The sequence below is a fragment of the Mesoplodon mirus genome (assembly GCF_964341445.2).
Source record: "Mesoplodon mirus genome assembly, chromosome: 11".
NCBI classification, from domain to species: Eukaryota; Metazoa; Chordata; class Mammalia; order Artiodactyla; family Ziphiidae; genus Mesoplodon; species Mesoplodon mirus.
In genome coordinates this window covers 107,200,886-108,354,318 of record NC_138987.1, presented here as the reverse complement: position 1 = coordinate 108,354,318, position 1,153,433 = coordinate 107,200,886, and positions in this window count along the sequence as shown.

The window sequence follows — 1,153,433 nt, the reverse complement described above, 5'->3', positions numbered from 1 at the left end:
ATATTTCCACGGAGAAGGGCAATCACAGATTCATTAAACAAACTTATGGTTCACCAATGGAAAGGTGTGAGGATTGGTTTCATTACGATATCGGGGTTAACAGACATATACAAACACAGGTGACATATATAATCACCAAAGACCTACAGAATACCAAGAGAGGACTACTCAACATTCTGTCATAACGTACATGGGAAAAGGATCCCAAGAAGAACAGTCATCTGTATATGTGTAAAAGAACCACATCTTCCACACCTACAACAAGCCAAACATTGTAATCAAACTTGCTGTAATAAAAAATAAAAAAATTAAATTAAAAACACGAACAAGAAGTAGTGAGACAAACGTGAGGGGCTTTCTCCTGGCACATTCCATTCTAAACTCCAATCTAGAACACCACTTCCACTGAGGCTCTCTTGCCCTAGTAACCAGATTTGGTAAGGGTGAACTGCTGCCACCTTGTGGCCGTTTCACACAACAGCAGCTTTAATCCCAGCGCTAATGGTCAGTTGATATTCAAAATCATTGCAGGCCTGTAAATGACACCTGCCCTGAAAACAAATCCTGGGGTCACATATCGACCAAAAATTTCAAAGGACGTCCATATTTCAAAACGACCGTTTCAAAAGGCATATTTTACGCACATTAGTGTTCTGCTTCTTTTCCTTTCTTTCCTTTTTTGTTAAAAAACACGGGAATGGAAAAAGGCATCCCTCAGAATGGGCGAAAATCGTTGCAGACGAATCAATGGACAGAGGTTTAATCTCCAATATATATAAACAGCTCATGCAGCTTAATATTAAGAAAACAAACAACCCAAAAAAATGGGCAGAAGATCTAAAGAGACGTTTCTTCAAAGGAGACACAGAGATGGCCAAGACGCACATGAAAAGCTGCTCAACAGCACTAATTATTAGAGAAATGCAAATCAAAACTACAATGAGGTATCACCTCACACCTGTTAGAATCGGCATCATCAGAAAATCTACAAACAACCAATTCTGGGGAGGGTGTGGACAAAAGGAGCCCTCTTCCACTATTGGTGGGAATGTAAATTGATACAGTCACTATGGAGAACAGTATGGAGTTTCCTTAAAAAAACTAGAAATAGAATTACCATCTGATCCAGCAATCCCACTTCTGGGCATATACCCAGAGAAAACCGTATTTCAAAAAGGCACATTCACCACAATGTTCGTTGCAGCACTATTTACAATAGCCAGGTAATGGAAGCAACCTAAATGCCCACAGACAGATGAATGGATAAAGATGTGGTACATATATAAAATGGAATATTACTCGGCCATTAAAAGGAATGAAACTGGGTCATTTGTAGAGACATCGATGGATCGAGAGACTGTCATACAGAATGAAGTAAGTCAGAAAGAGGAAAACAAATATTGTATATTAATGCATATATGTGGAGCCTAAAAATGGTACAGATGAACTGGTTTGCAGGGAAGAAATAGAGACACAGAGGTAGAGAACAAACGTATGGACACCAAGTGTGGGAAGCCATGGGGTGGTGGTGGTGGGATGAGTTGGGAGTTTGGGATTGACCTGTATACATGTATATGCATAAAATACATAACTAATAATAACGTGCTGTATAAAAAAATAAATAAAATTTCAAACTTTTAAAAAATAAAATTTAAAAATAAAACAGAAAAAAGTTCTTCCCGTCACACAGATGTATTTATAGGAATGAATTATTTCCATGCTTATATCTATAAATACATAAAAGAGGAATAACATCTAACTTGAAACATAAAAGAAACAAAAAGTGAACCCACGAGTTATACAGAGGAAAACCCTATCACGGCACTTGCTCCAGTGGTAAACAATTCTGAAATTGGTCAGAGGTGGGGAACCATCTCCCATACAGCCAGCAACCCAACCCCCACGCAAGGAGCGTCCTCATTGCAAAGCTGGGGGACCGTGCCGAGGCATCTGTGAGTAAACGTGAGCTGAGCCCCAGGCCAGCTGCTGCTGAACTGTTCCCACCCTTTCCAGGTAAAACACCTGAATATGTACAAGGGCTTGAAAGCCTAGAGGAAGGACCGTGGAGCCACACCAGCGACAGCACGCAGGCCAACTTGGTGCCTGCAGGCCAGCCAGCGTGGTCCTGGACCCTGGCGCTCTTCCAGAAGCTTTCCATTGCCCTGCCTGAGATACCACTCCTGTCCCGGCCCCCACTGCTTTTTTCCTTCCTCACCTCTGTCCGGAGAGAAATTCCAGCGGAAGGTATGGGTGACACATCCTCTTCTTTACAGGCGGCAGCCTGGCAACTCCTGCAGAAAGGCCAGCAGAACCCCACTCACACCGGACCACCCACAAAGCTGTGGCCCCTCACTCCCTCCCACCAGCACAGCCCCGAGACTGCTGACGGGGCAGAGAATATGGAGTCAGGCACAGCTTCAGGGGCTATTGCTGCCTGGAGCTCTGTTTATATTGACCTCAACGAGGCACACCTGGGGAGGGCGGGCCGGCAGGGTAAGGCTGCCCAGGTCAGCTAATCCACAACCCTCAGGGAATCACATTGTTGAAAATGGACCCCGCTAAGTCAGAAGAGAAGCCAAGGGAAAAAAGGACACAATGCCATTTGCAGCACCGTAGATGAGTCTAGAAGTAATCACGTGACTTGTAGTAAGTCAGAAAGTGAAAGACACATATCATATCATATCACTTAGAGGTGTTACCTAAAAATGGATACCAGGGCAGATATTTCCACGGAGAAGGGCAATCACAGATTCATTAAACAAACTTATGGTTCACCAATGGAAAGGTGTGAGGATTGGTTTCATTACGATATCGGGGTTAACAGACATATACAAACACAGGTGACATATATAATCACCAAAGACCTACAGAATACCAAGAGAGGACTACTCAACATTCTGTCATAACGTACATGGGAAAAGGATCCCAAGAAGAACAGTCATCTGTATATGTGTAAAAGAACCACATCTTCCACACCTACAACAAGCCAAACATTGTAATCAAACTTGCTGTAACAAAAAATAAAAAATTAAAATAAAAACACAAACAAGAAGTAGTGAGACAAACGTGAGGGGCTTTCTCCTGGCACATTCCATTCTAAACTCCAATCTAGAACACCACATCCACTGAGGCTCTCTTGCCCTAGTAACCAGATTTGGTAAGGGTGAACTGCTGCCACCTTGTGGCCGTTTCACACAACTGCAGCTTTAATCCCAACGCTAATGGTCAGTTGATATTCAAAATCATTGCAGGCCTGTAAATGACACCTGCCCTGAAAACAAATCCTGGGGTCACATATCGACCAAAAATTTCAAAGGACGTCCATATTTCAAAACGACCGTTTCAAAAGGCATATTTTACGCACATTAGTGTTCTGCTTCTTTTCCTTTCTTTCCTTTTTTGTTAAAAAACACGGGAATGGAAAAAGGCATCCCTCAGAATGGGCGAAAATCATTGCAGACGAATCAATGGACAGAGGTTTAATCTCCAATATATATAAACAGCTCATGCAGCTTAATATTAAAAAAACAAACAACCCAAAAAAATGGGCAGAAGATCTAAAGAGACGTTTCTTCAAAGGAGACACAGAGATGGCCAAGACGCACATGAAAAGCTGCTCAACAGCACTAATTATTAGAGAAATGCAAATCAAAACTACAATGAGGTATCACCTCACACCTTTTAGAATCGGCATCATCAGAAAATCTACAAACAACCAATTCTGGGGAGGGTGTGGACAAAAGGAGCCCTCTTCCACTATTGGTGGGAATGTAAATTGATACAGTCACTATGGAGAACAGTATGGAGTTTCCTTAAAAATACTAGAAATAGAATTACCATCTGATCCAGCAATCCCACTTCTGGGCATATACCCAGAGAAAACCGTATTTCAAAAAGGCACATTCACCACAATGTTCGTTGCAGCACTATTTACAATAGCCAGGTAATGGAAGCAACCTAAATGCCCACAGACAGATGAATGGATAAAGATGTGGTACATATATAAAATGGAATATTACTCGGCCATAAAAAGGAATGAAACTGGGTCATTTGTAGAGACATCGATGCATCGAGAGACTGTCATACAGAATGAAGTAAGTCAGAAAGAGGAAAACAAATATTGTATATTAATGCATATATGTGGAGCCTAAAAATGGTACAGATGAACTGGTTTGCAGGGAAGAAATAGAGACACAGAGGTAGAGAACAAACGTATGGACACCAAGTGTGGGAAGCCATGGGGTGGTGGTGGTGGGATGAGTTGGGAGTTTGGGATTGACCTGTATACATGTATATGCATAAAATACATAACTAATAATAACGTGCTGTATAAAAAAATAAATAAAATTTCAAAATTTTAAAAAATAAAATTTAAAAATAAAACAGAAAAAAGTTCTTCCCGTCACACAGATGTATTTATAGGAATGAATTATTTCCATGCTTATATCTATAAATACATAAAAGAGGAATAACATCTAACTTGAAACATAAAAGAAAAAAAAAGTGAACCCACGAGTTATACAGAGGAAAACCCTATCACGGCACTTGCTCCAGTGGTAAACAATTCTGAAATTGGTCAGAGGTGGGGAACCATCTCCCATACAGCCAGCAACCCAACCCCCACGCAAGGAGCGTCCTCATTGCAAAGCTGGGGGACCGTGCCGAGGCATCTGTGAGTAAACGTGAGCTGAGCCCCAGGCCAGCTGCTGCTGAACTGTTCCCACCCTTTCCAGGTAAAACACCTGAATATGTACAAGGGCTTGAAAGCCTAGAGGAAGGACCGTGGAGCCACACCAGCGACAGCACGCAGGCCAACTTGGTGCCTGCAGGCCAGCCAGCGTGGTCCTGGACCCTGGCGCTCTTCCAGAAGCTTTCCATTGCCCTGCCTGAGATACCCCTCCTGTCCCGGCCCCCACTGCTTTTTTCCTTCCTCACCTCTGTCCGGAGAGAAATTCCAGCGGAAGGTATGGGTGACACATCCTCTTCTTTACAGGCGGCAGCCTGGCAACTCCTGCAGAAAGGCCAGCAGAACCCCACTCACACCGGGCCACCCACAAAGCTGTGGCCCCTCACTCCCTCCTCCCACCAGCACAGCCCCGAGACTGCTGACGGGGCAGAGAATATGGAGTCAGGCACAGCTTCAGGGGCTATTGCTGCCTGGAGCTCTGTTTATATTGACCTCAACGAGGCACACCTGGGGAGGGCGGGCCGGCAGGGTAAGGCTGCCCAGGTCAGCTAATCCACAACCCTCAGGGAATCACATTGTTGAAAATGGACCCCGCTAAGGCAGAAGAGAAGCCAAGGGAAAAAAGGACACAATGCCATTTGCAGCACCGTAGATGAGTCTAGAAGTAATCACGTGACTTGTAGTAAGTCAGAAAGTGAAAGACACATATCATATCATATCACTTATAGGTGTTACCTAAAAATGGATACCAGGGCAGATATTTCCACGGAGAAGGGCAATCACAGATTCATTAAACAAACTTATGGTTCACCAATGGAAAGGTGTGAGGATTGGTTTCATTACGATATCGGGGTTAACAGACATATACAAACACAGGTGACATATACAATCACCAAAGAAAAACAGAATACCAAGAGAGGACTACTCAACATTCTGTCATAACGTACATGGGAAAAGGATCCCAAGAAGAACAGTCATCTGTATATGTGTAAAAGAACCACATCTTCCAAACCTACAACAAGCCAAATATTGTAATCAAACTTGCTGTAATAAAAAATAAAAAAATTAACTTAAAAACACGAACAAGAAGTAGTGAGACAAACGTGAGGGGCTTTCTCCTGGCACATTCCATTCTAAACTCCAATCTAAAACACCACTTCCACTGAGGCTCTCTTGCCCTAGTAACCAGATTTGGTAAGGGTGAACTGCTGCCACCTTGTGGCCGTTTTACACAACAGCAGCTTTAATCCCAACGCTAATGGTCAGTTGATATTCAAAATCATTGCAGGCCTGTAAATGACACCTGCCCTGAAAACAAATCCTGGGGTCACATATCGACCAAAAATTTCAAAGGACGTCCATATTTCAAAACGACCGTTTCAAAAGGCATATTTTACGCACATTAGTGTTCTGCTTCTTTTCCTTTCTTTCCTTTTTTGTTAAAAAACACGGGAATGGAAAAAGGCATCCCTCAGAATGGGCGAAAATCGTTGCAGACGAATCAATGGACAGAGGTTTAATCTCCAATATATATAAACAGCTCATGCAGCTTAATATTAAGAAAACAAACAACCCCAAAAAATGGGCAGAAGATCTAAAGTGACGTTTCTTCAAAGGAGACACAGAGATGGCCAAGACGCACATGAAAAGCTGCTCAACAGCACTAATTATTAGAGAAATGCAAATCAAAACTACAATGAGGTATCACCTCACACCTGTTAGAATCGGCATCATCAGAAAATCTACAAACAACCAATTCTGGGGAGGGTGTGGACAAAAGGAGCCCTCTTCCACTATTGGTGGGAATGTAAATTGATAGAGTCACTATGGAGAACAGTATGGAGTTTCCTTAAAAAAACTAGAAATAGAATTACCATCTGATCCAGCAATCCCACTTCTGGGCATATACCCAGAGAAAACCGTATTTCAAAAAGGCACATTCACCACAATGTTCGTTGCAGCACTATTTACAATAGCCAGGTAATGGAAGCAACCTAAATGCCCACAGGCAGATGAATGGATAAAGATGTGGTACATATATAAAATGGAATATTACTCGGCCATAAAAAGGAATGAAACTGGGTCATTTGTAGAGACATCGATGCATCGAGAGACTGTCATACAGAATGAAGTAAGTCAGAAAGAGGAAAACAAATATTGTATATTAATGCATATATGTGGAGCCTAAAAATGGTACAGATGAACTGGTTTGCAGGGAAGAAATAGAGACACAGAGGTAGAGAACAAACGTATGGACACCAAGTGTGGGAAGCCATGGGGTGGTGGTGGTGGGATGAGTTGGGAGTTTGGGATTGACCTGTATACATGTATATGCATAAAATACATAACTAATAATAACGTGCTGTATAAAAAAATAAATAAAATTTCAAACTTTTAAAAAATAAAATTTAAAAATAAAACAGAAAAAAGTTCTTCCCGTCACACAGATGTATTTATAGGAATGAATTATTTCCATGCTTATATCTATAAATACATAAAAGAGGAATAACATCTAACTTGAAACATAAAAGAAACAAAAAGTGAACCCACGAGTTATACAGAGGAAAACCCTATCACGGCACTTGCTCCAGTGGTAAACAATTCTGAAATTGGTCAGAGGTGGGGAACCATCTCCCATACAGCCAGCAACCCAACCCCCACGCAAGGAGCGTCCTCATTGCAAAGCTGGGGGACCGTGCCGAGGCATCTGTGAGTAAACGTGAGCTGAGCCCCAGGCCAGCTGCTGCTGAACTGTTCCCACCCTTTCCAGGTAAAACACCTGAATATGTACAAGGGCTTGAAAGCCTAGAGGAAGGACCGTGGAGCCACACCAGCGACAGCACGCAGGCCAACTTGGTGCCTGCAGGCCAGCCAGCGTGGTCCTGGACCCTGGCGCTCTTCCAGAAGCTTTCCATTGCCCTGCCTGAGATACCCCTCCTGTCCCGGCCCCCACTGCTTTTTTCCTTCCTCACCTCTGTCCGGAGAGAAATTCCAGCGGAAGGTATGGGTGACACATCCTCTTCTTTACAGGCGGCAGCCTGGCAACTCCTGCAGAAAGGCCAGCAGAACCCCACTCACACCGGGCCACCCACAAAGCTGTGGCCCCTCACTCCCTCCCACCAGCACAGCCCCGAGACTGCTGACGGGGCAGAGAATATGGAGTCAGGCACAGCTTCAGGGGCTATTGCTGCCTGGAGCTCTGTTTATATTGACCTCAACGAGGCACACCTGGGGAGGGCGGGCCGGCAGGGTAAGGCTGCCCAGGTCAGCTAATCCACAACCCTCAGGGAATCACATTGTTGAAAATGGACCCCGCTAAGGCAGAAGAGAAGCCAAGGGAAAAAAGGACACAATGCCATTTGCAGCACCGTAGATGAGTCTAGAAGTAATCACGTGACTTGTAGTAAGTCAGAAAGTGAAAGACACATATCATATCATATCACTTAGAGGTGTTACCTAAAAATGGATACCAGGGCAGATATTTCCACGGAGAAGGGCAATCACAGATTCATTAAACAAACTTATGGTTCACCAATGGAAAGGTGTGAGGATTGGTTTCATTACGATATCGGGGTTAACAGACATATACAAACACAGGTGACATATATAATCACCAAAGACCTACAGAATACCAAGAGAGGACTACTCAACATTCTGTCATAACGTACATGGGAAAAGGATCCCAAGAAGAACAGTCATCTGTATATGTGTAAAAGAACCACATCTTCCACACCTACAACAAGCCAAAGATTGTAATCAAACTTGCTGTAATAAAAAATAAAAAAAATTAAATTAAAAACACGAACAAGAAGTAGTGAGACAAACGTGAGGGGCTTTCTCCTGGCACATTCCATTCTAAACTCCAATCTAGAACACCACTTCCACTGAGGCTCTCTTGCCCTAGTAACCAGATTTGGTAAGGGTGAACTGCTGCCACCTTGTGGCCGTTTCACACAACAGCAGCTTTAATCCCAACGCTAATGGTCAGTTGATATTCAAAATCATTGCAGGCCTGTAAATGACACCTGCCCTGAAAACAAATCCTGGGGTCACATATCGACCAAAAATTTCAAAGGACGTCCATATTTCAAAACGACCGTTTCAAAAGGCATATTTTACGCACATTAGTGTTCTGCTTCTTTTCCTTTCTTTCCTTTTTTGTTAAAAAACACGGGAATGGAAAAAGGCATCCCTCAGAATGGGCGAAAATCGTTGCAGACGAATCAATGGACAGAGGTTTAATCTCCAATATATATAAACAGCTCATGCAGCTTAATATTAAAAAAACAAACAACCCAAAAAAAATGGGCAGAAGATCTAAAGAGACGTTTCTTCAAAGGAGACACAGAGATGGCCAAGACGCACATGAAAAGCTGCTCAACAGCACTAATTATTAGAGAAATGCAAATCAAAACTACAATGAGGTATCACCTCACACCTTTTAGACTCGGCATCATCAGAAAATCTACAAACAACCAATTCTGGGGAGGGTGTGGACAAAAGGAGCCCTCTTCCACTATTGGTGGGAATGTAAATTGATACAGTCACTATGGAGAACAGTATGGAGTTTCCTTAAAAATACTAGAAATAGAATTACCATCTGATCCAGCAATCCCACTTCTGGGCATATACCCAGAGAAAACCGTATTTCAAAAAGGCACATTCACCACAATGTTCATTGCAGCACTATTTACAATAGCCAGGTAATGGAAGCAACCTAAATGCCCACAGACAGATGAATGGATAAAGATGTGGTACATATATAAAATGGAATATGACTCGGCCATAAAAAGGAATGAAACTGGGTCATTTGTAGAGACATCGATGGATCGAGAGACTGTCATACAGAATGAAGTAAGTCAGAAAGAGGAAAACAAATATTGTATATTAATGCATATATGTGGAGCCTAAAAATGGTACAGATGAACTGGTTTGCAGGGAAGAAATAGAGACACAGAGGTAGAGAACAAACGTATGGACACCAAGTGTGGGAAGCCATGGGGTGGTGGTGGTGGGATGAGTTGGGAGTTTGGGATTGACCTGTATACATGTATATGCATAAAATACATAACTAATAATAACGTGCTGTATAAAAAAATAAATAAAATTTCAAAATTTTAAAAAATAAAATTTAAAAATAAAACAGAAAAAAGTTCTTCCCGTCACACAGATGTATTTATAGGAATGAATTATTTCCATGCTTATATCTATAAATACATAAAAGAGGAATAACATCTAACTTGAAACATAAAAGAAAAAAAAAGTGAACCCACGAGTTATACAGAGGAAAACCCTATCACGGCACTTGCTCCAGTGGTAAACAATTCTGAAATTGGTCAGAGGTGGGGAACCATCTCCCATACAGCCAGCAACCCAACCCCCACGCAAGGAGCGTCCTCATTGCAAAGCTGGGGGACCGTGCCGAGGCATCTGTGAGTAAACGTGAGCTGAGCCCCAGGCCAGCTGCTGCTGAACTGTTCCCACCCTTTCCAGGTAAAACACCTGAATATGTACAAGGGCTTGAAAGCCTAGAGGAAGGACCGTGGAGCCACACCAGCGACAGCACGCAGGCCAACTTGGTGCCTGCAGGCCAGCCAGCGTGGTCCTGGACCCTGGCGCTCTTCCAGAAGCTTTCCATTGCCCTGCCTGAGATACCCCTCCTGTCCCGGCCCCCACTGCTTTTTTCTTTCCTCACCTCTGTCCGGAGAGAAATTCCAGCGGAAGGTATGGGTGACACATCCTCTTCTTTACAGGCGGCAGCCTGGCAACTCCTGCAGAAAGGCCAGCAGAACCCCACTCACACCGGGCCACCCACAAAGCTGTGGCCCCTCACTCCCTCCCACCAGCACAGCCCCGAGACTGCTGACGGGGCAGAGAATATGGAGTCAGGCACAGCTTCAGGGGCTATTGCTGCCTGGAGCTCTGTTTATATTGACCTCAACGAGGCACACCTGGGGAGGGCGGGCCGGCAGGGTAAGGCTGCCCAGGTCAGCTAATCCACAACCCTCAGGGAATCACATTGTTGAAAATGGACCCCGCTAAGGCAGAAGAGAAGCCAAGGGAAAAAAGGACACAATGCCATTTGCAGCACCGTAGATGAGTCTAGAAGTAATCACGTGACTTGTAGTAAGTCAGAAAGTGAAAGACACATACCATATCATATCACTTATAGGTGTTACCTAAAAATGGATACCAGGGCAGATATTTCCACGGAGAAGGGCAATCACAGATTCATTAAACAAACTTATGGTTCACCAATGGAAAGGTGTGAGGATTGGTTTCATTACGATATCGGGGTTAACAGACATATACAAACACAGGTGACATATATAATCACCAAAGACCTACAGAATACCAAGAGAGGACTACTCAACATTCTGTCATAACGTACATGGGAAAAGGATCCCAAGAAGAACAGTCATCTGTATATGTGTAAAAGAACCACATCTTCCACACCTACAACAAGCCAAACATTGTAATCAAACTTGCTGTAATAAAAAATAAAAAAATTAAATTAAAAACACGAACAAGAAGTAGTGAGACAAACGTGAGGGGCTTTCTCCTGGCACATTCCATTCTAAACTCCAATCTAGAACACCACTTCCACTGAGGCTCTCTTGCCCTAGTAACCAGATTTGGTAAGGGTGAACTGCTGCCACCTTGTGGCCGTTTCACACAACAGCAGCTTTAATCCCAACGCTAATGGTCAGTTGATATTCAAAATCATTGCAGGCCTGTAAATGACACCTGCCCTGAAAACAAATCCTGGGGTCACATATCGACCAAAATATTCAAAGGACCTCCATATTTCAAAACGACCGTTTCAAAAGGCATATTTTACGCACATTAGTGTTCTGCTTCTTTTCCTTTCTTTCCTTTTTTGTTAAAAAACACGGGAATGGAAAAAGGCATCCCTCAGAATGGGCGAAAATCGTTGCAGACGAATCAATGGACAGAGGTTTAATCTCCAATATATATAAACAGCTCATGCAGCTTAATATTAAAAAAACAAACAACCCAAAAAAATGGGCAGAAGATCTAAAGAGACGTTTCTTCAAAGGAGACACAGAGATGGCCAAGACGCACATGAAAAGCTGCTCAACAGCACTAATTATTAGAGAAATGCAAATCAAAACTACAATGAGGTATCACCTCACACCTGTTAGAATCGGCATCTTCAGAAAATCTACAAACAACAAATTCTGGGGAGGGTGTGGACAAAAGGAGCCCTCTTCCACTATTGGTGGGAATGTAAATTGATACAGTCACTATGGAGAACAGTATGGAGTTTCCTTAAAAAAACTAGAAATAGAATTACCATCTGATCCAGCAATCCCACTTCTGGGCATATACCCAGAGAAAACCGTATTTCAAAAAGGCACATTCACCACAATGTTCGTTGCAACACTATTTACAATAGCCAGGTAATGGAAGCAACCTAAATGCCCACAGACAGATGAATGGATAAAGATGTGGTACATATATAAAATGGAATATGACTCGGCCATAAAAAGGAATGAAACTGGGTCATCTGTAGAGACATCGATGGATCGAGAGACTGTCATACAGAATGAAGTAAGTCAGAAAGAGGAAAACAAATATTGTATATTAATGCATATATGTGGAGCCTAAAAATGGTACAGATGAACTGGTTTGCAGGGAAGAAATAGAGACACAGAGGTAGAGAACAAACGTATGGACACCAAGTGTGGGAAGCCATGGGGTGGTGGTGGTGGGATGAGTTGGGAGTTTGGGATTGACCTGTATACATGTATATGCATAAAATACATTACTAATAATAATGTGCTGTATAAAAAAATAAATAAAATTTCAAAATTTTAAAAAATTAAATTTAAAAATAAAACAGAAAAAAGTTCTTCCCGTCACACAGATGTATTTATAGGAATGAATTATTTCCATGCTTATATCTATAAATACATAAAAGAGGAATAACATCTAACTTGAAGCATAAAAAAAACAAAAAGTGAACCCACGAGTTATACAGAGGAAAACCCTATCACGGCACTTGCTCCAGTGGTAAACAATTCTGAAATTGGTCAGAGGTGGGGAACCATCTCCCATACAGCCAGCAACCCAACCCCCACGCAAGGAGCGTCCTCATTGCAAAGCTGGGGGACCGTGCCGAGGCATCTGTGAGTAAACGTGAGCTGAGCCCCAGGCCAGCTGCTGCTGAACTGTTCCCACCCTTTCCAGGTAAAACACCTGAATATGTACAAGGGCTTGAAAGCCTAGAGGAAGGACCGTGGAGCCACACCAGCGACAGCACGCAGGCCAACTTGGTGCCTGCAGGCCAGCCAGCGTGGTCCTGGACCCTGGCGCTCTTCCAGAAGCTTTCCATTGCCCTGCCTGACATACCCCTCCTGTCCCGGCCCCCACTGCTTTTTTCCTTCCTCACCTCTGTCCGGAGAGAAATTCCAGCGGAAGGTATGGGTGACACATCCTCTTCTTTACAGGCGGCAGCCTGGCAACTCCTGCAGAAAGGCCAGCAGAACCCCACTCACACCGGGCCACCCACAAAGCTGTGGCCCCTCACTCCCTCCCACCAGCACAGCCCCGAGACTGCTGACGGGGCAGAGAATATGGAGTCAGGCACAGCTTCAGGGGCTATTGCTGCCTGGAGCTCTGTTTATATTGACCTCAACGAGGCACACCTGGGGAGGGCGGGCCGGCAGGGTAAGGCTGCCCAGGTCAGCTAATCCACAACCCTCAGGGAATCACATTGTTGAAAATGGACCCCGCTAAGGCAGAAGAGAAGCCAAGGGAAAAAAGGACACAATGCCATTTGCAGCACCGTAGATGAGTCTAGAAGTAATCACGTGACTTGTAGTAAGTCAGAAAGTGAAAGACACATATCATATCATATCACTTAGAGGTGTTACCTAAAAATGGATACCAGGGCAGATATTTCCACGGAGAAGGGCAATCACAGATTCATTAAACAAACTTATGGTTCACCAATGGAAAGGTGTGAGGATTGGTTTCATTACGATATCGGGGTTAACAGACATATACAAACACAGGTGACATATATAATCACCAAAGACCTACAGAATACCAAGAGAGGACTACTCAACATTCTGTCATAACGTACATGGGAAAAGGATCCCAAGAAGAACAGTCATCTGTATATGTGTAAAAGAACCACATCTTCCACACCTACAACAAGCCAAAGATTGTAATCAAACTTGCTGTAATAAAAAATAAAAAAAATTAAATTAAAAACACGAACAAGAAGTAGTGAGACAAACGTGAGGGGCTTTCTCCTGGCACATTCCATTCTAAACTCCAATCTAGAACACCACTTCCACTGAGGCTCTCTTGCCCTAGTAACCAGATTTGGTAAGGGTGAACTGCTGCCACCTTGTGGCCGTTTCACACAACAGCAGCTTTAATCCCAACGCTAATGGTCAGTTGATATTCAAAATCATTGCAGGCCTGTAAATGACACCTGCCCTGAAAACAAATCCTGGGGTCACATATCGACCAAAAATTTCAAAGGACGTCCATATTTCAAAACGACCGTTTCAAAAGGCATATTTTACGCACATTAGTGTTCTGCTTCTTTTCCTTTCTTTCCTTTTTTGTTAAAAAACACGGGAATGGAAAAAGGCATCCCTCAGAATGGGCGAAAATCGTTGCAGACGAATCAATGGACAGAGGTTTAATCTCCAATATATATAAACAGCTCATGCAGCTTAATATTAAAAAAACAAACAACCCAAAAAAAATGGGCAGAAGATCTAAAGAGACGTTTCTTCAAAGGAGACACAGAGATGGCCAAGACGCACATGAAAAGCTGCTCAACAGCACTAATTATTAGAGAAATGCAAATCAAAACTACAATGAGGTATCACCTCACACCTTTTAGACTCGGCATCATCAGAAAATCTACAAACAACCAATTCTGGGGAGGGTGTGGACAAAAGGAGCCCTCTTCCACTATTGGTGGGAATGTAAATTGATACAGTCACTATGGAGAACAGTATGGAGTTTCCTTAAAAATACTAGAAATAGAATTACCATCTGATCCAGCAATCCCACTTCTGGGCATATACCCAGAGAAAACCGTATTTCAAAAAGGCACATTCACCACAATGTTCATTGCAGCACTATTTACAATAGCCAGGTAATGGAAGCAACCTAAATGCCCACAGACAGATGAATGGATAAAGATGTGGTACATATATAAAATGGAATATGACTCGGCCATAAAAAGGAATGAAACTGGGTCATTTGTAGAGACATCGATGGATCGAGAGACTGTCATACAGAATGAAGTAAGTCAGAAAGAGGAAAACAAATATTGTATATTAATGCATATATGTGGAGCCTAAAAATGGTACAGATGAACTGGTTTGCAGGGAAGAAATAGAGACACAGAGGTAGAGAACAAACGTATGGACACCAAGTGTGGGAAGCCATGGGGTGGTGGTGGTGGGATGAGTTGGGAGTTTGGGATTGACCTGTATACATGTATATGCATAAAATACATAACTAATAATAACGTGCTGTATAAAAAAATAAATAAAATTTCAAAATTTTAAAAAATAAAATTTAAAAATAAAACAGAAAAAAGTTCTTCCCGTCACACAGATGTATTTATAGGAATGAATTATTTCCATGCTTATATCTATAAATACATAAAAGAGGAATAACATCTAACTTGAAACATAAAAGAAAAAAAAAGTGAACCCACGAGTTATACAGAGGAAAACCCTATCACGGCACTTGCTCCAGTGGTAAACAATTCTGAAATTGGTCAGAGGTGGGGAACCATCTCCCATACAGCCAGCAACCCAACCCCCACGCAAGGAGCGTCCTCATTGCAAAGCTGGGGGACCGTGCCGAGGCATCTGTGAGTAAACGTGAGCTGAGCCCCAGGCCAGCTGCTGCTGAACTGTTCCCACCCTTTCCAGGTAAAACACCTGAATATGTACAAGGGCTTGAAAGCCTAGAGGAAGGACCGTGGAGCCACACCAGCGACAGCACGCAGGCCAACTTGGTGCCTGCAGGCCAGCCAGCGTGGTCCTGGACCCTGGCGCTCTTCCAGAAGCTTTCCATTGCCCTGCCTGAGATACCCCTCCTGTCCCGGCCCCCACTGCTTTTTTCTTTCCTCACCTCTGTCCGGAGAGAAATTCCAGCGGAAGGTATGGGTGACACATCCTCTTCTTTACAGGCGGCAGCCTGGCAACTCCTGCAGAAAGGCCAGCAGAACCCCACTCACACCGGGCCACCCACAAAGCTGTGGCCCCTCACTCCCTCCCACCAGCACAGCCCCGAGACTGCTGACGGGGCAGAGAATATGGAGTCAGGCACAGCTTCAGGGGCTATTGCTGCCTGGAGCTCTGTTTATATTGACCTCAACGAGGCACACCTGGGGAGGGCGGGCCGGCAGGGTAAGGCTGCCCAGGTCAGCTAATCCACAACCCTCAGGGAATCACATTGTTGAAAATGGACCCCGCTAAGGCAGAAGAGAAGCCAAGGGAAAAAAGGACACAATGCCATTTGCAGCACCGTAGATGAGTCTAGAAGTAATCACGTGACTTGTAGTAAGTCAGAAAGTGAAAGACACATACCATATCATATCACTTATAGGTGTTACCTAAAAATGGATACCAGGGCAGATATTTCCACGGAGAAGGGCAATCACAGATTCATTAAACAAACTTATGGTTCACCAATGGAAAGGTGTGAGGATTGGTTTCATTACGATATCGGGGTTAACAGACATATACAAACACAGGTGACATATATAATCACCAAAGACCTACAGAATACCAAGAGAGGACTACTCAACATTCTGTCATAACGTACATGGGAAAAGGATCCCAAGAAGAACAGTCATCTGTATATGTGTAAAAGAACCACATCTTCCACACCTACAACAAGCCAAACATTGTAATCAAACTTGCTGTAATAAAAAATAAAAAAATTAAATTAAAAACACGAACAAGAAGTAGTGAGACAAACGTGAGGGGCTTTCTCCTGGCACATTCCATTCTAAACTCCAATCTAGAACACCACTTCCACTGAGGCTCTCTTGCCCTAGTAACCAGATTTGGTAAGGGTGAACTGCTGCCACCTTGTGGCCGTTTCACACAACAGCAGCTTTAATCCCAACGCTAATGGTCAGTTGATATTCAAAATCATTGCAGGCCTGTAAATGACACCTGCCCTGAAAACAAATCCTGGGGTCACATATCGACCAAAATATTCAAAGGACCTCCATATTTCAAAACGACCGTTTCAAAAGGCATATTTTACGCACATTAGTGTTCTGCTTCTTTTCCTTTCTTTCCTTTTTTGTTAAAAAACACGGGAATGGAAAAAGGCATCCCTCAGAATGGGCGAAAATCGTTGCAGACGAATCAATGGACAGAGGTTTAATCTCCAATATATATAAACAGCTCATGCAGCTTAATATTAAAAAAACAAACAACCCAAAAAAATGGGCAGAAGATCTAAAGAGACGTTTCTTCAAAGGAGACACAGAGATGGCCAAGACGCACATGAAAAGCTGCTCAACAGCACTAATTATTAGAGAAATGCAAATCAAAACTACAATGAGGTATCACCTCACACCTGTTAGAATCGGCATCTTCAGAAAATCTACAAACAACAAATTCTGGGGAGGGTGTGGACAAAAGGAGCCCTCTTCCACTATTGGTGGGAATGTAAATTGATACAGTCACTATGGAGAACAGTATGGAGTTTCCTTAAAAAAACTAGAAATAGAATTACCATCTGATCCAGCAATCCCACTTCTGGGCATATACCCAGAGAAAACCGTATTTCAAAAAGGCACATTCACCACAATGTTCGTTGCAACACTATTTACAATAGCCAGGTAATGGAAGCAACCTAAATGCCCACAGACAGATGAATGGATAAAGATGTGGTACATATATAAAATGGAATATGACTCGGCCATAAAAAGGAATGAAACTGGGTCATCTGTAGAGACATCGATGGATCGAGAGACTGTCATACAGAATGAAGTAAGTCAGAAAGAGGAAAACAAATATTGTATATTAATGCATATATGTGGAGCCTAAAAATGGTACAGATGAACTGGTTTGCAGGGAAGAAATAGAGACACAGAGGTAGAGAACAAACGTATGGACACCAAGTGTGGGAAGCCATGGGGTGGTGGTGGTGGGATGAGTTGGGAGTTTGGGATTGACCTGTATACATGTATATGCATAAAATACATAACTAATAATAATGTGCTGTATAAAAAAATAAATAAAATTTCAAAATTTTAAAAAATTAAATTTAAAAATAAAACAGAAAAAAGTTCTTCCCGTCACACAGATGTATTTATAGGAATGAATTATTTCCATGCTTATATCTATAAATACATAAAAGAGGAATAACATCTAACTTGAAGCATAAAAAAAACAAAAAGTGAACCCACGAGTTATACAGAGGAAAACCCTATCACGGCACTTGCTCCAGTGGTAAACAATTCTGAAATTGGTCAGAGGTGGGGAACCATCTCCCATACAGCCAGCAACCCAACCCCCACGCAAGGAGCGTCCTCATTGCAAAGCTGGGGGACCGTGCCGAGGCATCTGTGAGTAAACGTGAGCTGAGCCCCAGGCCAGCTGCTGCTGAACTGTTCCCACCCTTTCCAGGTAAAACACCTGAATATGTACAAGGGCTTGAAAGCCTAGAGGAAGGACCGTGGAGCCACACCAGCGACAGCACGCAGGCCAACTTGGTGCCTGCAGGCCAGCCAGCGTGGTCCTGGACCCTGGCGCTCTTCCAGAAGCTTTCCATTGCCCTGCCTGAGATACCCCTCCTGTCCCGGCCCCCACTGCTTTTTTCCTTCCTCACCTCTGTCCGGAGAGAAATTCCAGCGGAAGGTATGGGTGACACATCCTCTTCTTTACAGGCGGCAGCCTGGCAACTCCTGCAGAAAGGCCAGCAGAACCCCACTCACACCGGGCCACCCACAAAGCTGTGGCCCCTCACTCCCTCCCACCAGCACAGCCCCGAGACTGCTGACGGGGCAGAGAATATGGAGTCAGGCACAGCTTCAGGGGCTATTGCTGCCTGGAGCTCTGTTTATATTGACCTCAACGAGGCACACCTGGGGAGGGCGGGCCGGCAGGGTAAGGCTGCCCAGGTCAGCTAATCCACAACCCTCAGGGAATCACATTGTTGAAAATGGACCCCGCTAAGGCAGAAGAGAAGCCAAGGGAAAAAAGGACACAATGCCATTTGCAGCACCGTAGATGAGTCTAGAAGTAATCACGTGACTTGTAGTAAGTCAGAAAGTGAAAGACACATATCATATCATATCACTTAGAGGTGTTACCTAAAAATGGATACCAGGGCAGATATTTCCACGGAGAAGGGCAATCACAGATTCATTAAACAAACTTATGGTTCACCAATGGAAAGGTGTGAGGATTGGTTTCATTATGATATCGGGGTTAACAGACATATACAAACACAGGTGACATATATAATCACCAAAGACCTACAGAATACCAAGAGAGGACTACTCAACATTCTGTCATAACGTACATGGGAAAAGGATCCCAAGAAGAACAGTCATCTGTATATGTGTAAAAGAACCACATCTTCCACACCTACAACAAGCCAAACATTGTAATCAAACTTGCTGTAATAAAAAATAAAAAAATTAAATTAAAAACACGAACAAGAAGTAGTGAGACAAACGTGAGGGGCTTTCTCCTGGTACATCCCATTCTAAACTCCAATCTAGAACACCACTTCCACTGAGGCTCTCTTGCCCTAGTAACCAGATTTGGTAAGGGTGAACTGCTGCCACCTTGTGGCCGTTTCACACAACAGCAGCTTTAATCCCACCGCTAATGGTCAGTTGATATTCAAAATCATTGCAGGCCTTTAAATGACACCTGCCCTGAAAACAAATCCTGGGGTCACATATCGACCAAAATATTCAAAGGACCTCCATATTTCAAAACGACCGTTTCAAAAGGCATATTTTACGCACATTAGTGTTCTGCTTCTTTTCCTTTCTTTCCTTTTTTGTTAAAAAACACGGGAATGGAAAAAGGCATCCCTCAGAATGGGCGAAAATCGTTGCAGACGAATCAATGGACAGAGGTTTAATCTCCAATATATATAAACAGCTCATGCAGCTTAATATTAAAAAAACAAACAACCCAAAAAAAAATGGGCAGAAGATCTAAAGAGACGTTTCTTCAAAGGAGACACAGAGATGGCCAAGACGCACATGAAAAGCTGCTCAACAGCACTAATTATTAGAGAAATGCAAATCAAAACTACAATGAGGTATCACCTCACACCTGCTAGAATCGGCATCTTCAGAAAATCTACAAACAACAAATTCTGGGGAGGGTGTGGACAAAAGGAGCCCTCTTCCACTATTGGTGGGAATGTAAATTGATACAGTCACCATGGAGAACAGTATGGAGTTTCCTTAAAAAAACTAGAAATAGAATTACCATCTGATCCAGCAATCCCACTTCTGGGCATATACCCAGAGAAAACCGTATTTCAAAAAGGCACATTCACCACAATGTTCGTTGCAGCACTCTTTACAATAGCCAGGTAATGGAAGCAAACTAAATGCCCACAGACAGATGAATGGATAAAGATGTGGTACATATATGAAATGGAATATTACTCGGCCATAAAAAGGAATGAAACTGGGTCATTTGTAGAGACATCGATGGATCGAGAGACTGTCATACAGAATGAAGTAAGTCAGAAAGAGGAAAACAAATATTGTATATTAATGCATATATGTGGAGCCTAAAAATGGTACAGATGAACTGGTTTGCAGGGAAGAAATAGAGACACAGAGGTAGAGAACAAACGTATGGACACCAAGTGTGGGAAGCCATGGGGTGGTGGTGGTGGGATGAGTTGGGAGTTTGGGATTGACCTGTATACATGTATATGCATAAAATACATAACTAATAATAACGTGCTGTATAAAAAAATAAATAAAATTTCAAAATTTTAAAAAATAAAATTTAAAAATAAAACAGAAAAAAGTTCTTCCCGTCACACAGATGTATTTATAGGAATGAATTATTTCCATGCTTATATCTATAAATACATAAAAGAGGAATAACATCTAACTTGAAACATAAAAGAAAAAAAAAGTGAACCCACGAGTTATACAGAGGAAAACCCTATCACGGCACTTGCTCCAGTGGTAAACAATTCTGAAATTGGTCAGAGGTGGGGAACCATCTCCCATACAGCCAGCAACCCAACCCCCACGCAAGGAGCGTCCTCATTGCAAAGCTGGGGGACCGTGCCGAGGCATCTGTGAGTAAACGTGAGCTGAGCCCCAGGCCAGCTGCTGCTGAACTCTTCCCACCCTTTCCAGGTAAAACACCTGAATAGGTACAAGGGCTTGAAAGCCTAGAGGAAGGACCGTGGAGCCACACCAGCGACAGCACGCAGGCCAACTTGGTGCCTGCAGGCCAGCCAGCGTGGTCCTGGACCCTGGCTCTCTTCGAGAAGCTTTCCATTGCCCTGCCTGAGATACCCCTCCTGTCCCGGCACCCACTGCTTTTTTCCTTCCTCACCTCTGTCCGGAGAGAAATTCCAGCGGAAGGTATGGGTGACACATCCTCTTCTTTACAGGCGGCAGCCTGGCAACTCCTGCAGAAAGGCCAGCAGAACCCCACTCACACCGGGCCACCCACAAAGCTGTGGCCCCTCACTCCCTCCCACCAGCACAGCCCCGAGACTGCTGACGGGGCAGAGAATATGGAGTCAGGCACAGCTTCAGGGGCTATTGCTGCCTGGAGCTCTGTTTATATTGACCTCAACGAGGCACACCTGGGGAGGGCGGGCCGGCAGGGTAAGGCTGCCCAGGTCAGCTAATCCACAACCCTCAGGGAATCACATTGTTGAAAATGGACCCCGCTAAGGCAGAAGAGCAGCCAAGGGAAAAAAGGACACAATGCCATTTGCAGCACCGTAGATGAGTCTAGAAGTAATCACGTGACTTGTAGTAAGTCAGAAAGTGAAAGACACATATCATATCATATCACTTAGAGGTGTTACCTAAAAATGGATACCAGGGCAGATATTTCCACGGAGAAGGGCAATCACAGATTCATTAAACAAACTTATGGTTCACCAATGGAAAGGTGTGAGGATTGGTTTCATTACGATATCGGGGTTAACAGACATATACAAACACAGGTGACATATATAATCACCAAAGACCTACAGAATACCAAGAGAGGACTACTCAACATTCTGTCATAACGTACATGGGAAAAGGATCCCAAGAAGAACAGTCATCTGTATATGTGTAAAAGAACCACATCTTCCACACCTACAACAAGCCAAACATTGTAATCAAACTTGCTGTAATAAAAAATAAAAAAATTAAATTAAAAACACGAACAAGAAGTAGTTAGACAAACGTGAGGGGCTTTCTCCTGGCACATTCCATTCTAAACTCCAATCTAGAACACCACTTCCACTGAGGCTCTCTTGCCCTAGTAACCAGATTTGGTAAGGGTGAACTGCTGCCACCTTGTGGCCGTTTCACACAACAGCAGCTTTAATCCCAACGCTAATGGTCAGTTGATATTCAAAATCATTGCAGGCCTGTAAATGACACCTGCCCTGAAAACAAATCCTGGGGTCACATATCGACCAAAAAATTCAAAGGACGTCCATATTTCAAAACGACCGTTTCAAAAGGCATATTTTACGCACATTAGTGTTCTGCTTCTTTTCCTTTCTTTCCTTTTTTGTTAAAAAACACGGGAATGGAAAAAGGCATCCCTCAGAATGGGCGAAAATCGTTGCAGACGAATCAATGGACAGAGGTTTAATCTCCAATATATATAAACAGCTCATGCAGCTTAATATTAAAAAAACAAACAACCCAAAAAAATGGGCAGAAGATCTAAAGAGACGTTTCTTCAAAGGAGACACAGAGATGGCCAAGACGCACATGAAAAGCTGCTCAACAGCACTAATTATTAGAGAAATGCAAATCAAAACTACAATGAGGTATCACCTCACACCTGTTAGAATCGGCATCATCAGAAAATCTACAAACAACCAATTCTGGGGAGGTTGTGGACAAAAGGAGCCCTCTTCCACTATTGGTGGGAATGTAAATTGATACAGTCACTATGGAGAACAGTATGGAGTTTCCTTAAAAAAACTAGAAATATAATTACCATCTGATCCAGCAATCCCACTTCTGGGCATATACCCAGAGAAAACCGTATTTCAAAAAGGCACATTCACCACAATGTTCGTTGCAGCACTATTTACAATAGCCAGGTAATGGAAGCAACCTAAATGCCCACAGACAGATGAATGGATAAAGATGTGGTACATATATAAAATGGAATATGACTCGGCCATAAAAAGGAATGAAACTGGGTCATCTGTAGAGACATCGATGGATCGAGAGACTGTCATACAGAATGAAGTAAGTCAGAAAGAGGAAAACAAATATTGTATATTAATGCATATATGTGGAGCCTAAAAATGGTACAGATGAACTGGTTTGCAGGGAAGAAATAGAGACACAGAGGTAGAGAACAAACGTATGGACACCAAGTGTGGGAAGCCATGGGGTGGTGGTGGTGGGATGAGTTGGGAGTTTGGGATTGACCTGTATACATGTATATGCATAAAATACATAACTAATAATAATGTGCTGTATAAAAAAAATAAATAAAATTTCAAAATTTTAAAAAATTAAATTTAAAAATAAAACAGAAAAAAGTTCTTCCCGTCACACAGATGTATTTATAGGAATGAATTATTTCCATGCTTATATCTATAAATACATAAAAGAGGAATAACATCTAACTTGAAACATAAAAAAAACAAAAAGTGAACCCACGAGTTATACAGAGGAAAACCCTATCACGGCACTTGCTCCAGTGGTAAACAATTCTGAAATTGGTCAGAGGTGGGGAACCATCTCCCATACAGCCAGCAACCCAACCCCCACGCAAGGAGCGTCCTCATTGCAAAGCTGGGGGACCGTGCCGAGGCATCTGTGAGTAAACGTGAGCTGAGCCCCAGGCCAGCTGCTGCTGAACTGTTCCCACCCTTTCCAGGTAAAACACCTGAATAGGTACAAGGGCTTGAAAGCCTAGAGGAAGGACCGTGGAGCCACACCAGCGACAGCACGCAGGCCAACTTGGTGCCTGCAGGCCAGCCAGCGTGGTCCTGGACCCTGGCGCTCTTCCAGAAGCTTTCCATTGCCCTGCCTGACATACCCCTCCTGTCCCGGCCCCCACTGCTTTTTTCCTTCCTCACCTCTGTCCGGAGAGAAATTCCAGCGGAAGGTATGGGTGACACATCCTCTTCTTTACAGGCGGCAGCCTGGCAACTCCTGCAGAAAGGCCAGCAGAACCCCACTCACACCGGGCCACCCACAAAGCTGTGGCCCCTCACTCCCTCCCACCAGCACAGCCCCGAGACTGCTGACGGGGCAGAGAATATGGAGTCAGGCACAGCTTCAGGGGCTATTGCTGCCTGGAGCTCTGTTTATATTGACCTCAACGAGGCACACCTGGGGAGGGCGGGCCGGCAGGGTAAGGCTGCCCAGGTCAGCTAATCCACAACCCTCAGGGAATCACATTGTTGAAAATGGACCCCGCTAAGGCAGAAGAGAAGCCAAGGGAAAAAAGGACACAATGCCATTTGCAGCACCGTAGATGAGTCTAGAAGTAATCACGTGACTTGTAGTAAGTCAGAAAGTGAAAGACACATATCATATCATATCACTTAGAGGTGTTACCTAAAAATGGATACCAGGGCAGATATTTCCACGGAGAAGGGCAATCACAGATTCATTAAACAAACTTATGGTTCACCAATGGAAAGGTGTGAGTATTGGTTTCATTACGATATCGGGGTTAACAGACATATACAAACACAGGTGACATATATAATCACCAAAGACCTACAGAATACCAAGAGAGGACTACTCAACATTCTGTCATAACGTACATGGGAAAAGGATCCCAAGAAGAACAGTCATCTGTATATGTGTAAAAGAACCACATCTTCCACACCTGCAACAAGCCAAACATTGTAATCAAACTTGCTGTAATAAAAAATAAAAACTTAAATTAAAAACACGAACAAGAAGTAGTGAGACAAACGTGAGGGGCTTTCTCCTGGTACATCCCATTCTAAACTCCAATCTAGAACACCACTTCCACTGAGGCTCTCTTGCCCTAGTAAACAGATTTGGTAAGGGTGAACTGCTGCCACCTTGTGGCCGTTTCACACAACAGCAGCTTTAATCCCAACGCTAATGGTCAGTTGATATTCAAAATCATTGCAGGCCTTTAAATGACACCTGCCCTGAAAACAAATCCTGGGGTCACATATCGACCAAAATATTCAAAGGACCTCCATATTTCAAAACGACCGTTTCAAAAGGCATATTTTACGCACATTAGTGTTCTGCTTCTTTTCCTTTCTTTCCTTTTTTGTTAAAAAACACGGGAATGGAAAAAGGCATCCCTCAGAATGGGCGAAAATCGTTGCAGACGAATCAATGGACAGAGGTTTAATCTCCAATATATATAAACAGCTCAAGCAGCTTAATATTAAAAAAACAAACAACCCAAAAAAAATGGGCAGAAGATCTAAAGAGACGTTTCTTCAAAGGAGACACAGAGATGGCCAAGACGCACATGAAAAGCTGCTCAACAGCACTAATTATTAGAGAAATGCAAATCAAAACTACAATGAGGTATCACCTCACACCTGCTAGAATCGGCATCTTCAGAAAATCTACAAACAACAAATTCTGGGGAGGGTGTGGACAAAAGGAGCCCTCTTCCACTATTGGTGGGAATGTAAATTGATACAGTCACCATGGAGAACAGTATGGAGTTTCCTTAAAAAAACTAGAAATAGAATTACCATCTGATCCAGCAATCCCACTTCTGGGCATATACCCAGAGAAAACCGTATTTCAAAAAGGCACATTCACCACAATGTTCGTTGCAGCACTCTTTACAATAGCCAGGTAATGGAAGCAACCTAAATGCCCACAGACAGATGAATGGATAAAGATGTGGTACATATATAAAATGGAATATTACTCGGCCATAAAAAGGAATGAAACTGGGTCATTTGTAGAGACATCGATGGATCGAGAGACTGTCATACAGAATGAAGTAAGTCAGAAAGAGGAAAACAAATATTGTATATTAATGCATATATGTGGAGCCTAAAAATGGTACAGATGAACTGGTTTGCAGGGAAGAAATAGAGACACAGAGGTAGAGAACAAACGTATGGACACCAAGTGTGGGAAGCCATGGGGTGGTGGTGGTGGGATGAGTTGGGAGTTTGGGATTGACCTGTATACATGTATATGCATAAAATACATAACTAATAATAACGTGCTGTATAAAAAATAAATAAAATTTCAAAATTTTAAAAAATAAAATTTAAAAATAAAACAGAAAAAAGTTCTTCCCGTCACACAGATGTATTTATAGGAATGAATTATTTCCATGCTTATATCTATAAATACATAAAAGAGGAATAACATCTAACTTGAAACATAAAAGAAAAAAAAAGTGAACCCACGAGTTATACAGAGGAAAACCCTATCACGGCACTTGCTCCAGTGGTAAACAATTCTGAAATTGGTCAGAGGTGGGGAACCATCTCCCATACAGCCAGCAACCCAACCCCCACGCAAGGAGCGTCCTCATTGCAAAGCTGGGGGACCGTGCCGAGGCATCTGTGAGTAAACGTGAGCTGAGCCCCAGGCCAGCTGCTGCTGAACTGTTCCCACCCTTTCCAGGTAAAACACCTGAATAGGTACAAGGGCTTGAAAGCCTAGAGGAAGGACCGTGGAGCCACACCAGCGACAGCACGCAGGCCAACTTGGTGCCTGCAGGCCAGCCAGCGTGGTCCTGGACCCTGGCTCTCTTCGAGAAGCTTTCCATTGCCCTGCCTGAGATACCCCTCCTGTCCCGGCCCCCACTGCTTTTTTCCTTCCTCACCTCTGTCCGGAGAGAAATTCCAGCGGAAGGTATGGGTGACACATCCTCTTCTTTACAGGCGGCAGCCTGGCAACTCCTGCAGAAAGGCCAGCAGAACCCCACTCACACCGGGCCACCCACAAAGCTGTGGCCCCTCACTCCCTCCCACCAGCACAGCCCCGAGACTGCTGACGGGGCAGAGAATATGGAGTCAGGCACAGCTTCAGGGGCTATTGCTGCCTGGAGCTCTGTTTATATTGACCTCAACGAGGCACACCTGGGGAGGGCGGGCCGGCAGGGTAAGGCTGCCCAGGTCAGCTAATCCACAACCCTCAGGGAATCACATTGTTTAAAATGGACCCCGCTAAGGCAGAAGAGAAGCCAAGGGAAAAAAGGACACAATGCCATTTGCAGCACCGTAGATGAGTCTAGAAGTAATCACGGGACTTGTAGTAAGTCAGAAAGTGAAAGACACATATCATATCATATCACTTAGAGGTGTTACCTAAAAATGGATACCAGGGCAGATATTTCCACGGAGAAGGGCAATCACAGATTCATTAAACAAACTTATGGTTCACCAATGGAAAGGTGTGAGGATTGGTTTCATTATGATATCGGGGTTAACAGACATATACAAACACAGGTGACATATATAATCACCAAAGACCTACAGAATACCAAGAGAGGACTACTCAACATTCTGTCATAACGTACATGGGAAAAGGATCGCAAGAAGAACAGTCATCTGTATATGTGTAAAAGAACCACATCTTCCACACCTACAACAAGCCAAACATTGTAATCAAACTTGCTGTAATAAAAAATAAAAAAATTAAATTAAAAACACGAACAAGAAGTAGTGAGACAAACGTGAGGGGCTTTCTCCTGGTACATTCCATTCTAAACTCCAATCTAGAACACCACTTCCACTGAGGCTCTCTTGCCCTAGTAACCAGATTTGGTAAGGGTGAACTGCTGCCACCTTGTGGCCGTTTCACACAACAGCAGCTTTAATCCCAACGCTAATGGTCAGTTGATATTCAAAATCATTGCAGGCCTGTAAATGACACCTGCCCTGAAAACAAATCCTGGGGTCACATATCGACCAAAATATTCAAAGGACGTCCATATTTCAAAACGACCGTTTCAAAAGGCATATTTTACGCACATTAGTGTTCTGCTTCTTTTCCTTTCTTTCCTTTTTTGTTAAAAAACACGGGAATGGAAAAAGGCATCCCTCAGAATGGGCGAAAATCGTTGCAGACGAATCAATGGACAGAGGTTTAATCTCCAATATATATAAACAGCTCATGCAGCTTAATATTAAAAAAACAAACAACCCAAAAAAAATGGGCAGAAGATCTAAAGAGACGTTTCTTCAAAGGAGACACAGAGATGGCCAAGACGCACATGGAAAGCTGCTCAACAGCACTAATTATTAGAGAAATGCAAATCAAAACTACAATGAGGTATCACCTCACACCTGCTAGAATCGGCATCTTCAGAAAATCTACAAACAACAAATTCTGGGGAGGGTGTGGACAAAAGGAGCCCTCTTCCACTATTGGTGGGAATGTAAATTGATACAGTCACCATGGAGAACAGTATGGAGTTTCCTTAAAAAAACTAGAAATATAATTACCATCTGATCCAGCAATCCCACTTCTGGGCATATACCCAGAGAAAACCGTATTTCAAAAAGGCACATTCACCACAATGTTCGTTGCAGCACTCTTTACAATAGCCAGGTAATGGAAGCAACCTAAATGCCCACAGACAGATGAATGGATAAAGATGTGGTATATATATAAAATGGAATATTACTCGGCCATAAAAAGGAATGAAACTGGGTCATTTGTAGAGACATCGATGGATCGAGAGACTGTCATACAGAATGAAGTAAGTCAGAAAGAGGAAAACAAATATTGTATATTAATGCATATATGTGTAGCCTAAAAATGGTACATATGAACTGGTTTGCAGGGAAGAAATAGAGACACAGAGGTAGAGAACAAACGTATGGACACCAAGTGTGGGAAGCCATGGGGTGGTGGTGGTGGGATGAGTTGGGAGTTTGGGATTGACCTGTATACATGTATATGCATAAAATACATAACTAATAATAACGTGCTGTATAAAAAAATAAATAAAATTTCAAAATTTTAAAAAATAAAATTTAAAAATAAAACAGAAAAAAGTTCTTCCCGTCACACAGATGTATTTATAGGAATGAATTATTTCCATGCTTATATCTATAAATACATAAAAGAGGAATAACATCTAACTTGAAACATAAAAGAAAAAAAAAGTGAACCCACGAGTTATACAGAGGAAAACCCTATCACGGCACTTGCTCCAGTGGTAAACAATTCTGAAATTGGTCAGAGGTGGGGAACCATCTCCCATACAGCCAGCAACCCAACCCCCACGCAAGGAGCGTCCTCATTGCAAAGCTGGGGGACCGTGCCGAGGCATCTGTGAGTAAACGTGAGCTGAGCCCCAGGCCAGCTGCTGCTGAACTGTTCCCACCCTTCCCAGGTAAAACACCTGAATAGGTACAAGGGCTTGAAAGCCTAGAGGAAGGACCGTGGAGCCACACCAGCGACAGCACGCAGGCCAACTTGGTGCCTGCAGGCCAGCCAGCGTGGTCCTGGACCCTGGCGCTCTTCCAGAAGCTTTCCATTGCCCTGCCTGAGATACCCCTCCTGTCCCGGCCCCCACTGCTTTTTTCCTTCCTCACCTCTGTCCGGAGAGAAATTCCAGCGGAAGGTATGGGTGACACATCCTCTTCTTTACAGGCGGCAGCCTGGCAACTCCTGCAGAAAGGCCAGCAGAACCCCACTCACACCGGGCCACCCACAAAGCTGTGGCCCCTCACTCCCTCCCACCAGCACAGCCCCGAGACTGCTGACGGGGCAGAGAATATGGAGTCAGGCACAGCTTCAGGGGCTATTGCTGCCTGGAGCTCTGTTTATATTGACCTCAACGAGGCACACCTGGGGAGGGCGGGCCGGCAGGGTAAGGCTGCCCAGGTCAGCTAATCCACAACCCTCAGGGAATCACATTGTTGAAAATGGACCCCGCTAAGGCAGAAGAGAAGCCAAGGGAAAAAAGGACACAATGCCATTTGCAGCACCGTAGATGAGTCTAGAAGTAATCACGGGACTTGTAGTAAGTCAGAAAGTGAAAGACACATATCATATCATATCACTTAGAGGTGTTACCTAAAAATGGATACCAGGGCAGATATTTCCACGGAGAAGGGCAATCACAGATTCATTAAACAAACTTATGGTTCACCAATGGAAAGGTGTGAGGATTGGTTTCATTACGATATCGGGGTTAACAGACATATACAAACACAGGTGACATATATAATCACCAAAGACCTACAGAATACCAAGAGAGGACTACTCAACATTCTGTCATAACGTACATGGGAAAAGGATCCCAAGAAGAACAGTCATCTGTATATGTGTAAAAGAACCACATCTTCCACACCTACAACAAGCCAAACATTGTAATCAAACTTGCTGTAATAAAAAATAAAAAAAATTAAATTAAAAACACGAACAAGAAGTAGTGAGACAAACGTGAGGGGCTTTCTCCTGGTACATTCCATTCTAAACTCCAATCTAGAACACCACTTCCACTGAGGCTCTCTTGCCCTAGTAACCAGATTTGGTAAGGGTGAACTGCTGCCACCTTGTGGCCGTTTCACACAACAGCAGCTTTAATCCCAACGCTAATGGTCAGTTGATATTCAAAATCATTGCAGGCCTGTAAATGACACCTGCCCTGAAAACAAATCCTGGGGTCACATATCGACCAAAATATTCAAAGGACGTCCATATTTCAAAACGACCGTTTCAAAAGGCATATTTTACGCACATTAGTGTTCTGCTTCTTTTCCTTTCTTTCCTTTTTTGTTAAAAAACACGGGAATGGAAAAAGGCATCCCTCAGAATGGGCGAAAACCATTGCAGACGAATCAATGGACAGAGGTTTAATCTCCAATATATATAAACAGCTCATGCAGCTTAATATTAAAAAAACAAACAACCCCAAAAAAATGGGCAGAAGATCTAAAGAGACGTTTCTTCAAAGGAGACACAGAGATGGCCAAGACGCACATGAAAAGCTGCTCAACAGCACTAATTATTAGAGAAATGCAAATCAAAACTACAATGAGGTATCACCTCACACCTGTTAGAATCGGCATCTTCAGAAAATCTACAAACAACAAATTCTGGGGAGGGTGTGGACAAAAGGAGCCCTCTTCCACTATTGGTGGGAATGTAAATTGATACAGTCACTATGGAGAACAGTATGGAGTTTCCTTAAAAAAACTAGAAATAGAATTACCATCTGATCCAGCAATCCCACTTCTGGGCATATACCCAGAGAAAACCGTATTTCAAAAAGGCACATTCACCACAATGTTCGTTGCAGCACTATTTACAATAGCCAGGTAATGGAAGCAACCTAAATGCCCACAGACAGATGAATGGATAAAGATGTGGTACATATATAAAATGGAATATGACTCGGCCATAAAAAGGAATGAAACTGGGTCATCTGTAGAGACATCGATGGATCGAGAGACTGTCATACAGAATGAAGTAAGTCAGAAAGAGGAAAACAAATATTGTATATTAATGCATATATGTGGAGCCTAAAAATGGTACAGATGAACTGGTTTGCAGGGAAGAAATAGAGACACAGAGGTAGAGAACAAACGTATGGACACCAAGTGTGGGAAGCCATGGGGTGGTGGTGGTGGGATGAGTTGGGAGTTTGGGATTGACCTGTATACATGTATATGCATAAAATACATAACTAATAATAACGTGCTGTATAAAAAAATAAATAAAATTTCAAAATTTTAAAAAATAAAATTTAGGGCCTCCCTGGTGGCGCAGTGGTTGAGAGTCCGCCTGCCGATGCAGGGGAGACGGGTTCGTGCCCCGGTCTGGGAGGATCCCATATGCCGCGGAGCGGCTGGGCCCGTGAGCCATGGCCGCTGGGCCTGCGCATCCGGAGCCTGTGCTCCGCAACGGGAGAGGCCACAACAGTGAGAGGCCCGCATACCGCAAAAAGAAAAAAAAAATAAAAAAAAAAAATAAAAAAATAAAATTTAAAAATAAAACAGAAAAAATTCTTCCCGTCACACAGATGTATTTATAGGAATGAATTATTTCCATGCTTATATCTATAAATACATAAAAGAGGAATAACATATAACTTGAAACATAAAAGAAAAAAAAAGTGAACCCACGACTTATACAGAGGAAAACCCTATCACGGCACTTGCTCCAGTGGTAAACAATTCTGAAATTGGTCAGAGGTGGGGAACCATCTCCCATACAGCCAGCAACCCAACCCCCACGCAAGGAGCGTCCTCATTGCAAAGCTGGGGGACCGTGCCGAGGCATCTGTGAGTAAACGTGAGCTGAGCCCCAGGCCAGCTGCTGCTGAACTGTTCCCACCCTTTCCAGGTAAAACACCTGAATATGTACAAGGGCTTGAAAGCCTAGAGGAAGGACCGTGGAGCCACACCAGCGACAGCACGCAGGCCAACTTGGTGCCTGCAGGCCAGCCAGCGTGGTCCTGGACCCTGGCGCTCTTCCAGAAGCTTTCCATTGCCCTGCCTGAGATACCCCTCCTGTCCCGGCCCCCACTGCTTTTTTCCTTCCTCACCTCTGTCCGGAGAGAAATTCCAGCGGAAGGTATGGGTGACACATCCTCTTCTTTACAGGCGGCAGCCTGGCAACTCCTGCAGAAAGGCCAGCAGAACCCCACTCACACCGGGCCACCCACAAAGCTGTGGCCCCTCACTCCCTCCCACCAGCACAGCCCCGAGACTGCTGACGGGGCAGAGAATATGGAGTCAGGCACAGCTTCAGGGGCTATTGCTGCCTGGAGCTCTGTTTATATTGACCTCAACGAGGCACACCTGGGGAGGGCGGGCCGGCAGGGTAAGGCTGCCCAGGTCAGCTAATCCACAACCCTCAGGGAATCACATTGTTGAAAATGGACCCCGCTAAGGCAGAAGAGAAGCCAAGGGAAAAAAGGACACAATGCCATTTGCAGCACCGTAGATGAGTCTAGAAGTAATCACGTGACTTGTAGTAAGTCAGAAAGTGAAAGACACATATCATATCATATCACTTATAGGTGTTACCTAAAAATGGATACCAGGGCAGATATTTCCACGGAGAAGGGCAATCACAGATTCATTAAACAAACTTATGGTTCACCAATGGAAAGGTGTGAGGATTGGTTTCATTACGATATCGGGGTTAACAGACATATACAAACACAGGTGACATATATAATCACCAAAGACCTACAGAATACCAAGAGAGGACTACTCAACATTCTGTCATAACGTACATGGGAAAAGGATCCCAAGAAGAACAGTCATCTGTATATGTGTAAAAGAACCACATCTTCCACACCTACAACAAGCCAAACATTGTAATCAAACTTGCTGTAATAAAAAATAAAAAAAATTAAATTAAAAACACGAACAAGAAGTAGTGAGACAAACGTGAGGGGCTTTCTCCTGGCACATTCCATTCTAAACTCCAATCTAGAACACCACTTCCACTGAGGCTCTCTTGCCCTAGTAACCAGATTTGGTAAGGGTGAACTGCTGCCACCTTGTGGCCGTTTCACACAACAGCAGCTTTAATCCCAACGCTAATGGTCAGTTGATATTCAAAATCATTGCAGGCCTGTAAATGACACCTGCCCTGAAAACAAATCCTGGGGTCACATATCGACCAAAAAATTCAAAGGACGTCCATATTTCAAAACGACCGTTTCAAAAGGCATATTTTACGCACATTAGTGTTCTGCTTCTTTTCCTTTCTTTCCTTTTTTGTTAAAAAACACGGGAATGGAAAAAGGCATCCCTCAGAATGGACAAAAATCGTTGCAGACGAATCAATGGACAGAGGTTTAATCTCCAATATATATAAACAGCTCATGCAGCTTAATATTAAAAAAACAAACAACCCAAAAAAAATGGGCAGAAGATCTAAAGAGACGTTTCTTCAAAGGAGACACAGAGATGGCCAAGACGCACATGAAAAGCTGCTCAACAGCACTAATTATTAGAGAAATGCAAATCAAAACTACAATGAGGTATCACCTCACACCTGTTAGAATCGGCATCATCAGAAAATCTACAAACAACAAATTCTGGGGAGGGTGTGGACAAAAGGAGCCCTCTTCCACTATTGGTGGGAATGTAAATTGATACAGTCACTATGGAGAACAGTATGGAGTTTCCTTAAAAAAACTAGAAATAGAATTACCATCTGATCCAGCAATCCCACTTCTGGGCATATACCCAGAGAAAACCGTATTTCAAAAAGGCACATTCACCACAATGTTCGTTGCAGCACTATTTACAATAGCCAGGTAATGGAAGCAACCTAAATGCCCACAGACAGATGAATGGATAAAGATGTGGTACATATATAAAATGGAATATTACTCGGCCATAAAATGGAATGAAACTGGGTCATTTGTAGAGACATTGATGGATCGAGAGACTGTCATACAGAATGAAGTAAGTCAGAAAGAGGAAAACAAGTATTGTATATTAATGCATATATGTGGAGCCTAAAAATGGTACAGATGAACTGGTTTGCAGGGAAGAAATAGAGACACAGAGGTAGAGAACAAACGTATGGACACCAAGTGTGGGAAGCCATGGGGTGGTGGTGGTGGGATGAGTTGGGAGTTTGGGATTGACCTGTATACACGTATATGCATAAAATACATAACTAATAATAACGTGCTGTATAAAAAAATAAATAAAATTTCAAAATTTTAAAAAATAAAATTTAAAAATAAAACAGAAAAAAGTTCTTCCCGTCACACAGATGTATTTATAGGAATGAATTATTTCCATGCTTATATCTATAAATACATAAAAGAGGAATAACATCTAACTTGAAACATAAAAGAAAAAAAAAGTGAACCCATGAGTTATACAGAGGAAAACCCTATCACGGCACTTGCTCCAGTGGTAAACAATTCTGAAATTGGTCAGAGGTGGGGAACCATCTCCCATACAGCCAGCAACCCAACCCCCACGCAAGGAGCGTCCTCATTGCAAAGCTGGGGGACCGTGCCGAGGCATCTGTGAGTAAACGTGAGCTGAGCCCCAGGCCAGCTGCTGCTGAACTGTTCCCACCCTTTCCAGGTAAAACACCTGAATATGTACAAGGGCTTGAAAGCCTAGAGGAAGGACCGTGGAGCCACACCAGCGACAGCACGCAGGCCAACTTGGTGCCTGCAGGCCAGCCAGCGTGGTCCTGGACCCTGGCGCTCTTCCAGAAGCTTTCCATTGCCCTGCCTGAGATACCCCTCCTGTCCCGGACCCCACTGCTTTTTTCCTTCCTCACCTCTGTCCGGAGAGAAATTCCAGCGGAAGGTATGGGTGACACATCCTCTTCTTTACAGGCGGCAGCCTGGCAACTCCTGCAGAAAGGCCAGCAGTACCCCACTCACAACGGGCCACCCACAAAGCTGTGGCCCCTCACTCCCTCCTCCCACCAGCACAGCCCCGAGACTGCTGACGGGGCAGAGAATATGGAGTCAGGCACAGCTTCAGGGGCTATTGCTGCCTGGAGCTCTGTTTATATTGACCTCAACGAGGCACACCTGGGGAGGGCGGGCCGGCAGGGTAAGGCTGCCCAGGTCAGCTAATCCACAACCCTCAGGGAATCACATTGTTGAAAATGGACCCCGCTAAGGCAGAAGAGAAGCCAAGGGAAAAAAGGACACAATGCCATTTGCAGCACCGTAGATGAGTCTAGAAGTAATCACGTGACTTGTAGTAAGTCAGAAAGTGAAAGACACATATCATATCATATCACTTATAGGTGTTACCTAAAAATGGATACCAGGGCAGATATTTCCACGGAGAAGGGCAATCACAGATTCATTAAACAAACTTATGGTTCACCAATGGAAAGGTGTGAGGATTGGTTTCATTACGATATCGGGGTTAACAGACATATACAAACACAGGTGACATATATAATCACCAAAGACCTACAGAATACCAAGAGAGGACTACTCAACATTCTGTCATAACGTACATGGGAAAAGGATCCCAAGAAGAACAGTCATCTGTATATGTGTAAAAGAACCACATCTTCCACACCTACAACAAGCCAAACATTGTAATCAAACTTGCTGTAATAAAAAATAAAAAAAATTAAATTAAAAACACGAACAAGAAGTAGTGAGACAAACGTGAGGGGCTTTCTCCTGGCACATTCCATTCTAAACTCCAATCTAGAACACCACTTCCACTGAGGCTCTCTTGCCCTAGTAACCAGATTTGGTAAGGGTGAACTGCTGCCACCTTGTGGCCGTTTCACACAACAGCAGCTTTAATCCCAACGCTAATGGTCAGTTGATATTCAAAATCATTGCAGGCCTGTAAATGACACCTGCCCTGAAAACAAATCCTGGGGTCACATATCGACCAAAATATTCAAAGGACGTCCATATTTCAAAACGACCGTTTCAAAAGGCATATTTTACGCACATTAGTGTTCTGCTTCTTTTCCTTTCTTTCCTTTTTTGTTAAAAAACACGGGAATGGAAAAAGGCATCCCTCAGAATGGGCGAAAATCGTTGCAGACGAATCAATGGACAGAGGTTTAATCTCCAATATATATAAACAGCTCATGCAGCTTAATATTAAAAAAACAAACAACCCCAAAAAAATGGGCAGAAGATCTAAAGAGACGTTTCTTCAAAGGAGACACAGAGATGGCCAAGATGCACATGAAAAGCTGCTCAACAGCACTAATTATTAGAGAAATGCAAATCAAAACTACAATGAGGTATCACCTCACACCTGTTAGAATCGGCATCATCAGAAAATCTACAAACAACCAATTCTGGGGAGGGTGTGGACAAAAGGAGCCCTCTTCCACTATTGGTGGGAATGTAAATTGATACAGTCCCTATGGAGAACAGTATGGAGTTTCCTTAAAAAAATTAGAAATAGAATTACCATCTGATCCAGCAATCCCACTTCTGGGCATATACCCAGAGAAAACCGTATTTCAAAAAGGCACATTCACCACAATGTTCGTTGCAGCACTATTTACAATAGCCAGGTAATGGAAGCAACCTAAATGCCCACAGACAGATGAATGGATAAAGATGTGGTACATATATAAAATGGAATGTGACTCGGCCATAAAAAGGAATGAAACTGGGTCATTTGTAGAGACATCGATGGATCGAGAGACTGTCATACAGAATGAAGTAAGTCAGAAAGAGGAAAACAAATATTGTATATTAATGCATATATGTGGAGCCTAAAAATGGTACAGATGAACTGGTTTGCAGGGAAGAAATAGAGACACAGAGGTAGAGAACAAACGTATGGACACCAAGTGTGGGAAGCCATGGGGTGGTGGTGGTGGGATGAGTTGGGAGTTTGGGATTGACCTGTATACATGTATATGCATAAAATACATAACTAAAAATAACGTGCTGTATAAAAAAAATAAATAAAATTTCAAAATTTTAAAAAATAAAATTTAAAAATAAAACAGAAAAAAGTTCTTCCCGTCACACAGATGTATTTATAGGAATGAATTATTTCCATGCTTATATCTATAAATATATAAAAGAGGAATAACATCTAACTTGAAACATAAAAGAAAAAAAAAGTGAACCCACGAGTTATACAGAGGAAAACCCTATCACGGCACTTGCTCCAGTGGTAAACAATTCTGAAATTGGTCAGAGGTGGCGAACCATCTCCCATACAGCCAGCAACCCAATCCCCACGCAAGGAGCGTCCTCATTGCAAAGCTGGGGGACCGTGCCGAGGCATCTGTGAGTAAACGTGAGCTGAGCCCCAGGCCAGCTGCTGCTGAACTGTTCCCACCCTTTCCAGGTAAAACACCTGAATAGGTACAAGGTCTTGAAAGCCTAGAGGAAGGACCGTGGAGCCACACCAGCGACAGCACGCAGGCCAACTTGGTGCCTGCAGGCCAGCCAGCGTGGTCCTGGACCCTGGCGCTCTTCCAGAAGCTTTCCATTGCCCTGCCTGAGATACCCCTCCTGTCCCGGCCCCCACTGCTTTTTTCCTTCCTCACCTCTGTCCGGAGAGAAATTCCAGCGGAAGGTATGGGTGACACATCCTCTTCTTTACAGGCGGCAGCCTGGCAACTCCTGCAGAAAGGCCAGCAGAACCCCACTCACACCGGGCCACCCACAAAGCTGTGGCCCCTCACTCCCTCCCACCAGCACAGCCCCGAGACTGCTGACGGGGCAGAGAATATGGAGTCAGGCACAGCTTCATGGGCTATTGCTGCCTGGAGCTCTGTTTATATTGACCTCAACGAGGCACACCTGGGGAGGGCGGGCCGGCAGGGTAAGGCTGCCCAGGTCAGCTAATCCACAACCCTCAGGGAATCACATTGTTGAAAATGGACCCCGCTAAGGCAGAAGAGAAGCCAAGGGAAAAAAGGACACAATGCCATTTGCAGCACCGTAGATGAGTCTAGAAGTAATCACGTGACTTGTAGTAAGTCAGAAAGTGAAAGACACATATCATATCATATCACTTATAGGTGTTACCTAAAAATGGATACCAGGGCAGATATTTCCACGGAGAAGGGCAATCACAGATTCATTAAACAAACTTATGGTTCACCAATGGAAAGGTGTGAGGATTGGTTTCATTACGATATCGGGGTTAACAGACATATACAAACACAGGTGACATATATAATCACCAAAGACCTACAGAATACCAAGAGAGGACTACTCAACATTCTGTCATAACGTACATGGGAAAAGGATCCCAAGAAGAACAGTCATCTGTATATGTGTAAAAGAACCACATCTTCCACACCTACAACAAGCCAAACATTGTAATCAAAATGCTGTAATAAAAAATAAAAAACTTAAATTAAAAACACGAACAAGAAGTAATGAGACAAACGTGAGGGGCTTTCTCCTGGCACATTCCATTCTAAACTCCAATCTAGAACACCACTTCCACTGAGGCTCTCTTGCCCTAGTAACCAGATTTGGTAAGGGTGAACTGCTGCCACCTTGTGGCCGTTTCACACAACAGCAGCTTTAATCCCAACGCTAATGGTCAGTTGATATTCAAAATCATTGCAGGCCTGTAAATGACACCTGCCCTGAAAACAAATCCTGGGGTCACATATCGACCAAATATTTCAAAGGACGTCCATATTTCAAAACCACCGTTTCAAAAGGCATATTTTACGCACATTAGTGTTCTGCTTCTTTTCCTTTCTTTCCTTTTTTGTTAAAAAACACGGGAATGGAAAAAGGCATCCCTCAGAATGGGCGAAAATCGTTGCAGACGAATCAATGGACAGAGGTTTAATCTCCAATATATATAAACAGCTCATGCAGCTTAATATTAAAAAAAAAACAAACAACCCAAAAAAATGGGCAGAGGATCTAAAGAGACGTTTCTTCAAAGGAGACACAGAGATGGCCAAGACGCACATGAAAAGCTGCTCAACAGCACTAATTATTAGAGAAATGCAAATCAAAACTACAATGAGGTATCACCTCACACCTGTTAGAATCGGCATCATCAGAAAATCTACAAACAACCAATTCTGGGGAGGGTGTGGACAAAAGGAACCCTCTTCCACTATTGGTGGGAATGTAAATTGATACAGTCCCTATGGAGAACAGTATGGAGTTTCCTTAAAAAAACTAGAAATAGAATTACCATCTGATCCAGCAATCCCACTTCTGGGCATATACCCAGAGAAAACCGTATTTCAAAAAGGCACATTCACCACAATGTTCGTTGCAGCACTATTTACAATAGCCAGGTAATGGAAGCAACCTAAATGCCCACAGACAGATGAATGGATAAAGATGTGGTACATATATAAAATGGAATATTACTCGGCCATAAAAAGGAATGAAACTGGGTCATTTGTAGAGACATCGATGGATCGAGAGACTGTCATACAGAATGAAGTAAGTCAGAAAGAGGAAAACAAATATTGTATATTAATGCATATATGTGGAGCCTAAAAATGGTACAGATGAACTGGTTTGCAGGGAAGAAATAGAGACACAGAGGTAGAGAACAAACGTATGGACACCAAGTGTGGGAAGCCATGGGGTGGTGGTGGGGGGAAGAGTTGGGAATTTGGGATTGACCTGTATACATGTATATGCATAAAATACATAACTAATAATAACGTGCTGTATAAAAAAATAAATAAAATTTCAAAATTTTAAAAAATAAAATTTAGGGCCTCCCTGGTGGCGCAGTGGTTGAGAGTCCGCCTGCCGATGCAGGGGATACGGGTTCGTGCCCCGGTCTGGGAGGATCCCATATGCCGCGGAGCGGCTGGGCCCGTGAGCCATGGCCGCTGGGCCTGCGCATCCGGAGCCTGTGCTCCGCAACGGGAGAGGCCACAACAGTGAGAGGCCCGCATACCGCAAAAAGAAAAAAAAAATAAAAAAAAAAAATAAAAAAATAAAATTTAAAAATAAAACAGAAAAAATTCTTCCCGTCACACAGATGTATTTATAGGAATGAATTATTTCCATGCTTATATCTATAAATACATAAAAGAGGAATAACATCTAACTTGAAACATAAAAGAAACAAAAAGTGAACCCACGAGTTATACAGCGGAAAACCCTATCACGGCACTTGCTCCAGTGGTAAACAATTCTGAAATTGGTCAGAGGTGGGGAACCATCTCCCATACAGCCAGCAACCCAACCCCCACGCAAGGAGCGTCCTCATTGCAAAGCTGGGGGACCGTGCCGAGGCATCTGTGAGTAAACGTGAGCTGAGCCCCAGGCCAGCTGCTGCTGAACTGTTCCCACCCTTTCCAGGTAAAACACCTGAATATGTACAAGGGCTTGAAAGCCTAGAGGAAGGACCGTGGAGCCACACCAGCGACAGCACGCAGGCCAACTTGGTGCCTGCAGGCCAGCCAGCGTGGTCCTGGACCCTGGCGCTCTTCCAGAAGCTTTCCATTGCCCTGCCTGAGATACCCCTCCTGTCCCGGCCCCCACTGCTTTTTTCCTTCCTCACCTCTGTCCGGAGAGAAATTCCAGCGGAAGGTATGGGTGACACATCCTCTTCTTTACAGGCGGCAGCCTGGCAACTCCTGCAGAAAGGCCAGCAGAACCCCACTCACACCGGGCCACCCACAAAGCTGTGGCCCCTCACTCCCTCCCACCAGCACAGCCCCGAGACTGCTGACGGGGCAGAGAATATGGAGTCAGGCACATCTTCAGGGGCTATTGCTGCCTGGAGCTCTGTTTATATTGACCTCAACGAGGCACACCTGGGGAGGGCGGGCCGGCAGGGTAAGGCTGCCCAGGTCAGCTAATCCACAACCCTCAGGGAATCACATTGTTGAAAATGGACCCCGCTAAGGCAGAAGAGAAGCCAAGGGAAAAAAGGACACAATGCCATTTGCAGCACCGTAGATGAGTCTAGAAGTAATCACGTGACTTGTAGTAAGTCAGAAAGTGAAAGACACATATCATATCATATCACTTATAGGTGTTACCTAAAAATGGATACCAGGGCAGATATTTCCACGGAGAAGGGCAATCACAGATTCATTAAACAAACTTATGGTTCACCAATGGAAAGGTGTGAGGATTGGTTTCATTACGATATCGGGGTTAACAGACATATACAAACACAGGTGACATATATAATCACCAAAGACCTACAGAATACCAAGAGAGGACTACTCAACATTCTGTCATAACGTACATGGGAAAAGGATCCCAAGAAGAACAGTCATCTGTATATGTGTAAAAGAACCACATCTTCCACACCTACAACAAGCCAAACATTGTAATCAAACTTGCTGTAATAAAAAATAAAAAAAATTAAATTAAAAACACGAACAAGAAGTAGTGAGACAAACGTGAGGGGCTTTCTCCTGGCACATTCCATTCTAAACTCCAATCTAGAACACCACTTCCACTGAGGCTCTCTTGCCCTAGTAACCAGATTTGGTAAGGGTGAACTGCTGCCACCTTGTGGCCGTTTCACACAACAGCAGCTTTAATCCCAACGCTAATGGTCAGTTGATATTCAAAATCATTGCAGGCCTGTAAATGACACCTGCCCTGAAAACAAATCCTGGGGTCACATATCGACCAAAAAATTCAAAGGACGTCCATATTTCAAAACGACCGTTTCAAAAGGCATATTTTACGCACATTAGTGTTCTGCTTCTTTTCCTTTCTTTCCTTTTTTGTTAAAAAACACGGGAATGGAAAAAGGCATCCCTCAGAATGGACGAAAATCGTTGCAGACGAATCAATGGACAGAGGTTTAATCTCCAATATATATAAACAGCTCATGCAGCTTAATATTAAAAAAACAAACAACCCAAAAAAAATGGGCAGAAGATCTAAAGAGACGTTTCTTCAAAGGAGACACAGAGATGGCCAAGACGCACATGAAAAGCTGCTCAACAGCACTAATTATTAGAGAAATGCAAATCAAAACTACAATGAGGTATCACCTCACACCTGTTAGAATCGGCATCATCAGAAAATCTACAAACAACAAATTCTGGGGAGGGTGTGGACAAAAGGAGCCCTCTTCCACTATTGGTGGGAATGTAAATTGATACAGTCACTATGGAGAACAGTATGGAGTTTCCTTAAAAAAACTAGAAATAGAATTACCATCTGATCCAGCAATCCCACTTCTGGGCATATACCCAGAGAAAACCGTATTTCAAAAAGGCACATTCACCACAATGTTCGTTGCAGCACTATTTACAATAGCCAGGTAATGGAAGCAACCTAAATGCCCACAGACAGATGAATGGATAAAGATGTGGTACATATATAAAATGGAATATTACTCGGCCATAAAATGGAATGAAACTGGGTCATTTGTAGAGACATTGATGGATCGAGAGACTGTCATACAGAATGAAGTAAGTCAGAAAGAGGAAAACAAGTATTGTATATTAATGCATATATGTGGAGCCTAAAAATGGTACAGATGAACTGGTTTGCAGGGAAGAAATAGAGACACAGAGGTAGAGAACAAACGTATGGACACCAAGTGTGGGAAGCCATGGGGTGGTGGTGGTGGGATGAGTTGGGAGTTTGGGATTGACCTGTATACATGTATATGCATAAAATACATAACTAATAATAACGTGCTGTATAAAAAAATAAATAAAATTTCAAAATTTTAAAAAATAAAATTTAAAAATAAAACAGAAAAAAGTTCTTCCCGTCACACAGATGTATTTATAGGAATGAATTATTTCCATGCTTATATCTATAAATACATAAAAGAGGAATAACATCTAACTTGAAATATAAAAGAAAAAAAAAGTGAACCCATGAGTTATACAGAGGAAAACCCTATCACGGCACTTGCTCCAGTGGTAAACAATTCTGAAATTGGTCAGAGGTGGCGAACCATCTCCCATACAGCCAGCAACCCAACCCCCACGCAAGGAGTGTCCTCATTGCAAAGCTGGGGGACCGTGCCGAGGCATCTGTGAGTAAACGTGAGCTGAGCCCCAGGCCAGCTGCTGCTGAACTGTTCCCACCCTTTCCAGGTAAAACACCTGAATATGTACAAGGTCTTGAAAGCCTAGAGGAAGGACCGTGGAGCCACACCAGCGACAGCACGCAGGCCAACTTGGTGCCTGCAGGCCAGCCAGCGTGGTCCTGGACCCTGGCGCTCTTCCAGAAGCTTTCCATTGCCCTGCCTGAGATACCCCTCCTGTCCCGGCCCCCACTGCTTTTTTCCTTCGTCACCTCTGTCCGGAGAGAAATTCCAGCGGAAGGTATGGGTGACACATCCTCTTCTTTACAGGCGGCAGCCTGGCAACTCCTGCAGAAAGGCCAGCAGTACCCCACTCACAACGGGCCACCCACAAAGCTGTGGCCCCTCACTCCCTCCTCCCACCAGCACAGCCCCGAGACTGCTGACGGGGCAGAGAATATGGAGTCAGGCACAGCTTCAGGGGCTATTGCTGCCTGGAGCTCTGTTTATATTGACCTCAACGAGGCACACCTGGGGAGGGCGGGCCGGCAGGGTAAGGCTGCCCAGGTCAGCTAATCCACAACCCTCAGGGAATCACATTGTTGAAAATGGACCCCGCTAAGGCAGAAGAGAAGCCAAGGGAAAAAAGGACACAATGCCATTTGCAGCACCGTAGATGAGTCTAGAAGTAATCACGTGACTTGTAGTAAGTCAGAAAGTGAAAGACACATATCATATCATATCACTTATAGGTGTTACCTAAAAATGGATACCAGGGCAGATATTTCCACGGAGAAGGGCAATCACAGATTCATTAAACAAACTTATGGTTCACCAATGGAAAGGTGTGAGGATTGGTTTCATTACGATATCGGGGTTAACAGACATATACAAACACAGGTGACATATATAATCACCAAAGACCTACAGAATACCAAGAGAGGACTACTCAACATTCTGTCATAACGTACATGGGAAAAGGATCCCAAGAAGAACAGTCATCTGTATATGTGTAAAAGAACCACATCTTCCACACCTACAACAAGCCAAACATTGTAATCAAACTTGCTGTAATAAAAAATAAAAAAAATTAAATTAAAAACACGAACAAGAAGTAGTGAGACAAACGTGAGGGGCTTTCTCCTGGCACATTCCATTCTAAACTCCAATCTAGAACACCACTTCCACTGAGGCTCTCTTGCCCTAGTAACCAGATTTGGTAAGGGTGAACTGCTGCCACCTTGTGGCCGTTTCACACAACAGCAGCTTTAATCCCAACGCTAATGGTCAGTTGATATTCAAAATCATTGCAGGCCTGTAAATGACACCTGCCCTGAAAACAAATCCTGGGGTCACATATCGACCAAAATATTCAAAGGACGTCCATATTTCAAAACGACCGTTTCAAAAGGCATATTTTACGCACATTAGTGTTCTGCTTCTTTTCCTTTCTTTCCTTTTTTGTTAAAAAACACGGGAATGGAAAAAGGCATCCCTCAGAATGGGCGAAAATCGTTGCAGACGAATCAATGGACAGAGGTTTAATCTCCAATATATATAAACAGCTCATGCAGCTTAATATTAAAAAAACAAACAACCCAAAAAAAATGGGCAGAAGATCTAAAGAGACGTTTCTTCAAAGGAGACACAGAGATGGCCAAGATGCACATGAAAAGCTGCTCAACAGCACTAATTATTAGAGAAATGCAAATCAAAACTACAATGAGGTATCACCTCACACCTGTTAGAATCGGCATCATCAGAAAATCTACAAACAACCAATTCTGGGGAGGGTGTGGACAAAAGGAGCCCTCTTCCACTATTGGTGGGAATGTAAATTGATACAGTCCCTATGGAGAACAGTATGGAGTTTCCTTAAAAAAATTAGAAATAGAATTACCATCTGATCCAGCAATCCCACTTCTGGGCATATACCCAGAGAAAACCGTATTTCAAAAAGGCACATTCACCACAATGTTCGTTGCAGCACTATTTACAATAGCCAGGTAATGGAAGCAACCTAAATGCCCACAGACAGATGAATGGATAAAGATGGGGTACATATATAAAATGGAATGTGACTCGGCCATAAAAAGGAATGAAACTGGGTCATTTGTAGAGACATCGATGGATCGAGAGACTGTCATACAGAATGAAGTAAGTCAGAAAGAGGAAAACAAATATTGTATATTAATGCATATATGTGGAGCCTAAAAATGGTACAGATGAACTGGTTTGCAGGGAAGAAATAGAGACACAGAGGTAGAGAACAAACGTATGGACACCAAGTGTGGGAAGCCATGGGGTGGTGGTGGTGGGATGAGTTGGGAGTTTGGGATTGACCTGTATACATGTATATGCATAAAATACATAACTAATAATAACGTGCTGTATAAAAAAAAATAAATAAAATTTCAAAATTTTAAAAAATAAAATTTAAAAATAAAACAGAAAAAAGTTCTTCCCGTCACACAGATGTATTTATAGGAATGAATTATTTCCATGCTTATATCTATAAATATATAAAAGAGGAATAACATCTAACTTGAAACATAAAAGAAAAAAAAAGTGAACCCACGAGTTATACAGAGGAAAACCCTATCACGGCACTTGCTCCAGTGGTAAACAATTCTGAAATTGGTCAGAGGTGGCGAACCATCTCCCATACAGCCAGCAACCCAATCCCCACGCAAGGAGCGTCCTCATTGCAAAGCTGGGGGACCGTGCCGAGGCATCTGTGAGTAAACGTGAGCTGAGCCCCAGGCCAGCTGCTGCTGAACTGTTCCCACCCTTTCCAGGTAAAACACCTGAATAGGTACAAGGTCTTGAAAGCCTAGAGGAAGGACCGTGGAGCCACACCAGCGACAGCACGCAGGCCAACTTGGTGCCTGCAGGCCAGCCAGCGTGGTCCTGGACCCTGGCGCTCTTCCAGAAGCTTTCCATTGCCCTGCCTGAGATACCCCTCCTGTCCCGGCCCCCACTGCTTTTTTCCTTCCTCACCTCTGTCCGGAGAGAAATTCCAGCGGAAGGTATGGGTGACACATCCTCTTCTTTACAGGCGGCAGCCTGGCAACTCCTGCAGAAAGGCCAGCAGAACCCCACTCACACCGGGCCACCCACAAAGCTGTGGCCCCTCACTCCCTCCCACCAGCACAGCCCCGAGACTGCTGACGGGGCAGAGAATATGGAGTCAGGCACAGCTTCATGGGCTATTGCTGCCTGGAGCTCTGTTTATATTGACCTCAACGAGGCACACCTGGGGAGGGCGGGCCGGCAGGGTAAGGCTGCCCAGGTCAGCTAATCCACAACCCTCAGGGAATCACATTGTTGAAAATGGACCCCGCTAAGGCAGAAGAGAAGCCAAGGGAAAAAAGGACACAATGCCATTTGCAGCACCGTAGATGAGTCTAGAAATAATCACGTGACTTGTAGTAAGTCAGAAAGTGAAAGACACATATCATATCATATCACTTATAGGTGTTACCTAAAAATGGATACCAGGGCAGATATTTCCACGGAGAAGGGCAATCACAGATTCATTAAACAAACTTATGGTTCACCAATGGAAAGGTGTGAGGATTGGTTTCATTACGATATCGGGGTTAACAGACATATACAAACACAGGTGACATATATAATCACCAAAGACCTACAGAATACCAAGAGAGGACTACTCAACATTCTGTCATAACGTACATGGGAAAAGGATCCCAAGAAGAACAGTCATCTGTATATGTGTAAAAGAACCACATCTTCCACACCTACAACAAGCCAAACATTGTAATCAAAATGCTGTAATAAAAAATAAAAAACTTAAATTAAAAACACGAACAAGAAGTAATGAGACAAACGTGAGGGGCTTTCTCCTGGCACATTCCATTCTAAACTCCAATCTAGAACACCACTTCCACTGAGGCTCTCTTGCCCTAGTAACCAGATTTGGTAAGGGTGAACTGCTGCCACCTTGTGGCCGTTTCACACAACAGCAGCTTTAATCCCAACGCTAATGGTCAGTTGATATTCAAAATCATTGCAGGCCTGTAAATGACACCTGCCCTGAAAACAAATCCTGGGGTCACATATCGACCAAATATTTCAAAGGACGTCCATATTTCAAAACCACCGTTTCAAAAGGCATATTTTACGCACATTAGTGTTCTGCTTCTTTTCCTTTCTTTCCTTTTTTGTTAAAAAACACGGGAATGGAAAAAGGCATCCCTCAGAATGGGTGAAAATCGTTGCAGACGAATCAATGGACAGAGGTTTAATCTCCAATATATATAAACAGCTCATGCAGCTTAATATTAAAAAAAAAACAAACAACCCAAAAAAATGGGCAGAGGATCTAAAGAGACGTTTCTTCAAAGGAGACACAGAGATGGCCAAGACGCACATGAAAAGCTGCTCAACAGCACTAATTATTAGAGAAATGCAAATCAAAACTACAATGAGGTATCACCTCACACCTGTTAGAATCGGCATCATCAGAAAATCTACAAACAACCAATTCTGGGGAGGGTGTGGACAAAAGGAACCCTCTTCCACTATTGGTGGGAATGTAAATTGATACAGTCCCTATGGAGAACAGTATGGAGTTTCCTTAAAAAAACTAGAAATAGAATTACCATCTGATCCAGCAATCCCACTTCTGGGCATATACCCAGAGAAAACCGTATTTCAAAAAGGCACATTCACCACAATGTTCGTTGCAGCACTATTTACAATAGCCAGGTAATGGAAGCAACCTAAATGCCCACAGACAGATGAATGGATAAAGATGTGGTACATATATAAAATGGAATATTACTCGGCCATAAAAAGGAATGAAACTGGGTCATTTGTAGAGACATCGATGGATCGAGAGACTGTCATACAGAATGAAGTAAGTCAGAAAGAGGAAAACAAATATTGTATATTAATGCATATATGTGGAGCCTAAAAATGGTACAGATGAACTGGTTTGCAGGGAAGAAATAGAGACACAGAGGTAGAGAACAAACGTATGGACACCAAGTGTGGGAAGCCATGGGGTGGTGGTGGGGGGAAGAGTTGGGAATTTGGGATTGACCTGTATACATGTATATGCATAAAATACATAACTAATAATAACGTGCTGTATAAAAAAATAAATAAAATTTCAAAATTTTAAAAAATAAAATTTAAAAATAAAACAGAAAAAATTTCTTCCCGTCACACAGATGTATTTATAGGAATGAATTATTTCCATGCTTATATCTATAAACACATAAAAGAGGAATAACATCTAACTTGAAACATAAAAGAAACAAAAAGTTTACCCTCGAGTTATACAGAGGAAAACCCTATCACGGCACTTGCTCCAGTGGTAAACAATTCTGAAATTGGTCAGAGGTGGGGAACCATCTCCCATACAGCCAGCAACCCAACCCCCACGCAAGGAGCGTCCTCATTGCAAAGCTGGGGGACCGTGCCGAGGCATCTGTGAGTAAACGTGAGCTGAGCCCCAGGCCAGCTGCTGCTGAACTGTTCCCACCCTTTCCAGGTAAAACATCTGAATATGTACAAGGGCTTGAAAGCCTAGAGGAAGGACCGTGGAGCCACACCAGCGACAGCACGCAGGCCAACTTGGTGCCTGCAGGCCAGCCAGCGTGGTCCTGGACCCTGGCGCTCTTCCAGAAGCTTTCCATTGCCCTGCCTGAGATACCCCTCCTGTCCCGGCCCCCACTGCTTTTTTCCTTCCTCACCTCTGTCCGGAGAGAAATTCCAGCGGAAGGTATGGGTGACACATCCTCTTCTTTACAGGCGGCAGCCTGGCAACTCCTGCAGAAAGGCCAGCAGAACCCCACTCACACCGGGCCACCCACAAAGCTGTGGCCCCTCACTCCCTCCCACCAGCACAGCCCCGAGACTGCTGACGGGGCAGAGAATATGGAGTCAGGCACAGCTTCATGGGCTATTGCTGCCTGGAGCTCTGTTTATATTGACCTCAACGAGGCACACCTGGGGAGGGCGGGCCGGCAGGGTAAGGCTGCCCAGGTCAGCTAATCCACAACCCTCAGGGAATCACATTGTTGAAAATGGACCCTGCTAAGGCAGAAGAGAAGCCAAGGGAAAAAAGGACACAATGCCATTTGCAGCACCGTAGATGAGTCTAGAAGTAATCACGTGACTTGTAGTAAGTCAGAAAGTGAAAGACACATATCATATCATATCACTTATAGGTGTTACCTAAAAATGGATACCAGGGCAGATATTTCCATGGAGAAGGGCAATCACAGATTCATTAAACAAACTTATGGTTCACCAATGGAAAGGTGTGAGGATTGGTTTCATTACGATATCGGGGTTAACAGACATATACAAACACAGGTGACATATATAATCACCAAAGACCTACAGAATACCAAGAGAGGACTACTCAACATTCTGTCATAACGTACATGGGAAAAGGATCCCAAGAAGAACAGTCATCTGTATATGTGTAAAAGAACCACATCTTCCACACCTACAACAAGCCAAACATTGTAATCAAACTTGCTGTAATAAAAAATAAAAAAATTAAATTAAAAACACGAACAAGAAGTAGTGAGACAAACGTGAGGGGCTTTCTCCTGGCACATTCCATTCTAAACTCCAATCTAGAACACCACTTCCACTGAGGCTCTCTTGCCCTAGTAACCAGATTTGGTAAGGGTGAACTGCTGCCACCTTGTGGCCGTTACACACAACAGCAGCTTTAATCCCAGCGCTAATGGTCAGTTGATATTCAAAATCATTGCAGGCCTGTAAATGACACCTGCCCTGAAAACAAATCCTGGGGTCACATATCGACCAAAAATTTCAAAGGACGTCCATATTTCAAAACGACCGTTTCAAAAGGCATATTTTACGCACATTAGTGTTCTGCTTCTTTTCCTTTCTTTCCTTTTTTGTTAAAAAACACGGGAATGGAAAAAGGCATCCCTCAGAATGGGCGAAAATCGTTGCAGACGAATCAATGGACAGAGGTTTAATCTCCAATATATAAAAACAGCTCATGCAGCTTAATATTAAAAAAAACAAACAACCCAAAAAAAATGGGCAGAAGATCTAAAGAGATGTTTCTTCAAAGGAGACACAGAGATGGCCAAGACGCACATGAAAAGCTGCTCAACAGCACTAATTATTAGAGAAATGCAAATCAAATCTACAATGAGGTATCACCTCACACCTGTTAGAATCGGCATCATCAGAAAATCTACAAACAACCAATTCTGGGGAGGGTGTGGACAAAAGGAACCCTCTTCCACTATTGGTGGGAATGTAAATTGATACAGTCCCTATGGAGAACAGTATGGAGTTTCCTTAAAAAAACTAGAAATAGAATTACCATCTGATCCAGCAATCCCACTTCTGGGCATATACCCAGAGAAAACCGTATTTCAAAAAGGCACATTCACCACAATGTTCGTTGCAGCACTATTTACAATAGCCAGGTAATGGAAGCAACCTAAATGCCCACAGACAGATGAATGGATAAAGATGTGGTACATATATAAAATGGAATATGACTCGGCCATAAAAAGGAATGAAACTGGGTCATCTGTAGAGACATCGATGGATCGAGAGACTGTCATACAGAATGAAGTAAGTCAGAAAGAGGAAAACAAATATTGTATATTAATGCATATATGTGGAGCCTAAAAATGGTACAGATGAACTGGTTTGCAGGGAAGAAATAGAGACACAGAGGTAGAGAACAAACGTATGGACACCAAGTGTGGGAAGCCATGGGGTGGTGGTGGTGGGATGAGTTGGGAGTTTGGGATTGACCTGTATACATGTATATGCATAAAATACATAACTAATAATAACGTGCTGTATAAAAAAATAAATAAAATTTCAAAATTTTAAAAAATAAAATTTAAAAATAAAACAGAAAAAAGTTCTTCCCGTCACACAGATGTATTTATAGGAATGAATTATTTCCATGCTTATATCTATAAATACATAAAAGAGGAATAACATCTAACTTGAAACATAAAAGAAACAAAAAGTGAACCCACGAGTTATACAGAGGAAAACCCTATCACGGCACTTGCTCCAGTGGTAAACAATTCTGAAATTGGTCAGAGGTGGGGAACCATCTCCCATACAGCCAGCAACCCAACCCCCACGCAAGGAGCGTCCTCATTGCAAAGCTGGGGGACCGTGCCGAGGCATCTGTGAGTAAACGTGAGCTGAGCCCCAGGCCAGCTGCTGCTGAACTGTTCCCACCCTTTCCAGGTAAAACACCTGAATATGTACAAGGGCTTGAAAGCCTAGAGGAAGGACCGTGGAGCCACTCCAGCGACAGCACGCAGGCCAACTTGGTGCCTGCAGGCCAGCCAGCGTGGTCCTGGACCCTGGCGCTCTTCCAGAAGCTTTCCATTGCCCTGCCTGAGATACCCCTCCTGTCCCGGCCCCCACTGCTTTTTTCCTTCCTCACCTCTGTCCGGAGAGAAATTCCAGCGGAAGGTATGGGTGACACATCCTCTTCTTTACAGGCGGTAGCCTGGCAACTCCTGCAGAAAGGCCAGCAGAACCCCACTCACACCGGGCCACCCACAAAGCTGTGGCCCCTCCCTCCCTCCCACCAGCACAGCCCCGAGACTGCTGACGGGGCAGAGAATATGGAGTCAGGCACAGCTTCAGGGGCTATTGCTGCCTGGAGCTCTGTTTATATTGACCTCAACGAGGCACACCTGGGGAGGGCGGGCCGGCAGGGTAAGGCTGCCCAGGTCAGCTAATCCACAACCCTCAGGGAATCACATTGTTGAAAATGGACCCCGCTAAGGCAGAAGAGAAGCCAAGGGAAAAAAGGACACAATGCCATTTGCAGCACCGTAGATGAGTCTAGAAGTAATCACGTGACTTGTAGTAAGTCAGAAAGTGAAAGACACATATCATATCATATCACTTATAGGTGTTACCTAAAAATGGATACCAGGGCAGATATTTCCACGGAGAAGGGCAATCACAGATTCATTAAACAAACTTATGGTTCACCAATGGAAAGGTGAGAGGATTGGTTTCTTTACAATATCGGGGTTAACAGACATATACAAACAAAGGTGACATATATAATCACCAAAGACCTACAGAATACCAAGAGAGGACTACTCAACATTCTGTCATAACGTACATGGGAAAAGGATCCCAAGAAGAACAGTCATCTGTATATGTGTAAAAGAACCACATCTTCCACACCTACAACAAGCCAAACATTGTAATCAAACTTGCTGTAATAAAAAATAAAAACTTAAATTAAAAACACGAACAAGAAGTAGTGAGACAAACGTGAGGGGCTTTCTCCTGGCACATTCCATTCTAAATTCCAATCTAGAACACCACTTCCACTGAGGCTCTCTTGCCCTAGTAACCAGATTTGGTAAGGGTGAACTGCTGCCACCTTGTGGCCGTTTCACACAACAGCAGCTTTAATCCCAACGCTAATGGTCAGTTGATATTCAAAATCATTGCAGGCCTGTAAATGACACCTGCCCTGAAAACAAATCCTGGGGTCACATATCGACCAAAAATTTCAAAGGACGTCCATATTTCAAAACGACCGTTTCAAAAGGCATATTTTACGCACATTAGTGTTCTGCTTCTTTTCCTTTCTTTCCTTTTTTGTTAAAAAACACGGGAATGGAAAAAGGCATCCCTGAGAATGGGCGAAAATCATTGCAGACGAATCAATGGACAGAGGCTTAATCTCCAATATATATAAACAGCTCATGCAGCTTAATATTAAAAAAACAAACAACCCCAAAAAATGGGCAGAAGATCTAAAGAGACGTTTCTTCAAAGGAGACACAGAGATGGCCAAGACGCACATGAAAAGCTGCTCAACAGCACTAATTATTAGAGAAATGCAAATCAAAACTACAATGAGGTATCACCTCACACCTGTTAGAATCGGCATCATCAGAAAATCTACAAACAACCAATTCTGGGGAGGGTGTGGACAAAAGGAGCCCTCTTCCACTATTGGTGGGAATGTAAATTGATAGAGTCACTATGGAGAACAGTATGGAGTTTCCTTAAAAAAATTAGAAATAGAATTACCATCTGATCCAGCAATCCCACTTCTGGGCATATACCCAGAGAAAACCGTATTTCAAAAAGGCACATTCACCACAATGTTCGTTGCAGCACTATTTACAATAGCCAGGTAATGGAAGCAACCTAAATGCCCACAGACAGATGAATGGATAAAGATGTGGTACATATATAAAATGGAATATGACTCGGCCATAAAAAGGAATGAAACTGGGTCATCTGTAGAGACATCGATGGATCGAGAGACTGTCATACAGAATGAAGTAAGTCAGAAAGAGGAAAACAAATATTGTATATTAATGCATATATGTGGAGCCTAAAAATGGTACAGATGAACTGGTTTGCAGGGAAGAAATAGAGACACAGAGGTAGAGAACAAACGTATGGACACCAAGTGTGGGAAGCCATGGGGTGGTGGTGGTGGGATGAGTTGGGAGTTTGGGATTGACCTGTATACATGTATATGCATAAAATACATAACTAATAATAACGTGCTGTATAAAAAAATAAATAAAATTTCAAAATTTTAAAAAATAAAATTTAAAAATAAAACAGAAAAAAGTTCTTCCCGTCACACAGATGTATTTATAGGAATGAATTATTTCCATGCTTATATCTATAAATACATAAAAGAGGAATAACATCTAACTTGAAACATAAAAGAAACAAAAAGTGAACCCACGAGTTATACAGAGGAAAACCCTATCACGGCACTTGCTCCAGTGGTAAACAATTCTGAAATTGGTCAGAGGTGGGGAACCATCTCCCATACAGCCAGCAACCCAACCCCCACGCAAGGAGCGTCCTCATTGCAAAGCTGGGGGACCGTGCCGAGGCATCTGTGAGTAAACGTGAGCTGAGCCCCAGGCCAGCTGCTGCTGAACTGTTCCCACCCTTTCCAGGTAAAACACCTGAATATGTACAAGGGCTTGAAAGCCTAGAGGAAGGACCGTGGAGCCACTCCAGCGACAGCACGCAGGCCAACTTGGTGCCTGCAGGCCAGCCAGCGTGTTCCTGGACCCTGGCGCTCTTCCAGAAGCTTTCCATTGCCCTGCCTGAGATACCTCTCCTGTCCCGGCCCCCACTGCTTTTTTCCTTCCTCACCTCTGTCCGGAGAGAAATTCCAGCGGAAGGTATGGGTGACACATCCTCTTCTTTACAGGCGGTAGCCTGGCAACTCCTGCAGAAAGGCCAGCAGAACCCCACTCACACCGGGCCACCCACAAAGCTGTGGCCCCTCACTCCCTCCCACCAGCACAGCCCCGAGACTGCTGACGGGGCAGAGAATATGGAGTCAGGCACAGCTTCAGGGGCTATTGCTGCCTGGAGCTCTGTTTATATTGACCTCAACGAGGCACACCTGGGGAGGGCGGGCCGGCAGGGTAAGGCTGCCCAGGTCAGCTAATCCACAACCCTCAGGGAATCACATTGTTGAAAATGGACCCCGCTAAGGCAGAAGAGAAGCCAAGGGAAAAAAGGACACAATGCCATTTGCAGCACCGTAGATGAGTCTAGAAGTAATCACGTGACTTGTAGTAAGTCAGAAAGTGAAAGACACATATCATATCATATCACTTAGAGGTGTTACCTAAAAATGGATACCAGGGCAGATATTTCCACGGAGAAGGGCAATCACAGATTCATTAAACAAACTTATGGTTCACCAATGGAAAGTTGAGAGGATTGGTTTCTTTACGATATCGGGGTTAACAGACATATACAAACAAAGGTGACATATATAATCACCAAAGACCTACAGAATACCAAGAGAGGACTACTCAACATTCTGTCATAACGTACATGGGAAAAGGATCCCAAGAAGAACAGTCATCTGTATATGTGTAAAAGAGCCACATCTTCCACACCTACAACAAGCCAAACATTGTAATCAAACTTGCTGTAATAAAAAATAAAAACTTAAATTAAAAACACGAACAAGAAGTAGTGAGACAAACGTGAGGGGCTTTCTCCTGGCACATTCCATTCTAAATTCCAATCTAGAACACCACTTCCACTGAGGCTCTCTTGCCCTAGTAACCAGATTTGGTAAGGGCGAACTGCTGCCACCTTGTGGCCGTTTCACACAACAGCAGCTTTAATCCCAACGCTAATGGTCAGTTGATATTCAAAATCATTGCAGGCCTGTAAATGACACCTGCCCTGAAAACAAATCCTGGGGTCACATATCGACCAAAAATTTCAAAGGACGTCCATATTTCAAAACGACCGTTTCAAAAGGCATATTTTACGCACATTAGTGTTCTGCTTCTTTTCCTTTCTTTCCTTTTTTGTTAAAAAACACGGGAATGGAAAAAGGCATCCCTGAGAATTGGCGAAAATCATTGCAGACGAATCAATGGACAGAGGTTTAATCTCCAATATATATAAACAGCTCATGCAGCTTAATATTAAAAAAACAAACAACCCCAAAAAAATGGGCAGAAGATCTAAAGAGACGTTTCTTCAAAGGAGACACAGAGATGGCCAAGACGCACATGAAAAGCTGCTCAACAGCACTAATTATTAGAGAAATGCAAATCAAAACTACAATGAGGTATCACCTCACACCTGTTAGAATCGGCATCATCAGAAAATCTACAAACAACCAATTCTGGGGAGGGTGTGGACAAAAGGAGCCCCCTTCCACTATTGGTGGGAATGTAAATTGATAGAGTCACTATGGAGAACAGTATGGAGTTTCCTTAAAAAAATTAGAAATAGAATTACCATCTGATCCAGCAATCCCACTTCTGGGCATATACCCAGAGAAAACCGTATTTCAAAAAGGCACATTCACCACAATGTTCGTTGCAGCACTATTTACAATAGCCAGGTAATGGAAGCAACCTAAATGCCCACAGACAGATGAATGGATAAAGATGTGGTACATATATAAAATGGAATATGACTCGGCCATAAAAAGGAATGAAACTGGGTCATCTGTAGAGACATCGATGGATCGAGAGACTGTCATACAGAATGAAGTAAGTCAGAAAGAGGAAAACAAATATTGTATATTAATGCATATATGTGCAGCCTAAAAATGGTACAGATGAACTGGTTTGCAGGGAAGAAATAGAGACACAGAGGTAGAGAACAAACGTATGGACACCAAGTGTGGGAAGCCATGGGGTGGTGGTGGTGGGATGAGTTGGGAGTTTGGGATTGACCTGTATACATGTATATGCATAAAATACATAACTAATAATAACGTGCTGTATAAAAAAATAAATAAAATTTCAAAATTTTAAAAAATAAAATTTAAAAATAAACTGAAAAAAGTTCTTCCCGTCACACAGATGTATTTATAGGAATGAATTATTTCCATGCTTATATCTATAAATACATAAAAGAGGAATAACATCTAACTTGAAACATAAAAAAAACAAAAAGTGAACCCACGAGTTATACAGAGGAAAACCCTATCACGGCACTTGCTCCAGTGGTAAACAATTCTGAAATTGGTCAGAGGTGGGGAACCATCTCCCATACAGCCAGCAACCCAACCCCCACGCAAGGAGCGTCCTCATTGCAAAGCTGGGGGACCGTGCCGAGGCATCTGTGAGTAAACGTGAGCTGAGCCCCAGGCCAGCTGCTGCTGAACTCTTCCCACCCTTTCCAGGTAAAACACCTGAATATGTACAAGGGCTTGAAAGCCTAGAGGAAGGGCCTTGGAGCCACTCCAGCGACAGCACGCAGGCCAACTTGGTGCCTGCAGGCCAGCCAGCGTGGTCCTGGACCCTGGCGCTCTTCCAGAAGCTTTCCATTGCCCTGCCTGAGATACCCCTCCTGTCCCGGCCCCCACTGCTTTTTTCCTTCCTCACCTCTGTCCGGAGAGAAATTCCAGCGGAAGGTATGGGTGACACATCCTCTTCTTTACAGGCGGCAGCCTGGCAACTCCTGCAGAAAGGCCAGCAGAACCCCACTCACACCGGGCCACCCACAAAGCTGTGGCCCCTCACTCCCTCCCACCAGCACAGCCCCGAGACTGCTGACGGGGCAGAGAATATGGAGTCAGGCACAGCTTCAGGGGCTATTGCTGCCTGGAGCTCTGTTTATATTGACCTCAACGAGGCACACCTGGGGAGGGCGGGCCGGCAGGGTAAGGCTGCCCAGGTCAGCTAATCCACAACCCTCAGGGAATCACATTGTTGAAAATGGACCCCGCTAAGGCAGAAGAGAAGCCAAGGGAAAAAAGGACACAATGCCATTTGCAGCACCGTAGATGAGTCTAGAAGTAATCACGTGACTTGTAGTAAGTCAGAAAGTGAAAGACACATATCATATCATATCACTTATAGGTGTTACCTAAAAATGGATACCAGGGCAGATATTTCCACGGAGAAGGGCAATCACAGATTCATTAAACAAACTTATGGTTCACAAATGGAAAGGTGAGAGGATTGGTTTCTTTACGATATCGGGGTTAACAGACATATACAAACAAAGGTGACATATATAATCACCAAAGACCTACAGAATACCAAGAGAGGACTACTCAACATTCTGTCATAACGTACATGGGAAAAGGATCCCAAGAAGAACAGTCATCTGTATATGTGTAAAAGAACCACATCTTCCACACCTACAACAAGCCAAACATTGTAATCAAACTTGCTGTAATAAAAAATAAAAAATTAAATTAAAAACACGAACAAGAAGTAGTGAGACAAACGTGAGGGGCTTTCTCCTGGTACATTCCATTCTAAACTCCAATCTAGAACACCACTTCCACTGAGGCTCTCTTGCCCTTGTAACCAGATTTGGTAAGGGTGAACTGCTGCCACCTTGTGGACGTTTCACACAACAGTAGCTTTAATCCCAACGCTAATGGTCAGTTCATATTCAAAATCATTGCAGGCCTGTAAATGACACCTGCCCTGAAAACAAATCCTGGGGTCACATATCGACCAAAAATTTCAAAGGACGTCCATATTTCAAAACGACCGTTTCAAAAGGCATATTTTACGCACATTAGTGTTCTGCTTCTTTTCCTTTCTTTCCTTTTTTGTTAAAAAACACGGGAATGAAAAAAGGCATCCCTCAGGATGGGTGAAAATCGTTGCAGACGAATCAATGGACAGAGGTTTAATCTCCAATATATATAAACAGCTCATGCAGCTTAATATTAAAAAAACAAACAACCCCAAAAAAATGGGCAGAAGATCTAAAGAGACGTTTCTTCAAAGGAGACACTGAGATGGCCAAGACGCACATGAAAAGCTGCTCAACAGCACTAATTATTAGAGAAATGCAAATCAAAACTACAATGAGGTATCACCTCACACCTGTTAGAATCGCCATCATCAGAAAATCTACAAACAACCAATTCTGGGGAGGGTGTGGACAAAAGGAGCCCTCTTCCACTATTGGTGGGAATGTAAATTGATACAGTCACTATGGAGAACAGTATGGAGTTTCCTTAAAAAAACTAGAAATAGAATTACCATCTGATCCAGCAATCCCACTTCTGGGCATATACCCAGAGAAAACCGTATTTCAAAAAGGCACATTCACCACAATGTTCGTTGCAGCACTATTTACAATAGCCAGGTAATGGAAGCAACCTAAATGCCCACAGACAGATGAATGGATAAAGATGTGGTACATATATAAAATGGAATATGACTCGGCCATAAAAAGGAATGAAACTGGGTCATTTGTAGAGACATCGATGGATCGAGAGACTGTCATACAGAATGAAGTAAGTCAGAAAGAGGAAAACAAATATTGTATATTAATGCATATATGTGGAGCCTAAAAATGGTACAGATGAACTGGTTTGCAGGGAAGAAATAGAGACACAGAGGTAGAGAACAAACGTATGGACACCAAGTGTGGGAAGCCATGGGGTGGTGGTGGTGGGATGAGTTGGGAGATTGGGATTGACCTGTATACATGTATATGCATAAAATACATAACTAATAATAACGTGCTGTATAAAAACATAAATAAAATTAAATTTCAAAATTTTAAAAAATAAAATTTAAAAATAAAACAGAAAAAAATTCTTCCCGTCACACAGATGTATTTATAGGAATGAATTATTTCCATGCTTATATTTATAAATACATAAAAGAGGAATAAAATCTAACTTGAACCAAAAAAGAAAAAAAAATTGAACCCACGAGTTATACAGAGGAAAACCCTATCACGGCACTTGCTCCAGCGGTTAACAATTCTGAAATTGGTCAGAGGTGGGGAACCATCTCCCATACAGCCAGCCACCCACCCCCCACACAAGGAGCGTCCTCATTGAAAAGCTGCGGGACCGTGCCGAGGCATCTGTGAGTAAACGTGAGCTGAGCCCCAGGCCAGCTGCTTCTGATCTGTTCCCACCCTTTCCAGGTAAAACACCTGAATATGTACAAGGGCTTGAAAGCCTAGAGGAAGGACCGTGGAGCCACACCAGCGACAGCACGCAGGCCAACTTGGTGCCTGCAGGCCAGCCAGCGTGGTCCTGGACACGGGTGCTCTTCCAGAAGCTTTCCATTGCCCTGCCTGAGATACCCCTCCTGTCCCGGACCCCACTGCTTTTTTCCTTCCTCACCTCTGTCCGGAGAGAAATTCCAGCGGAAGGTATGGGTGACACATCCTCTTCTTTACAGGCGGCAGCCTGGCAACTCCTGCAGAAAGGCCAGCAGAACCCCACTCACACCGGGCCACCCACAAAGCTGTGGCCCCTCACTCCCTCCCACCAGCACAGCCCCGAGACTGCTGACGGGGCAGAGAATATGGAGTCAGGCACAGCTTCAGGGGCTATTGCTGCCTGGAGCTCTGTTTATATTGATCTCAACGAGGCACACCTGGGGAGGGCTGGCCGGCAGTGTAAGGCTGCCCAGGTCAGCTAATCCACAACCCTCAGGGAATCACATTGTTGAAAATGGACCCTGCTAAGGCAGAAGAGAAGCCAAGGGAAAAAAGGACACAATGCCATTTGCAGCACCGTAGATGAGTCTAGAAGTAATTACGTGACTTGTAGTAAGTCAGAAAGTGAAAGACACATATCATATCATATCACTTATAGGTGTTACCTAAAAATGGATACCAGGGCAGATATTTCCACGGAGAAGGGCAATCACAGATTCATTAAACAAACTTATGGTTCACCAATGGTAAGGTGTGAGGATAGGTTTCATTACGATATCGGGGTTAACAGACATATACAAACACAGGTGACATATATACTCACCAAAGACCTACAGAATACCAAGAGAGGACTACTCAACATTCTGTCATAACGTACATGGGAAAAGGATCCCAAGAAGAACAGTCATCTGTATATGTGTAAAAGAACCACATCTTCCACACATACAACAAGCCAAACATTGTAATCAAACTTGCTGTAATAAAAAATAAAAACTTAAATTAAAAACACGAACAAGAAGTAGTGAGACAAACGTGAGGGGCTTTCTCCTGGTACATTCCATTCTAAACTCCAATCTAGAACACCACTTCCACTGAGGCTCTCTTGCCCTAGTAACCAGATTTGGTAAGGGTGAACTGCTGCCACCTTGTGGCCGTTTCACACAACAGCAGCTTTAATCCCAACGCTAATGGTCAGTTGATATTCAAAATCATTGCAGGCCTGTAAATGACACCTGCCCTGAAAACAAATCCTGGGGTCACATATCGACCAAAAATTTCAAAGGACGTCCATATTTCAAAACGACCGTTTCAAAAGGCATATTTTACGCACATTAGTGTTCTGCTTCTTTTCCTTTCTTTCCTTTTTTGTTAAAAAAAACGGAAATGAAAAAAGGCATCCCTCAGGATGGGTGAAAATCGTTGCAAACGAATCAATGGACACAGGTTTAATCTCCAATATATATAAACAGCTCATGCAGCTTAATATTAAAAAAACAAACAACCCCAAAAAAATGGGCAGAAGATCTAAAGAGACGTTTCTTCAAAGGAGACACTGAGATGGCCAAGACGCACATGAAAAGCTGCTCAACAGCACTAATTATTAGAGAAATGCAAATCAAAACTACAATGAGGTATCACCTCACACCTGTTAGAATCGCCATCATCAGAAAATCTACAAACAACCAATTCTGGGGAGGGTGTGGACAAAAGGAGCCCTCTTCCACTATTGGTGGGAATGTAAATTGATACAGTCACTATGGAGAACAGTATGGAGTTTCCTTAAAAAAACTAGAAATAGAATTACCATCTGATCCAGCAATCCCACTTCTGGGCATATACCCAGAGAAAACCGTATTTCAAAAAGGCACATTCACCACAATGTTCGTTGCAGCACTATTTACAATAGCCAGGTAATGGAAGCAACCTAAATGCCCACAGACAGATGAATGGATAAAGATGTGGTACATATATAAAATGGAATATGACTCGGCCATAAAAAGGAATGAAACTGGGTCATTTGTAGAGACATCGATGGATCGAGAGACTGTCATACAGAATGAAGTAAGTCAGAAAGAGGAAAACAAATATTGTATATTAATGCATATATGTGGAGCCTAAAAATGGTACAGATGAACTGGTTTGCAGGGAAGAAATAGAGACACAGAGGTAGAGAACAAACGTATGGACACCAAGTGTGGGAAGCCATGGGGTGGTGGTGGTGGGATGAGTTGGGAGTTTGGGATTGACCTGTATACATGTATATGCATAAAATACATAACTAATAATAACGTGCTGTATAAAAAAATAAATAAAATTTCAAAATATTAAAAAATAAAATTTAAAAATAAAACAGAAAAAAGTTCTTCCCGTCACACCGATGTATTTATAGGAATGAATTATTTCCATGCTTATATCTATAAATACATAAAAGAGGAATAACATCTAACTTGAAACATAAAAGAAACAAAATGTGAACCCACGAGTTATACAGAGGAAAACCCTATCACGGCACTTGCTCCAGTGGTAAACAATTCTGAAATTGGTCAGAGGTGGGGAACCATCTCCCATACAGCCAGCAACCCAACCCCCACGCAAGGAGCGTCCTCATTGCAAAGCTGGGGGACCGTGCCGAGGCATCTGTGAGTAAACGTGAGCTGAGCCCCAGGCCAGCTGCTGCTGAACTGTTCCCACCGTTTCCAGGTAAAACACCTGAATATGTACAAGGGCTTGAAAGCCTAGAGGAAGGACCGTGGAGCCACACCAGCGACAGCACGCAGGCCAACTTGGTGCCTGCAGGCCAGCCAGCGTGTTCCTGGACCCTGGCGCTCTTCCAGAAGCTTTCCATTGCCCTGCCTGAGATACCCCACCTGTCCCGGAACCCACTGCTTTTTTCCTTCCTCACCTCTGTCCGGAGAGAAATTCCAGCGGAAGGTATGGGTGACACATCCTCTTCTTTACAGGCGGCAGTCTGGCAACTCCTGCAGAAAGGCCAGCAGAACCCCACTCACACCGGGACACCCACAAAGCTGTGGCCCCTCACTCCCTCCCACCAGCACAGCCCCGAGACTGCTGACGGGGCAGAGAATATGGAGTCAGGCACAGCTTCAGGGGCTATTGCTGCCTGGAGCTCTGTTTATATTGACCTCAACGAGGCACACCTGGGGAGGGCGGGCCGGCAGGGTAAGGCTGCCCAGGTCAGCTAATCCACAACCCTCAGGGAATCACATTGTTGAAAATGGACCCCGCTAAGGCAGAAGAGAAGCCAAGGGAAAAAAGGACACAATGCCATTTGCAGCACCGTAGATGAGTCTAGAAGTAATCACGTGACTTGTAGTAAGTCAGAAAGTGAAAGACACATATCATATCATATCACTTATAGGTGTTACCTAAAAATGGATACCAGGGCAGATATTTCCACGGAGAAGGGCAATCACAGATTCATTAAACAAACTTATGGTTCACCAATGGAAAGGTGTGAGGATTGGTTTCATTACGATATCGGGGTTAACAGACATATACAAACACAGGTGACATATATAATCACCAAAGACCTACAGAATACCAAGAGAGGACTACTCAACATTCTGTCATAACGTACATGGGAAAAGGATCCCAAGAAGAACAGTCATCTGTATATGTGTAAAAGAACCACATCTTCCACACCTACAACAAGCCAAACATTGTAATCAAACTTGCTGTAATAAAAAATAAAAACTTAAATTAAAAACACGAACAAGAAGTAGTGAGACAAACGTGAGGGGCTTTCTCCTGGTACATTCCATTCTAAACTCCAATCTAGAACACCACTTCCACTGAGGCTCTCTTGCCCTAGTAACCAGATTTGGTAAGGGTGAACTGCTGCCACCTTGTGGCCGTTTCACACAACAGCAGCTTTAATCCCAATGCTAATGGTCAGTTGATATTCAAAATCATTGCAGGCCTGTAAATGACACCTGCCCTGAAAACAAATCCTGGGGTCACATATCGACCAAAAATTTCAAAGGACGTCCATATTTCAAAACGACCGTTTCAAAAGGCATATTTTACGCACATTAGTGTTCTGCTTCTTTTCCTTTCTTTCCTTTTTTGTTAAAAAACACGGGAATGGAAAAAGGCATCCCTCAGAATGGGCGAAAATCGTTGCAGACGAATCAATGGACAGAGGTTTAATCTCCAATATATATAAACAGCTCATGCAGCTTAATATTAAAAAAACAAACAACCCAAAAAAAATGGGCAGAAGATCTAAAGAGACGTTTCTTCAAAGGAGACACAGAGATGGCCAAGACGCACATGAAAAGCTGCTCAACAGCACTAATTATTAGAGAAATGCAAATCAAATCTACAATGAGGTATCACCTCACACCTGTTAGAATCGGCATCATCAGAAAATCTACAAACAACCAATTCTGGGGAGGGTGTGGACAAAAGGAACCCTCTTCCACTATTGGTGGGAATGTAAATAGATACAGTCCCTATGGAGAACAGTATGGAGTTTCCTTAAAAAAACTAGAAATAGAATTACCATCTGATCCAGCAATCCCACTTCTGGGCATATACCCAGAGAAAACCGTATTTCAAAAAGGCACATTCACCACAATGTTCGTTGCAGCACTATTTACAATAGCCAGGTAATGGAAGCAACCTAAATGCCCACAGACAGATGAATGGATAAAGATGTGGTACATATATAAAATGGAATATGACTCGGCCATAAAAAGGTATGAAACTGGGTCATCTGTAGAGACATCGATGGATCGAGAGACTGTCATACAGAATGAAGTAAGTCAGAAAGAGGAAAACAAATATTGTATATTAATGCATATATGTGGAGCCTAAAAATGGTACAGATGAACTGGTTTGCAGGGAAGAAATAGAGACACAGAGGTAGAGAACAAACGTATGGACACCAAGTGTGGGAAGCCATGGGGTGGTGGTGGTGGGATGAGTTGGGAGTTTGGGATTGACCTGTATACATGTATATGCATAAAATACATATCTAATAATAACGTGCTGTATAAAAAAATAAATAAAATTTCAAAATTTTAAAAAATAAAATTTAAAAATAAAACAGAAAAAAGTTCTTCCCGTCACACAGATGTATTTATAGGAATGAATTATTTCCATGCTTATATCTATAAATACATAAAAGAGGAATAACATCTAACTTGAAACATAAAAGAAACAAAAAGTGAACCCACGAGTTATACAGAGGAAAACCCTATCACGGCACTTGCTCCAGTGGTAAACAATTCTGAAATTGGTCAGAGGTGGGGAACCATCTCCCATACAGCCAGCAACCCAACCCCCACGCAAGGAGCGTCCTCATTGCAAAGCTGGGGGACCGTGCCGAGGCATCTGTGAGTAAACGTGAGCTGAGCCCCAGGCCAGCTGCTGCTGAACTGTTCCCACCCTTTCCAGGTAAAACACCTGAATATGTACAAGGGCTTGAAAGCCTAGAGGAAGGACCGTGGAGCCACTCCAGCGACAGCACGCAGGCCAACTTGGTGCCTGCAGGCCAGCCAGCGTGGTCCTGGACCCTGGCGCTCTTCCAGAAGCTTTCCATTGCCCTGCCTGAGATACCCCTCCTGTCCCGGCCCCCACTGCTTTTTTCCTTCCTCACCTCTGTCCGGAGAGAAATTCCAGCGGAAGGTATCGGTGACACATCCTCTTCTTTACAGGCGGTAGCCTGGCAACTCCTGCAGAAAGGCCAGCAGAACCCCACTCACACCGGGCCACCCACAAAGCTGTGGCCCCTCCCTCCCTCCCACCAGCACAGCCCCGAGACTGCTGACGGGGCAGAGAATATGGAGTCAGGCACAGCTTCAGGGGCTATTGCTGCCTGGAGCTCTGTTTATATTGACCTCAACGAGGCACACCTGGGGAGGGCGGGCCGGCAGGGTAAGGCTGCCCAGGTCAGCTAATCCACAACCCTCAGGGAATCACATTGTTGAAAATGGACCCCGCTAAGGCAGAAGAGAAGCCAAGGGAAAAAAGGACACAATGCCATTTGCAGCACCGTAGATGAGTCTAGAAGTAATCACGTGACTTGTAGTAAGTCAGAAAGTGAAAGACACATATCATATCATATCACTTATAGGTGTTACCTAAAAATGGATACCAGGGCAGATATTTCCACGGAGAAGGGCAATCACAGATTCATTAAACAAACTTATGGTTCACCAATGGAAAGGTGAGAGGATTGGTTTCTTTACAATATCGGGGTTAACAGACATATACAAACAAAGGTGACATATATAATCACCAAAGACCTACAGAATACCAAGAGAGGACTACTCAACATTCTGTCATAACGTACATGGGAAAAGGATCCCAAGAAGAACAGTCATCTGTATATGTGTAAAAGAACCACATCTTCCACACCTACAACAAGCCAAACATTGTAATCAAACTTGCTGTAATAAAAAATAAAAACTTAAATTAAAAACACGAACAAGAAGTAGTGAGACAAACGTGAGGGGCTTTCTCCTGGCACATTCCATTCTAAATTCCAATCTAGAACACCACTTCCACTGAGGCTCTCTTGCCCTAGTAACCAGATTTGGTAAGGGTGAACTGCTGCCACCTTGTGGCCGTTTCACACAACAGCAGCTTTAATCCCAACGCTAATGGTCAGTTGATATTCAAAATCATTGCAGGCCTGTAAATGACACCTGCCCTGAAAACAAATCCTGGGGTCACATATCGACCAAAAATTTCAAAGGACGTCCATATTTCAAAACGACCGTTTCAAAAGGCATATTTTACGCACATTAGTGTTCTGCTTCTTTTCCTTTCTTTCCTTTTTTGTTAAAAAACACGGGAATGGAAAAAGGCATCCCTGAGAATGGGCGAAAATCATTGCAGACGAATCAATGGACAGAGGCTTAATCTCCAATATATATAAACAGCTCATGCAGCTTAATATTAAAAAAACAAACAACCCCAAAAAATGGGCAGAAGATCTAAAGAGACGTTTCTTCAAAGGAGACACAGAGATGGCCAAGACGCACATGAAAAGCTGCTCAACAGCACTAATTATTAGAGAAATGCAAATCAAAACTACAATGAGGTATCACCTCACACCTGTTAGAATCGGCATCATCAGAAAATCTACAAACAACCAATTCTGGGGAGGGTGTGGACAAAAGGAGCCCTCTTCCACTATTGGTGGGAATGTAAATTGATAGAGTCACTATGGAGAACAGTATGGAGTTTCCTTAAAAAAATTAGAAATAGAATTACCATCTGATCCAGCAATCCCACTTCTGGGCATATACCCAGAGAAAACCGTATTTCAAAAAGGCACATTCACCACAATGTTCGTTGCAGCACTATTTACAATAGCCAGGTAATGGAAGCAACCTAAATGCCCACAGACAGATGAATGGATAAAGATGTGGTACATATATAAAATGGAATATGACTCGGCCATAAAAAGGAATGAAACTGGGTCATCTGTAGAGACATCGATGGATCGAGAGACTGTCATACAGAATGAAGTAAGTCAGAAAGAGGAAAACAAATATTGTATATTAATGCATATATGTGGAGCCTAAAAATGGTACAGATGAACTGGTTTGCAGGGAAGAAATAGAGACACAGAGGTAGAGAACAAACGTATGGACACCAAGTGTGGGAAGCCATGGGGTGGTGGTGGTGGGATGAGTTGGGAGTTTGGGATTGACCTGTATACATGTATATGCATAAAATACATAACTAATAATAACGTGCTGTATAAAAAAATAAATAAAATTTCAAAATTTTAAAAAATAAAATTTAAAAATAAAACAGAAAAAAGTTCTTCCCGTCACACAGATGTATTTATAGGAATGAATTATTTCCATGCTTATATCTATAAATACATAAAAGAGGAATAACATCTAACTTGAAACATAAAAGAAACAAAAAGTGAACCCACGAGTTATACAGAGGAAAACCCTATCACGGCACTTGCTCCAGTGGTAAACAATTCTGAAATTGGTCAGAGGTGGGGAACCATCTCCCATACAGCCAGCAACCCAACCCCCACGCAAGGAGCGTCCTCATTGCAAAGCTGGGGGACTGTGCCGAGGCATCTGTGAGTAAACGTGAGCTGAGCCCCAGGCCAGCTGCTGCTGAACTGTTCCCACCCTTTCCAGGTAAAACACCTGAATATGTACAAGGGCTTGAAAGCCTAGAGGAAGGACCGTGGAGCCACTCCAGCGACAGCACGCAGGCCAACTTGGTGCCTGCAGGCCAGCCAGCGTGGTCCTGGACCCTGGCGCTCTTCCAGAAGCTTTCCATTGCCCTGCCTGAGATACCTCTCCTGTCCCGGCCCCCACTGCTTTTTTCCTTCCTCACCTCTGTCCGGAGAGAAATTCCAGCGGAAGGTATGGGTGACACATCCTCTTCTTTACAGGCGGTAGCCTGGCAACTCCTGCAGAAAGGCCAGCAGAACCCCACTCACACCGGGCCACCCACAAAGCTGTGGCCCCTCACTCCCTCCCACCAGCACAGCCCCGAGACTGCTGACGGGGCAGAGAATATGGAGTCAGGCACAGCTTCAGGGGCTATTGCTGCCTGGAGCTCTGTTTATATTGACCTCAACGAGGCACACCTGGGGAGGGCGGGCCGGCAGGGTAAGGCTGCCCAGGTCAGCTAATCCACAACCCTCAGGGAATCACATTGTTGAAAATGGACCCCGCTAAGGCAGAAGAGAAGCCAAGGGAAAAAAGGACACAATGCCATTTGCAGCACCGTAGATGAGTCTAGAAGTAATCACGTGACTTGTAGTAAGTCAGAAAGTGAAAGACACATATCATATCATATCACTTAGAGGTGTTACCTAAAAATGGATACCAGGGCAGATATTTCCATGGAGAAGGGCAATCACAGATTCATTAAACAAACTTATGGTTCACCAATGGAAAGGTGAGAGGATTGGTTTCTTTACGATATCGGGGTTAACAGACATATACAAACACAGGTGACATATATAATCACCAAAGACCTACAGAATACCAAGAGAGGACTACTCAACATTCTGTCATAACGTACATGGGAAAAGGATCCCAAGAAGAACAGTCATCTGTATATGTGTAAAAGAGCCACATCTTCCACACCTATAACAAGCCAAACATTGTAATCAAACTTGCTGTAATAAAAAATAAAAACTTAAATTTAAAACACGAACAAGAAGTAGTGAGACAAACGTGAGGGGCTTTCTCCTGGCACATTCCATTCCAAATTCCAATCTAGAACACCACTTCCACTGAGGCTCTCTTGCCCTAGTAACCAGATTTGGTAAGGGCGAACTGCTGCCACCTTGTGGCCGTTTCACACAACAGCAGCTTTAATCCCAACGCTAATGGTCAGTTGATATTCAAAATCATTGCAGGCCTGTAAATGACACCTGCCCTGAAAACAAATCCTGGGGTCACATATCGACCAAAAATTTCAAAGGACGTCCATATTTCAAAACGACCGTTTCAAAAGGCATATTTTACGCACATTAGTGTTCTGCTTCTTTTCCTTTCTTTCCTTTTTTGTTAAAAAACACGGGAATGGAAAAAGGCATCCCTGAGAATTGGCGAAAATCATTGCAGACGAATCAATGGACAGAGGTTTAATCTCCAATATATATAAACAGCTCATGCAGCTTAATATTAAAAAAACAAACAACCCCAAAAAAATGGGCAGAAGATCTAAAGAGACGTTTCTTCAAAGGAGACACAGAGATGGCCAAGACGCACATGAAAAGCTGCTCAACAGCACTAATTATTAGAGAAATGCAAATCAAAACTACAATGAGGTATCACCTCACACCTGTTAGAATCGGCATCATCAGAAAATCTACAAACAACCAATTCTGGGGAGGGTGTGGACAAAAGGAGCCCTCTTCCACTATTGGTGGGAATGTAAATTGATAGAGTCACTATGGAGAACAGTATGGAGTTTCCTTAAAAAAATTAGAAATAGAATTACCATCTGATCCAGCAATCCCACTTCTGGGCATATACCCAGAGAAAACCGTATTTCAAAAAGGCACATTCACCACAATGTTCGTTGCAGCACTATTTACAATAGCCAGGTAATGGAAGCAACCTAAATGCCCACAGACAGATGAATGGATAAAGATGTGGTACATATATAAAATGGAATATGACTCGGCCATAAAAAGGAATGAAACTGGGTCATCTGTAGAGACATCGATGGATCGAGAGACTGTCATACAGAATGAAGTAAGTCAGAAAGAGGAAAACAAATATTGTATATTAATGCATATATGTGGAGCCTAAAAATGGTACAGATGAACTGGTTTGCAGGGAAGAAATAGAGACACAGAGGTAGAGAACAAACGTATGGACACCAAGTGTGGGAAGCCATGGGGTGGTGGTGGTGGGATGAGTTGGGAGTTTGGGATTGACCTGTATACATGTATATGCATAAAATACATAACTAATAATAACGTGCTGTATAAAAAAATAAATAAAATTTCAAAATTTTAAAAAATAAAATTTAAAAATAAAACAGAAAAAAGTTCTTCCCGTCACACAGATGTATTTATAGGAATGAATTATTTCCATGCTTATATCTATAAATACATAAAAGAGGAATAACATCTAACTTGAAACATAAAAGAAACAAAAAGTGAACCCACGAGTTATACAGAGGAAAACCCTATCACGGCACTTGCTCCAGTGGTAAACAATTCTGAAATTGGTCAGAGGTGGGGAACCATCTCCCATACAGCCAGCAACCCAACCCCCACGCAAGGAGCGTCCTCATTGCAAAGCTGGGGGACCGTGCCGAGGCATCTGTGAGTAAACGTGAGCTGAGCCCCAGGCCAGCTGCTGCTGAACTGTTCCCACCCTTTCCAGGTAAAACACCTGAATATGTACAAGGGCTTGAAAGCCTAGAGGAAGGACCGTGGAGCCACACCAGCGACAGCACGCAGGCCAACTTGGTGCCTGCAGGCCAGCCAGCGTGGTCCTGGACCCTGGCGCTCTTCCAGAAGCTTTCCATTGCCCTGCCTGAGATACCCCTCCTGTCCCGGACCCCACTGCTTTTTTCCTTCCTCACCTCTGTCCGGAGAGAAATTCCAGCGGAAGGTATGGGTGACACATCCTCTTCTTTACAGGCGGCAGCCTGGCAACTCCTGCAGAAAGGCCAGCAGAACCCCACTCACACCGGGCCACCCACAAAGCTGTGGCCCCTCACTCCCTCCCACCAGCACAGCCCCGAGACTGCTGACGGGGCAGAGAATATGGAGTCAGGCACAGCTTCAGGGGCTATTGCTGCCTGGAGCTCTGTTTATATTGACCTCAACGAGGCACACCTGGGGAGGGCGGGCCGGCAGGGTAAGGCTGCCCAGGTCAGCTAATCCACAACCCTCAGGGAATCACATTGTTGAAAATGGACCCCGCTAAGGCAGAAGAGAAGCCAAGGGAAAAAAGGACACAATGCCATTTGCAGCACCGTAGATGAGTCTAGAAGTAATCACGTGACTTGTAGTAAGTCAGAAAGTGAAAGACACATATCATATCATATCACTTAGAGGTGTTACCTAAAAATGGATACCAGGGCAGATATTTCCACGGAGAAGGGCAATCACAGATTCATTAAACAAACTTATGGTTCACCAATGGAAAGGTGTGAGGATTGGTTTCATTACGATATCGGGGTTAACAGACATATACAAACACAGGTGACATATATAATCACCAAAGACCTACAGAATACCAAGAGAGGACTACTCAACATTCTGTCATAACGTACATGGGAAAAGGATCCCAAGAAGAACAGTCATCTGCATATGTGTAAAAGAACCACATCTTCCACACCTACAACAAGCCAAACATTGTAATCAAACTTGCTGTAATAAAAAATAAAAAAATTAAATTAAAAACACGAACAAGAAGTAGTGAGACAAACGTGAGGGGCTTTCTCCTGGCACATTCCATTCTAAACTCCAATCTAGAACACCACTTCCACTGAGGCTCTCTTGCCCTAGTAACCAGATTTGGTAAGGGTGAACTGCTGCCACCTTGTGGCCGTTTCACACAACAGCAGCTTTAATCCCAGCGCTAATGGTCAGTTGATATTCAAAATCATTGCAGGCCTGTAAATGACACCTGCCCTGAAAACAAATCCTGGGGTCACATATCGACCAAAAATTTCAAAGGACGTCCATATTTCAAAACGACCGTTTCAAAAGGCATATTTTACGCACATTAGTGTTCTGCTTCTTTTCCTTTCTTTCCTTTTTTGTTAAAAAACACGGGAATGAAAAAAGGCATCCCTCAGGATGGGTGAAAATCGTTGCAGACGAATCAATGGACAGAGGTTTAATCTCCAATATATATAAACAGCTCATGCAGCTTAATATTAAAAAAACAAACAACCCCAAAAAAATGGGCAGAAGATCTAAAGAGACGTTTCTTCAAAGGAGACACTGAGATGGCCAAGACGCACATGAAAAGCTGCTCAACAGCACTAATTATTAGAGAAATGCAAATCAAAACTACAATGAGGTATCACCTCACACCTGTTAGAATCGGCATCATCAGAAAATCTACAAACAACCAATTCTGGGGAGGGTGTGGACAAAAGGAGCCCTCTTCCACTATTGGTGGGAATGTAAATTGATACAGTCACTATGGAGAACAGTATGGAGTTTCCTTAAAAAAACTAGAAATAGAATTACCATCTGATCCAGCAATCCCACTTCTGGGCATATACCCAGAGAAAACCGTATTTCAAAAAGGCACATTCACCACAATGTTCGTTGCAGCACTATTTACAATAGCCAGGTAATGGAAGCAACCTAAATGCCCACAGACAGATGAATGGATAAAGATGTGGTACATATATAAAATGGAATATGACTCGGCCATAAAAAGGAATGAAACTGGGTCATTTGTAGAGACATCGATGGATCGAGAGACTGTCATACAGAATGAAGTAAGTCAGAAAGAGGAAAACAAATATTGTATATTAATGCATATATGTGGAGCCTAAAAATGGTACAGATGAACTGGTTTGCAGGGAAGAAATAGAGACACAGAGGTAGAGAACAAACGTATGGACACCAAGTGTGGGAAGCCATGGGGTGGTGGTGGTGGGATGAGTTGGGAGATTGGGATTGACCTGTATACATGTATATGCATAAAATACATAACTAATAATAACGTGCTGTATAAAAACATAAATAAAATTAAATTTCAAAATTTTAAAAAATAAAATTTAAAAATAAAACAGAAAAAAATTCTTCCCGTCACACAGATGTATTTATAGGAATGAATTATTTCCATGCTTATATTTATAAATACATAAAAGAGGAATAAAATCTAACTTGAACCAAAAAAGAAAAAAAAATTGAACCCACGAGTTATACAGAGGAAAACCCTATCACGGCACTTGCTCCAGCGGTTAACAATTCTGAAATTGGTCAGAGGTGGGGAACCATCTCCCATACAGCCAGCCACCCACCCCCCACACAAGGAGCGTCCTCATTGAAAAGCTGCGGGACCGTGCCGAGGCATCTGTGAGTAAACGTGAGCTGAGCCCCAGGCCAGCTGCTTCTGATCTGTTCCCACCCTTTCCAGGTAAAACACCTGAATAGGTACAAGGGCTTGAAAGCCTAGAGGAAGGACCGTGGAGCCACTCCAGCGACAGCACGCAGGCCAACTTGGTGCCTGCAGGCCAGCCAGCGTGGTCCTGGACCCTGGCGCTCTTCCAGAAGCTTTCCATTGCCCTGCCTGAGATACCCCTCCTGTCCCGGACCCCACTGCTTTTTTCCTTCCTCACCTCTGCCGGAGAGAAATTCCAGCGGAAGTATGGGTGACACATCCTCTTCTTTACAGTTGGCAGCCTGGCAACTCCTGCAGAAAGTCCAGCAGAGTCCCACTCACACCGGGCCACTCACAAAGCTGTGGCCCCTCACACCCTCCCACCAGCACAGCCCCGAGACTGCTGACGGGGCAGAGAATATGGAGTCAGGCACAGCTTCAGGGGCTATTGCTGCCTGGAGCTCTGTTTATATTGACCTCAACGAGGCACACCTGGGGAGGGCGGGCCGGCAGGTTAAGGGTGTCCAGGTCAGCTAATCCACAACCCTCAGGGAATCATATTGTTGAAAATGGACCTCACTAAGGCAGAATAGAAGCCAAGGGAAAAAAGGACAAAATGTCATTTGCAGCCCCGTAGATGAGTCTAGAAGTAATCACGTGACATGTAGTAAGTCAGAAAGTGAAAGACACATATCATATCATATCACTTAGAGGTGTTACCTAAAAATGGATACCAGGGCAGATATTTCCACGGAGAAGGGCAATCACAGATTCATTAAACAAACTTATGGTTCACCAATGGAAAGGTGTGAGGATTGGTTTCATTACGATATCGGGGTTAACAGACATATACAAACACAGGTGACATATATACTCACCAAAGACCTACAGAATACCAAGAGAGGACTACTCAACATTCTGTCATAACGTACATGGGAAAAGGATCCAAGGAAGAACAGACATCTGTATATGTGTAAAAGAACCACATCTTCCACACCTACAACAAGCCAAACATTGTAATCAAACTTGCTGTAATAAAAAATAAAAACTTAAATTAAAAACACGAACAAGAAGTAGTGAGACAAACGTGAGGGGCTTTCTCCTGGTACATTCCATTCTAAACTCCAATCTAGAACACCACTTCCACTGAGGCTCTCTTGCCCTAGTAACCAGATTTGGTAAGGGTGAACTGCTGCCACCTTGTGGCCGTTTCACACAACAGCAGCTTTAATCCCAACGCTAATGGTCAGTTGATATTCAAAATCATTGCAGGCCTGTAAATGACACCTGCCCTGAAAACAAATCCTGGGGTCACATATCGACCAAAAATTTCAAAGGACGTCCATATTTCAAAACGACCGTTTCAAAAGGCATATTTTACGCACATTAGTGTTCTGCTTCTTTTCCTTTCTTTCCTTTTTTGTTAAAAAAAACGGAAATGAAAAAAGGCATCCCTCAGGATGGGTGAAAATCGTTACAAACGAATCAATGGACACAGGTTTAATCTCCAATATATATAAACAGCTCATGCAGCTTAATATTAAAAAAACAAACAACCCCAAAAAAATGGGCAGAAGATCTAAAGAGACGTTTCTTCAAAGGAGACACTGAGATGGCCAAGACGCACATGAAAAGCTGCTCAACAGCACTAATTATTAGAGAAATGCAAATCAAAACTACAATGAGGTATCACCTCACACCTGTTAGAATCGCCATCATCAGAAAATCTACAAACAACCAATTCTGGGGAGGGTGTGGACAAAAGGAGCCCTCTTCCACTATTGGTGGGAATGTAAATTGATACAGTCACTATGGAGAACAGTATGGAGTTTCCTTAAAAAAACTAGAAATAGAATTACCATCTGATCCAGCAATCCCACTTCTGGGCATATACCCAGAGAAAACCGTATTTCAAAAAGGCACATTCACCACAATGTTCGTTGCAGCACTATTTACAATAGCCAGGTAATGGAAGCAACCTAAATGCCCACAGACAGATGAATGGATAAAGATGTGGTACATATATAAAATGGAATATGACTCGGCCATAAAAAGGAATGAAACTGGGTCATTTGTAGAGACATCGATGGATCGAGAGACTGTCATACAGAATGAAGTAAGTCAGAAAGAGGAAAACAAATATTGTATATTAATGCATATATGTGGAGCCTAAAAATGGTACAGATGAACTGGTTTGCAGGGAAGAAATAGAGACACAGAGGTAGAGAACAAACGTATGGACACCAAGTGTGGGAAGCCATGGGGTGGTGGTGGTGGGATGAGTTGGGAGTTTGGGATTGACCTGTATACATGTAGATGCATAAAATACATAACTAATAATAACGTGCTGTATAAAAAAATAAATAAAATTTCAAAATTTTAAAAAATAAAATTTAAAAATAAAACAGAAAAAAGTTCTTCCCGTCACACCGATGTATTTATAGGAATGAATTATTTCCATGCTTATATCTATAAATACATAAAAGAGGAATAACATCTAACTTGAAACATAAAAGAAACAAAATGTGAACCCACGAGTTATACAGAGGAAAACCCTATCACGGCACTTGCTCCAGTGGTAAACAATTCTGAAATTGGTCAGAGGTGGGGAACCATCTCCCATACAGCCAGCAACCCAACCCCCACGCAAGGAGCATCCTCATTGCAAAGCTGGGGGACCGTGCCGAGGCATCTGTGAGTAAACGTGAGCTGAGCCCCAGGCCAGCTGCTGCTGAACTGTTCCCACCGTTTCCAGGTAAAACACCTGAATATGTACAAGGGCTTGAAAGCCTAGAGGAAGGACCGTGGAGCCACACCAGCGACAGCACGCAGGCCAACTTGGTGCCTGCAGGCCAGCCAGCGTGTTCCTGGTCCCTGGCGCTCTTCCAGAAGCTTTCCATTGCCCTGCCTGAGATACCCCACCTGTCCCGGACCCCACTGCTTTTTTCCTTCCTCACCTCTGTCCGGAGAGAAATTCCAGCGGAAGGTATGGGTGACACATCCTCTTCTTTACAGGCGGCAGTCTGGCAACTCCTGCAGAAAGGCCAGCCGAACCCCACTCACACCGGGACACCCACAAAGCTGTGGCCCCTCACTCCCTCCCACCAGCACAGCCCCGAGACTGCTGACGGGGCAGAGAATATGGAGTCAGGCACAGCTTCAGGGGCTATTGCTGCCTGGAGCTCTGTTTATATTGACCTCAACGAGGCACACCTGGGGAGGGCGGGCCGGCAGGGTAAGGCTGCCCAGGTCAGCTAATCCACAACCCTCAGGGAATCACATTGTTGAAAATGGACCCCGCTAAGGCAGAAGAGAAGCCAAGGGAAAAAAGGACACAATGCCATTTGCAGCACCGTAGATGAGTCTAGAAGTAATCACGTGACTTGTAGTAAGTCAGAAAGTGAAAGACACATATCATATCATATCACTTATAGGTGTTACCTAAAAATGGATACCAGGGCAGATATTTCCACGGAGAAGGGCAATCACAGATTCATTAAACAAACTTATGGTTCACCAATGGAAAGGTGTGAGGATTGGTTTCATTACGATATCGGGGTTAACAGACATATACAAACACAGGTGACATATATAATCACCAAAGACCTACAGAATACCAAGAGAGGACTACTCAACATTCTGTCATAACGTACATGGGAAAAGGATCCCAAGAAGAACAGTCATCTGTATATGTGTAAAAGAACCACATCTTCCACACCTACAACAAGCCAAACATTGTAATCAAACTTGCTGTAATAAAAAATAAAAACTTAAATTAAAAACACGAACAAGAAGTAGTGAGACAAACGTGAGGGGCTTTCTCCTGGTACATTCCATTCTAAACTCCAATCTAGAACACCACTTCCACTGAGGCTCTCTTGCCCTAGTAACCAGATTTGGTAAGGGTGAACTGCTGCCACCTTGTGGCCGTTTCACACAACAGCAGCTTTAATCCCAACGCTAATGGTCAGTTGATATTCAAAATCATTGCAGGCCTGTAAATGACACCTGCCCTGAAAACAAATCCTGGGGTCACATATCGACCAAAAATTTCAAAGGACGTCCATATTTCAAAACGACCGTTTCAAAAGGCATATTTTACGCACATTAGTGTTCTGCTTCTTTTCCTTTCTTTCCTTTTTTGTTAAAAAACACGGGAATGGAAAAAGGCATCCCTCAGAATGGGCGAAAATCGTTGCAGACGAATCAATGGACAGAGGTTTAATCTCCAATATATAAAAACAGCTCATGCAGCTTAATATTAAAAAAACAAACAACCCAAAAAAAATGGGCAGAAGATCTAAAGAGACGTTTCTTCAAAGGAGACACAGAGATGGCCAAGACGCACATGAAAAGCTGCTCAACAGCACTAATTATTAGAGAAATGCAAATCAAAACTACAATGAGGTATCACCTCACACCTGTTAGAATCGGCATCATCAGAAAATCTACAAACAACCAATTCTGGGGAGGGTGTGGACAAAAGGAGCCCTCTTCCACTATTGGTGGGAATGTAAATTGATACAGTCACTATGGAGAACAGTATGGAGTTTCCTTAAAAAAACTAGAAATAGAATTACCATCTGATCCAGCAATCCCACTTCTGGGCATATACCCAGAGAAAACCGTAATTCCAAAAGGCACATTCACCACAATGTTCGTTGCAGCACTATTTACAATAGCCAGGTAATGGAAGCAACCTAAATGCCCACAGACAGATGAATGGATAAAGATGTGGTACATATATGGGGCTTCCCTGGTGGCGCAGTGGTTGAGAGTCCGCCTGCCGATGCAGGGGACACGGGTTCGTGCCCCGGTCCGGGAAGATCCCACATGCCGCGGAGCAGCTGGGCCCGTGAGCCATGGCCACTGAGCCTGCGCATCCGGAGCCTGTGCTCCGCAGTGTGAGAGGCCACAGCAGTGAGAAGCACGCGAACCAAAAAAAAAAAAAAAAAAAATATGTGGTACATATATAAAATGGAATATTACTCGGCCATAAAAAGGAATGAAACTGGGTCATCTGTAGAGACATCGATGGATCGAGAGACTGTCATACAGAATGAAGTAAGTCAGAAAGAGGAAAACAAATATTGTATATTAATGCATATATGTGGAGCCTAAAAATGGTACAGATGAACTGGTTTGCAGGGAAGAAATAGAGACACAGAGGTAGAGAACAAACGTATGGACACCAAGTGTGGGAAGCCATGGGGTGGTGGTGGTGGGATGAGTTGGGAGATTTGGATTGACCTGTATACATGTATATGCATAAAATACATAACTAATAATAACGTGCTGTATAAAAAAATAAATAAAATTTCAAAATTTTAAAAAATAAAATTTAAAAATAAAACAGAAAAAAGTTCTTCCCGTCACACAGATGTATTTATAGGAATGAATTATTTCCATGCTTATATCTATAAATACATAAAAGAGGAATAACATCTAACTTGAAACATAAAAGAAACAAAAAGTGAACCCACGAGTTATACAGAGGAAAACCCTATCACGGCACTTGCTCCAGTGGTAAACAATTCTGAAATTGGTCAGAGGTGGGGAACCATCTCCCATACAGCCAGCAACCCAACCCCCACGCAAGGAGCGTCCTCATTGCAAAGCTGGGGGACCGTGCCGAGGCATCTGTGAGTAAACGTGAGCTGAGCCCCAGGCCAGCTGCTGCTGAACTGTTCCCACCCTTTCCAGGTAAAACACCTGAATAGGTACAAGGGCTTGAAAGCCTAGAGGAAGGACCGTGGAGCCACACCAGCGACAGCACGCAGGCCAACTTGGTGCCTGCAGGCCAGCCAGCGTGGTCCTGGACCCTGGCGCTCTTCCAGAAGCTTTCCATTGCCCTGCCTGAGATACCCCTCCTGTCCCGGACCCCACTGCTTTTTTCCTTCCTCACCTCTGCCGGAGAGAAATTCCAGCGGAAGTATGGGTGACACATCCTCTTCTTTACAGTTGGCAGCCTGGCAACTCCTGCAGAAAGTCCAGCAGAGTCCCACTCACACCGGGCCACTCACAAAGCTGTGGCCCCTCACACCCTCCCACCAGCACAGCCCCGAGACTGCTGACGGGGCAGAGAATATGGAGTCAGGCACAGCTTCAGGGGCTATTGCTGCCTGGAGCTCTGTTTATATTGACCTCAACGAGGCACACCTGGGGAGGGCGGGCCGGCAGGTTAAGGGTGTCCAGGTCAGCTAATCCACAACCCTCAGGGAATCATATTGTTGAAAATGGACCTCACTAAGGCAGAATAGAAGCCAAGGGAAAAAAGGACAAAATGTCATTTGCAGCCCCCTAGATGAGTCTAGAAGTAATCACGTGACATGTAGTAAGTCAGAAAGTGAAAGACACATATCATATCATATCACTTAGAGGTGTTACCTAAAAATGGATACCAGGGCAGATATTTCCACGGAGAAGGGCAATCACAGATTCATTAAACAAACTTATGGTTCACCAATGGAAAGGTGTGAGGATTGGTTTCATTACGATATCGGGGTTAACAGACATATACAAACACAGGTGACATATATAATCACCAAAGACCTACAGAATACCAAGAGAGGACTACTCAACATTCTGTCATAACGTACATGGGAAAAGGATCCAAGGAAGAACAGACATCTGTATATGTGTAAAAGAACCACATCTTCCACACCTACAACAAGCCAAACATTGTAATCAAACTTGCTGTAATAAAAAATAAAAAATTAAATTTAAAACACGAACAAGAAGTAGTGAGACAAACGTGAGGGGCTTTCTCCTGGCACATTCCATTCTAAATTCCAATCTAGAACACCACTTCCACTGAGGCTCTCTTGCCCTAGTAACCAGATTTGGTAAGGGTGAACTGCTGCCACCTTGTGGCCGTTTCACACAACAGCAGCTTTAATCCCAGCGCTAATGGTCAGGTGATATTCAAAATCATTGCAGGCCTGTAAATGACACCTGCCCTGAAAACAAATCCTGGGGTCACATATCGACCAACAAATTCAAAGGACGTCCATATTTCAAAACGACCGTTTCAAAAGGCATATTTTACGCACATTAGTGTTCTGCTTCTTTTCCTTTCTTTCCTTTTTTGTTAGAAAAAACGGGAATGGAAAAAGGCATTCCTCAGAATGGGCGAAAATCGTTGCAAACGAATCAATGGACAGAGGTTTAATCTCCAATATATATAAACAGCTCATGCAGCCTAATATTAAAAAAACAAACAACCCAATACAAAAATGGGCAGAAGATCTAAAGAGACGTTTCTTCAAAGAAGACACAGAGATGGCCAAGACGCACATGAAAAGCTGTTCAACAGCACTAATTATTAGAGAAATGCAAATCAAAACTACAATGAGGTATCACCTCACACCTGTTAGAATCGGCATCATCAGAAAATCTACAAACAACCAATTCTGGGGAGGGTGTGGACAAAAGGAGCCCTCTTCCAATACTGGTGGGAATGTAAATTGATAGAGTCACTATGGAGAACAGTATGGAGTTTCCTTAAAAAAACTAGAAATAGAATTACCATCTGATCCAGCAATCCCACTTCTGGGCATATACCCAGAGAAAACCGTATTTCCAAAAGGCACATTCACCACAATGTTCGTTGCAGCACTATTTACAATAGCCAGGTAATGGAAGCAACCTAAATGCCCACAGACAGATGAATGGATAAAGATGTGGTACATATATAAAATGAAATATTACTCGGCCATAAACAGGAATGAAACTGGGTCATTTGTAGAGACATCGATGGATCGAGAGACTGTCATACAGAATGAAGTAAGTCAGAAAGAGGAAACCAAATACTGTATATTAATGCATATATGTGGAACCTAAAAAATGGTACAGATGAACTGGTTTGCAGGGAAGAAATAGAGACACAGAGGTAGAGAACAAACGTATGGACACCAAGTGTGGGAAGCCATGGGTTGGTGGTGGTGGGATGAGTTGGGAGATTGGGATTGACCTGTATACATGTATATGCATAAAATACATAACTAATAATAACGTGCTGTATAAAAAAAATAAAATTGAATTTCAAAATTTTAAAAAATAAAATTTAAAAATAAAAGAGAAAAAAGTTCTTCCCGTCACACAGATGTATTTATAGGAATGAATTATTTCCATGCTTATATCTATAAATACATAAAAGAGGAATAACATCTAACTTGAAACATAAAAGAAAAAAAAAGTGAACCCACGAGTTATACAGAGGAAAACCCTATCACGGCACTTGCTCCAGTGGTAAACAATTCTGAAATTGGTCAGAGGTGGGGAAAAATCTCCCATACAGCCAGCAACCCAACCCCCACGCAAGGAGCGTCCTCATTGCAAAGCTGGGGGACCATGCCGAGGCATCTGTGAGTAAACGTGAGCTGAGCCCCAGGCCAGCTGCTGCTGAACTGTTCCCACCCTTCCCAGGTAAAACACCTGAATTTGTACAAGGGCTTGAAAGCCTAGAGGAAGGGCCGTCGAGCCACACCAGGGACAGCACGCAGGCCAACTTGGTGCCTGCAGGCCAGTCAGGGTGGTCTTGACCCCGGGCGCTCTTCCAGAAGCTTTCCATTGCCCTGCCTGAGATACCCCTCCTCTCCCGGCCCCCACTGCTTTTTTCCTTCCTCACCTCTGTCCGGAGAGAAATTCCAGCGGAAGGTATGGGTGACACATCCTCTTCTTTACAGGTGGCAGCCTGGAAACTCCTGCAGAAAGGCCAGCAGAGCCCCACTCACACCAGGCCACCCACAAAGCTGTGGCCCCTCACTCCCTCCCACCTGCACAGACCCGAGACTGCTGACGGGGCAGAGAATATGTAGTCAGGCACAGCTTCATGGGCTATTGCTGCCTGGAGCGCTGTTTATATTGACCTCAGCGAGGCACGCCAGGGGAGGGCGGGCCGGCAGGGTAAGGCTGCCCAGGTCAGCTAATCCACAACCCTCAGGGAATCACATAGTTGAAAATGGACCTCACTAAGGCAGAATAGAAGCCAAGGAAAAAAAGGACACAATGCCATTTGCAGCACCGTAAATGAGTCTAGAAGTAATCACGTGACTTGTAGTAAGTCAGAAAGTGAAAGACACATATCATATCATATCACTTATAGGTGTTACCTAAAAATGGATACCAGGGCAGATATTTCCACGGAGAAGGGCAATCACAGATTCATTAAACAAACTTATGGTTCACCAATGGAAAGGTGTGAAGATTGGTTTCATTACGATATCAGGGTTAACAGACATATACAAACACAGGTGACATATATAATCACCAAAGACCTACAGAATACCAAGACAGGACTACTCAACATTCTGTCATAACGTACATGGGAAAAGGATCCCAGGAAGAACAGACATCTGTATATGTGTAAAACAACCACATCTTCCACACCTACAACAAGCCAAACATTGTAATCATACTTGCTGTAATAAAAAATACAAAAAATTAAATTAAAAACACGAACAAGAAGTAGTGAGACAAACTTGAGGGGCTTTCTCCTGGCACATTCCATTCTAAATTCCAATCTAGAACACCACTTCCACTGAGGCTCTCTTGCCCTAGTAACCAGATTTGGTAAGGGAGAACTGCTGCCACCTTGTGGCCGTTTCACACAACAGCAGCTTTAATCCCAACGCTAATGGTCAGGTGATATTCAAAATCATTGCAGGCCTGTAAATGACACCTGCCCTGAAAACAAATCCTGGGGTCACATATCGACCAAAAAATTCAAAGGACGTCCATATTTCAAAACGACCGTTTCAAAAGGCATATTTTACGCACATTAGTGTTCTGCTTCTTTTCCTTTCTTTCCTTTTTTGTTAAAAAACACGGGAATGGCAAAAGGCATCCCTCAGAATGGGCGAAACTCGGTGCAAACGAATCAATGGACAGAGGTTTAATCTCCAATATATATAAACAGCTCATGCAGCTTAATATTAAAAAAAACAAACAACCCAATACAAAAATGGGCAGAAGATCTAAAGAGACGTTTCTTCAAAGAAGACACAGAGATGGCCAAGACGCACATGAAAAGCTGCTCAACAGCACTAATTATTAGAGAAATGCAAATCAAAACTACAATGAGGTATCACCTCACACCTGTTAGAATCGGCATCATCAGAAAATCTACAAACAACCAATTCTGGGGAGGGTGTGGACAAAAGGAGCCCTCTTCCACTATTGGTGGGAATGTAAATTGATACAGTCCCTATGGAGAACAGTATGGAGTTTCCTTAAAAAAATTAGAAATAGAATTACCATCTGATCCAGCAATCCCACTTCTGGTCATATACCCAGAGAAAACCGTATTTCAAAAAGGCACATTCACCACAATGTTCGTTGCAGCACTATTTACAATAGCCAGGTAATGGAAGCAACCTAAATGCCCACAGACAGATGAATGGATAAAGATGTGGTACATATATAAAATGAAATATTACTCGGCCATAAATAGGAATGAAACTGGGTCATTTGTAGAGACATCGATGGATCGAGCGACTGTCATACAGAATGAAGTAAGTCAGAAAGAGGAAAACAAATATTGTATATTAATGCATATATGTGGAACCTAAAAAATGGTACAGATGAACTGGTTTGCAGGGAAGAAATAGAGACACAGAGGTAGAGAACAAACGTATGGACACCAAGTGTGGGAAGCCATGGGGTGGTGGTGGTGGGATGAGTTGGGAGATTGGGATTGACCTGTATACATGTATGTACATAAAATACATAACTAATAATAACGTGCTGTATAAAAAAATATAATTGAATTTCAAAATTTTAAAAAATAAAATTTAAAAATAAAAGAGAAAAAAGTTCTTCCCGTCACACAAATGTATTTATAGGAGTGAATTATTTCCATCTTTATATCTATAAATATATAAAAGAGGAATAAAATCTAACTTGAACCATAAAAGAAAAAAACACCTCAACCCATGAGTTATACAGAGGAAGACCCTATCAGCGCACTTGCTCCAGCGGTAAACAATTCTGAAATTGGTCAGAGGTGGGAAACCATCTCCCATACAGCCAGCAACCCACGCCCCACTCAAGGAGCGTCCTCATTGCAAAGCTGGGGGACCGTGCCGAGGCATCTGTGAGTAAACGTGAGCTGAGCCCAAGCCCAGCTGCTGCTGAACTGTTCCCACCCTTCCCAGGTAAAACACCTGAATATGTACAAGGGCTTGAAAGCCTAGAGGAAGGGCCGTCGAGCCACACCAGGGACAGCACGCAGGCCAACTTGGTGCCTGCAGGCCAGCCAGGGTGGTCTTGGCCCCGGGCGCTCTTCCAAAAGCTTTCCATTGCCCTGCCTGAGATACACCTCCTGTCCCGGCCCCCACTGCTTTTTTCCTTCCTCACCTCTGTCCGGAGAGAAATTCCAGCGGAAGGTATGGGTGACACATCCTCTTTTTTACAGGCGGCAGCCTGGCAACTCCTGCAGAAAGGCCAGCAGAGCCCCACTCACACCAGGCCACCCACAAAGCTGTGGACCCTCACTCCCTCCCACCAGCACAGCCACGAGACTGCTGACGGGGCAGAGAATATGGAGTCTGGCACAGCTTCAGGGGCTATTGCTGCCTGGAGCGCTGTTTATATTGACCTCAACGAGTCACACCTGGGGAGGGCGGGCCGGCAGGATAAGGCTGCCCAGTTCAGCTAATCCACAACCCTCAGGGAATCACATTGTTGAAAATGGACCCCGCTAAGGCAGAATAGAAGCCAAGGAAAAAAAGGACACAATGCCATTTGCAGCACCGTAAATGAGTCTAGAAGTAATCACGTGACTTGTAGTAAGTCAGAAAGTGAAAGACACATATCATATCATATCACATATAGGTGTTACCTAAAAATGGATACCAGGGCAGATATTTCCACGGAGAAGGGCAATCACAGATTCATTAAATAAACTTATGGTTCACCAATGGATAGGTGTGAGGATTGGTTTCATTACGATATCGGGGTTAACAGACATATACAAACACAAGTGACATATATAATCACCAAAGACCTACAGAATACCAAGACAGGACTACTCAACATTCTGTCATAACGTACATTGGAAATGGATACGAGGAAGAACAGACATCTGTATATGTGTAAAAGAACCACATCTTCCACACCTACAACAAGCCAAACATTGTAATCAAACTTGCTCTAATAAAAAATAAAAACATTAAATTAAAAACACGAACAAGAAGTAGTGAGACAAACTTGAGGGGCTTTCTCCTGGCACATTCCATTCTAAATTCCAATCTAGAACACCACTTCCACTGAGGCTCTCTTGCCCTAGTAACCAGATTTGGTAAGGGAGAACTGCTGCCACCTTGTGGCCGTTTCACACAACAGCAGCTTTAATCCCAGCGCTAATGGTCAGTTGATATTCAAAATCATTGCAGGCCTGTAAATGACACCTGCCCTGAAAACAAATCCTGGGGTCACATATCGACCAAAAAATTCAAAGGACGTCCATATTTCAAAAGGACCGTTTCAAAAGGCATATTTTATGCACATTAGTGTTCTGCTTCTTTTCCGTTCTTTCCTTTTTTGTTAAAAAAAACGGGAATGGAAAAAGGCATCCCTCAGAATGGGCGAAAATCGGTGCAAACGAATCAATGGACAGAGGTTTAATCTCCAATATATATAAACAGCTCATGCAGCTTAATATTAAAAAAAACAAACAACCCAATACAAAAATGGGCAGAAGATCTAAAGAGACGTTTCTTCAAAGAAGACACAGAGATGGCCAAGATGCACATGAAAAGCTGCTCAACAGCACTAATTATTAGAGAAATGCAAATCAAAACTACAATGAGGTATCACCTCACACCTGTTAGAATCGGCATCATCAGAAAATCTACAAACAACAAATCCTGTGGAGGGTGTGGACAAAAGTAGCCCTCTTCCACTATGGGTGGGAATGTAAATTGATACAGTCACTATGGAGAACAGTATGGAGTTTCCTTAAAAAAACTATAAATAGAATTACCCTCTGATCCAGCAATCCCACTTCTGGGCATATACCCAGAGAAAACGGTAAATCAAAAAGGCACATTCACCACAATGTTCGTTGCAGCACTATTTACAATAGCCAGGTAATGGAAGCAAACTAAATGCCCACAGACAGATGAATGGATAAAGATGTGGTACATATATAAAATGGAATATTACTCGGCCATAAAAAGGAATGAAACTGGGTCATTTGTAGAGACATCGATGGATCGAGAGACTGTCATACAGAATGAAGTAAGTCAGAAAGAGGAAAACAAATATTGTATATTAATGCATATATGTGGAGCCTAAAAAATGGTATAGATGAACTGGTTTGCAGGGAAGAAATAGAGACACAGAGGTAGAGAACAAACGTATGGACACCAAGTGTGGGAAGCCATGGGGTGGTGGTGGTGGGATGAGTTGGGAGTTTGGGATTGACCTGTATACATGTATATGCATAAAATACATAACTAATATTAACGTGATGTATAAAAAAATAAATAAAATTTCAAAATTTAAAAAAATAAAATTTAAAAATAAAACAGAAAAAAGTTCTTCCCGTCACACAGATGTATTTATAGGAATGAATTATTTCCATGCTTATATCTATAAATATATAAAAGAGGAATAAAATCTAACTTGAACCATAAAAGAAAAAGAAAACCTGAACCCACGAGTTATACAGAGGAAAATCCTATCAGGGCACTTGCTCCAGCGGTAAACAATTCTGAAATTGGTCAGAGGTGGGAAACCATCTCCCATACAGCCAGCAACCCACCCCCCACACAAGGAGCATCCTCATTGCAAAGCTGGGGGACCGTGCCGAGGCATCTGTGAGTAAATGTGAGCTGAGCCCCAGGCCAGCTGCTGCTGAACTCTTCCCACCCTTCCCATGTAAAACACCTGAATATGTACAAGGGCTTGAAAGCCTACAGGAAGGGCCGTCGAGCCACACCAGTGACAACACGCAGGCCAACTTGGTGCCTGCAGTCCAGCCAGGTTGGTCTTGGCCCCGGGCGCTCTTCCGGAAGCTTTCCATTGCCCTGTCTGAGATACGCCTCCTGTCCCGTCCCCCACTGCTTTTTTCCTTCCTCACCTCTGTCCGGAGAGAAATTCCAGCAGAAGGTATGGGTGACACATTCTCTTCTTTACAGGTGGCAGCCTGGAAACTCCTGCAGAAAGGCCAGCAGAGTCCCACTCACAGCGGGCCACCCACAAAGCTGTGGCCCCTCACTCCCTCCCACCAGCACAGCCCCGAGACTGCTGACGGGGCAGAGAATATGGAGTCAGGCACAGCTTCAGGGGCTATTGCTGCCTGGAGCGCTGTTTATATTGACCTCAACGAGGCACACCTGGGGAGGGCGGGCCGGCAGTGTAAGGCTGCCCAGGTCAGCTAATCCACAACCCTCAGGGAATCACATTGTTGAAAATGGACCCCGCTAAGGCAGAAGAGAAGCCAAGGGAAAAAAGGACACAATGCCATTTGCAGCACCGTAGATGAGTCTAGAAGTAATCACGTGACTTGTAGTAAGTCAGAAAGTGAAAGACACATATCATATCATATCACTTATAGGTGTTACCTAAAAATGGATACCAGGGCAGATATTTCCACGGAGAAGGGCAATCACAGATTCATTAAACAAACTTATGGTTCACCAATGGAAAGGTGTGAGGATTGGTTTCATTACGATATCGGGGTTAACAGACATATACAAACACAGGTGACATATATAATCACCAAAGACCTACAGAATACCAAGAGAGGACTACTCAACATTCTGTCATAACGTACATGGGAAAAGGATCCCAGGAAGAACAGACATCTGTATATGTGTAAAAGAACCACATCTTCCACACCTACAACAAGCCAAACATTGTAATCAAACTTGCTGTAATAAAAAATAAAAAAAATTAAATTAAAAACACGAACAATATGTAGTGAGACAAACTTGAGGGGCATTCTCCTGGCACATTCCATTCTAAATTCCAATCTAGAACACCATTTCCACTGAGGCTCTCTTGCCCTAGTAACCAGATATGGTAAGGGTGAACTGCTGCCACCTTGTGGCCGTTTCACACAACAGCAGCTTTAATCCCAGCGCTAATGGTCAGTTGATATTCAAAATCATTGCAGGCCTGTAAATGACACCTGCCCTGAAAACAAATCCTGGGGTCACATATCGACCAAAAAATTCAAAGGACGTCCATATTTCAAAACGACCGTTTCAAAAGGCATATTTTACGCACATTAGTGTTCTGCTTCTTTTCCTTTCTTTCCTTTTTTGTTAGAAAAAACAGGAATGGAAAAAGGCATCACTCAGAATGGGCAAAAATCGTTGCAACCGAAACAATGGACAGAGGTTTAATCTCCAATATATATAAACAGCTCATGCAGCTTAATATTAAAAAAACAAACAACCCAATACAAAAATGGGCAGAAGATCTAAAGAGACGTTTCTTCAAAGAAGACACAGAGATGGCCAAGACGCACATGAAAAGCTGCTCAACATCACTAATTGTTAGAGAAATGCAAATCAAAACTACAATAAGGTATGACGTCACACCCATTAGAGTCGGCATCATCAGAAAATCTACAAACAAAAATTCTGAGGAGGGTGTGGACAAAAGGAACCCTCTTCCACTATTGGTGGGAATGTAAATTGATACAGTCACTATGGAGAACAGTATGGAGGTTCCTTTAAAAAACTAAAAAGAGGAGTACCATCTGATCCAGCAATCCCACTTCTGAGCATATACCCAGAGAAAACCATAAATCAAAGAGACACATTCACCCCAATATTCATTGCAGCACTATTTACAATAGCCAGGTAATGGAAGCAACCTAAATGCCCACAAACAGAAGAACGGATAAAGATGTGGTACATATATAAAATGGAGTATTACTCAACCATATAAAGGAATGAAACTGGGTCATTTGTAGAGAACTCGATGGATCTAGAGACTGTCATACAGAGTGGAGTAAGTCAGAAACAGAAAAACAAATATTGTATATTAATGCCTATATTTGGTACCTAGAAAAGTGGTACAGATGAACTTGTTTGCAGGGCAGAAATAGAGACACAGAGGTAGAGAACAAACGTATGGACACAAAGAGGGGGAAGCCATGGGGTGGTGGTGGTGGTGGGATGAGTTGGGAGATTGGGATTGACCTGTATACATGTAAATGCATAAAATACATAACTAATAATAACCTGCTGTATAAGAAAATAAAATTAAATTTCAAAATTTTTAAAAATAAAACAGAAAAAAGTTCTTCCATTCACACAGATGTATTTATATGAATGACTTATTTCCATGCTTATATCTATAAATACATAAAAGAGGAATAAAATTTAACTTGAAACAATGGAGAAAAAAAAAACCTGAACCCAACAGTTATACAGAGGAAAACCCTATCAAGGCACTTACTCCAGCGGTAAACAATTCTGAAATTGGTCAGATGTGGAGAATCATCTCCCATACAGCCAGCAGCCCAACCCCACGCAAGGAAGTTCCTCATTGCCAAGCTGCGGGACCGTGCCGAGGCGTCTGTGAGTAAATGTGAGCTGAGCCCCAGGCCAGCTGCTGCTGAACTGTTCCCACCCTTCCCAGGTAAAACACCTGAATATGTACAAGGGCTTGAAAGCCTAGAGGAAGGGCAGTGGAGCCACACCAGCGACAGCACACAGGCCCACTTGGTGCCTGCAGGCCAGCCAGGATGGTCCTGGCCACGGGCGCTCTTGTGGAAGCTTTCCATTTTCCTGCCTGAGATACCACTCCTATCCCGGCCCCCACTCCTTTTTTTCCTTCCTCACCTCAGCCCAGAGAGAAATTTCAGCAGACATTATGGGTGACGCATCCTCTTCTTTACAGGTGACAGCCTGGCAACTCCTAAGCCTTGCCGTTCCCTAACACCAACGCTAGCCTGGAACGGAAACCCTCCACCAGCCCTAAACCTTACCCTATGCCGTAACCTACTCCTGGCCCGTACGCTGGCACAGACCCGTGCGTCAGCACGTAGCCTGACCCTCCCTCGTTTCCGTACCCTCACCTGTGCCCTAAGCCTTGCCGTTCCCTAACCCTAAACCTAGCCCGAAACGGAAACCCACCACCAGCCCTACACCATACCCTACTCCGTAGCCTACTCCTGGCCCGTACGCTGGCACTGACCCGTGCGTCAGCATGTAGCCTGACCCTCCCACGTTTCCGTACCCTCACCTGTGCCCTAAGCCTTGCCGTTCCCTAACCCTAACCCTAGTCCGGAACGGAAACCCACCACGAACCCTACAGCTTACCCTACGCCGTAGCCTACTCCTGGCCTGTACACTGGCACTGACCCGTGTGTCAGCACGTAGCCTGACCCTCCCACGTTTCCATACCCTCACCTGTGCCCTAAGCCTTGACGTTCCCTAACCCTAAGCCTAGCCCGGAACAGAAACCCACCACCAGCCCTAGACATTACCCTCCGGCGTAGCCTACTCCTGGCCTGTATGCTGGCACTGACCCGTGCGTCAGCACGTAGCCTGACCCTCCCACGTTTCCGTACCCTCACCTGAGCACTAAGCCTTGCCGTTCGGTAACCCTAACCCTAGCCCGGAATGGAAAACCACCACCAGCCCTACACGTAACCCCCAAGCCGTAGCCTACGCCTGGCCGGTACTCGGCACTGACACGTGCGTCAGCAAGTAGCCTGACCCTACCACGTTTCAGGACCCTCAACTGTGCCCTAAGCCTGGCCGTTCCTAACACTAACCCTAGCCCAGAACGGAAAACCACCACCAGCTCTACACCTTACCCACAAGCCGTAGCCTACTCCTGGCCCGTATGCTGACACTGACCCGTGTGTCAGCACGTAGCCTGACCCTCCCACGTTTCCGTACCCTCACCTGTCCCCTAATCCTTGCCGTTCCCTAACCCTAACCCTAGCCGGAACGGAAAACCACCACCAGCCCTACACCTCACCATATGTCGTAGCCTACACCTGGCCCGTACGCGGGCACTGACCCGTGTGTCAGCACGTAGCCTGACCCTTCCACGTTTCCGTACCCTCACCTGTGCCGTAAGACTTGCCGTTCCCTAACCCTAACCCTAGCCCCGAACGGAAACCCACCACCAGCTCTAAATCTTACCCACAAGCCGTAGCCTACTCCTGGTCCGTACACTGGCACTGACCCGTGCGTCAGCACGTAGCCTGACCCTCCCACGTTTCCATACCCTCACATGTGCCCTAAGCTTTGCCGTTCCCTAACCCTAAACGTAGCCCGGAACGGAAACCAACAACCAGCCCTACACCTGACCCTACGCCGTAACCTACTCCTGGCCCGTACGCTGGCACTGACCCGTGCGTCAGTACGTAGACTGACCCTCCCATGTTTCCGTACCCTCACCTGTGCCCTAAGCCTTGACGTTCCCTAACCCTAACCCTAGCCCTGAATGGAAACCCACCACCAGCCCTACACCTTAACCTACGCCGTAGCCTACTCCTGGACTGTACGGTGGCACTGAACCTTGCGTCAGCATGTAGCCTGACCCTCCCACGTTTCCGTACCCTCACCTGTGCCCTAAGTCTTTCCGTTCCGTAACCCTAACCCTAGCCCGGAACGGAAACCGACCACCAGCCCTAAACATTACACTATGACGTAGCCTACACCTGGCCCATACGAGGGCACTGACATGTGCTTCAGCACGTAGCCTGACCCTCCCATGTTACCGAACCGTCACCTCTGCCCTAAGCCTTGCCGTTCCCTAACTCTAACCCTAGCCCGGAACGGAAACCCACCACCAGACCTAAACCTTACCCACAAGCCGTAGCCTACTCCTGGCCCGTACGCTGGCACTGACCCATGCGTCAGCATGTAGCCTGACCCTCCAACGTTTCCGTACCCTCACCTGTGCCCTAAGCCTTGCCGTTCCTGAACCCTAACCCTAGGCCCCAACGGAAACCCACCAGCATCCCTACAGCTTACCCCCAAGCCGTAGCCTACTCCTGGTCCATACGCTGGCACTGACATGTGCGTCAGCACGTAGCCTGACCTTCCCACATTATCGTAATGTCACCTGTGCCCTAAGCCTTGCCGTTCTTTAACCCTAACACTAGTACGGAAGGGAAAAACACCACCAGCCCTACACCTAACCCCCAAGCCGTAGCCTACTCCTGGCCGGTACGCTGGCACTGGCCCGTGCGTCAGCACGTAGCCTGACCCTCCCACGTTTCCGTACCCTCACCTGTGCCCTAAGACTTGACGTTCCCTAACCCTAACCCTAGCCCGAACAGAAACCCACCACCAGCCCTAGACATTACCCTCTGGCGTAGCCTACTCCTGGCCTGTATGCTGGCACTGACCCATGCATCAGCATGAAATCTGACCACCCCACGTTTCCGTACCCACACCGGGGCCCGAAGCCTTGCCGTTCCCTAACACTAACCCTAGCCCGGAACGGAAACACACCACCAGTCCTACACCTTACCCTACGCCGTAGCCTACTCCTGGCCGGAACGCTGGCACTGACCCATGCGTCAGCACGTAGCCTGACACTACCACGTTTCCGTACCCTCACCTGTGCCCTAAGTCTTGCCGTTCCCTAACCCTAAACCTAGCCCGGAAAGGAAACCCACCACCAGCCCTACAACTAATCCCCAAGCCGTAGCCTACTCTTGGCCGGTACGCTGGCACTGACACGTGCGTCAGCACGTAGCCTGACCCTCCCACGTTTCCGTAACCTCACCTGTGCCCTAAGCCTTGCCGTGCCCTAACGCTAACCCTAGCCTAGAACGGAAACACACCACCAGCCCTACAGCTTACCCCCAAGCAATAGCCTACTCCCGGACGGTACGCTGGCACTGACACATGCATCAGCACGTAGCCTGACCCTCCCACGTTTCCGTACACTCACCTGTGCCCTGAGCTTGCAGTTCCCTAACCCTAACCACAGCCCGGAACGGAAACCCACCACCAGCCTGAAACCTTTCCCTACGCCGTAGCTTACTTCTGGCCCGTACGCTGGCACTGACCCGTGCGTCAGCATGTAGTCTGACCCCCACACGTTTGCGTACCCTCACCTGGGCCCTAAGCCTTGCCGTTCCCTAAACCTAACCCTAGCCCGGAACGGAAACCCACCACGAACCCTACACCTTACCCTACGCCGTAGCCTACTCCTGGCCCGAATTCTGGCACTGACCCGTGCGTCAGCACGTAGCCTGACCCTACCACGTTTCCGTACCCTCACCTGTGCCCTAAGTCTTGCCGTTCCCTAACACTAACCCTAGCCTGGAACGGAAACCCACCACCAGCCCTACACCTTACCCTATGCCGTAGCCTACTCCTGGCCCGTACGCTGGCACTGACACATGCGTCAGCACGTAGCCTGACCTTCCCACATTTCCGTACCCTCACCTGTGCCCTAAGCCTTGCCGTTCCCTTACCCTAACCCTAGTACGGAACGGAAACCCACCACCAGCCCTACACCTAACCTCCAAGCCATAGCCTACTCATGGCCCGTACGCTGGCACTGACCAGTGTGTCAGCACGTAGCCTGACCCTCCCACGTTTCCGTACCCTCACCAGCGCCCTAAGACTTGCCGTTCCCTAACCATAACCCTAGCCCGGAACGGAAACCCACCACCAGCCCTACACTATACCCTACGCCGTAGCCTACTCCTGGCCCGTACGCTGGCACTGACCCGTGCGTCAGAACGTTGTCTGACCCTCCCACGTTTCCGTACCCTCACATGTGCCCTAAGCCTTGCCGTTCCCTAACCCTAACCCTAGCCCCCAACGGAAACCCACCACCAGCCCTACACCTTACCCCCAAGCCGTAGCCTACTCCTGGCCCGTATTCTGGCACTGACACGTGCGTCAGCACGTAGCCTGACCCTCCCACGTTTCGGTACCATCACCTGTGCCCTAAGACTTGACGTTCCCTAACCCTAATCCTAGCCCGGAACAGAAACCCACCACCAGCCCTAGACATTACCCTCCGGCGTAGCCTACTGCTGGCCTGTATGCTGGAACTGACCCGTGCATCAGCACGTAGCCTGACCCTCCCACGTTTCTGTAACCTCACCTGAGCACTAAGCCTTGCCGTTCGGTAACCCTAACCCTAGCCCGGAATGGAAAACCACCACCAGCCCTACACCTTAAACCCAAGCCGTAGCCTACTCCTGGCCCGTACTCGGCACTGACACGTGCGTCAGCAAGTAGCCTGACCCTCCCACGTTTCAGGGCCCTCAACTGTGCCCTAAGCCTGGCCGTTCCTAACACTAACCCTAGCCCAGAATGGAAACCCACCACCAGCTCTACACCTTACCCACAAGCCGTAGCCTACTCCTGGCCCGTATGCTGACACTGACCCGTGCGTCAGCACGTAGCCTGACCCTCCCACGTTTCCGTACCCTCACCTGTCCCCTAAGCCTTGCCGTTCCCTAACCCTAACACTAGCCGGAACGGAAAACCACCACCAGCCCTACACCTCACCATATGTCGTAGCCTACACCTGGCCCGTACGCGGGCACTGACCCGTGCGTCAGCACGTAGCCTGACCCTCCCACGTTTCCGTACCCTCACCTGTGCCGTAAGCCTTGCCATTCCCTAACCCTAACCCTAGCCCCGAACGGAAACCCACCACCAGCTCTAAAACTTACCCACAAGCCGTAGCCTACTCCTGGCCCGTACAATGGCACTGACCCGTGCGTCAGCACGTAGCCTGACCCTCCCACGTTTCCGTACCCTCACATGTGCCCTAAGCTTTGCCGTTCCCTAACCCTAAACGTAGCCCGGAACGGAAACCCACAACCAGCCCTACACCTTACCCTACGCCGTAACCTACTCCTGGCCCGTATGCTGGCACTGACCCGTGCGTCCGTACGTAGCCTGACCCTCCCATGTTTCCGTACCCTCACCTGTGCCCTAAGCCTTGACGTTCCCTAACCCTAACCCTAGCCCTGAACGGAAGCCCACCACCAGCCCTACACCTTAACCTACGCCGTAGCCTACTCCTGGCCTGTACGGTGGCACTGAACCTTGCGTCAGCATGTAGCCTGACCCTCCCACGTTTCCGTACCCTCACCTGTGCCGTAAGACTTGCCGTTCCCTAACCCTAAACGTAGCCCGGAACGGAAACCCACAACCAGCCCTACACCTTACCCTACGCCGTAACCTACTCCTGGCCCGTAAGCTGGCACTGACCCGTGCGTCCGTACGTAGCCTGACCCTCCCATGTTTCCGTACCCTCACCTGTGCCCTAAGCCTTGACGTTCCCTAACCCTAACCCTAGCCCTGAATGGAAGCCCACCACCAGCCCTACACCTTAACCTACGCCGTAGCCTACTCCTGGCCTGTACGGTGGCACTGAACCTTGCGTCAGCATGTAGCCTGACCCTCCCACGTTTCCGTACCCTCACCTGTGCCGTAAGACTTGCCGTTCCCTAACTCTAACCCTAGCCCGGAACGGAAACCCACCACCAGCCCTAAACCTTACCCACAAGCCGTAGCCTACTCCTGGCCCGTACGCTGGCACTGACCCATGCGTCAGCATGTAGCCTGACCCTCCAACGTTTCCGTACCCTCACTTGTGCCCTAAGCCTTGCCGTTCCCTAACCCTAACCCTAGCCCCCAATGGAAACCCACCACCAGCCCTACACCTTACCCCCAAGCCGTAGCCTACTCCTGGTCCATACGCTGGCACTGACATGTGCCTCAGTACGTAGCCTGAACTTCCCACATTATCGTAACGTTACCTGTGCCCTAAGCCTTGCCGTTCTTTAACCCTAACACTGGTACGGAAGGGAAACACACCACAAGCCCTACACCTAACCCCCAAGCCATAGCCTACTCCTCGCCCGTACGCTGGCACTGACCCATGCGTCAGCATGAAGCCTGACCCTCCCACGTTTCCGTACCATCCCCTGTGCCCTAAGCCTTGCTGTTCCCTAACACTAACCCTAGCCTGGAACGGAAAACAACCACCAGCCCTACAACTAACCCCCAAGCCGTAGCCTACTCCTGGCCGGTACGCTGGCACTGGCCTGTGCGTCAGCACGTAGCCTGTCCCTCCCACGTTTCCGTACCCTCACCCGTGCCCTAAGCCTTGACGTTCCCTAACCCTAACCCTAGCCCGGAACAGAAACCACCACCAGCCTTAGACATTACCCTCCGGCGTAGCCTACTCCTGGCCTGTATGCTGGCACTGACCCGTGCGTCAGCGTGTAATCTGACCACCCCACGTTTCCGTACCCACACCGGGGCCCGAAGCCCTGCCGTTCCCTAACACTAACCCTAGCCCGGAACGGAAACCCACCACCAGTCCTACACCTTACCCTACGCCGTAGCCTACTCCTGGCCCGAACGCTGGCACTGACCCATGCGTCAGCACGTAGCCTGTCCCTACAACGTTTCCGTACCCTCACCTGTGCCCTAAGTCTTGCCGTTCCCTAACCCTAAACCAAGCCCGGAAAGGAAACCCACCAGCAGCCCTATACCTTACCCTACGCCGTAGCCTACTCCTGGCCCGTACGCTGGCACTGACACGTGCGTCAGCACGTAGCCTGTCCTTCTCACATTTCTGTACCCTCACCTGTGCCCTAAGCCTTGCCGTTCCCTAACCCTAACCCTAGCCCGGAACGGAAACCCACCAACAGCCCTACAACTAACCCCCAAGCCGTAGCCTACTCTTGGCCGGTACGCTGGCACTGACACGTGCGTCAGCACGTAGCCTGACCCTCCCACGTTTCCGTAACCTCACCTGTGCCCTAAGCCTTACGTACCCTAACGCTAACCCTAGCCCAGAACGGAAACACACCACCAGCCCTACAGCTTACCCCCAAGCCATAGCCTACTCCTGGCCGGTACGCTGGCACTGACACGTGCATCAGCACGTAGCCTGACCCTCCCACGTTTCCGTACCCTCACCTGTGCCCTAAGCCTTGCAGTTCCCTAACCCTAGCCCGGAACGGAAACCCACCACCAGCCTGAAACCTTTCCCTACGCCGTAGCCTACTTCTGGCCCGTACGCTGGCACTGACCCGTGCGTCAGCATGTAGTCTGACCCCCACACTTTTCCGTACCCTCACCTGGGCCCTAAGCCTTGCCGTTCCCTAACTCTAACCCTAGCCCAGAACGGAAACCCACCACCAGCCCTACACCTTACCCTACGCCGTAGCCTACTCCTGGCCCGAACGCTGGCACTGACTCGTGTGTCAGCACGTAGCCTGACCCTACCACGTTCCCGTACCCTCACCTGTGCCCTAAGTCTTGCCGTTCCCTAACCCTAACCCTAGCCTGGAACGGAAACCCACCACCAGCCCTACACCTAACCTCCACGCCATAGCCTACTCATGGCCCATACGCTGGCACTGACCCGTGCGTCAGCATGTAGCCTCACCCTCCCACGTTTCCGTACCCTCACCTGTGCCCTAAGCCTTGCCGTTCCCTAACCCTAACCCTAGCCCGGAAAGGAAACCCACCACCAGCCCTACACCTAACCCCCAAGCCGTAGCCTACTCCTGGCCGGTACGCTGGCACTGACCCGTGGGTCAGCACGTAGCCTGACCCTCCCACGTTTCCGTAACCCTCACCAGTGCCCTAAGCCTTGCCGTTCCGTAACCCTAACCCTAGCCCGGAACGGAAACGGACCACCAGCCCTATATCTTACCCCCAAGCCGTAGACTACTCCTGGCCCATACGCTGGCACTGACCCGTGGGTCAGCAAGTAGCCTGACCCTCCCACGTTTCCGTACCCTCACCTGTGCCCTAAGCCTTGCCCTTCCCTAACCCTAACCCTAGCCCAGATCAGAAACCCACAACCTGCCCTAAACCTTACCCAACGCCGTAGACTACTCCTGGCCCGTACGCTGGCACTGACCCAGGCGTCAGCACGTAGCCTGATGCTCACACGTTTCCATACCCTCACCTGTGCCCTAAGCCTTGCCGTTCCGTAACCCTAAACCTAGTCCAGAACGGAAAACCAACACCCGTCCTAAACCTTACCCTACGCCGTAGATTACTCCTGGCCCATATGGTGACACTGACCCGTGCGTTAGCACCTAGCCTGACCCTCCCAGGTTTCCATAGCCTCACCTGTGCCCTAAGCTTTGCCGTTCCTTAACCCTAACCCTAGCCCGGAACGGAAACCCACCACCAGCCCTAAACCTTTCCCTACGCCGTAGCCTACTCCTGGCCCATACGCTGGCACTGACCCGTGCGTCAGCATGTAGACAGACACCCCCAAGTTTCCATACCCTCACCTGGGCCCTAAACCTTGCTGTTCCCTAACCCTAACCCTAGCCCGGAACGGAAACCCACCAGCAGCCCTACAACTAACACCCAAGCCATAGACTAGTCCTGGCCCGTACGCTGGCACTGACCCATGCGGCAGCACGTAGCCTGACCCTCCCACGTTTCCGTACCCTCACCTGTGCCCTAAACCTTGCCGTTGCCTAACCCTAACCCTAGCCCGAAACGGAAACCCACCACCAGCCCTACACCTTACCCCCAAGCCGTAGCCTACTCCTGGTCCGTACACTGGCACTGACCCGTGCGTCAGCATGTAGCCTGACCCTCCCACCTTTCCGTACCCTCACCTGTGCCCTAAGCCTTGCCTTTCCCTAACCCTAACCCTAGCCCGGAACGGAAACCCACCACCAGCCCTAGACCATTCCCTACGCCGTAGCCTACTCCTGGCCCGTACGCTGGCACTGACCCTTGCGTCAGCACGTAGCCTGACCCTCCCACGTTTCCGTACCCTCACCTGTGCCCTATGCCTTGCCGTTCCCTAAACCTAACCCTAGCACAGAACGGAAACCCACTTCCAGCCCTACACCTTACCCTATGCCGTAGTCTACACCTGGCCCGTACGTTGGCATTAACCCGTGCGTCAGCACGTAGCCTGACTGGCCCACGTTTCCGTACCCTCACCTGTGCCCTAAGCCTTGCCGTTTCCTTACCCTAACCCTAGCCCGGAACGGAAACCCACCACCAGCCCTAAACCTTACCCCCAAGCTTTAGCCTACTCCTGGCCCGTATGCTGGCACTGACCCGTGCGTCAGCACGTAGCCTGACCCTCCCACGTTTCCGTATCCTCACCTGTGCCCTATGCCTTGCCGTTCCCTAATCCTAACCCTAGCACAGAACGGAAACCCACCTCCAGCCCTATACCTTACCCTATGCTGTAGCCTACTGCTGGCCCGTATGCTGGCACTGACCCATGCGTAAACACGTAGCCTGACCCTCCCACGTTCCTGTACCCTCACCTGTGCCCTAAGCCTTGACGTTCCCTAACCCTAACCCTAGCCCAGAACGGAAACCCACCACCAGCCCTAGACATTACCCTATGGCGTTGACTACTCCTGGCCTGTACGCTGACACTGACACGTGCGTCAGCACGTAGCCTGACCCTCCCACGTTTCCGTACCCTCACCTGTGCCCTAAGCTTTGCCGTTCCCTAACCCTAACCCTAGACCGGAACGGAAACCCACCACCAGCCCTAAACCTTTCCCTACGCCGTTGCCTAATCCTGGCCCGTATGCTGGCACTGACCCGTGCGTCAGCATGTAGACTGACCCACCCACGTTTCCATACCCTCACCTGGGCCCTAAACCTTGCCGTTCCCTAACCCTAACCCTAGACCTGCAGGGAAACCCACCAGCAGCCCTACACCTTACCCTACGCCGTAGCCTACTCCTGGCCCGTACGCTGGCACTGACCCATGCATCAGCACGTAGCCTGACCCTCACACGTTTCCGTACCCTCACCTGTGCCCTAAGCGTTGCCGTTCCCTAACCCTAACCCTAGTCCGGAACGGAAACCCACCACCAGCCCTACAGCTTACCACCTAGCCATAGCCTACTCCTGGCCCGTACGCTGGCACTGATCCGTGTGTCAGCATGTAGCCTGAACCTCCCACGTTTCCGTACCCTCACCTGTGCCCTAAGCCTTGCCGTTCCCTAACTCTAACACTAGCCCGGAACGGAAACCCACCAACAGCCCTACACCTAACCCCCAAGCTGTAGCCTACTCCTGGCTGGTACGCTGGCACTGACCCATGCATCGACACATAGCCTGACCCTCCCACGTTTCTGTACCCTCACCTGTGCCCTAAGCCTTGCCGTTCCCTAACCCTAATCCTAGCCAGAAACGGAAACCCACCACCAGCCCTACAACTAACCCCCAAGCCGTAGGCTACTCCTGGACATTACGCTGGCACTGACCTGTGCGTCAGCACGTAGCCTGACCCTCCCACGTTTGCGGACCCTCACCTGTGCCCTAAGCCTTGCCATTCCCTAACCCTATCCCTAGCCCGGAACGGAAACCCAACACCAGCCCTACACCTTTCCCTACGCCGTAGCCTATACCTGGCCCATACGCAGGCATTGATCCTTTCATCAGCACGTAGCCTGACCCTCCCATGTTTCCGTACCCTCACCTGTGCCCTAAGCCTTGCCGTTCCCTAACCCTAACCCCAGCCCGGAACGGAAACCCACCACCAGCCCTACAACTTACCCCCAAGCCGTAGCCTACTCCTGGTCCATACGCTGGCACTGACCTGTGCGTCAGCACGTAGCCTGAAATTCCCACATTACCGTAACCTCACCTGTGCCTTAAGCCTTGCCGTTCCCTAACTCTAACCCTAGTACGGAAAGGAAACACACCACCAGCCCTACACCTAACCCCCAAGCCATAGCCTACTCCTGGCCCGTACGCTGGCACTGACCCGTGCGTCAGCACGTAGCCTGACCCTCCCACATTTCCGTACCCTCACCTGTGCCCTAAGCCTTGCTGTTCCCTAACACTAACCCTAGCCTGGAATGGAAACACACCACCAACCCTACACCTAACCACCAAGCCGTAGCCTACTCCTGGCCGGTACGCTGGCACTGACACGTGCATCAGCATGTAGCCTGACCCTCCCACGTTTCCGTAACCTCACCTGTGCCCTATGCTTTGCCATTCCCTAACCCTAACTGTAGCCCGAAAGCGAAACAGCCCTACACCTTACCCTACGCCGTAGCCTACTCCTTGCCGGTACGCTGGCACTGACACGTGCATCAGCATGTACCCTGACCCTCCCACGTTTCCGTACCCTCACCTGTGCCCTAAGCCTTGCCGTTCCCTAACCCTAACCCAAGCCGGAACGGAATCCCACCACCAGCCCTACACCTTACCGTATGCCGTAGCCTATTCCTGGCCCATACGCTGGCACTGACACGTGCGTCAGCATGTAGCCTGACCCTCCCACGTTTCCGTACCCTCACCTGTGCCCTAAGCCTTGCCGTTCCCTAACCCTAACACTACCCCGGAACGGAAACCCACCAAAAGCCCTACACCTTACCATACGCCATAGCCTACTCGTGGCCCGTACGCTGGCACTGACCCGTGAGTCAGCACGTAGCCTGACCCTCCCACGTTTCCGTAACCTCACCTGTGCACTAAGCCTTGCCGTTCCTTCACCCTAACCCTAGCCAGGAACGGAAACCCACCAGCAGCCCTACACCTTACGCTACGCCGTAGCCTACTCCTGGCTCGTACGCTGGCACTGACCCATGCGTCAGCACGTAGCCTGGCCCTCACACATTTCCGTACCCTCACCTGTGCCCTAAGCGTTGCCGTTCCCTAACGCTAACCCTAGTCCGGAACGGAAACCCACCACCAGCCCTACAGCTTACCACCAAGCCATAGCCTATTCCTGGCCCGTACGCTGGCACTGACCCGTATGTCAGCATGTAGCCTGAACCTCCCACGTTTCCGTACCCTCACCTGTGCCTTAAGCCTTGCCGTTCCCAAACCCTAACCCTAGTCCGGAACGGAAACCCACCACCAGCCCTACACCTAACCCCCAAGCAGTAGCCTACTCCTGGCTGGTACGCTGGCACTGACACGTGCATCGACACATAGCCTGACCCTCCCCCGTTTCCGTACCCTCACCTGTGCCCTAAGCCTTGCCGTTCCCTAACCCTAACCCTGGCCCACAACGGAAACCCACCACCAGCCCTACACCTTACCCTACGCCGTCGCCTACTCCTGGCCCGTACACTGGCACTGACATGTGCGTCAGCACGTAGCCTGACCTTACCACATTTCCATACTCTCACCTGTGCCCTAAGGCTTGCCGTTCCCTAACCCTAACCCTAGTACGGAACGGAAACCCACCACCACCCCTAAACCTAACGCCCAAACCATAGCCTACTCCTGGCCCGTATGCTGGCAATGACCCGTGCGTCAGCATGTAGCCTGACCTTACCACATTTCCATACTCTCACCTGTGCCCTATGCCTTGCCGTTCCCTAACCCTAAGCCTAGCACAGAACGGAAACCCACCTCCAGCCCTACACTTTACCCTATGCCGTAGCCTACACCTGGCCCGTACGTGGGCACTGAACCGTGTGTCAGCATGTAGCCTAACCCTCCCACGTTTCTGTACACTCACCTCTGCCCTAAGCCTTGCCGTTCCCTAACCCTAACCCTAGCCTGGAACGGAAACTCACCACCAGCCCTAAACATTACCCACAAGCCGTAGCCTACACCTGGCCCGTATGCTGGCACTGACCCGTGCGTCAACACGTAGCCTGACCCTCCCACGTTTACGTACACTCACCTGTGCCCTAAGCCTTGCCGTTCCCTAACCCTAACCCTAACCCGGAACGGAAACCCACCACCAGCCCTATACCTTACCCTACGTTGTAGCCTACTGCTGGCCCATACGCCGGCACTGACACATGCGTATGCACGTAGCCTGACGCTCCCACGTTTCCGTTCCCTCACCTGTGCCCTAAGCCTTGCCGTTCCCTCACCCTAACCCTAGCCCGGAACGGAAACCCACCACCAGCCCTAGACCATACCCTATGGCGTAGCCTACTCCTGGCCTGTACGCTGACACTGAAACGTGCGTCAGCATGTAGCCTGACCCTCCCACTTTTCCGTACCCTCACCAGTGCCCTAAGCCTTGCCGTTCCCTAACCCTAACCCTAGCCATGAATGGAAACCCACCACCAGCCCTACAACTTACCCCCAAGCCTTAGGCTACTCCTGGACCTTACGCTGGCACTGACCCGTGCGTCAGCACGTAGCCTGACTCTCCCACGTTTGCGGACCCTCACCTGCGCCCTAAGCCTTGCCATTCCCTAACTGTAACCCTAGCCCGGAACGGAAACCCACCACCAGCCCTCCACCATTCCCTACGCCGTAGCCTATTCCTGGCCCATACGCAGGCACTGACCCTTTCATCAGCACGTAGCCTGACCCTCCCACGTTTCCGTACCCTCACCTGTGCCCTAAGCCTTGCCGTTCCCTAACCCTAACCCTAGCCCGGAACGGAAACACAACACCAGCCCTACAACTTACCACCAAGCCTTAGCCTACTCCTGGTCCATACGCTGGCACTGACCTGTGCGTCAGCACTTAGCCTGAACTTCTCACATTACCGTACCCTCACCTGTGCCCTAAGCCTTGCCGTTCCCTAACCCTAACCCTAGTACGGAATGGAAACACACCACAAGCCCTACACCTAACCCCCAAGCCATAGTCTAATCCTTGCCCGTACGCTGACAATGACCCGTGCGTCAGCACGTAGCCTGACCCTCCCACGTTTCCGTACCCTCACCTGTGCCCTAAGCATTGCTGTTCCCTAACACTAACCCTAACCTTGAACGGAAACTCACCACCAGCCCTACACCTAACCACCAAGCCGTAGCCTACTCCTGGCCCGTACGGTGGCACTGAACCGTGCGTCATCACGTAGCCTGACCCTCCCAAGTTTCCGTAAACTCACCTGTGCCCTAAGCTTTGCCGTTCCCTAACCCTAACTGTAGCCCGGAACGGAAACCCACCACCAGCCCTACACCTTACCCTACGCCGTAGCCTACTCCTGGCCCGTACGCTGGCACTGATCCGTGCGTCATCACGTAGCCTGACCCTCCCAAGTTTCCGTACCCTCACCTGTGCCCTATGCCTTGCCGTTCCCTAACACTAACCCTAGCACAGAACGGAAACCCACCTCCAGCCCTACACTTTACCCTATGCCGTAGCCTACACCTGGCCCGTACGTGGGCACTGACCCGTGCGTCAGCACGTAGCCTGACCCTCCCACGTTTCTGTACCCTCACCTGTGCCCTAAGCCTTGCCGTTCCCTAACCCTTACCATAGTACGGAACGGAAACCCACCACCAGCCCTACACCTAACGCCCAAGCCATAGCCTACTCCTGGCCCGTACGCTGGCACTGACCCGTGCGTCAACACGTAGCCTGACCCTCCCACGTTTCCGTACCATCACCTGTGCCCTAAGCCTTGCCGTTCCCTCACCCTAACCCTAGCCAGGAACGGAAACCCACCAGAAGCCCTATACCTTACCATATGCCATAGCCTACTCCTGGCCCGTACGCTGGCACTGACCCGTGAGTCAGCACGTAGCCTGACCCTCCCACGTTTCCGTACCCTCACCTGTGCCCTAAGCCTTGCCGTTCCCTCACCCTAACCCTAGCCAGGAACGGAAACCCACCACCAGCCCTACACCTTACCCTACGCCGTAGCCTACACCTGGGCCGCACATTGGCACTGACCCGTGCGTCAGCACGTAGCCTGACCTGCCCACGTTTCCGTACCCTCACCTGTGCCCTAAGCCTTGCCGTTCCCTTACCCTAACCGTAGCCCGGAACGGAAACCCACCACCAGCCCTACAACTTACCCCCAAGCTGTAGCCTACTCCTGGCCCGTATGCTGGCACTGACCGGTGCGTCAGCACGTAGCCTGACCCTCCCACGTTTCCGTACCTTCACCTGTGCCCTATGCCTTGCCGTTCCCTAACCCTAACCCTAGCACAGAACGGAAACCCACCTCCAGCCCTATACCTTACCCTACGTTGTAGCCTACTGCTGGCCCGTACGCCGGCACTGAAACGTGAGTCAGCATGTAGCCTGACCCTCCCACGTTTACGTACACTCACCTGTGCCCTAAGCCTTGCCGTTCCCTAACCCTAACCCTAACCCGGAACGGAAACCCACCACCAGCCCTATACCTTACCCTACGTTGTAGCCTACTGCTGGCCCGTACGCCGGCACTGAAACGTGAGTCAGCATGTAGCCTGACCCTCCCACTTTTCCGTACCCTCACCTGTGCCCTAAGCCTTGCCGTTCCCTCACCCTAACCCTAGCCCGGAACGGAAACCCACCACCAGCCCTAGACCATACCCTATGGCGTAGCCTACTCCTGGCCTGTACGCTGACACTGAAACGTGAGTCAGCATGTAGCCTGACCCTCCCACTTTTCCGTACCCTCACCTGTGCCCTAAGCCTTGCCGTTCCCTAACCCTAACCCTAGCCATGAATGGAAACCCACCACCAGCCCTACAACTTACCCCCAAGCCTTAGGCTACTCCTGGACCTTACGCTGGCACTGACCCGTGCGTCAGCACGTAGCCTGACCCTCCCACGTTTGCGGACCCTCACCTGCGCCCTAAGCCTTGCCATTCCCTAACTGTAACCCTAGCCCGGAACGGAAACCCACCACCAGCCCTCCACCATTCCCTACGCCGTAGCCTATTCCTGGCCCATACGCAGGCACTGACCCTTTCATCAGCACGTAGCCTGACCCTCCCACGTTTCCGTACCCTCACCTGTGCCCTAAGCCTTGCCGTTCCCTAACCCTAACCCTAGCCTGGAACGGAAACACAACACCAGCCCTACACCTTACCACCAAGCCTTAGCCTACTCCTGGTCCATACGCTGGCACTGACCTGTGCGTCAGCACTTAGCCTGAACTTCTCACATTACCGTACCCTCACCTGTGCCCTAAGCCTTGCCGTTCCCTAACCCTAACCCTAGTACGGAATGGAAACACACCACAAGCCCTACACCTAACCCCCAAGCCATAGTCTAATCCTTGCCCATACGCTGACACTGACCCGTGCGTCAGCACGTAGCCTGACCCTCCCACGTTTCCGTGCCCTCACCTGTGCCCTAAGCATTGCTGTTCCCTAACACTAACCCTAACCTTGAACGGAAACTCACCACCAGCCCTACACCTAACCACCAAGCCGTAGCCTACTCCTGGCCCGTACGCTGGCACTGAACCGTGCGTCATCACGTAGCCTGACCCTCCCAAGTTTCCGTAAACTCACCTGTGCCCTAAGCTTGGCCGTTCCCTAACCCTAACTGTAGCCCGGAACGGAAACCCACCACCAGCCCTACACCTTACCCTACGCCGTAGCCTACTCCTGGCCCGTACGCTGGCACTGACCCGTGCGTCCGCACGTAGCCTGACCCTCCCACGTTTCCGTATCCTCACCTGTGCCCTAAGCCTTGCCGTTCCCTAACCCTAACCCTAGCCCGGAACGGAAACCCACCTCCAGCCCTACACTTTACCCTATGCCGTAGCCTACACCTGGCCCGTACGTGGGCACTGACCCGTGCGTCAGCACGTAGCCTGACCCTCCCACGTTTCCGTACCCTCACCTGTGCCCTAAGCCTTGCCGTTCCCTAACCCTTACCATAGTACGGAACGGAAACCCACCACCAGCCCTACACCTAACGCCCAAGCCATAGCCTACTCCTGGCCCGTACGCTGGCACTGACCCGTGCGTCAACACGTAGCCTGACCCTCCCACGTTTCCGTACCATCACCTGTGCCCTAAGCCTTGCCGTTCCCTCACCCTAACCCTAGCCAGGAACGGAAACCCACCAGAAGCCCTATACCTTACCATATGCCATAGCCTACTCCTGGCCCGTACGCTGGCACTGACCCGTGAGTCAGCACGTAGCCTGACCCTCCCACGTTTCCGTACCCTCACCTGTGCCCTAAGCCTTGCCGTTCCCTCACCCTAACCCTAGCCAGGAACGGAAACCCACCACCAGCCCTACACCTTACCCTACGCCGTAGCGTACACCTGGGCCGCACATTGGCACTGACCCGTGCGTCAGCACGTAGCCTGACCTGCCCACGTTTCCGTACCCTCACCTGTGCCCTAAGCCTTGCCGTTCCCTTACCCTAACCGTAGCCCGGAACGGAAACCCACCACCAGCCCTACAACTTACCCCCAATCTGTAGCCTACTCCTGGCCCGTATGCTGGCACTGACCGGTGCGTCAGCACGTAGCCTGACCCTCCCACGTTTCCGTACCTTCACCTGTGCCCTATGCCTTGCCATTCCCTAACCCTAACCCTAGCACAGAACGGAAACCCACCTCCAGCCCTACACTTTACCCTATGCCGTAGCCTACACCTGGCCCGTACGTGGGCACTGACCCGTGTGTCAGCATGTAGCCTAACCCTCCCACGTTTCCGTACCCTCACCTCTGCCCTAAGCCTTGCCGTTCCCTAACCCTAACCCTAGCCCGGAACGGAAACTCACCACCAGCCCTAAACATTACCCACAAGCCTTAGCCTACACCTGGCCCATATGCTGGCACTGACCCGTGCGTCAACACGTAGCCTGACCCTCCCACGTTTACGTACACTCACCTGTGCCCTAAGCCTTGCCGTTCCCTAACCCTAACCCTAACCCAGAACGGAAACCCACCACCAGCCCTATACCTTACCCTACGTTGTAGCCTACTGCTGGCCCGTACGCCGGCACTGACACATGCGTATGCACGTAGCCTGACGCTCCCACGTTTCCGTTCCCTCACCTGTGCCCTAAGCCTTGCCGTTCCCTCACCCTAACCCTAGCCCGGAACGGAAACCCACCACCAGCCCTAGACCATACCCTATGGCGTAGCCTACTCCTGGCCTGTACGCTGACACTGAAACGTGCGTCAGCATGTAGCCTGACCCTCCCACTTTTCCGTACCCTCACCTGTGCCCTAAGCCTTGCCGTTCCCTAACCCTAACCCTAGCCATGAATGGAAACCCACCACCAGCCCTACAACTTACCCCCAAGCCTTAGGCTACTCCTGGACCTTACGCTGGCACTAACCCGTGCGTCAGCACGTAGCCTGACCCTCCCACGTTTGCGGACCCTCACCTGCGCCCTAAGCCTTGCCATTCCCTAACTGTAAACCTAGCCCGGAACGGAAACCCACCACCAGCCCTCCACCATTCCCTACGCCGTAGCCTATTCCTGGCCCATACGCAGGCACTGACCCTTTCATCAGCCCGTAGCCTGACCCTCCCACGTTTCCGTACCCTCACCTGTGCCCTAAGCCTTGCCGTTCCCTAACCCTAACCCTAGCCCGTAACGGAAACACAACACCAGCCCTACAACTTACCACCAAGCCTTAGCCTACTCCTGGTCCATACGCTGGCACTGACCTGTGCGTCAGCACTTAGCCTGAACTTCTCACATTACCGTACCCTCACCTGTGCCCTAAGCGTTGCCGTTCCCTAACCCTAAACCTAGTACAGAATGGAAACACACCACAAGCCCTACACCTAACCCCCAAGCCATAGTCTAATCCTTGCCCGTACGCTGACACTGACCCGTGCGTCAGCACGTAGCCTGACCCTCCCACGTTTCCGTACCCTCACCTGTGCCCTAAGCATTGCTGTTCCCTAACACTAACCCTAACCTTGAACGGAAACTCACCACCAGCCCTACAACTAACCACCAAGCCGAAGCCTACTCCTGGCCCGTACGCTGGCACTGAACCGTGCGTCATCACGTAGCCTGACCCTCCCAAGTTTCCGTAAACTCACCTGTGCCCTAAGCTTTGCCGTTCCCTAACCCTAACTGTAGCCCGGAACGGAAACCCACCACCAGCCCTACACCTTACCCTACGCCGTAGCCTACTCCTGGCCCGTACGCTGGCACTGACCCGTGCGTCATCACGTAGCCTGACCCTCCCAAGTTTCCGTACCCTCACCTGTGCCCTATGCCTTGCCGTTCCCTAACACTAACCCTAGCACAGAACGGAAACCCACCTCCAGCCCTACACTTTACCCTATGCCGTAGCCTACACCTGGCCCGTACGTGGGCACTGACCCGTGCGTCAGCACGTAGCCTGACCCTCCCACGTTTCCGTACCCTCACCTGTGCCCTAAGCCTTGCCGTTCCCTAACCCTTACCATAGTACGGAACGGAAACCCACCACCAGCCCTACACCTAACGCCCAAGCCATAGCCTACTCCTGGCCCGTACGCTGGCACTGACCCGTGCGTCAACACGTAGCCTGACCCTCCCACGTTTCCGTACCATCACCTGTGCCCTAAGCCTTGCCGTTCCCTCACCCTAACCCTAGCCAGGAACGGAAACCCACCAGAAGCCCTATACCTTACCATATGCCATAGCCTACTCCTGGCCCGTACGCTGGCACTGACCCGTGAGTCAGCACGTAGCCTGACCCTCCCACGTTTCCGTACCCTCACCTGTGCCCTAAGCCTTGCCGTTCCCTCACCCTAACCCTAGCCAGGAACGGAAACCCACCACCAGCCCTACACCTTACCCTACGCCGTAGCCTACACCTGGGCCGCACATTGGCACTGACCCGTGCGTCAGCACGTAGCCTGACCTGCCCACGTTTCCGTACCCTCACCTGTGCCCTAAGCCTTGCCGTTCCCTTACCCTAACCGTAGCCCGGAACGGAAACCCACCACCAGCCCTACAACTTACCCCCAAGCTGTAGCCTACTCCTGGCCCGTATGCTGGCACTGACCGGTGCGTCAGCACGTAGCCTGACCCTCCCACGTTTCCGTACCTTCACCTGTGCCCTATGCCTTGCCGTTCCCTAAACCTAACCCTAGCACAGAACGGAAACCCACCTCCAGCCCTACACTTTACCCTATGCCGTAGCCTACACCTGGCCCGTACGTGGGCACTGACCCGTGTGTCAGCATGTAGCCTAACCCTCCCACGTTTCCGTACCCTCACCTCTGCCCTAAGCCTTGCCGTTCCCTAACCCTAACCCTAGCCCGGAACGGAAACTCACCACCAGCCCTAAACATTACCCACAAGCCGTAGCCTACACCTGGCCCGTATGCTGGCACTGACCCGTGCGTCAACACGTAGCCTGACCGTCCCACGGTTACGTACACTCACCTGTGCCCTAAGCCTTGCCGTTCCCTAACCCTAACCCTAACCCGGAACGGAAACCCACCACCAGCCCTATACCTTACCCTACGTTGTAGCCTACTGCTGGCCCGTACGCCGGCACTGACACATGTGTATGCCCGTAGCCTGACGCTCCCACGTTTCCGTTCCCTCACCTGTGCCCTAAGCCTTGCCGTTACCTCACCCTAACCCTAGTACGGAATGGAAACACACCACAAGCCCTACACCTAACCCCCAAGCCATAGTCTAATCCTTGCCCGTACGCTGACACTGACCCGTGCGTCAGCACGTAGCCTGACCCTCCCACGTTTCCGTACCCTCACCTGTGCCCTAAGCATTGCTGTTCCCTAACACTAACCCTAACCTTGAACGGAAACTCACCACCAGCCCTACACCTAACCACCAAGCCTTAGCCTACTCCTGGCCCGTACGCTGGCACTGAACCGTGCGTCATCACGTAGCCTGACCCTCCCAAGTTTCCGTAAACTCACCTGTGCCCTAAGCTTGGCCGTTCCCTAACCCTAACTGTAGCCCGGAACGGAAACCCACCACCAGCCCTACACCTTACCCTACGCCGTAGCCTACTCCTGGCCCGTACGCTGGCACTGACCCGTGCGTCTGCACGTAGCCTGACCCTCCCACGTTTCCGTATCCTCACCTGTGCCCTAAGCCTTGCCGTTCCCTAACCCTAACCCTAGCCCGGAACGGAAACCCACCGCGAGCCCTAGACCTAACCCTACGCCGTAGCCTATTCCTGGCCTGTACGCTGGCACTGACCCATGCGTCAGCAGGTAGCCTGACGCTCCCACGTTTCCGTGCCCTCACTGTGCCCTAAGCCTTGCCGTTCCGTAACCCTAACCCTAGCCCGGAATGGAAACCCACCAGCTGCCCTACACCTTACCCTATGCCGTAGCCTACTCCTGGCCCGTACGCTGGCACTGACCCGTGCGTCAACACGTAGCCTGACCCTCCCACGTTTCCGTACCCTCACCTGTGCCCTAAGCCTTGCCATTCCCTAACCCTAAACCTAGCCCGGAACGGAAACCCACCAGCAGCCTTAACCTTGCCCTAAGCCGTAGCCTACTCCTGGCCCATACGCTGGCACTGACCCGTGCGTCAGCATCTAGACTGACCCCCCCACGTTTCCGTACCCTCACCTGTGGCCTAAACCTTGCCGTTCCCTAACCCTAACCCTATCCCGGAACGGAAACCCACCACCAGCCCTACACCTTACCCTACGCCGTAGCCTACTCCTGGCCCGAACGCTGGCACTGACCCATGCGTCAGCATGTAGCCTGACCCTCTCACTTTTCCGTACCCTCACCTGTGCCCTAAGCCTTGCCGTTCCCTAACCCTAACCCTAGCCCGGAACGGAAACCCACCACCAGCCCTACACCATACGCTACACCGTAGCCTACTCCTGGCCCGTACGCTGGCACTGACCCGTGCGTCAGCATGTAGCCTGACCCTCTCACGTTTCCGTACCCTCACCTGTGCCCTAAGCCTTGCCGTTCCCTAACCCTAACCCCAGCCCGGAACGGAAACCCACCACCTGCCCTACACCTTTCACTACGCCGTAGCCTATTCCTGGATCGTACGCAGGCACTGACCCTTTCATTGGCACGTAGCCTGACCCTCCCACGTTTCCGTACCCTCACCTGTGCCCTAAGCATTGCCGTTCACTAACCCTAACCCTAGCCCGGAACGGAAACCCACCACCACCCCTACAACTTACCCCCAAGCCGTAGCCTACTCCTGGCCGGAACGCTGGCACTGACACGTGCGTCAGCATGTAGCCTGACCCTCACACGTTTCCGGACCCTCACCTGTACCCTAAGCCTTGCCGTTCCCTATCCCTAACCTTAGCCCGGAACAGAAACCCACCAACAGCCCTACACTATACCCTACGCCGTAGCCTACTCCTGGCCCGTACGCTGGCACTGACCCTGGAGTCAGCACGTAGACTGACCCTCACACGTTTCCGTACCCTCACCTGTGCCCTAACCCTTGCCGTTCCCTCACCCTAACCCTAGCCAAGAACGGAAACCCACCAGCAGCCCTAAACCTTACCCTACACCGTAGCCTACTCCTGACCTGTACGCTGGCACTGACCCGTGCGTCAGCACGTAGCCTGACCCTCCCACGTTTCCGTACCCTCACCTGTGCCCTAAGCCTTGCTGTTCCCTAACACTAACCCTAACCTGGAACGGAAACCCACCACCAGCCCTACACCTTACCCCCAAAATGCAGCCTACTCCTGGTCCATACGCTGGCACTGACCCGTGTGTCAGAACATATCCTGACCCTGCCACATTGCCGTACCCTCACCTGTGCCCTAAACCTTGCCGTTCCCTAACCCTAACCCTAGCCCTGAATGGAAACCCACCAGCAGCCCTGCAGCTAAACCCCAAGCCGTAGCCTACTCCTGGCCGGTACGCTTGCACTGACACGTGCGTCAGCACGTAGCCTGACCCTCCCACGTTTCCGTACCCTCACCTGTGCCCTAAGACTTGCAGTTCCCTAACCCTAACCCTAGCCCGGAACGGAAGCTCACCACCAGCCCTAAACTTTACCCCCAATCTGAAGCTTACTGCTGGCCCTTACGCGGGCACTGACACGTGCGTGAGCCTGAACCTCCCACGTTTCCGTACCCTCACCTGTGCCCTACGCTTTGCCATTCCCTAACCCTAACTGTAGGCCGAATGGGAAACAGCACTACACATTACCCTACGCCGTAGCCTACTCCTGGCCGGTACGCTGGCACTGACACGTGCATCAGCATGAAGCCTGACCTTCCCACGTTTCTGTACCCTCACCTGTGCCCTAAGCCTTGCCGTTCCCTAACCATAACGCAAGCCGGAACAGAATCCCACCACCAGCCCTACACATTACCGTATGCTGTAGCCTATTCCTGGCCCGTACGCTGGCACTGACACCTGCTTCAGCATGTAGCCTGAACCTCACAATTTTCCGTACCCTCACCTGTGCCCTAGGACTTGAAGTTCCCTAACCCTAACACTAGCCCGGAACGGAAACCCACCACAAGCCCTACACCTTACCATACGCCATAGCCTACTCCTGGACCGTACGCTGGCACTGACCCGTGAGTCAGCACGTAGCCTGACCCTCCCACGTTTCCGTACCCTCACCTGTGCCTTAAGCCTTGCCATTCCCTCGCCCTAACCCTAGCCAGGAACGGAAACCCACCAGCAGCCCTAAACCTTACCCTACGCCGTAGCCTACTCCTGGCCCGTACGCTGGCACTGACCCGTGCGTCAGCACGTAGCCTGACCCTCACACATTTCCGTACCCTCAACTGTTCCCTAAGCGTTGCCGTTCCCTAACCCTAGCCCTAGTCCGGAACGGAAACCCACCACCAGCCCTACAGCTTACCACCAAGCCATAGCCTATTCCTGGCCCATACGCTGGCACTGACACGTGTGTCAGCATGTAGCCTGAACCTCGAACGATTCCGTACCCTCACCTGTGCCCTAAGCCTTGCCGATCCCTAACCCTAACCCTAGCCCCGAACGGAAACCCAACACCAACCCTACACCTAACCCCTAAGCCGTAGCCTACTCCTGGTCCATACGCTGGCACTGACCTGTGCGTCAGCACGTAGCCTGAACTTCCCACATTACCGTACCCTCACCTGTGCCCTAAGCCTTGCCGTTCCCTAACCCTAACCCTAGTACGGAACGGAAACACACCACAAGCCCTACACCTAACCCCCAAGCCATAGCCTAATGCTGGCCCGTACGCTGGCACTAACCCGTGTGTCAGCACGTAGCCTGCCCCTCCCACGTTTCCGTACCCTCACCTGTGCCCTAAGCCTTGCTGTTCCCTAACACTAAACCTAGCCTGGAACGGAAACCCACCACCAGCCCTACACCTAACCACCAAGCCGTAGCCTACACCTGGCCCGTACGCTGGCACTGACCCGTGCGTCAGCACGTAGCCTGACCCTCCCACTTTTCTGTACCCTTACCTGAGCCGTAAGACTTGCCGTTCCCTAACCCTAACCCTAGACCGGAACGGAAACCCAGCACGAGCCCTACACCTTACCATATGCCGTAGCCTACTCCTGGCCGGTACGCTGCCACTGACCCATGCATCAGCACGTAGCCTGACCCTCCCCCTTTTCCGTACCCTCACCTGTGCCCTAAGCCTTGCCGTTCCCTAACCCTAACCCTAGCCATGAACGGAAACCCACCACCAGCCCTACAACTTACCCCCAAGCCGTAGGCTACTCCTAGACCTTACGCTGGCACTGACCCGTGCGTCAGCACGTAGCCTGACCCTCCCACGTTTGCGGACCCTCACCTGTGCCCTAAGCCTTGCAATTCCCTAACCCTAACCCTAGCCCGGAACGGAAACCCACCACCAGCCCTACACATTTCCCTACGCCGTAGCCTATTCCTGGCCCAAACGCAGGCACTGACCCTTTCATCAGCACGTAGCCTGACCCTCCCACGTTTCCGTACCCTCACCTGTGCCCTAAGCCTTGCCGTTCCCTAACCCTAACCCTAGCCCGGAACGGAAACCCAACACCAGCCCTACAACTTACCCCCAAGCCGTAGCCTACTCCGGGTCCATATGCTGGCACTGACCTGTGCGTCAGCACGTAGCCTGAACTTCCCACATTACCGTACCCTCACCTGTGCCCTAAGCCTTGCCGTTCCCTAACCCTAACCCTAGTACTGAACGGAAACACACCACAAGCCCTACACCTAAACCCCAAGCCATAGCCTAATGCTGGCCCGTACGCTGGCACTGACACGTGCATCAGCACATAGCCTGCCCCTCCCACGTTTCCGTACCCTCACCTGTGCCCTAAGCCTTGCTGTTCACTAACACTAAACCTAGCCTGGAACGGAAACCCACCACCAGCCCTACACGTAACCACCAAGCCGTAGACTACTCCTGGCCCGTACGCTGGCACTGACCCGTGCGTCAGCACGTAGCCTGACCCTCCCACGTTTCCGTATCCTCACCTGTGCCCTAAGCCTTGCCGTTCCCTAACCCTAACCCTAGCCCGGAACGGAAACCCACCGCGAGCCCTAGACCTTACCCTACGCCGTAGCCTATTGCTGGCCTGTACGCTGGCACTGACCCATGCGTCAGCAGGTAGCCTGACACTCCCACGTTTCTGTACCCTCACCTGTGCCCTAAGCCTTGCCGTTCCGTAACCCTAACCCTAGCCCGGAACGGAAATCCACCACCAGCCATACACCTTACCCTACGCCGTAGCCTACTCCTGTCCCGTACGCTGGCACTGACCAGTGCGTCAGCACGTAGCCTGACCTTCCCACATTTCCGTACCCTCACCTGTTCCCTAAGCCTTGCTGTTCCCTAACCCTATCCCTAGTACGGAACGGAAAACCTCCACCAGCCCTACACCTAACGCCCAAGCCATAGCCTACTCCTGGCCCGTATGCTGGCACTGACCCGTGTGGCAGCACGTAGCCTGACCCTCCCACGTTTCCGTACACTCACCTGTGCCCTAAGCCTTACCGTTCCCTAACACTAACCCTAGCCCGGAATGGAAACCCACCATCAGCCAGCCCTACACCTAACCCCGAAGCCTTAGCCTACTCCTGGCTGGTATGCTGGCACTGACACGTGCGTCAGCACGTAGCCTGACCCTCACAGTTTTCCTTACCCTTACCTGTGCCCTAAGCCTTGCCGTTCCCTAACACTAACCCTAGCCCAGAACAGAAACCCACCACCAGCCCTAAACTCTACCCTATGCCGTAGCCTACTCCTGGCCCGAACGCTGGTACTGACCCGTGCGTCAGCACGTAGCCTGACCCTCCCACGTTTCTGTACCCTCACCTGTGCCCTAAGCCTTGCTGTTCCCTAACCATAACCCTATCCTGGAACGGAAACCCACCACCAGCCCTAAACCTTACCCACAAGCCGTAGCCTACACCTGGCCCGTACACTGGCACTGACGCGTGCGTCAGCACGTAGCCTGACCCTCCCACTTTTCTGTACCCTTACCTGAGCCCTAAGACTTGCCGTTCCCTAACCCTAACCCTAGACCGGAACGGAATTCCAGCAGCAGCCCTACACCTTACCATATGCCGTAGCCTACTCCTGGCCGGTACGCTGCCACTGACCCGTGCATCCGCATGTAGCCTGACCCTCCCCCGTTTCCGTACCCTCACCTGTGCCCTAAGCCTTGCCGTTCCCTAACCCTAACCCTAGCCATGAACGGAAACCCACCACCAGCCCTACAACTTACGCCCAAGCCGTAGGCTACTCCTGGACCTTACGCTGGCACTGACCCGTGCGTCAGCACGTAGCCTGACCCTCCCACGTTTGCGGACCCTCACCTGTGCCCTAAGCCTTGCCATTCCCTAACCCTAACACTAACCCTGAACGGAAACCCACCACCAGCCCTACACCTTTCCCTACGCCGTAGCCTATTCCTGGCCCATACGCAGGCACTGACCCTTTCATCAGCACGTAGCCTGACCCTCCCACGTTTCCGTACCCTCACCTGTGCCCTAAGCCTTGCCGTTCCCTAACCCTAACCCTAGCCCGGAACGGAAAGCCAACACCAGCCCTACACCTTACCCCCAAGCCGTAGCCTACTCTTGGTCCATACGCTGGCACTGACCTGTGCGTCAGCACGTAGCCTGAACTTCCCACATTACCGTACCCTCACCTGTGCCCTAAGCCTTGCCGTTCCCTAACCCTAACCCTAGTACGGAACGGAAACACACCACAAGCCCTACACCTAACCCCAAGCCATAGCCTAATGCCGGCCCGTACGCTGGCACCGACCCGTGCGTCATCACGTAGCCTGCCCCTCCCACGTTTTCGTACCCTCACCTGTGCCCTAAGCCCTGCTGTTCCCTAGCACTAAACCTAGCCTGGAACGGAAACACACCATCAGACCTACACCTAACCACCAAGCCGTAGCCTACTCCTGGCGAGTTCGCTGGCACTGAACCGTGCGTCAGCACGTAGCCTGACACTCCCACGTTTCCGTACCCTCACCTGTGCCCTAAGCCTTGCCGTTCCCTAACCCTAACCCTAGCCCGGAACGGAAAACCACCACCAGCCCTACACCTTACCCCCAAGCCGTAGCCTACTCCTGGCCCGTACGCTGGCACAGACCCGTGCGTCAGCACGGAGCCTGACACTCCCACGTTTGCGGAGCCTCACCTGTGCCCTAAGCCTTGCCGTTCCCTAACACTAACCCTAGACCGGAACGGAAACCCACCACCAGCCCTACACTTTTCCCTACGCCGTAGCCTATTCCTGGCTCATACGCAGGCACTGAACCTTTCATCAGCAAGTAGCCTGACCCTCCCACGTTTCCGTACCCTCACCTGTGCCCTAAGACTTGCCGTTCACTAACCCTAACCCTAGCCCGGAACGGAAACCCACCACCAGCCCTACACCTTACTCTATGCCGTAGCCTACACCTGGCCCGTACGCGGGCTCTGACCTGTGCTTCAGCACGTAGCCTGACCTTCCCACTTTTCCGTACCATCACCTGTGCCCTAAGCCTTGCCGTTCCCTCACCCTCACCCTAGCCAGGAACAGAAAACCATCAGCAGCCCTACACCTTACCCTACGCCGTAGCCTACTCCTGGCACGAACGCTGGTACTGACACGTGCCTCAGCACGTAGCCTGACACTCACACGTTTCCGTACCCTCACCTGTGCCCTAAGCCTTGCCGTTCCCTAACCCTAACCCTAGTCCGGAACGGAAACCCACCACCAGCCCTACAGCTTACCCCCAAGCCATAGCCTATTCCTGGCCCGTACGCTGGCACTGACCCGTGCGTCAGCATGTAGCCTGACCCTCCCACGTTTCCGTACCCTCACCTGTGCCCTAAGATTTGCCGTTCCCTAACCCTAACCCTAGCAGGGAACGGAAACCCACCACCAGCCCTATACCAAACCCCCAAGCCGTAGCTTACTCCTGGCCAGTACGCTGGCACTGACACGTGCATCATCACGTAGCCTGACGCTCCCACGTTTCCGTACCCTCACCTGTGCCCTAAGCCTTGCCGTTCCCTAAACCTAACTGTAGCCCGGAACGGAAACCCACCACCAGCCCTAAACCTTACCCCCAAGCCGTAGCCTACTCCTGGCCCGTACGCTGGCACAGACCCGAGCGTCAGCACGAAGCCTGACCCTCCCACGTTTGTGGACCCTCACCTGTGCCCTAAGCCTTGTCGTTCTCTAACCCTAAGCCTAGCCCGGAACGGAAACCCACCACCAGCCCTACAACTTACCCCAAAGCCGTAGCCTATTCCTGGACCTTATGCTGGCACTGACCCGTGCGTCAGCACGTAGCCTGACCCTCCCACGTTTCCGGACCACCACCTGTGCCCTAAGCCTTGCCATTCCCTAACCCTAACCCTAGCCCGGAACAGAAACCCACCACCAGCCCTACACCTTTCCCTACGCCGTAGCCTATTCCTGGCCCGTACGCAGGCACTGACACTTTCATCAGCACGTAGCCTGACCCTCCCACGTTTCCGTACCCTCACCTGTGCCCTAAGCCTTGCCGTTCCCTAACCCTAACCCTAGCCCGGAACGGAAACCCACCACCAGCCCTAAACCTTACCCCCAAGCCGTAGCCTACTCCTGGTCCATACGCTGGCAATGACGTGTGCGTCAGCACGTAGCCTGAACTTCCCACATTACCGTACCCTCACCTGTGCCGTAAGCCTTGCCGTTCCCTATCCCTAACCCTAGTACGGAATGGAAACACACCACAAGCCCTACACCTAACCCCCAAGCCATAGCCTACTCCTGGCCCGTACGCTGGCACTAACCCGTGCGTCAGCACATAGCCTGACCCTCCCACGTTTCCGTACCCTCACCTGTGCCCTAAGACTTGCTGTTCCCTAACACTAACCCTAGCCCGGAACGGAAACACACCATCAGCCCTACACCTAAACTCCAAGCCGTAGCCTACTCCTGGCTGGTACGCTGGCAATGATAGGTGCGACAGCACGTAACCTGACCTTCCCTCGTTTCCGTACCCTCACCTGTGCCCTAAGCCTTGCCGTTCCCTAACCCTAACCCTAGCCCGGAACGGAAACCCACCACTAGCCCTAAACCTTTCCCTACGCCGTAGCCTACACCTGGCCTGTACGCTGGCACTGACCCATGCGTCAGCACGTAGTCTGACCCTCCCACGTTTCCGTACCCTCACCTGGGCCCTAAGCTTTGCCGTTTCCTAACCCTAACCCTGGCCCATGAACGGAAACCCACCACCAGCCCTACACCTTACCCTACGCCGTAGCCTACTCCTGGCCCGTACGCTGGCACTGACACGTGCGTCAGCACGTAGCCTAACCCTCTCACGTTTCCGTACCCTCACCTGTGCTGTAAGCCTTGCCGTTCCCTAACCCTAACCCTAGCCCGGAACGGAAACCCACCACCAGCCCTACACATTTCCCTACGCCTTATCCTATTCCTGGCCCATACGCAGGCACTGACCCTTTCATCAGCATGTAGCCAGACCCTCCCACGTTTCCGTACCCTCATCTGTGCCCTAAGCCTTGCCGGTCCGTAACCCTAACCCTAGCCCGGGGCAGAAACCCACCACCAGCCCTAAACCTTACCCACAAGCCGTAGCCTACTCCTGGTCCGTACGCTGGCACTGACACGTGCGTCAGCACGTAGCCTGACCCTCCCACGTTTCCGTACCATCACATGTGCCCTAAGCCTTGTCGTTCCCTCACCCTCACCCTAGCCAGGAACAGAAACCCATCAGCAGCCCTACACATTACCCTACGCCGTAGCCTACTCCTGGCACGTACGCTGGCACTGACACGTGCGTCACCACGTAGCCTGACCCTCACCCGTTTCCGTACCCTCACCTGTGCCCTAAGCCTTGCCGTTCCCTAACCCTAACCCTAGTACGGAGCGGAAACCCACCACCAGCCCTACAGCATACCCCCAAGCCATAGCCTATTCCTGGCCCATACGCTGGCACTGACCCGTGCGTCAGCATGTAGCCTGACTCTCCCACGTTTCCGTACCCTCACATGTGCCCTAAGCCTTTCCGTTCCCTAACCCTAACCATAGCCCGGAACGGAAACCCACCATCAGCCCTACACCTAACCCCCAAGCCGTAGCCTACTCCTGGCCAGTACGCTGGCACTGACACGTGCATCATCACGTACCCTGAGCCTCCCACGTTTCCGTACCCTCACCTGGGCCCTAAGCCTTGCCGTTCCCTAACCCTAACCCTAGCCCGGAACGGAAACCCACCACCAGCCCTACAACTTACCCCCAAGCCGTAGCCTACTCCTGGCCCGTACGTTGGCACTGACCCGTGCGTCAGCACGTAGCCTGACCCTCCCACGTTTGCGGACCCTCACCTGTGCCCTAAGCCTTGCCGTTCCCTAACCCTAACCCTAGCCCGGAACGGAAACCCACCACAAGCCCTACACCTTTCCCTACGCCGTAGCCTATTCCTGGCTCGTACGCAGGCACTGACCCTTTTAACAGCACGTAGCCTGACCCTCCCACGTTTCCGTACCCTCACCTGTGCCCTAAGCCTTGCCGTTCCCTAACCCTAACCCTAGCCTGGAACGGAAACCCACCACCTGCCCTACACCTTACCCCAAAGCCGTAGCCTACTCCTGGCCGGTACGCTGGCACTGACACGTGCGTCAGCACGTAGCTTGACCTTCACACGTTTCCGTACCCTCACCTGTGCCCTAAGCCTTGCCGTTCCCTAACACTAACCTTAGCCCGGAACAGAAACCCACCACAAGCCCTACACTCTACCCTACGCCATAGCCTATACCTGGCCCGTACGCTGGCACTGACCCGTGCATCAGCACGTAGCCTGACCCTCCCACGTTTCCGTACCCTCACCTGTGCCCTAAGCTTTGACGTTCCCTAACCCTAACCCTAGCCCGGAACGGAAAACCACCACCAGCCCTACACCTTACTCTATGCCGTAGACTACACCTGGCCCGTACGCGGGCACTGACCTGTGCTTCAGCACGTAGCCTGACCCTCACATGTTACTGTACCCTCACCTGTGCCCTAAGCCTTGCCGTTCCCTAACCCTAACACGAGCCCGGCACGGAATCCCACCACCAGCCCTACACCTTATCGTATGCCGTAGCCTTGTCCTGGCCCATACGCTGGCACTGACCCGTGCGTCAGCATGTAGCCTGACCCTCCCACGTTTCCGTACCCTCACCTGTGCCCTAAGCCTTGCCGTTCCGTAACGCTAACCCTAGCCCGGAACGGAAACCCACCACAATCCCTACACCTTACCATACGCCGTAGCCTACTCCTGGCCCGTACGCTGGCACTGACCCGTGAGTCAGCACGTAGACTGACCCTCCCACGTTTCCGTACCTTCACCTCTGCCCTAAGACTTGCCGTTCCCTCACCCTAACCCTAGCCATGAACGGAAACCCACCAGCAGCCCTAAACCTTACCCTACACCATAGCCTACTCCTGGCCTGTACGCTGGCACTGACCCGTGCGTCAGCACATAGCCTGACCCTCACACGTTTCCGTACCCTCACCTGTGCCCTAAGCCTTGTCGTTCCCTAACCCTAACCCTAGCCCGGAACGGAAATCCACCACTAGCCCTACACCTTATCGTATGCCGTAGCCTAGTCCTGGCCCGTACGCTGGCACTGACCCGTGCGTCAGCATGTAGCCTGACCCTCCCACGTTTCCGTAACCTCACCTGTGCCCTAAGCCTTGCCGTTCCCTAACCCTAACCCTAGCCCGGAACAGAAACCCACCACCAGCCCTACACCTTACCCTATGCCGTAGCCTACACCTGGCCCGTTCGCGGGCACTGACATGTGTTTCAGCACGTAGCCTGACCCTCCCATGTTACCGTACCCTCACCTGTGCCCTAAGCCTTGCCGTTCCCTAAACCTAACCTTAGCCCGGAACGGAAACCGACCACCAGCCCTAAAACTTACCCACAAGCCGTAGCCTACTCGTGAGCCGTACGCTGGCACTGACCCGTGCGTCAGCACGTAGCCTGACTCTCCCACGTTTCCGTACCATCACCTGTGCCCTAAGCCTTGCCGTTCCCTCACCCTCACCCTAGCCAGGAACAGAAACCCATCAACAGCCCTACACATTACCCTACGCCGTAGCCTCCTCCTGGCACGTACGCTGGCACTGACACGTGCGTCAGCACGTAGCCTGACCCTCACCCGTTTCCGTACCCTCACCTGTGCCCTAAGCCTTCCCGTTCCCTAACCCTAACCCTAGTACGGAGCGGAAACACACCACCAGCCCTACAGCTTACCCCCAAGCCATAGCCTATTCCTGGCACGTACGCTGGCACTGACCCGTGCGTCAGCATGTAGCCTGACCCTCCCACGTTTCCGTACCATCACCTGTGCCCTAAGCCTTGCCGTTCCCTAACCCTAACCCTAGCCCGGAACGGAAACCCACCACCAGCCCTACACCTAACCCCCAAGCCGTAGCATACTCCTGGCCAGTACGCTGGCACTGACCCGTGCATCATCACGTAGCCTGACCCTCCCACGTTTCCGTACCCTCACCTGTGCCCTAAGCCTTGCCGTTCCCTAACCCTAACCGTAGCCCGGAACGGAAACCCACCACCAGCCCTACACCTTACCCCCAAGCCGTAGCCTACTCCTGGCCCGTACGCTGGCACAGACCCGTGCGTCAGCACGAAGCCTGTCACTCCCACGTTTGCGGACACTCACCTGTGCCCTAAGACTTGCCGTTCCCTAACCCTAACCCTAGCCCGGAACCGAAACCCACCACCAGCCCTACACCTTTCCCTACACCGTAGCCTATTCCTGGCTCATACGCAGGCACTGACCCTTTCATCAGCAAGTGGACTGACCCTCCCACGTTTCCGTACCCTCACCTGTGCCCTAAGCCTTGCCGTTCACTAACCCTAACCCTAGCCGGGAACGGAAACCCACCACCAGCCCTAAACCTTACTCTATGCCGTAGCCTACACCTGGCCCGTACGCGGGCACTGACCTGTGCTTCAGCACGTAGCCTGACCCTCCCATGTTACCGTATGCTCACCTGTGCCCTATGCCTTGCCGTTCCCTAACCCTAACCCTAGCCCGGCACGGAATCTCACCACCAGCTCTACACCTTATCGTATGCCGTAGCCTAGTCCTGGCCCGTACGCTGACACTGACACGTGTGTCAGCATGTAGCCTGACCGTCCCACGTTTCCGTAACCTCACCTGTGCCCTAAGCCTTGCCGTTCCCTAACCCTAACCCTAGCCCGGAACAGAAACCCACCACCAGCCCTACACCTTAACCCAAGCCGTAGCCTATTCCTGGCCCGTACGCAGGCACTGACCCTTTCATCAGCACGTAGCCTGACCCTCCCACGTTTCCGTACCCTCATCTGTGCCCTAAGCCTTGCCGTTCCCTAACCCTAGCCCGGAACGGAAACCCACCCCCAGCCCTACACGTTAACCTACGCCGTAGACTACTCCTGGCCTGTACAGTGGCACTGATCCTTGCGTCATCATGTAGCCTGAACCTCCCACGTTTCCGTACCCTCTCCTGTGCCCTAAGCCTTGCCGTTCTGTAAACCTAACCCTAGCTCAGAACGGAAACCCACCACCAGCCCTACACCATACGCTACACCGTAGCCTACTCCTGGCCCGTACGCTGGCACTGACCCGTGCGTCAGCATGTAGCCTGACCCTCTCACGTTTCCGTACCCTCACATGTGCCCTAAGCCTTGAAGTACCCTATCCCTAACCCTAGCCCGGAACACAAACCCACCACCAGCCCTACACCTTTCCCTACGCCGTAGCCTACTCCTGGCCCGTACGCTGGCACTGAAACGTGCGTCATCACGTAGCCTGACCCTCCCACTTTTCCGTACCCTCACCTGTGCCCTAAGCCTTGCCGTTCCCTTACCCTAACCCTAGCCCGGAACGGAAACCCACCACCCGCACTAAACCTTACCCTATGCCGTAGCCTACTCCTTGCCCGTACCCTGGCACTGACCCGTGCTTCAGCACGTAGCCATACCCTCCCACGTTTCCGTACCCTCACATGTGCCCTAAGCCTTGCCGTTCCCTAACCCTAACCCTAGCCCGGAACGGAAAGCCACCACCAACCCTAAAACTTACCCACAAGCCGAAGCCTACTCCTGGCCCGTACGCTGGCACTGACCCGTGCGTCAGCAAGTAGCCTGACCCTCCCACGTTTCTCTACCATCACCTGTGCCCTAAGCCTTGCCGTTCCCTCACCCTCACCCTAGCCATGAACAGAAACCCACCAGCAGCCCTACACCTTACCCTACGCCGTAGCCTACTCCTGGCACGTACGCTGGCACTGACACGTGCGTCAGCATGTAGCCTGAACCTCACACGTTTCCATACCCTCACCTTTGCCCTAAGCCTTGCCATTCCCTAACCCTAACCCTAGTCCGGAACGGAAACACAACACCAGCCCTACAGCTTACCCCCAAGCCATAGCCTATTCCTGGCCCATACGCTGGCACTGACCCGTGCGTCAGCATGTAGCCTGACTCTCCCACGTTTCCGTACCCTCACCTGTGCCCTAAGCCTTTCCGTTCCCTAACCCTAAACATAGCCCGGAACGGAAACCCACCATCAGCCCTACACCTAACCCCCAAGCCGTAGCCTACTCCTGGCCAGTACGCTGGCACTGACACGTGCATCATCACGTACCCTGAGCCTCCCACGTTTCCGTACCCTCACCTGGGCCCTAAGCCTTGCCGTTCCCTAAGCCTAACCCTAGCCCGGAACGGAAACCCACCAGCAGCCCTACAACTTACCCCCAAGCCGTAGCCTACTCCTGGCCCGTACGTTGGCACTGACCCGTGCGTCAGCACGTAGCCTGACCCTCCCACGTTTGCGGACCCTCACCTGTGCCCTAAGCCTTGCCGTTCCCTAACCCTAACCCTAGCCCGGAACGGAAACCCACCACAAGCCCTACACCTTTCCCTACACCGTAGCCTATTCCTGGCTCGTACGCAGGCACTGACCCTTTTAACAGCACGTAGCCTGACCCACCCACGTTTCCGTACCCTCACCTGTGCCCTAAGCCTTGCCGTTCCCTAACCCTAACCCTAACCCGGAACGGAAACCCACCACCTGCCCTACACCTTACCCCAAAGCCGTAGCCTACTCCTGGCCGGTACGCTGGCACTGACACGTGCGTCAGCACGTAACCTGACCCTCACACGTTTCCGTACCCTCACCTGTGCCCTAAGCCTTGCCGTTCCCTAACACTAACCTTAGCCCGGAACAGAAACCCACCACAAGCCCTACACTCTACCCTACGCCATAGCCTATTCCTGGCCCGTACGCTGGCACTGACCCGTGCGTCAGCACGTAGCCTGACCCTCCCACGTTTCCGTACCCTCACCTGTGCCCTAAGCTTTGACGTTCCCTAACCCTAACCCTAGCCCGGAACGGAAAACCACCACCAGCCCTACACCTTACTCTATGCCGTAGACTACACCTGGCCCGTACACGGGCACTGACCTGTGCTTCCGCACGTAGCCTGACCCTCCTATGTTACCGTACCCTCACCTGTGCCCTAAGCCTTGCCGTTCCCTAACCCTAACCCGAGCCCGGCACGGAATCCCACCAACAGCCCTACACCTTATCGTATGCCGTAGCCTTGTCCTGGCCCGTACGCTGGCACTGACCCGTGCGTCAGCATGTAGCCTGACCCTCCCACGTTTCCGCACCCTCACCTGTGCCCTAAGCCTTGCCGTTCCCTAACCCTAACCCTAGCCCGGAACAGAAACCCACAACCAGCCCTATACCTTTCCCTATGCCGTAGCCTATTCCTGGCCCGTACACAGGCACTGACCCTTTCATCAGCACGTAGCCTGACCCTCCCACGTTTCCGTACCCTCAGCTGTGCCCTACGCCTTGCCGTTCCCTAACCCTATCCCTAGCACGGAACGGAAACACACCACCAGCCCTACAACTTACCCCCAAGCCGTAGCCTACCCCTGGCCTGTACGGTGGCACTGACCCTTGCGTCAGCATGTAGCCTGACCCTCCCACGTTTCCGTACCCTCACCTGTGCCCTAAGCCTTGCCGTTCCATAACCCTAACCCAAGCCCGGAACGGAAACCCACCACCAGCCCTACACCATACCCCCAAGCCGTAGCCTACACCTGGCCCGTTCGGTGGCACTAACCCCAGCATCAGCAAGTTGCCTGAACCTCCCACGTTTCTGTACCCTCACCCGTGCCCTAAGCCTTGCCATTCCGTAACCCTAACCCTAGCCCGGAACGGATACCCACCACCAGCCCTACAACTTACCCCCAATCCGTAGACTACTCCTGGCCCATATGCTGGCACGGACCCGTGCGTCAGCACGTAGCGTGACCCTCGCACGTTTCCGTACCCTCACCTGTGCCCTAAGCCTTGCCGTTCCCTAACCCTAACCCTAGCCCGGAACGGAAACCCACCACCAGCCCTACACCTTACCCTATGCTGTAGCCTACACCTGGCCCATATGCGGGCATTGACGCGTGCTTCAGCACGTAGCCTGAACCTACCACGTTTCCGTACACTCACCTGTGCCCTAAGCCTTGCCGTTCTCTAACCCTAAACCTAGCCCGAAACGGAAAGACACCACCACCCCTAAAACTTAGCCACAAGCCTTAGCCTACTCCTGGCCCGTACGCTGGCACTGACCCGTGCGCCATCACGTAGCCTGACCCTCCCACTTTTCCGTACCCTCACCTGTGCCCTAAGCCTTGCCGTTCCCTTACCCTAACCCTAGCCCGGAACGGAAACCCACCACCCGCACTAAACCTTACCCTATGCCGTAGCCTACTCCTTGCCCGTACCCTGGCACTGACCCGTGCTTCAGCACGTAGCCATACCCTCCCACGTTTCCGTACCCTCACATGTGCCCTAAGCCTTGCCGTTCCCTAACCCTAACCCTAGCCCGGAACGGAAAGCCACCACCAACCCTAAAACTTACCCACAAGCCGAAGCCTACTCCTGGCCCGTACGCTGGCACTGACCCGTGCGTCAGCACGTAGCCTGACCCTCCCACGTTTCTCTACCATCACCTGTGCCCTAAGCCTTGCCGTTCCCTCACCCTCACCCTAGCCATGAACAGAAACCCACCAGCAGCCCTACACCTTACCCTATGCCGTAGCCTACTCCTGGCACGTACGCTGGCACTGACACGTGCGTCAGCATGTAGCCTGAACCTCACACGTTTCCATACCCTCACCTTTGCCCTAAGCCTTGCCATTCCCTAACCCTAACCCTAGTCCGGAACGGAAACACAACACCAGCCCTACAGCTTACCCCCAAGCCATAGCCTATTCCTGGCCCATACGCTGGCACTGACCCATGCGTCAGCATGTAGCCTGACACTCCCACGTTTCCGTACCCTCACCTGTGCCCTAAGCCTTTCCGTTCCCTAACCCTAACCCTAGCCCGGAACGGAAACCCACCACCAGCCCTACACCTAACCCCCAAGCCGTAGCCTACTCCTGGCCAGTACGCTGGCACTGACACGTGCATCATCACGTACCCTGAGCCTCCCACGTTTCCGTAACCTCACCTGGGCCCTAAGCCTTGCCGTTCCCTAACCCTAACCCTAGCCCGGAACGGAAACCCACCACCAGCCCTACAACTTACCCCCAAGCCATAGCCTATTCCTGGCCCGTACGTTGGCACTGACCCGTGCGTCAGCACGTAGCCTGACCCTCCCACGTTTGCGGACCCTCACCTGTGCCCTAAGCCTTGCCGTTCCCTAACCCTAACCCTAGCCCGGAACGGAAACCCACCACAAGCCCTACACCTTTCCCTACGCCGTAGCCTATTCCTGGCTCGTACGCAGGCACTGACCCTTTTAACAGCACGTAGCCTGACCCTCCCACGTTTCCGTACCCTCACCTGTGCCCTAAGCCTTGCCGTTCCCTAACCCTAACCCTAGCCTGGAACGGAAACCCACCACCTGCCCTACACCTTACCCCAAAGCCGTAGCCTACTCCTGGCCGGTACGCTGGCACTGACACGTGCGTCAGCACGTAGCCTGACCTTCACACGTTTCCGTACCCTCACCTGTGCCCTAAGCCTTGCCGTTCCCTAACACTAACCTTAGCCCGGAACAGAAACCCACCACAAGCCCTACACTCTACCCTACGCCATAGCCTATACCTGGCCCGTACGCTGGCACTGACCCGTGCGTCAGCACGTAGCCTGACCCTCCCACGTTTCCGTACCCTCACCTGTGCCCTAAGCTTTGACGTTCCCTAACCCTAACCCTAGCCCGGAACGGAAAACCACCACCAGCCCTACACCTTACTCTATGCCGTAGACTACACCTGGCCCGTACGCGGGCACTGACCTGTGCTTCAGCACGTAGCCTGACCCTCACATGTTACTGTACCCTCACCTGTGCCCTAAGCCTTGCCGTTCCCTAACCCTAACACGAGCCCGGCACGGAATCCCACCACCAGCCCTACACCTTACCGTATGCCGTAGCCTTGTCCTGGCCCATACGCTGGCACTGACCGTGCGTCAGCATGTAGCCTGACCCTCCCACGTTTCCGTACCCTCACCTGTGCCCTAAGCCTTGCCGTTCCGTAACGCTAACCCTAGCCCGGAACGGAAACCCACCACAATCCCTACACCTTACCATACGCCGTAGCCTACTCCTGGCCCGTACGCTGGCACTGACCCGTGAGTCAGCACGTAGACTGACCCTCCCACGTTTCCGTACCTTCACCTCTGCCCTAAGACTTGCCGTTCCCTCACCCTAACCCTAGACATGAACGGAAACCCACCAGCAGCCCTAAACCTTACCCTACACCATAGCCTACTCCTGGCCTGTACGCTGGCACTGACCTGTGCGTCAGCACATAGCCTGACCCTCACACGTTTCCGTACCCTCACCTGTGCCCTAAGCCTTGTCGTTCCCTAAGCCTAACCCTAGTCCGGAACGGAAACCCACCACCAGCCCTACAGCTTACCCCCAATCCATAGCCTATTCCTGGCCCGTACGATGGCACTGACCGGTGCTTCAGCATGTAGCCTGTCCCTCCCACGTTTCCGTACCCTCACCTGTGCCCTAAGCCTTGCCGTTCCCTAACCCTAACCCTAGCCCGGAACGGAAATCCACCACTAGCCCTACACCTTATCGTATGCCGTAGCCTAGTCCTGGCCCGTACGCTGGCACTGACCCGTGCGTCAGCATGTAGCCTGACCCTCCCACGTTTCCGTAACCTCACCTGTGCCCTAAGCCTTGCCGTTCCCTAACCCTAACCCTAGCCCGGAACAGAAACCCACCACCAGCCCTACACCTTACCCTATGCCGTAGCCTACACCTGGCCCGTTCGCGGGCACTGACCTGTGTTTCAGCACGTAGCCTGACCCTCCCATGTTACCGTGACCTCACCTGTGCCCTAAGCCTTGCCGTTCCCTAAGCCTAACCTTAGCCCGGAACGGAAACCGACCACCAGCCCTAAAACTTACCCACAAGCCGTAGCCTACTCCTGGCCCGTACGCTGGCACTGACCCATGCGTCAGCACGTAGCCTGACTCTCCCACGTTTCCGTACCATCACCTGTGCCCTAAGCCTTGCCGTTCCCTCACCCTCACCCTAGCCAGGAACAGAAACCCATCAACAGCCCTACACCTTACCCTACGCCGTAGCCTACTCCTGGCATGTACGCTGGCACTGACATGTGCGTCAGCACGTAGCCTGACCATCACACGTTTCCGTACCCTCACGTGTGCCCTAAGCCTTGCCGTTCCCTAACCCTAACCCTAGTCCGGAACTGAAACCCACCACCAGCCCTACAGCTTACCCCCAAGCCATAGGCTATTCCTGGCCCATACGCTGGCACTGACCCTTGCGTCAGCATGCAGCCTGACCCTCCCACGTTTCCGTACCCTCACCTGTGCCCTCAGCTTTGCCGTTCCCTAACCCTATCCCTGGCCCGGAACGGAAATCCACCACCAGCCCTAAACCTATCCCCCAAGCCGTAGCTTACTCCTGGCCATTACGCTGGCACTGACCCGTGCATCATCACGTAGCCTGACCCTCCCACGTTTCCGTACCCTCACCTGTGCCCTAAGCCTTGCCGTTCCCTAACCCTAACCGTAGCCCGGAACGGAAACCCACCACCAGCCCTACACGTTACCCCCAAGCCTTAGCCTACTCCTGGCCCGTACGCTGGCACAGACCCGTGCGTCAGCACGAAGCCTGACCCTCCCACGTTGGTGGACCCTCACCTGTGCCCTAAGCCTTGCCGTTCCCTAACCCTAACCCTAACCCGGAACGGAAACCCACCACCAGCCCTACACCTTTCCCTATGCCGTAACCTATTCTTGGATCATACGCAGGCACTGACCCTTTCATCAGCAAGTAGACTGACCCTCCCACGTTTCCGTACCCTCACCTGTGCCCTAAGCCTTGCCGTTCCCTAACCCTAACCCTTGCCCGGAACGGAAACCCACCAGCAGCCCTACACCTTTCCCTATGCCGTAACCTATTCTTGGATCATACGCAGGCACTGACCCTTTCATCAGCAAGTAGACTGACCCTCCCACGTTTCCGTACCCTCACCTGTGCCCTAAGCCTTGCCGTTCCCTAACCCTAACCCTAGCCCGGCACGGAATCCCACCACCAGCACTACACCTTATCGTATGCCGTAGCCTAGTCCTGGCCCGTACGCTGGCACTGACCCGTGTGTCATCATGTAGCCTGACCCTCCCACGTTTCCATAACCTCACCTGGGCCCTAAGCCTTGCCGTTCCCTTACCCTAACCCTAGCCCGAAACGGAAACCCACCACCAGCCCTACACCTTAACCTCCGCCGTAGCCTACTCCTGGCCTGTACGTTGGCACTGACCCTTGCGTCAGCATGTAGCCTGACCCTCCCACGTTTCCGTACCCTCATCTGTGCCCTAAACCTTGCCGTTCCGTAACCCTAACCCTAGCCTGGAAAGGAAACCCACCACCAGCCCTACAACTTACCCCCAAGCCGTAGCCTACTCCTGGCCCGTTCGGTGGCACAAACCCTAGCATCAGCAAGTAGCCTGACCCTCCCAAGTTTCCGTACCCTCACCTGTGCCCTAAGCCTTGCCGTTTCCTAAACTTAACCCTAGCCCGGAACGAAAACCCACCACCAGCCCTACACCTTACCCTATGCCGTAGCCTACACCTGGCCCGTACACGGGCACTGACCTGTGCTTCACCACGTAGCCTGACCCTCCCATGTTACCGTACCCTCACCTGTGCCCTAAGCCTTGCCGTTCCCTAACCCTAACCCTAGCCCTGAACTGAATCCCACCACCAGCCCTAAAACTTACCCTCAAGCCGTAGCCTACTCCTGGCCCGTACGCTGGCACTGACCCGTGCGTCAGCACGTAGCCTGACCCTCCCACGTTGCTGTACCATCACCTGTGCCCTAAGCCTTGCCGTTCCCTCACCCTCACCCTAGCCATGAACAGAAACCCACCAGCAGCCCTACACCTTTCCGTATGCCGTAGCCTATTCCTGGCTCGTACGCAGGCACTGACCCTTTCATCAGCACGTAGCCTGACCCTCCCACGTTGACGTACTCTCACCTGTGCCCTAAGCCTTGCCGTTCACTAACCCTAACCCTAGCCCGGAACGGAAACCCACCTCCAGCCCTACACCTTACCCCCAAGCCGTAGCCTACTCCTGGCCGGTACGCTGGCACTGACACGTGCGTCAGCACGTAGCCTGACCCTCACACGTTTCCGTACCCTCACCTGCGCCCTAAGCCTAGCCGTTCCCTAACCTTAACCCTAGCCCGGAACAGAAACCCACCAACAGCCCTACACCTTACCAACACGCCGTAGCCTACTCCTGGCCCATATGCTGGCACTGACCCGTGCGTCAGCACGTAGCCTGACCCTCCCACGTTTCCGTAACCTTACATGTGCCCTAAGCCTTGCCATTCCCTATCCCTAACCCTAGCCCGGAACGGAAACCCACCACCAGCCCTAAACCTTACTCTATGCCGTAGACTACACCTGGCCCGTACGGGGGCACTGACCTGTGCTTCAGCACGTAGCCTGACCCTCCCATGTTACTGTACCCTCACCTGTGCCCTAAGCCTTGCCGTTCCCTATCCCTAACACGAGCCCAGCACGGAATCCCACCACCAGCCCTACACCTTATCGTATGCCGTAGCCTACTCCTGGCCCGTACGCTGGCACTGACCCGTGCGTCAGCATGTAGCCTGACCCTCCCACGTTTCCGTACCCTCACCTGTGCCCTAAGCCTTGCAGTTCCCTAACACTTACCCTAGCCCGGAACGGAAACCCACCACAATCCCTACACCTTACCATACGCCGTAGCCTACTCCTGGCCCGTACGCTGACACTGACCCGTGAGTCAGCACGTAGACTGACCCTCTCACGTTTCTGTACCCTCACCTGTGCCCTAAGCCTTGTCGTTTCCTCACCCTAACCCTAGCCAAGAACGGAAACCCACCAGCAGCCCTAAACCTTACCCTACACCATAGCCTACTCCTGGCCCATACCCTGGCACTGACCCGTGCGTCAGCACGTAGCCTGACCCTCAAACGTTTTCGTACCCTCACCTGTGCCTTAAGCCTTGTCGTAACCTAACCCTAACCCTAGTCCGGAACGGAAACCCACCACCAGCCCTACAGCTTACCCCCAATCCATAGCCTATTCCTGGTCCGTACGCTGGCACTCACCCGTGCTTCAGCATGTAGCCTGACCCTCCCACGTTTCCGTACCCTCACCTGTGCCCTAAGCCTTGCCGTTCCCTAACCCTAACCCTAGCCCGGAACGGAAACCCACCACCAGCCCTACACCTAACCCCCAAGCCGTAGCCTACTCCTGGCCGGTACGCTGGCACTGACCCGTGCATCAGCACGTAGCCTGACCCTCCCACGTTTCCGTACCCTCACCTGTGCCCTAAGCCTTGCCGTTCCCTATCCCTAACCCTAGCCCAGAACGGAAACCCACCACCAGCCCAATAACTTACCCCAAAGCCGTAGCCTATTCCTGGACCTTATGCTGTCATTGACCCGTGCGTCAGCACGTAGCCTGACCCTCCCACGTTTGCGGACCCTCACCTGTGCCCTAAGCCTTGCCATTCCCTAACCCTAACCCTAGCCCAGAACGGAAACCCACCACCAGCCCTACACCTAACCACCAAGCCGTAGCCTACTCCTGGCCCGTACGCTGGCACTGACATCTGCGTCAGCACGTAGCCTGACCTTCCCACGTTACCGTAACGTCACCTGTGCCCTAAGCCTTGCCGTTCCCTAACCCTAACCCTAGTACGGGACGGAAACACACCACAAGCCCTACACCTAACCACCAAGCCATAGCATACTCCTGGCCCATACACTGGCACTGAACCGTGCGTCAGCACGTAGCCTGACCCTCCCACGTTTCCGTACCCTCACCTCTGCCCTAAGCCTTGCCGTTCCCTAACCCTAACCCTCGCCCGGAACGGAAACCCACCACAAGGCCTACAACTTATACGCAAGCCGTAGCCTACTCCTGGCCCATACGCTGGCACTGACCCGCGCGTCAGCAAGTAGCCTGACCATCCCACGTTTCCGTACCCTCACCTGTGCCCTAAGCCTTGCCGTTCCCTAACCCTAACCCTAGCCCGTAACGGAAACCCACCACCATCCATACACATTACTCTACGCCGTAGCCTACTCCTGGCCCGTGACTGGCACTGACCTGTGCGTCAGCACGTAGCCTGAACTTTCCACATTTCCGTACCCTCACCTCTGCCCTAAGCCTTGCCGTTCCCTAACCCTAAACCTAGTAAGGAAGGGAAACGCACAACCAGCCCTACACCTAACCCCCAAGCCGTAGCCTACTCCTGGCCGGTACGCTGGCACTGACCCGTGCGTCAGCACGTAGCCTGACCCTCCCACGTTTCCGAACCCTCACTTGTGCCCTAAGCCTTGCCATTCCCTAACCTTAACCCTAGCCCGGAACGGAAACCCACCACCAGCCCTAAACTTTACCGTATGCCGTAGCCTACTCCTGGTCCGTACGCTGGCACTGACCCGTGCGTCAGCACTTATCCTGACCCTCCCACGTTTCTGTACCCTCACCTGTGCCCTAAGCCATGCCGTTCCCTAACCCTAACCCTAGCCCGGAACAGAAACCCATCATCAGCCCTACAAATTACACACAAGCTGTAGCCTACTCCTGGTGCATACGCTGGCACTGACCCGTGCATCAGCACGTAGCCTGACCCTCCCCAGTTTCCGTACCGTCACGTGTGCCATAAGCCTTGCCGTTCCCTAACCCTAACCCTAGACCCGAACGGAAACCCACCACCAGCCCTACACCTTACCCCAAAGCCGTAGCCTACTCCTGGTCCATACGCTGGCACTGACCCGTGCGTCAGCACGTAGCCTGACCCTCCCACGTTTCCATACCCTCACCTGTGCCCTAAGCCTTGCCGTTCCCTAACCCTAACACTAGCATGGAACGGAAAACCACCACCAGCCCCACACCTTACCCTACGCCGTAGCCTACTCCTGGCCCGTACACTGGCACTGACCCGTGAATCAGCACGTAGCCTGACCCACCCACGTTTCCGTTCCCTCACCTGTGCCTTAAGCATTGCAGTTCCCTCAACCTAACCCTAGCCCGAACGGAAACCCACAACCAGCCCTAAGCATTACCCTATGCCGTAGCCTGATCCTGGCCCGTACGCTGGCACTGACCTGTGCGTCAGCACGTAGCCTGACCTTCCCACATTTCCGTACTCTCACCTGTGCCGTAATCCTTGCCATTCCCTAACACTAACCCTAGCCCGGAACCGAAACCCATCACCATCCCTACAACTTACACGCAAGCTGTAGCCTACTCCTGGCCCGTACGCTGGCACTGACCCGTGCGTCAGCACGTAGCCTGACCCTCCCACGTTTCCGTACCCTCACGTGGGCCCTAAGTCTTGTGGTTCCATAACCCTTACCCTAGACCGGAACGGAAACCCACCATCAGCCCTACACCTTACCCCCAAGCCGTAGCCTACACCTGGTCCGTACGCTGGCACTGACCCGTGCGTCAGCACGTAGCCTGACCCTCCCACGTTTCCGTACCCTCACCTGTGCCCTAAGCCTTGCCGTTCCCTAACCCTATCCCTAGCCCTGAAAGGAAAACCACCACAAGCCCTACACCTTACCCTACGCCATAGCCTACTCCTGGCCCGTACGCTGGCACTGACCCATGAATCAGCACGTAGCCTGACCCTCCCACGTTTCCGTTCCCTCACCTGTGCCCTAAGCCTTGCAGTTCCCTCACCCTAACCCTAGCCCGAACGGAAACCCACCACCAGCCATTCACCTTACCCTACGCCGTAGCCTACTCCTGGCCCGTTACTGGCACGGACCTGTATGTCAGCACCTAGCCTGACATTTCCATATTTCCGTACACTCACCTGTGCCCTAAGCCTTGCCGTTAACTAACCCTAAACCTAGTACGGAATGGAAACACACCACCAGCCCTACACCTAAATTTCCCAAGCCATAGCCTACTCCTGCCCCGTACGCTGGCACTGACACGAGCGTCAGCATGTAGCATAACCCTCCCACGCTTCCGTACACTCACCTCTGCCCTAAGAATTGCCGTTCCCTAACCCTAACCCTAGCCCGGAACGGAAACCCAACACCAGCCCTACACCTTACCCTACACCGTAGCCTAATCCTGGCCCGTACGCTGGCACTGACCCGTGAGTCAGCACGTAACCTGACCATCCCATGTTTCCGTACCCTCACCTGTGCCCTAAGCCTAGCCGTTCCCTCACCCTAACCCAAGCCAGGAACGGAAACCCACCACCAGCCCTACACCTTACCCTACGCCGTAGCCTACTCCTGGCCCGTACGCTGGCACTGAACCATGCGTCAGCACGTAGCCTGACCCTCCCACGTTTCCGTACCCTCACCAGTGCCCTAAGCCTTGCAGTTCCCTCACCCTAACCCTAGCCCGTAACGGAAACCCACCACCAGCCCTACATCTAACCCTATGCCGTAGCCTACTCCTGGCCCGTACGCTGGCACTGACCTGTGCGTCAGCACGAAGCCTGACCTTCCCACATTTCCGTACCCTCACCTGTGCCCTAAGCCTTGACGTTCCCTAACACTAACCCTAACCCGGAACGGAAACCAACCACCAGCCCTAAAACTTACCTCCAAGCCGTAGCCTATTCCTGGCCCGTACGCTGGCACTGACCCGTGCGTCAGCACGTAGCCTGATCCTCCCACGTTTCCTTACCCTCACCTATGCCCTAAGCCTTGCCATTCCCTAACCCTAACCCTAGCCCGGAACGGAAACCCACCACCAGCCCTACAACTTACCCCCAAGCTGAAGCCTAATCCTGGCCCATATGCTGGCAATGACCCGTGCGTCAGCATGTAGCCTGACCCTCCCACGTTTCGGTACCCTCACCTGTGCCCTAAGCCTTGCGGTTCCCTAACCCTAATCCCATCCCGGAATGGAAACCCACCACAAGCCCTATACCTTACCCTACGCCGCAGCCTACTCCTGGCCCGTACGCGGGCACTGACCCGTGCGTCAGCATGTAGCCGGACCCTCACACGTTTCCGTACCCTCACCTGTGCCCTAAGCCTTGCCGTTCCCTAACCCTAACCCTAGTCCAGAACGGAAACCCACCACCAGCCCTACAGCTTACCCCCAAGACATAGCCTACTCCTGGCCCATACGCTGGCACTGACCGGTGTGTCAGCATATAGCCTGACGAGGCACACCAGGGGAGGGCGGGCCGGCAGGGTAAGGCTGCCCAGGTCAGATAATCCACAACCCTCAGGGAATCACATTGGGGAAAATGGACCTCGCTAAGGCAGAAGAGATGCCAAGGGAAAAAAGGACACGGTGCCATTTGCAGCACCGTAGATGAGTCTAGAAGTAATCACGTGACTTGTAGTAAGTCAGAAAGTGAAAGACACATATCATATCATATCACTTATAGGTGTTACCTAAAAATGGATACCAGGGCAGATATTTCCACGGAGAAGGGCAATCACAGATTCATTAAACAAACTTATGGTTCACCAATGGAAAGGTGTGAGGATTGGTTTCATTACGATATCGGGGTTAAGAGACATATACAAACACAGGTGACATATATAATCACCAAAGACCTACAGAATACCAAGAGTGGACTACTCAACATTCTGTCATAACGTACATGGGAAAAGGATCCCAGGAAGAACAGACATCTGTATATGTGTAAAAGAACCACATCTTCCACACCTACAACAAGCCAAACATTGTAACCAAACTTGCTGTAATAAAAAATAAAAAAAAATAAATTAAAAACACGAACAAGAAGTAGTGAGACAAACTTGAGGGGATTTCTCCTTGCACATTCCATTCTAAATTGCAATCTAGTACACCACTTCCACTGAGGCTCTCTTGCACTAGTAACCAGATTTGGTAAGGGAGAACTGCTGCCACCTTGTGGCCGTTTCACACAACAGCAGCTTTAATCCCAGCACTAATGGTCAGTTGATATTCAAAATCATTGCAGGCCTGTAAATGACACCTGCCCTGAAAACAAATCCTGGGGTCACATATCGACCAAAAAATTCAAAGGACGTCCATATTTCAAAACGACCATTTCAAAAGGCATATTTTACGCACAGTAGTGTTCTGCTTCTTTTCCTTTCTTTCCTTTTTTGTTAAAAAAAACGGGAATGGAAAAAGGCATCCCTCAGAATGGGCGAAAATCGTTGCAAACGAATCAATGGACAGAGGTTTAATCTCCAATATATATAAACAGCTCATGCAGCTTAATATTAAAAAAACAAACAACCCAATACAAAAATGGGCAGAAGATCTAAAGAGACGTTTCTTCAAAGGAGACACAGAGATGGCCAAGACGCACATGAAAAGCTGCTCAACAGCACTAATTATTAGAGAAATGCAAATCAAAACTACAATGAGGTATCACCTCACACCTGTTAGAATCGGCATTATCAGAAAATCTACAAACAACCAATTCTGGGGAGGGTGTGGACAAAAGGAGCCCTCTTCCACTATTGGTGGGAATGTAAATTGATACAGGCACTATGGAGAACAGTATGGAGTTTCCTTAAAAAAACTAGAAATAGAATTACCATCTGATCCAGCAATCCCACTTCTGGGCATATACCCAGAGAAAACCGTATTTCCAAAAGGCACATTCACCACAATGTTCGTTGCAGCACTATTTACAATAGCCAGGTAATGGAAGCAACCTAAATGCCCACAGACAGATGAATGGATAAAGATGTGGTACATATATAAAATGGAATATGACTCGGCTATAAAAAGGAATGAAACTGGGTCATTTGTAGAGACATCGATGGATCGAGAGACTGTCATACAGAATGAAGTAAGTCAGAAAGAGGAAAACAAATATTGTATATTAATGCATATATGTGGAGCCTAAAAATGGTACAGATGAACTGGTTTGGAGGGAAGAAATAGAGACACAGAGGTAGAGAACAAACGTATGGACACCAAGTGTGGGAAGCCATGGGATGGTGGTGGTGGGATGAGTTGGGAGTTTGGGATTGACCTGTATACATGTATATACATAAAATACATAACTAATAATAACGTGCTGTATAAAAAAAATAAATAAAATTAAATTTCAAAATTTTAAAAAATAAAATTTAAAAATAAAACAGAAAAATGTTCTTCCCGTCACACAGATGTATTTATAGGAATGAATTATTTCCATGCTTATATTTATAAATACATAAAAGGGGAATAAAATCTAACTTGAACCATAAAAGAAAAAAAAAAACCTGAACCCAGGAGTTATACAGAGGAAAACCCTATCAGGGCACTTGCTCCAGTGGTAAACAATTCTGAAATTGGTCAGAGGTGGGGAACCATCTCCCATACAGCCAGCAACCCACCCCCCACGCAAGGAGCGTCCTCATTGCAAAGCTGGGGGACCGTGCCGAGGCATCTGTGAGTAAACGTGAGCTGAGCGCCAGGCCAGCTGCTGCTGAACTGTTCCCACCCTTTCCAGGTAAAACACCTGAATATGTACAAGGGCTTGAAAGCCTAGAGGAAGGACCGTGGAGCCACACCAGCGACAGCATGCAGGCCAACTTGGTGCCTGCAGGCCAGCCAGCGTGGTCCTGGACCCTGGCGCTCTTCCAGAAGCTTTCCATTGCCCTGCCTGAGATACCCCTCCTGTCCCGGCCCCCACTGCTTTTTTCCTTCCTCACCTCTGTCCGGAGAGAAATTCCAGCGGAAGGTATGGGTGACACATCCTCTTCTTTACAGGCGGCAGCCTGGCAACTCCTGCAGAAAGGCCAGCAGAACCCCACTCACACCGGGCCACCCACAAAGCTGTGGCCCCTCACTCCCTCCCACCAGCACAGCCCCGAGACTGCTGACGGGGCAGAGAATATGGAGTCAGGCACAGCTTCAGGGGCTATTGCTGCCTGGAGCTCTGTTTATATTGACCTCAACGAGGCACACCTGGGGAGGGCGGGCCGGCAGGGTAAGGCTGCCCAGGTCAGATAATCCACAACCCTCAGGGAATCACATTGTTGAAAATGGACCCCGCTAAGGCAGAAGAGAAGCCAAGGGAAAAAAGGACACAATGCCATTTGCAGCACCGTAGATGAGTCTAGAAGTAATCACGTGACTTGTAGTAAGTCAGAAAGTGAAAGACACATATCATATCATATCACTTATAGGTGTTACCTAAAAATGGATACCAGGGCAGATATTTCCACGGAGAAGGGCAATCACAGATTCATTAAACAAACTTATGGTTCACCAATGGAAAGGTGTGAGGATTGGTTTCATTACGATATCGGGGTTAACAGACATATACAAACACAGGTGACATATATAATCACCAAAGACCTACAGAATACCAAGAGAGGACTACTCAACATTCTGTCATAACGTACATGGGAAAAGGATCCCAAGAAGAACAGTCATCTGTATATGTGTAAAAGAACCACATCTTCCACACCTACAACAAGCCAAACATTGTAATCAAACTTGCTGTAATAAAAAATAAAAACTTAAATTAAAAACACGAACAAGAAGTAGTGAGACAAACGTGAGGGGCTTTCTCCTGGTACATTCCATTCTAAACTCCAATCTAGAACACCACTTCCACTGAGGCTCTCTTGCCCTAGTAACCAGATTTGGTAAGGGTGAACTGCTGCCACCTTGTGGCCGTTTCACACAACAGCAGCTTTAATCCCAACGCTAATGGTCAGTTGATATTCAAAATCATTGCAGGCCTGTAAATGACACCTGCCCTGAAAACAAATCCTGGGGTCACATATCGACCAAAAAATTCAAAGGACGTCCATATTTCAAAACGACCGTTTCAAAAGGCATATTTTACGCACATTAGTGTTCTGCTTCTTTTCCTTTCTTTCCTTTTTTGTTAAAAAAAACGGGAATGGAAAAAGGCCTCCCTCAGAATGGGTGAAAATCTTGGCAAACGAATCAATGGACAGAGGTTTAATCTCCAATATATATAAACAGCTCATGCAGCTTAATATTAAAAAAAACAAACAACCCCCCAAAAAATGGGCAGAAGATCTAAAGAGACGTTTCTTCAAAGGAGACACAGAGATGGCCAAGACGCACATGAAAAGCTGCTCAACAGCACTAATTATTAGAGAAATGCAAATCAAAACTACAATGAGGTATCACCTCACACCTGTTAGAATCGGCATCATCAGAAAATCTACAAACAACCAATTCTGGGGAGGGTGTGGACAAAAGGAGCCCTCTTCCACTATTGGTGGGAATGTAAATTGATACAGGCACTATGGAGAACAGTATGGAGTTTCCTTAAAAAAACTAGAAATAGAATTACCATCTGATCCAGCAATCCCACTTCTGGGCATATACCCAGAGAAAACCGTATTTCCAAAAGGCACATTCACCACAATGTTCGTTGCAGCACTATTTACAATAGCCAGGTAATGGAAGCAACCTAAATGCCCACAGACAGATGAATGGATAAAGATGTGGTACATATATAAAATGGAATATGACTCGGCTATAAAAAGGAATGAAACTGGGTCATTTGTAGAGACATCGATGGATCGAGAGACTGTCATACAGAATGAAGTAAGTCAGAAAGAGGAAAACAAATATTGTATATTAATGCATATATGTGGAGCCTAAAAATGGTACAGATGAACTGGTTTGCAGGGAAGAAATAGAGACACAGAGGTAGAGAACAAACGTATGGACACCAAGTGTGGGAAGCCATGGGGTGGTGGTGGTGGGATGAGTTGGGAGTTTGGGATTGACCTGTATACATGTATATGCATAAAATACATAACTAATAATAACGTGCTGTATAAAAAAATAAATAAAATTTCAAAATTTTAAAAAATAAAATTTAAAAATAAAACAGAAAATAGTTTTTCCCGTCACAGAGATGTATTTATAGTAATGAATTATTTCCATGCTTATATCTATAAATACATAAAAGAGGAATAACATCTAACTTGAAACATAAAAGAAAAAAAAAGTGAACCCACGAGTTATACAGAGGAAAACCCTATCACGGCACTTGATCCAGTGGTAAACTATTCTGAAATTGGTCAGAGGTGGGGAACCATCTCCCATACAGCCAGCAACCCAACCCCCACGCAAGGAGCGTCCTCATTGCAAAGCTGGGGGACCGTGCCGAGGCATCTGTGAGTAAACGTGAGCTGAGCCCCAGGCCAGCTGCTGCTGAACTGTTCCCACCCTTTCCAGGTAAAACACCTGAATATGTACAAGGGCTTGAAAGCCTAGAGGAAGGACCGTGGAGCCACACCAGCGACAGCATGCAGGCCAACTTGGTGCCTGCAGGCCAGCCAGCGTGGTCCTGGACCCTGGCGCTCTTCCAGAAGCTTTCCATTGCCCTGCCTGAGATACCCCTCCTGTCCCGGCCCCCACTGCTTTTTTCCTTCCTCACCTCTGTCCGGAGAGAAATTCCAGCGGAAGGTATGGGTGACACATCCTCTTCTTTACAGGCGGCAGCCTGGCAACTCCTGCAGAAAGGCCAGCAGAACCCCACTCACACCGGGCCACCCACAAAGCTGTGGCCCCTCACTCCCTCCCACCAGCACAGCCCCGAGACTGCTGACGGGGCAGAGAATATGGAGTCAGGCACAGCTTCAGGGGCTATTGCTGCCTGGAGCTCTGTTTATATTGACCTCAACGAGGCACACCTGGGGAGGGCGGGCCGGCAGGGTAAGGCTGCCCAGGTCAGATAATCCACAACCCTCAGGGAATCACATTGTTGAAAATGGACCCCCTAAGGCAGAAGAGAAGCCAAGGGAAGAAAGGACACAATGCCATTTGCAGCACCGTAGATGAGTCTAGAAGTAATCACGTGACTTGTAGTAAGTCAGAAAGTGAAAGACACATATCATATCATATCACTTATAGGTGTTACCTAAAAATGGATACCAGGGCAGATATTTCCACGGAGAAGGGCAATCACAGATTCATTAAACAAACTTATGGTTCACCAATGGAAAGGTGTGAGGATTGGTTTCATTACGATATCGGGGTTAACAGACATATACAAACACAGGTGACATATATAATCACCAAAGACCTACAGAATACCAAGAGAGGACTACTCAACATTCTGTCATAACGTACATGGGAAAAGGATCCCAAGAAGAACAGTCATCTGTATATGTGTAAAAGAACCACATCTTCCACACCTACAACAAGCCAAACATTGTAATCAAACTTGCTGTAATAAAAAATAAAAACTTAAATTAAAAACACGAACAAGAAGTAGTGAGACAAACGTGAGGGGCTTTCTCCTGGTACATTCCATTCTAAACTCCAATCTAGAACACCACTTCCACTGAGGCTCTCTTGCCCTAGTAACCAGATTTGGTAAGGGTGAACTGCTGCCACCTTGTGGCCGTTTCACACAACAGCAGCTTTAATCCCAACGCTAATGGTCAGTTGATATTCAAAATCATTGCAGGCCTGTAAATGACACCTGCCCTGAAAACAAATCCTGGGGTCACATATCGACCAAAAAATTCAAAGGACGTCCATATTTCAAAACGACCGTTTCAAAAGGCATATTTTACGCACATTAGTGTTCTGCTTCTTTTCCTTTCTTTCCTTTTTTGTTAAAAAAAAACGGGAATGGAAAAAGGCCTCCCTCAGAATGGGTGAAAATCTTGGCAAACGAATCAATGGACAGAGGTTTAATCTCCAATATATATAAACAGCTCATGCAGCTTAATATTAAAAAAAACAAACAACCCCCCAAAAAATGGGCAGAAGATCTAAAGAGACGTTTCTTCAAAGGAGACACAGAGATGGCCAAGACGCACATGAAAAGCTGCTCAACAGCACTAATTATTAGAGAAATGCAAATCAAAACTACAATGAGGTATCACCTCACACCTGTTAGAATCGGCATCATCAGAAAATCTACAAACAACCAATTCTGGGGAGGGTGTGGACAAAAGGAGCCCTCTTCCACTATTGGTGGGAATGTAAATTGATACAGGCACTATGGAGAACAGTATGGAGTTTCCTTAAAAAAACTAGAAATAGAATTACCATCTGATCCAGCAATCCCACTTCTGGGCATATACCCAGAGAAAACCGTATTTCCAAAAGGCACATTCACCACAATGTTCGTTGCAGCACTATTTACAATAGCCAGGTAATGGAAGCAACCTAAATGCCCACAGACAGATGAATGGATAAAGATGTGGTACATATATAAAATGGAATATGACTCGGCTATAAAAAGGAATGAAACTGGGTCATTTGTAGAGACATCGATGGATCGAGAGACTGTCATACAGAATGAAGTAAGTCAGAAAGAGGAAAACAAATATTGTATATTAATGCATATATGTGGAGCCTAAAAATGGTACAGATGAACTGGTTTGCAGGGAAGAAATAGAGACACAGAGGTAGAGAACAAACGTATGGACACCAAGTGTGGGAAGCCATGGGGTGGTGGTGGTGGGATGAGTTGGGAGTTTGGGATTGACCTGTATACATGTATATGCATAAAATACATAACTAATAATAACGTGCTGTATAAAAAAATAAATAAAATTTCAAAATTTTAAAAAATAAAATTTAAAAATAAAACAGAAAATAGTTTTTCCCGTCACAGAGATGTATTTATAGTAATGAATTATTTCCATGCTTATATCTATAAATACATAAAAGAGGAATAACATCTAACTTGAAACATAAAAGAAAAAAAAAGTGAACCCACGAGTTATACAGAGGAAAACCCTATCACGGCACTTGATCCAGTGGTAAACTATTCTGAAATTGGTCAGAGGTGGGGAACCATCTCCCATACAGCCAGCAACCCAACCCCCACGCAAGGAGCGTCCTCATTGCAAAGCTGGGGGACCGTGCCGAGGCATCTGTGAGTAAACGTGAGCTGAGCCCCAGGCCAGCTGCTGCTGAACTGTTCCCACCCTTTCCAGGTAAAACACCTGAATATGTACAAGGGCTTGAAAGCCTAGAGGAAGGACCGTGGAGCCACACCAGCGACAGCATGCAGGCCAACTTGGTGCCTGCAGGCCAGCCAGCGTGGTCCTGGACCCTGGCGCTCTTCCAGAAGCTTTCCATTGCCCTGCCTGAGATACCCCTCCTGTCCCGGACCCCACTGCGTTTTTCCTTCCTCACCTCTGTCCGGAGAGAAATTCCAGCGGAAGGTATGGGTGACACATCCTCTTCTTTACAGGCGGCAGCCTGGCAACTCCTGCAGAAAGGCCAGCAGAACCCCACTCACACCGGGCCACCCACAAAGCTGTGGCCCCTCACTCCCTCCCACCAGCACAGCCCCGAGACTGCTGACGGGGCCGAGAATATGGAGTCAGGCACAGCTTCAGGGGCTATTGCTGCCTGGAGCTCTGTTTATATTGACCTCAACGAGGCACACCTGGGGAGGGCGGGCCGGCAGGGTAAGGCTGCCCAGGTCAGCTAATCCACAACCCTCAGGGAATCACATTGTTGAAAATGGACCCCCTAAGGCAGAAGAGAAGCCAAGGGAAAAAAGGACACAATGCCATTTGCAGCACCGTAGATGAGTCTAGAAGTAATCACGTGACTTGTAGTAAGTCAGAAAGTGAAAGACACATATCATATCATATCACTTATAGGTGTTACCTAAAAATGGATACCAGGGCAGATATTTCCACGGAGAAGGGCAATCACAGATTCATTAAACAAACTTATGGTTCACCAATGGAAAGGTGTGAGGATTGGTTTCATTACGATATCGGGGTTAACAGACATATACAAACACAGGTGACATATATAATCACCAAAGACCTACAGAATACCAAGAGAGGACTACTCAACATTCTGTCATAACGTACATGGGAAAAGGATCCCAAGAAGAACAGTCATCTGTATATGTGTAAAAGAACCACATCTTCCACACCTACAACAAGCCAAACATTGTAATCAAACTTGCTGTAATAAAAAATAAAAACTTAAATTAAAAACACGAACAAGAAGTAGTGAGACAAACGTGAGGGGCTTTCTCCTGGTACATTCCATTCTAAACTCCAATCTAGAACACCACTTCCACTGAGGCTCTCTTGCCCTAGTAACCAGATTTGGTAAGGGTGAACTGCTGCCACCTTGTGGCCGTTTCACACAACAGCAGCTTTAATCCCAACGCTAATGGTCAGTTGATATTCAAAATCATTGCAGGCCTGTAAATGACACCTGCCCTGAAAACAAATCCTGGGGTCACATATCGACCAAAAATTTCAAAGGACGTCCATATTTCAAAACGACCGTTTCAAAAGGCATATTTTACGCACATTAGTGTTCTGCTTCTTTTCCTTTCTTTCCTTTTTTGTTAAAAAAAACGGGAATGGAAAAAGGCCTCCCTCAGAATGGGTGAAAATCTTGGCAAACGAATCAATGGACAGAGGTTTAATCTCCAATATATATAAACAGCTCATGCAGCTTAATATTAAAAAAAACAAACAACCCCCCAAAAAATGGGCAGAAGATCTAAAGAGACGTTTCTTCAAAGGAGACACAGAGATGGCCAAGACGCACATGAAAAGCTGCTCAACAGCACTAATTATTAGAGAAATGCAAATCAAAACTACAATGAGGTATCACCTCACACCTGTTAGAATCGGCATCATCAGAAAATCTACAAACAACCAATTCTGGGGAGGGTGTGGACAAAAGGAGCCCTCTTCCACTATTGGTGGGAATGTAAATTGATACAGGCACTATGGAGAACAGTATGGAGTTTCCTTAAAAAAACTAGAAATAGAATTACCATCTGATCCAGCAATCCCACTTCTGGGCATATACCCAGAGAAAACCGTATTTCCAAAAGGCACATTCACCACAATGTTCGTTGCAGCACTATTTACAATAGCCAGGTAATGGAAGCAACCTAAATGCCCACAGACAGATGAATGGATAAAGATGTGGTACATATATAAAATGGAATATGACTCGGCTATAAAAAGGAATGAAACTGGGTCATTTGTAGAGACATCGATGGATCGAGAGACTGTCATACAGAATGAAGTAAGTCAGAAAGAGGAAAACAAATATTGTATATTAATGCATATATGTGGAGCCTAAAAATGGTACAGATGAACTGGTTTGCAGGGAAGAAATAGAGACACAGAGGTAGAGAACAAACGTATGGACACCAAGTGTGGGAAGCCATGGGGTGGTGGTGGTGGGATGAGTTGGGAGTTTGGGATTGACCTGTATACATGTATATGCATAAAATACATAACTAATAATAACGTGCTGTATAAAAAAATAAATAAAATTTCAAAATTTTAAAAAATAAAATTTAAAAATAAAACAGAAAATAGTTTTTCCCGTCACAGAGATGTATTTATAGTAATGAATTATTTCCATGCTTATATCTATAAATACATAAAAGAGGAATAACATCTAACTTGAAACATAAAAGAAAAAAAAAGTGAACCCACGAGTTATACAGAGGAAAACCCTATCACGGCACTTGATCCAGTGGTAAACTATTCTGAAATTGGTCAGAGGTGGGGAACCATCTCCCATACAGCCAGCAACCCAACCCCCACGCAAGGAGCGTCCTCATTGCAAAGCTGGGGGACCGTGCCGAGGCATCTGTGAGTAAACGTGAGCTGAGCCCCAGGCCAGCTGCTGCTGAACTGTTCCCACCCTTTCCAGGTAAAACACCTGAATATGTACAAGGGCTTGAAAGCCTAGAGGAAGGACCGTGGAGCCACACCAGCGACAGCATGCAGGCCAACTTGGTGCCTGCAGGCCAGCCAGCGTGGTCCTGGACCCTGGCGCTCTTCCAGAAGCTTTCCATTGCCCTGCCTGAGATACCCCTCCTGTCCCGGACCCCACTGCGTTTTTCCTTCCTCACCTCTGTCCGGAGAGAAATTCCAGCGGAAGGTATGGGTGACACATCCTCTTCTTTACAGGCGGCAGCCTGGCAACTCCTGCAGAAAGGCCAGCAGAACCCCACTCACACCGGGCCACCCACAAAGCTGTGGCCCCTCACTCCCTCCCACCAGCACAGCCCCGAGACTGCTGACGGGGCCGAGAATATGGAGTCAGGCACAGCTTCAGGGGCTATTGCTGCCTGGAGCTCTGTTTATATTGACCTCAACGAGGCACACCTGGGGAGGGCGGGCCGGCAGGGTAAGGCTGCCCAGGTCAGCTAATCCACAACCCTCAGGGAATCACATTGTTGAAAATGGACCCCCTAAGGCAGAAGAGAAGCCAAGGGAAAAAAGGACACAATGCCATTTGCAGCACCGTAGATGAGTCTAGAAGTAATCACGTGACTTGTAGTAAGTCAGAAAGTGAAAGACACATATCATATCATATCACTTATAGGTGTTACCTAAAAATGGATACCAGGGCAGATATTTCCACGGAGAAGGGCAATCACAGATTCATTAAACAAACTTATGGTTCACCAATGGAAAGGTGTGAGGATTGGTTTCATTACGATATCGGGGTTAACAGACATATACAAACACAGGTGACATATATAATCACCAAAGACCTACAGAATACCAAGAGAGGACTACTCAACATTCTGTCATAACGTACATGGGAAAAGGATCCCAAGAAGAACAGTCATCTGTATATGTGTAAAAGAACCACATCTTCCACACCTACAAGCCAAACATTGTAATCAAACTTGCTGTAATAAAAAATAAATACTTAAATTAAAAACACGAACAAGAAGTAGTGAGACAAACGTGAGGGGCTTTCTCCTGGTACATTCCATTCTAAACTCCAATCTAGAACACCACTTCCACTGAGGCTCTCTTGCCCTAGTAACCAGATTTGGTAAGGGTGAACTGCTGCCACCTTGTGGCCGTTTCACACAACAGCAGCTTTAATCCCAACGCTAATGGTCAGTTGATATTCAAAATCATTGCAGGCCTGTAAATGACACCTGCCCTGAAAACAAATCCTGGGGTCACATATCGACCAAAAAATTCAAAGGACGTCCATATTTCAAAACGACCGTTTCAAAAGGCATATTTTACGCACATTAGTGTTCTGCTTCTTTTCCTTTCTTTCCTTTTTTGTTAAAAAAAACGGGAATGGAAAAAGGCCTCCCTCAGAATGGGTGAAAATCTTGGCAAACGAATCAATGGACAGAGGTTTAATCTCCAATATATATAAACAGCTCATGCAGCTTAATATTAAAAAAAACAAACAACCCCCCAAAAAATGGGCAGAAGATCTAAAGAGACGTTTCTTCAAAGGAGACACAGAGATGGCCAAGACGCACATGAAAAGCTGCTCAACAGCACTAATTATTAGAGAAATGCAAATCAAAACTACAATGAGGTATCACCTCACACCTGTTAGAATCGGCATCATCAGAAAATCTACAAACAACCAATTCTGGGGAGGGTGTGGACAAAAGGAGCCCTCTTCCACTATTGGTGGGAATGTAAATTGATACAGGCACTATGGAGAACAGTATGGAGTTTCCTTAAAAAAACTAGAAATAGAATTACCATCTGATCCAGCAATCCCACTTCTGGGCATATACCCAGAGAAAACCGTATTTCCAAAAGGCACATTCACCACAATGTTCGTTGCAGCACTATTTACAATAGCCAGGTAATGGAAGCAACCTAAATGCCCACAGACAGATGAATGGATAAAGATGTGGTACATATATAAAATGGAATATGACTCGGCTATAAAAAGGAATGAAACTGGGTCATTTGTAGAGACATCGATGGATCGAGAGACTGTCATACAGAATGAAGTAAGTCAGAAAGAGGAAAACAAATATTGTATATTAATGCATATATGTGGAGCCTAAAAATGGTACAGATGAACTGGTTTGCAGGGAAGAAATAGAGACACAGAGGTAGAGAACAAACGTATGGACACCAAGTGTGGGAAGCCATGGGGTGGTGGTGGTGGGATGAGTTGGGAGTTTGGGATTGACCTGTATACATGTATATGCATAAAATACATAACTAATAATAACGTGCTGTATAAAAAAATAAATAAAATTTCAAAATTTTAAAAAATAAAATTTAAAAATAAAACAGAAAATAGTTTTTCCCGTCACAGAGATGTATTTATAGTAATGAATTATTTCCATGCTTATATCTATAAATACATAAAAGAGGAATAACATCTAACTTGAAACATAAAAGAAAAAAAAAGTGAACCCACGAGTTATACAGAGGAAAACCCTATCACGGCACTTGATCCAGCGGTAAACTATTCTGAAATTGGTCAGAGGTGGGGAACCATCTCCCATACAGCCAGCAACCCAACCCCCACGCAAGGAGCGTCCTCATTGCAAAGCTGGGGGACCGTGCCGAGGCATCTGTGAGTAAACGTGAGCTGAGCCCCAGGCCAGCTGCTGCTGAACTGTTCCCACCCTTTCCAGGTAAAACACCTGAATATGTACAAGGGCTTGAAAGCCTAGAGGAAGGACCGTGGAGCCACACCAGCGACAGCATGCAGGCCAACTTGGTGCCTGCAGGCCAGCCAGCGTGGTCCTGGACCCTGGCGCTCTTCCAGAAGCTTTCCATTGCCCTGCCTGAGATACCCCTCCTGTCCCGGACCCCACTGCGTTTTTCCTTCCTCACCTCTGTCCGGAGAGAAATTCCAGCGGAAGGTATGGGTGACACATCCTCTTCTTTACAGGCGGCAGCCTGGCAACTCCTGCAGAAAGGCCAGCAGAACCCCACTCACACCGGGCCACCCACAAAGCTGTGGCCCCTCACTCCCTCCCACCAGCACAGCCCCGAGACTGCTGACGGGGCCGAGAATATGGAGTCAGGCACAGCTTCAGGGGCTATTGCTGCCTGGAGCTCTGTTTATATTGACCTCAACGAGGCACACCTGGGGAGGGCGGGCCGGCAGGGTAAGGCTGCCCAGGTCAGCTAATCCACAACCCTCAGGGAATCACATTGTTGAAAATGGACCCCCTAAGGCAGAAGAGAAGCCAAGGGAAAAAAGGACACAATGCCATTTGCAGCACCGTAGATGAGTCTAGAAGTAATCACGTGACTTGTAGTAAGTCAGAAAGTGAAAGACACATATCATATCATATCACTTATAGGTGTTACCTAAAAATGGATACCAGGGCAGATATTTCCACGGAGAAGGGCAATCACAGATTCATTAAACAAACTTATGGTTCACCAATGGAAAGGTGTGAGGATTGGTTTCATTACGATATCGGGGTTAACAGACATATACAAACACAGGTGACATATATAATCACCAAAGACCTACAGAATACCAAGAGAGGACTACTCAACATTCTGTCATAACGTACATGGGAAAAGGATCCCAAGAAGAACAGTCATCTGTATATGTGTAAAAGAACCACATCTTCCACACCTACAACAAGCCAAACATTGTAATCAAACTTGCTGTAATAAAAAATAAAAACTTAAATTAAAAACACGAACAAGAAGTAGTGAGACAAACGTGAGGGGCTTTCTCCTGGTACATTCCATTCTAAACTCCAATCTAGAACACCACTTCCACTGAGGCTCTCTTGCCCTAGTAACCAGATTTGGTAAGGGTGAACTGCTGCCACCTTGTGGCCGTTTCACACAACAGCAGCTTTAATCCCAACGCTAATGGTCAGTTGATATTCAAAATCATTGCAGGCCTGTAAATGACACCTGCCCTGAAAACAAATCCTGGGGTCACATATCGACCAAAAAATTCAAAGGACGTCCATATTTCAAAACGACCGTTTCAAAAGGCATATTTTACGCACAATAGTGTTCTGCTTCTTTTCCTTTCTTTCCTTTTTTGTTAAAAAATACGGGAATGGAAAAAGGCCTCCCTCAGAATGGGTGAAAATCTTGGCAAACGAATCAATGGACAGAGGTTTAATCTCCAATATATATAAACAGCTCATGCAGCTTAATATTAAAAAAAACAAACAACCCCCCAAAAAATGGGCAGAAGATCTAAAGAGACGTTTCTTCAAAGGAGACACAGAGATGGCCAAGACGCACATGAAAAGCTGCTCAACAGCACTAATTATTAGAGAAATGCAAATCAAAACTACAATGAGGTATCACCTCACACCTGTTAGAATCGGCATCATCAGAAAATCTACAAACAACCAATTCTGGGGAGGGTGTGGACAAAAGGAGCCCTCTTCCACTATTGGTGGGAATGTAAATTGATACAGGCACTATGGAGAACAGTATGGAGTTTCCTTAAAAAAACTAGAAATAGAATTACCATCTGATCCAGCAATCCCACTTCTGGGCATATACCCAGAGAAAACCGTATTTCCAAAAGGCACATTCACCACAATGTTCGTTGCAGCACTATTTACAATAGCCAGGTAATGGAAGCAACCTAAATGCCCACAGACAGATGAATGGATAAAGATGTGGTACATATATAAAATGGAATATGACTCGGCTATAAAAAGGAATGAAACTGGGTCATTTGTAGAGACATCGATGGATCGAGAGACTGTCATACAGAATGAAGTAAGTCAGAAAGAGGAAAACAAATATTGTATATTAATGCATATATGTGGAGCCTAAAAATGGTACAGATGAACTGGTTTGCAGGGAAGAAATAGAGACACAGAGGTAGAGAACAAACGTATGGACACCAAGTGTGGGAAGCCATGGGGTGGTGGTGGTGGGATGAGTTGGGAGTTTGGGATTGACCTGTATACATGTATATGCATAAAATACATAACTAATAATAACGTGCTGTATAAAAAAATAAATAAAATTTCAAAATTTTAAAAAATAAAATTTAAAAATAAAACAGAAAATAGTTTTTCCCGTCACAGAGATGTATTTACAGTAATGAATTATTTCCATGCTTATATCTATAAATACATAAAAGAGGAATAACATCTAACTTGAAACATAAAAGAAAAAAAAAGTGAACCCACGAGTTATACAGAGGAAAACCCTATCACGGCACTTGATCCAGTGGTAAACTATTCTGAAATTGGTCAGAGGTGGGGAACCATCTCCCATACAGCCAGCAACCCAACCCCCACGCAAGGAGCGTCCTCATTGCAAAGCTGGGGGACCGTGCCGAGGCATCTGTGAGTAAACGTGAGCTGAGCCCCAGGCCAGCTGCTGCTGAACTGTTCCCACCCTTTCCAGGTAAAACACCTGAATATGTACAAGGGCTTGAAAGCCTAGAGGAAGGACCGTGGAGCCACACCAGCGACAGCATGCAGGCCAACTTGGTGCCTGCAGGCCAGCCAGCGTGGTCCTGGACCCTGGCGCTCTTCCAGAAGCTTTCCATTGCCCTGCCTGAGATACCCCTCCTGTCCCGGACCCCACTGCGTTTTTCCTTCCTCACCTCTGTCCGGAGAGAAATTCCAGCGGAAGGTATGGGTGACACATCCTCTTCTTTACAGGCGGCAGCCTGGCAACTCCTGCAGAAAGGCCAGCAGAACCCCACTCACACCGGGCCACCCACAAAGCTGTGGCCCCTCACTCCCTCCCACCAGCACAGCCCCGAGACTGCTGACGGGGCCGAGAATATGGAGTCAGGCACAGCTTCAGGGGCTATTGCTGCCTGGAGCTCTGTTTATATTGACCTCAACGAGGCACACCTGGGGAGGGCGGGCCGGCAGGGTAAGGCTGCCCAGGTCAGCTAATCCACAACCCTCAGGGAATCACATTGTTGAAAATGGACCCCCTAAGGCAGAAGAGAAGCCAAGGGAAAAAAGGACACAATGCCATTTGCAGCACCGTAGATGAGTCTAGAAGTAATCACGTGACTTGTAGTAAGTCAGAAAGTGAAAGACACATATCATATCATATCACTTATAGGTGTTACCTAAAAATGGATACCAGGGCAGATATTTCCACGGAGAAGGGCAATCACAGATTCATTAAACAAACTTATGGTTCACCAATGGAAAGGTGTGAGGATTGGTTTCATTACGATATCGGGGTTAACAGACATATACAAACACAGGTGACATATATAATCACCAAAGACCTACAGAATACCAAGAGAGGACTACTCAACATTCTGTCATAACGTACATGGGAAAAGGATCCCAAGAAGAACAGTCATCTGTATATGTGTAAAAGAACCACATCTTCCACACCTACAACAAGCCAAACATTGTAATCAAACTTGCTGTAATAAAAAATAAAAACTTAAATTAAAAACACGAACAAGAAGTAGTGAGACAAACGTGAGGGGCTTTCTCCTGGTACATTCCATTCTAAACTCCAATCTAGAACACCACTTCCACTGAGGCTCTCTTGCCCTAGTAACCAGATTTGGTAAGGGTGAACTGCTGCCACCTTGTGGCCGTTTCACACAACAGCAGCTTTAATCCCAACGCTAATGGTCAGTTGATATTCAAAATCATTGCAGGCCTGTAAATGACACCTGCCCTGAAAACAAATCCTGGGGTCACATATCGACCAAAAATTTCAAAGGACGTCCATATTTCAAAACGACCGTTTCAAAAGGCATATTTTACGCACATTAGTGTTCTGCTTCTTTTCCTTTCTTTCCTTTTTTGTTAAAAAACACGGGAATGGAAAAAGGCATCCCTCAGAATGGGCGAAAATCGTTGCAGACGAATCAATGGACAGAGGTTTAATCTCCAATATATATAAACAGCTCATGCAGCTTAATATTAATAAAACAAACAACCCAAAAAAAATGGGCAGAAGATCTAAAGAGACGTTTCTTCAAAGGAGACACAGAGATGGCCAAGACGCACATGAAAAGCTGCTCAACAGCACTAATTATTAGAGAAATGCAAATCAAAACTACAATGAGGTATCACCTCACACCTGTTAGAATCGGCATCATCAGAAAATCTACAAACAACCAATTCTGGGGAGGGTGTGGACAAAAGGAGCCCTCTTCCACTATTGGTGGGAATGTAAATTGATACAGTCCCTATGGAGAACAGTATGGAGTTTCCTTAAAAAAACTAGAAATAGAATTACCATCTGATCCAGCAATCCCACTTCTGGGCATATACCCAGAGAAAACCGTATTTCAAAAAGGCACATTCACCACAATGTTCGTTGCAGCACTATTTACAATAGCCAGGTAATGGAAGCAACCTAAATGCCCACAGACAGATGAATGGATAAAGATGTGGTACCTATATTAAAATGGAATATTACTAGGCCATAAAAAGGAATGAAACTGGGTCATTTGTAGAGACATCGATGGATCGAGAGACTGTCATACAGAATGAAGTAAGTCAGAAAGAGGAAAACAAATATTGTATATTAATGCATATATGTGGAGCCTAAAAACGGTACAGATGAACTGGTTTGCAAGGAAGAAATAGAGACACAGAGGTAGAGAACAAACGTATGGACACCAAGTGTGGGAAGCCATGGGGTGGTGGTGGTGGGATGAGTTGGGAGTTTGGGATTGACCTGTATACATGTATATGCATAAAATACATAACTAATAATAACGTGCTGTATAAAAGCATAAATAAAATTAAATTTCAAAATTTTAAAAAATAAAATTTACAAATAAACCTGAAAAAATTCTTCCCGTCACACAGATGTATTTACAGAAATGAATTATTTCCATGCTTATATTTATAAATACATAAAATTGGGATAAAATCTAACTTGAACCATAAAAGAAAAAAAAAGTGAACCCACGAGTTATACAGAGGAAAACCCTATCACGGCACTTGCTCCAGCAGTAAACAATTCTGAAATTGGTCAGAGGTGGGGAACCATCTCCCATACAGCCAGCAACCCACGCCCCACGCAAGGAGCGTCCCCATTGCAAAGCTGGGGGACCGTGCCGAGGCATCTGTGAGTAAACGTGAGCTGAGCCCCAGGCCAGCTGCTGCTGAACTGTTCCCACCCTTTCCAGGTAAAACACCTGAATATGTACAAGGGCTTGAAAGCCTAGAGGAAGGACCGTGGAGCCACACCAGCGACAGCACGCAGGCCAACTTGGTGCCTGCAGGCCAGCCAGCGTGGTCCTGGCCCTGGGCGCACTTCCAGAAGCTTTCCATTGCCCTGCCTGAGATTCCCCGGCTGTCCCTGCCCCCACTGCTTTTTTCCTTCCTCACCTCTGTCCGGAGAGAAATTCCAGCGGAAGGTATGGGTGACACATCCTCTTCTTTACAGGCGGCAGCCTGGCAACTCCTACAGAAAGGCCAGCAGAACTCCACTCACAACGGGCCACCCACAAAGCTGTGGCCCCTCACTCCCTCCCACCAGCACAGCCCCGAACCTGCTGACGGGGCAGAGAATATGGAGTCAGGCACAGCTTCAGGGGCTGTTGCTGCCTGGAGCGCTGTTTATATTGACGTCAACAAGGCACACCTGGGGAGGGTGGACCGGCAGGGTAAGGCTGCCCAGGTCAGCTAATCCACAACCCTCAGGGAATCACATTGTTGAAAATGGACCCCCTAAGGCAGAAGAGAAGCCAAGGGAAAAAAGGACACAATGCCATTTGCAGCACCGTAGATGAGTCTAGAAATAATCACGTGACTTGTAGTAAGTCAGAAAGTGAAAGACACATATCATATCATATCACTTATAGGTGTTACCTAAAAATGGATACCAGGGCAGATATTTCCACGGAGAAGGGCAATCACAGATTCATTAAACAAACTTATGGTTCACCAATGGAAAGGTGTGAGGATTGGTTTCATTACGATATCGGGGTTAACAGACATATACAAACACAGGTGACATATATAATCACCAAAGACCTACAGAATACCAAGAGAGGACTACTCAACATTCTGTCATAACGTACATGGGAAAAGGATCCCAAGAAGAACAGTCATCTGTATATGTGTAAAAGAACCACATCTTCCACACCTACAACAAGCCAAACATTGTAATCAAACTTGCTGTAATAAAAAATAAAAACTTAAATTAAAAACACGAACAAGAAGTAGTGAGACAAACGTGAGGGGCTTTCTCCTGGTACATTCCATTCTAAACTCCAATCTAGAACACCACTTCCACTGAGGCTCTCTTGCCCTAGTAACCAGATTTGGTAAGGGTGAACTGCTGCCACCTTGTGGCCGTTTCACACAACAGCAGCTTTAATCCCAACGCTAATGGTCAGTTGATATTCAAAATCATTGCAGGCCTGTAAATGACACCTGCCCTGAAAACAAATCCTGGGGTCACATATCGACCAAAAATTTCAAAGGACGTCCATATTTCAAAACGACCGTTTCAAAAGGCATATTTTACGCACATTAGTGTTCTGCTTCTTTTCCTTTCTTTCCTTTTTTGTTAAAAAACACGGGAATGGAAAAAGGCATCCCTCAGAATGGGCGAAAATCGTTGCAGACGAATCAATGGACAGAGGTTTAATCTCCAATATATATAAACAGCTCATGCAGCTTAATATTAATAAAACAAACAACCCAAAAAAAATGGGCAGAAGATCTAAAGAGACGTTTCTTCAAAGGAGACACAGAGATGGCCAAGACGCACATGAAAAGCTGCTCAACAGCACTAATTATTAGAGAAATGCAAATCAAAACTACAATGAGGTATCACCTCACACCTGTTAGAATCGGCATCATCAGAAAATCTACAAACAACCAATTCTGGGGAGGGTGTGGACAAAAGGAGCCCTCTTCCACTATTGGTGGGAATGTAAATTGATACAGTCCCTATGGAGAACAGTATGGAGTTTCCTTAAAAAAACTAGAAATAGAATTACCATCTGATCCAGCAATCCCACTTCTGGGCATATACCCAGAGAAAACCGTATTTCAAAAAGGCACATTCACCACAATGTTCGTTGCAGCACTATTTACAATAGCCAGGTAATGGAAGCAACCTAAATGCCCACAGACAGATGAATGGATAAAGATGTGGTACCTATATAAAATGGAATATTACTAGGCCATAAAAAGGAATGAAACTGGGTCATTTGTAGAGACATCGATGGATCGAGAGACTGTCATACAGAATGAAGTAAGTCAGAAAGAGGAAAACAAATATTGTATATTAATGCATATATGTGGAGCCTAAAAACGGTACAGATGAACTGGTTTGCAAGGAAGAAATAGAGACACAGAGGTAGAGAACAAACGTATGGACACCAAGTGTGGGAAGCCATGGGGTGGTGGTGGTGGGATGAGTTGGGAGTTTGGGATTGACCTGTATACATGTATATGCATAAAATACATAACTAATAATAACGTGCTGTATAAAAGCATAAATAAAATTAAATTTCAAAATTTTAAAAAATAAAATTTACAAATAAACCTGAAAAAATTCTTCCCGTCACACAGATGTATTTACAGAAATGAATTATTTCCATGCTTATATTTATAAATACATAAAATTGGGATAAAATCTAACTTGAACCATAAAAGAAAAAAAAAAGTGAACCCACGAGTTATACAGAGGAAAACCCTATCACGGCACTTGCTCCAGCAGTAAACAATTCTGAAATTGGTCAGAGGTGGGGAACCATCTCCCATACAGCCAGCAACCCACACCCCACGCAAGGAGCGTCCCCATTGCAAAGCTGGGGGACCGTGCCGAGGCATCTGTGAGTAAACGTGAGCTGAGCCCCAGGCCAGCTGCTGCTGAACTGTTCCCACCCTTTCCAGGTAAAACACCTGAATATGTACAAGGGCTTGAAAGCCTAGAGGAAGGACCGTGGAGCCACACCAGCGACAGCACGCAGGCCAACTTGGTGCCTGCAGGCCAGCCAGCGTGGTCCTGGCCCTGGGCGCACTTCCAGAAGCTTTCCATTGCCCTGCCTGAGATTCCCCGGCTGTCCCTGCCCCCACTGCTTTTTTCCTTCCTCACCTCTGTCCGGAGAGAAATTCCAGCGGAAGGTATGGGTGACACATCCTCTTCTTTACAGGCGGCAGCCTGGCAACTCCTACAGAAAGGCCAGCAGAACTCCACTCACAACGGGCCACCCACAAAGCTGTGGCCCCTCACTCCCTCCCACCAGCACAGCCCCGAACCTGCTGACGGGGCAGAGAATATGGAGTCAGGCACAGCTTCAGGGGCTGTTGCTGCCTGGAGCGCTGTTTATATTGACGTCAACAAGGCACACCTGGGGAGGGTGGACCGGCAGGGTAAGGCTGCCCAGGTCAGCTAATCCACAACCCTCAGGGAATCACATTGTTGAAAATGGAGCCCTCTAAGGCAGAAGAGAAGCCAAGGAAAAAAAGGACACAATGCCATTTGCAGCACCGTAGATGAGTCTAGAAGTAATCACGTGACTTGTAGTAAGTCAGAAAGTGAAAGACACATATCATATCATATCACTTATAGGTGTTACCTAAAAATGGATACCAGGGCAGATATTTCCACGGAGAAGGGCAATCACAGATTCATTAAACAAACTTATGGTTCACCAATTGAAAGGTGTGAGGATTGGTTTCATTACGATATCGGGGTTAACAGACATATACAAACACAGGTGACATATATAATCACCAAAGACCTACAGAATACCAAGAGAGGACTACTCAACATTTTGTCATAACGTACATGGGAAAAGGATCCCAGGAAGAACAGTCATCTGTATATGTGTAAAAGAACCACATCTTCCACACCTACAACAAGCCAAACATTGTAATCAAACTTGCTGTAATAAAAAATAAAAAAAATTAAATTAAAAACACGAACAAGATGTAGTGAGACAAACGTGAGGGGCTTTCTCCTGGCACATTCCATTCTAAATTCCAATCTAGAACACCACTTCCACTGAGGCTCTCTTGCCCTAGTAACCAGATTTGGTAAGGGTGAACTGCTGCCACCTTGTGGCCGTTTCACACAACAGCAGCTTTAATCCTAGTGCTAATATTCAGTTGATATTCAAAATCATTGCAGGCCTGTAAATGACACCTGCCCTGAAAATAAATCCTGGTGTCACATATCCACCAAAAAATTCAAAGGATGTCCATATTTCAAAACGACCGTTTCAAAAGTCATATTTTACGCACATCGGTGTTCTGCTTCTTTTCCTTTCTTTCCTTTTTTGTTAAAAAACACGGGAATGGAAAAAGGCATTCCTCAGAATGGGCGAAAATCATTGCAGACGAATCAATGGACAGAGGTTTAATCTCCAATATATATAAACAGCACATGCAGCTTAATATTAAAAAAACAAACAAGCCAATACAAAAATGGGCAGAAGATCTAAAGAGACGTTTCTTCAAAGAAGACACAGAGATGGCCAAGACACACATGAAAAGCTGCTCAACAGCACTAATTATTAGAGAAATGCAAATCAAAACTACAATGAGGTATCACCTCACACCTGTTAGAATCGGCATCATCAGGAAATCTACAAACAACCAATTCTGGGGAGGGTGTGGACAAAAGGAGCCCTCTTCCACTATTGGTGGGAATGTAAATTGATACAGTCACTATGGAAAACAGTATGGAGTTTCCTTAAAAAAAACTAGAAATAGAATTACCATCTGATCCAGCAATCCCACTTCTGGGCATATACCCAGAGAAAACCATAAATCAAAAAGGCACATTCACCACAATGTTCATTGCAGCACTATTTACAATAGCCAGGTAATGGAAGCAACCTAAATGCCCACAGACAGATGAATGGATAAAGATGTGGTACATATATAAAATGGAATATTACTCGGCCATAAAGAGGAATGAAACTGGGTCCTTTGTAGAGACATCGATGGATCTAGTGACTGTCATACAGAATGAAGTAAGTCAGAAAGAGAAAAACAAATATCGTATATTAATGCATATATGTGGAACCTAAAAAATGGTACAGATGAAATGATTTGCAGGGAAGAAATAGAGACACAGAGTTAGAGAACAAACGTATGGACACCAAGTGTGGGAAGCCATGGGGTGGTGGTGGTGGGATGAGTTGGGAGATTGGAATTGACCTGTATATATATATATGCATAAAATACATAACTAATAATAACCTGCTGTATAAAAAAATAAATAAAATTAAATTTAAAAATTTTAAAAAAATAAAATTAATAATAAAACAGAAAACAGTTCTTTCCTTCACAAAGATGTATTTATAGGAATGAATTATTTCCATGCTTATATCTATAAATACATAAAAGAGGAATAAAATCTAACTTGAACCATAAAAAGAAAAAAAACCCTGAACCCACCAGTTATACACAGGAAATCCCTATCAGGGCACTTGCTCCAGTGGTAAACAATTCTGAAATTGGTCAGAGGTGGGGAACCATCTCCCATACAGCCAGCAACCCACCCCCCACGCAAGGAGCGTCCTCATTGCAAAGCTGAGGGACCGTGTCGAGGCATCTGTAAGTAAACGTGAGCTGAGCCCCAGGCCAGCTGCTGCTGAACTGTTCCCACCCTTTCCATGTAAAACACCTGAATATGTACAAGGGCTTGAAAGCCTAGAGGAAGGTCCGTGGAGCCACACCAGCGAGAGCACGCAGGCCGACTTGGTGCCTGTAGGCCAGCCAGGGTGGTCCTGGCCCCGAGCGCTCTTCCAGAAGCTTTCCATTGCCCTGCCTGTGATACCCCTCCTGTCCCGGACCCCACTGCTTTTTTCCTTCCTCACCTCTGTCCGGAGAGAAATTCTAGCGGAAGGTATGGGTGACACATCCTCTTCTTTACAGGCGGCAGCATGGCAACTCCTGCAGAAAGGCCAGCAGAACCCCACTCACACAGGGCCACCCACAAAGCTGTGGCCCCTCACTCCCTCCCACCAGCAGAGCCCCGAGACTGCTGACGGGGCAGAGAATATGGAGGCAGGCACAGCTTCAGTGGCTATTGCTGCCTGGAGCGCTGTTTATATTGACCTCAACGAGGCACACCTGGGGAGGGCGGACCGGCAGGGTAAGGCTGCCCACGTCAGCTAATCCACAACCCTCAGTGAATCACATTGTTGAAAATGGACCCCGCTAAGGCAGAAGAGAAGCCAAGGGAAAAAAGGACACAATGCCATTTGCAGCACCGTAGATGAGTCTAGAAGTAATCACGTGACTTGTAGTAAGTCAGAAAGTGAAAGACACATATCATATCATATCACTTATAGGTGTTACCTAAAAATGGATACCAGGGCATATATTTCCACGGAGAAGGGCAATCACAGATTCATTAAACAAACTTATGGTTCACCAATGGAAAGGTGTGAGGATTGGTTTTATTACGATATCGGGGTTAACAGACATATACAAACACAGGTGACATATATAATCACCAAAGACCTACAGAATACCAAGAGAGGACTACTCAACATTCTGTCATAACGTACATGGGAAAAGTATCCCAGGAAGAAGAGTCATCTGTATATGTGTAAAAGAACCACATCTTCCACACCTACAACAAGCCAAACATTGTAATCAAACTTGCTGTAATAAAAAATAAAAAATTTAATTAAAAACACGAACAAGAAGTAGTGAGACAAACGTGAGGGGCTTTCTCCTGGCACATTCCATTCTAAACTCCAATCTAGAACACCACTTCCACTGAAGCTCTCTTGCCCTAGTAACCAGATTTGGTAAGGGTGAACTGCTGCCACCTTGTGGCCGTTTCACACAACAGCAGCTTTAATCCCAACGCTAATGGTCAGTTGATATTCAAAATCATTGCAGGCCTGTAAATGACCTGCCCTGAAAACAAATCCTGGTGTCACATATCGACCAAAAAATTCAAAGGACGTCCATATTTCAAAACGACCGTTTCAAAAGGCATATTTTACGCACATTAGTGTTCTGCTTCTTTTCCTTTCTTTCCTTTTTTGTTAAAAAACACGGGAATGGAAAAAGGCATCCCTCAGAATGGGCGAAAATTGTTGCAGACGAATCAATGGACAGAGGTTTAATCTCCAATATATATAAACAGCTCATGCAGCTTAATATTAAAAAACAAACAACCCAAAAAAATATGGGCAGAAGATCTAAAGAGACGTTTTTTCAAAGGAGACAGAGAGATGGCCAAGACGCACATGAAAAGCTGCTCAACAGCACTAATTATTAGAGAAATGCAAATCAAAACTACAATGAGGTATCACCTCACACCTGTTAGAATCGGCATCATCAGAAAATCTACAAACAACCAATTCGGGGGAGGGTGTGGACAAAAGGAGCCCTCTTCCACTATTGGTGGGAATGTAAATTGATACAGTCACTATGGAGAACAGTATGGAGTTTCCTTAAAAAAACTAGAAATAGAATTACCATCTGATCCAGCAGTCCCACTTCTGGTCATATACCCAGAGAAAACCGTATTTCAAAAAGGCACATTCACCACAATGTTCGTTGCAGCACTATTTAAAATAGCCAGGTAATGGAAGCAACCTAAATGCCAACAGACAGATGAATGGATAAAGATGTGGTACTTATATAAAGTGGAATATTACTCGGCCATAAAAAGGAATGAAACTGGGTCATTTGTAGAGACATCGATGGATTTGTGACTGTCATACAGAATGAAGTAAGTCAGAAAGAGGAAAACAAATATTGTATATTAATGCATATATGTGTTACCTAAAAAATGGTACAGATGAACTGATTTGCAGGGAAGAAATAGAGACACAGAGGTAGAGAATAAACGTATGGACACCTAGTTTGGGAAGCCATGGGATGATGGTGGTGGGATGAGTTGGGACATTGGGATTGACCTGTATACATGTATATGCATAAAATACATAACTAATAATAACCTGCTGTATAAAAAAATAAATAAAATTAAATTTCAAAATTTTAAAAAATATAATTTAAAAATAAAACAGAAAAAATTTCTTCCCTTCACACAGATGTATTTATAGGAATGAATTATTTCCATGCTTATATTTATAAATACATAAAAGAGGAATAAAATCTAACTTGAACCATAAAAAAAAAAATCCTGAACCCACGAGTTATACAGAGGAAAACCCTATCAGGGCACTTGCTCCAGTGGTAAACAATTCTGAAATTGGTCAGAGGTGGGGAATCATCTCCCATACAGCCAGCAACCCACCCCCCACGCAAGGAGCGTCCTCGTTGCAAAGCTGGGGGCCCGTGCCTTGGCATCTGTGAGTAAACGTGAGCTGAGCCCCAGGCCAGATGCTGCTGAACTGTTCCCACCCATTCCAGGTAAAACACCTGAATATGTACAAGGGCTTGAAAGCCTAGAGGAAGGACCGTGGAGCCACACCAGCGACAGCACGCAGGCCAACTTGGTGCCTGCAGGCCAGCCAGCGGGATCCTGGACCCTGGCGCTCTTCCAGAAGCTTTCCATTGCCCTGCCTGAGATACCCCTCCTGTCCCGGCCTCCACTGCTTTTTTCCTTCCTCACCTCTGTCCGGAGAGAAATTCCAGCGGAAGGTATGGGTGACACATCCTCTTCTTTACAGGCGGCAGCCTGGCAACTCCTGCAGAAAGGCCAGCAGAACCCCACTCACACCGGGCCACCCACAAAGCTGTGGCCCCTCACTCCCTCCCACCAGCACAGCCCCGAGACTGCTGACGGGGCAGAGAATATGGAGTCAGGCACAGCTTCAGGGGCTATTGCTGCCTGGAGCTCTGTTTATATTGACCTCAATGAGGCACACCTGGGGAGGGCGGGCCGGCAGGGTAAGGCTGCCCAGGTCAGCTAATCCACAACCCTCAGGGAATCACATTGTTGAAAATGGACCCCGCTAAGGCAGAAGAGAAGCCAAGGGAAAAAAGGAAACAATGCCATTTGCAGCACCGTAGATGAGTCTAGAAGTAATCACGTGACTTGTAGTAAGTCAGAAAGTGAAAGACACATATCCTATCATATCACTTATAGGTGTTACCGAAAAATGGATACCAGGGCAGATATTTCCACGGAGAAGGGCAATCACAGATTCATTAAACAAACTTATGGTTCACCAATGGAAAGGTGTGAGGATTGGTTTCATTACGATATCGGGGTTAACAGACATATACAAACACAGGTGACATATATAATCACCAAAGACCTACAGAATACCAAGAGAGGACTACTCAACATTCTGTCATAACGTACATGGGAAAAGGATCCCAAGAAGAACAGTCATCTGTATATGTGTAAAAGAACCAAATCTTCCACACCTACAACAAGCCAAACATTGTAATCAAACTTGCTGTAATAAAAAATAAAAACTTAAATTAAAAACACGAACAAGAAGTAGTGAGACAAACGTGAGGGGCTTTCTCCTGGTACATTCCATTCTAAAATCCAATCTAGAACACCACTCCCACTGAGGCTCTCTTGCCCTAGTAACCAGATTTGGTAAGGGTGAACTGCTGCCACCTTGTGGCCGTTTCACACAACAGCAGCTTTAATCCCAACGCTAATGGTCAGTTGATATTCAAAATCATTGCAGGCCTGTAAATGACACCTGCCCTGAAAACAAATCCTGGGGTCACATATCGACCAAAAAATTCAAAGGACGTCCATATTTCAAAACGACAGTTTCAAAAGGCATATTTTACGCACATTAGTGTTCTGCTTCTTTTCCTTTCTTTCCTTTTTTGTTAAAAAACACGGGAATGGAAAAAGGCATCTCTCAGAATGGGCAAATATCGTTGCAGACGAATCAATGGACAGAGGTTTAATCTCCAATATATATAAACAGCTCATGCAGCTTAATATTAAAAAACAAACAACCCCAAAAAAATGGGCAGAAGATCTAAAGAGACGTTTATTCAAAGGAGACACAGAGATGGCCAAGACGCACATGAAAAGCTGCTCAACAGCACTAATTATTAGAGAAATGCAAATCAAAACTACAATGAGGTATCACCTCACACCTGTTAGAAACGACATCATCAGAAAATCTACAAACAACCAATTCTGGGGAGGGTGTGGACAAAAGGAGCCCTCTTCCACTATTGGTGGGAATGTAAATTGATACAGTCACTATGGAGAACAGTATGGAGTTTCCTTAAAAAAACAAGAAATAGAATTACCATCTGATCCAGCAATCCCACTTCTGGGCATATACCCAGAGAAAACCGTATTTCAAAAAGGCACATTCACCACAATGTTCGTTGCAGCACTATTTACAATAGCCAGGTAATGGAAGCAACCTAAATGCCCACAGACAGATGAATGGATAAAGATGTGGTACATATATAAAATGGAATACGACTCGGCCATAAAAAGGAATGAAACTGGGTCATTTGTAGAGACATCGATGGATCGAGAGACTGTCATACAGAATGAAGTAAGTCAGAAAGAGGAAAACAAATATTGTATATTAATGCATATATGTGGAGCCTAAAAATGGAACAGATGAACTGGTTTGCAGGGAAGAAATAGAGACACAGAGGTAGAGAACAAACGTATGGACACCAAGTGTGGGAAGCCATGGGGTGGTGGTGGTGGGATGAGTTGGGAGTTTGGGATTGACCTGTATACATGTATATGCATAAAATACATAACTAATAATAACGTGCTGTATAAAAAAATAAATAAAATTTCAAAATTTTAAAAAATAAAATTTAAAAATAAAACAGAAAAAAGTACTTCCCGTCACACAGATGTATTTATAGGAATGAATTATTTCCATGCTTATATCTATAAATACATAAAAGAGGAATAACATCTAACTTGAAACATAAAAGAAACAAAAAGTGAACCCACGAGTTATACAGAGGAAAACCCTATCACGGCACTTGCTCCAGTGGTAAACAATTCAGAAATTGGTCAGAGGTGGGGAACCATCTCCGATACAGCCAGCAACCCAACCCCCACGCAAGGAGCGTCCTCATTGCAAAGCTGGGGGACCGTGCCGAGGCATCTGTGAGTAAACGTGAGCTGAGCCCCAGGCCAGCTGCTGCTGAACTGTTCCCACCCTTTCCAGGTAAAACACCTGAATATGTACAAGGGCTTGAAAGCCTAGAGGAAGGACCGTGGAGCCACACCAGCGACAGCACGCAGGCCAACTTGGTGCCTGCAGGCCAGCCAGGGTGGTCCTGGCCCCGGGCGCTCTTCCAGAAGCTTTCCATTGCCCTGCCTGAGATACCCCTCCTGTCCCGGCCCCCATTGCTTTTTTCCTTCCTCACCTCTGTCCGTAGAGAAATTCCAGCGGAAGGTATGGGTGACACAACCTCTTCTTTACAGGCGGCAGCCTGGCAACTCCTGCAGAAAGGCCAGCAGAACCCCACTCACACCGGGCCACCCACAAAGCTGTGGCCCCTCACTCCCACCAGCACAGCCCCGATACTGCTGACGGGGCAGAGAATATGGAGTCAGGCACAGCTGCAGGGTCTATTGCATCCTGGAGCTCTGTTTATATTGACCTCAACGAGGCACACCTGGGGAGGGCGGGCCGGCAGGGTAAGGCTGCCCAGGTCAGCTAATCCACAACCCTCAGGGAATCACATTGTTGAAAATTGAGCCCGCTAAGGCAGAAGAGAAGCCAAGGGAAAAAAAGGACACAATGCCATTTGCAGCACCGTAGATGAGTCTAGAAGTAATCACGTGACTTGTAGTAAGTCAGAAAGTGAAAGACACATATCATATCATATCACTTATAGGTGTTACCTAAAAATGGATACCAGGGCAGATATTTCCACGGAGAAGGGCAATCACAGATTCATTAAACAAACTTATGGTTCACCAATGGAAAGGTGTGAGGATTGGTTTCATTACGATATCGGGGTTAACAGACATATACAAACACAGGTGACATATATAATCACCAAAGACCTACAGAATACCAAGAGAGGACTACTCAACATTCTGTCATAACGTGCATGGGAAAAGGATCCCAGGAAGAACAGTCATCTGTATATGTGTAAAAGAACCACATCTTCCACACCTACAACAAGCCAAACATTGTAATCAAACATGCTGTAATAAAAAATAAAAAAAAAATAAATTAAAAACACGAACAAGATGTAGTGAGACAAACGTGAGGGGCTTTCTCCTGGCACATTCCATTCTAAATTCCAATCTAGAACACCACTTCCACTGAGGCTCTCTTGCCCTAGTAACCAGATTTGGTAAGGGTGAACTGCTGCCACCTTGTGGCCGTTTCACACAACAGCAGCTTTAATCCCAGTGCTAATGTTCAGTTGATATTCAAAATCATTGCAGGCCTGTAAATGACACCTGCCCTGAAAATAAATCCTGGTGTCACATATCCACCAAAAAATTCAAAGGATGTCCATATTTCAAAACCACCGTTTCAAAAGGCATATTTTACGCACATTGGTGTTCTGCTTCTTTTCCTTTCTTTCCTTTTTTGTTAAAAAACACGGGAATGGAAAAAGGCATCCCTCAGAATGGGCGAAAATCGTTGCAGACGAATCAATGGACAGAGGTTTAATCTCCAATATATATAAACAGCACATGCAGCTTAATATTAAAAAAAACAAACAATCCAATACAAAAATGGGCAGAAGATCTAAACAGACGTTTCTTCAAAGAAGACACAGAAATGCCCAAGACGCACATGAAAAGCTGCTCAACAGCACTAATTATTAGAGAAATGCAAATCAAAACTACAATGAGGTATCACCTCACACCTGTTAGAATCGGCATCATCAGGAAATCTACAAACAACCAATTCTGGGGAGGGTGTGGACAAAAGGAGCCCTCTTCCACTATTGGTGAGAATGTAAATTGATACAGTCACTATGGAAAACAGTATGGAGTTTCCTTAAAAAAAACTAGAAATAGAATTACCATCTGATCCAGCAATCCCACTTCTGGGCATATACCCAGAGAAAACCATAAATCAAAAAGGCACATTCACCACAATGTTCATTGCAGCACTATTTACAATAGCCAGGTAATGGAAGCAACCTAAATGCCCACAGACAGATGAATGGATAAAGACGTGGTACATATATAAAATGGAATATTACTTGGCCATAAAGGGGAATGAAACTGGGTCCTTTGTAGAGACATCGATGGATCTAGTGACTGTCATAGAGAATGAATTAAGTCTGAAAGAGGAAAACAAATATTGTATATTAATGCATATATGTGGAACCTAAAAAATGGTACAGATGAACTGATGTGCATGGAAGAAATAGAGACACAGCGGTAGAGAACAAACGTATGGACACCAAGTTTGGGAAGCTATGGGGTGACGGTGGTGGGATGAGTTGGGAGATGGGGATTGACCTGTATACATGTATATGCATAAAATACATAACTAATAATAACCTGCTGTATAAAAAAATAAATAAAATTAAATTTCAAAATCTTAAAAAATAAAATTTAAAAATAAAACAGAAGAATGTTCTTCCCTTCACACAGATGTATTTATAAGAATGAATTATTTACATGCTTATATCTATAAATACATAAAAGAGGAATAAAATCTAACTTGAACCATAAAAGAAAAAAAAAAAAACCCTGAACCCACGATTTATACAGAGGAAAACCCTATCAGGGCACTTGCTCCAGCGGTCAACAATTCTGAAATTGGTCAGAGGTTGGGAATCATCTCCCATACAGCCAGCAACCCACCCCCCACGCAAGGAGCGTCCTCATTGCAAAGCTGGGGGACCGTGCCGAGGCATCTGTGAGTAAACGTGAGCTGAGCCCCAGGCCAGTTGCTGCTGAACTGTTCCCACCCTTCCCAGGTAAAACACCTGAATATGTACAAGGGCTTGAAAGCCTAGAGGAAGGGCCGTGGAGCCACACCAGCGACAGCACGCAGGCCAACTTGGTGCCTGCAGGCCAGACAGGGTGGTCCTGGCCCCGGGCGATCTTCAGGAAGCTTTCCATTACCCTGCCTGAGATACCACTCCTGTCCCGGCCCCCACTGCTTTTTTCCTTCCTCACCTCTGTCCGGAGAGAAATTCCAGCGGAAGGTATGGGTGACACATCCTCTTCTTTACAGGTGGCAGCCTGGAAACACCTGCAGAAAGTCCAGCAGAACCCCCCTCACACTGGGCCACCAACAAAGCTGTGGCCCCTCACTCCCTCCCACCAGCACAGCCCCGAGACTGCTGATGGGGCAGAGAATATGGAGTCAGGCACAGCTTCAGGGGCTATTGCTGCCTGGAGCACTGTTTTTCTTGAACTCAACCAGGCAAACCTGGGGAGGGCCAGCTTGCAGCGTAAGGCTGCCCAGGTCAGCTAATCCACAACCCTCAGGGAATCACATTGTTGAAAATGGACCTTGCTAAGGCAGAAGAGAAGCCAAGGGAAAAAAGGACACAATGCCATTTGCAGCACCGTAGATGAGTCTAGAAGTAATCACGTGACTTGTAGTAAGTCAGAAAGTGAAAGACACATATCATATCATATCACTTATAGGTGTTACCTAAAAATGGATACCAGGGCAGATATTTCCACGGAGAAGGGCAATCACAGATTCATTAAACAAACTTATGGTTCACCAATGGAAAGGTGTGAGGATTGGTTTCATTACGATATCGGGGTTAACAGACATATACAAACACAGGTGACATATATAATCACCAAAGACCTACAGAATACCAAGAGAGGACTACTCAACATTCTGTCATAACGTACATGGGAAAAGGATCCCAGGAAGAACAGTCATCTGTATATATGTAAAAGAACCACATCTTCCACACCTACAGCAAGCCAAACATTGTAATCAAACTTGCTGTAATAAAAAATAAAAAATTAAATTAAAAACACGAACAAGAAGTAGTGAGACAAACGTGAGGGGCTTTCTCCTGGCACATTCCATTCTAAACTCCAATCTAGAACACCACTTCCACTGAGGCTCTCTTGCCCTAGTAACCAGATTTGGTAAGGGTGAACTGCTGCCACCTTGTGGCCGTTTCACACAACAGCAGCTTTAATCCCAACGCTAATGGTCAGTTAATATTCAAAATCATTGCAGGCCTGTAAATGACACCTGCCCTGAAAACAAATCCTGGGGTCACATATCGACCAAAAAATTCAAAGGACGTCCATATTTCAAAACGACCGTTTCAAAAGGCATATTTTACGCACATTAGTGTTCTGCTTCTTTTCCTTTCTTTCCTTTTTTGTTAAAAAACACGGGAATGGAAAAAGGCATCCCTCAGAATGGGCGAAAATCGTTGCAAACGAATCAATGGACACAGGTTTAATCTCCAATATATATAAACAGCACATGCAGCTTAATATTACTAAGACAAACAACGCAATACAAAAATGGGCAGAAGATCTAAATAGACGTTTCTTCAAATAAGACACAGAGATGGCCAAGACGCACATGAAAAGCTGCTCAACATCACTAATTGTTAGAGAAATGCAAATCAAAACTACAATAAGGTATGACGTCACACCCATTAGAGTCGGCATCATCAGAAAATCTACAAACAAAAATTCTGGGGAGGGTGTGGACAAAAGGAACCCTCTTCCACTATTGGTGGGAATGTAAATTGATACAGTCACTATGGAGAACAGTATGGAGGTTCCTTTAAAAAACTAAAAAGAGGAGTACCATCTGATCCAGCAATCCCACTTCTGAGCATATACCCAGAGAAAACCATAAATCAAAGAGACACATTCACCACAATGTTCATTGCAGCACTATTTACAATAGCCAGGTAATGGAAGCAACCTAAATGCCCACAGACAGAAGAACGGATAAAGATGTGGTACATATATAAAATGGAGTATTACTCAACCATATAAAGGAATGAAACTGGGTCATTTGTAGAGAACTCGATGGATCTAGAGACTGTCATACAGAGTGGAGTAAGTCAGAAACAGAAAAACAAATATTGTATATTAATGCCTATATTTGGTACCTAGAAAAGTGGTACAGATGAACTTGTTTGCAGGGCAGAAATAGAGACACACAGGTAGAGAACAAACGTATGGACACAAAGAGGGGGAAGCCATGGGGTGGTGGTGGTGGTGGGATGAGTTGGGAGATTGGGATTGACCTGTATACATGTAAATGCATAAAATACATAACTAATAATAACCTGCTGTATAAGAAAATAAATTTAAATTTCAAAATTTTTAAAAATGAAACAGAAAAATGTTCTTCCATTCACACAGATGTATTTATATGAATGACTTATTTCCATGCTTATATCTATAAATACATAAAAGAGGAATAAAATTTAACTTGAAACAATGGAGAAAAAAAAAAACCTGAACCCAACAGTTATACAGAGGAAAACCCTATCAAGGCACTTACTCCAGAGGTAAACAATTCTGAAATTGGTCAGATGTGGAGAATCATCTCCCATACAGCCAGCAGCCCCACCCCACGCGAGGAGGGTCCTCATTGCAAAGCTGCGGGACCGTGCCGAGGCGTCTGTGAGTAAACGTGAGCTGAGCCCCAGGCCAGCTGCTGCTGAACTGTTCCCACCCTTCCCAGGTAAAACACCTGAATATGTACAAGGGCTTGAAAGCCTAGAGGAAGGGCAGTGGAGCCACAGCAGCGACAGCACACAGGCCCACTTGGTGCCTGCAGGCCAGCCAGGATGGTCCTGGCCACAGGCGCTCTTCTTGAAGCTTTCCATTTTCCTGCCTGAGATACCCCTCCTGTCCCGGCCCACACTCATTTTTTTCCTTCCTCACCTCAGCCCGGAGAGAAATTTCAGCAGACGTTATGGGTGACGCATCCTCTTCCTTACAGGTGGCAGCCTGGTAACTGCTAAGCCTTGCCTTTCCCTAACCCTAACCCTAGCCCGGAACAGAAACCCACCACCAGCCCTATACCTTTCCCTATGCCGTAGCCTATTCCTGGCCCGTACGCAGGCACTGAACCTTTCATCAGCACGTATCCTGACCCTGCCATTTTGCCGTACCCTCACCTGTGCCCTAAGCCTTGCCGTTCCCTAACCCTAACCCTAGCCTGGAACGGAAACACACCACAAGCCCTACACCTTACCCCCAAGCCGTAGCCTACTCCTGGTCCATACGCGGGCTCTGATTTGTGCGTCAGCACGTAGCCTGACCTTCCCATATTACCGTAACGTCACCTGTGCCCTAAGCCTTTCCGTTCCCTAACCCTAACCCTAGTACGGAATGGAAACACACCACAAGCCCTACAACTAACCCCCAAGCCATATCCTATTCCTGGCCCGTACGCTGGAACTGACCCGTGCGTCAGCACGTAGCCTGACCCTCCCAAGTTTCCGTACCCTCACCTGTGCCCTAAGCCTTGCTGTTCCCTAACACTAACCCTAGCCCGGAACGGAGACCCACCACCAGCCCTACACCTAACCCCCAACCTGTGGACTACTCCTGGCCGGTCCGCTGCCACTGACCCGTGCGTCAGCACGTAGCCTGACCCTGCCACGTTTCCGTACCCTCACCTGTGCCCAAACACTTGCCGTTCCCTAACCCTAACCCTAGCCTGGAACGGAAAACCACCACCAGCCCTAGACCTTACCCTACGACATAGCCTACTCCTGGCCTGTACGCTGGCACTGGCCCATCCGTCAGCACGTACCCTGACGCTCCCACGTTTCCGTACCATCACCTGTGCCCTAAGACTTGCCGTTCCCTAACCCTAACCCCAGCCCGGAACGGAAACCCACCACCAGCCCTACACCTAACCCCGAAGACGTAGCCTACTCCTGGCCGGTACGCTGGCACTGACCCGTGTGTCAGCACGTAACCTGACCCTCGCACATTTCTGTACCCTCACCTGTGCCCTAAGCCTTGCCGTTCCCTAACCCTAACCCTAGCCCCTAACGGAAACCCACCACCAGCCCTACACCTTACCCTACGCCGTAGCCTACTCCTGGCCTGTACGCTGGCACTGACCCATGCGTCAGCACGTAGCGAGACACTCCCACTTTTCCGTACCCTCACCTGAGGACTAAGCCTTGCCGTTCCGTAACCCTAACCCTAGCCCGGAACGGAAACCCACCACCAGACCTACACTTTACCCTACGCCGCAGCCTACTCCTGGCCCGTACGCTGGCACTGACCCGTGCGTCAGCACGTTGTCTAACCCTCCCACGTTTCCGTACCCTCACCTATGCCCTAAGCCTTGCCGTTCCCTAACCCTAGCCCTAGCCACCAACGGAAACGCACGACCAGCCCTACAACTTACCCCCAAGCCGTAGCCTACTCCTGGCCCGTATTGTGGCACTGACACGTGCGTCAGCACGTAGCGTGACCCTCCCACGTTTCCGTATCCTCACCTGTGCCCTAAGCCTTGCCTTTCACTAACCCTAACCATAGCCCGGAACGGAAACCCACCACAAACCCTACAACTAACACCCAAGCCATAGCTTAATCCTGGCCTGTACGCTGGCACTGACCCATGCGTCAGCACGTAGCCTGACCCTCCCACGTTTCCGTAACCTCACCTGTGCCCTAAGCCTTTCCGTTCCCTATCCCTAACCCTAGCCCAGAAAGGAAACCCACCACCAGCCATACACCTTTCTCTACGACGTAGCCTACTCCTGGCCCGTACGCTAACATTGACACGTGCATTAGCACGTAGCCTGAACCTCCAACTTTTATGTACCCTCACCTGTGCCCTAACTCTTGCCGTTCCCTAACCCTAAACATAGCCCGGAACGGAAACCCACCACCAGCCCTACACCTTACCCTACGCCGTAGCCTACTCCTGGCCCGTACGCTGGCACTGACACGTGCGTCAGCACGTAGCCTTACCTTCTCACATTTCCGTACCCTCACCTGTGCCCTAAGCCTTGCCGTTCCCTAACCCTAACCCTAGCCCGGAACGGAAACCCACCACCAGCCCTACAACTATCCCCCAAGCCGTAGCCTACTCCTGGCCGGTACACTGGCACTGACCCGTGCGTCAGCACGTAGCCTGACCCTCCCACGTTTCTGTAACGTCACCTGTGCCCTAAGCCTTGCCGTACCCTAACGCTAACCGTAGCCCGGAACGGAAACACTCCACCAGCCCTACAGCTTACCCCCAAGCCATAGCCTATTCCTGGCCAGTACGCTGGCACTGACACGTGCATCAGCATGTAGCCTGACCCTCCCACGTTTCCGTACCCTCACCTGTGTCCTAAGATTTGCCGTTCCCTAACCCTAACCGTAGCCTGGAACGGAAACCCACCACCAGCCCTACACCTTAACCTACACCGTAGCCTACTCCTGGCCCATACGCTAGCACTGACCCGTGCGTCAGCACGTAGTCTGACCCTCCCACGTTTCCGTACCCTCACCTGTGCCCTAAGCCTTGCCGTTCCCTAACCCTAACCCTAGCCCGGAACGGAAACCCACCACCAGCTCTAAACCTTTCCCTACTGGGTAGCCTACGCCTCGCCCGTACGCTCGCACTGACCCATGCGTCAGCATGTAGTTTAACACTCCCACGTTTCCATACCATCACCTGGGCCCTAAGCATTGCCGTTCCCTAACACTAACCCTATCCCGAAACGGAAACCCACCACCAGCCCTACACCTTACCCTACGCCGTAGCCTACTCCTGGCCCGAACTCTGGCACTGACCCGTGCGTCAGCACGTAGCCTGACCCTCCCACTTTTCCATACCCTCTGCTAAGCCCTAAGCCTTGGCCTTCCCTAACTCTAACCCAAGCCCGGAACGGAATCCCACCACCAGCCCTACACCTTAACGTATGCCGTAGCCTATTCCTGGCCCGTACGCTGGCACTGACCCGTGCGTCAGCACGTAGCCTGACCCTCCCACGTTTCCGTACCCTCACCTGTGCCCTAAGCCTTGCCGTTCCCTAACCCTAACCCTAGCCCGGAACGGAAACCCACCACAAGCCCTACACCTTACCCTATGTCGTAGCCTACTCCTGGCCCGAACGCTGGCACTGACCCGTGCATCAGCACGTAGCCTGAACTTCCCACATTTCTGTACCTACACCTGTGCCGTAAGCATTGCTGTTCCCTAACCCTAACCCTAGTACGGAACGGAAAACCACCACCAGCCGTACAACTAACCTCCAAGCCATAGCCTACTTATGAACCATACGCTGGCACTGACCCGTGCGTCAGCACGTACCCTGACCCTCCCACGTTTCCGTACCATCACCTTTGCCCTAAGCCTTGCCGTTCCCTAACCCTAACCCTAGCCCAGTACAGAAACCCACCACCAGCCCTACACCTAAACCCCAAGCCGTAGCCTACTCCTGGCCGGTACGCTTGCACTGGCCCATGCGTCAGCACGTAGCCTGACCCTCCCACGTTTCTGTATCCTCACCTGTGCCCTAAGCCTTGCCGTTCCTTAACACTAACCCTAGCCCTGAACGGAAAACCACCAGCAGCCCTACACTTTACCCTACGCCGTAGCCTACTCCTGGCCTGTACGCTGGCACTGACCCGTGCGTCAGCAAGTAGCCTGACCCTCCCACTTTTCCGTACCCTCACCTGTGCCCTAAGCCTTGCCGTTCCCTTACCCTAACCCTAGCCCAGAACGGAAACCCACCACCAGCCCTACACCTTACCCGCAAGACGTAGCCTACTCCTGGCCCGTACGCTGGCACAGACCCGTGCGTCAGCACGTAGCCTGACCCTCCCACGTTTCCGTACCATCACCAGTGCCCTAAGCCTTGCCGTTCCCTAACCCTAACCCTAGCCCGGAACGGAAACACACCACCAGCCCTACAACTTACCACCACGCCGTAGCCTACTCCTGGCCCATATGCTGGCACTGGCCCATGCGTCAGCACGTACCCTGACCCTCCCACGTTTCCGTAACGTCACCTGTGCCCTAAGCCTTGCCGTTCCCTAACCCTAACCCTAGCCCGGAATGAAAACCCACCACCAGCCCTACACCTTACCCTATGCCGTAGCCTACACCTGGCCCATACGTGGGTAATCACCTGTGCTTCACCACGTAGCCTAACCCTCCAATGTTACCGTACCCTCACCTGTGCCCTAAGCCTTGCCGTTCCCTCACCCTAACCCTAGCCAGGAACAGAAACCCACCAGCAGCCCTACACCTAACCCTACGTCATAGCCTACTCCTGGCCCGTACGCTGGCACTGACCCGTGCGTCAGCACGTAGCCTGACCCTCCCACGTTTCCGTACCCTCACCTGTGCCCTAAGACTTTCCGTTCCCTAACCCTAAACCTAGCCTGGAACGGAAACCCACAACCAGCCCTACACCTTACCCCCAAGCCGTAGCCAACTCCTGGCCCGTACGCTGGAACTGACCCGTGCGTCAGCACGTAGCCTGACCCTCCCACCTTTGCGGAACCTCACCTGAGCCCTAAGCCTTGCCGTTCCCTAACCCTAACCCTAGCCCTGAACGGAAACCCAACACCAGCCCTACACCTTTCCATACACCGTAGCCTATTCCTGTATCGTACGCAGGCACTGACCCTTTCATCACCACGTAGCCAGACACTCCCACGTTTCCGTAACCTCACCTGTGCCCTAAGCCTTGCCGTTCACTAACCCTAACCCTAGCCCAGAACAGAAAACCACCACCAGCCCTACAACTTACCCACATGCCGTAGCCTACTCCTGGTCCATACGCTGGCACTGACCCGTGCGTCAGAACGTATCCTGACCCTGCCACGTTGCCGTACCCTCACCTGTGCCCTAAGCCTTGCCGTTCCCTAACCCTAACCCTAGCTCTGAACGGAAAAGCACCACAAGCCCAACACCTTACCCCCAAGCCGTAGCCTACTCCTGGTCCATACGCTGGCACTGACCTGTACGTCAGCACGTAGCTTGACCTTCCAACATTACCATACCCTCACCTGTGCCCTAAGCCTTGCCGTTCCCTAACACTAACCCTAGCCTGGAACGGAAACCCACCACCAGCCCTACACCTAACCAACAAGTCGTAGCCTACTCCTGGTTGGTACACTGGCACTGACCTGTGGGTCCTCACGTAGCCTGAACCTCCCACGATTCCGTACCCTCACCAGTGCCCTAAGCTTTGCCTTTCCCTAATCCTAACCGTAGCCCGGAACAGAAACCCACCACCAGCACTAAACCTTAAACTACGCCGTAGCCTACTCCTGGCCCATCTGCTGGCACTGACCCGTGCGTCAGCACGTAGCCTGACCCTCCCACGTTTCCGTACCCTCACCTGTGCCCTAAGCCTTGACGTTCCCTAACCCTAAACCTAGCCCGGAACAGAAACCCACCACCAGCCCTAAACCTTTCCCTACTGGGTAGACTACTCCTCGCCCGTACGCTCGCACTGACCCGTGCGTAAGCATGTAGCCTGACCCTCCCAAGTTTCCGTACCCTCACCTGTGCCCTAAGCCTTGCAGTTCCCTAACCCTAACCCTAGCGCGGAACGGAAACCCACCAACAGCCCTACACCTAACCCCCAAGCCGTAGCCTACTCCTAGCCGGTACGCTGGCACTGACCCATGCATCACCACATAGCCTGACCCTCCCACGTTTCTGTACCCTCACCTGTGCCCTAAGCCTTGCCGTTCCCTTACCCTAATCTTAGCCAGGAACGGAAACCCACCACCAGCCCTACACCTTACCCCCAAGCCGTAGCCTACTCCTGGTCCATACGCTGGCACTGACCTGTGCGTCAGCACGTAGCCTGAACTTCCCACATTACCGTAACCTCACCTGTGCCCTAAGCCTTGCCGTTCCCTAACTCTAACCCTAGTACGGAACGGAAACACACCACCAGCCCTACAACTAACCCCCAAGCCATAGCCTACTCCTGGCCCGTACGCTGGCACTGACCTGTGCGTCAGCACGTAGCCTGACCATCCCACATTTCCGTACCCTCACCTGTGCCCTAAGCCTTGCTGTTCCCTAACACTAACCCTAGCCTGGAACGGAAACACACCACCAAGCCTACACCTAACCACCAAGCCGTAGCCTACTCCTCGCCGGTACGCTGGCACTGACACGTGCATCAGCATGTAGCCTGAACCTCCCTCGTTTCCGTAACCTCACCTGTGCCCTACGCTTTGCCATTCCCTAACCCTAACTGTAGCCCGAAAGGGAAACAGCCCTACACATTACCCTACGCCGTAGTCTACTCCTGGCCGGTACGCTGGCACTGACACATGCATCAGCATGAAGCCTGACCCTCCCACGTTTCCATACCCTCACCTGTGCCATAAGCCTTGCCGTTCACTAACCATAACCCAAGACGGAACGGAATCCCACCACCAGCCCTACACATTACCGTATGCCGTAGCATATTCCTGGCCCGTACGCTGGCACTGACACGTGCGTCAGCATGTAGCCTGACCCTCACAGGTTTCCCTACCCTCACCTGTGCCCTAAGCCTTGCCGTTCCCTAACCCTAACACTAGCCCGGAACGAAAACCCACCACAAGCCCTACACCTCACCATACGCCATAGCCTACTCCTGGCCCGTACGCTGGCACTGACACGTGAGTCAGCACGTAGCCTGACCCTCCCACGTTTCCGTACCCTCACCTGTGCCCTAAGCCTTGCCGTTCCCTCACCCTAACCCTAGCCAGGAACGGAAACCCACCAGCAGCCCTAAACTTTACCCTACGCCGTAGCCTACTCCTGGCCCGTACGATGGCACTGACCCATGCGTCAGCACGTAGCCTGACCCTCACACGTTTCCGTACCCTCACCTGTGCCCTAAGCGTTGCCGTTCCCTAACCCTAACCCTAGTCCGGAACGAAAACCCACCACCAGCCCTACAACTTACCCCCAAGCCGTAGGCTACTCCTGGACCTAACGCTGGCACTGACCCGTGCGTCAGCACGTAGCATGACCCTCCCACGTTTGCGGACCCACACCTGTGCCCTAAGCCTTGCCATTCCCTAACCCTATCCCTAACCCTAGCCCGGAACGGAAACCCACCACCAGCCCTACACCTTTCCCTACACAGTAGCCTATTCCTGGCCCATACGCAGGCACTGACCCTTTCATCAGCACGTAGCCTGACCCTCCCACGTTTCCGTACCCTCACCTGTGCCCTAAGCCTTGCCGTTCCCTAACCCTAACCCTAGCCCGGAATGGAAACCCAACACCAGCCCTAAACCTTACCCCCAAGCCATAGCCTACTCCTGATCCATACGCTGGCACTGACCTGTGCGTCAGCACGTAGCCTGAACTTCCCACATTACCGTACCCTCACCTGTGCCCTAAGCCTTGCCGTTCCCTAACCCTAACCCTAGTACGGAACCGAAACACACCACAAGCCCTACACCTAACCCCCAAGCCATAGCCTAATGCTGGCCCGTACGCTGGCACTGACCCGTGCGTCAGCACATAGCCTGCCCCTCCCACGTTTCCGTACCCTCACCTGTGCCCTAAGCCTTGCTGTTCCCTAACACTAACCCTAGCCTGGAACGGAAACCCACCACCAGCCCTACACCTAACCAACAAGCCGTAGCCTACTCCTGGTTGGTACGCTCGCACTGACCTGTGGATCATCACGTAGCCTGAACCTCCCACGATTCCGTACCCTCACCAGTGCCCTAAGCTTTGCCTTTCCCTAATCCTAACCGTAGCCCGGAACAGAAACCCACCACCAGCCCTACACCTTAACCTACGCCGTAGCCTACTCCTGGCCCATCTGCTGGCACTGACCCGTGCGTCAGCACGTAGCCTGACCCTCCCACGTTTCCGTACCCTCACCTGTGCCCTAAGCCTTGACGTTCCCTAACCCTAAACCTAGCCCGGAACCGAAACCCACCACCAGCCCTAAACCTTTCCCTACTGGGTAGCCTACTCCTCGCCCGTACGCTCGCACTGACCCGTGCGTAAGCATGTAGCCTGACCCTCCCACGTTTCCGTACCCTCACCTGTGCCCTAAGCCTTGCAATTCCCTAACCCTAACCCTAGCGCGGAACGGAAACCCACCACCAGCCCTAAACCTAACCCCCAAGCCGTAGCCTACTCCTAGCCGGTACGCTGGCACTGACCCATGCATCACCACATAGCCTGACCCTCCCACGTTTCTGTACCCTCACCTGTGCCCTAAGCCTTGCCGTTCCCTTACCCTAATCTTAGCCATGAACGGAAACCCACCACCAGCCCTACACCTTACCCCCAAGCCGTAGCATACTCCTGGTCCATACGCTGGCACTGACCTGTGCGTCAGCACGTAGCCTGAACTTCCCACATTACCGTAACCTCACCTGTGCCCTAAGCCTTGCCGTTCCCTAACTCTAACCCTAGTACGGAACGGAAACACACCACCAGCCCTACAACTAACCCCCAAGCCATAGCCTACTCCTGGCCCGTACGCTGGCACTGACCTGTGCGTCAGCACGTAGCCTGACCATCCCACATTTCCGTACCCTCACCTGTGCCCTAAGCCTTGCTGTTCCCTAACACTAACCCTAGCCTGGAACGGAAACACACCACCAAGCCTACACCTAACCACCAAGCCGTAGCCTACTCCTCGCCGGTACGCTGGCACTGACACGTGCATCAGCATGTAGCCTGAACCTCCCTCGTTTCCGTAACCTCACCTGTGCCCTACGCTTTGCCATTCCCTAACCCTAACTGTAGCCCGAAAGGGAAACAGCCCTACACATTACCCTACGCCGTAGTCTACTCCTGGCCGGTACGCTGGCACTGACACGGGCATCAGCATGAAGCCTGACCCTCCCACGTTTCCGTACCCTCACCTGTGCCCTAAGCCTTGCCGTTCATTAACCATAACCCAAGCCGGAACGGAATCCCACCACCAGCCCTACACATTACCGTATGCCGTAGCATATTCCTGGCCCGTACGCTGGCACTGACACGTGCGTCAGCATGTAGCCTGACCCTCACAGGTTTCCCTACCCTCACCTGTGCCCTAAGCCTTGCCGTTCCCTAACCCTAACACTAGCCCGGAACGAAAACCCACCACAAGCCCTACACCTCACCATACGCCATAGCCTACTCCTGGCCCGTACGCTGGCACTGACACGTGAGTCAGCACGTAGCCTGACCCTCCCACGTTTCCGTACCCTCACCTGTGCCCTAAGCCTTGCCGTTCCCTCACCCTAACCCTAGCCAGGAACGGAAACCCACCAGCAGCCCTAAACTTTACCCTACGCCGTAGCCTACTCCTGGCCCGTACGATGGCACTGACCCATGCGTCAGCACGTAGCCTGACCCTCACACGTTTCCGTACCCTCACCTGTGCCCTAAGCATTGCCGTTCCCTAACCCTAACCCTAGTCCAGAACGAAAACCCACCACCAGCCCTACACATTACCCCCAAGCCGTAGGCTACTCCTGGACCTAACGCTGGCACTGACCCGTGCGTCAGCACGTAGCCTGACCCTCCCACGTTTGCGGACCCACACCTGTGCCCTAAGCCTTGCCATTCCCTAACCCTAACCCTAACCCTAGCCCGGAACGGAAACCCACCACCAGCCCTACACATTTCCCTACGCCGTAGCCTATTCCTGGCCCATACGCAGGCACTGACCCTTTCATCAGCACGTAGCCTGACCCTCCCACGTTTCCGTACCCTCACCTGTGCCCTAAGCCTTGCCGTTCCCTAACCCTAACCCTAGCCCGGAATGGAAACCCAACACCAGCCCTAAACCTTACCCCCAAGCCATAGCCTACTCCTGATCCATACGCTGGCACTGACCTGTGCGTCAGCACGTAGCCTGAACTTCCCACATTACCGTACCCTCACCTGTGCCCTAAGCCTTGCCGTTCCCTAACCCTAACCCTAGTACGGAACCGAAACACACCACAAGCCCTACACCTAACCCCCAATACATAGCCTAATGCTGGCCCGTACGCCGGCACTGACCCGTGCGTCAGCACGTAGCCTGCCCCTCCCACGTTTCCGTACCCTCACCTGTGCCCTAAGCCTTGCTGTTCCCTAACACTAACCCTAGCCTGGAACGGAAACCCACCACCAGCCCTACATCTAACCACAAAGCCGTAGCCTACTCCTGGCCCGTACGCTGGCACTGACCCGTGCGTCAGCACGTAGCCTGACCCTCCCACGTTTCCGTATCCTCACCTGTGCCCTAAGCCTTGCCGTTCCCTATCCCTAACCCTAGCCCGGAACGGAAACCCACCGCGAGCCCTAGACCTTACCCTACGACGTAGCCTATTGCTGGCCTGTACGCTGGCACTGACCCATGCGTCAGCAGGTAGCCTGACACTCCCACGTTTCTGTACCCTCACCTGTGCCCTAAGCCTTGCCGTTCCGTAACCCTAACCCTAGCCTGTAAGGGAAACCCACCACCAGCCCTACACCTTACCCTACGCCGTAGCCTACTCCTGGCCCGAACGCTGGCACTGACCCATGCGTCAGCACGTAGCCTGACCCTCCCACGTTTCCGTACCCTCACCTGTTCCCTAAGCCTTGCCGATCCGTAACCCTAACCCTAGCCCGAAACGGAAACCCACCACCAGCCCTATACCTTACCCTACGCCGTAGCCTATTCCTGTCCCGTACGCTGGCACTGACCCGTGCGTCAGCACGTAGCCTGACCTTCCCACATTTCCGTACCCTCACCTTTTCCCTAAGCCTTGCTGTTCCCTAACCCTATCCCTAGTACGGAACGGAAACCCTCCACGAGCCCTACACCTAACGCCCAAGCCATAGCCTATTCCTGGCCCATACGCTGGCACTGACCCGTGCGGCAGCATGTAGCCTGACCCTCCCACGTTTCCATACCCTCACCTGTGCCCTAAGCCTTACCGTTCCCTAACCCTAACCCTAGCCCGGAATGGAAACCCACCAACAGCCCTACACCTAACCCCGAAGCCTTAGCCTACTCCTGGCTGGTATGCTGGCACTGACACGTGCGTGAGCACGTAGCCTGACCCTCACACTTTTCCTTACCCTCACCTGTGCCCTAAGCCTTGCCGTTCCCTAACACTAACCCTAGCCCAGAACAGAAACCCACCACCAGCCCTACACCTTACCACCACGCCGTAGCCTGCTCCTGGCCCATATGCTGGCACTCAGCCGTGTGTCAGCACGTAGCCTGACCCTCCCACTATTCCGTAACCTCACCTGTGCCCTAAGCCTTGCCATTACCTAATCCTAATCCTAGCCCGGAACGGAAACCCACCCCCAGCCCTACACCTTACCCTATGCCGTAGCCTACACCTGGACCGTACGCGGGCACTGACCTGTGCTTCAGCATGTAGCCTGACCCTCCCATGTTCCCGTACCCTCACCTGTGCCCTAAGGCTTGTCGTTCCCTAACTCTAACCCTAGCCCGAAACGGAAACCCACCACCATCCCTAATCTTAACCCACAAGCCGTGGCTTACTCCTGGCCCATACGCTGGCACTGACCGTGTGTCAGCACGTAGCCTGACCCTCCCACGTTTCCGTACCCTCACCTGTGCCCTAAGCCTTTCTCTTCCCTAACCCTAACCCTAGCCCGGAACGGAAACCCACCACCAGCCCTAAACCTTACCCACAAGCCGTAGCCTACACCTGGCCCGTACACTGGCACTGACCCGTGCGTCAGCACGTAGCCTGACCCTCCCACTTTCCTGTACTCTTACCTGAGCCCTAAGACTTGCCGTTCCCTAACCCTAACCCTAGACCGGAAAGGAATCCCACCACCAGCCCTGCACCTTACCATAAGCCGTAGCCTACTCCTGGCCGGTACGCTGCCACTGAGCCGTGCATCAGCACGTAGCCTGACCCTCCCACGTTTCTGTACCCTCAGCTGTGCCCTAAGCCTTGCCGTTCCCTAACCCTAACCCTAGCCTGGAACGGAAACCCACCACCAGCCCTACAACTTACCCCCAAGCCGTAGCCTACTCCTGGCCCGTACGCTGGCACTGACCCGTGCGTCAGCACGTAGCCTGACCCTCCCACGTTTCCGTACCCTCACCTGTGCCCTAAGCCTTGCTGTTCCCTAACACTAACCCTAGCCTGGAATGGAAACCCACCACCAGCTCTACACCTAACCACCATACCGTAGCCTACTCCTGGCCGGTACGCTGGCACAGACACGTGCGTCATCACGTAGCCTGAACCTCCCTCGTTTCCGTACCCTCACGTGTGCCCTAAGCTTTGCCGTTCCCTAACCCTAACTGTAGCCCGGAATGGAAACCCACCAACAGCCCTACACCTTACCCCCAACTGTAGCCTACTCCTGGTCCATACGCTGGCACTGACCCGTGCGTCAGAACGTATCCTGAACCTGCCACGTTGCTGTACCCTCACCTGTGCCCTAAACCTTGCCATTCCCTAATCCTATCCCTAGCCCGGAACGGAAACCCACCACAAGCCCTACACCTTACCCCCAAGCCATAGCCTACTCGTGGTCCAAACGCTGGCACTGACCTGTGCGTCAGCATGTAGCCTGACCTTCCCACGTTACCATTACGTCACCTGTGCCCTAAGCCTTGCCGTTCCCTAACCCTAACCCTAGTACGGGACAGAAACACACCACAAGCCCTACACCTAACCCACAAGCCATAGCCTACTCCTGGCCCGTACGCTGGCACTGACCAATGTGTCAGCACGTAGCCTGACCCTCCCACGTTTCCGTACCCTCACCTATGCCCTAAGCCTTGCTCTTCCCTAACACTAACCCTAGCCCGGAACGGAAACCCACCACCAGCCCTACACTAACCCCCAAGCCGTAGCCTATTCCTGGCCGGTACGATGGCACTGACGTGTGCGTCAGCACGTAGCCTGACCCTCCCACGTTTCCGTACCCTCACCTGGGCCCTAAGCCTTGCCTTTCCCTAACCCTAACCCTAGCCCGGAACGGAAACCCACCACCAGCCGTAGACCTTAACCTATACCGTAGCCTACTCCTGGCCTGTACGCTGGCACTGACCCATGCGTCAGCACGTAGCCTGACGCTCCCATGTTTCCGTACCCTCACCTGTGCCCTAAGCCTTGCCGTTCCGTAACCCTAACCCTAGCCCGGAACGGAAACCCACCACCAGCCCTACACATTACCGTACGCCGTAGCCTACTCCTGGACCATACGCGGACACTGACCCGTGCGACAGCACGTAGCCTGACCCTCCCACGTTTCCGTAACCCTCACCAGTGCCCTAAGCCTTGCCGTTCCGTAACCCTAACCCTAGCCCGGCATGGAAACGGACCACCAGCCCTACACCTTACCCCCAAGCCGTAGCCTACTCCTGGCCCATACGCTGGCACTGACCCGTGGGTCAGCAAGTAGCCTGACCCTGCCACGTTTCCGTACGCTCACCTGTGCCCTATGCCTTGCCGTTCCCTAACCCTAACCCTAGCACAGAACGGAAACCCACCTCCAGCCCTATACCTTACCCTGCGCTGTAGCCTACTGCTGGCCCGTATGCTGGCACTGACCCATGCGTAAGCACGTAGCCTGACCCTCCCACGTTTCCGTACCCTCACCTGTGCCCTAAGCCTTGACATTCCCTAACCATAACCCTAGCCCTGAACGGAAAACCACCACCAGCCCTAGACCTTACCCTACGGCGTAGCCTACTCCTGGCCTGTACGCTGACACTGACACGTGCGTCAGCACGTAGCCTGACTCTCCCACGTTTCCGTACCCTCACCTGTGCCCTAAGCTTTGTCGTTCCCTAACCCTAACCCTAGCCCGGAACGGAAACCCACCACCAGCCCTAAACCTTTCCCTACGCCGTAGCCTACTCCTGGCCCGTATGCTGGCACTGACCCTTTGCGTCAGCATGTAGACTGACACCCCACGTTTCCATACCCTCACCTGGGCCCTAAACTTGCCGTTCCCTAACACTAACCCTAGCCTGGAATGGAAACCCACCACCAGCCCTAAAACTTACCCCCATGCCATAGCCTACTCCTGGCCCGTACACAGGCACTGACCCGTGCATCAGCACATAGCCTGACCCTCCCACTTTTCCATACCTTCTGCTAAGCCCTAAGCCTTGGCCTTCCCTAACTCTAACCCAAGCCCGGAACGGAATCCCACCACCAGCCCTACACCATAATGTATGCCGTAGCCTCTTCCTGGCCCGTACGCTGGCACTGACCCGTGCGTCAGCACGTAGCCTGACCCTCCCACGTTTCCGTACCCTCCCCTGTGCCCTAAGCCTTGCCGTTCCCTAACCCTAACCCTAGTCCGGAACGGAAACCCAACACCAGCCCTAAACCTTTCCCTACGCCGTAGCCTACTCCTGGCCCGTACGCTGGCACTGACCCGTGCGTCAGCATGTAGTCTGACCCCCACACGTTTCCTTACCCTCACCTGGGCCCTAAGCCTTTCCGTTCCCTAACACTAACCCTAGCCCGGAACGGAAACCCACCACAAGCCCTACACCTTACCCTATGCCGTAGCCTACTCCTGGCCCGAACGCTGGCACTGACCTGTGCGTCAGCACGTAGCCTGAACTTCCCACATTTCCGTACCTTCACCTGTGCCGTAAGCCTTGCTGTTCCCTAACCCTAACCCTAGTACGGAACGGAAAACCACCACCAGCCCTACACCTAACCTCCAAGCCATAGCCTACTTATGGCCCGTACGCTGGCACTGACCCGTGCGTCTGCACGTAGCCTGACCCTCCCACGTTTCCGTACCATCACCTTTGCCCTAAGCCTTGCCGTTCTCTAACCCTAACCCTAGCCCGGTACAGAAACCCACCACCAGCCCTACACCTAAACCCCAAGCCGTAGCCTACTCCTGGCCGGTACGATTGCACTGACCCGTGCGTCAGCACGTAGCCTGACCCTCCCACGTTTCTGTATCCTCACCTGTGCCCTAAGCCTTGCCGTTCCCTAACCCTAACCCTAGCCCTGAACGGAAAACCACCACCAGCCCTACACTTTACCCTACGCCGTAGCCTATTCCTGTCCCGTACGCTGGCACTGACCCGTGCGTCAGCACGTAGCCTGACCTTCCCACATTTCCGTACCCTCACCTTTTCCCTAAGCCTTGCTGTTCCCTAACCCTATCCCTAGTACGGAACGGAAACCCTCCACGAGCCCTACACCTAACGCCCAAGCCATAGCCTATTCCTGGCCCATACGCTGGCACTGACCCGTGCGGCAGCATGTAGCCTGACCCTCCCACGTTTCCATACCCTCACCTGTGCCCTAAGCCTTACCGTTCCCTAACCCTAACCCTAGCCCGGAATGGAAACCCACCATCAGCCCTACACCTAACCCCGAAGCCTTAGCCTACTCCTGGCTGGTATGCTGGCACTGACACGTGCGTCAGCACGTAGCCTGACCCTCACACTTTTCCTTACCCTCACCTGTGCCCTAAGCCTTGCCGTTCCCTAACACTAACCCTAGCCCAGAACAGAAACCCACCACCAGCCCTACACCTTACCACCACGCCGTAGCCTGCTCCTGGCCCATATGCTGGCACTCAGCCGTGTGTCAGCACGTAGCCTGACCCTCCCACTATTCCGTAACCTCACCTGTGCCCTAAGCCTTGCCGTTACCTAATCCTAATCCTAGCCCGGAACGGAAACCCACCCCCAGCCCTACACCTTACCCTATGCCGTAGCCTACACCTGGACCGTACGCGGGCACTGACCTGTGCTTCAGCATGTAGCCTGACCCTCCCATGTTCCCGTACCCTCACCTGTGCCCTAAGGCTTGTCGTTCCCTAACTCTAACCCTAGCCCGAAACGGAAACCCACCACCATCCCTAATCTTAACCCACAAGCCGTGGCTTACTCCTGGCCCATACGCTGGCACTGACCGTGCGTCGGCACGTAGCCTGACCCTCCCACGTTTCCGTACCCTCACCTGTGCCCTAAGCCTTTCTCTTCCCTAACCCTAACCCTAGCCCGGAACGGAAACCCACCACCAGCACTAAACCTTACCCACAAGCCGTAGCCTACACCTGGCCCGTACACTGGCACTGACCCGTGCGTCAGCACGTAGCCTGACCCTCCCACTTTCCTGTACTCTTACCTGAGCCCTAAGACTTGCCGTTCCCTAACCCTAACCCTAGACCGGAAAGGAATCCCACCACCAGCCCTGCACCTTACCATATGCCGTAGCCTACTCCTGGCCGGTACGCTGCCACTGAGCCGTGCATCAGCACGTAGCCTGACCCTCCCACGTTTCTGTACCCTCAGCTGTGCCCTAAGCCTTGCCGTTCCCTAACCCTAACCCTAGCCTGGAACGGAAACCCACCACCAGCCCTACAACTTACCCCCAAGCCGTAGCCTACTCCTGGCCCGTACGCTGGCACTGACCCGTGCGTCAGCACGTAGCCTGACCCTCCCACGTTTCCGTACCCTCACCTGTGCCCTAAGCCTTGCTGTTCCCTAACACTAACCCTAGCCTGGAATGGAAACCCACCACCAGCTCTACACCTAACCACCATACCGTAGCCTACTCCTGGCCGGTACGCTGGCACAGACACGTGCGTCATCACGTAGCCTGAACCTCCCTCGTTTCCGTACCCTCACGTGTGCCCTAAGCTTTGCCGTTCCCTAACCCTAACTGTAGCCCGGAATGGAAACCCACCAACAGCCCTACACCTTACCCCCAACTGTAGCCTACTCCTGGTCCATACGCTGGCACTGACCCGTGCGTCAGAACGTATCCTGAACCTGCCACGTTGCTGTACCCTCACCTGTGCCCTAAACCTTGCCATTCCCTAATCCTATCCCTAGCCCGGAACGGAAACCCACCACAAGCCCTACACCTTACCCCCAAGCCATAGCCTACTCGTGGTCCATACGCTGGCACTGACCTGTGCGTCAGCATGTAGCCTGACCTTCCCACGTTACCATTACGTCACCTGTGCCCTAAGCCTTGCCGTTCCCTAACCCTAACCCTAGTACGGGACAGAAACACACCACAAGCCCTACACCTAACCCACAAGCCATAGCCTACTCCTGGCCCGTACGCTGGCACTGACCAATGTGTCAGCACGTAGCCTGACCCTCCCACGTTTCCGTACCCTCACCTATGCCCTAAGCCTTGCTCTTCCCTAACACTAACCCTAGCCCGGAACGGAAACCCACCACCAGCCCTACACTAACCCCCAAGCCGTAGCCTATTCCTGGCCGGTACGATGGCACTGACGTGTGCGTCAGCACGTAGCCTGACCCTCCCACGTTTCCGTACCCTCACCTGGGCCCTAAGCCTTGCCTTTCCCTAACCCTAACCCTAGCCCGGAACGGAAACCCACCACCAGCCGTAGACCTTAACCTATACCGTAGCCTACTCCTGGCCTGTACGCTGGCACTGACCCATGCGTCAGCACGTAGCCTGACGCTCCCATGTTTCCGTACCCTCACCTGTGCCCTAAGCCTTGCCGTTCTGTAACCCTAACCCTAGCCCGGAACGGAAACCCACCACCAGCCCTACACATTACCGTACGCCGTAGCCTACTCCTGGACCATACGCGGACACTGACCCGTGCGACAGCACGTAGCCTGACCCTCCCACGTTTCCGTAACCCTCACCAGTGCCCTAAGCCTTGCCGTTCCGTAACCCTAACCCTAGCCCGGCATGGAAACGGACCACCAGCCCTACACCTTACCCCCAAGCCGTAGCCTACTCCTGGCCCATACGCTGGCACTGACCCGTGGGTCAGCAAGTAGCCTGACCCTGCCACGTTTCCGTACGCTCACCTGTGCCCTATGCCTTGCCGTTCCCTAACCCTAACCCTAGCACAGAACGGAAACCCACCTCCAGCCCTATACCTTACCCTGCGCTGTAGCCTACTGCTGGCCCGTATGCTGGCACTGACCCATGCGTAAGCACGTAGCCTGACCCTCCCACGTTTCCGTACCCTCACCTGTGCCCTAAGCCTTGACATTCCCTAACCATAACCCTAGCCCTGAACGGAAAACCACCACCAGCCCTAGACCTTACCCTACGGCGTAGCCTACTCCTGGCCTGTACGCTGACACTGACACGTGCGTCAGCACGTAGCCTGACTCTCCCACGTTTCCGTACCCTCACCTGTGCCCTAAGCTTTGTCGTTCCCTAACCCTAAGCCTAGCCCGGAACGGAAACCCACCACCAGACCTACAACTTACCCCAAAGCCGTAGCCTATTCCTGGACCTTATGCTGGCACTGACCCGTGCGTCAGCACGTAGCCTGACCCTCCCACGTTTGCGGACCATCACCTGTGCCCTAAGCCTTGCCATTCCCTAACACTAACCCTAGCCCGGAACAGAAACCCACCACCAGCCCTACACCTTTCCCTACGCCGTAGCCTATTCCTGGCCCGTACGCAGGCACTGACCCTTTCATCAGCACGTAGCCTGACCCTCCCACGTTTCCGTACCATCACCTGTGCCCTAAGCCTTGCCGTTCCCTAACCCTAACCCTAGCCCGGAACGGAAACCCACCACCAGCCCTAAACCTTACCCCCAAGCCGTAGCCTACTCCTGGTCCATACGCTGGCAATGACCTGTGCGTCACCACGTAGCCTGAACTTCCCACATTACCGTACCCTCACCTGTGCCCTAAGCCTTGCCGTTCCCTAACCCTAACCCTAGTACGGAAAGGAAACACACCAAAAGCCCTACACCTAACCCCCAAGCCGTAGCCTACTCCTGGCCCGTACGCTGACACTGACCCGTGCGTCAGCACTTAGCCTGACCCTCCCACGTTTCTGTACCCTCACCTGTGCCCTAAGACTTGCTGTTCCCTAACACTAACCCTAGCCTGGAACGGAAACACACCATCAGACCTACACCTAACCACCAAGCCGTAGCCTACTCCTGGCCGGTACGCTGGCACTGACCCGTGCGTCAGCACGTAGCCTGACCCTCCCACGTTTCCGTACCCTCACCTGTGCCATAAGCCTTGCCGTTCCCTAACCCTAACTCTAGCCCGGAACGGAAACCCACCACTAGCCCTAAAACTTTCCCTACGCCTTAGCCTACACCTTGCCGGTACGCTGGCACTGACCCATGCGTCAGCACGTAGTCTGACCCTCCCACGTTTCCGTACCCTCACCTGGGCCCTAAGCCTTGCCGTTTCCTAACCCTAACCCTAGCCCATGAATGGAAACCCACCACCAGCCCTACACCTTACCCTACGCCGTAGCCTACTCCTGGCCCGTACGCTGGCACTGAACTGTGTGTCAGCACGTAGCCTAACCCTCTCACGTTTCCGTACCCTCACCTGTGCTGTAAGCCTTGCCGTTCCCTAACCCTAACCCTAGCCCGGAACGGAAACCCACCACCAGCCCTAAACCTTTCCCTATGCCGTAACCTATTCCTGGCCCGTACGCAGGCACTGACACTTTCATCAGCACGTAGCCAGACCCTCCCACGTTTCCGTACCCTCATCTCTGCCCTAAGCCTTGCCGGTCCGTAACCCTAACCCTAGCCCGGAACGGAAACCCACCACCAGCCCTACACCTAACCTCCAACCCGTAGCTTACTCCTGGCCAGTACGCTGGCACTGACCCGTGCATCATCACGTAGCCTGACCCTCCCACGTTTCCGTACCCTCACCTGTGCCCTAAGCCTTGCCGTTCCCTAACCCTAACCGTAGCCCGGAACGGAAACCCACCACCAGCCCTACAGCTTACCCCTAAGCCGTAGCCTACTCCTGGCCCGTACGCTGGCACAGACCCGTGCGTGAGCACGAAGCCTGACCCTCCCACGTTTGCGGACACTCTCCTGTGCCCTAAGCCTTGCCGTTCCCTAACCCTAACCCTAGCCCGGAACCGAAACCCACCACCAGCCCTACACCTTTCCCTACGCCGTAGCCTATTCCTGGCTCATACGCAGGCACTGACCCTTTCATCAGCAATTAGACTGACCCTCCCACGTTTCCGTACCCTCACCTGTGCCCTAAGCCTTGCCGTTCACTAACCCTAACCCTAGCCCGGAACGGAAACCCACCACCTGCCCTACACATTACTCTATGCCGTAGCCTACACCTGGCCCGTACGCGGGCACTGACCTGTGCTTCAGCACGTAGCCTGACCCTCCCATGTTACCGTACGCTCACCTGTGCCCTAAGCCTTGTCGTTCCCTAACCCTAACCCTAGCCCGGCACGGAATCTCACCACCAGCTCTACACCTTATCGTATGCCGTAGCCTAGTCCTGGCCCGTACGCTGGCACTGACCCGTGTGTCAGCATGTAGCCTGACCCTCCCACGTTTCCGTAACCTCACCTGTGCCCTAAGCCTTGCCGTTCCCTAACCCTAACCCTAGCCCGGAACAGAAAACCACCACCAGCCCTACACCTTACCCCAAGCCGTAGCCTATTCCTGGCCCGTACGCAGGCACTGACCCTTTCATCAGCACGTAGCCTGACCCTCCCACATTTCCGTACCCTCATCTGTGCCCTAAGCCTTACCGTTCCCTAACCCTAACCCTAGCCCGGAACGGAAACCCACCACCAGCCCTACACCATAACCTACGCCGTAGCCTACTCCTGGCCTGTACGGTGGCACTGATCCTTGCGTCAGCATGTAGCCTGAACCTCCCACGTTTCCGTACCCTCACCTGTGCCCTAAGCCTTGCCGTTCTGTAACCCTAACCCTAGCGCGGAACGGAAACCCACCATCAGCCCTACACCTAACCCCCAAGCCGTAGCTTACTACTGGCCAGTACGCTGGCACTGACACGTGCATCTTCACGTAGCCTGACGCTCCCACGTTGCCGTACCCTCACCTGTGCCCTAAGCCTTGCCATTCTATAAACCTAACCGTAGCCCGGAACGGAAACCCACCACCAGCCCTACACCTTAGCCCCAAGCCGTATCCTACTTCTGGCCCGTACGCTGGCACAGACCCGTGCATCAGCACGAAGCCTGACCCTCCCACGTTTGTGGACCCTCACCTGTGCCCTAAGCCTTGCCGTTCCCTAACCCTATCCCTAGCCCAGTACGGAAACCCACCACCAGCCCTACAACTTACCCCAAAGCCGTAGCCTATTCCTGGACCTTATGCTGGCACTGACCCTTGCATCAGCACGTAGCCTGACCCTCCCACGTTTGCGGACCATCACCTGTGCCCTAAGCCTTGCCGTACCCTAACCCTAAACCTAGTCCTGAACGGAAACCGACCACCAGCTCTACACCTTACCCCCAAGCCGTAGCCTATTCCTGGTCCATACGCTGGCAATGACATGTGCGTCAGCACGTAGCCTGACCTTCCCACATTACCGTAACGTCACCTGTGCCCTAAGCCTTGCCGTTCCTTAACCCTAACACTAGTACGGAAGGGAAACACACCACAAGCCCTACACCTAACCCCCAAGCCATAGCCTACTCCTGGCCAGTACGCTGGCACTGACCCATGCGTCAGCATGTAGCCTGACCCTCCCACGTTTCCGTACCCTCCCCTGTGCCCTAAGCCTTGCTGTTCCCTAACACTAACCCTAGCCTGGAAGGGAAACCCACCACCAGCCCTACACCTAACCCCCAAGCCGTAGCCTACTCCTGGCCGGTACGCTGGCACTGGCCCGTGCGTCAGCACGTAGCCTGACCCTCCCACGTTTCCGTACCCTCACCTGTGCCCTAAGCCTTGCTGTTCCCTAACACTAACCGTAGCCTGGAACAGAAAACCACCACCAGCCCTACACCTTACCCTACACCGTAGCCTACTCCTGGCACGTACGCTGACACTGACCCGTGCGTCAGCACGTAGCCTGACCCTCCCACGTTTCTGTACCCTCACCTGTGCCCTAAGCCTTGCCGTACCCTAACCCTAACCCTAGCCAGGAACGGAAACCCACAAGAAGCCCTAAACCTTACCATACGCCGTAGCCCACTCCTGGCCCGTACGATGGCACTGACCCGTGAGGCAGCCCGTAGCCTGACTCTCCCATGTTTCCGTACCCTCACCTGTGCCCTAAGCCTTGCCGTTCCCTCACCATAACCCTAGCCAGGAACGGAAATCCACCAGCAGCCCTACACCTTACCCTACGCCGCAGCCTACTCCTGGCCCGTACGCTGGCTCTGACACGTGCGTCAGCACGTAGCCTGACCCTCACACATTTCAGTACCCTCACATGTGTCCTAAGCCTTACCGTTCCCTAACCCTAAACCTAGTCCGGAACAGAAACCCACCACCAGCCCTACACATAACCCCCAAGCCGTATCCTACTACTAGCCGGTACGCTGGCACTGACCCATGCATCAGCACATAGCCTGACCCTCCCACGTTTCTGTACCCTCACCTGTGCCCTAAGCCTTGCCGTTCCCTAACCCTAATCCTAGCCAGGAACGGAAACCCACCACCAGCCCTACAACTTACCCCCAAGCCGTAGGCTACTCCTGGACCTTACGCTGGCACTGACCAGTGCGTCAGCACGTAGCCTGACCCTCCCACGTTTGCGGACCCTCACCTGTGCCCTAAGCCTTGCCATTCCCTAACCCTAACCCTAGCCCGGAACGGAAACCCACCACCAGCCCTACAACTTTCCCTACGACGTAGCCTATTCCTGGCCCCTACACAGGCACTGACACTTTCATCAGCACGTAGCCAGACACACCCACGTTTCCGTACCCTCACCTGTGCCCTAAGCCTTGCCGTTCCCTAACCCTAACCCTAGCCTGGAACGGAAACCCACCACCAGCCCTACATCTTACCCCCAAGCCGTAGCATACTCCTGGCCCATACGCTGGCACTGACCTGTGCGTCAGCATGTAGCCTGAACTTCCCACATTACCGTAACCTCACCTGTGCCCTAAGCCTTGCCGTTCCCTAACCCTAAACCTAGTACGGAACGGAAACACACCACCAGCCCTACACCTAACCCCCAAGACATAGCCTACTCCTGGCCCGAACGCTGGCACTGACCCGTGCGTCAGCATGTAGCCTGACCCTCCCACGTTACCATACCCTCACCTGTGCCCTAAGCCTTGCCGTTCCCTAACCCTAACCCTAGCCCGGAACGGAAACCCACCACCAGCCCTACAGGTTACCCCCAAGCCGTAGCCTACTCCTGGCCCGTATGCTGGCACTGAAACGTGCGTCAACACATAGCCTGACCCTCCCACTTTTCTGTAACCTCACCTGTGCCCTAAGCCTTGCCTTTCCCTAACCCTAACCCTAGTCCGGAACGGAAACCCACCATGAACCCTACAGCTTACCCTACGCCGTAGCCTATTCCTGGCCTGTACACTGGCACTGACCCGTGTGTCAGCACGTAGCCTGACCCTCCCACGTTTCCGTACCCTCACCTGTGCCCTAAGCCTTGCCGTTTCCTAACCCTAACCCTAGCCCAGAACAGAAACCCACCACCAGCCCCAAAACTTACCCAAAAGCCGTAGCCTACTCCTGGCCCATACGGTGGCAATGACCCGTGCATCAGCACGAAGCCTGACCCTCCCACGTTTCCGTACCCTCACCTGTGCCATAAGCCTTGCCGTTCCCTAACTCTAACCCTAGTACGGAACGGAAACACACCACCAGCCCTACAACTAACCCCCAAGCCATAGCCTACTCCTGGCCCGTACGCTGGCACTGACCTGTGCGTCAGCACGTAGCCTGACCATCCCACATTTCCGTACCCTCACCTGTGCCCTAAGCCTTGCTGTTCCCTAACACTAACCCTAGCCTGGAACGGAAACACACCACCAAGCCTACACCTAACCACCAAGCCGTAGCCTACTCCTCGCCGGTACGCTGGCACTGACACGTGCATCAGCATGTAGCCTGAACCTCCCTCGTTTCCGTAACCTCACCTGTGCCCTACGCTTTGCCATTCCCTAACCCTAACTGTAGCCCGAAAGGGAAACAGCCCTACACATTACCCTACGCCGTAGTCTACTCCTGGCCGGTACGCTGGCACTGATACATGCATCAGCATGAAGCCTGACCCTCCCACGTTTCCATACCCTCACCTGTGCCATAAGCCTTGCCGTTCACTAACCATAACCCAAGACGGAACGGAATCCCACCACCAGCCCTACACATTACCGTATGCCGTAGCATATTCCTGGCCCGTACGCTGGCACTGACACGTGCGTCAGCATGTAGCCTGACCCTCACAGGTTTCCGTACCCTCACCTGTGCCCTAAGCCTTGCCGTTCCCTAACCCTAACACTAGCCCGGATCGAAAACCCACCACAAGCCCTACACCTCACCATACGCCATAGCCTACTCCTGGCCCGTACGCTGGCACTGACACGTGAGTCAGCACGTAGCCTGACCCTCCCACGTTTCCGTACCCTCACCTGTGCCCTAAGCCTTGCCGTTCCCTCACCCTAACCCTAGCGAGGAACGGAAACCCACCAGCAGCCCTAAACTTTACCCTACGCCGTAGCCTACTCCTGGCCCGTACGATGGCACTGACCCATGCGTCAGCACGTAGCCTGACCCTCACACGTTTCCGTACCCTCACCTGTGCCCTAAGCGTTGCCGTTCCCTAACCCTAACCCTAGTCCGGAACGAAAACCCACCACCAGCCCTACACCTTACCCCCAAGCCGTAGGCTACTCCTGGACCTAACGCTGGCACTGACCCGTGCGTCAGCACGTAGCATGACCCTCCCACGTTTGCGGACCCACACCTGTGCCCTAAGCCTTGCCATTCCCTAACCCTAACCCTAACCCTAGCCCGGAACGGAAACCCACCACCAGCCCTACACCTTTCCCTACACCGTAGCCTATTCCTGGCCCATACGCAGGCACTGACCCTTTCATCAGCACGTAGCCTGACCCTCCCACGTTTCCGTACCCTCACCTGTGCCCTAAGCCTTGCCGTTCCCTAACCCTAACCCTAGCCCGGAATGGAAACCCAACACCAGCCCTAAACCTTACCCCCAAGCCATAGCCTACTCCTGATCCATACGCTGGCACTGACCTGTGCGTCAGCACGTAGCCTGAACCTCCCACATTACCGTACCCTCACCTGTGCCCTAAGCCTTGCCGTTCCCTAACCCTAACCCTAGTACGGAACCGAAACACACCACAAGCCCTACACCTAACCCCCAAGCCATAGCCTAATGCTGGCCCGTACGCTGGCACTGACCCGTGCGTCAGCACATAGCCTGCCCCTCCCACGTTTCCGTACCCTCACCTGTGCCCTAAGCCTTGCTGTTCCCTAACACTAACCCTAGCCTGGAACGGAAACCCACCACCAGCCCTACACCTAACCAACAAGCCGTAGCCTACTCCTGGTTGGTACGCTCGCACTGACCTGTGGATCATCACGTAGCCTGAACCTCCCACGATTCCGTACCCTCACCAGTGCCCTAAGCTTTGCCTTTCCCTAATCCTAACCGTAGCCCGGAACAGAAACCCACCACCAGCCCTACACCTTAACCTACGCCGTAGCCTACTCCTGGCCCATCTGCTGGCACTGACCCGTGCGTCAGCACGTAGCCTGACCCTCCCACGTTTCCGTACCCTCACCTGTGCCCTAAGCCTTGACGTTCCCTAACCCTAAACCTAGCCCGGAACCGAAACCCACCACCAGCCCTAAACCTTTCCCTACTGGGTAGCCTACTCCTCGCCCGTACGCTCGCACTGACCCGTGCGTAAGCATGTAGCCTGACCCTCCCACGTTTCCGTACCCTCACCTGTGCCCTAAGCCTTGCAATTCCCTAACCCTAACCCTAGCGCGGAACGGAAACCCACCACCAGCCCTACACCTAACCCCCAAGCCGTAGCCTACTCCTAGCCGGTACGCTGGCACTGACCCATGCATCACCACATAGCCTGACCCTCCCACGTTTCTGTACCCTCACCTGTGCCCTAAGCCTTGCCGTTCCCTTACCCTAATCTTAGCCAGGAACGGAAACCCACCACCAGCCCTACACCTTACCCCCAAGCCGTAGCATACTCCTGGTCCATACGCTGGCACTGACCTGTGCGTCAGCACGTAGCCTGAACTTCCCACATTACCGTAACCTCACCTGTGCCCTAAGCCTTGCCGTTCCCTAACTCTAACCCTAGTACGGAACGGAAACACACCACCAGCCCTACAACTAACCCCCAAGCCATAGCCTACTCCTGGCCCGTACGCTGGCACTGACCTGTGCGTCAGCACGTAGCCTGACCATCCCACATTTCCGTACCCTCACCTGTGCCCTAAGCCTTGCTGTTCCCTAACACTAACCCTAGCCTGGAACGGAAACACACCACCAAGCCTACACCTAACCACCAAGCCGTAGCCTACTCCTCGCCGGTACGCTGGCACTGACACGTGCATCAGCATGTAGCCTGAACCTCCCTCGTTTCCGTAACCTCACCTGTGCCCTACGCTTTGCCATTCCCTAACCCTAACTGTAGCCCGAAAGGGAAACAGCCCTACACATTACCCTACGCCGTAGTCTACTCCTGGCCGGTACGCTGGCACTGACACGGGCATCAGCATGAAGCCTGACCCTCCCACGTTTCCGTACCCTCACCTGTGCCCTAAGCCTTGCCGTTCATTAACCATAACCCAAGCCGGAACGGAATCCCACCACCAGCCCTACACATTACCGTATGCCGTAGCATATTCCTGGCCCGTACACTGGCACTGACAGGTGCGTCAGCATGTAGCCTGACCCTCACAGGTTTCCCTACCCTCACCTGTGCCCTAAGCCTTGCCGTTCCCTAACCCTAACACTAGCCCGGAACGAAAACCCACCACAAGCCCTACACCTCACCATACGCCATAGCCTACTCCTGGCCCGTACGCTGGCACTGACACGTGAGTCAGCACGTAGCCTGACCCTCCCACGTTTCCGTACCCTCACCTGTGCCCTAAGCCTTGCCGTTCCCTCACCCTAACCCTAGCCAGGAACGGAAACCCACCAGCAGCCCTAAACTTTACCCTACGCCGTAGCCTACTCCTGGCCCGTACGATGGCACTGACCCATGCGTCAGCACGTAGCCTGACCCTCACACGTTTCCGTACCCTCACCTGTGCCCTAAGCATTGCCGTTCCCTAACCCTAACCCTAGTCCAGAACGAAAACCCACCACCAGCCCTACACCTTACCCCCAAGCCGTAGGCTACTCCTGGACCTAACGCTGGCACTGACCCGTGCGTCAGCACGTAGCCTGACCCTCCCACGTTTGCGGACCCACACCTGTGCCCTAAGCCTTGCCATTCCCCAACCCTAACCCTAACCCTAGCCAGGAACGGAAACCCACCACCAGCCCTACACCTTTCCCTACGCCGTAGCCTATTCCTGGCCCATACGCAGGCACTGACCCTTTCATCAGCACGTAGCCTGACCCTCCCACGTTTCCGTACCCTCACCTGTGCCCTAAGCCTTGCCGTTCATTAACCATAACCCAAGCCGGAACGGAATCCCACCACCAGCCCTACACATTACCGTATGCCGTAGCATATTCCTGGCCCGTACGCTGGCACTGACAGGTGCGTCAGCATGTAGCCTGACCCTCACAGGTTTCCCTACCCTCACCTGTGCCCTAAGCCTTGCCGTTCCCTAACCCTAACACTAGCCCGGAACGAAAACCCACCACAAGCCCTACACCTCACCATACGCCATAGCCTACTCCTGGCCCGTACGCTGGCACTGACACGTGAGTCAGCACGTAGCCTGACCCTCCCACGTTTCTGTACCCTCACCTGTGCCCTAAGCCTTGCCGTTCCCTCACCCTAACCCTAGCCAGGAACGGAAACCCACCAGCAGCCCTAAACTTTACCCTACGCCGTAGCCTACTCCTGGCCCGTACGATGGCACTGACCCATGCGTCAGCACGTAGCCTGACCCTCACACGTTTCCGTACCCTCACCTGTGCCCTAAGCATTGCCGTTCCCTAACCCTAACCCTAGTCCAGAACGAAAACCCACCACCAGCCCTACACCTTTCCCTACGCCGTAGCCTATTCCTGGCCCGTACGCAGGCACTGACCCTTTCATCAGCACGTAGCCTGACCCTCCCACGTTTCCGTACCCACACCTGTGCCCTAAGCCTTGCCGTTCCCTAACCCTAACCCTAGCCCGGAATGGAAACCCAACACCAGCCCTAAACCTTACCCCCAAGCCATAGCCTACTCCTGATCCATACGCTGGCACTGACCTGTGCGTCAGCACGTAGCCTGAACTTCCCACATTACCGTACCCTCACCTGTGCCCAAAGCCTTGCCGTTCCCTAACCCTAACCCTAGTACGGAACCGAAACACACCACAAGCCCTACACCTAACCCCCAATACATAGCCTAATGCTGGCCCGTACGCCGGCACTGACCCGTGCGTCAGCACGTAGCCTGCCCCTCCCACGTTTCCGTACCCTCACCTGTGCCCTAAGCCTTGCTGTTCCCTAACACTAACCCTAGCCTGGAACGGAAACCCACCACCAGCCCTACATCTAACCACAAAGCCGTAGCCTACTCCTGGCCCGTACGCTGGCACTGACCCGTGCGTCAGCACGTAGCCTGACCCTCCCACGTTTCCGTATCCTCACCTGTGCCCTAAGCCTTGCCGTTCCCTATCCCTAACCCTAGCCCGGAACGGAAACCCACCGCGAGCCCTAGACCTTACCCTACGACGTAGCCTATTGCTGGCCTGTACGCTGGCACTGACCCATGCGTCAGCAGGTAGCCTGACACTCCCACGTTTCTGTACCCTCACCTGTGCCCTAAGCCTTGCCGTTCCGTAACCCTAACCCTAGCCTGTAAGGGAAACCCACCACCAGCCCTACACCTTACCCTACGCCGTAGCCTACTCCTGGCCCGAACGCTGGCACTGACCCATGCGTCAGCACGTAGCCTGACCCTCCCACGTTTCCGTACCCTCACCTGTTCCCTAAGCCTTGCCGTTCCGTAACCCTAACCCTAGCCCGAAACGGAAACCCACCACCAGCCCTATACCTTACCCTACGCCGTAGCCTATTCCTGTCCCGTACGCGGGCACTGACCCGTGCGTCAGCACGTAGCCTGACCTTCCCACATTTCCGTACCCTCACCTTTTCCCTAAGCCTTGCTGTTCCCTAACCCTATCCCTAGTACGGAACGGAAACCCTCCACGAGCCCTACACCTAACGCCCAAGCCATAGCCTATTCCTGGCCCATACGCTGGCACTGACCCGTGTGGCAGCATGTAGCCTGACCCTCCCACGTTTCCATACCCTCACCTGTGCCCTAAGCCTTACCGTTCCCTAACCCTAACCCTAGCCCGGAATGGAAACCCACCATCAGCCCTACACCTAACCCCGAAGCCTTAGCCTACTCCTGGCTGGTATGCTGGCACTGACACGTGCGTCAGCACGTAGCCTGACCCTCACACTTTTCCTTACCCTCACCTGTGCCCTAAGCCTTGCCGTTCCCTAACACTAACCCTAGCCCAGAACAGAAACCCACCACCAGCCCTACACCTTACCACCACGCCGTAGCCTGCTCCTGGCCCATATGCTGGCACTCAGCCGTGTGTCAGCACGTAGCCTGACCCTCCCACTATTCCGTAACCTCACCTGTGCCCTAAGCCTTGCCGTTACCTAATCCTAATCCTAGCCCGGAACGGAAACCCACCCCCAGCCCTACACCTTACCCTATGCCGTAGCCTACACCTGGACCGTACGCGGGCACTGACCTGTGCTTCAGCATGTAGCCTGACCCTCCCATGTTCCCGTACCCTCACCTGTGCCCTAAGGCTTGTCGTTCCCTAACTCTAACCCTAGCCCGAAACGGAAACCCACCACCATCCCTAATCTTAACCCACAAGCCGTGGCTTACTCCTGGCCCATACGCTGGCACTGACCGTGCGTCAGCACGTAGCCTGACCCTCCCACGTTTCCGTACCCTCACCTGTGCCCTAAGCCTTTCTCTTCCCTAACCCTAACCCTAGCCCGGAACGGAAACCCACCACCAGACCTAAACCTTACCCACAAGCCGTAGCCTACACCTGGCCCGTACACTGGCACTGACCCGTGCGTCAGCACGTAGCCTGACCCTCCCACTTTCCTGTACTCTTACCTGAGCCCTAAGACTTGCCGTTCCCTAACCCTAACCCTAGACCGGAAAGGAATCCCACCACCAGCCCTGCACCTTACCATATGCCGTAGCCTACTCCTGGCCAGTACGCTGCCACTGAGCCGTGCATCAGCACGTAGCCTGACCCTCCCACGTTTCTGTACCCTCAGCTGTGCCCTAAGCCTTGCCGTTCCCTAACCCTAACCCTAGCCTGGAACGGAAACCCACCACCAGCCCTACAACTTACCCCCAAGCCGTAGCCTACTCCTGGCCCGTACGCTGGCACTGACCCGTGCGTCAGCACGTAGCCTGACCCTCCCACGTTTCCGTACCCTCACCTGTGCCCTAAGCCTTGCTGTTCCCTAACACTAACCCTAGCCTGGAATGGAAACCCACCACCAGCTCTACACCTAACCACCATACCGTAGCCTACTCCTGGCCGGTACGCTGGCACAGACACGTGCGTCATCACGTAGCCTGAACCTCCCTCGTTTCCGTACCCTCACGTGTGCCCTAAGCTTTGCCGTTCCCTAACCCTAACTGTAGCCCGGAATGGAAACCCACCAACAGCCCTACACCTTACCCCCAACTGTAGCCTACTCCTGGTCCATACGCTGGCACTGACCCGTGCGTCAGAACGTATCCTGAACCTGCCACGTTGCTGTACCCTCACCTGTGCCCTAAACCTTGCCATTCCCTAATCCTATCCCTAGCCCGGAACGGAAACCCACCACAAGCCCTACACCTTACCCCCAAGCCATAGCCTACTCGTGGTCCATACGCTGGCACTGACCTGTGCGTCAGCATGTAGCCTGACCTTCCCACGTTACCATTACGTCACCTGTGCCCTAAGCCTTGCCGTTCCCTAACCCTAACCCTAGTACGGGACAGAAACACACCACAAGCCCTACACCTAACCCACAAGCCATAGCCTACTCCTGGCCCGTACGCTGGCACTGACCAATGTGTCAGCACGTAGCCTGACCCTCCCACGTTTCCGTACCCTCACCTATGCCCTAAGCCTTGCTCTTCCCTAACACTAACCCTAGCCCGGAACGGAAACCCACCACCAGCCCTACACTAACCCCCAAGCCGTAGCCTATTCCTGGCCGGTACGATGGCACTGACGTGTGCGTCAGCACGTAGCCTGACCCTCCCACGTTTCCGTACCCTCACCTGGGCCCTAAGCCTTGCCTTTCCCTAACCCTAACCCTAGCCCGGAACGGAAACCCACCACCAGCCGTAGACCTTAACCTATACCGTAGCCTACTCCTGGCCTGTACGCTGGCACTGACCCATGCGTCAGCACGTAGCCTGACGCTCCCATGTTTCCGTACCCTCACCTGTGCCCTAAGCCTTGCCGTTCCGTAACCCTAACCCTAGCCCGGAACGGAAACCCACCACCAGCCCTACACATTACCGTACGCCGTAGCCTACTCCTGGACCATACGCGGACACTGACCCGTGCGACAGCACGTAGCCTGACCCTCCCACGTTTCCGTAACCCTCACCAGTGCCCTAAGCCTTGCCGTTCCGTAACCCTAACCCTAGCCCGGCATGGAAACGGACCACCAGCCCTACACCTTACCCCCAAGCCGTAGCCTACTCCTGGCCCATACGCTGGCACTGACCCGTGGGTCAGCAAGTAGCCTGACCCTGCCACGTTTCCGTATGCTCACCTGTGCCCTATGCCTTGCCGTTCCCTAACCCTAACCCTAGCACAGAACGGAAACCCACCTCCAGCCCTATACCTTACCCTGCGCTGTAGCCTACTGCTGGCCCGTATGCTGGCACTGACCCATGCGTAAGCACGTAGCCTGACCCTCCCACGTTTCCGTACCCTCACCTGTGCCCTAAGCCTTGACATTCCCTAACCATAACCCTAGCCCTGAACGGAAAACCACCACCAGCCCTAGACCTTACCCTACGGCGTAGCCTACTCCTGGCCTGTACGCTGACACTGACACGTGCGTCAGCACGTAGCCTGACTCTCCCACGTTTCCGTACCCTCACCTGTGCCCTAAGCTTTGTCGTTCCCTAACCCTAACCCTAGCCCGGAACGGAAACCCACCACCAGCCCTAAACCTTTCCCTACGCCGTAGCCTACTCCTGGCCCGTATGCTGGCACTGACCCTTTGCGTCAGCATGTAGACTGACACCCCACGTTTCCATACCCTCACCTGGGCCCTAAACCTTGCCGTTCCCTAACACTAACCCTAGCCTGGAATGGAAACCCACCACCAGCCCTAAAACTTACCCCCATGCCATAGCCTACTCCTGGCCCGTACACAGGCACTGACCCGTGCATCAGCACATAGCCTGACCCTCCCACTTTTCCGTACCTTCTGCTAAGCCCTAAGCCTTGGCCTTCCCTAACTCTAACCCAAGCCCGGAACGGAATCCCACCACCAGCCCTACACCATAATGTATGCCGTAGCCTATTCCTGGCCCGTACGCTGGCACTGACCCGTGCGTCAGCACGTAGCCTGACCCTCCCACGTTTCCGTACCCTCCCCTGTGCCCTAAGCCTTGCCGTTCCCTAACCCTAACCCTAGTCCGGAACGGAAACCCAACACCAGCCCTAAACCTTTCCCTACGCCGTAGCCTACTCCTGGCCCGTACGCTGGCACTGACCCGTGCGTCAGCATGTAGTCTGACCCCCACATGTTTCCGTACCCTCACCTGGGCCCTAAGCCTTTCCGTTCCCTAACACTAACCCTAGCCCGGAACGGAAACCCACCACAAGCCCTACACCTTACCCTATGCCGTAGCCTACTCCTGGCCCGAACGCTGGCACTGACCTGTGCGTCAGCACGTAGCCTGAACTTCCCACATTTCCGTACCTTCACCTGTGCCGTAAGCCTTGCTGTTCCCTAACCCTAACCCTAGTACGGAAAGGAAAACCACCACCAGCCCTACACCTAACCTCCAAGCCATAGCCTACTTATGGCCCGTACGCTGGCACTGACCCGTGCGTCTGCACGTAGCCTGACCCTCCCACGTTTCCGTACCATCACCTTTGCCCTAAGCCTTGCCGTTCTCTAACCCTAACCCTAGCCCGGTACAGAAACCCACCACCAGCCCTACACCTAAACCCCAAGCCGTAGCCTACTCCTGGCCGGTACGATTGCACTGACCCGTGCGTCAGCACGTAGCCTGACCCTCCCACGTTTCTGTATCCTCACCTGTGCCCTAAGCCTTGCCGTTCCCTAACCCTAACCCTAGCCCTGAACGGAAAACCACCACCAGCCCTACACTTTACCCTACGCCGTAGCCTATTCCTGGCCCATACGCTGGCACTGACCCGTGCGTCAGCATGTAGCCTGACCCTCCCACTTTTCCGTACCCTCACCTGTGCCCTAAGCCTTGCCATTCCCTAACCCTAACCCTAGCCCAGAACGGAAACCCACCACCAGCCCTATACCTTACCCCCAAGCAGTAGCCTACTCCTGGCCCGTATGCTGGCTCTGACACATGGGTCAGCACGTAGCCTGACCCTCCCACGTTTCCGTACCCTCACCTGTGCCCTAAGCCTTTCCGTTCCATAACCCTAACCCTAGCCCGGAACGGAAACCCACCACCAGCCCTACACCTTACCCTACGCCGTAGCCTACTCCTGGCCCGTACGCTGGCACAGACCCGTGCGTCAGCACGAAGCCTGACCCTCCCAAGTTTGTGGACCCTCACCTGTGCCCTAAGCCTTGCCGTTCCCTAACCCTAAGCCTAGCCCGGAACGGAAACCCACCACCAGCCCTACAACTTACCCCAAAGCCGTAGCCTATTCCTGGACCTTATGCTGGCACTGACCCGTGCGTCAGCACGTAGCCTGACCCTCCCACGTTTGCGGACCATCACCTGTGCCCTAAGCCTTGCCATTCCCTAACACTAACCCTAGCCCGGAACGGAAACCCACCACCAGCCCTACACCTTTCCCTACGCCGTAGCCTATTCCTGGCCCGTACGCAGGCACTGACCCTTTCATCAGCACGTAGCCTGACCCTCCCACGTTTCCGTACCATCACCTGTGCCCTAAGCCTTGCCGTTCCCTAAACCTAACCCTAGCCCGGAACGGAAACCCACCACCAGCCCTAAACCTTACCCCCAAGCCGTAGCCTACTCCTGGTCCATACGCTGGCAATGACCTGTGCGTCACCACGTAGCCTGAACTTCCCACATTACCGTACCCTCACCTGTGCCCTAAGCCTTGCCGTTCCGTAACCCTAACCCTAGTACGGAAAGGAAACACACCAAAAGCCCTACACCTAACCCCCAAGCCGTAGCCTACTCCTGGCCCGTACGCTGGCACTGACCCGTGCGTCAGCACGTAGCCTGACCCTCCCACGTTTCCGTACCCTCACCTGTGCCATAAGCCTTGCCGTTCCCTAACCCTAACCCTAGCCCGGAACGGAAACCCACCACTAGCCCTAAAACTTTCCCTACGCCGTAGCCTACACCTTGCCGGTACGCTGGCACTGACCCATGCGTCAGCACGTAGTCTGACCCTCCCACGTTTCCGTACCCTCACCTGGGCCCTAAGCCTTGCCGTTTCCTAACCCTAACCCTAGCCCATGAATGGAAACCCACCACCAGCCCTACACCTTACCCTACGCCGTAGCCTACTCCTGGCCCGTACGCTGGCACTGAACTGTGTGTCAGCACGTAGCCTAACCCTCTCACGTTTCCGTACCCTCACCTGTGCTGTAAGCCTTGCCGTTCCCTAACCCTAACCCTAGCCCGGAACGGAAACCCACCACCAGCCCTAAACCTTTCCCTATGCCGTAACCTATTCCTGGCCCGTACGCAGGCACTGACACTTTCATCAGCACGTAGCCAGACCCTCCCACGTTTCCGTACCCTCATCTCTGCCCTAAGCCTTGCCGGTCCGTAACCCTAACCCTAGCCCGGAACGAAAACCCACCACCAGCCCTACACCTAACCTCCAACCCGTAGCTTACTCCTGGCCAGTACGCTGGCACTGACCCGTGCATCATCACGTAGCCTGACCCTCCCACGTTTCCGTACCCTCACCTGTGCCCTAAGCCTTGCCGTTCCCTAACCCTAACCGTAGCCCGGAACGGAAACCCACCACCAGCCCTACAGCTTACCCCTAAGCCGTAGCCTACTCCTGGCCCGTACGCTGGCACAGACCCGTGCGTGAGCACGAAGCCTGACCCTCCCACGTTTGCGGACACTCTCCTGTGCCCTAAGCCTTGCCGTTCCCTAACCCTAACCCTAGCCCGGAACCGAAAACCACCACCAGCCCTACACCTTTCCCTACGCCGTAGCCTATTCCTGGCTCATACGCAGGCACTGACCCTTTCATCAGCAATTAGACTGACCCTCCCACGTTTCCGTACCCTCACCTGTGCCCTAAGCCTTGCCGTTCACTAACCCTAACCCTAGCCCGGAACGGAAACCCACCACCTGCCCTACACATTACTCTATGCCGTAGCCTACACCTGGCCCGTACGCGGGCACTGACCTGTGCTTCAGCACGTAGCCTGACCCTCCCATGTTACCGTACGCTCACCTGTGCCCTAAGCCTTGTCGTTCCCTAACCCTAACCCTAGCCCGGCACGGAATCTCACCACCAGCTCTACACCTTATCGTATGCCGTAGCCTAGTCCTGGCCCGTACGCTGGCACTGACCCGTGTGTCAGCATGTAGCCTGACCCTCCCACGTTTCCGTAACCTCACCTGTGCCCTAAGCCTTGCCGTTCCCTAACCCTAACCCTAGCCCGGAACAGAAAACCACCACCAGCCCTACACCTTACCCCAAGCCGTAGCCTATTCCTGGCCCGTACGCAGGCACTGACCCTTTCATCAGCACGTAGCCTGACCCTCCCACGTTTCCGTACCCTCATCTGTGCCCTAAGCCTTACCGTTCCCTAACCCTAACCCTAGCCCGGAACGGAAACCCACCACCAGCCCTACACCATAACCTACGCCGTAGCCTTCTCCTGGCCTGTACGGTGGCACTGATCCTTGCGTCAGCATGTAGCCTGAACCTCCCACGTTTCCGTACCCTCACCTGTGCCCTAAGCCTTGCCGTTCTGTAACCCTAACCCTAGCGCGGAACGGAAACCCACCATCAGCCCTACACCTAACCCCCAAGCCGTAGCTTACTACTGGCCAGTACGCTGGCACTGACACGTGCATCTTCACGTAGCCTGACGCTCCCACGTTGCCGTACCCTCACCTGTGCCCTAAGCCTTGCCATTCCATAAACCTAACCGTAGCCCGGAACGGAAACCCACCACCAGCCCTACACCTTAGCCCCAAGCCGTATCCTACTTCTGGCCCGTACGCTGGCACAGACCCGTGCATCAGCACGAAGCCTGACCCTCCCACGTTTGTGGAACCTCACCTGTGCCCTAAGCCTTGCCGTTCCCTAACCCTATCCCTAGCCCAGTACGGAAACCCACCACCAGCCCTACAACTTACCCCAAAGCCGTAGCCTATTCCTGGACCTTATGCTGGCACTGACCCTTGCATCAGCACGTAGCCTGACCCTCCCACGTTTGCGGACCATCACCTGTGCCCTAAGCCTTGCCGTACCCTAACCCTAAACCTAGTCCAGAACGGAAACAGACCACCAGCTCTACACCTTACCCCCAAGCCGTAGCCTATTCCTGGTCCATACGCTGGCAATGACATGTGCGTCAGCACGTAGCCTGACCTTCCCACATTACCGTAACGTCACCTGTGCCCTAAGCCTTGCCGTTCCTTAACCCTAACACTAGTACGGAAGGGAAACACACCACAAGCCCTACACCTAACCCCCAAGCCATAGCCTACTCCTGGCCAGTACGCTGGCACTGACCCATGCGTCAGCATGTAGCCTGACCCTCCCACGTTTCCATACCCTCCCCTGTGCCCTAAGCCTTGCTGTTCCCTAACACTAACCCTAGCCTGGAAGGGAAACCCACCACCAGCCCTACACCTAACCCCCAAGCCGTAGCCTACTCCTGGCCGGTACGCTGGCACTGGCCCGTGCGTCAGCACGTAGCCTGACCCTCCCACGTTTCCGTACCCTCACCTGTGCCCTAAGCCTTGCTGTTCCCTAACACTAACCGTAGCCTGGAACAGAAAACCACCACCAGCCCTACACCTTACCCTACACCGTAGCCTACTCCTGGCACGTACGCTGACACTGACCCGTGCGTCAGCACGTAGCCTGACCCTCCCACGTTTCTGTACCCTCACCTGTGCCCTAAGCCTTGCCGTACCCTAACCCTAACCCTAGCCAGGAACGGAAACCCACAAGAAGCCCTAAACCTTACCATACGCCGTAGCCCACTCCTGGCCCGTACGATGGCACTGACCCGTGAGGCAGCCCGTAGCCTGACTCTCCCATGTTTCCGTACCCTCACCTGTGCCCTAAGCCTTGCCGTTCCCTCACCATAACCCTAGCCAGGAACGGAAATCCACCAGCAGCCCTACACCTTACCCTACGCCGCAGCCTACTCCTGGCCCGTACGCTGGCTCTGACACGTGCGTCAGCACGTAGCCTGACCCTCACACATTTCAGTACCCTCACATGTGTCCTAAGCCTTACCGTTCCCTAACCCTAAACCTAGTCCGGAACAGAAACCCACCACCAGCCCTACACATAACCCCCAAGCCGTATCCTACTACTAGCCGGTACGCTGGCACTGACCCATGCATCAGCACATAGCCTGACCCTCCCACGTTTCTGTACCCTCACCTGTGCCCTAAGCCTTGCCGTTCCCTAACCCTAATCCTAGCCAGGAACGGAAACCCACCACCAGCCCTACAACTTACCCCCAAGTCGTAGGCTACTCCTGGACCTTACGCTGGCACTGACCAGTGCGTCAGCACGTAGCCTGACCCTCCCACGTTTGCGGACCCTCACCTGTGCCCTAAGCCTTGCCATTCCCTAACCCTAACCCTAGCCCGGAACGGAAACCCACCACCAGCCCTACAACTTTCCCTACGACGTAGCCTATTCCTGGCCCCTACACAGGCACTGACACTTTCATCAGCACGTAGCCAGACACTCCCACGTTTCCGTACCCTCACCTGTGCCCTAAGCCTTGCCGTTCCCTAACCCTAACCCTAGCCTGGAACGGAAACCCACCACCAGCCCTACATCTTACCCCCAAGCCGTAGCCTACTCCTGGCCCATACGCTGGCACTGACCTGTGCGTCAGCATGTAGCCTGAACTTCCCACATTACCGTAACCTCACCTGTGCCCTAAGCCTTGCCGTTCCCTAACCCTAAACCTAGTACGGAACGGAAACACACCACCAGCCCTACACCTAACCCCCAAGACATAGCTTACTCCTGGCCCGTACGCTGGCACTGACCCATGCGTCAGCATGTAGCCTGACCCTCCCACGTTTCCATACCCTCCCCTGTGCCCTAAGCCTTGCTGTTCCCTAACACTAACCCTAGCCTGGAAGGGAAACCCACCACCAGCCCTACACCTTTCCCTAAGCCGTAGCCTATTCCTGGCTCATACGCAGGCACTGACCCTTTCATCAGCACGTAGCCTGACCTTCCCACGTTTCCGTAACCTCACCTGTGCCCTAAGCCTTGCCGTTCCCTCACCCTCACCCTAGCCAGGAACAGAAACCCATCAGCAGCCCTACACATTACCCTACGCTGTAGCCTACTCCTGGCACGTACGCTGGCACTGACTCGTGCGTCAGCACGTAGCCTGATCCTCACACGTTTCCGTACCCTCACCTGTGCCCTAAGCCTTGCCGTTCCCTAACCCTAACCCTAGCCCGAAACTTAAACCCACCACCAGCCCTACACCTTACCCTATGCTGTAGCCTACACTTGGCCCGTATGCGGGCACTGACACGTGCGTCAGCACGTAGCCTGACCCTCCCACGTTTCCGTACCCTCACCTGTGCCCTAAGCCTTGCTGTTCCCTAACCCTAACCCTAGCCCGGAACGCAAACCCACCACCAGCCCTACACTTTTCCCTATGCCGTAGCCTACTTCTGGCCCGTACGCTGGCACTGAACCGTGCGTCATCACGTAGCCTGATCCTCACACGTTTCCGTACCCTCACCTGTGCCCTAAGCCTTGCCGTTCCCTAACCCTAACCATAGCCCGAAACTTAAACCCACCACCAGCCCTACACCTTACCCTATGCTGTAGCCTACACCTGGCCCGTATGCGGGCACTGACACGTGCGTCAGCACGTAGCCTGACCCTCCCACTTTTCTGTACCCTCACCTGTGCCCTAAGCCTTGCCGTTCCCTTACCCTAGCCCTAGCCTAGAACGGAAACCCACCACCAGCCCTACTCCTTAGCCTATGCCGTAGCCTACTCCTTGCCTGTACCCTGGCACTGACCCGTGCGTCAGCACGTAGCCTGACCCTCCCACATTTCCGTACCCTCACCTGTGCCCTAAGGCTTGCCGTTCACTAACCCTAACCCTAGTCCCGAACGGAAACCCACCACCAGCCCTACATCTTAATCCCAAGCCGTAGACTACTCCTGGCCCGTACGCTGGCACAGACCCGTGCGTCAGCACGAAGCCTGACCCTCCCACGTTTGCGGACCCTCACCTGTGCCCTAAGCCTTGCCGTTCCCTAACACTAACCCTAGACTTGAACGGAAACCCACCACCAGCCCTACACCTTTCCCTACGCCGTAGCATATTCCTGGCTCATACGCAGGCACTGACCCTTTCATCAGCAAGTAGCCTGACCCTCCCACGTTTCCGTACCCTCACCTGTGCCCTAAGCCTTGCCGTTCACTAACCCTAACCCTAGCCCGGAACGGAAACCCACCACCAGACCTACACCTTACTCTATGCCGTAGACTACAACTGGCCCGTACGCAGGCACTGACCTGTGCTTCAGCACGTAGCCTGAACCTCCAATGTTACCGTACGCTCACCTGTGCCCTAAGCCTTGCCTTTCCCTAACCCTAACCGTAGCCCGGAACGGAATCCCACCACCAGCCCTACACCTTATCGTATGCCGTAGCCTAGTCCTGGCCCGTACGCTGGCACTGACCCGTGCGTCAGCATGTAGCCTGACCCTCCCACGTTTCCGTAACCTCACCTGTGCCCTAAGCCTTGCCATTCCCTAACCCTAACCCTACCCCGGAACGGAAACCCACCACTAGCCCTAAACCGTTCCCTACGCCGTAGCCTACACCTGGCCCGTACGCTGGCACTGAACCATGCGTCAGCACGTAGTCTAACCCTCCCACGTTTCCGTACTCTCACCTGGGCCCTAAGCCTTGCCGTTTCCTAACCCTAACCCTAGCCCATGAACGGAAACACACCACCAGCCAAACACCTTACCCTACGCCGTAGCATACTCCTGGCCCGTACGCTGGCACTGACCCGTGCGTCAGCACGTAGCCTAACCCTCTCACGTTTCCGTACCCTCACCTGTGCTGTAAGCCTTGCCATTCCCTAACCCTTACCCTAGCCCGGAACGGAAACCCACCACCAGCCCTACACCTTACCCTACGCCGTAGCCTACTCCTGGCCCGAATGCTGGCACTGACCCGTGCGTCAGCACGTAGCCAGACCCTCCCACGTTTCCGTACCCTCACCTGTGCCCTAAGCCTTGCCGTTCCCTAACCCTAACCCTAGCCCTGAACGGAAACCCACCACCAGCCCTACACCTTACCCCCAAGCCGTAGCCTACTCCTGGCCGGTACGCTGGCACTGACCCGTGCGTCATCACGTAGCCTGACCCTCCCACATTTCCGTACCCTCACCTGTGCCCTAAGCTTTGCCGTTCCCTAACCCTAACTGTAGCCCTGAACGGAAACCCACCACCAGCCCTACAACTTACCCCCAAGCCGTAGCCTACTCCTGGTCCATACGCTGGCACTGACCCGTGCTTCAGAACGTATCCTGACCCTGTCACGTTGCCGTACCCTCACATGTGCCCTAAACCTTGCCGTTCCCTAACCCTAACCCTAGTGCGGAACGGAAACCCACCACAAGCCCTACACCTTACCCCCAAGCCGTAGCCTACACGTGGTCCATACACTGGCACTGACCTGTGCGTCAGCACGTAGCCTGACCTTCCCACGTTACCGTAACGTCACCTGTGCCCTAAGCCTTGCCCTTCCCTAACCCTAACCCTAGTACGGGACGGAAACACACCACAAGCCCTACACCTAACCCACAAACCATAGCATACTCCTGGCCCGTACGCTGGCACTGAACCGTGCGTCAGCACGTAGCCTGACCCTCCCAGGTGTCCGTACCCTCACCTATGCCCTAAGACTTCCTGTTCCATAACACTAACCCTAGCCCGGAACGGAAACCCACCACCAGCCCTACACCTTTCTCTATGCCGTAGCCTATTCCTGGCTCATACGCAGGCACTGACACTTTCATCAGCAAGTAGCCTGACCCGCCCACGTTTCCGTACCCTCACCTGTGCCCTAAGCCTTGCCGTTCCCTAACCCTAACCCTAGCCCGGAACAGAAACCCACCACCAGCCCTATACCTTTCCCTACGCCGTAGCCTATTCCTGGCCCGTACGCAGGCACTGACCCTTTCATCAGCACGTAGCCTGACCCTCCCACGTTTCCGTACCCTCACCTGTGCCCTAAGCCTTGCCGTTCCCTAACCCTAACCCTAGCCCGGAACGGAAACCCACCACCAGCCCTAAACCTTACCCCCAAGCCGTAGCCTACTCCTGGTCCATACGCTGGCACTGACCTTTGCGTCAGCACATAGCCTGAACTTCCCACATTACCGTACCCTCACCTGTGCTGTAAGCCTTGCCGTTCCTAACCCTAACCCTAGTACTGAACGGAAACATACCATAAGCCCTACACCTAACCCCCAAGCCGTAGCCTACTCCTGGCCTGTATGCTGGCACTGACCCGTGCGTCAGCACGTAGCCTGACACTCCCACGTTTCTGTACCCTCACATGTGCCCTAAGACTTGCTGTTCCCTAACACTAACCCGAGCCTGGAACGGAAACACACCATCAGACCTACACCTAACCACCAAGCCGTAGCCTACTCCTGGCTGGTACGCTGGCACTGACCCGTGTGTCAACACGTAGCCTGACCCTCCCACGTGTTCGTACCCTCACCTGTGCCCTAAGCCTTGCCATTCCCTAACCCTAACCCTACCCCGGAACGGAAACCCACCACTAGCCCTAAACCGTTCCCTACGCCGTAGCCTACACCTGGCCCGTACGCTGGCACTGAACCATGCGTCAGCACGTAGTCTGACCCTCCCACGTTTCCGTACTCTCACCTGGGCCCTAAGCCTTGCCGTTTCCTAACCCTAACCCTAGCCCATGAACGGAAACACACCACCAGCCAAACACCTTACCCTACGCCGTAGCATACTCCTGGCCCGTACGCTGGCACTGACCCGTGCGTCAGCACGTAGCCTAACCCTCTCACGTTTCCGTACCCTCACCTGTGCTGTAAGCCTTGCCATTCCCTAACCCTTACCCTAGGCCGGAACGGAAACCCACCACCAGCCCTACACCTTACCCTACGCCGTAGCCTACTCCTGGCCCGAATGTTGCCACTGACCAGTGCGTCAGCACGTAGCCAGACCCTCCCACGTTTCCGTACCCTCACCTGTGCCCTAAGCCTTGCCGTTCCCTAACCCTAACCCTAGCCCTGAACGGAAACCCACCACCAGCCCTACACCTTACCCCCAAGCCGTAGCCTACTCCTGGCCGGTACGCTGGCACTGACCCGTGCGTCATCACGTAGCCTGACCCTCCCACATTTCCGTACCCTCACCTGTGCCCTAAGCTTTGCCGTTCCCTAACCCTAACTGTAGCCCTGAACGGAAACCCACCACCAGCCCTACAACTTACCCCCAAGCCGTAGCCTACTCCTGGTCCATACGCTGGCACTGACCCGTGCTTCAGAACGTATCCTGACCCTGCCACGTTGCCGTACCCTCACATGTGCCCTAAACCTTGCCGTTCCCTAACCCTAACCCTAGTGCGGAACGGAAACCCACCACAAGCCCTACACCTTACCCCCAAGCCGTAGCCTACACGTGGTCCATACGCTGGCACTGACCTGTGCGTCAGCACGTAGCCTGACCTTCCCACGTTACCGTAACGTCACCTGTGCCCTAAGCCTTGCCCTTCCCTAACCCTAACCCTAGTACGGGACGGAAACACACCACAAGCCCTACACCTAACCCACAAACCATAGCATACTCCTGGCCCGTACGCTGGCACTGAACCGTGCGTCAGCACGTAGCCTGACCCTCCCAGGTGTCCGTACCCTCACCTATGCCCTAAGCCTTCCTGTTCAATAACACTAACCCTAGCCCGGAACGGAAACCCACCACCAGCCCTACACCTTTCTCTATGCCGTAGCCTATTCCTGGCTCATACGCAGGCACTGACACTTTCATCAGCAAGTAGCCTGACCCGCCCACGTTTCCGTACCCTCACCTGTGCCCTAAGCCTTGCCGTTCACTAACCCTAACCCTAGCCTGGAACGGAAACCCACCACCAGCCCTACACCTTACTCTATTCCGTAGCCTACACCTGGCCCGTACGCGGGCACTGACCTGTGCTTCAGCACGTAGCCTGATCCTCCCATTTTACCGTACGCTCACCTGTGCCCTAAGCCTTGTCGTTCCCTAACCCTAACCCTAGCCCGGCACGGAATCTCACCATCAGCTCTACACCATATCGTATGCCGTAGCCTAGTCCTGGCCCGTACGCAGGCACTGAACCGTGTGTCAGCATGTAGCCTGACCCTCCCACGTTTCCGTACCCTCATCTGTGCCCTAAGCCTTGCCGTTCCCTAACCCTAACCCTAGCCCGGAACGGAAACCCACCACCAGCCCTACACCTTAACCTACGCCGTAGCCTACTCCTGGACTGTACGGTGGCACTGCCCCTTGCGTCATCATGTAGCCTGACGCTCCCACGTTTCCGTACCCTCACCTCTGCCCTAAGCCTTGCCGTTCTGTAACCCTAACCCTAGCCCGGAACGGAAAACCACCACCAGCCCTACACCTTACCCCCAAGCCGTAGCCTACTCCTGGCACGTTCGGTGGCAGTAACCCCAGCATCAGCAAGTAGCCTGACCCTCCCACGTTTCTGTACCCTCACCCGTGCCCTAAGCCTTGCCGTTCCGTAACCCTAACCCTAGCCCGGAACGGAAACACACCACCAGCCCTACACCTTACCCCCAAGCCGTAGCGTACTCCTGGCCCATATGCTGACACTGACCCGTGCGTCAGCACGTAGCGTGACCCTCCCACGTTTCCGTACCCTCACCTGTGCCCTAAGCCTTGACGTTCCCTAATCCTAACCCTAGCCCGGAACGGAAACCCACCACCAGCCCTACACCATACGCTACACCGTAGCCTACTCCTGGCTCGTACGCTGGCACTGACCCGTGCGTCAGCATGTAGCCTGACCCTCTCACGTTTCCATACCCTCACATGTGCCCTAAGCCTTGACGTTCCCTATCCCTAACCCTAGCTCGGAACACAAACCCACCACCAGCCCTACACCTTTCCCTACGCCGTAGCATACTCCTGGCCCGTACGCTGGCACTGACCCGTGCGTCATCACGTAGCCTGACCCTCCCACTTTTCCGTACCCTCACCTGTGCCCTAAGCCTTGCCGTTCCCTTACCCTAACCCTAGCCCGGAACGGAAACACACCACCCACCCTACACCTTTCCCTACGCCGTAGCCTACTCCTGGCCGGTACGCTGGCACTGACCCGTGCGTCATCACGTAGCCTGACCCTCCCACATTTCCGTACCCTCACCTGTGCCCTAAGCTTTGCCGTTCCCTAACCCTAACTGTAGCCCTGAACGGAAACCCACCACCAGCCCTACAACTTACCCCCAAGCCGTAGCCTACTCCTGGTCCATACGCTGGCACTGACCCGTGCTTCAGAACGTATCCTGACCCTGCCACGTTGCCGTACCCTCACATGTGCCCTAAACCTTGCCGTTCCCTAACCCTAACCCTAGTGCGGAACGGAAACCCACCACAAGCCCTACACCTTACCCCCAAGCCGTAGCCTACATGTGGTCCATACGCTGGCACTGACCTGTGCGTCAGCACGTAGCCTGACCTTCCCACGTTACCGTAACGTCACCTGTGCCCTAAGCCTTGCCCTTCCCTAACCCTAACCCTAGTACGGGACGGAAACACACCACAAGCCCTACACCTAACCCACAAACCATAGCATACTCCTGGCCCGTACGCTGGCACTGAACCATGCGTCAGCACGTAGCCTGACCCTCCCATGTGTCCGTACCCTCACCTATGCCCTAAGCCTTCCTGTTCCATAACACTAACCCTAGCCCGGAACGGAAACCCACCACCAGCCCTACACCTTTCTCTATGCCGTAGCCTATTCCTGGCTCATACGCAGGCACTGACACTTTCATCAGCAAGTAGCCTGACCCGCCCACGTTTCCGTACCCTCACCTGTGCCCTAAGCCTTGCCGTTCACTAACCCTAACCCTAGCCTGGAACGGAAACCCACCACCAGCCCTACACCTTACTCTATTCCGTAGCCTACACCTGGCCCGTACGCGGGCACTGACCTGTGTTTCAGCACGTAGCCTGATCCTCCCATTTTACCGTACGCTCACCTGTGCCCTAAGCCTTGTCGTTCCCTAACCCTAACCCTAGCCCGGCACGGAATCTCACCATCAGCTCTACACCATATCGTATGCCGTAGCCTAGTCCTGGCCCGTACGCAGGCACTGACCCGTGTGTCAGCATGTAGCCTGACCCTCCCACGTTTCCGTACCCTCATCTGTGCCCTAAGCCTTGCCGTTCCCTAACCCTAACCCTAGCCCGGAACGGAAACCCACCACCAGCCCTACACCTTAACCTACGCCGTAGCCTACTCCTGGACTGTACGGTGGCACTGCCCCTTGCGTCATCATGTAGCCTGACGCTCCCACGTTTCCGTACCCTCACCTCTGCCCTAAGCCTTGCCGTTCTGTAACCCTAACCCTAGCCCGGAACGGAAAACCACCACCAGCCCTACACCTTACCCCCAAGCCGTAGCCTACTCCTGGCACGTTCGGTGGCAGTAACCCCAGCATCAGCAAGTAGCCTGACCCTCCCACGTTTCTGTACCCTCACCCGTGCCCTAAGCCTTGCCGTTCTGTAACCCTAACCCTAGCCCGGAACGGAAACCCACCACCAGCCCTACACCTTACCCCCAAGCCGTAGCGTACTCCTGGCCCATATGCTGGCACTGACCCGTGCGTCAGCACGTAGCGTGACCCTCCCACGTTTCCGTACCCTCACCTGTGCCCTAAGCCTTGCCGTTCCCTAATCCTAACCCTACCCTGGAACGGAAACCCACCACCAGCCCTAAACCATACGCTACACCGTAGCCTACTCCTGGCTCGTACGCTGGCACTGACCCGTGCGTCAGCATGTAGCCTGACCCTCTCACGTTTCCATACCCTCACATGTGCCCTAAGCCTTGACGTTCCCTATCCCTAACCCTAGCCCGGAACGCAAACCCACCACCAGCCCTACACCTTTCCCTACGCCGTAGCATACTCCTGGCCCGTACGCTGGCACTGACCCGTGCGTCATCACGTAGCCTGACCCTCCCACTTTTCCGTAACCTCACCTGTGCCCTAAGCCTTGCCGTTCCCTTACCCTAACCCTAGCCCGGAGCGGAAACCCACCACCCACCCTACACCTTACCCTACGCCGTAGCCTACTCCTTGCCCGTACCCTGGCATTGACCCGTGCTTCAGCACGTAGCCATACACTCCCACGTTTCCGTACCCTCACCTGTGCCCTAAGCCTTGCCGTTCCCTAACCCTAACCCTAGCCCTGAACGGAAACCCACCACCAGCCCTACACCTTACCCCCAAGCCGTAGCCTTCTCCTGGCCGGTACGCTGGCACTGACCCGTGCGTCATCACGTAGCCTGACCCTCCCACATTTCCGTACCCTCACCTGTGCCCTAAGCTTTGCCGTTCCCTAACCCTAACTGTAGCCCGGAACGGAAACCCACCACCAGCCCTACAACTTACCCCCAAGCCGTAGCCTACTCCTGGTCCATACGCTGGCACTGACCCGTGCGTCAGAACGTATCCTGACCCTGCCACGTTGCCGTACCCTCACATGTGCCCTAAACCTTGCCGTTCCCTAACCCTAACCCTAGTGCGGAACGGAAACCCACCACAAGCCCTACACCTTACCCCCAAGCCGTAGCCTACACGTGGTCCATACGCTGGCACTGACCTGTGCGTCAGCACGTAGCCTGACCTTCCCACGTTACCGTAACGTCACCTGTGCCCTAAGCCTTGCCCTTCCCTAACCCTAACCCTAGTACGGGACGGAAACACACCACAAGCCCTACACCTAACCCACAAACCATAGCATACTCCTGGCCCGTACGCTGGCACTGAACCGTGCGTCAGCACGTAGCCTGACCCTCCCAGGTTTCCGTACCCTCACCTATGCCCTAAGCCTTCCTGTTCCATAACACTAACCCTAGCCCGGAACGGAAACCCACCACCAGCCCTACACCTAACCCCCAAGCCGTAGCCTACTCCTGGCCGGTTCGCTGGCACTGACCTGTGCGTCAGCACGTAGCCTGACCTTCCCACGTTACCGTAACGTCACCTGTGCCCTAAGCCTTGCCCTTCCCTAACCCTAACCCTAGTACGGGACGGAAACACACCACAAGCCCTTCACCTAACCCACAAACCATAGCATATTCCTGGCCCGTACGCTGGCACTGAACCGTGCGTCAGCACGTAGCCTGACCCTCCCATGTGTCCGTACCCTCACCTATGCCCTAAGCCTTCCTGTTCCATAACACTAACCCTAGCCCGGAACGGAAACCCACCACCAGCCCTACACCTTTCTCTATGCCGTAGCCTATTCCTGGCTCATACGCAGGCACTGACACTTTCATCAGCAAGTAGCCTGACCCGCCCACGTTTCCGTACCCTCACCTGTGCCCTAAGCCTTGCCGTTCACTAACCCTAACCCTAGCCTGGAACGGAAACCCACCACCAGCCCTACACCTTACTCTATTCCGTAGCCTACACCTGGCCCGTACGCGGGCACTGACCTGTGTTTCAGCACGTAGCCTGATCCTCCCATTTTACCGTACGCTCACCTGTGCCCTAAGCCTTGTCGTTCCCTAACCCTAACCCTAGCCCGGCACGGAATCTCACCATCAGCTCTACACCATATCGTATGCCGTAGCCTAGTCCTGGCCCGTACGCAGGCACTGAACCGTGTGTCAGCATGTAGCCTGACCCTCCCACGTTTCCGTACCCTCATCTGTGCCCTAAGCCTTGCCGTTCCCTAACCCTAACCCTAGCCCGGAACGGAAACCCACCACCAGCCCTACACCTTAACCTACGCCGTAGCCTACTCCTGGACTGTACGGTGGCACTGCCCCTTGCGTCATCATGTAGCCTGACGCTCCCACGTTTCCGTACCCTCACCTCTGCCCTAAGCCTTGCCGTTCTGTAACCCTAACCCTAGCCCGGAACGGAAAACCACCACCAGCCCTACACCTTACCCCCAAGCCGTAGCCTACTCCTGGCACGTTCGGTGGCAGTAACCCCAGCATCAGCAAGTAGCCTGACCCTCCCACGTTTCTGTACCCTCACCCGTGCCCTAAGCCTTGCCGTTCCGTAACCCTAACCCTAGCCCGGAACGGAAACCCACCACCAGCCCTACACCTTACCCCCAAGCCGTAGCGTACTCCTGGCCCATATGCTGGCACTGACCCGTGCGTCAGCACGTAGCGTGACCCTCCCACTTTTCCGTACCCTCACCTGTGCCCTAAGCCTTGCCGTTCCCTAATCCTAACCCTACCCCGGAACGGAAACCCACCACCAGCCCTAAACCATACGCTACACCGTAGCCTACTCCTGGCTCGTACGCTGGCACTGACCCGTGCGTCAGCATGTAGCCTGACCCTCTCACGTTTCCATACCCTCACATGTGCCCTAAGCCTTGACGTTCCCTATCCCTAACCCTAGCCCGGAACGCAAACCCACCACCAGCCCTACACCTTTCCCTACGCCGTAGCATACTCCTGGCCCGTACGCTGGCACTGACCCGTGCGTCATCACGTAGCCTGACCCTCCCACTTTTCCGTAACCTCACCTGTGCCCTAAGCCTTGCCGTTCCCTTACCCTAACCCTAGCCCGGAGCGGAAACCCACCACCCACCCTACACCTTACCCTACGCCGTAGCCTACTCCTTGCCCGTACCCTGGCATTGACCCGTGCTTCAGCACGTAGCCATACACTCCCACGTTTCCGTACCCTCACCTGTGCCCTAAGCCTTGCCGTTCCCTAACCCTAACCCTAGCCCTGAACGGAAACCCACCACCAGCCCTACACCTTACCCCCAAGCCGTAGCCTACTCCTGGCCGGTACGCTGGCACTGACCCGTGCGTCATCACGTAGCCTGACCCTCCCACATTTCCGTACCCTCACCTGTGCCCTAAGCTTTGCCGTTCCCTAACCCTAACTGTAGCCCGGAACGGAAACCCACCACCAGCCCTACAACTTACCCCCAAGCCGTAGCCTACTCCTGGTCCATACGCTGGCACTGACCCGTGCGTCAGAACGTATCCTGACCCTGCCACGTTGCCGTACCCTCACATGTGCCCTAAACCTTGCCGTTCCCTAACCCTAACCCTAGTGCGGAACGGAAACCCACCACAAGCCCTACACCTTACCCCCAAGCCGTAGCCTACACGTGGTCCATACGCTGGCACTGACCTGTGCGTCAGCACGTAGCCTGACCTTCCCACGTTACCGTAACGTCACCTGTGCCCTAAGCCTTGCCCTTCCCTAACCCTAACCCTAGTACGGGACGGAAACACACCACAAGCCCTACACCTAACCCACAAACCATAGCATACTCCTGGCCCGTACGCTGGCACTGAACCGTGCGTCAGCACGTAGCCTGACCCTCCCAGGTTTCCGTACCCTCACCTATGCCCTAAGCCTTCCTGTTCCATAACACTAACCCTAGCCCGGAACGGAAACCCACCACCAGCCCTACACCTAACCCCCAAGCCGTAGCCTACTCCTGGCCGGTTCGCTGGCACTGACCTGTGCGTCAGCACGTAGCCTGACCCTCCCACGTTTCCGTACCCTCACCTGGGCCCTAAGCCTTGCCTTTCCCTAACCCTAACCCAAGCCCGGAACGGAAACGCACTACCAGACCTACACCTTGCCCTACGCCATAGCCTACTCCTGGCACGTACGTTGGCAGTGACACGTGCGTCAGCACATAGCCTGACCCTCACACGTTTCCGTACCCTCACCTGTGCCCTAAGCCTTGCCGTTCCCTAACCCTAACCCTAGTCCGGAATGGAAACACACCACCAGCCCTACAGCTTACCCCCAAGCCATAGCCTATTCCTGGCCCGTACGCTGGCACTGACCCGTGCGTCAGCATGTAGCCTGACCCTCCCACGTTTCCGTGCCCTCACCTGTGCCCTAAGCCTTGCCGTTCCCTAACCCTAACCCTAGCCCTGAACGGAAACCCACCACCAGCCCAACAACTAACCCCCAAGCCGTAGCTTACTCCTGGCCAGTACGCTGGCACTGACCCGTGCATCATCACGTAGCCTGACCCTCCCACGTTTCTGTACCCTCACCTGTGCCCTAAGCCTTGCCGTTCCCTAACCCTAACCCTAGCCCGGAACGGAAACCCACCACCAGCCCTTAACCTTACCCCCAAGCCGTAGCCTACTCCTGGCCCGTACGCTGGCACAGACCCGTGCGTCAGCACGAAGCCTGACCCTCCCACGTTTGCGGACCCTCACCTGTGCCCTAAGCCTTGCCGTTCCCTAACACTAACCCTAGACCGGAACGGAAACCCACCACCAGCCCTACACCTTTCTCTACGCCGTAGCCTATTCCTGGCTCATACGCAGGCACTGACACTTTCATCAGCAAGTAGCCTGACCCGCCCACGTTTCCGTACCCTCACCTGTGCCCTAAGCCTTGCCGTTCACTAACCCTAACCCTAGCCCGGAACGGAAACCCACCACCAGCCCTACACCTTACTCTATTCCGTAGCCTACACCTGGCCCGTACGCGGGCACTGACCTGTGCTTCAGCACGTAGCCTGACCCTCCCATTTTACCGTACGCTCACCTGTGCCCTAAGCCTTGTCATTCCCTAACCCTAACCCTAGCCCAGCACGGAATCTCACCATCAGCTATACACCATATCGTATGCCGTAGCCTAGTCCTGGCCCGTACGCAGGCACTGACCCGTGTGTCAGCATGTAGCCTGACCCTCCCACGTTTCCGTACCCTCATCTGTGCCCTAAGCCTTGCCGTTCCCTAACCCTAACCCTAGCCCGGAACGGAAACCCACCACCAGCCCTACACCTTAACCTACGCCGTAGCCTACTCCTGGACTGTACGGTGGCAGTGCCCCTTGCGTCATCATGTAGCCTGACGCTCCCACGTTTCCGTACCCTCACCTCTGCCCTAAGCCTTGCCGTTCTGTAACCCTAACCCTAGCCCGGAACGGAAACCCACCACCAGCCCTACACCTTACACCCAAGCCGTAGCCTACTCATGGCACGTTCGGTGGCAGTAACCCTAGCATCAGCAAGTAGCCTGACCCTCCCACGTTTCTGTACCCTCACCCGTGCCCTAAGCCTTGCCGTTCCGTAACCCTAACCCTAGCCCGGAACGGAAACCCACCACCAGCCCTACACCTTACCCCCAAGCCGTAGCGTACTCCTGGCCCATATGCTGGCACTGACCCGTGCGTCAGCACGTAGCGTGACCCTCCCACGTTTCCGTACCCTCACCTGTGCCCTAAGCCTTGCCGTTCCCTAACCCTAACCCTAGCCTGGAACGGAAACCCACCACTAGCCCTACACCTTACCCTATGCTGTAGCCTACACATGGCCCGTACGTGGGCACTGACCCGTGCGTCAGCACGTAGCCTGACCCTCCCACGTTTCTGTACCCTCACCTGTGCCCTAAGACTTGCCGTTCCCTAACCCGAACCTTAGCCCGGAACCGAAAGCCACCACCAGCCCTAAAACTTAGCCACAAGCCGTAGCCTACTCCTGGCCCGTACGCTGGCACTGACCCGTGCGTCAGCACGTAGCCTGACCCTCCCACTTTTCCGTACCCTCACCTGTGCCCTAAGCCTTGCCGTTCCCTAATCTTAACCCTAGCCCGGAAAGGAAACCCACCACCAGCCCTACACCATACGCTACACCGTAGCCTACTCCTGGCTCGTATGCTGGCACTGACCCGTGCGTCAGCATGTAGCCTGACCCTCTCACGTTTCCATACCCTCACATGTGCCCTAAGCCTTGACGTTCCCTATCCCTAACCCTAGCCCGGAACGCAAACCCACCACCAGCCCTACACCTTTCCCTACGCCGTAGCATACTCCTGGCCCGTACGCTGGCACTGACCCGTGCGTCATCACGTAGCCTGACCCTCCCACTTTTCCGTACCCTCACCTGTGCCCTAAGCCTTGCCGTTCCCTTACCCTAACCCTAGCCTGGAACGGAAACCAACCACCCGCCCCTAACCTTACCCTATGCCGTAGCTTACTCCTTGCCCGTACCCTGGCATTGACCCGTGCTTCAGCACGTAGCCATACACTCCCACGTTTCCGTACCCTCACATGTGCCCTAAGCCTTGCCATTCCCTAACCGTAACCGTAGCCCGGAACGAAAACCCACCACCAGCCCTAAACCTTTCCCTAGTGGGTAGCCTACTCCTCGCCCGTACGCTCGCACTGACCCGTGCGTCAACATGTATTTTGACCCTCCCACGTTTCCGTACCCTCACGTGGGCCCTCAGCCTTGCCATTCCCTAACACTAACCTTAGCCCGGAAGGGAAACCCACCACCAGCCCTACACCTTACCCTATGCCGTAGCCTACACCTGGCCCATACGCGGGCACTGACCTGTGCTTCAGCACGTAGCCTGGCCATCCCACGTTTGCGGACCCTCACCTGTGCCCTAAGACTTGCCGTTCCCTAACCCTAACCCTAGCCCGGAACGGAAACCCACCACCAGCCCTACACATTTCCCTACGCCGTAGCCTATTCCTGGCTCGTACGCAGGCACTGAAACTTTCATCAGCACTTAGCCTGACCCTCCCACGTTTCTATACCCTCACCTGTGCCCTAAGCCTTGCCGTTCCCTAACCCTAACCCTAGCCCGGAACGTAAAACCACCACCAGCCCTACAACTTACCCCCAAGCCGTAGCCTACTCCTGGCCGGTACGCTGGCACTGACACGTGCGTCAGCACGTAGCCTGACCCTCACACGTTTCCGTACCCTCACCTGTGCCCTAAGCCTTGCCGTTTCCTAACCCTAACCCTAGCCCGGAACGGACACCCACCATCAGCCCTACACTTTACCCTACGCCGTAGCCTACTCCTGGCCCGTACGCTGGCACTGACCCGTGTGTCAGCACGTAGCGTGACCTTCCCACGTTTCCTTACCCTCTCCTTAGCACTAAGCCTTGCCTTGCCGTAACCCTAACCCTAGCCCGGAACGGAAACCCACCACCAGCCCTACACCTTACCCCCAAGCCGTAGCCTACTCCTGGGCCGTACGTTGGCACTGACCCGTGCGTCAGCACGTAGCCTGACTGGCCCACTTTTCCGTACCCTCACCTGTGCCCTAAGCCTTGCCGTTCCCTTACCCTAGGCCTAGCCCGGAACGGAAACCCACCACCAGCCCTAAACCTTACCCCCAAGCTGTAGCCTACTCCTGGCCCGTATGCTGGCACTGACCCGTGCGTCAGCATGTAGCCTGAACCTCCCACGTTTCCGTACCCTCACCTGTGCTCTATGCCTTGCCGTTCCCTAACCCTAACCCTAGCACAGAACGGATACCCACCTCCAGCCCTATACCTTACCCTACGCTGTAGCCTACTGCTGGCCCGTATGCTGGCACTGACCCATGCGTAAGCACGTAGCCTGACCCTCCCACGTTTCCGTACCCTCACCTGTGCCCTAAGCCTTGACGTTCCCTAACCCTAACCCTAGCCCAGAACGGAAACCCACCACCAGCCCTAGACCTTACCCTATGGCGTATCCTACTCCTGGCCTGTACGCTGACACTGACACGTGCGTCAGCACGTAGCCGGACCCTCCCACGTTTCCGTACCCTCACCTGTGCCCTAAGCTTTGCCGTTCCCTAACCCTAACCCTAGCACAGAACGGATACCCACCTCCAGCCCTATACCTTACCCTACGCTGTAGCCTACTGCTGGCCCGTATGCTGGCACTGACCCATGCGTAAGCACGTAGCCTGACCCTCCCACGTTTCCGTACCATCACCTGTGCCCTAAGCCTTGACGTTCCCTAACCCTAACCCTAGCCCGGAACGGAAACCCACCACCAGCCCTAAACCTTTCCCTACGCCGTAGCCTACTCCTGGCCCGTACACTGGCACTGACCAGTGCGTCAGCATGTACACTGACCCACCCACGTTTCCATACCCTCACCTGGGCCCTAAACTTTGCCGTTCCCTAACCCTAACCCTAGCCCGGCAGGGAAACCCACCACCAGCCCTACACCTTACCCAACGCCGTAGCCTACTCCTGGCCCATACGCTGGCACTGACCCGTGCGTCAGCACGTAGCCTGACCCTACCACTTTTTTGTACCCTCACCTGTTCCCTAAGCCTTGCCGTTCCCTAACCCTAACCCTAGCCCGGAATGGAAACCCACCACCGGCCCTAAAACTTACCCCCATGCCATAGCCTACTCCGGGCCCGTACACAGGCACTGACCCGTGCGTCAGCACGTAGCCTGACCCTCCCACTTTTCCGTACCCTCAGCTAAGCCCTAAGCCTTGGCATTCACTAACTCTAACCCAAGCACGGAACGGAATCCCACCACAAGCCCTACACCTTAACGTATGCCGTAGCCTATTCCTGGCCCCTACGCAGGCACTGACACTTTCATCAGCACGTAGCCTGACCCTCCCAAGTTTCCGTACCCTCACCTGTGCCCTAAGCCTTGCCGTTCCCTAACCCTAACCCTAGCCTGGAACGGAAACCCACCACCAGCCCTACAGCTTACCCCCAAGCCGTAGCCTACTCCTGGCCCATACGCTGGCACTGACCTGTGCGTCAGCATGTAGCCTGAACTTCCCACATTACCGTAAACTCACCTGTGCCCTAAGCCTTGCCGTTCCCTAACCCTAAACCTAGTACGGAACGGAAACACACCACCAGCCCTACACCTAACCCCCAAGACATAGCCTACTCCTGGCCCGTACGCTGGCACTGACCCGTGCGTCAGCATGTAGCCTGACCCTCCCACGTTACCATACCCTCACCTGTGCCCTAAGCCTTGCCGTTCCCTAACCCTAACCCTAGCCCGGAACGGAAACCCACCACCAGCCCTACAGGTTACCCCCAAGCCGTAGCCTACTCCTGGCCCGTATGCTGGCACTGAAACGTGCGTCACCACATAGCCTGACCCTCCCACTTTTCTGTAACCTCACCTGTGCCCTAAGCCTTGCCTTTCCCTAACACTAACCCTAGTCCGGAACGGAAACCCACCACGAACCCTACAGCTTACCCTACGCCGTAGCCTACTCCTGGCCTGTACACTGGCACTGACCCGTGTGTCAGCACGTAGCCTGACCCTCCCACGTTTCCGTACCCTCACCTGTGCCCTAAGCCTTGCCGTTTCCTAACCCTAACCCTAGCCCAGAACAGAAATCCACCACCAGCCCCAAAACTTACCCAAAAGCCGTAGCCTACTCCTGGCCCATACGCTGGCAATGACCCGTGCATCAGCACGAAGCCTGACCCTCCCACGTTTCCGTACCCTCACCTGTGCCATAAGCCTTGCCGTTCCCTAATCCTAACCCTAGCCTAGAACAGAAACCCACCACCAGCCCTACACCTTACCTTACACCGTAGCCTACTCCTGGCCCGTACGCTGGCACTGACATGTGCGTCAGCACGTAGCCACACCCTCCCACGTTTCCGTACCCTCACCTGTGCCCTAAGCCTTGCCGTTCCCTAACCCTAACCGTGGTCCACAATGAAAACCCACCACCAGCCCTACACCTTACCCTACGCCGTAGCCTACTCCTGGCCCGTACGCTGGCACTGACACAAGCATCAGTACGTAGCCTGACCCTCCCACGTTTCCGTACCCTCACCTGTGCCCTAAGCCTTGCCGTTCCCTAACCCTAACCGTGGTCCACAATGAAAACCCACCACCAGCCCTACACCTTACCCTACGCCGTAGCCTACTCCTGGCCCGTACGCTGGCACTGACACAAGCATCAGTACGTAGCCTGACCCTCCCACGTTTCCGTACCCTCACCTGAGCACTAAGCCTTGCCGTTCCGTAACCCTAACCCTAGCCCTGAATGGAAACCCACCACCAGCCCTACACCTTAACCCCAAGCCGTAGCCTACTCCTGGCCCGTACTCTGGCACTGACACGTGCGTCAGCAAGTAGCCTGACACTCCCACGTTTCAGGACCCTCAACTGTGCCCTAAGCCTGGCCGTTCCTAACACTAACCCTAGCCCAGAATGGAAACCCACCACCAGCCCTATACCTTAACCCCAAGCCCTAGACTACTCCTGGCCCGTACTCTGGCACTGACACGTGCGTCAGCAAGTAGCCTGACCCTCCCACGTTTCAGGACCCTCAACTGTGCCCTAAGCCTGACCGTTCCTAACACTAACCCTAGCCCAGAACGGAAACCGACCACCAGCTCTACAACTTACCCCCAAGCCGTAGCCTATTCCTGGTCCATAGGCTGGCAATGACATGTGCGTCAGCACATAGCCTGACCTTCCCACATTACCGTAACGTCACCTGTGCCCTAAGCCTTGCCGTTCCTTAACCCTAACACTAGTACGGAAGGGAAACACACCACCAGCCCTACACCTAACCCCCAAGCCATAGCCTACTCCTGGCCCGTACGCTGGCACTGACCCGTGCATCAGCACGTAGCCTGACCCTCCCAACTTTCCGTACCCTCACCTGTGCCCTAAGCCTTGCCGTTCCCTAACCCTAACCCTAGCCCGGAACAGAAACCCACCACGAGCCCTAAAACTTACCCGCAAGCCGTAGCCTACTCCTGGCCCGTACGCTGGAACTGACCTGTGCGTCAGCACGTAGCCTGACCCTCCAATGTTTGCGGAACCTCACCTGTGCCCTAATCCTTGCCGTACCCTAACCCTAACCCTAGCCCTGAACGGAAACACACCACCAGCCCTACACCTTTCCCTAAGCCGTAGCCTATTCCTGGCTCATACGCAGGCACTGACCCTTTCATCAGCACGTAGCCTGACCTTCCCACGTTTCTGTAACCTCACCTGTGCCCTAAGCCTTGCCGTTCACTAACCCTAACCCTAGCCCAGAACGGAAACCCACCACCAGCCCTAAACCTTACCCCCAAGCCGTAGCCTACTCCTGGTCCATACGCTGGCACTGACCCGTGCCTCAGAACGTATCCTGACACTGCCACGTTGCCGTACCCTCACCTGGGCCCTAAGCCATGCCGTTCCCTAACCCTAAACCTAGCACAGAACGGAAACCCACCACCTGCCCTACACCTTACCCAACGCCGTAGCCTACTCCTGGCCCGTACGCTGGCAATGACACGTGCGTCTGCACGTAGCCTGACCCTCCCACGTTTCCGTACCCTCACCTGTGCCCTAAGCCTTGACGTTTCCTAACCCTAACCCTAGCCCGTAACGGAAACCCACCACCAGCCCTACACCTTACCCTACGGCGTAGCCTACTCCTGGCCTGTACGCTGGCACTGACCCGTGCGTCAGCACGTAGCCTCACCCTCCCACGTTTCCGTAACTCTCACCAGTGCCCTAAGCCTTGCCGTTCCGTAACCCTAACCCTAGCCCGGAACGGAAATGGACCACCAGCCGTACAACTTACCCCCAAGCCGTAGACTACTCCTGGCCCATACGCTGGCACTGACACGTGGGTCAGCAAGTAGCCTGACCCTCCCACGTTTCCGTACCCTCACCTGTGCCCTAAGCCTTGCCGTTCCCTAACCCTAACCCTAGCCCAGAACGGAAACCCACAACCTTCCCTACACCTTACCGAACGCTGTAGCCTACTCCTGTCCCGTACGCTGGCACTGACCCAGGCGTCAGCACGTAGCCTGATGCTCACACGTTTCCGTACCCTCACCTGTGCCCTAAGCCTTGCCGTTCCGTAACCCTAACCCTAGCCCGGAACGGAAAACCAACACCCGTCCTACACCTTACCCTACGCCGTAGATTACTCCTGACCCATATGGTGACACTGACCCATGCGTTAGCACGTAGCCTGACCCTCCCACGTTTCCGTACCCTCACCTGTGCCCTAAGCTTTGCCGTTCCCTAACCCTAACCCTAGCCCGGAACGGAAACCCACCACCTGCCCTAAACCTTTCCCTACGCCATAGCCTACTCCTGGCCCGTACGCTGGCACTGACCCGTGCGTCAGCACGTAGCCTGACCCTACGACGTTTCTGTACCCTCACCTGTGCCCTAAGCCTTGCCGTTCCCTAACCCTAACCCTAGACCGGAATGGAAACACTCCACCAGCCCTAAAACTTACCCCCATGCCATAGCCTACTCCTGGCCTGTACACAGGCACTGAACCGTGCGTCAGCACGTAGCCTGACCCTCCCAGGTGTCCGTACCCTCACCTATGCCCTAAGCCTTCCTGTTCAATAACACTAACCCTAGCCCGGAACGGAAACCCACCACCAGCCCTACACCTTTCTCTATGCCGTAGCCTATTCCTGGCTCATACGCAGGCACTGACACTTTCATCAGCAAGTAGCCTGACCCGCCCACGTTTCCGTACCCTCACCTGTGCCCTAAGCCTTGCCGTTCACTAACCCTAACCCTAGCCTGGAACGGAAACCCACCACCAGCCCTACACCTTACTCTATTCCGTAGCCTACACCTGGCCCGTACGCGGGCACTGACCTGTGCTTCAGCACGTAGCCTGATCCTCCCATTTTACCGTACGCTCACCTGTGCCCTAAGCCTTGTCGTTCCCTAACCCTAACCCTAGCCCGGCACGGAATCTCACCATCAGCTCTACACCATATCGTATGCCGTAGCCTAGTCCTGGCCCGTACGCAGGCACTGAACCGTGTGTCAGCATGTAGCCTGACCCTCCCACGTTTCCGTACCCTCATCTGTGCCCTAAGCCTTGCCGTTCCCTAACCCTAACCCTAGCCCGGAACGGAAACCCACCACCAGCCCTACACCTTAACCTACGCCGTAGCCTACTCCTGGACTGTACGGTGGCACTGCCCCTTGCGTCATCATGTAGCCTGACGCTCCCACGTTTCCGTACCCTCACCTCTGCCCTAAGCCTTGCCGTTCTGTAACCCTAACCCTAGCCCGGAACGGAAAACCACCACCAGCCCTACACCTTACCCCCAAGCCGTAGCCTACTCCTGGCACGTTCGGTGGCAGTAACCCCAGCATCAGCAAGTAGCCTGACCCTCCCACGTTTCTGTACCCTCACCCGTGCCCTAAGCCTTGCCGTTCCGTAACCCTAACCCTAGCCCGGAACGGAAACACACCACCAGCCCTACACCTTACCCCCAAGCCGTAGCGTACTCCTGGCCCATATGCTGGCACTGACCCGTGCGTCAGCACGTAGCGTGACCCTCCCACGTTTCCGTACCCTCACCTGTGCCCTAAGCCTTGACGTTCCCTAATCCTAACCCTAGCCCGGAACGGAAACCCACCACCAGCCCTACACCATACGCTACACCGTAGCCTACTCCTGGCTCGTACGCTGGCACTGACCCGTGCGTCAGCATGTAGCCTGACCCTCTCACGTTTCCATACCCTCACATGTGCCCTAAGCCTTGACGTTCCCTATCCCTAACCCTAGCTCGGAACACAAACCCACCACCAGCCCTACACCTTTCCCTACGCCGTAGCATACTCCTGGCCCGTACGCTGGCACTGACCCGTGCGTCATCACGTAGCCTGACCCTCCCACTTTTCCGTACCCTCACCTGTGCCCTAAGCCTTGCCGTTCCCTTACCCTAACCCTAGCCCGGAACGGAAACCCACCACCCACCCTACACCTTTCCCTACGCCGTAGCCTACTCCTGGCCGGTACGCTGGCACTGACCCGTGCGTCATCACGTAGCCTGACCCTCCCACATTTCCGTACCCTCACCTGTGCCCTAAGCTTTGCCGTTCCCTAACCCTAACTGTAGCCCTGAACGGAAACCCACCACCAGCCCTACAACTTACCCCCAAGCCGTAGCCTACTCCTGGTCCATACGCTGGCACTGACCCGTGCTTCAGAACGTATCCTGACCCTGCCACGTTGCCGTACCCTCACATGTGCCCTAAACCTTGCCGTTCCCTAACCCTAACCCTAGTGCGGAACGGAAACCCACCACAAGCCCTACACCTTACCCCCAAGCCGTAGCCTACATGTGGTCCATACGCTGGCACTGACCTGTGCGTCAGCACGTAGCCTGACCTTCCCACGTTACCGTAACGTCACCTGTGCCCTAAGCCTTGCCCTTCCCTAACCCTAACCCTAGTACGGGACGGAAACACACCACAAGCCCTACACCTAACCCACAAACCATAGCATACTCCTGGCCCGTACGCTGGCACTGAACCGTGCGTCAGCACGTAGCCTGACCCTCCCATGTGTCCGTACCCTCACCTATGCCCTAAGCCTTCCTGTTCCATAACACTAACCCTAGCCCGGAACGGAAACCCACCACCAGCCCTACACATTTCTCTATGCCGTAGCCTATTCCTGGCTCATACGCAGGCACTGACACTTTCATCAGCAAGTAGCCTGACCCGCCCACGTTTCCGTACCCTCACCTGTGCCCTAAGCCTTGCCGTTCACTAACCCTAACCCTAGCCTGGAACGGAAACCCACCACCAGCCCTACACCTTACTCTATTCCGTAGCCTACACCTGGCCCGTACGCGGGCACTGACCTGTGTTTCAGCACGTAGCCTGATCCTCCCATTTTACCGTACGCTCACCTGTGCCCTAAGCCTTGTCGTTCCCTAACCCTAACCCTAGCCCGGCACGGAATCTCACCATCAGCTCTACACCATATCGTATGCCGTAGCCTAGTCCTGGCCCGTACGCAGGCACTGACCCGTGTGTCAGCATGTAGCCTGACCCTCCCACGTTTCCGTACCCTCATCTGTGCCCTAAGCCTTGCCGTTCCCTAACCCTAACCCTAGCCCGGAACGCAAACCCACCACCAGCCCTACACCTTTCCCTACGCCGTAGCATACTCCTGGCCCGTACGCTGGCACTGACCCGTGCGTCATCACGTAGCCTGACCCTCCCACTTTTCCGTAACCTCACCTGTGCCCTAAGCCTTGCCGTTCCCTTACCCTAACCCTAGCCCGGAGCGGAAACCCACCACCCACCCTACACCTTACCCTACGCCGTAGCCTACTCCTTGCCCGTACCCTGGCATTGACCCGTGCTTCAGCACGTAGCCATACACTCCCACGTTTCCGTACCCTCACCTGTGCCCTAAGCCTTGCCGTTCCCTAACCCTAACCCTAGCCCTGAACGGAAACCCACCACCAGCCCTACACCTTACCCCCAAGCCGTAGCCTTCTCCTGGCCGGTACGCTGGCACTGACCCGTGCGTCATCACGTAGCCTGACCCTCCCACATTTCCGTACCCTCACCTGTGCCCTAAGCTTTGCCGTTCCCTAACCCTAACTGTAGCCCGGAACGGAAACCCACCACCAGCCCTACAACTTACCCCCAAGCCGTAGCCTACTCCTGGTCCATACGCTGGCACTGACCCGTGCGTCAGAACGTATCCTGACCCTGCCACGTTGCCGTACCCTCACATGTGCCCTAAACCTTGCCGTTCCCTAACCCTAACCCTAGTGCGGAACGGAAACCCACCACAAGCCCTACACCTTACCCCCAAGCCGTAGCCTACACGTGGTCCATACGCTGGCACTGACCTGTGCGTCAGCACGTAGCCTGACCTTCCCACGTTACCGTAACGTCACCTGTGCCCTAAGCCTTGCCCTTCCCTAACCCTAACCCTAGTACGGGACGGAAACACACCACAAGCCCTACACCTAACCCACAAACCATAGCATACTCCTGGCCCGTACGCTGGCACTGAACCGTGCGTCAGCACGTAGCCTGACCCTCCCAGGTTTCCGTACCCTCACCTATGCCCTAAGCCTTCCTGTTCCATAACACTAACCCTAGCCCGGAACGGAAACCCACCACCAGCCCTACACCTAACCCCCAAGCCGTAGCCTACTCCTGGCCGGTTCGCTGGCACTGACCTGTGCGTCAGCACGTAGCCTGACCTTCCCACGTTACCGTAACGTCACCTGTGCCCTAAGCCTTGCCCTTCCCTAACCCTAACCCTAGTACGGGACGGAAACACACCACAAGCCCTTCACCTAACCCACAAACCATAGCATATTCCTGGCCCGTACGCTGGCACTGAACCGTGCGTCAGCACGTAGCCTGACCCTCCCATGTGTCCGTACCCTCACCTATGCCCTAAGCCTTCCTGTTCCATAACACTAACCCTAGCCCGGAACGGAAACCCACCACCAGCCCTACACCTTTCTCTATGCCGTAGCCTATTCCTGGCTCATACGCAGGCACTGACACTTTCATCAGCAAGTAGCCTGACCCGCCCACGTTTCCGTACCCTCACCTGTGCCCTAAGCCTTGCCGTTCACTAACCCTAACCCTAGCCTGGAACGGAAACCCACCACCAGCCCTACACCTTACTCTATTCCGTAGCCTACACCTGGCCCGTACGCGGGCACTGACCTGTGTTTCAGCACGTAGCCTGATCCTCCCATTTTACCGTACGCTCACCTGTGCCCTAAGCCTTGTCGTTCCCTAACCCTAACCCTAGCCCGGCACGGAATCTCACCATCAGCTCTACACCATATCGTATGCCGTAGCCTAGTCCTGGCCCGTACGCAGGCACTGAACCGTGTGTCAGCATGTAGCCTGACCCTCCCACGTTTCCGTACCCTCATCTGTGCCCTAAGCCTTGCCGTTCCCTAACCCTAACCCTAGCCCGGAACGGAAACCCACCACCAGCCCTACACCTTAACCTACGCCGTAGCCTACTCCTGGACTGTACGGTGGCACTGCCCCTTGCGTCATCATGTAGCCTGACGCTCCCACGTTTCCGTACCCTCACCTCTGCCCTAAGCCTTGCCGTTCTGTAACCCTAACCCTAGCCCGGAACGGAAAACCACCACCAGCCCTACACCTTACCCCCAAGCCATAGCCTACTCCTGGCACGTTCGGTGGCAGTAACCCCAGCATCAGCAAGTAGCCTGACCCTCCCACGTTTCTGTACCCTCACCCGTGCCCTAAGCCTTGCCGTTCCGTAACCCTAACCCTAGCCCGGAACGGAAACCCACCACCAGCCCTACACCTTACCCCCAAGCCGTAGCGTACTCCTGGCCCATATGCTGGCACTGACCCGTGCGTCAGCACGTAGCTTGACCCTCCCACGTTTCCGTACCCTCACCTGTGCCCTAAGCCTTGCCGTTCCCTAATCCTAACCCTACCCCGGAACGGAAACCCACCACCAGCCCTAAACCATACGCTACACCGTAGCCTACTCCTGGCTCGTACGCTGGCACTGACCCGTGCGTCAGCATGTAGCCTGACCCTCTCACGTTTCCATACCCTCACATGTGCCCTAAGCCTTGACGTTCCCTATCCCTAACCCTAGCCCGGAACGCAAACCCACCACCAGCCCTACACCTTTCCCTACGCCGTAGCATACTCCTGGCCCGTACGCTGGCACTGACCCGTGCGTCATCACGTAGCCTGACCCTCCCACTTTTCCGTAACCTCACCTGTGCCCTAAGCCTTGCCGTTCCCTTACCCTAACCCTAGCCCGGAGCGGAAACCCACCACCCACCCTACACCTTACCCTACGCCGTAGCCTACTCCTTGCCCGTACCCTGGCATTGACCCGTGCTTCAGCACGTAGCCATACACTCCCACGTTTCCGTACCCTCACCTGTGCCCTAAGCCTTGCCGTTCCCTAACCCTAACCCTAGCCCTGAACGGAAACCCACCACCAGCCCTACACCTTACCCCCAAGCCGTAGCCTACTCCTGGCCGGTACGCTGGCACTGACCCGTGCGTCATCACGTAGCCTGACCCTCCCACATTTCCGTACCCTCACCTGTGCCCTAAGCTTTGCCGTTCCCTAACCCTAACTGTAGCCCGGAACGGAAACCCACCACCAGCCCTACAACTTACCCCCAAGCCGTAGCCTACTCCTGGTCCATACGCTGGCACTGACCCGTGCGTCAGAACGTATCCTGACCCTGCCACGTTGCCGTACCCTCACATGTGCCCTAAACCTTGCCGTTCCCTAACCCTAACCCTAGTGCGGAACGGAAACCCACCACAAGCCCTACACCTTACCCCCAAGCCGTAGCCTACACGTGGTCCATACGCTGGCACTGACCTGTGCGTCAGCACGTAGCCTGACCTTCCCACGTTACCGTAACGTCACCTGTGCCCTAAGCCTTGCCCTTCCCTAACCCTAACCCTAGTACGGGACGGAAACACACCACAAGCCCTACACCTAACCCACAAACCATAGCATACTCCTGGCCCGTACGCTGGCACTGAACCGTGCGTCAGCACGTAGCCTGACCCTCCCAGGTTTCCGTACCCTCACCTATGCCCTAAGCCTTCCTGTTCCATAACACTAACCCTAGCCCGGAACGGAAACCCACCACCAGCCCTACACCTAACCCCCAAGCCGTAGCCTACTCCTGGCCGGTTCGCTGGCACTGACCTGTGCGTCAGCACGTAGCCTGACCCTCCCACGTTTCCGTACCCTCACCTGGGCCCTAAGCCTTGCCTTTCCCTAACCCTAACCCAAGCCCGGAACGGAAACGCACTACCAGACCTACACCTTGCCCTACGCCATAGCCTACTCCTGGCACGTACGTTGGCAGTGACACGTGCGTCAGCACATAGCCTGACCCTCACACGTTTCCGTACCCTCACCTGTGCCCTAAGCCTTGCCGTTCCCTAACCCTAACCCTAGTCCGGAATGGAAACACACCACCAGCCCTACAGCTTACCCCCAAGCCATAGCCTATTCCTGGCCCGTACGCTGGCACTGACCCGTGCGTCAGCATGTAGCCTGACCCTCCCACGTTTCCGTGCCCTCACCTGTGCCCTAAGCCTTGCCGTTCCCTAACCCTAACCCTAGCCCTGAACGGAAACCCACCACCAGCCCAACAACTAACCCCCAAGCCGTAGCTTACTCCTGGCCAGTACGCTGGCACTGACCCGTGCATCATCACGTAGCCTGACCCTCCCACGTTTCTGTACCCTCACCTGTGCCCTAAGCCTTGCCGTTCCCTAACCCTAACCCTAGCCCGGAACGGAAACCCACCACCAGCCCTTAACCTTACCCCCAAGCCGTAGCCTACTCCTGGCCCGTACGCTGGCACAGACCCGTGCGTCAGCACGAAGCCTGACCCTCCCACGTTTGCGGACCCTCACCTGTGCCCTAAGCCTTGCCGTTCCCTAACACTAACCCTAGACCGGAACGGAAACCCACCACCAGCCCTACACCTTTCTCTACGCCGTAGCCTATTCCTGGCTCATACGCAGGCACTGACACTTTCATCAGCAAGTAGCCTGACCCGCCCACGTTTCCGTACCCTCACCTGTGCCCTAAGCCTTGCCGTTCACTAACCCTAACCCTAGCCCGGAACGGAAACCCACCACCAGCCCTACACCTTACTCTATTCCGTAGCCTACACCTGGCCCGTACGCGGGCACTGACCTGTGCTTCAGCACGTAGCCTGACCCTCCCATTTTACCGTACGCTCACCTGTGCCCTAAGCCTTGTCATTCCCTAACCCTAACCCTAGCCCAGCACGGAATCTCACCATCAGCTATACACCATATCGTATGCCGTAGCCTAGTCCTGGCCCGTACGCAGGCACTGACCCGTGTGTCAGCATGTAGCCTGACCCTCCCACGTTTCCGTACCCTCATCTGTGCCCTAAGCCTTGCCGTTCCCTAACCCTAACCCTAGCCCGGAACGGAAACCCACCACCAGCCCTACACCTTAACCTACGCCGTAGCCTACTCCTGGACTGTACGGTGGCAGTGCCCCTTGCGTCATCATGTAGCCTGACGCTCCCACGTTTCCGTACCCTCACCTCTGCCCTAAGCCTTGCCGTTCTGTAACCCTAACCCTAGCCCGGAACGGAAACCCACCACCAGCCCTACACCTTACACCCAAGCCGTAGCCTACTCCTGGCACGTTCGGTGGCAGTAACCCTAGCATCAGCAAGTAGCCTGACCCTCCCACGTTTCTGTACCCTCACCCGTGCCCTAAGCCTTGCCGTTCCGTAACCCTAACCCTAGCCCGGAACGGAAACCCACCACCAGCCCTACACCTTACCCCCAAGCCGTAGCGTACTCCTGGCCCATATGCTGGCACTGACCCGTGCGTCAGCACGTAGCGTGACCCTCCCACGTTTCCGTACCCTCACCTGTGCCCTAAGCCTTGCCGTTCCCTAACCCTAACCCTAGCCTGGAACGGAAACCCACCACTAGCCCTACACCTTACCCTATGCTGTAGCCTACACATGGCCCGTACGTGGGCACTGACCCGTGCGTCAGCACGTAGCCTGACCCTCCCACGTTTCTGTACCCTCACCTGTGCCCTAAGACTTGCCGTTCCCTAACCCGAACCTTAGCCCGGAACCGAAAGCCACCACCAGCCCTAAAACTTAGCCACAAGCCGTAGCCTACTCCTGGCCCGTACGCTGGCACTGACCCGTGCGTCAGCACGTAGCCTGACCCTCCCACTTTTCCGTACCCTCACCTGTGCCCTAAGCCTTGCCGTTCCCTAATCTTAACCCTAGCCCGGAAAGGAAACCCACCACCAGCCCTACACCATACGCTACACCGTAGCCTACTCCTGGCTCGTATGCTGGCACTGACCCGTGCGTCAGCATGTAGCCTGACCCTCTCACGTTTCCATACCCTCACATGTGCCCTAAGCCTTGACGTTCCCTATCCCTAACCCTAGCCCGGAACGCAAACCCACCACCAGCCCTACACCTTTCCCTACGCCGTAGCATACTCCTGGCCCGTACGCTGGCACTGACCCGTGCGTCATCACGTAGCCTGACCCTCCCACTTTTCCGTACCCTCACCTGTGCCCTAAGCCTTGCCGTTCCCTTACCCTAACCCTAGCCTGGAACGGAAACCAACCACCCGCCCCTAACCTTACCCTATGCCGTAGCTTACTCCTTGCCCGTACCCTGGCATTGACCCGTGCTTCAGCACGTAGCCATACACTCCCACGTTTCCGTACCCTCACATGTGCCCTAAGCCTTGCCATTCCCTAACCGTAACCGTAGCCCGGAACGAAAACCCACCACCAGCCCTAAACCTTTCCCTAGTGGGTAGCCTACTCCTCGCCCGTACGCTCGCACTGACCCGTGCGTCAACATGTATTTTGACCCTCCCACGTTTCCGTACCCTCACGTGGGCCCTCAGCCTTGCCATTCCCTAACACTAACCTTAGCCCGGAAGGGAAACCCACCACCAGCCCTACACCTTACCCTATGCCGTAGCCTACACCTGGCCCATACGCGGGCACTGACCTGTGCTTCAGCACGTAGCCTGGCCATCCCACGTTTGCGGACCCTCACCTGTGCCCTAAGACTTGCCGTTCCCTAACCCTAACCCTAGCCCGGAACGGAAACCCACCACCAGCCCTACACATTTCCCTACGCCGTAGCCTATTCCTGGCTCGTACGCAGGCACTGAAACTTTCATCAGCACTTAGCCTGACCCTCCCACGTTTCTATACCCTCACCTGTGCCCTAAGCCTTGCCGTTCCCTAACCCTAACCCTAGCCCGGAACGTAAAACCACCACCAGCCCTACAACTTACCCCCAAGCCGTAGCCTACTCCTGGCCGGTACGCTGGCACTGACACGTGCGTCAGCACGTAGCCTGACCCTCACACGTTTCCGTACCCTCACCTGTGCCCTAAGCCTTGCCGTTTCCTAACCCTAACCCTAGCCCGGAACGGACACCCACCATCAGCCCTACACTTTACCCTACGCCGTAGCCTACTCCTGGCCCGTACGCTGGCACTGACCCGTGTGTCAGCACGTAGCGTGACCTTCCCACGTTTCCTTACCCTCTCCTTAGCACTAAGCCTTGCCTTGCCGTAACCCTAACCCTAGCCCGGAAAGGAAACCCACCACCAGCCGTACACCTTTCCCTACGCCGTAGCCTACTCCTGGCCCGTACACTGGCACTGACCAGTGCGTCAGCATGTACACTGACCCACCCACGTTTCCATACCCTCACCTGGGCCCTAAACTTTGCCGTTCCCTAACCCTAACCCTAGCCCGGCAGGGAAACCCACCACCAGCCCTACACCTTACCCAACGCCGTAGCCTACTCCTGGCCCATACGCTGGCACTGACCCGTGCGTCAGCACGTAGCCTGACCCTACCACTTTTTTGTACCCTCACCTGTTCCCTAAGCCTTGCCGTTCCCTAACCCTAACCCTAGCCCGGAATGGAAACCCACCACCGGCCCTAAAACTTACCCCCATGCCATAGCCTACTCCGGGCCCGTACACAGGCACTGACCCGTGCGTCAGCACGTAGCCTGACCCTCCCACTTTTCCGTACCCTCAGCTAAGCCCTAAGCCTTGGCATTCACTAACTCTAACCCAAGCACGGAACGGAATCCCACCACAAGCCCTACACCTTAACGTATGCCGTAGCCTATTCCTGGCCCCTACGCAGGCACTGACACTTTCATCAGCACGTAGCCTGACCCTCCCAAGTTTCCGTACCCTCACCTGTGCCCTAAGCCTTGCCGTTCCCTAACCCTAACCCTAGCCTGGAACGGAAACCCACCACCAGCCCTACAGCTTACCCCCAAGCCGTAGCCTACTCCTGGCCCATACGCTGGCACTGACCTGTGCGTCAGCATGTAGCCTGAACTTCCCACATTACCGTAAACTCACCTGTGCCCTAAGCCTTGCCGTTCCCTAACCCTAAACCTAGTACGGAACGGAAACACACCACCAGCCCTACACCTAACCCCCAAGACATAGCCTACTCCTGGCCCGTACGCTGGCACTGACCCGTGCGTCAGCATGTAGCCTGACCCTCCCACGTTACCATACCCTCACCTGTGCCCTAAGCCTTGCCGTTCCCTAACCCTAACCCTAGCCCGGAACGGAAACCCACCACCAGCCCTACAGGTTACCCCCAAGCCGTAGCCTACTCCTGGCCCGTATGCTGGCACTGAAACGTGCGTCACCACATAGCCTGACCCTCCCACTTTTCTGTAACCTCACCTGTGCCCTAAGCCTTGCCTTTCCCTAACACTAACCCTAGTCCGGAACGGAAACCCACCACGAACCCTACAGCTTACCCTACGCCGTAGCCTACTCCTGGCCTGTACACTGGCACTGACCCGTGTGTCAGCACGTAGCCTGACCCTCCCACGTTTCCGTACCCTCACCTGTGCCCTAAGCCTTGCCGTTTCCTAACCCTAACCCTAGCCCAGAACAGAAATCCACCACCAGCCCCAAAACTTACCCAAAAGCCGTAGCCTACTCCTGGCCCATACGCTGGCAATGACCCGTGCATCAGCACGAAGCCTGACCCTCCCACGTTTCCGTACCCTCACCTGTGCCATAAGCCTTGCCGTTCCCTAATCCTAACCCTAGCCTAGAACAGAAACCCACCACCAGCCCTACACCTTACCTTACACCGTAGCCTACTCCTGGCCCGTACGCTGGCACTGACATGTGCGTCAGCACGTAGCCACACCCTCCCACGTTTCCGTACCCTCACCTGTGCCCTAAGCCTTGCCGTTCCCTAACCCTAACCGTGGTCCACAATGAAAACCCACCACCAGCCCTACACCTTACCCTACGCCGTAGCCTACTCCTGGCCCGTACGCTGGCACTGACACAAGCATCAGTACGTAGCCTGACCCTCCCACGTTTCCGTACCCTCACCTGTGCCCTAAGCCTTGCCGTTCCCTAACCCTAACCGTGGTCCACAATGAAAACCCACCACCAGCCCTACACCTTACCCTACGCCGTAGCCTACTCCTGGCCCGTACGCTGGCACTGACACAAGCATCAGTACGTAGCCTGACCCTCCCACGTTTCCGTACCCTCACCTGAGCACTAAGCCTTGCCGTTCCGTAACCCTAACCCTAGCCCTGAATGGAAACCCACCACCAGCCCTACACCTTAACCCCAAGCCGTAGCCTACTCCTGGCCCGTACTCTGGCACTGACACGTGCGTCAGCAAGTAGCCTGACACTCCCACGTTTCAGGACCCTCAACTGTGCCCTAAGCCTGGCCGTTCCTAACACTAACCCTAGCCCAGAATGGAAACCCACCACCAGCCCTATACCTTAACCCCAAGCCCTAGACTACTCCTGGCCCGTACTCTGGCACTGACACGTGCGTCAGCAAGTAGCCTGACCCTCCCACGTTTCAGGACCCTCAACTGTGCCCTAAGCCTGACCGTTCCTAACACTAACCCTAGCCCAGAACGGAAACCGACCACCAGCTCTACAACTTACCCCCAAGCCGTAGCCTATTCCTGGTCCATAGGCTGGCAATGACATGTGCGTCAGCACATAGCCTGACCTTCCCACATTACCGTAACGTCACCTGTGCCCTAAGCCTTGCCGTTCCTTAACCCTAACACTAGTACGGAAGGGAAACACACCACCAGCCCTACACCTAACCCCCAAGCCATAGCCTACTCCTGGCCCGTACGCTGGCACTGACCCGTGCATCAGCACGTAGCCTGACCCTCCCAACTTTCCGTACCCTCACCTGTGCCCTAAGCCTTGCCGTTCCCTAACCCTAACCCTAGCCCGGAACAGAAACCCACCACGAGCCCTAAAACTTACCCGCAAGCCGTAGCCTACTCCTGGCCCGTACGCTGGAACTGACCTGTGCGTCAGCACGTAGCCTGACCCTCCAATGTTTGCGGAACCTCACCTGTGCCCTAATCCTTGCCGTACCCTAACCCTAACCCTAGCCCTGAACGGAAACACACCACCAGCCCTACACCTTTCCCTAAGCCGTAGCCTATTCCTGGCTCATACGCAGGCACTGACCCTTTCATCAGCACGTAGCCTGACCTTCCCACGTTTCTGTAACCTCACCTGTGCCCTAAGCCTTGCCGTTCACTAACCCTAACCCTAGCCCAGAACGGAAACCCACCACCAGCCCTAAACCTTACCCCCAAGCCGTAGCCTACTCCTGGTCCATACGCTGGCACTGACCCGTGCCTCAGAACGTATCCTGACACTGCCACGTTGCCGTACCCTCACCTGGGCCCTAAGCCATGCCGTTCCCTAACCCTAAACCTAGCACAGAACGGAAACCCACCACCTGCCCTACACCTTACCCAACGCCGTAGCCTACTCCTGGCCCGTACGCTGGCAATGACACGTGCGTCTGCACGTAGCCTGACCCTCCCACGTTTCCATACCCTCACCTGTGCCCTAAGCCTTGCCGTTCCCTAACCCTAACCGTAGCCCGGAACGAAAACCCACCACCAGCCCTACACCTTACCTTACACCGTAGCCTACTCCTGGCCCGTATGCTGGCACTGACCCGTGCATCAGTACGTAGCCTGACCCTCCCACGTTTCCGTACCCTCACCTGTGCCCTAAGCCTTGACGTTTCCTAACCCTAACCCTAGCCCGTAACGGAAACCCACCACCAGCCCTACACCTTACCCTACGGCGTAGCCTACTCCTGGCCTGTACGCTGGCACTGACCCGTGCGTCAGCACGTAGCCTCACCCTCCCACGTTTCCGTAACTCTCACCAGTGCCCTAAGCCTTGCCGTTCCGTAACCCTAACCCTAGCCCGGAACGGAAATGGACCACCAGCCGTACAACTTACCCCCAAGCCGTAGACTACTCCTGGCCCATACGCTGGCACTGACACGTGGGTCAGCAAGTAGCCTGACCCTCCCACGTTTCCGTACCCTCACCTGTGCCCTAAGCCTTGCCGTTCCCTAACCCTAACCCTAGCCCAGAACGGAAACCCACAACCTTCCCTACACCTTACCGAACGCTGTAGCCTACTCCTGTCCCGTACGCTGGCACTGACCCAGGCGTCAGCACGTAGCCTGATGCTCACACGTTTCCGTACCCTCACCTGTGCCCTAAGCCTTGCCGTTCCGTAACCCTAACCCTAGCCCGGAACGGAAAACCAACACCCGTCCTACACCTTACCCTACGCCGTAGATTACTCCTGACCCATATGGTGACACTGACCCATGCGTTAGCACGTAGCCTGACCCTCCCACGTTTCCGTACCCTCACCTGTGCCCTAAGCTTTGCCGTTCCCTAACCCTAACCCTAGCCCGGAACGGAAACCCACCACCTGCCCTAAACCTTTCCCTACGCCGTAGCCTACTCCTGGCCCGTACGCTGGCACTGACCCGTGCGTCAGCACGTAGCCTGACCCTACGACGTTTCTGTACCCTCACCTGTGCCCTAAGCCTTGCCGTTCCCTAACCCTAACCCTAGACCGGAATGGAAACACTCCACCAGCCCTAAAACTTACCCCCATGCCATAGCCTACTCCTGGCCCGTACACAGGCACTGACCCGTGCGTCAGCACGTAGCCTGACCCTCCCACTTATCCGTACCCTCAGCTAAGCTCTAAGCCTTGGCATTCCCTAACTCTAACCGAAGCCCTGAACGGAATCCCACCACCAGCCCTACACCTTAACGTATGCCGTAGCCTATTCCTGGCCCGTACGGTGGCACTGACACGTGCGTCAGCACGTAGCCTGACCCTCCCACGTTTCCGTACCATCACCTGTGCCCTAAGCCTTGCCGTTCCCTAACCCTAACCCTAGCCAGGAACGGAAACCCACCAGAAGCCCTACACCTTACCATACGCCGTAGCCCACTCCTGGCCCGTACGGTGGCACTGACCCGTAAGTCAGCACGTAGCCTGACCCTCCCACGTTTCCGTACCCTCACCTGTGCCCTAAGCCTTGCCGTTCCCTCACCATAACCCTAGACAGGAACGGAAATACACCAGCAGCCCTACACCTTACCCTACGCCGTAGCCTACACCTGGCCCGTACGCTGGCACTGACCCGTGCGTCAGCACGTAGCCTGACCCTCACACATTTCCGTACCCTCACCTGTGCCCTAAGCCTTACCGTTCCCTTACCCTAATCCTAGCCAGGAACGGAAACCCACCACCAGCCCTACAACTTACCCCAAGCCGTAGGCTACTCCTGGACCTTACGCTGGCACTGACCTGTGCGTCAGCACGTAGCCTGACCCTCCCACGTTTCTGTACCTTCACCTGTGCCCTAAGCCTTGCCGTTCCCTTACCCTAATCCTAGCCAGGAACGGAAAACCACCACCAGCCCTACAACTTACTCCATGCCGTAGGCTACTCCTGGACCTTACGCTGGAACTGACCCTTTCATCAGCACGTAGCCTGACCCTCCCACGTTTGCGGACCCTCACCTGTGCCCTAAGCCTTGCCATTCCCTAACCCTAACCCTAGCCCGGAACGGAAACCCACCACCAGCCCTACAACTTTCCCTACGACGTAGCCTATTCCTGGCCCCTACGCAGGCACTGACCCTTTCATCAGCACGTAGCCTGACCCTCCCACGTTTCCGTACCCTCACCTGTGCCCTAAGCCTTGCCGTTCCCTAACCCTAAACCTAGCCCGGAATGGAAACCCACCACCAGCCCTACACCTTACCCCAAAGCCGTAGACTACTCCTGGTCCATACGCTGGCACTGACCTGTGCGTCAGCACGTAGCCTGAACTTCCCACATTACCGTAACCTCACCTGTGCCCTAAGCCTTGCCGTTCCCTAACCCTAACCCTAGTACGGAACGGAAACACACCACCAGCCCTACACCTAACCCCCAAGACATAGCCTACTCCTGGCCCGTACGCTGGCACTGACCCGTGCGTCAGCACGTAGCCTGACCCTCCCACATTTCCGTACCCTCACCTGTGCCCTAAGCCTTGCTGTTCCCTAACACTAAACCTAGCCTGGAACGGAAACACACCACCAACCCTACACCTAACCACCAAGCCGTAGCCTACTCCTGGCCGGTACGCTGGCACTGACATGTGCATCAGCATGTAGCCTGACCCTCCCACGTTTCCGTAACCTCACCTGTGCCCTACACTTTGCCATTCCCTAACCCTAACTGTAGACCGAAAGGGAAACAGCCCTACACCTTACCCTACGCAATAGCCTACTCCTGGCCGGTACGCTGGCACTGACACGTGCATCAGCATGTAGCCTGACCCTCCCACGTTTCCGTACCCTCACCTGTGCCCTAAGCCTTGCCGTTCCCTCACCCTAACCCTAGCCAGGAACGGAAACCCACCAGCAGCCCTACACCTTACCCTACGCCGTAGCCTACTCCTGGCCAGTACGCTGGCACTGACCCATGCGTCAGCACGTAGCCTGTCCCTCACACGTTTCCGTACCCTCACCTGTGCCCTAAGCATTTCCGTTCCCTAACCCTAACCCTAGTCCGGAACGGAAACCCACCACCAGCCCTACAGCTTACCACCAAGCCATAGCCTACTCCTGACCCGTACGCTGGCACTGACCCGTGCGTCAGCACGTAGCCTGACCCTCCCACTTTTCCGTACCCTCTGCTAAGCCCTAAGCCTTGGCTTTCCCTAACTCTAACCCAAGCCCGGAACGGAATCCCACCACCAGCCCTAAACCTTAATGTATGCCATAGCCTATTCCTGGCCCGTACGCTGGCACTGACCCGTGCGTCAGCACGTAGCCTGACCCTCCCACGTTTCCGTACCCTCACCTGTGCCTTAAGCCTTGCCGTTCCCTAACCCTAACCCTAGCCCGGAACGGAAACCCACCACCAGCCCTAAACCTTTCCCTACGCCGTAGCCTACTCCTGGCCCGTACGCTGGCACTGACCCGTAAGTCAGCATGTAGTCTGACCCCCACACGTTTCCGTACCCTCACCTGGGCCCTAAGCCTTGCCGTTCCCTAACCCTAACCCTAGTACTGAACGGAAACACACCATAAGCCCTACACCTAACCCCCAAGCCGTAGCCTACTCCTGGCCCGTATGCTGGCACTGACACGTGCGTCAGCACGTAGCCTGACACTCCCACGTTTCCGTACCCTCACATGTGCCCTAAGACTTGCTGTTCCCTAACACTAACCCGAGCCTGGAACGGAAACACACCATCAGACCTACACCTAACCACCAAGCCGTAGCCTACTCCTGGCTGGTACGCTGGCACTGACCCGTGTGTCAGCACGTAGCCTGAACCTCCCACGTGTTCGTACCCTCACCTGTGCCCTAAGCCTTGCCGTTCCCTAACCCTAACCCTACCCCGGAACGGAAACCCACCACTAGCCCTAAACCGTTCCCTACGCCGTAGCCTACACCTGGCCCGTACGCTGGCACTGAACCATGCGTCAGCACGTAGTCTGACCCTCCCACGTTTCCGTACCCTCACCTGGGCCCTAAGCCTTGCCGTTTCCTAACCCTAACCCTAGCCCATGAACGGAAACACACCACCAGCCAAACACCTTACCCTACGCCGTAGCATACTCCTGGCCCGTACGCTGGCACTGACACGTGCGTCAGCACGTAGCCTAACCCTCTCACGTTTCCGTACCCTCACCTGTGCTGTAAGCCTTGCCGTTCCCTAACCCTTACCCTAGCCCGGAACGGAAACCCACCACCAGACCTACACCTTACCCTACGCCGTAGCCTACTCCTGGCCCGAATGCTGGCACTGACCCGTGCGTCAGCACGTAGCCAGACCCTCCCACGTTTCCGTACCCTCACCTGTGCCCTAAGCTTTGCCGTTCCCTAACCCTAACTGTAGCCCGGAACGGAATCCCACCACCAGCCCTACAACTTACCCCCAAGCCGTAGCCTACTCCTGGTCCATACGCTGGCACTGACCCGTGCGTCAGAACGTATCCTGACCCTGCCACGTTGCCGTACCCTCACATGTGCCCTAAACCTTGCCGTTCCCTAACCCTAACCCTAGTGCCGAACGGAAACCCACCACAAGCCCTACAACTTACCCCCAAGCCGTAGCCTACACGTGGTCCATACGATGGCACTGACCTCTGCGTCAGCACGTAGCCTGACCTTCCCACGTTACCGTAACGTCACCTGTGCCCTAAGCCTTGCCCTTCCCTAACCCTAACCCTAGTACGGGACGGAAACACACCACAAGCCCTACACCTAACCCACAAACCATAGCATACTCCTGGCCCGTACGCTGGCACTGAACCGTGCGTCAGCACGTAGCCTGACCCTCCCAGGTTTCCGTACTCTCACCTATGCCCTAAGCCTTCCTGTTCCATAACACTAACCCTAGCCTGGAACGGAAACCCACCACCAGCCCTACACCTAACCCCCAAGCCGTAGCCTACTCCTGGCCGGTTCGCTGGCACTGACCCGTGCGTCAGCACGTAGCCTGACCCTCCCACGTTTCCGTACCCTCACCTGGGCCCTAAGCCTTGCCTTTCCCTAACCCTAACCCAAGCCCGGAACGGAAACGCACTACCAGCCCTACACCTTGCCCTACACCATAGCCTACTCCTGGCACGTACGTTGGCACTGACACGTGCGTCAGCACATAGCCTGACCCTCACACGTTTCCGTACCCTCACCTGTGCCCTAAGCCTTGCCGTTCCCTAACCCTAACCCTAGTCCGGAATGGAAACACACCACCAGCCCTACAGCTTACCCCCAAGCCATAGCCTATTCCTGGCCCGTACGCTGGCACTGACGCGTGCGTCAGCATGTAGCCTGACCCTCCCACGTTTCCGTACCCTCATTTATGCCCTAAGCCTTCCTGTTCCATAACACTAACCCTAGCCCTGAACGGAAACCCACCACCATCCCTACACCTAACCACCAAGCCGTAGCCTACTCCTGGCCGGTTCGCTGGCACTGACCCGTGCGTCAGCACGTAGCCTGACCCTCCCACGTTTCCGTACCCTCACCTGGGCCCTAAGCCTTGCCTTTCCCTAACCCTAACCCAAGCCCGGAACGGAAACTCACTACCAGCCCTACACCTTGCCCTACGCCATAGCCTACTCCTGGCACGTACGTTGGCACTGACACGTGCGTCAGCACATAGCCTGACCCTCCCAGGTTTCCGTACTCTCACCTATGCCCTAAGCCTTCCTGTTCCATAACACTAACCCTAGCCTGGAACGGAAACCCACCACCAGCCCTACACCTAACCCCCAAGCCGTAGCCTACTCCTGGCCGGTTCGCTGGCACTGACACGTGCGTCAGCACGTAGCCTGACCCTCCCACGTTTCCGTACCCTCACCTGGGCCCTAAGCCTTGCCTTTCCCTAACCCTAACCCAAGCCCGGAACGGAAACGCACTACCAGCCCTACACCTTGCCCTACGCCATAGCCTACTCCTGGCACGTACGTTGGCACTGACACGTGCGTCAGCACATAGCCTGACCCTCACACGTTTCCGTACCCTCACCTGTGCCCTAAGCCTTGCCGTTCCCTAACCCTAACCCTAGTCCGGAATGGAAACACACCTCCAGCCCTACAGCTTACCCCCAAGCCATAGCCTATTCCTGGCCCGTACGCTGGCACTGACGCGTGCGTCAGCATGTAGCCTGACCCTCCCACGTTTCCGTACCCTCACTTATGCCCTAAGCCTTCCTGTTCCATAACACTAACCCTAGCCCTGAACGGAAACCCACCACCATCCCTACACCTAACCACCAAGCCGTAGCCTACTACTGGCCGGTTCGCTGGCACTGACCCGTGCGTCAGCACGTAGCCTGACCCTCCCACGTTTCCGTACCCTCACCTGTGCCCTAAGACTTGCCGTTCCCTAACCCTAACCCTAGCCCGGAACGGAAAGCCACCACCAGCCCTAAAACTTAGCCACAAGCCGTAGCCTACTCCTGGCCCGTACGCTGGCACTGACCCATGCGTCAGCACGTAGCCAGACCCCCTCACGTTTCCGTACCCTCACCTGTGCCCTAAGCTTTGCCGTTCCCTACCCCTAACTGTAGCCCGGAACGGAATCCCACCGCCAGCCCTACAACTTACCCCCAAGCCGTAGCCTACTCCTGGTCCATACGCTGGCACTGACCCGTGCGTCAGAACGTATCCTGACCCTGCCACGTTGCCGTACCCTCACATGTGCCCTAAACCTTGCCGTTCCCTAACCCTAACCATAGTGCGGAACGGAAACCCACCACAAGCCCTACAACTTACCCCCAAGCCGTAGCCTACACGTGGTCCATACGATGGCACTGACCTGTGCGTCAGCACGTAGCCTGACCTTCCCACGTTACCGTAACGTCACCTGTGCCCTAAGCCTTGCCCTTCCCTAACCCTAACCCTAGTACGGGACGGAAACACACCACAAGCCCTACACCTAACCCACAAACCATAGCATACTCCTGGCCCGTACGCTGGCACTGAACCGTGCGTCTGCACGTAGCCTGACCCTCCCAGGTTTCCGTACCCTCACCTATGCCCTAAGCCTTCCTGTTCCATAACACTAACCCTAGCCTGGAACGGAAACACACCACCAGCCCTACACCTAACCCCCAAGCCGTAGCCTACTCCTGGCCGGTTCGCTGGCACTGACCCGTGCGTCAGCACGTAGCCTGACCCTCCCACGTTTCCGTACCCTCACCTGGGCCCTAAGCCTTGCCTTTCCCTAACCATAACCCAAGCCCGGAACGGAAACGCACTACCAGCCCTACACCTTGCCCTACGCCATAGCCTACTCCTGGCACGTACGTTGGCACTGACACGTGCCTCAGCACATAGCCTAACCCTCACACGTTTCCGTACCCTCACCTGTGCCCTAAGCCTTGCCGTTCCCTAACCCTAACCCTAGTCCGGAATGGAAACACACCACCAGCCCTACAGCTTACGCCCAAACCATAGCCTATTCCTGGCCCGTACGTTGGCACTGACTCGTGCGTCAGCATGTAGCCTGACCCTCCCACGTTTCCGTACCCTCACCTATGCCCTAAGCCTTCCTGTTCCATAACACTAACCCTAGCCCTGAACGGAAAACCACCACCATCCCTACACCTAACCCCCACGCCGTAGCCTACTCCTGGCCGGTTCGCTGGCACTGACCCGTGCGTCAGCACGTAGCCTGACCCTCCCACATTTCCGTACCCTCACCTGGGCCCTAAGCCTTGCCTTTCCCTAACCCTAACCCAAGCCCGGAACGGAAACGCACTACCAGCCCTACACCTTGCCCTACGCCATAGCCTACTCCTGGCACGTACGTTGGCACTGACACGTGCGTCAGCACATAACCTCACCCTCACACGTTTCTGTACCCTCACCTGTGCCCTAAGCCTTGCCGTTCCCTAACCCTAACCCTAGTCCGGAATGGAAACACACCACCAGCCCTACAGCTTACCCACAAGCCATAGCCTAATCCTGGCCCGTACGCTGGCACAGACCCATGCGTCAGCACGAAGCCTGACCCTCCCACGTTTGCGGACCCTCACCTGTGCCCTAAGCCTTGCCGTTCCCTAACACTAACCCTAGACCGGAACGGAAACCCACCACCAACCCTACACCTTTCTCTACGCCGTAGCCTATTCCTGGCTCATACGCAGGCACTGACACTTTCATCAGCAAGTAGCTTGACACGCCCACGTTTCCGTACCCTCACCTGTGCCCTAAGCCTTGCCGTTCACTAACCCTAACCCTAGCCCGGAACGGAAACCCACCACCAGCCATACACCTTACTCTATTCCGTAGCCTACACCTGGCCCGTACGCGGGCACTGACATGTGCTTCAGCACGTAGCCTGACCCTCGCATTTTACCGTACGCTCACCTGTGCCCTAAGCCTTGTCGTTCCCTAACCCTAACCCTAGCCCGCCACGGAATCTCACCACCAGCTCTACACCATATCGTATGCCGTAGCCTAGTCCTGGCCCATACGCTGGCACTGACCCGTGTGTCAGCATGTAGCCTGACCCTCCCACGTTTCCGTGCCCTCTCCTTAGCACTAAGCCTTGCCGTTCCCTAACCCTAACCCTAGCCCGGAACAGAAACCCACCACCAGCCCTACACCTTACCCCAAGCCGTAGCCTATTCCTGGCCCGTACGCAGGCACTGACCCTTTCATCAGCACGTAGCCTGACCCTCCCACGTTTCCGTACCCTCATCTGTGCCCTAAGCCTTGCCGTTCCTTAACCCTAACCCTAGCCCGGAACGGAAACCCACCACCAGCCCTACACCTTAACCTACGCCGTAGCCTACTCCTGGACTGTACGGTGGCACTGCCCCTTGCGTCATCATGTAGCCTGACCCTCCCACGTTTCCGTACCCTCACCTCTGCCCTAAGCCTTGCCGTTCTGTAACCCTAACCCTAGCCCGGAACGGAAACCCACCACCAGCCCTACACCTTACCCCCAAGCCGTAGCCTACTCCTGGCACGTTCGGTGGCAGTAACCCTAGCATCAGCAAGTAGCCTGACCCTCCCACGTTTCTGTACCCTCACCCGTGCCCTAAGCCTTGCCGTTCCGTAACCCTAACCCTAGCCCGGAACGGAAACCCACCACCAGCCCTACAGCTTACCCCCAAGCCATAGCGTACTCCTGGCCCGTACGCTGGCACTGACCCGTGCGTCAGCACGTAGCGTGACTCTCACACGTTTCCGTACCCTCACCTGTGCCCTAAGCCTTGCCGTTCCCTAACCCTAACCCTAGCCCGGAACGGAAACCCACCACTAGCCCTACACCTTACCCTATGCTGTAGCCTACACATGGCCCGTACGCGGGCACTGACCCGTGCGTCAGCACGTAGCCTGACCCTCCCACGTTTCCGTACCCTCACCTGTGCCCTAAGCCTTGCCGTTCCCTAACCCTAACCCTAGCCCGGAACGGAAAGCCACCAGCAGCCCTAAAACTTAGCCACAAGCCGTAGCCTACTCCTGGCCCGTACGCTGGCACTGACCCGTGCGTCAGCACATAGCCTGACCCTCCCACTTTTCCGTACCCTCACCTGTGCCCTAAGCTTTGCCGTTCCCTAAGCCTAACCCTAGCCCGGAACGGAAACCCACCACCAGCCCTACACCATACGCTACACCGTAGCCTACTCCTGGCTCGTACGCTGGCACTGACCCGTGCGTCAGCATGTAGCCTGACCGTCTTACGTTTCCATACCCTCACATGTGCCCTAAGCCTTGACGTTCCCAATCCCTAACCCTAGCCCGGAACGCAAACCCACCACCAGCCCTACACCTTTCCCTACGCCGTAGCATACTCCTGGCCCGTATGCTGGCACTGACTCGTGCGTCATCATGTAGCCTGACCCTCCCACTTTTCCGTACCCTCACCCTTGCCCTAAGCCTTGCCGTTCCCTTACCCTAACCCTAGCCCGGAACGGAAACCCACCACCCGCCCTACACCTTACCCTATGCCGTAGCCTACTCCTTGCCCGTACCCTGGCACTGACCCGTGCTTCAGCACGTAGCCATACACTCCCACGTTTCCGTACCCTCACATGTGCCCTAAGCCTTGCCATTCCCTAACCGTTACCGTAGCCCGGAACGAAAACCTACCACCAGCCCTAAACCTTACACTACGCCGTAGCCTACTCCTGGCCCGTACGCTGGCACTGACCCGTGCGTCAGCACGTAGCCTGACCCTCCCACGTTTCCGTACCCTCACCTGTGCCCTAAGCCTTGCTGTTCCCTAACCCTAACCCTAACTCGGAACGGAAACCCACCACCATCCCTAAACCTTTCCCTAGTGGGTAGCCTACTCCTCGCCCGTACGCTCGCACTGACCCGTGCGTCAACATGTAGTTTGACCCTCCCACGTTTCCGTACCCTCACGTGGGCCCTCAGCCTTGCCATTCCCTAACACTAACCTTAGCCCGGAAGGGAAACCCACCACCAGCCCTACACATAACCCTATGCCGTAGCCTACACCTGGCGCATACGCGGGCACTGACCTGTGCTTCAGCACGTAGCCTGGCCATCCCACGTTTGCGGACGCTCACCTGTGCCCTAAGACTTGCCGTTCCCGAACCCTAACCCTAGCCCGGAACGGAAACCCACCTCTAGCCCTACACCTTACCCTATGCTGTAGCCTACACATGGCCCGTACGCGGGCACTGACCCGTGCGTCAGCACGTAGCCTGACCCTCCCACGTTTCCGTACCCTCACCTGTGCCCTAAGACTTGCCGTTCCCTAACCCTAACCCTAGCCCGGAACGGAAAGCCACCACCAGCCCTAAAACTTAGCCACAAGCCGTAGCCTACTCCTGGCCCGTACGCTGGCACTGACCCGTGCGTCAGCACGTAGCCAGACCCCCCCACGTTTCCGTACCCTCACCTGTGCCCTAAGCTTTGCCGTTCCCTACCCCTAACTGTAGCCCGGAACGGAATCCCACCACCAGCCCTACAACTTACCCCCAAGCCGTAGCCTACTCCTGGTCCATACGCTGGCACTGACCCGTGCGTCAGAACGTATCCTGACCCTGCCACGTTGCCGTACCCTCACATGTGCCCTAAACCTTGCCGTTCCCTAACCCTAACCCTAGTGCGGAACGGAAACCCACCACAAGCCCTACAACTTACCCCCAAGCCGTAGCCTACACGTGGTCCATACGATGGCACTGACCTGTGCGTCAGCACGTAGCCTGACCTTCCCACGTTACCGTAACGTCACCTGTGCCCTAAGCCTTGCCCTTCCCTAACCCTAACCCTAGTACGGGACGGAAACACACCACAAGCCCTACACCTAACCCACAAACCATAGCATACTCCTGGCCCGTACGCTGGCACTGAACCGTGCGTCTGCACGTAGCCTGACCCTCCCAGGTTTCCGTACCCTCACCTATGCCCTAAGCCTTCCTGTTCCATAACACTAACCCTAGCCTGGAACGGAAACACACCACCAGCCCTACACCTAACCCCCAAGCCGTAGCCTACTCCTGGCCGGTTCGCTGGCACTGGCCCGTGCGTCAGCACGTAGCCTGACCCTCCCACGTTTCCGTACCCTCACCTGGGCCCTAAGCCTTGCCTTTCCCTAACCATAACCCAAGCCCGGAACGGAAACGCACTACCAGCCTTACACCTTGCCCTACGCCATAGCCTACTCCTGGCACGTACGTTGGCACTGACACGTGCGTCAGCACATAGCCTAACCCTCACACGTTTCCGTACCCTCACCTGTGCCCTAAGCCTTGCCGTTCCCTAACCCTAACCCTAGTCCGGAATGGAAACACACCACCAGCCCTACAGCTTACCCACAAGCCATAGCCTAATCCTGGCCCGTACGCTGGCACAGACCCATGCGTCAGCACGAAGCCTGACCCTCCCACGTTTGCGGACCCTCACCTGTGCCCTAAGCCTTGCCGTTCCCTAACACTAACCCTAGACCGGAACGGAAACCCACCACCAACCCTACACCTTTCTCTACGCCGTAGCCTATTCCTGGCTCATACGCAGGCACTGACACTTTCATCAGCAAGTAGCTTGACACGCCCACGTTTCCGTACCCTCACCTGTGCCCTAAGCCTTGCCGTTCACTAACCCTAACCCTAGCCCGGAACGGAAACCCACCACCAGCCATACACCTTACTCTATTCCGTAGCCTACACCTGGCCCGTACGCGGGCACTGACATGTGCTTCAGCACGTAGCCTGACCCTCGCATTTTACCGTACGCTCACCTGTGCCCTAAGCCTTGTCGTTCCCTAACCCTAACCCTAGCCCGCCACGGAATCTCACCACCAGCTCTACACCATATCGTATGCCGTAGCCTAGTCCTGGCCCATACGCTGGCACTGACCCGTGTGTCAGCATGTAGCCTGACCCTCCCACGTTTCCGTACCCTCTCCTTAGCACTAAGCCTTGCCGTTCCCTAACCCTAACCCTAGCCCGGAAGAGAAACCCACCACCAGCCCTACACCTTACCCCAAGCCGTAGCCTATTCCTGGCCCGTACACAGGCACTGACCCTTTCATCAGCACGTAGCCTGACCCTCCCATTTTACCGTACGCTCACCTGTGCCCTAAGCCTTGTCGTTCCCTAACCCTAACCCTAGCCCGGCACGGAATCTCACCATCAGCTCTACACCATATCGTATGCCGTAGCCTAGTCCTGGCCCGTACGCAGGCACTGACCCGTGTGTCAGCATGTAGCCTGACCCTCCCACGTTTCCGTACCCTCATCTGTGCCCTAAGCCTTGCCGTTCCCTAACCCTAACCCTAGCCCGGAACGGAAACCCACCACCAGCCCTACACCTTAACCTACGCCGTAGCCTACTCCTGGACTGTACGGTGGCACTGCCCCTTGCGTCATCATGTAGCCTGACGCTCCCACGTTTCCGTACCCTCACCTCTGCCCTAAGCCTTGCCGTTCTGGAACCCTAACCCTAGCCCGGAACGGAAACCCACCACCAGCCCTACAACTTACCCCCAAGCCGTAGCCTACTCCTGGCACGTTCGGTGGCAGTAACCCTAGCATCAGCAAGTAGCCTGACCCTCCCACGTTTCTGTACCCTCACCCGTGCCCTAAGCCTTGCCGTTCCATAACCCTAACCCTAGCCCGGAACGGAAACCCACCACCAGCCCTACACCTTACCCCCAAGCCGTAGCGTACTCCTGGCCCATATGCTGGCACTGACCCTTTCATCAGCACGTAGCGTGACCCTCCCACGTTTCCGTACCCTCACCTGTGCCCTAAGCCTTGCCGTTCCCTAACCCTAACCCTAGCCCGGAAGGGAAACCCACCACCATCCCTACACCTTACCCTATGCTGTAGCATACACATGGCCCGTACGCGGGCACTGACCCGTGCGTCAGCACGTAGCCTGACCCTCCCTCGTTTCTGTACCCTCACCTGTGCCCTAAGCCTTGCCGTTCCCTAACCCTAACCCTAGACCGGAACCGAAAGTCACCACCAGCCCTCAAACTTAGCCACAAGCCGTAGCCTACTCCTGGCCCGTACGCTGGCACTGACCCGTGCGTCAGCACGTAGCCTGACCCTCCCACGTTTCCGTACCATCACATTTGCCCTAAGCCTTGCCGTTCCCTAACCCTAACCCTAGCCCGGTACAGAAACCCACCACCAGCCCTACACCTAACCCCCAAGCCGTAGCCTACTCCTGGCCGGTACGATTGCACTGACCCGTGCGTCAGCACATAGCCTGACCCTCCCACGTTTCTGTATCCTCACCTGTGCCCTAAGCCTTGCCGTTCCCTAACCCTAACCCAAGCCCTGAACGGAAAACCACCACTAGCCCTACACTTTACCCTACGCCGTAGCCTACTCCTGGCCCGTACGCTGGCACTGACCCGTGCGTCAGCAAATAGCCTGACCCTCCCACTCTTCCGTACCCTCACCTGTGCCCTAAGCCTTGCCGTTCCCTAACCCTAACCCTAGCCCTGTACAGAAACCCACCACCAGCCCTACACCTAAAGCCCAAGCCGTAGCCTACTCCTGGCCGGTACGATTGCACTGACCCGTGCGTCAGCACGTAGCCTGACCCTCCCACGTTTCTATATCCTCACCTGTGCACTAAGCCTTGCCGTTCCCTAACCCTAACCCTAGCCCTGAACGGAAAACCACCACTAGCCCTACACTTTACCCTACGCCGTAGCCTACTCCTGGCTCGTACGCTGGCACTGACCCGTGCGTCAGCAAGTAGCCTGACCCTCCCACGTTTCTGTATCCTCACCTGTGCCCTAAGCCTTGCCGTTCCCTAACCCTAACCCTAGCCCTGAAGGGAAAACCACCACCAGCCCTACACTTTACCCTACGCCGTAGCCTACTCCTGGCCCGTACGCTGGCTCTGACACATGCGTCAGCACGTAGCCTGACCCTCCCACGTTTCCGTACCCTCACCTGTGCCCTAAGCCTTGCCGTTCCCTAACCCTAACCCTAGCCCGGAACGGAAACCCACCACCAGCCCTACACCTTTCCCTACGCCGTAGCCTACTCCTGGCCCATACGCTGGCACTGACCCGTGCGTCAGCACGTAGCCTAAACCTCCCACGTTTCCGTACCCTCACCTGTGCCCTAAGCCTTGCCGTTCCCTAACCAAAACCCTAACCCGAAAGGGAAAACCACCACCATCCCTAAACCGTTCCCTACTGGGTAGCCTACTCCTCGCCCGTACGCTCGCACTGACCTGTGCGTCAGCATGTAGTTTGACCCTCCCACGTTTCCGTACCCTCACCTGGGCCCTAAGTCTTGCCATTCCCTAACACTAACCTTAGTCCAGAAAGGAAACCCACCACCAGCCCTACACCTTACCCTATGCCGTAGCCTTCACCTGGCCCATAGGCAGGCACTGACCTTTGCTTCAGCACGTAGCCTGACCCTCCCACATTTGCGGACCCTCACCTGTGCCCTAAGACTTGTCGTTCCCTAACACTAACCCTAGCCCGGAACGGAAACCCACCACCAGCCCTACACCTTTCCCTACGCCGTAGCCTATTCCTGGCTCGTACGCAGGCACTGACACTTTCATCAGCACGTAGCCTGACGCTCCCACGTTTCTGTACCCTCACCTGTGCCCTAAGCCTTGCCGTTCACTAACCCAAAACCTAGCCCGGAACGGAAACCCACCACCAGCCCTACACCTTACCCCCAAGCCGTAGCCTAATCCTGGCCGGTACGCTGGCACTGACACGTGCGTCAGCACGTAGCCTGACCCTCACACGTTTCCGTACCCTCACCTGTGCCCTAAGCCTTGCCGTTTCCTAACCCTAACCCTAGCCCGGAACGGAAACCCACCACCAGCCCTAGACCTTACCCTATGGCGTAGCCTACTCCTGGCCTGTACGCTGACACAGACACATGCGTCAGCACGTAACCGGACCCTACCACTTTTTTGTACCCTTACCTGAGCCCTAAGCCTTGCCGTTCCCTAACCCTAAACCTAGCCCGGAATGGAATCCCACCACCAGCCCTACACCTTACCATATACCGTAGCCTACTCCTGCCCGGTACGGTGCCACTGAGCTGTGCATCAGCACGTAGCCTGACCCTCCCACGTTTCCGTACCCTCAGCTGTGCCCTACGCCTTGCCGTTCCCTAACCCTATCCCTAGCCCGGAACGGAAACACACCACCAGCCCTACAACTTACCCCTAAGCCGTAGCCTACTCCTGGCCTGTACGGTGGCACTGACCCTTGCGTCAGCATGTAGCCTGACCCTCCCACGTTTCCGTACCCTCACCTGTGCCCTAAGCCTTGCCGTTCCGTAACCCTAACTCGAGCCCTGAACGGAAACCCACCACCAGCCCTACACCTTACCCCCAAGCCGTAGCCTACACCTGGCCCGTTCGGTGGCACTAACCCGAGCATCAGCAAGTAGCATGACCTCCCACGTTTCCGTACCCTCACCTGTGCCCTAAGCCTTGCCATTCCGTAACCCTAACCCTAGCCCGGAACGGATACCCACCACCAGCCCTACAACTTACCCCCAAGCCGTAACCTACTCCTGGCCCATATGCTGGCACTGACCCGTGCGTCAGCACGTAGCGTGACCCTCCCACGTTTCCGTACCCTCACCTGTGCCCTAAGCCTTGCCGTTCCCTAACCCTAACCCTAGCCCGGAACGTAAACCCACCACCAGCCCTACACATTACCCTATGCTGTAGCCTACACCTGGCCCATATGCGGGCACTGACACGTGCGTCAGCACGTAGCCTGACCCTCCCACGTTTCCGTACCCTCACCTGTGCCCTAAGCCTTGCCGTTCCCTAACCCTAACCCTAGCCCGGAACGCAAACCCAGCACCAGCCCTACACATTTCCCTATGCCGTAGCCTACTCCTGACCCGTACGCTGGCACTGAACCGTGCGTCATCACGTAGCCTGACCCTCCCACTTTTCTGTACCCTCACCTGTGCTCTAAGCCTTGCCGTTCCCTTACCCTAACCCAAGCATGGAACGGAAACCCACCACCAGCCTTACTTCTTAGCCTATGCCGTAGCCTACTCCTTGCCTGTACCCTGGCACTGACCCGTGCGTCAGCACGTAGCCTGACCCTCCCACGTTTCCGTACCCTCACCTGTGCCCTAAGCCTTGCCGTTCCCTAACCCTAACCCTAGCCCGGAACGGAAACCCACCACCAGCCCTAAACCTTACCCCCAAGCCGTAGCCTACTCCTGGTCCATACGCTGGCACTGACCTTTGTGTCAGCACGTAGCCAGAACTTCCCACATTACCGTACCCTCACCTGTGCCGTAAGCCTTGCCGTTCCCTAACCCTAACCCTAGTACTGAACAGAAACACACCATAAGCCCTACACCTAACCCCCAAGCCGTAGCCTACTCCTGGCCCGTATGCTGGCACTGACCCGTGCGTCAGCACGTAGCCTGACACTCCCACGTTTCCGTACCCTCACATGTGCCCTAAGACTTGCTGTTCCCTAACACTAACCCGAGCCTGGAACGGAAACACACCATCAGACCTACACCTAACCACCAAGCCGTAGCCTACTGCTGGCTGGTACGCTGGCACTGACCCATGTGTCAGCACGTAGCCTGACCCTCCCACGTTTCCGTACCCTCACCTGTGCCCTAAGCCTTGCCGTTCCCTAACCCTAACCCTAACTCGGAACGGAAACCCACCACCATCCCTAAACCTTTCCCTAGTGGGTAGCCTACTCCTCGCCCGTACGCTCGCACTGACCCGTGCGTCAACATGTAGTTTGACCCTCCCACGTTTCCGTACCCTCACGTGGGCCCTCAGCCTTGCCATTCCCTAACACTAACCTTAGCCCGGAAGGGAAACCCACCACCAGCCCTACACCTTACCCTATGCCGTAGCCTACACCTGGCCCATACGCGGGCACTGACCTGTGCTTCAGCACGTAGCCTGGCCATCCCACGTTTGCGGACCCTCACCTGTGCCCTAAGACTTGCCGTTCCCTAACCCTAACCCTAGCCCGGAACGGAAACCCACCACCAGCCCTACACATTTCCCTACGCCGTAGCCTATTCCTGGCTCGTACGCAGGCACTGACACTTTCATCAGCACTTAGCCTGACCCTCCCAAGTTTCTGTACCCTCACCTGTGCCCTAAGCCTTGCCGTTCACTAACCCTAACCCTAGACCGGAACGGAAAACCACCACGAGCCCTACAACTTACCCCCAAGCCGTAGCCTACTCCTGGCCGGTACGCTGGCACTGACACGTGCGTCAGCACATAGCCTGACCCTCACACGTTTCCGTACCCTCACCTGTGCCCTAAGCCTTGCCGTTTCCTAACCCTAACCCTAGATCCGAACGTACACCCACCATCAGCCCTACACTTTACCCTACGCCGTAGCCTATTCCTGGCCCGTACGCTGGCACTGACCCGTGTGTCAGCACGTAGCGTGACCCTCCCACGTTTCCGTACCCTCTCCTTTGCACTAAGCCTTGCCTTTCCGTAACCCTAACCGTAGCCCGGAACGGAAACCCACCACCAGCCCTACACCTTACCCCCAAGCCTTAGCCTACTCCTGGCCCGTACGGTGGCACTGCCCCTTGCGTCATCATGTAGCCTGACCCTCCCACGTTTCCGTACCATCTCCTGTGCCCTAAGCCTTGCCGTTCCCTCACCCTCACCCTAGCCAGGAACAGAAAACCATCAGCAGCCCTACACATTACCCTACGCTGTAGCCTACTCCTGGCACGTACGCTGGCACTGACTCGTGCGTCAGCACGTAGCCTGATCCTCACACGTTTCCGTACCCTCACCTGTGCCCTAAGCCTTACCGTTCCCTAACCCTAACCCTAGCCCGGAACTGAAACCCACCACCAGCCATACAGCTTACCCCCAAGCCATAGCCTATTCCTGGCCCGTACGATGGCACTGACACATGCGTCAGCATGTAGCCTGACCCTCCCACGTTTCCGTACCCTAACCTGTGCCCTAAGCCTTGCCGTTCCCTAACCCTAACCCTAGCCCGGAACGTAAACCCACCACCAGCCCTACACCTTACCCTATGCTGTAGCCTACACCTGGCCCGTATGCGGGCACTGACACGTGCGTCAGCACGTAGCCTGACCCTCCCACGTTTCCGTACCCTCACCTGTGCCCTAAGCCTTGCCATTCCCTAACCCTAACCCTAGCCCGGAACGCAAACCCACCACCAGCCCTACACTTTTCCCTATGCCATAGCCTACTCCGGGCCCGTACGCTGGCACAGACCCGTGCGTCAGCACGAAGCCTGACCCTCCCACGTTTGCGGACCCTCACCTGTGCCCTAAGCCTTGCCGTTCCCTAACCCTAACCCTAGTCCGGAATGGAAACACACCACCAGCCCTACAGCTTACCCCCAAGCCATAGCCTATTCCTGGCCCGTACGCTGGCACTGACCCGTGCGTCAGCATGTAGCCTGACCCTCCCACGTTTCCGTGCCCTCACCTGTGCCCTAAGCCTTGCGGTTCCCTAACCCTAACCCTAGCCCTGAACGGAAACCCACCACCAGCCCAACAACTAACCCCCAAGCCGTAGCTTACTCCTGGCCCGTACGCTGGCACAGACCCGTGCGTCAGCACGAAGCCTGACCCTCCCATGTTTGCGGACCCTCACCTGTGCCCTAAGCCTTGCCGTTCCCTAACACTAACCCTAGACCGGAACGGAAACCCACCACCAGCCCTACACCTTTCTCTACGCCGTAGCCTATTCCTGGCTCATACGCAGGCACTGACACTTTCATCAGCAAGTAGCCTGACCCGCCCACGTTTCTGTACCCTCACCTGTGCCCTAAGCCTTGCCGTTCACTAACCCTAACCCTAGCCCGGAACGGAAACCCACCACCAGCCCTACACCTTACTCTATTCCGTAGCCTACACCTGGCCCGTACGCGGGCACTGACCTGTGCTTCAGCACGTAGCCTGATCCTCCCATTTTACCGTACGCTCACCTGTGCCCTAAGCCTTGTCGTTCCCTAACCCTAACCCTAGCCCGGCACGGAATCTCACCATCAGCTCTACACCATATCGTATGCCGTAGCCTAGTCCTGGCCCGTACGCAGGCACTGACCCGTGTGTCAGCATGTAGCCTGACCCTCCCACGTTTCCGTACCCTCATCTGTGCCCTAAGCCTTGCCGTTCCCTAACCCTAACCCTAGCCCGGAACAGAAACCCACCACCAGCCCTACACCTTACCCCAAGCCGTAGCCTATTCCTGGCCCGTACGCAGGCACTGACCCTTTCATCAGCACGTAGCCTGACCCTCCCACGTTTCCGTACCCTCATCTGTGCCCTAAGCCTTGCCGTTCCCTAACCCTAACCCTAGCCCGGAACGGAAACCCACCACCAGCCCTACACCTTAACCTACGCCGTAGCCTACTCCTGGACTGTACGGTGGCACTGCCCCTTGCGTCATCATGTAGCCTGACCCTCCCACGTTTCCGTACCCTCACCTCTGCCCTAAGCCTTGCCGTTCTGTAACCCTAACCCTAGCCCGGAACGGAAACCCACCACCAGCCCTACACCTTACCCCCAAGCCGTAGCCTACTCCTGGCACGTTCGGTGGCAGTAACCCTAGCATCAGCAAGTAGCCTGACCCTCCCACGTTTCTGTACCCTCACCCGTGCCCTAAGCCTTGCCGTTCCGTAACCCTAACCCTAGCCCGGAACGGAAACCCACCACCAGCCCTACACCTTACCCCCAAGCCGTAGCGTACTCCTGGCCCATATTCTGGCACTGACCCGTGCGTCAGCACGTAGCGTGACTCTCCCACGTTTCCGTACCCTCACCTGTGCCCTAAGCCTTGCCGTTCCCTAAACCTAACCCTAGCCCGGAACGGAAACCCACCACTAGCCCTACACCTTACCCTATGCTGTAGCCTACACATGGCCCGTACGCGGGCACTGACCCGTGCGTCAGCACGTAGCCTGACCCTCCCACGTTTCCGTACCCTCACTTGGGCCCTCAGCCTTGCCATTCCCTAACACTAACCTTAGCCCGGATGGGAAACCCACCACCAGCCCTACACCTTACCCTATGCCGTAGCCTACACCTGGCCCATACGCGGGCACTGACCTGTGCTTCAGCACGTAGCCTGGCCATCCCACGTTTGCGGACCCTCACCTGTGCCCTAAGACTTGCCGTTCCCTAACCCTAACCCTAGCCCGGAACGGAAACCCACCACCAGCCCTACACATTTCCCTACGCCGTAGCCTATTCCTGGCTCGTACGCAGGCACTGACACTTTCATCAGCACTTAGCCTGACCCTCCCACGTTTCTGTACCCTCACCTGTGCCCTAAGCCTTGCCGTTCACTAACCCTAACCCTAGACCGGAACGGAAAACCACCACCAGCCCTACAACTTACCCCCAAGCCGTAGCCTACTCCTGGCCGGTACGCTGGCACTGACACGTGCGTCAGCACGTAGCCTGACCCTCACACGTTTCCGTACCCTCACCTGTGCCCTAAGCCTTGCCGTTTCCTAACCCTAACCCTAGATCCGAACGTACACCCACCATCAGCCCTACACTTTACCCTACGCCGTAGCCTACTCCTGGCCCGTACGCTGGCACTGACCCGTGTGTCAGCACGTAGCGTGACCCTCCCACGTTTCCGTACCCTCTCCTTTGCACTAAGCCTTGCCTTTCCGTAACCCTAACCGTAGCCCGGAACGGAAACCCACCACCAGCCCTACACCTTACCCCCAAGCCGTAGCCTACTCCTGGCCCGTACGCTGGCACTGACCCGTGCGTCAGCACGTAGCCTGACCCTCCCACGTTTCCGTACCATCACCTGTGCCCTAAGCCTTGCCGTTCCCTCACCCTCACCCTAGCCAGGAACAGAAAACCATCAGCAGCCCTACACATTACCCTACGCTGTAGCCTACTCCTGGCACGTACGCTGGCACTGACTCGTGCGTCAGCACGTAGCCTGATCCTCACACGTTTCCGTACCCTCACCTGTGCCCTAAGCCTTACCGTTCCCTAACCCTAACCCTAGCCCGGAACTGAAACCCACCACCAGCCATACAGCTTACCCCAAAGCCATAGCCTATTCCTGGCCCGTACGATGGCACTGACACATGCGTCAGCATGTAGCCTGACCCTCCCACGTTTCCGTACCCTAACCTGTGCCCTAAGCCTTGCCGTTCCCTAACCCTAACCCTAGCCCGGAACGTAAACCCACCACCAGCCCTACACCTTACCCTATGCTGTAGCCTACACCTGGCCCGTATGCGGGCACTGACACGTGCGTCAGCACGTAGCCTGACCCTCCCACGTTTCCGTACCCTCAGCTGTGCCCTAAGCCTTGCCGTTCCCTAACCCTAACCCTAGCCCGGAACGCAAACCCACCACCAGCCCTACACTTTTCCCTATGCCGTAGCCTACTCCGGGCCCGTACGCTGGCACAGACCCGTGCGTCAGCACGAAGCCTGACCCTCCCACGTTTGCGGACCCTCACCTGTGCCCTAAGCCTTGCCGTTCCCTAACCCTAACCCTAGTCCGGAATGGAAACACACCACCAGCCCTACAGCTTACCCCCAAGCCATAGCCTATTCCTGGCCCGTACGCTGGCACTGACCAGTGCGTCAGCATGTAGCCTGACCCTCCCACGTTTCCGTGCCCTCACCTGTGCCCTAAGCCTTGCGGTTCCCTAACCCTAACCCTAGCCCTGAACGGAAACCCACCACCAGCCCAACAACTAACCCCCAAGCCGTAGCTTACTCCTGGCCCGTACGCTGGCACAGACCCGTGCGTCAGCACGAAGCCTGACCCTCCCATGTTTGCGGACCCTCACCTGTGCCCTAAGCCTTGCCGTTCCCTAACACTAACCCTAGACCGGAACGGAAACCCACCACCAGCCCTACACCTTTCTCTACGCCGTAGCCTATTCCTGGCTCATACGCAGGCACTGACACTTTCATCAGCAAGTAGCCTGACCCGCCCACGTTTCTGTACCCTCACCTGTGCCCTAAGCCTTGCCGTTCACTAACCCTAACCCTAGCCCGGAACGGAAACCCACCACCAGCCCTACACCTTACTCTATTCCGTAGCCTACACCTGGCCCGTACGCGGGCACTGACCTGTGCTTCAGCACGTAGCCTGATCCTCCCATTTTACCGTACGCTCACCTGTGCCCTAAGCCTTGTCGTTCCCTAACCCTAACCCTAGCCCGGCACGGAATCTCACCATCAGCTCTACACCATATCGTATGCCGTAGCCTAGTCCTGGCCCGTACGCAGGCACTGACCCGTGTGTCAGCATGTAGCCTGACCCTCCCACGTTTCCGTACCCTCATCTGTGCCCTAAGCCTTGCCGTTCCCTAACCCTAACCCTAGCCCGGAACAGAAACCCACCACCAGCCCTACACCTTACCCCAAGCCGTAGCCTATTCCTGGCCCGTACGCAGGCACTGACCCTTTCATCAGCACGTAGCCTGACCCTCCCACGTTTCCGTACCCTCATCTGTGCCCTAAGCCTTGCCGTTCCCTAACCCTAACCCTAGCCCGGAACGGAAACCCACCACCAGCCCTACACCTTAACCTACGCCGTAGCCTACTCCTGGACTGTACGGTGGCACTGCCCCTTGCGTCATCATGTAGCCTGACCCTCCCACGTTTCCGTACCCTCACCTCTGCCCTAAGCCTTGCCGTTCTGTAACCCTAACCCTAGCCCGGAACGGAAACCCACCACCAGCCCTACACCTTACCCCCAAGCCGTAGCCTACTCCTGGCACGTTCGGTGGCAGTAACCCTAGCATCAGCAAGTAGCCTGACCCTCCCACGTTTCTGTACCCTCACCCGTGCCCTAAGCCTTGCCGTTCCGTAACCCTAACCCTAGCCCGGAACGGAAACCCACCACCAGCCCTACACCTTACCCCCAAGCCGTAGCGTACTCCTGGCCCATATTCTGGCACTGACCCGTGCGTCAGCACGTAGCGTGACTCTCCCACGTTTCCGTACCCTCACCTGTGCCCTAAGCCTTGCCGTTCCCTAAACCTAACCCTAGCCCGGAACGGAAACCCACCACTAGCCCTACACCTTACCATATGCTGTAGCCTACACATGGCCCGTACGCGGGCACTGACCCGTGCGTCAGCACGTAGCCTGACCCTCCCACGTTTCCGTACCCTCACTTGGGCCCTCAGCCTTGCCATTCCCTAACACTAACCTTAGCCCGGAAGGGAAACCCACCACCAGCCCTACACCTTACCCTATGCCGTAGCCTACACCTGGCCCATACGCGGGCACTGACCTGTGCTTCAGCACGTAGCCTGGCCATCCCACGTTTGCGGACCCTCACCTGTGCCCTAAGACTTGCCGTTCCCTAACCCTAACCCTAGCCCGGAACGGAAACCCACCACCAGCCCTACACATTTCCCTACGCCGTAGCCTATTCCTGGCTCGTACGCAGGCACTGACACTTTCATCAGCACTTAGCCTGACCCTCCCACGTTTCTGTATCGTCACATGTGCCCTAAGCCTTGCCGTTCCCTAACCCTAACCCTAGCCCTGAACGGAAAACCACCACCAGCCCTACACATTACCCTACGCCGTAGCCTACTCCTGGCCCGTACGCTGGCACTGACCCGTGTGTCAGCACGTAGCGTGACCTTCCCACGTTTCCGTACCCTCTCCTTAGCACTACGCCTTGCCTTTCCGTAACCCTAACCCTAGCCCGGAACGGAAACCCACAACCAGCCCTACACCTTACTCACAAGCCGTAGCCTACTCCTGCCCCGTACGTCGGCACTGACCCGTGCATCAGCACGTAGCCTGACCGGCCCACGTTTCCGTACCCTCACCTGTGCCCTAAGCCTTGCCGTTCCCTTACCCTAGGCCTAGCCCGGAACGGAAACCCACCACCAGCCCTAAACCTTTCCGTACGCTGTAGCCTACTCCTGGCCCGTACACTGGCACTGACCCGTGCGTCAGCATGTACACTGACCCACCCACGTTTCCGTACCCTCACCTGTGCCCTAAGCCTTGCCGTTCCCTTACCCTAACCCTAACTCGGAACGGAAACCCACCACCATCCCTAAACCTTTCCCTAGTGGGTAGCCTACTCCTCGCCCGTACGCTCGCACTGACCCGTGCGTCAACAAGTAGTTTGACCCTCCCACGTTTCCGTACCCTCATGTGGGCCCTCAGACTTGCCATTCCCTAACACTAACCTTAGCCCGGAAGGGAAACCCACCACCAGCCCTACACCTTACCCTATGCCGTAGCCTACACCTGGCCCATACGCGGGCACTGACCTGTGCTTCAGCACGTAGCCTGGCCATCCCACGTTTGCGGACCCTCACCTGTGCCCTAAGACTTGCCGTTCCCTAACCCTAACCCTAGCCCGGAACGGAAACCCACCACCAGCCCTACACATTTCCCTACGCCGTAGCCTATTCCTGGCTCGTACGCAGGCACTGACACTTTCATCAGCACTTAGCCCGACCCTCCCACGTTTCTGTATCGTCACATGTGCCCTAAGCCTTGCCGTTCCCTAACCCTAACCCTAGCCCTGAACGGAAAACCACCACCAGCCCTACACATTACCCTACGCCGTAGCCTACTCCTGGCCCGTACGCTGGCACTGACCCGTGTGTCAGCACGTAGCGTGACCTTCCCACGTTTCCGTACCCTCTCCTTAGCACTACGCCTTGCCTTTCCGTAACCCTAACCCTAGCCCGGAACGGAAACCCACAACCAGCCCTACACCTTACCCACAAGCCGTAGCCTACTCCTGCCCCGTATGTCGGCACTGACCCGTGCGTCAGCACGTAGCCTGACCGGCCCACGTTTCCGTACCCTCACCTGTGCCCTAAGCCTTGCCGTTCCCTTACCCTAGGCCTAGCCCGGAACGGAAACCCACCACCAGCCCTAAACCTTTCCGTACGCCGTAGCCTACTCCTGGCCCGTACACTGGCACTGACCCGTGCGTCAGCATGTACACTGACCCACCCACGTTTCCGTACCCTCACCTGTGCCCTAAGCCTTGCCGTTCCCTTACCCTAACCGTAGCCCGGAACGGAAACCCTCCACCAGCCCTACAACTTACCCCCAAGATGTAGCCTACTCCTGGCCCGTATGCTGGCACTGACCCATGCGTCAGCACGTAGCCTGACCCTCCCACGTTTCCGTACCCTCACCTGTGCCCTATGCCTTGCCGTTCCCTAACCCTAACCCTAGCACAGAACGGAAAACTACCACCAGCCCTACACTTTACCCTATGCCGTAGCCTACACCTGGCCCGTACGTGGGCACTGACCCATGTGTCAGCATGTAGCCTAACCCTCCCACGTTTCCGTACCCTCACCTCTGCCCTAAGCCTTGCCGTTCCCTAACCCTAACCCTAGCACGGAACGGAAACCCACCACCAGCCCTAAACATTACCCACAAGCCGTAGCCTACACCTGGCCCGTATGCTGGCACTGACCCGTGTGTCAGCACGTAGCCTGACCATCCCACGTTTATGTACACTCACCTGTGCCCTAAGCCTTGCCATTCCCTAACCCTAACCCGGAACGGAAACCCACCACCAGCCCTATACCTTACCCTACACTGTAGCCTACTGCTGGCCCATACGCTGGCACTGAATCATGCGTAAGCACGTATCCTGATGCTCCCACGTTTCCGTTCCCTCACCTGTGCACTAAGCCTTGACGTTCCCTAACCCTAACCCTAGCCCGGAACGGAAACCCACCACCAGCCCTAGACCTTACCCTACGGCGTATCCTATTCCTGGCCTGTACGCTGACACTGACACGTGCGTCAGCACGTAGCCTGACCCTCCCACGTTTCCGTACCCTCACCTGTGCCCTAAGCTTTGCCGTTCCCTAACCCTAACCCTAGCCCGGAACGGAAACCCACCACCAGCCCTAAACCTTTCCCTACGCCGTAGCCTACTCCTGGCCCGTACGCTGGCACTGATCCGTGTGTCAGCATGTAGCCTGAACCTGCCACGTTTCCATACCCTCACCTGTGCCCTAAGCCTTGCCGTTCACTAACCCTAACCCTAGCCCGGAACGGAAACCCACCACCAGCCCTACACCTAACCCCCAAGCCGTAGCCTACTCCTGGCCGGTACGCTGTCACTGACCCGTGCATCGACACATAGCCTGACCCTCCCCCGTTTCCGTACCCTCACCTGTGCGCTAAGCCTTGCCATTCCCTAACCCTAACCCTAGCCATGAACGGAAACCCACCACCAGCCCTAGAACTTACCCCCAAGCCTTAGGCTACTCCTGGACCTTACGCTGGCACTGACCCGTGCGTCAGCACGTAGCCTGACCCTCCCACGTTTGCGGACCCTCACCTGTGCCCTAAGCCTTGCCGTTCCCTAACCCTAATCCTAGTACGGAACGGAAACACACCACAAGCCCTACACCTAACCCCCAAGCCATAGCCTAATCCTGGCCGGTACGATGGCACTGACCCGTGTGTCAGCACGTAGCCTGACCCTCCCACGTTTCCGTACCCTCACCTGTGCCCTAAGCCTTGCCGTTCCCTAACCCTAACCCTAGCCCAGAACGGAAACCCACCACCAGCCCTACACCTTACGCTACGCCGTAGCCTACTCCTGGCCCGTACGCTGGCACTGACCCGTGCCTCAGCACGTAGCCTGACCTTCCCACATTTCCGTACCCTCACCTGTTCCGTAAGATTTGCTGTTCCCTAACACTAACCCTAGTACGGAACGGAAACCCACCACCAGCCCTACAACTAACGCCCAAGCCATAGCCTACTCCTGGCCCGTACGCTGGCACTGACCCGTGTGGCAGCACGTACCCTGACCCTCCCACGTTTCCGTACCATCACATGTGCCCTAAGCCTTGACGTTCCCTAACCCTAACACTAGCCCGGAACAGAAACCCACCACCAGCCCTACAACTTACCACCACGCCGTAGCCTACTCCTGGCCCATATGCTGGCACTGACCCGTGCGTCACCACGTAGACTGACCCTCTCACGTTTCCGTAACCTCACCTGTGCCCTAAGCCTTGCCGTTCCCTAACCTTAACCCTAGCCCGGAACGGAAACCCACCACCAGCCCTACACCTTACCCTATGCCGTAGCCTACACCTGGCCCGTTCGCGGGCACTGACCTGTGCTTCAGCACGTAGCCTGACCCTCCCATGTTACCGTACCCTCACCTGTGCCCTAAGCCTTGCCGTTCCCTAAACCTAACCTTAGCCCGGAACAGAAACCCACCACCAGCCCTAGACTATACCCTACGCCGTAGCCTATTCCTGGCCCGTACTCTGGCACTGACGCGTGCGTCAGCATGTAGCCTGATCCTCCCACGTTTCCGTACCCTCACCTGTGCCCTAAGCCTTGACGTTCCCTAACCCTAACCCTAGCCCGGAACGGAAACCCACCACAATCCCTACACCTTACCATACGCCGTAGCCTACTCCTGGCCCGTACGCTGGCACTGACCCGTGAGTCAGCACGTAGACTGACCCTCCCACGTTTCTGTACCCTCACCTGTGCCCTAAGCCTTGCCGTTCCCTCACCCTAACCCTAGCCAAGAACGGAAACCCACCAGCAGCCCTAAACCTTACCCTACACCGTAGCCTACTCCTGGCCCGTACGCTGGCACTGACCCGTGCGTCATCACGTAGCCTGACCCTCCCACGTTTCCGTACCCTCACCTGTGCCGTAAGACTTTCTGTTCCCTAACACTAACCCTAGCCTGGAACGGAAACACACCATCAGCCCTAAACCTAACCACCAAGACGTAGCCTAATCCTGGCCGGTACGCTGGCACTGACCCGTGCCTCAGCACGTAGCCTGACACTCCCAAGTTTCCGTACCCTCACCTGGGCCCTAATCCTTGCCGTTTCCTAACCCTAACCCTAGCCCATGAACGGAAACCGACCACCAGCCCTACACCTTACCCTACGCCGTAGCCTACTCCTGGCCCGTATGCTGGCACTGACCCGTGCGTCAGCATGTAGCCAGACCCTCCCACGTTTCCGTACCCTCACCTGTGCCCTAAGCCTTGCCGTTCCCTAACCCTAAGCCTAGCCCGGAAGGGAAACCCACCACCAGCCCTAAACCTTACCCCAAGCCGTAGCCTACTCCTGGCCCGTACGCTGGCACTGACCCGTGCGTCAGCAAGTAGCCTGACCCTCCCACGTTTCCGTACCCTCACCTGTGCCCTAAGACTTGCTGTTCCCTAACACTAACCCTAGCCTGGAACGGAAAACCACCACCAGCCCTACACCTAACCGCCAAGCCGTAGCCTACTCCTGGCCGGTATGCTGGCACTGACCCGTGCATCATCACGTAGCCTGACCCTCCCTCGTTTCCGTACCCTCACCTGTGCCCTAAGCTTTGCCGTTCCCTAACCCTAACTGTAGCCCTGAACGGAAACCCAACACCAGCCCTACAACTTACCCCCAAGCCGTAGCCTACTCCTGGTCCATACGCTGGCACTGACCCGTGCTTCAGAATGTATCCTGACCCTGCCACGTTCCCGTACCCTCACATGTGCCCTAAACATTGCCGTTCCCTAACCGTAACACTAGCCCGGAACGGAAAGCCACCACAAGCCCTACACCTTACCCCCAAGCCGTAGCCTACTCGTGGTCCATACGCTGGCACTGACCTCTGCGTCAGCACGTAGCCTGACCTTCCTACGTTACCGTAACGTCACCTGTGCCCTAAGCCTTGCCGTTCCCTAACCGTAACCCTAGTACGGGACAGAAACACACCACAAGCCCTAAACATTACCCCCAAGCTGAAGCCTACTGCTGGCCCGTACGCTGGCACTGACACGTGCGTCAGCATGTAGCCTGAACCTCCCACGTTTCCGTACCATCACCTGGGGCCTAAGCCTTGCAGTTCCCTAACCCTAACCCTAGCCCGGAACGGAAAACCACGACCAGCCCTAAACCATACCCTACGCCATACCCTACTCCTGGCCCATACGCTGGCACTGACCCGTGAATCAGCACGTAGCCTGACCCTCCCATGTTACCTTACCCTCACCAGTGTCCTAAGCCTTGCAGTTCCCTCACCCTAACCCTAGCCCGGAACGGAAACCCACCACCAGCCCTATATCTAACCCTATGCCGTAGCCACTCCTGTCCCGTACGCAGGCACTGACCTGTGCGTCAGCACGAAGCCTGACCTTCCCACATTTCCGCACCCTCATCTGTGCCCTAAGCCTTGACGTTCCCTAACACTAACCCTAACCCGGAACGGAAACCCACCAACAGCCCTACAACTTACCCCCAAGCCGTAGCCTATTCCTGTCCCGTACGCTGGCACTGACCCGTGCGTCAGCACATAGCCTGACCCTCCCACGTTTCCGTACCCTCACCTGTGCCCTAAGCCTTGCGGTTCCCTAACTCTAACCCTAGCCCGGAACGGAAACCCACCACCAGCCCTACACCTTACCGTACACCGTAGCCTACTCCGGGCCCGTACGCTGGCACTGATGCGTGCGTCACCACGTAGCAATGAAACTCCCACGTTTCCGTACCCTCAAGTGTGCCCTAAGCCTTGCGGTTCCCTAACCCTAACCCTAGCCCAGAACAGAAACCCATCACCAGCCTAAAACTTACCCACAACCTATAGCCTACTCCTGGCCCGTACGCTGGCACTGACCCGTGCGTCAGCACGGAGCCTGACCTTCCCACGTTTCCGTATCCTCACGTGGGCCCTAAGCCTTGCCGTTCCCTAACCCTAACCCTAGACCGGAACGAAAACCAACCACCAGCCCTACAACTTACCCCCAAGCCTTAGCCTACTCCTTGCCCGTACGCTGGCACTGACCCATGCGTCAGGACGTAGCCTGACCCTCCCACGTTTCCGTACCATCACCTGTGCCCTAAGCCTTGTCGTTCCCTAACCCTAACCCTAGCCCTGAATGGAAACACACCACCAGCCCTATACCTAACCCCCAAGCCGTAGCCTACTCCTGGCCCGTACGCGGGCACTGACCTGTGCTTCAGCACATAGCCTGACACTCCCATGTTACTCTACCCTCACTTGTGCCCTAAGCCTTGCCGTTCCCTTATCCTAACCCTAGCCCCGAACGGAAACCCACCACCAGCCCTTAACTCTACCCTACGCTGTAGCCAACTCCTGGCCCGTACGCTGGCACTGAGCCGTGCGTCAGCACTTAGCCTGACCCTCCCAAGTTTCCGTACCATCACCTGTGCCCTAAGCCTTGCCGTTCCTTAACCCTAACCCTAGCCCATCACAGAAACCCACCACCAGCCCTACACCTTACACTACGCTGTAGCCTAATCCTGGCCCATACGCTGGCACTGACCCGTGCGTCAGCACGTAGCCGGACCCTCACTCGTTTCCGTACCCTCACCAGTGCCCTAAGCCTTGCCGTTCCCTAACCCTAAACCTAGTCCGGAACGGAAACACACCACCAGCCCTACAGCTTACCCCCAAGCCATAGCCTACTCGTGACCCATACGCTGGCACTGACCGGTGTGTCAGCATATAGCCTGACGAGGCACACCAGTGGAGGCCGGGCCGGCAGGGTAAGGCTACCCATGTCAGCTAATCCACAACCCTCAGGAAATCACATTGGTGAAAATGGACCTCGCTAAGGCAGAAGAGAAGCCAAGGGAAAAAAGGACACGGTGCGATTTGCAGCACCGTAGATGAGTCTAGAAATAATCACGTGAATTGTAGTAAGTCAGAAAGTGAAAGACACATATCATATCATATCACTTATAGGTGTTACCTGAAAAAGGATACCAGGGCAGATATTTCCACGGAGAAGGGCAATCACAGATTCATTAAACAAACTTATGGTTCACCAATGGAAAGGTGTGAGGATTGGTTTCATTACGATATTGGCGTTAACACACATATACAAACACAGGTGACATATATAATCACCAAAGACCTACAGAATACCAAGAGAGGACGACTCAACATTCTGTCATAACGTACATGGGAAAAGGATCCCAGGAAGAACAGACATCTGTATATGTGTAAAAGAACCACATCTTCCACACCTACAACAAGCCAAACATTGTAATCAAACTTCCTGTAATAAAAAATAAAAAATTAAATTAAAAACACAAACAAGAAGTAGTGAGACAAACTTGAGGGGCTTTCTCCTGGCACATTCCATTCTAAATTCCAATCTAGAACACCACTTCCACTGAGGCTCTCTTGCCCTAGTAACCAGATTTGGTAAGGGAGAACTGCTGCCACCTTGTGGCCGTTTCACACAACAGCAGCTTTAATCCCAGTGCTAATGGTCAGTTGATATTCAGAATCATTGCAGTCCTGTAAATGACACCTGCCCTGAAAACAAATCCTGGGGTCACATATCGACCAAAAAATTCAAAGGACGTCCATATTTCAAAACGACCATTTCAAAAGGCATATTTTACGCACATTAGTGTTCTGCTTCTTTTCCTTTCTTTCCATTTTTTGTTAAAAAACACGGGAATGGAAAAAGGCATCCCTCAGAATGGGCGAAAATCGTTGCAAACGAATCAATGGACAGAGGTTTAATCTCCAATATATATAAACAGCTCATGCAGCTTAATATTAAAAAAACAAACAACCCAATACAAAAATGGGCAGAAGATCTAAAGAGACGTTTCTTCAAAGGAGACACAGAGATGGCCAAGACGCACATGAAAAGCTGCTCAACAGCACTAATTATTAGAGAAATGCAAATCAAAACTACAATGAGGTATCACCTCACACCTGTTAGAATCGGCATCATCAGAAAATCTACAAACAACCAATTCTGGGGAGGGTGTGGACAAAAGGAGCCCTCTTCCACTATTGGTGGGAATGTAAATTGATACAGTCACTATGGAGAACAGTATGGAGTTTCCTTAAAAAAACTAGAAATAGAATTACCATCTGATCCAGCAATCCCACTTCTGGGCATATACCCAGAGAAAACCTTATTTCAAAAAGGCACATTCACCACAATGTTCGTTGCAGCACTATTTACAATAGCCAGGTAATGGAAGCAACCTAAATGCCCACAGACAGATGAATGGATAAAGATGTGGTACATATATAAAATGGAATATTACTCGGCCATAAAAAGTAATGAAACTGGGTCATTTGTAGAGACATCGATGGATCGAGAGACTGTCATACAGAATGAAGTAAGTCAGAAAGAGGAAAACAAATATTGTTTATAAATGCATATATGTGGAGCCTAAAAAATGGTACAGATGAACTGGTTTGCAGGGAAGAAATAGAGACACAGAGGTAGAGAACAAACGTATGGACAACAAGTGTGGGAAGCCATGGGGTGGTGGTGGTAGGATGAGTTGGGAGATTGGGATTGACCTGAATACATATATATGCATAAAATACATAACTAAAAATAACGTGCTGTATAAAAAAAATAAATAAAATTATATTTCAAAATTTAAAAAAAATAGAATTTAACAATAAAACAGAAAAAAGTTCTTCCGGTCACACAAATGTATTTATAGGAATGAATTATTTCCATGCTTATATCTATAAATACATAAAAGAGGAATAAAATCTAACTTGAACCATAAAAGAAAAAAAAACCTGAACCCACGAGTTATACAGAGGAAAACCCTATCAGGGCACAATTGCTCCAGCGGTAAACAATTCTGAAATTGGTCAGAGGTGGGGAACCATCTCCCATACAGTCAGCAACCCACCCCCCACGCAAGGAGCGTCCTCATTGCAAAGCTGGGGGACCGTGCCGAGGCATCTGTGAGTAAACGTGAGCTGAGCCCCAGGCCAGCTGCTGCTGAACTCTTCCCAACCTTTCCAGGTAAAACACCTGAATATGTACAAGGGCTTGAAAGCCTAGAGGAAGGACCGTGGAGCCACACCAGTGACAGCACGCAGGCCAAATTGGTGCCTGCAGGCCAGCCAGGGTGGTCCTGGACCCGGGCGCTCCTCCAGAAGCTTTCCATTGCCCTGCCTGTGATACCCCTCCTGTCCCGGCCCCCACTGCTTTTTTCCTTCCTCATCTCTGTCCGGAGAGAAATTCCAGCGGAAGGTATGGGTGACACATCCTCTTCTTTACAGGCGGCAGCCTGGCAACTCCTGCAGAAAGGCCAGCAGAACCCCACTCACACCGGGCCACCCACAAAGCTGTGGCACTTCTCTCCCTCCCACCAGCACAGCCCCGAGACTGCTGATGGGGCAGAGAATATGGAGTCAGGCACAGCTTCAGGGGCTATTGCTGCCTGGAGCTCTGTTTATATTGACCTCAACGAGGCACACCTGGGGAGGGCGGGCCGGCAGGGTAAGGCTGCCCAGGTCAGCTAATCCACAACCCTCAGGGAATCACATTGTTGAAAATGGACCTCGCTAAGGCAGAAGAGGAGCCAAGGGAAAAAAGGACACAATGCCATTTGCAGCCCCGTAGATGAGTCTAGAAGTAATCACGTGACTTGTAGTAAGTCAGAAAGTGAAAGACACATATCATATCATATCACTTATAGGTGTTACCTAAAAATGGATAGCAGGGCAGATATTTCCACGGAGAAGGGCAATCACAGATTCATTAAACAAACTTATGGTTCACCAATGGAAAGGTGTGAGGATTGGTTTCATTACGATATCGGGGTTAACAGACATATACAAACACAGGTGACATATATAATCACCAAAGACCTACAGAATACCAAGAGAGGACTACTTAACTCTGTCATAACGTACATGGGAAAAGGATCCCAGGAAGAACAGACATCTGTATATGTGTAAAAGAACCACATCTTCCACACCTACAACAAGCCAAACATTGTAATCAAACTTGCTGTAATAAAAAATATAAAAAATTAAATTAAAAACACGAACAAGAAGTAGTGAGACAAACTTGAGGGGCTTTCTCCTGGCACATTCCATTCTAAATTCCAATCTAGAACACCACTTCCACTGAGGCTCTCTTGCCCTAGTAACCAGATTTGGTAAGGGAGAACTGCTGCCACCTTGTGGCCGTTTCACACAACAGCAGCTTTAATCCCAGTGCTAATGGTCAGTTGATATTCAAAATCATTGCAGGCCTGTAAATGACACCTGCCCTGAAAACAAATCCTGGGGTCACATATCGACCAAAAAATTCAAAGGACGTCCATATTTCAAAACGACCGTTTCAAAAGGCATATTTTACGCACATTAGTGTTCTGCTTCTTTTCCTTTCTTTCCTTTTTTTGTTAAAAAACACGGGAATGGAAAAAGGCATCCCTCAGAATGGGCGAAAATCGTTGCAAACGAATCAATGGACAGAGGTTTAATCTCCAATATATATAAACAGCTCATGCAGCTTAATATTAAAAAAACAAACAACCCAATACAAAAATGGGCAGAAGATCTAAAGAGACGTTTCTTCAAAGGAGACACAGAGATGGCCAAGACGCACATGAAAAGCTGCTCAACAGCACTAATTATTAGAGAAATGCAAATCAAAACTACAATGAGGTTTCACCTCACACCTGTTAGAATCGGCATCATCAGGAAATCTACAAACAACCAATTCTGGGGAGGGTGTGGACAAAAGGAGCCCTCTTCCACTATTGGTGGGAATGTAACTTGATACAGTCACTATGGAGAACAGTATGGAGTTTCCTTAAAAATACTAGAAATAGAATTACCATCTGATCCAGCAATCCCACTTCTGGGCATATACCCAGAGAAAACCGTAAATCAAAAACGCACATTCACCACAATGTTCATTGCAGCACTATTTACAATAGCCAGGTAATGGAAGCAACCTAAATGCCCACAGACAGATGAATGGATAAAGATGTGGTACATATATAAAATGGAATATTACTCGGCCATAAAAAGGAATGAAACTGGGTCATTTATAGAGACATCGATGGATCGAGAGACTGTCATACAGAATGAAGTAAGTCAGAAAGCAGAAAACAAATATTGTATATTAATGCATATATGTGGAACCTAAAAAAATGGTACAGATGAACTCGTTTGCAGGGAAGAAATAGAGACACAGAGGTAGAGAACAAACGTATGGACACCAAGTGTGGGAAACCATGGGGTGGTGGTGGTGGGATGAGTTGGGAGATTTGGATTGACCTGTATACATATATATGCATAAAATACATAACTAATAAAAACTTGCTGTATAAAAACATAAATAAAATTATATTACAAAATGTAAAAAAAATAGAATTTAACAATAAAACAGAAAAAATTTCTTCTGTCACACAGATGTATTTATAGGAATGAATTATTACAATGCTTATATCTATAAATACATAAAAGAGGAATATAATCTAACTGGAACCATAAAAGAAAAAAAAAAACCTGAACCCACGAGTTATACAGAGGAAAACCCTATCAGGGCACAATTGCTCCAGCGGTAAACAATTCTGAAATTGGTCAGAGGTGGGGAACCATCTCCCATACAGCCAGCAACCCACCCCCCACGCAAGGAGCGTCCTCATTGCAAAGCTGGGGGACCGTGCCGAGGCATCTGTGAGTAAACGTGAGCTGAGCCCCAGGCCAGCTGCTGCTGAACTGTTCCCAACCTTTCCAGGTAAAACACCTGAATATGTACAAGGTCTTGAAAGCCTAGAGGAAGGACCGTGGAGCCACACCAGCGACAGCACGCAGGCCAACTTGGTGCCTCCAGGCCAGCCAGGGTGGTCCTGGCCCCGGGCGCTCCTCCAGAAGCTTTCCATTGCCCTGCCTGAGATACCCCTCCTGTCCTGGCCCCCAATGCTTTTTTTCTTCCTCATCTCTGACCGGAGAGAAATTCCAGCGGAAGGTATGGGTGACACATCCTCTTCTTTAGAGGCGGCAGCCTGGCAACTCCTGCAGAAAGGCCAGCAGAACCCCACTCACACCGGGCCACTCACAAAGCTGTGGCACCTCTCTCCCTCCCACCAGCACAGCCCCGAGACTGCTGACGGGGCAGAGAATATGGAGTCAGGCACAGCTTCAGGGGCTATTGCTGCCTGGAGCTCTGTTTATATTGACCTCAACGAGGCACACCTGGGGAGGGCGGGCCGGCAGGGTAAGGCTGCCCAGGTCAGCTAATCCACAACCCTCAGGGAATCACATTGTTGAAAGTGGACCTCGCTAAGGCAGAAGAGGAGCCAAGGAAAAAAAGGACACAATGCCATTTGCAGCCCCGTAGATGAGTCTAGAAGTAATCACGTGACTTGTAGTAAGTCAGAAAGTGAAAGACACATATCATATCATATCACTTATAGGTGTTACCTAAAAATGGATAGCAGGGCAGATTTTTCCACGGAGAAGGGCAATCACAGATTCATTAAACAAACTTATGGTTCACCAATGGAAAGGTGTGAGGATTGGTTTCATTACGATATCGGCGTTAACACACATATACAAACACAGGTGACATATATAATCACCAAAGACCTACAGAATACCAAGAGAGGACTACTCAACTCTGTCATAACGTACATGGGAAAAGGATCCCAGGAAGAACAGACATCTGTATATGTGTAAAAGAACCACATCTTCCACACCTACAACAAGCCAAACATTGTAATCAAACTTGCTGTAATAAAAAATATAAAAAATTAAATTAAAAACACGAACAAGAAGTAGTGAGACAAACTTGAGGGGCTTTCTCCTGGCACATTCCATTCTAAATTCCAATCTAGAACACCACTTCCACTGAGGCTCTCTTGCCCTAGTAACCAGATTTGGTAAGGGTGAACTGCTGCCACCTTGTGGCCGTTTCACACAACAGCAGCTTTAATCACAGTGCTAGTTGATATTCAAAATCATTGCAGGCCTGTAAATGACACCTGCCCTGAAAACAAATCCTGGGGTCACATATCGACCAAAAAATTCAAAGGACGTCCATATTTCAAAACGACCGTTTCAAAAGGCATATTTTACGCACATTAGTGTTCTGCTTCTTTTCCTTTCTTTCCTTTTTTGTTAAAAAAAACGGGAATGGAAAAAGGCATCCCTCAGAATGGGCGAAAATCGTTGCAAACGAATCAATGGACAGAGGTTTAATCTCCAATATATATAAACAGCTCATGCAGCTTAATATTAAAAAACAAACAACCCAATACAAAAATGGGCAGAAGATCTAAAGAGACGTTTCTTCAAAGGAGACACAGATATGGCCAAGACGCACATGAAAAGCTGCTCAACAGCACTAATTATTAGAGAAATACAAATCAAAACTACAATGAGGTATCACCTCACACCTGTTAGAATCAGCATCATCAGAAAATCTACAAACAACCAATTCTGGGGAGGGTGTGGACAAAAGCAGCCCTCTTCCACAATTGGTGGGAATGTAAATTGATACAGTCACTATGGAGAACAGTGTGGAGTTTCCTTAAAAAAACTAGAAATAGAATTACCATCTGATCCAGCAATCCCACTTCTGGGCATATACCCAGAGAAAACCGTATTTCAAAAAGGCACATTCACCACAATGTTCGTTGCAGCACTATTTACAATTGCCAGGTAATGGAAGCAACCTAAATGCCCACAGACAGATGAATGGATAAAGATGTGGTACATATATAAAATGGAATATTACTCGGCCATAAAAAGGAATGAAACTGAGTCATTTGTAGAGACATCGATGGATCGAGAGACTGTCATACAGAATGAAGTAAGTCAGAAAGCGGAAAACAAATATTGTATATTAATGCATAAATGTGGAACCTAAAAAAATGGTACAGATGAACTGTTTTTCAGGGAAGAAATAGAGACACAGAGGTAGAGAACAAACGTATGGACACCAAGTGTGGGAAACCATGGGGTGGTGGTGGTGGGATGAGTTGGGAGATTGGGATTGACCTGTATACATGTATATGCATAAAATACATAACTAATAAAAACCTGCTGTATAAAAACATAAATAAAATTATCTTTCAAATTTAAAAAAAAATAGAATTTAACAATAAAACAGAAAAAAGATCTTCTGTCACACAGATGTATTTATAGGAATGAATTATTTCAATGCTTATATCTATAAATACATAAAAGAGGAATAAAATATAACTTGAACCATAAAAGAAAAAAAAAACCTGAACTCACGAGTTTTGCAGAGGAAAACCCTATCTGGGCACTTGCTCCAGCGGTAAACAATTCTGAAATTGGTCAGAGGTGGGGAACCATCTCCCATACAGCCAGCAACCCACCCCCCATGCAAGGAGCGTCCTCATTGCAAAGCTGGGGGACCGTGCCGAGGCATCTGTGAGTAAACGTGAGCTGAGCCCCAGGCCAGCTGCTGCTGAACTGTTCCCAACCTTTCCAGGTAAAACACCTGAATATGTACAAGGGCTTGAAAGCCTACAGGAAGGACTGTGGAGCCAAACCAGTGACAGCACGCAGGGCAACTTGGTGCCTGCAGGCCAGCCAGTGTGGTCCTGGACCCTGGCGCTCTTCCAGAAGCTTTCCATTGCCCTGCCTGAGATACCCCTCCTGTCCCGGCCCCCACTGCATTTTTCCTTCCTCACCTCTGTCCGGAGAGAAATTCCAGCGGAAGGTATGGGTGACACATCCTCTTCTTTACAGGCGGCAGCCTGGCATCTCCTGCAGAAAGGCCAGCAGAACCCCACTCACACCGGGCCACCCACAAAGCTGTGGCCCCTCACTCCCTCCCACCAGCACAGCCCCGAGACTGCTCACGAGGCAGAGAATATGGAGTCAGGCACAGCTTCAGGGGCTATTGCTGCCTGGAGCTCTGTTTATATTGACCTCAACGAGGCACACCTGGGGAGGGCGGGCCGGCAGGGTAAGGCTGCCCAGGTCAGCTAATCCACAACCCTCAGGGAATCACATTGTTGAAAATGGACCCCGCTAAGGCAGAAGAGAAGCCAAGGGAAAAAAGGACACAATGCCATTTGCAGCCCCGTAGATGAGTCTAGAAGTAATCACGTGACTTGTAGTAAGTCAGAAAGTGAAAGACACATATCATATCATATCACTTATAGGTGTTACCTAAAAATGGATAGCAGGGCAGATATTTCCACGGAGAAGGGCAATGACAGATTCATTAAACAAACTTATGGTTCACCAATGGAAAGGTGTGAGGATTGGTTTCATTACGATATCGGGGTTAACAGACATATACAAACACAGGTGACATATATAATCACCAAAGACCTACAGAATACCAAGAGAGGAGTACTCAACATTCTGTTATAACGTACATGGGAAAAGGATCCCAGGAAGAACAGACATCTGTATATGTGTAAAAGAACCACATCTTCCACACATACAACAGGCCAAACATTGTAATCAAACTTGCTGTAATAAAAAATAAAAAAAAACTTAAATTAAAAACACGAACAAGAAGTAGTGAGACAAACGTGAGGGGCTTTCTCCTGGCACATTCCATTCTAAACTCCAATCTAGAACACCACTTCCACTGAGGCTGTCTTGCCCTAGTAACCAGATTTGGTAAGGGTGAACTGCTGCCACCTTGTGGCCGTTTCACACAACAGCAGCTTTAATCCCAGCGCTAATGGTCAGTTGATATTCAAAATCATTGCAGGCCTGTAAATGACACCTGCCCTGAAAACAAATCCTGGGGTCACATATCGACCAAAAAATTCAAAGGACGTCCATATTTCAAAACGACCGTTTCAAAAGGCATATTTTACGCACATTAGTGTTCTGCTTCTTTTCCTTTGTTTCCTTTTTTGTTAAAAAACACGGGAATGGAAAAAGGCATCCCTCAGAATGGGCGAAAATCGTTGCAGACGAATCAATGGACAGAGGTTTAATCTCCAATATATATAAACAGATCATGCAGCTTAATATTAAAAAAACAAACAATCCAAAAAAATGGGCAGAAGATCTAAAGAGACGTTTCTTCAAAGGAGACACAGAGATGGCCAAGACGCACAGGAAAAGCTGCTCAACAGCACTAATTATTAGAGAAATGCAAATCAAAACTACAATGAGGTATCACCTCACACCGGTTAGAATCGGCATCATCAGAAAATCTACAAACAACCAATTCTGGGGAGGTTGTGGACAAAATGGGCCCTCTTCCACTATTGGTGGGAATGTAAATTGATACAGTCACTATGGAGAACAGTATGGAGTTTCCTTAAAAAAATTAGAAATAGAATTACCATCTGATCCAGCAATCGCACTTCTGGGCATATACCCAGAGAAAACCGAATTTCAAAAAGGCACATTCACCACAATGTTCGTTGCAGCACTATTTACAATAGCCAGGTAATGGAAGCAACCTAAATGCCCACAGACGGATGAATGGATAAAGATGTGGTACATATATAAAATGGAATATTACTCGGCCATAAAAAGGAATGAAACTGGGTCATTTGTAGAGACATCGATGGATCGAGAGACTGTCATACAGAATGAAGTAAGTCAGAAAGAGGAAAACAAATATTGTATATTAATGCATATATGTGGAGCCTAAAAATGGTACAGATGAACTGGTTTGCAGGGAAGAAATAGAGACATAGAGGTAGAGAACAAACGTATGGACACCAAGTGTGGGAAGACATAGGGTGGTGGTGGTGTGATGAGTTGGGAGTTTGGGATTGACCTGTATACATGTATATGCATAAAATACATAACTAATAATAACGTGCTGTATAAAAAAAATAAATAAAATTAAATTTCAAAATTTTAAAAAATAAAATTTAAAAATAAAACAGAAAAAAGTTCTTCCCGTCACACAGATGTATTTATAGGAATGAATTATTTCCATGCTTATATCTATAAATACATAAAAGAGGAATAAAATCTAACTTGAACGATAAAAGAAGAAAAAAGTGAACCCACGAGTTATACAGAGGAAAACCCTATCACGGCACTTGCTCCAGCGGTAAACAATTCTGAAATTGGTCAGAGGTGGGGAACCCTCTCCCATACAGCCAGCAACCCACCCCCCACGCAAGGAGCGTCCTCATTGCAAAGCTGGGGGACCGTGCCGAGGCCTCTGTGAGTAAACGTGAGTTGAGCCCCAGGCCAGCTGCTGCTGAACTGTCCCCACCCTTTCCAGGTAAAACACCTGAATATGTACAAGGGCTTGAAACCCAAGAGGAAGGACTGTGGAGCCACACCAGCGACAGCACGCAGGCCAACTTGGTGCCTGCAAGCCAGCCATGGTGGTCCTGGACCCTGGCGCTCTTTCAGAAGCTTTCCATTGCCCTTCCTGAGATACCCCTCCTGTCCCGGCCCCTACTGCTTTTTTCCTTCCTCACCTCTGTCCGGAGAGAAATTCCAGCGGAAGGTATGGGTGACACATCCTCTTCTTTACAGGTGGCAGCCTGCCAACTCCTGCAGAAAGGCCAGCAGGACCCCACTCACACCGGGCCACCCACAAAGCTGTGGCCCCTCACTCCCTCCCACCAGCACAGCCCCGAGGCTGCTGATGGGGCAGAGAATATGGAGTCAGGCAAAGCTTCAGGGGCTATTGCTGCCTGGAGCTCTGTTTATATTGACCTCAACGAGGCACACCTGGGGAGGGCGTGGCGGCAGGGTAAGGCTGCCCAGGTCAGCTAATCCACAACCCTCAGGGAATCACATTGTTGAAAATGGACCCCGCTAAGGCAGAAGAGATGCCAAGAAAAAAAGGACACAATGCCATTTGCCGCACCGTAGATGAGTCTAAAAGTAATCACGTGACTTGTAGTAAGTCAGAAAGTTAAAGACACATATCATATCATATCACTTATAGGTGTTACCTAAAAATGGATACCAGGGCAGATATTTCCACGGAGAAGGGAAATCACAGATTCATTAAACAAACTTATGGTTCACCAATGGAAAGCTGTGAGGATTGATTTCATTACGATATCGGGGTTAACAGACATATACAAACACAGGTGACATATATAATCACCAAAGACTTACAGAATACCAAGAGAGGACTACTCAACATTCTGTCATAACGGACATGGGAAAAGGATCCCAGGAAGATCAGTCATCTGTATATGTGTAAAAGAACCACATCTTCCACACCTACAAGAAGCCAAACATTGTAATCAAACTTGCTGTAATAAAAAATAAAAAAATTAAATTAAAAACACGAACAAGAAGTAGTGAGACAAACGTGAGGGGCTTTCTCCTGGCACATTCCATTCTAAACTCCAATCTAGAACACCACTTCCACTGAGGCTCTCTTGCCCTAGTAACCAGATTTGGTAAGGGTGAACTGCTTCTACCTTGTGGCCGTTTCACACAACAGCAGCTTTAATCCCAACGCTAATGGTCAGTTGATATTCAAAATCATTGCAGGCCTGTAAATGACACCTGCCCTGAAAACAAATCCTGGGGTCACATATCGACCAAAAAATTCAAAGGACGTCCATATTTCAAAACGACCGTTTCAAAAGGCATATTTTACGCACATTAGTGTTCTGCTTCTTTTCCTTTCTTTCCTTTTTTGTTAAAAAACACGGGAATGGAAAAAGGCATCCCTCAGAATGGGCGAAAATCGTTGCAGACGAATCAATGGACAGAGGTTTAATCTCCTATATATATAAACAGCTCATGCAGCTTAATATTAAAAAAACAAACAACCCAAAAAAATGGGCAGAAGATCTAAAGAGACGTTTCTTCAAAGGAGACACAGAGATGGCCAAGACGCACATGAAAAGCTGCTCAACAGCACTAATTATTAGAGAAATGCAAATCAAAACTACAATGAGGTATCACCTCACACCTGTTAGAATCGGCATCATCAGAAAATCTACAAACAACCAATTCTGGGGAGGGTGTGGACAAAAGGAGCCCTCTTCCACTATTGGTGGGAATGTAAATTGATACAGTCACTATGGAGAACAGTATGGAGTTTCCTTAAAAAAATTAGAAATAGAATTACCATCTGATCCAGCAATCCCACTTCTGGGCATATACCCAGAGAAAACCGTATTTCAAAAAGGCACATTCACCACAATGTTCGTTGCAGCACTATTTACAATAGCCAGGTAATGGAAGCAACCTAAATGCCCACAGACAGATGAATGGATAAAGATGTGGTACATATATAAAATGGAATATGACTCGGCCATAAAAAGGAATGAAACTGGGTCATTTGTAGAGACATCGATGGATCGAGAGACTGTCATACAGAATGAAGTAAGTCAGAAAGAGGAAAACAAATATTGTATATTAATGCATATATGTGGAGCCTAAAAATGGTACAGATGAACTCGTTTGCAGGGAAGAAATAGAGACACAGAGGTAGAGAACAAACGTATGGACACCAAGTGTGGGAAGCCATGGGGTGGTGGTGGTGGGATGAGTTGGGAGTTTGGGATTGACCTGTATACATGTATATGCATAAAATACATAACTAATAAAAACCTGCTGTATAAAAACATACATAAAATTATTTTTCAAATTTAAAAAAAAATAGAATTTAACAATAAAACAGAAAAAAGTTCTTCCCGTCACACAGATGTATTTATAGGAATGAATTATTTCAATGCTTATATCTATAAATTCATAAAAGAGGAATAAAATATAACTTGAACCATAAAAGAAAAAAAAAACCTGAACTCACGAGTTTTACAGAGGAAAACCCTATCTGGGCACTTGCTCCAGCGGTAAACAATTCTGAAATTGGTCAGAGGTGGGGAACCATCTCCCATACAGCCAGCAACCCACCCCCCACGCAAGGAGTGTCCTCATTGCAAAGCTGGGGGATCGTGCCGAAGCATCTGTGAGTAAACATGAGCTGAGCCCCAGGCCAGCTGCTGCTGAACTGTTCCCACCATTCCCAGGTAAAACACCTGAATAAGTACAAGGGCTTGAAAGCCTAGAGGAAGGGCCGTGGAGCCACACCAGCGACAGCACGCAGGCCAACTTGGTGCCTGCAGGCCAGCCAGGGTGGTCCTGGCCCCGGGATCTCTTCCAGAAGCTTTCCATTGCCCTGCCTGAGATACCCCTCCTGTCCCGGCCCCCACTGCTTTTTTCCTTCCTCACCTCTGTCCGGAGAGAAATTCCAGCGGAAGGTATGGGTGACACAACCTCTTCTTTAAAGGCGGCAGCCTGGCAACTCCTGCAGAAAGGCCAGCAGAGCCCCACTCACACCGGGCCACCCACAACGCTGTGGCCCCTCACTCCCTCCCACCAGCACAGCCCCGAGACTGCTGACGGGGCAGAGAATATGGAGTCAGGCACAGCTTCAGGGGCTATTGCTGCCTGGAGCTCTGTTTATATTGACCTCAACGAGGCACACCTGGGGAGGGCGGGCCGGCAGGGTAAGGCTGCCCAGGTCAGCTAATCCACAACCCACAGGGAATCACATTGTTGAAAATGGACCTCGCTAAGGCAGAAGAGAAGCCAAGGGAAAAAAGGACACAATGCCATTTGCAGCACCGTACATGAGTCTAGAAGTAATCACGTGACTTGTAGTAAGTGAGAAATTGAAAGACACATATGATATCATATCACTTATAGGTGTTACCTAAAAATGTATATCAGGGCAGATATTTCCACGGAGAAGGGCAATCACAGATTCATTAAACAAACTTATGGTTCACCAATGGAAAGGTGTGAGGATTGGTTCCAATACGATATCGGGGTTAACACACATATACAAACATAGGTGACATATATAATCACCAAAGACCTACAGAATACCAAGAGAGGACTACTCAACTCTGTCATAACGTACATGGGAAAAGGATCCCAGGAAGAACAGTCATCTGTATATGTGTAAAAGAACCACATCTTCCACACCTACAACAAGCCAAACATTGTAATCAAACTTGCTGTAATAAAAAATATAAAAAATTAAATTAAAAACATGAACAAGAAGTAGTGAGACACATTTGAGGGGCTTTCTCCTGGCACATTCCATTCTAAATTCCAATCTAGAACACCACTTCCACTGAGGCTCTCTTGCCCTAGTAACCAGATTTGGTAAGGGAGAACTGCTGCCACCTTGTGGCCGTTTCACACAACAGCAGCTTTAATCCCAGTGCTAATGGTCAGTTGATATTCAAAATCATTGCAGGCCTGTAAATGACACCTGCCCTGAAAACAAATCCTGGGGTCACATATCGACCAAAAAATTCAAAGGACGTCCATATTTCAAAACGACCGTTTCAAAAGGCATATTTTACGCACATTAGTGTTCTGCTTCTTTTCCTTTCTTTCCTTTTTTTGTTAAAAAACACGGGAATGGAAAAAGGCATCCCTCAGAATGGGCGAAAATCGTTGCAGACGAATCAATGGACAGAGGTTTAATCTCCAATATATATAAACAGCTCATGCAGCTTAATATTAAAAAAACAAACAACCCAATACAAAAATGGGCAGAAGATCTAAAGAGACGTTTCTTCAAAGGAGACACAGAGATGGCTAAGACACACATGAAAAGCTGCTCAACATCACTAATTATTAGAGAAATGCAAATCAAAACTACAATGAGGTTTCACCTCACACCTGTAAGAATCGGCATCATCAGAAAATCTACAAACAACCAATTCTGGGGAGGGTGTGGACAAAAGGAGCCCTCTTCCACTATTGGTGGGAATGTAAATTGATACAGTCACTATGGAGAACAGTATGGAGTATCCTTAAAAAAACTAGAAATACAATTACCATCTGATCCAGCAATCCCACTTCTGGGCATATACCCAGAGAAAACCGTAAATCAAAAAGGCACATTCACCACAATGTTCATTGCAGCACTATTTACAATAGCCAGGTAATGGAAGCATCCTAAATGCCCACAGATAGATGAATGGATAAAGATGTGGTACATATATGAAATGGAATATTACTCGGCCATAAAAAGGAATGAAACTGGGTCATTTGTAGAGACATCGATGGATCGAGAGACTGTCATACAGAATGAAGTAAGTCAGAAAGAGGAAAACAAATATTGTATATTAATGCATATATGTGGAGCCTAAAAATGGTACAGATGAACTGGTTTGCAGGGAAGAAATAGAGACACAGAGGTAGAGAACACACGTAAGGACACCAAGTGTGGGAAGCCATGGGGTGGTGGTGGTGGGATGAGTTGCGAGTTTGGGATTGAACTGTGTACATGTATATGCATAAAATACATAACTAATAATAATGTGCTGTATAAAAAAATAAATAAAATTAAATTTCAAAATTTTAAAAAATAAAATTTAAAAATAAAACAGAAAAAAGTTCTTCCCGTCACACAGATGTATTTATAGGAATGAATTATTTCCATGCTTATATCTATAAATACATAAAAGAGGAATAAAATCTAACTTGAACCATAAAAGAAAAAAAAAAGTGAACCCACGAATTACACAGAGGAAAACCCTATCACAGCACTTGCTCAAGCGGTAAACAATTCTGAAATTGGTCAGAGGTTGGGAACCATCTCCCATACAGCCAGCAACTGACCCCCACGCAAGGAGCATCCTCAATGCAAAGCTGGGGGACCGTGCTGAGGCATCTGTGAGTAAACGTGAGCTGAGCCCCAGGCCAGCTGCTGCTGAACTGTTCCCACCCTTTCCAGGTAAAACACCTGAATATGTACAAGGGCTTGAAAGCCTAGAGGAAGGACCGTGGAGCCACACAAGTGACAGCACGCAGTCCAACTTGGTGCCTGCAGGCCAGCCAGTGTGGTCCTGACGCCGGGCGCTCTTCCAGAAGCTTTCCATTTCCCTGCCTGAGATACCCCTCCTGTCCCGGCCCCCACTGCTTTTTTCCTTCCTCACCTCGGTCCGGAGAGAAATTCCAGCGGAAGGTATGGGTGACACAACCTCTTCTTTACAGGCGGCAGCCTGGCAACTCCTGCAGAAAGGCCAGCAGAACCCCACTCACACCGGGCCACCCACAAAGCTGTGGCCCCTCACTCCCTCCCACCAGCACAGCCCCGAGACTGCTGACTGGGCAGAGAATATGGAGTCAGGCACAGCTTCAGGGGCTATTGCTGCCTGGAGCGCTCTTTATATTGACCTCAACGAGGCACACCTGGGGAGGGCGGGCCGGCAGGGTAAGGCTGCCCAGGTCAGCTAATCCACAATCCTCAAGGAATCACATTGTTGAAAATGGACCTCGCTAAGGCAGAAGAGAAGCCAAGGGAAAAAAGGACACAATGCCATTTGCAGCACCATAGATGAATCTAGAAGTAATCTCGTGACTTGTAGTAAGTCAGAAAGTGAAAGACACATATCATATCATATCCGTTATAGGTGTTACCTAAAAATGGATACCAGGGCAGATATTTCCACGGAGAAGGGCAATCACAGATTCATTAAACAAACTTATGGTTCACCAATGGAAAGGTGTGAGGATTGGTTTCATTACGATATCGGGGTTAACAGACATATACAAACACAGGTGACATATATAATCACCAAAGACCTACAGAATACCAAGAGAGGACTACTCAACATTCTGTCATAACGTACATCGGAAAAGGATCCCAGGAAGAACAGACATCTGTATATGTGTAAAAGAACCACATCTTCCACACCTACAACAAGCCAAACACTGTAATCAAACTTGCTGTAATAAAAAATAAAAAATTAAATTAAAAACACGAACAAGAAGTAGTGAGACAAACGTGAGGGGCTTTCTCCTGGCACATTCCATTCTAAACTCCAATCTAGAACACCACTTCCACTGAGGCTCTCTTGCCCTAGTAACCAGATTTGGTAAGGGTGAACTGCTGCAACCTTGTGGCCGTTTCACGCAACAGCAGCTTTAATCCCAACGCTAATGGTCAGTTGATATTCAAAATCATTGCAGGCCTGTAAATGACACCTGCCCTGAAAACAAATCCTGGGGTCACATATCGACCAAAATATTCAAAGGACGTCCATATTTGAAAACGACCGTTTCAAAAGGCATATTTTACGCACATTAGTTTTCTGCTTTTTTTCCTTTCTTTCCTTTTTTTGTTAAAAAAAGCGGGAATGGAAAAAAGCATCCCTCAGAATGGGCGAAAATCATTGCAGACGAATCAATGGACAGAGGTTTAATCTCCAATATATATAAACAGCTCATGCAGCTTAATATTAAAAAAACAAACAACCCAAAAATATGGGCAGAAGATCTAAAGAGACGTTTCTTCAAAGGAGACACAGAGATGGCTAAGACGCACATGAAAAGCTGCTCAACAGCACTAATTATTAGAGAAATACAAATCAAAACTACAATGAGGTTTCACCTCACACCTGTAAGAATCGGCATCATCAGAAAATCTACAAACAACCAATTCTGGGGAGGGTGTGGACAAAAGGAGCCCTCTTCCACTATTGGTGGGAATGTAAATTGATACAGTGACTATGGAGTACATTATGGAGTTTCCTTAAAAAAACTAGAAATAGAATTACCATCTGATCCAGCAATCCCACTTCTGGGCATATACCCAGAGAAAACCGTATTTCAAAAAGGCACATTCACCACAATGTTCATTGCAGCACTATTTACAATAGCCAGGTAATGGAAGCATCCTAAATGCCCACAGATAGATGAATGGATAAAGATGTGGTACATATATGAAATGGAATATTACTCGGCCATAAAAAGGAATGAAATTGGGTCATTTGTAGAGACATCGATGGATCGAGAGACTGTCATACAGAATGAAGTAAGTCAGAAAGAGGAAAACAAATATTGTATATTAATGCATATATGAGGAGCCTAAAAATGATACAGATGAACTGGTTTGCAGGGAAGAAATAGAGACACAGATGTAGAGAACACACGTAAGGACACCAAGTGTGGGAAGCCATGGGGTGGTGGTGGTGGGATGAGTTGCGAGTTTGGGATTGAACTGTGTTCATGTATATGCATAAAATACATAACTAATAATAATGTGCTGTATACAAAAATAAATAAAATTAAATTTCAAAATTTTAAAAAATAAAATTTAAAAATAAAACAGAAAAAAGTTCTTCCCGTCACACAGATGTATTTATAGGAATGAATTATTTCCATGCTTATATCTATAAATACATAAAAGAGGAATAAAATCTAACTTGAACCATAAAAGAAAAAAAAACCTGAACCCACGAGTTATACAGAGGAAAACACTATCAGGGCACTTGCTCCAGTGGTAAACAATTATGAAATTGGTCAGAGGTGGGGAAGCATCTCCCATACAGCCATCAACCCACCCCCCACGCAAGAGCGACCTCATTGCAAAGCTTGGGGACCATGCCGAGGCATCTGTGAGTAAACGTGAGCTGAGCCCCTGGCCAGCTGCTGCTGAACTGTTCCCACCCTTCCCAGGTAAAACACCTGAATATGTACAAGGGCTTGAAAGCCTAGAGGAAGGACCGTGGAGCCACACCAGCGACAGCACGCAGGCCAACTTGGTGCCTGCAGGCCAGCCAGGGTGGTCTTGGCCCCGGGCGCTCTTCCAGAAGCTTTCCATTTCCCTGCCTGAGATACCCCTCCTGTCCCGGCCCCCACTGCTTTTTTCCTTCCTCACATCTGTCCGGAGAGAAATTCCAGCGGAACGTATGGGTGACACATCCTCTTCTTTACAGGTGGCAGCCTGGCAACTCCTGCAGAAAGGCCAGAAGAACCCCACTCACACCGGGCCACCGACAAAGCTGTGGCCCCTCACTCCCTCCCACCAGCACAGCCCCGAGACTGCTGACGGGGCAGAGGATATGGAGGCAGGCACAGCTTCAGGGGCTATTGCTGCCTGGAGCGCTGTTTATATTGACCTCAACGAGGCACACCTGGGGAGGGCGGGCCGGCAGGGTAAGGCTGCCCAGGTCAGCTAATCCACAACCCTCAGGGAATCACATTGTTGAAAATGGACCACGCTAAGGCAAAAGAGAAGCCAAGGGAAAAAAGGACACAATGCCATTTGCAGCACCGTAGATGAGTCTAGAAGTAATCACGTGACTTGTAGTAAGTCAGAAAATGCAAGACACATATCATATCATATCAGTTATAGGTGTTACATAAAAATGGATACCAGGGCAGATATTTCCAAGGAGAAGGGCAATCACAGATTCATTAAACAGACTTATGGTTCACCAATGGAAAGGTGTGAGGATTGGTTTCATTACGATATCGGGGTTAACAGACATATACAAACACAGGTGACATATATAATCACCAAAGACCTACAGAATACCAAGAGAGGACTACTCAATATTCTGTCATAACATACATGGGAAAAGGATCCCAGGAAGAACAGACATCTGTATATGTGTAAAAGAACCACATCTTCCACACCTACAACAAGCCAAACATTGTAATCAAAATTGCTGTAATAAAAAATAAGAAATTAAATTAAAAACACGAACAAGAAGTAGTGAGACAAACGTGAGGGGCTTTCTCCTGGCACATTCCATTCTAAACTCCAATCTAGAACACCACTTCCACTGAGGCTCTCTTGCCCTAGTAACCAGATTTGGTAAGGGTGAACTGCTGCCACCTTGTGGCCGTTTCACACAACAGCAGCTTTAATCCCAACGCTAATGGTCAGTTGATATTCAAAATCATTGCAGGCCTGTAAATGACACCTGCCCTGAAAACAAATCCTGGGGTCACATATCGACCAAAAAATTCAAAGGACGTCCATATGTCAAAACGACCGTTTCAAAAGGCATATTTTACGCACATTAGTGTTCTGCTTCTTTTCCTTTCTTTCCTTTTTTGTTAAAAAACACGGGAATGGAAAAAGGCATCCCACAGAATGGGCGAAAATCGTTGCAGACGAATCAATGGACAGAGGTTTAATCTCCAATATATATAAACAGCTCATGCAGCTTAATATTAAAAAAACAAACAACCCAAAGAAAATGGGCAGAAGATCTAAAGAGACGTTTCTTCAAAGGAGACACAGAGATGGCCAAGACGCACATGAAAAGCTGCTCAACAGCAATAATTATTAGAGAAATGCAAATCAAAACTACAATGAGGTATCACCTCACACCTGTTAGAATCGGCATCATCAGAAAATCTACAAACAACCAATTCTGGGGAGGGTGTGGACAAAAGGAGCCCTCTTCCACTATTGGTGGGAATGTAAATTGATACAGTCACTATGGAGAACAGTATGGAGTTTCCTTAAAAAAACTAGAAATAGAATTACCATCTGATCCAGCAATCCTACTTCTGGGCATATACCCAGAAAAACCGTAAATCAAAAAGGCACATTCACCACAATGTTCGTTGCAAAACTATTTACATTAGCCAAGTAATGGAAGCAACCAATATGCCCACAGACAGATGAATGGATAAAGATGTGGTACATATATAAAATGGAATATTACTCGGCCATAAAAAGGAATGAAACTGAGTCATTTGTAGAGACATCGATGGATGGAGAGACTGTTATACAGAATGAAGTAAGTCAGAAAGAGGAAAACAAATATTGTATATTAATGCATATAAGTGGAGCCTAAAAAATGGTACAGATGAACTGGTTTGCAGGGAAGAAATAGAGACACAGAGGTAGAGAACAAACGTATGGACACCAAGTGTGGGAAGCCATGGGGTGGTGTTGGTGGAATGAGATGGGAGATTGGGATTGACCTATATACATGTATATGCATAAAATACATAACTAATAATAACGTGCTCTTTAAAAATATAAATAAAATTAAATTTCAAAATTTTAAAAAATAAAATTTAAAAATAAAACAGAAAAAAGTTCTTCCCTTCACACAGATGTATTTATAGGAATGAATTATTTCCATGCTTATATCTATAAATACATAAAAGAGTAATAAAATCTAACTTGAACGATAAAAAAAAAAAAAGTGAACCCACGAGTTATACAGAGGAAAACCCTATCATGGCACTTGCTCCAGCGGTAAACAATTCTGAAATTGGTCAGAGGTGGGGAACCATCTCCCATACAGCCAGCAACCCCCCCTCCATGCAAGGAGCGTCCTCATTGCAAAGCTGAGGGACCGTGCCGAGGCATCTGTGAGTAAACGTGAGCTGAGCCCCAGGCCAGCTGCTGCTGAACTGTCCCCACCCTTTCCAGGTAAAACACCTGAATATGTACAAGGGCTTGAAAGCCTAGAGGAAGGACGGTGGAGCCACACCAGCGACAGCACGCAGGCCAACTTGGTGCCTGCAGGCCAGCCAGCGTGGTCCTGGCCCCGGGCGCTCTTCCAGAAGCTTTCCATTGCCCTGCCTGAGATACACCTCCTGTCCCGGCCCCCACTGCTTTTTTCCTTCCTCACCTCTGTCCGGAGAGAAATTCCAGCGGAAGGTATGGGTGACACCACCTCTTCTTTACAGGCGGCAGCCTGGCAACTCCTGCAGAAAGGCCAGCAGAACCCCACTCACACCGGGCCACCCACAAAGCTGTGGCCCCTCAATCCCTCCCACCAGCACAGCCCCGAGACTGCTGACGGGGCAGAGAATATGGAGTCAGGCACAGCTTCAGGGGCTATTGCTGCCTGCAGCGCTGTTTATATTGACCTCAAAGAGGCACACGTGTGGAGGGCCGGCCAGCAGGGTAAGGCTGCCCAGGTCAGCTAATCCACAACCCTCAGGGAATCACATTGTTGAAAATGGACCCCGCTAAGGCAGAAGAGAAGCCAATGGAAAAAAGGACACAATGCCATTTGCAGCACCGTAGATGAGTCTAGAAGTAATCACGTGACTTGTAGTAAGTCAGAAAGTGAAAGACACATATCATATCATATCAGTTATAGGTGTTACCTAAAAATGGATACCAGGGCAGATATTTCCACGGAGAAGGGCAATCACAGATTCAGTAAACAAACTTATGGTTCACCAATGGAAAGGTGTGAGGATTGGTTTCATTACGATATCGGGGTTAACAGACATATACAAACACAGGTGACATATATAATCACCAAAGACCTACAGAATACCAAGAGAGGACTACTCAACATTCTGTCATAACGTACATGGGAAAAGGATCCCAGGAAGAACAGACATGTGTATATGTGTAAAAGAACCACATCTTCCACACCTACAACAAGCCAAACATTGTAATCAAACTTGCTGTAATAAAAAATAAAAACTTAAATTAAAAACACGAAAAAGAAGTAGTGAGACAAACGTGAGGGGCTTTCTCCTGGCACATTCCATTCTAAACTCCAATCTAGAACACCACTTCCACTTAGGCTCTCTTGCCCTAGTAACCAGATTTGGTAAGGGTGAACTGCTGCCACCTTGTGTCCGTTTCACACAACAGCAGCTTTAATCCCAACGCTAATGGTCAGTTGATATTCAAAATCATTGCAGGCCTGTAAATGACACCTGCCCTGAAAATAAATCCTGGGGTCACATATCGACCAAAAAATTCAAAGGACGTCCATATGTCAAAACGACCGTTTCAAAAGGCATATTTTAGGCACATTAGTGTTCTGCTTCTTTTCCTTTCTTTCCTTTTTTGTTAAAAAAAAACGGGAATGGAAAAAAGCATCCCTCAGAATGGGCGAAAATCGTTGCAGACGAATCAATGGACAGAGGTTTAATCTCCAATATATATAAACAGCTAATGCAGCTTAATATTAAAAAAACAAACAACCCCAAAAAAATGGGCAGAAGATCTAAAGAGACGTTTCTTCAAAGGAGACTCAGAGATGGCCAAGACGCACATGAAAAGCTGCTCAACAGCACTAATTATTAGAGAAATGCAAATCAAAACTACAATGAGGTTTCACCTCACACCTGTAAGAATCGGCATCATCAGAAAATCTACAAACAACCAATTCTGGGGAGGGTGTGGACAAAAGGAGCCCTCTTCCATTGTTGGTGGGAATGTAAATTGATACAGGCACTATGGAGAACAGTATGGAGTTTCCTTAAAAAAACTAGAAATAGAATTACGATCTGATCCAGCAATCCCATTTCTGGGCATATACCCAGAGAAAACCGTATTTCAAAAAGGCACATTCACCACAATGTTCGTTGCAGCACTATTTACAATAGCCAGGTAATGGAAGCAAACTAAATGCCCACAGACAGATGAATGGATAAAGATGTGGTACATATATAAAATGGAATATTACTCGGCCATAAAAAGGAATGAAACTGGGTCATTTGTAGAGACATCGATGGATCGAGAGATTGTCATACAGAATGAAGTAAGTCAGAAAGAGGAAAACAAATATTGTATATTAATGCATATATGTGGAGCCTAAAAATGGTACAGATGGACTAGTTTGCAGGGAAGAAATAGAGACACAGAGGTAGAGAACACAGGTATGGACACCAAGTGTGGGAAGCCATGGGGTGGTGGTGGTGGGATGAGTTGGGAGTTTGGGATTGACCTGTATACATGTATATGCATAATATATATAACTAATAATAACGTGCTGTATAAAAAAATAAATAAAATTAAATTTCAAAATTTTAAAAAATAAAATTTAAAAATAAAACAGAAAAAATTTCTTCCCGTCACACAGATGTATTTATAGGAATGAATTATTTCCATGCTTATATCTATAAATACATAAAAGAGGAATAAAATCTAACTTGAACCATAAAAGAAAAAAAAAGTGAACCCACGAGTTACACAGAGGAAAACCCTATCACGGCACTTGCTCTGGCGGTAAACAATTCTGAAATTGGTCAGAGGTTGGGAACCATCTCCCATACAGCCAGCAACTGACCCCCACGCAAGGAGCATCCTCAATGCAAAGCTGGGGGACCGTGCCGAGGCATCTGTGAGTAAACGTGAGCTGAGCCCCAGGCCAGCTGCTGCTGAACTGTTCCCACCCTTTCCAGGTAAAACACCTGAATATGTACAAGGGCTTGAAAGCCTAGGGGAAGGACCGTGGAGCCACACCAGTGACAGCACACAGTGCAACTTGGTGCCTGCAGGCCAGCCAGGGTGGTCCTGGCCCCGGGCACTCTTCCAGAAGCTTTCCATTGCCCTGCCTGAGATACCCATCCTGTCCCGGCCCCCACTGCTTTTTTCCTTCCTCACCTCTGTCCGGAGAGAAATTCCAGCGGAATGTATGGATGACACAACCTCTTCTTTACAGGCGGCAGCCTGGCAACTCCTGCAGAAAGGCCAGCAGAACCCCACTCACACCGGGCCACCCACAAAGCTGTGGCCCCTCACTCCCTCCCACCAGCACAGCCCCGAGACTGCTGACGGGGCAGAGAATATGGAGTCAGGCACAGCTTCAGGGGCTATTGCTGCCTGGAGCGCTCTTTAAATTGACCTCAACGAGGCACACCTGGGGAGGGCGGGCCGGCAGGGTAAGGCTGCCCAGGTCAGCTAATCCACAACCCTCAAGGAATCACATTGTTGAAAATGGACCTCGCTAAGGCAGAAGAGAAGCCAAGGGAAAAAAGGACACAATGCCATTTGCAGCACCGTAGATGAGTCTAGAAGTAATCACGTGACTTGTAGTAAGTCAGAAAGTGAAAGACACATATCATATCATATCACTTATAGGTGTTACCTAAAAATGGATACCAGGGCAGATATTTCCACGGAGAAGGGCAATCACAGATTCATTAAACAAACTTATGGTTCACCAATGGAAAGGTGTGAGGATTGGTTTCATTACGATATCGGGGTTAACAGACATATACAAACACAGGTGACATATATAATCACCAAAGACCTACAGAATACCAAGAGAGGACTACTCAACATTCTGTCATAACGTACATGGGAAAAGGATCCCAGGAAGAACAGACATGTGTATATGTGTAAAAGAACCACATCTTCCACACCTACAACAAGCCAAACATTGTAATCAAACTTGCTGTAATAAAAAATAAAAAATTAAATTAAAAACACGAACAAGAAGTAGTGAGACAAACGTGAGGGGCTTTCTCCTGGCACATTCCATTCTAAACTCCAATCTAGAACACCACTTCCACTGAGGCTCTCTTGCCCTAGTAACCAGATTTGGTAAGGGTGAACTGCTGCCACCTTGTGGCCGTTTCACACAACAGCATCTTTAATCCCAACGCTAATGGTCAGTTGATATTCAAAATCATTGCAGGCCTGTAAATGACACCTGCCCTGAAAACAAATCCTGGGGTCACATATTGACCAAAATATTCAAAGGACGTCCATATTTCAAAACGACCGTTTCAAAAGGCATATTTTACGCACATTAGTGTTCTGCTTCTTTTCCTTTCTTTCCTTTTTTTGTTAAAAAAAGCGGGAATGGAAAAAAGCATCCCTCAGAATGGGCGAAAATCGTTGCAGAAGAATCAATGGACAGAGGTTTAATCTCCAATATATATAAACAGCTCATGCAGCTTAATATTAAAAAAAACAAACAACCCAAAAAAAATGGGCAGAAGATCTAAAGAGACGTTTCTTCAAAGGAGACACAGAGATGGCTAAGACACACATGAAAAGCTGCTCAACATCACTAATTATTAGAGAAATGCAAATCAAAACTACAATGAGGTTTCACCTCACACCTGTAAGAATCGGCATCATCAGAAAATCTACAAACAACCAATTCTGGGGAGGGTGTGGACAAAAGGAGCCCTCTTCCACTATTGGTGGGAATGTAAATTGATACAGTCACTATGGAGAACAGTATGGAGTATCCTTAAAAAAACTAGAAATACAATTACCATCTGATCCAGCAATCCCACTTCTGGGCATATACCCAGAGAAAACCGTAAATCAAAAAGGCACATTCACCACAATGTTCATTGCAGCACTATTTACAATAGCCAGGTAATGGAAGCATCCTAAATGCCCACAGATAGATGAATGGATAAAGATGTGGTACATATATGAAATGGAATATTACTCGGCCATAAAAAGGAATGAAACTGGGTCATTTGTAGAGACATCGATGGATCGAGAGACTGTCATACAGAATGAAGTAAGTCAGAAAGAGGAAAACAAATATTGTATATTAATGCATATATGTGGAGCCTAAAAATGGTACAGATGAACTGGTTTGCAGGGAAGAAATAGAGACACAGAGGTAGAGAACACACGTAAGGACACCAAGTGTGGGAAGCCATGGGGTGGTGGTGGTGGGATGAGTTGCGAGTTTGGGATTGAACTGTGTACATGTATATGCATAAAATACATAACTAATAATAATGTGCTGTATAAAAAAATAAATAAAATTAAATTTCAAAATTTTAAAAAATAAAATTTAAAAATAAAACAGAAAAAAGTTCTTCCCGTCACACAGATGTATTTATAGGAATGAATTATTTCCATGCTTATATCTATAAATACATAAAAGAGGAATAAAATCTAACTTGAACCATAAAAGAAAAAAAAAAGTGAACCCACGAATTACACAGAGGAAAACCCTATCACAGCACTTGCTCAAGCGGTAAACAATTCTGAAATTGGTCAGAGGTTGGGAACCATCTCCCATACAGCCAGCAACTGACCCCCACGCAAGGAGCATCCTCAATGCAAAGCTGGGGGACCGTGCTGAGGCATCTGTGAGTAAACGTGAGCTGAGCCCCAGGCCAGCTGCTGCTGAACTGTTCCCACCCTTTCCAGGTAAAACACCTGAATATGTACAAGGGCTTGAAAGCCTAGAGGAAGGACCGTGGAGCCACACAAGTGACAGCACGCAGTCCAACTTGGTGCCTGCAGGCCAGCCAGTGTGGTCCTGACGCCGGGCGCTCTTCCAGAAGCTTTCCATTTCCCTGCCTGAGATACCCCTCCTGTCCCGGCCCCCACTGCTTTTTTCCTTCCTCACCTCGGTCCGGAGAGAAATTCCAGCGGAAGGTATGGGTGACACAACCTCTTCTTTACAGGCGGCAGCCTGGCAACTCCTGCAGAAAGGCCAGCAGAACCCCACTCACACCGGGCCACCCACAAAGCTGTGGCCCCTCACTCCCTCCCACCAGCACAGCCCCGAGACTGCTGACTGGGCAGAGAATATGGAGTCAGGCACAGCTTCAGGGGCTATTGCTGCCTGGAGCGCTCTTTATATTGACCTCAACGAGGCACACCTGGGGAGGGCGGGCCGGCAGGGTAAGGCTGCCCAGGTCAGCTAATCCACAATCCTCAAGGAATCACATTGTTGAAAATGGACCTCGCTAAGGCAGAAGAGAAGCCAAGGGAAAAAAGGACACAATGCCATTTGCAGCACCATAGATGAATCTAGAAGTAATCTCGTGACTTGTAGTAAGTCAGAAAGTGAAAGACACATATCATATCATATCCGTTATAGGTGTTACCTAAAAATGGATACCAGGGCAGATATTTCCACGGAGAAGGGCAATCACAGATTCATTAAACAAACTTATGGTTCACCAATGGAAAGGTGTGAGGATTGGTTTCATTACGATATCGGGGTTAACAGACATATACAAACACAGGTGACATATATAATCACCAAAGACCTACAGAATACCAAGAGAGGACTACTCAACATTCTGTCATAACGTACATCGGAAAAGGATCCCAGGAAGAACAGACATCTGTATATGTGTAAAAGAACCACATCTTCCACACCTACAACAAGCCAAACACTGTAATCAAACTTGCTGTAATAAAAAATAAAAAATTAAATTAAAAACACGAACAAGAAGTAGTGAGACAAACGTGAGGGGCTTTCTCCTGGCACATTCCATTCTAAACTCCAATCTAGAACACCACTTCCACTGAGGCTCTCTTGCCCTAGTAACCAGATTTGGTAAGGGTGAACTGCTGCAACCTTGTGGCCGTTTCACGCAACAGCAGCTTTAATCCCAACGCTAATGGTCAGTTGATATTCAAAATCATTGCAGGCCTGTAAATGACACCTGCCCTGAAAACAAATCCTGGGGTCACATATCGACCAAAATATTCAAAGGACGTCCATATTTGAAAACGACCGTTTCAAAAGGCATATTTTACGCACATTAGTTTTCTGCTTTTTTTCCTTTCTTTCCTTTTTTTGTTAAAAAAAGCGGGAATGGAAAAAAGCATCCCTCAGAATGGGCGAAAATCATTGCAGACGAATCAATGGACAGAGGTTTAATCTCCAATATATATAAACAGCTCATGCAGCTTAATATTAAAAAAACAAACAACCCAAAAATATGGGCAGAAGATCTAAAGAGACGTTTCTTCAAAGGAGACACAGAGATGGCTAAGACGCACATGAAAAGCTGCTCAACAGCACTAATTATTAGAGAAATACAAATCAAAACTACAATGAGGTTTCACCTCACACCTGTAAGAATCGGCATCATCAGAAAATCTACAAACAACCAATTCTGGGGAGGGTGTGGACAAAAGGAGCCCTCTTCCACTATTGGTGGGAATGTAAATTGATACAGTGACTATGGAGTACATTATGGAGTTTCCTTAAAAAAACTAGAAATAGAATTACCATCTGATCCAGCAATCCCACTTCTGGGCATATACCCAGAGAAAACCGTATTTCAAAAAGGCACATTCACCACAATGTTCATTGCAGCACTATTTACAATAGCCAGGTAATGGAAGCATCCTAAATGCCCACAGATAGATGAATGGATAAAGATGTGGTACATATATGAAATGGAATATTACTCGGCCATAAAAAGGAATGAAATTGGGTCATTTGTAGAGACATCGATGGATCGAGAGACTGTCATACAGAATGAAGTAAGTCAGAAAGAGGAAAACAAATATTGTATATTAATGCATATATGAGGAGCCTAAAAATGATACAGATGAACTGGTTTGCAGGGAAGAAATAGAGACACAGATGTAGAGAACACACGTAAGGACACCAAGTGTGGGAAGCCATGGGGTGGTGGTGGTGGGATGAGTTGCGAGTTTGGGATTGAACTGTGTTCATGTATATGCATAAAATACATAACTAATAATAATGTGCTGTATACAAAAATAAATAAAATTAAATTTCAAAATTTTAAAAAATAAAATTTAAAAATAAAACAGAAAAAAGTTCTTCCCGTCACACAGATGTATTTATAGGAATGAATTATTTCCATGCTTATATCTATAAATACATAAAAGAGGAATAAAATCTAACTTGAACCATAAAAGAAAAAAAAACCTGAACCCACGAGTTATACAGAGGAAAACACTATCAGGGCACTTGCTCCAGTGGTAAACAATTATGAAATTGGTCAGAGGTGGGGAAGCATCTCCCATACAGCCATCAACCCACCCCCCACGCAAGAGCGACCTCATTGCAAAGCTTGGGGACCATGCCGAGGCATCTGTGAGTAAACGTGAGCTGAGCCCCTGGCCAGCTGCTGCTGAACTGTTCCCACCCTTCCCAGGTAAAACACCTGAATATGTACAAGGGCTTGAAAGCCTAGAGGAAGGACCGTGGAGCCACACCAGCGACAGCACGCAGGCCAACTTGGTGCCTGCAGGCCAGCCAGGGTGGTCTTGGCCCCGGGCGCTCTTCCAGAAGCTTTCCATTTCCCTGCCTGAGATACCCCTCCTGTCCCGGCCCCCACTGCTTTTTTCCTTCCTCACATCTGTCCGGAGAGAAATTCCAGCGGAACGTATGGGTGACACATCCTCTTCTTTACAGGTGGCAGCCTGGCAACTCCTGCAGAAAGGCCAGAAGAACCCCACTCACACCGGGCCACCGACAAAGCTGTGGCCCCTCACTCCCTCCCACCAGCACAGCCCCGAGACTGCTGACGGGGCAGAGGATATGGAGGCAGGCACAGCTTCAGGGGCTATTGCTGCCTGGAGCGCTGTTTATATTGACCTCAACGAGGCACACCTGGGGAGGGCGGGCCGGCAGGGTAAGGCTGCCCAGGTCAGCTAATCCACAACCCTCAGGGAATCACATTGTTGAAAATGGACCACGCTAAGGCAAAAGAGAAGCCAAGGGAAAAAAGGACACAATGCCATTTGCAGCACCGTAGATGAGTCTAGAAGTAATCACGTGACTTGTAGTAAGTCAGAAAATGCAAGACACATATCATATCATATCAGTTATAGGTGTTACATAAAAATGGATACCAGGGCAGATATTTCCAAGGAGAAGGGCAATCACAGATTCATTAAACAGACTTATGGTTCACCAATGGAAAGGTGTGAGGATTGGTTTCATTACGATATCGGGGTTAACAGACATATACAAACACAGGTGACATATATAATCACCAAAGACCTACAGAATACCAAGAGAGGACTACTCAATATTCTGTCATAACATACATGGGAAAAGGATCCCAGGAAGAACAGACATCTGTATATGTGTAAAAGAACCACATCTTCCACACCTACAACAAGCCAAACATTGTAATCAAAATTGCTGTAATAAAAAATAAGAAATTAAATTAAAAACACGAACAAGAAGTAGTGAGACAAACGTGAGGGGCTTTCTCCTGGCACATTCCATTCTAAACTCCAATCTAGAACACCACTTCCACTGAGGCTCTCTTGCCCTAGTAACCAGATTTGGTAAGGGTGAACTGCTGCCACCTTGTGGCCGTTTCACACAACAGCAGCTTTAATCCCAACGCTAATGGTCAGTTGATATTCAAAATCATTGCAGGCCTGTAAATGACACCTGCCCTGAAAACAAATCCTGGGGTCACATATCGACCAAAAAATTCAAAGGACGTCCATATGTCAAAACGACCGTTTCAAAAGGCATATTTTAGGCACATTAGTGTTCTGCTTCTTTTCCTTTCTTTCCTTTTTTGTTAAAAAACACGGGAATGGAAAAAGGCATCCCTCAGAATGGGCGAAAATCATTGCAGACGAATCAATGGACAGAGGTTTAATCTCCAATATATATAAACAGCTCATGCAGCTTAATATTAAAAAAACAAACAACCCAAAAAAATGGGCAGAAGATCTAAAGAGACGTTTCTTCAAAGGAGACACAGAGCTGGCCAAGACGCACATGAAAAGCTGCTCAACAGCACTAATTATCAGAGAAATGCAAATCAAAACTACAATGAGATTTCACCTCACACCTGTTAGAATCGGCATCATCAGAAAATCTACAAACAACCAATTCTGGGGAGGGTGTGGACAAAAGGAGCCCTCTTCCACTATTGGTGGGAATGTAAATTGATACAGTCACTATGGAGAACAGTATGGAGTTTTCTTAAAAAAACTAGAAATAGAATTACCATCTGATCCAGCAATCCCACTTCTGGGCATATACCCAGAGAAAACCGTATTTCAAAAAGGCACATTCACCACAATGTTCGTTGCAGCACTATTTACAATAGCCAGGTAATGGAAGCAATCCAAATGCCCACAGACAGATGAATGGATAAAGATGTGGTACATATATGAAATGGAATATTACTCGGCCATAAAAAGGAATGAAACTGGGTCATTTATAGAGACATTGATGGATCGAGAGACTGTCATACAGAATGAAGTAAGTCAGAAAGAGGAAAACATATATTGTATATTAATGCATATATGTGGAGCCTAAAAATGATACAGATGAACTGGTTTGCAGGGAAGAAATAGAGACACAGAGGTAGAGAACAAACGTATGGACACCAAGTGTGGGAAGCCATGGGGTGGTGGTGGTGGGATGAGTTGGGAGTTTGGGATTGACCTGTATACATGTATATACATAAAATATATAACTAATAATAACGTGCTGTATAAAAAAAATAAATAAAATTAAATTTCAAAATTTTAAAAAATAAAATTTAAAAATAAAACAGAAAAAAGTTCTTCCCGTCACACAGATGTATTTATAGGAATGAATTATTTCCATGCTTATATCTATAAATACATAAAAGAGGAATAAAATCTAACTTGAACCATAAAAGAAAAAAAAATGTGAACCCACGAATTACACAGAGGAAAACCCTATCACAGCACTTGCTCAAGCGGTAAACAATTCTGAAATTGGTCAGAGGTTGGGAACCATCTCCCATACAGCCAGCAACTGACCCCCACGCAAGGAGCATCCTCAATGCAAAGCTGGGGGACCGTGCTGAGGCATCTGTGAGTAAACGTGAGCTGAGCCCCAGGCCAGCTGCTGCTGAACTGTTCCCACCCTTTCCAGGTAAAACACCTGAATATGTACAAGGGCTTGAAAGCCTAGAGGAAGGACCGTGGAGCAACACAAGTGACAGCACGCAGTCCAACTTGGTGCCTGCAGGCCAGCCAGGGTGGTCCTGACGCCGGGCGCTCTTCCAGAAGCTTTCCATTTCCCTGCCTGAGATACCCCTCCTGTCCCGGCCCCCACTGCTTTTTTCCTTCCTCACCTCGGTCCGGAGAGAAATTCCAGCGGAAGGTATGGGTGACACAACCTCTTCTTTACAGGCGGCAGCCTTGCAACTCCTGCAGAAAGGCCAGCAGAACCCCACTCACACCGGGCCACCCACAATGCTGTGGCCCCTCACTCCCTCCCACCAGCACAGCCCCGAGACTGTTGACTGGGCAGAGAATATGGAGTCAGGCACAGCTTCAGGGGCTATTGCTGCCTGGAGCGCTCTTTATATTGACCTCAACGAGGCACACCTGGGGAGGGCGGGCCGGCAGGGTAAGGCTGCCCAGGTCAGCTAATCCACAATCCTCAAGGAATCACATTGTTGAAAATGGACCTCGCTAAGGCAGAAGAGAAGCCAAGGGAAAAAAGGACACAATGCCATTTGCAGCACCGTAGATGAATCTACAAGTAATCACGTGACTTGTAGTAAGTCAGAAAGTGAAAGACACATATCATATCATATCAGTTATAGGTGTTACCTAAAAATGGATACCAGGGCAGATATTTCCACGGAGAAGGGCAATCACAGATTCATTAAACAAACTTATGGTTCACCAATGGAAAGGTGTGAGGATTGGTTTCATTACGATATCGGGGTTAACAGACATATACAAACACAGGTGACATATATAATCACGAAAGACCTACAGAATACCAAGAGAGGACTACTCAACATTCTGTCATAACGTACATCGGAAAAGGATCCCAGGAAGAACAGACATCTGTATATGTGTAAAAGAACCACATCTTCCACACCTACAACAAGCCAAACACTGTAATCAAACTTGCTGTAATAAAAAATAAAAAATTAAATTAAAAACACGAACAAGAAGTAGTGAGACAAACGTGAGGGGCTTTCTCCTGGCACATTCCATTCTAAACTCCAATCTAGAACACCACTTCCACTGAGGCTCTCTTGCCCTAGTAACCAGATTTGGTAAGGGTGAACTGCTGCAACCTTGTGGCCGTTTCACGCAACAGCATCTTTAATCCCAACGCTAATGGTCAGTTGATATTCAAAATCATTGCAGGCCTGTAAATGACACCTGCCCTGAAAACAAATCCTGGGGTCACATATCGACCAAAATATTCAAAGGACGTCCATATTTGAAAACGACCGTTTCAAAAGGCATATTTTACGCACATTAGTTTTCTGCTTTTTTTCCTTTCTTTCCTTTTTTTGTTAAAAAAAGCGGGAATGGAAAAAAGCATCCCTCAGAATGGGCGAAAATCATTGCAGACGAATCAATGGACAGAGGTTTAATCTCCAATATATATAAACAGCTCATGCAGCTTAATATTAAAAAAAACAAACAACCCAAAAATATGGGCAGAAGATCTAAAGAGACGTTTCTTCAAAGGAGACACAGAGATGGCTAAGACGCACATGAAAAGCTGCTCAACAGCACTAATTATTAGAGAAATACAAATCAAAACTACAATGAGGTTTCACCTCACACCTGTAAGAATCGGCATCATCAGAAAATCTACAAACAACCAATTCTGGGGAGGGTGTGGACAAAAGGAGCCCTCTTCCACTATTGGTGGGAATGTAAATTGATACAGTGACTATGGAGTACATTATGGAGTTTCCTTAAAAAAACTAGAAATAGAATTACCATCTGATCCAGCAATCCCACTTCTGGGCATATACCCAGAGAAAACCGTAAATCAAAAAGGCACATTCACCACAATGTTCATTGCAGCACTATTTACAATAGCCAGGTAAAGGAAGCATCCTAAATGCCCACAGATAGAAGAATGGATAAAGATGTGGTACATATATGAAATGGAATATTACTCGGCCATAAAAAGGAATGAAACTGGGTCATTTGTAGAGACATCGATGGATCGAGAGACTGTCATACAGAATGAAGTAAGTCAGAAAGAGGAAAACAAATATTGTATATTAATGCATATATGTGGAGCCTAAAAATGGTACAGATGAACTGGTTTGCAGGGAAGAAATAGAGACACAGATGTAGAGAACACACGTAAGGACACCAAGTGTGGGAAGCCATGGGGTGGTGGTGGTGGGATGAGTTGTGAGTTTGGGATTGAACTGTGTACATGTATATGCATAAAATACATAACTAATAATAATGTGCTGTATAAAAAAATAAATAAAATTAAATTTCAAAATTTTAAAAAATAAAATTTAAAAATAAAACAGAAAAAAGTTCTTCCCGTCACACAGATGTATTTATAGGAATGAATTATTTCCATGCTTATATCTATAAATACATAAAAGAGGAATAAAATCTAACTTGAACCATAAAAGAAAAAAAAAAGTGAACCCACGAATTACACAGAGGAAAACCCTATCACAGCACTTGCTCAAGCGGTAAACAATTCTGAAATTGGTCAGAGGTTGGGAACCATCTCCCATACAGCCAGCAACTGACCCCCACGCAAGGAGCATCCTCAATGCAAAGCTGGGGGACCGTGCTGAGGCATCTGTGAGTAAACGTGAGCTGAGCCCCAGGCCAGCTGCTGCTGAACTGTTCCCACCCTTTCCAGGTAAAACACCTGAATATGTACAAGGGCTTGAAAGCCTAGAGGAAGGACCGTGGAGCCACACCAGCGACAGCACGCAGGCTAACTTGGTGCCTGCAGGCCAGCCAGCGTGGTCCTGGACCCTGGCGCTCTTCCAGAAGCTTTCCATTGCCCTGCCTGAGATACCCCTCCTGTCCCGGACCACACTGTTTTTTCCTTCCTCATCTCTGTCCGGAGAGAAATTCCAGCGGAAGGTATGGGTGACACATCTTCTTCTTTACAGGCGGCAGCCTGGCAACTCCTGCAGAAAGGCCAGCAGAACCCCACTCACACCGGGCCACCCACAAAGCTGTGGCCCCTCACTCCCTCCCACCAGCACAGCCCCGAGACTGCTGACGGGGCAGAGAATATGGAGTCAGGCAAAGCTTCAGGGGCTATTGCTGCCTGGAGCTCTGTTTATATTGACCTCAAAGAGGCACACCTGGGGCCGGCGGGCCGGCAGGGTAAGGCTGCCCAGGTCAGCTAATCCACAACCCTCAGGGAATCACATTGTTGAAAATGGACCCCGCTAAGGCAGAAGAGAAGCCAAGGAAGAAAAGGACACAATGCCATTTGCAGCACCGTAGATGAGTCTAGAAGTAATCACGTGACTTGTAGTAAGTCAGAAAGTGAAAGACACATATCATATCATATCACTTATAGGTGTTACCTAAAAATGGATACCAGGGCAGATATTTCCACGGAGAAGGGCAATCACAGATTCATTAAACAAACTTATGGTTCACCAATGGAAAGGTGTGAGGATTGGTTTCATTACGATATCAGGGTTAACAGACATATACAAACACAGGTGACATATATAATCACCAAAGACCTACAGAATACCAAGAGAGGACGACTCAACATTCTGTCATAACGTACATGGGAAAAGGATCCCAGGAAGAACAGTCATCTGTATATGTGTAAAAGAACCACATCTTCCACACCTACAACAAGCCAAACTTTGTAATCAAACTTGCTGTAATAAAAAATAAAAAATTAAATTAAAAACACGAACAAGAAGTAGTGAGACAAACGTGAGGGGCTTTCTCCTGGCACATTCCATTCTAAACTCCAATCTAGAACACCACTTCCACTGAGGCTCTCTTGCCCTAGTAACCAGATTTGGTAAGGGTGAACTGCTGCCACCTTGTGGCCGTTTCACACAACAGCAGCTTTAATCCCAACGCTAATGGTCAGTTGATATTCAAAATCATTGCAGGCCTGTAAATGACACCTGCCCTGAAAACAAATCCTGGGGTCACATATCGACCAAAAAATTCAAAGGACGTCCATATTTCAAAACGACCGTTTCAAAAGGCATATTTTACGCACATTAGTGTTCTGCTTCTTTTCCTTTCTTTCCTTTTTTGTTAAAAAACACGGGAATGGAAAAAGGCATCCCACAGAATGGGCGAAAATCGTTGCAGACGAATCAATGGACAGAGGTTTAATCTCCAATATATATAAACAGCTCATGCAGCTTAATATTAAAAAAACAAACAACCCAAAAAAAAATGGGCAGAAGATCTAAAGAGACGTTTCTTCAAAGGAGACACAGAGATGGCCAAGACGCACATGAAAAGCTGCTCAACAGCACTAATTATTAGAGAAATGCAAATCAAAACTACAATGAGGTATCACCTCACACCTGTTAGAATCGGCATCATCAGAAAATCTACAAACAACAAATTCTGGGGAGGGTGTGGACAAAAGGAGCCCTCTTCCACTATTGGTGGGAATGTAAATTGATACAGTCACTATGGAGAACAGTATGGAGTTTCCTTAAAAAAACTAAAAATAGAATTACCATCTGATCCAGCAATCCCACTTCTGGGCATATACCCAGAGAAAACCGCATTTCAAAAAGGCACATTCACCACAATGTTCGTTGCAGCACTATTTACAATAGCCAGGTAATGGAAGCAACCTAAATGCCCACAGACAGATGAATGGATAAAGATGTGGTACATATATAAAATGGAATATTACTCGGCCATAAAACGGAATGAAACTGGGTCATTTGTAGAGACATCGATGGATCGAGAGACTGTCATACAGAATGAAGTAAGTCAGAAAGAGGAAAACAAATATTGTATATTAACGCATATATGTGGAGCCTAAAAATGGTACAGATGAACTGGTTTGCAGGGAAGAAATAGAGACACAGAGGTAGAGAACAAACGTATTGACACCAAGTGTGGGAAGCCATGGGGTGGTGGTGGTGGGATGAGTTGGGAGATTGGGATTGACCTGTATACATGTATATGCATAAAATACATAACTAATAATAACGTGCTGTATAAAAAAATAAATAAAATTAAATTTCAAAATTTTAAAGAATAAAATTTAAAAATAAAACAGAAAAAAGTTCTTCCCGTCACACAGATGTATTTATAGGAATGAATTATTTCCATGTTTATATCTATAAATACATAAAAGAGGAATAAAATCTAACGTGAACCATAAAAGAAAAAAAAAACCTGAACCCACGAGTTATACAGAGGAAAACACTATCAGGGCACTTGCTCCAGTGGTAAAAAATTCTGAAATTGGTCAGAGGTGGGGAACCATCTCCCATACAGCCAGCAACCCACCCCCCACACAAGGAGCGTCCTCATTGCAAAGCTGGGGGACCGTGCCGAGGCATCTGTGAGTAAACGTGAGCTGAGCCCCAGGCCAGCTGCTGCTGAACTGTTCCCACCCTTTCCAGGTAAAACACCTGAATATGTACAAGGGCTTGAAAGCCTAGAGGAAGGACAGTGGAGTCACACCAGCGACAGCACGCAGGCCAACTTGGTGCCTGCAGGCCAGCCAGGGTGGTCCTGGCCCCGGTCGCTCTTCCGGAAGCTTTCTATTGCCCTGCCTGAGATACCCCTCCTGTCCCGGCCCCCACTGCTTTTTTCCTTCCTCACCTCTGTCCGGGGAGAAATTCCAGCGGAAGGTATGGGTGACACATCCTCTTCTTTACAGGCGGCAGCCTGGCAACTCCTGCAGAAAGGCCAGCAGAACCCCACTCACACCGGGCCACCCACAAAGCTGTGGCCCCTCACTCCCTCCCACCAGCACAGTCCCGAGACTGCTGACGGGGCAGAGAATATGGAGTCAGGCACAGCTTCATGGGCTATTGCTGCCTGGAGCTCTGTTTATATTGACCTCAACGAGGCACACCTGGGGAGGGCGGGCCGGCAGGGTAAGGCTGCCCAGGTCAGCTAATCCACAACCCTCAGGGAATCACATTGTTGAAAATGGACCCCGCTAAGGCAGAAGAGAAGCCAAGGAAAAAAAGGACACAATGCCATTTGCAGCACCGTAGATGAGTCTAGAAGTAATCACGTGACTTGTAGTAAGTCAGAAAGTGAAAGACACATATATCATATCATATCACTTATAGGTGTTACCTAAAAATGGATACCAGGGCAGATATTTCCACGGAGAAGGGCAATCACAGATTCATTAAACAAACTTATGGTTCACCAATGGAAATGTGTGAGGATTGGTTTCATTACGATATCGGGGTTAACAGACATATACAAACACAGGTGACATATATAATCACCAAAGACCTACAGAATACCAAGAGAGGACGACTCAACATTCTGTCATAACGTACATGGGAAAAGGATCCCAGGAAGAACAGTCATCTGTATATGTGTAAAAGAACCACATCTTCCACACCTACAACAAGCCAAACTTTGTAATCAAACTTTCTGTAATAAAAAATAAAAAATTAAATTAAAAACACAAACAAGAAGTAGTGAGACAAACGTGAGGGGCTTTCTCCTGGCACATTCCATTCTAAACTCCAATCTAGAACACCACTTCCACTGAGGCTCTCTTGCCCTAGTAACCAGATTTGGTAAGGGTGAACTGCTGCCACCTTGTGGCCGTTTCACACAACAGCAGCTTTAATCCCAACGCTAATGGTCAGTTGATATTCAAAATCATTGCAGGCCTGTAAATGACACCTGCCCTGAAAACAAATCCTGGGGTCACATATCGACCAAAAAATTCAAAGGACGTCCATATTTCAAAACGACCGTTTCAAAAGGCATATTTTACGCACATTAGTGTTCTGCTTCTTTTCCTTTCTTTCCTTTTTTGTTAAAAAACACGGGAATGGAAAAAGGCATCCCACAGAATGGGCGAAAATCGTTGCAGACGAATCAATGGACAGAGGTTTAATCTCCAATATATATAAACAGCTCATGCAGCTTAATATTAAAAAAACAAACAACCCAAAAAAAATGGGCAGAAGATCTAAAGAGACGTTTCTTCAAAGGAGACACAGAGATGGCCAAGACGCACATGAAAAGCTGCTCAACAGCACTAATTATTAGAGAAATGCAAATCAAAACTACAATGAGGTATCACCTCACACCTGTTAGAATCGGCATCATCAGAAAATCTACAAACAACCAATTCTGGGGAGGGTGTGGACAAAAGGAGCCCTCTTCCACTATTGGTGGGAATGTAAATTGATACAGTCACTATGGAGAACAGTATGGAGTTTCCTTAAAAAAATTAGAAATAGAATTACCATCTGATCCAGCAATCCCACTTCTGGGCATATACCCAGAGAAAACCGCATTTCAAAAAGGCACATTCACCACAATGTTCGTTGCAGCACTATTTACAATAGCCAGGTAATGGAAGCAAATTAAATGCCCACAGACAGATGAATGGATAAAGATGTGGTACATATATAAAATGGAATATTACTCGGCCATAAAAAGGAATGAAACTGGGTCATTTGTAGAGACATCGATGGATCGAGAGACTGTCATACAGAATGAAGTAAGTCAGAAAGAGGAAAAGAAATATTGTATATTAACGCATATATGTGGAGCCTAAAAATGGTACAGATGAATTGGTTTGCAGGGAAGAAATAGAGACACGGAGGTAGAGAACAAACGTATGGACACCAAGTGTGGGAAGCCATGGGGTGGTGGTGGTGGGATGAGTTGGGAGATTGGGATTGACCTGTATATATGTATATGCATAAAATACATAAATAATAAGAACGTGCTGTATAAAAAAATTAAATAAATTAACTTTCAAAATTTTAAAGAATAAAATTTAAAAATAAAACAGAAAAATGTTCTTCCCGTCACACAGATGTATTTATAGGAATGAATTATTTCCATGCTTATATCAATAAATACATAAAAGAGGAATAAAATCTAACTTGAACCATAAAAGAAAAAAAAAACCTGAACCCACGAGTTATACAGAGGAAAACACTATCAGGGCACTTGCTCCAGTGGTAAAAAATTCTGAAATTGGTCAGAGGTGGGGAACCATCACCCATACAGCCAGCAACCCACCCCCCACGCAAGGAGCATCCTCATTGCAAAGCTGGGGGACCGTGCCGAGGCATCTGTGAGTAAACGTGAGCTGAGCCCCAGGCCAGCTGCTGCTGAACTGTTCCCACCCTTTCCAGGTAAAACACCTGAATATGTACAAGGGCTTGAAAGCCTAGAGGAAGGACCGTGGAGCCACACCAGCGACAGCACGCAGGCCAACTTGGTGCCTGCAGGCCAGCCAGGGTGGTCCTGGCCCCGGTCGCTCTTCCGGAAGCTTTCCATTGCCCTGCCTGAGATACCCCTCCTGTCCCGGCCCCCACTGCTTTTTTCCTTCCTCACCTCTGTCTGGAGAGAAATTCCAGCGGAAGGTATGGGTGACACATCCTCTTCTTTACAGGCGGCAGCCTGGCAACTCCTGCAGAAAGGCCAGCAGAACCCCACTCACACCGGGCCACCCACAAAGCTGTGGCCCCTCACTCCCTCCCACCAGCACAGCCCCGAGACTGCTGACGGGGCAGAGAATATGGAGTCAGGCACATCTTCAGGGGCTATTGCTGCCTGGAGCTCTGTTTATATTGACCTCAACGAGGCACACCTGGGGAGGGCGGGCCGGCAGGGTAAGGCTGCCCAGGTCAGCTAATTCACAACCCTCAGGGAATCACATTGTTGAAAATGGACCCCGCTAAGGCAGAAGAGAAGCCAAGGAAAAAAAGGACACAATGCCATTTGCAGCACCGTAGATGAGTCTAGAAGTAATCACGTGACTTGTAGTAAGTCAGAAAGTGAAAGACACATATCATATCATATCACTTATAGGTGTTACCTAAAAATGGATACCAGGGCAGATATTGCCACGGAGAAGGGCAATCACAGATTCATTAAACAAACTTATGGTTCACCAATGGAAATGTGTGAGGATTGGTTTCATTACGATATCGGGGTTAACAGACATATACAAACACAGGTGACATATATAATCACCAAAGACCTACAGAATACCAAGAGAGGACGACTCAACATTCTGTCATAACGTACATGGGAAAAGGATCCCAGGAAGAACAGTCATCTGTATATGTGTAAAAGAACCACATCTTCCACACCTACAACAAGCCAAACTTTGTAATCAAACTTGCGGTAATAAAAAATAAAAAATTAAATTAAAAACGCGAACAAGAAGTAATGAGACAAACGTGAGGGGCTTTCTCCTGGCACATTCCATTCTAAACTCCAATCTAGAACACCACTTCCACTGAGGCTCTCTTGCCCTAGTAACCAGATTTGGTAAGGGTGAACTGCTGCCACCTTGTGGCCGTTTCACACAACAGCAGCTTTAATCCCAACGCTAATGGTCAGTTGATATTCAAAATCATTGCAGGCCTGTAAATGACACCTGCCCTGAAAACAAATCCTGGGGTCACATATCGACCAAAAAATTCAAAGGACGTCCATATTTCAAAACGACCGTTTCAAAAGGCATATTTTACGCACATTAGTGTTCTGCTTCTTTTCCTTTCTTTCCTTTTTTGTTAAAAAACACGGGAATGGAAAAAGGCATCCCTCAGAATGGGCGAAAATAGTTGCAGACGAATCAAAGGACAGAGGTTTAATCTCCAATATATATAAACAACACATGCAGCTTAATATTAAAAAAACAAACAACCCAATACAAAAATGGGCAGAAGATCTAAAGAAACGTTTCTTCAAAGAAGACACAGAGATGGCCAAGATGCACATGAAAAGCTGCTCAACAGCACTAATTATTAGAGAAATGCAAATCAAAACTCCAATGAGGTATCACCTCACACCTGTTAGAATCGGCATCATCAGAATATCTACAAACAACCAATTCTGGGGAGGGTGTGGACAAAAGGAGCCCTCTTCCACTATTGGTGGGAATGTAAATTGATACAGTCACTATGGAGAACAGTATGGAGTTTCCTTAAAAAAACTAGAAATAGAATTACCATCTCATCCAGCAATCCCACTTCTGGGCATATACCCAGAGAAAACCGTATTACAAAAAGGCACATTCACCACAATGTAGGCTGCAGCACTATTTACAATAGCCAGGTAATGGAAGCAACCTAAATGCCCACAGACAGATGAATGGATAAAGATATGGTACATATATGAAATGGAATATTACTCGGCCATAAAATGGAATGAAACTGGGTCATTTGTAGAGACATCGATGGATCGAGAGACTGTCATACAGAATGAAGTAAGTCAGAAAGAGGAAAACAAATATTGTATATTAATGCATATATGTGGAACGTAAAAAAATGGTACAGATGAACTGGTTTGCAGGGAAGAAATAGAGACACAGAGGTAGAGAACAAACGTATGGACACCAAGTGTGGGAAGCCATGGGGTGGTGGTGGTGGGATGAGTTGGGAGATTGGGATAGACCTGTATACATGTATATGCATAAAATACATAACTAATAATAACGTGCTGTATAAAAACATAAATAAAATTAAATTTCAAAATTTTAAAAATAAAATTTAAAAATAAAACAGAAAAAATTCTTCCCGTCACACAGATGTATTTATAGGAATGAATTATTTCCATGCTTATATTTATAAATACATAAAAGAGGAATAAAATCTAACTTGAACCATAAAAGAAAAAAAAAGTGAACCCACGAGTTATACAGAGGAAAACCCTATCACGGCACTTGCTCCAGCGGTAAACAATTCTGAAATTGGTCAGAGGTGGGGAACCATCTCCCATACAGCCAGCAACCCACCCCCTACGCAAGGAGCGTCCTCATTGCAAAGCTGGGGGACCGTGCTGAGGCATCTGTGAGTAAACGTGAGCTGAGCCCCAGGCCAGCTGCTGCTGAACTGTTCCCACCCTTTCCAGGTAAAACACCTGAATATGTACAAGGGCTTGAAAGCCTAGAGGAAGGACCGTGGAGCCACACCAGCGACAGCACGCAGGCCAACTTGGTGCCTGCAGGCCAGCCAGGGTGGTCCTTGCCCCGGTCGCTCTTCCGGAAGCTTTCAATTGCCCTGCCTGAGATACCCCTCCTGTCCCGGCCCCCACTGCTTTTTTCCTTCCTCACCTCTGTCCGGGGAGAAATTCCAGCGGAAGGTATGGGTGACACATCCTCTTCTTTACAGGCGGCAGCCTGGCAACTCCTGCAGAATGGCCAGCAGAACCCCACTCACACCGGGCCACCCACAAAGCTGTGGCCCCTCACTCCCTCCCACCAGCACAGCCCCGAGACTGCTGACGGGGCAGAGAATATGGAGTCAGGCAAAGCTTCAGGGGCTATTGCTGCCTGGAGCTCTGTTTATATTGACCTCAACGAGGCACACCTGGGGAGGGCGGGCCGGCCGGGTAAGGCTGCCCAGGTCAGCTAATTCACAACCCTCAGGGAATCACATTGTTGAAAATGGACCCCGCTAAGGCAGAAGAGAAGCCAAGGAAAAAAAGGACACAATGCCATTTGCAGCACCGTAGATGAGTCTAGAAGTAATCACGTGACTTGTAGTAAGTCAGAAAGTGAAAGACACATATCATATCATATCACTTATAGGTGTTACCTAAAAATGGATACCAGGGCAGATATTGCCACGGAGAAGGGCAATCACAGATTCATTAAACAAACTTATGGTTCACCAATGGAAAGGTGTGAGGATTGGTTTCATTACGATATCGGGGTTAACAGACATATACAAACACAGGTGACATATATAATCACCAAAGACCTACAGAATACCAAGAGAGGACGACTCAACATTCTGTCATAACGTACATGGGAAAAGGATCCCAGGAAGAACAGTCATCTGTATATGTGTAAAAGAACCACATCTTCCACACCTACAACAAGCCAAACTTTGTAATCAAACTTGCGGTAATAAAAAATAAAAAATTAAATTAAAAACGCGAACAAGAAGTAATGAGACAAACGTGAGGGGCTTTCTCCTGGCACATTCCATTCTAAACTCCAATCTAGAACACCACTTCCACTGAGGCTCTCTTGCCCTAGTAACCAGATTTGGTAAGGGTGAACTGCTGCCACCTTGTGGCCGTTTCACACAACAGCAGCTTTAATCCCAACGCTAATGGTCAGTTGATATTCAAAATCATTGCAGGCCTGTAAATGACACCTGCCCTGAAAACAAATCCTGGGGTCACATATCGACCAAAAAATTCAAAGGACGTCCATATTTCAAAACGACCGTTTCAAAAGGCATATTTTACGCACATTAGTGTTCTGCTTCTTTTCCTTTCTTTCCTTTTTTGTTAAAAAACACGGGAATGGAAAAAGGCATCCCTCAGAATGGGCGAAAATAGTTGCAGACGAATCAAAGGACAGAGGTTTAATCTCCAATATATATAAACAACACATGCAGCTTAATATTAAAAAAACAAACAACCCAATACAAAAATGGGCAGAAGATCTAAAGAAACGTTTCTTCAAAGAAGACACAGAGATGGCCAAGATGCACATGAAAAGCTGCTCAACAGCACTAATTATTAGAGAAATGCAAATCAAAACTCCAATGAGGTATCACCTCACACCTGTTAGAATCGGCATCATCAGAATATCTACAAACAACCAATTCTGGGGAGGGTGTGGACAAAAGGAGCCCTCTTCCACTATTGGTGGGAATGTAAATTGATACAGTCACTATGGAGAACAGTATGGAGTTTCCTTAAAAAAACTAGAAATAGAATTACCATCTCATCCAGCAATCCCACTTCTGGGCATATACCCAGAGAAAACCGTATTACAAAAAGGCACATTCACCACAATGTAGGCTGCAGCACTATTTACAATAGCCAGGTAATGGAAGCAACCTAAATGCCCACAGACAGATGAATGGATAAAGATGTGGTACATATATGAAATGGAATATTACTCGGCCATAAAATGGAATGAAACTGGGTCATTTGTAGAGACATCGATGGATCGAGAGACTGTCATACAGAATGAAGTAAGTCAGAAAGAGGAAAACAAATATTGTATATTAATGCATATATGTGGAACGTAAAAAAATGGTACAGATGAACTGGTTTGCAGGGAAGAAATAGAGACACAGAGGTAGAGAACAAACGTATGGACACCAAGTGTGGGAAGCCATGGGGTGGTGGTGGTGGGATGAGTTGGGAGATTGGGATAGACCTGTATACATGTATATGCATAAAATACATAACTAATAATAACGTGCTGTATAAAAACATAAATAAAATTAAATTTCAAAATTTTAAAAATAAAATTTAAAAATAAAACAGAAAAAATTCTTCCCGTCACACAGATGTATTTATAGGAATGAATTATTTCCATGCTTATATTTATAAATACATAAAAGAGGAATAAAATCTAACTTGAACCATAAAAGAAAAAAAAAGTGAACCCACGAGTTATACAGAGGAAAACCCTATCACGGCACTTGCTCCAGCGGTAAACAATTCTGAAATTGGTCAGAGGTGGGGAACCATCTCCCATACAGCCAGCAACCCACCCCCTACGCAAGGAGCGTCCTCATTGCAAAGCTGGGGGACCGTGCTGAGGCATCTGTGAGTAAACGTGAGCTGAGCCCCAGGCCAGCTGCTGCTGAACTGTTCCCACCCTTTCCAGGTAAAACACCTGAATATGTACAAGGGCTTGAAAGCCTAGAGGAAGGACCGTGGAGCCACACCAGCGACAGCACGCAGGCCAACTTGGTGCCTGCAGGCCAGCCAGGGTGGTCCTTGCCCCGGTCGCTCTTCCGGAAGCTTTCAATTGCCCTGCCTGAGATACCCCTCCTGTCCCGGCCCCCACTGCTTTTTTCCTTCCTCACCTCTGTCCGGGGAGAAATTCCAGCGGAAGGTATGGGTGACACATCCTCTTCTTTACAGGCGGCAGCCTGGCAACTCCTGCAGAATGGCCAGCAGAACCCCACTCACACCGGGCCACCCACAAAGCTGTGGCCCCTCACTCCCTCCCACCAGCACAGCCCCGAGACTGCTGACGGGGCAGAGAATATGGAGTCAGGCAAAGCTTCAGGGGCTATTGCTGCCTGGAGCTCTGTTTATATTGACCTCAACGAGGCACACCTGGGGAGGGCGGGCCGGCAGGGTAAGGCTGCCCAGGTCAGCTAATTCACAACCCTCAGGGAATCACATTGTTGAAAATGGACCCCGCTAAGGCAGAAGAGAAGCCAAGGAAAAAAAGGACACAATGCCATTTGCAGCACCGTAGATGAGTCTAGAAGTAATCACGTGACTTGTAGTAAGTCAGAAAGTGAAAGACACATATCATATCATATCACTTATAGGTGTTACCTAAAAATGGATACCAGGGCAGATATTGCCACGGAGAAGGGCAATCACAGATTCATTAAACAAACTTATGGTTCACCAATGGAAAGGTGTGAGGATTGGTTTCATTACGATATCGGGGTTAACAGACATATACAAACACAGGTGACATATATAATCACCAAAGACCTACAGAATACCAAGAGAGGACGACTCAACATTCTGTCATAACGTACATGGGAAAAGGATCCCAGGAAGGACAGTCATCTGTATATGTGTAAAAGAACCACATCTTCCACACCTACAACAAGCCAAACTTTGTAATCAAACTTTCTGTAATAAAAAATAAAAAATTAAATTAAAAACACGGAGAAGAAGTAGTGAGACAAACGTGAGGGGCTTTCTCCTGGCACATTCCATTCTAAACTCCAATCTAGAACACCACTTCCACTGAGGCTCTCTTGCCCTAGTAACCAGATTTGGTAAGGGTGAACTGCTGCCACCTTGTGGCCGTTTCACACAACAGCAGCTTTAATCCCAACGCTAATGGTCAGTTGATATTCAAAATCATTGCAGGCCTGTAAATGACACCTGCCCTGAAAACAAATCCTGGGGTCTCATATTGACCAAAAAATTCAAAGGACGTCCATATTTCAAAACGACCGTTTCAAAAGGCATATTTTACGCACATTAGTGTTCTGCTTCTTTTCCTTTCTTTCCTTTTTTGTTAAAAAGCACGGGAATGGAAAAAGGCATCCCTCAGAATGGGCGAAAATCGTTGCAGACGAATCAAAGGACAGAGGTTTAATCTCCAATATATATAAACAACTCATGCAGCTTAATATTAAAAAAACAAACAACCCAATACAAAAATGGGCAGAAGATCTAAAGAGACGTTTCTTCAAAGGAGACACAGAGATGGCCAAGACGCACATGAAAAGCTGCTCAACAGCACTAATTATTAGAGAAATGCAAATCAAAACCACAATGAGGTATCACCTCACACATGTTAGAATAGGCATCATCAGAATATCTACAAACAACCAATTCTGGGGAGGGTGTGGACAAAAGGAGCCCTCTTCCACTATTGGTGGGAATGTAAATTGATACAGTCATTATGGAGAACAGTATGGAGTTTCCTTAAAAAAACTAGAAATAGAATTACCATCTGATCCAGCAATCCCACTTCTGGGCATATACACAGAGAAAACCGTAAATCAAAAATGCACATTCACCACAATGTTCATTGCAGCACTATTTACAATAGCCAGGTAATGGAAGCAACCTAAATGCCCACAGACAGATGAATGAATAAAGATGTGGTACATATATGAAATGGAATATTACTCGGCCATAAAAAGGAATGAAACTGGGTCATTTGTAGAGACATCGATGGATCGAGAGACTGTCATACAGAATGAAGTAAGTCAGAAAGAGGAAAACAAATATTGTATATTAATGCATATATGGGGAGCCTAAAAATGGTACAGATGAACTGGTTTGCAGGGAAGAAATAGAGACACAGAGGTAGAGAACAAACGTATGGACACCAAGTGTGGGAAGCCATGGGGTGGTGGTGGTGGGATGAGTTGGTAGATTGGGATTGACCTGTATACATGTATATGCATAAAATACATAAATAATAATAACGTGCTGTATAAAAAAATAAATAAATTAAATTTCAAAATTTTAAAGAATAAAATTTAAAAATAAAACAGAAAAATGTTCTTCCCGTCACACAGATGTATTTATAGGAATGAATTATTTCCATGCTTATATCAATAAATACATAAAAGAGGAATAAAATCTAACTTGAATCATAAAAGAAAAAGAAAACCTGAACCCACGAGTTATACAGAGGAAAACACTATCAGGGCACTTGCTCCAGTGGTGAAAAATTCTGAAATTGGTCAGAGGTGGGGAACCATCACCCATACAGCCAGCAACCCACCCCCCACACAAGGAGCGTCCTCATTGCAAAGCTGGGGGACCGTGCCGAGGCATCTGTGAGTAAACGTGAGCTGAGCCCCAGGCCAGCTGCTGCTGAACTGTTCCCACCCTTTCCAGGTAAAACACCTGAATATGTACAAGGGCTTGAAAGCCTAGAGGAAGGACCGTGGAGCCACACCAGCGACAGCACGCAGGCCAACTTGGTGCCTGCAGGCCAGCCAGGGTGGTCCTGGTCCCGGGCGCTCTTCCAGAAGCTTTGCATTGCCCTGCCTGAGATACCCCTCCTGTCCCGGCCCCCACTGCATTTTTCCTTCCTCACCTCTGTCTGGAGAGAAATTCCAGCGGAAGGTATGGGTGACACATCCTCTTCTTTACAGGCGGCAGCCTGGCAACTCCTGCAGAAAGGCCAGCAGAACCCCACTCACACCGGGCCACCCACAAAGCTGTGGCCCCTCACTCCCTCCCACCAGCACAGCCCCGAGACTGCTGACGGGGCAGAGAATATGGAGTCAGGCACAGCTTCAGGGGCTATTGCTGCCTGGAGCTCTGTTTATATTGACCTCAACGAGGCACACCTGGGGAGGGCGTGGCGGCAGGGTAAGGCTGCCCAGGTCAGCTAATCCACAACCCTCAGGGAATCACATTGTTGAAAATGGACCCCGCTAAGGCAGAAGAGAAGCCAAGGAAAAAAAGGACACAATGCCATTTGCAGCACCGTAGATGAGTCTAGAAGTAATCACGTGACTTGTAGTAAGTCAGAAAGTGAAAGACACATATCATATCATATCACTTATAGGTGTTACCTAAAAATGGATACCAGGGCAGATATTTCCACGGAGAAGGGCAATCACAGATTCATTAAACAAACTTATGGTTCACCAATGGAAAGGTGTGAGGATTGGTTTCATTACGATATCGGGGTTAACAGACATATACAAACACAGGTGACATATATAATCACCAAAGACCTACAGAATACCAAGAGAGGACGACTCAACATTCTGTCATAACGTACATGGGAAAAGGATCCCAGGAAGAACAGTCATCTGTATATGTGTAAAAGAACCACATCTTCCACACCTACAACAAGCCAAACTTTGTAATCAAACTTTCTGTAATAAAAAATAAAAAATTAAATTAAAAACACGAACAAGAAGTAGTGAGACAAACGTGAGGGGCTTTCTCCTGGCACATTCCATTCTAAACTCCAATCTAGAACACCACTTCCACTGAGGCTCTCTTGCCCTAGTAACCAGATTTGGTAAGGGTGAACTGCTGCCACCTTGTGGCCGTTTCACACAACAGCAGCTTTAATCCCAACGCTAATGGTCAGTTGATATTCAAAATCATTGCAGGCCTGTAAATGACACCTGCCCTGAAAACAAATCCTGGGGTCTCATATCGACCAAAAAATTCAAAGGACGTCGATATTTCAAAACGACCGTTTCAAAAGGCATATTTTACGCACATTAGTGTTCTGCTTCTTTTCCTTTCTTTCCTTTTTTGTTAAAAAACACGGGAATGGAAAAAGGCATCCCACAGAATGGGCGAAAATCGTTGCAGACGAATCAATGGACAGAGGTTTAATCTCCAATATATATAAACAGCTCATGCAGCTTAATATTAAAAAAACAAACAACCCAAAAAAATGGGCAGAAGATCTAAAGAGACGTTTCTTCAAAGGAGACACAGAGATGGCCAAGACGCACATGAAAAGCTGCTCAACAGCACTAATTATTAGAGAAATGCAAATCAAAACTACAATGAGGTATCACCTCACACCTGTTAGAATCGGCATCATCAGAAAATCTACAAACAACCAATTCTGGGGAGGGTGTGGACAAAAGGAGCCCTCTTCCACTATTGGTGGGAATGTAAATTGATACAGTCACTATGGAGAACAGTATGGAGTTTCCGTAAAAAAATTAGAAATAGAATTACCATCTGATCCAACAATACCACTTCTGGGCATATACCCAGAGAAAACCGCATTTCAAAAAGGCACATTCACCACAATGTTCGTTGCAGCACTATTTACAATAGCCAGGTAATGGAAGCAAACTAAATGCCCACAGACAGATGAATGGATAAAGATGTGGTACATATATAAAATGGAATATTACTCGGCCATAAAAAGGAATGAAACTGGGTCATTTGTAGAGACATCGATGGATCGAGAGACTGTCATACAGAATGAAGTAAGTCAGAAAGAGGAAAAGAAATATTGTATATTAACGCATATATGTGGAGCCTAAAAATGGTACAGATGAATTGGTTTGCAGGGAAGAAATAGAGACACGGAGGTAGAGAACAAACGTATGGACACCAAGTGTGGGAAGCCATGGGGTGGTGGTGGTGGGATGAGTTGGGAGATTGGGATTGACCTGTATATATGTATATGCATAAAATACATAAATAATAAGAACGTGCTGTATAAAAAAATTAAATAAATTAAATTTCAAAATTTTAAAGAATAAAATTTAAAAATAAAACAGAAAAATGTTCTTCCCGTCACACAGATGTATTTATAGGAATGAATTATTTCCATGCTTATATCAATAAATACATAAAAGAGGAATAAAATCTAACTTGAACCATAAAAGAAAAAAAAAACCTGAACCCACGAGTTATACAGAGGAAAACACTATCAGGGCACTTGCTCCAGTGGTAAAAAATTCTGAAATTGGTCAGAGGTGGGGAACCATCACCCATACAGCCAGCAACCCACCCCCCACGCAAGGAGCATCCTCATTGCAAAGCTGGGGGACCGTGCCGAGGCATCTGTGAGTAAACGTGAGCTGAGCCCCAGGCCAGCTGCTGCTGAACTGTTCCCACCCTTTCCAGGTAAAACACCTGAATATGTACAAGGGCTTGAAAGCCTAGAGGAAGGACCGTGGAGCCACACCAGCGACAGCACGCAGGCCAACTTGGTGCCTGCAGGCCAGCCAGGGTGGTCCTGGCCCCGGTCGCTCTTCCGGAAGCTTTCCATTGCCCTGCCTGAGATACCCCTCCTGTCCCGGCCCCCACTGCTTTTTTCCTTCCTCACCTCTGTCTGGAGAGAAATTCCAGCGGAAGGTATGGGTGACACATCCTCTTCTTTACAGGCGGCAGCCTGGCAACTCCTGCAGAAAGGCCAGCAGAACCCCACTCACACCGGGCCACCCACAAAGCTGTGGCCCCTCACTCCCTCCCACCAGCACAGCCCCGAGACTGCTGACGGGGCAGAGAATATGGAGTCAGGCACATCTTCAGGGGCTATTGCTGCCTGGAGCTCTGTTTATATTGACCTCAACGAGGCACACCTGGGGAGGGCGGGCCGGCAGGGTAAGGCTGCCCAGGTCAGCTAATTCACAACCCTCAGGGAATCACATTGTTGAAAATGGACCCCGCTAAGGCAGAAGAGAAGCCAAGGAAAAAAAGGACACAATGCCATTTGCAGCACCGTAGATGAGTCTAGAAGTAATCACGTGACTTGTAGTAAGTCAGAAAGTGAAAGACACATATCATATCATATCACTTATAGGTGTTACCTAAAAATGGATACCAGGGCAGATATTGCCACGGAGAAGGGCAATCACAGATTCATTAAACAAACTTATGGTTCACCAATGGAAATGTGTGAGGATTGGTTTCATTATGATATCGGGGTTAACAGACATATACAAAAACAGGTGACATATATAATCACCAAAGACCTACAGAATACCAAGAGAGGACGACTCAACATTCTGTCATAACGTACATGGGAAAAGGATCCCAGGAAGAACAGTCATCTGTATATGTGTAAAAGAACCACATCTTCCACACCTACAACAAGCCAAACTTTGTAATCAAACTTGCGGTAATAAAAAATAAAAAATTAAATTAAAAACGCGAACAAGAAGTAATGAGACAAACGTGAGGGGCTTTCTCCTGGCACATTCCATTCTAAACTCCAATCTAGAACACCACTTCCACTGAGGCTCTCTTGCCCTAGTAACCAGATTTGGTAAGGGTGAACTGCTGCCACCTTGTGGCCGTTTCACACAACAGCAGCTTTAATCCCAACGCTAATGGTCAGTTGATATTCAAAATCATTGCAGGCCTGTAAATGACACCTGCCCTGAAAACAAATCCTGGGGTCACATATCGACCAAAAAATTCAAAGGACGTCCATATTTCAAAACGACCGTTTCAAAAGGCATATTTTACGCACATTAGTGTTCTGCTTCTTTTCCTTTCTTTCCTTTTTTGTTAAAAAACACGGGAATGGAAAAAGGCATCCCTCAGAATGGGCGAAAATAGTTGCAGACGAATCAAAGGACAGAGGTTTAATCTCCAATATATATAAACAACACATGCAGCTTAATATTAAAAAAACAAACAACCCAATACAAAAATGGGCAGAAGATCTAAAGAAACGTTTCTTCAAAGAAGACACAGAGATGGCCAAGATGCACATGAAAAGCTGCTCAACAGCACTAATTATTAGAGAAATGCAAATCAAAACTCCAATGAGGTATCACCTCACACCTGTTAGAATCGGCATCATCAGAATATCTACAAACAACCAATTCTGGGGAGGGTGTGGACAAAAGGAGCCCTCTTCCACTATTGGTGGGAATGTAAATTGATACAGTCACTATGGAGAACAGTATGGAGTTTCCTTAAAAAAACTAGAAATAGAATTACCATCTCATCCAGCAATCCCACTTCTGGGCATATACCCAGAGAAAACCGTATTACAAAAAGGCACATTCACCACAATGTAGGCTGCAGCACTATTTACAATAGCCAGGTAATGGAAGCAACCTAAATGCCCACAGACAGATGAATGGATAAAGATGTGGTACATATATGAAATGGAATATTACTCGGCCATAAAATGGAATGAAACTGGGTCATTTGTAGAGACATCGATGGATCGAGAGACTGTCATACAGAATGAAGTAAGTCAGAAAGAGGAAAACAAATATTGTATATTAATGCATATATGTGGAACGTAAAAAAATGGTACAGATGAACTGGTTTGCAGGGAAGAAATAGAGACACAGAGGTAGAGAACAAACGTATGGACACCAAGTGTGGGAAGCCATGGGGTGGTGGTGGTGGGATGAGTTGGGAGATTGGGATAGACCTGTATACATGTATATGCATAAAATACATAACTAATAATAACGTGCTGTATAAAAACATAAATAAAATTAAATTTCAAAATTTTAAAAATAAAATTTAAAAATAAAACAGAAAAAATTCTTCCCGTCACACAGATGTATTTATAGGAATGAATTATTTCCATGCTTATATCAATAAATACATAAAAGAGGAATAAAATCTAACTTGAACCATAAAAGAAAAAAAAAACCTGAACCCACGAGTTATACAGAGGAAAACACTATCAGGGCACTTGCTCCAGTGGTGAAAAATTCTGAAATTGGTCAGAGGTGGGGAACCATCACCTATACAGCCAGCAACCCACCCCCCACACAAGGAGCGTCCTCATTGCAAAGCTGGGGGACCGTGCCGAGGCATCTGTGAGTAAACGTGAGCTGAGCCCCAGGCCAGCTGCTGCTGAACTGTTCCCACCCTTTCCAGGTAAAACACCTGAATATGTACAAGGGCTTGAAAGCCTAGAGGAAGGACCGTGGAGCCACACCAGCGACAGCACGCAGGCCAACTTGGTGCCTGCAGGCCAGCCAGGGTGGTCCTGGTCCCGGGCGCTCTTCCAGAAGCTTTGCATTGCCCTGCCTGAGATACCCCTCCTGTCCCGGCCCCCACTGCTTTTTTCCTTCCTCACCTCTGTCTGGAGAGAAATTCCAGCGGAAGGTATGGGTGACACATCCTCTTCTTTACAGGCGGCAGCCTGGCAACTCCTGCAGAAAGGCCAGCAGAACCCCACTCAGACCGGGCCACCCACAAAGCTGTGGCCCCTCACTCCCTCCCACCAGCACAGCCCCGAGACTGCTGACGGGGCAGAGAATATGGAGTCAGGCACAGCTTCAGGGGCTATTGCTGCCTGGAGCTCTGTTTATATTGACCTCAACGAGGCACACCTGGGGAGGGCGTGGCGGCAGGGTAAGGCTGCCCAGGTCAGCTAATCCACAACCCTCAGGGAATCACATTGTTGAAAATGGACCCCGCTAAGGCAGAAGAGAAGCCAAGGAAAAAAAGGACACAATGCCATTTGCAGCACCGTAGATGAGTCTAGAAGTAATCACGTGACTTGTAGTAAGTCAGAAAGTGAAAGACACATATCATATCGTATCACTTATAGGTGTTACCTAAAAATGGATACCAGGGCAGATATTTCCACGGAGAAGGGCAATCACAGATTCATTAAACAAACTTATGGTTCACCAATGGAAAGGTGTGAGGATTGGTTTCATTACGATATCGGGGTTAACAGACATATAAAAACACAGGTGACATATATAATCACCAAAGACCTACAGAATACCAAGAGAGGACGACTCAACATTCTGTCATAACGTACATGGGAAAAGGATCCCAGGAAGAACAGTCATCTGTATATGTGTAAAAGAACCACATCTTCCACACCTACAACAAGCCAAACTTTGTAATCAAACTTTCTGTAATAAAAAATAAAAAATTAAATTAAAAACACGAACAAGAAGTAGTGAGACAAACGTGAGGGGCTTTCTCCTGGCACATTCCATTCTAAACTCCAATCTAGAACACCACTTCCACTGAGGCTCTCTTGCCCTAGTAACCAGATTTGGTAAGGGTGAACTGCTGCCACCTTGTGGCCGTTTCACACAACAGCAGCTTTAATCCCAACGCTAATGGTCAGTTGATATTCAAAATCATTGCAGGCCTGTAAATGACACCTGCCCTGAAAACAAATCCTGGGGTCTCATATCAACCAAAAAATTCAAAGGACGTCCATATTTCAAAACGACCGTTTCAAAAGGCATATTTTACGCACATTAGTGTTCTGCTTCTTTTCCTTTCTTTCCTTTTTTGTTAAAAAACACGGGAATGGAAAAAGGCATCCCACAGAATGGGCGAAAATCGTTGCAGACGAATCAATGGACAGAGGTTTAATCTCCAATATATATAAACAGCTCATGCAGCTTAATATTAAAAAAACAAACAACCCAAAAAAAATGGGCAGAAGATCTAAAGAGACGTTTCTTCAAAGGAGACACAGAGATGGCCAAGACGCACATGAAAAGCTGCTCAACAGCACTAATTATTAGAGAAATGCAAATCAAAACTACAATGAGGTATCACCTCACACCTGTTAGAATCGGCATCATCAGAAAATCTACAAACAACCAATTCTGGGGAGGGTGTGGACAAAAGGAGCCCTCTTCCACTATTGGTGGGAATGTAAATTGATACAGTCACTATGGAGAACAGTATGGAGTTTCCGTAAAAAAATTAGAAATAGAATTACCATCTGATCCAGCAATACCACTTCTGGGCATATACCCAGAGAAAACCGCATTTCAAAAAGGCACATTCACCACAATGTTCGTTGCAGCACTATTTACAATAGCCAGGTAATGGAAGCAAACTAAATGCCCACAGACAGATGAATGGATAAAGATGTGGTACATATATAAAATGGAATATTACTCGGCCATATAAAGGAATGAAACTGGGTCATTTGTAGAGACATCGATGGATCGAGAGACTGTCATACAGAATGAAGTAAGTCAGAAAGAGGAAAACAAATATTGTCTATTAATGCATATATGTGGAACGTAAAAAAATGGTACAGATGAACTGGTTTGCAGGGAAGAAATAGAGACACAGAGGTAGAGAACAAACGTATGGACACCAAGTGTGGGAAGCCATGGGGTGGTGGTGGTGGGATGAGTTGGGAGATTGGGATTGACCTGTATACATGTATATGCATAAAATACATAACTAATAATAACGTGCTGTATAAAAACATAAATAAAATTAAATTTCAAAATTTTAAAAAATAAAATTTAAAAATAAAACAGAAAAACGTTCTTCCCGTCACACAGATGTATTTATAGGAATGAATTATTTCCATGCTTATATCTATAAATACATAAAAGAGGAATAAAATCTAACTTGAACCATAAAAGAAAAAAAAAGTGAACCCACGAGTTATACAGAGGAAACGCTATCACGGCACTTGCTCCAGTGGTAAACAATTCTGAAATTGGTCAGAGGTGGGGAACCATCTCCCATACAGCCAGCAACCCACCCCCCACGCAAGGAGCGTCCTCATTGCAAAGCTGGGGGACCGTGCCGAGGCATCTGTGAGTAAACGTGAGCTGAGCCCCAGGCCAGCTGCTGCTGAACTGTTCCAACCCTTTCCAGGTAAAACACCTGAATATGTACAAGGGCTTGAAAGCCTAGAGGAAGGACCGTGGAGCCACACCAGCGACAGCACGCAGGCCAACTTGGTGCCTGCAGGCCAGCCAGGGTGGTCCTGGCCCCGGGCGCTCTTCCAGAAGCTTTCCATTGCCCTGCCTGAGATACCCCTCCTGTCCCGGCCCCCACTGCTTTTTTCCTTCCTCACCTCTGTCTGGAGAATAATTCCAGCGGAAGGTATGGGTGACACATCCTCTTCTTTACAGGTGGCAGCCTGGCAACTCCTGCAGAATGGCCAGCAGAACCCCACTCACACCGGGCCACCCACAAAGCTGTGGCCCCTCACTCCCTCCCACCAGCACAGCCCCGAGACTGCTGACGGGGCAGACAATATGGAGTCAGGCACAGCTTCAGGGGCTATTGCTGCCTGGAGCTCTGTTTATATTGACCTCAACGAGGCACACCTGGGGAGGGCGGGCCGGCAGGGTAAGGCTGCCCAGGTCAGCTAATCCACAACCCTCAGGGAATCACATTGTTGAAAATGGACCCCGCTAAGGCAGAAGAGAAGCCAAGGAAAAAAAGGACACAATGCCATTTGCAGCACCGTAGATGAGTCTAGAAGTAATCACGTGACTTGTAGTAAGTCAGAAAGTGAAAGACACATATCATATCATATCACTTATAGGTGTTACCTAAAAATGGATACCAGGGCAGATATTTCCACGGAGAAGGGCAATCACAGATTCATTAAACAAACTTATGGTTCACCAATGGAAAGGTGTGAGGATTGGTTTCATTACGATATCGGGGTTAACAGACATATACAAACACAGGTGACATATATAATCACCAAAGACCTACAGAATACCAAGAGAGGACGACTCAACATTCTGTCATAACGTACATGGGAAAAGGATCCCAGGAAGAACAGTCATCTGTATATGTGTAAAAGAACCACATCTTCCACACCTACAACAAGCCAAACTTTGTAATCAAACTTGCTGTAATAAAAAATAAAAAAAATTAAATTAAAAACACGAACAAGAAGTAGTGAGACAAACGTGAGGGGCTTTCTCCTGGCACATTCCATTCTAAACTCCAATCTAGAACACCACTTCCACTGAGGCTCTCTTGCCCTAGTAACCAGATTTGGTAAGGGTGAACTGCTGCCACCTTGTGGCCGTTTCACACAACAGCAGCTTTAATCCCAACGCTAATGGTCAGTTGATATTCAAAATCATTGCAGGCCTGTAAATGACACCTGCCCTGAAAACAAATCCTGGGGTCTCATATCGACCAAAAAATTCAAAGGACGACCATATTTCAAAACGACCGTTTCTAAAGGCATATTTTACGCACATTAGTGTTCTGCTTCTTTTCCTTTCTTTCCTTTTTTGTTAAAAAACACGGGAATGGAAAAAGGCATCCCACAGAATGGGCGAAAATCGTTGCAGACGAATCAATGGACAGAGGTTTAATCTCCAATATATATAAACAGCTCATGCAGCTTAATATTAAAACAACAAACAACCCAAAAAAAATGGGCAGAAGATCTAAAGAGACGTTTCTTCAAAGGAGACACAGAGATGGCCAAGACGCACATGAAAAGCTGCTCAACAGCACTAATTATTAGAGAAATGCAAATCAAAACTACAATGAGGTATCACCTCACACCTGTTAGAATCGGCATCATCAGAAAATCTACAAACAACCAATTCTGGGGAGGGTGTGGACAAAAGGAGCCCTCTTCCACTATTGGTGGGAATGTAAATTGATACAGTCACTATGGAGAACAGTATGGAGTTTCCTTAAAAAAATTAGAAATAGAATTACCATCTGATCCAGCAATCCCACTTCTGGGCATATACCCAGAGAAAACCGCATTTCAAAAAGGCACATTCACCACAATGTTCGTTGCAGCACTATTTACAATAGCCAGGTAATGGAAGCAAACTAAATGCCCACAGACAGATGAATGGATAAAGATGTGGTACATATATAAAATGGAATATTACTCGGCCATAAAAAGGAATGAAACTGGGTCATTTGTAGAGACATCGATGGATCGAGAGACTGTCATACAGAATGAAGTAAGTCAGAAAGAGGAAAACAAATATTGTATATTAATGCATATATGTGGAGCCTAAAAATGGTACAGATGAACTGGTTTGCAGGGAAGAAATAGAGACACAGAGGTAGAGAACAAACGTATGGACACCAAGTGTGGGAAGCCATGGTGTGGTGGTGGTGGGATGAGTTGGGAGATTGGGATTGACCTGTATACATGTATATGCATAAAATACATAAATAATAATAACGTGCTGTATAAAAAAATAAATAAATTAAATTTCAAAATTTTAAAGAATAAAATTTAAAAATAAAACAGAAAAATGTTCTTCCCGTCACACAGATGTATTTATAGGAATGAATTATTTCCATGCTTATATCAATAAATACATAAAAGAGGAATAAAATCTAACTTGAACCATAAAAGAAAAAAAAACCTGAACCCACGAGTTATACAGAGGAAAACACAATCAGGGCACTTGCTCCAGTGGTGAAAAATTCTGAAATTGGTCAGAGGTGGGGAACCATCACCCATACAGCCAGCAACCCACCCCCCACACAAGGAGCATCCTCATTGCAAAGCTGGGGGACCGTGCCGAGGCATCTGTGAGTAAACGTGAGCTGAGCCCCAGGCCAGCTGCTGCTGAACTGTTCCCACCCTTTCCAGGTAAAACACCTGAATATGTACAAGGGCTTGAAAGCCTAGAGGAAGGACCGTGGAGCCACACCAGCGACAGCACGCAGGCCAACTTGGTGCCTGCAGGCCAGCCAGGGTGGTCCTGGCCCCGGGCGCTCTTCCAGAAGCTTTCCATTGCCCTGCCTGAGATACCCCTCCTGTCCCGGCCCCCACTGCTTTTTTCCTTCCTCACCTCTGTCTGGAGAATAATTCCAGCGGAAGGTATGGGTGACACATCCTCTTCTTTACAGGTGGCAGCCTGGCAACTCCTGCAGAATGGCCAGCAGAACCCCACTCACACCGGGCCACCCACAAAGCTGTGGCCCCTCACTCCCTCCCACCAGCACAGCCCCGAGACTGCTGACGGGGCAGACAATATGGAGTCAGGCACAGCTTCAGGGGCTATTGCTGCCTGGAGCTCTGTTTATATTGACCTCAACGAGGCACACCTGGGGAGTGCGGGCCGGCAGGTTAAGGCTGCCCAGGTCAGCTAATCCACAACCCTCAGGGAATCACATTGTTGAAAATGGACCCCGCTAAGGCAGAAGAGAAGCCAAGGAAAAAAAGGACACAATGCCATTTGCAGCACCGTAGATGAGTCTAGAAGTAATCACGTGACTTGTAGTAAGTCAGAAAGTGAAAGACACATATCATATCATATCACTTATAGGTGTTACCTAAAAATGGATACCAGGGCAGATATTTCCACGGAGAAGGGCAATCACAGATTCATTAAACAAACTTATGGTTCACCAATGGAAAGGTGTGAGGATTGGTTTCATTACGATATCGGGGTTAACAGACATATACAAACACAGGTGACATATATAATCACCAAAGACCTACAGAATACCAAGAGAGGACGACTCAACATTCTGTCATAACGTACATGGGAAAAGGATCCCAGGAAGAACAGTCATCTGTATATGTGTAAAAGAACCACATCTTCCACACCTACAACAAGCCAAACTTTGTAATCAAACTTTCTGTAATAAAAAATAAAAAAATTAAATTAAAAACACGAACAAGAAGTAGTGAGACAAACGTGAGGGGCTTTCTCCTGGCACATTCCATTCTAAACTCCAATCTAGAACACCACTTCCACTGAGGCTCTCTTGCCCTAGTAACCAGATTTGGTAAGGGTGAACTGCTGCCACCTTGTGGCCGTTTCACACAACAGCAGCTTTAATCCCAGCGCTAATGGTCAGTTGATATTCAAAATCATTGCAGGCCTGTAAATGACACCTGCCCTGAAAACAAATCCTGGGGTCACATATCGACCAAAAAATTCAAAGGACGTCCATATTTCAAAACGACCGTTTCAAAAGGCATATTTTACACACATTAGTGTTCTGCTTCTTTTCCTTTCTTTCCTTTTTTGTTAAAAAACACGGGAATGGAAAAAGGCATCCCACAGAATGGGCGAAAATCGTTGCAGACGAATCAATGGACAGAGGTTTAATCTCCAATATATATAAACAGCTCATGCAGCTTAATATTAAAAAAACAAACAACCCAAAAAAAATGGGCAGAAGATCTAAAGAGACGTTTCTTCAAAGGAGACACAGAGATGGCCAAGACGCACATGAAAAGCTGCTCAACAGCACTAATTATTAGAGAAATGCAAATCAAAACTACAATGAGGTATCACCTCACACCTGTTAGAATCGGCATCATCAGAAAATCTACAAACAACCAATTCTGGGGAGGGTGTGGACAAAAGGAGCCCTCTTCCACTATTGGTGGGAATGTAAATTGATACAGTCACTATGGAGAACAGTATGGAGTTTCCTTAAAAAAATTAGAAATAGAATTACCATCTGATCCAGCAATCCCACTTCTGGGCATATACCCAGAGAAAACCGCATTTCAAAAAGGCACATTCACCACAATGTTCGTTGCAGCACTATTTACAATAGCCAGGTAATGGAAGCAAACTAAATGCCCACAGACAGATGAATGGATAAAGATGTGGTACATATATAAAATGGAATATTACTCGGCCATAAAAAGGAATGAAACTGGGTCATTTGTAGAGACATCGATGGATCGAGAGACTGTCATACAGAATGAAGTAAGTCAGAAAGAGGAAAACAAATATTGTATATTAATGCTTATATGTGGAGCCTAAAAATGGTACAGATGAACTGGTTTGCAGGGAAGAAATAGAGACACAGAGGTAGAGAACAAACGTATGGACACCAAGTGTGGGAAGCCATGGGGTGGTGGTGGTGGGATGAGTTGGGAGATTGGGATTGACCTGTATACATGTATATGCATAAAATACATAAATAATAATAACGTGCTGTATAAAAAAATAAATAAATTAAATTTCAAAATTTTAAAGAATAAAATTTAAAAATAAAACAGAAAAATGTTCTTCCCGTCACACAGATGTTTTATAGGAATGAATTATTTCCATGCTTATATCAATAAATACATAAAAGAGGAATAAAATCTAACTTGAACCATAAAAGAAAAAAAAAACCTGAACCCACGAGTTATACAGAGGAAAACACTATCAGGGTACTTGCTCCAGTGGTAAAAAATTCTGAAATTGGTCAGAGGTGGGGAACCATCACCCATACAGCCAGCAACCCACCCCCCACGCAAGGAGCATCCTCATTGCAAAGCTGGGGGACCGTGCCGAGGCATCTGTGAGTAAACGTGAGCTGAGCCCCAGGCCAGCTGCTGCTGAACTGTTCCCACCCTTTCCAGGTAAAACACCTGAATATGTACAAGGGCTTGAAAGCCTAGAGGAAGGACCGTGGAGCCACACCAGCGACAGCACGCAGGCCAACTTGGTGCCTGCAGGCCAGCCAGGGTGGTCCTGGCCCCGGTCGCTCTTCCGGAAGCTTTCCATTGCCCTGCCTGAGATACCCCTCCTGTCCCGGCCCCCACTGCTTTTTTCCTTCCTCACCTCTGTCTGGAGAGAAATTCCAGCGGAAGGTATGGGTGACACATCCTCTTCTTTACAGGCGGCAGCCTGGCAACTCCTGCAGAAAGGCCAGCAGAACCCCACTCACACCGGGCCACCCACAAAGCTGTGGCCCCTCACTCCCTCCCACCAGCACAGCCCCGAGACTGCTGACGGAGCAGAGAATATGGAGTCAGGCACAGCTTCAGGGGCTATTGCTGCCTGGAGCTCTGTTTATATTGACCTCAACGAGGCACACCTGGGGAGGGCGGGCCGGCAGGGTAAGGCTGCCCAGGTCAGCTAATCCACAACCCTCAGGGAATCACATTGTTGAAAATGGACCCCGCTAAGGCAGAAGAGAAGCCAAGGGAAAAAAGGACACAATGCCATTTGCAGCACCGTAGATGAGTCTAGAAGTAATCACGTGACTTGTAGTAAGTCAGAAAGTGAAAGACACATATCATATCATATCACTTATAGGTGTTACCTAAAAATGGATACCAGGGCAGATATTTCCACGGAGAAGGGCAATCACAGATTCATTAAACAAACTTATGGTTCACCAATGGAAAGGTGTGAGGATTGGTTTCATTACGATATTGGGGTTAACAGACATATACAAACACAGGTGACATATATAATCACCAAAGACCTACAGAATACCAAGAGAGGACGACTCAACATTCTGTCATAACGTACATGGGAAAAGGATCCCAGGAAGAACAGTCATCTGTATATGTGTAAAAGAACCACATCTTCCACACCTACAACAAGCCAAACATTGTAATCAAACTTGCTGTAATAAAAAATAAAAAATTAAATTAAAAACACGAACAAGAAGTAGTGAGACAAACGTGAGGGGCTTTCTCCTGGCACATTCCATTCTAAACTCCAATCTAGAACACCACTTCCACTGAGGCTCTCTTGCCCTAGTAACCAGATTTGGTAAGGGTGAACTGCTGCCACCTTGTGGCCGTTTCACACAACAGCAGCTTTAATCCCAACGCTAATGGTCAGTTGATATTCAAAATCATTGCAGGCCTGTAAATGACACCTGCCCTGAAAACAAATCCTGGGGTCTCATATCGACCAAAAAATTCAAAGGACGTCCATATTTCAAAACGACCGTTTCAAAAGGCATATTTTACGCACATTAGTGTTCTGCTTCTTTTCCTTTCTTTCCTTTTTTGTTAAAAAACACGGGAATGGAAAAAGGCATCCCACAGAATGGGCGAAAATCGTTGCAGACGAATCAATGGACAGAGGTTTAATCTCCAATATATATAAACAGCTCATGCAGCTTAATATTAAAAAAAAAACAACCCAAAAAAAATGGGCAGAATATCTAAAGAGACGTTTCTTCAAAGGAGACACAGAGATGGCCAAGACGCACATGAAAAGCTGCTCAACAGCACTAATTATTAGAGAAATGCAAATCAAAACTACAATGAGGTATCACCTCACACCTGTTAGAATCGGCATCATCAGAAAATCTACAAACAACCAATTCTGGGGAGGGTGTGGACAAAAGGAGCCCTCTTCCACTATTGGTGGGAATGTAAATTGATACAGTCACTATGGAGAACAGTATGGAGTTTCCTTAAAAAAATTAGAAATAGAATTACCATCTGATCCAGCAATACCACTTCTGGGCATATACCCAGAGAAAACCGCATTTCAAAAAGGCACATTCACCACAATGTTCGTTGCAGCACTATTTACAATAGCCAGGTAATGGAAGCAAACTAAATGCCCACAGACAGATGAATGGATAAAGATGTGGTACATATATAAAATGGAATATTACTCGGCCATAAAAAGGAATGAAACTGGGTCATTTGTAGAGACATCGATGGATCGAGAGACTGTCATACAGAATGAAGTAAGTCAGAAAGAGGAAAACAAATATTGTATATTAATGCATATATGTGGAGCCTAAAAATGGTACAGATAAACTGGTTTGTAGGGAAGAAATAGAGACACAGAGGTAGAGAACAAACGTATGGACACCAAGTGTGGGAAGCCATGGTGTGGTGGTGGTGGGATGAGTTGGGAGATTGGGATTGACCTGTATACATGTATATGCATAAAATACATAAATAATAATAACGTGCTGTATAAAAAATAAATAAATTAAATTTCAAAATTTTAAAGAATAAAATTTAAAAATAAAACAGAAAAATGTTCTTCCCGTCACACAGATGTATTTATAGGAATGAATTATTTCCATGCTTATATCAATAAATACATAAAAGAGGAATAAAATCTAACTTGAACCATAAAAGAAAAAAAAAACCTGAACCCACGAGTTATACAGAGGAAAACACTATCAGGGCACTTGCTCCAGTGGTGAAAAATTCTGAAATTGGTCAGAGGTGGGGAACCATCACCCATACAGCCAGCAACCCACCCCCCACACAAGGAGCATCCTCATTGCAAAGCTGGGGGACCGTGCCAAGGCATCTGTGAGTAAACGTGAGCTGAGCCCCAGGCCAGCTGCTGCTGAACTGTTCCCACCCTTTCCAGGTAAAACACCTGAATATGTACAAGGGCTTGAAAGCCTAGAGGAAGGACCGTGGAGCCACACCAGCGACAGCACGCAGGCCAACTTGGTGCCTGCAGGCCAGCCAGGGTGGTCCTGGCCCCGGGCGCTCTTCTGGAAGCTTTCCATTGCCCTGCCTGAGATACCCCTCCTGTCCCGGCCCCCACTGCTTTTTTCCTTCCTCACCTCTGTCTGGAGAGAAATTCCAGCGGAAGGTATGGGTGACACATCCTCTTCTTTACAGGCGGCAGCCTGGCAACTCCTGCAGAAAGGCCAGCAGAACCCCACTCACACCGGGCCACCCACAAAGCTGTGGCCCCTCACTCCCTCCCACCAGCACAGCCCCGAGACTGCTGACGGGGCAGAGAATATGGAGTCAGGCACAGCTTCAGGGGCTATTGCTGCCTGGAGCTCTGTTTATATTGACCTCAACGAGGCACACCTGGGGAGGGCGGGCCGGCAGGGTAAGGCTGCCCAGGTCAGCTAATCCACAACCCTCAGGGAATCACATTGTTGAAAATGGACCTCGCTAAGGCAGAAGAGAAGCCAAGGAAGAAAAGGACACAATGCCATTTGCAGCACCGTAGATGAGTCTAGAAGTAATCACGTGACTTGTAGTAAGTCAGAAAGTGAAAGACACATATCATATCATATCACTTATAGGTGTTACCTAAAAATGGATACCAGGGCAGATATTTCCACGGAGAAGGGCAATCACAGATTCATTAAACAAACTTATGGTTCACCAATGGAAAGGTGTGAGGATTGGTTTCATTACGATATCGGGGTTAACAGACATATACAAACACAGGTGACATATATAATCACCAAAGACCTACAGAATACCAAGAGAGGACGACTCAACATTCTGTCATAACGTACATGGGAAAAGGATCCCAGGAAGAACAGTCATCTGTATATGTGTAAAAGAACCACATCTTCCACACCTACAACAAGCCAAACTTTGTAATCAAACTTTCTGTAATAAAAAATAAAAAATTAAATTAAAAACACGAACAAGAAGTAGTGAGACAAACGTGAGGGGCTTTCTCCTGGCACATTCCATTCTAAACTCCAATCTAGAACACCACTTCCACTGAGGCTCTCTTGCCCTAGTAACCAGATTTGGTAAGGGTGAACTGCTGCCACCTTGTGGCCGTTTCACACAACAGCAGCTTTAATCCCAACGCTAATGGTCAGTTGATATTCAAAATCATTGCAGGCCTGTAAATGACACCTGCCCTGAAAACAAATCCTGGGGTCACATATCGACCAAAAATTTCAAAGGACGTCCATATTTCAAAACGACCGTTTCAAAAGGCATATTTTACGCACATTAGTGTTCTGCTTCTTTTCCTTTCTTTCCTTTTTTGTTAAAAAACACGGGAATGGAAAAAGGCATCCCTCAGAATGGGCGAAAATAGTTGCAGACGAATCAAAGGACAGAGGTTTAATCTCCAATATATATAAACAACACATGCAGCTTAATATTAAAAAAACAAACAACCCAATACAAAAATGGGCAGAAGATCTAAAGAGACGTTTCTTCAAAGAAGACACAGAGATGGCCAAGACGCACATGAAAATCTGCTCAACAGCACTAATTATTAGAGAAATGCAAATCAAAACCACAATGAGGTATCACCTCACACCTGTTAGAATCGGCATCATCAGAATATCTACAAACAACCAATTCTGGGGAGGGTGTGGACAAAAGGAGCCCTCTTCCACTATTGGTGGGAATGTAAATTGATACAGTCACTATGGAGAACAGTATGGAGTTTCCTTAAAAAAACTAGAAATAGAATTACCATCTGATCCAGCAATCCCACTTCTGGGCATATACCCAGAGAAAACCGTATTTCAAAAAGGCACATTCACCACAATGTAGGCTGCAGCACTATTTACAATAGCCAGTTAATGGAAGCAACCTAAATGCCCACAGACAGATGAATGGATAAAGATGTGGTACATATATGAAATGGAATATTACTCGGCCATAAAAAGGAATGAAACTGGGTCATTTGTAGAGACATCGATGGATCGAGAGACTGTCATACAGAATGAAGTAAGTCAGAAAGAGGAAAACAAATATTGTATATTAATGCATATATGTGGAACGTAAAAAAATGGTACAGATGAACTGGTTTGCAGGGAAGAAATAGAGACACAGAGGTAGAGAACAACCGTATGGACACCAAGTGGGGGAAGCCATGGGGTGGTGGTGGTGGGATGAGTTGGGAGATTGGGATTGACCTGTATACATGTATATGCATAAAATACATAACTAATAAAAACGTGCTGTATAAAAACATAAATAAAATTAAATTTCAAAATTTTAAAAAATAAAATTTAAAAATAAAACAGAAAAAATTCTTCCCGTCACACAGATGTATTTATAGGAATGAATTATTTCCATGCTTATATTTATAAATACATAAAAGAGGAATAAAATCTAACTTGAACCATAAAAGAAAAAAAAGTGAACCCACGAGTTATACAGAGGAAACGCTATCACGGCACTTGCTCCAGTGGTAAACAATTCTGAAATTGGTCAGAGGTGGGGAACCATCTCCCATACAGCCAACAACCCACCCCCCACGCAAGGAGCGTCCTCATTGCAAAGCTGGGGGACCGTGCCGAGGCATCTGTGAGTAAACGTGAGCTGAGCCCCAGGCCAGCTGCTGCTGAACTGTTCCAACCCTTTCCAGGTAAAACACCTGAATATGTACAAGGGCTTGAAAGCCTAGAGGAAGGACCGTGGAGCCACACCAGCGACAGCACGCAGGCCAACTTGGTGCCTGCAGGCCAGCCATGGTGGTCCTGGCACCGGGCGCTCTTCCAGAAGATTTCCATTGCGCTGCCTGAGATACCCCTCCTGTCCCGGCCCCCACTGCTTTTTTCCTTCCTCACCTCTGTCTGGAGAGAAATTCCAGCGGAAGGTATGGGTGACACATCCTCTTCTTTACAGGCGGCAGCCTGGCAACTCCTGCAGAAAGTCCAGCAGAATCCCACTCACACCGGGCCACCCACAAAGCTGTGGCCCCTCACTCCCTCCCACCAGCACAGCCCCGAGACTGCTGACGGGGCAGAGAATATGGAGTCAGGCACAGCTTCAGGGGCTATTGCTGCCTGGAGCTCTGTTTATATTGACCTCAACGAGGCACACCTGGGGAGGGCGTGGCGGCAGGGTAAGGCTGCCCAAGTTAGCTAATCCACAACCCTCAGGGAATCACATTGTTGAAAATGGACCCCGCTACGGCAGAAGAGAAGCCAAGGAAAAAAAGGACACAATGCCATTTGCAGCACCGTAGATGAGTCTAGAAGTAATCACGTGACTTGTAGTAAGTCAGAAAGTGAAAGACACATATCATATCATATCACTTATAGGTGTTACCTAAAAATGGATACCAGGGCAGATATTTCCACGGAGAAGGGCAATCACAGATTCATTAAACAAACTTATGGTTCACCAATGGAAAGGTGTGAGGATTGGTTTCATTACGATATCGGGGTTAACAGACATATACAAACACAGGTGACATATATAATCACCAAAGACCTACAGAATACCAAGAGAGGACGACTCAACATTCTGTCATAACGTACATGGGAAAAGGATCCCAGGAAGAACAGTCATCTGTATATGTGTAAAAGAACCACATCTTCCACACCTACAACAAGCCAAACTTTGTAATCAAACTTTCTGTAATAAAAAATAAAAAAATTAAATTAAAAACACGAACAAGAAGTAGTGAGACAAACGTGAGGGGCTTTCTCCTGGCACATTCCATTCTAAACTCCAATCTAGAACACCACTTCCACTGAGGCTCTCTTGCCCTAGTAACCAGATTTGGTAAGGGTGAACTGCTGCCACCTTGTGGCCGTTTCACACAACAGCAGTTTTAATCCCAAAGCTAATGGTCAGTTGATATTCAAAATCATTGCAGGCCTGTAAATGACACCTGCCATGAAAACAAATCCTGGCGTCACATATCGACCAAAAAATTCAAAGGACGTCCATATTTCAAAACGACCGTTTCAAAAGGCATATTTTACGCACATTAGTGTTCTGCTTCTTTTCCTTTCTTTCCTTTTTTGTTAAAAAACACGGGAATGGAAAAAGGCATCCCACAGAATGGGCGAAAATCGTTGCAAACGAATCAATGGACAGAGGTTTAATCTCCAATATATATAAACAGCTCATGCAGCTTAATATTAAAAGAACAAACAACCCAATACAAAAATGGGCAGAAGATCTAAAGAGAGGTTTCTTCAAAGGAGACACAGAGATGGCCAAGACGCACATGAAAAGCTGCTCAACAGCACTAATTATTAGAGAAATGCAAGTCAAAACTACAATGAGGTGTCACCTCACACCTGTTAGAATCGGCATCATCAGAAAATCTACAAACAACCAATTCTGGGGAGGGTGTGGACAAAAGGAGCCCTCTTCCACTATTGGTGGGAATGTAAATTGATACAGTCACTATGGAGAACAGTATGGAGTTTCCTTAAAAAAATTAGAAATAGAATTACCATCTGATCCAGCAATCCCACTTATGGGCATATACCCAGAGAAAACCGCATTTCAAAAAGGCACATTCACCACAATGTTCGTTGCAGCACTATTTACAATAGCCAGGTAATGGAAGCAAACTAAATGCCCACAGACAGATGAATGGATAAAGATGTGGTACATATATAAAATGGAATATTACTCGGCCATTAAAAGGAATGAAACTGGGTCATTTGTAGAGACATCGATGGATCGAGAGACTGTCATACAGAATGAAGTAAGTCAGAAAGAGGAAAACAAATATTGTATATTAATGCATATATGTGGAGCCTAAAAATGGTACAGATGAACTGGTTTGCAGGGAAGAAATAGAGACACAGAGGTAGAGAACAAACGTATGGACACCAAGTGTGGGAAGCCATGGGGTGGTGGTGGTGGGATGAGTTGGGAGTTTGGGATTGACCTGTATACATGCATATGCATAAAATACATAAATAATAATAACGTGCTGTATAAAAAAATAAATAAATTAAATTTCAAAATTTTAACGAATAAAATTTAAAAATAAAACAGAAAAACGTTCTTCCCGTCACACAGATGTATTTATAGGAATGAATTATTTCCATGCTTATATCAATAAATACATAAAAGAGGAATAAAATCTAACTTGAACCATAAAAGAAAAAAAAAACCTGAACCCACGAGTTATACAGAGGAAAACACTATCAGGGCACTTGCTCCAGTGGTAAAAAATTCTGAAATTGGTCAGAGGTGGGGAACCATCACCCATACAGCCAGCAACCCACCCCCCACGCAAGGAGCATCCTCATTGCAAAGCTGGGGGCCCGTGCCGAGGCATCTGTGAGTAAACGTGAGCTGAGCCCCAGGCCAGCTGCTGCTGAACTGTTCCCACCCTTTCCAGGTAAAACACCTGAATATGTACAAGGGCTTGAAAGCCTAGAGGAAGGACCGTGGAGCCACACCAGCGACAGCACGCAGGCCAACTTGGTGCCTGCAGGCCAGCCAGGGTGGTCCTTGCCCCGGTCGCTCTTCCGGAAGCTTTCCATTGCCCTGCCTGAGATACCCCTCCTGTCCCGGCCCCCACTGCTTTTTTCCTTCCTCACCTCTGTCCGGGGAGAAATTCCAGCGGAAGGTATGGGTGACACATCCTCTTCTTTACAGGCGGCAGCCTGGCAACTCCTGCAGAAAGGCCAGCAGAACCCCACTCACACCGGGCCACCCACAAAGCTGTGGCCCCTCACTCCCTCTCACCAGCACAGTCCCGAGACTGCTGACGGGGCAGAGAATATGGAGTCAGGCACAGCTTCAGGGGCTATTGCTGCCTGGAGCTCTGTTTATATTGACCTCAACGAGGCACACCTGGGGAGGGCGTGGCGGCAGGGTAAGGCTGCCCAGGTCAGCTAATCCAGAACCCTCAGGGAATCACATTGTTGAAAATGGACCCCGCTACGGCAGAAGAGAAGCCAAGGAAAAAAAGGACACAATGCCATTTGCAGCACCGTAGATGAGTCTAGAAGTAATCACGTGACTTGTAGTAAGTCAGAAAGTGAAAGACACATATCATATCATATCACTTATAGGTGTTACCTAAAAATGGATACCAGGGCAGATATTTCCACGGAGAAGGGCAATCACAGATTCATTAAACAAACTTATGGTTCACCAATGGAAAGGTGTGAGGATTGGTTTCATTACGATATCGGGGTTAACAGACATATACAAACACAGGTGACATATATAATCACCAAAGACCTACAGAATACCAAGAGAGGACGACTCAACATTCTGTCATAACGTACATGGGAAAAGGATCCCAGGAAGAACAGTCATCTGTATATGTGTAAAAGAACCACATCTTCCACACCTACAGCAAGCCAAACTTTGTAATCAAACTTGCTGTAATAAAAAATAAAAAATTAAATTAAAAACACGAACAAGAAGTAGTGAGACAAACGTGAGGGGCTTTCTCCTGGCACATTCCATTCTAAACTCCAATCTAGAACACCACTTCCACTGAGGCTCTCTTGCCCTAGTAACCAGATTTGGTAAGGGTGAACTGCTGCCACCTTGTGGCCGTTTCACACAACAGCAGCTTTAATCCCAACGCTAATGGTCAGTTGATATTCAAAATCATTGCAGGCCTGTAAATGACACCTGCCCTGAAAACAAATCCTGGGGTCACATATCGACCAAAAAATTCAAAGGACGTCCATATTTCAAAACGACCGTTTCAAAAGGCATATTTTACGCACATTAGTGTTCTGCTTCTTTTCCTTTCTTTCCTTTTTTGTTAAAAAACACGGGAATGGAAAAAGGCATCCCACAGAATGGGCGAAAATCGTTGCAGACGAATCAATGGACAGAGGTTTAATCTCCAATATATATAAACAGCTCATGCAGCATAATATTAAAAAAACAAACAACCCCAAAAAAATGGGCAGAAGATCTAAAGAGACGTTTCTTCAAAGGAGACACAGAGATGGCCAAGACGCACATGAAAAGCTGCTCAACAGCACTAATTATTAGAGAAATGCAAATCAAAACTACAATGAGGTATCACCTCACACCTGTTAGAATCGGCATCATCAGAAAATCTACAAACAACCAATTCTGGGGAGGGTGTGGACAAAAGGAGCCCTCTTCCACTATTGGTGGGAATGTAAATTGATACAGTCACTATGGAGAACAGTATGGAGTTTCCTTAAAAAAATTAGAAATAGAATTACCATCTGATCCAGCAATCCCACTTCTGGGCATATACCCAGAGAAAACCGCATTTCAAAAAGGCACATTCACCACAATTTTCGTTGCAGCACTATTTACAATAGCCAGGTAATGGAAGCAAACTAAATGCCCACAGACAGATGAATGGATAAAGATGTGGTACATATATAAAATGGAATATTACTCGGCCATTAAAAGGAATGAAACTGGGTCATTTGTAGAGACATCGATGGATCGAGAGACTGTCATACAGAATGAAGTAAGTCAGAAAGAGGAAAACAAATATTGTATATTAATGCATATATGTGGAGCCTAAAAATGGTACAGATGAACTGGTTTGCAGGGAAGAAATAGAGACACAGAGGTAGAGAACAAACGTATGGACACCAAGTGTGGGAAGCCATGGGGTGGTGGTGGTGGGATGAGTTGGGAGATTGGGATTGACCTGTATACATGTATATGCATAAAATACATAAATAATAATAACGTGCTGTATAAAAAAATAAATAAATTAACTTTCAAAATTTTAAAGAATAAAATTTAAAAATAAAACAGAAAAATGTTCTTCCCGTCACACAGATGTATTTATAGGAATGAATTATTTCCATGCTTATATCAATAAATACATAAAAGAGGAATAAAATCTAACTTGAACCATAAAAGAAAAAAAAAACCTGAACCCACGAGTTATACACAGGAAAACACTATCAGGGCACTTGCTCCAGTGGTAAAAAATTCTGAAATTGGTCAGAGGTGGGGAACCATCACCCATACAGCCAGCAACCCACCCCCCACGCAAGGAGCATCCTCATTGCAAAGCTGGGGGACCGTGCCGAGGCATCTGTGAGTAAACGTGAGCTGAGCCCCAGGCCAGCTGCTGCTGAACTGTTCCAACCCTTTCCAGGTAAAACACCTGAATATGTACAAGGGCTTGAAAGCCTAGAGGAAGGACCGTGGAGCCACACCAGCGACAGCACGCAGGCCAACTTGGTGCCTGCAGGCCAGCCAGGGTGGTCCTGGCCCCGGTCGCTCTTCCGGAAGCTTTCCATTGCCCTGCCTGAGATACCCCTCCTGTCCCGGCCCCCACTGCTTTTTTCCTTCCTCACCTCTGTCCGGGGAGAAATTCCAGCGGAAGGTATGGGTGACACATCCTCTTCTTTACAGGCGGCAGCCTGGCAACTCCTCAGAAAGGCCAGCAGAACCCCACTCACACCGGGCCACCCACAAAGCTGTGGCCCCTCACTCCCTCCCACCAGCACAGCCCCGAGACTGCTGACGGGGTAGAGAATATGGAGTCAGGCACAGCTTCAGGGGCTATTGCTGCCTGGAGCTCTGTTTATATTGACCTCAACGAGGCACACCTGGGGAGGGCTGGCCGGCAGGGTAAGGCTGCCCAGGTCAGCTAATCCACAACCCTCAGGGAATCACATTGTTGAAAATGGACCCCGCTAAGGCAGAAGAGAAGCCAAGGAAAAAAAGGACACAATGCCATTTGCAGCACCGTAGATGAGTCTAGAAGTAATCACGTGACTTGTAGTAAGTCAGAAAGTGAAAGACACATATCATATCATATCACTTATAGGTGTTACCTAAAAATGGATACCAGGGCAGATATTTCCACGGAGAAGGGCAATCACAGATTCATTAAACAAACTTATGGTTCACCAATGGAAAGGTGTGAGGATTGGTTTCATTACGATATCGGGGTTAACAGACATATACAAACACAGGTGACATATATAATCACCAAAGACCTACAGAATACCAAGAGAGGACGACTCAACATTCTGTCATAACGTACATGGGAAAACGATCCCAGGAAGAACAGTCATCTGTATATGTGTAAAAGAACCACATCTTCCACACCTACAACAAGCCAAACTTTGTAATCAAACTTGCTGTAATAAAAAATAAAAAAATTAAATTAAAAACACGAACAAGAAGTAGTGAGACAAACGTGAGGGGCTTTCTCCTGGCACATTCCATTCTAAACTCCAATCTAGAACACCACTTCCACTGAGGCTCTCTTGCCCTAGTAACCAGATTTGGTAAGGGTGAACTGCTGCCACCTTGTGGCCGTTTCACACAACAGCAGCTTTAATCCCAACGCTAATGGTCAGTTGATATTCAAAATCATTGCAGGCCTGTAAATGACACCTGCCCTGAAAACAAATCCTGGGGTCACATATCGACCAAAAAATTCAAAGGACGTCCATATTTCAAAACGACCGTTTCAAAAGGCATATTTTACGCACATTAGTGTTCTGCTTCTTTTCCTTTCTTTCCTTTTTTGTTAAAAAACACGGGAATGGAAAAAGGCATCCCACAGAATGGGCGAAAATAGTTGCAGACGAATCAAAGGACAGAGGTTTAATCTCCAATATATATAAACAACACATACAGCTTAATATTAAAAAAACAAACAACCCAATACAAAAATGGGCAGAAGAACTAAAGAGACGTTTCTTCAAAGAAGACACAGAGATGGCCAAGACGCACATGAAAAGCTGCTCAACAGCACTAATTATTAGAGAAATGCAAATCAAAACAACAATGAGGTATCACCTCACACCTGTTAGAATCGGCATCATCAGAATATCTACAAACAACCAATTCTGGGGAGGGTGTGGACAAAAGGAGCCCTCTTCCACTATTGGTGGGAATGTAAATTGATACAGTCACTATGGAGAACAGTATGGAGTTTCCTTAAAAAAACTAGAAATAGAATTACCATCTGATCCAGCAATCCCACTTCTGGGCATATACCCAGAGAAAACCGTATTTCAAAAAGGCACATTCACCACAATGTAGGCTGCAGCTCTATTTACAATAGCCAGGTAATGGAAGCAACCTAAATGCCCACAGACAGATGAATGATTAAAGATGTGGTACATATATGAAATGGAATATTACTCGGCCATAAAAAGGAATGAAACTGGGTCATTTGTAGAGACATCGATGGATCGAGAGACTGTCATACAGAATGAAGTAAGTCAGAAAGAGGAAAACAAATATTGTATATTAATGCATATATGTGGAACGTAAAAAAATGGTACAGATGAACTGGTTTGCAGGGAAGAAATAGAGACACAGAGGTAGAGAACAAACGTATGGACACCAAGTGTGGGAAGCCATGGGGTGGTGGTGGTGCGATGAGTTGGGAGATTGGGATAGACCTGTATACATGTATATGCATAAAATACATAACTAATAATAACGTGCTGTATAAAAAAATAAATAAATTAAATTTCAAAATTTTAAAAAATAAAATTTAAAAATAAAACAGAAAAAATTCTTCCCGTCACACAGATGTATTTATAGGAATGAATTATTTCCATGCTTATATTTATAAATACATAAAAGAGGAATAAAATCTAACTTGAACCATAAAAGAAAAAAAAGTGAACCCACGAGTTATACAGAGGAAACGCTATCACGGCACTTGCTCCAGTGGTAAACAATTCTGAAATTGGTCAGAGGTGGGGAACCATCTCCCATACAGCCAGCAACCCACCCCCCACGCAAGGAGCATCCTCATTGCAAAGCTGGGGGACCGTGCCGAGGCATCTGTGAGTAAACGTGAGCTGAGCCCCAGGCCAGCTGCTGCTGAACTGTTCCAACCCTTTCCAGGTAAAACACCTGAATATGTACAAGGGCTTGAAAGCCTAGAGGAAGGACCGTGGAGCCACACCAGCGACAGCACGCAGGCCAACTTGGTGCCTGCAGGCCAGCCAGGGTGGTCCTGGCCCCGGGCGCTCTTCCAGAAGCTTTCCATTGCCCTGCCTGAGATACCCCTCCTGTCCCGGCCCCCACTGCTTTTTTCCTTCCTCACCTCTGTCTGGAGAATAATTCCAGCGGAAGGTATGGGTGACACATCCTCTTCTTTACAGGCGGCAGCCTGGCAACTCCTGCAGAAAGGCCAGCAGAACCCCACTCACACCGGGCCACCCACAAAGCTGTGGCCCCTCACTCCCTCCCACCAGCACAGTTCTGAGACTGCTGACGGGGCAGAGAATATGGAGTCAGGAACAGCTTCAGGGGCTATTGCTGCCTGGAGCTCTGTTTATATTGACCTCAACAAGGCACACCTGGGGAGGGCGTGGCGGCAGGGTAAGGCTGCCCAGGTCAGCTAATCCACAACCCTCAGGGAATCACATTGTTGAAAATGGACCCCACTAAGGCAGAAGAGAAGCCAAGGAAAAAAAGGACACAATGCCATTTGCAGCACCGTAGATGAGTCTAGAAGTAATCACGTGACTTGTAGTAAGTCAGAAAGTGAAAGACACATATCATATCATATCACTTATAGGTGTTACCTAAAAATGGATACCAGGGCAGATATTTCCACGGAGAAGGGCAATCACAGATTCATTAAACAAACTTATGGTTCACCAATGGAAAGGTGTGAGGATTGGTTTCATTACGATATCGGGGTTAACAGACATATACAAACACAGGTGACATATATAATCACCAAAGACCTACAGAATACCAAGAGAGGACGACTCAACATTCTGTCATAACGTACATGGGAAAACGATCCCAGGAAGAACAGTCATCTGTATATGTGTAAAAGAACCACATCTTCCACACCTACAACAAGCCAAACTTTGTAATCAAACTTTCTGTAATAAAAAATAAAAAATTAAATTAAAAACACGAACAAGAAGTAGTGAGACAAACGTGAGGGGCTTTCTCCTGGCACATTCCATTCTAAACTCCAATCTAGAACACCACTTCCACTGAGGCTCTCTTGCCCTAGTAACCAGATTTGGTAAGGGTGAACTGCTGCCACCTTGTGGCCGTTTCACACAACAGCAGCTTTAATCCCAATGCTAATGGTCAGTTGATATTCAAAATCATTGCAGGCCTGTAAATGACACCTGCCCTGAAAACAAATCCTGGGGTCACATATCGACCAAAAAATTCAAAGGACGTCCATATTTCAAAACGACCGTTTCAAAAGGCATATTTTACGCACATTAGTGTTCTGCTTCTTTTCCTTTCTTTCCTTTTTTGTTAAAAAACACGGGAATGGAAAAAGGCATCCCACAGAATGGGCGAAAATCGTTGCAGACGAATCAATGGACAGAGGTTTAATCTCCAATATATATAAACAGCTCATGCAGCTTAATATTAAAAAAACAAACAACCCCAAAAAAATGGGCAGAAGATCTAAAGAGAGGTTTCTTCAAAGGAGACACAGAGATGGCCAAGACGCACATGAAAAGCTGCTCAACAGCACGAATTATTAGAGAAATGCAAATCAAAACTACAATGAGGTATCACCTCACACCTGTTAGAATCGGCATCATCAGAAAATCTACAAACAACCAATTCTGCGGAGGGTGTGGACAAAAGGAGCCCTCTTCCACTATTGGGGGGAATGTAAATTGATACAGTCACTATGGAGAACAGTATGGAGTTTCCTTAAAAAAATTAGAAATAGAATTACCATCTGATCCAGCAATCCCACTTCTGGGCATATACCCAGAGAAAACCGCATTTCAAAAAGGCACATTCACCACAATGTTCGTTGCAGCACTATTTACAATAGCCAGGTAATGGAAGCCACCTAAATGCCCACAGACAGATGAATGGATAAAGATGTGGTACATATATAAAATGGAATATTACTCGGCCATAAAAAGGAATGAAACTGGGTCATTTGTAGAGACATCGATGGATCGAGAGACTGTCATACAGAATGAAGTAAGTGAGAAAGAGGAAAACAAATATTTTATATTAATGCATATATGTGGAGCCTAAAAATGGTACAGATGAACTTGTTTGCAGGGAAGAAATAGAGACACAGGGGTAGAGAACAAACGTATGGACACCAAGTGTGGGAAGCCATGGGGTGGTGGTGGTGGGATGAGTTGGGAGATTGGGATAGACCTGTATACATGTATATGCATAAAATACATATCTAATAATAACGTGCTGTATAAAAACATAAATAAAATTAAATTTCAAAATTTTAAAAAATAAAATTTAAAAATAAAACAGAAAAAATTCTTCCCGTCACACAGATGTATTTATAGGAATGAATTATTTCCATGCTTATATTTATAAATACATAAAAGAGGAATAAAATCTAACTTGAACCATAAAAGAAAAAAAAAGTGAACCCACGAGTTATACAGAGGAAACGCTATCACGGCACTTGCTCCAGCGGTAAACAATTCTGAAATTGGTCAGAGGTGGGGAACCATCTCCCATACAGCCAGCAACCCACCCCCCACGCAAGGAGCGTCCTCATTGCAAAGCTGGGGGACCGTGCCGAGGCATCTGTGAGTAAACGTGAGCTGAGCCCCAGGCCAGCTGCTGCTGAACTGTTCCCACCCTTTCCAGGTAAAACACCTGAATATGTACAAGGGCTTGAAAGCCTAGAGGAAGGACGGTGGAGCCACACCAGCGACAGCACGCAGGCCAACTTGGTGCCTGCAGGCCAGCCAGGGTGGTCCTGGCCCCGGGCGCTCTTCCAGAAGCTTTCCATTGCCCTGCCTGAGATACCCCTCCTGTCCCGGCCCCCACTGCTTTTTTCCTTCCTCACCTATGTCTGGAGAGAAATTCCAGCGGAAGGTATGGGTGACACATCCTCTTCTTTACAGGCGGCAGCCTGGCAACTCCTGCAGAAAGGCCAGCAGAACCCCACTCACAGCGGGCCACCCACAAAGCTGTGGCCCCTCACTCCCTCCCACCAGCACAGTTCTGAGACTGCTGACGGGGCAGAGAATATGGGGTCAGGAACAGCTTCAGGGGCTATTGCTGCCTGGAGCTCTGTTTATATTGACCTCAACAAGGCACACCTGGGGAAGGCGTGGCGGCAGGGTAAGGCTGCCCAGGTCAGCTAATCCACAACCCTCAGGGAATCACATTGTTGAAAATGGACCCCACTAAGGCAGAAGAGAAGCCAAGGAAAAAAAGGACACAATGCCATTTGCAGCACCGTAGATGAGTCTAGAAGTAATCACGTGACTTGTAGTAAGTCAGAAAGTGAAAGACACATATCATATCATATCACTTATAGGTGTTACCTAAAAATGGATACCAGGGCAGATATTTCCACGGAGAAGGGCAATCACAGATTCATTAAACAAACTTATGGTTCACCAATGGAAAGGTGTGAGGATTGGTTTCATTACGATATCGGGGTTAACAGACATATACAAACACAGGTGACATATATAATCACCAAAGACCTACAGAATACCAAGAGAGGACGACTCAACATTCTGTCATAACGTACATGGGAAAACGATCCCAGGAAGAACAGTCATCTGTATATGTGTAAAAGAACCACATCTTCCACACCTACAACAAGCCAAACTTTGTAATCAAACTTGCTGTAATAAAAAATAAAAAAATTAAATTAAAAACACGAACAAGAAGTAGTGAGACAAACGTGAGGGGCTTTCTCCTGGCACATTCCATTCTAAACTCCAATCTAGAACACCACTTCCACTGAGGCTCTCTTGCCCTAGTAACCAGATTTGGTAAGGGTGAACTGCTGCCACCTTGTGGCCGTTTCACACAACAGCAGCTTTAATCCCAACGCTAATGGTCAGTTGATATTCAAAATCATTGCAGGCCTGTAAATGACACCTGCCCTGAAAACAAATCCTGGGGTCACATATCGACCAAAAAATTCAAAGGACGTCCATATTTCAAAACGACCGTTTCAAAAGGCATATTTTACGCACATTAGTGTTCTGCTTCTTTTCCTTTCTTTCCTTTTTTGTTAAAAAACACGGGAATGGAAAAAGGCATCCCACAGAATGGGCGAAAATCGTTGCAGACGAATCAATGGACAGAGGTTTAATCTCCAATATATATAAACAGCTCATGCAGCTTAATATTAAAAAAACAAACAACCCCAAAAAAATGGGCAGAAGATCTAAAAAGACGTTTCTTCAAAGGAGACACAGAGATGGCCAAGACGCACATGAAAAGCTGCTCAACAGCACTAATTATTAGAGAAATGCAAATCAAAACTACAATGAGGTATCACCTCACACCTGTTAGAATCGGCATCATCAGAAAATCTACAAACAACCAATTCTGGGGAGGGTGTGGACAAAAGGAGCCCTCTTCCACTATTGGTGGGAATGTAAATTGATACAGTCACTATGGAGAACAGTATGGAGTTTCCTTAAAAAAATTAGAAATAGAATTACCATCTGATCCAGCAATCCCACTTCTGGGCATATACCCAGAGAAAACCGCATTTCAAAAAGGCACATTCACCACAATGTTCGTTGCAGCACTATTTACAATAGCCAGGTAATGGAAGCAAACTAAATGCCCACAGACAGATGAATGGATAAAGATGTGGTACATATATAAAATGGAATATTACTCGGCCATAAAAAGGAATGAAACTGGGTCATTTGTAGAGACATCGATGGATCGAGAGACTGTCATACAGAATGAAGTAAGTGAGAAAGAGGAAAACAAATATTTTATATTAATGCATATATGTGGAGCCTAAAAATGGTACAGATGAACTGGTTTGCAGGGAAGAAATAGAGACATAGGGGTAGAGAACAAACGTATGGACACCAAGTGTGGGAAGCCATGGGGTGGTGGTGGTGGGATGAGTTGGGAGATTGGGATAGACCTGTATACATGTATATGCATAAAATACATAACTAATAATAACGTGCTGTATAAAAACATAAATAAAATTAAATTTCAAAATTTTAAAAAATAAAATTTAAAAATAAAACAGAAAAAATTCTTCCCGTCACACAGATGTATTTATAGGAATGAATTATTTCCATGCTTATATTTATAAATACATAAAAGAGGAATAAAATCTAACTTGAACCATAAAAGAAAAAAAAAGTGAACCCACGAGTTATACAGAGGAAACGCTATCACGGCACTTGCTCCAGCGGTAAACAATTCTGAAATTGGTCAGAGGTGGGGAACCATCTCCCATACAGCCAGCAACCCACCCCCTACGCAAGGAGCGTCCTCATTGCAAAGCTGGGGGACAGTGCTGAGGCATCTGTGAGTAAACGTGAGCTGAGCCCCAGGCCAGCTGCTGCTGAACTGTTCCCACCCTTTCCAGGTAAAACACCTGAATATGTACAAGGGCTTGAAAGCCTAGAGGAAGGACCGTGGGGCCACACCAGGGACAGCACGCAGGCCAACTTGGTGCCTGCAGGCCAGCCAGGGTGGTCCTGGCCCCGGTCGCTCTTCCGGAAGCTTTCAATTGCCCCTGCCTGAGATACCCCTCCTGTCCCGGCCCCCACTGCTTTTTTCCTTCCTCACCTCTGTCCGGGGAGAAATTCCAGCGGAAGGTATGGGTGACACATCCTCTTCTTTACAGGCGGCAGCCTGGCAACTCCTGCAGAATGGCCAGCAGAACCCCACTCACACCGGGCCACCCACAAAGCTGTGGCCCCTCACTCCCTCCCACCAGCACAGCCCCGAGACTGCTGACGGGGCAGAGAATATGGAGTCAGGCACAGCTTCAGGGGCTATTGCTGCCTGGAGCTCTGTTTATATTGACCTCAACGAGGCACACCTGGGGATTGCGGGCCGGCAGGGTAAGGCTGCCCAGGTCAGCTAATCCACAACCCTCAGGGAATCACATTGTTGAAAATGGACCCCGCTAAGGCAGAAAAGAAGCCAAGGGAAAAAAGGACACAATGCCATTTGCAGCACCGTAGATGAGTCTAGAAGTAATCACGTGACTTGTAGTAAGTCAGAAAGTGAAAGACACATATCATATCATATCACTTATAGGTGTTACCTAAAAATGGATACCAGGGCAGATATTTCCACGGAGAAGGGCAATCACAGATTCATTAAACAAACTTATGGTTCACCAATGGAAAGGTGTGAGGATTGGTTTCATTACGATATCGGGGTTAACAGACATATACAAACACAGGTGACATATATAATCACCAAAGACCTACAGAATACCAAGAGAGGACGACTCAACATTCTGTCATAACGTACATGGGAAAAGGATCCAAGGAAGAACAGTCATCTGTATATGTGTAAAAGAACCACATCTTCCACACCTACAACAAGCCAAACTTTGTAATCAAACTTGCTGTAATAAAAAATAAAAAATTAAATTAAAAACACGAACAAGAAGTAGTGAGACAAACGTGAGGGGCTTTCTCCTGGCACATTCCATTCTAAACTCCAATCTAGAACACCACTTCCACTGAGGCTCTCTTGCCCTAGTAACCAGATTTGGTAAGGGTGAACTGCTGCCACCTTGTGGCCGTTTCACACAACAGCAGCTTTAATCCCAACGCTAATGGTCAGTTGATATTCAAAATCATTGCAGGCCTGTAAATGACACCTGCCCTGAAAACAAATCCTGGGGTCTCATATCGACCAAAAAATTCAAAGGACGTCCATATTTCAAAACGACCATTTCAAAAGGCATATTTTACGCACATTAGTGTTCTGCTTCTTTTCCTTTCTTTCCTTTTTTGTTAAAAAACACGGGAATGGAAAAAGGCATCCCTCAGAATGGGCGAAAATCGTTGCAGACGAATCAAAGGACAGAGGTTTAATCTCCAATATATATAAACAACACATTCAGCTTAATATTAAAAAAACAAACAACCCAATACAAAAATGGGCAGAAGATCTAAAGAGACGTTTTTTCAAAGAAGACACAGAGATGGCCAAGACGCACATGAAAAGCTGCTCAACAGCACTAATTATTAGAGAAATGCAAATCAAAACCACAATGAGGTATCACCTCACACCTGTTAGAATAGGCATCATCAGAATATCTACAAACAACCAATTCTGGGGAGGGTGTGGACAAAAGGAGCCCTCTTCCACTATTGGTGGGAATGTAAATTGATACAGTCACTATGGAGAACAGTATGGAGTTTCCTTAAAAAAACTAGAAATAGAATTACCATCTGATCCAGCAATCCCACTTCTGGGCATATACCCAGAGAAAACCGTAAATCAAAAAGGCACATTCACCACAATGTTCATTGCAGCACTATTTACAATAGCCAGGTAATGGAAGCAACCTAAATGCCCACAGACAGATGAATGAATAAAGATGTGGTACATATATGAAATGGAATATTACTCGGCCATAAAAAGGAATGAAACTGGGTCATTTGTAGAGACATCGATGGATCGAGAGACTGTCATACAGAATGAAGTAAGTCAGAAAGAGGAAAACAAATATTGTATATTAATGCATATATGAGGAACGTAAAAAAATCGTACAGATGAACAGGTTTGCAGGGAAGAAATAGAGACACAGAGGTAGAGAACAAACGTATGGACACCAAGTGTGGGAAGCCATGGCGTGGTGGTGGTGGGATGAGTTGGGAGATTGGGATTGACCTGTATACATGTATATGCATAAAATACATAACTAATAATAACGTGCTGTATAAAAACATAAATAAAATTAAATTTCAAAATTTTAAAAAATAAAATTTAAAAATAAAACAGAAAAAATTCTTCCAGTCACACAGATGTATTTATAGGAATGAATTATTTCCATGCTTATATTTATAAATACATAAAAGAGGAATAAAATCTAACTTGAACCATAAAAGAAAAAAAAAGTGAACCCACGAGTTATACAGAGGAAACGCTATCACGGCACTTGCTCCAGCGGTAAACAATTCTGAAATTGGTCAGAGGTGGGGAACCATCTCCCATACAGCTAGCAACCCAACCCCACGCAAGGATCGTCCTCATTGCAAAGCTGGGGGACCGTGCCGAGGCATCTGTGAGTAAACGTGAGCTGAGCCCCAGGCCAGCTGCTGCTGAACTGTTCCAACCCTTTCCAGGTAAAACACCTGAATATGTACAAGGGCTTGAAAGCCTAGAGGAAGGACCGTGGAGCCACACCAGCGACAGCACGCAGGCCAACTTGGTGCCTGCAGGCCAGCCAGGGTGGTCCTGGCCCCGGGCGCTCTTCCAGAAGCTTTCCATTGCCCTGCCTGAGATACCCCTCCTGTCCCGGCCCCCACTGCTTTTTTCCTTCCTCACCTCTGTCCGGGGAGAAATTCCAGCGGAAGGTATGGGTGACACATCCTCTTCTTTACAGGCGGAAGCCTGGCAACTCCTGCAGAAAGGCCAGCAGAACCCCACTCACACCGGGCCACCCACAAAGCTGTGGCCCCTCACTCCCTCCCACCAGCACAGCCCCGAGACTGCTGACGGGGCAGAGAATATGGAGTCAGGCACAGCTTCAGGGGCTATTGCTGCCTGGAGCTCTGTTTATATTGACCTCAACGAGGCACACCTGGGGAGGGCGGGCCGGCAGGGTAAGGCTGCCCAGGTCAGCTAATCCACAACCCTCAGGGAATCACATTGTTGAAAATGGACCCCGCTAAGGCAGAAGAGAAGCCAAGGAAAAAAAGGACACAATGCCATTTGCAGCACCGTAGATGAGTCTAGAAGTAATCACGTGACTTGTAGTAAGTCAGAAAGTGAAAGACACATATCATATCATATCACTTATAGGTGTTACCTAAAAATGGATACCAGGGCAGATATTTCCACGGAGAAGGGCAATCACAGATTCATTAAACAAACTTATGGTTCACCAATGGAAAGGTGTGAGGATTGGTTTCATTACGATATCAGGGTTAACAGACATATACAAACACAGGTGACATATATAATCACCAAAGACCTACAGAATACCAAGAGAGGACGACTCAACATTCTGTCATAACGTACATGGGAAAAGGATCCCAGGAAGAACAGTCATCTGTATATGTGTAAAAGAACCACATCTTCCACACCTACAACAAGCCAAACTTTGTAATCAAACTTTCTGTAATAAAAAATAAAAAAATTAAATTAAAAACACGAACAAGAAGTAGTGAGACAAACGTGAGGGGCTTTCTCCTGGCACATTCCATTCTAAACTCCAATCTAGAACACCACTTCCACTGAGGCTCTCTTGCCCTAGTAACCAGATTTGGTAAGGGTGAACTGCTGCCACCTTTTGGCCGTTTCACACAACAGCAGCTTTAATCCCAACGCTAATGGTCAGTTGATATTCAAAATCATTGCAGGCCTGTAAATGACACCTGCCCTGAAAACAAATCCTGGGGTCACATATCGACCAAAAAATTCAAAGGACGTCCATATTTCAAAACGACCGTTTCAAAAGGCATATTTTACGCACATTAGTGTTCTGCTTCTTTTCCTTTCTTTCCTTTTTTGTTAAAAAACACGGGAATGGAAAAAGGCATCCCACAGAAAGGGCGAAAATCGTTGCAGATGAATCAATGGACAGAGGTTTAATCTCCAATATATATAAACAGCTCATGCAGCTTAATATTAAAAAACAAACAACCCCCAAAAAATGGGCAGAAGATCTAAAGAGACGTTTGTTCAAAGGAGACACAGAGATGGCCAAGACGCACATGAAAAGCTGCTCAACAGCACTAATTATTAGAGAAATGCAAATCAAAACTACAATGAGGTATCACCTCACACCTGTTAGAATCGGCATCATCAGAAAATCTACAAACAACCAATTCTGGGGAGGGTGTGGACAAAAGGAGCCCTCTTCCACTATTGGTGGGAATGTAAATTGATACAGTCACTATGGAGAACAGTATGGAGTTTCCTTAAAAAAATTAGAAATAGAATTACCATCCGATCCAGCAATCCCACTTCTGGCCATATACCCAGAGAAAACCGTAAATCAAAAAGGCACATTCACCACAATGTTCGTTGCAGCACTCTTTACAATAGCCAGGTAATGGAAGCCACCTAAATGCCCACAGACAGATGAATGGATAAAGATGTGGTACATATATAAAATGGAATATTACTCGGCCATAAAAAGGAATGAAACTGGGTCATTTGTAGAGATATCGATGGATCGAGAGACTGTCATACAGAATGAAGTAAGTCAGAAAGAGGAAAACAAATATTGTATATTAATGCATATATGTGGAGCCTAAAAATGGTACAGATGAACTGGTTTGCAGGGAAGAAATAGAGACACAGAGGTAGAGAACAAACGTATGGACACCAAGTGTGGGAAGCCATGGGGTGGTGGTGGTGGGATGAGTTGGGAGATTGGGATTGACCTGTATATATGTATATGCATAAAATACATAAATAATAAGAACGTGCTGTATAAAAAAATTAAATAAATTAAATTTCAAAATTTTAAAAAATAAAATTTAAAAATAAAACAGAAAAAAGTTCTTCCCGTCACACAGATGTATTTATAGGAATGAATTATTTCCATGCTTATATCTATAAATACATAAAAGAGGAATAAAATCTAACTTGAACCATAAAAGAAAAAAAAAAACCTGAACCCACGAGTTATACAGAGGAAAACCCAATCAGGGCATTTGCTCCAGTGGTAAACAATTCTGAAATTGGTCAGAGGTGGGGAACCATCTCCCATACAGCCAGCAACCCACCCCCCACACAAGGAGCGTCCTCATTGCAAAGCTGGGGGACCGTGCCGAGGCATCTGTGAGTAAACGTGAGCTGAGCCCCAGGCCAGCTGCTGCTGAACTGTTCCCACCCTTTCCAGGTAAAACACCTGAATATGTACAAGGGCTTGAAAGCCTAGAGGAAGGACCGTGGAGCCACACCAGCGACAGCACGCAGGCCAACTTGGTGCCTGCAGGCCAGCCAGGGTGGTCCTGGCCCCGGTCGCTCTTCCGGAAGCTTTCCTTTGCCCTGCCTGAGATACCCCTCCTGTCCCGGCCCCCACTGCTTTTTGCCTTCCTCACCTCTGTCTGGAGAGAAATTCCAGCGGAAGGTATGGGTGACACATCCTCTTCTTTACAGGCGGCAGCCTGGCAACTCCTGCGGAAAGGCCAGCAGAACCCCACTCACAGCGGGCCACCCACAAAGCTGTGGCCCCTCACTCCCTCCCACCAGCACAGCCCCGAGACTGCTGACGGGGCAGAGAATATGGAGTCAGGCACAGCTTCAGGGGCTATTGCTGCCTGGAGCTCTGTTTATATTGACCTCAACGAGGCACACCTGGGGAGGGCGGGCCGGCAGGGTAAGGCTGCCCAGGTCAGCTAATCCACAACCCTCAGGGAATCACATTGTTGAAAATGGACCCCGCTAAGGCAGAAGAGAAGCCAAGGAAGAAAAGGACACAATGCCATTTGCAGCACCGTAGATGAGTCTAGAAGTAATCACGTGACTTGTAGTAAGTCAGAAAGTGAAAGACACATATCATATCATATCACTTATAGGTGTTACCTAAAAATGGATACCAGGGCAGATATTTCCACGGAGAAGGGCAATCACAGATTCATTAAACAAACTTATGGTTCACCAATGGAAAGGTGTGAGGATTGGTTTCATTACGATATCGGGGTTAACAGACATATACAAACACAGGTGACATATATAATCACCAAAGACCTACAGAATACCAAGAGAGGACGACTCAACATTCTGTCATAACGTACATGGGAAAAGGATCCCAGGAAGAACAGTCATCTGTATATGTGTAAAAGAACCACATCTTCCACACCTACAACAAGCCAAACTTTGTAATCAAACTTGCTGTAATAAAAAATTAAAAATTAAATTAAAAACACGAACAAGAAGTAGTGAGACAAACGTGAGGGGCTTTCTCCTGGCACATTCCATTCTAAACTCCAATCTAGAACACCACTTCCACTGAGGCTCTCTTGCCCTAGTAACCAGATTTGGTAAGGGTGAACTGCTGCCACCTTGTGGCCGTTTCACACAACAGCAGCTTTAATCCCAACGCTAATGGTCAGTTGATATTCAAAATCATTGCAGGCCTGTAAATGACACCTGCCCTGACAACAAATCCTGGGGTCACATATCGACCAAAAAATTCAAAGGACGTCCATATTTCAAAACGACCGTTTCAAAAGGCATATTTTACGCACATTAGTGTTCTGCTTCTTTTCCTTTCTTTCCTTTTTTGTTAAAAAACACGGGAATGGAAAAAGGCATCCCTCAGAATGGGCGAAAATAGTTGCAGACGAATCAAAGGACAGAGGTTTAATCTCCAATATATATAAACAACACATGCAGCTTAATATTAAAAAAACAAACAACCCAATACAAAAATGGGCAGAAGATCTGAAGAGACGTTTCTTCAAAGAAGACACAGAGATGGCCAAGACGCACATGAAAAGCTGCTCAACAGCACTAATTATTAGAGAAATGCAAATCAAAACCACAATGAGGTATCACCTCACACCTGTTAGAATCGGCATCATCAGAATATCTACAAACAACCAATTCTGGGGAGGGTGTGGACAAAAGGAGCCCTCTTCCACTATTGGTGGGAATGTAAATTGATACAGTCACTATGGAGAACAGTATGGAGTTTCCTTAAAAAAACTAGAAATAGAATTACCATCTGATCCAGCAATCCCACTTCTGGGCATATACCCAGAAAAAACCGTATTTCAAAAAGGCACATTCACCACAATGTAGGCTGCAGCACTATTTACAATAGCCAGGTAATGGAAGCACCTAAATGCCCACAGACAGATGAATGGATAAAGAGGTGATACATATATGAAATGGAATATTACTCGGCCATAAAAAGGAATGAAACTGGGTCATTTGTAGAGACATCGATGGATCGAGAGACTGTCATACAGAACGAAGTAAGTCAGAAAGAGGAAAACAAATATTGTATATTAATGCATATATGTGGAGCCTAAAAATGGTACAGATGAACTGGTTTGCAGGGAAGAAATAGAGACACAGAGGTAGAGAACAAACGTATGGACACCAAGTGTGGGAAGCCATGGGGTGGTGGTGGTGGTGGGATGAGTTGGGAGTTTGGGATTGACCTGTATACATGTATATGCATAAAATACATAACCAATAATAACGTGCTGTATAAAAAAAATAAATAAAATTAAATTTCAAAATTTTAAAAAATAAAATTTAAAAATAAAACAGAAAAAAGTTCTTCCCGTCACACAGATGTATTTATAGGAATGAATTATTACCATGCTTATATCTATAAATACATAAAAGAGGAATAAAATCTAACTTTAACCATAAAAGAAAAAAAAACCTGAACCCACGAGTTATACAGAGGAAAACCCTATCAGGGCACTTGCTCCAGTGGTAAACAATTCTAAAATTGGTCAGAGGTGGGGAACCATCTCCCATACAGCCAGCAACCCACCCACCACGCAAGGAGCGTCCTCATTGCAAAGCTGGGGGACCGTGCTGAGGCATCTGTGAGTAAACGTCAGCTGAGCCCCAGGCCAGCTGCTGCTGAACTGTTCCCACCCATTCCAGGTAAAACACCTGAATATGTACAAGGGCTTGAAAGCCTAGAGGAAGGACCGTGGAGCCACACCAGCGACAGCACGCAGGACAACTTGGTGCCTGCAGGCCAGCCAGGGTGGTCCTGGCCCCGGGCGCTCTTCCAGAAGCTTTCCATTGCCCTGCCTGAGATACCCCTCCTGTCCCGGCCCCCACTGCTTTTTTCCCTCCTCACCTCTGTCCGGAGAGAAATTCCAGCAGAAAGTATGGGTGACACATCCTCTTCTTTACAGGCGGCAGCCTGACAACTCCAGCAGAAAGGCCAGCAGAACCCCACTCACACCGAGCCACCCACAATGCTGTGGCCCCATATTCCCTCCCACCAGCACAGCCCCGAGACTGCTGACGGGGCAGAGAATATGGAGTCAGGCACAGCTTCAGGGGCTATTGCTGCCTGGAGCTCTGTTTATATTGACCTCAACGAGGCACACCTGGGGAGGGCGGGCCGGCAGGGTAAGGCTGCCCAGGTCAGCTAATCCACAACCCTCAGGGAATCACATTGTTGAAAATGGACCCCGCTAAGGCAGAAGAGAAGCCAAGGAAGAAAAGGACACAATGCCATTTGCAGCACCGTAGATGAGTCTAGAAGTAATCACGTGACTTGTAGTAAGTCAGAAAGTGAAAGACACATATCATATCATATCACTTAGAGGTGTTACCTAAAAATGGATACCAGGGCAGATATTTCCACGGAGAAGGGCAATCACAGATTCATTAAACAAACTTATGGTTCACCAATGGAAACGTGTGAGGATTGGTTTCATTACGATATCGGGGTTAACAGACATATACAAACACAGGTGACATATATAATCACCAAAGACCTACAGAATACCAAGAGAGGACGACTCAACATTCTGTCATAACGTACATGGGAAAAGGATCCCAGGAAGAACAGTCATCTGTATATGTGTAAAAGAACCACATCTTCCACACCTACAACAAGCCAAACTTTGTAATCAAACTTGCTGTAATAAGAAATAAAAAATTAAATTAAAAACACGAAGAAGAAGTAGTGAGACAAACGTGAGGGTCTTTCTCCTGGCTCATTCCATTCTAAACTCCAATCTAGAACACCACTTCCACTGAGGCTCTCTTGCCCTAGTAACCAGATTTGGTAAGGGTGAACTGCTGCCACCTTGTGGCCGTTTCACACAACAGCAGCTTTAATCCCAACGCTAATGGTCAGTTGATATTCAAAATCATTGCAGGCCTGTAAATGACACCTGCCCTGAAAACAAATCCTGGGGTCACATATCGACCAAAAAATTCAAAGGACGTCCATATTTCAAAACGACCGTTTCAAAAGGCATATTTTATGCACATTAGTGTTCTGCTTCTTTTCCTTTCTTTCCTTTTTTGTTAAAAAACACGGGAATGGAAAAAGGCATCCCTCAGAATGGGCGAAAATCGTTGCAAACGAATCAATGGACAGAGGTTTAATCTCCAATATATATAAACAGCTCATGCAGCTTAATATTAAAAAAACAAACAACCCAATACAAAAATGGGCAGAAGATCTAAAGAGACGTTTCTTCAAAGGAGACACAGAGATGGCCAAGACGCACATGAAAAGCTGCTCAACAGCACTAATTATTAGAGAAATGCAAATCAAAACTACAATGAGGTATCACCTCACACCTGTTAGAATCGGCATCATCAGAAAATGTACAAACCACAAATTCTGGGGAGGGTGTGGACAAAAGGAGCCCTCTTCCACTATTGGTGGGAATGTAAATTGATACAGTCACTATGGAGAACAGTATGGAGTTTCCTTAAAAAACTAGAAATAGAATTACCATCTGATCCAGCAATCCCACTTCTGGGCATATACCCAGAGAAAACCGTAAATCAAAAAGGCACATTCGGGCCTCCCTGGTGGCGCAGTGGTTGAGAGTCCGCCTGCCGATGGAGGGGATACGGGTTCGTGCCCCGGTCTGGGAGGATCCCATATGCCGCGGAGCGGCTGGGCCCGTGAGCCATGGCCACTAAGCCTGTGCGTCCGGAGCCTGTGCTCCGCAACGGGAGAGGCCACAACAGTGAGAGGCCCGCGTACAGAAAAAAAAAAAAAAAAAAAAAAGGCACATTCACCACAATGTTCGTTGCAGCACTATTTACAATAGCCAGGTAATGGAAGCCACCTAAATGCCCACAGACAGATGAATGGATAAAGATGTGGTACATATATAAAATGGAATATTACTCGGCCATAAAAAGGAATGAAACTGGGTCATTTGTAGAGACATCGATGGATCGAGAGACTGTCATACAGAATGAAGTAAGTCAGAAAGAGGAAAACAAATGTTGTATATTAATGCATATATGTGGAGCCTAAAAAATGGTACAGATGAACTGGTTTGCAGGGAAGAAATAGAGACACAGAGGTAGAGAACAAACGTATGGACACCAAGTGTGGGAAGCCATGGGGTGGTGGTGGTGGGATGAGTTGGGAGATTGGGATTGATCTGTATACATGTATATGCATAAAATACATAACTAATAATAACGTGCTGTATAAAAAAATAAATAAAATTAAATTTCAAAATTTAAAAAAATAAAATATAAAAATAAAACAGAAAAAAGTTCTTCCCTTCACACAGATGTATTTATAGGAATGAATTATTACAATGCTTATATCTATAAATACATAAAAGAGGAATAAAATCTAACTTGAATTATAAAAGAAAAAAAAACCTGAACCCACGAGTTATACAGAGGAAAACCCTATCAGGGCACTTGCTCCAGCGGTAAACAATTCTGAAATTGGTCAGAGGTGGGGAACCATCTCCCATACAGCCAGCAACCCACCCCCCATGCAAGGAGCGTCCTCATTGCAAAGCTGGGGGACCGTGCCGAGGCATCTGTGAGTAAACGTGAGCTGAGCCCCAGGCCAGCTGCTGTTGAACTGTTCCCAACCTTCCCAGATAAAACACCTGAATATGTACAAGGGCTTGAAAGCCTAGAGGAAGGGCCGTGGAGCCACACCAGCGAAAGCACGCAGGCCAACTTGGTGCCTGCAGGCCAGCCAGTGTGGTCCTGGCCCCGGGCGCTCTTCCGGAAGCTTTCCATTGCACTGCCTCAGATACCCCTCTTGTCCCGGCCCCCACTGCTTCTTTCCTTCCTCACCTCTGTACGGAGAGAAATTCCAGCGGAAGGTATGGGTGACACATCCGCTTCTTTACAGGTGACAGCCTGACAACACCTGCAGAAAGCCCAGCAGAGCCCCACTCACAGCGGGCCACCCACAAAGCTGTGGCCCCTCACTCCCTCCCACCAGCACAGCCCCGAGACTGCTGACGGGGCAGAGAATATGGAGTCAGGCACAGCTTCAGGGGCTATTGCTGCCTGGAGCGCTGTTTATATTGATCTCAACGAGGCACACCTGGGGAGGGCGGGCCGGCAGGGTAAGGCTGCCCAGGTCAGCTAATCCACAACCCTCAGGGAATCACATTGTTGAAAATGGACCTCGCTAAGGCAGAATAGAAGCCAAGGGAAAAAAGGACACAATGCCATTTGCAGCACCGTAGATGAGTCTAGAAGTAATCACGTGACTTGTAGTAAGTCAGAAAGTGAAAGACACATATCATATCATATCACTTATAGGTGTTACCTAAAAATGGATACCAGGGCAGATATTGCCACGGAGAAGGGCAATCACAGATTCATTAAACAAACTTGTGGTTCACCAATGGAAAGGTGTGAGGATTGGTTTCATTACGATATCTGGGTTAACAGACATATACAAACACAGGTGACATATATAATCACCAAAGACCTACAGAATACCAAGAGAGGACTACTCAACATTCTGTCATAACGTACATGGGAAAAGGATCCCAGGAAGAACAGACACCTGTATATGTGTAAAAGAACCACATCTTCCACACCTACAACAAGCCAAACATTGTAATCAAACTTGCTGTAATAAAAAATTAAAAAATTTAAATTAAAAACACGAAGAAGAAGTAGTGAGACAAACTTGAGGGGCTTTCTCCTGGCACATTCCATTCTAAATTCCAATCTAGAACACCACTTCCATTGAGGCTCTGTTGCCCTAGTCACGAGATTTGGTAAGGGAGAACTGCTGCCACCTTGTGGCCGTTTCACACAACAGCAGCTTTAATCCCAGCGCTAATGGTCAGTTGATATTCAAAATCATTGCAGGCCTGTAAATGACACCTGCCCTGAAAACAAATCCTGGGGTCACATATCGACCAAAAAATTCAAAGGACGTCCATATTTCAAAACGACCGTTTCAAAAGGCATATTTTACGCACATTAGTGTTCTGCTTCTTTTCCTTTCTTTCCTTTTTTGTTAAAAAAAACGGGAATGGAAAAAGGCATCCCTCAGAATGGGCGAAAATCGTTGCAAACGAATCAATGGACAGAGGTTTAATCTCCAATATATATAAACAGCTCATGCAGCTTAATATTAAAAAAACAAACAACCCAATACAAAAATGGGCAGAAGATCTAAAGAGACGTTTCTTCAAAGGAGACACAGAGATGGCCAAGACGCACATGAAAATCTGCTCAACAGCAATAATTATTAGAGAAATGCAAATCAAAACAACAATGAAGTATCCCCTCACACCTGTTAGAATCGGCATCATCAGAAAATGTACAAACCACAAATTCTGGGGAGGGTGTGGACAAAAGGAGCCCTCTTCCAGTATTGGTGGGAATGTAAATTGATATAGTCACTATGGAGAACAGTATGGAGTTTCCTTAAAAATCTAGAAATAGAATTACCATCTGATCCAGCAATCCCACTTCTGGGAATATACCCAGAGAAAACCGTAAATCAAAAAGGCACATTCGGGCCTCCCTGGTGGCGCAGTGGTTGAGAGTCCGCCTGCCGATGGAGGGGATACGGGTTCATGCCCCGGTCTGGGAGGATCCCATATGCCGCGGAGCGGCTGGGCCCGTGAGCCATGGCCACTAAGCCTGTGCGTCCGGGGCCTGTGCTCCACAACGGGAGAGGCCACAACAGTGAGAGGCCCGCGTACAGAAAAAAAAAAAAAAAAAAAATAAAGGCACATTCACCACAATGTTCGTTGCAGCACTATTTACAATAGCCAGGTAATGGAAGCCACCTAAATGCCCACAGACAGATGAATGGATAAAGATGTGGTACATATATAAAATGGAATATTACTCGGCCATAAAAAGGAATGAAACTGGGTCATTTGTAGAGACATCGATGGATCGAGAGACTGTCATACAGAATGAAGTAAGTCAGAAAGAGGAAAACAAATGTTGTATATTAATGCATATATGTGGAGCCTAAAAAATGGTACAGATGAACTGGTTTGCAGGGAAGAAATAGAGACACAGAGGTAGAGAACAATCGTATGGACACCAAGTGTGGGAAGCCATGGGGTGGTGGTGGTGGGATGAGTTGGGAGATTGGGATTGACCTGTATACATGTATATGCATAAAATACATAACTAATAATAACGTGCTGTATAAAAAAATAAATAAAATTAAATTTCAAAATTTAAAAAAATAAAATTTAAAAATAAAACAGAAAAAAGTTCTTCCCTTCACACAGATGTATTTATAGGAATGAATTATTACAATGCTTATATCTATAAATACATAAAAGAGGAATAAAATCTAACTTGAACCATAAAAGAAAAAAAAACCTGAACCCACGAGTTATACAGAGGAAAACCCTATCAGGGCACTTGCTCCAGCGGTAAACAATTCTGAAATTGGTCAGAGGTGGGGAACCATCTCCCATACAGCCAGCAACCCACCCCCCACGCAAGGAGCGTCCTCATTGCAAAGCTGGGGGACCGTGCCGAGGCATCTGTGAGTAAACGTGAGCTGAGCCCCAGGCCAGCTGCTGTTGAACTGTTCCCAACCTTCCCAGATAAAACACCTGAATATGTACAAGGGCTTGAAAGCCTAGAGGAAGGGCCGTGGAGCCACACCAGCGAAAGCACGCAGGCCAACTTGGTGCCTGCAGGCCAGCCAGTGTGGTCCTGGCCCCGGGCGCTCTTCCGGAAGCTTTCCATTGCACTGCCTGAGATACCCCTCTTGTCCCGGCCCCCACTGCTTCTTTCCTTCCTCACCTCTGTACGGAGAGAAATTCCCGCGGAAGGTATGGGTGACACATCCGCTCCTTTACAGGTGGCAGCCTGACAACAACTGCAGAAAGCCCAGCAGAGCCCCACTCACAGCGGGCCACCCACAAAGCTGTGGCCCCTCCCTCCCTCCCACCAGCACAGCCCCGAGACTGCTGACGGGGCAGAGAATATGGAGTCAGGCACAGCTTCAGGGGCTATTGCTGCCTGGAGCGCTGTTTATATTGATCTCAACGAGGCACACCTGGGGAGGGCGGGCCGGCAGGGTAAGGCTGCCCAGGTCAGCTAATCCACAACCCTCAGGGAATCACATTGTTGAAAATGGACCTCGCTAAGGCAGAATAGAAGCCAAGGGAAAAAAGGACACAATGACATTTGCAGCATCGTAGATGAGTCTAGAAGTAATCACGTGACTTGTAGTAAGTCAGAAAGTGAAAGACACATATCATATCATATCACTTATAGGTGTTACCTAAAAATGGATACCAGGGCAGATATTGCCACGGAGAAGGGCAATCACAGATTCATTAAACAAACTTGTGGTTCGCCAGTGGAAAGGTGTGAGGATTGGTTTCATTACGATATCGGGGTTAACAGACATATACAAACACAGGTGACATATATAATCACCAAAGACCTACAGAATACCAAGAGAGGACTACTCAACATTCTGTCATAACGTACATGGGAAAAGGATCCCAGGAAGAACAGACATCTGTATATGTGTAAAAGAACCACATCTTCCACACCTACAACAAGCCAAACTTTGTAATCAAACTTGCTGTAATAAAAAATTAAAAAAATTAAATTAAAAACACGAAGAAGAAGTAGTGAGACAAACTTGAGTGGCTTTCTCCTGGCACATTCCATTCTAAATTCCAATCTAGAACACCACTTTCATTGAGGTTCTGTTGCCCTAGTCACGAGATTTGGTAAGGGAGAACTGCTGCCACCTTGTGGCCGTTTCACACAACAGCAGCTTTAATCCCAGCGCTAATGGTCAGTTGATATTCAAAATCATTGCAGGCCTGTAAATGACACCTGCCCTGAAAACAAATCCTGGGGTCACATATAGACCAAAAAATTCAAAGGACGTCCATATTTCAAAACGACCGTTTCAAAAGGCATATTTTACGCACATTAGTGTTCTGCTTCTTTTCCTTTCTTTCCTTTTTTGTTAAAAAACACGGGAATGGAAAAAGGCATCCCTCAGAATGGGCGAAAATAGTTGCAGACGAATCAAAGGACAGAGGTTTAATCTCCAATATATATAAACAACACATGCAGCTTAATATTAAAAAAACAAACAACCCAATACAAAAATGGGCAGAAGATCTAAAGAGACGTTTCTTCAAAGAAGACACAGAGATGGCCAAGACGCACATGAAAAGCTGCTCAACAGCACTAATTATTAGAGAAATGCAAATCAAAACCACAATGAGGTATCACCTCACACCTGTTAGAATCGGCATCATCAGAATATCTACAAACAACCAATTCTGGGGAGGGTGTGGACAAAAGGAGCCCTCTTCCACTATTGGTGGGAATGTAAATTGATACAGTCATTATGGAGAACAGTATGGAGTTTCCTTAAAAAAACTAAAAATAGAATTACCATCTGATCCAGCAATCCCACTTCTGGGCATATACCCAGAAAAAACCGTATTTCAAAAAGGCACATTCACCACAATGTAGGCTGCAGCACTATTTACAATAGCCAGGTAATGGAAGCACCTAAATGCCCACAGACAGATGAATGGATAAAGAGGTGATACATATATGAAATGGAATATTACTCGGCCATAAAAAGGAATGAAACTGGGTCATTTGTAGAGACATCGATGGATCGAGAGACTGTCATACAGAACGAAGTAAGTCAGAAAGAGGAAAACAAATATTGTATATTAATGCATATATGTGGAGCCTAAAAATGGTACAGATGAACTGGTTTGCAGGGAAGAAATAGAGACACAGAGGTAGAGAACAAACGTATGGACACCAAGTGTGGGAAGCCATGGGGTGGTGGTGGTGGTGGGGTGAGTTGGGAGTTTGGGATTGACCTGTATACATGTATATGCATAAAATACATAACCAATAATAACGTGCTGTATAAAAAAAATAAATAAAATTAAATTTCAAAATTTAAAAAAATAAAATTTAAAAATAAAACAGAAAAAAGTTCTTCCCGTCACACAGATGTATTTATAGGAATGAATTATTACCATGCTTATATCTATAAATACATAAAAGAGGAATAAAATCTAACTTTAACCATAAAAGAAAAAAAAACCTGAACCCACGAGTTATACAGAGGAAAACCCTATCAGGGCACTTGCTCCAGTGGTAAACAATTCTAAAATTGGTCAGAGGTGGGGAACCATCTCCCATACAGCCAGCAACCCACCCACCACGCAAGGAGCGTCCTCATTGCAAAGCTGGGGGACCGTGCTGAGGCATCTGTGAGTAAACGTCAGCTGAGCCCCAGGCCAGCTGCTGCTGAACTGTTCCCACCCATTCCAGGTAAAACACCTGAATATGTACAAGGGCTTGAAAGCCTAGAGGAAGGACCGTGGAGCCACACCAGCGACAGCACGCAGGACAACTTGGTGCCTGCAGGCCAGCCAGGGTGGTCCTGGCCCCGGGCGCTCTTCCAGAAGCTTTCCATTGCCCTGCCTGAGATACCCCTCCTGTCCCGGCCCCCACTGCTTTTTTCCTTCCTCACCTCTGTCCGGAGAGAAATTCCAGCAGAAAGTATGGGTGACACATCCTCTTCTTTACAGGCGGCAGCCTGACAACTCCAGCAGAAAGGCCAGCAGAACCCCACTCACACCGAGCCACCCACAATGCTGTGGCCCCACATTCCCTCCCACCAGCACAGCCCCGAGACTGCTGACGGGGCAGAGAATATGGAGTCAGGCACAGCTTCAGGGGCTATTGCTGCCTGGAGCTCTGTTTATATTGACCTCAACGAGGCACACCTGGGGAGGGCGGGCCGGCAGGGTAAGGCTGCCCAGGTCAGCTAATCCACAACCCTCAGGGAATCACATTGTTGAAAATGGACCCCGCTAAGGCAGAAGAGAAGCCAAGGAAGAAAAGGACACAATGCCATTTGCAGCACCGTAGATGAGTCTAGAAGTAATCACGTGACTTGTAGTAAGTCAGAAAGTGAAAGACACATATCATATCATATCACTTATAGGTGTTACCTAAAAATGGATACCAGGGCAGATATTTCCACGGAGAAGGGCAATCACAGATTCATTAAACAAACTTATGGTTCACCAATGGAAAGGTGTGATGATTGGTTTCATTACGATATCGGGGTTAACAGACATATACAAACACAGGTGACATATATAATCACCAAAGACCTACAGAATACCAAGAGAGGACGACTCAACATTCTGTCATAACGTACATGGGAAAAGGATCCCAGGAAGAACAGTCATCTGTATATGTGTAAAAGAACCACATCTTCCACACCTACAACAAGCCAAACTTTGTAATCAAACTTGCTGTAATAAGAAATAAAAAATTAAATTAAAAACACGAAGAAGAAGTAGTGAGACAAACGTGAGGGTCTTTCTCCTGGCACATTCCATTCTAAACTCCAATCTAGAACACCACTTCCACTGAGGCTCTCTTGCCCTAGTAACCAGATTTGGTAAGGGTGAACTGCTGCCACCTTGTGGCCGTTTCACACAACAGCAGCTTTAATCCCAACGCTAATGGTCAGTTGATATTCAAAATCATTGCAGGCCTGTAAATGACACCTGCCCTGAAAACAAATCCTGGGGTCACATATCGACCAAAAAATTCAAAGGACGTCCATATTTCAAAACGACCGTTTCAAAAGGCATATTTTATGCACATTAGTGTTCTGCTTCTTTTCCTTTCTTTCCTTTTTTGTTAAAAAACACGGGAATGGAAAAAGGCATCCCTCAGAATGGGCGAAAATCATTGCAAACGAATCAATGGACAGAGGTTTAATCTCCAATATATATAAACAGCTCATGCAGCTTAATATTAAAAAAACAAACAACCCAATACAAAAATGGGCAGAAGATCTAAAGAGACGTTTCTTCAAAGGAGACACAGAGATGGCCAAGACGCACATGAAAATCTGCTCAACAGCACTAATTATTAGAGAAATGCAAATCAAAACAACAATGAAGTATCCCCTCACACCTGTTAGAATCGGCATCATCAGAAAATGTACAAACCACAAATTCTGGGGAGGGTGTGGACAAAAGGAGCCCTCTTCCACTATTGGTGGGAATGTAAATTGATACAGTCACTATGGAGAACAGTATGGAGTTTCCTTAAAAAACTAGAAATAGAATTACCATCTGATCCAGCAATCCCACTTCTGGGCATATACCCAGAGAAAACCGTAAATCAAAAAGGCACATTCGGGCCTCCCTGGTGGCGCAGTGGTTGAGAGTCCGCCTGCCGATGGAGGGGATACGGGTTCGTGCCCCGGTCTGGGAGGATCCCATATGCCGCGGAGCGGCTGGGCCCGTGAGCCATGGCCACTAAGCCTGTGCGTCCGGAGCCTGTGCTCCGCAACGGGAGAGGCCACAACAGTGAGAGGCCCGCGTACAGAAAAAAAAAAAAAAAAAAAAAAAAAGGCACATTCACCACAATGTTCGTTGCAGCACTATTTACAATAGCCAGGTAATGGAAGCCACCTAAATGCCCACAGACAGATGAATGGATAAAGATGTGGTACATATATAAAATGGAATATTACTCGGCCATAAAAAGGAATGAAACTGGGTCATTTGTAGAGACATCGATGGATCGAGAGACTGTCATACAGAATGAAGTAAGTCAGAAAGAGGAAAACAAATGTTGTATATTAATGCATATATGTGGAGCCTAAAAAATGGTACAGATGAACTGGTTTGCAGGGAAGAAATAGAGACACAGAGGAAGAGAACAAACGTATGGACACCAAGTGTGGGAAGCCATGGGGTGGTGGTGGTGGGATGAGTTGGGAGATTGGGATTGACCTGTATACATGTATATGCATAAAATACATAACTAATAATAACGTTCTGTATAAAAAAATAAATAAAATTAAATTTCAAAATTTAAAAAAATAAAATTTAAAAATAAAACAGAAAAAAGTTCTTCCCTTCACACAGATGTATTTATAGGAATGAATTATTACAATGCTTATATCTATAAATACATAAAAGAGGAATAAAATCTAACTTGAACTATAAAAGAAAAAAAAACCTGAACCCACGAGTTATACAGAGGAAAACCCTATCAGGGCACTTGCTCCAGCGGTAAACAATTCTGAAATTGGTCAGAGGTGGGGAACCATCTCCCATACAGCCAGCAACCCACCCCCCATGCAAGGAGCGTCCTCATTGCAAAGCTGGGGGACCGTGCCGAGGCATCTGTGAGTAAACGTGAGCTGAGCCCCAGGCCAGCTGCTGTTGAACTGTTCCCAACCTTCCCAGATAAAACACCTGAATATGTACAAGGGCTTGAAAGCCTAGAGGAAGGGCCGTGGAGCCACACCAGCGAAAGCACGCAGGCCAACTTGGTGCCTGCAGGCCAGCCAGTGTGGTCCTGGCCCCGGGCGCTCTTCCGGAAGCTTTCCATTGCACTGCCTCAGATACCCCTCTTGTCCCGGCCCCCACTGCTTCTTTCCTTCCTCACCTCTGTACGGAGAGAAATTCCAGCGGAAGGTATGGGTGACACATCCGCTTCTTTACAGGTGACAGCCTGACAACACCTGCAGAAAGCCCAGCAGAGCCCCACTCACAGCGGGCCACCCACAAAGCTGTGTCCCCTCACTCCCTCCCACCAGCACAGCCCCGAGACTGCTGACGGGGCAGAGAATATGGAGTCAGGCACAGCTTCAGGGGCTATTGCTGCCTGGAGCGCTGTTTATATTGATCTCAACGAGGCACACCTGGGGAGGGCGGGCCGGCAGGGTAAGGCTGCCCAGGTCAGCTAATCCACAACCCTCAGGGAATCACATTGTTGAAAATGGACCTCGCTAAGGCAGAATAGAAGCCAAGGGAAAAAAGGACACAATGCCATTTGCAGCACCGTAGATGAGTCTAGAAGTAATCACGTGACTTGTAGTAAGTCAGAAAGTGAAAGACACATATCATATCATATCACTTATAGGTGTTACCTAAAAATGGATACCAGGGCAGATATTGCCACGGAGAAGGGCAATCACAGATTCATTAAACAAACTTGTGGTTCACCAATGGAAAGGTGTGAGGATTGGTTTCATTACGATATCTGGGTTAACAGACATATACAAACACAGGTGACATATATAATCACCAAAGACCTACAGAATACCGAGAGGACTACTCAACATTCTGTCATAACGTACATGGGAAAAGGATCCCAGGAAGAACAGACACCTGTATATGTGTAAAAGAACCACATCTTCCACACCTACAACAAGCCAAACATTGTAATCAAACTTGCTGTAATAAAAAATTAAAAAATTTAAATTAAAAACACGAAGAAGAAGTAGTGAGACAAACTTGAGGGGCTTTCTCCTGGCACATTCCATTCTAAATTCCTATCTAGAACACCACTTCCATTGAGGCTCTGTTGCCCTAGTCACGAGATTTGGTAAGGGAGAACTGCTGCCACCTTGTTGCCGTTTCACACAACAGCAGCTTTAATCCCAGCGCTAATGGTCAGTTGATATTCAAAATCATTGCAGGCCTGTAAATGACACCTGCCCTGAAAACAAATCCTGGGGTCACATATCAACCAAAAAATTCAAAGGCCGTCCATATTTCAAAACGACCGTTTCAAAAGGCATATTTTACGCACATTAGTGTTCTGCTTCTTTTCCTTTCTTTCCTTTTTTGTTAAAAAAAACGGGAATGGAAAAAGGCATCCCTCAGAATGGGCGAAAATCGTTGCAAACGAATCAATGGACAGAGGTTTAATCTCCAATATATATAAACAGCTCATGCAGCTTAATATTAAAAAAACAAACAACCCAATACAAAAATGGGCAGAAGATCTAAAGAGACGTTTCTTCAAAGGAGACACAGAGATGGCCAAGACGCACATGAAAAGCTGCTCAACAGCACTAATTATTAGAGAAATGCAAATCAAAACAACAATGAAGTATCCCCTCACACCTGTTAGAATCGGCATCATCAGAAAATGTACAAACCACAAATTCTGGGGAGGGTGTGGACAAAAGGAGCCCTCTTCCACTATTGGTGGGAATGTAAATTGATACAGTCACTATGGAGAACAGTATGGAGTTTCCTTAAAAAACTAGAAATAGAATTACCATCTGATCCAGCAATCCCACTTCTGGGCATATACCCAGAGAAAACCGTAAATCAAAAAGGCACATTCGGGCCTCCCTGGTGGCGCAGTGGTTGAGAGTCCGCCTGCCGATGGAGGGGATACGGGTTCGTGCCCCGGTCTGGGAGGATCCCATATGCCGCGGAGCGGCTGGGCCCGTTAGCCATGGCCACTAAGCCTGTGCGTCCGGAGCCTGTGCTCCACAACGGGAGAGGCCACAACAGTGAGAGGGCCGCGTACAGAAAAAAAAAAAATAAATAAAGGCACATTCACCACAATGTTCGTTGCAGCACTATTTACAATAGCCAGGTAATGGAAGCCACCTAAATGCCCACAGACAGATGAATGGATAAAGATGTGGTACATATATAAAATGGAATATTACTCGGCCATAAAAAGGAATGAAACTGGGTCATTTGTAGAGACATCGATGGATCGAGAGACTGTCATACAGAATGAAGTAAGTCAGAAAGAGGAAAACAAATGTTGTATATTAATGCATATATGTGGAGCCTAAAAAATGGTACAGATGAACTGGTTTGCAGGGAAGAAATAGAGACACAGAGGTAGAGAACAATCGTATGGACACCAAGTGTGGGAAGCCATGGGGTGGTGGTGGTGGGATGAGTTGGGAGATTGGGATTGACCTGTATACATGTATATGCATAAAATACATAACTAATAATAACGTGCTGTATAAAAAAATAAATAAAATTAAATTTCAAAATTTAAAAAAATAAAATTTAAAAATAAAACAGAAAAAAGTTCTTCCCTTCACACAGATGTATTTATAGGAATGAATTATTACAATGCTTATATCTATAAATACATAAAAGAGGAATAAAATCTAACTTGAACCATAAAAGAAAAAAAAACCTGAACCCACGAGTTATACAGAGGAAAACCCTATCAGGGCACTTGCTCCAGCGGTAAACAATTCTGAAATTGGTCAGAGGTGGGGAACCATCTCCCATACAGCCAGCAACCCACCCCCCACGCAAGGAGCGTCCTCATTGCAAAGCTGGGGGACCGTGCCGAGGCATCTGTGAGTAAACGTGAGCTGAGCCCCAGGCCAGCTGCTGTTGAACTGTTCCCAACCTTCCCAAATAAAACACCTGAATATGTACAAGGGCTTGAAAGCCTAGAGGAAGGGCCGTGGAGCCACACCAGTGAAAGCACGCAGGCCAACTTGGTGCCTGCAGGCCAGCCAGTGTGGTCCTGGCCCCGGGCGCTCTTCCAGAAGCTTTCCATTGCACTGCCTGAGATACCCCTCTTGTCCCGGCCCCCACTGCTTCTTTCCTTCCTCACCTCTGTACGGAGAGAAATTCCAGCGGAAGGTATGGGTGACACATCCGCTTCTTTACAGGTGACAGCCTGACAACAACTGCAGAAAGCCCAGCAGAGCCCCACTCACAGCGGGCCACCCACAAAGCTGTGGCCCCTCACTCCCTCCCACCAGCACAGCCCCGAGACTGCTGACGGGGCAGAGAATATGGAGTCAGGCACAGCTTCAGGGGCTATTGCTGCCTGGAGCGCTGTTTATATTGATCTCAACGAGGCACACCTGGGGAGGGCGGGCCGGCAGGGTAAGGCTGCCCAGGTCAGCTAATCCACAACCCTCAGGGAATCACATTGTTGAAAATGGACCTCGCTAAGGCAGAATAGAAGCCAAGGGAAAAAAGGACACAATGCCATTTGCAGCATCGTAGATGAGTCTAGAAGTAATCACGTGACTTGTAGTAAGTCAGAAAGTGAAAGACACATATCATATCATATCACTTATAGGTGTTACCTAAAAATGGATACCAGGGCAGATATTGCCACGGAGAAGGGCAATCACAGATTCATTAAACAAACTTGTGGTTCGCCAATGGAAAGGTGTGAGGATTGGTTTCATTACGATATCGGGGTTAACAGACATATACAAACACAGGTGACATATATAATCACCAAAGACCTACAGAATACCAAGAGAGGACTACTCAACATTCTGTCATAACGTACATGGGAAAAGGATCCCAGGAAGAACAGACATCTGTATATGTGTAAAAGAACCACATCTTCCACACCTACAACAAGCCAAACATTGTAATCAAACTTGCTGTAATAAAAAATTAAAAAAATTAAATTAAAAACACGAAGAAGAAGTAGTGAGACAAACTTGAGTGGCTTTCTCCTGGCACATTCCATTCTAAATTCCAATCTAGAACACCACTTCCATTGAGGCTCTGTTGCCCTAGTCACGAGATTTGGTAAGGGAGAACTGCTGCCACCTTGTGGCCGTTTCACACAACAGCAGCTTTAATCCCAGCGCTAATGGTCAGTTGATATTCAAAATCATTGCAGGCCTGTAAATGACACCTGCCCTGAAAACAAATCCTGGGGTCACATATAGACCAAAAAATTCAAAGGACGTCCATATTTCAAAACGACCGTTTCAAAAGGCATATTTTACGCACATTAGTGTTCTGCTTCTTTTCCTTTCTTTCCTTTTTTGTTAAAAAAAACGGGAATGGAAAAAGGCATCCCTCAGAATGGGCGAAAATCGTTGCAAACGAATAAATGGACAGAGGTTTAATTTCCAATATATATAAACAGCTCATGCAGCTTAATATTAAAAAAACAAACAACCCAATACAAAAATGGGCAGAAGATCTAAAGAGACGTTTCTTCAAAGGAGACACAGAGATGGCCAAGACGCACATGAAAAGCTGCTCAACAGCCCTAATTATTAGAGAAATGCAAATCAAAGCAACAATGAGGTATCCCCTCACACCTGTTAGAATCGGCATCTTCAGAAAATCTACAAACAACAAATTCTGGGGAGGGCGTGGACAAAAGGAGCCCTCTTCCACTATTGGTGGGAATGTAAATTGATACAGTCACTATGGAGAACAGTATGGAGTTTCCTTAAAAAACTAGAAATAGAATTACCATCTGATCCAGCAATCCCACTTCTGGGCATATACCCAGAGAAAACCGTAAATCAAAAAGGCACATTCGGGCCTCCCTGGTGGCGCACTGGTTGAGAGTCCGCCTGCCGATGGACGGATACGGGTTCGTGCCCCGGTCTGGGAGGATCCCATATGCCGCGGAGCGGCTGGGCCCGTGAGACATGGCCGCTAAGCCTGTGCGTCCAGAGCCTGTGCTCCGCAACGGGAGAGGCCACAACAGTGAGAGGCCCGCGTACAGCAAAAAAAAAAAAAAAAAAAAAGGCACATTCACCACAATGTTCGTTGCAGCACTATTTACAATAGCCAGGTAATGGAAGCCACCTAAATGCCCACAGACAGATGAATGGATAAAGATGTGGTACATATATAAAATGGAATATTACTCGGCCATAAAAAGGAATGAAACTGGGTCATTTGTAGAGACATCGATGGATCGAGAGACTGTCATACAGAATGAAGTAAGTCAGAAAGAGGAAAACAAATGTTGTATAGTAATGCATATATGTGGAGCCTAAAAAATGGTACAGATGAACTGGTTTGCAGGGAAGAAATAGAGACACAGAGGTAGAGAACAAACGTATGGACACCAAGTGTGGGTAGCCATGGGGTGGTGGTGGTGGGATGAGTTGGGAGATTGGGATTGACCTGTATACATGTATATGCATAAAATACATAACTAATAATAACGTGCTGTATAAAAAAATAAATTAAATTTGAAAATTTAAAAAAATAAAATTTAAAAATAAAACAGAAAAAAGTTATTCCCGTCACACAGATGTATTTATAGGAATGAATTATTTCCATGCTTATATCTATAAATACATAAAAGAGGAATAAAATCTAACTTGAACCATAAAAGAAAAAAAAAACCTGAACCCACGAGTTATACAGAGGAAAACCCTATCAGGGCACTTGCTCCAGCGGTAAACAATTCTGAAATTGGTCAGAGGTGGGGAACCATCTCCCATACAGCCAGCAACCCACCCCCCACGCAAGGAGCGTCCTCATTGCAAAGCTGGGGGACCGTGCCGAGGCATCTGTGAGTAAACGTGAGCTGAGCCCCAGGCCAGCTGCTGCTGAACTGTTCCCACCCTTCCCAGGTAAAACACCTGAATATGTACAAGGGCTTGAAAGCCTAGAGGAAGGGCCATGGAGCCACACCAGCAAAAGCACGCAGGCCAACTTCGTGCCTGCAGGCCAGCCAGGGTGGTCCTGGCCCCGGGCGCTCTTCCGGAAGCTTTCCAAAGCCCTGCCCGTGATACCCCTCCTGTCCCGGCCCCCACTGCTTTTTTCCTTCCCCACCTCTGTCCGGAGAGAAATTCCAGCGGAAGGTATGGGTGACACATCCTCTTCTTTACAGGTGGCAGCCTGAACACTCCTGCAGAATGGCCAGCAGAGTCCCACTCACAGCGGGCCACCCACAAAGCTGTGGCCCCTCACTCCCTCCCACCTGCACAGCCCCGAGACTGCTGACGGGGCAGAGAATATGGAGTCAGGCACAGCTTCACGGGCTATTGCTGCCTGGAGCGCTGTTTATATTGATCTCAACGAGGCACACCTGGGGAGGGCGGGCCGGCAGGGTAAGGCTGCCCAGGTCAGCTAATCCACAACCCTCAGGGAATCACATTGTTGAAAATGGACCTCGCTAAGGCAGAATAGAAGCCAAGGGAAAAAAGGACACAATGCCATTTGCAGCATCGTAGATAAGTCTAGAAGTAATCACGTGACTTGTAGTAAGTCAGAAAGTGAAAGACACATATCATATCATATCACTTATAGGTGTTACCTAAAAATGGATACCAGGGCAGATATTGCCACGGAGAAGGGCAATCACAGATTCATTAAACAAACTTGTGGTTCGCCAATGGAAAGGTGTGAGGATTGGTTTCATTACGATATCGGGGTTAACAGACATATACAAACACAGGTGACATATATAATCACCAAAGACCTACAGAATACCAAGAGAGGACTACTCAACATTCTGTCATAACGTACATGGGAAAAGGATCCCAGGAAGAACAGACATCTGTATATGTGTAAAAGAACCACATCTTCCACACCTACAACAAGCCAAACATTGTAATCAAACTTGCTGTAATAAAAAATTAAAAAAATTAAATTAAAAAACGAAGAAGAAGTAGTGAGACAAACTTGAGTGGCTTTCTCCTGGCACATTCCATTCTAAATTCCAATCTAGAACACCACTTCCATTGAGGCTCTGTTGCCCTAGTCACGAGATTTGGTAAGGGAGAACTGCTGCCACCTTGTTGCCGTTTCACACAACAGCAGCTTTAATCCCAGCGCTAATGGTCAGTTGATATTCAAAATCATTGCAGGCCTGTAAATGACACCTGCCCTGAAAACAAATCCTGGGGTCACATATAGACCAAAAAATTCAAAGGACGTCCATATTTCAAAACGACCGTTTCAAAAGGCATATTTTACGCACATTAGTGTTCTGCTTCTTTTCCTTTCTTTCCTTTTTTGTTAAAAAAAACGGGAATGGAAAAAGGCATCCCTCAGAATGGGCGAAAATCGTTGCAAACGAATAAATGGACAGAGGTTTAATTTCCAATATATATAAACAGCTCATGCAGCTTAATATTAAAAAAACAAACAACCCAATACAAAAATGGGCAGAAGATCTAAAGAGACGTTTCTTCAAAGGAGACACAGAGATGGCCAAGACGCACATGAAAAGCTGCTCAACAGCCCTAATTATTAGAGAAATGCAAATCAAAGCAACAATGAGGTATCCCCTCACACCTGTTAGAATCGGCATCTTCAGAAAATCTACAAACAACAAATTCTGGGGAGGGCGTGGACAAAAGGAGCCCTCTTCCACTATTGGTGGGAATGTAAATTGATACAGTCACTATGGAGAACAGTATGGAGTTTCCTTAAAAAACTAGAAATAGAATTACCATCTGATCCAGCAATCCCACTTCTGGGCATATACCCAGAGAAAACCGTAAATCAAAAAGGCACATTCGGGCCTCCCTGGGGGCGCAGTGGTTGAGAGTCCGCCTGCCGATGGAGGGGATACGGGTTCGTGCCCCAGTCTGGGAGGATCCCATATGCCGCGGAGCGGCTGTGCCCGTGAGCCATGGCCGCTAAGCCTGTGCGTCCGGAGCCTGTGCTCCGCAACGGGAGAGGCCACAACAGTGAGAGGCCCGCGTACAGCAGAAAAAAAAAAAAAAGGCACATTCACCACAATGTTCGTTGCAGCACTATTTACAATAGCCAGGTAATGGAAGCCACCTAAATGCCCACAGACAGATGAATGGATAAAGATGTGGTACATATATAAAATGGAATATTACTCGGCCATAAAAAGGAATGAAACTGGGTCATTTGTAGAGACATCGATGGATCGAGAGACTGTCATACAGAATGAAGTAAGTCAGAAAGAGGAAAACAAATGTTGTATAGTAATGCATATATGTGGAGCCTAAAAAATGGTACAGATGAACTGGTTTGCAGGGAAGAAATAGAGACACAGAGGTAGAGAACAAACGTATGGACACCAAGTGTGGGAAGCCATGGGGTGGTGGTGGTGGGATGAGTTGGGAGATTGGGATTGACCTGTATACATGTATATGCATAAAATACATAACTAATAATAACGTGCTGTATAAAAAAATAAATAAAATTAAATTTCAAAATTTAAAAAAATAAACTTTAAAAATAAAACAGAAAAAAGTTCTTCCCTTCACACAGATGTATTTATAGGAATGAATTATTTCCATGCTTATATCTATAAATACATAAAAGAGGAATAAAATCTAACTTGAACCATAAAAGAAAAAAAACCTGAACCCACGAGTTATACAGAGGAAAACCCTACCAGGGCACTTGCTCCAGCGGTAAACAATTCTGAAATTGGTCAGAGGTGGGGAACCATCTCCCATACAGCCAGCAACCCACCCCCCACGCAAGGAGCGTCCTCATTGCAAAGCTGTGGGACCGTGCCGAGACATCTGTGAGTAAACGTGAGCTGAGCCCCAGGCCAGCTGCTGCTGAACTGTTCCCACCCTTCCCAGGTAAAACACCTGAATATGTACAAGGGCTTGAAAGCCTAGAGGAAGGGCCGTGGAGCCACACCAGCGAAAGCACGCAGGCCAACTTGGTGCCTGCAGGCCAGCCAGGGTGGTCCTGACCCCGGGCGCTCTTCCGGAAGCTTTCCAAAGCCCTGCCTGTGATACCCCTCCTGTCCCGGCCCCCACTGCTTTTTTCCTTCCCCACCTCTGTCCGGAGAGAAATTCCAGCGGAAGGTATGGGTGACACATCCTCTTCTTTACAGGTGGCAGCCTGACAACACCTGCAGAATGGCCAGCAGAGCCCCACTCACAGCGGGCCACCCACAAAGCTGTGGCCCCTCACTCCCTCCCACCAGCACAGCCCCGAGACTGCTGACGGGGCAGAGAATATGGAGTCAGGCACAGCTTCAGGGGCTATTGCTGCCTGGAGCGCTGTTTATATTGACCTCAACGAGGCACACCTGGGGAGGGCGGGCCGGCAGGGTAAGGCTGCCCAGGTCAGCTAATCCACAACCCTCAGGGAATCACATTGTTGAAAATGGACCTCGCTAAGGCAGAATAGAAGCCAAGGGAAAAGAGGACACAATGCCATTTGCAGCACCATAGATGAGTCTAGAAGTAATCACGTGACTTGTAGTAAGTCAGAAAGTGAAAGACACATATCATATCATATCACTTATTGGTGTTACCTAAAAATGGATACCAGGGCAGATATTGCCACGGAGAAGGGCAATCACAGATTCATTAAACAAACTTGTGGTTCACCAATGGAAAGGTGTGAGGATTGGTTTCATTACGATATCGGGGTTAACAGACATATACAAACACAGGTGACATATATAATCACCAAAGACCTACAGAATACCAAGAGAGGACTACTCAACATTCTGTAATAACGTACATGGGAAAAGGATCCCAGGAAGAACAGACATCTGTATATGTGTAAAAGAACCACATCTTCCACACCTACAACAAGCCAAACATTGTAATCAAACTTGCTGTAATAAAAAATTAAAAAAAATTAAATTAAAAACACGAAGAAGAAGTAGTGAGACAAACTTGAGGGGCTTTCTCCTGGCACATTCCATTCTAAATTCCAATCTAGAACACCACTTCCATTGAGGCTCTGTTGCCCTAGTCATGAGATTTGGTAAGGGAGAACTGCTGCCAACTTGTGGCCGTTTCACACAACAGCAGCTTTAATCCCAGCACTAATGGTCAGTTGATATTCAAAATCATTGCAGGCCTGTAAATGACACCTGCCCTGAAAACAAATCCTGGGGTCACATATCGACCAAAAAATTTAAAGGACGTCCATATTTCAAAACGACCGTTTCAAAAGGCATATTTTACGCACATTAGTGTTCTGCTTCTTTTTCTTTCTTTCCTTTTTTGTTAAAAAAAACGGGAATGGAAAAAGGCATCCCTCAGAATGGGCGAAAATCGTTGCAAACGAATCAATGGACAGAGGTTTAATCTCCAATATATATAAACAGCTCATGCAGCTTAATATTAAAAAAACAAACAACCCAATACAAAAATGGGCAGAAGATCTAAAGAGACGTTTCTTCAAAGGAGACACAGAGATGGCCAAGACGCACATGAAAAGCTGCTCAACAGCACTAATTATTAGAGAAATGCAAATCAAAACTACAATGAGGTGTCACCTCACACCTGTTAGAATCGGCATCATCAGAAAATCTACAAACAACCAATTCTGGGGAGGGTGTGGACAAAAGGAGCCCTCTTCCACTATTGGTGGGAATGTAAATTGATACAGTCACTATGGAGAACAGTATGGAGTTTCCTTAAAAAAACTAGAAATAGAATTACCATCTGATCCAGCAATCCCACTTCTGGGCATATACCCAGAGAAAACCGTAAATCAAAAAGGCACATTCACCACAATGTTCGTTGCAGCACTCTTTACAATAGCCAGGTAATGGAAGCCACCTAAATGCCCACAGACAGATGAATGAATAAAGATGTGGTACATATATAAAATGGAATATTACTCGGCCATAAAAAGGACTGAAACTGGGTCATTTGTAGAGACATCGATGGATCGAGAGACTGTCATACACAATGAAGTAAGTCAGAAAGAGGAAAACAAATGTCGTATATTAATGCATATATGTGGAGCCTAAAAAATGGTACAGATGAACTGGTTTGCAGGGAAGAAATAGAGACACAGAGGTAGAGAACAAACGTATGGACACCAAGTGTGGGAAGCCATGGGGTGGTGGTGGTGGGATGAGTTGGGAGATTGGGATTGACCTGTATACATGTATATGCATAAAATACATAACTAATAATAACGTGCTGTATAAAAAAAATAAAAATTAAATTTCAACATTTTAAAAAATAAAATTTAAAAATAAAACAGAAAAACGTTCTTCCCGTCACACAGATGTATTTATAGGAATGAATTATTTCCATGCTTATATCTATAAATACATAAAAGAGGAATAAAATCTAACTTGAACCATAAAAGAAAAAAAAACCTGAACCCACGAGTTATATTGAGGAAAACCCTATCAGGGCACTTGCTCCAGCGGTAAACAATTCTGAAATTGGTCAGAGGTGGGGAACCATCTCCCATACAGCCAGCAACCCACCACCCACGCAAGGAGCGTCCTCATTGCAAAGCTGGGGGACCGTGCCGAGGCATCTGTGAGTAAACGTGAGCTGAGCCCCAGGCCAGCTGCTGCTGAACTGTTCCCTCCCTTCCCAGGTAAAACACCTGAATATGTACAAGGGTTTGAAAGCCTAGAGGAAGGGCCGTGGAGCCACACCAGCGAAAGCACGCAGGCCAACTTGGTGCCTGCAGGCCAGCCAGGGTGGTCCTGGCCCCGGGCGCTCTTCCGGAAGCTTTCCATTGCCCTACCTGAGATACCCCTCCTGTCCCGGCCCCCACTGCTTTTTGCCTTCCTCACCTCTGTCCGGAGAGAAATTCCAGCGGAAGGTATGGGTGACACATCCTCTTCTTTACAGGTGGCAGCCTGACAACTCCTGCAGAATGGCCAGCAGAGCCCCACTCACAGCGGGCCACCCACAAATCTGTGGCCCCTCACTCCCTCCCACCAGCACAGCCCCGAGACTGTTGACGGGGCAGAGAATATGGAGTCAGGCACAGCTTCAGGGGCTATTGCTGCCTGGAGCGCTGTTTATATTGACCTCAACGAGGCACACCTGGGGAGGGCGGGCCGGCAGGGTAAGGCTGCCCAGGTCAGCTAATCCACAACCCTCAGGGAATCACATTGTTGAAAATGGACCTCGCTAAGGCAGAATAGAAGCCAAGGGAAAAAAGGACACGATGCCATTTGCAGCACCGTAGATGAGTCTAGAAGTAATCACGTGACTTGTAGTAAGTCAGAAAGTGAAAGACACACATCATATCATATCACTTATAGGTGTTACCTAAAAATGGATACCAGGGCAGATATTGCCACGGAGAAGGGCAATCACAGATTCATTAAACAAACTTATGGTTCACCAATGGAAAGGTGTGAGGATTGGTTTCATTACGATATCGGGGTTAACAGACATATACAAACACAGGTGACATATATAATCACCAAAGACCTACAGAATACCAAGAGAGGACTACTCAACATTCTGTCATAACGTACATGGGAAAAGGATCCCAGGAAGAACAGACATCTGTATATGTGTAAAAGAACCACATCTTCCACACCTACAACAAGCCAAACATTGTAATCAAACTTGCTGTAATAAAAAATAAAAAAAATTAAATTAAAAACACGAAGAAGAAGTAGTGAGACAAACTTGAGGGGCTTTCTCCTGGCACATTCCATTCTAAATTCCAATCTAGAACACCACTTCCATTGAGGCTCTGTTGCCCTAGTCACCAGATTTGGTAAGGGAGAACTGCTGCCACCTTGTGGCCGTTTCACACAACAGCAGCTTTAATCCCAGCGCTAATGGTCAGTTGATATTCAAAATCATTGCAGGCCTGTAAATGACACCTGTCCTGAAAACAAATCCTGGGGTCACATATCGACCAAAAAATTCAAAGGACGTCCATATTTCAAAACGACCGTTTCAAAAGGCATATTTTACGCACATTAGTGTTCTGCTTCTTTCCCTTTCTTTCCTTTTTTGTTAAAAAACAACAGGAATGGAAAAAGGCATCCCTCAGAATGGGCGAAAATCGTTGCAAACGAATCAATGGACAGAGGTTTAATCTCCAATATATATAAACAGCTCATGCAGCTTAATATTAAAAAAACAAACAACCCAATACAAAAATGGGCAGAAGATCTAAAGAGACGTTTCTTCAAAGGAGACACAGAGATGGCCAAGACGCACATGAAAAGCTGCTCAACAGCACTAATTATTAGAGAAATGCAAATCAAATCTACAATGAGGTGTCACCTCACACCTGTTAGAATCGGCATCATCAGAAAATGTACAAAAAACAAATTCTGGGGAGAGTGTGGACAAAAGGAGCCCTCTTCCACTATTGGTGGGAATGTAAATTGATACAGTCACTATGGAGAACAGTATAGAGTTTCCTTAAAAAAACTAGAAATAGAATTACCATCTGATCCAGCAATCCCACTTCTGGGCATATACCCAGAGAAAACCGTAAATAAAAAAGGCACATTCACCACAATGTTCGTTGCAGCACTCTTTACAATAGCCAGGTAATGGAAGCCACCTAAATGTCCACAGACTGATGAATGGATAAAGATGTGGTATATATATAAAATGGAACATTACTCGGCCATAAAAAGGAATGAAACTGGGTCATTTGTAGGGACATCGATGGATCGAGAGACTGTCATACAGAATGAAGTAAGTCAGAAAGAGGAAAACAAATGTCGTATATTAATGCATATATGTGGAGCCTAAAAAATGGTACAAATGAACTTGTTTGTAGGGAAGAAATAGAGACACAGAGGTAGAGAACAAACGTATGGACACCAAGTGTGGGAAGCCATGGGGTGGTGGTGGTGGGATGAGTTGGGAGATTGGGATTGACCTGTATACATGTATATGCATAAAATACATAACTAATAATAACGTGCTGTATAAAAAAAATAAAAATTAAATTTCAAAATTTTAAAAAATAAAATTTAAAAATAAAACAGAAAAACGTTCTTCCCGTCACACAGATGTATTTATAGGAATGAATTATTTCCATGCTTATATCTATAAATACATAAAAGAGGAATAAAATCTAACTTGAACCATAAAAGAAAAAAAAACCTGAACCCACGAGTTATATTGAGGAAAACCCTATCAGGGCACTTGCTCCAGCGGTAAACAATTCTGAAATTGGTCAGAGGTGGGGAACCATCTCCCATACAGCCAGCAACCCACCACCCACGCAAGGAGCGTCCTCATTGCAAAGCTGGGGGACCGTGCCGAGGCATCTGTGAGTAAACGTGAGCTGAGCCCCAGGCCAGCTGCTGCTGAACTGTTCCCTCCCTTCCCAGGTAAAACACCTGAATATGTACAAGGGTTTGAAAGCCTAGAGGAAGGGCCGTGGAGCCACACCAGCAAAAGCACGCAGGCCAACTTGGTGCCTGCAGGCCAGCCAGGGTGGTCCTGGCCCCGGGCGCTCTTCCGGAAGCTTTCCATTGCCCTACCTGAGATACCCCTCCTGTCCCGGCCCCCACTGCTTTTTGCCTTCCTCACCTCTGTCCGGAGAGAAATTCCAGCGGAAGGTATGGGTGACACATCCTCTTCTTTACAGGTGGCAGCCTGACAACTCCTGCAGAATGGCCAGCAGAGCCCCACTCACAGCGGGCCACCCACAAATCTGTGGCCCCTCACTCCCTCCCACCAGCACAGCCCCGAGACTGTTGACGGGGCAGAGAATATGGAGTCAGGCACAGCTTCAGGGGCTATTGCTGCCTGGAGCGCTGTTTATATTGACCTCAACGAGGCACACCTGGGGAGGGCGGGCCGGCAGGGTAAGGCTGCCCAGGTCAGCTAATCCACAACCCTCAGGGAATCACATTGTTGAAAATGGACCTCGCTAAGGCAGAATAGAAGCCAAGGGAAAAAAGGACACAATGCCATTTGCAGCACCGTAGATGAGTCTAGAAGTAATCACGTGACTTGTAGTAAGTCAGAAAGTGAAAGACACACATCATATCATATCACTTATAGGTGTTACCTAAAAATGGATACCAGGGCAGATATTGCCACGGAGAAGGGCAATCACAGATTCATTAAACAAACTTATGGTTCACCAATGGAAAGGTGTGAGGATTGGTTTCATTACGATATCGGGGTTAACAGACATATACAAACACAGGTGACATATATAATCACCAAAGACCTACAGAATACCAAGAGAGGACTACTCAACATTCTGTCATAACGTACATGGGAAAAGGATCCCAGGAAGAACAGACATCTGTATATGTGTAAAAGAACCACATCTTCCACACCTACAACAAGCCAAACATTGTAATCAAACTTGCTGTAATAAAAAATAAAAAAAATTAAATTAAAAACACGAAGAAGAAGTAGTGAGACAAACTTGAGGGGCTTTCTCCTGGCACATTCCATTCTAAATTCCAATCTAGAACACCACTTCCATTGAGGCTCTGTTGCCCTAGTCACCAGATTTGGTAAGGGAGAACTGCTGCCACCTTGTGGCCGTTTCACACAACAGCAGCTTTAATCCCAGCGCTAATGGTCAGTTGATATTCAAAATCATTGCAGGCCTGTAAATGACACCTGTCCTGAAAACAAATCCTGGGGTCACATATCGACCAAAAAATTCAAAGGACGTCCATATTTCAAAACGACCGTTTCAAAAGGCATATTTTACGCACATTAGTGTTCTGCTTCTTTTCCTTTCTTTCCTTTTTTGTTAGAAAAAACGGGAATGGAAAAAGGCATCCCTCAGAATGGGCGAAAATCGTTGCAAACGAATCAATGGACAGAGGTTTAATCTCCAATATATATAAACAGCTCATGCAGCTTAATATTAAAAGAACAAACAACCCAATACAAAAATGGGCAGAAGATCTAAAGAGAGGTTTCTTCAAAGGAGACACAGAGATGGCCAAGAGGCACATGAAAAGCTGCTCAACAGCCCTAATTATTAGAGAAATGCAAATCAAAACAACAATGAGGTATCCCCTCACACCTGTTAGAATCGGCATCATCAGAAAATCTACAAACAACAAATTCTGGGGAGGGCGTGGACAAAAGGAGCCCTCTTCCACTATTGGTGGGAATGTAAATTGATACAGTCACTATGGAGAACAGTATGGAGTTTCCTTAAAAAACTAGAAATAGAATTACCATCTGATCCAGCAATCCCACTTCTGGGCATATACCCAGAGAAAACCGTAAATCAAAAAGGCACATTCGGGCCTCCCTGGGGGCGCAGTGGTTGAGAGTCCGCCTGCCGATGGAGGGGATACGGGTTCGTGCCCCAGTCTGGGAGGATCCCATATGCCGCGGAGCGGCTGGGCCCGTGAGCCATGGCCGCTAAGCCTGTGCGTCCGGAGCCTGTGCTCCGCAACGGGAGAGGCCACAACAGTGAGAGGCCCGCGTACAGCAGAAAAAAAAAAAAAAGGCACATTCACCACAATGTTCGTTGCAGCACTATTTACAATAGCCAGGTAATGGAAGCCACCTAAATGCCCACAGACATATGAATGGATAAAGATGTGGTACATATATAAAATGGAATATTACTCGGCCATAAAAAGGAATGAAACTGGGTCATTTGTAGAGACATCGATGGATCGAGAGACTGTCATACAGAATGAAGTAAGTCAGAAAGAGGAAAACAAATGTTGTATAGTAATGCATATATGTGGAGCCTAAAAAATGGTACAGATGAACTGGTTTGCAGGGAAGAAATAGAGACACAGAGGTAGAGAACAAACGTATGGACACCAAGTGTGGGAAGCCATGGGGTGGTGGTGGTGGGATGAGTTGGGAGATTGGGATTGACCTGTATACATGTATATGCATAAAATACATAACTAATAATAACGTGCTGTATAAAAAAATAAATAAAATTAAATTTCAAAATTTAAAAAAATAAACTTTAAAAATAAAACAGAAAAAAGTTCTTCCCTTCACACAGATGTATTTATAGGAATGAATTATTTCCATGCTTATATCTATAAATACATAAAAGAGGAATAAAATCTAACTTGAACCATAAAAGAAAAAAAACCTGAACCCACGAGTTATACAGAGGAAAACCCTACCAGGGCACTTGCTCCAGCGGTAAACAATTCTGAAATTGGTCAGAGGTGGGGAACCATCTCCCATACAGCCAGCAACCCACCCCCCACGAAAGGAGCGTCCTCATTGCAAAGCTGTGGGACCGTGCCGAGACATCTGTGAGTAAACGTGAGCTGAGCCCCAGGCCAGCTGCTGCTGAACTGTTCCCACCCTTCCCAGGTAAAACACCTGAATATGTACAAGGGCTTGAAAGCCTAGAGGAAGGGCCGTGGAGCCACACCAGCGAAAGCACGCAGGCCAACTTGGTGCCTGCAGGCCAGCCAGGGTGGTCCTGACCCCGGGCGCTCTTCCGGAAGCTTTCCAAAGCCCTGCCTGTGATACCCCTCCTGTCCCGGCCCCCACTGCTTTTTTCCTTCCCCACCTCTGTCCGGAGAGAAATTCCAGCGGAAGGTATGGGTGACACATCCTCTTCTTTACAGGTGGCAGCCTGACAACACCTGCAGAATGGCCAGCAGAGCCCCACTCACAGCGGGCCACCCACAAAGCTGTGGCCCCTCACTCCCTCCCACCAGCACAGCCCCGAGACTGCTGACGGGGCAGAGAATATGGAGTCAGGCACAGCTTCAGGGGCTATTGCTGCCTGGAGCGCTGTTTATATTGACCTCAACGAGGCACACCTGGGGAGGGCGGGCCGGCAGGGTAAGGCTGCCCAGGTCAGCTAATCCACAACCCTCAGGGAATCACATTGTTGAAAATGGACCTCGCTAAGGCAGAATAGAAGCCAAGGGAAAAGAGGACACAATGCCATTTGCAGCACCGTAGATGAGTCTAGAAGTAATCACGTGACTTGTAGTAAGTCAGAAAGTGAAAGACACATATCATATCATATCACTTATTGGTGTTACCTAAAAATGGATACCAGGGCAGATATTGCCACGGAGAAGGGCAATCACAGATTCATTAAACAAACTTGTGGTTCACCAATGGAAAGGTGTGAGGATTGGTTTCATTACGATATCGGTGTTAACAGACATATACAAACACAGGTGACATATATAATCACCAAAGACCTACAGAATACCAAGAGAGGACTACTCAACATTCTGTCATAACGTACATGGGAAAAGGATCCCAGGAAGAACAGACATCTGTATATGTGTAAAAGAACCACATCTTCCACACCTACAACAAGCCAAACATTGTAATCAAACTTGCTGTAATAAAAAATTAAAAAAAAATAAATTAAAAACACGAAGAAGAAGTAGTGAGACAAACTTGAGGGGCTTTCTCCTGGCACATTCCATTCTAAATTCCAATCTAGAACACCACTTCCATTGAGGCTCTGTTGCCCTAGTCATGAGATTTGGTAAGGGAGAACTGCTGCCAACTTGTGGCCGTTTCACACAACAGCAGCTTTAATCCCAGCACTAATGGTCAGTTGATATTCAAAATCATTGCAGGCCTGTAAATGACACCTGCCCTGAAAACAAATCCTTGGGTCACATATCGACCAAAAAATTTAAAGGACGTCCATATTTCAAAACGACCGTTTCAAAAGGCATATTTTACGCACATTAGTGTTCTGCTTCTTTTTCTTTCTTTCCTTTTTTGTTAAAAAAAACGGGAATGGAAAAAGGCATCCCTCAGAATGGGCGAAAATCGTTGCAAACGAATCAATGGACAGAGGTTTAATCTCCAATATATATAAACAGCTCATGCAGCTTAATATTAAAAAAACAAACAACCCAATACAAAAATGGGCAGAAGATCTAAAGAGACGTTTCTTCAAAGGAGACACAGAGATGGCCAAGACGCACATGAAAAGCTGCTCAACAGCACTAATTATTAGAGAAATGCAAATCAAAACTACAATGAGGTATCCCCTCACACCTGTTAGAATCGGCATCATCAGAAAATCTACAAACAACCAATTCTGGGGAGGGTGTGGACAAAAGGAGCCCTCTTCCACTATTGGTGGGAATGTAAATTGATACAGTCACTATGGAGAACAGTATGGAGTTTCCTTAAAAAAACTAGAAATAGAATTACCATCTGATCCAGCAATCCCACTTCTGGGCATATACCCAGAGAAAACCGTAAATCAAAAAGGCACATTCACCACAATGTTCGTTGCAGCACTCTTTACAATAGCCAGGTAATGGAAGCCACCTAAATGCCCACAGACAGATGAATGAATAAAGATGTGGTACATATATAAAATGGAATATTACTCGGCCATAAAAAGGACTGAAACTGGGTCATTTGTAGAGACATCGATGGATCGAGAGACTGTCATACAGAATGAAGTAAGTAAGAAAGAGGAAAACAAATGTCGTATATTAATGCATATATGTGGAGCCTAAAAAATGGTACAGATGAACTGGTTTGCAGGGAAGAAATAGAGACACAGAGGTAGAGAACAAACGTATGGACACCAAGTGTGGGAAGCCATGGGGTGGTGGTGGTGGGATGAGTTGGGAGATTGGGATTGACCTGTATACATGTATATGCATAAAATACATAACTAATAATAACGTGCTGTATAAAAAAAATAAAAATTAAATTTCAAAATTTTAAAAAATAAAATTTAAAAATAAAACAGAAAAACGTTCTTCCCGTCACACAGATGTATTTATAGGAATGAATTATTTCCATGCTTATATCTATAAATACATAAAAGAGGAATAAAATCTAACTTGAACCATAAAAGAAAAAAAAACCTGAACCCACGAGTTATATTGAGGAAAACCCTATCAGGGCACTTGCTCCAGCGGTAAACAATTCTGAAATTGGTCAGAGGTGGGGAACCATCTCCCATACAGCCAGCAACCCACCACCCACGCAAGGAGCGTCCTCATTGCAAAGCTGGGGGACCGTGCCGAGGCATCTGTGAGTAAACGTGAGCTGAGCCCCAGGCCAGCTGCTGCTGAACTGTTCCCTCCCTTCCCAGGTAAAACACCTGAATATGTACAAGGGTTTGAAAGCCTAGAGGAAGGGCCGTGGAGCCACACCAGCGAAAGCACGCAGGCCAACTTGGTGCCTGCAGGCCAGCCAGGGTGGTCCTGGCCCCGGGCGCTCTTCCGGAAGCTTTCCATTGCCCTACCTGAGATACCCCTCCTGTCCCGGCCCCCACTGCTTTTTGCCTTCCTCACCTCTGTCCGGAGAGAAATTCCAGCGGAAGGTATGGGTGACACATCCTCTTCTTTACAGGTGGCAGCCTGACAACTCCTGCAGAATGGCCAGCAGAGCCCCACTCACAGCGGGCCACCCACAAATCTGTGGCCCCTCACTCCCTCCCACCAGCACAGCCCCGAGACTGTTGACGGGGCAGAGAATATGGAGTCAGGCACAGCTTCAGGGGCTATTGCTGCCTGGAGCGCTGTTTATATTGACCTCAACGAGGCACACCTGGGGAGGGCGGGCCGGCAGGGTAAGGCTGCCCAGGTCAGCTAATCCACAACCCTCAGGGAATCACATTGTTGAAAATGGACCTCGCTAAGGCAGAATAGAAGCCAAGGGAAAAAAGGACACAATGCCATTTGCAGCACCGTAGATGAGTCTAGAAGTAATCACGTGACTTGTAGTAAGTCAGAAAGTGAAAGACACACATCATATCATATCACTTATAGGTGTTACCTAAAAATGGATACCAGGGCAGATATTGCCACGGAGAAGGGCAATCACAGATTCATTAAACAAACTTATGGTTCACCAATGGAAAGGTGTGAGGATTGGTTTCATTACGATATCGGGGTTAACAGACATATACAAACACAGGTGACATATATAATCACCAAAGACCTACAGAATACCAAGAGAGGACTACTCAACATTCTGTCATAACGTACATGGGAAAAGGATCCCAGGAAGAACAGACATCTGTATATGTGTAAAAGAACCACATCTTCCACACCTACAACAAGCCAAACATTGTAATCAAACTTGCTGTAATAAAAAATAATAAAAATTAAATTAAAAACACGAAGAAGAAGTAGTGAGACAAACTTGAGGGGCTTTCTCCTGGCACATTCCATTCTAAATTCCAATCTAGAACACCACTTCCATTGAGGCTCTGTTGCCCTAGTCACCAGATTTGGTAAGGGAGAACTGCTGCCACCTTGTGGCCGTTTCACACAACAGCAGCTTTAATCCCAGCGCTAATGGTCAGTTGATATTCAAAATCATTGCAGGCCTGTAAATGACACCTGTCCTGAAAACAAATCCTGGGGTCACATATCGACCAAAAAATTCAAAGGACGTCCATATTTCAAAACGACCGTTTCAAAAGGCATATTTTACGCACATTAGTGTTCTGCTTCTTTCCCTTTCTTTCCTTTTTTGTTAAAAAACAACGGGAATGGAAAAAGGCATCCCTCAGAATGGGCGAAAATCGTTGCAAACGAATCAATGGACAGAGGTTTAATCTCCAATATATATAAACAGCTCATGCAGCTTAATATTAAAAAAACAAACAACCCAATACAAAAATGGGCAGAAGATCTAAAGAGACGTTTCTTCAAAGGAGACACAGAGATGGCCAAGACGCACATGAAAAGCTGCTCAACAGCACTAATTATTAGAGAAATGCAAATCAAATCTACAATGAGGTGTCACCTCACACCTGTTAGAATCGGCATCATCAGAAAATGTACAAAAAACAAATTCTGGGGAGAGTGTGGACAAAAGGAGCCCTCTTCCACTATTGGTGGGAATGTAAATTGATACAGTCACTATGGAGAACAGTATAGAGTTTCCTTAAAAAAACTAGAAATAGAATTACCATCTGATCCAGCAATCCCACTTCTGGGCATATACCCAGAGAAAACCGTAAATAAAAAAGGCACATTCACCACAATGTTCGTTGCAGCACTCTTTACAATAGCCAGGTAATGGAAGCCACCTAAATGTCCACAGACTGATGAATGGATAAAGATGTGGTATATATATAAAATGGAACATTACTCGGCCATAAAAAGGAATGAAACTGGGTCATTTGTAGGGACATCGATGGATCGAGAGACTGTCATACAGAATGAAGTAAGTCAGAAAGAGGAAAACAAATGTCGTATATTAATGCATATATGTGGAGCCTAAAAAATGGTACAAATGAACTTGTTTGTAGGGAAGAAATAGAGACACAGAGGTAGAGAACAAACGTATGGACACCAAGTGTGGGAAGCCATGGGGTGGTGGTGGTGGGATGAGTTGGGAGATTGGGATTGACCTGTATACATGTATATGCATAAAATACATAACTAATAATAACGTGCTGTATAAAAAAAATAAAAATTAAATTTCAAAATTTTAAAAAATAAAATTTAAAAATAAAACAGAAAAACGTTCTTCCCGTCACACAGATGTATTTATAGGAATGAATTATTTCCATGCTTATATCTATAAATACATAAAAGAGGAATAAAATCTAACTTGAACCATAAAAGAAAAAAAAACCTGAACCCACGAGTTATATTGAGGAAAACCCTATCAGGGCACTTGCTCCAGCGGTAAACAATTCTGAAATTGGTCAGAGGTGGGGAACCATCTCCCATACAGCCAGCAACCCACCACCCACGCAAGGAGCGTCCTCATTGCAAAGCTGGGGGACCGTGCCGAGGCATCTGTGAGTAAACATGAGCTGAGCCCCAGGCCAGCTGCTGCTGAACTGTTCCCTCCCTTCCCAGGTAAAACACCTGAATATGTACAAGGGTTTGAAAGCCTAGAGGAAGGGCCGTGGAGCCACACCAGCGAAAGCACGCAGGCCAACTTGGTGCCTGCAGGCCAGCCAGGGTGGTCCTGGCCCCGGGCGCTCTTCCGGAAGCTTTCCATTGCCCTACCTGAGATACCCCTCCTGTCCCGGCCCCCACTGCTTTTTGCCTTCCTCACCTCTGTCCGGAGAGAAATTCCAGCGGAAGGTATGGGTGACACATCCTCTTCTTTACAGGTGGCAGCCTGACAACTCCTGCAGAATGGCCAGCAGAGCCCCACTCACAGCGGGCCACCCACAAATCTGTGGCCCCTCACTCCCTCCCACCAGCACAGCCCCGAGACTGTTGACGGGGCAGAGAATATGGAGTCAGGCACAGCTTCAGGGGCTATTGCTGCCTGGAGCGCTGTTTATATTGACCTCAACGAGGCACACCTGGGGAGGGCGGGCCGGCAGGGTAAGGCTGCCCAGGTCAGCTAATCCACAACCCTCAGGGAATCACATTGTTGAAAATGGACCTCGCTAAGGCAGAATAGAAGCCAAGGGAAAAAAGGACACAATGCCATTTGCAGCACCGTAGATGAGTCTAGAAGTAATCACGTGACTTGTAGTAAGTCAGAAAGTGAAAGACACACATCATATCATATCACTTATAGGTGTTACCTAAAAATGGATACCAGGGCAGATATTGCCACGGAGAAGGGCAATCACAGATTCATTAAACAAACTTATGGTTCACCAATGGAAAGGTGTGAGGATTGGTTTCATTACGATATCGGGGTTAACAGACATATACAAACACAGGTGACATATATAATCACCAAAGACCTACAGAATACCAAGAGAGGACTACTCAACATTCTGTCATAACGTACATGGGAAAAGGATCCCAGGAAGAACAGACATCTGTATATGTGTAAAAGAACCACATCTTCCACACCTACAACAAGCCAAACATTGTAATCAAACTTGCTGTAATAAAAAATAAAAAAAATTAAATTAAAAACACGAAGAAGAAGTAGTGAGACAAACTTGAGGGGCTTTCTCCTGGCACATTCCATTCTAAATTCCAATCTAGAACACCACTTCCATTGAGGCTCTGTTGCCCTAGTCACCAGATTTGGTAAGGGAGAACTGCTGCCACCTTGTGGCCGTTTCACACAACAGCAGCTTTAATCCCAGCGCTAATGGTCAGTTGATATTCAAAATCATTGCAGGCCTGTAAATGACACCTGTCCTGAAAACAAATCCTGGGGTCACATATCGACCAAAAAATTCAAAGGACGTCCATATTTCAAAACGACCGTTTCAAAAGGCATATTTTACGCACATTAGTGTTCTGCTTCTTTTCCTTTCTTTCCTTTTTTGTTAGAAAAAACGGGAATGGAAAAAGGCATCCCTCAGAATGGGCGAAAATCGTTGCAAACGAATCAATGGACAGAGGTTTAATCTCCAATATATATAAACAGCTCATGCAGCTTAATATTAAAAGAACAAACAACCCAATACAAAAATGGGCAGAAGATCTAAAGAGAGGTTTCTTCAAAGGAGACACAGAGATGGCCAAGACGCACATGAAAAGCTGCTCAACAGCACTAATTATTAGAGAAATGCAAGTCAAAACAACAATGAGGTGTCACCTCACACCTGTTAGAATCGGCATCATCAGAAAATCTACAAACAACCAATTCTGGGGAGGGTGTGGACAAAAGGAGCCCTCTTCCACTATTGGTGGGAATGTAAATTGATACAGTCACTATGGAGAACAGTATGGAGTTTCCTTAGAAAAACTAGAAATAGAATTACCATCTGATCCAGCAATCCCACTTCTGGGCATATACCCAGAGAAAACCGTAAATCAAAAAGGCACATTCACCACAATGTTCGTTGCAGCACTCTTTACAAGAGCCAGGTAATGGAAGCCACCTAAATGCCCACAGACAGATGAATGGATAAAGATGTGGTACATATATAAAATGGAATATTACTCGGCCATAAAAAGGAATGAAACTGGGTCATTTGTAGAGACATCGATGGATCGAGAGACTGTCATACAGAATGAAGTAAGTCAGAAAGAGGAAAACAAATATTGTATATTAATGCATATATGTGGAGCCTAAAAAATGGTACAGATGAACTGGTTTGCAGCAAAGAAATATAGACACAGAGGTAGAGAACAAACGTATGGACACCAAGTGTGGGAAGCCATGGGGTGGTGGTGGTGGGATGAGTTGGGAGATTGGGATTGACCTGTATACATGTATATGCATAAAATACATAACTAATAATAACGTGCTGTATAAAAAAAATAAAAATTAAATTTCAAAATTTTAAAAAATAAAATTTAAAAATAAAACAGAAAAACGTTCTTCCCGTCACACAGATGTATTTATAGGAATGAATTATTTCCATGCTTATATCTATAAATACATAAAAGAGGAATAAAATCTAACTTGAAACATAAAAGAAAAAAAAAAAAAACCTTAACCCACGAGTTATACAGAGGAAAACCCTATCAGGGCACTTGCTCCAGCGGTAAACAATTCTGAAATTGGTCAGAGGTGGGGAACCATCTCCCATACCGCCAGCAACCCACCCCACACGCAAGGAGCCTCCTCATTGCAAAGCTGAGGGACCGTGCCGAGGCATCTATGAGTAAACGTGAGCTGAGCCCCAGGCCAGCTGCTGCTGAACTGTTCCCACCCTTCCCAGGTAAAACACCTGAATATGTACAAGGTCTTTAAAGCCTAGAGGAAGGGCCGTGGAGCCACACCAGTGTAAGCACGCAGGCCAACTTGGTGCCTGCAGGCCAGCCAGGGTGGTCCTGGCCCCGGGCGCTCTTCCGGAAGCTTTCCATTGCCCTACCTGAGATACCCCTCCTGTCCCGGCCCCCACTGCTTTTTGCCTTCCTCACCTCTGTCCGGAGAGAAATTCCAGCGGAAGGTATGGGTGACACATCCTCTTCTTTACAGGTGGCAGCCTGACAACACCTGCAGAAAGCCCAGCAGAGCCCCACTCACAGCGGGCCACCCACAAAGCTGTGGCCCCTCACTCCCTCCCACCAGCACAGCCCCGAGACTGCTGACGGGGCAGAGAATATGGAGTCAGGCACAGCTTCAGGGGCTATTGCTGCCTGGAGCGCTGTTTATATTGACCTCAACGAGGCACACCTGGGGAGGGCGGGCCGGCAGGGTAAGGCTGCCCAGGTCAGCTAATCCACAACCCTCAGGGAATCACATTGTTGAAAATGGACCTCGCTAAGGCAGAATAGAAGCCAAGGGAAAAAAGGACACAATGCCATTTGCAGCACCGTAGATGAGTCTAGAAGTAATCACGTGACTTGTAGTAAGTCAGAAAGTGAAAGACACATATCATATCATATCACTTATAGGTGTTACCTAAAAATGGATACCAGGGCAGATATTGCCACGGAGAAGGGCAATCACAGATTCATTAAACAAACTTATGGTTCACCAATGGAAAGGTGTGAGGATTGGTTTCATTACGATAACGGGGTTAACAGACATATACAAACACAGGTGACATATATAATCACCAAAGACCTACAGAATACCAAGAGAGGACTACTCAACATTCTGTCATAACGTACATGGGAAAAGGATCCCAGGAAGAACAGACATCTGTATATGTGTAAAAGAACCACATCTTCCACACCTACAACAAGCCAAACATTGTAATCAAACTTGCTGTAATAAAAAATAAAAAAAATAAATTAAAAACACGAAGAAGTAGTGAGACAAACTTGAGGGGCTTTCTCCTGGCACATTCCATTCTAAATTCCAATCTAGAACACCACTTCCATTGAGGCTCTGTTGCCCTAGTCACCAGATTTGGTAAGGGAGAACGGCTGCCACCTTGTGGCCGTTTCACACAACAGCAGCTTTAATCCCAGCGCTAATGGTCAGTTGATATTCAAAATCATTGCAGGCCTGTAAATGACACCTGCCCTGAAAACAAATCCTGGGGTCACATATCGACCAAAAAATTCAAAGGACGTCCATATTTCAAAACGACCGTTTCAAAAGGCATATTTTACGCACATTAGTGTTCTGCTTCTTTTCCTTTCTTTCCTTTTTTGTTAGAAAAAACGGGAATGGAAAAAGGCATCCCTCAGAATGGGCGAAAATCGTTGCAAACGAATCAATGGACAGAGGTTTAATCTCCAATATATATAAACAGCTCATGCAGCTTAATATTAAAAAAACAAACAACCCAATACAAAAATGGGCAGAAGATCTAAAGAGACGTTTCTTCAAAGGAGACACAGAGATGGCCAAGACGCACATGAAAAGCTGCTCAACAGCACTAATTATTAGAGAAATGCAAGTCAAAACTACAATGAGGTGTCACCTCACACCTGTTAGAATCGGCATCATCAGAAAATCTACAAACAACCAATTCTGGGGAGGGTGTGGACAAAAGGAGCCCTCTTCCACTATTGGTGGGAATGTAAATTGATACAGTCACTATGGAGAACAGTATGGAGTTTCCTTAAAAAAACTAGAAATAGAATTACCATCTGATCCAGCAATCCCACTTCTGGGCATATACCCAGAGAAAACCGTAAATCAAAAAGGCACATTCACCACAATGTTCGTTGCAGCACTCTTTACAATAGCCAGGTAATGGAAGCCACCTAAATGCCCACAGACAGATGAATGGATAAAGATGTGGTACATATATAAAATGGAATATTACTCGGCCATAAAAAGGAATGAAACTGGGTCATTTGTAGAGACATCGATGGATCGAGAGACTGTCATAAAGAATGAAGTAAGTCAGAAAGAGGAAAACAAATATTGTATATTAATGCATATATGTGGAGCCTAAAAAATGGTACAGATGAACTGCTTTGCAAGGAAGAAATAGAGACACAGAGGTAGAGAACAAACGTATGGACACCAAGTGTGGGAAGCCATGGGGTGGTGTTGGTGGGATGAGTTGGGTGATTGGGATTGACCTGTATACATGTATATGCATAAAATACATAACTAATAATAACGTGCTGTATAAAAAAAATAAAAATTAAATTTCAAAATTTTAAAAAATAAAATTTAAAAATAAAACAGAAAAACGTTCTTCCCGTCACACAGATGTATTTATAGGAATGAATTATTTCCATGCTTATATCTATAAATACATAAAAGAGGAATAAAATCTAACTTGAAACATAAAAGAAAAATAAAAAACTTTAACCCACAAGATATACAGATGAAAACCCTATCAGGGCACTTGCTCCAGCAGTAAACAATTCTGAAATTGGTCAGAGGTGGGGAACCATCTCCCATACCGCCAGCAACCCACCCCCCACGCAAGGAGCGTCCTCATTGCAAAGCTGGGGGACCGTGCCGAGGCATCTATGAGTAAACGTGAGCTGAGCCCCAGGCCAGCTGCTGCTGAACTGTTCCCACCCTTCCCAGGTAAAACACCTGAATATGTACAAGGTCTTGAAAGCCTAGAGGAAGGGCCGTGGAGCCAAAGCAGTGAAAGCACGCAGGCCAACTTGGTGCCTGCATGTCAGCCAGGGTGGTCCTGGCCCCGGGCGCTATTCTGGAAGCTTTCCATTGCCCTACCTGAGATACCCCTCCTGTCCCGGCCCCCACTGCTTTTTGCCTTCCTCACCTCTGTCCGGAGAGAAATTCCAGCGGAAGGTATGGGTGACACATCCTCTTCTTTACAGGTGGCAGCCTGACAACTCCTGCAGAATGGCCAGCAGAGCCCCACTCACAGCGGGCCACCCACAAATCTGTGGCCCCTCACTCCCTCCCACCAGCACAGCCCCGAGACTGCTGACAGGGCAGAGAATATGGAGTCAGGCACAGCTTCAGGGGCTATTGCTGCCTGGAGCGCTGTTTATATTGACCTCAACGAGGCACACCTGGGGAGGGCGGGCCGGCAGGGTAAGGCTGCCCAGGTCAGCTAATCCACAACCCTCAGGGAATCACATTGTTGAAAATGGACCTCGCTAAGGCAGAAGAGATGCCAAGGGAAAAAAGGACACAATGCCATTGGCAGCACCGTAGATGAGTCTAGAAGTAATCACGTGACTTGTAGTAAGTCAGAAAGTGAAAGACACATATCATATCATATCACTTATAGGTGTTACCTAAAAATGGATACCAGGGCAGATATTGCCACGGAGAAGGGCAATCACAGATTCATTAAACAAACTTATGGTTCACCAATGGAAAGGTGTGAGGATTGGTTTCATTACAATATCGGGGTTAACAGACATATACAAACACAGGTGACATATATAATCACCAAAGACCTACAGAATACCAAGAGAGGACTACTCAACATTCTGTCATAACGTACATGGGAAAAGGATCCCAGGAAGAACAGACATCTGTATATGTGTAAAAGAACCACATCTTCCACACCTACAACAAGCCAAACATTGTAATCAAACTTGCTGTAATAAAAAATAAAAAAAATTAAATTAAAAACACGAAGAAGAATTAGTGAGACAAACTTGAGGGGCTTTCTCCTGGCACATTCCATTCTAAATTCCAATCTAGAACACCACTTCCATTGAGGCTCTGTTGCCCTAGTCACCAGATTTGGTAAGGGAGAACTGCTGCCACCCTGTGGCCGTTTCACACAACAGCAGCTTTAATCCCAGCGCTAATGGTCAGTTGATATTCAAAATCATTGCAGGCCTGTAAATGACACCTGTCCTGAAAACAAATCCTGGGGTCACATATCGACCAAAAAATTCAAAGGACGTCCATATTTCAAAACGACCGTTTCAAAAGGCATATTTTACGCACATTAGTGTTCTGCTTCTTTTCCTTTCTTTCCTTTTTTGTTAGAAAAAACGGGAATGGAAAAAGGCATCCCTCAGAATGGGCGAAAATCGTTGCAAACGAATCAATGGATAGAGGTTTAATCTCCAATATATATAAACAGCTCATGCAGCTTAATATTAAAAGAACAAACAACCCAATACAAAAATGGGCAGAAGATCTAAAGAGAGGTTTCTTCAAAGGAGACACAGAGATGGCCAAGACGCACATGAAAAGCTGCTCAACAGCACTAATTATTAGAGAAATGCAAGTCAAAACTACAATGAGGTGTCACCTCACACCTGTTAGAATCGGCATCATCAGAAAATCTACAAACAACCAATTCTGGGGAGGGTGTGGACAAAAGGAGCCCTCTTCCACTATTGGTGGGAATGTAAATTGATACAGTCACTATGGAGAACAGTATGGAGTTTCCTTAAAAAAACTAGAAATAGAATTACCATCTGATCCAGCAATCCCACTTCTGGGCATATACCCAGAGAAAACCGTAAATCAAAAAGGCACATTCACCACAATGTTCGTTGCAGCACTCTTTACAATAGCCAGGTAATGGAAGCCACCTAAATGTCCACAGACTGATGAATGGATAAAGATGTGGTATATATATAAAATGGAACATTACTCGGCCATAAAAAGGAATGAAACTGGGTCATTTGTAGGGACATCGATGGATCGAGAGACTGTCATACAGAATGAAGTAAGTCAGAAAGAGGAAAACAAATGTCGTATATTAATGCATATATGTGGAGCCTAAAAAATGGTACAAATGAACTTGTTTGTAGGGAAGAAATAGAGACACAGAGGTAGAGAACAAACGTATGGACACCAAGTGTGGGAAGCCATGGGGTGGTGGTGGTGGGATGAGTTGGGAGATTGGGATTGACCTGTATACATGTATATGCATAAAATACATAACTAATAATAACGTGCTGTATAAAAAAAATAAAAATTAAATTTCAAAATTTTAAAAAATAAAATTTAAAAATAAAACAGAAAAACGTTCTTCCCGTCACACAGATGTATTTATAGGAATGAATTATTTCCATGCTTATATCTATAAATACATAAAAGAGGAATAAAATCTAACTTGAACCATAAAAGAAAAAAAAACCTGAACCCACGAGTTATATTGAGGAAAACCCTATCAGGGCACTTGCTCCAGCGGTAAACAATTCTGAAATTGGTCAGAGGTGGGGAACCATCTCCCATACAGCCAGCAACCCACCACCCACGCAAGGAGCGTCCTCATTGCAAAGCTGGGGGACCGTGCCGAGGCATCTGTGAGTAAACGTGAGCTGAGCCCCAGGCCAGCTGCTGCTGAACTGTTCCCTCCCTTCCCAGGTAAAACACCTGAATATGTACAAGGGTTTGAAAGCCTAGAGGAAGGGCCGTGGAGCCACACCAGCGAAAGCACGCAGGCCAACTTGGTGCCTGCAGGCCAGCCAGGGTGGTCCTGGCCCCGGGCGCTCTTCCGGAAGCTTTCCATTGCCCTACCTGAGATACCCCTCCTGTCCCGGCCCCCACTGCTTTTTGCCTTCCTCACCTCTGTCCGGAGAGAAATTCCAGCGGAAGGTATGGGTGACACATCCTCTTCTTTACAGGTGGCAGCCTGACAACTCCTGCAGAATGGCCAGCAGAGCCCCACTCACAGCGGGCCACCCACAAATCTGTGGCCCCTCACTCCCTCCCACCAGCACAGCCCCGAGACTGTTGACGGGGCAGAGAATATGGAGTCAGGCACAGCTTCAGGGGCTATTGCTGCCTGGAGCGCTGTTTATATTGACCTCAACGAGGCACACCTGGGGAGGGCGGGCCGGCAGGGTAAGGCTGCCCAGGTCAGCTAATCCACAACCCTCAGGGAATCACATTGTTGAAAATGGACCTCGCTAAGGCAGAATAGAAGCCAAGGGAAAAAAGGACACAATGCCATTTGCAGCACCGTAGATGAGTCTAGAAGTAATCACGTGACTTGTAGTAAGTCAGAAAGTGAAAGACACACATCATATCATATCACTTATAGGTGTTACCTAAAAATGGATACCAGGGCAGATATTGCCACGGAGAAGGGCAATCACAGATTCATTAAACAAACTTATGGTTCACCAATGGAAAGGTGTGAGGATTGGTTTCATTACGATATCGGGGTTAACAGACATATACAAACACAGGTGACATATATAATCACCAAAGACCTACAGAATACCAAGAGAGGACTACTCAACATTCTGTCATAACGTACATGGGAAAAGGATCCCAGGAAGAACAGACATCTGTATATGTGTAAAAGAACCACATCTTCCACACCTACAACAAGCCAAACATTGTAATCAAACTTGCTGTAATAAAAAATAAAAAAAATTAAATTAAAAACACGAAGAAGAAGTAGTGAGACAAACTTGAGGGGCTTTCTCCTGGCACATTCCATTCTAAATTCCAATCTAGAACACCACTTCCATTGAGGCTCTGTTGCCCTAGTCACCAGATTTGGTAAGGGAGAACTGCTGCCACCTTGTGGCCGTTTCACACAACAGCAGCTTTAATCCCAGCGCTAATGGTCAGTTGATATTCAAAATCATTGCAGGCCTGTAAATGACACCTGTCCTGAAAACAAATCCTGGGGTCACATATCGACCAAAAAATTCAAAGGACGTCCATATTTCAAAACGACCGTTTCAAAAGGCATATTTTACGCACATTAGTGTTCTGCTTCTTTTCCTTTCTTTCCTTTTTTGTTAGAAAAAACGGGAATGGAAAAAGGCATCCCTCAGAATGGGCGAAAATCGTTGCAAACGAATCAATGGACAGAGGTTTAATCTCCAATATATATAAACAGCTCATGCAGCTTAATATTAAAAAAACAAACAACCCAATACAAAAATGGGCAGAAGATCTAAAGAGACGTTTCTTCAAAGGAGACACAGAGATGGCCAAGACGCACGTGAAAAGCTGCTCAACAGCACTAATTATTAGAGAAATGCAAGTCAAAACTACAATGAGGTGTCACCTCACACCTGTTAGAATCGGCATCATCAGAAAATCTACAAACAACCAATTCTGGGGAGGGTGTGGACAAAAGGAGCCCTCTTCCACTATTGGTGGGAATGTAAATTGATACAGTCACTATGGAGAACAGTATGGAGTTTCCTTAAAAAAACTAGAAATAGAATTACCATCTGATCCAGCAATCCCACTTCTGGGCATATACCCAGAGAAAACCGTAAATCAAAAAGGCACATTCACCACAATGTTCGTTGCAGCACTCTTTACAATAGCCAGGTAATGGAAGCCACCTAAATGCCCACAGACAGATGAATGGATAAAGATGTGGTACATATATAAAATGGAATATTACTCGGCCATAAAAAGGAATGAAACTGGGTCATTTGTAGAGACATCGATGGATCGAGAGACTGTCATAAAGAATGAAGTAAGTCAGAAAGAGGAAAACAAATATTGTATATTAATGCATATATGTGGAGCCTAAAAAATGGTACAGATGAACTGCTTTGCAAGGAAGAAATAGAGACACAGAGGTAGAGAACAAACGTATGGACACCAAGTGTGGGAAGCCATGGGCTGGTGGTGGTGGGATGAGTTGGGTGATTGGGATTGACCTGTATACATGTATATGCATAAAATACATAACTAATAATAACGTGCTGTATAAAAAAAATAAAAATTAAATTTCAAAATTTTAAAAAATAAAATTTAAAAATAAAACAGAAAAACGTTCTTCCCGTCACACAGATGTATTTATAGGAATGAATTATTTCCATGCTTATATCTATAAATACATAAAAGAGGAATAAAATCTAACTTGAAACATAAAAGAAAAAAAAAAAACCTTAACCCACGAGTTATACAGAGGAAAACCCTATCAGGGCACTTGCTCCAGCGGTAAACAATTCTGAAATTGGTCAGAGGTGGGGAACCATCTCCCATACCGCCAGCAACCCACCCCACACGCAAGGAGCCTCCTCATTGCAAAGCTGAGGGACCGTGCCGAGGCATCTATGAGTAAACGTGAGCTGAGCCCCAGGCCAGCTGCTGCTGAACTGTTCCCACCCTTCCCAGGTAAAACACCTGAATAGGTACAAGGTCTTTAAAGCCTAGAGGAAGGGCCGTGGAGCCACACCAGTGTAAGCACGCAGGCCAACTTGGTGCCTGAAGGCCAGCCAGGGTGGTCCTGGCCCCGGGCGCTCTTCCGGAAGCTTTCCATGGCCCTACCTGAGATACCCCTCCTGTCCCGGCCCCCACTGCTTTTTGCCTTCCTCACCTCTGTCCGGAGAGAAATTCCAGCGGAAGGTATGGGTGACACATCCTCTTCTTTACAGGTGGCAGCCTGACAACACCTGCAGAAAGCCCAGCAGAGCCCCACTCACAGCGGGCCACCCACAAATCTGTGGCCCCTCACTCCCTCCCACCAGCACAGCCCCGAGACTGCTGACGGGGCAGAGAATATGGAGTCAGGCACAGCTTCAGGGGCTATTGCTGCCTGGAGCGCTGTTTATATTGACCTCAACGAGGCACACCTGGGGAGGGCGGGCCGGCAGGGTAAGGCTGCCCAGGTCAGCTAATCCACAACCCTCAGGGAATCACATTGTTGAAAATGGACCTCGCTAAGGCAGAATAGAAGCCAAGGGAAAAAAGGACACAATGCCATTTGCAGCACCGTAGATGAGTCTAGAAGTAATCACGTGACTTGTAGTAAGTCAGAAAGTGAAAGACACATATCATATCATATCACTTATAGGTGTTACCTAAAAATGGATACCAGGGCAGATATTGCCACGGAGAAGGGCAATCACAGATTCATTAAACAAACTTATGGTTCACCAATGGAAAGGTGTGAGGATTGGTTTCATTACGATAACGGGGTTAACAGACATATACAAACACAGGTGACATATATAATCACCAAAGACCTACAGAATACCAAGAGAGGACTACTCAACATTCTGTCATAACGTACATGGGAAAAGGATCCCAGGAAGAACAGACATCTGTATATGTGTAAAAGAACCACATCTTCCACACCTACAACAAGCCAAACATTGTAATCAAACTTGCTGTAATAAAAAATAAAAAAAATAAATTAAAAACACGAAGAAGTAGTGAGACAAACTTGAGGGGCTTTCTCCTGGCACATTCCATTCTAAATTCCAATCTAGAACACCACTTCCATTGAGGCTCTGTTGCCCTAGTCACCAGATTTGGTAAGGGAGAACGGCTGCCACCTTGTGGCCGTTTCACACAACAGCAGCTTTAATCCCAGCGCTAATGGTCAGTTGATATTCAAAATCATTGCAGGCCTGTAAATGACACCTGCCCTGAAAACAAATCCTGGGGTCACATATCGACCAAAAAATTCAAAGGACGTCCATATTTCAAAACGACCGTTTCAAAAGGCATATTTTACGCACATTAGTGTTCTGCTTCTTTTCCTTTCTTTCCTTTTTTGTTAGAAAAAACGGGAATGGAAAAAGGCATCCCTCAGAATGGGCGAAAATCGTTGCAAACGAATCAATGGACAGAGGTTTAATCTCCAATATATATAAACAGCTCATGCAGCTTAATATTAAAAAAACAAACAACCCAATACAAAAATGGGCAGAAGATCTAAAGAGACGTTTCTTCAAAGGAGACACAGAGATGGCCAAGACGCACATGAAAAGCTGCTCAACAGCACTAATTATTAGAGAAATGCAAGTCAAAACTACAATGAGGTGTCACCTCACACCTGTTAGAATCGGCATCATCAGAAAATCTACAAACAACCAATTCTGGGGAGGGTGTGGACAAAAGGAGCCCTCTTCCACTATTGGTGGGAATGTAAATTGATACAGTCACTATGGAGAACAGTATGGAGTTTCCTTAAAAAAACTAGAAATAGAATTACCATCTGATCCAGCAATCCCACTTCTGGGCATATACCCAGAGAAAACCGTAAATCAAAAAGGCACATTCACCACAATGTTCGTTGCAGCACTCTTTACAATAGCCAGGTAATGGAAGCCACCTAAATGCCCACAGACAGATGAATGGATAAAGATGTGGTACATATATAAAATGGAATATTACTCGGCCATAAAAAGGAATGAAACTGGGTCATTTGTAGAGACATCGATGGATCGAGAGACTGTCATAAAGAATGAAGTAAGTCAGAAAGAGGAAAACAAATATTGTATATTAATGCATATATGTGGAGCCTAAAAAATGGTACAGATGAACTGCTTTGCAAGGAAGAAATAGAGACACAGAGGTAGAGAACAAACGTATGGACACCAAGTGTGGGAAGCCATGGGGTGGTGGTGGTGGGATGAGTTGGGTGATTGGGATTGACCTGTATACATGTATATGCATAAAATACATAACTAATAATAACGTGCTGTATAAAAAAAATAAAAATTAAATTTCAAAATTTTAAAAAATAAAATTTAAAAATAAAACAGAAAAACGTTCTTCCCGTCACACAGATGTATTTATAGGAATGAATTATTTCCATGCTTATATCTATAAATACATAAAAGAGGAATAAAATCTAACTTGAAACATAAAAGAAAAATAAAAAACTTTAACCCACAAGTTATACAGATGAAAACCCTATCAGGGCACTTGCTCCAGCAGTAAACAATTCTGAAATTGGTCAGAGGTGGGGAACCATCTCCCATACCGCCAGCAACCCACCCCCCACGCAAGGAGCGTCCTCATTGCAAAGCTGGGGGACCGTGCCGAGGCATCTATGAGTAAACGTGAGCTGAGCCCCAGGCCAGCTGCTGCTGAACTGTTCCCACCCTTCCCAGGTAAAACACCTGAATATGTACAAGGTCTTGAAAGCCTAGAGGAAGGGCCGTGGAGCCAAAGCAGTGAAAGCACGCAGGCCAACTTGGTGCCTGCATGTCAGCCAGGGTGGTCCTGGCCCCGGGCGCTATTCTGGAAGCTTTCCATTGCCCTACCTGAGATACCCCTCCTGTCCCGGCCCCCACTGCTTTTTGCCTTCCTCACCTCTGTCCGGAGAGAAATTCCAGCGGAAGGTATGGGTGACACATCCTCTTCTTTACAGGTGGCAGCCTGACAACTCCTGCAGAATGGCCAGCAGAGCCCCACTCACAGCGGGCCACCCACAAATCTGTGGCCCCTCACTCCCTCCCACCAGCACAGCCCCGAGACTGCTGACAGGGCAGAGAATATGGAGTCAGGCACAGCTTCAGGGGCTATTGCTGCCTGGAGCGCTGTTTATATTGACCTCAACGAGGCACACCTGGGGAGGGCGGGCCGGCAGGGTAAGGCTGCCCAGGTCAGCTAATCCACAACCCTCAGGGAATCACATTGTGGAAAATGGACCTCGCTAAGGCAGAAGAGATGCCAAGGGAAAAAAGGACACAATGCCATTTGCAGCACCGTAGATGAGTCTAGAAGTAATCACGTGACTTGTAGTAAGTCAGAAAGTGAAAGACACATATCATATCATATCACTTATAGGTGTTACCTAAAAATGGATACCAGGGCAGATATTGCCACGGAGAAGGGCAATCACAGATTCATTAAACAAACTTATGGTTCACCAATGGAAAGGTGTGAGGATTGGTTTCATTACAATATCGGGGTTAACAGACATATACAAACACAGGTGACATATATAATCACCAAAGACCTACAGAATACCAAGAGAGGACTACTCAACATTCTGTCATAACGTACATGGGAAAAGGATCCCAGGAAGAACAGACATCTGTATATGTGTAAAAGAACCACATCTTCCACACCTACAACAAGCCAAACATTGTAATCAAACTTGCTGTAATAAAAAATAAAAAAAATTAAATTAAAAACACGAAGAAGAATTAGTGAGACAAACTTGAGGGGCTTTCTCCTGGCACATTCCATTCTAAATTCCAATCTAGAACACCACTTCCATTGAGGCTCTGTTGCCCTAGTCACCAGATTTGGTAAGGGAGAACTGCTGCCACCCTGTGGCCGTTTCACACAACAGCAGCTTTAATCCCAGCGCTAATGGTCAGTTGATATTCAAAATCATTGCAGGCCTGTAAATGACACCTGTCCTGAAAACAAATCCTGGGGTCACATATCGACCAAAAAATTCAAAGGACGTCCATATTTCAAAACGACCGTTTCAAAAGGCATATTTTACGCACATTAGTGTTCTGCTTCTTTTCCTTTCTTTCCATTTTTGTTAGAAAAAACGGGAATGGAAAAAGGCATCCCTCAGAATGGGCGAAAATCGTTGCAAACGAATCAATGGATAGAGGTTTAATCTCCAATATATATAAACAGCTCATGCAGCTTAATATTAAAAGAACAAACAACCCAATACAAAAATGGGCAGAAGATCTAAAGAGAGGTTTCTTCAAAGGAGACACAGAGATGGCCAAGACGCACATGAAAAGCTGCTCAACAGCACTAATTATTAGAGAAATGCAAGTCAAAACTACAATGAGGTGTCACCTCACACCTGTTAGAATCGGCATCATCAGAAAATCTACAAACAACCAATTCTGGGGAGGGTGTGGACAAAAGGAGCCCTCTTCCACTATTGGTGGGAATGTAAATTGATACAGTCACTATGGAGAACAGTATGGAGTTTCCTTAAAAAAACTAGAAATAGAATTACCATCTGATCCAGCAATCCCACTTCTGGGCATATACCCAGAGAAAACCGTAAATCAAAAAGGCACATTCACCACAATGTTCGTTGCAGCACTCTTTACAATAGCCAGGTAATGGAAGCCACCTAAATGCCCACAGACAGATGAATGGATAAAGATGTGGTACATATATAAAATGGAATATTACTCGGCCATAAAAAGGAATGAAACTGGGTCATTTGTAGAGACATCGATGGATCGAGAGACTGTCATAAAGAATGAAGTAAGTCAGAAAGAGGAAAACAAATATTGTATATTAATGCATATATGTGGAGCCTAAAAAATGGTACAGATGAACTGCTTTGCAAGGAAGAAATAGAGACACAGAGGTAGAGAACAAACGTATGGACACCAAGTGTGGGAAGCCATGGGGTGGTGGTGGTGGGATGAGTTGGGTGATTGGGATTGACCTGTATACATGTATATGCATAAAATACATAACTAATAATAACGTGCTGTATAAAAAAAATAAAAATTAAATTTCAAAATTTTAAAAAATAAAATTTAAAAATAAAACAGAAAAACGTTCTTCCCGTCACACAGATGTATTTATAGGAATGAATTATTTCCATGCTTATATCTATAAATACATAAAAGAGGAATAAAATCTAACTTGAAACATAAAAGAAAAAAAAAAAACCTTAACCCACGAGTTATACAGAGGAAAACCCTATCAGGGCACTTGCTCCAGCGGTAAACAATTCTGAAATTGGTCAGAGGTGGGGAACCATCTCCCATACCGCCAGCAACCCACCCCACACGCAAGGAGCCTCCTCATTGCAAAGCTGAGGGACCGTGCCGAGGCATCTATGAGTAAACGTGAGCTGAGCCCCAGGCCAGCTGCTGCTGAACTGTTCCCACCCTTCCCAGGTAAAACACCTGAATATGTACAAGGTCTTTAAAGCCTAGAGGAAGGGCCGTGGAGCCACACCAGTGTAAGCACGCAGGCCAACTTGGTGCCTGAAGGCCAGCCAGGGTGGTCCTGGCCCCGGGCGCTCTTCCGGAAGCTTTCCATGGCCCTACCTGAGATACCCCTCCTGTCCCGGCCCCCACTGCTTTTTGCCTTCCTCACCTCTGTCCGGAGAGAAATTCCAGCGGAAGGTATGGGTGACACATCCTCTTCTTTACAGGTGGCAGCCTGACAACACCTGCAGAAAGCCCAGCAGAGCCCCACTCACAGCGGGCCACCCACAAAGCTGTGGCCCCTCACTCCCTCCCACCAGCACAGCCCCGAGACTGCTGACGGGGCAGAGAATATGGAGTCAGGCACAGCTTCAGGGGCTATTGCTGCCTGGAGCGCTGTTTATATTGACCTCAACGAGGCACACCTGGGGAGGGCGGGCCGGCAGGGTAAGGCTGCCCAGGTCAGCTAATCCACAACCCTCAGGGAATCACATTGTTGAAAATGGACCTCGCTAAGGCAGAATAGAAGCCAAGGGAAAAAAGGACACAATGCCATTTGCAGCACCGTAGATGAGTCTAGAAGTAATCACGTGACTTGTAGTAAGTCAGAAAGTGAAAGACACATATCATATCATATCACTTATAGGTGTTACCTAAAAATGGATACCAGGGCAGATATTGCCACGGAGAAGGGCAATCACAGATTCATTAAACAAACTTATGGTTCACCAATGGAAAGGTGTGAGGATTGGTTTCATTACGATAACGGGGTTAACAGACATATACAAACACAGGTGACATATATAATCACCAAAGACCTACAGAATACCAAGAGAGGACTACTCAACATTCTGTCATAACGTACATGGGAAAAGGATCCCAGGAAGAACAGACATCTGTATATGTGTAAAAGAACCACATCTTCCACACCTACAACAAGCCAAACATTGTAATCAAACTTGCTGTAATAAAAAATAAAAAAAATAAATTAAAAACACGAAGAAGTAGTGAGACAAACTTGAGGGGCTTTCTCCTGGCACATTCCATTCTAAATTCCAATCTAGAACACCACTTCCATTGAGGCTCTGTTGCCCTAGTCACCAGATTTGGTAAGGGAGAACGGCTGCCACCTTGTGGCCGTTTCACACAACAGCAGCTTTAATCCCAGCGCTAATGGTCAGTTGATATTCAAAATCATTGCAGGCCTGTAAATGACACCTGCCCTGAAAACAAATCCTGGGGTCACATATCGACCAAAAAATTCAAAGGACGTCCATATTTCAAAACGACCGTTTCAAAAGGCATATTTTACGCACATTAGTGTTCTGCTTCTTTTCCTTTCTTTCCTTTTTTGTTAGAAAAAACGGGAATGGAAAAAGGCATCCCTCAGAATGGGCGAAAATCGTTGCAAACGAATCAATGGACAGAGGTTTAATCTCCAATATATATAAACAGCTCATGCAGCTTAATATTAAAAAAACAAACAACCCAATACAAAAATGGGCAGAAGATCTAAAGAGACGTTTCTTCAAAGGAGACACAGAGATGGCCAAGACGCACATGAAAAGCTGCTCAACAGCACTAATTATTAGAGAAATGCAAGTCAAAACTACAATGAGGTGTCACCTCACACCTGTTAGAATCGGCATCATCAGAAAATCTACAAACAACCAATTCTGGGGAGGGTGTGGACAAAAGGAGCCCTCTTCCACTATTGGTGGGAATGTAAATTGATACAGTCACTATGGAGAACAGTATGGAGTTTCCTTAAAAAAACTAGAAATAGAATTACCATCTGATCCAGCAATCCCACTTCTGGGCATATACCCAGAGAAAACCGTAAATCAAAAAGGCACATTCACCACAATGTTCGTTGCAGCACTCTTTACAATAGCCAGGTAATGGAAGCCACCTAAATGCCCACAGACAGATGAATGGATAAAGATGTGGTACATATATAAAATGGAATATTACTCGGCCATAAAAAGGAATGAAACTGGGTCATTTGTAGAGACATCGATGGATCGAGAGACTGTCATAAAGAATGAAGTAAGTCAGAAAGAGGAAAACAAATATTGTATATTAATGCATATATGTGGAGCCTAAAAAATGGTACAGATGAACTGCTTTGCAAGGAAGAAATAGAGACACAGAGGTAGAGAACAAACGTATGGACACCAAGTGTGGGAAGCCATGGGGTGGTGGTGGTGGGATGAGTTGGGTGATTGGGATTGACCTGTATACATGTATATGCATAAAATACATAACTAATAATAACGTGCTGTATAAAAAAAATAAAAATTAAATTTCAAAATTTTAAAAAATAAAATTTAAAAATAAAACAGAAAAACGTTCTTCCCGTCACACAGATGTATTTATAGGAATGAATTATTTCCATGCTTATATCTATAAATACATAAAAGAGGAATAAAATCTAACTTGAAACATAAAAGAAAAATAAAAAACTTTAACCCACAAGTTATACAGATGAAAACCCTATCAGGGCACTTGCTCCAGCAGTAAACAATTCTGAAATTGGTCAGAGGTGGGGAACCATCTCCCATACCGCCAGCAACCCACCCCCCACGCAAGGAGCGTCCTCATTGCAAAGCTGGGGGACCGTGCCGAGGCATCTATGAGTAAACGTGAGCTGAGCCCCAGGCCAGCTGCTGCTGAACTGTTCCCACCCTTCCCAGGTAAAACACCTGAATATGTACAAGGTCTTGAAAGCCTAGAGGAAGGGCCGTGGAGCCAAAGCAGTGAAAGCACGCAGGCCAACTTGGTGCCTGCATGTCAGCCAGGGTGGTCCTGGCCCCGGGCGCTATTCTGGAAGCTTTCCATTGCCCTACCTGAGATACCCCTCCTGTCCCGGCCCCCACTGCTTTTTGCCTTCCTCACCTCTGTCCGGAGAGAAATTCCAGCGGAAGGTATGGGTGACACATCCTCTTCTTTACAGGTGGCAGCCTGACAACTCCTGCAGAATGGCCAGCAGAGCCCCACTCACAGCGGGCCACCCACAAATCTGTGGCCCCTCACTCCCTCCCACCAGCACAGCCCCGAGACTGCTGACAGGGCAGAGAATATGGAGTCAGGCACAGCTTCAGGGGCTATTGCTGCCTGGAGCGCTGTTTATATTGACCTCAACGAGGCACACCTGGGGAGGGCGGGCCGGCAGGGTAAGGCTGCCCAGGTCAGCTAATCCACAACCCTCAGGGAATCACATTGTTGAAAATGGACCTCGCTAAGGCAGAAGAGATGCCAAGGGAAAAAAGGACACAATGCCATTTGCAGCACCGTAGATGAGTCTAGAAGTAATCACGTGACTTGTAGTAAGTCAGAAAGTGAAAGACACATATCATATCATATCACTTATAGGTGTTACCTAAAAATGGATACCAGGGCAGATATTGCCACGGAGAAGGGCAATCACAGATTCATTAAACAAACTTATGGTTCACCAATGGAAAGGTGTGAGGATTGGTTTCATTACAATATCGGGGTTAACAGACATATACAAACACAGGTGACATATATAATCACCAAAGACCTACAGAATACCAAGAGAGGACTACTCAACATTCTGTCATAACGTACATGGGAAAAGGATCCCAGGAAGAACAGACATCTGTATATGTGTAAAAGAACCACATCTTCCACACCTACAACAAGCCAAACATTGTAATCAAACTTGCTGTAATAAAAAATAAAAAAAATTAAATTAAAAACACGAAGAAGAATTAGTGAGACAAACTTGAGGGGCTTTCTCCTGGCACATTCCATTCTAAATTCCAATCTAGAACACCACTTCCATTGAGGCTCTGTTGCCCTAGTCACCAGATTTGGTAAGGGAGAACTGCTGCCACCCTGTGGCCGTTTCACACAACAGCAGCTTTAATCCCAGCGCTAATGGTCAGTTGATATTCAAAATCATTGCAGGCCTGTAAATGACACCTGTCCTGAAAACAAATCCTGGGGTCACATATCGACCAAAAAATTCAAAGGACGTCCATATTTCAAAACGACCGTTTCAAAAGGCATATTTTACGCACATTAGTGTTCTGCTTCTTTTCCTTTCTTTCCATTTTTGTTAGAAAAAACGGGAATGGAAAAAGGCATCCCTCAGAATGGGCGAAAATCGTTGCAAACGAATCAATGGATAGAGGTTTAATCTCCAATATATATAAACAGCTCATGCAGCTTAATATTAAAAGAACAAACAACCCAATACAAAAATGGGCAGAAGATCTAAAGAGAGGTTTCTTCAAAGGAGACACAGAGATGGCCAAGACGCACATGAAAAGCTGCTCAACAGCACTAATTATTAGAGAAATGCAAGTCAAAACTACAATGAGGTGTCACCTCACACCTGTTAGAATCGGCATCATCAGAAAATCTACAAACAACCAATTCTGGGGAGGGTGTGGACAAAAGGAGCCCTCTTCCACTATTGGTGGGAATGTAAATTGATACAGTCACTATGGAGAACAGTATGGAGTTTCCTTAAAATAACTAGAAATAGAATTACCATCTGATCCAGCAATCCCACTTCTGGGCATATACCCAGAGAAAACCGTAAATCAAAAAGGCACATTCACCACAATGTTCGTTGCAGCACTCTTTACAAGAGCCAGGTAACGGAAGCCACCTAAATGCCCACAGACAGATGAATGGATAAAGATGTGGTACATATATAAAATGGAATATTACTCGGCCATAAAAAGGAATGAAACTGGGTCATTTGTAGAGACATCGATGGATCGAGAGACTGTCATACAGAATGAAGTAAGTCAGAAAGAGGAAAACAAATATTGTATATTAATGCATATATGTGGAGCCTAAAAAATGGTACAGATGAACTGGTTTGCAGCGAAGAAATAGAGACACAGAGGTAGAGAACAAACGTATGGACACCAAGTGTGGGAAGCCATGGGGTGGTGGTGGTGGGATGAGTTGGGAGATTGGGATTGACCTGTATACATGTATATGCATAAAATACATAACTAATAATAACGTGATGTATAAAAAAATAAAAATTAAATTTCAAAATTTTAAAAAATAAAATTTAAAAATAAAACAGAAAAACGTTCTTCCCGTCACACAGATGTATTTATAGGAATGAATTATTTCCATGCTTATATCTATAAATACATAAAAGAGGAATAAAATCTAACTTGAAACATAAAAGAAAAAAAAAAACCTTAACCCACGAGTTATACAGAGGAAAACCCTATCAGGGCACTTGCTCCAGCGGTAAACAATTCTGAAATTGGTCAGAGGTGGGGAACCATCTCCCATACCGCCAGCAACCCACCCCACACGCAAGGAGCATCCTCATTGCAAAGCTGAGGGACCCTGCCGAGGCATCTATGAGTAAACGTGAGCTGAGCCCCAGGCCAGCTGCTGCTGAACTGTTCCCACCCTTCCCAGGTAAAACACCTGAATATGTACAAGGTCTTGAAAGCCTAGAGGAAGGGCCGTGGAGCCACACCAGTGAAAGCACGCAGGCCAACTTGGTGCCTGCAGGCCAGCCAGGGTGGTCCTGGCCCCGGGCGCTCTTCCGGAAGCTTTCCATTGCCCTACCTGAGATACCCCTCCTGTCCCGGCCCCCACTGCTTTTTGCCTTCCTCACCTCTGTCCGGAGAGAAATTCCAGCGGAAGGTATGGGTGACACATCCTCTTCTTTACAGGTGGCAGCCTGACAACACCTGCAGAAAGCCCAGCAGAGCCCCACTCACAGCGGGCCACCCACAAATCTGTGGCCCCTCACTCCCTCCCACCAGCACAGCCCCGAGACTGCTGACGGGGCAGAGAATATGGAGTCAGGCACAGCTTCAGGGGCTATTGTTGCCTGGAGCGCTGTTTATATTGACCTCAACGAGGCACACCTGGGGAGGGCGGGCCGGCAGGGTAAGGCTGCCCAGGTCAGCTAATCCACAACCCTCAGCGAATCACATTGTTGAAAATGGACCTCGCTAAGGCAGAATAGAAGCCAAGGGAAAAAAGGACACAATGCCATTTGCAGCACTGTAGATGAGTCTAGAAGTAATCACGTGACTTGTAGTAAGTCAGAAAGTGAAAGACACATATCATATCATATCACTTATAGGTGTTACCTAAAAATGGATACCAGGGCAGATATTGCCACGGAGAAGGGCAATCACAGATTCATTAAACAAACTTATGGTTCACCAATGGAAAGGTGTGAGGATTGGTTTCATTACGATAACGGGGTTAACAGACATATACAAACACAGGTGACATATATAATCACCAAAGACCTACAGAATACCAAGAGAGGACTACTCAACATTCTGTCATAACGTACATGGGAAAAGGATCCCAGGAAGAACAGACATCTGTATATGTGTAAAAGAACCACATCTTCCACACCTACAACAAGCCAAACATTGTAATCAAACTTGCTGTAATAAAAAATAAAAAAATTAAATTAAAAACACGAAGAAGTAGTGAGACAAACTTGAGGGGCTTTCTCCTGGCACATTCCATTCTAAATTCCAATCTAGAACACCACTTCCATTGAGGCTCTGTTGCCCTAGTCACCAGATTTGGTAAGGGAGAACGGCTGCCACCTTGTGGCCGTTTCACACAACAGCAGCTTTAATCCCAGCGCTAATGGTCAGTTGATATTCAAAATCATTGCAGGCCTGTAAATGACACCTGCCCTGAAAACAAATCCTGGGGTCACATATCGACCAAAAAATTCAAAGGACGTCCATATTTCAAAACGACCGTTTCAAAAGGCATATTTTACGCACATTAGTGTTCTGCTTCTTTTCCTTTCTTTCCTTTTTTGTTAGAAAAAACGGGAATGGAAAAAGGCATCCCTCAGAATGGGCGAAAATCGTTGCAAACGAATCAATGGACAGAGGTTTAATCTCCAATATATATAAACAGCTCATGCAGCTTAATATTAAAAGAACAAACAACCCAATACAAAAATGGGCAGAAGATCTAAAGAGAGGTTTCTTCAAAGGAGACACAGAGATGGCCAAGACGCACATGAAAAGCTGCTCAACAGCACTAATTATTAGAGAAATGCAAGTCAAAACTACAATGAGGTGTCACCTCACACCTGTTAGAATCGGCATCATCAGAAAATCTACAAACAACCAATTCTGGGGAGGGTGTGGACAAAAGGAGCCCTCTTCCACTATTGGTGGGAATGTAAATTGATACAGTCACTATGGAGAACAGTATGGAGTTTCCTTAAAAAAACTAGAAATAGAATTACCATCTGATCCAGCAATCCCACTTCTGGGCATATACCCAGAGAAAACCGTAAATCAAAAAGGCACATTCACCACAATGTTCGTTGCAGCACTCTTTACAAGAGCCAGGTAATGGAAGCCACCTAAATGCCCACAGACAGATGAATGGATAAAGATGTGGTACATATATAAAATGGAATATTACTCGGCCATAAAAAGGAATGAAACTGGGTCATTTGTAGAGACATCGATGGATCGAGAGACTGTCATACAGAATGAAGTAAGTCAGAAAGAGGAAAACAAATATTGTATATTAATGCATATATGTGGAGCCTAAAAAATGGTACAGATGAACTGCTTTGCAAGGAAGAAATAGAGACACAGAGGTAGAGAACAAACGTATGGACACCAAGTGTGGGAAGCCATGGGGTGGTGGTGGTGGGATGAGTTGGGAGATTGGGATTGACCTGTATACATGTATATGCATAAAATACATAACTAATAATAACGTGCTGTATAAAAAAATAAATAAAATTTCAAAATTTTAAAAAATAAAATTTAAAAATAAAACAGAAAAACGTTCTTCCCGTCACACAGATGTATTTATAGGAATGAATTATTTCCATGCTTATATCTATAAATACATAAAAGAGGAATAAAATCTAACTTGAAACATAAAAGAAAAATAAAAAACCTTAACCCACGAGTTATACAGATGAAAACCCTATCAGGGCACTTGCTCCAGCAGTAAACAATTCTGAAATTGGTCAGAGGTGGGGAACCATCTCCCATACCGCCAGCAACCCACCCCCCACGCAAGGAGCGTCCTCATTGCAAAGCTGGGGGACCGTGCCGAGGCATCTATGAGTAAACGTGAGCTGAGCCCCAGGCCAGCTGCTGCTGAACTGTTCCCACCCTTCCCAGGTAAAACACCTGAATATGTACAAGGTCTTGAAAGCCTAGAGGAAGGGCCGTGGAGCCACAGCAGTGAAAGCACGCAGGCCAACTTGGTGCCTGCATGTCAGCAAGGGTGGTCCTGGCCCCGGGCGCTCTTCTGGAAGCTTTCCATTGCCCTACCTGAGATACCCCTCCTGTCCCGGCCCCCACTGCTTTTTGCCTTCCTCACCTCTGTCCGGAGAGAAATTCCAGCGGAAGGTATGGGTGACACATCCTCTTCTTTACAGGTGGCAGCCTGACAACACCTGCAGAAAGCCCAGCAGAGCCCCACTCACAGCGGGCCACCCACAAATCTGTGGCCCCTCACTCCCTCCCACCAGCACAGCCCCGAGACTGCTGACGGGGCAGAGAATATGGAGTCAGGCACAGCTTCAGGGGCTATTGCTGCCTGGAGCGCTGTTTATATTGACCTCAACGAGGCACACCTGGGGAGGGCGGGCCGGCAGGGTAAGGCTGCCCAGGTCAGCTAATCCACAACCCTCAGGGAATCACATTGTTGAAAATGGACCTCGCTAAGGCAGAAGAGATGCCAAGGGAAAAAAGGACACAATGCCATTTGCAGCACCGTAGATGAGTCTAGAAGTAATCACGTGACTTGTAGTAAGTCAGAAAGTGAAAGACACATATCATATCATATCACTTATAGGTGTTACCTAAAAATGGATACCAGGGCAGATATTGCCATGGAGAAGGGCAATCACAGATTCATTAAACAAACTTATGGTTCACCAATGGAAAGGTGTGAGGATTGGTTTCATTACGATAACGGGGTTAACAGACATATACAAAAACAGGTGACATATATAATCACCAAAGACCTACAGAATACCAAGAGAGGACTACTCAACATTCTGTCATAACGTACATGGGAAAAGGATCCCAGGAAGAACAGACATCTGTATATGTGTAAAAGAACCACATCTTCCACACCTACAACAAGCCAAACATTGTAATCAAACTTGCTGTAATAAAAAATAAAAAAAATTAAATTAAAAACACGAAGAAGAAGTAGTGAGACAAACTTGAGGGGCTTTCTCCTGGCACATTCCATTCTAAATTCCAATCTAGAACACCACTTCCATTGAGGCTCTGTTGCCCTAGTCACCAGATTTGGTAAGGGAGAACTGCTGCCACCTTGTGGCCGTTTCACACAACAGCAGCTTTAATCCCAGCGCTAATGGTCAGTTGATATTCAAAATCATTGCAGGCCTGTAAATGACACCTGTCCTGAAAACAAATCCTGGGGTCACATATCGACCAAAAAATTCAAAGGACGTCCATATTTCAAAACGACCGTTTCAAAAGGCATATTTTACGCACATTAGTGTTCTGCTTCTTTTCCTTTCTTTCCTTTTTTGTTAGAAAAAACGGGAATGGAAAAAGGCATCCCCCAGAATGGGCGAAAATCGTTGCAAACGAATCAATGGACAGAGGTTTAATCTCCAATATATATAAACAGCTCATGCAGCTTAATATTAAAAGAACAAACAACCCAATACAAAAATGGGCAGAAGATCTAAAGAGAGGTTTCTTCAAAGGAGACACAGAGATGGCCAAGACGCACATGAAAAGCTGCTCAACAGCACTAATTATTAGAGAAATGCAAGTCAAAACTACAATGAGGTGTCACCTCACACCTGTTAGAATCGGCATCATCAGAAAATCTACAAACAACCAATTCTGGGGAGGGTGTGGACAAAAGGAGCCCTCTTCCACTATTGGTGGGAATGTAAATTGATACAGTCACTATGGAGAACAGTATGGAGTTTCCTTAAAAAAACTAGAAATAGAATTACCATCTGATCCAGCAATCCCACTTCTGGGCATATACCCAGAGAAAACCGTAAATCAAAAAGGCACATTCACCACAATGTTCGTTGCAGCACTCTTTACAAGAGCCAGGTAATGGAAGCCACCTAAATGCCCACAGACAGATGAATGGATAAAGATGTGGTACATATATAAAATGGAATATTACTCGGCCATAAAAAGGAATGAAACTGGGTCATTTGTAGAGACATCGATGGATCGAGAGACTGTCATACAGAATGAAGTAAGTCAGAAAGAGGAAAACAAATATTGTATATTAATGCATATATGTGGAGCCTAAAAAATGGTACAGATGAACTGCTTTGCAAGGAAGAAATAGAGACACAGAGGTAGAGAACAAACGTATGGACACCAAGTGTGGGAAGCCATGGGGTGGTGGTGGTGGGATGAGTTGGGAGATTGGGATTGACCTGTATACATGTATATGCATAAAATACATAACTAATAATAACGTGCTGTATAAAAAAAATAAAAATTAAATTTCAAAATTTTAAAAAATAAAATTTAAAAATAAAACAGAAAAACGTTCTTCCCGTCACACAGATGTATTTATAGGAATGAATTATTTCCATGCTTATATCTATAAATACATAAAAGAGGAATAAAATCTAACTTGAAACATAAAAGAAAAATAAAAAACCTTAACCCACGAGTTATACAGAGGAAAACCCTATCAGGGCACTTGCTCCAGCAGTAAACAATTCTGAAATTGGTCAGAGGTGGGGAACCATCTCCCATACCGCCAGCAACCCACCCCCCACGCAAGGAGCGTCCTCATTGCAAAGCTGGGGGACCGTGCCGAGGCATCTATGAGTAAACGTGAGCTGAGCCCCAGGCCAGCTGCTGCTGAACTGTTCCCACCCTTCCCAGGTAAAACACCTGAATATGTACAAGGTCTTGAAAGCCTAGAGGAAGGGCCGTGGAGCCACAGCAGTGAAAGCACGCAGGCCAACTTGGTGCCTGCATGTCAGCAAGGGTGGTCCTGGCCCCGGGCACTCTTCTGGAAGCTTTCCATTGCCCTACCTGAGATACCCCTCCTGTCCCGGCCCCCACTGCTTTTTGCCTTCCTCACCTCTGTCCGGAGAGAAATTCCAGCGGAAGGTATGGGTGACACATCCTCTTCTTTACAGGTGGCAGCCTGACAACACCTGCAGAAAGCCCAGCAGAGCCCCACTCACAGCGGGCCACCCACAAATCTGTGGCCCCTCACTCCCTCCCACCAGCACAGCCCCGAGACTGCTGACGGGGCAGAGAATATGGAGTCAGGCACAGCTTCAGGGGCTATTGCTGCCTGGAGCGCTGTTTATATTGACCTCAACGAGGCACACCTGGGGAGGGCGGGCCGGCAGGGTAAGGCTGCCCAGGTCAGCTAATCCACAACCCTCAGGGAATCACATTGTTCAAAATGGACCTCGCTAAGGCAGAATAGAAGCCAAGGGAAAAAAGGACACAATGCCATTTGCAGCACCGTAGATGAGTCTAGAAGTAATCACGTGACTTGTAGTAAGTCAGAAAGTGAAAGACACATATCATATCATATCACTTATAGGTGTTACCTAAAAATGGATACCAGGGCAGATATTGCCATGGAGAAGGGCAATCACAGATTCATTAAACAAACTTATGGTTCACCAATGGAAAGGTGTGAGGATTGGTTTCATTACGATAACGGGGTTAACAGACATATACAAAAACAGGTGACATATATAATCACCAAAGACCTATAGAATACCAAGAGAGGACTACTCAACATTCTGTCATAACGTACATGGGAAAAGGATCCCAGGAAGAACAGACATCTGTATATGTGTAAAAGAACCACATCTTCCACACCTACAACAAGCCAAACATTGTAATCAAACTTGCTGTAATAAAAAATAAAAAAAATTAAATTAAAAACACGAAGAAGAAGTAGTGAGACAAACTTGAGGGGCTTTCTCCTGGCACATTCCATTCTAAATTCCAATCTAGAACACCACTTCCATTGAGGCTCTGTTGCCCTAGTCACCAGATTTGGTAAGGGAGAACTGCTGCCACCTTGTGGCCGTTTCACACAACAGCAGCTTTAATCCCAGCGCTAATGGTCAGTTGATATTCAAAATCATTGCAGGCCTGTAAATGACACCTGTCCTGAAAACAAATCCTGGGGTCACATATCGACCAAAAAATTCAAAGGACGTCCATATTTCAAAACGACCGTTTCAAAAGGCATATTTTACGCACATTAGTGTTCTGCTTCTTTTCCTTTCTTTCCTTTTTTGTTAGAAAAAACGGGAATGGAAAAAGGCATCCCTCAGAATGGGCGAAAATCGTTGCAAACGAATCAATGGACAGAGGTTTAATCTCCAATATATATAAACAGCTCATGCAGCTTAATATTAAAAGAACAAACAACCCAATACAAAAATGGGCAGAAGATCTAAAGAGACATTTCTTCAAAGGAGACACAGAGATGGCCAAGACGCACATGAAAAGCTGCTCAACAGCACTAATTATTAGAGAAATGCAAGTCAAAACTACAATGAGGTATCACCTCACACCTGTTAGAATCGGCATCATCAGAAAATCTATAAACAACCAATTCTGGGGTTGGTGTGGACAAAAGGAGCCCTCTTCCACTATTGGTGGGAATGTAAATTGATACAGTCACTATGGAGAACAGTATGGAGTTTCCTTAAAAAAACTAGAAATAGAATCATCGTCTGATCCAGCAATCCCAATTCTGAGCATATAACCAGAGAAAACCGTAAATCAAAAAGGCACATTCACCACAATGTTCGTTGCAGCACTCTTTACAATAGCCAGGTAATGGAAGCCACCTAAATGCCCAGAGACAGATGAATGGATAAAGATGTGGTACATATATAAAATGGCATATTACTCGGCCATAAAAAGGAATGAAACTGGGTCATTTGTAGAGACATCGATGGATCGAGAGACTGTCATACAGAATGAAGTAAGTCAGAAAGAGGAAAACAAATGTTGTATATTAATGCATATATGTGGAGCCTAAAAAATGGTACAGATGAACTGCTTTGCAGGGAAGAAATAGAGACACAGAGGTAGAGAACAAACGTATGGACACCAAGTGTGGGAAGCCATGGGGTGGTGGTGGTGGGATGAGTTGGGAGATTGGGATTGACCTGTATACATGTATATGCATAAAATACATAACTAATAATAACGTGCTGTATAAAAATATTAAATAAAAATTAAATTTCAAAATTTTAAAAAATAAAATTTAAAAATAAAACAGAAAAACGTTCTTCCCATCACACAGATGTATTTATAGGAATGAATTATTTCCATGCTTATATCTATAAATACATAAAAGAGGAATAAAATCTAACTTGAACCATAAAAAAAAAAAAAACCTAAACCCACGAGTTATACAGAGGAAAACCCTATCAGGGCACTTGCTCCAGCGGTAAACAATTCTGAAATTGGTCAGAGGTGGGGAACCACCTCCCATACCGCCAGCAAACCACCCCCCACGCAAGGAGCGTCCTCATTGCAAAGCTGGGGGACCGTGCCGAGGCATCTGTGAGTAAACGTGAGCTGAGCCCCAGGCCAGCTGCTGCTGAACTGTTCCCACCCTTCCCAGGTAAAACACCTGAATATGTACAAGGTCTTGAAAGCCTAGAGGAAGGGCCGTGGAGCCACACCAGCGAAAGCACGCAGGCCAACTTGGTGCCTGCAGGCCAGCCAGGGTGGTCCTGGCCCCGGGCGCTCTTCCGGAAGCTTTCCATTGCCCTACCTGAGATACCCCTCCTGTCCCGGCCCCCACTGCTTTTTGCCTTCCTCACCTCTGTCCGGAGAGAAATTCCAGCGGAAGGTATGGGTGACACATCCTCTTCTTTACAGGTGGCAGCCTGACAACACCTGCAGAAAGCCCAGCAGAGCCCCACTCACAGCGGGCCACCCACAAATCTGTGGCCCCTCACTCCCTCCCACCAGCACAGCCCCGAGACTGCTGACGGGGCAGAGAATATGGAGTCAGGCACAGCTTCAGGGGCTATTGTTGCCTGGAGCGCTGTTTATATTGACCTCAACGAGGCACACCTGGGGAGGGCGGGCCGGCAGGGTAAGGCTGCCCAGGTCAGCTAATCCACAACCCTCAGCGAATCACATTGTTGAAAATGGACCTCGCTAAGGCAGAATAGAAGCCAAGGGAAAAAAGGACACAATGCCATTTGCAGCACCGTAGATGAGTCTACAAGTAATCACGTGACTTGTAGTAAGTCAGAAAGTGAAAGACACATATCATATCATATCACTTATAGGTGTTACCTAAAAATGGATACCAGGGCAGATATTGCCACGGAGAAGGGCAATCACAGATTCATTAAACAAACTTATGGTTCACCAATGGAAAGGTGTGAGGATTGGTTTCATTACGATAACGGGGTTAACAGACATATACAAACACAGGTGACATATATAATCACCAAAGACCTACAGAATACCAAGAGAGGACTACTCAACATTCTGTCATAACGTACATGGGAAAAGGATCCCAGGAAGAACAGACATCTGTATATGTGTAAAAGAACCACATCTTCCACACCTACAACAAGCCAAACATTGTAATCAAACTTGCTGTAATAAAAAATAAAAAAATTAAATTAAAAACACGAAGAAGTAGTGAGACAAACTTGAGGGGCTTTCTCCTGGCACATTCCATTCTAAATTCCAATCTAGAACACCACTTCCATTGAGGCTCTGTTGCCCTAGTCACCAGATTTGGTAAGGGAGAACGGCTGCCACCTTGTGGCCGTTTCACACAACAGCAGCTTTAATCCCAGCGCTAATGGTCAGTTGATATTCAAAATCATTGCAGGCCTGTAAATGACACCTGCCCTGAAAACAAATCCTGGGGTCACATATCGACCAAAAAATTCAAAGGACGTCCATATTTCAAAACGACCGTTTCAAAAGGCATATTTTACGCACATTAGTGTTCTGCTTCTTTTCCTTTCTTTCCTTTTTTGTTAGAAAAAACGGGAATGGAAAAAGGCATCCCTCAGAATGGGCGAAAATCGTTGCAAACGAATCAATGGACAGAGGTTTAATCTCCAATATATATAAACAGCTCATGCAGCTTAATATTAAAAGAACAAACAACCCAATACAAAAATGGGCAGAAGATCTAAAGAGAGGTTTCTTCAAAGGAGACACAGAGATGGCCAAGACGCACATGAAAAGCTGCTCAACAGCACTAATTATTAGAGAAATGCAAGTCAAAACTACAATGAGGTGTCACCTCACACCTGTTAGAATCGGCATCATCAGAAAATCTACAAACAACCAATTCTGGGGAGGGTGTGGACAAAAGGAGCCCTCTTCCACTATTGGTGGGAATGTAAATTGATACAGTCACTATGGAGAACAGTATGGAGTTTCCTTAAAAAAACTAGAAATAGAATTACCATCTGATCCAGCAATCCCACTTCTGGGCATATACCCAGAGAAAACCGTAAATCAAAAAGGCACATTCACCACAATGTTCGTTGCAGCACTCTTTACAAGAGCCAGGTAATGGAAGCCACCTAAATGCCCACAGACAGATGAATGGATAAAGATGTGGTACATATATAAAATGGAATATTACTCGGCCATAAAAAGGAATGAAACTGGGTCATTTGTAGAGACATCGATGGATCGAGAGACTGTCATACAGAATGAAGTAAGTCAGAAAGAGGAAAACAAATATTGTATATTAATGCATATATGTGGAGCCTAAAAAATGGTACAGATGAACTGCTTTGCAAGGAAGAAATAGAGACACAGAGGTAGAGAACAAACGTATGGACACCAAGTGTGGGAAGCCATGGGGTGGTGGTGGTGGGATGAGTTGGGAGATTGGGATTGACCTGTATACATGTATATGCATAAAATACATAACTAATAATAACGTGCTGTATAAAAAAATAAATAAAATTTCAAAATTTTAAAAAATAAAATTTAAAAATAAAACAGAAAAACGTTCTTCCCGTCACACAGATGTATTTATAGGAATGAATTATTTCCATGCTTATATCTATAAATACATAAAAGAGGAATAAAATCTAACTTGAAACATAAAAGAAAAATAAAAAACCTTAACCCACGAGTTATACAGATGAAAACCCTATCAGGGCACTTGCTCCAGCAGTAAACAATTCTGAAATTGGTCAGAGGTGGGGAACCATCTCCCATACCGCCAGCAACCCACCCCCCACGCAAGGAGCGTCCTCATTGCAAAGCTGGGGGACCGTGCCGAGGCATCTATGAGTAAACGTGAGCTGAGCCCCAGGCCAGCTGCTGCTGAACTGTTCCCACCCTTCCCAGGTAAAACACCTGAATATGTACAAGGTCTTGAAAGCCTAGAGGAAGGGCCGTGGAGCCACAGCAGTGAAAGCACGCAGGCCAACTTGGTGCCTGCATGTCAGCAAGGGTGGTCCTGGCCCCGGGCGCTCTTCTGGAAGCTTTCCATTGCCCTACCTGAGATACCCCTCCTGTCCCGGCCCCCACTGCTTTTTGCCTTCCTCACCTCTGTCCGGAGAGAAATTCCAGCGGAAGGTATGGGTGACACATCCTCTTCTTTACAGGTGGCAGCCTGACAACACCTGCAGAAAGCCCAGCAGAGCCCCACTCACAGCGGGCCACCCACAAATCTGTGGCCCCTCACTCCCTCCCACCAGCACAGCCCCGAGACTGCTGACGGGGCAGAGAATATGGAGTCAGGCACAGCTTCAGGGGCTATTGCTGCCTGGAGCGCTGTTTATATTGACCTCAACGAGGCACACCTGGGGAGGGCCGGCCGGCAGGGTAAGGCTGCCCAGGTCAGCTAATCCACAACCCTCAGGGAATCACATTGTTGAAAATGGACCTCGCTAAGGCAGAAGAGATGCCAAGGGAAAAAAGGACACAATGCCATTTGCAGCACCGTAGATGAGTCTAGAAGTAATCACGTGACTTGTAGTAAGTCAGAAAGTGAAAGACACATATCATATCATATCACTTATAGGTGTTACCTAAAAATGGATACCAGGGCAGATATTGCCATGGAGAAGGGCAATCACAGATTCATTAAACAAACTTATGGTTCACCAATGGAAAGGTGTGAGGATTGGTTTCATTACGATAACGGGGTTAACAGACATATACAAAAACAGGTGACATATATAATCACCAAAGACCTACAGAATACCAAGAGAGGACTACTCAACATTCTGTCATAACGTACATGGGAAAAGGATCCCAGGAAGAACAGACATCTGTATATGTGTAAAAGAACCACATCTTCCACACCTACAACAAGCCAAACATTGTAATCAAACTTGCTGTAATAAAAAATAAAAAAAATTAAATTAAAAACACGAAGAAGAAGTAGTGAGACAAACTTGAGGGGCTTTCTCCTGGCACATTCCATTCTAAATTCCAATCTAGAACACCACTTCCATTGAGGCTCTGTTGCCCTAGTCACCAGATTTGGTAAGGGAGAACTGCTGCCACCTTGTGGCCGTTTCACACAACAGCAGCTTTAATCCCAGCGCTAATGGTCAGTTGATATTCAAAATCATTGCAGGCCTGTAAATGACACCTGTCCTGAAAACAAATCCTGGGGTCACATATCGACCAAAAAATTCAAAGGACGTCCATATTTCAAAACGACCGTTTCAAAAGGCATATTTTACGCACATTAGTGTTCTGCTTCTTTTCCTTTCTTTCCTTTTTTGTTAGAAAAAACAGGAATGGAAAAAGGCATCCCCCAGAATGGGCGAAAATCGTTGCAAACGAATCAATGGACAGAGGTTTAATCTCCAATATATATAAACAGCTCATGCAGCTTAATATTAAAAGAACAAACAACCCAATACAAAAATGGGCAGAAGATCTAAAGAGAGGTTTCTTCAAAGGGGACACAGAGATGGCCAAGACGCACATGAAAAGCTGCTCAACAGCACTAATTATTAGAGAAATGCAAGTCAAAACTACAATGAGGTGTCACCTCACACCTGTTAGAATCGGCATCATCAGAAAATCTACAAACAACCAATTCTGGGGAGGGTGTGGACAAAAGGAGCCCTCTTCCACTATTGGTGGGAATGTAAATTGATACAGTCACTATGGAGAACAGTATGGAGTTTCCTTAAAAAAACTAGAAATAGAATTACCATCTGATCCAGCAATCCCACTTCTGGGCATATACCCAGAGAAAACCGTAAATCAAAAAGGCACATTCACCACAATGTTCGTTGCAGCACTCTTTACAAGAGCCAGGTAATGGAAGCCACCTAAATGCCCACAGACAGATGAATGGATAAAGATGTGGTACATATATAAAATGGAATATTACTCGGCCATAAAAAGGAATGAAACTGGGTCATTTGTAGAGACATCGATGGATCGAGAGACTGTCATACAGAATGAAGTAAGTCAGAAAGAGGAAAACAAATATTGTATATTAATGCATATATGTGGAGCCTAAAAAATGGTACAGATGAACTGCTTTGCAAGGAAGAAATAGAGACACAGAGGTAGAGAACAAACGTATGGACACCAAGTGTGGGAAGCCATGGGGTGGTGGTGGTGGGATGAGTTGGGAGATTGGGATTGACCTGTATACATGTATATGCATAAAATACATAACTAATAATAACGTGCTGTATAAAAAAAATAAAAATTAAATTTCAAAATTTTAAAAAATAAAATTTAAAAATAAAACAGAAAAACGTTCTTCCCGTCACACAGATGTATTTATAGGAATGAATTATTTCCATGCTTATATCTATAAATACATAAAAGAGGAATAAAATCTAACTTGAAACATAAAAGAAAAATAAAAAACCTTAACCCACGAGTTATACAGAGGAAAACCCTATCAGGGCACTTGCTCCAGCAGTAAACAATTCTGAAATTGGTCAGAGGTGGGGAACCATCTCCCATACCGCCAGCAACCCACCCCCCACGCAAGGAGCGTCCTCATTGCAAAGCTGGGGGACCGTGCCGAGGCATCTATGAGTAAACGTGAGCTGAGCCCCAGGCCAGCTGCTGCTGAACTGTTCCCACCCTTCCCAGGTAAAACACCTGAATATGTACAAGGTCTTGAAAGCCTAGAGGAAGGGCCGTGGAGCCACAGCAGTGAAAGCACGCAGGCCAACTTGGTGCCTGCATGTCAGCAAGGGTGGTCCTGGCCCCGGGCACTCTTCTGGAAGCTTTCCATTGCCCTACCTGAGATACCCCTCCTGTCCCGGCCCCCACTGCTTTTTGCCTTCCTCACCTCTGTCCGGAGAGAAATTCCAGCGGAAGGTATGGGTGACACATCCTCTTCTTTACAGGTGGCAGCCTGACAACACCTGCAGAAAGCCCAGCAGAGCCCCACTCACAGCGGGCCACCCACAAATCTGTGGCCCCTCACTCCCTCCCACCAGCACAGCCCCGAGACTGCTGACGGGGCAGAGAATATGGAGTCAGGCACAGCTTCAGGGGCTATTGCTGCCTGGAGCGCTGTTTATATTGACCTCAACGAGGCACACCTGGGGAGGGCCGGCCGGCAGGGTAAGGCTGCCCAGGTCAGCTAATCCACAACCCTCAGGGAATCACATTGTTGAAAATGGACCTCGCTAAGGCAGAATAGAAGCCAAGGGAAAAAAGGACACAATGCCATTTGCAGCACCGTAGATGAGTCTAGAAGTAATCACGTGACTTGTAGTAAGTCAGAAAGTGAAAGACACATATCATATCATATCACTTATAGGTGTTACCTAAAAATGGATACCAGGGCAGATATTGCCATGGAGAAGGGCAATCACAGATTCATTAAACAAACTTATGGTTCATCAATGGAAAGGTGTGAGGATTGGTTTCATTACGATAACGGGGTTAACAGACATATACAAAAACAGGTGACATATATAATCACCAAAGACCTATAGAATACCAAGAGAGGACTACTCAACATTCTGTCATAACGTACATGGGAAAAGGATCCCAGGAAGAACAGACATCTGTATATGTGTAAAAGAACCACATCTTCCACACCTACAACAAGCCAAACATTGTAATCAAACTTGCTGTAATAAAAAATAAAAAAAATTAAATTAAAAACACGAAGAAGAAGTAGTGAGACAAACTTGAGGGGCTTTCTCCTGGCACATTCCATTCTAAATTCCAATCTAGAACACCACTTCCATTGAGGCTCTGTTGCCCTAGTCACCAGATTTGGTAAGGGAGAACTGCTGCCACCTTGTGGCCGTTTCACACAACAGCAGCTTTAATCCCAGCGCTAATGGTCAGTTGATATTCAAAATCATTGCAGGCCTGTAAATGACACCTGTCCTGAAAACAAATCCTGGGGTCACATATCGACCAAAAAATTCAAAGGACGTCCATATTTCAAAACGACCGTTTCAAAAGGCATATTTTACGCACATTAGTGTTCTGCTTCTTTTCCTTTCTTTCCTTTTTTGTTAGAAAAAACGGGAATGGAAAAAGGCATCCCTCAGAATGGGCGAAAATCGTTGCAAACGAATCAATGGACAGAGGTTTAATCTCCAATATATATAAACAGCTCATGCAGCTTAATATTAAAAGAACAAACAACCCAATACAAAAATGGGCAGAAGATCTAAAGAGACATTTCTTCAAAGGAGACACAGAGATGGCCAAGACGCACATGAAAAGCTGCTCAACAGCACTAATTATTAGAGAAATGCAAGTCAAAACTACAATGAGGTATCACCTCACACCTGTTAGAATCGGCATCATCAGAAAATCTATAAACAACCAATTCTGGGGTTGGTGTGGACAAAAGGAGCCCTCTTCCACTATTGGTGGGAATGTAAATTGATACAGTCACTATGGAGAACAGTATGGAGTTTCCTTAAAAAAACTAGAAATAGAATCATCGTCTGATCCAGCAATCCCAATTCTGGGCATATAACCAGAGAAAACCGTAAATCAAAAAGGCACATTCACCACAATGTTCGTTGCAGCACTCTTTACAATAGCCAGGTAATGGAAGCCACCTAAATGCCCAGAGACAGATGAATGGATAAAGATGTGGTACATATATAAAATGGCATATTACTCGGCCATAAAAAGGAATGAAACTGGGTCATTTGTAGAGACATCGATGGATCGAGAGACTGTCATACAGAATGAAGTAAGTCAGAAAGAGGAAAACAAATGTTGTATATTAATGCATATATGTGGAGCCTAAAAAATGGTACAGATGAACTGCTTTGCAGGGAAGAAATAGAGACACAGAGGTAGAGAACAAACGTATGGACACCAAGTGTGGGAAGCCATGGGGTGGTGGTGGTGGGATGAGTTGGGAGATTGGGATTGACCTGTATACATGTATATGCATAAAATACATAACTAATAATAACGTGCTGTATAAAAATATTAAATAAAAATTAAATTTCAAAATTTTAAAAAATAAAATTTAAAAATAAAACAGAAAAACGTTCTTCCCGTCACACAGATGTATTTATAGGAATGAATTATTTCCATGCTTATATCTATAAATACATAAAAGAGGAATAAAATCTAACTTGAACCATAAAAAAAAAAAAACCTAAACCCACGAGTTATACAGAGGAAAACCCTATCAGGGCACTTGCTCCAGCGGTAAACAATTCTGAAATTGGTCAGAGGTGGGGAACCACCTCCCATACCGCCAGCAAACCACCCCCCACGCAAGGAGCGTCCTCATTGCAAAGCTGGGGGACCGTGCCGAGGCATCTGTGAGTAAACGTGAGCTGAGCCCCAGGCCAGCTGCTGCTGAACTGTTCCCACCCTTCCCAGGTAAAACACCTGAATATGTACAAGGTCTTGAAATCCTAGAGGAAGGGCCGTGGAGCCACACCAGTGAAAGCACGCAGGCCAACTTGGTGCCTGCAGGCCAGCCAGGGTGGTCCTGGCCCCGGGCGCTCTTCCGGAAGCTTTCCATTGCCCTACCTGAGATACCCCTCCTGTCCAGGCCCCCACTGCTTTTTGCCTTCCTCACCTCTGTCCGGAGAGAAATTCCAGCGGAAGGTATGGGTGACACATCCTCTTCTTTACAGGTGGCAGCCTGACAACTCCTGCAGAATGGCCAGCAGAGCCCCACTCACAGCGGGCCACCCACAAAGCTGTGGCCCCTCACTCCCTCCCACAAGCACAGCCCCGAGACTGCTGACGGGGCAGAGAATATGGAGTCAGGCACAGCTTCAGGGGCTATTGCTGCCTGGAGCACTGTTTATATTGACCTCAACGAGGCACACCTGGGGAGGGCGGGCCGGAAGGGTAAGGCTGCCCAGGTCAGCTAATCCACAACCCTCAGGGAATCACATTGTTGAAAATGGACCTCGCTAAGGCAGAATAGAAGCCAAGGGAAAAAAGGACACAATGCCATTTGCAGCACCGTAGATGAGTCCAGAAGTAATCACGTGACTTGTAGTTAGTCAGAAAGTGAAAGACACATATCATATCATATCACTTATAGGAGTTACCTAAAAATGGATACCAGGGCAGATATTGCCACGGAGAAGGGCAATCACAGATTCATTAAACAAACTTATGGTTCACCAATGGAAAGGTGTGAGGATTGGTTTCATTACGATATCGGGGTTAAGAGACATATACAAACACAGGTGACATATATAATCACCAAAGACCTACAGAATACCAAGAGAGGACTACTCAACATTCTGTCATAACGTACATGGGAAAAGGATCCCAGGAAGAACAGACATCTGTATATGTGTAAAAGAACCACATCTTCCACACCTACAACAAGCCAAACATTGTAATCAAACTTGCTGTAATAAAAAATAAAAAAAAATTAAATTAAAAACACGAAGAAGAAATAGTGAGACAAACTTGAGGGGCTTTCTCCTGGCACATTCCATTCTAAATTCCAATCTAGAACACCACTTCCATTGAGGCTCTGTTGCCCTAGTCACCAGATTTGGTAAGGGAGAACTGCTGCCACCTTGTGGCCGTTTCACACAACAGCAGCTTTAATCCCAGCGCTAATGGTCAGTTGATATTCAAAATCATTGCAGGCCTGTAAATGACACCTGCCCTGAAAACAAATCCTGGGGTCACATATCGACCAAAAAATTCAAAGGACGTCCATATTTCAAAACGACCGTTTCAAAAGGCATATTTTACGCACATTAGTGTTCTGCTTCTTTTCCTTTCTTTCCTTTTTTGTTAGAAAAAACGGGAATGGAAAAAGGCATCCCTCAGAATGGGCGAAAATCGTTGCAAACGAATCAATGGACAGAGGTTTAATCTCCAATATATATAAACAGCTCATGCAGCTTAATATTAAAAGAACAAACAACCCAATACAAAAATGGGCAGAAGATCTAAAGAGAGGTTTCTTCAAAGGAGACACAGAGATGGCCAAGACGCACATGAAAAGCTGCTCAACAGCACTAATTATTAGAGAAATGCAAGTCAAAACTACAATGAGGTGTCACCTCACACCTGTTAGAATCGGCATCATCAGAAAATCTACAAACAACCAATTCTGGGGAGGGTGTGGACAAAAGGAGCCCTCTTCCACTATTGGTGGGAATGTAAATTGATACAGTCACTATGGAGAACAGTATGGAGTTTCCTTTAAAAAACTAGAAATAGAATTACCATCTGATCCAGCAATCCCACATCTGGGCATATACCCAGAGAAAACCGTAAATCAAAAAGGCACATTCACCACAATGTTCGTTGCAGCACTCTTTACAAGAGCCAGGTAATGGAAGCCACCTAAATGCCCACAGACAGATGAATGGATAAAGATGTGGTACATATATAAAATGGAATATTACTCGGCCATAAAAAGGAATGAAACTGGGTCATTTGTAGAGACATCGATGGATCGAGAGACTGTCATACAGAATGAAGTAAGTCAGAAAGAGGAAAACAAATATTGTATATTAATGCATATATGTGGAGCCTAAAAAATGGTACAGATGAACTGGTTTGCAGGGAAGAAATAGAGACACAGAGGTAGAGAACAAACGTATGGACACCAAGTGTGGGAAGCCATGGGGTGGTGGTGGTGGGATGAGTTGGGAGATTGGGATTGACCTGTATACATGTATATGCATAAAATACATAACTAATAATAACGTGCTGTATAAAAAAAATAAAAATTAAATTTCAAAATTTTAAAAAATAAAATTTAAAAATAAAACAGAAAAACGTTCTTCCCGTCACACAGATGTATTTATAGGAATGAATTATTTCCATGCTTATATCTATAAATACATAAAAGAGGAATAAAATCTAACTTGAAACATAAAAGAAAAAAAAAAAAACCTTAACCCACGAGTTATACAGAGGAAAACACTATCAGGGCACTTGCTCCAGCGGTAAACAATTCTGAAATTGGTCAGAGGTGGGGAACCATCTCCCATACCGCCAGCAACCCACCCCCCACGCAAGGAGCGTCCTCATTACAAAGCTGAGGGACCGTGCCGAGGCATCTATGAGTAAACGTGAGCTGAGCCCCAGGCCAGCTGCTGCTGAACTGTTCCCACCCTTCCCAGGTAAAACACCTGAATATGTACAAGGTCTTGAAAGCCTAGAGGAAGGGCCGTGGAGCCACACCAGCGAAAGCACGCAGGCCAACTTGGTGCCTGCAGGCCAGCCAGGGTGGTCCTGGCCCCGGGCGCTCTTCCGGAAGCTTTCCATTGCCCTACCTGAGATACCCCTCCTGTCCAGGCCCCCACTGCTTTTTGCCTTCCTCACCTCTGTCCGGAGAGAAATTCCAGCGGAAGGTATGGGTGACACATCCTCTTCTTTACAGGTGGCAGCCTGACAACTCCTGCAGAATGGCCAGCACAGCCCCACTCACAGCGGGCAACCCACAAATCTGTGGCCCCTCACTCCCTCCCACCAGCACAGCCCCGAGACTGCTGACGGGGCAGAGAATATGGAGTCAGGCACAGCTTCAGGGGCTATTGCTGCCTGGAGCGCTGTTTATATTGACCTCAACGAGGCACACCTGGGGAGGGCGGGCCGGCAGGGTAAGGCTGCCCAGGTCAGCTAATCCACAACCCTCAGGGAATCACATTGTTGAAAATGGACCTCGCTAAGGCAGAATAGAAGCCAAGGGAAAAAAGGACACAATGCCATTTGCAGCACCATAGATGAGTCTAGAAGTAATCACGTGACTTGTAGTAAGTCAGAAAGTGAAAGACACATATCATATCATATCACTTATAGGTGTTACCTAAAAATGGATACCAGGGCAGATATTGCCACGGAGAAGGGCAATCACAGATTCATTAAACAAACTTATGGTTCACCAATGGAAAGGTGTGAGGATTGGTTTCATTACGATAACGGGGTTAACAGACATATACAAACACAGGTGACATATATAATCACCAAAGACCTACAGAATACCAAGAGAGGACTACTCAACATTCTGTCATAAGGTACATGGGAAAAGGATCCCAGGAAGAACAGACATCTGTATATGTGTAAAAGAACCACATCTTCCACACCTACAACAAGCCAAACATTGTAATCAAACTTGCTGTAATAAAAAATAAAAAAATTAAATTAAAAACACGAAGAAGTAGTGAGACAAACTTGAGGGGCTTTCTCCTGGCACATTCCATTCTAAATTCCAATCTAGAACACCACTTCCATTGAGGCTCTGTTGCCCTAGTCACCAGATTTGGTAAGGGAGAACGGCTGCCACCTTGTGGCCGTTTCACACAACAGCAGCTTTAATCCCAGCGCTAATGGTCAGTTGATATTCAAAATCATTGCAGGCCTGTAAATGACACCTGCCCTGAAAACAAATCCTGGGGTCACATATCGACCAAAAAATTCAAAGGACGTCCATATTTCAAAACGACCGTTTCAAAAGGCATATTTTACACACATTAGTGTTCTGCTTCTTTTCCTTTCTTTCCTTTTTTGTTAGAAAAAACGGGAATGGAAAAAGGCATCCCTCAGAATGGGCGAAAATCGTTGCAAACGAATCAATGGACAGAGGTTTAATCTCCAATATATATAAACAGCTCATGCAGCTTAATATTAAAAGAACAAACAACCCAATACAAAAATGGGCAGAAGATCTAAAGAGAGGTTTCTTCAAAGGAGACACAGAGATGGCCAAGACGCACATGAAAAGCTGCTCAACAGCACTAATTATTAGAGAAATGCAAATCAAAACTACAATGAGGTGTCACCTCACACCTGTTAGAATCGGCATCATCAGAAAATCTACAAACAACCAATTCTGGGGAGGGTGTGGACAAAAGGAGCCCTCTTCCACTATTGGTGGGAATGTAAATTGATACAGTCACTATGGAGAACAGTATGGAGTTTCCTTAAAAAAACTAGAAATAGAATTACCATCTGATCCAGCAATCCCACTTCTGGGCATATACCCAGAGAAAACCGTAAATCAAAAAGGCACATTCACCACAATGTTCGTTGCAGCACTCTTTACAAGAGCCAGGTAATGGAAGCCACCTAAATGCCCACAGACAGATGAATGGATAAAGATGTGGTACATATATAAAATGGAATATTTCTCGGCCATAAAAAGGAATGAAACTGGGTCATTTGTAGAGACATCGATGGATCGAGAGACTGTCATACAGAATGAAGTAAGTCAGAAAGAGGAAAACAAATATTGTATATTAATGCATATATGTGGAGCCTAAAAAATGGTACAGATGAACTGCTTTGCAAGGAAGAAATAGAGACACAGAGGTAGAGAACAAACGTATGGACACCAAGTGTGGGAAGCCATGGGGTGGTGGTGGTGGGATGAGTTGGGAGATTGGGATTGACCTGTATACATGTATATGCATAAAATACATAACTAATAATAACGTGCTGTATAAAAAAAATAAAAATTAAATTTCAAAATTTTAAAAAATAAAATTTAAAAATAAAACAGAAAAACATTCTTCCCGTCACACAGATGTATTTATAGGAATGAATTATTTCCATGCTTATATCTATAAATACATAAAAGAGGAATAAAATCTAACTTGAAACATAAATGAAAAATAAAAAACCTTAACCCACGAGTTATACAGAGGAAAACCCTATCAGGGCACTTGCTCCAGCAGTAAACAATTCTGAAATTGGTCAGAGGTGGGGAACCATCTCCCATACCGCCAGCAACCCACCCCCCACGCAAGGAGCGTCCTCATTGCAAAGCTGGGGGACCGTGCCGAGGCATCTATGAGTAAACGTGAGCTGAGCCCCAGGCCAGCTGCTGCTGAACTGTTCCCACCCTTCCCAGGTAAAACACCTGAATATGTACAAGGTTTTGAAAGCCTAGAGGAAGGGCCGTGGAGCCACACCAGTGAAAGCACGCAGGCCAACTTGGTGCCTGCAGGCCAGCCAGCGTGGTCCTGGCTCCGGGCGCTCTTCTGGAAGCTTTCCATTGCCCTACCTGAGATACCCCTCCTGTCCAGGCCCCCACTGCTTTTTGCCTTCCTCACCTCTGTCCGGAGAGAAATTCCAGCGGAAGGTATGGGTGACACATCCTCTTCTTTACAGGTGGCAGCCTGACAACTCCTGCAGAATGGCCAGCAGAGCCCCACTCACAGCGGGCCACCCACAAAGCTGTGGCCCCTCACTCCCTCCCACCAGCACAGCCCCGAGACTGCTGACGGGGCAGAGAATATGGAGTCAGGCACAGCTTCAGGGGCTATTGCTGCCTGGAGCGCTGTTTATATTGACCTCAAAGAGGCACACCTGGGGAGGGCGGGCCGGCAGGGTAAGGCTGCCCAGGTCAGCTAATCCACAACCCTCAGGGAATCACATTGTTGAAAATGGACCTCGCTAAGGCAGAATAGAAGCCAAGGGAAAAAAGGACACAATGCCATTTGCAGCACCGTAGATGAGTCTAGAAGTAATCACGTGACTTGTAGTAAGTCAGAAAGTGAAAGACACATATCATATCATATCACTTATAGGTGTTACCTAAAAATGGATACCAGGGCAGATATTTCCACGGAGAAGGGCAATCACAGATTCATTAAACAAACTTATGGTTCACCAATGGAAAGGTGTGAGGATTGGTTTCATTACGATATCGGGGTTAACAGACATATACAAACACAGGTGACATATATAATCACCAAAGACCTACAGAATACCAAGAGAGGACTACTCAACATTCTGTCATAACGTACATGGGAAAAGGATCCCAGGAAGAACAGACATCTGTATATGTGTAAAAGAACCACATCTTCCACACCTACAACAAGCCAAACATTTTAATCAAACTTGCTGTAATAAAAAATAAAAAAATTAAATTAAAAACACGAAGAAGTAGTGAGACAAACTTGAGGGGCTTTCTCCTGGCACATTCCATTCTAAATTCCAATCTAGAACACCACTTCCATTGAGGCTCTGTTGCCCTAGTCACCAGATTTGGTAAGGGAGAACGGCTGCCACCTTGTGGCCGTTTCACACAACAGCAGCTTTAATCCCAGCACTAATGGTCAGTTGATATTCAAAATCATTGCAGGCCTGTAAATGACACCTGTCCTGAAAACAAATCCTGGGGTCACATATCGACCAAAAAATTCAAAGGACGTCCATATTTCAAAACGACCGTTTCAAAAGGCATATTTTACGCACATTAGTGTTCTGCTTCTTTTCCTTTCTTTCCTTTTTTGTTAGAAAAAACGGGAATGGAAAAAGGCATCCCTCAGAATGGGCGAAAATCGTTGCAAACGAATCAATGGACAGAGGTTTTATCTCCAATATATATAAACAGCTCATGCAGCTTAATATTAAAAGAACAAACAACCCAATACAAAAATGGGCAGAAGATCTAAAGAGACATTTCTTCAAAGGAGACACAGAGATGGCCAAGACGCACAAGAAAAGCTGCTCAACAGCACTAGTTATTAGAGAAATGCAAATCAAAACTTCAATGAGGTATCACCTCACACCTGTTAGAATCGGCATCATCAGAAAATCTACAAACAACCAATTCTGGGGAGGGTGTGGACAAAAGGAGCCCTCTTCCACTATTGGTGGGAATGTAAATTGATACAGTCACTATGGAGATCAGTATGGAGTTTCCTTAAAAAAACTAGAAATAGAATTACCATCTGATCCAGCAATCCCACTTCTGGGCATATACCCAGAGAAAACCGTAAATCAAAAAGGCACATTCACCACAATGTTCGTTGCAGCACTCTTTACAATAGCCAGGTAATGGAAGCCACCTAAATGCCCACAGACAGATGAAGGGATAAAGATGTGGTACATATATAAAATGGAATATTACTCGGCCATAAAAAGGAATGAAACTGGGTCATTTGTAGAGACATCGATGGATCGAGAGACTGTCATACAGAATGAAGTAAGTCAGAAAGAGGAAAACAAATATTGTATATTAATGCATATATGTGGAGCCTAAAAAATGGTACAGATGAACTGGTTTGCAGGGAAGAAATAGAGACACAGAGGTAGAGAACAAACGTATGGACACCAAGTGTGGGAAGCCATGGGGTGGTGGTGGTGGGATGAGTTGGGAGATTGGGATTGACCTGTATACATGTATATGCATAAAATACATAACTAATAATAACGTGCTGTATAAAAAAATAAAAATTAAATTTCAAAATTTTAAAAAATAAAATTTAAAAATAAAACAGGAAAACGTTTTCCCGTCACACAGATGTATTTATAGGAATGAATTATTTCCATGCTTATATCTATAAATACATAAAAGAGGAATAAAATCTAACTTGAAACATAAAAGAAAAAAAAAAAACCTTAACACACGAGTTATACAGAGGAAAACCCTATCAGGGCACTTGCTCCAGCAGTAAACAATTCTGAAATTGGTCAGAGGTGGGGAACCATCTCCCATACCGCCAGCAACCCACCCCCCACGCAAGGAGCGTCCTCATTGCAAAGCTGAGGGACCGTGCCGAGGCATCTATGAGTAAACGTGAGCTGAGCCCCAGGCCAGCTGCTGCTGAACTGTTCCCACCCTTCCCAGGTAAAACACCTGAATATGTACAAGGTCTTGAAAGCCTAGAGGAAGGGCCGTGGAGCCACACCAGCGAAAGCACGCAGGCCAACTTGGTGCCTGCAGGCCAGCCAGGGTGGTCCTGGCCCCGGGCGCTCTTCCGGAAGCTTTCCATTGCCCTACCTGAGATACCCCTCCTGTCCCGGCCCCCACTGCTTTTTGCCTTCCTCACCTCTGTCCGGAGAGAAATTCCAGCGGAAGGTATAGGTGACACATCCTCTTCTTTACAGGTGGCAGCCTGACAACTCCTGCAGAATGGCCTGCAGAGCCCCACTCACAGCGGGCAACCCACAAATCTGTGGCCCCTCACTCCCTCCCACCAGCACAGCCCCGAGACTGCTGACGGGGCAGAGAATATGGAGTCAGGCACAGCTTCAGGGGCTATTGCTGCCTGGAGCGCTGTTTATATTGACCTCAACGAGGCACACCTGGGGAGGGCGGGCCGGCAGGGTAAGGCTGCCCAGGTCAGCTAATCCACAACCCTCAGGGAATCACATTGTTGAAAATGGACCTCGCTAAGGCAGAATAGAAGCCAAGGGAAAAAAGGACACAATGCCATTTGCAGCACCGTAGATGAGTCTAGAAGTAATCACGTGACTTGTAGTAAGTCAGAAAGTGAAAGACACATATCATATCATATCACTTATAGGTGTTACCTAAAAATGGATACCAGGGCAGATATTGCCACGGAGAAGGGCAATCACAGATTCATTAAACAAACTTATGGTTCACCAATGGAAAGGTGTGAGGATTGGTTTCATTACGATATCGGGGTTAAGAGACATATACAAACACAGGTGACATATATAATCACCAAAGACCTACAGAATACCAAGAGAGGACTACTCAACATTCTGTCATAACGTACATGGGAAAAGGATCCCAGGAAGAACAGACATCTGTATATGTGTAAAAGTACCACATCTTCCACACCTACAACAAGCCAAACATTGTAATCAAACTTGCTGTAATAAAAAATAAAAAAAATTAAATTAAAAACACGAAGAAGAAGTAGTGAGACAAACTTGAGGGGCTTTCTCCTGGCACATTCCATTCTAAATTCCAATCTAGAACACCACTTCCATTGAGGCTCTGTTGCCCTAGTCACCAGATTTGGTAAGGGAGAACTGCTGCCACCTTGTGGCCGTTTCACACAACAGCAGCTTTAATCCCAGCGCTAATGGTCAGTTGATATTCAAAATCATTGCAGGCCTGTAAATGACACCTGCCCTGAAAACAAATCCTGGGGTCACATATCGACCAAAAAATTCAAAGGACGTCCATATTTCAAAACGACCGTTTCAAAAGGCATATTTTACCCTCATTAGTGTTCTGCTTCTTTTCCTTTCTTTCCTTTTTTGTTAAAAAAAACGGGAATGGAAAATGGCATCCCTCAGAATGGGCGAAAATCGTTGCAAACGAATCAATGGACAGAGGTTTAATCTCCAATATATATAAACAGCTCATGCAGCTTAATATTAAAAGAACAAACAACCCAATACAAAAATGGGCAGAAGATCTAAAGAGAGGTTTCTTCAAAGGAGACACAGAGATGGCCAAGACGCACATGAAAAGCTGCTCAACAGCACTAATTATTAGAGAAATGCAAATCAAAACTACAATGAGGTGTCACCTCACACCTGTTAGAATCGGCATCATCAGAAAATCTACAAACAACCAATTCTGTGGAGGGTGTGGACAAAAGGAGCCCTCTTCCACTATTGGTGGGAATGTAAATTGATACAGTCACTATGGAGAACAGTATGGAGTTTCCTTAAAAAAACTAGAATTAGAATTACCATCTGATCCAGCAATCCCACTTCTGGGCATATACCCAGAGAAAACCGTAAATCAAAAAGGCACATTCACCACAATGTTCATTGCAGCACTCTTTACAATAGCCAGGTAATGGAAGCCACCTAAATGCCCACAGACAGATGAATGGATAAAGATGTGGTACATATATAAAATGGAATATTACTCGGCCATAAAAAGGAATGAAACTGGGTCATTTGTAGAGACATCGATGGATCGAGAGACTGTCATACAGAATGAAGTAAGTCAGAAAGAGGAAAACAAATATTGTATATTAATGCATATATGTGGAGCCTAAAAAATGGTACAGATGAACTGGTTTGCAGGGAAGAAATAGAGACACAGAGGTAGAGAACAAACGTATGGACACCAAGTGTGGGAAGCCATGGGGTGGTGGTGGTGGGATGAGTTGGGAGATTGGGATTGACCTGTATACATGTATATGCATAAAATACATAACTAATAATAACGTGCTGTATAAAAAAACTAAAAAATTAAATTTCAAAATTTTAAAAAATAAAATTTAAAAATAAAACAGAAAAACGTTCTTCCCGTCACACAGATGTATTTATAGGAATGAATTATTTCCATGCTTATATCTATAAATACATAAAAGAGGAATAAAATCTAACTTGAAACATAAAAGAAAAAAAAAAAACCTTAACCCACGAGTTATACAGAGGAAAACCCTATCAGGGCACTTGCTCCAGCGGTAAACAATTCTGAAATTGGTCAGAGGTGGGGAACCATCTCCCATACCGCCAGCAACCCACCCCCCACGCAAGGAGCGTCCTCATTGCAAAGCTGGGGGACCGTGCCGAGGCATCTATGAGTAAACGTGAGCTGAGCCCCAGGCCAGCTGCTGCTGAACTGTTCCCACCCTTCCCAGGTAAAACACCTGAATATGTACAAGGGCTTGAAAGCCTAGAGGAAGGGCTGTGGAGCCACACCAGTGAAAGCACGCATGCCAACTTGGTGCCTGCAGGCCAGCCAGGGTGGTCCTGGCCCCGGGCGCTCTTCCGGAAGCTTTCCATTGCCCTACCTGAGATACCCCTCCTGTCCCGTCCCCCACTGCTTTTTGCCTTCCTCACCTCTGTCCGGAGAGAAATTCCAGCGGAAGGTATGGGTGACAAATCCTCTTCTTTACAGGTGGCAGCCTGACAACTCCTGCAGAATGGCCAGCAGAGCCCCACTCACAGCGGGCCACCCACAAATCTGTTGCCCCTCACTCCCTCCCACCAGCACAGCCCCGAGACTGCTGACAGGGCAGAGAATATGGAGTCAGGCACAGCTTCAGGGGCTATTGCTGCCTGGAGCGCTGTTTATATTGACCTCAACGAGGCACAACTGGGGAGGGCGGGCCGGCAGGGTAAGGCCGCCCAGGTCAGCTAATCCACAACCCTCAGGGAATCACATTGTTGAAAATGGACCTCGCTAAGGCAGAATAGAAGCCAAGGGAAAAAAGGACACAATGCCATTTGCAGCACCGTAGATGAGTCTAGAAGTAATCACGTGACTTGTAGTAAGTCAGAAAGTGAAAGACACATATCATATCATATCACTTATAGGTGTTACCTAAAAATGGATACCAGGGCAGATATTGCCACGGAGAAGGGCAATCACAGATTCATTAAACAAACTTATGGTTCACCAATGGAAAGGTGTGAGGATTGGTTTCATTACGATATCGGGGTTAACAGACATATACAAACACAGGTGACATATATAATCACCAAAGACCTACAGAATACCAACAGAGGACTACTCAACATTCTGTCATAACGTACATGGGAAAAGGATCCCAGGAAGAACAGACATCTGTATATGTGTAAAAGAACCACATCTTCCACACCTACAACAAGCCAAACATTGTAATCAAACTTGCTGTAATAAAAAATAAAAAAAAAATTAAATTAAAAACACGAAGAAGAATTAGTGAGACAAACTTGAGGGGCTTTCTCCTGGCACATTCCATTCTAAATTCCAATCTAGAACACCACTTCCATTGAGGCTCTGTTGCCCTAGTCACCAGATTTGGTAAGGGAGAACTGCTGCCACCTTGTGGCCGTTTCACACAACAGCAGCTTTAATCCCAGCGCTAATGGTCAGTTGATATTCAAAATCATTGCAGGCCTGTAAATGACACCTGCCCTGAAAACAAATCCTGGGGTCACATATCGACCAAAAAATTCAAAGGACGTCCATATTTCAAAACGACCGTTTCAAAAGGCATATTTTACGCACATTAGTGTTCTGCTTCTTTTCCTTTCTTTCCTTTTTTGTTAAAAAAAACGGGAATGGAAAAAGGCATCCCTCAGAATGGGCGAAAGTCGTTGCAAACGAATCAATGGACAGAGGATTAATCTCCAATATATATAAACAGCTCATGCAGCTTAATATTAAAAAAACAAACAACCCAATACAAAAATGGGCAGAAGATCTAAAGAGAGGTTTATTCAAAGGAGACACAGAGATGGCCAAGACGCACATGAAAAGCTGCTCAACAGCACTAATTATTAGAGAAATGCAAATCAAAACTACAATGAGGTATCACCTCACACCTGTTAGAATCGGCATCATCAGAAAATCTACAAACAACCAATTCTGGGGAGGGTGTGGACAAAAGGAGCCCTCTTCCACTATTGGTGGGAATGTAAATTGATACAGTCACTATGGAGAACAGTATGGAGTTTCCTTAAAAAAACTAGAAATAGAATCACCATCTGATCCAGCAATCCCACTTCTGGGCATATACCCAGAGAAAACCGTAAATCAAAAAGGCACATTCACCACAATGTTCGTTGCAGCACTCTTTACAATAGCCATGTAATGGAAGCCAACTAAATGCCCACAGACAGATGAATGGATAAAGATGTGGTATATATATAAAATGGAATATTACTCGGCCATAAAATGGAATGAAACTGGGTCATTTGTAGAGACATCGATGGATCGAGAGACTGTCATACAGAATGAAGTAAGTCAGAAAGAGAAAAACAAATGTTGTATATTAATGCATATATGTGGAGCCTAAAAAATGGTACAGATGAACTGCTTTGCAGGGAAGAAATAGAGACACAGAGGTAGAGAACAAACGTATGGACACCAAGTGTGGGAAGCCATGGGGTGTTGGTGGTGGGATGAGTTGGGAGATTGGGATTGACCTGTATACATGTTTATGCATAAAATACATAACTAATAATAACGTGCTGTATAAAAAAAATAAAAATTAAATTTCAAAATTTTAAAAAAAAAATTTAATAATAAAACAGACAAACGTTCTTCCCGTCACACAGATGTATTTATAGGAATGAATTATTTCCATGCTTATATCTATAAATACATAAAAGAGGAATAAAATCTAACTTGAAACATAAAAGAAAAAAAAAAAACCTTAACCCACGAGTTATACAGAGGAAAACCCTATCAGGGCACTTGCTCCAGCGGTAAACAATTCTGAAATTGGTCAGAGGTGGGGAACCATCTCCCATACCGCCAGCAACCCACCCCCCATGCAAGGAGCGTCCTCATTGCAAAGCTGGGGGACCGTGCCGAGGCATCTATGAGTAAACGTGAGCTGAGCCCCAGGCCAGCTGCTGCTGAACTGTTCCCACCCTTCCCAGGTAAAACACCTGAATATGTACAAGGGCTTGAAAGCCTAGAGGAAGGGCCGTGGAGCCACACCAGCGAAAGCACGCAGGCCAACTTGGTGCCTGCAGGCCAGCAAGGGTGGTCCTGGCCCCGGGCGCTCTTCCGGAAGCTTTCCATTGCCCTACCTGAGATACCCCTCCTGTCCCGGCCCCCACTGCTTTTTGCCTTCCTCACCTCTGTCCGGAGAGAAATTCCAGCGGAAGGTATGGGTGACACATCCTCTTCTTTACAGGTGGCAGCCTGACAACTCCTGCAGAATGGCCAGCAGAGCCCCACTCACAGCGGGCCACCCACAAAGCTGTGGCCCCTCACTCCCTCCCACCAGCACAGCCCCGAGACTGCTGACGGGGCAGAGAATATGGAGGCAGGCACAGCTTCAGGGGCTATTGCTGCCTGGAGCGCTGTTTATATTGACCTCAACGAGGCACACCTGGGGAGGGCGGGCCGGCAGGGTAAGGCTGCCCAGGTCAGCTAATCCACAACCCTCAGGGAATCACATTGTTGAAAATGGACCTCGCTAAGGCAGAATAGAAGCCAAGGGAAAAAAGGACACAATGCCATTTGCAGCACCGTAGATGAGTCTAGAAGTAATCACGTGACTTGTAGTAAGTCAGAAAGTGAAACACACATATCATATCATATCACTTATAGGTGTTACCTAAAAATGGATACCAGGGCAGATATTTCCACGGAGAAGGGCAATCACAGATTCATTAAACAAACTTATGGTTCACCAATGGAAAGGTGTGAGGATTGGTTTCATTACGATATCGGGGTTAAGAGACATATACAAACACAGGTGACATATATAATCACCAAAGACCTACAGAATACCAAGAGAGGACTACTCAACATTCTGTCATAACGTACATGGGGAAAGGATCCCAGGAAGAACAGACATCTGTATATGTGTAAAAGAACCACATCTTCCACACCTACAACAAGCCAAACATTGTAATCAAACTTGCTGTAATAAAAAATAAAAAATTAAATTAAAAACACGAAGAAGAAGTAGTGAGACAAACTTGAGGGGCTTTCTCCTGGCACATTCCATTCTAAATTCCTATCTAGAACACCACTTCCATTGAGGCTCTGTTGCCCTAGTCACCAGATTTGGTAAGGGAGAACTGCTGCCACCTTGTGGCCGTTTCACACAACAGCAGCTTTAATCCCAGCGCTAATGGTCAGTTGATATTCAAAATCATTGCAGGCCTGTAAATGACACCTGCCCTGAAAACAAATCCTGGGGTCACATATCGACCAAAAAATTCAAAGGACGTCCATATTTCAAAACGACCGTTTCAAAAGGCATATTTTACGCACATTAGTGTTCTGCTTCTTTTCCTTTCTTTCCTTTTTTGTTAAAAAAAAGGGAATGGAAAAAGGCATCCCTCAGAATGGGCGAAAGTCGTTGCAAACAAATCAATGGACAGAGGTTTAATCTCCAATATATATAAACAGCTCATGCAGCTTAATATTAAAAAAACAAACAACCCAATACAAAAATGGGCAGAAGTTCTAAAGAGACGTTTCTTCAAAGGAGACACAGAGATGGCCAAGACACACATGAAAAGCTGCTCAACAGCACTAATTATTAGAGAAATGCAAATCAAAACTACAATGAGGTATCACCTCACACCTGTTAGAATCGGCATCATCAGAAAATCTACAAACAACCAATTCTGGGGAGGGTGTGGACAAAAGGAGCCCTCTTCCACTATTGGTGGGAATGTAAATTGATACAGTCACTATGGAGAACAGTATGGAGTTTCCTTAAAAAAACTAGAAATAGAATCACCATCTGATCCAGCAATCCCACTTCTGGGCATATACCCAGAGAAAACCGTAAATCAAAAAGGCACATTCACCACAATGTTCGTTGCAGCACTATTTACAATAGCCAGGTAATGGAAGCCACCTAAATGCCCACAGACAGATGAATGGATAAAGATGTGGTACATATATAAAATGGAATATTACTCGGCCATAAAAAGGAATGAAACTGGGTCATTTGTAGAGACATCGATGGATCGAGAGACTGTCATACAGAATGAAGTAAGTCAGAAAGAGGAAAACAAATGTTGTATATTAATGCATATATGTGGAGCCTAAAAAATGGTACAGAAGAACTGGTTTGCAGGGAAGAAATAGAGACACAGAGGTAGAGAACAAACGTATGGACACCAAGTGTGGGAAGCCATGGGATGGTGGTGGTGGGATGAGTTGGGAGATTGGGATTGACATGTATACATATATATGCATAAAATACATAAATAATAATAACGTGCTGTTTAAAAAAAATAAAAATTAAATTTCAAAATTTTAAAAAATAAAATTTAAAAATAAAACAGAAAAACGTTCTTCCCGTCAAACAGATGTATTTATAGGAATGAATTATTTCCATGCTTATATCTATAAATACATAAAAGAGGAATAAAATCTAACTTGAAACATAAAAGAAAAAAAAAAAAACCTTAACCCACGAGTTATACAGAGGAAAACCCTATCAGGGCACTTGCTCCAGCGGTAAACAATTCTGAAATTGGTCAGAGGTGGGGAACCATCTCCCATACCGCCAGCAACCCACCCCCTACACAAGGAGCATCCTCATTGCAAAGCAGGGGGACCGTGCTGAGGCATCTATGAGTAAACGTGAGCTGAGCCCCAGGCCAGCTGCTGCTGAACTGTTCCCACCCTTCCCAGGTAAAACACCTGAATATGTACAAGGTCTTGAAAGCCTAGAGGAAGGGCCGTGGAGCCACACCAGCGAAAGCACGCAGGCCAACTTGGTGCGTGCAGGCCAGCCAGGGTGGTCCTGGCCCCGGGCGCTCTTCCGGAAGCTTTCCATTGCCCTACCTGAGATACCCCTCCTGTCCCGGCCCCACTGCTTTTTGCCTTCCTCACCTCTGTCCGGAGAGAAATTCCAGCGGAAGGTATGGGTGACACATCCTCTTCTTTACAGGTGGCAGCCTGACAACTCCTGCAGAATGGCCAGCAGAGCCCCACTCACAGCGGGCAACCCACAAATCTGTGGCCCCTCACTCCCTCCCACCAGCACAGCCCCGAGACTGCTGACGGGGCAGAGAATATGGAGTCAGGCACAGCTTCAGGGGCTATTGCTGCCTGGAGCGCTGTTTATATTGACCTCAACGAGGCACACCTGGGGAGGGCGGGCCGGCAGGGTAAGGCTGCCCAGGTCAGCTAATCCACAACCCTCAGGGAATCACATTGTTGAAAATGGACCTCGCTAAGGCAGAATAGAAGCCAAGGGAAAAAAGGACACAATGCCATTTGCAGCACCATAGATGAGTCTAGAAGTAATCACGTGACTTGTAGTAAGTCAGAAAGTGAAAGACACATATCATATCATATCACTTATAGGTGTTACCTAAAAATGGATACCAGGGCAGATATTGCCACGGAGAAGGGCAATCACAGATTCATTAAACAAACTTATGGTTCACCAATGGAAAGGTGTGAGGATTGGTTTCATTACGATATCGGGGTTAAGAGACATATACAAACACAGGTGACATATATAATCACCAAAGACCTACAGAATACCAAGAGAGGACTACTCAACATTCTGTCATAACGTACATGGGAAAAGGATCCCAGGAAGAACAGACATCTGTATATGTGTAAAAGAACCACATCTTCCACACCTACAACAAGCCAAACATTGTAATCAAACTTGCTGTAATAAAAAATAAAAAAAATTAAATTAAAAACACGAAGAAGAAGTAGTGAGACAAACTTGAGGGGCTTTCTCCTGGCACATTCCATTCTAAATTCCAATCTAGAACACCACTTCCATTGAGGCTCTGTTGCCCTAGTCACCAGATTTGGTAAGGGAGAACTGCTGCCACCTTGTGGCCGTTTCACACAACAGCAGCTTTAATCCCAGCGCTAATGGTCAGTTGATATTCAAAATCATTGCAGGCCTGTAAATGACACCTGCCCTGAAAACAAATCCTGGGGTCACATATCGACCAAAAAATTCAAAGGACGTCCATATTTCAAAACGACCGTTTCAAAAGCCATATTTTACCCTCATTAGTGTTCTGCTTCTTTTCCTTTCTTTCCTTTTTTGTTAAAAAAAACGGGAATGGAAAATGGCATCCCTCAGAATGGGCGAAAGTCGTTGCAAACGAATCAATGGACAGAGGTTTAATCTCCAATATATATAAACACCTCATGCAGCTTAATATTAAAAGAACAAACAACCCAATACAAAAATGGGCAGAAGATCTAAAGAGAGGTTTCTTCAAAGGAGACACAGAGATGGCCAAGACGCACATGAAAAGCTGCTCAACAGCACTAATTATTAGAGAAATGCAAATCAAAACTACAATGAGGTGTCACCTCACACCTGTTAGAATCGGCATCATCAGAAAATCTACAAACAACCAATTCTGTGGAGGGTGTGGACAAAAGGAGCCCTCTTCCACTATTGGTGGGAATGTAAATTGATACAGTCACTATGGAGAACAGTATGGAGTTTCCTTAAAAAAACTAGAATTAGAATTACCATCTGATCCAGCAATCCCACTTCTGGGCATATACCCAGAGAAAACCGTAAATCAAAAAGGCACATTCACCACAATGTTCATTGCAGCACTCTTTACAATAGCCACGTAATGGAAGCCACCTAAATGCCCACAGACAGATGAATGGATAAAGATGTGGTACATATATAAAATGGAATATTACTCGGCCATAGAAAGGAATGAAACTGGGTCATTTGTAGAGACATCGATGGATCGAGAGACTGTCATACAGAATGAAGTAAGTCAGAAAGAGGAAAACAAATGTTGTATATTAATGCATATATGTGGAGCCTAAAAAATGGTACAGATGAACTGGTTTGCAGGGAAGAAATAGAGACACAGAGGTAGAGAACAAACGTATGGACACCAAGTGTGGGAAGCCATGGGGTGGTGGAGGTGGGATGAGTTGGGAGATTGGGATTGACCTGTATACATGTTTATGCATAAAATACATAACTAATAATAACGTGCTGTATAAAAAAAAATAAATAAAATTTAAATTTCAAAATTTAAAAAAATAAAATTTAGAAATAAAACAGAAAAACGTTCTTCCCGTCACACAGATGGATTTATAGGAATGAATTATTTCCATGCTTATATCTATAAATACATAAAAGAGGAATAAAATCTAACGTGAAACATAAAAGAAAAAAAAAACCTGAACCCACGAGTTATACAGAGGAAAACCCTATCAGGGCACTTGCTCCAGCGGTAAACAATTCTGAAATTGGTCAGAGGTGGGGAACCATCTCCCATACAGGCAGCAACCCACGCCCCACGCAAGGAGCGTCCTCATTGCAAAGCTGGGGGACCGTGCCAAGGCATCTGTGAGTAAACGTGAGCTGAGCCCCTGGCCAGCTGCTGCTGAACTGTTCCCACCCTTCCCAGGTAAAACACCTGAATATGTACAAGGGCTTGAAAGCCTAGAGGAAGGGCCGTGGAGCCACACCAGCGAAAGCACGCAGGTCAACTTCGTGCCTGCCGGCCAGCCAGGATGGTCCTGGCCCCGGGCGCTCTTCCGGAAGCTTTCCATTGCCCTACCTGAGATACCCCTCCTGTCCCGGCCCCCACTGCTTTTTGCCTTCCTCACCTCTGTCCGGAGAGAAATTCCAGCGGAAGGTATGGGTGACACATCCTCTTCTTTACAGGTGGCAGCCTGACAACTCCTGCAGAATGGCCAGCAGAGCCCCACTCACAGAGGGCAAACCACAAATCTGTGGCCCCTCACTCCCTCCCACCAGCACAGCCCCGAGACTGCTGACGGGGCAGAGAATATGGAGTCAGGCACAGCTTCATGGGCTATTGCTGCCTGGAGCGCTGTTTATATTGACCTCAACGAGGGACACCTGGGGAGGGAGGGCCGGCAGGGTAAGGCTGCCCAGGTCAGCTAATGCACAACCCTCAGGGAATCACATTGTTGAAAATGGACCTCGCTAAGGCAGAATAGAAGCCAAGTGAAAAAAGGACACAATGCCATTTGCAGCACCGTAGATGAGTCTAGAATAATCACGTGACTTGTAGTAAGTCAGAAAGTGAAACACACATATCATATCATATCACTTATAGGTGTTACCTAAAAATGGATACCAGGGCAGATATTGCCACGGAGAAGGGCAATCACAGATTCATTAAACAAACTTATGGTTCACCAATGGAAAGGTGTGAGGATTGGTTTCATTACGATAACGGGGTTAAGAGACATATACAAACACAGGTGACATATATAATCACCAAAGACCTACAGAATACCAAGAGAGGACTACTCAACATTCTGTCATAACGTACATGGGAAAAGGATCCCAGGAAGAACAGACATCTGTATATGTGTAAAAGAACCACATCTTCCACACCTACAACAAGCCAAACATTGTAATCAAACTTGCTGTAATAAAAAATAAAAAAATTAAATTAAAAACACGAAGAAGTAGTGAGACAAACATGAGGGGCTTTCTCCTGGCACATTCCATTCTAAATTCCAATCTAGAACACCACTTCCATTGAGGCTCTGTTGCCCTAGTCACCAGATTTGGTAAGGGAGAACGGCTGCCACCTTGTGGCCGTTTCACACAACAGCAGCTTTAATCCCAGCGCTAATGGTCAGTTGATATTCAAAATCATTGCAGGCCTGTAAATGACACCTGCCCTGAAAACAAATCCTGGGGTCACATATCGACCAAAAAATTCAAAGGACGTCCATATTCCAAAACGACCGTTTCAAAAGGCATATTTTACGCACATTAGTGTTCTGCTTCTTTTCCTTTCTTTCCTTTTTTGTTAGAAAAAACGGGAATGGAAAAAGGCATCCCTCAGAATGGGCGAAAATCATTGCAAACGAATCAATGGACAGAGGTTTAATCTCCAATATATATAAACAGCTCATGCAGCTTAATATTAAAAGAACAAACAACCCAATACAAAAATGGGCAGAAGATCTAAAGAGAGGTTTCTTCAAAGGAGACACAGAGATGGCCAAGACGCACATGAAAAGCTGCTCAACAGCACTAATTATTAGAGAAATGCAAATCAAAACTACAATGAGGTGTCACCTCACACCTGTTAGAATCGGCATCATCAGAAAATCTACAAACAACCAATTCTGGGGAGGGTGTGGACAAAAGGAGCCCTCTTCCACTATTGGTGGGAATGTAAATTGATACAGTCACTATGGAGAACAGTATGGAGTTTCCTTAAAAAACTAGAAATAGAATCACCATCTGATCCAGCAATCCCACTTCTGGGCATATACCCAGAGAAAACCGTAAATCAAAAAGGCACATTCACCACAATGTTCGTTGCAGCACTCTTTACAATAGCCAGGTAATGGAAGCCACCTAAATGCCCACAGACAGATGAATGGATAAAGATGTGGTACATATATAAAATGGAATATTACTCGGCCATAAAAAGGAATGAAACTGGGTCATTTGTAGAGACATCGATGGATCGAGAGACTGTCATACAGAATGAAGTAAGTCAGAAAGAGGAAAACAAATGTTGTATATTAATGCATATATGTGGAGCCTAAAAAATGGTACAGATGAACTGCTTTGCAGGGAAGAAATAGAGACACAGAGGTAGAGAACAAACGTATGGAAACCAAGTGTGGGAAGCCATGGGGTGGTGGTGGTGGGATGAGTTGGGAGATTGGGATTGACCTGTATACATGTATATGCATAAAATACATAACTAATAATAACGTGCTGTATAAAAAAATTAAGTAAAAATTAAATTTCAAAATTTTAAAAAATAAAATTTAAAAATAAAACAGAAAAACGTTCTTCCCGTCACACAGATGTATTTATAGGAATGAATTATTTCCATGCTTATATCTATAAATACATAAAAGAGGAATAAAATCTAACTTGAAACATAAAAGAAAAAAAAAACCTGAACCCACGAGTTATACAGAGGAAAACCCTATCAGGGCACTTGCTCCAGCGGTAAACAATTCTGAAATTGGTCAGAGGTGGGGAACCATCTCCCATACAGGCAGCAACCCACGCCCCACGCAAGGAGCGTCCTCATTGCAAAGCTGGGGGACCGTGCCAAGGCATCTGTGAGTAAACGTGAGCTGAGCCCCTGGCCAGCTGCTGCTGAACTGTTCCCACCCTTCCCAGGTAAAACACCTGAATATGTACAAGGGCTTGAAAGCCTAGAGGAAGGGCCGTGGAGCCACACCAGCGAAAGCACGCAGGTCAACTTCGTGCCTGCCGGCCAGCCAGGATGGTCCTGGCCCCGGGCGCTCTTCCGGAAGCTTTCCATTGCCCTACCTGAGATACCCCTCCTGTCCCGGCCCCCACTGCTTTTTGCCTTCCTCACCTCTGTCCGGAGAGAAATTCCAGCGGAAGGTATGGGTGACACATCCTCTTCTTTACAGGTGGCAGCCTGACAACTCCTGCAGAATGGCCAGCAGAGCCCCACTCACAGAGGGCAAACCACAAATCTGTGGCCCCTCACTCCCTCCCACCAGCACAGCCCCGAGACTGCTGACGGGGCAGAGAATATGGAGTCAGGCACAGCTTCATGGGCTATTGCTGCCTGGAGCGCTGTTTATATTGACCTCAACGAGGGACACCTGGGGAGGGAGGGCCGGCAGGGTAAGGCTGCCCAGGTCAGCTAATGCACAACCCTCAGGGAATCACATTGTTGAAAATGGACCTCGCTAAGGCAGAATAGAAGCCAAGTGAAAAAAGGACACAATGCCATTTGCAGCACCGTAGATGAGTCTAGAATAATCACGTGACTTGTAGTAAGTCAGAAAGTGAAACACACATATCATATCATATCACTTATAGGTGTTACCTAAAAATGGATACCAGGGCAGATATTGCCACGGAGAAGGGCAATCACAGATTCATTAAACAAACTTATGGTTCACCAATGGAAAGGTGTGAGGATTGGTTTCATTACGATAACGGGGTTAACAGACATATACAAACACAGGTGACATATATAATCACCAAAGACCTACAGAATACCAAGAGAGGACTACTCAACATTCTGTCATAACGTACATGGGAAAAGGATCCCAGGAAGAACAGACATCTGTATATGTGTAAAAGAACCACATCTTCCACACCTACAACAAGCCAAACATTGTAATCAAACTTGCTGTAATAAAAAATAAAAAAATTAAATTAAAAACACGAAGAAGTAGTGAGACAAACATGAGGGGCTTTCTCCTGGCACATTCCATTCTAAATTCCAATCTAGAACACCACTTCCATTGAGGCTCTGTTGCCCTAGTCACCAGATTTGGTAAGGGAGAACGGCTGCCACCTTGTGGCCGTTTCACACAACAGCAGCTTTAATCCCAGCGCTAATGGTCAGTTGATATTCAAAATCATTGCAGGCCTGTAAATGACACCTGCCCTGAAAACAAATCCTGGGGTCACATATTGACCAAAAAATTCAAAGGACGTCCATATTCCAAAACGACCGTTTCAAAAGGCATATTTTACGCACATTAGTGTTCTGCTTCTTTTCCTTTCTTTCCTTTTTTGTTAGAAAAAACGGGAATGGAAAAAGGCATCCCTCAGAATGGGCGAAAATCGTTGCAAACGAATCAATGGACAGAGGTTTAATCTCCAATATATATAAACAGCTCATGCAGCTTAATATTAAAAGAACAAACAACCCAATACAAAAATGGGCAGAAGATCTAAAGAGAGGTTTCTTCAAAGGAGACACAGAGATGGCCAAGACGCACATGAAAAGCTGCTCAACAGCACTAATTATTAGAGAAATGCAAATCAAAACTACAATGAGGTGTCACCTCACACCTGTTAGAATCGGCATCATCAGAAAATCTACAAACAACCAATTCTGGGGAGGGTGTGGACAAAAGGAGCCCTCTTTCACTATTGGTGGGAATGTAAATTGATACAGTCACTATGGAGAACAGTATGGAGTTTCCTTAAAAAACTAGAAACAGAATCACCATCTGATCCAGCAATCCCACTTCTGGGCATATACCCAGAGAAAACCGTAAATCAAAAAGGCACATTCACCACAATGTTCGTTGCAGCACTCTTTACAATAGCCAGGTAATGGAAGCCACCTAAATGCCCACAGACAGATGAATGGATAAAGATGTGGTACATATATAAAATGGAATATTACTCGGCCATAAAAAGGAATGAAACTGGGTCATTTGTAGAGACATCGATGGATCGAGAGACTGTCATACAGAATGAAGTAAGTCAGAAAGAGGAAAACAAATGTTGTATATTAATGCATATATGTGGAGCCTAAAAAATGGTACAGATGAACTGCTTTGCAGGGAAGAAATAGAGACACAGAGGTAGAGAACAAACGTATGGAAACCAAGTGTGGGAAGCCATGGGGTGGTGGTGGTGGGATGAGTTGGGAGATTGGGATTGACCTGTATACATGTATATGCATAAAATACATAACTAATAATAACGTGCTGTATAAAAAAATTAAGTAAAAATTAAATTTCAAAATTTTAAAAAATAAAATTTAAAAATAAAACAGAAAAACGTTCTTCCCGTCACACAGATGTATTTATAGGAATGAATTATTTCCATGCTTATATCTATAAATACATAAAAGAGGAATAAAATCTAACTTGAAACATAAAAGAAAAAAAAAACCTGAACCCACGAGTTATACAGAGGAAAACCCTATCAGGGCACTTGCTCCAGCGGTAAACAATTCTGAAATTGGTCAGAGGTGGGGAACCATCTCCCATACAGCCAGCAACCCACCCCCCACGCAAGGAGCGTCCTCATTGCAAAGCTGGGGGACCGTGCCGTGGCATCTGTGAGTAAACGTGAGCTGAGCCCTAGGCCAGCTGCTGCTGAACTGTTCCCACCCTTCCCAGGTAAAACACCTGAATATGTACAAGGGCTTGAAAGCCTAGAGGAAGGGCCGTGGAGCCACAACAGTGAAAGCACGCAGGCCAACTTGGTGCCTGCAGGCCAGCCAGGGTGGTCCTGGCCCCGGGCGCTCTTCCGGAAGCTTTCCATTGCCCTACCTGAGATACCCCTCCTGTCCCGGCCCCCACTGCTTTTTGCCTTCCTCACCTCTGTCCGGAGAGAAATTCCAGCGGAAGGTATGGGTGACACATCCTCTTCTTTACAGGTGGCAGCCTGACAACACCTGCAGAAAGCCCAGCAGAGCCCCACTCACAGCGGGCCACCCACAAAGCTGTGGCCCCTCACTCCCTCCCACCAGCACAGCCCCGAGACTGCTGACGGGGCAGAGAATATGGAGTCAGGCACAGCTTCAGGGGCTATTGCTGCCTGGAGCGCTGTTTATATTGACCTCAACGAGGCACACCTGGGGAGGGCGGGCCGGCAGGGTAAGGCTGCCCAGGTCAGCTAATCCACAACCCTCAGGGAATCACATTGTTGAAAATGGACCTCGCTAAGGCAGAATAGAAGCCAAGGGAAAAAAGGACACAATGCCATTTGCAGCACCGTAGATGAGTCCAGAAGTAATAACGTGACTTGTAGTTAGTCAGAAAGTGAAAGACACATATCATATCATATCACTTATAGGAGTTACCTAAAAATGGATACCAGGGCAGATATTGCCACGGAGAAGGGCAATCACAGATTCATTAAACAAACTTATGGTTCACCAATGGAAAGGTGTGAGGATTGGTTTCATTACGATATCGGGGTTAAGAGACATATACAAACACAGGTGACATATATAATCACCAAAGACCTACAGAATACCAAGAGAGAACTACTCAACATTCTGTCATAACGTACATGGGAAAAGGATCCCAGGAAGAACAGACATCTGTATATGTGTAAAAGAACCACATCTTCCACACCTACAACAAGCCAAACATTGTAATCAAACTTGCTGTAATAAAAAATAAAAAAAATTAAATTAAAAACACGAAGAAGAAGTAGTGAGACAAACTTGAGGGGCTTTCTCCTGGCACATTCCATTCTAAATTCCAATCTAGAACACCACTTCCATTGAGGCTCTGTTGCCCTAGTCACCAGATTTGGTAAGGGAGAACGGCTGCCACCTTGTGGCCGTTTCACACAACAGCAGCTTTAATCCCAGCGCTAATGGTCAGTTGATATTCAAAATCATTGCAGGCCTGTAAATGACACCTGCCCTGAAAACAAATCCTGGGGTCACATATCGACCAAAAAATTCAAAGGACGTCCATATTTCAAAACGACCGTTTCAAAAGGCATATTTTACGCACATTAGTGTTCTGCTTCTTTTCCTTTCTTTCCTTTTTTGTTAGAAAAAACGGGAATGGAAAAAGGCATCCCTCAGAATGGGCGAAAATCGTTGCAAACGAATCAATGGACAGAGGTTTAATCTCCAATATATATAAACAGCTCATGCAGCTTAATATTAGAAGAACAAACAACCCAATACAAAAATGGGCAGAAGATCTAAAGAGAGGTTTCTTCAAAGGAGACACAGAGATGGCCAAGACGCACATGAAAAGCTGCTCAACAGCACTAATTATTAGAGAAATGCAAATCAAAACTACAATGAGGTGTCACCTCACACCTGTTAGAATCGGCATCATCAGAAAATCTACAAACAACCAATTCTGGGGAGGGTGTGGACAAAAGGAGCCCTCTTCCACTATTGATGGGAATGTAAATTGATACAGTCACTATGGAGAACAGTATGGAGTTTCCTTAAAAAAAACTAGAAATAGAATTACCATCTGATCCAGCAATCCCACTTCTGGGCATATACCCAGAGAAAACCGTAAATCAAAAAGGCACATTCACCACAATGTTCGTTGCAGCACTCTTTACAATAGCCAGGTAATGGAAGCCACCTAAATGCCCACAGACAGATGAATGGATAAAGATGTGGTACATATATAAAATGGAATATTACTCGGCCATGAAAAGGAATGAAACTGGGTCATTTGTAGAGACATCGATGGATCGAGAGACTGTCATACAGAATGAAGTAAGTCAGAAAGAGGAAAACAAATATTGTATATTAATGCATATATGTGGAGCCTAAAAAGTGGTACAGATGAACTGGTTTGCAGGGAAGAAATAGAGACACAGAGGTAGAGAACAAACGTATGGACACCAAGTGTGGGAAGCCATGGGGTGGTGGTGGTGGGATGAGTTGGGAGATTGAGATTGACCTGTATACATGTATATGCATAAAATACATAACTAATAATAACGTGCTGTATAAAAAAAATAAAAATTAAATTTCAAAATTTTAAAAAATAAAATTTAAAAATAAAACAGAAAAACGTTCTTCCCGTCACACAGATGTATTTATAGGAATGAATTATTTTCATGCTTATATCTATAAATACATAAAAGAGGAATAAAATCTAACTTGAAACATAAAAGAAAAAAAAAAACCTTAACCCACGAGTTATACAGAGGAAAACCCTATCAGGGCACTTGCTCCAGCGGTAAACAATTCTGAAATTGGTCAGAGGTGGGGAACCATCTCCCATACCGCCAGCAACCCACCCCCCACGCAAGGAGCATCCTCATTGCAAAGCTGGGGGACCGTGCCGAGGCATCTATGAGTAAACGTGAGCTGAGCCCCAGGCCAGCTGCTGCTGAACTGTTCCCACCCTTCCCAGGTAAAACACCTGAATATGTACAAGGGCTTGAAAGCCTAGAGGAAGGGCCGAGGAGCCACACCAGCGAAAGCACGCAGGCCAACTTGGTGCCTGCAGGCCAGCCAGGGTGGTCCTGGCCCCGGGCGCTCTTCCGGAAGCTTTCCATTGCCCTACCTGGGATACCCCTCCTGTCCTGGCCCCCACTGCTTTTTGCCTTCCTCACCTCTGTCCGGAGAGAAATTCCAGCGGAAGGTATGGGTGACACATCCTCTTCTTTACAGATGGCAGCCTGACAACTCCTGCAGAATGGCCTGCAGAGCCCCACTCACAGCGGGCAACCCACAAATCTGTGGCCCCTCACTCCCTCCCACCAGCACAGCCCCGAGACTGCTGACGGGGCAGAGAATATGGAGTCAGGCACAGCTTCAGGGGCTATTGCTGCCTGGAGCGCTGTTTATATTGACCTCAACGAGGCACACCTGGGGAGGGCGGGCCGGCAGGGTAAGGCTGCCCAGGTCAGCTAATCCACAACCCTCAGGGAATCACATTGTTGAAAATGGACCTCGCTAAGGCAGAATAGAAGCCAAGGGAAAAAAGGACACAATGCCATTTGCAGCACCGTAGATGAGTCTAGAAGTAATCACGTGACTTGTAGTAAGTCAGAAAGTGAAAGACACATATCATATCATATCACTTATAGGTGTTACCTAAAAATGGATACCAGGGCAGATATTGCCACGGAGAAGGGCAATCACAGATTCATTAAACAAACTTATGGTTCACCAATGGAAAGGTGTGAGGATTGGTTTCATTACGATATCGGGGTTAACAGACATATACAAACACAGGTGACATATATAATCACCAAAGACCTACAGAATACCAAGAGAGGACTACTCAACATTCTGTCATAAGGTACATGGGAAAAGGATCCCAGGAAGAACAGACATCTGTATATGTGTAAAAGAACCACATCTTCCACACCTACAACAAGCCAAACATTGTAATCAAACTTGCTGTAATAAAAAATAAAAAAATTAAATTAAAAACACGAAGAAGTAGTGAGACAAACTTGAGGGGCTTTCTCCTGGCACATTCCATTCTAAATTCCAATCTAGAACACCACTTCCATTGAGGCTCTGTTGCCCTAGTCACCAGATTTGGTAAGGGAGAACTGCTGCCACCTTGTGGCCGTTTCACACAACAGCAGCTTTAATCCCAGCGCTAATGGTCAGTTGATATTCAAAATCATTGCAGGCCTGTAAATGACACCTGCCCTGAAAACAAATCCTGGGGTCACATATCGACCAAAAAATTCAAAGGACGTCCATATTTCAAAACGACCGTTTCAAAAGGCATATTTTACGCACATTAGTGTTCTGCTTCTTTTCCTTTCTTTCCTTTTTTGTTAGAAAAAACGGGAATGGATAAAGGCATCCCTCAGAATGGGCGAAAATCGTTGCAAACGAATCAATGGACAGAGGTTTAATCTCCAATATATATAAACAGCTCATGCAGCTTAATATTAAAAGAACAAACAACCCAATACAAAAATGGGCAGAAGATCTAAAGAGAGGTTTCTTCAAAGGAGACACAGAGATGGCCAAGACGCACATGAAAAGCTGCTCAACAGCACTAATTATTAGAGAAATGCAAATCAAAACTACAATGAGGTGTCACCTCACACCTGTTAGAATCGGCATCATCAGAAAATCTACAAACAACCAATTCTGGGGAGGGTGTGGACAAAAGGAGCCCTCTTCCACTATTGGTGGGAATGTAAATTGATACAGTCACTATGGAGAACAGTATGGAGTTTCCTTAAAAAAACTAGAAATAGAATTACCATCTGATCCAGCAATCCCACTTCTGGGCATATACCCAGAGAAAACCATAAATCAAAAAGGCACATTCACCACAATGTTCGTTGCAGCACTCTTTACAAGAGCCAGGTAATGGAAGCCACCTAAATGCCCACAGACAGATGAATGGATAAAGATGTGGTACATATATAAAATGGAATATTACTCGGCCATAAAAAGGAATGAAACTGGGTCATTTGTAGAGACATCGATGGATCGAGAGACTGTCATACAGAATGAAGTAAGTCAGAAAGAGGAAAACAAATATTGTATATTAATGCATATATGTGGAGCCTAAAAAATGGTACAGATGAACTGCTTTGCAAGGAAGAAATAGAGACACAGAGGTAGAGAACAAACGTATGGACACCAAGTGTGGGAAGCCATGGGGTGGTGGTGGTGGGATGATTTGGGAGATTGGGATTGACCTGTATACATGTATATGCATAAAATACATAACTAATAATAACGTGCTGTATAAAAAAAATAAAAATTAAATTTCAAAATTTTAAAAAATAAAATTTAAAAATAAAACAGAAAAACGTTCTTCCCGTCACACAGATGTATTTATAGGAATGAATTATTTCCATGCTTATATCTATAAATACATAAAAGAGGAATAAAATCTAACTTGAAACATAAAAGAAAAATAAAAAACCTTAACCCACGAGTTATACAGAGGAAAACCCTATCAGGGCACTTGCTCCAGCAGTAAACAATTCTGAAATTGGTCAGAGGTGGGGAACCATCTCCCATACCGCCAGCAGCCCACCCCCCACGCAAGGAGCGTCCTCATTGCAAAGCTGGGGGACCGTGCCGAGGCATCTATGAGTAAACGTGAGCTGAGCCCCAGGCCAGCTGCTGCTGAACTGTTCCCACCCTTCCCAGGTAAAACACCTGAATATGTACAAGGTCTTGAAAGCCTAGAGGAAGGGCCGTGGAGTCACACCAGCGAAAGCACGCAGGCCAACTTGGTGCCTGCAGGCCAGCCAGGGTGGTCCTGGCTCCGGGCGCTCTTCTGGAAGCTTTCCATTGCCCTACCTGAGATACCCCTCCTGTCCCGGCCCCCACTGCTTTTTGCCTTCCTCACCTCTGTCCGGAGAGAAATTCCAGCGGAAGGTATGGGTGACACATCCTCTTCTTTACAGGTGGCAGCCTGACAACTCCTGCAGAATGGCCAGCAGAGCCCCACTCACAGCGGGCCACCCACAAAGCTGTGGCCCCTCACTCCCTCCCACCAGCACAGCCCCGAGACTGCTGACGGGGCAGAGAATATGGAGTCAGGCACAGCTTCAGGGGCTATTGCTGCCTGGAGCGCTGTTTATATTGACCTCAACGAGGCACACCTGGGGAGGGCGGGCCGGCAGGGTAAGGCTGCCCAGGTCAGCTAATCCACAACCCTCAGGGAATCACATTGTTGAAAATGGACCTCGCTAAGGCAGAATAGAAGCCAAGGGAAAAAAGGACACAATGCCATTTGCAGCACCGTAGATGAGTCTAGAAGTAATCACGTGACTTGTAGTAAGTCAGAAAGTGAAAGACACATATCATATCATATCACTTATAGGTGTTACCTAAAAATGGATACCAGGGCAGATATTGCCACGGAGAAGGGCAATCACAGATTCATTAAACAAACTTATGGTTCACCAATGGAAAGGTGTGAGGATTGGTTTCATTATGATATCGGGGTTAACAGACATATACAAACACAGGTGACATATATAATCACCAAAGACCTACAGAATACCAAGAGAGGACTACTCAACATTCTGTCATAACGTACATGGGAAAAGGATCCCAGGAAGAACAGACATCTGTATATGTGTAAAAGAACCACATCTTCCACACCTACAACAAGCCAAACATTGTAATCAAACTTGCTGTAATAAAAAATAAAAAAAAATTAAATTAAAAACACGAAGAAGTAGTAGTGAGACAAACTTGAGGGGCTTTCTCCTGGCACATTCCATTCTAAATTCCAATCTAGAACACCACTTCCATTGAGGCTCTGTTGCCCTAGTCACCAGATTTGGTAAGGGAGAACTGCTGCCACCTTGTGGCCGTTTCACACAACAGCAGCTTTAATCCCAGCGCTAATGGTCAGTTGATATTCAAAATCATTGCAGGCCTGTAAATGACACCTGCCCTGAAAACAAATCCTGGGGTCACATATCGACCAAAAAATTCAAAGGACGTCCATATTTCAAAACGACCGTTTCAAAAGGCATATTTTACGCACATTAGTGTTCTGCTTCTTTTCCTTTCTTTCCTTTTTTGTTAGAAAAAACGGGAATGGATAAAGGCATCCCTCAGAATGGGCGAAAATCGTTGCAAACGAATCAATGGACAGAGGTTTAATCTCCAATATATATAAACAGCTCATGCAGCTTAATATTAAAAGAACAAATAACCCAATACAAAAATGGGCAGAAGATCTAAAGAGAGGTTTCTTCAAAGGAGACACAGAGATGGCCAAGACGCACATGAAAAGCTGCTCAACAGCACTAATTATTAGAGAAATGCAAATCAAAACTACAATGAGGTGTCACCTCACACCTGTTAGAATCGGCATCATCAGAAAATCTACAAACAACCAATTCTGTGGAGGGTGTGGACAAAAGGAGCCCTCTTCCACTATTGGTGGGAATGTAAATTGATACAGTCACTATGGAGAACAGTATGGAGTTTCCTTAAAAAAACTAGAATTAGAATTACCATCTGATCCAGCAATCCCACTTCTGGGCATATACCCAGAGAAAACCGTAAATCAAAAAGGCACATTCACCACAATGTTCATTGCAGCACTCTTTACAATAGCCACGTAATGGAAGCCACCTAAATGCCCACAGACAGATGAATGGATAAAGATGTGGTACATATATAAAATGGAATATTACTCGGCCATAAAAAGGAATGAAACTGGGTCATTTGTAGAGACATCGATGGATCGAGAGACTGTCATACAGAATGAAGTAAGTCAGAAAGAGGAAAACAAATATTGTATATTAATGCATATATGTGGAGCCTAAAAAATGGTACAGATGAACTGGTTTGCAGGGAAGAAATAGAGACACAGAGGTAGAGAACAAACGTATGGACACCAAGTGTGGGAAGCCATGGGGTGGTGGTGGTGGGATGAGTTGGGAGATTGGGATTGACCTGTATACATGTATATGCATAAAATACATAACTAATAATAACGTGCTGTATAAAAAAACTAAAAAATTAAATTTCAAAATTTTAAAAAATAAAATTTAAAAATAAAACAGAAAAACGTTCTTCCCGTCACACAGATGTATTTATAGGAATGAATTATTTCCATGCTTATATCTATAAATACATAAAAGAGGAATAAAATCTAACTTGAAACATAAAAGAAAAAAAAAAAACCTTAACCCACGAGTTATACAGAGGAAAACCCTATCAGGGCACTTGCTCCAGCGGTAAACAATTCTGAAATTGGTCAGAGGTGGGGAACCATCTCCCATACCGCCAGCAACCCACCCCCCACGCAAGGAGCGTCCTCATTGCAAAGCTGGGGGACCGTGCCGAGGCATCTATGAGTAAACGTGAGCTGAGCCCCAGGCCAGCTGCTGCTGAACTGTTCCCACCCTTCCCAGGTAAAACACCTGAATATGTACAAGGTCTTGAAAGCCTAGAGGAAGGGCCGTGGAGTCACACCAGCGAAAGCACGCAGGCCAACTTGGTGCCTGCAGGCCAGCCAGGGTGGTCCTGGCTCCGGGCGCTCTTCTGGAAGCTTTCCATTGCCCTACCTGAGATACCCCTCCTGTCCCGGCCCCCACTGCTTTTTGCCTTCCTCACCTCTGTCCGGAGAGAAATTCCAGCGGAAGGTATGGGTGACACATCCTCTTCTTTACAGGTGGCAGCCTGACAACTCCTGCAGAATGGCCAGCAGAGCCCCACTCACAGCGGGCCACCCACAAAGCTGTGGCCCCTCACTCCCTCCCACCAGCACAGCCCCGAGACTGCTGACGGGGCAGAGAATATGGAGTCAGGCACAGCTTCAGGGGCTATTGCTGCCTGGAGCGCTGTTTATATTGACCTCAACGAGGCACACCTGGGGAGGGCGGGCCGGCAGGGTAAGGCTGCCCAGGTCAGCTAATCCACAACCCTCAGGGAATCACATTGTTGAAAATGGACCTCGCTAAGGCAGAATAGAAGCCAAGGGAAAAAAGGACACAATGCCATTTGCAGCACCGTAGATGAGTCTAGAAGTAATCACGTGACTTGTAGTAAGTCAGAAAGTGAAAGACACATATCATATCATATCACTTATAGGTGTTACCTAAAAATGGATACCAGGGCAGATATTGCCACGGAGAAGGGCAATCACAGATTCATTAAACAAACTTATGGTTCACCAATGGAAAGGTGTGAGGATTGGTTTCATTACGATATCGGGGTTAAGAGACATATACAAACACAGGTGACATATATAATCACCAAAGACCTACAGAATACCAAGAGAGGACTACTCAACATTCTGTCATAACGTACATGGGAAAAGGATCCCAGGAAGAACAGACATCTGTATATGTGTAAAAGTACCACATCTTCCACACCTACAACAAGCCAAACATTGTAATCAAACTTGCTGTAATAAAAAATAAAAAAAATTAAATTAAAAACACGAAGAAGAAGTAGTGAGACAAACTTGAGGGGCTTTCTCCTGGCACATTCCATTCTAAATTCCAATCTAGAACACCACTTCCATTGAGGCTCTGTTGCCCTAGTCACCAGATTTGGTAAGGGAGAACTGCTGCCACCTTGTGGCCGTTTCACACAACAGCAGCTTTAATCCCAGCGCTAATGGTCAGTTGATATTCAAAATCATTGCAGGCCTGTAAATGACACCTGCCCTGAAAACAAATCCTGGGGTCACATATCGACCAAAAAATTCAAAGGACGTCCATATTTCAAAACGACCATTTCAAAAGGCATATTTTACCCTCATTAGTGTTCTGCTTCTTTTCCTTTCTTTCCTTTTTTGTTAAAAAAAACGGGAATGGAAAATGGCATCCCTCAGAATGGGCGAAAGTCGTTGCAAACGAATCAATGGACAGAGGTTTAATCTCCAATATATATAAACAGCTCATGCAGCTTAATATTAAAAGAACAAACAACCCAATACAAAAATGGGCAGAAGATCTAAAGAGAGGTTTCTTCAAAGGAGACACAGAGATGGCCAAGACGCACATGAAAAGCTGCTCAACAGCACTAATTATTAGAGAAATGCAAATCAAAACTACAATGAGGTGTCACCTCACACCTGTTAGAATCGGCATCATCAGAAAATCTACAAACAACCAATTCTGTGGAGGGTGTGGACAAAAGGAGCCCTCTTCCACTATTGGTGGGAATGTAAATTGATACAGTCACTATGGAGAACAGTATGGAGTTTCCTTAAAAAAACTAGAATTAGAATTACCATCTGATCCAGCAATCCCACTTCTGGGCATATACCCAGAGAAAACCGTAAATCAAAAAGGCACATTCACCACAATGTTCATTGCAGCACTCTTTACAATAGCCACGTAATGGAAGCCACCTAAATGCCCACAGACAGATGAATGGATAAAGATGTGGTACATATATAAAATGGAATATTACTCGGCCATAAAAAGGAATGAAACTGGGTCATTTGTAGAGACATCGATGGATCGAGAGACTGTCATACAGAATGAAGTAAGTCAGAAAGAGGAAAACAAATATTGTATATTAATGCATATATGTGGAGCCTAAAAAATGGTACAGATGAACTGGTTTGCAGGGAAGAAATAGAGACACAGAGGTAGAGAACAAACGTATGGACACCAAGTGTGGGAAGCCATGGGGTGGTGGTGGTGGGATGAGTTGGGAGATTGGGATTGACCTGTATACATGTATATGCATAAAATACATAACTAATAATAACGTGCTGTATAAAAAAACTAAAAAATTAAATTTCAAAATTTTAAAAAATAAAATTTAAAAATAAAACAGAAAAACGTTCTTCCCGTCACACAGATGTATTTATAGGAATGAATTATTTCCATGCTTATATCTATAAATACATAAAAGAGGAATAAAATCTAACTTGAAACATAAAAGAAAAAAAAAAAAACCTTAACCCACAAGTTATACAGAGGAAAACCCTATCAGGGCACTTGCTCCAGCGGTAAACAATTCTGAAATTGGTCAGAGGTGGGGAACCATCTCCCATACCGCCAGCAACCCACCCCCCACGCAAGGAGCGTCCTCATTGCAAAGCTGGGGGACCGTGCCGAGGCATCTATGAGTAAACGTGAGCTGAGCCCCAGGCCAGCTGCTGCTGAACTGTTCCCACCCTTCCCAGGTAAAACACCTGAATATGTACAAGGTCTTGAAAGCCTAGAGGAAGGGCTGTGGAGCCACACCAGTGAAAGCACGCATGCCAACTTGGTGCCTGCAGGCCAGCCAGGGTGGTCCTGGCCCCGGGCGCTCTTCCGGAAGCTTTCCATTGCCCTACCTGTGATACCCCTCCTGTCTCGTCCCCGACTGCTTTTTGCCTTCCTCACCTCTGTCCGGAGAGAAATTCCAGCGGAAGGTATGGGTGACACATCCTCTTCTTTACAGGTGGCAGCCTGACAACTCGTGCAGAATGGCCAGCAGAGCCCCACTCACAGCGGGCCACCCACAAATCTGTTGCCCCTCACTCCCTCCCACCAGCACAGCCCCGAGACTGCTGACGGGGCAGAGAATATGGAGTCAGGCACAGCTTCAGGGGCTATTGCTGCCTGGAGCGCTGTTTATATTGACCTCAACGAGGCACACCTGGGGAGGGCGGGCCGGCAGGGTAAGGCTGCCCAGGTCAGCTAATCCACAACCCTCAGGGAATCACATTGTTGAAAATGGACCTCGCTATGGCAGAATAGAAGCCAAGGGAAAAAAGGACACAATGCCATTTGCAGCACCGTAGATGAGTCTAGAAGTAATCACGTGACTTGTAGTAAGTCAGAAAGTGAAAGACACATATCATATCATATCACTTATAGGTGTTACCTAAAAATGGATACCAGGGCAGATATTGCCACGGAGAAGGGCAATCACAGATTCATTAAACAAACTTATGGTTCACCAATGGAAAGGTGTGAGGATTGGTTTCATTACGATATCGGGGTTAACAGACATATACAAACACAGGTGACATATATAATCACCAAAGACCTACAGAATACCAACAGAGGACTACTCAACATTCTGTCATAACGTACATGGGAAAAGGATCCCAGGAAGAACAGACATCTGTATATGTGTAAAAGAACCACATCTTCCACACCTACAACAAGCCAAACATTGTAATCAAACTTGCTGTAATAAAAAATAAAAAAAAAAATAAATTAAAAACACGAAGAAGAATTAGTGAGACAAACTTGAGGGGCTTTCTCCTGGCACATTCCATTCTAAATTCCAATCTAGAACACCACTTCCATTGAGGCTCTGTTGCCCTAGTCACCAGATTTGGTAAGGGAGAACTGCTGCCACCTTGTGGCCGTTTCACACAACAGCAGCTTTAATCCCAGCGCTAATGGTCAGTTGATATTCAAAATCATTGCAGGCCTGTAAATGACACCTGCCCTGAAAACAAATCCTGGGGTCACATATCGACCAAAAAATTCAAAGGACGTCCATATTTCAAAACGACCGTTTCAAAAGGCATATTTTACGCACATTAGTGTTCTGCTTCTTTTCCTTTCTTTCCTTTTTTGTTAAAAAAACGGGAATGGAAAAAGGCATTCCTCAGAATGGGCGAAAGTCGTTGCAAACGAATCAATGGACAGAGGTTTAATCTCCAATATATATAAACAGCTCATGCAGCTTAATATTAAAAAAACAAACAACCCAATACAAAAATGGGCAGAAGATCTAAAGAGAGGTTTCTTCAAAGGAGACACAGAGATGGCCAAGACGCACATGAAAAGCTGCTCAACAGCACTAATTATTAGAGAAATGCAAATCAAAACTACAATGAGGTATCACCTCACACCTGTTAGAATCGGCATCATCAGAAAATCTACAAACAACCAATTCTGGGGAGGGTGTGGACAAAAGGAGCCCTCTTCCACTATTGGTGGGAATGTAAATTGATACAGTCACTATGGAGAACAGTATGGAGTTTCCTTAAAAAAACTAGAAATAGAATCACCATCTGATCCAGCAATCCCACTTCTGGGCATATACCCAGAGAAAACCGTAAATCAAAAAGGCACATTCACCACAATGTTCGTTGCAGCACTCTTTACAATAGCTATGTAATTGAAGCCAACTAAATGCCCACAGACAGATGAATGGATAAAGATGTGGTATATATATAAAATGGAATATTACTCGGCCATAAAATGGAATGAAACTGGGTCATTTGTAGAGACATCGATGGATCGAGAGACTGTCATACAGAATGAAGTAAGTCAGAAAGAGGAAAACAAATGTTGTATATTAATGCATATATGTGGAGCCTAAAAAATGGTACAGATGAACTGGTTTGCAGGAAAGAAATAGAGACACAGAGGTAGAGAACAAACGTATGGACACCAAGTGTGGGAAGCCATGGGGTGGTGGAGGTGGGATGAGTTGGGAGATTGGGATTGACCTGTATACATGTTTATGCATAAAATACATAACTAATAATAACGTGCTGTATAAAAAAAAATAAATAAAATTTAAATTTCAAAATTTAAAAAAATAAAATTTAGAAATAAAACAGAAAAACGTTCTTCCCGTCACACAGATGGATTTATAGGAATGAATTATTTCCATGCTTATATCTATAAATACATAAAAGAGGAATAAAATCTAACGTGAAACATAAAAGAAAAAAAAAACCTGAACCCACGAGTTATACAGAGGAAAACCCTATCAGGGCACTTGCTCCAGCGGTAAACAATTCTGAAATTGGTCAGAGGTGGGGAACCATCTCCCATACAGGCAGCAACCCACGCCCCACGCAAGGAGCGTCCTCATTGCAAAGCTGGGGGACCGTGCCAAGGCATCTGTGAGTAAACGTGAGCTGAGCCCCTGGCCAGCTGCTGCTGAACTGTTCCCACCCTTCCCAGGTAAAACACCTGAATATGTACAAGGGCTTGAAAGCCTAGAGGAAGGGCCGTGGAGCCACACCAGCGAAAGCACGCAGGTCAACTTCGTGCCTGCCGGCCAGCCAGGGTGGTCCTGGCCCCGGGCTCTCTTCCGGAAGCTTTCCATTGCCCTACCTGAGATACCCCTCCTGTCCCGGCCCCCACTGCTTTTTGCCTTCCTCACCTCTGTCCGGAGAGAAATTCCAGCGGAAGGTATGGGTGACACATCCTCTTCTTTACAGGTGGCAGCCTGACAACTCCTGCAGAATGGCCAGCAGAGCCCCACTCACAGAGGGCAACCCACAAATCTGTGGCCCCTCACTCCCTCCCACCAGCACAGCCCCGAGACTGCTGACGGGGCAGAGAATATGGAGTCAGGCACAGCTTCAGGGGCTATTGCTGCCTGGAGCGCTGTTTATATTGACCTCAACGAGGGACACCTGGGGAGGGAGGGCCGGCAGGGTAAGGCTGCCCAGGTCAGCTAATGCACAACCCTCAGGGAATCACATTGTTGAAAATGGACCTCGCTAAGGCAGAATAGAAGCCAAGTGAAAAAAGGACACAATGCCATTTGCAGCACCGTAGATGAGTCTAGAATAATCACGTGACTTGTAGTAAGTCAGAAAGTGAAACACACATATCATATCATATCACTTATAGGTGTTACCTAAAAATGGATACCAGGGCAGATATTGCCACGGAGAAGGGCAATCACAGATTCATTAAACAAACTTATGGTTCACCAAAGGAAAAGTGTGAGGATTGGTTTCATTACGATATCGGGGTTAAGAGACATATACAAACACAGGTGACATATATAATCACCAAAGACCTACAGAATACCAAGAGAGGACTACTCAACATTCTGTCATAACGTACATGGGGAAAGGATCCCAGGAAGAACAGACATCTGTATATGTGTAAAAGAACCGCATCTTCCACACCTACAACAAGCCAAACATTGTAATCAAACTTGCTGTAATAAAAAATAAAAAAAAATTAAATTAAAAACACGAAGAAGAAGTAGTGAGACAAACTTGAGTGGCTTTCTCCTGGCACATTCCATTCTAAATTCCAATCTAGAACACCACTTCCATTGAGGCTCTGTTGCCCTAGTCACCAGATTTGGTAAGGGAGATCTGCTGCCACCTTGTGGCCGTTTCACACAACAGCAGCTTTAATCCCAGCGCTAATGGTCAGTTGATATTCAAAATCATTGCAGGCCTGTAAATGACACCTGCCCTGAAAACAAATCCTGGGGTCACATATCGACCAAAAAATTCAAAGGACGTCCATATTTCAAAACGACCGTTTCAAAAGGCATATTTTACGCACATTAGTGTTCTGCTTCTTTTCCTTTCTTTCCTTTTTTGTTAGAAAAAACGGGAATGGAAAAAGGCATCCCTCAGAATGGGCGAAAATCGTTGCAAACGAATCAATGGACAGAGGTTTAATCTCCAATATATATAAACAGCTCATGCAGCTTAATATTAAAAGAACAAACAACCCAATACAAAAATGGGCAGAAGATCTAAAGAGAGGTTTCTTCAAAGGAGACACAGAGATGGCCAAGACGCACATGAAAAGCTGCTCAACAGCACTAATTATTAGAGAAATGCAAATCAAAACTACAATGAGGTGTCACCTCACACCTGTTAGAATCGGCATCATCAGAAAATCTACAAACAACCAATTCTGGGGAGGGTGTGGACAAAAGGAGCCCTCTTCCACTATTGGTGGGAATGTAAATTGATACAGTCACTATGGAGAACAGTATGGAGTTTCCTTAAAAAAACTAGAAATAGAATTACCATCTGATCCAGCAATCCCACTTCTGGGCATATACCCAGAGAAAACCGTAAATCAAAAAGGCACATTCACCACAATGTTCGTTGCAGCACTCTTTACAATAGCCAGGTAATGGAAGCCACCTAAATGCCCACAGACAGATGAATGGATAAAGATGTGGTACATATATAAAATGGAATATTACTCGGCCATAAAAAGGAATGAAACTGGGTCATTTGTAGAGACATCGATGGATCGAGAGACTGTCATACAGAATGAAGTAAGTCAGAAAGAGGAAAACAAATGTTGTATATTAATGCATATATGTGGAGCCTAAAAAATGGTACAGATGAACTGGTTTGCAGGGAAGAAATAGAGACACAGAGGTAGAGAACAAACGTATGGACACCAAGTGTGGGAAGCCATGGGATGGTGGTGGTGGGATGAGTTGGGAGATTGGGATTGACATGTATACATATATATGCATAAAATACATAACTAATAATAACGTGCTGTATAAAAAATAAATAAAATAAAATTTCAAAATTTAAAATAATAAAATTTTAAAATAAAACTAAAAAAAGTTATTCCCGTCACATAGATGTATTTATAGGAATGAATTATTTCCATGCTTATATCTATAAATACATAAAAGAGGAATAAAATCTAACTTGAACCATAAAAGAAAAAAAAACCCTGAATCCACGAGTTATACAGAGGAAAACCCTATCAGGGCACTTGCTCCAGCGGTAAACAATTCTGAAATTGGTCAGAAGTGGGGAACCATCTCCCATACAGCCAGCAACCCACCCCCCACGCAAGGAGCGTCCTCATTGCAAAGCTGGGGGACCGTGCCGAGGCATCTGTGAGTAAACGTGAGCTGAGCCCCAGGCCAGCTGCTGCTGAACTGTTCCCACCCTTCCCAGGTAAAACACCTGAATATGTACAAGGGCTTGAAAGCCTAGAGGAAGGGCCGTGGAGCCACACCAGCGAAAGCACGCAGGCCAACTTGGTGCCTGCAGGCCAGCCAGGGTGGTCCTGGACCCGGGCGCTTTTCCGGAAGCTTTCCATTGCCCTGCCTGAGATACCCCTCCTGTCCCGGCCCCCACTGCTTTTTGCCTTCCTCACCTCTGTCCGGAGAGAAATTCCAGCGGAAGGTATGGGTGACACATCCTCTTCTTTACAGGTGGCAGCCTGGCAACTCCTGCAGAATGGCCAGCAGAGCCCCACTCACAGCGGGCCACCCACAAAGCTGTGGCCCCTCACTCCCTCCCACCAGCACAGCCCCGAGACTGCTGACGGGGCAGAGAATATGGAGTCAGGCACAGCTTCAGGGGCTATTGCTGCCTGGAGCGCTGTTTATATTGACCTCAACGAGGCACACCTGGGGAGGGCGGGCCGGCAGGGTAAGGCTGCCCAGGTCAGCTAATCCACAACCCTCAGGGAATCACATTGTTGAAAATGGACCTCGCTAAGGCAGAATAGAAGCCAAGGGAAAAAAGGACACAATGCCATTTGCAGCACCGTAGATGCGTCTAGAAGTAATCACGTGACTTGTAGTAAGTCAGAAAGTGAAAGACACATATCATATCATATCACGTATAGGTGTTACCTAAAAATGGATACCAGGGCAGATATTGCCACGGAGAAGGGCAATCACAGATTCATTAAACAAACTTATGGTTCACCAATGGAAAGGTGTGAGGATTGGTTTCATTACGATATCGGGGTTAACAGACATATACAAACACAGGTGACATATATAATCACCAAAGACCTACAGAATACCAAGAGAGGACTACTCAACATTCTGTCATAACGTACATGGGAAAAGGATCCCAGGAAGAACAGACATCTGTATATGTGTAAAAGAACCACATCTTCCACACCTACAACAAGCCAAACATTGTAATCAAACTTGCTGTAATAAAAAATAAAAAAAAAATTAAATTAAAAACACGAAGAAGAAGTAGTGAGACAAACTTGAGTGGCTTTCTCCTGGCACATTCCATTAAAAATTCCAATCTACAACACCACTTCCATTGAGGCTCTGTTGCCCTAGTCACCAGATTTGGTAAGGGAGATCTGTTGCCACCTTGTGGCCGTTTCACACAACAGCAGCTTTAATCCCAGCGCTAATGGTCAGTTGATATTCAAAATCATTGCAGGCCTGTAAATGACACCTGCCCTGAAAACAAATCCTGGGGTCACATATCGACCAAAATATTCAAAGGACGTCCATATTTCAAAACGACCGTTTCAAAAGGCATATTTTATGCACATTAGTGTTCTGCTTCTTTTCCTTTCTTTCCTTTTTTGTTAAAAAAAAACAGGAATGGAAAAAGGCATCCCTCAGAATGGGCGAAAGTCATTGCAAACGAATCAATGGACAGAGGTTTAATCTCCAATATATATAAACAGCTCATGCAGCTTAATATTAAAAAAACAAACAACCCAATACAAAAATGGGCAGAAGATATAAAGAGACGTTTCTTCAAAGGAGACACAGAGATGGCCAAGACGCACATGAAAAGCTGCTCAACAGCACTAATTATTAGAGAAATGCAAATCAAAACTACAATGAGGTATCACCTCACACCTGTTAGAATCGGCATCATCAGAAAATCTACAAACAACCAATTCTGGGGAGGGTGTGGACAAAAGGAGCCCTCTTCCACTATTGGTGGGAATGTAAATTGATACAGTCACTATGGAGAACAGTATGGAGTTTCCTTAAAAAATTAGAAATAGAATTACCATCTGATCCAGCAATCCCACTTCTGGGCATATACCCAGAGAAAACCGTAAATCAAAAAGGCACATTCACCACAATGTTCGTTGCAGCACTCTTTACAATAGCCAGGTAATGGAAGCCACCTAAATGCCCACAGACAGATGAATGGATAAAGATGTGGTACATATATAAAATGGAATATTACTCGGCCATAAAAAGGAATGAAACTGGGTCATTTGGAGAGACATCGATGGATCGAGAGACTGTCATACAGAATGAAGTAAGTCAGAAAGAGGAAAAAAATATTGTATATTAATGCATATATGTGGAGCCTAAAAAATGGTACAGATGAACTGGTTTGCAGGGAAGAAATAGAGACACAGAGGTAGAGAACAAACGTATGGACACCAAGTGTGGGAAGCCATGGGGTGGTGGTGGTGGAATGAGTTGGGAGATTGGGATTGACCTGTATACATGTATATCCATAAAATACATAACTAATAATAACGTGCTGTATAAAAAAAATAAAAATTAAATTTCAAAATTTTAAAAAATAATATTTAAAAATAAAACAGAAAAACGTTCTTCCCGTCACACAGATGTATTTATAGGAATGAATTATTTCCATGCTTATATGTATAAATACATAAAAGAGGAATAAAATCTAACTTGAAACATAAGAGAAAAAAAAAAAAACCTTAACCCACGAGTTATACAGAGGAAAACCCTATCAGGGCACTTGCTCCAGCGGTAAACAATTCTGAAATTGGTCTGAGGTGGGGAACCATCTCCCATACCGCCAGCAACCCACCCCCCATGCAAGGAGCGTCCTCATTGCAAAGCTGGCGGACGGTGCTGAGGCATCTATGAGTAAACGTGAGCTGAGCCCCAGGCCAGCTGCTGCTGAACTGTTCCCACCCTTCCCAGGTAAAACACCTGAATATGTACAAGGGCTTGAAAGCCTAGAGGAAGGGCCGTGGAGCCACACCAGCGAAAGCACGCAGGCCAACTTGGTGCCTGCAGGCCAGCCAGGGTGGTCCTGGACCTGGGCGCTCTTCTGGAAGCTTTCCATTGCCCTGCCTGAGATACCCCTCCTATCCCGGCCCCCACTGCTTTTTGCCTTCCTCACCTCTGTCCAGAGAAATTCCAGCGGAAGGTATGGGTGACACATCCTCTTCTTTACAGGTGGCAGCCTGACAACTCCTGCAGAATGGCCAGCAGAGCCCCACTCACAGCGGGCCACCCACAAAGCTGTGGCCCCTCACTCCCTCCCACCAGCACAGCCCCGAGACTGCTGACGGGGCAGAGAATATGGAGTCAGGCACAGCTTCAGGGGCTATTGCTGCCTGGAGCGCTGTTTATATTGACCTCAACGAGGCACACCTGGGGAGGGCGGGCCGGCAAGGTAAGGCTGCCCAGGTCAGCTAATCCACAACCCTCAGGGAATCACATTGTTGAAAATGGACCTCGCTAAGGCAGAATAGAAGCCAAGGGAATAAAGGACACAATGCCATTTGCAGCACCGTAGATGAGTCTAGAAGTAATCACGTGACTTGTAGTAAGTCAGAAAGTGAAAGACACATATCATATCATATCACGTATAGGTGTTACCTAAAAATGGATACCAGGGCAGATATTGCCACGGAGAAGGGCAATCACAGATTCATTAAACAAACTTATGGTTCACCAATGGAAAGGTGTGAGGATTGGTTTCATTACGATATCGGGGTTAACAGACATATACAAACACAGGTGACATATATAATCACCAAAGACCTACAGAATACCAAGAGAGGACTACTCAACATTCTGTCATAACGTACATGGGAAAAGGATCCCAGGAAGAACAGACATCTGTATATGTGTAAAAGAACCACATCTTCCACACCTACAACAAGCCAAACATTGTAATCAAACTTGCTGTAATAAAAAATAAAAAAAAAATTAAATTAAAAACACGAAGAAGAAGTAGTGAGACAAACTTGAGTGGCTTTCTCCTGGCACATTCCATTAAAAATTCCAATCTACAACACCACTTCCATTGAGGCTCTGTTGCCCTAGTCACCAGATTTGGTAAGGGAGATCTGTTGCCACCTTGTGGCCGTTTCACACAACAGCAGCTTTAATCCCAGCGCTAATGGTCAGTTGATATTCAAAATCATTGCAGGCCTGTAAATGACACCTGCCCTGAAAACAAATCCTGGGGTCACATATCGACCAAAATATTCAAAGGACGTCCATATTTCAAAACGACCGTTTCAAAAGGCATATTTTATGCACATTAGTGTTCTGCTTCTTTTCCTTTCTTTCCTTTTTTGTTAAAAAAAAACAGGAATGGAAAAAGGCATCCCTCAGAATGGGCGAAAGTCGTTGCAAACGAATCAATGGACAGAGGTTTAATCTCCAATATATATAAACAGCTCATGCAGCTTAATATTAAAAAAACAAACAACCCAATACAAAAATGGGCAGAAGATATAAAGAGACGTTTCTTCAAAGGAGACACAGAGATGGCCAAGACACACATGAAAAGCTGCTCAACAGCACTAATTATTAGAGAAATGCAAATCAAAACTACAATGAGGTATCACCTCACACCTGTTAGGATCGGCATCATCAGGAAATCTACAAACAACCAATTCTGGGGAGGGTGTGGACAAAAGGAGCCCTCTTCCACTATTGGTGGGAATGTAAATTGATACAGTCACTATGGAGAACAGTATGGAGTTTCCTTAAAAAATTAGAAATAGAATTACCATCTGATCCAGCAATCCCACTTCTGGGCATATACCCAGAGAAAACCGTAAATCAAAAAGGCACATTCACCACAATGTTCGTTGCAGCACTCTTTACAATAGCCAGGTAATGGAAGCCACCTAAATGCCCACAGACAGATGAATGGATAAAGATGTGGTACATATATAAAATGGAATATTACTCGGCCATAAAAAGGAATGAAACTGGGTCATTTGTAGAGACATCGATGGATCGAGAGACTGTCATACAGAATGAAGTAAGTCAGAAAGAGGAAAAAAATATTGTATATTAATGCATATATGTGGAGCCTAAAAAATGGTACAGATGAACTGGTTTGCAGGGAAGAAATAGAGACACAGAGGTAGAGAACAAACGTATGGACACCAAGTGTGGGAAGCCATGGGGTGGTGGAGGTGGGATGAGTTGGGAGATTGGGATTGACCTGTATACATGTTTATGCATAAAATACATAACTAATAATAACGTGCTGTATAAAAAAAAATAAATAAAATTTAAATTTCAAAATTTAAAAAAATAAAATTTAGAAATAAAACAGAAAAACGTTCTTCCCGTCACACAGATGGATTTATAGGAATGAATTATTTCCATGCTTATATCTATAAATACATAAAAGAGGAATAAAATCTAACGTGAAACATAAAAGAAAAAAAAAACCTGAACCCACGAGTTATACAGAGGAAAACCCTATCAGGGCACTTGCTCCAGCGGTAAACAATTCTGAAATTGGTCAGAGGTGGGGAACCATCTCCCATACAGGCAGCAACCCACGCCCCACGCAAGGAGCGTCCTCATTGCAAAGCTGGGGGACCGTGCCGAGTCATCTGTGAGTAAACGTGAGCTGAGCCCCTGGCCAGCTGCTGCTGAACTGTTCCCACCCTTCCCAGGTAAAACACCTGAATATGTACAAGGGCTTGAAAGCCTAGAGGAAGGGCCGTGGAGCCACACCAGCGAAAGCACGCAGGTCAACTTCGTGCCTGCCGGCCAGCCAGGGTGGTCCTGGCCCCGGGCGCTCTTCCGGAAGCTTTCCATTGCCCTACCTGAGATACCCCTCCTGTCCCGGCCCCCACTGCTTTTTGCCTTCCTCACCTCTGTCCGGAGAGAAATTCCAGCGGAAGGTATGGGTGACACATCCTCTTCTTTACAGGTGGCAGCCTGACAACTCCTGCAGAATGGCCAGCAGAGCCCCACTCACAGAGGGCAACCCACAAATCTGTGGCCCCTCACTCCCTCCCACCAGCACAGCCCCGAGACTGCTGACGGGGCAGAGAATATGGAGTCAGGCACAGCTTCAGGGGCTATTGCTGCCTGGAGCGCTGTTTATATTGACCTCAACGAGGGACACCTGGGGAGGGAGGGCCGGCAGGGTAAGGCTGCCCACGTCAGCTAATGCACAACCCTCAGGGAATCACATTGTTGAAAGTGGACCTCGCTAAGGCAGAATAGAAGCCAAGTGAAAAAAGGACACAATGCCATTTGCAGCACCGTAGATGAGTCTAGAATAATCACGTGACTTGTAGTAAGTCAGAAAGTGAAACACACATATCATATCATATCACTTATAGGTGTTACCTAAAAATGGATACCAGGGCAGATATTGCCACGGAGAAGGGCAATCACAGATTCATTAAACAAACTTATGGTTCACCAAAGGAAAGGTGTGAGGATTGGTTTCATTACGATATCGGGGTTAAGAGACATATACAAACACAGGTGACATATATAATCACCAAAGACCTACAGAATACCAAGAGAGGACTACTCAACATTCTGTCATAACGTACATGGGGAAAGGATCCCAGGAAGAACAGACATCTGTATATGTGTAAAAGAACCGCATCTTCCACACCTACAACAAGCCAAACATTGTAATCAAACTTGCTGTAATAAAAAATAATAAAAAATTAAATTAAAAACACGAAGAAGAAGTAGTGAGACAAACTTGAGTGGCTTTCTCCTGGCACATTCCATTAAAAATTCCAATCTACAACACCACTTCCATTGAGGCTCTGTTGCCCTAGTCACCAGATTTGGTAAGGGAGATCTGTTGCCACCTTGTGGCCGTTTCACACAACAGCAGCTTTAATCCCAGCGCTAATGGTCAGTTGATATTCAAAATCATTGCAGGCCTGTAAATGACACCTGCCCTGAAAACAAATCCTGGGGTCACATATCGACCAAAATATTCAAAGGACGTCCATATTTCAAAACGACCGTTTCAAAAGGCATATTTTATGCACATTAGTGTTCTGCTTCTTTTCCTTTCTTTCCTTTTTTGTTAAAAAAAAACAGGAATGGAAAAAGGCATCCCTCAGAATGGGCGAAAGTCATTGCAAACGAATCAATGGACAGAGGTTTAATCTCCAATATATATAAACAGCTCATGCAGCTTAATATTAAAAAAACAAACAACCCAATACAAAAATGGGCAGAAGATATAAAGAGACGTTTCTTCAAAGGAGACACAGAGATGGCCAAGACGCACATGAAAAGCTGCTCAACAGCACTAATTATTAGAGAAATGCAAATCAAAACTACAATGAGGTATCACCTCACACCTGTTAGAATCGGCATCATCAGAAAATCTACAAACAACCAATTCTGGGGAGGGTGTGGACAAAAGGAGCCCTCTTCCACTATTGGTGGGAATGTAAATTGATACAGTCACTATGGAGAACAGTATGGAGTTTCCTTAAAAAATTAGAAATAGAATTACCATCTGATCCAGCAATCCCACTTCTGGGCATATACCCAGAGAAAACCGTAAATCAAAAAGGCACATTCACCACAATGTTCGTTGCAGCACTCTTTACAATAGCCAGGTAATGGAAGCCACCTAAATGCCCACAGACAGATGAATGGATAAAGATGTGGTACATATATAAAATGGAATATTACTCGGCCATAAAAAGGAATGAAACTGGGTCATTTGGAGAGACATCGATGGATCGAGAGACTGTCATACAGAATGAAGTAAGTCAGAAAGAGGAAAAAAATATTGTATATTAATGCATATATGTGGAGCCTAAAAAATGGTACAGATGAACTGGTTTGCAGGGAAGAAATAGAGACACAGAGGTAGAGAACAAACGTATGGACACCAAGTGTGGGAAGCCATGGGGTGGTGGTGGTGGAATGAGTTGGGAGATTGGGATTGACCTGTATACATGTATATCCATAAAATACATAACTAATAATAACGTGCTGTATAAAAAAAATAAAAATTAAATTTCAAAATTTTAAAAAATAATATTTAAAAATAAAACAGAAAAACGTTCTTCCCGTCACACAGATGTATTTATAGGAATGAATTATTTCCATGCTTATATGTATAAATACATAAAAGAGGAATAAAATCTAACTTGAAACATAAGAGAAAAAAAAAAAAACCTTAACCCACGAGTTATACAGAGGAAAACACTATCAGGGCACTTGCTCCAGCGGTAAACAATTCTGAAATTGGTCTGAGGTGGGGAACCATCTCCCATACCGCCAGCAACCCACCCCCCATGCAAGGAGCGTCCTCATTGCAAAGCTGGCGGACGGTGCTGAGGCATCTATGAGTAAACGTGAGCTGAGCCCCAGGCCAGCTGCTGCTGAACTGTTCCCACCCTTCCCAGGTAAAACACCTGAATATGTACAAGGGCTTGAAAGCCTAGAGGAAGGGCCGTGGAGCCACACCAGCGAAAGCACGCAGGCCAACTTGGTGCCTGCAGGCCAGCCAGGGTGGTCCTGGACCTGGGCGCTCTTCTGGAAGCTTTCCATTGCCCTGCCTGAGATACCCCTCCTATCCCGGCCCCCACTGCTTTTTGCCTTCCTCACCTCTGTCCAGAGAAATTCCAGCGGAAGGTATGGGTGACACATCCTCTTCTTTACAGGTGGCAGCCTGACAACTCCTGCAGAATGGCCAGCAGAGCCCCACTCACAGCGGGCCACCCACAAAGCTGTGGCCCCTCACTCCCTCCCACCAGCACAGCCCCGAGACTGCTGACGGGGCAGAGAATATGGAGTCAGGCACAGCTTCAGGGGCTATTGCTGCCTGGAGCGCTGTTTATATTGACCTCAACGAGGCACACCTGGGGAGGGCGGGCCGGCAAGGTAAGGCTGCCCAGGTCAGCTAATCCACAACCCTCAGGGAATCACATTGTTGAAAATGGACCTCGCTAAGGCAGAATAGAAGCCAAGGGAATAAAGGACACAATGCCATTTGCAGCACCGTAGATGAGTCTAGAAGTAATCACGTGACTTGTAGTAAGTCAGAAAGTGAAAGACACATATCATATCATATCACGTATAGGTGTTACCTAAAAATGGATACCAGGGCAGATATTGCCACGGAGAAGGGCAATCACAGATTCATTAAACAAACTTATGGTTCACCAATGGAAAGGTGTGAGGATTGGTTTCATTACGATATCGGGGTTAACAGACATATACAAACACAGGTGACATATATAATCACCAAAGACCTACAGAATACCAAGAGAGGACTACTCAACATTCTGTCATAACGTACATGGGAAAAGGATCCCAGGAAGAACAGACATCTGTATATGTGTAAAAGAACCACATCTTCCACACCTACAACAAGCCAAACATTGTAATCAAACTTGCTGTAATAAAAAATAAAAAAAAAATTAAATTAAAAACACGAAGAAGAAGTAGTGAGACAAACTTGAGTGGCTTTCTCCTGGCACATTCCATTAAAAATTCCAATCTACAACACCACTTCCATTGAGGCTCTGTTGCCCTAGTCACCAGATTTGGTAAGGGAGATCTGTTGCCACCTTGTGGCCGTTTCACACAACAGCAGCTTTAATCCCAGCGCTAATGGTCAGTTGATATTCAAAATCATTGCAGGCCTGTAAATGACACCTGCCCTGAAAACAAATCCTGGGGTCACATATCGACCAAAATATTCAAAGGACGTCCATATTTCAAAACGACCGTTTCAAAAGGCATATTTTATGCACATTAGTGTTCTGCTTCTTTTCCTTTCTTTCCTTTTTTGTTAAAAAAAAACAGGAATGGAAAAAGGCATCCCTCAGAATGGGCGAAAGTCGTTGCAAACGAATCAATGGACAGAGGTTTAATCTCCAATATATATAAACAGCTCATGCAGCTTAATATTAAAAAAACAAACAACCCAATACAAAAATGGGCAGAAGATATAAAGAGACGTTTCTTCAAAGGAGACACAGAGATGGCCAAGACACACATGAAAAGCTGCTCAACAGCACTAATTATTAGAGAAATGCAAATCAAAACTACAATGAGGTATCACCTCACACCTGTTAGAATCGGCATCATCAGAAAATCTACAAACAACCAATTCTGGGGAGGGTGTGGACAAAAGGAGCCCTCTTCCACTATTGGTGGGAATGTAAATTGATACAGTCACTATGGAGAACAGTATGGAGTTTCCTTAAAAAATTAGAAATAGAATTACCATCTGATCCAGCAATCCCACTTCTGGGCATATACCCAGAGAAAACCGTAAATCAAAAAGGCACATTCACCACAATGTTCGTTGCAGCACTCTTTACAATAGCCAGGTAATGGAAGCCACCTAAATGCCCACAGACAGATGAATGGATAAAGATGTGGTACATATATAAAATGGAATATTACTCGGCCATAAAAAGGAATGAAACTGGGTCATTTGTAGAGACATCGATGGATCGAGAGACTGTCATACAGAATGAAGTAAGTCAGAAAGAGGAAAAAAATATTGTATATTAATGCATATATGTGGAGCCTAAAAAATGGTACAGATGAACTGGTTTGCAGGGAAGAAATAGAGACACAGAGGTAGAGAACAAACGTATGGACACCAAGTGTGGGAAGCCATGGGGTGGTGGAGGTGGGATGAGTTGGGAGATTGGGATTGACCTGTATACATGTTTATGCATAAAATACATAACTAATAATAACGTGCTGTATAAAAAAAAATAAATAAAATTTAAATTTCAAAATTTAAAAAAATAAAATTTAGAAATAAAACAGAAAAACGTTCTTCCCGTCACACAGATGGATTTATAGGAATGAATTATTTCCATGCTTATATCTATAAATACATAAAAGAGGAATAAAATCTAACGTGAAACATAAAAGAAAAAAAAAACCTGAACCCACGAGTTATACAGAGGAAAACCCTATCAGGGCACTTGCTCCAGCGGTAAACAATTCTGAAATTGGTCAGAGGTGGGGAACCATCTCCCATACAGGCAGCAACCCACGCCCCACGCAAGGAGCGTCCTCATTGCAAAGCTGGGGGACCGTGCCGAGTCATCTGTGAGTAAACGTGAGCTGAGCCCCTGGCCAGCTGCTGCTGAACTGTTCCCACCCTTCCCAGGTAAAACACCTGAATATGTACAAGGGCTTGAAAGCCTAGAGGAAGGGCCGTGGAGCCACACCAGCGAAAGCACGCAGGTCAACTTCGTGCCTGCCGGCCAGCCAGGGTGGTCCTGGCCCCGGGCGCTCTTCCGGAAGCTTTCCATTGCCCTACCTGAGATACCCCTCCTGTCCCGGCCCCCACTGCTTTTTGCCTTCCTCACCTCTGTCCGGAGAGAAATTCCAGCGGAAGGTATGGGTGACACATCCTCTTCTTTACAGGTGGCAGCCTGACAACTCCTGCAGAATGGCCAGCAGAGCCCCACTCACAGAGGGCAACCCACAAATCTGTGGCCCCTCACTCCCTCCCACCAGCACAGCCCCGAGACTGCTGACGGGGCAGAGAATATGGAGTCAGGCACAGCTTCAGGGGCTATTGCTGCCTGGAGCGCTGTTTATATTGACCTCAACGAGGGACACCTGGGGAGGGAGGGCCGGCAGGGTAAGGCTGCCCACGTCAGCTAATGCACAACCCTCAGGGAATCACATTGTTGAAAGTGGACCTCGCTAAGGCAGAATAGAAGCCAAGTGAAAAAAGGACACAATGCCATTTGCAGCACCGTAGATGAGTCTAGAATAATCACGTGACTTGTAGTAAGTCAGAAAGTGAAACACACATATCATATCATATCACTTATAGGTGTTACCTAAAAATGGATACCAGGGCAGATATTGCCACGGAGAAGGGCAATCACAGATTCATTAAACAAACTTATGGTTCACCAAAGGAAAGGTGTGAGGATTGGTTTCATTACGATATCGGGGTTAAGAGACATATACAAACACAGGTGACATATATAATCACCAAAGACCTACAGAATACCAAGAGAGGACTACTCAACATTCTGTCATAACGTACATGGGGAAAGGATCCCAGGAAGAACAGACATCTGTATATGTGTAAAAGAACCGCATCTTCCACACCTACAACAAGCCAAACATTGTAATCAAACTTGCTGTAATAAAAAATAAAAAAAAATTAAATTAAAAACACGAAGAAGAAGTAGTGAGACAAACTTGAGTGGCTTTCTCCTGGCACATTCCATTCTAAATTCCAATCTAGAACACCACTTCCATTGAGGCTCTGTTGCCCTAGTCACCAGATTTGGTAAGGGAGATCTGCTGCCACCTTGTGGCCGTTTCACACAACAGCAGCTTTAATCCCAGCGCTAATGGTCAGTTGATATTCAAAATCATTGCAGGCCTGTAAATGACACCTGCCCTGAAAACAAATCCTGGGTTCACATATCGACCAAAAAATTCAAAGGACGTCCATATTTCAAAACGACCGTTTCAAAAGGCATATTTTACGCACATTAGTGTTCTGCTTCTTTTCCTTTCTTTCCTTTTTTGTTAGAAAAAACGGGAATGGAAAAAGGCATCCCTCAGAATGGGCGAAAGTCGTTGCAAACGAATCAATGGACAGAGGTTTAATCTCCAATATATATAAACAGCTCATGCAGCTTAATATTAAAAGAACAAACAACCCAATACAAAAATGGGCAGAAGATCTAAAGAGAGGTTTCTTCAAAGGAGACACAGAGATGGCCAAGATGCACATGAAAAGCTGCTCAACAGCACTAATTATTAGAGAAATGCAAATCAAAACTACAATGAGGTGTCACCTCACACCTGTTAGAATCGGCATCATCAGAAAATCTACAAACAACCAATTCTGGGGAGGGTGTGGACAAAAGGAGCCCTCTTCCACTATTGGTGGGAATGTAAATTGATACAGTCACTATGGAGAACAGTATGGAGTTTCCTTAAAAAAACTAGAAATAGAATTACCATCTGATCCAGCAATCCCACTTCTGGGCATATACCCAGAGAAAACCGTAAATCAAAAAGGCACATTCACCACAATGTTCGTTGCAGCACTCTTTACAATAGCCAGGTAATGGAAGCCACCTAAATGCCCACAGACAGATGAATGGATAAAGATGTGGTACATATATAAAATGGAATATTACTCGGCCATAAAAAGGAATGAAACTGGGTCATTTGTAGAGACATCGATGGATCGAGAGACTGTCATACAGAATGAAGTAAGTCAGAAAGAGGAAAACAAATGTTGTATATTAATGCATATATGTGGAGCCTAAAAAATGGTACAGATGAACTGGTTTGCAGGGAAGAAATAGAGACACAGAGGTAGAGAACAAACGTATGGACACCAAGTGTGGGAAGCCATGGGGTGGTGGTGGTGGGATGAGTTGGGAGATTGGGATTGACATGTATACATATATATGCATAAAATACATAACTAATAATAACGTGCTGTATAAAAAATAAATAAAATAAAATTTCAAAATTTAAAATAATAAAATTTTAAAATAAAACTAAAAAAAGTTATTCCCGTCACATAGATGTATTTATAGGAATGAATTATTTCCATGCTTATATCTATAAATACATAAAAGAGGAATAAAATCTAACTTGAACCATAAAAGAAAAAAAAAACCTGAACCCACGAGTTATACAGAGGAAAACCCTATCAGGGCACTTGCTCCAGCGGTAAACAATTCTGAAATTGGTCAGAGGTGGGGAACCATCTCCCATACAGCCAGCAACCCACCCCCCACGCAAGGAGCGTCCTCATTGCAAAGCTGGGGGACCGTGCCGAGGCATCTGTGAGTAAACGTGAGCTGAGCCCCAGGCCAGCTGCTGCTGAACTGTTCCCACCCTTCCCAGGTAAAACACCTGAATATGTACAAGGGCTTGAAAGCCTAGAGGAAGGGCCGTGGAGCCACACCAGCGAAAGCACGCAGGCCAACTTGGTGCCTGCAGGCCAGCCAGGGTGGTCCTGGACCCGGGCGCTTTTCCGGAAGCTTTCCATTGCCCTGCCTGAGATACCCCTCCTGTCCCGGCCCCCAATGCTTTTTGCCTTCCTCACCTCTGTCCGGAGAGAAATTCCAGCGGAAGGTATGGGTGACACATCCTCTTCTTTACAGGTGGCAGCCTGGCAACTCCTGCAGAATGGCCAGCAGAGCCCCACTCACAGCGGGCCACCCACAAAGCTGTGGCCCCTCACTCCCTCCCACCAGCACAGCCCCGAGACTGCTGACGGGGCAGAGAATATGGAGTCAGGCACAGCTTCAGTGGCTATTGCTGCCTGGAGCACTGTTTATATTGACCTCAACGAGGCACACCTGGGGAGGGCGGGCCGGCAGGGTAAGGCTGCCCAGGTCAGCTAATCCACAACCCTCAGGGAATCACATTGTTGAAAATGGACCTCGCTAAGGCAGAATAGAAGCCAAGGGAAAAAAGGACACAATGCCATTTGCAGCACCGTAGATGAGTCTAGAAGTAATCACGTGACTTGTAGTAAGTCAGAAAGTGAAAGACACATATCATATCATATCACGTATAGGTGTTACCTAAAAATGGATACCAGGGCAGATATTGCCACGGAGAAGGGCAATCACAGATTCATTAAACAAACTTATGGTTCACCAATGGAAAGGTGTGAGGATTGGTTTCATTACGATATCGGGGTTAACAGACATATACAAACACAGGTGACATATATAATCACCAAAGACCTACAGACTACCAAGAGAGGACTACTCAACATTCTGTCATAACGTACATGGGAAAAGGATCCCAGGAAGAACAGACATCTGTATATGTGTAAAAGAACCACATCTTCCACACCTACAACAAGCCAAACATTGTAATCAAACTTGCTGTAATAAAAAATAAAAAAAAAATTAAATTAAAAACACGAAGAAGAAGTAGTGAGACAAACTTGAGTGGCTTTCTCCTGGCACATTCCATTAAAAATTCCAATCTACAACACCACTTCCATTGAGGCTCTGTTGCCCTAGTCACCAGATTTGGTAAGGGAGATCTGTTGCCACCTTGTGGCCGTTTCACACAACAGCAGCTTTAATCCCAGCGCTAATGGTCAGTTGATATTCAAAATCATTGCAGGCCTGTAAATGACACCTGCCCTGAAAACAAATCCTGGGGTCACATATCGACCAAAATATTCAAAGGACGTCCATATTTCAAAACGACCGTTTCAAAAGGCATATTTTATGCACATTAGTGTTCTGCTTCTTTTCCTTTCTTTCCTTTTTTGTTAAAAAAAACAGGAATGGAAAAAGGCATCCCTCAGAATGGGCGAAAGTCGTTGCAAACGAATCAATGGACAGAGGTTTAATCTCCAATATATATAAACAGCTCATGCAGCTTAATATTAAAAAAACAAACAACCCAATACAAAAATGGGCAGAAGATATAAAGAGACGTTTCTTCAAAGGAGACACAGAGATGGCCAAGACGCACATGAAAAGCTGCTCAACAGCACTAAATATTAGAGAAATGCAAATCAAAACTACAATGAGGTATCACCTCACACCTGTTAGAATCGGCATCATCAGAAAATCTACAAACAACCAATTCTGGGGAGGGTTTGGACAAAAGGAGCCCTCTTCCACTATTGGTGGGAATGTAAATTGATACAGTCACTATGGAGAACAGTATGGAGTTTCCTTAAAAAATTAGAAATAGAATTACCATCTGATCCAGCAATCCCACTTCTGGGCATATACCCAGAGAAAACCGTAAATCAAAAAGGCACATTCACCACAATGTTCGTTGCAGCACTCTTTACAATAGCCAGGTAATGGAAGCCACCTAAATGCCCACAGACAGATGAATGGATAAAGATGTGGTACATATATAAAATGGAATATTACTCGGCCATAAAAAGGAATGAAACTGGGTCATTTGGAGAGACATCGATGGATCGAGAGACTGTCATACAGAATGAAGTAAGTCAGAAAGAGGAAAAAAATATTGTATATTAATGCATATATGTGGAGCCTAAAAAATGGTACAGATGAACTGGTTTGCAGGGAAGAAATAGAGACACAGAGGTAGAGAACAAACGTATGGACACCAAGTGTGGGAAGCCATGGGGTGGTGGTGGTGGAATGAGTTGGGAGATTGGGATTGACCTGTATACATGTATATCCATAAAATACATAACTAATAATAACGTGCTGTATAAAAAAAATAAAAATTAAATTTCAAAATTTTAAAAAATAAAATTTAAAAATAAAACAGAAAAACGTTCTTCCCGTCACACAGATGTATTTATAGGAATGAATTATTTCCATGCTTATATCTATAAATACATAAAAGAGGAATAAAATCTAACTTGAAACATAAGAGAAAAAAAAAAAACCTTAACCCACGAGTTATACAGAGGAAAACCCTATCAGGGCACTTGCTCCAGCGGTAAACAATTCTGAAATTGGTCTGAGGTGGGGAACCATCTCCCATACCGCCAGCAACCCACCCCCCACGCAAGGAGCGTCCTCATTGCAAAGCTGGCGGACGGTGCTGAGGCATCTATGAGTAAACGTGAGCTGAGCCCCAGGCCAGCTGCTGCTGAACTGTTCCCACCCTTCCCAGGTAAAACACCTGAATATGTACAAGGGCTTGAAAGCCTAGAGGAAGGGCCGTGGAGCCACACCAGCGAAAGCACGCAGGCCAACTTGGTGCCTGCAGGCCAGCCAGGGTGGTCCTGGACCCGGGCGCTCTTCTGGAAGCTTTCCATTGCCCTGCCTGAGATACCCATCCTGTCCCGGACCCACTGCTTTTTGCCTTCCTCACCTCTGTCCAGAGAAATTCCAGCGGAAGGTATGGGTGACACATCCTCTTCTTTACAGGTGGCAGCCTGACAACTCCTGCAGAATGGCCAGCAGAGCCCCACTCACAGCGGGCCACCCACAAAGCTGTGGCCCCTCACTCCCTCCCACCAGCACAGCCCCGAGACTGCTGACGGGGCAGAGAATATGGAGTCAGGCACAGCTTCAGGGGCTATTGCTGCCTGGAGCGCTGTTTATATTGACCTCAACGAGGCACACCTGGGGAGGGCGGGCCGGCAGGGTAAGGCTGCCCAGGTCAGCTAATCCACAACCCTCAGGGAATCACATTGTTGAAAATGGACCTCGCTAAGGCAGAATAGAAGCCAAGGGAAAAAAGGACACAATGCCATTTGCAGCACCGTAGATGCGTCTAGAAGTAATCACGTGACTTGTAGTAAGTCAGAAAGTGAAAGACACATATCATATCATATCACGTATAGGTGTTACCTAAAAATGGATACCAGGGCAGATATTGCCACGGAGAAGGGCAATCACAGATTCATTAAACAAACTTATGGTTCACCAATGGAAAGGTGTGAGGATTGGTTTCATTACGATATCGGGGTTAACAGACATATACAAACACAGGTGACATATATAATCACCAAAGACCTACAGAATACCAAGAGAGGACTACTCAACATTCTGTCATAACGTACATGGGAAAAGGATCCCAGGAAGAACAGACATCTGTATATGTGTAAAAGAACCACATCTTCCACACCTACAACAAGCCAAACATTGTAATCAAACTTGCTGTAATAAAAAATAAAAAAATAAATTAAAAACACGAAGAAGAAGTAGTGAGACAAACTTGAGGGGCTTTCTCCTGGCACATTCCATTCTAAATTCCAATTTAGAACACCACTTCCATTGAGGTTCTGTTGCCCTAGTCAACAGATTTGGTAAGGGAGATCTGTTGCCACCTTGTGGCTGTTTCACACAACAGCAGCTTTAATCCCAGCGCTAATGGTCAGTTGATATTCAAAATCATTGCAGGCCTGTAAATGACTCCTGCCCTGAAAACAAATCCTGGGGTCACATAGCGACCAAAAAATTCAAAGGACGTCCATATTTCAAAACGACCGTTTCAAAAGGCATATTTTACTCACATTAGTGTTCTGCTTCTTTTCCTTTCTTTCCTTTTTTGTTAAAAAAAAAACGGGAATGGAAAAAGGCATCCCTCAGAATGGGCGAAAGTCGTTGCAAACGAATCAATGGACAGAGGTTTAATCTCCAATATATATAAACAGCTCATGCAGCTTAATATTAAAAAAACAAACAACCCAATACAAAAATGGGCAGAAGATCTAAAGAGACGTTTCTTCAAAGGAGACACAGAGATGTCCAAGACGCACATGAAAAGCTGCTCAACAGCACTAATTATTAGAGAAATGCAAATCAAAACTACAATGAGGTATCACCTCACACCTGTTAGAATCGGCATCATCAGAAAATCTACAAACAACCAATTCTGGGGAGGGTGTGGACAAAAGGAGCCCTCTTCCACTACTGGTGGGAATGTAAATTGATACACTCACTATGGAGAACAGTATGGAGTTTCCTTAAAAATTTAGAAATAGAATTACCATCTGATCCAGCAATCCCACTTCTGGGCATATACCCAGAGAAAACCGTAAATCAAAAAGGCACATTCACCACAATGTTCGTTGCAGCACTCTTTACAATAGCCAGGTAATGGAAGCCACCTAAATGCCCACAGACAGATGAATGGATAAAGATGTGGTACATATATAAAATGGAATATTACTCGGCCATAAAAAGGAATGAAACTGGGTCATTTGTAGAGACATCGATGGATCGAGAGACTGTCATACAGAATGAAGTAAGTCAGAAAGAGGAAAACAAATATTGTATATTAATGCATATATGTGGAGCCTAAAAAATGGTACAGATGTACTGGTTTGCAGGGAAGAAATAGAGACACAGAGGTAGAGAACAAACGTATGGACACCAAGTGTGGGAAGCCATGGGATGGTGGTGGTGGGATGAGTTGGGAGATTGGGATTGACATGTATACATATATATGCATAAAATACATAACTAATAAAAACGTGCTGTATAAAAAAATAAATAAAATTAAATTTCAAAATTTAAAATAATAAAATTTTAAAATAAAACTAAAAAAAGTTATTCCCGTCACATAGATGTATTTATAGGAATGAATTATTTCCATGCTTATATCTATAAATACATAAAAGAGGAATAAAATCTAACTTGAACCATAAAAGAAAAAAAAAACCTGAACCCACGAGTTATACAGAGGAAAACCCTATCAGGGCACTTGCTCCAGCGGTAAACAATTCTGAAATTGGTCAGTGGTGGGGAACCATCTCCCATACAGCCAGCAACCCACCCCCCACGCAAGGAGCGTCCTCATTGCAAAGCTGGGGGACCGTGCCGAGGCATCTGTGAGTAAACGTGAGCTGAGCCCCAGGCCAGCTGCTGCTGAACTGTTCCCACCCTTCCCAGGTAAAACACCTGAATATGTACAAGGGCTTGAAAGCCTAGAGGAAGGGCCGTGGAGCCACACCAGCGAAAGCACGCAGGCCAACTTGGTGCCTGCAGGCCAGCCAGGTTGGTCCTGGACCCGGGCGCTCTTCTGGAAGCTTTCCATTGCCCTGCCTGAGATACCCCTCCTGTCCCGGCCCCCACTGCTTTTTGCCTTCCTCACCTCTGTCCGGAGAGAAATTCCAGCGGAAGGTATGGGTGACACATCCTCTTCTTTACAGGTGGCAGCCTGACAACTCCTGCAGAATGGCCAGCAGAGCCCCACTCACAGCGGGCCACCCACAAAGCTGTGGCCCCTCACTCCCTCCCACCAGCACAGCCCCGAGACTGCTGACGGGGCAGAGAATATGGAGTCAGGCACAGCTTCAGGGTCTATTGCTGCCTGGAGCGCTGTTTATATTGACCTCAACGAGGCACACCTGGGGAGGGCGGGCCGGCAAGGTAAGGCTGCCCAGGTCAGCTAATCCACAACCCTCAGGGAATCACATTGTTGAAAATGGACCTCGCTAAGGCAGAATAGAAGCCAAGGGAAAAAAGGACACAATGCCATTTGCAGCACCGTAGATGAGTCTAGAAGTAATCACGTGACTTGTAGTAAGTCAGAAAGTGAAAGACACATATCATATCATATCACTTATAGGTGTTACCTAAAAATGGATACCAGGGCAGATATTGCCACGGAGAAGGGCAATCACAGATTCATTAAACAAACTTATGGTTCACCAATGGAAAGGTGTGAGGATTGGTTTCATTACGATATCGGGGTTAAGAGACATATACAAACACAGGTGACATATATAATCACCAAAGACCTACAGAATACCAAGAGAGGACTACTCAACATTCTGTCATAACGTACATGGGAAAAGGATCCCAGGAAGAACAGACATCTGTATATGTGTAAAAGAACCGCATCTTCCACACCTACAACAAGCCAAACATTGTAATCAAACTTGCTGTAATAAAAAATAAAAAAAAATTAAATTAAAAACACGAAGAAGAAGTAGTGAGACAAACTTGAGTGGCTTTCTCCTGGCACATTCCATTCTAAATTCCAATCTAGAACACCACTTCCATTGAGGCTCTGTTGCCCTAGTCACCAGATTTGGTAAGGGAGATCTGCTGCCACCTTGTGGCCGTTTCACACAACAGCAGCTTTAATCCCAGCGCTAATGGTCAGTTGATATTCAAAATCATTGCAGGCCTGTAAATGACACCTGCCCTGAAAACAAATCCTGGGTTCACATATCGACCAAAAAATTCAAAGGACGTCCATATTTCAAAACGACCGTTTCAAAAGGCATATTTTACGCACATTAGTGTTCTGCTTCTTTTCCTTTCTTTCCTTTTTTGTTAGAAAAAACGGGAATGGAAAAAGGCATCCCTCAGAATGGGCGAAAGTCGTTGCAAACGAATCAATGGACAGAGGTTTAATCTCCAATATATATAAACAGCTCATGCAGCTTAATATTAAAAGAACAAACAACCCAATACAAAAATGGGCAGAAGATCTAAAGAGAGGTTTCTTCAAAGGAGACACAGAGATGGCCAAGATGCACATGAAAAGCTGCTCAACAGCACTAATTATTAGAGAAATGCAAATCAAAACTACAATGAGGTGTCACCTCACACCTGTTAGAATCGGCATCATCAGAAAATCTACAAACAACCAATTCTGGGGAGGGTGTGGACAAAAGGAGCCCTCTTCCACTATTGGTGGGAATGTAAATTGATACAGTCACTATGGAGAACAGTATGGAGTTTCCTTAAAAAAACTAGAAATAGAATTACCATCTGATCCAGCAATCCCACTTCTGGGCATATACCCAGAGAAAACCGTAAATCAAAAAGGCACATTCACCACAATGTTCGTTGCAGCACTCTTTACAATAGCCAGGTAATGGAAGCCACCTAAATGCCCACAGACAGATGAATGGATAAAGATGTGGTACATATATAAAATGGAATATTACTCGGCCATAAAAAGGAATGAAACTGGGTCATTTGTAGAGACATCGATGGATCGAGAGACTGTCATACAGAATGAAGTAAGTCAGAAAGAGGAAAACAAATGTTGTATATTAATGCATATATGTGGAGCCTAAAAAATGGTACAGATGAACTGGTTTGCAGGGAAGAAATAGAGACACAGAGGTAGAGAACAAACGTATGGACACCAAGTGTGGGAAGCCATGGGGTGGTGGTGGTGGGATGAGTTGGGAGATTGGGATTGACATGTATACATATATATGCATAAAATACATAACTAATAATAACGTGCTGTATAAAAAATAAATAAAATAAAATTTCAAAATTTAAAATAATAAAATTTTAAAATAAAACTAAAAAAAGTTATTCCCGTCACATAGATGTATTTATAGGAATGAATTATTTCCATGCTTATATCTATAAATACATAAAAGAGGAATAAAATCTAACTTGAACCATAAAAGAAAAAAAAAACCTGAACCCACGAGTTATACAGAGGAAAACCCTATCAGGGCACTTGCTCCAGCGGTAAACAATTCTGAAATTGGTCAGAGGTGGGGAACCATCTCCCATACAGCCAGCAACCCACCCCCCACGCAAGGAGCGTCCTCATTGCAAAGCTGGGGGACCGTGCCGAGGCATCTGTGAGTAAACGTGAGCTGAGCCCCAGGCCAGCTGCTGCTGAACTGTTCCCACCCTTCCCAGGTAAAACACCTGAATATGTACAAGGGCTTGAAAGCCTAGAGGAAGGGCCGTGGAGCCACACCAGCGAAAGCACGCAGGCCAACTTGGTGCCTGCAGGCCAGCCAGGGTGGTCCTGGACCCGGGCGCTTTTCCGGAAGCTTTCCATTGCCCTGCCTGAGATACCCCTCCTGTCCCGGCCCCCAATGCTTTTTGCCTTCCTCACCTCTGTCCGGAGAGAAATTCCAGCGGAAGGTATGGGTGACACATCCTCTTCTTTACAGGTGGCAGCCTGGCAACTCCTGCAGAATGGCCAGCAGAGCCCCACTCACAGCGGGCCACCCACAAAGCTGTGGCCCCTCACTCCCTCCCACCAGCACAGCCCCGAGACTGCTGACGGGGCAGAGAATATGGAGTCAGGCACAGCTTCAGTGGCTATTGCTGCCTGGAGCACTGTTTATATTGACCTCAACGAGGCACACCTGGGGAGGGCGGGCCGGCAGGGTAAGGCTGCCCAGGTCAGCTAATCCACAACCCTCAGGGAATCACATTGTTGAAAATGGACCTCGCTAAGGCAGAATAGAAGCCAAGGGAAAAAAGGACACAATGCCATTTGCAGCACCGTAGATGAGTCTAGAAGTAATCACGTGACTTGTAGTAAGTCAGAAAGTGAAAGACACATATCATATCATATCACGTATAGGTGTTACCTAAAAATGGATACCAGGGCAGATATTGCCACGGAGAAGGGCAATCACAGATTCATTAAACAAACTTATGGTTCACCAATGGAAAGGTGTGAGGATTGGTTTCATTACGATATCGGGGTTAACAGACATATACAAACACAGGTGACATATATAATCACCAAAGACCTACAGACTACCAAGAGAGGACTACTCAACATTCTGTCATAACGTACATGGGAAAAGGATCCCAGGAAGAACAGACATCTGTATATGTGTAAAAGAACCACATCTTCCACACCTACAACAAGCCAAACATTGTAATCAAACTTGCTGTAATAAAAAATAAAAAAAAAATTAAATTAAAAACACGAAGAAGAAGTAGTGAGACAAACTTGAGTGGCTTTCTCCTGGCACATTCCATTAAAAATTCCAATCTACAACACCACTTCCATTGAGGCTCTGTTGCCCTAGTCACCAGATTTGGTAAGGGAGATCTGTTGCCACCTTGTGGCCGTTTCACACAACAGCAGCTTTAATCCCAGCGCTAATGGTCAGTTGATATTCAAAATCATTGCAGGCCTGTAAATGACACCTGCCCTGAAAACAAATCCTGGGGTCACATATCGACCAAAATATTCAAAGGACGTCCATATTTCAAAACGACCGTTTCAAAAGGCATATTTTATGCACATTAGTGTTCTGCTTCTTTTCCTTTCTTTCCTTTTTTGTTAAAAAAAACAGGAATGGAAAAAGGCATCCCTCAGAATGGGCGAAAGTCGTTGCAAACGAATCAATGGACAGAGGTTTAATCTCCAATATATATAAACAGCTCATGCAGCTTAATATTAAAAAAACAAACAACCCAATACAAAAATGGGCAGAAGATATAAAGAGACGTTTCTTCAAAGGAGACACAGAGATGGCCAAGACGCACATGAAAAGCTGCTCAACAGCACTAAATATTAGAGAAATGCAAATCAAAACTACAATGAGGTATCACCTCACACCTGTTAGAATCGGCATCATCAGAAAATCTACAAACAACCAATTCTGGGGAGGGTGTGGACAAAAGGAGCCCTCTTCCACTATTGGTGGGAATGTAAATTGATACAGTCACTATGGAGAACAGTATGGAGTTTCCTTAAAAAATTAGAAATAGAATTACCATCTGATCCAGCAATCCCACTTCTGGGCATATACCCAGAGAAAACCGTAAATCAAAAAGGCACATTCACCACAATGTTCGTTGCAGCACTCTTTACAATAGCCAGGTAATGGAAGCCACCTAAATGCCCACAGACAGATGAATGGATAAAGATGTGGTACATATATAAAATGGAATATTACTCGGCCATAAAAAGGAATGAAACTGGGTCATTTGGAGAGACATCGATGGATCGAGAGACTGTCATACAGAATGAAGTAAGTCAGAAAGAGGAAAAAAATATTGTATATTAATGCATATATGTGGAGCCTAAAAAATGGTACAGATGAACTGGTTTGCAGGGAAGAAATAGAGACACAGAGGTAGAGAACAAACGTATGGACACCAAGTGTGGGAAGCCATGGGGTGGTGGTGGTGGAATGAGTTGGGAGATTGGGATTGACCTGTATACATGTATATCCATAAAATACATAACTAATAATAACGTGCTGTATAAAAAAAATAAAAATTAAATTTCAAAATTTTAAAAAATAAAATTTAAAAATAAAACAGAAAAACGTTCTTCCCGTCACACAGATGTATTTATAGGAATGAATTATTTCCATGCTTATATCTATAAATACATAAAAGAGGAATAAAATCTAACTTGAAACATAAGAGAAAAAAAAAAAACCTTAACCCACGAGTTATACAGAGGAAAACCCTATCAGGGCACTTGCTCCAGCGGTAAACAATTCTGAAATTGGTCTGAGGTGGGGAACCATCTCCCATACCGCCAGCAACCCACCCCCCACGCAAGGAGCGTCCTCATTGCAAAGCTGGCGGACGGTGCTGAGGCATCTATGAGTAAACGTGAGCTGAGCCCCAGGCCAGCTGCTGCTGAACTGTTCCCACCCTTCCCAGGTAAAACACCTGAATATGTACAAGGGCTTGAAAGCCTAGAGGAAGGGCCGTGGAGCCACACCAGCGAAAGCACGCAGGCCAACTTGGTGCCTGCAGGCCAGCCAGGGTGGTCCTGGACCCGGGCGCTCTTCTGGAAGCTTTCCATTGCCCTGCCTGAGATACCCCTCCTGTCCCGGACCCACTGCTTTTTGCCTTCCTCACCTCTGTCCAGAGAAATTCCAGCGGAAGGTATGGGTGACACATCCTCTTCTTTACAGGTGGCAGCCTGACAACTCCTGCAGAATGGCCAGCAGAGCCCCACTCACAGCGGGCCACCCACAAAGCTGTGGCCCCTCACTCCCTCCCACCAGCACAGCCCCGAGACTGCTGACGGGGCAGAGAATATGGAGTCAGGCACAGCTTCAGGGGCTATTGCTGCCTGGAGCGCTGTTTATATTGACCTCAACGAGGCACACCTGGGGAGGGCGGGCCGGCAGGGTAAGGCTGCCCAGGTCAGCTAATCCACAACCCTCAGGGAATCACATTGTTGAAAATGGACCTCGCTAAGGCAGAATAGAAGCCAAGGGAAAAAAGGACACAATGCCATTTGCAGCACCGTAGATGCGTCTAGAAGTAATCACGTGACTTGTAGTAAGTCAGAAAGTGAAAGACACATATCATATCATATCACGTATAGGTGTTACCTAAAAATGGATACCAGGGCAGATATTGCCACGGAGAAGGGCAATCACAGATTCATTAAACAAACTTATGGTTCACCAATGGAAAGGTGTGAGGATTGGTTTCATTACGATATCGGGGTTAACAGACATATACAAACACAGGTGACATATATAATCACCAAAGACCTACAGAATACCAAGAGAGGACTACTCAACATTCTGTCATAACGTACATGGGAAAAGGATCCCAGGAAGAACAGACATCTGTATATGTGTAAAAGAACCACATCTTCCACACCTACAACAAGCCAAACATTGTAATCAAACTTGCTGTAATAAAAAATAAAAAAATAAATTAAAAACACGAAGAAGAAGTAGTGAGACAAACTTGAGGGGCTTTCTCCTGGCACATTCCATTCTAAATTCCAATTTAGAACACCACTTCCATTGAGGTTCTGTTGCCCTAGTCAACAGATTTGGTAAGGGAGATCTGTTGCCACCTTGTGGCCGTTTCACACAACAGCAGCTTTAATCCCAGCGCTAATGGTCAGTTGATATTCAAAATCATTGCAGGCCTGTAAATGACTCCTGCCCTGAAAACAAATCCTGGGGTCACATAGCGACCAAAAAATTCAAAGGACGTCCATATTTCAAAACGACCGTTTCAAAAGGCATATTTTACTCACATTAGTGTTCTGCTTCTTTTCCTTTCTTTCCTTTTTTGTTAAAAAAAAAACGGGAATGGAAAAAGGCATCCCTCAGAATGGGCGAAAGTCGTTGCAAACGAATCAATGGACAGAGGTTTAATCTCCAATATATATAAACAGATCATGCAGCTTAATATTAAAAAAACAAACAACCCAATACAAAAATGGGCAGAAGATCTAAAGAGACGTTTCTTCAAAGGAGACACAGAGATGTCCAAGACGCACATGAAAAGCTGCTCAACAGCACTAATTATTAGAGAAATGCAAATCAAAACTACAATGAGGTATCACCTCACACCTGTTAGAATCGGCATCATCAGAAAATCTACAAACAACCAATTCTGGGGAGGGTGTGGACAAAAGGAGCCCTCTTCCACTACTGGTGGGAATGTAAATTGATACACTCACTATGGAGAACAGTATGGAGTTTCCTTAAAAATTTAGAAATAGAATTACCATCTGATCCAGCAATCCCACTTCTGGGCATATACCCAGAGAAAACCGTAAATCAAAAAGGCACATTCACCACAATGTTCGTTGCAGCACTCTTTACAATAGCCAGGTAATGGAAGCCACCTAAATGCCCACAGACAGATGAATGGATAAAGATGTGGTACATATATAAAATGGAATATTACTCGGCCATAAAAAGGAATGAAACTGGGTCATTTGTAGAGACATCGATGGATCGAGAGACTGTCATACAGAATGAAGTAAGTCAGAAAGAGGAAAACAAATATTGTATATTAATGCATATATGTGGAGCCTAAAAAATGGTACAGATGTACTGGTTTGCAGGGAAGAAATAGAGACACAGAGGTAGAGAACAAACGTATGGACACCAAGTGTGGGAAGCCATGGGATGGTGGTGGTGGGATGAGTTGGGAGATTGGGATTGACATGTATACATATATATGCATAAAATACATAACTAATAAAAACGTGCTGTATAAAAAAATAAATAAAATTAAATTTCAAAATTTAAAATAATAAAATTTTAAAATAAAACTAAAAAAAGTTATTCCCGTCACATAGATGTATTTATAGGAATGAATTATTTCCATGCTTATATCTATAAATACATAAAAGAGGAATAAAATCTAACTTGAACCATAAAAGAAAAAAAAAACCTGAACCCACGAGTTATACAGAGGAAAACCCTATCAGGGCACTTGCTCCAGCGGTAAACAATTCTGAAATTGGTCAGTGGTGGGGAACCATCTCCCATACAGCCAGCAACCCACCCCCCACGCAAGGAGCGTCCTCATTGCAAAGCTGGGGGACCGTGCCGAGGCATCTGTGAGTAAACGTGAGCTGAGCCCCAGGCCAGCTGCTGCTGAACTGTTCCCACCCTTCCCAGGTAAAACACCTGAATATGTACAAGGGCTTGAAAGCCTAGAGGAAGGGCCGTGGAGCCACACCAGCGAAAGCACGCAGGCCAACTTGGTGCCTGCAGGCCAGCCAGGTTGGTCCTGGACCCGGGCGCTCTTCTGGAAGCTTTCCATTGCCCTGCCTGAGATACCCCTCCTGTCCCGGCCCCCACTGCTTTTTGCCTTCCTCACCTCTGTCCGGAGAGAAATTCCAGCGGAAGGTATGGGTGACACATCCTCTTCTTTACAGGTGGCAGCCTGACAACTCCTGCAGAATGGCCAGCAGAGCCCCACTCACAGCGGGCCACCCACAAAGCTGTGGCCCCTCACTCCCTCCCACCAGCACAGCCCCGAGACTGCTGACGGGGCAGAGAATATGGAGTCAGGCACAGCTTCAGGGTCTATTGCTGCCTGGAGCGCTGTTTATATTGACCTCAACGAGGCACACCTGGGGAGGGCGGGCCGGCAAGGTAAGGCTGCCCAGGTCAGCTAATCCACAACCCTCAGGGAATCACATTGTTGAAAATGGACCTCGCTAAGGCAGAATAGAAGCCAAGGGAAAAAAGGACACAATGCCATTTGCAGCACCGTAGATGAGTCTAGAAGTAATCACGTGACTTGTAGTAAGTCAGAAAGTGAAAGACACATATCATATCATATCACTTATAGGTGTTACCTAAAAATGGATACCAGGGCAGATATTGCCACGGAGAAGGGCAATCACAGATTCATTAAACAAACTTATGGTTCACCAATGGAAAGGTGTGAGGATTGGTTTCATTACAATATCAGGGTTAACAGACATATACAAACACAGGTGACATATATAATCACCAAAGACCTACAGAATACCAAGAGAGGACTACTCAACATTCTGTCATAATGTACATGGTAAAAGGATCCCAGGAAGAACAGACGTCTGTATATGTGTAAAAGAACCACATCTTCCACACCTACAACAAGCCAAACATTGTAATCAAACTTGTTGTAATAAAAAATAAAAAAATAAATTAAAAACACGAAGAAGAAGTAGTGAGACAAACTTGAGGGGCTTTCTCCTGGCACATTCCATTCTAAATTCCAATCTAGAACACCACTTCCATTGAGGTTCTGTTGCCCTAGTCACCAGATTTGGTAAGGGAGAACTGCTGCCACCTTGTGGCCCTTTCACACAACAGCAGCTTTAATCCCAGCGCTAATGGTCAGTTGATATTCAAAATCATTGCAGGCCTGTAAATGACACCTGCCCTGAAAACAAATCCTGGGGTCACATATCGACCAAAAAATTCAAAGGACGTCCATATTTCAAAACGACCGTTTCAAAAGGCATATTTTACGCACATTAGTGTTCTGCTTCTTTTCCTTTCTTTCCTTTTTTGTTAAAAAAAACGGGAATGGAAAAAGGCATCCCTCAGAATGGGCGAAAATCGTTGCAAACGAATCAATGGACAGAGGTTTAATCTCCAATATATATAAACAGCTCATGCAGCTTAATATTAAAAGAACAAACAACCCAATACAAAAATGGGCAGAAGATCTAAAGAGAGGTTTCTTCAAAGGAGACACAGAGATGGCCAAGACGCACATGAAAAGCTGCTCAACAGCACTAATTATTAGAGAAATGCAAATCAAAACTACAATGAGGTGTCACCTCACACCTGTTAGAATCGGCATCATCAGGAAATCTACAAACAACTAATTCTGGGGAGGGTGTGGACAAAAGGAGCCCTCTTCCACTATTGGTGGGAATGTAAATTGATACAGTCACTATGGAGAACAGTATGGAGTTTCCTTAAAAATACAAGAAATAGAATCACCATCTGATCCAGCAATCCCACTTCTGGGCATATACCCAGAGAAAACCGTAAATCAAAAAGGCACATTCACCACAATGTTCGTTGCAGCACTCTTTACAATAGCCAGGTAATGGAAGCCAACTAAATGCCCACAGACAGATGAATGGATAAAGATGTGGTACATATATAAAATGGAATATTACTCGGCCATAAAAAGGAATGAAACTGGGTCATTTGTAGAGACATCGATGGATCGAGACACTGTCATACAGAATGAAGTAAGTCAGAAAGAGGAAAACAAATGTTGTATATTAATGCATATATGTGGAGCCTAAAAAATGGTACAGATGAACTGGTTTGCAGGGAAGAAATAGAGACACAGAGGTAGAGAACAAACGTATGGACACCAAGTGTGGGAAGCCATGGGGTGGTGTTGGTGGGATGAGTTGGGAGATTGGGATTGACCTGTATATATGTATATGCATAAAATACATAACTAATAAAAACGTGCTGTATAAAAAAATAAAAATTAAATTTCAAAATTTTAAAAAATAAAATTTAAAAATAAAACAGAAAAACGTTCTTCCCGTCACACAGATGTATTTATAGGAATGAATTATTTCCATGCTTATATCTATAAATACATAAAAGAGGAATAAAATCTAACTTGAAACATAAGAGAAAAAAAAAAACCTTAACCCACGAGTTATACAGAGGAAAACCCTATCAGGGCACTTGCTCCAGCGGTAAACAATTCTGAAATTGGTCAGAGGTGGGGAACCATCTCCCATACCGCCAGCAACCCACCCCCCACGCAAGGAGCGTCCTCATTGCAAAGCTGGGGGACCATGCCGAGGCATCTATGAGTAAACGTGAGCTGAGCCCCAGGCCAGCTGCTGCTGAACTGTTCCCACCCTTCCCAGGTAAAACACCTGAATATGTACAAGGGCTTGAAAGCCTAGAGGAAGGGCCGTGGAGCCACACCAGCGAAAGCACGCAGGCCAACTTGGTGCCTGCAGGCCAGCCAGGGTGGTCCTGGACCCGGGCGCTCTTCTGGAAGCTTTCCATTGCCCTGCCTGAGATACCCCTCCTGTCCCGGCCCCCACTGCTTTTTGCCTTCCTCACCTCTGTCCGGAGAGAAATTCCAGCGGAAGGTATGTGTGACACATCCTCTTCTTTACAGGTGGCAGCCTGACAACTCCTGCAGAATGGCCAGCAGAGTCCCACTCACAGCGGGCCACCCACAAAGCTGTGGCCCCTCACTCCCTCCCACCAGCACAGCCCCGAGACTGCTGACGGGGCAGAGAATATGGAGTCAGGCACAGCTTCAGGGGCTATTGCTGCCTGGAGCGCTGTTTATATTGACCTCAACGAGGCACACCTGGGGAGGGCGGGCTGGCAGGGTAAGGCTGCCCAGGTCAGCTAATCCACAACCCTCAGGGAATCACATTGTTGAAAATGGACCTCGCTAAGGCAGAATAGAAGCCAAGGGAAAAAAGGACACAATGCCATTTGCAGCACCGTAGATGAGTCTAGAAGTAATCACGTGACTTGTAGTAAGTCAGAAAGTGAAAGACACATATCATATCATATCACTTATAGGTGTTACCTAAAAATGGATACCAGGGCAGATATTGCCACGGAGAAGGGCAATCACAGATTCATTAAACAAACTTATGGTTCACCAATGGAAAGGTGTGAGGATTGGTTTCATTACGATATCGGGGTTAACAGACATATACAAACACAGGTGACATATATAATCACCAAAGACCTACAGAATACCAAGAGAGGACTACTCAACATTCTGTCATAATGTACATGGGAAAAGGATCCCAGGAAGAACAGACGTCTGTATATGTGTAAAAGAACCACATCTTCCACACCTACAACAAGCCAAACATTGTAATCAAACTTGCTGTAATAAAAAATAAAAAAATAAATTAAAAACACGAAGAAGAAGTAGTGAGACAAACTTGAGGGGCTTTCTCCTGGCACATTCCATTCTAAATTCCAATCTAGAACACCACTTCCATTGAGGTTCTGTTGCCCTAGTCACCAGATTTGGTAAGGGAGAACTGCTGCCACCTTGTGGCCGTTTCACACAACAGCAGCTTTAATCCCAGCGCTAATGGTCAGTTGATATTCAAAATCATTGCAGGCCTGTAAATGACACCTGCCCTGAAAACAAATCCTGGGGTCACATATCGACCAAAAAATTCAAAGGACGTCCATATTTCAAAACGACCGTTTCAAAAGGCATATTTTACGCACATTAGTGTTCTGCTTCTTTTCCTTTCTTTCCTTTTTTGTTAAAAAAAACGGGAATGGAAAAAGGCATCCCTCAGAATGGGCGAAAATCGTTGCAAACGAATCAATGGACAGAGGTTTAATCTCCAATATATATAAACAGCTCATGCAGCTTAATATTAAACAAACAAACAACCCAATACAAAAATGGGCAGAAGATCTAAAGAGACGTTTCTTCAAAGGAGACACAGAGATGGCCAAGACGCACATGAAAAGCTGCTCAACAGCACTAATTATTAGAGAAATGCAAATCAAAACTACAATGAGGTATCACCTCACACCTGTTAGAATCGGCATCATCAGAAAATCTACAAACAACCAATTCTGGGGAGGGTGTGGACAAAAGGAGCCCTCTTCCACTATTGGTGGGAATGTAAATTGATACAGTCACTATGGAGAACAGTATGGAGCTTCCTTAAAAAAACTAGAAATAGAATTACCATCTGATCCAGCAATCCCACTTCTGGGCATATACCCAGAGAAAACCGTAAATCAAAAAGGCACATTCACCACAATGTTCGTTGCAGCACTCTTTACAATAGCCAGGTAATGGAAGCCACCTAAATGCCCACAGACAGATGAATGGATAAAGATGTGGTACATATATAAAATGGAATATTACTCGGCCATAAAAAGGAATGAAACTGGGTCATTTGGAGAGACATCGATGGATCGAGAGACTGTCATACAGAATGAAGTAAGTCAGAAAGAGGAAAACAAATGTTGTATATTAATGCATATATGTGGAGCCTAAAAAATGGTACAGATGTACTGGTGTGCAGGGAAGAAATAGAGACACAGAGGTAGAGAACAAACGTATGGACACCAAGTGTGGGAAGCCATGGGATGGTGGTGGTGGGATGAGTTGTGAGATTGGGATTGACATGTATACATATATATGCATAAAATACATAACTAATAATAACGTGCTGTATAAAAAATAAATAAAATTAAATTTCAAAATTTAAAATAATAAAATTTTAAAATAAAACTAAAAAAAGTTATTCCCGTCACATAGATGTATTTATAGGAATGAATTATTTCCATGCTTATATCTATAAATACATAAAAGAGGAATAAAATCTAACTTGAACCATAAAAGAAAAAAAAAACCTGAACCCACGAGTTATACAGAGGAAAACCCTATCAGGGCACTTGCTCCAGTGGTAAACAATTCTGAAATTGGTCAGAGGTGGGGAACCATCTCCCATACAGCCAGCAACCCACCCCCCACGCAAGGAGCGTCCTCATTGCAAAGCTGGGGGACCGTGCCGAGGCATCTGTGAGTAAACGTGAGCTGAGCCCCAGGCCAGCTGCTGCTGAACTGTTCCCACCCTTCCCAGGTAAAACACCTGAATATGTACAAGGGCTTGAAAGCCTAGAGGAAGGGCCGTGGAGCCACACCAGCGAAAGCACGCAGGCCAACTTGGTGCCTGCAGGCCAGCCAGGGTGGTCCTGGCCCCGGGCGCTCTTCCGGAAGCTTTCCATTGCCCTACCTGAGATACCCCTCTTGTCCCGGCCCCCACTGCTTCTTTCTTTCCTCACCTCTGTCCGGAGAGAAAATCCAGCGGAAGGTATGGGTGACACATCCTCTTCTTTACAGGTGGCAGCCTGACAACTCCTGCAGAATGGCCAGCAGAGCCCCACTCACAGCGGGCCACCCACAAAGCTGTGGCCCCTCACTCCCTCCCACCAGCACAGCCCCGAGACTGCTGACGGGGCAGAGAATATGGAGTCAGGCACAGCTTCAGGGGCTATTGCTGCCTGGAGCGCTGTTTATATTGACCTCAACGAGGCACACCTGGGGAGGGCGGGCCGGCAGGGTAAGGCTGCCCAGGTCAGCTAATCCACAACCCTCAGGGAATCACATTGTTGAAAATGGACCTCGCTAAGGCAGAATAGAAGCCAAGGGAAAAAAGGACACAATGCCATTTGCAGCACCGTAGATGAGTCTAGAAGTAATCACGTGACTTGTAGTAAGTCAGAAAGTGAAAGACACATATCATATCATATCACTTATAGGTGTTACCTAAAAATGGATACCAGGGCAGATATTGCCACGGAGAAGGGCAATCACAGATTCATTAAACAAACTTGTGGTTCACCAATGGAAAGGTGTGAGGATTGGTTTCATTACGATATCGGGGTTAACAGACCTATACAAACACAGGTGACATATATAATCACCAAAGACCTACAGAATACCAAGAGAGGACTACTCAACATTCTGTCATAACGTACATGGGAAAAGGATCCCAGGAAGAACAGACATCTGTATATGTGTAAAAGAACCACATCTTCCACACCTACAACAAGCCAAACATTGTAATCAAACTTGCTGTAATAAAAAATAAAAAAATAAATTAAAAACACGAAGAAGAAGTAGTGAGACAAACTTGAGGGGCTTTCTCCTGGCACATTCCATTCTAAATTCCAATTTAGAACACCACTTCCATTGAGGTTCTGTTGCCCTAGTCAACAGATTTGGTAAGGGAGATCTGTTGCCACCTTGTGGCCGTTTCACACAACAGCAGCTTTAATCCCAGCGCTAATGGTCAGTTGATATTCAAAATCATTGCAGGCCTGTAAATGACACCTGCCCTGAAAACAAATCCTGGGGTCACATAGCGACCAAAAAATTCAAAGGACGTCCATATTTCAAAACGACCGTTTCAAAAGGCATATTTTACTCACATTAGTGTTCTGCTTCTTTTCCTTTCTTTCCTTTTTTGTTAAAAAAAAACGGGAATGGAAAAAGGCATCCCTCAGAATGGGCGAAAGTCGTTGCAAACGAATCAATGGACAGAGGTTTAATCTCCAATATATATAAACAGCTCATGCAGCTTAATATTAAAAAAACAAACAACCCAATACAAAAATGGGCAGAAGATCTAAAGAGACGTTTCTTCAAAGGAGACACAGAGATGGCCAAGACGCACATGAAAAGCTGCTCAACAGCACTAATTATTAGAGAAATGCAAATCAAAACTACAATGAGGTATCACCTCACACCTGTTAGAATCGGCATCATCAGAAAATCTACAAACAACCAATTCTGGGGAGGGTGTGGACAAAAGGAGCCCTCTTCCACTACTGGTGGGAATGTAAATTGATACACTCACTATGGAGAACAGTATGGAGTTTCCTTAAAAATTTAGAAATAGAATTACCATCTGATCCAGCAATCCCACTTCTGGGCATATACCCAGAGAAAACCGTAAATCAAAAAGGCACATTCACCACAATGTTCGTTGCAGCACTCTTTACAATAGCCAGGTAATGGAAGCCACCTAAATGCCCACAGACAGATGAATGGATAAAGATGTGGTACATATATATAATGGAATATTACTCGGCCATAAAAAGGAATGAAACTGGGTCATTTGGAGAGACATCGATGGATCGAGAGACTGTCATACAGAATGAAGTAAGTCAGAAAGAGGAAAACAAATATTGTATATTAATGCATATATGTGGAGCCTAAAAAATGGTACAGATGTACTGGTTTGCAGGGAAGAAATAGAGACACAGAGGTAGAGAACAAACGTATGGACACCAAGTGTGGGAAGCCATGGGATGGTGGTGGTGGGATGAGTTGGGAGATTGGGATTGACATGTATACATATATATGCATAAAATACATAACTAATAAAAACGTGCTGTATAAAAAAATAAATAAAATTAAATTTCAAAATTTAAAATAATAAAATTTTAAAATAAAACTAAAAAAAGTTATTCCCGTCACATAGATGTATTTATAGGAATGAATTATTTCCATGCTTATATCTATAAATACATAAAAGAGGAATAAAATCTAACTTGAACCATAAAAGAAAAAAAAAACCTGAACCCACGAGTTATACAGAGGAAAACCCTATCAGGGCACTTGCTCCAGCGGTAAACAATTCTGAAATTGGTCAGTGGTGGGGAACCATCTCCCATACAGCCAGCAACCCACCCCCCACGCAAGGAGCGTCCTCATTGCAAAGCTGGGGGACCGTGCCGAGGCATCTGTGAGTAAACGTGAGCTGAGCCCCAGGCCAGCTGCTGCTGAACTGTTCCCACCCTTCCCAGGTAAAACACCTGAATATGTACAAGGGCTTGAAAGCCTAGAGGAAGGGCCGTGGAGCCACACCAGCGAAAGCACGCAGGCCAACTTGGTGCCTGCAGGCCAGCCAGGGTGGTCCTGGACCCGGGCGCTCTTCTGGAAGCTTTCCATTGCCCTGCCTGAGATACCCCTCCTGTCCCGGCCCCCACTGCTTTTTGCCTTCCTCACCTCTGTCCGGAGAGAAATTCCAGCGGAAGGTATGGGTGACACATCCTCTTCTTTACAGGTGGCAGCCTGACAACTCCTGCAGAATGGCCAGCAGAGCCCCACTCACAGCGGGCCACCCACAAAGCTGTGGCCCCTCACTCCCTCCCACCAGCACAGCCCCGAGACTGCTGACGGGGCAGAGAATATGGAGTCAGGCACAGCTTCAGGGTCTATTGCTGCCTGGAGCGCTGTTTATATTGACCTCAACGAGGCACACCTGGGGAGGGCGGGCCGGCAAGGTAAGGCTGCCCAGGTCAGCTAATCCACAACCCTCAGGGAATCACATTGTTGAAAATGGACCTCGCTAACGCAGAATAGAAGCCAAGGGAAAAAAGGACACAATGCCATTTGCAGCACCGTAGATGAGTCTAGAAGTAATCACGTGACTTGTAGTAAGTCAGAAAGTGAAAGACACATATCATATCATATCACTTATAGGTGTTACCTAAAAATGGATACCAGGGCAGATATTGCCACGGAGAAGGGCAATCACAGATTCATTAAACAAACTTATGGTTCACCAATGGAAAGGTGTGAGGATTGGTTTCATTACAATATCGGGGTTAACAGACATATACAAACACAGGTGACATATATAATCACCAAAGACCTACAGAATACCAAGAGAGGACTACTCAACATTCTGTCATAATGTACATGGTAAAAGGATCCCAGGAAGAACAGACGTCTGTATATGTGTAAAAGAACCACATCTTCCACACCTACAACAAGCCAAACATTGTAATCAAACTTGTTGTAATAAAAAATAAAAAAATAAATTAAAAACACGAAGAAGAAGTAGTGAGACAAACTTGAGGGGCTTTCTCCTGGCACATTCCATTCTAAATTCCAATCTAGAACACCACTTCCATTGAGGTTCTGTTGCCCTAGTCACCAGATTTGGTAAGGGAGAACTGCTGCCACCTTGTGGCCCTTTCACACAACAGCAGCTTTAATCCCAGCGCTAATGGTCAGTTGATATTCAAAATCATTGCAGGCCTGTAAATGACACCTGCCCTGAAAACAAATCCTGGGGTCACATATCGACCAAAAAATTCAAAGGACGTCCATATTTCAAAACGACCGTTTCAAAAGGCATATTTTACGCACATTAGTGTTCTGCTTCTTTTCCTTTCTTTCCTTTTTTGTTAAAAAAAACGGGAATGGAAAAAGGCATCCCTCAGAATGGGCGAAAATCGTTGCAAACGAATCAATGGACAGAGGTTTAATCTCCAATATATATAAACAGCTCATGCAGCTTAATATTAAAAGAACAAACAACCCAATACAAAAATGGGCAGAAGATCTAAAGAGAGGTTTCTTCAAAGGAGACACAGAGATGGCCAAGACGCACATGAAAAGCTGCTCAACAGCACTAATTATTAGAGAAATGCAAATCAAAACTACAATGAGGTGTCACCTCACACCTGTTAGAATCGGCATCATCAGGAAATCTACAAACAACTAATTCTGGGGAGGGTGTGGACAAAAGGAGCCCTCTTCCACTATTGGTGGGAATGTAAATTGATACAGTCACTATGGAGAACAGTATGGAGTTTCCTTAAAAATACAAGAAATAGAATCACCATCTGATCCAGCAATCCCACTTCTGGGCATATACCCAGAGAAAACCGTAAATCAAAAAGGCACATTCACCACAATGTTCGTTGCAGCACTCTTTACAATAGCCAGGTAATGGAAGCCAACTAAATGCCCACAGACAGATGAATGGATAAAGATGTGGTACATATATAAAATGGAATATTACTCGGCCATAAAAAGGAATGAAACTGGGTCATTTGTAGAGACATCGATGGATCGAGACACTGTCATACAGAATGAAGTAAGTCAGAAAGAGGAAAACAAATGTTGTATATTAATGCATATATGTGGAGCCTAAAAAATGGTACAGATGAACTGGTTTGCAGGGAAGAAATAGAGACACAGAGGTAGAGAACAAACGTATGGACACCAAGTGTGGGAAGCCATGGGGTGGTGTTGGTGGGATGAGTTGGGAGATTGGGATTGACCTGTATATATGTATATGCATAAAATACATAACTAATAAAAACGTGCTGTATAAAAAAAATAAAAATTAAATTTCAAAATTTTAAAAAATAAAATTTAAAAATAAAACAGAAAAACGTTCTTCCCGTCACACAGATGTATTTATAGGTATGAATTATTTCCATGCTTATATCTATAAATACATAAAAGAGGAATAAAATCTAACTTGAAACATAAGAGAAAAAAAAAAACCTTAACCCACGAGTTATACAGAGGAAAACCCTATCAGGGCACTTGCTCCAGCGGTAAACAATTCTGAAATTGGTCAGAGGTGGGGAACCATCTCCCATACCGCCAGCAACCCACCCCCCACGCAAGGAGCGTCCTCATTGCAAAGCTGGGGGACCGTGCCGAGGCATCTATGAGTAAACGTGAGCTGAGCCCCAGGCCAGCTGCTGCTGAACTGTTCCCACCCTTCCCAGGTAAAACACCTGAATATGTACAAGGGCTTGAAAGCCTAGAGGAAGGGCCATGGAGCCACACCAGCGAAAGCACGCAGGCCAACTTGGTGCCTGCAGGCCAGCCAGGGTGGTCCTGGACCCGGGCGCTCTTCTGGAAGCTTTCCATTGCCCTACCTGAGATACCCCTCCTGTCCCGGCCCCCACTGCTTTTTGCCTTCCTCACCTCTGTCCGGAGAGAAATTCCAGCGGAAGGTATGGGTGACACATCCTCTTCTTTACAGGTGGCAGCCTGACAACTCCTGCAGAATGGCCAGCAGAGCCCCACTCACAGCGGGCCACCCACAAAGCTGTGGCCCCTCACTCCCTCCCACCAGCACAGCCCCGAGACTGCTGACGGGGCAGAGAATATGGAGTCAGGCACAGCTTCAGGGGCTATTGCTGCCTGGAGCGCTGTTTATATTGACCTCAACGAGGCACACCTGGGGAGGGCGGGCTGGCAGGGTAAGGCTGCCCAGGTCAGCTAATCCACAACCCTCAGGGAATCACATTGTTGAAAATGGACCTCGCTAAGGCAGAATAGAAGCCAAGGGAAAAAAGGACACAATGCCATTTGCAGCACCGTAGATGAGTCTAGAAGTAATCACGTGACTTGTAGTAAGTCAGAAAGTGAAAGACACATATCATATCATATCACTTATAGGTGTTACCTAAAAATGGATACCAGGGCAGATATTGCCACGGAGAAGGGCAATCACAGATTCATTAAACAAACTTATGGTTCACCAATGGAAAGGTGTGAGGATTGGTTTCATTACGATATCGGGGTTAACAGACATATACAAACACAGGTGACATATATAATCACCAAAGACCTACAGAATACCAAGAGAGGACTACTCAACATTCTGTCATAACGTACATGGGAAAAGGATCCCAGGAAGAACAGACGTCTGTATATGTGTAAAAGAACCACATCTTCCACACCTACAACAAGCCAAACATTGTAATCAAACTTGCTGTAATAAAAAATAAAAAATTAAATTAAAAACACGAAGAAGAAGTAGTGAGACAAACTTGAGGGGCTTTCTCCTGGCACATTCCATTCTAAATTCCAATCTAGAACACCACTTCCATTGAGGTTCTGTTGCCCTAGTCACCAGATTTGGTAAGGGAGAACTGCTGCCACCTTGTGGCCGTTTCACACAACAGCAGCTTTAATCCCAGCGCTAATGGTCAGTTGATATTCAAAATCATTGCAGGCCTGTAAATGACACCTGCCCTGAAAACAAATCCTGGGGTCACATATCGACCAAAAAATTCAAAGGACGTCCATATTTCAAAACGACCGTTTCAAAAGGCATATTTTACGCACATTAGTGTTCTGCTTCTTTTCCTTTCTTTCCTTTTTTGTTAAAAAAAACGGGAATGGAAAAAGGCATCCCTCAGAATGGGCGAAAATCGTTGCAAACGAATCAATGGACAGAGGTTTAATCTCCAATATATATAAACAGCTCATGCAGCTTAATATTAAACAAACAAACAACCCAATACAAAAATGGGCAGAAGATCTAAAGAGACGTTTCTTCAAAGGAGACACAGAGATGGCCAAGACGCACATGAAAAGCTGCTCAACAGCACTAATTATTAGAGAAATGCAAATCAAAACTACAATGAGGTATCACCTCACACCTGTTAGAATCGGCATCATCAGAAAATCTACAAACAACAAATTCTGGGGAGGGTGTGGACAAAAGGAGCCCTCTTCCACTATTGGTGGGAATGTAAATTGATACAGTCACTATGGAGAACAGTATGGAGCTTCCTTAAAAAAACTAGAAATAGAATTACCATCTGATCCAGCAATCCCACTTCTGGGCATATACCCAGAGAAAACCGTAAATCAAAAAGGCACATTCACCACAATGTTCGTTGCAGCACTCTTTACAATAGCCAGGTAATGGAAGCCACCTAAATGCCCACAGACAGATGAATGGATAAAGATGTGGTACATATATATAATGGAATATTACTCGGCCATAAAAAGGAATGAAACTGGGTCATTTGGAGAGACATCGATGGATCGAGAGACTGTCATACAGAATGAAGTAAGTCAGAAAGAGGAAAACAAATATTGTATATTAATGCATATATGTGGAGCCTAAAAAATGGTACAGATGTACTGGTGTGCAGGGAAGAAATAGAGACACAGAGGTAGAGAACAAACGTATGGACACCAAGTGTGGGAAGCCATGGGATGGTGGTGGTGGGATGAGTTGGGAGATTGGGATTGACATGTATACATATATATGCATAAAATACATAACTAATAATAACGTGCTGTATAAAAAATAAATAAAATTAAATTTCAAAATTTAAAATAATAAAATTTTAAAATAAAACTAAAAAAAGTTATTCCCGTCACATAGATGTATGTATAGGAATGAATTATTTCCATGCTTATATCTATAAATACATAAAAGAGGAATAAAATCTAACTTGAACCATAAAAGAAAAAAAAAACCTGAACCCACGAGTTATACAGAGGAAAACCCTATCAGGGCACTTGCTCCAGCGCTAAACAATTCTGAAATTGGTCAGAGGTGGGGAACCATCTCCCATACAGCCATCAACCCACCCCCCACGCAAGGAGCGTCCTCATTGCAAAGCTGGGGGACCGTGCCGAGGCATCTGTGAGTAAACGTGAGCTGAGCCCCAGGCCAGCTGCTGCTGAACTGTTCCCACCCTTCCCAGGTAAAACACCTGAATATGTACAAGGGCTTGAAAGCCTAGAGGAAGGGCCGTGGAGCCACACCAGCGAAAGCACGCAGGCCAACTTGGTGCCTGCAGGCCAGCCAGGGTGGTCCTGGCCCCGGGCGCTCTTCCGGAAGCTTTCCATTGCCCTACCTGAGATACCCCTCTTGTCCCGGCCCCCACTGCTTCTTTCTTTCCTCACCTCTGTCCGGAGAGAAAATCCAGCGGTAGGTATGGGTGACACATCCTCTTCTTTACAGGTGGCAGCCTGACAACTCCTGCAGAATGGCCAGCAGAGCCCCACTCACAGCGGGCCACCCACAAAGCTGTGGCCCCTCACTCCCTCCCACCAGCACAGCCCCGAGACTGCTGACGGGGCAGAGAATATGGAGTCAGGCACAGCTTCAGGGGCTATTGCTGCCTGGAGCGCTGTTTATATTGACCTCAACGAGGCACACCTGGGGAGGGCGGGCCGGCAGGGTAAGGCTGCCCAGGTCAGCTAATCCACAACCCTCAGGGAATCACATTGTTGAAAATGGACCTCGCTAAGGCAGAATAGAAGCCAAGGGAAAAAAGGACACAATGCCATTTGCAGCACCGTAGATGAGTCTAGAAGTAATCACGTGACTTGTAGTAAGTCAGAAAGTGAAAGACACATATCATATCATATCACTTATAGGTGTTACCTAAAAATGGATACCAGGGCAGATATTGCCACGGAGAAGGGCAATCACAGATTCATTAAAAAAACTTGTGGTTCACCAATGGAAAGGTGTGAGGATTGGTTTCATTACGATATCGGGGTTAACAGACATATACAAACACAGGTGACATATATAATCACCAAAGACCTACAGAATACCAAGAGAGGACTACTCAACATTCTGTCATAACGTACATGGGAAAAGGATCCCAGGAAGAACAGACATCTGTATATGTGTAAAAGAACCACATCTTCCACACCTACAACAAGCCAAACATTGTAATCAAACTTGCTGTAATAAAAAAATAAAAAATTAAATTAAAAACACGAAGAAGAAGTAGTGAGACAAACTTGAGTGCCTTTCTCCTGGCACATTCCATTCTAAATTCCAATCTAGAACACCACTTCCATTGAGGCTCTGTTGCCCTAGTCACCAGATTTGGTAAGGGAGATCTGTTGCCACCTTGTGGCCGTTTCACACAACAGCAGCTTTAATCCCAGCGCTAATGGTCAGTTGATATTCAAAATCATTGCACGCCTGTAAATGACACCTGCCCTGAAAACAAATCCTGGGGTCACATATCGACCAAAAAATTCAAAGGACGTCCATATTTCAAAACGACCGTTTCAAAAGGCATATTTTACGCACATTAGTGTTCTGCTTCTTTTCCTTTCTTTCCATTTTTGTTAAAAAAAAAAACGGGAATGGAAAAAGGCATCCCTCAGAATGGGCGAAAATCGTTGCAAACGAATCAATGGACAGAGGTTTAATCTCCAATATATATAAACAGCTCATGCAGCTTAATATTAAAAAAACAAACAACCCAATACAAAAATGGGCAGAAGATCTAAAGAGACGTTTCTTCAAAGGAGACACAGAGATGGCCAAGACGCACATGAAAAGCTGCTCAACAGCACTAATTATTAGAGAAATGCAAATCAAAACTACAATGAGGTATCACCTCACACCTGTTAGAATCGGCATCATCAGAAAATCTACAAACAACCAATTCTGGGGAGGGTGTGGACAAAAGGAGCCCTCTTCCACTATTGGTGGGAATGTAAATTGATACAGTCACTATGGAGAACAGTATGGAGTTTCCTTAAAAATACTAGAAATAGAATCACCATCTGATCCAGCAATCCCACTTCTGGGCATATACCCAGAGAAAACCGTAAATCGAAAAGGCACATTCACCACAATGTTCGTTGCAGCACTCTTTACAATAGCCAGGTAATGGAAGCCACCTAAATGCCCACAGACAGATGAATGGATAAAGATGTGGTACATATATAAAATGGAATATGACTCGGCCATAAAAAGGAATGAAACTGGGTCATTTGTAGAGACATCGATGGATCGAGAGACTGTCATACAGAATGAAGTAAGTCAGAAAGAGGAAAACAAATGGTGTATATTAATGCATATAAGTGGAGCCTAAAAAATGGTACAGATGTACTGGTTTGCAGGGAAGAAATAGAGACACAGAGGTAGAGAACAAACGTATGGACACCAAGTGTGGGAAGCCATGGGATGGTGGTGGTGGGATGAGTTGGGAGATTGGGATTGACATGTATACATATATATGCATAAAATACATAACTAATAATAACGTGCTGTATAAAAAAATAAATAAAATAAAATTTCAAAATTTAAATTAATAAAATTTTAAAATAAAACTAAAAAAAGGTATTCCTGTCACATAGATGTATTTATAGGAATGAATTATTTCCATGCTTATATGTATAAATACATAAAAGAGGAATAAAATCTAACTTGAACCATAAAAGAAAAAAAAAACCCTGAACCCACGAGTTATACAGAGGAAAACCCTATCAGGGCACTTGCTCCAGCGGTAAACAATTCTGAAATTGGTCAGAGGTGGGGAACCATCTCCCATACAGCCAGCAACCCACCCCCCCACGCAAGGAGCGGCCTCATTGCAAAGCTGGGGGACCGTGCCGAGGCATCTGTGAGTAAACGTGAGCTGAGCCCCAGGCCAGCTGCTGCTGAACTGTTCCCACCCTTCCCAGGTAAAACACCTGAATATGTACAAGGGCTTGAAAGCCTAGAGGAAGGGCCGTGGAGCCACACCAGCGAAAGCACGCAGGCCAACTTGGTGCCTGCAGGCCAGCCAGGGTGGTCCTGGACCCGGGCGCTCTTCCGGAAGCTTTCCATTGCCCTGCCTGAGATACCCCTCCTGTCCCGGCCCCCACTGCTTTTTGCCTTCCTCACCTCTGTCCGGAGAGAAATTCCAGCGGAAGGTATGTGTGACATCCTCTTCTTTACAGGTGGCAGCCTGGCAACTCCTGCAGAATGGCCAGCAGAGCCCCACTCACAGCGGGCCACCCACAAAGCTGTGGCCCCTCACTCCCTCCCACCAGCACAGCCCCGAGACTGCTGACGGGGCAGAGAATATGGAGTCAGGCACAGCTTCAGGGGCTATTGCTGCCTGGAGCGCTGTTTATATTGACCTCAACGAGGCACACCTGGGGAGGGCGGGCCGGCAGGGTAAGGCTGCCCAGGTCAGCTAATCCACAACCCTCAGGGAATCACATTGTTGAAAATGGACCTCGCTAAGGCAGAATAGAAGCCAAGGGAATAAAGGACACAATGCCATTTGCAGCACCGTAGATGAGTCTAGAAGTAATCACGTGACTTGTAGTAAGTCAGAAAGTGAAAGACACATATCATATCATATCACGTATAGGTGTTACCTAAAAATGGATACCAGGGCAGATATTGCCACGGAGAAGGGCAATCACAGATTCATTAAACAAACTTATGGTTCACCAATGGAAAGGTGTGAGGATTGGTTTCATTACGATATCGGGGTTAACAGACATATACAAACACAGGTGACATATATAATCACCAAAGACCTACAGAATACCAAGAGAGGACTACTCAACATTCTGTCATAACGTACATGGGAAAAGGATCCCAGGAAGAACAGACATCTGTATATGTGTAAAAGAACCACATCTTCCACACCTACAACAAGCCAAACATTGTAATCAAACTTGCTGTAATAAAAAATAAAAAAAAATTAAATTAAAAACACGAAGAAGAAGTAGTGAGACAAACTTGAGGGGCTTTCTCCTGGCACATTCCATTAAAAATTCCAATCTAGAACACCACTTCCATTGAGGCTCTGTTGCCCTAGTCACCAGATTTGGTAAGGGAGATCTGTTGCCACCTTGTGGCCGTTTCACACAACAGCAGCTTTAATCCCAGCGCTAATGGTCAGTTGATATTCAAAATCATTGCAGGCCTGTAAATGACACCTGCCCTGAAAACAAATCCTGGGGTCACATATCGACCAAAAAATTCAAAGGACGTCCATATTTCAAAACGACCGTTTCAAAAGGCATATTTTACGCACATTAGTGTTCTGCTTCTTTTCCTTTCTTTCCTTTTTTGTTAAAAAAAAACGGGAATGGAAAAAGGCATCCCTCAGAATGGGCGAAAGTCGTTGCAAACGAATCAATGGACAGAGGTTTAATCTCCAATATATATAAACAGCTCATGCAGCTTAATATTAAAAAAACAAACAACCCAATACAAAAATGGGCAGAAGATCTAAAGAGACATTTCTTCAAAGGAGACACAGAGATGGCCAAGACGCACATGAAAAGCTGCTCAACAGCACTAATTATTAGAGAAATGCAAATCAAAACTACAATGAGGTATCACCTCACACCTGTTAGAATCGGCATCATCAGAAAATCTACAAACAACCAATTCTGGGGAGGGTGTGGACAAAAGGAGCCCTCTTCCACTATTGGTGGGAATGTAAATTGATAGAGTCACTATGGAGAACAGTATGGAGTTTCCTTAAAAAATTAGAAATAGAATTACCATCTGATCCAGCAATCCCACTTCTGGGCATATACCCAGAGAAAACCGTATTTCAAAAAGGCACATTCACCACAATGTTCGTTGCAGCACTCTTTACAATAGCCAGGTAATGGAAGCCACCTAAATGCCCACAGACAGATGAATGGATAAAGATGTGGTACATATATAAAATGGAATATTACTCGGCCATAAAAAGGAATGAAACTGGGTCATTTGGAGAGACATCGATGGATCGAGAGACTGTCATACAGAATGAAGTAAGTCAGAAAGAGGAAAACAAATATTGTATATTAATGCATATATGTGGAGCCTAAAAAATGGTACAGATGAACTGGTTTGCAGGGAAGAAATAGAGACACAGAGGTAGAGAACAAACGTATGGACACCAAGTGTGGGAAGCCATGGGGTGGTGGTGGTGGGATGAGTTGGGAGATTGGGATTGACCTGTATACATGTATATGCATAAAATACATAACAAATAAAAACGTGCTGTATAAAAAAAATAAAAATTAAATTTCAAAATTTTAAAAAATAAAATTTAAAAATAAAACAGAAAAACGTTCTTCCCGTCACACAGATGTATTTATAGGAATGAATTATTTCCATGCTTATATCTATAAATACATAAAAGAGGAATAAAATCTAACTTGAAACATAAGAGAAAAAAAAAAACCTTAACCCACGAGTTATACAGAGGAAAACCCTATCAGGGCACTTGCTCCAGCGGTAAAAAATTCTGAAATTGGTCAGAGGTGGGGAACCATCTCCCATACCGCCAGCAACCCACCCGCCACGCAAGGAGCGTCCTCATTGCAAAGCTGGCGGACGGTGCCCAGGCATCTATGAGTAAACGTGAGCTGAGCCCCAGGCCAGCTGCTGCTGAACTGTTCCCACCCTTCCCAGGTAAAACACCTGAATATGTACAAGGGCTTGAAAGCCTAGAGGAAGGGCCGTGGAGCCACACCAGCGAAAGCACGCAGGCCAACTTGGTGCCTGCAGGCCAGCCAGGGTGGTCCTGGACCCGGGCGCTCTTCTGGAAGCTTTCCATTGCCCTGCCTGAGATACCCCTCCTGTCCCGGCCCCCACTGCTTTTTGCCTTCCTCATCTCTGTCCGGAGAGAAATTCCAGCGGAAGGTATGGGTGACACATCCTCTTCTTTACAGGTGGCAGCCTGACAACTCCTGCAGAATGGCCAGCAGAGCCCCACTCACAGCTGGCCACCCACAAAGCTGTGGCCCCTCATTCCCTCCCACCAGCACAGCCCCGAGACTGCTGACGGGGCAGAGAATATGGAGTCAGGCACAGCTTCAGGGGCTATTGCTGCCTGGAGCGCTGTTTATATTGACCTCAACGAGGCACACCTGGCGAGGGCGGGCCGGCAGGGTAAGGCTGCCCAGGTCAGCTAATCCACAACCCTCAGGGAATCACATTGTTGAAAATGGACCTCGCTAAGGCAGAATAGAAGCCAAGGGAAAAAAGGACACAATGCCATGTGCAGCACCGTAGATGAGTCTAGAAGTAATCACGTGACTTGTAGTAAGTCAGAAAGTGAAAGACACATATCATATCATATCACGTATAGGTGTTACCTAAAAATGGATACCAGGGCAGATATTGCCACGGAGAAGGGCAATCACAGATTCATTAAACAAACTTATGGTTCACCAATGGAAAGGTGTGAGGATTGGTTTCATTACGATATCAGGGTTAACAGACATATACAAACACAGGTGACATATATAATCACCAAAGACCTACAGAATACCAAGAGAGGACTACTCAACATTCTGTCATAACGTACATGGGAAAAGGATCCCAGGAAGAACAGACATCTGTATATGTGTAAAAGAACCACATCTTCCACACCTACAACAAGCCAAACATTGTAATCAAACTTGCTGTAATAAAAAAATAAAAAATTAAATTAAAAACACGAAGAAGTAGTAGTGAGACACACTTGAGTGGCTTTCTCCTGGCACATTCCATTCTAAATTCCAATCTAGAACACCACTTCCATTGAGGCTCTGTTGCCCTAGTCACCAGATTTGGTAAGGGAGAACTGCTGCCACCTTGTGGCCGTTTCACACAACAGCAGCTTTAATCCCAGCGCTAATGGTCAGTTGATATTCAAAATCATTGCAGGCCTGTAAATGACACCTGCCCTGAAAACAAATCCTGGGGTCACATATCGACCAAAAAATTCAAAGGACGTCCATATTTCAAAACGACCGTTTCAAAAGGCATATTTTACGCACATTAGTGTTCTGCTTCTTTTCCTTTCTTTCCTTTTTTGTTAAAAAAAACGGGAATGGAAAAAGGCATCCCTCAGAATGGGCGAAAATCGTTGCAAACGAATCAATGGACAGAGGTTTAATCTCCAATATATATAAACAGATCATGCAGCTTAATATTAAAAAAACAAACAACCCAATACAAAAATGGGCAGAAGATCTAAAGAGACGTTTCTTCAAAGGAGACACAGAGATGGCCAAGACGCACATGAAAAGCTGCTCAACAGCACTAATTATTAGAGAAATGCAAATCAAAACTACAATGAGGTGTCACCTCACACCTGTTAGAATCGGCATCATCAGAAAATCTACAAACAACCAATTCTGGGGAGGGTGTGGACAAAAGGAGCCCTCTTCCACTATTGGTGGGAATGTAAATTGATACAGTCACTATGGAGAACAGTATGGAGTTTCCTTAAAAAAACTAGAAATAGAATTACCATCTGATCCAGCAATCCCACTTCTGGGCATATACCCAGAGAAAACCGTAAATCAAAAAGGCACATTCACCACAATGTTCACTGCAGCACTATTTACAATAGCCAGGTAATGGAAGCAACCTAAATGCCCACAGACAGATGAATGGATAAAGATGTGGTACATATATGAAATGGAATATTACTCGGCCATAAAAAGGAATGAAACTGGGTCATTTGGAGAGACATCGATGGATCGAGAGACTGTCATACAGAATGAAGTAAGTCAGAAAGAGGAAAACAAATGTTGTATATTAATGCATATATGTGGAGCCTAAAAAATGGTACAGATGTACTGGTTTGCAGGGAAGAAATAGAGACACAGAGGTAGAGAACAAACGTATGGACACCAAGTGTGGGAAGCCATGGGATGGTGGTGGTGGGATGAGTTGGGAGATTGGGATTGACATGTATACATGTATATGCATAAAATACATAACTAATAATAACGTGCTGTATAAAAAAAATAAATAAAATTAAATTTCAAAATTTAAAAAAATAAAATTTAAAAATAAAACAGAAAAATGTTCTTCCCGTCACATAGATGTATTTATAGGAATGAATTATTTCCATGCTTATATCTATAAATACATAAAAGAGGAATAAAATCTAACTTGAACCATAAAAGAAAAAAAAAACCTGAACCCACGAGTTATACAGAGGAAAACACTATCAGGGCACTTGCTCCAGCGGTAAACAATTCTGAAATTGGTCAGAGGTGGGGAACCATCTCCCATACAGCCAGCAACCCACCCCCCACGCAAGGAGCGTCCTCATTGCAAAGCTGGGGGACCGTGCCGAGTCATCTGTGAGTAAACGTGAGCTGAGCCCCAGGCCAGCTGCTGCTGAACTGTTCCCACCCTTCCCAGGTAAAACACCTGAATATGTACAAGGGCTTGAAAGCCTAGAGGAAGGGCCGTGGAGCCACACCAGCGAAAGCACGCAGGCCAACTTGGTGCCTGCAGGCCAGCCAGGGTGGTCCTGGACCCGGGCGCTCTTCCGGAAGCTTTCCATTGCCCTGCCTGAGATACCCCTCCTGTCCCGGCCCCCACTGCTTTTTGCCTTCCTCACCTCTGTCCGGAGAGAAATTCCAGCAGAAGGTATGGGTGACACATCCTCTTCTTTACAGGTGGCAGCCTGACAACTCCTGCAGAATGGCCAGCAGAGCCCCACTCACAGCGGGCCACCCACAAAGCTGTGGCCCCTCACTCCCTCCCACCAGCACAGCCCCGAGACTGCTGACGGGGCAGAGAATATGGAGTCAGGCACAGCTTCAGGGGCTAATGCTGCCTGGAGCGCTGTTTATATTGACCTCAACGAGGCACACCTGGGGAGGGCGGGCCGGCAAGGTAAGGCTGCCCAGGTTAGCTAATCCACAACCCTCAGGGAATCACATTGTTGAAAATGGACCTCGCTAAGGCAGAATAGAAGCCAAGGGAAAAAAGGACACAATGCCATTTGCAGCACCGTAGATGAGTCTAGAAGTAATCACGTGACTTGTAGTAAGTCAGAAAGTGAAAGACACATATCATATCATATCACTTATAGGTGTTACCTAAAAATGGATACCAGGGCAGATATTGCCACGGAGAAGGGCAATCACAGATTCATTAAACAAACTTATGGTTCACCAATGGAAATGTGTGAGGATTGGTTTCATTACGATATCGGGGTTAAGAGACATATACAAACACAGGTGACATATATAATCACCAAAGACCTACAGAATACCAAGAGAGGACTACTCAACATTCTGTCATAACGTACATGGGAAAAGGATCCCAGGAAGAACAGACGTCTGTATATGTGTAAAAGAACCACATCTTCCACACCTACAACAAGCCAAACATTGTAATCAAACTTGCTGTAATAAAAAATAAAAAAATAAATTAAAAACACGAAGAAGTAGTGAGACAAACTTGAGGGGCTTTCTCCTGGCACATTCCATTCTAAATTCCAATCTAGAAGACCACTTCCATTGAGGTTCTGTTGCCCTATTCACCAGATTTGGTAAGGGAGAACTGCTGCCACCTTGTGGCCGTTTCACACAACAGCAGCTTTAATCCCAGCGCTAATGGTCAGTTGATATTCAAAATCATTGCAGGCCTGTAAATGACACCTGCCCTGAAATTAAATCCTGGGGTCACATATCGACCAAAAAATTCAAAGGACGTCCATATTTCAAAACGACCGTTTCAAAAGGCATATTTTACGCACATTAGTGTTCTGCTTCTTTTCCTTTCTTTCCTTTTTTGTTAAAAAAAACGGGAATGGAAAAAGGCATCCCTCAGAATGGGCGAAAATCGTTGCAAACGAATCAATGGACAGAGGTTTAATCTCCAATATATATAAACAGCTCATGCAGCTTAATATTAAAAAAACAAACAACCCAATACAAAAATGGGCAGAAGATCTAAAGAGACGTTTCTTCAAAGGAGACACAGAGATGGCCAAGACGCACATGAAAAGCTGCTCAACAGCACTAATTATTAGAGAAATGCAAATCAAAACTACAATGAGGTATCACCTCACACCTGTTAGAATCGGCATCATCAGAAAATCTACAAACAACAAATTCTGGGGAGGGTGTGGACAAAAGGAGCCCTCTTCCACTATTGGTGGGAATGTAAATTGATACAGTCACTATGGAGAACAGTATGGAGTTTCCTTAAAAAACTAGAAATAGAATTACCATCTGATCCAGCAATCCCACTTCTGGGCATATACCCAGAGAAAACCGTAAATCAAAAAGGCACATTCGGGCCTCCCTGGTGGCGCAGTGGTTGAGAGTCCGCCTGCCGATGGAGGGGATACGGGTTCGTGCCCCGGTCTGGGAGGATCCCATATGCCGCGGAGCGGCTGGGCCCGTGAGCCATGGCCGCTAAGCCTGTGCTTCTGGAGCCTGTGCTCCGCAACGGGAGAGGCCACAACAGTGAGAGGCCCGCGTACAGCAAAAAAAAAAAAAAAAAAAAAAAAAAGGCAAATTCACCACAATGTTCGTTGCAGCAGTCTTTACAATAGCCAGGTAATGGAAGCCACCTAAATGCCCACAGACAGATGAATGGATAAAGATGTGGTACATATATAAAATGGAATATTACTCGGCCATAAAAAGGAATGAAACTGGGTCATTTGTAGAGACATCGATGGATCGAGAGACTGTCATACAGAATGAAGTAAGTCAGAAAGAGGAAAACAAATGTTGTATAGTAATGCATATATGTGGAGCCTAAAAAATGGTACAGATGAACTGGTTTGCAGGGAAGAAATAGAGACACAGAGGTAGAGAACAAACGTATGGACACCAAGTGTGGGCAGCCATGGGGTGGTGGTGGTGGGATGAGTTGGGAGATTGGGATTGACCTGTATACATGTATATGCATAAAATACATATCTAATAATAACATGCTGTATAAGAAAATAAATAAAATTAAATTTCAAAATTTAAAAAAATAAAATTTAAAAATAAAACAGAAAAAATTTCTTCCTGTCACACAGATGTATTTATAGGAATGAATTATTTCCATGCTTATATCTATAAATACATAAAAGAGGAATAAAATCTAACTTGAACCATAAAAGAAAAAAAAACCTGAACCCACGAGTTATACAGAGGAAAACCCTATCAGGGCACTTGCTCCAGCGGTAAACAATTCTGAAATTGGTCAGAGGTGGGGAACCATCTCCCATACAGCCAGCAACCCACCCCCCACGCAAGGAGCGTCCTCATTGCAAAGCTGGGGGACCGTGCCGAGGCATCTGTGAGTAAACGTGAGCTGAGCCCCAGGCCAGCTGCTGTTGAACTGTTCGCAACCTTCCCAGGTAAAACACCTGAATATGTACAAGGGCTTGAAAGCCTAGAGGAAGGGCCGTGGAGCAACACCAGCAAAAGCACGCAGGCCAACTTGGTGCCTGCAGGCCAGCCAGGGTGGTCCTGGCACCGGGCGCTCTTCCGGAAGCTTTCCATTGCCCTGCCTGAGATACCCCTCTTGTCCCGGCCCCCACTGCTTCTTTATTTCCTCACCTCTGTCCGGAGAGAAATTCCAGCGGAAGGTATGGGTGACACATCCTCTTCTTTACAGGTGGCAGCCTGACAACACCTGCAGAAAGCCCAGCAGAGCCCCACTCACAGCGGGCCACCCACAAAGCTGTGGCCCCTCACTCCCTCCCACCAGCACAGCCCCGAGACTGCTGACGGGGCAGAGAATATGGAGTCAGGGACAGCTTCAGGGGCTATTGCTGCCTGGAGCGCTGTTTATATTGACCTCAACGAGGCACACCTGGGGAGGGCGGGCCGGCAGGGTAAGGCTGCCCAGGTCAGCTAATCCACAACCCTCAGGGAATCACATTGTTGAAAATGGACCTCGCTAAGGCAGAATAGAAGCCAAGGGAAAAAAGGACACAATGCCATTTGCAGCACCGTAGATGAGTCTAGAAGTAATCACGTGACTTGTAGTAAGTCAGAAAGTGAAAGACACATATCATATCATATCACTTATAGGTGTTACCTAAAAATGGATACCAGGGCAGATATTGCCACGGAGAAGGGCAATCACAGATACATTAAACAAACTTGTGGTTCACCAATGGAAAGGTGTGAGGATTGGTTTCATTACGATATCGGGGTTAACAGACATATACAAACACAGGTGACATATATAATCACCAAAGACCTACAGAATACCAAGAGAGGACTACTCAACATTCTGTCATAACGTACATGGGAAAAGGATCCCAGGAAGAACAGACATCTGTATATGTGTAAAACAACCACATCTTCCACACCTACAACATGCCAAACATTGTAATCAAACTTGCTGTAATAAAAAAATAAAAAATTAAATTAAAAACACGAAGAAGTAGTAGTGAGACACACTTGAGTGGCTTTCTCCTGGCACATTCCATTCTAAATTCCAATCTAGAACACCACTTCCATTGAGGCTCTGTTGCCCTAGTCACCAGATTTGGTAAGGGAGAACTGCTGCCACCTTGTGGCCGTTTCACACAACAGCAGCTTTAATCCCAGCGCTAATGGTCAGTTGATATTCAAAATCATTGCAGTCCTGTAAATGACACCTGCCCTGAAAACAAATCCTGGGGTCACATATCGACCAAAAAATTCAAAGGACGTCCATATTTCAAAACGACCGTTTCAAAAGGCATATTTTACGCACATTAGTGTTCTGCTTCTTTTCCTTTCTTTCCTTTTTTGTTAAAAAAAACGGGAATGGAAAAAGGCATCCCTCAGAATGGGCGAAAATCGTTGCAAACGAATCAATGGACAGAGGTTTAATCTCCAATATATATAAACAGCTCATGCAGCTTAATATTAAAAAAACAAACAACCCAATACAAAAATGGGCAGAAGATCTAAAGAGACGTTTCTTCAAAGGAGACACAGAGATGGCCAAGACGCACATGAAAAGCTGCTCAACAGCACTAATTATTAGAGAAATGCAAATCAAAACTACAATGAGGTATCACCTCACACCTGTTAGAATCGGCATCATCAGAAAATCTACAAACGACAAATTTTGGGGAGGGCATGGACAAAAGGAGCCCTCTTCCACTATTGGTGGGAATGTAAATTGATACAGTCACTATGGAGAACAGTATGGAGTTTCTTTAAAAAAACTAGAAATAGAATTACCATCTGATCCAGCAATCCCACTTCTGGGCATATACCCAGAGAAAACCGTAAATCAAAAAGGCACATTCACCACAATGTTCGTTGCAGCACTCTTTACAATAGCCAGGTAATGGAAGCCACCTAAATGCCCACAGACAGATGAATGGATAAAGATGTGGTACATATATAAAATGGAATATTACTCGGCCATAAAAAGGAATGAAACTGGGTCATTTGTAGAGACATTGATGGATCGAGAGACTGTCATACAGAATGAAGTAAGTCAGAAAGAGGAAAACAAATGTTGTATATTAATGCATATATGTGGAGCCTAAAAAATGGTACCGATGAACTGGTTTGCAGGGAAGAAATAGAGACACAGAGGTAGAGAACAAACGTATGGACACCAAGTGTGGGAAGCCATGGGGTGGTGGTGGTGGGATGAGTTGGGAGATTGGGATTGACCTGTATACATGTATATGCATAAAACACATAACTAATAATAACGTGCTGTATAAAAAAATAAATAAAATTAAATTTCAAAATTTAAAAAAATAAAATTTAGAAAAAAAACAGAAAAAAGTTCTTCCCGTCACACAGATGTATTTATAGGAATGAATTATTTCCATGCTTATATCTATAAATACATAAAAGAGGAATAAAATCTAACTTGAACCATAAAAAAAAAAAAAACCTGAACCCACGAGGTATACAGAGGAAAACCCTATCAGGGCACTTGCTCCAGCGGTAAACAATTCTGAAATTGGTCAGAGGTGGGGAACCATCTCCCATACAGCCAGCAACCCACCCCCCACGCAAGGAGCGTCCTCATTGCAAAGCTGGGGGACCGTGCCGAGGCATCTGTGAGTACACGTGAGCTGAGCCCCAGGCCAGCTGCTGCTGAACTGTTCCCAACCTTCCCAGGTAAAACACCTGAATATGTACAAGGGCTTGAAAGCCTAGAGGAAGGGCCGTTGAGCCACACCAGCGAAAGCACGCAGGCCAACTTGGTGCCTGCAGGCCAGCCAGGGTGGTCCTGGCCCCAGGCGCTCTTCCGGAAGCTTTCCATTGCCCTGCCTGTGATACCCCTCTTGTCCCGGCCCCAACTGCTTCTTTCTTTCCTCACCTCTGTCCGGAGAGAAATTCCAGCGGAAGGTATGGGTGACACATCCTCTTCTTTACAGGTGGCAGCCTGACAACTCCTGCAGAATGGCCAGCAGAGCCCCACTCACAGCGGGCCACCCACAAATCTGTGGCCCCTCACTCCCTCCCACCAGCACAGCCCCGAGACTGCTGACGGGGCAGAGAATATGGAGTCAGGCACAGCTTCAGGGGCTATTGCTGCCTGGAGCGCTGTTTATATTGATCTCAACGAGGCACACCTGGGGAGGGCGGGCCGGCAGGGTAAGGCTGCCCTGGTCAGCTAATCCACAACCCTCAGGGAATCACATTGTTGAAAATGGACCTCGCTAAGGCAGAATAGAAGCCAAGGGAAAAAAGGACACAATGCCATTTGCAGCACCGTAGATGAGTCTAGAAGTAATCACGTGACTTGTAGTAAGTCAGAAAGTGAAAGACACATATCATATCATATCACTTATAGGTGTTACCTAAAAATGGATACCAGGGCAGATATTGCCACGGAGAAGGGCAATCACAGATTCATTAAACAAACTTGTGGTTCATCAATGGAAAGGTGTGAGGATTGGTTTCATTACGATATCGGGGTTAACAGACATATACAAACACAGGTGACATATATAATCACCAAAGACCTACAGAATACCAAGAGAGGACTACTCAACATTCTGTCATAACGTACATGGGAAAAGGATCCCAGGAAGAACAGACATCTGTATATGTGTAAAAGAACCACATCTTCCACACCTACAACAAGCCAAACATTGTAATCAAACTTGCTGTAATAAAAAAATAAAAAATTAAATTAAAAACACGAAGAAGTAGTAGTGAGACACACTTGAGTGGCTTTCTCCTGGCACATTCCATTCTAAATTCCAATCTAGAACACCACTTCCATTGAGGCTCTGTTGCCCTAGTCACCAGATTTGGTAAGGGAGAACTGCTGCCACCTTGTGGCCGTTTCACACAACAGCAGCTTTAATCCCAGCGCTAATGGTCAGTTGATATTCAAAATCATTGCAGGCCTGTAAATGACACCTGCCCTGAAAACAAATCCTGGGGTCACATATCGACCAAAAAATTCAAAGGACGTCCATATTTCAAAACGACCGTTTCAAAAGGCATATTTTACGCACATTAGTGTTCTGCTTCTTTTCCTTTCTTTCCTTTTTTGTTAAAAAAAAACGGGAATGGAAAAAGGCATCCCTCAGAATGGGCGAAAATCGTTGCAAACGAATCAATGGACAGAGGTTTAATCTCCAATATATATAAACAGATCATGCAGCTTAATATTAAAAAAACAAACAACCCAATACAAAAATGGGCAGAAGATCTAAAGAGACGTTTCTTCAAAGGAGACACAGAGATGGCCAAGACGCACATGAAAAGCTGCTCAACAGCACTAATTATTAGAGAAATGCAAATCAAAACTACAATGAGGTGTCACCTCACACCTGTTAGAATCGGCATCATCAGAAAATCTACAAACAACCAATTCTGGGGAGGGTGTGGACAAAAGGAGCCCTCTTCCACTATTGGTGGGAATGTAAATTGATACAGTCACTATGGAGAACAGTATGGAGTTTCCTTAAAAAAACTAGAAATAGAATTACCATCTGATCCAGCAATCCCACTTCTGGGCATATACCCAGAGAAAACCGTAAATCAAAAAGGCACATTCACCACAATGTTCACTGCAGCACTATTTACAATAGCCAGGTAATGGAAGCAACCTAAATGCCCACAGACAGATGAATGGATAAAGATGTGGTACATATATGAAATGGAATATTACTCGGCCATAAAAAGGAATGAAACTGGGTCATTTGTAGAGATATCGATGGATCGAGAGACAGTCATACAGAATGAAGTAAGTCAGAAAGAGGAAAACAAATATTGTATATTAATGCATATATGTGGAACCTAAAAAAATGGTACAGATGAACTGGTTTGCAGGGAAGAAATAGAGACACAGAGGTAGAGAACAAATGTATGGACACCAAGTGTGGGAAGCCATGGGGTGGTGGTGGTGGGATGAGGTGGGAGATTGGGATTGACCTGTATACATGTATATGCATAAAATACATAACTAATAATAACGTGCTGTATAAAAACATAAATAAAATTATATTTCAAAATTTTAAAAAATAAAATTTAAAAATAAAACAGAAAAAACTTCTTCCCGTCACACAGATGTATTTATAGGAATGAATTATTTCAATGCTTATATTTATAAATACATAAAAGAGGAATAAAATCTAACTTGAACCATAAAAGAAAAAAAAAGTGAATCCACGAGTTATACAGAGGAAAACCCTATCACGGCACTTGCTCCAGCGGTAAACAATTCTGAAATTGGTCAGAGGTGGGGAACCATCTCCCATACAGCAAGGAACCCACCCCCCACGCAAGGAGCGTCCTCATTGCAAAGGTGGGGGACCGTGCCGAGGCATCTGTGAGTAAACGTGAGCTGAGCCCCAGGCCAGCTGCTGCTGAACTGTTCCCACCCTTTCCAGGTAAAACACCTGAATATGTACAAGGGCTTGAAAGCCTAGAGGAAGGACCGTGGAGCCACACCAGCGACAGCACGCAGGCCAACTTGGTGCCTGCAGGCCAGCCAGGGTGGTCCTCGCACCGGGCTCTCTTCCAGAAGCTTTCAATTGCCCTGCCTGAGATACCCCTCCTGTCCCGGCCCCCACTGCTTTTTTCCTTCCTCACCTCTGACCAGAGAGAAATTCCAGCAGAAGGTATGGGTGACACATCCTCTTCTTTACAGGCGGCAGCCTGGCAAATCCTGCAGAAAGGCCAGCAGAACCCCACTCACACCGGGCCACCCACAAAGCTGTGGCCCCTCACTCCCTCCCACCAGCACAGCCCCGAGACTGCTGACGGGGCAGAGAATATGGAGTCAGGCACAGCTTCAGGGGCTATTTTTGCCTGGAGCTCTGTTTATATTGACCTCAACTAGGCACACCTGGGGAGGGCGGGTCGGCAGGGTAATGCTGCCCAGGTCAGCTAATCCACAACCCTCAGGGAATCACATTGTTGAAAATAGACCCCGCTAAGGCAGAAGAGAAGCCAAGGGAAAAAAGGACACAATGCCATTTGCAGCACCGTAGATGAGTCTAGAAGTAATCACGTGACTTGTAGTAAGTCAGAAAGTGAAAGACACATATCATATCATATCACTTATAGGTGTTACCTAAAAATGGATACCAGGGCAGATATTTCCACGGAGAAGGGCAATCACAGATTCATTAAACAAACTTATGGTTCACCAATGGAAAAGTGTGAGGATTGGTTTCATTACGATATCGGGATTAACAGACATATACAAACACAGGTGACATATATAATCACCAAAGACCTACAGAATACCAAGAGAGGACTACTCAACATTCTGTCATAACGTACATGGGAAAAGGATCCCAGGAAGAACAGTCATCTGTATATGTGTAAAAGAACCACATCTTCCACACCTACAACAAGCCAAATATTGTAATCAAACTTGCTGTAATAAAAAATAAAAAAAATTAAATTAAAAACATGAACAAGAAGTAGTGAGACAAACGTGAGGGGCTTTCTCATGGCACATTCCATTCTAAACTCCAATCTAGAACACCACTTTCACTGAGGCTCTCTTGCCCTAGTAACCAGATTTGGTAAGGGTGAAATGCTGCCACCTTGTGGCCGTTTCACACAACAGCAGCTTTATTCCCAACGCTAATGGTCAGTTGATATTCAAAATCATTGCAGGCCTGTAAATGACACCTGCCCTGAAAACAAATCCTGGGGTAACATATCGACCAAAAAATTCAAAGGACGTCCATATTTCAAAACGACCGTTTCAAAAGGCATATTTTACGCACATTAGTGTTCTGCTTCTTTTCATTTATTTCCTTTTTTGTTAAAAAAAACACGAAAGGAAAAAGGCATCCCTCAGAATGGGCGAAAATCGTTGCAGACGAATCAATGGACAGAGGTTTAATCTCCAATATATATAAACAGCTCATGCAGCTTAATATTAAAAAAAACAAACAACCCAAAAAAAATGGGCAGGAGATCTAAAGAGACGTTTCTTCAAAGGAGACACAGAGATGGCCAAGACGCACATGAAAACCTGCTCAACAGCACTAATTATTGCAGAAATGCAAATCAAAACTACAATGAGGTATCACCTCACACCTGTTAGAATCGGCATCATCAGAAAATCTACAAACAACCAAGTCTGGGGAGGGTGTGGACAAAAGGAGCCCTCTTCCACTATTGGTGGGAATGTAAATTGATACAGTCACTATGGAGAACACTATGGAGTATCCTGAAAAAACCTAGAAAAAGAATTACCATCTGATCCAGCAATCCCACTTCTGGGCATATACCCAGAGAAAACCGTATTTCAAAAAGGCACTTTCACCACAATGTTCGTTGCAACACTATTTACAATAGCCAGGTAATGGAAGCAACCTAAATGCCCACAGACAGATGAATGGATAAAGATGTGGTACATATATAAAATGGAATATTACTCGGCCATAAAAAGGAAAGAAACTGGGTCATTTGTAGAGACATCGATGGATCGAGAGACTGTCATACAGAATGAAGTAAGTCAGAAAGAGGAAAACAAATATTGTATAATAATGCATATATGTGGAGCCTAAAAATGGTACAGATGAACTGGTTTGCAGGGAAGAAATAGAGACAGAGGTAGAGAACAAACGTATGGACACCAAGTGTGGGAAGCCATGGGGTGGTGGTGGTGGGATGAGTTGGGAGTTTGGGATTGACCTGTATACATGTATATGCATAAAATACATAACTAATAATAACGTGCTGTATAAAAAAATAAATAAAATTAAATTTCAAAATTTTAAAAAATAAAATTTAAAAATAAAACAGAAAAATGTTCTTCCCGTCACACAGATGTATTTATAGGAATGAATTATTTCCATGCTTATATCTATAAATACATAAAAGGGGAATAAAATCTAACTTGAACCAAAAAAGAAAAAAAAATCCTGTACCCACGAGTTATACAGAGGAAAACCCTATGAGGGCACTTGCTAGAGTGGTAAAAAATTCTGAAATTGGTCAGAGGTGGGGACCCATCTCCCATACAGCCAGCAACCCACCCCCCACGCAAGGAGCGTCCTCATTGCAAAGCTGGGGGACCGTGCCGAGGCATCTGTGAGTAAACGTGAGCTGTGCCCCAGGCCAGCTACTGCTGAACTGTTACCACCCTTTCCAGGTAAAACACCTGAATATGTACAAGGGCTTGAAAGCCTAGAGGAAGGACCGTGGAGCCACACCAGCGACAGCACGCAGGCCAACTTGGTGCCTGCAGGCAAGCCACGGTGGTCCTGGAACCTGGCGCTCTTCCAGAGGCTTTCCATTGCCGTGCCTCAGATACCCCTCCTGTCCCGGCCCCCACTGCTTTTTTCCTTCCTCACCTCTGTCCGGAGAGAAATTCCAGCGGAAGGTATGGGTGACACAACCTCTTCTTTACAGGCGGCACATGGCAACTCCTGCAGAAAGGCCAGCAGAACCCCACTCACACCGGGCCACCCAAAAAGCTGTGGCCCCGCACTCCCTCCCACCAGCACAGCCCCGAGACTGCTGACGGAGCAGAGAATATGGAGTCAGGCACAGCTTCAGGGGCTATTGCTGCCTGGAGCGCTGTTTATATTGACCTCAATGAGGCACACCTGGGGAGGGCGGGCTGGCAGTGTAAGGCTGCCCAGGTCAGCTAATCCACAACCCTCAGGGAATCACATTGTTGAAAATGGACCCCGCTAAGGCAGAAGAGAAGCCAAGGAAAAAAATGACACAATGCCATTTGCAGCACCGTAGATGATTCTAGAAGTAATCACGTGACTTGTAGTAAGTCAGAAAGTGAAAGACACATATCATATCATATCACTTATAGGTGTTACCTAAAAATGGATACCAGGGCAGATATTTCCACGGAGAAGGGCAATCACAGATTCATTAAACAAACTTATGGTTCACCAATGGAAAGGGGTGAGGATTTGTTTCATTACGATATCGGGTTTAACAGACATATACAAACACAGGTGACATATATAATCACCAAAGACCTACAGAATACAAAGAGAGGACGACTCAACATTCTGTCATAACGTACATGGGAAAAGGATCCCAGGAAGAACAGTCATCTGTATATGTGTAAAAGAACCACATCTTCCACACCTACAACAAGCCAAACATTGTAATCAAACTTGCTGTAATAAAAAATAAAAAAATAAATTAAAAACACGAAGAAGATGTAGTGAGACAAACTTGAGGGGCTTTCTCCTGGCATATTCCATTCTAAATTCCAATCTAGAACATCACTTCCACTGAGGCTCTCTTGCCCTAGTATCCAGATTTGGTAAGGGAGAACTGCTGCCACCTTGTGGCCGTTTCACACAACAGCAGCTTTAATCCCAGCACTAATTGTCAGTTGATATTCAAAATCATTGCAGGCCTGTAAATGACACCTGCCCTGAAAACAAATCCTGGGGTCACATATCGACCAAAAAATTCAAAGGACGTCCATATTTCAAAAGGACCGTTTCAAAAGGCATATTTTACGCACATTAGTGTTCTGCTTCTTTTCCTTTCTTTCCTTTTTTGTTAAAAAAAACGGGAATGGAAAAAGGCATCCCTCAGAATGGGCGAAAATCGTTGCAAACGAATCAATGGACACAGGTTTAATCTCCAATATATATAAACAGCTCATGCAGCTTAATATTAAAAAACAAACAACCCAATACAAAAATGGGCAGAAGATCTAAAGAGACGTTTCTTCAAAGTAGAGACAGAGATGGCCAAGACGCACATGAAAAGCTGCTCAACAGCACTAATTATTAGAGAAATGCAAATCAAAACTACAATGAGGTATCACCTCACACCTGTTAGAATCGGCATCATCAGAAAATCTACAAACAAGAAATTCTGGGGAGGGTGTGGACAAAAGGAGCCCTCTTCCACTATTGGTGGGAATGTAAATTGATACAGTCACTATGGAGAACAGTATGGAGTTTCCTTATAAAAACTAGAAATAGAATTACCATCTGATCCCGCAATCCCACTTCTGGGTATATACCCAGAGAAAACCGTAAATCTAAACGGCATATTCACCACAATGTTCATTGCAGCACTATTTACAATAGCCAGGTAATGGAAGCCACCTAAATGCCCACAGACAGATGAATGGATAAAGATGTGGTACATATATAAAATGGAATATTACTCGGCCATAAAAAGGAATGAAACTGGGTCATTTGTAGAGACATCGATGGATCAAGAGACTGTCATACAGAATGAAGTAAGTCAGAAAGAGGAAAACAAATATTGTATATTAATGCATATATGTGGAGCCTACAAAATGGTACAGATGAACTGGTTTGCAGGGAAGAAATAGAGACACAGAGGTAGAGAACAAACGTATGGACACCAAGTGTGGGAAACCATGGGGTGGTGTTGGTGGGATGAGTTGAGAGTTTGGGATTGACCTGAATACATATATATGCATAAAGTACATAACTAATAATAACGTGCTGTATAAAAAAATAAATAAAATTAAATTTCAAAATTTTAAAAAATAAAATTTAAAAATAAAACAGAAAAAAGTTCTTCCCGTCACACAGATGTATTTATAGGAATGAATTATTTCCATGCTTATATCTATAAATACATAAAAGAGGAATAAAATCTAACTTGAACCATAAAAGAAAATAAAACTGAACCCACGAGTTATACAGAGGAAAACCCTATCAGCGCACTTGCTCTAGCGGTAAACAATTCTGAAATTGGTCAGAGGTGGGGAACCATCTCCCACACAGCCATCAATCCACCCCCCACGCAAGAAGCGACCTCATTGCAAAGCTTGGGGACCGTGCCGTGGCATCTGTGAGTAAACGTGAGCTGAGCCCCAGGCCAGCTGCTGCTGAACTGTTCCCACCCTTTTCAGGTAAAACACCTGAATATGTACAAGGGCTTGAAAGCCTAGTGGAAGGACCGTGCAGCCACACCAGCGACAGCACGCAGGACAACTTGGTGCCTGCTGGACAGCCAGGGTGGTCCTGTACCCAGGCGCTCTTCCAGAAGCTTTCCATTTCCCTGCCTGAGATACCCCTCCTGTGCCGGCCCCCACTGCTTTTTTCCTTCCTCACCTCTGTCCGGAGAGAAATTCCAGCGGAAGGTATGGTTGACACAACCTATTCTTTACAGGCGGCAGCCTGGCAACACCTGCAGAAAGGCCAGCAGAACCCCACTCACACCGGGCCACCAACAAAGCTGTGGCCCCTCACTCCCTCCCACCAGCACAGCCCCGAGACTGCTGACGGGGCAGAGAATATGGAGTCAGGCACAGCTTCAGGGGCTATTGCTGCCTGGAGCGCTGTTTATATTGACCTCAACGAGGCACACCTGGGGAGGGCGGGCCGGGAGGGTAAGGCTGCCCAGGTCAGCTAATCCACAACCCTCAGGGAATCACATTGTTGAAAATGGACCCTGCTAAGGCAGAACAGAAGCCAAGGGAAAAAAGGACACAATGTCATTTGCAGCACCGTAGATGAGTCTAGAAGTAATCACGTGACTTGTAGTAAGTCAGAAAGTGGAAGACACATATCATATCATATCACTTATAGGTGTTACCTAAAAATGGATACCAGGGAAGATATTTCCACGGAGAAGGGCAATCACAGATTCATTAAACAAACTTATGGTTCACCAATGGAAAGGTGTGAGGATTGGTTTCATTACGATATCGGGGTTAACAGACATATACAAACACAGGTGACATATATAATCACCAAAGACCTACAGAATACCAAGAGAGGACTACTCAACATTCTGTCATAACGTACATGGGAAAAGGATCCCAGGAAGAACAGTCATCTGTATATGTGTAAAAGAACCACATCTTCCACACCTACAAGAAGCCAAACATTGTAATCAAACTTGCTGTAATAAAAAATAAAAAAATTAAATTAAAAACACGAACAAGAAGTAGTGAGACAAACGTGAGGGGCTTTCTCCTGGGACATTCCATTCTAAACTCCAATCTAGAACACCACTTCCACTGAGGCTCTCTTGCCCTAGTAACCAGATTTGGTAAGGGAGAACTGCTGCCACCTTGTGGCCGTTTCACACAACAGCAGCTTTAATCCCAGCGCTAATGGTCAGTTGATATTCAAAATCATTGCAGGCCTGTAAATGACACCTGCCCTGAAAACAAATCCTGGGGTCACATATCAACCAAAAAATTCAAAGGACGTCCATATTTCAAAACGACCGTTTCAAAAGGCATATTTTACGCACATTAGTGTTCTGCTTCTTTTCCTTTCTTTCCTTTTTTGTTAAAAAACCCGGGAATGGAAAAAGGCATCCCTCAGAATGGGCGAAAATCGTTGCAGACGAATCAATGGACAAAGGTTTAATCTCCAATATATATAAACAGCTCATGCAGCTTAATATTAAAAAAACAAACAACCCAAAAAAATGGGCAGAAGATCTAAAGAGACGTTTCTTCAAAGGAGAGACAGAGATGGCCATGACGCACATGAAAAGCTGCTCAACAGCACTAATTATTAGAGAAATGCAAATCAAAACTACAATGAGGTATCACCTCACTCCTGTTAGAATCGGCATCATAAGAAAATCTACAAACAACCAATTCTGGGGAGGGTGTGAACAAAAGGAGCCCTCTTCCACTATTGGTGGGAATGTAAATTGATACAGTCACTATGGAGAACAGTATGGAGTTTCCTTAAAAAAATTAGAAATAGAATTACCATCTGATCCAGCAATCGCACTTCTGGGCATATACCCAGAGAGAACCGTGTTTCAAAAAGGCACATTCACCACAACGTTCGTTGCAGCACTATTTACAATAGCCAGGTAATGGAAGCAACCTAAATGCCCACAGACAGATGAGTGGATAAAGATGTGGTACATATATAAAATGGAATATTACTCGGCCATAAAAAGGAATGAAACTGGGTCATGTGTAGAGACATCGATGGATCGAGAGACTGTCATACAGAATGAAGTAAGTCAGAAAGAGGAAAACAAATATTGTATATTAATGCATATATGTGGAGCCTAAAAATGGTACAGATGAACTGGTTTGCAGGGAAGAAATAGAGACATAGAGGTAGAGAACAAACATATGGACACCAAGTGTCGGAAGCCATGGGGTGGTGGTGGTGGGATGAGTTGGGAGTTTGGGATTGACCTGTATACATGTATATGCATAAAATACATAACTAATAATAACGTGCTGTATAAAAAAATAAATAAAATTAAATTTCAAAATTTTAAAAAATAAAATTTAAAAACAGAAAAAAGTTCTTCCCGTCACACAGATGTATTTATAGGAATGAATTATTTCCATGCTTATATCTATAAATACATAAAAGAGGAATAAAATCTAACTTGAACGATAAAAGAAGAAAAAAGTGAACCCACGAGTTATACAGAGGAAAACCCTCTCACGGCACTTGCTCCAGCGGTAAACAATTCTGAAATTGGACGGAGGTGGGGAACCCTCTCACATACAGCCAGCAACCCACCCCCCACACAAGGAGCGTCTTCATTGCAAAGCTGGGGGACCGTGCCAAGGCATCTGTGAGTAAACGTGAGTTGAGCCCCAGGCCAGCTGCTGCAGAACTGTCCCCACCCTTTCCAGGTAAAACACCTGAATATGTACAAGGGCTTGAAACCCTAGAGGAAGGACTGTGGAGCCACACAAGCGACAGCACGCAGGACAACGTGGTGCCTGCAGGACAGCCAGGGTGGTCCTGGACCCTGGCGCTCTTCCAGAAGCTTTCCATTGCCCTGCCTGAGATACCCCTCATGTCCCGGCCCCACTGCTTTTTTCCTTCCTCACCTCTGTCCGGAGAGAAATTCCAGCGGAAGGTATGGGTGACACATCCTCTTCTTTACAGGTGGCAGCCTGGCAACTCCTGCAGAAAGGCCAGCAGAACCCCACTCACACCGGGCCACCCACAAAGCTGTGGCCCCTCACTCCTTCCCACCAGCACAGCCCCGAGGCTGCTGACGGGGCAGAGAATATGGAGTCATGCACAGCTTCAGGGGCTATTGCTGCCTGGAGCGCTGTTTATATTGACCTCAATGAGGCACACCTGGGGAGGGCGGGCCGGCAGGTTAAGGCTGCCCAGGTCAGCTAATCCACAACCCTCATGGAATCACATTGTTGAAAATGGACCCCGCTAAGGCAGAAGAGAAGCCAAGGGAAAAAAGGACACAATGCCATTTGCAGCACCGTAGATGAGTCCAGAAGTAATCACGTGACTTGTAGTAAGTCAGAAAGTGGAAGACATATATCATATCATATCACTTATAGGTGTTACCTAAAAATGGATACCAGGGCAGATATTTCCACGGAGAAGGGCAATCACAGATTCATTAAACAAACTTATGGTTCACCAATGGAAAGGTGTGAGGATTGGTTTCATTACGATATCGGGGTTAACAGACATATACAAACACAGGTGACATATATAATCACCAAAGACCTACAGAATACCAAGAGAGGACTACTCAACATTCTGTCATAACGTACATGGGAAAAGGATCCCAGGAAGAACAGACATCTGTATATGTGTAAAAGAACCACATCTTCCACACCTACAAGAAGCCAAACATTGTAATCAAACTTGCTGTAATAAAAAATAAAAAAATTAAATTAAAAACACGAACAAGAAGTAGTGAGACAAACGTGAGGGGCTTTCTCCTGGGACATTCCATTCTAAACTCCAATCTAGAACACCACTTCCACTGAGGCTATCTTGCCCTAGTAACCAGGTTTGGTAAGGGTGAACTGCTGCCACCTTGTGGCCGTTTCACACAACAGCAGCTTTAATCCCAACGCTAATGGTCAGTTGATATTCAAAATCATTGCAGGCCTGTAAATGACACCTGCCCTGAAAACAAATCCTGGGGTCACATATCGACCAAAATATTCAAAGGACGTCCATATTTCAAAACGACCGTTTCCAAAGGCATATTTTAGGCACATTAATGTTCTGCTTCTTTTCCTTTCTTTCCTTTTTTGTTAAAAAAACGGGAATGGAAAAAAGCATCCCTCAGAATGGGCGAAAATCGTTGCAGACGAATCAATGGACAGAGGTTTAATCTCCAATATATATAAACAGCTCATGCAGCTTAATATTAAAAAAACAAACAACCCAAAAAAAATGGGCAGAAGATCTAAAGAGACGTTTCTTCAAAGGAGACACAGAGATGGCCAAGACGCACATGAAAAGCTGCTCAACAGCACTAATTATTAGAGAAATGCAAATCAAAACTACAATGAGGTTTCACCTCACACCTGTTAGAATCGGCATCATCAGAAAATCTACAAACAACCAATTCTGGGGAGGGTGTGGACAAAAGGAGCCCTCTTCCACTATTGGTGGGAATGTAAATTGATACAGTCACTATGGAGAACAGTATGGAGTTTCCTTAAAAAAGCTAGAAATAGAATTACCATCTGATCCAGCAATCCCACTTCTGGGCATATACCCAGAGAAAACCGTATTTCAAAAAGGCACATTCACCACAATGTTCGTTGCAGCACTATTTACAATAGCCAGGTAATGGAAGCCACCTAAATGCCCACAGACAGATGAGTGGATAAAATTGTGGTACATATATAAAATGGAATATTACTCGGCCATAAAAAGGAATGAAACTGGGTCATTTGTAGAGACATCGATGGATCGAGAGACTGTCATACAGAATGAAGTAAGTCAGAAAGAGGAAAACAAATATTGTATATTAATGCATATATGTGGAGCCTAAAAATGGTACAGATGAACTGGTTTGCAGGGAAGAAATAGAGACACAGAGGTAGAGAACAAACGTATGGACACCAAGTGTGGGAAGCCATGGGGTGGTGGTGGTGGAATGAGTTGGGAGATTGGGATTGACCTGTATACATGTATATGCATAAAATACATAACTAATAATAACGTGGTGTATAAAAAATAAATAAAATTAAATTTCAAAATTTTAAAAAATAAAATTTAATAATAAAACAGAAAAAAGTTCTTCCCGTCACACAGATGTATTTATAAGAGTGAATTATTTCCATGCTTATATCTATAAATACATAAAAGAGGAATAAAATCTAACTTGAACCATAAAAGAAAAAAAAACCCTGAACCCACGAGTTATACAGAGGAAAACCCTATCAGGGCACTTGCTCCAGTGGTAAACAATTCTGAAATTGGTCAGAGGTGGGGAACCATCTCCCATACAGCCATCAACCCACCCCCCACGCAAGGAGCGTCCTCATTGCAAAGCTGGGGGACCATGCTGAGGCATCTGTGAGTAAACGTGAGCTGAGCCCCAGGCCAGCTACTGCTGAACTGTTCCCACCCTTTCCAGGTAAAACACCTAAATATATACAAGGGCTTGAAAGCCTAGAGGAAGGACCGTGGAGCCACACCAGCGACAGCACGCAGGCCAACTTGGTGCCTGCAGGGCAGCCAGGGTGGTCCTGGCTTCGGAAGCTCTTCCAGAAGCTTTCCATTGCCCTGCCTGAGATACCCCTCATGTCCCGGCCCCCACTGCTTTTTTCCTTCCTCACCTCTGTCCGAAGAGAAATTCCAGCGGAAAGTATGGGTGACACAACCTCTTCTTTACAGGCGGCAGCCTGGCAAATCCTGCAGAAAGGCCAGCAGAACCCCACTCACACCGGGCAACCCACAAAGCTGTGGCCCCTCACTCCCTCCCACCAGCACAGCCCCGAGACTGCTGACGGGGCAGAGAATATGGATGCAGGCACAGCTTCAGGGGCTATTGCTGCCTGGAGCGCTGTTTATATTGACCTCAACGAGGCACACCTGGGGAGGGCGGGCCGGCAGGTTAAGGCTGCCCAGGTCAGCTAATCCACAACCCTCATGGAATCACATTGTTGAAAATGGACCCCGCTAAGGCAGAAGAGAAGCCAAGAGAAAAAAGGACACAATGCCATTTGCAGCACCGTAGATGAGTCCAGAAGTAATCACGTGACTTGTAGTAAGTCAGAAAGTGGAAGACACATATCATATCATATCACTTATAGGTGTTACCTAAAAATGGATACCAGGGCAGATATTTCCACGGAGAAGGGCAATCACAGATTCATTAAACAAACTTATGGTTCACCAATGGAAAGGTGTGAGGATTGGTTTCATTACGATATCGGGGTTAACAGACATATACAAACACAGGTGACATATATAATCACCAAAGACCTACAGAATACCAAGAGAGGACGACTCAACATTCTGTCATAACGTACATGGGAAAAGGATCCCAGGAAGAACAGACATCTGTATATGTGTAAAAGAACCACATCTTCCACACCTACAACAAGCCAAACATTGTAATCAAACTTGCTGTAATAAAAAATAAAAAACTAAATTAAAAACACGAACAAGAAGTAGTGAGACAAACGTGAGGGGCTTTCTCCTGGGACATTCCATTCTAAACTCCAATCTAGAACACCACTTCCACTGAGGCTCTCTTGCCCTAGTAACCAGGTTTGGTAAGGGTGAACTGCTGCCACCTTGTGGCCGTTTCACACAACAGCAGCTTTAATCCCAACGCTAATGGTCAGTTGATATTCAAAATCATTGCAGGCCTGTAAATGACACCTGCCCTGAAAACAAATCCTGGGGTCACATATCGACCAAAATATTCAAAGGACGTCCATATTTCAAAACGACCGTTTCAAAAGGCATATTTTAGGCACATTAGTGTTCTGCTTCTTTTCCTTTCTTTCCTTTTTTGTTAAAAAAAACGGGAATGGAAAAAAGCATCCCTCAGAATGGGCGAAAATCGTTGCAGACGAATCAATGGACAGAGGTTTAATCTCCAATATATATAAACAGCTCATGCAGCTTAATATTAAAAAAACAAACAACCCCCCAAAAATGGGCAGAAGATCTAAAGAGACGTTTCTTCAAAGGAGACACAGAGATGGCCAAGACGCACATGAAAAGCTGCTCAACAGCACTAATTATTAGAGAAATGCAAATCAAAACTACAATGAGGTTTCACCTCACACCTGTTAGAATCGGCATCATCAGAACATCTACAAACAACCAATTCTGGGGAGGGTGTGGACAAAAGGAGCCCTCTTCCACTATTGGTGGGAATGTAAATTGATACAGTCACTATGGAGAACAGTATGGAGTTTCCTTAAAAAAGCTAGAAATAGAATTACCATCTGATCCAGCAATCCCACTTCTGGGCATATACCCAGAGAAAACCGTATTTCAAAAAGGCACATTCACCACAATGTTCGTTGCAGCACTATTTACAATAGCCAGGTAATGGAAGCAACCTAAATGCCCACAGACAGATGAGTGGATAAAGATGTGGTACATATATAAAATGGAATATTACTCGGCCATAAAAAGGAATGAAACTGGGTCATTTGTAGAGACATCGATGGATCGAGAGACTGTCATACAGAATGAAGTAAGTCAGAAAGAGGAAAACAAATATTGTATATTAATGCATATATGTGGAGCCTAAAAATGGTACAGATGAACTGGTTTGCAGGGAAGAAATAGAGACACAGAGGTAGAGAACAAACGTATGGACACCAAGTGTGGGAAGCCATGGGGTGGTGGTGGTGGAATGAGTTGGGAGATTGGGATTGACCTGTATACATGTATATGCATAAAATACATAACTAATAATAACGTGGTGTATAAAAAAAATAAATAAAATTAAATTTCAAAATTAAAAAAAAAAATTTAATAATAAAACAGAAAAAAGTTCTTCCCGTCACACAGATGTATTTATAGGAGTGAACTATTTCCATGCTTATATCTATAAATACATAAAAGAGGAATAAAATCTAACTTGAACCATAAAAGAAAAAAAAACCCTGAACCCACGAGTTATACAGAGGAAAACCCTATCAGGGCACTTGCTCCAGTGGTAAACAATTCTGAAATTGGTCAGAGGTGGGGAACCATCTCCCATACAGCCATCAACCCACCCCCCACGCAAGGAGCGTCCTCATTGCAAAGCTGGGGGACCGTGCCGAGGCATCTGTGAGTAAACGTGAGCTGAGCCCCAGGCCAGCTACTGCTGAACTGTTCCCACCCTTTCCAGGTAAAACACCTAAATATATACAAGGGCTTGAAAGCCTAGAGGAAGGACCGTGGAGCCACACCAGTGACAGCACGCAGGCCAACTTGGTGCCTGCAGGGCAGCCAGGGTGGTCTTGGCCCCGGAAGCTCTTCCAGAAGCTTTCCATTGCCCTGCCTGAGATACCCCTCATGTCCCGGGCCCCACTGCTTTTTTCCTTCCTCACCGCTGTCTGAAGAGAAATTCCAGCGGAAAGTATGGGTGACACAACCTCTTTTTTACAGGCGGCAGCCTGGCAACTCCTGCAGAAAGGCCAGCAGAACCCCACTCACACCGGGCCACCCACAAAGCTGTGGCCCCTCACTCCCTCCCACCAGCACAGCCCCGAGACTGCTGACGGGGCAGAGAATATGGATGCAGGCACAGCTTCAGGGGCTATTGCTGCCTGGAGCGCTGTTTATATTGACCTCAATGAGGCACACCTGGGGAGGGCGGGCCGGCAGGTTAAGGCTGCCCAGGTCAGCTAATCCACAACCCTCATGGAATCACATTGTTGAAAATGGACCCCGCTAAGGCAGAAGAGAAGCCAAGGGAAAAAAGGACACAATGCCATTTGCAGCACCGTAGATGAGTCCAGAAGTAATCACGTGACTTGTAGTAAGTCAGAAAGTGGAAGACATATATCATATCATATCACTTATAGGTGTTACCTAAAAATGGATACCAGGGCAGATATTTCCACGGAGAAGGGCAATCACAGATTCATTAAACAAACTTATGGTTCACCAATGGAAAGGTGTGAGGATTGGTTTCATTACGATATCGGGGTTAACAGACATATACAAACACAGGTGACATATATAATCACCAAAGACCTACAGAATACCAAGAGAGGACTACTCAACATTCTGTCATAACGTACATGGGAAAAGGATCCCAGGAAGAACAGACATCTGTATATGTGTAAAAGAACCACATCTTCCACACCTACAAGAAGCCAAACATTGTAATCAAACTTGCTGTAATAAAAAATAAAAAAATTAAATTAAAAACACGAACAAGAAGTAGTGAGACAAACGTGAGGGGCTTTCTCCTGGGACATTCCATTCTAAACTCCAATCTAGAACACCACTTCCACTGAGGCTATCTTGCCCTAGTAACCAGGTTTGGTAAGGGTGAACTGCTGCCACCTTGTGGCCGTTTCACACAACAGCAGCTTTAATCCCAACGCTAATGGTCAGTTGATATTCAAAATCATTGCAGGCCTGTAAATGACACCTGCCCTGAAAACAAATCCTGGGGTCACATATCGACCAAAATATTCAAAGGACGTCCATATTTCAAAACGACCGTTTCCAAAGGCATATTTTAGGCACATTAATGTTCTGCTTCTTTTCCTTTCTTTCCTTTTTTGTTAAAAAAACGGGAATGGAAAAAAGCATCCCTCAGAATGGGCGAAAATCGTTGCAGACGAATCAATGGACAGAGGTTTAATCTCCAATATATATAAACAGCTCATGCAGCTTAATATTAAAAAAACAAACAACCCAAAAAAAATGGGCAGAAGATCTAAAGAGACGTTTCTTCAAAGGAGACACAGAGATGGCCAAGACGCACATGAAAAGCTGCTCAACAGCACTAATTATTAGAGAAATGCAAATCAAAACTACAATGAGGTTTCACCTCACACCTGTTAGAATCGGCATCATCAGAAAATCTACAAACAACCAATTCTGGGGAGGGTGTGGACAAAAGGAGCCCTCTTCCACTATTGGTGGGAATGTAAATTGATACAGTCACTATGGAGAACAGTATGGAGTTTCCTTAAAAAAGCTAGAAATAGAATTACCATCTGATCCAGCAATCCCACTTCTGGGCATATACCCAGAGAAAACCGTATTTCAAAAAGGCACATTCACCACAATGTTCGTTGCAGCACTGTTTACAATAGCCAGGTAATGGAAGCAACCTAAATGCCCACAGACAGATGAGTGGATAAAGATGTGGTACATATATAAAATGGAATATTACTCGGCCATAAAAAGGAATGAAACTGGGTCATTTGTAGAGACATCGATGGATCGAGAGACTGTCATACAGAATGAAGTAAGTCAGAAAGAGGAAAACAAATATTGTATATTAATGCATATATGTGGAGCCTAAAAATGGTACAGATGAACTGATTTGCAGGGAAGAAATAGAGACACAGAGGTAGAGAACAAACGTATGGACACCAAGTGTGGGAAGCCATGGGGTGGTGGTGGTGGAATGAGTTGGGAGATTGGGATTGACCTGTATACATGTATATGCATAAAATACATAACTAATAATAACGTGGTGTATAAAAAAATAAATAAAATTAAATTTCAAAATTTTAAAAAATAAAATTTAAAAATAAAACAGAAAAAAGTTCTTCCCGTCACACAGATGTATTTATAGGAGTGAATTATTTCCATGCTTATATCTATAAATACATAAAAGAGGAATAAAATCTAACTTGAACCATAAAAGAAAAATAAACACTGAACCCACGAGTTATACAGAGGAAAACCCTATCAGGGCACTTGCTCCAGTGGTAAACAATTCTGAAATTGGTCAGAGGTGGGGAACCATCTCCCATACAGCCATCAACCCACCCCCCACGCAAGGAGCGTCCTCATTGCAAAGCTGGGGGACCATGCCGAGGCATCTGTGAGTAAACGTGAGCTGAGCCCCAGGCCAGCTACTGCTGAACTGTTCCCACCCTTTCCAGGTAAAACACCTAAATATATACAAGGGCTTGAAAGCCTAGAGGAAGGACCGTGGAGCCACACCAGCGACAGCACGCAGGCCAACTTGGTGCCTGCAGGGCAGCCAGGGTGGTCCTGGCTTCGGAAGCTCTTCCAGAAGCTTTCCATTGCCCTGCCTGAGATACCCCTCATGTCCCGGCCCCCACTGCTTTTTTCCTTCCTCACCTCTGTCCGAAGAGAAATTCCAGCGGAAAGTATGGGTGACACAACCTCTTCTTTACAGGCGGCAGCCTGGCAACTCCTGCAGAAAGGCCAGCAGAACCCCACTCACACCGGGCCAACCACAAAGCTGTGGCCCCTCACTCCCTCCCACCAGCACAGCCCCGAGACTGCTGACGGGGCAGAGAATATGGAGTCAGGCACAGCTTCAGGGGCTATTGCTGCCTGGAGTGCTGTTTATATTGACCTCAACGAGGCACACCTGGGGAGGGCGGGCCGGCAGGTTAAGGCTGCCCAGGTCAGCTAATCCACAACCCTCATGGAATCACATTGTTGAAAATGGACCCCGCTAAGGCAGAAGAGAAGCCAAGGGAAAAAAGGACACAATGCCATTTGCAGCACCGTAGATGAGTCCAGAAGTAATCACGTGACTTGTAGTAAGTCAGAAAGTGGAAGACACATATCATATCATATCACTTATAGGTGTTACCTAAAAATGGATACCAGGGAAGATATTTCCACGGAGAAGGGCAATCACAGATTCATTAAACAAACTTATGGTTCACCAATGGAAAGGTGTGAGGATTGGTTTCATTACGATATCGGGGTTAACAGACATATACAAACACAGGTGACATATATAATCACCAAAGACCTACAGAATACCAAGAGAGGACTAATCAACATTCTGTCATCACGTACATGGGAAAAGGATCCCAGGAAGAACAGACATCTGTATATGTGTAAAAGAACCACATCTTCCACACCTACAAGAAGCCAAACATTGTAATCAAACTTGCTGTAATAAAAAATAAAAAATTAAATTAAAAACACGAACAAGAAGTAGTGAGACAAACGTGAGGGGCTTTCTCCTGGGACATTCCATTCTAAACTCCAATCTAGAACACCACTTCCACTGAGGCTCTCTTGCCCTAGTAACCAGGTTTGGTAAGGGTGAACTGCTGCCACCTTGTGGCCGTTTCACACAACAGCAGCTTTAATCCCAACGCTAATGGTCAGTTGATATTCAAAATCATTGCAGGCCTGTAAATGACACCTGCCCTGAAAACAAATCCTGGGGTCACATATCGACCAAAATATTCAAAGGACGTCCATATTTCAAAACGACCGTTTAAAAAGGCATATTTTAGGCACATTAGTGTTCTGCTTCTTTTCCTTTCTTTCCTTTTTTGTTAAAAAAAAACGGGAATGGAAAAAAGCATCCCTCAGAATGGGTGAAAATCGTTGCAGACGAATCAATGGACAGAGATTTTATCTCCAATATATATAAACAGCTCATGCAGCTTAATATTAAAAAAACAAACAACCCAAAAAAAATGGGCAGAAGATCTAAAGAGACGTTTCTTCAAAGGAGACACAGAGATGGCCAAGACGCACATGAAAAGCTGCTCAACAGCACTAATTATTAGAGAAATGCAAATCAAAACTACAATGAGGTTTCACCTCACACCTGTTAGAATCGGCATCATCAGAAAATCTACAAACAACCAATTCTGGGGAGGGTGTGGACAAAAGGAGCCCTCTTCCACTATTGGTGGGAATGTAAATTGATACAGTCACTATGGAGAACAGTATGGAGTTTCCTTAAAAAAGCTAGAAATAGAATTACCATCTGATCCAGCAATCCCACTTCTGGGCATATACCCAGAGAAAACCGTATTTCAAAAAGGCACATTCACCACAATGTTCGTTGCAGCACTATTTACAATAGCCAGGTAATGGAAGCCACCTAAATGCCCACAGACAGATGAGTGGATAAAATTGTGGTACATATATAAAATGGAATATTACTCGGCCATAAAAAGGAATGAAACTGGGTCATTTGTAGAGACATCGATGGATCGAGAGACTGTCATACAGAATGAAGTAAGTCAGAAAGAGGAAAACAAATATTGTATATTAATGCATATATGTGGAGCCTAAAAATGGTACAGATGAACTGGTTTGCAGGGAAGAAATAGAGACACAGAGGTAGAGAACAAACGTATGGACACCAAGTGTGGGAAGCCATGGGGTGGTGGTGGTGGAATGAGTTGGGAGATTGGGATTGACCTGTATACATGTATATGCATAAAATACATAACTAATAATAACGTGGTGTATAAAAAATAAATAAAATTAAATTTCAAAATTTTAAAAAATAAAATTTAATAATAAAACAGAAAAAAGTTCTTCCCGTCACACAGATGTATTTATAAGAGTGAATTATTTCCATGCTTATATCTATAAATACATAAAAGAGGAATAAAATCTAACTTGAACCATAAAAGAAAAAAAAACCCTGAACCCACGAGTTATACAGAGGAAAACCCTATCAGGGCACTTGCTCCAGTGGTAAACAATTCTGAAATTGGTCAGAGGTGGGGAACCATCTCCCATACAGCCATCAACCCACCCCCCACGCAAGGAGCGTCCTCATTGCAAAGCTGGGGGACCATGCTGAGGCATCTGTGAGTAAATGTGAGCTGAGCCCCAGGCCAGCTACTGCTGAACTGTTCCCACCCTTTCCAGGTAAAACACCTAAATATATACAAGGGCTTGAAAGCCTAGAGGAAGGACCGTGGAGCCACACCAGCGACAGCACGCAGGCCAACTTGGTGCCTGCAGGGCAGCCAGGGTGGTCCTGGCTTCGGAAGCTCTTCCAGAAGCTTTCCATTGCCCTGCCTGAGATACCCCTCATGTCCCGGCCCCCACTGCTTTTTTCCTTCCTCACCTCTGTCCGAAGAGAAATTCCAGCGGAAAGTATGGGTGACACAACCTCTTCTTTACAGGCGGCAGCCTGGCAAATCCTGCAGAAAGGCCAGCAGAACCCCACTCACACCGGGCCACCCACAAAGCTGTGGCCCCTCACTCCCTCCCACCAGCACAGCCCCGAGACTGCTGACGGGGCAGAGAATATGGATGCAGGCACAGCTTCAGGGGCTATTGCTGCCTGGAGCGCTGTTTATATTGACCTCAACGAGGCACACCTGGGGAGGGCGGGTCGGCAGGTTAAGGCTGCCCAGGTCAGCTAATCCACAACCCTCATGGAATCACATTGTTGAAAATGGACCCCGCTAAGGCAGAAGAGAAGCCAAGAGAAAAAAGGACACAATGCCATTTGCAGCACCGTAGATGAGTCCAGAAGTAATCACGTGACTTGTAGTAAGTCAGAAAGTGAAAGACACATATCATATCATATCACTTATAGGTGTTACCTAAAAATGGATACCAGGGCAGATATTTCCACGGAGAAGGGCAATCACAGATTCATTAAACAAACTTATGGTTCACCAATGGAAAGGTGTGAGGATTGGTTTCATTACGATATCGGGGTTAACAGACATATACAAACACAGGTGACATATATAATCACCAAAGACCTACAGAATACCAAGAGAGGACGACTCAACATTCTGTCATAACGTACATGGGAAAAGGATCCCAGGAAGAACAGACATCTGTATATGTGTAAAAGAACCACATCTTCCACACCTACAACAAGCCAAACATTGTAATCAAACTTGCTGTAATAAAAAATAAAAAACTAAATTAAAAACACGAACAAGAAGTAGTGAGACAAACGTGAGGGGCTTTCTCCTGGGACATTCCATTCTAAACTCCAATCTAGAACACCACTTCCACTGAGGCTCTCTTGCCCTAGTAACCAGGTTTGGTAAGGGTGAACTGCTGCCACCTTGTGGCCGTTTCACACAACAGCAGCTTTAATCCCAACGCTAATGGTCAGTTGATATTCAAAATCATTGCAGGCCTGTAAATGACACCTGCCCTGAAAACAAATCCTGGGGTCACATATCGACCAAAATATTCAAAGGACGTCCATATTTCAAAACGACCGTTTCAAAAGGCATATTTTAGGCACATTAGTGTTCTGCTTCTTTTCCTTTCTTTCCTTTTTTGTTAAAAAAAACGGGAATGGAAAAAAGCATCCCTCAGAATGGGCGAAAATCGTTGCAGACGAATCAATGGACAGAGGTTTAATCTCCAATATATATAAACAGCTCATGCAGCTTAATATTAAAAAAACAAACAACCCCCCAAAAATGGGCAGAAGATCTAAAGAGACGTTTCTTCAAAGGAGACACAGAGATGGCCAAGACGCACATGAAAAGCTGCTCAACAGCACTAATTATTAGAGAAATGCAAATCAAAACTACAATGAGGTTTCACCTCACACCTGTTAGAATCGGCATCATCAGAACATCTACAAACAACCAATTCTGGGGAGGGTGTGGACAAAAGGAGCCCTCTTCCACTATTGGTGGGAATGTAAATTGATACAGTCACTATGGAGAACAGTATGGAGTTTCCTTAAAAAAGCTAGAAATAGAATTACCATCTGATCCAGCAATCCCACTTCTGGGCATATACCCAGAGAAAACCGTATTTCAAAAAGGCACATTCACCACAATGTTCGTTGCAGCACTATTTACAATAGCCAGGTAATGGAAGCAACCTAAATGCCCACAGACAGATGAGTGGATAAAGATGTGGTACATATATAAAATGGAATATTACTCGGCCATAAAAAGGAATGAAACTGGGTCATTTGTAGAGACATCGATGGATCGAGAGACTGTCATACAGAATGAAGTAAGTCAGAAAGAGGAAAACAAATATTGTATATTAATGCATATATGTGGAGCCTAAAAATGGTACAGATGAACTGGTTTGCAGGGAAGAAATAGAGACACAGAGGTAGAGAACAAACGTATGGACACCAAGTGTGGGAAGCCATGGGGTGGTGGTGGTGGAATGAGTTGGGAGATTGGGATTGACCTGTATACATGTATATGCATAAAATACATAACTAATAATAACGTGGTGTATAAAAAAAATAAATAAAATTAAATTTCAAAATTAAAAAAAAAAAATTTAATAATAAAACAGAAAAAAGTTCTTCCCGTCACACAGATGTATTTATAGGAGTGAACTATTTCCATGCTTATATCTATAAATACATAAAAGAGGAATAAAATCTAACTTGAACCATAAAAGAAAAAAAAACCCTGAACCCACGAGTTATACAGAGGAAAACCCTATCAGGGCACTTGCTCCAGTGGTAAACAATTCTGAAATTGGTCAGAGGTGGGGAACCATCTCCCATACAGCCATCAACCCACCCCCCACGCAAGGAGCGTCCTCATTGCAAAGCTGGGGGACCGTGCCGAGGCATCTGTGAGTAAACGTGAGCTGAGCCCCAGGCCAGCTACTGCTGAACTGTTCCCACCCTTTCCAGGTAAAACACCTAAATATATACAAGGGCTTGAAAGCCTAGAGGAAGGACCGTGGAGCCACACCAGTGACAGCACGCAGGCCAACTTGGTGCCTGCAGGGCAGCCAGGGTGGTCTTGGCCCCGGAAGCTCTTCCAGAAGCTTTCCATTGCCCTGCCTGAGATACCCCTCATGTCCCGGGCCCCACTGCTTTTTTCCTTCCTCACCGCTGTCTGAAGAGAAATTCCAGCGGAAAGTATGGGTGACACAACCTCTTTTTTACAGGCGGCAGCCTGGCAACTCCTGCAGAAAGGCCAGCAGAACCCCACTCACACCGGGCCACCCACAAAGCTGTGGCCCCTCACTCCCTCCCACCAGCACAGCCCCGAGACTGCTGACGGGGCAGAGAATATGGATGCAGGCACAGCTTCAGGGGCTATTGCTGCCTGGAGCGCTGTTTATATTGACCTCAATGAGGCACACCTGGGGAGGGCGGGCCGGCAGGTTAAGGCTGCCCAGGTCAGCTAATCCACAACCCTCATGGAATCACATTGTTGAAAATGGACCCCGCTAAGGCAGAAGAGAAGCCAAGGGAAAAAAGGACACAATGCCATTTGCAGCACCGTAGATGAGTCCAGAAGTAATCACGTGACTTGTAGTAAGTCAGAAAGTGGAAGACATATATCATATCATATCACTTATAGGTGTTACCTAAAAATGGATACCAGGGCAGATATTTCCACGGAGAAGGGCAATCACAGATTCATTAAACAAACTTATGGTTCACCAATGGAAAGGTGTGAGGATTGGTTTCATTACGATATCGGGGTTAACAGACATATACAAACACAGGTGACATATATAATCACCAAAGACCTACAGAATACCAAGAGAGGACTACTCAACATTCTGTCATAACGTACATGGGAAAAGGATCCCAGGAAGAACAGACATCTGTATATGTGTAAAAGAACCACATCTTCCACACCTACAAGAAGCCAAACATTGTAATCAAACTTGCTGTAATAAAAAATAAAAAAATTAAATTAAAAACACGAACAAGAAGTAGTGAGACAAACGTGAGGGGCTTTCTCCTGGGACATTCCATTCTAAACTCCAATCTAGAACACCACTTCCACTGAGGCTATCTTGCCCTAGTAACCAGGTTTGGTAAGGGTGAACTGCTGCCACCTTGTGGCCGTTTCACACAACAGCAGCTTTAATCCCAACGCTAATGGTCAGTTGATATTCAAAATCATTGCAGGCCTGTAAATGACACCTGCCCTGAAAACAAATCCTGGGGTCACATATCGACCAAAATATTCAAAGGACGTCCATATTTCAAAACGACCGTTTCCAAAGGCATATTTTAGGCACATTAATGTTCTGCTTCTTTTCCTTTCTTTCCTTTTTTGTTAAAAAAACGGGAATGGAAAAAAGCATCCCTCAGAATGGGCGAAAATCGTTGCAGACGAATCAATGGACAGAGGTTTAATCTCCAATATATATAAACAGCTCATGCAGCTTAATATTAAAAAAACAAACAACCCAAAAAAAATGGGCAGAAGATCTAAAGAGACGTTTCTTCAAAGGAGACACAGAGATGGCCAAGACGCACATGAAAAGCTGCTCAACAGCACTAATTATTAGAGAAATGCAAATCAAAACTACAATGAGGTTTCACCTCACACCTGTTAGAATCGGCATCATCAGAAAATCTACAAACAACCAATTCTGGGGAGGGTGTGGACAAAAGGAGCCCTCTTCCACTATTGGTGGGAATGTAAATTGATACAGTCACTATGGAGAACAGTATGGAGTTTCCTTAAAAAAGCTAGAAATAGAATTACCATCTGATCCAGCAATCCCACTTCAGGGCATATACCCAGAGAAAACCGTATTTCAAAAAGGCACATTCACCACAATGTTCGTTGCAGCACTGTTTACAATAGCCAGGTAATGGAAGCAACCTAAATGCCCACAGACAGATGAGTGGATAAAGATGTGGTACATATATAAAATGGAATATTACTCGGCCATAAAAAGGAATGAAACTGGGTCATTTGTAGAGACATCGATGGATCGAGAGACTGTCATACAGAATGAAGTAAGTCAGAAAGAGGAAAACAAATATTGTATATTAATGCATATATGTGGAGCCTAAAAATGGTACAGATGAACTGATTTGCAGGGAAGAAATAGAGACACAGAGGTAGAGAACAAACGTATGGACACCAAGTGTGGGAAGCCATGGGGTGGTGGTGGTGGAATGAGTTGGGAGATTGGGATTGACCTGTATACATGTATATGCATAAAATACATAACTAATAATAACGTGGTGTATAAAAAAATAAATAAAATTAAATTTCAAAATTTTAAAAAATAAAATTTAAAAATAAAACAGAAAAAAGTTCTTCCCGTCACACAGATGTATTTATAGGAGTGAATTATTTCCATGCTTATATCTATAAATACATAAAAGAGGAATAAAATCTAACTTGAACCATAAAAGAAAAATAAACACTGAACCCACGAGTTATACAGAGGAAAACCCTATCAGGGCACTTGCTCCAGTGGTAAACAATTCTGAAATTGGTCAGAGGTGGGGAACCATCTCCCATACAGCCATCAACCCACCCCCCACGCAAGGAGCGTCCTCATTGCAAAGCTGGGGGACCATGCCGAGGCATCTGTGAGTAAACGTGAGCTGAGCCCCAGGCCAGCTACTGCTGAACTGTTCCCACCCTTTCCAGGTAAAACACCTAAATATATACAAGGGCTTGAAAGCCTAGAGGAAGGACCGTGGAGCCACACCAGCGACAGCACGCAGGCCAACTTGGTGCCTGCAGGGCAGCCAGGGTGGTCCTGGCTTCGGAAGCTCTTCCAGAAGCTTTCCATTGCCCTGCCTGAGATACCCCTCATGTCCCGGCCCCCACTGCTTTTTTCCTTCCTCACCTCTGTCCGAAGAGAAATTCCAGCGGAAAGTATGGGTGACACAACCTCTTCTTTACAGGCGGCAGCCTGGCAACTCCTGCAGAAAGGCCAGCAGAACCCCACTCACACCGGGCCAACCACAAAGCTGTGGCCCCTCACTCCCTCCCACCAGCACAGCCCCGAGACTGCTGACGGGGCAGAGAATATGGAGTCAGGCACAGCTTCAGGGGCTATTGCTGCCTGGAGCGCTGTTTATATTGACCTCAACGAGGCACACCTGGGGAGGGCGGGCCGGCAGGTTAAGGCTGCCCAGGTCAGCTAATCCACAACCCTCATGGAATCACATTGTTGAAAATGGACCCCGCTAAGGCAGAAGAGAAGCCAAGGGAAAAAAGGACACAATGCCATTTGCAGCACCGTAGATGAGTCCAGAAGTAATCACGTGACTTGTAGTAAGTCAGAAAGTGGAAGACACATATCATATCATATCACTTATAGGTGTTACCTAAAAATGGATACCAGGGAAGATATTTCCACGGAGAAGGGCAATCACAGATTCATTAAACAAACTTATGGTTCACCAATGGAAAGGTGTGAGGATTGGTTTCATTACGATATCAGGGTTAACAGACATATACAAACACAGGTGACATATATAATCACCAAAGACCTACAGAATACCAAGAGAGGACTAATCAACATTCTGTCATCACGTACATGGGAAAAGGATCCCAGGAAGAACAGACATCTGTATATGTGTAAAAGAACCACATCTTCCACACCTACAAGAAGCCAAACATTGTAATCAAACTTGCTGTAATAAAAAATAAAAAATTAAATTAAAAACACGAACAAGAAGTAGTGAGACAAACGTGAGGGGCTTTCTCCTGGGACATTCCATTCTAAACTCCAATCTAGAACACCACTTCCACTGAGGCTCTCTTGCCCTAGTAACCAGGTTTGGTAAGGGTGAACTGCTGCCACCTTGTGGCCGTTTCACACAACAGCAGCTTTAATCCCAACGCTAATGGTCAGTTGATATTCAAAATCATTGCAGGCCTGTAAATGACACCTGCCCTGAAAACAAATCCTGGGGTCACATATCGACCAAAATATTCAAAGGACGTCCATATTTCAAAACGACCGTTTAAAAAGGCATATTTTAGGCACATTAGTGTTCTGCTTCTTTTCCTTTCTTTCCTTTTTTGTTAAAAAAAAACGGGAATGGAAAAAAGCATCCCTCAGAATGGGTGAAAATCGTTGCAGACGAATCAATGGACAGAGATTTTATCTCCAATATATATAAACAGCTCATGCAGCTTAATATTAAAAAAACAAACAACCCAAAAAAAATGGGCAGAAGATCTAAAGAGACGTTTCTTCAAAGGAGACACAGAGATGGCCAAGACGCACATGAAAAGCTGCTCAACAGCACTAATTATTAGAGAAATGCAAATCAAAACTACAATGAGGTTTCACCTCACACCTGTTAGAATCGGCATCATCAGAAAATCTACAAACAACCAATTCTGGGGAGGGTGTGGACAAAAGGAGCCCTCTTCCACTATTGGTGGGAATGTAAATTGATACAGTCACTATGGAGAACAGTATGGAGTTTCCTTAAAAAAGCTAGAAATAGAATTACCATCTGATCCAGCAATCCCACTTCTGGGCATATACCCAGAGAAAACCGTATTTCAAAAAGGCACATTCACCACAATGTTCGTTGCAGCACTATTTACAATAGCCAGGTAATGGAAGCAACCTAAATGCCCACAGACAGATGAGTGGATAAAGATGTGGTACATATATAAAACGGAATATTACTCGGCCATAAAAAGGAATGAAACTGGGTCATTTGTAGAGACATCGATGGATCGAGAGACTGTCATACAGAATGAAGTAAGTCAGAAAGAGGAAAACAAATATTGTATATTAATGCATATATGTGGAGCCTAAAAATGGTACAGATGAACTGGTTTGCAGGGAAGAAATAGAGACACAGAGGTAGAGAACAAACGTATGGACACCAAGTGTGGGAAGCCATGGGGTGGTGGTGGTGGAATGAGTTGGGAGATTGGGATTGACCTGTATACATGTATATGCATAAAATACATAACTAATAATAACGTGGTGTATAAAAAAAATAAATAAAATTAAATTTCAAAATTTTAAAAAATAAAATTTAATAATAAAACAGAAAAAAGTTCTTCCCGTCACACAGATGTATTTATAGGAGTGAATTATTTCCATGCTTATATCTATAAATACATAAAAGAGGAATAAAATCTAACTTGAACCATAAAAGAAAAAAAAACCCTGAACCCACGAGTTATACAGAGGAAAACCCTATCAGGGCACTTGCTCCAGTGGTAAACAATTCTGAAATTGGTCAGAGGTGGGGAACCATCTCCCATACAGCCATCAACCCACCCCCCACGCAAGGAGCGTCCTCATTGCAAAACTGGGGAACCGTGCCGAGGCATCTGTGAGTAAACGTGAGCTGAGCCCCAGGCCAGCTACTGCTGAACTATTCCCACCCTTTCCAGGTAAAACACCTGAATATGTACAAGGGCTTGAAAGCCTAGAGGAAGGACCGTGGAGCCACACCAGCGACAGCACGCTGGCCAACTTGGTGCCTGCAGGCCAGCCAGGGTGGTCCTGGCCCCGGTCGCTCTTCCGGAAGCTTTCCATTGCCCTGCCTGAGATACCCCTCCTGTCCCGGCCCCCACTGCTTTTTTCCTTCCTCACCTCTGTCTGGAGAGAAATTCCAGCGGAAGGTATGGGTGACACATCCTCTTCTTTACAGGCGGCAGCCTGGCAACTCCTGCAGAAAGGCCAGCAGAACCCCACTCACACCGGGCCACCCACAAAGCTGTGGCCCCTCACTCCCTCCCACCAGCACAGCCCCGAGACTGCTGACGGGGCAGAGAATATGGATGCAGGCACAGCTTCAGGGGCTATTGCTGCCTGGAGCGCTGTTTATATTGACCTCAACGAGGCACACCTGGGGAGGGCGGGCCGGCAGGTTAAGGCTGCCCAGGTCAGCTAATCCACAACCCTCAGGGAATCACATTGTTGAAAATGGACCCCGCTAAGGCAGAAGAGAAGCCAAGGGAAAAAAGGACACAATGCCATTTGCAGCACCGTAGATGAGTCTAGAAGTAATCACGTGACTTGTAGTAAGTCAGAAAGTGAAAGACACATATCATATCATATCACTTATAGGTGTTACCTAAAAATGGATACCAGGGCAGATATTGCCACGGAGAAGGGCAATCACAGATTCATTAAACAAACTTATGGTTCACCAATGGAAAGGTGTGAGGATTGGTTTCATTATGATATCGGGGTTAACAGACATATACAAACACAGGTGACATATATAATCACCAAAGACCTACAGAATACCAAGAGAGGACTACTCAACATTCTGTCATAACGTACATGGGAAAAGGATCCCAGGAAGAACAGACATGTGTATATGTGTAAAAGAACCACATCTTCCACACCTACAACAAGCCAAACATTGTAATCAAACTTGCTGTAATAAAAAATAAAAAAATTAAATTAAAAACACGAACAAGAAGTAGTGAGACAAACGTGAGGGGCTTTCTCCTGGCACATTCCATTCTAAACTCCAATCTAGAACACCACTTCCACTGAGGCTCTCTTGCCCTAGTAACCAGATTTGGTAAGGGTGAACTGCTGCCACTTTGTGTCCGTTTCACACAACAGCAGATTAAACCCAATGCTAATGGTCAGTTGATATTCAAAATCATTGCAGGCCTGTAAATGACACGTGCCCTGAAAACAAATCCTGGGGTCACATATCGACCAAAAAATTCAAAGGACGTCCATATTTCAAAACGACCGTTTCAAAAGGCATATTTTACGCACATTAGTGTTCTGCTTCTTTTCCTTTCTTTCCTTTTTTGTTAAAAATCACGGGAATGGAAAAAGGCATCCCTCAGAATGGGCGAAAATCGTTGCAGACGAATCAATGGACAGAGGTTTAATCTCTAATATATATAAACAGCTCATGCAGCTTAATATTAAAAAAAACAAACAACCCAAAAAAATGGGCAGAAGATCTAAAGAGACGTTTCTTCCAAGGAGACACAGAGATGGCCAAGACGCACATGAAAAGCTGCTCAACAGCACTAATTATTAGAGAAATGCAAATCAAAACTACAATGAGATGTCACCTCACACCTGTTAGAATCGGCATCATCAGAAAATCTACAAACAACCAATTCTGGGGAGGTTGTGGACAAAAGGAGCCCTCTTCCACTATTGGTGGGAATGTAAATTGATACAGTCACTATGGAGAACAGTATGGAGTTTCCTTAAAAAAATGAGAAATAGAATTACCATCTGATCCAGCAATCCCACTTCTGGGCATATATCCAGAGAAAACCGCATTTCAAAAAGGCACATTCACCACAATATTCGTTGCAGCACTATTTACAATAGCCAGGTAATGGAAGCAAACTAAATGCCCACAGACAGATGAATGGATAAAGATGTGGTACATATATAAAATGGAATATTACTCGGCCATAAAAAGGAATGAAACTGGGTCATTTGTAGAGACATCGATGGATCGAGAGACTGTCATACAGAATGAAGTAAGTCAGAAAGAGGAAAACAAATATTGTATATTAATGCATATATGTGGAGCCTAAAAATGGTACAGATGAACTGGTTTGCAGGGAAGAAATAGAGACACAGAGGTAGAGAACAAACGTATGGACACCAAGTGTGGGAAGACATGGGGTGGTGGTGGTGGGATGAGTTGGGAGATTGGGATTGACCTGTATACATGTATATGCATAAAATACATAAATAATAATAACGTGCTGTATAAAAAAATAAATAAATTAAATTTCAAAATTTTAAAGAATAAAATTTAAAAATAAAACAGAAAAATGTTCTTCCCGTCACACAGATGTATTTATAGGAATGAATTATTTCCATGCTTATATCAATAAATACATAAAAGAGGAATAAAATCTAACTTGAAACATAAAAGAAAAAAAAAACCTGAACCCACGAGTTATACAGAGGAAAACACTATCAGGGCACTTGCTCCAGTGGTAAAAAATTCTGAAATTGGTCAGAGGTGGGGAACCATCACCCATACAGCCAGCAACCCACCCCCCACGCAAGGAGCATCCTCATTGCAAAGCTGGGGGACCGTGCCGAGGCATCTGTGAGTAAACGTGAGCTGAGCCCCAGGCCAGCTGCTGCTGAACTGTTCCCACCCTTTCCAGGTAAAACACCTGAATATGTACAAGGGCTTGAAAGCCTAGAGGAAGGACCGTGGAGCCACACCAGCGACAGCACGCAGGCCAACTTGGTGCCTGCAGGCCAGCCAGGGTGGTCCTTGCCCCGGTCGCTCTTCCGGAAGCTTTCAATTGCCCTGCCTGAGATACCCCTCCTGTCCCGGCTCCCACTGCATTTTTGCTTCCTCACCTCTGTCAGGGGAGAAATTCCAGCGGAAGGTATGGGTGACACATCCTCTTCTTTACAGGCGGCAGCCTGGCAACTCCTGCAGAATGGCCAGCAGAACCCCACTCACACCGGGCCACCCACAAAGCTGTGGCCCCTCACTCCCTCCCACCAGCACAGCCCCGAGACTGCTGACGGGGCAGAGAATATGGAGTCAGGCACAGCTTCAGGGGCTATTGCTGCCTGGAGCTCTGTTTATATTGACCTCAACGAGGCACACATGGGGAGGGCGGGCCCGGCAGGGTAAGGCTGCCCAGGTCAGCTAATCCACAACCCTCAGGGAATCACATTGTTGAAAATGGACCCCGCTAAGGCAGAAGAGAAGCCAAGGAAAAAAGGACACAATGCCATTTGCAGCACCGTAGATGAGTCTAGAAGTAATCACGTGACTTGTAGTAAGTCAGAAAGTGAAAGACACATATCATATCATATCACTTATAGGTGTTACCTAAAAATGGATACCAGGGCAGATATTTCCACGGAGAAGGGCAATCACAGATTCATTAAACAAACTTATGGTTCACCAATGGAAAGGTGTGAGGATTGGTTTCATTGCGATATCGGGGTTAACAGACATATACAAACACAGGTGACATATATAATCACCAAAGACCTACAGAATACCAAGAGAAGACGACTCAACATTCTGTCATAACGTACATGGGAAAAGGATCCCAGGAAGAACAGTCATCTGTATATGTGTAAAAGAACCACATCTTCCACACCTACAACAAGCCAAACTTTGTAATCAAACTTGCTGTAATAAAAAATAAAAAATTAAATTAAAAACACGAACAAGAAGTAGTGAGACAAACGTGTGGGGATTTCTCCTGGCACATTCCATTCTAAACTCCAATCTAGAACACCACTTCCACTGAGGCTCTCTTGCCCTAGTAACCAGATTTGGTAAGGGTGAACTGCTGCCACCTTGTGGCCGTTTCACACAACAGCAGCTTTAATCCCAACGCTAATGGTCAGTTGATATTCAAAATCATTGCAGGCCTGTAAATGACACCTGCCCTGAAAACAAATCCTGGGGTCACATATCGACCAAAAAATTCAAAGGACGTCCATATTTCAAAACGACCGTTTCAAAAGGCATATTTTACGCACATTAGTGTTCTGCTTCTTTTCCTTTCTTTCCTTTTTTGTTAAAAAACACGGGAATGGAAAAAGGCATCCCTCAGAATGGGCGAAAATCGTTGCAGACGAATCAAAGGACAGAGGTTTAATCTCCAATATATATAAACAACTCATGCAGCTTAATATTAAAAAAACAAACAACCCAATACAAAAATGGGCAGAAGATCTAAAGAGACGTTTCTTCAAAGAAGACACAGCGATGGCCAAGACGCACATGAAAAGCTGCTCAACAGCACTAATTATTAGAGAAATGCAAATCAAAACCACAATGAGGTATCACCTCACACCTGTTAGAATAGGCATCATCAGAATATGTACAAACAACCAATTCTGGGGAGGGTGTGGACAAAAGGAGCCCTCTTCCACTATTGGTGGGAATGTAAATTGATACAGTCACTATGGAGAACAGTATGGAGTTTCCTTAAAAAAACTAGAAATAGAATTACCATCTGATCCAGCAATCCCACTTCTGGGCATATACCCAGAGAAAACCGTAAATCAAAAAGGCACATTCACCACAATGTTCATTGCAGCACTATTTACAATAGCCAGGTAATGGAAGCAACCTAAATGCCCACAGACAGATGAATGAATAAAGATGTGGTACATATATGAAATGGAATATTACTCGGCCATAAAAAGGAATGAAACTGGGTCATTTGTAGAGACATCGATGGATTGAGAGACTGTCATACAGAATGAAGTAAGTCAGAAAGAGGAAAAGAAATATTGTATATTAATGCATATATGTGGAACGTAAAAAAATGGTACAGATGAACTGGTTTGCAGGGAAGAAATAGAGACACAGAGGTAGAGAACAAACGTATGGACACCAAGTGTGGGAAGCCATGGGGTGGTGGTGGTGGGATGAGTTGGGAGATTGGGATTGACCTGTATACATGTATATGCATAAAATACATAACTAATAATAACGTGCTGTATAAAAACATAAATAAAATTAAATTTCAAAATTTTAAAAAATAAAATTTAAAAATAAAACAGAAAAAATTCTTCCCGTCACACAGATGTATTTATAGGAATGAATTATTTCCATGCTTATATTTATAAATACATAAAAGAGGAATAAAATCTAACTTGAACCATAAAAGAAAAAAAAAGTGAACCCACGAGTTATACAGAGGAAACGCTATCACGGCACTTGCTCCAGCGGTAAACAATTCTGAAATTGGTCAGAGGTGGGGAACCATCTCCCATACAGCCAGCAACCCACCCCCCATGCAAGGAGCGTCCTCATTGCAAAGCTGGGGGACCGTGCCGAGGCATCTGTGAGTAAACGTGAGCTGAGCGCCAGGCCAGCTGCTGCTGAACTGTTCCAACCCTTTCCAGGTAAAACACCTGAATATGTACAAGGGCTTGAAAGCCTAGAGGAAGGACCGTGGAGCCACACCAGCAACAGCACGCAGGCCAACTTGGTGCCTGCAGGCCAGCCAGCGTGGTCCTGGCCCCGGGCGCTCTTCAAGAAGCTTTCCATTGCCCTGCCTGAGATACCCCTCATGTCCCGGGCCCCACTGCTTTTTTCCTTCCTCACCGCTGTCTGAAGAGAAATTCCAGCGGAAAGTATGGGTGACACAACCTCTTTTTTACAGGCGGCAGCCTGGCAACTCCTGCAGAAAGGCCAGCAGAACCCCACTCACACCGGGCCACCCACAAAGCTGTGGCCCCTCACTCCCTCCCACCAGCACAGCCCCGAGACTGCTGACGGGGCAGAGAATATGGATGCAGGCACAGCTTCAGGGGCTATTGCTGCCTGGAGCGCTGTTTATATTGACCTCAATGAGGCACACCTGGGGAGGGCGGGCCGGCAGGTTAAGGCTGCCCAGGTCAGCTAATCCACAACCCTCATGGAATCACATTGTTGAAAATGGACCCCGCTAAGGCAGAAGAGAAGCCAAGGGAAAAAAGGACACAATGCCATTTGCAGCACCGTAGATGAGTCCAGAAGTAATCACGTGACTTGTAGTAAGTCAGAAAGTGGAAGACATATATCATATCATATCACTTATAGGTGTTACCTAAAAATGGATACCAGGGCAGATATTTCCACGGAGAAGGGCAATCACAGATTCATTAAACAAACTTATGGTTCACCAATGGAAAGGTGTGAGGATTGGTTTCATTACGATATCGGGGTTAACAGACATATACAAACACAGGTGACATATATAATCACCAAAGACCTACAGAATACCAAGAGAGGACTACTCAACATTCTGTCATAACGTACATGGGAAAAGGATCCCAGGAAGAACAGACATCTGTATATGTGTAAAAGAACCACATCTTCCACACCTACAAGAAGCCAAACATTGTAATCAAACTTGCTGTAATAAAAAATAAAAAAATTAAATTAAAAACACGAACAAGAAGTAGTGAGACAAACGTGAGGGGCTTTCTCCTGGGACATTCCATTCTAAACTCCAATCTAGAACACCACTTCCACTGAGGCTATCTTGCCCTAGTAACCAGGTTTGGTAAGGGTGAACTGCTGCCACCTTGTGGCCGTTTCACACAACAGCAGCTTTAATCCCAACGCTAATGGTCAGTTGATATTCAAAATCATTGCAGGCCTGTAAATGACACCTGCCCTGAAAACAAATCCTGGGGTCACATATCGACCAAAATATTCAAAGGACGTCCATATTTCAAAACGACCGTTTCCAAAGGCATATTTTAGGCACATTAATGTTCTGCTTCTTTTCCTTTCTTTCCTTTTTTGTTAAAAAAACGGGAATGGAAAAAAGCATCCCTCAGAATGGGCGAAAATCGTTGCAGACGAATCAATGGACAGAGGTTTAATCTCCAATATATATAAACAGCTCATGCAGCTTAATATTAAAAAAACAAACAACCCAAAAAAAATGGGCAGAAGATCTAAAGAGACGTTTCTTCAAAGGAGACACAGAGATGGCCAAGACGCACATGAAAAGCTGCTCAACAGCACTAATTATTAGAGAAATGCAAATCAAAACTACAATGAGGTTTCACCTCACACCTGTTAGAATCGGCATCATCAGAAAATCTACAAACAACCAATTCTGGGGAGGGTGTGGACAAAAGGAGCCCTCTTCCACTATTGGTGGGAATGTAAATTGATACAGTCACTATGGAGAACAGTATGGAGTTTCCTTAAAAAAGCTAGAAATAGAATTACCATCTGATCCAGCAATCCCACTTCTGGGCATATACCCAGAGAAAACCGTATTTCAAAAAGGCACATTCACCACAATGTTCGTTGCAGCACTGTTTACAATAGCCAGGTAATGGAAGCAACCTAAATGCCCACAGACAGATGAGTGGATAAAGATGTGGTACATATATAAAATGGAATATTACTCGGCCATAAAAAGGAATGAAACTGGGTCATTTGTAGAGACATCGATGGATCGAGAGACTGTCATACAGAATGAAGTAAGTCAGAAAGAGGAAAACAAATATTGTATATTAATGCATATATGTGGAGCCTAAAAATGGTACAGATGAACTGATTTGCAGGGAAGAAATAGAGACACAGAGGTAGAGAACAAACGTATGGACACCAAGTGTGGGAAGCCATGGGGTGGTGGTGGTGGAATGAGTTGGGAGATTGGGATTGACCTGTATACATGTATATGCATAAAATACATAACTAATAATAACGTGGTGTATAAAAAAATAAATAAAATTAAATTTCAAAATTTTAAAAAATAAAATTTAAAAATAAAACAGAAAAAAGTTCTTCCCGTCACACAGATGTATTTATAGGAGTGAATTATTTCCATGCTTATATCTATAAATACATAAAAGAGGAATAAAATCTAACTTGAACCATAAAAGAAAAATAAACACTGAACCCACGAGTTATACAGAGGAAAACCCTATCAGGGCACTTGCTCCAGTGGTAAACAATTCTGAAATTGGTCAGAGGTGGGGAACCATCTCCCATACAGCCATCAACCCACCCCCCACGCAAGGAGCGTCCTCATTGCAAAGCTGGGGGACCATGCCGAGGCATCTGTGAGTAAACGTGAGCTGAGCCCCAGGCCAGCTACTGCTGAACTGTTCCCACCCTTTCCAGGTAAAACACCTAAATATATACAAGGGCTTGAAAGCCTAGAGGAAGGACCGTGGAGCCACACCAGCGACAGCACGCAGGCCAACTTGGTGCCTGCAGGGCAGCCAGGGTGGTCCTGGCTTCGGAAGCTCTTCCAGAAGCTTTCCATTGCCCTGCCTGAGATACCCCTCATGTCCCGGCCCCCACTGCTTTTTTCCTTCCTCACCTCTGTCCGAAGAGAAATTCCAGCGGAAAGTATGGGTGACACAACCTCTTCTTTACAGGCGGCAGCCTGGCAACTCCTGCAGAAAGGCCAGCAGAACCCCACTCACACCGGGCCAACCACAAAGCTGTGGCCCCTCACTCCCTCCCACCAGCACAGCCCCGAGACTGCTGACGGGGCAGAGAATATGGAGTCAGGCACAGCTTCAGGGGCTATTGCTGCCTGGAGTGCTGTTTATATTGACCTCAACGAGGCACACCTGGGGAGGGCGGGCCGGCAGGTTAAGGCTGCCCAGGTCAGCTAATCCACAACCCTCATGGAATCACATTGTTGAAAATGGACCCCGCTAAGGCAGAAGAGAAGCCAAGGGAAAAAAGGACACAATGCCATTTGCAGCACCGTAGATGAGTCCAGAAGTAATCACGTGACTTGTAGTAAGTCAGAAAGTGGAAGACACATATCATATCATATCACTTATAGGTGTTACCTAAAAATGGATACCAGGGAAGATATTTCCACGGAGAAGGGCAATCACAGATTCATTAAACAAACTTATGGTTCACCAATGGAAAGGTGTGAGGATTGGTTTCATTACGATATCGGGGTTAACAGACATATACAAACACAGGTGACATATATAATCACCAAAGACCTACAGAATACCAAGAGAGGACTAATCAACATTCTGTCATCACGTACATGGGAAAAGGATCCCAGGAAGAACAGACATCTGTATATGTGTAAAAGAACCACATCTTCCACACCTACAAGAAGCCAAACATTGTAATCAAACTTGCTGTAATAAAAAATAAAAAATTAAATTAAAAACACGAACAAGAAGTAGTGAGACAAACGTGAGGGGCTTTCTCCTGGGACATTCCATTCTAAACTCCAATCTAGAACACCACTTCCACTGAGGCTCTCTTGCCCTAGTAACCAGGTTTGGTAAGGGTGAACTGCTGCCACCTTGTGGCCGTTTCACACAACAGCAGCTTTAATCCCAACGCTAATGGTCAGTTGATATTCAAAATCATTGCAGGCCTGTAAATGACACCTGCCCTGAAAACAAATCCTGGGGTCACATATCGACCAAAATATTCAAAGGACGTCCATATTTCAAAACGACCGTTTAAAAAGGCATATTTTAGGCACATTAGTGTTCTGCTTCTTTTCCTTTCTTTCCTTTTTTGTTAAAAAAAAACGGGAATGGAAAAAAGCATCCCTCAGAATGGGTGAAAATCGTTGCAGACGAATCAATGGACAGAGATTTTATCTCCAATATATATAAACAGCTCATGCAGCTTAATATTAAAAAAACAAACAACCCAAAAAAAATGGGCAGAAGATCTAAAGAGACGTTTCTTCAAAGGAGACACAGAGATGGCCAAGACGCACATGAAAAGCTGCTCAACAGCACTAATTATTAGAGAAATGCAAATCAAAACTACAATGAGGTTTCACCTCACACCTGTTAGAATCGGCATCATCAGAAAATCTACAAACAACCAATTCTGGGGAGGGTGTGGACAAAAGGAGCCCTCTTCCACTATTGGTGGGAATGTAAATTGATACAGTCACTATGGAGAACAGTATGGAGTTTCCTTAAAAAAGCTAGAAATAGAATTACCATCTGATCCAGCAATCCCACTTCTGGGCATATACCCAGAGAAAACCGTATTTCAAAAAGGCACATTCACCACAATGTTCGTTGCAGCACTATTTACAATAGCCAGGTAATGGAAGCAACCTAAATGCCCACAGACAGATGAGTGGATAAAGATGTGGTACATATATAAAACGGAATATTACTCGGCCATAAAAAGGAATGAAACTGGGTCATTTGTAGAGACATCGATGGATCGAGAGACTGTCATACAGAATGAAGTAAGTCAGAAAGAGGAAAACAAATATTGTATATTAATGCATATATGTGGAGCCTAAAAATGGTACAGATGAACTGGTTTGCAGGGAAGAAATAGAGACACAGAGGTAGAGAACAAACGTATGGACACCAAGTGTGGGAAGCCATGGGGTGGTGGTGGTGGAATGAGTTGGGAGATTGGGATTGACCTGTATACATGTATATGCATAAAATACATAACTAATAATAACGTGGTGTATAAAAAAAATAAATAAAATTAAATTTCAAAATTTTAAAAAATAAAATTTAATAATAAAACAGAAAAAAGTTCTTCCCGTCACACAGATGTATTTATAGGAGTGAATTATTTCCATGCTTATATCTATAAATACATAAAAGAGGAATAAAATCTAACTTGAACCATAAAAGAAAAAAAAACCCTGAACCCACGAGTTATACAGAGGAAAACCCTATCAGGGCACTTGCTCCAGTGGTAAACAATTCTGAAATTGGTCAGAGGTGGGGAACCATCTCCCATACAGCCATCAACCCACCCCCCACGCAAGGAGCGTCCTCATTGCAAAACTGGGGAACCGTGCCGAGGCATCTGTGAGTAAACGTGAGCTGAGCCCCAGGCCAGCTACTGCTGAACTATTCCCACCCTTTCCAGGTAAAACACCTGAATATGTACAAGGGCTTGAAAGCCTAGAGGAAGGACCGTGGAGCCACACCAGCGACAGCACGCTGGCCAACTTGGTGCCTGCAGGCCAGCCAGGGTGGTCCTGGCCCCGGTCGCTCTTCCGGAAGCTTTCCATTGCCCTGCCTGAGATACCCCTCCTGTCCCGGCCCCCACTGCTTTTTTCCTTCCTCACCTCTGTCTGGAGAGAAATTCCAGCGGAAGGTATGGGTGACACATCCTCTTCTTTACAGGCGGCAGCCTGGCAACTCCTGCAGAAAGGCCAGCAGAACCCCACTCACACCGGGCCACCCACAAAGCTGTGGCCCCTCACTCCCTCCCACCAGCACAGCCCCGAGACTGCTGACGGGGCAGAGAATATGGATGCAGGCACAGCTTCAGGGGCTATTGCTGCCTGGAGCGCTGTTTATATTGACCTCAACGAGGCACACCTGGGGAGGGCGGGCCGGCAGGTTAAGGCTGCCCAGGTCAGCTAATCCACAACCCTCAGGGAATCACATTGTTGAAAATGGACCCCGCTAAGGCAGAAGAGAAGCCAAGGGAAAAAAGGACACAATGCCATTTGCAGCACCGTAGATGAGTCTAGAAGTAATCACGTGACTTGTAGTAAGTCAGAAAGTGAAAGACACATATCATATCATATCACTTATAGGTGTTACCTAAAAATGGATACCAGGGCAGATATTGCCACGGAGAAGGGCAATCACAGATTCATTAAACAAACTTATGGTTCACCAATGGAAAGGTGTGAGGATTGGTTTCATTATGATATCGGGGTTAACAGACATATACAAACACAGGTGACATATATAATCACCAAAGACCTACAGAATACCAAGAGAGGACTACTCAACATTCTGTCATAACGTACATGGGAAAAGGATCCCAGGAAGAACAGACATGTGTATATGTGTAAAAGAACCACATCTTCCACACCTACAACAAGCCAAACATTGTAATCAAACTTGCTGTAATAAAAAATAAAAAAATTAAATTAAAAACACGAACAAGAAGTAGTGAGACAAACGTGAGGGGCTTTCTCCTGGCACATTCCATTCTAAACTCCAATCTAGAACACCACTTCCACTGAGGCTCTCTTGCCCTAGTAACCAGATTTGGTAAGGGTGAACTGCTGCCACCTTGTGTCCGTTTCACACAACAGCAGATTAAACCCAATGCTAATGGTCAGTTGATATTCAAAATCATTGCAGGCCTGTAAATGACACGTGCCCTGAAAACAAATCCTGGGGTCACATATCGACCAAAAAATTCAAAGGACGTCCATATTTCAAAACGACCGTTTCAAAAGGCATATTTTACGCACATTAGTGTTCTGCTTCTTTTCCTTTCTTTCCTTTTTTGTTAAAAATCACGGGAATGGAAAAAGGCATCCCTCAGAATGGGCGAAAATCGTTGCAGACGAATCAATGGACAGAGGTTTAATCTCTAATATATATAAACAGCTCATGCAGCTTAATATTAAAAAAAACAAACAACCCAAAAAAATGGGCAGAAGATCTAAAGAGACGTTTCTTCCAAGGAGACACAGAGATGGCCAAGACGCACATGAAAAGCTGCTCAACAGCACTAATTATTAGAGAAATGCAAATCAAAACTACAATGAGATGTCACCTCACACCTGTTAGAATCGGCATCATCAGAAAATCTACAAACAACCAATTCTGGGGAGGTTGTGGACAAAAGGAGCCCTCTTCCACTATTGGTGGGAATGTAAATTGATACAGTCACTATGGAGAACAGTATGGAGTTTCCTTAAAAAAATGAGAAATAGAATTACCATCTGATCCAGCAATCCCACTTCTGGGCATATATCCAGAGAAAACCGCATTTCAAAAAGGCACATTCACCACAATATTCGTTGCAGCACTATTTACAATAGCCAGGTAATGGAAGCAAACTAAATGCCCACAGACAGATGAATGGATAAAGATGTGGTACATATATAAAATGGAATATTACTCGGCCATAAAAAGGAATGAAACTGGGTCATTTGTAGAGACATCGATGGATCGAGAGACTGTCATACAGAATGAAGTAAGTCAGAAAGAGGAAAACAAATATTGTATATTAATGCATATATGTGGAGCCTAAAAATGGTACAGATGAACTGGTTTGCAGGGAAGAAATAGAGACACAGAGGTAGAGAACAAACGTATGGACACCAAGTGTGGGAAGACATGGGGTGGTGGTGGTGGGATGAGTTGGGAGATTGGGATTGACCTGTATACATGTATATGCATAAAATACATAAATAATAATAACGTGCTGTATAAAAAAATAAATAAATTAAATTTCAAAATTTTAAAGAATAAAATTTAAAAATAAAACAGAAAAATGTTCTTCCCGTCACACAGATGTATTTATAGGAATGAATTATTTCCATGCTTATATCAATAAATACATAAAAGAGGAATAAAATCTAACTTGAAACATAAAAGAAAAAAAAAACCTGAACCCACGAGTTATACAGAGGAAAACACTATCAGGGCACTTGCTCCAGTGGTAAAAAATTCTGAAATTGGTCAGAGGTGGGGAACCATCACCCATACAGCCAGCAACCCACCCCCCACGCAAGGAGCATCCTCATTGCAAAGCTGGGGGACCGTGCCGAGGCATCTGTGAGTAAACGTGAGCTGAGCCCCAGGCCAGCTGCTGCTGAACTGTTCCCACCCTTTCCAGGTAAAACACCTGAATATGTACAAGGGCTTGAAAGCCTAGAGGAAGGACCGTGGAGCCACACCAGCGACAGCACGCAGGCCAACTTGGTGCCTGCAGGCCAGCCAGGGTGGTCCTTGCCCCGGTCGCTCTTCCGGAAGCTTTCAATTGCCCTGCCTGAGATACCCCTCCTGTCCCGGCTCCCACTGCATTTTTGCTTCCTCACCTCTGTCAGGGGAGAAATTCCAGCGGAAGGTATGGGTGACACATCCTCTTCTTTACAGGCGGCAGCCTGGCAACTCCTGCAGAATGGCCAGCAGAACCCCACTCACACCGGGCCACCCACAAAGCTGTGGCCCCTCACTCCCTCCCACCAGCACAGCCCCGAGACTGCTGACGGGGCAGAGAATATGGAGTCAGGCACAGCTTCAGGGGCTATTGCTGCCTGGAGCTCTGTTTATATTGACCTCAACGAGGCACACATGGGGAGGGCGGGCCCGGCAGGGTAAGGCTGCCCAGGTCAGCTAATCCACAACCCTCAGGGAATCACATTGTTGAAAATGGACCCCGCTAAGGCAGAAGAGAAGCCAAGGAAAAAAGGACACAATGCCATTTGCAGCACCGTAGATGAGTCTAGAAGTAATCACGTGACTTGTAGTAAGTCAGAAAGTGAAAGACACATATCATATCATATCACTTATAGGTGTTACCTAAAAATGGATACCAGGGCAGATATTTCCACGGAGAAGGGCAATCACAGATTCATTAAACAAACTTATGGTTCACCAATGGAAAGGTGTGAGGATTGGTTTCATTGCGATATCGGGGTTAACAGACATATACAAACACAGGTGACATATATAATCACCAAAGACCTACAGAATACCAAGAGAAGACGACTCAACATTCTGTCATAACGTACATGGGAAAAGGATCCCAGGAAGAACAGTCATCTGTATATGTGTAAAAGAACCACATCTTCCACACCTACAACAAGCCAAACTTTGTAATCAAACTTGCTGTAATAAAAAATAAAAAATTAAATTAAAAACACGAACAAGAAGTAGTGAGACAAACGTGAGGGGATTTCTCCTGGCACATTCCATTCTAAACTCCAATCTAGAACACCACTTCCACTGAGGCTCTCTTGCCCTAGTAACCAGATTTGGTAAGGGTGAACTGCTGCCACCTTGTGGCCGTTTCACACAACAGCAGCTTTAATCCCAACGCTAATGGTCAGTTGATATTCAAAATCATTGCAGGCCTGTAAATGACACCTGCCCTGAAAACAAATCCTGGGGTCACATATCGACCAAAAAATTCAAAGGACGTCCATATTTCAAAACGACCGTTTCAAAAGGCATATTTTACGCACATTAGTGTTCTGCTTCTTTTCCTTTCTTTCCTTTTTTGTTAAAAAACACGGGAATGGAAAAAGGCATCCCTCAGAATGGGCGAAAATCGTTGCAGACGAATCAAAGGACAGAGGTTTAATCTCCAATATATATAAACAACTCATGCAGCTTAATATTAAAAAAACAAACAACCCAATACAAAAATGGGCAGAAGATCTAAAGAGACGTTTCTTCAAAGAAGACACAGCGATGGCCAAGACGCACATGAAAAGCTGCTCAACAGCACTAATTATTAGAGAAATGCAAATCAAAACCACAATGAGGTATCACCTCACACCTGTTAGAATAGGCATCATCAGAATATGTACAAACAACCAATTCTGGGGAGGGTGTGGACAAAAGGAGCCCTCTTCCACTATTGGTGGGAATGTAAATTGATACAGTCACTATGGAGAACAGTATGGAGTTTCCTTAAAAAAACTAGAAATAGAATTACCATCTGATCCAGCAATCCCACTTCTGGGCATATACCCAGAGAAAACCGTAAATCAAAAAGGCACATTCACCACAATGTTCATTGCAGCACTATTTACAATAGCCAGGTAATGGAAGCAACCTAAATGCCCACAGACAGATGAATGAATAAAGATGTGGTACATATATGAAATGGAATATTACTCGGCCATAAAAAGGAATGAAACTGGGTCATTTGTAGAGACATCGATGGATTGAGAGACTGTCATACAGAATGAAGTAAGTCAGAAAGAGGAAAAGAAATATTGTATATTAATGCATATATGTGGAACGTAAAAAAATGGTACAGATGAACTGGTTTGCAGGGAAGAAATAGAGACACAGAGGTAGAGAACAAACGTATGGACACCAAGTGTGGGAAGCCATGGGGTGGTGGTGGTGGGATGAGTTGGGAGATTGGGATTGACCTGTATACATGTATATGCATAAAATACATAACTAATAATAACGTGCTGTATAAAAACATAAATAAAATTAAATTTCAAAATTTTAAAAAATAAAATTTAAAAATAAAACAGAAAAAATTCTTCCCGTCACACAGATGTATTTATAGGAATGAATTATTTCCATGCTTATATTTATAAATACATAAAAGAGGAATAAAATCTAACTTGAACCATAAAAGAAAAAAAAAGTGAACCCACGAGTTATACAGAGGAAACGCTATCACGGCACTTGCTCCAGCGGTAAACAATTCTGAAATTGGTCAGAGGTGGGGAACCATCTCCCATACAGCCAGCAACCCACCCCCCATGCAAGGAGCGTCCTCATTGCAAAGCTGGGGGACCGTGCCGAGGCATCTGTGAGTAAACGTGAGCTGAGCCCCAGGCCAGCTGCTGCTGAACTGTTCCAACCCTTTCCAGGTAAAACACCTGAATATGTACAAGGGCTTGAAAGCCTAGAGGAAGGACCGTGGAGCCACACCAGCAACAGCACGCAGGCCAACTTGGTGCCTGCAGGCCAGCCAGCGTGGTCCTGGCCCCGGGCGCTCTTCAAGAAGCTTTCCATTGCCCTGCCTGAGATACCCCTCCTGTCCCGGCCCCCACTGCTTTTTACCTTCCTCACCTCTGTCTGGGAGAAATTCCAGCGGAAGGTATGGGTGACACATCCTCTTCTTTACAGGCAGCAGCTTGGCAACTCCTGCAGAAAGGCCAGCAGAACCCCACTCACAGCGGGCCACCCACAAAGCTGTGGCCCCTCACTCCCTCCCACCAGCACAGCCCCGAGACTGCTGACGGGGCAGAGAATATGGAGTCAGGCACAGCTTCAGGGGCTATTGCTGCCTGGAGCTCTGTTTATATTGACCTCAACGAGGCACACCTGGGGAGGGCGTGGCGGCAGGGTAAGGCTGCCCAGGTCAGCTAATCCACAACCCTCAGGGAATCACATTGTTGAAAATGGACCCCGCTAAGGCAGAAGAGAAGCCAAGGAAAAAAAGGACACAATGCCATTTGCAGCACCGTAGATGAGTCTAGAAGTAATCACGTGACTTGTAGTAAGTCAGAAAGTGAAAGACACATATCATATCATATCACTTATAGGTGTTACCTAAAAATGGATACCAGGGCAGATATTGCCACGGAGAAGGGCAATCACAGATTCATTAAACAAACTTATGGTTCACCAATGGAAAGGTGTGAGGATTGGTTTCATTACGATATCGGGGTTAACAGACATATACAAACACAGGTGACATATATAATCACCAAAGACCTACAGAATACCAAGAGAGGATGACTCAACATTCTGTCATAACGTACATGGGAAAAGGATCCCAGGAAGAACAGTCATCTGTATATGTGTAAAAGAACCACATCTTCCACACCTACAACAAGCCAAACTTTGTAATCAAACTTGCTGTAATAAAAAATAAAAAATTAAATTAAAAACACGAACAAGAAGTAGTGAGACAAACGTGAGGGGCTTTCTCCTGGCACATTCCATTCTAAACTCCAATCTAGAACACCACTTCCACTGAGGCTCTCTTGCCCTAGTAACCAGATTTGGTAAGGGTGAACTGCTGCCACCTTGTGGCCGTTTCACACAACAGCAGCTTTAATCCCAACGCTAATGGTCAGTTGATATTCAAAATCATTGCAGGCCTGTAAATGACACCTGCACTGAAAACAAATCCTGGGGTCACATATCGACCAAAAAATTCAAAGGACATCCATATTTCAAAACGACCGTTTCAAAAGGCATATTTTACGCACATTAGTGTTCTGCTTCTTTTCCTTTCTTTCCTTTTTTGTTAAAAAACACGGGAATGGAAAAAGGCATCCCACAGAATGGGCGAAAATCGTTGCAGACGAATCAATGGACAGAGGTTTAATCTCCAATATATATAAACAGCTCATGCAGCTTAATATTAAAAAAACAAACAACCCAAAAAAAATGGGCAGAAGATCTAAAGAGACGTTTCTTCAAAGGAGACACAGAGATGGCCAAGACGCACATGAAAAGCTGCTCAACAGCACTAATTATTAGAGAAATGCAAATCAAAACTACAATGAGGTATCACCTCACACCTGTTAGAATCGGCATCATCAGAAAATCTGCAAACAACCAATTCTGGGGAGGGTGTGTACAAAAGGAGCCCTCTTCCACTATTGGTGGGAATGTAAATTGATACAGTCACTATGGAGAACAGTATGGAGTTTCCTTAAAAAAACTAGAAATAGAATTACCATCTGATCCAGCATTCCCACTTCTGGGCATATACCCAGAGAAAACCGCATTTCAAAAAGGCACATTCACCACAATGTTCGTTGCAGCACTATTTACAATAGCCAGGTAATGGAAGCAAACTAAATGCCCACAGACAGATGAATGGATAAAGATGTGGTACATATATAAAATGGAATATTACTCGGCCATAAAAAGGAATGAAACTGGGTCATTTGTAGAGACATCAATGGATCGAGAGACTGTCATACAGAATGAAGTAAGTCAGAAAGAGGAAAACAAATATTGTATATTAATGCATATATGTGGAGCCTAAAAATGGTACAGATGAACTGGTTTGCAGGGAAGAAATAGAGACACAGAGGTAGAGAACAAACGTATGGACACCAAGTGTGGGAAGCCATGGGGTGGTGGTGGTGGGATGAGTTGGGAGATTGGGATTGACCTGTATACATGTATATGCATAAAATACATAAATAATAATAACGTGCTGTATAAAAAAATAAATAAATTAAATTTCAAAATTTTAAAGAATAAAATTTAAAAATAAAACAGAAAAATGTTCTTCCCGTCACACAGATGTATTTATAGGAATGAATTATTTCCATGCTTATATCAATAAATACATAAAAGAGGAATAAAATCTAACTTGAACCATAAAAGAAAAAAAAAACCTGAACCCACGAGTTATACAGAGGAAAACACTATCAGGGCACTTGCTCCAGTGGTAAAAAATTCTGAAATTGGTCAGAGGTGGGGAACCATCACCCATACAGCCAGCAACCCACCCCCCACGCAAGGAGCATCCTCATTGCAAAGCTGGGGGACCGTGCCGAGGCATCTGTGAGTAAACGTGAGCTGAGCCCCAGGCCAGCTGCTGCTGAACTGTTCCCACCCTTTCCAGGTAAAACACCTGAATATGTACAAGGGCTTGAAAGCCTAGAGGAAGGACCGTGGAGCCACACCAGCGACAGCACACAGGCCAACTTGGTGCCTGCAGGCCAGCCAGGGTTGTCCTGGCCCCGGTCGCTCTTCCGGAAGCTTTCCATTGCCCTGCCTGAGATACCCCTCCTGTCCCGGCCCCCACTGCTTTTTTCCTTCCTCACCTCTGTCTGGAGAGAAATTCCAGCGGAAGGTATGGGTGACACATCCTCTTCTTTACAGGCGGCAGCCTGGCAACTCCTGCAGAAAGGCCAGCAGAACCCCACTCACACCGGGCCACCCACAAAGCTGTGGCCCCTCACTCCCTCCCACCAGCACAGCCCCGAGACTGCTGACGGGGCAGAGAATATGGAGTCAGGCACAGCTTCAGGGGCTATTGCTGCCTGGAGCTCTGTTTATATTGACCTCAACGAGGCACACCTGGGGAGGGCGGGCCGGCAGGGTAAGGCTGCCCAGGTCAGCTAATCCACAACCCTCAGGGAATCACATTGTTGAAAATGGACCCCGCTAAGGCAGAAGAGAAGCCAAGGAAAAAAAGGACACAATGCCATTTGCAGCACCGTAGATGAGTCTAGAAGTAATCACGTGACTTGTAGTAAGTCAGAAAGTGAAAGACACATATCATATCATATCACTTATAGGTGTTACCTAAAAATGGATACCAGGGCAGATATTTCCACGGAGAAGGGCAATCACAGATTCATTAAACAAACTTATGGTTCACCAATGGAAAGGTGTGAGGATTGGTTTCATTACGATATCGGGGTTAACAGACATATACAAACACAGGTGACATATATAATCACCAAAGACCTACAGAATACCAAGAGAGGACGACTCAACATTCTGTCATAACGTACATGGGAAAAGGATCCCAGGAAGAACAGTCATCTGTATATGTGTTAAAGAACCACATCTTCCACACCTACAACAAGCCAAACTTTGTAATCAAACTTGCTGTAATAAAAAATAAAAAATTAAATTAAAAACACGAACAAGAAGTAGTGAGACAAACGTGAGGGGCTTTCTCCTGGCACATTCCATTCTAAACTCCAATCTAGAACACCACTTCCACTGAGGCTCTCTTGCCCTAGTAACCAGATTTGGTAAGGGTGAACTGCTGCCACCTTGTGGCCGTTTCACACAACAGCAGCTTTAATCCCAACGCTAATGGTCAGTTGATATTCAAAATCATTGCAGGCCTGTAAATGACACCTGCCCTGAAAACAAATCCTGGGGTCACATATCGACCAAAAAATTCAAAGGACGTCCATATTTCAAAACGACCGTTTCAAAAGGCATATTTTACGCACATTAGTGTTCTGCTTCTTTTCCTTTCTTTCCTTTTTTGTTAAAAACCACGGGAATGGAAAAAGGCATCCCACAGAATGGGCGAAAATCGTTGCAGACGAATCAATGGACAGAGGTTTAATCTCCAATATATATAAACAGCTCATGCAGCTTAATATTAAAAAAACAAACAACCCCCAAAAAATGGGCAGAAGATCTAAAGAGTCGTTTCTTCAAAGGAGACACAGAGATGGCCAAGACGCACATGAAAAGCTGCTCAACAGCACAAATTATTAGAGAAATGCAAATCAAAACTACAATCAGTTATCACCTCACACCTGTTAGAATCGGCAACATCAGAAAATCTACAAACAACCAATTCTGGGGAGGGTGTGGACAAAAGGAGCCCTCTTCCACTATTGGTGGGAATGTAAATTGATACAGTCACTATGGAGAACAGTATGGAGTTTCCTTAAAAAAACTAGAAATAGAATTACCATCTGATCCAGCAATCCCACTTCTGGGCATATACCCAGAGAAAACCGCATTTCAAAAAGGCACATTCACCACAATGTTCGTTGCAGCACTATTTACAATAGCCAGGTAATGGAAGCAAACTACATGCCCACAGACAGATGAATGGATAAAGATGTGGTACATATATAAAATGGAATATTACTCGGCCATAAAAAGGAATGAAACTGGGTCATTTGTAGAGACATCGATGGATCGAGAGACTGTCATACAGAATGAAGTAAGTCAGAAAGAGGAAAACAAATATTGTATATTAACGCATATATGTGGAGCCTAAAAATGGTACAGATGAACTGGTTTGCAGGGAAGAAATAGAGACACAGAGGTAGAGAACAAACGTATGGACACCAAGTGTGGGAAGCCATGGGGTGGTGGTGGTGGGATGAGTTGGGAGATTGGGATTGACCTGTATACATGTATATGCATAAAATACATAACTAATAATAACGTGCTGTATAAAAAAATAAATAAAATTAAATTTCAAAATTTTAAAGAATAAAATTTAAAAATAAAACAGAAAAAAGTTCTTCCCGTCACACAGATGTATTTATAGGAATGAATTATTTCCATGCTTATATCTATAAATACATAAAAGAGGAATAAAATCTAACGTGAACCATAAAAGAAAAAAAAAACCTGAACCCACGAGTTATACAGAGGAAAACACTATCAGGGCACTTTCTCCAGTGGTAAAAAATTCTGAAATTGGTCAGAGGTGGGGAACCATCTCCCATACAGCCAGCAACCCACCCCCCACGCAAGGAGCGGCCTCATTGCAAAGCTGGGGGACTCTGCCGAGGCATCTGTGAGTAAACGTGAGCTGAGCCCCAGGCCAGCTGCTGCTGAACTGTTCCCACCCTTTCCAGGTAAAACACCTGAATATGTACAAGGGCTTGAAAGCCTAGAGGAAGGACCGTGGAGCCACACCAGCGACAGCACGCAGGCCAACTTGGTGCCTGCAGGCCAGCCAGGGTGGTCCTGGCTCCGGTCGCTCTTCCGGAAGCTTTCCATTGCCCTGCCTGAGATACCCCTCCTGTCCCGGCCCCCACTGCTTTTTGCCTTCCTCACCTCTGTCCGGGGAGAAATTCCAGCGGAAGGTATGGGTGACACATCCTCTTCTTTACAGGCGGCAGCCTGGCAACTCCTACAGAATGTCCAGCAGAACCCCACTCACACCGGGCCACCCACAAAGCTGTGGCCCCTCACTCCCTCCCACGAGCACAGCCCCGAGACTGCTGACGGGGCAGAGAATATGGAGTTAGGCACAGCTTCAGGGGCTATTGCTGCCTGGAGCTCTGTTTATATTGACCTCAACGAGGCACACCTGGGGAGGGCGGGCCGGCAGGGTAAGGCTGCCCAGGTCAGCTAATCCACAACCCTCAGGGAATCACATTGTTGAAAATGGACCCCGCTATGGCAGAAAAGAAGCCAAGGGAAAAAAGGACACAATGCCATTTGCAGCACCGTAGATGAGTCTAGAAGTAATCACGTGACTTGTAGTAAGTCAGAAAGTGAAAGACACATATCATATCATATCACTTATAGGTGTTACCTAAAAATGGATACCTGGGCAGATATTGCCACGGAGAAGGGCAATCACAGATTCATTAAACAAACTTATGGTTCACCAATGGAAAGGTGTGAGGATTGGTTTCATTACGATATCGGGGTTAACAGACATATACAAACACAGGTGACATATATAATCACCAAAGACCTACAGAATACCAAGAGAGGACGACTCAACATTCTGTCATAACGTACATGGGAAAAGGACCCCAGGAAGAACAGTCATCTGTATATGTGTAAAAGAACCACATCTTCCACACCTACAACAAGCCAAACTTTGTAATCAAACTTGCTGTAATAAAAAATAAAAAATTAAATTAAAAACACGAACAAGAAGTAGTGAGACAAACGTGAGGGGCTTTCTCCTGGCACATTCCATTCTAAACTCCAAACTAGAACACCACTTCCTCTGAGGCTCTCTTGCCCAAGTAACCAGATTTGGTAAGGGTGAACTGCTGCCACCTTGTGGCCGTTTCACACAACAGCAGCTTAATCCCACGCTAATGGTCAGTTGATATTCAAAATCATTGCAGGCCTGTAAATGACACCTGCCCTGAAAACAAATCCTGGGGTCTCATATCGACCAAAAAATTCAAAGGACGTCCATATTTCAAAACGACCGTTTCAAAAGGCATATTTTACGCACATTAGTGTTCTGCTTCTTTTCCTTTCTTTCCTTTTTCGTTAAAAAACACGGGAATGGAAAAAGGCATCCCTCAGAATGGGCGAAAATCGTTGCAGACGAATCAAAGGACAGAGGTTTAATCTCCAATATATATAAACAACTCATGCAACTTAATATTAAAAAAACAAACAACCCAATACAAAAATGGGCAGAAGATCTAAAGAGACGTTTCTTCAAAGAAGACACAGCGATGGCCAAGACGCACATGAAAAGCTGCTCAACAGCACTAATTATTAGAGAAATGCAAATCAAAACCACAATGAGGTATCACCTCACACCTGTTAGAATAGGCATCATCAGAATATCTACAAACAACCAATTCTGGGGAGGGTGTGGACAAAAGGAGCCCTCTTCCACTATTGGTGGGAATGTAAATTGATACAGTCACTATGGAGAACAGTATGGAGTTTCCTTAAAAAAACTAGAAATAGAATTACCATCTGATCCAGCAATCCCACTTCTGGGCATATACCCAGAGAAAACCGTAAATCAAAAAGGCACATTCACCACAATGTTCATTGCAGCACTATTTACAATAGCCAGGTAATGGAAGCAACCTAAATGCCCACAGACAGATGAATGAATAAAGATGTGGTACATATATGAAATGGAATATTACTCGGCCATAAAAAGGAATGAAACTGGGTCATTTGTAGAGACATCGATGGATCGAGAGACTGTCATACAGAATGAAGTAAGTCAGAAAGAGGAAAACAAATATTGTATATTAATGCATATATGTGGAACGTAAAAAAATGGTACAGATGAACTGGTTTGCAGGGAAGAAATAGAGACACAGAGGTAGAGAACAAACGTATGGACACCAAGTGTGGGAAGCCATGGGGTGGTGGTGGTGGGATGAGTTGGGAGATTGGGATTGACCTGTATACATGTATATGCATAAAATACATAACTAATAATAACGTGCTGTATAAAAACATAAATAAAATTAAATTTCAAAATTTTAAAAAATAAAATTTAAAAATAAAACAGAAAAAATTCTTCCCGTCACACAGATGTATTTATAGGAATGAATTATTTCCATGCTTATATTTATAAATACATAAAAGAGGAATAAAATCTAACTTGAACCATAAAAGAAAAAAAAAGTGAACCCACGAGTTATACAGAGGAAACGCTATCACGGCACTTGCTCCAGCGGTAAACAATTCTGAAATTGGTCAGAGGTGGGGAACCATCTCCCATACAGCCAGCAACCCACCCCCCACGCAAGGAGCGGCCTCATTGCAAAGCTGGGGGACCGTGCCGAGGCATCTGTGAGTAAACGTGAGCTGAGCCCCAGGCCAGCTGCTGCTGAACTGTTCCAACCCTTTCCAGGTAAAACACCTGAATATGTACAAGGGCTTGAAAGCCTAGAGGAAGGACCGTGGAGCCACACCAGCGACAGCACGCAGGCCAACTTGGTGCCTGCAGGCCAGCCAGGGTGGTCCTGGCCCCGGGCGCTCTTCCAGAAGCTTTCCATTGCCCTGCCTGAGATACCCCTCCTGTCCCGGCCCCCACTGCTTTTTTCCTTCCTCACCTCTGTCTGGAGAGAAATTCCAGCGGAAGGTATGGGTGACACATCCTCTTCTTTACAGGCGGCAGCCTGGCAACTCCTGCAGAAAGGCCAGCAGAACCCCACTCACACCGGGCCACCCACAAAGCTGTGGTCCCTCACTCCCTCCCACCAGCACAGTCCCGAGACTGCTGACGGGGCAGAGAATATGGAGTCAGGCACAGCTTCAGGGGCTATTGCTGCCTGGAGCGCTGTTTATATTGACCTCAACGAGGCACACCTGGGGAGGGCGGGCCGGCAGGGTAAGGCTGCCCAGGTCAGCTAATCCACAACCCTAAGGGAATCACATTGTTGAAAATGGACCCCGCTAAGGCAGAAGAGAAGCCAAGGAAAAAAAGGACACAATGCCATTTGCAGCACCGTAGATGAGTCTAGAAGTAATCACGTGACTTGTAGTAAGTCAGAAAGTGAAAGACACATATCATATCATATCACTTATAGGTGTTACCTAAAAATGGATACCAGGGCAGATATTTCCACGGAGAAAGGCAATCACAGATTCATTAAACAAACTTATGGTTCACCAATGGAAAGGTGTGAGGATTGGTTTCATTACGATATTGGGGTTAACAGACATATACAAACACAGGTGACATATATAATCACCAAAGACCTACAGAATACCAAGAGAGGACCACTCAACATTCTGTCATAACGTACATGGGAAAAGGATCCCAGGAAGAACAGTCATCTGTATATGTGTAAAAGAACCACATCTTCCACACCTACAACAAGCCAAACTTTGTAATCAAACTTGCTGTAATAAAAAATAAAAAATTAAATTAAAAACACGAACAAGAAGTAGTGAGACAAACGTGAGGGGCTTTCTCCTGGCACATTCCATTCTAAACTCCAATCTAGAACACCACTTCCACTGAGGCTCTCTTGCCCTAGTTACCAGATTTGGTAAGGGTGAACTGCTGCCACCTTGTGGCCGTTTCACACAACAGCAGCTTTAATCCCAACACTAATGGTCAGTTGATATTCAAAATCATTGCAGGCCTGTAAATGACACCTGCCCTGAAAACAAATCCTGGGGTCACATATCGACCAAAAAATTCAAAGGACGTCCATATTTCAAAACGACCGTTTCAAAAGGCATATTTTACGCACATTAGTGTTCTGCTTCTTTTCCTTTCTTTCCTTTTTTGTTAAAAACCACGGGAATGGAAAAAGGCATCCCACAGAATGGGCGAAAATCGTTGCAGACGAATCAATGGACAGAGGTTTAATCTCCAATATATATAAACAGCTCATGCAGCTTAATATTAAAAAAACAAACAACCCAAAAAAAAATGGGTAGAAGATCTAAAGAGACGTTTCTTCAAAGGAGACACAGAGATGGCCAAGACACACATGAAAAGCTGCTCAACAGCACTAATTATTAGAGAAATGCAAATCAAAACTACAATGAGGTATCACCTCACACCTGTTAGAATCGGCATCATCAGAAAATCTACAAACAACCAATTCTGGGGAGGGTGTGGACAAAAGGAGCCCTCTTCCACTATTGGTGGGAATGTAAATTGATACAGTCACTATGGAGAACAGTATGGAGTTTCCTTAAAAAAACTAGAAATAGAATTACCATCTGATCCAGCAATCCCACTTCTGGGCATATACCCAGAGAAAACCGCATTTCAAAAAGGCACATTCACCACAATGTTCGTTGCAGCACTATTTACAATAGCCAGGTAATGGAAGCCACCTAAATGCCCACAGACAGATGAATGGATAAAGATGTGGTACATATATAAAATGGAATATTACTCGGCCATAAAAAGGAATGAAACTGGGTCATTTGTAGAGACATCGATGGATCGAGAGACTGTCATACAGAATGAAGTAAGTCAGAAAGAGGAAAACAAATATTGTATATTAACGCATATATGTGGAGCCTAAAAATGGTACAGATGAACTGGTTTGCAGGGAAGAAATAGAGACACAGAGGTAGAGAACAAACGTATGGACACCAAGTGTGGGAAGCCATGGGGTGGTGGTGGTGGGATGAGTTGGGAGATTGGGATTGACCTGTATACATGTATATGCATAAAATACATAACTAATAATAACGTGCTGTATAAAAAAATAAATAAAATTAAATTTCAAAATTTTAAAGAATAAAATTTAAAAATAAAACAGAAAAAAGTTCTTCCCGTCACACAGATGTATTTATAGGAATGAATTATTTCCATGCTTATATCTATAAATACATAAAAGAGGAATAAAATCTAACGTGAACCATAAAGGAAAAAAAAAACCTGAACCCACGAGTTATACAGAGGAAAACACTATCAGGGCACTTGCTCCAGTGGTAAAAAATTCTGAAATTGGTCAGAGGTGGGGAACCATCTCCCATACAGCCAGCAACCCACCCCCCACGCAAGGAGCGGCCTCATTGCAAAGCTGGGGGACTCTGCCGAGGCATCTGTGAGTAAACGTTAGCTGAGCCCCAGGCCAGCTGCTGCTGAACTGTTCCCACCCTTTCCAGGTAAAACACCTGAATATGTACAAGGGCTTGAAAGCCTAGAGGAAGGACCGTGGAGCCACACCAGCGACAGCACGCAGGCCAACTTGGTGCCTGCAGGCCAGCCAGGGTGGTCCTGGCCCCGGTCGCTCTTCCGGAAGCTTTCAATTGCCCTGCCTGAGATACCCATCCTGTCCCGGCCCCCACTGCTTTTTTGTTCCTCACCTCTGTCCGGGGAGAAATTCCAGCGGAAGGTATGGGTGACACATCCTCTTCTTTACAGGCGGCAGCCTGGCAACTCCTGCAGAATGGCCAGCAGAACCCCACTCACACCGGGACACCCACAAAGCTGTGGCCCCTCACTCCCTCCCACGAGCACAGCCCCGAGACTGCTGACGGGGCAGAGAATATGGAGTCAGGCACAGCTTCAGGGGCTATTGCTGCCTGGAGCTCTGTTTATATTGACCTCAACGAGGCACACCTGGGGAGGGCGGGCCGGCAGGGTAAGGCTGCCCAGGTCAGCTAATCCACAACCCTCAGGGAATCACATTGTTGAAAATGGACCCCGCTAAGGCAGAAAAGAAGCCAAGGGAAAAAAGGACACAATGCCATTTGCAGCACCGTAGATGAGTCTAGAAGTAATCACGTGACTTGTAGTAAGTCAGAAAGTGAAAGACACATATCATATCATATCACTTATAGGTGTTACCTAAAAATGGATACCAGGGCAGATATTGCCACGGAGAAGGGCAATCACAGATTCATTAAACAAACTTATGGTTCGCCAATGGAAAGGTGTGAGGATTGGTTTCATTACGATATCGGGGTTAACAGACATATACAAACACAGGTGACATATATAATCACCAAAGACCTACAGAATACCAAGAGAGGACCACTCAACATTCTGTCATAACGTACATGGGAAAAGGATCCCAGGAAGAACAGTCATCTGTATATGTGTAAAAGAACCACATCTTCCACACCTACAACAAGCCAAACTTTGTAATCAAACTTGCTGTAATAAAAAATAAAAAATTAAATTAAAAACACGAAGAAGAAGTAGTGAGACAAACGTGAGGGGCTTTCTCCTGGCACATTCCATTCTAAACTCCAATCTAGAACACCACTTCCACTGAGGCTCTCTTGCCCTAGTAACCAGATTTGGTAAGGGTGAACTTCTGCCACCTTGTGGCCGTTTCACACAACAGCAGCTTTAATCCCAGCGCTAATGGTCAGTTGATATTCAAAATCATTGCAGGCCTGTAAATGACACCTGCCCTGAAAACAAATCCTGGGGTCACATATCGACCAAAAAATTCAAAGGACGTCCATATTTCAAAACGACCGTTTCAAAAGGCATATTTTACGCACATTAGTGTTCTGCTTCTTTTCCTTTCTTTCCTTTTTTGTTAAAAAACACGGGAATGGAAAAAGGCATCCCTCAGAATGGGCGAAAATAGTTGCAGACGAATCAAAGGACAGAGGTTTAATCTCCAATATATATAAACAACACATGCAGCTTAATATTAAAAAAACAAACAACCCAATACAAAAATGGGCAGAAGATCTAAAGAGACGTTTCTTCAAAGAAGACACAGAGATGGCCAAGACGCACATGAAAAGCTGCTCAACAGCACTAATTATTAGAGAAATGCAAATCAAAACCACAATGAGGTATCACCTCACACCTGTTAGAATCGGCATCATCAGAAAATCTACAAACAACCAATTCTGGGGAGGGTGTGGACAAAAGGAGCCCTCTTCCACTATTGGTGGGAATGTAAATTGATACAGTCACTATGGAGAACAGTATGGAGTTTCCTTAAAAAAATTAGAAATAGAATTACCATCTGATCCAGCAATCCCACTTCTGGGCATGTACCCAGAGAAAACCGTATTTCAAAAAGGCACATTCACCACAAACTTCGTTGCAGCACTATTTACAATAGCCAGGTAATGGAAGCCACCTAAATGCCCACAGACAGATGAATGGATAAAGATGTGGTACATATATAAAATGGAATATTACTCGGCCATAAAAAGGAATGAAACTGGGTCATTTGTAGAGACATCGATGGATAGAGAGACTGTCATACAGAATGAAGTAAGTCAGAAAGAGGAAAACAAATATTGTATATTAATGCATATATGTGGAGCCTAAAAAATGGTACAGATGAACTGGTTTGCAGGGAAGAAATAGAGACACAGAGGTAGAGAACAAACGTATGGACACCAAGTGTGGGAAGCCATGGGGTGGTGGTGGTGGGATGAGTTGGGAGATTGGGATTGACCTGTATACATGTATATGCATAAAATACATAACTAATAATAACGTGCTGTATAAAAAAAATAAAAATTAAATTTCAAAATTTTAAAAAATAAAATTTAAAAATAAAACAGAAAAACGTTCTTCCCGTCACACAGATGTATTTATAGGAATGAATTATTTCCATGCTTATATCTATAAATACATAAAAGAGGAATGAAATCTAACTTGAAACATAAAAGAAAAAAAAAAACCTTAACCCACGAGTTATACAGAGGAAAACCCTATCAGGGCACTTGCTCCAGCGGTAAACAATTCTGAAAATGGTCAGAGGTGGGGAACCATCTCCCATACCGCCAGCAACCCACCCCCAACGCAAGGAGCGTCCTCATTGCAAAGCTGAGGGACCGTGCCGAGGCATCTATGAGTAAACGTGAGCTGAGCCCCAGGCCAGCTGCTGCTGAACTGTTCCCACCCTTCCCACGTAAAACACCTGAATATGTACAAGGTCTTGAAAGCCTAGAGGAAGGGCCGTGGAGCCACACCAGCGAAAGCACGCAGGCCAACTTGGTGCCTGCAGGCCAGCCAGGGTGGTCCTGGCCCCGGGCGCTCTTCCGGAAGCTTTCCATTGCCCTACCTGAGATACCCCTCCTGTCCCGGCCCCCACTGCTTTTTGCCTTCCTCACCTCTGTCCGGAGAGAAATTCCAGCGGAAGGTATGGGTGACACATCCTCTTCTTTACAGGTGGCAGCCTGACAACACCTGCAGAAAGCCCAGCAGAGCCCCACTCACAGCGGGCCACACACAAAGTTGTGGCCCCTCACTCCCTCCCACCAGCACAGCCCCGAGACTGCTGACGGGGCAGAGAATATGGAGTCAGGCACAGCTTCAGGGGCTATTGCTGCCTGGAGCGCTGTTTATATAGACCTCAACGAGGCACACCTGGGGAGGGCGGGCCGGCAGGGTAAGGCTGCCCAGGTCAGCTAATCCACAACCCTCAGGGAATCACATTGTTGAAAATGGACCTCGCTAAGGCAGAATAGAAGCCAAGGGAAAAAAGGACACAATGCCATTTGCAGCACCATAGATGAGTCTAGAAGTAATCACGTGACTTGTAGTAAGTCAGAGAGTGAAAGACACATATCATATCATATCACTTATAGGTGTTACCTAAAAATGGATACCAGGGCAGATATTGCCACGGAGAAGGGCAATCACAGATTCATTAAACAAACTTATGGTTCACCAATGGAAAGGTGTGAGGATTGGTTTCATTACGATAACGGGGTTAACAGACATATACAAACACAGGTGACATATATAATCACCAAAGACCTACAGAATACCAAGAGAGGACTACTCAACATTCTGTCATAACGTACATGGGAAAAGGATCCCAGGAAGAACAGACATCTGTATATGTATAAAAGAACCACATCTTCCACACCTACAACAAGCCAAACATTGTAATCAAACTTGCTGTAATAAAAAATAAAAAAATTAAATTAAAAACACGAAGAAGTAGTGAGACAAACTTGAGGGGCTTTCTCCTGGCACATTCCATTCTAAATTCCAATCTAGAACACCACTTCCATTGAGGCTCTGTTGCCCTAGTCACCAGATTTGGTAAGGGAGAACTGCTGCCACCTTGTGGCCGTTTCACACAACAGCAGCTTTAATCCCAGCGCTAATGGTCAGTTGATATTCAAAATCATTGCAGGCCTGTAAATGACACCTGCCCTGAAAACAAATCCTGGGGTCACATATCGACCAAAAAATTCAAAGGATCTCCATATTTCAAAACGACCGATTCAAAAGGCATATTTTACTCACATTAGTGTTCTGCTTCTTTTCCTTTCTTTCCTTTTTTGTTAGAAAAAACGGGAATGGAAAAAGGCATCCCTCAGAATGGGTGACAGTCGTTGCAAACGAATCAATGGACAGAGGTTTAATCTCCAATATATATAAACAGCTCATGCAGCTTAATATTAAAAGAACAAACAACCCAATAAAAAAATGGGCAGAAGATCTAAAGAGAGGTTTCTTCAAAAGGCCAGGACGCACATGAAAAGCTGCTCAACAGCACTAATTATTAGAGAAATGCAAATCAAAACTACAATGAGGTGTCACCTCACACCTGTTAGAATCGGCATCATCAGAAAATCTACAAACAACCAATTCTGGGGAGGGTGTGGACAAAAGGAGCCCTCTTCCACTATTGGTGGGAATGTAAATTGATACAGTCACTATGGAGAACAGTATGGAGTTTCCTTAAAAAAACTAGAAATAGAATCAACATCTGATCCAGCAATCCCACTTCTGGGCATATACCCAGAGAAAACCGTAAATCAAAAAGGCACATTCACCACAATGTTCGTTGCAGCACTCTTTACAAGAGCCAGGTAATGGAAGCCACCTAAATGCCCACAGACAGATGAATGGATAAAGATGTGGTACATATATAAAATGGAATATTACTCGGCCATAAAAAGGAATGAAACTGGGTCATTTGTAGAGACATCGATGGATCGAGAGACTGTCATACAGAATGAAGTAAGTCAGAAAGAGGAAAACAAATGTTGTATATTAATGCATATATGTGGAGCCTAAAAAATGGTACAGATGAACTGCTTTGCAGGGAAGAAATAGAGACACAGAGGTAGAGAACAAACGTATGGACACCAAGTGTGGGAAGCCATGGGGTGGTGGTGGTGGGATGAGTTGGGAGATTGGGATTGACCTGTATACATGTATATGCATAAAATACATAACTAATAATAACGTGCTGTATAAAAAAAATAAAAATTAAATTTCAAAATTTTAAAAAATAAAATTTAAAAATAAAACAGAAAAACGTTCTTCCCGTCACACAGATGTATTTATAGGAATGAATTATTTCCATGCTTATATCTATAAATACATAAAAGAGAAATAAAATCTAACTTTTACCATAAAAGAAAAAAAAAAACCTGAACCCACGAGTTATACAGAGGAAAACCCTATCAGGGCACTTGCTCCAGCGGTAAACAATTCTGAAATTGGTCAGAGGTGGGGAACCATCTCCCATACCGCCAGCAACCCACCCCCCACGCAAGGAGCGTCCTCATTGCAAAGCTGGGGGACCGTGCCGAGGCATCTGTGAGTAAACGTTAGCTGAGCCCCAGGCCAGCTGCTGCTGAACTGTTCCCACCCTTCCCAGGTAAAACACCTGAATATGTACAAGGTCTTGAAATCCTAGAGGAAGGGCCGTGGAGCCACACCAGCGAAAGCACGCAGGCCAACTTGGTGCCTGCAGGCCAGCCAGGGTGGTCCTGGCCCCGGGCGCTCTTCCGGAAGCTTTCCATTGCCCTACCTGAGATACCCCTCCTGTCCAGGCCCCCACTGCTTTTTGCCTTCCTCACCTCTGTCCAGAGAGAAATTCCAGCGGAAGGTATGGGTGACACATCCTCTTCTTTACAGGTGGCAGCCTGACAACTCCTGCAGAAAGGCCAGCAGAGCCCCACTCACAGCGGGCCACCCACAAAGCTGTGGCCCCTCACTCCCTCCCACCAGCACAGCCCCGAGACTGCTGACGGGGCAGAGAATATGGAGTCAGGCACAGCTTCAGGGGCTATTGCTGCCTGGAGCGCTGTTTATATTGACCTCAACGAGGCACAACTGGGGAGGGCGGGCCGGCAGGGTAAGGCTGCCCAGGTCAGCTAAACCACAACCCTCAGGGAATCACATTGTTGAAAATGGACCTCGCTAAGGCAGAATAGAAGCCAAGGGAAAAAAGGCACAATGCCATTTGCAGCACCGTAGACTAGTCTAGAAGTAATCACGTGATTTGTAGTAAGTCAGAAAGTGAAAGACACACATCATATCATATCACTTATAGGTGTTACCTAAAAATGGATACCAGGGCAGATATTGCCACGGAGAAGGGCAATCACAGATTCATTAAACAAACTTATGGTTCACCAATGGAAAGGTGTGAGGATTGGTTTCATTACGATATCGGGGTTAACAGACATATACAAACACAGGTGACATATATAATCACCAAAGACCTACAGAATACCAAGAGAGGACTACTCAACATTCTGTCATAACGTACATGGGAAAAGGATCCCAGGAAGAACAGACATCTGTATATGTGTAAAAGAACCACATCTTTCACACCTACAACAAGCCAAACATTGTAATCAAACATGCTGTAATTAAAAATAAAAAAAATTAAATTAAAAACACGAAGAAGAAGTAGTGAGACAAACTTGAGGGGCTTTCTCCTGGCACATTCCATTCTAAATTCCAATCTAGAACACCACTTCCATTGAGGCTCTGTTGCCCTAGTCACCAGATTTGGTAAGGGAGAACTGCTGCCACCTTGTGGCCGTTTCACACAACAGCAGCTTTAATCCCAGCGCTAATGGTCAGTTGATATTCAAAATCATTGCAGGCCTGTAAATGACACCTGCCCTGAAAACAAATCCTGGGGTCACATATCGACCAAAAAATTCAAAGGACGTCCATATTTCAAAACGACCGTTTCAAAAGGCATATTTTACGCACATTAGTGTTCTGCTTCTTTTCCTTTCTTTCCTTTTTTGTTAGAAAAAACGGGAATGGAAAAAGGCATCCCTCAGAATGGGCGAAAATCGTTGCAAACGAATCAATGGACAGAGGTTTAATCTCCAATATATATAAACAGCTCATGCAGCTTAATATTAAAAGAACAAACAACCCAATACAAAAATGGGCAGAAGATCTAAAGAGAGGTTTCTTCAAAGGAGACACAGAGATGGCCAAGACGCACATGAAAAGCTGCTCAACAGTACTAATTATTAGAGAAATGCAAATCAAAACTACAATGAGGTGTCACCTCACACCTGTTAGAATCGGCATCATCAGAAAATCTACAAACAACCAATTCTGGGGAGGGTGTGGACAAAAGGAGCCCTCTTCCACTATTGGTGGGAATGTAAATTGATACAGTCACTATGGAGAACAGTATGGAGTTTCCTTAAAAAAACTAGAAATAGAATTACCATCTGATCCAGCAATCCCACTTCTGGGCATATACCCAGAGAAAACCGTAAATCAAAAAGGCACATTCACCACAATGTTCGTTGCAGCACTCTTTACAAGAGCCAGGTAATGGAAGCCAGCTAAATGCCCACAGACAGATGAATGGATAAAGATGTGGTACATATATAAAATGGAATATTACTCGGCCATAAAAAGGAATGAAACTGGGTCATTTGTAGAGACATCGATGGATCGAGAGACTGTCATACAGAATGAAGTAAGTCAGAAAGAGGAAAACAAATATTGTATATTAATGCATATATGTGGAGCCTAAAAAATGGTACAGATGAACTGCTTTGCAAGGAAGAAATAGAGACACAGAGGTAGAGAACAAACGTATGGACACCAAGTGTGGGAAGCCATGGGGTGGTGGTGGTGGGATGAGTTTGGAGATTGGGATTGACCTGTATACATGTATATGCATAAAATACATAACTAATAATAACGTGCTGTATAAAAAAAATAAAAATTAAATTTCAAAATTTTAAAAAATAAAATTTAAAAATAAAACAGAAAAACGTTCTTCCCGTCACACAGATGTATTTATAGGAATGAATTATTTCCATGCTTATATCTATAAATACATAAAAGAGGAATAAAATCTAACTTGAAACATAAAAGAAAAATAAAAAACCTTAACCCACGAGTTATACAGAGGAAAACCCTATCAGGGCACTTGCTCCAGCAGTAAACAATTCTGAAATTGGTCAGAGGTGGGGAACCATCTCCCATACCGCCAGCAACCCACCCCCCACGCAAGGAGCGTCCTCATTGCAAAGCTGGGGGACCGTGCCGAGGCATCTATGAGTAAACGTGAGCTGAGCCCCAGGCCAGCTGCTGCTGAACTGTTCCCACCCTTCCCAGGTAAAACACCTGAATATGTACAAGGTCTTGAAAGCCTAGAGGAAGGGCCGTGGAGCCACACCAGTGAAAGCACGCAGGCCATCTTGGTGCCTGCAGGCCAGCCAGGGTGGTCCTGGCCCCGGGCGATCTTCTGGAAGCTTTCCATTGCCCTACCTGAGATACCCCTCCTGTCCCGGCCCCCACTGCTTTTTGCCTTCCTCACCTCTGTCCGGAGAGAAATTCCAGCGGAAGGTATGGGTGACACATCCTCTTCTTTACAGGTGGCAGCCTGACAACTCCTGCAGAATGGCCAGCAGAGCCCCACTCACAGCGGGCCACCCACAAATCTGTGGCCCCTCACTCCCTCCCACCAGCACAGCCCCGAGACTGCTGACGGGGCAGAGAATATGGAGTCAGGCACAGCTTCAGGGGCTATTGCTGCCTGGAGCACTGTTTATATTGACCTCAACGAGGCACACCTGGGGAGGGCGGGCCGGCAGGGTAAGGCTGCCCAGGTCAGCTAATCCACAACCCTCAGGGAATCACATTGTTGAAAATGGACCTCGCTAAGGCAGAATAGAAGCCAAGGGAAAAAAAGACACAATGCCATTTTCAGCACCGTAGATGAGTCTAGAAGTAATCACGTGACTTGTAGTAAGTCAGAAAGTGACAGACACATATCATATCATATCACTTATAGGTGTTACCTAAAAATGGATACCAGGGCAGATATTGCCACGGAGAAGGGCAATCACAGATTCATTAAGCAAACTTATGGTTCACCAATGGAAAGGTGTGAGGATTGGTTTCATTACGATATCGGGGTTAACAGACATATACAAACACAGGTGACATATATAATCACCAAAGACCTACAGAATACCAAGAGAGGACTACTCAACATTCTGTCATAACGTACATGGGAAAAGGATCCCAGGAAGAACAGACATCTGTATATGTGTAAAAGAACCACATCTTCCACACCTACAACAAGCCAAACATTGTAATCAAACTTGCTGTAATAAAAAATAAAAAAATTAAATTAAAAACACGAAGAAGTAGTGAGACAAACTTGAGGGGCTTTCTCCTGGCACATTCCATTCTAAATTCCAATCTAGAACACCACTTCCATTGAGGCTCTGTTGCCCTAGTCACCAGATTTGGTAAGGGAGAACGGCTGCCACCTTGTGGCCGTTTCACACAACAGCAGCTTTAATCCCAGCGCTAATGGTCAGTTGATATTCAAAATCATTGCAGGCCTGTAAATGACACCTGCCCTGAAAACAAATCCTGGGGTCACATATCGACCAAAAAATTCAAAGGACGTCCATATTTCAAAACGACCGTTTCAAAAGGCATATTTTACGCACATTAGTGTTCTGCTTCTTTTCCTTTCTTTCCTTTTTTGTTAGAAAAAACGGGAATGGAAAAAGGCATCCCTCAGAATGGGCGAAAATCGTTGCAAACGAATCAATGGACAGAGGTTTAATCTCCAATATATATAAACAGCTCATGCAGCTTAATATTAAAAGAACAAACAACCCAATACAAAAATGGGCAGAAGATCTAAAGAGAGGTTTCTTCAAAGGAGACACAGAGATGGCCAAGACGCACATGAAAAGCTGCTCAACAGCACTAATTATTAGAGAAATGCAAATCAAAACTACAATGAGGTGTCACCTCACACCTGTTAGAATCGGCATCATCAGAAAATCTACAAACAACCAATTCTGGGGAGGGTGTGGACAAAAGGAGCCCTCTTCCAATATTGGTGGGAATGTAAATTGATACAGTCACTATGGAGAACAGTATGGAGTTTCCTTAAAAAAACTAGAAATAGAATTACCATCTGATCCAGCAATCCCACTTCTGGGCATATACCCAGAGAAAACCGTAAATCAAAAAGGCACATTCACCACAATGTTCGTTGCAGCACTCTTTACAAGAGCCATGTAATGGAAGCCACCTAAATGCTCACAGACAGATGAATGGATAAAGATGTGGTACATATATAAAATGGAATATTACTCGGCCATAAAAAGGAATGAAACTGGGTCATTTGTAGAGACATCGATGGATCGAGAGACTGTCATACAGAATGAAGTAAGTCAGAAAGAGGAAAACAAATATTGTATATTAATGAATATATGTGGAGCCTAAAAAATGGTACAGATGAACTGCTTTGCAAGGAAGAAATAGAGACACAAAGGTAGAGAACAAACGTATGGACACCAAGTGTGGGAAGCCATGGGGTGGTGGTGGTGGGATGAGTTGGGAGATTGGGATTGACCTGTATACATGTATATGCATAAAATACATAACTAATAATAACGTGCTGTATAAAAAAAATAAAAATTAAATTTCAAAATTTTAAAAAATAAAATTTAAAAATAAAACAGAAAAACGTTCTTCCCGTCACACAGATGTATTTATAGGAATGAATTATTTCCATGCTTATATCTATAAATACATAAAAGAGGAATAAAATCTAACTTGAAACATAAAAGAAAAATAAAAAACCTTAACCCACGAGTTATACAGAGGAAAACCCTATCAGGGCACTTGCTCCAGCAGTAAACAATTCTGAAATTGGTCAGAGGTGGGGAACCATCTCCCATACAGCCAGCAACCCACCCCCCACGCAAGGAGCGTCCTCATTGCAAAGCTGGGGGACCGTGCCGAGGCATCTGTGAGTAAACGTGAGCTGAGCCCCAGGCCAGCTGCTGCTGAACTGTTCCCACCCTTCCCAGGTAAAACACCTGAATATGTACAAGGTCTTGAAATCCTAGAGGAAGGGCCGTGGAGCCACACCAGCGACAGCACGCAGGCCAACTTGGTGCCTGCAGGCCAGCCAGGGTGGTCCTGGCCCCGGGCGCTCTTCTGGAAGCTTTCCATTGCCCTACCTGAGATACCCCTCCTGTCCCGGCCCCCACTGCTTTTTGCCTTCCTCACCTCTGTCCGGAGAGAAATTCCAGCGGAAGGTATGGGTGACACATCCTCTTCTTTACAGGTGGCAGCCTGACAACTCCTGCAGAATGGCCAGCAGAGACCCACTCACAGCGGGCCACCCACAAAGCTGTGGCCCCTCACTCCCTCCCACCAGCACAGCCCCGAGACTGCTGACGGGGCAGAGAATATGGAGTCAGGCACAGCTTCAGGGGCTATTGCTGCCTGGAGCGCTGTTTATATTGACCTCAACGAGGCACACCTGGGGAGGGCGGGCCGGCAGGGTAAGGCTGCCCAGGTCAGCTAATCCACAACCCTCAGGGAATCACATTGTTGAAAATGGACCTCGCTAAGGCAGAAGAGATGCCAAGGGAAAAAAGGACACAATGCCATTTGCAGCACCGTAGATGAGTCTAGAAGTAATCACGTGACTTGTAGTAAGTCAGAAAGTGAAAGACACATATCATATCATATCACTTATAGGTGTTACCTAAAAATGGATACCAGGGCAGATATTGCCACGGAGAAGGGCAATCACAGATTCATTAAACAAACTTATGGTTCACCAATGGAAAGGTGTGAGGATTGGTTTCATTACGATATCGGGGTTAACAGACATATACAAACACAGGTGACATATATAATCACCAAAGACCTACAGAATACCAAGAGAGGACTACTCAACATTCTGTCATAAGGTACATGGGAAAAGGATCCCAGGAAGAACAGACATCTGTATATGTGTAAAAGAACCACATCTTCCACACCTACAACAAGCCAAACATTGTAATCAAACTTGCTGTAATAAAAAATAAAAAAAAATAAATTAAAAACACGAAGAAGAAGTAGTGAGACAAACTTGAGGGGCTTTCTCCTGGCACATTCCATTCTAAATTCCAAACTAGAACACCACATCCATTGAGGCTCTGTTGCCCTAGTCACCAGATTTGGTAAGGGAGAACTGCTGCCACCTTGTGGCCGTTTCACACAACAGCAGCTTTAATCCCAGCGCTAATGATCAGTTGATATTCAAAATCAATGCAGGCCTGTAAATGACACCTGCCCTGAAAACAAATCCTGGGGTCACATATCGACCAAAAAATTCAAAGGACGTCCATATTTCAAAACGACCGTTTCAAAAGGCATATTTTACGCACATTAGTGTTCTGCTTTTTTTCCTTTCTTTCCTTTTTTGTTAAAAAAAAACGGGAATGGAAAAAGGCATCCCTCAGAATGGGCGAAAGTCGAGGCAAACGAATCAATGGACAGAGGTTTAATCTCCAATATATATAAACAGCTCATGCAGCTTAATATTAAAAAAACAAACAACCCAATACAAAAATGGGCAGAAGATCTAAAGAGACATTTCTTCAAAGGAGACACAGAGATGGCCAAGACGCACATGAAAAGCTGCTCAACAGCACTAATTATTAGAGAAATGCAAATCAAAACTACAATGAGGTATCACCTCACACCTGTTAGAATCGTCATCATCAGAAAATCTACAAACAACCAATTCTGGGGAGGGTGTGGACAAAAGGAGCCCTCTTCCACTATTGGTGGGAATGTAAATTGATACAGTCACTATGGAGAACAGTATGTAGTTTCCTTAAAAAATCTAGAAATAGAATCAACATCTGATCCAGCAATCCCACTTCTGGGCATATACCCAGAGAAAACCGTAAATCAAAAAGGCACATTCACCACAATGTTCGTTGCAGCACTCTTTACAATAGCCAGGTAATGGAAGCCAACTAAATGCCCACAGACAGATGAATGGATAAAGATGTGGTACATATATAAAATGGAATATTACTCGGCCATAAAAAGGAATGAAACTGGGTCATTTGTAGAGACATCGATGGATCGAGAGACTGTCATACAGAATGAAGTAAGTCAGAAAGAGGAAAACAAATGTTGTATATTAATGCATATATGTGGAGCCTAAAAAATGGTACAGATGAACTGCTTTGCAGGGAAGAAATAGAGACACAGAGGTAGAGAACAAACGTATGGACACCAAGTGTGGGAAGCCATTGGGTGGTGGTGGTGGGATGAGTTGGGAGATTGGGATTGACCTGTATACATGTATATGCATAAAATACATAACTAATAATAACGTGCTGTATGAAAATATTAAATAACAATTAAATTTCAAAATTTTAAAAAATAAAATTTAAAAATATAACAGAAAAACGTTCTTCCCGTCACACAGATGTATTTATAGGAATGAATTATTTCCATGCTTATATCTATAAATACATAAAAGAGGAATAAAATCTAACTTGAACCATAAAAGAAAAAAAAACCTGAACCCACGAGTTATACAGAGGAAAACACTATCAGGGCACTTGCTCCAGCGGTAAACAATTCTGAAATTGGTCAGAGGTGGGGAACCATCTCCCATACAGCCAGCAACCCACCCCCCACGCAAGGAGCGTCCTCATTGCAAAGCTGGGGGACCGTGCCGAGGCATCTGTGAGTAAACGTGAGCTGAGCCCCAGGCCAGCTGCTGCTGAACTGTTCCCACCCTTCCCAGGTAAAACACCTGAATATGTACAAGGTCTTGAAATCCTAGAGGAAGGGCCGTGGAGCCACACCAGCGAAAGCACGCAGGCCAACTTGGTGCCTGCAGGCCAGCCAGGGTGGTCCTGGCCCCGGGCGCTCTTCCGGAAGCTTTCCATTGCCCTACCTGAGATACCCCTCCTGTCCCGGCCCCCACTGCTTTTTGCCTTCCTCACCTCTGTCCAGAGAGAAATTCCAGCGGAAGGTATGGGTGACACATCCTCTTCTTTACAGGTGGCAGCCTGACAACTCCTGCAGAATGGCCAGCAGAGCCCCACTCACAGCGGGCCACCCACAAAGCTGTGGCCCCTCACTCCCTCCCACCAGCACAGCCCCGAGACTGCTGACGGGGCAGAGAATATGGAGTCAGGCACAGCTTCAGGGGCTATTGCTGCCTGGAGCGCTGTTTATATTGACCTCAACGAGGCACACCTGGGGAGGGCGGGCCGGCAGGGTAAGGCTGCCCAGGTCAGCTAATCCACAACCCTCAGGGAATCACATTGTTGAAAATGGACCTCGCTAAGGCAGAAGAGATGCCAAGGGAAAAAAGGACACAATGCCATTTGCAGCACCGTAGATGAGTCTAGAAGTAATCACGTGACTTGTAGTAAGTCAGAAAGTGAAAGACACATATCATATCATATCACTTATAGGTGTTACCTAAAAATGGATACCAGGGCAGATATTGCCACGGAGAAGGGCAATCACAGATTCATTAAACAAACTTATGGTTCACCAATGGAAAGGTGTGAGGATTGGTTTCATTACGATATCGGGGTTAAGAGACATATACAAACACAGGTGACATATATAATCACCAAAGACCTACAGAATACCAAGAGAGGACTACTCAACATTCTGTCATAACGTACATGGGAAAAGGATCCCAGGAAGAACAGACATCTGTATATGTGTAAAAGAACCACATCTTCCACACCTACAACAAGCCAAACATTGTAATCAAACTTGCTGTAATAAAAAATAAAAAAAAATTAAATTAAAAACACGAAGAAGAAGTAGTGAGACAAACTTGAGGGGCTTTCTCCTGGCACATTCCATTCTAAATTCCAATCTAGAACACCACTTCCATTGAGGCTCTGTTGCCCTAGTCACCAGATTTGGTAAGGGAGAACTGCTGCCACCTTGTGGCCGTTTCACACAACAGCAGCTTTAATCCCAGCGCTAATGGTCAGTTGATATTCAAAATCATTGCAGGCCTGTAAATGACACCTGCCCTGAAAACAAATCCTGGGGTCACATATCGACCAAAAAATTCAAAGGACGTCCATATTTCAAAACGACCGTTTCAAAAGGCATATTTTACGCACATTAGTGTTCTGCTTCTTTTCCTTTCTTTCCTTTTTTGTTAGAAAAAACGGGAATGGAAAAAGGCATCCCTCAGAATGGGCGAAAATCGTTGCAAACGAATCAATGGACAGAGGTTAAATCTCCAATATATATAAACAGCTCATGCAGCTTAATATTAAAAGAACAAACAACCCAATACAAAAATGGGCAGAAGATCTAAAGAGAGGTTTCTTCAAAGGAGACACAGAGATGGCCAAGACGCACATGAAAAGCTGCTCAACAGCACTAATTATTAGAGAAATGCAAATCAAAACTACAATGAGGTGTCACCTCACACCTGTTAGAATCGGCATCATCAGAAAATCTACAAACAACCAATTCTGGGGAGGGTGTGGACAAAAGGAGCCCTCTTCCAATATTGGTGGGAATGTAAATTGATACAGTCACTATGGAGAACAGTATGGAGTTTCCTTAAAAAAACTAGAAATAGAATTACCATCTGATCCAGCAATCCCACTTCTGGGCATATACCCAGAGAAAACCGTAAATCAAAAAGGCACATTCACCACAATGTTCGTTGCAGCACTCTTTACAAGAGCCATGTAATGGAAGCCACCTAAATGCTCACAGACAGATGAATGGATAAAGATGTGGTACATATATAAAATGGAATATTACTCGGCCATAAAAAGGAATGAAACTGGGTCATTTGTAGAGACATCGATGGATCGAGAGACTGTCATACAGAATGAAGTAAGTCAGAAAGAGGAAAACAAATATTGTATATTAATGCATATATGTGGAGCCTAAAAAATGGTACAGATGAACTGCTTTGCAAGGAAGAAATAGAGACACAGAGGTAGAGAACAAACGTATGGACACCAAGTGTGGGAAGCCATGGGGTGGTGGTGGTGGGATGAGTTGGGAGATTGGGATTGACCTGTATACATGTATATGCATAAAATACATAACTAATAATAACGTGCTGTATAAAAAAAATAAAAATTAAATTTCAAAATTTTAAAAAATAAAATTTAAAAATAAAACAGAAAAACGTTCTTCCCGTCACACAGATGTATTTATAGGAATGAATTATTTCCATGCTTATATCTATAAATACATAAAAGAGGAATAAAATCTAACTTGAAACATAAAAGAAAAATAAAAAACATTAACCCACGAGTTATACAGAGGAAAACCCTATCAGGGCACTTGCTCCAGCAGTAAACAATTCTGAAATTGGTCAGAGGTGGGGAACCATCTCCCATACCGCCAGCAACCCACCCCCCACGCAAGGAGCGTCCTCATTGCAAAGCTGGGGGACCGTGCCGAGGCATCTATGAGTAAACGTGAGCTGAGCCCCAGGCCAGCTGCTGCTGAACTGTTCCCACCCTTCCCAGGTAAAACACCTGAATATGTACAAGGTCTTGAAAGCCTAGAGGAAGGGCCGTGGAGCCACACCAGTGAAAGCACGCAGGCCAAATTGGTGCCTGCAGGCCAGCCAGGGTGGTCCTGGCCCCGGGCGCTCTTCTGGAAGCTTTCCATTGCCCTACCTGAGATACCCCTCCTGTCCCGGCCCCCACTGCTTTTTGCCTTCCTCACCTCTGTCCGGAGAGAAATTCCAGCGGAAGGTATGGGTGACACATCCTCTTCTTTACAGGTGGCAGCCTGACAACTCCTGCAGAATGGCCAGCAGAGACCCACTCACAGCGGGCCACCCACAAAGCTGTGGCCCCTCACTCCCTCCCACCAGCACAGCCCCGAGACTGCTGACGGGGCAGAGAATATGGAGTCAGGCACAGCTTCAGTGGCTATTGCTGCCTGGAGCGCTGTTTATATTGACCTCAACGAGGCACACCTGGGGAGGGCGGGCCGGCAGGGTAAGGCTGCCCAGGTCAGCTAATCCACAACCCTCAGGGAATCACATTGTTGAAAATGGACCTCGCTAAGGCAGAAGAGATGCCAAGGGAAAAAAGGACACAATGCCATTTGCAGCACCGTAGATGAGTCTAGAAGTAATCACGTGACTTGTAGTAAGTCAGAAAGTGAAAGACACATATCATATCATATCACTTATAGGTGTTACCTAAAAATGGATACCAGGGCAGATATTGCCACGGAGAAGGGCAATCACAGATTCATTAAACAAACTTATGGTTCACCAATGGAAAGGTGTGAGGATTGGTTTCATTACGATATCGGAGTTAACAGACATATACAAACACAGGTGACATATATAATCACCAAAGACCTACAGAATACCAAGAGAGGACTACTCAACATTCTGTCATAAGGTACATGGGAAAAGGATCCCAGGAAGAACAGACATCTGTATATGTGTAAAAGAACCACATCTTCCACACCTACAACAAGCCAAACATTGTAATCAAACTTGCTGTAATAAAAAATAAAAAAAAATAAATTAAAAACACGAAGAAGAAGTAGTGAGACAAACTTGAGGGGCTTTCTCCTGGCACATTCCATTCTAAATTCCAATCTAGAACACCACATACATTGAGGCTCTGTTGCCCTAGTCACCAGATTTGGTAAGGGAGAACTGCTGCCACCTTGTGGCCGTTTCACACAACAGCAGCTTTAATCCCAGCGCTAATGGTCAGTTGATATTCAAAATCAATGCAGGCCTGTAAATGACACCTGCCCTGAAAACAAATCCTGGGGTCACATATCGACCAAAAAATTCAAAGGACGTCCATATTTCAAAACGACCGTTTCAAAAGGCATATTTTACGCACATTAGTGTTCTGCTTTTTTTCCTTTCTTTCCTTTTTTGTTAAAAAAAACGGGAATGGAAAAAGGCATCCCTCAGAATGGGCGAAATACGAGGCAAACGAATCAATGGACAGAGGTTTAATCTCCAATATATATAAACAGCTCATGCAGCTTAATATTAAAAAAACAAACAACCCAATACAAAAATGGGCAGAAGATCTAAAGAGACATTTCTTCAAAGGAGACACAGAGATGGCCAAGACGCACATGAAAAGCTGCTCAACAGCACTAATTATTAGAGAAATGCAAATCAAAACTACAATGAGGTATCACCTCACACATGTTAGAATCGGCATCATCAGAAAATCTACAAACAACCAATTCTGGGGAGGGTGTGGACAAAAGGAGCCCTCTTCCACTATTGGTGGGAATGTAAATTGATACAGTCACTATGGAGAACAGTATGGAGTTTCCTTAAAAAAACTAGAAATAGAATCAACATCTGATCCAGCAATCCCACTTCTGGGCATATACACAGAGAAAACCGTAAATCAAAAAGGCACATTCACCACAATGTTCGTTGCAGCACTCTTTACAATAGCCAGGTAATGGAAGCCACCTAAATGCCCACAGACAGATGAATGGATAAAGATGTGGTACATATATAAAATGGAATATTACTCGGCCATAAAAAGGAATGAAACTGGGTCATTTGTAGAGACATCGATGGATCGAGAGACTGTCATACAGAATGAAGTAAGTCAGAAAGAGGAAAACAAATGTTGTATATTAATGCATATATGTGGAGCCTAAAAAATGGTACAGATGAACTGCTTTGCAGGGAAGAAATAGAGACACAGAGGTAGAGAACAAACGTATGGTCAACAAGTGTGGGAAGCCATGGGGTGGTGGTGGTGGGATGAGTTGGGAGATTGGGATTGACCTGTATACATGTATATGCATAAAATACATAACTAATAATAACGTGCTGTATGAAAATATTAAATAAAAATTAAATTTCAAAATTTTAAAAAATAAAATTTAAAAATATAACAGAAAAACGTTCTTCCCGTCACACAGATGTATTTATAGGAATGAATTATTTCCATGCTTATATCTATAAATACATAAAAGAGGAATAAAATCTAACTTGAACCATAAAAGAAAAAAAAAAACCTGAACCCACGAGTTATACAGAGGAAAACCCTATCAGGGCACTTGCTCCAGCGGTAAACAATTCTGAAATTGGTCAGAGGTGGGGAACCATCTCCCATACAGCCAGCAACCCACCCCCCACGCAAGGAGCGTCCTCATTGAAAAGCTGGGGGACCGTGCCGAGGCATCTGTGAGTAAACGTGAGCTGAGCCCCAGGCCAGCTGCTGCTGAACTGTTCCCACCCTTCCCAGGTAAAACACCTGAATATGTACAAGGGCTTGAAAGCCTAGAGGAAGGGCCGTGGAGCCACACCAGCGAAAGCACGCAGGCCAACTTGGTGCCTGCAGGCCAGCCAGGGTGGTCCTGACCCCGGGCGCTCTTCCGGAAGCTTTCCATTGCCCTACCTGAGATACCCCTCCTGTCCAGGCCCCCACTGCTTTTTGCCTTCCTTACCTCTGTCCGGAGAGAAATTCCAGCGGAAGGTATTGGTGACACATCCTCTTCTTTACAGGTGGCAGCCTGACAACTCCTGCAGAATGGCCAGCAGAGCCCCACTCACAGCGGGCCACCCACCAAGCTGTGGCCCCTCACTCCCTCCCATCAGCACAGCCCCGAGAATGCTGACGGGGCAGAGAATATGGAGTCAGGCACAGCTTCAGGGGCTATTGCTGCCTGGAGCGCTGTTTATATTGACCTCAACGAGGCACACCTGGGGAGGGCGGGCCGGCAGGGTAAGGCTGCCCAGGTCAGCTAATCCACAACCCTCAGGGAATCACATTGTTGAAAATGGACCTCGCTAAGGCAGAATAGAAGCCAAGGGAAAAAAGGACACAATGCCATTTGCAGCACCGTAGATGAGTCTAGAAGTAATCACGTGACTTGTAGTAAGTCAGAAAGTGAAAGACACATATCATATCATATCACTTATAGGTGTTACCTAAAAATGGATACCAGGGCAGATATTGCCACGGAGAAGGGCAATCACAGATTCATTAAACAAACTTATGGTTCACCAATGGAAAGGTGTGAGGATTGGTTTCATTACGATATCGGGGTTAAGAGACATATACAAACACAGGTGACATATATAATCACCAAAGACCTACAGAATACCAAGAGAGGACTACTCAACATTCTGTCATAACGTACATGGGAAAAGGATCCCAGGAAGAACAGACATCTGTATATGTGTAAAAGAACCACATCTTCCACACCTACAACAAGCCAAACATTGTAATCAAACTTGCTGTAATAAAAAATAAAAAAAAATTAAATTAAAAACACGAAGAAGAAGTAGTGAGACAAACTTGAGGGGCTTTCTCCTGGCACATTCCATTCTAAATTCCAATCTAGAACACCACTTCCATTGAGGCTCTGTTGCCCTAGTCACCAGATTTGGTAAGGGAGAACTGCTGCAACCTTGTGGCCGTTTCACACAACAGCAGCTTTAATCCCAGCGCTAATGGTCAGTTGATATTCAAAATCATTGCAGGCCTGTAAATGACACCTGCCCTGAAAACAAATCCTGGGGTCACATATCGACCAAAAAATTCAAAGGACGTCCATATTTCAAAACGACCGTTTCAAAAGGCATATTTTACGCACATTAGTGTTCTGCTTCTTTTCCTTTCTTTCCTTTTTTGTTAGAAAAAACGGGAATGGAAAAAGGCATCCCTCAGAATGGGCGAAAATCGTTGCAAACGAATCAATGGACAGAGGTTTAATCTCCAATATATATAAACAGCTCATGCAGCTTAATATTAAAAGAACAAACAACCCAATACAAAAATGGGCAGAAGATCTAAAGAGAGGTTTCTTCAAAGGAGACACAGAGATGGCCAAGACGCACATGAAAAGCTGCTCAACAGCACTAATTATTAGAGAAATGCAAATCAAAACTACAATGAGGTGTCACCTCACACCTGTTAGAATCGGCATCATCAGAAAATCTACAAACAACCAATTCTGGGGAGGGTGTGGACAAAAGGAGCCCTCTTCCACTATTGGTGGGAATGTAAATTGATACAGTCACTATGGAGAACAGTATGGAGTTTCCTTAAAAAAACTAGAAATAGAATCAACATCTGATCCAGCAATCCCACTTCTGGGCATATACCCAGAGAAAACCGTAAATCAAAAAGGCACATTCACCACAATGTTCGTTGCAGCACTCTTTACAAGAGCCAGGTAATGGAAGCCACCTAAATGCCCACAGACAGATGAATGGATAAAGATGTGGTACATATATAAAATGGAATATTACTCGGCCATAAAAAGGAATGAAACTGGGTCATTTGTAGAGACATCGATGGATCGAGAGACTGTCATACAGAATGAAGTAAGTCAGAAAGAGGAAAACAAATATTGTATATTAATGCATATATGTGGAGCCTAAAAAATGGTACAGATGAACTGCTTTGCAAGGAAGAAATGGAGACACAGAGGTAGAGAACAAACGTATGGACACCAAGTGTGGGAAGCCATGGGGTGGTGGTGGTGGGATGAGTTGGGAGATTGGGATTGACCTGTATACATGTATATGCATAAAATACATAACTAATAATAACGTGCTGTATAAAAAAAATAAAAATTAAATTTCAAAATTTTAAAAAATAAAATTTAAAAATAAAACAGAAAAACGTTCTTCCCGTCACACAGATGTATTTATAGGAATGAATTATTTCCATGCTTATATCTATAAATACATAAAAGAGGAATAAAATCTAACTTGAAACATAAAAGAAAAATAAAAAACCTTAACCCACGAGTTATACAGAGGAAAACCCTATCAGGGCACTTGCTCCAGCAGTAAACAATTCTGAAATTGGTCAGAGGTGGGGAACCATCTCCCATACCACCAGCAACCCACCCCCCACGCAAGGAGCGTCCTCATTGCAAAGCTGGGGGAACATGCCGAGGCATCTATGAGTAAACGTGAGCTGAGCCCCAGGCCAGCTGCTGCTGAACTGTTCCCACCCTTCCCAGGTAAAACACCTGAATATGTACAAGGGCTTGAAAGCCTAGAGGAAGGGCCGTGGAGCCACACCAGCGAAAGCACGCAGGCCAACTTGGTGCCTGCAGGCCAGCCAGGGTGGTCCTGGCCCCGGGCGCTCTTCTGGAAGCTTTCCATTGCCCTACCTGAGATACCCATCCTGTCCCGGCCCCCACTGCTTTTTGCCTTCCTCACCTCTGTCCGGAGAGAAATTCCAGCGGAAGGTATGGGTGACACATCCTCTTCTTTACAGGTGGCAGCCTGACAACTCCTGCAGAATGGCCAGCAGAGCCCCACTCACAGCGGGCCACCCACAAAGCTGTGGCCCCTCACTCCCTCCCACCAGCACAGCCCCGAGACTGCTGACGGGGCAGAGAATATGGAGTCAGGCACAGCTTCAGGGGCTATTGCTGCCTGGAGCGCTGTTTATATTGACCTCAACGAGGCACACCTGGGGAGGGCGGGCCGGCAGGGTAAGGCTGCCCAGGTCAGCTAATCCACAACCCTCAGGGAATCACATTGTTGAAAATGGACCTCGCTAAAGCAGAATAGAAGCCAAGGGAGAAAAGGACACAATGCCATTTGCAGCACCGTAGATGAGTCTAGAAGTAATCACGTGACTTGTAGTAAGTCAGAAAGTGAAAGACACATATCATATCATATCACTTATAGGTGTTACCTAAAAATGGATACCAGGGCAGATATTGCCATGGAGAAGGGCAATCACAGATTCATTAAACAAACTTATGGTTCACCAATGGAAAGGTGTGAGGATTGGTTTCATTACGATATCGGGGTTAAGAGACATATACAAACACAGGTGACATATATAATCACCAAAGACCTACAGAATACCAAGAGAGGACTACTCAACATTCTGTCATAACGTACATGGGAAAAGGATCCCAGGAAGAACAGACATCTGTATATGTGTAAAAGAACCACATCTTCCACACCTACAACAAGCCAAACATTGTAATCAAACTTGCTGTAATAAAAAATAAAAAAATCAAATTAAAAACACGAAGAAGTAGTGAGACAAACTTGAGGGGCTTTCTCCTGGCACATTCCATTCTAAATTCCAATCTAGAACACCACTTCCATTGAGGCTCTGTTGCCCTAGTCACCAGATTTGGTAAGGGAGAACGGCTGCCACCTTGTGGCCGTTTCACACAACAGCAGCTTTAATCCCAGCGCTAATGGTCAGTTGATATTCAAAATCATTGCAGGCCTGTAAATGACACCTGCCCTGAAAACAAATCCTGGGGTCACATATCGACCAAAAAATTCAAAGGACGTCCATATTTCAAAACGACCGTTTCAAAAGGCATATTTTACGCACATTAGTGTTCTGCTTCTTTTCCTTTCTTTCCTTTTTTGTTAGAAAAAACGGGAATGGAAAAAGGCATCCCTCAGAATGGGCGAAAATCGTTGCAAACGAATCAATGGACAGAGGTTTAATCTCCAATATATATAAACAGCTCATGCAGCTTAATATTAAAAGAACAAACAACCCAATACAAAAATGGGCAGAAGATCTAAAGAGAGGTTTCTTCAAAGGAGACACAGAGATGGCCAAGACGCACATGAAAAGCTGCTCAACAGCACTAATTATTAGAGAAATGCAAATCAAAACTACAATGAGGTGTCACCTCACACCTGTTAGAATCGGCATCATCAGAAAATCTACAAACAACCTATTCTGGGGAGGGTGTGGACAAAAGGAGCCCTCTTCCACTATTGGTGGGAATGTAAATTGATACAGTCACTATGGAGAACAGTATGGAGTTTCCTTAAAAAAACTAGAAATAGAATCAACATCTGATCCAGCAATCCCACTTCTGGGCATATACCCAGAGAAAACCGTAAATCAAAAAGGCACATTCACCACAATGTTCGTTGCAGCACTCTTTACAATAGCCAGGTAATGGAAGCCACCTAAATGCCCACAGACAGATGAATGGATAAAGATGTGGTACATATATAAAATGGAATATTACTCAGCCATAAAAAGGAATGAAACTGGGTCATTTGTAGAGACATCGATGGATCGAGAGACTGTCATACAGAATGAAGTAAGTCAGAAAGAGGAAAACAAATGTTGTATATTAATGCATATATGTGGAGCCTAAAAAATGGTACAGATGAACTGCTTTGCAGGGAAGAAATAGAGACACAGAGGTAGAGAACAAACGTATGGACACCAAGTGTGGGAAGCCATGGGGTGGTGGTGGTGGGATGAGTTGGGAGATTGGGATTGACCTGTTTACATGTATATGCATAAAATACATAACTAATAATAACGTGCTGTATGAAAATATTAAATAAAAATTAAATTTCAAAATTTTAAAAAATAAAATTTAAAAATAAAACAGAAAAACGTTCTTCCCGTCACACAGATGTATTTATAGGAATGAATTATTTCCATGCTTATATCTATAAATACATAAAAGAGGAATAAAATCTAACTTGAACCATAAAAGAAAAAAAAAACCTGAACCCACGAGTTATACAGAGGAAAACACTATCAGGGCACTTGCTCCAGCGGTAAACAATTCTGAAATTGGTCAGAGGTGGGGAACCATCTCCCATACAGCCAGCAACCCACCCCCCACGCAAGGAGCGTCCTCATTGCAAAGCTGGGGGACCGTGCCGAGGCATCTGTGAGTAAACGTGAGCTGAGCCCCAGGCCAGCTGCTGCTGAACTGTTCCCACCCTTCCCAGGTAAAACACCTGAATATGTACAAGGTCTTGAAATCCTAGAGGAAGGGCCGTGGAGCCACACCAGCGAAAGCACGCAGGCCAACTTGGTGCCTGCAGGCCAGCCAGGGTGGTCCTGGCCCCGGGCGCTCTTCCGGAAGCTTTCCATTGCCTTACCTGAGATACCCCTCCTGTCCAGGCCCCCACTGCTTTTTGCCTTCCTCACCTCTGTCCGGAGAGAAATTCCAGCGGAAGGTATGGGTGACACATCCTCTTCTTTACAGGTGGCAGCCTGACAACTCCTGCAGAATGGCCAGCAGAGCCCCACTCACAGCGGGCCACCCACAAAGCTGTGGCCCCTCACTCCCTCCCACCAGCACAGCCCCGAGACTGCTGACGGGGCAGAGAATATGGAGTCAGGCACAGCTTCAGGGGCTATTGCTGCCTGGAGCGCTGTTTATATTGACCTCAACGAGGCACACCTGGGGAGGGCGGGCCGGCAGGGTAAGGCTGCCCAGGTCAGCTAATCCACAACCCTCAGGGAATCACATTGTTGAAAATGGACCTCGCTAAGGCAGAAGAGATGCCAAGGGAAAAAAGGACACAATGCCATTTGCAGCACCGTAGATGAGTCTAGAAGTAATCACGTGACTTGTAGTAAGTCAGAAAGTGAAAGACACATATCATATCATATCACTTATAGGTGTTACCTAGAAATGGATACCAGGGCAGATATTGCCACGGAGAAGGGCAATCACAGATTCATTAAACAAACTTATGGTTCACCAATGGAAAGGTGTGAGGATTGGTTTCATTACGATAACGGGGTTAAGAAACATATACAAACACAGGTGACATATATAATCACCAAAGACCTACAGAATACCAAGAGAGGACTACTCAACATTCTGTCATAACGTACATGGGAAAAGGATCCCAGGAAGAACAGACATCTGTATATGTGTAAAAGAACCACATCTTCCACACCTACAACAAGCCAAACATTGTAATCAAACTTGCTGTAATAAAAAATAAAAAAAAATTAAATTAAAAACACGAAGAAGAAGTAGTGAGACAAACTTGAGGGGCTTTCTCCTGGCACATTCCATTCTAAATTCCAATCTAGAACACCACTTCCATTGAGGCTCTGTTGCCCTAGTCACCAGATTTGGTAAGGGAGAACTGCTGCAACCTTGTGGCCGTTTCACACAACAGCAGCTTTAATCCCAGCGCTAATGGTCAGTTGATATTCAAAATCATTGCAGGCCTGTAAATGACACCTGCCCTGAAAACAAATCCTGGGGTCACATATCGACCAAAAAATTCAAAGGACGTCCATATTTCAAAACGACCGTTTCAAAAGGCATATTTTACGCACATTAGTGTTCTGCTTCTTTTCCTTTCTTTCCTTTTTTGTTAGAAAAAACGGGAATGGAAAAAGGCATCCCTCAGAATGGGCGAAAATCGTTGCAAACGAATCAATGGACAGAGGTTTAATCTCCAATATATATAAACAGCTCATGCAGCTTAATATTAAAAGAACAAACAACCCAATACAAAAATGGGCAGAAGATCTAAAGAGAGGTTTCTTCAAAGGAGACACAGAGATGGCCAAGACGCACATGAAAAGCTGCTCAACAGCACTAATTATTAGAGAAATGCAAATCAAAACTACAATGAGGTGTCACCTCACACCTGTTAGAATCGGCATCATCAGAAAATCTACAAACAACCAATTCTGGGGAGGGTGTGGACAAAAGGAGCCCTCTTCCACTATTGGTGGGAATGTAAATTGATACAGTCACTATGGAGAACAGTATGGAGTTTCCTTAAAAAAACTAGAAATAGAATCAACATCTGATCCAGCAATCCCACTTCTGGGCATATACCCAGAGAAAACCGTAAATCAAAAAGGCACATTCACCACAATGTTCGTTGCAGCACTCTTTACAAGAGCCAGGTAATGGAAGCCACCTAAATGCCCACAGACAGATGAATGGATAAAGATGTGGTACATATATAAAATGGAATATTACTCGGCCATAAAAAGGAATGAAACTGGGTCATTTGTAGAGACATCGATGGATCGAGAGACTGTCATACAGAATGAAGTAAGTCAGAAAGAGGAAAACAAATATTGTATATTAATGCATATATGTGGAGCCTAAAAAATGGTACAGATGAACTGCTTTGCAAGGAAGAAATGGAGACACAGAGGTAGAGAACAAACGTATGGACACCAAGTGTGGGAAGCCATGGGGTGGTGGTGGTGGGATGAGTTGGGAGATTGGGATTGACCTGTATACATGTATATGCATAAAATACATAACTAATAATAACGTGCTGTATAAAAAAAATAAAAATTAAATTTCAAAATTTTAAAAAATAAAATTTAAAAATAAAACAGAAAAACGTTCTTCCCGTCACACAGATGTATTTATAGGAATGAATTATTTCCATGCTTATATCTATAAATACATAAAAGAGGAATAAAATCTAACTTGAAACATAAAAGAAAAATAAAAAACCTTAACCCACGAGTTATACAGAGGAAAACCCTATCAGGGCACTTGCTCCAGCAGTAAACAATTCTGAAATTGGTCAGAGGTGGGGAACCATCTCCCATACCACCAGCAACCCACCCCCCACGCAAGGAGCGTCCTCATTGCAAAGCTGGGGGAACATGCCGAGGCATCTATGAGTAAACGTGAGCTGAGCCCCAGGCCAGCTGCTGCTGAACTGTTCCCACCCTTCCCAGGTAAAACACCTGAATATGTACAAGGTCTTGAAAGCCTAGAGGAAGGGCCGTGGAGCCACACCAGCGAAAGCACGCAGGCCAACTTGGTGCCTGCAGGCCAGCCAGGGTGGTCCTGGCCCCGGGCGCTCTTCTGGAAGCTTTCCATTGCCCTACCTGAGATACCCATCCTGTCCCGGCCCCCACTGCTTTTTGCCTTCCTCACCTCTGTCCGGAGAGAAATTCCAGCGGAAGGTATGGGTGACACATCCTCTTCTTTACAGGTGGCAGCCTGACAACTCCTGCAGAATGGCCAGCAGAGCCCCACTCACAGCGGGCCACCCACAAAGCTGTGGCCCCTCACTCCCTCCCACCAGCACAGCCCCGAGACTGCTGACGGGGCAGAGAATATGGAGTCAGGCACAGCTTCAGGGGCTATTGCTGCCTGGAGCGCTGTTTATATTGACCTCAACGAGGCACACCTGGGGAGGGCGGGCCGGCAGGGTAAGGCTGCCCAGGTCAGCTAATCCACAACCCTCAGGGAATCACATTGTTGAAAATGGACCTCGCTAAAGCAGAATAGAAGCCAAGGGAGAAAAGGACACAATGCCATTTGCAGCACCGTAGATGAGTCTAGAAGTAATCACGTGACTTGTAGTAAGTCAGAAAGTGAAAGACACATATCATATCATATCACTTATAGGTGTTACCTAAAAATGGATACCAGGGCAGATATTGCCATGGAGAAGGGCAATCACAGATTCATTAAACAAACTTATGGTTCACCAATGGAAAGGTGTGAGGATTGGTTTCATTACGATATCGGGGTTAAGAGACATATACAAACACAGGTGACATATATAATCACCAAAGACCTACAGAATACCAAGAGAGGACTACTCAACATTCTGTCATAACGTACATGGGAAAAGGATCCCAGGAAGAACAGACATCTGTATATGTGTAAAAGAACCACATCTTCCACACCTACAACAAGCCAAACATTGTAATCAAACTTGCTGTAATAAAAAATAAAAAAATCAAATTAAAAACACGAAGAAGTAGTGAGACAAACTTGAGGGGCTTTCTCCTGGCACATTCCATTCTAAATTCCAATCTAGAACACCACTTCCATTGAGGCTCTGTTGCCCTAGTCACCAGATTTGGTAAGGGAGAACGGCTGCCACCTTGTGGCCGTTTCACACAACAGCAGCTTTAATCCCAGCGCTAATGGTCAGTTGATATTCAAAATCATTGCAGGCCTGTAAATGACACCTGCCCTGAAAACAAATCCTGGGGTCACATATCGACCAAAAAATTCAAAGGACGTCCATATTTCAAAACGACCGTTTCAAAAGGCATATTTTACGCACATTAGTGTTCTGCTTCTTTTCCTTTCTTTCCTTTTTTGTTAGAAAAAACGGGAATGGAAAAAGGCATCCCTCAGAATGGGCGAAAATCGTTGCAAACGAATCAATGGACAGAGGTTTAATCTCCAATATATATAAACAGCTCATGCAGCTTAATATTAAAAGAACAAACAACCCAATACAAAAATGGGCAGAAGATCTAAAGAGAGGTTTCTTCAAAGGAGACACAGAGATGGCCAAGACGCACATGAAAAGCTGCTCAACAGCACTAATTATTAGAGAAATGCAAATCAAAACTACAATGAGGTGTCACCTCACACCTGTTAGAATCGGCATCATCAGAAAATCTACAAACAACCTATTCTGGGGAGGGTGTGGACAAAAGGAGCCCTCTTCCACTATTGGTGGGAATGTAAATTGATACAGTCACTATGGAGAACAGTATGGAGTTTCCTTAAAAAAACTAGAAATAGAATCAACATCTGATCCAGCAATCCCACTTCTGGGCATATACCCAGAGAAAACCGTAAATCAAAAAGGCACATTCACCACAATGTTCGTTGCAGCACTCTTTACAATAGCCAGGTAATGGAAGCCACCTAAATGCCCACAGACAGATGAATGGATAAAGATGTGGTACATATATAAAATGGAATATTACTCAGCCATAAAAAGGAATGAAACTGGGTCATTTGTAGAGACATCGATGGATCGAGAGACTGTCATACAGAATGAAGTAAGTCAGAAAGAGGAAAACAAATGTTGTATATTAATGCATATATGTGGAGCCTAAAAAATGGTACAGATGAACTGCTTTGCAGGGAAGAAATAGAGACACAGAGGTAGAGAACAAACGTATGGACACCAAGTGTGGGAAGCCATGGGGTGGTGGTGGTGGGATGAGTTGGGAGATTGGGATTGACCTGTTTACATGTATATGCATAAAATACATAACTAATAATAACGTGCTGTATGAAAATATTAAATAAAAATTAAATTTCAAAATTTTAAAAAATAAAATTTAAAAATAAAACAGAAAAACGTTCTTCCCGTCACACAGATGTATTTATAGGAATGAATTATTTCCATGCTTATATCTATAAATACATAAAAGAGGAATAAAATCTAACTTGAACCATAAAAGAAAAAAAAAACCTGAACCCACGAGTTATACAGAGGAAAACACTATCAGGGCACTTGCTCCAGCGGTAAACAATTCTGAAATTGGTCAGAGGTGGGGAACCATCTCCCATACAGCCAGCAACCCACCCCCCACGCAAGGAGCGTCCTCATTGCAAAGCTGGGGGACCGTGCCGAGGCATCTGTGAGTAAACGTGAGCTGAGCCCCAGGCCAGCTGCTGCTGAACTGTTCCCACCCTTCCCAGGTAAAACACCTGAATATGTACAAGGTCTTGAAATCCTAGAGGAAGGGCCGTGGAGCCACACCAGCGAAAGCACGCAGGCCAACTTGGTGCCTGCAGGCCAGCCAGGGTGGTCCTGGCCCCGGGCGCTCTTCCGGAAGCTTTCCATTGCCTTACCTGAGATACCCCTCCTGTCCAGGCCCCCACTGCTTTTTGCCTTCCTCACCTCTGTCCGGAGAGAAATTCCAGCGGAAGGTATGGGTGACACATCCTCTTCTTTACAGGTGGCAGCCTGACAACTCCTGCAGAATGGCCAGCAGAGCCCCACTCACAGCGGGCCACCCACAAAGCTGTGGCCCCTCACTCCCTCCCACCAGCACAGCCCCGAGACTGCTGACGGGGCAGAGAATATGGAGTCAGGCACAGCTTCAGGGGCTATTGCTGCCTGGAGCGCTGTTTATATTGACCTCAACGAGGCACACCTGGGGAGGGCGGGCCGGCAGGGTAAGGCTGCCCAGGTCAGCTAATCCACAACCCTCAGGGAATCACATTGTTGAAAATGGACCTCGCTAAGGCAGAAGAGATGCCAAGGGAAAAAAGGACACAATGCCATTTGCAGCACCGTAGATGAGTCTAGAAGTAATCACGTGACTTGTAGTAAGTCAGAAAGTGAAAGACACATATCATATCATATCACTTATAGGTGTTACCTAGAAATGGATACCAGGGCAGATATTGCCACGGAGAAGGGCAATCACAGATTCATTAAACAAACTTATGGTTCACCAATGGAAAGGTGTGAGGATTGGTTTCATTACGATATCGGGGTTAACAGACATATACAAACACAGGTGACATATATAATCACCAAAGACCTACAGAATACCAAGAGAGGACTACTCAACATTCTGTCATAACGTACATGGGAAAAGGATCCCAGGAAGAACAGACATCTGTATATGTGTAAAAGAACCACATCTTCCACACCTACAACAAGCCAAACATTGTAATCAAACTTGCTGTAATAAAAAATAAAAAAATCAAATTAAAAACATGAAGAAGTAGTGAGACAAACTTGAGGGGCTTTCTCCTGGCACATTCCATTCTAAATTCCAATCTAGAACACCACTTCCATTGAGGCTCTGTTGCCCTAGTCACCAGATTTGGTAAGGGAGAACGGCTGCCACCTTGTGGCCGTTTCACACAACAGCAGCTTTAATCCCAGCGCTAATGGTCAGTTGATATTCAAAATCATTGCAGGCCTGTAAATGACACCTGCCCTGAAAACAAATCCTGGGGTCACATATCGACCAAAAAATTCAAAGGACGTCCATATTTCAAAACGACCGTTTCAAAAGGCATATTTTACGCACATTAGTGTTCTGCTTCTTTTCCTTTCTTTCCTTTTTTGTTAGAAAAAACGGGAATGGAAAAAGGCATCCCTCAGAATGGGCGAAAATCGTTGCAAACGAATCAATGGACAGAGGTTTAATCTCCAATATATATAAACAGCTCATGCAGCTTAATATTAAAAGAACAAACAACCCAATACAAAGATGGGCAGAAGATCTAAAGAGAGGTTTCTTCAAAGGAGACACAGAGATGGCCAAGACGCACATGAAAAGCTGCTCAACAGCACTAATTATTAGAGAAATGCAAATCAAAACTACAATGAGGTGTCACCTCACACCTGTTAGAATCGGCATCATCAGAAAATCTACAAACAACCTATTCTGGGGAGGGTGTGGACAAAAGGAGCCCTCTTCCACTATTGGTGGGAATGTAAATTGATACAGTCACTATGGAGAACAGTATGGAGTTTCCTTAAAAAAACTAGAAATAGAATCAACATCTGATCCAGCAATCCCACTTCTGGGCATATACCCAGAGAAAACCGTAAATCAAAAAGGCACATTCACCACAATGTTCGTTGCAGCACTCTTTACAATAGCCAGGTAATGGAAGCCACCTAAATGCCCACAGACAGATGAATGGATAAAGATGTGGTACATATATAAAATGGAATATTACTCGGCCATATAAAGGAATGAAACTGGGTCATTTGTAGAGACATCGATGGATCGAGAGACTGTCATACAGAATGAAGTAAGTCAGAAAGAGGAAAACAAATGTTGTATATTAATGCATATATGTGGAGCCTAAAAAATGGTACAGATGAACTGCTTTGCAGGGAAGAAATAGAGACACAGAGGTAGAGAACAAACGTATGGACACCAAGTGTGGGAAGCCATGGGGTGGTGGTGGTGGGATGAGTTGGGAGATTGGGATTGACCTGTATACATGTATATGCATAAAATACATAACTAATAATAACGTGCTGTATGAAAATATTAAATAAAAATTAAATTTCAAAATTTTAAAAAATAAAATTTAAAAATAAAACAGAAAAACGTTCTTCCCGTCACACAGATGTATTTATAGGAATGAATTATTTCCATGCTTATATCTATAAATACATAAAAGAGGAATAAAATCTAACTTGAACCATAAAAGAAAAAAAAACCTGAACCCACGAGTTATACAGAGGAAAACACTATCAGGGCACTTGCTCCAGCGGTAAACAATTCTGAAATTGGTCAGAGGTGGGGAACCATCTCCCATACAGCCAGCAACCCACCCCCCACGCAAGGAGCGTCCTCATTGCAAAGCTGGGGGACCGTGCCGAGGCATCTGTGAGTAAACGTGAGCTGAGCCCCAGGCCAGCTGCTGCTGAACTGTTCCCACCCTTCCCAGGTAAAACACCTGAATATGTACAAGGTCTTGAAATCCTAGAGGAAGGGCCGTGGAGCCACACCAGCGAAAGCACGCAGGCCAACTTGGTGCCTGCAGGCCAGCCAGGGTGGTCCTGGCCCCGGGCGCTCTTCCGGAAGCTTTCCATTGCCCTACCTGAGATACCCCTCCTGTCCAGGCCCCCACTGCTTTTTGCCTTCCTCACCTCTGTCCGGAGAGAAATTCCAGCGGAAGGTATGGGTGACACATCCTCTTCTTTACAGGTGGCAGCCTGACAACTCCTGCAGAATGGCCAGCAGAGCCCCACTCACAGCGGGCCACCCACAAAGCTGTGGCCCCTCACTCCCTCCCACCAGCACAGCCCCGAGACTGCTGACGGGGCAGAGAATATGGAGTCAGGCACAGCTTCAGGGGCTATTGCTGCCTGGAGCGCTGTTTATATTGACCTCAACGAGGCACACCTGGGGAGGGCGGGCCGGCAGGGTAAGGCTGCCCAGGTCAGCTAATCCACAACCCTCAGGGAATCACATTGTTGAAAATGGACCTCGCTAAGGCAGAAGAGATGCCAAGGGAAAAAAGGACACAATGCCATTTGCAGCACCGTAGATGAGTCTAGAAGTAATCACGTGACTTGTAGTAAGTCAGAAAGTGAAAGACACATATCATATCATATCACTTATAGGTGTTACCTAAAAATGGATACCAGGGCAGATATTGCCACGGAGAAGGGCAATCACAGATTCATTAAACAAACTTATGGTTCACCAATGGAAAGGTGTGAGGATTGGTTTCATTACGATATCGGGGTTAACAGACATATACAAACACAGGTGACATATATAATCACCAAAGACCTACAGAATACCAAGAGAGGACTACTCAACATTCTGTCATAACGTACATGGGAAAAGGATCCCAGGAAGAACAGACATCTGTATATGTGTAAAAGAACCACATCTTCCACACCTACAACAAGCCAAACATTGTAATCAAACTTGCTGTAATAAAAAATAAAAAAAAAATTAAATTAAAAACACGAAGAAGAAGTAGTGAGACAAACTTGAGGGGCTTTCTCCTGGCACATTCCATTCTAAATTCCAATCTAGAACACCACTTCCATTGAGGCTCTGTTGCCCTAGTCACCAGATTTGGTAAGGGAGAACTGCTGCCACCTTGTGGCCGTTTCACACAACAGCAGCTTTAATCCCAGCGCTAATGGTCAGTTGATATTCAAAATCAATGCAGGGCTGTAAATGACACCTGCCCTGAAAACAAATCCTGGGGTCACATATCGACCAAAAAATTCAAAGGACGTCCATATTTCAAAACGACCGTTTCAAAAGGCATATTTTACGCACATTAGTGTTCTGCTTTTTTTCCATTCTTTCCTTTTTTGTTAAAAAAAAACGGGAAGGGAAAAAGGCATCCCTCAGAATGGGCGAAAGTCGAGGCAAACGAATCAATGGACAGAGGTTTAATCTCCAATATATATAAACAGCTCATGCAGCTTAATATTAAAAAAATAAACAACCCAATACAAAAATGGGCAGAAGATCTAAAGAGAGGTTTCTTCAAAGGAGACACAGAGATGGCCAAGACGCACATGAAAAGCTGCTCAACAGCACTAATTATTAGAGAAATGCAAATCAAAACTACAATGAGGTGTCACCTCACACCTGTTAGAATCGGCATCATCAGAAAATCTACAAACAACCTATTCTGGGGAGGGTGTGGACAAAAGGAGCCCTCTTCCACTATTGGTGGGAATGTAAATTGATACAGTCACTATGGAGAACAGTATGGAGTTTCCTTAAAAAAACTAGAAATAGAATCAACATCTGATCCAGCAATCCCACTTCTGGGCATATACCCAGAGAAAACCGTAAATCAAAAAGGCACATTCACCACAATGTTCTTTGCAGCACTCTTTACAATAGCCAGGTAATGGAAGCCACCTAAATGCCCACAGACAGATGAATGGATAAAGATGTGGTACATATATAAAATGGAATATTACTCGGCCATAAAAAGGAATGAAACTGGGTCATTTGTAGAGACATCGATGGATCGAGAGACTGTCATACAGAATGAAGTAAGTCAGAAAGAGGAAAACAAATGTTGTATATTAATGCATATATGTGGAGCCTAAAAAATGGTACAGATGAACTGCTTTGCAGGGAAGAAATAGAGACACAGAGGTAGAGAACAAACGTATGGACACCAAGTGTGGGAAGCCATGGGGTGGTGGTGGTGGGATGAGTTGGGAGATTGGGATTGACCTGTTTACATGTACATGCATAAAATACATAACTAATAATAACGTGCTGTATGAAAATATTAAATAAAAATTAAATTTCAAAATTTTAAAAAATAAAATTTAAAAATAAAACAGAAAAACGTTCTTCCCGTCACACAGATGTATTTATAGGAATGAATTATTTCCATGCTTATATCTATAAATATATAAAAGAGGAATAAAATCTAACTTGAACCATAAAAGAAAAAAAAAACCTGAACCCACGAGTTATACAGAGGAAAACACTATCAGGGCACTTGCTCCAGCGGTAAACAATTCTGAAATTGGTCAGAGGTGGGGAACCATCTCCCATACAGCCAGCAACCCACCCCCCACGCAAGGAGCGTCCTCATTGCAAAGCTGGGGGACCGTGCCGAGGCATCTGTGAGTAAACGTGAGCTGAGCCCCAGGCCAGCTGCTGCTGAACTGTTCCCACCCTTCCCAGGTAAAACACCTGAATATGTACAAGGTCTTGAAATCCTAGAGGAAGGGCCGTGGAGCCACACCAGCGAAAGCACGCAGGCCAACTTGGTGCCTGCAGGCCAGCCAGGGTGGTCCTGGCCCCGGGCGCTCTTCCGGAAGCTTTCCATTGCCCTACCTGAGATACCCCTCCTGTCCAGGCCCCCACTGCTTTTTGCCTTCCTCACCTCTGTCCGGAGAGAAATTCCAGCGGAAGGTATGGGTGACACATCCTCTTCTTTACAGGTGGCAGCCTGACAACTCCTGCAGAATGGCCAGCAGAGCCCCACTCACAGCGGGCCACCCACAAAGCTGTGGCCCCTCACTCCCTCCCACCAGCACAGCCCCGAGACTGCTGACGGGGCAGAGAATATGGAGTCAGGCACAGCTTCAGGGGCTATTGCTGCCTGGAGCGCTGTTTATATTGACCTCAACGAGGCACACCTGGGGAGGGCGGGCCGGCAGGGTAAGGCTGCCCAGGTCAGCTAATCCACAACCCTCAGGGAATCACATTGTTGAAAATGGACCTCGCTAAGGCAGAAGAGATGCCAAGGGAAAAAAGGACACAATGCCATTTGCAGCACCGTAGATGAGTCTAGAAGTAATCACGTGACTTGTAGTAAGTCAGAAAGTGAAAGACACATATCATATCATATCACTTATAGGTGTTACCTAGAAATGGATACCAGGGCAGATATTGCCACGGAGAAGGGCAATCACAGATTCATTAAACAAACTTATGGTTCACCAATGGAAAGGTGTGAGGATTGGTTTCATTACGATATCGGGGTTAACAGACATATACAAACACAGGTGACATATATAATCACCAAAGACCTACAGAATACCAAGAGAGGACTACTCAACATTCTGTCATAACGTACATGGGAAAAGGATCCCAGGAAGAACAGACATCTGTATATGTGTAAAAGAACCACATCTTCCACACCTACAACAAGCCAAACATTGTAATCAAACTTGCTGTAATAAAAAATAAAAAAATCAAATTAAAAACACGAAGAAGTAGTGAGACAAACTTGAGGGGCTTTCTCCTGGCACATTCCATTCTAAATTCCAATCTAGAACACCACTTCCATTGAGGCTCTGTTGCCCTAGTCACCAGATTTGGTAAGGGAGAACGGCTGCCACCTTGTGGCCGTTTCACACAACAGCAGCTTTAATCCCAGCGCTAATGGTCAGTTGATATTCAAAATCATTGCAGGCCTGTAAATGACACCTGCCCTGAAAACAAATCCTGGGGTCACATATCGACCAAAAAATTCAAAGGACGTCCATATTTCAAAACGACCGTTTCAAAAGGCATATTTTACGCACATTAGTGTTCTGCTTCTTTTCCTTTCTTTCCTTTTTTGTTAGAAAAAACGGGAATGGAAAAAGGCATCCCTCAGAATGGGCGAAAATCGTTGCAAACGAATCAATGGACAGAGGTTTAATCTCCAATATATATAAACAGCTCATGCAGCTTAATATTAAAAGAACAAACAACCCAATACAAAAATGGGCAGAAGATCTTAAGAGAGGTTTCTTCAAAGGAGACACAGAGATGGCCAAGACGCACATGAAAAGCTGGTCAACAGCACTAATTATTAGAGAAATGCAAATCAAAACTACAATGAGGTGTCACCTCACACCTGTTAGAATCGGCATCATCAGAAAATCTACAAACAACCAATTCTGGGGAGGGTGTGGACAAAAGGAGCCCTCTTCCACTATTGGTGGGAATGTAAATTGATACAGTCACTATGGAGAACAGTATGGAGTTTCCTTAAAAAAACTAGAAATAGAATCACCATCTGATCCAGCAATCCCACTTCTGGGCATATACCCAGAGAAAACCGTACATCAAAAAGGCACATTCACCACAATGTTCGTTGCGGCACTCTTTACAATAGCCAGGTAATGGAAGCCACCTAAATGCCCACAGACAGATGAATGGATAAAGATGTGGTACATATATAAAATGGAATATTACTCGGCCATAAAAAGGAATGAAACTGGGTCATTTGTAGAGACATCGATGGATCGAGAGACTGTCATACAGAATGAAGTAAGTCAGAAAGAGGAAAACAAATATTGTATATTAATGCATATATGTGGAGCCTAAAAAATGGTACAGATGAACTGCTTTGCAAGGAAGAAATAGAGACACAGAGGTAGAGAACAAACGTATGGACACCAAGTGTGGGAAGCCATGGGGTGGTGGTGGTGGGATGAGTTGGGAGATTGGGATTGACCTGTATACATGTATATGCATAAAATACATAACTAATAATAACGTGCTGTATAAAAAAAATAAAAATTAAATTTCAAAATTTTAAAAAATAAAATTTAAAAATAAAACAGAAAAACGTTCTTCCCGTCACACAGATGTATTTATAGGAATGAATTATTTCCATGCTTATATCTATAAATACATAAAAGAGGAATAAAATCTAACTTGAAACATAAAAGAAAAAAAAAAAACCTTAACCCACGAGTTATACAGAGGAAAACCCTATCAGGGCACTTGCTCCAGCGGTAAACAATTCTGAAATTGGTCAGAGGTGGGGAACCATCTCCCATACCGCCAGCAACCCACCCCCCACGCAAGGAGCATCCTCATTGCAAAGCTGGGGGACCGTGCCGAGGCATCTATGAGTAAACGTGAGCTGAGCCCCAGGCCAGCTGCTGCTGAACTGTTCCCACCCTTCCCAGGTAAAACACCTGAATATGTACAAGGGCTTGAAAGCCTAGAGGAAGGGCCGTGGAGCCACACCAGCGAAAGCACGCAGGCCAACTTGGTGCCTGCAGGCCAGCCAGGGTGGTCCTGGCCCCGGGCGCTCTTCCGGAAGCTTTCCATTGCCCTACCTGAGATACCCCTCCTGTCCCGGCCCCCACTGATTTTTGCCTTCCTCACCTCTGTCCGGAGAGAAATTCCAGCGGAAGGTATGGGTGACACATCCACTTCTTTACAGGTGGCAGCCTGACAACTCCTGCAGAATGGCCTGCAGAGCCCCACTCACAGCGGGCAACCCACAAATCTGTGGCCCCTCACTCCCTCCCACCAGCACAGCCCCGAGACTGATGACGGGGCAGAGAATATGGAGTCAGGCACAGCTTCAGGGGCTATTGCTGCCTGGAGAGCTGTTTATATTGACCTCAACGAGGCACACCTGGGGAGGGCGGGCCGGCAGGGTAAGGCTGCCCAGGTCAGCTAATCCACAACCCTCAGGGAATCACATTGTTGAAAATGGACCTCGCTAACGCAGAATAGAAGCCAAGGGAAAAAAGGACACAATGCCATTTGCAGCACCGTAGATGAGTCTAGAAGTAATCACGTGACTTGTAGTAAGTCAGAAAGTGAAAGACACATATCATATCATATCACTTATAGATGTTACCTAAAAATGGATACCAGGGCAGATATTGCCACGGAGAAGGGCAATCACAGATTCATTAAACAAACTTATGGTTCAGCAAAGGAAAGGTTTGAGGATTGGTTTCATTATGATAACGGGGTTAACAGAGATATACAAACACAGGTGACATATATAATCACCAAAGACCAACAGAATACCAAGAGATTACTACTCAACATTCTGTCATAACGTACATGGGAAAAGGATCCCAGGAAGAACAGACATCTGTAAATGTGTAAAAGAACCACATCTTCCACACCTACAACAAGCCAAACATTGTAATCAAACTTGCTGTAATAAAAAATAAAAAAATCAAATTAAAAACACGAAGAAGTAGTGAGACAAACTTGAGGGGCTTTCTCCTGGCACATTCCATTCTAAATTCCAATCTAGAACACCACTTCCATTAAGGCTCTGTTGCCCTAGTCACCAGATTTGGTAAGGGAGAACGGCTGCCACCTTGTGGCCGTTTCACACAACAGCAGCTTTAATCCCAGCGCTAATGGTCAGTTGATATTCAAAATCATTGCAGGCCTGTAAATGACACCTGCCCTGAAAACAAATCCTGGGGTCACATATCGACCAAAAAATTCAAAGGATGTCCATATTTCAAAACGACCGTTTCAAAAGGCATATTTTACGCACATTAGTGTTCTGCTTCTTTTCCTTTCTTTCCTTTATTGTTAGAAAAAACGGGAATGGAAAAAGGCATCCCTCAGAATGGGCGAAAACCGTTGCAAACGAATCAATGGACAGAGGTTTAATCTCCAATATATATAAACAGCTCATGCAGCTTAATATTAAAAGAACAAACAACCCAATACAAAAATGGGCAGAAGATCTAAAGAGAGGTTTCTTCAAAGGAGACACAGAGATGGCCAAGACGCACATGAAAAGCTGCTCAACAGCACTAATTATTAGAGAAGTGCAAATCAATACTACAATGAGGTGTCACCTCACACCTGTTAGAATCGGCATCATCAGAAAATCTACAAACAACCAATTCTGGGGAGGGTGTGGACAAAAGGAGCCCTCTTCCACTATTGGTGGGAATGTAAATTGATACAGTCACTATGGAGAACAGTATGGAGTTTCCTTAAAAAAACTAGAAATAGAATTACCATCTGATCCAGCAATCCCACTTCTGGGCATATACCCAGAGAAAACCGTAAATCAAAAAGGCACATTCACCACAATGTTCGTTGCAGCTCTCTTTACAATAGCCAGGTAATGGAAGCCACCTAAATGCCCACAGACAGATGAATGGATAAAGATGTGGTACATATATAAAATGGAATATTACTCGGCCATAAAAAGGAATGAAACTGGGTCATTTGTAGAGACATCGATGGATCGAGAGACTGTCATACAGAATGAAGTAAGTCAGAAAGAGGAAAACAAATGTTGTATATTAATGCATATATGTGGAGCCTAAAAAATGGTACAGATGAACTGCTTTGCAGGGAAGAAATAGAGACACAGAGGTAGTGAACAAACGTATGGACACCAAGTGTGGGAAGCCATGGGGTGGTGGTGGTGGGATGAGTTGGGAGATTGGGATTGACCTGTATACATGTATATGCATAAAATACATAACTAATAATAACGTGCTGTATAAAAAAATAAAAATTAAATTTCAAAATTTTAAAAAATAAAATTTAAAAATAAAACAGAAAAACGTTCTTCCCGTCACACAGATGTATTTATAGGAATGAATTATTTCCATGCTTATATCTATAAATACATAAAAGAGGAATAAAATCTATCTTGAAACATAAAAGAAAAAAAAAAAACCTTAACCCACGAGTTATACAGAGGAAAACCCTATCAGGGCACTTGCTCCAGCAGTAAACAATTCTGAAATTGGTCAGAGGTGGGGAGCCATCTCCCATACCGCCAGCAACACACCCCCCACGCAAGGAGCATCCTCATTGCAAAGCTGGGGGACCGTGCCGAGGCATCTATGAGTAAACGTGAGCTGAGCCCCAGGCCAGCTGCTGCTGAACTGTTCCCACCCTTCCCAGGTAAAACACCTGAATATGTACAAGGTCTTGAAAGCCTAGAGGAAGGGCCGTGGAGACACACCAGCGAAAGCACGCAGGCCAACTTGGTGCCTGCAGGCCAGCCAGGGTTGTCCTGGCCCCGGGCGATCTTCTGGAAGCTTTCCATTGCCCTACCTGAGATACCCCTCCTGTCCCGGCCCCCACTGCTTTTTGCCTTCCTCACCTCTGTCCGGAGAGAAATTCCAGCGGAAGGTATGGGTGACACATCCTCTTCTTTACAGGTGGCAGCATGACAACTCCTGCAGAATGGCCTGCAGAGCCCCACTCACAGCGGGCAACCCACAAATCTGTGGCCCCTCACTCCCTCCCACCAGCACAGCCCCGAGACTGCTGACGGGGCAGAGAATATGGAGTCAGGCACAGCTTCAGGGGCTATTGCTGCCTGGAGCACTGTTTATATTGACCTCAACGAGGCACACCTGGGGAGGGCGGGCCGGCAGGGTAAGGCTGCCCAGGTCAGCTAATCCACAACCCTCAGGGAATCACATTGTTGAAAATGGACCTCGCTAAGGCAGAATAGAAGCCAAGGGAAAAAAGGACACAATGCCATTTGCAGCACCGTAGATGAGTCTAGAAGTAATCACGTGACTTGTAGTAAGTCAGAAAGTGAAAGACACATATCATATCATATCACTTATAGGTGTTACCTAAAAATGGATACCAGGGCAGATATTGCCACGGAGAAGGGCAATCACAGATTCATTAAACAAACTTATGGTTCACCAATGGAAAGGTGTGAGGATTGGTTTCATTACGATATCGGGGTTAACAGACATATACAAACACAGGTGACATATAAAATCACCAAAGACCTACAGAATACCAAGAGAGGACTACTCAACATTCTGTCATAACGTACATGGGAAAAGGATCCCAGGAAGAACAGACATCTGTATATGTGTAAAAGAACCACATCTTCCACACCTACAACAAGCCAAACATTGTAATCAAACTTGCTGTAATAAAAAATAAAAAAATTTAATTAAAAACACGAAGAAGAAGTAGTGAGACAAACTTGAGGGGCTTTCTCCTGGCACATTCCATTCTAAATTCCAATCTAGAACACCACTTCCATTGAGGCTCTGTTGCCCTAGTCACCAGATTTGGTAAGGGAGAACTGCTGCCACCTTGTGGCCGTTTCACACAACAGCAGCTTTAATCCCAGCGCTAATGGTCAGTTGATATTCAAAATCATTGCAGGCCTGTAAATGACACCTGCCCTGAAAACAAATCCTGGGGTCACATATCGACCAAAAAATTCAAAGGACGTCCATATTTCAAAACGACCGTTTCAAAAGGCATATTTTACGCACATTAGTGTTCTGCTTCTTTTCCTTTCTTTCCTTTTTTGTTAGAAAAAACGGGAATGGAAAAAGGCATCCCTCAGAATGGGCGAAAATCGTTGCAAACGAATCAATGGACAGAGGTTTAATCTCCAATATATATAAACAGCTCATGCAGCTTAATATTAAAAGAACAAAGAACCCAATACAAAAATGGGCAGAAGATCTAAAGAGAGGTTTCTTCAAAGGAGACACAGAGATGGCCAAGACGCACATGAAAAGCTGCTCAACAGCACTAATTATTAGAGAAATGCAAATCAAAACTACAATGAGGTGTCACCTCACACCTGTTAGAATCGGCATCATCAGAAAATCTACAAACAACCAATTCTGGGGAGGGTGTGGACAAAAGGAGCCCTCTTCCACTATTGGTGGGAATGTAAATTGATACAGTCACTATGGAGAACAGTATGGAGTTTCCTTAAAAAAACTAGAAATAGAATTACCATCTGATCCAGCAATCCCACTTCTGGGCATATACCCAGAGAAAACCGTAAATCAAAAAGGCACATTCACCACAATGTTCGTTGCAGCTCTCTTTACAATAGCCAGGTAATGGAAGCCACCTAAATGCCCACAGACAGATGAATGGATAAAGATGTGGTACATATATAAAATGGAATATTACTCGGCCATAAAAAGGAATGAAACTGGGTCATTTGTAGAGACATCGATGGATCGAGAGACTGTCATACAGAATGAAGTAAGTCAGAAAGAGGAAAACAAATGTTGTATATTAATGCATATATGTGGAGCCTAAAAAATGGTACAGATGAACTGCTTTGCAGGGAAGAAATAGAGACACAGAGGTAGAGAACAAACGTATGGACACCAAGTGTGGGAAGCCATGGGGTGGTGGTGGTGGGATGAGTTGGGAGATTGGGATTGACCTGTATACATGTATATGCATAAAATACATAACTAATAATAACGTGCTGTATAAAAAAATTAAATAAAAATTAAATTTCAAAATTTTAAAAAATAAAATTTAAAAATAAAACAGAAAAACGTTCTTCCCGTCACACAGATGTATTTATAGGAATGAATTATTTCCATGCTTATATCTATAAATACATAAAAGAGGAATAAAATCTAACTTGAACCATAAAAGAAAATAAAAAACCTGAACCCACGAGTTATACAGAGGAAAACCCTATCAGGGCACTTGCTCCAGCGGTAAACAATTCTGAAATTGGTCAGAGGTGGGGAACCATCTCCCATACCGCCAGCAACCCACCCCCTACGCAAGGAGCGTCCTCATTGCAAAGCTGGGGGACCGTGCCGAGGCATCTATGAGTAAACGTGAGCTGAGCCCCAGGCCAGCTGCTGCTGAACTGTTCCCACCCTTCCCAGGTAAAACACCTGAATATGTACAAGGTCTTGAAATCCTAGAGGAAGGGCCGTGGAGCCACACCAGCGAAAGCACGCAGACCAAATTGGTGCCTGCAGGCCAGCCAGGGTGGTCCTGGCCCCGGGCGCTCTTCCGGAAGCTTTCCATTGCCCTACCTGAGATACCCCTCCTGTCCCGGCCCCCACTGCTTTTTGCCTTCCTCACCTCTGTCCGGAGAGAAATTCCAGCGGAAGGTATGGGTGACACATCCTCTTCTTTACAGGTGGCAGCCTGACAACTCCTGCAGAATGGCCAGCAGAGCCCCACTCACAGCGGGCCACCCACAAAGCTGTGGCCCCTCACTCCCTCCCACCAGCACAGCCCCGAGACTGCTGACGGGGCAGAGAATATGGAGTCAGGCACAGCTTCAGGGGCTATTGCTGCCTGGAGCGCTGTTTATATTGACCTCAACGAGGCACACCTGGGGAGGGCGGGCCGGCAGGGTAAGGCTGCCCAGGTCAGCTAATCCACAACCCTCAGGGAATCACATTGTTGAAAATGGACCTCGCTAAGGCAGAATAGAAGCCAAGGGAAAAAAGGACACAATGCCATTTGCAGCACCGTAGAAGAGTCTAGAAGTAATCACGTGACTTGTAGTAAGTCAGAAAGTGAAAGACCCATATCATATCATATCACTTATAGGTGTTACCTAGAAATGGATACCAGGGCAGATATTGCCACGGAGAAGGGCAATCACAGATTCATTAAACAAACTTATGGTTCACCAATGGAAAGGTGTGAGGATTGGTTTCATTAGGATATCGGGGTTAACAGACATATACAAACACAGGTGACATATATAATCACCAAAGACCTACAGAATACCAAGAGAGGACTACTCAACATTCTGTCATAACGTACATGGGAAAAGGATCCCAGGAAGAACAGACATCTGTATATGTGTAAAAGAACCACATCTTCCACACCTACAACAAGCCAAACATTGTAATCAAACTTGCTGGAATAAAAAATAAAAAAAATAAATTAAAAACACGAAGAAGTAGTGAGACAAACTTGAGGGGCTTTCTCCTGGCACATTCCATTCTAAATTCCAATCTAGAACACCACTTCCATTGAGGCTCTGTTGCCCTAGTCACCAGATTTGGTAAGGGAGAACTGCTGCCACCTTGTGGCCGTTTCACACAACAGCAGCTTTAATCCCAGCGCTAATGGTCAGTTGATATTCAAAATCATTGCAGGCCTGTAAATGACACCTGCCCTGAAAACAAATCCTGGGGTCACATATCGACCAAAAAATTCAAAGGACGTCCATATTTCAAAACGACCGTTTCAAAAGGCATATTTTACGCACATTAGTGTTCTGCTTCTTTTCCTTTCTTTCCTTTTTTGTTAAAAAAAAACGGGAATGGAAAAAGGCATCCCTCAGAATGGGCGAAAATCGTTGCAAACGAATCAATGGACAGAGGTTTAATCTCCAATATATATAAACAGCTCATGCAGCTTAATATTAAAAGAACAAACAACCCAATACAAAAATGGGCAGAAGATCTAAAGAGAGGTTTCTTCAAAGGAGACACAGAGATGGCCAAGACGCACATGAAAAGCTGCTCAACAGCACTAATTATTAGAGAAATGCAAATCAAAACTACAATGAGGTGTCACCTCACACCTGTTAGAATTGGCATCATCAGAAAATCTACAAACAACCAATTCTGGGGAGGGTGTGGACAAAAGGAGCCCTCTTCCACTATTGGTGGGAATGTAAATTGATACAGTCACTATGGAGAACAGTATGGAGTTTCCTTAAAAAAACTAGAAATAGAATCACCATCTGATCCAGCAATCCCACTTCTGGGCATATACCCAGAGAAAACCGTAAATCAAAAAGGCACATTCACCACAATGTTCGTTGCAACACTCTTTACAATAGCCAGGTAATGGAAGCCACCTAAATGCCCACAGACAGATGAATGGATAAAGATGTGGTACATATATAAAATGGAATATTACTCGGCCATAAAAAGGAATGAAACTGGGTCATTTGTAGAGACATCGATGGATCGAGAGACTGTCATACAGAATGAAGTAAGTCAGAAAGAGGAAAACAAATATTGTATATTAATGCATATATGTGGAGCCTAAAAAATGGTACAGATGAACTGCTTTGCAGGGAAGAAATAGAGACACAGAGGTAGAGAACAAACGTATGGACACCAAGTGTGGGAAGCCATGGGGTGGTGGTGGTGGGATGAGTTGGGAGATTGGGATTGACCTGTATACATGTATATGCATAAAATACATAACTAATAATAACGTGCTGTATAAAAAAAATAATAATTAAATTTCAAAATTTTAAAAAATAAAATTTAAAAATAAAACAGAAAAACGTTCTTCCCGTCACACAGATGTATTTATAGGAATGAATTATTTCCATGCTTATATCTATAAATACATAAAAGAGGAATAAAATCTAACTTGAAACATAAAAGAAAAAAAAAAAAACCTTAACCCACGAGTTATACAGAGGAAAACCCTATCAGGGCACTTGCTCCAGCGGTAAACAATTCTGAAATTGGTCAGAGGTGGGGAACCATCTCCCATACCGCCAGCAACCCACCCCCCACGCAAGGAGCATCCTCATTGCAAAGCTGGGGGACCGTGCCGAGGCATCTATGAGTAAACGTGAGCTGAGCCCCAGGCCAGCTGCTGCTGAACTGTTCCCACCCTTCCCAGGTAAAACACCTGAATATGTACAAGGGCTTGAAAGCCTAGAGGAAGGGCCGTGGAGCCACACCAGCGAAAGCACGCAGGCCAACTTGGTGCCTGCAGGCCAGCCAGGGTGGTCCTGGCCCCGGGCGCTCTTCCGGAAGCTTTCCATTGCCCTACCTGAGATACCCCTCCTGTCCCGGCCCCCACTGATTTTTGCCTTCCTCACCTCTGTCCGGAGAGAAATTCCAGCGGAAGGTATGGGTGACACATCCTCTTCTTTACAGGTGGCAGCCTGACAACTCCTGCAGAATGGCCAGCAGAGCCCCACTCACAGCGGGCCACCCACAAAGCTGTGGCCCCTCACTCCCTCCCACCAGCACAGCCCCGAGACTGCTGACGGGGCAGAGAATATGGAGTCAGGCACAGCTTCAGGGGCTATTGCTGCCTGGAGCGCTGTTTATATTGACCTCAACGAGGCACACCTGGGGAGGGCGGGCCGGCAGGGTAAGGCTGCCCAGGTCAGCTAATCCACAACCCTCAGGGAATCACATTGTTGAAAATGGACCTCGCTAAGGCAGAATAGAAGCCAAGGGAAAAAAGGACACAATGCCATTTGCAGCACCGTAGATGAGTCTAGAAGTAATCATGTGACTTGTAGTAAGTCAGAAAGTGAAAGACACATATCATATCATATCACGTATAGGTGTTACCTAAAAATGGATACCAGGGCAGATATTGCCACGGAGAAGGGCAATCACAGATTCATTAAACAAACTTATGGTTCACCAATGGAAAGGTGTGAGGATTGGTTTCATTACGATATCGGGGTTAAGAGACTTATACAAACACAGGTGACATATATAATCACCAAAGACCTACAGAATACCAAGAGAGGACTACTCAACATTCTGTCATAACGTACATGGGAAAAGGATCCCAGGAAGAACAGACATCTGTATATGTGTAAAAGAACCACATCTTCCACACCTACAACAAGCCAAACATTGTAATCAAACTTGCTGTAATAAAAAATAAAAAAAAAATTAAATTAAAAACACGAAGAAGTAGTAGTGAGACAAACTTGAGGGGCTTTCTCCTGGCACATTCCATTCTAAATTCCAATCTAGAACACCACTTCCATTGAGGCTCTGTTGCCCTAGTCACCAGATTTGGTAAGGGAGAACTGCTGCCACCTTGTGGCCGTTTCACACAACAGCAGCTTTAATCCCAGCGCTAATGGTCAGTTGATATTCAAAATCATTGCAGGCCTGTAAATGACACCTGCCCTGAAAACAAATCCTGGGGTCACATATCGACCAAAAAATTCAAAGGACGTCCATATTTCAAAACGACCGTTTCAAAAGGCATATTTTACGCACATTAGTGTTCTGCTTCTTTTCCTTTCTTTCCTTTTTTGTTAGAAAAAACGGGAATGGAAAAAGGCATCCCTCAGAATGGGCGAAAATCGTTGCAAACGAATCAATGGACAGAGGTTTAATCTCCAATATATATAAACAGCTCATGCAGCTTAATATTAAAAGAACAAACAACCCAATACAAAAATGGGCAGAAGATCTAAAGAGAGGTTTCTTCAAAGGAGACACAGAGATGGCCAAGACGCACATGAAAAGCTGCTCAACAGCACTAATTATTAGAGAAATGCAAATCAAAACTACAATGAGGTGTCACCTCACACCTGTTAGAATCGGCATCATCAGAAAATCTACAAACAACCAATTCTGGGGAGGGTGTGGACAAAAGGAGCCCTCTTCCACTATTGGTGGGAATGTAAATTGATACAGTCACTATGGAGAACAGTATGGAGTTTCCTTAAAAAAACTAGAAATAGAATTACCATCTGATCCAGCAATCCCACTTCTGGGCATATACCCAGAGAAAACCGTAAATCAAAAAGGCACATTCACCACAATGTTCGTTGCAGCACTCTTTACAATAGCCAGGTAATGGAAGCCACCTAAATGCCCACAGACAGATGAATGGATAAAGATGTGGTACATATATAAAATGGAATATTACTCGGCCATAAAAAGGAATGAAACTGGGTCATTTGTAGAGACATCGATGGATCGAGAGACTGTCATACAGAATGAAGTAAGTCAGAAAGAGGAAAACAAATGTTGTATATTAATGCATATATGTGGAGCCTAAAAAATGGTACAGATGAACTGCTTTGCAGGGAAGAAATAGAGACACAGAGGTAGAGAACAAACGTATGGACACCAAGTGTGGGAAGCCATGGGGTGGTGGTGGTGGGATGAGTTGGGAGATTGGGATTGACCTGTATACATGTATATGCATAAAATACATAACTAATAATAACGTGCTTTATAAAAAAATTAAATAAAAATTAAATTTCAAAATTTTAAAAAATAAAATTTAAAAATAAAACAGAGAAACGTTCTTCCCGTCACACAGATGTATTTATAGGAATGAATTATTTCCATGCTTATATCTATAAATACATAAAAGAGGAATAAAATCTAACTTGAACCATAAAAGAAAATAAAAAACCTGAACTCACGAGTTATACAGAGGAAAACCCTATCAGGGCACTTGCTCCAGCGGTAAACAATTCTGAAATTGGTCAGAGGTGGGGAACCATCTCCCATACAGCCAGCAACCCACCCCCCACGCAAGGAGCGTCCTCATTGCAAAGCTGGGGGACCGTGCCGAGGCATCTGTGAGTAAACATGAGCTGAGCCCCAGGCCAGCTGCTGCTGAACTGTTCCCACCCTTCCCAGGTAAAACACCTGAATATGTACAAGGGCTTGAAAGCCTAGAGGAAGGGCCGTGGAGCCACACCAGCGAAAGCACGCAGGCCAACTTGGTGCCTGCAGGCCAGCCAGGGTGGTCCTGGCCCCGGGCGCTCTTCCGGAAGCTTTCCATTGCCCTACCTGTGATAACCCTCCTGTCCCGGCCCCCACTGCTTTTTGCCTTCCTCACCTCTGTCCGGAGAGAAATTCCAGTGGAAGGTATGGGTGACACATCCTCTTCTTTACAGGTGGCAGCCTGACAACTCCTGCAGAATGGCCAGCAGAGCCCCACTCACAGCGGGCCACCCACAAAGCTGTGGCCCCTCACTCCCTCCCACCAGCACAGCCCCGAGACTGCTGACGGGGCAGAGAATATGGAGTCAGGCACAGCTTCAGGGGCTATTGCTGCCTGGAGCGCTGTTTATATTGACCTCAACGAGGCACACCTGGGGAGGGCGGGCCGGCAGGGTAAGGCTGCCCAGGTCAGCTAATCCACAACCCTCAGGGAATCACATTGTTGAAAATGGACCTCGCTAAGGCAGAATAGAAGCCAAGGGAAAAAAGGACACAATGCCATTTGCAGCACTGTAGATGAGTCTAGAAGTAATCACGTGACTTGTAGTAAGTCAGAAAGTGAAAGACACATATGATATCATATCACTTATAGGTGTTACCTAAAAATGGATACCAGGGCAGATATTGCCACGGAGAAGGGCAATCACAGATTCATTAAACAAACTTATGGTTCACCAATGGAAAGGTGTGAGGATTGGTTTCATTACGATAACGGGGTTAACAGACATATACAAACACAGGTGACATATATAATCACCAAAGACCTACAGAATACCAAGAGAGGACTACTCAACATTCTGTCATAACGTACATGGGAAAAGGATCCCAGGAAGAACAGACATCTGTATATGTGTAAAAGAACCACATCTTCCACACCTACAACAAGCCAAACATTGTAATCAAACTTGCTGTAATAAAAAATAAAAAAAATTAAATTAAAAACACGAAGAAGTAGTAGTGAGACAAACTTGAGGGGCTTTCTCCTGGCACATTCCATTCTAAATTCCAATCTAGAACACCACTTCCATTGAGGCTCTGTTGCCCTAGTCACCAGATTTGGTAAGGGAGAACTGCTGCCACCTTGTGGCCGTTTCACACAACAGCAGCTTTAATCCCAGCGCTAATGGTCAGTTGATATTCAAAATCATTGCAGGCCTGTAAATGACACCTGCCCTGAAAACAAATCCTGGGGTCACATATCGACCAAAAAATTCAAAGGACGTCCATATTTCAAAACGACCGTTTCAAAAGGCATATTTTACGCACATTAGTGTTCTGCTTCTTTTCCTTTCTTTCCTTTTTTGTTAGAAAAAACGGGAATGGAAAAAGGCATCCCTCAGAATGGGCGAAAATCGTTGCAAACGAATCAATGGACAGAGGTTTAATCTCCAATATATATAAACAGCTCATGCAGCTTAATATTAAAAAAACAAACAACCCAATACAAAAATGGGCAGAAGATCTAAAGAGACATTTCTTCAAAGGAGACACAGAGATGGCCAAGACGCACATGAAAAGCTGCTCAACAGCACTAATTATTAGAGAAATGCAAATCAAAACTACAATGAGGTATCACCTCACACCTGTTAGAATCGGCATCATCAGAAAATCTACAAACAACCAATTCTGGGGAGGGTGTGGACAAAAGGAGCCCTCTTCCACTATTGGTGGGAATGTAAATTGATACAGTCACTATGGAGAACAGTATGGAGTTTCCTTAAAAAAACTAGAAATAGAATCACCATCTGATCCAGCAATCCCACTTCTGGGCATATACCCAGAGAAAACCGTAAATCAAAAAGGCACATTCACCACAATGTTCGTTGCAGCACTCTTTACAATAGCCAGGTAATGGAAGCCACCTAAATGCCCACAGACAGATGAATGGATAAAGATGTGGTACATATATAAAATGGAATATTACTCGGCCATAAAAAGGAATGAAACTGGGTCATTTGTAGAGACATCGATGGATCGAGAGACTGTCATACAGAATGAAGTAAGTCAGAAAGAGGAAAACAAATGTTGTATATTAATGCATATATGTGGAGCCTAAAAAATGGTACAGATGAACTGCTTTGCAGGGAAGAAATAGAGACACAGAGGTAGAGAACAAACGTATGGACACCAAGTGTGGGAAGCCATGGGGTGGTGGTGGTGGGATGAGTTGGGAGATTGGGATTGACCTGTATACATGTATATGCATAAAATACATAACTAATAATAACGTGCTGTATAAAAAAATTAAATAAAAATTAAATTTCAAAATTTTAAAAAATAAAATTTAAAAATAAAACAGAAAAACGTTCTTCCCGTCACACAGATGTATTTATAGGAATGAATTATTTCCATGCTTATATCTATAAATACATAAAAGAGGAATAAAATCTAACTTGAAACATAAAAGAAAAATAAAAAACCTTAACCCACGAGTTATACAGAGGAAAACCCTATCAGGGCACTTGCTCCAGCAGTAAACAATTCTGAAATTGGTCAGAGGTGGGGAACCATCTCCCATACCGCCAGCATCCCACCCCCCACGCAAGGAGCGTCCTCATTGCAAAGCTGGGGGACCGTGCCGAGGCATCTATGAGTAAACGTGAGCTGAGCCCCAGGCCAGCTGCTGCTGAACTGTTCCCACCCTTCCCAGGTAAAACACCTGAATATGTACAAGGTCTTGAAAGCCTAGAGGAAGGGCCGTGGAGCCACACCAGCGAAAGCACGCAGGCCAACTTGGTGCCTGCAGGCCAGCCAGGGTGGTCCTGGCCCCGGGCGCTCTTCCGGAAGCTTTCCATTGCCCTACCTGTGATACCCCTCCTGTCCCGGCCCCCACTGCTTTTTGCCTTCCTCACCTCTGTCCGGAGAGAAATTCCAGTGGAAGGTATGGGTGACACATCCTCTTCTTTACAGGTGGCAGCCTGACAACTCCTGCAGAATGGCCAGCAGAGCCCCACTCACAGCGGGCCACCCACAAAGCTGTGGCCCCTCACTCCCTCCCACCAGCACAGCCCCGAGACTGCTGACGGGGCAGAGAATATGGAGTCAGGCACAGCTTCAGGGGCTATTGCTGCCTGGAGCGCTGTTTATATTGACCTCAACGAGGCACACCTGGGGAGGGCGGGCCGGCAGGGTAAGGCTGCCCAGGTCAGCTAATCCACAACCCTCAGGGAATCACATTGTTGAAAATGGACCTCGCTAAGGCAGAATAGAAGCCAAGGGAAAAAAGGACACAATGCCATTGGCAGCACTGTAGATGAGTCTAGAAGTAATCACGTGACTTGTAGTAAGTCAGAAAGTGAAAGACACATATGATATCATATCACTTATAGGTGTTACCTAAAAATGGATACCAGGGCAGATATTGCCACGGAGAAGGGCAATCACAGATTCATTAAACAAACTTATGGTTCACCAATGGAAAGGTGTGAGGATTGGTTTCATTACGATAACGGGGTTAACAGACATATACAAACACAGGTGACATATATAATCACCAAAGACCTACAGAATACCAAGAGAGGACTACTCAACATTCTGTCATAACGTACATGGGAAAAGGATCCCAGGAAGAACAGACATCTGTATATGTGTAAAAGAAACACATCTTCCACACCTACAACAAGCCAAACATTGTAATCAAACTTGCTGTAATAAAAAATAAAAAAATAAATAAATTAAAAACACGAAGAAGAAGTATTGAGACAAATTTGAGGGGCTTTCTCCTGGCACATTCCATTCTAAATTCCAATCTAGAACACCACTTCCATTGAGGCTCTGTTGCCCTAGTCACCAGATTTGGTAAGGGAGAACTGCTGCCACCTTGTGGCCGTTTCACACAACAGCAGCTTTAATCCCAGCGCTAATGGTCAGTTGATATTCAAAATCATTGCAGGCCTGTAAATGACACCTGCCCTGAAAACAAATCCTGGGGTCACATATCGACCAAAAAATTCAAAGGACGTCCATATTTCAAAACGACCGTTTCAAAAGGCATATTTTACGCACATTAGTGTTCTGCTTTTTTTCCTTTCTTTCCTTTTTGTTAAAAAAAAAACGGGAATGGAAAAAGGCATCCCTCAGAATGGGCGAAAGTCGTTGCAAATGAATCAATGGACAGAGGTTTAATCTCCAATATATATAAACAGCTCATGCAGCTTAATATTAAAAAAACAAACAACCCAATACAAAAATGGGCAGAAGATCTAAAGAGACATTTCTTCAAAGGAGACACAGAGATGGCCAAGACGCACATGAAAAGCTGCTCAACAGCACTAATTATTAGAGAAATGCAAATCAAAACTACAATGAGGTGTCACCTCACACCTGTTAGAATCGGCATCATCAGAAAATCTACAAACAACCAATTCTGGGGAGGGTGTGGACAAAAGGAGCCCTCTTCCACTATTGGTGGGAATGTAAATTGATACAGTCACTATGGAGAACAGTATGGAGTTTCCTTAAAAAAACTAGAAATAGAATTACCATCTGATCCAGCAATCCCACTTCTGGGCATATACCCAGAGAAAACCGTAAATCAAAAAGGCACATTCACCACAATGTTCGTTGCAGCACTCTTTACAATAGCCAGGTATTGGAAGCCACCTAAATGCCCACAGACAGATGAATGGATAAAGATGTGGTACATATATAAAATGGAATATTACTCGGCCATAAAAAGGAATGAAACTGGGTCATTTGTAGAGACATCGATGGATCGAGAGACTGTCATACAGAATGAAGTAAGTCAGAAAGAGGAAAACAAATGTTGTATATTAATGCATATATGTGGAGCCTAAAAAATGGTACAGATGAACTGCTTTGCAGGGAAGAAATAGAGACACAGAGGTAGAGAACAAACGTATGGACACCAAGTGTGGGAAGCCATGGGGTGGTGGTGGTGGGATGAGTTGGGAGATTGGGATTGACCTGTATACATGTATATGCATAAAATACATAACTAATAATAACGTGCTGTATAAAAAAATTAAATAAAAATTAAATTTCAAAATTTTAAAAAATAAAATTTAAAAATAAAACAGAAAAACGTTCTTCCCGTCACACAGATGTATTTATAGGAATGAATTATTTCCATGCTTATATCTATAAATACATAAAAGAGGAATAAAATCTAACTTGAACCATAAAAGAAAATAAAAAACCTGAACCCACGAGTTATACAGAGGAAAACCCTATCAGGGCACTTGCTCCAGCGGTAAACATTCTGAAATTGGTCAGAGGTGGGGAACCATCTCCCATACAGCCAGCAACCCACCCCCCACGCAAGGAGCGTCCTCATTGCAAAGCTGGGGGACCGTGCCGAGGCATCTGTGAGTAAACATGAGCTGAGCCCCAGGCCAGCTGCTGCTGAACTGTTCCCACCCTTCCCAGGTAAAACACCTGAATATGTACAAGGGCTTGAAAGCCTAGAGGAAGGGCCGTGGAGCCACACCAGCGAAAGCACGCAGGCCAACTTGGTGCCTGCAGGCCAGCCAGGGTGGTCCTGGCCCCGGGCCCTCTTCCGGAAGCTTTCCATTGCCCTACCTGAGATACCCCTCCTGTCCCGGCCCCCACTGCTTTTTGCCTTCCTCACCTCTGTCCGGAGAGAAATTCCAGCGGAAGGTATGGGTGACACATCCTCTTCTTTGCAGTTGGCAGCCTGACAACTCCTGCAGAATGGCCAGCAGAGCCCCACTCACAGCGGGCCACCCACAAAGCTGTGGCCCCTCACTCCCTCCCACCAGCACAGCCCCGAGACTGCTGACGGGGCAGAGAATATGGAGTCAGGCACAGCTTCAGGGGCTATTGCTGCCTGGAGCGCTGTTTATATTGACCTCAATGAGGCACACCTGGGGAGGCGGACCGGCAGGGTAAGGCTGCCCAGGTCAGCTAATCCACAACCCTCAGGGAATCACATTGCTGAAAATGGACCTCGCTAAGGCAGAATAGAAGCCAAGGGAAAAAAGGACACAATGCCATTTGCAGCACCGTAGATGAGTCTAGAAGTAATCACGTGACTTGTAGTAAGTCAGAAAGTGAAAGACACATATCATATCATATCACTTATAGGTGTTACCTAAAAATGGATACCAGGGCAGATATTGCCACGGAGAAGGGCAATCACAGATTCATTAAACAAACTTATGGTTCACCAATGGAAAGGTGTGAGGATTGGTTTCATTACGATATCGGGGTTAAGAGACATATACAAACACAGGTGACATATATAATCACCAAAGACCTACAGAATACCAAGAGAGGACTACTCAACATTCTGTCATAACGTACATGGGAAAAGGATCCCAGGAAGAACAGACATCTGTATATGTGTAAAAGAACCACATCTTCCACACCTACAACAAGCCAAACATTGTAATCAAACTTGCTGTAATAAAAAATAAAAAATAAATAAATTAAAAACACGAAGAAGAAGTAGTGAGACAAACTTGAGGGGCTTTCTCCTGGCACATTCCATTCTAAATTCCAATCTAGAACACCACTTCCATTGAGGCTCTGTTGCCCTAGTCACCAGATTTGGTAAGGGAGAACTGCTGCCACCTTGTGGCCGTTTCACACAACAGCAGCTTTAATCCCAGCGCTAATGGTCAGTTGATATTCAAAATCATTGCAGGCCTGTAAATGACACCTGCCCTGAAAACAAATCCTGGGGTCACATATCGACCAAAAAATTCAAAGGACGTCCATATTTCAAAACGACCGTTTCAAAAGGCATATTTTACGCACATTAGTGTTCTGCTTTTTTTCCTTTCTTTCCTTTTTTGTTAAAAAAAAAACGGGAATGGAAAAAGGCATCCCTCAGAATGGGCGAAAGTCATTGCAAACGAATCAATGGACAGAGGTTTAATCTCCAATATATATAAACAGCTCATGCAGCTTAATATTAAAAAAACAAACAACCCAATACAAAAATGGGCAGAAGATCTAAAGAGACATTTCTTCAAAGGAGACACAGAGATGGCCAAGACGCACATGAAAAGCTGCTCAACAGCACTAATTATTAGAGAAATGCAAATCAAAACTACAATGAGGTATCACCTCACACCTGTTAGAATCGGCATCATCAGAAAATCTACAAACAACCAATTCTGGGGAGGGTGTGGACAAAAGGAGCCCTCTTCCACTATTGGTGGGAATGTAAATTGATACAGTCACTATGGAGAACAGTATGGAGATTCCTTAAAAAAACTAGAAATAGAATCACCATCTGATCCAGCAATCCCACTTCTGGGCATATACCCAGAGAAAACCGTAAATCAAAAAGGCACATTCACCACAATGTTCGTTGCAGCACTCTTTACAATAGCCAGGTAATGGAAGCCACCTAAATGCCCACAGACAGATGAATGGATAAAGATGTGGTACATATATAAAATGGAATATTACTCGGCCGTAAAAAGGAATGAAACTGGGTCATTTGTAGAGACATCGATGGATCGAGAGACTGTCATACAGAATGAAGTAAGTCAGAAAGAGGAAAACAAATGTTGTATATTAATGCATATATGTGGAGCCTAAAAAATGGTACAGATGAACTGCTTTGCAGGGAAGAAATAGAGACACAGAGGTAGAGAACAAACGTATGGACACCAAGTGTGGGAAGCCATGGGGTGGTGGTGGTGGGATGAGTTGGGAGATTGGGATTGACCTGTATACATGTATATGCATAAAATACATAACTAATAATAACGGGCTGTATAAAAAAATTAAATAAAAATTAAATTTCAAAATTTTAAAAAATAAAATTTAAAAATAAAACAGAGAAACGTTCTTCCCGTCACACAGATGTATTTATAGGAATGAATTATTTCCATGCTTATATCTATAAATACATAAAAGAGGAATAAAATCTAACTTGAAACATAAAAGAAAAATAAAAAACCTTAACCCACGAGTTATACAGAGGAAAACCCTATCAGGGCACTTGCTCCAGCAGTAAACAATTCTGAAATTGGTCAGAGGTGGGGAACCATCTCCCATACCGCCAGCATCCCACCCCCCACGCAAGGAGCATCCTCATTGCAAAGCTGGGGGACCGTGCCGAGGCATCTATGAGTAAACGTGAGCTGAGCCCCTGGCCAGCTGCTGCTGAACTGTTCCCACCCTTCCCAGGTAAAACACCTGAATATGTACAAGGTCTTGAAAGCCTAGAGGAAGGGCCGTGGAGCCACACCAGCGAAAGCACGCAGGCCAACTTGGTGCCTGCAGGCCAGCCAGGGTGGTCCTGGCCCCGGGCGCTCTTCCGGAAGCTTTCCATTGCCCTACCTGTGATACCCCTCCTGTCCTGGCCCCCACTGCTTTTTGCCTTCCTCACCTCTGTCCGGAGAGAAATTCCAGTGGAAGGTATGGGTGACACATCCTCTTCTTTACAGGTGGCAGCCTGACAACTCCTGCAGAATGGCCAGCAGAGCCCCACTCACAGCGGGCCACCCACAAAGCTGTGGCCCCTCACTCCCTCCCACCAGCACAGCCCCGAGACTGCTGACGGGGCAGAGAATATGGAGTCAGGCACAGCTTCAGGGGCTATTGCTGCCTGGAGCGCTGTTTATATTGACCTCAACGAGGCACACCTGGGGAGGGCGGGCCGGCAGGGTAAGGCTGCCCAGGTCAGCTAATCCACAACCCTCAGGGAATCACATTGTTGAAAATGGACCTCGCTAAGGCAGAATAGAAGCCAAGGGAAAAAAGGACACAATGCCATTTGCAGCACTGTAGATGAGTCTAGAAGTAATCACGTGACTTGTAGTAAGTCAGAAAGTGAAAGACACATATGATATCATATCACTTATAGGTGTTACCTAAAAATGGATACCAGGGCAGATATTGCCACGGAGAAGGGCAATCACAGATTCATTAAACAAACTTATGGTTCACCAATGGAAAGGTGTGAGGATTGGTTTCATTACGATAACGGGGTTAACAGACATATACAAACACAGGTGACATATATAATCACCAAAGACCTACAGAATACCAAGAGAGGACTACTCAACATTCTGTCATAAGGTACATGGGAAAAGGATCCCAGGAAGAACAGACATCTGTATATGTGTAAAAGAACCACATCTTCCACACCTACAACAAGCCAAACATTGTAATCAAACTTGCTGTAATAAAAAATAAAAAAAAATTAAATTAAAAACACGAAGAAGTAGTAGTGAGACAAACTTGAGGGGCTTTCTCCTGGCACATTCCATTCTAAATTCCAATCTAGAACACCACTTCCATTGAGGCTCTGTTGCCCTAGTCACCAGATTTGGTAAGGGAGAACTGCTGCCACCTTGTGGCCGTTTCACACAACAGCAGCTTTAATCCCAGCGCTAATGGTCAGTTGATATTCAAAATCATTGCAGGCCTGTAAATGACACCTGCCCTGAAAACAAATCCTGGGGTCACATATCGACCAAAAAATTCAAAGGACGTCCATATTTCAAAACGACCGTTTCAAAAGGCATATTTTACGCACATTAGTGTTCTGCTTCTTTTCCTTTCTTTCCTTTTTTGTTAGAAAAAACGGGAATGGAAAAAGGCATCCCTCAGAATGGGCGAAAATCGTTGCAAACGAATCAATGGACAGAGGTTTAATCTCCAATATATATAAACAGCTCATGCAGCTTAATATTAAAAAAACAAACAACCCAATACAAAAATGGGCAGAAGATCTAAAGAGACATTTCTTCAAAGGAGACACAGAGATGGCCAAGACGCACATGAAAAGCTGCTCAACAGCACTAATTATTAGAGAAATGCAAATCAAAACTACAATGAGGTATCACCTCACACCTGTTAGAATCGGCATCATCAGAAAATCTACAAACAACCAATTCTGGGGAGGGTGTGGACAAAAGGAGCCCTCTTCCACTATTGGTGGGAATGTAAATTGATACAGTCACTATGGAGAACAGTATGGAGTTTCCTTAAAAAAACTAGAAATAGAATCACCATCTGATCCAGCAATCCCACTTCTGGGCATATACCCAGAGAAAACCGTAAATCAAAAAGGCACATTCACCACAATGTTCGTTGCAGCACTCTTTACAATAGCCAGGTAATGGAAGCCACCTAAATGCCCACAGACAGATGAATGGATAAAGATGTGGTACATATATAAAATGGAATATTACTCGGCCATAAAAAGGAATGAAACTGGGTCATTTGTAGAGACATCGATGGATCGAGAGACTGTCATACAGAATGAAGTAAGTCAGAAAGAGGAAAACAAATATTGTATATTAATGCATATATGTGGAGCCTAAAAAATGGTACAGATGAACTGGTTTGCAGGGAAGAAATAGAGACACAGAGGTAGAGAACAAACGTATGGACACCAAGTGTGGGAAGCCATGGGGTGGTGGTGGTGGGATGAGTTGGGAGATTGGGATTGACCTGTATACATGTATATGCATAAAATACATAACTAATAATAACGTGCTGTATAAAAAAAATAAAAATTAAATTTCAAAATTTTAAAAAATAAAATTTAAAAATAAAACAGAAAAACGTTCTTCCCGTCACACAGATGTATTTATAGGAATGAATTATTTCCATGCTTATATCTATAAATACATAAAAGAGGAATAAAATCTAACTTGAAACATAAAAGAAAAAAAAAAAAACCTTAACCCACGAGTTATACAGAGGAAAACCCTATCAGGGCACTTGCTCCAGCGGTAAACAATTCTGAAATTGGTCAGAGGTGGGGAACCATCTCCCATACCACCAGCAACCCACCCCCTACGCAAGGAGCGTCCTCATTGCAAAGCTGGGGGACCGTGCCGAGGCATCTATGAGTAAACGTGAGCTGAGCCCCAGGCCAGCTGCTGCTGAACTGTTCCCACCCTTCCCAGGTAAAACACCTGAATATGTACAAGGTCTTGAAAGCCTAGAGGAAGGGCCGTGGAGCCACACCAGCGAAAGCACGCAGGCCAACTTGGTGCCTGCAGGCCAGCCAGGGTGGTCCTGGCCCCGGGCGCTCTTCTGGAAACTTTCCATTGCTCTACCTGAGATACCCCTCCTGTCCCGGCCCCACTGCTTTTTGCCTTCCTCACCTCTGTCCGGAGAGAAATTCCAGCGGAAGGTATGGGTGACACATCCTCTTCTTTACAGGTGGCAGCCTGACAACTCCTGCAGAATGCCCAGCAGAGCCCCACTCACAGCGGGCAACCCACAAATCTGTGGACCCCCACTCCCTCCCACCAGCACAGCCCCGAGACTGCTGACGGGGCAGAGACTATGGAGTCAGGCACAGCTTCAGGGGCTATTGCTGCCTGGAGCACTGTTTATATTGACCTCAAAGAGGCACACCTGGGGAGGGCGGACCGGCAGGGTAAGGCTGCCCAGGTCAGCTAATCCACAACCCTCAGGGAATCACATTGTTGAAAATGGACCTCGCTAAGGCAGAATAGAAGCCAAGGGAAAAGAGGACACAATGCCATTTGCAGCACCGTAGATGAGTCTAGAAGTAATCACGTGACTTGTAGTAAGTCAGAAAGTGAAAGACACATATCATATCATATCACTTATAGGTGTTACCTAAAAATGGATACCAGGGCAGATATTGCCACGGAGAAGGGCAATCACAGATTCATTAAACAAACTTATGGTTCACCAATGGAAAGGTGTGAGGATTGGTTTCATTACGATATCGGGGTTAAGAGACATATACAAACACAGGTGACATATATAATCACCAAAGACCTACAGAATACCAAGAGAGGACTACTCAACATTCTGTCATAACGTACATGGGAAAAGGATCCCAGCAAGAACAGACATCTGTATATGTGTAAAAGAACCACATCTTCCACACCTACAACAAGCCAAACATTGTAATCAAACTTGCTGTAATAAAAAATAAAAAATAAATAAATTAAAAACACGAAGAAGAAGTAGTGAGACAAACTTGAGGGGCTTTCTCCTGGCACATTCCATTCTAAATTCCAATCTAGAACACCACTTCCATTGAGGCTCTGTTGCCCTAGTCACCAGATTTGGTAAGGGAGAACTGCTGCCACCTTGTGGCCGTTTCACACAACAGCAGCTTTAATCCCAGCGCTAATGGTCAGTTGATATTCAAAATCATTGCAGGCCTGTAAATGACACCTGCCCTGAAAACAAATCCTGGGGTCACATATCGACCAAAAAATTCAAAGGACGTCCATATTTCAAAACGACCGTTTCAAAAGGCATATTTTTCGCACATTAGTGTTCTCCTTTTTTTCCTTTCTTTCCTTTTTTATTAAAAAAAAAAAACGGGAATGGAAAAAGGCATCCCTCAGAATGGGCGAAAGTCGTTGCAAACGAATCAATGGACAGAGGTTTAATCTCCAATATATATAAACAGCTCATGCAGCTTAATATTAAAAAAACAAACAACCCAATACAAAAATGGGCAGAAGATCTAAAGAGACATTTCTTCAAAGGAGACACAGAGATGGCCAAGACGCACATGAAAAGCTGCTCAACAGCACTAATTATTAGAGAAATGCAAATCAAAACTACAATGAGGTATCACCTCACACCTGTTAGAATCGGCATCATCAGAAAATCTACAAACAACCAATTCTGGGGAGGGTGTGGACAAAAGGAGCCCTCTTCCACTATTGGTGGGAATGTAAATTGATACAGTCACTATGGAGAACAGTATGGAGTTTCCTTAAAAAAACTAGAAATAGAATCACCATCTGATCCAGCAATCCCACTTCTGGGCATATACCCAGAGAAAACCGTAAATCAAAAAGGCACATTCACCACAATGTTCGTTGCAGCACTCTTTACAATAGCCAGGTAATGGAAGCCACCTAAATGCCCACAGACAGATGAATGGATAAAGATGTGGTACATATATAAAATGGAATATTACTCGGCCATAAAAAGGAATGAAACTGGGTCATTTGTAGAGACATCGATGGATCGAGAGACTGTCATACAGAATGAAGTAAGTCAGAAAGAGGAAAACAAATGTTGTATATTAATGCATATATGTGGAGCCTAAAAAATGGTACAGATGAACTGGTTTGCAGGGAAGAAATAGAGACACAGAGGTAGAGAACAAACGTATGGACACCAAGTGTGGGAAGCCATGGGGTGGTGGTGGTGGGATGAGTTGGGAGATTGGGATTGACCTGTATACATGTATATGCATAAAATACATAACTAATAATAACGTGCTGTATAAAAAAATTAAATAAAAATTAAATTTCAAAATTTTAAAAAATAAAATTTAAAAATAAAACAGAGAAACGTTCTTCCCGTCACACAGATGTATTTATAGGAATGAATTATTTCCATGCTTATATCTATAAATACATAAAAGAGGAATAAAATCTAACTTGAAACATAAAAGAAAAATAAAAAACCTTAACCCACGAGTTATACAGAGGAAAACCCTATCAGGGCACTTGCTCCAGCAGTAAACAATTCTGAAATTGGTCAGAGGTGGGGAACCATCTCCCATACCGCCAGCATCCCACCCCCCACGCAAGGAGCATCCCCATTGCAAAGCTGGGGGACCGTGCCGAGGCATCTATGAGTAAACGTGAGCTGAGCCCCTGGCCAGCTGCTGCTGAACTGTTCCCACCCTTCCCAGGTAAAACACCTGAATATGTACAAGGTCTTGAAAGCCTAGAGGAAGGGCCGTGGAGCCACACCAGCGAAAGCACGCAGGCCAACTTGGTGCCTGCAGGCCAGCCAGGGTGGTCCTGGCCCCGGGCGCTCTTCCGGAAGCTTTCCATTGCCCTACCTGTGATACCCCTCCTGTCCCGGCCCCCACTGCTTTTTGCCTTCCTCACCTCTGTCCGGAGAGAAATTCCAGTGGAAGGTATGGGTGACACATCCTCTTCTTTACAGGTGGCAGCCTGACAACTCCTGCAGAATGGTCAGCAGAGCCCCACTCACAGCGGGCCACCCACAAAGCTGTGGCCCCTCACTCCCTCCCACGAGCACAGCCCCGAGACTGCTGACGGGGCAGAGAATATGGAGTCAGGCACAGCTTCAGGGGCTATTGCTGCCTGGAGCGCTGTTTATATTGACCTCAACGAGGCACACCTGGGGAGGGCGGGCCGGAAGGGTAAGGCTGCCCAGGTCAGCTAATCCACAACCCTCAGGGAATCACATTGTTGAAAATGGACCTCGCTAAGGCAGAATAGAAGCCAAGGGAAAAAAGGACACAATGCCATTTGCAGCACTGTAGATGAGACTAGAAGTAATCACGTGACTTGTAGTAAGTCAGAAAGTGAAAGACACATATCATATCATATCACTTATAGGTGTTACCTAAAAATGGATACCAGGTCAGATATTGCCACGGAGAAGGGCAATCACAGATTCATTAAACAAACTTATGGTTCACCAATGGAAAGGTGTGAGGATTGGTTTCATTACGATAACGGGGTTAACAGACATATACAAACACAGGTGACATATATAATCACCAAAGACCTACAGAATACCAAGAGAGGACTACTCAACATTCTGTCATAAGGTACATGGGAAAAGGATCCCAGGAAGAACAGACATCTGTATATGTGTAAAAGAACCACATCTTCCACACCTACAACAAGCCAAACATTGTAATCAAACTTGCTGTAATAAAAAATAAAAAAAAATTAAATTAAAAACACGAAGAAGTAGTAGTGAGACAAACTTGAGGGGCTTTCTCCTTGCACATTCCATTCTAAATTCCAATCTAGAACACCACTTCCATTGAGGCTCTGTTGCCCTAGTCACCAGATTTGGTAAGGGAGAACTGCTGCCACCTTGTGGCCGTTTCACACAACAGCAGCTTTAATCCCAGCGCTAATGGTCAGTTGATATTCAAAATCATTGCAGGCCTGTAAATGACACCTGCCCTGAAAACAAATCCTGGGGTCACATATCGACCAAAAAATTCAAAGGACGTCCATATTTCAAAACGACCGTTTCAAAAGGCATATTTTACGCACATTAGTGTTCTGCTTCTTTTCCTTTCTTTCCTTTTTTGTTAGAAAAAACGGGAATGGAAAAAGGCATCCCTCAGAATGGGCGAAAATCGTTGCAAACGAATCAATGGACAGAGGTTTAATCTCCAATATATATAAACAGCTCATGCAGCTTAATATTAAAAAAACAAACAACCCAATACAAAAATGGGCAGAAGATCTAAAGAGACATTTCTTCAAAGGAGACACAGAGATGGCCAAGACGCACATGAAAAGCTGCTCAACAGCACTAATTATTAGAGAAATGCAAATCAAAACTACAATGAGGTATCACCTCACACCTGTTAGAATCGGCATCATCAGAAAATCTACAAACAACCAATTCTGGGGAGGGTGTGGACAAAAGGAGCCCTCTTCCACTATTGGTGGGAATGTAAATTGATACAGTCACTATGGAGAACAGTATGGAGTTTCCTTAAAAAAACTAGAAATAGAATCACCATCTGATCCAGCAATCCCACTTCTGGGCATATACCCAGAGAAAACCGTAAATCAAAAAGGCACATTCACCACAATGTTCGTTGCAGCACTCTTTACAATAGCCAGGTAATGGAAGCCACCTAAATGCCCACAGACAGATGAATGGATAAAGATGTGGTACATATATAAAATGGAATATTACTCGGCCATAAAAAGGAATGAAACTGGGTCATTTGTAGAGACATCGATGGATCGAGAGACTGTCATACAGAATGAAGTAAGTCAGAAAGAGGAAAACAAATATTGTATATTAATGCATATATGTGGAGCCTAAAAAATGGTACAGATGAACTGGTTTGCAGGGAAGAAATAGAGACACAGAGGTAGAGAACAAACGTATGGACACCAAGTGTGGGAAGCCATGGGGTGGTGGTGGTGGGATGAGTTGGGAGATTGGGATTGACCTGTATACATGTATATGCATAAAATACATAACTAATAATAACGTGCTGTATAAAAAAAATAAAAATTAAATTTCAAAATTTTAAAAAATAAAATTTAAAAATAAAACAGAAAAACGTTCTTCCCGTCACACAGATGTATTTATAGGAATGAATTATTTCCATGCTTATATCTATAAATACATAAAAGAGGAATAAAATCTAACTTGAAACATAAAAGAAAAAAAAAAAACCTTAACCCACGAGTTATACAGAGGAAAACCCTATCAGGGCACTTGCTCCAGCGGTAAACAATTCTGAAATTGGTCAGAGGTGGGGAACCATCTCCCATACCACCAGCAACCCACCCCCTACGCAAGGAGCGTCCTCATTGCAAAGCTGGGGGACCGTGCCGAGGCATCTATGAGTAAACGTGAGCTGAGCCCCAGGCCAGCTGCTGCTGAACTGTTCCCACCCTTCCCAGGTAAAACACCTGAATATGTACAAGGTCTTGAAAGCCTAGAGGAAGGGCCGTGGAGCCACACCAGCGAAAGCACGCAGGCCAACTTGGTGCCTGCAGGCCAGCCAGGGTGGTCCTGGCCCCGGGCGCTCTTCTGGAAACTTTCCATTGCTCTACCTGAGATACCCCTCCTGTCCCGGCCCCACTGCTTTTTGCCTTCCTCACCTCTGTCCGGAGAGAAATTCCAGCGGAAGGTATGGGTGACACATCCTCTTCTTTACAGGTGGCAGCCTGACAACTCCTGCAGAATGCCCAGCAGAGCCCCACTCACAGCGGGCAACCCACAAATCTGTGGACCCCCACTCCCTCCCACCAGCACAGCCCCGAGACTGCTGACGGGGCAGAGACTATGGAGTCAGGCACAGCTTCAGGGGCTATTGCTGCCTGGAGCACTGTTTATATTGACCTCAAAGAGGCACACCTGGGGAGGGCGGACCGGCAGGGTAAGGCTGCCCAGGTCAGCTAATCCACAACCCTCAGGGAATCACATTGTTGAAAATGGACCTCGCTAAGGCAGAATAGAAGCCAAGGGAAAAGAGGACACAATGCCATTTGCAGCACCGTAGATGAGTCTAGAAGTAATCACGTGACTTGTAGTAAGTCAGAAAGTGAAAGACACATATCATATCATATCACTTATAGGTGTTACCTAAAAATGGATACCAGGGCAGATATTGCCACGGAGAAGGGCAATCACAGATTCATTAAACAAACTTATGGTTCACCAATGGAAAGGTGTGAGGATTGGTTTCATTACGATATCGGGGTTAAGAGACATATACAAACACAGGTGACATATATAATCACCAAAGACCTACAGAATACCAAGAGAGGACTACTCAACATTCTGTCATAACGTACATGGGAAAAGGATCCCAGCAAGAACAGACATCTGTATATGTGTAAAAGAACCACATCTTCCACACCTACAACAAGCCAAACATTGTAATCAAACTTGCTGTAATAAAAAATAAAAAATAAATAAATTAAAAACACGAAGAAGAAGTAGTGAGACAAACTTGAGGGGCTTTCTCCTGGCACATTCCATTCTAAATTCCAATCTAGAACACCACTTCCATTGAGGCTCTGTTGCCCTAGTCACCAGATTTGGTAAGGGAGAACTGCTGCCACCTTGTGGCCGTTTCACACAACAGCAGCTTTAATCCCAGCGCTAATGGTCAGTTGATATTCAAAATCATTGCAGGCCTGTAAATGACACCTGCCCTGAAAACAAATCCTGGGGTCACATATCGACCAAAAAATTCAAAGGACGTCCATATTTCAAAACGACCGTTTCAAAAGGCATATTTTTCGCACATTAGTGTTCTCCTTTTTTTCCTTTCTTTCCTTTTTTATTAAAAAAAAAAAACGGGAATGGAAAAAGGCATCCCTCAGAATGGGCGAAAGTCGTTGCAAACGAATCAATGGACAGAGGTTTAATCTCCAATATATATAAACAGCTCATGCAGCTTAATATTAAAAAAACAAACAACCCAATACAAAAATGGGCAGAAGATCTAAAGAGACATTTCTTCAAAGGAGACACAGAGATGGCCAAGACGCACATGAAAAGCTGCTCAACAGCACTAATTATTAGAGAAATGCAAATCAAAACTACAATGAGGTATCACCTCACACCTGTTAGAATCGGCATCATCAGAAAATCTACAAACAACCAATTCTGGGGAGGGTGTGGACAAAAGGAGCCCTCTTCCACTATTGGTGGGAATGTAAATTGATACAGTCACTATGGAGAACAGTATGGAGTTTCCTTAAAAAAACTAGAAATAGAATCACCATCTGATCCAGCAATCCCACTTCTGGGCATATACCCAGAGAAAACCGTAAATCAAAAAGGCACATTCACCACAATGTTCGTTGCAGCACTCTTTACAATAGCCAGGTAATGGAAGCCACCTAAATGCCCACAGACAGATGAATGGATAAAGATGTGGTACATATATAAAATGGAATATTACTCGGCCATAAAAAGGAATGAAACTGGGTCATTTGTAGAGACATCGATGGATCGAGAGACTGTCATACAGAATGAAGTAAGTCAGAAAGAGGAAAACAAATGTTGTATATTAATGCATATATGTGGAGCCTAAAAAATGGTACAGATGAACTGGTTTGCAGGGAAGAAATAGAGACACAGAGGTAGAGAACAAACGTATGGACACCAAGTGTGGGAAGCCATGGGGTGGTGGTGGTGGGATGAGTTGGGAGATTGGGATTGACCTGTATACATGTATATGCATAAAATACATAACTAATAATAACGTGCTGTATAAAAAAATTAAATAAAAATTAAATTTCAAAATTTTAAAAAATAAAATTTAAAAATAAAACAGAGAAACGTTCTTCCCGTCACACAGATGTATTTATAGGAATGAATTATTTCCATGCTTATATCTATAAATACATAAAAGAGGAATAAAATCTAACTTGAAACATAAAAGAAAAATAAAAAACCTTAACCCACGAGTTATACAGAGGAAAACCCTATCAGGGCACTTGCTCCAGCAGTAAACAATTCTGAAATTGGTCAGAGGTGGGGAACCATCTCCCATACCGCCAGCATCCCACCCCCCACGCAAGGAGCGTCCCCATTGCAAAGCTGGGGGACCGTGCCGAGGCATCTATGAGTAAACGTGAGCTGAGCCCCTGGCCAGCTGCTGCTGAACTGTTCCCACCCTTCCCAGGTAAAACACCTGAATATGTACAAGGTCTTGAAAGCCTAGAGGAAGGGCCGTGGAGCCACACCAGCGAAAGCACGCAGGCCAACTTGGTGCCTGCAGGCCAGCCAGGGTGGTCCTGGCCCCGGGCGCTCTTCCGGAAGCTTTCCATTGCCCTACCTGTGATACCCCTCCTGTCCCGGCCCCCACTGCTTTTTGCCTTCCTCACCTCTGTCCGGAGAGAAATTCCAGTGGAAGGTATGGGTGACACATCCTCTTCTTTACAGGTGGCAGCCTGACAACTCCTGCAGAATGGTCAGCAGAGCCCCACTCACAGCGGGCCACCCACAAAGCTGTGGCCCCTCACTCCCTCCCACGAGCACAGCCCCGAGACTGCTGACGGGGCAGAGAATATGGAGTCAGGCACAGCTTCAGGGGCTATTGCTGCCTGGAGCGCTGTTTATATTGACCTCAACGAGGCACACCTGGGGAGGGCGGGCCGGAAGGGTAAGGCTGCCCAGGTCAGCTAATCCACAACCCTCAGGGAATCACATTGTTGAAAATGGACCTCGCTAAGGCAGAATAGAAGCCAAGGGAAAAAAGGACACAATGCCATTTGCAGCACTGTAGATGAGTCTAGAAGTAATCACGTGACTTGTAGTAAGTCAGAAAGTGAAAGACACATATCATATCATATCACTTATAGGTGTTACCTAAAAATGGATACCAGGTCAGATATTGCCACGGAGAAGGGCAATCACAGATTCATTAAACAAACTTATGGTTCACCAATGGAAAGGTGTGAGGATTGGTTTCATTACGATAACGGGGTTAACAGACATATACAAACACAGGTGACATATATAATCACCAAAGACCTACAGAATACCAAGAGAGGACTACTCAACATTCTGTCATAACGTACATGGGAAAAGGATCCCAGGAAGAACAGACATCTGTATATGTGTAAAAGAACCACATCTTCCACACCTACAACAAGCCAAACATTGTAATCAAACTTGCTGTAATAAAAAATAAAAAAAAATTAAATTAAAAACACGAAGAAGTAGTAGTGAGACAAACTTGAGGGGCTTTCTCCTGGCACATTCCATTCTAAATTCCAATCTAGAACACCACTTCCATTGAGGCTCTGTTGCCCTAGTCACCAGATTTGGTAAGGGAGAACTGCTGCCACCTTGTGGCCGTTTCACACAACAGCAGCTTTAATCCCAGCGCTAATGGTCAGTTGATATTCAAAATCATTGCAGGCCTGTAAATGACACCTGCCCTGAAAACAAATCCTGGGGTCACATATCGACCAAAAAATTCAAAGGACGTCCATATTTCAAAACGACCGTTTCAAAAGGCATATTTTACGCACATTAGTGTTCTGCTTCTTTTCCTTTCTTTCCTTTTTTGTTAGAAAAAACGGGAATGGAAAAAGGCATCCCTCAGAATGGGCGAAAGTCGTTGCAAACGAATCAATGGACAGAGGTTTAATCTCCAATATATATAAACAGCTCATGCAGCTTAATATTAAAAAAACAAACAACCCAATACAAAAATGGGCAGAAGATCTAAAGAGACATTTCTTCAAAGGAGACACAGAGATGGCCAAGACGCACATGAAAAGCTGCTCAACAGCACTAATTATTAGAGAAATGCAAATCAAAACTACAATGAGGTATCACCTCACACCTGTTAGAATCGGCATCATCAGAAAATCTACAAACAACCAATTCTGGGGAGGGTGTGGACAAAAGGAGCCCTCTTCCACTATTGGTGGGAATGTAAATTGATACAGTCACTATGGAGAACAGTATGGAGTTTCCTTAAAAAAACTAGAAATAGAATCACCATCTGATCCAGCAATCCCACTTCTGGGCATATACCCAGAGAAAACCGTAAATCAAAAAGGCACATTCACCACAATGTTCGTTGCAGCACTCTTTACAATAGCCAGGTAATGGAAGCCACCTAAATGCCCACAGACAGATGAATGGATAAAGATGTGGTACATATATAAAATGGAATATTACTCGGCCATAAAAAGGAATGAAACTGGGTCATTTGTAGAGACATCGATGGATCGAGAGACTGTCATACAGAATGAAGTAAGTCAGAAAGAGGAAAACAAATGTTGTATATTAATGCATATATGTGGAGCCTAAAAAATGGTACAGATGAACTGGTTTGCAGGGAAGAAATAGAGACACAGAGGTAGAGAACAAACGTATGGACACCAAGTGTGGGAAGCCATGGGGTGGTGGTGGTGGGATGAGTTGGGAGATTGGGATTGACCTGTATACATGTATATGCATAAAATACATAACTAATAATAACGTGCTGTATAAAAAAATTAAATAAAAATTAAATTTCAAAATTTTAAAAAATAAAATTTAAAAATAAAACAGAGAAACGTTCTTCCCGTCACACAGATGTATTTATAGGAATGAATTATTTCCATGCTTATATCTATAAATACATAAAAGAGGAATAAAATCTAACTTGAAACATAAAAGAAAAATAAAAAACCTTAACCCACGAGTTATACAGAGGAAAACCCTATCAGGGCACTTGCTCCAGCAGTAAACAATTCTGAAATTGGTCAGAGGTGGGGAACCATCTCCCATACCGCCAGCATCCCACCCCCCACGCAAGGAGCGTCCCCATTGCAAAGCTGGGGGACCGTGCCGAGGCATCTATGAGTAAACGTGAGCTGAGCCCCTGGCCAGCTGCTGCTGAACTGTTCCCACCCTTCCCAGGTAAAACACCTGAATATGTACAAGGTCTTGAAAGCCTAGAGGAAGGGCCGTGGAGCCACACCAGCGAAAGCACGCAGGCCAACTTGGTGCCTGCAGGCCAGCCAGGGTGGTCCTGGCCCCGGGCGCTCTTCCGGAAGCTTTCCATTGCCCTACCTGTGATACCCCTCCTGTCCCGGCCCCCACTGCTTTTTGCCTTCCTCACCTCTGTCCGGAGAGAAATTCCAGTGGAAGGTATGGGTGACACATCCTCTTCTTTACAGGTGGCAGCCTGACAACTCCTGCAGAATGGTCAGCAGAGCCCCACTCACAGCGGGCCACCCACAAAGCTGTGGCCCCTCACTCCCTCCCACGAGCACAGCCCCGAGACTGCTGACGGGGCAGAGAATATGGAGTCAGGCACAGCTTCAGGGGCTATTGCTGCCTGGAGCGCTGTTTATATTGACCTCAACGAGGCACACCTGGGGAGGGCGGGCCGGAAGGGTAAGGCTGCCCAGGTCAGCTAATCCACAACCCTCAGGGAATCACATTGTTGAAAATGGACCTCGCTAAGGCAGAATAGAAGCCAAGGGAAAAAAGGACACAATGCCATTTGCAGCACTGTAGATGAGTCTAGAAGTAATCACGTGACTTGTAGTAAGTCAGAAAGTGAAAGACACATATCATATCATATCACTTATAGGTGTTACCTAAAAATGGATACCAGGTCAGATATTGCCACGGAGAAGGGCAATCACAGATTCATTAAACAAACTTATGGTTCACCAATGGAAAGGTGTGAGGATTGGTTTCATTACGATAACGGGGTTAACAGACATATACAAACACAGGTGACATATATAATCACCAAAGACCTACAGAATACCAAGAGAGGACTACTCAACATTCTGTCATAACGTACATGGGAAAAGGATCCCAGGAAGAACAGACATCTGTATATGTGTAAAAGAACCACATCTTCCACACCTACAACAAGCCAAACATTGTAATCAAACTTGCTGTAATAAAAAATAAAAAAAAATTAAATTAAAAACACGAAGAAGTAGTAGTGAGACAAACTTGAGGGGCTTTCTCCTGGCACATTCCATTCTAAATTCCAATCTAGAACACCACTTCCATTGAGGCTCTGTTGCCCTAGTCACCAGATTTGGTAAGGGAGAACTGCTGCCACCTTGTGGCCGTTTCACACAACAGCAGCTTTAATCCCAGCGCTAATGGTCAGTTGATATTCAAAATCATTGCAGGCCTGTAAATGACACCTGCCCTGAAAACAAATCCTGGGGTCACATATCGACCAAAAAATTCAAAGGACGTCCATATTTCAAAACGACCGTTTCAAAAGGCATATTTTACGCACATTAGTGTTCTGCTTCTTTTCCTTTCTTTCCTTTTTTGTTAGAAAAAACGGGAATGGAAAAAGGCATCCCTCAGAATGGGCGAAAATCGTTGCAAACGAATCAATGGACAGAGGTTTAATCTCCAATATATATAAACAGCTCATGCAGCTTAATATTAAAAAAACAAACAACCCAATACAAAAATGGGCAGAAGATCTAAAGAGACATTTCTTCAAAGGAGACACAGAGATGGCCAAGACGCACATGAAAAGCTGCTCAACAGCACTAATTATTAGAGAAATGCAAATCAAAACTACAATGAGGTATCACCTCACACCTGTTAGAATCGGCATCATCAGAAAATCTACAAACAACCAATTCTGGGGAGGGTGTGGACAAAAGGAGCCCTCTTCCACTATTGGTGGGAATGTAAATTGATACAGTCACTATGGAGAACAGTATGGAGTTTCCTTAAAAAAACTAGAAATAGAATCACCATCTGATCCAGCAATCCCACTTCTGGGCATATACCCAGAGAAAACCGTAAATCAAAAAGGCACATTCACCACAATGTTCGTTGCAGCACTCTTTACAATAGCCAGGTAATGGAAGCCACCTAAATGCCCACAGACAGATGAATGGATAAAGATGTGGTACATATATAAAATGGAATATTACTCGGCCATAAAAAGGAATGAAACTGGGTCATTTGTAGAGACATCGATGGATCGAGAGACTGTCATACAGAATGAAGTAAGTCAGAAAGAGGAAAACAAATATTGTATATTAATGCATATATGTGGAGCCTAAAAAATGGTACAGATGAACTGCTTTGCAGGGAAGAAATAGAGACACAGAGGTAGAGAACAAACGTATGGACACCAAGTGTGGGAAGCCATGGGGTGGTGGTGGTGGGATGAGTTGGGAGATTGGGATTGACCTGTATACATGTATATGCATAAAATACATAACTAATAATAACGTGCTGTATAAAAAAAATAAAAATTAAATTTCAAAATTTTAAAAAATAAAATTTAAAAATAAAACAGAAAAACGTTCTTCCCGTCACACAGATGTATTTATAGGAATGAATTATTTCCATGCTTATATCTATAAATACATAAAAGAGGAATAAAATCTAACTTGAAACATAAAAGAAAAAAAAAAAACCTTAACCCACGAGTTATACAGAGGAAAACCCTATCAGGGCACTTGCTCCAGCGGTAAACAATTCTGAAATTGGTCAGAGGTGGGGAACCATCTCCCATACCACCAGCAACCCACCCCCTACGCAAGGAGCGTCCTCATTGCAAAGCTGGGGGACCGTGCCGAGGCATCTATGAGTAAACGTGAGCTGAGCCCCAGGCCAGCTGCTGCTGAACTGTTCCCACCCTTCCCAGGTAAAACACCTGAATATGTACAAGGTCTTGAAAGCCTAGAGGAAGGGCCGTGGAGCCACACCAGCGAAAGCACGCAGGCCAACTTGGTGCCTGCAGGCCAGCCAGGGTGGTCCTGGCCCCGGGCGCTCTTCTGGAAGCTTTCCATTGCTCTACCTGAGATACCCCTCCTGTCCCGGCCCCACTGCTTTTTGCCTTCCTCACCTCTGTCCGGAGAGAAATTCCAGCGGAAGGTATGGGTGACACATCCTCTTCTTTACAGGTGGCAGCCTGACAACTCCTGCAGAATGGCCAGCAGAGCCCCACTCACAGCGGGCAACCCACAAATCTGTGGACCCTCACTCCCTCCCACCAGCACAGCCCCGAGACTGCTGACGGGGCAGAGACTATGGAGTCAGGCACAGCTTCAGGGGCTATTGCTGCCTGGAGCACTGTTTATATTGACCTCAAAGAGGCACACCTGGGGAGGGCGGACCGGCAGGGTAAGGCTGCCCAGGTCAGCTAATCCACAACCCTCAGGGAATCACATTGTTGAAAATGGACCTCGCTAAGGCAGAATAGAAGCCAAGGGAAAAGAGGACACAATGCCATTTGCAGCACCGTAGATGAGTCTAGAAGTAATCACGTGACTTGTAGTAAGTCAGAAAGTGAAAGACACATATCATATCATATCACTTATAGGTGTTACCTAAAAATGGATACCAGGGCAGATATTGCCACGGAGAAGGGCAATCACAGATTCATTAAACAAACTTATGGTTCACCAATGGAAAGTTGTGAGGATTGGTTTCATTACGATATCGGGGTTAAGAGACATATACAAACACAGGTGACATATATAATCACCAAAGACCTACAGAATACCAAGAGAGGACTACTCAACATTCTGTCATAACGTACATGGGAAAAGGATCCCAGCAAGAACAGACATCTGTATATGTGTAAAAGAACCACATCTTCCACACCTACAACAAGCCAAACATTGTAATCAAACTTGCTGTAATAAAAAATAAAAAATAAATAAATTAAAAACACGAAGAAGAAGTAGTGAGACAAACTTGAGGGGCTTTCTCCTGGCACATTCCATTCTAAATTCCAATCTAGAACACCACTTCCATTGAGGCTCTGTTGCCCTAGTCACCAGATTTGGTAAGGGAGAACTGCTGCCACCTTGTGGCCGTTTCACACAACAGCAGCTTTAATCCCAGCGCTAATGGTCAGTTGATATTCAAAATCATTGCAGGCCTGTAAATGACACCTGCCCTGAAAACAAATCCTGGGGTCACATATCGACCAAAAAATTCAAAGGACGTCCATATTTCAAAACGACCGTTTCAAAAGGCATATTTTTCGCACATTAGTGTTCTCCTTTTTTTCCTTTCTTTCCTTTTTTATTAAAAAAAAAAAACGGGAATGGAAAAAGGCATCCCTCAGAATGGGCGAAAGTCGTTGCAAACGAATCAATGGACAGAGGTTTAATCTCCAATATATATAAACAGCTCATGCAGCTTAATATTAAAAAAACAAACAACCCAATACAAAAATGGGCAGAAGATCTAAAGAGACATTTCTTCAAAGGAGACACAGAGATGGCCAAGACGCACATGAAAAGCTGCTCAACAGCACTAATTATTAGAGAAATGCAAATCAAAACTACAATGAGGTATCACCTCACACCTGTTAGAATCGGCATCATCAGAAAATCTACAAACAACCAATTCTGGGGAGGGTGTGGACAAAAGGAGCCCTCTTCCACTATTGGTGGGAATGTAAATTGATACAGTCACTATGGAGAACAGTATGGAGTTTCCTTAAAAAAACTAGAAATAGAATCACCATCTGATCCAGCAATCCCACTTCTGGGCATATACCCAGAGAAAACCGTAAATCAAAAAGGCACATTCACCACAATGTTCGTTGCAGCACTCTTTACAATAGCCAGGTAATGGAAGCCACCTAAATGCCCACAGACAGATGAATGGATAAAGATGTGGTACATATATAAAATGGAATATTACTCGGCCATAAAAAGGAATGAAACTGGGTCATTTGTAGAGACATCGATGGATCGAGAGACTGTCATACAGAATGAAGTAAGTCAGAAAGAGGAAAACAAATGTTGTATATTAATGCATATATGTGGAGCCTAAAAAATGGTACAGATGAACTGGTTTGCAGGGAAGAAATAGAGACACAGAGGTAGAGAACAAACGTATGGACACCAAGTGTGGGAAGCCAAGGGGTGGTGGTGGTGGGATGAGTTGGGAGATTGGGATTGACCTGTATACATGTATATGCATAAAATACATAACTAATAATAAAGTGCTGTATAAAAAAATTAAATAAAAATTAAATTTCAAAATTTTAAAAAATAAAATTTAAAAATAAAACAGAAAAACTATCTTCCCGTCACACAGATGCATTTATAGGAATGAATTATTTCCATGCTTATATCTATAAATACATAAAAGAGGAATAAAATCTAACTTGAAACATAAAAGAAAAAAGAAACATGAACCCACGAGTTTTACAGAGGAAAACCCTATCAGGGCACTTGCTCCAGCGGTAAACAATTCTGAAATTGGTCAGAGGTGGGGAACCATCTCCCATACAGCCAGCAACCCACCCCCCACGCAAGGAGCGTCCTCATTGCAAAGCTGGGGGACCGTGCCGAGGCATCTGTGAGTAAACGTGAGCTGAGCCCCAGGCCAGCTGCTGCTGAACTGTTCCCACCCTTCCCAGGTAAAACACCTGAATATGTACAAGGTCTTGAAAGCCTAGAGGAAGTGCCGTGGAGCCACACCAGCGAAAGCACGCAGGCCAACTTGGTGCCTGCAGGCCAGCCAGGGTGGTCCTGGCCCTGGGCCCTCTTCCGGAAGCTTTCCATTGCCCTACCTGAGATACCCATCCTGTCCCGGCCCCCACTGCTTTTTGCCTTCCTCACCTCTGTCCGGAGAGAAATTCCAGCGGAAGGTATGGGTGACACATCCTCTTCTTTACAGGTGGCAGCATGACAACTCCTGCAGAATGGCCAGCAGAGCCCCACTCACAGCGGGCCACCCACAAAGCTGTGGCCCCTCACTCCCTCCCACCAGCACAGCCCCGAGACTGCTGACGGGGCAGAGAATATGGAGTCAGGCACAGCTTCAGGGGCTATTGCTGCCTGGAGTGCTGTTTATATTGACCTCAACGAGGCACACCTGGGGAGGGTGGGCCGGCAGGGTAAGGCTGCCCAGGTCAGCTAATCCACAACCCTCAGGGAATCACATTGTTGAAAATGGACCTCGCTAAGGCAGAATAGAAGCCAAGGGAAAAAAGGACACAATGCCATTTGCAGCACCGTAGATGAGTCTAGAAGTAATCACGTGACTTGTAGTAAGTCAGAAAGTGAAAGACACATATCATATCATATCACTTATAGGTGTTACCTAAAAATGGATACCAGGTCAGATATTGCCACGGAGAACGGCAATCACAGATTCATTAAACAAACTTATGGTTCACCAATGGAAAGGTGTGAGGATTGGTTTCATTACGATAATGGGGTTAACAGACATATACAAACACAGGTGACATATATAATCACCAAAGACCTACAGAATACCAAGAGAGGACTACTCAACATTCTGTCATAACGTACATGGGAAAAGGATCCCAGGAAGAACAGACATCTGTATATGTGTAAAAGAAACACATCTTCCACACCTACAACAAGCCAAACATTGTAATCAAACTTGCTGTAATAAAAAATAAAAAATAAATAAATTAAAATCACGAAGAAGAAGTAGTGAGACAAACTTGAGGGGCTTTCTCCTGGCACATTCCATTCTAAATTCCAATCTAGAACACCACTTCCATTGAGGCTCTGTTGCCCTAGTCACCAGATTTGGTAAGGGAGAACTGCTGCCACCTTGTGGCCGTTTCACACAACAGCAGCTTTAATCCCAGCGCTAATGGTCAGTTGATATTCAAAATCATTGCAGGCCTGTAAATGACACCTGCCCTGAAAACAAATCCTGGGGTCACATATCGACCAAAAAATTCAAAGGACGTCCATATTTCAAAACGACCGTTTCAAAAGGCATATTTTACGCACATTAGTGTTCTGCTTTTTTTCCTTTCTTTCCTTTTTTGTTAAAAAAAAAACGGGAATGGAAAAAGGCATCCCTCAGAATGCGCGAAAATCGTTGCAAACGAATCAATGGACAGAGGTTTAATCTCCAATATATATAAACAGCTCATGCAGCTTAATATTTAAAAAACAAACAACCCAATACAAAAATGGGCAGAAGATCTAAAGAGACATTTCTTCAAAGGAGACACAGAGATGGCCAAGACGCACATGAAAAGCTGCTCAACAGCACTAATTATTAGAGAAATGCAAATCAAAACTACAATGAGGTATCACCTCACACCTGTTAGAATCGGCATCATCAGAAAATCTACAAACAACCAATTCTGGGGAGGGTGTGGACAAAAGGAGCCCTCTTCCACTATTGGTGGGAATGTAAATTGATACAGTCACTATGGAGAACAGTATGGAGTTTCCTTAAAAAAACTAGAAATAGAATCACCATCTGATCCAGCAATCCCACTTCTGGGCATATACCCAGAGAAAACCGTAAATCAAAAAGGCACATTCACCACAATGTTCGTTGCAGCACTCTTTACAATAGCCAGGTAATGGAAGCCACCTAAATGCCCACAGACAGATGAATGGATAAAGATGTGGTACATATATAAAATGGAATATTACTCGGCCATAAAAAGGAATGAAACTGGGTCATTTGTAGAGACATCGATGGATCGAGAGACTGTCATACAGAATGAAGTAAGTCAGAAAGAGGAAAACAAATGTTGTATATTAATGCATATATGTGGAGCCTAAAAAATGGTACAGATGAACTGCTTTGCAGGGAAGAAATAGAGACACAGAGGTAGAGAACAAACGTATGGACACCAAGTGTGGGAAGCCATGGGGTGGTGGTGGTGGGATGAGTTGGGAGATTGGGATTGACCTGTATACATGTATATGCATAAAATACATAACTAATAATAACGGGCTGTATAAAAAAATTAAATAAAAATTAAATTTCAAAATTTTAAAAAATAAAATTTAAAAATAAAACAGAAAAACGTTCTTCCCGTCACACAGATGTATTTATAGGAATGAATTATTTCCATGCTTATATCTATAAATACATAAAAGAGGAATAAAATCTAACTTGAAACATAAAAGAAAAATAAAAAACCTTAACCCACGAGTTATACAGAGGAAAACCCTATCAGGGCACTTGCTCCAGCAGTAAACAATTCTGAAATTGGTCAGAGGTGGGGAACCATCTCCCATACCGCCAGCAACCCACCCCCCACGCAAGGAGCGTCCTCATTGCAAAGCTGGGGGACCGTGCCGAGGCATCTATGAGTAAACGTGAGCTGAGCCCCAGGCCAGCTGCTGCTGAACTGTTCCCACCCTTCCCAGGTAAAACACCTGAATATGTACAAGGTCTTGAAAGCCTAGAGGAAGGGCCGTGGAGCCACACCAGCGAAAGCACGCAGGCCAACTTGGTGCCTGCAGGCCAGCCAGGGTGGTCCTGGCCCCGGGCGCTCTTCTGGAAGCTTTCCATTGCCCTACCTGAGATACCCCTCCTGTCCCGGCCCCCACTGCTTTTTGCCTTCCTCACCTCTGTCCGGAGAGAAATTCCAGTGGAAGGTATGGGTGACACATCCTCTTCGTTACAGGTGGCAGCCTGACAATTCCTGCAGAATGGCCAGCAGAGCCCCACTCACAGCGGGCCACCCACAAATCTGTGGCCCCTCACTCCCTCCCACCAGCACAGCCCCGAGACTGCTGACGGGGCAGAGAATATGGAGTCAGGCACAGCTTCAGGGACTATTGCTGCCTGGAGCGCTGTTTATATTGACCTCAACGAGGCACACCTGGGGAGGGCGGGCTGGCAGGGTAAGGCTGCCCAGGTCAGCTAATCCACAACCCTCAGGGAATCACATTGTTGAAAATGGACCTCGCTAAGGCAGAATAGAAGCCAAGGGAAAAAAGGACACAATGCCATTTGCAGCACTGTAGATGAGTCTAGAAGTAATCACGTGACTTGTAGTAAGTCAGAAAGTGAAAGACACATATCATATCATATCACTTATAGGTGTTACCTAAAAATGGATACCAGGGCAGATATTGCCACGGAGAAGGGCAATCACAGATTCATTAAACAAACTTATGGTTCACCAATGGAAAGGTGTGAGGATTGGTTTCATTACGATAACGGGGTTAAGAGACATATACAAACACAGGTGACATATATAATCACCAAAGACCTACAGAATACCAAGAGAGGACTACTCAACATTCTGTCATAACGTACATGGGAAAAGGATCCCAGGAAGAACAGACATCTGTATATGTGTAAAAGAACCACATCTTCCACACCTACAACAAGCCAAACATTGTAATCAAACTTGCTGTAATAAAAAATAAAAAATAAATAAATTAAAAACACGAAAAAGAAGTAGTGAGACAAACTTGAGGGGCTTTCTCCTGGCACATTCCATTCTAAATTCCAATCTAGAACACCACTTCCATTGAGGCTCTGTTGCCCTAGTCACCAGATTTGGTAAGGGAGAACTGCTGCCACCTTGTGGCCGTTTCACACAACAGCAGCTTTAATCCCAGCGCTAATGGTCAGTTGATATTCAAAATCATTGCAGGCCTGTAAATGACACCTGCCCTGAAAACAAATCCTGGGGTCACATATCGACCAAAAAATTCAAAGGACGTCCATATTTCAAAACGACCGTTTCAAAAGGCATATTTTACGCACATTAGTGTTCTGCTTTTTTTCCTTTCTTTCCTTTTTTGTTAAAAAAAAAAACGGGAATGGAAAAAGGCATCCCTCAGAATGGGCGAAAATCGTTGCAAATGAATCAATGGACAGAGGTTTAATCTCCAATATATATAAACAGCTCATGCAGCTTAATATTAAAAAAACAAACAACCCAATACAAAAATGGGCAGAAGATCTAAAGAGACATTTCTTCAAAGGAGACACAGAGATGGCCAAGACGCACATGAAAAGCTGCTCAACAGCACTAATTATTAGAGAAATGCAAATCAAAACTACAATGAAGTATCACCTCACACCTGTTAGAATCGGCATCATCAGAAAATCTACAAACAACCAATTCTGGGGAGGGTGTGGACAAAAGGAGCCCTCTTCCACTATTGGTGGGAATGTAAATTGATACAGTCACTATGGAGAACAGTATGGAGTTTCCTTAAAAAAACTAGAAATAGAATCACCATCTGATCCAGCAATCCCACTTCTGGGCATATACCCAGAGAAAACTGTAAATCAAAAAGGCACATTCACCACAATGTTCGTTGCAGCACTCTTTACAATAGCCAGGTAATGGAAGCCACCTAAATGCCCACAGACAGATGAATGGATAAAGATGTGGTACATATATAAAATGGAATATTACTCGGCCATAAAAAGGAATGAAACTGGGTCATTTGTAGAGACATCGATGGATCGAGAGACTGTCATACAGAATGAAGTAAGTCAGAAAGAGGAAAACAAATGTTGTATATTAATGCATATATGTGGAGCCTAAAAAATGGTACAGATGAACTGCTTTGCAGGGAAGAAATAGAGACACAGAGGTAGAGAACAAACGTATGGACACCAAGTGTGGCAAGCCATGGGGTGGTGGTGGTGAGATGAGTTGGGAGATTGGGATTGACCTGTATACATTTATATGCATAAAATACATAACTAATAATAACGTGCTGTATAAAAAAAATTAAATAAAAATTAAATTTCAAAATTTTAAAAAATAAAATTTAAAAATAAAACAGAAAAACGTTCTTCCCGTCACACAGATGTATTTATAGGAATGAATTATTTCCATGCTTATATCTATAAATACATAAAAGAGGAATAAAATCTAACTTGAACCATAAAAGAAAAAAAAAACCTGAACCCACGAGTTATACAGAGGAAAACCCTATCAGGGCACTTGCTCCAGCGGTAAACAATTCTGAAATTGGTCAGAGGTGGGGAACCATCTCCCATACAGCCAGCAACCCACCCCCCACGCAAGGAGCGTCCTCATTGCAAAGCTGGGGGACCGTGCCGAGGCATCTGTGAGTAAACGTGAGCTGAGCCCCAGGCCAGCTGCTGCTGAACTGTTCCCACCCTTCCCAGGTAAAACACCTGAATATGTACAAGGGCTTGAAAGCCTAGAGGAAGGGCCGTGGAGCCACACCAGTGAAAGCACGCAGGCCAAATTGGTGCCTGCAGGCCAGCCAGGGTGGTCCTGGACCCGGGCGCTCTTCCGGACGCTTTCCATTGCCCTACCTGAGATACCCCTCCTGTCCCGGCCCCCACTGCTTTTTGCCTTCCTCACCTCTGTCCGGAGAGAAATTCCAGCGGAAGTTATGGGTGACACATCCTCTTCTTTACAGGTGGCAGCCTGACAACTCCTGCAGAATGGCCAGCAGAGCCCCACTCACAGCGGGCCACCCACAAAGCTGTGGCCCCTCACTCCCTCCCATCAGCACAGCCCCGAGACTGCTGACGGGGCAGAGAATATGGAGTCAGGCACAGCTTCAGGGGCTATGGCTGCCTGGAGCGCTGTTTATATTGACCTCAACGAGGCACACCTGGGGAGGGCGGGCCGGCAGGGTAAGGCTGCCCAGGTCAGCTAATCCACAACCCTCAGGGAATCACATTGTTGAAAATGGACCTCGCTAAGGCAGAATAGAAGCCAAGGGAAAAAAGGACACAATGCCATTTGCAGCACCGTAGATGAGTCTAGAAGTAATCACGTGACTTGTAGTAAGTCAGAAAGTGAAAGACACATATCATATCATATCACTTATAGGTGTTACCTAAAAATGGATACCAGGGCAGATATTGCCACGGAGAAGGGCAATCACAGATTCATTAAACAAACTTATGGTTCACCAATGGAAAGGTGTGAGGATTGGTTTCATTACGATATCGGGGTTAAGAGACATATACAAACACAGGTGACATATATAATCACCAAAGACCTACAGAATACCAAGAGAGGACTACTCAACATTCTGTCATAACGTACATGGGAAAAGGATCCCAGGAAGAACAGACATCTGTATATGTGTAAAAGAACCACATCTTCCACACCTACAACAAGCCAAACATTGTAATCAAACTTGCTGTAATAAAAAATAAAAAAATAAATAAATTAAAAACACGAAGAAGAAGTAGTGAGACAAACTTGAGGGGCTTTCTCCTGGCACATTCCATTCTAAATTCCAATCTAGAACACCACTTCCATTGAGGCTCTGTTGCCCTAGTCACCAGATTTGGTAAGGGAGAACTGCTGCCACCTTGTGGCCGTTTCACACAACAGCAGCTTTAATCCCAGCGCTAATGGTCAGTTGATATTCAAAATCATTGCAGGCCTGTAAATGACACCTGCCCTGAAAACAAATCCTGGGGTCACATATCGACCAAAAAATTCAAAGGACGTCCATATTTCAAAACGACCGTTTCAAAAGGCATATTTTAGGCACATTAGTGTTCTGCTTTTTTTCCTTTCTTTCCTTTTTTGTTAAAAAAAAAACGGGAATGGAAAAAGGCATCCCTCAGAATGGGCGAAAGTCGTTGCAAACGAATCAATGGACAGAGGTTTAATCTCCAATATATATAAACAGCTCATGCAGCTTAATATTAAAAAAACAAACAACCCAATACAAAAATGGGCAGAAGATCTAAAGAGACATTTCTTCAAAGGAGACACAGAGATGGCCAAGGCGCACATGAAAAGCTGCTCAACAGCACTAATTATTAGAGAAATGCAAATCAAAACTACAATGAGGTATCACCTCACACCTGTTAGAATCGGCATCATCAGAAAATCTACAAACAACCAATTCTGGGGAGGGTGTGGACAAAAGGAGCCCTCTTCCACTATTGGTGGGAATGTAAATTGATACAGTCACTATGGAGAACAGTATGGAGTTTCCTTAAAAAAACTAGAAATAGAATCACCATCTGATCCAGCAATCCCACTTCTGGGCATATACCCAGAGAAAACTGTAAATCAAAAAGGCACATTCACCACAATGTTCGTTGCAGCACTCTTTACAATAGCCAGGTAATGGAAGCCACCTAAATGCCCACAGACAGATGAATGGATAAAGATGTGGTACATATATAAAATGGAATATTACTCGGCCATAAAAAGGAATGAAACTGGGTCATTTGTAGAGACATCGATGGATCGAGAGACTGTCATACAGAATGAAGTAAGTCAGAAAGAGGAAAACAAATGTTGTATATTAATGCATATATGTGGAGCCTAAAAAATGGTACAGATGAACTGCTTTGCAGGGAAGAAATAGAGACACAGAGGTAGAGAACAAACGTATGGACACCAAGTGTGGCAAGCCATGGGGTGGTGGTGGTGAGATGAGTTGGGAGATTGGGATTGACCTGTATACATTTATATGCATAAAATACATAACTAATAATAACGTGCTGTATAAAAAAAATTAAATAAAAATTAAATTTCAAAATTTTAAAAAATAAAATTTAAAAATAAAACAGAAAAACGTTCTTCCCGTCACACAGATGTATTTATAGGAATGAATTATTTCCATGCTTATATCTATAAATACATAAAAGAGGAATAAAATCTAACTTGAACCATAAAAGAAAAAAAAAAACCTGAACCCACGAGTTATACAGAGGAAAACCCTATCAGGGCACTTGCTCCAGCGGTAAACAATTCTGAAATTGGTCAGAGGTGGGGAACCATCTCCCATACAGCCAGCAACCCACCCCCCACGCAAGGAGCGTCCTCATTGCAAAGCTGGGGGACTGTGCCGAGGCATCTGTGAGTAAACGTGAGCTGAGCCCCAGGCCAGCTGCTGCTGAACTGTTCCCACCCTTCCCAGGTAAAACACCTGAATATGTACAAGGGCTTGAAAGCCTAGAGGAAGGGCCGTGGAGCCACACCAGTGAAAGCACGCAGGCCAAATTGGTGCCTGCAGGCCAGCCAGGGTGGTCCTGGCCCCGGTCGCTCTTCCGGAAGCTTTCCATTGCCCTACCTGAGATACCCCTCCTGTCCCGGCCCCCACTGCTTTTTGCCTTCCTCACCTCTGTCCGGAGAGAAATTCCAGCGGAAGTTATGGGTGACACATCCTCTTCTTTACAGGTGGCAGCCTGACAACTCCTGCAGAATGGCCAGCAGAGCCCCACTCACAGCGGGCCACCCACAAAGCTGTGGCCCCTCACTCCCTCCCATCAGCACAGCCCCGAGACTGCTGACGGGGCAGAGAATATGGAGTCAGGCACAGCTTCAGGGGCTATGGCTGCCTGGAGCGCTGTTTATATTGACCTCAACGAGGCACACCTGGGGAGGGCGGGCCGGCAGGGTAAGGCTGCCCAGGTCAGCTAATCCACAACCCTCAGGGAATCACATTGTTGAAAATGGACCTCGCTAAGGCAGAATAGAAGCCAAGGGAAAAAAGGACACAATGCCATTTGCAGCACCGTAGATGAGTCTAGAAGTAATCACGTGACTTGTAGTAAGTCAGAAAGTGAAAGACACATATCATATCATATCACTTATAGGTGTTACCTAAAAATGGATACCAGGGCAGATATTGCCACGGAGAAGGGCAATCACAGATTCATTAAACAAACTTATGGTTCACCAATGGAAAGGTGTGAGGATTGGTTTCATTACGATATCGGGGTTAAGAGACATATACAAACACAGGTGACATATATAATCACCAAAGACCTACAGAATACCAAGAGAGGACTACTCAACATTCTGTCATAACGTACATGGGAAAAGGATCCCAGGAAGAACAGACATCTGTATATGTGTAAAAGAACCACATCTTCCACACCTACAACAAGCCAAACATTGTAATCAAACTTGCTGTAATAAAAAATAAAAAATAAATAAATTAAAAACACGAAGAATTAGTGAGACAAACTTGAGGGGCTTTCTCCTGGCACATTCCATTCTAAATTCCAATCTAGAACACCACTTCCATTGAGGCTCTGTTGCCCTAGTCACCAGATTTGTTAAGGGAGAACTGCTGCCACCTTGTGGCCATTTCACACAACAGCAGCTTTAATCCCAGCGCTAATGGTCAGTTGATATTCAAAATCATTGCAGGCCTGTAAATGACACCTGCCCTGAAAACAAATCCTGGGGTCACATATCGACCAAAAAATTCAAAGGACGTCCATATTTCAAAACGACCGTTTCAAAAGGCATATTTTACGCACATTAGTGTTCTGCTTCTTTTCCTTTCTTTCCTTTTTTGTTAGAAAAAACGGGAATGGAAAAAGGCATCCCTCAGAATGGGCGAAAGTCGTTGCAAACGAATCAATGGACAGAGGTTTAATCTCCAATATATATAAACAGCTCATGCAGCTTAATATTAAAAAAACAAACAACCCAATACAAAAATGGGCAGAAGATCTAAAGAGACATTTCTTCAAAGGAGACACAGAGATGGCCAAGACGCACATGAAAAGCTGCTCAACAGCACTAACTATTAGAGAAATGCAAATCAAAATTACAATGAGGTATCACCTCACACCTGTTAGAATCGGCATCATCAGAAAATCTACAAACAACCAATTCTGGGGAGGGTGTGGACAAAAGGAGCCCTCTTCCACTATTGGTGGGAATGTAAATTGATACAGTCACTATGGAGAACAGTATGGAGTTTCCTTAAAAAAACTAGAAATAGAATCACCATCTGATCCAGCAATCCCACTTCTGGGCATATACCCAGAGAAAACCGTAAATCAAAAAGGCACATTCACCACAATGTTCGTTGCAGCACTCTTTACAATAGCCAGGTAATGGAAGCCACCTAAATGCCCACAGACAGATGAATGGATAAAGATATGGTACATATATAAAATGGAATATTACTCGGCCATAAAAAGGAATGAAACTGGGTCATTTGTAGAGACATCGATGGATCGAGAGACTGTCATACAGAATGAAGTAAGTCAGAAAGAGGAAAACAAATGTTGTATATTAATGCATATATGTGGAGCCTAAAAAATGGTACAGATGAACTGCTTTGCAGGGAAGAAATAGAGACACAGAGGTAGAGAAGAAACGTATGGACACCAAGTGTGGGAAGCCATGGGGTGGTGGTGGTGGGATGAGTTGGGAGATTGGGATTGACCTGTATACATGTATATGCATAAAATACATAACTAATAATAACTTGCTGTATAAAAAAACTTAAATAAAAATTAAATTTCAAAATTTTAAAAAATAAAATTTAAAAATAAAACAGAAAAACGTTCTTTCCGTCACACAGATGTATTTATAGGAATGAATTATTTCCATGCTTATATCTATAAATACATAAAAGAGGAATAAAATCTAACTTGAAACATAAAAGAAAAAAAAAAAAACCTTAACCCACGAGTTATACAGAGGAAAACCCTATCAGGGCACTTGCTCCAGCGGTAAACAATTCTGAAATTGGTCATAGGTGGGGAACCATCTCCCATCCCGCCAGCAACCCACCCCCTACGCAAGGAGCGTCCTCATTGCAAAGCTGGGGGACCGTGCCGAGGCATCTATGAGAAAACGTGAGCTGAGCCCCAGGCCAGCTGCTGCTGAACTGTTCCCACCCTTCCCAGGTAAAACACCTGAATATGTACAAGGTCTTGAAAGCCTAGAGGAAGGGCCGTGGAGCCACACCAGCGAAAGCACGCAGGCCAACTTGGTGCCTGCAGGCCAGCCAGGGTGGTCCTGGCCACAGGCGCTCTTCCGGAAGCTTTCCATTGCCCTACCTGAGATACCCCTCCTGTCCCGGCCCCACTGCTTTTTGCCTTCCTCACCTCTGTCCGGAGAGAAATTCCAGCGGAATGTATGGGTGACACATCCTCTTCTTTACAGGTGGCAGCCTGACAACTCCTGCAGAATGGCCAGCAGAGCCCCACTCACAGCGGGCAACCCAAAAATCTGTGGCCCCTCACTCCCTCCCACCAGCACAGCCCCGAGACTGCTGACGGGGCAGAGAATATGGAGTCAGGCACAGCTTCAGGGGCTATTGCTGCCTGGAGCGCTGTTTATATTGACCTCAAAGAGGCACACCTGGGGAGGGCGGGCCGGTAGGGTAAGGCTGCCCAGGTCAGCTAATCCACAACCCTCAGGGAATCACATTGTTGAAAATGGACCTCGCTAAGGCAGAATAGAAGCCAAGGGAAAAAAGGACACAATGCCATTTGCAGCACTGTAGATGAGTCTAGAAGTAATCACGTGACTTGTAGTAACTCAGAAAGTGAAAGACACATATCATATCATATCACTTATAGGTGTTACCTAAAAATGGATACCAGGGCAGATATTGCCACGGAGAAGGGCAATCACAGATTCATTAAACAAACTTATGGTTCACCAATGGAAAGGTGTGAGGATTGGTTTCATTACGATATCGGGGTTAACAGACATATACAAACACAGGTGACATATATAATCACCAAAGACCTGCAGAATACCAAGAGAGGACTACTCAACATTCTGTCATAACGTACATGGGAAAAGGATCCCAGGAAGAACAGACATCTGTATATGTGTAAAAGAACCACATCTTCCACACCTACAACAAGCCAAACATTGTAATCAAACTTGCTGTAATAAAAATAAAAAAATTAAATTAAAAACACGAAGAAGTAGTGACACAAACTTGAGGGGCTTTCTCCTGGCACATTCCATTCTAAATTCCAATCTAGAACACCACTTCCATTGAGGCTCTGTTGCCCTAGTCACCAGATTTGGTAAGGGAGAACTGCTGCCACCTTGTGGCCGTTTCACACAACAGCAGCTTTAATCCCTGCGCTAATGGTCAGTTCATATTCAAAATCATTGCAGGCCTGTAAATGACACCTGCCCTGAAAACAAATCCTGGGGTCACATATCGACCAAAAAATTCAAAGGACGTCCATATTTCAAAACGACCGTTTCAAAAGGCATATTTTACGCACATTAGTGTTCTGCTTCTTTTCCTTTCTTTCCTTTTTTGTTAAAAAAAAAACGGGAATGGAAAAAGGCATCCCTCAGAATGGGCGAAAATCGTTGCAGACGAATCAATGGACAGAGGTTTAATCTCCAATATATATAAACAGCTCATGCAGCTTAATATTAAAAGAACAAACAACCCAATACAAAAATGGGCAGAAGATCTAAAGAGACGTTTCTTCAAAGGAGACACAGAGATGGCCAAGACGCACATGAAAAGCTGCTCAACAGCACTAATTATTAGAGAAATGCAAATCAAAACTACAATGAGGTGTCACCTCACACCTGTTAGAATCGGCATCATCAGAAAATCTACAAACAACCAATTCTGGGGAGGGTGTGGACAAAAGGAGCCCTCTTCCACTATTGGTGGGAATGTAAATTGATACAGTCACTATGGAGAACAGTATGGAGTTTCCTTAAAAAAACTAGAAATAGAATTACCATCTGATCCAGCAATCCCACTTCTGGGCATATACCCAGAGAAAACCGTAAATCAAAAAGGCACATTCACCACAATGTGCGTTGCAGCACTCTTTACAATAGCCACGTAATGGAAGCCACCTAAATGCCGACAGACAGATGAATGGATAAAGATGTGGTTCATATATAAAATGGAATATTACTCGGCCATAAAAAGGAATGAAACTGGGTCATTTGTAGAGACATCGATAGATCGAGAGACTGTCATACAGAATGAAGTAAGTCAGAAAGAGGAAAACAAATATTGTATATTAATGCATATATGTGGAGCCTAAAAAATGGTACAGATGAACTGCTTTGCAAGGAAGAAATAGAGACACAGAGGTAGAGAACAAACGTATGGACACCAAGTGTGGGAAGCCATGGGGTGGTGGTGGTGGGATGAGTTGGGAGATTGGGATTGACCTGTATACATGTATATGCATAAAATACATAACTAATAATAACGTGCTGTATAAAAAAAATAAAATTTAAATTTCAAAATTTTAAAAAATAAAATTTAGAAATAAAACAGAAAAACGTTCTTCCCGTCACACAGATGTATTTATAGGAATGAATTATTTCCATGCTTATATCTATAAATACATAAAAGAGGAATAAAATCTAACTTGAAACATAAAAGAAAAAAAAAACCTTAACGCACGAGTTATACAGAGGAAAACCCTATCAGGGCACTTGCTACAGCAGTAAACAATTCTGAAATTGGTCAGAGGTGGGGAACCATCTCCCATACCGCCAGCAACCCACCCCCCACGCAAGGAGCGTCCTCATTGCAAAGCTGGGGGACCGTGCCGAGGCATCTATGAGTAAACGTGAGCTGAGCCCCAGGCCAGCTGCTGCTGAACTGTTCCCACCCTTCCCAGGTAAAACACCTGAATATGTACAAGGTGTTGAAAGCCTAGAGGAAGGGCCGTGGAGCCACACCAGCGAAAGCACGCAGGCCAACTTGGTGCCTGCAGGCCAGCCAGGGTGGTCCTGGCCCCGGGCGCTCTTCTGGAAGCTTTCCATTGCCCTACCTGAGATACCCCTCCTGTCCCGGCCCCCACTGCTTTTTGCCTTCCTCACCTCTGTCCGGAGAGAAATTCCAGCGGAAGGTATGGGTGACACATCCTCTTCTTTACAGGTGGCAGCCTGACAACTCCTGCAGAATGGCCAGCAGAGCCCCACTAACAGCGGGCCACCCACAAATCTGTGGCCCCTCACTCCCTCCCACCAGCACAGCCCCGAGACTGCTGACGGGGCAGAGAATATGGAGTCAGGCACAGCTTCAGGGGCTATTGCTGCCTGGAGCGCTGTTTATATTGACCTCAACGAGGCACACCTGGGGAGGGCGGGCCGGCAGGGTAAGGCTGCCCAGGTCAGCTAATCCACAACCCTCAGGGAATCACATTGTTGAAAATGGACCTCGCTAAGGCAGAATAGAAGCCAAGGGAAAAAAGGACACAATGCCATTTGCAGCACCGTAGATGAGTCTAGAAGTAATCACGTGACTTGTAGTAAGTCAGAAAGTGAAAGACACATATCATATCATATCACTTATAGGTGTTACCTAAAAATGGATACCAGGGCAGATATTGCCACGGAGAAGGGCAATCACAGATTCATTAAACAAACTTATGGTTCACCAATGGAAAGGTGTGAGGATTGGTTTCATTACGATATCGGGGTTAACAGACATATACAAACACAGGTGACATATATAATCACCAAAGACCTACAGAATACCAAGAGAGGACTACTCAACATTCTGTCATAACGTACATGGGAAAAGGATCCCAGGAAGAACAGACATCTGTATATGTGTAAAAGAACCACATCTTCCACACCTACAACAAGCCAAACATTGTAATCAAACTTGCTGTAATAAAAAATAAAAAAAATTAAATTAAAAACACGAAGAAGAAGTAGTGAGACAAACTTGAGGGGCTTTCTCCTGGCACATTCCATTCTAAATTCCAATCTAGAACACCACTTCCATTGAGGCTCTGTTGCCCTAGTCACCAGATTTGGTAAGGGAGAACTGCTGCCACCTTGTGGCCGTTTCACACAACAGCAGCCTTAATCCCAGCGCTAATGGTCAGTTGATATTCAAAATCATTGCAGGCGTGTAAATGACACCTGCCCTGAAAACAAATCCTGGGGCCACATATCGACCAAAAAATTCAAAGGACGTCCATATTTCAAAACGACCGTTTCAAAAGGCATATTTTACGCACATTAGTGTTCTGCTTCTTTTCCTTTCTTTCCTTTTTTGTTAGAAAAAACGGGAATGGAAAAAGGCATCCCTCAGAATGGGCGAAAATCGTTGCAAACGAATCAATGGACAGAGGTTTAATCTCCAATATATATAAACAGCTCATGCAGCTTAATATTAAAAGAACAAACAACCCAATACAAAAATGGGCAGAAGATCTAAAGAGAGGTTTCTTCAAAGGAGACACAGAGATGGCCAAGACGCACATGAAAAGCTGCTCAACAGCACTAATTATTAGAGAAATGCAAATCAAAACTACAATGAGGTGTCACCTCACACCTGTTAGAATCGGCATCATCAGAAAATCTACAAACAACCTATTCTGGGGAGGGTGTGGACAAAAGGAGCCCTCTTCCACTATTGGTGGGAATGTAAATTGATACAGTCACTATGGAGAACAGTATGGAGTTTCCTTAAAAAAACTAGAAATAGAATTACCATCTGATCCAGCAATCCCACTTCTGGGCATATACCCAGAGAAAACCGTAAATCAAAAAGGCACATTCACCACAATGTTCGTTGCAGCACTCTTTACAATAGCCACGTAATGGAAGCCACCTAAATGCCCACAGACAGATGAATGGATAAAGATGTGGTACATATATAAAATGGAATATTACTCGGCCATAAAAAGGAATGAAACTGGGTCATTTGTAGAGACATCGATGGATCGAGAGACTGTCATACAGAATGAAGTAAGTCAGAAACAGGAAAACAAATATTGTATATTAATGCATATATGTGGAGCCTAAAAAATGGTACAGATGAACTGCTTTGCAAGGAAGAAATAGAGACACAGAGGTAGAGAACAAACGTATGGACACCAAGTGTGGGAAGCCATGGGGTGGTGGTGGTGGGATGAGTTGGGAGATTGGGATTGACCTGTATACATGTATATGCATAAAATACATAACTAATAATAACGTGCTGTATAAAAAAACTTAAATAAAAATTAAATTTCAAAATTTTAAAAAATAAAATTTAAAAATAAAACAGAAAAACGTTCTTTCCGTCACACAGATGTATTTATAGGAATGAATTATTTCCATGCTTATATCTATAAATACATAAAAGAGGAATAAAATCTAACTTGAAACATAAAAGAAAAAAAAAAAAAACCTTAACCCACGAGTTATACAGAGGAAAACCCTATCAGGGCACTTGCTCCAGCGGTAAACAATTCTGAAATTGGTCATAGGTGGGGAACCATCTCCCATCCCGCCAGCAACCCACCCCCTACGCAAGGAGCGTCCTCATTGCAAAGCTGGGGGACCGTGCCGAGGCATCTATGAGAAAACGTGAGCTGAGCCCCAGGCCAGCTGCTGCTGAACTGTTCCCACCCTTCCCAGGTAAAACACCTGAATATGTACAAGGTCTTGAAAGCCTAGAGGAAGGGCCGTGGAGCCACACCAGCGAAAGCACGCAGGCCAACTTGGTGCCTGCAGGCCAGCCAGGGTGGTCCTGGCCACAGGCGCTCTTCCGGAAGCTTTCCATTGCCCTACCTGAGATACCCCTCCTGTCCCGGCCCCACTGCTTTTTGCCTTCCTCACCTCTGTCCGGAGAGAAATTCCAGCGGAAGGTATGGGTGACACATCCTCTTCTTTACAGGTGGCAGCCTGACAACTCCTGCAGAATGGCCAGCAGAGCCCCACTCACAGCGGGCAACCCAAAAATCTGTGGCCCCTCACTCCCTCCCACCAGCACAGCCCCGAGACTGCTGACGGGGCAGAGAATATGGAGTCAGGCACAGCTTCAGGGGCTATTGCTGCCTGGAGCGCTGTTTATATTGACCTCAAAGAGGCACACCTGGGGAGGGCGGGCCGGTAGGGTAAGGCTGCCCAGGTCAGCTAATCCACAACCCTCAGGGAATCACATTGTTGAAAATGGACCTCGCTAAGGCAGAATAGAAGCCAAGGGAAAAAAGGACACAATGCCATTTGCAGCACTGTAGATGAGTCTAGAAGTAATCACGTGACTTGTAGTAAGTCAGAAAGTGAAAGACACATATCATATCATATCACTTATAGGTGTTACCTAAAAATGGATACCAGGGCAGATATTGCCACGGAGAAGGGCAATCACAGATTCATTAAACAAACTTATGGTTCACCAATGGAAAGGTGTGAGGATTGGTTTCATTACGATATCGGGGTTAACAGACATATACAAACACAGGTGACATATATAATCACCAAAGACCTGCAGAATACCAAGAGAGGACTACTCAACATTCTGTCATAACGTACATGGGAAAAGGATCCCAGGAAGAACAGACATCTGTATATGTGTAAAAGAACCACATCTTCCACACCTACAACAAGCCAAACATTGTAATCAAACTTGCTGTAATAAAAATAAAAAAATTAAATTAAAAACACGAAGAAGTAGTGACACAAACTTGAGGGGCTTTCTCCTGGCACATTCCATTCTAAATTCCAATCTAGAACACCACTTCCATTGAGGCTCTGTTGCCCTAGTCACCAGATTTGGTAAGGGAGAACTGCTGCCACCTTGTGGCCGTTTCACACAACAGCAGCTTTAATCCCTGCGCTAATGGTCAGTTCATATTCAAAATCATTGCAGGCCTGTAAATGACACCTGCCCTGAAAACAAATCCTGGGGTCACATATCGACCAAAAAATTCAAAGGACGTCCATATTTCAAAACGACCGTTTCAAAAGGCATATTTTACGCACATTAGTGTTCTGCTTCTTTTCCTTTCTTTCCTTTTTTGTTAAAAAAAAAACGGGAATGGAAAAAGGCATCCCTCAGAATGGGCGAAAATCGTTGCAGACGAATCAATGGACAGAGGTTTAATCTCCAATATATATAAACAGCTCATGCAGCTTAATATTAAAAGAACAAACAACCCAATACAAAAATGGGCAGAAGATCTAAAGAGACGTTTCTTCAAAGGAGACACAGAGATGGCCAAGACGCACATGAAAAGCTGCTCAACAGCACTAATTATTAGAGAAATGCAAATCAAAACTACAATGAGGTGTCACCTCACACCTGTTAGAATCGGCATCATCAGAAAATCTACAAACAACCAATTCTGGGGAGGGTGTGGACAAAAGGAGCCCTCTTCCACTATTGGTGGGAATGTAAATTGATACAGTCACTATGGAGAACAGTATGGAGTTTCCTTAAAAAAACTAGAAATAGAATTACCATCTGATCCAGCAATCCCACTTCTGGGCATATACCCAGAGAAAACCGTAAATCAAAAAGGCACATTCACCACAATGTGCGTTGCAGCACTCTTTACAATAGCCACGTAATGGAAGCCACCTAAATGCCGACAGACAGATGAATGGATAAAGATGTGGTTCATATATAAAATGGAATATTACTCGGCCATAAAAAGGAATGAAACTGGGTCATTTGTAGAGACATCGATAGATCGAGAGACTGTCATACAAAATGAAGTAAGTCAGAAAGAGGAAAACAAATATTGTATATTAATGCATATATGTGGAGCCTAAAAAATGGTACAGATGAACTGCTTTGCAAGGAAGAAATAGAGACACAGAGGTAGAGAACAAACGTATGGACACCAAGTGTGGGAAGCCATGGGGTGGTGGTGGTGGGATGAGTTGGGAGATTGGGATTGACCTGTATACATGTATATGCATAAAATACATAACTAATAATAACGTGCTGTATAAAAAAAATAAAATTTAAATTTCAAAATTTTAAAAAATAAAATTTAGAAATAAAACAGAAAAACGTTCTTCCCGTCACACAGATGTATTTATAGGAATGAATTATTTCCATGCTTATATCTATAAATACATAAAAGAGGAATAAAATCTAACTTGAAACATAAAAGAAAAAAAAAACCTTAACGCACGAGTTATACAGAGGAAAACCCTATCAGGGCACTTGCTACAGCAGTAAACAATTCTGAAATTGGTCAGAGGTGGGGAACCATCTCCCATACCGCCAGCAACCCACCCCCCACGCAAGGAGCGTCCTCATTGCAAAGCTGGGGGACCGTGCCGAGGCATCTATGAGTAAACGTGAGCTGAGCCCCAGGCCAGCTGCTGCTGAACTGTTCCCACCCTTCCCAGGTAAAACACCTGAATATGTACAAGGTGTTGAAAGCCTAGAGGAAGGGCCGTGGAGCCACACCAGCGAAAGCACGCAGGCCAACTTGGTGCCTGCAGGCCAGCCAGGGTGGTCCTGGCCCCGGGCGCTCTTCTGGAAGCTTTCCATTGCCCTACCTGAGATACCCCTCCTGTCCCGGCCCCCACTGCTTTTTGCCTTCCTCACCTCTGTCCGGAGAGAAATTCCAGCGGAAGGTATGGGTGACACATCCTCTTCTTTACAGGTGGCAGCCTGACAACTCCTGCAGAATGGCCAGCAGAGCCCCACTAACAGCGGGCCACCCACAAATCTGTGGCCCCTCACTCCCTCCCACCAGCACAGCCCCGAGACTGCTGACGGGGCAGAGAATATGGAGTCAGGCACAGCTTCAGGGGCTATTGCTGCCTGGAGCGCTGTTTATATTGACCTCAACGAGGCACACCTGGGGAGGGCGGGCCGGCAGGGTAAGGCTGCCCAGGTCAGCTAATCCACAACCCTCAGGGAATCACATTGTTGAAAATGGACCTCGCTAAGGCAGAATAGAAGCCAAGGGAAAAAAGGACACAATGCCATTTGCAGCACCGTAGATGAGTCTAGAAGTAATCACGTGACTTGTAGTAAGTCAGAAAGTGAAAGACACATATCATATCATATCACTTATAGGTGTTACCTAAAAATGGATACCAGGGCAGATATTGCCACGGAGAAGGGCAATCACAGATTCATTAAACAAACTTATGGTTCACCAATGGAAAGGTGTGAGGATTGGTTTCATTACGATATCGGGGTTAACAGACATATACAAACACAGGTGACATATATAATCACCAAAGACCTACAGAATACCAAGAGAGGACTACTCAACATTCTGTCATAACGTACATGGGAAAAGGATCCCAGGAAGAACAGACATCTGTATATGTGTAAAAGAACCACATCTTCCACACCTACAACAAGCCAAACATTGTAATCAAACTTGCTGTAATAAAAAATAAAAAAAATTAAATTAAAAACACGAAGAAGAAGTAGTGAGACAAACTTGAGGGGCTTTCTCCTGGCACATTCCATTCTAAATTCCAATCTAGAACACCACTTCCATTGAGGCTCTGTTGCCCTAGTCACCAGATTTGGTAAGGGAGAACTGCTGCCACCTTGTGGCCGTTTCACACAACAGCAGCCTTAATCCCAGCGCTAATGGTCAGTTGATATTCAAAATCATTGCAGGCCTGTAAATGACACCTGCCCTGAAAACAAATCCTGGGGCCACATATCGACCAAAAAATTCAAAGGACGTCCATATTTCAAAACGACCGTTTCAAAAGGCATATTTTACGCACATTAGTGTTCTGCTTCTTTTCCTTTCTTTCCTTTTTTGTTAGAAAAAACGGGAATGGAAAAAGGCATCCCTCAGAATGGGCGAAAATCGTTGCAAACGAATCAATGGACAGAGGTTTAATCTCCAATATATATAAACAGCTCATGCAGCTTAATATTAAAAGAACAAACAACCCAATACAAAAATGGGCAGAAGATCTAAAGAGAGGTTTCTTCAAAGGAGACACAGAGATGGCCAAGACGCACATGAAAAGCTGCTCAACAGCACTAATTATTAGAGAAATGCAAATCAAAACTACAATGAGGTGTCACCTCACACCTGTTAGAATCGGCATCATCAGAAAATCTACAAACAACCTATTCTGGGGAGGGTGTGGACAAAAGGAGCCCTCTTCCACTATTGGTGGGAATGTAAATTGATACAGTCACTATGGAGAACAGTATGGAGTTTCCTTAAAAAAACTAGAAATAGAATTACCATCTGATCCAGCAATCCCACTTCTGGGCATATACCCAGAGAAAACCGTAAATCAAAAAGGCACATTCACCACAATGTTCGTTGCAGCACTCTTTACAATAGCCACGTAATGGAAGCCACCTAAATGCCCACAGACAGATGAATGGATAAAGATGTGGTACATATATAAAATGGAATATTACTCGGCCATAAAAAGGAATGAAACTGGGTCATTTGTAGAGACATCGATGGATCGAGAGACTGTCATACAGAATGAAGTAAGTCAGAAACAGGAAAACAAATATTGTATATTAATGCATATATGTGGAGCCTAAAAAATGGTACAGATGAACTGCTTTGCAAGGAAGAAATAGAGACACAGAGGTAGAGAACAAACGTATGGACACCAAGTGTGGGAAGCCATGGGGTGGTGGTGGTGGGATGAGTTGGGAGATTGGGATTGACCTGTATACATGTATATGCATAAAATACATAACTAATAATAACGTGCTGTATAAAAAAAATAAAATTTAAATTTCAAAATTTTAAAAAATAAAATTTAAAAATAAAACAGAAAAACGTTCTTCCCGTCACACAGATGTATTTATAGGAATGAATTATTTCCATGCTTATATCTATAAATACATAAAAGAGGAATAAAATCTAACTTGAAACATAAAAGAAAAAAAAAACCTTAACCCACGAGTTATACAGAGGAAAACCCTATCAGGGCACTTGCTCCAGCAGTAAACAATTCTGAAATTGGTCAGAGGTGGGGAACCATCTCCCATACCGCCAGCAACCCACCCCCCACGCAAGGAGCGTCCTCATTGCAAAGCTGGGGGACCATGCCGAGGCATCTATGAGTAAACGTGAGCTGAGCCCCAGGCCAGCTGCTGCTGAACTGTTCCCACCCTTCCCAGGTAAAACACCTGAATATGTACAAGGTGTTGAAAGCCTAGAGGAAGGGCCGTGGAGCCACACCAGTGAAAGCACGCAGGCCAACTTGGTGCCTGCAGGCCAGCCAGGGTGGTCCTGGCCCCGGGCGCTCTTCTGGAAGCTTTCCATTGCCCTACCTTAGATACCCCTCCTGTCCCGGCCCCCACTGCTTTTTGCCTTCCTCACCTCTGTCCGGAGAGAAATTCCAGCGGAAGGTATGGGTGACACATCCTCTTCTTTACAGGTGGCAGCCTGACAACTCCTGCAGAATGGCCAGCAGAGCCCCACTCACAGCGGGCCACCCACAAAGCTGTGGCCCCTCACTCCCTCCCACCAGCACAGCCCCGAGACTGCTGACGGGGCAGAGAATATGGAGTCAGGCACAGCTTCAGGGGCTATTGCTGCCTGGAGCGCTGTTTATATTGACCTCAACGAGGCACACCTGGGGAGGGCGGGCTGGCTGGGTAAGGCTGCCCAGGTCAGCTAATCCACAACCCTCAGGGAATCACATTGTTGAAAATGGACCTCGCTAAGGCAGAATAGAAGCCAAGGGAAAAAAGGACACAATGCCATTTGCAGCACCGTAGATGAGTCTAGAAGTAATCACGTGACTTGTAGTAAGTCAGAAAGTGAAAGACACATATCATATCATATCACTTATAGGTGTTACCTAAAAATGGATACCAGGGCAGATATTGCCACGGAGAAGGGCAATCACAGATTCATTAAACAAACTTATGGTTCACCAATGGAAAGGTGTGAGGATTGGTTTCATTACGATATCGGGGTTAACACACATATACAAACACAGGTGACATATATAATCACCAAAGACCTACAGAATACCAAGAGAGGACTACTCAACATTCTGTCATAACGTACATGGGAAAAGGATCCCAGGAAGAACAGACATCTGTATATGTGTAAAAGAACCACATCTTCCACACCTACAACAAGCCAAACATTGTAATCAAACTTGCTGTAATAAAAAATAAAAAATAAATAAATTAAAAACACGAAGAAGTAGTGAGACAAACTTGAGTGGCTTTCTCCTGGCACATTCCATTCTAAATTCCAATCTAGAACACCACTTCCATTGAGGCTCTGTTGCCCTAGTCACCAGATTTGGTAAGGGAGAACTGCTGCCACCTTGTGGCCGTTTCACACAACAGCAGCTTTAATCCCTGCGCTAATGGTCAGTTCATATTCAAAATCATTGCAGGCCTGTAAATGACACCTGCCCTGAAAACAAATCCTGGGGTCACATATCGACCAAAAAATTCAAAGGACGTCCATATTTCAAAACGACCGTTTCAAAAGGCATATTTTACGCACATTAGTGTTCTGCTTCTTTTCCTTTCTTTCCTTTTTTGTTAGAAAAAACGGGAATGGAAAAAGGCATCCCTCAGAATGGGCGAAAATCGTTGCAGACGAATCAATGGACAGAGGTTTAATCTCCAATATATATAAACAGCTCATGCAGCTTAATATTAAAAGAACAAACAACCCAATACAAAAATGGGCAGAAGATCTAAAGAGAGGTTTCTTCAAAGGAGACACAGAGATGGCCAAGACGCACATGAAAAGCTGCTCAACAGCACTAATTATTAGAGAAATGCAAATCAAAACTACAATGAGGTGTCACCTCACACCTGTTAGAATCGGCATCATCAGAAAATCTACAAACAACCAATTCTGGGGAGGGTGTGGACAAAAGGAGCCCTCTTCCACTATTGGTGGGAATGTAAATTGATACAGTCACTGTGAAGAACAGTATGGAGTTTCCTTAAAAAAACTAGAAATAGAATTACCATCTGATCCAGCAATCCCACTTCTGGGCATATACCCAGAGAAAACCGTAAATCAAAAAGGCACATTCACCACAATGTTCGTTGCAGCTCTCTTTACAATAGCCAGGTAATGGAAGCCACCTAAATGCCCACAGACAGATGAATGGATAAAGATGTGGTATATATATAAAATGGAATATTACTCGGCCATAAAAAGGAATGAAACTGGGTCATTTGTAGAGACATCGATGGATCGAGAGACTGTCATACAGAATGAAGTAAGTCAGAAAGAGGAAAACAAATATTGTATATTAATGCATATATGTGGAGCCTAAAAATGGTACAGATGAACTGGTTTGCAGGGAAGAAATAGAGACACAGAGGTAGAGAACAAACGTATGGACACCAAGTGTGGGAAGCCATGGGGTGGTGGTGGTGGGATGAGTTTGGAGTTTGGGATTGACCTGTATACATGTATATGCATAAAATACATAACTAATAATAACGTGCTGTATAAAAAAAATAAAAATTAAATTTCAAAATTTTAAAAAATAAAATTTAAAAATAAAACAGAAAAACGTTCTTCCCGTCACACAGATGTATTTATAGGAATGAATTATTTCCATGCTTATATCTATAAATACATAAAAGAGGAATAAAATCTAACTTGAAACATAAAAGAAAAAAAAAAAACCTTAACCCACGAGTTATACAGAGGAAAACCCTATCAGGGCATTTGCTCCAGCAGTAAACAATTCTGAAATTGGTCAGAGGTGGGGAACCATCTCCCATACCGCCAGCAACCCACCCCCCACGCAAGGAGCGTCCTCATTGCAAAGCTGGGGGACCGTGCCGAGGCATCTATGAGTAAACGTGAGCTGAGCCCCAGGCCAGCTGCTGCTGAACTGTTCCCACCCTTCCCAGGTAAAACACCTGAATATGTACAAGGGCTTGAAAGCCTAGAGGAAGGGCCGTGGAGCCACACCAGCGAAAGCACGCAGGCCAACTTGGTGCCTGCAGGCCAGCCAGGGTGGTCCTGGCCCCGGGCGCTCTTCTGGAAGCTTTCCATTGCCCTACCTGAGATACCCCTCCTGTCCCGGCCCCACTGCTTTTTGCCTGCTTCACCTCTGTCCGGAGAGAAATTCCAGCGGAAAGTATGGGTGACACATCCTCTTCTTTACAGGTGGCAGCCTGACAACTCCTGCAGAATGGCCAGCAGAGCCCCACTCACAGCGGGCCACCCACAAAGCTGTGGCCCCTCACTCCCTCCCACCAGCACAGCCCCGAGACTGCTGACGGGGCAGAGAATATGGAGTCAGGCACAGCTTCAGGGGCTATTGTTGCCTGGAGCGCTGTTTATATTGACCTCAACGAGGCACACCTGGGGAGGGCGGGCCGGCAGGTTAAGGCTGCCCAGGTCAGCTAATCCACAACCCTCAGGGAATCACATTGTTGAAAATGGACCTCGCTAAGGCAGAATAGAAGCCAAGGGAAAAAAGGACACAATGCCATTTGCAGCACCGTAGATGAGTCTAGAAGTAATCACGTGACTTGTAGTAAGTCAGAAAGTGAAAGACACATATCATATCATATCACTTATAGGTGTTACCTAAAAATGGATACCAGGGCAGATATTGCCACGGAGAAGGGCAATCACAGATTCATTAAACAAACTTATGGTTCACCAATGGAAAGGTGTGAGGATTGGTTTCATTACGATATCGGGGTTAACAGACATATACAAACACAGGTGACATATATAATCACCAAAGACCTACAGAATACCAAGAGAGGACTACTCAACATTCTGTCATAACGTACATGGGAAAAGGATCCCAGGAAGAACAGACATCTGTATATGTGTAAAAGAACCACATCTTCCACACCTACAACAAGCCAAACATTGTAATCAAACTTGCTGTAATAAAAAATAAAAAAAATTAAATTAAAAACACGAAGAAGAAGTAGTGAGACAAACTTGAGGGGCTTTCTCCTGGCACATTCCATTCTAAATTCCAATCTAGAACACCACTTCCATTGAGGCTCTCTTGCCCTAGTCACCAGATTTGGTAAGGGAGAACTGCTGCCACCTTGTGGCCGTTTCACACAACAGCAGCTTTAATCCCAGCGCTAATGGTCAGTTGATATTCAAAATCATTGCAGGCCTGTAAATGACACCTGCCCTGAAAACAAATCCTGGGGTCACATATCGACCAAAAAATTCAAAGGACGTCCATATTTCAAAACGACCGTTTCAAAAGGCATATTTTACGCACATTAGTGTTCTGCTTCTTTTCCTTTCTTTCCTTTTTTGTTAGAAAAAACGGGAATGGAAAAAGGCATCCCTCAGAATGGGCGAAAATCGTTGCAAACGAATCAATGGACAGAGGTTTAATCTCCAATATATATAAACAGCTCATGCAGCTTAATATTAAAAGAACAAACAACCCAATACAAAAATGGGCAGAAGATCTAAAGAGAGGTTTCTTCAAAGGAGACACAGAGATGGCCAAGACGCAAATGAAAAGCTGCTCAACAGCACTAATTATTAGAGAAATGCAAATCAAAACTACAATGAGGTGTCACCTCACACCTGTTAGAATCGGCATCATCAGAAAATCTACAAACAACCAATTCTGGGGAGGGTGTGGACAAAAGGAGCCCTCTTCCACTATTGGTGGGAATGTAAATTGATACAGTCACTATGGAGAACAGTATGGAGTTTCCTTAAAAAAACTAGAAATAGAATTACCATCTGATCCAGCAATCCCACTTCTGGGCATATACCCAGAGAAAACCGTAAATCAAAAAGGCACATTCACCACAATGTTCGTTGCAGCACTCTTTACAATAGCCACGTAATGGAAGCCACCTAAATGCCCACAGACAGATGAATGGATAAAGATGTGGTACATATATAAAATGGAATATTACTCGGCCATAAAAAAGAATGAAACTGAGTCATTTGTAGAGACATCGATGGATCGAGAGACTGTCATACAGAATGAAGTAAGTCAGAAAGAGGAAAACAAATATTGTATATTAATGCATATATGTGGAGCCTAAAAAATGGTACAGATGAACTGGTTTGCAGGGAAGAAATAGAGACACAGAGGTAGAGAACAAACGTATGGACACCAAGTGTGGGAAGCCATGGGGTGGTGGTGGTGGGATGTGTTGGGAGATTGGGATTGACCTGTATACATGTATATGCATAAAATACATAACTAATAATAACGTGCTGTATAAAAAAAATAAAAATTAAATTTCAAAATTTTAAAAAATAAAATTTAAAAATAAAACAGAAAAACGTTCTTCCCGTCACACAGATGTATTTATAGGAATGAATTATTTCCATGCTTATATCTATAAATACATAAAAGAGGAATAAAATCTAACTTGAAACATAAAAGAAAAAAAAAATCCTTAACCCACGAGTTATACAGAGGAAAACCCTATCAGGGCACTTGCTCCAGCGGTAAACAATTCTGAAATTGGTCAGAGGTGGGGAACCATCTCCCATACCGCCAGCAACCCAACCCCTACGCAAGGAGCGTCCTCATTGCAAAGCTGGGGGTCCGTGCCGAGGCATCTATGAGTAAACGTGAGCTGAGCCCCAGGCCAGCTGCTGCTGAACTGTTCCCACCCTTCCCAGGTAAAACACCTGAGTATGTACAAGGTCTTGAAAGCCTAGAGGAAGGGCCGTGGAGCCACACCAGCGAAAGCACACAGGCCAACTTGGTGCCTGCAGGCCAGCCAGGGTGGTCCTGGCCCCGGGCGCTCTTCTGGAAGCTTTCCATTGCCCTACCTGAGATACCCCTCCTGTCCCGTCCCCACTGCTTTTTGCCTTCCTCACCTCTATCCGGAGAGAAATTCCAGCGGAAAGTATGGGTGACACATCCTCTTCTTTACAGGTGGCAGCCTGACAACTCCTGCAGAATGGCCAGCAGAGCCCCACTCACAGCGGGCCACCCACAAATCTGTGGCCCCTCACTCCCTCCCACCAGCACAGCCCCGAGACTGCTGACGGGGCAGAGAATATGGAGTCAGGCACAGCTTCAGGGGCTATTGCTGCCTGGAGCGCTGTTTATATTGACCTCAACGAGGCACACCTGGGGAGGGCGGGCCGGCAGGGTAAGGCTGCCCAGGTCAGCTAATCCACAACCCTCACGGAATCACATTGTTGAAAATGGACCTCGCTAAGGCAGAATAGAAGCCAAGGGAAAAAAGGACACAATGCCATTTGCAGCACCGTAGATGAGTCTAGAAGTAATCACGTGACTTGTAGTAAGTCAGAAAGTGAAAGACACATATCATATCATATCACTTATAGGTGTTACCTAAAAATGGATACCAGGGCAGATATTGCCACGGAGAAGGGCAATCACAGATTCATTAAACAAACTTATGGTTCACCAATGGAAAGGTGTGAGGATTGGTTTCATTACGATATCGGGGTTAACAGACATATACAAACACAGGTGACATATATAATCACCAAAGACCTACAGAATACCAAGAGAGGACTACTCAACATTCTGTCATAACGTACATGGGAAAAGGATCCCAGGAAGAACAGACATCTGTATATGTGTAAAAGAACCACATCTTCCACACCTACAACAAGCCAAACATTGTAATCAAACTTGCTGTAATAAAAAATAAAAAAAATTAAATTAAAAACACGAAGAAGAAGTAGTGAGACAAACTTGAGGGGCTTTCTCCTGGCACATTCCATTCTAAATTCCAATCTAGAACACCACTTCCATTGAGGCTCTCTTGCCCTAGTCACCAGATTTGGTAAGGGAGAACTGCTGCCACCTTGTGGCCGTTTCACACAACAGCAGCTTTAATCCCAGCGCTAATGGTCAGTTGATATTCAAAATCATTGCAGGCCTGTAAATGACACCTGCCCTGAAAACAAATCCTGGGGTCACATATCGACCAAAAAATTCAAAGGACGTCCATATTTCTAAACGACCGTTTCAAAAGGCATATTTTACGCACATTAGTGTTCTGCTTCTTTTCCTTTCTTTCCTTTTTTGTTAGAAAAAACGGGAATGGAAAAAGGCATCCCTCAGAATGGGCGAAAATCGTTGCAAACGAATCAATGGACAGAGGTTTAATCTCCAATATATATAAACAGCTCATGCAGCTTAATATTAAAAGAACAAACAACCCAATACAAAAATGGGCAGAAGATCTAAAGAGAGGTTTCTTCAAAGGAGACACAGAGATGGCCAAGACGCAAATGAAAAGCTGCTCAACAGCACTAATTATTAGAGAAATGCAAATCAAAACTACAATGAGGTGTCACCTCACACCTGTTAGAATCGGCATCATCAGAAAATCTACAAACAACCAATTCTGGGGAGGGTGTGGACAAAAGGAGCCCTCTTCCACTATTGGTGGGAATGTAAATTGATACAGTCACTATGGAGAACAGTATGGAGTTTCCTTAAAAAAACTAGAAATAGAATTACCATCTGATCCAGCAATCCCACTTCTGGGCATATACCCAGAGAAAACCGTAAATCAAAAAGGCACATTCACCACAATGTTCGTTGCAGCACTCTTTACAATAGCCAGGTAATGGAAGCCACCTAAATGCCCACAGACAGATGAATGGATAGAGATGTGGTACATATATAAAATGGAATATTACTCGGCCATAAAAAGGAATGAAACTGAGTCATTTGTAGAGACATCGATGGATCGAGAGACTGTCATACAGAATGAAGTAAGTCAGAAAGAGGAAAACAAATATTGTATATTAATGCATATATGTGGAGCCTAAAAAATGGTACAGATGAACTGGTTTGCAGGGAAGAAATAGAGACACAGAGGTAGAGAACAAACGTATGGACACCAAGTGTGGGAAGCCATGGGGTGGTGGTGGTGGGATGAGTTGGGAGATTGGGATTGACCTGTATACATGTATATGCATAAAATACATAACTAATAATAACGTGCTGTATAAAAAAAATAAAAATTAAATTTCAAAATTTTAAAAAATAAAATTTAAAAATAAAACAGAAAAACGTTCTTCCCGTCACACAGATGTATTTATAGGAATGAATTATTTCCATGCTTATATCTATAAATACATAAAAGAGGAATAAAACCTAACTTGAAACATAAAAGAAAAAAAAAACCTTAACCCACGAGTTATACAGAGGAAAACCCTATCAGGGCATTTGCTCCAGCAGTAAACAATTCTGAAATTGGTCAGAGGTGGGGAACCATCTCCCATACCGCCAGCAACCCACCCCCCACGCAAGGAGCGTCCTCATTGCAAAGCTGGGGGACCGTGCCGAGGCATCTATGAGTAAACGTGAGCTGAGCCCCAGGCCAGCTGCTGCTGAACTGTTCCCACCTTTCCCAGGTAAAACACCTGAATATGTACAAGGGCTTGAAAGCCTAGAGGAAGGGCCGTGGAGCCACACCAGCGAAAGTACGCAGGCCAACTTGGTGCCTGCAGGCCAGCCAGGGTGGTCCTGGCCCCGGGCGCTCTTCCGGAAGCTTTCCATTGCCCTACCTGAGATACCCCTCCTGTCCCGGCCCCCACTGCTTTTTGCCTTCCTCACCTCTGTCCGGAGAGAAATTCCAGCGGAAGGTATGGGTGACACATCCTCTTCTTTACAGGTGGCAGCCTGACAACTCCTGCAGAATGGCCAGCAGAGCCCCACTCACAGCGGGCCACCCACAAAGCTGTGACACCTCACTCCCTCCCACCAGCACAGCCCCGAGACTGCTGACGGGGCAGAGAATATGGAGTCAGGCACAGCTTCAGGGGCTATTGCTGCCTGGAGCGCTGTTTATATTGACCTCAACGAGGCACACCTGGGGAGGGCGGGCCGGCAGGGTAAGGCTGCCCAGGTCAGCTAATCCACAACCCTCAGGGAATCACATTGTTGAAAATGGACCTCGCTAAGGCAGAATAGAAGCCAAGGGAAAAAAAGGACACAATGCCATTTGCAGCACCGTAGATGAGTCTAGAAGTAATCACGTGACTTGTAGTAACTCAGAAAGTGAAAGACACATATCATATCATATCACTTATAGGTGTTACCTAAAAATGGATACCAGGGCAGATATTGCCACGGAGAAGGGCAATCACAGATTCATTAAACAAACTTATGGTTCACCAATGGAAAGGTGTGAGGATTGGTTTCATTACGATATCAGGTTTAAGAGACATATACAAACACAGGTGACATATATAATCACCAAAGACCTACAGAATACCAAGAGAGGACTACTCAACATTCTGTCATAACGTACATGGGAAAAGGATCCCAGGAAGAACAGACATCTGTATATGTGTAAAAGAACCACATCTTCCACACCTACAACAAGCCAAACATTGTAATCAAACTTGCTGTAATAAAAAATAAAAAAAAATAAATTAAAAACACGAAGAAGAAGTAGTGAGACAAACTTGAGGGGCTTTCTCCTGGCACATTCCATTCTAAATTCCAATCTAGAACACCACTTCCATTGAGGCTCTGTTGCCCTAGTCACCAGATTTGGTAAGGGAGAACTGCTGCCACCTTGTGGCCGTTTCACACAACAGCAGCTTTAATCCCAGCGCTAATGGTCAGTTGATATTCAAAATCATTGCAGGCCTGTAAATGACACCTGCCCTGAAAACAAATCCTGGGGTCACATATCGACCAAAAAATTCAAAGGACGTCCATATTTCAAAACGACCGTTTCAAAAGGCATATTTTACGCACATTAGTGTTCTGCTTCTTTTCCTTTCTTTCCTTTTTTGTTAGAAAAAACGGGAATGGAAAAAGGCATCCCTCAGAATGGGCGAAAATCGTTGCAAACGAATCAATGGACAGAGGTTTAATCTCCAATATATATAAACAGCTCATGCAGCTTAATATTAAAAGAACAAACAACCCAATACAAAAATGGGCAGAAGATCTAAAGAGAGGTTTCTTCAAAGGAGACACAGAGATGGCCAAGACGCAAATGAAAAGCTGCTCAACAGCACTAATTATTAGAGAAATGCAAATCAAAACTACAATGAGGTGTCACCTCACACCTGTTAGAATCGGCATCATCAGAAAATCTACAAACAACCAATTCTGGGGAGGGTGTGGACAAAAGGAGCCCTCTTCCACTATTGGTGGGAATGTAAATTGATACAGTCACTATGGAGAACAGTATGGAGTTTCCTTAAAAAAACTAGAAATAGAATTACCATCTGATCCAGCAATCCCACTTCTGGGCATATACCCAGAGAAAACCGTAAATCAAAAAGGCACATTCACCACAATGTTCGTTGCAGCACTCTTTACAATAGCCACGTAATGGAAGCCACCTAAATGCCCACAGACAGATGAATGGATAAAGATGTGGTACATATATAAAATGGAATATTACTCGGCCATAAAAAGGAATGAAACTGAGTCATTTGTAGAGACATCGATGGATCGAGAGACTGTCATACAGAATGAAGTAAGTCAGAAAGAGGAAAACAAATATTGTATATTAATGCTTATATGTGGAGCCTAAAAAATGGTACAGATGAACTGGTTTGCAGGGAAGAAATAGAGACACAGAGGTAGAGAACAAACGTATGGACACCAAGTGTGGGAAGCCATGGGGTGGTGGTGGTGGGATGAGTTGGGAGATTGGGATTGACCTGTATACATGTATATGCATAAAATACATAACTAATAATAACGTGCTGTATAAAAAAAATAAAAATTAAATTTCAAAATTTTAAAAAATAAAATTTAAAAATAAAACAGAAAAACGTTCTTCCCGTCACACAGATGTATTTATAGGAATGAATTATTTCCATGCTTATATCTATAAATACATAAAAGAGGAATAAAACCTAACTTGAAACATAAAAGAAAAAAAAAAAACCTTAACCCACGAGTTATACAGAGGAAAACCCTATCAGGGCACTTGCTCCAGCGGTAAACAATTCTGAAATTGGTCATAGGTGGGGAACCATCTCCCTTACCGCCAGCAACCCACCCCCTATGCAAGGAGCGTCCTCATTGCAAAGCTGGGGGACCGTGCTGAGGCATCTATGAGAAAACGTGAGCTGAGCCCCAGGCCAGCTGCTGCTGAACTGTTCCCACCCTTCCCAGGTAAAACACCTGAGTATGTACAAGGTCTTGAAAGCTTAGAGGAAGGGCGGTGGAGCCACACCAGCGAAAGCACGCAGGCCAACTTGGTGCCTGCAGGCCAGCCAGGGTGGTCCTGGCCCCGGGCGCTCTTCCGGAAGCTTTCCATTGCCCTACCTGAGATACCCCTCCTGTCCCGGCCCCACTGCTTTTTGCCTTCCTCACCTCTGTCCGGAGAGAAATTCCAGCAGAAGGTATGGGTGACACATCCTCTTCTTTACAGGTGGCAGCCTGACAACTCCTGCAGAATGGCCAGCAGAGCCCCACTCACAGCGGGCCACCCACAAATCTGTGGCCCCTCACTCCCTCCCACCAGCACAGCCCCGAGACTGCTGACGGGGCAGAGAATATGGAGTCAGGCACAGCTTCAGGGGCTATTGCTGCCTGGAGCGCTGTTTATATTGACCTCAACGAGGCACACCTGGGGAGGGCGGGCCGGCAGGGTAAGGCTGCCCAGGTCAGCTAATCCACAACCCTCAGGGAATCACATTGTTGAAAGTGGACCTCGCTAAGGCAGAATAGAAGCCAAGGGAAAAAAGGACACAATGCCATTTGCAGCACCGTAGATGAGTCTAGAAGTAATCACGTGACTTGTAGTAAGTCAGAAAGTGAAAGACACATATCATATCATATCACTTATAGGTGTTACCTAAAAATGGATACCAGGGCAGATATTGCCACGGAGAAGGGCAATCACAGATTCATTAAACAAACTTATGGTTCACCAATGGAAAGGTGTGAGGATTGGTTTCATTACGATATCGGGGTTAACAGACATATACAAACACAGGTGACATATATAATCACCAAAGACCTGCAGAATACCAAGAGAGGACTACTCAACATTCTGTCATAACGTACATGGGAAAAGGATCCCAGGAAGAACAGACATCTGTATATGTGTAAAAGAACCACATCTTCCACACCTACAACAAGCCAAACATTGTAATCAAACTTGCTGTAATAAAAAATAAAAAAATTAAATTAAAAACACGAAGAAGTAGTGAGACAAACTTGAGGGGCTTTCTCCTGGCACATTCCATTCTAAATTCCAATCTAGAACACCACTTCCATTGAGGCTCTGTTGCCCTAGTCACCAGATTTGGTAAGGGAGAACTGCTGCCACCTTGTGGCCGTTTCACACAACAGCAGCTTTAATCCCTGCGCTAATGGTCAGTTGATATTCAAAATCATTGCAGGCCTGTAAATGACACCTGCCCTGAAAACAAATCCTGGGGTCACATATCGACCAAAAAATTCAAAGGACGTCCATATTTCAAAACGACCGTTTCAAAAGGCATATTTTACGCACATTAGTGTTCTGCTTCTTTTCCTTTCTTTCCTTTTTTGTTAGAAAAAACGGGAATGGAAAAAGGCATCCCTCAGAATGGGCGAAAATCGTTGCAGACGAATCAATGGACAGAGGTTTAATCTCCAATATATATAAACAGCTCATGCAGCTTAATATTAAAAGAACAAACAACCCAATACAAAAATGGGCAGAAGATCTAAAGAGAGGTTTCTTCAAAGGAGACACAGAGATGGCCAAGACGCACATGAAAAGCTGCTCAACAGCACTAATTATTAGAGAAATGCAAATCAAAACTACAATGAGGTGTCACCTCACACCTGTTAGAATCGGCATCATCAGAAAATCTACAAACAACCAATTCTGGGGAGGGTGTGGACAAAAGGAGCCCTCTTCCACTATTGGTGGGAATGTAAATTGATACAGTCACTATGGAGAACAGTATGGAGTTTCCTTAAAAAAACTAGAAATAGAATTACCATCTGATCCAGCAATCCCACTTCTGGGCATATACCCAGAGAAAACCGTAAATCAAAAAGGCACATTCACCACAATGTTCGTTGCAGCTCTCTTTACAATAGCCAGGTAATGGAAGCCACCTAAATGCCCACAGACAGATGAATGGATAAAGATGTGGTATATATATATAAAATGGAATATTACTCGGCCATAAAAAGGAATGAAACTGGGTCATTTGTAGAGACATCGATGGATCGAGAGACTGTCATACAGAATGAAGTAAGTCAGAAAGAGGAAAACAAATATTGTATATTAATGCATATATGTGGAGCCTAAAAATGGTACAGATGAACTGGTTTGCAGGGAAGAAATAGAGACACAGAGGTAGAGAACAAACGTATGGACACCAAGTGTGGGAAGCCATGGGGTGGTGGTGGTGGGATGAGTTTGGAGATTGGGATTGACCTGTATACATGTATATGCATAAAATACATAACTAATAATAACGTGCTGTATAAAAAAAATAAAAATTAAATTTCAAAATTTTAAAAAATAAAATTTAAAAATAAAACAGAAAAACGTTCTTCCCGTCACACAGATGTATTTATAGGAATGAATTATTTCCATGCTTATATCTATAAATACATAAAAGAGGAATAAAATCTAACTTGAAACATAAAAGAAAAAAAAAACCTTAACCCACGAGTTATACAGAGGAAAACCCTATCAGGGCATTTGCTCCAGCAGTAAACAATTCTGAAATTGGTCAGAGGTGGGGAACCATCTCCCATACCGCCAGCAACCCACCCCCCACGCAAGGAGCGTCCTCATTGCAAAGCTGGGGGACCGTGCTGAGGCATCTATGAGTAAACGTGAGCTGAGCCCCAGGCCAGCTGCTGCTGAACTGTTCCCACCTTTCCCAGGTAAAACACCTGAATATGTACAAGGGCTTGAAAGCCTAGAGGAAGGGCCGTGGAGCCACACCAGCGAAAGTACGCAGGCCAACTTGGTGCCTGCAGGCCAGCCAGGGTGGTCCTGGCCCCGGGCGCTCTTCCGGAAGCTTTCCATTGCCCTACCTGAGATACCCCTCCTGTCCCGGCCCCCACTGCTTTTTGCCTTCCTCACCTCTGTCCGGAGAGAAATTCCAGCGGAAGGTATGGGTGACACATCCTCTTCTTTACAGGTGGCAGCCTGACAACTCCTGCAGAATGGCCAGCAGAGCCCCACTCACAGCGGGCCACCCACAAAGCTGTGACACCTCACTCCCTCCCACCAGCACAGCCCCGAGACTGCTGACGGGGCAGAGAATATGGAGTCAGGCACAGCTTCAGGGGCTATTGCTGCCTGGAGCGCTGTTTATATTGACCTCAACGAGGCACACCTGGGGAGGGCGGGCCGGCAGGGTAAGGCTGCCCAGGTCAGCTAATCCACAACCCTCAGGGAATCACATTGTTGAAAATGGACCTCGCTAAGGCAGAATAGAAGCCAAGGGAAAAAAAGGACACAATGCCATTTGCAGCACCGTAGATGAGTCTAGAAGTAATCACGTGACTTGTAGTAACTCAGAAAGTGAAAGACACATATCATATCATATCACTTATAGGTGTTACCTAAAAATGGATACCAGGGCAGATATTGCCACGGAGAAGGGCAATCACAGATTCATTAAACAAACTTATGGTTCACCAATGGAAAGGTGTGAGGATTGGTTTCATTACGATATCAGGTTTAAGAGACATATACAAACACAGGTGACATATATAATCACCAAAGACCTACAGAATACCAAGAGAGGACTACTCAACATTCTGTCATAACGTACATGGGAAAAGGATCCCAGGAAGAACAGACATCTGTATATGTGTAAAAGAACCACATCTTCCACACCTACAACAAGCCAAACATTGTAATCAAACTTGCTGTAATAAAAAATAAAAAAAAATTAAATTAAAAACACGAAGAAGAAGTAGTGAGACAAACTTGAGGGGCTTTCTCCTGGCACATTCCATTCTAAATTCCAATCTAGAACACCACTTCCATTGAGGCTCTGTTGCCCTAGTCACCAGATTTGGTAAGGGAGAACTGCTGCCACCTTGTGGCCGTTTCACACAACAGCAGCTTTAATCCCAGCGCTAATGGTCAGTTGATATTCAAAATCATTGCAGGCCTGTAAATGACACCTGCCCTGAAAACAAATCCTGGGGTCACATATCGACCAAAAAATTCAAAGGACGTCCATATTTCAAAACGACCGTTTCAAAAGGCATATTTTACGCACATTAGTGTTCTGCTTCTTTTCCTTTCTTTCCTTTTTTGTTAGAAAAAACGGGAATGGAAAAAGGCATCCCTCAGAATGGGCGAAAATCGTTGCAAACGAATCAATGGACAGAGGTTTAATCTCCAATATATATAAACAGCTCATGCAGCTTAATATTAAAAGAACAAACAACCCAATACAAAAATGGGCAGAAGATCTAAAGAGAGGTTTCTTCAAAGGAGACACAGAGATGGCCAAGACGCAAATGAAAAGCTGCTCAACAGCACTAATTATTAGAGAAATGCAAATCAAAACTACAATGAGGTGTCACCTCACACCTGTTAGAATCGGCATCATCAGAAAATCTACAAACAACCAATTCTGGGGAGGGTGTGGACAAAAGGAGCCCTCTTCCACTATTGGTGGGAATGTAAATTGATACAGTCACTATGGAGAACAGTATGGAGTTTCCTTAAAAAAACTAGAAATAGAATTACCATCTGATCCAGCAATCCCACTTCTGGGCATATACCCAGAGAAAACCGTAAATCAAAAAGGCACATTCACCACAATGTTCGTTGCAGCACTCTTTACAATAGCCACGTAATGGAAGCCACCTAAATGCCCACAGACAGATGAATGGATAAAGATGTGGTACATATATAAAATGGAATATTACTCGGCCATAAAAAGGAATGAAACTGAGTCATTTGTAGAGACATCGATGGATCGAGAGACTGTCATACAGAATGAAGTAAGTCAGAAAGAGGAAAACAAATATTGTATATTAATGCATATATGTGGAGCCTAAAAAATGGTACAGATGAACTGGTTTGCAGGGAAGAAATAGAGACACAGAGGTAGAGAACAAACGTATGGACACCAAGTGTGGGAAGCCATGGGGTGGTGGTGGTGGGATGAGTTGGGAGATTGGGATTGACCTGTATACATGTATATGCATAAAATACATAACTAATAATAACGTGCTGTATAAAAAAAATAAAAATTAAATTTCAAAATTTTAAAAAATAAAATTTAAAAATAAAACAGAAAAACGTTCTTCCCGTCACACAGATGTATTTATAGGAATGAATTATTTCCATGCTTATATCTATAAATACATAAAAGAGGAATAAAACCTAACTTGAAACATAAAAGAAAAAAAAAAAAACCTTAACCCACGAGTTATACAGAGGAAAACCCTATCAGGGCACTTGCTCCAGCGGTAAACAATTCTGAAATTGGTCATAGGTGGGGAACCATCTCCCTTACCGCCAGCAACCCACCCCCTATGCAAGGAGCGTCCTCATTGCAAAGCTGGGGGACCGTGCTGAGGCATCTATGAGAAAACGTGAGCTGAGCCCCAGGCCAGCTGCTGCTGAACTGTTCCCACCCTTCCCAGGTAAAACACCTGAGTATGTACAAGGTCTTGAAAGCTTAGAGGAAGGGCGGTGGAGCCACACCAGCGAAAGCACGCAGGCCAACTTGGTGCCTGCAGGCCAGCCAGGGTGGTCCTGGCCCCGGGCGCTCTTCCGGAAGCTTTCCATTGCCCTACCTGAGATACCCCTCCTGTCCCGGCCCCACTGCTTTTTGCCTTCCTCACCTCTGTCCGGAGAGAAATTCCAGCAGAAGGTATGGGTGACACATCCTCTTCTTTACAGGTGGCAGCCTGACAACTCCTGCAGAATGGCCAACAGAGCCCCACTCACAGCGGGCCACCCACAAATCTGTGGCCCCTCACTCCCTCCCACCAGCACAGCCCCGAGACTGCTGACGGGGCAGAGAATATGGAGTCAGGCACAGCTTCAGGGGCTATTGCTGCCTGGAGCGCTGTTTATATTGACCTCAACGAGGCACACCTGGGGAGGGCGGGCCGGCAGGGTAAGGCTGCCCAGGTCAGCTAATCCACAACCCTCAGGGAATCACATTGTTGAAAGTGGACCTCGCTAAGGCAGAATAGAAGCCAAGGGAAAAAAGGACACAATGCCATTTGCAGCACCGTAGATGAGTCTAGAAGTAATCACGTGACTTGTAGTAAGTCAGAAAGTGAAAGACACATATCATATCATATCACTTATAGGTGTTACCTAAAAATGGATACCAGGGCAGATATTGCCACGGAGAAGGGCAATCACAGATTCATTAAACAAACTTATGGTTCACCAATGGAAAGGTGTGAGGATTGGTTTCATTACGATATCGGGGTTAACAGACATATACAAACACAGGTGACATATATAATCACCAAAGACCTGCAGAATACCAAGAGAGGACTACTCAACATTCTGTCATAACGTACATGGGAAAAGGATCCCAGGAAGAACAGACATCTGTATATGTGTAAAAGAACCACATCTTCCACACCTACAACAAGCCAAACATTGTAATCAAACTTGCTGTAATAAAAAATAAAAAAATTAAATTAAAAACACGAAGAAGTAGTGAGACAAACTTGAGGGGCTTTCTCCTGGCACATTCCATTCTAAATTCCAATCTAGAACACCACTTCCATTGAGGCTCTGTTGCCCTAGTCACCAGATTTGGTAAGGGAGAACTGCTGCCACCTTGTGGCCGTTTCACACAACAGCAGCTTTAATCCCTGCGCTAATGGTCAGTTGATATTCAAAATCATTGCAGGCCTGTAAATGACACCTGCCCTGAAAACAAATCCTGGGGTCACATATCGACCAAAAAATTCAAAGGACGTCCATATTTCAAAACGACCGTTTCAAAAGGCATATTTTACGCACATTAGTGTTCTGCTTCTTTTCCTTTCTTTCCTTTTTTGTTAGAAAAAACGGGAATGGAAAAAGGCATCCCTCAGAATGGGCGAAAATCGTTGCAGACGAATCAATGGACAGAGGTTTAATCTCCAATATATATAAACAGCTCATGCAGCTTAATATTAAAAGAACAAACAACCCAATACAAAAATGGGCAGAAGATCTAAAGAGAGGTTTCTTCAAAGGAGACACAGAGATGGCCAAGACGCACATGAAAAGCTGCTCAACAGCACTAATTATTAGAGAAATGCAAATCAAAACTACAATGAGGTGTCACCTCACACCTGTTAGAATCGGCATCATCAGAAAATCTACAAACAACCAATTCTGGGGAGGGTGTGGACAAAAGGAGCCCTCTTCCACTATTGGTGGGAATGTAAATTGATACAGTCACTATGGAGAACAGTATGGAGTTTCCTTAAAAAAACTAGAAATAGAATTACCATCTGATCCAGCAATCCCACTTCTGGGCATATACCCAGAGAAAACCGTAAATCAAAAAGGCACATTCACCACAATGTTCGTTGCAGCTCTCTTTACAATAGCCAGGTAATGGAAGCCACCTAAATGCCCACAGACAGATGAATGGATAAAGATGTGGTATATATATATAAAATGGAATATTACTCGGCCATAAAAAGGAATGAAACTGGGTCATTTGTAGAGACATCGATGGATCGAGAGACTGTCATACAGAATGAAGTAAGTCAGAAAGAGGAAAACAAATATTGTATATTAATGCATATATGTGGAGCCTAAAAATGGTACAGATGAACTGGTTTGCAGGGAAGAAATAGAGACACAGAGGTAGAGAACAAACGTATGGACACCAAGTGTGGGAAGCCATGGGGTGGTGGTGGTGGGATGAGTTTGGAGATTGGGATTGACCTGTATACATGTATATGCATAAAATACATAACTAATAATAACGTGCTGTATAAAAAAAATAAAAATTAAATTTCAAAATTTTAAAAAATAAAATTTAAAAATAAAACAGAAAAACGTTCTTCCCGTCACACAGATGTATTTATAGGAATGAATTATTTCCATGCTTATATCTATAAATACATAAAAGAGGAATAAAATCTAACTTGAAACATAAAAGAAAAAAAAAACCTTAACCCACGAGTTATACAGAGGAAAACCCTATCAGGGCATTTGCTCCAGCAGTAAACAATTCTGAAATTGGTCAGAGGTGGGGAACCATCTCCCATACCGCCAGCAACCCACCCCCCACGCAAGGAGCGTCCTCATTGCAAAGCTGGGGGACCGTGCCGAGGCATCTATGAGTAAACGTGAGCTGAGCCCCAGGCCAGCTGCTGCTGAACTGTTCCCACCTTTCCCAGGTAAAACACCTGAATATGTACAAGGGCTTGAAAGCCTAGAGGAAGGGCCGTGGAGCCACACCAGCGAAAGCACGCAGGCCAACTTGGTGCCTGCAGGCCAGCCAGGGTGGTCCTGGCCCCGGGCGCTCTTCCGGAAGCTTTCCATTGCCCTACCTGAGATACCCCTCCTGTCCCGGCCCCCACTGCTTTTTGCCTTCCTCACCTCTGTCCGGAGAGAAATTCCAGCGGAAGGTATGGGTGACACATCCTCTTCTTTACAGGTGGCAGCCTGACAACTCCTGCAGAATGGCCAGCAGAGCCCCACTCACAGCGGGCCACCCACAAAGCTGTGACACCTCACTCCCTCCCACCAGCACAGCCCCGAGACTGCTGACGGGGCAGAGAATATGGAGTCAGGCACAGCTTCAGGGGCTATTGCTGCCTGGAGCACTGTTTATATTGACCTCAACGAGGCACACCTGGGGAGGGCGGGCCGGCAGGGTAAGGCTGCCCAGGTCAGCTAATCCACAACCCTCAGGGAATCACATTGTTGAAAATGGACCTCGCTAAGGCAGAATAGAAGCCAAGGGAAAAAAAGGACACAATGCCATTTGCAGCACCGTAGATGAGTCTAGAAGTAATCACGTGACTTGTAGTAACTCAGAAAGTGAAAGACACATATCATATCATATCACTTATAGGTGTTACCTAAAAATGGATACCAGGGCAGATATTGCCACGGAGAAGGGCAATCACAGATTCATTAAACCAACTTATGGTTCACCAATGGAAAGGTGTGAGGATTGGTTTCATTACGATATCAGGGTTAAGAGACTTATACAAACACAGGTGACATATATAATCACCAAAGACATACAGAATACCAAGAGAGGACTACTCAACATTCTGTCATAACGTACATGGGAAAAGGATCCCAGGAAGAACAGACATCTGTATATGTGTAAAAGAACCACATCTTCCACACCTACAACAAGCCAAACATTGTAATCAAACTTGCTGTAATAAAAAATAAAAAAAAATTAAATTAAAAACACGAAGAAGAAGTAGTGAGACAAACTTGAGGGGCTTTCTCCTGGCACATTCCATTCTAAATTCCAATCTAGAACACCACTTCCATTGAGGCTCTGTTGCCCTAGTCACCAGATTTGGTAAGGGAGAACTGCTGCCACCTTGTGGCCGTTTCACACAACAGCAGCTTTAATCCCAGCGCTAATGGTCAGTTGATATTCAAAATCATTGCAGGCCTGTAAATGACACCTGCCCTGAAAACAAATCCTGGGGTCACATATCGACCAAAAAATTCAAAGGACGTCCATATTTCAAAACGACCGTTTCAAAAGGCATATTTTACGCACATTAGTGTTCTGCTTCTTTTCCTTTCTTTCCTTTTTTGTTAGAAAAAACGGGAATGGAAAAAGGCATCCCTCAGAATGGGCGAAAATCGTTGCAGACGAATCAATGGACAGAGGTTTAATCTCCAATATATATAAACAGCTCATGCAGCTTAATATTAAAAGAACAAACAACCCAATACAAAAATGGGCAGAAGATCTAAAGAGAGGTTTCTTCAAAGGAGACACAGAGATGGCCAAGACGCACATGAAAAGCTGCTCAACAGCACTAATTATTAGAGAAATGCAAATCAAAACTACAATGAGGTGTCACCTCACACCTGTTAGAATCGGCATCATCAGAAAATCTACAAACAACCAATTCTGGGGAGGGTGTGGACAAAAGGAGCCCTCTTCCACTATTGGTGGGAATGTAAATTGATACAGTCACTATGGAGAACAGTATGGAGTTTCCTTAAAAAAACTAGAAATAGAATTACCATCTGATCCAGCAATCCCACTTCTGGGCATATACCCAGAGAAAACCGTAAATCAAAAAGGCACATTCACCACAATGTTCGTTGCAGCTCTCTTTACAATAGCCAGGTAATGGAAGCCACCTAAATGCCCACAGACAGATGAATGGATAAAGATGTGGTATATATATATAAAATGGAATATTACTCGGCCATAAAAAGGAATGAAACTGGGTCATTTGTAGAGACATCGATGGATCGAGAGACTGTCATACAGAATGAAGTAAGTCAGAAAGAGGAAAACAAATATTGTATATTAATGCATATATGTGGAGCCTAAAAATGGTACAGATGAACTGGTTTGCAGGGAAGAAATAGAGACACAGAGGTAGAGAACAAACGTATGGACACCAAGTGTGGGAAGCCATGGGGTGGTGGTGGTGGGATGAGTTTGGAGATTGGGATTGACCTGTATACATGTATATGCATAAAATACATAACTAATAATAACGTGCTGTATAAAAAAAATAAAAATTAAATTTCAAAATTTTAAAAAATAAAATTTAAAAATAAAACAGAAAAACGTTCTTCCCGTCACACAGATGTATTTATAGGAATGAATTATTTCCATGCTTATATCTATAAATACATAAAAGAGGAATAAAATCTAACTTGAAACATAAAAGAAAAAAAAAACCTTAACCCACGAGTTATACAGAGGAAAACCCTATCAGGGCATTTGCTCCAGCAGTAAACAATTCTGAAATTGGTCAGAGGTGGGGAACCATCTCCCATACCGCCAGCAACCCACCCCCCACGCAAGGAGCGTCCTCATTGCAAAGCTGGGGGACCGTGCCGAGGCATCTATGAGTAAACGTGAGCTGAGCCCCAGGCCAGCTGCTGCTGAACTGTTCCCACCTTTCCCAGGTAAAACACCTGAATATGTACAAGGGCTTGAAAGCCTAGAGGAAGGGCCGTGGAGCCACACCAGCGAAAGCACGCAGGCCAACTTGGTGCCTGCAGGCCAGCCAGGGTGGTCCTGGCCCCGGGCGCTCTTCCGGAAGCTTTCCATTGCCCTACCTGAGATACCCCTCCTGTCCCGGCCCCCACTGCTTTTTGCCTTCCTCACCTCTGTCCGGAGAGAAATTCCAGCGGAAGGTATGGGTGACACATCCTCTTCTTTACAGGTGGCAGCCTGACAACTCCTGCAGAATGGCCAGCAGAGCCCCACTCACAGCGGGCCACCCACAAAGCTGTGACACCTCACTCCCTCCCACCAGCACAGCCCCGAGACTGCTGACGGGGCAGAGAATATGGAGTCAGGCACAGCTTCAGGGGCTATTGCTGCCTGGAGCGCTGTTTATATTGACCTCAACGAGGCACACCTGGGGAGGGCGGGCCGGCAGGGTAAGGCTGCCCAGGTCAGCTAATCCACAACCCTCAGGGAATCACATTGTTGAAAATGGACCTCGCTAAGGCAGAATAGAAGCCAAGGGAAAAAAGGACACAATGCCATTTGCAGCACCGTAGATGAGTCTAGAAGTAATCACGTGACTTGTAGTAAGTCAGAAAGTGAAAGACACATATCATATCATATCACTTATAGGTGTTACCTAAAAATGGATACCAGGGCAGATATTGCCACGGAGAAGGGCAATCACAGATTCATTAAACAAACATATGGTTCACCAATGGAAAGGTGTGAGGATTGGTTTCATTACGATATCGGGGTTAACAGACATATACAAACACAGGTGACATATATAATCACCAAAGACCTACAGAATACCAAGAGAGGACTACTCAACATTCTGTCATAACGTACATGGGAAAAGGATCCCAGGAAGAACAGACATCTGTATATGTGTAAAAGAACCACATCTTCCACACCTACAACAAGCCAAACATTGTAATCAAACTTGCTGTAATAAAAAATAAAAAAAATTAAATTAAAAACACGAAGAAGTAGTGAGACAAACTTGAGGGGCTTTCTCCTGGCACATTCCATTCTAAATTCCAATCTAGAACACCACTTCCATTGAGGCTCTGTTGCCCTAGTCACCAGATTTGGTAAGGGAGAACTGCTGCCACCTTGTGGCCGTTTCACACAACAGCAGCTTTAATCCCTGCGCTAATGGTCAGTTGATATTCAAAATCATTGCAGGCCTGTAAATGACACCTGCCCTGAAAACAAATCCTGGGGTCACATATCGACCAAAAAATTCAAAGGACGTCCATATTTCAAAACGACCGTTTCAAAAGGCATATTTTACGCACATTAGTGTTCTGCTTCTTTTCCTTTCTTTCCTTTTTTGTTAGAAAAAACGGGAATGGAAAAAGGCATCCCTCAGAATGGGCGAAAATCGTTGCAGACGAATCAATGGACAGAGGTTTAATCTCCAATATATATAAACAGCTCATGCAGCTTAATATTAAAAGAACAAACAACCCAATACAAAAATGGGCAGAAGATCTAAAGAGAGGTTTCTTCAAAGGAGACACAGAGATGGCCAAGACGCACATGAAAAGCTGCTCAACAGCACTAATTATTAGAGAAATGCAAATCAAAACTACAATGAGGTGTCACCTCACACCTGTTAGAATCGGCATCATCAGAAAATCTACAAACAACCAATTCTGGGGAGGGTGTGGACAAAAGGAGCCCTCTTCCACTATTGGTGGGAATGTAAATTGATACAGTCACTATGGAGAACAGTATGGAGTTTCCTTAAAAAAACTAGAAATAGAATTACCATCTGATCCAGCAATCCCACTTCTGGGCATATACCCAGAGAAAACCGTAAATCAAAAAGGCACATTCACCACAATGTTCGTTGCAGCACTCTTTACAATAGCCAGGTAATGGAAGCCACCTAAATGCCCACAGACAGATGAATGGATAAAGATGTGGTATATATATAAAATGGAATATTACTCGGCCATAAAAAGGAATGAAACTGGGTCATTTGTAGAGACATCGATGGATCGAGAGACTGTCATACAGAATGAAGTAAGTCAGAAAGAGGAAAACAAATATTGTATATTAATGCATATATGTGGAGCCTAAAAATGGTACAGATGAACTGGTTTGCAGGGAAGAAATAGAGACACAGAGGTAGAGAACAAACGTATGGACACCAAGTGTGGGAAGCCATGGGGTGGTGGTGGTGGGATGAGTTGGGAGATTGGGATTGACCTGTATACATGTATATGCATAAAATACATAACTAATAATAACGTGCTGTATAAAAAAAATAAAAATTAAATTTCAAAATTTTAAAAAATAAAATTTAAAAATAAAACAGAAAAACGTTCTTCCCGTCACACAGATGTATTAATAGGAATGAATTATTTCCATGCTTATATCTATAAATACATAAAAGAGGAATAAAATCTAACTTGAAACATAAAAGAAAAAAAAAACCTTAACCCACGAGTTATACAGAGGAAAACCCTATCAGGGCATTTGCTCCAGCAGTAAACAATTCTGAAATTGGTCAGAGGTGGGGAACCATCTCCCATACCGCCAGCAACCCACCCCCCACGCAAGGAGCGTCCTCATTGCAAAGCTGGGGGACCGTGCCGAGGCATCTATGAGTAAACGTGAGCTGAGCCCCAGGCCAGCTGCTGCTGAACTGTTCCCACCTTTCCCAGGTAAAACACCTGAATATGTACAAGGGCTTGAAAGCCTAGAGGAAGGGCCGTGGAGCCACACCAGCGAAAGCACGCAGGCCAACTTGGTGCCTGCAGGCCAGCCAGGGTGGTCCTGGCCCAGGGTGCTCTTCCGGAAGCTTTCCATTGCCCTACCTGAGATACCCCTCCTGTCCCGGCCCCCACTGCTTTTTGCCTTCCTCACCTCTGTCCGGAGAGAAATTCCAGCGGAAGGTATGGGTGACACATCCTCTTCTTTACAGGTGGCAGCCTGACAACTCCTGCAGAATGGCCAGCAGAGCCCCACTCACAGCGGGCCACCCACAAAGCTGTGACACCTCACTCCCTCCCACCAGCACAGCCCCGAGACTGCTGACGGGGCAGAGAATATGGAGTCAGGCACAGCTTCAGGGGCTAATGCTGCCTGGAGCGCTGTTTATATTGACCTCAACGAGGCACACCTGGGGAGGGCGGGCCGGCAGGGTAAGGCTGCCCAGGTCAGCTAATCCACAACCCTCAGGGAATCACATTGTTGAAAATGGACCTCGCTAAGGCAGAATAGAAGCCAAGGGAAAAAAGGACACAATGCCATTTGCAGCACCGTAGATGAGTCTAGAAGTAATCACGTGACTTGTAGTAAGTCAGAAAGTGAAAGACACATATCATATCATATCACTTATAGGTGTTACCTAAAAATGGATACCAGGGCAGATATTGCCACGGAGAAGGGCAATCACAGATTCATTAAACAAACATATGGTTCACCAATGGAAAGGTGTGAGGATTGGTTTCATTACGATATCGGGGTTAACAGACATATACAAACACAGGTGACATATATAATCACCAAAGACCTACAGAATACCAAGAGAGGACTACTCAACATTCTGTCATAACGTACATGGGAAAAGGATCCCAGGAAGAACAGACATCTGTATATGTGTAAAAGAACCACATCTTCCACACCTACAACAAGCCAAACATTGTAATCAAACTTGCTGTAATAAAAAATAAAAAAAATTAAATTAAAAACACGAAGAAGTAGTGAGACAAACTTGAGGGGCTTTCTCCTGGCACATTCCATTCTAAATTCCAATCTAGAACACCACTTCCATTGAGGCTCTGTTGCCCTAGTCACTAGATTTGGTAAGGGAGAACTGCTGCCACCTTGTGGCCGTTTCACACAACAGCAGCTTTAATCCCAGCGCTAATGGTCAGTTGATATTCAAAATCATTGCAGGCCTGTAAATGACACCTGCCCTGAAAACAATTCCTGGGGTCACATATCGACCAAAAAATTCAAAGGACGTCCATATTTCAAAACGACCGTTTCAAAAGGCATATTTTACGCACATTAGTGTTCTGCTTCTTTTCCTTTCTTTCCTTTTTTGTTAGAAAAAACGGGAATGGAAAAAGGCATCCCTCAGAATGGGCGAAAGTCGTTGCAAACGAATCAATGGACAGAGGTTTAATCTCCAATATATATAAACAGCTCATGCAGCTTAATATTAAAAAAAAAACAACCCAATACAAAAATGGGCAGAAGATCTAAAGAGACATTTCTTCAAAGGAGACACAGAGATGGCCAAGACGCACATGAAAAGCTGCTCAACAGCACTAATTATTAGAGAAATGCAAATCAAAACTACAATGAGGTGTCACCTCACACCTGTTAGAATCGGCATCATCAGAAAATCTACAAACAACCAATTCTGGGGAGGGTGTGGACAAAAGGAGCCCTCTTCCACTATTGGTGGGAATGTAAATTGATACAGTCACTATGGAGAACAGTATGGAGTTTCCTTAAAAAAACTAGAAATAGAATTACCATCTGATCCAGCAATCCCACTTCTGGGCATATACCCAGAGAAAACCGTAAATCAAAAAGGCACATTCACCACAATGTTCGTTGCAGCACTCTTTACAATAGCCAGGTAATGGAAGCCACCTAAATGCCCACAGACAGATGAATGGATAAAGATGTGGTATATATATAAAATGGAATATTACTCGGCCATAAAAAGGAATGAAACTGGGTCATTTGTAGAGACATCGATGGATCGAGAGACTGTCATACAGAATGAAGTAAGTCAGAAAGAGGAAAACAAATATTGTATATTAATGCATATATGTGGAGCCTAAAAATGGTACAGATGAACTGGTTTGCAGGGAAGAAATAGAGACACAGAGGTAGAGAACAAACGTATGGACACCAAGTGTGGGAAGCCATGGGGTGGTGGTGGTGGGATGAGTTGGGAGATTGGGATTGACCTGTATACATGTATATGCATAAAATACATAACTAATAATAACGTGCTGTATAAAAAAAATAAAAATTAAATTTCAAAATTTTAAAAAATAAAATTTAAAAATAAAACAGAAAAACGTTCTTCCCGTCACACAGATGTATTAATAGGAATGAATTATTTCCATGCTTATATCTATAAATACATAAAAGAGGAATAAAATCTAACTTGAAACATAAAAGAAAAAAAAAACCTTAACCCACGAGTTATACAGAGGAAAACCCTATCAGGGCATTTGCTCCAGCAGTAAACAATTCTGAAATTGGTCAGAGGTGGGGAACCATCTCCCATACCGCCAGCAACCCACCCCCCACGCAAGGAGCGTCCTCATTGCAAAGCTGGGGGACCGTGCCGAGGCATCTATGAGTAAACGTGAGCTGAGCCCCAGGCCAGCTGCTGCTGAACTGTTCCCACCTTTCCCAGGTAAAACACCTGAATATGTACAAGGGCTTGAAAGCCTAGAGGAAGGGCCGTGGAGCCACACCAGCGAAAGCACGCAGGCCAACTTGGTGCCTGCAGGCCAGCCAGGGTGGTCCTGGCCCAGGGTGCTCTTCCGGAAGCTTTCCATTGCCCTACCTGAGATACCCCTCCTGTCCCGGCCCCCACTGCTTTTTGCCTTCCTCACCTCTGTCCGGAGAGAAATTCCAGCGGAAGGTATGGGTGACACATCCTCTTCTTTACAGGTGGCAGCCTGACAACTCCTGCAGAATGGCCAGCAGAGCCCCACTCACAGCGGGCCACCCACAAAGCTGTGACACCTCACTCCCTCCCACCAGCACAGCCCCGAGACTGCTGACGGGGCAGAGAATATGGAGTCAGGCACAGCTTCAGGGGCTATTGCTGCCTGGAGCGCTGTTTATATTGACCTCAACGAGGCACACCTGGGGAGGGCGGGCCGGCAGGGTAAGGCTGCCCAGGTCAGCTAATCCACAACCCTCAGGGAATCACATTGTTGAAAATGGACCTCGCTAAGGCAGAATAGAAGCCAAGGGAAAAAAGGACACAATGCCATTTGCAGCACCGTAGATGAGTCTAGAAGTAATCACGTGACTTGTAGTAAGTCAGAAAGTGAAAGACACATATCATATCATATCACTTATAGGTGTTACCTAAAAATGGATACCAGGGCAGATATTGCCACGGAGAAGGGCAATCACAGATTCATTAAACAAACTTATGGTTCACCAATGGAAAGGTGTGAGGATTGGTTTCATTACGATATCGGGGTTAACAGACATATACAAACACAGGTGACATATATAATCACCAAAGACCTACAGAATACCAAGAGAGGACTACTCAACATTCTGTCATAACGTACATGGGAAAAGGATCCCAGGAAGAACAGACATCTGTATATGTGTAAAAGAACCACATCTTCCACACCTACAACAAGCCAAACATTGTAATCAAACTTGCTGTAATAAAAAATAAAAAAAATTAAATTAAAAACACGAAGAAGTAGTGAGACAAACTTGAGGGGCTTTCTCCTGGCACATTCCATTCTAAATTCCAATCTAGAACACCACTTCCATTGAGGCTCTGTTGCCCTAGTCACCAGATTTGGTAAGGGAGAACTGCTGCCACCTTGTGGCCGTTTCACACAACAGCAGCTTTAATCCCAGCGCTAATGGTCAGTTGATATTCAAAATCATTGCAGGCCTGTAAATGACACCTGCCCTGAAAACAATTCCTGGGGTCACATATCGACCAAAAAATTCAAAGGACGTCCATATTTCAAAACGACCGTTTCAAAAGGCATATTTTACGCACATTAGTGTTCTGCTTCTTTTCCTTTCTTTCCTTTTTTGTTAGAAAAAACGGGAATGGAAAAAGGCATCCCTCAGAATGGGCGAAAGTCGTTGCAAACGAATCAATGGACAGAGGTTTAATCTCCAATATATATAAACAGCTCATGCAGCTTAATATTAAAAAAAAAACAACCCAATACAAAAATGGGCAGAAGATCTAAAGAGACATTTCTTCAAAGGAGACACAGAGATGGCCAAGACGCACATGAAAAGCTGCTCAACAGCACTAATTATTAGAGAAATGCAAATCAAAACTACAATGAGGTGTCACCTCACACCTGTTAGAATCGGCATCATCAGAAAATCTAAAAACAACCAATTCTGGGGAGGGTGTGGACAAAAGGAGCCCTCTTCCACTATTGGTGGGAATGTAAATTGATACAGTCACTATGGAGAACAGTATGGAGTTTCCTTAAAAAAACTAGAAATAGAATCACCATCTGATCCAGCAATCCCACTTCTGGGAATATACCCAGAGAAAACCGTAAATCAAAAAGGCACATTGACCACAATATTCACTGCAGCACTCTTTACAATAGCCAGTTAATGGAAGCCACCTAAATGCCCACAGACTGATGAATGGATAAAGATGTGGTACATATATAAAATGGAATATTACTCGGCCATAAAAAGGAATGAAACTGGGTCATTTGTAGAGACATCGATGGATCGAGAGACTGTCATACAGAATGAAGTAAGTCAGAAAGAGGAAAACAAATGTTGTATATTAATGCATATATGTGGAGCCTAAAAAATGGTACAGATGAACTGGTTTGCAGGGAAGAAATAGAGACACAGAGGTAGAGAACAAACGTATGGACACCAAGTGTGGGAAGCCATGGGGTGGTGGTGGTGGGATGAGTTGGGAGATTGGGATTGACCTGTATACATGTATATGCATAAAATACATAACTAATAATAACGTGCTGTATAAAAAAATTAAATAAAAATTAAATTTCAAAATTTTAAAAAATAAAATTTAAAAATAAAACAGAAAAACATTCTTCCCGTCACACAGATGTATTTATAGGAATGAATTATTTCCATGCTTATATCTATAAATACATAAAAGAGGAATAAAATCTAACTTGAACCATAAAAGAAAAAAAAAACCTGAACCCACGAGTTATACAGAGGAAAACCCTATCAGGGCATTTGCTCCAGCAGTAAACAATTCTGAAATTGGTCAGAGGTGGGGAACCATCTCCCATACCGCCAGCAACCCACCCCCCACGCAAGGAGCGTCCTCATTGCAAAGCTGGGGGACAGTGCCGAGGCATCTATGAGTAAACGTGAGCTGAGCCCCAGGCCAGCTGCTGCTGAACTGTTCCCACCCTTCCCAGGTAAAACACCTGAATATGTACAAGGGCTTGAAAGCCTAGAGGAAGGGCCGTGGAGCCACACCAGCGAAAGCATGCAGGCCAACTTGGTGCCTGCAGGCCAGCCAGGGTGGTCCTGGCCCCGGGCGCTCTTCCGGAAGCTTTCCATTGCCCTACCTGAGATACCCCTCCTGTCCCGGCCCCCACTGCTTTTTGCCTTCCTCACCTCTGTCCGGAGAGAAATTCCAGCGGAAGGTATGGGTGACACATCCTCTTCTTTACAGGTGGCAGCCTGACAACTCCTGCAGAATGGCCAGCAGAGCCCCACTCACAGCGGGCCACCCACAAAGCTGTGGCCCCTCACTCCCTCCCACCAGCACAGCCCCGAGACTGCTGACGGGGCAGAGAATATGGAGTCAGGCACAGCTTCAGGGGCTATTGCTGCCTGGAGCGCTGTTTATATTGACCTCAACGAGGCACACCTGGGGAGGGCGGGCCGGCAGGGTAAGGCTTCCCAGGTCAGCTAATCCACAACCCTCAGGGAATCACATTGTTGAAAATGGACCTCGCTAAGGCAGAATAGAAGCCAAGGGAAAAAGGGACACAATGCCATTTGCGGCACCGTAGATGAGTCTAGAAGTAATCACGTGACTTGTAGTAAGTCAGAAAGTGAAAGACACATATCATATCATATCACTTATAGGTGTTACCTAAAAATGGATACCAGGGCAGATATTGCCACGGAGAAGGGCAATCACAGATTCATTAAACAAACTTATGGTTCACCAATGGAAAGGTGTGAGGATTGGTTTCATTACGATATCGGGGTTAAGAGACATATACAAACACAGGTGACATATATAATCACCAAAGACCTACAGAATACCAAGAGAGGACTACTCAACATTCTGTCATAACGTACATGGGAAAAGGATCCCAGGAAGAACAGACATCTGTATATGTGTAAAAGAACCACATCTTCCACACCTACAACAAGCCAAACATTGTAATCAAACTTGCTGTAATAAAAAATAAAAAAAAAATTAAATTAAAAACACGAAGAAGAAGTAGTGAGACAAACTTGAGGGGCTTTCTCCTGGCACATTCCATTCTAAATTCCAATCTAGAACACCACTTCCATTGAGGCTCTGTTGCCCTAGTCACCAGATTTGGTAAGGGAGAACTGCTGCCACCTTTTGGCCGTTTCACACAACAGCAGCTTTAATCCCAGCGCTAATGGTCAGTTGATATTCAAAATCATTGCAGGCCTGTAAATGACACCTGCCCTGAAAACAAATCCTGGGGTCACATATCGACCAAAAAATTCAAAGGACGTCCATATTTCAAAACGACGGTTTCAAAAGGCATATTTTACGCACATTAGTGTTCTGCTTCTTTTCCTTTCTTTCCTTTTTTGTTAGAAAAAACGGGAATGGAAAAAGGCATCCCTCAGAATGGGCGAAAATCGTTGCAAACGAATCAATGGACAGAGGTTTAATCTCCAATATATATAAACAGCTCATGCAGCTTAATATTAAAAGAACAAACAACCCAATACAAAAATGGGCAGAAGATCTAAAGAGAGGTTTCTTCAAAGGAGACACAGAGATGGCCAAGACGCACATGAAAAGCTGCTCAACAGCACTAATTATTAGAGAAATGCAAAGCAAACCTACACTGAGGTGTCACCTCACACCTGTTAGAATCGGCATCATCAGAAAATCTACAAACAACCAATTCTGGGGAGGGCGTGGACAAAAGGAGCCCTCTTCCACTATTGGTGGGAATGTAAATTGATACAGTCACTATGGAGAACAGTATGGAGTTTCCTTAAAAAAACTAGAAATAGAATTACCATCTGATCCAGCAATCCCACTTCTGGGCATATACCCAGAGAAAACCGTAAATCAAAAAGGCACATTCACCACAATGTTCGTTGCAGCACTCTTTACAATAGCCAGGTAATGGAAGCCACCTAAATGCCCACAGACAGATGAATGGATAAAGATGTGGTACATATATAAAATGGAATATTACTCGGCCATAAAAAGGAATGAAACTGGGTCATTTGTAGAGACATCGATGGATCGAGAGACTGTCATACAGAATGAAGTAAGTCAGAAAGAGGAAAACAAATATTGTATATTAATGCATATATGTGGAGCCTAAAAAATGGTACAGATGAACTGCTTTGCAGGGAAGAAATAGAGACACAGAGGTAGAGAACAAACGTATGGACACCAAGTGTGGGAAGCCATGGGGTGGTGGTGGTGGGATGAGTTGGGAGATTGGGATTGACCTGTATACATGTATATGCATAAAATACATAACTAATAATAGGGTGCTGTATAAAAAAAATAAAAATTAAATTTCAAAATTTTAAAAAATAAAATTTAAAAATAAAACAGAAAAACGTTCTTCCCGTCACACAGATGTATTTATAGGAATGAATTATTTCCATGCTTATATCTATAAATACATAAAAGAGGAATAAAATCTAACTTGAAACATAAAAGAAAAATAAAAAAACCTTAACCCACGAGTTATACAGAGGAATACCCTATCAGGGCACTTGCTCCAGCAGTAAACAATTCTGAAATTGGTCAGAGGTGGGGAACCATCTCCCATACCGCCAGCAACCCACCCCCCACGCAAGGAGCGTCCTCATTGCAAAGCTGGGGGACCGTGCCGAGGCATCTATGAGTAAACGTGAGCTGAGCCCCAGGCCAGCTGAACTGTTCCCACCCTTCCCAGGTAAAACACCTGAATATGTACAAGGTCTTGAAAGCCTAGAGGAAGGGCCGTGGAGCCACACCAGCGAAAGCACGCAGGCCAACTTGGTGCCTGCAGGCCAGCCAGGGTGGTCCTGGCCCCGGGCGCTCTTCTGGAAGCTTTCCATTGCCCTACCTGAGATACCCCTCCTGTCCCGGCCCCCACTGCTTTTTGCCTTCCTCACCTCTGTCCGGAGAGAAATTCCAGCGGAAGGTATGGGTGACACATCCTCTTCTTTACAGGTGGCAGCCTGACAACTCCTGCAGAATGGCCAGCAGAGCCCCACTCACAGCGGGCCACCCACAAAGCTGTGGCCCCTCACTCCCTCCCACCAGCACAGCCCCGAGACTGCTGACGGGGCAGAGAATATGGAGTCAGGCACAGCTTCAGGGACTATTGCTGCCTGGAGTGCTGTTTATATTGACCTCAACGAGGCACACCTGGGGAGGGCGGGCCGGCAGGGTAAGGCTGCCCAGGTCAGCTAATCCACAACCCTCAGGGAATCACATTGTTGAAAATGGACCTCGCTAAGGCAGAATAGAAGCCAAGGGAAAAAAGGACACAATGCCATTTGCAGCACCGTAGATGAGTCTAGAAGTAATCACGTGACTTGTAGTAAGTCAGAAAGTGAAAGACACATATCATATCATATCACTTATAGGTGTTACCTAAAAATGGATACCAGGGCAGATATTGCCACGGAGAAGGGCAATCACAGATTCATTAAACAAACTTATGGTTCACCAATGGAAAGGTGTGAGGATTGGTTTCATTATGATATCGGGGTTAACAGACATATACAAACACAGGTGACATATATAATCACCAAAGACCTACAGAATACCAAGAGAGGACTACTCAACATTCTGTCATAACGTACATGGGAAAAGGATCCCAGGAAGAACAGACATCTGTATATGTGTAAAAGAACCACATCTTCCACACCTACAACAAGCCAAACATTGTAATCAAACTTGCTGTAATAAAAAATAAAAAAATTAAATTAAAAACACGAAGAAGTAGTGAGACAAACTTGAGGGGCTTTCTCCTGGCACATTCCATTCTAAATTCCAATCTAGAACACCACTTCCATTGAGGCTCTGTTGCCCTAGTCACCAGATTTGGTAAGGGAGAACGGCTGCCACCTTGTGGCCGTTTCACACAACAGCAGCTTTAATCCCAGCGCTAATGGTCAGTTGATATTCAAAATCATTGCAGGCCTGTAAATGACACCTGCCCTGAAAACAAATCCTGGGGTCACATATCGACCACAAAATTCAAAGGACGTCCATATTTCAAAACGACCGTTTCAAAAGGCATATTTTACGCACATTAGTGTTCTGCTTCTTTTCCTTTCTTTCCTTTTTTGTTAGAAAAAACGGGAATGGAGAAAGGCATCCCTCAGAATGGGCGAAAATCGTTGCAAACGAATCAATGGACAGAGGTTTAATCTCCAATATATATAAATAGCTCATGCAGCTTAATATTAAAAGAACAAACAACCCAATACAAAAATGGGCAGAAGATCTAAAGAGAGGTTTCTTCAAAGGAGACCCAGAGATGGCCAAGACGCACATGAAAAGCTGCTCAACAGCACTAATTATTAGAGAAATGCAAATCAAGACTACAAAGAGGTGTCACCTCACACCTGTTAGAATCGGCATCATCAGGAAATCTACAAACAACCAATTCTTGGGAGGGTGTGGACAAAAGGAGCCCTCTTCCACTATTGGTGGGAATGTAAATTGATACAGTCCCTATGGAGAACAGTATGGAGTTTCCTTAAAAAAACTAGAAATAGAATTACCGTCTGATCCAGCAATCCCACTTCTGGGCATATACCCAGAGAAAACCGTAAATCAAAAAGGCACATTCACCACAATGTTCGTTGCAGCACTCTTTACAATAGCCAGGTAATGGAAGCCAACTAAATGCCCACAGACAGATGAATGGATAAAGATGTGGTACATATATAAAATGGAATATTACTCAGCCATAAAAAGGAATGAAACTGGGTCATTTGTAGAGACATCGATGAATCGAGAGACTGTCATACAGAATGAAGTAAGTCAGAAAGAGGAAAACAAATCTTGTATATTAATGCATATATGTGGAGCCTAAAAAATGGTACAGATGAACTGCTTTGCAAGGAAGAAATAGAGACACAGAGGTAGAGAACAAACGTATGGACACCAAGTGTGGGAAGCCATGGGTTGGTGGTGGTGGGATGAGTTGGGAGATTGGGATTGACCTGTATACATGTATATGCATAAAATACATAACTAATAATAACGTGCTGTATAAAAAAAATAAAAATTAAATTTCAAAATTTTAAAAAATAAAATTTAAAAATAAAACAGAAAAACGTTCTTCCCGTCACACAGATGTATTTATAGGAATGAATTATTTCCATGCTTATATCTATAAATACATAAAAGAGGAATAAAATCTAACTTGAACCATAAAAGAAAAAAAAACCTGAACCCACGAGTTATACAGAGGAAAACCCTATCAGGGCACTTGCTCCAGCGGTAAACAATTCTGAAATTGGTCAGAGGTGGGGATCCATCTCCCATACAGCCAGCAACCCACCCCCACACAAGGAGCATCCTCATTGCAAAGCTGGGGGACTGTGCCGAGGCATCTGTGAGTAAACGTGAGCTGAGCCCCAGGCCAGCTGCTGCTGAACTGTTCCCACCCTTCCAAGGTAAAACACCTGAAAATGTACAAGGGCTTGAAAGCCTAGAGGAAGGGCCGTGGAGCCACACCAGCGAAAGCACGCAGGCCAACTTGGTGCCTGCAGGCCAGCCAGGGTGGTCCTGGCCCCGGGCGCTCTTCCGGAAGCTTTCCATTGCCCTACCTGAGATACCCCTCCTGTCCCGGCCCCCACTGCTTTTTGCCTTCCTCACCTCTGTCCGGAGAGAAATTCCAGCGGAAGGTATGGGTGACACATCCTCTTCTTTACAGGTGGCAGCCTGACAACTCCTGCAGAATGGCCAGCAGAGCCCCACTCACAGCGGGCCACCCACAAAGCTGTGGCCCCTCACTCCCTCCCACCAGCACAGCCCCGAGACTGCTGACGGGGCAGAGAATATGGAGTCAGGCACAGCTTCAGGGGCTATTGCTGCCTGGAGTGCTGTTTATATTGACCTCAACGAGGCACACCTGGGGAGGGCGGGCCGGCAGGGTAAGGCTGCCCAGGTCAGCTAATCCACAACCCTCAGGGAATCACATTGTTGAAAATGGACCTCGCTAAGGCAGAATAGAAGCCAAGGGAAAAAAGGACGCAATGCCATTTGCAGCACCGTAGATGAGTCTAGAAGTAATCACGTGACTTGTAGTAAGTCAGAAAGTGAAAGACACATATCATATCATATCACTTATAGGTGTTACCTAAAAATGGATACCAGGGCAGATATTGCCACGGAGAAGGGCAATCACAGATTCATTAAACAAACTTATGGTTCACCAATGGAAAGGTGTGAGGATTGGTTTCATTACGATATCGGGTTTAAGAGACATATACAAACACAGGTGACATATATAATCACCAAAGACCTACAGAATACCAAGAGAGGACTACTCAACATTCTGTCATAACGTACATGGGAAAAGGATCCCAGGAAGAACAGACATCTGCATATGTGTAAAAGAACCACATCTTCCACACCTACAACAAGCCAAACATTGTAATCAAACTTGCTGTAATAAAAAATAAAAAAAAATTAAATTAAAAACACGAAGAAGAAGTAGTGAGACAAACTTGAGGGGCTTTCTCCTGGCACATTCCATTCTAAATTCCAATCTAGAACACCACTTCCATTGAGGCTCTGTTGCCCTAGTCACCAGATTTGGTAAGGGAGAACTGCTGCCACCTTGTGGCCGTTTCACACAACAGCAGCTTTAATCCCAGCGCTAATGGTCAGTTGATATTCAAAATCATTGCAGGCCTGTAAATGACAACTGCCCTGAAAACAAATCCTGGGGTCACATATCGACCAAAAAATTCAAAGGACGTCCATATTTCAAAACGACCGTTTCAAAAGGCATATTTTACCCTCATTAGTGTTCTGCTTCTTTTCCTTTCTTTCCTTTTTTGTTAAAAAAAAACGGGAATGGAAAAAGGCATCCCTCAGAATGGGCGAAAGTCGTTGCACACGAATCAATGGACAGAGGTTTAATCTCCAATATATATAAACAGCTCATGCAGCTTAATATTAAAAGAACAAACAACCCAATACAAAAATGGGCAGAAGATCTAAAGAGACGTTTCTTCAAAGGAGACACAGAGATGGCCAAGACGCACATGAAAAGCTGCTCAACAGCACTAATTATTAGAGAAATGCAAATCAAAACTACAATGAGGTGTCACCTCACACCTGTTAGAATCGTCATCATCAGAAAATCTACAAACAACAAATTCTGGGGAGGGTGTGGACAAAAGGAGCCCTCTTCCACTATTGGTGGGAATGTAAATTGATACAGTCACTATGGAGAACAGTATGGAGTTTCCTTAAAAAAACTAGAATTAGAATTACCATCTGATCCAGCAATCCCACTTCTGGGCATATACCCAGAGAAAACCGTAAATCAAAAAGGCACATTCACCACAATGTTCATTGCAGCACTCTTTACAATAGCCACATAATGGAAGCTACCTAAATGCCCACAGACAGATGAATGGATAAAGATGTGGTACATATATAAAATGGAATATTACTCGGCCATAAAAAGGAATGAAACTGGGTCATTTGTAGAGACATCGTTGGATCGAGAGACTGTCATACAGAATGAAGTAAGTCAGAAAGAGGAAAACAAATATTGTATATTAATGCATATATGTGGAGCCTAAAAAATGGTACAGATGAACTGGTTTGCAGGGAAGAAATAGAGACACAGAGGTAGAGAACAAACGTATGGACACCAAGTGTGGGAAGCCATGGGGTGGTGGTGGTGGGATGAGTTGGGAGATTGGGATTGACCTGTATACATGTATATGCATAAAATACATAACTAATAATAACGTGCTGTATAAAAAAACTAAAAAATTAAATTTCAAAATTTTAAAAAAAAAATTTAAAAATAAAACAGAAAAACGTTCTTCCCGTCACACAGATGTATTTATAGGAATGAATTATTTCCATGCTTATATATATAAATACATAAAAGAGGAATAAAATCTAACTTGAAACATAAAAGAAAAAAAAAAAACCTTAACCCACGAGTTATACAGAGGAAAACCCTATCAGGGCACTTGCTCCAGCAGTAAACAATTCTGAAATTGGTCAGAGGTGGGGAACCATCTCCCATACCACCAGCAACCCACCCCCCACGCAAGGAGCGTCCTCATTGCAAAGCTGGGGGACCGTGCCGAGGCATCTATGAGTAAACGTGAGCTGAGCCCCAGGCCAGCTGAACTATTCCCACCCTTCCCAGGTAAAACACCTGAATATGTACAAGGTCTTGAAAGCCTAGAGGAAGGGCCGTGGAGCCACACCAGCGAAAGCACGCAGGCCAACTTGGTGCCTGCAGGCCAGCCAGGGTGGTCCTGGCCCCGGGCGCTCTTCTGGAAGCTTTCCATTGCCCTACCTGAGATACCCCTCCTGTCCCGGCCCCCACTGCTTTTTGCCTTCCTCACCTCTGTCCGGAGAGAAATTCCAGCGGAAGGTATGGGTGACACATCCTCTTCTTTACAGGTGGCAGCCTCACAACTCCTGCAGAATGGCCAGCAGAGCCCCACTCACAGCGGGCCACCCACAAAGCTGTGGCCCCTCACTCCCTCCCACCAGCACAGCCCCGAGACTGCTGACGGGGCAGAGAATATGGAGTCAGGCACAGCTTCAGGGACTATTGCTGCCTGGAGCGCTGTTTATATTGACCTCAACGAGGCACACCTGGGGAGGGCGGGCTGGCAGGGTAAGGCTGCCCAGGTCAGCTAATCCACAACCCTCAGGGAATCACATTGTTGAAAATGGACCTCGCTAAGGCAGAATAGAAGCCAAGGGAAAAAAGGACACAATGCCATTTGCAGCACCGTAGATGAGTCTAGAAGTAATCACGTGACTTGTAGTAAGTCAGAAAGTGAAAGACACATATCATATCATATCACGTATAGGTGTTACCTAAAAATGGATACCAGGGCAGATATTGCCACGGAGAAGGGCAATCACAGATTCATTAAACAAACTTATGGTTCACCAATGGAAAGGTGTGAGGATTGGTTTCATTACGATATCGGGGTTAAGAGACATATACAAACACAGGTGACATATATAATCACCAAAGACCTACAGAATACGAAGAGAGGACTACTCAACATTCTGTCATAACGTACATGGGAAAAGGATCCCAGGAAGAACAGACATCTGTATATGTGTAAAAGAACCACATCTTCCACACCTACAACAAGCCAAACATTGTAATCAAACTTGCTGTAATAAAAAATAAAAAATAAATAAATTAAAAACACGAAGAAGAAGTAGTGAGACAAACTTGAGGGGCTTTCTCCTGGCACATTCCATTCTAAATTCCAATCTAGAACACCACTTCCATTGAGGCTCTGTTGCCCTAGTCACCAGATTTGGTAAGGGAGAACTGCTGCCACCTTGTGGCCGTTTCACACAACAGCAGCTTTAATCCCAGCGCTAATGGTCAGTTGATATTCAAAATCATTGCAGGCCTGTAAATGACACCTGCCCTGAAAACAAATCCTGGGGTCACATATCGACCAAAAAATTCAAAGGACGTCCATATTTCAAAACGACCGTTTCAAAAGGCATATTTTACGCACATTAGTGTTCTGCTTCTTTTCCTTTCTTTCCTTTTTTGTTAGAAAAAACGGGAATGGAAAAAGGCATCCCTCAGAATGGGCGAAAATCGTTGCAAACGAATCAATGGACAGAGGTTTAATCTCCAATATATATAAACAGCTCATGCAGCTTAATATTAAAAGAACAAACAACCCAATACAAAAATGGGCAGAAGATCTAAAGAGAGGTTTCTTCAAAGGAGACACAGAGATGGCCAAGACGCACATGAAAAGCTGCTCAACAGCACTAATTATTAGAGAAATGCAAATCAAAACTACAATGAGGTATCACCTCACACCTGTTAGAATCGGCATCATCAGAAAACCTACAAACAACCAATTCTGGGGAGGGTGTGGACAAAAGGAGCCCTCTTCCACTATTGTTGGGGATGTAAATTGATACAGTCACTATGGAGAACAGTATGGAGTTTCCTTAAAAAAACTAGAAATAGAATCACCATCTGATCCAGCAATCTCACTTCTGGGCATATACCCAGAGAAAACCGTAAATCAAAAAGGCACATTCACCACAATGTTCGTTGCAGCACTCTTTACAATAGCCAGGTAATGGAAGCCACCTAAATGCCCACAGACAGATGAATGGATAAAGATGTGGTACATATATAAAATGGAATATTACTCGGCCATAAAAAGGAATGAAACTGGGTCATTTGTAGAGACATCGATGGATCGAGAGACTGTCATACAGAATGAAGTAAGTCAGAAAGAGGAAAACAAATATTGTATATTAATGCATATATGTGGAGCCTAAAAAATGGTACAGATGAACTGGTTTGCAGGGAAGAAATAGAGACACAGAGGTAGAGAACAAACGTATGGACACCAAGTGTGGGAAGCCATGGGGTGGTGGTGGTGGGATGAGTTGGGAGATTGGGATTGACCTGTATACATGTATATGCATAAAATACATAACTAATAATAACGTGCTATATAAAAAAAATAAAAATTAAATTTCAAAATTTTAAAAAATAAAATTTAAAAATAAAACAGAAAAACGTTCTTCCCGTCACACAGATGTATTTATAGGAATGAATTATTTCCATGCTTATATCTATAAATATATAAAAGAGGAATAAAATCTAACTTGAAACATAAAAGAAAAAAAAAAAAACCTTAACCCACGAGTTATACAGAGGAAAACACTATCAGGGCACTTGCTCCAGCGGTAAACAATTCTGAAATTGGTCAGAGGTGGGGAACCATCTCCCATACCGCCAGCAACCCACCCCCCACGCAAGGAGCGTCCTCATTGCAAAGCTGGGGGTCCGTGACGAGGCATCTATGAGTAAACGTGAGCTGAGCCCCAGGCCAGCTGCTGCTGAACTGTTCCCACCCTTCCCAGGTAAAACACCTGAATATGTACAAGGTCTTGAAAGCCTAGAAGAAGGGCGGTGGAGCCACACCAGCGAAAGCACGCAGGCCAACTTGGTGCCTGCAGGCCAGCCAGGGTGGTCCTGGCCCCGGGCGCTCTTCCGGAAGCTTTCCATTGCCCTACCTGAGATACCCCTCCTGTCCCGGCCCCCACTGCTTTTTGCCTTCCTCACCTCTGTCCGGAGAGAAATTCCAGCGGAAGGTATGGGTGACACATCCTCTTCTTTACAGATGGCAGCCTGACATCTCCTGCAGAATGGCCTGCAGAGCCCCACTCACAGCGGGCAACCCACAAATCTGTGGCCCCTCACTCCCTCCCACCAGCACAGCCCCGAGACTGCTGACGGGGCAGAGAATATGGAGTCAGGCACAGCTTCAGGAGCTATTGCTGCCTGGAGCGCTGTTTATATTGACCTCAACGAGGCACACCTGGGGAGGGCGGGCCGGCAGGGTAAGGCTGCCCAGGTCAGCTAATCCACAACCCTCAGGGAATCACATTGTTGAAAATGGACCTCGCTAAGGCAGAATAGAAGCCAAGGGAAAAAAGGACACAATGCCATTTGCAGCACCATAGATGAGTCTAGAAGTAATCACGTGACTTGTAGTAAGTCAGAAAGTGAAAGACACATATCATATCATATCACTTATAGGTGTTACCTAAAAATGGATACCAGGGCAGATATTGCCACGGAGAAGGGCAATCACAGATTCATTAAACAAACTTATGGTTCACCAATGGAAAGGTGTGAGGATTGGTTTCATTACGATAACGGGGTTAAGAAACATATACAAACACAGGTGACATATATAATCACCAAAGACCTACAGAATACCAAGAGAGGACTACTCAACATTCTGTCATAACGTACATGGGAAAAGGATCCCAGGAAGAACAGACATCTGTATATGTGTAAAAGAACCACATCTTCCACACCTACAACAAGCCAAACATTGTAATCAAACTTGCTGTAATAAAAAATAAAAAAATTAAATTAAAAACACGAAGAAGTAGTGAGACAAACTTGAGGGGCTTTCTCCTGGCACATTCCATTCTAAATTCCAATCTAGAACACCACTTCCATTGAGGCTCTGTTGCCCTAGTCACCAGATTTGGTAAGGGAGAACTGCTGCCACCTTGTGGCCGTTTCCACAACAGCAGCTTTAATCCCAGCGCTAATGGTCAGTTGATATTCAAAATCATTGCAGGCCTGTAAATGACACCTGCCCTGAAAACAAATCCTGGGGTCACATATCGACCAAAAAATTCAAAGGACGTCCATATTTCAAAACGACCGTTTCAAAAGGCATATTTTACCCTCATTAGTGTTCTGCTTCTTTTCCTTTCTTTCCTTTTTTGTTAAAAAAAAACGGGAATGGAAAAAGGCATCCCTCAGAATGGGCGAAAGTCGTTGCAAACGAATCAATGGACAGAGGTTTAATCTCCAATATATATAAACAGCTCATGCAGCTTAATATTAAAAGAACAAACAACCCAATACAAAAATGGGCAGAAGATCTAAAGAGACGTTTCTTCAAAGGAGACACAGAGATGGCCAAGACGCACATGAAAAGCTGCTCAACAGCACTAATTATTAGAGAAATGCAAATCAAAACTACAATGAGGTGTCACCTCACACCTGTTAGAATCGTCATCATCAGAAAATCTACAAACAACAAATTCTGGGGAGGGTGTGGACAAAAGGAGCCCTCTTCCACTATTGGTGGGAATGTAAATTGATACAGTCACTATGGAGAACAGTATGGAGTTTCCTTAAAAAAACTAGAATTAGAATTACCATCTGATCCAGCAATCCCACTTCTGGGCATATACCCAGAGAAAACCGTAAATCAAAAAGGCACATTTGGGCCTCCCTGGTGGCGCAGTGGTTGGGAGTCCGCCTGCCGATGCAGGGGATGCGGGTTCGTGCCCCGGTCTGGGAGGATCCCATGTGCCGCGGAGCGGCTGGGCCCGTGAGCCATGGCCGCTGGGCCTGCGCGTCCGGAGCCTGTGCTCCGCAACGGGGGAGGCCACAGCAGTGAGAGGCCCGCGTACAGCAAAAAAAAAAAAAAAAAAAAAAGGCACATTCACCACAATGTTCATTGCAGCACTCTTTACAATAGCCACATAATGGAAGCTATCTAAATGCCCACAGACAGATGAATGGATAAAGATGTGGTACATATATAAAATGGAATATTACTCGGCCATAAAAAGGAATGAAACTGGGTCATTTGTAGAGACATCGTTGGATCGAGAGACTGTCATACAGAATGAAGTAAGTCAGAAAGAGGAAAACAAATATTGTATATTAATGCATATATGTGGAGCCTAAAAAATGGTACAGATGAACTGGTTTGCAGGGAAGAAATAGAGACACAGAGGTAGAGAACAAACGTATGGACACCAAGTGTGGGAAGCCATGGGGTGGTGGTGGTGGGATGAGTTGGGAGATTGGGATTGACCTGTATACATGTATATGCATAAAATACATAACTAATAATAACGTGCTGTATAAAAAAACTAAAAAATTAAATTTCAAAATTTTAAAAAATAAAATTTAAAAATAAAACAGAAAAACGTTCTTCCCGTCACACAGATGTATTTATAGGAATGAATTATTTCCATGCTTATATATATAAATACATAAAAGAGGAATAAAATCTAACTTGAAACATAAAAGAAAAAAAAAACCTTAACCCACGAGTTATACAGAGGAAAACCCTATCAGGGCACTTGCTCCAGCGGTAAACAATTCTGAAATTGGTCAGAGGTGGGGAACCATCTCCCATACAGCCAGCAACCCACCCCCACACAAGGAGCATCCTCATTGCAAAGCTGGGGGACTGTGCCGAGGCATCTGTGAGTAAACGTGAGCTGAGCCCCAGGCCAGCTGCTGCTGAACTGTTCCCACCCTTCCAAGGTAAAACACCTGAATATGTACAAGGGCTTGAAAGCCTAGAGGAAGGGCCGTGGAGCCACACCAGCGAAAGCACGCAGGCCAACTTGGTGCCTGCAGGCCAGCCAGGGTGGTCCTGGACCCGGGCGCTCTTCCGGAAGCTTTCCATTGCCCTACCTGAGATACCCCTCCTGTCCCGGCCTCCACTGCTTTTTGCCTTCCTCACCTCTGTCCGGAGAGAAATTCCAGCGGAAGGTATGGGTGACACATCCTCTTCTTTACAGGTGGCAGCCTGACAACTCCTGCAGAATGGCCAGCAGAGCCCCACTCACAGCGGGCCACCCACAAAGCTGTGGCCCCTCACTCCCTCCCACCAGCACAGCCACGAGACTGCTGACGGGGCAGAGAATATGGAGTCAGGCACAGCTTCAGGGGCTATTGCTGCCTGGAGCGCTGTTTATATTGACCTCAACGAGGCACACCTGGGGAGGGCGGGCCGGCAGGGTAAGGCTGCCCAGGTCAGCTAATCCACAACCCTCAGGGAATCACATTGTTGAAAATGGACCTCGCTAAGGCAGAATAGAAGCCAAGGGAAAAAAGGACGCAATGCCATTTGCAGCACCGTAGATGAGTCTAGAAGTAATCACGTGACTTGTAGTAAGTCAGAAAGTGAAAGACACATATCATATCATATCACTTATAGGTGTTACCTAAAAATGGATACCAGGGCAGATATTGCCACGGAGAAGGGCAATCACAGATTCATTAAACAAACTTATGGTTCACCAATGGAAAGGTGTGAGGATTGGTTTCATTACGATATCGGGTTTAAGAGACATATACAAACACAGGTGACATATATAATCACCAAAGACCTACAGAATACCAAGAGAGGACTACTCAACATTCTGTCATAACGTACATGGGAAAAGGATCCCAGGAAGAACAGACATCTGCATATGTGTAAAAGAACCACATCTTCCACACCTACAACAAGCCAAACATTGTAATCAAACTTGCTGTAATAAAAAATAAAAAAAAATTAAATTAAAAACACGAAGAAGAAGTAGTGAGACAAACTTGAGGGGCTTTCTCCTGGCACATTCCATTCTAAATTCCAATCTAGAACACCACTTCCATTGAGGCTCTGTTGCCCTAGTCACCAGATTTGGTAAGGGAGAACTGCTGCCACCTTGTGGCCGTTTCACACAACAGCAGCTTTAATCCCAGCGCTAATGGTCAGTTGATATTCAAAATCATTGCAGGCCTGTAAATGACAACTGCCCTGAAAACAAATCCTGGGGTCACATATCGACCAAAAAATTCAAAGGACGTCCATATTTCAAAACGACCGTTTCAAAAGGCATATTTTACCCTCATTAGTGTTCTGCTTCTTTTCCTTTCTTTCCTTTTTTGTTAAAAAAAAACGGGAATGGAAAAAGGCATCCCTCAGAATGGGCGAAAGTCGTTGCACACGAATCAATGGACAGAGGTTTAATCTCCAATATATATAAACAGCTCATGCAGCTTAATATTAAAAGAACAAACAACCCAATACAAAAATGGGCAGAAGATCTAAAGAGACGTTTCTTCAAAGGAGACACAGAGATGGCCAAGACGCACATGAAAAGCTGCTCAACAGCACTAATTATTAGAGAAATGCAAATCAAAACTACAATGAGGTGTCACCTCACACCTGTTAGAATCGTCATCATCAGAAAATCTACAAACAACAAATTCTGGGGAGGGTGTGGACAAAAGGAGCCCTCTTCCACTATTGGTGGGAATGTAAATTGATACAGTCACTATGGAGAACAGTATGGAGTTTCCTTAAAAAAACTAGAATTAGAATTACCATCTGATCCAGCAATCCCACTTCTGGGCATATACCCAGAGAAAACCGTAAATCAAAAAGGCACATTCACCACAATGTTCATTGCAGCACTCTTTACAATAGCCACATAATGGAAGCTACCTAAATGCCCACAGACAGATGAATGGATAAAGATGTGGTACATATATAAAATGGAATATTACTCGGCCATAAAAAGGAATGAAACTGGGTCATTTGTAGAGACATCGTTGGATCGAGAGACTGTCATACAGAATGAAGTAAGTCAGAAAGAGGAAAACAAATATTGTATATTAATGCATATATGTGGAGCCTAAAAAATGGTACAGATGAACTGGTTTGCAGGGAAGAAATAGAGACACAGAGGTAGAGAACAAACGTATGGACACCAAGTGTGGGAAGCCATGGGGTGGTGGTGGTGGGATGAGTTGGGAGATTGGGATTGACCTGTATACATGTATATGCATAAAATACATAACTAATAATAACGTGCTGTATAAAAAAACTAAAAAATTAAATTTCAAAATTTTAAAAAATAAAATTTAAAAATAAAACAGAAAAACGTTCTTCCCGTCACACAGATGTATTTATAGGAATGAATTATTTCCATGCTTATATATATAAATACATAAAAGAGGAATAAAATCTAACTTGAAACATAAAAGAAAAAAAAAAAACCTTAACCCACGAGTTATACAGAGGAAAACCCTATCAGGGCACTTGCTCCAGCAGTAAACAATTCTGAAATTGGTCAGAGGTGGGGAACCATCTCCCATACCACCAGCAACCCACCCCCCACGCAAGGAGCGTCCTCATTGCAAAGCTGGGGGACCGTGCCGAGGCATCTATGAGTAAACGTGAGCTGAGCCCCAGGCCAGCTGAACTGTTCCCACCCTTCCCAGGTAAAACACCTGAATATGTACAAGGTCTTGAAAGCCTAGAGGAAGGGCCGTGGAGCCACACCAGCGAAAGCACGCAGGCCAACTTGGTGCCTGCAGGCCAGCCAGGGTGGTCCTGGCCCCGGGCGCTCTTCTGGAAGCTTTCCATTGCCCTACCTGAGATACCCCTCCTGTCCCGGCCCCCACTGCTTTTTGCCTTCCTCACCTCTGTCCGGAGAGAAATTCCAGCGGAAGGTATGGGTGACACATCCTCTTCTTTACAGGTGGCAGCCTGACAACTCCTGCAGAATGGCCAGCAGAGCCCCACTCACAGCGGGCCACCCACAAAGCTGTGGCCCCTCACTCCCTCCCACCAGCACAGCCCCGAGACTGCTGACGGGGCAGAGAATATGGAGTCAGGCACAGCTTCAGGGACTATTGCTGCCTGGAGCGCTGTTTATATTGACCTCAACGAGGCACACCTGGGGAGGGCGGGCCGGCAGGGTAAGGCTGCCCAGGTCAGCTAATCCACAACCCTCAGGGAATCACATTGTTGAAAATGGACCTCGCTAAGGCAGAATAGAAGCCAAGGGAAAAAAGGACACAATGCCATTTGCAGCACCGTAGATGAGTCTAGAAGTAATCATGTGACTTGTAGTAAGTCAGAAAGTGAAAGACACATATCATATCATATCACGTATAGGTGTTACCTAAAAATGGATACCAGGGCAGATATTGCCACGGAGAAGGGCAATCACAGATTCATTAAACAAACTTATGGTTCACCAATGGAAAGGTGTGAGGATTGGTTTCATTACGATATCGGGGTTAAGAGACATATACAAACACAGGTGACATATATAATCACCAAAGACCTACAGAATACGAAGAGAGGACTACTCAACATTCTGTCATAACGTACATGGGAAAAGGATCCCAGGAAGAACAGACATCTGTATATGTGTAAAAGAACCACATCTTCCACACCTACAACAAGCCAAACATTGTAATCAAACTTGCTGTAATAAAAAATAAAAAATAAATAAATTAAAAACACGAAGAAGAAGTAGTGAGACAAACTTGAGGGGCTTTCTCCTGGCACATTCCATTCTAAATTCCAATCTAGAACACCACTTCCATTGAGGCTCTGTTGCCCTAGTCACCAGATTTGGTAAGGGAGAACTGCTGCCACCTTGTGGCCGTTTCACACAACAGCAGCTTTAATCCCAGCGCTAATGGTCAGTTGATATTCAAAATCATTGCAGGCCTGTAAATGACACCTGCCCTGAAAACAAATCCTGGGGTCACATATCGACCAAAAAATTCAAAGGACGTCCATATTTCAAAACGACCGTTTCAAAAGGCATATTTTACGCACATTAGTGTTCTGCTTCTTTTCCTTTCTTTCCTTTTTTGTTAGAAAAAACGGGAATGGAAAAAGGCATCCCTCAGAATGGGCGAAAATCGTTGCAAACGAATCAATGGACAGAGGTTTAATCTCCAATATATATAAACAGCTCATGCAGCTTAATATTAAAAGAACAAACAACCCAATACAAAAATGGGCAGAAGATCTAAAGAGAGGTTTCTTCAAAGGAGACACAGAGATGGCCAAGACGCACATGAAAAGCTGCTCAACAGCACTAATTATTAGAGAAATGCAAATCAAAACTACAATGAGGTATCACCTCACACCTGTTAGAATCGGCATCATCAGAAAATCTACAAACAACCAATTCTGGGGAGGGTGTGGACAAAAGGAGCCCTCTTCCACTATTGTTGGGGATGTAAATTGATACAGTCACTATGGAGAACAGTATGGAGTTTCCTTAAAAAAACTAGAAATAGAATCACCATCTGATCCAGCAATCTCACTTCTGGGCATATACCCAGAGAAAACCGTAAATCAAAAAGGCACATTCACCACAATGTTCGTTGCAGCACTCTTTACAATAGCCAGGTAATGGAAGCCACCTAAATGCCCACAGACAGATGAATGGATAAAGATGTGGTACATATATAAAATGGAATATTACTCGGCCATAAAAAGGAATGAAACTGGGTCATTTGTAGAGACATCGATGGATCGAGAGACTGTCATACAGAATGAAGTAAGTCAGAAAGAGGAAAACAAATATTGTATATTAATGCATATATGTGGAGCCTAAAAAATGGTACAGATGAACTGGTTTGCAGGGAAGAAATAGAGACACAGAGGTAGAGAACAAACGTATGGACACCAAGTGTGGGAAGCCATGGGGTGGTGGTGGTGGGATGAGTTGGGAGATTGGGATTGACCTGTATACATGTATATGCATAAAATACATAACTAATAATAACGTGCTATATAAAAAAAATAAAAATTAAATTTCAAAATTTTAAAAAATAAAATTTAAAAATAAAACAGAAAAACGTTCTTCCCGTCACACAGATGTATTTATAGGAATGAATTATTTCCATGCTTATATCTATAAATATATAAAAGAGGAATAAAATCTAACTTGAAACATAAAAGAAAAAAAAAAAAACCTTAACCCACGAGTTATACAGAGGAAAACACTATCAGGGCACTTGCTCCAGCGGTAAACAATTCAGAAATTGGTCAGAGGTGGGGAACCATCTCCCATACCGCCAGCAACCCACCCCCCACGCAAGGAGCGTCCTCATTGCAAAGCTGGGGGACCGTGACGAGGCATCTATGAGTAAACGTGAGCTGAGCCCCAGGCCAGCTGCTGCTGAACTGTTCCCACCCTTCCCAGGTAAAACACCTGAATATGTACAAGGTCTTGAAAGCCTAGAAGAAGGGCGGTGGAGCCACACCAGCGAAAGCACGCAGGCCAACTTGGTGCCTGCAGGCCAGCCAGGGTGGTCCTGGCCCCGGGCGCTCTTCCGGAAGCTTTCCATTGCCCTACCTGAGATACCCCTCCTGTCCCGGCCCCCACTGCTTTTTGCCTTCCTCACCTCTGTCCGGAGAGAAATTCCAGCGGAAGGTATGGGTGACACATCCTCTTCTTTACAGATGGCAGCCTGACATCTCCTGCAGAATGGCCTGCAGAGCCCCACTCACAGCGGGCAACCCACAAATCTGTGGCCCCTCACTCCCTCCCACCAGCACAGCCCCGAGACTGCTGACGGGGCAGAGAATATGGAGTCAGGCACAGCTTCAGGAGCTATTGCTGCCTGGAGCGCTGTTTATATTGACCTCAACGAGGCACACCTGGGGAGGGCGGGCCGGCAGGGTAAGGCTGCCCAGGTCAGCTAATCCACAACCCTCAGGGAATCACATTGTTGAAAATGGACCTCGCTAAGGCAGAATAGAAGCCAAGGGAAAAAAGGACACAATGCCATTTGCAGCACCATAGATGAGTCTAGAAGTAATCACGTGACTTGTAGTAAGTCAGAAAGTGAAAGACACATATCATATCATATCACTTATAGGTGTTACCTAAAAATGGATACCAGGGCAGATATTGCCACGGAGAAGGGCAATCACAGATTCATTAAACAAACTTATGGTTCACCAATGGAAAGGTGTGAGGATTGGTTTCATTACGATAACGGGGTTAAGAAACATATACAAACACAGGTGACATATATAATCACCAAAGACCTACAGAATACCAAGAGAGGACTACTCAACATTCTGTCATAACGTACATGGGAAAAGGATCCCAGGAAGAACAGACATCTGTATATGTGTAAAAGAACCACATCTTCCACACCTACAACAAGCCAAACATTGTAATCAAACTTGCTGTAATAAAAAATAAAAAAATTAAATTAAAAACACGAAGAAGTAGTGAGACAAACTTGAGGGGCTTTCTCCTGGCACATTCCATTCTAAATTCCAATCTAGAACACCACTTCCATTGAAGCTCTGTTGCCCTAGTAACCAGATTTGGTAAGGGAGAACGGCTGCCACCTTGTGGCCGTTTCACACAACAGCAGCTTTAATCCCAGCGCTAATGGTCAGTTGATATTCAAAATCATTGCAGGCCTGTAAATGACACCTGCCCTGAAAACAAATCCTGGGGTCACATATCGACCAAAAAATTCAAAGGACGTCCATATTTCAAAACGACCGTTTCCAAAGGTATATTTTACGCACATTAGTGTTCTGCTTCTTTTCCTTTCTTTCCTTTTTTGTTAGAAAAAACGGGAATGGAAAAAGGCATCCCTCAGAATGGGCGAAAATCGTTGCAAACGAATCAATGGACAGAGGTTTAATCTCCAATATATATAAACAGCTCATGCAGCTTAATATTAAAAGAACAAACAACCCAATACAAAAATGGGCAGAAGATCTAAAGAGAGGTTTCTTCAAAGGAGACACAGAGATGGCCAAGACGCACATGAAAAGCTGCTCAACAGCACTAATTATTAGAGAAATGCAAATCAAAACTACAATGAGGTGTCACCTCACACCTGTTAGAATCGGCATCATCAGAAAATCTACAAACAACCAATTCTGGGGAGGGTGTGGACAAAAGGAGCCCTCTTCCACTATTGGTGGGAATATAAATTGATACAGTCACTATGGAGAACAGTATGGAGTTTCCTTAAAAAAACTAGAAATAGAATTACCATCTGATCCAGCAATCCCACTTCTGGGCATATACCCAGAGAAAACCGTAAATCAAAAAGGCACATTCACCACAATGTTCGTTGCAGCACTCTTTACAATAGCCAGGTAATGGAAGCCACCTAAATGGCCACAGACAGATGAATGGATAAAGATGTGGTACATATATAAAATGGAATATTACTCGCCCATAAAAAGGAATGAAACTGGGTCATTTGTAGAGACATCGATGGATCGAGAGACTGTCATACAGAATGAAGTAAGTCAGAAAGAGGAAAACAAATATTGTATATTAATGCATATATGTGGAGCCTAAAAAATGGTACAGATGAACTGCTTTGCAGGGAAGAAATAGAGACACAGAGGTAGAGAACAAACGTATGGACACCAAGTGTGGGAAGCCATGGGGTGGTGGTGGTGGGATGAGTTGGGAGATTGGGATTGACCTGTATACATGTATATGCATAAAATACATAACTAATAATAGGGTGCTGTATAAAAAAAATAAAAATTAAATTTCAAAATTTTAAAAAATAAAATTTAAAAATAAAACAGAAAAACGTTCTTCCCGTCACACAGATGTATTTATAGGAATGAATTATTTCCATGCTTATATCTATAAATACATAAAAGAGGAATAAAATCTAACTTGAAACATAAAAGAAAAATAAAAAACCTTAACCCACGAGTTATACAGAGGAAAACCCTATCAGGGCACTTGCTCCAGCGGTAAACAATTCTGAAATTGGTCAGAGGTGGGGAACCATCTCCCATACCGCCAGCAACCCACCCCCCACGCAAGGAGCGTCCTCATTGCAAAGCTGGGGGACCGTGCCGAGGCATCTATGAGTAAACGTGAGCTGAGCCCCAGGCCAGCTGAACTGTTCCCACCCTTCCCAGGTAAAACACCTGAATATGTACAAGAGCTTGAAAGCCTAGAGGAAGGGCCGTGGAGCCACACCAGCGAAAGCACGCAGGCCAACTTGGTGCCTGCAGGCCAGCCAGGGTGGTCCTGGCCCCGGGCGCTCTTCTGGAAGCTTTCCATTGCCCTACCTGAGATACCCCTCCTGTCCCGGCCCCCACTGCTTTTTGCCTTCCTCACCTCTGTCCGGAGAGAAATTCCAGCGGAAGGTATGGGTGACACATCCTCTTCTTTACAGGTGGCAGCCTGACAACTCCTGCAGAATGGCCAGCAGAGCCCCACTCACAGCGGGCCACCCACAAAGCTGTGGCCCCTCACTCCCTCCCACCAGCACAGCCCCGAGACTGCTGACGGGGCAGAGAATATGGAGTCAGGCACAGCTTCAGGGGCTATTGCTGCCTGGAGCACTGTTTATATTGACCTCAACGAGGCACACCTGGGGAGGGCGGGCCGGCTGGGTAAGGCTGCCCAGGTCAGCTAATCCACAACCCTCAGGGAATCACATTGTTGAAAATGGACCTCGCTAAGGCAGAATAGAAGCCAAGGGAAAAAAGGACACAATGCCATTTGCAGCACCGTAGATGAGTCTAGAAGTAATCACGTGACTTGTAGTAAGTCAGAAAGTGAAAGACACATATCATATCATATCACTTATAGGTGTTACCTAAAAATGGATACCAGGGCAGATATTGCCACGGAGAAGGGCAATCACAGATTCATTAAACAAACTTATGGTTCACCAATGGAAAGGTGTGAGGATTGGTTTCATTACGATATCGGGGTTAAGAGACATATACAAACACAGGTGACATATATAATCACCAAAGACCTACAGAATACCAAGAGAGGACTACTCAACATTCTGTCATAACGTACATGGGAAAAGGATCCCAGGAAGAACAGACATCTGTATATGTGTAAAAGAACCACATCTTCCACACCTACAACAAGCCAAACATTGTAATCAAACTTGCTGTAATAAAAAATAAAAAATAAATAAATTAAAAACACGAAGAAGAAGTAGTGAGACAAACTTGAGGGGCTTTCTCCTGGCACATTCCATTCTAAATTCCAATCTAGAACACCACTTCCATTGAGGCTCTGTTGCCCTAGTCACCAGATTTGGTAAGGGAGAACGGCTGCCACCTTGTGGCCGTTTCACACAACAGCAGCTTTAATCCCAGCGCTAATGGTCAGTTGATATTCAAAATCATTGCAGGCCTGTAAATGACACCTGCCCTGAAAACAAATCCTGGGGTCACATATCGACCAAAAAATTCAAAGGACGTCCATATTTCAAAACGACCGTTTCAAAAGGCATATTTTACGCACATTAGTGTTCTGCTTCTTTTCCTTTCTTTCCTTTTTTGTTAGAAAAAACGGGAATGGAAAAAGGCATCCCTCAGAATGGGCGAAAATCATTGCAAACGAATCAATGGACAGAGGTTTAATCTCCAATATATATAAACAGCTCATGCAGCTTAATATTAAAAGAACAAACAACCCAATACAAAAATGGGCAGAAGATCTAAAGAGACATTTCTTCAAAGGAGACACAGAGATGGCCAAGACGCACATGAAAAGCTGCTCAACAGCACTAATTATTAGAGAAATGCAAATCAAAACTACAATGAGGTATCACCTCACACATGTTAGAATCGGCATCATCAGAAAATCTACAAACAACCAATTCTGGGGAGGGTGTGGACAAAAGGAGCCCTCTTCCACTATTGGTGGGAATGTAAATTGATACAGTCACTATGGAGAACAGTATGGAGTTTCCTTAAAAAAACTAGAAATAGAATCACCATCTGATCCAGCAATCTCACTTCTGGGCATATACCCAGAGAAAACCGTAAATCAAAAAGGCACATTCACCACAATGTTCGTTGCAGCACTCTTTACAATAGCCAGGTAATGGAACCCACGTAAATGCCCACAGACAGATGAATGGATAAAGATGTGGTACATATATAAAATGGAATATTACTCGGCCATAAAAAGGAATGAAACTGGGTCATTTGTAGAGACATCGATGGATCGAGAGACTGTCATACAGAATGAAGTAAGTCAGAAAGAGGAATACAAATGTTGTATATTAATGCATATATGTGGAGCCTAAAAAATGGTACAGATGAACTGCTTTGCAGGGAAGAAATAGAGACACAGAGGTAGAGAACAAACGTATGGACACCAAGTGTGGGAAGCCATGGGGTGGTGGTGGTGGGATGAGTTGGGAGATTGGGATTGACCTGTATACATGTATATGCATAAAATACATAACTAATAATAACGTGCTGTATAAAAAAATTAAATAAAAATTAAATTTCAAAATTTTAAAAAATAAAATTTAAAAATAAAACAGAAAAACGTTCTTCCCGTCACACAGATGTATTTATAGGAATGAATTATTTCCATGCTTATATCTATAAATACATAAAAGAGGAATAAAATCTAACTTGAACCATAAAAGAAAAAAAAAACCTGAACCCACGAGTTATACAGAGGAAAACCCTATCAGGGCACTTGCTCCAGCGGTAAACAATTCTGAAATTGGTCAGAGGTGGGGAACCATCTCCCATACAGCCAGCAACCCACCCCCCACGCAAGAAGCGTCCTCATTGCAAAGCTGGGGGACCGTGACGAGGCATCTATGAGTAAACGTGAGCTGAGCCCCAGGCCAGCTGCTGCTGAACTGTTCCCACCCTTCCCAGGTAAAACACCTGAATATGTACAAGGTCTTGAAAGCCTAGAAGAAGGGCCGTGGAGCCACACCAGCGAAAGCACGCAGGCCAACTTGGTGCCTGCAGGCCAGCCAGGGTGGTCCTGGCCCCGGGCGCTCTTCCGGAAGCTTTCCATTGCCCTACCTGAGATACCCCTCCTGTCCCGGCCCCCACTGCTTTTTGCCTTCCTCACCTCTGTCCGGAGAGAAATTCCAGCGGAAGGTATGGGTGACACATCCTCTTCTTTACAGATGGCAGCCTGACATCTCCTGCAGAATGGCCTGCAGAGCCCCACTCACAGCGGGCAACCCACAAATCTGTGGCCCCTCACTCCCTCCCACCAGCACAGCCCCGAGACTGCTGACGGGGCAGAGAATATGGAGTCAGGCACAGCTTCAGGAGCTATTGCTGCCTGGAGCGCTGTTTATATTGACCTCAACGAGGCACACCTGGGGAGGGCGGGCCGGCAGGGTAAGGCTGCCCAGGTCAGCTAATCCACAACCCTCAGGGAATCACATTGTTGAAAATGGACCTCGCTAAGGCAGAATAGAAGCCAAGGGAAAAAAGGACACAATGCCATTTGCAGCACCATAGATGAGTCTAGAAGTAATCACGTGACTTGTAGTAAGTCAGAAAGTGAAAGACACATATCATATCATATCACTTATAGGTGTTACCTAAAAATGGATACCAGGGCAGATATTGCCACGGAGAAGGGCAATCACAGATTCATTAAACAAACTTATGGTTCACCAATGGAAAGGTGTGAGGATTGGTTTCATTACGATAACGGGGTTAAGAGACATATACAAACACAGGTGACATATATAATCACCAAAGACCTACAGAATACCAAGAGAGGACTACTCAACATTCTGTCATAACGTACATGGGAAAAGGATCCCAGGAAGAACAGACATCTGTATATGTGTAAAAGAACCACATCTTCCACACCTACAACAAGCCAAACATTGTAATCAAACTTGCTGTAATAAAAAATAAAAAAAATTAAATTAAAAACACGAAGAAGTAGTGAGACAAACTTGAGGGGCTTTCTCCTGGCACATTCCATTCTAAATTCCAATCTTGAACACCACTTCCATTGAGGCTCTGTTGCCCTAGTAACCAGATTTGGTAAGGGAGAACGGCTGCCACCTTGTGGCCGTTTCACACAACAGCAGCTTTAATCCCAGCGCTAATGGTCAGTTGATATTCAAAATCATTGCAGGCCTGTAAATGACACCTGCCCTGAAAACAAATCCTGGGGTCACATATCGACCAAAAAATTCAAAGGACGTCCATATTTCAAAACGACCGTTTCCAAAGGTATATTTTACGCACATTAGTGTTCTGCTTCTTTTCCTTTCTTTCCTTTTTTGTTAGAAAAAACGGGAATGGAAAAAGGCATCCCTCAGAATGGGCGAAAATCGTTGCAAACGAATCAATGGACAGAGGTTTAATCTCCAATATATATAAACAGCTCATGCAGCTTAATATTAAAAGAACAAACAACCCAATACAAAAATGGGCAGAAGATCTAAAGAGAGGTTTCTTCAAAGGAGACACAGAGATGGCCAAGACGCACATGAAAAGCTGCTCAACAGCACTAATTATTAGAGAAATGCAAATCAAAACTACAATGAGGTGTCACCTCACACCTGTTAGAATCGGCATCATCAGAAAATCTACAAACAACCAATTCTGGGGAGGGTGTGGACAAAAGGAGCCCTCTTCCACTATTGGTGGGAATATAAATTGATACAGTCACTATGGAGAACAGTATGGAGTTTCCTTAAAAAAACTAGAAATAGAATTACCATCTGATCCAGCAATCCCACTTCTGGGCATATACCCAGAGAAAACCGTAAATCAAAAAGGCACATTCACCACAATGTTCGTTGCAGCACTCTTTACAATAGCCAGGTAATGGAAGCCACCTAAATGGCCACAGACAGATGAATGGATAAAGATGTGGTACATATATAAAATGGAATATTACTCGCCCATAAAAAGGAATGAAACTGGGTCATTTGTAGAGACATCGATGGATCGAGAGACTGTCATACAGAATGAAGTAAGTCAGAAAGAGGAAAACAAATATTGTATATTAATGCATATATGTGGAGCCTAAAAAATGGTACAGATGAACTGCTTTGCAGGGAAGAAATAGAGACACAGAGGTAGAGAACAAACGTATGGACACCAAGTGTGGGAAGCCATGGGGTGGTGGTGGTGGGATGAGTTGGGAGATTGGGATTGACCTGTATACATGTATATGCATAAAATACATAACTAATAATAGGGTGCTGTATAAAAAAAATAAAAATTAAATTTCAAAATTTTAAAAAATAAAATTTAAAAATAAAACAGAAAAACGTTCTTCCCGTCACACAGATGTATTTATAGGAATGAATTATTTCCATGCTTATATCTATAAATACATAAAAGAGGAATAAAATCTAACTTGAAACATAAAAGAAAAATAAAAAACCTTAACCCACGAGTTATACAGAGGAAAACCCTATCAGGGCACTTGCTCCAGCGGTAAACAATTCTGAAATTGGTCAGAGGTGGGGAACCATCTCCCATACCGCCAGCAACCCACCCCCCACGCAAGGAGCGTCCTCATTGCAAAGCTGGGGGACCGTGCCGAGGCATCTATGAGTAAACGTGAGCTGAGCCCCAGGCCAGCTGAACTGTTCCCACCCTTCCCAGGTAAAACACCTGAATATGTACAAGAGCTTGAAAGCCTAGAGGAAGGGCCGTGGAGCCACACCAGCGAAAGCACGCAGGCCAACTTGGTGCCTGCAGGCCAGCCAGGGTGGTCCTGGCCCCGGGCGCTCTTCTGGAAGCTTTCCATTGCCCTACCTGAGATACCCCTCCTGTCCCGGCCCCCACTGCTTTTTGCCTTCCTCACCTCTGTCCGGAGAGAAATTCCAGCGGAAGGTATGGGTGACACATCCTCTTCTTTACAGGTGGCAGCCTGACAACTCCTGCAGAATGGCCAGCAGAGCCCCACTCACAGCGGGCCACCCACAAAGCTGTGGCCCCTCACTCCCTCCCACCAGCACAGCCCCGAGACTGCTGACGGGGCAGAGAATATGGAGTCAGGCACAGCTTCAGGGGCTATTGCTGCCTGGAGCACTGTTTATATTGACCTCAACGAGGCACACCTGGGGAGGGCGGGCCGGCTGGGTAAGGCTGCCCAGGTCAGCTAATCCACAACCCTCAGGGAATCACATTGTTGAAAATGGACCTCGCTAAGGCAGAATAGAAGCCAAGGGAAAAAAGGACACAATGCCATTTGCAGCACCGTAGATGAGTCTAGAAGTAATCACGTGACTTGTAGTAAGTCAGAAAGTGAAAGACACATATCATATCATATCACTTATAGGTGTTACCTAAAAATGGATACCAGGGCAGATATTGCCACGGAGAAGGGCAATCACAGATTCATTAAACAAACTTATGGTTCACCAATGGAAAGGTGTGAGGATTGGTTTCATTACGATATCGGGGTTAAGAGACATATACAAACACAGGTGACATATATAATCACCAAAGACCTACAGAATACCAAGAGAGGACTACTCAACATTCTGTCATAACGTACATGGGAAAAGGATCCCAGGAAGAACAGACATCTGTATATGTGTAAAAGAACCACATCTTCCACACCTACAACAAGCCAAACATTGTAATCAAACTTGCTGTAATAAAAAATAAAAAATAAATAAATTAAAAACACGAAGAAGAAGTAGTGAGACAAACTTGAGGGGCTTTCTCCTGGCACATTCCATTCTAAATTCCAATCTAGAACACCACTTCCATTGAGGCTCTGTTGCCCTAGTCACCAGATTTGGTAAGGGAGAACGGCTGCCACCTTGTGGCCGTTTCACACAACAGCAGCTTTAATCCCAGCGCTAATGGTCAGTTGATATTCAAAATCATTGCAGGCCTGTAAATGACACCTGCCCTGAAAACAAATCCTGGGGTCACATATCGACCAAAAAATTCAAAGGACGTCCATATTTCAAAACGACCGTTTCAAAAGGCATATTTTACGCACATTAGTGTTCTGCTTCTTTTCCTTTCTTTCCTTTTTTGTTAGAAAAAACGGGAATGGAAAAAGGCATCCCTCAGAATGGGCGAAAATCATTGCAAACGAATCAATGGACAGAGGTTTAATCTCCAATATATATAAACAGCTCATGCAGCTTAATATTAAAAGAACAAACAACCCAATACAAAAATGGGCAGAAGATCTAAAGAGACATTTCTTCAAAGGAGACACAGAGATGGCCAAGACGCACATGAAAAGCTGCTCAACAGCACTAATTATTAGAGAAATGCAAATCAAAACTACAATGAGGTATCACCTCACACATGTTAGAATCGGCATCATCAGAAAATCTACAAACAACCAATTCTGGGGAGGGTGTGGACAAAAGGAGCCCTCTTCCACTATTGGTGGGAATGTAAATTGATACAGTCACTATGGAGAACAGTATGGAGTTTCCTTAAAAAAACTAGAAATAGAATCACCATCTGATCCAGCAATCTCACTTCTGGGCATATACCCAGAGAAAACCGTAAATCAAAAAGGCACATTCACCACAATGTTCGTTGCAGCACTCTTTACAATAGCCAGGTAATGGAACCCACGTAAATGCCCACAGACAGATGAATGGATAAAGATGTGGTACATATATAAAATGGAATATTACTCGGCCATAAAAAGGAATGAAACTGGGTCATTTGTAGAGACATCGATGGATCGAGAGACTGTCATACAGAATGAAGTAAGTCAGAAAGAGGAATACAAATGTTGTATATTAATGCATATATGTGGAGCCTAAAAAATGGTACAGATGAACTGCTTTGCAGGGAAGAAATAGAGACACAGAGGTAGAGAACAAACGTATGGACACCAAGTGTGGGAAGCCATGGGGTGGTGGTGGTGGGATGAGTTGGGAGATTGGGATTGACCTGTATACATGTATATGCATAAAATACATAACTAATAATAACGTGCTGTATAAAAAAATTAAATAAAAATTAAATTTCAAAATTTTAAAAAATAAAATTTAAAAATAAAACAGAAAAACGTTCTTCCCGTCACACAGATGTATTTATAGGAATGAATTATTTCCATGCTTATATCTATAAATACATAAAAGAGGAATAAAATCTAACTTGAACCATAAAAGAAAAAAAAAACCTGAACCCACGAGTTATACAGAGGAAAACCCTATCAGGGCACTTGCTCCAGCGGTAAACAATTCTGAAATTGGTCAGAGGTGGGGAACCATCTCCCATACAGCCAGCAACCCACCCCCCACGCAAGAAGCGTCCTCATTGCAAAGCTGGGGGACCGTGACGAGGCATCTATGAGTAAACGTGAGCTGAGCCCCAGGCCAGCTGCTGCTGAACTGTTCCCACCCTTCCCAGGTAAAACACCTGAATATGTACAAGGTCTTGAAAGCCTAGAAGAAGGGCCGTGGAGCCACACCAGCGAAAGCACGCAGGCCAACTTGGTGCCTGCAGGCCAGCCAGGGTGGTCCTGGCCCCGGGCGCTCTTCCGGAAGCTTTCCATTGCCCTACCTGAGATACCCCTCCTGTCCCGGCCCCCACTGCTTTTTGCCTTCCTCACCTCTGTCCGGAGAGAAATTCCAGCGGAAGGTATGGGTGACACATCCTCTTCTTTACAGATGGCAGCCTGACATCTCCTGCAGAATGGCCTGCAGAGCCCCACTCACAGCGGGCAACCCACAAATCTGTGGCCCCTCACTCCCTCCCACCAGCACAGCCCCGAGACTGCTGACGGGGCAGAGAATATGGAGTCAGGCACAGCTTCAGGAGCTATTGCTGCCTGGAGCGCTGTTTATATTGACCTCAACGAGGCACACCTGGGGAGGGCGGGCCGGCAGGGTAAGGCTGCCCAGGTCAGCTAATCCACAACCCTCAGGGAATCACATTGTTGAAAATGGACCTCGCTAAGGCAGAATAGAAGCCAAGGGAAAAAAGGACACAATGCCATTTGCAGCACCATAGATGAGTCTAGAAGTAATCACGTGACTTGTAGTAAGTCAGAAAGTGAAAGACACATATCATATCATATCACTTATAGGTGTTACCTAAAAATGGATACCAGGGCAGATATTGCCACGGAGAAGGGCAATCACAGATTCATTAAACAAACTTATGGTTCACCAATGGAAAGGTGTGAGGATTGGTTTCATTACGATAACGGGGTTAAGAGACATATACAAACACAGGTGACATATATAATCACCAAAGACCTACAGAATACCAAGAGAGGACTACTCAACATTCTGTCATAACGTACATGGGAAAAGGATCCCAGGAAGAACAGACATCTGTATATGTGTAAAAGAACCACATCTTCCACACCTACAACAAGCCAAACATTGTAATCAAACTTGCTGTAATAAAAAATAAAAAAAATTAAATTAAAAACACGAAGAAGTAGTGAGACAAACTTGAGGGGCTTTCTCCTGGCACATTCCATTCTAAATTCCAATCTTGAACACCACTTCCATTGAGGCTCTGTTGCCCTAGTAACCAGATTTGGTAAGGGAGAACGGCTGCCACCTTGTGGCCGTTTCACACAACAGCAGCTTTAATCCCAGCGCTAATGGTCAGTTGATATTCAAAATCATTGCAGGCCTGTAAATGACACCTGCCCTGAAAACAAATCCTGGGGTCACATATCGACCAAAAAATTCAAAGGACGTCCATATTTCAAAACGACCGTTTCCAAAGGTATATTTTACGCACATTAGTGTTCTGCTTCTTTTCCTTTCTTTCCTTTTTTGTTAGAAAAAACGGGAATGGAAAAAGGCATCCCTCAGAATGGGCGAAAATCGTTGCAAACGAATCAATGGACAGAGGTTTAATCTCCAATATATATAAACAGCTCATGCAGCTTAATATTAAAAGAACAAACAACCCAATACAAAAATGGGCAGAAGATCTAAAGAGAGGTTTCTTCAAAGGAGACACAGAGATGGCCAAGACGCACATGAAAAGCTGCTCAACAGCACTAATTATTAGAGAAATGCAAATCAAAACTACAATGAGGTGTCACCTCACACCTGTTAGAATCGGCATCATCAGAAAATCTACAAACAACCAATTCTGGGGAGGGTGTGGACAAAAGGAGCCCTCTTCCACTATTGGTGGGAATATAAATTGATACAGTCACTATGGAGAACAGTATGGAGTTTCCTTAAAAAAACTAGAAATAGAATTACCATCTGATCCAGCAATCCCACTTCTGGGCATATACCCAGAGAAAACCGTAAATCAAAAAGGCACATTCACCACAATGTTCGTTGCAGCACTCTTTACAATAGCCAGGTAATGGAAGCCACCTAAATGGCCACAGACAGATGAATGGATAAAGATGTGGTACATATATAAAATGGAATATTACTCGGCCATAAAAAGGAATGAAACTGGGTCATTTGTAGAGACATCGATGGATCGAGAGACTGTCATACAGAATGAAGTAAGTCAGAAAGAGGAAAACAAATATTGTATATTAATGCATATATGTGGAGCCTAAAAAATGGTACAGATGAACTGCTTTGCAGGGAAGAAATAGAGACACAGAGGTAGAGAACAAACGTATGGACACCAAGTGTGGGAAGCCATGGGGTGGCGGTGGTGGGATGAGTTGGGAGATTGGGATTGACCTGTATACATGTATATGCATAAAATACATAACTAATAATAGGGTGCTGTATAAAAAAAATAAAAATTAAATTTCAAAATTTTAAAAAATAAAATTTAAAAATAAAACAGAAAAACGTTCTTCCCGTCACACAGATGTATTTATAGGAATGAATTATTTCCATGCTTATATCTATAAATACATAAAAGAGGAATAAAATCTAACTTGAAACATAAAAGAAAAATAAAAAACCTTAACCCACGAGTTATACAGAGGAAAACCCTATCAGGGCACTTGCTCCAGCGGTAAACAATTCTGAAATTGGTCAGAGGTGGGGAACCATCTCCCATACCGCCAGCAACCCACCCCCCACGCAAGGAGCGTCCTCATTGCAAAGCTGGGGGACCGTGCCGAGGCATCTATGAGTAAACGTGAGCTGAGCCCCAGGCCAGCTGAACTGTTCCCACCCTTCCCAGGTAAAACACCTGAATATGTACAAGAGCTTGAAAGCCTAGAAGAAGGGCCGTGGAGCCACACCAGCGAAAGCACGCAGGCCAACTTGGTGCCTGCAGGCCAGCCAGGGTGGTCCTGGCCCCGGGCGCTCTTCTGGAAGCTTTCCATTGCCCTACCTGAGATACCCCTCCTGTCCCGGCCCCCACTGCTTTTTGCCTTCCTCACCTCTGTCCGGAGAGAAATTCCAGCGGAAGGTATGGGTGACACATCCTCTTCTTTACAGGTGGCAGCCTGACAACTCCTGCAGAATGGCCAGCAGAGCCCCACTCACAGCGGGCCACCCACAAAGCTGTGGCCCCTCACTCCCTCCCACCAGCACAGCCCCGAGACTGCTGACGGGGCAGAGAATATGGAGTCAGGCACAGCTTCAGGGGCTATTGCTGCCTGGAGCACTGTTTATATTGACCTCAACGAGGCACACCTGGGGAGGGCGGGCCGGCTGGGTAAGGCTGCCCAGGTCAGCTAATCCACAACCCTCAGGGAATCACATTGTTGAAAATGGACCTCGCTAAGGCAGAATAGAAGCCAAGGGAAAAAAGGACACAATGCCATTTGCAGCACCGTAGATGAGTCTAGAAGTAATCACGTGACTTGTAGTAAGTCAGAAAGTGAAAGACACATATCATATCATATCACTTATAGGTGTTACCTAAAAATGGATACCAGGGCAGATATTGCCACGGAGAAGGGCAATCACAGATTCATTAAACAAACTTATGGTTCACCAATGGAAAGGTGTGAGGATTGGTTTCATTACGATATCGGGGTTAAGAGACATATACAAACACAGGTGACATATATAATCACCAAAGACCTACAGAATACCAAGAGAGGACTACTCAACATTCTGTCATAACGTACATGGGAAAAGGATCCCAGGAAGAACAGACATCTGTATATGTGTAAAAGAACCACATCTTCCACACCTACAACAAGCCAAACATTGTAATCAAACTTGCTGTAATAAAAAATAAAAAATAAATAAATTAAAAACACGAAGAAGAAGTAGTGAGACAAACTTGAGGGGCTTTCTCCTGGCACATTCCATTCTAAATTCCAATCTAGAACACCACTTCCATTGAGGCTCTGTTGCCCTAGTCACCAGATTTGGTAAGGGAGAACTGCTGCCACCTTGTGGCCGTTTCACACAACAGCAGCTTTAATCCCAGCGCTAATGGTCAGTTGATATTCAAAATCATTGCAGGCCTGTAAATGACACCTGCCCTGAAAACAAATCCTGGGGTCACATATCGACCAAAAAATTCAAAGGACGTCCATATTTCAAAACGACCGTTTCAAAAGGCATATTTTACGCACATTAGTGTTCTGCTTCTTTTCCTTTCTTTCCTTTTTTGTTAGAAAAAACGGGAATGGAAAAAGGCATCCCTCAGAATGGGCGAAAATCATTGCAAACGAATCAATGGACAGAGGTTTAATCTCCAATATATATAAACAGCTCATGCAGCTTAATATTAAAAGAACAAACAACCCAATACAAAAATGGGCAGAAGATCTAAAGAGACATTTCTTCAAAGGAGACACAGAGATGGCCAAGACGCACATGAAAAGCTGCTCAACAGCACTAATTATTAGAGAAATGCAAATCAAAACTACAATGAGGTATCACCTCACACATGTTAGAATCGGCATCATCAGAAAATCTACAAACAACCAATTCTGGGGAGGGTGTGGACAAAAGGAGCCCTCTTCCACTATTGGTGGGAATGTAAATTGATACAGTCACTATGGAGAACAGTATGGAGTTTCCTTAAAAAAACTAGAAATAGAATCACCATCTGATCCAGCAATCTCACTTCTGGGCATATACCCAGAGAAAACCGTAAATCAAAAAGGCACATTCACCACAATGTTCGTTGCAGCACTCTTTACAATAGCCAGGTAATGGAACCCACGTAAATGCCCACAGACAGATGAATGGATAAAGATGTGGTACATATATAAAATGGAATATTACTCGGCCATAAAAAGGAATGAAACTGGGTCATTTGTAGAGACATCGATGGATCGAGAGACTGTCATACAGAATGAAGTAAGTCAGAAAGAGGAATACAAATGTTGTATATTAATGCATATATGTGGAGCCTAAAAAATGGTACAGATGAACTGCTTTGCAGGGAAGAAATAGAGACACAGAGGTAGAGAACAAACGTATGGACACCAAGTGTGGGAAGCCATGGGGTGGTGGTGGTGGGATGAGTTGGGAGATTGGGATTGACCTGTATACATGTATATGCATAAAATACATAACTAATAATAACGTGCTGTATAAAAAAATTAAATAAAAATTAAATTTCAAAATTTTAAAAAATAAAATTTAAAAATAAAACAGAAAAACGTTCTTCCCGTCACACAGATGTATTTATAGGAATGAATTATTTCCATGCTTATATCTATAAATACATAAAAGAGGAATAAAATCTAACTTGAACCATAAAAGAAAAAAAAAACCTGAACCCACGAGTTATACAGAGGAAAACCCTATCAGGGCACTTGCTCCAGCGGTAAACAATTCTGAAATTGGTCAGAGGTGGGGAACCATCTCCCATACAGCCAGCAACCCACCCCCCACGCAAGGAGCGTCCTCATTGCAAAGCTGGGGGACCGTGCCGAGGCATCTGTGAGTAAACGTGAGCTGAGCCCCAGGCCAGCTGCTGCTGAACTGTTCCCACCCTTCCCAGGTAAAACACCTGAATATGTACAAGGGCTTGAAAGCCTAGAGGAAGGGCCGTGGAGCCACACCAGCGAAAGCACGCAGGCCAACTTGGTGCCTGCAGGCCAGCCAGGGTGGTCCTGGCCCCGGGCGCTCTTCCGGAAGCTTTCCATTGCCCTACCTGAGATACCCCTCCTGTCCCGGCCCCCACTGCTTTTTGCCTTCCTCACCTTTGTCCGGAGAGAAATTCCAGCGGAAGGTATGGGTGACACATCCTCTTCTTTACAGGTGGCAGCCTGACAACTCCTGCAGAATGGCCAGCAGAGCCCCACTCACAGCGGGAAACCCACAAATCTGTGGCCCCTCACTCCCTCCCACCAGCACAGCCCCGAGACTGCTGACGGGGCAGAGAATATGGAGTCAGGCACAGCTTCAGGGACTATTGCTGCCTGGAGCGCTGTTTATATTGACCTCAACGAGGCACACCTGGGGAGGGCGGGCCGGCAGGGTAAGGCTGCCCAGGTCAGCTAATCCACAACCCTCAGGGAATCACATTGTTGAAAATGGACCTCGCTAAGGCAGAATAGAAGCCAAGGGAAAAAAGGACACAATGCCATTTGAAGCACCGTAGATGAGTCTAGAAGTAATCACGTGACTTGTAGTAAGTCAGAAAGTGAAAGACACATATCATATCATATCACTTATAGGTGTTACCTAAAAATGGATACCAGGGCAGATATTGCCACGGAGAAGGGCAATCACAGATTCATTAAACAAACTTATGGTTCACCAATGGAAAGGTGTGAGGATTGGTTTCATTACGATAACGGGGTTAAGAGACATATACAAACACAGGTGACATATATAATCACCAAAGACCTACAGAATACCAAGAGAGGACTACTCAACATTCTGTCATAACGTACATGGGAAAAGGATCCCAGGAAGAACAGACATCTGTATATGTGTAAAAGAACCACATCTTCCACACCTACAACAAGCCAAACATTGTAATCAAACTTGCTGTAATAAAAAATAAAAAAAAATTAAATTAAAAACACAAAGAAGAAGTAGTGAGACAAACTTGAGGGGCTTTCTCCTGGCACATTCCATTCTAAATTCCAATCTAGAACACCACTTCCATTGAGGCTCTGTTGCCCTAGTCACCAGATTTGGTAAGGGAGAACGGCTGCCACCTTGTGGCCGTTTCATACAACAGCAGCTTTAATCCCAGCGCTAATGGTCAGTTGATATTCAAAATCATTGCAGGCCTGTAAATGACACCTGCCCTGAAAACAAATCCTGGGGTCACATATCGACCAAAAAATTCAAAGGACGTCCATATTTCAAAACGACCGTTTCAAAAGGCATATTTTACGCACATTAGTGTTCTGCTTCTTTTCCTTTCTTTCCTTTTTTGTTAGAAAAAACGGGAATGGAAAAAGGCATCCCTCAGAATGGGCGAAAATCATTGCAAACGAATCAATGGACAGAGGTTTAATCTCCAATATATATAAACAGCTCATGCAGCTTAATATTAAAAGAACAAACAACCCAATACAAAAATGGGCAGAAGATCTAAAGAGACATTTCTTCAAAGGAGACACAGAGATGGCCAAGACGCACATGAAAAGCTGCTCAACAGCACTAATTATTAGAGAAATGCAAATCAAAACTACAATGAGGTATCACCTCACACATGTTAGAATCGGCATCATCAGAAAATCTACAAACAACCAATTCTGGGGAGGGTGTGGACAAAAGGAGCCCTCTTCCACTATTGGTGGGAATGTAAATTGATACAGTCACTATGGAGAACAGTATGGAGTTTCCTTAAAAAAACTAGAAATAGAATCACCATCTGATCCAGCAATCTCACTTCTGGGCATATACCCAGAGAAAACCGTAAATCAAAAAGGCACATTCACCACAATGTTCGTTGCAGCACTCTTTACAATAGCCAGGTAATGGAACCCACGTAAATGCCCACAGACAGATGAATGGATAAAGATGTGGTACATATATAAAATGGAATATTACTCGGCCATAAAAAGGAATGAAACTGGGTCATTTGTAGAGACATCGATGGATCGAGAGACTGTCATACAGAATGAAGTAAGTCAGAAAGAGGAATACAAATGTTGTATATTAATGCATATATGTGGAGCCTAAAAAATGGTACAGATGAACTGCTTTGCAGGGAAGAAATAGAGACACAGAGGTAGAGAACAAACGTATGGACACCAAGTGTGGGAAGCCATGGGGTGGTGGTGGTGGGATGAGTTGGGAGATTGGGATTGACCTGTATACATGTATATGCATAAAATACATAACTAATAATAACGTGCTGTATAAAAAAATTAAATAAAAATTAAATTTCAAAATTTTAAAAAATAAAATTTAAAAATAAAACAGAAAAACGTTCTTCCCGTCACACAGATGTATTTATAGGAATGAATTATTTCCATGCTTATATCTATAAATACATAAAAGAGGAATAAAATCTAACTTGAACCATAAAAGAAAAAAAAAACCTGAACCCACGAGTTATACAGAGGAAAACCCTATCAGGGCACTTGCTCCAGCGGTAAACAATTCTGAAATTGGTCAGAGGTGGGGAACCATCTCCCATACAGCCAGCAACCCACCCCCCACGCAAGGAGCATCCTCATTGCAAAGCTGGGGGACCGTGCCGAGGCATCTGTGAGTAAACGTGAGCTGAGCCCCAGGCCAGCTGCTGCTGAACTGTTCCCACCCTTCCCAGGTAAAACACCTGAATATGTACAAGGGCTTGAAAGCCTAGAGGAAGGGCCGTGGAGCCACACCAGCGAAAGCACGCAGGCCAACTTGGTGCCTGCAGGCCAGCCAGGGTGGTCCTGGCCCCGGGCGCTCTTCCGGAAGCTTTCCATTGCCCTACCTGAGATACCCCTCCTGTCCCGGCCCCCACTGCTTTTTGCCTTCCTCACCTTTGTCCGGAGAGAAATTCCAGCGGAAGGTATGGGTGGCACATCCTCTTCTTTACAGGTGGCAGCCTGACAACTCCTGCAGAATGGCCTTCAGAGCCCCACTCACAGCGGGAAACCCACAAATCTGTGGCCCCTCACTCCCTCCCACCAGCACAGCCCCGAGACTGCTGACGGGGCAGAGAATATGGAGTCAGGCACAGCTTCAGGGGCTATTGCTGCCTGGAGCGCTGTTTATATTGACCTCAACGAGGCACACCTGGGGAGGGCGGGCCGGCAGGGTAAGGCTGCCCAGGTCAGCTAATCCACAACCCTCAGGGAATCACATTGTTGAAAATGGACCTCGCTAAGGCAGAATAGAAGCCAAGGGAAAAAAGGACACAATGCCATTTGAAGCACCGTAGATGAGTCTAGAAGTAATCACGTGACTTGTAGTAAGTCAGAAAGTGAAAGACACATATCATATCATATCACTTATAGGTGTTACCTAAAAATGGATACCAGGGCAGATATTGCCACGGAGAAGGGCAATCACAGATTCATTAAACAAACTTATGGTTCACCAATGGAAAGGTGTGAGGATTGGTTTCATTACGATAACGGGGTTAACAGACATATACAAACACAGGTGACATATATAATCACCAAAGACCTACAGAATACCAAGAGAGGACTACTCAACATTCTGTCATAACGTACATGGGAAAAGGATCCCAGGAAGAACAGACATCTGTATATGTGTAAAAGAACCACATCTTCCACACCTACAACAAGCCAAACATTGTAATCAAACTTGCTGTAATAAAAAATAAAAAAAAATTAAATTAAAAACACGAAGAAGAAGTAGTGAGACAAACTTGAGGGGCTTTCTCCTGGCACATTCCATTCTAAATTCCAATCTAGAACACCACTTCCATTGAGGCTCTGTTGCCCTAGTCACCAGATTTGGTAAGGGAGAACGGCTGCCACCTTGTGGCCGTTTCACACAACAGCAGCTTTAATCCCAGCGCTAATGGTCAGTTGATATTCAAAATCATTGCAGGCCTGTAAATGACACCTGCCCTGAAAACAAATCCTGGGGTCACATATCGACCAAAAATTTCAAAGGACGTCCATATTTCAAAACGACCGTTTCAAAAGGCATATTTTACGCACATTAGTGTTCTGCTTCTTTTCCTTTCTTTCCTTTTTTGTTAGAAAAAACGGGAATGGAAAAAGGCATCCCTCAGAATGGGCGAAAATCATTGCAAACGAATCAATGGACAGAGGTTTAATCTCCAATATATATAAACAGCTCATGCAGCTTAATATTAAAAGAACAAACAACCCAATACAAAAATGGGCAGAAGATCTAAAGAGACATTTCTTCAAAGGAGACACAGAGATGGCCAAGATGCACATGAAAAGCTGCTCAACAGCACTAATTATTAGAGAAATGCAAATCAAAACTACAATGAGGTATCACCTCACACCTGTTAGAATCGGCATCATCAGAAAATCTACAAACAACCAATTCTGGGGAGGGTGTGGACAAAAGGAGCCCTCTTCCACTATTGGTGGGAATGTAAATTGATACAGTCACTATGGAGAACAGTATGGAGTTTCCTTAAAAAACTAGAAATAGAATCACCATCTGATCCAGCAATCTCACTTCTGGGCATATACCCAGAGAAAACCGTAAATCAAAAAGGCACATTCACCACAATGTTCGTTGCAGCACTCTTTACAATAGCCAGGTAATGGAACCCACGTAAATGCCCACAGACAGATAAATGGATAAAGATGTGGTACATATATAAAATGGAATATTACTCGGCCATAAAAAGGAATGAAACTGGGTCATTTGTAGAGACATCGATGGATCGAGAGACTGTCATACAGAATGAAGTAAGTCAGAAAGAGGAATACAAATGTTGTATATTAATGCATATATGTGGAGCCTAAAAAATGGTACAGATGAACTGCTTTGCAGGGAAGAAATAGAGACACAGAGGTAGAGAACAAACGTATGGACACCAAGTGTGGGAAGCCATGGGGTGGTGGTGGTGGGATGAGTTGGGAGATTGGGATTGACCTGTATACATGTATATGCATAAAATACATAACTAATAATAACGTGCTGTATAAAAAAATTAAATAAAAATTAAATTTCAAAATTTTAAAAAATAAAATTTAAAAATAAAACAGAAAAACGTTCTTCCCGTCACACAGATGTATTTATAGGAATGAATTATTTCCATGCTTATATCTATAAATACATAAAAGAGGAATAAAATCTAACTTGAACCATAAAAGAAAAAAAAAACCTGAACCCACGAGTTATACAGAGGAAAACCCTATCAGGGCACTTGCTCCAGCGGTAAACAATTCTGGAATTGGTCAGAGGTGGGGAACCATCTCCCATACAGCCAGCAACCCACCCCCCACGCAAGGAGCATCCTCATTGCAAAGCTGGGGGACCGTGCCGAGGCATCTGTGAGTAAACGTGAGCTGAGCCCCAGGCCAGCTGCTGCTGAACTGTTCCCACCCTTCCCAGGTAAAACACCTGAATATGTACAAGGGCTTGAAAGCCTAGAGGAAGGGCCGTGGAGCCACACCAGCGAAAGCACGCAGGCCAACTTGGTGCCTGCAGGCCAGCCAGGGTGGTCCTGGCCCCGGGCGCTCTTCCGGAAGCTTTCCATTGCCCTACCTGAGATACCCCTCCTGTCCCGGCCCCCACTGCTTTTTGCCTTCCTCACCTTTGTCCGGAGAGAAATTCCAGCGGAAGGTATGGGTGACACATCCTCTTCTTTACAGGTGGCAGCCTGACAACTCCTGCAGAATGGCCTTCAGAGCCCCACTCACAGCGGGAAACCCACAAATCTGTGGCACCTCACTCCCTCCCACCAGCACAGCCCCGAGACTGCTGACGGGGCAGAGAATATGGAGTCAGGCACAGCTTCAGGGGCTATTGCTGCCTGGAGCGCTGTTTATATTGACCTCAACGAGGCACACCTGGGGAGGGCGGGCCGGCAGGGTAAGGCTGCCCAGGTCAGCTAATCCACAACCCTCAGGGAATCACATTGTTGAAAATGGACCTCGCTAAGGCAGAATAGAAGCCAAGGGAAAAAAGGACACAATGCCATTTGCAGCACCGTAGATGAGTCTAGAAGTAATCACGTGACTTGTAGTAAGTCAGAAAGTGAAAGACACATATCATATCATATCACTTATAGGTGTTACCTAAAAATGGATACCAGGGCAGATATTGCCACGGAGAAGGGCAATCACAGATTCATTAAACAAACTTATGGTTCACCAATGGAAAGGTGTGAGGATTGGTTTCATTACGATAACGGGGTTAACAGACATATACAAACACAGGTGACATATATAATCACCAAAGACCTACAGAATACCAAGAGAGGACTACTCAACATTCTGTCATAACGTACATGGGAAAAGGATCCCAGGAAGAACAGACATCTGTATATGTGTAAAAGAACCACATCTTCCACACCTACAACAAGCCAAACATTGTAATCAAACTTGCTGTAATAAAAAATAAAAAAAAATTAAATTAAAAACACGAAGAAGAAGTAGTGAGACAAACTTGAGGGGCTTTCTCCTGGCACATTCCATTCTAAATTCCAATCTAGAACACCACTTCCATTGAGGCTCTGTTGCCCTAGTCACCAGATTTGGTAAGGGAGAACGGCTGCCACCTTGTGGCCGTTTCACACAACAGCAGCTTTAATCCCAGCGCTAATGGTCAGTTGATATTCAAAATCATTGCAGGCCTGTAAATGACACCTGCCCTGAAAACAAATCCTGGGGTCACATATCGACCAAAAAATTCAAAGGACGTCCATATTTCAAAACGACCGTTTCAAAAGGCATATTTTACGCACATTAGTGTTCTGCTTCTTTTCCTTTCTTTCCTTTTTTGTTAGAAAAAACGGGAATGGAAAAAGGCATCCCTCAGAATGGGCGAAAATCATTGCAAACGAATCAATGGACAGAGGTTTAATCTCCAATATATATAAACAGCTCATGCAGCTTAATATTAAAAGAACAAACAACCCAATACAAAAATGGGCAGAAGATCTAAAGAGACATTTCTTCAAAGGAGACACAGAGATGGCCAAGACGCACATGAAAAGCTGCTCAACAGCACTAATTATTAGAGAAATGCAAATCAAAACTACAATGAGGTATCACCTCACACCTGTTAGAATCGGCATCATCAGAAAATCTACAAACAACCAATTCTGGGGAGGGTGTGGATAAAAGGAGCCCTCTTCCACTATTGGTGGGAATGTAAATTGATACAGTCACTATGGAGAACAGTATGGAGTTTCCTTAAAAAACTAGAAATAGAATCACCATCTGATCCAGCAATCTCACTTCTGGGCATATACCCAGAGAAAACCGTAAATCAAAAAGGCACATTCACCACAATGTTCGTTGCAGCACTCTTTACAATAGCCAGGTAATGGAACCCACGTAAATGCCCACAGACAGATGAATGGATAAAGATGTGGTACATATATAAAATGGAATATTACTCGGCCATAAAAAGGAATGAAACTGGGTCATTTGTAGAGACATCGATGGATCGAGAGACTGTCATACAGAATGAAGTAAGTCAGAAAGAGGAATACAAATGTTGTATATTAATGCATATATGTGGAGCCTAAAAAATGGTACAGATGAACTGCTTTGCAGGGAAGAAATAGAGACACAGAGGTAGAGAACAAACGTATGGACACCAAGTGTGGGAAGCCATGGGGTGGTGGTTGTGGGATGAGTTGGGAGATTGGGATTGACCTGTATACATGTATATGCATAAAATACATAACTAATAATAACGTGCTGTATAAAAAAATTAAATAAAAATTAAATTTCAAAATTTTAAAAAATAAAATTTAAAAATAAAACAGAAAAACGTTCTTCCCGTCACACAGATGTATTTATAGGAATGAATTATTTCCATGCTTATATCTATAAATACATAAAAGAGGAATAAAATCTAACTTGAACCATAAAAGAAAAAAAAAACCTGAACCCACGAGTTATACAGAGGAAAACACTATCAGGGCACTTGCTCCAGCGGTAAACAATTCTGAAATTGGTCAGAGGTGGGGAACCATCTCCCATACAGCCAGCAACCCACCCCCCACGCAAGGAGCGTCCTCATTGCAAAGCTGGGGGACCGTGCCGAGGCATCTGTGAGTAAACGTGAGCTGAGCCCCAGGCCAGCTGCTGCTGAACTGTTCCCACCCTTCCCAGGTAAAACACCTGAATATGTACAAGGTCTTGAAATCCTAGAGGAAGGGCCGTGGAGCCACACCAGCGAAAGCACGCAGGCCAACTTGGTGCCTGCAGGCCAGCCAGGGTGGTCCTGGCCCCGGGCGCTCTTCTGGAAGCTTTCCATTGCCCTACCTGAGATACCCCTCCTGTCCCGGCCCCCACTGCTTTTTGCCTTCCTCACCTCTGTCCAGAGAGAAATTCCAGCGGAAGGTATGGGTGACACATCCTCTTCTTTACAGGTGGCAGCCTGACAACTCCTGCAGAATGGCCAGCAGAGCCCCACTCACAGCGGGCCACCCACAAAGCTGTGGCCCCTCACTCCCTCCCACCAGCACAGCCCCGAGACTGCTGACGGGGCAGAGAATATGGAGTCAGGCACAGCTTCAGGGGCTATTGCTGCCTGGAGCGCTGTTTATATTGACCTCAACGAGGCACACCTGGGGAGGGCGGGCCGGCAGGGTAAGGCTGCCCAGGTCAGCTAATCCACAACCCTCAGGGAATCACATTGTTGAAAATGGACCTCGCTAAGGCAGAAGAGATGCCAAGGGAAAAAAGGACACAATGCCATTTGCAGCACCGTAGATGAGTCTAGAAGTAATCACGTGACTTGTAGTAAGTCAGAAAGTGAAAGACACATATCATATCATATCACTTATAGGTGTTACCTAAAAATGGATACCAGGGCAGATATTGCCACGGAGAAGGGCAATCACAGATTCATTAAACAAACTTATGGTTCACCAATGGAAAGGTGTGAGGATTGGTTTCATTACGATATCGGGGTTAAGAGACATATACAAACACAGGTGACATATATAATCACCAAAGACCTACAGAATACCAAGAGAGGACTACTCAACATTCTGTCATAACGTACATGGGAAAAGGATCCCAGGAAGAACAGACATCTGTATATGTGTAAAAGAACCACATCTTCCACACCTACAACAAGCCAAACATTGTAATCAAACTTGCTGTAATAAAAAATAAAAAAAAATTAAATTAAAAACACGAAGAAGAAGTAGTGAGACAAACTTGAGGGGCTTTCTCCTGGCACATTCCATTCTAAATTCCAATCTAGAACACCACTTCCATTGAGGCTCCCTTGCCCTAGTCACCAGATTTGGTAAGGGAGAACTGCTGCCACCTTGTGGCCGTTTCACACAACAGCAGCTTTAATCCCAGCGCTAATGGTCAGTTGATATTCAAAATCATTGCAGGCCTGTAAATGACACCTGCCCTGAAAACAAATCCTGGGGTCACATATCGACCAAAAAATTCAAAGGACGTCCATATTTCAAAACGACCGTTTCAAAAGGCATATTTTACGCACATTAGTGTTCTGCTTCTTTTCCTTTCTTTCCTTTTTTGTTAGAAAAAACGGGAATGGAAAAAGGCATCCCTCAGAATGGGCGAAAATCGTTGCAAACGAATCAATGGACAGAGGTTAAATCTCCAATATATATAAACAGCTCATGCAGCTTAATATTAAAAGAACAAACAACCCAATACAAAAATGGGCAGAAGATCTAAAGAGACATTTCTTCAAAGGAGACACAGAGATGGCCAAGACGCACATGAAAAGCTGCTCAACAGCACTAATTATTAGAGAAATGCAAATCAAAACTACAATGAGGTATCACCTCACACCTGTTAGAATCGGCATCATCAGAAAATCTACAAACAACCAATTCTGGGGAGGGTGTGGACAAAAGGAGCCCTCTTCCAATATTGGTGGGAATGTAAATTGATACAGTCACTATGGAGAACAGTATGGAGTTTCCTTAAAAAAACTAGAAATAGAATTACCATCTGATCCAGCAATCCCACTTCTGGGCATATACCCAGAGAAAACCGTAAATCAAAAAGGCACATTCACCACAATGTTCGTTGCAGCACTCTTTACAAGAGCCAGGTAATGGAAGCCACCTAAATGCTCACAGACAGATGAATGGATAAAGATGTGGTACATATATAAAATGGAATATTACTCGGCCATAAAAAGGAATGAAACTGGGTCATTTGTAGAGACATCGATGGATCGAGAGACTGTCATACAGAATGAAGTAAGTCAGAAAGAGGAAAACAAATATTGTATATTAATGCATATATGTGGAGCCTAAAAAATGGTACAGATGAACTGCTTTGCAAGGAAGAAATAGAGACACAGAGGTAGAGAACAAACGTATGGACACCAAGTGTGGGAAGCCATGGGGTGGTGGTGGTGGGATGAGTTGGGAGATTGGGATTGACCTGTATACATGTATATGCATAAAATACATAACTAATAATAACGTGCTGTATAAAAAAAATAAAAATTAAATTTCAAAATTTTAAAAAATAAAATTTAAAAATAAAACAGAAAAACGTTCTTCCCGTCACACAGATGTATTTATAGGAATGAATTATTTCCATGCTTATATCTATAAATACATAAAAGAGGAATAAAATCTAACTTGAAACATAAAAGAAAAATAAAAAACATTAACCCACGAGTTATACAGAGGAAAACCCTATCAGGGCACTTGCTCCAGCAGTAAACAATTCTGAAATTGGTCAGAGGTGGGGAACCATCTCCCATACCGCCAGCAACCCACCCCCCATGCAAGGAGCGTCCTCATTGCAAAGCTGGGGGACCGTGCCGAGGCATCTATGAGTAAACGTGAGCTGAGCCCCAGGCCAGCTGCTGCTGAACTGTTCCCACCCTTCCCAGGTAAAACACCTGAATATGTACAAGGTCTTGAAAGCCTAGAGGAAGGGCCGTGGAGCCACACCAGTGAAAGCACGCAGGCCAACTTGGTGCCTGCAGGCCAGCCAGGGTGGTCCTGGCCCCGGGCGCTCTTCTGGAAGCTTTCCATTGCCCTACCTGAGATACCCCTCCTGTCCCGGCCCCCACTGCTTTTTGCCTTCCTCACCTCTGTCCGGAGAGAAATTCCAGCGGAAGGTATGGGTGACACATCCTCTTCTTTACAGGTGGCAGCCTGACAACTCCTGCAGAATGGCCAGCAGAGACCCACTCACAGCGGGCCACCCACAAAGCTGTGGCCCCTCACTCCCTCCCACCAGCACAGCCCCGAGACTGCTGACGGGGCAGAGAATATGGAGTCAGGCACAGCTTCAGTGGCTATTGCTGCCTGGAGCGCTGTTTATATTGACCTCAACGAGGCACACCTGGGGAGGGCGGGCCGGCAGGGTAAGGCTGCCCAGGTCAGCTAATCCACAACCCTCAGGGAATCACATTGTTGAAAATGGACCTCGCTAAGGCAGAAGAGATGCCAAGGGAAAAAAGGACACAATGCCATTTGCAGCACCGTAGATGAGTCTAGAAGTAATCACGTGACTTGTAGTAAGTCAGAAAGTGAAAGACACATATCATATCATATCACTTATAGGTGTTACCTAAAAATGGATACCAGGGCAGATATTGCCACGGAGAAGGGCAATCACAGATTCATTAAACAAACTTATGGTTCACCAATGGAAAGGTGTGAGGATTGGTTTCATTACGATATCGGAGTTAACAGACATATACAAACACAGGTGACATATATAATCACCAAAGACCTACAGAATACCAAGAGAGGACTACTCAACATTCTGTCATAAGGTACATGGGAAAAGGATCCCAGGAAGAACAGACATCTGTATATGTGTAAAAGAACCACATCTTCCACACCTACAACAAGCCAAACATTGTAATCAAACTTGCTGTAATAAAAAATAAAAAAAAATAAATTAAAAACACGAAGAAGAAGTAGTGAGACAAACTTGAGGGGCTTTCTCCTGGCACATTCCATTCTAAATTCCAATCTAGAACACCACATACATTGAGGCTCTGTTGCCCTAGTCACCAGATTTGGTAAGGGAGAACTGCTGCCACCTTGTGGCCGTTTCACACAACAGCAGCTTTAATCCCAGCGCTAATGGTCAGTTGATATTCAAAATCATTGCAGGCCTGTAAATGACACCTGCCCTGAAAACAAATCCTGGGGTCACATATCGACCAAAAAATTCAAAGGACGTCCATATTTCAAAACGACCGTTTCAAAAGGCATATTTTACGCACATTAGTGTTCTGCTTTTTTTCCTTTCTTTCCTTTTTTGTTAAAAAAAACGGGAATGGAAAAAGGCATCCCTCAGAATGGGCGAAAGTCGAGGCAAACGAATCAATGGACAGAGGTTTAATCTCCAATATATATAAACAGCTCATGCAGCTTAATATTAAAAAAACAAACAACCCAATACAAAAATGGGCAGAAGATCTAAAGAGACATTTCTTCAAAGGAGACACAGAGATGGCCAAGACGCACATGAAAAGCTGCTCAACAGCACTAATTATTAGAGAAATGCAAATCAAAACTACAATGAGGTATCACCTCACACATGTTAGAATCGGCATCATCAGAAAATCTACAAACAACCAATTCTGGGGAGGGTGTGGACAAAAGGAGCCCTCTTCCACTATTGGTGGGAATGTAAATTGATACAGTCACTATGGAGAACAGTATGGAGTTTCCTTAAAAAAACTAGAAATAGAATCAACATCTGATCCAGCAATCCCACTTCTGGGCATATACCCAGAGAAAACCGTAAATCAAAAAGGCACATTCACCACAATGTTCGTTGCAGCACTCTTTACAATAGCCAGGTAATGGAAGCCACCTAAATGCCCACAGACAGATGAATGGATAAAGATGTGGTACATATATAAAATGGAATATTACTCGGCCATAAAAAGGAATGAAACTGGGTCATTTGTAGAGACATCGATGGATCGAGAGACTGTCATACAGAATGAAGTAAGTCAGAAAGAGGAAAACAAATGTTGTATATTAATGCATATATGTGGAGCCTAAAAAATGGTACAGATGAACTGCTTTGCAGGGAAGAAATAGAGACACAGAGGTAGAGAACAAACGTATGGACAACAAGTGTGGGAAGCCATGGGGTGGTGGTGGTGGGATGAGTTGGGAGATTGGGATTGACCTGTATACATGTATATGCATAAAATACATAACTAATAATAACGTGCTGTATGAAAATATTAAATAAAAATTAAATTTCAAAATTTTAAAAAATAAAATTTAAAAATATAACAGAAAAACGTTCTTCCCGTCACACAGATGTATTTATAGGAATGAATTATTTCCATGCTTATATCTATAAATACATAAAAGAGGAATAAAATCTAACTTGAACCATAAAAGAAAAAAAAAAACCTGAACCCACGAGTTATACAGAGGAAAACCCTATCAGGGCACTTGCTCCAGCGGTAAACAATTCTGAAATTGGTCAGAGGTGGGGAACCATCTCCCATACAGCCAGCAACCCACCCCCCACGCAAGGAGCGTCCTCATTGAAAAGCTGGGGGACCGTGCCGAGGCATCTGTGAGTAAACGTGAGCTGAGCCCCAGGCCAGCTGCTGCTGAACTGTTCCCACCCTTCCCAGGTAAAACACCTGAATATGTACAAGGGCTTGAAAGCCTAGAGGAAGGGCCGTGGAGCCACACCAGCGAAAGCACGCAGGCCAACTTGGTGCCTGCAGGCCAGCCAGGGTGGTCCTGACCCCGGGCGCTCTTCCGGAAGCTTTCCATTGCCCTACCTGGGATACCCCTCCTGTCCAGGCCCCCACTGCTTTTTGCCTTCCTTACCTCTGTCCGGAGAGAAATTCCAGCGGAAGGTATTGGTGACACATCCTCTTCTTTACAGGTGGCAGCCTGACAACTCCTGCAGAATGGCCAGCAGAGCCCCACTCACAGCGGGCCACCCACCAAGCTGTGGCCCCTCACTCCCTCCCACCAGCACAGCCCCGAGACTGCTGACGGGGCAGAGAATATGGAGTCAGGCACAGCTTCAGGGGCTATTGCTGCCTGGAGCGCTGTTTATATTGACCTCAACGAGGCACACCTCGGGAGGGCGGGCCGGCAGGGTAAGGCTGCCCAGGTCAGCTAATCCACAACCCTCAGGGAATCACATTGTTGAAAATGGACCTCGCTAAGGCAGAATAGAAGCCAAGGGAAAAAAGGACACAATGCCATTTGCAGCACCGTAGATGAGTCTAGAAGTAATCACGTGACTTGTAGTAAGTCAGAAAGTGAAAGACACATATCATATCATATCACTTATAGGTGTTACCTAAAAATGGATACCAGGGCAGATATTGCCACGGAGAAGGGCAATCACAGATTCATTAAACAAACTTATGGTTCACCAATGGAAAAGTGTGAGGATTGGTTTCATTACGATATCGGGGTTAAGAGACATATACAAACACAGGTGACATATATAATCACCAAAGACCTACAGAATACCAAGAGAGGACTACTCAACATTCTGTCATAACGTACATGGGAAAAGGATCCCAGGAAGAACAGACATCTGTATATGTGTAAAAGAACCACATCTTCCACACCTACAACAAGCCAAACATTGTAATCAAACTTGCTGTAATAAAAAATAAAAAAAAATTAAATTAAAAACACGAAGAAGAAGTAGTGAGACAAACTTGAGGGGCTTTCTCCTGGCACATTCCATTCTAAATTCCAATCTAGAACACCACTTCCATTGAGGCTCTGTTGCCCTAGTCACCAGATTTGGTAAGGGAGAACTGCTGCAACCTTGTGGCCGTTTCACACAACAGCAGCTTTAATCCCAGCGCTAATGGTCAGTTGATATTCAAAATCATTGCAGGCCTGTAAATGACACCTGCCCTGAAAACAAATCCTGGGGTCACATATCGACCAAAAAATTCAAAGGACGTCCATATTTCAAAACGACCGTTTCAAAAGGCATATTTTACGCACATTACTGTTCTGCTTCTTTTCCTTTCTTTCCTTTTTTGTTAGAAAAAACGGGAATGGAAAAAGGCATCCCTCAGAATGGGCGAAAATCGTTGCAAACGAATCAATGGACAGAGGTTTAATCTCCAATATATATAAACAGCTCATGCAGCTTAATATTAAAAGAACAAACAACCCAATACAAAAATGGGCAGAAGATCTAAAGAGAGGTTTCTTCAAAGGAGACACAGAGATGGCCAAGACGCACATGAAAAGCTGCTCAACAGCACTAATTATTAGAGAAATGCAAATCAAAACTACAATGAGGTGTCACCTCACACCTGTTAGAATCGGCATCATCAGAAAATCTACAAACAACCAATTCTGGGGAGGGTGTGGACAAAAGGAGCCCTCTTCCACTATTGGTGGGAATGTAAATTGATACAGTCACTATGGAGAACAGTATGGAGTTTCCTTAAAAAAACTAGAAATAGAATCAACATCTGATCCAGCAATCCCACTTCTGGGCATATACCCAGAGAAAACCGTAAATCAAAAAGGCACATTCACCACAATGTTCGTTGCAGCACTCTTTACAAGAGCCAGGTAATGGAAGCCACCTAAATGCCCACAGACAGATGAATGGATAAAGATGTGGTACATATATAAAATGGAATATTACTCGGCCATAAAAAGGAATGAAACTGGGTCATTTGTAGAGACATCGATGGATCGAGAGACTGTCATACAGAATGAAGTAAGTCAGAAAGAGGAAAACAAATATTGTATATTAATGCATATATGTGGAGCCTAAAAAATGGTACAGATGAACTGCTTTGCAAGGAAGAAATGGAGACACAGAGGTAGAGAACAAACGTATGGACACCAAGTGTGGGAAGCCATGGGGTGGTGGTGGTGGGATGAGTTGGGAGATTGGGATTGACCTGTATACATGTATATGCATAAAATACATAACTAATAATAACGTGCTGTATAAAAAAAATAAAAATTAAATTTCAAAATTTTAAAAAATAAAATTTAAAAATAAAACAGAAAAACGTTCTTCCCGTCACACAGATGTATTTATAGGAATGAATTATTTCCATGCTTATATCTATAAATACATAAAAGAGGAATAAAATCTAACTTGAAACATAAAAGAAAAATAAAAAACCTTAACCCACGAGTTATACAGAGGAAAACCCTATCAGGGCACTTGCTCCAGCAGTAAACAATTCTGAAATTGGTCAGAGGTGGGGAACCATCTCCCATACCACCAGCAACCCACCCCCCACGCAAGGAGCGTCCTCATTGCAAAGCTGGGGGAACATGCCGAGGCATCTATGAGTAAACGTGAGCTGAGCCCCAGGCCAGCTGCTGCTGAACTGTTCCCACCCTTCCCAGGTAAAACACCTGAATATGTACAAGGTCTTGAAAGCCTAGAGGAAGGGCCGTGGAGCCACACCAGCGAAAGCACGCAGGCCAACTTGGTGCCTGCAGGCCAGCCAGGGTGGTCCTGGCCCCGGGCGCTCTTCTGGAAGCTTTCCATTGCCCTACCTGAGATACCCCTCCTGTCCCGGCCCCCACTGCTTTTTGCCTTCCTCACCTCTGTCCGGAGAGATATTCCAGCGGAAGGTATGGGTGACACATCCTCTTCTTTACAGGTGGCAGCCTGACAACTCCTGCAGAATGGCCAGCAGAGCCCCACTCACAGCGGGCCACCCACAAAGCTGTGGCCCCTCACTCCCTCCCACCAGCACAGCCCCGAGACTGCTGACGGGGCAGAGAATATGGAGTCAGGCACAGCTTCAGGGGCTATTGCTGCCTGGAGCGCTGTTTATATTGACCTCAACGAGGCACACCTGGGGAGGGCGGGCCGGCAGGGTAAGGCTGCCCAGGTCAGCTAATCCACAACCCTCAGGGAATCACATTGTTGAAAATGGACCTCGCTAAAGCAGAATAGAAGCCAAGGGAGAAAAGGACACAATGCCATTTGCAGCACCGTAGATGAGTCTAGAAGTAATCACGTGACTTGTAGTAAGTCAGAAAGTGAAAGACACATATCATATCATATCACGTATAGGTGTTACCTAAAAATGGATACCAGGGCAGATATTGCCATGGAGAAGGGCAATCACAGATTCATTAAACAAACTTATGGTTCACCAATGGAAAGGTGTGAGGATTGGTTTCATTACGATATCGGGGTTAAGAGACATATACAAACACAGGTGACATATATAATCACCAAAGACCTACAGAATACCAAGAGAGGACTACTCAACATTCTGTCATAACGTACATGGGAAAAGGATCCCAGGAAGAACAGACATCTGTATATGTGTAAAAGAACCACATCTTCCACACCTACAACAAGCCAAACATTGTAATCAAACTTGCTGTAATAAAAAATAAAAAAATCAAATTAAAAACACGAAGAAGTAGTGAGACAAACTTGAGGGGCTTTCTCCTGGCACATTCCATTCTAAATTCCAATCTAGAACACCACTTCCATTGAGGCTCTGTTGCCCTAGTCACCAGATTTGGTAAGGGAGAACGGCTGCCACCTTGTGGCCGTTTCACACAACAGCAGCTTTAATCCCAGCGCTAATGGTCAGTTGATATTCAAAATCATTGCAGGCCTGTAAATGACACCTGCCCTGAAAACAAATCCTGGGGTCACATATGGACCAAAAAATTCAAAGGACGTCCATATTTCAAAACGACCGTTTCAAAAGGCATATTTTACGCACATTAGTGTTCTGCTTCTTTTCCTTTCTTTCCTTTTTTGTTAGAAAAAACGGGAATGGAAAAAGGCATCCCTCAGAATGGGCGAAAATCGTTGCAAACGAATCAATGGACAGAGGTTTAATCTCCAATATATATAAACAGCTCATGCAGCTTAATATTAAAAGAACAAACAACCCAATACAAAAATGGGCAGAAGATCTAAAGAGAGGTTTCTTCAAAGGAGACACAGAGATGGCCAAGACACACATGAAAAGCTGCTCAACAGCACTAATTATTAGAGAAATGCAAATCAAAACTACAATGAGGTGTCACCTCACACCTGTTAGAATCGGCATCATCAGAAAATCTACAAACAACCTATTCTGGGGAGGGTGTGGACAAAAGGAGCCCTCTTCCACTATTGGTGGGAATGTAAATTGATACAGTCACTATGGAGAACAGTATGGAGTTTCCTTAAAAAAACTAGAAATAGAATCAACATCTGATCCAGCAATCCCACTTCTGGGCATATACCCAGAGAAAACCGTAAATCAAAAAGGCACATTCACCACAATGTTCGTTGCAGCACTCTTTACAATAGCCAGGTAATGGAAGCCACCTAAATGCCCACAGACAGATGAATGGATAAAGATGTGGTACATATATAAAATGGAATATTACTCAGCCATAAAAAGGAATGAAACTGGGTCATTTGTAGAGACATCGATGGATCGAGAGACTGTCATACAGAATGAAGTAAGTCAGAAAGAGGAAAACAAATGTTGTATATTAATGCATATATGTGGAGCCTAAAAAATGGTACAGATGAACTGCTTTGCAGGGAAGAAATAGAGTCACAGAGGTAGAGAACAAACGTATGGACACCAAGTGTGGGAAGCCATGGGGTGGTGGTGGTAGGATGAGTTGGGAGATTGGGATTGACCTGTTTACATGTATATGCATAAAATACATAACTAATAATAACGTGCTGTATGAAAATATTAAATAAAAATTAAATTTCAAAATTTTAAAAAATAAAATTTAAAAATAAAACAGAAAAACGTTCTTCCCGTCACACAGATGTATTTATAGGAATGAATTATTTCCATGCTTATATCTATAAATACATAAAAGAGGAATAAAATCTAACTTGAACCATAAAAGAAAAAAAAAACCTGAACCCACGAGTTATACAGAGGAAAACACTATCAGGGCACTTGCTCCAGCGGTAAACAATTCTGAAATTGGTCAGAGGTGGGGAACCATCTCCCATACAGCCAGCAACCCACCCCCCACGCAAGGAGCGTCCTCATTGCAAAGCTGGGGGACCGTGCCGAGGCATCTGTGAGTAAACGTGAGCTGAGCCCCAGGCCAGCTGCTGCTGAACTGTTCCCACCCTTCCCAGGTAAAACACCTGAATATGTACAAGGTCTTGAAATCCTAGAGGAAGGGCAGTGGAGCCACACCAGCGAAAGCACGCAGGCCAACTTGGTGCCTGCAGGCCAGCCAGGGTGGTCCTGGCCCCGGGCGCTCTTCCGGAAGCTTTCCATTGCCTTACCTGAGATACCCCTCCTGTCCAGGCCCCCACTGCTTTTTGCCTTCCTCACCTCTGTCCGGAGAGAAATTCCAGCGGAAGGTATGGGTGACACATCCTCTTCTTTACAGGTGGCAGCCTGACAACTCCTGCAGAATGGCCAGCAGAGCCCCACTCACAGCGGGCCACCCACAAAGCTGTGGCCCCTCACTCCCTCCCACCAGCACAGCCCCGAGACTGCTGACGGGGCAGAGAATATGGAGTCAGGCACAGCTTCAGGGGCTATTGCTGCCTGGAGCGCTGTTTATATTGACCTCAACGAGGCACACCTGGGGAGGGCGGGCCGGCAGGGTAAGGCTGCCCAGGTCAGCTAATCCACAACCCTCAGGGAATCACATTGTTGAAAATGGACCTCGCTAAGGCAGAAGAGATGCCAAGGGAAAAAAGGACACAATGCCATTTGCAGCACCGTAGATGAGTCTAGAAGTAATCACGTGACTTGTAGTAAGTCAGAAAGTGAAAGACACATATCATATCATATCACTTATAGGTGTTACCTAGAAATGGATACCAGGGCAGATATTGCCACGGAGAAGGGCAATCACAGATTCATTAAACAAACTTATGGTTCACCAATGGAAAGGTGTGAGGATTGGTTTCATTACGATATCGGGGTTAACAGACATATACAAACACAGGTGACATATATAATCACCAAAGACCTACAGAATACCAAGAGAGGACTACTCAACATTCTGTCATAACGTACATGGGAAAAGGATCCCAGGAAGAACAGACATCTGTATATGTGTAAAAGAACCACATCTTCCACACCTACAACAAGCCAAACATTGTAATCAAACTTGCTGTAATAAAAAATAAAAAAATCAAATTAAAAACACGAAGAAGTAGTGAGACAAACTTGAGGGGCTTTCTCCTGGCACATTCCATTCTAAATTCCAATCTAGAACACCACTTCCATTGAGGCTCTGTTGCCCTAGTCACCAGATTTGGTAAGGGAGAACGGCTGCCACCTTGTGGCCGTTTCACACAACAGCAGCTTTAATCCCAGCGCTAATGGTCAGTTGATATTCAAAATCATTGCAGGCCTGTAAATGACACCTGCCCTGAAAACAAATCCTGGGGTCACATATGGACCAAAAAATTCAAAGGACGTCCATATATCAAAACGACCGTTTCAAAAGGCATATTTTACGCACATTAGTGTTCTGCTTCTTTTCCTTTCTTTCCTTTTTTGTTAGAAAAAACGGGAATGGAAAAAGGCATCCCTCAGAATGGGCGAAAATCGTTGCAAACGAATCAATGGACAGAGGTTTAATCTCCAATATATATAAACAGCTCATGCAGCTTAATATTAAAAGAACAAACAACCCAATACAAAAATGGGCAGAAGATCTAAAGAGAGGTTTCTTCAAAGGAGACACAGAGATGGCCAAGACGCACATGAAAAGCTGCTCAACAGCACTAATTATTAGAGAAATGCAAATCAAAACTACAATGAGGTGTCACCTCACACATGTTAGAATCGGCATCATCAGAAAATCTACAAACAACCTATTCTGGGGAGGGTGTGGACAAAAGGAGCCCTCTTCCACTATTGGTGGGAATGTAAATTGATACAGTCACTATGGAGAACAGTATGGAGTTTCCTTAAAAAAACTAGAAATAGAATCAACATCTGATCCAGCAATCCCACTTCTGGGCATATACCCAGAGAAAACCGTAAATCAAAAAGGCACATTCACCACAATGTTCGTTGCAGCACTCTTTACAATAGCCAGGTAATGGAAGCCACCTAAATGCCCACAGACAGATGAATGGATAAAGATGTGGTACATATATAAAATGGAATATTACTCAGCCATAAAAAGGAATGAAACTGGGTCATTTGTAGAGACATCGATGGATCGAGAGACTGTCATACAGAATGAAGTAAGTCAGAAAGAGGAAAACAAATGTTGTATATTAATGCATATATGTGGAGCCTAAAAAATGGTACAGATGAACTGCTTTGCAGGGAAGAAATAGAGACACAGAGGTAGAGAACAAACGTATGGACACCAAGTGTGGGAAGCCATGGGGTGGTGGTGGTGGGATGAGTTGGGAGATTGGGATTGACCTGTTTACATGTATATGCATAAAATACATAACTAATAATAACGTGCTGTATGAAAATATTAAATAAAAATTAAATTTCAAAATTTTAAAAAATAAAATTTAAAAATAAAACAGAAAAACGTTCTTCCCGTCACACAGATGTATTTATAGGAATGAATTATTTCCATGCTTATATCTATAAATACATAAAAGAGGAATAAAATCTAACTTGAACCATAAAAGAAAAAAAAAACCTGAACCCACGAGTTATACAGAGGAAAACACTATCAGGGCACTTGCTCCAGCGGTAAACAATTCTGAAATTGGTCAGAGGTGGGGAACCATCTCCCATACAGCCAGCAACCCACCCCCCACGCAAGGAGCGTCCTCATTGCAAAGCTGGGGGACCGTGCCGAGGCATCTGTGAGTAAACGTGAGCTGAGCCCCAGGCCAGCTGCTGCTGAACTGTTCCCACCCTTCCCAGGTAAAACACCTGAATATGTACAAGGTCTTGAAATCCTAGAGGAAGGGCCGTGGAGCCACACCAGCGAAAGCACGCAGGCCAACTTGGTGCCTGCAGGCCAGCCAGGGTGGTCCTGGCCCCGGGCGCTCTTCCGGAAGCTTTCCATTGCCCTACCTGAGATACCCCTCCTGTCCAGGCCCCCACTGCTTTTTGCCTTCCTCACCTCTGTCCGGAGAGAAATTCCAGCGGAAGGTATGGGTGACACATCCTCTTCTTTACAGGTGGCAGCCTGACAACTCCTGCAGAATGGCCAGCAGAGCCCCACTCACAGCGGGCCACCCACAAAGCTGTGGCCCCTCACTCCCTCCCACCAGCACAGCCCCGAGACTGCTGACGGGGCAGAGAATATGGAGTCAGGCACAGCTTCAGGGGCTATTGCTGCCTGGAGCGCTGTTTATATTGACCTCAACGAGGCACACCTGGGGAGGGCGGGCCGGCAGGGTAAGGCTGCCCAGGTCAGCTAATCCACAACCCTCAGGGAATCACATTGTTGAAAATGGACCTCGCTAAGGCAGAAGAGATGCCAAGGGAAAAAAGGACACAATGCCATTTGCAGCACCGTAGATGAGTCTAGAAGTAATCACGTGACTTGTAGTAAGTCAGAAAGTGAAAGACACATATCATATCATATCACTTATAGGTGTTACCTAGAAATGGATACCAGGGCAGATATTGCCACGGAGAAGGGCAATCACAGATTCATTAAACAAACTTATGGTTCACCAATGGAAAGGTGTGAGGATTGGTTTCATTACGATATCGGGGTTAACAGACATATACAAACACAGGTGACATATATAATCACCAAAGACCTACAGAATACCAAGAGAGGACTACTCAACATTCTGTCATAACGTACATGGGAAAAGGATCCCAGGAAGAACAGACATCTGTATATGTGTAAAAGAACCACATCTTCCACACCTACAACAAGCCAAACATTGTAATCAAACTTGCTGTAATAAAAAATAAAAAAAAAATTAAATTAAGAACACGAAGAAGAAGTAGTGAGACAAACTTGAGGGGCTTTCTCCTGGCACATTCCATTCTAAATTCCAATCTAGAACACCACTTCCATTGAGGCTCTGTTGCCCTAGTCACCAGATTTGGTAAGGGAGAACTGCTGCCACCTTGTGGCCGTTTCACACAACAGCAGCTTTAATCCCAGCGCTAATGGTCAGTTGATATTCAAAATCAATGCAGGGCTGTAAATGACACCTGCCCTGAAAACAAATCCTGGGGTCACATATCGACCAAAAAATTCAAAGGACGTCCATATTTCAAAACGACCGTTTCAAAAGGCATATTTTACGCACATTAGTGTTCTGCTTTTTTTCCATTCTTTCCTTTTTTGTTAAAAAAAAACGGGAATGGAAAAAGGCATCCCTCAGAATGGGCGAAAGTCGAGGCAAAAGAATCAATGGACAGAGGTTTAATCTCCAATATATATAAACAGCTCATGCAGCTTAATATTAAAAAAATAAACAACCCAATACAAAAATGGGCAGAAGATCTAAAGAGAGGTTTCTTCAAAGGAGACACAGAGATGGCCAAGACGCACATGAAAAGCTGCTCAACAGCACTAATTATTAGAGAAATGCAAATCAAAACTACAATGAGGTGTCACCTCACACCTGTTAGAATCGGCATCATCAGAAAATCTACAAACAACCTATTCTGGGGAGGGTGTGGACAAAAGGAGCCCTCTTCCACTATTGGTGGGAATGTAAATTGATACAGTCACTATGGAGAACAGTATGGAGTTTCCTTAAAAAAACTAGAAATAGAATCAACATCTGATCCAGCAATCCCACTTCTGGGCATATACCCAGAGAAAACCGTAAATCAAAAAGGCACATTCACCACAATGTTCTTTGCAGCACTCTTTACAATAGCCAGGTAATGGAAGCCACCTAAATGCCCACAGACAGATGAATGGATAAAGATGTGGTACATATATAAAATGGAATATTACTCGGCCATAAAAAGGAATGAAACTGGGTCATTTGTAGAGACATCGATGGATCGAGAGACTGTCATACAGAATGAAGTAAGTCAGAAAGAGGAAAACAAATGTTGTATATTAATGCATATATGTGGAGCCTAAAAAATGGTACAGATGAACTGCTTTGCAGGGAAGAAATAGAGACACAGAGGTAGAGAACAAACGTATGGACACCAAGTGTGGGAAGCCATGGGGTGGTGGTGGTGGGATGAGTTGGGAGATTGGGATTGACCTGTTTACATGTATATGCATAAAATACATAACTAATAATAACGTGCTGTATGAAAATATTAAATAAAAATTAAATTTCAAAATTTTAAAAAATAAAATTTAAAAATAAAACAGAAAAACGTTCTTCCCGTCACACAGATGTATTTATAGGAATGAATTATTTCCATGCTTATATCTATAAATACATAAAAGAGGAATAAAATCTAACTTGAACCATAAAAGAAAAAAAAAACCTGAACCCACGAGTTATACAGAGGAAAACACTATCAGGGCACTTGCTCCAGCGGTAAACAATTCTGAAATTGGTCAGAGGTGGGGAACCATCTCCCATACAGCCAGCAACCCACCCCCCACGCAAGGAGCGTCCTCATTGCAAAGCTGGGGGACCGTGCCGAGGCATCTGTGAGTAAACGTGAGCTGAGCCCCAGGCCAGCTGCTGCTGAACTGTTCCCACCCTTCCCAGGTAAAACACCTGAATATGTACAAGGTCTTGAAATCCTAGAGGAAGGGCCGTGGAGCCACACCAGCGAAAGCACGCAGGCCAACTTGGTGCCTGCAGGCCAGCCAGGGTGGTCCTGGCCCCGGGCGCTCTTCCGGAAGCTTTCCATTGCCCTACCTGAGATACCCCTCCTGTCCAGGCCCCCACTGCTTTTTGCCTTCCTCACCTCTGTCCGGAGAGAAATTCCAGCGGAAGGTATGGGTGACACATCCTCTTCTTTACAGGTGGCAGCCTGACAACTCCTGCAGAATGGCCAGCAGAGCCCCACTCACAGCGGGCCACCCACAAAGCTGTGGCCCCTCACTCCCTCCCACCAGCACAGCCCCGAGACTGCTGACGGGGCAGAGAATATGGAGTCAGGCACAGCTTCAGGGGCTATTGCTGCCTGGAGCGCTGTTTATATTGACCTCAACGAGGCACACCTGGGGAGGGCGGGCCGGCAGGGTAAGGCTGCCCAGGTCAGCTAATCCACAACCCTCAGGGAATCACATTGTTGAAAATGGACCTCGCTAAGGCAGAAGAGATGCCAAGGGAAAAAAGGACACAATGCCATTTGCAGCACCGTAGATGAGTCTAGAAGTAATCACGTGACTTGTAGTAAGTCAGAAAGTGAAAGACACATATCATATCATATCACTTATAGGTGTTACCTAGAAATGGATACCAGGGCAGATATTGCCACGGAGAAGGGCAATCACAGATTCATTAAACAAACTTATGGTTCACCAATGGAAAGGTGTGAGGATTGGTTTCATTACGATATCGGGGTTAACAGACATATACAAACACAGGTGACATATATAATCACCAAAGACCTACAGAATACCAAGAGAGGACTACTCAACATTCTGTCATAACGTACATGGGAAAAGGATCCCAGGAAGAACAGACATCTGTATATGTGTAAAAGAACCACATCTTCCACACCTACAACAAGCCAAACATTGTAATCAAACTTGCTGTAATAAAAAATAAAAAAATCAAATTAAAAACACGAAGAAGTAGTGAGACAAACTTGAGGGGCTTTCTCCTGGCACATTCCATTCTAAATTCCAATCTAGAACACCACTTCCATTGAGGCTCTGTTGCCCTAGTCACCAGATTTGGTAAGGGAGAACGGCTGCCACCTTGTGGCCATTTCACACAACAGCAGCTTTAATCCCAGCGCTAATGGTCAGTTGATATTCAAAATCATTGCAGGCCTGTAAATGACACCTGCCCTGAAAACAAATCCTGGGGTCACATATCGACCAAAAAATTCAAAGGACGTCCATATTTCAAAACGACCGTTTCAAAAGGCATATTTTACGCACATTAGTGTTCTGCTTCTTTTCCTTTCTTTCCTTTTTTGTTAGAAAAAACGGGAATGGAAAAAGGCATCCCTCAGAATGGGCGAAAATCGTTGCAAACGAATCAATGGACAGAGGTTTAATCTCCAATATATATAAACAGCTCATGCAGCTTAATATTAAAAGAACAAACAACCCAATACAAAAATGGGCAGAAGATCTAAAGAGAGGTTTCTTCAAAGGAGACACAGAGATGGCCAAGACGCACATGAAAAGCTGGTCAACAGCACTAATTATTAGAGAAATGCAAATCAAAACTACAATGAGGTGTCACCTCACACCTGTTAGAATCGGCATCATCAGAAAATCTACAAACAACCAATTCTGGGGAGGGTGTGGACAAAAGGAGCCCTCTTCCACTATTGGTGGGAATGTAAATTGATACAGTCACTATGGAGAACAGTATGGAGTTTCCTTAAAAAAACTAGAAATAGAATCACCATCTGATCCAGCAATCCCACTTCTGGGCATATACCCAGAGAAAACCGTACATCAAAAAGGCACATTCACCACAATGTTCGTTGCAGCACTCTTTACAATAGCCAGGTAATGGAAGCCACCTAAATGCCCACAGACAGATGAATGGATAAAGATGTGGTACATATATAAAATGGAATATTACTCGGCCATAAAAAGGAATGAAACTGGGTCATTTGTAGAGACATCGATGGATCGAGAGACTGTCATACAGAATGAAGTAAGTCAGAAAGAGGAAAACAAATATTGTATATTAATGCATATATGTGGAGCCTAAAAAATGGTACAGATGAACTGCTTTGCAAGGAAGAAATAGAGACACAGAGGTAGAGAACAAACGTATGGACACCTAGTGTGGGAAGCCATGGGGTGGTGGTGGTGGGATGAGTTGGGAGATTGGGATTGACCTGTATACATGTATATGCATAAAATACATAACTAATAATAACGTGCTGTATAAAAAAAATAAAATTTAAATTTCAAAATTTTAAAAAATAAAATTTAAAAATAAAACAGAAAAACGTTCTTCCCGTCACACAGATGTATTTATAGGAATGAATTATTTCCATGCTTATATCTATAAATACATAAAAGAGGAATAAAATCTAACTTGAAACATAAAAGAAAAAAAAAAAACCTTAACCCACGAGTTATACAGAGGAAAACCCTATCAGGGCACTTGCTCCAGCGGTAAACAATTCTGAAATTGGTCAGAGGTGGGGAACCATCTCCCATACCGCCAGCAACCCACGCCCTACGCAAGGAGCGTCCTCATTGCAAAGCTGGGGGACCGTGCCGAGGCATCTATGAGTAAACGTAAGCTGAGCCCCAGGCCAGCTGCTGCTGAACTGTTCCCACCCTTCCCAGGTAAAACACCTGAATATGTACAAGGTCTTGAAAGCCTAGAGGAAGGGCCGTGGAGCCACACCAGCGAAAGCACGCAGGCCAACTTGGTGCCTGCAGGCCAGCCAGGGTGGTCCTGGCCCCGGGGGATTTTCCGGAAGATTTCCATTGCCCTACATGAGATACCCCTCCTGTCCCGGCCCCCACTGCTTTTTGCCTTCCTCACCTCTGTCCGGAGAGAAATTCCAGCGGAAGGTATGGGTGACACATCCACTTCTTTACAGGTGGCAGCCTGACAACTCCTGCAGAATGGCCTGCAGAGCCCCACTCACAGCGGGCAACCCACAAATCTGTGGCCCCTCACTCCCTCCCACCAGCACAGCCCCGAGACTGATGACGGGGCAGAGAATATGGAGTCAGGCACAGCTTCAGGGGCTATTGCTGCCTGGAGAGCTGTTTATATTGACCTCAACGAGGCACACCTGGGGAGGGCGGGCCGGCAGGGTAAGGCTGCCCAGGTCAGCTAATCCACAACCCTCAGGGAATCACATTGTTGAAAATGGACCTCGCTAACGCAGAATAGAAGCCAAGGGAAAAAAGGACACAATGCCATTTGCAGCACCGTAGATGAGTCTAGAAGTAATCACGTGACTTGTAGTAAGTCAGAAAGTGAAAGACACATATCATATCATATCACTTATAGATGTTACCTAAAAATGGATACCAGGGCAGATATTGCCACGGAGAAGGGCAATCACAGATTCATTAAACAAACTTATGGTTCAGAAAAGGAAAGGTTTGAGGATTGGTTTCATTATGATAACGGGGTTAACAGAGATATACAAACACAGGTGACATATATAATCACCAAAGACCAACAGAATACCAAGAGATTACTACTCAACATTCTGTCATAACGTACATGGGAAAAGGATCCCAGGAAGAACAGACATCTGTAAATGTGTAAAAGAACCACATCTTCCACACCTACAACAAGCCAAACATTGTAATCAAACTTGCTGTAATAAAAAATAAAAAAATTAAATTAAAAACACGAAGAAGTAGTGAGACAAACTTGAGGGGCTTTCTCCTGGCACATTCCATTCTAAATTCCAATCTAGAACACCACTTCCATTGAGGCTCTGTTGCCCTAGTCACCAGATTTGGTAAGGGAGAACGGCTGCCACCTTGTGGCCGTTTCACACAACAGCAGCTTTAATCCCAGCGCTAATGGTCAGTTGATATTCAAAATCATTGCAGGCCTGTAAATGACACCTGCCCTGAAAACAAATCCTGGGGTCACATATCGACCAAAAAATTCAAAGGACGTCCATATTTCAAAACGACCGTTTCAAAAGGCATATTTTACGCACATTAGTGTTCTGCTTCTTTTCCTTTCTTTCCTTTTTTGTTAGAAAAAACAGGAATGGAAAAAGGCATCCCTCAGAATGGGCGAAAATCGTTGCAAACGAATCAATGGACAGAGGTTTAATCTCCAATATATATAAACAGCTCATGCAGCTTAATATTAAAAGAACAAACAACCCAATACAAAAATGGGCAGAAGATCTAAAGAGAGGTTTCTTCAAAGGAGACACAGAGATGGCCAAGACGCACATGAAAAGCTGCTCAACAGCACTAATTATTAGAGAAATGCAAATCAAAACTACAATGAGGTATCACCTCACACCTGTTAGAATCGGCATCATCAGAAAATCTACAAACAACCAATTCTGGGGAGGGTGTGGACAAAAGGAGCCCTCTTCCACTATTGGTGGGAATGTAAATTGATACAGTCACTATGGAGAACAGTATGGAGTTTCCTTAAAAAAACTAGAAATAGAATTACCATCTGATCCAGCAATCCCACTTCTGGGCATATACCCAGAGAAAACCGTAAATCAAAAAGGCACATTCACCACAATGTTCGTTGCAGCTCTCTTTACAATAGCCAGGTAATGGAAGCCACCTAAATGCCCACAGACAGATGAATGGATAAAGATGTGGTACATATATAAAATGGAATATTACTCGGCCATAAAAAGGAATGAAACTGGGTCATTTGTAGAGACATCGATGGATCGAGAGACTGTCATACAGAATGAAGTAAGTCAGAAAGAGGAAAACAAATATTGTATATTAATGCATATATGTGGAGCCTAAAAAATGGTACAGATGAACTGGTTTGCAGGGAAGAAATAGAGACACAGAGGTAGAGAACAAACGTATGGACACCAAGTGTGGGAAGCCATGGGGTGGTGGTGGTGGGATGAGTTGGGAGATTGGGATTGACCTGTATACATGTATATGCATAAAATACATAACTAATAATAACGTGCTGTATAAAAAAAATAAAATTTAAATTTCAAAATTTTAAAAAATAAAATTTAAAAATAAAACAGAAAAACGTTCTTCCCGTCACACAGATGTATTTATAGGAATGAATTATTTCCATGCTTATATCTATAAATACATAAAAGAGGAATAAAATCTAACTTGAAACATAGAAGAAAAAAAAAACCTTAACCCACGAGTTATACAGAGGAAAACCCTATCAGAGAACTTGCTCCAGCAGTAAACAATTCTGAAATTGGTCAGAGGTGGGGAACCATCTCCCATACCGCCAGCAACCCACCCCCCACGCAAGGAGCGTCCTCATTGCAAAGCTGGGGGACCGTGCCGAGGCATCTATCAGTAAACGTGAGCTGAGCCCCAGGCCAGCTGCTGCTGAACTGTTCCCACCCTTCCCAGGTAAAACACCTGAATATGTACAAGGTCTTGAAAGCCTAGAGGAAGGGCCGTGGAGCCACACCAGTGAAAGCACGCAGGCCAACTTGGTGCCTGCAGGCCAGCCAGGGTGGTCCTGGCCCCGGGCGCTCTTCTGGAAGCTTTCCATTGCCCTACCTGTGATACCCCTCCTGTCCCGGCCCCCACTGCTTTTTGCCTTCCTCACCTCTGTCCGGAGAGAAATTCCAGCGGAAGGTATGGGTGACACATCCTCTTCTTTACAGGTGGCAGCCTGACAACTCCTGCAGAATGGCCAGCAGAGCCCCACTCACAGCGGGCCACCCAAAAATCTGTGGCCCCTCACTCCCTCCCACCAGCACAGCCCCGAGACTGCTGACGGGGCAGAGAATATGGAGTCAGGCACAGCTTCAGGGGCTATTGCTGCCTGGAGCGCTGTTTATATTGACCTCAATGAGGCACACCTGGGGAGGGCGGGCCGGCAGGGTAAGGCTGCCCAGGTCAGCTAATCCACAACCCTCAGGGAATCACATTGTTGAAAATGGACCTCGCTAAGGCAGAATAGAAGCCAAGGGAAAAAAGGACACAATGCCATTTGCAGCACCGTAGATGAGTCTAGAAGTAATCACGTGACTTGTAGTAAGTCAGAAAGTGAAAGACACATATCATATCATATCACTTATAGGTGTTACCTAAAAATGGATACCAGGGCAGATATTGCCACGGAGATAGGCAATCACAGATTCATTAAACAAACTTATGGTTCACCAATGGAAAGGTGTGAGGATTGGTTTCATTACGATAATGGGGTTAACAGACATATACAAACACAGGTGACATATATAATCACCAAAGACCTACAGAATACGAAGAGAGGACTACTCAACAATCTGTCATAACGTACATGGGAAAAGGATCCCAGGAAGAACAGACATCTGTATATGTGTAAAAGATCCACATCTTCCACACCTACAACAAGCCAAACATTGTAATCAAACTTGCTGTAATAAAAAATAAAAAAAAATAAATTAAAAACACGAAGAAGTAGTGAGACAAACTTTAGGGGCTTTCTCCTGGCACATTCCATTCTAAATTCCAATCTAGAACACCACTTCCATTAAGGCTCTGTTGCCCTAGTCACCAGATTTGGTAAGGGAGAACGGCTGCCACCTTGTGGCCGTTTCACACAACAGCAGCTTTAATCCCAGCGCTAATGGTCAGTTGATATTCAAAATCATTGCAGGCCTGTAAATGACACCTGCCCTGAAAACAAATCCTGGGGTCACATATCGACCAAAAAATTCAAAGGACGTCCATATTTCAAAACGACCGTTTCAAAAGGCATATTTTACGCACATTAGTGTTCTGCTTTTTTTCCTTTCTTTCCTTTTTTGTTAAAAAAAAAAACGGGAATGGAAAAAGGCATCCCTCAGAATGGGCGAAAACCGTTGCAAACGAATCAATGGACAGAGGTTTAATCTCCAATATATATAAACAGCTCATTCAGCTTAATATTAAAAGAACAAACAACCCAATACAAAAATGGGCAGAAGATCTAAAGAGAGGTTTCTTCAAAGGAGACACAGAGATGGCCAAGACGCACATGAAAAGCTGCTCAACAGCACTAATTATTAGAGAAGTGCAAATCAAAACTACAATGAGGTGTCACCTCACACCTGTTAGAATCGGCATCATCAGAAAATCTACAAACAACCAATTCTGGGGAGGGTGTGGACAAAAGGAGCCCTCTTCCACTATTGGTGGGAATGTAAATTGATACAGTCACTATGGAGAACAGTATGGAGTTTCCTTAAAAAAACTAGAAATAGAATTACCATCTGATCCAGCAATCCCACTTCTGGGCATATACCCAGAGAAAACCGTAAATCAAAAAGGCACATTCACCACAATGTTCGTTGCAGCTCTCTTTACAATAGCCAGGTAATGGAAGCCACCTAAATGCCCACAGACAGATGAATGGATAAAGATGTGGTACATATATAAAATGGAATATTACTCGGCCATAAAAAGGAATGAAACTGGGTCATTTGTAGAGACATCGATGGATCGAGAGACTGTCATACAGAATGAAGTAAGTCAGAAAGAGGAAAACAAATGTTGTATATTAATGCATATATGTGGAGCCTAAAAAATGGTACAGATGAACTGCTTTGCAGGGAAGAAATAGAGACACAGAGGTAGTGAACAAACGTATGGACACCAAGTGTGGGAAGCCATGGGGTGGTGGTGGTGGGATGAGTTGGGAGATTGGGATTGACCTGTATACATGTATATGCATAAAATACATAACTAATAATAACGTGCTGTATAAAAAAATAAAAATTAAATTTCAAAATTTTAAAAAATAAAATTTAAAAATAAAACAGAAAAACGTTCTTCCCGTCACACAGATGTATTTATAGGAATGAATTATTTCCATGCTTATATCTATAAATACATAAAAGAGGAATAAAATCTAACTTGAACCATAAAAGAAAAAAAAAAAACCTTAACCCACGAGTTATACAGAGGAAAACCCTATCAGGGCACTTGCTCCAGCAGTAAACAATTCTGAAATTGGTCAGAGGTGGGGAACCATCTCCCATACCGCCAGCAACACACCCCCCACGCAAGGAGCATCCTCATTGCAAAGCTGGGGGACCATGCCGAGGCATCTATGAGTAAACGTGAGCTGAGCCCCAGGCCAGCTGCTGCTGAACTGTTCCCACCCTTCCCAGGTAAAACACCTGAATATGTACAAGGTCTTGAAAGCCTAGAGGAAGGGCCGTGGAGACACACCAGCGAAAGCACGCAGGCCAACTTGGTGCCTGCAGGCCAGCCAGGGTGGTCCTGGCCCCGGGCGATCTTCTGGAAGCTTTCCATTGCCCTACCTGAGATACCCCTCCTGTCCCGGCCCCCACTGCTTTTTGCCTTCCTCACCTCTGTCCGGAGAGAAATTCCAGCGGAAGGTATGGGTGACACATCCTCTTCTTTACAGGTGGCAGCATGACAACTCCTGCAGAATGGCCTGCAGAGCCCCACTCACAGCGGGCAACCCACAAATCTGTGGCCCCTCACTCCCTCCCACCAGCACAGCCCCGAGACTGCTGACGGGGCAGAGAATATGGAGTCAGGCACAGCTTCAGGGGCTATTGCTGCCTGGAGCACTGTTTATATTGACCTCAACGAGGCACACCTGGGGAGGGCGGGCCGGCAGGGTAAGGCTGCCCAGGTCAGCTAATCCACAACCCTCAGGGAATCACATTGTTGAAAATGGACCTCGCTAAGGCAGAATAGAAGCCAAGGGAAAAAAGGACACAATGCCATTTGCAGCACCGTAGATGAGTCTAGAAGTAATCACGTGACTTGTAGTAAGTCAGAAAGTGAAAGACACATATCATATCATATCACTTATAGGTGTTACCTAAAAATGGATACCAGGGCAGATATTGCCACGGAGAAGGGCAATCACAGATTCATTAAACAAACTTATGGTTCACCAATGGAAAGGTGTGAGGATTGGTTTCATTACGATATCGGGGTTAACAGACATATACAAACACAGGTGACATATATAATCACCAAAGACCTACAGAATAACAAGAGAGGACTACTCAACATTCTGTCATAACGTACATGGGAAAAGGATCCCAGGAAGAACAGACATCTGTATATGTGTAAAAGAACCACATCTTCCACACCTACAACAAGCCAAACATTGTAATCAAACTTGCTGTAATAAAAAATAAAAAAATTTAATTAAAAACACGAAGAAGAAGTAGTGAGACAAACTTGAGGGGCTTTCTCCTGGCACATTCCATTCTAAATTCCAATCTAGAACACCACTTCCATTGAGGCTCTGTTGCCCTAGTCACCAGATTTGGTAAGGGAGAACTGCTGCCACCTTGTGGCCGTTTCACACAACAGCAGCTTTAATCCCAGCGCTAATGGTCAGTTGATATTCAAAATCATTGCAGGCCTGTAAATGACACCTGCCCTGAAAACAAATCCTGGGGCCACATATCGACCAAAAAATTCAAAGGACGTCCATATTTCAAAACGACCGTTTCAAAAGGCATATTTTACGCACATTAGTGTTCTGCTTCTTTTCCTTTCTTTCCTTTTTTGTTAGAAAAAACGGGAATGGAAAAAGGCATCCCTCAGAATGGGCGAAAATCGTTGCAAACGAATCAATGGACAGAGGTTTAATCTCCAATATATATAAACAGCTCATGCAGCTTAATATTAAAAGAACAAACAACCCAATACAAAAATGGGCAGAAGATCTAAAGAGAGGTTTCTTCAAAGGAGACACAGAGATGGCCAAGACGCACATGAAAAGCTGCTCAACAGCACTAATTATTAGAGAAATGCAAATCAAAACTACAATGAGGTGTCACCTCACACCTGTTAGAATCGGCATCATCAGAAAATCTACAAACAACCAATTCTGGGGAGGGTGTGGACAAAAGGAGCCCTCTTCCACTATTGGTGGGAATGTAAATTGATACAGTCACTATGGAGAACAGTATGGAGTTTCCTTAAAAAAACTAGAAATAGAATTACCATCTGATCCAGCAATCCCACTTCTGGGCATATACCCAGAGAAAACCGTAAATCAAAAAGGCACATTCACCACAATGTTCGTTGCAGCTCTCTTTACAATAGCCAGGTAATGGAAGCCACCTAAATGCCCACAGACAGATGAATGGATAAAGATGTGGTACATATATAAAATGGAATATTACTCGGCCATAAAAAGGAATGAAACTGGGTCATTTGTAGAGACATCGATGGATCGAGAGACTGTCATACAGAATGAAGTAAGTCAGAAAGAGGAAAACAAATGTTGTATATTAATGCATATATGTGGAGCCTAAAAAATGGTACAGATGAACTGCTTTGCAGGGAAGAAATAGAGACACAGAGGTAGAGAACAAACGTATGGACACCAAGTGTGGGAAGCCATGGGGTGGTGGTGGTGGGATGAGTTGGGAGATTGGGATTGACCTGTATACATGTATATGCATAAAATACATAACTAATAATAACGTGCTGTATAAAAAAATTAAATAAAAATTAAATTTCAAAATTTTAAAAAATAAAATTTAAAAATAAAACAGAAAAACGTTCTTCCCGTCACACAGATGTATTTATAGGAATGAATTATTTCCATGCTTATATCTATAAATACATAAAAGAGGAATAAAATCTAACTTGAACCATAAAAGAAAATAAAAAACCTGAACCCACGAGTTATACAGAGGAAAACCCTATCAGGGCACTTGCTCCAGCGGTAAACAATTCTGAAATTGGTCAGAGGTGGGGAACCATCTCCCATACCGCCAGCAACCCACCCCCTACGCAAGGAGCGTCCTCATTGCAAAGCTGGGGGACCGTGCCGAGGCATCTATGAGTAAACGTGAGCTGAGCCCCAGGCCAGCTGCTGCTGAACTGTTCCCACCCTTCCCAGGTAAAACACCTGAATATGTACAAGGTCTTGAAGTCCTAGAGGAAGGGCCGTGGAGCCACACCAGCGAAAGCACGCAGGCCAAATTGGTGCCTGCAGGCCAGCCAGGGTGGTCCTGGCCCCGGGCGCTCTTCCGGAAGCTTTCCATTGCCCTACCTGAGATACCCCTCCTGTCCCGGCCCCCACTGCTTTTTGCCTTCCTCACCTCTGTCCGGAGAGAAATTCCAGCGGAAGGTATGGGTGACACATCCTCTTCTTTACAGGTGGCAGCCTGACAACTCCTGCAGAATGGCCAGCAGAGCCCCACTCACAGCGGGCCACCCACAAAGCTGTGGCCCCTCACTCCCTCCCACCAGCACAGCCCCGAGACTGCTGACGGGGCAGAGAATATGGAGTCAGGCACAGCTTCAGGGGCTATTGCTGCCTGGAGCGCTGTTTATATTGACCTCAACGAGGCACACCTGGGGAGGGCGGGCCGGCAGGGTAAGGCTGCCCAGGTCAGCTAATCCACAACCCTCAGGGAATCACATTGTTGAAAATGGACCTCGCTAAGGCAGAATAGAAGCCAAGGGAAAAAAGGACACAATGCCATTTGCAGCACCGTAGATGAGTCTAGAAGTAATCACGGACTTGTAGTAAGTCAGAAAGTGAAAGACACATATCATATCATATCACTTATAGGTGTTACCTAAAAATGGATACCAGGGCAGATATTGCCACGGAGAAGGGCAATCACAGATTCATTAAACAAACTTATGGTTCACCAATGGAAAGGTGTGAGGATTGGTTTCATTACGATATCGGGGTTAACAGACATATACAAACACAGGTGACATATATAATCACCAAAGACCTACAGAATACCAAGAGAGGACTACTCAACATTCTGTCATAACGTACATGGGAAAAGGATCCCAGGAAGAACAGACATCTGTATATGTGTAAAAGAACCACATCTTCCACACCTACAACAAGCCAAACATTGTAATCAAACTTGCTGGAATAAAAAATAAAAAAAATAAATTAAAAACACGAAGAAGTAGTGAGACAAACTTGAGGGGCTTTCTCCTGGCACATTCCATTCTAAATTCCAATCTAGAACACCACTTCCATTGAGGCTCTGTTGCCCTAGTCACCAGATTTGGTAAGGGAGAACGGCTGCCACCTTGTGGCTGTTTCACACAACAGCAGCTTTAATCCCAGCGCTAATGGTCAGTTGATATTCAAAATCATTGCAGGCCTGTAAATGACACCTGCCCTGAAAACAAATCCTGGGGTCACATATCGACCAAAAAATTCAAAGGACGTCCATATTTCAAAACGACCGTTTCAAAAGGCATATTTTACGCACATTAGTGTTCTGCTTCTTTTCCTTTCTTTCCTTTTTTGTTAGAAAAAAACGGGAATGGAAAAAGGCATCCCTCAGAATGGGCGAAAATCGTTGCAAACGAATCAATGGACAGAGGTTTAATCTCCAATATATATAAACAGCTCATGCAGCTTAATATTAAAAGAACAAACAACCCAATACAAAAATGAGCAGAAGATCTAAAGAGAGGTTTCTTCAAAGGAGACACAGAGATGGCCAAGACGCACATGAAAAGCTGCTCAACAGCACTAATTATTAGAGAAATGCAAATCAAAACTACAATGAGGTGTCACCTCACACCTGTTAGAATTGGCATCATCAGAAAATCTACAAACAACCAATTCTGGGGAGGGTGTGGACAAAAGGAGCCCTCTTCCACTATTGGTGGGAATGTAAATTGATACAGTCACTATGGAGAACAGTATGGAGTTTCCTTAAAAAAACTAGAAATAGAATCACCATCTGATCCAGCAATCCCACTTCTGGGCATATACCCAGAGAAAACCGTAAATCAAAAAGGCACATTCACCACAATGTTCGTTGCAACACTCTTTACAATAGCCAGGTAATGGAAGCCACCTAAATGCCCACAGACAGATGAATGGATAAAGATGTGGTACATATATAAAATGGAATATTACTCGGCCATAAAAAGGAATGAAACTGGGTCATTTGTAGAGACATCGATGGATCGAGAGACTGTCATACAGAATGAAGTAAGTCAGAAAGAGGAAAACAAATATTGTATATTAATGCATATATGTGGAGCCTAAAAAATGGTACAGATGAACTGCTTTGCAGGGAAGAAATAGAGACACAGAGGTAGAGAACAAACGTATGGACACCAAGTGTGGGAAGCCATGGGGTGGTGGTGGTGGGATGAGTTGGGAGATTGGGATTGACCTGTATAAATGTATATGCATAAAATACATAACTAATAATAACGTGCTGTATAAAAAAAATAATAATTAAATTTCAAAATTTTAAAAAATAAAATTTAAAAATAAAACAGAAAAACGTTCTTCCGGTCACACAGATGTATTTATAGGAATGAATTATTTCCATGCTTATATCTATAAATACATAAAAGAGGAATAAAATCTAACTTGAAACATAAAAGAAAAAAAAAAAACCTTAACCAACGAGTTATACAGAGGAAAACCCTATCAGGGCACTTGCTCCAGCGGTAAACAATTCTGAAATTGGTCAGAGGTGGGGAACCATCTCCCATACCGCCAGCAACCCACCCCCCACGCAAGGAGCATCCTCATTGCAAAGCTGGGGGACCGTGCCGAGGCATCTATGAGTAAACGTGAGCTGAGCCCCAGGCCAGCTGCTGCTGAACTGTTCCCACCCTTCCCAGGTAAAACACCTGAATATGTACAAGGGCTTGAAAGCCTAGAGGAAGGGCCGTGGAGCCACACCAGCGAAAGCACGCAGGCCAACTTGGTGCCTGCAGGCCAGCCAGGGTGGTCCTGGCCCCGGGCGCTCTTCCGGAAGCTTTCCATTGCCCTACCTGAGATACCCCTCCTGTCCCGGCCCCCACTGATTTTTGCCTTCCTCACCTCTGTCCGGAGAGAAATTCCAGCGGAAGGTATGGGTGACACATCCTCTTCTTTACAGGTGGCAGCCTGACAACTCCTGCAGAATGGCCAGCAGATCCCCACTCACAGCGGGCCACCCACAAAGCTGTGGCCCCTCACTCCCTCCCACCAGCACAGCCCCGAGACTGCTGACGGGGCAGAGAATATGGAGTCAGGCACAGCTTCAGGGGCTATTGCTGCCTGGAGCGCTGTTTATATTGACCTCAACGAGGCACACCTGGGGAGGGCGGGCCGGCAGGGTAAGGCTGCCCAGGTCAGCTAATCCACAACCCTCAGGGAATCACATTGTTGAAAATGGACCTCGCTAAGGCAGAATAGAAGCCAAGGGAAAAAAGGACACAATGCCATTTGCAGCACCGTAGATGAGTCTAGAAGTAATCACGTGACTTGTAGTAAGTCAGAAAGTGAAAGACACATATCATATCATATCACTTATAGGTGTTACCTAAAAATGGATACCAGGGCAGATATTGCCACGGAGAAGGGCAATCACAGATTCATTAAACAAACTTATGGTTCACCAATGGAAAGGTGTGAGGATTGGTTTCATTACGATAACGGGGTTAACAGACATATACAAACACAGGTGACATATATAATCACCAAAGACCTACAGAATACCAAGAGAGGACTACTCAACATTCTGTCATAACGTACATGGGAAAAGGATCCCAGGAAGAACAGACATCTGTATATGTGTAAAAGAAACACATCTTCCACACCTACAACAAGCCAAACATTGTAATCAAACTTGCTGTAATAAAAAATAAAAAAATAAATAAATTAAAAACACGAAGAAGAAGTATTGAGACAAATTTGAGGGGCTTTCTCCTGGCACATTCCATTCTAAATTCCAATCTAGAACACCACTTCCATTGAGGCTCTGTTGCCCTAGTCACCAGATTTGGTAAGGGAGAACTGCTGCCACCTTGTGGCCGTTTCACACAACAGCAGCTTTAATCCCAGCGCTAATGGTCAGTTGATATTCAAAATCATTGCAGGCCTGTAAATGACACCTGCCCTGAAAACAAATCCTGGGGTCACATATCGACCAAAAAATTCAAAGGACGTCCATATTTCAAAACGACCGTTTCAAAAGGCATATTTTACGCACATTAGTGTTCTGCTTTTTTTCCTTTCTTTCCTTTTTTGTTAAAAAAAAAACGGGAATGGAAAAAGGCATCCCTCAGAATGGGCGAAAGTCGTTGCAAATGAATCAATGGACAGAGGTTTAATCTCCAATATATATAAACAGCTCATGCAGCTTAATATTAAAAAAACAAACAACCCAATACAAAAATGGGCAGAAGATCTAAAGAGACGTTTCTTCAAAGGAGACACAGAGATGGCCAAGACGCACATGAAAAGCTGCTCAACAGCACTAATTATTAGAGAAATGCAAATCAAAACTACAATGAGGTGTCACCTCACACCTGTTAGAATCGGCATCATCAGAAAATCTACAAACAACCAATTCTGGGGAGGGTGTGGACAAAAGGAGCCCTCTTCCACTATTGGTGGGAATGTAAATTGATACAGTCACTATGGAGAACAGTATGGAGTTTCCTTAAAAAAACTAGAAATAGAATTACCATCTGATCCAGCAATCCCACTTCTGGGCATATACCCAGAGAAAACCGTAAATCAAAAAGGCACATTCACCACAATGTTCGTTGCAGCACTCTTTACAATAGCCACGTAATGGAAGCCACCTAAATGCCCACAGACAGATGAATGGATAAAGATGTGGTACATATATAAAATGGAATATTACTCGGCCATAAAAAGGAATGAAACTGGGTCATTTGTAGAGACATCGATGGATCGAGAGACTGTCATACAGAATGAAGTAAGTCAGAAAGAGGAAAACAAATGTTGTATATTAATGCATATATGTGGAGCCTAAAAAATGGTACAGATGAACTGCTTTGCAGGGAAGAAATAGAGACACAGAGGTAGAGAACAAACGTATGGACACCAAGTGTGGGAAGCCATGGGGTGGTGGTGGTGGGATGAGTTGGGAGATTGGGATTGACCTGTATACATGTATATGCATAAAATACATAACTAATAATAACGTGCTGTATAAAAAAATTAAATAAAAATTAAATTTCAAAATTTTAAAAAATAAAATTTAAAAATAAAACAGAAAAACGTTCTTCCCGTCACACAGATGTATTTATAGGAATGAATTATTTCCATGCTTATATCTATAAATACATAAAAGAGGAATAAAATCTAACTTGAACCATAAAAGAAAATAAAAAACCTGAACCCACGAGTTATACAGAGGAAAACCCTATCAGGGCACTTGCTCCAGCGGTAAACAATTCTGAAATTGGTCAGAGGTGGGGAACCATCTCCCATACAGCCAGCAACCCACCCCCCACGCAAGGAGCGTCCTCATTGCAAAGCTGGGGGACCGTGCCGAGGCATCTGTGAGTAAACATGAGCTGAGCCCCAGGCCAGCTGCTGCTGAACTGTTCCCACCCTTCCCAGGTAAAACACCTGAATATGTACAAGGTCTTGAAAGCCTAGAGGAAGGGCCGTGGAGCCACACCAGCGAAAGCACGCAGGCCAACTTGGTGCCTGCAGGCCAGCCAGGGTGGTCCTGGCCCCGGGCGCTCTTCCGGAAGCTTTCCATTGCCCTACCTGTGATACCCCTCCTGTCCCGGCCCCCACTGCTTTTTGCCTTCCTCACCTCTGTCCGGAGAGAAATTCCAGTGGAAGGTATGGGTGACACATCCTCTTCTTTACAGGTGGCAGCCTGACAACTCCTGCAGAATGGCCAGCAGAGCCCCACTCACAGCGGGCCACCCACAAAGCTGTGGCCCCTCACTCCCTCCCACCAGCACAGCCCCGAGACTGCTGACGGGGCAGAGAATATGGAGTCAGGCACAGCTTCAGGGGCTATTGCTGCCTGGAGCGCTGTTTATATTGACCTCAACGAGGCACACCTGGGGAGGGCGGGCCGGAAGGGTAAGGCTGCCCAGGTCAGCTAATCCACAACCCTCAGGGAATCACATTGTTGAAAATGGACCTCGCTAAGGCAGAATAGAAGCCAAGGGAAAAAAGGACACAATGCCATTTGCAGCACTGTAGATGAGTCTAGAAGTAATCACGTGACTTGTAGTAAGTCAGAAAGTGAAAGACACATATCATATCATATCACTTATAGGTGTTACCTAAAAATGGATACCAGGGCAGATATTGCCACGGAGAAGGGCAATCACAGATTCATTAAACAAACTTATGGTTCACCAATGGAAAGGTGTGAGGATTGGTTTCATTACGATATCGGGGTTAAGAGACATATACAAACACAGGTGACATATATAATCACCAAAGACCTACAGAATACCAAGAGAGGACTACTCAACATTCTGTCATAACGTACATGGGAAAAGGATCCCAGGAAGAACAGACATCTGTATATGTGTAAAAGAACCACATCTTCCACACCTACAACAAGCCAAACATTGTAATCAAACTTGCTGTAATAAAAAATAAAAAATAAATAAATTAAAAACACGAAGAAGAAGTAGTGAGACAAACTTGAGGGGCTTTCTCCTGGCACATTCCATTCTAAATTCCAATCTAGAACACCACTTCCATTGAGGCTCTGTTGCCCTAGTCACCAGATTTGGTAAGGGAGAACTGCTGCCACCTTGTGGCCGTTTCACACAACAGCAGCTTTAATCCCAGCGCTAATGGTCAGTTGATATTCAAAATCATTGCAGGCCTGTAAATGACACCTGCCCTGAAAACAAATCCTGGGGTCACATATCGACCAAAAAATTCAAAGGACGTCCATATTTCAAAACGACCGTTTCAAAAGGCATATTTTACGCACATTAGTGTTCTGCTTCTTTTCCTTTCTTTCCTTTTTTGTTAGAAAAAACGGGAATGGAAAAAGGCATCCCTCAGAATGGGCGAAAATCGTTGCAAACGAATCAATGGACAGAGGTTTAATCTCCAATATATATAAACAGCTCATGCAGCTTAATATTAAAAAAACAAACAACCCAATACAAAAATGGGCAGAAGATCTAAAGAGACATTTCTTCAAAGGAGACACAGAGATGGCCAAGACGCACATGAAAAGCTGCTCAACAGCACTAATTATTAGAGAAATGCAAATCAAAACTACAATGAGGTATCACCTCACACCTGTTAGAATCGGCATCATCAGAAAATCTACAAACAACCAATTCTGGGGAGGGTGTGGACAAAAGGAGCCCTCTTCCACTATTGGTGGGAATGTAAATTGATACAGTCACTATGGAGAACAGTATGGAGTTTCCTTAAAAAAACTAGAAATAGAATCACCATCTGATCCAGCAATCCCACTTCTGGGCATATACCCAGAGAAAACCGTAAATCAAAAAGGCACATTCACCACAATGTTCGTTGCAGCACTCTTTACAATAGCCAGGTAATGGAAGCCACCTAAATGCCCACAGACAGATGAATGGATAAAGATGTGGTACATATATAAAATGGAATATTACTCGGCCATAAAAAGGAATGAAACTGGGTCATTTGTAGAGACATCGATGGATCGAGAGACTGTCATACAGAATGAAGTAAGTCAGAAAGAGGAAAACAAATATTGTATATTAATGCATATATGTGGAGCCTAAAAAATGGTACAGATGAACTGGTTTGCAGGGAAGAAATAGAGACACAGAGGTAGAGAACAAACGTATGGACACCAAGTGTGGGAAGCCATGGGGTGGTGGTGGTGGGATGAGTTGGGAGATTGGGATTGACCTGTATACATGTATATGCATAAAATACATAACTAATAATAACGTGCTGTATAAAAAAAATAAAAATTAAATTTCAAAATTTTAAAAAATAAAATTTAAAAATAAAACAGAAAAACGTTCTTCCCGTCACACAGATGTATTTATAGGAATGAATTATTTCCATGCTTATATCTATAAATACATAAAAGAGGAATAAAATCTAACTTGAAACATAAAAGAAAAAAAAAAAACCTTAACCCACGAGTTATACAGAGGAAAACCCTATCAGGGCACTTGCTCCAGCGGTAAACAATTCTGAAATTGGTCAGAGGTGGGGAACCATCTCCCATACCACCAGCAACCCACCCCCTACGCAAGGAGCGTCCTCATTGCAAAGCTGGGGGACCGTGCCGAGGCATCTATGAGTAAACGTGAGCTGAGCCCCAGGCCAGCTGCTGCTGAACTGTTCCCACCCTTCCCAGGTAAAACACCTGAATATGTACAAGGTCTTGAAAGCCTAGAGGAAGGGCCGTGGAGCCACACCAGCGAAAGCACGCAGGCCAACTTGGTGCCTGCAGGCCAGCCAGGGTGGTCCTGGCCCCGGGCGCTCTTCTGGAAACTTTCCATTGCTCTACCTGAGATACCCCTCCTGTCCCGGCCCCACTGCTTTTTGCCTTCCTCACCTCTGTCCGGAGAGAAATTCCAGCGGAAGGTATGGGTGACACATCCTCTTCTTTACAGGTGGCAGCCTGACAACTCCTGCAGAATGCCCATCAGAGCCCCACTCACAGCGGGCAACCCACAAATCTGTGGACCCTCACTCCCTCCCACCAGCACAGCCCCGAGACTGCTGACGGGGCAGAGACTATGGAGTCAGGCACAGCTTCAGGGGCTATTGCTGCCTGGAGCACTGTTTATATTGACCTCAAAGAGGCACACCTGGGGAGGGCGGACCGGCAGGGTAAGGCTGCCCAGGTCAGCTAATCCACAACCCTCAGGGAATCACATTGTTGAAAATGGACCTCGCTAAGGCAGAATAGAAGCCAAGGGAAAAGAGGACACAATGCCATTTGCAGCACCGTAGATGAGTCTAGAAGTAATCACGTGACTTGTAGTAAGTCAGAAAGTGAAAGACACATATCATATCATATCACTTATAGGTGTTACCTAAAAATGGATACCAGGGCAGATATTGCCACGGAGAAGGGCAATCACAGATTCATTAAACAAACTTATGGTTCACCAATGGAAAGGTGTGAGGATTGGTTTCATTACGATATCGGGGTTAAGAGACATATACAAACACAGGTGACATATATAATCACCAAAGACCTACAGAATACCAAGAGAGGACTACTCAACATTCTGTCATAACGTACATGGGAAAAGGATCCCAGCAAGAACAGACATCTGTATATGTGTAAAAGAACCACATCTTCCACACCTACAACAAGCCAAACATTGTAATCAAACTTGCTGTAATAAAAAATAAAAAATAAATAAATTAAAAACACGAAGAAGAAGTAGTGAGACAAACTTGAGGGGCTTTCTCCTGGCACATTCCATTCTAAATTCCAATCTAGAACACCACTTCCATTGAGGCTCTGTTGCCCTAGTCACCAGATTTGGTAAGGGAGAACTGCTGCCACCTTGTGGCCGTTTCACACAACAGCAGCTTTAATCCCAGCGCTAATGGTCAGTTGATATTCAAAATCATTGCAGGCCTGTAAATGACACCTGCCCTGAAAACAAATCCTGGGGTCACATATCGACCAAAAAATTCAAAGGACGTCCATATTTCAAAACGACCGTTTCAAAAGGCATATTTTTCGCACATTAGTGTTCTCCTTTTTTTCCTTTCTTTCCTTTTTTATTAAAAAAAAAAAACGGGAATGGAAAAAGGCATCCCTCAGAATGGGCGAAAGTCGTTGCAAACGAATCAATGGACAGAGGTTTAATCTCCAATATATATAAACAGCTCATGCAGCTAAATATTAAAAAAACAAACAACCCAATACAAAAATGGGCAGAAGATCTAAAGAGACATTTCTTCAAAGGAGACACAGAGATGGCCAAGACGCACATGAAAAGCTGCTCAACAGCACTAATTATTAGAGAAATGCAAATCAAAACTACAATGAGGTATCACCTCACACCTGTTAGAATCGGCATCATCAGAAAATCTACAAACAACCAATTCTGGGGAGGGTGTGGACAAAAGGAGCCCTCTTCCACTATTGGTGGGAATGTAAATTGATACAGTCACTATGGAGAACAGTATGGAGTTTCCTTAAAAAAACTAGAAATAGAATCACCATCTGATCCAGCAATCCCACTTCTGGGCATATACCCAGAGAAAACCGTAAATCAAAAAGGCACATTCACCACAATGTTCGTTGCAGCACTCTTTACAATAGCCAGGTAATGGAAGCCACCTAAATGCCCACAGACAGATGAATGGATAAAGATGTGGTACATATATAAAATGGAATATTACTCGGCCATAAAAAGGAATGAAACTGGGTCATTTGTAGAGACATCGATGGATCGAGAGACTGTCATACAGAATGAAGTAAGTCAGAAAGAGGAAAACAAATGTTGTATATTAATGCATATATGTGGAGCCTAAAAAATGGTACAGATGAACTGCTTTGCAGGGAAGAAATAGAGACACAGAGGTAGAGAACAAACGTATGGACACCAAGTGTGGGAAGCCATGGGGTGGTGGTGGTGGGATGAGTTGGGAGATTGGGATTGACCTGTATACATGTATATGCATAAAATACATAACTAATAATAACGTGCTGTATAAAAAAATTAAATAAAAATTAAATTTCAAAATTTTAAAAAATAAAATTTAAAAATAAAACAGAGAAACGTTCTTCCCGTCACACAGATGTATTTATAGGAATGAATTATTTCCATGCTTATAACTATAAATACATAAAAGAGGAATAAAATCTAACTTGAAACATAAAAGAAAAATAAAAAACCTTAACCCACGAGTTATACAGAGGAAAACCCTATCAGGGCACTTGCTCCAGCAGTAAACAATTCTGAAATTGGTCAGAGGTGGGGAACCATCTCCCATACCGCCAGCATCCCACCCCCCACGCAAGGAGCGTCCCCATTGCAAAGCTGGGGGACCGTGCCGAGGCATCTATGAGTAAACGTGAGCTGAGCCCCTGGCCAGCTGCTGCTGAACTGTTCCCACCCTTCCCAGGTAAAACACCTGAATATGTACAAGGTCTTGAAAGCCTAGAGGAAGGGCCGTGGAGCCACACCAGCGAAAGCACGCAGGCCAACTTGGTGCCTGCAGGCCAGCCAGGGTGGTCCTGGCCCCGGGCGCTCTTCCGGAAGCTTTCCATTGCCCTACCTGTGATACCCCTCCTGTCCCGGCCCCCACTGCTTTTTGCCTTCCTCACCTCTGTCCGGAGAGAAATTCCAGTGGAAGGTATGGGTGACACATCCTCTTCTTTACAGGTGGCAGCCTGACAACTCCTGCAGAATGGCCAGCAGAGCCCCACTCACAGCGGGCCACCCACAAAGCTGTGGCCCCTCACTCCCTCCCACCAGCACAGCCCCGAGACTGCTGACGGGGCAGAGAATATGGAGTCAGGCACAGCTTCAGGGGCTATTGCTGCCTGGAGCGCTGTTTATATTGACCTCAACGAGGCACACCTGGGGAGGGCGGGCCGGAAGGGTAAGGCTGCCCAGGTCAGCTAATCCACAACCCTCAGGGAATCACATTGTTGAAAATGGACCTCGCTAAGGCAGAATAGAAGCCAAGGGAAAAAAGGACACAATGCCATTTGCAGCACTGTAGATGAGTCTAGAAGTAATCACGTGACTTGTAGTAAGTCAGAAAGTGAAAGACACATATCATATCATATCACTTATAGGTGTTACCTAAAAATGGATACCAGGGCAGATATTGCCACGGAGAAGGGCAATCACAGATTCATTAAACAAACTTATGGTTCACCAATGGAAAGGTGTGAGGATTGGTTTCATTACGATAACGGGGTTAACAGACATATACAAACACAGGTGACATATATAATCACCAAAGACCTACAGAATACCAAGAGAGGACTACTCAACATTCTGTCATAACGTACATGGGAAAAGGATCCCAGGAAGAACAGACATCTGTATATGTGTAAAAGAACCACATCTTCCACACCTACAACAAGCCAAACATTGTAATCAAACTTGCTGTAATAAAAAATAAAAAAAAATTAAATTAAAAACACGAAGAAGTAGTAGTGAGACAAACTTGAGGGGCTTTCTCCTGGCACATTCCATTCTAAATTCCAATCTAGAACACCACTTCCATTGAGGCTCTGTTGCCCTAGTCACCAGATTTGGTAAGGGAGAACTGCTGCCACCTTGTGGCCGTTTCACACAACAGCAGCTTTAATCCCAGCGCTAATGGTCAGTTGATATTCAAAATCATTGCAGGCCTGTAAATGACACCTGCCCTGAAAACAAATCCTGGGGTCACATATCGACCAAAAAATTCAAAGGACGTCCATATTTCAAAACGACCGTTTCAAAAGGCATATTTTACGCACATTAGTGTTCTGCTTCTTTTCCTTTCTTTCCTTTTTTGTTAGAAAAAACGGGAATGGAAAAAGGCATCCCTCAGAATGGGCGAAAATCGTTGCAAACGAATCAATGGACAGAGGTTTAATCTCCAATATATATAAACAGCTCATGCAGCTTAATATTAAAAAAACAAACAACCCAATACAAAAATGGGCAGAAGATCTAAAGAGACATTTCTTCAAAGGAGACACAGAGATGGCCAAGACGCACATGAAAAGCTGCTCAACAGCACTAATTATTAGAGAAATGCAAATCAAAACTACAATGAGGTATCACCTCACACCTGTTAGAATCGGCATCATCAGAAAATCTACAAACAACCAATTCTGGGGAGGGTGTGGACAAAAGGAGCCCTCTTCCACTATTGGTGGGAATGTAAATTGATACAGTCACTATGGAGAACAGTATGGAGTTTCCTTAAAAAAACTAGAAATAGAATCACCATCTGATCCAGCAATCCCACTTCTGGGCATATACCCAGAGAAAACCGTAAATCAAAAAGGCACATTCACCACAATGTTCGTTGCAGCACTCTTTACAATAGCCAGGTAATGGAAGCCACCTAAATGCCCACAGACAGATGAATGGATAAAGATGTGGTACATATATAAAATGGAATATTACTCGGCCATAAAAAGGAATGAAACTGGGTCATTTGTAGAGACATCGATGGATCGAGAGACTGTCATACAGAATGAAGTAAGTCAGAAAGAGGAAAACAAATATTGTATATTAATGCATATATGTGGAGCCTAAAAAATGGTACAGATGAACTGGTTTGCAGGGAAGAAATAGAGACACAGAGGTAGAGAACAAACGTATGGACACCAAGTGTGGGAAGCCATGGGGTGGTGGTGGTGGGATGAGTTGGGAGATTGGGATTGACCTGTATACATGTATATGCATAAAATACATAACTAATAATAACGTGCTGTATAAAAAAAATAAAAATTAAATTTCAAAATTTTAAAAAATAAAATTTAAAAATAAAACAGAAAAACGTTCTTCCCGTCACACAGATGTATTTATAGGAATGAATTATTTCCATGCTTATATCTATAAATACATAAAAGAGGAATAAAATCTAACTTGAAACATAAAAGAAAAAAAAAAAACCTTAACCCACGAGTTATACAGAGGAAAACCCTATCAGGGCACTTGCTCCAGCGGTAAACAATTCTGAAATTGGTCAGAGGTGGGGAACCATCTCCCATACCACCAGCAACCCACCCCCTACGCAAGGAGCGTCCTCATTGCAAAGCTGGGGGACAGTGCCGAGGCATCTATGAGTAAACGTGAGCTGAGCCCCAGGCCAGCTGCTGCTGAACTGTTCCCACCCTTCCCAGGTAAAACACCTGAATATGTACAAGGTCTTGAAAGCCTAGAGGAAGGGCCGTGGAGCCACACCAGCGAAAGCACGCAGGCCAACTTGGTGCCTGCAGGCCAGCCAGGGTGGTCCTGGCCCCGGGCGCTCTTCTGGAAGCTTTCCATTGCTCTACCTGAGATACCCCTCCTGTCCCGGCCCCACTGCTTTTTGCCTTCCTCACCTCTGTCCGGAGAGAAATTCCAGCGGAAGGTATGGGTGACACATCCTCTTCTTTACAGGTGGCAGCCTGACAACTCCTGCAGAATGGCCAGCAGAGCCCCACTCACAGCGGGCAACCCACAAATCTGTGGACCCTCACTCCCTCCCACCAGCACAGCCCCGAGACTGCTGACGGGGCAGAGACTATGGAGTCAGGCACAGCTTCAGGGGCTATTGCTGCCTGGAGCACTGTTTATATTGACCTCAAAGAGGCACACCTGGGGAGGGCGGACCGGCAGGGTAAGGCTGCCCAGGTCAGCTAATCCACAACCCTCAGGGAATCACATTGTTGAAAATGGACCTCGCTAAGGCAGAATAGAAGCCAAGGGAAAAGAGGACACAATGCCATTTGCAGCACCGTAGATGAGTCTAGAAGTAATCACGTGACTTGTAGTAAGTCAGAAAGTGAAAGACACATATCATATCATATCACTTATAGGTGTTACCTAAAAATGGATACCAGGGCAGATATTGCCACGGAGAAGGGCAATCACAGATTCATTAAACAAACTTATGGTTCACCAATGGAAAGGTGTGAGGATTGGTTTCATTACGATATCGGGGTTAAGAGACATATACAAACACAGGTGACATATATAATCACCAAAGACCTACAGAATACCAAGAGAGGACTACTCAACATTCTGTCATAACGTACATGGGAAAAGGATCCCAGCAAGAACAGACATCTGTATATGTGTAAAAGAACCACATCTTCCACACCTACAACAAGCCAAACATTGTAATCAAACTTGCTGTAATAAAAAATAAAAAATAAATAAATTAAAAACACGAAGAAGAAGTAGTGAGACAAACTTGAGGGGCTTTCTCCTGGCACATTCCATTCTAAATTCCAATCTAGAACACCACTTCCATTGAGGCTCTGTTGCCCTAGTCACCAGATTTGGTAAGGGAGAACTGCTGCCACCTTGTGGCCGTTTCACACAACAGCAGCTTTAATCCCAGCGCTAATGGTCAGTTGATATTCAAAATCATTGCAGGCCTGTAAATGACACCTGCCCTGAAAACAAATCCTGGGGTCACATATCGACCAAAAAATTCAAAGGACGTCCATATTTCAAAACGACCGTTTCAAAAGGCATATTTTTCGCACATTAGTGTTCTCCTTTTTTTCCTTTCTTTCCTTTTTTATTAAAAAAAAAAAACGGGAATGGAAAAAGGCATCCCTCAGAATGGGCGAAAGTCGTTGCAAACGAATCAATGGACAGAGGTTTAATCTCCAATATATATAAACAGCTCATGCAGCTTAATATTAAAAAAACAAACAACCCAATACAAAAATGGGCAGAAGATCTAAAGAGACATTTCTTCAAAGGAGACACAGAGATGGCCAAGACGCACATGAAAAGCTGCTCAACAGCACTAATTATTAGAGAAATGCAAATCAAAACTACAATGAGGTATCACCTCACACCTGTTAGAATCGGCATCATCAGAAAATCTACAAACAACCAATTCTGGGGAGGGTGTGGACAAAAGGAGCCCTCTTCCACTATTGGTGGGAATGTAAATTGATACAGTCACTATGGAGAACAGTATGGAGTTTCCTTAAAAAAACTAGAAATAGAATCACCATCTGATCCAGCAATCCCACTTCTGGGCATATACCCAGAGAAAACCGTAAATCAAAAAGGCACATTCACCACAATGTTCGTTGCAGCACTCTTTACAATAGCCAGGTAATGGAAGCCACCTAAATGCCCACAGACAGATGAATGGATAAAGATGTGGTACATATATAAAATGGAATATTACTCGGCCATAAAAAGGAATGAAACTGGGTCATTTGTAGAGACATCGATGGATCGAGAGACTGTCATACAGAATGAAGTAAGTCAGAAAGAGGAAAACAAATGTTGTATATTAATGCATATATGTGGAGCCTAAAAAATGGTACAGATGAACTGGTTTGCAGGGAAGAAATAGAGACACAGAGGTAGAGAACAAACGTATGGACACCAAGTGTGGGAAGCCAAGGGGTGGTGGTGGTGGGATGAGTTGGGAGATTGGGATTGACCTGTATACATGTATATGCATAAAATACATAACTAATAATAAAGTGCTGTATAAAAAAATTAAATAAAAATTAAATTTCAAAATTTTAAAAAATAAAATTTAAAAATAAAACAGAAAAACTATCTTCCCGTCACACAGATGCATTTATAGGAATGAATTATTTCCATGCTTATATCTATAAATACATAAAAGAGGAATAAAATCTAACTTGAACCATAAAAGAAAAAAGAAACATGAACCCACGAGTTTTACAGAGGAAAACCCTATCAGGGCACTTGCTCCAGCGGTAAACAATTCTGAAATTGGTCAGAGGTGGGGAACCATCTCCCATACAGCCAGCAACCCACCCCCCACGCAAGGAGCGTCCTCATTGCAAAGCTGGGGGACCGTGCCGAGGCATCTGTGAGTAAACGTGAGCTGAGCCCCAGGCCAGCTGCTGCTGAACTGTTCCCACCCTTCCCAGGTAAAACACCTGAATATGTACAAGGTCTTGAAAGCCTAGAGGAAGTGCCGTGGAGCCACACCAGCGAAAGCACGCAGGCCAACTTGGTGCCTGCAGGCCAGCCAGGGTGGTCCTGGCCCTGGGCCCTCTTCCGGAAGCTTTCCATTGCCCTACCTGAGATACCCATCCTGTCCCGGCCCCCACTGCTTTTTGCCTTCCTCACCTCTGTCCGGAGAGAAATTCCAGCGGAAGGTATGGGTGACACATCCTCTTCTTTACAGGTGGCAGCATGACAACTCCTGCAGAATGGCCAGCAGAGCCCCACTCACAGCGGGCCAACCACAAAGCTGTGGCCCCTCACTCCCTCCCACCAGCACAGCCCCGAGACTGCTGACGGGGCAGAGAATATGGAGTCAGGCACAGCTTCAGGGGCTATTGCTGCCTGGAGCGCTGTTTATATTGACCTCAACGAGGCACACCTGGGGAGGGCGGGCCGGCAGGGTAAGGCTGCCCAGGTCAGCTAATCCACAACCCTCAGGGAATCACATTGTTGAAAATGGACCTCGCTAAGGCAGAATAGAAGCCAAGGGAAAAAAGGACACAATGCCATTTGCAGCACCGTAGATGAGTCTAGAAGTAATCACGTGACTTGTAGTAAGTCAGAAAGTGAAAGACACATATCATATCATATCACTTATAGGTGTTACCTAAAAATGGATACCAGGTCAGATATTGCCACGGAGAACGGCAATCACAGATTCATTAAACAAACTTATGGTTCACCAATGGAAAGGTGTGAGGATTGGTTTCATTACGATAATGGGGTTAACAGACATATACAAACACAGGTGACATATATAATCACCAAAGACCTACAGAATACCAAGAGAGGACTACTCAACATTCTGTCATAACGTACATGGGAAAAGGATCCCAGGAAGAACAGACATCTGTATATGTGTAAAAGAAACACATCTTCCACACCTACAACAAGCCAAACATTGTAATCAAACTTGCTGTAATAAAAAATAAAAAATAAATAAATTAAAATCACGAAGAAGAAGTAGTGAGACAAACTTGAGGGGCTTTCTCCTGGCACATTCCATTCTAAATTCCAATCTAGAACACCACTTCCATTGAGGCTCTGTTGCCCTAGTCACCAGATTTGGTAAGGGAGAACTGCTGCCACCTTGTGGCCGTTTCACACAACAGCAGCTTTAATCCCAGCGCTAATGGTCAGTTGATATTCAAAATCATTGCAGGCCTGTAAATGACACCTGCCCTGAAAACAAATCCTGGGGTCACATATCGACCAAAAAATTCAAAGGACGTCCATATTTCAAAACGACCGTTTCAAAAGGCATATTTTACGCACATTAGTGTTCTGCTTTTTTTCCTTTCTTTCCTTTTTTGTTAAAAAAAAAAACGGGAATGGAAAAAGGCATCCCTCAGAATGGGCGAAAATCGTTGCAGACGAATCAATGGACAGAGGTTTAATCTCCAATATATATAAACAGCTCATGCAGCTTAATATTTAAAAAACAAACAACCCAATACAAAAATGGGCAGAAGATCTAAAGAGACATTTCTTCAAAGGAGACACAGAGATGGCCAAGACGCACATGAAAAGCTGCTCAACAGCACTAATTATTAGAGAAATGCAAATCAAAACTACAATGAGGTATCACCTCACACCTGTTAGAATCGGCATCATCAGAAAATCTACAAACAACCAATTCTGGGGAGGGTGTGGACAAAAGGAGCCCTCTTCCACTATTGGTGGGAATGTAAATTGATACAGTCACTATGGAGAACAGTATGGAGTTTCCTTAAAAAAACTAGAAATAGAATCACCATCTGATCCAGCAATCCCACTTCTGGGCATATACCCAGAGAAAACCGTAAATCAAAAAGGCACATTCACCACAATGTTCGTTGCAGCACTCTTTACAATAGCCAGGTAATGGAAGCCACCTAAATGCCCACAGACAGATGAATGGATAAAGATGTGGTACATATATAAAATGGAATATTACTCGGCCATAAAAAGGAATGAAACTGGGTCATTTGTAGAGACATCGATGGATCGAGAGACTGTCATACAGAATGAAGTAAGTCAGAAAGAGGAAAACAAATGTTGTATATTAATGCATATATGTGGAGCCTAAAAAATGGTACAGATGAACTGGTTTGCAGGGAAGAAATAGAGACACAGAGGTAGAGAACAAACGTATGGACACCAAGTGTGGGAAGCCATGGGGTGGTGGTGGTGGGATGAGTTGGGAGATTGGGATTGACCTGTATACATGTATATGCATAAAATACATAACTAATAATAACGGGCTGTATAAAAAAATTAAATAAAAATTAAATTTCAAAATTTTAAAAAATAAAATTTAAAAATAAAACAGAAAAACGTTCTTCCCGTCACACAGATGTATTTATAGGAATGAATTATTTCCATGCTTATATCTATAAATACATAAAAGAGGAATAAAATCTAACTTGAAACATAAAAGAAAAATAAAAAACCTTAACCCACGAGTTATACAGAGGAAAACCCTATCAGGGCACTTTCTCCAGCAGTAAACAATTCTGAAATTGGTCAGAGGTGGAGAACCATCTCCCATACCGCCAGCAACCCACCCCCCACGCAAGGAGCGTCCTCATTGCAAAGCTGGGGGACCGTGCCGAGGCATCTATGAGTAAACGTGAGCTGAGCCCCAGGCCAGCTGCTGCTGAACTGTTCCCACCCTTCCCAGGTAAAACACCTGAATATGTACAAGGTCTTGAAAGCCTAGAGGAAGGGCCGTGGAGCCACACCAGCGAAAGCACGCAGGCCAACTTGGTGCCTGCAGGCCAGCCAGGGTGGTCCTGGCCCCGGGCGCTCTTCTGGAAGCTTTCCATTGCCCTACCTGAGATACCCCTCCTGTCCCGGCCCCCACTGCTTTTTGCCTTCCTCACCTCTGTCCGGAGAGAAATTCCAGTGGAAGGTATGGGTGACACATCCTCTTCGTTACAGGTGGCAGCCTGACAACTCCTGCAGAATGGCCAGCAGAGCCCCACTCACAGCGGGCCACCCACAAATCTGTGGCCCCTCACTCCCTCCCACCAGCACAGCCCCGAGACTGCTGACGGGGCAGAGAATATGGAGTCAGGCACAGCTTCAGGGACTATTGCTGCCTGGAGCGCTGTTTATATTGACCTCAACGAGGCACACCTGGGGAGGGCGGGCTGGCAGGGTAAGGCTGCCCAGGTCAGCTAATCCACAACCCTCAGGGAATCACATTGTTGAAAATGGACCTCGCTAAGGCAGAATAGAAGCCAAGGGAAAAAAGGACACAATGCCATTTGCAGCACTGTAGATGAGTCTAGAAGTAATCACGTGACTTGTAGTAAGTCAGAAAGTGAAAGACACATATCATATCATATCACTTATAGGTGTTACCTAAAAATGGATACCAGGGCAGATATTGCCACGGAGAAGGGCAATCACAGATTCATTAAACAAACTTATGGTTCACCAATGGAAAGGTGTGAGGATTGGTTTCATTACGATAACGGGGTTAAGAGACATATACAAACACAGGTGACATATATAATCACCAAAGACCTACAGAATACCAAGAGAGGACTACTCAACATTCTGTCATAACGTACATGGGAAAAGGATCCCAGGAAGAACAGACATCTGTATATGTGTAAAAGAACCACATCTTCCACACCTACAACAAGCCAAACATTGTAATCAAACTTGCTGTAATAAAAAATAAAAAATAAATAAATTAAAAACACGAAAAAGAAGTAGTGAGACAAACTTGAGGGGCTTTCTCCTGGCACATTCCATTCTAAATTCCAATCTAGAACACCACTTCCATTGAGGCTCTGTTGCCCTAGTCACCAGATTTGGTAAGGGAGAACTGCTGCCACCTTGTGGCCGTTTCACACAACAGCAGCTTTAATCCCAGCGCTAATGGTCAGTTGATATTCAAAATCATTGCAGGCCTGTAAATGACACCTGCCCTGAAAACAAATCCTGGGGTCACATATCGACCAAAAAATTCAAAGGACGTCCATATTTCAAAACGACCGTTTCAAAAGGCATATTTTACGCACATTAGTGTTCTGCTTCTTTTCCTTTCTTTCCTTTTTTGTTAAAAAAAAAAACGGGAATGGAAAAAGGCATCCCTCAGAATGGGCGAAAATCGTTGCAAACGAATCAATGGACAGAGGTTTAATCTCCAATATATATAAACAGCTCATGCAGCTTAATATTAAAAAAACAAACAACCCAATACAAAAATGGGCAGAAGATCTAAAGAGACATTTCTTCAAAGGAGACACAGAGATGGCCAAGACGCACATGAAAAGCTGCTCAACAGCACTAATTATTAGAGAAATGCAAATCAAAACTACAATGAAGTATCACCTCACACCTGTTAGAATCGGCATCATCAGAAAATCTACAAACAACCAATTCTGGGGAGGGTGTGGACAAAAGGAGCCCTCTTCCACTATTGGTGGGAATGTAAATTGATACAGTCACTATGGAGAACAGTATGGAGTTTCCTTAAAAAAACTAGAAATAGAATCACCATCTGATCCAGCAATCCCACTTCTGGGCATATACCCAGAGAAAACTGTAAATCAAAAAGGCACATTCACCACAATGTTCGTTGCAGCACTCTTTACAATAGCCAGGTAATGGAAGCCACCTAAATGCCCACAGACAGATGAATGGATAAAGATGTGGTACATATATAAAATGGAATATTACTCGGCCATAAAAAGGAATGAAACTGGGTCATTTGTAGAGACATCGATGGATCGAGAGACTGTCATACAGAATGAAGTAAGTCAGAAAGAGGAAAACAAATGTTGTATATTAATGCATATATGTGGAGCCTAAAAAATGGTACAGATGAACTGGTTTGCAGGGAAGAAATAGAGACACAGAGGTAGAGAACAAACGTATGGACACCAAGTGTGGCAAGCCATGGGGTGGTGGTGGTGAGATGAGTTGGGAGATTGGGATTGACCTGTATACATTTATATGCATAAAATACATAACTAATAATAACGTGCTGTATAAAAAAAATTAAATAAAAATTAAATTTCAAAATTTTAAAAAATAAAATTTAAAAATAAAACAGAAAAACGTTCTTCCCGTCACACAGATGTATTTATAGGAATGAATTATTTCCATGCTTATATCTATAAATACATAAAAGAGGAATAAAATCTAACTTGAACCATAAAAGAAAAAAAAAACCTGAACCCACGAGTTATACAGAGGAAAACCCTATCAGGGCACTTGCTCCAGCGGTAAACAATTCTGAAATTGGTCAGAGGTGGGGAACCATCTCCCATACAGCCAGCAACCCACCCCCCACGCAAGGAGCGTCCTCATTGCAAAGCTGGGGGACCGTGCCGAGGCATCTGTGAGTAAACGTGAGCTGAGCCCCAGGCCAGCTGCTGCTGAACTGTTCCCACCCTTCCCAGGTAAAACACCTGAATATGTACAAGGGCTTGAAAGCCTAGAGGAAGGGCCGTGGAGCCACACCAGTGAAAGCACGCAGGCCAAATTGGTGCCTGCAGGCCAGCCAGGGTGGTCCTGGCCCCGGTCGCTCTTCCGGAAGCTTTCCATTGCCCTACCTGAGATACCCCTCCTGTCCCGGCCCCCACTGCTTTTTGCCTTCCTCACCTCTGTCCGGAGAGAAATTCCAGCGGAAGTTATGGGTGACACATCCTCTTCTTTACAGGTGGCAGCCTGACAACTCCTGCAGAATGGCCAGCAGAGCCCCACTCACAGCGGGCCACCCACAAAGCTGTGGCCCCTCACTCCCTCCCATCAGCACAGCCCCGAGACTGCTGACGGGGCAGAGAATATGGAGTCAGGCACAGCTTCAGGGGCTATGGCTGCCTGGAGCGCTGTTTATATTGACCTCAACGAGGCACACCTGGGGAGGGCGGGCCGGCAGGGTAAGGCTGCCCAGGTCAGCTAATCCACAACCCTCAGGGAATCACATTGTTGAAAATGGACCTCGCTAAGGCAGAATAGAAGCCAAGGGAAAAAAGGACACAATGCCATTTGCAGCACCGTAGATGAGTCTAGAAGTAATCACGTGACTTGTAGTAAGTCAGAAAGTGAAAGACACATATCATATCATATCACTTATAGGTGTTACCTAAAAATGGATACCAGGGCAGATATTGCCACGGAGAAGGGCAATCACAGATTCATTAAACAAACTTATGGTTCACCAATGGAAAGGTGTGAGGATTGGTTTCATTACGATATCGGGGTTAAGAGACATATACAAACACAGGTGACATATATAATCACCAAAGACCTACAGAATACCAAGAGAGGACTACTCAACATTCTGTCATAACGTACATGGGAAAAGGATCCCAGCAAGAACAGACATCTGTATATGTGTAAAAGAACCACATCTTCCACACCTACAACAAGCCAAACATTGTAATCAAACTTGCTGTAATAAAAAATAAAAAAATAAATAAATTAAAAACACGAAGAAGAAGTAGTGAGACAAACTTGAGGGGCTTTCTCCTGGCACATTCCATTCTAAATTCCAATCTAGAACACCACTTCCATTGAGGCTCTGTTGCCCTAGTCACCAGATTTGGTAAGGGAGAACTGCTGCCACCTTGTGGCCGTTTCACACAACAGCAGCTTTAATCCCTGCGCTAATGGTCAGTTGATATTCAAAATCATTGCAGGCCTGTAAATGACACCTGCCCTGAAAACAAATCCTGGGGTCACATATCGACCAAAAAATTCAAAGGACGTCCATATTTCAAAACGACCGTTTCAAAAGGCATATTTTAGGCACATTAGTGTTCTGCTTTTTTTCCTTTCTTTCCTTTTTTGTTAAAAAAAAAACGGGAATGGAAAAAGGCATCCCTCAGAATGGGCGAAAGTCTTTGCAAACGAATCAATGGACAGAGGTTTAATCTCCAATATATATAAACAGCTCATGCAGCTTAATATTAAAAAAACAAACAACCCAATACAAAAATGGGCAGAAGATCTAAAGAGACATTTCTTCAAAGGAGACACAGAGATGGCCAAGGCGCACATGAAAAGCTGCTCAACAGCACTAATTATTAGAGAAATGCAAATCAAAACTACAATGAGGTATCACCTCACACCTGTTAGAATCGGCATCATCAGAAAATCTACAAACAACCAATTCTGGGGAGGGTGTGGACAAAAGGAGCCCTCTTCCACTATTGGTGGGAATGTAAATTGATACAGTCACTATGGAGAACAGTATGGAGTTTCCTTAAAAAAACTAGAAATAGAATCACCATCTGATCCAGCAATCCCACTTCTGGGCATATACCCAGAGAAAACCGTAAATCAAAAAGGCACATTCACCACAATGTTCGTTGCAGCACTCTTTACAATAGCCAGGTAATGGAAGCCACCTAAATGCCCAAAGACAGATGAATGGATAAAGATGTGGTACATATATAAAATGGAATATTACTCGGCCATAAAAAGGAATGAAACTGGGTCATTTGTAGAGACATCGATGGATCGAGAGACTGTCATACAGAATGAAGTAAGTCAGAAAGAGGAAAACAAATGTGTATATTAATGCATATATGTGGAGCCTAAAAAATGGTACAGATGAACTGCTTTGCAGGGAAGAAATAGAGACACAGAGGTAGAGAACAAACGTATGGACACCAAGTGTGGGAAGCCATGGGGTGGTGGTGGTGGGATGAGTTGGGAGATTGGGATTGACCTGTATACATGTATATGCATAAAATACATAACTAATAATAACGTGCTGTATAAAAAAATTAAATAAAAATTAAATTTCAAAATTTTAAAAAATAAAATTTAAAAATAAAACAGAAAAACGTTCTTCCCGTCACACAGATGTATTTATAGGAATGAATTATTTCCATGCTTATATCTATAAATACATAAAAGAGGAATAAAATCTAACTTGAAACATAAAAGAAAAATAAAAAACCTTAACCCACGAGTTATACAGAGGAAAACCCTATCAGGGCACTTGCTCCAGCAGTAAACAATTCTGAAATTGGTCAGAGGTGGGGAACCATCTCCCATACCGCCAGCAACCCACCCCCCACGCAAGGAGCGTCCTCATTGCAAAGCTGGGGGACCGTGCCGAGGCATCTATGAGTAAACGTGAGCTGAGCCCCAGGCCAGCTGCTGCTGAACTGTTCCCACCCTTCCCAGGTAAAACACCTGAATATGTACAAGGTCTTGAAAGCCTAGAGGAAGGGCCGTGGAGCCACACCAGCGAAAGCACGCAGGCCAACTTGGTGCCTGCAGGCCAGCCAGGGTGGTCCTGGCCCCGGGCTCTCTTCTGGAAGCTTTCTATTGCCCTACCTGAGATACCCCTCCTGTCCCGGCCCCCACTGCTTTTTGCCTTCCTCACCTCTGTCCGGAGCGAAATTCCAGCGGAAGGTATGGGTGACACATCCTCTTCGTTACAGGTGGCAGCCTGACAACTCCTGCAGAATGGCCAGCAGAGCCCCACTCACAGCGGGCCACCCACAAATCTGTGGCCCCTCACTCCCTCCCACCAGCACAGCCCCGAGACTGCTGACGGGGCAGAGAATATGGAGTCAGGCACAGCTTCAGGGGCTATTGCTGCCTGGAGCGCTGTTTATATTGACCTCAACGAGGCACACCTGGGGAGGGCGGGCCGGCAGGGTAAGGCTGCCCAGGTCAGCTAATCCACAACCCTCAGGGAATCACATTGTTGAAAATGGACCTCGCTAAGGCAGAATAGAAGCCAAGGGAAAAAAGGACACAATGCCATTTGCAGCACCGTAGATGAGTCTAGAAGTAATCACGTGACTTGTAGTAAGTCAGAAAGTGAAAGACACATATCATATCATATCACTTATAGGTGTTACCTAAAAATGGATACCAGGGCAGATATTGCCACGGAGAAGGGCAATCACAGATTCATTAAACAAACTTATGGTTCACCAATGGAAAGGTGTGAGGATTGGTTTCATTACGATATCGGGGTTAAGAGACATATACAAACACAGGTGACATATATAATCACCAAAGACCTACAGAATACCAAGAGAGGACTACTCAACATTCTGTCATAACGTACATGGGAAAAGGATCCCAGGAAGAACAGACATCTGTATATGTGTAAAAGAACCACATCTTCCACACCTACAACAAGCCAAACATTGTAATCAAACTTGCTGTAATAAAAAATAAAAAATAAATAAATTAAAAACACGAAGAATTAGTGAGACAAACTTGAGGGGCTTTCTCCTGGCACATTCCATTCTAAATTCCAATCTAGAACACCACTTCCATTGAGGCTCTGTTGCCCTAGTCACCAGATTTGTTAAGGGAGAACTGCTGCCACCTTGTGGCCGTTTCACACAACAGCAGCTTTAATCCCAGCGCTAATGGTCAGTTGATATTCAAAATCATTGCAGGCCTGTAAATGACACCTGCCCTGAAAACAAATCCTGGGGTCACATATCGACCAAAAAATTCAAAGGACGTCCATATTTCAAAACGACCGTTTCAAAAGGCATATTTTACGCACATTAGTGTTCTGCTTCTTTTCCTTTCTTTCCTTTTTTGTTAAAAAAAAAACGGGAATGGAAAAAGGCATCCCTCAGAATGGGCGAAAATCGTTGCAGACGAATCAATGGACAGAGGTTTAATCTCCAATATATATAAACAGCTCATGCAGCTTAATATTAAAAGAACAAACAACCCAATACAAAAATGGGCAGAAGATCTAAAGAGACGTTTCTTCAAAGGAGACACAGAGATGGCCAAGACGCAAATGAAAAGCTGCTCAACAGCACTAATTATTAGAGAAATGCAAATCAAAACTACAATGAGGTGTCACCTCACACCTGTTAGAATCGGCATCATCAGAAAATCTACAAACAACCAATTCTGGGGAGGGTGTGGACAAAAGGAGCCCTCTTCCACTATTGGTGGGAATGTAAATTGATACAGTCACTATGGAGAACAGTATGGAGTTTCCTTAAAAAAACTAGAAATAGAATTACCATCTGATCCAGCAATCCCACTTCTGGGCATATACCCAGAGAAAACCGTAAATCAAAAAGGCACATTCACCACAATGTGCGTTGCAGCACTCTTTACAATAGCCACGTAATGGAAGCCACCTAAATGCCGACAGACAGATGAATGGATAAAGATGTGGTTCATATATAAAATGGAATATTACTCGGCCATAAAAAGGAATGAAACTGGGTCATTTGTAGAGACATCGATAGATCGAGAGACTGTCATACAGAATGAAGTAAGTCAGAAAGAGGAAAACAAATATTGTATATTAATGCATATATGTGGAGCCTAAAAAATGGTACAGATGAACTGCTTTGCAAGGAAGAAATAGAGACACAGAGGTAGAGAACAAACGTATGGACACCAAGTGTGGGAAGCCATGGGGTGGTGGTGGTGGGATGAGTTGGGAGATTGGGATTGACCTGTATACATTTATATGCATAAAATACATAACTAATAATAACGTGCTGTATAAAAAAATTAAATAAAAATTAAATTTCAAAATTTTAAAAAATAAAATTTAAAAATAAAACAGAAAAACGTTCTTCCCGTCACACAGATGTATTTATAGGAATGAATTATTTCCATGCTTATATCTATAAATACATAAAAGAGGAATAAAATCTAACTTGAACCATAAAAGAAAAAAAAAACCTGAACCCACGAGTTATACAGAGGAAAACCCTATCAGGGCACTTGCTCCAGCGGTAAACAATTCTGAAATTGGTCAGAGGTGGGGAACCATCTCCCATACAGCCAGCAACCCACCCCCCACGCAAGGAGCGTCCTCATTGCAAAGCTGGGGGACCGTGCCGAGGCATCTGTGAGTAAACGTGAGCTGAGCCCCAGGCCAGCTGCTGCTGAACTGTTCCCACCCTTCCCAGGTAAAACACCTGAATATGTACAAGGGCTTGAAAGCCTAGAGGAAGGGCCGTGGAGCCACACCCGTGAAAGCACGCAGGCCAAATTGGTGCCTGCAGGCCAGCCAGGGTGGTCCTGGCCCCGGTCGCTCTTCCGGAAGCTTTCCATTGCCCTACCTGAGATACCCCTCCTGTCCCGGCCCCCACTGCTTTTTGCCTTCCTCACCTCTGTCCGGAGAGAAATTCCAGCGGAAGTTATGGGTGACACATCCTCTTCTTTACAGGTGGCAGCCTGACAACTCCTGCAGAATGGCCAGCAGAGCCCCACTCACAGCGGGCCACCCACAAAGCTGTGGCCCCTCACTCCCTCCCATCAGCACAGCCCCGAGACTGCTGACGGGGCAGAGAATATGGAGTCAGGCACAGCTTCAGGGGCTATGGCTGCCTGGAGCGCTGTTTATATTGACCTCAACGAGGCACACCTGGGGAGGGCGGGCCGGCAGGGTAAGGCTGCCCAGGTCAGCTAATCCACAACCCTCAGGGAATCACATTGTTGAAAATGGACCTCGCTAAGGCAGAATAGAAGCCAAGGGAAAAAAGGACACAATGCCATTTGCAGCACCGTAGATGAGTCTAGAAGTAATCACGTGACTTGTAGTAAGTCAGAAAGTGAAAGACACATATCATATCATATCACTTATAGGTGTTACCTAAAAATGGATACCAGGGCAGATATTGCCACGGAGAAGGGCAATCACAGATTCATTAAACAAACTTATGGTTCACCAATGGAAAGGTGTGAGGATTGGTTTCATTACGATATCGGGGTTAAGAGACATATACAAACACAGGTGACATATATAATCACCAAAGACCTACAGAATACCAAGAGAGGACTACTCAACATTCTGTCATAACGTACATGGGAAAAGGATCCCAGGAAGAACAGACATCTGTATATGTGTAAAAGAACCACATCTTCCACACCTACAACAAGCCAAACATTGTAATCAAACTTGCTGTAATAAAAAATAAAAAAATAAATAAATTAAAAACACGAAGAAGAAGTAGTGAGACAAACTTGAGGGGCTTTCTCCTGGCACATTCCATTCTAAATTCCAATCTAGAACACCACTTCCATTGAGGCTCTGTTGCCCTAGTCACCAGATTTGGTAAGGGAGAACTGCTGCCACCTTGTGGCCGTTTCACACAACAGCAGCTTTAATCCCTGCGCTAATGGTCAGTTGATATTCAAAATCATTGCAGGCCTGTAAATGACACCTGCCCTGAAAACAAATCCTGGGGTCACATATCGACCAAAAAATTCAAAGGACGTCCATATTTCAAAACGACCGTTTCAAAAGGCATATTTTACGCACATTAGTGTTCTGCTTTTTTTCCTTTCTTTCCTTTTTTGTTAAAAAAAAAACGGGAATGGAAAAAGGCATCCCTCAGAATGGGCGAAAGTCGTTGCAAACGAATCAATGGACAGAGGTTTAATCTCCAATATATATAAACAGCTCATGCAGCTTAATATTAAAAAAACAAACAACCCAATACAAAAATGGGCAGAAGATCTAAAGAGACATTTCTTCAAAGGAGACACAGAGATGGCCAAGGCGCACATGAAAAGCTGCTCAACAGCACTAATTATTAGAGAAATGCAAATCAAAACTACAATGAGGTATCACCTCACACCTGTTAGAATCGGCATCATCAGAAAATCTACAAACAACCAATTCTGGGGAGGGTGTGGACAAAAGGAGCCCTCTTCCACTATTGGTGGGAATGTAAATTGATACAGTCACTATGGAGAACAGTATGGAGTTTCCTTAAAAAAACTAGAAATAGAATCACCATCTGATCCAGCAATCCCACTTCTGGGCATATACCCAGAGAAAACCGTAAATCAAAAAGGCACATTCACCACAATGTTCGTTGCAGCACTCTTTACAATAGCCAGGTAATGGAAGCCACCTAAATGCCCAAAGACAGATGAATGGATAAAGATGTGGTACATATATAAAATGGAATATTACTCGGCCATAAAAAGGAATGAAACTGGGTCATTTGTAGAGACATCGATGGATCGAGAGACTGTCATACAGAATGAAGTAAGTCAGAAAGAGGAAAACAAATGTGTATATTAATGCATATATGTGGAGCCTAAAAAATGGTACAGATGAACTGCTTTGCAGGGAAGAAATAGAGACACAGAGGTAGAGAACAAACGTATGGACACCAAGTGTGGGAAGCCATGGGGTGGTGGTGGTGGGATGAGTTGGGAGATTGGGATTGACCTGTATACATGTATATGCATAAAATACATAACTAATAATAACGTGCTGTATAAAAAAATTAAATAAAAATTAAATTTCAAAATTTTAAAAAATAAAATTTAAAAATAAAACAGAAAAACGTTCTTCCCGTCACACAGATGTATTTATAGGAATGAATTATTTCCATGCTTATATCTATAAATACATAAAAGAGGAATAAAATCTAACTTGAAACATAAAAGAAAAATAAAAAACCTTAACCCACGAGTTATACAGAGGAAAACCCTATCAGGGCACTTGCTCCAGCAGTAAACAATTCTGAAATTGGTCAGAGGTGGGGAACCATCTCCCATACCGCCAGCAACCCACCCCCCACGCAAGGAGCGTCCTCATTGCAAAGCTGGGGGACCGTGCCGAGGCATCTATGAGTAAACGTGAGCTGAGCCCCAGGCCAGCTGCTGCTGAACTGTTCCCACCCTTCCCAGGTAAAACACCTGAATATGTACAAGGTCTTGAAAGCCTAGAGGAAGGGCCGTGGAGCCACACCAGCGAAAGCACGCAGGCCAACTTGGTGCCTGCAGGCCAGCCAGGGTGGTCCTGGCCCCGGGCTCTCTTCTGGAAGCTTTCTATTGCCCTACCTGAGATACCCCTCCTGTCCCGGCCCCCACTGCTTTTTGCCTTCCTCACCTCTGTCCGGAGCGAAATTCCAGCGGAAGGTATGGGTGACACATCCTCTTCGTTACAGGTGGCAGCCTGACAACTCCTGCAGAATGGCCAGCAGAGCCCCACTCACAGCGGGCCACCCACAAATCTGTGGACCCTCACTCCCTCCCACCAGCACAGCCCCGAGACTGCTGACGGGGCAGAGAATATGGAGTCAGGCACAGCTTCAGGGGCTATTGCTGCCTGGAGCGCTGTTTATATTGACCTCAACGAGGCACACCTGGGGAGGGCGGGCCGGCAGGGTAAGGCTGCCCAGGTCAGCTAATCCACAACCCTCAGGGAATCACATTGTTGAAAATGGACCTCGCTAAGGCAGAATAGAAGCCAAGGGAAAAAAGGACACAATGCCATTTGCAGCACCGTAGATGAGTCTAGAAGTAATCACGTGACTTGTAGTAAGTCAGAAAGTGAAAGACACATATCATATCATATCACTTATAGGTGTTACCTAAAAATGGATACCAGGGCAGATATTGCCACGGAGAAGGGCAATCACAGATTCATTAAACAAACTTATGGTTCACCAATGGAAAGGTGTGAGGATTGGTTTCATTACGATATCGGGGTTAAGAGACATATACAAACACAGGTGACATATATAATCACCAAAGACCTACAGAATACCAAGAGAGGACTACTCAACATTCTGTCATAACGTACATGGGAAAAGGATCCCAGGAAGAACAGACATCTGTATATGTGTAAAAGAACCACATCTTCCACACCTACAACAAGCCAAACATTGTAATCAAACTTGCTGTAATAAAAAATAAAAAATAAATAAATTAAAAACACAAAGAATTAGTGAGACAAACTTGAGGGGCTTTCTCCTGGCACATTCCATTCTAAATTCCAATCTAGAACACCACTTCCATTGAGGCTCTGTTGCCCTAGTCACCAGATTTGTTAAGGGAGAACTGCTGCCACCTTGTGGCCGTTTCACACAACAGCAGCTTTAATCCCAGCGCTAATGGTCAGTTGATATTCAAAATCATTGCAGGCCTGTAAATGACACCTGCCCTGAAAACAAATCCTGGGGTCACATATCGACCAAAAAATTCAAAGGACGTCCATATTTCAAAACGACCGTTTCAAAAGGCATATTTTACGCACATTAGTGTTCTGCTTCTTTTCCTTTCTTTCCTTTTTTGTTAAAAAAAAAACGGGAATGGAAAAAGGCATCCCTCAGAATGGGCGAAAATCGTTGCAGACGAATCAATGGACAGAGGTTTAATCTCCAATATATATAAACAGCTCATGCAGCTTAATATTAAAAGAACAAACAACCCAATACAAAAATGGGCAGAAGATCTAAAGAGACGTTTCTTCAAAGGAGACACAGAGATGGCCAAGACGCACATGAAAAGCTGCTCAACAGCACTAATTATTAGAGAAATGCAAATCAAAACTACAATGAGGTGTCACCTCACACCTGTTAGAATCGGCATCATCAGAAAATCTACAAACAACCAATTCTGGGGAGGGTGTGGACAAAAGGAGCCCTCTTCCACTATTGGTGGGAATGTAAATTGATACAGTCACTATGGAGAACAGTATGGAGTTTCCTTAAAAAAACTAGAAATAGAATTACCATCTGATCCAGCAATCCCACTTCTGGGCATATACCCAGAGAAAACCGTAAATCAAAAAGGCACATTCACCACAATGTGCGTTGCAGCACTCTTTACAATAGCCACGTAATGGAAGCCACCTAAATGCCGACAGACAGATGAATGGATAAAGATGTGGTTCATATATAAAATGGAATATTACTCGGCCATAAAAAGGAATGAAACTGGGTCATTTGTAGAGACATCGATAGATCGAGAGACTGTCATACAGAATGAAGTAAGTCAGAAAGAGGAAAACAAATATTGTATATTAATGCATATATGTGGAGCCTAAAAAATGGTACAGATGAACTGCTTTGCAAGGAAGAAATAGAGACACAGAGGTAGAGAACAAACGTATGGACACCAAGTGTGGGAAGCCATGGGGTGGTGGTGGTGGGATGAGTTGGGAGATTGGGATTGACCTGTATACATGTATATGCATAAAATACATAACTAATAATAACGTGCTGTATAAAAAAAATAAAATTTAAATTTCAAAATTTTAAAAAATAAAATTTAAAAATAAAACAGAAAAACGTTCTTCCCGTCACACAGATGTATTTATAGGAATGAATTATTTCCATGCTTATATCTATAAATACATAAAAGAGGAATAAAATCTAACTTGAAACATAAAAGAAAAAAAAAACCTTAACCCACGAGTTATACAGAGGAAAACCCTATCAGGGCACTTGCTCCAGCAGTAAACAATTCTGAAATTGGTCAGAGGTGGGGAACCATCTCCCATACCGCCAGCAACCCACCCCCCACGCAAGGAGCGTCCTCATTGCAAAGCTGGGGGACCGTGCCGAGGCATCTATGAGTAAACGTGAGCTGAGCCCCAGGCCAGCTGCTGCTGAACTGTTCCCACCCTTCCCAGGTAAAACACCTGAATATGTACAAGGTGTTGAAAGCCTAGAGGAAGGGCCGTGGAGCCACACCAGCGAAAGCACGCAGGCCAACTTGGTGCCTGCAGGCCAGCCAGGGTGGTCCTGGCCCCGGGCACTCTTCTGGAAGCTTTCCATTGCCCTACCTGAGATACCCCTCCTGTCCCGGCCCCCACTGCTTTTTGCCTTCCTCACCTCTGTCCGGAGAGAAATTCCAGCGGAAGGTATGGGTGACACATCCTCTTCTTTACAGGTGGCAGCCTGACAACTCCTGCAGAATGGCCAGCAGAGCCCCACTCACAGCGGGCCACCCACAAATCTGTGGCCCCTCACTCCCTCCCACCAGCACAGCCCCGAGACTTCTGACGGGGCAGAGAATATGGAGTCAGGCACAGCTTCAGGGGCTATTGCTGCCTGGAGCGCTGTTTATATTGACCTCAACGAGGCACACCTGGGGAGGGCGGGCCGGCAGGGTAAGGCTGCCCAGGTCAGCTAATCCACAACCCTCAGGGAATCACATTGTTGAAAATGGACCTCGCTAAGGCAGAATAGAAGCCAAGGGAAAAAAGGACACAATGCCATTTGCAGCACCGTAGATGAGTCTAGAAGTAATCACGTGACTTGTAGTAAGTCAGAAAGTGAAAGACACATATCATATCATATCACTTATAGGTGTTACCTAAAAATGGATACCAGGGCAGATATTGCCACGGAGAAGGGCAATCACAGATTCATTAAACAAACTTATGGTTCACCAATGGAAAGGTGTGAGGATTGGTTTCATTACGATATCGGGGTTAACAGACATATACAAACACAGGTGACATATATAATCACCAAAGACCTACAGAATACCAAGAGAGGACTACTCAACATTCTGTCATAACGTACATGGGAAAAGGATCCCAGGAAGAACAGACATCTGTATATGTGTAAAAGAACCACATCTTCCACACCTACAACAAGCCAAACATTGTAATCAAACTTGCTGTAATAAAAAATAAAAAAAAATTAAATTAAAAACACGAAGAAGAAGTAGTGAGACAAACTTGAGGGGCTTTCTCCTGGCACATTCCATTCTAAATTCCAATCTAGAACACCACTTCCATTGAGGCTCTGTTGCCCTAGTCACCAGATTTGGTAAGGGAGAACTGCTGCCACCTTGTGGCCGTTTCACACAACAGCAGCTTTAATCCCAGCGCTAATGGTCAGTTGATATTCAAAATCATTGCAGGCCTGTAAATGACACCTGCCCTGAAAACAAATCCTGGGGCCACATATCGACCAAAAAATTCAAAGGACGTCCATATTTCAAAACGACCGTTTCAAAAGGCATATTTTACGCACATTAGTGTTCTGCTTCTTTTCCTTTCTTTCCTTTTTTGTTAGAAAAAACGGGAATGGAAAAAGGCATCCCTCAGAATGGGCGAAAATCGTTGCAAACGAATCAATGGACAGAGGTTTAATCTCCAATATATATAAACAGCTCATGCAGCTTAATATTAAAAGAACAAACAACCCAATACAAAAATGGGCAGAAGATCTAAAGAGAGGTTTCTTCAAAGGAGACACAGAGATGGCCAAGACGCACATGAAAAGCTGCTCAACAGCACTAATTATTAGAGAAATGCAAATCAAAACTACAATGAGGTGTCACCTCACACCTGTTAGAATCGGCATCATCAGAAAATCTACAAACAACCTATTCTGGGGAGGGTGTGGACAAAAGGAGCCCTCTTCCACTATTGGTGGGAATGTAAATTGATACAGTCACTATGGAGAACAGTATGGAGTTTCCTTAAAAAAACTAGAAATAGAATTACCATCTGATCCAGCAATCCCACTTCTGGGCATATACCCAGAGAAAACCGTAAATCAAAAAGGCACATTCACCACAATGTTCGTTGCAGCACTCTTTACAATAGCCACGTAATGGAAGCCACCTAAATGCCCACAGACAGATGAATGGATAAAGATGTGGTACATATATAAAATGGAATATTACTCGGCCATAAAAAGGAATGAAACTGGGTCATTTGTAGAGACATCGATGGATCGAGAGACTGTCATACAGAATGAAGTAAGTCAGAAACAGGAAAACAAATATTGTATATTAATGCATATATGTGGAGCCTAAAAAATGGTACAGATGAACTGCTTTGCAAGGAAGAAATAGAGACACAGAGGTAGAGAACAAACGTATGGACACCAAGTGTGGGAAGCCATGGGGTGGTGGTGGTGGGATGAGTTGGGAGATTGGGATTGACCTGTATACATGTATATGCATAAAATACATAACTAATAATAACGTGCTGTATAAAAAAAATAAAATTTAAATTTCAAAATTTTAAAAAATAAAATTTAAAAATAAAACAGAAAAACGTTCTTCCCGTCACACAGATGTATTTATAGGAATGAATTATTTCCATGCTTATATCTATAAATACATAAAAGAGGAATAAAATCTAACTTGAAACATAAAAGAAAAAAAAAACCTTAACCCACGAGTTATACAGAGGAAAACCCTATCAGGGCACTTGCTCCAGCAGTAAACAATTCTGAAATTGGTCAGAGGTGGGGAACCATCTCCCATACCGCCAGCAACCCACCCCCCACGCAAGGAGCGTCCTCATTGCAAAGCTGGGGGACCATGCCGAGGCATCTATGAGTAAACGTGAGCTGAGCCCCAGGCCAGCTGCTGCTGAACTGTTCCCACCCTTCCCAGGTAAAACACCTGAATATGTACAAGGTGTTGAAAGCCTAGAGGAAGGGCCGTGGAGCCACACCAGTGAAAGCACGCAGGCCAACTTGGTGCCTGCAGGCCAGCCAGGGTGGTCCTGGCCCCGGGCGCTCTTCTGGAAGCTTTCCATTGCCCTACCTTAGATACCCCTCCTGTCCCGGCCCCCACTGCTTTTTGCCTTCCTCACCTCTGTCCGGAGAGAAATTCCAGCGGAAGGTATGGGTGACACATCCTCTTCTTTACAGGTGGCAGCCTGACAACTCCTGCAGAATGGCCAGCAGAGCCCCACTCACAGCGGGCCACCCACAAAGCTGTGGCCCCTCACTCCCTCCCACCAGCACAGCCCCGAGACTGCTGACGGGGCAGAGAATATGGAGTCAGGCACAGCTTCAGGGGCTATTGCTGCCTGGAGCGCTGTTTATATTGACCTCAACGAGGCACACCTGGGGAGGGCGGGCTGGCTGGGTAAGGCTGCCCAGGTCAGCTAATGCACAACCCTCAGGGAATCACATTGTTGAAAATGGACCTCGCTAAGGCAGAATAGAAGCCAAGGGAAAAAAGGACACAATGCCATTTGCAGCACCGTAGATGAGTCTAGAAGTAATCACGTGACTTGTAGTAAGTCAGAAAGTGAAAGACACATATCATATCATATCACTTATAGGTGTTACCTAAAAATGGATACCAGGGCAGATATTGCCACGGAGAAGGGCAATCACAGATTCATTAAACAAACTTATGGTTCACCAATGGAAAGGTGTGAGGATTGGTTTCATTACGATATCGGGGTTAACAGACATATACAAACACAGGTGACATATATAATCACCAAAGACCTACAGAATACCAAGAGAGGACTACTCAACATTCTGTCATAACGTACATGGGAAAAGGATCCCAGGAAGAACAGACATCTGTATATGTGTAAAAGAACCACATCTTCCACACCTACAACAAGCCAAACATTGTAATCAAACTTGCTGTAATAAAAAATAAAAAATAAATAAATTAAAAACACGAAGAAGTAGTGAGACAAACTTGAGGGGCTTTCTCCTGGCACATTCCATTCTAAATTCCAATCTAGAACACCACTTCCATTGAGGCTCTGTTGCCCTAGTCACCAGATTTGGTAAGGGAGAACTGCTGCCACCTTGTGGCCGTTTCACACAACAGCAGCTTTAATCCCTGCGCTAATGGTCAGTTCATATTCAAAATCATTGCAGGCCTGTAAATGACACCTGCCCTGAAAACAAATCCTGGGGTCACATATCGACCAAAAAATTCAAAGGACGTCCATATTTCAAAACGACCGTTTCAAAAGGCATATTTTACGCACATTAGTGTTCTGCTTCTTTTCCTTTCTTTCCTTTTTTGTTAGAAAAAACGGGAATGGAAAAAGGCATCCCTCAGAATGGGCGAAAATCGTTGCAGACGAATCAATGGACAGAGGTTTAATCTCCAATATATATAAACAGCTCATGCAGCTTAATATTAAAAGAACAAACAACCCAATACAAAAATGGGCAGAAGATCTAAAGAGAGGTTTCTTCAAAGGAGACACAGAGATGGCCAAGACGCACATGAAAAGCTGCTCAACAGCACTAATTATTAGAGAAATGCAAATCAAAACTACAATGAGGTGTCACCTCACACCTGTTAGAATCGGCATCATCAGAAAATCTACAAACAACCAATTCTGGGGAGGGTGTGGACAAAAGGAGCCCTCTTCCACTATTGGTGGGAATGTAAATTGATACAGTCACTGTGAAGAACAGTATGGAGTTTCCTTAAAAAAACTAGAAATAGAATTACCATCTGATCCAGCAATCCCACTTCTGGGCATATACCCAGAGAAAACCGTAAATCAAAAAGGCACATTCACCACAATGTTCGTTGCAGCTCTCTTTACAATAGCCAGGTAATGGAAGCCACCTAAATGCCCACAGACAGATGAATGGATAAAGATGTGGTATATATATAAAATGGAATATTACTCGGCCATAAAAAGGAATGAAACTGGGTCATTTGTAGAGACATCGATGGATCGAGAGACTGTCATACAGAATGAAGTAAGTCAGAAAGAGGAAAACAAATATTGTATATTAATGCATATATGTGGAGCCTAAAAATGGTACAGATGAACTGGTTTGCAGGGAAGAAATAGAGACACAGAGGTAGAGAACAAACGTATGGACACCAAGTGTGGGAAGCCATGGGGTGGTGGTGGTGGGATGAGTTTGGAGTTTGGGATTGACCTGTATACATGTATATGCATAAAATACATAACTAATAATAACGTGCTGTATAAAAAAAATAAAAATTAAATTTCAAAATTTTAAAAAATAAAATTTAAAAATAAAACAGAAAAACGTTCTTCCCGTCACACAGATGTATTTATAGGAATGAATTATTTCCATGCTTATATCTATAAATACATAAAAGAGGAATAAAATCTAACTTGAAACATAAAAGAAAAAAAAAAAACCTTAACCCACGAGTTATACAGAGGAAAACCCTATCAGGGCATTTGCTCCAGCAGTAAACAATTCTGAAATTGGTCAGAGGTGGGGAACCATCTCCCATACCGCCAGCAACCCACCCCCCACGCAAGGAGCGTCCTCATTGCAAAGCTGGGGGACCGTGCCGAGGCATCTATGAGTAAACGTGAGCTGAGCCCCAGGCCAGCTGCTGCTGAACTGTTCCCACCCTTCCCAGGTAAAACACCTGAATATGTACAAGGGCTTGAAAGCCTAGAGGAAGGGCCGTGGAGCCACACCAGCGAAAGCACGCAGGCCAACTTGGTGCCTGCAGGCCAGCCAGGGTGGTCCTGGCCCCGGGCGCTCTTCTGGAAGCTTTCCATTGCCCTACCTGAGATACCCCTCCTGTCCCGGCCCCACTGCTTTTTGCCTGCTTCACCTCTGTCCGGAGAGAAATTCCAGCGGAAAGTATGGGTGACACATCCTCTTCTTTACAGGTGGCAGCCTGACAACTCCTGCAGAATGGCCAGCAGAGCCCCACTCACAGCGGGCCACCCACAAAGCTGTGGCCCCTCACTCCCTCCCACCAGCACAGCCCCGAGACTGCTGACGGGGCAGAGAATATGGAGTCAGGCACAGCTTCAGGGGCTATTGCTGCCTGGAGCGCTGTTTATATTGACCTCAACGAGGCACACCTGGGGAGGGCGGGCCGGCAGGGTAAGGCTGCCCAGGTCAGCTAATCCACAACCCTCAGGGAATCACATTGTTGAAAATGGACCTCGCTAAGGCAGAATAGAAGCCAAGGGAAAAAAGGACACAATGCCATTTGCAGCACCGTAGATGAGTCTAGAAGTAATCACGTGACTTGTAGTAAGTCAGAAAGTGAAAGACACATATCATATCATATCACTTATAGGTGTTACCTAAAAATGGATACCAGGGCAGATATTGCCACGGAGAAGGGCAATCACAGATTCATTAAACAAACTTATGGTTCACCAATGGAAAGGTGTGAGGATTGGTTTCATTACGATATCGGGGTTAACAGACATATACAAACACAGGTGACATATATAATCACCAAAGACCTACAGAATACCAAGAGAGGACTACTCAACATTCTGTCATAACGTACATGGGAAAAGGATCCCAGGAAGAACAGACATCTGTATATGTGTAAAAGAACCACATCTTCCACACCTACAACAAGCCAAACATTGTAATCAAACTTGCTGTAATAAAAAATAAAAAAAATTAAATTAAAAACACGAAGAAGAAGTAGTGAGACAAACTTGAGGGGCTTTCTCCTGGCACATTCCATTCTAAATTCCAATCTAGAACACCACTTCCATTGAGGCTCTCTTGCCCTAGTCACCAGATTTGGTAAGGGAGAACTGCTGCCACCTTGTGGCCGTTTCACACAACAGCAGCTTTAATCCCAGCGCTAATGGTCAGTTGATATTCAAAATCATTGCAGGCCTGTAAATGACACCTGCCCTGAAAACAAATCCTGGGGTCACATATCGACCAAAAAATTCAAAGGACGTCCATATTTCAAAATGACCGTTTCAAAAGGCATATTTTACGCACATTAGTGTTCTGCTTCTTTTCCTTTCTTTCCTTTTTTGTTAGAAAAAACGGGAATGGAAAAAGGCATCCCTCAGAATGGGCGAAAATCGTTGCAAACGAATCAATGGACAGAGGTTTAATCTCCAATATATATAAACAGCTCATGCAGCTTAATATTAAAAGAACAAACAACCCAATACAAAAATGGGCAGAAGATCTAAAGAGAGGTTTCTTCAAAGGAGACACAGAGATGGCCAAGACGCAAATGAAAAGCTGCTCAACAGCACTAATTATTAGAGAAATGCAAATCAAAACTACAATGAGGTGTCACCTCACACCTGTTAGAATCGGCATCATCAGAAAATCTACAAACAACCAATTCTGGGGAGGGTGTGGACAAAAGGAGCCCTCTTCCACTATTGGTGGGAATGTAAATTGATACAGTCACTATGGAGAACAGTATGGAGTTTCCTTAAAAAAACTAGAAATAGAATTACCATCTGATCCAGCAATCCCACTTCTGGGCATATACCCAGAGAAAACCGTAAATCAAAAAGGCACATTCACCACAATGTTCGTTGCAGCACTCTTTACAATAGCCACGTAATGGAAGCCACCTAAATGCCCACAGACAGATGAATGGATAAAGATGTGGTACATATATAAAATGGAATATTACTCGGCCATAAAAAGGAATGAAACTGAGTCATTTGTAGAGACATCGATGGATCGAGAGACTGTCATACAGAATGAAGTAAGTCAGAAAGAGGAAAACAAATATTGTATATTAATGCATATATGTGGAGCCTAAAAAATGGTACAGATGAACTGGTTTGCAGGGAAGAAATAGAGACACAGAGGTAGAGAACAAACGTATGGACACCAAGTGTGGGAAGCCATGGGGTGGTGGTGGTGGGATGAGTTGGGAGATTGGGATTGACCTGTATACATGTATATGCATAAAATACATAACTAATAATAACGTGCTGTATAAAAAAAATAAAAATTAAATTTCAAAATTTTAAAAAATAAAATTTAAAAATAAAACAGAAAAACGTTCTTCCCGTCACACAGATGTATTTATAGGAATGAATTATTTCCATGCTTATATCTATAAATACATAAAAGAGGAATAAAATCTAACTTGAAACATAAAAGAAAAAAAAAAACCTTAACCCACGAGTTATACAGAGGAAAACCCTATCAGGGCACTTGCTCCAGCGGTAAACAATTCTGAAATTGGTCAGAGGTGGGGAACCATCTCCCATACCGCCAGCAACCCAACCCCTACGCAAGGAGCGTCCTCATTGCAAAGCTGGGGGACCGTGCCGAGGCATCTATGAGTAAACGTGAGCTGAGCCCCAGGCCAGCTGCTGCTGAACTGTTCCCACCCTTCCCAGGTAAAACACCTGAATATGTACAAGGTCTTGAAAGCCTAGAGGAAGGGCCGTGGAGCCACACCAGCGAAAGCACACAGGGCAACTTGGTGCCTGCAGGCCAGCCAGGGTGGTCCTGGCCCCGGGCGCTCTTCTGGAAGCTTTCCATTGCCCTACCTGAGATACCCCTCCTGTCCCGGCCCCACTGCTTTTTGCCTTCCTCACCTCTATCCGGAGAGAAATTCCAGCGGAAAGTATGGGTGACACATCCTCTTCTTTACAGGTGGCAGCCTGACCAATCCTGCAGAATGGCCAGCAGAGCCCCACTCACAGCGGGCCACCCACAAATCTGTGGCCCCTCACTCCCTCCCACCAGCACAGCCCCGAGACTGCTGACGGGGCAGAGAATATGGAGTCAGGCACAGCTTCAGGGGCTATTGCTGCCTGGAGCGCTGTTTATATCGACCTCAACGAGGCACACCTGGGGAGGGCGGGCCGGCAGGGTAAGGCTGCCCAGGTCAGCTAATCCACAACCCTCAGGGAATCACATTGTTGAAAATGGACCTCGCTAAGGCAGAATAGAAGCCAAGGGAAAAAAGGACACAATGCCATTTGCAGCACCGTAGATGAGTCTAGAAGTAATCACGTGACTTGTAGTAAGTCAGAAAGTGAAAGACACATATCATATCATATCACTTATAGGTGTTACCTAAAAATGGATACCAGGGCAGATATTGCCACGGAGAAGGGCAATCACAGATTCATTAAACAAACTTATGGTTCACCAATGGAAAGGTGTGAGGATTGGTTTCATTACGATATCGGGGTTAACAGACATATACAAACACAGGTGACATATATAATCACCAAAGACCTACAGAATACCAAGAGAGGACTACTCAACATTCTGTCATAACGTACATGGGAAAAGGATCCCAGGAAGAACAGACATCTGTATATGTGTAAAAGAACCACATCTTCCACACCTACAACAAGCCAAACATTGTAATCAAACTTGCTGTAATAAAAAATAAAAAAAATTAAATTAAAAACACGAAGAAGAAGTAGTGAGACAAACTTGAGGGGCTTTCTCCTGGCACATTCCATTCTAAATTCCAATCTAGAACACCACTTCCATTGAGGCTCTGTTGCCCTAGTCACCAGATTTGGTAAGGGAGAACTGCTGCCACCTTGTGGCCGTTTCACACAACAGCAGCTTTAATCCCAGCGCTAATGGTCAGTTGATATTCAAAATCATTGCAGGCCTGTAAATGACACCTGCCCTGAAAACAAATCCTGGGGTCACATATCGACCAAAAAATTCAAAGGACGTCCATATTTCAAAACGAGCGTTTCAAAAGGCATATTTTACGCACATTAGTGTTCTGCTTCTTTTCCTTTCTTTCCTTTTTTGTTAGAAAAAACGGGAATGGAAAAAGGCATCCCTCAGAATGGGCGAAAATCGTTGCAAACGAATCAATGGACAGAGGTTTAATCTCCAATATATATAAACAGCTCATGCAGCTTAATATTAAAAGAACAAACAACCCAATACAAAAATGGGCAGAAGATCTAAAGAGAGGTTTCTTCAAAGGAGACACAGAGATGGCCAAGACGCAAATGAAAAGCTGCTCAACAGCACTAATTATTAGAGAAATGCAAATCAAAACTACAATGAGGTGTCACCTCACACCTGTTAGAATCGGCATCATCAGAAAATCTACAAACAACCAATTCTGGGGAGGGTGTGGACAAAAGGAGCCCTCTTCCACTATTGGTGGGAATGTAAATTGATACAGTCACTATGGAGAACAGTATGGAGTTTCCTTAAAAAAACTAGAAATAGAATTACCATCTGATCCAGCAATCCCACTTCTGGGCATATACCCAGAGAAAACCGTAAATCAAAAAGGCACATTCACCACAATGTTCGTTGCAGCACTCTTTACAATAGCCAGGTAATGGAAGCCACCTAAATGCCCACAGACAGATGAATGGATAAAGATGTGGTACATATATAAAATGGAATATTACTCGGCCATAAAAAGGAATGAAACTGAGTCATTTGTAGAGACATCGATGGATCGAGAGACTGTCATACAGAATGAAGTAAGTCAGAAAGAGGAAAACAAATATTGTATATTAATGCATATATGTGGAGCCTAAAAAATGGTACAGATGAACTGGTTTGCAGGGAAGAAATAGAGACACAGAGGTAGAGAACAAACGTATGGACACCAAGTGTGGGAAGCCATGGGGTGGTGGTGGTGGGATGAGTTGGGAGATTGGGATTGACCTGTATACATGTATATGCATAAAATACATAACTAATAATAACGTGCTGTATAAAAAAAATAAAAATTAAATTTCAAAATTTTAAAAAATAAAATTTAAAAATAAAACAGAAAAACGTTCTTCCCGTCACACAGATGTATTTATAGGAATGAATTATTTCCATGCTTATATCTATAAATACATAAAAGAGGAATAAAACCTAACTTGAAACATAAAAGAAAAAAAAAAAACCTTAACCCACGAGTTATACAGAGGAAAACCCTATCAGGGCACTTGCTCCAGCGGTAAACAATTCTGAAATTGGTCATAGGTGGGGAACCATCTCCCTTACCGCCAGCAACCCACCCCCTATGCAAGGAGCGTCCTCATTGCAAAGCTGGGGGACCGTGCTGAGGCATCTATGAGAAAACGTGAGCTGAGCCCCAGGCCAGCTGCTGCTGAACTGTTCCCACCCTTCCCAGGTAAAACACCTGAATATGTACAAGGTCTTGAAAGCTTAGAGGAAGGGCGGTGGAGCCACACCAGCGAAAGCACGCAGGCCAACTTGGTGCCTGCAGGCCAGCCAGGGTGGTCCTGGCCCCGGGCGCTCTTCCGGAAGCTTTCCATTGCCCTACCTGAGATACCCCTCCTGTCCCGGCCCCACTGCTTTTTGCCTTCCTCACCTCTGTCCGGAGAGAAATTCCAGCAGAAGGTATGGGTGACACATCCTCTTCTTTACAGGTGGCAGCCTGACAACTCCTGCAGAATGGCCAGCAGAGCCCCACTCACAGCGGGCCACCCACAAATCTGTGGCCCCTCACTCCCTCCCACCAGCACAGCCCCGAGACTGCTGACGGGGCAGAGAATATGGAGTCAGGCACAGCTTCAGGGGCTATTGCTGCCTGGAGCGCTGTTTATATTGACCTCAACGAGGCACACCTGGGGAGGGCGGGCCGGCAGGGTAAGGCTGCCCAGGTCAGCTAATCCACAACCCTCAGGGAATCACATTGTTGAAAATGGACCTCGCTAAGGCAGAATAGAAGCCAAGGGAAAAAAGGACACAATGCCATTTGCAGCACCGTAGATGAGTCTAGAAGTAATCACGTGACTTGTAGTAAGTCAGAAAGTGAAAGACACATATCATATCATATCACTTATAGGTGTTACCTAAAAATGGATACCAGGGCAGATATTGCCACGGAGAAGGGCAATCACAGATTCATTAAACAAACTTATGGTTCACCAATGGAAAGGTGTGAGGATTGGTTTCATTACGATATCGGGGTTAACAGACATATACAAACACAGGTGACATATATAATCACCAAAGACCTGCAGAATACCAAGAGAGGACTACTCAACATTCTGTCATAACGTACATGGGAAAAGGATCCCAGGAAGAACAGACATCTGTATATGTGTAAAAGAACCACATCTTCCACACCTACAACAAGCCAAACATTGTAATCAAACTTGCTGTAATAAAAAATAAAAAAATTAAATTAAAAACACGAAGAAGTAGTGAGACAAACTTGAGGGGCTTTCTCCTGGCACATTCCATTCTAAATTCCAATCTAGAACACCACTTCCATTGAGGCTCTGTTGCCCTAGTCACCAGATTTGGTAAGGGAGAACTGCTGCCACCTTGTGGCCGTTTCACACAACAGCAGCTTTAATCCCTGCGCTAATGGTCAGTTGATATTCAAAATCATTGCAGGCCTGTAAATGACACCTGCCCTGAAAACAAATCCTGGGGTCACATATCGACCAAAAAATTCAAAGGACGTCCATATTTCAAAACGACCGTTTCAAAAAGCATATTTTACGCACATTAGTGTTCTGCTTCTTTTCCTTTCTTTCCTTTTTTGTTAGAAAAAACGGGAATGGAAAAAGGCATCCCTCAGAATGGGCGAAAATCGTTGCAGACGAATCAATGGACAGAGGTTTAATCTCCAATATATATAAACAGCTCATGCAGCTTAATATTAAAAGAACAAACAACCCAATACAAAAATGGGCAGAAGATCTAAAGAGAGGTTTCTTCAAAGGAGACACAGAGATGGCCAAGACGCACATGAAAAGCTGCTCAACAGCACTAATTATTAGAGAAATGCAAATCAAAACTACAATGAGGTGTCACCTCACACCTGTTAGAATCGGCATCATCAGAAAATCTACAAACAACCAATTCTGGGGAGGGTGTGGACAAAAGGAGCCCTCTTCCACTATTGGTGGGAATGTAAATTGATACAGTCACTATGGAGAACAGTATGGAGTTTCCTTAAAAAAACTAGAAATAGAATCACCATCTGATCCAGCAATCCCACTTCTGGGCATATACCCAGAGAAAACCGTAAATCAAAAAGGCACATTCACCACAATGTTCGTTGCAGCTCTCTTTACAATAGCCAGGTAATGGAAGCCACCTAAATGCCCACAGACAGATGAATGGATAAAGATGTGGTATATATATATAAAATGGAATATTACTCGGCCATAAAAAGGAATGAAACTGGGTCATTTGTAGAGACATCGATGGATCGAGAGACTGTCATACAGAATGAAGTAAGTCAGAAAGAGGAAAACAAATATTGTATATTAATGCATATATGTGGAGCCTAAAAATGGTACAGATGAACTGGTTTGCAGGGAAGAAATAGAGACACAGAGGTAGAGAACAAACGTATGGACACCAAGTGTGGGAAGCCATGGGGTGGTGGTGGTGGGATGAGTTTGGAGATTGGGATTGACCTGTATACATGTATATGCATAAAATACATAACTAATAATAACGTGCTGTATAAAAAAAATAAAAATTAAATTTCAAAATTTTAAAAAATAAAATTTAAAAATAAAACAGAAAAACGTTCTTCCCGTCACACAGATGTATTTATAGGAATGAATTATTTCCATGCTTATATCTATAAATACATAAAAGAGGAATAAAATCTAACTTGAAACATAAAAGAAAAAAAAAAACCTTAACCCACGAGTTATACAGAGGAAAACCCTATCAGGGCATTTGCTCCAGCAGTAAACAATTCTGAAATTGGTCAGAGGTGGGGAACCATCTCCCATACCGCCAGCAACCCACCCCCCACGCAAGGAGCGTCCTCATTGCAAAGCTGGGGGACCGTGCCGAGGCATCTATGAGTAAACGTGAGCTGAGCCCCAGGCCAGCTGCTGCTGAACTGTTCCCACCTTTCCCAGGTAAAACACCTGAATATGTACAAGGGCTTGAAAGCCTAGAGGAAGGGCCGTGGAGCCACACCAGCGAAAGTACGCAGGCCAACTTGGTGCCTGCAGGCCAGCCAGGGTGGTCCTGGCCCCGGGCGCTCTTCCGGAAGCTTTCCATTGCCCTACCTGAGATACCCCTCCTGTCCCGGCCCCCACTGCTTTTTGCCTTCCTCACCTCTGTCCGGAGAGAAATTCCAGCGGAAGGTATGGGTGACACATCCTCTTCTTTACAGGTGGCAGCCTGACAACCCCTGCAGAATGGCCAGCAGAGCCCCACTCACAGCGGGCCACCCACAAAGCTGTGACACCTCACTCCCTCCCACCAGCACAGCCCCGAGACTGCTGACGGGGCAGAGAATATGGAGTCAGGCACAGCTTCAGGGGCTATTGCTGCCTGGAGCGCTGTTTATATTGACCTCAACGAGGCACACCTGGGGAGGGCGGGCCGGCAGGGTAAGGCTGCCCAGGTCAGCTAATCCACAACCCTCAGGGAATCACATTGTTGAAAATGGACCTCGCTAAGGCAGAATAGAAGCCAAGGGAAAAAAAGGACACAATGCCATTTGCAGCACCGTAGATGAGTCTAGAAGTAATCACGTGACTTGTAGTAACTCAGAAAGTGAAAGACACATATCATATCATATCACTTATAGGTGTTACCTAAAAATGGATACCAGGGCAGATATTGCCACGGAGAAGGGCAATCACAGATTCATTAAACAAACTTATGGTTCACCAATGGAAAGGTGTGAGGATTGGTTTCATTACGATATCAGGTTTAAGAGACATATACAAACACAGGTGACATATATAATCACCAAAGACCTACAGAATACCAAGAGAGGACTACTCAACATTCTGTCATAACGTACATGGGAAAAGGATCCCAGGAAGAACAGACATCTGTATATGTGTAAAAGAACCACATCTTCCACACCTACAACAAGCCAAACATTGTAATCAAACTTGCTGTAATAAAAAATAAAAAAAATTAAATTAAAAACACGAAGAAGAAGTAGTGAGACAAACTTGAGGGGCTTTCTCCTGGCACATTCCATTCTAAATTCCAATCTAGAACACCACTTCCATTGAGGCTCTGTTGCCCTAGTCACCAGATTTGGTAAGGGAGAACTGCTGCCACCTTGTGGCCGTTTCACACAACAGCAGCTTTAATCCCAGCGCTAATGGTCAGTTGATATTCAAAATCATTGCAGGCCTGTAAATGACACCTGCCCTGAAAACAAATCCTGGGGTCACATATCGACCAAAAAATTCAAAGGACGTCCATATTTCAAAACGAGCGTTTCAAAAGGCATATTTTACGCACATTAGTGTTCTGCTTCTTTTCCTTTCTTTCCTTTTTTGTTAGAAAAAACGGGAATGGAAAAAGGCATCCCTCAGAATGGGCGAAAATCGTTGCAAACGAATCAATGGACAGAGGTTTAATCTCCAATATATATAAACAGCTCATGCAGCTTAATATTAAAAGAACAAACAACCCAATACAAAAATGGGCAGAAGATCTAAAGAGAGGTTTCTTCAAAGGAGACACAGAGATGGCCAAGACGCAAATGAAAAGCTGCTCAACAGCACTAATTATTAGAGAAATGCAAATCAAAACTACAATGAGGTGTCACCTCACACCTGTTAGAATCGGCATCATCAGAAAATCTACAAACAACCAATTCTGGGGAGGGTGTGGACAAAAGGAGCCCTCTTCCACTATTGGTGGGAATGTAAATTGATACAGTCACTATGGAGAACAGTATGGAGTTTCCTTAAAAAAACTAGAAATAGAATTACCATCTGATCCAGCAATCCCACTTCTGGGCATATACCCAGAGAAAACCGTAAATCAAAAAGGCACATTCACCACAATGTTCGTTGCAGCACTCTTTACAATAGCCAGGTAATGGAAGCCACCTAAATGCCCACAGACAGATGAATGGATAAAGATGTGGTACATATATAAAATGGAATATTACTCGGCCATAAAAAGGAATGAAACTGAGTCATTTGTAGAGACATCGATGGATCGAGAGACTGTCATACAGAATGAAGTAAGTCAGAAAGAGGAAAACAAATATTGTATATTAATGCATATATGTGGAGCCTAAAAAATGGTACAGATGAACTGGTTTGCAGGGAAGAAATAGAGACACAGAGGTAGAGAACAAACGTATGGACACCAAGTGTGGGAAGCCATGGGGTGGTGGTGGTGGGATGAGTTGGGAGATTGGGATTGACCTGTATACATGTATATGCATAAAATACATAACTAATAATAACGTGCTGTATAAAAAAAATAAAAATTAAATTTCAAAATTTTAAAAAATAAAATTTAAAAATAAAACAGAAAAACGTTCTTCCCGTCACACAGATGTATTTATAGGAATGAATTATTTCCATGCTTATATCTATAAATACATAAAAGAGGAATAAAACCTAACTTGAAACATAAAAGAAAAAAAAAAAACCTTAACCCACGAGTTATACAGAGGAAAACCCTATCAGGGCACTTGCTCCAGCGGTAAACAATTCTGAAATTGGTCATAGGTGGGGAACCATCTCCCTTACCGCCAGCAACCCACCCCCTATGCAAGGAGCGTCCTCATTGCAAAGCTGGGGGACCGTGCTGAGGCATCTATGAGAAAACGTGAGCTGAGCCCCAGGCCAGCTGCTGCTGAACTGTTCCCACCCTTCCCAGGTAAAACACCTGAATATGTACAAGGTCTTGAAAGCTTAGAGGAAGGGCGGTGGAGCCACACCAGCGAAAGCACGCAGGCCAACTTGGTGCCTGCAGGCCAGCCAGGGTGGTCCTGGCCCCGGGCGCTCTTCCGGAAGCTTTCCATTGCCCTACCTGAGATACCCCTCCTGTCCCGGCCCCACTGCTTTTTGCCTTCCTCACCTCTGTCCGGAGAGAAATTCCAGCAGAAGGTATGGGTGACACATCCTCTTCTTTACAGGTGGCAGCCTGACAACTCCTGCAGAATGGCCAGCAGAGCCCCACTCACAGCGGGCCACCCACAAATCTGTGGCCCCTCACTCCCTCCCACCAGCACAGCCCCGAGACTGCTGACGGGGCAGAGAATATGGAGTCAGGCACAGCTTCAGGGGCTATTGCTGCCTGGAGCGCTGTTTATATTGACCTCAACGAGGCACACCTGGGGAGGGCGGGCCGGCAGGGTAAGGCTGCCCAGGTCAGCTAATCCACAACCCTCAGGGAATCACATTGTTGAAAATGGACCTCGCTAAGGCAGAATAGAAGCCAAGGGAAAAAAGGACACAATGCCATTTGCAGCACCGTAGATGAGTCTAGAAGTAATCACGTGACTTGTAGTAAGTCAGAAAGTGAAAGACACATATCATATCATATCACTTATAGGTGTTACCTAAAAATGGATACCAGGGCAGATATTGCCACGGAGAAGGGCAATCACAGATTCATTAAACAAACTTATGGTTCACCAATGGAAAGGTGTGAGGATTGGTTTCATTACGATATCGGGGTTAACAGACATATACAAACACAGGTGACATATATAATCACCAAAGACCTGCAGAATACCAAGAGAGGACTACTCAACATTCTGTCATAACGTACATGGGAAAAGGATCCCAGGAAGAACAGACATCTGTATATGTGTAAAAGAACCACATCTTCCACACCTACAACAAGCCAAACATTGTAATCAAACTTGCTGTAATAAAAAATAAAAAAATTAAATTAAAAACACGAAGAAGTAGTGAGACAAACTTGAGGGGCTTTCTCCTGGCACATTCCATTCTAAATTCCAATCTAGAACACCACTTCCATTGAGGCTCTGTTGCCCTAGTCACCAGATTTGGTAAGGGAGAACTGCTGCCACCTTGTGGCCGTTTCACACAACAGCAGCTTTAATCCCTGCGCTAATGGTCAGTTGATATTCAAAATCATTGCAGGCCTGTAAATGACACCTGCCCTGAAAACAAATCCTGGGGTCACATATCGACCAAAAAATTCAAAGGACGTCCATATTTCAAAACGACCGTTTCAAAAAGCATATTTTACGCACATTAGTGTTCTGCTTCTTTTCCTTTCTTTCCTTTTTTGTTAGAAAAAACGGGAATGGAAAAAGGCATCCCTCAGAATGGGCGAAAATCGTTGCAGACGAATCAATGGACAGAGGTTTAATCTCCAATATATATAAACAGCTCATGCAGCTTAATATTAAAAGAACAAACAACCCAATACAAAAATGGGCAGAAGATCTAAAGAGAGGTTTCTTCAAAGGAGACACAGAGATGGCCAAGACGCACATGAAAAGCTGCTCAACAGCACTAATTATTAGAGAAATGCAAATCAAAACTACAATGAGGTGTCACCTCACACCTGTTAGAATCGGCATCATCAGAAAATCTACAAACAACCAATTCTGGGGAGGGTGTGGACAAAAGGAGCCCTCTTCCACTATTGGTGGGAATGTAAATTGATACAGTCACTATGGAGAACAGTATGGAGTTTCCTTAAAAAAACTAGAAATAGAATCACCATCTGATCCAGCAATCCCACTTCTGGGCATATACCCAGAGAAAACCGTAAATCAAAAAGGCACATTCACCACAATGTTCGTTGCAGCTCTCTTTACAATAGCCAGGTAATGGAAGCCACCTAAATGCCCACAGACAGATGAATGGATAAAGATGTGGTATATATATATAAAATGGAATATTACTCGGCCATAAAAAGGAATGAAACTGGGTCATTTGTAGAGACATCGATGGATCGAGAGACTGTCATACAGAATGAAGTAAGTCAGAAAGAGGAAAACAAATATTGTATATTAATGCATATATGTGGAGCCTAAAAATGGTACAGATGAACTGGTTTGCAGGGAAGAAATAGAGACACAGAGGTAGAGAACAAACGTATGGACACCAAGTGTGGGAAGCCATGGGGTGGTGGTGGTGGGATGAGTTTGGAGATTGGGATTGACCTGTATACATGTATATGCATAAAATACATAACTAATAATAACGTGCTGTATAAAAAAAATAAAAATTAAATTTCAAAATTTTAAAAAATAAAATTTAAAAATAAAACAGAAAAACGTTCTTCCCGTCACACAGATGTATTTATAGGAATGAATTATTTCCATGCTTATATCTATAAATACATAAAAGAGGAATAAAATCTAACTTGAAACATAAAAGAAAAAAAAAAACCTTAACCCACGAGTTATACAGAGGAAAACCCTATCAGGGCATTTGCTCCAGCAGTAAACAATTCTGAAATTGGTCAGAGGTGGGGAACCATCTCCCATACCGCCAGCAACCCACCCCCCACGCAAGGAGCGTCCTCATTGCAAAGCTGGGGGACCGTGCCGAGGCATCTATGAGTAAACGTGAGCTGAGCCCCAGGCCAGCTGCTGCTGAACTGTTCCCACCTTTCCCAGGTAAAACACCTGAATATGTACAAGGGCTTGAAAGCCTAGAGGAAGGGCCGTGGAGCCACACCAGCGAAAGTACGCAGGCCAACTTGGTGCCTGCAGGCCAGCCAGGGTGGTCCTGGCCCCGGGCGCTCTTCCGGAAGCTTTCCATTGCCCTACCTGAGATACCCCTCCTGTCCCGGCCCCCACTGCTTTTTGCCTTCCTCACCTCTGTCCGGAGAGAAATTCCAGCGGAAGGTATGGGTGACACATCCTCTTCTTTACAGGTGGCAGCCTGACAACCCCTGCAGAATGGCCAGCAGAGCCCCACTCACAGCGGGCCACCCACAAAGCTGTGACACCTCACTCCCTCCCACCAGCACAGCCCCGAGACTGCTGACGGGGCAGAGAATATGGAGTCAGGCACAGCTTCAGGGGCTATTGCTGCCTGGAGCGCTGTTTATATTGACCTCAACGAGGCACACCTGGGGAGGGCGGGCCGGCAGGGTAAGGCTGCCCAGGTCAGCTAATCCACAACCCTCAGGGAATCACATTGTTGAAAATGGACCTCGCTAAGGCAGAATAGAAGCCAAGGGAAAAAAAGGACACAATGCCATTTGCAGCACCGTAGATGAGTCTAGAAGTAATCACGTGACTTGTAGTAACTCAGAAAGTGAAAGACACATATCATATCATATCACTTATAGGTGTTACCTAAAAATGGATACCAGGGCAGATATTGCCACGGAGAAGGGCAATCACAGATTCATTAAACAAACTTATGGTTCACCAATGGAAAGGTGTGAGGATTGGTTTCATTACGATATCAGGTTTAAGAGACATATACAAACACAGGTGACATATATAATCACCAAAGACCTACAGAATACCAAGAGAGGACTACTCAACATTCTGTCATAACGTACATGGGAAAAGGATCCCAGGAAGAACAGACATCTGTATATGTGTAAAAGAACCACATCTTCCACACCTACAACAAGCCAAACATTGTAATCAAACTTGCTGTAATAAAAAATAAAAAAAATTAAATTAAAAACACGAAGAAGAAGTAGTGAGACAAACTTGAGGGGCTTTCTCCTGGCACATTCCATTCTAAATTCCAATCTAGAACACCACTTCCATTGAGGCTCTGTTGCCCTAGTCACCAGATTTGGTAAGGGAGAACTGCTGCCACCTTGTGGCCGTTTCACACAACAGCAGCTTTAATCCCAGCGCTAATGGTCAGTTGATATTCAAAATCATTGCAGGCCTGTAAATGACACCTGCCCTGAAAACAAATCCTGGGGTCACATATCGACCAAAAAATTCAAAGGACGTCCATATTTCAAAACGACCGTTTCAAAAGGCATATTTTACGCACATTAGTGTTCTGCTTCTTTTCCTTTCTTTCCTTTTTTGTTAGAAAAAACGGGAATGGAAAAAGGCATCCCTCAGAATGGGCGAAAATCGTTGCAAACGAATCAATGGACAGAGGTTTAATCTCCAATATATATAAACAGCTCATGCAGCTTAATATTAAAAGAACAAACAACCCAATACAAAAATGGGCAGAAGATCTAAAGAGAGGTTTCTTCAAAGGAGACACAGAGATGGCCAAGACGCAAATGAAAAGCTGCTCAACAGCACTAATTATTAGAGAAATGCAAATCAAAACTACAATGAGGTGTCACCTCACACCTGTTAGAATCGGCATCATCAGAAAATCTACAAACAACCAATTCTGGGGAGGGTGTGGACAAAAGGAGCCCTCTTCCACTATTGGTGGGAATGTAAATTGATACAGTCACTATGGAGAACAGTATGGAGTTTCCTTAAAAAAACTAGAAATAGAATTACCATCTGATCCAGCAATCCCACTTCTGGGCATATACCCAGAGAAAACCGTAAATCAAAAAGGCACATTCACCACAATGTTCGTTGCAGCACTCTTTACAATAGCCACGTAATGGAAGCCACCTAAATGCCCACAGACAGATGAATGGATAAAGATGTGGTACATATATAAAATGGAATATTACTCGGCCATAAAAAGGAATGAAACTGAGTCATTTGTAGAGACATCGATGGATCGAGAGACTGTCATACAGAATGAAGTAAGTCAGAAAGAGGAAAACAAATATTGTATATTAATGCATATATGTGGAGCCTAAAAAATGGTACAGATGAACTGGTTTGCAGGGAAGAAATAGAGACACAGAGGTAGAGAACAAACGTATGGACACCAAGTGTGGGAAGCCATGGGGTGGTGGTGGTGGGATGAGTTGGGAGATTGGGATTGACCTGTATACATGTATATGCATAAAATACATAACTAATAATAACGTGCTGTATAAAAAAAATAAAAATTAAATTTCAAAATTTTAAAAAATAAAATTTAAAAATAAAACAGAAAAACGTTCTTCCCGTCACACAGATGTATTTATAGGAATGAATTATTTCCATGCTTATATCTATAAATACATAAAAGAGGAATAAAACCTAACTTGAAACATAAAAGAAAAAAAAAAACCTTAACCCACGAGTTATACAGAGGAAAACCCTATCAGGGCACTTGCTCCAGCGGTAAACAATTCTGAAATTGGTCATAGGTGGGGAACCATCTCCCTTACCGCCAGCAACCCACCCCCTATGCAAGGAGCGTCCTCATTGCAAAGCTGGGGGACCGTGCTGAGGCATCTATGAGAAAACGTGAGCTGAGCCCCAGGCCAGCTGCTGCTGAACTGTTCCCACCCTTCCCAGGTAAAACACCTGAATATGTACAAGGTCTTGAAAGCTTAGAGGAAGGGCGGTGGAGCCACACCAGCGAAAGCACGCAGGCCAACTTGGTGCCTGCAGGCCAGCCAGGGTGGTCCTGGCCCCGGGCGCTCTTCCGGAAGCTTTCCATTGCCCTACCTGAGATACCCCTCCTGTCCCGGCCCCACTGCTTTTTGCCTTCCTCACCTCTGTCCGGAGAGAAATTCCAGCAGAAGGTATGGGTGACACATCCTCTTCTTTACAGGTGGCAGCCTGACAACTCCTGCAGAATGGCCAGCAGAGCCCCACTCACAGCGGGCCACCCACAAATCTGTGGCCCCTCACTCCCTCCCACCAGCACAGCCCCGAGACTGCTGACGGGGCAGAGAATATGGAGTCAGGCACAGCTTCAGGGGCTATTGCTGCCTGGAGCGCTGTTTATATTGACCTCAACGAGGCACACCTGGGGAGGGCGGGCCGGCAGGGTAAGGCTGCCCAGGTCAGCTAATCCACAACCCTCAGGGAATCACATTGTTGAAAGTGGACCTCGCTAAGGCAGAATAGAAGCCAAGGGAAAAAAGGACACAATGCCATTTGCAGCACCGTAGATGAGTCTAGAAGTAATCACGTGACTTGTAGTAAGTCAGAAAGTGAAAGACACATATCATATCATATCACTTATAGGTGTTACCTAAAAATGGATACCAGGGCAGATATTGCCACGGAGAAGGGCAATCACAGATTCATTAAACAAACTTATGGTTCACCAATGGAAAGGTGTGAGGATTGGTTTCATTACGATATCGGGGTTAACAGACATATACAAACACAGGTGACATATATAATCACCAAAGACCTGCAGAATACCAAGAGAGGACTACTCAACATTCTGCCATAACGTACATGGGAAAAGGATCCCAGGAAGAACAGACATCTGTATATGTGTAAAAGAACCACATCTTCCACACCTACAACAAGCCAAACATTGTAATCAAACTTGCTGTAATAAAAAATAAAAAAATTAAATTAAAAACACGAAGAAGTAGTGAGACAAACTTGAGGGGCTTTCTCCTGGCACATTCCATTCTAAATTCCAATCTAGAACACCACTTCCATTGAGGCTCTGTTGCCCTAGTCACCAGATTTGGTAAGGGAGAACTGCTGCCACCTTGTGGCCGTTTCACACAACAGCAGCTTTAATCCCTGCGCTAATGGTCAGTTGATATTCAAAATCATTGCAGGCCTGTAAATGACACCTGCCCTGAAAACAAATCCTGGGGTCACATATCGACCAAAAAATTCAAAGGACGTCCATATTTCAAAACGACCGTTTCAAAAGGCATATTTTACGCACATTAGTGTTCTGCTTCTTTTCCTTTCTTTCCTTTTTTGTTAGAAAAAACGGGAATGGAAAAAGGCATCCCTCAGAATGGGCGAAAATCGTTGCAGACGAATCAATGGACAGAGGTTTAATCTCCAATATATATAAACAGCTCATGCAGCTTAATATTAAAAGAACAAACAACCCAATACAAAAATGGGCAGAAGATCTAAAGAGAGGTTTCTTCAAAGTAGACACAGAGATGGCCAAGACGCACATGAAAAGCTGCTCAACAGCACTAATTATTAGAGAAATGCAAATCAAAACTACAATGAGGTGTCACCTCACACCTGTTAGAATCGGCATCATCAGAAAATCTACAAACAACCAATTCTGGGGAGGGTGTGGACAAAAGGAGCCCTCTTCCACTATTGGTGGGAATGTAAATTGATACAGTCACTATGGAGAACAGTATGGAGTTTCCTTAAAAAAACTAGAAATAGAATTACCATCTGATCCAGCAATCCCACTTCTGGGCATATACCCAGAGAAAACCGTAAATCAAAAAGGCACATTCACCACAATGTTCGTTGCAGCTCTCTTTACAATAGCCAGGTAATGGAAGCCACCTAAATGCCCACAGACAGATGAATGGATAAAGATGTGGTATATATATATAAAATGGAATATTACTCGGCCATAAAAAGGAATGAAACTGGGTCATTTGTAGAGACATCGATGGATCGAGAGACTGTCATACAGAATGAAGTAAGTCAGAAAGAGGAAAACAAATATTGTATATTAATGCATATATGTGGAGCCTAAAAATGGTACAGATGAACTGGTTTGCAGGGAAGAAATAGAGACACAGAGGTAGAGAACAAACGTATGGACACCAAGTGTGGGAAGCCATGGGGTGGTGGTGGTGGGATGAGTTTGGAGATTGGGATTGACCTGTATACATGTATATGCATAAAATACATAACTAATAATAACGTGCTGTATAAAAAAAATAAAAATTAAATTTCAAAATTTTAAAAAATAAAATTTAAAAATAAAACAGAAAATCGTTCTTCCCGTCACACAGATGTATTTATAGGAATGAATTATTTCCATGCTTATATCTATAAATACATAAAAGAGGAATAAAATCTAACTTGAAACATAAAAGAAAAAAAAAACCTTAACCCACGAGTTATACAGAGGAAAACCCTATCAGGGCATTTGCTCCAGCAGTAAACAATTCTGAAATTGGTCAGAGGTGGGGAACCATCTCCCTTACCGCCAGCAACCCACCCCCCACGCAAGGAGCGTCCTCATTGCAAAGCTGGGGGACCGTGCTGAGGCATCTATGAGAAAACGTGAGCTGAGCCCCAGGCCAGCTGCTGCTGAACTGTTCCCACCCTTCCCAGGTAAAACACCTGAATATGTACAAAGTCTTGAAAGCTTAGAGGAAGGGCGGTGGAGCCACACCAGCGAAAGCACGCAGGCCAACTTGGTGCCTGCAGGCCAGCCAGGGTGGTCCTGGCCCCGGGTGCTCTTCCGGAAGCTTTCCATTGCCCTACCTGAGATACCCCTCCTGTCCCGGCCCCACTGCTTTTTGCCTTCCTCACCTCTGTCCGGAGAGAAATTCCAGCAGAAGGTATGGGTGACACATCCTCTTCTTTACAGGTGGCAGCCTGACAACTCCTGCAGAATGGCCAGCAGAGCCCCACTCACAGCGGGCCACCCACAAATCTGTGGCCCCTCACTCCCTCCCACCAGCACAGCCCCGAGACTGCTGACGGGGCAGAGAATATGGAGTCAGGCACAGCTTCAGGGGCTATTGCTGCCTGGAGCGCTGTTTATATTGACCTCAACGAGGCACACCTGGGGAGGGCGGGCCGGCAGGGTAAGGCTGCCCAGGTCAGCTAATCCACAACCCTCAGGGAATCACATTGTTGAAAGTGGACCTCGCTAAGGCAGAATAGAAGCCAAGGGAAAAAAGGACACAATGCCATTTGCAGCACCGTAGATGAGTCTAGAAGTAATCACGTGACTTGTAGTAAGTCAGAAAGTGAAAGACACATATCATATCATATCACTTATAGGTGTTACCTAAAAATGGATACCAGGGCAGATATTGCCACGGAGAAGGGCAATCACAGATTCATTAAACAAACTTATGGTTCACCAATGGAAAGGTGTGAGGATTGGTTTCATTACGATATCGGGGTTAACAGACATATACAAACACAGGTGACATATATAATCACCAAAGACCTGCAGAATACCAAGAGAGGACTACTCAACATTCTGCCATAACGTACATGGGAAAAGGATCCCAGGAAGAACAGACATCTGTATATGTGTAAAAGAACCACATCTTCCACACCTACAACAAGCCAAACATTGTAATCAAACTTGCTGTAATAAAAAATAAAAAAATTAAATTAAAAACACGAAGAAGTAGTGAGACAAACTTGAGGGGCTTTCTCCTGGCACATTCCATTCTAAATTCCAATCTAGAACACCACTTCCATTGAGGCTCTGTTGCCCTAGTCACCAGATTTGGTAAGGGAGAACTGCTGCCACCTTGTGGCCGTTTCACACAACAGCAGCTTTAATCCCTGCGCTAATGGTCAGTTGATATTCAAAATCATTGCAGGCCTGTAAATGACACCTGCCCTGAAAACAAATCCTGGGGTCACATATCGACCAAAAAATTCAAAGGACGTCCATATTTCAAAACGACCGTTTCAAAAGGCATATTTTACGCACATTAGTGTTCTGCTTCTTTTCCTTTCTTTCCTTTTTTGTTAGAAAAAACGGGAATGGAAAAAGGCATCCCTCAGAATGGGCGAAAATCGTTGCAGACGAATCAATGGACAGAGGTTTAATCTCCAATATATATAAACAGCTCATGCAGCTTAATATTAAAAGAACAAACAACCCAATACAAAAATGGGCAGAAGATCTAAAGAGAGGTTTCTTCAAAGGAGACACAGAGATGGCCAAGACGCACATGAAAAGCTGCTCAACAGCACTAATTATTAGAGAAATGCAAATCAAAACTACAATGAGGTGTCACCTCACACCTGTTAGAATCAGCATCATCAGAAAATCTACAAACAACCAATTCTGGGGAGGGTGTGGACAAAAGGAGCCCTCTTCCACTATTGGTGGGAATGTAAATTGATACAGTCACTATGGAGAACAGTATGGAGTTTCCTTAAAAAAACTAGAAATAGAATTACCATCTGATCCAGCAATCCCACTTCTGGGCATATACCCAGAGAAAACCGTAAATCAAAAAGGCACATTCACCACAATGTTCGTTGCAGCTCTCTTTACAATAGCCAGGTAATGGAAGCCACCTAAATGCCCACAGACAGATGAATGGATAAAGATGTGGTATATATATATAAAATGGAATATTACTCGGCCATAAAAAGGAATGAAACTGGGTCATTTGTAGAGACATCGATGGATCGAGAGACTGTCATACAGAATGAAGTAAGTCAGAAAGAGGAAAACAAATATTGTATATTAATGCATATATGTGGAGCCTAAAAATGGTACAGATGAACTGGTTTGCAGGGAAGAAATAGAGACACAGAGGTAGAGAACAAACGTATGGACACCAAGTGTGGGAAGCCATGGGGTGGTGGTGGTGGGATGAGTTTGGAGATTGGGATTGACCTGTATACATGTATATGCATAAAATACATAACTAATAATAACGTGCTGTATAAAAAAAATAAAAATTAAATTTCAAAATTTTAAAAAATAAAATTTAAAAATAAAACAGAAAAACGTTCTTCCCGTCACACAGATGTATTTATAGGAATGAATTATTTACATGCTTATATCTATAAATACATAAAAGAGGAATAAAATCTAACTTGAAACATAAAAGAAAAAAAAAACCTTAACCCACGAGTTATACAGAGGAAAACCCTATCAGGGCATTTGCTCCAGCAGTAAACAATTCTGAAATTGGTCAGAGGTGGGGAACCATCTCCCATACCGCCAGCAACCCACCCCCCACGCAAGGAGCGTCCTCATTGCAAAGCTGGGGGACCGTGCCGAGGCATCTATGAGTAAACGTGAGCTGAGCCCCAGGCCAGCTGCTGCTGAACTGTTCCCACCTTTCCCAGGTAAAACACCTGAATATGTACAAGGGCTTGAAAGCCTAGAGGAAGGGCCGTGGAGCCACACCAGCGAAAGTACGCAGGCCAACTTGGTGCCTGCAGGCCAGCCAGGGTGGTCCTGGCCCCGGGCGCTCTTCCGGAAGCTTTCCATTGCCCTACCTGAGATACCCCTCCTGTCCCGGCCCCCACTGCTTTTTGCCTTCCTCACCTCTGTCCGGAGAGAAATTCCAGCGGAAGGTATGGGTGACACATCCTCTTCTTTACAGGTGGCAGCCTGACAACTCCTGCAGAATGGCCAGCAGAGCCCCACTCACAGCGGGCCACCCACAAAGCTGTGACACCTCACTCCCTCCCACCAGCACAGCCCCGAGACTGCTGACGGGGCAGAGAATATGGAGTCAGGCACAGCTTCAGGGGCTATTGCTGCCTGGAGCGCTGTTTATATTGACCTCAACGAGGCACACCTGGGGAGGGCGGGCCGGCAGGGTAAGGCTGCCCAGGTCAGCTAATCCACAACCCTCAGGGAATCACATTGTTGAAAATGGACCTCGCTAAGGCAGAATAGAAGCCAAGGGAAAAAAAGGACACAATGCCATTTGCAGCACCGTAGATGAGTCTAGAAGTAATCACGTGACTTGTAGTAACTCAGAAAGTGAAAGACACATATCATATCATATCACTTATAGGTGTTACCTAAAAATGGATACCAGGGCAGATATTGCCACGGAGAAGGGCAATCACAGATTCATTAAACAAACTTATGGTTCACCAATGGAAAGGTGTGAGGATTGGTTTCATTACGATATCAGGTTTAAGAGACATATACAAACACAGGTGACATATATAATCACCAAAGACCTACAGAATACCAAGAGAGGACTACTCAACATTCTGTCATAACGTACATGGGAAAAGGATCCCAGGAAGAACAGACATCTGTATATGTGTAAAAGAACCACATCTTCCACACCTACAACAAGCCAAACATTGTAATCCAACTTGCTGTAATAAAAAATAAAAAAAAATTAAATTAAAAACACGAAGAAGAAGTAGTGAGACAAACTTGAGGGGCTTTCTCCTGGCACATTCCATTCTAAATTCCAATCTAGAACACCACTTCCATTGAGGCTCTGTTGCCCTAGTCACCAGATTTGGTAAGGGAGAACTGCTGCCACCTTGTGGCCGTTTCACACAACAGCAGCTTTAATCCCAGCGCTAATGGTCAGTTGATATTCAAAATCATTGCAGGCCTGTAAATGACACCTGCCCTGAAAACAAATCCTGGGGTCACATATCGACCAAAAAATTCAAAGGACGTCCATATTTCAAAACGACCGTTTCAAAAGGCATATTTTACGCACATTAGTGTTCTGCTTCTTTTCCTTTCTTTCCTTTTTTGTTAGAAAAAACGGGAATGGAAAAAGGCATCCCTCAGAATGGGCGAAAATCGTTGCAAACGAATCAATGGACAGAGGTTTAATCTCCAATATATATAAACAGCTCATGCAGCTTAATATTAAAAGAACAAACAACCCAATACAAAAATGGGCAGAAGATCTAAAGAGAGGTTTCTTCAAAGGAGACACAGAGATGGCCAAGACGCAAATGAAAAGCTGCTCAACAGCACTAATTATTAGAGAAATGCAAATCAAAACTACAATGAGGTGTCACCTCACACCTGTTAGAATCGGCATCATCAGAAAATCTACAAACAACCAATTCTGGGGAGGGTGTGGACAAAAGGAGCCCTCTTCCACTATTGGTGGGAATGTAAATTGATACAGTCACTATGGAGAACAGTATGGAGTTTCCTTAAAAAAACTAGAAATAGAATTACCATCTGATCCAGCAATCCCACTTCTGGGCATATACCCAGAGAAAACCGTAAATCAAAAAGGCACATTCACCACAATGTTCGTTGCAGCACTCTTTACAATAGCCACGTAATGGAAGCCACCTAAATGCCCACAGACAGATGAATGGATAAAGATGTGGTACATATATAAAATGGAATATTACTCGGCCATAAAAAGGAATGAAACTGAGTCATTTGTAGAGACATCGATGGATCGAGAGACTGTCATACAGAATGAAGTAAGTCAGAAAGAGGAAAACAAATATTGTATATTAATGCATATATGTGGAGCCTAAAAAATGGTACAGATGAACTGGTTTGCAGGGAAGAAATAGAGACACAGAGGTAGAGAACAAACGTATGGACACCAAGTGTGGGAAGCCATGGGGTGGTGGTGGTGGGATGAGTTTGGAGATTGGGATTGACCTGTATACATGTATATGCATAAAATACATAACTAATAATAACGTGCTGTATAAAAAAAATAAAAATTAAATTTCAAAATTTTAAAAAATAAAATTTAAAAATAAAACAGAAAAACGTTCTTCCCGTCACACAGATGTATTTATAGGAATGAATTATTTCCATGCTTATATCTATAAATACATAAAAGAGGAATAAAACCTAACTTGAAACATAAAAGAAAAAAAAAAAACCTTAACCCACGAGTTATACAGAGGAAAACCCTATCAGGGCACTTGCTCCAGCGGTAAACAATTCTGAAATTGGTCATAGGTGGGGAACCATCTCCCTTACCGCCAGCAACCCACCCCCTATGCAAGGAGCGTCCTCATTGCAAAGCTGGGGGACCGTGCTGAGGCATCTATGAGAAAACGTGAGCTGAGCCCCAGGCCAGCTGCTGCTGAACTGTTCCCACCCTTCCCAGGTAAAACACCTGAATATGTACAAAGTCTTGAAAGCTTAGAGGAAGGGCGGTGGAGCCACACCAGCGAAAGCACGCAGGCCAACTTGGTGCCTGCAGGCCAGCCAGGGTGGTCCTGGCCCCGGGTGCTCTTCCGGAAGCTTTCCATTGCCCTACCTGAGATACCCCTCCTGTCCCGGCCCCACTGCTTTTTGCCTTCCTCACCTCTGTCCGGAGAGAAATTCCAGCAGAAGGTATGGGTGACACATCCTCTTCTTTACAGGTGGCAGCCTGACAACTCCTGCAGAATGGCCAGCAGAGCCCCACTCACAGCGGGCCACCCACAAATCTGTGGCCCCTCACTCCCTCCCACCAGCACAGCCCCGAGACTGCTGACGGGGCAGAGAATATGGAGTCAGGCACAGCTTCAGGGGCTATTGCTGCCTGGAGCGCTGTTTATATTGACCTCAACGAGGCACACCTGGGGAGGGCGGGCCGGCAGGGTAAGGCTGCCCAGGTCAGCTAATCCACAACCCTCAGGGAATCACATTGTTGAAAGTGGACCTCGCTAAGGCAGAATAGAAGCCAAGGGAAAAAAGGACACAATGCCATTTGCAGCACCGTAGATGAGTCTAGAAGTAATCACGTGACTTGTAGTAAGTCAGAAAGTGAAAGACACATATCATATCATATCACTTATAGGTGTTACCTAAAAATGGATACCAGGGCAGATATTGCCACGGAGAAGGGCAATCACAGATTCATTAAACAAACTTATGGTTCACCAATGGAAAGGTGTGAGGATTGGTTTCATTACGATATCGGGGTTAACAGACATATACAAACACAGGTGACATATATAATCACCAAAGACCTGCAGAATACCAAGAGAGGACTACTCAACATTCTGTCATAACGTACATGGGAAAAGGATCCCAGGAAGAACAGACATCTGTATATGTGTAAAAGAACCACATCTTCCACACCTACAACAAGCCAAACATTGTAATCAAACTTGCTGTAATAAAAAATAAAAAAATTAAATTAAAAACACGAAGAAGTAGTGAGACAAACTTGAGGGGCTTTCTCCTGGCACATTCCATTCTAAATTCCAATCTAGAACACCACTTCCATTGAGGCTCTGTTGCCCTAGTCACCAGATTTGGTAAGGGAGAACTGCTGCCACCTTGTGGCCGTTTCACACAACAGCAGCTTTAATCCCTGCGCTAATGGTCAGTTGATATTCAAAATCATTGCAGGCCTGTAAATGACACCTGCCCTGAAAACAAATCCTGGGGTCACATATCGACCAAAAAATTCAAAGGACGTCCATATTTCAAAACGACCGTTTCAAAAGGCATATTTTACGCACATTAGTGTTCTGCTTCTTTTCCTTTCTTTCCTTTTTTGTTAGAAAAAACGGGAATGGAAAAAGGCATCCCTCAGAATGGGCGAAAATCGTTGCAGACGAATCAATGGACAGAGGTTTAATCTCCAATATATATAAACAGCTCATGCAGCTTAATATTAAAAGAACAAACAACCCAATACAAAAATGGGCAGAAGATCTAAAGAGAGGTTTCTTCAAAGGAGACACAGAGATGGCCAAGACGCACATGAAAAGCTGCTCAACAGCACTAATTATTAGAGAAATGCAAATCAAAACTACAATGAGGTGTCACCTCACACCTGTTAGAATCAGCATCATCAGAAAATCTACAAACAACCAATTCTGGGGAGGGTGTGGACAAAAGGAGCCCTCTTCCACTATTGGTGGGAATGTAAATTGATACAGTCACTATGGAGAACAGTATGGAGTTTCCTTAAAAAAACTAGAAATAGAATTACCATCTGATCCAGCAATCCCACTTCTGGGCATATACCCAGAGAAAACCGTAAATCAAAAAGGCACATTCACCACAATGTTCGTTGCAGCTCTCTTTACAATAGCCAGGTAATGGAAGCCACCTAAATGCCCACAGACAGATGAATGGATAAAGATGTGGTATATATATATAAAATGGAATATTACTCGGCCATAAAAAGGAATGAAACTGGGTCATTTGTAGAGACATCGATGGATCGAGAGACTGTCATACAGAATGAAGTAAGTCAGAAAGAGGAAAACAAATATTGTATATTAATGCATATATGTGGAGCCTAAAAATGGTACAGATGAACTGGTTTGCAGGGAAGAAATAGAGACACAGAGGTAGAGAACAAACGTATGGACACCAAGTGTGGGAAGCCATGGGGTGGTGGTGGTGGGATGAGTTTGGAGATTGGGATTGACCTGTATACATGTATATGCATAAAATACATAACTAATAATAACGTGCTGTATAAAAAAATAAAAATTAAATTTCAAAATTTTAAAAAATAAAATTTAAAAATAAAACAGAAAAACGTTCTTCCCGTCACACAGATGTATTTATAGGAATGAATTATTTCCATGCTTATATCTATAAATACATAAAAGAGGAATAAAATCTAACTTGAAACATAAAAGAAAAAAAAAACCTTAACCCACGAGTTATACAGAGGAAAACCCTATCAGGGCATTTGCTCCAGCAGTAAACAATTCTGAAATTGGTCAGAGGTGGGGAACCATCTCCCATACCGCCAGCAACCCACCCCCCACGCAAGGAGCGTCCTCATTGCAAAGCTGGGGGACCGTGCCGAGGCATCTATGAGTAAACGTGAGCTGAGCCCCAGGCCAGCTGCTGCTGAACTGTTCCCACCTTTCCCAGGTAAAACACCTGAATATGTACAAGGGCTTGAAAGCCTAGAGGAAGGGCCGTGGAGCCACACCAGCGAAAGCACGCAGGCCAACTTGGTGCCTGCAGGCCAGCCAGGGTGGTCCTGGCCCCGGGCGCTCTTCCGGAAGCTTTCCATTGCCCTACCTGAGATACCCCTCCTGTCCCGGCCCCCACTGCTTTTTGCCTTCCTCACCTCTGTCCGGAGAGAAATTCCAGCGGAAGGTATGGGTGACACATCCTCTTCTTTACAGGTGGCAGCCTGACAACTCCTGCAGAATGGCCAGCAGAGCCCCACTCACAGCGGGCCACCCACAAAGCTGTGACACCTCACTCCCTCCCACCAGCACAGCCCCGAGACTGCTGACGGGGCAGAGAATATGGAGTCAGGCACAGCTTCAGGGGCTATTGCTGCCTGGAGCACTGTTTATATTGACCTCAACGAGGCACACCTGGGGAGGGCGGGCCGGCAGGGTAAGGCTGCCCAGGTCAGCTAATCCACAACCCTCAGGGAATCACATTGTTGAAAATGGACCTCGCTAAGGCAGAATAGAAGCCAAGGGAAAAAAAGGACACAATGCCATTTGCAGCACCGTAGATGAGTCTAGAAGTAATCACGTGACTTGTAGTAACTCAGAAAGTGAAAGACACATATCATATCATATCACTTATAGGTGTTACCTAAAAATGGATACCAGGGCAGATATTGCCACGGAGAAGGGCAATCACAGATTCATTAAACAAACTTATGGTTCACCAATGGAAAGGTGTGAGGATTGGTTTCATTACGATATCAGGGTTAAGAGACATATACAAACACAGGTGACATATATAATCACCAAAGACATACAGAATACCAAGAGAGGACTACTCAACATTCTGTCATAACGTACATGGGAAAAGGATCCCAGGAAGAACAGACATCTGTATATGTGTAAAAGAACCACATCTTCCACACCTACAACAAGCCAAACATTGTAATCCAACTTGCTGTAATAAAAAATAAAAAAAAATTAAATTAAAAACACGAAGAAGAAGTAGTGAGACAAACTTGAGGGGCTTTCTCCTGGCACATTCCATTCTAAATTCCAATCTAGAACACCACTTCCATTGAGGCTCTGTTGCCCTAGTCACCAGATTTGGTAAGGGAGAACTGCTGCCACCTTGTGGCCGTTTCACACAACAGCAGCTTTAATCCCAGCGCTAATGGTCAGTTGATATTCAAAATCATTGCAGGCCTGTAAATGACACCTGCCCTGAAAACAAATCCTGGGGTCACATATCGACCAAAAAATTCAAAGGACGTCCATATTTCAAAACGACCGTTTCAAAAGGCATATTTTACGCACATTAGTGTTCTGCTTCTTTTCCTTTCTTTCCTTTTTTGTTAGAAAAAACGGGAATGGAAAAAGGCATCCCTCAGAATGGGCGAAAATCGTTGCAAACGAATCAATGGACAGAGGTTTAATCTCCAATATATATAAACAGCTCATGCAGCTTAATATTAAAAGAACAAACAACCCAATACAAAAATGGGCAGAAGATCTAAAGAGAGGTTTCTTCAAAGGAGACACAGAGATGGCCAAGACGCAAATGAAAAGCTGCTCAACAGCACTAATTATTAGAGAAATGCAAATCAAAACTACAATGAGGTGTCACCTCACACCTGTTAGAATCGGCATCATCAGAAAATCTACAAACAACCAATTCTGGGGAGGGTGTGGACAAAAGGAGCCCTCTTCCACTATTGGTGGGAATGTAAATTGATACAGTCACTATGGAGAACAGTATGGAGTTTCCTTAAAAAAACTAGAAATAGAATTACCATCTGATCCAGCAATCCCACTTCTGGGCATATACCCAGAGAAAACCGTAAATCAAAAAGGCACATTCACCACAATGTTCGTTGCAGCACTCTTTACAATAGCCACGTAATGGAAGCCACCTAAATGCCCACAGACAGATGAATGGATAAAGATGTGGTACATATATAAAATGGAATATTACTCGGCCATAAAAAGGAATGAAACTGAGTCATTTGTAGAGACATCGATGGATCGAGAGACTGTCATACAGAATGAAGTAAGTCAGAAAGAGGAAAACAAATATTGTATATTAATGCATATATGTGGAGCCTAAAAAATGGTACAGATGAACAGGTTTGCAGGGAAGAAATAGAGACACAGAGGTAGAGAACAAACGTATGGACACCAAGTGTGGGAAGCCATGGGGTGGTGGTGGTGGGATGAGTTGGGAGATTGGGATTGACCTGTATACATGTATATGCATAAAATACATAACTAATAATAACGTGCTGTATAAAAAAAATAAAAATTAAATTTCAAAATTTTAAAAAATAAAATTTAAAAATAAAACAGAAAAACGTTCTTCCCGTCACACAGATGTATTTATAGGAATGAATTATTTCCATGCTTATATCTATAAATACATAAAAGAGGAATAAAACCTAACTTGAAACATAAAAGAAAAAAAAAAACCTTAACCCACGAGTTATACAGAGGAAAACCCTATCAGGGCACTTGCTCCAGCGGTAAACAATTCTGAAATTGGTCATAGGTGGGGAACCATCTCCCTTACCGCCAGCAACCCACCCCCTATGCAAGGAGCGTCCTCATTGCAAAGCTGGGGGACCGTGCTGAGGCATCTATGAGAAAACGTGAGCTGAGCCCCAGGCCAGCTGCTGCTGAACTGTTCCCACCCTTCCCAGGTAAAACACCTGAATATGTACAAGGTCTTGAAAGCTTAGAGGAAGGGCGGTGGAGCCACACCAGCGAAAGCACGCAGGCCAACTTGGTGCCTGCAGGCCAGCCAGGGTGGTCCTGGCCCCGGGCGCTCTTCCGGAAGCTTTCCATTGCCCTACCTGAGATACCCCTCCTGTCCCGGCCCCACTGCTTTTTGCCTTCCTCACCTCTGTCCGGAGAGAAATTCCAGCAGAAGGTATGGGTGACACATCCTCTTCTTTACAGGTGGCAGCCTGACAACTCCTGCAGAATGGCCAGCAGAGCCCCACTCACAGCGGGCCACCCACAAATCTGTGGCCCCTCACTCCCTCCCACCAGCACAGCCCCGAGACTGCTGACGGGGCAGAGAATATGGAGTCAGGCACAGCTTCAGGGGCTATTGCTGCCTGGAGCGCTGTTTATATTGACCTCAACGAGGCACACCTGGGGAGGGCGGGCCGGCAGGGTAAGGCTGCCCAGGTCAGCTAATCCACAACCCTCAGGGAATCACATTGTTGAAAATGGACCTCGCTAAGGCAGAATAGAAGCCAAGGGAAAAAAGGACACAATGCCATTCGCAGCACCGTAGATGAGTCTAGAAGTAATCACGTGACTTGTAGTAAGTCAGAAAGTGAAAGACACATATCATATCATATCACTTATAGGTGTTACCTAAAAATGGATACCAGGGCAGATATTCCCACGGAGAAGGGCAATCACAGATTCATTAAACAAACTTATGGTTCACCAATGGAAAGGTGTGAGGATTGGTTTCATTACGATATCGGGGTTAACAGACATATACAAACACAGGTGACATATATAATCACCAAAGACCTGCAGAATACCAAGAGAGGACTACTCAACATTCTGTCATAACGTACATGGGAAAAGGATCCCAGGAAGAACAGACATCTGTATATGTGTAAAAGAACCACATCTTCCACACCTACAACAAGCCAAACATTGTAATCAAACTTGCTGTAATAAAAAATAAAAAATTAAATTAAAAACACGAAGAAGTAGTGAGACAAACTTGAGGGGCTTTCTCCTGGCACATTCCATTCTAAATTCCAATCTAGAACACCACTTCCATTGAGGCTCTGTTGCCCTAGTCACCAGATTTGGTAAGGGAGAACTGCTGCCACCTTGTGGCCGTTTCACACAACAGCAGCTTTAATCCCTGCGCTAATGGTCAGTTGATATTCAAAATCATTGCAGGCCTGTAAATGACACCTGCCCTGAAAACAAATCCTGGGGTCACATATCGACCAAAAAATTCAAAGGACGTCCATATTTCAAAACGACCGTTTCAAAAGGCATATTTTACGCACATTAGTGTTCTGCTTCTTTTCCTTTCTTTCCTTTTTTGTTAGAAAAAACGGGAATGGAAAAAGGCATCCCTCAGAATGGGCGAAAATCGTTGCAGACGAATCAATGGACAGAGGTTTAATATCCAATATATATAAACAGCTCATGCAGCTTAATATTAAAAGAACAAACAACCCAATACAAAAATGGGCAGAAGATCTAAAGAGAGGTTTCTTCAAAGGAGACACAGAGATGGCCAAGACGCACATGAAAAGCTGCTCAACAGCACTAATTATTAGAGAAATGCAAATCAAAACTACAATGAGGTGTCACCTCACACCTGTTAGAATCGGCATCATCAGAAAATCTACAAACAACCAATTCTGGGGAGGGTGTGGACAAAAGGAGCCCTCTTCCACTATTGGTGGGAATGTAAATTGATACAGTCACTATGGAGAACAGTATGGAGTTTCCTTAAAAAAACTAGAAATAGAATTACCATCTGATCCAGCAATCCCACTTCTGGGCATATACCCAGAGAAAACCGTAAATCAAAAAGGCACATTCACCACAATGTTCGTTGCAGCTCTCTTTACAATAGCCAGGTAATGGAAGCCACCTAAATGCCCACAGACAGACGAATGGATAAAGATGTGGTATATATATATAAAATGGAATATTACTCGGCCATAAAAAGGAATGAAACTGGGTCATTTGTAGAGACATCGATGGATCGAGAGACTGTCATACAGAATGAAGTAAGTCAGAAAGAGGAAAACAAATATTGTATATTAATGCATATATGTGGAGCCTAAAAATGGTACAGATGAACTGGTTTGCAGGGAAGAAATAGAGACACAGAGGTAGAGAACAAACGTATGGACACCAAGTGTGGGAAGCCATGGGGTGGTGGTGGTGGGATGAGTTTGGAGATTGGGATTGACCTGTATACATGTATATGCATAAAATACATAACTAATAATAACGTGCTGTATAAAAAAAATAAAAATTAAATTTCAAAATTTTAAAAAATAAAATTTAAAAATAAAACAGAAAAACGTTCTTCCCGTCACACAGATGTATTTATAGGAATGAATTATTTCCATGCTTATATCTATAAATACATAAAAGAGGAATAAAATCTAACTTGAAACATAAAAGAAAAAAAAAAAACCTTAACCCACGAGTTATACAGAGGAAAACCCTATCAGGGCATTTGCTCCAGCAGTAAACAATTCTGAAATTGGTCAGAGGTGGGGAACCATCTCCCATACCGCCAGCAACCCACCCCCCACGCAAGGAGCGTCCTCATTGCAAAGCTGGGGGACCGTGCCGAGGCATCTATGAGTAAACGTGAGCTGAGCCCCAGGCCAGCTGCTGCTGAACTGTTCCCACCTTTCCCAGGTAAAACACCTGAATATGTACAAGGGCTTGAAAGCCTAGAGGAAGGGCCGTGGAGCCACACCAGCGAAAGTACGCAGGCCAACTTGGTGCCTGCAGGCCAGCCAGGGTGGTCCTGGCCCCGGGCACTCTTCCGGAAGCTTTCCATTGCCCTACCTGAGATACCCCTCCTGTCCCGGCCCCCACTGCTTTTTGCCTTCCTCACCTCTGTCCGGAGAGAAATTCCAGCGGAAGGTATGGGTGACACATCCTCTTCTTTACAGGTGGCAGCCTGACAACCCCTGCAGAATGGCCAGCAGAGCCCCACTCACAGCGGGCCACCCACAAAGCTGTGACACCTCACTCCCTCCCACCAGCACAGCCCCGAGACTGCTGACGGGGCAGAGAATATGGAGTCAGGCACAGCTTCAGGGGCTATTGCTGCCTGGAGCGCTGTTTATATTGACCTCAACGAGGCACACCTGGGGAGGGCGGGCCGGCAGGGTAAGGCTGCCCAGGTCAGCTAATCCACAACCCTCAGGGAATCACATTGTTGAAAATGGACCTCGCTAAGGCAGAATAGAAGCCAAGGGAAAAAAAGGACACAATGCCATTTGCAGCACCGTAGATGAGTCTAGAAGTAATCACGTGACTTGTAGTAACTCAGAAAGTGAAAGACACATATCATATCATATCACTTATAGGTGTTACCTAAAAATGGATACCAGGGCAGATATTGCCACGGAGAAGGGCAATCACAGATTCATTAAACAAACTTATGGTTCACCAATGGAAAGGTGTGAGGATTGGTTTCATTACGATATCAGGTTTAAGAGACATATACAAACACAGGTGACATATATAATCACCAAAGACCTACAGAATACCAAGAGAGGACTACTCAACATTCTGTCATAACGTACATGGGAAAAGGATCCCAGGAAGAACAGACATCTGTATATGTGTAAAAGAACCACATCTTCCACACCTACAACAAGCCAAACATTGTAATCAAACTTGCTGTAATAAAAAATAAAAAAAATTAAATTAAAAACACGAAGAAGAAGTAGTGAGACAAACTTGAGGGGCTTTCTCCTGGCACATTCCATTCTAAATTCCAATCTAGAACACCACTTCCATTGAGGCTCTGTTGCCCTAGTCACCAGATTTGGTAAGGGAGAACTGCTGCCACCTTGTGGCCGTTTCACACAACAGCAGCTTTAATCCCAGCGCTAATGGTCAGTTGATATTCAAAATCATTGCAGGCCTGTAAATGACACCTGCCCTGAAAACAAATCCTGGGGTCACATATCGACCAAAAAATTCAAAGGACGTCCATATTTCAAAACGACCGTTTCAAAAGGCATATTTTACGCACATTAGTGTTCTGCTTCTTTTCCTTTCTTTCCTTTTTTGTTAGAAAAAACGGGAATGGAAAAAGGCATCCCTCAGAATGGGCGAAAATCGTTGCAAACGAATCAATGGACAGAGGTTTAATCTCCAATATATATAAACAGCTCATGCAGCTTAATATTAAAAGAACAAACAACCCAATACAAAAATGGGCAGAAGATCTAAAGAGAGGTTTCTTCAAAGGAGACACAGAGATGGCCAAGACGCAAATGAAAAGCTGCTCAACAGCACTAATTATTAGAGAAATGCAAATCAAAACTACAATGAGGTGTCACCTCACACCTGTTAGAATCGGCATCATCAGAAAATCTACAAACAACCAATTCTGGGGAGGGTGTGGACAAAAGGAGCCCTCTTCCACTATTGGTGGGAATGTAAATTGATACAGTCACTATGGAGAACAGTATGGAGTTTCCTTAAAAAAACTAGAAATAGAATTACCATCTGATCCAGCAATCCCACTTCTGGGCATATACCCAGAGAAAACCGTAAATCAAAAAGGCACATTCACCACAATGTTCGTTGCAGCACTCTTTACAATAGCCACGTAATGGAAGCCACCTAAATGCCCACAGACAGATGAATGGATAAAGATGTGGTACATATATAAAATGGAATATTACTCGGCCATAAAAAGGAATGAAACTGAGTCATTTGTAGAGACATCGATGGATCGAGAGACTGTCATACAGAATGAAGTAAGTCAGAAAGAGGAAAACAAATATTGTATATTAATGCATATATGTGGAGCCTAAAAAATGGTACAGATGAACTGGTTTGCAGGGAAGAAATAGAGACACAGAGGTAGAGAACAAACGTATGGACACCAAGTGTGGGAAGCCATGGGGTGGTGGTGGTGGGATGAGTTGGGAGATTGGGATTGACCTGTATACATGTATATGCATAAAATACATAACTAATAATAACGTGCTGTATAAAAAAAATAAAAATTAAATTTCAAAATTTTAAAAAATAAAATTTAAAAATAAAACAGAAAAACGTTCTTCCCGTCACACAGATGTATTTATAGGAATGAATTATTTCCATGCTTATATCTATAAATACATAAAAGAGGAATAAAACCTAACTTGAAACATAAAAGAAAAAAAAAAAACCTTAACCCACGAGTTATACAGAGGAAAACCCTATCAGGGCACTTGCTCCAGCGGTAAACAATTCTGAAATTGGTCATAGGTGGGGAACCATCTCCCTTACCGCCAGCAACCCACCCCCTATGCAAGGAGCGTCCTCATTGCAAAGCTGGGGGACCGTGCTGAGGCATCTATGAGAAAACGTGAGCTGAGCCCCAGGCCAGCTGCTGCTGAACTGTTCCCACCCTTCCCAGGTAAAACACCTGAATATGTACAAGGTCTTGAAAGCTTAGAGGAAGGGCGGTGGAGCCACACCAGCGAAAGCACGCAGGCCAACTTGGTGCCTGCAGGCCAGCCAGGGTGGTCCTGGCCCCGGGCGCTCTTCCGGAAGCTTTCCATTGCCCTACCTGAGATACCCCTCCTGTCCCGGCCCCACTGCTTTTTGCCTTCCTCACCTCTGTCCGGAGAGAAATTCCAGCAGAAGGTATGGGTGACACATCCTCTTCTTTACAGGTGGCAGCCTGACAACTCCTGCAGAATGGCCAGCAGAGCCCCACTCACAGCGGGCCACCCACAAATCTGTGGCCCCTCACTCCCTCCCACCAGCACAGCCCCGAGACTGCTGACGGGGCAGAGAATATGGAGTCAGGCACAGCTTCAGGGGCTATTGCTGCCTGGAGCGCTGTTTATATTGACCTCAACGAGGCACACCTGGGGAGGGCGGGCCGGCAGGGTAAGGCTGCCCAGGTCAGCTAATCCACAACCCTCAGGGAATCACATTGTTGAAAGTGGACCTCGCTAAGGCAGAATAGAAGCCAAGGGAAAAAAGGACACAATGCCATTTGCAGCACCGTAGATGAGTCTAGAAGTAATCACGTGACTTGTAGTAAGTCAGAAAGTGAAAGACACATATCATATCATATCACTTATAGGTGTTACCTAAAAATGGATACCAGGGCAGATATTGCCACGGAGAAGGGCAATCACAGATTCATTAAACAAACTTATGGTTCACCAATGGAAAGGTGTGAGGATTGGTTTCATTACGATATCGGGGTTAACAGACATATACAAACACAGGTGACATATATAATCACCAAAGACCTGCAGAATACCAAGAGAGGACTACTCAACATTCTGCCATAACGTACATGGGAAAAGGATCCCAGGAAGAACAGACATCTGTATATGTGTAAAAGAACCACATCTTCCACACCTACAACAAGCCAAACATTGTAATCAAACTTGCTGTAATAAAAAATAAAAAAATTAAATTAAAAACACGAAGAAGTAGTGAGACAAACTTGAGGGGCTTTCTCCTGGCACATTCCATTCTAAATTCCAATCTAGAACACCACTTCCATTGAGGCTCTGTTGCCCTAGTCACCAGATTTGGTAAGGGAGAACTGCTGCCACCTTGTGGCCGTTTCACACAACAGCAGCTTTAATCCCTGCGCTAATGGTCAGTTGATATTCAAAATCATTGCAGGCCTGTAAATGACACCTGCCCTGAAAACAAATCCTGGGGTCACATATCGACCAAAAAATTCAAAGGACGTCCATATTTCAAAACGACCGTTTCAAAAGGCATATTTTACGCACATTAGTGTTCTGCTTCTTTTCCTTTCTTTCCTTTTTTGTTAGAAAAAACGGGAATGGAAAAAGGCATCCCTCAGAATGGGCGAAAATCGTTGCAGACGAATCAATGGACAGAGGTTTAATCTCCAATATATATAAACAGCTCATGCAGCTTAATATTAAAAGAACAAACAACCCAATACAAAAATGGGCAGAAGATCTAAAGAGAGGTTTCTTCAAAGGAGACACAGAGATGGCCAAGACGCAAATGAAAAGCTGCTCAACAGCACTAATTATTAGAGAAATGCAAATCAAAACTACAATGAGGTGTCACCTCACACCTGTTAGAATCGGCATCATCAGAAAATCTACAAACAACCAATTCTGGGGAGGGTGTGGACAAAAGGAGCCCTCTTCCACTATTGGTGGGAATGTAAATTGATACAGTCACTATGGAGAACAGTATGGAGTTTCCTTAAAAAAACTAGAAATAGAATTACCATCTGATCCAGCAATCCCACTTCTGGGCATATACCCAGAGAAAACCGTAAATCAAAAAGGCACATTCACCACAATGTTCGTTGCAGCACTCTTTACAATAGCCACGTAATGGAAGCCACCTAAATGCCCACAGACAGATGAATGGATAAAGATGTGGTACATATATAAAATGGAATATTACTCGGCCATAAAAAGGAATGAAACTGAGTCATTTGTAGAGACATCGATGGATCGAGAGACTGTCATACAGAATGAAGTAAGTCAGAAAGAGGAAAACAAATATTGTATATTAATGCATATATGTGGAGCCTAAAAAATGGTACAGATGAACAGGTTTGCAGGGAAGAAATAGAGACACAGAGGTAGAGAACAAACGTATGGACACCAAGTGTGGGAAGCCATGGGGTGGTGGTGGTGGGATGAGTTGGGAGATTGTGATTGACCTGTATACATGTATATGCATAAAATACATAACTAATAATAACGTGCTGTATAAAAAAAATAAAAATTAAATTTCAAAATTTTAAAAAATAAAATTTAAAAATAAAACAGAAAAACGTTCTTCCCGTCACACAGATGTATTTATAGGAATGAATTATTTCCATGCTTATATCTATAAATACATAAAAGAGGAATAAAACCTAACTTGAAACATAAAAGAAAAAAAAAAACCTTAACCCACGAGTTATACAGAGGAAAACCCTATCAGGGCACTTGCTCCAGCGGTAAACAATTCTGAAATTGGTCATAGGTGGGGAACCATCTCCCTTACCGCCAGCAACCCACCCCCTATGCAAGGAGCGTCCTCATTGCAAAGCTGGGGGACCGTGCTGAGGCATCTATGAGAAAACGTGAGCTGAGCCCCAGGCCAGCTGCTGCTGAACTGTTCCCACCCTTCCCAGGTAAAACACCTGAATATGTACAAGGTCTTGAAAGCTTAGAGGAAGGGCGGTGGAGCCACACCAGCGAAAGCACGCAGGCCAACTTGGTGCCTGCAGGCCAGCCAGGGTGGTCCTGGCCCCGGGCGCTCTTCCGGAAGCTTTCCATTGCCCTACCTGAGATACCCCTCCTGTCCCGGCCCCACTGCTTTTTGCCTTCCTCACCTCTGTCCGGAGAGAAATTCCAGCAGAAGGTATGGGTGACACATCCTCTTCTTTACAGGTGGCAGCCTGACAACTCCTGCAGAATGGCCAGCAGAGCCCCACTCACAGCGGGCCACCCACAAATCTGTGGCCCCTCACTCCCTCCCACCAGCACAGCCCCGAGACTGCTGACGGGGCAGAGAATATGGAGTCAGGCACAGCTTCAGGGGCTATTGCTGCCTGGAGCGCTGTTTATATTGACCTCAACGAGGCACACCTGGGGAGGGCGGGCCGGCAGGGTAAGGCTGCCCAGGTCAGCTAATCCACAACCCTCAGGGAATCACATTGTTGAAAATGGACCTCGCTAAGGCAGAATAGAAGCCAAGGGAAAAAAGGACACAATGCCATTCGCAGCACCGTAGATGAGTCTAGAAGTAATCACGTGACTTGTAGTAAGTCAGAAAGTGAAAGACACATATCATATCATATCACTTATAGGTGTTACCTAAAAATGGATACCAGGGCAGATATTCCCACGGAGAAGGGCAATCACAGATTCATTAAACAAACTTATGGTTCACCAATGGAAAGGTGTGAGGATTGGTTTCATTACGATATCGGGGTTAACAGACATATACAAACACAGGTGACATATATAATCACCAAAGACCTGCAGAATACCAAGAGAGGACTACTCAACATTCTGTCATAACGTACATGGGAAAAGGATCCCAGGAAGAACAGACATCTGTATATGTGTAAAAGAACCACATCTTCCACACCTACAACAAGCCAAACATTGTAATCAAACTTGCTGTAATAAAAAATAAAAAATTAAATTAAAAACACGAAGAAGTAGTGAGACAAACTTGAGGGGCTTTCTCCTGGCACATTCCATTCTAAATTCCAATCTAGAACACCACTTCCATTGAGGCTCTGTTGCCCTAGTCACCAGATTTGGTAAGGGAGAACTGCTGCCACCTTGTGGCCGTTTCACACAACAGCAGCTTTAATCCCTGCGCTAATGGTCAGTTGATATTCAAAATCATTGCAGGCCTGTAAATGACACCTGCCCTGAAAACAAATCCTGGGGTCACATATCGACCAAAAAATTCAAAGGACGTCCATATTTCAAAACGACCGTTTCAAAAGGCATATTTTACGCACATTAGTGTTCTGCTTCTTTTCCTTTCTTTCCTTTTTTGTTAGAAAAAACGGGAATGGAAAAAGGCATCCCTCAGAATGGGCGAAAATCGTTGCAGACGAATCAATGGACAGAGGTTTAATCTCCAATATATATAAACAGCTCATGCAGCTTAATATTAAAAGAACAAACAACCCAATACAAAAATGGGCAGAAGATCTAAAGAGAGGTTTCTTCAAAGGAGACACAGAGATGGCCAAGACGCACATGAAAAGCTGCTCAACAGCACTAATTATTAGAGAAATGCAAATCAAAACTACAATGAGGTGTCACCTCACACCTGTTAGAATCGGCATCATCAGAAAATCTACAAACAACCAATTCTGGGGAGGGTGTGGACAAAAGGAGCCCTCTTCCACTATTGGTGGGAATGTAAATTGATACAGTCACTATGGAGAACAGTATGGAGTTTCCTTAAAAAAACTAGAAATAGAATTACCATCTGATCCAGCAATCCCACTTCTGGGCATATACCCAGAGAAAACCGTAAATCAAAAAGGCACATTCACCACAATGTTCGTTGCAGCTCTCTTTACAATAGCCAGGTAATGGAAGCCACCTAAATGCCCACAGACAGACGAATGGATAAAGATGTGGTATATATATATAAAATGGAATATTACTCGGCCATAAAAAGGAATGAAACTGGGTCATTTGTAGAGACATCGATGGATCGAGAGACTGTCATACAGAATGAAGTAAGTCAGAAAGAGGAAAACAAATATTGTATATTAATGCATATATGTGGAGCCTAAAAATGGTACAGATGAACTGGTTTGCAGGGAAGAAATAGAGACACAGAGGTAGAGAACAAACGTATGGACACCAAGTGTGGGAAGCCATGGGGTGGTGGTGGTGGGATGAGTTTGGAGATTGGGATTGACCTGTATACATGTATATGCATAAAATACATAACTAATAATAACGTGCTGTATAAAAAAAATAAAAATTAAATTTCAAAATTTTAAAAAATAAAATTTAAAAATAAAACAGAAAAACGTTCTTCCCGTCACACAGATGTATTTATAGGAATGAATTATTTCCATGCTTATATCTATAAATACATAAAAGAGGAATAAAATCTAACTTGAAACATAAAAGAAAAAAAAAACCTTAACCCACGAGTTATACAGAGGAAAACCCTATCAGGGCATTTGCTCCAGCAGTAAACAATTCTGAAATTGGTCAGAGGTGGGGAACCATCTCCCATACCGCCAGCAACCCACCCCCCACGCAAGGAGCGTCCTCATTGCAAAGCTGGGGGACCGTGCCGAGGCATCTATGAGTAAACGTGAGCTGAGCCCCAGGCCAGCTGCTGCTGAACTGTTCCCACCTTTCCCAGGTAAAACACCTGAATATGTACAAGGGCTTGAAAGCCTAGAGGAAGGGCCGTGGAGCCACACCAGCGAAAGTACGCAGGCCAACTTGGTGCCTGCAGGCCAGCCAGGGTGGTCCTGGCCCCGGGCGCTCTTCCGGAAGCTTTCCATTGCCCTACCTGAGATACCCCTCCTGTCCCGGCCCCCACTGCTTTTTGCCTTCCTCACCTCTGTCCGGAGAGAAATTCCAGCGGAAGGTATGGGTGACACATCCTCTTCTTTACAGGTGGCAGCCTGACAACTCCTGCAGAATGGCCAGCAGAGCCCCACTCACAGCGGGCCACCCACAAAGCTGTGACACCTCACTCCCTCCCACCAGCACAGCCCCGAGACTGCTGACGGGGCAGAGAATATGGAGTCAGGCACAGCTTCAGGGGCTATTGCTGCCTGGAGCGCTGTTTATATTGACCTCAACGAGGCACACCTGGGGAGGGCGGGCCGGCAGGGTAAGGCTGCCCAGGTCAGCTAATCCACAACCCTCAGGGAATCACATTGTTGAAAATGGACCTCGCTAAGGCAGAATAGAAGCCAAGGGAAAAAAAGGACACAATGCCATTTGCAGCACCGTAGATGAGTCTAGAAGTAATCACGTGACTTGTAGTAACTCAGAAAGTGAAAGACACATATCATATCATATCACTTATAGGTGTTACCTAAAAATGGATACCAGGGCAGATATTGCCACGGAGAAGGGCAATCACAGATTCATTAAACAAACTTATGGTTCACCAATGGAAAGGTGTGAGGATTGGTTTCATTACGATATCAGGTTTAAGAGACATATACAAACACAGGTGACATATATAATCACCAAAGACCTACAGAATACCAAGAGAGGACTACTCAACATTCTGTCATAACGTACATGGGAAAAGGATCCCAGGAAGAACAGACATCTGTATATGTGTAAAAGAACCACATCTTCCACACCTACAACAAGCCAAACATTGTAATCAAACTTGCTGTAATAAAAAATAAAAAAAAATTAAATTAAAAACACGAAGAAGAAGTAGTGAGACAAACTTGAGGGGCTTTCTCCTGGCACATTCCATTCTAAATTCCAATCTAGAACACCACTTCCATTGAGGCTCTGTTGCCCTAGTCACCAGATTTGGTAAGGGAGAACTGCTGCCACCTTGTGGCCGTTTCACACAACAGCAGCTTTAATCCCAGCGCTAATGGTCAGTTGATATTCAAAATCATTGCAGGCCTGTAAATGACACCTGCCCTGAAAACAAATCCTGGGGTCACATATCGACCAAAAAATTCAAAGGACGTCCATATTTCAAAACGACCGTTTCAAAAGGCATATTTTACGCACATTAGTGTTCTGCTTCTTTTCCTTTCTTTCCTTTTTTGTTAGAAAAAACGGGAATGGAAAAAGGCATCCCTCAGAATGGGCGAAAATCGTTGCAAACGAATCAATGGACAGAGGTTTAATCTCCAATATATATAAACAGCTCATGCAGCTTAATATTAAAAGAACAAACAACCCAATACAAAAATGGGCAGAAGATCTAAAGAGAGGTTTCTTCAAAGGAGACACAGAGATGGCCAAGACGCAAATGAAAAGCTGCTCAACAGCACTAATTATTAGAGAAATGCAAATCAAAACTACAATGAGGTGTCACCTCACACCTGTTAGAATCGGCATCATCAGAAAATCTACAAACAACCAATTCTGGGGAGGGTGTGGACAAAAGGAGCCCTCTTCCACTATTGGTGGGAATGTAAATTGATACAGTCACTATGGAGAACAGTATGGAGTTTCCTTAAAAAAACTAGAAATAGAATTACCATCTGATCCAGCAATCCCACTTCTGGGCATATACCCAGAGAAAACCGTAAATCAAAAAGGCACATTCACCACAATGTTCGTTGCAGCACTCTTTACAATAGCCACGTAATGGAAGCCACCTAAATGCCCACAGACAGATGAATGGATAAAGATGTGGTACATATATAAAATGGAATATTACTCGGCCATAAAAAGGAATGAAACTGAGTCATTTGTAGAGACATCGATGGATCGAGAGACTGTCATACAGAATGAAGTAAGTCAGAAAGAGGAAAACAAATATTGTATATTAATGCATATATGTGGAGCCTAAAAAATGGTACAGATGAACTGGTTTGCAGGGAAGAAATAGAGACACAGAGGTAGAGAACAAACGTATGGACACCAAGTGTGGGAAGCCATGGGGTGGTGGTGGTGGGATGAGTTGGGAGATTGGGATTGACCTGTATACATGTATATGCATAAAATACATAACTAATAATAACGTGCTGTATAAAAAAAATAAAAATTAAATTTCAAAATTTTAAAAAATAAAATTTAAAAATAAAACAGAAAAACGTTCTTCCCGTCACACAGATGTATTTATAGGAATGAATTATTTCCATGCTTATATCTATAAATACATAAAAGAGGAATAAAACCTAACTTGAAACATAAAAGAAAAAAAAAAACCTTAACCCACGAGTTATACAGAGGAAAACCCTATCAGGGCACTTGCTCCAGCGGTAAACAATTCTGAAATTGGTCATAGGTGGGGAACCATCTCCCTTACCGCCAGCAACCCACCCCCTATGCAAGGAGCGTCCTCATTGCAAAGCTGGGGGACCGTGCTGAGGCATCTATGAGAAAACGTGAGCTGAGCCCCAGGCCAGCTGCTGCTGAACTGTTCCCACCCTTCCCAGGTAAAACACCTGAATATGTACAAGGTCTTGAAAGCTTAGAGGAAGGGCGGTGGAGCCACACCAGCGAAAGCACGCAGGCCAACTTGGTGCCTGCAGGCCAGCCAGGGTGGTCCTGGCCCCGGGCGCTCTTCCGGAAGCTTTCCATTGCCCTACCTGAGATACCCCTCCTGTCCCGGCCCCACTGCTTTTTGCCTTCCTCACCTCTGTCCGGAGAGAAATTCCAGCAGAAGGTATGGGTGACACATCCTCTTCTTTACAGGTGGCAGCCTGACAACTCCTGCAGAATGGCCAGCAGAGCCCCACTCACAGCGGGCCACCCACAAATCTGTGGCCCCTCACTCCCTCCCACCAGCACAGCCCCGAGACTGCTGACGGGGCAGAGAATATGGAGTCAGGCACAGCTTCAGGGGCTATTGCTGCCTGGAGCGCTGTTTATATTGACCTCAACGAGGCACACCTGGGGAGGGCGGGCCGGCAGGGTAAGGCTGCCCAGGTCAGCTAATCCACAACCCTCAGGGAATCACATTGTTGAAAATGGACCTCGCTAAGGCAGAATAGAAGCCAAGGGAAAAAAGGACACAATGCCATTTGCAGCACCGTAGATGAGTCTAGAAGTAATCACGTGACTTGTAGTAAGTCAGAAAGTGAAAGACACATATCATATCATATCACTTATAGGTGTTACCTAAAAATGGATACCAGGGCAGATATTGCCACGGAGAAGGGCAATCACAGATTCATTAAACAAACTTATGGTTCACCAATGGAAAGGTGTGAGGATTGGTTTCATTACGATATCGGGGTTAACAGACATATACAAACACAGGTGACATATATAATCACCAAAGACCTGCAGAATACCAAGAGAGGACTACTCAACATTCTGTCATAACGTACATGGGAAAAGGATCCCAGGAAGAACAGACATCTGTATATGTGTAAAAGAACCACATCTTCCACACCTACAACAAGCCAAACATTGTAATCAAACTTGCTGTAATAAAAAATAAAAAAATTAAATTAAAAACACGAAGAAGTAGTGAGACAAACTTGAGGGGCTTTCTCCTGGCACATTCCATTCTAAATTCCAATCTAGAACACCACTTCCATTGAGGCTCTGTTGCCCTAGTCACCAGATTTGGTAAGGGAGAACTGCTGCCACCTTGTGGCCGTTTCACACAACAGCAGCTTTAATCCCTGCGCTAATGGTCAGTTGATATTCAAAATCATTGCAGGCCTGTAAATGACACCTGCCCTGAAAACAAATCCTGGGGTCACATATCGACCAAAAAATTCAAAGGACGTCCATATTTCAAAACGACCGTTTCAAAAGGCATATTTTACGCACATTAGTGTTCTGCTTCTTTTCCTTTCTTTCCTTTTTTGTTAGAAAAAACGGGAATGGAAAAAGGCATCCCTCAGAATGGGCGAAAATCGTTGCAGACGAATCAATGGACAGAGGTTTAATCTCCAATATATATAAACAGCTCATGCAGCTTAATATTAAAAGAACAAACAACCCAATACAAAAATGGGCAGAAGATCTAAAGAGAGGTTTCTTCAAAGGAGACACAGAGATGGCCAAGACGCACATGAAAAGCTGCTCAACAGCACTAATTATTAGAGAAATGCAAATCAAAACTACAATGAGGTGTCACCTCACACCTGTTAGAATCGGCATCATCAGAAAATCTACAAACAACCAATTCTGGGGAGGGTGTGGACAAAAGGAGCCCTCTTCCACTATTGGTGGGAATGTAAATTGATACAGTCACTATGGAGAACAGTATGGAGTTTCCTTAAAAAAACTAGAAATAGAATCACCATCTGATCCAGCAATCCCACTTCTGGGCATATACCCAGAGAAAACCGTAAATCAAAAAGGCACATTCACCACAATGTTCGTTGCAGCTCTCTTTACAATAGCCAGGTAATGGAAGCCACCTAAATGCCCACAGACAGATGAATGGATAAAGATGTGGTATATATATATAAAATGGAATATTACTCGGCCATAAAAAGGAATGAAACTGGGTCATTTGTAGAGACATCGATGGATCGAGAGACTGTCATACAGAATGAAGTAAGTCAGAAAGAGGAAAACAAATATTGTATATTAATGCATATATGTGGAGCCTAAAAATGGTACAGATGAACTGGTTTGCAGGGAAGAAATAGAGACACAGAGGTAGAGAACAAACGTATGGACACCAAGTGTGGGAAGCCATGGGGTGGTGGTGGTGGGATGAGTTTGGAGATTGGGATTGACCTGTATACATGTATATGCATAAAATACATAACTAATAATAACGTGCTGTATAAAAAAAATAAAAATTAAATTTCAAAATTTTAAAAAATAAAATTTAAAAATAAAACAGAAAAACGTTCTTCCCGTCACACAGATGTATTTATAGGAATGAATTATTTCCATGCTTATATCTATAAATACATAAAAGAGGAATAAAATCTAACTTGAAACATAAAAGAAAAAAAAAAACCTTAACCCACGAGTTATACAGAGGAAAACCCTATCAGGGCATTTGCTCCAGCAGTAAACAATTCTGAAATTGGTCAGAGGTGGGGAACCATCTCCCATACCGCCAGCAACCCACCCCCCACGCAAGGAGCGTCCTCATTGCAAAGCTGGGGGACCGTGCCGAGGCATCTATGAGTAAACGTGAGCTGAGCCCCAGGCCAGCTGCTGCTGAACTGTTCCCACCTTTCCCAGGTAAAACACCTGAATATGTACAAGGGCTTGAAAGCCTAGAGGAAGGGCCGTGGAGCCACACCAGCAAAAGTACGCAGGCCAACTTGGTGCCTGCAGGCCAGCCAGGGTGGTCCTGGCCCCGGGCGCTCTTCCGGAAGCTTTCCATTGCCCTACCTGAGATACCCCTCCTGTCCCGGCCCCCACTGCTTTTTGCCTTCCTCACCTCTGTCCGGAGAGAAATTCCAGCGGAAGGTATGGGTGACACATCCTCTTCTTTACAGGTGGCAGCCTGACAACCCCTGCAGAATGGCCAGCAGAGCCCCACTCACAGCGGGCCACCCACAAAGCTGTGACACCTCACTCCCTCCCACCAGCACAGCCCCGAGACTGCTGACGGGGCAGAGAATATGGAGTCAGGCACAGCTTCAGGGGCTATTGCTGCCTGGAGCGCTGTTTATATTGACCTCAACGAGGCACACCTGGGGAGGGCGGGCCGGCAGGGTAAGGCTGCCCAGGTCAGCTAATCCACAACCCTCAGGGAATCACATTGTTGAAAATGGACCTCGCTAAGGCAGAATAGAAGCCAAGGGAAAAAAAGGACACAATGCCATTTGCAGCACCGTAGATGAGTCTAGAAGTAATCACGTGACTTGTAGTAACTCAGAAAGTGAAAGACACATATCATATCATATCACTTATAGGTGTTACCTAAAAATGGATACCAGGGCAGATATTGCCACGGAGAAGGGCAATCACAGATTCATTAAACAAACTTATGGTTCACCAATGGAAAGGTGTGAGGATTGGTTTCATTACGATATCAGGTTTAAGAGACATATACAAACACAGGTGACATATATAATCACCAAAGACCTACAGAATACCAAGAGAGGACTACTCAACATTCTGTCATAACGTACATGGGAAAAGGATCCCAGGAAGAACAGACATCTGTATATGTGTAAAAGAACCACATCTTCCACACCTACAACAAGCCAAACATTGTAATCAAACTTGCTGTAATAAAAAATAAAAAAAATTAAATTAAAAACACGAAGAAGAAGTAGTGAGACAAACTTGAGGGGCTTTCTCCTGGCACATTCCATTCTAAATTCCAATCTAGAACACCACTTCCATTGAGGCTCTGTTGCCCTAGTCACCAGATTTGGTAAGGGAGAACTGCTGCCACCTTGTGGCCGTTTCACACAACAGCAGCTTTAATCCCAGCGCTAATGGTCAGTTGATATTCAAAATCATTGCAGGCCTGTAAATGACACCTGCCCTGAAAACAAATCCTGGGGTCACATATCGACCAAAAAATTCAAAGGACGTCCATATTTCAAAACGACCGTTTCAAAAGGCATATTTTACGCACATTAGTGTTCTGCTTCTTTTCCTTTCTTTCCTTTTTTGTTAGAAAAAACGGGAATGGAAAAAGGCATCCCTCAGAATGGGCGAAAATCGTTGCAAACGAATCAATGGACAGAGGTTTAATCTCCAATATATATAAACAGCTCATGCAGCTTAATATTAAAAGAACAAACAACCCAATACAAAAATGGGCAGAAGATCTAAAGAGAGGTTTCTTCAAAGGAGACACAGAGATGGCCAAGACGCAAATGAAAAGCTGCTCAACAGCACTAATTATTAGAGAAATGCAAATCAAAACTACAATGAGGTGTCACCTCACACCTGTTAGAATCGGCATCATCAGAAAATCTACAAACAACCAATTCTGGGGAGGGTGTGGACAAAAGGAGCCCTCTTCCACTATTGGTGGGAATGTAAATTGATACAGTCACTATGGAGAACAGTATGGAGTTTCCTTAAAAAAACTAGAAATAGAATTACCATCTGATCCAGCAATCCCACTTCTGGGCATATACCCAGAGAAAACCGTAAATCAAAAAGGCACATTCACCACAATGTTCGTTGCAGCACTCTTTACAATAGCCACGTAATGGAAGCCACCTAAATGCCCACAGACAGATGAATGGATAAAGATGTGGTACATATATAAAATGGAATATTACTCGGCCATAAAAAGGAATGAAACTGAGTCATTTGTAGAGACATCGATGGATCGAGAGACTGTCATACAGAATGAAGTAAGTCAGAAAGAGGAAAACAAATATTGTATATTAATGCATATATGTGGAGCCTAAAAAATGGTACAGATGAACTGGTTTGCAGGGAAGAAATAGAGACACAGAGGTAGAGAACAAACGTATGGACACCAAGTGTGGGAAGCCATGGGGTGGTGGTGGTGGGATGAGTTGGGAGATTGGGATTGACCTGTATACATGTATATGCATAAAATACATAACTAATAATAACGTGCTGTATAAAAAAAATAAAAATTAAATTTCAAAATTTTAAAAAATAAAATTTAAAAATAAAACAGAAAAACGTTCTTCCCGTCACACAGATGTATTTATAGGAATGAATTATTTCCATGCTTATATCTATAAATACATAAAAGAGGAATAAAACCTAACTTGAAACATAAAAGAAAAAAAAAAAACCTTAACCCACGAGTTATACAGAGGAAAACCCTATCAGGGCACTTGCTCCAGCGGTAAACAATTCTGAAATTGGTCATAGGTGGGGAACCATCTCCCTTACCGCCAGCAACCCACCCCCTATGCAAGGAGCGTCCTCATTGCAAAGCTGGGGGACCGTGCTGAGGCATCTATGAGAAAACGTGAGCTGAGCCCCAGGCCAGCTGCTGCTGAACTGTTCCCACCCTTCCCAGGTAAAACACCTGAATATGTACAAGGTCTTGAAAGCTTAGAGGAAGGGCGGTGGAGCCACACCAGCGAAAGCACGCAGGCCAACTTGGTGCCTGCAGGCCAGCCAGGGTGGTCCTGGCCCCGGGCGCTCTTCCGGAAGCTTTCCATTGCCCTACCTGAGATACCCCTCCTGTCCCGGCCCCACTGCTTTTTGCCTTCCTCACCTCTGTCCGGAGAGAAATTCCAGCAGAAGGTATGGGTGACACATCCTCTTCTTTACAGGTGGCAGCCTGACAACTCCTGCAGAATGGCCAGCAGAGCCCCACTCACAGCGGGCCACCCACAAATCTGTGGCCCCTCACTCCCTCCCACCAGCACAGCCCCGAGACTGCTGACGGGGCAGAGAATATGGAGTCAGGCACAGCTTCAGGGGCTATTGCTGCCTGGAGCGCTGTTTATATTGACCTCAACGAGGCACACCTGGGGAGGGCGGGCCGGCAGGGTAAGGCTGCCCAGGTCAGCTAATCCACAACCCTCAGGGAATCACATTGTTGAAAGTGGACCTCGCTAAGGCAGAATAGAAGCCAAGGGAAAAAAGGACACAATGCCATTTGCAGCACCGTAGATGAGTCTAGAAGTAATCACGTGACTTGTAGTAAGTCAGAAAGTGAAAGACACATATCATATCATATCACTTATAGGTGTTACCTAAAAATGGATACCAGGGCAGATATTGCCACGGAGAAGGGCAATCACAGATTCATTAAACAAACTTATGGTTCACCAATGGAAAGGTGTGAGGATTGGTTTCATTACGATATCGGGGTTAACAGACATATACAAACACAGGTGACATATATAATCACCAAAGACCTGCAGAATACCAAGAGAGGACTACTCAACATTCTGCCATAACGTACATGGGAAAAGGATCCCAGGAAGAACAGACATCTGTATATGTGTAAAAGAACCACATCTTCCACACCTACAACAAGCCAAACATTGTAATCAAACTTGCTGTAATAAAAAATAAAAAAATTAAATTAAAAACACGAAGAAGTAGTGAGACAAACTTGAGGGGCTTTCTCCTGGCACATTCCATTCTAAATTCCAATCTAGAACACCACTTCCATTGAGGCTCTGTTGCCCTAGTCACCAGATTTGGTAAGGGAGAACTGCTGCCACCTTGTGGCCGTTTCACACAACAGCAGCTTTAATCCCTGCGCTAATGGTCAGTTGATATTCAAAATCATTGCAGGCCTGTAAATGACACCTGCCCTGAAAACAAATCCTGGGGTCACATATCGACCAAAAAATTCAAAGGACGTCCATATTTCAAAACGACCGTTTCAAAAGGCATATTTTACGCACATTAGTGTTCTGCTTCTTTTCCTTTCTTTCCTTTTTTGTTAGAAAAAACGGGAATGGAAAAAGGCATCCCTCAGAATGGGCGAAAATCGTTGCAGACGAATCAATGGACAGAGGTTTAATCTCCAATATATATAAACAGCTCATGCAGCTTAATATTAAAAGAACAAACAACCCAATACAAAAATGGGCAGAAGATCTAAAGAGAGGTTTCTTCAAAGGAGACACAGAGATGGCCAAGACGCACATGAAAAGCTGCTCAACAGCACTAATTATTAGAGAAATGCAAATCAAAACTACAATGAGGTGTCACCTCACACCTGTTAGAATCGGCATCATCAGAAAATCTACAAACAACCAATTCTGGGGAGGGTGTGGACAAAAGGAGCCCTCTTCCACTATTGGTGGGAATGTAAATTGATACAGTCACTATGGAGAACAGTATGGAGTTTCCTTAAAAAAACTAGAAATAGAATTACCATCTGATCCAGCAATCCCACTTCTGGGCATATACCCAGAGAAAACCGTAAATCAAAAAGGCACATTCACCACAATGTTCGTTGCAGCTCTCTTTACAATAGCCAGGTAATGGAAGCCACCTAAATGCCCACAGACAGATGAATGGATAAAGATGTGGTATATATATATAAAATGGAATATTACTCGGCCATAAAAAGGAATGAAACTGGGTCATTTGTAGAGACATCGATGGATCGAGAGACTGTCATACAGAATGAAGTAAGTCAGAAAGAGGAAAACAAATATTGTATATTAATGCATATATGTGGAGCCTAAAAATGGTACAGATGAACTGGTTTGCAGGGAAGAAATAGAGACACAGAGGTAGAGAACAAACGTATGGACACCAAGTGTGGGAAGCCATGGGGTGGTGGTGGTGGGATGAGTTTGGAGATTGGGATTGATCTGTATACATGTATATGCATAAAATACATAACTAATAATAACGTGCTGTATAAAAAAAATAAAAATTAAATTTCAAAATTTTAAAAAATAAAATTTAAAAATAAAACAGAAAAACGTTCTTCCCGTCACACAGATGTATTTATAGGAATGAATTATTTCCATGCTTATATCTATAAATACATAAAAGAGGAATAAAATCTAACTTGAAACATAAAAGAAAAAAAAAACCTTAACCCACGAGTTATACAGAGGAAAACCCTATCAGGGCATTTGCTCCAGCAGTAAACAATTCTGAAATTGGTCAGAGGTGGGGAACCATCTCCCATACCGCCAGCAACCCACCCCCCACGCAAGGAGCGTCCTCATTGCAAAGCTGGGGGACCGTGCCGAGGCATCTATGAGTAAACGTGAGCTGAGCCCCAGGCCAGCTGCTGCTGAACTGTTCCCACCTTTCCCAGGTAAAACACCTGAATATGTACAAGGGCTTGAAAGCCTAGAGGAAGGGCCGTGGAGCCACACCAGCGAAAGTACGCAGGCCAACTTGGTGCCTGCAGGCCAGCCAGGGTGGTCCTGGCCCCGGGCGCTCTTCCGGAAGCTTTCCATTGCCCTACCTGAGATACCCCTCCTGTCCCGGCCCCCACTGCTTTTTGCCTTCCTCACCTCTGTCCGGAGAGAAATTCCAGCGGAAGGTATGGGTGACACATCCTCTTCTTTACAGGTGGCAGCCTGACAACTCCTGCAGAATGGCCAGCAGAGCCCCACTCACAGCGGGCCACCCACAAAGCTGTGACACCTCACTCCCTCCCACCAGCACAGCCCCGAGACTGCTGACGGGGCAGAGAATATGGAGTCAGGCACAGCTTCAGGGGCTATTGCTGCCTGGAGCGCTGTTTATATTGACCTCAACGAGGCACACCTGGGGAGGGCGGGCCGGCAGGGTAAGGCTGCCCAGGTCAGCTAATCCACAACCCTCAGGGAATCACATTGTTGAAAATGGACCTCGCTAAGGCAGAATAGAAGCCAAGGGAAAAAAAGGACACAATGCCATTTGCAGCACCGTAGATGAGTCTAGAAGTAATCACGTGACTTGTAGTAACTCAGAAAGTGAAAGACACATATCATATCATATCACTTATAGGTGTTACCTAAAAATGGATACCAGGGCAGATATTGCCACGGAGAAGGGCAATCACAGATTCATTAAACAAACTTATGGTTCACCAATGGAAAGGTGTGAGGATTGGTTTCATTACGATATCAGGTTTAAGAGACATATACAAACACAGGTGACATATATAATCACCAAAGACCTACAGAATACCAAGAGAGGACTACTCAACATTCTGTCATAACGTACATGGGAAAAGGATCCCAGGAAGAACAGACATCTGTATATGTGTAAAAGAACCACATCTTCCACACCTACAACAAGCCAAACATTGTAATCAAACTTGCTGTAATAAAAAATAAAAAAAAATTAAATTAAAAACACGAAGAAGAAGTAGTGAGACAAACTTGAGGGGCTTTCTCCTGGCACATTCCATTCTAAATTCCAATATAGAACACCACTTCCATTGAGGCTCTGTTGCCCTAGTCACCAGATTTGGTAAGGGAGAACTGCTGCCACCTTGTGGCCGTTTCACACAACAGCAGCTTTAATCCCAGCGCTAATGGTCAGTTGATATTCAAAATCATTGCAGGCCTGTAAATGACACCTGCCCTGAAAACAAATCCTGGGGTCACATATCGACCAAAAAATTCAAAGGACGTCCATATTTCAAAACGACCGTTTCAAAAGGCATATTTTACGCACATTAGTGTTCTGCTTCTTTTCCTTTCTTTCCTTTTTTGTTAGAAAAAACGGGAATGGAAAAAGGCATCCCTCAGAATGGGCGAAAATCGTTGCAAACGAATCAATGGACAGAGGTTTAATCTCCAATATATATAAACAGCTCATGCAGCTTAATATTAAAAGAACAAACAACCCAATACAAAAATGGGCAGAAGATCTAAAGAGAGGTTTCTTCAAAGGAGACACAGAGATGGCCAAGACGCAAATGAAAAGCTGCTCAACAGCACTAATTATTAGAGAAATGCAAATCAAAACTACAATGAGGTGTCACCTCACACCTGTTAGAATCGGCATCATCAGAAAATCTACAAACAACCAATTCTGGGGAGGGTGTGGACAAAAGGAGCCCTCTTCCACTATTGGTGGGAATGTAAATTGATACAGTCACTATGGAGAACAGTATGGAGTTTCCTTAAAAAAACTAGAAATAGAATTACCATCTGATCCAGCAATCCCACTTCTGGGCATATACCCAGAGAAAACCGTAAATCAAAAAGGCACATTCACCACAATGTTCGTTGCAGCACTCTTTACAATAGCCACGTAATGGAAGCCACCTAAATGCCCACAGACAGATGAATGGATAAAGATGTGGTACATATATAAAATGGAATATTACTCGGCCATAAAAAGGAATGAAACTGAGTCATTTGTAGAGACATCGATGGATCGAGAGACTGTCATACAGAATGAAGTAAGTCAGAAAGAGGAAAACAAATATTGTATATTAATGCATATATGTGGAGCCTAAAAAATGGTACAGATGAACTGGTTTGCAGGGAAGAAATAGAGACACAGAGGTAGAGAACAAACGTATGGACACCAAGTGTGGGAAGCCATGGGGTGGTGGTGGTGGGATGAGTTTGGAGATTGGGATTGACCTGTATACATGTATATGCATAAAATACATAACTAATAATAACGTGCTGTATAAAAAAAATAAAAATTAAATTTCAAAATTTTAAAAAATAAAATTTAAAAATAAAACAGAAAAACGTTCTTCCCGTCACACAGATGTATTTATAGGAATGAATTATTTCCATGCTTATATCTATAAATACATAAAAGAGGAATAAAACCTAACTTGAACCATAAAAGAAAAAAAAAAAACCTTAACCCACGAGTTATACAGAGGAAAACCCTATCAGGGCACTTGCTCCAGCGGTAAACAATTCTGAAATTGGTCATAGGTGGGGAACCATCTCCCTTACCGCCAGCAACCCACCCCCTATGCAAGGAGCGTCCTCATTGCAAAGCTGGGGGACCGTGCTGAGGCATCTATGAGAAAACGTGAGCTGAGCCCCAGGCCAGCTGCTGCTGAACTGTTCCCACCCTTCCCAGGTAAAACACCTGAATATGTACAAAGTCTTGAAAGCTTAGAGGAAGGGCGGTGGAGCCACACCAGCGAAAGCACGCAGGCCAACTTGGTGCCTGCAGGCCAGCCAGGGTGGTCCTGGCCCCGGGTGCTCTTCCGGAAGCTTTCCATTGCCCTACCTGAGATACCCCTCCTGTCCCGGCCCCCACTGCTTTTTGCCTTCCTCACCTCTGTCCGGAGAGAAATTCCAGCGGAAGGTATGGGTGACACATCCTCTTCTTTACAGGTGGCAGCCTGACAACTCCTGCAGAATGGCCAGCAGAGCCCCACTCACAGCGGGCCACCCACAAAGCTGTGACACCTCACTCCCTCCCACCAGCACAGCCCCGAGACTGCTGACGGGGCAGAGAATATGGAGTCAGGCACAGCTTCAGGGGCTATTGCTGCCTGGAGCACTGTTTATATTGACCTCAACGAGGCACACCTGGGGAGGGCGGGCCGGCAGGGTAAGGCTGCCCAGGTCAGCTAATCCACAACCCTCAGGGAATCACATTGTTGAAAATGGACCTCGCTAAGGCAGAATAGAAGCCAAGGGAAAAAAAGGACACAATGCCATTTGCAGCACCGTAGATGAGTCTAGAAGTAATCACGTGACTTGTAGTAACTCAGAAAGTGAAAGACACATATCATATCATATCACTTATAGGTGTTACCTAAAAATGGATACCAGGGCAGATATTGCCACGGAGAAGGGCAATCACAGATTCATTAAACAAACTTATGGTTCACCAATGGAAAGGTGTGAGGATTGGTTTCATTACGATATCAGGGTTAAGAGACATATACAAACACAGGTGACATATATAATCACCAAAGACATACAGAATACCAAGAGAGGACTACTCAACATTCTGTCATAACGTACATGGGAAAAGGATCCCAGGAAGAACAGACATCTGTATATGTGTAAAAGAACCACATCTTCCACACCTACAACAAGCCAAACATTGTAATCAAACTTGCTGTAATAAAAAATAAAAAAAAATTAAATTAAAAACACGAAGAAGAAGTAGTGAGACAAACTTGAGGGGCTTTCTCCTGGCACATTCCATTCTAAATTCCAATCTAGAACACCACTTCCATTGAGGCTCTGTTGCCCTAGTCACCAGATTTGGTAAGGGAGAACTGCTGCCACCTTGTGGCCGTTTCACACAACAGCAGCTTTAATCCCAGCGCTAATGGTCAGTTGATATTCAAAATCATTGCAGGCCTGTAAATGACACCTGCCCTGAAAACAAATCCTGGGGTCACATATCGACCAAAAAATTCAAAGGACGTCCATATTTCAAAACGACCGTTTCAAAAGGCATATTTTACGCACATTAGTGTTCTGCTTCTTTTCCTTTCTTTCCTTTTTTGTTAGAAAAAACGGGAATGGAAAAAGGCATCCCTCAGAATGGGCGAAAATCGTTGCAAACGAATCAATGGACAGAGGTTTAATCTCCAATATATATAAACAGCTCATGCAGCTTAATATTAAAAGAACAAACAACCCAATACAAAAATGGGCAGAAGATCTAAAGAGAGGTTTCTTCAAAGGAGACACAGAGATGGCCAAGACGCAAATGAAAAGCTGCTCAACAGCACTAATTATTAGAGAAATGCAAATCAAAACTACAATGAGGTGTCACCTCACACCTGTTAGAATCGGCATCATCAGAAAATCTACAAACAACCAATTCTGGGGAGGGTGTGGACAAAAGGAGCCCTCTTCCACTATTGGTGGGAATGTAAATTGATACAGTCACTATGGAGAACAGTATGGAGTTTCCTTAAAAAAACTAGAAATAGAATTACCATCTGATCCAGCAATCCCACTTCTGGGCATATACCCAGAGAAAACCGTAAATCAAAAAGGCACATTCACCACAATGTTCGTTGCAGCACTCTTTACAATAGCCACGTAATGGAAGCCACCTAAATGCCCACAGACAGATGAATGGATAAAGATGTGGTACATATATAAAATGGAATATTACTCGGCCATAAAAAGGAATGAAACTGAGTCATTTGTAGAGACATCGATGGATCGAGAGACTGTCATACAGAATGAAGTAAGTCAGAAAGAGGAAAACAAATATTGTATATTAATGCATATATGTGGAGCCTAAAAAATGGTACAGATGAACAGGTTTGCAGGGAAGAAATAGAGACACAGAGGTAGAGAACAAACGTATGGACACCAAGTGTGGGAAGCCATGGGGTGGTGGTGGTGGGATGAGTTGGGAGATTGGGATTGACCTGTATACATGTATATGCATAAAATACATAACTAATAATAACGTGCTGTATAAAAAAAATAAAAATTAAATTTCAAAATTTTAAAAAATAAAATTTAAAAATAAAACAGAAAAACGTTCTTCCCGTCACACAGATGTATTTATAGGAATGAATTATTTCCATGCTTATATCTATAAATACATAAAAGAGGAATAAAACCTAACTTGAAACATAAAAGAAAAAAAAAAACCTTAACCCACGAGTTATACAGAGGAAAACCCTATCAGGGCACTTGCTCCAGCGGTAAACAATTCTGAAATTGGTCATAGGTGGGGAACCATCTCCCTTACCGCCAGCAACCCACCCCCTATGCAAGGAGCGTCCTCATTGCAAAGCTGGGGGACCGTGCTGAGGCATCTATGAGAAAACGTGAGCTGAGCCCCAGGCCAGCTGCTGCTGAACTGTTCCCACCCTTCCCAGGTAAAACACCTGAATATGTACAAGGTCTTGAAAGCTTAGAGGAAGGGCGGTGGAGCCACACCAGCGAAAGCACGCAGGCCAACTTGGTGCCTGCAGGCCAGCCAGGGTGGTCCTGGCCCCGGGCGCTCTTCCGGAAGCTTTCCATTGCCCTACCTGAGATACCCCTCCTGTCCCGGCCCCACTGCTTTTTGCCTTCCTCACCTCTGTCCGGAGAGAAATTCCAGCAGAAGGTATGGGTGACACATCCTCTTCTTTACAGGTGGCAGCCTGACAACTCCTGCAGAATGGCCAGCAGAGCCCCACTCACAGCGGGCCACCCACAAATCTGTGGCCCCTCACTCCCTCCCACCAGCACAGCCCCGAGACTGCTGACGGGGCAGAGAATATGGAGTCAGGCACAGCTTCAGGGGCTATTGCTGCCTGGAGCGCTGTTTATATTGACCTCAACGAGGCACACCTGGGGAGGGCGGGCCGGCAGGGTAAGGCTGCCCAGGTCAGCTAATCCACAACCCTCAGGGAATCACATTGTTGAAAATGGACCTCGCTAAGGCAGAATAGAAGCCAAGGGAAAAAAGGACACAATGCCATTCGCAGCACCGTAGATGAGTCTAGAAGTAATCACGTGACTTGTAGTAAGTCAGAAAGTGAAAGACACATATCATATCATATCACTTATAGGTGTTACCTAAAAATGGATACCAGGGCAGATATTCCCACGGAGAAGGGCAATCACAGATTCATTAAACAAACTTATGGTTCACCAATGGAAAGGTGTGAGGATTGGTTTCATTACGATATCGGGGTTAACAGACATATACAAACACAGGTGACATATATAATCACCAAAGACCTGCAGAATACCAAGAGAGGACTACTCAACATTCTGTCATAACGTACATGGGAAAAGGATCCCAGGAAGAACAGACATCTGTATATGTGTAAAAGAACCACATCTTCCACACCTACAACAAGCCAAACATTGTAATCAAACTTGCTGTAATAAAAAATAAAAAATTAAATTAAAAACACGAAGAAGTAGTGAGACAAACTTGAGGGGCTTTCTCCTGGCACATTCCATTCTAAATTCCAATCTAGAACACCACTTCCATTGAGGCTCTGTTGCCCTAGTCACCAGATTTGGTAAGGGAGAACTGCTGCCACCTTGTGGCCGTTTCACACAACAGCAGCTTTAATCCCTGCGCTAATGGTCAGTTGATATTCAAAATCATTGCAGGCCTGTAAATGACACCTGCCCTGAAAACAAATCCTGGGGTCACATATCGACCAAAAAATTCAAAGGACGTCCATATTTCAAAACGACCGTTTCAAAAGGCATATTTTACGCACATTAGTGTTCTGCTTCTTTTCCTTTCTTTCCTTTTTTGTTAGAAAAAACGGGAATGGAAAAAGGCATCCCTCAGAATGGGCGAAAATCGTTGCAGACGAATCAATGGACAGAGGTTTAATCTCCAATATATATAAACAGCTCATGCAGCTTAATATTAAAAGAACAAACAACCCAATACAAAAATGGGCAGAAGATCTAAAGAGAGGTTTCTTCAAAGGAGACACAGAGATGGCCAAGACGCACATGAAAAGCTGCTCAACAGCACTAATTATTAGAGAAATGCAAATCAAAACTACAATGAGGTGTCACCTCACACCTGTTAGAATCGGCATCATCAGAAAATCTACAAACAACCAATTCTGGGGAGGGTGTGGACAAAAGGAGCCCTCTTCCACTATTGGTGGGAATGTAAATTGATACAGTCACTATGGAGAACAGTATGGAGTTTCCTTAAAAAAACTAGAAATAGAATTACCATCTGATCCAGCAATCCCACTTCTGGGCATATACCCAGAGAAAACCGTAAATCAAAAAGGCACATTCACCACAATGTTCGTTGCAGCTCTCTTTACAATAGCCAGGTAATGGAAGCCACCTAAATGCCCACAGACAGACGAATGGATAAAGATGTGGTATATATATATAAAATGGAATATTACTCGGCCATAAAAAGGAATGAAACTGGGTCATTTGTAGAGACATCGATGGATCGAGAGACTGTCATACAGAATGAAGTAAGTCAGAAAGAGGAAAACAAATATTGTATATTAATGCATATATGTGGAGCCTAAAAATGGTACAGATGAACTGGTTTGCAGGGAAGAAATAGAGACACAGAGGTAGAGAACAAACGTATGGACACCAAGTGTGGGAAGCCATGGGGTGGTGGTGGTGGGATGAGTTTGGAGATTGGGATTGACCTGTATACATGTATATGCATAAAATACATAACTAATAATAACGTGCTGTATAAAAAAAATAAAAATTAAATTTCAAAATTTTAAAAAATAAAATTTAAAAATAAAACAGAAAAACGTTCTTCCCGTCACACAGATGTATTTATAGGAATGAATTATTTCCATGCTTATATCTATAAATACATAAAAGAGGAATAAAATCTAACTTGAAACATAAAAGAAAAAAAAAACCTTAACCCACGAGTTATACAGAGGAAAACCCTATCAGGGCATTTGCTCCAGCAGTAAACAATTCTGAAATTGGTCAGAGGTGGGGAACCATCTCCCATACCGCCAGCAACCCACCCCCCACGCAAGGAGCGTCCTCATTGCAAAGCTGGGGGACCGTGCCGAGGCATCTATGAGTAAACGTGAGCTGAGCCCCAGGCCAGCTGCTGCTGAACTGTTCCCACCTTTCCCAGGTAAAACACCTGAATATGTACAAGGGCTTGAAAGCCTAGAGGAAGGGCCGTGGAGCCACACCAGCGAATGTACGCAGGCCAACTTGGTGCCTGCAGGCCAGCCAGGGTGGTCCTGGCCCCGGGCGCTCTTCCGGAAGCTTTCCATTGCCCTACCTGAGATACCCCTCCTGTCCCGGCCCCCACTGCTTTTTGCCTTCCTCACCTCTGTCCGGAGAGAAATTCCAGCGGAAGGTATGGGTGACACATCCTCTTCTTTACAGGTGGCAGCCTGACAACTCCTGCAGAATGGCCAGCAGAGCCCCACTCACAGCGGGCCACCCACAAAGCTGTGACACCTCACTCCCTCCCACCAGCACAGCCCCGAGACTGCTGACGGGGCAGAGAATATGGAGTCAGGCACAGCTTCAGGGGCTATTGCTGCCTGGAGCGCTGTTTATATTGACCTCAACGAGGCACACCTGGGGAGGGCGGGCCGGCAGGGTAAGGCTGCCCAGGTCAGCTAATCCACAACCCTCAGGGAATCACATTGTTGAAAATGGACCTCGCTAAGGCAGAATAGAAGCCAAGGGAAAAAAAGGACACAATGCCATTTGCAGCACCGTAGATGAGTCTAGAAGTAATCACGTGACTTGTAGTAACTCAGAAAGTGAAAGACACATATCATATCATATCACTTATAGGTGTTACCTAAAAATGGATACCAGGGCAGATATTGCCACGGAGAAGGGCAATCACAGATTCATTAAACAAACTTATGGTTCACCAATGGAAAGGTGTGAGGATTGGTTTCATTACGATATCAGGTTTAAGAGACATATACAAACACAGGTGACATATATAATCACCAAAGACCTACAGAATACCAAGAGAGGACTACTCAACATTCTGTCATAACGTACATGGGAAAAGGATCCCAGGAAGAACAGACATCTGTATATGTGTAAAAGAACCACATCTTCCACACCTACAACAAGCCAAACATTGTAATCAAACTTGCTGTAATAAAAAATAAAAAAAAATTAAATTAAAAACACGAAGAAGAAGTAGTGAGACAAACTTGAGGGGCTTTCTCCTGGCACATTCCATTCTAAATTCCAATCTAGAACACCACTTCCATTGAGGCTCTGTTGCCCTAGTCACCAGATTTGGTAAGGGAGAACTGCTGCCACCTTGTGGCCGTTTCACACAACAGCAGCTTTAATCCCAGCGCTAATGGTCAGTTGATATTCAAAATCATTGCAGGCCTGTAAATGACACCTGCCCTGAAAACAAATCCTGGGGTCACATATCGACCAAAAAATTCAAAGGACGTCCATATTTCAAAACGACCGTTTCAAAAGGCATATTTTACGCACATTAGTGTTCTGCTTCTTTTCCTTTCTTTCCTTTTTTGTTAGAAAAAACGGGAATGGAAAAAGGCATCCCTCAGAATGGGCGAAAATCGTTGCAAACGAATCAATGGACAGAGGTTTAATCTCCAATATATATAAACAGCTCATGCAGCTTAATATTAAAAGAACAAACAACCCAATACAAAAATGGGCAGAAGATCTAAAGAGAGGTTTCTTCAAAGGAGACACAGAGATGGCCAAGACGCAAATGAAAAGCTGCTCAACAGCACTAATTATTAGAGAAATGCAAATCAAAACTACAATGAGGTGTCACCTCACACCTGTTAGAATCGGCATCATCAGAAAATCTACAAACAACCAATTCTGGGGAGGGTGTGGACAAAAGGAGCCCTCTTCCACTATTGGTGGGAATGTAAATTGATACAGTCACTATGGAGAACAGTATGGAGTTTCCTTAAAAAAACTAGAAATAGAATTACCATCTGATCCAGCAATCCCACTTCTGGGCATATACCCAGAGAAAACCGTAAATCAAAAAGGCACATTCACCACAATGTTCGTTGCAGCACTCTTTACAATAGCCACGTAATGGAAGCCACCTAAATGCCCACAGACAGATGAATGGATAAAGATGTGGTACATATATAAAATGGAATATTACTCGGCCATAAAAAGGAATGAAACTGAGTCATTTGTAGAGACATCGATGGATCGAGAGACTGTCATACAGAATGAAGTAAGTCAGAAAGAGGAAAACAAATATTGTATATTAATGCATATATGTGGAGCCTAAAAAATGGTACAGATGAACTGGTTTGCAGGGAAGAAATAGAGACACAGAGGTAGAGAACAAACGTATGGACACCAAGTGTGGGAAGCCATGGGGTGGTGGTGGTGGGATGAGTTGGGAGATTGGGATTGACCTGTATACATGTATATGCATAAAATACATAACTAATAATAACGTGCTGTATAAAAAAAATAAAAATTAAATTTCCAAATTTTAAAAAATAAAATTTAAAAATAAAACAGAAAAACGTTCTTCCCGTCACACAGATGTATTTATAGGAATGAATTATTTCCATGCTTATATCTATAAATACATAAAAGAGGAATAAAACCTAACTTGAAACATAAAAGAAAAAAAAAAAACCTTAACCCACGAGTTATACAGAGGAAAACCCTATCAGGGCACTTGCTCCAGCGGTAAACAATTCTGAAATTGGTCATAGGTGGGGAACCATCTCCCTTACCGCCAGCAACCCACCCCCTATGCAAGGAGCGTCCTCATTGCAAAGCTGGGGGACCGTGCTGAGGCATCTATGAGAAAACGTGAGCTGAGCCCCAGGCCAGCTGCTGCTGAACTGTTCCCACCCTTCCCAGGTAAAACACCTGAATATGTACAAGGTCTTGAAAGCTTAGAGGAAGGGCGGTGGAGCCACACCAGCGAAAGCACGCAGGCCAACTTGGTGCCTGCAGGCCAGCCAGGGTGGTCCTGGCCCCGGGCGCTCTTCCGGAAGCTTTCCATTGCCCTACCTGAGATACCCCTCCTGTCCCGGCCCCACTGCTTTTTGCCTTCCTCACCTCTGTCCGGAGAGAAATTCCAGCAGAAGGTATGGGTGACACATCCTCTTCTTTACAGGTGGCAGCCTGACAACTCCTGCAGAATGGCCAGCAGAGCCCCACTCACAGCGGGCCACCCACAAATCTGTGGCCCCTCACTCCCTCCCACCAGCACAGCCCCGAGACTGCTGACGGGGCAGAGAATATGGAGTCAGGCACAGCTTCAGGGGCTATTGCTGCCTGGAGCGCTGTTTATATTGACCTCAACGAGGCACACCTGGGGAGGGCGGGCCGGCAGGGTAAGGCTGCCCAGGTCAGCTAATCCACAACCCTCAGGGAATCACATTGTTGAAAGTGGACCTCGCTAAGGCAGAATAGAAGCCAAGGGAAAAAAGGACACAATGCCATTTGCAGCACCGTAGATGAGTCTAGAAGTAATCACGTGACTTGTAGTAAGTCAGAAAGTGAAAGACACATATCATATCATATCACTTATAGGTGTTACCTAAAAATGGATACCAGGGCAGATATTGCCACGGAGAAGGGCAATCACAGATTCATTAAACAAACTTATGGTTCACCAATGGAAAGGTGTGAGGATTGGTTTCATTACGATATCGGGGTTAACAGACATATACAAACACAGGTGACATATATAATCACCAGAGACCTGCAGAATACCAAGAGAGGACTACTCAACATTCTGCCATAACGTACATGGGAAAAGGATCCCAGGAAGAACAGACATCTGTATATGTGTAAAAGAACCACATCTTCCACACCTACAACAAGCCAAACATTGTAATCAAACTTGCTGTAATAAAAAATAAAAAAATTAAATTAAAAACACGAAGAAGTAGTGAGACAAACTTGAGGGGCTTTCTCCTGGCACATTCCATTCTAAATTCCAATCTAGAACACCACTTCCATTGAGGCTCTGTTGCCCTAGTCACCAGATTTGGTAAGGGAGAACTGCTGCCACCTTGTGGCCGTTTCACACAACAGCAGCTTTAATCCCTGCGCTAATGGTCAGTTGATATTCAAAATCATTGCAGGCCTGTAAATGACACCTGCCCTGAAAACAAATCCTGGGGTCACATATCGACCAAAAAATTCAAAGGACGTCCATATTTCAAAACGACCGTTTCAAAAGGCATATTTTACGCACATTAGTGTTCTGCTTCTTTTCCTTTCTTTCCTTTTTTGTTAGAAAAAACGGGAATGGAAAAAGGCATCCCTCAGAATGGGCGAAAATCGTTGCAGACGAATCAATGGACAGAGGTTTAATCTCCAATATATATAAACAGCTCATGCAGCTTAATATTAAAAGAACAAACAACCCAATACAAAAATGGGCAGAAGATCTAAAGAGAGGTTTCTTCAAAGGAGACACAGAGATGGCCAAGACGCAAATGAAAAGCTGCTCAACAGCACTAATTATTAGAGAAATGCAAATCAAAACTACAATGAGGTGTCACCTCACACCTGTTAGAATCGGCATCATCAGAAAATCTACAAACAACCAATTCTGGGGAGGGTGTGGACAAAAGGAGCCCTCTTCCACTATTGGTGGGAATGTAAATTGATACAGTCACTATGGAGAACAGTATGGAGTTTCCTTAAAAAAACTAGAAATAGAATTACCATCTGATCCAGCAATCCCACTTCTGGGCATATACCCAGAGAAAACCGTAAATCAAAAAGGCACATTCACCACAATGTTCGTTGCAGCACTCTTTACAATAGCCACGTAATGGAAGCCACCTAAATGCCCACAGACAGATGAATGGATAAAGATGTGGTACATATATAAAATGGAATATTACTCGGCCATAAAAAGGAATGAAACTGAGTCATTTGTAGAGACATCGATGGATCGAGAGACTGTCATACAGAATGAAGTAAGTCAGAAAGAGGAAAACAAATATTGTATATTAATGCATATATGTGGAGCCTAAAAAATGGTACAGATGAACAGGTTTGCAGGGAAGAAATAGAGACACAGAGGTAGAGAACAAACGTATGGACACCAAGTGTGGGAAGCCATGGGGTGGTGGTGGTGGGATGAGTTGGGAGATTGGGATTGACCTGTATACATGTATATGCATAAAATACATAACTAATAATAACGTGCTGTATAAAAAAAATAAAAATTAAATTTCAAAATTTTAAAAAATAAAATTTAAAAATAAAACAGAAAAACGTTCTTCCCGTCACACAGATGTATTTATAGGAATGAATTATTTCCATGCTTATATCTATAAATACATAAAAGAGGAATAAAACCTAACTTGAAACATAAAAGAAAAAAAAAAACCTTAACCCACGAGTTATACAGAGGAAAACCCTATCAGGGCACTTGCTCCAGCGGTAAACAATTCTGAAATTGGTCATAGGTGGGGAACCATCTCCCTTACCGCCAGCAACCCACCCCCTATGCAAGGAGCGTCCTCATTGCAAAGCTGGGGGACCGTGCTGAGGCATCTATGAGAAAACGTGAGCTGAGCCCCAGGCCAGCTGCTGCTGAACTGTTCCCACCCTTCCCAGGTAAAACACCTGAATATGTACAAGGTCTTGAAAGCTTAGAGGAAGGGCGGTGGAGCCACACCAGCGAAAGCACGCAGGCCAACTTGGTGCCTGCAGGCCAGCCAGGGTGGTCCTGGCCCCGGGCGCTCTTCCGGAAGCTTTCCATTGCCCTACCTGAGATACCCCTCCTGTCCCGGCCCCACTGCTTTTTGCCTTCCTCACCTCTGTCCGGAGAGAAATTCCAGCAGAAGGTATGGGTGACACATCCTCTTCTTTACAGGTGGCAGCCTGACAACTCCTGCAGAATGGCCAGCAGAGCCCCACTCACAGCGGGCCACCCACAAATCTGTGGCCCCTCACTCCCTCCCACCAGCACAGCCCCGAGACTGCTGACGGGGCAGAGAATATGGAGTCAGGCACAGCTTCAGGGGCTATTGCTGCCTGGAGCGCTGTTTATATTGACCTCAACGAGGCACACCTGGGGAGGGCGGGCCGGCAGGGTAAGGCTGCCCAGGTCAGCTAATCCACAACCCTCAGGGAATCACATTGTTGAAAATGGACCTCGCTAAGGCAGAATAGAAGCCAAGGGAAAAAAGGACACAATGCCATTCGCAGCACCGTAGATGAGTCTAGAAGTAATCACGTGACTTGTAGTAAGTCAGAAAGTGAAAGACACATATCATATCATATCACTTATAGGTGTTACCTAAAAATGGATACCAGGGCAGATATTCCCACGGAGAAGGGCAATCACAGATTCATTAAACAAACTTATGGTTCACCAATGGAAAGGTGTGAGGATTGGTTTCATTACGATATCGGGGTTAACAGACATATACAAACACAGGTGACATATATAATCACCAAAGACCTGCAGAATACCAAGAGAGGACTACTCAACATTCTGTCATAACGTACATGGGAAAAGGATCCCAGGAAGAACAGACATCTGTATATGTGTAAAAGAACCACATCTTCCACACCTACAACAAGCCAAACATTGTAATCAAACTTGCTGTAATAAAAAATAAAAAATTAAATTAAAAACACGAAGAAGTAGTGAGACAAACTTGAGGGGCTTTCTCCTGGCACATTCCATTCTAAATTCCAATCTAGAACACCACTTCCATTGAGGCTCTGTTGCCCTAGTCACCAGATTTGGTAAGGGAGAACTGCTGCCACCTTGTGGCCGTTTCACACAACAGCAGCTTTAATCCCTGCGCTAATGGTCAGTTGATATTCAAAATCATTGCAGGCCTGTAAATGACACCTGCCCTGAAAACAAATCCTGGGGTCACATATCGACCAAAAAATTCAAAGGACGTCCATATTTCAAAACGACCGTTTCAAAAGGCATATTTTACGCACATTAGTGTTCTGCTTCTTTTCCTTTCTTTCCTTTTTTGTTAGAAAAAACGGGAATGGAAAAAGGCATCCCTCAGAATGGGCGAAAATCGTTGCAGACGAATCAATGGACAGAGGTTTAATATCCAATATATATAAACAGCTCATGCAGCTTAATATTAAAAGAACAAACAACCCAATACAAAAATGGGCAGAAGATCTAAAGAGAGGTTTCTTCAAAGGAGACACAGAGATGGCCAAGACGCACATGAAAAGCTGCTCAACAGCACTAATTATTAGAGAAATGCAAATCAAAACTACAATGAGGTGTCACCTCACACCTGTTAGAATCGGCATCATCAGAAAATCTACAAACAACCAATTCTGGGGAGGGTGTGGACAAAAGGAGCCCTCTTCCACTATTGGTGGGAATGTAAATTGATACAGTCACTATGGAGAACAGTATGGAGTTTCCTTAAAAAAACTAGAAATAGAATTACCATCTGATCCAGCAATCCCACTTCTGGGCATATACCCAGAGAAAACCGTAAATCAAAAAGGCACATTCACCACAATGTTCGTTGCAGCTCTCTTTACAATAGCCAGGTAATGGAAGCCACCTAAATGCCCACAGACAGACGAATGGATAAAGATGTGGTATATATATATAAAATGGAATATTACTCGGCCATAAAAAGGAATGAAACTGGGTCATTTGTAGAGACATCGATGGATCGAGAGACTGTCATACAGAATGAAGTAAGTCAGAAAGAGGAAAACAAATATTGTATATTAATGCATATATGTGGAGCCTAAAAATGGTACAGATGAACTGGTTTGCAGGGAAGAAATAGAGACACAGAGGTAGAGAACAAACGTATGGACACCAAGTGTGGGAAGCCATGGGGTGGTGGTGGTGGGATGAGTTTGGAGATTGGGATTGACCTGTATACATGTATATGCATAAAATACATAACTAATAATAACGTGCTGTATAAAAAAAATAAAAATTAAATTTCAAAATTTTAAAAAATAAAATTTAAAAATAAAACAGAAAAACGTTCTTCCCGTCACACAGATGTATTTATAGGAATGAATTATTTCCATGCTTATATCTATAAATACATAAAAGAGGAATAAAATCTAACTTGAAACATAAAAGAAAAAAAAAACCTTAACCCACGAGTTATACAGAGGAAAACCCTATCAGGGCATTTGCTCCAGCAGTAAACAATTCTGAAATTGGTCAGAGGTGGGGAACCATCTCCCATACCGCCAGCAACCCACCCCCCACGCAAGGAGCGTCCTCATTGCAAAGCTGGGGGACCGTGCCGAGGCATCTATGAGTAAACGTGAGCTGAGCCCCAGGCCAGCTGCTGCTGAACTGTTCCCACCTTTCCCAGGTAAAACACCTGAATATGTACAAGGGCTTGAAAGCCTAGAGGAAGGGCCGTGGAGCCACACCAGCGAAAGCACGCAGGCCAACTTGGTGCCTGCAGGCCAGCCAGGGTGGTCCTGGCCCCGGGCGCTCTTCCGGAAGCTTTCCATTGCCCTACCTGAGATACCCCTCCTGTCCCGGCCCCCACTGCTTTTTGCCTTCCTCACCTCTGTCCGGAGAGAAATTCCAGCGGAAGGTATGGGTGACACATCCTCTTCTTTACAGGTGGCAGCCTGACAACTCCTGCAGAATGGCCAGCAGAGCCCCACTCACAGCGGGCCACCCACAAAGCTGTGACACCTCACTCCCTCCCACCAGCACAGCCCCGAGACTGCTGACGGGGCAGAGAATATGGAGTCAGGCACAGCTTCAGGGGCTATTGCTGCCTGGAGCGCTGTTTATATTGACCTCAACGAGGCACACCTGGGGAGGGCGGGCCGGCAGGGTAAGGCTGCCCAGGTCAGCTAATCCACAACCCTCAGGGAATCACATTGTTGAAAATGGACCTCGCTAAGGCAGAATAGAAGCCAAGGGAAAAAAAGGACACAATGCCATTTGCAGCACCGTAGATGAGTCTAGAAGTAATCACGTGACTTGTAGTAACTCAGAAAGTGAAAGACACATATCATATCATATCACTTATAGGTGTTACCTAAAAATGGATACCAGGGCAGATATTGCCACGGAGAAGGGCAATCACAGATTCATTAAACAAACTTATGGTTCACCAATGGAAAGGTGTGAGGATTGGTTTCATTACGATATCAGGTTTAAGAGACATATACAAACACAGGTGACATATATAATCACCAAAGACCTACAGAATACCAAGAGAGGACTACTCAACATTCTGTCATAACGTACATGGGAAAAGGATCCCAGGAAGAACAGACATCTGTATATGTGTAAAAGAACCACATCTTCCACACCTACAACAAGCCAAACATTGTAATCAAACTTGCTGTAATAAAAAATAAAAAAAAATTAAATTAAAAACACGAAGAAGAAGTAGTGAGACAAACTTGAGGGGCTTTCTCCTGGCACATTCCATTCTAAATTCCAATCTAGAACACCACTTCCATTGAGGCTCTGTTGCCCTAGTCACCAGATTTGGTAAGGGAGAACTGCTGCCACCTTGTGGCCGTTTCACACAACAGCAGCTTTAATCCCAGCGCTAATGGTCAGTTGATATTCAAAATCATTGCAGGCCTGTAAATGACACCTGCCCTGAAAACAAATCCTGGGGTCACATATCGACCAAAAAATTCAAAGGACGTCCATATTTCAAAACGACCGTTTCAAAAGGCATATTTTACGCACATTAGTGTTCTGCTTCTTTTCCTTTCTTTCCTTTTTTGTTAGAAAAAACGGGAATGGAAAAAGGCATCCCTCAGAATGGGCGAAAATCGTTGCAAACGAATCAATGGACAGAGGTTTAATCTCCAATATATATAAACAGCTCATGCAGCTTAATATTAAAAGAACAAACAACCCAATACAAAAATGGGCAGAAGATCTAAAGAGAGGTTTCTTCAAAGGAGACACAGAGATGGCCAAGACGCAAATGAAAAGCTGCTCAACAGCACTAATTATTAGAGAAATGCAAATCAAAACTACAATGAGGTGTCACCTCACACCTGTTAGAATCGGCATCATCAGAAAATCTACAAACAACCAATTCTGGGGAGGGTGTGGACAAAAGGAGCCCTCTTCCACTATTGGTGGGAATGTAAATTGATACAGTCACTATGGAGAACAGTATGGAGTTTCCTTAAAAAAACTAGAAATAGAATTACCATCTGATCCAGCAATCCCACTTCTGGGCATATACCCAGAGAAAACCGTAAATCAAAAAGGCACATTCACCACAATGTTCGTTGCAGCACTCTTTACAATAGCCACGTAATGGAAGCCACCTAAATGCCCACAGACAGATGAATGGATAAAGATGTGGTACATATATAAAATGGAATATTACTCGGCCATAAAAAGGAATGAAACTGAGTCATTTGTAGAGACATCGATGGATCGAGAGACTGTCATACAGAATGAAGTAAGTCAGAAAGAGGAAAACAAATATTGTATATTAATGCATATATGTGGAGCCTAAAAAATGGTACAGATGAACTGGTTTGCAGGGAAGAAATAGAGACACAGAGGTAGAGAACAAACGTATGGACACCAAGTGTGGGAAGCCATGGGGTGGTGGTGGTGGGATGAGTTGGGAGATTGGGATTGACCTGTATACATGTATATGCATAAAATACATAACTAATAATAACGTGCTGTATAAAAAAAATAAAAATTAAATTTCCAAATTTTAAAAAATAAAATTTAAAAATAAAACAGAAAAACGTTCTTCCCGTCACACAGATGTATTTATAGGAATGAATTATTTCCATGCTTATATCTATAAATACATAAAAGAGGAATAAAACCTAACTTGAAACATAAAAGAAAAAAAAAAAACCTTAACCCACGAGTTATACAGAGGAAAACCCTATCAGGGCACTTGCTCCAGCGGTAAACAATTCTGAAATTGGTCATAGGTGGGGAACCATCTCCCTTACCGCCAGCAACCCACCCCCTATGCAAGGAGCGTCCTCATTGCAAAGCTGGGGGACCGTGCTGAGGCATCTATGAGAAAACGTGAGCTGAGCCCCAGGCCAGCTGCTGCTGAACTGTTCCCACCCTTCCCAGGTAAAACACCTGAATATGTACAAGGTCTTGAAAGCTTAGAGGAAGGGCGGTGGAGCCACACCAGCGAAAGCACGCAGGCCAACTTGGTGCCTGCAGGCCAGCCAGGGTGGTCCTGGCCCCGGGCGCTCTTCCGGAAGCTTTCCATTGCCCTACCTGAGATACCCCTCCTGTCCCGGCCCCACTGCTTTTTGCCTTCCTCACCTCTGTCCGGAGAGAAATTCCAGCAGAAGGTATGGGTGACACATCCTCTTCTTTACAGGTGGCAGCCTGACAACTCCTGCAGAATGGCCAGCAGAGCCCCACTCACAGCGGGCCACCCACAAATCTGTGGCCCCTCACTCCCTCCCACCAGCACAGCCCCGAGACTGCTGACGGGGCAGAGAATATGGAGTCAGGCACAGCTTCAGGGGCTATTGCTGCCTGGAGCGCTGTTTATATTGACCTCAACGAGGCACACCTGGGGAGGGCGGGCCGGCAGGGTAAGGCTGCCCAGGTCAGCTAATCCACAACCCTCAGGGAATCACATTGTTGAAAGTGGACCTCGCTAAGGCAGAATAGAAGCCAAGGGAAAAAAGGACACAATGCCATTTGCAGCACCGTAGATGAGTCTAGAAGTAATCACGTGACTTGTAGTAAGTCAGAAAGTGAAAGACACATATCATATCATATCACTTATAGGTGTTACCTAAAAATGGATACCAGGGCAGATATTGCCACGGAGAAGGGCAATCACAGATTCATTAAACAAACTTATGGTTCACCAATGGAAAGGTGTGAGGATTGGTTTCATTACGATATCGGGGTTAACAGACATATACAAACACAGGTGACATATATAATCACCAAAGACCTGCAGAATACCAAGAGAGGACTACTCAACATTCTGCCATAAGGTACATGGGAAAAGGATCCCAGGAAGAACAGACATCTGTATATGTGTAAAAGAACCACATCTTCCACACCTACAACAAGCCAAACATTGTAATCAAACTTGCTGTAATAAAAAATAAAAAAATTAAATTAAAAACACGAAGAAGTAGTGAGACAAACTTGAGGGGCTTTCTCCTGGCACATTCCATTCTAAATTCCAATCTAGAACACCACTTCCATTGAGGCTCTGTTGCCCTAGTCACCAGATTTGGTAAGGGAGAACTGCTGCCACCTTGTGGCCGTTTCACACAACAGCAGCTTTAATCCCTGCGCTAATGGTCAGTTGATATTCAAAATCATTGCAGGCCTGTAAATGACACCTGCCCTGAAAACAAATCCTGGGGTCACATATCGACCAAAAAATTCAAAGGACGTCCATATTTCAAAACGACCGTTTCAAAAGGCATATTTTACGCACATTAGTGTTCTGCTTCTTTTCCTTTCTTTCCTTTTTTGTTAGAAAAAACGGGAATGGAAAAAGGCATCCCTCAGAATGGGCGAAAATCGTTGCAGACGAATCAATGGACAGAGGTTTAATCTCCAATATATATAAACAGCTCATGCAGCTTAATATTAAAAGAACAAACAACCCAATACAAAAATGGGCAGAAGATCTAAAGAGAGGTTTCTTCAAAGGAGACACAGAGATGGCCAAGACGCAAATGAAAAGCTGCTCAACAGCACTAATTATTAGAGAAATGCAAATCAAAACTACAATGAGGTGTCACCTCACACCTGTTAGAATCGGCATCATCAGAAAATCTACAAACAACCAATTCTGGGGAGGGTGTGGACAAAAGGAGCCCTCTTCCACTATTGGTGGGAATGTAAATTGATACAGTCACTATGGAGAACAGTATGGAGTTTCCTTAAAAAAACTAGAAATAGAATTACCATCTGATCCAGCAATCCCACTTCTGGGCATATACCCAGAGAAAACCGTAAATCAAAAAGGCACATTCACCACAATGTTCGTTGCAGCACTCTTTACAATAGCCACGTAATGGAAGCCACCTAAATGCCCACAGACAGATGAATGGATAAAGATGTGGTACATATATAAAATGGAATATTACTCGGCCATAAAAAGGAATGAAACTGAGTCATTTGTAGAGACATCGATGGATCGAGAGACTGTCATACAGAATGAAGTAAGTCAGAAAGAGGAAAACAAATATTGTATATTAATGCATATATGTGGAGCCTAAAAAATGGTACAGATGAACTGGTTTGCAGGGAAGAAATAGAGACACAGAGGTAGAGAACAAACGTATGGACACCAAGTGTGGGAAGCCATGGGGTGGTGGTGGTGGGATGAGTTGGGAGATTGGGATTGACCTGTATACATGTATATGCATAAAATACATAACTAATAATAACGTGCTGTATAAAAAAAATAAAAATTAAATTTCAAAATTTTAAAAAATAAAATTTAAAAATAAAACAGAAAAACGTTCTTCCCGTCACACAGATGTATTTATAGGAATGAATTATTTCCATGCTTATATCTATAAATACATAAAAGAGGAATAAAACCTAACTTGAAACATAAAAGAAAAAAAAAAAACCTTAACCCACGAGTTATACAGAGGAAAACCCTATCAGGGCACTTGCTCCAGCGGTAAACAATTCTGAAATTGGTCATAGGTGGGGAACCATCTCCCTTACCGCCAGCAACCCACCCCCTATGCAAGGAGCGTCCTCATTGCAAAGCTGGGGGACCGTGCTGAGGCATCTATGAGAAAACGTGAGCTGAGCCCCAGGCCAGCTGCTGCTGAACTGTTCCCACCCTTCCCAGGTAAAACACCTGAATATGTACAAGGTCTTGAAAGCTTAGAGGAAGGGCGGTGGAGCCACACCAGCGAAAGCACGCAGGCCAACTTGGTGCCTGCAGGCCAGCCAGGGTGGTCCTGGCCCCGGGCGCTCTTCCGGAAGCTTTCCATTGCCCTACCTGAGATACCCCTCCTGTCCCGGCCCCACTGCTTTTTGCCTTCCTCACCTCTGTCCGGAGAGAAATTCCAGCAGAAGGTATGGGTGACACATCCTCTTCTTTACAGGTGGCAGCCTGACAACTCCTGCAGAATGGCCAGCAGAGCCCCACTCACAGCGGGCCACCCACAAATCTGTGGCCCCTCACTCCCTCCCACCAGCACAGCCCCGAGACTGCTGACGGGGCAGAGAATATGGAGTCAGGCACAGCTTCAGGGGCTATTGCTGCCTGGAGCGCTGTTTATATTGACCTCAACGAGGCACACCTGGGGAGGGCGGGCCGGCAGGGTAAGGCTGCCCAGGTCAGCTAATCCACAACCCTCAGGGAATCACATTGTTGAAAATGGACCTCGCTAAGGCAGAATAGAAGCCAAGGGAAAAAAAGGACACAATGCCATTTGCAGCACCGTAGATGAGTCTAGAAGTAATCACGTGACTTGTAGTAACTCAGAAAGTGAAAGACACATATCATATCATATCACTTATAGGTGTTACCTAAAAATGGATACCAGGGCAGATATTGCCACGGAGAAGGGCAATCACAGATTCATTAAACAAACTTATGGTTCACCAATGGAAAGGTGTGAGGATTGGTTTCATTACGATATCGGGGTTAACAGACATATACAAACACAGGTGACATATATAATCACCAAAGACCTACAGAATACCAAGAGAGGACTACTCAACATTCTGTCATAACGTACATGGGAAAAGGATCCCAGGAAGAACAGACATCTGTATATGTGTAAAAGAACCACATCTTCCACACCTACAACAAGCCAAACATTGTAATCAAACTTGCTGTAATAAAAAATAAAAAAAATTAAATTAAAAACACGAAGAAGAAGTAGTGAGACAAACTTGAGGGGCTTTCTCCTGGCACATTCCATTCTAAATTCCAATCTAGAACACCACTTCCATTGAGGCTCTGTTGCCCTAGTCACCAGATTTGGTAAGGGAGAACTGCTGCCACCTTGTGGCCGTTTCACACAACAGCAGCTTTAATCCCAGCGCTAATGGTCAGTTGATATTCAAAATCATTGCAGGCCTGTAAATGACACCTGCCCTGAAAACAAATCCTGGGGTCACATATCGACCAAAAAATTCAAAGGACGTCCATATTTCAAAACGACCGTTTCAAAAGGCATATTTTACGCACATTAGTGTTCTGCTTCTTTTCCTTTCTTTCCTTTTTTGTTAGAAAAAACGGGAATGGAAAAAGGCATCCCTCAGAATGGGCGAAAATCGTTGCAAACGAATCAATGGACAGAGGTTTAATCTCCAATATATATAAACAGCTCATGCAGCTTAATATTAAAAGAACAAACAACCCAATACAAAAATGGGCAGAAGATCTAAAGAGAGGTTTCTTCAAAGGAGACACAGAGATGGCCAAGACGCAAATGAAAAGCTGCTCAACAGCACTAATTATTAGAGAAATGCAAATCAAAACTACAATGAGGTGTCACCTCACACCTGTTAGAATCGGCATCATCAGAAAATCTACAAACAACCAATTCTGGGGAGGGTGTGGACAAAAGGAGCCCTCTTCCACTATTGGTGGGAATGTAAATTGATACAGTCACTATGGAGAACAGTATGGAGTTTCCTTAAAAAAACTAGAAATAGAATTACCATCTGATCCAGCAATCCCACTTCTGGGCATATACCCAGAGAAAACCGTAAATCAAAAAGGCACATTCACCACAATGTTCGTTGCAGCACTCTTTACAATAGCCACGTAATGGAAGCCACCTAAATGCCCACAGACAGATGAATGGATAAAGATGTGGTACATATATAAAATGGAATATTACTCGGCCATAAAAAGGAATGAAACTGAGTCATTTGTAGAGACATCGATGGATCGAGAGACTGTCATACAGAATGAAGTAAGTCAGAAAGAGGAAAACAAATATTGTATATTAATGCATATATGTGGAGCCTAAAAAATGGTACAGATGAACTGGTTTGCAGGGAAGAAATAGAGACACAGAGGTAGAGAACAAACGTATGGACACCAAGTGTGGGAAGCCATGGGGTGGTGGTGGTGGGATGAGTTTGGAGATTGGGATTGACCTGTATACATGTATATGCATAAAATACATAACTAATAATAACGTGCTGTATAAAAAAAATAAAAATTAAATTTCAAAATTTTAAAAAATAAAATTTAAAAATAAAACAGAAAAACGTTCTTCCCGTCACACAGATGTATTTATAGGAATGAATTATTTCCATGCTTATATCTATAAATACATAAAAGAGGAATAAAACCTAACTTGAAACATAAAAGAAAAAAAAAAAACCTTAACCCACGAGTTATACAGAGGAAAACCCTATCAGGGCACTTGCTCCAGCGGTAAACAATTCTGAAATTGGTCATAGGTGGGGAACCATCTCCCTTACCGCCAGCAACCCACCCCCTATGCAAGGAGCGTCCTCATTGCAAAGCTGGGGGACCGTGCTGAGGCATCTATGAGAAAACGTGAGCTGAGCCCCAGGCCAGCTGCTGCTGAACTGTTCCCACCCTTCCCAGGTAAAACACCTGAATATGTACAAAGTCTTGAAAGCTTAGAGGAAGGGCGGTGGAGCCACACCAGCGAAAGCACGCAGGCCAACTTGGTGCCTGCAGGCCAGCCAGGGTGGTCCTGGCCCCGGGTGCTCTTCCGGAAGCTTTCCATTGCCCTACCTGAGATACCCCTCCTGTCCCGGCCCCACTGCTTTTTGCCTTCCTCACCTCTGTCCGGAGAGAAATTCCAGCAGAAGGTATGGGTGACACATCCTCTTCTTTACAGGTGGCAGCCTGACAACTCCTGCAGAATGGCCAGCAGAGCCCCACTCACAGCGGGCCACCCACAAATCTGTGGCCCCTCACTCCCTCCCACCAGCACAGCCCCGAGACTGCTGACGGGGCAGAGAATATGGAGTCAGGCACAGCTTCAGGGGCTATTGCTGCCTGGAGCGCTGTTTATATTGACCTCAACGAGGCACACCTGGGGAGGGCGGGCCGGCAGGGTAAGGCTGCCCAGGTCAGCTAATCCACAACCCTCAGGGAATCACATTGTTGAAAGTGGACCTCGCTAAGGCAGAATAGAAGCCAAGGGAAAAAAGGACACAATGCCATTTGCAGCACCGTAGATGAGTCTAGAAGTAATCACGTGACTTGTAGTAAGTCAGAAAGTGAAAGACACATATCATATCATATCACTTATAGGTGTTACCTAAAAATGGATACCAGGGCAGATATTGCCACGGAGAAGGGCAATCACAGATTCATTAAACAAACTTATGGTTCACCAATGGAAAGTTGTGAGGATTGGTTTCATTACGATATCGGGGTTAACAGACATATACAAACACAGGTGACATATATAATCACCAAAGACCTGCAGAATACCAAGAGAGGACTACTCAACATTCTGTCATAACGTACATGGGAAAAGGATCCCAGGAAGAACAGACATCTGTATATGTGTAAAAGAACCACATCTTCCACACCTACAACAAGCCAAACATTGTAATCAAACTTGCTGTAATAAAAAATAAAAAAATTAAATTAAAAACACGAAGAAGTAGTGAGACAAACTTGAGGGGCTTTCTCCTGGCACATTCCATTCTAAATTCCAATCTAGAACACCACTTCCATTGAGGCTCTGTTGCCCTAGTCACCAGATTTGGTAAGGGAGAACTGCTGCCACCTTGTGGCCGTTTCACACAACAGCAGCTTTAATCCCTGCGCTAATGGTCAGTTGATATTCAAAATCATTGCAGGCCTGTAAATGACACCTGCCCTGAAAACAAATCCTGGGGTCACATATCGACCAAAAAATTCAAAGGACGTCCATATTTCAAAACGACCGTTTCAAAAGGCATATTTTACGCACATTAGTGTTCTGCTTCTTTTCCTTTCTTTCCTTTTTTGTTAGAAAAAACGGGAATGGAAAAAGGCATCCCTCAGAATGGGCGAAAATCGTTGCAGACGAATCAATGGACAGAGGTTTAATCTCCAATATATATAAACAGCTCATGCAGCTTAATATTAAAAGAACAAACAACCCAATACAAAAATGGGCAGAAGATCTAAAGAGAGGTTTCTTCAAAGGAGACACAGAGATGGCCAAGACGCACATGAAAAGCTGCTCAACAGCACTAATTATTAGAGAAATGCAAATCAAAACTACAATGAGGTGTCACCTCACACCTGTTAGAATCGGCATCATCAGAAAATCTACAAACAACCAATTCTGGGGAGGGTGTGGACAAAAGGAGCCCTCTTCCACTATTGGTGGGAATGTAAATTGATACAGTCACTATGGAGAACAGTATGGAGTTTCCTTAAAAAAACTAGAAATAGAATTACCATCTGATCCAGCAATCCCACTTCTGGGCATATACCCAGAGAAAACCGTAAATCAAAAAGGCACATTCACCACAATGTTCGTTGCAGCTCTCTTTACAATAGCCAGGTAATGGAAGCCACCTAAATGCCCACAGACAGATGAATGGATAAAGATGTGGTATATATATATAAAATGGAATATTACTCGGCCATAAAAAGGAATGAAACTGGGTCATTTGTAGAGACATCGATGGATCGAGAGACTGTCATACAGAATGAAGTAAGTCAGAAAGAGGAAAACAAATATTGTATATTAATGCATATATGTGGAGCCTAAAAAATGGTACAGATGAACTGGTTTGCAGGGAAGAAATAGAGACACAGAGGTAGAGAACAAACGTATGGACACCAAGTGTGGGAAGCCATGGGGTGGTGGTGGTGGGATGAGTTGGGAGATTGGGATTGACCTGTATACATGTATATGCATAAAATACATAACTAATAATAACGTGCTGTATAAAAAAAATAAAAATTAAATTTCAAAATTTTAAAAAATAAAATTTAAAAATAAAACAGAAAAACGTTCTTCCCGTCACACAGATGTATTTATAGGAATGAATTATTTCCATGCTTATATCTATAAATACATAAAAGAGGAATAAAACCTAACTTGAAACATAAAAGAAAAAAAAAAAACCTTAACCCACGAGTTATACAGAGGAAAACCCTATCAGGGCACTTGCTCCAGCGGTAAACAATTCTGAAATTGGTCATAGGTGGGGAACCATCTCCCTTACCGCCAGCAACCCACCCCCTATGCAAGGAGCGTCCTCATTGCAAAGCTGGGGGACCGTGCTGAGGCATCTATGAGAAAACGTGAGCTGAGCCCCAGGCCAGCTGCTGCTGAACTGTTCCCACCCTTCCCAGGTAAAACACCTGAATATGTACAAGGTCTTGAAAGCTTAGAGGAAGGGCGGTGGAGCCACACCAGCGAAAGCACGCAGGCCAACTTGGTGCCTGCAGGCCAGCCAGGGTGGTCCTGGCCCCGGGCGCTCTTCCGGAAGCTTTCCATTGCCCTACCTGAGATACCCCTCCTGTCCCGGCCCCACTGCTTTTTGCCTTCCTCACCTCTGTCCGGAGAGAAATTCCAGCAGAAGGTATGGGTGACACATCCTCTTCTTTACAGGTGGCAGCCTGACAACTCCTGCAGAATGGCCAGCAGAGCCCCACTCACAGCGGGCCACCCACAAATCTGTGGCCCCTCACTCCCTCCCACCAGCACAGCCCCGAGACTGCTGACGGGGCAGAGAATATGGAGTCAGGCACAGCTTCAGGGGCTATTGCTGCCTGGAGCGCTGTTTATATTGACCTCAACGAGGCACACCTGGGGAGGGCGGGCCGGCAGGGTAAGGCTGCCCAGGTCAGCTAATCCACAACCCTCAGGGAATCACATTGTTGAAAATGGACCTCGCTAAGGCAGAATAGAAGCCAAGGGAAAAAAAGGACACAATGCCATTTGCAGCACCGTAGATGAGTCTAGAAGTAATCACGTGACTTGTAGTAACTCAGAAAGTGAAAGACACATATCATATCATATCACTTATAGGTGTTACCTAAAAATGGATACCAGGGCAGATATTGCCACGGAGAAGGGCAATCACAGATTCATTAAACAAACTTATGGTTCACCAATGGAAAGGTGTGAGGATTGGTTTCATTACGATATCGGGGTTAACAGACATATACAAACACAGGTGACATATATAATCACCAAAGACCTACAGAATACCAAGAGAGGACTACTCAACATTCTGTCATAACGTACATGGGAAAAGGATCCCAGGAAGAACAGACATCTGTATATGTGTAAAAGAACCACATCTTCCACACCTACAACAAGCCAAACATTGTAATCAAACTTGCTGTAATAAAAAATAAAAAAAATTAAATTAAAAACACGAAGAAGAAGTAGTGAGACAAACTTGAGGGGCTTTCTCCTGGCACATTCCATTCTAAATTCCAATCTAGAACACCACTTCCATTGAGGCTCTGTTGCCCTAGTCACCAGATTTGGTAAGGGAGAACTGCTGCCACCTTGTGGCCGTTTCACACAACAGCAGCTTTAATCCCAGCGCTAATGGTCAGTTGATATTCAAAATCATTGCAGGCCTGTAAATGACACCTGCCCTGAAAACAAATCCTGGGGTCACATATCGACCAAAAAATTCAAAGGACGTCCATATTTCAAAACGACCGTTTCAAAAGGCATATTTTACGCACATTAGTGTTCTGCTTCTTTTCCTTTCTTTCCTTTTTTGTTAGAAAAAACGGGAATGGAAAAAGGCATCCCTCAGAATGGGCGAAAATCGTTGCAAACGAATCAATGGACAGAGGTTTAATCTCCAATATATATAAACAGCTCATGCAGCTTAATATTAAAAGAACAAACAACCCAATACAAAAATGGGCAGAAGATCTAAAGAGAGGTTTCTTCAAAGGAGACACAGAGATGGCCAAGACGCAAATGAAAAGCTGCTCAACAGCACTAATTATTAGAGAAATGCAAATCAAAACTACAATGAGGTGTCACCTCACACCTGTTAGAATCGGCATCATCAGAAAATCTACAAACAACCAATTCTGGGGAGGGTGTGGACAAAAGGAGCCCTCTTCCACTATTGGTGGGAATGTAAATTGATACAGTCACTATGGAGAACAGTATGGAGTTTCCTTAAAAAAACTAGAAATAGAATTACCATCTGATCCAGCAATCCCACTTCTGGGCATATACCCAGAGAAAACCGTAAATCAAAAAGGCACATTCACCACAATGTTCGTTGCAGCACTCTTTACAATAGCCACGTAATGGAAGCCACCTAAATGCCCACAGACAGATGAATGGATAAAGATGTGGTACATATATAAAATGGAATATTACTCGGCCATAAAAAGGAATGAAACTGAGTCATTTGTAGAGACATCGATGGATCGAGAGACTGTCATACAGAATGAAGTAAGTCAGAAAGAGGAAAACAAATATTGTATATTAATGCATATATGTGGAGCCTAAAAAATGGTACAGATGAACTGGTTTGCAGGGAAGAAATAGAGACACAGAGGTAGAGAACAAACGTATGGACACCAAGTGTGGGAAGCCATGGGGTGGTGGTGGTGGGATGAGTTTGGAGATTGGGATTGACCTGTATACATGTATATGCATAAAATACATAACTAATAATAACGTGCTGTATAAAAAAAATAAAAATTAAATTTCAAAATTTTAAAAAATAAAATTTAAAAATAAAACAGAAAAACGTTCTTCCCGTCACACAGATGTATTTATAGGAATGAATTATTTCCATGCTTATATCTATAAATACATAAAAGAGGAATAAAACCTAACTTGAAACATAAAAGAAAAAAAAAAAACCTTAACCCACGAGTTATACAGAGGAAAACCCTATCAGGGCACTTGCTCCAGCGGTAAACAATTCTGAAATTGGTCATAGGTGGGGAACCATCTCCCTTACCGCCAGCAACCCACCCCCTATGCAAGGAGCGTCCTCATTGCAAAGCTGGGGGACCGTGCTGAGGCATCTATGAGAAAACGTGAGCTGAGCCCCAGGCCAGCTGCTGCTGAACTGTTCCCACCCTTCCCAGGTAAAACACCTGAATATGTACAAAGTCTTGAAAGCTTAGAGGAAGGGCGGTGGAGCCACACCAGCGAAAGCACGCAGGCCAACTTGGTGCCTGCAGGCCAGCCAGGGTGGTCCTGGCCCCGGGTGCTCTTCCGGAAGCTTTCCATTGCCCTACCTGAGATACCCCTCCTGTCCCGGCCCCACTGCTTTTTGCCTTCCTCACCTCTGTCCGGAGAGAAATTCCAGCAGAAGGTATGGGTGACACATCCTCTTCTTTACAGGTGGCAGCCTGACAACTCCTGCAGAATGGCCAGCAGAGCCCCACTCACAGCGGGCCACCCACAAATCTGTGGCCCCTCACTCCCTCCCACCAGCACAGCCCCGAGACTGCTGACGGGGCAGAGAATATGGAGTCAGGCACAGCTTCAGGGGCTATTGCTGCCTGGAGCGCTGTTTATATTGACCTCAACGAGGCACACCTGGGGAGGGCGGGCCGGCAGGGTAAGGCTGCCCAGGTCAGCTAATCCACAACCCTCAGGGAATCACATTGTTGAAAGTGGACCTCGCTAAGGCAGAATAGAAGCCAAGGGAAAAAAGGACACAATGCCATTTGCAGCACCGTAGATGAGTCTAGAAGTAATCACGTGACTTGTAGTAAGTCAGAAAGTGAAAGACACATATCATATCATATCACTTATAGGTGTTACCTAAAAATGGATACCAGGGCAGATATTGCCACGGAGAAGGGCAATCACAGATTCATTAAACAAACTTATGGTTCACCAATGGAAAGTTGTGAGGATTGGTTTCATTACGATATCGGGGTTAACAGACATATACAAACACAGGTGACATATATAATCACCAAAGACCTGCAGAATACCAAGAGAGGACTACTCAACATTCTGTCATAACGTACATGGGAAAAGGATCCCAGGAAGAACAGACATCTGTATATGTGTAAAAGAACCACATCTTCCACACCTACAACAAGCCAAACATTGTAATCAAACTTGCTGTAATAAAAAATAAAAAAATTAAATTAAAAACACGAAGAAGTAGTGAGACAAACTTGAGGGGCTTTCTCCTGGCACATTCCATTCTAAATTCCAATCTAGAACACCACTTCCATTGAGGCTCTGTTGCCCTAGTCACCAGATTTGGTAAGGGAGAACTGCTGCCACCTTGTGGCCGTTTCACACAACAGCAGCTTTAATCCCTGCGCTAATGGTCAGTTGATATTCAAAATCATTGCAGGCCTGTAAATGACACCTGCCCTGAAAACAAATCCTGGGGTCACATATCGACCAAAAAATTCAAAGGACGTCCATATTTCAAAACGACCGTTTCAAAAGGCATATTTTACGCACATTAGTGTTCTGCTTCTTTTCCTTTCTTTCCTTTTTTGTTAGAAAAAACGGGAATGGAAAAAGGCATCCCTCAGAATGGGCGAAAATCGTTGCAGACGAATCAATGGACAGAGGTTTAATCTCCAATATATATAAACAGCTCATGCAGCTTAATATTAAAAGAACAAACAACCCAATACAAAAATGGGCAGAAGATCTAAAGAGAGGTTTCTTCAAAGGAGACACAGAGATGGCCAAGACGCACATGAAAAGCTGCTCAACAGCACTAATTATTAGAGAAATGCAAATCAAAACTACAATGAGGTGTCACCTCACACCTGTTAGAATCGGCATCATCAGAAAATCTACAAACAACCAATTCTGGGGAGGGTGTGGACAAAAGGAGCCCTCTTCCACTATTGGTGGGAATGTAAATTGATACAGTCACTATGGAGAACAGTATGGAGTTTCCTTAAAAAAACTAGAAATAGAATTACCATCTGATCCAGCAATCCCACTTCTGGGCATATACCCAGAGAAAACCGTAAATCAAAAAGGCACATTCACCACAATGTTCGTTGCAGCTCTCTTTACAATAGCCAGGTAATGGAAGCCACCTAAATGCCCACAGACAGATGAATGGATAAAGATGTGGTATATATATATAAAATGGAATATTACTCGGCCATAAAAAGGAATGAAACTGGGTCATTTGTAGAGACATCGATGGATCGAGAGACTGTCATACAGAATGAAGTAAGTCAGAAAGAGGAAAACAAATATTGTATATTAATGCATATATGTGGAGCCTAAAAATGGTACAGATGAACTGGTTTGCAGGGAAGAAATAGAGACACAGAGGTAGAGAACAAACGTATGGACACCAAGTGTGGGAAGCCATCGGGTGGTGGTGGTGGGATGAGTTTGGAGATTGGGATTGACCTGTATACATGTATATGCATAAAATACATAACTAATAATAACGTGCTGTATAAAAAAAATAAAAATTAAATTTCAAAATTTTAAAAAATAAAATTTAAAAATAAAACAGAAAAACGTTCTTCCCGTCACACAGATGTATTTATAGGAATGAATTATTTCCATGCTTATATCTATAAATACATAAAAGAGGAATAAAATCTAACTTGAAACATAAAAGAAAAAAAAAACCTTAACCCACGAGTTATACAGAGGAAAACCCTATCAGGGCATTTGCTCCAGCAGTAAACAATTCTGAAATTGGTCAGAGGTGGGGAACCATCTCCCATACCGCCAGCAACCCACCCCCCACGCAAGGAGCGTCCTCATTGCAAAGCTGGGGGACCGTGCCGAGGCATCTATGAGTAAACGTGAGCTGAGCCCCAGGCCAGCTGCTGCTGAACTGTTCCCACCTTTCCCAGGTAAAACACCTGAATATGTACAAGGGCTTGAAAGCCTAGAGGAAGGGCCGTGGAGCCACACCAGCGAAAGCACGCAGGCCAACTTGGTGCCTGCAGGCCAGCCAGGGTGGTCCTGGCCCCGGGCGCTCTTCCGGAAGCTTTCCATTGCCCTACCTGAGATACCCCTCCTGTCCCGGCCCCCACTGCTTTTTGCCTTCCTCACCTCTGTCCGGAGAGAAATTCCAGCGGAAGGTATGGGTGACACATCCTCTTCTTTACAGGTGGCAGCCTGACAACTCCTGCAGAATGGCCAGCAGAGCCCCACTCACAGCGGGCCACCCACAAAGCTGTGACACCTCACTCCCTCCCACCAGCACAGCCCCGAGACTGCTGACGGGGCAGAGAATATTGAGTCAGGCACAGCTTCAGGGGCTATTGCTGCCTGGAGCACTGTTTATATTGACCTCAACGAGGCACACCTGGGGAGGGCGGGCCGGCAGGGTAAGGCTGCCCAGGTCAGCTAATCCACAACCCTCAGGGAATCACATTGTTGAAAATGGACCTCGCTAAGGCAGAATAGAAGCCAAGGGAAAAAAAGGACACAATGCCATTTGCAGCACCGTAGATGAGTCTAGAAGTAATCACGTGACTTGTAGTAACTCAGAAAGTGAAAGACACATATCATATCATATCACTTATAGGTGTTACCTAAAAATGGATACCAGGGCAGATATTGCCACGGAGAAGGGCAATCACAGATTCATTAAACAAACTTATGGTTCACCAATGGAAAGGTGTGAGGATTGGTTTCATTACGATATCAGGGTTAAGAGACATATACAAACACAGGTGACATATATAATCACCAAAGACATACAGAATACCAAGAGAGGACTACTCAACATTCTGTCATAACGTACATGGGAAAAGGATCCCAGGAAGAACAGACATCTGTATATGTGTAAAAGAACCACATCTTCCACACCTACAACAAGCCAAACATTGTAATCAAACTTGCTGTAATAAAAAATAAAAAAAAATTAAATTAAAAACACGAAGAAGAAGTAGTGAGACAAACTTGAGGGGCTTTCTCCTGGCACATTCCATTCTAAATTCCAATCTAGAACACCACTTCCATTGAGGCTCTGTTGCCCTAGTCACCAGATTTGGTAAGGGAGAACTGCTGCCACCTTGTGGCCGTTTCACACAACAGCAGCTTTAATCCCAGCGCTAATGGTCAGTTGATATTCAAAATCATTGCAGGCCTGTAAATGACACCTGCCCTGAAAACAAATCCTGGGGTCACATATCGACCAAAAAATTCAAAGGACGTCCATATTTCAAAACGACCGTTTCAAAAGGCATATTTTACGCACATTAGTGTTCTGCTTCTTTTCCTTTCTTTCCTTTTTTGTTAGAAAAAACGGGAATGGAAAAAGGCATCCCTCAGAATGGGCGAAAATCGTTGCAAACGAATCAATGGACAGAGGTTTAATCTCCAATATATATAAACAGCTCATGCAGCTTAATATTAAAAGAACAAACAACCCAATACAAAAATGGGCAGAAGATCTAAAGAGAGGTTTCTTCAAAGGAGACACAGAGATGGCCAAGACGCAAATGAAAAGCTGCTCAACAGCACTAATTATTAGAGAAATGCAAATCAAAACTACAATGAGGTGTCACCTCACACCTGTTAGAATCGGCATCATCAGAAAATCTACAAACAACCAATTCTGGGGAGGGTGTGGACAAAAGGAGCCCTCTTCCACTATTGGTGGGAATGTAAATTGATACAGTCACTATGGAGAACAGTATGGAGTTTCCTTAAAAAAACTAGAAATAGAATTACCATCTGATCCAGCAATCCCACTTCTGGGCATATACCCAGAGAAAACCGTAAATCAAAAAGGCACATTCACCACAATGTTCGTTGCAGCACTCTTTACAATAGCCACGTAATGGAAGCCACCTAAATGCCCACAGACAGATGAATGGATAAAGATGTGGTACATATATAAAATGGAATATTACTCGGCCATAAAAAGGAATGAAACTGAGTCATTTGTAGAGACATCGATGGATCGAGAGACTGTCATACAGAATGAAGTAAGTCAGAAAGAGGAAAACAAATATTGTATATTAATGCATATATGTGGAGCCTAAAAAATGGTACAGATGAACAGGTTTGCAGGGAAGAAATAGAGACACAGAGGTAGAGAACAAACGTATGGACACCAAGTGTGGGAAGCCATGGGGTGGTGGTGGTGGGATGAGTTGGGAGATTGGGATTGACCTGTATACATGTATATGCATAAAATACATAACTAATAATAACGTGCTGTATAAAAAAAATAAAAATTAAATTTCAAAATTTTAAAAAATAAAATTTAAAAATAAAACAGAAAAACGTTCTTCCCGTCACACAGATGTATTTATAGGAATGAATTATTTCCATGCTTATATCTATAAATACATAAAAGAGGAATAAAACCTAACTTGAAACATAAAAGAAAAAAAAAAACCTTAACCCACGAGTTATACAGAGGAAAACCCTATCAGGGCACTTGCTCCAGCGGTAAACAATTCTGAAATTGGTCATAGGTGGGGAACCATCTCCCTTACCGCCAGCAACCCACCCCCTATGCAAGGAGCGTCCTCATTGCAAAGCTGGGGGACCGTGCTGAGGCATCTATGAGAAAACGTGAGCTGAGCCCCAGGCCAGCTGCTGCTGAACTGTTCCCACCCTTCCCAGGTAAAACACCTGAATATGTACAAGGTCTTGAAAGCTTAGAGGAAGGGCGGTGGAGCCACACCAGCGAAAGCACGCAGGCCAACTTGGTGCCTGCAGGCCAGCCAGGGTGGTCCTGGCCCCGGGCGCTCTTCCGGAAGCTTTCCATTGCCCTACCTGAGATACCCCTCCTGTCCCGGCCCCACTGCTTTTTGCCTTCCTCACCTCTGTCCGGAGAGAAATTCCAGCAGAAGGTATGGGTGACACATCCTCTTCTTTACAGGTGGCAGCCTGACAACTCCTGCAGAATGGCCAGCAGAGCCCCACTCACAGCGGGCCACCCACAAATCTGTGGCCCCTCACTCCCTCCCACCAGCACAGCCCCGAGACTGCTGACGGGGCAGAGAATATGGAGTCAGGCACAGCTTCAGGGGCTATTGCTGCCTGGAGCGCTGTTTATATTGACCTCAACGAGGCACACCTGGGGAGGGCGGGCCGGCAGGGTAAGGCTGCCCAGGTCAGCTAATCCACAACCCTCAGGGAATCACATTGTTGAAAATGGACCTCGCTAAGGCAGAATAGAAGCCAAGGGAAAAAAGGACACAATGCCATTCGCAGCACCGTAGATGAGTCTAGAAGTAATCACGTGACTTGTAGTAAGTCAGAAAGTGAAAGACACATATCATATCATATCACTTATAGGTGTTACCTAAAAATGGATACCAGGGCAGATATTGCCACGGAGAAGGGCAATCACAGATTCATTAAACAAACTTATGGTTCACCAATGGAAAGGTGTGAGGATTGGTTTCATTACGATATCGGGGTTAACAGACATATACAAACACAGGTGACATATATAATCACCAAAGACCTGCAGAATACCAAGAGAGGACTACTCAACATTCTGTCATAACGTACATGGGAAAAGGATCCCAGGAAGAACAGACATCTGTATATGTGTAAAAGAACCACATCTTCCACACCTACAACAAGCCAAACATTGTAATCAAACTTGCTGTAATAAAAAATAAAAAATTAAATTAAAAACACGAAGAAGTAGTGAGACAAACTTGAGGGGCTTTCTCCTGGCACATTCCATTCTAAATTCCAATCTAGAACACCACTTCCATTGAGGCTCTGTTGCCCTAGTCACCAGATTTGGTAAGGGAGAACTGCTGCCACCTTGTGGCCGTTTCACACAACAGCAGCTTTAATCCCTGCGCTAATGGTCAGTTGATATTCAAAATCATTGCAGGCCTGTAAATGACACCTGCCCTGAAAACAAATCCTGGGGTCACATATCGACCAAAAAATACAAAGGACGTCCATATTTCAAAACGACCGTTTCAAAAGGCATATTTTACGCACATTAGTGTTCTGCTTCTTTTCCTTTCTTTCCTTTTTTGTTAGAAAAAACGGGAATGGAAAAAGGCATCCCTCAGAATGGGCGAAAATCGTTGCAGACGAATCAATGGACAGAGGTTTAATATCCAATATATATAAACAGCTCATGCAGCTTAATATTAAAAGAACAAACAACCCAATACAAAAATGGGCAGAAGATCTAAAGAGAGGTTTCTTCAAAGGAGACACAGAGATGGCCAAGACGCACATGAAAAGCTGCTCAACAGCACTAATTATTAGAGAAATGCAAATCAAAACTACAATGAGGTGTCACCTCACACCTGTTAGAATCGGCATCATCAGAAAATCTACAAACAACCAATTCTGGGGAGGGTGTGGACAAAAGGAGCCCTCTTCCACTATTGGTGGGAATGTAAATTGATACAGTCACTATGGAGAACAGTATGGAGTTTCCTTAAAAAAACTAGAAATAGAATTACCATCTGATCCAGCAATCCCACTTCTGGGCATATACCCAGAGAAAACCGTAAATCAAAAAGGCACATTCACCACAATGTTCGTTGCAGCTCTCTTTACAATAGCCAGGTAATGGAAGCCACCTAAATGCCCACAGACAGACGAATGGATAAAGATGTGGTATATATATATAAAATGGAATATTACTCGGCCATAAAAAGGAATGAAACTGGGTCATTTGTAGAGACATCGATGGATCGAGAGACTGTCATACAGAATGAAGTAAGTCAGAAAGAGGAAAACAAATATTGTATATTAATGCATATATGTGGAGCCTAAAAATGGTACAGATGAACTGGTTTGCAGGGAAGAAATAGAGACACAGAGGTAGAGAACAAACGTATGGACACCAAGTGTGGGAAGCCATGGGGTGGTGGTGGTGGGATGAGTTTGGAGATTGGGATTGACCTGTATACATGTATATGCATAAAATACATAACTAATAATAACGTGCTGTATAAAAAAAATAAAAATTAAATTTCAAAATTTTAAAAAATAAAATTTAAAAATAAAACAGAAAAACGTTCTTCCCGTCACACAGATGTATTTATAGGAATGAATTATTTCCATGCTTATATCTATAAATACATAAAAGAGGAATAAAATCTAACTTGAAACATAAAAGAAAAAAAAAACCTTAACCCACGAGTTATACAGAGGAAAACCCTATCAGGGCATTTGCTCCAGCAGTAAACAATTCTGAAATTGGTCAGAGGTGGGGAACCATCTCCCATACCGCCAGCAACCCACCCCCCACGCAAGGAGCGTCCTCATTGCAAAGCTGGGGGACCGTGCCGAGGCATCTATGAGTAAACGTGAGCTGAGCCCCAGGCCAGCTGCTGCTGAACTGTTCCCACCTTTCCCAGGTAAAACACCTGAATATGTACAAGGGCTTGAAAGCCTAGAGGAAGGGCCGTGGAGCCACACCAGCGAAAGCACGCAGGCCAACTTGGTGCCTGCAGGCCAGCCAGGGTGGTCCTGGCCCCGGGCGCTCTTCCGGAAGCTTTCCATTGCCCTACCTGAGATACCCCTCCTGTCCCGGCCCCCACTGCTTTTTGCCTTCCTCACCTCTGTCCGGAGAGAAATTCCAGCGGAAGGTATGGGTGACACATCCTCTTCTTTACAGGTGGCAGCCTGACAACTCCTGCAGAATGGCCAGCAGAGCCCCACTCACAGCGGGCCACCCACAAAGCTGTGACACCTCACTCCCTCCCACCAGCACAGCCCCGAGACTGCTGACGGGGCAGAGAATATGGAGTCAGGCACAGCTTCAGGGGCTATTGCTGCCTGGAGCGCTGTTTATATTGACCTCAACGAGTCACACCTGGGGAGGGCGGGCCGGCAGGGTAAGGCTGCCCAGGTCAGCTAATCCACAACCCTCAGGGAATCACATTGTTGAAAATGGACCTCGCTAAGGCAGAATAGAAGCCAAGGGAAAAAAGGACACAATGCCATTTGCAGCACCGTAGATGAGTCTAGAAGTAATCACGTGACTTGTAGTAAGTCAGAAAGTGAAAGACACATATCATATCATATCACTTATAGGTGTTACCTAAAAATGGATACCAGGGCAGATATTGCCACGGAGAAGGGCAATCACAGATTCATTAAACAAACATATGGTTCACCAATGGAAAGGTGTGAGGATTGGTTTCATTACGATATCGGGGTTAACAGACATATACAAACACAGGTGACATATATAATCACCAAAGACCTACAGAATACCAAGAGAGGACTACTCAACATTCTGTCATAACGTACATGGGAAAAGGATCCCAGGAAGAACAGACATCTGTATATGTGTAAAAGAACCACATCTTCCACACCTACAACAAGCCAAACATTGTAATCAAACTTGCTGTAATAAAAAATAAAAAAAATTAAATTAAAAACACGAAGAAGTAGTGAGACAAACTTGAGGGGCTTTCTCCTGGCACATTCCATTCTAAATTCCAATCTAGAACACCACTTCCATTGAGGCTCTGTTGCCCTAGTCACCAGATTTGGTAAGGGAGAACTGCTGCCACCTTGTGGCCGTTTCACACAACAGCAGCTTTAATCCCTGCGCTAATGCTCAGTTGATATTCAAAATCATTGCAGGCCTGTAAATGACACCTGCCCTGAAAACAAATCCTGGGGTCACATATCGACCAAAAAATTCAAAGGACGTCCATATTTCAAAACGACCGTTTCAAAAGGCATATTTTACGCACATTAGTGTTCTGCTTCTTTTCCTTTCTTTCCTTTTTTGTTAGAAAAAACGGGAATGGAAAAAGGCATCCCTCAGAATGGGCGAAAATCGTTGCAGACGAATCAATGGACAGAGGTTTAATCTCCAATATATATAAACAGCTCATGCAGCTTAATATTAAAAGAACAAACAACCCAATACAAAAATGGGCAGAAGATCTAAAGAGAGGTTTCTTCAAAGGAGACACAGAGATGGCCAAGACGCACATGAAAAGCTGCTCAACAGCACTAATTATTAGAGAAATGCAAATCAAAACTACAATGAGGTGTCACCTCACACCTGTTAGAATCGGCATCATCAGAAAATCTACAAACAACCAATTCTGGGGAGGGTGTGGACAAAAGGAGCCCTCTTCCACTATTGGTGGGAATGTAAATTGATACAGTCACTATGGAGAACAGTATGGAGTTTCCTTAAAAAAACTAGAAATAGAATTACCATCTGATCCAGCAATCCCACTTCTGGGCATATACCCAGAGAAAACCGTAAATCAAAAAGGCACATTCACCACAATGTTCGTTGCAGCACTCTTTACAATAGCCAGGTAATGGAAGCCACCTAAATGCCCACAGACAGATGAATGGATAAAGATGTGGTATATATATAAAATGGAATATTACTCGGCCATAAAAAGGAATGAAACTGGGTCATTTGTAGAGACATCGATGGATCGAGAGACTGTCATACAGAATGAAGTAAGTCAGAAAGAGGAAAACAAATATTGTATATTAATGCATATATGTGGAGCCTAAAAATGGTACAGATGAACTGGTTTGCAGGGAAGAAATAGAGACACAGAGGTAGAGAACAAACGTATGGACACCAAGTGTGGGAAGCCATGGGGTGGTGGTGGTGGGATGAGTTTGGAGATTGGGATTGACCTGTATACATGTATATGCATAAAATACATAACTAATAATAACGTGCTGTATAAAAAAAATAAAAATTAAATTTCAAAATTTTAAAAAATAAAATTTAAAAATAAAACAGAAAAACGTTCTTCCCGTCACACAGATGTATTAATAGGAATGAATTATTTCCATGCTTATATCTATAAATACATAAAAGAGGAATAAAATCTAACTTGAAACATAAAACAAAAAAAAAACCTTAACCCACGAGTTATACAGAGGAAAACCCTATCAGGGCATTTGCTCCAGCAGTAAACAATTCTGAAATTGGTCAGAGGTGGGGAACCATCTCCCATACCGCCAGCAACCCACCCCCCACGCAAGGAGCGTCCTCATTGCAAAGCTGGGGGACCGTGCCGAGGCATCTATGAGTAAACGTGAGCTGAGCCCCAGGCCAGCTGCTGCTGAACTGTTCCCACCTTTCCCAGGTAAAACACCTGAATATGTACAAGGGCTTGAAAGCCTAGAGGAAGGGCCGTGGAGCCACACCAGCGAAAGCACGCAGGCCAACTTGGTGCCTGCAGGCCAGCCAGGGTGGTCCTGGCCCAGGGTGCTCTTCCGGAAGCTTTCCATTGCCCTACCTGAGATACCCCTCCTGTCCCGGCCCCCACTGCTTTTTGCCTTCCTCACCTCTGTCCGGAGAGAAATTCCAGCGGAAGGTATGGGTGACACATCCTCTTCTTTACAGGTGGCAGCCTGACAACTCCTGCAGAATGGCCAGCAGAGCCCCACTCACAGCGGGCCACCCACAAAGCTGTGACACCTCACTCCCTCCCACCAGCACAGCCCCGAGACTGCTGACGGGGCAGAGAATATGGAGTCAGGCACAGCTTCAGGGGCTAATGCTGCCTGGAGCGCTGTTTATATTGACCTCAACGAGGCACACCTGGGGAGGGCGGGCCGGCAGGGTAAGGCTGCCCAGGTCAGCTAATCCACAACCCTCAGGGAATCACATTGTTGAAAATGGACCTCGCTAAGGCAGAATAGAAGCCAAGGGAAAAAAGGACACAATGCCATTTGCAGCACCGTAGATGAGTCTAGAAGTAATCACGTGACTTGTAGTAAGTCAGAAAGTGAAAGACACATATCATATCATATCACTTAGAGGTGTTACCTAAAAATGGATACCAGGGCAGATATTGCCACGGAGAAGGGCAATCACAGATTCATTAAACAAACATATGGTTCACCAATGGAAAGGTGTGAGGATTGGTTTCATTACGATATCGGGGTTAACAGACATATACAAACACAGGTGACATATATAATCACCAAAGACCTACAGAATACCAAGAGAGGACTACTCAACATTCTGTCATAACGTACATGGGAAAAGGATCCCAGGAAGAACAGACATCTGTATATGTGTAAAAGAACCACATCTTCCACACCTACAACAAGCCAAACATTGTAATCAAACTTGCTGTAATAAAAAATAAAAAAAAATTAAATTAAAAACACGAAGAAGAAGTAGTGAGACAAACTTGAGGGGCTTTCTCCTGGCACATTCCATTCTAAATTCCAATCTAGAACACCACTTCCATTGAGGCTCTGTTGCCCTAGTCACCAGATTTGGTAAGGGAGAACTGCTGCCACCTTGTGGCCGTTTCACACAACAGCAGCTTTAATCCCAGCGCTAATGGTCAGTTGATATTCAAAATCATTGCAGGCCTGTAAATGACACCTGCCCTGAAAACAAATCCTGGGGTCACATATCGACCAAAAAATTCAAAGGACGTCCATATTTCAAAACGACCGTTTCAAAAGGCATATTTTACGCACATTAGTGTTCTGCTTCTTTTCCTTTCTTTCCTTTTTTGTTAGAAAAAACGGGAATGGAAAAAGGCATCCCTCAGAATGGGCGAAAATCGTTGCAAACGAATCAATGGACAGAGGTTTAATCTCCAATATATATAAACAGCTCATGCAGCTTAATATTAAAAGAACAAACAACCCAATACAAAAATGGGCAGAAGATCTAAAGAGAGGTTTCTTCAAAGGAGACACAGAGATGGCCAAGACGCAAATGAAAAGCTGCTCAACAGCACTAATTATTAGAGAAATGCAAATCAAAACTACAATGAGGTGTCACCTCACACCTGTTAGAATCGGCATCATCAGAAAATCTACAAACAACCAATTCTGGGGAGGGTGTGGACAAAAGGAGCCCTCTTCCACTATTGGTGGGAATGTAAATTGATACAGTCACTATGGAGAACAGTATGGAGTTTCCTTAAAAAAACTAGAAATAGAATTACCATCTGATCCAGCAATCCCACTTCTGGGCATATACCCAGAGAAAACCGTAAATCAAAAAGGCACATTCACCACAATGTTCGTTGCAGCACTCTTTACAATAGCCACGTAATGGAAGCCACCTAAATGCCCACAGACAGATGAATGGATAAAGATGTGGTACATATATAAAATGGAATATTACTCGGCCATAAAAAGGAATGAAACTGAGTCATTTGTAGAGACATCGATGGATCGAGAGACTGTCATACAGAATGAAGTAAGTCAGAAAGAGGAAAACAAATATTGTATATTAATGCATATATGTGGAGCCTAAAAAATGGTACAGATGAACAGGTTTGCAGGGAAGAAATAGAGACACAGAGGTAGAGAACAAACGTATGGACACCAAGTGTGGGAAGCCATGGGGTGGTGGTGGTGGGATGAGTTGGGAGATTGGGATTGACCTGTATACATGTATATGCATAAAATACATAACTAATAATAACGTGCTGTATAAAAAAAATAAAAATTAAATTTCAAAATTTTAAAAAATAAAATTTAAAAATAAAACAGAAAAACGTTCTTCCCGTCACACAGATGTATTTATAGGAATGAATTATTTCCATGCTTATATCTATAAATACATAAAAGAGGAATAAAACCTAACTTGAAACATAAAAGAAAAAAAAAAACCTTAACCCACGAGTTATACAGAGGAAAACCCTATCAGGGCACTTGCTCCAGCGGTAAACAATTCTGAAATTGGTCATAGGTGGGGAACCATCTCCCTTACCGCCAGCAACCCACCCCCTATGCAAGGAGCGTCCTCATTGCAAAGCTGGGGGACCGTGCTGAGGCATCTATGAGAAAACGTGAGCTGAGCCCCAGGCCAGCTGCTGCTGAACTGTTCCCACCCTTCCCAGGTAAAACACCTGAATATGTACAAGGTCTTGAAAGCTTAGAGGAAGGGCGGTGGAGCCACACCAGCGAAAGCACGCAGGCCAACTTGGTGCCTGCAGGCCAGCCAGGGTGGTCCTGGCCCCGGGCGCTCTTCCGGAAGCTTTCCATTGCCCTACCTGAGATACCCCTCCTGTCCCGGCCCCACTGCTTTTTGCCTTCCTCACCTCTGTCCGGAGAGAAATTCCAGCAGAAGGTATGGGTGACACATCCTCTTCTTTACAGGTGGCAGCCTGACAACTCCTGCAGAATGGCCAGCAGAGCCCCACTCACAGCGGGCCACCCACAAATCTGTGGCCCCTCACTCCCTCCCACCAGCACAGCCCCGAGACTGCTGACGGGGCAGAGAATATGGAGTCAGGCACAGCTTCAGGGGCTATTGCTGCCTGGAGCGCTGTTTATATTGACCTCAACGAGGCACACCTGGGGAGGGCGGGCCGGCAGGGTAAGGCTGCCCAGGTCAGCTAATCCACAACCCTCAGGGAATCACATTGTTGAAAATGGACCTCGCTAAGGCAGAATAGAAGCCAAGGGAAAAAAGGACACAATGCCATTCGCAGCACCGTAGATGAGTCTAGAAGTAATCACGTGACTTGTAGTAAGTCAGAAAGTGAAAGACACATATCATATCATATCACTTATAGGTGTTACCTAAAAATGGATACCAGGGCAGATATTCCCACGGAGAAGGGCAATCACAGATTCATTAAACAAACTTATGGTTCACCAATGGAAAGGTGTGAGGATTGGTTTCATTACGATATCGGGGTTAACAGACATATACAAACACAGGTGACATATATAATCACCAAAGACCTGCAGAATACCAAGAGAGGACTACTCAACATTCTGTCATAACGTACATGGGAAAAGGATCCCAGGAAGAACAGACATCTGTATATGTGTAAAAGAACCACATCTTCCACACCTACAACAAGCCAAACATTGTAATCAAACTTGCTGTAATAAAAAATAAAAAATTAAATTAAAAACACGAAGAAGTAGTGAGACAAACTTGAGGGGCTTTCTCCTGGCACATTCCATTCTAAATTCCAATCTAGAACACCACTTCCATTGAGGCTCTGTTGCCCTAGTCACCAGATTTGGTAAGGGAGAACTGCTGCCACCTTGTGGCCGTTTCACACAACAGCAGCTTTAATCCCTGCGCTAATGGTCAGTTGATATTCAAAATCATTGCAGGCCTGTAAATGACACCTGCCCTGAAAACAAATCCTGGGGTCACATATCGACCAAAAAATACAAAGGACGTCCATATTTCAAAACGACCGTTTCAAAAGGCATATTTTACGCACATTAGTGTTCTGCTTCTTTTCCTTTCTTTCCTTTTTTGTTAGAAAAAACGGGAATGGAAAAAGGCATCCCTCAGAATGGGCGAAAATCGTTGCAGACGAATCAATGGACAGAGGTTTAATATCCAATATATATAAACAGCTCATGCAGCTTAATATTAAAAGAACAAACAACCCAATACAAAAATGGGCAGAAGATCTAAAGAGAGGTTTCTTCAAAGGAGACACAGAGATGGCCAAGACGCACATGAAAAGCTGCTCAACAGCACTAATTATTAGAGAAATGCAAATCAAAACTACAATGAGGTGTCACCTCACACCTGTTAGAATCGGCATCATCAGAAAATCTACAAACAACCAATTCTGGGGAGGGTGTGGACAAAAGGAGCCCTCTTCCACTATTGGTGGGAATGTAAATTGATACAGTCACTATGGAGAACAGTATGGAGTTTCCTTAAAAAAACTAGAAATAGAATTACCATCTGATCCAGCAATCCCACTTCTGGGCATATACCCAGAGAAAACCGTAAATCAAAAAGGCACATTCACCACAATGTTCGTTGCAGCTCTCTTTACAATAGCCAGGTAATGGAAGCCACCTAAATGCCCACAGACAGACGAATGGATAAAGATGTGGTATATATATATAAAATGGAATATTACTCGGCCATAAAAAGGAATGAAACTGGGTCATTTGTAGAGACATCGATGGATCGAGAGACTGTCATACAGAATGAAGTAAGTCAGAAAGAGGAAAACAAATATTGTATATTAATGCATATATGTGGAGCCTAAAAATGGTACAGATGAACTGGTTTGCAGGGAAGAAATAGAGACACAGAGGTAGAGAACAAACGTATGGACACCAAGTGTGGGAAGCCATGGGGTGGTGGTGGTGGGATGAGTTTGGAGATTGGGATTGACCTGTATACATGTATATGCATAAAATACATAACTAATAATAACGTGCTGTATAAAAAAAATAAAAATTAAATTTCAAAATTTTAAAAAATAAAATTTAAAAATAAAACAGAAAAACGTTCTTCCCGTCACACAGATGTATTTATAGGAATGAATTATTTCCATGCTTATATCTATAAATACATAAAAGAGGAATAAAATCTAACTTGAAACATAAAAGAAAAAAAAAACCTTAACCCACGAGTTATACAGAGGAAAACCCTATCAGGGCATTTGCTCCAGCAGTAAACAATTCTGAAATTGGTCAGAGGTGGGGAACCATCTCCCATACCGCCAGCAACCCACCCCCCACGCAAGGAGCGTCCTCATTGCAAAGCTGGGGGACCGTGCCGAGGCATCTATGAGTAAACGTGAGCTGAGCCCCAGGCCAGCTGCTGCTGAACTGTTCCCACCTTTCCCAGGTAAAACACCTGAATATGTACAAGGGCTTGAAAGCCTAGAGGAAGGGCCGTGGAGCCACACCAGCGAAAGCACGCAGGCCAACTTGGTGCCTGCAGGCCAGCCAGGGTGGTCCTGGCCCCGGGCGCTCTTCCGGAAGCTTTCCATTGCCCTACCTGAGATACCCCTCCTGTCCCGGCCCCCACTGCTTTTTGCCTTCCTCACCTCTGTCCGGAGAGAAATTCCAGCGGAAGGTATGGGTGACACATCCTCTTCTTTACAGGTGGCAGCCTGACAACTCCTGCAGAATGGCCAGCAGAGCCCCACTCACAGCGGGCCACCCACAAAGCTGTGACACCTCACTCCCTCCCACCAGCACAGCCCCGAGACTGCTGACGGGGCAGAGAATATGGAGTCAGGCACAGCTTCAGGGGCTATTGCTGCCTGGAGCGCTGTTTATATTGACCTCAACGAGTCACACCTGGGGAGGGCGGGCCGGCAGGGTAAGGCTGCCCAGGTCAGCTAATCCACAACCCTCAGGGAATCACATTGTTGAAAATGGACCTCGCTAAGGCAGAATAGAAGCCAAGGGAAAAAAGGACACAATGCCATTTGCAGCACCGTAGATGAGTCTAGAAGTAATCACGTGACTTGTAGTAAGTCAGAAAGTGAAAGACACATATCATATCATATCACTTATAGGTGTTACCTAAAAATGGATACCAGGGCAGATATTGCCACGGAGAAGGGCAATCACAGATTCATTAAACAAACATATGGTTCACCAATGGAAAGGTGTGAGGATTGGTTTCATTACGATATCGGGGTTAACAGACATATACAAACACAGGTGACATATATAATCACCAAAGACCTACAGAATACCAAGAGAGGACTACTCAACATTCTGTCATAACGTACATGGGAAAAGGATCCCAGGAAGAACAGACATCTGTATATGTGTAAAAGAACCACATCTTCCACACCTACAACAAGCCAAACATTGTAATCAAACTTGCTGTAATAAAAAATAAAAAAAATTAAATTAAAAACACGAAGAAGTAGTGAGACAAACTTGAGGGGCTTTCTCCTGGCACATTCCATTCTAAATTCCAATCTAGAACACCACTTCCATTGAGGCTCTGTTGCCCTAGTCACCAGATTTGGTAAGGGAGAACTGCTGCCACCTTGTGGCCGTTTCACACAACAGCAGCTTTAATCCCTGCGCTAATGCTCAGTTGATATTCAAAATCATTGCAGGCCTGTAAATGACACCTGCCCTGAAAACAAATCCTGGGGTCACATATCGACCAAAAAATTCAAAGGACGTCCATATTTCAAAACGACCGTTTCAAAAGGCATATTTTACGCACATTAGTGTTCTGCTTCTTTTCCTTTCTTTCCTTTTTTGTTAGAAAAAACGGGAATGGAAAAAGGCATCCCTCAGAATGGGCGAAAATCGTTGCAGACGAATCAATGGACAGAGGTTTAATCTCCAATATATATAAACAGCTCATGCAGCTTAATATTAAAAGAACAAACAACCCAATACAAAAATGGGCAGAAGATCTAAAGAGAGGTTTCTTCAAAGGAGACACAGAGATGGCCAAGACGCACATGAAAAGCTGCTCAACAGCACTAATTATTAGAGAAATGCAAATCAAAACTACAATGAGGTGTCACCTCACACCTGTTAGAATCGGCATCATCAGAAAATCTACAAACAACCAATTCTGGGGAGGGTGTGGACAAAAGGAGCCCTCTTCCACTATTGGTGGGAATGTAAATTGATACAGTCACTATGGAGAACAGTATGGAGTTTCCTTAAAAAAACTAGAAATAGAATTACCATCTGATCCAGCAATCCCACTTCTGGGCATATACCCAGAGAAAACCGTAAATCAAAAAGGCACATTCACCACAATGTTCTTTGCAGCACTCTTTACAATAGCCAGGTAATGGAAGCCACCTAAATGCCCACAGACAGATGAATGGATAAAGATGTGGTATATATATAAAATGGAATATTACTCGGCCATAAAAAGGAATGAAACTGGGTCATTTGTAGAGACATCGATGGATCGAGAGACTGTCATACAGAATGAAGTAAGTCAGAAAGAGGAAAACAAATATTGTATATTAATGCATATATGTGGAGCCTAAAAATGGTACAGATGAACTGGTTTGCAGGGAAGAAATAGAGACACAGAGGTAGAGAACAAACGTATGGACACCAAGTGTGGGAAGCCATGGGGTGGTGGTGGTGGGATGAGTTTGGAGATTGGGATTGACCTGTATACATGTATATGCATAAAATACATAACTAATAATAACGTGCTGTATAAAAAAAATAAAAATTAAATTTCAAAATTTAAAAAAATAAAATTTAAAAATAAAACAGAAAAACGTTCTTCCCGTCACACAGATGTATTAATAGGAATGAATTATTTCCATGCTTATATCTATAAATACATAAAAGAGGAATAAAATCTAACTTGAAACATAAAACAAAAAAAAAACCTTAACCCACGAGTTATACAGAGGAAAACCCTATCAGGGCATTTGCTCCAGCAGTAAACAATTCTGAAATTGGTCAGAGGTGGGGAACCATCTCCCATACCGCCAGCAACCCACCCCCCACGCAAGGAGCGTCCTCATTGCAAAGCTGGGGGACCGTGCCGAGGCATCTATGAGTAAACGTGAGCTGAGCCCCAGGCCAGCTGCTGCTGAACTGTTCCCACCTTTCCCAGGTAAAACACCTGAATATGTACAAGGGCTTGAAAGCCTAGAGGAAGGGCCGTGGAGCCACACCAGCGAAAGCACGCAGGCCAACTTGGTGCCTGCAGGCCAGCCAGGGTGGTCCTGGCCCAGGGTGCTCTTCCGGAAGCTTTCCATTGCCCTACCTGAGATACCCCTCCTGTCCCGGCCCCCACTGCTTTTTGCCTTCCTCACCTCTGTCCGGAGAGAAATTCCAGCGGAAGGTATGGGTGACACATCCTCTTCTTTACAGGTGGCAGCCTGACAACTCCTGCAGAATGGCCAGCAGAGCCCCACTCACAGCGGGCCACCCACAAAGCTGTGACACCTCACTCCCTCCCACCAGCACAGCCCCGAGACTGCTGACGGGGCAGAGAATATGGAGTCAGGCACAGCTTCAGGGGCTAATGCTGCCTGGAGCGCTGTTTATATTGACCTCAACGAGGCACACCTGGGGAGGGCGGGCCGGCAGGGTAAGGCTGCCCAGGTCAGCTAATCCACAACCCTCAGGGAATCACATTGTTGAAAATGGACCTCGCTAAGGCAGAATAGAAGCCAAGGGAAAAAAGGACACAATGCCATTTGCAGCACCGTAGATGAGTCTAGAAGTAATCACGTGACTTGTAGTAAGTCAGAAAGTGAAAGACACATATCATATCATATCACTTATAGGTGTTACCTAAAAATGGATACCAGGGCAGATATTGCCACGGAGAAGGGCAATCACAGATTCATTAAACAAACATATGGTTCACCAATGGAAAGGTGTGAGGATTGGTTTCATTACGATATCGGGGTTAACAGACATATACAAACACAGGTGACATATATAATCACCAAAGACCTACAGAATACCAAGAGAGGACTACTCAACATTCTGTCATAACGTACATGGGAAAAGGATCCCAGGAAGAACAGACATCTGTATATGTGTAAAAGAACCACATCTTCCACACCTACAACAAGCCAAACATTGTAATCAAACTTGCTGTAATAAAAAATAAAAAAAATTAAATTAAAAACACGAAGAAGTAGTGAGACAAACTTGAGGGGCTTTCTCCTGGCACATTCCATTCTAAATTCCAATCTAGAACACCACTTCCATTGAGGCTCTGTTGCCCTAGTCACTAGATTTGGTAAGGGAGAACTGCTGCCACCTTGTGGCCGTTTCACACAACAGCAGCTTTAATCCCAGCGCTAATGGTCAGTTGATATTCAAAATCATTGCAGGCCTGTAAATGACACCTGCCCTGAAAACAATTCCTGGGGTCACATATCGACCAAAAAATTCAAAGGACGTCCATATTTCAAAACGACCGTTTCAAAAGGCATATTTTACGCACATTAGTGTTCTGCTTCTTTTCCTTTCTTTCCTTTTTTGTTAGAAAAAACGGGAATGGAAAAAGGCATCCCTCAGAATGGGCGAAAGTCGTTGCAAACGAATCAATGGACAGAGGTTTAATCTCCAATATATATAAACAGCTCATGCAGCTTAATATTAAAAAAAAAAACAACCCAATACAAAAATGGGCAGAAGATCTAAAGAGACATTTCTTCAAAGGAGACACAGAGATGGCCAAGACGCACATGAAAAGCTGCTCAACAGCACTAATTATTAGAGAAATGCAAATCAAAACTACAATGAGGTGTCACCTCACACCTGTTAGAATCGGCATCATCAGAAAATCTACAAACAACCAATTCTGGGGAGGGTGTGGACAAAAGGAGCCCTCTTCCACTATTGGTGGGAATGTAAATTGATACAGTCACTATGGAGAACAGTATGGAGTTTCCTTAAAAAAACTAGAAATAGAATTACCATCTGATCCAGCAATCCCACTTCTGGGCATATACCCAGAGAAAACCGTAAATCAAAAAGGCACATTCACCACAATGTTCGTTGCAGCACTCTTTACAATAGCCAGGTAATGGAAGCCACCTAAATGCCCACAGACAGATGAATGGATAAAGATGTGGTATATATATAAAATGGAATATTACTCGGCCATAAAAAGGAATGAAACTGGGTCATTTGTAGAGACATCGATGGATCGAGAGACTGTCATACAGAATGAAGTAAGTCAGAAAGAGGAAAACAAATATTGTATATTAATGCATATATGTGGAGCCTAAAAATGGTACAGATGAACTGGTTTGCAGGGAAGAAATAGAGACACAGAGGTAGAGAACAAACGTATGGACACCAAGTGTGGGAAGCCATGGGGTGGTGGTGGTGGGATGAGTTTGGAGATTGGGATTGACCTGTATACATGTATATGCATAAAATACATAACTAATAATAACGTGCTGTATAAAAAAAATAAAAATTAAATTTCAAAATTTTAAAAAATAAAATTTAAAAATAAAACAGAAAAACGTTCTTCCCGTCACACAGATGTATTAATAGGAATGAATTATTTCCATGCTTATATCTATAAATACATAAAAGAGGAATAAAATCTAACTTGAAACATAAAAGAAAAAAAAAACCTTAACCCACGAGTTATACAGAGGAAAACCCTATCAGGGCATTTGCTCCAGCAGTAAACAATTCTGAAATTGGTCAGAGGTGGGGAACCATCTCCCATACCGCCAGCAACCCACCCCCCACGCAAGGAGCGTCCTCATTGCAAAGCTGGGGGACCGTGCCGAGGCATCTATGAGTAAACGTGAGCTGAGCCCCAGGCCAGCTGCTGCTGAACTGTTCCCACCTTTCCCAGGTAAAACACCTGAATATGTACAAGGGCTTGAAAGCCTAGAGGAAGGGCCGTGGAGCCACACCAGCGAAAGCACGCAGGCCAACTTGGTGCCTGCAGGCCAGCCAGGGTGGTCCTGGCCCAGGGTGCTCTTCCGGAAGCTTTCCATTGCCCTACCTGAGATACCCCTCCTGTCCCGGCCCCCACTGCTTTTTGCCTTCCTCACCTCTGTCCGGAGAGAAATTCCAGCGGAAGGTATGGGTGACACATCCTCTTCTTTACAGGTGGCAGCCTGACAACTCCTGCAGAATGGCCAGCAGAGCCCCACTCACAGCGGGCCACCCACAAAGCTGTGACACCTCACTCCCTCCCACCAGCACAGCCCTGAGACTGCTGACGGGGCAGAGAATATGGAGTCAGGCACAGCTTCAGGGGCTATTGCTGCCTGGAGCGCTGTTTATATTGACCTCAACGAGGCACACCTGGGGAGGGCGGGCCGGCAGGGTAAGGCTGCCCAGGTCAGCTAATCCACAACCCTCAGGGAATCACATTGTTGAAAATGGACCTCGCTAAGGCAGAATAGAAGCCAAGGGAAAAAAGGACACAATGCCATTTGCAGCACCGTAGATGAGTCTAGAAGTAATCACGTGACTTGTAGTAAGTCAGAAAGTGAAAGACACATATCATATCATATCACTTATAGGTGTTACCTAAAAATGGATACCAGGGCAGATATTGCCACGGAGAAGGGCAATCACAGATTCATTAAACAAACATATGGTTCACCAATGGAAAGGTGTGAGGATTGGTTTCATTACGATATCGGGGTTAACAGACATATACAAACACAGGTGACATATATAATCACCAAAGACCTACAGAATACCAAGAGAGGACTACTCAACATTCTGTCATAACGTACATGGGAAAAGGATCCCAGGAAGAACAGACATCTGTATATGTGTAAAAGAACCACATCTTCCACACCTACAACAAGCCAAACATTGTAATCAAACTTGCTGTAATAAAAAATAAAAAAAATTAAATTAAAAACACGAAGAAGTAGTGAGACAAACTTGAGGGGCTTTCTCCTGGCACATTCCATTCTAAATTCCAATCTAGAACACCACTTCCATTGAGGCTCTGTTGCCCTAGTCACCAGATTTGGTAAGGGAGAACTGCTGCCACCTTGTGGCCGTTTCACACAACAGCAGCTTTAATCCCAGCGCTAATGGTCAGTTGATATTCAAAATCATTGCAGGCCTGTAAATGACACCTGCCCTGAAAACAATTCCTGGGGTCACATATCGACCAAAAAATTCAAAGGACGTCCATATTTCAAAACGACCGTTTCAAAAGGCATATTTTACGCACATTAGTGTTCTGCTTCTTTTCCTTTCTTTCCTTTTTTGTTAGAAAAAACGGGAATGGAAAAAGGCATCCCTCAGAATGGGCGAAAGTCGTTGCAAACGAATCAATGGACAGAGGTTTAATCTCCAATATATATAAACAGATCATGCAGCTTAATATTAAAAAAAAAACAACCCAATACAAAAATGGGCAGAAGATCTAAAGAGACATTTCTTCAAAGGAGACACAGAGATGGCCAAGACGCACATGAAAAGCTGCTCAACAGCACTAATTATTAGAGAAATGCAAATCAAAACTACAATGAGGTGTCACCTCACACCTGTTAGAATCGGCATCATCAGAAAATCTACAAACAACCAATTCTGGGGAGGGTGTGGACAAAAGGAGCCCTCTTCCACTATTGGTGGGAATGTAAATTGATACAGTCACTATGGAGAACAGTATGGAGTTTCCTTAAAAAAACTAGAAATAGAATCACCATCTGATCCAGCAATCCCACTTCTGGGAATATACCCAGAGAAAACCGTAAATCAAAAAGGCACATTCACCACAATATTCACTGCAGCACTCTTTACAATAGCCAGTTAATGGAAGCCACCTAAATGCCCACAGACTGATGAATGGATAAAGATGTGGTACATATATAAAATGGAATATTACTCGGCCATAAAAAGGAATGAAACTGGGTCATTTGTAGAGACATCGATGGATCGAGAGACTGTCATACAGAATGAAGTAAGTCAGAAAGAGGAAAACAAATGTTGTATATTAATGCATATATGTGGAGCCTAAAAAATGGTACAGATGAACTGGTTTGCAGGGAAGAAATAGAGACACAGAGGTAGAGAACAAACGTATGGACACCAAGTGTGGGAAGCCATGGGGTGGTGGTGGTGGGATGAGTTGGGAGATTGGGATTGACCTGTATACATGTATATGCATAAAATACATAACTAATAATAACGTGCTGTATAAAAAAATTAAATAAAAATTAAATTTCAAAATTTTAAAAAATAAAATTTAAAAATAAAACAGAAAAACGTTCTTCCCGTCACACAGATGTATTTATAGGAATGAATTATTTCCATGCTTATATCTATAAATACATAAAAGAGGAATAAAATCTAACTTGAACCATAAAAGAAAAAAAAAACCTGAACCCACGAGTTATACAGAGGAAAACCCTATCAGGGCATTTGCTCCAGCAGTAAACAATTCTGAAATTGGTCAGAGGTGGGGAACCATCTCCCATACCGCCAGCAACCCACCCCCCACGCAAGGAGCGTCCTCATTGCAAAGCTGGGGGACAGTGCCGAGGCATCTATGAGTAAACGTGAGCTGAGCCCCAGGCCAGCTGCTGCTGAACTGTTCCCACCCTTCCCAGGTAAAACACCTGAATATGTACAAGGGCTTGAAAGCCTAGAGGAAGGGCCGTGGAGCCACACCAGCGAAAGCACGCAGGCCAACTTGGTGCCTGCAGGCCAGCCAGGGTGGTCCTGGCCCCGGGCGCTCTTCCGGAAGCTTTCCATTGCCCTACCTGAGATACCCCTCCTGTCCCGGCCCCCACTGCTTTTTGCCTTCCTCACCTCTGTCCGGAGAGAAATTCCAGCGGAAGGTATGGGTGACACATCCTCTTCTTTACAGGTGGCAGCCTGACAACTCCTGCAGAATGGCCAGCAGAGCCCCACTCACAGCGGGCCACCCACAAAGCTGTGGCCCCTCACTCCCTCCCACCAGCACAGCCCCGAGACTGCTGACGGGGCAGAGAATATGGAGTCAGGCACAGCTTCAGGGGCTATTGCTGCCTGGAGCGCTGTTTATATTGACCTCAACGAGGCACACCTGGGGAGGGCGGGCCGGCAGGGTAAGGCTTCCCAGGTCAGCTAATCCACAACCCTCAGGGAATCACATTGTTGAAAATGGACCTCGCTAACGCAGAATAGAAGCCAAGGGAAAAAGGGACACAATGCCATTTGCGGCACCGTAGATGAGTGTAGAAGTAATCACGTGACTTGTAGTAAGTCAGAAAGTGAAAGACACATATCATATCATATCACTTATAGGTGTTACCTAAAAATGGATACCAGGGCAGATATTGCCACGGAGAAGGGCAATCACAGATTCATTAAACAAACTTATGGTTCACCAATGGAAAGGTGTGAGGATTGGTTTCATTACGATATCGGGGTTAAGAGACATATACAAACACAGGTGACATATATAATCACCAAAGACCTACAGAATACCAAGAGAGGACTACTCAACATTCTGTCATAACGTACATGGGAAAAGGATCCCAGGAAGAACAGACATCTGTATATGTGTAAAAGAACCACATCTTCCACACCTACAACAAGCCAAACATTTTAATCAAACTTGCTGTAATAAAAAATAAAAAAAAAATTAAATTAAAAACACGAAGAAGAAGTAGTGAGACAAACTTGAGGGGCTTTCTCCTGGCACATTCCATTCTAAATTCCAATCTAGAACACCACTTCCATTGAGGCTCTGTTGCCCTAGTCACCAGATTTGGTAAGGGAGAACGGCTGCCACCTTGTGGCCGTTTCACACAACAGCAGCTTTAATCCCAGCGCTAATGGTCAGTTGATATTCAAAATCATTGCAGGCCTGTAAATGACACCTGCCCTGAAAACAAATCCTGGGGTCACATATCGACCAAAAAATTCAAAGGACGTCCATATTTCAAAACGACCGTTTCAAAAGGCATATTTTACCCTCATTAGTGTTCTGCTTCTTTTCCTTTCTTTCCTTTTTTGTTAAAAAAAAACGGGAATGGAAAAAGGCATCCCTCAGAATGGGCGAAAGTCGTTGCAAACGAATCAATGGACAGAGGTTTAATCTCCAATATATATAAACAGCTCATGCAGCTTAATATTAAAAGAACAAACAACCCAATACAAAAATGGGCAGAAGATCTAAAGAGAGGTTTCTTCAAAGGAGACACAGAGATGGCCAAGACGCACATGAAAAGCTGCTCAACAGCACTAATTATTAGAGAAATGCAAAGCAAACCTACACTGAGGTGTCACCTCACACCTGTTAGAATCGGCATCATCAGAAAATCTACAAACAACCAATTCTGGGGAGGGCGTGGACAAAAGGAGCCCTCTTCCACTTTTGGTGGGAATGTAAATTGATACAGTCACTATGGAGAACAGTATGGAGTTTCCTTAAAAAAACTAGAAATAGAATTACCATCTGATCCAGCAATCCCACTTCTGGGCATATACCCAGAGAAAACCGTAAATCAAAAAGGCACATTCACCACAATGTTCGTTGCAGCACTCTTTACAATAGCCAGGTAATGGAAGCCACCTAAATGCCCACAGACAGATGAATGGATAAAGATGTGGTACATATATAAAATGGAATATTACTCGGCCATAAAAAGGAATGAAACTGGGTCATTTGTAGAGACATCGATGGATCGAGAGACTGTCATACAGAATGAAGTAAGTCAGAAAGAGGAAAACAAATATTGTATATTAATGCATATATGTGGAGCCTAAAAAATGGTACAGATGAACTGCTTTGCAGGGAAGAAATAGAGACACAGAGGTAGAGAACAAACGTATGGACACCAAGTGTGGGAAGCCATGGGGTGGTGGTGGTGGGATGAGTTGGGAGATTGGGATTGACCTGTATACATGTATATGCATAAAATACATAAGTAATGATAGGGTGCTGTATAAAAAAAATAAAAATTAAATTTCAAAATTTTAAAAAATAAAATTTAAAAATAAAACAGAAAAACGTTCTTCCCGTCACACAGATGTATTTATAGGAATGAATTATTTTCATGCTTATATCTATAAATACATAAAAGAGGAATAAAATCTAACTTGAAACATAAAAGAAAAATAAAAAAACCTTAACCCACGAGTTATACAGAGGAATACCCTATCAGGGCACTTGCTCCAGCAGTAAACAATTCTGAAATTGGTCAGAGGTGGGGAACCATCTCCCATACCGCCAGCAACCCACCCCCCACGCAAGGAGCGTCCTCATTGCAAAGCTGGGGGACCGTGCCGAGGCATCTATGAGTAAACGTGAGCTGAGCCCCAGGCCAGCTGAACTGTTCCCACCCTTCCCAGGTAAAACACCTGAATATGTACAAGGTCTTGAAAGCCTAGAGGAAGGGCCGTGGAGCCACACCAGCGAAAGCACGCAGGCCAACTTGGTGCCTGCAGGCCAGCCAGGGTGGTCCTGGCCCCGGGCGCTCTTCTGGAAGCTTTCCATTGCCCTACCTGAGATACCCCTCCTGTCCCGGCCCCCACTGCTTTTTGCCTTCCTCACCTCTGTCCGGAGAGAAATTCCAGCGGAAGGTATGGGTGACACATCCTCTTCTTTACAGGTGGCAGCCTGACAACTCCTGCAGAATGGCCAGCAGAGCCCCACTCACAGCGGGCCACCCACAAAGCTGTGGCCCCTCACTCCCTCCCACCAGCACAGCCCCGAGACTGCTGACGGGGCAGAGAATATGGAGTCAGGCACAGCTTCAGGGACTATTGCTGCCTGGAGCGCTGTTTATATTGACCTCAACGAGGCACACCTGGGGAGGGCGGGCCGGCAGGGTAAGGCTGCCCAGGTCAGCTAATCCACAACCCTCAGGGAATCACATTGTTGAAAATGGACCTCGCTAAGGCAGAATAGAAGCCAAGGGAAAAAAGGACACAATGCCATTTGCAGCACCGTAGATGAGTCTAGAAGTAATCACGTGACTTGTAGTAAGTCAGAAAGTGAAAGACACATATCATATCATATCACTTATAGGTGTTACCTAAAAATGGATACCAGGGCAGATATTGCCACGGAGAAGGGCAATCACAGATTCATTAAACAAACTTATGGTTCACCAATGGAAAGGTGTGAGGATTGGTTTCATTATGATATCGGGGTTAACAGACATATACAAACACAGGTGACATATATAATCACCAAAGACCTACAGAATACCAAGAGAGGACTACTCAACATTCTGTCATAACGTACATGGGAAAAGGATCCCAGGAAGAACAGACATCTGTATATGTGTAAAAGAACCACATCTTCCACACCTACAACAAGCCAAACATTGTAATCAAACTTGCTGTAATAAAAAATAAAAAAATTAAATTAAAAACACGAAGAAGTAGTGAGACAAACTTGAGGGGCTTTCTCCTGGCACATTCCATTCTAAATTCCAATCTAGAACACCACTTCCATTGAGGCTCTGTTGCCCTAGTCACCAGATTTGGTAAGGGAGAACGGCTGCCACCTTGTGGCCGTTTCACACAACAGCAGCTTTAATCCCAGCGCTAATGGTCAGTTGATATTCAAAATCATTGCAGGCCTGTAAATGACACCTGCCCTGAAAACAAATCCTGGGGTCACATATCGACCACAAAATTCAAAGGACGTCCATATTTCAAAACGACCGTTTCAAAAGGCATATTTTACGCACATTAGTGTTCTGCTTCTTTTCCTTTCTTTCCTTTTTTGTTAGAAAAAACGGGAATGGAGAAAGGCATCCCTCAGAATGGGCGAAAATCGTTGCAAACGAATCAATGGACAGAGGTTTAATCTCCAATATATATAAATAGCTCATGCAGCTTAATATTAAAAGAACAAACAACCCAATACAAAAATGGGCAGAAGATCTAAAGAGAGGTTTCTTCAAAGGAGACCCAGAGATGGCCAAGACGCACATGAAAAGCTGCTCAACAGCACTAATTATTAGAGAAATGCAAATCAAGACTACAATGAGGTGTCACCTCACACCTGTTAGAATCGGCATCATCAGGAAAACTACAAACAACCAATTCTTGGGAGGGTGTGGACAAAAGGAGCCCTCTTCCACTATTGGTGGGAATGTAAATTGATACAGTCCCTATGGAGAACAGTATGGAGTTTCCTTAAAAAAACTAGAAATAGAATTACCGTCTGATCCAGCAATCCCACTTCTGGGCATATACCCAGAGAAAACCGTAAATCAAAAAGGCACATTCACCACAATGTTCGTTGCAGCACTCTTTACAATAGCCAGGTAATGGAAGCCAACTAAATGCCCACAGACAGATGAATGGATAAAGATGTGGTACATATATAAAATGGAATATTACTCGGCCATAAAAAGGAATGAAACTGGGTCATTTGTAGAGACATCGATGAATCGAGAGACTGTCATACAGAATGAAGTAAGTCAGAAAGAGGAAAACAAATCTTGTATATTAATGCATATATGTGGAGCCTAAAAAATGGTACAGATGAACTGCTTTGAAGGAAGAAATAGAGACACAGAGGTAGAGAACAAACGTATGGACACCAAGTGTGGGAAGCCATGGGTTGGTGGTGGTGGGATGAGTTGGGAGATTGGGATTGACCTGTATACATGTATATGCATAAAATACATAACTAATAATAACGTGCTGTATAAAAAAAATAAAAATTAAATTTCAAAATTTTAAAAAATAAAATTTAAAAATAAAACAGAAAAACGTTCTTCCCGTCACACAGATGTATTTATAGGAATGAATTATTTCCATGCTTATATCTATAAATACATAAAAGAGGAATAAAATCTAACTTGAACCATAAAAGAAAAAAAAACCTGAACCCACGAGTTATACAGAGGAAAACCCTATCAGGGCACTTGCTCCAGCGGTAAACAATTCTGAAATTGGTCAGAGGTGGGGAACCATCTCCCATACCGCCAGCAACCCACCCCCACACAAGGAGCATCCTCATTGCAAAGCTGGGGGACTGTGCCGAGGCATCTGTGAGTAAACGTGAGCTGAGCCCCAGGCCAGCTGCTGCTGAACTGTTCCCACCCTTCCCAGGTAAAACACCTGAATATGTACAAGGTCTTGAAAGCCTAGAGGAAGGGCCGTGGAGCCACACCAGCGAAAGCACGCAGGCCAACTTGGTGCCTGCAGGCCAGCCAGGGTGGTCCTGGCCCCGGGCGCTCTTCCGGAAGCTTTCCATTGCCCTACCTGAGATACCCCTCCTGTCCCGGCCCCCACTGCTTTTTGCCTTCCTCACCTCTGTCCGGAGAGAAATTCCAGCGGAAGGTATGGGTGACACATCCTCTTCTTTACAGGTGGCAGCCTGACAACTCCTGCAGAATGGCCAGCAGAGCCCCACTCACAGCGGGCCACCCACAAAGCTGTGGCCCCTCACTCCCTCCCACCAGCACAGCCCCGAGACTGCTGACGGGGCAGAGAATATGGAGTCAGGCACAGCTTCAGGGGCTATTGCTGCCTGGAGTGCTGTTTATATTGACCTCAACGAGGCACACCTGGGGAGGGCGGGCCGGCAGGGTAAGGCTGCCCAGGTCAGCTAATCCACAACCCTCAGGGAATCACATTGTTGAAAATGGACCTCGCTAAGGCAGAATAGAAGCCAAGGGAAAAAAGGACGCAATGCCATTTGCAGCACCGTAGATGAGTCTAGAAGTAATCACGTGACTTGTAGTAAGTCAGAAAGTGAAAGACACATATCATATCATATCACTTATAGGTGTTACCTAAAAATGGATACCAGGGCAGATATTGCCACGGAGAAGGGCAATCACAGATTCATTAAACAAACTTATGGTTCACCAATGGAAAGGTGTGAGGATTGGTTTCATTACGATATCGGGGTTAAGAGACATATACAAACACAGGTGACATATATAATCACCAAAGACCTACAGAATACCAAGAGAGGACTACTCAACATTCTGTCATAACGTACATGGGAAAAGGATCCCAGGAAGAACAGACGTCTGTATATGTGTAAAAGAACCACATCTTCCACACCTACAACAAGCCAAACATTGTAATCAAACTTGCTGTAATAAAAAATAAAAAAAAATTAAATTAAAAACACGAAGAAGAAGTAGTGAGACAAACTTGAGGGGCTTTCTCCTGGCACATTCCATTCTAAATTCCAATCTAGAACACCACTTCCATTGAGGCTCTGTTGCCCTAGTCACCAGATTTGGTAAGGGAGAACTGCTGCCACCTTGTGGCCGTTTCACACAACAGCAGCTTTAATCCCAGCGCTAATGGTCAGTTGATATTCAAAATCATTGCAGGCCTGTAAATGACACCTGCCCTGAAAACAAATCCTGGGGTCACATATCGACCAAAAAATTCAAAGGACGTCCATATTTCAAAACGACCGTTTCAAAAGGCATATTTTACCCTCATTAGTGTTCTGCTTCTTTTCCTTTCTTTCCTTTTTTGTTAAAAAAAAACGGGAATGGAAAAAGGCATCCCTCAGAATGGGCGAAAGTCGTTGCAAACGAATCAATGGACAGAGGTTTAATCTCCAATATATATAAACAGCTCATGCAGCTTAATATTAAAAGAACAAACAACCCAATACAAAAATGGGCAGAAGATCTAAAGAGACGTTTCTTCAAAGGAGACACAGAGATGGCCAAGACGCACATGAAAAGCTGCTCAACAGCACTAATTATTAGAGAAATGCAAATCAAAACTACAATGAGGTGTCACCTCACACCTGTTAGAATCGTCATCATCAGAAAATCTACAAACAACAAATTCTGGGGAGGGTGTGGACAAAAGGAGCCCTCTTCCACTATTGGTGGGAATGTAAATTGATACAGTCACTATGGAGAACAGTATGGAGTTTCCTTAAAAAAACTAGAATTAGAATTACCATCTGATCCAGCAATCCCACTTCTGGGCATATACCCAGAGAAAACCGTAAATCAAAAAGGCACATTCACCACAATGTTCATTGCAGCACTCTTTACAATAGCCACATAATGGAAGCTACCTAAATGCCCACAGACAGATGAATGGATAAAGATGTGGTACATATATAAAATGGAATATTACTCGGCCATAAAAAGGAATGAAACTGGGTCATTTGTAGAGACATCGTTGGATCGAGAGACTGTCATACAGAATGAAGTAAGTCAGAAAGAGGAAAACAAATATTGTATATTAATGCATATATGTGGAGCCTAAAAAATGGTACAGATGAACTGGTTTGCAGGGAAGAAATAGAGACACAGAGGTAGAGAACAAACGTATGGACACCAAGTGTGGGAAGCCATGGGGTGGTGGTGGTGGGATGAGTTGGGAGATTGGGATTGACCTGTATACATGTATATGCATAAAATACATAAGTAATAATAGGGTGCTGTATAAAAAAAATAAAAATTAAATTTCAAAATTTTAAAAAATAAAATTTAAAAATAAAACAGAAAAACGTTCTTCCCGTCACACAGATGTATTTATAGGAATGAATTATTTCCATGCTTATATATATAAATACATAAAAGAGGAATAAAATCTAACTTGAAACATAAAAGAAAAAAAAAAAACCTTAACCCACGAGTTATACAGAGGAAAACCCTATCAGGGCACTTGCTCCAGCAGTAAACAATTCTGAAATTGGTCAGAGGTGGGGAACCATCTCCCATACCACCAGCAACCCACCCCCCACGCAAGGAGCGTCCTCATTGCAAAGCTGGGGGACCGTGCCGAGGCATCTATGAGTAAACGTGAGCTGAGCCCCAGGCCAGCTGAACTGTTCCCACCCTTCCCAGGTAAAACACCTGAATATGTACAAGGTCTTGAAAGCCTAGAGGAAGGGCCGTGGAGCCACACCAGCGAAAGCACGCAGGCCAACTTGGTGCCTGCAGGCCAGCCAGGGTGGTCCTGGCCCCGGGCGCTCTTCTGGAAGCTTTCCATTGCCCTACCTGAGATACCCCTCCTGTCCCGGCCCCCACTGCTTTTTGCCTTCCTCACCTCTGTCCGGAGAGAAATTCCAGCGGAAGGTATGGGTGACACATCCTCTTCTTTACAGGTGGCAGCCTGACAACTCCTGCAGAATGGCCAGCAGAGCCCCACTCACAGCGGGCCACCCACAAATCTGTGGCCCCTCACTCCCTCCCACCAGCACAGCCCCGAGACTGCTGACGGGGCAGAGAATATGGAGTCAGGCACAGCTTCAGGGACTATTGCTGCCTGGAGCGCTGTTTATATTGACCTCAACGAGGCACACCTGGGGAGGGCGGGCCGGCAGGGTAAGGCTGCCCAGGTCAGCTAATCCACAACCCTCAGGGAATCACATTGTTGAAAATGGACCTCGCTAAGGCAGAATAGAAGCCAAGGGAAAAAAGGACACAATGCCATTTGCAGCACCGTAGATGAGTCTAGAAGTAATCACGTGACTTGTAGTAAGTCAGAAAGTGAAAGACACATATCATATCATATCACGTATAGGTGTTACCTAAAAATGGATACCAGGGCAGATATTGCCACGGAGAAGGGCAATCACAGATTCATTAAACAAACTTATGGTTCACCAATGGAAAGGTGTGAGGATTGGTTTCATTACGATATCGGGGTTAAGAGACATATACAAACACAGGTGACATATATAATCACCAAAGACCTACAGAATACGAAGAGAGGACTACTCAACATTCTGTCATAACGTACATGGGAAAAGGATCCCAGGAAGAACAGACATCTGTATATGTGTAAAAGAACCACATCTTCCACACCTACAACAAGCCAAACATTGTAATCAAACTTGCTGTAATAAAAAATAAAAAATAAATAAATTAAAAACACGAAGAAGAAGTAGTGAGACAAACTTGAGGGGCTTTCTCCTGGCACATTCCATTCTAAATTCCAATCTAGAACACCACTTCCATTGAGGCTCTGTTGCCCTAGTCACCAGATTTGGTAAGGGAGAACTGCTGCCACCTTGTGGCCGTTTCACACAACAGCAGCTTTAATCCCAGCGCTAATGGTCAGTTGATATTCAAAATCATTGCAGGCCTGTAAATGACACCTGCCCTGAAAACAAATCCTGGGGTCACATATCGACCAAAAAATTCAAAGGACGTCCATATTTCAAAACGACCGTTTCAAAAGGCATATTTTACGCACATTAGTGTTCTGCTTCTTTTCCTTTCTTTCCTTTTTTGTTAGAAAAAACGGGAATGGAAAAAGGCATCCCTCAGAATGGGCGAAAATCGTTGCAAACGAATCAATGGACAGAGGTTTAATCTCCAATATATATAAACAGCTCATGCAGCTTAATATTAAAAGAACAAACAACCCAATACAAAAATGGGCAGAAGATCGAAAGAGAGGTTTCTTCAAAGGAGACACAGAGATGGCCAAGACGCACATGAAAAGCTGCTCAACAGCACTAATTATTAGAGAAATGCAAATCAAAACTACAATGAGGTATCACCTCACACTTGTTAGAATCGGCATCATCAGAAAATCTACAAACAACCAATTCTGGGGAGGGTGTGGACAAAAGGAGCCCTCTTCCACTATTGTTGGGGATGTAAATTGATACAGTCACTATGGAGAACAGTATGGAGTTTCCTTAAAAAAACTAGAAATAGAATCACCATCTGATCCAGCAATCTCACTTCTGGGCATATACCCAGAGAAAACCGTAAATCAAAAAGGCACATTCACCACAATGTTCGTTGCAGCACTCTTTACAATAGCCAGGTAATGGAAGCCACCTAAATGCCCACAGACAGATGAATGGATAAAGATGTGGTACATATATAAAATGGAATATTACTCGGCCATAAAAAGGAATGAAACTGGGTCATTTGTAGAGACATCGATGGATCGAGAGACTGTCATACAGAATGAAGTAAGTCAGAAAGAGGAAAACAAATATTGTATATTAATGCATATATGTGGAGCCTAAAAAATGGTACAGATGAACTGGTTTGCAGGGAAGAAATAGAGACACAGAGGTAGAGAACAAACGTATGGACACCAAGTGTGGGAAGCCATGGGGTGGTGGTGGTGGGATGAGTTGGGAGATTGGGATTGACCTGTATACATGTATATGCATAAAATACATAACTAATAATAACGTGCTATATAAAAAAAATAAAAATTAAATTTCAAAATTTTAAAAAATAAAATTTAAAAATAAAACAGAAAAACGTTCTTCCCGTCACACAGATGTATTTATAGGAATGAATTATTTCCATGCTTATATCTATAAATACATAAAAGAGGAATAAAATCTAACTTGAAACATAAAAGAAAAAAAAAAAAAACCTTAACCCACGAGTTATACAGAGGAAAACACTATCAGGGCACTTGCTCCAGCGGTAAACAATTCTGAAATTGGTCAGAGGTGGGGAACCATCTCCCATACCGCCAGCAACCCACCCCCCACGCAAGGAGCGTCCTCATTGCAAAGCTGGGGGACCGTGACGAGGCATCTATGAGTAAACGTGAGCTGAGCCCCAGGCCAGCTGCTGCTGAACTGTTCCCACCCTTCCCAGGTAAAACACCTGAATATGTACAAGGTCTTGAAAGCCTAGAAGAAGGGCGGTGGAGCCACACCAGCGAAAGCACGCAGGCCAACTTGGTGCCTGCAGGCCAGCCAGGGTGGTCCTGGCCCCGGGCGCTCTTCCGGAAGCTTTCCATTGCCCTACCTGAGATACCCCTCCTGTCCCGGCCCCCACTGCTTTTTGCCTTCCTCACCTCTGTCCGGAGAGAAATTCCAGCGGAAGGTATGGGTGACACATCCTCTTCTTTACAGATGGCAGCCTGACATCTCCTGCAGAATGGCCTGCAGAGCCCCACTCACAGCGGGCAACCCACAAATCTGTGGCCCCTCACTGCCTCCCACCAGCACAGCCCCGAGACTGCTGACGGGGCAGAGAATATGGAGTCAGGCACAGCTTCAGGAGCTATTGCTGCCTGGAGCGCTGTTTATATTGACCTCAACGAGGCACACCTGGGGAGGGCGGGCCGGCAGGGTAAGGCTGCCCAGGTCAGCTAATCCACAACCCTCAGGGAATCACATTGTTGAAAATGGACCTCGCTAAGGCAGAATAGAAGCCAAGGGAAAAAAGGACACAATGCCATTTGCAGCACCATAGATGAGTCTAGAAGTAATCACGTGACTTGTAGTAAGTCAGAAAGTGAAAGACACATATCATATCATATCACTTATAGGTGTTACCTAAAAATGGATACCAGGGCAGATATTGCCACGGAGAAGGGCAATCACAGATTCATTAAACAAACTTATGGTTCACCAATGGAAAGGTGTGAGGATTGGTTTCATTACGATAACGGTGTTAAGAGACATATACAAACACAGGTGACATATATAATCACCAAAGACCTACAGAATACCAAGAGAGGACTACTCAACATTCTGTCATAACGTACATGGGAAAAGGATCCCAGGAAGAACAGACATCTGTATATGTGTAAAAGAACCACATCTTCCACACCTACAACAAGCCAAACATTGTAATCAAACTTGCTGTAATAAAAAATAAAAAAATTAAATTAAAAACACGAAGAAGTAGTGAGACAAACTTGAGGGGCTTTCTCCTGGCACATTCCATTCTAAATTCCAATCTAGAACACCACTTCCATTGAAGCTCTGTTGCCCTAGTAACCAGATTTGGTAAGGGAGAACGGCTGCCACCTTGTGGCCGTTTCACACAACAGCAGCTTTAATCCCAGCGCTAATGGTCAGTTGATATTCAAAATCATTGCAGGCCTGTAAATGACACCTGCCCTGAAAACAAATCCTGGGGTCACATATCGACCAAAAAATTCAAAGGACGTCCATATTTCAAAACGACCGTTTCCAAAGGTATATTTTACGCACATTAGTGTTCTGCTTCTTTTCCTTTCTTTCCTTTTTTGTTAGAAAAAACGGGAATGGAAAAAGGCATCCCTCAGAATGGGCGAAAATCGTTGCAAACGAATCAATGGACAGAGGTTTAATCTCCAATATATATAAACAGCTCATGCAGCTTAATATTAAAAGAACAAACAACCCAATACAAAAATGGGCAGAAGATCTAAAGAGAGGTTTCTTCAAAGGAGACACAGAGATGGCCAAGACGCACATGAAAAGCTGCTCAACAGCACTAATTATTAGAGAAATGCAAATCAAAACTACAATGAGGTGTCACCTCACACCTGTTAGAATCAGCATCATCAGAAAATCTACAAACAACCAATTCTGGGGAGGGTGTGGACAAAAGGAGCCCTCTTCCACTATTGGTGGGAATATAAATTGATACAGTCACTATGGAGAACAGTATGGAGTTTCCTTAAAAAAACTAGAAATAGAATTACCATCTGATCCAGCAATCCCACTTCTGGGCATATACCCAGAGAAAACCGTAAATCAAAAAGGCACATTCACCACAATGTTCGTTGCAGCACTCTTTACAATAGCCAGGTAATGGAAGCCACCTAAATGGCCACAGACAGATGAATGGATAAAGATGTGGTACATATATAAAATGGAATATTACTCGCCCATAAAAAGGAATGAAACTGGGTCATTTGTAGAGACATCGATGGATCGAGAGACTGTCATACAGAATGAAGTAAGTCAGAAAGAGGAAAACAAATATTGTATATTAATGCATATATGTGGAGCCTAAAAAATGGTACAGATGAACTGCTTTGCAGGGAAGAAATAGAGACACAGAGGTAGAGAACAAACGTATGGACACCAAGTGTGGGAAGCCATGGGGTGGTGGTGGTGGGATGAGTTGGGAGATTGGGATTGACCTGTATACATGTATATGCATAAAATACATAACTAATAATAGGGTGCTGTATAAAAAAAATAAAAATTAAATTTCAAAATTTTAAAAAATAAAATTTAAAAATAAAACCGAAAAACGTTCTTCCCGTCACACAGATGTATTTATAGGAATGAATTATTTCCATGCTTATATCTATAAATACATAAAAGAGGAATAAAATCTAACTTGAAACATAAAAGAAAAATAAAAAACCTTAACCCACGAGTTATACAGAGGAAAACCCTATCAGGGCACTTGCTCCAGCGGTAACCAATTCTGAAATTGGTCAGAGGTGGGGAACCATCTCCCATACCGCCAGCAACCCACCCCCCACGCAAGGAGCGTCCTCATTGCAAAGCTGGGGGACCGTGCCGAGGCATCTATGAGTAAACGTGAGCTGAGCCCCAGGCCAGCTGAACTGTTCCCACCCTTCCCAGGTAAAACACCTGAATATGTACAAGAGCTTGAAAGCCTAGAGGAAGGGCCGTGGAGCCACACCAGCGAAAGCACGCAGGCCAACTTGGTGCCTGCAGGCCAGCCAGGGTGGTCCTGGCCCCGGGCGCTCTTCTGGAAGCTTTCCATTGCCCTACCTGAGATACCCCTCCTGTCCCGGCCCCCACTGCTTTTTGCCTTCCTCACCTCTGTCCGGAGAGAAATTCCAGCGGAAGGTATGGGTGACACATCCTCTTCTTTACAGGTGGCAGCCTGACAACTCCTGCAGAATGGCCAGCAGAGCCCCACTCACAGCGGGCCACCCACAAAGCTGTGGCCCCTCACTCCCTCCCACCAGCACAGCCCCGAGACTGCTGACGGGGCAGAGAATATGGAGTCAGGCACAGCTTCAGGGGCTATTGCTGCCTGGAGCACTGTTTATATTGACCTCAACGAGGCACACCTGGGGAGGGCGGGCCGGCTGGGTAAGGCTGCCCAGGTCAGCTAATCCACAACCCTCAGGGAATCACATTGTTGAAAATGGACCTCGCTAAGGCAGAATAGAAGCCAAGGGAAAAAAGGACACAATGCCATTTGCAGCACCGTAGATGAGTCTAGAAGTAATCACGTGACTTGTAGTAAGTCAGAAAGTGAAAGACACATATCATATCATATCACTTATAGGTGTTACCTAAAAATGGATACCAGGGCAGATATTGCCACGGAGAAGGGCAATCACAGATTCATTAAACAAACTTATGGTTCACCAATGGAAAGGTGTGAGGATTGGTTTCATTACGATATCGGGGTTAAGAGACATATACAAACACAGGTGACATATATAATCACCAAAGACCTACAGAATACCAAGAGAGGACTACTCAACATTCTGTCATAACGTACATGGGAAAAGGATCCCAGGAAGAACAGACATCTGTATATGTGTAAAAGAACCACATCTTCCACACCTACAACAAGCCAAACATTGTAATCAAACTTGCTGTAATAAAAAATAAAAAATAAATAAATTAAAAACACGAAGAAGAAGTAGTGAGACAAACTTGAGGGGCTTTCTCCTGGCACATTCCATTCTAAATTCCAATCTAGAACACCACTTCCATTGAGGCTCTGTTGCCCTAGTCACCAGATTTGGTAAGGGAGAACTGCTGCCACCTTGTGGCCGTTTCACACAACAGCAGCTTTAATCCCAGCGCTAATGGTCAGTTGATATTCAAAATCATTGCAGGCCTGTAAATGACACCTGCCCTGAAAACAAATCCTGGGGTCACATATCGACCAAAAAATTCAAAGGACGTCCATATTTCAAAACGACCGTTTCAAAAGGCATATTTTACGCACATTAGTGTTCTGCTTCTTTTCCTTTCTTTCCTTTTTTGTTAGAAAAAACGGGAATGGAAAAAGGCATCCCTCAGAATGGGCGAAAATCATTGCAAACGAATCAATAGACAGAGGTTTAATCTCCAATATATATAAACAGCTCATGCAGCTTAATATTAAAAGAACAAACAACCCAATACAAAAATGGGCAGAAGATCTAAAGAGACATTTCTTCAAAGGAGACACAGAGATGGCCAAGACGCACATGAAAAGCTGCTCAACAGCACTAATTATTAGAGAAATGCAAATCAAAACTACAATGAGGTATCACCTCACACCTGTTAGAATCGGCATCATCAGAAAATCTACAAACAACCAATTCTGGGGAGGGTGTGGACAAAAGGAGCCCTCTTCCACTATTGGTGGGAATGTAAATTGATACAGTCACTATGGAGAACAGTATGGAGTTTCCTTAAAAAAACTAGAAATAGAATCACCATCTGATCCAGCAATCTCACTTCTGGGCATATACCCAGAGAAAACCGTAAATCAAAAAGGCACATTCACCACAATGTTCGTTGCAGCACTCTTTACAATAGCCAGGTAATGGAACCCACGTAAATGCCCACAGACAGATGAATGGATAAAGATGTGGTACATATATAAAATGGAATATTACTCGGCCATAAAAAGGAATGAAACTGGGTCATTTGTAGAGACATCGATGGATCGAGAGACTGTCATACAGAATGAAGTAAGTCAGAAAGAGGAATACAAATGTTGTATATTAATGCATATATGTGGAGCCTAAAAAATGGTACAGATGAACTGCTTTGCAGGGAAGAAATAGAGACACAGAGGTAGAGAACAAACGTATGGACACCAAGTGTGGGAAGCCATGGGGTGGTGGTGGTGGGATGAGTTGGGAGATTGGGATTGACCTGTATACATGTATATGCATAAAATACATAACTAATAATAACGTGCTGTATAAAAAAATTAAATAAAAATTAAATTTCAAAATTTTAAAAAATAAAATTTAAAAATAAAACAGAAAAACGTTCTTCCCGTCACACAGATGTATTTATAGGAATGAATTATTTCCATGCTTATATCTATAAATACATAAAAGAGGAATAAAATCTAACTTGAACCATAAAAGAAAAAAAAAACCTGAACCCACGAGTTATACAGAGGAAAACCCTATCAGGGCACTTGCTCCAGCGGTAAACAATTCTGAAATTGGTCAGAGGTGGGGAACCATCTCCCATACAGCCAGCAACCCACCCCCCACGCAAGGAGCGTCCTCATTGCAAAGCTGGGGGACCGTGCCGAGGCATCTGTGAGTAAACGTGAGCTGAGCCCCAGGCCAGCTGCTGCTGAACTGTTCCCACCCTTCCCAGGTAAAACACCTGAATATGTACAAGGGCTTGAAAGCCTAGAGGAAGGGCCGTGGAGCCACACCAGCGAAAGCACGCAGGCCAACTTGGTGCCTGCAGGCCAGCCAGGGTGGTCCTGGCCCCGGGCGCTCTTCCGGAAGCTTTCCATTGCCCTACCTGAGATACCCCTCCTGTCCCGGCCCCCACTGCTTTTTGCCTTCCTCACCTTTGTCCGGAGAGAAATTCCAATGGAAGGTATGGGTGACACATCCTCTTCTTTACAGGTGGCAGCCTGACAACTCCTGCAGAATGGCCTTCAGAGCCCCACTCACAGCGGGAAACCCACAAATCTGTGGCCCCTCACTCCCTCCCACCAGCACAGCCCCGAGACTGCTGACGGGGCAGAGAATATGGAGTCAGGCACAGCTTCAGGGGCTATTGCTGCCTGGAGCGCTGTTTATATTGACCTCAACGAGGCACACCTGGGGAGGGCGGGCCGGCAGGGTAAGGCTGCCCAGGTCAGCTAATCCACAACCCTCAGGGAATCACATTGTTGAAAATGGACCTCACTAAGGCAGAATAGAAGCCAAGGGAAAAAAGGACACAATGCCATTTGCAGCACCGTAGATGAGTCTAGAAGTAATCACGTGACTTGTAGTAAGTCAGAAAGTGAAAGACACATATCATATCATATCACTTATAGGTGTTACCTAAAAATGGATACCAGGGCAGATATTGCCACGGAGAAGGGCAATCACAGATTCATTAAACAAACTTGTGGTTCACCAATGGAAAGGTGTGAGGATTGGTTTCATTACGATATCGGGGTTAACAGACATATACAAACACAGGTGACATATATAATCACCAAAGACCTACAGAATACCAAGAGAGGACTACTCCACATTCTGTCATAACGTACATGGGAAAAGGATCCCAGGAAGAACAGACATCTGTATATGTGTAAAAGAACCACATCTTCCACACCTACAACAAGCGAAACATTGTAATCAAACTTGCTGTAATAAAAAATAAAAAAAAATTAAATTAAAAACACGAAGAAGAAGTAGTGAGACAAACTTGAGGGGCTTTCTCCTGGCACATTCCATTCTAAATTCCAATCTAGAACACCACTTCCATTGAGGCTCTGTTGCCCTAGTCACCAGATTTGGTAAGGGAGAACGGCTGCCACCTTGTGGCCGTTTCACACAACAGCAGCTTTAATCCCAGCGCTAATGGTCAGTTGATATTCAAAATCATTGCAGGCCTGTAAATGACACCTGCCCTGAAAACAAATCCTGGGGTCACATATCGACCAAAAAATTCAAAGGACGTCCATATTTCAAAACGACCATTTCAAAAGGCATATTTTACGCACATTAGTGTTCTGCTTCTTTTCCTTTCTTTCCTTTTTTGTTAGAAAAAACGGGAATGGAAAAAGGCATCCCTCAGAATGGGCGAAAATCATTGCAAACGAATCAATGGACAGAGGTTTAATCTCCAATATATATAAACAGCTCATGCAGCTTAATATTAAAAGAACAAACAACCCAATACAAAAATGGGCAGAAGATCTAAAGAGACATTTCTTCAAAGGAGACACAGAGATGGCCAAGACGCACATGAAAAGCTGCTCAACAGCACTAATTATTAGAGAAATGCAAATCAAAACTACAATGAGGTATCACCTCACACCTGTTAGAATCGGCATCATCAGAAAATCTACAAACAACCAATTCTGGGGAGGGTGTGGACAAAAGGAGCCCTCTTCCACTATTGGTGGGAATGTAAATTGATACAGTCACTATGGAGAACAGTATGGAGTTTCCTTAAAAAACTAGAAATAGAATCACCATCTGATCCAGCAATCTCACTTCTGGGCATATACCCAGAGAAAACCGTAAATCAAAAAGGCACATTCACCACAATGTTCGTTGCAGCACTCTTTACAATAGCCAGGTAATGGAACCCACGTAAATGCCCACAGACAGATGAATGGATAAAGATGTGGTACATATATAAAATGGAATATTACTCGGCCATAAAAAGGAATGAAACTGGGTCATTTGTAGAGACATCGATGGATCGAGAGACTGTCATACAGAATGAAGTAAGTCAGAAAGAGGAATACAAATGTTGTATATTAATGCATATATGTGGAGCCTAAAAAATGGTACAGATGAACTGCTTTGCAGGGAAGAAATAGAGACACAGAGGTAGAGAACAAACGTATGGACACCAAGTGTGGGAAGCCATGGGGTGGTGGTGGTGGGATGAGTTGGGAGATTGGGATTGACCTGTATACATGTATATGCATAAAATACATAACTAATAATAACGTGCTGTATAAAAAAATTAAATAAAAATTAAATTTCAAAATTTTAAAAAATAAAATTTAAAAATAAAACAGAAAAACGTTCTTCCCGTCACACAGATGTATTTATAGGAATGAATTATTTCCATGCTTATATCTATAAATACATAAAAGAGGAATAAAATCTAACTTGAACCATAAAAGAAAAAAAAACCTGAACCCACGAGTTATACAGAGGAAAACCCTATCAGGGCACTTGCTCCAGCGGTAAACAATTCTGAAATTGGTCAGAGGTGGGGAACCATCTCCCATACAGCCAGCAACCCACCCCCCACGCAAGGAGCATCCTCATTGCAAAGCTGGGGGACCGTGCCGAGGCATCTGTGAGTAAACGTGAGCTGAGCCCCAGGCCAGCTGCTGCTGAACTGTTCCCACCCTTCCCAGGTAAAACACCTGAATATGTACAAGGGCTTGAAAGCCTAGAGGAAGGGCCGTGGAGCCACACCAGCGAAAGCACGCAGGCCAACTTGGTGCCTGCAGGCCAGCCAGGGTGGTCCTGGCCCCGGGCGCTCTTCCGGAAGCTTTCCATTGCCCTACCTGAGATACCCCTCCTGTCCCGGCCCCCACTGCTTTTTGCCTTCCTCACCTTTGTCCGGAGAGAAATTCCAGCGGAAGGTATGGGTGACACATCCTCTTCTTTACAGGTGGCAGCCTGACAACTCCTGCAGAATGGCCTTCAGAGCCCCACTCACAGCGGGAAACCCACAAATCTGTGGCCCCTCACTCCCTCCCACCAGCACAGCCCCGAGACTGCTGACGGGGCAGAGAATATGGAGTCAGGCACAGCTTCAGGGGCTATTGCTGCCTGGAGCGCTGTTTATATTGACCTCAACGAGGCACACCTGGGGAGGGCGGGCCGGCAGGGTAAGGCTGCCCAGGTCACCTAATCCACAACCCTCAGGGAATCACATTGTTGAAAATGGACCTCGCTAAGGCAGAATAGAAGCCAAGGGAAAAAAGGACACAATGCCATTTGAAGCACCGTAGATGAGTCTAGAAGTAATCACGTGACTTGTAGTAAGTCAGAAAGTGAAAGACACATATCATATCATATCACTTATAGGTGTTACCTAAAAATGGATACCAGGGCAGATATTGCCACGGAGAAGGGCAATCACAGATTCATTAAACAAACTTATGGTTCACCAATGGAAAGGTGTGAGGATTGGTTTCATTACGATAACGGGGTTAACAGACATATACAAACACAGGTGACATATATAATCACCAAAGACCTACAGAATACCAAGAGAGGACTACTCAACATTCTGTCATAACGTACATGGGAAAAGGATCCCAGGAAGAACAGACATCTGTATATGTGTAAAAGAACCACATCTTCCACACCTACAACAAGCCAAACATTGTAATCAAACTTGCTGTAATAAAAAATAAAAAAAAATTAAATTAAAAACACGAAGAAGAAGTAGTGAGACAAACTTGAGGGGCTTTCTCCTGGCACATTCCATTCTAAATTCCAATCTAGAACACCACTTCCATTGAGGCTCTGTTGCCCTAGTCACCAGATTTGGTAAGGGAGAACGGCTGCCACCTTGTGGCCGTTTCACACAACAGCAGCTTTAATCCCAGCGCTAATGGTCAGTTGATATTCAAAATCATTGCAGGCCTGTAAATGACACCTGCCCTGAAAACAAATCCTGGGGTCACATATCGACCAAAAAATTCAAAGGACGTCCATATTTCCAAACGACCGTTTCAAAAGGCATATTTTACGCACATTAGTGTTCTGCTTCTTTTCCTTTCTTTCCTTTTTTGTTAGAAAAAACGGGAATGGAAAAAGGCATCCCTCAGAATGGGCGAAAATCATTGCAAACGAATCAATGGACAGAGGTTTAATCTCCAATATATATAAACAGCTCATGCAGCTTAATATTAAAAGAACAAACAACCCAATACAAAAATGGGCAGAAGATCTAAAGAGACATTTCTTCAAAGGAGACACAGAGATGGCCAAGACGCACATGAAAAGCTGCTCAACAGCACTAATTATTAGAGAAATGCAAATCAAAACTACAATGAGGTATCACCTCACACCTGTTAGAATCGGCATCATCAGAAAATCTACAAACAACCAATTCTGGGGAGGGTGTGGACAAAAGGAGCCCTCTTCCACTATTGGTGGGAATGTAAATTGATACAGTCACTATGGAGAACAGTATGGAGTTTCCTTAAAAAACTAGAAATAGAATCACCATCTGATCCAGCAATCTCACTTCTGGGCATATACCCAGAGAAAACCGTAAATCAAAAAGGCACATTCACCACAATGTTCGTTGCAGCACTCTTTACAATAGCCAGGTAATGGAACCCACGTAAATGCCCACAGACAGATGAATGGATAAAGATGTGGTACATATATAAAATGGAATATTACTCGGCCATAAAAAGGAATGAAACTGGGTCATTTGTAGAGACATCGATGGATCGAGAGACTGTCATACAGAATGAAGTAAGTCAGAAAGAGGAATACAAATGTTGTATATTAATGCATATATGTGGAGCCTAAAAAATGGTACAGATGAACTGCTTTGCAGGGAAGAAATAGAGACACAGAGGTAGAGAACAAACGTATGGACACCAAGTGTGGGAAGCCATGGGGTGGTGGTGGTGGGATGAGTTGGGAGATTGGGATTGACCTGTATACATGTATATGCATAAAATACATAACTAATAATAACGTGCTGTATAAAAAAATTAAATAAAAATTAAATTTCAAAATTTTAAAAAATAAAATTTAAAAATAAAACAGAAAAACGTTCTTCCCGTCACACAGATGTATTTATAGGAATGAATTATTTCCATGCTTATATCTATAAATACATAAAAGAGGAATAAAATCTAACTTGAACCATAAAAGAAAAAAAAACCTGAACCCACGAGTTATACAGAGGAAAACCCTATCAGGGCACTTGCTCCAGCGGTAAACAATTCTGGAATTGGTCAGAGGTGGGGAACCATCTCCCATACAGCCAGCAACCCACCCCCCACGCAAGGAGCATCCTCATTGCAAAGCTGGGGGACCGTGCCGAGGCATCTGTGAGTAAACGTGAGCTGAGCCCCAGGCCAGCTGCTGCTGAACTGTTCCCACCCTTCCCAGGTAAAACACCTGAATATGTACAAGGGCTTGAAAGCCTAGAGGAAGGGCCGTGGAGCCACACCAGCGAAAGCACGCAGGCCAACTTGGTGCCTGCAGGCCAGCCAGGGTGGTCCTGGCCCCGGGCGCTCTTCCGGAAGCTTTCCATTGCCCTACCTGAGATACCCCTCCTGTCCCGGCCCCCACTGCTTTTTGCCTTCCTCACCTTTGTCCGGAGAGAAATTCCAGCGGAAGGTATGGGTGACACATCCTCTTCTTTACAGGTGGCAGCCTGACAACTCCTGCAGAATGGCCTTCAGAGCCCCACTCACAGCGGGAAACCCACAAATCTGTGGCCCCTCACTCCCTCCCACCAGCACAGCCCCGAGACTGCTGACGGGGCAGAGAATATGGAGTCAGGCACAGCTTCAGGGGCTATTGCTGCCTGGAGCGCTGTTTATATTGACCTCAACGAGGCACACCTGGGGAGGGCGGGCCGGCAGGGTAAGGCTGCCCAGGTCAGCTAATCCACAACCCTCAGGGAATCACATTGTTGAAAATGGACCTCGCTAAGGCAGAATAGAAGCCAAGGGAAAAAAGGACACAATGCCATTTGAAGCACCGTAGATGAGTCTAGAAGTAATCACGTGACTTGTAGTAAGTCAGAAAGTGAAAGACACATATCATATCATATCACTTATAGGTGTTACCTAAAAATGGATACCAGGGCAGATATTGCCACGGAGAAGGGCAATCACAGATTCATTAAACAAACTTATGGTTCACCAATGGAAAGGTGTGAGGATTGGTTTCATTACGATAACGGGGTTAACAGACATATACAAACACAGGTGACATATATAATCACCAAAGACCTACAGAATACCAAGAGAGGACTACTCAACATTCTGTCATAACGTACATGGGAAAAGGATCCCAGGAAGAACAGACATCTGTATATGTGTAAAAGAACCACATCTTCCACACCTACAACAAGCCAAACATTGTAATCAAACTTGCTGTAATAAAAAATAAAAAAAAATTAAATTAAAAACACGAAGAAGAAGTAGTGAGACAAACTTGAGGGGCTTTCTCCTGGCACATTCCATTCTAAATTCCAATCTAGAACACCACTTCCATTGAGGCTCTGTTGCCCTAGTCACCAGATTTGGTAAGGGAGAACGGCTGCCACCTTGTGGCCGTTTCACACAACAGCAGCTTTAATCCCAGCGCTAATGGTCAGTTGATATTCAAAATCATTGCAGGCCTGTAAATGACACCTGCCCTGAAAACAAATCCTGGGGTCACATATCGACCAAAAAATTCAAAGGACGTCCATATTTCCAAACGACCGTTTCAAAAGGCATATTTTACGCACATTAGTGTTCTGCTTCTTTTCCTTTCTTTCCTTTTTTGTTAGAAAAAACGGGAATGGAAAAAGGCATCCCTCAGAATGGGCGAAAATCATTGCAAACGAATCAATGGACAGAGGTTTAATCTCCAATATATATAAACAGCTCATGCAGCTTAATATTAAAAGAACAAACAACCCAATACAAAAATGGGCAGAAGATCTAAAGAGACATTTCTTCAAAGGAGACACAGAGATGGCCAAGACGCACATGAAAAGCTGCTCAACAGCACTAATTATTAGAGAAATGCAAATCAAAACTACAATGAGGTATCACCTCACACCTGTTAGAATCGGCATCATCAGAAAATCTACAAACAACCAATTCTGGGGAGGGTGTGGACAAAAGGAGCCCTCTTCCACTATTGGTGGGAATGTAAATTGATACAGTCACTATGGAGAACAGTATGGAGTTTCCTTAAAAAACTAGAAATAGAATCACCATCTGATCCAGCAATCTCACTTCTGGGCATATACCCAGAGAAAACCGTAAATCAAAAAGGCACATTCACCACAATGTTCGTTGCAGCACTCTTTACAATAGCCAGGTAATGGAACCCACGTAAATGCCCACAGACAGATGAATGGATAAAGATGTGGTACATATATAAAATGGAATATTACTCGGCCATAAAAAGGAATGAAACTGGGTCATTTGTAGAGACATCGATGGATCGAGAGACTGTCATACAGAATGAAGTAAGTCAGAAAGAGGAATACAAATGTTGTATATTAATGCATATATGTGGAGCCTAAAAAATGGTACAGATGAACTGCTTTGCAGGGAAGAAATAGAGACACAGAGGTAGAGAACAAACGTATGGACACCAAGTGTGGGAAGCCATGGGGTGGTGGTGGTGGGATGAGTTGGGAGATTGGGATTGACCTGTATACATGTATATGCATAAAATACATAACTAATAATAACGTGCTGTATAAAAAAATTAAATAAAAATTAAATTTCAAAATTTTAAAAAATAAAATTTAAAAATAAAACAGAAAAACGTTCTTCCCGTCACACAGATGTATTTATAGGAATGAATTATTTCCATGCTTATATCTATAAATACATAAAAGAGGAATAAAATCTAACTTGAACCATAAAAGAAAAAAAAAACCTGAACCCACGAGTTATACAGAGGAAAACCCTATCAGGGCACTTGCTTCAGCGGTAAACAATTCTGAAATTGGTCAGAGGTGGGGAACCATCTCCCATACAGCCAGCAACCCACCCCCCACGCAAGGAGCATCCTCATTGCAAAGCTGGGGGACCGTGCCGAGGCATCTGTGAGGAAACGTGAGCTGAGCCCCAGGCCAGCTGCTGCTGAACTGTTCCCACCCTTCCAATGTAAAACACCTGAATATGTACAAGGGCTTGAAAGCCTAGAGGAAGGGCCGTGGAGCCACACCAGCGAAAGCACGCAGGCCAACTTGGTGCCTGCAGGCCAGCCAGGGTGGTCCTGGCCCCGGGCACTCTTCCGGAAGCTTTCCATTGCCCTACCTGAGATACCCCTCCTGTCCAGGGCCCCACTGCTTTTTGCCTTCCTCACCTCTGTCCGGAGAGAAATTCCAGCGGAAGGTATGGGTGACACATCCTCTTCTTTACAGGTGGCAGCCTGACAACTCCTGCAGAATGGCCAGCAGAGCCCCACTCACAGCGGGCCACCCACAAAGCTTTCGCCCCTCACTCCCTCCCACCAGCACAGCCCCGAGACTGCTGACGGGGCAGAGAATATGGAGTCAGGCACAGCTTCAGGGGCTATTGCTGCCTGGAGCGCTGTTTATATTGACCTCAATGAGGCACACCTGGGGAGGGCGGGCCGGCAGGGTAAGGCTGCCCAGGTCAGCTAATCCACAACCCTCAGGGAATCACATTGTTGAAAATGGACCTCGCTAAGGCAGAATAGAAGCCAAGGGAAAAAAGGACACAATGCCATTTGCAGCACCGTAGTTGAGTCTAGAAGTAATCACGTGACTTGTAGTAAGTCAGAAAGTGAAAGACACATATCATATCATATCACTTATAGGTGTTACCTAAAAATGGATACCAGGGCAGATATTGCCACGGAGAAGGGCAATCACAGATTCATTAAACAAACTTATGGTTCACCAATGGAAAGGTGTGAGGATTGGTTTCATTACGATATCGGGGTTAACAGACATATACAAACACAGGTAACATATATAATCACCAAAGACCTACAGAATACCAAGAGAGGACTACTCAACATTCTGTCATAACGTACATGGGAAAAGGATCCCAGGAAGAACAGACATCTGTATATGTGTAAAAGAACCACATCTTCCACACCTACAACAAGCCAAACATTGTAATCAAACTTGCTGTATAAAAAATAAAAAAAAATTAAATTAAAAACACGAAGAAGAAGTAGTGAGACAAACTTGAGGGGCTTTCTCCTGGCACATTCCATTCTAAATTCCAATCTAGAACACCACTTCCATTGAGGCTCTGTTGCCCTAGTCACCAGATTTGGTAAGGGAGAACTGCTGTCACCTTGTGGCCGTTTCACACAACAGCAGCTTTAATCCCAGCGCTAATGGTCAGTTGATATTCAAAATCATTGCAGGCCTGTAAATGACACCTGCCCTGAAAACAAATCCTGGGGTCACATATCGACCAAAAAATTCAAAGGACATCCATATTTCAAAACGACCGTTTCAAAAGGCATATTTTACGCACATTGGTGTTCTGCTTCTTTTCCTTTCTTTCATTTTTTGTTAAAAAAAAAACGGGAATGGAAAAAGGCATCCCTCAGAATGGGCAAAAATCGTTGCAAACGAATCAATGGACAGAGGTTTAATCTCCAATATATATAAACAGCTCATGCAGCTTAATATTAAAAGAACAAACAACCCAATACAAAAATGGGCAGAAGATCTAAAGAGAGGTTTCTTCAAAGGAGACACAGAGATGGCCAAGACGCACATGAAAAGCTGCTCAACAGCACTAATTATTAGAGAAATGCAAATCAAAACTACAATGAGGTGTCACCTCACACCTGTTAGAATCGTCATCATCAGAAAATCTACAAACAACAAATTCTGGGGAGGGTGTGGACAAAAGGAGCCCTCTTCCACTATTGGTGGGAATGTAAATTGATACAGTCACTATGGAGAACAGTATGGAGTTTCCTTAAAAAAACTAGAAATAGAATTACCATCTGATCCAGCAATCCCACTTCTGGGCATATACCCAGAGAAAACCGTAAATCAAAAAGGCATATTCACCACAATGTTCGTTGCAGCACTCTTTACAATAGCCAGGTAATGGAAGCCAACTAAATGCCCACAGACAGATGAATGGATAAAGATGTGGTATATATATAAAATGGAATATTACTCGGCCATAAAAAGGAATGAAACTGGGTCATTTGTAGAGACATCGATGGATCGAGAGACTGTCATACAGAATGAAGTAAGTCAGAAAGAGGAAAACAAATGTTGTATATTAATGCATATATGTGGAGCCTAAAAAATGGTACAGATGAACTGGTTTGCAGGGAAGAAATAGAGACACAGAGGTAGAGAACAAACGTATGGACACCAAGTGTGGGAAGCCATGGGGTGGTGGTGGTGGGATGAGTTGGGAGATTGGGATTGACCTGTATACATGTATATGCATAAAATACATAACTAATAATAACGTGCTGTATAAAAAAAAATAAAAATTAAATTTCAAAATTTTAAAAAATAAAATTTAAAAATAAAACAGAAAAACGTTCTTCCCGTCAAATAGATGTATTTATAGGAATGAATTATTTCCATGCTTATATCTATAAATACATAAAAGAGGAATAAAATCTCACTTGAAACATAAAAGAAAAAAAAAAAACCTTAACCCACGAGTTATACAGAGGAAAACCCTATCAGGGCACTAGCTCCAGCGGTAAACAATTCTGAAATTGGTCAGAGGTGGGGAACCATCTCCCATACCGCCAGCAAGCCACCCCCCACGCAAGGAGCATCCTCATTGCAAAGCAGGGGTACCGTGCCGAGGCATCTATGAGTAAACGTGAGCTGAGCCCCAGGCCAGCTGCTGCTGAACTGTTCCCACCCTTCCCAGGTAAAACACCTGAATATGTACAAGGGCTTGAAAGCCTAGAGGAAGGGCCGTGGAGCCACACCAGCGAAAGCACGCAGGCCAACTTGGTGCCTGCAGGCCAGCCAGGGTGGTCCTGGCCCCGGGCGCTCTTCCGGAAGCTTTCCATTGCCCTACCTGAGATACCCCTCCTCTCCCGGCCCCACTGCTTTTTGCCTTCCTCACCTCTGTCCGGAGAGAAATTCCAGTGGAAAGTATGGGTGACACATCCTCTTCTTTACAGGTGGCAGCCTGACAACTCCTGCAGAATGGCCAGCAGAGCCCCACTCACAGCGGGAAACCCACAAATCTGTGGCCCCTCACTCCCTCCCACCAGCACAGCCCCGAGACTGCTGACGGGGCAGAGAATATGGAGTCAGGCACAGCTTCAGGGGCTATTGCTGCCTGGAGCGCTGTTTATATTGACCTCAACGAGGCACACCTGGGGAGGGCGGGCCGGCAGGGTAAGGCTGCCCAGGTCAGCTAATCCACAACCCTCAGGGAATCACATTGTTGAAAATGGACCTCGCTAAGGCAGAATAGAAGCCAAGGGGAAAAAGGACACAATGCCATTTGCAGCACCGTAGATGAGTCTAGAAGTAATCACGTGACTTGTAGTAAGTCAGAAAGTGAAAGACACATATCATATCATATCACTTATAGGTGTTACCTAAAAATGGATACCAGGGCAGATATTGCCACGGAGAAGGGCAATCACAGATTCATTAAACCAACTTATTGTTCACCAATGGAAAGGTGGGAGGATTGGTTTCATTACGATATCGGGGTTAACAGACATATACAAACACAGGTGACATATATAATCACCAAAGACCTACAGAATACCAAGAGAGGACTACTCAACATTCTGTCATAACGTACATGGGAAAAGGATCCCAGGAAGAACAGACATCTGTATATGTGTAAAAGAACCACATCTTCCACACCTACAACAAGCCAAACATTGTAATCAAACTTGCTGTAATAAAAAATAAAAAAAAATTAAATTAAAAACACGAAGAAGAAGTAGTGAGACAAACTTGAGGGGCTTTCTCCTGGCACATTCCATTCTAAATTCCAATCTAGAACACCACTTCCATTGAGGCTCTGTTGCCCTAGTCACCAGATTTGGTAAGGGAGAACGGCTGCCACCTTGTGGCCGTTTCACACAACAGCAGCTTTAATCCCAGCGCTAATGGTCAGTTGATATTCAAAATCATTGCAGGCCTGTAAATGACACCTGCCCTGAAAACAAATCCTGGGGTCACATATCGACCAAAAAATTCAAAGGACGTCCATATTTCAAAACGACCGTTTCAAAAGGCATATTTTACGCACATTAGTGTTCTGCTTCTTTTCCTTTCTTTCCTTTTTTGTTAGAAAAAACGGGAATGGAAAAAGGCATCCCTCAGAATGGGCGAAAATCATTGCAAACGAATCAATGGACAGAGGTTTAATCTCCAATATATATAAACAGCTCATGCAGCTTAATATTAAAAGAACAAACAACCCAATACAAAAATGGGCAGAAGATCTAAAGAGACATTTCTTCAAAGGAGACACAGAGATGGCCAAGACGCACATGAAAAGCTGCTCAACAGCACTAATTATTAGAGAAATGCAAATCAAAACTACAATGAGGTATCACCTCACACATGTTAGAATCGGCATCATCAGAAAATCTACAAACAACCAATTCTGGGGAGGGTGTGGACAAAAGGAGCCCTCTTCCACTATTGGTGGGAATGTAAATTGATACAGTCACTATGGAGAACAGTATGGAGTTTCCTTAAAAAAACTAGAAATAGAATCACCATCTGATCCAGCAATCTCACTTCTGGGCATATACCCAGAGAAAACCGTAAATCAAAAAGGCACATTCACCACAATGTTCGTTGCAGCACTCTTTACAATAGCCAGGTAATGGAACCCACGTAAATGCCCACAGACAGATGAATGGATAAAGATGTGGTACATATATAAAATGGAATATTACTCGGCCATAAAAAGGAATGAAACTGGGTCATTTGTAGAGACATCGATGGATCGAGAGACTGTCATACAGAATGAAGTAAGTCAGAAAGAGGAATACAAATGTTGTATATTAATGCATATATGTGGAGCCTAAAAAATGGTACAGATGAACTGCTTTGCAGGGAAGAAATAGAGACACAGAGGTAGAGAACAAACGTATGGACACCAAGTGTGGGAAGCCATGGGGTGGTGGTGGTGGGATGAGTTGGGAGATTGGGATTGACCTGTATACATGTATATGCATAAAATACATAACTAATAATAACGTGCTGTATAAAAAAATTAAATAAAAATTAAATTTCAAAATTTTAAAAAATAAAATTTAAAAATAAAACAGAAAAACGTTCTTCCCGTCACACAGATGTATTTATAGGAATGAATTATTTCCATGCTTATATCTATAAATACATAAAAGAGGAATAAAATCTAACTTGAACCATAAAAGAAAAAAAAAACCTGAACCCACGAGTTATACAGAGGAAAACCCTATCAGGGCACTTGCTCCAGCGGTAAACAATTCTGAAATTGGTCAGAGGTGGGGAACCATCTCCCATACAGCCAGCAACCCACCCCCCACGCAAGGAGCATCCTCATTGCAAAGCTGGGGGACCGTGCCGAGGCATCTGTGAGGAAACGTGAGCTGAGCCCCAGGCCAGCTGCTGCTGAACTGTTCCCACCCTTCCAATGTAAAACACCTGAATATGTACAAGGGCTTGAAAGCCTAGAGGAAGGGCCGTGGAGCCACACCAGCGAAAGCACGCAGGCCAACTTGGTGCCTGCAGGCCAGCCAGGGTGGTCCTGGCCCCGGGCACTCTTCCGGAAGCTTTCCATTGCCCTACCTGAGATACCCCTCCTGTCCAGGGCCCCACTGCTTTTTGCCTTCCTCACCTCTGTCCGGAGAGAAATTCCAGCGGAAGGTATGGGTGACACATCCTCTTCTTTACAGGTGGCAGCCTGACAACTCCTGCAGAATGGCCAGCAGAGCCCCACTCACAGCGGGCCACCCACAAAGCTTTCGCCCCTCACTCCCTCCCACCAGCACAGCCCCGAGACTGCTGACGGGGCAGAGAATATGGAGTCAGGCACAGCTTCAGGGGCTATTGCTGCCTGGAGCGCTGTTTATATTGACCTCAACGAGGCACACCTGGGGAGGGCGGGCCGGCAGGGTAAGGCTGCCCAGGTCAGCTAATCCACAACCCTCAGGGAATCACATTGTTGAAAATGGACCTCGCTAAGGCAGAATAGAAGCCAAGGGAAAAAAGGACACAATGCCATTTGCAGCACCGTAGTTGAGTCTAGAAGTAATCACGTGACTTGTAGTAAGTCAGAAAGTGAAAGACACATATCATATCATATCACTTATAGGTGTTACCTAAAAATGGATACCAGGGCAGATATTGCCACGGAGAAGGGCAATCACAGATTCATTAAACAAACTTATGGTTCACCAATGGAAAGGTGTGAGGATTGGTTTCATTACGATATCGGGGTTAACAGACATATACAAACACAGGTAACATATATAATCACCAAAGACCTACAGAATACCAAGAGAGGACTACTCAACATTCTGTCATAACGTACATGGGAAAAGGATCCCAGGAAGAACAGACATCTGTATATGTGTAAAAGAACCACATCTTCCACACCTACAACAAGCCAAACATTGTAATCAAACTTGCTGTATAAAAAATAAAAAAAAATTAAATTAAAAACACGAAGAAGAAGTAGTGAGACAAACTTGAGGGGCTTTCTCCTGGCACATTCCATTCTAAATTCCAATCTAGAACACCACTTCCATTGAGGCTCTGTTGCCCTAGTCACCAGATTTGGTAAGGGAGAACTGCTGTCACCTTGTGGCCGTTTCACACAACAGCAGCTTTAATCCCAGCGCTAATGGTCAGTTGATATTCAAAATCATTGCAGGCCTGTAAATGACACCTGCCCTGAAAACAAATCCTGGGGTCACATATCGACCAAAAAATTCAAAGGACATCCATATTTCAAAACGACCGTTTCAAAAGGCATATTTTACGCACATTGGTGTTCTGCTTCTTTTCCTTTCTTTCATTTTTTGTTAAAAAAAAAACGGGAATGGAAAAAGGCATCCCTCAGAATGGGCAAAAATCGTTGCAAACGAATCAATGGACAGAGGTTTAATCTCCAATATATATAAACAGCTCATGCAGCTTAATATTAAAAGAACAAACAACCCAATACAAAAATGGGCAGAAGATCTAAAGAGAGGTTTCTTCAAAGGAGACACAGAGATGGCCAAGACGCACATGAAAAGCTGCTCAACAGCACTAATTATTAGAGAAATGCAAATCAAAACTACAATGAGGTGTCACCTCACACCTGTTAGAATCGTCATCATCAGAAAATCTACAAACAACAAATTCTGGGGAGGGTGTGGACAAAAGGAGCCCTCTTCCACTATTGGTGGGAATGTAAATTGATACAGTCACTATGGAGAACAGTATGGAGTTTCCTTAAAAAAACTAGAAATAGAATTACCATCTGATCCAGCAATCCCACTTCTGGGCATATACCCAGAGAAAACCGTAAATCAAAAAGGCATATTCACCACAATGTTCGTTGCAGCACTCTTTACAATAGCCAGGTAATGGAAGCCAACTAAATGCCCACAGACAGATGAATGGATAAAGATGTGGTATATATATAAAATGGAATATTACTCGGCCATAAAAAGGAATGAAACTGGGTCATTTGTAGAGACATCGATGGATCGAGAGACTGTCATACAGAATGAAGTAAGTCAGAAAGAGGAAAACAAATGTTGTATATTAATGCATATATGTGGAGCCTAAAAAATGGTACAGATGAACTGGTTTGCAGGGAAGAAATAGAGACACAGAGGTAGAGAACAAACGTATGGACACCAAGTGTGGGAAGCCATGGGGTGGTGGTGGTGGGATGAGTTGGGAGATTGGGATTGACCTGTATACATGTATATGCATAAAATACATAACTAATAATAACGTGCTGTATAAAAAAAAATAAAAATTAAATTTCAAAATTTTAAAAAATAAAATTTAAAAATAAAACAGAAAAACGTTCTTCCCGTCAAATAGATGTATTTATAGGAATGAATTATTTCCATGCTTATATCTATAAATACATAAAAGAGGAATAAAATCTCACTTGAAACATAAAAGAAAAAAAAAAAACCTTAACCCACGAGTTATACAGAGGAAAACCCTATCAGGGCACTAGCTCCAGCGGTAAACAATTCTGAAATTGGTCAGAGGTGGGGAACCATCTCCCATACCGCCAGCAAGCCACCCCCCACGCAAGGAGCATCCTCATTGCAAAGCAGGGGTACCGTGCCGAGGCATCTATGAGTAAACGTGAGCTGAGCCCCAGGCCAGCTGCTGCTGAACTGTTCCCACCCTTCCCAGGTAAAACACCTGAATATGTACAAGGGCTTGAAAGCCTAGAGGAAGGGCCGTGGAGCCACACCAGCGAAAGCACGCAGGCCAACTTGGTGCCTGCAGGCCAGCCAGGGTGGTCCTGGCCCCGGGCGCTCTTCCGGAAGCTTTCCATTGCCCTACCTGAGATACCCCTCCTCTCCCGGCCCCACTGCTTTTTGCCTTCCTCACCTCTGTCCGGAGAGAAATTCCAGTGGAAAGTATGGGTGACACATCCTCTTCTTTACAGGTGGCAGCCTGACAACTCCTGCAGAATGGCCAGCAGAGCCCCACTCACAGCGGGAAACCCACAAATCTGTGGCCCCTCACTCCCTCCCACCAGCACAGCCCCGAGACTGCTGACGGGGCAGAGAATATGGAGTCAGGCACAGCTTCAGGGGCTATTGCTGCCTGGAGCGCTGTTTATATTGACCTCAACGAGGCACACCTGGGGAGGGCGGGCCGGCAGGGTAAGGCTGCCCAGGTCAGCTAATCCACAACCCTCAGGGAATCACATTGTTGAAAATGGACCTCGCTAAGGCAGAATAGAAGCCAAGGGGAAAAAGGACACAATGCCATTTGCAGCACCGTAGATGAGTCTAGAAGTAATCACGTGACTTGTAGTAAGTCAGAAAGTGAAAGACACATATCATATCATATCACTTATAGGTGTTACCTAAAAATGGATACCAGGGCAGATATTGCCACGGAGAAGGGCAATCACAGATTCATTAAACCAACTTATTGTTCACCAATGGAAAGGTGGGAGGATTGGTTTCATTACGATATCGGGGTTAACAGACATATACAAACACAGGTGACATATATAATCACCAAAGACCTACAGAATACCAAGAGAGGACTACTCAACATTCTGTCATAACGTACATGGGAAAAGGATCCCAGGAAGAACAGACATCTGTATATGTGTAAAAGAACCACATCTTCCACACCTACAACAAGCCAAACATTGTAATCAAACTTGCTGTAATAAAAAATAAAAAAAAATTAAATTAAAAACACGAAGAAGAAGTAGTGAGACAAACTTGAGGGGCTTTCTCCTGGCACATTCCATTCTAAATTCCAATCTAGAACACCACTTCCATTGAGGCTCTGTTGCCCTAGTCACCAGATTTGGTAAGGGAGAACGGCTGCCACCTTGTGGCCGTTTCACACAACAGCAGCTTTAATCCCAGCGCTAATGGTCAGTTGATATTCAAAATCATTGCAGGCCTGTAAATGACACCTGCCCTGAAAACAAATCCTGGGGTCACATATCGACCAAAAAATTCAAAGGACGTCCATATTTCAAAACGACCGTTTCAAAAGGCATATTTTACGCACATTAGTGTTCTGCTTCTTTTCCTTTCTTTCCTTTTTTGTTAGAAAAAACGGGAATGGAAAAAGGCATCCCTCAGAATGGGCGAAAATCATTGCAAACGAATCAATGGACAGAGGTTTAATCTCCAATATATATAAACAGCTCATGCAGCTTAATATTAAAAGAACAAACAACCCAATACAAAAATGGGCAGAAGATCTAAAGAGACATTTCTTCAAAGGAGACACAGAGATGGCCAAGACGCACATGAAAAGCTGCTCAACAGCACTAATTATTAGAGAAATGCAAATCAAAACTACAATGAGGTATCACCTCACACATGTTAGAATCGGCATCATCAGAAAATCTACAAACAACCAATTCTGGGGAGGGTGTGGACAAAAGGAGCCCTCTTCCACTATTGGTGGGAATGTAAATTGATACAGTCACTATGGAGAACAGTATGGAGTTTCCTTAAAAAAACTAGAAATAGAATCACAATCTGATCCAGCAATCTCACTTCTGGGCATATACCCAGAGAAAACCGTAAATCAAAAAGGCACATTCACCACAATGTTCGTTGCAGCACTCTTTACAATAGCCAGGTAATGGAACCCACGTAAATGCCCACAGACAGATGAATGGATAAAGATGTGGTACATATATAAAATGGAATATTACTCGGCCATAAAAAGGAATGAAACTGGGTCATTTGTAGAGACATCGATGGATCGAGAGACTGTCATACAGAATGAAGTAAGTCAGAAAGAGGAATACAAATGTTGTATATTAATGCATATATGTGGAGCCTAAAAAATGGTACAGATGAACTGCTTTGCAGGGAAGAAATAGAGACACAGAGGTAGAGAACAAACGTATGGACACCAAGTGTGGGAAGCCATGGGGTGGTGGTGGTGGGATGAGTTGGGAGATTGGGATTGACCTGTATACATGTATATGCATAAAATACATAACTAATAATAACGTGCTGTATAAAAAAATTAAATAAAAATTAAATTTCAAAATTTTAAAAAATAAAATTTAAAAATAAAACAGAAAAACGTTCTTCCCGTCACACAGATGTATTTATAGGAATGAATTATTTCCATGCTTATATCTATAAATACATAAAAGAGGAATAAAATCTAACTTGAACCATAAAAGAAAAAAAAAACCTGAACCCACGAGTTATACAGAGGAAAACCCTATCAGGGCACTTGCTCCAGCGGTAAACAATTCTGAAATTGGTCAGAGGTGGGGAACCATCTCCCATACAGCCAGCAACCCACCCCCCACGCAAGGAGCATCCTCATTGCAAAGCTGGGGGACCGTGCCGAGGCATCTGTGAGGAAACGTGAGCTGAGCCCCAGGCCAGCTGCTGCTGAACTGTTCCCACCCTTCCAATGTAAAACACCTGAATATGTACAAGGGCTTGAAAGCCTAGAGGAAGGGCCGTGGAGCCACACCAGCGAAAGCACGCAGGCCAACTTGGTGCCTGCAGGCCAGCCAGGGTGGTCCTGGCCCCGGGCACTCTTCCGGAAGCTTTCCATTGCCCTACCTGAGATACCCCTCCTGTCCAGGGCCCCACTGCTTTTTGCCTTCCTCACCTCTGTCCGGAGAGAAATTCCAGCGGAAGGTATGGGTGACACATCCTCTTCTTTACAGGTGGCAGCCTGACAACTCCTGCAGAATGGCCAGCAGAGCCCCACTCACAGCGGGCCACCCACAAAGCTTTGGCCCCTCACTCCCTCCCACCAGCACAGCCCCGAGACTGCTGACGGGGCAGAGAATATGGAGTCAGGCACAGCTTCAGGGGCTATTGCTGCCTGGAGCGCTGTTTATATTGACCTCAATGAGGCACACCTGGGGAGGGCGGGCCGGCAGGGTAAGGCTGCCCAGGTCAGCTAATCCACAACCCTCAGGGAATCACATTGTTGAAAATGGACCTCGCTAAGGCAGAATAGAAGCCAAGGGAAAAAAGGACACAATGCCATTTGCAGCACCGTAGTTGAGTCTAGAAGTAATCACGTGACTTGTAGTAAGTCAGAAAGTGAAAGACACATATCATATCATATGACTTATAGGTGTTACCTAAAAATGGATACCAGGGCAGATATTGCCACGGAGAAGGGCAATCACAGATTCATTAAACAAACTTATGGTTCACCAATGGAAAGGTGTGAGGATTGGTTTCATTACGATATCGGGGTTAACAGACATATACAAACACAGGTAACATATATAATCACCAAAGACCTACAGAATACCAAGAGAGGACTACTCAACATTCTGTCATAACGTACATGGGAAAAGGATCCCAGGAAGAACAGACATCTGTATATGTGTAAAAGAACCACATCTTCCACACCTACAACAAGCCAAACATTGTAATCAAACTTGCTGTATAAAAAATAAAAAAAAATTAAATTAAAAACACGAAGAAGAAGTAGTGAGACAAACATGAGGGGTTTTCCCCTGGCACATTCCATTCTAATTTCCAATCTAGAACACCACTTCCATTGAGGCTCTGTTGCCCTAGTCACCAGATTTGGTAAGGGAGAACTGCTGCCACCTTGTGGCCGTTTCACACAACAGCAGCTTTACTCCCAGCACTAATGGTCAGTTGATATTCAAAATCATTGCAGGCCTGTAAATGACACCTGCCCTGAAAACAAATCCTGGGGTCACATATCGACCAAAAAATTCAAAGGACATCCATATTTCAAAACGACCGTTTCAAAAGGCATATTTTACGCACATTGGTGTTCTGCTTCTTTTCCTTTCTTTCATTTTTTGTTAAAAAAAAACGGGAATGGAAAAAGGCATCCCTCAGAATGGGCAAAAATCGTTGCAAACGAATCAATGGACAGAGGTTTAATCTCCAATATATATAAACAGCTCATGCAGCTTAATATTAAAAGAACAAACAACCCAATACAAAAATGGGCAGAAGATCTAAAGAGAGGTTTCTTCAAAGGAGACACAGAGATGGCCAAGACGCACATGAAAAGCTGCTCAACAGCACTAATTATTAGAGAAATGCAAATCAAAACTACAATGAGGTATCACCTCACACCTGTTAGAATCGGCATCATCAGAAAATCTACAAACAACAAATTCTGGGGAGGGTGTGGACAAAAGGAGCCCTCTTCCACTATTGGTGGGAATGTAAATTGATACAGTCACTATGGAGAACAGTATGGACTTTCCTTAAAAAACTAGAAATGGAATCACCATCTGATCCAGCAATCCCACTTCTGGGCATATACCCAGAGAAAACCGTAAATCAAAAAGGCACATTCACCACAATGTTCGTTGCAGCACTCTTTACAATAGCCAGGTAATGGAAGCCACCTGAATGCCCACAGACAGATGAATGGATAAAGATGTGGTACATATATAAAATGGAATATTACTCGGCCATAAAAAAGAATGAAACTGGGTCATTTGTAGAGACATCGATGGATCGAGAGACTGTCATACAGAATGAAGTAAGTCAGAAAGAGGAAAACAAATGTTGTATATTAATGCATATATGTGGAGCCTAAAAAATGGTACAGATGAACTGGTTTGCAGGGAAGAAATAGAGACACAGAGGTAGAGAACAAACGTATGGACACCAAGTGTGGGAAGCCATGGGATGGTGGTGGTGGGATGAGTTGGGAGATTGGGATTGACCTGTATACATGTATATGCATAAAATACATAACTAATAATAACGTGCTGTATAAAAAAAATAAATAAAATTAAATTTCAAAATTTAAATAAATAAAATTTAAAAATAAAACAGAAAAATGTTCTTCCCGTCACATAGATGTATTTATAGGAATGAATTATTTCCATGCTTATATCTATAAATACATAGAAGAGGAATAAAATCTAACATGAACCATAAAAGAAAAAAAAAACCTGAACCCACGAGTTATACAGAGGAAAACCCTATCAGGGCACTTGCTCCAGCGGTAAACAATTCTGAAATTGGTCAGAGGTGGGGAACCATCTCCCATACAGCCAGCAACCCACCCCCCACGCAAGGAGCATCCTCATTGCAAAGCTGGGGGACCATGCCGAGGCATCTGTGAGTAAACGTGAGCTGAGCCCCAGGCCAGCTGCTGCTGAACTGTTCCCACCCTTCCCAGGTAAAACACCTGAATATGTACAAGGGCTTGAAAGCCTAGAGGAAGGGCCGTGGAGCCACACCAGCGAAAGCACGCAGGCCAACTTGGTGCCTGCAGGCCAGCCAGGGTGGTCCTGGCCCCGGGCGCTCTTCCGGAAGCTTTCCATTGCCCTGCCTGAGATACCCCTCCTGTCCCGGCCCCCACTGCTTTTTGCCTTCCTCACCTCTGTCCGGAGAGAAATTCCAGCGGAAGGTATGTGTGACACATCCTCTTCTTTACAGGTGGCAGCCTGGCAACTCCTGCAGAATGGCCAGCAGATCCCGACTCACAGCGGGCCACCCACAAAGCTGTGGCCCCTCACTCCCTCCCACCAGCACAGCCCCGAGACTGCTGACGGGGCAGAGAATATGGAGTCAGGCACAGCTTCAGGGGCTACTGCTGCCTGGAGCGCTGTTTATATTGACCTCAACGAGGCACACCTGGGGAGGGCGGGCCGGCAAGGTAAGGCTGCCCAGGTCAGCTAATCCACAACCCTCAGGGAATCACATTGTTGAAAATGGACCTCGCTAAGGCAGAATAGAAGCCAAGGGAAAAAAGGACACAATGCCATTTGCAGCACCGTAGATGAGTCTAGAAGTAATCACGTGACTTGTAGTAAGTCAGAAAGTGAAAGACACATATCATATCATATCACTTATAGGTGTTACCTAAAAATGGATACCAGGGCAGATATTGCCACGGAGAAGGGCAATCACAGATTCATTAAACAAACTTATGGTTCACCAATGGAAATGTGTGAGGATTGGTTTCATTACGATATCGGGGTTAAGAGACATATACAAACACAGGTGACATATATAATCACCAAAGACCTACAGAATACCAAGAGAGGTCTACTCAACATTCTGTCATAACGTACATGGAAAAGGATCCCAGGAAGAACAGACGTCTGTATATGTGTAAAAGAACCACATCTTCCACACCTACAACAAGCCAAACATTGTAATCAAACTTGCTGTAATAAAAAATAAAAAAATAAATTAAAAACACGAAGAAGAAGTAGTGAGACAAACTTGAGGGGCTTTCTCCTGGCACATTCCATTCTAAATTCCAATCTAGAACACCACTTCCATTGAGGTTCTGTTGCCCTAGTCACCAGATTTGGTAAGGGAGAACTGCTGCCACCTTGTGGCCGTTTCACACAACAGCAGCTTTAATCCCAGCGCTAATGGTCAGTTGATATTCAAAATCATTGCAGGCCTGTAAATGACACCTGCCCTGAAAACAATTCCTGGGGTCACATATCGACCAAAAAATTCAAAGGACGTCCATATTTCAAAACGACCGTTTCAAAAGGCATATTTTACGCACATTAGTGTTCTGCTTCTTTTCCTTTCTTTCCTTTTTTGTTAAAAAAAACGGGAATGGAAAAAGGCATCCCTCAGAATGGGCGAAAATCGTTGCAAACGAATCAATGGACAGAGGTTTAATCTCCAATATATATAAACAGCTCATGCAGCTTAATATTAAAAGAACAAACAACCCAATACAAAAATGGGCAGAAGATCTAAAGAGAGGTTTCTTCAAAGGAGACACAGAGATGGCCAAGACGCACATGAAAAGCTGCTCAACAGCACTAATTATTAGAGAAATGCAAATCAAAACTACAGTGAGGTGTCACCTCACACCTGTTAGAATCGGCATCATCAGAGAATCTACAAACAACAAATTCTGGGGAGGGTGTGGACAAAAGGAGCCCTCTTCCACTATTGGTGGGAATGTAAATTGATACAGTCACTATGGAGAACAGTATGGAGTTTCCTTAAAAAAACTAGAAATAGAATTACCATCTGATCCAGCAATCCCACTTCTGGGCATATACCCAGAGAAAACCGTAAATCAAAAAGGCACATTCACCACAATGTTCGTTGCAGCACTCTTTACAATAGCCAGGTAATGGAAGCCACCTAAATGCCCACAGACAGATGAATGGATAAAGATGTGGTACATATATAAAATGGAATATTACTCGGCCATAAAAAGGAATGAAACTGGGTCATTTGTAGAGACATCGATGGATCGAGAGACTGTCATACAGAATGAAGTAAGTCAGAAAGAGGAAAACAAATGTTGTATATTAATGCATATATGTGGAGCCTAAAAAATAGTACAGATGAACTGGCTTGCAGGGAAGAAATAGAGACACAGATGTAGAGAACAAACGTATGGACACCAAGTGTGGGAAGCCATGGGGTGGTGGTGGTGGGATGAGTTGGGAGATTGGGATTGACCTGTATACATGTATATGCATAAAATACATAACTAATAATAACGTGCTGTATAAAAAAAATAAAAATTAAATTTCAAAATTTTAAAAAATAAAATTTAAAAATAAAACAGAAAAACGTTCTTCCCGTCACACAGATGTATTTATAGGAATGAATTATTTCCATGCTTATATCTATAAATACATAAAAGAGGAATAAAATCTAACTTGAAACATAAAAGAAAAAAAAAAACCTTAACCCACGAGTTATACAGAGGAAAACCCTATCAGGGCACTTGCTCCAGCAGTAAACAATTCTGAAATTGGTCAGAGGTGGGGAACCATCTCCCATACCGCCAGCAACCCACCCCCCACGCAAGGAGCGTCCTCATTGCAAAGCTGGGGGACCGTGCCGAGGCATCTATGAGTAAACGTGAGCTGAGCCCCAGGCCAGCTGCTGCTGAACTGTTCCCACCCTTCCCAGGTAAAACACCTGAATATGTACAAGGTCTTGAAAGCCTAGAGGAAGGGCCGAGGAGCCACACCAGCAAAAGCACGCAGGCCAACTTGGTGCCTGCAGGCCAGCCAGGGTGGTCCTGGCCCTGGGCGCTCTTCTGGAAGCTTTCCATTGCCCTACCTGAGATACCCCTCCTGTCCCGGCCCCCACTGCTTTTTGCCTTCCTCACCTCTGTCCGGAGAGAAATTCCAGCGGAAGGTATGGGTGACACATCCTCTTCTTTACAGGTGGCAGCCTGACAACTCCTGCAGAATGGCCAGCAGAGCCCCACTCACAGCGTGCCACCCACAAATCTGTGGCCCCTCACTCCCTCCCACCAGCACAGCCCCGAGACTGCTGACGGGGCAGAGAATATGGAGTCAGGCACAGCTTCAGGGGCTATTGCTGCCTGGAGCGCTGTTTATATTGACCTCAACGAGGCACACCTGGGGAGGGCGGGCCGGCAGGGTAAGGCTGCCCAGGTCAGCTAATCCACAACCCTCAGGGAATCACATTGTTGAAAATGGACCTCGCTAAGGCAGAATAGAAGCCAAGGGAAAAAAGGACACAATGCCATTTGCAGCACCGTAGATGAGTCTAGAAGTAATCACGTGACTTGTAGTAAGTCAGAAAGTGAAAGACACATATCATATCATATCACTTATAGGTGTTACCTAAAAATGGATACCAGGGCAGATATTGCCACGGAGAAGGGCAATCACAGATTCATTAAACAAACTTATGGTTCACCAATGGAAAGGTGTGAGGATTGGTTTCATTACGATATCGGGGTTAACAGACATATACAAACACAGGTGACATATATAATCACCAAAGACCTACAGAATACCAAGAGAGGACTACTCAACATTCTGTCATAACGTACATGGGAAAAGGATCCCAGGAAGAACAGACATCTGTATATGTGTAAAAGAACCACATCTTCCACACCTACAACAAGCCAAACATTGTAATCAAACTTGCTGTAATAAAAAATAAAAAAAAATAAATTAAAAACACGAAGAAGAAGTAGTGAGACAAACTTGAGGGGCTTTCTCCTGGCACATTCCATTCTAAATTCCAATCTAGAACACCACTTCCATTGAGGCTCTGTTGCCCTAGTCACCAGATTTGGTAAGGGAGAACGGCTGCCACCTTGTGGCCGTTTCACACAACAGCAGCTTTAATCCCAGCGCTAATGGTCAGTTGATATTCAAAATCATTGCAGGCCTGTAAATGACACCTGCCCTGAAAACAAATCCTGGGGTCACATATCGACCAAAAAATTCAAAGAACGTCCATATTTCAAAACGACCGTTTCAAAAGGCATATTTTACACACATTAGTGTTCTGCTTTTTTCCTTTCTTTCCTTTTTTGTTAAAAAAAAAAACGGGAATGGAAAAAGGCATCCCTCAGAATGGGCGAAATTCGTTGCAAACGAATCAATGGACAGAGGTTTAATCTCCAATATATATAAACAGCTCATGCAGCTTAATATTAAAAAAACAAACAACCCAATACAAAAATGGGCAGAAGATCTAAAGAGACATTTCTTCAAAGGAGACACAGAGATGGCCAAGACGCACATGAAAAGCTGCTCAACAGCACTAATTATTAGAGAAATGCAAATCAAAACTACAATGAGGTATCACCTCACACCTGTTAGAATCGGCATCATCAGAAAATCTACAAACAACCAATTCTGGGGAGGGTGTGGACAAAAGGAGCCCTCTTCCACTATTGGTGGGAATGTAAATTGATACAGTCACTATGGAGAACAGTATGGAGTTTCCTTAAAAAAACTAGAAATAGAATCACCATCTGATCCAGCAATCTCACTTCTGGGCATATACCCAGAGAAAACCGTAAATCAAAAAGGCACATTCACCACAATGTTCGTTGCAGCACTCTTTACAATAGCCAGGTAATGGAAGCCACCTAAATGCCCACAGACAGATGAATGGATAAAGATGTAGTACATATATAAAATGGAATATTACTCGGCCATAAAAAGGAATGAAACTGGGTCATTTGTAGAGACATCGATGGATCGAGAGACTGTCATACAGAATGAAGTAAGTCAGAAAGAGGAATACAAATGTTGTATATTAATGCATATATGTGGAGCCTAAAAAATGGTACAGATGAACTGCTTTGCAAGGAAGAAATAGAGACACAGAGGTAGAGAACAAACGTATGGACACCAAGTGTGGGAAGCCATGGGGTGGTGGTGGTGGGATGAGTTGGGAGATTGGGATTGACCTGTATACATGTATATGCATAAAATACATAACTAATAATAACGTGCTGTATAAAAAAATTAAATAAAAATTAAATTTCAAAATTTTAAAAAATAAAATTTAAAAATAAAACAGAAAAACGTTCTTCCCGTCACACAGATGTATTTATAGGAATGAATTATTTCCATGCTTATATCTATAAATACATAAAAGAGGAATAAAATCTAACTTGAACCATAAAAGAAAAAAAAACCTGAACCCACGAGTTATACAGAGGAAAACCCTATCAGGGCACTTGCTCCAGCGGTAAACAATTCTGAAATTGGTCAGAGGTGGGGAACCATCTCCCATACAGCCAGCAACCCACCCCCCACGCAAGGAGCGTCCTCATTGCAAAGCTGGGGGACCATGCCGAGGCATCTGTGAGTAAACGTGAGCTGAGCCCCAGGCCAGCTGCTGCTGAACTGTTCCCACCCTTCCCAGGTAAAACACCTGAATATGTACAAGGGCTTGAAAGCCTAGAGGAAGGGCCGTGGAGCCACACCAGCGAAAGCACGCAGGCCAACTTGGAGCCTGCAGGCCAGCCAGGGTGGTCCTGGCCCCGGGCGCTCTTCCGGAAGCTTTCCATTGCCCTACCTGAGATACCCCTCCTGTCCCGGCCCCCACTGCTTTTTGCCTTCCTCACCTCTGTCCGGAGAGAAATTCCAGCGGAAGGTATGGGTGACACATCCTCTTCTTTACAGGTGGCAGCCTGACAACTCCTGCAGAATGGCCAGCAGAGCCCCACTCACAGCGGGCCACCCACAAAGCTGTGGCCCCTCACTCCCTCCCACCAGCACAGCCCCGAGACTGCTGACGGGGCAGAGAATATGGAGTCAGGCACAGCTTCAGGGGCTATTGCTGCCTGGAGCGCTGTTTATATTGACATCAACGAGGCACACCTGGGGAGGGCGGGCCGGCAGGGTAAGGCTGCCCAGGTCAGCTAATCCACAACCCTCAGGGAATCACATTGTTGAAAATGGACCTCGCTAAGGCAGAAGAGAAGCCAAGGGAAAAAAGGACACAATGCCATTTGCAGCACCGTAGATGAGTCTAGAAGTAATCACGTGACTTGTAGTAAGTCAGAAAGTGAAAGACACATATCATATCATATCACTTATAGGTGTTACCTAAAAATGGATACCAGGGCAGATATTGCTACGGAGAAGGGCAATCACAGATTCATTAAACAAACTTATGGTTCACCAATGGAAAGGTGTGAGGATTGGTTTCATTACGATATCAGGGTTAACAGACATATACAAACACAGGTGACATATATAATCACCAAAGACCTACAGAATACCAAGAGAGGACTACTCAACATTCTGTCATAACGTACATGGGAAAAGGATCCCAGGAAGAACAGACATCTGTATATGTGTAAAAGAACCACATCTTCCACACCTACAACAAGCCAAACATTGTAATCAAACTTGCTGTAATAAAAAATAAAAAAAAAATTAAATTAAAAACACGAAGAAGAAGTAGTGAGACAAACTTGAGGGGCTTTCTCCTGGCACATTCCATTCTAAATTCCAATCTAGAACACCACTTCCATTGAGGCTCTGTTGCCCTAGTCACCAGATTTGGTAAGGGAGAACTGCTGCCACCTTGTGGCCGTTTCACACAACAGCAGCTTTAATCCCAGCGCTAATGGTCAGTTGATATTCAAAATCATTGCAGGCCTGTAAATGACACCTGCCCTGAAAACAAATCCTGGGGTCACATATCGACCAAAAAATTCAAAGGACGTCCATATTTCAAAACGACCGTTTCAAAAGGCATATTTTACGCACATTAGTGTTCTGCTTCTTTTCCTTTCTTTCCTTTTTTGTTAAAAAAAAAACGGGAATAGAAAAAGGCATCCCTCAGAATGGGCGAAAGTCGTTGCAAACGAATCAATGGACAGAGGTTTAATCTCCAATATATATAAACAGCTCATGCAGCTTAATATTAAAAAAAAAAAAACAACCCAATACAAAAATGGGCGGAAGATCTAAAGAGACGTTTCTACAAAGGAGACACAGAGATGGCCAAGACGCACATGAAAAGCTGCTCAACAGCACTAATTATTAGAGAAATGCAAATCAAAACTACAATGAGGTATCACCTCACACCTGTTAGAATCGGCATCATCAGAAAATCTACAAACAACAAATTCTGGGGAGGGTGTGGACAAAAAGAGCCCTCTTCCACTATTGGTGGGAATGTAAATTGAAACAGTCACTATGGAGAACAGTATGGAGTTTCCTTAAAAAACTAGAAATAGAATCACCATCTGATCCAGCAATCCCACTTCTGGGCATATACCCAGAGAAAACCGTAAATCAAAAAGGCACATTCACCACAATGTTCGTTGCAGCACTCTTTACAATAGCCAGGTAATGGAACCCACCTAAATGCCCACAGACAGATGAATGGATAAAGATGTGGTACATATATAAAATGGAATATTACTCGGCCATAAAAAGGAATGAAACTGGGTCATTTGTAGAGACATCGATGGATCGAGAGACTGTCATACAGAATGAAGTAAGTCAGAAAGAGGAAAACAAATGTTGTATATTAATGCATATATGTGGAGCCTAAAAAATAGTACAGATGAACTGGCTTGCAGGGAAGAAATAGAGACACAGAGGTAGAGAACAAACGTATGGACACCAAGTGTGGGAAGCCATGGGGTGGTGGTGGTGGGATGAGTTGGGAGATTGGGATTGACCTGTATACATGTATATGCATAAAATACATAACTAATAATAACGTGCTGTATAAAAAAAATTAAATAAAAATTAAATTTCAAAATTTTAAAAAATAAAATTTAAAAATAAAACAGAAAAACGTTCTTCCCGTCACACAGATGTATTTATAGGAATGAATTATTTCCATGCTTATATCTATAAATACATAAAAGAGGAATAAAATCTAACTTAAAACATAAAAGAAAAAAAAAAAAACCTTAACCCACGAGTTATACAGAGGAAAACCCTATCAGGGCACTTGCTCCAGCGGTAAACAATTCTGAAATTGGTCAGAGGTGGGGAACCATCTCCCATACCGCCAGCAACCAACCCCCCACGCAAGGAGCGTCCTCATTGCAAAGCTGGGGGACCGTGCCGAGGCATCTATGAGTAAACGTGAGCTGAGCCCCAGGCCAGCTGCTGCTGAACTGTTCCAACCCTTCCCAGGTAAAACACCTGAATATGTACAAGGTCTTGAAAGCCTAGAGGAAGGGCCGTGGAGCCACACCAGCGAAAGCACGCAGGCCAACTTGGTGCCTGCAGGCCAGCCAGGGTGGTCCTGGCCCCGGGCGCTCTTCCGGAAGCTTTCCATTGCCCTGCCTGAGATACCCCTCTTGTCCCGGCCCCCACTGTTTCTTTCTTTCCTCACCTCTGTCCGGAGAGAAATTCCAGCGGAAGGTATGTGTGACACATCCTCTTCTTTAGAGGTGGCAGCCTGACAACTCCTGCAGAATGGCCAGCAGAGCCCCACTCACAGCGGGCCACCCACAAATCTGTGGCCCCTCACTCCCTCCCACCAGCACAGCCCCGAGACTGCTGACGGGGTAGAGAATATGGAGTCAGGCACAGCTTCAGGGGTTATTGCTGCCTGGAGCGCTGTTTATATTGACCTCAACGAGGCACACCTGGGGAGGGCGGGCCGGCAGGGTAAGGCTGCCCAGGTCAGCTAATCCACAACCCTCAGGGAATCACATTGTTGAAAATGGACCTCCCTAAGGCAGAATAGAAGCCAAGGGAAAAAAGGACACAATGCCATTTGCAGCACCGTAGATGAGTCTAGAAGTAATCACGTGACTTGTAGTAAGTCAGAAAGTGAAAGACACATATCATATCATATCACTTATAGGTGTTACCTAAAAATGGATACCAGGGCAGATATTGCCACGGAGAAGGGCAATCACAGATTCATTAAACAAACTTATGGTTCACCAATGGAAAGGTGTGAGGATTGGTTTCATTACGATATCGGGGTTAAGAGACATATACAAACACAGGTGACATATATAATCACCAAAGACCTACAGAATACCAAGAGAGGACTACTCAACATTCTGTCATAACGTACATGGGAAAAGGATCCCAGGAAGAACAGACATCTGTATATGTGTAAAAGAACCACATCTTCCACACCTACAACTAGCCGAACATTGTAAGCAAACTTGCTGTAATAAAAAATAAAAAAATAAGTAAATTAAAAACACGAAGAGGAAGTAGTGAGATAAACTTGAGGGGCTTTCTCCTGGCACATTCCATTCTAAATTCCAATCTAGAACACCACTTCCATTGAGGCTCTGTTGCCCTAGTCACCAGATTTGGTAAGGGAGAACTGCTGCCACCTTGTGGCCGTTTCACACAACAGCAGCTTTAATCCCAGCGCTAATGGTCAGTTGATATTCAAAATCATTGCAGGCCTGTAAATGACACCTGCCCTGAAAACAAATCCTGGGGTCACATATCGACCAAAAAATTCAAAGGACGTCCATATTTCAAAACGACCGTTTCAAAAGGCATATTTTACGCACATTAGTGTTCTGCTTCTTTTCCTTTCTTTCCTTTTTTGTTAAAGAAAACGGGAATGGAAAAAGGCATCCCTCAGAATGGGCGAAAATCGTTGCAAACGAATCAATGGACAGAGGTTTAATCTCCAATGTATATAAACAGCTCATGCAGCTTAATATTAAAAGAACAAACAACCCAATACAAAAATGGGCAGAAGATCTAAAGAGAGGTTTCTTCAAAGGAGACACAGAGATGGCCAAGACGCACATGAAAAGCTGCTCAACAGCACTAATTATTAGAGAAATGCAAATCAAAACTACAGTGAGGTGTCACCTCACACCTGTTAGAATCGGCATCATCAGAAAATCTACAAACAACAAATTCTGGGGAGGGTGTGGACAAAAGGAGCCCTCTTCCACTATTGGTGGGAATGTAAATTGATACAGTCACTATGGAGAACAGTATGGAGTTTCCTTAAAAAATCTAGAAATAGAATTACCATCTGATCCAGCAATCCCACTTCTGGGCATATACCCAGAGAAAACCGTAAATCAAAAAGGCACATTCACCACAATGTTCGTTGCAGCACTCTTTACAATAGCCAGGTAATGGAAGCCACCTAAATGCCCACAGACAGATGAATGGATAAAGATGTGGTACATATATAAAATGGAATATTACTCGGCCATAAAAAGGAATGAACCTGGGTCATTTGTAGAGACATCGATGGATCGAGAGACTGTCATACAGAATGAAGTAAGTCAGAAAGAGGAAAACAAATATTGTATATTAATGCATATATGTGGAGCCTAAAAAATGGTACACATGAACTGGTTTGCACGGAAGAAATAGAGACACAGAGGTAGAGAACAAACGTATGGACACCAAGTGTGGGAAGCCATGGGGTGGTGGTGGTGGGATGAGTTGGGAGATTGGGATTGACCTGTATACATGTATATGCATAAAATACATAACTAATAATAACGTGCTGTATAAAAAAATAAAAATTAAATTTCAAAATTTTAAAAAATAAAATTTAAAAATAAAACAGAAAAACGTTCTTCCCGTCACACAGATGTATTTATAGGAATGAATTATTTCCATGCTTTTATCTATAAATACATAAAAGAGGAATAAAATATAACTTGAAGCATAAAAGAAAAAAAAAAAACCTTAACCCACGAGTTATACAGAGGAAAACCCTATCAGGGCACTTGCTCCAGCGGTAAACAATTCTGAAATTGGTCAGAGGTGGGGAACCATCTCCCATACCGCCAGCAACCCACCCCCCACGCAAGGAGCGTCCTCATTGCAAAGCTGGGGGACTGTGCCGAGGCATCTATGAGTAAACGTGAGCTGAGCCCCAGGCCAGCTGCTGCTGAACTGTTCCCACCCTTCCCAGGTAAAACACCTGAATATGTACAAGGTCTTGAAAGCCTAGAGGAAGGGCCGAGGAGCCACACCAGCGAAAGCACGCAGGCCAACTTGGTGCCTGCAGGCCAGCCAGGGTGGTACTGGCCCCGGGCGCTCTTCCAGAAGCTTTCCATTGCCCTACCTGAGATACCCCTCCTGTCCCGGCCCCCACTGCTTTTTGCCTTCCTCACCTCTGTCCGGAGAGAAATTCCAGCGGAATGTATGGGTGACACATCCTCTTCTTTACAGGTGGCAGCCTGACAACTCCTGCAGAATGCCCAGCAGAGCCCCACTCACAGCGGGCAACCCACAAATCTGTGGCCCCTCACACCCTCCCACCAGCACAGCCCCGAGACTGCTGACGGGGCAGAGAATATGGAGTCAGGCACAGCTTCAGGGGCTATTGCTGCCTGGAGCGCTGTTTATATTGACCTCAATGAGGCACACCTGGGGAGGGCGGGCCGGCAGAGTAAGGCTGCCCAGGACAGCTAATCCACAACCCTCAGGGAATCACATTTTTGAAAATGGACCTCCCTAAGGCAGAATAGAAGCCAAGGGAAAAAAGGACACAATGCCATTTGCAGCACCGTAGATGAGTCTAGAAGTAATCACGTGACTTGTAGTAAGTCAGAAAGTGAAAGACACATATCATATCATATCACTTATAGGTGTTACCTAAAAATGGATACCAGGGCAGATATTGCCACGGAGAAGGGCAATCACAGATTCATTAAACAAACTTATGGTTCACCAATGGAAATGTGTGAGGATTGGTTTCTTTACGATATCGGGGTTAACAGACATATACAAACACAGGTGACATATATAATCACCAAAGACCTACAGAATACCAAGAGAGGACTACTCAACATTCTGTCATAACGTACATGGGAAAAGGATCCCAGGAAGAACAGACATCTGTATATGTGTAAAAGAACCACATCTTCCACACATACAACAAGCCAAACATTGTAATCAAACTTGCTGTAATAAAAAATAAAAAATAAATAAATTAAAAACACGAAGAAGAAGTAGTGAGACAAACTTGAGGGGCTTTCTCCTGGCACATTCCATTCTAAATTCCAATCTAGAACACCACTTCCATTGAGGCTCTGTTGCCCTAGTCACCAGATTTGGTAAGGGAGAACTGCTGTCACCTTGTGGCCGTTTCACACAACAGCAGCTTTAATCCCAGCGCTAATGGTCAGTTGATATTCAAAATCATTGCAGGCCTGTAAATGACACCTGCCCTGAAAACAAATCCTGGGGTCACATATCGACCAAAAAATTCAAAGGACGTCCATATTTCAAAACGACCGTTTCAAAAGGCATATTTTACGCACATTAGTGTTCTGCTTCTTTTCCTTTCTTTACTTTTTTGTTAAAAAAAACGGGAATGGAAAAAGGCATCCCTCAGAATGGGCGAAAATCGTTGCAAACGAATCAATGGACAGAGGTTTAATCTCCAATATATATAAACAGCTCATGCAGCTTAATATTAAAAGAACAAACAACCCAATACAAAAATGGGCAGAAGATCTAAAGAGAGGTTTCTTCAAAGGAGACACAGAGATGGCCAAGACGCACATGAAAAGCTGCTCAACAGCACTAATTATTAGAGAAATGCAAATCAAAACTACAGTGAGGTGTCACCTCACACCTGTTAGAATCGGCATCATCAGAAAATCTACAAACAACAAATTCTGGGGAGGGTGTGGACAAAAGGAGCCCTCTTCCACTATTGGTGGGAATATAAATTGATACAGTCACTATGGAGAACAGTATGGAGTTTCCTTAAAAAAACTAGAAATAGAATTACCATCTGATCCAGCAATCCCACTTCTGGGCATATACCCAGAGAAAACCGTAAATCAAAAAGGCACATTCACCACAATGTTCGTTGCAGCACTCTTTACAATAGCCAGGTAATGGAAGCCACCTAAATGCCCACAGACAGATGAATGGATAAAGATGTGGTACATATATAAAATGGAATATTACTCGGCCATAAAAAGGAATGAAACTGGGTCATTTGTAGACACATCGATGGATCGAGAGACTGTGATACAGAATGAAGTAAGTCAGAAAGAGGAAAACAAATGTTGTATATTAATGCATATATGTGGAGCCTAAAAAATAGTACACATGAACTGGCTTGCAGGGAAGAAATAGAGACACAGAGGTAGAGAACAAACGTATGGACACCAAGTGTGGGAAGCCATGGGATGGTGGTGGTGGGATGAGTTGGGAGATTGGGATTGACCTGTATACATGTATATGCATAAAATACATAACTAATAATAACGTGCTGTATAAAAAAAATTAAATAAAAATTAAATTTCAAAATTTTAAAAAATAAAATTTAAAAATAAAACAGAAAAACGTTCTTCCCGTCACACAGATGTATTTATAGGAATGAATTATTTCCATGCTTATATCTATAAATACATAAAAGAGGAATAAAATCTAACTTGAAACATAAAAGAAAAAAAAAAACCTGAACCCACGAGTTATACAGAGGAAAACCCTATCAGGGCACTTGCTCCAGCGGTAAACAATTCTGAAATTGGTCAGAAGTGGGGAACCATCTCCCATACCGCCAGCAACCCACCCCCCACGAAAGGAGCATCCTCATTGCCAAGCTGGGGGACCGTGCCGAGGCATCTATGAGTAAACGTGAGCTGAGCCCCAGGCCAGCTGCTGCTGAACTGTTCCCACCCTTCCCAGGTAAAACACCTGAATATGTACAAGGTCTTGAAAGCCTAGAGGAAGGGCCGTGGAGCCACACCAGCGAAAGCACGCAGGCCAACTTGGTGCCTGCAGGCCAGCCAGGGTGGTCCTGGCCCCGGGCGATCTTCTGGAAGCTTTCCATTGCCCTACCTGAGATACCCCTCCTGTCCCGGCCCCCACTGCTTTTTGCCTTCCTCACCTCTGTCCGGAGAGAAATTCCAGCGGAAGGTATGGGTGACACATCCTCTACTTTACAGGTGGCAGCCTGACAACTCCTGCAGAATGGCCAGCAGAGACCCTCTCACAGCGGGCAACCCACAAATCTGTGGCCCCCCACTCCCTCCCACCAGCAAACCCCGAGACTGCTGACGGGGCAGAGAATATGGAGTCAGGCACAGCTTCAGGGGCTATTGCTGCCTGGAGCACTGTTTATATTGACCTCAACGAGGCACACCTGGGGAGGGCGGGCCGGCAGGGTAAGGCTGCCCAGGTCAGCTAATCCACAATCCTCAGGGAATCACATTGTTGAAAATGGACCTCGCTAAGGCAGAATAGAAGCCAAGGGAAAAAAGGACACAATGCCATTTGCAGCACCGTAGATGAGTCTAGAAGTAATCACGTGACTTGTAGTAAGTCAGAAAGTGAAAGACACATATCATATCATATCACGTATAGGTGTTACCTAAAAATGGATACCAGGGCAGATATTGCCACGGAGAAGGGCAATCACAGATTCATTAAACAAACTTATGGTTCACCAATGGAAAGGTGTGAGGATTGGTTTCATTACGATATCGGGGTTAAGAGACATATACAAACACAGGTGACATATATAATCACCAAAGACCTACAGAATACCAAGAGAGGACTACTCAACATTCTGTCATAACGTACATGGGAAAAGGATCCCAGGAAGAACAGACATCTGTATATGTGTAAAAGAACCACATCTTCCACACCTACAACAAGCCAAACATTGTAATCAAACTTGCTGTAATAAAAAATAAAAAAAAAAATTAAATTAAAAACACGAAGAAGAAGTAGTGAGACAAACTTGAGGGGCTTTCTCCTGGCACATTCCATTCTAAATTCCAATCTAGAACACCACTTCCATTGAGGCTCTGTTGCCCTAGTCACCAGATTTGGTAAGGGAGAACTGCTGCCACCTTGTGGCCGTTTCACACAACAGCAGCTTTAATCCCAGCGCTAATGGTCAGTTGATATTCAAAATCATTGCAGGCCTGTAAATGACACCTGCCCTGAAAACAAATCCTGGGGTCACATATCGACCAAAAAATTCAAAGGACGTCCATATTTCAAAACGACCGTTTCAAAAGGCATATTTTACGCACATTAGTGTTCTGCTTCTTTTCCTTTCTTTCCTTTTTTGTTAGAAAAAACGGGAATGGAAAAAGGCATCCCTCAGAATGGGCGAAAATCGTTGCAAACGAATCAATGGACAGAGGTTTAATCTCCAATATATATAAACAGCTCATGCAGCTTAATATTAAAAGAACAAACAACCCAATACAAAAATGGGCAGAAGATCTAAAGAGAGGTTTCTTCAAAGGATACACAGAGATGGCCAAGACGCACATGAAAAGCTGCTCAACAGCACTAATTATTAGAGAAATGCAAATCAAAACTACAATGAGGTGTCACCTCACACCTGTTAGAATCGTCATCATCAGAAAATCTACAAACAACAAATTCTGGGGAGGGTGTGGACAAAAGGAGCCCTCTTCCACTATTGGTGGGAATGTAAATTGATACAGTCACTATGGAGAACAGTATGGAGTTTCCTTAAAAAAACTAGAAATAGAATTACCATCTGATCCAGCAATCCCACTTCTGGGCATATACCCAGAGAAAACCGTAAATCAAAAAGGCACATTCACCACAATGTTCGTTGCAGCACTCTTTACAATAGCCAGGTAATGGAAGCCAACTAAATGCCCACAGACAGATGAATGGATAAAGATGTGGTATATATATATAAAATGGAATATTACTCGGCCATAAAAAGGAATGAAACTGGGTCATTTGTAGAGACATCGATGGATCGAGAGACTGTCATACAGAATGAAGTAAGTCAGAAAGAGGAAAACAAATGTTGTATATTAATGCATATATGTGGAGCCTAAAAAATGGTACAGATGAACTGGTTTGCAGGGAAGAAATAGAGACACAGAGGTAGAGAACAAACGTATGGACACCAAGTGTGGGAAGCCATGGGGTGGTGGTGGTGGGATGAGTTTGGAGATTGGGATTGACCTGTACACATGTATATGCATAAAATACATAACTAATAATAACGTGCTGTTTAAAAAAAAATAAAAATTAAATTTCAAAATTTTAAAAAATAAAATTTAAAAATAAAACTGAAAAACGTTCTTCCCGTCACACAGATGTATTTATAGGAATGAATTATTTCCATGCTTATATCTATAAATACATAAAAGAGGAATAAAATCTAACTTGAAACATAAAAGAAAAAAAAAACCTTAACCCACGAGTTATACAGAGGAAAACCCTATCAGGGCACTTGCTCCAGCAGTAAACAATTCTGAAATTGGTCAGAGGTGGGGAACCATCTCCCATACCGCCAGCAACCCAACCCCCACGCAAGGAGCGTCCTCATTGCAAAGCTGGGGGACCGTGCCGAGGCATCTATGAGTAAACGTGAGCTGAGCCGCCGGCCAGCTGCTGCTGAACTGTTCCCACCCTTCCCAGGTAAAACACCTGAATATGTACAAGGTCTTGAAAGCCTAGAGGAAGGGCCGTGGAGCCACACCAGCGAAAGCACGCAGGCCAACTTGGTGCCTGCAGGCCAGCCAGGGTGGTCCTGGCCCCGGGCGCTCTTCCGGAAGCTTTCCATTGCCCTACCTGAGATACCCCTCCTGTCCCGGCCCCCACTGCTTTTTGCCTTCCTCACCTCTGTCCGGAGAGAAATTCCAGCGGAAGGTATGGGTGACACATCATCTTCTTTACAGGTGGCAGCCTGACAACTCCTGCAGAATGGCCAGCAGAGCCCCACTCACAGCGGGCCGCACACAAATCTGTGGCCCCTCACTCCCTCCCACCAGCACAGCCCCGAGACTGCTGACGGGGCAGAGAATATGGAGTCAGGCACAGCTTCAGCGGCTATTGCTGCCTGGAGCGCTGTTTATATTGACCTCAACGAGGCACACCTGGGGAGGGCGGGCTGGCAGGGTAAGGCTGCCCAGGTCAGCTAATCCACAACCCTCAGGGAATCACATTGTTGAAAATGGACCTCGCTAAGGCAGAATAGAAGCCAAGGGAAAAAAGGACACAATGCCATTTGCAGCACCGTAGATGAGTCTAGAAGTAATCATGTGACTTGTAGTAAGTCAGAAAGTGAAAGACACATATCATATCATATCACTTATAGGTGTTACCTAAAAATGGATACCAGGGCAGATATTGCCACGGAGAAGGGCAATCACAGATTCATTAAACAAACTTATGGTTCACCAATGGAAAGGTGTGAGGATTGGTTTCATTACGATATCGGGGTTAACAGACATATACAAACACAGGTGACATATATAATCACCAAAGACCTACAGAATACCAAGAGAGGACTACTCAACATTCTGTCATAACGTACATGGGAAAAGGATCCCAGGAAGAACAGACATCTGTATATGTGTAAAAGAACCACATCTTCCACACCTACAACAAGCCAAACATTGTAATCAAACTTGCTGTAATAAAAAATAAAAAAATATTAAATTAAAAACACGAAGAAGAATTAGTGAGACAAACTTGAGGGGCTTTCTCCTGGCACATTCCATTGTAAATTCCAATCTAGAACACCACTTCCATTGAGGCTCTGTTGCCCTAGTCACCAGATTTGGTAAGGGAGAACGGCTGCCACCTTGTGGCCGTTTCACACAACAGCAGCTTTAATCCCAGCGCTAATGGTCAGTTGATATTCAAAATCATTGCAGGCCTGTAAATGACACCTGCCCTGAAAACAAATCCTGGGGTCACATATCGACCAAAAAATTCAAAGGACGTCCATATTTCAAAACGACCGTTTCAAAAGGCATATTTTACGCACATTAGTGTTCTGCTTCTTTTCCTTTCTTTCCTTTTTTGTTAAAAAAAAAGGGAATGGAAAAAGGCATCCCTCAGAATGGGCGAAAGTCGTTGCAAACGAATCAATGGACAGAGGTTTAATCTCCAATATATATAAACAGCTCATGCAGCTTAATATTAAAAGAACAAACAACCCAATACAAAAATGGGCAGAAGATCTAAAGAGACGTTTCTTCAAAGGAGACACAGAGATGGCCAAGACGCACATGAAAAGCTGCTCAACAGCACTAATTATTAGAGAAATGCAAATCAAAACTACAATGAGGTATCACCTCACACCTGTTAGAATCGGCATCATCAGAAAATCTACAAACAACCAATTCTGGGGAGGGTGTGGACAAAAGGAGCCCTCTTCCACTATTGGTGGGAATGTAAATTGATACAGTCACTATGGAGAACAGTATGGAGTTTCCTTAAAAAAACTAGAAATAGAATCACCATCTGATCCAGCAATCCCACTTCTGGGCATATACCCAGAGAAAACCGTAAATCAAAAAGGCACATTCACCACAATGTTCGTTGCAGCACTCTTTACAATAGCCAGGTAATGGAAGCCACCTAAATGCCCACAGACAGATGAATGGATAAAGATGTGGTACATATATGAAATGGAATATTACACGGCCATAAAAAGGAATGAAACTGGGTCATTTGTAGAGACATCGATGGATCGAGAGACTGTCATACAGAATGAAGTAAGTCAGAAAGAGGAAAACAAATGTTGTATATTAATGCATATATGTGGAGCCTAAAAAATGGTACAGATGAACTGGTTTGCAGGGAAGAAATAGAGACACAGAGGTAGAGAACAAACGTATGGACACCAAGTGTGGGAAGCCATGGGGTGGTGGTGGTGGGATGAGTGGGGAGATTGGGATTGACCTGTATACATGTATATGCATAAAATACATAACTAATAATAACGTGCTGTATAAAAAAAATTAAATAAAAATTAAATTTCAAAATTTAAAAAAATAAAATTTAAAAATAAAACAGAAAAACCTTCTTCCTGTCACACAGATGTATTTATAGGAATGAATTATTTCCATGCTTATATCTATAAATACATAAAAGAGGAATAAAATCTAACATGAAACATAAAAGAAAAAAAAAAACCTGAACCCACGAGTTATACAGAGGAAAACCCTATCAGGGCACTTGCTCCAGCGGTAAACAATTCTGAAATTGCTCAGAGGTGGGGAACCATCTCCCATACAGCCAGCAACCCACCCCCCACGCAAGGAGCGTCCTCATTGCAAAGCTGGGGGACCGTGCCAAGGCATCTGTGAGTAAACGTGAGCTGAGCCCCTGGCCAGTTGCTGCTGAAGTGTTCCCACCCTTCCCAGGTAAAACACCTGAATATGTACAAGGGCTTGAAAGCCTAGAGGAAGGGCCGTGGAGCCACACCAGTGAAAGCACGCAGGCCAACTTGGTGCCTGCAGGCCAGCCAGGGTGGTCCTGGCCCCGGGCGCTCTTCCGGAAGCTTTCCATTGCCCTACCTGAGATACCCCTCCTGTCCCGGCCCCCACTGCTTTTTGCCTTCCTCACCTCTGTCCGGAGAGAAATTCCAGCGGAAGGTATGGGTGACACATCCTCTTCTTTACAGGTGGAAGCCTGACAACTCCTGCAGAATGGCCAGCAGAGCCCCACTCACAGCGGGCCACACACAAATCTGTGGCCCCTCACTCCCTCCCACCAGCACAGCCCCGAGACTGCTGACGGGGCAGAGAATATGGAGTCAGGCACAGCTTCAGGGGCTATTGCTGCCTGGAGCGCTGTTTATATTGACCTCAACGAGGGACACCTGGGGAGGGAGGGCCGGCAGGGTAAGGCTGCCCAGGTCAGCTAATCCACAACCCTCAGGGAATCACATTGTTGAAAATGGACCTCGCTAAGGCAGAATAGAAGCCAAGTGAAAAAAGGACACAATGCCATTTGCAGCACCGTAGATGAGTCTAGAATAATCACGTGACTTGTAGTAAGTCAGAAAGTGAAAGACACATATCATATCATATCACTTATAGGTGTTACCTAAAAATGGATACCAGGGCAGATATTGCCACGGAGAAGGGCAATCACAGATTCATTAAACACACTTATGGTTCACCAAAGGAAAGGTGTGAGGATTGGTTTCATTACGATATCGGGGTTAAGAGACATATACAAACACAGGTGACATATATAATCACCAAAGACCTACAGAATACCAAGAGAGGACTACTCAACATTCTGTCATAACGTACATGGGGAAAGGATCCCAGGAAGAACAGACATCTGTATATGTGTAAAAGAACCGCATCTTCCACACCTACAACAAGCCAAACATTGTAATCAAACTTGCTGTAATAAAAAATAAAAAAAATATTAAATTAAAAACACGAAGAAGAAGTAGTGAGACAAACTTGAGTGGCTTTCTCCTGGCACATTCCATTCTAAATTCCAATCTAGAACACCACTTCCATTGAGGCTCTGTTGCCCTAGTCACCAGATTTGGTAAGGGAGAACTGCTGCCACCTTGTGGCCGTTTCACACAACAGCAGCTTTAATCACAGCGCTAATGGTCAGTTGATATTCAAAATCATTGCAGGCCTGTAAATGACACCTGCCCTGAAAACAAATCCTGGGGTCACATATCGACCAAAAAATTCAAAGGACGTCCATATTTCAAAACGACCGTTTCAAAAGGCATATTTTACGCACATTAGTGTTCTGCTTCTTTTCCTTTCTTTCCTTTTTTGTTAGAAAAAACGGGAATGGAAAAAGGCATCCCTCAGAATGGGCGAAAATCGTTGCAAACGAATCAATGGACAGAGGTTTAATCTCCAATATATATAAACAGCTCATGCAGCTTAATATTAAAAGAACAAACAACCCAATACAAAAATGGGCAGAAGATCTAAAGAGAGGTTTCTTCAAAGGAGACACAGAGATGGCCAAGACGCACATGAAAAGCTGCTCAACAGCACTAATTATTATAGAAATGCAAATCAAAACTACAATGAGGTGTCACCTCACACCTGTTAGAATCGGCATCATCAGAAAATCTACAAACAACCAATTCTGGGGAGGGTGTGGGCAAAAGGAGCCCTCTTCCTCTATTGGTGGGAATGTAAATTGATACAGTCACTATGGAGAACAGTATGGAGTTTCCTTAAAAAAACTAGAAATAGAATTACCATCTGATCCAGCAATCCCACTTCTGCACATATACCCAGAGAAAACCGTAAATCAAAAAGGCACATTCACCACAATGTTCGTTGCAGCACTCTTTAAAATAGCCAGGTAATGGAAGCCACCTAAATGCCCACAGACAGATGAATGGATAAAGATGTGGTACATATATAAAATGGAATATTACTCGGCCATAAAAAGGAATGAAACTGGGTCATTTGTAGACACATCGATGGATCGAGAGACTGTCATACAGAATGAAGTAAGTCAGAAAGAGGAAAACAAATATTGTATATTAATGCATATATGTGGAGCCTAAAAAATGGTACAGATGAACTGGTTTGCAGGGAAGAAATAGAGACACAGAGGTAGAGAACAAACGTATGGACACCAAGTGTGGGAAGCCATGGGGTGGTGGTGGTGGGATGAGTTGGGAGATTGGGATTGACCTGTATACATGTATATGCATAAAATACATAACTAATAATAACGTGCTGTATAAAAAAAATGAAAATAAAATTTCAAAATTTTAAAAAATAAAATTTAAAAATAAAACAGAAAAATGTTCTCCCCGTCTCACAGATGTATTTATAGGAATGAATTATTTCCATGCTTATATCTATAAATACATAAAAGAGGAATAAAATCTAACTTGAAACATAAAAGAAAAAAAAAAAAACCTTAACCCACGAGTTATACAGAGGAAAACCCTATCAGGGCACTTGCTCCAGCGGTAAACAATTCTGAAATTGGTCAGAGGTGGGGAACCATCTCCCATACCGCCAGCAACCTACCCCCCACGCAAGGGGCGTCCTCATTGCAAAGCTGGGGGACCGTGCCGAGGCATCTATGAGTAAACGTGAGCTGAGCCCCAGGCCAGCTGCTGCTGAACTGTTCCCACCCTTCCCAGGTAAAACACCTGAATATGTACAAGGTCTTGAAAGCCTAGAGGAAGGGCCGTGGAGCCACACCAGCGAAAGCACGCAGGCCAACTTGGTGCCTGCAGGCCAGCCAGGGTGGTCCTGGCCCCGGGCGCTCTTCCGGAAGCTTTCCATTGCCCTACCTGAGATACCCCTCCTGTCCCGGCCCCCACTGCTTTTTGCCTTCCTCACCTCTGTCCGGAGAGAAATTCCAGCGGAAGGTATGTGTGACACATCCTCTTCTTTACAGGTGGCAGCCTGACAACTCCTGCAGAATGGCCAGCAGAGCCCCACTCACAGCGGGCAACCCACAAATCTGTGACCCCTCACTCCCTCCCACCAGCACAGCCCCGAGACTGCTGACGGGGCAGAGAATATGGAGTCAGGCACAGCTTCAGGGGCTATTGCTGCCTGGAGCGCTGTTTATATTGACCTCAACGAGGCACACCTGGGGAGGGCGGGCCGGCAGGGTAAGGCTGCCCAGGTCAGCTAATCCACAACCCTCAGGGAATCACATTGTTGAAAATGGACCTCCCTAAGGCAGAATAGAAGCCAAGGGAAAAAAGGACACAATGCCATTTGCAGCACCGTAGATGAGTCTAGAAGTAATCACGTGACATGTAGTAAGTCAGAAAGTGAAAGACACATATCATATCATATCACGTATAGGTGTTACCTAAAAATGGATACCAGGGCAGATATTGCCACGGAGAAGGGCAATCACAGATTCATTAAACAAACTTATGGTTCACCAATGGAAAGGTGTGAGGATTGGTTTCATTACGATATCGGGGTTAAGAGACATATACAAACACAGGTGACATATATAATCACCAAAGACCTACAGAATACCAAGAGAGGACTACTCAACATTCTGTCATAACGTACATGGGAAAAGGATCCCAGGAAGAACAGACATCTGTATATGTGTAAAAGAACCACATCTTCCACACCTACAACAAGCCAAACATTGTAATCAAACTTGCTGTAATAAAAAATAAAAAATAAATAAATTAAAAACACGAAGAAGAAGTAGTGAGACAAACTTGAGGGGCTTTCTCCTGGCACATTCCATTCTAAATTCCAATCTAGAACACCACTTCCATTGAGGCTCTGTTGCCCTAGTCACCAGATTTGGTAAGGGAGAACTGCTGCCACCTTGTGGCCGTTTCACACAACAGCAGTTTTAATCCCAGAGCTAATGGTCAGTTGATATTCAAAATCATTGCAGGCCTGTAAATGACACCTGCCCTGAAAACAAATCCTGGGGTCACATATCGACCAAAAAATTCAAAGGACGTCCATATTTCAAAACGACCGTTTCAAAAGGCATATTTTACGCACATTAGTGTTCTGCTTCTTTTCCTTTCTTTCCTTTTTTGTTAGAAAAAACGGGAATGGAAAAAGGCATCCCTCAGAATGGGCGAAAATCGTTGCAAACGAATCAATGGACAGAGGTTTAATCTCCAATATATATAAACAGCTCATGCAGCTTAATATTAAAAGAACAAACAACCCAATACAAAAATGGGCAGAAGATCTAAAGAGAGGTTTCTTCAAAGGAGACACAGAGATGGCAAAGACGCACATGAAAAGCTGCTCAACAGCACTAATTATTAGAGAAATGCAAATCAAAACTACAATGAGGTGTCACCTCACACCTGTTAGAATCGGCATCATCAGAAAATCTACAAACAACCAATTCTGGGGAGGGTGTGGGCAAAAGGAGCCCTCTTCCTCTATTGGTGGGAATGTAAATTGATACAGTCACTATGGAGAACAGTATGGAGTTTCCTTAAAAAAACTAGAAATAGAATTACCATCTGATCCAGCAATCCCACTTCTGGGCATATACCCAGAGAAAACCGTAAATCAAAAAGGCACATTCACCACAATGTTCGTTGCAGCACTCTTTACAATAGCCAGGTAATGGAAGCCACCTAAATGCCCACAGACAGATGAATGGATAAAGATGTGGTACATATATAAAATGGAATATTACTCGGCCATAAAAAGGAATGAAACTGGGTCACTTGTAGAGACATCGATGGATCGAGAGACTGTCATACAGAATGAAGTAAGTCAGAAAGAGGAAAACAAATATTGTATATTAATGCATATATGTGGAGCCTAAAAAATGGTACAGATGAACTGGTTTGCAGGGAAGAAATAGAGACACAGAGGTAGAGAACAAACGTATGGACACCAAGTGTGGGAAGCCATGGGGTGGTGGTGGTGGGATGAGTTGGGAGATTGGGATTGACCTGTATACATGTATATGCATAAAATACATAACTAATAATAACGTGCTGTATAAAAAAAATAAAAATTAAATTTCAAAATTTTTAAAAATAATATTTAAAAATAAAACAGAAAAACGTTCTTCCCGTCACACAGATGTATTTATAGGAATGAATTATTTCCATGCTTATATCTATAAATACATTAAAGAGGAATAACATCTAACTTGAAACATAAAAGAAAAAAAAAAAAACCTTAACCCACGAGTTATACAGAGGAAAACCCTATCAGGGCACTTGCTCCAGCGGTAAACAATTCTGAAATTGGTCAGAGGTGGGGAACCATCTCCCATACAGCCAGCAACCCACCCCCCACGCAAGAAGCGTCCTCATTGCAAAGCTGGGGGACCGTGCCGAGGCATCTATGATTAAACGTGAGCTGAGCCCCAGGCCAGCTGCTGCTGAACTGTTCCCACCCTTCCCAGGTAAAACACCTGAATATGTACAAGGTCTTGAAATCCTAGAGGAAGGGCCGTGGAGCCACACCAGTGAAAGCACGCATGCCAACTTGGTGCCTGCAGGCCAGCCAGGGTGGTCCTGGCCCCGGGCGCTCTTCCGGAAGCTTTCCATTGCCCTACCTGAGATACCCCTCCTGTCCCGTCCCCCACTGCTTTTTGCCTTCCTCACCTCTGTCCGGAGAGAAATTCCAGCGGAAGGTATGTGTGACACATCCTCTTCTTTACAGGTGGCAGCCTGACAACTCCTGCAGAATGGCCAGCAGAGCCCCACTCACAGCGGGCCACCCACAAATCTGTGGCCCCTCACTCCCTCCCACCAGCACAGCCCCGAGACTGCTGACGGGGCAGAGAATATGGAGTCAGGCACAGCTTCAGGGGCTATTGCTGCCTGGAGCGCTGTTTATATTGACCTCAACGAGGCACACCTGGGGAGGGCGGGCCGGCAGGGTAAGGCTGCCCAGGTCAGCTAATCCACAACCCTCAGGGAATCACATTGTTGAAAATGGACCTCGCTAAGGCAGAATAGAAGCCAAGGGAAAAAAGGACACAATGCCATTTGCAGCACCGTAGATGAGTCTAGAAGTAATCACGTGACTTGTAGTAAGTCAGAAAGTGAAAGACACATATCATATCATATCACTTATAGGTGTTACCTAAAAATGGATACCAGGGCAGATATTGCCACGGAGAAGGGCAATCACAGATTCATTAAACAAACTTATGGTTCACCAATGGAAAGGTGTGAGGATTGGTTTCATTACGATATCCGGGTTAACAGACATATACAAACACAGGTGACATATATAATCACCAAAGACCTACAGAATACCAAGAGAGGACTACTCAACATTCTGTCATAACGTACATGGGAAAAGGATCCCAGGAAGAACAGACATCTGTATATGTGTAAAAGAACCACATCTTCCACACCTACAACAAGCCAAACATTGTAATCAAACTTGCTGTAATAAAAAATAAAAAAATATTAAATTAAAAACACGAAGAAGAATTAGTGAGACAAACTTGAGGGGCTTTCTCCTGGCACATTCCATTGTAAATTCCAATCTAGAACACCACTTCCATTGAGGCTCTGTTGCCCTAGTCACCAGATTTGGTAAGGGAGAACGGCTGCCACCTTGTGGCCGTTTCACACAACAGCAGCTTTAATCCCAGCGCTAATGGTCAGTTGATATTCAAAATCATTGCAGGCCTGTAAATGACACCTGCCCTGAAAACAAATCCTGGGGTCACATATCGACCAAAAAATTCAAAGGACGTCCATATTTCAAAACGACCGTTTCAAAAGGCATATTTTACGCACATTAGTGTTCTGCTTCTTTTCCTTTCTTTCCTTTTTTGTTAAAAAAAAAGGGAATGGAAAAAGGCATCCCTCAGAATGGGCGAAAGTCGTTGCAAACGAATCAATGGACAGAGGTTTAATCTCCAATATATATAAACAGCTCATGCAGCTTAATATTAAAAGAACAAACAACCCAATACAAAAATGGGCAGAAGATCTAAAGAGACGTTTCTTCAAAGGAGACACAGAGATGGCCAAGACGCACATGAAAAGCTGCTCAACAGCACTAATTATTAGAGAAATGCAAATCAAAACTACAATGAGGTATCACCTCACACCTGTTAGAATCGGCATCATCAGAAAATCTACAAACAACCAATTCTAGGGAGGGTGTGGACAAAAGGAGCCCTCTTCCACTATTGGTGGGAATGTAAATTGATACAATCACTATGGAGAACAGTATGGAGTTTCCTTAAAAAAACTAGAAATAGAATCACCATCTGATCCAGCAATCCCACTTCTGGGCATATACCCAGAGAAAACCGTAAATCAAAAAGGCACATTCACCACAATGTTCGTTGCAGCACTCTTTACAATAGCCAGGTAATGGAAGCCACCTAAATGCCCACAGACAGATGAATGGATAAAGATGTGGTACATATATGAAATGGAATATTACACGGCCATAAAAAGGAATGAAACTGGGTCATTTGTAGAGACATCGATGGATCGAGAGACTGTCATACAGAATGAAGTAAGTCAGAAAGAGGAAAACAAATGTTGTATATTAATGCATATATGTGGAGCCTAAAAAATGGTACAGATGAACTGGTTTGCAGGGAAGAAATAGAGACACAGAGGTAGAGAACAAACGTATGGACACCAAGTGTGGGAAGCCATGGGGTGGTGGTGGTGGGATGAGTGGGGAGATTGGGATTGAACTGTATACATGTATATGCATAAAATACATAACTAATAATAACGTGCTGTATAAAAAAAATTAAATAAAAATTAAATTTCAAAATTTAAAAAAATAAAATTTAAAAATAAAACAGAAAAACCTTCTTCCTGTCACACAGATGTATTTATAGGAATGAATTATTTCCATGCTTATATCTATAAATACATAAAAGAGGAATAAAATCTAACATGAAACATTAAAGAAAAAAAAAAACCTGAACCCACGAGTTATACAGAGGAAAACCCTATCAGGGCACTTGCTCCAGCGGTAAACAATTCTGAAATTGCTCAGAGGTGGGGAACCATCTCCCATACAGCCAGCAACCCACCCCCCACGCAAGGAGCGTCCTCATTGCAAAGCTGGGGGACCGTGCCAAGGCATCTGTGAGTAAACGTGAGCTGAGCCCCTGGCCAGTTGCTGCTGAATTGTTCCCACCCTTCCCAGGTAAAACACCTGAATATGTACAAGGGCTTGAAAGCCTAGAGGAAGGGCCATGGAGCCACACCAGTGAAAGCACGCAGGCCAACTTGGTGCCTGCAGGCCAGCCAGGGTGGTCCTGGCCCCGGGCGCTCTTCCGGAAGCTTTCCATTGCCCTACCTGAGATACCCCTCCTGTCCCGGCCCCCACTGCTTTTTGCCTTCCTCACCTCTGTCCGGAGAGAAATTTCAGCGGAAGGTATGGGTGACACATCCTCTTCTTTACAGGTGGAAGCCTGACAACTCCTGCAGAATGGCCAGCAGAGCCCCACTCACAGCGGGCCACACACAAATCTGTGGCCCCTCACTCCCTCCCACCAGCACAGCCCCGAGACTGCTGACGGGGCAGAGAATATGGAGTCAGGCACAGCTTCATGGGCTATTGCTGCCTGGAGCGCTGTTTATATTGACCTCAACGAGGGACACCTGGGGAGGGAGGGCCGGCAGGGTAAGGCTGCCCAGGTCAGCTAATCCACAACCCTCAGGGAATCACATTGTTGAAAATGGACCTCGCTAAGGCAGAATAGAAGCCAAGTGAAAAAAGGACACAATGCCATTTGCAGCACCGTAGATGAGTCTAGAATAATCACGTGACTTGTAGTAAGTCAGAAAGTGAAAGACACATATCATATCATATCACTTATAGGTGTTACCTAAAAATGGATACCAGGGCAGATATTGCCACGGAGAAGGGCAATCACAGATTCATTAAACAAACTTATGGTTCACCAAAGGAAAGGTGTGAGGATTGGTTTCATTACGATATCGGGGTTAAGAGACATATACAAACACAGGTGACATATATAATCACCAAAGACCTACAGAATACCAAGAGAGGACTACTCAACATTCTGTCATAACGTACATGGGGAAAGGATCCCAGGAAGAACAGACATCTGTATATGTGTAAAAGAACCGCATCTTCCACACCTACAACAAGCCAAACATTGTAATCAAACTTGCTGTAATAAAAAATAAAAAAAATATTAAATTAAAAACACGAAGAAGAAGTAGTGAGACAAACTTGAGTGGCTTTCTCCTGGCACATTCCATTCTAAATTCCAATCTAGAACACCACTTCCATTGAGGCTCTGTTGCCCTAGTCACCAGATTTGGTAAGGGAGAACTGCTGCCACCTTGTGGCCGTTTCACACAACAGCAGCTTTAATCCCAGCGCTAATGGTCAGTTGATATTCAAAATCATTGCAGGCCTGTAAATGACACCTGCCCTGAAAACAAATCCTGGGGTCACATATCGACCAAAAAATTCAAAGGACGTCCATATTTCAAAACGACCGTTTCAAAAGGCATATTTTACGCACATTAGTGTTCTGCTTCTTTTCCTTTCTTTCCTTTTTTGTTAGAAAAAACGGGAATGGAAAAAGGCATCCCTCAGAATGGGCGAAAATCGTTGCAAACGAATCAATGGACAGAGGTTTAATCTCCAATATATATAAACAGCTCATGCAGCTTAATATTAAAAGAACAAACAACCCAATACAAAAATGGGCAGAAGATCTAAAGAGAGGTTTCTTCAAAGGAGACACAGAGATGGCCAAGACGCACATGAAAAGCTGCTCAACAGCACTAATTATTATAGAAATGCAAATCAAAACTACAATGAGGTGTCACCTCACACCTGTTAGAATCGGCATCATCAGAAAATCTACAAACAACCAATTCTGGGGAGGGTGTGGGCAAAAGGAGCCCTCTTCCTCTATTGGTGGGAATGTAAATTGATACAGTCACTATGGAGAACAGTATGGAGTTTCCTTAAAAAAACTAGAAATAGAATTACCATCTGATCCAGCAATCCCACTTCTGCACATATACCCAGAGAAAACCGTAAATCAAAAAGGCACATTCACCACAATGTTCGTTGCAGCACTCTTTAAAATAGCCAGGTAATGGAAGCCACCTAAATGCCCACAGACAGATGAATGGATAAAGATGTGGTACATATATAAAATGGAATATTACTCGGCCATAAAAAGGAATGAAACTGGGTCATTTGTAGACACATCGATGGATCGAGAGACTGTCATACAGAATGAAGTAAGTCAGAAAGAGGAAAACAATTATTGTATATTAATGCATATATGTGGAGCCTAAAAAATGGTACAGATGAACTGGTTTGCAGGGAAGAAATAGAGACACAGAGGTAGAGAACAAACGTATGGACACCAAGTGTGGGAAGCCATGGGGTGGTGGTGGTGGGATGAGTTGGGAGATTGGGATTGACCTGTATACATGTATATGCATAAAATACATAACTAATAATAACGTGCTGTATAAAAAAAATAAAAATTAAATTTCAAAATTTTAAAAAATAAAATTTAAAAATAAAACAGAAAAACGTTCTTCCCGTCACACAGATGTATTTATAGGAATGAATTATTTCCATGCTTATATCTATAAATACATAAAAGAGGAATAAAATCTAACTTGAAACATAAAAGAAAATAAAAAAACCTTAACCCATGAGTTATACAGAGGAAAACCCTATCAGGGCACTTGCTCCAGCAGTAAACAATTCTGAAATTGGTCAGAGGTGGGGAACCATCTCCCATACCGCCAGCAACCCAGCCCCCACGCAAGGAGCGTCCTCATTGCAAAGCTGGGGGACCGTGCCGAGGCATCTATGAGTAAACGTGAGCTGAGCCCCAGGCCAGCTGCTGCTGAACTGTTCCCACCCTTCCCAGGTAAAACACCTGAATATGTACAAGGTCTTGAAAGCCTAGAGGAAGGGCCGTGGAGCCACACCAGCGAAAGCACGCAGGCCAACTTGGTGCCTGCAGGCCAGCCAGGGTGGTCCTGACCCCGGGCGCTCTTCCGGAAGCTTTCCATTGCCCTACCTGAGATACCCCTCCTGTCCCGGCCCCCACTGCTTTTTGCCTTCCTCACCTCTGTCCGGAGAGAAATTCCAGCGGAAGGTATGGGTGACACATCCTCTTCTTTACAGGTGGCAGCCTGACAACTCCTGCAGAATGGCCAGCAGAGCCCCACTCACAGCGGGCAACCCACAAATCTGTGGCCCCTCACTCCCTCCCACCAGCACAGCCCCGAGACTGCTGACGGGGCAGAGAATATGGAGTCAGGCACAGCTTCAGGGGCTATTGCTGCCTGGAGCGCTGTTTATATTGACCTCAACGAGGCACACCTGGGGAGGGCGGGCCGGCAGGGTAAGGCTGCCCAGGTCAGCTAATCCACAACCCTCAGGGAATCACATTGTTGAAAATGGACCTCCCTAAGGCAGAATAGAAGCCAAGGGAAAAAAGGACACAATGCCATTTGCAGCACCGTAGATGAGTCTAGAAGTAATCACGTGACATGTAGTAAGTCAGAAAGTGAAAGACACATATCATATCATATCACTTATAGGTGTTACCTAAAAATGGATACCAGGGCAGATATTGCCACGGAGAAGGGCAATCACAGATTCATTAAACAAACTTATGGTTCACCAATGGAAAGGTGTGAGGATTGGTTTCATTACGATATCGGGGTTAAGAGACATATACAAACACAGGTGACATATATAATCACCAAAGACCTACAGAATACCAAGAGAGGACTACTCAACATTCTGTCATAACGTACATGGGAAAAGGATCCCAGGAAGAACAGACATCTGTATATGTGTAAAAGAACCACATCTTCCACACATACAACAAGCCAAACATTGTAATCAAACTTGCTGTAATAAAAAATAAAAAATAAATAAATTAAAAACACGAAGAAGAAGTAGTGAGACAAACTTGAGGGGCTTTCTCCTGGCACATTCCATTCTAAATTCCAATATAGAACACCACTTCCATTGAGGCTCTGTTGACCTAGTCACCAGATTTGGTAAGGGAGAACTGCTGCCACCTTGTGGCCGTTTCACACAACAGCAGCTTTAATCCCAGCGCTAATGGTCAGTTGATATTCAAAATCATTGCAGGCCTGTAAATGACACCTGCCATGAAAACAAATCCTGGGGTCACATATCGACCAAAAAATTCAAAGGACGTCCATATTTCAAAACGACCGTTTCAAAAGGCATATTTTACGCACATTAGTGTTCTGCTTCTTTTCCTTTCTTTCCTTTTTTGTTAAAAAAAACGGGAATGGAAAAAGGCATCCCTCAGAATGGGCGAAAATCGTTGCAAACGAATCAATGGACAGAGGTTTAATCTCCAATATATATAAACAGCTCATGCAGCTTAATATTAAAAGAACAAACAACCCAATACAAAAATGGGCAGAAGATCTAAAGAGAGGTTTCTTCAAAGGGGACACAGAGATGGCCAAGACGCACATGAAAAGCTGCTCAACAGCACTAATTATTAGAGAAATGCAAATCAAAACTACAGTGAGGTGTCACCTCACACCTGTTAGAATCGGCATCATCAGAAAATCTACAAACAACAAATTCTGGGGAGGGTGTGGACAAAAGGAGCCCTCTTCCACTATTGGTGGGAATGTAAATTGATACAGTCACTATGGAGAACAGTATGGAGTTTCCTTAAAAAAACTAGAAATAGAATTACCATCTGATCCAGCAATCCCACTTCTGGGCATATACCCAGAGAAAACCGTAAATCAAAAAGGCACATTCACCACAATGTTCATTGCAGCACTCTTTACAATAGCCGGGTAATGGAAGCCACCTAAATGCCCACAGACAGATGAATGGATAAAGATGTGGTACATATATAAAATGGAATATTACTCGGCCATAAAAAGGAATGAAACTGGGTCATTTGTAGAGACATCGATGGATCGAGAGACTGTCATACAGAATGAAGTAAGTCAGAAAGAGGAAAACAAATATTGTATATTAATGCATATATGTGGAGCCTAAAAAATGGTACAGATGAACTGGTTTGCAGGGAAGAAATAGAGACACAGAGGTAGAGAACAAACGTATGGACACCAAGTGTGGGAAGCCATGGGGTCGTGGTGGTGGGATGAGTTGGGAGATTGGGATTGACCTGTATACATGTATATGCATAAAATACATAACTAATAATAACGTGCTGTATAAAAAAAATGAAAATTAAATTTCAAAATTTTAAAAAATAAAATTTAAAAATAAAACAGAAAAATGTTCTTCCCGTCACACAGATGTATTTATAGGAATGAATTATTTCCATGCTTATATCTATAAATACATAAAAGAGGAATAAAATCTAACTTGAAACATAAAAGAAAAAAAAAAAAACCTTAACCCACGAGTTATACAGAGGAAAACCCTATCAGGGCACTTGCTCCAGCGGTAAACAATTCTGAAATTGGTCAGAGGTGGGGAACCATCTCCCATACCGCCAGCAACCTACCCCCCACGCAAGGGGCGTCCTCATTGCAAAGCTGGGGGACCGTGCCGAGGCATCTATGAGTAAACGTGAGCTGAGCCCCAGGCCAGCTGCTGCTGAACTGTTCCCACCCTTCCCAGGTAAAACACCTGAATATGTACAAGGTCTTGAAAGCCTAGAGGAAGGGCCGTGGAGCCACACCAGCGAAAGCACGCAGGCCAACTTGGTGCCTGCAGGCCAGCCAGGGTGGTCCTGGCCCCGGGCGCTCTTCCGGAAGCTTTCCATTGCCCTACCTGAGATACCCCTCCTGTCCCGGCCCCCACTGCTTTTTGCCTTCCTCACCTCTGTCCGGAGAGAAATTCCAGCGGAAGGTATGGGTGACACATCCTCTTCTTTACAGGTGGCAGCCTGACAACTCCTGCAGAATGGCCAGCAGAGCCCCACTCACAGCGGGCAACCCACAAATCTGTGACCCCTCACTCCCTCCCACCAGCACAGCCCCGAGACTGCTGACGGGGCAGAGAATATGGAGTCAGGCACAGCTTCAGGGGCTATTGCTGCCTGGAGCGCTGTTTATATTGACCTCAACGAGGCACACCTGGGGAGGGCGGGCCGGCAGGGTAAGGCTGCCCAGGTCAGCTAATCCACAACCCTCAGGGAATCACATTGTTGAAAATGGACCTCCCTAAGGCAGAATAGAAGCCAAGGGAAAAAAGGACACAATGCCATTTGAAGCACCGTAGATGAGTCTAGAAGTAATCACGTGACATGTAGTAAGTCAGAAAGTGAAAGACACATATCATATCATATCACGTATAGGTGTTACCTAAAAATGGATACCAGGGCAGATATTGCCACGGAGAAGGGCAATCACAGATTCATTAAACAAACTTATGGTTCACCAATGGAAAGGTGTGAGGATTGGTTTCATTACGATATCGGGGTTAAGAGACATATACAAACACAGGTGACATATATAATCACCAAAGACCTACAGAATACCAAGAGAGGACTACTCAACATTCTGTCATAACGTACATGGGAAAAGGATCCCAGGAAGAACAGACATCTGTATATGTGTAAAAGAACCACATCTTCCACACCTACAACAAGCCAAACATTGTAATCAAACTTGCTGTAATAAAAAATAAAAAATAAATAAATTAAAAACACGAAGAAGAAGTAGTGAGACAAACTTGAGGGGCTTTCTCCTGGCACATTCCATTCTAAATTCCAATCTAGAACACCACTTCCATTGAGGCTCTGTTGCCCTAGTCACCAGATTTGGTAAGGGAGAACTGCTGCCACCTTGTGGCCGTTTCACACAACAGCAGTTTTAATCCCAGAGCTAATGGTCAGTTGATATTCAAAATCATTGCAGGCCTGTAAATGACACCTGCCCTGAAAACAAATCCTGGGGTCACATATCGACCAAAAAATTCAAAGGACGTCCATATTTCAAAACGACCGTTTCAAAAGGCATATTTTACGCACATTAGTGTTCTGCTTCTTTTCCTTTCTTTCCTTTTTTGTTAGAAAAAACGGGAATGGAAAAAGGCATCCCTCAGAATGGGCGAAAATCGTTGCAAACGAATCAATGGACAGAGGTTTAATCTCCAATATATATAAACAGCTCATGCAGCTTAATATTAAAAGAACAAACAACCCAATACAAAAATGGGCAGAAGATCTAAAGAGAGGTTTCTTCAAAGGAGACACAGAGATGGCAAAGACGCACATGAAAAGCTGCTCAACAGCACTAATTATTAGAGAAATGCAAATCAAAACTACAGTGAGGTGTCACCTCACACCTGTTAGAATCGGCATCATCAGAAAATCTACAAACAACCAATTCTGGGGAGGGTGTGGGCAAAAGGAGCCCTCTTCCTCTATTGGTGGGAATGTAAATTGATACAGTCACTATGGAGAACAGTATGGAGTTTCCTTAAAAAAACTAGAAATAGAATTACCATCTGATCCAGCAATCCCACTTCTGGGCATATACCCAGAGAAAACCGTAAATCAAAAAGGCACATTCACCACAATGTTCATTGCAGCACTCTTTACAATAGCCAGGTAATGGAAGCCATCTAAATGCCCACAGACAGATGAATGGATAAAGATGTGGTACATATATAAAATGGAATATTACTCGGCCATAAAAAGGAATGAAACTGGGTCATTTGTAGAGACATCGATGGATCGAGAGACTGTCATACAGAATGAAGTAAGTCAGAAAGAGGAAAACAAATATTGTATATTAATGCATATATGTGGAGACTAAAAAATGGTACAGATGAACTGGTTTACAGGGAAGAAATAGAGACACAGAGGTAGAGAACAAACGTATGGACACCAAGTGTGGGAAGCCATGGGGTGGTGGTGGTGGGATGAGTTGGGAGATTGGGATTGACCTGTATACATGTATATGCATAAAATACATAACTAATAATAACGTGCTGTATAAAAAAAATAAAAATTAAATTTCAAAATTTTAAAAAATAATATTTAAAAATAAAACAGAAAAACGTTCTTCCCGTCACACAGATGTATTTATAGGAATGAATTATTTCCATGCTTATATCTATAAATACATTAAAGAGGAATAACATCTAACTTGAAACATAAAAGAAAAAAAAAAAAACCTTAACCCACGAGTTATACAGAGGAAAACCCTATCAGGGCACTTGCTCCAGCGGTAAACAATTCTGAAATTGGTCAGAGGTGGGGAACCATCTCCCATACCGCCAGCAACCAACCCCCCACGCAAGGAGCGTCCTCATTGCAAAGCTGGGGGACCGTGCCGAGGCATCTATGAGTAAACGTGAGCTGAGCCCCAGGCCAGCTGCTGCTGAACTGTTCCCACCCTTCCCAGGTAAAACACCTGAATATGTACAAGGTCTTGAAAGCCTAGAGGAAGGGCCGTGGAGCCACACCAGCGAAAGCACGCAGGCCAACTTGGTGCCTGCAGGCCAGCCAGGGTGGTCCTGGCCCCGGGCGCTCTTCCGGAAGCTTTCCATTGCCCTGCCTGAGATACCCCTCTTGTCCCGGCCCCCACTGCTTCTTTCTTTCCTCACCTCTGTCCGGAGAGAAATTCCAGCGGAAGGTATGGGTGACACATCCTCTTCTTTACAGGTGGCAGCGTGACAACTCCTGCAGAATGGCCAGCAGAGCCCCACTCACAGCGGGCAACCCACAAATCTGTGGCCCCTCACTCCCTCCCACCAGCACAGCCCCGAGACTGCTGACGGGGCAGAGAATATGGAGTCAGGCACAGCTTCAGGGGCTATTGCTGCCTGGAGCGCTGTTTATATTGACCTCAACGAGGCACACCTGGGGAGGGCGGGCCGGCAGGGTAAGGCTGCCCAGGTCAGCTAATCCACAACCCTCAGGGAATCACATTGTTGAAAATGGACCTCCCTAAGGCAGAATAGAAGCCAAGGGAAAAAAGGACACAATGCCATTTGCAGCACCGTAGATGAGTCTAGAAGTAATCACGTGACTTGTAGTAAGTCAGAAAGTGAAAGACACATATCATATCATATCACTTATAGGTGTTACCTAAAAATGGATACCAGGGCAGATATTGCCACGGAGAAGGGCCATCACAGATTCATTAAACAAACTTATGGTTCACCAATGGAAAGGTGTGAGGATTGGTTTCATTACGATATCGGGGTTAACAGACATATACAAACACAGGTGACATATATAATCACCAAAGACCTACAGAATACCAAGAGAGGACTACTCAACATTCTGTCATAACGTACATGGGAAAAGGATCCCAGGAAGAACAGACATCTGTATATGTGTAAAAGAACCACATCTTCCACAACTACAACTAGCCGAACATTGTAATCAAACTTGCTGTAATAAAAAATAAAAAATAAATAAATTAAAAACACGAAGAAGAAGTAGTGAGACAAACTTGAGGGGCTTTCTCCTGGCACATTCCATTCTAAATTCCAATCTAGAACACCACTTCCATTGAGGCTCTGTTGCCCTAGTCACCAGATTTGGTAAGGGAGAACTGCTGCCACCTTGTGGCCGTTTCACACAACAGCAGCTTTAATGCCAGCGCTAATGGTCAGTTGATATTCAAAATCATTGCAGGCCTGTAAATGACACCTGCCCTGAAAACAATTCCTGGGGTCACATATCGACCAAAAAATTCAAAGGACGTCCATATTTCAAAACGACCGTTTCAAAAGGCATATTTTACGCACATTAGTGTTCTGCTTCTTTTCCTTTCTTTCCTTTTTTGTTAAAAAAAACGGGAATGGAAAAAGGCATCCCTCAGAATGGGCGAAAATAGTTGCAAACGAATCAATGGACAGAGGTTTAATCTCCAATATATATAAACAGCTCATGCAGCTTAATATTAAAAGAACAAACAACCCAATACAAAAATGGGCAGAAGATCTAAAGAGAGGTTTCTTCAAAGGAGACACAGAGATGGCCAAGACGCACATGAAAAGCTGCTCAACAGCACTAATTATTAGAGAAATGCAAATCAAAACTACAATGAGGTGTCACCTCACACCTGTTAGAATCGGCATCATCAGAAAATCTACAAACAACCAATTCTGGGGAGGGTGTGGGCAAAAGGAGCCCTCTTCCACTATTGGTGGGAATGTAAATTGATACAGTCACTATGGAGAACAGTATGGAGTTTCCTTAAAAAAACTAGAAATAGAATTACCATCTGATCCAGCAATCCCACTTCTGGGCATATACCCAGAGAAAACCGTAAATCAAAAAGGCACATTCACCACAATGTTCGTTGCAGCACTCTTTACAAGAGCCAGGTAATGGAAGCCATCTAAATGCCCACAGACAGATGAATGGATAAAGATGTGGTACATATATAAAATGGAATATTACTCGGCCATAAAAAGGAATGAAACTGGGTCATTTGTAGAGACATCGATGGATCGAGAGACTGTCATACAGAATGAAGTAAGTCAGAAAGAGGAAAACAAATATTGTATATTAATGCATATATGTGGAGCCTAAAAAATGGTACAGATGAACTGGTTTGCAGGGAAGAAATAGAGACACAGAGGTAGAGAACAAACGTATGGACACCAAGTGTGGGAAGCCATGGGGTGGTGGTGGTGGGATGAGTTGGGAGATTGGGATTGACCTGTATACATGTATATGCATAAAATACATAACTAATAATAACGTGCTGTATAAAAAAATAAAAATTAAATTTCAAAATTTTAAAAAATAATATTTAAAAATAAAACAGAAAAACGTTCTTCCCGTCACACAGATGTATTTATAGGAATGAATTATTTCCATGCTTATATCTATAAATACATAAAAGAGGAATAACATCTAACTTGAAACATAAAAGAAAAAAAAAATCCTTAACCCACGAATTATACAGAGGAAAACCCTATCAGGGCACTTGCTCCAGCGGTAAACAATTCTGAAATTGGTCAGAGGTGGGGAACCATCTCCCATACCGCCAGCAACCCACCCCCCACGCAAGGAGCGTCCTCATTGCAAAGCTGGGGGACCGTGCCGAGGCATCTATGAGTAAACGTGAGCTGAGCCCCAGGCCAGCTGCTGCTGAACTGTTCCCACCCTTCCCAGGTAAAACACCTGAATATGTACAAGGTCTTGAAAGCCTAGAGGAAGGGCCGTGGAGCCACACCAGCGAAAGCACGCAGGCCAACTTGGTGCCTGCAGGCCAGCCAGGGTGGTCCTGGCCCCGGGCGCTCTTCCGGAAGCTTTCCATTGCCCTGCCTGAGATACCCCTCTTGTCCCGGCCCCCACTGCTTCTTTCTTTCCTCACCTCTGTCCGGAGAGAAATTCCAGCGGAAGGTATGGGTGACACATCCTCTTCTTTACAGGTGGCAGCCTGACAACTCCTGCAGAATGGCCAGCAGAGCCCCACTCACAGCGGGCCACCCACAAATCTGTGGCCCCTCACTCCCTCCCACCAGCACAGCCCCGAGACTGCTGACGGGGCAGAGAATATGGAGTCAGGCACAGCTTCAGGGGCTATTGCTGCCTGGAGCGCTGTTTATATTGACCTCAACGAGGCACACCTGGGGAGGGCGGGCCGGCAGGGTAAGGCTGCCCAGGTCAGCTAATCCACAACCCTCAGGGAATCACATTGTTGAAAATGGACCTCCCTAAGGCAGAATAGAAGCCAAGGGAAAAAAGGACACAATGCCATTTGCAGCACCGTAGATGAGTCTAGAAGTAATCACGTGACTTGTAGTAAGTCAGAAAGTGAAAGACACATATCATATCATATCACTTATAGGTGTTACCTAAAAATGGATACCAGGGCAGATATTGCCACGGAGAAGGGCAATCACAGATTCATTAAACAAACTTATGGTTCACCAATGGAAAGGTGTGAGGATTGGTTTCATTACGATATCGGGGTTAACAGACATATACAAACACAGGTGACATATATAATCACCAAAGACCTACAGAATACCAAGAGAGGACTACTCAACATTCTGTCATAACGTACATGGGAAAAGGATCCCAGGAAGAACAGACATCTGTATATGTGTAAAAGAACCACATCTTCCACACCTACAACTAGCCGAACATTGTAATCAAACTTGCTGTAATAAAAAATAAAAAATAAATAAATTAAAAACACGAAGAAGAAGTAGTGAGACAAACTTGAGGGGCTTTCTCCTGGCACATTCCATTCTAAATTCCAATCTAGAACACCACTTCCATTGAGGCTCTGTTGCCCTAGTCACGAGATTTGGTAAGGGAGAACTGCTGCCACCTTGTGGCCGTTTCACACAACAGCAGCTTTAATGCCAGCGCTAATGGTCAGTTGATATTCAAAATCATTGCAGGCCTGTAAATGACACCTGCCCTGAAAACAATTCCTGGGGTCACATATCGACCAAAAAATTCAAAGGACGTCCATATTTCAAAACGACCGTTTCAAAAGGCATATTTTACGCACATTAGTGTTCTGCTTCTTTTCCTTTCTTTCCTTTTTTGTTAAAAAAAACGGGAATGGAAAAAGGCATCCGTCAGAATGGGCGAAAATAGTTGCAAACGAATCAATGGACAGAGGTTTAATCTCCAATATATATAAACAGCTCATGCAGCTTAATATTAAAAGAACAAACAACCCAATACAAAAATGGGCAGAAGATCTAAAGAGAGGTTTCTTCAAAGGAGACACAGAGATGGCCAAGACGCACATGAAAAGCTGCTCAACAGCACTAATTATTAGAGAAATGCAAATCAAAACTACAATGAGGTGTCACCTCACACCTTTTAGAATCGGCATCATCAGAAAATCTACAAACAACCAATTCTGGGGAGGGTGTGGGCAAAAGGAGCCCTCTTCCACTATTGGTGGGAATGTAAATTGATACAGTCACTATGGAGAACAGTATGGAGTTTCCTTAAAAAAACTAGAAATAGAATTACCATCTGATCCAGCAATCCCACTTCTGGGCATATACCCAGAGAAAACCGTAAATCAAAAAGGCACATTCACCACAATGTTCGTTGCAGCACTCTTTACAAGAGCCAGGTAATGGAAGCCACCTAAATGCCCACAGACAGATGAATGGATAAAGATGTGGTACATATATAAAATGGAATATTACTCGGCCATAAAAAGGAATGAAACTGGGTCATTTGTAGAGACATCGATGGATCGAGAGACTGTCATACAGAATGAAGTAAGTCAGAAAGAGGAAAACAAATATTGTATATTAATGCATATATGTGGAGCCTAAAAAATGGTACAGATGAACTGGTTTGCAGGGAAGAAATAGAGACACAGAGGTAGAGAACAAACGTATGGACACCAAGTGTGGGAAGCCATGGGGTGGTGGTGGTGGGATGAGTTGGGAGATTGGGATTGACCTGTATACATGTATATGCATAAAATACATAACTAATAATAACGTGCTGTATAAAAAAATAAAAATTAAATTTCAAAATTTTAAAAAATAATATTTAAAAATAAAACAGAAAAACGTTCTTCCCTTCACACAGATGTATTTATAGGAATGAATTATTTCCATGCTTATATCTATAAATACATAAAAGAGGAATATCATCTAACTTGAAACATAAAAGAAAAAAAAAATCCTTAACCCACGAATTATACAGAGGAAAACCCTATCAGGGCACTTGCTCCAGCGGTAAACAATTCTGAAATTGGTCAGAGGTGGGGAACCATCTCCCATACCGCCAGCAACCCACCCCCCACGCAAGGAGCATCCTCATTGCAAAGCTGGGGGACCGTGCCTAGGCATCTATGAGTAAACGTGAGCTGAGCCCCAGGCCAGCTGCTGCTGAACTGTTCCCACCCTTCCCAGGTAAAACACCTGAATATGTACAAGGGCTTGAAAGCCTAGAGGAAGGGCCGTGGAGCCACACCAGCGAAAGCACGCAGGCCAACTTGGTGCCTGCAGGCCAGCCAGGGTGGTCCTGGCCCCGGGCGCTCTTCCGGAAGCTTTCCATTGCCCTGCCTGAGATACCCCTCTTGTCCCGGCCCCCACTGCTTCTTTCTTTCCTCACCTCTGTCCGGAGAGAAATTCCAGCGGAAGGTATGGGTGACACATCCTCTTCTTTACAGGTGACAGCCTGACAACTCCTGCAGAATGGCCAGCAGAGCCCCAATCACAGCGGGCAACCCACAAATCTGTGGCCCCTCACTCCCTCCCACCAGCACAGCCCCGAGACTGCTGACGGGGCAGAGAATATGGAGTCAGGCACAGCTTCAGGGGCTATTGCTGCCTGGAGCGCTGTTTATATTGACCTCAACGAGGCACACCTGGGGAGGGCGGGCCGGCAGGGTAAGGCTGCCCAGGTCAGCTAATCCACAACCCTCAGGGAATCACATTGTTGAATATGGACCTCCCTAAGGCAGAATAGAAGCCAAGGGAAAAAAGGACACAATGCCATTTGCAGCACCATAGATGAGTCTAGAAGTAATCATGTGACTTGTCGTAAGTCAGAAAGTGAAAGACACATATCATATCATATCACTTATAGGTGTTACCTAAAAATGGATACCAGGGCAGATATTGCCACGGAGAAGGGCAATCACAGATTCATTAAACAAACTTATGGTTCACCAATGGAAAGGTGTGAGGATTGGTTTCATTACGATATCGGGGTTAACAGACATATACAAACACAGGTGACATATATAATCACCAAAGACCTACAGAATCCCAAGAGAGGACTACTCAACATTCTGTCATAACGTACATGGGAAAAGGATCCCAGGAAGAACAGACATCTGTATATGTGTAAAAGAACCACATCTTCCACACCTACAACAAGCCAAACACTGTAATCAAACTTGCTGTAATAAAAAATAAAAAATAAATAAATTAAAAACACGAAGAAGAAGTAGTGAGACAAACTTGAGGGGCTTTCTCCTGGCACATTCCATTCTAAATTCCAATCTAGAACACCACTTCCATTGAGGCTCTGTTGCCCTAGTCACCAGATTTGGTAAGGCAGAACTGCTGCCACCTTGTGGCCGTTTCACACAACAGCAGCTTTAATCCCAGCGCTAATGGTCAGTTGATATTCAAAATCATTGCAGGCCTGTAAATGACACCTGCCCTGAAAACAAATCCTGGGGTCACATATCGACCAAAAAATTCAAAGGACGTCCATATTTCAAAATGACCGTTTCAAAAGGCATATTTTACGCACATTAGTGTTCTGCTTCTTTTCCTTTCTTTCCTTTTTTGTTAAAAAAAACGGGAATGCAAAAAGGCATCCCTCAGAATGGGCGAAAATCGTTGCAAACGAATCAATGGACAGAGGTTTAATCTCCAATATATATAAACAGCTCATGCAGCTTAATATTAAAAGAACAAACAACCCAATACAAAAATGGGCAGAAGATCTAAAGAGAGGTTTCTTCAAAGGAGACACAGAGATGGCCAAGACGCACATGAAAAGCTGCTCAACAGCACTAATTATTAGAGAAATGCAAATCAAAACTACAATGAGGTGTCACCTCACACCTGTTAGAATCGGCATCATCAGAAATCTACAAACAACAAATTCTGGGGAGGGTGTGGACAAAAGGAGCCCTCTTCCACTATTGGTGGGAATGTAAATTGATACAGTCACTATGGAGAACAGTATGGAGTTTCCTTAAAAAAACTAGAAATAGAATTACCATCTGATCCAGCAATCCCACTTCTGGGCATATACCCAGAGGAAACCGTAAATCAAAAAGGCACATTCACCACAATGTTCGTTGCAGCTCTCTTTACAATAGCCAGGTAATGGAAGCCACCTAAATGCCCACAGACAGATGAATGGATAAAGATGTGGTACATATATAAAATGGAATATTACTCGGCCATAAAAAGGAATGAAACTGGGTCATTTGTAGAGACATCGATGGATCGAGAGACTGTCATACAGAATGAAGTAAGTCAGAAAGAGGAAATCAAATATTGTATATTAATGCATATATGTGGAGCCTAAAAAATGGTACAGATGAACTGGTTTGCAGGGAAGAAATAGAGACACAGAGGTAGAGAACAAACGTATGGACACCAAGTGTGGGAAGCCATGGGGTGGTGGTGGTGGGATGAGTTGGGAGATTGGGATTGACCTGTATACATGTATATGCATAAAATACATAACTAATAATAACGTGCTGTATAAAAAAAATAAAAATTAAATTTCAAAATTTTAAAAAATAAAATTTAAAAATAAAACAGAAAAACGTTCTTCCCGTCACACAGATGTATTTATAGGAATGAATTATTTCCATGCTTATATCTATAAATACATAAAAGAGGAATAAAATCTAACTTGAAACATAAAAGAAAAAAAAAAAAACCTTAACCCACGAGTTATACAGAGGAAAACCCTATCAGGGCACTTGCTCCAGCGGTAAACAATTCTGAAATTGGTCAGAGGTGGGGAACCATCTCCCATACCGCCAGCAACCCACCCCCCACGCAAGGAGCGTCCTCATTGCAAAGCTGGGGGACCGTGCCGAGGCATCTATGAGTAAACGTGAGCTGAGCCCCAGGCCAGCTGCTGCTGAACTGTTCCCACCCTTCCCAGGTAAAACACCTGAATATGTACAAGGTCTTGAAAGCCTAGAAGAAGGGCCGTGGAGCCACACCAGCGAAAGCACGCAGGCCAACTTGGTGCCTGCAGGCCAGCCAGGGTGGTCCTGGACCCGGGCGCTCTTCCGGAAGCTTTCCATTGCCCTGCCTGAGATACCCCTCTTGTCCCGGCCCCCACTGCTTCTTTCTTTCCTCACCTCTGTCCGGAGAGAAATTCCAGCGGAAGGTATGGGTGACACATCCTCTTCTTTACAGGTGGCAGCCTGACAACTCCTGCAGAATGGCCAGCAGAGCCCCACTCACAGCGGGCAACCCACAAATCTGTGGCCCCTCACTCCCTCCCACCAGCACAGCCCCGAGACTGCTGACGGGGCAGAGAATATGGAGTCAGGCACAGCTTCAGGGGCTATTGCTGCCTGGAGCGCTGTTTATATTGACCTCAACGAGGCACACCTGGGGAGGGCGGGCCGGCAGGGTAAGGCTGCCCAGTACAGCTAATCCACAACCCTCAGGGAATCACATTGTTGAAAATGGACCTCCCTAAGGCAGAATAGAAGCCAAGGGAAAAAAGGACACAATGCCATTTGCAGCACCATAGATGAGTCTAGAAGTAATCACGTGACTTGTAGTAAGTCAGAAAGTGAAAGACACATATCATATCATATCACTTATAGGTGTTACCTAAAAATGGATACCAGGGCAGATATTGCCACGGAGAAGGGCAATCACAGATTCATTAAACAAACTTATGGTTCACCAATGGAAAGGTGTGAGGATTGGTTTCATTACGATATCGGGGTTAAGAGACATATACAAACACAGGTGACATATATAATCACCAAAAACCTACAGAACACCAAGAGAGGACTACTCAACATTCTGTCATAACGTACATGGGAAAAGGATCCCAGGAAGAACAGACATCTGTATATGTGTAAAAGAACCACATCTTCCACACATACAACAAGCCAAACATTGTAATCAAACTTGCTGTAATAAAAAATAAAAAATAAATAAATTAAAAACACGAAGAAGAAGTAGTGAGACAAACTTGAGGGGCTTTCTCCTGGCACATTCCATTCTAAATTCCAATCTAGAACACCACTTCCATTGAGGCTCTGTTGCCCTAGTCACCAGATTTGGTAAGGGAGAACTGCTGCCACCTTGTGGCCGTTTCACACAACAGCAGCTTTAATCCCAGCGCTAATGGTCAGTTGATATTCAAAATCATTGCAGGCCTGTAAATGACACCTGCCCTGAAAACAAATCCTGGGGTCACATATCGACCAAAAAATTCAAAGGACGTCCACATTTCAAAACGACCGTTTCAAAAGGCATATTTTACGCACATTAGTGTTCTGCTTCTTTTCCTTTCTTTCCTTTTTTGTTAAAAAAAACGGGAATGGAAAAAGGCATCCCTCAGAATGGGCGAAAATCGTTGCAAACGAATCAATGGACAGAGGTTTAATCTCCAATATATATAAACAGCTCATGCAGCTTAATATTAAAAGAACAAACAACCCAATACAAAAATGGGCAGAAGATCTAAAGAGAGGTTTCTTCAAAGGAGACACAGAGATGGCCAAGACGCACATGAAAAGCTGCTCAACAGCACTAATTATTAGAGAAATGCAAATCAAAACTACAGTGAGGTGTCACCTCACACCTGTTAGAATCGGCATCATCAGAAAATCTACAAACAACCAATTCTGGGGAGGGTGTGGACAAAAGGAGCCCTCTTCCACTATTGGTGGGAATGTAAATTGATACAGTCACTATGGAGAACATTATGGAGTTTCCTTCAAAAAACTAGAAATAGAATTACCATCTGATCCAGCAATCCTACTTCTGGGCATATACCCAGAGAAAACCGTAAATCAAAAAGGCACATTCACCACAATGTTCGTTGCAGCACTATTTACAATAGCCAGGTAATGGAAGCCACCTAAATGCCCACAGACAGATGAATGGATAAAGATGTGGTACATATATAAAATGGAATATTACTCGGCCATAAAAAGGAATGAAACTGGGTCATTTGTAGAGACATCGATGGATCGAGAGACTGTCATACAGAATGAAGTAAGTCAGAAAGAGGAAAACAAATGTTGTATATTAATGCATATATGTGGAGCCTAAAAAATGGTACAGATGTACTGGTTTGCAGGGAAGAAATAGAGACACAGAGGTAGAGAACAAACTTATGGACACCAAGTGTGGGAAGCCATGGGATGGTGGTGGTGGGATGAGTTGGGAGATTGGGATTGACATGTATACATATATATGCATAAAATACATAACTAATAATAACGTGCTGTAAAAAAAAAATAAATAAAATTAAATTTCAAAATTTAAAGAAATAAAATTTAAAAATAAAACAGAAAAATGTTCTTCCCGTCACATAGATGTATTTATAGGAATGAATTATTTCCATGCTTATATCTATAAATACATAAAAGAGGAATAAAATCTAACTTGAACCATAAAAGAAAAAAAAAACCTGAACCCACGAGTTATACAGAGGAAAACCCTATCAGGGCACTTGCTCCAGTGGTAAACAATTCTGAAATTGGTCAGAGGTGGGGAACCATCTCCCATACAGCCAGCAACCCACCCCCCACGCAAGGAGCGTCCTCATTGCAAAGCTGGGGGACCGTGCCGAGGCATCTGTGAGTAAACGTGAGCTGAGCCCCAGGCCAGCTGCTGCTGAACTGTTCCCACCCTTCCCAGGTAAAACACCTGAATATGTACAAGGGCTTGAAAGCCTAGAGGAAGGGCCGTGGAGCCACACCAGCGAAAGCACGCAGGCCAACTTGGTGCCTGCAGGCCAGCCAGGGTGGTCCTGGACCCGGGCGCTCTTCCGGAAGCTTTCCATTGCCCTGCCTGAGATACCCCTCCTGTCCCGGCCCCCACTGCTTTTTGCCTTCCTCACCTCTGTCCGGAGAGAAATTCCAGCAGAAGGTATGGGTGACACATCCTCTTCTTTACAGGTGGCAGCCTGGCAACTCCTGCAGAATGGCCAGCAGATCCCCACTCACAGCGGGCCACCCACAAAGCTGTGGCCCCTCACTCCCTCCCACCAGCACAGCCCCGAGACTGCTGACGGGGCAGAGAATATGGAGTCAGGCACAGCTTCAGGGGCTATTGCTGCCTGGAGCGCTGTTTATATTGACCTCAACGAGGCACACCTGGGGAGGGCGGGCCGGCAGGGTAAGGCTGCCCAGGTCAGCTAATCCACAACCCTCAGGGAATCACATTGTTGAAAATGGACCTCGCTAAGGCAGAATAGAAGCCAAGGGAAAAAAGGACACAATGCCATTTGCAGCACCGTAGATGAGTCTAGAAGTAATCACGTGACTTGTAGTAAGTCAGAAAGTGAAAGACACATATCATATCATATCACTTATAGGTGTTACCTAAAAATGGATACCAGGGCAGATATTGCCACGGAGAAGGGCAATCACAGATTCATTAAACAAACTTATGGTTCACCAATGGAAAGGTGTGAGGATTGGTTTCATTACGATATCGGGGTTAACAGACATATACAAACACAGGTGACATATATAATCACCAAAGACCTACAGAATACCAAGAGAGGACTACTCAACATTCTGTCATAACGTACATGGGAAAAGGATCCCAGGAAGAACAGACGTCTGTATATGTGTAAAAGAACCACATCTTCCACACCTACAAGAAGCCAAACATTGTAATCAAACTTGCTGTAATAAAAAATAAAAAAATGAATTAAAAACACGAAGAAGAAGTAGTGAGACAAACTTGAGGGGCTTTCTCCTGGCACATTCCATTCTAAATTCCAATCTAGAACACCACTTCCATTGAGGCTCTGTTGCCCTAGTCACCAGATTTGGTAAGGGAGAACTGCTGCCACCTTGTGGCCGTTTCACACAACAGCAGCTTTTATCCCAGCGCTAATGGTCAGTTGATATTCAAAATCATTGCAGGCCTGTAAATGACACCTGCCCTGAAAACAAATCCTGGGGTCATATATCGACCAAAAAATTCAAAGGACATCCATATTTCAAAACGACCGTTTCAAAAGGCATATTTTACGCACATTAGTGTTCTGCTTCTTTTCCTTTCTTTCCTTTTTTGTTAAAAAAAACGGGAATGGAAAAAGGCATCCCTCAGAATGGGCGAAAATCGTTGCAAACGAATCAATGGACAGAGGTTTAATCTCCAATATATATAAACAGCTCATGCAGCTTAATATTAAAAAAACAAACAACCCAAAAAAAAATGGGCAAAAGATCTAAAGAGACGTTTCTTCAAAGGAGACACAGAGATGTCCAAGACGCACATGAAAAGCTGCTCAACAACACTAATTATTAGAGAAATGCAAATCAAAACTACAATGAGGTTTCACCTCACACCTGTTAGAATCGGCATCATCAGAAAATCTACAAACAACCAATTCTGGGGAGGGTGTGGACAAAAGGAGCCCTCTTCCACTATTGGTGGGAATGTAAATTGATACAGTCACTATGGAGAACAGTATGGAGTTTCCGTAAAAAAACTAGAAATAGAATTACCATCTGATCCAGCAATCCCACTTCTGGGCATATACCCAGAGAAAACCGTAAATCAAAAAGGCATATTCACCACAATGTTCGTTGCAGCACTCTTTACAATAGCCAGGTAATGGAAGCCACCTAAATGCCCACAGACAGATGAATGGATAAAGATGTGGTACATATATAAAATGGAATATTACTCGGCCATAAAAAGGAATGAAACTGGGTCATTTGTAGAGACATCGATGGATCGAGAGACTGTCATACAGAATGAAGTAAGTCAGAAAGAGGAAAACAAATGTTGTATATTAATGCATATATGTGGAGCCTAAAAAATGGTACAGATGAACTGGTTTGCAGGGAAGAAATAGAGACACAGAGGTAGAGAACAAACGTATGGACACCAAGTGTGGGAAGCCATGGGATGGTGGTGGTGGGATGAGTTGGGAGATTGGGATTGACATGTATACATATATATGCATAAAATACATAACTAATAATAACGTGCTGTATAAAAAAATAAATAAAATTAAATTTCAAAATTTAAAATAAAATTTTAAAATAAAACTAAAAAAATTTATTCCCGTCACATAGATGTATTTATAGTAATGAATTATTTCCATGCTTATATCTATAAATACATAAAAGAGGAATAAAATCTAACTTGAACCATAAAAGAAAAAAAAAAACCTGAACCCACGAGTTATACAGAGGAAAACCCTATCAGGGCACTTGCTCCAGCGGTAAACAATTCTGAAATTGGTCAGAGGTGGGGAACCATCTCCCATACAGCCAGCAACCCACCCCCCACGCAAGGAGCGTCCTCATTGCAAAGCTGGGGGACCGTGCCGAGGCATCTGTGAGTAAACGTGAGCTGAGCCCCAGGCCAGCTGCTGCTGAACTGTTCCCACCCTTCCCAGGTAAAACACCTGAATATGTACAAGGGCTTGAAAGCCTAGAGGAAGGGCCATGGAGCCACACCAGCGAAAGCACGCAGGCCAACTTGGTGCCTGCAGGCCAGCCAGGGTGGTCCTGGCCCCGGGCGCTCTTCCGGAAACTTTCCATTGCCCTGCCTGAGATACCCCTCTTGTCCCGGCCCCCACTGCTTTTTGCCTTCCTCACCTCTGTCCGGAGAGAAATTCCAGCGGAAGTTATGGGTGACACATCCTCTTCTTTACAGGTGGCAGCCTGGAAACTCCTGCAGAATGGCCAGCAGAGCCCCACTCACAGCGGGCCACCCACAAATCTGTGGCCCCTCACTCCCTCCCACCAGCACAGCCCCGAGACTGCTGACGGGGCAGAGAATATGGAGTCAGGCACAGCTTCAGGGGCTATTGCTGCCTGGAGCGCTGTTTATATTGACCTCAACGAGGCACACCTGTGGAGGGCGGGCCGGCAGGGTAAGGCTGCCCAGGTCAGCTAATCCACAACCCTCAGGGAATCACATTGTTGAAAATGGACCTCGCTAAGGCAGAATAGAAGCCAAGGGAAAAAAGGACACAATGCCATTTGCAGCACCGTAGATGAGTCTAGAAGTAATCACGTGACTTGTAGTAAGTCAGAAAGTGAAAGACACATATCATATCATATCACGTATAGGTGTTACCTAAAAATGGATACCAGGGCAGATATTGCCACGGAGAAGGGCAATCACAGATTCATTAAACAAACTTATGGTTCACCAATGGAAAGGTGTGAGGATTGGTTTCATTACGATATCGGGGTTAAGAGACATATACAAACACAGGTGACATATATAATCACCAAAGACCTACAGAATACCAAGAGAGGACTACTCAACATTCTGTCATAACGTACATGGGAAAAGGATCCCAGGAAGAACAGACATCTGTATATGTGTAAAAGAACCACATCTTCCACACCTACAACAAGCCAAACATTGTAATCAAACTTGCTCTAATAAAAAATAAAAAAATTAAATTAAAAACACGAAGAAGAAGTAGTGAGACAAACTTGAGGGGCTTTCTCCTGGCACATTCCATTCTAAATTCCAATCTAGAACACCACTTCCATTGAGGCTCTGTTGCACTAGTCACCAGATTTGGTAAGGGAGAACTGCTGCCACCTTGTGGCCGTTTCACACAACAGCAGCTTTAATCCCAGCGCTAATGGTCAGTTGATATTCAAAATCATTGCAGGCCTGTAAATGACACCTGCCCTGAAAACAAATCCTGGGGTCACATATCGACCAAAAAATTCAAAGGACGTCCATATTTCAAAACGACCATTTCAAAAGGCATATTTTACGCACATTAGTGTTCTGCTTCTTTTCCTTTCTTTCCTTTTTTGTTAAAAAGAAAACGGGAATGGAAAAAGGCATCCCTCAGAATGGGCGAAAGTCGTTGCAAACGAATCAATGGACAGAGGTTTAATCTCCAATATATATAAACAGCTCATGCAGCTTAATATTAAAAAAAAAACAACCCAATACAAAAATGGGCAGAAGATCTAAAGAGACGTTTCTACAAAGGAGACACAGAGATGGACAATATGCACATGAAAAGCTGCTCAACAGCACTAATTATTAGAGAAATGCAAATCAAAACTACAATGAGGTATCACCTCACACCTGTTAGAATCGGCATCATCAGAAAATCTACTAACAACCAATTCTGGGGAGGGTGTGGACAAAAGGAGCCCTCTTCCACTATTGGTGGGAATATAAATTGATACAGTCACTATGGAGAACAGTATGGAGTTTCCTCAAAAAACTAGAAAAGAATCACCATCTGATCCAGCAATCCCACTTCTGGGCATATACCCAGAGAAAACCGTAAATCAAAAAGGCACATTCACCACAATGTTCGTTGCAGCACTCTTTACAATAGCCAGGTAATGGAAGCCACCTGAATGACAACAGACAGATGAATGGATAAAGATGTGGTACATATATAAAATGGAATATTACTCGGCCATAAAAAGGAATGAAACTGGGTCATTTGTAGAGACATCGATGGATCGAGAGACTGTCATACAGAATGAAGTAAGTCAGAAAGAGGAAAACAAATGTTGTATAGTAATGCATATATGTGGAGCCTAAAAAATGGTACAGATGAACTGGTTTGCAGGGAAGAAATAGAGACACAGAGGTAGAGAACAAACGTATGGACACCAAGTGTGGGAAGCCATGGGATGGTGGTGGAGGGATGAGTTGGGAGATTGGGATTGACCTGTATACATGTATATGCATAAAATACATAACTAATAATAACATGCTGTATAAAAAAAATAAATAAAATTAAATTTCAAAATTTAAATAAATAAAATTTAAAAATAAAACAGAAAAATGTTCTTCCCGTCACATAGATGTATTTATAGGAATGAATTATTTCCATGCTTATATCTATAAATACATAAAAGAGGAATAAAATCTAACTTGAACCATAAAAGAAAAAAAAAACCTGAACCCACGAGTTATACAGAGGAAAACCCTATCAGGGCACTTGCTCCAGCGGTAAACAATTCTGAAATTGGTCAGAGGTGGGGAACCATCTCCCATACAGCCAGCAACCCACCCCCCACGCAAGGAGCGTCCTCATTGCAAAGCTGGGGGACCGTGCCGAGGCATCTGTGAGTAAACGTGAGCTGAGCCCCAGGCCAGCTGCTGCTGAACTGTTCCCACCCTTCCCAGGTAAAACACCTGAATATGTACAAGGGCTTGAAAGCCTAGAGGAAGGGCCGTGGAGCCACACCAGCGAAAGCACGCAGGCCAACTTGGTGCCTGCAGGCCAGCCAGGGTGGTCCTGGACCCGGGCACTCTTCCGGAAGCTTTCCATTGCCCTGCCTGAGATACCCCTCCTGTCCCGGCCCCCACTGCTTTTTGCCTTCCTCACCTCTGTCCGGAGAGAAATTCCAGCGGAAGGTATGGGTGACACATCCTCTTCTTTACAGGTGGCAGCCTGGCAACTCCTGCAGAATGGCCAGCAGATCCCCACTCACAGCAGGCCACCCACAAAGCTGTGGCCCCTCACTCCCTCCCACCAGCACAGCCCCAAGACTGCTGACGGGGCAGAGAATATGGAGTCAGGCACAGCTTCAGGGGCTACTGCTGCCAGGAGCGCTGTTTATATTGACCTCAACGAGGCACACCTGGGGAGGGCGGGCCGGCAAGGTAAGGCTGCCCAGGTCAGCTAATCCACAACCCTCAGGGAATCACATTGTTGAAAATGGACCTCGCTAAGGCAGAATAGAAGCCAAGGGAAAAAAGGACACAATGCCATTTGCAGCACCGTAGATGAGTCTAGAAGTAATCACGTGACTTGTAGTAAGTCAGAAAGTGAAAGACACATATCATATCATATCACTTATAGGTGTTACCTAAAAATGGATACCAGGGCAGATATTGCCACGGAGAAGGGCAATCACAGATTCATTAAACAAACTTGTGGTTCACCAATGGAAAGTTGTGAGGATTGGTTTCATTACGATATCGGGGTTAACAGACATATACAAACACAGGTGACATATATAATCACCAACGACCTACAGAATACCAAGAGAGGACTACTCAACATTCTGTCATAACGTACATGGGAAAAGGATCCCAGGAAGAACAGACATCTGTATATGTGCAAAAGAACCACATCTTCCACACCTACAACAAGCCAAACATTGTAATCAAACTTGCTGTAATAAAAAAATAAAAAATTAAATTAAAAACACGAAGAAGAAGTAGTGAGACAAACTTGAGTGGCTTTCTCCTGGCACATTCCATTCTAAATTCCAATCTAGAACACCACTTCCATTGAGGCTCTGTTGCCCTAGTCCCCAGATTTGGTAAGGGAGAACTGCTGCCACCTTGTGGCCGTTTCACACAACAGCAGCTTTAATCCCAGCGCTAATGGTCAGTTGATATTCAAAATCATTGCAGGCCTGTAAATGACACCTGCCCTGAAAACAAATCCTGGGGTCACATATCGACCAAAAAATTCAAAGGACGTCCATATTTCAAAACGACCGTTTCAAAAGGCATATTTTACGCACATTAGTGTTCTGCTTCTTTTCCTTTCTTTCCTTTTTTGTTAAAAAAAACGGGAATGGAAAAAGGCATCCCTCAGAATGGGCGAAAATCGTTGCAAACGAATCAATGGACAGAGGTTTAATCTCCAATATATGTAAACAGCTCATGCAGCTTAATATTAATAAAACAAACAACCCAATACAAAAATGGGCAGAAGATCTAAAGAGACGTTTCTTCAAAGGAGACACAGAGATGGCCAAGACGCACATGAAAAGCTGCTCAACAGCACTAATTATTAGAGAAATGCAAATCAAAACTACAATGAGGTATCACCTCACACCTGTTAGAATCGGCATCATCAGAAAATCTACAAACAACAAATTCTGGGGAGGGCGTGGACAAAAGGAGCCCTCTTCCACTATTGGTGGGAATGTAAATTGATACAGTCACTATGGAGAACAGTATGGAGTTTCCTTTAAAAAACTAGAAATAGAATTACCATCTGATCCAGCAATCCCAGTTCTGGGCATATACGCAGAGAAAACCGTAAATCAAAAAGGCACATTCACCACAAGTTTCGTTGCAGCACTCTTTACAATAGCCAGGTAATGGAAGCCACCTAAATGCCCACAGACAGATGAATGGATAAAGATGTGGTACATATATAAAATGGAATATTACTCGGCCATAAAAAGGAATGAAACTGGGTCATTTGTAGAGACATCGATGGATCGAGAGACTGTCATACAGAATGAAGTAAGTCAGAATGAGGAAAACAAATGTTGTATATTAATGCATATATGTGGAGCCTAAAAAATGGTACAGATGAACTGGTTTGCAGGGAAGAAATAGAGACACAGAGGTAGAGAACAAACGTATGGACACCAAGTGTGGGAAGCCATGGGGTGGTGGTGGTGGGATGAGTTGGGAGATTGGGATTGACCTGCATACATGTATATGCATAAAATACATATCTAATAATAACGTGCTGTATAAAAAAATAAATAAAATTAAATTTCAAAATTTAAAAAAATAAAATTTAAAAATAAAACAGAAAAAATTTCTTCCTGTCACACAGATGTATTTATAGGAATGAATTATTTCCATGCTTATATCTATAAATACATAAAAGAGGAATAAAATCTAACGTGAACCATAAAAGAAAAAAAAACCTGAACCGACGAGTTATACAGAGGAAAACCCTATCAGGGCACTTGCTCCAGCGGTAAACAATTCTGAAATTGGTCAGAGGTGGGGAACCATCTCCCATACAGCCAGCAACCCACCCCCCACGCAAGGAGCATCCTCATTGCAAAGCTGGGGGACCGTGCCAAGGCATCTGTGAGTAAACGTGAGCTGAGCCCCAGGCCAGCTGCTGTTGAACTGTTCCCATCCTTCCCAGGTAAAACACCTGAATATGTACAAGGGCTTGAAAGCCTAGAAGAAGGGCCGTGGAGCCACACCAGCGAAAGCACGCAGGCCAACTTGGTGCCTGCAGGCCAGCCAGGGTGGTCCTGGCCCCGGGCGCTCTTCCGGAAGCTTTCCATTGCCCTGCCTGAGATACCCCTCTTGTCCCGGCCCCCACTGCTTCTTTCTTTCCTCACCTCTGTCCGGAGAGAAATTCCAGCGGAATGTATGGGTGACACATCCTCTTCTTTACAGGTGGCAGCCTGACAACACCTGCAGAAAGCCCAGCAGAGCCCCACTCACAGCGGGCCACCCACAAACCTGTGGCCCCTCACTCCTTCCCACAAGCACAGCCCCGAGACTGCTGACGGGGCAGAGAATATGGCGTCAGGCACAGCTTCAGGGGCTATTGCTGCCTGGAGCGCTGTTTATATTGATCTCAACGAGGCACACCTGGGGAGGGCGGGCCGGCAGGGTAAGGCTGCCCAGGTCAGCTAATCCACAACCCTCAGGGAATCACATTGTTGAAAATGGACCTCGCTAAGGCAGAATAGAAGCCAAGGGAAAAAAGGACACAATGCCATTTGCAGCACCGTAGATGAGTCTAGAAGTAATCACGTGACTTGTAGTAAGTCAGAAAGTGAAAGACACATATCATATCATATCACTTATAGGTGTTACCTAAAAATGGATACCAGGGCAGATATTGCCACGGAGAAGGGCAATCACAGATTCATTAAACAAACTTGTGGTTCACCAATGGAAAGGTGTGAGGATTGGTTTCATTACGATATCGGGGTTAACAGACATATACAAACACAGGTGACATATATAATCACCAAAGACCTACAGAATACCAAGAGAGGACTACTCAACATTCTGTCATAACGTACATGGGAAAAGGATCCCAGGAAGAACAGACATCTGTATATGTGTAAAAGAACCACATCTTCCACACCTACAACAAGCCAAACATTGTAATCAAACTTGCTGTAATAAAAAAATAAAAAATTAAATTAAAAACACGAAGAAGAAGTAGTGAGACAAACTTGAGTGGCTTTCTCCTGGCACATTCCATTCTAAATTCCAATCTAGAACACCACTTCCATTGAGGCTCTGTTGCCCTAGTCACCAGATTTGGTAAGGGAGAACTGCTGCCACCTTGTGGCCGTTTCACACAACAGCAGCTTTAATCCCAGCGCTAATGGTCAGTTGATATTCAAAATCATTGCAGGCCTGTAAATGACACCTGCCCTGAAAACAAATCCTGGGGTCACATATCGACCAAAAAATTCAAAGGACGTCCATATTTCAAAACGACCGTTTCAAAAGGCATATTTTACGCACATTAGTGTTCTGCTTCTTTTCCTTTCTTTCCTTTTTTGTTAAAAAAAACGGGAATGGAAAAAGGCATCCCTCAGAATGGGCGAAAATCGTTGCAAACGAATCAATGGACAGAGGTTTAATCTCCAATATATATAAACAGCTCATGCAGCTTAATATTAAAAAAACAAACAACCCAATACAAAAATGGGCAGAAGATCTAAAGAGACGTTTCTTCAAAGGAGACACAGAGATGGCCAAGACGCACATGAAAAGCTGCTCAACAGCACTAATTATTAGAGAAATGCAAATCAAAACTACAATGAGGTATCACCTCACACCTGTTAGAATCGGCATCATCAGAAAATCTACAAACAACAAATTCTGGGGAGGGTGTGGACAAAAGGAGCCCTCTTCCACTATTGGTGGGAATGTAAATTGATACAGTCACTATGGAGAACAGTATGGAGTTTCCTTAAAAAAACTAGAAATAGAATTACCATCTGATCCAGCAATCCCACTTCTGGGCATATACCCAGAGAAAACCGTAAATCAAAAAGGCACATTCACCACAATGTTCGTTGCAGCACTCTTTACAATAGCCAGGTAATGGAAGCCACCTAAATGCCCACAGACAGATGAATGGATAAAGATGTGGTACATATATAAAATGGAATATTACTCGGCCATAAAAAGGAATGAAACTGGGTCATTTGTAGAGACATCGATGGATCGAGAGACTGTCATACAGAATGAAGTAAGTCAGAAAGAGGAAAACAAATGTTGTATAGTAATGCATATATGTGGAGCCTAAAAAATGGTACAGATGAATTGGTTTGCAGGGAAGAAATACAGACACAGAGGTAGAGAACAAACGTATGGACACCAAGTGTGGGAAGCCATGGGGTGGTGGTGGTGGGATGAGTTGGGAGATTGGGATTGACCTGCATACATGTATATGCATAAAATACATAACTAATAATAACGTGCTGTATAAAAAAAATAAATAAAATTAAATTTCAAAATTTAAAAAAATAAAATTTAAAAATAAAACAGAAAAAAGTTCTTCCCGTCACACAGATGTATTTATAGGAATGAATTATTTCCATGCTTATATCTATAAATACATAAAAGAGGAATAAAATCTAAATTGAACCATAAAAGAAAAAAAAACCCTGAACCCACGAGTTATACAGAGGAAAACCCTATCAGGGCACTTGCTCCAGCGGTAAACAATTCTGAATTTGGTCAGAGGTGGGGAACCATCTCCCATACAGCCAGCAACTCACCCCCCACGCAAGGAGCGTCCTCATTGCAAAGCTGGGGGACCGTGCCGAGGCATCTGTGAGTAAACGTGAGCTGAGCCCCAGGCCAGCTGCTGTTGAACTGTTCCCAACCTTCCCAGGTAAAACACCTGAATATGTACAAGGGCTTGAAAGCCTAGAGGAAGGGCCGTGGAGCCACACCAGCGAAAGCACGCAGGCCAACTTGGTGCCTGCAGGCCAGCCAGGGTGGTCCTGGCCCCGGGCGCTCTTCCGGAAGCTTTCCATTGCCCTGCCTGAGATACCCCTCTTGTCCCGGCCCCCACTGCTTCTTTCTTTCCTCACCTCTGTCCGGAGAGAAATTCCAGCGGAAGGTATGGGTGACACATCCTCTTCTTTACAGGTGGCAGCCTGACAACACCTGCAGAAAGCCCAGCAGAGCCCCACTCACAGCGGGCCACCCACAAAGCTGTGGCCCCTCACTCCCTCCCACCAGCACAGCCCCGAGACTGCTGACGGGGCAGAGAATATGGAGTCAGGCACAGCTTCAGGGGCTATTGCTGCCTGGAGCGCTGTTTATATTGACCTCATCGAGGCACACCTGGGGAGGGCGGGCCGGCAGGGTAAGGCTGCCCAGGTCAGCTAATCCACAACCCTCAGGGAATCACATTGTTGAAAATGGACCTCGCTAAGGCAGAATAGAAGCCAAGGGAAAAAAGGACACAATGCCATTTGCAGCACCGTAGATGAGTCTAGAAGTAATCACGTGACTTGTAGTAAGTCAGAAAGTGAAAGACACATATCATATCATATCACTTATAGGTGTTACCTAAAAATGGATACCAGGGCAGATATTGCCACGGAGAAGGGCAATCACAGATTCATTAAACAAACTTGTGGTTCACCAATGGAAAGTTGTGAGTATTGGTTTCATTACGATATTGGGGTTAACAGACATATACAAACACAGGTGACATATATAATCACCAAACACCTACAGAATACCAAGAGAGGACTACTCAACATTCTGTCATAACGTACATGGGAAAAGGATCCCAGGAAGAACAGACATCTGTATATGTGTAAAAGAACCACATCTTCCACACCTACAACAAGCCAAACATTGTAATCAAACTTGCTGTAATAAAAAAATAAAAAATTAAATTAAAAACACGAAGAAGAAGTAGTGAGACAAACTTGAGTGGCTTTCTCCTGGCACATTCCATTCTAAATTCCAATCTAGAACACGACTTCCATTGAGGCTCTGTTGCCCTAGTCACCAGATTTGGTAAGGGAGAACTGCTGCCACCTTGTGGCCGTTTCACACAACAGCAGCTTTAATCCCAGCGCTAATGGTCAGTTGATATTCAAAATCATTGCAGGCCTGTAAATGACACCTGCCCTGAAAACAAATCCTGGGGTCACATATCGACCAAAAAATTCAAAGGACGTCCATATTTCAAAACGACCGTTTCAAAAGGCATATTTTACGCACATTAGTGTTCTGCTTCTTTTCCTTTCTTTCCTTTTTTGTTAAAAAAAACGGGAATGGATAAAGGCATCCCACAGAATGGGCGAAAATCGTTGCAAATGAATCAATGGACAGAGGTTTAATCTCCAATATATATAAACAGCTCATGCAGCTTAATATTAAAAAAACAAACAACCCAATACAAAAATGGGCAGAAGATCTAAAGAGACGTTTCTTCAAAGGAGACACAGAGATGGCCAAGACGCACATGAAAAGCTGCTCAACAGCACTAATTATTAGAGAAATGCAAATCAAAACTACAATGAGGTATCACCTCACACCTGTTAGAATCGGCATCATTAGAAAATCTACAAACAACAAATTCTGGGGAGGGCGTGGACAAAAGGAGCCCTCTTCCACTATTGGTGGGAATGTAAATTGATACAGTCACTATGGAGAACAGTATGGAGTTTCCTTAAAAAAACTAGAAATAGAATTACCATCTGATCCAGCAATCCCACTTCTGGGCATATACCCAGAGAAAACCGTAAATCAAAAAGGCACATTCACCACAATGTTCGTTGCAGCACTCTTTACAATAGCCAGGTAATGGAAGCCACCTAAATGCCCACAGACAGATGAATGGATAAAGATGTGGTACATATATAAAATGGAATATTACTCGGCCATAAAAAGGAATGAAACTGGGTCATTTGTAGAGACATCGATGGATCGAGAGACTGTCATACAGAATGAAGTAAGTCAGAAAGAGGAAAACAAATGTTGTATATTAATGCATATATGTGGAGCCTAAAAAATGGTACAGATGAACTGGTTTGCAGGGAAGAAATACAGACACAGAGGTAGAGAACAAACGTATGGACACCAAGTGTGGGAAGCCATGGGGTGGTGGTGGTGGGATGAGTTGGGAGATTGGGATTGACCTGCATACATGTATATGCATAAAATACATATCTAATAATAACATGCTGTATAAAAAAATAAATAAAATTAAATTTCAAAATTAAAAAAAATAAAATTTAAAAATAAAACAGAAAAAAGTTCTTCCCGTCACACAGATGTATTTATAGGAATGAATTATTTCCTTGCTTATATCTATAAATACATAAAAGAGGAATAAAATCTAACTTGAACCATAAAAGAAAAAAAAACCTGAACCCACGAGTTATACAGAGGAAAACCCTATCAGGGCACTTGCTCCAGCGGTAAACAATTCTGAAATTGGTCAGAGGTGGGGAACCATCTCCCATACAGCCAGCAACCCACCCCCCACGCAAGGAGCGTCCTCATTGCAAAGCTGGGGGACCGTGCCGAGGCATCTGTGAGTAAACGTGAGCTGAGCCCCAGGCCAGCTGCTGCTGAACTGTTCCCACCTTTCCCAGGTAAAACACCTGAATATGTACAAGGGCTTGAAAGCCTAGAGGAAGGGCCGTGGAGCCACACCAGCGAAAGCACGCAGGCCAACTTGGTGCCTGCAGGCCAGCCAGGGTGGTCCTGGCCCCGGGCGCTCTTCCGGAAGCTTTCCATTGCCCTGCCTAAGATACCCCTCTTGTCCCGGCCCCCACTGCTTCTTTCTTTCCTCACCTCTGTCCGGAGAGAAATTCCAGCGGAAGGTATGGGTGACACATCCTCTTCTTTACAGGTGGCAGCCTGACAACACCTGCAGAAAGCCCAGCAGAGCCCCACTCACAGCGGGCCACCCACAAAGCTGTGGCCCCTCACTCCCTCCCACCAGCACAGCCCCGAGACTGCTGACGGGGCAGAGAATATGGAGTCAGGCACAGCTTCAGGGGCTATTGCTGCCTGGAGCGCTGTTTATATTGACCTCAACGAGGCACACCTGGGGAGGGCGGGCCGGCAGGGTAAGGCTGCCCAGGTCAGCTAATCCACAACCCTCAGGGAATCACATTGTTGAAAATGGACCTCGCTAAGGCAGAATAGAAGCCAAGGGAAAAAAGGACACAATGCCATTTGCAGCACCGTAGATGAGTCTAGAAGTAATCATGTGACTTGTAGTAAGTCAGAAAGTGAAAGACACATATCATATCATATCACTTATAGGTGTTACCTAAAAATGGATACCAGGGCAGATATTGCCACGGAGAAGGGCAATCACAGATTCATTAAACAAACTTGTGGTTCACCAATGGAAAGGTGTGAGGATTGGTTTCATTACGATATCGGGGTTAACAGACATATACAAACACAGGTGACATATATAATCACCAAAGACCTACAGAATACCAAGAGAGGACTACTCAACATTCTGTCATAACGTACATGGGAAAAGGATCCCAGGAAGAACAGACATCTGTATATGTGTAAAAGAACCACATCTTCCACACCTACAACAAGCCAAACATTGTAATCAAACTTGCTGTAATAAAAAAATAAAAAATTAAATTAAAAACACGAAGAAGAAGTAGTGAGACAAACTTGAGTGGCTTTCTCCTGGCACATTCCATTCTAAATTCCAATCTAGAACACCACTTCCATTGAGACTCTGTTGCCCTAGTCACCAGATTTGGTAAGGGAGAACTGCTGCCACCTTGTGGCCGTTTCACACAACAGCAGCTTTAATCCCAGCGCTAATGGTCAGTTGATATTCAAAATCATTGCAGGCCTGTAAATGACACCTGCCCTGAAAACAAATCCTGGGGTCACATATCGACCAAAAAATTCAAAGGACGTCCATATTTCAAAACGACCGTTTCAAAAGGCATATTTTACGCACATTAGTGTTCTGCTTCTTTTCCTTTCTTTCCTTTTTTGTTAAAAAAAACGGGAATGGAAAAAGGCATCCCTCAGAATGGGCGAAAATCGTTGCAAACGAATCAATGGACAGAGGTTTAATCTCCAATATATATAAACAGCTCATGCAGCTTAATATTAAAAAAACAAAGAACCCAATACAAAAATGGGCAGAAGATCTAAAGAGACGTTTCTTCAAAGGAGACACAGATATGGCCAAGACGCACATGAAAAGCTGCTCAACAGCACTAATTATTAGAGAAATGCAAATCAAAACTACAATGAGGTATCACCTCACACCTGTTAGAATCGGCATCATCAGAAAATCTACAAACAACAAATTCTGGGGAGGGCGTGGACAAAAGGAGCCCTCTTCCACTATTGGTGGGAATGTAAATTGATACAGTCACTATGGAGAACAGTATGGAGTTTCCTTAAAAAACTAGAAATAGAATTAGCATCTGATCCAGCAAACCCACTACTGGGCATATACCCAGAGAAAACCGTAAATCAAAAAGGCACATTCGGGCCTCTCTGGTGGCGCAGTGGTTGAGAGTCCGCCTGCCGATGGAGGGGATACGGGTTCGTGCCCCGGTCTGGCAGGATCCCATATGCCGCGGAGCGGCTGGGCCCGTGAGCCATGGCCGCTAAGCCTGTGCGTCTGGAGCCTGTGCTCCGCAACGCGAGAGGCCACAACAGTGAGAGGCCCGCGTACAGCAAAAAAAAAAAAAAAAAAAAAAAAAAGGCACATTCACCACAATGTTCGTTGCAGCACTCTTTACAATAGCCAGGTAATGGAAGCCACCTAAATGCCCACAGACAGATGAATGGATAAAGATGTGGTACATATATAAAATGGAATATTACTCGGCCATAAAAAGGAATGAAACTGGGTCATTTGTAGAGACATCGATGGATCGAGAGACTGTCATACAGAATGAAGTAAGTCAGAAAGAGGAAAACAAATGTTATATAGTAATGCATATATGTGGAGCCTAAAAAATGGTACAGATGAACTGGTTTGCAGGGAAGAAATACAGACACAGAAGTAGAGAACAAACGTATGGACACCAAGTGTGGGAAGCCATGGGGTGGTGGTGGTGGGATGAGTTGGGAGATTGGGATTGACCTGCATACATGTATATGCATAAAATACATATCTAATAATAACATGTTGTATAAAAAAATAAATAAAATTAAATTTCAAAATTTAAAAAAATAAAATTTAAAAATAAAACAGAAAAAAGTTCTTCCCGTCACACAGATGTATTTATAGGAATGAATTATTTCCATGCTTATATCTATAAATACATAAAAGAGGAATAAAATCTAACTTGAACCATAAAAGAAAAAAAAACCTGAACCCACGAGTTATACAGAGGAAAACCCTATCAGGGCACTTGCTCCAGCGGTAAACAATTCTGAAATTGGTCAGAGGTGGGGAACCATCTCCCATACCGCCAGCAACCCACCCCCCACGCAAGGAGCGTCCTCATTGCAAAGCTGGGGGACCGTGCCGAGGCATCTGTGAGTAAACGTGAGCTGAGCCCCAGGCCAGCTGCTGTTGAACTGTTCCCAACCTTCCCAGGTAAAACACCTGAATATGTACAAGGGCTTGAAAGCCTAGAGGAAGGGCCGTGGAGCCACACCAGCGAAAGCACGCAGGCCAACTTGGTGCCTGCAGGCCAACCAGGGTGGTCCTGGCCCCGGGCGCTCTTCCGGAAGCTTTCCATTGCCCTGCCTGAGATACCCTTCTTGTCCCGGCCCCCACTGCTTCTTTCTTTCCTCACCTCTGTCCGGAGAGAAATTCCAGCGGAAGGTATGGGTGACACATCCTCTTCTTTACAGGTGGCAGCCTGAAAACTCCTGCAGAATGGCCAGCAGAGCCCCACTCACAGCGGGCCACCCACAAAGCTGTGGCCCCTCACTCCCTCCCACCAGCACAGCCCCGAGACTGCTGACGGGGCAGAGAATATGGAGTCAGGCACAGCTTCAGGGGCTATTGCTGCCTGGAGCGCTGTTTATATTGACCTCAACGAGGCACACCTCGGGAGGGCGGGCCGGCAGGGTAAGGCTGCCCAGGTCAGCTAATCCACAACCCTCAGGGAATCACATTGTTGAAAATGGACCTCGCTAAGGCAGAATAGAAGCCAAGGGAAAAAAGGACACAATGCCATTTGCAGCACCGTAAATGAGTCTAGAAGTAGTCACGTGACTTGTAGTAAGTCAGAAAGTGAAAGACACATATCATATCATATCACTTATAGGTGTTACCTAAAAATGTATACCAGGGCAGATATTGCCACGGAGAAGGGCAATCACAGATTCATTAAACAAACTTGTGGTTCACCAATGGAAAGGTGTGAGGATTGGTTTCATTACGATATCGGGGTTAACAGACATATACAAACACAGGTGACATATATAATCACCAAAGACCTACAGAATACCAAGAGAGGACTACTCAACATTCTGTCATAACGTACATGGGAAAAGGATCCCAGGAAGAACAGACATCTGTATATGTGTAAGAGAACCACATCTTCCACACCTACAACAAGCCAAACATTGTAATCAAACTTGCTGTAATAAAAAAATAAAAAATTAAATTAAAAACACGAAGAAGAAGTAGTGAGACAAACTTGAGTGGCTTTCTCCTGGCACATTCCATTCTAAATTCCAATCTAGAACACCACTTCCATTGAGGCTCTGTTGCCCTAGTCACCAGATTTGGTAAGGGAGAACTGCTGCCACCTTGTGGCCGTTTCACACAACAGCAGCTTTAATCCCAGCGCTAATGGTCAGTTGATATTCAAAATCATTGCAGGCCTGTAAATGACACCTGCCCTGAAAACAAATCCTGGGGTCACATATCGACCAAAAAATTCAAAGGACGTCCATATTTCAAAACGACCATTTCAAAAGGCATATTTTACGCACATTAGTGTTCTGCTTCTTTTCCTTTCTTTCCTTTTTTGTTAAAAAAAACGGGAATGGATAAAGGCATCCCTCAGAATGGGCGAAAATCGTTGCAAACGAATCAATCGACAGAGGTTTAATCTCCAATATATATAAACAGCTCATGCAGCTTAATATTAAAAAAACAAACAACCCAATACAAAAATGGGCAGAAGATCTAAAGAGACGTTTCTTCAAAGGAGACACAGAGATGGCCAAGACGCACATGAAAAGCTGCTCAACAGCACTAATTATTAGAGAAATGCAAATCAAAACTACAATGAGGTATCACCTCACACCTGTTAGAATCGGCATCATCAGAAAATCTACAAACAACAAATTCTGGGGAGGGTGTGGACAAAAGGAGCCCTCTTCCACTATTGGTGGGAATGTAAATTGATACAGTCACTATGGAGAACAGTATGGAGTTTCCTTAAAAAAACTAGAAATAGAATTACCATCTGATCCAGCAATCCCACTTCTGGGCATATACCCAGAGAAAACCGTAAATCAAAAAGGCACATTCACCACAATGTTCGTTGCAGCACTCTTTACAATAGCCAGGTAATGGAAGCCACCTAAATGCCCACAGACAGATGAATGGATAAAGATGTGGTACATATATAAAATGGAATATTACTCGGCCATAAAAAGGAATGAAACTGGGTCATTTGTAGAGACATCGATGGATCGAGAGACTGTCATACAGAATGAAGTAAGTCAGAAAGAGGAAAACAAATGTTGTAGAGTAATGCATATATGTGGAGCCTAAAAAATGGTACAGATGAACTGGTTTGCAGGGAAGAAATACAGACACAGAGGTAGAGAACAAACGTATGGACACCAAGTGTGGGAAGCCATGGGGTGGTGGTGGTGGGATGAGTTGGGAGATTGGGATTGACCTGTATACATGTATATGCATAAAATACATAACTAATAATAACGTGCTGTATAAAAGAATAAATAAAATTAAATTTCAAAATTTAAAAAAATAAAATTTAAAAATAAAACAGAAAAGAGTTCTTCCCGTCACACAGATGTATTTATAGGAATGAATTATTTCCATGCTTATATCTATAAATACATAAAAGAGGAATAAAATCTAACTTGAACCATAAAAGAAAAAAAAATACCTGAACCCACGAGTTATACAGAGGAAAACCCTATCAGGGCACTTGCTCCAGCGGTAAACAATTCTGAAATTGGTCAGAGGTGGGGAACCATCTCCCATACAGCCAGCAACCCACCCCCCACGCAAGGAGCGTCCTCATTGCAAAGCTGGGGGACCGTGCCGAGGCATCTGTGAGTAAACGTGAGCTGAGCCCCAGGCCAGCTGCTGTTGAACTGTTCCCAACCTTCCCAGGTAAAACACCTGAATATGTACAAGGGCTTGAAAGCCCAGAGGAAGGGCCATGGAGCCACACCAGCGAAAGCACGCAGGCCAACTTGGTGCCTGCAGGCCAGCCAGGGTGGTCCTGGCCCCGGGCGCTCTTCCGGAAGCTTTCCATTGCCCTGCCTGAGATACCCCTCTTGTCCCGGCCCCCACTGCTTCTTTCTTTCCTCACCTCTGTGCGGAGAGAAATTCCAGCGGAAGGTATGGGTGACACATCCTCTTCTTTACAGGTGGCAGCCTGACAACACCTGCAGAAAGCCCAGCAGAGCCCCACTCACAGCGGGCCACCCACAAAGCTGTGGCCCCTCACTCCCTCCCACCAGCACAGCCCCGAGACTGCTGACGGGGCAGAGAATATGGAGTCAGGCACAGCTTCAGGGTCTATTGCTGCCTGGAGCGCTGTTTATATTGACCTCAACGAGGCACACCTGGGGAGGGCGGGCCGGCAGGGTAAGGCTGCCCAGGTCAGCTAATCCACAACCCTCAGGGAATCACATTGTTGAAAATGGACCTCGCTAAGGCAGAATAGAAGCCAAGGGAAAAAAGGACACAATGCCATTTGCAGCACCGTAGATGAGTCTTGAAGTAATCACGTGACTTGTAGTAAGTCAGAAAGTGAAAGACACATATCATATCATATCACTTATAGGTGTTACCTAAAAATGGATACCAGGGCAGATATTGCCACGGAGAAGGGCAATCACAGATTCATTAAACAAACTTGTGGTTCACCAATGGAAAGGTGTGAGGATTGGTTTCATTACGATATCGGGGTTAACAGACATATACAAACACAGGTGACATATATAATCACCAAAGACCTACAGAATACCAAGAGAGGACTACTCAACATTCTGTCATAACGTACATGGGAAAAGGATCCCAGGAAGAACAGACATCTGTATATGTGTAAAAGAACCACATCTTCCACACCTACAACAAGCCAAACATTGTAATCAAACTTGCTGTAATAAAAAAATAAAAAATTAAATTAAAAACACGAAGAAGAAGTAGTGAGACAAACTTGAGTGGCTTTCTCCTGGCACATTCCATTCTAAATTCCAATCTAGAACACCACTTCCATTGAGGCTCTGTTGCCCTAGTCACCAGATTTGGTAAGGGAGAACTGCTGCCACCTTGTGGCCGTTTCACACAACAGCAGCTTTAATCCCAGCGCTAATGGTCAGTTGATATTCAAAATCATTGCAGGCCTGTAAATGACACCTGCCCTGAAAACAAATCCTGGGGTCACATATCGACCAAAAAATTCAAAGGACGTCCATATTTCAAAACGACCGTTTCAAAAGGCATATTTTACGCACATTAGTGTTCTGCTTCTTTTCCTTTCTTTCCTTTTTTGTTAAAAAAAACGGGAATGGAAAAAGGCATCCCTCAGAATGGGCGAAAATCGTTGCAAACGAATCAATGGACAGAGGTTTAATCTCCAATATATATAAACAGCTCATGCAGCTTAATATTAAAAAAACAAACAACCCAATACAAAAATGGGCAGAAGATCTAAAGAGACGTTTCTTCAAAGGAGACACAGAGATGGCCAAGACGCACATGAAAAGCTGCTCAACAGCACTAAATATTAGAGAAATGCAAATCAAAACTACAATGAGGTATCACCTCACACCTGTTAGAATCGGCATCATCAGAAAATCTACAAACAACAAATTCTGGGGAGGGCGTGGACAAAAGGAGCCCTCTTCCACTATTGGTGGGAATGTAAATTGATACAGTCACTATGGAGAACAGTATGGAGTTTCCTTAAAAAACTAGAAATAGAATTACCATCTGATCCAGCAATCCCACTTCTCTGCATATACCCAGAGAAAACCGTAAATCAAAAAGGCACATTCGGCCCTCCTGGTGGCGCAGTGGTTGAGAGTCCGCCTGCCGATGGAGGGGATACGGGTTCGTGCCCCGGTCTGGGAGGATCCCATATGCCGCGGAACGGCTGGGCCCGTGAGCCATGGCCGCTAAGCCTGTGCGTCTGGAGCCTGTGCTCCGCAACGCGAGAGGCCACAACAGTGAGAGGCCCGCGTACAGCAAAAAAAAAAAAAAAAAAAAAAAAGGCACATTCACCACAATGTTCGTTGCAGCACTCTTTACAATAGCCAGGTAATGGAAGCCACCTAAATGCCCACAGACAGATGAATGGATAAAGATGTGGTACATATATAAAATGGAATATTACTCGGCCATAAAAAGGAATGAAACTGGGTCATTTGTAGAGACATCGATGGATCGAGAGACTGTCATACAGAATGAAGTAGGTCAGAAAGAGGAAAACAAATGTTGTATAGTAATGCATATATGTGGAGCCTAAAAAATGGTACAGATGAACTGGTTTGCAGGGAAGAAATACAGACACAGAGGTAGAGAACAAACGTATGGACACCAAGTGTGGGAAGCCATGGGGTGGTGGTGGTGGGATGAGTTGGGAGATTGGCATTGACCTGCATACATGTATATGCATAAAATACATATCTAATAATAACATGCTGTATAAAAAAATAAATAAAATTAAATTTCAAAATTTAAAAAAATAAAATTTAAAAATAAAACAGAAAAAAGTTCTTCCCGTCACACAGATGTATTTATAGGAATGAATTATTTCCATGCTTATATCTATAAATACATAAAAGAGGAATAAAATCTAACTTGAACCATAAAAGAAAAAAAAACCTGAACCCAAGAGTTATACAGAGGAAAACCCTATCAGGGCACTTGCTCCAGCGGTAAACAATTCTGAAATTGGTCAGAGGTGGGGAACCATCTCCCATACAGCCAGCAACCCACCCCCCACGCAAGGAGCGTCCTCATTGCAAAGCTGGGGGACCGTGCCGAGGCATCTGTGAGTAAACGTGAGCTGAGCCCCAGGCCAGCTGCTGTTGAACTGTTCCCAACCTTCCCAGGTAAAACAGCTGAATATGTACAAGGGCTTGAAAGCCTAGAGGAAGGGCCGTGGAGCCACACCAGCGAAAGCACGCAGGCCAACTTGGTGCCTGCAGGCCAGCCAGGGTGGTCCTGGCCCCGGGCGCTCTTCCGGAAGCTTTCCATTGCCCTGCCTGAGATACCCCTCTTGTCCCGGCCCCCACTGCTTCTTTCTTTCCTCACCTCTGTCCGGAGAGAAATTCCAGCGGAAGGTATGGGTGACACATCCTCTTCTTTACAGGTGGCAGCCTGACAACACCTGCAGAAAGCCCAGCAGAGCCCCACTCACAGCGGGCCACCCACAAAGCTGTGGCCCCTCACTCCCTCCCACCAGCACAGCCCCGAGACTGCTGACGGGGCAGAGAATATGGAGTAAGGCACAGCTTCAGGGGCTATTGCTGCCTGGAGCGCTGTTTATATCGACCTCAACGAGGCACACCTGGGGAGGGCGGGCCGGCATGGTAAGGCTGCCCAGGTCAGCTAATCCACAACCCTCAGGGAATCACATTGTTGAAAATGGACCTCGCTAAGGCAGAATAGAAGCCAAGGGAAAAAAGGACACAATGCCATTTGCAGCACCGTAGATGAGTCTAGAAGTAATCACGTGACTTGTAGTAAGTCAGAAAGTGAAAGACACATATCATATCATATCACTTATAGGTGTTACCTAAAAATGGATACCAGGGCAGATATTGCCACGGAGAAGGGCAATCACAGATTCATTAAACAAACTTGTGGTTCACCAATGGAAAGGTGTGAGGATTGGTTTCATTACGATATCGGGGTTAACAGACATATACAAACACAGGTGACATATATAATCACCAAAGACCTACAGAATACCAAGAGAGGACTACTCAACATTCTGTCATAACGTACATGGGAAAAGGATCCCAGGAAGAACAGACATCTGTATATGTGTAAAAGAACCACATCTTCCACACCTACAACAAGCCAAACATTGTAATCAAACTTGCTGTAATAAAAAAATAAAAAATTAAATTAAAAACACGAAGAAGAAGTAGTGAGACAAACTTGAGTGGCTTTCTCCTGGCACATTCCATTCTAAATTCCAATCTAGAACACCACTTCCATTGAGGCTCTGTTGCCCTAGTCACCAGATTTGGTAAGGGAGTACTGCTGCCACCTTGTGGCCGTTTCACACAACAGCAGCTTTAATCCCAGCGCTAATGGTCAGTTGATATTCAAAATCATTGCAGGCCTGTAAATGACACCTGCCCTGAAAACAAATCCTGGGGTCACATATCGACCAAAAAATTCAAAGGACGTCCATATTTCAAAACGACCGTTTCAAAAGGCATATTTTACGCACATTAGTGTTCTGCTTCTTTTCCTTTCTTTCCTTTTTTGTTAAAAAAAACGGGAATGGAAAAAGGCATCCCTCAGAATGGGTGAAAATAGTTGCAAACGAATCAATGGACAGAGGTTTAATCTCCAATATATATAAACAGCACATGCAGCTTAATATTAAAAAAACAAACAACCCAATACAAAAATGGGCAGAAGATCTAAAGAGACGTTTCTTCAAAGGAGACACAGAGATGGCCAAGACGCACATGAAAAGCTGCTCAACAGCACTAATTATTAGAGAAATGCAAATCAAAACTACAATGAGGTATCACCTCACACCTGTTAGAATCGGCATCATCAGAAAATCTACAAACAACAAATTCTGGGGAGGGTGTGGACAAAAGGAGCCCTCTTCCACTATTGGTGGGAATGTAAATTGATACAGTCACTATGGAGAACAGTATGGAGTTTCCTTAAAAAAACTAGAAATAGAATTACCATCTGATCCAGCAATCCCACTTCTGGGCATATACCCAGAGAAAACCGTAAATCAAAAAGGCACATTCACCACAATGTTCGTTGCAGCACTCTTTACAATAGCCAGGTAATGGAAGCCACCTAAATGCCCACAGACAGATGAATGGATAAAGATGTGGTACATATATAAAATGGAATATTACTCGGCCATAAAAAGGAATGAAACTGGGTCATTTGTAGAGACATCGATGGATCGAGAGACTGTCATACAGAATGAAGTAAGTCAGAAAGAGGAAAACAAATGTTGTATATTAATGCATATATGTGGAGCCTAAAAAATGGTACAGATGAACTGGTTTGCAGGGAAGAAATACAGACACAGAGGTAGAGAACAAACGTATGGACACCAAGTGTGGGAAGCCATGGTGTGGTGGTGGTGGGATGAGTTGGGAGATTGGGATTGACCTGTATACATGTATATGCATAAAATACATAACTAATAATAACGTGCTGTATAAAAAAATAAATAAAATTAAATTTCAAAATTTAAAAAAATAAAATTTAAAAATAAAACAGAAAAAAGTTCTTCCCGTCACACAGATGTATTTATAGGAATGAATTATTTCCATGCTTATATCTATAAATACATAAAAGAGGAATAAAATCTAACTTGAACCATAAAAGAAAAAAAAACCTGAACCCACGAGTTATACAGAGGAAAACCCTACCAGGGCACTTGCTCCAGCGGTAAACAATTCTGAAATTGGTCAGAGGTGGGGAACCATCTCCCATACAGCCAGCAACCCACCCCCAACGCAAGTAGCGTCCTCATTGCAAAGCTGGGGGACCGTGCCGAGGCATCTGTGAGTAAACGTGAGCTGAGCCCCAGGCCAGCTGCTGTTGAACTGTTCCCAACCTTCCCAGGTAAAACACCTGAATATGTACAAGGGCTTGAAAGCCTAGAGGAAGGGCCGTGGAGCCACACCAGCGAAAGCATGCAGGCCAACTTGGTGCCTGCAGGCCAGCCAGGGTGGTCCTGGCCCCGGGCGCTCTTCCGGAAGCTTTCCATTGCCCTGCCTGAGATACCCCTCCTGTCCCGGCCCCCACTGCTTCTTTCTTTCCTCACCTCTGTCCGGAGAGAAATTCCAGCGGAAGGTATGGGTGACACATCCTCTTCTTTACAGGTGGCAGCCTGACAACACCTGCAGAAAGCCCAGCAGAGCCCCACTCACAGCGGGCCACCCACAAAGCTGTGGCCCCTCACTCCCTCCCACCAGCACAGCCCCGAGACTGCTGACGGGGCAGAGAATATGGAGTCAGGCACAGCTTCAGGGGCTATTGCTGCCTGGAGCGCTGTTTATATTGACCTCAACGAGGCACACCTGGGGAGGGCGGGCCGGCAGGGTAAGGCTGCCCAGGTCAGCTAATCCACAACCCTCAGGGAATCACATTGTTGAAAATGGACCTCGCTAAGGCAGAATAGAAGCCAAGGGAAAAAAGGACACAATGCCATTTGCAGCACCGTAGATGAGTCTAGAAGTAATCACGTGACTTGTAGTAAGTCAGAAAGTGAAAGACACATATCATATCATATCACTTATAGGTGTTACCTAAAAATGGATACCAGGGCAGATATTGCCACGGAGAAGGGCAATCACAGATTCATTAAACAAACTTGTGGTTCACCAATGGAAAGGTGTGAGGATTGGTTTCATTACGATATCGGGGTTAACAGACATATACAAACACAGGTGACATATATAATCACCAAAGACGTGCAGAATACCAAGAGAGGACTACTCAACATTCTGTCATAACGTACATGGGAAAAGGATCCCAGGAAGAACAGACATCTGTATATGTGTAAAAGAACCACATCTTCCACACCTACAACAAGCCAAACATTGTAATCAAACGTGCTGTAATAAAAAATTAAAAAAAAAATTAAATTAAAACCACGAAGAAGAAGTAGTGAGACAAACTTGAGTGGATTTCTCCTGGCACATTCCATTCTAAATTCCAATCTAGAACACCACTTCCATTGAGGCTCTGTTGCCCTAGTCACCAGATTTGGTAAGGGAGAACTGCTGCCACCTTGTGGCCGTTTCACACAACAGCAGCTTTAATCCCAGCGCTAATGGTCAGTTGATATTCAAAATCATTGCAGGCCTGTAAATGACACCTGCCCTGAAAACAAATCCTGGGGTCACATATCGACCAAAAAATTCAAAGGACGTCCATATTTCAAAATGACCGTTTCAAAAGGCATATTTTACGCACATTAGTGTTCTGCTTCTTGTCCTTTCTTTCCTTTTTTGTTAAAAAAAACGGGAATGGAAAAAGGCATCCCTCAGAATGGGCGAATATCGTTGCAAACGAATCAATGGACAGAGGTTTAATCTCCAATATATATAAACAGCTCATGCAGCTTAATATTAAAAGAACAAACAACCCAATACAAAAATGGGCAGAAGATCTAAAGAGAGGTTTCTTCAAAGGAGACACAGAGATGGCCAAGACGCACATGAAAAGCTGCTCAACAGCACTAATTATTAGAGAAATGCAAATCAAAACTACAATGAGGTGTCACCTCACACCTGTTAGAATCGGCATCATCAGAAAATCTACAAACAACCAATTCTGGGGAGGGTGTGGACAAAAGGAGCCCTCTTCCACTATTGGTGGGAATGTAAATTGATACAGTCACTATGGAGAACAGTATGGAGTTTCCTTAAAAAAACTAGAAATAGAATTACCATCTGATCCAGCAATCCCACTTCTGGGCATATACCCAGAGAAAACCGTAAATCAAAAAGGCACATTCACCACAATGTTCGTTGCAGCTCTCTTTACAATAGCCAGGTAATGGAAGCCACCTAAATGCCCACAGACAGACGAATGGATAAAGATGTGGTATATATATATAAAATGGAATATTACTCGGCCATAAAAAGGAATGAAACTGGGTCATTTGTAGAGACATCGATGGATCGAGAGACTGTCATACAGAATGAAGTAAGTCAGAAAGAGGAAAACAAATATTGTATATTAATGCATATATGTGGAGCCTAAAAATGGTACAGATGAACTGGTTTTCAGGGAAGAAATAGAGACACAGAGGTAGAGAACAAACGTATGGACACCAAGTGTGGGAAGCCATGGGGTGGTGGTGGTGGGATGAGTTGGGAGATTGGGATTGACCTGTATACATGTATATGCATAAAATACATAACTAATAATAACGTGCTGTATAAAAAAAATAAAAATTAAATTTCAAAATTTTAAAAAATAAAATTTAAAAATAAAACAGAAAAACGTTCTTCCCGTCACACAGATGTATTTATAGGAATGAATTATTTCCATGCTTATATCTATAAATACATAAAAGAGGAATAAAATCTAACTTGAAACATAAAAGAAAAAAAAAACCTTAACCCACGAGTTATACAGAGGAAAACCCTATCAGGGCATTTGCTCCAGCAGTAAACAATTCTGAAATTGGTCAGAGGTGGGGAACCATCTCCCATACCGCCAGCAACCCACCCCCCACGCAAGGAGCGTCCTCATTGCAAAGCTGGGGGACCGTGCCGAGGCATCTAGGAGAAAACGTGAGCTGAGCCACAGGCCAGCTGCTGCTGAACTGTTCCCACCCTTCCCAGGTAAAACACCTGAATATGTACAAGGTCTTGAAAGCCTAGAGGAAGGGCGGTGGAGCCACACCAGCGAAAGCACGCAGGCCAACTTGGTGCCTGCAGGCCAGCCAGGGTGGTCCTGGCCCCGGGCGCTCTTCCGGAAGCTTTCCATTGCCCTACCTGAGATACCCCTCCTGTCCCGGCCCCCACTGCTTTTTGCCTTCCTCACCTCTGTCCGGAGAGAAATTCCAGCGGAAGGTATGGGTGACACATCCTCTTCTTTACAGGTGGCAGCCTGACAACTCCTGCAGAATGGCCAGCAGAGCCCCACTCACAGCGGGCCACCCACAAAGCTGTGACACCTCACTCCCTCCCACCAGCACAGCCCCGAGACTGCTGACGGGGCAGAGAATATGGAGTCAGGCACAGCTTCAGGGGCTATTGCTGCCTGGAGCGCTGTTTATATTGACCTCAACGAGGCACACCTGGGGAGGGCGGGCCGGCAGGGTAAGGCTGCCCAGGTCAGCTAATCCACAACCCTCAGGGAATCACATTGTTGAAAATGGACCTCGCTAAGGCAGAATAGAAGCCAAGGGAAAAAAGGACACAATGCCATTTGCAGCACCGTAGATGAGTCTAGAAGTAATCACGTGACTTGTAGTAAGTCAGAAAGTGAAAGACACATATCATATCATATCACTTATAGGTGTTACCTAAAAATGGATACCAGGGCAGATATTGCCACGGAGAAGGGCAATCACAGATTCATTAAACAAACTTATGGTTCACCAATGGAAAGGTGTGAGGATTGGTTTCATTACGATATCGGGGTTAACAGACATATACAAACACAGGTGACATATATAATCACCAACGACCTACAGAATACCAAGAGAGGACTACTCAACATTCTGTCATAACGTACATGGGAAAAGGATCCCAGGAAGAACAGACATCTGTATATGTGTAAAAGAACCACATCTTCCACACCTACAACAAGCCAAACATTGTAATCAAACTTGCTGTAATAAAAAATAAAAAAATTAAATTAAAAACACGAAGAAGTAGTGAGACAAACTTGAGGGGCGTTCTCCTGGCACATTCCATTCTAAATTCCAATCTAGAACACCACTTCCATTGAGGCTCTGTTGCCCTAGTCACCAGATTTGGTAAGGGAGAACTGCTGCCACCTTGTGGCCGTTTCACACAACAGCAGCTTTAATCCCTGCGCTAATGGTCAGTTGATATTCAAAATCATTGCAGGCCTGTAAATGACACCTGCCCTGAAAACAAATCCTGGGGTCACATATCGACCAAAAAATTCAAAGGACGTCCATATTTCAAAACGACCGTTTCAAAAGGCATATTTTACGCACATTAGTGTTCTGCTTCTTTTCCTTTCTTTCCTTTTTTGTTAGAAAAAACGGGAATGGAAAAAGGCATCCCTCAGAATGGGCGAAAATCGTTGCAGACGAATCAATGGACAGAGGTTTAATCTCCAATATATATAAACAGCTCATGCAGCTTAATATTAAAAGAAGAAACAACCCAATACAAAAATGGGCAGAAGATCTAAAGAGAGGTTTCTTCAAAGGAGACACAGAGATGGCCAAGACGCACATGAAAAGCTGCTCAACAGCACTAATTATTAGAGAAATGCAAATCAAAACTACAATGAGGTGTCACCTCACACCTGTTAGAATCGGCATCATCAGAAAATCTACAAACAACCAATTCTGGGGAGGGTGTGGACAAAAGGAGCCCTCTTCCACTATTGGTGGGAATGTAAATTGATACACTCACTATGGAGAACAGTATGGAGTTTCCTTAAAAAAACTAGAAATAGAATTACCATCTGATCCAGCAATCCCACTTCTGGGCATATACCCAGAGAAAACCGTAAATCAAAAAGGCACATTCACCACAATGTTCGTTGCAGCACTCTTTACAATAGCCAGGTAATGGAAGCCACCTAAATGCCCACAGACAGATGAATGGATAAAGATGTGGTATATATATAAAATGGAATATTACTCGCCCATAAAAAGGAATGAAACTGGGTCATTTGTAGAGACATCGATGGATCGAGAGACTGTCATACAGAATGAAGTAAGTCAGAAAGAGGAAAACAAATATTGTATATTAATGCATATATGTGGAGCCTAAAAATGGTACAGATGAACTGGTTTGCAGGGAAGAAATAGAGACACAGAGGTAGAGAACAAACGTATGGACACCAAGTGTGGGAAGCCATGGGGTGGTGGTGGTGGGATGAGTTTGGAGATTGGGATTGACCTGTATACATGTATATGCATAAAATACATAACTAATAATAACGTGCTGTATAAAAAAAATAAAAATTAAATTTCAAAATTTTAAAAAATAAAATTTAAAAATAAAACAGAAAAACGTTCTTCCCGTCACACAGATGTATTAATAGGAATGAATTATTTCCATGCTTATATCTATAAATACATAAAAGAGGAATAAAATCTAACTTGAAACATAAAAGAAAAAAAAACCTTAACCCACGAGTTATACAGAGGAAAACCCTATCAGGGCATTTGCTCCAGCAGTAAACAATTCTGAAATTGGTCAGAGGTGGGGAACCATCTCCCATACCGCCAGCAACCCACCCCCCACGCAAGGAGCGTCCTCATTGCAAAGCTGGGGGACCGTGCCGAGGCATCTATGAGTAAACGTGAGCTGAGCCCCAGGCCAGCTGCTGCTGAACTGTTCCCACCTTTCCCAGGTAAAACACCTGAATATGTACAAGGGCTTGAAAGCCTAGAGGAAGGGCCGTGGAGCCACACCAGCGAAAGCACGCAGGCCAACTTGGTGCCTGCAGGCCAGCCAGGGTGGTCCTGGCCCCGGGTGCTCTTCCGGAAGCTTTCCATTGCCCTACCTGAGATACCCCTCCTGTCCCGGCCCCCACTGCTTTTTGCCTTCCTCACCTCTGTCCGGAGAGAAATTCCAGCGGAAGGTATGGGTGACACATCCTCTTCTTTACAGGTGGCAGCCTGACAACTCCTGCAGAATGGCCAGCATAGCCCCACTCACAGCGGGCCACCCACAAAGCTGTGACACCTCACTCCCTCCCACCAGCACAGCCCCGAGACTGCTGACGGGGCAGAGAATATGGAGTCAGGCACAGCTTCAGGGGCTATTGCTGCCTGGAGCGCTGTTTATATTGACCTCAATGAGGCACACCTGGGGAGGGCGGGCCGGCAGGGTAAGGCTGCTCAGGTCAGCTAATCCACAACCCTCAGGGAATCACATTGTTGAAAATGGACCTCGCTAAGGCAGAATAGAAGCCAAGGGAAAAAAGGACACAATGCCATTTGCAGCACCGTAGATGAGTCTAGAAGTAATCACGTGACTTGTAGTAAGTCAGAAAGTGAAAGACACATATCATATCATATCACTTATAGGTGTTACCTAAAAATGGATACCAGGGCAGATATTGCCACGGAGAAGGGCAATCACAGATTCATTAAACAAACATATGGTTCACCAATGGAAAGGTGTGAGGATTGGTTTCATTACGATATCGGGGTTAACAGACATATACAAACACAGGTGACATATATAATCACCAAAGACCTACAGAATACCAAGAGAGGACTACTCAACATTCTGTCATAACGTACATGGGAAAAGGATCCCAGGAAGAACAGACATCTGTATATGTGTAAAAGAACCACATCTTCCACACCTACAACAAGCCAAACATTGTAATCAAACTTGCTGTAATAAAAAATAAAAAAAATTAAATTAAAAACACGAAGAAGTAGTGAGACAAACTTGAGGGGCTTTCTCCTGGCACATTCCATTCTAAATACCAATCTAGAACACCACTTCCATTGAGGCTCTGTTGCCCTAGTCACTAGATTTGGTAAGGGAGAACTGCTGCCACCTTGTGGCCGTTTCACACAACAGCAGCTTTAATCCCAGCGCTAATGGTCAGTTGATATTCAAAATCATTGCAGGCCTGTAAATGACACCTGCCCTGAAAACAATTCCTGGGGTCACATATCGACCAAAAAATTCAAAGGACGTCCATATTTCAAAACGACCGTTTCAAAAGGCATATTTTACGCACATTAGTGTTCTGCTTCTTTTCCTTTCTTTCCTTTTTTGTTAGAAAAAACGGGAATGGAAAAAGGCATCCCTCAGAATGGGCGAAAGTCGTTGCAAACGAATCAATGGACAGAGGTTTAATCTCCAATATATATAAACAGCTCATGCAGCTTAATATTAAAAAAAAAACAACCCAATACAAAAATGGGCAGAAGATCTAAAGAGACATTTCTTCAAAGGAGACACAGAGATGGCCAAGACGCACATGAAAAGCTGCTCAACAGCACTAATTATTAGAGAAATGCAAATCAAAACTACAATGAGGTGTCACCTCACACCTGTTAGAATCGGCATCATCAGAAAATCTACAAACAACCAATTCTGGGGAGGGTGTGGACAAAAGGAGCCCTCTTCCACTATTGGTGGGAATGTAAATTGATACAGTCACTATGGAGAACAGTATGGAGTTTCCTTAAAAAAACTAGAAATAGAATTACCATCTGATCCAGCAATCCCACTTCTGGGCATATACCCAGAGAAAACCGTAAATCAAAAAGGCACATTCACCACAATGTTCGTTGCAGCACTCTTTACAATAGCCAGGTAATGGAAGCCACCTAAATGCCCACAGACAGATGAATGGATAAAGATGTGGTATATATATAAAATGGAATATTACTCGGCCATAAAAAGGAATGAAACTGGGTCATTTGTAGAGACATCGATGGATCGAGAGACTGTCATACAGAATGAAGTATGTCTGAAAGAGGAAAACAAATATTGTATATTAATGCATATATGTGGAGCCTAAAAATGGTACAGAAGAACTGGTTTGCAGGGAAGAAATAGAGACACAGAGGTAGAGAACAAACGTATGGACACCAAGTGTGGGAAGCCATGGGGTGGTGTTGGTGGGATGAGTTTGGAGATTGGGATTGACCTGTATACATGTATATGCATAAAATACATAACTAATAATAACGTGCTGTATAAAAAAAATAAAAATTAAATTTCAAAATTTTAAAAAATAAAATTTAAAAATAAAACAGAAAAACGTTCTTCCCGTCACACAGATGTATTAATAGGAATGAATTATTTCCATGCTTATATCTATAAATACATAAAAGAGGAATAAAATCTAACTTGAAACATAAAAGAAAAAAAAAACCTTAACCCACGAGTTATACAGAGGAAAACCCTATCAGGGCATTTGCTCCAGCAGTAAACAATTCTGAAATTGGTCAGAGGTGGGGAACCATCTCCCATACCGCCAGCAACCCACCCCCCACGCAAGGAGCGTCCTCATTGCAAAGCTGGGGGACCGTGCCGAGGCATCTATGAGTAAACGTGAGCTGAGCCCCAGGCCAGCTGCTGCTGAACTGTTCCCACCCTTCCCAGGTAAAACACCTGAATATGTACAAGGGCTTGAAAGCCTAGAGGAAGGGCCGTGGAGCCACACCAGCGAAAGCACGCAGGCCAACTTGGTGCCTGCAGGCCAGCCAGGGTGGTCCTGGCCCAGGGTGCTCTTCCGGAAGCTTTCCATTGCCCTACCTGAGATACCCCTCCTGTCCCGGCCCCCACTGCTTTTTGCCTTCCTCACCTCTGTCCGGAGAGAAATTCCAGCGGAAGGTATGGGTGACACATCCTCTTCTTTACAGGTGGCAGCCTGACAACTCCTGCAGAATGGCCAGCAGAGCCCCACTCACAGCGGGCCACCCACAAAGCTGTGACACCTCACTCCCTCCCACCAGCACAGCCCCGAGACTGCTGACGGGGCAGAGAATATGGAGTCAGGCACAGCTTCAGGGGCTATTGCTGCCTGGAGCGCTGTTTATATTGACCTCAACGAGGCACACCTGGGGAGGGCGGGCCGGCAGGGTAAGGCTGCCCAGGTCAGCTAATCCACAACCCTCAGGGAATCACATTGTTGAAAATGGACCTCGCTAAGGCAGAATAGAAGCCAAGGGAAAAAAGGACACAATGCCATTTGCAGCACCGTAGATGAGTCTAGAAGTAATCACGTGACTTGTAGTAAGTCAGAAAGTGAAAGACACATATCATATCATATCACTTATAGGTGTTACCTAAAAATGGATACCAGGGCAGATATTGCCACGGAGAAGGGCAATCACAGATTCATTAAACAAACTTGTGGTTCACCAATGGAAAGTTGTGAGGATTGGTTTCATTACGATATCGGGGTTAACAGACATATACAAACACAGGTGACATATATAATCACCAACGACCTACAGAATACCAAGAGAGGACTACTCAACATTCTGTCATAACGTACATGGGAAAAGGATCCCAGGAAGAACAGACATCTGTATATGTGCAAAAGAACCACATCTTCCACACCTACAACAAGCCAAACATTGTAATCAAACTTGCTGTAATAAAAAAATAAAAAATTAAATTAAAAACACGAAGAAGAAGTAGTGAGACAAACTTGAGGGGCTTTCTCCTGGCACATTCCATTCTAAATTCCAATCTAGAACACCACTTCCATTGAGGCTCTGTTGCCCTAGTCCCCAGATTTGGTAAGGGAGAACTGCTGCCACCTTGTGGCCGTTTCACACAACAGCAGCTTTAATCCCAGCGCTAATGGTCAGTTGATATTCAAAATCATTGCAGGCCTGTAAATGACACCTGCCCTGAAAACAAATCCTGGGGTCACATATCGACCAAAAAATTCAAAGGACGTCCATATTTCAAAACGACCGTTTCAAAAGGCATATTTTACGCACATTAGTGTTCTGCTTCTTTTCCTTACTTTCCTTTTTTGTTAAAAAAAACGGGAATGGAAAAAGGCATCCCTCAGAATGGGCGAAAATCGTTGCAAACGAATCAATGGACAGAGGTTTAATCTCCAATATATGTAAACAGCTCATGCAGCTTAATATTAATAAAACAAACAACCCAATACAAAAATGGGCAGAAGATCTAAAGAGACGTTTCTTCAAAGGAGACACAGAGATGGCCAAGACGCACATGAAAAGCTGCTCAACAGCACTAATTATTAGAGAAATGCAAATCAAAACTACAATGAGGTATCACCTCACACCTGTTAGAATCGGCATCATCAGAAAATCTACAAACAACAAATTCTGGGGAGGGCGTGGACAAAAGGAGCCCTCTTCCACTATTGGTGGGAATGTAAATTGATACAGTCACTATGGAGAACAGTATGGAGTTTCCTTTAAAAAACTAGAAATAGAATTACCATCTGATCCAGCAATCCCAGTTCTGGGCATATACGCAGAGAAAACCGTAAATCAAAAAGGCACATTCACCACAAGTTTCGTTGCAGCACTCTTTACAATAGCCAGGTAATGGAAGCCACCTAAATGCCCACAGACAGATGAATGGATAAAGATGTGGTACATATATAAAATGGAATATTACTCGGCCATAAAAAGGAATGAAACTGGGTCATTTGTAGAGACATCGATGGATCGAGAGACTGTCATACAGAATGAAGTAAGTCAGAATGAGGAAAACAAATGTTGTATATTAATGCATATATGTGGAGCCTAAAAAATGGTACAGATGAACTGGTTTGCAGGGAAGAAATAGAGACACAGAGGTAGAGAACAAACGTATGGACACCAAGTGTGGGAAGCCATGGGGTGGTGGTGGTGGGATGAGTTGGGAGATTGGGATTGACCTGCATACATGTATATGCATAAAATACATATCTAATAATAACGTGCTGTATAAAAAAATAAATAAAATTAAATTTCAAAATTTAAAAAAATAAAATTTAAAAATAAAACAGAAAAAATTTCTTCCTGTCACACAGATGTATTTATAGGAATGAATTATTTCCATGCTTATATCTATAAATACATAAAAGAGGAATAAAATCTAACGTGAACCATAAAAGAAAAAAAAACCTGAACCGACGAGTTATACAGAGGAAAACCCTATCAGGGCACTTGCTCCAGCGGTAAACAATTCTGAAATTGGTCAGAGGTGGGGAACCATCTCCCATACAGCCAGCAACCCACCCCCCACGCAAGGAGCATCCTCATTGCAAAGCTGGGGGACCGTGCCAAGGCATCTGTGAGTAAACGTGAGCTGAGCCCCAGGCCAGGTGCTGTTGAACTGTTCCCATCCTTCCCAGGTAAAACACCTGAATATGTACAAGGGCTTGAAAGCCTAGAAGAAGGGCCGTGGAGCCACACCAGCGAAAGCACGCAGGCCAACTTGGTGCCTGCAGGCCAGCCAGGGTGGTCCTGGCCCCGGGCGCTCTTCCGGAAGCTTTCCATTGCCCTGCCTGAGATACCCCTCTTGTCCCGGCCCCCACTGCTTCTTTCTTTCCTCACCTCTGTCCGGAGAGAAATTCCAGCGGAAGGTATGGGTGACACATCCTCTTCTTTACAGGTGGCAGCCTGACAACACCTGCAGAAAGCCCAGCAGAGCCCCACTCACAGCGGGCCACCCACAAACCTGTGGCCCCTCACTCCTTCCCACAAGCACAGCCCCGAGACTGCTGACGGGGCAGAGAATATGGCGTCAGGCACAGCTTCAGGGGCTATTGCTGCCTGGAGCGCTGTTTATATTGATCTCAATGAGGCACACCTGGGGAGGGCGGGCCGGCAGGGTAAGGCTGCCCAGGTCAGCTAATCCACAACCCTCAGGGAATCACATTGTTGAAAATGGACCTCGCTAAGGCAGAATAGAAGCCAAGGGAAAAAAGGACACAATGCCATTTGCGGCACCGTAGATGAGTCTAGAAGTAATCACGTGACTTGTAGTAAGTCAGAAAGTGAAAGACACATATCATATCATATCACTTATAGGTGTTACCTAAAAATGGATACCAGGGCAGATATTGCCACGGAGAAGGGCAATCACAGATTCATTAAACAAACTTGTGGTTCACCAATGGAAAGGTGTGAGGATTGGTTTCATTACGATATTGGGGTTAACAGACATATACAAACACAGGTGACATATATAATCACCAAAGACCTACAGAATACCAAGAGAGGACTACTCAACATTCTGTCATAACGTACATGGGAAAAGGATCCCAGGAAGAACAGACATCTGTATATGTGTAAAAGAACCACATCTTCCACACCTACAACAAGCCAAACATTGTAATCAAACTTGCTGTAATAAAAAAATAAAAAATTAAATTAAAAACACGAAGAAGAAGTAGTGAGACAAACTTGAGTGGCTTTCTCCTGGCACATTCCATTCTAAATTCCAATCTAGAACACCACTTCCATTGAGGCTCTGTTGCCCTAGTCACCAGATTTGGTAAGGGAGAACTGCTGCCACCTTGTGGCCGTTTCACACAACAGCAGCTTTAATCCCAGCGCTAATGGTCAGTTGATATTCAAAATCATTGCAGGCCTGTAAATGACACCTGCCCTGAAAACAAATCCTGGGGTCACATATCGACCAAAAAATTCAAAGGACGTCCATATTTCAAAACGACCGTTTCAAAAGGCATATTTTACGCACATTAGTGTTCTGCTTCTTTTCCTTTCTTTCCTTTTTTGTTAAAAAAAACGGGAATGGAAAAAGGCATCCCTCAGAATGGGCGAAAATCGTTGCAAACGAATCAATGGACAGAGGTTTAATCTCCAATATATATAAACAGCTCATGCAGCTTAATATTAAAAAAACAAACAACCCAATACAAAAATGGGCAGAAGATCTAAAGAGACGTTTCTTCAAAGGAGACACAGAGATGGCCAAGACGCACATGAAAAGCTGCTCAACAGCACTAATTATTAGAGAAATGCAAATCAAAACTACAATGAGGTATCACCTCACACCTGTTAGAATCGGCATCATCAGAAAATCTACAAACAACAAATTCTGGGGAGGGTGTGGACAAAAGGAGCCCTCTTCCACTATTGGTGGGAATGTAAATTGATACAGTCACTATGGAGAACAGTATGGAGTTTCCTTAAAAAAACTAGAAATAGAATTACCATCTGATCCAGCAATCCCACTTCTGGGCATATACCCAGAGAAAACCGTAAATCAAAAAGGCACATTCACCACAATGTTCGTTGCAGCACTCTTTACAATAGCCAGGTAATGGAAGCCACCTAAATGCCCACAGACAGATGAATGGATAAAGATGTGGTACATATATAAAATGGAATATTACTCGGCCATAAAAAGGAATGAAACTGGGTCATTTGTAGAGACATCGATGGATCGAGAGACTGTCATACAGAATGAAGTAAGTCAGAAAGAGGAAAACAAATGTTGTATAGTAATGCATATATGTGGAGCCTAAAAAATGGTACAGATGAATTGGTTTGCAGGGAAGAAATAGAGACACAGAGGTAGAGAACAAACGTATGGACACCAAGTGTGGGAAGCCATGGGGTGGTGGTGGTGGGATGAGTTGGGAGATTGGGATTGACCTGCATACATGTATATGCATAAAATACATAACTAATAATAACGTGCTGTATAAAAAAAATAAATAAAATTAAATTTCAAAATTTAAAAAAATAAAATTTAATAATAAAACAGAAAAAAGTTCTTCCCGTCACACAGATGTATTTATAGGAATGAATTATTTCCATGCTTATATCTATAAATACATAAAAGAGGAATAAAATCTAAATTGAACCATAAAAGAAAAAAAAACCCTGAACCCACGAGTTATACAGAGGAAAACCCTATCAGGGCACTTGCTCCAGCGGTAAACAATTCTGAATTTGGTCAGAGGTGGGGAACCATCTCCCATACAGCCAGCAACCCACCCCCCACGCAAGGAGCGTCCTCATTGCAAAGCTGGGGGACCGTGCCGAGGCATCTGTGAGTAAACGTGAGCTGAGCCCCAGGCCAGCTGCTGTTGAACTGTTCCCAACCTTCCCAGGTAAAACACCTGAATATGTACAAGGGCTTGAAAGCCTAGAGGAAGGGCCGTGGAGCCACACCAGCGAAAGCACGCAGGCCAACTTGGTGCCTGCAGGCCAGCCAGGGTGGTCCTGGCCCCGGGCGCTCTTCCGGAAGCTTTCCATTGCCCTGCCTGAGATACCCCTCTTGTCCCGGCCCCCACTGCTTCTTTCTTTCCTCACCTCTGTCCGGAGAGAAATTCCAGCGGAAGGTATGGGTGACACATCCTCTTCTTTACAGGTGGCAGCCTGACAACACCTGCAGAAAGCCCAGCAGAGCCCCACTCACAGCGGGCCACCCACAAAGCTGTGGCCCCTCACTCCCTCCCACCAGCACAGCCCCGAGACTGCTGACGGGGCAGAGAATATGGAGTCAGGCACAGCTTCAGGGGCTATTGCTGCCTGGAGCGCTGTTTATATTGACCTCAACGAGGCACACCTGGGGAGGGTGGGCCGGCAGGGTAAGGCTGCCCAGGTCAGCTAATCCACAACCCTCAGGGAATCACATTGTTGAAAATGGACCTCGCTAAGGCAGAATAGAAGCCAAGGGAAAAAAGGACACAATGCCATTTGCAGCACCGTAGATGAGTCTAGAAGTAATCACGTGACTTGTAGTAAGTCAGAAAGTGAAAGACACATATCATATCATATCACTTATAGGTGTTACCTAAAAATGGATACCAGGGCAGATATTGCCACGGAGAAGGGCAATCACAGATTCATTAAACAAACTTGTGGTTCACCAATGGAAAGTTGTGAGGATTGGTTTCATTACGATATCGGGGTTAACAGACATATACAAACACAGGTGACATATATAATCACCAAACACCTACAGAATACCAAGAGAGGACTACTCAACATTCTGTCATAACGTACATGGGAAAAGGATCCCAGGAAGAACAGACATCTGTATATGTGTAAAAGAACCACATCTTCCACACCTACAACAAGCCAAACATTGTAATCAAACTTGCTGTAATAAAAAAATAAAAAATTAACTTAAAAACACGAAGAAGAAGTAGTGAGACAAACTTGAGTGGCTTTCTCCTGGCACATTCCATTCTAAATTCCAATCTAGAACACGACTTCCATTGAGGCTCTGTTGCCCTAGTCACCAGATTTGGTAAGGGAGAACTGCTGCCACCTTGTGGCCGTTTCACACAACAGCAGCTTTAATCCCAGCGCTAATGGTCAGTTGATATTCAAAATCATTGCAGGCCTGTAAATGACACCTGCCCTGAAAACAAATCCTGGGGTCACATATCGACCAAAAAATTCAAAGGACGTCCATATTTCAAAACGACCGTTTCAAAAGGCATATTTTACGCACATTAGTGTTCTGCTTCTTTTCCTTTCTTTCCTTTTTTGTTAAAAAAAACGGGAATGGATAAAGGCATCCCACAGAATGGGCGAAAATCGTTGCAAACGAATCAATGGACAGAGGTTTAATCTCCAATATATATAAACAGCTCATGCAGCTTAATATTAAAAAAACAAACAACCCAATACAAAAATGGGCAGAAGATCTAAAGAGACGTTTCTTCAAAGGAGACACAGAGATGGCCAAGACGCACATGAAAAGCTGCTCAACAGCACTAATTATTAGAGAAATGCAAATCAAAACTACAATGAGGTATCACCTCACACCTGTTAGAATCGGCATCATTAGAAAATCTACAAACAACAAATTCTGGGGAGGGCGTGGACAAAAGGAGCCCTCTTCCACTATTGGTGGGAATGTAAATTGATACAGTCACTATGGAGAACAGTATGGAGTTTCCTTAAAAAAACTAGAAATAGAATTACCATCTGATCCAGCAATCCCACTTCTGGGCATATACCCAGAGAAAACCGTAAATCAAAAAGGCACATTCACCACAATGTTCGTTGCAGCACTCTTTACAATAGCCAGGTAATGGAAGCCACCTAAATGCCCACAGACAGATGAATGGATAAAGATGTGGTACATATATAAAATGGAATATTACTCGGCCATAAAAAGGAATGAAACTGGGTCATTTGTAGAGACATCGATGGATCGAGAGACTGTCATACAGAATGAAGTAAGTCAGAAAGAGGAAAACAAATGTTGTATATTAATGCATATATGTGGAGCCTAAAAAATGGTACAGATGAACTGGTTTGCAGGGAAGAAATACAGACACAGAGGTAGAGAACAAACGTATGGACACCAAGTGTGGGAAGCCATGGGGTGGTGGTGGTGGGATGAGTTGGGAGATTGGGATTGACCTGCATACATGTATATGCATAAAATACATATCTAATAATAACATGCTGTATAAAAAAATAAATAAAATTAAATTTCAAAATTTAAAAAAATAAAATTTAAAAATAAAACAGAAAAAAGTTCTTCCCGTCACACAGATGTATTTATAGGAATGAATTATTTCCTTGCTTATATCTATAATTACATAAAAGAGGAATAAAATCTAACTTGAACCATAAAAGAAAAAAAAACCTGAACCCACGAGTTATACAGAGGAAAACCCTATCAGGGCACTTGCTCCAGCGGTAAACAATTCTGAAATTGGTCAGAGGTGGGGAACCATCTCCCATACAGCCAGCAACCCACCCCCCACGCAAGGAGCGTCCTCATTGCAAAGCTGGGGGACCGTGCCGAGGCATCTGTGAGTAAACGTGAGCTGAGCCCCAGGCCAGCTGCTGCTGAACTGTTCCCACCTTTCCCAGGTAAAACACCTGAATATGTACAAGGGCTTGAAAGCCTAGAGGAAGGGCCGTGGAGCCACACCAGCGAAAGCACGCAGGCCAACTTGGTGCCTGCAGGCCAGCCAGGGTGGTCCTGGCCCCGGGCTGTCTTCCGGAAGCTTTCCATTGCCCTTCCTGAGATACCCCTCTTGTCCCGGCCCCCACTGCTTCTTTCTTTCCTCACCTCTGTCCGGAGAGAAATTCCAGCGGAAGGTATGGGTGACACATCCTCTTCTTTACAGGTGGCAGCCTGACAACACCTGCAGAAAGCCCAGCAGAGCCCCACTCACAGCGGGCCACCCACAAAGCTGTGGCCCCTCACTCCCTCCCACCAGCACAGCCCCGAGACTGCTGACGGGGCAGAGAATATGGAGTCAGGCACAGCTTCAGGGGCTATTGCTGCCTGGAGCGCTGTTTATATTGACCTCAACGAGGCACACCTGGGGAGGGCGGGCCGGCAGGGTAAGGCTGCCCAGGTCAGCTAATCCACAACCCTCAGGGAATCACATTGTTGAAAATGGACCTCGCTAAGGCAGAATAGAAGCCAAGGGAAAAAAGGACACAATGCCATTTGCAGCACCGTAGATGAGTCTAGAAGTAATCATGTGACTTGTAGTAAGTCAGAAAGTGAAAGACACATATCATATCATATCACTTATAGGTGTTACCTAAAAATGGATACCAGGGCAGATATTGCCACGGAGAAGGGCAATCACAGATTCATTAAACAAACTTGTGGTTCACCAATGGAAAGGTGTGAGGATTGGTTTCATTATGATATCGGGGTTAACAGACATATACAAACACAGGTGACATATATAATCACCAAAGACCTACAGAATACCAAGAGAGGACTACTCAACATTCTGTCATAACGTACATGGGAAAAGGATCCCAGGAAGAACAGACATCTGTATATGTGTAAAAGAACCACATCTTCCACACCTACAACAAGCCAAACATTGTAATCAAACTTGCTGTAATAAAAAAATAAAAAATTAAATTAAAAACACGAAGAAGAAGTAGTGAGACAAACTTGAGTGGCTTTCTCCTGGCACATTCCATTCTAAATTCCAATCTAGAACACCACTTCCATTGAGGCTCTGTTGCCCTAGTCACCAGATTTGGTAAGGGAGAACTGCTGCCACCTTGTGGCCGTTTCACACAACAGCAGCTTTAATCCCAGCGCTAATGGTCAGTTGATATTCAAAATCATTGCAGGCCTGTAAATGACACCTGCCCTGAAAACAAATCCTGGGGTCACATATCGACCAAAAAATTCAAAGGACGTCCATATTTCAAAACGACCGTTTCAAAAGGCATATTTTACGCACATTAGTGTTCTGCTTCTTTTCCTTTCTTTCCTTTTTTGTTAAAAAAAACGGGAATGGAAAAAGGCATCCCTCAGAATGGGCGAAAATCGTTGCAAACGAATCAATGGACAGAGGTTTAATCTCCAATATATATAAACAGCTCATGCAGCTTAATATTAAAAAAACAAACAACCCAATACAAAAATGGGCAGAAGATCTAAAGAGACGTTTCTTCAAAGGAGACACAGAGATGGCCAAGACGCACATGAAAAGCTGCTCAACAGCACTAATTATTAGAGAAATGCAAATCAAAACTACAATGAGGTATCACCTCACACCTGTTAGAATCGGCATCATCAGAAAATCTACAAACAACAAATTCTGGGGAGGGCGTGGACAAAAGGAGCCCTCTTCCACTATTGGTGGGAATGTAAATTGATACAGTCACTATGGAGAACAGTATGGAGTTTCCTTAAAAAACTAGAAATAGAATTAGCATCTGATCCAGCAAACCCACTACTGGGCATATACCCAGAGAAAACCGTAAATCAAAAAGGCACATTCGGGCCTCCCTGGTGGCGCAGTGGTTGAGAGTCCGCCTGCCGATGGAGGGGATACGGGTTCGTGCCCCGGTCTGGCAGGATCCCATATGCCGCGGAGCGGCTGGGCCCGTGAGCCATGGCCGCTAAGCCTGTGCGTCTGGAGCCTGTGCTCCGCAACGCGAGAGGCCACAACAGTGAGAGGCCCGCGTACAGCAAAAAAAAAAAAAAAAAAAAAAAAAAAGGCACATTCACCACAATGTTCGTTGCAGCACTCTTTACAATAGCCAGGTAATGGAAGCCACCTAAATGCCCACAGACAGATGAATGGATAAAGATGTGGTACATATATAAAATGGAATATTACTCGGCCATAAAAAGGAATGAAACTGGGTCATTTGTAGAGACATCGATGGATCGAGAGACTGTCATACAGAATGAAGTAAGTCAGAAAGAGGAAAACAAATGTTGTATATTAATGCATATATGTGGAGCCTAAAAAATGGTACAGATGAACTGGTTTGCAGGGAAGAAATACAGACACAGAGGTAGAGAACAAACGTATGGACACCAAGTGTGGGAAGCCATGGGGTGGTGGTGGTGGGATGAGTTGGGAGATTGGGATTGACCTGCATACATGTATATGCATAAAATACATATCTAATAATAACATGCTGTATAAAAAAATAAATAAAATTAAATTTCAAAATTTAAAAAAATAAAATTTAAAAATAAAACAGAAAAAAGTTCTTCCCGTCACACAGATGTATTTATAGGAATGAATTATTTCCTTGCTTATATCTATAAATACATAAAAGAGGAATAAAATCTAACTTGAACCATAAAAGAAAAAAAAACCTGAACCCACGAGTTATACAGAGGAAAACCCTATCAGGGCACTTGCTCCAGCGGTAAACAATTCTGAAATTGGTCAGAGGTGGGGAACCATCTCCCATACAGCCAGCAACCCACCCCCCACGCAAGGAGCGTCCTCATTGCAAAGCTGGGGGACCGTGCCGAGGCATCTGTGAGTAAACGTGAGCTGAGCCCCAGGCCAGCTGCTGCTGAACTGTTCCCACCTTTCCCAGGTAAAACACCTGAATATGTACAAGGGCTTGAAAGCCTAGAGGAAGGGCCGTGGAGCCACACCAGCGAAAGCACGCAGGCCAACTTGGTGCCTGCAGGCCAGCCAGGGTGGTCCTGGCCCCGGGCGCTCTTCCGGAAGCTTTCCATTGCCCTGCCTGAGATACCCCTCTTGTCCCGGCCCCCACTGCTTCTTTCTTTCCTCACCTCTGTCCGGAGAGAAATTCCAGCGGAAGGTATGGGTGACACATCCTCTTCTTTACAGGTGGCAGCCTGACAACACCTGCAGAAAGCCCAGCAGAGCCCCACTCACAGCGGGCCACCCACAAAGCTGTGGCCCCTCACTCCCTCCCACCAGCACAGCCCCGAGACTGCTGACGGGGCAGAGAATATGGAGTCAGGCACAGCTTCAGGGGCTATTGCTGCCTGGAGCGCTGTTTATATTGACCTCAACGAGGCACACCTGGGGAGGGCGGGCCGGCAGGGTAAGGCTGCCCAGGTCAGCTAATCCACAACCCTCAGGGAATCACATTGTTGAAAATGGACCTCGCTAAGGCAGAATAGAAGCCAAGGGAAAAAAGGACACAATGCCATTTGCAGCACCGTAGATGAGTCTAGAAGTAATCATGTGACTTGTAGTAAGTCAGAAAGTGAAAGACACATATCATATCATATCACTTATAGGTGTTACCTAAAAATGGATACCAGGGCAGATATTGCCACGGAGAAGGGCAATCACAGATTCATTAAACAAACTTGTGGTTCACCAATGGAAAGGTGTGAGGATTGGTTTCATTATGATATCGGGGTTAACAGACATATACAAACACAGGTGACATATATAATCACCAAAGACCTACAGAATACCAAGAGAGGACTACTCAACATTCTGTCATAACGTACATGGGAAAAGGATCCCAGGAAGAACAGACATCTGTATATGTGTAAAAGAACCACATCTTCCACACCTACAACAAGCCAAACATTGTAATCAAACTTGCTGTAATAAAAAAATAAAAAATTAAATTAAAAACACGAAGAAGAAGTAGTGAGACAAACTTGAGTGGCTTTCTCCTGGCACATTCCATTCTAAATTCCAATCTAGAACACCACTTCCATTGAGGCTCTGTTGCCCTAGTCACCAGATTTGGTAAGGGAGAACTGCTGCCACCTTGTGGCCGTTTCACACAACAGCAGCTTTAATCCCAGCGCTAATGGTCAGTTGATATTCAAAATCATTGCAGGCCTGTAAATGACACCTGCCCTGAAAACAAATCCTGGGGTCACATATCGACCAAAAAATTCAAAGGACGTCCATATTTCAAAACGACCGTTTCAAAAGGCATATTTTACACACATTAGTGTTCTGCTTCTTTTCCTTTCTTTCCTTTTTTGTTAAAAAAAACGGGAATGGAAAAAGGCATCCCTCAGAATGGGCGAAAATCGTTGCAAACGAATCAATGGACAGAGGTTTAATCTCCAATATATATAAACAGCTCATGCAGCTTAATATTAAAAAAACAAACAACCCAATACAAAAATGGGCAGAAGATCTAAAGAGACGTTTCTTCAAAGGAGACACAGAGATGGCCAAGACGCACATGAAAAGCTGCTCAACAGCACTAATTATTAGAGAAATGCAAATCAAAACTACAATGAGGTATCACCTCACACCTGTTAGAATCGGCATCATCAGAAAATCTACAAACAACAAATTCTGGGGAGGGCGTGGACAAAAGGAGCCCTCTTCCACTATTGGTGGGAATGTAAATTGATACAGTCACTATGGAGAACAGTATGGAGTTTCCTTAAAAAACTAGAAATAGAATTAGCATCTGATCCAGCAAACCCACTACTGGGCATATACCCAGAGAAAACCGTAAATCAAAAAGGCACATTCGGGCCTCCCTGGTGGCGCAGTGGTTGAGAGTCCGCCTGCCGATGGAGGGGATACGGGTTCGTGCCCCGGTCTGGCAGGATCCCATATGCCGCGGAGCGGCTGGGCCCGTGAGCCATGGCCGCTAAGCCTGTGCGTCTGGAGCCTGTGCTCCGCAACGCGAGAGGCCACAACAGTGAGAGGCCCGCGTACAGCAAAAAAAAAAAAAAAAAAAAAAAAAAAAGGCACATTCACCACAATGTTCGTTGCAGCACTCTTTACAATAGCCAGGTAATGGAAGCCACCTAAATGCCCACAGACAGATGAATGGATAAAGATGTGGTACATATATAAAATGGAATATTACTCGGCCATAAAAAGGAATGAAACTGGGTCATTTGTAGAGACATCGATGGATCGAGAGACTGTCATACAGAATGAAGTAAGTCAGAAAGAGGAAAACAAATGTTGTATATTAATGCATATATGTGGAGCCTAAAAAATGGTACAGATGAACTGGTTTGCAGGGAAGAAATACAGACACAGAGGTAGAGAACAAACGTATGGACACCAAGTGTGGGAAGCCATGGGGTGGTGGTGGTGGGATGAGTTGGGAGATTGGGATTGACCTGCATACATGTATATGCATAAAATACATATCTAATAATAACATGCTGTATAAAAAAATAAATAAAATTAAATTTCAAAATTTAAAAAAATAAAATTTAAAAATAAAACAGAAAAAAGTTCTTCCCGTCACACAGATGTATTTATAGGAATGAATTATTTCCTTGCTTATATCTATAAATACATAAAAGAGGAATAAAATCTAACTTGAACCATAAAAGAAAAAAAAACCTGAACCCACGAGTTATACAGAGGAAAACCCTATCAGGGCACTTGCTCCAGCGGTAAACAATTCTGAAATTGGTCAGAGGTGGGGAACCATCTCCCATACAGCCAGCAACCCACCCCCCACGCAAGGAGCGTCCTCATTGCAAAGCTGGGGGACCGTGCCGAGGCATCTGTGAGTAAACGTGAGCTGAGCCCCAGGCCAGCTGCTGCTGAACTGTTCCCACCTTTCCCAGGTAAAACACCTGAATATGTACAAGGGCTTGAAAGCCTAGAGGAAGGGCCGTGGAGCCACACCAGCGAAAGCACGCAGGCCAACTTGGTGCCTGCAGGCCAGCCAGGGTGGTCCTGGCCCCGGGCGCTCTTCCGGAAGCTTTCCATTGCCCTGCCTGAGATACCCCTCTTGTCCCGGCCCCCACTGCTTCTTTCTTTCCTCACCTCTGTCCGGAGAGAAATTCCAGCGGAAGGTATGGGTGACACATCCTCTTCTTTACAGGTGGCAGCCTGACAACACCTGCAGAAAGCCCAGCAGAGCCCCACTCACAGCGGGCCACCCACAAAGCTGTGGCCCCTCACTCCCTCCCACCAGCACAGCCCCGAGACTGCTGACGGGGCAGAGAATATGGAGTCAGGCACAGCTTCAGGGGCTATTGCTGCCTGGAGCGCTGTTTATATTGACCTCAACGAGGCACACCTGGGGAGGGCGGGCCGGCAGGGTAAGGCTGCCCAGGTCAGCTAATCCACAACCCTCAGGGAATCACATTGTTGAAAATGGACCTCGCTAAGGCAGAATAGAAGCCAAGGGAAAAAAGGACACAATGCCATTTGCAGCACCGTAGATGAGTCTAGAAGTAATCATGTGACTTGTAGTAAGTCAGAAAGTGAAAGACACATATCATATCATATCACTTATAGGTGTTACCTAAAAATGGATACCAGGGCAGATATTGCCACGGAGAAGGGCAATCACAGATTCATTAAACAAACTTGTGGTTCACCAATGGAAAGGTGTGAGGATTGGTTTCATTATGATATCGGGGTTAACAGACATATACAAACACAGGTGACATATATAATCACCAAAGACCTACAGAATACCAAGAGAGGACTACTCAACATTCTGTCATAACGTACATGGGAAAAGGATCCCAGGAAGAACAGACATCTGTATATGTGTAAAAGAACCACATCTTCCACACCTACAACAAGCCAAACATTGTAATCAAACTTGCTGTAATAAAAAAATAAAAAATTAAATTAAAAACACGAAGAAGAAGTAGTGAGACAAACTTGAGTGGCTTTCTCCTGGCACATTCCATTCTAAATTCCAATCTAGAACACCACTTCCATTGAGGCTCTGTTGCCCTAGTCACCAGATTTGGTAAGGGAGAACTGCTGCCACCTTGTGGCCGTTTCACACAACAGCAGCTTTAATCCCAGCGCTAATGGTCAGTTGATATTCAAAATCATTGCAGGCCTGTAAATGACACCTGCCCTGAAAACAAATCCTGGGGTCACATATCGACCAAAAAATTCAAAGGACGTCCATATTTCAAAACGACCGTTTCAAAAGGCATATTTTACGCACATTAGTGTTCTGCTTCTTTTCCTTTCTTTCCTTTTTTGTTAAAAAAAACGGGAATGGAAAAAGGCATCCCTCAGAATGGGCGAAAATCGTTGCAAACGAATCAATGGACAGAGGTTTAATCTCCAATATATATAAACAGCTCATGCAGCTTAATATTAAAAAAACAAACAACCCAATACAAAAATGGGCAGAAGATCTAAAGAGACGTTTCTTCAAAGGAGACACAGAGATGGCCAAGACGCACATGAAAAGCTGCTCAACAGCACTAATTATTAGAGAAATGCAAATCAAAACTACAATGAGGTATCACCTCACACCTGTTAGAATCGGCATCATCAGAAAATCTACAAACAACAAATTCTGGGGAGGGCGTGGACAAAAGGAGCCCTCTTCCACTATTGGTGGGAATGTAAATTGATACAGTCACTATGGAGAACAGTATGGAGTTTCCTTAAAAAACTAGAAATAGAATTAGCATCTGATCCAGCAAACCCACTACTGGGCATATACCCAGAGAAAACCGTAAATCAAAAAGGCACATTCGGGCCTCCCTGGTGGCGCAGTGGTTGAGAGTCCGCCTGCCGATGGAGGGGATACGGGTTCGTGCCCCGGTCTGGCAGGATCCCATATGCCGCGGAGCGGCTGGGCCCGTGAGCCATGGCCGCTAAGCCTGTGCGTCTGGAGCCTGTGCTCCGCAACGCGAGAGGCCACAACAGTGAGAGGCCCGCGTACAGCAAAAAAAAAAAAAAAAAAAAAAAAAAAAGGCACATTCACCACAATGTTCGTTGCAGCACTCTTTACAATAGCCAGGTAATGGAAGCCACCTAAATGCCCACAGACAGATGAATGGATAAAGATGTGGTACATATATAAAATGGAATATTACTCGGCCATAAAAAGGAATGAAACTGGGTCATTTGTAGAGACATCGATGGATCGAGAGACTGTCATACAGAATGAAGTAAGTCAGAAAGAGGAAAACAAATGTTGTATATTAATGCATATATGTGGAGCCTAAAAAATGGTACAGATGAACTGGTTTGCAGGGAAGAAATACAGACACAGAGGTAGAGAACAAACGTATGGACACCAAGTGTGGGAAGCCATGGGGTGGTGGTGGTGGGATGAGTTGGGAGATTGGGATTGACCTGCATACATGTATATGCATAAAATACATATCTAATAATAACATGCTGTATAAAAAAATAAATAAAATTAAATTTCAAAATTAAAAAAAATAAAATTTAAAAATAAAACAGAAAAAAGTTCTTCCCGTCACACAGATGTATTTATAGGAATGAATTATTTCCTTGCTTATATCTATAAATACATAAAAGAGGAATAAAATCTAACTTGAACCATAAAAGAAAAAAAAACCTGAACCCACGAGTTATACAGAGGAAAACCCTATCAGGGCACTTGCTCCAGCGGTAAACAATTCTGAAATTGGTCAGAGGTGGGGAACCATCTCCCATACAGCCAGCAACCCACCCCCCACGCAAGGAGCGTCCTCATTGCAAAGCTGGGGGACCGTGCCGAGGCATCTGTGAGTAAACGTGAGCTGAGCCCCAGGCCAGCTGCTGCTGAACTGTTCCCACCTTTCCCAGGTAAAACACCTGAATATGTACAAGGGCTTGAAAGCCTAGAGGAAGGGCCGTGGAGCCACACCAGCGAAAGCACGCAGGCCAACTTGGTGCCTGCAGGCCAGCCAGGGTGGTCCTGGCCCCGGGCGCTCTTCCGGAAGCTTTCCATTGCCCTGCCTGAGATACCCCTCTTGTCCCGGCCCCCACTGCTTCTTTCTTTCCTCACCTCTGTCCGGAGAGAAATTCCAGCGGAAGGTATGGGTGACACATCCTCTTCTTTACAGGTGGCAGCCTGACAACACCTGCAGAAAGCCCAGCAGAGCCCCACTCACAGCGGGCCACCCACAAAGCTGTGGCCCCTCACTCCCTCCCACCAGCACAGCCCCGAGACTGCTGACGGGGCAGAGAATATGGAGTCAGGCACAGCTTCAGGGGCTATTGCTGCCTGGAGCGCTGTTTATATTGACCTCAACGAGGCACACCTGGGGAGGGCGGGCCGGCAGGGTAAGGCTGCCCAGGTCAGCTAATCCACAACCCTCAGGGAATCACATTGTTGAAAATGGACCTCGCTAAGGCAGAATAGAAGCCAAGGGAAAAAAGGACACAATGCCATTTGCAGCACCGTAGATGAGTCTAGAAGTAATCATGTGACTTGTAGTAAGTCAGAAAGTGAAAGACACATATCATATCATATCACTTATAGGTGTTACCTAAAAATGGATACCAGGGCAGATATTGCCACGGAGAAGGGCAATCACAGATTCATTAAACAAACTTGTGGTTCACCAATGGAAAGGTGTGAGGATTGGTTTCATTATGATATCGGGGTTAACAGACATATACAAACACAGGTGACATATATAATCACCAAAGACCTACAGAATACCAAGAGAGGACTACTCAACATTCTGTCATAACGTACATGGGAAAAGGATCCCAGGAAGAACAGACATCTGTATATGTGTAAAAGAACCACATCTTCCACACCTACAACAAGCCAAACATTGTAATCAAACTTGCTGTAATAAAAAAATAAAAAATTAAATTAAAAACACGAAGAAGAAGTAGTGAGACAAACTTGAGTGGCTTTCTCCTGGCACATTCCATTCTAAATTCCAATCTAGAACACCACTTCCATTGAGGCTCTGTTGCCCTAGTCACCAGATTTGGTAAGGGAGAACTGCTGCCACCTTGTGGCCGTTTCACACAACAGCAGCTTTAATCCCAGCGCTAATGGTCAGTTGATATTCAAAATCATTGCAGGCCTGTAAATGACACCTGCCCTGAAAACAAATCCTGGGGTCACATATCGACCAAAAAATTCAAAGGACGTCCATATTTCAAAACGACCGTTTCAAAAGGCATATTTTACGCACATTAGTGTTCTGCTTCTTTTCCTTTCTTTCCTTTTTTGTTAAAAAAAACGGGAATGGAAAAAGGCATCCCTCAGAATGGGCGAAAATCGTTGCAAACGAATCAATGGACAGAGGTTTAATCTCCAATATATATAAACAGCTCATGCAGCTTAATATTAAAAAAACAAACAACCCAATACAAAAATGGGCAGAAGATCTAAAGAGACGTTTCTTCAAAGGAGACACAGAGATGGCCAAGACGCACATGAAAAGCTGCTCAACAGCACTAATTATTAGAGAAATGCAAATCAAAACTACAATGAGGTATCACCTCACACCTGTTAGAATCGGCATCATCAGAAAATCTACAAACAACAAATTCTGGGGAGGGCGTGGACAAAAGGAGCCCTCTTCCACTATTGGTGGGAATGTAAATTGATACAGTCACTATGGAGAACAGTATGGAGTTTCCTTAAAAAACTAGAAATAGAATTAGCATCTGATCCAGCAAACCCACTACTGGGCATATACCCAGAGAAAACCGTAAATCAAAAAGGCACATTCGGGCCTCCCTGGTGGCGCAGTGGTTGAGAGTCCGCCTGCCGATGGAGGGGATACGGGTTCGTGCCCCGGTCTGGCAGGATCCCATATGCCGCGGAGCGGCTGGGCCCGTGAGCCATGGCCGCTAAGCCTGTGCGTCTGGAGCCTGTGCTCCGCAACGCGAGAGGCCACAACAGTGAGAGGCCCGCGTACAGCAAAAAAAAAAAAAAAAAAAAAAAAAAGGCACATTCACCACAATGTTCGTTGCAGCACTCTTTACAATAGCCAGGTAATGGAAGCCACCTAAATGCCCACAGACAGATGAATGGATAAAGATGTGGTACATATATAAAATGGAATATTACTCGGCCATAAAAAGGAATGAAACTGGGTCATTTGTAGAGACATCGATGGATCGAGAGACTGTCATACAGAATGAAGTAAGTCAGAAAGAGGAAAACAAATGTTGTATATTAATGCATATATGTGGAGCCTAAAAAATGGTACAGATGAACTGGTTTGCAGGGAAGAAATACAGACACAGAGGTAGAGAACAAACGTATGGACACCAAGTGTGGGAAGCCATGGGGTGGTGGTGGTGGGATGAGTTGGGAGATTGGGATTGACCTGCATACATGTATATGCATAAAATACATATCTAATAATAACATGCTGTATAAAAAAATAAATAAAATTAAATTTCAAAATTTAAAAAAATAAAATTTAAAAATAAAACAGAAAAAAGTTCTTCCCGTCACACAGATGTATTTATAGGAATGAATTATTTCCTTGCTTATATCTATAAATACATAAAAGAGGAATAAAATCTAACTTGAACCATAAAAGAAAAAAAAACCTGAACCCACGAGTTATACAGAGGAAAACCCTATCAGGGCACTTGCTCCAGCGGTAAACAATTCTGAAATTGGTCAGAGGTGGGGAACCATCTCCCATACAGCCAGCAACCCACCCCCCACGCAAGGAGCGTCCTCATTGCAAAGCTGGGGGACCGTGCCGAGGCATCTGTGAGTAAACGTGAGCTGAGCCCCAGGCCAGCTGCTGCTGAACTGTTCCCACCTTTCCCAGGTAAAACACCTGAATATGTACAAGGGCTTGAAAGCCTAGAGGAAGGGCCGTGGAGCCACACCAGCGAAAGCACGCAGGCCAACTTGGTGCCTGCAGGCCAGCCAGGGTGGTCCTGGCCCCGGGCGCTCTTCCGGAAGCTTTCCATTGCCCTGCCTGAGATACCCCTCTTGTCCCGGCCCCCACTGCTTCTTTCTTTCCTCACCTCTGTCCGGAGAGAAATTCCAGCGGAAGGTATGGGTGACACATCCTCTTCTTTACAGGTGGCAGCCTGACAACACCTGCAGAAAGCCCAGCAGAGCCCCACTCACAGCGGGCCACCCACAAAGCTGTGGCCCCTCACTCCCTCCCACCAGCACAGCCCCGAGACTGCTGACGGGGCAGAGAATATGGAGTCAGGCACAGCTTCAGGGGCTATTGCTGCCTGGAGCGCTGTTTATATTGACCTCAACGAGGCACACCTGGGGAGGGCGGGCCGGCAGGGTAAGGCTGCCCAGGTCAGCTAATCCACAACCCTCAGGGAATCACATTGTTGAAAATGGACCTCGCTAAGGCAGAATAGAAGCCAAGGGAAAAAAGGACACAATGCCATTTGCAGCACCGTAGATGAGTCTAGAAGTAATCATGTGACTTGTAGTAAGTCAGAAAGTGAAAGACACATATCATATCATATCACTTATAGGTGTTACCTAAAAATGGATACCAGGGCAGATATTGCCACGGAGAAGGGCAATCACAGATTCATTAAACAAACTTGTGGTTCACCAATGGAAAGGTGTGAGGATTGGTTTCATTATGATATCGGGGTTAACAGACATATACAAACACAGGTGACATATATAATCACCAAAGACCTACAGAATACCAAGAGAGGACTACTCAACATTCTGTCATAACGTACATGGGAAAAGGATCCCAGGAAGAACAGACATCTGTATATGTGTAAAAGAACCACATCTTCCACACCTACAACAAGCCAAACATTGTAATCAAACTTGCTGTAATAAAAAAATAAAAAATTAAATTAAAAACACGAAGAAGAAGTAGTGAGACAAACTTGAGTGGCTTTCTCCTGGCACATTCCATTCTAAATTCCAATCTAGAACACCACTTCCATTGAGGCTCTGTTGCCCTAGTCACCAGATTTGGTAAGGGAGAACTGCTGCCACCTTGTGGCCGTTTCACACAACAGCAGCTTTAATCCCAGCGCTAATGGTCAGTTGATATTCAAAATCATTGCAGGCCTGTAAATGACACCTGCCCTGAAAACAAATCCTGGGGTCACATATCGACCAAAAAATTCAAAGGACGTCCATATTTCAAAACGACCGTTTCAAAAGGCATATTTTACGCACATTAGTGTTCTGCTTCTTTTCCTTTCTTTCCTTTTTTGTTAAAAAAAACGGGAATGGAAAAAGGCATCCCTCAGAATGGGCGAAAATCGTTGCAAACGAATCAATGGACAGAGGTTTAATCTCCAATATATATAAACAGCTCATGCAGCTTAATATTAAAAAAACAAACAACCCAATACAAAAATGGGCAGAAGATCTAAAGAGACGTTTCTTCAAAGGAGACACAGAGATGGCCAAGACGCACATGAAAAGCTGCTCAACAGCACTAATTATTAGAGAAATGCAAATCAAAACTACAATGAGGTATCACCTCACACCTGTTAGAATCGGCATCATCAGAAAATCTACAAACAACAAATTCTGGGGAGGGCGTGGACAAAAGGAGCCCTCTTCCACTATTGGTGGGAATGTAAATTGATACAGTCACTATGGAGAACAGTATGGAGTTTCCTTAAAAAACTAGAAATAGAATTAGCATCTGATCCAGCAAACCCACTACTGGGCATATACCCAGAGAAAACCGTAAATCAAAAAGGCACATTCGGGCCTCCCTGGTGGCGCAGTGGTTGAGAGTCCGCCTGCCGATGGAGGGGATACGGGTTCGTGCCCCGGTCTGGCAGGATCCCATATGCCGCGGAGCGGCTGGGCCCGTGAGCCATGGCCGCTAAGCCTGTGCGTCTGGAGCCTGTGCTCCGCAACGCGAGAGGCCACAACAGTGAGAGGCCCGCGTACAGCAAAAAAAAAAAAAAAAAAAAAAAAAAAAGGCACATTCACCACAATGTTCGTTGCAGCACTCTTTACAATAGCCAGGTAATGGAAGCCACCTAAATGCCCACAGACAGATGAATGGATAAAGATGTGGTACATATATAAAATGGAATATTACTCGGCCATAAAAAGGAATGAAACTGGGTCATTTGTAGAGACATCGATGGATCGAGAGACTGTCATACAGAATGAAGTAAGTCAGAAAGAGGAAAACAAATGTTGTATATTAATGCATATATGTGGAGCCTAAAAAATGGTACAGATGAACTGGTTTGCAGGGAAGAAATACAGACACAGAGGTAGAGAACAAACGTATGGACACCAAGTGTGGGAAGCCATGGGGTGGTGGTGGTGGGATGAGTTGGGAGATTGGGATTGACCTGCATACATGTATATGCATAAAATACATATCTAATAATAACATGCTGTATAAAAAAATAAATAAAATTAAATTTCAAAATTAAAAAAAATAAAATTTAAAAATAAAACAGAAAAAAGTTCTTCCCGTCACACAGATGTATTTATAGGAATGAATTATTTCCTTGCTTATATCTATAAATACATAAAAGAGGAATAAAATCTAACTTGAACCATAAAAGAAAAAAAAACCTGAACCCACGAGTTATACAGAGGAAAACCCTATCAGGGCACTTGCTCCAGCGGTAAACAATTCTGAAATTGGTCAGAGGTGGGGAACCATCTCCCATACAGCCAGCAACCCACCCCCCACGCAAGGAGCGTCCTCATTGCAAAGCTGGGGGACCGTGCCGAGGCATCTGTGAGTAAACGTGAGCTGAGCCCCAGGCCAGCTGCTGCTGAACTGTTCCCACCTTTCCCAGGTAAAACACCTGAATATGTACAAGGGCTTGAAAGCCTAGAGGAAGGGCCGTGGAGCCACACCAGCGAAAGCACGCAGGCCAACTTGGTGCCTGCAGGCCAGCCAGGGTGGTCCTGGCCCCGGGCGCTCTTCCGGAAGCTTTCCATTGCCCTGCCTGAGATACCCCTCTTGTCCCGGCCCCCACTGCTTCTTTCTTTCCTCACCTCTGTCCGGAGAGAAATTCCAGCGGAAGGTATGGGTGACACATCCTCTTCTTTACAGGTGGCAGCCTGACAACACCTGCAGAAAGCCCAGCAGAGCCCCACTCACAGCGGGCCACCCACAAAGCTGTGGCCCCTCACTCCCTCCCACCAGCACAGCCCCGAGACTGCTGACGGGGCAGAGAATATGGAGTCAGGCACAGCTTCAGGGGCTATTGCTGCCTGGAGCGCTGTTTATATTGACCTCAACGAGGCACACCTGGGGAGGGCGGGCCGGCAGGGTAAGGCTGCCCAGGTCAGCTAATCCACAACCCTCAGGGAATCACATTGTTGAAAATGGACCTCGCTAAGGCAGAATAGAAGCCAAGGGAAAAAAGGACACAATGCCATTTGCAGCACCGTAGATGAGTCTAGAAGTAATCATGTGACTTGTAGTAAGTCAGAAAGTGAAAGACACATATCATATCATATCACTTATAGGTGTTACCTAAAAATGGATACCAGGGCAGATATTGCCACGGAGAAGGGCAATCACAGATTCATTAAACAAACTTGTGGTTCACCAATGGAAAGGTGTGAGGATTGGTTTCATTATGATATCGGGGTTAACAGACATATACAAACACAGGTGACATATATAATCACCAAAGACCTACAGAATACCAAGAGAGGACTACTCAACATTCTGTCATAACGTACATGGGAAAAGGATCCCAGGAAGAACAGACATCTGTATATGTGTAAAAGAACCACATCTTCCACACCTACAACAAGCCAAACATTGTAATCAAACTTGCTGTAATAAAAAAATAAAAAATTAAATTAAAAACACGAAGAAGAAGTAGTGAGACAAACTTGAGTGGCTTTCTCCTGGCACATTCCATTCTAAATTCCAATCTAGAACACCACTTCCATTGAGGCTCTGTTGCCCTAGTCACCAGATTTGGTAAGGGAGAACTGCTGCCACCTTGTGGCCGTTTCACACAACAGCAGCTTTAATCCCAGCGCTAATGGTCAGTTGATATTCAAAATCATTGCAGGCCTGTAAATGACACCTGCCCTGAAAACAAATCCTGGGGTCACATATCGACCAAAAAATTCAAAGGACGTCCATATTTCAAAACGACCGTTTCAAAAGGCATATTTTACGCACATTAGTGTTCTGCTTCTTTTCCTTTCTTTCCTTTTTTGTTAAAAAAAACGGGAATGGAAAAAGGCATCCCTCAGAATGGGCGAAAATCGTTGCAAACGAATCAATGGACAGAGGTTTAATCTCCAATATATATAAACAGCTCATGCAGCTTAATATTAAAAGAACAAACAACCCAATACAAAAATGGGCAGAAGATCTAAAGAGAGGTTTCTTCAAAGGAGACACAGAGATGGCCAAGACGCACATGAAAAGCTGCTCAACAGCACTAATTATTAGAGAAATGCAAATCAAAACTACAATGAGGTATCACCTCACACCTGTTAGAATCGGCATCATCAGAAAATCTACAAACAACAAATTCTGGGGAGGGCGTGGACAAAAGGAGCCCTCTTCCACTATTGGTGGGAATGTAAATTGATACAGTCACTATGGAGAACAGTATGGAGTTTCCTTAAAAAACTAGAAATAGAATTAGCATCTGATCCAGCAAACCCACTACTGGGCATATACCCAGAGAAAACCGTAAATCAAAAAGGCACATTCGGGCCTCCCTGGTGGCGCAGTGGTTGAGAGTCCGCCTGCCGATGGAGGGGATACGGGTTCGTGCCCCGGTCTGGCAGGATCCCATATGCCGCGGAGCGGCTGGGCCCGTGAGCCATGGCCGCTAAGCCTGTGCGTCTGGAGCCTGTGCTCCGCAACGCGAGAGGCCACAACAGTGAGAGGCCCGCGTACAGCAAAAAAAAAAAAAAAAAAAAAAAAAAGGCACATTCACCACAATGTTCGTTGCAGCACTCTTTACAATAGCCAGGTAATGGAAGCCACCTAAATGCCCACAGACAGATGAATGGATAAAGATGTGGTACATATATAAAATGGAATATTACTCGGCCATAAAAAGGAATGAAACTGGGTCATTTGTAGAGACATCGATGGATCGAGAGACTGTCATACAGAATGAAGTAAGTCAGAAAGAGGAAAACAAATGTTATATAGTAATGCATATATGTGGAGCCTAAAAAATGGTACAGATGAACTGGTTTGCAGGGAAGAAATACAGACACAGAAGTAGAGAACAAACGTATGGACACCAAGTGTGGGAAGCCATGGGGTGGTGGTGGTGGGATGAGTTGGGAGATTGGGATTGACCTGCATACATGTATATGCATAAAATACATATCTAATAATAACATGCTGTATAAAAAAATAAATAAAATTAAATTTCAAAATTTAAAAAAATAAAATTTAAAAATAAAACAGAAAAAAGTTCTTCCCGTCACACAGATGTATTTATAGGAATGAATTATTTCCATGCTTATATCTATAAATACATAAAAGAGGAATAAAATCTAACTTGAACCATAAAAGAAAAAAAAACCTGAACCCACGAGTTATACAGAGGAAAACCCTATCAGGGCACTTGCTCCAGCGGTAAACAATTCTGAAATTGGTCAGAGGTGGGGAACCATCTCCCATACAGCCAGCAACCCACCCCCCACGCAAGGAGCGTCCTCATTGCAAAGCTGGGGGACCGTGCCGAGGCATCTGTGAGTAAACGTGAGCTGAGCCCCAGGCCAGCTGCTGTTGAACTGTTCCCAACCTTCCCAGGTAAAACACCTGAATATGTACAAGGTCTTGAAAGCCTAGAGGAAGGGCCGTGGAGCCACACCAGCGAAAGCACGCAGGCCAACTTGGTGCCTGCAGGCCAACCAGGGTGGTCCTGGCCCCGGGCGCTCTTCCGGAAGCTTTCCATTGCCCTGCCTGAGATACCCTTCTTGTCCCGGCCCCCACTGCTTCTTTCTTTCCTCACCTCTGTCCGGAGAGAAATTCCAGCGGAAGGTATGGGTGACACATCCTCTTCTTTACAGGTGGCAGCCTGAAAACTCCTGCAGAATGGCCAGCAGAGCCCCACTCACAGCGGGCCACCCACAAAGCTGTGGCCCCTCACTCCCTCCCTCCAGCACAGCCCCGAGACTGCTGACGGGGCAGAGAATATGGAGTCAGGCACAGCTTCAGGGGCTATTGCTGCCTGGAGCGCTGTTTATATTGACCTCAACGAGGCACACCTCAGGAGGGCGGGCCGGCAGGGTAAGGCTGCCCAGGTCAGCTAATCCACAACCCTCAGGGAATCACATTGTTGAAAATGGACCTCGCTAAGGCAGAATAGAAGCCAAGGGAAAAAAGGACACAATGCCATTTGCAGCACCGTAAATGAGTCTAGAAGTAGTCACGTGACTTGTAGTAAGTCAGAAAGTGAAAGACACATATCATATCATATCACTTATAGGTGTTACCTAAAAATGTATACCAGGGCAGATATTGCCACGGAGAAGGGCAATCACAGATTCATTAAACAAACTTGTGGTTCACCAATGGAAAGGTGTGAGGATTGGTTTCATTACGATATCGGGGTTAACAGACATATACAAACACAGGTGACATATATAATCACCAAAGACCTACAGAATACCAAGAGAGGACTACTCAACATTCTGTCATAACGTACATGGGAAAAGGATCCCAGGAAGAACAGACATCTGTATATGTGTAAGAGAACCACATCTTCCACACCTACAACAAGCCAAACATTGTAATCAAACATGCTGTAATAAAAAAATATAAAATTAAATTAAAAACACGAAGAAGAAGTAGTGAGACAAACTTGAGTGGCTTTCTCCTGGCACATTCCATTCTAAATTCCAATCTAGAACACCACTTCCATTGAGGCTCTGTTGCCCTAGTCACCAGATTTGGTAAGGGAGAACTGCTGCCACCTTGTGGCCGTTTCACACAACAGCAGCTTTAATCCCAGCGCTAATGGTCAGTTGATATTCAAAATCATTGCAGGCCTGTAAATGACACCTGCCCTGAAAACAAATCCTGGGGTCACATATCGACCAAAAAATTCAAAGGACGTCCATATTTCAAAACGACCATTTCAAAAGGCATATTTTACGCACATTAGTGTTCTGCTTCTTTTCCTTTCTTTCCTTTTTTGTTAAAAAAAATGGGAATGGATAAAGGCATCCCTCAGAATGGGCGAAAATCGTTGCAAACGAATCAATGGACAGAGGTTTAATCTCCAATATATATAAACAGCTCATGCAGCTTAATATTAAAAAAACAAACAACCCAATACAAAAATGGGCAGAAGATCTAAAGAGACGTTTCTTCAAAGGAGACACAGAGATGGCCAAGACGCACATGAAAAGCTGCTCAACAGCACTAATTATTAGAGAAATGCAAATCAAAACTACAATGAGGTATCACCTCACACCTGTTAGAATCGGCATCATCAGAAAATCTACAAACAACAAATTCTGGGGAGGGTGTGGACAAAAGGAGCCCTCTTCCACTATTGGTGGGAATGTAAATTGATACAGTCACTATGGAGAACAGTATGGAGTTTCCTTAAAAAAACTAGAAATAGAATTACCATCTGATCCAGCAATCCCACTTCTGGGCATATACCCAGAGAAAACCGTAAATCAAAAAGGCACATTCACCACAATGTTCGTTGCAGCACTCTTTACAATAGCCAGGTAATGGAAGCCACCTAAATGCCCACAGACAGATGAATGGATAAAGATGTGGTACATATATAAAATGGAATATTACTCGGCCATAAAAAGGAATGAAACTGGGTCATTTGTAGAGACATCGATGGATCGAGAGACTGTCATACAGAATGAAGTAAGTCAGAAAGAGGAAAACAAATGTTGTAGAGTAATGCATATATGTGGAGCCTAAAAAATGGTACAGATGAACTGGTTTGCAGGGAAGAAATACAGACACAGAGGTAGAGAACAAACGTATGGACACCAAGTGTGGGAAGCCATGGGGTGGTGGTGGTGGGATGAGTTGGGAGATTGGGATTGACCTGTATACATGTATATGCATAAAATACATAACTAATAATAACGTGCTGTATAAAAGAATAAATAAAATTAAATTTCAAAATTTAAAAAAATAAAATTTAAAAATAAAACAGAAAAGAGTTCTTCCCGTCACACAGATGTATTTATAGGAATGAATTATTTCCATGCTTATATCTATAAATACATAAAAGAGGAATAAAATCTAACTTGAACCATAAAAGAAAAAAAAATACCTGAACCCACGAGTTATACAGAGGAAAACCCTATCAGGGCACTTGCTCCAGCGGTAAACAATTCTGAAATTGGTCAGAGGTGGGGAACCATCTCCCATACAGCCAGCAACCCACCCCCCACGCAAGGAGCGTCCTCATTGCAAAGCTGGGGGACCGTGCCGAGGCATCTGTGAGTAAACGTGAGCTGAGCCCCAGGCCAGCTGCTGTTGAACTGTTCCCAACCTTCCCAGGTAAAACACCTGAATATGTACAAGGGCTTGAAAGCCCAGAGGAAGGGCCATGGAGCCACACCAGCGAAAGCACGCAGGCCAACTTGGTGCCTGCAGGCCAGCCAGGGTGGTCCTGGCCCCGGGCGCTCTTCCGGAAGCTTTCCATTGCCCTGCCTGAGATACCCCTCTTGTCCCGGCCCCCACTGCTTCTTTCTTTCCTCACCTCTGTGCGGAGAGAAATTCCAGCGGAAGGTATGGGTGACACATCCTCTTCTTTACAGGTGGCAGCCTGACAACACCTGCAGAAAGCCCAGCAGAGCCCCACTCACAGCGGGCCACCCACAAAGCTGTGGCCCCTCACTCCCTCCCACCAGCACAGCCCCGAGACTGCTGACGGGGCAGAGAATATGGAGTCAGGCACAGCTTCAGGGTCTATTGCTGCCTGGAGCGCTGTTTATATTGACCTCAACGAGGCACACCTGGGGAGGGCGGGCCGGCAGGGTAAGGCTGCCCAGGTCAGCTAATCCACAACCCTCAGGGAATCACATTGTTGAAAATGGACCTCGCTAAGGCAGAATAGAAGCCAAGGGAAAAAAGGACACAATGCCATTTGCAGCACCGTAGATGAGTCTTGAAGTAATCACGTGACTTGTAGTAAGTCAGAAAGTGAAAGACACATATCATATCATATCACTTATAGGTGTTACCTAAAAATGGATACCAGGGCAGATATTGCCACGGAGAAGGGCAATCACAGATTCATTAAACAAACTTGTGGTTCACCAATGGAAAGGTGTGAGGATTGGTTTCATTACGATATCGGGGTTAACAGACATATACAAACACAGGTGACATATATAATCACCAAAGACCTACAGAATACCAAGAGAGGACTACTCAACATTCTGTCATAACGTACATGGGAAAAGGATCCCAGGAAGAACAGACATCTGTATATGTGTAAAAGAACCACATCTTCCACACCTACAACAAGCCAAACATTGTAATCAAACTTGCTGTAATAAAAAAATAAAAAATTAAATTAAAAACACGAAGAAGAAGTAGTGAGACAAACTTGAGTGGTTTTCTCCTGGCACATTCCATTCTAAATTCCAATCTAGAACACCACTTCCATTGAGGCTCTGTTGCCCTAGTCACCAGATTTGGTAAGGGAGAACTGCTGCCACCTTGTGGCCGTTTCACACAACAGCAGCTTTAATCCCAGCGCTAATGGTCAGTTGATATTCAAAATCATTGCAGGCCTGTAAATGACACCTGCCCTGAAAACAAATCCTGGGGTCACATATCGACCAAAAAATTCAAAGGACGTCCATATTTCAAAACGACCGTTTCAAAAGGCATATTTTACGCACATTAGTGTTCTGCTTCTTTTCCTTTCTTTCCTTTTTTGTTAAAAAAAACGGGAATGGAAAAAGGCATCCCTCAGAATGGGCGAAAATCGTTGCAAACGAATCAATGGACAGAGGTTTAATCTCCAATATATATAAACAGCTCATGCAGCTTAATATTAAAAAAACAAACAACCCAATACAAAAATGGGCAGAAGATCTAAAGAGACGTTTCTTCAAAGGAGACACAGAGATGGCCAAGACGCACATGAAAAGCTGCTCAACAGCACTAAATATTAGAGAAATGCAAATCAAAACTACAATGAGGTATCACCTCACACCTGTTAGAATCGGCATCATCAGAAAATCTACAAACAACAAATTCTGGGGAGGGCGTGGACAAAAGGAGCCCTCTTCCACTATTGGTGGGAATGTAAATTGATACAGTCACTATGTAGAACAGTATGCAGTTTCCTTAAAAAACTAGAAATAGAATTACCATCTGATCCAGCAATCCCACTTCTCTGCATATACCCAGAGAAAACCGTAAATCAAAAAGGCACATTCGGCCCTCCTGGTGGCGCAGTGGTTGAGAGTCCGCCTGCCGATGGAGGGGATACGGGTTCGTGCCCCGGTCTGGGAGGATCCCATATGCCGCGGAACGGCTGGGCCCGTGAGCCATGGCCGCTAAGCCTGTGCGTCTGGAGCCTGTGCTCCGCAACGCGAGAGGCCACAACAGTGAGAGGCCCGCGTACAGCAAAAAAAAAAAAAAAAAAAAAAAAGGCACATTCACCACAATGTTCGTTGCAGCACTCTTTACAATAGCCAGGTAATGGAAGCCACCTAAATGCCCACAGACAGATGAATGGATAAAGATGTGGTACATATATAAAATGGAATATTACTCGGCCATAAAAAGGAATGAAACTGGGTCATTTGTAGAGACATCGATGGATCGAGAGACTGTCATACAGAATGAAGTAGGTCAGAAAGAGGAAAACAAATGTTGTATAGTAATGCATATATGTGGAGCCTAAAAAATGGTACAGATGAACTGGTTTGCAGGGAAGAAATACAGACACAGAGGTAGAGAACAAACGTATGGACACCAAGTGTGGGAAGCCATGGGGTGGTGGTGGTGGGATGAGTTGGGAGATTGGCATTGACCTGCATACATGTATATGCATAAAATACATATCTAATAATAACATGCTGTATAAAAAAATAAATAAAATTAAATTTCAAAATTTAAAAAAATAAAATTTAAAAATAAAACAGAAAAAAGTTCTTCCCGTCACACAGATGTATTTATAGGAATGAATTATTTCCATGCTTATATCTATAAATACATAAAAGAGGAATAAAATCTAACTTGAACCATAAAAGAAAAAAAAACCTGAACCCAAGAGTTATACAGAGGAAAACCCTATCAGGGCACTTGCTCCAGCGGTAAACAATTCTGAAATTGGTCAGAGGTGGGGAACCATCTCCCATACAGCCAGCAACCCACCCCCCACGCAAGGAGCGTCCTCATTGCAAAGCTGGGGGACCGTGCCGAGGCATCTGTGAGTAAACGTGAGCTGAGCCCCAGGCCAGCTGCTGTTGAACTGTTCCCAACCTTCCCAGGTAAAACAGCTGAATATGTACAAGGGCTTGAAAGCCTAGAGGAAGGGCCGTGGAGCCACACCAGCGAAAGCACGCAGGCCAACTTGGTGCCTGCAGGCCAGCCAGGGTGGTCCTGGCCCCGGGCGCTCTTCCGGAAGCTTTCCATTGCCCTGCCTGAGATACCCCTCTTGTCCCGGCCCCCACTGCTTCTTTCTTTCCTCACCTCTGTCCGGAGAGAAATTCCAGCGGAAGGTATGGGTGACACATCCTCTTCTTTACAGGTGGCAGCCTGACAACACCTGCAGAAAGCCCAGCAGAGCCCCACTCACAGCGGGCCACCCACAAAGCTGTGGCCCCTCACTCCCTCCCACCAGCACAGCCCCGAGACTGCTGACGGGGCAGAGAATATGGAGTAAGGCACAGCTTCAGGGGCTATTGCTGCCTGGAGCGCTGTTTATATTGACCTCAAAGAGGCACACCTGGGGAGGGCGGGCCGGCATGGTAAGGCTGCCCAGGTCAGCTAATCCACAACCCTCAGGGAATCACATTGTTGAAAATGGACCTCGCTAAGGCAGAATAGAAGCCAAGGGAAAAAAGGACACAATGCCATTTGCAGCACCGTAGATGAGTCTAGAAGTAATCACGTGACTTGTAGTAAGTCAGAAAGTGAAAGACACATATCATATCATATCACTTATAGGTGTTACCTAAAAATGGATACCAGGGCAGATATTGCCACGGAGAAGGGCAATCACAGATTCATTAAACAAACTTGTGGTTCACCAATGGAAAGGTGTGAGGATTGGTTTCATTACGATATCGGGGTTAACAGACATATACAAACACAGGTGACATATATAATCACCAAAGACCTACAGAATACCAAGAGAGGACTACTCAACATTCTGTCATAACGTACATGGGAAAAGGATCCCAGGAAGAACAGACATCTGTATATGTGTAAAAGAACCACATCTTCCACACCTACAACAAGCCAAACATTGTAATCAAACTTGCTGTAATAAAAAAATAAAAAATTAAATTAAAAACACGAAGAAGAAGTAGTGAGACAAACTTGAGTGGCTTTCTCCTGGCACATTCCATTCTAAATTCCAATCTAGAACACCACTTCCATTGAGGCTCTGTTGCCCTAGTCACCAGATTTGGTAAGGGAGTACTGCTGCCACCTTGTGGCCGTTTCACACAACAGCAGCTTTAATCCCAGCGCTAATGGTCAGTTGATATTCAAAATCATTGCAGGCCTGTAAATGACACCTGCCCTGAAAACAAATCCTGGGGTCACATATCGACCAAAAAATTCAAAGGACGTCCATATTTCAAAACGACCGTTTCAAAAGGCATATTTTACGCACATTAGTGTTCTGCTTCTTTTCCTTTCTTTCCTTTTTTGTTAAAAAAAACGGGAATGGAAAAAGGCATCCCTCAGAATGGGTGAAAATAGTTGCAAACGAATCAATGGACAGAGGTTTAATCTCCAATATATATAAACAGCACATGCAGCTTAATATTAAAAAAACAAACAACCCAATACAAAAATGGGCAGAAGATCTAAAGAGACGTTTCTTCAAAGGAGACACAGAGATGGCCAAGACGCACATGAAAAGCTGCTCAACAGCACTAATTATTAGAGAAATGCAAATCAAAACTACAATGAGGTATCACCTCACACCTGTTAGAATCGGCATCATCAGAAAATCTACAAACAACAAATTCTGGGGAGGGCGTGGACAAAAGGAGCCCTCTTCCACTATTGGTGGGAATGTAAATTGATACAGTCACTATGGAGAACAGTATGGAGTTTCCTTAAAAAAACTAGAAATAGAATTACCATCTGATCCAGCAATCCCACTTCTGGGCATATACCCAGAGAAAACCGTAAATCAAAAAGGCACATTCACCACAATGTTCGTTGCAGCACTCTTTACAATAGCCAGGTAATGGAAGCCACCTAAATGCCCACAGACAGATGAATGGATAAAGATGTGGTACATATATAAAATGGAATATTACTCGGCCATAAAAAGGAATGAAACTGGGTCATTTGTAGAGACATCGATGGATCGAGAGACTGTCATACAGAATGAAGTAAGTCAGAAAGAGGAAAACAAATGTTGTATATTAATGCATATATGTGGAGCCTAAAAAATGGTACAGATGAACTGGTTTGCAGGGAAGAAATACAGACACAGAGGTAGAGAACAAACGTATGGACACCAAGTGTGGGAAGCCATGGTGTGGTGGTGGTGGGATGAGTTGGGAGATTGGGATTGACCTGTATACATGTATATGCATAAAATACATAACTAATAATAACGTGCTGTATAAAAAAATAAATAAAATTAAATTTCAAAATTTAAAAAAATAAAATTTAAAAATAAAACAGAAAAAAGTTCTTCCCGTCACACAGATGTATTTATAGGAATGAATTATTTCCATGCTTATATCTATAAATACATAAAAGAGGAATAAAATCTAACTTGAACCATAAAAGAAAAAAAAAACCTGAACCCACGAGTTATACAGAGGAAAACCCTACCAGGGCACTTGCTCCAGCGGTAAACAATTCTGAAATTGGTCAGAGGTGGGGAACCATCTCCCATACAGCCAGCAACCCACCCCCAACGCAAGGAGCGTCCTCATTGCAAAGCTGGGGGACCGTGCCGAGGCATCTGTGAGTAAACGTGAGCTGAGCCCCAGGCCAGCTGCTGTTGAACTGTTCCCAACCTTCCCAGGTAAAACACCTGAATATGTACAAGGGCTTGAAAGCCTAGAGGAAGGGCCGTGGAGCCACACCAGCGAAAGCATGCAGGCCAACTTGGTGCCTGCAGGCCAGCCAGGGTGGTCCTGGCCCCGGGCGCTCTTCCGGAAGCTTTCCATTGCCCTGCCTGAGATACCCCTCTTGTCCCGGCCCCCACTGCTTCTTTCTTTCCTCACCTCTGTCCGGAGAGAAATTCCAGCGGAAGGTATGGGTGACACATCCTCTTCTTTACAGGTGGCAGCCTGACAACACCTGCAGAAAGCCCAGCAGAGCCCCACTCACAGCGGGCCACCCACAAAGCTGTGGCCCCTCACTCCCTCCCACCAGCACAGCCCCGAGACTGCTGACGGGGCAGAGAATATGGAGTCAGGCACAGCTTCAGGGGCTATTGCTGCCTGGAGCGCTGTTTATATTGACCTCAACGAGGCACACCTGGGGAGGGCGGGCCGGCAGGGTAAGGCTGCCCAGGTCAGCTAATCCACAACCCTCAGGGAATCACATTGTTGAAAATGGACCTCGCTAAGGCAGAATAGAAGCCAAGGGAAAAAAGGACACAATGCCATTTGCAGCACCGTAGATGAGTCTAGAAGTAATCACGTGACTTGTAGTAAGTCAGAAAGTGAAAGACACATATCATATCATATCACTTATAGGTGTTACCTAAAAATGGATACCAGGGCAGATATTGCCACGGAGAAGGGCAATCACAGATTCATTAAACAAACTTGTGGTTCACCAATGGAAAGGTGTGAGGATTGGTTTCATTACGATATCGGGGTTAACAGACATATACAAACACAGGTGACATATATAATCACCAAAGACGTGCAGAATACCAAGAGAGGACTACTCAACATTCTGTCATAACGTACATGGGAAAAGGATCCCAGGAAGAACAGACATCTGTATATGTGTAAAAGAACCACATCTTCCACACCTACAACAAGCCAAACATTGTAATCAAACTTGCTGTAATAAAAAATTAAAAAAAAAATTAAATTAAAACCACGAAGAAGAAGTAGTGAGACAAACTTGAGTGGCTTTCTCCTGGCACATTCCATTCTAAATTCCAATCTAGAACACCACTTCCATTGAGGCTCTGTTGCCCTAGTCACCAGATTTGGTAAGGGAGAACTGCTGCCACCTTGTGGCCGTTTCACACAACAGCAGCTTTAATCCCAGCGCTAATGGTCAGTTGATATTCAAAATCATTGCAGGCCTGTAAATGACACCTGCCCTGAAAACAAATCCTGGGGTCACATATCGACCAAAAAATTCAAAGGACGTCCATATTTCAAAATGACCGTTTCAAAAGGCATATTTTACGCACATTAGTGTTCTGCTTCTTGTCCTTTCTTTCCTTTTTTGTTAAAAAAAACGGGAATGGAAAAAGGCATCCCTCAGAATGGGCGAATATCGTTGCAAACGAATCAATGGACAGAGGTTTAATCTCCAATATATATAAACAGCTCATGCAGCTTAATATTAAAAGAACAAACAACCCAATACAAAAATGGGCAGAAGATCTAAAGAGAGGTTTCTTCAAAGGAGACACAGAGATGGCCAAGACGCACATGAAAAGCTGCTCAACAGCACTAATTATTAGAGAAATGCAAATCAAAACTACAATGAGGTGTCACCTCACACCTGTTAGAATCGGCATCATCAGAAAATCTACAAACAACCAATTCTGGGGAGGGTGTGGACAAAAGGAGCCCTCTTCCACTATTGGTGGGAATGTAAATTGATACAGTCACTATGGAGAACAGTATGGAGTTTCCTTAAAAAAACTAGAAATAGAATTACCATCTGATCCAGCAATCCCACTTCTGGGCATATACCCAGAGAAAACCGTAAATCAAAAAGGCACATTCACCACAATGTTCGTTGCAGCTCTCTTTACAATAGCCAGGTAATGGAAGCCACCTAAATGCCCACAGACAGACGAATGGATAAAGATGTGGTATATATATATAAAATGGAATATTACTCGGCCATAAAAAGGAATGAAACTGGGTCATTTGTAGAGACATCGATGGATCGAGAGACTGTCATACAGAATGAAGTAAGTCAGAAAGAGGAAAACAAATATTGTATATTAATGCATATATGTGGAGCCTAAAAATGGTACAGATGAACTGGTTTTCAGGGAAGAAATAGAGACACAGAGGTAGAGAACAAACGTATGGACACCAAGTGTGGGAAGCCATGGGGTGGTGGTGGTGGGATGAGTTTGGAGATTGGGATTGACCTGTATACATGTATATGCATAAAATACATAACTAATAATAACGTGCTGTATAAAAAAAATAAAAATTAAATTTCAAAATTTTAAAAAATAAAATTTAAAAATAAAACAGAAAAACGTTCTTCCCGTCACACAGATGTATTTATAGGAATGAATTATTTCCATGCTTATATCTATAAATACATAAAAGAGGAATAAAATCTAACTTGAAACATAAAAGAAAAAAAAAACCTTAACCCACGAGTTATACAGAGGAAAACCCTATCAGGGCATTTGCTCCAGCAGTAAACAATTCTGAAATTGGTCAGAGGTGGGGAACCATCTCCCATACCGCCAGCAACCCACCCCCCACGCAAGGAGCGTCCTCATTGCAAAGCTGGGGGACCGTGCCGAGGCATCTATGAGAAAACGTGAGCTGAGCCCCAGGCCAGCTGCTGCTGAACTGTTCCCACCCTTCCCAGGTAAAACACCTGAATATGTACAAGGTCTTGAAAGCCTAGAGGAAGGGCGGTGGAGCCACACCAGCGAAAGCACGCAGGCCAACTTGGTGCCTGCAGGCCAGCCAGGGTGGTCCTGGCCCCGGGCGCTCTTCCGGAAGCTTTCCATTGCCCTACCTGAGATACCCCTCCTGTCCCGGCCCCCACTGCTTTTTGCCTTCCTCACCTCTGTCCGGAGAGAAATTCCAGCGGAAGGTATGGGTGACACATCCTCTTCTTTACAGGTGGCAGCCTGACAACTCCTGCAGAATGGCCAGCAGAGCCCCACTCACAGCGGGCCACCCACAAAGCTGTGACACCTCACTCCCTCCCACCAGCACAGCCCCGAGACTGCTGACGGGGCAGAGAATATGGAGTCAGGCACAGCTTCAGGGGCTATTGCTGCCTGGAGCGCTGTTTATATTGACCTCAACGAGGCACACCTGGGGAGGGCGGGCCGGCAGGGTAAGGCTGCCCAGGTCAGCTAATCCACAACCCTCAGGGAATCACATTGTTGAAAATGGACCTCGCTAAGGCAGAATAGAAGCCAAGGGAAAAAAGGACACAATGCCATTTGCAGCACCGTAGATGAGTCTAGAAGTAATCACGTGACTTGTAGTAAGTCAGAAAGTGAAAGACACATATCATATCATATCACATATAGGTGTTACCTAAAAATGGATACCAGGGCAGATATTGCCACGGAGAAGGGCAATCACAGATTCATTAAACAAACTTATGGTTCACCAATGGAAAGGTGTGAGGATTGGTTTCATTACGATATCGGGGTTAACAGACATATACAAACACAGGTGACATATATAATCACCAACGACCTACAGAATACCAAGAGAGGACTACTCAACATTCTGTCATAACGTACATGGGAAAAGGATCCCAGGAAGAACAGACATCTGTATATGTGTAAAAGAACCACATCTTCCACACCTACAACAAGCCAAACATTGTAATCAAACTTGCTGTAATAAAAAATAAAAAAATTAAATTAAAAACACGAAGAAGTAGTGAGACAAACTTGAGGGGCTTTCTCCTGGCACATTCCATTCTAAATTCCAATCTAGAACACCACTTCCATTGAGGCTCTGTTGCCCTAGTCACCAGATTTGGTAAGGGAGAACTGCTGCCACCTTGTGGCCGTTTCACACAACAGCAGCTTTAATCCCTGCGCTAATGGTCAGTTGATATTCAAAATCATTGCAGGCCTGTAAATGACACCTGCCCTGAAAACAAATCCTGGGGTCACATATCGACCAAAAAATTCAAAGGACGTCCATATTTCAAAACGACCGTTTCAAAAGGCATATTTTACGCACATTAGTGTTCTGCTTCTTTTCCTTTCTTTCCTTTTTTGTTAGAAAAAACGGGAATGGAAAAAGGCATCCCTCAGAATGGGCGAAAATCGTTGCAGACGAATCAATGGACAGAGGTTTAATCTCCAATATATATAAACAGCTCATGCAGCTTAATATTAAAAGAACAAACAACCCAATACAAAAATGGGCAGAAGATCTAAAGAGAGGTTTCTTCAAAGGAGACACAGAGATGGCCAAGACGCACATGAAAAGCTGCTCAACAGCACTAATTATTAGAGAAATGCAAATCAAAACTACAATGAGGTGTCACCTCACACCTGTTAGAATCGGCATCATCAGAAAATCTACAAACAACCAATTCTGGGGAGGGTGTGGACAAAAGGAGCCCTCTTCCACTATTGGTGGGAATGTAAATTGATACAGTCACTATGGAGAACAGTATGGAGTTTCCTTAAAAAAACTAGAAATAGAATTACCATCTGATCCAGCAATCCCACTTCTGGGCATATACCCAGAGAAAACCGTAAATCAAAAAGGCACATTCACCACAATGTTCGTTGCAGCACTCTTTACAATAGCCAGGTAATGGAAGCCACCTAAATGCCCACAGACAGATGAATGGATAAAGATGTGGTATATATATAAAATGGAATATTACTCGGCCATAAAAAGGAATGAAACTGGGTCATTTGTAGAGACATCGATGGATCGAGAGACTGTCATACAGAATGAAGTAAGTCAGAAAGAGGAAAACAAATATTGTATATTAATGCATATATGTGGAGCCTAAAAATGGTACAGATGAACTGGTTTGCAGGGAAGAAATAGAGACACAGAGGTAGAGAACAAACGTATGGACACCAAGTGTGGGAAGCCATGGGGTGGTGGTGGTGGGATGAGTTTGGAGATTGGGATTGACCTGTATACATGTATATGCATAAAATACATAACTAATAATAACGTGCTGTATAAAAAAAATAAAAATTAAATTTCAAAATTTTAAAAAATAAAATTTAAAAATAAAACAGAAAAACGTTCTTCCCGTCACACAGATGTATTAATAGGAATGAATTATTTCCATGCTTATATCTATAAATACATAAAAGAGGAATAAAATCTAACTTGAAAAATAAAAGAAAAAAAAAACCTTAACCCACGAGTTATACAGAGGAAAACCCTATCAGGGCATTTGCTCCAGCAGTAAACAATTCTGAAATTGGTCAGAGGTGGGGAACCATCTCCCATACCGCCAGCAACCCACCCCCCACGCAAGGAGCGTCCTCATTGCAAAGCTGGGGGACGGTGCCGAGGCATCTATGAGTAAACGTGAGCTGAGCCCCAGGCCAGCTGCTGCTGAACTGTTCCCACCTTTCCCAGGTAAAACACCTGAATATGTACAAGGGCTTGAAAGCCTAGAGGAAGGGCCGTGGAGCCACACCAGCGAAAGCACGCAGGCCAACTTGGTGCCTGCAGGCCAGCCAGGGTGGTCCTGGCCCAGGGTGCTCTTCCGGAAGCTTTCCATTGCCCTACCTGAGATACCCCTCCTGTCCCGGCCCCCACTGCTTTTTGCCTTCCTCACCTCTGTCCGGAGAGAAATTCCAGCGGAAGGTATGGGTGACACATCCTCTTCTTTACAGGTGGCAGCCTGACAACTCCTGCAGAATGGCCAGCATAGCCCCACTCACAGCGGGCCACCCACAAAGCTGTGACACCTCACTCCCTCCCACCAGCACAGCCCCGAGACTGCTGACGGGGCAGAGAATATGGAGTCAGGCACAGCTTCAGGGGCTATTGCTGCCTGGAGCGCTGTTTATATTGACCTCAACGAGGCACACCTGGGGAGGGCGGGCCGGCAGGGTAAGGCTGCTCAGGTCAGCTAATCCACAACCCTCAGGGAATCACATTGTTGAAAATGGACCTCGCTAAGGCAGAATAGAAGCCAAGGGAAAAAAGGACACAATGCCATTTGCAGCACCGTAGATGAGTCTAGAAGTAATCACGTGACTTGTAGTAAGTCAGAAAGTGAAAGACACATATCATATCATATCACTTATAGGTGTTACCTAAAAATGGATACCAGGGCAGATATTGCCACGGAGAAGGGCAATCACAGATTCATTAAACAAACATATGGTTCACCAATGGAAAGGTGTGAGGATTGGTTTCATTACGATATCGGGGTTAACAGACATATACAAACACAGGTGACATATATAATCACCAAAGACCTACAGAATACCAAGAGAGGACTACTCAACATTCTGTCATAACGTACATGGGAAAAGGATCCCAGGAAGAACAGACATCTGTATATGTGTAAAAGAACCACATCTTCCACACCTACAACAAGCCAAACATTGTAATCAAACTTGCTGTAATAAAAAATAAAAAAAATTAAATTAAAAACACGAAGAAGTAGTGAGACAAACTTGAGGGGCTTTCTCCTGGCACATTCCATTCTAAATTCCAATCTAGAACACCACTTCCATTGAGGCTCTGTTGCCCTAGTCACTAGATTTGGTAAGGAAGAACTGCTGCCACCTTGTGGCCGTTTCACACAACAGCAGCTTTAATCCCAGCGCTAATGGTCAGTTGATATTCAAAATCATTGCAGGCCTGTAAATGACACCTGCCCTGAAAACAATTCCTGGGGTCACATATCGACCAAAAAATTCAAAGGACGTCCATATTTCAAAACGACCGTTTCAAAAGGCATATTTTACGCACATTAGTGTTCTGCTTCTTTTCCTTTCTTTCCTTTTTTGTTAGAAAAAACGGGAATGGAAAAAGGCATCCCTCAGAATGGGCGAAAGTCGTTGCAAACGAATCAATGGACAGAGGTTTAATCTCCAATATATATAAACAGCTCATGCAGCTTAATATTAAAAAAAAAACAACCCAATACAAAAATGGGCAGAAGATCTAAAGAGACATTTCTTCAAAGGAGACACAGAGATGGCCAAGACGCACATGAAAAGCTGCTCAACAGCACTAATTATTAGAGAAATGCAAATCAAAACTACAATGAGGTGTCACCTCACACCTGTTAGAATCGGCATCATCAGAAAATCTACAAACAACCAATTCTGGGGAGGGTGTGGACAAAAGGAGCCCTCTTCCACTATTGGTGGGAATGTAAATTGATACAGTCACTATGGAGAACAGTATGGAGTTTCCTTAAAAAAACTAGAAATAGAATTACCATCTGATCCAGCAATCCCACTTCTGGGCATATACCCAGAGAAAACCGTAAATCAAAAAGGCACATTCACCACAATGTTCGTTGCAGCACTCTTTACAATAGCCAGGTAATGGAAGCCACCTAAATGCCCACAGACAGATGAATGGATAAAGATGTGGTATATATATAAAATGGAATATTACTCGGCCATAAAAAGGAATGAAACTGGGTCATTTGTAGAGACATCGATGGATCGAGAGACTGTCATACAGAATGAAGTAAGTCAGAAAGAGGAAAACAAATGTTGTATATTAATGCATATATGTGGAGCCTAAAAAATGGTACAGATGAACTGGTTTGCAGGGAAGAAATAGAGACACAGAGGTAGAGAACAAACGTATGGACACCAAGTGTGGGAAGCCATGGGGTGGTGGTGGTGGGATGAGTTGGGAGATTGGGATTGACCTGTATACATGTATATGCATAAAATACATAACTAATAATAACGTGCTGTATAAAAAAATTAAATAAAAATTAAATTTCAAAATTTTAAAAAATAAAATTTAAAAATAAAACAGAAAAACGTTCTTCCCGTCACACAGATGTATTTATAGGAATGAATTATTTCCATGCTTATATCTATAAATACATAAAAGAGGAATAAAATCTAACTTGAACCATAAAAGAAAAAAAAAACCTGAACCCACGAGTTATACAGAGGAAAACCCTATCAGGGCATTTGCTCCAGCAGTAAACAATTCTGAAATTGGTCAGAGGTGGGGAACCATCTCCCATACCGCCAGCAACCCACCCCCCACGCAAGGAGCATCCTCATTGCAAAGCTGGGGGACAGTGCCGAGGCATCTATGAGTAAACGTGAGCTGAGCCCCAGGCCAGCTGCTGCTGAACTGTTCCCACCCTTCCCAGGTAAAACACCTGAATATGTACAAGGGCTTGAAAGCCTAGAGGAAGGGCCGTGGAGCCACACCAGCGAAAGCACGCAGGCCAACTTGGTGCCTGCAGGCCAGCCAGGGTGGTCCTGGCCCCGGGCGCTCTTCCGGAAGCTTTCCATTGCCCTACCTGAGATACCCCTCCTGTCCCGGCCCCCACTGCTTTTTGCCTTCCTCACCTCTGTCCGGAGAGAAATTCCAGCGGAAGGTATGGGTGACACATCCTCTTCTTTACAGGTGGCAGCCTGACAACTCCTGCAGAATGGCCAGCAGAGCCCCACTCACAGCGGGCCACCCACAAAGCTGTGGCCCCTCACTCCCTCCCACCAGCACAGCCCCGAGACTGCTGACGGGGCAGAGAATATGGAGTCAGGCACAGCTTCAGGGGCTATTGCTGCCTGGAGCGCTGTTTATATTGACCTCAACGAGGCACACCTGGGGAGGGCGGGCCGGCAGGGTAAGGCTGCCCAGGTCAGCTAATCCACAACCCTCAGGGAATCACATTGTTGAAAATGGACCTCGCTAAGGCAGAATAGAAGCCAAGGGAAAAAGGGACACAATGCCATTTGCGGCACCGTAGATGAGTCTAGAAGTAATCACGTGACTTGTAGTAAGTCAGAAAGTGAAAGACACATATCATATCATATCACTTATAGGTGTTACCTAAAAATGGATACCAGGGCAGATATTGCCACGGAGAAGGGCAATCACAGATTCATTAAACAAACTTATGGTTCACCAATGGAAAGGTGTGAGGATTGGTTTCATTACGATATCGGGGTTAAGAGACATATACAAACACAGGTGACATATATAATCACCAAAGACCTACAGAATACCAAGAGAGGACTACTCAACATTCTGTCATAACGTACATGGGAAAAGGATCCCAGGAAGAACAGACATCTGTATATGTGTAAAAGAACCACATCTTCCACACCTACAACAAGCCAAACATTGTAATCAAACTTGCTGTAATAAAAAATAAAAAAAAAATTAAATTAAAAACACGAAGAAGAAGTAGTGAGACAAACTTGAGGGGCTTTCTCCTGGCACATTCCATTCTAAATTCCAATCTAGAACACCACTTCCATTGAGGCTCTGTTGCCCTAGTCACCAGATTTGGTAAGGGAGAACTGCTGCCACCTTTTGGCCGTTTCACACAACAGCAGCTTTAATCCCAGCGCTAATGGTCAGTTGATATTCAAAATCATTGCAGGCCTGTAAATGACACCTGCCCTGAAAACAAATCCTGGGGTCACATATCGACCAAAAAATTCAAAGGACGTCCATATTTCAAAACGACCGTTTCAAAAGGCATATTTTACGCACATTAGTGTTCTGCTTCTTTTCCTTTCTTTCCTTTTTTGTTAGAAAAAACGGGAATGGAAAAAGGCATCCCTCAGAATGGGCGAAAATCGTTGCAAACGAATCAATGGACAGAGGTTTAATCTCCAATATATATAAACAGCTCATGCAGCTTAATATTAAAAGAACAAACAACCCAATACAAAAATGGGCAGAAGATCTAAAGAGAGGTTTCTTCAAAGGAGACACAGAGATGGCCAAGACGCACATGAAAAGCTGCTCAACAGCACTAATTATTAGAGAAATGCAAAGCAAACCTACACTGAGGTGTCACCTCACACCTGTTAGAATCGGCATCATCAGAAAATCTACAAACAACCAATTCTGGGGAGGGCGTGGACAAAAGGAGCCCTCTTCCACTATTGGTGGGAATGTAAATTGATACAGTCACTATGGAGAACAGTATGGAGTTTCCTTAAAAAAACTAGAAATAGAATTACCATCTGATCCAGCAATCCCACTTCTGGGCATATACCCAGAGAAAACCGTAAATCAAAAAGGCACATTCACCACAATGTTCGTTGCAGCACTCTTTACAATAGCCAGGTAATGGAAGCCACCTAAATGCCCACAGACAGATGAATGGATAAAGATGTGGTACATATATAAAATGGAATATTACTCGGCCATAAAAAGGAATGAAACTGGGTCATTTGTAGAGACATCGATGGATCGAGAGACTGTCATACAGAATGAAGTAAGTCAGAAAGAGGAAAACAAATATTGTATATTAATGCATATATGTGGAGCCTAAAAAATGGTACAGATGAACTGGTTTGCAGGGAAGAAATAGAGACACAGAGGTAGAGAACAAACGTATGGACACCAAGTGTGGGAAGCCATGGGGTGGTGGTGGTGGGATGAGTTGGGAGATTGGGATTGACCTGTATACATGTATATGCATAAAATACATAACTAATAATAACGTGCTGTATAAAAAAATTAAATAAAAATTAAATTTCAAAATTTTAAAAAATAAAATTTAAAAATAAAACAGAAAAACGTTCTTCCCGTCACACCGATGTATTTATAGGAATGAATTATTTCCATGCTTATATCTATAAATACATAAAAGAGGAATAAAATCTAACTTGAAACATAAAAGAAAAATAAAAAAACCTTAACCCACGAGTTATACAGAGGAATACCCTATCAGGGCACTTGCTCCAGCAGTAAACAATTCTGAAATTGGTCAGAGGTGGGGAACCATCTCCCATACCGCCAGCAACCCACCCCCCACGCAAGGAGCGTCCTCATTGCAAAGCTGGGGGACCGTGCCGAGGCATCTATGAGTAAACGTGAGCTGAGCCCCAGGCCAGCTGAACTGTTCCCACCCTTCCCAGGTAAAACACCTGAATATGTACAAGGTCTTGAAAGCCTAGAGGAAGGGCCGTGGAGCCACACCAGCGAAAGCACGCAGGCCAACTTGGTGCCTGCAGGCCAGCCAGGGTGGTCCTGGCCCCGGGCGCTCTTCCGGAAGCTTTCCATTGCCCTACCTGAGATACCCCTCCTGTCCCGGCCCCCACTGCTTTTTGCCTTCCTCACCTCTGTCCGGAGAGAAATTCCAGCGGAAGGTATGGGTGACACATCCTCTTCTTTACAGGTGGCAGCCTGACAACTCCTGCAGAATGGCCAGCAGAGCCCCACTCACAGCGGGCCACCCACAAAGCTGTGGCCCCTCACTCCCTCCCACCAGCACAGCCCCGAGACTGCTGACGGGGCAGAGAATATGGAGTCAGGCACAGCTTCAGGGGCTATTGCTGCCTGGAGTGCTGTTTATATTGACCTCAACGAGGCACACCTGGGGAGGGCGGGCCGGCAGGGTAAGGCTGCCCAGGTCAGCTAATCCACAACCCTCAGGGAATCACATTGTTGAAAATGGACCTCGCTAAGGCAGAATAGAAGCCAAGGGAAAAAAGGACGCAATGCCATTTGCAGCACCGTAGATGAGTCTAGAAGTAATCACGTGACTTGTAGTAAGTCAGAAAGTGAAAGACACATATCATATCATATCACTTATAGGTGTTACCTAAAAATGGATACCAGGGCAGATATTGCCACGGAGAAGGGCAATCACAGATTCATTAAACAAACTTATGGTTCACCAATGGAAAGGTGTGAGGATTGGTTTCATTACGATATCGGGGTTAAGAGACATATACAAACACAGGTGACATATATAATCACCAAAGACCTACAGAATACCAAGAGAGGACTACTCAACATTCTGTCATAACGTACATGGGAAAAGGATCCCAGGAAGAACAGACATCTGTATATGTGTAAAAGAACCACATCTTCCACACCTACAACAAGCCAAACATTGTAATCAAACTTGCTGTAATAAAAAATAAAAAAAAAATTAAATTAAAAACACGAAGAAGAAGTAGTGAGACAAACTTGAGGGGCTTTCTCCTGGCACATTCCATTCTAAATTCCAATCTAGAACACCACTTCCATTGAGGCTCTGTTGCCCTAGTCACCAGATTTGGTAAGGGAGAACTGCTGCCACCTTGTGGCCGTTTCACACAACAGCAGCTTTAATCCCAGCGCTAATGGTCAGTTGATATTCAAAATCATTGCAGGCCTGTAAATGACACCTGCCCTGAAAACAAATCCTGGGGTCACATATCGACCAAAAAATTCAAAGGACGTCCATATTTCAAAACGACCGTTTCAAAAGGCATATTTTACCCTCATTAGTGTTCTGCTTCTTTTCCTTTCTTTCCTTTTTTGTTAAAAAAAAACGGGAATGGAAAAAGGCATCCCTCAGAATGGGCGAAAGTCGTTGCACACGAATCAATGGACAGAGGTTTAATCTCCAATATATATAAACAGCTCATGCAGCTTAATATTAAAAGAACAAACAACCCAATACAAAAATGGGCAGAAGATCTAAAGAGACGTTTCTTCAAAGGAGACACAGAGATGGCCAAGACGCACATGAAAAGCTGCTCAACAGCACTAATTATTAGAGAAATGCAAATCAAAACTACAATGAGGTGTCACCTCACACCTGTTAGAATCGTCATCATCAGAAAATCTACAAACAACAAATTCTGGGGAGGGTGTGGACAAAAGGAGCCCTCTTCCACTATTGGTGGGAATGTAAATTGATACAGTCACTATGGAGAACAGTATGGAGTTTCCTTAAAAAAACTAGAATTAGAATTACCATCTGATCCAGCAATCCCACTTCTGGGCATATACCCAGAGAAAACCGTAAATCAAAAAGGCACATTCACCACAATGTTCATTGCAGCACTCTTTACAATAGCCACATAATGGAAGCTACCTAAATGCCCACAGACAGATGAATGGATAAAGATGTGGTACATATATAAAATGGAATATTACTCGGCCATAAAAAGGAATGAAACTGGGTCATTTGTAGAGACATCGTTGGATCGATAGACTGTCATACAGAATGAAGTAAGTCAGAAAGAGGAAAACAAATATTGTATATTAATGCATATATGTGGAGCCTAAAAAATGGTACAGATGAACTGGTTTGCAGGGAAGAAATAGAGACACAGAGGTAGAGAACAAACGTATGGACACCAAGTGTGGGAAGCCATGGGGTGGTGGTGGTGGGATGAGTTGGGAGATTGGGATTGACCTGTATACATGTATATGCATAAAATACATAACTAATAATAACGTGCTGTATAAAAAAACTAAAAAATTAAATTTCAAAATTTTAAAAAATAAAATTTAAAAATAAAACAGAAAAACGTTCTTCCCGTCACACAGATGTATTTATAGGAATGAATTATTTCCATGCTTATATATATAAATACATAAAAGAGGAATAAAATCTAACTTGAAACATAAAAGAAAAAAAAAAACCTTAACCCACGAGTTATACAGAGGAAAACCCTATCAGGGCACTTGCTCCAGCAGTAAACAATTCTGAAATTGGTCAGAGGTGGGGAACCATCTCCCATACCACCAGCAACCCACCCCCCACGCAAGGAGCGTCCTCATTGCAAAGCTGGGGGACCGTGCCGAGGCATCTATGAGTAAACGTGAGCTGAGCCCCAGGCCAGCTGAACTGTTCCCACCCTTCCCAGGTAAAACACCTGAATATGTACAAGGTCTTGAAAGCCTAGAGGAAGGGCCGTGGAGCCACACCAGCGAAAGCACGCAGGCCAACTTGGTGCCTGCAGGCCAGCCAGGGTGGTCCTGGCCCCGGGCGCTCTTCTGGAAGCTTTCCATTGCCCTGCCTGAGATACCCCTCCTGTCCCGGCCCCCACTGCTTTTTGCCTTCCTCACCTCTGTCCGGAGAGAAATTCCAGCGGAAGGTATGGGTGACACATCCTCTTCTTTACAGGTGGCAGCCTGACAACTCCTGCAGAATGGCCAGCAGAGCCCCACTCACAGCGGGCCACCCACAAATCTGTGGCCCCTCACTCCCTCCCACCAGCACAGCCCCGAGACTGCTGACGGGGCAGAGAATATGGAGTCAGGCACAGCTTCAGGGACTATTGCTGCCTGGAGCGCTGTTTATATTGACCTCAACGAGGCACACCTGGGGAGGGCGGGCCGGCAGGGTAAGGCTGCCCAGGTCAGCTAATCCACAACCCTCAGGGAATCACATTGTTGAAAATGGACCTCGCTAAGGCAGAATAGAAGCCAAGGGAAAAAAGGACACAATGCCATTTGCAGCACCGTAGATGAGTCTAGAAGTAATCACGTGACTTGTAGTAAGTCAGAAAGTGAAAGACACATATCATATCATATCACGTATAGGTGTTACCTAAAAATGGATACCAGGGCAGATATTGCCACGGAGAAGGGCAATCACAGATTCATTAAACAAACTTATGGTTCACCAATGGAAAGGTGTGAGGATTGGTTTCATTACGATATCGGGGTTAAGAGACATATACAAACACAGGTGACATATATAATCACCAAAGACCTACAGAATACGAAGAGAGGACTACTCAACATTCTGTCATAACGTACATGGGAAAAGGATCCCAGGAAGAACAGACATCTGTATATGTGTAAAAGAACCACATCTTCCACACCTACAACAAGCCAAACATTGTAATCAAACTTGCTGTAATAAAAAATAAATAAATTAAAAACACGAAGAAGAAGTAGTGAGACAAACTTGAGGGGCTTTCTCCTGGCACATTCCATTCTAAATTCCAATCTAGAACACCACTTCCATTGAGGCTCTGTTGCCCTAGTCACCAGATTTGGTAAGGGAGAACTGCTGCCACCTTGTGGCCGTTTCACACAACAGCAGCTTTAATCCCAGCGCTAATGGTCAGTTGATATTCAAAATCATTGCAGGCCTGTAAATGACACCTGCCCTGAAAACAAATCCTGGGGTCACATATCGACCAAAAAATTCAAAGGACGTCCATATTTCAAAACGACCGTTTCAAAAGGCATATTTTACGCACATTAGTGTTCTGCTTCTTTTCCTTTCTTTCCTTTTTTGTTAGAAAAAACGGGAATGGAAAAAGGCATCCCTCAGAATGGGCGAAAATCGTTGCAAACGAATCAATGGACAGAGGTTTAATCTCCAATATATATAAACAGCTCATGCAGCTTAATATTAAAAGAACAAACAACCCAATACAAAAATGGGCAGAAGATCTAAAGAGAGGTTTCTTCAAAGGAGACACAGAGATGGCCAAGACGCACATGAAAAGCTGCTCAACAGCACTAATTATTAGAGAAATGCAAATCAAAACTACAATGAGGTATCACCTCACACCTGTTAGAATCGGCATCATCAGAAAATCTACAACCAATTCTGGGGAGGGTGTGGACAAAAGGAGCCCTCTTCCACTATTGTTGGGGATGTAAATTGATACAGTCACTATGGAGAACAGTATGGAGTTTCCTTAAAAAAACTAGAAATAGAATCACCATCTGATCCAGCAATCTCACTTCTGGGCATATACCCAGAGAAAACCGTAAATCAAAAAGGCACATTCACCACAATGTTCGTTGCAGCACTCTTTACAATAGCCAGGTAATGGAAGCCACCTAAATGCCCACAGACAGATGAATGGATAAAGATGTGGTACATATATAAAATGGAATATTACTCGGCCATAAAAAGGAATGAAACTGGGTCATTTGTAGAGACATCGATGGATCGAGAGACTGTCATACAGAATGAAGTAAGTCAGAAAGAGGAAAACAAATATTGTATATTAATGCATATATGTGGAGCCTAAAAAATGGTACAGATGAACTGGTTTGCAGGGAAGAAATAGAGACACAGAGGTAGAGAACAAACGTATGGACACCAAGTGTGGGAAGCCATGGGGTGGTGGTGGTGGGATGAGTTGGGAGATTGGGATTGACCTGTATACATGTATATGCATAAAATACATAACTAATAATAACGTGCTATATAAAAAAAATAAAAATTAAATTTCAAAATTTTAAAAAATAAAATTTAAAAATAAAACAGAAAAACGTTCTTCCCGTCACACAGATGTATTTATAGGAATGAATTATTTCCATGCTTATATCTATAAATATATAAAAGAGGAATAAAATCTAACTTGAAACATAAAAGAAAAAAAAAAAAACCTTAACCCACGAGTTATACAGAGGAAAACACTATCAGGGCACTTGCTCCAGCGGTAAACAATTCTGAAATTGGTCAGAGGTGGGGAACCATCTCCCATACCGCCAGCAACCCACCCCCCACGCAAGGAGCGTCCTCATTGCAAAGCTGGGGGACCGTGACGAGGCATCTATGAGTAAACGTGAGCTGAGCCCCAGGCCAGCTGCTGCTGAACTGTTCCCACCCTTCCCAGGTAAAACACCTGAATATGTACAAGGTCTTGAAAGCCTAGAAGAAGGGCCGTGGAGCCACACCAGCGAAAGCACGCAGGCCAACTTGGTGCCTGCAGGCCAGCCAGGGTGGTCCTGGCCCCGGGCGCTCTTCCGGAAGCTTTCCATTGCCCTACCTGAGATACCCCTCCTGTCCCGGCCCCCACTGCTTTTTGCCTTCCTCACCTCTGTCCGGAGAGAAATTCCAGCGGAAGGTATGGGTGACACATCCTCTTCTTTACAGATGGCAGCCTGACATCTCCTGCAGAATGGCCTGCAGAGCCCCACTCACAGCGGGAAACCCACAAATCTGTGGCCCCTCACTCCCTCCCACCAGCACAGCCCCGAGACTGCTGACGGGGCAGAGAATATGGGGTCAGGCACAGCTTCAGGAGCTATTGCTGCCTGGAGCGCTGTTTATATTGACCTCAACGAGGCACACCTGGGGAGGGCGGGCCGGCAGGGTAAGGCTGCCCAGGTCAGCTAATCCACAACCCTCAGGGAATCACATTGTTGAAAATGGACCTCGCTAAGGCAGAATAGAAGCCAAGGGAAAAAAGGACACAATGCCATTTGCAGCACCATAGATGAGTCTAGAAGTAATCACGTGACTTGTAGTAAGTCAGAAAGTGAAAGACACATATCATATCATATCACTTATAGGTGTTACCTAAAAATGGATACCAGGGCAGATATTGCCACGGAGAAGGGCAATCACAGATTCATTAAACAAACTTATGGTTCACCAATGGAAAGGTGTGAGGATTGGTTTCATTACGATAACGGGGTTAAGAGACATATACAAACACAGGTGACATATATAATCACCAAAGACCTACAGAATACCAAGAGAGGACTACTCAACATTCTGTCATAACGTACATGGGAAAAGGATCCCAGGAAGAACAGACATCTGTATATGTGTAAAAGAACCACATCTTCTACACCTACAACAAGCCAAACATTGTAATCAAACTTGCTGTAATAAAAAATAAAAAAATTAAATTAAAAACACGAAGAAGTAGTGAGACAAACTTGAGGGGCTTTCTCCTGGCACATTCCATTCTAAATTCCAATCTAGAACACCACTTCCATTGAAGCTCTGTTGCCCTAGTAACCAGATTTGGTAAGGGAGAACGGCTGCCACCTTGTGGCCGTTTCACACAACAGCAGCTTTAATCCCAGCGCTAATGGTCAGTTGATATTCAAAATCATTGCAGGCCTGTAAATGACACCTGCCCTGAAAACAAATCCTGGGGTCACATATCGACCAAAAAATTCAAAGGACGTCCATATTTCAAAACGACCGTTTCCAAAGGTATATTTTACGCACATTAGTGTTCTGCTTCTTTTCCTTTCTTTCCTTTTTTGTTAGAAAAAACGGGAATGGAAAAAGGCATCCCTCAGAATGGGCGAAAATCGTTGCAAACGAATCAATGGACAGAGGTTTAATCTCCAATATATATAAACAGCTCATGCAGCTTAATATTAAAAGAACAAACAACCCAATACAAAAATGGGCAGAAGATCTAAAGAGAGGTTTCTTCAAAGGAGACACAGAGATGGCCAAGACGCACATGAAAAGCTGCTCAACAGCACTAATTATTAGAGAAATGCAAATCAAAACTACAATGAGGTGTCACCTCACACCTGTTAGAATCGGCATCATCAGAAAATCTACAAACAACCAATTCTGGGGAGGGTGTGGACAAAAGGAGCCCTCTTCCACTATTGGTGGGAATATAAATTGATACAGTCACTATGGAGAACAGTATGGAGTTTCCTTAAAAAAACTAGAAATAGAATTACCATCTGATCCAGCAATCCCACTTCTGGGCATATACCCAGAGAAAACCGTAAATCAAAAAGGCACATTCACCACAATGTTCGTTGCAGCACTCTTTACAATAGCCAGGTAATGGAAGCCACCTAAATGGCCACAGACAGATGAATGGATAAAGATGTGGTACATATATAAAATGGAATATTACTCGGCCATAAAAAGGAATGAAACTGGGTCATTTGTAGAGACATCGATGGATCGAGAGACTGTCATACAGAATGAAGTAAGTCAGAAAGAGGAAAACAAATATTGTATATTAATGCATATATGTGGAGCCTAAAAAATGGTACAGATGAACTGCTTTGCAGGGAAGAAATAGAGACACAGAGGTAGAGAACAAACGTATGGACACCAAGTGTGGGAAGCCATGGGGTGGTGGTGGTGGGATGAGTTGGGAGATTGGGATTGACCTGTATACATGTATATGCATAAAATACATAACTAATAATAGGGTGCTGTATAAAAAAAATAAAAATTAAATTTCAAAATTTTAAAAAATAAAATTTAAAAATAAAACAGAAAAACGTTCTTCCCGTCACACAGATGTATTTATAGGAATGAATTATTTCCATGCTTATATCTATAAATACATAAAAGAGGAATAAAATCTAACTTGAAACATAAAAGAAAAATAAAAAACCTTAACCCACGAGTTATACAGAGGAAAACCCTATCAGGGCACTTGCTCCAGCGGTAAACAATTCTGAAATTGGTCAGAGGTGGGGAACCATCTCCCATACCGCCAGCAACCCACCCCCCACGCAAGGAGCGTCCTCATTGCAAAGCTGGGGGACCGTGCCGAGGCATCTATGAGTAAACGTGAGCTGAGCCCCAGGCCAGCTGAACTGTTCCCACCCTTCCCAGGTAAAACACCTGAATATGTACAAGAGCTTGAAAGCCTAGAGGAAGGGCCGTGGAGCCACACCAGCGAAAGCACGCAGGCCAACTTGGTGCCTGCAGGCCAGCCAGGGTGGTCCTGGCCCCGGGCGCTCTTCTGGAAGCTTTCCATTGCCCTACCTGAGATACCCCTCCTGTCCCGGCCCCCACTGCTTTTTGCCTTCCTCACCTCTGTCCGGAGAGAAATTCCAGCGGAAGGTATGGGTGACACATCCTCTTCTTTACAGGTGGCAGCCTGACAACTCCTGCAGAATGGCCAGCAGAGCCCCACTCACAGCGGGCCACCCACAAAGCTGTGGCCCCTCACTCCCTCCCACCAGCACAGCCCCGAGACTGCTGACGGGGCAGAGAATATGGAGTCAGGCACAGCTTCAGGGGCTATTGCTGCCTGGAGCACTGTTTATATTGACCTCAACGAGGCACACCTGGGGAGGGCGGGCCGGCTGGGTAAGGCTGCCCAGGTCAGCTAATCCACAACCCTCAGGGAATCACATTGTTGAAAATGGACCTCGCTAAGGCAGAATAGAAGCCAAGGGAAAAAAGGACACAATGCCATTTGCAGCACCGTAGATGAGTCTAGAAGTAATCACGTGACTTGTAGTAAGTCAGAAAGTGAAAGACACATATCATATCATATCACTTATAGGTGTTACCTAAAAATGGATACCAGGGCAGATATTGCCACGGAGAAGGGCAATCACAGATTCATTAAACAAACTTATGGTTCACCAATGGAAAGGTGTGAGGATTGGTTTCATTACGATATCGGGGTTAAGAGACATATACAAACACAGGTGACATATATAATCACCAAAGACCTACAGAATACCAAGAGAGGACTACTCAACATTCTGTCATAACGTACATGGGAAAAGGATCCCAGGAAGAACAGACATCTGTATATGTGTAAAAGAACCACAACTTCCACACCTACAACAAGCCAAACATTGTAATCAAACTTGCTGTAATAAAAAATAAAAAATAAATAAATTAAAAACACGAAGAAGAAGTAGTGAGACAAACTTGAGGGGCTTTCTCCTGGCACATTCCATTCTAAATTCCAATCTAGAACACCACTTCCATTGAGGCTCTGTTGCCCTAGTCACCAGATTTGGTAAGGGAGAACTGCTGCCACCTTGTGGCCGTTTCACACAACAGCAGCTTTAATCCCAGCGCTAATGGTCAGTTGATATTCAAAATCATTGCAGGCCTGTAAATGACACCTGCCCTGAAAACAAATCCTGGGGTCACATATCGACCAAAAAATTCAAAGGACGTCCATATTTCAAAACGACCGTTTCAAAAGGCATATTTTACGCACATTAGTGTTCTGCTTCTTTTCCTTTCTTTCCTTTTTTGTTAGAAAAAACGGGAATGGAAAAAGGCATCCCTCAGAATGGGCGAAAATCATTGCAAACGAATCAATGGACAGAGGTTTAATCTCCAATATATATAAACAGCTCATGCAGCTTAATATTAAAAGAACAAACAACCCAATACAAAAATGGGCAGAAGATCTAAAGAGACATTTCTTCAAAGGAGACACAGAGATGGCCAAGACGCACATGAAAAGCTGCTCAACAGCACTAATTATTAGAGAAATGCAAATCAAAACTACAATGAGGTATCACCTCACACATGTTAGAATCGGCATCATCAGAAAATCTACAAACAACCAATTCTGGGGAGGGTGTGGACAAAAGGAGCCCTCTTCCACTATTGGTGGGAATGTAAATTGATACAGTCACTATGGAGAACAGTATGGAGTTTCCTTAAAAAAACTAGAAATAGAATCACCATCTGATCCAGCAATCTCACTTCTGGGCATATACCCAGAGAAAACCGTAAATCAAAAAGGCACATTCACCACAATGTTCGTTGCAGCACTCTTTACAATAGCCAGGTAATGGAACCCACGTAAATGCCCACAGACAGATGAATGGATAAAGATGTGGTACATATATAAAATGGAATATTACTCGGCCATAAAAAGGAATGAAACTGGGTCATTTGTAGAGACATCGATGGATCGAGAGACTGTCATACAGAATGAAGTAAGTCAGAAAGAGGAATACAAATATTGTATATTAATGCATATATGTGGAGCCTAAAAAATGGTACAGATGAACTGCTTTGCAGGGAAGAAATAGAGACACAGAGGTAGAGAACAAACGTATGGACACCAAGTGTGGGAAGCCATGGGGTGGTGGTGGTGGGATGAGTTGGGAGATTGGGATTGACCTGTATACATGTATATGCATAAAATACATAACTAATAATAACGTGCTGTATAAAAAAATTAAATAAAAATTAAATTTCAAAATTTTAAAAAATAAAATTTAAAAATAAAACAGAAAAACGTTCTTCCCGTCACACAGATGTATTTATAGGAATGAATTATTTCCATGCTTATATCTATAAATACATAAAAGAGGAATAAAATCTAACTTGAACCATAAAAGAAAAAAAAAACCTGAACCCACGAGTTATACAGAGGAAAACCCTATCAGGGCACTTGCTCCAGCGGTAAACAATTCTGAAATTGGTCAGAGGTGGGGAACAATCTCCCATACCACCAGCAACCCACCCCCCACGCAAGGAGCGTCCTCATTGCAAAGCTGGGGGACCGTGACGAGGCATCTATGAGTAAACGTGAGCTGAGCCCCAGGCCAGCTGCTGCTGAACTGTTCCCACCCTTCCCAGGTAAAACACCTGAATATGTACAAGGTCTTGAAAGCCTAGAAGAAGGGCCGTGGAGCCACACCAGCGAAAGCACGCAGGCCAACTTGGTGCCTGCAGGCCAGCCAGGGTGGTCCTGGCCCCGGGCGCTCTTCCGGAAGCTTTCCATTGCCCTACCTGAGATACCCCTCCTGTCCCGGCCCCCACTGCTTTTTGCCTTCCTCACCTCTGTCCGGAGAGAAATTCCAGCGGAAGGTATGGGTGACACATCCTCTTCTTTACAGATGGCAGCCTGACATCTCCTGCAGAATGGCCTTCAGAGCCCCACTCACAGCGGGAAACCCACAAATCTGTGGCCCCTCACTCCCTCCCACCAGCACAGCCCCGAGACTGCTGACGGGGCAGAGAATATGGGGTCAGGCACAGCTTCAGGAGCTATTGCTGCCTGGAGCGCTGTTTATATTGACCTCAACGAGGCACACCTGGGGAGGGCGGGCCGGCAGGGTAAGGCTGCCCAGGTCAGCTAATCCACAACTCTCAGGGAATCACATTGTTGAAAATGGACCTCGCTAAGGCAGAATAGAAGCCAAGGGAAAAAAGGACACAATGCCATTTGCAGCACCATAGATGAGTCTAGAAGTAATCACGTGACTTGTAGTAAGTCAGAAAGTGAAAGACACATATCATATCATATCACTTATAGGTGTTACCTAAAAATGGATACCAGGGCAGATATTGCCACGGAGAAGGGCAATCACAGATTCATTAAACAAACTTATGGTTCACCAATGGAAAGGTGTGAGGATTGGTTTCATTACGATAACGGGGTTAAGAGACATATACAAACACAGGTGACATATATAATCACCAAAGACCTACAGAATACCAAGAGAGGACTACTCAACATTCTGTCATAACGTACATGGGAAAAGGATCCCAGGAAGAACAGACATCTGTATATGTGTAAAAGAACCACATCTTCCACACCTACAACAAGCCAAACATTGTAATCAAACTTGCTGTAATAAAAAATAAAAAAATTAAATTAAAAACACGAAGAAGTAGTGAGACAAACTTGAGGGGCTTTCTCCTGGCACATTCCATTCTAAATTCCAATCTTGAACACCACTTCCATTGAAGCTCTGTTGCCCTAGTAACCAGATTTGGTAAGGGAGAACGGCTGCCACCTTGTGGCCGTTTCACACAACAGCAGCTTTAATCCCAGCGCTAATGGTCAGTTGATATTCAAAATCATTGCAGGCCTGTAAATGACACCTGCCCTGAAAACAAATCCTGGGGTCACATATCGACCAAAAAATTCAAAGGACGTCCATATTTCAAAACGACCGTTTCCAAAGGTATATTTTACGCACATTAGTGTTCTGCTTCTTTTCCTTTCTTTCCTTTTTTGTTAGAAAAAACGGGAATGGAAAAAGGCATCCCTCAGAATGGGCGAAAATCGTTGCAAACGAATCAATGGACAGAGGTTTAATCTCCAATATATATAAACAGCTCATGCAGCTTAATATTAAAAGAACAAACAACCCAATACAAAAATGGGCAGAAGATCTAAAGAGAGGTTTCTTCAAAGGAGACACAGAGATGGCCAAGACGCACATGAAAAGCTGCTCAACAGCACTAATTATTAGAGAAATGCAAATCAAAACTACAATGAGGTGTCACCTCACACCTGTTAGAATCGGCATCATCAGAAAATCTACAAACAACCAATTCTGGGGAGGGTGTGGACAAAAGGAGCCCTCTTCCACTATTGGTGGGAATATAAATTGATACAGTCACTATGGAGAACAGTATGGAGTTTCCTTAAAAAAACTAGAAATAGAATTACCATCTGATCCAGCAATCCCACTTCTGGGCATATACCCAGAGAAAACCGTAAATCAAAAAGGCACATTCACCACAATGTTCGTTGCAGCACTCTTTACAATAGCCAGGTAATGGAAGCCACCTAAATGGCCACAGACAGATGAATGGATAAAGATGTGGTACATATATAAAATGGAATATTACTCGGCCATAAAAAGGAATGAAACTGGGTCATTTGTAGAGACATCGATGGATCGAGAGACTGTCATACAGAATGAAGTAAGTCAGAAAGAGGAAAACAAATATTGTATATTAATGCATATATGTGGAGCCTAAAAAATGGTACAGATGAACTGCTTTGCAGGGAAGAAATAGAGACACAGAGGTAGAGAACAAACGTATGGACACCAAGTGTGGGAAGCCATGGGGTGGTGGTGGTGGGATGAGTTGGGAGATTGGGATTGACCTGTATACATGTATATGCATAAAATACATAACTAATAATAGGGTGCTGTATAAAAAAAATAAAAATTAAATTTCAAAATTTTAAAAAATAAAATTTAAATATAAAACAGAAAAACGTTCTTCCCGTCACACAGATGTATTTATAGGAATGAATTATTTCCATGCTTATATCTATAAATACATAAAAGAGGAATAAAATCTAACTTGAAACATAAAAGAAAAATAAAAAACCTTAACCCACGAGTTATACAGAGGAAAACCCTATCAGGGCACTTGCTCCAGCGGTAACCAATTCTGAAATTGGTCAGAGGTGGGGAACCATCTCCCATACCGCCAGCAACCCACCCCCCACGCAAGGAGCGTCCTCATTGCAAAGCCTGGGGACCGTGCCGAGGCATCTATGAGTAAACGTGAGCTGAGCCCCAGGCCAGCTGAACTGTTCCCACCCTTCCCAGGTAAAACACCTGAATATGTACAAGAGCTTGAAAGCCTAGAGGAAGGGCCGTGGAGCCACACCAGCGAAAGCACGCAGGTCAACTTGGTGCCTGCAGGCCAGCCAGGGTGGTCCTGGCCCCGGGCGCTCTTCTGGAAGCTTTCCATTGCCCTACCTGAGATACCCCTCCTGTCCCGGCCCCCACTGCTTTTTGCCTTCCTCACCTCTGTCCGGAGAGAAATTCCAGCGGAAGGTATGGGTGACACATCCTCTTCTTTACAGGTGGCAGCCTGACAACTCCTGCAGAATGGCCAGCAGAGCCCCACTCACAGCGGGCCACCCACAAAGCTGTGGCCCCTCACTCCCTCCCACCAGCACAGCCCCGAGACTGCTGACGGGGCAGAGAATATGGAGTCAGGCACAGCTTCAGGGGCTATTGCTGCCTGGAGCACTGTTTATATTGACCTCAACGAGGCACACCTGGGGAGGGCGGGCCGGCTGGGTAAGGCTGCCCAGGTCAGCTAATCCACAACCCTCAGGGAATCACATTGTTGAAAATGGACCTCGCTAAGGCAGAATAGAAGCCAAGGGAAAAAAGGACACAATGCCATTTGCAGCACCGTAGATGAGTCTAGAAGTAATCACGTGACTTGTAGTAAGTCAGAAAGTGAAAGACACATATCATATCATATCACTTATAGGTGTTACCTAAAAATGGATACCAGGGCAGATATTGCCACGGAGAAGGGCAATCACAGATTCATTAAACAAACTTATGGTTCACCAATGGAAAGGTGTGAGGATTGGTTTCATTACGATAACGGGGTTAAGAGACATATACAAACACAGGTGACATATATAATCACCAAAGACCTACAGAATACCAAGAGAGGACTACTCAACATTCTGTCATAACGTACATGGGAAAAGGATCCCAGGAAGAACAGACATCTGTATATGTGTAAAAGAACCACATCTTCCACACCTACAACAAGCCAAACATTGTAATCAAACTTGCTGTAATAAAAAATAAAAAAATTAAATTAAAAACACGAAGAAGTAGTGAGACAAACTTGAGGGGCTTTCTCCTGGCACATTCCATTCTAAATTCCAATCTTGAACACCACTTCCATTGAAGCTCTGTTGCCCTAGTAACCAGATTTGGTAAGGGAGAACGGCTGCCACCTTGTGGCCGTTTCACACAACAGCAGCTTTAATCCCAGCGCTAATGGTCAGTTGATATTCAAAATCATTGCAGGCCTGTAAATGACACCTGCCCTGAAAACAAATCCTGGGGTCACATATCGACCAAAAAATTCAAAGGACGTCCATATTTCAAAACGACCGTTTCCAAAGGTATATTTTACGCACATTAGTGTTCTGCTTCTTTTCCTTTCTTTCCTTTTTTGTTAGAAAAAACGGGAATGGAAAAAGGCATCCCTCAGAATGGGCGAAAATCGTTGCAAACGAATCAATGGACAGAGGTTTAATCTCCAATATATATAAACAGCTCATGCAGCTTAATATTAAAAGAACAAACAACCCAATACAAAAATGGGCAGAAGATCTAAAGAGAGGTTTCTTCAAAGGAGACACAGAGATGGCCAAGACGCACATGAAAAGCTGCTCAACAGCACTAATTATTAGAGAAATGCAAATCAAAACTACAATGAGGTGTCACCTCACACCTGTTAGAATCGGCATCATCAGAAAATCTACAAACAACCAATTCTGGGGAGGGTGTGGACAAAAGGAGCCCTCTTCCACTATTGGTGGGAATATAAATTGATACAGTCACTATGGAGAACAGTATGGAGTTTCCTTAAAAAAACTAGAAATAGAATTACCATCTGATCCAGCAATCCCACTTCTGGGCATATACCCAGAGAAAACCGTAAATCAAAAAGGCACATTCACCACAATGTTCGTTGCAGCACTCTTTACAATAGCCAGGTAATGGAAGCCACCTAAATGGCCACAGACAGATGAATGGATAAAGATGTGGTACATATATAAAATGGAATATTACTCGGCCATAAAAAGGAATGAAACTGGGTCATTTGTAGAGACATCGATGGATCGAGAGACTGTCATACAGAATGAAGTAAGTCAGAAAGAGGAAAACAAATATTGTATATTAATGCATATATGTGGAGCCTAAAAAATGGTACAGATGAACTGCTTTGCAGGGAAGAAATAGAGACACAGAGGTAGAGAACAAACGTATGGACACCAAGTGTGGGAAGCCATGGGGTGGTGGTGGTGGGATGAGTTGGGAGATTGGGATTGACCTGTATACATGTATATGCATAAAATACATAACTAATAATAGGGTGCTGTATAAAAAAAATAAAAATTAAATTTCAAAATTTTAAAAAATAAAATTTAAATATAAAACAGAAAAACGTTCTTCCCGTCACACAGATGTATTTATAGGAATGAATTATTTCCATGCTTATATCTATAAATACATAAAAGAGGAATAAAATCTAACTTGAAACATAAAAGAAAAATAAAAAACCTTAACCCACGAGTTATACAGAGGAAAACCCTATCAGGGCACTTGCTCCAGCGGTAACCAATTCTGAAATTGGTCAGAGGTGGGGAACCATCTCCCATACCGCCAGCAACCCACCCCCCACGCAAGGAGCGTCCTCATTGCAAAGCTGGGGGACCGTGCCGAGGCATCTATGAGTAAACGTGAGCTGAGCCCCAGGCCAGCTGAACTGTTCCCACCCTTCCCAGGTAAAACACCTGAATATGTACAAGAGCTTGAAAGCCTAGAGGAAGGGCCGTGGAGCCACACCAGCGAAAGCACGCAGGTCAACTTGGTGCCTGCAGGCCAGCCAGGGTGGTCCTGGCCCCGGGCGCTCTTCTGGAAGCTTTCCATTGCCCTACCTGAGATACCCCTCCTGTCCCGGCCCCCACTGCTTTTTGCCTTCCTCACCTCTGTCCGGAGAGAAATTCCAGCGGAAGGTATGGGTGACACATCCTCTTCTTTACAGGTGGCAGCCTGACAACTCCTGCAGAATGGCCAGCAGAGCCCCACTCACAGCGGGCCACCCACAAAGCTGTGGCCCCTCACTCCCTCCCACCAGCACAGCCCCGAGACTGCTGACGGGGCAGAGAATATGGAGTCAGGCACAGCTTCAGGGGCTATTGCTGCCTGGAGCACTGTTTATATTGACCTCAACGAGGCACACCTGGGGAGGGCGGGCCGGCTGGGTAAGGCTGCCCAGGTCAGCTAATCCACAACCCTCAGGGAATCACATTGTTGAAAATGGACCTCGCTAAGGCAGAATAGAAGCCAAGGGAAAAAAGGACACAATGCCATTTGCAGCACCGTAGATGAGTCTAGAAGTAATCACGTGACTTGTAGTAAGTCAGAAAGTGAAAGACACATATCATATCATATCACTTATAGGTGTTACCTAAAAATGGATACCAGGGCAGATATTGCCACGGAGAAGGGCAATCACAGATTCATTAAACAAACTTATGGTTCACCAATGGAAAGGTGTGAGGATTGGTTTCATTACGATATCGGGGTTAAGAGACATATACAAACACAGGTGACATATATAATCACCAAAGACCTACAGAATACCAAGAGAGGACTACTCAACATTCTGTCATAACGTACATGGGAAAAGGATCCCAGGAAGAACAGACATCTGTATATGTGTAAAAGAACCACATCTTCCACACCTACAACAAGCCAAACATTGTAATCAAACTTGCTGTAATAAAAAATAAAAAATAAATAAATTAAAAACACGAAGAAGAAGTAGTGAGACAAACTTGAGGGGCTTTCTCCTGGCACATTCCATTCTAAATTCCAATCTAGAACACCACTTCCATTGAGGCTCTGTTGCCCTAGTCACCAGATTTGGTAAGGGAGAACTGCTGCCACCTTGTGGCCGTTTCACACAACAGCAGCTTTAATCCCAGCGCTAATGGTCAGTTGATATTCAAAATCATTGCAGGCCTGTAAATGACACCTGCCCTGAAAACAAATCCTGGGGTCACATATCGACCAAAAAATTCAAAGGACGTCCATATTTCAAAACGACCGTTTCAAAAGGCATATTTTACGCACATTAGTGTTCTGCTTCTTTTCCTTTCTTTCCTTTTTTGTTAGAAAAAACGGGAATGGAAAAAGGCATCCCTCAGAATGGGCGAAAATCATTGCAATCGAATCAATGGACAGAGGTTTAATCTCCAATATATATAAACAGCTCATGCAGCTTAATATTAAAAGAACAAACAACCCAATACAAAAATGGGCAGAAGATCTAAAGAGACATTTCTTCAAAGGAGACACAGAGATGGCCAAGACGCACATGAAAAGCTGCTCAACAGCACTAATTATTAGAGAAATGCAAATCAAAACTACAATGAGGTATCACCTCACACATGTTAGAATCGGCATCATCAGAAAATCTACAAACAACCAATTCTGGGGAGGGTGTGGACAAAAGGAGCCCTCTTCCACTATTGGTGGGAATGTAAATTGATACAGTCACTATGGAGAACAGTATGGAGTTTCCTTAAAAAAACTAGAAATAGAATCACCATCTGATCCAGCAATCTCACTTCTGGGCATATACCCAGAGAAAACCGTAAATCAAAAAGGCACATTCACCACAATGTTCGTTGCAGCACTCTTTACAATAGCCAGGTAATGGAACCCACGTAAATGCCCACAGACAGATGAATGGATAAAGATGTGGTACATATATAAAATGGAATATTACTCGGCCATAAAAAGGAATGAAACTGGGTCATTTGTAGAGACATCGATGGATCGAGAGACTGTCATACAGAATGAAGTAAGTCAGAAAGAGGAATACAAATGTTGTATATTAATGCATATATGTGGAGCCTAAAAAATGGTACAGATGAACTGCTTTGCAGGGAAGAAATAGAGACACAGAGGTAGAGAACAAACGTATGGACACCAAGTGTGGGAAGCCATGGGGTGGTGGTGGTTTGATGAGTTGGGAGATTGGGATTGACCTGTATACATGTATATGCATAAAATACATAACTAATAATAACGTGCTGTATAAAAAAATTAAATAAAAATTAAATTTCAAAATTTTAAAAAATAAAATTTAAAAATAAAACAGAAAAACGTTCTTCCCGTCACACAGATGTATTTATAGGAATGAATTATTTCCATGCTTATATCTATAAATACATAAAAGAGGAATAAAATCTAACTTGAACCATAAAAGAAAAAAAAAACCTGAACCCACGAGTTATACAGAGGAAAACCCTATCAGGGCACTTGCTCCAGCGGTAAACAATTCTGAAATTGGTCAGAGGTGGGGAACCATCTCCCATACAGCCAGCAACCCACCCCCCACGCAAGGAGCGTCCTCATTGCAAAGCTGGGGGACCGTGCCGAGGCATCTGTGAGTAAACGTGAGCTGAGCCCCAGGCCAGCTGCTGCTGAACTGTTCCCACCCTTCCCAGGTAAAACACCTGAATATGTACAAGGGCTTGAAAGCCTAGAGGAAGGGCCGTGGAGCCACACCAGCGAAAGCACGCAGGCCAACTTGGTGCCTGCAGGCCAGCCAGGGTGGTCCTGGCCCCGGGCGCTCTTCCGGAAGCTTTCCATTGCCCTACCTGAGATACCCCTCCTGTCCCGGCCCCCACTGCTTTTTGCCTTCCTCACCTTTGTCCGGAGAGAAATTCCAGCGGAAGGTATGGGTGGCACATCCTCTTCTTTACAGGTGGCAGCCTGACAACTCCTGCAGAATGGCCTTCAGAGCCCCACTCACAGCGGGAAACCCACAAATCTGTGGCCCCTCACTCCCTCCCACCAGCACAGCCCCGAGACTGCTGACGGGGCAGAGAATATGGAGTCAGGCACAGCTTCAGGGGCTATTGCTGCCTGGAGCGCTGTTTATATTGACCTCAATGAGGCACACCTTGGGAGGGCGGGCCGGCAGGGTAAGTCTGCCCAGGTCAGCTAATCCACAACCCTCAGGGAATCACATTGTTGAAAATGGACCTCGCTAAGGCAGAATAGAAGCCAAGGGAAAAAAGGACACAATGCCATTTGAAGCACCGTAGATGAGTCTAGAAGTAATCACGTGACTTGTAGTAAGTCAGAAAGTGAAAGACACATATCATATCATATCACTTATAGGTGTTACCTAAAAATGGATACCAGGGCAGATATTGCCACGGAGAAGGGCAATCACAGATTCATTAAACAAACTTATGGTTCACCAATGGAAAGGTGTGAGGATTGGTTTCATTACGATAACGGGGTTAACAGACATATACAAACACAGGTGACATATATAATCACCAAAGACCTACAGAATACCAAGAGAGGACTACTCAACATTCTGTCATAACGTACATGGGAAAAGGATCCCAGGAAGAACAGACATCTGTATATGTGTAAAAGAACCACATCTTCCACACCTACAACAAGCCAAACATTGTAATCAAACTTGCTGTAATAAAAAATAAAAAAAAATTAAATTAAAAACACGAAGAAGAAGTAGTGAGACAAACTTGAGGGGCTTTCTCCTGGCACATTCCATTCTAAATTCCAATCTAGAACACCACTTCCATTGAGGCTCTGTTGCCCTAGTCACCAGATTTGGTAAGGGAGAACGGCTGCCACCTTGTGGCCGTTTCACACAACAGCAGCTTTAATCCCAGCGCTAATGGTCAGTTGATATTCAAAATCATTGCAGGCCTGTAAATGACACCTGCCCTGAAAACAAATCCTGGGGTCACATATCGACCAAAAAATTCAAAGGACGTCCATATTTCAAAACGACCGTTTCAAAAGGCATATTTTACGCACATTAGTGTTCTGCTTCTTTTCCTTTCTTTCCTTTTTTGTTAGAAAAAACGGGAATGGAAAAAGGCATCCCTCAGAATGGGCGAAAATCATTGCAAACGAATCAATGGACAGAGGTTTAATCTCCAATATATATAAACAGCTCATGCAGCTTAATATTAAAAGAACAAACAACCCAATACAAAAATGGGCAGAAGATCTAAAGAGACATTTCTTCAAAGGAGACACAGAGATGGCCAAGACGCACATGAAAAGCTGCTCAACAGCACTAATTATTAGAGAAATGCAAATCAAAACTACAATGAGGTATCACCTCACACCTGTTAGAATCGGCATCATCAGAAAATCTACAAACAACCAATTCTGGGGAGGGTGTGGACAAAAGGAGCCCTCTTCCACTATTGGTGGGAATGTAAATTGATACAGTCACTATGGAGAACAGTATGGAGTTTCCTTAAAAAACTAGAAATAGAATCAACATCTGATCCAGCAATCTCACTTCTGGGCATATACCCAGAGAAAACCGTAAATCAAAAAGGCACATTCACCACAATGTTCGTTGCAGCACTCTTTACAATAGCCAGGTAATGGAACCCACGTAAATGCCCACAGACAGATGAATGGATAAAGATGTGGTACATATATAAAATAGAATATTACTCGGCCATAAAAAGGAATGAAAGTGGGTCATTTGTAGAGACATCGATGGATCGAGAGACTGTCATACAGAATGAAGTAAGTCAGAAAGAGGAATACAAATGTTGTATATTAATGCATATATGTGGAGCCTAAAAAATGGTACAGATGAACTGCTTTGCAGGGAAGAAATAGAGACACAGAGGTAGAGAACAAACGTATGGACACCAAGTGTGGGAAGCCATGGGGTGGTGGTGGTGGGATGAGTTGGGAGATTGGGATTGACCTGTATACATGTATATGCATAAAATACATAACTAATAATAACGTGCTGTATAAAAAAATTAAATAAAAATTAAATTTCAAAATTTTAAAAAATAAAATTTAAAAATAAAACAGAAAAACGTTCTTCCCGTCACACAGATGTATTTATAGGAATGAATTATTTCCATGCTTATATCTATAAATACATAAAAGAGGAATAAAATCTAACTTGAACCATAAAAGAAAAAAAAAACCTGAACCCACGAGTTATACAGAGGAAAACCCTATCAGGGCACTTGCTCCAGCGGTAAACAATTCTGGAATTGGTCAGAGGTGGGGAACCATCTCCCATACAGCCAGCAACCCACCCCCCACGCAAGGAGCATCCTCATTGCAAAGCTGGGGGACCGTGCCGAGGCATCTGTGAGTAAACGTGAGCTGAGCCCCAGGCCAGCTGCTGCTGAACTGTTCCCACCCTTCCCAGGTAAAACACCTGAATATGTACAAGGGCTTGAAAGCCTAGAGGAAGGGCCGTGGAGCCACACCAGCGAAAGCACGCAGGCCAACTTGGTGCCTGCAGGCCAGCCAGGGTGGTCCTGGCCCCGGGCGCTCTTCCGGAAGCTTTCCATTGCCCTACCTGAGATACCCCTCCTGTCCCGGCCCCCACTGCTTTTTGCCTTCCTCACCTTTGTCCGGAGAGAAATTCCAGCGGAAGGTATGGGTGACACATCCTCTTCTTTACAGGTGGCAGCCTGACAACTCCTGCAGAATGGCCTTCAGAGCCCCACTCACAGCGGGAAACCCACAAATCTGTGGCCCCTCACTCCCTCCCACCAGCACAGCCCCGAGACTGCTGACGGGGCAGAGAATATGGAGTCAGGCACAGCTTCAGGGGCTATTGCTGCCTGGAGCGCTGTTTATATTGACCTCAACGAGGCACACCTGGGGAGGGCGGGCCGGCAGGGTAAGGCTGCCCAGGTCAGCTAATCCACAACCCTCAGGGAATCACATTGTTGAAAATGGACCTCGCTAAGGCAGAATAGAAGCCAAGGGAAAAAAGGACACAATGCCATTTGAAGCACCGTAGATGAGTCTAGAAGTAATCACGTGACTTGTAGTAAGTCAGAAAGTGAAAGACACATATCATATCATATCACTTATAGGTGTTACCTAAAAATGGATACCAGGGCAGATATTGCCACGGAGAAGGGCAATCACAGATTCATTAAGCAAACTTATGGTTCACCAATGGAAAGGTGTGAGGATTGGTTTCATTACGATAACGGGGTTAACAGACATATACAAACACAGGTGACATATATAATCACCAAAGACCTACAGAATACCAAGAGAGGACTACTCAACATTCTGTCATAACGTACATGGGAAAAGGATCCCAGGAAGAACAGACATCTGTATATGTGTAAAAGAACCACATCTTCCACACCTACAACAAGCCAAACATTGTAATCAAACTTGCTGTAATAAAAAATAAAAAAAAAATAAATTAAAAACACGAAGAAGAAGTAGTGAGACAAACTTGAGGGGCTTTCTCCTGGCACATTCCATTCTAAATTCCAATCTAGAACACCACTTCCATTGAGGCTCTGTTGCCCTAGTCACCAGATTTGGTAAGGGAGAACGGCTGCCACCTTGTGGCCGTTTCACACAACAGCAGCTTTAATCCCTGCGCTAATGGTCAGTTGATATTCAAAATCATTGCAGGCCTGTAAATGACACCTGTCCTGAAAACAAATCCTGGGGTCACATATCGACCAAAAAATTCAAAGGACGTCCATATTTCAAAACGACCGTTTCAAAAGGCATATTTTACGCACATTAGTGTTCTGCTTCTTTTCCTTTCTTTCCTTTTTTGTTAGAAAAAACGGGAATGGAAAAAGGCATCCCTCAGAATGGGCGAAAATCATTGCAAACGAATCAATGGACAGAGGTTTAATCTCCAATATATATAAACAGCTCATGCAGCTTAATATTAAAAGAACAAACAACCCAATACAAAAATGGGCAGAAGATCTAAAGAGACATTTCTTCAAAGGAGACACAGAGATGGCCAAGACGCACATGAAAAGCTGCTCAACAGCACTAATTATTAGAGAAATGCAAATCAAAACTACAATGAGGTATCACCTCACACCTGTTAGAATCGGCATCATCAGAAAATCTACAAACAACCAATTCTGGGGAGGGTGTGGACAAAAGGAGCCCTCTTCCACTATTGGTGGGAATGTAAATTGATACAGTCACTATGGAGAACAGTATGGAGTTTCCTTAAAAAACTAGAAATAGAATCAACATCTGATCCAGCAATCTCACTTCTGGGCATATACCCAGAGAAAACCGTAAATCAAAAAGGCACATTCACCACAATGTTCGTTGCAGCACTCTTTACAATAGCCAGGTAATGGAACCCACGTAAATGCCCACAGACAGATGAATGGATAAAGATGTGGTACATATATAAAATGGAATATTACTCGGCCATAAAAAGGAATGAAAGTGGGTCATTTGTAGAGACATCGATGGATCGAGAGACTGTCATACAGAATGAAGTAAGTCAGAAAGAGGAATACAAATGTTGTATATTAATGCATATATGTGGAGCCTAAAAAATGGTACAGATGAACTGCTTTGCAGGGAAGAAATAGAGACACAGAGGTAGAGAACAAACGTATGGACACCAAGTGTGGGAAGCCATGGGGTGGTGGTGGTGGGATGAGTTGGGAGATTGGGATTGACCTGTATACATGTATATGCATAAAATACATAACTAATAATAACGTGCTGTATAAAAAAATTAAATAAAAATTAAATTTCAAAATTTTAAAAAATAAAATTTAAAAATAAAACAGAAAAACGTTCTTCCCGTCACACAGATGTATTTATAGGAATGAATTATTTCCATGCTTATATCTATAAATACATAAAAGAGGAATAAAATCTAACTTGAACCATAAAAGAAAAAAAAAACCTGAACCCACGAGTTATACAGAGGAAAACCCTATCAGGGCACTTGCTCCAGCGGTAAACAATTCTGAAATTGGTCAGAGGTGGGGAACCATCTCCCATACAGCCAGCAACCCACCCCCCACGCAAGGAGCATCCTCATTGCAAAGCTGGGGGACCGTGCCGAGGCATCTGTGAGGAAACGTGAGCTGAGCCCCAGGCCAGCTGCTGCTGAACTGTTCCCACCCTTCCAATGTAAAACACCTGAATATGTACAAGGGCTTGAAAGCCTAGAGGAAGGGCCGTGGAGCCACACCAGCGAAAGCACGCAGGCCAACTTGGTGCCTGCAGGCCAGCCAGGGTGGTCCTGGCCCCGGGCACTCTTCCGGAAGCTTTCCATTGCCCTACCTGAGATACCCCTCCTGTCCAGGGCCCCACTGCTTTTTGCCTTCCTCACCTCTGTCCGGAGAGAAATTCCAGCGGAAGGTATGGGTGACACATCCTCTTCTTTACAGGTGGCAGCCTGACAACTCCTGCAGAATGGCCAGCAGAGCCCCACTCACAGCGGGCCACCCACAAAGCTTTGGCCCCTCACTCCCTCCCACCAGCACAGCCCCGAGACTGCTGACGGGGCAGAGAATATGGAGTCAGGCACAGCTTCAGGGGCTATTGCTGCCTGGAGCGCTGTTTATATTGACCTCAATGAGGCACACCTGGGGAGGGCGGGCCGGCAGGGTAAGGCTGCCCAGGTCAGCTAATCCACAACCCTCAGGGAATCACATTGTTGAAAATGGACCTCGCTAAGGCAGAATAGAAGCCAAGGGAAAAAAGGACACAATGCCATTTGCAGCACCGTAGTTGAGTCTAGAAGTAATCACGTGACTTGTAGTAAGTCAGAAAGTGAAAGACACATATCATATCATATCACTTATAGGTGTTACCTAAAAATGGATACCAGGGCAGATATTGCCACGGAGAAGGGCAATCACAGATTCATTAAACAAACTTATGGTTCACCAATGGAAAGGTGTGAGGATTGGTTTCATTACGATATCGGGGTTAACAGACATATACAAACACAGGTAACATATATAATCACCAAAGACCTACAGAATACCAAGAGAGGACTACTCAACATTCTGTCATAACGTACATGGGAAAAGGATCCCAGGAAGAACAGACATCTGTATATGTGTAAAAGAACCACATCTTCCACACCTACAACAAGCCAAACATTGTAATCAAACTTGCTGTATAAAAAATAAAAAAAAATTAAATTAAAAACACGAAGAAGAAGTAGTGAGACCAACATGAGGGGCTTTCCCCTGGCACATTCCATTCTAAATTCCAATCTAGAACACCACTTCCATTGAGGCACTGTTGCCCTAGTCACCAGATTTGGTAAGGGAGAACTGCTGCCACCTTGTGGCCGTTTCACACAACAGCAGCTTTACTCCCAGCACTAATGGTCAGTTGATATTCAAAATCATTGCAGGCCTGTAAATGACACCTGCCCTGAAAACAAATCCTGGGGTCACATATCGACCAAAAAATTCAAAGGACATCCATATTTCAAAACGACCGTTTCAAAAGGCATATTTTACGCACATTGGTGTTCTGCTTCTTTTCCTTTCTTTCATTTTTTGTTAAAAAAAAAACGGGAATGGAAAAAGTCATCCCTCAGAATGGGCAAAAATCGTTGCAAACGAATCAATGGACAGAGGTTTAATCTCCAATATATATAAACAGCTCATGCAGCTTAATATTAAAAGAACAAACAACCCAATACAAAAATGGGCAGAAGATCTAAAGAGAGGTTTCTTCAAAGGAGACACAGAGATGGCCAAGACGCACATGAAAAGCTGCTCAACAGCACTAATTATTAGAGAAATGCAAATCAAAACTACAATGAGGTGTCACCTCACACCTGTTAGAATCGTCATCATCAGAAAATCTACAAACAACAAATTCTGGGGAGGGTGTGGACAAAAGGAGCCCTCTTCCACTATTGGTGGGAATGTAAATTGATACAGTCACTATGGAGAACAGTATGGAGTTTCCTTAAAAAAACTAGAAATAGAATTACCATCTGATCCAGCAATCCCACTTCTGGGCATATACCCAGAGAAAACCGTAAATCAAAAAGGCATATTCACCACAATGTTCGTTGCAGCACTCTTTACAATAGCCAGGTAATGGAAGCCAACTAAATGCCCACAGACAGATGAATGGATAAAGATGTGGTATATATATAAAATGGAATATTACTCGGCCATAAAAAGGAATGAAACTGGGTCATTTGTAGAGACATCGATGGATCGAGAGACTGTCATACAGAATGAAGTAAGTCAGAAAGAGGAAAACAAATGTTGTATATTAATGCATATATGTGGAGCCTAAAAAATGGTACAGATGAACTGGTTTGCAGGGAAGAAATAGAGACACAGAGGTAGAGAACAAACGTATGGACACCAAGTGTGGGAAGCCATGGGGTGGTGGTGGTGGGATGAGTTGGGAGATTGGGATTGACCTGTATACATGTATATGCATAAAATACATAACTAATAATAACGTGCTGTATAAAAAAAAATAAAAATTAAATTTCAAAATTTTAAAAAATAAAATTTAAAAATAAAACAGAAAAACGTTCTTCCCGTCAAATAGATGTATTTATAGGAATGAATTATTTCCATGCTTATATCTATAAATACATAAAAGAGGAATAAAATCTCACTTGAAACATAAAAGAAAAAAAAAAAACCTTAACCCACGAGTTATACAGAGGAAAACCCTATCAGGGCACTAGCTCCAGCGGTAAACAATTCTGAAATTGGTCAGAGGTGGGGAACCATCTCCCATACCGCCAGCAAGCCACCCCCCACGCAAGGAGCATCCTCATTGCAAAGCAGGGGTACCGTGCCGAGGCATCTATGAGTAAACGTGAGCTGAGCCCCAGGCCAGCTGCTGCTGAACTGTTCCCACCCTTCCCAGGTAAAACACCTGAATATGTAAAAGGTCTTGAAAGCCTAGAGGAAGGGCCGTGGAGCCACACCAGCGAAAGCACGCAGGCCAACTTGGTGCCTGCAGGCCAGCCAGGGTGGTCCTGGCCCCGGGCGCTCTTCCGGAAGCTTTCCATTGCCCTACCTGAGATACCCCTCCTCTCCCGGCCCCACTGCTTTTTGCCTTCCTCACCTCTGTCCGGAGAGAAATTCCAGTGGAAAGTATGGGTGACACATCCTCTTCTTTACAGGTGGCAGCCTGACAACTCCTGCAGAATGGCCAGCAGAGCCCCACTCACAGCGGGCAACCCACAAATCTGTGGCCCCTCACTCCCTCCCACCAGCACAGCCCCGAGACTGCTGACGGGGCAGAGAATATGGAGTCAGGCACAGCTTCAGGGGCTATTGCTGCCTGGAGCGCTGTTTATATTGACCTCAACGAGGCACACCTGGGGAGGGCGGGCCGGCAGGGTAAGGCTGCCCAGGTCAGCTAATCCACAACCCTCAGGGAATCACATTGTTGAAAATGGACCTCGCTAAGGCAGAATAGAAGCCAAGGGAAAAAAGGACACAATGCCATTTGCAGCACCGTAGATGAGTCTAGAAGTAATCACGTGACTTGTAGTAAGTCAGAAAGTGAAAGACACATATCATATCATATCACTTATAGGTGTTACCTAAAAATGGATACCAGGGCAGATATTGCCACGGAGAAGGGCAATCACAGATTCATTAAACAAACTTATGGTTCACCAATGGAAAGGTGTGAGGATTGGTTTCATTACGATATCGGGGTTAACAGACATATACAAACACAGGTGACATATATAATCACCAAAGACCTACAGAATACCAAGAGAGGACTACTCAACATTCTGTCATAACGTACATGGGAAAAGGATCCCAGGAAGAACAGACATCTGTATATGTGTAAAAGAACCACATCTTCCACACCTACAACAAGCCAAACATTGTAATCAAACTTGCTGTAATAAAAAATAAAAAAAAATTAAATTAAAAACACGAAGAAGAAGTAGTGAGACAAACTTGAGGGGCTTTCTCCTGGCACATTCCATTCTAAATTCCAATCTAGAACACCACTTCCATTGAGGCTCTGTTGCCCTAGTCACCAGATTTGGTAAGGGAGAACGGCTGCCACCTTGTGGCCGTTTCACACAACAGCAGCTTTAATCCCAGCGCTAATGGTCAGTTGATATTCAAAATCATTGCAGGCCTGTAAATGACACCTGCCCTGAAAACAAATCCTGGGGTCACATATCGACCAAAAAATTCAAAGGACGTCCATATTTCAAAACGACCGTTTCAAAAGGCATATTTTACGCACATTAGTGTTCTGCTTCTTTTCCTTTCTTTCCTTTTTTGTTAGAAAAAACGGGAATGGAAAAAGGCATCCCTCAGAATGGGCGAAAATCATTGCAAACGAATCAATGGACAGAGGTTTAATCTCCAATATATATAAACAGCTCATGCAGCTTAATATTAAAAGAACAAACAACCCAATACAAAAATGGGCAGAAGATCTAAAGAGACATTTCTTCAAAGGAGACACAGAGATGGCAAAGACGCACATGAAAAGCTGCTCAACAGCACTAATTATTAGAGAAATGCAAATCAAAACTACAATGAGGTATCACCTCACACATGTTAGAATCGGCATCATCAGAAAATCTACAAACAACCAATTCTGGGGAGGGTGTGGACAAAAGGAGCCCTCTTCCACTATTGGTGGGAATGTAAATTGATACAGTCACTATGGAGAACAGTATGGAGTTTCCTTAAAAAAACTAGAAATAGAATCACCATCTGATCCAGCAATCTCACTTCTGGGCATATACCCAGAGAAAACCGTAAATCAAAAAGGCACATTCACCACAATGTTCGTTGCAGCACTCTTTACAATAGCCAGGTAATGGAACCCACGTAAATGCCCACAGACAGATGAATGGATAAAGATGTGGTACATATATAAAATGGAATATTACTCGGCCATAAAAAGGAATGAAACTGGGTCATTTGTAGAGACATCGATGGATCGAGAGACTGTCATACAGAATGAAGTAAGTCAGAAAGAGGAATACAAATGTTGTATATTAATGCATATATGTGGAGCCTAAAAAATGGTACAGATGAACTGGTTTGCAGGGAAGAAATAGAGACACAGAGGTAGAGAACAAACGTATGGACACCAAGTGTGGGAAGCCATGGGGTGGTGGTGGTGGGATGAGTTGGGAGATTGGGATTGACCTGTATACATGTATATGCATAAAATACATAACTAATAATAACGTGCTGTATAAAAAAATTAAATAAAAATTAAGTTTCAAAATTTAAAAAAATAAAATTTAAAAATAAAACAGAAAAACGTTCTTCCCGTCACACAGATGTATTTATAGGAATGAATTATTTCCATGCTTATATCTATAAATACATAAAAGAGGAATAAAATCTAACTTGAACCATAAAAGAAAAAAAAACCTGAACCCACGAGTTATACAGAGGAAAACCCTATCAGGGCACTTGCTCCAGCGGTAAACAATTCTGAAATTGGTCAGAGGTGGGGAACCATCTCCCATACAGCCAGCAACCCACCCCCCACGCAAGGAGCATCCTCATTTCAAAGCTGGGGGACCGTGCCGAGGCATCTGTGAGGAAACGTGAGCTGAGCCCCAGGCCAGCTGCTGCTGAACTGTTCCCACCCTTCCAATGTAAAACACCTGAATATGTACAAGGGCTTGAAAGCCTAGAGGAAGGGCCGTGGAGCCACACCAGCGAAAGCACGCAGGCCAACTTGGTGCCTGCAGGCCAGCCAGGGTGGTCCTGGCCCCGGGCACTCTTCCGGAAGCTTTCCATTGCCCTACCTGAGATACCCCTCCTGTCCAGGGCCCCACTGCTTTTTGCCTTCCTCACCTCTGTCCGGAGAGAAATTCCAGCGGAAGGTATGGGTGACACATCCTCTTCTTTACAGGTGGCAGCCTGACAACTCCTGCAGAATGGCCAGCAGAGCCCCACTCACAGCGGGCCACCCACAAAGCTTTGGCCCCTCACTCCCTCCCACCAGCACAGCCCCGAGACTGCTGACGGGGCAGAGAATATGGAGTCAGGCACAGCTTCAGGGGCTATTGCTGCCTGGAGCGCTGTTTATATTGACCTCAATGAGGCACACCTGGGGAGGGCGGGCCGGCAGGGTAAGGCTGCCCAGGTCAGCTAATCCACAACCCTCAGGGAATCACATTGTTGAAAATGGACCTCGCTAAGGCAGAATAGAAGCCAAGGGAAAAAAGGACACAATGCCATTTGCAGCACCGTAGTTGAGTCTAGAAGTAATCACGTGACTTGTAGTAAGTCAGAAAGTGAAAGACACATATCATATCATATCACTTATAGGTGTTACCTAAAAATGGATACCAGGGCAGATATTGCCACGGAGAAGGGCAATCACAGATTCATTAAACAAACTTATGGTTCACCAATGGAAAGGTGTGAGGATTGGTTTCATTACGATATCGGGGTTAACAGACATATACAAACACAGGTAACATATATAATCACCAAAGACCTACAGAATACCAAGAGAGGACTACTCAACATTCTGTCATAACGTACATGGGAAAAGGATCCCAGGAAGAACAGACATCTGTATATGTGTAAAAGAACCACATCTTCCACACCTACAACAAGCCAAACATTGTAATCAAACTTGCTGTATAAAAAATAAAAAAAAATTAAATTAAAAACACGAAGAAGAAGTAGTGAGACAAACATGAGGGGCTTTCCCCTGGCACATTCCATTCTAAATTCCAATCTAGAACACCACTTCCATTGAGGCTCTGTTGCCCTAGTCACCAGATTTGGTAAGGGAGAACTGCTGCCACCTTGTGGCCGTTTCACACAACAGCAGCTTTACTCCCAGCACTAATGGTCAGTTGATATTCAAAATCATTGCAGGCCTGTAAATGACACCTGCCCTGAAAACAAATCCTGGGGTCACATATCGACCAAAAAATTCAAAGGACATCCATATTTCAAAACGACCGTTTCAAAAGGCATATTTTACGCACATTGGTGTTCTGCTTCTTTTCCTTTCTTTCCTTTTTTGTTAAAAAAAAAACGGGAATGGAAAAAGGCATCCCTCAGAATGGGCAAAAATCGTTGCAAACGAATCAATGGACAGAGGTTTAATCTCCAATATATATAAACAGCTCATGCAGCTTAATATTAAAAGAACAAACAACCCAATACAAAAATGGGCAGAAGATCTAAAGAGAGGTTTCTTCAAAGGAGACACAGAGATGGCCAAGACGCACATGAAAAGCTGCTCAACAGCACTAATTATTAGAGAAATGCAAATCAAAACTACAATGAGGTGTCACCTCACACCTGTTAGAATCGTCATCATCAGAAAATCTACAAACAACAAATTCTGGGGAGGGTGTGGACAAAAGGAGCCCTCTTCCACTATTGGTGGGAATGTAAATTGATACAGTCACTATGGAGAACAGTATGGAGTTTCCTTAAAAAAACTAGAAATAGAATTACCATCTGATCCAGCAATCCCACTTCTGGGCATATACCCAGAGAAAACCGTAAATCAAAAAGGCATATTCACCACAATGTTCGTTGCAGCACTCTTTACAATAGCCAGGTAATGGAAGCCAACTAAATGCCCACAGACAGATGAATGGATAAAGATGTGGTATATATATAAAATGGAATATTACTCGGCCATAAAAAGGAATGAAACTGGGTCATTTGTAGAGACATCGATGGATCGAGAGACTGTCATACAGAATGAAGTAAGTCAGAAAGAGGAAAACAAATGTTGTATATTAATGCATATATGTGGAGCCTAAAAAATGGTACAGATGAACTGGTTTGCAGGGAAGAAATAGAGACACAGAGGTAGAGAACAAACGTATGGACACCAAGTGTGGGAAGCCATGGGGTGGTGGTGGTGGGATGAGTTGGGAGATTGGGATTGACCTGTATACATGTATATGCATAAAATACATAACTAATAATAACGTGCTGTATAAAAAAAAATAAAAATTAAATTTTAAAATTTTAAAAAATAAAATTTAAAAATAAAACAGAAAAACGTTCTTCCCGTCAAATAGATGTATTTATAGGAATGAATTATTTCCATGCTTATATCTATAAATACATAAAAGAGGAATAAAATCTAACTTGAAACATAAAAGAAAAAAAAAAAACCTTAACCCACGAGTTATACAGAGGAAAACACTATCAGGGCACTAGCTCCAGCGGTAAACAATTCTGAAATTGGTCAGAGGTGGGGAACCATCTCCCATACCGCCAGCAAGCCACCCCCCACGCAAGGAGCATCCTCATTGCAAAGCAGGGGTACCGTGCCGAGGCATCTATGAGTAAACGTGAGCTGAGCCCCAGGCCAGCTGCTGCTGAACTGTTCCCACCCTTCCCAGGTAAAACACCTGAATATGTAAAAGGTCTTGAAAGCCTAGAGGAAGGGCCGTGGAGCCACACCAGCGAAAGCACGCAGGCCAACTTGGTGCCTGCAGGCCAGCCAGGGTGGTCCTGGCCCCGGGCGCTCTTCCGGAAGCTTTCCATTGCCCTACCTGAGATACCCCTCCTCTCCCGGCCCCACTGCTTTTTGCCTTCCTCACCTCTGTCCGGAGAGAAATTCCACTGGAAAGTATGGGTGACACATCCTCTTCTTTACAGGTGGCAGCCTGACAACTCCTGCAGAATGGCCAGCAGAGCCCCACTCACAGCGGGCAACCCACAAATCTGTGGCCCCTCACTCCCTCCCACCAGCACAGCCCCGAGACTGCTGACGGGGCAGAGAATATGGAGTCAGGCACAGCTTCAGGGGCTATTGCTGCCTGGAGCGCTGTTTATATTGACCTCAACGAGGCACACCTGGGGAGGGCGGGCCGGCAGGGTAAGGCTGCCCAGGTCAGCTAATCCACAACCCTCAGGGAATCACATTGTTGAAAATGGACCTCGCTAAGGCAGAATAGAAGCCAAGGGAAAAAAGGACACAATGCCATTTGCAGCACCGTAGATGAGTCTAGAAGTAATCACGTGACTTGTAGTAAGTCAGAAAGTGAAAGACACATATCATATCATATCACTTATAGGTGTTACCTAAAAATGGATACCAGGGCAGATATTGCCACGGAGAAGGGCAATCACAGATTCATTAAACCAACTTATGGTTCACCAATGGAAAGGTGTGAGGATTGGTTTCATTACGATATCGGGGTTAACAGACATATACAAACACAGGTGACATATATAATCACCAAAGACCTACAGAATACCAAGAGAGGACTACTCAACATTCTGTCATAACGTACATGGGAAAAGGATCCCAGGAAGAACAGACATCTGTATATGTGTAAAAGAACCACATCTTCCACACCTACAACAAGCGAAACATTGTAATCAAACTTGCTGTAATAAAAAATAAAAAAAAATTAAATTAAAAACACGAAGAAGAAGTAGTGAGACAAACTTGAGGGGCTTTCTCCTGGCACATTCCATTGTAAATTCCAATCTAGAACACCACTTCCATTGAGGCTCTGTTGCCCTAGTCACCAGATTTGGTAAGGGAGAACTGCTGCCACCTTGTGGCCGTTTCACACAACAGCAGCTTTAATCCCAGCGCTAATGGTCAGTTGATATTCAAAATCATTGCAGGCCTGTAAATGACACCTGCCCTGAAAACAAATCCTGGGGTCACATATCGACCAAAAAATTCAAAGGACGTCCATATTTCAAAACGACCGTTTCAAAAGGCATATTTTACGCACATTAGTGTTCTGCTTCTTTTCCTTTCTTTCCTTTTTTGTTAGAAAAAACGGGAATGGAAAAAGGCATCCCTCAGAATGGGCGAAAATCGTTGCAAACGAATCAATGGACAGAGGTTTAATCTCCAATATATATAAACAGCTCATGCAGCTTAATATTAAAAGAACAAACAACCCAATACAAAAATGGGCAGAAGATCTAAAGAGAGGTTTCTTCAAAGGAGACACAGAGATGGCCAAGACGCACATGAAAAGCTGCTCAACAGCACTAATTATTAGAGAAATGCAAATCAAAACTACAATGAGGTGTCACCTCACACCTGTTAGAATCGGCATCATCAGAAAATCTACAAACAACCAATTCTGGGGAGGGTGTGGACAAAAGGAGCCCTCTTCCACTATTGGTGGGGATGTAAATTGATACAGTCACTATGGAGAACAGTATGGAGTTTCCTTAAAAAAACTAGAAATAGAATTACCATCTGATCCAGCAATCCCACTTCTGGCCATATACCCAGAGAAAACCGTAAATCAAAAAGGCACATTCACCACAATGTTCGTTGCAGCTCTCTTTACAATAGCCAGGTAATGGAAGCCACCTAAATGCCCACAGACAGATGAATGGATAAAGATGTGGTACATATATAAAATGGAATATTACTCGGCCATAAAAAGGAATGAAACTGGGTCATTTGTAGAGACATCGATGGATCGAGAGACTGTCATACAGAATGAAGTAAGTCAGAAAGAGGAAAACAAATATTGTATATTAATGCATATATGTGGAGCCTAAAAAATGGTACAGATGAACTGCTTTGCAAGGAAGAAATAGAGACACAGAGGTAGAGAACATACGTATGGACACCAAGTGTGGGAAGCCATGGGTTGGTGGTGGTGGGATGAGTTGGGAGATTGGGATTGACCTGTATACATGTATATGCATAAAATACATAACTAATAATAACGTGCTGTATAAAAAAAATAAAAATTAAATTTCAAAATTTTAAAAAATAAAATTTAAAAATAAAACAGAAAAACGTTCTTCCCGTCACACAGATGTATTTATAGGAATGATTCATTTCCATGCTTATATCTATAAATACATAGAAGAGGAATAAAATCTAACATGAACCATAAAAGAAAAAAAAAACCTGAACCCACGAGTTATACAGAGGAAAACCCTATCAGGGCACTTGCTCCAGCGGTAAACAATTCTGAAATTGGTCAGAGGTGGGGAACCATCTCCCATACAGCCAGCAACCCACCCCCCACGCAAGGAGCATCCTCATTGCAAAGCTGGGGGACCATGCCGAGGCATCTGTGAGTAAACGTGAGCTGAGCCCCAGGCCAGCTGCTGCTGAACTGTTCCCACCCTTCCCAGGTAAAACACCTGAATATGTACAAGGGCTTGAAAGCCTAGAGGAAGGGCCGTGGAGCCACACCAGCGAAAGCACGCAGGCCAACTTGGTGCCTGCAGGCCAGCCAGGGTGGTCCTGGCCCCGGGCGCTCTTCCGGAAGCTTTCCATTGCCCTGCCTGAGATACCCCTCCTGTCCCGGCCCCCACTGCTTTTTGCCTTCCTCACCTCTGTCCGGAGAGAAATTCCAGCGGAAGGTATGTGTGACACATCCTCTTCTTTACAGGTGGCAGCCTGGCAACTCCTGCAGAATGGCCAGCAGATCCCGACTCACAGCGGGCCACCCACAAAGCTGTGGCCCCTCACTCCCTCCCACCAGCACAGCCCCGAGACTGCTGACGGGGCAGAGAATATGGAGTCAGGCACAGCTTCAGGGGCTACTGCTGCCTGGAGCGCTGTTTATATTGACCTCAACGAGGCACACCTGGGGAGGGCGGGCCGGCAAGGTAAGGCTGCCCAGGTCAGCTAATCCACAACCCTCAGGGAATCACATTGTTGAAAATGAACCTCGCTAAGGCAGAATAGAAGCCAAGGGAAAAAAGGACACAATGCCATTTGCAGCACCGTAGATGAGTCTAGAAGTAATCACGTGACTTGTAGTAAGTCAGAAAGTGAAAGACACATATCATATCATATCACTTATAGGTGTTACCTAAAAATGGATACCAGGGCAGATATTGCCACGGAGAAGGGCAATCACAGATTCATTAAACAAACTTATGGTTCACCAATGGAAATGTGTGAGGATTGGTTTCATTACGATATCGGGGTTAAGAGACATATACAAACACAGGTGACATATATAATCACCAAAGACCTACAGAATACCAAGAGAGGACTACTCAACATTCTGTCATAACGTACATGGGAAAAGGATCCCAGGAAGAACAGACGTCTGTATATGTGTAAAAGAACCACATCTTCCACACCTACAACAAGCCAAACATTGTAATCAAACTTGCTGTAATAAAAAATAAAAAAATAAATTAAAAACACGAAGAAGAAGTAGTGAGACAAACTTGAGGGGCTTTCTCCTGGCACATTCCATTCTAAATTCCAATCTAGAACACCACTTCCATTGAGGTTCTGTTGCCCTAGTCACCAGATTTGGTAAGGGAGAACTGCTGCCACCTTGTGGCCGTTTCACACAACAGCAGCTTTAATCCCAGCGCTAATGGTCAGTTGATATTCAAAATCATTGCAGGCCTGTAAATGACACCTGCCCTGAAAACAATTCCTGGGGTCACATATCGACCAAAAAATTCAAAGGACGTCCATATTTCAAAACGACCGTTTCAAAAGGCATATTTTACGCACATTAGTGTTCTGCTTCTTTTCCTTTCTTTCCTTTTTTGTTAAAAAAAACGGGAATGGAAAAAGGCATCCCTCAGAATGGGCGAAAATCGTTGCAAACGAAACAATGGACAGAGGTTTAATCTCCAATATATATAAACAGCTCATGCAGCTTAATATTAAAAAAAACAAACAACCCAATACAAAAAAGGGCAGAAGATCTAAAGAGAGGTTTCTTCAAAGGAGACACAGAGATGGCCAAGACGCACATGAAAAGCTGCTCAACAGCACTAATTATTAGAGAAATGCAAATCAAAACTACAGTGAGGTGTCACCTCACACCTGTTAGAATCGGCATCATCAGAAAATCTACAAACAACAAATTCTGGGGAGGGTGTGGACAAAAGGAGCCCTCTTCCACTATTGGTGGGAATGTAAATTGATACAGTCACTATGGAGAACAGTATGGAGTTTCCTTAAAAAAACTAGAAATAGAATTACCATCTGATCCAGCAATCCCACTTCTGGGCATATACCCAGAGAAAACCGTAAATCAAAAAGGCACATTCACCACAATGTTCGTTGCAGCACTCTTTACAATAGCCACGTAATGGAAGCCACCTAAATGCCCACAGACAGATGAATGGATAAAGATGTGGTACATATATAAAATGGAATATTACTCGGCCATAAAAAGGAATGAAACTGGGTCATTTGTAGAGACATCGATGGATCGAGAGACTGTCATACAGAATGAAGTAAGTCAGAAAGAGGAAAACAAATGTTGTATATTAATGCATATATGTGGAGCCTAAAAAATAGTACAGATGAACTGGCTTGCAGGGAAGAAATAGAGACACAGATGTAGAGAACAAACGTATGGACACCAAGTGTGGGAAGCCATGGGGTGGTGGTGGTGGGATGAGTTGGGAGATTGGGATTGACCTGTATACATGTATATGCATAAAATACATAACTAATAATAACGTGCTGTATAAAAAAAATTAAATAAAAATTAAATTTCAAAATTTTAAAAAATAAAATTTAAAAATAAAACAGAAAAACGTTCTTCCCGTCACACAGATGTATTTATAGGAATGAATTATTTCCATGCTTATATCTATAAATACATAAAAGAGGAATAAAATCTAACTTGAAACATAAAAGAAAAAAAAAAAAAACCTTAACCCACGAGTTATACAGAGGAAAACCCTATCAGGGCACTTGCTCCAGCGGTAAACAATTCTGAAATTTGTCAGAGGTGGGGAACCATCTCCCATACCGCCAGCAACCAACCCCCCACGCAAGGAGCGTCCTCATTGCAAAGCTGGGGGACCGTGCCGAGGCATCTATGAGTAAACGTGAGCTGAGCCCCAGGCCAGCTGCTGCTGAACTGTTCCCACCCTTCCCAGGTAAAACACCTGAATATGTACAAGGTCTTGAAAGCCTAGAGGAAGGGCCGTGGAGCCACACCAGCGAAAGCACGCAGGCCAACTTGGTGCCTGCAGGCCAGCCAGGGTGGTCCTGGCCCCGGGCGCTCTTCCGGAAGCTTTCCATTGCCCTGCCTGAGATACCCCTCTTGTCCCGGCCCCCACTGCTTCTTTCTTTCCTCACCTCTGTCCGGAGAGAAATTCCAGCGGAAGGTATGTGTGACACATCCTCTTCTTTACAGGTGGCAGCCTGACAACTCCTGCAGAATGGCCAGCAGAGCCCCACTCACAGCGGGCATCCCACAAATCTGTGGCCCCTCACTCCCTCCCACCAGCACAGCCCCGAGACTGCTGACGGGGCAGAGAATATGGAGTCAGGCACAGCTTCAGGGGCTATTGCTGCCTGGAGCGCTGTTTATATTGACCTCAATGAGGCACACCTGGGGAGGGCGGGCCGGCAGGGTAAGGCTGCCCAGGTCAGCTAATCCACAACCCTCAGGGAATCACATTGTTGAAAATGGACCTCGCTAAGGCAGAATAGAAGCCAAGGGAAAAAAGGACACAATGCCATTTGCAGCACCGTAGATGAGTCTAGAAGTAATCACGTGACTTGTAGTAAGTCAGAAAGTGAAAGACACATATCATATCATATCACTTATAGGTGTTACCTAAAAATGGATACCAGGGCAGATATTGCCACGGAGAAGGGCAATCACAGATTCATTAAACAAACTTATGGTTCACCAATGGAAAGGTGTGAGGATTGGTTTCATTACGATATCGGGGTTAACAGACATATACAAACACAGGTGACATATATAATCACCAAAGACCTACAGAATACCAAGAGAGGACTACTCAACATTCTGTCATAACGTACATGGGAAAAGGATCCCAGGAAGAACAGACATCTGTATATGTGTAAAAGAACCACATCTTCCACACCTACAACAAGCCAAACATTGTAATCAAACTTGCTGTAATAAAAAATAAAAAAAAATAAATTAAAAACACGAAGAAGAAGTAGTGAGACAAACTTGAGGGGCTTTCTCCTGGCACATTCCATTCTAAATTCCAATCTAGAACACCACTTCCATTGAGGCTCTGTTGCCCTAGTCACCAGATTTGGTAAGGGAGAACTGCTGCCACCTTGTGGCCGTTTCACACAACAGCAGCTTTAATCGCAGCGCTAATGGTCAGTTGATATTCAAAATCATTGCAGGCCTGTAAATGACACCTGCCCTGAAAACAAATCCTGGGGTCACATATCGACCAAAAAATTCAAAGAACGTCCATATTTCAAAACGACCGTTTCAAAAGGCATATTTTACACACATTAGTGTTCTGCTTTTTTTCCTTTCTTTCCTTTTTTGTTAAAAAAAAAAACGGGAATGGAAAAAGGCATCCCTCAGAATGGGCGAAATTCGTTGCAAACGAATCAATGGACAGAGGTTTAATCTCCACTATATATAAACAGCTCATGCAGCTTAATATTAAAAAAACAAACAACCCAATACAAAAATGGGCAGAAGATCTAAAGAGACATTTCTTCAAAGGAGACACAGAGATGGCCAAGACGCACATGAAAAGCTGCTCAACAGCACTAATTATTAGAGAAATGCAAATCAAAACTACAATGAGGTATCACCTCACACCTGTTAGAATCGGCATCATCAGAAAATCTACAAACAACCAATTCTGGGAAGGGTGTGGACAAAAGGAGCCCTCTTCCACTATTGGTGGGAATGTAAATTGATACAGTCACTATGGAGAACAGTATGGAGTTTCCTTAAAAAAACTAGAAATAGAATCACCATCTGATCCAGCAATCTCACTTCTGGGCATATACCCAGAGAAAACCGTAAATCAAAAAGGCACATTCACCACAATGTTCGTTGCAGCACTCTTTACAATAGCCAGGTAATGGAAGCCACCTAAATGCCCACAGACAGATGAATGGATAAAGATGTGGTACATATATAAAATGGAATATTACTCGGCCATAAAAAGGAATGAAACTGGGTCATTTGTAGAGACATCGATGGATCGAGAGACTGTCATACAGAATGAAGTAAGTCAGAAAGAGGAATACAAATGTTGTATATTAATGCATATATGTGGAGCCTAAAAAATGGTACAGATGAACTGCTTTGCAAGGAAGAAATAGAGACACAGAGGTAGAGAACAAACGTATGGACACCAAGTGTGGGAAGCCATGGGGTGGTGGTGGTGGGATGAGTTGGGAGATTGGGATTGACCTGTATACATGTATATGCATAAAATACATAACTAATAATAACGTGCTGTATAAAAAAATTAAATAAAAATTAAATTTCAAAATTTTAAAAAATAAAATTTAAAAATAAAACAGAAAAACGTTCTTCCCGTCACACAGATGTATTTATAGGAATGAATTATTTCCATGCTTATATCTATAAATACATAAAAGAGGAATAAAATCTAACTTGAAACATAAAAGAAAAAAAAAAAAAACCTTAACCCACGAGTTATACAGAGGAAAACCCTATCAGGGCACTTGCTCCAGCGGTAAACAATTCTGAAATTTGTCAGAGGTGGGGAACCATCTCCCATACCGCCAGCAACCAACCCCCCACGCAAGGAGCGTCCTCATTGCAAAGCTGGGGGACCGTGCCGAGGCATCTATGAGTAAACGTGAGCTGAGCCCCAGGCCAGCTGCTGCTGAACTGTTCCCACCCTTCCCAGGTAAAACACCTGAATATGTACAAGGTCTTGAAAGCCTAGAGGAAGGGCCGTGGAGCCACACCAGCGAAAGCACGCAGGCCAACTTGGTGCCTGCAGGCCAGCCAGGGTGGTCCTGGCCCCGGGCGCTCTTCCGGAAGCTTTCCATTGCCCTGCCTGAGATACCCCTCTTGTCCCGGCCCCCACTGCTTCTTTCTTTCCTCACCTCTGTCCGGAGAGAAATTCCAGCGGAAGGTATGTGTGACACATCCTCTTCTTTACAGGTGGCAGCCTGACAACTCCTGCAGAATGGCCAGCAGAGCCCCACTCACAGCGGGCATCCCACAAATCTGTGGCCCCTCACTCCCTCCCACCAGCACAGCCCCGAGACTGCTGACGGGGCAGAGAATATGGAGTCAGGCACAGCTTCAGGGGCTATTGCTGCCTGGAGCGCTGTTTATATTGACCTCAATGAGGCACACCTGGGGAGGGCGGGCCGGCAGGGTAAGGCTGCCCAGGTCAGCTAATCCACAACCCTCAGGGAATCACATTGTTGAAAATGGACCTCGCTAAGGCAGAATAGAAGCCAAGGGAAAAAAGGACACAATGCCATTTGCAGCACCGTAGATGAGTCTAGAAGTAATCACGTGACTTGTAGTAAGTCAGAAAGTGAAAGACACATATCATATCATATCACTTATAGGTGTTACCTAAAAATGGATACCAGGGCAGATATTGCCACGGAGAAGGGCAATCACAGATTCATTAAACAAACTTATGGTTCACCAATGGAAAGGTGTGAGGATTGGTTTCATTACGATATCGGGTTTAACAGACATATACAAACACAGGTGACATATATAATCACCAAAGACCTACAGAATACCAAGAGAGGACTACTCAACATTCTGTCATAACGTACATGGGAAAAGGATCCCAGGAAGAACAGACATCTGTATATGTGTAAAAGAACCACATCTTCCACACCTACAACAAGCCAAACATTGTAATCAAACTTGCTGTAATAAAAAATAAAAAAAAAATTAAATTAAAAACACGAAGAAGAAGTAGTGAGACAAACTTGAGGGGCTTTCTCCTGGCACATTCCATTCTAAATTCCAATCTAGAACACCACTTCCATTGAGGCTCTGTTGCCCTAGTCACCAGATTTGGTAAGGGAGAACTGCTGCCACCTTGTGGCCGTTTCACACAACAGCAGCTTTAATCCCAGCGCTAATGGTCAGTTGATATTCAAAATCATTGCAGGCCTGTAAATGACACCTGCCCTGAAAACAAATCCTGGGGTCACATATCGACCAAAAAATTCAAAGGACGTCCATATTTCAAAACGACCGTTTCAAAAGGCATATTTTACGCACATTAGTGTTCTGCTTCTTTTCCTTTCTTTCCTTTTTTGTTAAAAAAAAAACGGGAATGGAAAAAGGCACCCCTCAGAATGGGCGAAAGTCGTTGCAAACGAATCAATGGACAGAGGTTTAATCTCCAATATATATAAACAGCTCATGCAGCTTAATATTAAAAAAAAACAACCCAATACAAAAATGGGCAGAAGATCTAAAGAGACGTTTCTACAAAGGAGACACAGAGATGGCCAAGACGCACATGAAAAGCTGCTCAACAGCACTAATTATTAGAGAAATGCAAATCAAAACTACAATGAGGTATCACCTCACACCTGTTAGAATCGGCATCATCAGAAAATCTACAAACAACAAATTCTGGGGAGGGTGTGGACAAAAGGAGCCCTCTTCCACTATTGGTGGGAATGTAAATTGATACAGTCACTATGGAGAACAGTATGGACTTTCCTTAAAAAACTAGAAATGGAATCACCATCTGATCCAGCAATCCCACTTCTGGGCATATACCCAGAGAAAACCGTAAATCAAAAAGGCACATTCACCACAATGTTCGTTGCAGCACTCTTTACAATAGCCAGGTAATGGAAGCCACCTGAATGCCCACAGACAGATGAATGGATAAAGATGTGGTACATATATAAAATGGAATATTACTCGGCCATAAAAAAGAATGAAACTGGGTCATTTGTAGAGACATCGATGGATCGAGAGACTGTCATACAGAATGAAGTAAGTCAGAAAGAGGAAAACAAATGTTGTATATTAATGCATATATGTGGAGCCTAAAAAATGGTACAGATGAACTGGTTTGCAGGGAAGAAATAGAGACACAGAGGTAGAGAACAAACGTATGGACACCAAGTGTGGGAAGCCATGGGATGGTGGTGGTGGGATGAGTTGGGAGATTGGGATTGACCTGTATACATGTATATGCATAAAATACATAACTAATAATAACGTGCTGTATAAAAAAAATAAATAAAATTAAATTTCAAAATTTAAATAAATAAAATTTAAAAATAAAACAGAAAAATGTTCTTCCCGTCACATAGATGTATTTATAGGAATGAATTATTTCCATGCTTATATCTATAAATACATAGAAGAGGAATAAAATCTAACATGAACCATAAAAGAAAAAAAAAACCTGAACCCACGAGTTATACAGAGGAAAACCCTATCAGGGCACTTGCTCCAGCGGTAAACAATTCTGAAATTGGTCAGAGGTGGGGAACCATCTCCCATACAGCCAGCAACCCACCCCCCACGCAAGGAGCATCCTCATTGCAAAGCTGGGGGACCATGCCGAGGCATTTGTGAGTAAACGTGAGCTGAGCCCCAGGCCAGCTGCTGCTGAACTGTTCCCACCCTTCCCAGGTAAAACACCTGAATATGTACAAGGGCTTGAAAGCCTAGAGGAAGGGCCGTGGAGCCACACCAGCGAAAGCACGCAGGCCAACTTGGTGCCTGCAGGCCAGCCAGGGTGGTCCTGGCCCCGGGCGCTCTTCCGGAAGCTTTCCATTGCCCTGCCTGAGATACCCCTCTTGTCCCGGCCCCCACTGCTTCTTTCTTTCCTCACCTCTGTCCGGAGAGAAATTCCAGCGGAAGGTATGTGTGACACATCCTCTTCTTTACAGGTGGCAGCCTGACAACTCCTGCAGAATGGCCAGCAGAGCCCCACTCACAGCGGGCAACCCACAAATCTGTGGCCCCTCACTCCCTCCCACCAGCACAGCCCCGAGACTGCTGACGGGGTAGAGAATATGGAGTCAGGCACAGCTTCAGGGGCTATTGCTGCCTGGAGCGCTGTTTATATTGACCTCAACGAGGCACACCTGGGGAGGGCGGGCCGGCAGGGTAAGGCTGCCCAGGTCAGCTAATCCACAACCCTCAGGGAATCACATTGTTGAAAATGGACCTCCCTAAGGCAGAATAGAAGCCAAGGGAAAAAAGGACACAATGCCATTTGCAGCACCGTAGATGAGTCTAGAAGTAATCACGTGACTTGTAGTAAGTCAGAAAGTGAAAGACACATATCATATCATATCACTTATAGGTGTTACCTAAAAATGGATACCAGGGCAGATATTGCCACGGAGAAGGGCAATCACAGATTCATTAAACAAACTTATGGTTCACCAATGGAAAGGTGTGAGGATTGGTTTCATTACGATATCGGGGTTAACAGACATATACAAACACAGGTGACATATATAATCACCAAAGACCTACAGAATACCAAGAGAGGACTACTCAACATTCTGTCATAACGTACATGGGAAAAGGATCCCAGGAAGAACAGACATCTGTATATGTGTAAAAGAACCACATCTTCCACACCTACAACTAGCCGAACATTGTAATCAAACTTGCTGTAATAAAAAATAAAAAATAAGTAAATTAAAAACACGAAGAAGAAGTAGTGAGACAAACTTGAGGGGCTTTCTCCTGGCACATTCCATTCTAAATTCCAATCTAGAACACCACTTCCATTGAGGCTCTGTTGCCCTAGTCACCAGATTTGGTAAGGGAGAACTGCTGCCACCTTGTGGCCGTTTCACACAACAGCAGCTTTAATCCCAGCGCTAATGGTCAGTTGATATTCAAAATCATTGCAGGCCTGTAAATGACACCTGCCCTGAAAACAATTCCTGGGGTCACATATCGACCAAAAAATTCAAAGGACGTCCATATTTCAAAACGACCGTTTCAAAAGGCATATTTTACGCACATTAGTGTTCTGCTTCTTTTCCTTTCTTTCCTTTTTTGTTAAAAAAAACGGGAATGGAAAAAGGCATCCCTCAGAATGGGCGAAAATCGTTGCAAACGAATCAATGGACAGAGGTTTAATCTCCAATATATATAAACAGCTCATGCAGCTTAATATTAAAAGAACAAACAACCCAATACAAAAATGGGCAGAAGATCTAAAGAGAGGTTTCTTCAAAGGAGACACAGAGATGGCCAAGACGCACATGAAAAGCTGCTCAACAGCACTAATTATTAGAGAAATGCAAATCAAAACTACAATGAGGTGTCACCTCACACCTGTTAGAATCGGCATCATCAGAAAATCTACAAACAACCAATTCTGGGGAGGGTGTGGACAAAAGGAGCCCTCTTCCACTATTGGTGGGGATGTAAATTGATACAGTCACTATGGAGAACAGTATTTAGATTCCTTAAAAAAACTAGAAATAGAATTACCATCTGATCCAGCAATCCCACTTCTGGCCATATACCCAGAGAAAACCGTAAATCAAAAAGGCACATTCACCACAATGTTCGTTGCAATTCTCTTTACAATAGAAAGGTAATGGAAGCCACCTAAATGCCCACAGACAGATGAATGGATAAAGATGTGGTACATATATAAAATGGAATATTACTCGGCCATAAAAAGGAATGAAACTGGGTCATTTGTAGAGACATCGATGGATCGAGAGACTGTCATACAGAATGAAGTAAGTCAGAAAGAGGAAAACAAATATTGTATATTAATGCATATTTGTGGAGCCTAAAAAATGGTACAGATGAACTGCTTTGCAAGGAAGAAATAGAGACACAGAGGTAGAGAACAAACGTATGGACACCAAGTGTGGGAAGCCATGGGTTGGTGGTGGTGGGATGAGTTGGGAGATTGGGATTGACCTGTATACATGTATATGCATAAAATACATAACTAATAATAACGTGCTGTATAAAAAAAATAAAAATTAAATTTCAAAATTTTAAAAAATAAAATTTAAAAATAAAACAGAAAAACGTTCTTCCCGTCACACAGATGTATTTATAGGAATGAATTATTTCCATGCTTATATCTATAAATACATAAAAGAGGAATAAAATCTAACTTGAAACATAAAAGAAAAATAAAAAACCTTAACCCACGAGTTATACAGAGGAAAACCCTATCAGGGCACTTGCTCCAGCAGTAAACAATTCTGAAATTGGTCAGAGGTGGGGAACCATCTCCCATACCGCCAGCAACCCACCCCCCACGCAAGGAGCGTCCTCATTGCAAAGCTGGGGGACCGTGCCGAGGCATCTATGAGTAAACGTGAGCTGAGCCCCAGGCCAGCTGCTGCTGAACTGTTCCCACCCTTCCCAGGTAAAACACCTGAATATGTACAAGGTCTTGAAAGCCTAGAGGAAGGGCCGAGGAGCCACACCAGCAAAAGCACGCAGGCCAACTTGGTGCCTGCAGGCCAGCCAGGGTGGTCCTGGCCCTGGGCGCTCTTCTGGAAGCTTTCCATTGCCCTACCTGAGATACCCCTCCTGTCCCGGCCCCCACTGCTTTTTGCCTTCCTCACCTCTGTCCGGAGAGAAATTCCAGCGGAAGGTATGGGTGACACATCCTCTTCTTTACAGGTGGCAGCCTGACAACTCCTGCAGAATGGCCAGCAGAGCCCCACTCACAGCGTGCCACCCACAAATCTGTGGCCCCTCACTCCCTCCCACCAGCACAGCCCCGAGACTGCTGACGGGGCAGAGAATATGGAGTCAGGCACAGCTTCAGGGGCTATTGCTGCCTGGAGCGCTGTTTATATTGACCTCAACGAGGCACACCTGGGGAGGGCGGGCCGGCAGGGTAAGGCTGCCCAGGTCAGCTAATCCACAACCCTCAGGGAATCACATTGTTGAAAATGGACCTCGCTAAGGCAGAATAGAAGCCAAGGGAAAAAAGGACACAATGCCATTTGCAGCACCGTAGATGAGTCTAGAAGTAATCACGTGACTTGTAGTAAGTCAGAAAGTGAAAGACACATATCATATCATATCACTTATAGGTGTTACCTAAAAATGGATACCAGGGCAGATATTGCCACGGAGAAGGGCAATCACAGATTCATTAAACAAACTTATGGTTCACCAATGGAAAGGTGTGAGGATTGGTTTCATTACGATATCGGGGTTAACAGACATATACAAACACAGGTGACATATATAATCACCAAAGACCTACAGAATACCAAGAGAGGACTACTCAACATTCTGTCATAACGTACATGGGAAAAGGATCCCAGGAAGAACAGACATCTGTATATGTGTAGAAGAACCACATCTTCCACACCTACAACAAGCCAAACATTGTAATCAAACTTGCTGTAATAAAAAATAAAAAAAAATAAATTAAAAACACGAAGAAGAAGTAGTGAGACAAACTTGAGGGGATTTCTCCTGGCACATTCCATTCTAAATTCCAATCTAGAACACCACTTCCATTGAGCCTCTGTTGCCCTAGTCACCAGATTTGGTAAGGGAGAACTGCTGCCGCCTTGTGGCCGTTTCACACAACAGCAGGTTTAATCGCAGCGCTAATGGTCAGTTGATATTCAAAATCATTGCAGGCCTGTAAATGACACCTGCCCTGAAAACAAATCCTGGGGTCACATATCGACCAAAAAATTCAAAGAACGTCCATATTTCAAAACGACCGTTTCAAAAGGCATATTTTACACACATTAGTGTTCTGCTTTTTTCCTTTCTTTCCTTTTTTGTTAAAAAAAAAACGGGAATGGAAAAAGGCATCCCTCAGAATGGGCGAAATTCGTTGCAAACGAATCAATGGACAGAGGTTTAATCTCCAATATATATAAACAGCTCATGCAGCTTAATATTAAAAAAACAAACAACCCAATACAAAAATGGGCAGAAGATCTAAAGAGACATTTCTTCAAAGGAGACACAGAGATGGCCAAGACGCACATGAAAAGCTGCTCAACAGCACTAATTATTAGAGAAATGCAAATCAAAACTACAATGAGGTATCACCTCACACCTGTTAGAATCGGCATCATCAGAAAATCTACAAACAACCAATTCTGGGGAGGGTGTGGACAAAAGGAGCCCTCTTCCACTATTGGTGGGAATGTAAATTGATACAGTCACTATGGAGAACAGTATGGAGTTTCCTTAAAAAAACTAGAAATAGAATCACCATCTGATCCAGCAATCTCACTTCTGGGCATATACCCAGAGAAAACCGTAAATCAAAAAGGCACATTCACCACAATGTTCGTTGCAGCACTCTTTACAATAGCCAGGTAATGGAAGCCACCTAAATGCCCACAGACAGATGAATGGATAAAGATGTAGTACATATATAAAATGGAATATTACTCGGCCATAAAAAGGAATGAAACTGGGTCATTTGTAGAGACATCGATGGATCGAGAGACTGTCATACAGAATGAAGTAAGTCAGAAAGAGGAATACAAATGTTGTATATTAATGCATATATGTGGAGCCTAAAAAATGGTACAGATGAACTGCTTTGCAAGGAAGAAATAGAGACACAGAGGTAGAGAACAAACGTATGGACACCAAGTGTGGGAAGCCATGGGGTGGTGGTGGTGGGATGAGTTGGGAGATTGGGATTGACCTGTATACATGTATATGCATAAAATACATAACTAATAATAACGTGCTATATAAAAAAATTAAATAAAAATTAAATTTCAAAATTTTAAAAAATAAAATTTAAAAATAAAACAGAAAAACGTTCTTCCCGTCACACAGATGTATTTATAGGAATGAATTATTTCCATGCTTATATCTATAAATACATAAAAGAGGAATAAAATCTAACTTGAACCATAAAAGAAAAAAAAACCTGAACCCACGAGTTATACAGAGGAAAACCCTATCAGGGCACTTGCTCCAGCGGTAAACAATTCTGAAATTGGTCAGAGGTGGGGAACCATCTCCCATACAGCCAGCAACCCACCCCCCACGCAAGGAGCATCCTCATTGCAAAGCTGGGGGACCATGCCGAGGCATCTGTGAGTAAACGTGAGCTGAGCCCCAGGCCAGCTGCTGCTGAACTGTTCCCACCCTTCCCAGGTAAAACACCTGAATATGTACAAGGGCTTGAAAGCCTAGAGGAAGGGCCGTGGAGCCACACCAGCGAAAGCACGCAGGCCAACTTGGTGCCTGCAGGCCAGCCAGGGTGGTCCTGGCCCCGGGCGCTCTTCCGGAAGCTTTCCATTGCCCTGCCTGAGATACCCCTCCTGTCCCGGCCCCCACTGCTTTTTGCCTTCCTCACCTCTGTCCGGAGAGAAATTCCAGCGGAAGGTATGGGTGACACATCCTCTTCTTTACAGGTGGCAGCCTGACAACTCCTGCAGAATGGCCAGCAGAGCCCCACTCACAGCGGGCCACCCACAAAGCTGTGGCCCCTCACTCCCTCCCACCAGCACAGCCCCGAGACTGCTGACGGGGCAGAGAATATGGAGTCAGGCACAGCTTCAGGGGCTATTGCTGCCTGGAGCGCTGTTTATATTGACATCAACGAGGCACACCTGGGGAGGGCGGGCCGGCAGGGTAAGGCTGCCCAGGTCAGCTAATCCACAACCCTCAGGGAATCACATTGTTGAAAATGGACCTCGCTAAGGCAGAATAGAAGCCAAGGGAAAAAAGGACACAATGCCATTTGCAGCACCGTAGATGAGTCTAGAAGTAATCACGTGACTTGTAGTAAGTCAGAAAGTGAAAGACACATATCATATCATATCACTTATAGGTGTTACCTAAAAATGGATACCAGGGCAGATATTGCTACGGAGAAGGGCAATCACAGATTCATTAAACAAACTTATGGTTCACCAATGGAAAGGTGTGAGGATTGGTTTCATTACGATATCGGGGTTAACAGACATATACAAACACAGGTGACATATATAATCACCAAAGACCTACAGAATACCAAGAGAGGACTACTCAACATTCTGTCATAACGTACATGGGAAAAGGATCCCAGGAAGAACAGACATCTGTATATGTGTAAAAGAACCACATCTTCCACACCTACAACAAGCCAAACATTGTAATCAAACTTGCTGTAATAAAAAATAAAAAAAAATTAAATTAAAAACACGAAGAAGAAGTAGTGAGACAAACTTGAGGGGCTTTCTCCTGGCACATTCCATTCTAAATTCCAATCTAGAACACCACTTCCATTGAGGCTCTGTTGCCCTAGTCACCAGATTTGGTAAGGGAGAACTGCTGCCACCTTGTGGCCGTTTCACACAACAGCAGCTTTAATCCCAGCGCTAATGGTCAGTTGATATTCAAAATCATTGCAGGCCTGTAAATGACACCTGCCCTGAAAACAAATCCTGGGGTCACATATCGACCAAAAAATTCAAAGGACGTCCATATTTCAAAACGACCGTTTCAAAAGGCATATTTTACGCACATTAGTGTTCTGCTTCTTTTCCTTTCTTTCCTTTTTTGTTAAAAAAAAAACGGGAATGGAAAAAGGCATCCCTCAGAATGGGCGAAAGTCGTTGCAAACGAATCAATGGACAGAGGTTTAATCTCCAATATATATAAACAGCTCATGCAGCTTAATATTAAAAAAAAAAAACAACCCAATACAAAAATGGGCGGAAGATCTAAAGAGACGTTTCTACAAAGGAGACACAGAGATGGCCAAGACGCACATGAAAAGCTGCTCAACAGCACTAATTATTAGAGAAATGCAAATCAAAACTACAATGAGGTATCACCTCACACCTGTTAGAATCGGCATCATCAGAAAATCTACAAACAACAAATTCTGGGGAGGGTGTGGACAAAAAGAGCCCTCTTCCACTATTGGTGGGAATGTAAATTGAAACAGTCACTATGGAGAACAGTATGGAGTTTCCTTAAAAAACTAGAAATAGAATCACCATCTGATCCAGCAATCCCACTTCTGGGCATATACCCAGAGAAAACCGTAAATCAAAAAGGCACATTCACCACAATGTTCGTTGCAGCACTCTTTACAATAGCCAGGTAATGGAACCCACCTAAATGCCCACAGACAGATGAATGGATAAAGATGTGGTACATATATAAAATGGAATATTACTCGGCCATAAAAAGGAATGAAACTGGGTCATTTGTAGAGACATCGATGGATCGAGAGACTGTCATACAGAATGAAGTAAGTCAGAAAGAGGAAAACAAATGTTGTATATTAATGCATATATGTGGAGCCTAAAAAATAGTACAGATGAACTGGCTTGCAGGGAAGAAATAGAGACACAGAGGTAGAGAACAAACGTATGGACACCAAGTGTGGGAAGCCATGGGGTGGTGGTGGTGGGATGAGTTGGGAGATTGGGATTGACCTGTATACATGTATATGCATAAAATACATAACTAATAATAATGTGATGTATAAAAAAAATTAAATAAAAATTAAATTTCAAAATTTTAAAAAATAAAATTTAAAAATAAAACAGAAAAACGTTCTTCCCGTCACACAGATGTATTTATAGGAATGAATTATTTCCATGCTTATATCTATAAATACATAAAAGAGGAATAAAATCTAACTTAAAACATAAAAGAAAAAAAAAAAAAACCTTAACCCACGAGTTATACAGAGGAAAACCCTATCAGGGCACTTGCTCCAGCGGTAAACAATTCTGAAATTGGTCAGAGGTGGGGAACCATCTCCCATACCGCCAGCAACCAACCCCCCACGCAAGGAGCGTCCTCATTGCAAAGCTGGGGGACCGTGCCGAGGCATCTATGAGTAAACGTGAGCTGAGCCCCAGGCCAGCTGCTGCTGAACTGTTCCAACCCTTCCCAGGTAAAACACCTGAATATGTACAAGGTCTTGAAAGCCTAGAGGAAGGGCCGTGGAGCCACACCAGCGAAAGCACGCAGGCCAACTTGGTGCCTGCAGGCCAGCCAGGGTGGTCCTGGCCCCGGGCGCTCTTCCGGAAGCTTTCCATTGCCCTGCCTGAGATACCCCTCTTGTCCCGGCCCCCACTGCTTCTTTCTTTCCTCACCTCTGTCCGGAGAGAAATTCCAGCGGAAGGTATGTGTGACACATCCTCTTCTTTAGAGGTGGCAGACTGACAACTCCTGCAGAATGGCCAGCAGAGCCCCACTCACAGCGGGCCACCCACAAATCTGTGGCCCCTCACTCCCTCCCACCAGCACAGCCCCGAGACTGCTGACGGGGTAGAGAATATGGAGTCAGGCACAGCTTCAGGGGCTATTGCTGCCTGGAGCGCTGTTTATATTGACCTCAACGAGGCACACCTGGGGAGGGCGGGCCGGCAGGGTAAGGCTGCCCAGGTCAGCTAATCCACAACCCTCAGGGAATCACATTGTTGAAAATGGACCTCCCTATGGCAGAATAGAAGCCAAGGGAAAAAAGGACACAATGCCATTTGCAGCACCGTAGATGAGTCTAGAAGTAATCACGTGACTTGTAGTAAGTCAGAAAGTGAAAGACACATATCATATCATATCACTTATAGGTGTTACCTAAAAATGGATACCAGGGCAGATATTGCCACGGAGAAGGGCAATCACAGATTCATTAAACAAACTTATGGTTCACCAATGGAAAGGTGTGAGGATTGGTTTCATTACGATATCGGGGTTAACAGACATATACAAACACAGGTGACATATATAATCACCAAAGACCTACAGAATACCAAGAGAGGACTACTCAACATTCTGTCATAACGTACATGGGAAAAGGATCCCAGGAAGAACAGACATCTGTATATGTGTAAAAGAACCACATCTTCCACACCTACAACTAGCCGAACATTGTAATCAAACTTGCTGTAATAAAAAATAAAAAATAAGTAAATTAAAAACACGAAGAGGAAGTAGTGAGATAAACTTGAGGGGCTTTCTCCTGGCACATTCCATTCTAAATTCCAATCTAGAACACCACTTCCATTGAGGCTCTGTTGCCCTAGTCACCAGATTTGGTAAGGGAGAACTGCTGCCACCTTGTGGCCGTTTCACACAACAGCAGCTTTAATCCCAGCGCTAATGGTCAGTTGATATTCAAAATCATTGCAGGCCTGTAAATGACACCTGCCCTGAAAACAAATCCTGGGGTCACATATCGACCAAAAAATTCAAAGGACGTCCATATTTCAAAACGACCGTTTCAAAAGGCATATTTTACGCACATTAGTGTTCTGCTTCTTTTCCTTTCTTTCCTTTTTTGTTAAAGAAAACGGGAATGGAAAAAGGCATCCCTCAGAATGGGCGAAAATCGTTGCAAACGAATCAATGGACAGAGGTTTAATCTCCAATATATATAAACAGCTCATGCAGCTTAATATTAAAAGAACAAACAACCCAATACAAAAATGGGCAGAAGATCTAAAGAGAGGTTTCTTCAAAGGAGACACAGAGATGGCCAAGACGCACATGAAAAGCTGCTCAACAGCACTAATTATTAGAGAAATGCAAATCAAAACTACAGTGAGGTGTCACCTCACACCTGTTAGAATCGGCATCATCAGAAAATCTACAAACAACAAATTCTGGGGAGGGTGTGGACAAAAGGAGCCCTCTTCCACTATTGGTGGGAATGTAAATTGATACAGTCACTATGGAGAACAGTATGGAGTTTCCTTAAAAAATCTAGAAATAGAATTACCATGTGATCCAGCAATCCCACTTCTGGGCATATACCCAGAGAAAACCGTAAATCAAAAAGGCACATTCACCACAATGTTCGTTGCAGCACTCTTTACAATAGCCAGGTAATGGAAGCCACCTAAATGCCCACAGACAGATGAATGGATAAAGATGTGGTACATATATAAAATGGAATATTACTCGGCCATAAAAAGGAATGAACCTGGGTCATTTGTAGAGACATCGATGGATCGAGAGACTGTCATACAGAATGAAGTAAGTCAGAAAGAGGAAAACAAATATTGTATATTAATGCATATATGTGGAGCCTAAAAAATGGTACACATGAACTGGTTTGCACGGAAGAAATAGAGACACAGAGGTAGAGAACAAACGTATGGACACCAAGTGTGGGAAGCCATGGGGTGGTGGTGGTGGGATGAGTTGGGAGATTGGGATTGACCTGTATACATATATATGCATAAAATACATAACTAATAATAACGTGCTGTATAAAAAAAATAAAAATTAAATTTCAAAATTTTAAAAAATAAAATTTAAAAATAAAACAGAAAAACGTTCTTCCCGTCACACAGATGTATTTATAGGAATGAATTATTTCCATGCTTTTACCTATAAATACATAAAAGAGGAATAAAATATAACTTGAAGCATAAAAGAAAAAAAAAAAACCTTAACCCACGAGTTATACAGAGGAAAACCCTATCAGGGCACTTGCTCCAGCGGTAAACAATTCTGAAATTGGTCAGAGGTGGGGAACCATCTCCCATACCGCCAGCAACCCACCCCCCACGCAAGGAGCATCCTCATTGCAAAGCTGGGGGACTGTGCCGAGGCATCTATGAGTAAACGTGAGCTGAGCCCCAGGCCAGCTGCTGCTGAACTGTTCCCACCCTTCCCAGGTAAAACACCTGAATATGTACAAGGTCTTGAAAGCCTAGAGGAAGGGCCGAGGAGCCACACCAGCGAAAGCACGCAGGCCAACTTGGTGCCTGCAGGCCAGCCAGGGTGGTACTGGCCCCGGGCGCTCTTCCAGAAGCTTTCCATTGCCCTACCTGAGATACCCCTCCTGTCCCAGCCCCCACTGCTTTTTGCCTTCCTCACCTCTGTCCGGAGAGAAATTCCAGCGGAATGTATGGGTGACACATCCTCTTCTTTACAGGTGGCAGCCTGACAACTCCTGCAGAATGCCCAGCAGAGCCCCACTCACAGCGGGCAACCCACAAATCTGTGGCCCCTCACACCCTCCCACCAGCACAGCCCCGAGACTGCTGACGGGGCAGAGAATATGGAGTCAGGCACAGCTTCAGGGGCTATTGCTGCCTGGAGCGCTGTTTATATTGACCTCAATGAGGCACACCTGGGGAGGGCGGGCCGGCAGAGTAAGGCTGCCCAGGACAGCTAATCCACAACCCTCAGGGAATCACATTTTTGAAAATGGACCTCCCTAAGGCAGAATAGAAGCCAAGGGAAAAAAGGACACAATGCCATTTGCAGCACCGTAGATGAGTCTAGAAGTAATCACGTGACTTGTAGTAAGTCAGAAAGTGAAAGACACATATCATATCATATCACTTATAGGTGTTACCTAAAAATGGATACCAGGGCAGATATTGCCACGGAGAAGGGCAATCACAGATTCATTAAACAAACTTATGGTTCACCAATGGAAATGTGTGAGGATTGGTTTCTTTACGATATCGGGGTTAACAGACATATACAAACACAGGTGACATATATAATCACCAAAGACCTACAGAATACCAAGAGAGGACTACACAACATTCTGTCATAACGTACATGGGAAAAGGATCCCAGGAAGAACAGACATCTGTATATGTGTAAAAGAACCACATCTTCCACACATACAACAAGCCAAACATTGTAATCAAACTTGCTGTAATAAAAAATAAAAAATAAATAAATTAAAAACACGAAGAAGAAGTAGTGAGACAAACTTGAGGGGCTTTCTCCTGGCACATTCCATTCTAAATTCCAATCTAGAACACCACTTCCATTGAGGCTCTGTTGCCCTAGTCACCAGATTTGGTAAGGGAGAACTG